Raw genomic sequence first — 1112892 nt, 5'->3', positions numbered from 1 at the left:
ACACCCAGTGCTCCATGCAATGCGTGCCCTCCATAATACCCACCACCAGGCTCACACAACCTCCTATCCCCCACCCCTTCAAAACCCTCAGATTGTTTCCCAGAGTCCATAGTCTCTCAAGGTTCATCTCCCCCTCCAATTTCCCCCAACTCCCTTCTCTACATCTTCCCTTGTCCTCCGTGTTATTCCTTATGCTCCACAAATAAGTGAAACCATATGATAATTGACTTTCTCTGCTTGATTTATTTCACTCAGCATAATCTCTTCCAGTCCTGACTATGTTGTTACAAAAGTTGGGTATTCATCCTTTCTGATGGAGGCATAATACTCCATAGTGTGTATGGACCACATCTTCCTTATCCATTCATCTGTTGAAGGGCATCTTGGTTCTTTCCACAGTTTGGCGACCATGGCCATTGCTGCTATGAACATTGGGGTACAGATAGCCCTTCTTTTCCCTACATCTGTATCTTTGGGGTGAATACCCAGTAGTGAAATTGCAGGGTCATTGGAAAGCTCTATTTTTAATTTCTTAAGGAATTTCCAAAGTGGCTGCACAACTTAAATTCCCACCAATAGTGTAAGAGGGTTCCCCTTTCTCCACATCCTCTCCAACACACGTTGTTTACTGTCTTATTAATTTTGGCCATTCTAACTGGTGTAAGGTGGTATCTCAGTGTGGTTTTTTTTTTAATTTTTTAATTTATTTTCAGCGTAACAGTATTCATTGTTTTTGCACCACACCCAGTGCTCCATGCAATACGTGCCCTCGCCAATACCCACCACCTGGTTCCCCCAACCTCCCACCCCCACCACTTCAGACCCCTCAGATTATTTTTCAGAGTCCATAGACTCTCATGGTTCACCTCCCCTTCCAATTTCCTTCAACTGTCTTCTTCTCTCTAACTCCCCATGTCCTCCATGCTATTTGTTATGCTCCACAGATAAGTGAAACCATATGATAATTGACTCTCTCTGCTGGAGTTATTTCACTCAGCATAATCTCTTCCAGTCCTGTCCATGTTGCTACAAAAGTTGGGTATTCATCCTTTCTGATGGAGGCATAATACTCCATAATGTATATGGACCACATCTTCCTTATCCATTTGTCTGTTGAAGGGCATCTTGGTTCTTTCCACAGTTTGGCGACCGTGGCCATTGCTGCTATAAACATTGGGGTACAGATGGCCCTTCTTTTCACACATCTGTATCTTTTGGGTAAATACCCAGTAGTGCAATTGCAGGGTCATAGGGAAGTTCTATTTTTAATTTCTTGAGGAATCGCCACACTGTTCTCCAAAGTAGCTGTACCAACTTGCATTCCCACCAACAGTGTAAGAGGGTTCCCCTTTCTCCACATCCCCTCCAACACATGTTGTTTCCTGTCTTGCTAATTTTGGGCTTTCTAACTGGTGTAAGGTGGTATCTCAATGTGGTTTTAATTTGAATCTCCCTGATGGCTAGTGATGATGAACATTTTTTCATGTGTCTGATAGCCATTTGTATGTCTCAGTGTGGTTTTGATTTGAATCTCCCTGTTGGCTAGTGATGATGAGCATTTTTTCATGTGTCTGTTAGCCATTAAATGAAATTCTTAAATAATCTCTTGGCTTAGTTAACTCATTAAAAAAAAAGCTTTCTTTAAACAAATTCATGTAGATTGAAATACTGAAATCTGACAAATACAAATTCACGATTTTATCTAGGTCTTGAAGTAGGCATTTAAAAAGATGGTCAAGTTTAAAGAACTGGGAAGGTCCAACATTGATCACTGTATCAGTTACCTCTTGCCACCATACTACTGTTTAAAAACTATCCAGATGTCAACTGGGCTCCAACAGTAGGTGTTTCTCTTTCTCTCTTATGCCTGCAAATCTTCAGGGGTCACCCAATTTAGGTTCTGCAGGGCTCAGCAGGGCTCAGCAGGACTTCACTACAGCTCATGGTTGGGTTCAAGTCTGCTGCATTAATTCTTCATTTTTCTGCCACCACTGACCTACCGTTGGGAGCTCTTTCCATGACAGCAGCACAGAAAGGCAAGCCCAACCACACAAGCATATTTCACTCGGTCCATGTCACATCTGCCAACATCCCATTGGCCAAAGTAATAATGTGGTCAAACACAAAGTTTAAGGAAAGAAATGTACACACCAACGATGAAGCCAAAATAAGTCACATGACCTAGTCCAGCATCAGTGGGACAGGGCAATATACTCCTCCCATGGAGGTGTGGTGAGAAGTGTTTAAATATTTGCTAAACAGTCATCCTTGACCCATGTATCCCTGAAGCTCTGAGAAAAATAAATTCAATAATCCAGATGTCTGTTCTTTCAGACTAGTAGTTCTCATAGTGTGGTACTTGTCCAGCAACAAGAGCACCTAGGAACTGGTTAAAAGGTAGACTCTTAGACCCCACCCTCGACCTGCTAGATCAGATGCTCTGAGGGTGGGGTACTCATACACACAGAGAACATTCTGATTCTTTGACTTTAATACAGGTGGAAGAAGTTTACATTACAGAGGGAAACCTTATGTAACATGGCTCAGCTGCCCACCAACCACTTTCACCAAAGGAACTTGACAAATCCCACAGCTGCCTAGCCCTGAATTTTATTCACTCCAAGCCCCTGTATGGGAGGCAAAAAGATCCTGAGCACAAACTCTGCTTTGCAGCTTACCAGTTGTGTGACTTTGGGTAAATGACTTACACTCACTGAGTTTCAGTTTACTCAGCTATAAAACAGGGCATTAAATGTTTCCCTCCTCTGAAAGACTGTCTGCAGTGTAGGCTTAGGCCTTTGGCCATAGGTGATGAATCCAGGGTTGGCCCCAGACCTCAGTGTGATACTTTGATTACCTTTTTGAGGAGTTTGGGATCTTGCAATGAGAAGCACAGTGTTGAAAGACAGCTGGGCTGAGTCACTCTGATGGCACATTTCTAGAGACATCTAAGGAAATCGATCTCTCTAGTGTTGAAGCATTTGCATTTTTTGTTGGTTCCTGCCCTTCTTCAGGAATCCATGACTATTTCCAATAAACATCCCCCTCTGCTTAAGCAAATGTGGTGGGTTTAAAATATGGCTCCCAAATTCTTTGATATTCCCCAAGCCCACAGGTTGAGGGGGAAGCCCAAGCTGCCCACAGAAAAGCCTATATGGAGAAAAACCAACAACCAGCACCACCTTACGTGCAGTATGACTGAACCACTTGGGAAGTAGATCTTCCTGCCTCAGTCTAGCTGTCCCAGTTGATTCCATACAGAGCAAAGACAAGGCATCCCTGCTGAGCCCAAACTGCAGATTCGTGAGAAAGTAAATGATGTTGTAAGTGTAAGTCCCTCTGTCTGGCTACTTATACAGCCATAAATTAGTGGAATAACCATAACCATAACCACAACTTTGTTTGTTTTCTTTTTTTTCTTTTCAGAAGCAGTACCATAGAGATGGAGCACTTAGATCTGGACTCAGGTTGTCTGGGTCCCAATCCTGCTTTGTCATTTGCTAGGCATGACTTTTGGGCTAGCTATGACATTTCTCTACACTTGAATTTTCTCGTTTATCAAATGAGAAGAGAAATTGAGAAATAGCCCCTTATCACCCAGTTGCCATGAGCATTAAGTGAGATTATGCACACAAAGGATTTGGTGTAGTTTTGAATCTGCATAAGTTGGCCTCTCTCATTCTTTTTGCTACAGAAATGGGTTTTGGGAATGGCAGGGACAAAATACCTCTTTTCGTTGACATGTGGCGCATGGTGAAGCACTTGGGGGCAGACCAGCAAAATATCAGAGTATTTCAACAGTTGGAGATCATCTACAGTTCATGCCTCCAGAAAAAAGAGAAGCTCCAGACAAGCTGGACTGACCACCTGAAAACCAAGTGATAACAACAGAACAGAGACACTTGCTGCTGGTGCTCCGAGACCACGGGGGGTCAAATAATCATGCTTTGTTAAATTTCAGAAGCTACATTCTCCGTTGCCCCTAATCGAGTGGCCTGATGAACACTCGGGGCTCTGGGAGAGATGCCCAGGAAAACTAAGAGGGCAGGGATGCACCCTCTGTTGGGTCCTGGGGGGACTTTGCCATCATTGCACCTCTGGGATCATGGATAAGTCCCATCAGTTTTGTATACACTGCATGTCCCCGCCCCCTTGGCTGTCCCTGACAGATCCAGGAGGAAACCCAATCTTGCTCCAACCTCCACACTCTCTGTCCTTGAACTGAAGGCCTGAGATCTTCAGTTGCTGAGTCAGAGCAGCAAAGATGCAGTCAGCAAACCCACTGCTGAGTCCACAGCCCTGGTGCTGTCAGCTTCTGCTCTTTCTCTAGCCTTGGGTTAGCTTTCCCTTTTCTCTCTGTTGGATCCAGCAGGATTTATCTAGTAACACCTGCTTTTTATTTAAGCTTCTCTCTTGCTTGTCTCCCTAAGCATCTTAATGGGGATTTAAAAAGCCAGCAAGACGGCAAACAAAGCACTCTATGGGCACGTGGTGACGATTCAAAGAGATGATACACATTCCAGGTTACCAGCTCTGTGCCTGCATCAGGTAGGCCATCAGGACGCTCTCCCTTCAGCCCTTTCCTTCTCTTGGATGTGCTCTGGAGACACTCATTACCGCACGAGGCCAGACTTCTCTGGTTCCCTGTCCTCTTGCTTCAGGAGCCTGCAGCCCTCTGCCCATCTCATCTACATGCTAATGCAATTTCTGAGCATGATCTATCCTAAGCGTTGCTACAAATCCTGGGAGATTTATTACGTTCCTTAGTTCTATAGATCAGGGATGATTTTTTAGAAATTCTTGCTTTTGCTGAACAATTTAATATGCCATTGTCTAGGCAACAGAATTTGCCTCAATTAGATTTTCAGGCTAATGTGGGGAAGAACTTTCCCCCTTCCTCTCCAGCAGTATTAGGAAAGGCCATAAGTCCTGCTCAAAAACATAATTTGCTGCTGCCTTGCGAGGAACTTAAAACCTGACTTTCTGTGGCAGCCATGTTGTATCCTTCCCTCTGCTCCAGGACTGGTGTCTTGTTGAGGTGGCTGAGGCTGCCCATGGGAAGACCCCACTGCCCTAGTGGGGAGTTAGGCACTGGCCACGCAGAGACCTCCCCCCACCAGAGGACATTGATCTTGGAGGATGAATCACCGTCCACCCCTGGGGTCTGGTCCTTAGCTGTGTAAGCTCAGAAATTCAATCTTTGAAGTCCAAAGGTTATTGGATGCTTGAATCAACATTGTCAATGAAGGACCCGAGATGAGAACAGACCAGAAAGAAAATTTATTAATTTCAAGCAGACGGGACATTCACATCAGTAGGACAAGCACATTCTGTCCCTGGGGGCATCACTCTTCCGGAAGCCAAGTTATCTGATGGTGGCTTAGTGAACATGAAACCTGAGTGTGAACTTCTTGTGATATCAGCCACTCCTGGGCAGAGGGTGGAAGGCCCTGCCAGTGGGCCACCTCTGCTCCCACCTGTTCAGACTTCTGTGATTCATCAGCCTTCATCGAGGGACCCATTCTTCCACAAAAGGTTGATTCTCCTGTGGGCCTGGGGCTTGTCCTGGGACTTCTACCCTTCTGCTCACTTCATCATGAGCTGATTCCTGGCTTACTCTCAAGACATCCTTAATGTCTTCCTTTCCACACTTGTGGCTCTGTTAGTCACCATGCAGGTAGAATCTTGGTTTTGACTGGACTTGAGAGTGGGCAGGAAGCGGGGGTCAAAGTTGACTCAGGCGGTAATCTGGGTGACAGGCTGGTGGGTGGCATGATCTGGATCCACATAATGATAGTCACTGTTTGTAAGAGTGCTGGGCTACAGGCAAGAGAATCATTAGCTCATTGAATCTTCCAAAGTACCTACAATGAACGTATGTGTATATTTCCCAATTGGCTGAATGACAACTTTGATAAATTTACATGGTTTGTCTCATTATTTAGTTTTAATTCACCAGTTTTCATTTTGTGCGCATAACAACATTTACACAGAGACTTCACCGTGTCCTTCCTTCCACTTCCTCTGTTGCTCCTGGGGCCTAAGGGTAGAGAGAAGGGAAACGGAGAGAAAGAAGTATAATATATTCTTTAATAAGGAGAATTTTTATGAGCATATTCTTTACTCATGTTTTCTTATTCATAAGGATAACATATTTATAAGTCTTTATAATAAAGAACACAGTCCTAGGAATGCATTCTCTTTATGCTCCCACCCTGACAAGCCTGCCTCTCTTCTGTCCCCTTTCTCCCTGTCAACCTCCTCCACCATTCTGTCCTGGTACCTCGGTCTCCAGCTGTGGCAGCAGAGAGCTGGGGAATATTGAACAATAGTTCAACTATTGTTGTTGAACTATAAACTCCTCTTATAGAACAACTATTGTTGTTGAACTATAAACTCTTGTTATAGAACCAAGATGAACTGATCAATGAAAACAGAATACTTCAAAGGATCTAACGATACAGCGGATTGCTCATTTGATGATGGGCTGGGTCTCAGTGTTTTGGGTGACCGGGTCATTTGGCTTGGCTTTTGGTTTAACTCTCCAGTTGAAGTGACAAGGAGGCATTTCCCAAATGAGCAAGCAGAGGCTGGAGAAGCAATAACAAATGTTAGATCCACAATTTAAAAAGGATTGTCTGGGGGCATCTGGGTGACTCAGTCAGTTAAGGGTCTGACTCCTGATTTTGGCTCAGGTCATGATCTCAGGATCATGAGATGGAGCCCTGCATTAGGCTCTGAGCTCAGTGTGAGGTCTGCTTAGATTCTCTCTCTCTCTCTGCCCCTCCTCTCTCTCTAAAATTACATAAATCTTAAAAAAAAAAAAAAAAAGGCTTGTCTGAAGGTGATTTGGTGTCTTCGTGCCATTCAGCAGGACAAGAGCACAGAAGAGAGGACAGAATAAAACCCCAGATGGTTTCCCTGTATCTCTAAAGAGCTGTATTGGGAGGGAATTGATTTTCAAGTGTCAAAAAAGCAAATGCTTAAAAAGGCTAGGAAAAGTGAGGAAACAATTGGCAAGATAAATGAATTAGAAAAATCTAATTTACTCTAAACAAACAAAAAAACCCAAAACAGTGGAAAGTGTGATGCTACCTGGTCCCATCACTTGGTGCTAATGACAGGGAGGCAGTAGGGACAGGTGGGAATTGTGGTGAACCCAAGAGGGAGCTTCCATCAGTGTTACAGATCCTTTAGTTTTTCCAAAAGAGCTTGAAATCCTGATTTTGATATCAGATCTCCCAAGTTGTAAGTGTAACTTTGAATTACTGTACAACACCTTGCAGTCTGAGCAAATCTGGAGGCTGGGTTTGGTCTGTAAATTTGCAGCCATGAAGGGGAGCCATCACCAAACCTGGAAGCTGAGTCAAAACCATGGATTCCATGTGGCCATGGGTAGTGGGCTGGCAGAAAGGACTACTTAAGATGGCAAAAGTTCCCACCACAAAACCTGACTTGGACAGGAGAACAAAGGCCCAAGCAGGAATCTGAAACCCTCCTGCCTCAGGCTCCCATGGACCAATGGGACCCTGACAAGCAGGAATCTGAGCCCCTGCCCCGGGCTCCAGTAGACCAATGGGACCCCCATGAGCAGGCGAAATATCCAAATAAGGGAAACTTGCCAAAAGACCCCTTTACTCCCCTTGAGGCCCCTTAAAAGCCCCCTCCTCCCTGCCTTGGGTGTGACTTCCGCCACTCTGCTTTCCAGAATCGCGGAACCTCGCCCGAGGGTGCCCACCTCCTCCGCGCAACTTTTCTGGCTCCCCTTCTTCTGAGCCCTGAAACTTCTCCAGAGAGTGTTTTTAATAAATCTTGCCTTGCACCCACTTTGCCTGGTGTTGTGTTTATCTCGCCAGAAAAAACTTTACAGTGGGCATCTGTAAATTCTGATTATGATGAAGAAGTCAAGAAATGATCTCAGTGCTTCCAAGAACAACATTTTACCACCAAAGGAAATCCGTTTCAAATATATCGCCTGGTACCTGTCGTGAAGCATTTAAAGAGCCGACTTTGAAGATAGAAATATGGTGCTGAATCCCAGCCCCCCCATATAGCAGACTTGCAACCTTGAGCAAATCAATTAACCTCTTGGTGCTTTATTTCCTATCTGAATTCCTGTGAGGCTTCAATGTAGTAAGACAATTAAAATCTAGATAAGTGGCAGATAGGAGGCTGTCAAGAAATGGTACTTGCTAAAATAGCCAGAGTGACGATTATCGCTGATAATCATGATAATTGTTGTCAGTACATGTATTTATAAACCCCCAAGAAAGCTCTAATGGAAGTTGGCTGCTCAAAGTTCTTTTCATGGGTGATTTTTCCATGAGGTTGGCAAGGCACTTGGATGTTTCTTTCTCATTTCATTTACGTAGGAAGTCACAAAGCTTAGCACCTTTTTGTGATTCTATCAGAAAAGCATTCGGGCAACTCAAATAATCCAATCAAACACAAACGCATGTGAATTTCTGACACATGACTTACAAATCACAAGGCATCTCCAAATACTTCTCTCTGCTGGCCATTAAGGGAGGCTGTGTATTGGGAGGATTCACACAGAATTCAGGTCCTTTCTCATGCACAGGCTCCTTCATTCTGTTTTCCACACCTTCTGCATTGCCTGCACTGCCCATCTCTTACTGTGCTTTTCAGCTCAGCCCAGGCTGAAATCACTGCACTTCATGAGCCAAGTGGTAGTCCCCTCCATACTTCCTCCAGGACCTGCACAAGCGCGCTTGTGAACACACACACACACACACACACACACACACACACCTTTCCCCAACACTCAGTACCAGATCTTAAGCTTTAACCCTCTATGGGAGTGGGAGAGAGTATATGTGGGAAACAGGGACCATTATGTTATGAATGAGAGAGAAAGGCTCTCAAGGCAATTCCAAGTTGCCCCAGGTCATGCTAACAGAGAAATCTGACCTGCCTCATAGTATAACCAGCACCCAGAAATGTGAGACTTGGGCTTCCAGGACAGTTGATGGCAAATGTCCAGGACTCCTAACATCATCTCCGACTCACTCCCCACTGCTACCTGCACCAGCTTCTGACTTTCAGGTTTGGTGTCCTGATTCTAGCCCCAGCTCAGACCTGATGTGACAGATGTTACTTCTCCTGATGAGCTTTGGGCCCTCATAGCATATGCTGTGGGGGCCCCAACCTTGAACAGTCCCTTGCGCATGGACCCCATGATGTCTAGTTTCCAGCAGTTGCAACTTGCTGCCTAAAGAAGGACTCTCTGGCTACTTAAGCCCATTGAGCTGGCACCAGGCGCAAGTTGTTCTGGGGGGTTAAGCCTCACCCCTCAGCAACATTCAATCAATGACAGATGGGAGTTGGGGTGAATAAATACTCCAACCTCCTCGCCCCCTGCAGGAGAGACAACTCTGAAAGGTGTTCTACCTATGTCCCAGGGGTCCCGGGTGGGACTGAACTCCAAATGCTAACACGGGTAACCGACATGTTAGAGCACTCATCCCCCTTTAAACACATTCCCTGCCCTCATACTGATGTTTTCTAGGCTCGCCTCCCAAATAAGCTTGACCCAGGGTCTGCTTCTAGGGTAGCTCAATCTAAGACAGCTTTCTTCCTTATCCTACAGAGTAAGATAAAACTCACTAACAACCTGATTGTGTCAGACATGAGGGTTACTTCACCTTAGCTTCCTGAAATGGGTGCCATTTTTACTCCCACAAGGCAGATAAGAAAATGGAGACCACAGGGCCAGCAAGGGGCAAAGCCAGGATTTGAACTCATATCTTTCTGGCTCCCAAAGTTCTGCTTGCTCCATCCCATCATGCTCACCTGGTTCCTTTCATCCTGGATCTCTTTCCTGCCTAATCAAGCCTTGGCTACAAGGACAGAAGTAGGCATGACTGACCAGTTACTGTGACACTAATTATCGCCACAAGTAAAAGAGCAGGAAATTGTAATTCAGGAACTGAGTGTACCAAGACAGCTGGCTTCAGCCCACAGAGGCAGGCAGCATTATTATTTTAAGAATCCTCCCGGGCACAGAAGAGCAGCCTTTGTGTCTGTGGAGGTTGGTACAGGGATGGTGGTGCCCTCCCCATCAACGGGTTGTGTAGGAAGACCCACAGAAAATGGAAAAACCCAGCTTGGACCCTTTCTGGTCTGTTACTCCTTATAAGAAAAAAAGGATGAAAGATCTGGAGACCTGGTTTCTAATTCTCAACTGTCTGTGTAAGTTTTGGCTTCTTGCTTCCCCACACTGGACCTCTCTTCTTGGGTTACATGTATTGGATATCTGATGGTCCCATTAACTGCTGCAGACCGAGTGAATTTCAAGTGTTGGATGCTTCGTTTGGATGTTTTACCACAAAGTTTGGCCTATGGCTCACCCCGGATCCAACTTTATCTTTGGATAGGTAAATAAGACAATCATCATGTCCCATTTGGGGCTCAAAGGAAACATTTGCCCAAAAATAGATTTCTACTATGTGTTTGTTCCAGCCTGAAATTCTAGAAAAGATGGACATCTGTTCATGCCTGCATTCAAATAACCAACAGTACTTTAGAGCACACCTGTGTTCTAGGTCCTGAGCTTGGCCCCGTGGGTTCAAAAATAGATAACACCAGGCTGTGACCCCAAGGGTCAGGAAATACTGGAAAGCGATGGGCAGGAATGAGTGTGAAGGAAAACCACCTGGATTCTCTCTGCTTCCCCTGAGAAATGGCCTCATTGAGTTCCCCTCTAGTGGGGAATCAACTATAGCAGCTCTGTCAAGGAAGGTCAACTCCATCTGGACACAGGGGCAATTGCTTCTAGTATGGCAGAGGGGAGGAGGTCTCCCAGGAGAACGAGGAAAGGCTTCATAGAGGAGACTGTGTTTGAGTGGAGCCTTGAAAGGGGCGCAGGACCTCAGCAGCTGGAGACAGCAAGAGGATGTTCCAGGCAAAGCAAATGTATGCAAAGTCCCCCAGACATGGTCCAGGGCGCAAATTGTTTCAATTGGATGCCACAAAGGCTGTCAGAAAAGAAAAGGATAAGGGGAAGGAAGACTGAAATAGACTACTCGATCATATGAGAAAGCTTCTGAATTCAGACCAAGGAGTGGGAGATTTGGTAAAGAGTTGGTAGATGAGCCCTACCAGTTAGGGTTCTGAGTTACAAGCCACAGGAATCAATTCCAACTAACTTTAGCAAAGAGAAGACTTTATTAGAAGAATACAATAAAGCTCCTAGAATTAAAGGAAAAGCTGATCAACCAGACCTCGAAAAATCCAGGGACCAGGAAATCTTGAAGGAAATAGTGATAAGGAGTCATGAACAGAGGAATAGTCTTTAACAAAGAGTCCTCAAAGCTCAGTGACTTACAACCAGAAACCCTTTGTCTTGTTCGTGGGGCTGAGGGTTGGCTGGGTTGGCTCTATTTCAGCCTACAGGAAAGTTCAGGTGTGCAATATATTGTCTCTTCATTCTCCTTGGACCAGTGGTTACCTGAGGCTTAGCTTTTCATAACAGGGAGTAGAAGAGCAAGTCAAACCACCGAAGAACATTTAAGGTCCCTGCTCCTGTCCAGCAATGCTGAGTAATATTTCCTTGGCCAGAGCAAGTCCCATGGAGAAAGAGAAGGAAAAAGAAGGGGAATCTATGATGGGTGTGTAAATGAGTGTGTGTGTATGTGTGTGTGTGTGTGTTGTGTGTGTGTTTTGGGGGGGTGGACAAGATACTATAACTAGTAAATAAGGGCAGTCTGCCAGTAGGATTATAACGCTGGAGGCTCGAAGTTTCTGCTTCCCTCAGAAACTCAGTGAATCCAGCTTTCCCCGCTTCTGGCCACACGTCTCCTTCTGACAATGGATGATGGTTGCAGGACACCCTGGGGATGTTAATGTAACCCTTAACCTCACAGTGTGGGAACCCCTTGGGAGGTTTTTACACATTCTTACTCAGACCCAGATGAGGAAACTGACTCCCCAGGGAGCAGCCTTCATACCCAAGTTCTTGAGTGAAGAACTGAATTCTGTGGCCTCCCAAGACTGACCTCCCAGTACTGACCATTAGGGATCCCAAAAGATGAAGCTACTTATCTCAGAAACTCAGGGAGTGAGAGATAGAGGAGCACTCACCTTCTTGTCACCCCTCAGGCTGGGGAGCAAGCTTCCAGAGGTTGTCCCTGAAACCATGCCCTGCCCCAATGCTTCGAACCTGGGTTTCTAGGACATCTGGCCATGACATCTCAGTAGGTGTTGTGCCTCTGGCTGGTCTCTAGTTCAAAGCTAAAACTTTTCATTCCAACTGGTGATTTTCCTCTCTTGGCCAGGCTGAGGCTCCTGTTTCTATAAGCAGAGCCCTGGTTGCTAGGTGACATCCTGGCTCCCAGTTCTGGAGGCTGCCGAGGCAGAAATGAACTGAAGAGATTTGAAGCTTGCACTTTGAAGCCAGAATATGAAACCTAAAAGAGGAGATACGACCCTAACTTAATTGGAGGGTTATATAACCACCAGACATGGTTCTAGTGTCCTCCCCACAACCCTGCCAGGACCAGTGGGATATATTTAAATGATTTTTTCAAAATAGGAAGAAAAGTAGGAAGTTGAACTGATAAATATAGTTGGGCTCTTTTGACTGGGAGAGGAAACTTCTAATTACATCGCTTTTCTAAGCTCCATCAATCAGATCTACACCTTCATTAGCCTCTGAATCATTAGTGGAACTTATTAAAACAATTAGATCTGCAGAGAACTGCAGCCATCAGCATTTCTGACAGCTGCATTGGGGATTTAAACTTTTCATTAAAATTGGATGGAGCCTCTTGCAAATCAATAAGGAATAGATGAGCATTCCAAGTGAAAAATGAGCAAAGAACGTGAATAGATAATTTGCCAAAGAACCACGAGTGGCCAGTAAACAAATGAAAAAATTTCTGAACTCAATAGCAACTGCAAAAATACATTAAAACAGTCATGATAAAGCATTTTTAGTCTATTAAACGACAAATATTCTTTAAGTGGTACTATATGGGATGATATACAGTAAATGTGTTATTTTGACACACTATTGGTCAAAATGCAGTTAAAGAAGACCTTTCTGGAAAGCAGTTTGGCCACATATTGAAAGCCTTAAACATAGACGCAACTTCCGGCCACGCTCTGCGGTATCCTTATTCATGAAGATGTTCACACATTACTTAGAAAATGGGAGAAATCTGAAAAAATATGTATCTAACAGAGCAAGAAGAAATCATTTAATTACACACAAACATGTTCTCAAGATGGTGAAAGGAAAAAAAGCAAGTTCTAAAGTTGGATACGCTTCCTGGGTTCCTTTTTGTAAGATGAAAAGGAAAAGTTGTTTATGCTTGAATGCCAGTAGCTGGGAGTTCCCAAACTTTCTTGATTCATGGAACTCTTGGTGCCTCAGAAATTTTTTTTATGACTTTATTTATTTGTCAGAGAGAGAGCATGTGTGCAAAAGCAGGGGGAGCAGCAGGCAGAGGGAGAAACAGGATCCCTGCTGAGCAAGGAACCCGATCCCTGGACCCTGAGATCATGAACTGAGCCAAAGGCAGACACTTAAATGACTGAGCCACCCAGGCGCCCCATTGTGCCTCAGGAATTCTTTTATGGAGCCCCTGGACACTGTCCCCCGCCGAGTAAAAATCTGACAGTTTGATGAATTCAATAGTTGGGGTCAAACTGTTGAACAGTAGTAGTTTGTATGATGTGTGACAGACATTGCTAGGTTTCCATCAGAAACTTAAAACACCTGCTGGCAGGCCTGTGAGTTTCCTTCTGTACCCTGAGGGTTCCTCAGCACACACTTCGGGACTGAAGCAGCTCTATAGCCGAAGGCTACCCATGTGGTTAAGTCCTGGAACCCGGGATGCCTGTGTTTGAACATGGGCTCCCCCACTTGCTAATGAGGGGCCCTGTGCAGATCAGCTTTCCTGGGCCTTAGTTTCCTCCTCTGTTAGGCGTAGATAACACAAGTACCTTCCTCTCACGGTTCTCACGAGCTCAGTGAAATGCTGGGTGCCTGGCTCTTGGCAAGAACTTAGTAAATATCAGCTGCCTTGAGCCCTCACAGGGGACGGTCCAAGTCACATGAGTGACTTGGACTTTTTTCTTTTCTTTTTTTTTAAGATTTTATTTATATACTTGACAGAGAGAGAGAGCAGGAGAGCACAGCAGGGGAAGTGGCAGAGGGAGAAGCAAGGTCCCCGCTGAGCAGGGAGCCCAATGTGGGGCTTGATCCCAGGACCCTGGGATCATGACCTGAGCTGAAGGCAGACACTTAACCTACGGAGCCATCCAGGCCCCCCAGACTTTTTTCTTTATATTGTTTTTGCATTTCCAAAATGTCACACAATGAGCATGTATTACTTTCATAATAAATAAACAAACTTCTTTCTTTATTTTTAAACCAGAGAATGTAGCGTCATCAGCTCCCCCCATCCTGAGCTCTGGGCATGGGCAGGAGAGAAGGCGGGACAGGTCCCACGGCTGCAGGCATTCAAGACATTTCCCCTTCTGCAGACCAGCGGTGCCTTCGTCATTATGCATCAAGAATACTAATGACTCAGCATAATCTCTTCCAGTCCCGTCCATGTTGCTACAAAAGTTGGGTATTCATCCTTTCTGATGGAGGCATAATACTCTATCCCCAGGGCAGAGAGAGTCAATTATCATATCGTTTCACTTATTTGTGGAGCATAACAAATAGCATGGAGGACATGGGGACTTAGAGTGGAGAAGGGAGTTGGGGGAAATTGGAAGGGGAGGTGAACCATGAGAGACTATGGACTCTGAAAAACAATCTGAGGGTTTTGAAGGGACGGGGGGTGGGAGGTTGGGGTACCAGGTGGTGGGTATTATAGAGGGCACGGATTGCATGGAGCACGGGGTGTGGTGCAAAAATAATGAATACTGTTATGCTGGAAATAAAAAAAAAATTAATTAAAAAAAATATATAATCTTTAATTATAAAGAAAATTTGTCTTTGAAAATATTTCAATGGCATTGCTATTGAAGAAAATATGATATTGACATTCACCATGTTGAAAAGGAACATACCTTGTCAGTTGAAACCTGAAATATAAATGTTAAGAGAGGGCAAAGGATGAATCTGGAATTTGTTGAAAGCTTACAGAATGAAGATGTTTGATAAAAATTTTTTTGAGGGAAGCAAAATTTGAGCTAGTATTTTAAAAAGATGGAATATGATAAAGATATTAAAAAGCTCTTATTGAAAAAAAAAAAAGAATACTAATGACAGACCTGTGTCCCTGAGACAAATAATACATTCTATGTTAATAATAATTTAAAAAAGAAAAGAATATTCATGAATCATTGAACACTACATCAAAAAATAATGATGTACTATATGTTGGCTAACTGATCATAATAAGAAAACTTGGAAAATAAAAAAATAATGTAGGAAGAGGAAAAAATAAATAAAAATTTTAAAAAAAAGAATGCCCCTTGGGAATCTAATTTACTATAAAATGGTAGATGGCATAGATGTCTCCCCAACCCCAGGTGTCTTGACATTTGCTTCTGCTCCAGCTGTCCCCTTGGAAGTGCCCTCACCCCTTCTTTGCCTGGCTAGTTTCCACATCCCGATCCAGACTCGTTCTTCCTGCTCAATCCTGGGTGAGCTAGGAGGCCATCCTCTGATGACCTCTACTTTATTGAAGTTTTCCTCTTCTGGGTCCACTTGCTGCCACCTCCCTCCCCTTGCCACACCACTGCCTGCTACCTTGAGGCAAGAGCTGCATAAGTTTCATCTGCATGGCATTCAGTAGGTGTTTCATAAATGCTTGAATTTGAACATCTCCTTCATGGAAGAGGGGAGGAATTTACATTTGTTATTACCACATTCCTTGGGGACAAGTTTACTCTCAGCATACCCAAATTCTATTAGAGGGTTATGAGTCCTGCTATGGGGTCGGGTATGGAGCGGACTACCCCTGGGGGTATGTATGTGGGTGGGGGGCACCTTGTGGGGTCATTGTGGCAGCCAAGCATTCAGTGTGGGCCTGAAGAAGCACTATTTCTGAGAGTGACCAACTAGCTGGAAGGGGCTAGGCGCGGAGACATGAGGCTTCATGTCCACTCACCAGCTGTGTGCAACACGTTGCCGTCCACTCACTCAGCAAATGGTGATCGGGCACCTACCGCAGACATGGCCTGATACCAAGAACTAGAAGATCGGCAGGTGGGGTGCGAATCTTGAGGGGGAGACACACACACGAGCAACTCTAAGACATCAGGCCATGGCTGCTGGGACAGAGGCATTAACGAAGCTTGCTGGGGACCATGGCAAGTGACGGGGGTAGAGCGGGGGGCAGCATCTAGAGGAATGAGGGAACTAGTTTGGTAAGAAAGATAGCAGACAGTCTTCCACGTGGAGTTGGAGAGAAGAAGGGGAAGAGGGAGGCGAGGGGTCCCGGGGCCTGAGAAGAGCAGGAACAAAGTTGGGAGTGTGAGGCATGTTGAGGAGGGTCCCAGGGCAGTAACAGTGCAGCTTCTGCGTGGTGTCCCCCCATGTCACTCCCTACTCTGGAGGTGTGTCCAGGAAAGAAAGATGGCCTCAGGCTTACTCAGTGCTCACTGCTTTGCTGAGCCTTGGATGATGGGCAGGGGCTTCCAAAAGTGGAATCCTGTGAGCTAGATTCCAAAGGGAGGGTAAGGGCAAAGTGTTGACATATGGGAGACACAGTCCAGAAGGCCCTAATCCAGAAGCACTTCCTGGAGGTCCTGAGACGAGCCTCCAGGGACAGGGTAGCAGGGACACGGGATCTTTACTTCCCATCCCCCTCCCAGTACAGACAAATAGGAGCCTTTGTCAAGTGTCTCACAGAAAGAAAAATGGCCTTCCCCTACTGCTCCCCCTCCCAGTACAGACAAATAGGAGCCTTTGTCAAGTGTCTCACAGAAAGAAAAATGGCCTTCCCCTACTGCTCCTTGTTCCCTGTCCCACAACAACCGCCCCCAGCAGAGCAGCCTCCAAAAAACTAGTTACATTTAATTATACACAATGAAATCTTCCAAGTTTGTATAGAATGGAGATTAGGGAGATAAAGAATTGGAGTAGCTGCTTGTGTACTTATTAACCTTTAAATTAACTTTTTCATTATTTCAATATATTATTTATTACAAAAAATTAGGAAAATGCCAACACATACACATGAAAAAGTTAAAACGCTGCATTTCTACCATTTACAGATTACTGATGTACTGATGTACAGTGTGTATACCCTTTGTGGGGGATTAAATTGTTGGTCCCAATTCTCCACTACCCTGTAGTAGTATTAAATGTCCACACCTTGTCATGGCCTCATAGCAGGTGGGCTAAACTGCCCTGCCTTTTGATTTCAGATCTTGCTTTGGCCAATGGAGTGCAAGCAGACTGATGCAGTCAGTGCCTTGAGGTTTGCTCATGGGGCAAGGTTTTCCAATTTATACTCTTGCCTTTCACCAAGAGAAGCATGTGCCTTGAGTAAGTGTGGGTATAAGGAGGAGAGGAAACACATGGCATAGCCCCAGCCTCAGCCCGAAGTCCCACCAAGGCCAACCCACATAATTCCAGATGACTTGCAAATGAAAGAATAAGGAATAAATGCGGGTTATAGCACACCACTGAGATGTTCGGGTTATTTTGTGCGTTATTGTGGCAACTAATGACCCATACACTCAGCAAGACCTTTTTCTATACACAGTTTTTAATCAAAATGAGACCATACTGTATAGTTTTGTAGGCCACTTATTTTTATTCTTATACTTAGATAAATGTTTATTTTTTAAAAAGATTTTATTTATTTATTTATTTGTCAGAGAGAGAGAAAGAGCACAGGCAGACAGAATGGCAGGCAAAGGCAGAGGGAGAAGCAGGCTCCCTGTTGAGCAAGGAGCAGGATGTGGACTCGATCCCAGGATGGTGGGATCATGACCTTAACCAAAGGCAGCCGCTTAACTGACTGAGCCACCCAGGAGTCCCGGTAAATGTTTATTTTATCTAACATTCAAACCACACCCCAGTTTCTCCAACTGACAGCTGGTATACCCAAACCGGTTTCAAATCAAGGCTCTGACATTGCATCTGGTCATGTACTTAAATCTCTTTTAACCTCTCTCAGTCCCCTTTGGGATGACAGTGGCATGTGGAAGATGATTTTGGCTAAAGAACACCATAGGTGATGCCATGTGCTTCAGACAGCTTTGGGAGACCTTAATCCCTGGACGACTCTTTTGCCACACTCTCACATACCAGATAAATCAAAGTCAAGGCTAAGACCTGACTGATTGCATCAGTAAAGGTACGAGCCCGTTTAGATTTAGACAGGATGGCTCACCCAGGCAGTGAAAGGAAGTATGCCGAAGGTGCAAGTTTGCCATGATCCTTGTCCACATAGCAAAAGGAACAACGCTGAAACCACAGGGGCAGGTGACCGTGTGGTAGGCGGCAGCCAAGTGAAGAATGAAGTTGAGCGTGGGAACAAGCTGCACCCGTGTTTGGGGGCAAGGGGCAGCAGGGGTGGACCAGAAGCCCCCATTCCTTAGCAGAACCTGGGAGGCGGGGGGAGAATTGCACGACAGCCTCCCAGGGGAGATAGGGAAGCCAGTGGGAGATGGCCTCATGGCCGCTCCCTACAAGTCTCGCATCCTGTGTTCTGAGATCACAGGGTGTTCTGCCAAGACCAGATTGGCCGCCGCTCAAGCCTTTGCTTGTGTGGGCACATTCAAGGTCACCATGACTCTCCGCGAAGCCGTCTTCCTACGCCTTCCTGAACGATCCTAAGTTTGCCTGTTGAGTGAAGGTGATGAAGGTCTGAATCCCCCACTAAAATGCTCTGTGTGATGATCCTATGCTACTTCACGGATGCTCAGTTGCCTGTCAACCGTTTGCCTGAGGATGGCAGCAGCGAGGAGCAAAGCTTGTCCAATCAATCGTTGTAATAGTGTTGTTTGAAGCAATGATCTGCCCTTCCTTCTGCATCTGTTGGTTGGCATTCTTCTGGGAAGTGAGATTTCCTTCTGCCCTGGGGCTCTCTGGCACCTCAAAATTAAGTTCCTACTGAAAATGGGGGATTGATGCTTGAGTTTTACAATGGCATATTCTAATTTTTATTATTAAAAAAATTCAAAGATACACAAAAGTTGAAAGAATAGTACTGTGACACTCCTCTACTCACCACTCAGTGAAAAACTGTCAACACTTACTGTATTTGCTTTATCTCTCTGTGTATATATTTGATTTTTTATTTTTATTGAAAGTAAATTGCAGACATCATGATACTTCACTCATTATTTCAACAAGCATTTCCTCGGAATAAGCATATTTTGCTCCATAAACACAAAGTCCTTACAACCCCCAAAGAAAATTAACATTAATCTCCAATATTGTATTCATAATATAATATATATAGCCCAACCTTAGACTCAAATTTAAATTTCCCTCATTGTCCCCAAATATCTTTTGTATCTTTTTTTCAAACAAAACAAAACAAGAATCCAATCAAATGTCATGCATTACTTTGACTGTGTCTGTTTACTCTATTTTAGTCTAGATAATCCTCTTCTTTTTCTCCAATGGCATTGGTTTGTTTTAAGAGGCTAGGCCAGTTGTCTCGTATAATGTCTCAAATTCTGGATTAATGTCACTGGCTTCTTTATGGGCCACGTGATTTCCACTTCCATGGATTTCTTTCAGATCCAGATTACATCCAAATGCTTGGTTGGGTCCAACTTAAATAATATCTGTGGCATCTATGAGTAATGTTGCCTCCATCATACTGTGTCTTTTCAGGAGAAAAGGTTGTCACACTGTAAGGGGTGCTGCGTTTAGGTTAGCGATGCCTGTTTAGGTTAGTGGTTGACTGTGTAGGTTAGCGATGACCAGGTTTCACCATTATAAAGGCATGTTTCCCCTTTCTGATTAGTAGGTAACCTCAGGGATAATCTGTTGGCACAGTGGGAATGTATGTTCTCCAACAGCCTTTCATCGGTTGGGCGGGGTAGCCAAGAATAATGGTCAGGCCATATGACAAGGAAAGGAGATGTTGTAGGGAGGGATCTACAGGCCAAGGATGTTGGGGACTGCGAGTCCCCACCAGCAACTGCAAGAAGCAAGGAAGGATTGATGCTCTCTATGGGTTTCAGAGGAAGCACGGCCCTGCTGACACCTTCATATCCAACTTTTGGCCTCCAGAGCTCCAGGAAACAGGGTCATCTAGAAGAAAGAACTGCTGCATTGGGAGTCAAAGACCTGGAGTCTAACATTCTTACCAGCAGCTCATCTTGGAGTCTCTGTCTCCTGCTCTATGAAATGGAGCCTACACTTGTCACACCTCCTTCAGAGAAGGGGAGGTAAGGGTAGCTACCTCCCTGTGTGTCACAAAGGGACATTGTATCCTCAGGAAGTATGTAAACCAATAAAGGTTACATATGAATCAGTCATTATATAGGCGGTTGCAAAATGATGCTTTGCTCTTCTCCATTTATTAACTGACATGTTTTTCTGTAAGGAAGAGCTTTTTGTCATCAACTAGGAATGAACTAAAGTCCCCCCTACCCACACACACACACGCAAAAGCAGGGTAAGTATGTTTCTTGTCCTTTTATCAATTTTCAGAACAAGTACTTAGTATATTGGTTCTCGCCAATGACGGTAATTAAATTTTTTCTCCCCCCCCCTTTTAAGAATTATTAGACTCACGTGTCTTTGTGTATTTGATGTTTTATAATAAATTGCAATCATTATTCTTTTTTTGGTGCTACAGTGGTCTCAAGTTTGGCTAGTGGGAAGCTCTTCAGATGGACCCCCATTACCCATCCTAGTGCATCCTAGTGCACCTCATCATGACTCCCATCCCTTCAGTGTTTGTAATTAATCAAGCAATGCACTGTGAGCGAATCCCAGTCTAAACTACAGACCTTGGGCAATAATGACACGTCAGTATAGATTCATCAGTTGTAATAAACCAGAGTGTGGGATGCTGATAGTGGGAGACGCTGGGCATGTGTAAGAGCTTCAGGAAAGACAAGGGAACTCTCTGTACCTTCTGCTCAATTTGTCTGTGACTCTAAAACTGCTTTTAAAAAAGTATTTTTTAAAAAGAAATACGTTAATTTTTTATTATTAAATGGCAATTAATAGTTATAGAGAATGAAAGAATGAACTAGGAAATATTTCACCCCTGCTTCTGTCCTTTTCTCCTTCTTCCATCTCTTTCCCAGCCCCTTCCTGGAAGTAATCACGAGGAACAGGGGACGATGCTACACGCACCCATAGTGTGTTATGTGAGTGTAAAAAAGAATGCAAAAGCTCTCTGTGTGCCAATATGGAGTGATAGCAGGACATAGTATTAATGGGGGCGGGGAATTAAGGTGCAGAACAGTGTATTCAAGATGTTTGCTTCTGCAAAAGAAAGATTGAGAAAAAGAATGTACATTAATTACATATCCATATCTACTTGCTGAGTTTTGTTTTGTTTTTTAAGATTTTCTTTATTTATTTGACAGAAAGAGACATGGGGAGAGAGGGAACACAAGCAGGGAGAATAGGAGAGAGAGAGAAGCAGGCTTCCCGCTGAGCAGGGAGCCCGATGCGGGGCTCGATCCTAGGACTCTGAAATCAGGACGTGAACCCAAAGCAGATGCTTAACGACTGAGCCACCCAGGCACCCCTTTACTCACTTAGTTTGACACAAGGAAAACACTGGAAAGATAATCTAGAAGCTAATAAAAATGGTTGCCTCTTGGAGGTGGGCTGGGGAAAGTGATGGAGGGATGGGAATGGAAATGAGGCTTTTCTGAATATAGCTCTTCATGTCATTTGGGTTGAACTACATCAAAATTTTTTGCATATTCACGAAATAAAATTAAAAAAGGAAGAAAAAAGCAAATCTTAAAATTGAAAACAAATCAGACTAGGGAACCTAACTGCATAACAAATTAGTAACAGCAACGCCAAAAAAAATGTTTTTCAGACATGTTTGACATGGTTCTCTGGCAGCATGTCCTTTGTGAGATGTATTCCAAGAGCAGAAAGAACTGCAAGAAAATATTCAACTTCACTTCATAGTTTTATTAGGAACAGTGCTGTTTTCATTTGGGGACAATCTCAGGAATGTTGTAAGATAAAAAAAAGAAGTAAATACCAGAAACTATTTACGTATTATGTATTACTAGAGAATAAAGCAATTAAGTAAACATATTCTAATATCACTAGGGACCAAACATTTTTGGGGTAAGAGAAAAGAGATCAAAAAACAAAATAAAATAGATTTAATAGGAAATCTGCCTTGTTAAGTTTGAACTGGAGTAAATAAGAACCTATGATTTATGCATGTGTACATAAATATATATATAGTCTATGAAAGTCCTGACAGAGTGACTTGTCTCAGTTTTAAAACCAAAAGACCTGTGTCATGGGAAGTGTCTCAGTTACATATAAACTATGTCTATATTTAAATAGAATAAATAAAAATATAGACCTATCTTAAACATAATATAAAAAATAGATCTACTTATATATGATCGTTCTTTGCATTGAAAGGGCCTGGAAACAATAGCACCCCAATAAACAGAGAGCACCCCAAGCACCTAGAGCTTCAGTTCTGAAAAACGTTCCCATGCAAATGGACCAGGGCTCCTCTGGGTTAGGGCTGGGACAGGGAACTCTGAGCAGAGTCTGAAACATCTTACTGGTCTAGAGAACAAGCAATTGCTTGGAGACTTCAGGGAACACTGTTTGCTGGGACTGAGGGAAGTCCCAGGACATGGGACTTTTGAGTTTGAAAGCTAAGACAAGTTGGTCATTCAATCAAGTCCTCTCGGTAGGCATTTGGATGATTTCCCTTTTTTGGCCATTATAAATAATGCGACGGTAACAACCCTCTTGCACGTTCATTTTACATCTGTGGATGTGCAACTTCAAGGTGGATTCCTGGCAGTGGAATTCCTGGGTTAGAAAGTAAATGCATCTGAGCTTTTGTTAGATATTGACAGATTCTCCTCTGTGGAAGCAGAAATCGTGCTGTTTGACCTCTTGTTCTGTGCCCTGGTACTTGGACCTGACCCAGCAGGGACGGAACATCTCACACCGTAGCTAGGAGGAGGTGTGCAAATACCCTTGAGGATGACAACAGTGACTGCAGTTTATTTCCTGGGAGTATAAACGACTGCCCTCAGCTTTTCCCTAGATAACAGTTTAACGGCAGGACAAGGGACAGGGAGGAAAATGTGCTTTGACATCTTTGGCAGAGGACCAAAGTCCAGACTTCCCCTGCACCCTGGTTCTGCCTGGGTTTCTCACACCCTGATAGCCAACTTAGACGAGTTATCAGCCTCCAGCCCTACAATTCCAAGTCCATTCTCTTTCAACTCCCAGACCCTCGTCCCTCATTGACACAAGGCATTCTGACCAGGTCTGCCCTTTGGGACCCTCAGCTTATTTGGACTATTGAGTTGGCATGAGGACAACACGCGTGACCTCCCATCTCCATCCTCACCCTCTCATCTCTAACCGGGTCACCATGCTTCTCCCCTTAGCCTTGCCAATGCCTAGCACAGGACATTTCCATCCATGTACAAAGAAGACTTCCCAGTGCAGCTGTTTTCAATTGTGTTTGTTTTCCTCCCAGCAGTTATACCACGTACATCCACATAAGCATACCCATATTTAGGAAACCCAAAGCAAATTCTGCAAGGAAATAAAGCAACTGGAATTACAGCTATTTTGCCTCAATCCACATGGAAACATCTCCTCCAGCTCCATGAGGTTCTAGGCCCGGCTACCGCCCTGCTTGGACAGGCTGTGTCTGCATGAGCCTAGGGGCTCTGGATGGAACTCTGTCCCTTCCCTCTTCCCGGGGGAAAGCATGGTGTTACTGTGAATGAGCTAGACTTATTAGCATTTACAGGAATCAATCTCAAAGCAAAAAGTTGAGTGAAAGGACAAGTTGCAAAAAAGGGGAATAGAGTGTGATACTATCTTTTGAAGACCCAGGTAACTAAGTCTACGTCATTCATGGAGACAGGCGCACTGGAACAGTATGCAGGGGGCACGTCTGGGGGAGCCAGCTGGTCTCCGCTGGCTACCTCTGTGATCGGCGCCTGCCCCGTGCAGGGGGAAATATCTTAATACTGTGTTCCCCTCCAACAAAGGTGAAGTGTGCAACAAACACGGAGAGGTACACAGCGTTTAGTATGGTGGGGACTCACACATGGCAGGCAGGGAGGGAAAGGATTCATGGGAAAGAAGATTTGGCTTTGCTTATAACTTACTTTTTCTTTCTCTTTTCTGTTTTTAAGGATATGAGAAAAATATATCCAGATATTAGCAAGTATGTGTCTGGATGCTTGTTATGGTATTCTATTTTTTTCATACAGTTTAAATATTCCAGAATTGAAATACTTGTGTACATACATATTTTAGAATGAAGTCAAAATGCAAAAGTCAAAATGCAAAAGAGTGAGAATGAATTCTGGGTATGGACTTAAAACCTCTCTGATTTGTATAAAGAAGGAAGGGGAGCAGGAGGAAGGCGAGTGGTAAGGAGTGAATCCGTTCACAAACACCTGCCTTTTGACTCTATTAGTCACAAATTCCCTGCAACCCCGATGGCCTATAAAGGGCTGATTATGCATTCGGTGTTCACCCATCACTGAAAGAGTAAAGTCGAGCCCTAGGCCCCGCCATGGAAAATCTCCAAGAGGAGAGAAGCGAGGGTTGCCAGCTGTCCCCTGTGATTACCTCTGGAAAGGGGTTGGGAGGGACAGAGGGAGGGTTGGGGACTTCTGCATTTTGTGCTACATAATTATGCTTAGCTGTGTTTAATGTTTTATAGTAAGAATGAATTAATGTGTTGCTTTTTAAATTAAAATAATTTTAAGTGGCAAGGATCACAGGAGAGGGGCAGGCAAAGAGCCCGAGAGGACATAAGAAAGGCCCCAGGGAGTTGATGCAGGGGCCCTGAGGAATAGGTAGGATCTGGAAGACAGAACTGGGGAAGGAGAAAGACAGCAGGGCAGAGGCATCCAAGTGGGAAGTGGTGGTGGCCCCGGGGAGTATGGAGCTCTCCTGGGAAGGACCTGGTACATAGACTGAAGACAGATTAGGATGGACTTTGAATTTTCAGACGGAGGGGATTGGCTCTGTTTGCCACTTCCCCACCCCCAAGCAATCAGACTACAGCCCAGAGGGGCTAGTGGTTACCTGGGTCCCATAGTCCTGAGATGAGCTCTACCCAGAAGTCCCTGGGGGATGGCCCAAGGCAGAGACTTCTCTGTCATCCTGTGTCTGCTGTGGGCAGCCCTGGGTGTCACGTTCCCAGAAAAGGAGATGGGTGGGGGAAGGAGAGCAGGTGGACAAGGGCGTCCTTCCTGAGCTATGATCAACTACTGGGCACTTGGCTTGGGATCTGGAATGAAACTAGAAAACCATTAATTTATATAATCTGCTAATGAAGCTAATTGTCTGAATAACGGCACTTTTTTGTATAGTCAGCATAAAGAGGCATAATGAGCATAGAAACACAGGGTCTTAAATTTTTTTTCATGTCTAATCATCACTTCAAATATCCCTCCCTGCCCAGTTGCTGTAATTATAGGATCTTGGTATAGAAGTGAAGCTGGTTTTCCAGAGGACATTGAGTTCACATCCTTGTTCTGCCAGAAAGTTGGCCCAGTCCTGTAGGAGCTCCTGAAATTAGGAATGTTTCTTTCTGTGCTCAGATTTCCTTGGATATCTTCTGATCACACAGAGATGGACATTTCAGAACACCAAGAAACAGAGACAGAGATTTCTCTCCCTATGCGATAGAGGAGAAGTCATATTGTGATAGAAAAACATGGTGCTATGGTGGGCACCATGGGTACTAGGCAGATGGTTCTCCTGAGAGGACCGCAGAGCAGAATGCAGGGTGCAGCCATTGTGAACCTGGAATGCTCTGGAACCCTTGGTAAGAGGCCTGCTTGGGGGTGGTGATGGAGAAATAGGCAGAATGGACAATTCAGCTATCCCCACACCCACTGACAAGATCATCTCTAGGCAGTGCTGTCAGTGTCCACCCTTGGAAATCCCTGCCATTTCTGGGCACAGCGAAAGGCAGTGATTGAGGCAGCCATCTTTGTTGAGGGCTACTGACCCAGAGCCCATTAAGCCTGCATCTGGGAAGGAGTGGGAAGAACCTAGAATTGACGCGTCCTTCAGCCAGCCCTTAAGCAATGACTGATGGATGTGAATACCCCAGCACGATGGGCCCCGCAACCCAGAGCTCCTCCTTAGGACTGGCTCTAGTTTCCCACTGCAGTAGCTGGTTGAATAGCACATGCTTACTGGCTACCCTCCCTTGTCCAAACACCTTTGTCCTTCACTTTCCCGTGCTCTCTTCACCTTCCATATAAACAACTTGCACTCAAATCCTTAAGATCTGCGTCTAGGGGAGCCCAAACCAAGACACACTGCGCGTACCCTGCTGTGGGCAGCTCCATCCAGAGACTACCACATTTGACCATTTGATTCAGCCAAGCTCCTCTGAGTCCTTGCTGCCCATGCGGCCTTCTGAACTTGGCTTCAGGTTTTCCACGGTGCTTGGCATCGTTGGAGGTGCCTCAGGAACCTCGACGGGCAGGGAGCAGGTAGTTCTGGGGTCCCCTCACTCTGAGCCAACCTGAGCTCTGCTTTCACCTGTTACACCCAAGGATTTCAAAATCCCTGCAAAAAGACTTCTGCTACTGCCACTAAAGGAGGAAAGGGGACAATCACTGAGCAACCCCAGTGCTCACCCCAGCATGAACTATGGGCTCTAGGATTTTGAGTTTATAAGCCTGTACCTTGGCCAGCCCATTGGATATGGGGCATCACCATGAGGGAGGACTGTTTGCCTTGCCCCAGGCCTGCCACCCTGGGATCACATAGCTGTCCTCACTTCCTGCTGCCTGGGTGAAAAATATGATCTATTATCATTGACACCCTCTGAAGAGAATCTAGAACATGTCTCCTTTCCTATATCACTAGCCCATACTTCCATGTCTTCCCTCATACAAACTCCTTCCAATCCAGTGAAATGGACCATTCACTCTTCCTGATTTTCAGGAACAATTTCTTTTTTCTTTTCTTTTTTTTTTTAATTAATTATTTTTTTATATAGAGAGAGAGCGAGCGAAAGCGAACACAAGCAGGGAGAGCAGCAGACAGAGGGAGAGGAAAAAGCAGACTTCCTGCTGAATGGGGAGCCTGATGTGAGGCTCGATCCCAGGGCCATGGGATCATGACTGAGCTGAAAGCAGATTCTTAACCACCTGAGTCACCCAGGAGCCCCTGAGGGACACTTTCTTACCTGGTGCCTGTGTTAGGCAAAATCATGGCCCCCAAAGATGCCCACTCTTTAGTTCTGGGAACCTATGACTATGTGACCCATATACTGTGAAAGAGATTCTGCAGGTGTGATTGCACTAAGGATGCTGAGCTGGGGAGATTATCCTGGATTATTCAGATGTGCCCCGTCATCACAAGAGTCCTTAAAAATGCAAGAACAGAGAAGAGAGAAAGGGCAGGGAAGTCAGAGATGTGCTGGCAGAATCGGAGCCCAGAATAATGTCATTTCTGGCTTTGCAGGTGGAGTGACCATGAGCCATGGAATGCACATAGTCTCTAGAAGATAGAAAAGGCAAGAAACTGGAATCTAGAGCTCCCATAAAGGAATGCAGCCCTTCTGATACCTGAATTTAAGCCCCATGAGATCCATTTCAGACCTCTTACGGCCAGAACTGTAAGATCAGAAGTTTGTATTGTTTTAAACTACTAAGTTTACAGCAGCAGTAAGAAACTAATACACAGGGTGCCTGGGTGGCTCAGTTGTTAAGCATCTGCCTTTGGCTCAGTTCATAATCCCAGGGTCCTGGGATCGAGCCCTGCATACGGCTCCCAGCTCAACTTCTCTCTCTTCCCTGGCTTGTATTCCCTCCCTTGCTATCTCTCTGTCAAATAAATAAATAAATAAAATGTTTTTTAAAAGACAGAAAGAAAGAAACTAATACACAGTATCTTTGCTCTCTGCTGTTCCCTCTAGCCCAAACACCCACCCATCTTCCACCCCATCCCGCCCCCACCAAGCTCCCTACTTTCTGGGTGTCATGGAACTTCCCTTATTCCTGCCTCTACCCCCAGTGGTCAACCACCCCACAGGAATCTCAACACAATCCCCAACTCCTTCCGCCCCAGGTCCCAGGGCTACTCTTCTGGCTTTCAAACACTGCAGTCAACAGAAACAGTTTTTCTCTCTAGCACAACTGGTGAGACTGACATTTTGAAGAACTTTACTAAAAAAGTGGGTGGGGGGGGACGGGGGGTGAGCTCTCAAAGCACAAACATGAGAAATATTAGTGACATAGTCAAGTGCAACAACCCAGTAGAAGCAGCAAAAAGCTGCATTAGGATCCTGGTGTCTTCTTCTTGGAGCAATCTAAGATATTATCCTGGCTTCCTGCTCTCTTCTTCCCTGCCTAGATGTGCCCATGGCTTCTGGATGATATCTCAGCCTTTTTGGAACTCCCAGGGGCGCCCTGAAGACATCCCCCATTCCTACAAAAGTGTGACCTTCCAGCCACTGGCTCCATCACTTCCAGTCTGAGGGTCTCAATCAGGCAGCAGCCTTAGGAAGGCCCGATGCTCACAGTGACAGTGGGCAATATATAACTTACAATCCAAACTGGTACGCTTTGGGGAGCAAAAGGAGTCAGTAGTAATTGTGTAACCTGGCTGTTGTGGGAAAATCAGGCCATGTGGTCACCCTAGTGATAGGCAGTCTGACTCCCTGTTTTGGGTTGTCAGAGGACCCAACTGGGGGACTCAGGGCTATCAACCTCTTCCCTTTCTGCCTACCTACTAGAGCGGATAGAGAGAACAAACCTTACCTCGCAGGAACCACTCAGATGTAGGAGACTGACAGCCAGACTGTAACAACACTGCCATCCTCAGCGGAGGATTAACCAGTGTTCTGGGGGGAAAATGTGCTCTGTGCTCAGATAGAGCTGGAAAAGCCAGCTTGCTTAAAAGTGAGGAAGTTTTGGTCTATAAGTCAGGACTTCTCAGAACCTTTCATCTCCAGTATGAGTCATGAAGCTCTAAAGAGAAAATACAGTATGCTATGTTTCCCTCAGAACACCATGGCTAACCTTCCAGAAATCCCGTATGTCATGTTGCGGGATAGTCTGAGGCGGATCTGAAGTATCAGGATGGGTCATAGTCTCTAATTCGGGAAATCCCAGCTTCCCTTCTCTTGGGAAGGCTCCAGAAATGGGTGGCCTATCCGTGAAGAGTCCTCAGGATCCTGCAAGCCATCCAGCATCCTTCTCCAGATGTGGTAGGAGAGCATGCAGGGGGGTGCATTCTGAGGTATGAGTTGAACACACACTTGTACCAGCTAAACTCCATACAGAGTTGGGCAGGTGTCCTCGCCTCCCGGCTGATGGCTGCTTTAGCAGTCGCTTCATCTTTTGCTAAGAAATCCAGGCGACTGACTGCAGAATGTGAGGTGATAACCCAGGGAGGGGTTCCTACCTTCAGTCTCACCCCTGGACCTCAGGCCCTGAAGATAAGCCTGCCTCTTGTCATGGATTAATTTTTACTGTCTTTCAAGCTCCACACGATAGGTGCACATAGGTGATGCTTGAGCTGAGCATTGATTTTTGCTTTGGAGGAGCCAGAGTCCCTGAAGTCTGCATATCCACAGTCTTCATCCATCATTCAGACATGAGCCTAGAGACTCAAAGCTGAGCTCATGTGATGGCCTGTGTGAGCTGATCACCCACACAGGAAAAATGAAAAACAGTTTCCCTTGCATGATTCAGCATTTGTCGTTACTCTGTTCCAGCCATCATCCTAGGCTTTTATTCCTGTGCAACTTGGTACCTTAGAAATGAATCAAAGCCGACTCCTATCAACCGGGAACAGCATACATGGAAGGATTCAGAGGATGGTCGTGTGTTGTGGTGAGGAGAGCACGGGCCAGGAAATTGGAAAATCCAGGACTGTTCCAGTTTTCTCTCTCTTTTTTAAAATTTCTTTTCAGCGTAACAGTAGTCATTGTTTTTGCACCACACCCAGTGCTCCATGCAATCCGAGCCCTCCCTAATACCCACCACCTGGTTCCCCCAGCCTCCCACCCCCCACCCCTTCAAAACCCTCAGGTTGTTTTTCAGAGTCCATAGTCTCTCAGGGTTCACCTCCCCTTCTGATTTCCCTCAACTCCCTTCTCCTCTCCTGTTCCAGTTTTCTGTCTCTTAACAGCTTTGGATCTCAGCTTGTTTTTTATAAAAAACATAAATATAAAATATAATTATAATAATCACGTGTCTGGTCTAACATTTGTGTCAAATGCAGCTGCATCAGAGTTCACCCACCAAAACTAAGGTAAGCATAGAATGTAATTTTCTTTGTGTGTATGCATGTGTATGTGCTCTATCTATATAAATAGACATATATCATCCCAATTTGCTTTAGAGTCATTTCTCTCTGGGCAAAATATTTTTAGACTTCCCAATTAAAGGTAATTCTACCTCTTCTAATTTGATTGTCTCTTTTGTGTAAATATTCAGTTAATTCTAAGTTCAAGCTTCCTGTCTGGGATTATGATGTTCACCCCCAAAGGAATCTCCTTACCCCCTTTCCTTTCCAAGGGAAATGCACATCAAAACTACATGAGAGAGATGCCACTTCACACCCATGAGGGTGGCTCTAATCAAAATCACAGATGGTAACAAGTGTGGGTGAGGATGTGGAGAGACTGGAACTCTCCTCCACTGCTGATGAGAACGCAGAACAGGGAAGCCACTTTGGAAAGCAGTCAACAGTCACACAGAACTGTCATATGACCCAGAAGTTCCACTCTTAGGTATACACCCAGGGGAAATGAAAACATACATCCACACAAAAACCTGTATGCATTGTTTATAGAAGCATTATTCCTAAGAGCCAAAAAGCAGAAACAGTTCAAATGTTCATCAGCTAATGAATAGGTAAATAAAATGTCCATCCACACAATGAAATATTGTTATTAAGGAAGAGGGAGGAAAATATTGATATATGCAACAATATGGGTGGACCTCAAAAGCCTTATGCTAAGTATAAGAGTTGCAAGGGACCATGGTATTGTATGATTCATCTACAGGAAATATCTAGAATAGGCAAATCCATAGAAACAGAAAGTAGACTGGTGGTTGCCTAGGGCTGGGGTGGAAGTTAGGAGAAGGGGCACAGGTTTTTATTTTAGGATGATGAAATGTTCTTGATTGATTGTGATGATGTTTGTATAACTCTGTGAATTCATTAAAATCCTTTGGCTTGGCATTACTCTGATCCCCAAACCAGGCAAAGACCCCACCAAAAAGGAGAATTTCAGACCAATATCCCTGGTGAATATGGACGCCAAGATTCTCAACAAGATCCTAGCAAATAGGATCTGACAGCACATTAAAAAGATGATCCACCAAGACCAGGTGGGATTCATCCCCGGGTTTCAAGGATGGTGCAACATTTGCAAATCAATCAATGTGATAGAACAAATCAATAAGAGAAGAGAGAAGAACTACATGGTCCTTTCAATTGATGCAGAAAAAGCATTTGACAAAATCCAGCATCCATTCTTGATTAAAACTCTTCAAAGTGTAGGGATAGAGGGAACATTCCTTAACATTATAAAATCTATTTATGAAAAGCCCACAGCAAATATCATCCTCAATGGGAAAAAGCTCACAGCCTTCCCATTGAGATCAGGAATATGACAAGGATGCCCACTCTCACCACTCTTGTTCAACATAGTATTAGAAGTCCTAGCAACAGCAGACAACAAAGAGAAATAAAACGTATTCAAACTGGCAATGAAGAAGTCAAACTCCCTGTCTTCACAGATGACATGATACTTTATATTGGAAACCCACCCCCAACTACTAGAACTCATACAACAATTCAGTAATGTGGCAGGATACAAAGTCAATGTACAGAAATCAGTTGCTTTCTTGTACACAAACAATGAAAATACAGAAAGGGAAATTAGAGAATCTACTCCATTTACTATAGCACCAAGAACTATAAGATACATGGGAATAAACCTAACCAAAGAGGTAAAGGAACTACAGAACTACAGAACACTGATGAAAAAAATAGAAGAAGACACAAAAAGATGGAAGACCATTCCATGCTCATAGATCAGAAGAATAAATATTGTTAAAATGTCTATATTGCCTAGAGCAATCTATACTTTCAGTGACATTCTGATCAAAATTCCATCAGCATTTTTCAAAGAGCTGGAGCAAACAGTCCTCAAATTTGTATGGAACGAGAAGAGACACCAAATTGCTAAGGAAATGTTGAAAAAGAAAAACAAAACTGGTGGTCTCACATTGCCTGATTTCAAGCTTTACTACAAAGCTGTTAAGCAGACTCATAGACCAGTGGAACAAGAGTAGAGAGCCCAGATATGGACCCTCAATTCTATGGTCAAATAATCTTTGACAAAGCAGGGGAAAAATACACAGTGGAAAAAAGACAGTCTCTTCAATAAATGGTACTGGGGAAATTGGACAGCTATATGTAGAAGAATGAAACTCGACCATTCTCTTACACCATACACAAAGATAAACTCAACGTGGATAAAAGACCTCAATGTGAGGCAGGAATCCATCAGAATCATAGAGGAGAACATAGGTAGTAGCCTCTTCGACATCAGCCACAGCAACTTCTTTCAAGATATGTCTCCAAAGGCAAAGGGAACAAAAGCAAAAATGAATTTTTGGGACTTCATCAAGATCAAAATCTTCTGCACTGCAGAAGACACTTCTCCAATGAAGACATACAAATGGCTATCAGACACATGAAAAAATGTTCATCATCACTAGCCATCAGGGAAATTGAAATCAAAACCCCATTGAGATACCACCTTACACCAGTTAGAATGGCCAAAATTAACAAGACAGGAAACAACATGTGTTGGGGAGGACGTGGAGAAAGGGGGAACCCTCTTACACTGTTGGTGGGAATGCAAGTTGGTGCAGCCACTTTGGCGAACAGTGTGGAGCTTCCTTAAGAAATTAAAAACGGAGCCTCCCTATGACCCTGCAATTGCACTACTGGGTATTTACCCCAAAGATACAGATGTAGGGAAAAGAAGGGCCATCTCTACCCCAGTGTTCATAGCAGCAATGGCCATGATGGCCAAACTGTGGAAAGAACCAAGATGGCCTTCAACAGATGAATGGATAAGGAAGATATAGCTCATACACACTATGGAGTATTATGCCTCCATCAGAAAGGATGAATACCCAACTTTTGTATCAACATGGACAGGACTGGAAGAGATTATGCTGAGTGAAATAAGTCAAGCAGAGAGAGCCAATTATCCTATAGTTTCACTTATTTGTGGAGCATAAGGAATAACATGGAGGACATGGGGAGATAGGAAAAGGGAGTTGAGGGAAATTGGAGGGGTAAATGAACCATGAGAAACTATGGACTCTGAAAAACAATCTGAGGGTTTTGAAGGGGTGGGGGGTGGGAAGGTGGGTGAGCCTATTATGGAGGGCACGTATTGCATGGATCACTTGGTGTAGTGCATAAACAATGAATTCTGGTACAATGAAAAGAAATTAAAAAAATAAAAAATCTAAAAAAAAATAATGAAAACTCAATTAAAAAATCTAGATAGCAATAAATAAGTCAGGATCACATGAAATTAATGACTTTCCCCCTCTGAAGTCATTGTGATTGTAAATCTATGATTCAGGAGAGAGAGAGAGAAAGAGAAAGAGATTTTCAGCTCACCAAAAGACACACTTAAATACTCTAAGCAATTTCTCAGTTGATTTTGAAAAGAAAGTAAAATAAGTACTAAAACTGTCAAGTATTAGATTTAGATCTTTGGAGATGGTTATTTAGTTTTATTTTCTGTAATTAAACCTGTTTACTCATTTTCTGGGATTTTTTTTAAAGCAAGTATAAAGTGGTTTAAGAAAACCTAATTGGATTGAACAATTTTGGAATGATGTGATCTTGTTATTAAATGTTTTAAAAAATTGTTTAAAAATATCATTTTCTTAAAAAAAAAAACCTTTGGCTTACATAAATGGGTGAACTTTAAGTGGAGGAACTGTTTAATATGTGAATTATATCTCAAGAAAGCTCCTACCGACCCCCAACCCCCATAAAAGGAATTGTTCTCTTTTCTCTGATGTTAAGCTGGTAGAATAAAAACTTGAAATTTCTAGCAGACAGATTTACCTATCTCTGAAGGAGGAAAACACAAAAGAAAGCAGAGATAAGAAAGGTAAAAAAAAAGTTTCTTGTAGATGTTGTTTGAGCCCCTGAATCAGCCATGCCTGAAGTCAGGTACTCCCTGGACTTTTTGGTTGTATAACCAATTAAATAATTTGTTTTATTTAATACATTTTGAGTTTCCCCCACTTACAAACCAAGATATGTGACGCATAGGGCAAGATGGGCAACCTGGTTTTGTAAGGTTCACCTTTGTTTTGAATCCAACTCTACTTTGGAAAGTGACTTCCAGAATCTTCTCAGCTACATAAACCCCAGCGTGGGAAAGAGGTGCCCAACTCTGCACACAGATGTACTGTGTCCTGAGAAAATCTAGACAGAACCCCCTCCTCACCCAGGGTTGATCAGGACTGGAAGCTCAGCGTCTCAGAGACTTGGAGTCACAGGTCACTCTGGAACATGAGGCTGGCTTGGCAGCTGGAACAGCAATTCCAATTTCCACCACCTCTTGTTTGACTACACATTAGACCCTCAGACACAATGTGTAGAGTAAGTGACCTCATTAAAACCACAAAACAGGATCTGGGAATAAAAAATTACACAAAACTGAGTTTTTTTCTGAAAAAGCCATGTGAAATTTATTCAAGTTATTCAATTTACTAAAAGCAAGACCACATATGTAAATGTTTAAGCTGGAAGACATCTAAGACATTATCTGGCTCAGGGGTTCCTATTTTTACAAGCTGAGTTAATGGAAAAAGGAAATGAAAAAATACGTCCTTTCCCGTTCATTTGAAATCATAGTATTAAGTTCTTATTTCACTCTACATAAGCCTAGGATGGCATGAGGATCCAGGTCCACAGGGTTGGCTGTCACAGTTGCCATGGAGTGGCCATGCAATGACTATGGAAAAATCCCATCTTCTTTTTCAAACCAAACACCATCATTTTTAAAAATATATATATATTTTTTAATTTTTTATTTTTTATAAACATATAATTTTATCCCCAGGGGTACAGGTCTGTGAATCACCAGGTTTACACACTTCACAGCACTCACCAAAGCACATACCCTCCCCAATGTCCATAATCCCACCCCCTTCTCCCAAACCCCCTCCCCCCAGCAACCCTCAGTTTGTTTTGTGAGATTAAGAGTCACTTATGGTTTGTCTCCCTCCCAATCCCATCTTGTTTCATTTATTCTTCTCCTACCCACTTAAGCCCCCATGTTGCATCACCACTTCCTCATATCAGGGAGATTATATGATAGTTGTATTTCTCTGCTTGACTTATTTCGCTAAGCATGATACGTTCTAGTTCCATCCATGTTGTCGCAAATGGCAAGATTTCATTTCTTTTGATGGCTGCATAGTATTCCATTGTGTATATATACCACATCTTCTTGATCCATTCATCTGTTGATGGACATCTAGGTTCTTTCCATAGTTTGGCTATTGTGGACATTGCTGCTATAAACAAAATGGATGAAGGACCTCAATGTGCGAAAGGAATCCATCAAAATCCTTGAGGAGAACACAGGCAGCAACCTCTTCGACCTCAGCCGCAGCAACATCTTCCTAGGAACAACACCAAAGGCAAGGGAAGCAAGGGCAAAAATGAACTATTGGGATTTCATCAAGATCAAAAGCTTTTGCACAGCAAAGGAAACAGTTAACAAAATTAAAAATATTTTTAAATTTTTAAAATAAACATATAATGTATCATCAGCCCCAGGGGTACAGGTCTGTGAATCTCCAGGTTTACACACTTCACAGCACTCACCATAGCACGTACCCTCCCCAATGTCCGTAACCCCACCACACTCTCCCTACCCCCCTTCCCCCCCAGCAACCCTCAGTTTGTTTTGTGAGATTAAAAGTCTCTTATGGTTTGTCTCCCTCCCTTCCTACCCCCAACACCCCCCCCACGTTGCATCTCCACTTTCTCATATCAGGGAGATCATATGATAGTTGTCTTTCTCCAATTGACTTATTTCGCTAAGCACAATACCCTCTAGTTCCATCCACGTTGTCGCAAATGGCAAGATTTCATTTCTTTTGATGGCTGCATAGTATTCCATTATATATATATATATATATGTACATATATATACACATATACATATATAGACATATATTATTTCTTCTTTATCCATTCATCTGTTGATGGACATCTAGGTTCTTTCCATAGTTTGGCAATTGTGGACATTGCTGCTATAAACATTCAGGTGCACATGCCCCTTCAGATGACTACATTTGTATCTTTAGGGTAAATACCCAGTAGTGCAATTGCTGGGTCATAGGGTAGCTTAGTTTCAACTTTTTGAGGAACCTCCATGCCAAACACCATCATCTTATTATAATTCACTTTAGACCAGATTTAAAGTCTCGTTTTAAAACTAAATCATGTAATTTGGCTTTGTCAAGAGTGAGGATCTGAGGTAGACGTTGGGCTGCAGGGTCAGGCTCAAGATGAAGGCAGAAACAGAGAAAAAAGGAAAGCGCAGGTGGCAAGAAGGGGGTCCAAGATCAGTCAAGGGTGGACGAAGAGGAAGGAACAAAATCAATCTGGTCTCACATCCAGGGCTCCAGCAAAAGCAGGAACAAAGGATCTTAGATAGGAAACTAGAAAACAAAAAGTTAGAGACCTCGACAAAGGTCTAGGTTCACAGAGACCAGGAAGAGGACAGGGGCCTTGGAACCAGGTAGAGCTCAAGGACAGAAGGAAGGACTCTCCCTTGGGTTGAGAGCCACCTGTCACAGGCAGGTGTCCTGGGTGGCTGGGGAGTAAGGGCCAGTTCAGCTTGTACCCCAGTGTAGCTCTCCTAAGGTCTCTCCTCCCACCTCGACCTGGACCCCTTGTCCCCCAATACCTGCTGTGACTTTGGCCCTGGACCCTGCATGCAGAAGGTGGCATTAGATTTCCGTAACAGCCACCTTGCCTGACAGAGCTCTGCCCTCTGCTGTAACTTGCCCCACAGCCTGGAGCCCAAACTGTGAGTTCTAACCAGGACCCCACCTAGCCCATTGCAGCTCAAGGGGACATACTCAGTCCATGACCTGAGCTGCTCCCCAGACTGCCTACGAGTGTTAGTCATCTGATTTGTGCAAACGTCTTAGCTCTCCACCAGAGTAGAAAGTCCCTGAAAGCACATTTCTCAGCCCTTATGCAACGCCAGATCCACATGTCCTTGATGCCCCATAAATGTTTCAATTGAGTGAATGAGGCCACTGGGTAAAGCTTTCTTTCCAACTGGCTTCCCAGCCTGATTGCGGGAGGCTCTTGTTAACAAGCTGTTCTAAATAACGTCGGTTCTGTGTTTCAGTATGTGGGCTTGCCTATGGAGCTTTTGGTTAAAACGAAACCCAAGGGTGTCTTTTAAGTAAAGGACCCAATGTTTACAGTCCACAGTGAAAATAAAATAATTAATACCCTGGAGGGATCTTGAAGTCAGAGCTGGAATTTCAAATTTGTTAGAATTATTTTTCATCCAGCTTGAGAGCTATAAAAGCAGCTCAGAGAGTCCCTTAAATATAATAAACAACCTCAACTAAGGGAATAGAGGGCTGTCCCTGGACCAGAGTCACACAGGGAGGGATGTAGAGGGTGCTATCCCTTGTCCAGGTTGAGAGGGTTTTCCTTAGCAACAAGGTGGGGCTTCTGGGCCAGGAAGGGACAGAGAAAGGAGATGGAGATGCAATGCCAGTTAGTAAAATAAACATAAATAACATTTGATGATATTTGATCTTTATTGAGCATTTTAAGGTGAGATAATGGTATCACGGTTATGCTTCTAATAAAAGAATCCTTATATATTAGAAACATAAACTGACTCATTTACAATGAAGAGATAATAGTGGTATTTACTTAGAAACAAAGGGTGGATGCAGGTAAGGGGTAAACGAGAATCTGTTATACTATTTTCTCTACTTCTGGATGTGTTCAAAAAATCTCCATGATAAAAAGTGAAAATGAACAATAAAAATAATCATAAACAATCCCCACTTGCTGCCTCCTATTGGTTACTGTTGAGACTTCAGAATTTCTCCATGAGCTGTCTAGGATGGTGGGCCAGAGGAAGAGGGCAGCAATTTGGCTGGCCCGGAGTGGAGGTCCAGCTAAGAAACTTGAGTGAAGTCTGTTAACTTCACTAAGTCTGTCAACAACTAAGTCAAGGGCACCCTTGACTTAGTGGTTAATTTGGGAATGGCTAGGGCTATTATGGGAAGGGTGTGGTAAAGTTTCCCAAAAACAGTCTAATCCTGAAGACTTGGTCTCCTCCCGTGCTCTAGGCCGCTCTTGCTCTGGAGGGCCAAGCACCAGACTCAGCATTTACAGTATTTGTTGACTGATCAATTGATTGATAAACTGATCAAATGGTGTCTGCTGTAGAACCATGTTACTGGAAGGATTACTTGGAGCACACACCTAGGCTACATTTAGGTATACTAGTTAAAGGGTCATCCCCTCTCTCTGACCTCACATGTTATAGATCCCATATGGATATTAAAACTGAATAGAGCAATGCCTGGAGACAGAATCTTTCTCATTTTCATTTCCCTTCTTTACTCTTTTCAGGTTCTGGACTTAGTACTTCTTTGGCCGTTAAATTTTAAAAGAGTGGTTTTGGGGAAAATGTACTAAGATGTTGCTTAAGCCCTACAATCATGTATTCCCTCCTTTATATCTATATCTATATCTATATCTATATCTATATCTATATCTATCTATCTATCTCTCTCTCTATATATATATATGGGAAACATATACATCAGGGAAAAATACACACACACTCACAAACACACAGTTAAGCAGCTAACTGAGCTCAGGGTCCCAACAATGCAAGGTAAACATTATTCACTCATGATGATTATGGGAAATGCACATCAAGAGGCCCAGCCAGGTCATCTACTTATTCCTGAGGAGACCTCTAATTTGAACTTGCATGGCTCATCTTTCTTAGTCCACTTCCCAAGACCAAAAATCTTCCTCAAGTTCTAGGTCTGTACTTCAGACCTAGATCTTCAGACCTTGGTCCACTAGGCATCTCCACCCTGGGATTTTCTTCACAAAACTCAGCTTAGAATTTCCAGCGTTCAATTTATAATTTTCCTCCAAATGTGCTCCTACAGTACCTTACTTGGGAATTGGCCAGGCCAGAAACACTGGTGTCACCACTCTGGTCCCATGCTCAGTTGATTCTGTCTCCGAACACCTCTGAGATCTATCTAGTCACTCTCTCCAATCTGATGATTATTGATGGTTAAAGCCCTCATCATTCCTCTCCTGAATCCTGACAACTGACTCACAGCCTGGATACTTCCAAGCAAATGGGTTCGGGGTATTTCCCTGAATGACAAGCAGATAGATAATCTCAGAAAGGTAGGCAGGTGACAAGCCAGAGAGAGCTTTTGGTGCCATGATGGGGACCGGGTCTCTACCCATGCACTGTCCACCATCTTGGCAGGGTGGGTATATGGTCCTTAGCCAAGCAGGGTGTTGTCCTAGACTTCACAGATCAAAGGAGGAGCAAATAGACTGTCTTGGCCCTTGATTTCAGGTAGTATCAAATGGGTACATTAGCGCCACAAAACTTATGAAGCTTTGCTACAAAAAAGGCTGGGAAATGCAGTTTTTAGTTTCCGCAAGACTGCAGGACAGGAAGGGTAGCTGAAGAAGGAGGCATGTGTTGGGGTACTGAGTGAGTCTGCCTACAGTATCTGCCTTTCAAGAACAGCTTCCTAAACTCTTCCAGTGAAACCTTTAGGAAAGCGGTACAAGGAGAAATAAATACAACGAAAGATGAGAAGACAAAGCCTAAAGCCACTCTCCACTACTCTAACGTTTCTTTGACATCTCATGTTTTGTCTTAAAAATTAACATTGAGATTGCTTCCTATCCATAATATGTCTGTCTGTTTGTTTATGTCAAATTGTAGGATTTTGTTTTCCTGATATTTTTACAAGATTGATGATCTGAATAAAAATAGCACTTTTGGGGGTCCAGGGTAGGTCAATTGGTTAAACATCCGACTCTTGGTTTCAGCTCAGGTCATGATCTCAGGGTCCTGGGATAGAGCCCCACATCAGGCTCCCTGCTCAGCCCCACTCTCTGCTTGCTGCTCTGCCTACTTGTGATCTCTCTCTCTTTCTCTCTCTGTCAAATAAATAAAATCTTTTTAAAAAACCATTTAACATTCTTGTTAGAGCTCACTTAAAGATGTCTTCCTTTGATAAAGTGGCAGTTATCAGGTCTATGGATTGTGCCTTGGGATCATTTATCATTTTACAATCAATGGGATTGATTTGGCTTCTGAGTGCTGTGCATCTGGATGTTTTCCAGCCAATTGTAGCATCACCAAATGGTGGCAAAGTCATTGTTAGTACAGTGGTTAATAGATGAGCCTGTGACAGGAATGGGATTCAAGAACACAATGATTCCCTAGAGAACTTCCCTTCAGGCTTAGGACCATTAATGGCAAATAGTCCAGATCCTCATTTTGCAGTTTGTATATCTCTGCTCTGGGAACCCAAAGACATTATTGTCAATGCTGCCTAATTGCCTTAATTCCCTAAAGTAACCTCAGATAAAGAGAACCATATGCATCCACTACAGTCTCTCCATACAAATCTGTAGAAATGTAAGAAAGTGTATTTTTAAAAAAATTCATAACTATTTTGGAAAGCAAGAGAGGGCACCATTTGTGGACATTATGATGGATGCCTGAAACTCAGAAGGCAGATGGGATCAGACTGAGGAAGGAAAACAAATCCCAAAACATGCAATGGAGAGGACTCTTAAAAAGGAGGAAGGCATTCTAGCAGGAGCTCCAAGTGTGAGAGAAGCAGGTAGAAAGATCTGAAGGGTTCTAGATGGGATTTAGTAGGAGAGAAAGCCAGGTGGTTGAGCCTCTCTTCCAACTTCCATAGCTTGTGCCAGCAGTAGTGACAGGGGTGTCATTGACCAGGAGGGAGCAGTGAGTGTAGATGCTCAGGTAAAGGTAAGCAGTACCATTCCCAGCTGATGACTCAAGAAGCCAGAAGCCCCCACATCCAGAAACCCAGAGCCTCCTTGGGAGCTGCTTTTATCCATGTCTTATGGACCGTCCCAAGTTGCACTTGCCTATGTCCATAATGATAGACTATGGTAAGTAGTGCCACACACACCTTTCAGGACAACTCAAATGCAAAAACAAACCCACAACCACAATTTAACAAACACCTGAAGAAAATCAAGCACACCCAAAATAAGTCCTAATAAAACAGACAGGAATACACAACAGAGAAAGCACAGTTAATAAGCAAACAACACGAGATAGAGAAGAAACAATTTCATATCTAGCAAGAACAAGTTATTAAGAAAAAGGCCCAGTTAGAAAAAAAAATCTTAAGAAGAAAAAGAAAAAAAGAAAAGAAAACACAAGTACTGAATAGAATAGAAACATGGCTTTAAAAATGACACAGTGGGGGTGCCTGGGTGGCTCAGTGGGTTAAAGCCTCTGCCTTCAGCTCAGGTCAAGATTTCAGGGTCCTGGGATCAAGCCCCACATTGGGCTTTCTGCTCAGTGGGGAGTCTGCTTCCTCCTCTCTCTCTGCCTGCCTCTCTGCCTACTTGTGATCTCTGTCTGTCAAATAAATAAATAAAATCTTTAAAAAATAAAATAAAACAAAAATGACACAGTGAGCAGAGTGGTAGAACAGAGGAATTCTGTCATAATAGAGGACACAGGGACCCAAAGATGCATTATGAAAGAACGATGGAGAGATGGAGGGAGGTAGAGACGTGTCGACATCACTTAAGGTGAATGCTGCTAAGAGACAACATAGAAAATGAAGGTGGGAACAGCTCCATCTCCACCTTATAACCAGAAGTGATCATTAGAAATGCAGATCTGGGGGTCTGGGTGCTAGCAACAGAACCACTTCCCTGGCCTCTGGGCCCCAGCAGACACACAAACAGCTCCAAAATAGTAATACTAACTGCATGCTTTTTTTTTTTTAAGATTTTATTTATTTGTTTGACAGACAGAGATCAGAGTAGGCAGAGAGGTGGACAGAGAGAGAGGGGAAGCGGGCTCCCTGCTGAGCAGAGAACCTGATGTGGGGCTCGATCCCAGGACCATGGGATCATGACCTGAGCCGAAGGCAGAGGCTTTAACCCATTGAGCCACTCAGGAACCCCACTAACTCCATGCTTACCACTGAAAGGACAATAAGAAGTTTAAGACTTCTTTGTCATCTTTTTGTTACTACAGTGTATCCACTAAGAGATGCAGTCAGCATATTGTGTACAAGTCACTTGACTGTTGCTTCCTGTCAACTTCTATCACCCATGCTGTTTCTACGTTAGGGTTTGCTTTTCTTTCTCACTTAATTTTTTAAAAAATATGTAAAATATTTACACTGTTCACCATCCAAGACAATGTGAAAAAATGCTCAGCAAAGTCTCCCTTCCTTTCTACCTTAGTACCTCTACCTTTTTCTTCCCTCTGGCTTTTCCTTTGCAGTATGTCTTCTAGAAAAAGAAGCAAATAATTACTTGTCCTCTCATTTCCTGCTACTCCTTACACAAAAAGATAGCAAAGTATTGTTCCTACTTGAACCTGCTTTTTCATTTACCAACTTTTTCTAGCAGTCACTCCGTATAAGTACATAGAGGGACTTCATCCTCTTTTTTTCCAGCTGGGTAGCACTCTGTCCTATGGAGGCATCATGGTTCATCCAACTGGCTTCAGACTGATGGACATTTGGGTTGCTTCCAACAGTTTTCTACTACAAATGATGTTACAAAGAATAGCTTATATGTGGGATATTTCACAGTTGTAGGAGTATATCTTGAAGTGGGATGGCTGGTCAAAGGGAAAGTACAAAATGCCACACACTGTGACAGTCTTTTCCAGGGAGCTCATGCCTTTTTGTATTTCTTCTAGCAATGTCCCTCTACTATCTCACCAATAGAGTATATTGCTGAATATTGGGGGGTTGACAATGTGAGAGAGGAGAAATGGTATTTCAGAGAAGTTTTTCTTTTTGAGGTATAATCCACATATCAAAAACTTTACCCATTTATATGCATAATTCACTGTTTTTTCATATATCCATAAGGTTTCACAACGATTAACTCTATCAAGTTCCAGAGAATTTTGATCACTGCAAAAATTAAAAAAAGCCCAAACAAACAAAAAGCTAAGTGACTTAGTAGTCACTTTCCTCTTTCTCCAGCTTTTATGAACCTCTAACCTATATTTGATCTATAGAGACAGCATATAGTTGCACCATTTTAAAAATGCATTCTGTCAGTCTCTGCCTTTGAATTGGGGTGGTTAATTTTTCAGTGTTTTATATTTAATGTGATTGCTCATAAAGTAGGCTTTATGTCTGCCATTTTGATATTTATTTTCTAAGTATTACATCTTTTGTAGCTGTTGTGGTTCCAATATTCCACCATTGTGCTTTCTGATTTTCTAGTGTACTATTTTAATTCCCTTGTAATTTCATTTACTATGTATTTTTCAGTTATTTTCTTATTGGCTTCATGGGATTATAATTAATATCTTCATTTAGAACAATCTAGTTCAGGTTAACACCAACTTAATTTCAGTAGTTTACAAAAGCTTTGTGCTCCCATACAATTCTATCTTCTTCCCTCTTCTTATGCAGTAATTGTCAAATAAATGATATTTTTATATACTGTATGCCCATTAACACAGATTTATTACTGCTTTTAGCAGTTGTCTTTTAACTCTTATTTTAAAAAAGGCAAAAAAGTTTATACTGTCTTTTATATTCAATTATATGGTTACCTCTATTAGTGTTCCATATTTATGCAAGAAACTGTATAGTTTCCATTCATTTCAGCCTAAGGACTCCCTTTAATATTTCTTATAAGGAAAGTCTGCTAGCAATAAATTCTTTCAGTTTTTGTTTACTTAGGAATATCTTAATTTCTCCTTCAGTTTTTTTTTCAAAAATAGTTTTATAAGGATATAGAATTCTTAGTTGACAGTATTTTCTTTCAACTTGAAATATGTCAATCCACTGCCTACTGGTCTCTGTGGTTTCTGATGAAGAATCAGCTGTTAATCTTATTGATAATACCCTGTATGGGGGGAGGAGCAAAATGGAAGGGGAGTAGGAGACCTAAATATCATCCAGTCCAAGGAGTTCAGCTATATAGTTACCAAACCATTCTGAACACCCACAAACTCAACAGGAGATTGAAGAGAAGACCAGCAATTCTAGGAACAGAAAAGAGGCCACTTTCTGGAAGGTAGGATGTGTGGAGAAGTGAATCCAAGGCAACATTTGAGAAGATAGGCTGTGGGGGCAGGGGCCAGCTCCTGGAGAGAGCAGCAGAGCAAATTAGAACTTTGAGAAGTCTGCTCCACTGAGAAACATTGCTCCAGAGGCTAAGTGGGAGGTGGAGCCCTCATGAGGACAGTGTCGTCTTAGGACCTGCAGCATCACAGAAGGATTGGGGGTCTCTGAGTGTGGCAGAGCTCCCAGGTATCAGAGCAGGGAAGCTGGCAGAACAGACGGAGCCAAGGAGGGGTTCTCAGCTCAGAGATACCATAAACTGTGATCCGAGACACAGTAAAGCCACTGCTCTTCAGGCAGGGACCCAACAAACAGCAGTTCTGGAGAGACTCACCTTCCTCCTCCAGGAGGAGGGGCACGGGAGTGTACTGCAGGAATCTGCTGGGTTTGGAGTTTCCAAATGGGACTGCTAGCCAGAGGTAGAAATGCTCCATCACAGGCTGGGTGAGCTCGGAGTGTGGCCAGAAACCAGGGAGATGGGAAGGATTGACAGCTTTTCTCTGAGGGAGCATTGAGGAGTGGGCCCTGAGCTCTTGGCTCCTCTGGGGCCAGAGGCTGGGAGGCTGCCATCTCCATTCTCCTCCTCCAAAGCTGTATGGAAAGCATTCAGGGAACAAAAGCTCCTGAGAGCCAACCTGAGAAGATTCCTTAGCCTGGCCCCTGGCAAGGATGGTGCAATTCTGCCTCAGGCAAAGATACTTGAGAATCACTGTAACAGGCCCCTCTCCCTGAAGATCAGTAAGAACATCCAGCCCAAACCAAGTTCACTGATCAATGAGAACTGCAAAACTTCAGAGCTATGGGAATACAGCACATAGACTTCTTCATGGATTTTTTTTCCCGTAATTCTTCAGTCTTTCAAAATTAATTTAAAAAAATTTTTTTTCATTTTTCCGCTTTCCTATTTAACCTTTTTAAACTATTTTATCAGTACCTTTTTAATAAATCCTTTTAAATTTTCATTGTTATATTCTATCCTTTCATTGTATTTAACCTTATTTTTTTATACATTTAGATTTTTCTTTCTTTAAAATTTTGGGATACAGTTTCTTCTAATAGACCAAAATATACCCTACATCTAGCATATGGCTTTGTTCTAGTCTCCAGCTTGATCACATTCTTTTCTCTCTTTTTTTTTTCTTTTTTCAACCAACTTCTTATCTTATGAATTCCTTTTTTAGAAATCTTCTTTAATTTTCATCTTTACAGTCATATCCCATCCCTTCTTCATGTTTACCCTTACTTTTGTATACATATAAGTTTTTCTTTCTTTAAAATTTTGGGAGGCAGTTTCTTCTAAAAAAATGAAAATACACCAAAAATAAAGGGTATGGATCTGTTCTATTCACCAGTCTAATATATATATATTTTTTTTTCTTTTTTTTTCTCCTCCTTTTTTCTCCCCCTGGTTTTGGTTCTTTTCCATTTTGACTAGTGTATATTTTTCTGGGGTCATTGCTACACTTTTAGTATTTTGTTCTCTCATTCATCTATTCTTATCTGATAAAATAACAAGGCAGAAAAACTCACCATAAAAAAAAAAAAGCACAGGAGACAGTACCAATGGCTAGTGACCTAATCAATAAGGACATTAGTAAGATGTCAGAACTAGAGTTCAGAATGATGATTATCAAGGTGCTAGCTGGGCTTAAAAGCCATGGAAGATACTAGATAATCCCTTTCTGGAGAGATAAAATTCCTTTCTGGAGAAATAATAGAACTAAAATCTAACCAAGTTGAAATCAAGAAAGCTATTAATGAGGTACAATAAAAAATGGTGGCTCTTACTGCTAAGATAGATGAGGCAGAAGAGAGAACTAGTGATATAGAAGACCAAATGATGGAGAATAAAGAAGGTGAGAAAAAAAGAGACAAACAACTACTAGACCATGAGGGGAGAATTCAAGAGATAAGTGATACTGTAGGATGAAACAATATTAGAATATTGGGATCCCAGAAGAAGAAAGAGAGAGCAGGGCAGAAGGTATATGTGGGAGCAAATTACAGCAAAGAATTTCCTTAATTTGGGAACAAGCATCAAAATTCAGGAGGCACATAGAACTCCCCTCAAAATAAAAAAAAAATAGGTCAACACCCTTTTATCTAATAGTAAAACTTAAAAGTCTTGGTGACGAAGAGAAAATGCTGAAAACAGCTTGGGACAAGAGGTCTGTAACATACAACAGTAGAAATATTAGATTGGCAGCAGACCTATTCTCAGAGACCTGACAGGCCAGAAAGGACTGGCATGGTATATTCAGAGCACTTAATGAGAATACTATGCAGCCAAGAATACTATATCCAGCTGGGCTGTCACTGAAAATAGAAGGAGAGAGAAAAAGCTTCCAAGACAAACAAAAACTAAAAGAATTTGCAAACACCAAATGAGGCTCACAGAAAGTATTGAAAGGGGTCCTCTAAGCAGAGAGAGAGAGGCTAAAAGTAGCATAGACCAGAAAGGAACAGAGACAATATACAGTAACAGTCACCTTACAGGCAATACAATGGCACTAAATTCATATCTTTCAATAGTTACCTTGAATGTAAATGGGCTAAATGCCCCAATCAAAAGACACAGGGTATCAGAATGGATTAAAAAAAAAAAAAAAAGAACCCACTGATACGCTGTATGTAAGAATACCCTGTATGTAATGAGTCACTTCTCTCTTGCTGCTTTCAAGATTCTCTCCTTATCATTTGTCTTTCAACAGTTTGATTATTATGTATTTGGATTTTTTTGAGTGTATCTGACTTAAACTCATTAATCTTCTTGGATGTATGGATTAGTATTTCTTACCAAGTTTGGGAAGCTTGGAGTTATTATTTCTTTAAATATTTGTTGCTATGCTTGATGGTGTTTGTATTAGGGTATTCCAAGAAACAGAATCAATAGGATTCTTATATATATGTGTATATACATATGTGTATATACATATGTATATATATATATATATATATATACATACATGTAAGGGAGATTTTTTATAGGAATTATTTCACATGATTACAGAGACTGAGAAGTCCCTTGATGAGCCATCTACAAGTGGTAGAACCAAGAAAGATGGTGGTGTAATTCAGTCCAAGTATGGAAATATTTTAGATCTTTTCAAAGCCCTCTATGAACATCTCATTCTCCAATTTTCTCCTTTTCAGTTTTTTGATTAGCCTTTTTTTGTTTTGTTTTGTTTTTGGTCCTACTGTTACCTACAACCTCAGGCAGCTGTGATATTAAACAGTTACCTTTAATTATTTTTGACAAATATCCCTGAGGAAAGACCATTTACACTGGGTAAGCTCAGAGTCAGGTTAAATAAAACCACTCTTATGAGTGGGGTTTTCCTCATTTCTTCAGCAGGGAGGGGCAGAGGGAGAGGGAGAAAGAAAATCTTCAGCAGGCTTCATACCCAAAGTGGACCCTGACACAGGAATTAGTCTCACCACCCTGAGATCATGACCTGAGCCAAAATCAAGAGTTGGGTGCTTAACCAGCTGAGCCACCAGGTACCCCAGTGGGGTCTTCCTCTTAACCATTAAACAGGTCCAATAATTACAATTCTCTGAGAATTGGGCTTTGAAGAAGCTTCAGTGTCTTTCTACTTTCTCCTATAGCTGCCAAGTTGCAGGTTTTTACCATGATTGTGGAACACAGGTTTTTAAGGCAACCACAATGCTGAGGAGGAGCAATGGAGATACTTAAATTGAAATGCCATAGGGGCGCCTGGGTGGCTCAATGGGTTAAAGGCTCTGCCTTTGGCTCAGGTCATGATCTCAGGGTCCTGGGATCAAGCCCCGCATAGGGCTCTCTGCTTAGCGGGGAGCCTGCTTTCCTTCCTCTCTCCCTCTGCCAGCCTCTCTGCCTTCTTGTGATCTCTGTCAAATAAATAAAATCTTTAAAAAAAAAAAAGAAATGCCACAAAGTTCACTAACCTCTCAAGATTCAGTCATTTTTCTTGAGGAAACACTCCTTGGATTGCTGTAAGCCTCTGGTTAATTTCCAGAGTTCTGAAGAAGTCGGTTCAGATAATCTTTTTCTTAGTGTTCTACTCTGTCATTTTTGCTTACATCATCCCTCACCCTTGTAGTTTTAATTTGAATTTTTGTTATAATAAATGAAGTGAAATATGTTTTCATATGTCTAAAAGCCATTTACATTTTTCTCTTCTGTGAATTATCAGCAGTGTCTTTTGCCCAGTTTTTAATTAATTTTTTTGGACTTTCTTCTTGATTTTAAGAACATTAATATATTAGGAAAATTGGCTCTTTGTATGTAATACAAATATAAATATTTTTTCTTAGGTTGTAATTTGTCTTTTGACTTTGCCTTTGGTATTTGTTTTATTTTGTCATGCAAAAACTTCACAAAACTTTTTTATTTAGTTAAATTTATCAATCTTTTGAAAAATTACATCTTAATTTTAAGTTATAGTTAGAAAGACATTCTCCACTTCTGGTTTTTTAATTAATCTTTTATAGTTAAGTCTGATGTATTTGAAGTTTATCCTTGTATATATATCAAATACAGGTCCAGTGCGGTCTTCTCCCAAATCACTAGCCAGCTGTTTCAAGCAAATTATTAAACAACCCATCTTGTCCAGTGATTTGAGACACCACTTTTATCATGTACTAGGTTGACATATATATACTCGGGTCTACTCCGGGTCTTTTAATTTTGTCTTTCAGGCACCAATACAATATCCATTTAAATATTGAGGATTTCTATGGCTGAGTAATATTCCATCCACTGTGTGTGTGTGTATAGATATAGATATAGATGTAGATAGATGAATAGATTAAGAAGATGTAATATATATGATTAATATATATCTATATCTCTATATATATCACATTTTCTTAATCTATCCATCTAGCAATGGACATTTAGGTTACTTCCGTATCTTGGTTATTGTCAACAATGTTGCAGTAAACATAGGGGTGCATATATCTTTTCAAATTAGAGTTTTTATTTCCTTTGGAGACAACAGTGACCTAGAGGGTACTATTCTAAGTGAAATAAGCCAGACAACAACAAATACCATATGATTTCCCTCGTATGTGGAATATAGAAAATAAAACAAATGAACAAAGAAGCAAGCAAGCAAACAAACAATGATGAAGACCTCACAGGCTTGCTAGGGTGCTTGGACTTTCTTCCATAGGTGTAAAAAAAAAAAAATCACTGGGAGATTTTAAGCAGGGAAATGGCATAACTAGATTTAAATTGTAGTGAGATTCTTCTGGGGGCAATGGCTGATGATTTCCATTGACAAAGCATTTCAAACATCACTGCAAATCAAACCACACCACCCACTGAATGAGCCAGGCCAGAAAACCAAATCGTAGCCATGTCACTATTTTTTTTAAATGACTTTAAAATAATGGAGTCAGTATATCTACTTAGGACTAAACGTGAAAGACTTCCTCTATTTTTCTATTTCCAAAACCTGAAAGTCCTGCTATGGAGATTTAGTTCCAGGTGACTATGCTGTCTTCATCTGACCTCGGCATGAACCAGGGTAGGCAGGGCTGGATCTTAAAGAGAACTCCAGCAACGTAATGGAACCTGAGTGACCCTTACAGCAAGCCCCAGAATCACTTCCAATGGCTGAGGACATGACTTTTTTGTCTTCTTTTCTGTTTTCCTGAGTGGAGTGCTGAAAATAGTCAAGCACAAAACCCAGCATGGTGGACAAAGAATATGATGTTTGTGTTCATGAAAAAAATCAACCCTAATTGTACCCCTGGGAGCCAGTGGGAGTTATGAAATAGTGTGCCTAGGATGTTCATCTTGTTAATAGATGCCAGCCATGGGGTGCTTATTTTCCACGCCATTTATAAAGACTCTGGTGGACAGAAAAAAGCTGTTTGCGTCACTCCATAAAATTATAAGATATAAAGGATATTATGGTAATTCGTCGGGATGATTTTCATTTAGTATCTGGTCTATGAGAATGCCTTTCTTCCGGTTACTGCAATATTCCAGCAAACGTAATAGTCAGCTTAGCAGGAACTCTCAAGTTTATGCACTAACGTCGGCTCAGGCACCAGGGATACATTTTGCTGCCACTTAAAATTAATTATTTTTAATATGTTTGTTAAGGAAATGGCTTTTTAATTTTATTTCTGACTCTCAGTTTAGGAGTGATAGCTCCTAGATTTCAACCACAGGGACCAGCTAACATACAGAAAGTCATGGTGTGACCAACATGACAGCCAGCATTCTGAAAACAAATGAGCAGTCAGGGAAGGTGAGCACCAAAAAAGTGAAAAGAGAAAACTAGCTAGTCTGTTTGTTAGGACAGAGAATATATAAGCAAGTTTCTTTGGTCTGAAACCAAGATCAGAAAGTCAACTTCAGTGACTTTCACCAATGTTTATGCAGGTCGAACCATATGAAACTCTAGATAGTCTACTGGTTTTGACCTACAAAATCATATTTCATATGATTCAACGTGATGACAGTATCCTGTCCTCACCCTACAACTGGGCATAACAGGCAATTGTTTTAACTCTAAAGTCTTAAACTGCCTGACTGAAGCCTCCCTTCCTTCTAAACCTTTAATGCCCTCATTTCTATAATGAAGACTTGTCTTCAGTCTAGACCAGTTTGAGATCGCAGGCCCATAGGGCCAAAAGTCCCTTGAACATCTCAGCAAGGAACTCGCAACAATACTCAAGTGTCATAGTTTGGGGGTCTTGTCTTTTGTTTTTTGTTTTTATGTTTGTTTTTTTTTCTTTAACATCACTGAACCTAGTGACTCATGGCTATTGAAGAGAATGAAGGAGAGTGTGGAACTTCTGAGACTGAGTCATAGGAAGCATTGTGGCTTTTGTCTTGGATAAGAAACAACAAAGAATACTCAAATGAGAGAAGGCAGAGAGGATGGTGACAATAAGACTGTGACTTTGTGAATATTGTAAACTCAGTGTTGCCTTCCATCATTTTACCCTTTCAGATGATCAGACTGTGCTTTGTGGCCAGTGGAATTTGGCCTTGTTTTTTTTAAGCAGACTCAACCCTAGGCTGTTTCTCCATCCACCCTTGCTCTGCTGGCAATGCCACTGGGTTCTGTCAGGGCTTTAGACCCCCTCTATCCTCTGATGATCCCTCTATCAGTACCTCTATCTCCTCCCAAGCCTTCTCCTCTGAGTTTGAGACTCTTGTCTCCAGCTTCCAGGCAGGTCTCTGTCCACCTGTTGATGTCTGAAGGGCACCTCCTCCCAAACCCATCATACCCTCACCTCACTGTAAGAAATCGCTGCTTCAGCCTTCCATCTGCTCGGCTTAAAATCCCTAGAGGCTCCTTAGCTTCTTTCTTCCTCACACCACACTTTGAGTCAGTCTGTGAAAACTGTGAGATCTCCTGTCACTACATGAGCCAATCTGACCCTGTCATCACCCTCATGGAACCTATGCAGATCTAAGTCCACTTCATATCTTGCCTGGATTTGAAGGACTTGCTCCTACAAGCGTCCCCTGCCTCTACCCTTGCCACCAGAAAGATCCTCTGAAGAGTGTGTCAGATTATGTTCCCTCCTTTCTTGAATCCTCTGATGGCCCCACCTCACTCAGAGACACAGCAGGGAACAAAACCAAGTTCATGCCCTCGCAGAGATGGCACTCCAGTTGGGAGAGGCAAAACTTAACAACAATAGTCTAACATGTAAGCAGGTGATGAGAACAAATGGGTTTTGTGAACTCATAAGCTTCCCTAAAGACATTTCCAGGAGTAGAAATGTCTTCAGTATTGGGCACAAGTCCTGACTGGATTCAGATGATGCCGTGTTCCCGGGTTCCCTGAAGAATGAGGACAGGCAGCCACAGGAGAGCCAAGACTTTGGCGTCAGGCAGACGCAGCTCCAGCCCTGGCCCTGCCCCACACTAGCAGCAAGTTTTGCCTATTAAATCCCTTCTCCAGTGAAATGGTCTAAAGAGAGAACCTACTTCAGGGTATTTTCAAGAAGATTAAGTGAGAGAATGCAAAGCACAAAACACAACACCTGGTACCAAGGAATCATCCAATAGCTGGTAGCTATTATTGTCATTATTAATGTTAACATTATTGTCTGTCCCTAAGACCCAGATTTTTTTTTTTTAAATTGACAAGACAAGAAATCACAGCCTTACAAAAACTTGAATAAAGGAGACTAAAGTGATAGGGTTTTTGAGAACTGCCCCAAGGACGGAAATGAGTGGACCCCAATAGAGGGGCTCATGGCAGAAGGGGAAAAGTAATATAAGGGGCCAGAGCCCGATACTTTATTCTTCCCAAGGCCACCAGGGCTGGGCTAGGGCAGAAGATGCAGTTTGTTAAGACACTGAAAGACAGATGTCAAGATAAACAGTGGAGGGTATTAAGGAAATGTAGGATATCTTTAACCTGCTTGTGAGTTAAGGGTCCTGAGCAGCCTGGAACAAACAGAGTTGATCAACGTGGACCTCACCCTGAGGAGATGTTAAGTAAATTATGAATACTATGCTCTCTATGGCTTGGCTATTATTTGTATCAATCAGAGTTGATGTACAGTCAGAACTTTGGCATGATTGGGTGGATGGTGGACTTCTGGAGCATAGAAAGAGGGCCACACTGAACATCAGCCATTGTCTCCCACCAGGGCTGCCAGTAGGATTCTGCAGATTGTACTGGGCACAAAGAGGCCTCGGAGGGAAAAAAAGGAAAAGGCAGCAGAGGAATGTCACAGTCATCACTACCTCTGTGCCCCATATCTGGGAATGGGATTAGGTTTCTTTATCCATAAACAGCTAAGTGTAACAGACCGTTTGAGCTTGAGGGAATCCAAAAATTGTTCTCTACTCCCAAGAGATATGCTACTCAAATTAAAATGGAGACTGGGATAGGGTTGTCAGATCTGTTTTGAAAAGGAGGTGTTGTTTCCTCTTGCAGCAGATGGGAGGCCTCCATGGCCTGAGGGGGAAGGAGCATTTCCAGATCTGTGCCGGGGCTTCCTACAGGTGCATCTCCACAGTGACCTTTCCTATATCCCTAGGAACAAAGACCAGGCTAACACAGACATCCATCAGAGGACGGCTGGGACTTTCCTTGTGGCACCAACACACTCTTGATGGAAAATGCCCAGGAAGAGAGAAGTGGGGGAAGGGCCGTGAAAAGGGGAGATGAGGGATGGAAGCATCAGCAGAGAGAAGCACCGACTAGCTTTAGTAAATGGCCCAGGGTTCCAGCTTTAGGGAGCACAGTGGGGAAATAAGAAACGGACTTGGATAACAGAGAGGCTGCACAGTCACCCGGAGGGATGGGGCAGGCTAAGCCATGGCTGGACATGTCTGGAAGGGAGGCTGGGAAGGTAAAGAGAGGCTGGCAGGGTAAGTTTGGATCAGGAAGGCCTCAGAGTCCTGGGATTTTTATATCTGTCCCTGGACTGACAGGGATACGCCTTGCCCATTGGCCCCATTAAAGATGGCCAAAAAAGTTGTTCCTATGTCTGAGCAGAGGGACAGGGATGTTTCCTGACCAGCGTGAGAAGTTAGAGCTTATGGGAGGGTCTGCAGCGATGACCTTCAAGAATAGGAGTCGGAGAACTCTGCAGGTAGAGGGCACCTGCCACTTTCCACAGCATTCTTGCCTACACACTCTCGTTCACGATGCAATCTGTGATTCTTGAGTACATGAATGAAAACCTGCATGATTCGGGCCCCTAGTGTCCTCATTGCCTTCTAACCCTGCCACTTTTTCTTTCTTGTGTAAAAGACCTTGCACCTTGCAAACTTTGACTAGCTCATAAGCAACAAGGCTTGCAGAAATGCTTCTTGGAATATACTATTTTAATGGCATTAGGATTGCGCTGATGGTCCTGGGCAATGGGGCACAAAAATGGGAGCAACCTCCAAATTGTAAATTTTCCTTGAAGTTGAAAACTGTTGTTTACAACCAAACTGTACCTCTGCATATTCAGCTTTCCCCTAGCCCATGGATACACTGACCCTGCTTTAATCTGGGCTCACCTATCCTTCCAGCACTCTCTAATGTGCAGATTAAACCCTTTAATCTTTATTTAAGTCACACAAATAATTATCTTTTGACACCCGATACTCAGAAAAATGGTCCTAGAATGTTATTTAGGTCCTCTGTTCCAAGGCCATCTTTTAGCATCCAGTGGTGTCCAGGGAGGGCAGGATTAACCTCTCTCCACCATGCCACTGGGCTTGGTTGGATGTTGCTTTCCTGAGCAGAGGGCTGTAGAGCATAAGGGGAGTCTGAGGCTGTGCGTGGCTAAGTGAGTACAAACCAGATGGAGCACTGTGGGTATGACTGTTCACCCTGCAAGGGAAGGAAGTGGTGTGGAGCTGGGGCAGGAAGAGAGAAATTTAATCTCCTTTGGTGTGTGCTGAGTGTAAATTTCATTTCATGAACTAAAGAATTCAAGAATTGGAACTTGCATTATATTCCATGACTCTACTTCTCACTAAAAGTCCCCTTCTTCTGCGGGGCTGCAGGAAAAACAACATCCATCCTTTCTGGGAAACCTCAACATCTAGGTGGTCCCATGATCCTGGATCTTGCACAGCACCAAGGCACTGGGGTAGGGGAAGCTCTTTGGTCCTTATTTATCAGGCCCACAATTGTCGTTCTGACCACTCCAGGCCAGGCAGCTCTTGGTGACACCTGTGCCAGGAGTCTATCTTGAATGTATTTCTCTGGAGTCTTGCCACCTCCCCAGTGGGGTTGCCAGGAAAGAGGACTCTGCCCCATCCACTGCTGGGACCACAGCCTCACTCTTCCTTCTCTTCTTCCCAGTCTGGAAGAATCTATTTTCAATCTGGGGAGAACCCGTCTCCTTTTATGTTTCTTTGACTGTGATTATTCTCAGGAATTCACTTCTAAATGTAAAGCCAACACCAGCAGGATTTTCAGAGTAGGCCTATTTTCTGACTTGTCATGTGCCTCCCCTGAAGCCATGCACACCAAGCTGACTTAAATGAGGAGAAGGAAAGGGGGGAACAGATGGGAAGAGTACATACAATTATGTATCCGTGAGAAATCTTCTGGCTTATCCCTGCCTTCCATGTCATCTGCTCTAATGCTGAGGCTGGCAGCCTGCGGTTTGGAATTTGCTGGTTGAGTAATGCTCCCTGGGGATGAGGGTGAGACAAGTCCAAACTCCATGGCTTGGACAGGGATGGTGGAGGGAGGTTTTCCAAAGTGACACTACCATAAGGGAGGGAATTAGGGCAGCTGGAAATACTTGGCAGTCCTCTGTGACCTCTGCCTATTCCATAATGACTAGCTGTTTCTCCTCCTTGCCCCTAGAGCACTTTCTTCTATGGCCATGGACCACAGTCTCCTGCAATGGCTGCCTTCATTCCTGTCTCCCTCTTTAGACAGAAAGCTCCCAAGCTGAGGACCTGTATTTGTTCATCTGTGCATCCTAAGCCCCTCAAAGGTAAAGACTGAGTGAGTAACTCTTTGGAATGTTGTAGAATCCCTGTGCCTGCTGCAGGTGACTGGCCTGCATGGGTAGTCACCTGGGTATGGGTAGTCACCTGGGTATGGCCTGGGTATAGAAATTGTGGATGACACCAAACTGCTGCTCAACAAAATCAGGATCAATAGATTGAAAGCATGGGCCAAAGAAAGCCAGATAGAATTTAATGCTTAAAAACATAAAACAATGGGCTTAAATTGCAAAATTCAGCTGGCATAGAGGTGATTTGATGGAAGACTAGAGCACGTAAGCAATATGTAGGGTTTCTAGTTGTGTCCAAACTCAGTATGGGTCAGTCCTGTTATATGGCTAACAAAAAACAACAATCACAACAAAAACAGGTAGTCTGATAAAAGGTTACATTAAGAGAAGTATGCCATCTAAAAACAAGGAAGGTGACAGCCCACTTCTACTGCTCACTGCATCCAAATCAAATCTTTCCAGGGATATAATGTCCAGCCCCATGCATTATGTCTCCTGAGACCCATGACCAAATGGAATACCTCCAAACAAAAGTAACCAGGAAAGTGGTTACATCTCAAAACCTTATCTTGTCTTTTCTTTAAATGGTGCTGAGTGTACTGGATAAACAGGTGGGAAAAAATGAACATACATAAAATGAACATACAAATACACAAAATTTAACTCAAAATGGATCAAACAACTAACACAGAACTGAAAACTATGAACTTCAAGGAAAAAACATTAAGAGAAAATTTTTTGCAATGTTGGAGCTGGTAAAGACTTCTTGGAGTGCCTGGGTGGTTGTTGGTTAAGCGTTTGCCTTCAGCTCAGGTCATGATCCCAGGGTCCTGGGATCAAGCCCGCAACCAGCTCCCTGCTCAGTGGGGAGTCTGTTTCCTCCCTCTCCCTCTGCCCCTCCTCTTCCTCATGCTCTCTCTCTCTCTCTCTCAAATAAATAAAAATCTTAAAAAAAAAAAAAAAAAGATTTCTTAAAACATGAAAAACTGGGATGCCTGGGTGGCTCAGTTGGTTAAGCAGCTGCCTTCGGCTCAGGTCATGATCCCAGCGTCCTGGGATCGAGTCCCACATCGGGCTCCTTGCTCAGCAGGGAGCCTGCTTCTCCCTCTGCCTCTGCCTGCCATTCTGTCTGCCTGTGCTCGCTCTCTCCTTCTCTCTCTCTGATAAATAAATAAAATCTTTTAAAAAAATTATTAAAAAAAGTGAAAAACTATAAAAGAGAAAAATGATAAATAGACTTCATCAAAATAAAACCCCAAAATAAAATTTTTTTTAAAAACCTTTTTTTTTTTTTTTAAATTCACCTGTAAGAAAATCAAAATGCAAGTCGCACACTGGGGGAAAATATGTACACCACATATATGGGACAGAGAACTTGCACCCAAACATATAAATAACTCTTCAACTCAGTAATAAGAGGATAAAACAATAAGAAAATGTGCAAAAGATTCAAATAGACTCTTCACAAAAAATATATATGAATGACAAGATGTTCAACATCATTAGGAAAATAAAATAAATCAAATAAAAAAATAAAAATAAAAATACTATAAACTTATCAAAATGACTAAAAGAGACTGACCATACCATGTATTGGCAAGGATATGGAGCAACTGGAACTCTTACACATGGCTGGTGGGGATGTGAAATGATAGAACTTCTTTGGAAAACAGCATTACATTTCTTAAAACCTTAAACATATGCTTGCCATACAAACTAGTCATTCTACAACTATGTACTTAGCCAAGAAAATTGAAAACATATTCCCACAAAAAGACTTATACATTTGATAAGTCTTTATTTGTAATTTTTTTTAAAAAAGCAAAACAAACCCAGGGAACAACACAACATCCATCATAACCAAATATATAAAAACTAATGGTATAGTCACAGTGTGGAATATTACTCAGCAATAAAAAGGAACATAATGTGAATACATACAGCAACACATGAAAATCGCAAAATCATCATGCTAAATGAAAGAAGCACGGGGGCACCTGGGTGGCTCAATGGTTTAAGGCCTCTGCCTTCGGCTCAGGTCATGATCCCAGGTTCCTGGGATCAAGCCCCACGTCGGGCTCTCTGCTTAACGGGGAGCCTGCTTCCTCCTCTTTGCCTGCCTCTCTGCTTCCTTGTGATCTCTGTCTGTCAAAGAAATGAATAAAATCTTTAAAAAAAAAACAAGAAAGAAGCAAGGCAAATAAAGTATATGTGTCTGATACCATTTTTATGCAATTATGTATTTATATACACTGCAGAAACACAAACTCATCTAAAGTGTCAGTACTATTGGTGCTGATGGAAATGTTTGCCATCCTGATTGCAGTGATGTATGCATATGTTAAACTGAATAACTAGTACACTTTAAATATGTGCACTTTCATGTATCTTAATTATATCTCTATGAAATTGGAGGAGACTCTTCTCTTGGAGGAACATAAAACAACATCAGGTATGGCTGGCACTAGTATTGAAAGTTCTAGGATTATTGAGCCAAGAGAATAGTAAAGCAATGCCTGGAAGGCCTGAGGGCTGCACTCAGTGTTCCAGTGCCCAGGGAGAAGAGGTGAGGGTTCTGGAGAAGGGGTCACTTCTCGTATTGGAATAGACCATGTTGTCAATCTACTGTGTGGTCAGCATATGTGGGCAGAGAAATTCAAGGAACGATGCCCACAGGGATCCTGTTCCAGAAGGAACCCATGGGAATTTGTTTTCTGGACTTTGAAGGGTTCATATTTGTAACCACCAGACCTGAGTTTTCCCTGCCAATTTTGTGACTGGGGTGGGCTCTAAGTGGAGGAGAGTTGGCCAAACCAAATGTTAGAGTTGGACACACACTGTGGCAGGGCAAGGTGACCTTCCCCACACAGCACAGCCCCACATGGCTTCCCCTTCAGCTGAGCATCTGTCCCTGCAGCTCCCCCTTCCATGCCACTGCCTCCTGCTTGTCTACATCGGAGGAGCGGTTTCAAACATTAGCGCCATAATGTGATTGTCATTACCACTTCTAATTGATAAAAGGGCTGGTATTGGTTTAATAACTGACCATGGATATGATTACAAAGTTAGACACAAAACTATTCAAAGTCCTATAGGCACTAAAATCATAACTTTTGGGGTGACTCTTTCTATTGGACAGAAATCATGTGCAACATTGATCTTCTACTGGGTAATACAGTTACAACTAATTTTAAAAGTATTCTTATGGGACACCTGGGTGGCTCAGTCGATTAAGCATCCACCTTCGGCTCAGGTCATGATCTTGGGGTCCTGAGATGGAGCCCCAAGTCAGCCTCCTTGCTCAGCGGGAAGTCTGACTCCCTCATCCTCTACCCTTAACCCTGCTCGTGCTCTCTCTCTAAAGATACATAAATAAATAAAATCTTTTTTTAAAAAAGTATTCTTAGTTGGTGAATTAGTTGAAATATAAATGATTATGCACTTTACACACCTTCATTCTATCTTCAAAACAAGCTATGGGATAGGAAATAGTATGATTCTTATTTTACACAGGAGGAAACTGAGACACTGAGAGATAAAGGAATAATTACTCAAACTCTGGGGATAAAGAAAAAAAAATCATTGACCTCACCTATCAATGTCAAAGAAAGAGCATGGTGCAACAAGCCTCCTCACGGTCACATAATTCTCTGCAGGGGTGTAATTTTGTTTGACCTACTATGTAATGTTCAGTACAAGTATTTACTTAGTGTTTGGTGTTTTAACTAAATGAGGGGGTTTGTTCTGTTATGAACTGGCTTTAGAACCTGAAACCCCCGAGATAAGGCACCTCTGTGTTTGTTTCAAGTGGACTGAGCTGTGGTCTGGGCCAGACACCACCTGGGTTACTTCAGTGCAGTAGTGAATGTGAATATCCTTTTTCTCAAAAGATTTGTTTATTTATCATTTGAGAGAGACAGAGTGGGAGGAGGGGCAAAGGGAGATTATCTCCCACAGACTGCCAGCTGAGCATGGGACCTGAGCTGAAGTCAAGAGTCAGAGGCTCAACCAATGGAGCCACACAGGTGCCTCATGAATTTGAATATTCTTAGGGGAAATTAGTCCAGGAGAGGAGGAGGGGTTATACCAAGTGAAGGAAACAACCTGTGTGAAAGAGAGAATTCCAGGATGCTCCTGGCTCCTTCCAGGACCTGTGGTTTCAATCCTACCCACCCCCAGACCAGGGCAGGGGAGCATGGGGTTCCGCTACCTGAGGCTGGAGCAGTAGCTAGGGCAGATCAGGAGGGGACTCGATGGCAAGCCAACTGTCTGCCCAGCGCGCCTGGAGGACCTTCTTGAGCAGGAGCACAGTTAGGGCCGGCTTGTCAAGTTTCTTACGCACTTCTCAGTAACTGCAAGTTATTACTGAAGATATTACAAGGTATTAAAAATGGACTTAATGAGAGATAATATCACCTATCCATATAATTCGTTTTAAAAATGTCTTTTGATATGGACATTGAGGAGGGTATGTGCTATGGTGAGTGCTGTGAAGTGTGTAAACCTGGAGATTCAGAGACCTGTACCCCTGGGGCTAATAATACATTATATGTTTATTAAAAAAAATTTTAAAATTTAAAAAATGCCTTTTGAAGTTGTAAATGGAATCAGTCTGTCAGCTCCCACACTAAAGACTGGAAGAGATGGGACGGGAATAACAGCCAGCTAGGGGTAAGAGAGAGGGCCAGAGGTGGGTCCCAGGAGCTTGTGAATCAAGTCCTCATTGCACCCAATCCATTAAATCTTCATTGCTAACATGAAAGTACTTGACTTTCTAAAATTGATAACAGTCCATTAGAGGCAATAGCAATTAGTATTTTTAAGATGATGTATCCAGAAGGCAGGTGGTGCTGATAGGAGGGTGGTTAACCCATCTGTTGAATTAATTGCCACTTTCCTCATCATCTGGGCTTTGAGCAGAGTGTTAGACAAATGGGAGAAACATTGCTGGTGAAAGCAAAAGTATTGGAACCAACCTGAATTTATAGGTGAACTGTTAAATAAATTATGTATGGAACTCTCTGTACGTGTATTTCAAAATGAGGGGTTCCTTGCTGCCGTGGGAAGATGTATGTGGTTCTCAGTGCCATGCACACTGGAAGCATCAAGAAAATAATTATTAAATGAATGGATACATTGTGAACAAAAGTAAGAAATACATACAACAGAATTCCATTTATTGTTTTAAAGGGGGATAGAAGAGTTCAAAGACATTTATTTTTTCATAGCTGTATAAACACGGACTATCTGGAAGAATAGATACCAAACTACTATAGTGGTAACTTCTGAGAAAGAGCTTGGAAACACAGAGAGGGGATTTTCCAGTTCAGAAAAATGGCATCAGGTTCTAGAAGGTAAGTGTTCTTTCTAGAAGGTATGTGAAATGACAAAAGCGAGGTGGAAAACTTCACATCGCATACAATCACACTTTCCTAAGATGTCTATCATGTACATTCACTAAAAAAATAGAAGTATATACAAAAAGTTAAGTGCAGTCATCTTTAGACGGTGAGTCATGACTGACAGTTATTTTCCTTGATGCTCTTTTGTATTTTCTAAAATGTCTACAATAAAGGTTTATTATTTTTGCTATTTTCATCACATATAGACTTATGCTTTTTATTTATATTAAAGGATTTTATTTATTTATTAGAGAGAAATCATGCACATGTGTGCAAGTGGCAGGTGGGGGGAGATGGGGCAGAGGGTGAGGGAGAGAAGCAGACTCCCCTAGGCTTGGAGATATTTTAATGTAGATATTAGATCACCTTTCCAATTTCTTCTCTGTTTACTGGTCTCTTTAAATTTCCTACTTCTTCTGCTGACCCTGGGCATTTGAAAATCATGTGTTTTCTCTTTCGAATTTATTATTACAAAGTTGTACATGATATTCACTTCAACTTTTAAAGAGCCTACTGTGTTTGCAGAAACAGTACATTTTTACCATTCCTAAGGTTATTTATTGTGTCTTCTGTGATTTTTTTCTTCTTGATTAAACTTGCCAAATGTTTTCTATTTTATTTGTTTTCTTCCTCCTCTAGAAGAAAAAAACAGAAACAAACTACTCATATGGGTTCTATTCTTTCAATTTCTTGGTTTCTACTTTTATATTTATTATGTACTTACTTTGGGGGATTACTTTGATGTTCTTTTCTTAGCTTCATCACTCTTACATAATTCACAGCACTCACCATAGCAAATACCCGCCTCAATGACCACCCTCCAGCCACCTATCCCTCTCACCCACCTCCCCTCCAGGTACCCTCAGTTTGTTTCCTCAGATTAAGAGGCTTTTATGGTTTGTCTCCCTCTCTGGTATCGTCTTGTTTCATTTTTCCCTCCCTTCCCCTATGATCCTCTCTCTTGTTTCTCAAATTCCTCGTATCAGTGAGATTATATGATAAGTGTCTTTTTTCTGATTGACTTATTTCACTTAACATAATAGCCTCTAGCTCCATCCATGTTGCTCCAAATGGCAAGATTTCAGGTTTTTATGGCTGCATAATATGCCATTGTGTATATATACTACATCTTCTTTATCCATTTATCTGTTGATGGAAATCTAAGCTCTTTCCATAGTCTGGCTATTGTGAATATTGCTGCTGAAAACATTGGGTGTAAACATGTGCCCATTCAGATCACTACATTTGTATCTTCAGCACAATTGCTGGGTTGTAGGGTAGTTCTATTTTCAACTTTTTGAGGAACCTCCATACTGTTTTCCAGAATGGCTGCACCAGCTTGCATTCCCACCAACAGTGTAGGAGGGCTCCCCTTTCTCTGCATCCTCGCCAACACCTGTCATTTCCTGACTTGTTAATTTTAGTTATTCTGACTTGTGTGAGATGGTATCTCACTGTTGCTTTGATTTGTATTTCCCTGATGCTGAGTGATGCTGAGCACTTTTTCATGTATCTTTGGCCATTTAGATGTCTTCTTTGCAGAAATGTCCATTACATTTTCTGTCCATTTCCTGATTGGATTATTTGTTCTTTGGGTGTTGAGTTTGATAAGTTCTTTTAGAGTTTGGATAATAACCCTTTATCTGATATGTCATTTGCAAATATCTTCTCCCATTCTGTCAGTTGTTTTTGGGTTTTGTTAACTGTTTCCTTTGCTGTGTAAAAGCATTTTATGTTGTCTCAATTGTTCATTTTTGTCCTTGCTTCCCTTGCATTTGGCAATGTTTCTAGGAAGAAGTTGCTACGGCTGAGGTCAAACAGGTTGCTGTCTGTATTATCCTCAAGGATTTTGATGGATTCCTGTCTCACATTGAGGCCTTCATCCATTTTGAGTCTATTTTGTGTGTGATGCATGTTGCTTTCTAATTTTCCCAGCACCATTTGTGGAAGAGGCTGTCTTTTTTCCATCGGACATTCTTTCCTGCTTTGTTGAAGATCAGATGATCATAGAATTGAGGGTCCATTTTTGGGCTCTCTATTCTGTTCCACTCATCTATGTGTCTCTTTTTGTGCCAGTACCATAATGTCTTGATGATTACAATATAATAGAGCTTGAAGTCTGGAATTTTGATGCTGCCAGCTTTGGTTTTCTTTTTCAATATTCCTCTGGCTACTTGGGATCTTTTCTGGTTCCACAAAAATTTTAGGATTATTTGCTCCATTTCTTTGAAAAAAGTTGATGGTGTTTTGATAGGGATTGCATTAAATGTGTAGATTGCTCTAGGTAAGATAGACATTTTCACAATATTTGTTCTTCCAATCCATGAGCATGGAACGTTTTTCCATTTCTTCATGTCTCCCTCAATTTCTCTCATGAGTATTTTATAGTTTTCTGAGTACAGTTTCTTTGCCTCTTTGGTTAGATTTATTCCTAGATATCTTATGGTTTTGGGTGCAGTTGTAAATGGGATTGAACCCTTAATTTCTCTTTCTTCTCTCTTGCTGTTGGTGTATAGAAATATCACTGATTTCTATACATTGATTTTATATCCTGACACTTTACTGAATTGCTGTATGAGTTCTAGCAGTTTTGGAGTGGAATCTTTTGGGTTTTCCACATGAAGTATCATATCACCCGCAAAGAGTGAGAATTTGACTTCTTCTTTGCTAATTCAGATGCCTTTTATTTCTTTTTGTTGTCTGATTGCTGAGGCTAGGACTTCTAGTACTATGTTGAATAGCAGTGGTGATAGTGGACAGCCCTGCTCTGTTCCTGACATTAGGGGAAAGCGTTCAATTTCTCCCCATTGAGAATGATATTCACTGTGTGTTTTTCATAGACGGCTTTGATGATATTGAGGTATGTACCTTCTATCCCTACACTATGAAGAGTTTTGATCAAGAAAGGATGCTGTACTTTGTTGAATGCCTTTCAGCATCCATTGAGAGTATTATATAGTTCTTGTTCTTTCTTTTATTAATGTGTTCCATCACATTGATTGATTTGCAGATATTGAACCAAACTTGCAGCCCAGGAACAAATCCCACTTTGTTATGGTAGATAACCTTTTTAATGTACTGTTGAATCCTATTGGCTAGTATTTTGGTGAGAATTTTTGCACCCATGTTCATTAGGGATATTGGTCTGTCATTTTCCTTTTTGATGGGGTCTTTGTCTGGTTTGGGTTTTCAATTAGCAATAATCGCGCCTCAGATAAACCTCATTGGCTACGATACTGCCACTGCACAAAGCTGAAAAGCTCTTTGCCTGTTTTGGGAGCAAGGTCATGCTGGCCTCATAAAATAAGCTTGGAAGTTTCCTTCCATTTCTATTTTTTGGGACAGTTTCAGGAGAATAGGTATTAATTCTTCTTTAAATGTTGGTAGAATTCCCCTAGGAAACCGTATGGCCCTGGGCTCTTTTTTATTGGGAGATTTTTGATGACTTCTTCAACTTCCTTACTGGTTATGGGTCTGTTAAGGTGTTCTATTTCTTACTGGTTCAGTTTTTGTAGTTTATACATCTCTAGAAATGCATCTATTTCTTCCAGATTGTCAAATTTGCTGGTGTACAGTTGCTCGTGATGTGTTTTTATAATTGTTTGTATTTCGTTGGTAGTGGTTGTGATCTCTCCTCTTTCATTCATGATTTTATTAATTTGAGCCTTTTCTCTTTTCTTTTTGATAAGTCTGGGAGGGGTTTATGAATCTTATTAATTCTTTTAACGAAACAGCTCCTAGATTTGTTGATCTGTTTTACTGTTTTTTTGGTTTCTATTTCATTGATTTCTGCTCTGATCTTTATTATTTCTCTTCTTCTCCTGGATTTAGGCTTTCTTTGCTATTGTTTCTCCAGCTCCTTTTCATTTTCATTTATTCCCATGAATTTTAAATTCTTCTCTAATTTGTCTGGTTGATCTATTCATTCTTTAGTAGGATGCTCTTTAGCCTCCATGTATTTGAGTTCTTTCCCATTTTCCTCTTGTGGTTGTGTTCTAGTTTCAAATCATTGTTGTCTGAAAATATGCAGGGAATGATTCCAATCTTTTGGTACCAGTTGAGACCCGATTTGTGACCTGGGATGTGATCTATTCTTGAGAGTGTTCCATGTGCATTAGAGAAGAATGTGTATTCTGTTGCTTTGGGATAGAATGTTCTGAATATATCTGTGATGCCCATGTGGTCCAGTGTGTCGTTTAACACCTTTATTTTCTTGTTGATATTTGCTTAGATGATCTGTCCATTTCAGTGAGGGGGGTGTTAAAATCCCCTACTATTATTGTATTATTGTTGATGTGTTTCTTTGATTGTGTTATTAATTGGTTTACACACTTGGCTGCTCCCATGTTAGGGTCATAGATATTTAAAATTGTTAGATCTTCTTATTGGACAGACCCTTTGAGTATGATATAGTGTCCTTCCTCATCTCTTAGTATAGTTTTTGGCTTAAAATCTAATTTATGTGGTATAAGGATTGCCACCCCAGCTTTCTTCTGATGTCCATTAGCATGGTAAATGGTTTTCTACCCCCTCACTTTCAATCTGGAGTCTTTGGGTCTAAAATGAGTTTCTTGCAGACAGCATGTTGATGGGTCTTGTTTTTTTAATCCATTGTGATACCCTATGTCTTTTGATTGGGACATTTAGCCCATTTACATTCAGGGTAACTTAATGTTAAAAGATATGAATTTTGTGCCATTGTATCACCTGGAAGGTGACTATTACTGTGTTACTGTGTTTTGTCTCTGTTCCTTTCTGGTCTATGTTACTTTTAGCCTCTCTCTTTGCTTAGAAGACCCCATTCAATATTTCCTGTAGAGCTGGTTTGGTGTTTGCAAATTCTATTAGTTTCCATTTGTCCTGGAAGCTGTTTATTTCTCTATTTTCAATGACAACCTAGCTGGATATAGTATTCTTGGCTGCATTTTATTCTCATGTAGTGCTCTGAATATATCATGCTACTCCTTTCTTGCCTGCCAGGTCTCTGTGGATAGGTTTGCTGCCACTCTAATATTTCTAGCATTGTAAGTTATAGACTTCTTGTCCCAAGTTGCTTTCAGCATTTTCTCTTTGTCTCTGAGACTTTTAAGTTTTACTATTAGATGACAGGGTATGTACCTATTTTTATTGATTTTGAGGGGAGTTCTATGTGCCTCCTGGATTTTGATGACTGTTTCCTTCCTTAAGGGAAGGTCTCCACTATAATATGCTCCAATATACCTCCAACCCCTCTCTCTCTTTCTTCTTCTTCTGGGATCCCAATTATTTTAATATTGTTTCATCTTATAGTATCACTTATCTCTCAAATTCTCTCCTCATGATCCAGTAGTTGTCTCTCTTTTTCTCAGCTTCTTTATACTCCATCATTTGGTCTTCTATATCACTAATTCTCTCTTCTGCCTCATTTATCCTAGCAGTAAGAGCCTCCATTTTTTATTGCACCTCATTAATAGCTTTTTGAAATTTCAAACTGGTTAAATTTTGGTTCTTTTATTTCTCCAGAAAGAGATTCTCTAGTATCTTCCATGTTTTTTTTTCAAGCCCAGCTAGTATATTTATAATTGTCATTCTGAACTCTAGTTCCAACATCATACTAATGTCCATATTGATTAGGTCCCTGGCAGTCGGTACTGCCTCTTTTTCTCTTTTTGAGGTGAGTTTTTCCATTTTGTCATTTTGTCCAGATAAGAATAGATGAATGAGAGAACAAAATGCTAAAAGGGTAACAACAACACCAGAAAAATATACACTAAACAAATCAGAAGAGACCCAAAACCAGGTGAAAAGAAAGGAAAACAAATATATATGATCAGACTGGTAAATAGAACAGAGCCACACCCTTGATTCTGGGTGTATTTTGGTTTGTTAGAACAAACTGCCTCCCAAAATTTCAAAAAAAGAAACACACACACACACACACACACAGGCACACACACACACATAAGGGTAAATATGTGAAGGGATGGAATGTGACTGTAAAGTTGAAAATTTTAAAAGATTTTTAAAAAGGAATTGGTAAGATAAGAAGTTGGTTGAAAAAGGAAAGAAAAAATTTAAAAAAAAAAAAGGAGAGAATGTGATCAGGCAGGAGACTAGAACAAAGCCATACACTAGATTTAGGGTATATTTTGGTCTGTTAGAAGAAACTGTATCTTAAAATTTTAAAGAAAGAAATAAAAAAAAATATATATATATATATGCATATATATGTACCTTATATAATAAGGTTATATACAATAAAGAGATAGAATATGAGTGTAAAAATGAAAATTAAAAAATATTTTTGAGGGGGTGCCTGGATGACTCAGTGGGTTAAAGCCTCTGCCTTTGGCTCAGGTCATGATCCCAGGGTCCTGGGATCAAAGCCCTCTCTCTTTCTGCCTGCCTCTCTGCCTACTTGTGATCTCTGTCTGTCAAATAAATACATAAACATATTTTTAAAAATTTTTGGAAAAGTATTGATAAGATAAGGTGTTGGTTCTCCAAAGTGGCTGCACCAACTTGCATTCCCACCAACAGTGTAACAGGGTTCCCCTTTCTACACATGTCTCCAACACACATTGTTTCCAGTCTTGCTAATTTTGGCCATTCTAACTGGTGTAAGGTGGTATCTCAATGTGGTTTTAATTTGAATCTCCCTGACGGCTCATGATGATGAACATTTTTTCATGTGTCTGATAGCATTTGTATGTCTTCATTGGAGAAGTGTCTGTTCATATCTTCTGCCCATTTTTTGATATGATTATCTGTTTTGTGTGTGTTGAGTTTTAGAAGTTCTTTATAGATTCTGGATACCAACCTTTTGTCTGTACTGTCATTTGCAAATATCTTCTCCCATTCCGTGGGTTGCCTCTTTGTTTTCTTGACTGTTTCCTTTGCTGTGCAGAAGCTTTTGATCTTGATGAAGTCCCAAAAGTTCATTTCCACTTTTGTTTCCTTTGCCTTTGGAGACATGTCTTGAAAGAAGTTGCTGTGGCTGATGTCGAAGAGGTTACTGCCTATATTCTCCTCTAGGATTCTGATGGATTCCTTTCTCATGTTGAGGTCTTTTATCTATTTCGAGTTTATCTTTGTGTACAGTGTAAGAGGGTGTAAGTATTCTTCTACATATAGCTGTCCAATTTTCCCAGCACCATTTATTGAAAAGACTGTCTTTTTTCCATTGTATATTTTTTCCTGCTTTGTCGAAGATTATTTGACCATAGTTGAGGGTCCATATCTGGGCTCTCTACTCTGCTGCACTGGTCTATGTGTCTGTTTTTATGCCAGTACCAGTGTGGAGATTCCTTAAGAAATTAAAAACAGAGCTTCCCTATGACCCAGCAATTGCACTACTGGGTATTTATCCCAGAGATACAGATGTAGTGAAAAGAAGGGCCATCTGTACCCCAGTGTTTATAGCAGCAATGGCCATAGTCACCAAACTGTGGAAAGAACCAAGATGTCCTTCAATGGACGAATGGATAAGGAAGGTGTGATCCATACATGCTATGGAGTATTATGCCTCCATCAGAAAGGATGAATACCCAACTTTTGTATCAACATGGACAGGACTGGAAGAGATTATGCTTAGTGAAATAAGTCAAGCAGAGAGAGTCAATTATCATATGGTTTCACTTATTTGCAGAACATAACAAATAACACAGAGGACATGGGGAGATGGAGAGGAGAAGAGAGTTGAGGGAAATTGGAGGGGGAGATGAACCATGAGAGACTATGGACTCTGAAAAACAACCTGAGGGTTTTGAAGGGGTGGGGGGTGGGAGGTTGGGGGAGCCAGATGATGGGTATTATGGAGGGTTCGCATTGCATGGAGCACTGGGTGGTGCAAAAACAATGAAGTCTGTTATGCTGAAAAGAAATTTTTTAAAAAAGATAAAATGTTGGTTAAAATAGGAAGAAGGAAAAATTCAAAAAAGAATAGAAAAAGAAAAAAAAAGAAATTTTTAAAAGTTTGACTCTGAAAGACTAAAGAATCATAGGGGGGGAAAGCCACGAATCTATGTCTGTATTCCCCTAGTGCTGGTGTTTGGAGTTCTCATTGATTAATTAATTTGGTCTTGGCTGTATGTTCTTGCTGATCTTCTGGGGGAGGGGCCTGTTGCAATGAATGTCAAATGTCTTTACCTGAGGCAGAATTGCACTACCCTTGCCAGAGGCCAGGCTAAGTAATCTGCTTGGGTTCACTCTAGTGAGCTTTTGTTCCCTGAACACTTTACATAGAGCTCTGGAAGACCAGAGTGAAAATGGTGGCTTCCCAGTCTCTGGCTGGAGGAGCTGAGAGCTCAGTGCCACACTCCTCAGTGCACCCTCAGAGTAAAGCAGTCAATCCCTCCCGTCTCCCTGGTCTCCAACTGCACTCCAAGGTCACCCAGCCTGTGACCAAGCATTTTTATTTCTGGTGCACGACCCTGTTTGGAGTCTCCAAACCCAGCTGATTCATGAAGCACACTCCCATGCTGCTCTTCCCAGAGGAGGAAGGTGGATCTGCCGCTTGTGGGGTCCCTGCTCAAAGAGCAGTGGTCCAACTGTGCCTCAGATCACAGTTTAAGGTAACCCCAAGCTGAGAACCCCTCCTTTGCTCCATCTTTGCAGCCAAATTCCCTTCTCTGATACCTGGGAGGGACCTCTACCACACTCAGACACCCCTGGCCTTTCTGTGACCCTGGAGGACCTAAGACCACATTGTCTCCACAAAGGCCCCACCCCCCGACTTAGCCTCTGGAGCAATGTCTTTCAGTGGAACAGACTTCTAAAAGTTCTGATTTTTGTGCTCGGCTGCTCTCTCACTTGCCAGGAGCTGGCCCTTCCCCAGTATCTTCTTGAAGGTTGCCTTCAATTCACTTCTCCACATGTCCTACCTTCCAGAAAGTGGTTGCTTTTCTGTTCCTAGAATTGCTGCTTTTCTTCTCTTCAATCTCCTGTTGAGTTTGTAGGTGTTCAGAATGGTTTGGTAGCTGAATTCCTGCAACTCAATGAAATTTAGGTCTGCTACTCCTCCGCCATCTTGCCCCACTTTTTTTTTTTTTCTATAACTTAAGCATTTTGGAATAGTTATTTCTGTTGCAATCAAGTGAAAAGTTTTGGGGAAGGGGTCAATTTAGTGTTTTCTTTTTTGCTATCATTTGTTGATGACTAAATTTGCCTGTAGAGATAAGGAACCAACCTTGATTCAAGCCTCCAGAACTGTGAAAGAATAAATGTATGTTCTTTTAAACCACTCAGTTTGTGGTAATTTGTTTCAGCAGCCACAAAAAAGCTAATACAATCTGCTCCCACACATGCCCCTACTCTTGCTGACACAGAGCAATACGCTTTAGAAACTTCCCTGAGATGTAAGCTTTATATTCCCCATCCACACTGTATTGGGATCTGGCTCCTAGGAGATAGGCAGTGATTGGAAGAAGGCATAAAGAGAGCTCCTGGGTGTTAATATTTATTTATAGTTTAATATTTATTAAATCTGGGGCCTGGCTAGTGGACTGTGCTCAGATGATGGAAATTCCTCAATTTCTGTGCTTATAATATGTGCACTTTTCTGTAAGTAACACTTCAATACAATTTTTTTAACTTTGTAAAAAATTGTTTTTACAAAGTTAAAAAAAATAATAAAAGCTGCTAAAAAGGCTCTCTGGCTTAAAAGTATACACAGAGGGATGCCTCAGTGGCTCAGGTGGCTAAGCATCTGCCTTCAGCTCAGGTCATGATCCCAGGGTTCTGGGATCAAGCCCCACTTCTGGGTCCCTCCTTGGATGGGAGCCAGCTTCTCCCTTTCCCTGTGTCTCTCCCTGCACCCCGCTTGTGCTCACTTTTGTACACACACTCTCTCTCTGTCTGAAATAAGTAAACAAAATCTTTTTTTAAAAAGTATATTTGGAGTTGGAAGTTGATTGCCTGAGCTGGCCATTTTCTTCTCCTAAGTCCCTGGAACTGCCATAAATAGCCAAAATGTTCCACATTCATTTTAATTAATATAATTTCCATAGCAATTAAGAGAAGTTACTATCCAGGCTTCTAGGACTGCCTCGTCATGAGTTTTTTGGAAATCAGGGTCTGAGGCAAGGATTAAAGTACTAACACTTTATCTGGGAAGGAAAAGCCCAGGAGAGTGAATAAGAGGGAAAAGGGGAAGCAAAAGAAGGGAATGCAGTGAGGTGCTATAAGGCAAGAGGCCTCATCAGTGCACTAGGAACCACAAATAAATGCAGCAGGTTTGGCAAATTATTGTATTTTATTTTGTATTGTTTTTAATTTTATTTTTCAGTGTTCCAAGATTCATTGTTTATGAACTGCACCCAGTGCTCCATGTAATACGTGCCCTTCTTAATACCCACCACTAGACTCACCTATCCCCCCCACCCCCCTCCCCTCTAAAACCCCGTTTGTTTCTCAGAGTCCACAGTCTCTCATGCTTCATCTCCCCCTCCGATTTCCCCCAATCCACTTTTCCTTTCCTTCTCCTAATATCTTCTGTATTATTCCTTATTCTCTATAACTAAGTGAAACCATATGATAATTGATTCTCTCTGCTTGTCTTATTTCACTCAGCATAATCTCCTCCAGTCCCGTCCATGTTGATACAAAAGTTGGGTTTTATCCTTTCTGATGGAGGCATAATATTCCTTTGTATATATGGACCATATCTCCTTTATCTATTCCTCCATTGAAGGGCATCTTGGCTCTTTCCACAGTTCAGCAACTGTGGCCACTGCTGCGTGAACATTGGGTACAGATGGCCCCTCTTTTCATTACAGCTATATCTTTGGGGTAAATACCCAGTAATGCAATTTCTAGGTCATAGGGTAGCTCTTTTTTTAATTTTTTGAAGAACTTCCACACTGTTTTCCAAAGTGGCTGCACCAGCTTGCATTCCCACCACTGTGAATGGTGGGAATGCAAGCCCACATTTCCCCTTTCTCCACAACTTCTCCAACACTTGTTGCTGCTTGCCTTGTTCATTTTTGCCATTCTGATTCATGTAGGGTGGAATCTCAATATGGTTTTGATTTGAATTTCTCTTATGGCTAACGATGATGAACACTTCTTCATGTGTCTGCTAACCATTTGTAAGTCTTATTTGGAGAAGAGTCTGCTCATGTCTTCTGCCCATTTTTTTGACATGATTATCTGTTTTGTGTGTGTTGAGTTTGAGGAGTTCTTTATAGATCTTGGATATCAGCCCTTTGTCTGTAGTGTCATTTGTGAATATCTTCTCCCATTCCATGGGTTGCCTCTTTGTTTTTTGTCTGTTTCCTTTGCTGCATAGAAGCTTTTTATCTTGATGAAGTCCCAAAAGTTCATTTTCACTTTTGTTTCCTTTGCCTTTGGAGACATGTCTTGAAAGAAGTTGCTGTGGCCTGTGTTGAAGGGGTTACTGCCTATGTTCTCCTCTAGGATTTTAATAGATTCCTACCTCACTTTGAGGTCTTTTATCCATTTCAAGTTTATCTTTATGTATGGTGTAAGAGAATGATTGAGTTTCATTCTTCTATACATAACTCTCCAATTTCCCACCGCCATTTGTTGAAGAGACTATCTTTTCCACCAGATATTTTTAAAGAACTGGAAAATCAACAACAAATTAAGCTAACCCCACACACAAGAAGGGAAATAATCAAGATTAGAGCAGATATCAATTGAGTTATAAATGAGAGATAAAGTAGAACACATAATAAAACGAGAAGCCCATTTTTGAATGAATCAATAGGCTCAACAAACCACTGGCCAAACTAATCCAAAAGAAAAGAGAGAGGACACAAATGAATAAAATTATGAATGAAAGGGGAGAGATCATGACTAACACCAAGGAAGTAGAAATAATCTTAAAATTATCATCAACAGTTATATCATAACTGTTATATGCCACAGTTAAGCAAACTGGAAGAAACAGATGCATTCCTGGAAACCTACAAACTTCCAAGACTGAAACAGGAAGAAATTAACAACCTTAACAGACCAATATCTGGTAATGAGATTAAAGCAGTGATCAAAAACCTCCTCAAAACAAGAGCCCAGAACCTAATGGATTCCCTGGGGAATTCTACCAAACACTCAAAGAATAAATAATACCTGTTCTTCTGAAACTGTTTCAAAAAATAGAAACAGAAGGAAAACTTCCAGACTCCGAATCCCCAAACCAGGCAAAGACCCCATCAAAAAGGATAATTTCAGACCAATATCCCTGATGAATATAGATGCCAAGATTCTCAAAAAGCTCCTAGCTGTTGGGATCCAACAGTACGTTAAAAAGATTTTCCATCAAGATCAGGTGGGATTTATCCCTGGGATGCAAGGATGGTTCAACATTCACAAATCAATCAATGTGATAGAACAAATCAATAAGAGAAGAGAGAAGAACCAAATGGTCCTCTCAATTGATGCAGTAAAGCATTTGGCAAAATACAGCATCCATTCCTGATTAAAACTCTTCAAAGCGGAGAGGGAGGAGTCAAGATGGTGGAGAAGTAGCAGGCTGAGACTACTTCAGCTAGCAGGAGATCAGCTAGATAGATTATCTAAAGATTGCAAACACCTGAAAATCCATCGGCAGATTGAAGAGAAGAAGAACAGCAATTCTAGAAACAGAAAAACAACCACTTTCTGAAAGGTAGGACTTGCGGAGAAGTGAATCCAAAGCGACGGGAAGATAGACCCCGGGGGGAGGGGCCGGCTCCCGGCAAGCGGCGGAGCAACGGAGCACAAAATCGGGACTTTTAAAAGTCTGTTCCACTGAGGGACATCGCTCCAGAGGCTAAACCTGGGAGAAGCCCACGCGGGGTCAGCGTGGCCTCAGGTCCCGCAGAGACACAGAAGGATCGGGGGTGTCTGAGTGTCACAGAGCTTGCGGGTATTGGAACGGGAAAGCCGGCTACAGGGACAGAGCCGACAGTAAGCTCACAGCTCGGGGTTACCTTGAACCGGTCGCAGGTTCGGTGAGCTCGGAGCGTGGCCGGAGGTCAGGCAGACGGGAGTTACTGGGCGCTGTTCTCTGAGGGCGCACTGAGGAGTGGGGCCCCGGGCTTTCGGCTCCTCTGGGCCGGAGACCAGGAGGCCGCCATTTGTATTCCCGTCCTCCGGAACTCTATGGAAAGTGCTCAGGGAACAAAAGCTCCTGAAAGCAAACCCTAGCGGATTACTCTGCCCAACCCCTGGTAAGGGCGGTACAATTCCGCCTGGGCAAAGACACTTGAGAATCACTACACCAGGCCCCTCCCCCAGAAGATCAACAAGAAATCCAGCCAAGACCAAGTTCACCTACCAAGGAGTGCAGTTTCAATACCAAGGAGAGCAGCAGAATTCCAGAGGAGGAGAAAGCAAAGCACGGAACTCATGGCTTTCTCCCTGTGATTTTTTAGTCTTGTAGTTGAAGTAATTTTTTTCTTTTTCATTTTTTTCTCTTCTTTTGCTAAAATTTTTTTTAACTTTTACCCTTTTCCTTCTTAACGTTTTTTAACTAGTTTATCTAATATATATATTTTTTCTTTTTTTTACTTTTCTTTATTAGTTTTCTTTTTTAATTCTTTTCATTTTTTTTCCTTTGTTTCTTTTTGAACCTCTTTTTATCCCCTTTCTCCCCCCTCACGATTTGAGATCTCTTCTGATTTGGGTAAAGCATATTTTCCTGGAGTTGCTGCCACCCTTTTAGTATTTTACTTGCTCCTTCATGTACTCTTATCTGGACAAAATGACAAGAAGGAAAAATTCAACACAAAAAAAAGAACAAGAGGCAGCACCGAAGGCTAGGGACCTAATCAACACAGACATTGGTAATATGTCAGATCTAGAGTTCAGAATGACAATTCTCAAGGTTCTAGCCGGGCTCGAAAAAGGCATGGAAGGTATTAGAGAAACCCTCTCGGGAGATATAAAAGTCCTTTCTGGAGAAATAAAAGAACTAAAATCTAATCAAGTTGAAATAAAAAAAGCTATTAATGAGGTGCAATCAAAAATGGAGGCTCTCACTGCTATGATAAATGGGCAGAAGAAAGAATTAGCGATATAGAAGACCAAATGACAAAGAATAAAGAAGCTGAGCAAAAGAGGGACAAACAGCTACTGGACCACGAGGGGAGAATTCGAGAGATAAGTGACACCATAAGATGAAACAACATTAGAATAATTGGGATTCCAGAAGAAGAAGAAAGAGAGAGGGGAGCAGAAGGTATACTGGAGAGAATTATTGGGGAGAATTTCCCCAATATGGCAAAGGGAATGAGCATCAAAATTCAGGAGGTTCAGAGAATGCCCCTCAAAATCAATAAGAATAGGCCCACAGCCCATCACCTAATAGTAAAATTTACAAGTCTCAGTGACAAAGAGAAAATCCTGAAAGCAGCCCGGGAAAAGAAGTCTGTAACATACAATGGTAAAAATATTAGATTGGCAGCTGACTTATCCACAGAGACCTGGCAGGCCAGAAAGAGCTGGCATGATATTTTCAGAGCACTAAACGAGAAAAACATGCAGCCAAGAATACTATATCCAGCTAGGCTATCACTGAAAATAGAAGGAGAGATTAAAAGCTTCCAGGACAAACAAAAACTGAAAGAATTTAAAAACACCAAACCAGCTCTACAGGAAATATTGAAAGGGGTCCTCTAAGCAAAGAGAGAGCCTACAAGTGGTAGATCAGAAAGGAACAGAGACAATATACAGTAACAGTCACCTTACAGGCAATACAATGGCACTAAATTCATATCTCTCAATAGTTACCCTGAATGTTAATGCGCTAAATGCCCCTGTCAAAAGACACAGGGTATCAAAATGGATAAAAAAACAAAACCCATCTATATGTTGCCTCCAAGAAACTCATTTTAAGCCTGAAGACACCTCCAGATTTAAAGTGAGGGGGTGGAAAAGAATTTACCATGCTAATGGACATCAGAAGAAAGCAGGAGTGGCAATCCTTATATCAGATCAATTAGATTTTAAGCCAAAGACTATAATAAGTGTGGGGAGCCATGTAGCAAGAGCTGGGAGTCACGTAGATGGATATGCCTGAGGAGGAAGGGCTGTGAATGTTTAACCCAAAGAAAAATGGGTGCGCTCATGGACGACGCACGTTCAATGCTTGGAGTCACAAGGAGGGTATATGATTAACCTGCAGTTTTGGGAAAGGCACAAGATCTGTAGAACAATAGAAACCTATGGAGTCACGTAGGTGCTCACGAGCATCTCACATGCTCATGGATAAGGTCACTAGCAGTCCTTCTGATTGGTGTTTAGGTGAATCGCGTGATATGGTGATTGGGCATTTGTAACTACTGATACTATAATAAGGGGCTTAATTTGAGGAGCGGGGTTCCCGAATCAAGATATGTAGAAGACTGACAATAAAGAAGTTTGCCACTCAACCTCGTCTGCGGGTCGTTCTTGCGGGTCGAGAGCGACATCTGGTGCCGAAACCCGGGAACCCGACTCTGGACGTGGACCGAGGATTGGGGTAAGAGCAACGAGAAAGTTTGCCCTAAGGGCCCAAGGGCAACGAACTAAAGTGCGCGCCTATTTCCTGTCTTTAGACGGGGGTGGATTCTCTGAGGACGAGTTTAAAGTTCCCCAGAAGGGAGAAAAGTCTCCGGGGACGAGCGTAAAAGTTAAAGTTCCCCAGAAGGGAGAAAAGTCTCCGGGGACGAGTTTAAAAGGGCTAAAATAAAGTTCCTCAGAGGGGAGAAAGCTTTCCGGTATGGGAAACGAGCTAGCCCGGTATAAAATGGAAGGTCCATTGAGAGACCTTTTGAAAGCCCATGGCACTCCATTAAAGACTAAACTGCTCGCGCCTTCTTAAAAGAGGCCGGCGAAATTGCCCCTTGGTTCATAGAGGAAGGGCTTTTAAATGTGCCACAATGGAAACACCTGGGCGAGGATTTAAAACTCTGTCCCTCTACATCCCCGGGGACTCTCGCCGTGTGGTCCCTGGTGAAAGTATGTTTGCATTCCCCCCGAGAGCCCCTGCAGCGAGCAATACTACAGGGAGGGGAAGTTTTTTTGCAAGTGAAAGAAGAATCCCGTAAGGGCTCCTCCCGAGACTCTGACCCCGAAAGCGAAAGCTCAGAAGGGATGTCAGAAAGCGAGTTGCAGGAGCTAGGAAAGATAGAGGCAAACAACAAGAAGGAGGAATCTCCCGGTCTCCAGACAGACTTGGAAGCCATGAGGCAACGACTTGAGGATAAAGAGGCGGAATTGCAAAAGGTATTAGGAGAGTTAAGAGTGCAGGGAGAAGTAATGGCGCAGCTGAGAGCAGGGGCGGAAGCCGCAGTTGTGGCACAATCGAAATTAAAAACGAAAGTTACGCCGCTTCCGCATTTTAGCTCCACAGCGCCACCCCATGAGTGGCCCCCGCCTTATAAGCCCAACTGCACCAAGACGTGCTATTGTTCGGGCTGCGCCGCGGAGAATTGGAGAGAGGTCCTTGGCCCGGGGAAAGGTTTTTTTCCAATGTTAGAAGATCAAAATCATCAGAGGTACCACCAGCCACTAGATTTTAAGTTGGTGAAGCAGCTGAAGGAGGCAGTTAGCAGCTATGGGCCCCAAGCAGCCTTTATGGTCTCCCTTGTGGAGTCGCTGGGAGCACTCTACCTCGCTCCTGAGGATTGGGCCAACTTGACCAGGGCGGTATTAAATGGAGGACAATATCTAGAATGGAAAATCCAAAATCAGGACAATTGTCTGGACACGGCACGGAGAAATGCAGCTGCAGGTAACCCGCAATGGAATTTGGAAATGCTGACGGGCACGGGGCCATACCTCGGGGCCCAAGTGCAGAGTACATACCCCCCTGCGATGTATCAACAGATAGCCACAGCGGCCCTCAGGGCTTGGAAGACACTGAAAGGGGCAGGAGACTTGCAAGGCCAATTATCCAAACCCGACCCGGTGCTTAGATGGCACCGAGGTTCCCTTTGTGTTTTCCCACAGGATGCGCCTGCTCCACTCTGGGTGCCGGAGTGGAACCTGTGGAGGGTGCTAGTGATGGTGATGATAGTGACGATGACTGTCCTACAGCCTGTTCCCATGAAGGCGGAGCCAGTTCAACTGTGGTCGAGACAAGAGACTGCCCAGCTTCAAGCCCTTCTTTAAATGGCTCAGCATAGAGTGCAATCTTCTCACCCTAACTCATGTTTGTTACTGACGCTTAAAACTTTGTAAGCTCTTTATTTTCTCACTTTCCTTCCCTGACGCATGTATGGTATGTTATAGGAACTATTATAGGTGTGCTAGTAGTAGTTATTCTTTTCATGTGTCTCTTGCCCTATGCGGCTAAAATAATACTTGCAGAAGTTTACAAGCTAAGAGCCACCGTACGTAACCAGCAGCTGGCCAATCGCGGCAAGCTCAAGGAACGGCCTTAGTCGTCACCAAGTTACCCTTTGACTCCAATATTGGTTAAACAAACTATGCCGGCCTCCTCCTCAAGCCAGACCTGACTCAGACGCTCACGATAAGGGCTCTAGAAGCTGGTACCTCCCCAAATATGGCTTAGTATGCTGGATCGGTAGCCAAAGACGGGTAAGACTGATCCCTCACCATAGCAACCTAAGACAGGGGCTCCGCGACCAGGGGGAGTACCCGATGACGGGTAAGCATGCGTGTTGAGGATTGGCAACCTAAGACAGGCACGATCCCTGCCATATAAGTAATAAAAAAGGGGGAGATGTGGGGAGCCATGTAGCAAGAGCTGGGAGTCACGTAGATGGATATGCCTGAGGAGGAAGAGCTGTGAATGTTTAACCCAAAGAAAAATGGGTGCGCTCATGGACGACGCACGTTCAATGCTTGGAGTCACAAGGAGGGTATATGATTAACCTGCAGTTTTGGGAAAGGCACAAGATCTGTAGAACAATAGAAACCTATGGAGTCACGTAGGTGCTCACGAGCATCTCACATGCTCATGGATAAGGTCACTAGCAGTCCTTCTGATTGGTGTTTAGGTGAATCGCGTGATATGGTGATTGGGCATTTGTAACTACTGATACTATAATAAGGGGCTTAATTTGAGGAGCGGGGTTCCCGAATCAAGATATGTAGAAGACTGACAATAAAGAAGTTTGCCACTCAACCTCGTCTGCGGGTCGTTCTTGCGGGTCGAGAGCGACAATAAGAGATGAGGAAGGACACTATATCATACTCAAAGGGTCTGTCCAACAAGAAGATCTAACAATTTTAAATATCTATGCCCCCAACGTGGGAGCAGCCAACTATATAAACCAATTAATAACAAAATCAAAGAAACACATCAGGGTGCCTGGGTGGCTCAGTGGATTAAGCCGCTGCCTTCGGCTCAGGTCATGATCTCAGGGTCCTGGGATCGAGTCCCGCATCGGGCTCTCTGCTCAGCAGGGAGCCTGCTTCCCTCTCTCTCTCTCTCTGCCTGCCTCTCTGTCTACTGTGACCTCTCTCTGTCAAATAAATAAATAAAATCTAAAAAAAAAAAAAGAAAAAAAAAGAAACACATCAAAAATAATACAATAATAGTAGGGGACTTTAACACTCCCCTCACTGAAACGGACAGATCATCCAAGCAAAAGAACAACAAGGAAATAAAGGCCTTAAACGACACACTGGACCAGATGGACATCACAGATATATTCAGAACATTTCATCCCAAAGTAACAGAATACACATTCTTCTCTAGTGCACATGGAACATTCTCCAGAATAGATCACATCCTCGGTCCTAAATCAGGACTCAACCGGTATGAAAAGGTTGGGATCATTCCCTGCATATTTTCAGACCACAAAGCTCTGAAGCTAGAACTCCACCACAAGAGGAAGTTTGAAAAGAACCCAAATACATGGAGACTAAACAGCATCCTTCTAAAGAATGAATGGGTCAACCGGGAAATTAAAGAAGAATTGAAAAAAATCATGGAAACAAATGATAATGAAAATACAACGGTTCAAAATCTCTGGGACACAACAAAGGCAGTCCTGAGAGGAAAATATATAGCGGTTCAAGCCTTTCTCAAGAAACAAGAAAGGTCTCAGGTACACAACCTAACCCTACACCTAAAGGAGCTGGAGAAAGAACAAGAAAGAAACCCTAAGCCCAGCAGGAGAAAAGAAATCATAAAGATCAGAGCAGAAATCAATGAAATAGAAACCAAAAAAACAATAGAGCATATCAACGAAACTAGGAGCTGCTTCTTTGACAGAATTAATAAAATTGATAAACCCCTGGCCCGACTTATCAAAAAGAAAAGAGAAAGGACCCAAATAAATAAAATCATGAATGAAAGAGGAGAGATCACAACTAACACCAAAGAAATACAAACTATTATAAAAACATACTATGAGCAACTCTACGCCAACAAATTTGACAATCTGGAAGAAATGGATGCATTCCTAGAAACATATAAACTACCACAACTGAACCAAGAAGAAATAGAAAGCCTGAACAGACCCATAACCAGTAAGGAGATTGAAACAGTCATTAAAAATCTCCAAACAAACAAAAGCCCAGGGCCAGACGGCTTCCCGGGGGAATTCTACCAAACATTTAAAGAAGAACTAATTCCTATTCTCCTGAAACTGTTCCAAAAAGTAGAAATGGAAGGAAATATTCCAAACTCGTTTTATGAGGCCAACATCACCTTGATCCCAAAACCAGACAAGGATCTCATCAAAAAAGAGAGCTATAGACCAATATCCTCGATGAACACAGATGCGAAAATTCTCACCAAAATACTAACCAATAGGATTCAACAGTACATTAAAAGGATTATTCACCACGACCAAGTGGGATTTATTCCAGGGCTGCAAGGTTGGTTCAACATCCGCAAACCAGTCAATGTGATACAACACATCAATAAAAGAAAGAACAAGAACCATATGATACTCTCAAAAGATGCTGAAAAAGCATTTGACAAAGTACAGCATCCCTTCCTGATCAAAACTCTTCAGAGTGTAGGGATAGAGGGCACATACCTCAATATCATCAAAGCCATCTATGAAAAAACCACCGCAAATATCATTCTCAATGGAGAAAAACTGAAAGCTTTTCCACTAAGGTCAGGAACACGGCAGGGATGTCCATTATCCCCACTGCTATTCAACATAGTACTAGAAGTCCTAGCCTCAACAATCAGACAACAAAAGGAAATTAAAGGCATCCAAATCAGCAAAGAAGAAGTCAAATTATCACTCTTTGCAGATGATGTGATACTATATGTGGAAAACCCAAAAGACTCCACTCCAAAACTGCTAGAACTTGTACAGGAATTCAGTAAAGTGTCAGGATATAAAATCAATGCACAGAAATCAGTTGCATTTCTCTACATCAACAACAAGACAGAAGAAAGAGAAATTAAGGAGTCAATCCCATTTACAATTGCACCCCAAACCATAAGATACCTAGGAATAAACCTAACCAAAGAGGCACAGAAACTATACTCAGAAAACTATAAAGTATTCATGAAAGAAATTGAGGAAGACACAAAGAAATGGAAAAATGTTCCATGCTCCTGGATTGGAAGAATAAATATTGTGAAAATGTCTATGCTACCTAAAGCAATCTACACATTTAATGCAATTCCTATCAAAGTACCATCCATCTTTTTCAAAGAAATGGAACAAATAATTCTAAAATTTATATGGAACCAGAAAAGACCTCGAATAGCCAAAGGGATATTGAAAAAGAAAGCCAAAGTTGGTGGCATCACAATTCCAGACTTCAAGCTCTATTACAAAGCTGTCATCATCAAGACAGCATGGTACTGGCACAAAAACAGACACATAGATCAATGGAACAGAATAGAGAGCCCAGAAATAGACCCTCAACTCTATGGTCAACTCATCTTCGACAAAGCAGGAAAGAATGTCCAATGGAAAAAAGACAGCCTCTTTAATAAATGGTGTTGGGAAAATTGGACAGCCACATGCAGAAAAATGAAGTTGGACCATTTCCTTACACCACACACGAAAATAGACTCAAAATGGATGAAGGACCTCAATGTGAGAAAGGAATCCATCAAAATCCTTGAGGAGAACACAGGCAGCAACCTCTTCGACCTCAGCCGCAGCAACATCTTTCTAGGAACATCGCCAAAGGCAAGGGAAGCAAGGGCAAAAATGAACTATTGGGATTTCATCAAGATCAAAAGCTTTTGCACAGCAAAGGAAACAGTTAACAAAATCAAAAGACAACTGACAGAATGGGAGAAGATATTTGCAAACGACACATCAGATAAAGGACTAGTGTCCAAAATCTATAAAGAACTTAGCAAACTCAACACTCAAAGAACAAATAATCCAATCAAGAAATGGGCAGAGGACATGAACAGACATTTCTGCAAAGAAGACATCCAGATGGCCAACAGACACATGAAAAAGTGCTCCATATCACTCAGCATCAGGGAAATACAAATCAAAACTACAATGAGATATCACCTCACACCAGTCAGAATGGCTAAAATCAACAAGTCAGGAAATGACAGATGCTGGCGAGGATGCGGAGAAAGGGGAACCCTCCTACACTGTTGGTGGGAATGCAAGCTGGTGCAGCCACTTTGGAAAACAGCATGAAGTTTCCTCAAAAAGTTGAAAATAGAGCTACCCTACCTCCCAGTAATTGCACTACTGGGTATTTACCATAAGTATACAAATGTAGGGATCTGAAGGGGCACGTCCACCCAAATGTTTATAGCAGCAATGTCCACAATAGCCAAACTATGGAAAGAACCTAGATGTCCATCAACAGATGAATGGATCAAGAAGATATGGTATATATACACAATGGAATACTATGCAGCCATCAAAAGAAATGAAATCTTGCCATTTGCGACAACATGGATGGAACTAGAGCGTATCATGCTTAGTGAAATAAGTCAAGCAGAGAAAGACAACTATCATATGATCTCCCTGATATGAGGAAGTGGTGATGCAACATGGGGGCTTAAGTGGGTAGGAGAAGAATCAATGAAACAAGATGGGATTGGGAGGGAGACAAACCATAAGTGACTCTTAATCTCACAAAACAAACTGAGGGTTGCTGGGGGGAGGGGGGTTAGGAGAAGGGGGGTGGGGTTATGGACACTGGGGAGGGTATGTGCTTTGGTGAGTGCTGTGAAGTGTGTAAACCTGGCGATTCACAGACCTGTACCCCTGGGGATAAAAATATATGTTTATAAAAAAATAAAAAAATTTAAAAAAATAAAAATAAAAACTCTTCAAAGTATAGGGATAGAGGGAACATTCTTCAACTTCAAAAAATCTATTTATGAAAAGCCCACAGCAAATATCATTCTCAATGGGGAAAAGCTGACAGCCTTCCCTTTGAGATCAGAAACACCACAAGGATGCCCAATCTCATCACTCTTGTTCAACATAGTACTAGAAGTACTAGCAATTTCAGACAACAAAAATAAATAAAAGGTATCCATATTGGCAAGGAAGTCAAACTCCCTCTCTTCACAGATGATATGATACTTTATATGGAAAAGCCAAAAGACTCCACCCCCAAACTACTAGAACTCATACAACAATTCAGTAATGTGGCAGGATACAAAATCAGTGCACAGAAATCAGTTGCTTTCTTTTACACTAACAATGAAAACATAGAAAGGGAAATTAAAGAATCAATTCCATTTACTATAGCACCAAGAACCATAAAATACTTTGGAATAAACCTAACCAAAGAGGTAAGGGATCTGTACTCTGGGAACTACAGAACACTCATGAAAGAAATTGAAGAAGACACAAAAAGATGTAATTTTTTATTTTTAAAAATATTTAATTTATTTATTTATTTGACAGAGAGAGAGAGAGAGCACACAAGAAGGAGGAGCAGCAGAGGGAGAGGGAGAAGTAGGCTCCCCACTGAACAGGGAACCTGATGCTCGGCTCCATCCCAGGGCCCTGGGATCATGACCTGAGCCAAAGACAGATGCTTAACCAACTGAGCCACCCAGGCAACCCCGGAGATGACAAATTTTAACACCACTTCAAATCTTCTTGGTCCCAATTCCTATGCCAGCCACCTCTGAAGCAAGTTCTACACAGTTCCCAACCAATTTCACACAAGAGAAGCCTGAGAGTGTCTCTCATGCCCCAGGGCTGCTCTCATGCCAGGCTGGGAATATTTGGGGAGAGCGCATTTAGCACTCATGCATGTACAACCTGGGAGAACCGAGGAGTCAACATCTATGGGGGTAATGGCCGCTGATGGATAGATGCTCCCCTTCCATACCCCAGAAAGGTCATTCTGAGATGCCTTCCACAAAGCTCCTTAGACCATCCCACAGCATTGAGCACCAGTCAGTGGTCATAGTGATACTAACTTAAAGCATCTTTGTATTGACTTTCCCTCCCGTTTCACTCCCCTTGTCACTTGCTTCTGTTCCTTGGGATCACTTCCCAACTTAATTATCATCATACCTGCTTTGCCTCTCAGTCTGCATTAGGGGGAACCAACAAGACAAAAATCACTTATCAGGTTGTTTGCCCCTCATGCATGATAGGTCACAAACAGGGTCACACCTTGATGTGAACCACAACAGAGAAAGGAGAATTAATTTACCTGGATTCCCTTTGCCTCCCATCTTTCCCTATTCCAAACTTACCCCACAAGAAGATAACGCCCAGTCCTTCTGCATTATATCATCCAGCTCCTTGCCCACCATCCAGGAAATATGATCCCATGTTTCATGGTATGGGTTGAAAGGGTGACCTCCTGGGGTGGGGGATGATTGGTACAGAGAGAGGAGGGAATGGATCAAAGCCAGCAATAGACACCCAGTTTGAGTGTCCTGTACAGGGAGGGAACAGTAGTTGAGAAACAAGAGAATTGAAGGGGGACAGAACTTGGGAGTCTACAGAATATTCACAGAGAATCCATCCAGAAGCTACTGAAGCTCACTCAGGTCTGGCGCTCAGGAAATAGACCAGAGCTGGAGATGTGGATCAGGGACTAGGGACACAGGAGGGCTAGAATCCTGGCTTAGAATGAAGCCACTCTGAAAGGCACAGAGAAGTCAGGTTCAAAGCTGGGGATCCAAGGCAGGCGAATGTGCAGAAGTGAAGCCAAGGGAGGACAAACTGTGTTAGGAGGAGAGCCAGGAGAGTGAGTCTTCTGTTATAGAAGCCAAAGGAGAGAAGGGAGGAGTAGGTGAAGTGCTGTGAGGAGCACAATGCATACCGAGGAAAAATCTGTCTTGTCTGACAATTAGGAAGTCACCCGTGAACCCCATGTAGAACTGCATCAGCAGAAATGTGGGCATGTAAGCCAGACTTCAGTGGGGGAGGTGAAGGAGATGGGTCTCCATGGATGCTCTTAGAGGAGGAGACTGAGGATGCTGGCAGGAAGGAGAAGGGACTGAAGCGGGGGAGAGGGCAAGGGAGCTAACAATTCCTAGTATAACACTGAGCAACAGGCCAGTGTCATCTACATTATGTCCCCACTGACTGTATGCCCAGTCCTGGAAGGAAGAACCATCCTGAATGAGAGAAGGGAAAACGGAGGCTCAGAAAAGTGGCCAGACCAACGTCACAGGCTGGTAAGGGACAAGCCTGGAATTTGCACTCAGGACTGCCTACCTCCATGAGTTAGCCTCTCCATCATCTGCTAGAGAGTGAAGCAAAGCTCTGGGAAGGACATTTCAGGTGGAAGGGAATGGATTTGGTTGTAGTCAGAGAAGGAACCAGAGGAGAGGAAGGGCTGGCAGTCAGGAATGGAGAGACTACCTGGAGGCGGCGGTTCCCGGAGGCAGCGATGGTGGCAGGTGGTGGGAGAATGCCACCATACATAATCCATCATGAGACTCAGCAAATATCAGAATCATGGATACATCTTCGTTTCTGTCTTGGCCTTCTCTATGTTCAGATCTCTAAGTTGATAGATAGCCTTCTGTCTTTCTTGCCCAGAAATTATTCATGTAGCTCACTAAAAAGTGTGGGGCCTGGAGAAGTGGAATAGGGGTGTGAGCTGCCTATGAGTCACAGGCCCCAGGTCCAAAATATTTCTCTCTGGGGATGAAAACATGCTTATGTAAGGAAAAAGAAATATGAACATTGCTGTAGGGATGGCAAAATATTGTAAAAAAAAAAAAAGTATCTTTCCTTTGTTTATAATTTTTTTTTTACTATTTATGTTGACATAATTCTAGGTTCTTAGGAAGTAAGATAAATCCATTTTAAATGACAGATTATTTTTTATTTTTGACAGATATTTTAAATGACATATTTTTTAAATGACGTATTTGTCTCCTGCCAATTGGCAAAAAAATTAGATGTTAATCGTATGTAATATTGGCAAGGGTGCAGGGACAGCAGCTTTTTGGAGGACAGTTGGGTTGTGCCTTTATAAATCGAACACCTATGTGCACTTGGAACCTCCAGGTCCAAGTGTGAGAGAAGTGCTCACACACCTGCACAAAGAGGGTAAATGCCCATCCGTGGGGACACAATACATCAGTAAGCTGGAATTCCAGTCAACCATGAAGATAAAGAACATGTATGTTAGGAAGTTCTCCAAAAACATTGCTAACTGGGGGAAAAAAAAATGAGTTGAAAACAGTACTATAATACAGTATGACCTTATGTATTTAAATATCAAAACCAACACAAAACCAAATTATTTGTGTCTATATAACTACAGTAATGTTGAAGGAGAGGAATGAGATTGGAGGATAATAGAATCAAGGTGGAATTTCATTTTTATTAGTTTTGCTCTTTTGCAATGAGAATATACACATGTATCATTTGGGCGTTTAATTTTTTCGCTAGAATGAGAACTGCAGGCATGGTAATGACTGCATGAGACAGCATCTCCACTCCTTTCCTGGAGAATGTCACGTAAAACTCCATTTTAAGCCAAACTAGACTCCTACTGTTCTTACCCCCAATTCAGCAGTTTTTAGTAAATGAATGCTCCTCAGTTTGTTGTCTGCCTTTAGTCTATACCAAAGCCCTGAAACAGTGATTGCTTTGCAATAATTCTTCTTTTGTCCAGTTTTATAGCTGGTTTTTTTTTAGTTAATGTTTTCAGTTTTTATGGAGTTTATATTGTTTCCTGGGGCTTCCAGAACACGTACCAAAAACTGAGTGACTTAAAACAAATTTATTTTTTCACAGTTAAGGAGGCCAGAATCAGAAATCAAGGTGCTGGCAAGCCCATGCTCTGTCTGAAGTTTCTAAAGGAGAATCTGTTCCATGTCTTTCTTTTAGCCTCTGGCATCTTTGGCAATCATTGGCTTATTTTTTTTTTCTCATAGATGGATCACTCCAGTCTCTGCCTCTGTGGTTACATGGGGTTCTTCTCGTGTGTTTTCACATCATCTTTCCTCTGTGTATGTCTGTCTCTGTATCTCTTCTCTTCTCATAAGGATACAAGGCATACTGGATCAGGGCCCACCTTAATGACCTCATCTTACCCTGATTACATCTGCAAAAACCCTATTTCCAGAGAAGGTCACATTCACAGGTACCTGACATTAGGACATCCATGTATCTTGAGGTGCATAATTCAATCTAAAACAGTTAAATATATCAGTCTTTTATCTTGTGTCTATGTATTGACATCTGCCTCAGAAAGGCAGATGCCTTCTTCATCCCTTTATGAATAAATGTATTTTTATAATGTAACTTTTTACATTTAAATTTCTGAGACATCTGAAATTGTTTTGGGGTAAGAAATGAGATAAAGACTTTGTATTTTCCATTTTCTAAAATTGCTTACTAAATTACTCATTCCCTGCCATTGCTTTCAAGTGCCACCCATCTGACCCAGGAGGCAGAGAGGCTGAAGAACCAGATGCAGTGAGAGTCCAGCTGTAGCTCCTTGCCAACCTGGTTACTCAGCAGATTGGTGACAACCCGTGAGAGCCACTGGAGTGTCTCATGTCCTGCAGCAGCTTCCCCATTATAAAGGAACATGGTTGTCCCCTTCCGTCAGCCTTCCAAATCTTCTGGAAAATATCTCTGGTGGCCCACAGTAACTTATGTCTATGCAGAGAAAGGAATTCTTAGCTATATTGACATAATAGTGTTTGAATGGAAGAATTATGTGATCTAACTTGAATTTTTAAAGGCTCACATTGGTTGTTATTGCATAATCCAGGGGAGATATGCATGTGGGAGATCAGGGAGTACTAGGAAGTGGGCATATATTTAAAGAACAAGCAAAAGGACTTGCTTATGGATTGGATGTTGTATGTGAAGAAAAAAAGATCAGTCAAGGATGACTCCAAGATTTTTTGGCATAAGCAACCTGAAGAATGGGATTGCCATTAACAGAGGTGGAGAGACTCAGGGATCATCCAAATGTGAGATACTGGAGTTAAGAAATGGGTTTTGGGGGGCACCTGGGTGGCTCAGTTGGTTAAGCTTCTGACTCTTGGTTTAGATCATGATCTCAGGATTGTAGAATCGAGCCCTGTGTTGAGCCCTATGTTGAGCCCAGCAATCAGTGGGGAATCTGCTTGAGAGTCTCTCCTTTCCTCTCCCTCTGCCCCTCCCTCAATGTGCATGTTCTCTCTCTCTCTCTCTCTCTCTCTCTCTCAAGTAAATAAGTAATTTTAAAAAGAACTGGTTTCTGGTTACATTAGATTTGAGGTGCTTACTAGACTTCAAGTGGAGGTGTTGTAACTTGGATAAGTCCAAGGATGGGTGGTCATTACCCATCAGGATGGGGTAAGTATGTTCCATGTGTGGGGAGAAGGGCACATAGGGATATTTGGGTAGCCTGAGTGGTGGATTATAGCAGAAAATGCTATAGCCATCAATACCCAGCCTCATTTTCTTTCTTTAATAAGAGAATCCTGAGTGTTAGTTGACGCTTTCCAGCCTTCCTTCAGCTTTCTGAAATCATACAATCTAGTTTTAGCTAACACTGTCATGGTAGAAGTATGTTAAGGCACCTGAGGTGTACTTTTAAAAGGAATGGGTAGCAGACCCATTGGGCTTTTAAACTCTCTCAGATGCAGATGTTAAGGTCAGTACTAAAGCAGCCATCTTAGATCATGAGATGGATACCACATGTTGAAGACAACGAAAAGTTTTAAACATACCAAAAAACAGAAAGATAGTATAGTAAACCCCCATATAAACCCATCATTTGTATTTAACATTTATTAAAATATTGCCATATTTCCTTCATTTTTCCCCATATATTTTAAGTAAAATTACAACAACATGCTATTTCATTCCAAATTCTTTGGTATGCATCTTTAAAATGTAAGGTCATTTTTCTACATGATCAAAGCATCAGGATCACAATTAACAAAATTAGTAGCCATCCTTTAATATATTATCTTATACTTCTTATATATTTCTATTTCTCCAATTGCTCCCTAAATGACTTTCAAAGTAATCTGGTTGAATAAAGATGCTATGAAGTTCCATTGTATTTGTTGCTATGTTTTAAATCTCCTTTAATCTGGAATAACCTTACTCTCCTCTATTTTATTCTCTCATGATGGTGACCAATTGAAGAGACACAGTCAGATGTCTTATAGAATGACTCATCTCTTAATACTAAAAGTCAGTTTTAAATTGAGGTTAAAATTTGGGGCAAGGGCATTTCATAGATTTCCCTACGGACCTCACATTGTGTCACAACAGAAGGCACACAAAGTCTGGTTATCCCATTATTAAAGATGCTAAAATTCTGCACAGCAAAGGAAACAGTCAAAAAAACAAAGAGGCAACCCACGGAATGGGAGAGATATTTGCAAATGACAGTACAGACAAAAGGTTGATATCCAGGATCTATAATGAACTCCTCAAACTCAACACACACGAAACAAGCAAGCATATCAAAAAATGGGCAGAAGATATGAACAGACACTTCTCCAATCAAGACATACAAATGGCTATCAGACACATGAAAAAATGTTCATCATTACTAGTCCTCAGGGAGATTCAAATTAAAACCACATTGAGATATCACCTTACACCAGTTAGAATGGCCAAAATTAGCAAGACAGGAAACAACATGTGTTGGAGGGGATGTGGAGAAAGGGGAACCCTCTTACACTGTTGGTGGGAATGCAAGTTGGTGCAGCCTCTTTGGAGAACAGTGTGGAGATTCCTCAAGAAATTAAAAATAGAACTTTCCTATGACCCTGCAATTGCACTCCTGGGTATTTACCCCAAAGATGCAGATGTGTGAAAAGAAGGGCCATCTCTACCCCAATGTTTATAGCAGCAATGGCCATGGTCACCAAACTGTGGAAAGAACCAAGATGACCTTCAATGGACGAATGGATAAGGAAGATGTTGTCCATATACACTATGGAGTATTCTGCCTCCATCAGAAAGAATGAATACCCAACTTTTGTAGCAACATGGACCAACTGGAAGAGATCATGCTGAGTGAAATCAGTCAAGCAGAGAGAGTCAACTATCATATGGTTTCACTTATTTGTGGAGCATAACAAATAGCATGGAAGACAAGGGGTGTTAGAGAGGAGAAGGGAGTTGGGGTAAATTGGAAGGGGAGGTGAATCATGAGAGACTATGGACTTTGAAAAACAATCTGAGGGGTTTGATGTGGCGGGGGGTGCTGGGAGGTTGGGGAACCAGGTGGTGGGTATTATGGAGGGCATGGGTTGCATGGAGCACTGGGTGTGGTGAAAAAATAATGAATACTGTTTTTCTGAAACTAAATAAATAAAATAAAATAAAATTTTAAATTGATTTCAAAATCACTTTTTAAAACAATCTAAAATGCCTAATAAAGATAAAAAGACATTGGAATATACTTCCATCAAATAATCTAATTCATGGATCTATGCTTTAAGGAAATAATGAACCCAAAGTTTTATGAAGACCTTAGGTCCTCCCTCTTTTATGAAAAAAACTGGAAACACTATGAATGTTAAACAGTGGTAACTCTGGTTTATCCATTCCTTTATTTAATATTTATCTAACTCTTTCTATGGGCTAGACATTATGTAGGGCCTGGGAAGTGAAGACAAATACGGTATGGCTCCCACTTCGGGATCTGCTGGGGGGAACATGCAAGCACATACACATCTGCTTCACACAGTGAAGAAAACCACAATGGGGGGAGTTCCCATTTTAATGATTTCAGTGTATTTCCTCCATTGCCCTTCCAGCTCAGCAGATGAGGAGGCACTCAAAAATGGATTTCCAATTCATGTGACATTAACGCCTGCTATAGCCACAGTGTGGTTTTATAAAAAGATAAGCAATATGATTTTTCAGGTAGCACATATTGATCATCTTGAGCCCTGAAACACTGAAGAGTTCCAAGATAGGAGAAATGACATTTGTTCAATAACAGAATTGTAACCTTCATGTTTTAATGGTCCTGGGAGAGAAGGGATGAGGGGGAAATGAGCATGATGTATTTGTAGATGTAAATCATATCAGGTTTAATGATTTTTTTCTGTCTCTGAACCTAAAATCATGTCCCCAAGACAATTTACTCCATGGCACCAGTGGGTCAGGTGTAGGGCACCGCCAGCACCAGGTTAGCAGCAGGGCAGGCACATGGGCACTGGTGTGTGGACAGACCCAGGTCCCACATCAGAGGACCTGAGCACCGTTGACCCTTCTCAACACAAAGGCTTACTGCCACAGTCTCAAAGTAAAGCTGATTGAGTTAGGGTCAGACACTTTTAATGTTCACCTGGTAACTACTCATCAAAGTATGTCTCTATAAAACAGTTTAAGAGTTTATGATTGAGGAAGAGCCTGGGTGGGTCAGTTGGTTAAGCATCTGCCTTCGCTCAGGTCATGATCCCAAGATCCTGGGATCGAACCCTGCATCCAGCTCCTTGTTCAGTGGAGAACCTACTTCTGTCCTTCACCCCTGCATGTCCGCTCTCTCTCTCTCCCTCCCTCAAATACATAAATAATATCATTTTTAAAAAAAGATTTTAGGATTGAATCAGACCTGGATGAGAATTTAGGATGTTCTTAGTCCATTCTTCTACCTTTCAATAGGACCATAACTACCTCAGATCATAAAGGTAAGAACTTATCTTATTTTTCTTTTTAAAAAAATCAGTAATAATGATAAACGCCCCAAGGAGCAATTTCACCATTTCCAATACTAACTGGCTGCTGTTTACAGACATTGGCACTCCATTCCTTATGCTTCAGTTTCAACTTTGTTCCTTTAGTTCTTATCTCGGCTAAGACGAGGTGCCCAGGATCATTCCTTTGCCCACCTTCGTCTTCCACCTCATCCACCTAATACCCTTGCTCTACTTGGCTAACTTCTATTGCAAAATTCCCAAACCACATGCACCATGGGCTAGCATATGGCTCGCCCAAGGGACAGTGAGAGGAAAATTTCTAGAAACTTATGCTGTGGGCAGTCTCCTCTCCCAACTTGAGTAGCTCAGGGAAGCTTTCTCCTCCTCTTTTGAGGAGGCAGCCCTGTCTCATCTAGACACTTTTTCCAGCCTACTTTAAAATTCTTATTAGCAATTCCAGAAAATGTAAACAACTTTGTAGTGACAAAAACAGATCTGTGGTTGCCTGCAGATGGGGATGAGAAGGAAAGGAGGAATGGGACACCAGGAAACTTGCAGGAGAGATGGAAATGTTCCTTATCTTGACTGTGGTGATGGATTCAAGGTTGTATACATATGTCAAATGTGATCAAATTATACATGCTAAATATATGCGGTTTATTGCACATTAAGTATATCTCAGTAAAGTTGTTTAATAAATTCTTATTAGCTCCTAGTTCAACTTCTTTCAGATCCAGCCTAATTTCAGAAGCCTTGGTTTACTAATTTACAAAGCTAGATCCCTCGGTCAATACCATATCCCTCTAGTCACCAGGGCTAGAAACCAGTGTGGTAACATCTTCACACAAGCCTTTCTGTTTTAGTCAGTGTTAGTTCCCTATAATCCTGCACTCAACTTCACTGTCAGTGGGGCTCAGAGAAATTAAGTTGATTACAGCCTGTGCCTGCCATGCTTGCTATTCAGCTGTGTGTAGGCTGCTCTGTGACACTGGAGGGGCAGACCTTGCTTAATACAGTGGACATTTCATAGATGAATATTCTGAAGAAGACATTCGTCTTTATGAATATGGACCACCACTTCCACCAATACCTCCTCAAGGCCATGACTAAGACTTGTCCATTCTGAATGTTTGTTGCTTTGGGGGTGCTTTGGTCTTCACCTGGCATTTCCTCGCCCGCAGCATTCCAGCCAGTTTTTAAAGAGAAAGAGACCTAAGTTGAGGGAGTAATGAAGAGAGATGGTGGGAACACTGAGCATCTCAGAACAACTCTAGAGCCTTCTATAGCAAAGACTCCAGTCACATTTAGCTCTGAGGCAAGGCACAATAGAGAAGATGAACTAACACATGTGTCAACATCTGAGCTGCCTTTTCCAAGAAAAAATATTTCTTCTTCCATTCACCTGGGGAAACAAGGCAGGACAGTTTTTAAAAGTCAGGTTCAGTTTAATTGGAGGTAACAAAATCTTGGCTCAAAAGGGCCCACAAAGAATTGGAATTTATTAACTACTATCACCTGGAAATCCAGTGGTGGATCTCCTCAGGCACAGATGGATTCATATACTGAAGGCTACTGTCTGACCTCTGTCCCTTTCTCTTGTCTTGTTCTCTGTGATGGCTGCCTTCTCCACGTGGAAGGCCACAGAGCTTGTCTTCTCTCGTGAAATTTTGTGGTTCTCATTCATCTGGAGGGAAAGGAGAGACTTCAGCTGTGGTGGAAAGCCTAATGCCCTGCCTTTGCCTGTGCTATCTTGCTTTTGCAGCAGGAGGAAAGGCCATTGGACTCCCCTCCTCATTCACAGGAAAATAATGATGCCAACTTGTAATTTATTCAGAGCAGAGATAAACTTGACCTTCACAGAAGAAAATAGTTCTGAGAGGGGGACTGTATTGTTGAATGAAATGTCATCATTCTTGGCCTTGACCTGTAAGACTTAGATATGCAGTAATAGACATTCATAGAGGAAGGGGCACCTGTAATCACCTTTTATTATGTGCCTGAGGTTTATGTTCTCAAGAAGCCCATAATTTGAGATTCTTACCCCTCTCCCTTATTCAGTGCTCTTCCACCTAAACGAAAGGAAATTTTAGCGGTATTGCTGTGATTCAAAAGTAAGTCCAGCTTGTGCTAAATCCTTGCTTTTACCATTGAGCCCCTCCCCTCCTTGGTTCCAGATCTACCATATATTGGTTACATGATCCTGGGCAAGTATTTTAATCCCTCCAAGCTTCTTCTCTTAAGGGCATACCAATAGATTGGACAATCCTCTTCAAATTGATCTATAGATTCAATACATGTTTGATCAAAATCCCTGAAGGTTTTTTTTTTTGTGGAAATTGACAAGCTGATTCTAAAATTCATACAGAAATGCAAAGACTCTAGAATAGCCAAAACATTTCTGAAGAAATGAGGCTTCGGTGGGTGATTTTTGTTCTTCTAAGATTCTCTACCTACCCTAATGTTTCTCAGGCTTTCTCAAAAGTGTCTATATATGGATTTATCTTTATCCTAAATGGATTTTAGTACTATGACTCCAAGGACTTAAACCTTTCTTCAGTTCTAGAAAGTTCCCAGCACTTTCTGGGAATATAAACTTTAATTCTCCTTTCTAACTCACTTTTTGTGGAACTCCTTTTAGATGTTTGTTAAAGACTCTCAGTTTAATTTCTTTCTTTCTTTTTTTAAAAGATTTTATTTATTTATATTTATTTATTTATTTATTTATTTATTTATTTATTTATTTGACAGACAGAGATCACAAGTAGGCAGCGAGGCAAGCGGGAAGCAGACTCCCTGCTGAGCAGAGAGCCCAATGCGGGGCTTGATCATGACCTGAGATGAAGGCAGCGGCTTTAACCCACTGAGCCACCCAGGCACCCCAATCTAATTTCTTTCTGTGTGTGTTTTATTCTTTTCTCATTCTGTGCTAACTTCTAGTTTCATCTTTTATGACTTACTTCAATTTGATTAATATTAGAGTTTGGTCTGTTGAGATTTTATTTCATTGACCATATTTTTTATTTCTAAGAGTTCTAATTGATTTCTTAGCATATCTACCTGGTCTTGTTTCTTTTTTTGTTTGTTTTTGTTCAATAATTTCTTATTTTTATAATAATTTCTTCATCTCCTGAGAATTCTTAGTATAAAGTCATTTTTCAGATTACTCCATTATTTTTATTTAATGTGATATAATTCATCTCTTGGTTCCTGCTCTCAGGAGCTGGACAGACAATACCTTAATCTAAAAACACATATAATACATTGAAAGGTAAGTAAAAGGAAAGCTAGGATAAACGTATGATGGTGTAGGGTGATTAAGAAGGTTGCACTGAGTTGATAAAAGTTAAGGAGAAGGTTTAAGAAATCGGCACCTTCACCTACCTGCATGGTTTATTTCATTTATCCCTCTTGGAAAATATGTGCTTCAACTGAGAAATACTGAAAACAACTGTTTCTCCAGCAAAATATTTCTGCCTGGCTCAATAGTCAGTAATTTTATTAAGGTATGATAAGGTGGCCTAATATTATTTTATTAATCCCTAAAGCCAGAACACAGTCTCAGATACCATCTTCAAATTATGAATAGCATAAACAATGTGACCAACTTTAATTCAAGGAACTTCCCAGTCACCTAAGGTCATGAAATAAGGAAGACAGTGAAACTGAAATATTCGCCTGGAAAGAAATAATCATCCACAGTCCTGATAGCTGGGAAAAAGGAGAAGAATTTGGATCTATATTTTAAATAAGTAGTCCCCCTCAAATTGAAGAAGTTCTCAAATTAAAACCAACGAACGGCGTAGAATAAAATTTTATTGGTGGATTTTTTTTTCTTCTGTTTTCTGTATCTTACTTACCTATTTGATGTCTCTTCTATTGACTATGGGTCTTAGTTCCCTGCTTTCCATATGTGATAATTTTTTATTACATGTTGAACATTGTAGATGATACGTTGTAACAAGTCTGGACTATGCTGTTTTCCTTTAAATAGTGGTTAGATTTTGCTCTGATGAGTAACTAAATTACTGGTGGACCTTCTTGAACTTGCCAGGCTTTGATTAAGGCTTTAAATCCACCCAGTTGTATCCATGTCCTAGAGATGTGGCCCTCGATTTACAATGTGTTCCTTACTCCTAAAGTAAGGTCTGAGGTTGGACTGGATGCTCAAAGTGCTCAGTAAGATCTCTGAACTTGGCTACATGGAAATCTCAATGTTTCCTGGCTCTTCACCACTGCTTGTATCTCTTTAGCTCTCTCATGCCAGCAGAGTCTTGCCTTGCACATATATTGCTCGGACTGCTTCCCCTTGCACAGTCTCTCCTCCTGGGCATCATACTCTACTGATCCCAGACACCCAGCCACTACAAATCTCATTCTCTGACTCCTCCATCCTGCAAGACCCTTGTGCAGATCATGTGCCAAGGACTCAAATTGGACTTGGATTCAACCTTGACTCAACTTTTCTGTTCAAGTCTGGGAAGTGCCCATAGGCACAGGGCCAGGGAAAATAGGAGTTTCTACTCTCAATAATCAGAGTCTTTCATGGTCTGCTGTCTTGTACTGAAAATAATTGCCTTATTTATTTCATCTAGTTTTAGAATTGCTTACAAGAGGGGACAATGAACAAAAGAAGTGCATATTCTGGGGGCAGTATGTGCCTGTTATTTGCTAAGCTTTGTAATATGCCAAACATATTTTCCAGGCCATGCCAGCATCTGCTATTAGTGACCTAGTTACATGTCATTTCTGATATATTATATTTCATAGACTCTAAGACTCTATTGATTATAAAACACGTGATTATTTTAGCAACACTGAAGCAAAAAATGTTGTTGGTCAAACATTATTCCTTGATAGTCATCCTATATGATACATGTATCTGTCATACCCACCCCTTGTTGCTTTGAAATTTCTTTCATCTATTCTAAGGAATTTGGCAATCTTTCCTGTCTTCAACTGCATGGCTTAGAGGGTGCCGGGCAATCATTTTGTTAAGTATCTTATTATAAAATGCAGCACAGCTTTGTCTGCTTGTGGGTGTCTTCCTTTTTATGACCTATATAAAGGACTTGACTATTATTTGCTGAGAAAATATAGAAGTGCAATAATTTTTTCAACAATACCTATTTGCTTCACTGACAACATCTCTAGGTTTTACTACTGTTTCTGTGCCCTTCTAGGTACACAACAACTTTTCATTTCAATGTCAATTGTAGTGTAATCTTTCCAAAGACATTCAAAATAGTGTCTAAAGCCAACATGCATTGGAGTGCCTGGCTTGCTCCATCAGTGAAGCATGAGACTCTTGATTTTGGGGTCATGAGTTCAAGCCCCACATTGGGTGTAGAGATTACTTAAATAGAAAATCTTCTAAAAAATGCCAACATGTATAACCCTTTTTATTGCTCACTTGACATGCACCAATATGAACAACCAAGGCCAAGTTTGTTCATCTGTATGCAATGACAATCACAGGCCTCCTTGTCTCCCGTGATTATAAAATGCCACATATTGTAACACATGTCCTGATTTCAGAAACATTAAAATGTGCAAAAATATCTACTTCATATAATTGATAAAATATGGTACACATAAATTATGCACACACACACACACACACACTTATATGACATAAAACTCTGACCAAAAGGAAGTAATTTACTCATAAAAAGCCTTCTAATTGCTGTTCCTGTTTTGACAACTTCAAGCACACTTCAAAGCTGCATCAGTGTTGACCTGTTAGTTGGCCTAGTTTTGCAAATTGGACCACAATTTAAGCACACTTTTCATAAAATGAAAGTAATTACAGAGTGAGCATTCTGAAGGCCATCCCTTGTTCTCACCACACACACTCAGCTGGGAGAGTATAAATCATCCTAACTGCATGCCCCTTGCTTCAGGGACTCATGTTAGCTGAAGGTTACCTTCTCAGGTCCAGCTATCCTGTCCCAAGGATAAGGGGGAAGGACGATGCTCTCAAACTTGTAGCCTCTCTTGGAAGTAGGACCAAGGCAGCTCCCAAGCTCTAGGCTGCGTCCTAGATAAGCACAATGTTACACCTTCTCCCCTACCCTCAACCCTAGAAACAAACATGAGTGATACAGGCTCTTTAAAACTGACTTTTACGGTATTTAACCATTAAACTTTTCTAAAGTTGGGAACTATTTAGGCAAGGTGCAAGTTTATATCCCAGTACCAACATTGAAAGTGCAACACCTTTTTTTTTTTTTTTTTTTTATTCTCCAGAAAACTTGTTTTAAAGATTTGGGAAATCCCAGCAAGCAAAAAGCCTATTTTATTTTATTTTTTAAAAATTTTTTATTTCTTTTCAGCATAACAGTATTCATTGTTTTTGTACCACACCCAGTGCTCCATGCAATATGTGCCCTCTCCAATACCCACCACCTGGTTCCCCCAACCTCCCACCCCCTGCCCCTTCAAAACCCTCAGGTTGTTTTTCAGAGTCCATAGTCTCTCATGGTTCACCTCCCCTTCCAATTTCCCCCAACTCCCTTCACCTCTCCATCTCCCCTTGTCCTCCATGCTATCTGTTATGCTCCACAAATAAGTGAAACCATATGATAATTGACTCTCTCTACTTGACTTATTTCACTCAGCATAATCTCTTCCAGTCCCTTCCATGTTGCTACAAAAGTTGGGTATTCATTCTTTCTGATGGAGGCAAAATACTCCATAGTGTATATGGACCACATCTTCCTTATCCAGTCGTCCGTTGAAGGACATCTTGGTTCTTTCCACAGTTTGGCGACCGTGGCCATTGCTGCTATAAACATTGGGGTACAGATGGCTCTTCTTTTCACCACATCTGTATCTTTGGGGTAAATACCCAGTAGTGCAATGGCAAGGTCATAGGGAAGCTCTATTTTGAATTTCTTGAGGAATCTCCACACTGTTTTCCAAAGTGGCTGCATCAACTTGCATTCCCACCAACAGTCTTCAGTGATAGCAGCAGTAGTTGGCATGTGTTATGTGCTGATTATATGTTATATGTTAGGATTTTGTGTGCCTGATCTAGTCCTGACAGCTACCAAGAGAAGTAGGTATCATTATGCTGTTCATTTTACAGATGAAAAACCAATCATCAGAGTAACACAGACAAGGCCACACAGCCAATAAGGACAAAGCAGGGATTTAAAATTGAGATTGTCTGACACCAAAGCCTATGCTCTTATGATTCATAAGAATTCCTTCCCCTTACTCCCCAGCTTCTCCATTCAAACCTCTTTCAAGTGTAACCTTCCATCTCAAGTAAAATAGTGCTCTACCCGAGGGACTGAAAAGGTGAAGAATAAATGCTAAACTCACACTTCAGAGTGAGGAGAGAGCCCACAGTTGGCAGAAAGTGTCCTATCCTGGAGGAGAGGGAGAAAATTTTTTATTTCTTTTCAGCATAACAGTATTCATTGTTTTTGTACCACACCCAGTGCTCCATGCAATATGTGCCCTCTCCAATACCCACCACCTGGTTCCCCCAACCTCAGGTGGCAGACACTTCATTATCCCAACACAGCAGGCTTGGTCCACATCTGACTCACCAACATCCCACAAAGTCTGTGGGTTACCAGCATCCCACTTCCACTGAATCCCTTAAGCTAATGTTGGCCTTCAAGGGGGATATGAGGTTATGCCCTGGGTGTACTTGGGTCACATGGGTCCTGAGTATAAGAGGCAGCATTGGAAAATTCAGTGAACTAGGAGCACTGAGAGGGATAAGACCCAGGGTTAAAATGGGGGGCACCTGGTTAGAGAAACAGTCTTCTGTAGAGGCCCTTACTCTGGGATGGCCCCAGATCTCTGGTCCAGAGAGAGGATAGATGCCAGGAGGGGAAGAAACTGTGAAGTCAGGAAAATGTGGAATTCACTACTAGAAAGAGCTTCTGAACAGTCTAGCTTTGTGATGATTTGTTACACAGCAATAGATAATGAAAGGAAGGAGATGAAAGAGGAAGGGTTAGATCCAGAGACTATGATAATAGCCTAGGGAAGAACCCATGAGGACCTAAACTATAGGAATTGAGAGGGGGGAAAGTCACCTTTGATTTGACCTGAAAACTCAGAGACTCGAAGCCTAGACAGATATTCAAATAATCCAGCAGCTGGAATCTCCATTGCTGAAGCCTTCCAAGTTGGACAGCAAGCCATCAGACATTTTGGTCACTGCACCAGATACACATCTAGCATTTGTCACTTCTCCCTGAAAGGAAGAATGTGTTTTCACTCCCAGCAATGATCAGGTCCTGACTGCATAGAGGCTTCATTGATATCAATGAAAAGTCCTTCACAGGAGTGTCCTGAGAAGTGGCTGCTGTGGGGACAAAGGCAGAAGGCCAGAGATGTACAGCAAGGCCTAGGAGTGCTGGCATCCCATCCCACCCTTTCTTAAATTTCCATCTGCTCTTATTTCCCTTTTATAAAGATTTAAAAATTCATTTATTTTGTGTAGATGTAATTCCTTCTCCATTCAAAACAAATAATAATAATCCTGGTTTTCCCAGGACTATCCTAGAACTTGACACCAAGGCAGCTGCTTAAAAATAATAGCCTGTAAAGAGACTCTCTCCTATCATTCAAGTAATTATGTTGGGTCTCTCCTGGAATTGGGATGTCCTTTGGAGTATCTGTGGGCTAGGAAGGAACTTGGCAGTAAACATGGGGGCTCCTACTTTGCCTCCAGCAGAGAGAGATATTGAAGTACTCACTCAATCATGCTTATCTAGTAGCATGTGTATGTGCATGCACGTGCCTTAAAACTTACCTAGCAGACAACCAGAAAAAATGAAAAGGCATGTTTTCACAGCTCAGTGGTGGAGACATCTCAAAAAGATGCCTGGAACTGTCCAATGGAGCCACTCTCCTGCACTTATCTTCCACCCCCCCCCACTCCACTCCTACTGTCTCCACTCCATGGAGTTCATTCTAGTCCTGTATAAGTCACAAGGAAAACAAAGGCAAAAACATACCACTGGGACTTCATCAAGATAGAAAGCTTTTGTACAGCAAAGGAAACGGTCAATAAAACCAAAACACAGCTGACAGAATTGGAGAAGACATTTGCAAATGACATATCAGATAAAGAGTTAGTATCCAAAATCTATGAAGAACTTATCAAACTCAACACCCAAAGAACAAATAATCCTATCAAGAAATGATCAGAAAACATGAACAGACACATGAAAAAATGCCCAATCTCAGTCATCATAGGGGATAGTCAAATCAAAACCACAGTGAGATACCACCTCACACCTGTCAGAATGGCTAAAATTAACAAGTCAGGAAATGACAGATGTTGGCAAGGATGCAGAGAAAGGGGAGCCCTCCTATAATGTTGATAGGAATTCAAGCTGGTGCAGTCACTCTGGAAAACAATATGGAGGTTCCTCAAAAAGTTGAAAATAGAGCTACTCTATGACCCAGCACTTGCACTACCTGGCATTTATCCCAAAGATACAAATGTAGTGATCCAAAGGGGCACATGCACCCCAATGTTTATAGCAGCAATGTCCACAATAGCCGAACTATGGAAAGAGCCCAGATGTCCATCAACAGATAAATGGATAAAGAAGATGTGGTGTATATATATACAATGGAATATTATGCAGCTATCAAAAATGAAATCTTGCCATTTGCAATGACATGGACGGAACCAGAAGGCATTATGCTAAATGAAATAAACCAACTGGGAAAGGCAATTATCATATGACATCACCAATATGTGGAATTTAAGAAACAAAACAGAGGATCATAGGGGAAGAGAGGAAAAAATAAAACAAGACAAAACCAGAGACAGAGACAAACCCTAAGAGACTATTAATCATAAGAAACAAACTGAGGATTGCTGGGGGGTGGGGTAATTGGGTAATGGACATTAAGGAAGGCATGTGATGGAATGAACATTGAGTGTTATATAAGACTGATGAATCACAGACTTTTTACCTCTGAAACCAATAATATTATATGTCAATTAATTGAATTAAAATAGAAATTTTAAAAAAGAATCACCTGCTGAAATGAACACTGTCTCTGTTCAACCAGGTACCCCTGGATCCCTTTTGTGGCTGCTGTGCTCCCCTGCCCAAGCCTCCAATGGCTTCCACTCATGAATATATCTAGAGAGCTGTGTTCAGGCAACTGGAGTCTCTTTACTGGCACCTCCAGAGAGCCAGAAGTGCCAGTGAACTTTCTTGCCCTTAGCCAGTGACTGACAGGTGCAGAAGAACAAAAGCTCAGCCCTTTGCCTCAAGGGGGAACATCACTGAGATGTATCTTAAATGCCAGAGCTTCCCTGCCAGATGGAGTAGAGGCTATGTGGGGTTCTATGTGTGATTCTATGTGTAGTTCTACTTGTGGTTTTATGGAGCTCTGTCTGGGATACATCCTCCCTTGGATTCCCCTATTCCTGCCTCACTTCTCCCACTCTCATACCAGATGCATCACTCAGGTTGGGTTTTGGGGAGTCCAGCCAAGACATTTCAGGAATTTGTCAAAAAGCACACTTTGGCCCCCACCTTCAGAGGTTCTGATAGTGTAGGTCTAAGATGAGGCTCAAATTCTGCCTTTTTAATAAGCACCCCTCATGACTCTGAAGGATGGCATCAATCAGTGGACTCTATGGTGAGAATGACTCATCCAAAATAAGTGATTCAGACTCAAGGGAATGTACACTGGGGGCTTCTCATGTGGTTTGATGGTCCTAAAAATGGATGAGAGTCCTGATGCCAGGGTGAGGCCACTGTACATTCAGCAAATGCTTTGCCAAGTTGTGCAAAGGAAGCTTCTGCAACCCATTAAGATAAACCCTAGTGTCCATGTCCATACATCAGCCCCTGGGAGAAGTAAACTCTTCAAGGCCAATGCACTCCCTTAGTTACCATAGCTTCCCAGGACTGTGCAGGACTCCTAGCCACGTGGTCCTCAGAGAGTTTATTGCCCATGACAGGGGTAAGCATGAGGAATATTTTTAACTCTGGAATATGATTCAAATTGATGGAAGCTGCCAATTCAACTCTCATAAGTTGGGTTTTCCCAGAAGTAGACCTGAACAAAGGCTTTGAGGGCAAGTGGTTTATTTGGGAGGGGATCTCAGACAACACAGCATTGGAAATAAGGAAGGAGACAGAGTAAGGAAGGCAGCCAGTGAAAAGAGCATTGCTGAGCATGGTACTCCCAAGGGCCATTGTGGCTGAACCCTGTTGGGGACCAATGGCAGCCCAGCCAGTGTCAAACATGGCTTAGGAGAGAGAGCTGAGGATGTGTTCACCACTTCCCATGAGTCACTAATTGAGGGCTGCCCAATTAACGGGGGCCATTAATCCCCACCACTTGAAGCCCACCTCCACTTAGCAGAGCAGGGCTCCTTCCACCATCAGAGAGAGAGCTCAGGGGAAGAGTCATAGGGACTGGGGGCTCGAAGTTAGCCCCACCCACAAGGCACCACGGCATCTGATGAAGCATCTGTATCAGTCTGTGGGGTAAGTTCTTTCCAATTATAGTGACTATTGCACAGTCCCTTTAAAAAAAATAGAGATATTTTAACAATGTTTATTCTTCTGATCCCAGAGCATGGAATGGTTTCCATCTTTTTGTGTCCTCTTCAATTTCTTTCATGAGTATTCTGTAGTTCCTCAAATACAGATCCTTTACCTCTTTGGTTAGGTTTATTCCCAGGTATCTTATGGTTCTTGGTGCTATAGTAAATGGAATCGATTCTCTAATTTCCCTTTCTGTATTTTCATTGTTAGTTGAAAAGAAATTATAAGAAAGCCACTGATTTCTGTACATTGACTTTGTATCCTGCCACATTGCTGAATTGTTGTATGAGTTCTAGTAGTTTGGGGGTGGAGTCTTTTGGGTTTTCCCTATAAAGAATCATGTCATCTGCGAAGAGAGAGAGTTTGACTTCTTCATTGACAATTTGGATACCTTTTATTTCTCTTTGTTGTCTGATTGCTGTTGCTAGGACTTCTAATACTATGTTGAACAAGAGTGGTGAGAGTGGGCATCCTTGTCGTGTTCCTGATCTCAACGGAAAGGCTGCAAGCTTTTTCCCATTGAGGATGATATTTGCTGTGGGTCTTTCATTGTTAAAATATCTCTACTGCCTAGAGCAATCTATACTTTTAATGCCATTCCGATCAAAATTCCACCGGTATTTTTCAAAGAGCTGGAGCAAAAAAAATCCAAAAATTTGTGTGGAATCAGAAGAGACCCCGAATCACTAAGGAAATGCTGAAACACAAAAATAAAACAGGGGGCATCATGCTACCTGATTTCAAGCTTTACTACAAAGCTGTGATCACCAAGACAGCATGGTACTGGCATAAAAACAGACACATAGACCAGTGGAATAGAGTAGAGAACCCAGATATGGACCCTCAACTCTATGGGCAAATAATCTTCGACAAAACAGGAAAAAATATACAGTGGAAAAAAGACAGTCTCTTCAATAAATGGTGCTGGGAAAACTGGACAGCTATATGTAGAAGAATGAAACTCGACCATTCTCTTACACCGTACACAAAGATAAACTCAAAATGAATAAAAGACCTCAACGTGAGACAGGAATCCATCAGAATCCTAGAGGAGAACATAGGCAGTAATCTCTTCGATATCAGCCACAGCAACTTCTTTCAAGATACGTCTCCAAAGACAAAGGAAACAAAAGCCAAAATAAACTTTTGGGACTTCATCAAAATCAAAAGCTTCTGCACAGCAAAGGAAACAGTCAAGAAAACAAAGAGGCAACCACGGAATGGGAGAAGATATTTGCAAATGACAGTACAGACAAAAGGTTGATATCCAGGATCTATAAAGAACTCCTGAAACTCAACACACACAAAACAGATAATCATATCAAAAAATGGGCAGAAGATATGAACAGACACTTCTCCAATCAAGACATACAAATGGTTATCAGACACATGAAAAAATGTTCATCATCACTAGTCCTCAGGGAGATTCAAATTAAAACCACATTGAGATATCACCTTACACCAGTTAGAATGGCCAAAATTAGCAAGACAGGAAACAACATGTGTTGGAGGGGATGTGGAGAAAGGGGAACCCTCTTACACTGTTGGTGGGAATGCAAGTTGGTGCAGCCTCTTTGGAGAACAGTGTGGAGATTCCTCAAGAAATTAAAAATAGAACTTTCCTATGACCCTGCAATTGCACTCTTGGGTATTTACCCCAAAGATGCAGATGTGTGAAAAGAAGGGCCATCTCTACCCCAATGTTTATAGCAGCAATGGCCATGGTCACCAAACTGTGGAAAGAACCAAGATGACCTTCAATGGACGAATAGATAAGGAAGATGTTGTCCATATACACTATGGAGTATTATGCCTCCATCAGAAAGAATAAATACCCAACTTTTGTAGCAACATGGATGGGACTGGAAGAGATTATGCTGAATGAAATAAGTCAAGCAGAGAGAGTCAATTATCATATGGTTTCACTTATTTGTGGAGCATAACAAATAGCATGGAGGACATGGGGAGTTAGAGAGGAGAAGGGAGTTGGGCGAAATTGGAAGGGGAGGTGAACCATGAGAGACTATGGACTCTGAAAAACAACCTGAGGGTTTTGAAGGGGCGGAGGGTGGGAGGTTGAGGTACCAGGTGGTGGGTATTATAGAGGGCACAGATTGCATGGAGCACTGGGTGTGGTGCAGAAATAATGAATACTGTTATTCTGAAAATAAATAAAAAATTAATTTTAAAAAAATAAAAAATAAAATAATAAAATAATAAAGGAAAGCAAATAGCTACAGACCGAAGAAAAACATAGCCATATCCTAAAACCAGCAGCATTTCTCTAGATGAATCCTTTAGACCCATCTGTATCTTCCCAAGGAGAGCAGATTGCTTTGTGAGCTCCAGGACTGGTGACAAACCCAGCTCCTCACTTCTGATTTTCCCAGCTGTGTGTACAGCACAGGCGAATGCCTTTAGCAGCCTGGCAACTCTTGCGGCAATTAGGGTTGCCAAGAAAGAGCTGCACTATCACTCCTATTCTCTCCATCCGTGATTTCTCTTTTAAAATTAGCATCTTGTTATACAAGGGTTGTCCACAGGGAGCCCAGAAAAAAATCTCCCCACTGGACTGTTTTGGTGGACTTGAGCTTTTAGTCTGGTTTGACTTCAGTGGAGCCCCTGTTCTCAGAAAAGGGAGTGAGTGAGAAAATCGGGAGGCTCGGCATGGATCTGTGTAAGTGTCAGAATCCTAAATGCCTCTCTTCTCTACCCCATCCTCCCACAAGTGTCTCCTCTGCATCTATCCTGAGACCAGTCCTTTTGTTCTGAGAAGAGCTGAATGTGGGAAAAGGCTAAAAATGCAAGTTTTCTTTTTCCCAAAACCTCACCTCACTCTGCTAGGGTTTATCCCATTAAGAGTTCACAATGTTCTAGGAAGGGATTCCTACATGACTTGACAGCTGTGCAAACTCAGGATCAGGAAACCAAAGTGGCTCACTCTGGGTTACATGAACCATGGCAGGGAGACCCAGAACTTACAGAGCTCCCAGGGTCAGAGAAGAAAGAGAATGGTATGTGGCATGAGAAAGAGGATATGTTTCTTGAACATTTCTCCAGGCATACATATTCCCCAAAGGATTAGAACAAAACAGGAAGACTTGTGTGTTTTTAAAGTTCATGAAGGAAATGGGGTCTGTCCTCAGGTTTGCACTTAGGGGCTGCAGAAGACACTGTTGCTTCTTCACGAATATCCCCCCCGCCCACTTGAACATACCAGCAGCTGCTGGACAGTTCCCATACAGGCTGGTGGCTGTCCACATTGACTACCCTCATCTTTATTCTCTGCCTGTGGTAGGTCCTCCCAGCTCCCAATCCATCTCAGAACCCTCAACCAAGAGGACACAGGAATCCTGGATTAAAGCTTTGGTGAGGCACTTGTGAGGTGTTTCCTATACAGCTACTCAGAGGGGACCCAGCCAGACAGAGCCCCCGTCTCCCTCATCAGCAACCTGTTCATCAACCCACACTTATTTGATGTTTCCCTCCCCCAGATTCATTTTCCAACCTTATCAGCTTGGCAATCTGAGAAGCCCTCCCAAAGTCTTGTCTCAGGGTCTTTGTCTCAGGGTCTTTGGGGGGGAGGGACCCCGAATTAAGGTAGAGACCCAAAATATAAACCAACATTATTTTTTAAAGATTTATTTGTTTATTTTAGAGAGAGCACAAACAGGAGGGGCAGAGTGGGAGAGGGAAGGAGAATCTGAAACAGATTCCACACTGAGTGTGGGACCTGATGTGGGGCTCTGATGTGGGGCTTGATCCCAGGACTTCAAGATCATGACCTGAGCCAAAATCAAGAGCTGGACGCTCAAATGACTGACTGAGCCACCCAGGTGCTCCATCAACCAACATTCTTGCTCAAAGACTGAATCTCTTTTTCCTTTCCTCTACCAGTTCCAGGAACTTACATAAGAAACACAATCTGGCAGATAAGATCAGATTCTCACTCCTTTGCAAGTCCTCAGCAGCCTCTGGGCCCAGCACCCTGAAGCTCCCCACTCAGCTGGAGGACCGTCTGTTGCCAGCCATCTCCAGGGAAGTCACAGAAGCTGGTAAACAAACTCTTTCCTTCACTCATCATCCAGGGTGCTAGGAAAATATGAGCACAGATCCCTCATTTCTGGGCTGCCAATTTTTAACATTCTGTTGCACATGCTACAGGTTTGTGCTATTTCTTAAGGAATGAAAATCTAAATAGAACTTTTACATTTATGGAACAAAGCTCCCCAGTTCAAATACCACTGCTTTTTAGTATGGAATGATTTCCTCTTTTTCTTTGAGCTACCTTTCCCACCAACATGCCCTTTGGACATCGCTCGATGTTATCCTTATGCAAAGTATCCCAACCTGCTTTTCCTAAAACCCCAAATCTCTTCCCACCTCTGCACTGGAATCTGGGACCTCCTTGTCCACCCTTGGATCTCAGGCTTGTCCACAGGAAGTGAATACAGGATGAATGGTGTGGTCAAGCCCCACTGCTCCAGAGCATGGTGAGGAGGAAGAAATGTGTACTTATGCTCTCTCTGCACCAACACATGGCTCCATGCAGGGCTCTGAGATCAGAAACCTGAGCTAAAGGCAGACACTTAACAACTGAGCCACCCAGAACTCCCTAGGCTTGCATCATGATAGACAGTCTTTATTCACCTACTTGAATGTCCAATCAGTCATTCAACACCATATGTTTGTCTCTACAGGGGGTTGCCAGACACTCAGCATCCTGGTCCCCTTCCCCCAATGCCAGTAGGGGAAGATTATTATGATCACCCAAAAAAAAGAGTCCCCGTACAGTGGTATCTCAATGTGGTTTTGATTTAATTCTTCCACCAACTCAGAGCTAATGATGATGAACATTTTTTCATTGTGTCTGTTAGCCGTTTGTATGTTTTCTTTGGAGAAGTGTCTGTTCATATCTTCTGCCCATTTTTTGATGTGATTATCTGTTTTTTGAGTGTTGTGCTTGAGGAGTACTTTATAGATTTTAAATATCAGCCCTTTGTTTGTGGTGTCATTTGCGAATATCTTCTCCCATTCTGTGGGTTGCCTTTTTGCTTTGTTGACTACTTAGACTAGTTAGAATGGCCAAAATCAATAAGACAGTAAACAGTAAGTGTTGGAGAGGATGTGGAGAAAGGGGAACACTCTTACATTGTTGGTGGGAATGCAAGTTGGTGCAGCCACTTTGGAAAACAGTGTGGAGATTCCTTAAAATTAAAAATAGAGCTACCCTATGATCCTGCAACTGCACTACTGGGTATTTACCCCAAAGATACAGATGTAGTGGAAAGAAGGGCCATCTCTACCCCAATAGCAGCAATGGCCACAGTCACCAAACTCTGGAAAGAGCCAAGACACCCTTCAACAGACAAATAGATAAAGAAGATATGATCCATATATACAATGGAGTAGTATGCCTCCATCAGAAAGGATGAATACCCAACTTTTGTAGCAACATGGACGGGACTGGAGGAGATTATGCTGAGTGAAATAAGTCAAGCAGAGAGAGTTAATTATCATATGGTTTGATAGTTGTGGAGGATAAGGAATAACACGGAGGACATTGGGAGAAGGAGAGGAGAAGGGAGTTAGGGGAAATCAGAGAGCTAGATGAAGCATGAGAGATTGTGGACCTTGAGAAACAAACAGGGTTTTGGAGGGGAGGGGAATGGGAGGATGGGTGAGCCTGATGGTGAGTATTAAGGCGGGCACATATTGCATGGAATACTGGGTGTGGTGCATAAACAATGAATCTTGGGACACTGAAAAAATAAAGTTAAAAAAAAAAGAAGAAGAAGAAGTCCCCATACATTTCCAAAACCTCACCTAGAGGGCAATACCAGCCACACTGAGAAGCACTACCTATCTTTGCCTCCTATGCACTGGAATTCAAACAAAACCGTCCCTCAAAGTTTAAATCCCAGTCATTCAGTGAATTCAGCTCTCCACCAACTCATAGCTAATGCTCTCAGGCTGTGGGAGTGGCCAAGTAGCTGGAGCTGAAGAATTAATAAGCAAGAAGAGATAAATATGCTGTCCTTGGCCATTGGGAACAATTGCCATGGAGGGGAACTTGGCAATATTTATCAAAATGTTAAATGTACGTACCCTTTAATTCTGTAATTTTATAAATTCATGCCACCGGCATACTTGTGCATGTGCAGCATGATGTATATTTGAGGAGCTTCTGTTATAACTGGAAAATACTGGAAACTATTTAAATTTTTATCAACAGAGCACTAACTAGGTGAATTATGGCACATCCTTGTAAAAGGGATATTCTATAGATATTGAGGTAGAATTATGCCAACAATTCACAGTGACCTCAATATATATTTTAAGTTAAAGAGGAGAAGTAGTAAACATTATGGAATATGTGCTTCTACTGGGACATTATGTGCTTGCGTGTGTGAGTGTGAGAAAGAGAGAGGAAGACACTTATTTGATGTACTTGTATGTGCATAGGCTCTCTTTGGAAGAATTCACTATAAACCAGAAACACTCTATGCCCCAAAGGAAGAGAAATTGGATATAAGGGTGGTGTGAGGGGAAAACTTAGTTTCATTATATACTCTTTTCCACCTTTTCAGTTGTGAATTATATGCATTTAATGCCTATTCAAACCATTTAAATTTATTTTTTAAAACTAAGAGCTTTCAGGGTACCTGGGTGGCTCAGTGGGTTAAGCCTCTGCCTTCAGCTCAGGTCATGATCTCAGGGTCCTGGGATCGAGCCCCACATAGGGCTCTTGCTCAGCCGGGAGCCTGCTTCCCCTGCTCTCTGCCTGCCTCTCTGCCTACTTGTGATCTCTCTGTTCTGTCAAATAAATAAATAAATAAATCTTAACCAAAAAAAAGAAACTAAGAGCTTTCCCCAATAAGGTCATTCTGGGCCACATCTGTGGCCCCAGCCATTAACTCAAAGGAGAGGTAATTGTCTCCACTGGATACTAGGTAGGCGGGTAATGTGGAACGTGTCTCTGCTGGGTGCTGAGACCACTGCAGGGACACACCCTTGTCCTCTGGCACATGGCCCCCAGCTTCAGAGGGAAGCTGGACTGGCAGGATTTCAAAGACTCCAGAGCACTGGTCAAAGAACTTGAGTCCGTTCATTAACTTTTCCCCAGTATGGCCATGGTTTCTTCTAAACCTTCTACAAAGGAAAGTGAGCCAAGGGACAGGCCTGAGAACATTGGCAGCCACTTTCCCCAGCAACTATCATTCCTCTTGGCTTTTCAGTATTAGTTTGAAAAGCAAAAACTCGTTCTGCTTTGGATCAATGTCTGGGAACTGACCTCTCCTCATTCCTATTATCCATTCATGAGGCGACCTCCTATTTCTCATAGCTCTTACATCCCTGGCAAAAAGAAATGGTGCTGAAAACAATTCCTGTGACAATTTGGGAGTCAGTAACCCAGCCAAGGGACACCCAATGGCTTGTCACTCACCACCAAATACCTTGTATATCCAATCTATTGTACTAGGAGTTGCTTACTCAGTAAATGCTTATTGATTACTTAGCATGCGCCCAGCACAGAAGTCACAGCTCCTGTCCTCTGGCAGATGAGACATTCCGACAGATGAAGAGGTCAGTCAACATATTTATTGAGCAACTGCTAGGTACCAAGCACTGTTGTAGGAAATTCAGGTGAAATATGGCGCCTGAAGGGGAACGGGAGCAGCGGCGGGGACACGGCCTCCGCCGCAAAAAAAAAAAAAAAAAAAAAAATTGGGGGGGGGTGGACTTAGGAGGATTGTTTTATTAAAGCCGAAAAACAACCGAGTAATGTTTTGTGCTGAAGGGAATGACCAATACAGGGAGTAACTTGTGGGACAGAGGACGTGATTGCGAGACAAAATCTCTGTGCAGAAAGAGGGGGGAAGGGCTCTGACCCCAGCGGAAGGGGAAGGGGGTGTTGCCTGTCTTAACCGAAGGGGACGGTGGGACCTCTAGGGCTGTGGACTGTGCAAGTTGGGGAAAAGATCGGCGAGTGTGTGTGATGAATTCTATTCTATGACTGCAATAAACGATAGGGGAGGTCACTGGCCAAGAGTAAGGAAAACTGTCATAATTAACCTGTAACTGAAGCTCTAACATTGAGTGTCAGCAAAGTGTTAGAGAAGTAAATTGGCAGTGTCCCTGCCCCACCTTGGGCTTGACCTTAATAGTGCCTCTGGGCCCAGCTTCCAAAACCAGCAGCTGCAGCTGTTCCCCTAAGGAGTTCACATGGGAGCTAGAAACCCTTCTGGCCCACACACCAAGTGGGCCAGGAACACTAGGGAATTAATGTCCCTCTTCCAGGAACCACCCTTGACCAGTGACCGATGGGAGTTGGTGTATAAATACCCCAGCTCCCTCACCCATTCAGCTAAGAGAAATTTGAAGTACAAGTTCTGCACTCACCCTGAGCGTTCCCCAGTGGGATTAACTACTGCCCAAAAGCCTCATTTGACATTTTTCATTGTGATGTTGCTGTTGCTCTTCTTACCCGCAGCCTGTTTCACTCACCTGGTGGTGTTGGGGTTTGTGATGAGAGGTCCTTCCTCCCCATATCAAGGGATTCCACTAACCTTATAGAAATGCCAATGAAAGGGGATTTTCCCCCGTTTTTCCATGCAGGTATGTTGCAGTGTGGTGTGGGCTCAATGTTTGTGTCCTCCCAAAATTCATAGGTGGGTGCCCTAACCCCCAATGTGATGGTATTAGGAGGTTGGACCTTTGAAGGTAATTAGGTCATGTGGGTGAGGTCATGTGGGTGAGGTACTCATGATGTAACTGGTGCCCTAACAAGAACAAAATCATAGAGCTCTCTCTACCATGTGAGAGGTGAAGGGCTCTCACCAGATTCCCGACCATGAGGGCCCCCTGACTTGGGTATTCTCAGCCTCCAGGCTGTGAGAAATAAATGTGTATTGTTTAAGCCACCCTGTCTATGCATGGTATTTTATAGAACCCAGCTTTATAGAAACCCAGCTAGTCCCCTGGGCTCTGTGGTAGCTATTCCCATCTCAACCATCAGCTGCTCTGTTGTCTACCTGAGAACCTTCTCTGGCCCTACAGTTGAGGAAGGTCTATACAGAAGTGAAGAGGGAGCTGACATCCCTGGAACAGCCCTCAACCAGTGGGGCATGGGCGCTTGTGGGAATATGCCCCAGGCTCTCTTCCCAGCCTCAGGTAGGCTGGTTATGAAGCATGGTCCACTAGGTATCTCACAGAGACCCCATTGGAACTGTCCCCACAACATGAACCTGCTCATCAGCATACATTTGATTGTCCTCTCTCTCCTGCCCCCTCACTCCTGCTTCCTTGAGGTCACTCCCAAATAAACTCACTGCTCCCAGGTGCTTGTCTCAGCCCTGCCTTTGCAAGCACTGAAACTAAGACAAGACATTCTAAGGGAACTCATCATTAAGGAAATGAAGCACTGTTCACAAGGACCACAGCTACTTTCCTCTTTTCAATCAAATCGTCCCCAGGTGATAGCAGAAACATTGGCTCTGTGGGCCTTTGAAAAGTGCCAGGACAAATAATGACATTTCTAATACATGTTCAAGGGGAAGAAACTCAAGACCCAAAAAAGAAGCCTTCAAACCAACACATTTTTAATCAGAGCAAATAGTCTCCTGACCAATCAATCTATCTATCTTTCTTTCTTTCTTTCTTTCTTTCTTTCTTTCCTATCTTCTCTTTTCTTATCTTTTCTTTCTTTTTTTTTCTATTTTTTTCTCACCATAGCACATACCCTCCCCAATGTCCATCACCCAGCTCCCTCCACTCCTCCCACCCTTCTCCCCTCCAGCAACCCTCAGTTTGTTTCCTGAGATTGAGTCTCTTACGGTTTGTCTCCCTCTCTGATTTCATCCTGTTTCATTTTTTCCCTCCCTTCCCTTATGATCCTCTATCTTGGTTCTCAAATCCCTCACATCAATGAGATCATATGATACTTAACTTTCTCTGATTGACTTATTTCTCCTAGTGTAATACCCTCTAGTTCCATCCATGTCGCTGCAAATGGCAAGAATTCAGGGTTTTTATGGCTGCATAATATGCTATCTTGTATATAGACCACATCTTCTTTATCCATTCATCTATTGATGGACATCCAGGCTCTTTTCCATAGTTTGGCTATTGTGGACATTGCTGCTATAAACATTCGGATGCACGTGCCCCTTCAGATCACTACATTTGTATCCTTGGGGTAAATATCCAGTAGTGCAATTGCTAGGTCATAGGGTAGCTCTATTTTCAACTTTTTGAGGAACCTCCATACTGTTTTCCAGAGTGGCTATACCAGCTTGCGTTCCCAACAGTGTAGAAGGGTTCCCCTTTTTCTGCATCCTCGCCAGCATCTGTCATTTCCTGACTTAATTTTAGCCATTCTGACAGGTGTGAGGTGGTATCTCACAGTGGTTTTGATTTGTATTTCCCTGATGTCTAGTGATGCTGAGCACTTTTTCATGTGTCTGTTGACCATTTGGATGTCTTCTTTGCAGAAATGTCCATTCATGTCTTCTGACCATTTCTTGACTAGATTATTTGTTCTTTGGGTGTTGAGTTTGGTAAGTTCTTTATAGATTCTGGATACTAGCCCTTTATCTGATGTGTCATTTGCAAATATCTTCTCCCATTTTGTTGGTTGTCTTTTGGTTTTGTTCACTGTTTTCTTTGCTGTGCAAAAGCTTTTGATCTTGATGAAGTCCCAATAGTTCATTTTGCCCTTGCTTCCCTTGCATTTGGCAATGTTTCTAGGAAGAACTTGCTGCAGCTGAGATCAAAGAGGTTGCTGTCTGTGTTCTCCTCAAGGATTTTGATGGATTTTTGTCTGTCACTTATTATCCATTTTGAGTCTATTTTTGTGTGTGATATAAGGAAATGGTTCAGTTTCTTCTCCATGTGGCTGTCCAATTTTCCCAACACCATTTGTGGAAGAGGCTGTCTTTTTTCCATTGGACATTCTTTCCTGCTTTGTTGAAGATCAGATGACCATAGAGTTGAGGGTCCATTTTTGGGCTCTCTATTCTGTTCCACTGATCTATGTGTCTCTTTTTGTGCCAGTACCATAATGTCTTGATGATTACAATATAATAGAGCTTGAAGTCTGGAATTTTGATGCTGCCAGCTTTGGTTTTCTTTTTCAATATTCCTCTGGCTATTTGGGGTCTTTTCTGGTTTTGTAAAAATTTTAGGATTATTTGTTCCATTTCTTTGAAAAATGTTGATGGTATCTTGATGAGGATTGCATTAAATGTGTAGATTGCTCTAGGTGGAATAGACATTTTCACAATATTTGTTCTTCCAATCCATGAGCATGGAACGTTTTTCCATTTCTTCATGTCTCCCTCAATTTCTCTCATGAGTATTCTATAGTTTTCTGAGTATAGTTTCTTTGCCTCTTTGCTTAGAATTATTCCTAGATATCTTATGGTTTGGGGTGCAATTGTAAATAGGATCGAATCCTTAATTTCTCTTTCTTCTCTCTTGCTGTTGGTGTATAGAAATGTCACTGATTTCTGTACATTGATTTTATATCCTGACACTTTACTGAATTCCTGTATGAGTTCTAGCAGTTTAGGAGTGGAATCTTTTGAGTTTTCCACATAAAGTATCATATTATCTGCAAAGAGTGAGAATTTGACTTCTTCTTTGCTAAATCAGATGCCTTTTATTTCTTTTTATTGTCTGATTGCTGAGTCTAGGACTTCTAGTACTATATTGAATAGCAGTGGTGATGGTGGACAGTGGTGATACTGTTCCTGACATTCGGGGAAAGCATTCAGTTTCTCCCCATTGAGAATGATATTCACTGTGTGTTTTTCATAGATGGCTTTGATGATATTGAGGTATGTACCTTCTATCCCTACACTATGAAAAGTTTTGATCAAGAAAGAATGCTGTCAAATGCTTTTTCAGCATCTATTGAGAGTATCATATGGTTCTTGTTCTTTCTTTTATTAATGCATTGTATCACATTGATTGATTTGCAGATGTTGGACCAATCCTGACCTCCTTTAAAGGGGAATTGCTTGTAACAAGTTTACATTCTGTGAATAATAAACTAGGAGGCTCTTGTACACTTTTGGAAATTCAAGTAAGTTTTCTACTTTTTTTTTCTATTTTTTTTCTACTTTTATTATATGTCTTTGAGATAACCTCCCATGGCTAAAAATCCTACATTGCAACAATTGCCTCTGTTGCAAGGACTACTCTTTGGGGATGCCTCCCCAGCTCTAAATGGAACTTAACTTAATGCTTTCACCATAATCAGATGGAAATGTCTAGCTTCTAAAACCAGTCACAAGCTTCCTCTCACCACTACTCCCTATCAAATGCCACATCTGAATATGGTTGTCATGCTTCTAGCCTCCTGCATGATGTGAAGGAACTTCCACATCATGGGCAGTTCTGGGCCCTGCCCTTTCTTTTTCTTTTTCTGAGACAAGAGGATGGGCTTAGGATAACAGTTAATTAACATTTCACACTCCGTGAAATACAAAAGTCCTCCAAATGGGATAAAATCTCATTACAACTTCCCTTGTGTTTATTTGTACTGAAAAGCAAAACCACTGCTCCTTAATATACATAGTGAGGTCTACATATCAAAGAGCCTAAACAGACCTCAAGCAAAGGTTTGCATATGTTCCTGCAAATCTTCTGCCCACACCATCTACCTGATCTACTTCTCTCAGAATCATTTGTGCCCATTGATGACCTACCGCATACACAAGTATTTTTCTTGTTTATTACCCATCTCCCCCATTAGAATGGAAGCACCATGGGGCAGAGGGATTTTGTCTGTCTTGCTCCCTGTTTTATCCCAATGGTGCTTAATGGACAGTTGATGCTATCAGTAGGATTATCCTGAAATGAGAGAAAACTTTGGGGGCAAGTGGTTTATTTGAGAGATGACCCCAGATACAAGAAGTGAGGAATGAGAGGAATAAGGCTGGAGAGGAGGAAAAGTCAACTAGAGGCTACTGGGTGGCTCAGTCGGTTAAGTGTCTGCCTTTGGCTCAGGTCATGATCCTGGGGTCCTGGGATTGAGCCCCATATTGGGCTCCCTGCTCAGCATGAAGTTGCTTCTCCCTCTCCCTTTACTATTCCTGTCCCCCTCTTACTCTCCCTGCTTGTACTCTCTTTCTCTCTCAAATAATAAAAAAATCTTTAAAAAAGGAAGGGAAAGTCAACTAAAGGGAGGTTATCAAGGCTATTGCTGGAGGCAAAGGAACTTTAAGAAGACTCCAGAAACTTCTGGGGATGGTCCATACAGAGAACAGGAAATGGACTCCTATCCCCACTGGTTGAGGGTTGTCCTCTGGGATGTTAAGACCTTTACACTTCCAGACTAAACATCTGCTAGGGCTGAGCTTTGAGGCAGAGAACTGCAGAGGGGTGCTTTAGAAACTTGAAATGGGAACACTGTCTGAATGCTCAAAACTGCCCAGTCCAAACCCAGCTAGAGCCAGAGGTGGGACATGGAGCTCTGGTGAAGGGCACCAAAAGCATCTGCCTTAAGAGGTATTAAGTAAGAATCTTTTAATGAATAAATGGATTCTCCTTAATGCAGATATGCATATGCCTTAACAGGAAAAGTGGGGTCCCAGGCCCATCTTGCTTTAGACATGGTCAGAGTTATTAGTACCCTCTGACCTATTAAGAAGGAAGACTCATTACTATGGTCATGGAGTTCAGACACCTTTTAAGTTTTTATTTTCCCATATCCCTGCTCAGAATCTGCTCAGAATCCCGTTCCTAGGGGGTGAAGTGGCTACAACTTTATTGCAAGTTATAAAGGTCTCCTGCAAGATTCCTTCTTTCAGCTTCTGATAATCCTTGTCACTTCTCCTTATATAAGGCATTTTTACTCTGGTGTCTTGGCCACTCCTTATTTGGTTCTTTACTAACTCCCTCTTCTCCACTCACCTTCTTGCTCTCATTCCTCAGGGTGTGCCTATTCTGCCTGTCCTCCTAGGCACCCCCCCATGACTCCCAGGCTAGAAGCCATCTCCCCCTGCCCCCAAAGACTCTGGTCCACACCTCCAGTGCTTCTGTCCTGAGCTCAGGGCTCATTCTCAACCTGCTCCTAGACCACCCATGCACAAGCAATGAGCTCAACCCACCCATGCACAACTAATCACTCATTACCTACCTCATGCCCATACCCCAAACCTGCCCTCACACCTGCCCGGTCTTGGGGAATGCTCCACCTACCCCCTTGTTTCACAATATGAAGCCTCAAGGTCAGCCTCAGTCACCTAGTTTTCATCGCCCCTACAGTTTTCTCAGACACCAAGAGGTTAATAGTGGCTGTCACCAGATGATGGAATTTTTCTTCTTTTTCTACTTTTACTGATTTTCCGAATTATCTCTGATGAACACTTTAGTTTCATAATGTTCAGTACGATTCATAACAACTAATGGGCTTCATAATGCATTATAATCCTCAGTGTAAATCCATCTTGATCCCTCCTGGCCCTCCCAGCGGATTATGGTTTACAGCCTCTCCCCACTGGGAACACCTTGCACATCACAACCAGACTCATTTTTCTAAAATCAGAGTCTCATTCCTTCACCCCCCCAAAAAACAAAACATTTCTCTGGGGGCATCTGGGTGGTTCAGTAGGTTGATCAACTGACTTTTGATTTTGGCTCAGGTCATGATCTCAGGGTCCTGGAATGGAGCTCCCTGCCCAGACTCTGCACTCAGCCTGGAGTCCCTCTCTCTCTCTGCTCCCTGCCCCCACTCACTTGGGCACTCTCTCAAATAAATAAGTAAGTCTTAAAAACACACACACACACATTTCTCTGAGATCATCTCCCACCTCTTCCACCCTGATAGTCCCCCTAATACCTCACAATCACTGGGGGGAGGGTGTCTGTTAATTTGGTTTTTCTGCTCCCTCATTTCATTGTCACCATTGTCCATACTGCACCCCGAATGCCTGGCACAAAGCAGGTGTTCAACAAATACTTATTAACTAAATGTATGGAAGGAAGGGCGTTAAGTCACTGGCTTACTACAAGGAAATTCTATAGCAGTGGTTCTCAAAGTGTGTTCAGGGAACCACCAGCAGGCACATCACCGGGGCACTTGTTAAAAATGCAGATTCTTAGGGCCCACTTCATAATCAGAATCTTTGGGGCTGTTTGAAAAAGCCCTTGAGGTGATTCTGTTTTATAACAAGTTTATGTTCCCAGAAATGTCTTGGCCACAGTCACAGATGCAACTAGTTTCTCCAGCTGAACTGCACAACCCTTAGCAGCCTCGTGGGAAAACCACCAGAAAACATTTTAAGCGCCGCTGTTTCAAAAACGTTGCTTGTCGGTTGCAGAAATACAGCAGCCTCTAGAGTTTAGAAAAGGGGATGCAACCAGCCGTGCTCCCAGCCAAGCTCCCTCGGCCACCCCGGATCCTGACCCTATCCCCCACCCCGCAAGAGTCCTCTCGCTCCGGCCGTCTCGAGACCTCCACTGCCGAGTACTGGTGCCAGTTTTGAAGGAAGCACTTCCAAATCCTTCTTGAGGGAAAGGAGGGGGAGGAATGGAGGATTCCGGGACAGGAGGAGGCATGGATGCGGCCCGGAGGTCTTGCGCTGGGAGGCTCCGCGCGCGAGGCGGCCAGGGACAGGTGGCGGAGCCTCCGCTAGGCGCAGCTCTTCGCGCTTCCCTTTGCAGTCGGTGAAATGGGATTGGCAGTGCCTTCGGCGGAGAGGCGGCGGGCTCGAGCGCCCACCCAAATGGCCTCAGAGCCGAGATGGGTTTGGCCACTACGGCACACTGGCACGGGTCGCCTTGCTCGGGAGCCAGAGGCGCGATGGCATAGGGAAAGACGCAGGGCGGCCTCGGCGCCTCCCTTGGCCCTTGCGAGTGGTGAGTGACCAGGGCGAGGTCCTCAAGCCAAAGCTGTGTAGCCCGCGCTGGAGCGGGGATCCGGCGGGGGTGTGAGAGCTCCGCCACAGGAGGAAGATGGGAGGGGCGGATGCTACAGAGGGAGGGGAACGCCCAGGGAGGGCTCTTTGGGACACTCGCCGGCGCCACTTGGCGACCAGGAGCCGCACGCTCCCCGAGCAGGAGTAATTTGGCCCAGAGGAAAACAGCCCTTTCCCAAACTCTGAGCCAAGTCCTGGGGTGTCATCCTCACTTTACAGCTGCGTGAACAGAAGCCTGGAACTCCAAGAGCCTGCTGCAGCCGAAGCCCTTTCACTGACACGGAACACCTGACCTCCGAGTCCGAGAGAACCTCCAGGGCTTTTCATGGGGCGGAGAAGAAAGTGAAGACCCCCTTCCTCCCTCAAGAAGCCAACTCACTGGTCCAAAAACAAACAAACCATTGCTGCCTGGGATGCTGGGGGGCGGGGAGCACCCCCTCCATCTCCAAATTACACTTGGCTGACACCCAGCCCTGTCCAGTCACCCCCGCCCCCCACCCTGCTCTCGGTTTTCTTTCCGGCCCCTCTGGTCCCCAAGGCGGACTAAACTGGGGCAGCTTCTCCATCCTGAAGGAGATTCCCGACACCTAGGTTTCCCACCCTGGAAAGGGAGAAAGAGCAGGACAGAGCTGGGAGAGGAAGAGACAGAGAAGGGGGCTGGACACCAGACACCCCGCCTGCGAGGGGTTAACCCGCTCCATTGGGCCATTGCCCCCTCTCTCCCAGGAGCCACTTCAGTCGGTTGTCGCCCCAGTGGCCGCCCTCTGAGCACGTGTTGCTGCCCGTCTGCGTCAACGCTGAGTAAACAGATGACTGGCTGACAGCGCCGGGAGGGGCTATTTAAGAGGCAGCGTCCTGCCGGCCCACCTGAACTTGGCTCTGCTCCCTCGCCACTCCGTAGAGACGCGAAGCCCGCTGCGTCCTACTCTGAAGGTAGGTTCCCCGCGGGGAATCCAAGTGTCAAGTTGCTTTGAGAATGCCGTCTTCAGTTTTGTGCCCCTTTCGTTTTATTTTTCTGTTTTCTGTGTCTTCTTCCCGACAGCTCGGAAGGCATTTCTTAAAGTCGGAAACAGCAGGGAGGTCTGGGTGGGTAGAGCTGCTTGAAAGACTTCCAAGCGCCTGCTTTGTTCTGGTCCGCAAGCAATGCTGGCATATCTATTTGCGAAGATTAGCATGCAAATTGGGATTTGCTAGATGTTACACACAGGTGCAGTGTCCTTTCCAATCTCTGCAAATAAACCATCAAGGGGTTTTAAAGATTGAAATTCATTTTCTAAAATATGCAGAAAAATTCAAGGCTTTAGGGATAGAAACGTGCCGGTGTTGTATCTGCTGGTGGATCTAAAAGGCGGCGGTGCTTTGCCAAGGACAGAAGACTGAGCGCATATTTCGGATTTTTAAAAAAAAACCCTTCCTGTATTTTGCATAGTAGTTTATTGCCAGTTCCCATATGCACCTTAAAGAAACTTTATAAATATGGCTTTTCTTTTTTGTCCCCTCATTTTAAGCTGTGCTTCTCCTTTTTCTCCCTTTAATTCCCCCATGGAAAGCTTCTTGGCATCCAGGGTCTCATTTCTCCCACGGAGTCTTCTCTTTAAGATATTTTCCCAGCTTTAATCTCTTGCTTTCAGTTAGAAGACAGACGCTCTAACAACACTTTCTGAAACAAAAGGAAAACAGAAGACATTTCTTATGCTAGCCAGGGTAGAAGACAGGGTCTCAGTCCGTTTCCCTGGGGCACCGAGTGTGTGTTCACCCAAAAGACAAACGGGGTGTGCCCAGACACGCGGGCTGTGGCCGCTTGGCTTACGTCGGCGCCTGATGAGCCCTCCTATGTGCACCAGTGTGGCGGGCCTGGGGCCCCGCGCGTTTGGACGGAGCCCCCTTTTCCGTACCCCAGTTGCCCCAAGCCTCCGCAAGAGCCTGCGATGCCCCCTCCACCAGTCGTTCACGTCCCCTCCCCTTTGCTCTCCGCAGCCATGAACCGCGGCGTGTGCCTGTGCGTGCTGCTGGCGGTACTGGCGGCGGGCGCCCTGGCGCAGCCCGTACCTGCGACCGACCGGGTGGGCCCAGGGGCGCAGCAGGAGGAGGAGGCGCCCCGGAGGCAGCTGAGGGCCGTGCAGAAGGTGGACGGCGAGCCCCGAGCGCATCTGGGAGCACTGCTGGCCAGGTACATCCAGCAGGCCCGGAAAGGTACGGATGTTCATTCATCTGTAGGGTCCTTCCCCTCGCTTCTGATCCGTTGCGGGCCTTCCAATCCTGACCCTCTTCCCTAGCGTCTGGCTGATGAAGGGGAGTAACCCCTGGGAAGGACACGCAAGGTGACACGTTAAACTAAAGATTTTCCCTTTCTTCCCACCCCCACCCCGCCCCGAATTGCGCTGTGGCCAGGACAGTACAGTTTTCTGGACGTCCTTTGTAGCAACTGAGGGTGGAGGATTCAATTCATGAAGGAAAACCTTTTTTAAAAAGCTTTTTTGAAACTAGTGTTTGGCATGTGTTGCTGTTAAGTTCAACGCCATATTATAAAGGCATTAAAAGATAATGACCAATAATGACTCTAGAAGGGTTTGCTGATCTACCACCCACCTAACCTTGTAAATGCCGAAGAGCCAGGAGCCACCCAGATAGTGACACTGGGAAACCCCTAGCAGGAAGGAATCGATACCAAGAATGCTCTTGAGTCCTGATGGCTAGACAGTTGAAAAAGCAGTGACAATGTCAGTTTTCACCAAAGAGTGTAACAGGTGGAAAGAATCAGTAGCAGTTTTGAGTTCTCCTTGGCCATGATTGAAAATGATTACTCAGGAGACCTGTTTGTTCTTATTTTGCTGTTGGAGACATGGTCCCAGTTGCAGCAGGAGTGGGCACAAGCCAGGTTTCTCAGCATCAAAGTGTGTCTCCAGGAATAAGGTGATTCGGTGGCTCACTAGCTGGGTGACATAGTGACAGCCCGAACCTTTTCCTGGGCCTGCCTCATCTGTAAAGCAGGGGTGAGGCTAGAGTTCCCTTAGGTCCCTTCTAGCTCTTTGTGTGATTCAGAGAGAGGCTAGTGCGTCTGTAGTGGCCTTAGGAACCATGACTGTGACTGGGGTAATTTTTTTCTACCAACTTGATCCACAGGGACACTGCTGTCACACACCGGCTATGGGGCCGTGTGCTAAGCTGGACCAACGCAGCTGGACAGTAAACCGCAAAAAAACCAACCCAACGAAATACGCTGCTGGGAAGGGTAGAGGGCGGAGGGTGGCTCCTTTCCCAGGAGGCTCTCTTCCTCCTATGTGCCAGGGCCTAGATCGGAACCTTAGCTCATGGCTTGACTAGACAAGGAGAAAACGATGGGCTCGGCTTTCGCATGAAGGTTTTCTATGAAGATAAGATCGGAGCTTTTTGACCAGGGCAATTCAGAAGGAAAAAGAACCACAACAGAAGATGATTTGTTACCTTTTGTCCTCTGTTCGGGAAATTGTCCCAGCTACCATCTTCGCTTTGCTTTCCGGCTAATTAAATTGAGAGATGTGGAACTACTAGTCAGATGACAGAGAAAGTCTGAAAACTTTTGGAGTTCCTATTGATTGTCTCAAAGTAATTTAATATCTGTCCTTGGATGTAGGTTGAATTTCAGCCAGACCAGTCTGAAATATCACAGGTTTTTCAGAGAGCCGTAATCTGGAACCGCCTCCCCACATTCAGGAAAGAGCCACCAGAAACAGGTGTGGGAAAGAAGCCAGTTACCAAACTATTTCCCCTGAATGGACACTTGACAGTGGCGTTGTGCTACAAATCTTAGCTGGAAGTTTCTTCCTAGCATCTCTTCTCAGCCACCTTCTCCCTTTGCCTGTAGAATGTCGTGCCCAACAAGCCCACGTGGGAATGGCAGCCCCGGGTACTTTAGCTGCCAACACCCACGATGAGCTCTAGGTAGAAAACAATCACACTCTTTTCTTTGACAAATATGAGCCAGAAGGAAATATTTATCCCCATACTGTTTCTTTGACTATTTTGAGAACATCTTGGATATCTCCTCAAGTACAGTACTTAGGCTTAAAGATTCTAAACACAGTCATGTACTCCTTGAGGAGTGCTCAAGAGTTTACCATCAGGAACTGCGTGCAGAGTTTTCAGTGAGGGAGGGGAAGCAGTTCTGTTGGGGACAGGAGACATCTAGCTTAGACCTACCCAACAGCCCACGAAGCTCTCATGCTTATATCAGTAATATCCATACTGTCTCCTGGTCCTCAAGGAAGCCCTGCTTAGTGAGTCCCTTTGTCCCTGTGGCGGCCAGGGCTCTAAGAGAATGTGTAACCTACATGACTTTGCTCACCTCATAGTCTGTTCCAGCCCTGCCCTCGCCTGAAGGTCTGGGAGCCATTCAGCTTCCCAGCTGTACTGCCCATTCGGGGTTTCAAAGTTTAAAGGAGCCAGGCCCTTCCATTCAATTCTGTAAACCAGTTGGATTTCCTACCTCGTGTCCCTGTGGGGAAGTGAGCAGGGACCCTGGTAAATGAGCACAGTGTGGGGGAACTGAGATGCATAAACAGCACAGCTACTGGGACTGAAAATGTGGTCCCCTCCCCAGCCCCGCCCCCCCACAACCCAGGCTGCTTGCACACATGGAAGCTGCCACTTTGCCTTCATTAACTGGAACTTGGAGCTGTGCCCAGCCTTTGATGGGGGCATTCATCAGCAGCAGACAGAAGGATGGGCCATACTTCTGTTAACCATGTACAAGTAACTGGATCTGCAAGGTTTTCTTTCAATGCGAGGACTAATATTTCACCTGAAAAACACAGAACAATTAAACAGCCAGCTCTGTTTGCCTTTTGCATAGGCTGGAGATACCTGTGAAGGGGCTGGAAGGTGCTGGGTTGACTCTTAATTCCAAGGCTGGGAAGTGATTGAGGTAGGGGTTGGGGGAGAAGGACGGTTAGGGACATGGCTCTGTATAATTTTTTCTGGTTTTTAATGTAGCTGGCTTTACCTGGTCATCCAATAAGACAGAGGAACTGCTCCTGCAAGCTCGTTTCGCAATAAATTAGCCATGGTCTGACTCTTTGCTGCCTGTGGGCAGGAGCTGGCAAGGGCAGCCTCAGACAGAAGGGCTGAATGACAACATCACAAGCAGTGGGGACACAGTGGCCCCATGGAGCGATCCCCCACCGCTCTGCTCTTAGAGTCCCCTGGGCTTTGCCCTTCGAGGTCCCTGAGGGACCTTTCTTGTCTTTTAGCTTGCACAGAAGAAGGCATGATACTGATATCATATCCAGAAGGCCACAGTCTGTGATCTATGGGTCAGGACTGTGTCACATGTCCCCAAAGAAACTGCTTCTTCATGTCTCTGCTTCCTCAATGTCAATTACACATGAAAATCATCCTGCTCCTGAGGATTTCACTCCCATCCCCAAGGCCCATTGCTCATTCAGTTCTTGCATTTTGGCCAAAAGGGATATATGAAATAACCCCCTTTTTATCTCTCTGCCACTCTTCACTGAGTGTTACTGACATAAGATTTTGATCTGACAGGGTGCCTTTTTCTCAATATCACTTTCTAAAAAGAAAGTAGTTTTCAAATTAATTTCTAAATAGCATTGGGACTTGACTCATTTTTTTAAAAACCATTCAACATCAAAATATTGTATATTGTACTTCTGTTACCTTAACAAGTGTACTCAGGTATGCTTGAGATCTTAAGGGGTGAACTTTAGAAATGGGTAAGTACCAAGGAACCTTGCTTCGCATCTGCTAAGGGCCAGCTACATAAGAGAAACCATTCCCCACCCCAGGAGTAGGGAAACCAAGGCAGGTCCCACAGTTGGTAAATTCTCTGAAATCCTTACAGATTGGAAGTCATACCCCTCACTAGTAAATATTACCCTCCCAGACCTGGGTCCTTCTCTTAGATTTTGGTCCAGCAAGCCCACTACTCGATGGCTCCTTGATACCTTTAAGAAGGTGCATGTTACATATTGTCTGGCTTTTCTCATTGTTCTCCTTTACAGATTGAATTAGCGGTGCTCTTAAATATAATGGCCTTTCCTTTTCCCTTGCGCCTTATAGCTCCTTCTGGCCGAATGTCTGTCATTAAGAACCTGCAGGGCCTGGACCCCAGTCACAGGATAAGCGACCGGGATTACATGGGCTGGATGGATTTTGGTCGGCGCAGTGCTGAGGAGTATGAATACCCCTCCTAAGGGACCCCGCCTTGTCAGCACACCAGGAAACGACCTCCGGGCTCAGAGGAGGCAGAATAAGAAAACAATCACACTCATAACTCATTGTCTCTGAAGTCTGACATTTTAAGTATTTATTAAGTTTTCAATGTGAAAAACGTGTCTGTAAGATTTTCCAGTGCAACCTCACATCTCACCAGAATTGTACAAATGGAAGACAAAACATTGTCCTCATCTGTGACGCCTGGTCCTAAAGTGTTGCTATGCTATTAAATTGATTTCATTCTGCCCCCTCATTCCCTGTGTCTGTCAAGCACCAAGACGCCATTTCATCCTCAGGACCCTCAAGGAAGGAAGTCTGATACGTGGTGCCCAAAAACAAAACCATCGGTAGATGGTTCCAGAGAAAGCTCCAGAATCAAGGGTCAGGCATGGGGCTGACTTCTCTGCTGTTGGCCAAGTGACCAGTGAAAGGGCCTTCTGGGTCAGCCCCATGCCCAACCCTAACCACCCTGGGCCTGGGTCCCCAGTTTGGGTCCACTGTAAAAAGAGAATGTGCCCTGCTTGTAGTAAGCACTCATTTGTCTGGGTAAAGACCAGAAAAGCAACTTGGGATGGGCCTTCCTTTCATCTGCCCATTCCCACAGGATGTACCAACCCCATCCCATACCAGAATTTCCTCGGGGTTCTCTTGACCTTTAAACAAATTATGGGGCAATGCCAGTCAGTGCTTTCACATCCCTTGGATCTCTCCATGGCCCTATGGCACAGAAGTTATTGTCCTTTTACAGATGGGGAAACAGGCCCTGAGAGGTAGAAGTGGCTGGGCCACAGTCCAAGGTAACAAGATTCACAGACTCGATCATTCCCAGGTAGAGTGACCTCCATCACCCCAGACCTTCCAGACTCTGGAATGCATATGAACCACCAGCAAGTCTTGTAACCCACACACTCTGATTTGACAAGTCTAGCCTTGGGCCTGAGCAAGCTCCTGGGTGATACCAGCACAGCGAGAGGCCTGGGCCACACTTGGGGTGGCAGTGGTCTTGAAAGGAGCCTGTGATCACAGTTCCCTGGGTCTCACCGTATTTCAGAGACTTATTTCAGGGCATGTTGGATGATTCTGGTAGCTATCCAGAGCAGAAGCTCTCCTTCTTTGAGCCAATCCCTCCTTTAGGTCCTCGTAGGAGTCTGTAAAAGAAATTATGTTAAGGGGGCACCCGGGGATAATCTGACGCTTGCCACCCACGATGCAGCCTTGCCATGTCTCCTGGCCAAGGCTTCCAGGAACCTCAGGTTCTTATCCAGCAAAGGCCACAGATGGTTTGCTGCAGCCAGACATGAAGCCCCAAAGGAACAGACATTGGAAAGAATGCTGGCAAATCTATAACTGGTCTCAGATGGGCCGTCCTCAGCCCAGGGCTACCCTGCAAGCCCTTAGTGCCAGCTTCCTTGTTGAGAAAGAGGATGCCAGGAAAGTCCTCAGAGGAAGAGACTTTGCAATTCTTTAAGTTGAACTGAAGTCTGCATTCAGTGTAAAACTTGGACTCTGAATAGACAACTCATTATATTCTTACCTTGTGAGGTCATTACTTCATTCAATCCCTACAGTTTGGTCTCAAAGATTGCTTCATATCTCGGGGGTCCAAGCCCTGGCCCCATACCCAGATGCATATGTTTTTAGTGCAGAACACACATCTCACAAAAAATTTTTTTTTCTGGGTGTGCAGGGGATCTTAGGTACAGATGGGGAGGGGAAGTGTGTGTGTGGTGGGGTGGGGAATGGTGAAAGACTTAGACTTTAATATTAAATCAGCAATGGAGAATGGGTGACAAAGGCTTGATCAGAATTAGTAATTTATGAATCAGCAGGGAAGTGGATGGTAAAATATCATTTTCAAAGATAAAAACATGAGTCATACAAATATAAATGAACACACATCAAAGATGTCATTTAAGTCATTAACAAAGAGACCAGTAAGATGCGGGAAAGGGAAAGGAAAAGGACATTTTCTGACCTCTCCTGGGGTGCAGGACTCTGTACAAGGAGACTCGTGAGCACCAGCTTGGGATGCTGTCCCAATCCTGCAAGCAAGGTGACCCCAGTTTTCAAAGAGGAAGCTGGAGCTCAGAGAGGCTCAGTGACTTACCATGCACTTTGCCCACACATGGTGGCATCAGGGTTGAAGCAGTTGGTTCCGAACTTTTAATGAGGCCACCTGGAGGAGATATCTAGAGTCTGGCCAAGAAGGGGCTGGGAGACTCATCTAGAAGCTTCGTCTATGTGAGTTTGAATTGGACTGAATCAGCTCTTCAAGCTCTGCTTCAAAGATGCCTGGGGCAGGGATGGGGGGTGCACACACACTGGAAAACCATGATACCCCCTTCCTCCCTCCTCATCGTCCTCCCCTCCAGCCTCCTCCTCACTCACTCCTCCCCACCCTCCTGTGCCTCTCACCATCCCCCTTCCTTTGCCAGCTGATCCCCTGAGTTCTTTCAGCTGGCAAGACCCCTGCCCCAGGCCCTGCCCCCCTGCAGATGTTCCCACTGCTTGCATTCTCAACTCTGCTAATGAAGACTGCTCTAAGGGCTCCTTTTTTGTCAATCCATTGGGATTTACGAGTGGAAAAGGCCAATGGCTATCACTCTAGCTCAACACACACCTTCCCCTACCCGACTCCGATTTTATAGATGATAAGTTCACTCACGATCACACACTGAATTAGTGGTGGAACCCATGGTCCTCTCTGGAATGATTCCTTGCCAGGCTGAGACACAGCGAACTTCCCTGCTGCCACCTACACTTGCTCACACCTCTAGACCTCTGGGTTCAGAGGCCAGACCTGGCCTGCCTTGACCAGCGACCACTCAAGTCTCAGCAAGACCAGTGGCTGCAGAGTGGACAGAATTCCCTTTCCCAAGATTTGCTTTACCAAAGTCTGACTGCAGCATATCTCTCCTATAAAGTGAGAAAATCTTTACACAGTGCACCCCAAGCTACGGATGGCGTTTTTGTTCTCAAGTTCAGCCAGTCACAGATAAAGGGAAAGGGAAGACGGGAGAAAGGTATTCTGCGTTCATTCTTTTAAAAAAGAACAGCACAAAACACTATCCTTCTTTCCTGTCTCAGGTTGAAGAGCTGGAGGAAAGAATCTTGACCAGTTAGCTAGATTTCCAGGTACCTGTGTATTTTTTTTTTTCAGCATCTTCAAATTACTGTGAGTCCTGAAGGTAAGTAAAGCGGATGCCAAGCAAAACAAGAGAAAAAAAAAATTGCCTCACGAATTCCCCCTGGGTCCTGGGTTCTGAGTTCTGAAAGGATTTATTAAAATGTTCTGTTTGTGTCTGGCTCCTGCTCTAAGATATGTCCTCCCAGAGAACCAGGATCAGGGACTCCAGATTATCCACCACACACAAAGCCCTTGCTGGACAGACCTCCCCCCAGACATCTTCATCATCAGTCCCACCTCTGTGACCTCATTTCTTACCACCACCCCCTCACTTACTCATTACACCCCACCCTCATTGTCTTCCTTGTTATTCCTTGGAAACTCTAAAATCACTCCTACCTCAGGGCCTTTGCACCTGGTGCTTCCTATGCCTGGCTCACTCTTCTTCCAAAAAGGATGGCTAGATCTCTCTGCTCATTCAACTCCAACATCATCTGCTCAGAGACTGCCCTGACCATTCTCTTAAAAACCTCCTCCATTTCACTCTATCCTTTTCCTTGCTTTACTTTTCTTCTTGTGCTTACCATTATGTGGAATTACATTACTTATCTAATTGTTTATTGGTTCTGTCTCACCTACTAGGATGTCAGATCCATGAGGGTAGAGATTTTTCTCTGTTTTATTGCTATATTCCCAATTCCTACCACAGTATCAGGCACATAATAGATACCCAATAACTGTTTGTCTAATTAATCAATAAGGGAAAATATCTCTGGATCTCTGCTAGTCAGGTTATAGATCGGTTTTAGAAGCAATTTCATGAGAACATTTGTTTTAAAAATCAGAGAAATAAAGCAGGCTTAGTTGACCCAGCCATGCCCCTCCAAGATAGGCATAAGGATAAGAAACTGGAAAACAGATCATGCACACGAAACTGGCTGACGACCTGAATAACATCCATGGAGATCAACATGGAAAGCACACTTTAAAATATATCCTACCCCCAGGGGTACTGGGTAGCTCAGTGGGTTAAGTGTTGGACTCTTGATTGTAGTTCAGGTCACGGCCTCAGGGTTGTGAGATCAATCCTCATGTCAGGCTCTGTGGTGGATGTATAGTCTGCTTAAGATTCTTTCTCCCTGGGACGCCTGGGTGGCTCAGTTGGTTAAGCAGCTGCTTTCGGCTCAGGTCATATCCCAGTGTCCTGGGATCGAGTCCCACATACGGCTCCTTGCTCGGCAGGGAGCCTGCTTCTTCCTCTGACTCTGCCTGCCTCTCTGCCTGCCTGTGCTCACTCCCTCTCTCTCTCTCTCTCTCTGACAAATAAATAAATAAAATCTTTAAAAAAAAAAAAAGATTCTTTCTCCCTGTTTCTCTCTCCTTCTCTCTCTAAAACTAAACTAAAATAAAGTAAAATAAAATAAAATATACCCTACCCCAAACACACACCTCCACCCCTATTTCTTTTGCTGTAAATTAAAATCCAGATAGAATAGAGCAATTTCAAAGAAAAAAAGAAGAAGAAGAAGAATGTTGATGGGTTTTGCTGCATTTACTCAGAATGTCAAAGGAGTGGAAACAATGTAAACGGTCCACAGTGTGGAGTTGTTAAAGAAATGAGTGCAACACCCGCAAGTGGGCTCCGAAGCAGTGACTTCATGAGTATCGAGATGGTCTTGGAACATGGGAAATGACTACAATCCATGCAAAGTGAAAAGATCCTCTAATCTAATCGCATTAGGGATCCCATTAGGGATTATTTTTCCTTTAAAAAGATTGTGTGAAAATGAAGATAGTCACGTGAGGGTCATAGAATCACAGATGTTTTTCTTCCTCTTCTCCAAACCTCTGTCCTCTTTGTAGATCATCCTTATAATAACTATAGTTCATCTTTTCCAGGTTGTGCCACTCTACAGAGAGACACAGAGTCAGCAGAAAAGCCATAAAATCAGTTCTTCAGCCACCTTTACCAAGAAAACACTGCCACCACCCCCCAGATGATTTTGACGATCACTCATGTAGCCACCTACAGCATCCGCCATTTGCCTTCCTTAGCTCCTGCTCGTTAAGGCCTTGAAGCTCCCTGGGGATGTCACCTCTGCTGGTGGAGATAAGAGTATTCTGGCTACTGTGCCCACCCCACCCCGAGTTTCAGGCCCAGTGTCTAGAGTCTTCTGGTACCTTCTGTCCTCAGAAGGGCCACACTGGTACCATTTTGTTCTCACTGGGTCTCAACTGTTCTCTATGGGACCTGGATGCCAATTATCATCAAATTCGCCAGTTTCTTTAGCCAGGTGGGGGTACTGCCTCCACTGAGTATGCAAGTCCTTTATTCTACTCACAGTTTTCAAAACCATCATTGGCCTCTGAAGGTCACTTTGCATACTGAAGTCTCTGTATTTACTTTGTAAATTGAAAAAACGATAGCGTGAGTCACGTAGGCAAACCATTCTTTACACCTGCTGGCTACGTTAGGTTCAGGGGGGCATCAAGAGCTCAGCTGCTGGGGTGGAACCAGAAGATCACCCTTCTTTCTAAAGAACTTTATTGGTTCTTCTAGAGCAGGTCTGCTGCTATCAAGTCCCTTAGTTTTCCTTCATTGGAAAACTTCTTTGTTTCTTCATCTTCCTTCCTGAGGGATATTTTCATTGGATTTAGAATTCCAGGTTGACGGTTCTTTTCTTTTGTATTTTTTTTTTAAGATTTTATTTATTTATTTGACAGAGAGAAATCACAAGTAGATGGAGAGGCAGGCAGAGAGAGAGAGAGGAGGAAGCAGGCTCCCTGCCAAGCAGAGAGCCCGATGCGGGACTCGATCCCAGGACCCCGAGATCATGACCTGAGCCGAAGGCAGCGGCTTAACCCACTGAGCCACCCAGGCGCCCCTCTTTTGTACTTTCAAAATACTTCATCACTTCCCATGACGTCCATGGTGTCTGCTGAGAAACCTGCAGTATTAAATCATGACTTGCCTATAGGTAATGAGTCATTTTTCTCTGGCTGTTTTCAAGGTATCTTCTTCATCTTAAGATTTCAGTAGTTTGTTTATGCTGTGTTTGGGTGTGGATTTCTTTAAGTTTATCCTGTTTGAGATGTATTCAACTTCTTGAATGTGTAAGTTTATATCTTTCACTAAACTTGGGGAAGTTTTCAGTCATGATTTCTTCAAATATTTTCCCAGCATCACACTCTTTTTGTCTCCTGGGATTTTGATGCAACAAACATTCAACCTTTTATTGTTGTCCCACATGTCCCAGAGGCTCTGTTCATTTTTTTTCTCTCCATGGTTTACAATGGATAATTTCTATTTATCGATCTTCTGGTTCACTCATTCTCTGTAATTTCCATTCTGCTAATGAGTCCCATCCCCTGAGTTTCTTAGTATGGTTTTTCTAATTTCTCAGTTCTAAAATTGCCATGATATCTTCCATTTCCTTGTGAAGATTTTCTATCTAAACAATTGTTTCAAGGAGGTTTGCAATTGTTCACTTTTTGAACACTTTTAGAACAGCTGCTTGAAAGTCTTCAATAATTCCACCATCTGTAAAATCTCATCCTTGGTGTCTGTTAATTATCTTTTCTGAGGAAGATTGGAAATTTTATGGTTCTTTGTATGTTCAGTAATTTTGGATTGCGTCCTGGACAATTTGAATATTACATTTTGAGACTCTGGATCTTGGGTAAGTCTTACTAAACAAAAATGTTGATATTTTTGATTTAGCAGGTGCAACCTGTTTAGGTTCAGTCTGCAAGTTCTAGTGCCCCTGCTGTGGGCTGTGGATCCAATGACTGTTTGGTTTTCAGGGAAGTTCTACTGCTCTTTGGCTCCATTTCAGGCATGCACTCCCAGTGACCATGGCAGGCACTGGGTGGTGCTCTATGCATCACTTTAGCTCTCAAAATATTTGGTATGCTAATTAAGATCGATCCAGACATGTATGGTTCAGGAGTTCATATAAAAAGATACAGAGTCATTTTCCTGAGCTCCTCCCTCTCTGCCATCTCCCCCACACTTTTCAGTTCCCTGGGGCTCCTCTTTTGGGTTCTCCACCCAGAAATTCAGGACTCTGGTACCCTGTTCTGCCACACGCTTCCACATCTGAGCCCATATTCAGGTCCCAGGGGCAGGAGAACAAAGAGAGGGGGAAAAAAAGCCATGAGGGCTGGCCCACCCTCTTGGGATCATAGTTCCTCTTGGCAAAGAGCAACTTTCCCCTTTCTCAGGGTTTTGGCTCCTACTCCATTACTGATGGCCACCACTGCACTGTGGGTCTGCCTGGGGGCTGCGGGATGAGAGAATGGAGAGGAGGAAGAAAAAAACAGGGAATGTCCATACTCTCTGGGCATAAGGAGCTCCCTTTCTCATTCTTCAAGCCAGAAAGAAAGGGCATCTTCTAGAGCTATCTGTGCCCTAGACCCTGCTTCCAATCTCCAGAGTATTAAGCTTAAGATAGGCACCATCAAAACCTTCAGGACTTTCCCTTGCCTTCTCTCAGTCTGTCAGGGTCTGGCATATCCTGCTGGAACTGTAGGATCTTGATGAGCTGTCATTTTAAGATGTGTTGGAAGTTTTAAAACCAGTCATTACTAGCATCAGGCTATTCCCTAAGAAGGTGTGGCTTGCTTTATTATCTAAATTTTGAATTGTTTAATATGACTCCCAGGAGGCTTCTGGCTTGGAAAATCTCAAGAGAGGACAAGAGTTGCTGACGTGCAGAATGGTACATCTAACCAAGTTCCAAGACTAGCATCTTTTCTACCTTTTCCTCTGCATGGCTCACATGCTGGGCTGGACAAATAGAGTCAGGCATACTGGGCAGTAGTTCAAGCCTTACCTGCCCAAACACCTCTGAACTACAGCAGGAATGACTTCCATGAGTTCAATCTTTCTCTAAGTAACATTTTGGAAAGGATTCAACTGCTCTCTTGTATCAGTGGGCAGACTTACAAACCCTTCACTGACTTGACATGCAAGGAAATGTGCCTGTGTGCCAGGCACTGTGTTGATGTAATAGGTGCAGAGACCCAGCCGGGTGGGAGATCTAGAAAATCATAGTGCAATGCACCAGGAACCATGATAGGTAATATGCAGAGGCTGGGAGAAAGCAGGGCAGCTGAATGAAGGAGCCAGCCAGCCAGGCAACTGTCCGAGGATGCCAGTCTCTTACTGATATCAAAGCACCAATGAGACAAGTTGGAAATCCCGGTGTCAGTGAAGTTCTTCGTGCTTAATAGTTTACCTAACTGGAGAAAGGAGTTTGGTTCCACCCCTACAGAAGACAACAGCGCCCTCAAGTGGACACCTAAAAAACCACACTTCTCTGGATACCAAGCTTCTGGGCAAAGAAACAGTTTGTGCCCATGTTGAAATCTGCAGAATCAGGACCATTTCTACTTGCCACCCTGGTGGTTATCACACCTAGTTGGCTGAGATTTAAAACCAGAGAATTCAGGGTGTGTTCTCTGAGAATAGGTGGTTTCTTTTATTATTTTAATTTTGCACCTTCAATATGGCTGCTAAAAGTCTCCTGGGTTTTGGAAAATCACCCAATGAAACTGAAGAGAGAAGAAGAACCACTGGCAAGCGACATGCTTTTTGTAGGATTAAAACCAAGAAAAACAAATTCTCAGATACATTGTGAAGGCAACTTGGTAACTATGGTTACCTCTAATTAGGGAACACCTTATGCTTCCCAGATTTGAGTGGAGGAAAATTGAAAGGGAAAAAAATTCCAAATAAGTAAACATGTTGATTTGCATTGAAAGTATGTATTCTTATATCTTTAACATAGAGGATGAGATATAGAAGTTTGTTCTCTTCTCTTCACCTTCACCTTCTATGTCTGTCCTTGCATAATGAGGACTCATAACCGAAACTGGGGGTCAAGGATGTCTCTTTGAAGAGGGTGACACCAGAAGCCTGGGTGAAGGACAGGCAGCTCACCCAGAGTCAGACCTAGGCAGGGGTTCTAAGTGTGGCTCAATTAGGGTGACCATATTGTAACGGGATCTGAATTAACTCCTCCTGTTCTGTGCTGGACCCTGGGGAGGGGTTGAATCTTGCTGTGGTCCCCATAAGGAGTGACCAGTGAAGGGGTCCATAATGACTTGGACTTGAACTTGAACAGAGAAGGAAGCCCCAAAAGAAGGTGTTCTGGAGTCCTCCTCAGGTGTTCTGAGAGGAGGAAGGACAACATAAAAACATACCCACCTTTAAAGGAAGAGGTGGGGTACTCACTCTGCTCAATTCAGTCCGATCAACCTCACCAGAGCTGACTATCTGACCCAGTCTCCAGCTGAATTCTGGCTGAGGTAAACTTATCACCAGAGAGGCGAAACTCCTGTCTCTGTGAGGGATTTCTGCACATCAAGGGAGAAAGATTTCCTCTCAATTAATGAAGTCATAAGATGGGTTTCCAATGAATGCTAGGCATCAGGCTATTCCCTAAGAAGGTGTGGCTTGCTTAATTATCTAAATTTTGAATTGTTTAATACGACTCCCAAGAGTCGTATGCAGAATAAAATCCTTATTTTCTGATACTGTCTGGAGAAGAGTTGTAGGGTTGGAATCTGGGTAAGATGAACTTTGGCCTATGTGAGAAACCCCTGATGTTGTTCATTTATTTTTTCATCCTTTCATTCAAAAGCTATTCACTCTGAACCCAGTGTGGAGCACCAGACATTTCAAAATGAGACACATGGGCGCTGACATCAGGCATTCATGTTCTAGTCAGAGGTGAGAAATTGGGTCCAAAGGCAAAGATTTAGGAATCATCTTCCCTTGCATACCTAATGGATACCTCAATCTTGGTAAGTCCAAACTTGGACTGATGACCTTCCCCCTCCAACCTAATGCCTGAATTCCAACTCAGCTGAGGGCAATTCATCCGTCCAGTTGCTCAGGTAAAACCCCTAGCAGTAATCTTTGACTCCTCTTGCCTTCAAGCCTTTCATCGAAAGCATTGACAAATGTTGGGAGCTTTACCTCAAAAAGTATTTAGAAGCCACCCACTTTTTACTGCTTTCGCTGTCACCTCCTTGCTCTGAGCCACGTTATCTCTCACCCAGATTGCTGGAATCTGCCTGCTTCTACCCTACAGCTTATATACATAATTACAGCAACACGGGCAGATACTGAAACCAGCAAGCAACGGGTTAACAGAACTCCTCGCAGCTGTAGACCAAGAAGCACACGTGCAACTTTTTACCCAGACCTTTTTCATTTCATTCTCATTTCACTCCCCTCCTTCAGGGAAGCAGATGGGAGGCTTGCCCTTCCGTCTCCTGGTTTGGCTCCCTCTCGAGTAATCTTTTCCTTGCTGCATACGCCATGCCTCAACGATCATTTTTTGCTGTTCTTCAGGTAGAGGAACTTGGATTCCATTACAAATATGACGCGCCAGCCAGGGGCTCTTTGCGTGTGGTTTGTTGACCCCCCAGCCAAGAACAGAAGTCTGGTAGCCGCTCTAGCCAACTGCCTAGGCTCTCTGTCCTGGGGACTGTCCCCATGGCCCCACCCCAACTGAATGTCGCCAATCCTTGGTGCTTAATTTAACTCTTGTGGCAAGAAAATGGTTTTTGGATTCAGTACGGACAGACATCTCTCAGTGAGCATTTTGTGAGTGACTGCTGGTGAGCTAATTTCTTAATCCCAGTCAGCTGCATCCAGACATGGGGTTTGGGTTTTCTTAGCCTCTTTTTCTTGTTTGATTAAGAAAAAGTTGGTTAGGGGGGCCCCTGGGTGACTCAGTGGGTTAATCCTCTGCCTTCGGCTCTGGTCATGATCTCAGGGTGCTGGGATCGAGCCCCACATCGGGCTCTCTACTCAGCAGGGAACGTGCTCTCCCCTCTCTCTCTCTGCCTGCTGCTCTGCCTATTTGTGATCTCTTTGTCAAATAAATAAATAAATATAAATCTTTAAAAGAAAAAAAAAAAAGAAACAAAAGGTTGGTTAGGAAGCACTTTGATTCCGTTGGTGAAGCTCTGAATTTTAGGGAGGAACTAGAAAGCAGGAAGCCATAGGTTCAGTTGGTGATGCCCCAATTTTTGAGGAGGTACCAACGCTCACAGAGGTATTCTGGGTTTCAGTTGGTTGGTTTGTTATTTCAGCTTTCTGTGTCTTTGAATAAAACTAGTCGTGTTCTAATTGGAAAACGGGAGGTGACAATATATCCCTACATGCTGCCCTTTGGGCTATGTCCTCCAAAATTGGGCAGTCTTTATTCTTTTATGCAACATTGCTTGGCCATAATATTCACTCAGCTCTGGAGAAGAATGGCCAATTCATGGATCCATCAGCTGTAATACCATCTCACAATTAGATCTGTTTTATAAATGGGAGATATTAGGGAATTGAACTTTTAAGATTTGGTTTGCATCCTGTTTGTGTATTTGTCCATGTATGTTGTAAGTGTAAACTATGTTCTCTATCTCTGGATGGAATTGCTAAAGTTTATAAAAGAGCTGTTTAGTTGGTTGAAAGTAAGCACTTATAAGGATTAGGTATTCTAATTCAAAGAGAGAAATAAATGTTTTACAAGTTCTCAGGGTCTGGGAAAATATTTGCTATGAAAACTAACTTAAGGTTGGTTTCATTAAAATGGACATGTCTTTCTAATTATCAGCATTAAATATAAAACTTATTCCTGCCCATGCTTACTGAAAGTCAAATAAGTTATTGTTATCTCCATTGCGAAATTTGTTGGAAAGGGGGAGGAAAAAAAAAAGCCCTTAGAACTTTGATGCCTTGTGAAGTTTTATGGACAATCTAAGAACAAAGAAACATGTATAAATAATTTTAATGTTAAGACTACTGAAAATAAGAGACCAACTCTGTATGCAAGGAAAGTGAGCCTGGTTATTTAAGAGGGAAAACTTTAGGACAAAATCCGAATGTATCAAGGAAAGTTGTAGGTTTTGGAGAAGGGCATCTTTGGACAGGAATTTTGTGCATGGTCATGATGAAGATGATGGAGACTAGTATGTAAAAATGTCTATTAGGGAGAGATCAGCACCTGGGCTAGAGAAGGGTGAATAAGAGAGCAAGACCAGGCAGACATTGAGCAGCGATACAATATCAACAGAAGTCTAACTGATTCTCTGACAAGGTCCAAGAGAATGGAAATTGGGACAAGAAGGCTGGGTTTTTACAATAGTCGTTTGATGTGGCTACCCAGGAAGACGGCAAGCCTCTGCAAGGCAGCTGTCTTCAGTCAAGGAAATCTCTGATGGCGTCTGAGAGTTAAGGATGGTTGGCAGCACCCTTATAACCGAGGGTCCTTCATTCCTAATGGGGATTGTAGTCCACACATCCCAGCACCCACCCCAAGAACACAGGTCCATGCAGCACCCTGATGTCCTTGTCTCAACAAGTATGTCAACATGGGAGTTAGGCAGAAGAGTGGTGGGACTACCCATTTTTTTTTTTTAATTCAGCCTGTTGACATGAATGAGTTTTAATATCAGAAGTACATTCTGATATATGATTGGCATAAGATTGGAATTTGAGTTTTCTCTGTTAAAATGACATTTTTCTTAGATAATTGGTCTAAATTATAAACAAAAGTTTATCGTGCCCCTGGCTGGCTCAGGTGGAAGAGCATCCACCTCTTGGTCTCAGGGTCATGAGTTTGAACCACATATTGGGTGTAGAGATTACAGAAATGAATGAACGAACGAATGAACAAGAACAAAGTTTTGTTAACAACTATGTAACCCTCTGCATTTGGCTTTAAAATCTCTTATCGCCACCTTGACAAAATACATAATTGATTATTAAGTTTTGTAATCTGTAATCTGATTTAGACATGTGCTTCAGCGCCTGATATTTCAAACAAAATTCTAAAAATTTGACTTCAAAATGAAGTCTTCTTGACAAATTTCATTTGTTGGGCATTGTTTGGTATGTTCAATTACATGGGGAGCATTGCCAAATAAGTGAAAATAAACCCTCTTTATCACCCATGGGTGAATTCTACGACTGTTCCAGGAATCCTATAAAATTCCTAAAGTTCTGATACATCTTGCAAAATGTCATCACTTGTCCTTCTAATTATTGAAGTGTTGGTCACAGAATTTCCTTGTCAATTGCATCGTAATGACAAAATGCAGGTCTCCGATACCTTTAAGATCCTAAAACTAGAATTTCTGAAACTAATGGGAAGGCTGCATCCAAACATACTCTTGTTTAAACACTGCTGGTTCTCTAATATTTACTTTTCCAGATTTAAGGCTATCGCTTACAGAAATCTGGTAAAATATTCCTTTGTACACAAATATGAAACCTTTATATTTTTCTCTCTACCTGTTCCCTCCAGAATTCAGAGACTGTGAGTATTATATTTTCATGGCAATGCAATTATTTGTATAAGTTCGATAAAAGTCTGCTCTCCTTATGTCAGGACACAATTGGAAACACTGATTATACTACCAAGATTTTGACTTGTATAGACTCAGGTATGACTAGACAGCTTTAAAGGGTAAGATATACTTACCCTTTAAATTGGAAACACCGATTATACTACCAAGCTTTTGACTTGTATAGACTCAGGTATGACTAGACAGCTTTAAAGGGTAAGGTTGCATTTATGGAGTTAATGAAGCCCTTTGGAAAAATCAGCCTCATATCTTGCTTACAGGGTTCTCAGCAGCCTTACCAGGTGACTTAGGAAGGTCACTTTCTGACAGGTGCAGGAACCTCAGGATATTTTGGATACCTCTGGAAGAGAAGGATCACAGGTGAAGTCTGTGACAAGTATGTGGCGTGGCTTCTTAGCCTCAAGAGCCTGTTAAAAGTTCAATCTGAAATTCCTTATGAAATTGCAGCAAAACAGATGAAAAACCAACTAACCTATATGACCAGTCACTAGTCTTGCTGTTGCTTATGTAAATAATTAGGCCAAGTGTGTTAAAATAAGATTTATTTTACAAATGAATTGGCTTTATTTGGCTGTCTTTGGAAATGAGGGTGATTTTAGAGAAATTGTTTCAGTAACACCTTTATGGATGTTAGATTCTAGTTCTGCTTCACTGTCTTTGGACTGGATCCTAATTTCCTCAAATGTCTGGCTATGACTCTTCAAACTAAGCCTTCCAATTTTCTCCCATTCTCTTAAACTTGGAATTAATGAGAACGAAAACCGCTTTTTTCTGAAGCGCTCCAAACTGAACCTGGACAACCTGAGATAAATTTCAGAGAAAAATTGCTATATTGGCTCATGTATAGACACACTTCCCGCCTCTTGCTTCATAGGCCACTCAAAGATCTCCAGAATCATGCAGATCATTGAACAATTTTATTCCCACCATCCAGATTTGCTGGATCTGCCACTGGAAAATCCAGACCTTGAGATGTCACACATGCAAGCAGTCTGGAACCCAGACTTCAGAGAAGAACACGTTGCTTGGCTATTATCACAGAGCAGGGTGTGTGTGTGTGTGTGTGTGTGTGTACCCGTGCACGTACATGAGAGAAAGAAAGGGAGAGTGAATGATGAAGCTGGTTCTGAGAATGAGGGAAAAGACTGAACTGGAACCAACTGTTGCTTCCAGGGTGAAGAAGTATTGCTGGTTGACACTGATGGGAAAGGCGCACAGACAGGCAGTGACAGGTCTCGTCTCCCTCCTCTGGCCCCACGTGGTGCCCCTATAGGTACCACTTCCATGTGGACATGGTTTGCAGTCCCAGTCATGTATAAAATGGTAAGCTCTGAGCTGAGAAACCATGGCTTAAAAACTGGCAGAGTTGACTTTCTCTTTGACATAGGATGTGATAAATGGCTAACGTTGCAGTACATCCACAGGTCCAGTACATCAAGGCAGGGTCACAATGGAACAAGAGAAGGTCTGCGCATATCTTGTAGATCCTGAAATTCTTTTTAAAGAAGGCCACGCATTTATTATATGCAGGAGAGTCACTGTTGCTGATGAGGTTAAAGAATAAGAGTGTAATTAGGTATTGGACAGCCAGGGGGTGGCCTATAGGGAACATCCAATATTTCTTTTGTCTATTCAGCATCTTTGGACAGCCCTACTCTGTTTGGGAATTCTCTATAACCCCCAAGTAGAAGCCAGAAACCTTTTTCCCCAGCCCCTTTTGCAGCCTCCCTTTTGGGAGGCTGGCTGCATCAGTCATACACAACATCAGTAGCATGGATTTCAGTCTCCTGGGTCTCCTGGACTGGGCTGGTGACAGGATTTGGAAATGTTCTTACCTCCATGGCTTCTAGCCGTGGTTCTCCCAGTTAGGAGATTCTGTAATCTTATCCCTTACTAAGCCTATTTTCTTCCTAAACCATCTACAGAAGGTTCTCTTGTTTGTAACTAAGAGCCCTGACTGAGCAGATGGTAAGAACATACAATGTGTTACATAATGCTTTGCTCTAAGTTTTAAATTCTTCATAAAGAAGGTTTTTAAGATGCAGGTGAATGAGAGTATGATGGATGAAATAAGGCCCTGGGGAGTGAGGGAGGAGCTGACATCTATAAAACTGGTGGAGACATGGGCCAGAGTCCAGAAGAAGAACCCATCCTCCATTGTAACAGAAGGTAGAGAGAAAATAATGAGTGTGTCTTCAGCAAGTTTACAGGTTTAGTCACAAAAAATTGAGATGATTCTTATGTGATGAATTCTCTCTATGAAAAAGGGAATTTCATTTGTTGAACATGAGGGTGAGATGGAATTGAAAGTGAGGAGGGGAGAAGAGCTGAAATAGTACCTACAGGGAATGAGAGAGACAATTGATGAGGGAAATGTAAGATTGCCTTGCCATTTGGAAGGCCCAGGTGGAGTGGGGGACAGTAATTGGGCATTCATATGCATGGTTTATTTTCTCTACCAGAAGCCAGGAGTCCTGGCCAGGAAATAAAGTGAATGATCCAGAATTGGGGTTTTGACTTAGGAATTTGATTCTGGAATGATGGGGCACAGTCTACACTGCATAGAAAGAAAAGTGATAAGATGAGGGGTAGATGGCAAATGAAAGGAGCAGAGGAGCCAGGAGTCTAGATATTTCTTTGAGATCCAAGAACACAGGGAGAGTGAGTAATTGACATGGAACTATGTGCCAAAAGGTTATGGCCAAAAGGGGCATAATTGCATCTCAAACTTTAGAAGTTGAGCTATCGGGGGTGCCTGGTTGGCTCAGTGGGTTAAAGCCTCTACCTTCAGCTCAGGTCATGATCTCGGGGTCCTGGGATCGAGCCCCGCATCGGTCTCTCTGCTTAGCAGGGAGCCTGCTTCCCTTCCTCTCTCTCTGCCTGCTTCTCTGCCTACTTGTGATCTGTCTGTCAAATGAATAAATAAAATCTTTAAAAAAAAAAAAAAAAAAAAAGAAGTTGAGCTATCTCAGGTGGTAATAAGATCAAAGATATGGCTCTGGGAGAGCTTGGCAGAAATGGAGTGGTGGTGAGGCCAGTGGGGATGAAGAGGTAGAGGAACTGAGGGCGCAGAGACAAAAGGGCTGTCCCCATGGTGGTTGAAGTCATCTAGGCTGACAGCAAGATGTAAGGTGGAGAAAAAGACGATTAGCTCAGTGTTAACATCTTCAAAGAATGAGGGGGAATTTCCAGGAAGATGGTCAAGGACAGCCTTGTGGGGAAAGAAGATGAGGATTAGGAATCATGGACTTCAATATGGCAGTGGCTCTGAAGGGGGTTAGTGGGAAAAGACCAATCAGTCCAGGACCCTCTGAATGTGGGAAGAAGGGAATGACAGAATGAGAACCTTCTCTGAGAGGCTGTGGGGAAGCAGTTCCTAGGGACCAGGCAGTTTTGATGAAACATGAGGTGGAGGGTTGTTGATGGTGGAAGTCAACAATGTAAGGGAGGCTGTTCACCATGGAACTGGCATTCCAGTGAAAACTGATGGAGAGGGCAGGGCTGAGGAAGAAGGGAGCTGCTGGCGCCATTCCCTGTCATTACTTTCTCCCCATTCTGGTTGGCTGTCCTAAAGGTACAGCCCAGGGGCACCTGGGTGGCTCAGTGGGTTAAAACCTCTGCCTTTGGCTCAGGTCATGATCCCAGGGTCCTGGGATCGAGCCCTGCATCAGGCTCTCTGCTCAGCAGGGAGCCTGCTTCCTCCCCTTTCTCTCTCTGCCTGCCTCTCTGCCTACTTGTGATCTCTGTCAAATAAATAAATAAAATCTTTGAAAAAAATTATTTAAAGGTACAGCCCAACTTTGGTGTCTGCCTTCTTCCTGTTCCTCCATGTCATGAGGGTTATTTGCTAAAAGCAAAACTAACCATCCCCAGTTGTTAAAAAGCAACTTCACCTAACAATGGGAGATTTAACAAAAAAGTGCCTATCACCATAGGAGTCCTTCATACCAGCACAACTCAAAGAGTGGTCTGTGGGCTGATGCCAGTCCATAAGAAAAGTAACAATGGAAATGGAGAATGAATGGTCAGATGCTTTGGAAGCAATTGACGTTGCCACATCATCTGATACCAAAAGGTGGACCAGTTCAGGTGTAGGAAGGACTGTCAGGTGGCACCAGCTGAAGACTAGTCTCATGGGTGGCACCACGTTACCACACATGATATTTTAAGGTTATTTTGTCAACCGTAAGCCAAAAATGTATAAAAATCTAATCAAATGTAAGCCTTCATTTACTTTTCTAACTTTTAAAATTTACCATCAAGTTTTATCAAGCTTTTAAACAATTTATAATTCTAGGGGCCCTGGGTGGTTCAGTTTGTTAGGCGACTGCCTTCATCTCAGGTCATGATCCTGGAGTCCTGGGATTGAGTCCTGTATCAGGCTCCCTGCTTGGCAAGGAGTTTGCTTCTCCCTAGGACCCTCCCCTTCTCATGCTCGCTCGCTCTCTCTCTCTCTCTCTTTCTGTCTCTCTCATTCTCTCTCTCAAATAAATAAAATCTTTTAAAAAATTTATAATTCTAGATGTCCATCAACAGGTGAATAGATAAAGAAGATATGGTCTATCTATGCAATGGAATATTTAGTAGCCATCCAAAAAATGAAATCTTGCCATTTGCAATAATGTAGATGGAACTATAGAGTATTATTCTAAGTGAACCAAGTCTGAGAAAGACAATTAGCATGGGATCTCACTGATACATGGAATTTGAGAAACAAGGCGGAAAATCAAGGGGGAAGAGAGGGAAAAAAATGAAACAAGATGAAACCAAAGAGGGAGACAAACCGTAAGAGACTCTTAATCTCAGGAAACAAACTGAGGGTTGCTGGAGAGGAGGGAAGGGATGGCTGAGGGTAGACACTGGGGAGGGTACGTGCTATGGTGAGATTGTGTAAGACTGATGAATCACATACCTTTGCCCCTGAAACAAATAATACATTATATGTTAATTTTAAAAAAATCTTAAGTAAAAAAATAAAAAAGTATAACTCAATATTATTCAAGATCAGAAAGTAAAATTTGTAGTGCTTAATTTTTAGCTAGAATTTACAGATTTTAAAATAAGCCCCACTAGAATTATTTGTCAAGAAGTTACTTGACAAATCTTGTCTTCCTTTCCTGTTGATATTCCTTCTCTGACATTAGTTTCTCTATGTGGACGTTAGTCAAAGAAAACATGGAAGCACTGTAGATACACCTTATCCCCTGCAAGGAGCATGCTTGTCAGTCTGAACCAGCTGAGATAAAATAACAAAATCCAACTCCTTTACCACCTTAAAAGCTTTGATGTACAGTGTTCATTCCAAGTGAGCTTATAAGGGTTTAATATGGAAAATCACTACTTATAACTGCTTAGTGATGACTGCAGAGTGACAAAGTTGAGTGCAATAATGGGTCCCTATACTAAATGTTCTATGTACTTTTCCAGTGAATAACATGTACTATTTTCATAACTCCTTCCCTGTGTTATATTTGCTCTTTTGTAATGTATGTATATACTTACATACATATTTACTTATATATGTATATAATATACATACAAAAATTGTACGTGACAGTCTCTCCTTAGAAATTTTGAGTCATTCTTTTCTAGTCAGTGTTGCTGTAGAGAAGTGAGGTGCTACGGTGATTTCCTTTTCTGTTTAATTTTAACTCCAATATAGTTAACATAGTGTTATATTAGTTCCAGCTTTACAATATAGAGATTTAACAATTCTGTACATTATTCAGTGTTCATCATGATAAATGTACTCCTAGTCCTCTTTACCTATTTCATCCATTCCCGAACCCATGTCCCCTCTGGTAACCATCGGTTTGTTCTCTATAGCAAAGACTCGTTTTTTTGGTTTGTCTCTGTTTTTTTTTTTTTTCTTTTTAAATTTATTTTGTTTCTTAAATTCCAAAGAAGTGAAATTATATAGTATTTGTCTTTCTCTGACTGAATTATTTCACTTAGCATTATATTCTCTAGCTCCATCCATTTCATTGCAAATGACAAGATTTCATTCTTCTAATGGCTGAATGATATTTCATTACATACACACTCTCTCTCTCTCTCTCTCTCTCTCTCTCTCTCTCATCTGTTGATGGACACTTGTGCTGCTTCCATAGTTTAGCTATTGTAAATAATGTTACAGTAAACATAAGGTGTATGTATCCTTTTGAATTAGTGTTTTTTTTTTTTAATTTGGAGGTAAATACCCAGTAATGTAAGTACTAGATTATATGGTAGTTCTATTTTTAATAGAGGAATAGAGGAATTTAATAGAGGAAACTCCACACTGTTTTCCACAGTGGCTACACCAGTTTGCATTCTCGCCAACAGTGCACAAAGGTTCCTTTTCCCTCCACATCCTCAGCAACACTTTTTTTTCTTTCTTTCTTTCATTTTCTGGTGTCAGGTGATTTCTCATTATAGTTTTGTTTTGCATTTCCCTGATGGTGAGTGGTGTTCAGCACCTTTTCATGTGTCTGTTGGTGATCTGTATGACTTCTTTGGAGAAATGTTTATTAATGATTTCTCCCATTTTTTAATTGGATAATTTGGTTTTGGTGTATTGAGTTGTATGAGTTCTTTATATATTTTGGATACTAACCCTTATCAGTGTGTCATTTGCAAGTATCTTCTCCCATTAAGCAAGTTGTCTTTTACTTTTGCTGATGGTTTGTCACTGTGCAGAGTCTTTATTTTGATGTAGTCCCAATAGTTTATTTTTGCTTTTCTTTCCCTTGCCTCAGGAGACATAGCTAGAAAAATGTTGCTATAGCCAACATCAGAGAGAAACTTTAAGGAGTTTTATGGTTTCAGGTCTCAGATTTAGGTCTTTAATCTATTTTGAGATTATTCTTTGTGTATGGTGAAAAGAAAGTGATCCAGTTTCATTCTTTTGCATGTGGCTGTCCAGTATTCCCAACACCATTTGTTGAAAAGAAGACGGTCTTTTCCCCCATTGTATATTCATGCCTCTTTTGTAAAAAATCAATTGACTATATAATTATGGGTTTATTTCTAGGCTTTCTATTCTATCCCATTGACCTATGTGTCTGTTTTTATGCCAGGAAACATACTGTTTTAATTACTACTGTTTTGTAATATGCCTTCAAAACTGGAATTGTGAGATCTCCAGTAGCTCAAGATTACTTGGGCTGTCTGAGGTCTGCTGTGATTCCATACAAATTTTAGGGTTGTTCTAGTTCTGTGAAAAATGCTGTTGGTATTTTGATAGGGATTGCATTAAATGTGTAGATTGCTTTGGGTAGTATAGATATTTCAACAATATTTGTTCATCCAATCCATGAGCATGGAATGTCTTTCCATTTCTTTGCATCATCTTGAATTTCTTTCATCAGTTGTTCTATAGTTTTCAGAATACAGATCTTTCACCTCTTTGGTTAGATTTATTCCTACATATTATTTTTGGTGCAATTGTAAATGAGATTGTTTTCTTAATTTTACTTTTTGATGCTTCATTACTAGTGTACAGGAATCCAGCAGATTCCTGTACATTGATTTTTGTATCCTGTGACTTCACTGAATTCATTTATCAGTTCTAGGAGTTTTTTGGTGGAGTTGGTAGGGTTTTCTCTGTATAGCATCATGTCATCTGCAAATAGTGAGAGTTTTACTTCTTCCTAACCAATTTGGATGTCTTTTCTTTCTGTTGTCTAATTGCTGAGGCTAGGACTTCTGGTACTATGTTGAATAAAACTGATGAGAGTGGACACCTTTGTGTTGTTCCTGACCTTAGGGGAAAAGCTCTCAGGTTTTTCCTATTCAGTATGATGTTAGCTGTGGGATTTTTGTTTTTGGTTTGTTTTTGTTTTTGTTTTATAAGGCCTTTATTATTTATTATTATTATAAGGTGTGTTCCCTCTAACTCTATTTTGTTGAGGATTTTTTTTTTTTATCATGAAGGGATGGGTACTTTGTCAAATGCTTTTTCTGCATCTATTGAAGTGATCATATGGTTCTTATTCTTTCTCTTACGAATGCAATGTTTCATGTTGATTGTTTTGTTAATATTGAACAGCCCTTGCATCCCAGGAATAAATCTCACTGATTGTGGTATATGATATTTTTTAATATATTGTTGAATTTGGCTTGCTAATATTTTGTTGATGATTTTTGCATCTATGTACATCAGAGATATTGGCCTGTGTGTGTGTGTGTGTGTGTGTGTGTGTGTGTGTGTCTGGTATCTTGATCTAGTTTTGGTATCAGGTTGATACTGGCCTCATAGAATGAACTTGCAAACTTTCCTTCCTCTTGTATTTTTTGGAATAGTTCGAGAAGAAGTATTAACTCTTCTTTAAATGTTCAATAGGTGGGGTGCCTGGGTGGCTCAGTGGGTTAAAACCTCTGCTTTCAGCTCAGGTCATGATCCCAGGGTCCTGGGACTGAGCCCACCATCGGGTTCTCTGCTCAGCAGGAAACCTGCTTCCCGCCCCCTCGCTCTGCCTGCCTCTCTGCCTGCCTCTCTGCCTACTTGTGATCTCTGTCTGTCAAATAAATAAATAAAATCTTTAAATGTGTGGTAGAATTTGCCTGTGAAGGCATCTGGTCCTGGACTTTTGTTTGTTAGGAATTTTTTAAATTAGTGATTCAATTGCTGGTAATTGATCTGTTCAAATTTTCTATTTCTTCCTGCATTCTATTTCTTCCTGTGTTTCTAGGAATTTAACCATCTCTTCTAAGCCATCCAATTTGTTGTCATATGGGTTTTCATAATATTCTGTTATAACTGTTTGTATTTCTGTGGTGTTGGTTCTTATTTCTCTTCCTTTGTTAGTGATTTTATTTATTTGGGTTCTCTCTTTCTTCCTCTTACTCTTTTGTGAGTCTGGCTAGAGGTTTATCAATTTTGTTGATCTTTTCAAAGCACCAGCTCCTGGTTCCATTGATCTGCTCTATTGTTTCTTAGTTTCTGTATCATTTATTTCCCCTCTAATCTTTATTATCATTATGTTCTGAGTATATGTTAAATCCACCTGGTCAAAACGTCATTCAAAGCCACTGTTTCCTTGTTGATTTTTCTGTTTGGATAATCTACCCATTAATGTAAGTGGGGTGTTGTAAAGTCCCCTGTATTACTATTGATTGCTTCCTTTATGTTTGTTAATAGCTGCTTTATGTACGTGGGTGCTCTTATGCTGGGGGTATAAATACTTACAATTGGCATGTCTTCTTATTGGATTGTTCCCTTTATCATTATATGGTGTCCTTCTTTGTTGTTACAGTCTTCGTTTTAAAGTCTATTTTGTCAGAAATATGTATATTACTACACTGGCTTTCTTTTCACTTCCATTTGCCTGATAAATGCTTTTTCCTCCCTTCACTTTGAATCTGCATGTATCTTTAGGTCTGTAATGAGTCCATTCTGTCACCCTATGTCTTTCAATTGGAGCACTTAGTCCATTTACATTCAAAGTAATTATTGATAGGTATGTACTTCTTGTCACTTTTTTGTTTTATGGTTGTTTTTATAGTTCTTCTCTGTTCCTTTTCTTCCTCCCTTCTCTCACGGTTTGTTGGCTTTCTTTAGTGAAATAAAATTGGGTTATAGGGCACCTGGGTGGCTCAGTTGGTTGAGCATCTGACTCTTAATCTCAGATATTGATCTCGGGGTCATGGGTTCATGCCCTGCATTGGGCCCTGCACTGAGTGTGGTGCCCACTTTAAAAAAAAAAAAAAAAAAAAAAGTTTACTTTTTCTTTATTTTTGCATATCTCTTCCTGGTTTTTGATTTGTGGCTATTTTCAGGTTTATATATAACATTTTATGCATATAGCAGTGTATATTAAGTTGATAGTTGCTTAAGATTGAACCCATTCTTTACTCCCCCCACCCCACATTTTGGGTATATGGTGTTAGACTTTACATCCTTTCATTTTGTGAATTGATTTTTATAATTATACTTAATTTTAATGCTTTTGTGCTTCCTACTTTTCTTACCCTTACCTATGATCTTTTCTTCCCACTCAAAAAGTTCCTTCTAACATTTCTTATAGGACTGGTTCAGTGGTCATGAATTCCTTTAACTTTTGTCAGGGAAACTTTTTATCTCTTTTTCTATTCTGAATATAGCCTTACCATATAGAGTATTTGTGGTTGCAGGTTTTTTTCCTCTTAAATATATCTTTGAATTTATCTTGCCACTTTCTTCTAGCCTGCAAATTTTCTGCTGAAAAATCTGATAGCCTTATGGGGTTTCCCTTGTGTACTACTATTTTCTTCCCTCTTGATGCTTTTAAAGTTCTCTCTTTATCACTATATTTTTTTGCCATTTTAATTACTATATGTCTTTTTTGCCATTTTAATTACTATATGTCTTGGTGTGGACCACCTTGGGTATTTATTGGGGGCTGTCTGTGCCATCTTGAACTGGATTTCTCTTTCTTCCTTTCTTTCTTTCTTTCATGTTATGTTAGTCACCATACAGTATGTCATTAGTTTTGGATGTAGTGTTCCAAGATTCATTGTTAATGTATAACACCCAGAGCTCCATGTAATACATGCCCTCTTTAATGTCCACCACCAGGCCAACTCATCTTTCCACCCCTCCTCCCCTCTAAAACCCTCAGTTTGTTTCTCAGAGTCTACAGTCTCTCATGGTTCATCTCCACCTCTGATTCCCCCCTTCATTTTTCCCTTCCTTCTCCTAATGTCCTCCATGCTATTCCTTATGTTCCACAAGTAAGTGAAACCGTATCATAATTGACTTTCTCTCCTTGACTTATTTCACTTGGCATAATCTCCTCCAATCCCATCCATTTTGATGCAAAAGTTGGGTATTATCATTTCTGAAGGCTGAGTAATATTCCATTGTATATTTGGACCACATCTTCTTTATCCATCCCTCTGTTGAAGGGCATCTCAGCTCTTTCCACAGTTTGGGCAATTGTGGATGTTGCTGCTATGAACATTGGGGTACATATGGCCCTTCTTTTCACTAGATCTGTATCTTGGGGTAAATACCCAGTAGTGCAATTTCTGGGGCATAGGGTAGCTCTATTTTTAATTTTTTGAAGAACTTCCACACTGTTTTCCAAAGTGGCTGCACCAGCTTGCATTCCCACCAACAGTGTAAGAGGGTTCCTCTTTGCCCACAACTTCTCCAAAATTTGTTGTTTCTTGCCTTGTTAATTTTTGCCATTCTGACTGGTGTAAGGTGGTATCTCAATGTGGTTTTGATTTGAATTTCCCTGAGGGCTAATGATGATGAACACTTTTTTCATGTGTCTGCTAGCCATTTGTATGTCTTCTTTGGAGAAGTGTCTTCTCACATCTTCTGTCCATTTTTTGACTTGAATATTTGTTTTTTGGATGTTGAGTTTGAGAGGTTCTTTATAGATCTTGGATATCAGCCCTCTGTGTGTAGTGTCATTTGCAAATATCTTCTCCCATTCTGTGGGTTGCCTCTTAGTTCTGTTTACTGTTTCCTTTGCTGCGCAGAAGCTTTTGATTTTGAAGAAGTCCCAAAAGTTCATTTTCACTTTTGTTTCCTTTGCATTTGGAGATGTGATTTGAAAGAGTTGCTGTGGCTAACGTTGAAGAGGTTACTGCCTATGTTCTCCTCTAGGATTTTTATGGATTCCTGTCTCACATTGAGGTCTTTCATCTGTTTGAAGTTTATCTTTGTGTATGATGTAAGAGAATGGTCGAATTTCATTCTTCTGTATATAGCAGTCCAATTTTCCCAGCACCATTTATTGAAGAGACATTTTTTTCCCCCATTGGATATTTTTTTCCCTGCTTTGTCAAAGATTATTTGACCGTAGAGTTGAGGGCCCATATCTGGGCTCTCTCCTCTGTTCCATTGGTCTGTGTGTCTGTCTTTGTGCCAGGACCATGCTGTCTTGGTGATCACAGCTTTGTAATGAAGCTTGAAGTCAGGCAGCATGATGCCTCCAGCTTTGTTTTTCTTTTTCAACATTTCCTTGGCAATTCAGTGTCTTTTCTGGCTCCATACAAATTTTAGGATTGTTTGTTCCAGCACTTTGAAAAATGCTGGTGATATTTTGATCAGGATGGCATTTAAAGTATAGATTGCTCTGGGCCACATAGACATTTTAACAATGTTTATTCTTCTGATCCATGAGCATAGAATGTTTTTTCCATCCTTTTGTATCTTCTTCAGTTTCTTTCCTGAGTGTTCTGTAGTTCCTTGAGTATAGATCCTTTACCTCTTTGGTTAGGTTTATTTCAAGGTATCTTATGGTTCTTGGTGCTATTGTAAATGGAATTGATTCTTTGATTTCCCTTTCTACACTTTCATTGTTAGTATATAAGAAAGCAACTGATTTCTGTGCATTGATTTTGTATCCTATCACATTACTGGATTGCTAAATGACTTCCAGTAATTTGGGGGTGGAGTCTTCTGGGTTTTCCACATGAAGTATCATGTCATCTGCAAAGAGTGAGAGTTTGACTCCTTCTTTGCCAATTTGAATACCTTTTGTTTCTTTTTGTTGTCTGATTATTGTTGCTAGGACTTCTAGTACTATGTTGAACAATAGTGGCAAAAGTAGGCATCCTTGTTGTGTTCCTGATCTTTAAGGGAAAGGCTCTCTCAGCTTTCTCCCATTGAGAATGATATTCACTGTGGGTTTTCCACAGATGGATTTTACGAAGTTGAGGAATGTTCCCTCTATCCCTATAGATATATATCTGAAGAATTTTATACTCTGAAGAATTTTAATCAGGAAAGGATGCTGTATTTTGTCAAATGCTTTTTCTGTATCAATTGAGAGGACCATGTGGTTCTTCTCTCTTCTTTTATTAATTTGTTCTATCACATTGATTGATTTGTGAATGTTGAATCACCCTTGCATCCCAGGGTTAAATCCTACCTGGTAGTGGTGGATAATATTTTTTATATGCTGTTGGATCCTATTAGCTAGGATCTTGTGGAGAATCTTGACATCCATATTCATCAGGGATATTTGTCTGAAACTCTTTTTTCTGTTGGGGTCTTTGCCTGGTTTGGGGATCAAGATGATGCTGGCCTCATAGAAAGAGTCTGAAAGTTTTCCTTCTGTTTCTATTTTTTTGAAACAGCTTCAGGAGAATAGGTATTCTTTCTTCTTTGAATGTTTGGTAGAATTCCCCAGGGCATCTGTCAGGTGCTGGGCTCTTGTTTTTTCAAAGGTTTTTGATCACTGCTTCACTCTCATTACAGGTTATTTGTCTATTATCGGTAATTGTCAATTTCTTCCTGTTTCAGTCTTGGAAGTTTATAGGTTTCCAGGAATGCATCTATATCTTCTAGGTTGATTAACTCATTGGCATACAACTGTGGATAATAAGTTCTGATGATTGTTTCTATTTCCTTGGTGTTACTAGTGATCTCTCCCCTTTCATTTTATTAATTTGGGTTATTTCTCTTTCTTTTGGATTAGTCTGGCCAATGGTTTATCGATCTATTAATTCTTTCAAAATACCAGCTTCTAGTTTCATTGTTGTATTCTACTGTATCTCTGGTTTCTAATCCATTGATCTCTGCTCTAATCTTAATTATTTCCCTTTCTGTGTGTGGGGTAGGCTTAATTTGTTGTTGATTCTCTGGTTCTTTAAGGTGTAAAGAGAGTTTGTGTATTCAGGATTTTTCACTTTTTTTGAGTGAGGCTTCTATGACTATGTATTTTTCCCTTAGGACTCCTTTGCTATATCCCATAGGTTTTGAGCCAATGTGTTTTGGTTCTCATTGGTTTCCATGAATTGTTTAACTTATTCTTTGATTTCCTGGTTGACCCAAACATTCTTGAGCAGGATAGTCTTTAGCTTCCAAGTGTTTTAATTTCTTCCAAACTTTTTCTTATGGTTGAGCTCCAGTTTCAAAGCACTGTGGTCTGAGAATATGCAGGAAAAAATCTCAACCTTTTGGTATCAGTTGAGACCTGATTTGTGACCCAGTATGTGGTCTATTCTGGAGAAAGTTCCATGTGCACTCGAAAAGAATGACTATTCTGTTGTTTTAGGGTGGAATGTTCTATATATATCTCTGAGGTCCATCTGGGCCAATGTGTCATTCAAAGCTCTTGTTTCTTTATTGATTTTCTGCTTAGATGATCTGTCTGTTGCTGAGAGTGGCATGTTAAGATCCCCTACAGTTAACATATTCTTATCAATATGTATCTTTATTTTGATTAACAGTTGGCTTATGTAGTTGTCTGCTCCCATGTTGGAGGCATAAGTATTTACAATTGTTAGATCATCTTGTTAGATAGACCCTTTAAGAATGATGTAGTGTCCTTCTGTATTTCTGACTACAGTCTTTAGCTTAAAATCTAATTTGTTTGATATAAGAATTGCTACCTCAGCTTTCTTTTGAGGTCCTTTGGCATGAAAGATGGTTCTCCATCCCTTCACTTTCAGTCTGAATGTATCTTTAGGTTCAAAATTAGTTTCTTGTAGACAGCAAAGGAATGGGTCATCTTTTTATCCCATCTGCAACTCTGTGCCATATTATGGAAGCATTTAGGTTGTTCACATTCAGAGTGATTATTGAAAGATATGTTTTTATTGTCATCATGTTGCCTGTGAGATCCTTGTTTCTATAGATTGTCTCTGGGAATTTCTGTTCTATATCACTCATGGGGTTTTTCTTTTATTGAACCCCCCCTTAATATTTCTTGCAGGATCAGCTTGGTGGTTACATAATCTTTTAGACTTTGCTGGTCTTAGAAGCTCTTTATCTCTCCATTCATTCTAAATGGTAGCCTTGCCAGATAAACTATTCTTGGCTGCAATATTTAGTGCCCTGAATATGTCTTTCCAGGCCTTTCTGGCTTGCCAGGTTTCTGTGGGCAGATCTAACATTATTTTGATGTTCCTCCTTCTGTTTGTAAGGAATCTCTTTCCCCCCAGCTGCTCTTAAGGTATTTTCTCTGGATTTAAGATTCATGAGTTTCACTATTTCATGCTGGGGTGTCACTCTACCCTTGTTAATCTTGGGGGTATCCTCTCTGCCTCTAAGACATGAACACTTGTTTCATTCCCCAGGTTAGGGAAATTGTCAGCTAGAATTTGATCGATTATATCTTCTAGTCCTCTCTCTCCACCCCCTCAGGGATCCCAATAATTCTGACATTAGAACGTTTCATGGTGTCATTTATTTCTCTTATTCTGTTTTCATAGATTCTAAACTGTTTGTTCCTAGCCTCCTCCTGATCCTTTTTTTCTATCAGTTTGTCTTGTAGATCACTAATTTGATCTTCTGCCTCATTTGCCCTAGCTGTTAGAGTATCTAGATTAGATTGGATCTCATTGATAGCATTTTTAAGTTCTGCCAGATCAGCTCTGACTTCTGCCCTTAGAGAATCTATGTTGCCACTAATAGTTTTCTTCAACCTAGCTGTTGTCTGCATAACTATTACCCTGAATTCTCTTCCCGACATCTTGCTTATGTCCATATCCATTAACTCAGTAGCAGAGGTCACAGTCTCTGAATTTTTCCTCTGTTGGGGGTTCCTCCTCCTAGTCATTCTGGTAAGAGGTGGTTGAGGGAATGTACAGAGTCCAAACTATTGGCCACAATCCAAGCAAGATGCACCAGTTTTATAGGGACTTTAGGGTTCTTGGCCTCTTGTTCTTTCAGCCTGTCTTCTGGGGGGTGGGGCCTGCTGCACTGTTACTCAGACAACCCTGTTTGGACAGAGTTGCCCTGCCCCTGTGGTGGGAGATGGGCTCAGTGAAAACCAGTTTTGGGGGGCTTTTGTTCTCTGGCAGCTTTCCCTGGCAGGTTTCTGTGTCCCTTCCAAGAGTCAGAGCAGAAATGATTGTGTCCAAGCTTCTGTCTCAGAGAGATTGCAGACTGTTCTCAAAAAGCCCTATAGGTCACACTGACTCTTTTTCTCTGCTGCTAAAAACCACAGCAACCTGGGTTGTGTACCCCACAGCAGCACTCCCAGCCCTAGTTTCCAGGTCCAGGCATGTCTCTGTCCTTTGTGCTTCTAAAAACTGCCAGCTCTCCCCAATTCACATGTGCACCCCTGCAGCTCCAGGTTTCAGCCTGGGGGGCTGCCCTAAAGTCCTTTTCCCATGGCTACCAGTCTGCGAGTCTGTGCCCAGGCCTCAGGCCTTAACACAGGAGGCTTTTGCACTCCTGTGTTATGTCACCTTCCCAAAGAGCAAGTGCTTGTAGCGGCTCCCTCCCCCTTAAGGTTATCTTCCAATATATGCCCACAGAATCCAGGCTCCTTGCTTCATACCTCAAAACCAGTTACTGGAGATACTATACTGGTATAGATCCTGATATACCTTCTTACATATCAGGCTGATTTCATGGGTGTTCAGAGTGGTCTGGCAGATATCCAGCTCAATTCAGGGGACTGATTGAAATAGGGTCCCCTACACCAACATCTTGCCAGGGTCCCTCTGAGCTGGATTTCTATTTTTTTCCCCCAGATTTGGGAAATTTTCAGGTATCATTTCTTAAAATAATTTTTTCTGCCCACTTTTCTCCTTCTGTGGGCTTTACAATGCAAATGTTATTATGCTTGGTGGTGTTGCTGAGTTCCCAAGTTCCTAGAGTCTATTTTCTTTTTCTTTTTTCTTTCTTTCTTTTTGGTCTCTTTCTCCATTTCAGCTTGATTGGTTTCCATTACTCTGTCCTCCTGGTCATTGATCCATTTTTCTGCTTCCTGTAGTCTACTATTTATTCCACTTAGTGTGTGTGTGTGTGTATAGATATATATATATATAGATGTATATAGATATAGATATAGATATAGATATCTATTATATATATCTATTATATATATATTTTTTTTGCTTGATGAAGAAGTTTATTATTGTCTTTATCTGAAAAATCTTCAAAGAAAATTGTGGTTTGGCTTATTAGCTCTCAGCAGCCCACTCCTGAGCTCAAAGGAAGCTTGCCTTCTTCTGAGCTACCCGATCTTTCTTTTGGGCAAGACACATTTTGGGATGCTTCCACCTCTTCTTTTTAACTTCTTTCTTAGGCTTCTTCTTGTAGACTGGGTTCTCTCATATAGCAGCATGAGCTTTCTTATACATCTCCTCCATCATGTCTGGAGTTACATTGTTCTTTATGTATCGAGAGAATTGTTTCTTGTATGCATCTTTGTCTTCTTCCATTAGGTCACGCATATAATCTGCAACATTCTGATCCATGATGTGCTTTCAATGTACTTCTTCATTGAATTCCTTGCTTTCTGAATCATAAACAGGGAATAGTTTGGTACTGTGAGGGATAGACAAGCCTCCATCCACTGCTCCCTTGAGGGCCCCCAAAACCTTATTTCCAGTAGTAGTTCTGGCAAGCCCTTCATCCAAATAGCAGGTGAAGGCACCAGGTTGACCATCATCTTGCTTATGTCTATATCCATTAACTCAGTAGCAGAGGTCACAGTCTCTGAATTTTTCCTCTGTTGGGGGTTTCTCCTCCTAGTCATTCTGGTAAGAGGTGGTTGAGGGAATGTACAGAGTCCAAACTATTGACCACAATCCAAGCAAGATGCACCAGTTTTATAGGGACTTTAGGGTTCTTGGCCTCTTGTTCTTTCAGCCTGTTTTTGGGGGGTGGGTCAGTTCCATAGCTCCTGCAGAACTGGGGGCACCCTCTTGGAACAGCTGAGCATGCAGTACAATGACCCAAGACCAGTGAAGGTGACTGTTGGCAACCAGGAGAGTCAGGGGTCACATGGAGCCATTGTTACACTGGGTCTTAGTGTCATAGGTGATGAGTAGAAGCCCTAGAAAGGACTAAGAGTTTATCTACTTGGGGCTTAGGAGAACAAAATATCTATTTTTTCTCTTTTCTCTTTCTCTCTCTCTTTTTTTTAAGTAGACTCATGACCCTGAGATCAAGACCTGAGCTGATATCAAGAGTCTGACACTTAACCAACTGAGACACCCAGGTACTCCTGTTTTTTTCTCTTCTGTAAAGATGTCCCTAAACTTTGGCCTGGTGCTTGTGAGTCACCTCTCCAGGTGGTCCTTCAGTGGTGCAGCTGCCTGATTGCAGGAAACCCTGTTGCATTCTGCCCTACTCCTGATTGACACCAGGTTCCTGTCTTACTTCATTTCCCTGAGACTTTTCATGTCGACTCATATGCACTGCTGAGCCTCCATGCTATGGGTCTAAGCTAAAGGGCCCACTTTCCCTCTCTGGTCCTAAGTTCTTTGGGACTTGAAATCAGAATCCAGGCTGCACCTTGGGTATTGGACATGATGAATGTCCAAGCACCAAGGAACAGCCGCTTCCTCCAACCCTGGGTTCAGTCAGTGCGCTGTGGCTCTGTCACGCTCAGTAGACTTGGGCTAATGTATTAAAGAGTAAAGAGGCAGGATATCTACAGCCCACTCTCAAATGTCTTTGGAAAAAGCAAGGAAAAAATTGTTTAAAAGGGATGTGCATTAAAAGGAAGTGGATTAATTTCCAGAGGTAGAAACACCCTTCTAGTACAGAATGGTTTGTAAACTATGTTTTGCTTTCTTTTGTCTCCTGAGTATGGCAGGACAGAGGAAGTGGTTTCCTCCCCATTTTATGCTAAATTTCTTTAGTGATAGTCCAAGACTGTGCATAAGCCGATCCCTTGGCCTGGAATGCCTCCTTCCAGTTCACTTGGTCAACTGAGATTACCTTCCTTCAATGTCTCTGTTCATCCCAGTTGCCATCCCTGAATTGCTTTCCAGGCAAAAGCAAACCCACATGAATTCAGGATTGGATCATCCCAGTAAGTTCTTTCAGGTCTTCTGCTATCTTAAAGTGCCCTCTACTGGATGCAGAAAATAAATCCTTCCAGGATAGTTCTCCCACCAGGAGCCCACATGAGCAAAAAATTAATTTTTTAAATTTCTAATCCGGGGTCCCTGGGTGGTTTAGTGGATTAAAGCCTCTGCCTTCAGCTCAAGTCATGATACAGGGTCCTGGGATCGAGCCCCACATCAGGCTATCTGCTCGGCAAGGAGCCTGCTTTCTCCTCTCTCTGCCTGCTTCTCTGCCTACTTGTGATCTTTGTCTGTGAAGTAAATAAATAAATAAAATCTTTAAATTTCCAATCCATTTAAGTCATCAGAATAAATTTCCACCTTCCCAGATGCATCTAAGTTCTGGGTGACCGCACTTCTATGAGCTTGGAGGGAGGCACGTGTCTACTTTGTTCCCTGTGTTGGAAAGGGCCCCTTGGGCATACCTGCCTCTCTGCTCCCAGGCCATGTTTAGAAGTGAGTCCTACATCTGTCTGGTACCAGATACTTGGTGATCCCCTGGGGATCTCTCTGTGGAGACCCACTGGCCACTTCTACTTTTGTGTGGTCATTGCCTGAATGAGGCAGAGTGGTATTCTAGAATATCTTCCCTTTCTTGGTCCCCACTATAAAACTAGCTCATCTGTACTTGGATCTTCAGACTCCTCTGGGGCTTCTCCCAAGACCCTTGAGTTGGCCCAGGGTCAGGGAAGGTGAAGGGCCCCCATGTCAGCTGTGGGTCAGAGCCCCGTCTAACATTCTCCTTCATGTACCAGCTTGGAGAATCTGCTGGGCCATTGCAGTAGCAGAGGGGTAGTAAGTAGTAAAAAGAGAAATTGGCTTAGTGGGTTTCATCTCAAATCTCTCATCTTTTTTTAAAAAAGATGTTTATTTATTTGAGAGAGAGAGAGCACAAACGGTGGGGAGAGGTAGAGTGCGAGAGAGAAGCAGACTCTCTGCTAAGCAGTGAGCCCAACACAAGGCTTGATCCCAGGACCCCGAGATCATGACCTGAGGCTAAGGCGGATACTTAACCAACTAAGTCACCCAGGTGCTCCTTGAATCTTTTGACCTTAATCAAAACATTTACTCAGCTTTTCCTGTATTCATAATTAAAAATACCAAGAATTAGACATCTTTGTTTTCTGGGCCCATTCAACTGCCTCTTTGAGAACTTCCCCTCGGGCCCTGGTGCCTTCTGGTTGAGTCTCCTGGGCTGGGGGTAGGATTCAGGATGTATGTGAAGAAATTAAACACAGAACAGGGAGGAAAAAACAAGTCATCCCAAGCATCTTCCTGCCACATGCCACAGCCACAAGGCAGAAGAATACATTTATTCTTATAGTTTATAAGACCTATGGTATTAGGGTGCCTTCCAACTTTTAGGGGTTCTTTTTCTTTAAAAAAAAAAAAAAGATGTTTATTTTGAGAGAGAGAGAGTAAGCAGGGAGAAGAAGGGAAGGAGATGGAGAGAGAATCTGAAGGCCTGATGCGGGGCTTGATCTCACAATCAGGAGATCATGACCTGAGCTAAAACCAAGAGTCAGGCATTTAACTAACTGAGCCAACCAGTCACCCCAAATGCTTTTTTTAAGTTAATCTCTACACCCAACCTGGGGCTCAAACACACAACCCTGAGATCAAGAGTTGCATGTTCTACCAACGGAGCCAGCCGAAAACCTCCGAAAATGACTTGCAGACTTCAAGCCCCTCTATCTTAATTCTTTAGTTAGTATCTCCTTTAAGAAATAGGACAAGGTTTTACATAGTGACTGTACAACTGAATTCGATGAAATTTAACATGGATACAGCATTTTAAAATGTGTTCAATATTCATATTTCTCTGATCATCCCCGCTTCTTTTAGAGCATGTTTTTTTATTTCAGAACCATGAATTCCCTTAGTTGTCTCTTTCTTCTCCTTCATTCGGATGTAGGTCCTGGATCTTTCTTTCATGACATCGACATTTTTCAAGGGAACAGGTACCTTGTTTTATAGAATGTCCTCCATTGGGGCTAGTCAGTTTCTCAGCCTCATGACTCAGGTTTTACAATTTTGGCAGAGTAGCACAGAAGGGATGTGTCCTTCCCAGTACATCACATCAGGAGGCACTGAGGCCAGTTTGTCTCATTTGGGCCAGCCGAGGGCTGCCGCTGTTTTGCCAAGCAAGCCGTGCCCGTCTCCGCTCCTCTCGTGGCCACGGTGGGTCATGTTAAGTTTAATGGCTTGCTAGAAGTGGTGCATGACCATGACTAATTTCTCCACTGCAAAGGTATTTACACCCTCTGCAAAATAGTAAACATTCTATCGGAGGAAATGTGTGTAACTAGCATGCTACCTAACACACTCTCACCCAACTCAGTGGTTCTGGCATCCATTGCTGTCAAGATGAGTTAGCCTTATGGTTGCAAAATGGTGGTTTTCCTAACCCTATTGCCCCTTTTCTATCAGTTACCATGCTACTGTAAGGAAGGGCCTAGAAGAAGGCATTATGCTTGGATCCTTTTCCCATTCCTCCTCTACATCTTTACTCTCTGCTTGAAATGCCATCCTTCCCTCCCCACCCCTGCACCTGGCATATCCTGCCCATCTTTGAAGCTCAGATCCAGAGTCACCTTGTCTTAAAGCCTTCCCTGCCCGAGTTGGGCAGATAAACCCCTCACTCTGCCTTTCCCTGCAAGATGGGCCACAGGTGTTTGGCCTTCTCAAGCCCCCCACCCCCACCCCAGGGCCGGGAGAGACTGTGGAAGGAAAACCCTCCCTCACATAGCAAGAATCGCACCCCCAGCACTGCCTGACCCAGCACAGTGGTTCTCAAACTTTAGCCCCAGAGTCCCCAGGAGGTCCAGGGAAAATGCAGAAGATGCCTGGGCCCTACACTGGATTCTGATGCACGGCCCAAGCATCTCACTGGCCTAACAAGTTTGTTTCTCCTTCAGATCACGTGCAACGTGCAGGTTGGCACGGAGTCTGGCCCATGTGGTCCTGGGCAACTCAGGGTGAAGGAGGCCACACCAACCTGTCCCCTCCCTTTCCACTGCCCTTCAGGGGAAGGGAGGGGCATGGGGAGTCGGGCACGGATCTCTCTCTGCTCACAGCCTCCAGGCCAGAACTAATCATGTGCCTTGTTCCCTGAAGAGTGGCTGGGAAGCATGGGGACCAGAGGGACCCCTCAGTGAGCATCCTGGCTTCCTGGTCACCACCACGCTCCCCTTTTCTGCCAGCAGGTGGGTCTTCTTTCTGCTCCTCAAACACACCAAATGCATTTCCGGCCTTTGTGCCTTTGCACTGGCTGCTCTCTGCCCGTGTGGTCTTGTGCCAGATCTCACATGGTTGACTCAAGTGCCACCCCCCCGCCCCCGGAGAGGCCTTCCCTGACTGCCACCCACTCCCTCACAACATCCCACTAGAATTCTCTGCACAGCCCTCCTTAAGCCATGTTCGGTACCATCTTTCTCCCACTAACAGACAGTACACTCCATAAGAGTAGGAAGTGACTCCGATCCCCACAACCTAGAACAGTGCCCGGCACACAGTAGAAGAGTCAAGGCAAGCTGACTCAATGGATTAACCCCTAAGTATTTTACTGTTCAAATCTTGCAGGTTAAGAAAAGAGGCCCCAAAGACAATATGTGGCTCCCCCAAGGTCACACCAGGACCGAATGGCAGCACCTGCTTTGTCCAGAGACAGAGGTAGCAGAGTAAGTTTGATCCTTTTTCTCTCAATTCTCTCATGACCCTCCACTGCCCTTGGTTTAAAAAAAAAAAAAAAATTAAAGCTTTTTATTTCAGAGGAGCAGGGAGGGGCAGAGAGAGAGGGAGAGAGAATCCTAAGCAGACTCTGCAGTGACCATGGAGCCTAATGTGGGGCTCAATCCTATGACCCTGAGGTCACAACCTGAGCTGAAATCAAGAGTCAGATGCTTACCTGACTGCACCACCCAGGCGCCTTCTGCCCCTGCAGAAGTTTTTTAACACAACTCTGTGGAGGGCAATTTGGTAAAATCCATCTAGGAATTTATCACACAGATGTGCTCACATATACGAAAGATTACATATATGCAAATTTTTTTTTCATTGCAGTGCTGTGATAGAAAAGGCCAAAAGGAACTCCATGTGTCGCCATAGGGTACTGGGGCCCGGGAGTGTGACTGTATCCACCGTGGGTACGTGTGCACAGTGGAACAGTGTGCAGCCCTGAAAGGTAGGGAAGATCTTTGGGTTCCAGCTAGATAGGTGTCTAAGGGACGGCACCGTGTGGAAAGGGGTGGCCGGAACAGCATGGAATGTAGATGGCTTCCATTTAATCTTCTAGAAGAGCTGAATAGCTTTACGTCTCACATAAATGGAAAAGACAAAAATGAAACACAAGTCAGAATCCCAGTGTGGTTTCCATCACTTGAACTTCTTTTATTGATATTAGAGAATAAAATTTGTTGTTTTTTTTGATGCATGACAACACACTCTGTTGGTGGTGGTTGCACAAGGTTGATCATTAACTATGCTAAATACTGCAACCTTCGAACTGCTGATTTTTACACTGGTATTTCCTTTGTGGTGATGGGTAGCTCCTCTCTGAATACATGAAGTGGTCCGTTCAGTTCATGGTTTTCATATTCCTTTGTTATTCTACCTACTGCTTTAAAATACATTCCAATACAAAGAATTTCCTTGCAGTGAGTGCACGCATACAACCACGAGGGGAGCTGAAAATAATGAACCAGCCCTCCCCCTCGACTTCTGAGAGAAGTAATCTAGAAGGGCGGGACTGGAGCTTGCTCCTTTGAGATGTTCTCAAAGTCTTCAGTGGGCGTGTTTACACTCAACTGGACACATTTTTGCCAGGGTGGGAGGGGCTCGGGGAACAGGGGATGACAACATGACAATTTCATCTGCATATGATGTCACCCTTCCACAAATGCCTGGAACAAAGGACCAGGGAGCACTGTGCTGGGCAGTACAGCCCTCAGGTGAGAATAAATAAGTTACCTGCTCAGAGTGGAAAGCCACAGACACACTGTGACCAGAACTGGAGAGGACAGCACACACACATAATAAATAAAAGTTCAGAATCAGAACTTGGTCAGTGACGGCAACAGGATCAAGCTCCCCTCTGTTCGTTTCTGGTTCTTCCCACGAGCACCTCTATCTGTTCCTAGGGATAAATAGTGGCACACAGAGACCAAGGCTTTGGTGGGGCAGGTGGCAGGAGAAAAGATCGTGTTGTGACCGCTCTGTCCTGAAACACGAGGGCAAGGTGTGTGGGCATTAGCTGTGCGCGTAAAAACCACGTACATGGGAGCACGTGGGCCAGCCTCCAACGTCACAGCGAGAACTGCCTCACTGCCCTTGCGAACCAGTTTTGTATTACCTTTGGGGGTAGTTCTTTTTACTTTTCCTGTGGACACCTTCCATCCACGCCCTTTTCCCCTGTCCCCTTTCCTTTTCACCCTATTGTGAAATTTGTCTTGGGTCTGGTCTTAATCTGGTTGTGATCCTGGGTCCCCAAACTCCACTGCTATCTCACGAGCGACTGGGTGTGTGTGAAATGGATTTCCGTGTCCCAGAGCCACAGAGAGAACAGAGACTGCGACTTTCCATCTAGTACCATTACATTCCTGCATATAAAAAAATGGAAAAAATAAGACCTCACACAGAACACAGCGGGAGTGTCAATACATTCTTTCAGGTCTGACGTCTGGCCGGAGGACCAAGGACAGGACATTGAAGGATGACTCAGGTTGAAGGCATGGAAAGAAAAAGTCACACCTCAAAAAAGAAGCAACTCTCCATTGAAGCGGAGTGAAGGTCTTGAGGAAGCCGGGCCACCCGGAAGAGGAAGTACAGCCCTGCCATCTCGGAAGCTACATCAGCTGCGTGTGGCCGCAGACGGAGGCTCGGCGGCTCCCCCGGGGTGTGGGAGGTGAGGCGCCCAGCGACACAGGCCGCGTACCAGCTCGCAATGTGTGGCACTGGGAGCCGGCCACAGATTCACGGGTTTCCTATCCATGGGATAAGAACGCACTTGGGAGTTTCAGTGCTTCTCGAAGGAGAGGAGAACTGGACACCCGGCTGCCCTTTGCCTCAGGCTAGCACAGGTGAAGTCCCAGTGAGAGCAGGGATGGTGCTGGGGGCCCCTCCCGCGGGATCGAGAGAAAGGGCAGGTGGACACAAGGTCTGCAAGTCCTATGTACACACTTTACAAAGTCTCCACTCATTCCCCCAATAGGCACGAGGTTGATTTGTCTAGCTCAGAGGGGAGGGACGGAGGAGGAAAGAGGGAGAGCGCGCAGTGCAGAGTGGGGGAGGAGAGGGAGGCAGGAGCAAGCCTGGTCTCCTCCAGGGGAAGGACCCCCCTCCCCTCCTCACCGTAAGCTAGTTTGTTTAGGGAGCTTAGCACCCATCAAGATGCCCGAGGTGAGAGTCACAGGGGCTTTCATCTGCATGCTGGACCCCACCATGGTGGGGAAGCTGCGGTTCCTCCGGATGCCGCTGTTGAGCTGCAACCCACCCATGGCACTGGTGACGGTGGGGCATCCGAGGGGCAGACCCTCAGGGACCAGGCCACCGGGGACGAGGGCCTGGGCGGGGCCCGGAGGCCCACAGAGGAGAGGTCCCTGATCCTCAGTCAAGGTGGGGACGTGGGCTCGCCCTGAGTTCACCACTTTGGCCACGCCAAACCTCCTGACTTTGTCCACGAGGTTGAGGTTGGAGACAGACACATCTGTCTGGCTCTCGCTGCTCCGGACGTTCTTCTTTTCCCTCACTTCCCGCAGGATGGAGCTGGCCGGCTTGGAGGCCAGGAAGTTGTCATAGGGAGGGCTCGTGCACTTGAACTCAAAGGAGGGCGGGGAAGATGTGGGCGTCTGCATAGGTGAGTTGGGTGGGGTGGAGGGGATCACGGCCATCCTGGGGGTGTAGGAGTGCAGGAGGGAGCCCCGGCCGGCCCTGTCCCAGCTCTGAGGATCATACACGGCCGCGGAAATGCCCCGCTCCTTCAGCAGCCACACCAGCCCCAGAGACGTGCTCATGGTGGTCGTGGACTCACGGATGTTAGTGAAGGACTCGGCCAGGCTCAGTCTCCGTGGTGTGCAGGGGGTGGCCACCGGCGTGGACTTCAAGTGGCTGGTGCTGCCACAAGCTGGAGTTGGAGCCGAGTTAAGGCTGATAAAAGACAAAAGGTCATTCATCAGAAAATGCCCATAAGCCCCTGGGAACAGCTTGTAGCCAGTCTCCTGCAGGGGCACAGGGAGGAGTCCCTCAACCCAGGCTCCCCAGATACCTCTTTCCCTGTCTGTTCCTCCCTCCTACCCAAGAGGGCTCTGGGTTCCCTTGCAGGGGCCGTGGAAATGATTCCCTTGTCTCAGCCCCAGAAGGGGGGCTAACTGTCCCCTTTGCAGGCGAGGAAAGTCAGACTCAGAGGTTAGGGGGCTAGTCAATGTCAACTCATCTATTAAGTGGAAGACCCAGGATTTGAGCCCAAGTCTGAGGGCTCAGGCCTCAAGGATGGGGGTGGGGAGAGCCCCTCAGCAGAGAGGCTTCCTTTCCCTACCAAATATAATCAAATTTCAGCATTCCTTCCTAACGACTACTTCCCTGAAGCCAGAAGTTAACCAGGGCTCTGAAAGCTCATCTTACGAATGGCCCCAGCAGGTGGGACACCCAGGTGGAGGGCCCCTGAGTGATGGGGAGATGGAGGCTGAGGGTGTGCATCACATCAGCAGCAAACCCCTGCCTCCTGACCCCCACTGTAGGCTCTTCCCTGTGTGCCACACTACCCCTTTGTCCTCCTCCCGTGGTTGCTGAATTCGCCTCAGGGGGTGGAGATGTGGGGTCAGCAGCAGCCACGTCAGATAACATCGGGCCTACATCTGTGGAACGATCTAGAAAAGGCTCATGGCATACATGAAGCCTGCATCAAAGGAAAGCCTTCTTTCCAAAGATTTCTTCATCCACCCCTGCTATGGTGGCTGAGGACCCAGGATGTTCCAGAAGCTGGGGTCCCGCAGTAACAGGAGTTAGGAAAGAACAGTGTAACAGCGCTGTAGGGGGAAAGGCACTGCTGTCTGCTTAAAACAGAGGAAAGGCCCTCTCTTCACAGCTGGTACAGGGATGGGGCTGGAAGGCCACTTAGGCACAGAGGCCATTCACAGTTGCTAGATGAACCAGCAAGGGCAAAGCAGCACATCCCTCTCCTTACAGTGTTGTGAGCCCTGTCCTGCTACCCACCCAAAGACATGGCAGGGGCTGCAGGTGCCCCCTGGAGCAGCCAGCCGGGTGGGCCCCAGGAGCTGGGGGACCGTCTGTCCCCAGGCTGGTGAGGGGAGGGCCAGATACCCTGGGCAAGCCACGAGCCAGGGGAATGGGCAGGAAGGGGCCTCCTTCTGTGGGAGGGAAGGTTCATAAGCCAAGTTCGAGCTAAGGCATCCTTTTGGCTGCTTGCCGCTGGCTGGTCAGCACGGGGCGAGAAGCCCAGAATAGACCCACCTCACACAAGCTCAGGAGTGGGGATGCCGGAGGGTCAGGAGCACTCAGAGAAACACAAGATTAGAAGCCACAGCAGAGTCCTAAGGTTAAAAGGTGGATTCCTCAAACGGCACAGGTGGGATCTAACAAAACCAGTCTACAAGCAGTAAGGCCAAACACTCTGGACTCAAAATCTTGTTGACGGGGCCATTCTGGGGAGATCTGTGATTTGGGGTCAAGCTCTTTCAAACTCGGGCAAAAAGCCTTCTCTTGCTACTGACTGCCCAGGCCTTTCCCATCCCTGACAAGAGATGGGGACAGGTGTGCTGGGTGGAGTCCTACGGCTTCAGGCAGGAGAGCACCGGGCACCGATCTTTCCCAGGAGAAGCTTTAGTGCACGGTGAAAACACAGAGCTCTTCCAACACAGAGCCCTAGGGGGGTTGGAATGCTGGCTTCTCCAGAGGCAGGCAGGGAGACAGAGAGGACAAGCTAACATGTGGATTCCCTTTCTGCTGAGAACTCGGATTAGGCCCATATTAGTGCTGGCACTGTGCTAAACTGAGCATCTGCGGGGGGAGCGGTTAGGGGTATCCACTGTCAAGGCCACGTCGTTAGCCAGGCACAACCACAGAGACACAGCCACGCCTAAGTCCTGGGTTAGTGGCGGCCACACGTGCACACACAGCTCCTTCCAGGAGGCCCTGCCAGGCAGGCAGCGCTGGCAGTGTGCTCACCCCCTGCCTCGCCTGTGGGCTCACTCTCTGCCCTACATCTCCTCTCAGCTCAACGGGGCACAGGGCCGCTTCGGCGTCCTCCTCACATGACCTGCGGAGAATTATTCATAATTTAAGGTGCTCCCTGGGGCAGCTGCTCCCTCGGAGCGAGCGGGCCCGGCTCGCCTCCCTCCCTCTCTGCGTTACCTGCCATGCACCCAGGCATCTCGCTCACCTGCACCACACAGAAGACACCCGGCTGGGACAGGGGTTTGGGGTGGGGGGCTTGCCTTTTCACTGGAAGCCAAGCAGACCACGCCATGCCATCCAGGTCCTCTTGCCAGATGGTGCCAACCTCTACCACCTCTTTAAGGCACCAGAAGGAAATGGCCCGAGCTGAGTACAAGGTATGCGGTCTTCGGGTTTTACTGTTTCAGTCATTACCACGAGGCTGCGGTGCATGGCTCCCGCAGTCTAGTCCAGAGGCACCGGGGGCTTCCACTGGGCTCAGTAACTCCATTCCATGAAGGACCTTCATGCTCCACCAACAAACTTGGGGACAAAATGCCAGCAGCCTGGGCCTTACTCCTCTGGTAGCATAGCTTTGGCCGGTTAAGACCAGCCCTAAGAATCTGTGGCCCATGAAAAAGACAACTGTAGGTAGGTCTAAGTCTGTCTCTGGGGGGGATCTGAATCTAACAGGGGCCTCAAGTTAAGAGGAAAGATGGGACCCCACACTGGTGACAGCACACACTACGGGATGTCCCAGCGGAGCCTCTACTTGACTTTCCTTGACCTCGAGTCTTGAGTCAAGAGCCCCAACCTCACCGCACCCTTCCCCCACCCCGGGGCCAGGGTCCCTTACCTTGGCGTGACCCGTGTGAGCTCGTCTGAGGGGTGCAGGATGCGGCAGGTGGTGAAGGTGAAGGTGGAGTTGGTCTGTGACATGCACTTCCCGGGATGGTGAGCTACGGGGGGCGCGGAGGGAACAGAACATATTCCTTGAATCCACACAAACCCACGAGAACAGTCAAATTCCAGCATGGCTCGCAGCGGCGGAAGAAGCGATGAGCTACCTTGTGAACTGGATCTGGGCAAGGAAGGTGTAATGCCAGCGTTCTGGATCGCAGAATCCAGAATCCAGAATCCAGCCTGGAGCACTGGCGTGCAGCGCAACCAGTTCCCGCTTCCGACCCAGTCCAGACAGGGTTCCCCATCGGTGTTCTCTGGCCAGTAGTGGATCCAGTTTGAGGAGCTAATGAGCCTGTGGGGCGGGGGGTAATTTGGTTTCCCTCCTCAGGGGTCAGAATCAGCTTCCTTCTCGTGGGGCTTCATACTTCTTTTCACTGGCAAACAGGTGCCAAGTTCTGCCAAGGAGATGGGAGAGGTGCGGGGCAGGGAAGGGCCTTGCCACCTGGAAACAGGGCAAGGCTCGCATGGCTCCCTTTCCAGATTACACGGAAAGGGGCTTAGGGAAGCTGGCTCCACTACTGTGTATTGGTGGTGGGCAGGGATGGGGGGAGATGGGGCCTCAGCTGCCTCAGCAACAGGGTGGTAAGACTGCCAAAGCCTGCAGCTGTCTTTAGCCCTAGGATCAGGTGTGGTCTGATGCACTCTAGTGCGTGCAGCCCCTGTCCTGTAGGCCACTATCCCAGCCTCTCCAGGATGTCTGATTTCTAATGAAAATGAGACAGACACCAGCTGTCCTCAAGTTATTTCCTTTTAAAGCTCTAAAGCGCTGTTGTTCAGGCAGCTGAAGACTAGGATTTGGAGCAAAGTAAATCACAGAAGCGTTAGGACCATGCGTCAGGAAGCTGGCGAATGGTAAAGTGATGAGTGACAGTCTACGGGAGACATCATGATTGTAGAGGTCACCCTCATTCATAACTCAAATGCAAAAAAAAAAAAAAAGGGAAAAGGGGAGATGCTGCTCTGAATAGCATGCACAGTGAGGTACTGGGACACACACACCCCCGCCCGCCCAGCCCGCCTCCCCTGCAGCAGCTCAGCCCCCAGAGACCTCTTGGGGGGAAACACATTTGGTTCTCAGATGCCATGAGCTCTCTGAAGATTCATGAAGCTGTGAATGAGAATCTTCTAGCTCATTATGGCCACTTTTCTCTTGGATTTGACAAAAAGAAAATGGAAAACAAAACAGAAGAGATCGCTGCCCTAAACCTACAGATCACACACAGCCGACTGTGTCTTTAAAAAACAAACAAAAACAAAAAAACCCAGAACCAGATGAAACAAAAAATGCTGGAGACGGGCAAACTGAAGGCAGGCAGGACAAAGCCAGAGCACAAAAACGGTGGCAGTGAGTAGAGGTGCAGCGTAAGGCTGCTTTGCCCCGATTGTTCTAGTCCAGCCCATCTTGCTGGGTCCAGGCAGGTGCCCGTGGTCCCTGCGTGGCAGCCAGCACCCCAGCCACCAGAGTAAACTCGCAGCCACACAGAGTGCCAGGCAGAGCAGGAAGGGGGGAAAAAAAAACACACATGGAAACAGGCTTTATGAATCTTTGTTTCTCAACCAATAAATGGGATGGCTTAGGAACTCAGGCACCTGGAAAACTGTTACAAACAAAACAAAAATGGAATAAGCTATGAAGAAAAGGCAACCGAACAATCACGATTCTCTGACTGCAATAAGGTCTAGCAACAAAAGCAACAAAAAGCCTGAGAGAAGCGTCCCAAATAACCAGAGCGAGGGGTTATTTGGGAGGGAGGGAGGAAAGAAAAATGAAGTAAAGAGAGGTAACTAAGAACAGTGGAAAGAGAGAACCTTACAAATAAGTCAAAAGCAAGGCTGATTTAAAAGTAGGAGTGTACCCCCTTTAAACACGTGGCCAGAATATCCAACCAAAAGGTACCAAAGGCCCCCTCCTCCTCCACCCCATCACCCATGGGACCTTGGATTGCAACAGGTAGCGCAAGATGGACATTTTCAGGACACAGTTGCATCAGCAGAAGCAAAACCCATCGGACGCAAATGGGTTTTGGGGATAGGAAAAGGCTGCTAAAATTCAGAAGTCATCATTCCCCGGAAGCCATGGAGAGGAAGATCAACAGGAATCAAGAGCCCCAAGCCAGAGGTTCGGCCCCTCCGCAATACCACTGGGACGCCTGGCCCCGCCAGCTCTCCGCACGTCACCACTGCCCGCTGGGCTGCTGCGGCGTTTCCCTTCCTTGGGACACAACACAGAGACAGTGAGTCGCCCGAGGCCCCTTGTGCTCACCACCCAGCAGCTGTAGGCTGACTCCTAACACCCTGCCTGCAGGAGAGAGCGATTTCTCCAAGCAAGACGCAGCAGATGCCTTCTCAGCAGGGACAGGAAGCTCGGGGAGAGGGCTTCCTGCTCCAGTGCCCCGTCCCCACAGTGCACTGAAGCCCTGCTTCACATGCTGGGTGTTCACCTCCTGCTGCCCACTTGGGGCCTCCGAAGAATGGGCTTTCTTGGATTTAATGCTCCAGCTTCCTACTTCCATCCTTTTTTCTTGGTCTGGACTACAGGGCCCCGTGGTGTTGTGAGCAGAGACTATTACACGGGTTCAAGTAGTCACACTGGAAAGAGCTTCCATCAAGCATCCCCTAATCCTACATATTTAAAAAAATTTTTTTTAATATTATTTTTTAATTCTACATTATTTTTGTCTGTTCCTTTCCCACCAGGTTCTGACACTAGTACAAAATCCGAATCTATCGACAAGAACCTATAAACTTAGTTAATCCTTGATTATTCAAGATCTTCTGTGTTGGTGAACTACATACAGGTGCCTAGCATGCAGTCGTTTTTTTGTTTTTTGTTTTTTTTCAGAACACAGCACACACAGGCACACCCCTTCAGCTAGCTGCAGGCTAGGGCATAGGAAGGCTTTTGAAGAACAAGGGTCACCCTGCTCGATTGCTCTCTGAGCAGACCCTGTGCATGTTCTGCCTGGGGCAGGTGCACTTGGTAAAATGGTTCTGATGGGCTGTGCTCCTCTGGCGGGCGCAGGGTGCTCAGTACTGATTGGAAACTGGGTGCCTGGAATGCTGCTGCTGCAGCATCAGAGACTGACGGGGCCCACAGTCTCCAGAGAGCTGGGGCTGCCTCCCTGGATGGCCCTGAGACTATACTGGGGGTTATCTGCAAGTGTGCTATGCAGATCTGGATGACTGCAGGGCCCCCTGCTCTAACTGTGAGGAGAGAAAAGGAGCACAGACAAGGTGGGGTTGCTTTGGTGAGGACCTGAAGCCTGACGGAAACTACCAGCCTCTCCCGTCCACATAATGTGATTCAGATACACCAACTCATGCATCTCAGTCAATCCCAATGGCATGTTCCATCCTCCATCCACAGGGAAAGGGAGAACAGAAACTCGCCCCAGTAAAAGCCAGCATGGCACCTAGTCTTTGAAAGAGCCCTTATGTGACCCACACAGATGCCAAAGAGTATGTCTGCACCTGGAGATTTCTAGCGGAGTTGCAAAATACACACCCATGCGAAGCTGCTTCAAAGGGGCTCTCTGAAGATGGAGAAACCTGGCCACACCACACACACAGGCTATGTTTTTTGCTAACATAAACAACTTCTTGAAAGTCAAAATTACAAACGCCTCTCTAAATCTTGGAAAAAGAGGACTGTCTTTGTGATGCACTGAACGTTTCCCACAGTCTCTTTCCCCTTTTTCATGGAAAGCGGCCAAACCTGTGTAAAATGAACAAAATGCCTGACAATTTCCTCTTCTTAACTTAAACACCTAGGGTGAAGCTGAGGTCACATGATTTAGACCTGCTTTGCAATTTCTATGAACTCATTAGCGCACACACACGGACGCATCTTCTCTCTCTCCCCCCCACCCTGCCCCCTAAGGTTCCAGAAGCTTCCACCACATCAACAGTGGTACCCATGGGCTGGCCTTTTCTATCCAAGCCAAACCAAACCCACTGAAAACAGAAGCCACTGTCCATCCAGTTTAAGATTGTGACTTGAACTAAGAGCATCCATACCTTTTGTCTTTTTGTCATGACCTTTTGACTAGCTTCTAACAACTTTACTTTTTGTTCAAAGAGTAAGCATATTGGGGGCTGGGGTGTCTTTGCCTGTCAGTTACTTTCCCATTTTTTAAAAAAGGCAAAAGCAAGGCTTCTGAATTCTTCCTGAAAGACTAAAATGTCAGGATACAGGAAAATGCTTTAAAGACTTTTCCTGTCACTTCCTTATACTCTGCCCATGAAATTTTCTGGGGGGGGGGGGGGAGTTCCATGATGAGTGCATGTGGGAAAAGCTTCACAATGCCTTTGTGTACCCTGTGCCTCATCATTAATATCAATATTGTGTCTGAAAAAAAAAATATTGTGTCTGGGCTTCATGTGTCTCTAATAAGAGTTTTTCTCTAGGGGATGGAAGCCAAAAGTTTCTAAATACAATACTGTAGTTTTCACCCTTTAAAAAAACAAAAAGAAGATTAAAGTGATTTTAAGCCAAATAATGTTGCAGAAGTGCAATATTTCTTAAGCCCTTAGATCCAGGCTTAACATGGACCTGCTCACTCTCGTTCTCTGCCTCTTAAACATTTCTTCAACATGGCTCTCGTCTGCTCCTACAGCTCAACAGGGACCCCCGAGTCCCTGATGCAGACCTGGGCCTGCAGGCCCTGGGAGGATTCTATCACAGATTTGTGAACTACACAAGATCTTCTTCTGGTTTCCATACAACTTATTTTTTGTTCCTACAAAATTAAAGCAATTAAAAGTCAATTTTTCCCACTGTGCCAAGCTGTCTACTCCCTGTTTCATCTAAGAAGTATGTGATTTAACAGATGAACACTCTAACAGTGTCATGCAGAGAGGGGCAGAAATTCTCCACAAGTGGCCCCTGAAATACGTTCTGGAGAAAGATTTTTTTTTTTTTTTTAATGTGGTTAAAATGTCAAAGGGACAAAATGCAAAAGTCTCTTTGGATCCTGTGGCTGCCAACAAAGCTGGACCCTACACCCTGTCCTCTTGTCCCTCCTGTGGCAGACGTCCACCGGCGTGGGAGCTGGTCTGGCCAAGCTGCACCAGAGACCCACCGCTGCTCGAGACCCATCCTGCCACTTCAGGAGCGCGCTTCCCCCGCCCGCCTCTTGGCGGTGCTGCTGGACCGCTCATCCCGCCGCCGACGCCCACTGCAGCGCTCCCTCCTCCGCGGAGAAGTGTCCGCCTGCGCACTGTCCTCTGCGGTCCATGGGGGTGCTCCTGGAGCACGGGAGCGCCCTCCTGTGGTCTTCAGAGATGATGCTGCCATCGAGAGAGCGCTCGCAAAGAGCAAGCTTGTTCAGGACATTGTAAGCGGGGTTGACTCCAGCTGTTGGTCTGGAAGGAGTCAACGACCTCTTTTCATTCATTTTTCCACTTCCAGGTCGCAGTAGGCCTGTTTCATGCACTGGTTTTATAGGTATCCCAAGGCAAGAGCACGGGGCCTTCCTTAGCATCGCCTAACACAGGTGGGTGAGCCGACCATCTGCCTGTGCAACTCTTGTCACAGCTGCAGGAGGAGGGCTGGTTGGAACGTCTTCCCATCAGGGTGGGAACGCGCGGTCCACTCTCTTCGTGGAGATAAACGCGAACCTTTCTCACACCTGAGGGTCTGGGAATCGGAGACTGCCTTCCAGACCCATCGCGCCCCGCTTGGGTCCTGGGACAGAAAGGAGAGGGCGTGGCTGCGAGACTCTGTGCCAACCTGCTCCTGGCCGGCCCAGGCACTGCAGAAATACTCCGCTGGCCCCACTGGCGCTCTGGCTCCCTTCCTCCATGAGCTCTTCCTTCTCTTGCCTCACTCAGTAGCTGCTCCTGAACAGAACCTGGACCTATGTACCAAGCAAGGTCGCTACAGACGTTAATTCCTGGCCTTTGCCAGCTATGCTTGGGGCAGGGTTGGGGAGGGGAGAGAGCAAGTCCATATGCTGCACCTTCAGGGGATTTTTCAAGGGCTGTTTGACCAAATGTGATTTTTGCCTTCAACACTTACTTTTGCACCTGCCCCACTGAAGACACAGCTCCACTGTGGGGCCGCTGCCAGACAGGCAGTCGTGATGGCTACGAACCTCCCTCCAGGTTTTCCCCCCATGAGTGGCGTTCATGGGTAGGACTATAAAAATAAACCGACCTTCACTTTCTTCTATGTTGCGCTAATCCTACTTCTTTCTTTCCTTGAAGGATCCTGGATGGCATCCAAAATAATTCAACTACACTGTCCAACCAACCATCTACCAATGTAACTGTAAGACTTCAAAACTCTGATCTTAATCCTTTCCCACATGTTGGCTCTTCCCTCCACATAAATACCTAAAATTCAGAACACAGACAGTATGAGATAATGACTATTGCTGATAAATCGTACTTTCTATGTGAGTTAATACACAAAACATCACTGAAAAGTAAAACTGTAATCTAAAAATTGTTTTAAATAATCCATTTTAATCATCTAATTTATTTACAAATATAAAAAAAGAAATCGTGCTTTTTAAGACATGGGATTATAGAAATCAGCCAATAATGATACAATACATTAAAATATATTAGTAGGGTTGGGTTTTTTTTTTTTTTTCCGGAACTCAGAGCTTTTTCTCTGTGAGCTAGTATGTTCTACACAAAAGTGCCTAATATATAAGTCTCCCCAGTTTCCTTCCAGAGTATCAGCTGCAAGAAAAAAGGCTAAGCCTCTGTCTTCAGAGTTCCTCCCTACACAGTATTCCCAGATGGCAGCTTCTGGGACTGTGCTGTCTGGCAACAGAAAAGCCTAAACATATCAAAGGCAGACCAAGGTAGGGACTAAACCAGCCTGGACACAAATCCCAGGACAGGCAATGGCCCAGTCCTCCCTGCTGAAGCTTGTCTATTTACCTGGGCCTCCAGGATTATGTACATAGTGCCACTCAGGGGTCACACAGGGGTGATTTACGATTTAGAGTGACATGTTTCTTACCTTCCAGTAATCAGAAGGGTCCTTTTACTCCCAGCAGGGAAAGAAAAGAGCGATGTCACTGTTCCAAACCACTGATCCCCTCTGTGCTGAGCTTTTAACAAGTCTGACCAAGAACGAGCCCAAAAGAACTCTTGTCTAAATGATCAGGCTCTTCCTAAGTTACCTTCAGTAATCTATAGAATTCTTTCCGATCACATACTTCTAACCTGGGGCTAAGTTCCAACTCTAGATTGGTGTGTCTCTCCTCAAAGCTGCTGGGATGAATTTGCTGCAGGTATGAGGAAGGAGGGAAGAAGCAATAAATATGAATGTGTCTTTGTTTAATGTAAGGAAAGAGGTCAGGACTTATGTCATAATTGGTCTCTCCCTCTAATTTCTGAGGGAAGTTCTTAGCTGACTTGAGGATAAGTTTTCTTCTTTCTGAATAACTTCTTTTTTTTTTGTTTGTTTGTTTGTTTGTTTTTTAATATTTTTTATTTATTTATTTGACAGAGAGAGAGAGATCACAAGTAGGCAGAGAGGCAGGCAGAGAGAGAGGAGGAAGCAAGCTCCCTGCTGAGCAGAGAGCCCGATGCGGGGCTCGATCCCAGGACCCTAAGATCACGACCAGAGCTGAAGGCAGAGGCTTTAACCCACTGAGCCACCCAGGCGCCCCTCTGAATAACTTCTTAAAGACACACCTAATGGTGCTTCTTTAAGCCTAGAGCCTTCACCTTCTGGTCCACCTGCAGGACTGCAGGGAGGGGTCATTGCCCTTGACATGATTCCTATCCTTTCAGTCACAATGCTCACAGACACCGTGTTTCCCGTACCACTGTCTGCCTTCCAGAAGGTCAGTGGTGCTGAGAACAAAGGGAAGTCAGGATACCACAGCTGGTTTCCCTTCCTTAAATGTGAAGATATTAAATAAAACTCATTTTCATTCCCGAGCAAGCTCAATCTGGTAACTTATTTGGTAAAAAATAAATCAATAAACCATAAGCTTACTTGATAAACCAATCCTTTTTACTTGGTGATATCTCTAAAGTTTATGTCAAAGAAAAAAGAAAAGTTGGCCCCAAATAAAGTCCCTTAGCAGGGAGGCACCACCACGCACCTCAGCTCTCTCCTGTCCTGTCCTTCACGGCAGGAGAGCAGCCTTTGTGAACCAAAGTTACGAATCACCAAGATGCATGTCCTCTTCTCAAGTCTAGTGACTCCAAGATGCCACTGGGATGACAGCATTGGGCGAATTCATCTTTTTCTGAGTCTCTGCCCTGATTCCACAAGAGAGCTTCCTTGTCTTCTTAGCACTATGGCTGGGGTGGGGTGAGGGTGGGGGGAGACCCAGGAGGTCTGGGGCAAATGGTAACCACATGACCCCTGTGGTCCTGGTGCCCTGAGCGCAAACCATTTCATCTCAGTGTCACCTAGGGTAATTCTGCAAACTCATGATCCCATCTTTAATGGGGTAGCAGGGCACAGGTGATCAGCTAGAACTCTTCTCCGAGTTCATCTGGGGTCCTCTCTCTGGAAAAGCTTACTGACATTCTCCTTGGGTTTGTTGGGTTAAGGAGTATTGCTAAAATGCTTTGGAAAAATCCCCTTTGAACACATGCATAAGCTGGAGAGAAAATGCATATACCTTCACTGAAGTTAGAAATGGAGGAAAAGGCTGATTTATCCCAGTGTTGTCTGAAATCCTGAACACTTTCCGGGCTTCTTCCTACTTTGATGCTCCTCATAGATAACAGATTCTCTCCTCGGGCACTCTACTCATTTCCCCTTAAGATGCCCAACTCTGCTCAGCTTAGTTTGGAAATCACCGTGGGACTTGGGAACCTGCCCCCCAGGTTCGGAGAGAGACCCACAGCAGAAGCAGGGGAGCTGACAGGCAGGATGGGGTGGGGGGCCAACAATCTACTTCTTTTTAGCAGCCTTTCCTGCTCCCCTGTCAGGAGCCCTGCCAGGCCATGCACCTCCCAGATGGGCAGGGAGCTACACCCACTCGTTACATCGGACACCACGGGGGCATCAGACTCTGCGTTACACAACAGAACCTCACAATGGGAAGCTGTGACCATCACCCACACAGACGAGCGGAAGCTACAGACAGAGAGCCACTACGGATGGTGCTTGGGACAGAGGTGAGAATGGCCCAGAACTCGGCCTCCGGTGAAGATGCCAGGTTCACAGGACTTATCGGGGTGCCCTCACCAGACCCCTCCTCCTCCTCCTCCTCCTCCTTCTGCTCGGCCGCTGGCGGCTCCTGCATCTCCTCTGGGAAAGCCTGAGGCCGGCGTGGGAAACTTCTGCTGCCTGAGACAGTCTCGCGTGCTCGGGACCCCTCACCTGAGGTCTCTGGGTGCTGAACTGGCGTGGAGGTAGCTAGGCCCGGGAGGGAAATGTGGTCACCTGTGTCATCTTCCTCAAAGTCGTTAAGGCAGTACACTTCATCCAGGTCAACGTCCAGTGTCCGGAAGCCCTTGGTGACCACACCGGGCCGGGGGTCCAGGATGCCCCCTAGGTGGGGCTGGGCCAACTGCTGCCAGTGGTGAAGGGTGGCAGAGCCTTGCAGGAGAAAGGGCAGAGAGGGAGGGGGGGACAGAGAGGAGAGAGGGTTAGGATGGACATCTGAGCGGACGGTGGGCACCACCCCCGGAGCATGGAAACTGACCCCTGGCAGGATCTGAGCCCGGCCTGTGAACTCTGGCTGGGATGCCAGCAGAGCGGCCCCGGCCACCGTGCCACAGGGGCTGATAGCCCGCCAAGCCTGGGAGGGCCACCCATTCAAGGAATCCCAAGCGAATCTTTTTCACAAAGTGAAACTAATACCATCTGGTGTGGCAAGATATCTGGGGACTAACTATTTTAGTCAAGCGAGGTTGATCCCCAGATCCAACACCTCATCCATGTAGGAGCCCCAGCAGAGGAAAAAGAAGCGAGACAAGTACAAAAAGGGGGTGTCTGGGTACCGAATCTGTGCCAAGTACCCGTGGCCAGGGACAGGGAAGACGCAAGCCCAGGCAGCATAAGACAATTTGGAACTGACCCTGGGATGCACAAGACACAAGCAAAAGGAAATGAGAGTCACCCACACGACTATGGTCTCTTTTACTTATTAGGGTTTGTCTTCTGGCAGCAACCAAGAGGCTGCAGGTTGGGGAGATGGAATGGGGCTAGCCAGGTGTGATCGACAAGCATGGAAGTCCACACAGAGGTCTGAAGCAGAGGAGCAGATCTCCTCAGTGACACCAAATCCCGGGACTCAGATGACATCGTGCAAGGTCTGTAATAATACCGAAGCATGTCCCTGAGCACCTCAAGGGTGTCACGGCGGCTCAGAGAGAGAAGCGTTCCAAGTACCAGTACGCCTCACAACCTGGGTCGAGAAGCAGATTTACTAAGGAACATCTTAGAACCTTCAGTATGTTCCTGCATCCTGGGATTCTGCCCAGCCCATTTGTCAGAGCAACCCTTTTTTCCTTTGGGACACTTTTTACACCTGGCATGGCCCGGGGATGATGGCCCTTGAGGTCAGGTGTCAGTCCCCATTCTACAGATAAATTAGTCAGCCACACAAATGCCTAGCTTTGAGAACAGTTCTCAGGAGTGGGAAAGCAAGAGCCTTCCCACATGAATGATTCCCAGTCACCGCTGGTTTACCAGGGGTGTCCTCTGTGGGGCAGGCTGCCCCCGGGCATGTCAGACAGGAAGTCGGGGCACCAGGAACCAGCAGCTCAGGAGACAAGAGAAGAGAGAAGGAAACGATGGCAGGTGTTGGGGTCGGGGGCCAGTGCAGGAATGTGAGCGAGATCCAGACAACCCCTTCCACAGGAGCCCCCAACCCTCTGGTGTGCCCAGTGAGCATGCGGCCCCCAACCCACCACCAGGAAGGAGCTTCCTGGGGAGCAGCCTCAGCCAAAGGGTCTTGAAGGGATCTTGTAAGTGGGCAAGTTCACACACACTTTAAGCTGCACATGCTGCCCGTTTATGTTTAGGGAACCCCCAGACACCCCCTCGGAGGTCTGTCCCAGGTTTAAGTGGGTACAAGTACAACCTTCACCTGACGCTACCGTATATAAATAGCAAATACCCCACACGCAGAAGAAACATGGTAGTTAGCACAACAAATACTGTCCTCTCATGACGTGCTGAGATAAGAGCAGTGGTTCTCAACTAGGGGATGATCTTGTCCCACACATTCGGTAAACCAACGGAGACATTTCCAGCTGTCACCATTGTGGGGAAGGAGGGAGCACTAATGGCATCGAACAGGAAGGGGCAGGGACAGGGATGCTGGGTCCCACGATGCCCAGGGCAGCCCCCCACCCCACGAGTGATCTGGCCCTGGATGTCAGCAGGGCTGAGATGGAGACACCCAGACCTAGAGCTGTGGTCATCTGGTTTCGGATCTCGGGAGAACCCGGAGGAGCTCAGGTGCAAGCAGCCAGGGCTCGGCAGACATGCTCAAGACACCGGGGCCTCAGCAGCTTTTCTTACTTTCTTTCTTTCTTTCTTTCTTTTTTTTTTTTTTTTTTTTTTTAAGCAGCGTTTCTTTTAAAGCTACCCTGATTGAGCAGCTGGTGTTACATCAACTCCCAGCTCAGAAGCACCCGATGAGGGAACTGAGAGTCACTCAAGTTAGAGAATTTTCCCAAGTCTCTGAGCAGCGGCAGCCCTGAAGTCCAGGTCCCTTGAGTAAGTTCACAAGGCCTGCCCCCCAGCCCATGTTCACAGGTCTGTAAACAAGCAAGGACCTCCGTGCTCTGGCCGGGAACCCACAGCAACTGAGAAGCATCCATGGTGGGCAGTAAACATCCTAGGTGGCCATCCAAGGCTGGCCAGGAGGCACACACACTACAGCTGATGGGATTTCTCAAGACCCTCTGGAGACCCCCATTCATGATCCATAATGAGGCCCCTGTTCCTGTGGTCATCAGATGCCCAGGCACCTTCCTGGCAAAAATACTGCACTGGGGAGAAGTCTTAACATGGCACCGGGACATCCAGCTTCGGACACACATGCTGGTCTCACGAGGATGATGGCAAATGACTAAGTATGGTGTGGTCAGATCACCTCTACTTTTGGGAGGGGAGGAAAAGGAGAGACGACAGACACGGGGAAGTGAGGAACTATGTCTGAAGTGCCAGAGGTCCTCACCCTTCTGAAGGGGACTGAGAGGTTTACAGTGCCCAGGGAAAGAAAGAAGTCAGGGAGGCCCGAGGTCTGAGCCCAGACACCAGTTCCACGGGCCTCCATCCTCCCTCTGTTCAGCAGACAGCCCTCATCTCTCCCCACCCCCGGCACGGGCTAGAGAAATGTTGCTGTTTGGAGTTCAAGATGCTACACAAGTACATGAGGTTATCTGCAGAGCCAAGGGAGTTGAGATCACAATGGAGAGATTATGCTGGAAGATGCATGGTACTTGGATTCTTACCCTCTGCCTTGGGCACCCCTTACTCACGAAGAGCCAACCTTTACTGAGCATTAACCCGGTGTCAGGCACCCCTCCAAGAACCTATTCTTAGGAACTCGATCATCATAACCCTGTTGTCCTCATTTTACAGATAAGGACATGGCGCTCAGGGTGGTCAAGCAACTTGCCAGAGGCTGCATAACTGGCAGGTGGCTAATCCAGGTTCAAACCCATGGTGGCTCCAGTGTCTGTCCTTCTCCGGGTCAGCAGTGAGGGGGCCTCCCCGGTGTGTGTCTCAGAAATCCGGGCAGTAACACACCCGACTGGCTTTTTCAATCCTCATACAGGTGTCTTCTCTCCTACAAAAGTGAATATTGGCCAAAGCCCCCACAGCCCTGTTATCTGAGTTACATCAGGCTGGGGAGGCCCACGTATCGTTTCCATTCCCAACTGGTTCTAAGGCCCCAAGAGGGTTTCTCGAGTCCAGGACCCAGGCAAAATAGCTCGCACCTCACTCCCTCCTGCTGCCACTGCCTGCACCGCCACGTAGGAATCTGACCGATCCCATGACTGCCTGAGGTACAAGATGGAGCACAGATTAAAAATTAAGGATAAACGGCACCTTATTCAGAGCCTTGGCTGCCTCTTTCCTACTCCCACTGCCACCCCCCGCCAACCCCCTCAAGCCTGGCTTCCTCTATTTGTCAAGCACAATGCAGGAGAATCACCGCACTGTGAGATACTTCCCATGACCAGCCCCTCCCTCCCATCCACAAGAGAACGAGGCTGGGGTCAGGGAAAGAGGAGGCTTCATGCTCCTGGCTGGCACCAAGATGAAGCTAAGGATGAAATAAGGATGTGGCCAGGCAGGGAACACAGTCATGGTCACCATGCCTTTCCCTGTTTGCTTTCCTTCTACATCTCACTCTTCTAACTAAAAGCTGTGATATGATCAAAGGAGAAGGAAACCAAATCCATCTATGTCACAGGAGTACCCGGGGCTTGGAAGTTTAGACCTAACCTGCTGGACAATGTCTAGCTCAGCTAAGAAGTGTACGCTTTCAACTAATTACATGTGAACTTATTTACTGGGAAATACCCTCTTGATTTTAATTATCCCACAAAGAAAGAGCAAACAAATACAGGGGGAAAAATACTGCCAGAGTCATCTTTGCCATGCGGATCTTTGTCAAGGAGTCTGAGAAGTTCGCCTGCGCTTCACCTGCTTAAACTCCTAGGGTAAGAGGAAGGGGCAAGAGTACTGACCTTAAACACCTAGCTCAACTACTTCAGCTGACACCAACAAGCAGATACCAGGATGCTTTAAATAGGGAAGGGAGACGCAGAGGGAAGACCCAGACTGGCTATCTACGATCCCAGCCAATGCTCTCCAGGGACCTCATCCCAGCACACTGATCTGTGCCACTGAAGATCAAGGATACGATCGGCTTCTGAGTGGGCCAACAGGAAAGGATGGTACGAAAACATGGCCCTGGCACAGTGCTAGTCTGGGTTCTCAACACCCTTTAGACCTGAACTGCTGGGACATGGCAAGTTTGGGGAACCTAAGTTTTAATTAGCACCTCTTGGGTGCCAGGCATAATCACATTTACTCTTGACAATTTTGTGTGGCAGATGTAAACCTTATTTCACAAGTCAGAGAAACGGGGCTCAAAAGGGTCACTTCTCTTCTGCCACAGTTGGAGCTGCATTGAACCCAGTGCCAGGCAGACTTCTGGGTCAGCACTCCATCTCGTCAAATTAAACAAGGTAATACAAAAAAAATTGTGGAGGCAAGGAAAAAAGAAAATACTTGTTGTATGTGAAATAGCTGAGAAGTCTGAGAACTACAAAACGGAGGAGAGGAATCTCTAACATAAGGAGGCATTACAGTCCGTAGTGATACAACGTGACTTCTTAACAGCAGTGATTTAACTTCCTGGTGAGAAGGGTACTGTAGATGAAACTGATCTAGCACACCTCCAGGGATTTTCTCTTCTTCTAGTAACACAAAAAATACTGCTAAGTCACAAGATTAAAAGGAAAAAAAAAAGATGAATTGGTTGAAATAAATTTTTAAAAATCTTTTCCTGCAATATGCTTGGAAAATGAATCCAAAGACATATTCTTAGATGATCTAATGAAACATAAAGTCAAATACAGAAACCAGACGAAATAGAGATGATAAATTCCAATGAGCTTTAAGAGACAAAGGAGAAAAAAAGAAAAGAAAGGCAGAAAGTAAAATTGCAGAAAAGAAAGATTTTATTGAAAGAAAAACAGACATAATTATGGATCAGGAAACAATCACCAAACTCACAACTGAATAAACAATTAAAAACAGAACGAGCCATCCCTTTTCTGAAAGCTAATAAGGGTCTGAATTATACAATTAAAAAATAACTCTGAAGAAAGAATGTCAGCCCACCCTCTTCCTAGCTCTGGAGACTACAGGACCCAGCATGTCTTGGGTCTTTAACAAGCACACCCTCATTTTACCCCACACATTCTCAACAGGTTCTTACAGGATAAAAAGAATCCTACTCTTTTTAGGCAGAGAGCAAAGCTCTAACACATCAACAGTGTATCTGTGGTAGGGAATTGCAGGAATGAGTAACTATCGACTATATGCCTAAAATGACTCCTTAAAAATATAGGTCTAACATGGGACATACGGCCTTATAGAAATTCTGATTTGACTTTGCATCAGATATGTAATACAGAATTCTAAAGTACCTTCTCACGCTCACAGAGGTTTCCAAACTAAAGGAGTCAAAAATGAAAAATACAAACTCTCAGTGGCTCCTGACAGGGTTAAGTGGGTAGTTAGAGGGAAGATATTTTTATAACACCTGGAAGAAAAAGCAAAGAACAAAGGTGAATTTTTTCCAGGAGCTTAACCATCTCGTGTCCCAATTTACTAAAAAGTAAACTGCCCCTGGGAAAGGCAGGCTTGAGGCAGTACAGAGCTCACTCACCTCCCTGACTACCCCCTTCCCGGCCCCCAGACTGTGGAGGTCTAGGCCTCTTGCTCAGAACCCACAGCACGGGAAGAAAGCCACACCCTCTTTACTGGAAGATGGAAACAAAACATGAAAGCCCATAATTGCAGATCACTTTCAGGTGGTTCCTGAAAAAACAACTTCTAGCATGTGCTCTGAACCCCTCCCTGACACCAGCATTTCTGAGAGGGGACAGCAAAAATTCCCTGCGCTTCTCAGACCCCAGGCATGACCTAATGAACTTTCTAGTACGTCAGCAGTGCCTCTGCCTCTCAAAAAGATGCTAACTTCTAAGGTTCCAGATGCACAACAAAGAGAACTAGGAAACTGGCCTGAAGGCTTCGTTCCTTTCCTTTGGCCTAACTGGAGGAGGTCAGAGTCGGCCCGGGGCCGGCGTGCACACTCCCACACCTGCCCCGGGAGACGGAGACCCAGGCTGGGCGCCACCGTCAGAGGAATTCAAACCAGCAGCGGGGGAGGCTGTCTCGGAAGAAAAAGGAGTAGGCATGACAGAGGCTGCCTGCTTGCTGGTGGTGGAGCAGGGACCAGAGGCGGTCGCTGAGGAGGGCGGAGAGGGGCCGAGGCCCCTGGTGATCACCTTCCAGCGGCTTCACGATCTGGAGTTTCTCGGGCAGGTAGGAGCGGCTGCTGAAGGACATGCCCGAGAAGCCGGTGAACTCGGAGAAGCGCGAGTGGGTGCCGAGGGACATGATGCTCTCCGTGGGCGTGAGGGAGCCGCTAAGCAGCTCGCCCTTCTCCGCCAGCTCCCTGAGCTTCCGCTCCTGCTCCTCCTCGAAGAACCTCCGCTCCGAGAGGTAGTTCTCCCGGCGGAGGGACAGCCGCCGCAGCGCCGTCTCCAGGTCGTGGGAGCCCGGAGTGCCCGGCGTCCCAGGCTTCTTGCTCCGCTCGTCGTTCCTGCGGAGGGAGATAGGGCTGAGCGAGGCGCACCCCGCAGCGGGCGCCATGCAGGGTAGAGTGCACGGCTCGAGGCAGTCCTTACTGCTAGGTGGCCAGAGGTGCACATGTTTCCTGGTGGCCGCAGGCTCTTTGCTAGGGAAGCCAACAAGGCAAGGAGCAGAAATTTAGGCAAAGCTGGGGACGGAAATGCCTACGGGGTGGGGGGGGGGGGGGGACCTAGTTCCCTCTGTTGGGTGTTCTGCCCGGTGGGGGGAGAGCACTGAGGTGTAATGAAAATTCGCACAGACTATGTAAAAAATTCCGTCCCTAGCTACATCTCCCTCGTGAGCCCTCAGGAAGACGACTTCTTCAGACCGAAGTCCTAGTTACCAGAAGGGTCACAGGTTCTAGGGGTATTTCTCTTTGTTCTTGAACTGAAAGAGCTGTTCTGATCAAGCAGTTCCCCTCGGAGCCAAGAGGTCAGAAGAACCAATCTCTCTGTCACAGAAAAAGGGTGTACAACACAGCTGACGTGCCTGTGTGTGTGTGTGTGTGTGTGCATGCGCGCACGCGCAGCTGTGGGTCTACAGGGCTTGGGGACACAGAGGGGCTGCCCACCATTGAGGAGGCCCCACCCCAGCGACAGGGCTATGATGTGCACCCTTTGCAGCAAACTGGATTCTGATCACAAGTCAGAGCCTGAGTCCTCCTCAGCCTTCCAAACACCCAAGCTACAGAGAGGTCCCTGAAACAAAGGTCTATTCTGGAGCCCGACAGGGAAGTAACAGAAAATAATCATTTATCCCCCCCTTCAGCATTTGACATAACGGCAGACTTCCTGTTGTGCCTCCTGCCACTGGTGAAAGTACCAGAATCAAGAATGAGCGCACACTCAGAGGTCCTGGCAAAACAGATTACAGAACGAAAGGTCTATACTTGTCAGGCAATTCTTTACCGCCTCCCTCTTCTGTGAGCCAAACCTATCCTCCGTCCACACCACCTGTCTCCCAGACCCAAAGATTACAAACTCCCCGCCGGCTCACCCCAGGTCCTCGGACTCTGCTTCCAGGATGATGCTGTTGGTCTTGTTGTCCAGGACAACGTTGCCAACGTCACTACCGTAGAAGCTGGACCGGGGGGTGCTGACGCAGCTGGAGAGGAGGGAGTTCACGGCTGAGGACTGGTTGGAGCCTGGGATGTTCATGGGGGATGGGGTCAGAGACCTCTGCTTGACGACCTGGTTGATGTTTCTCACTGTCTCAAAGACTCGCTTCTGGTGCCTGGAGAAGTGTGGAGAAGATGCACAACATCCATGAATAAACAAATGCAGGAATGATCGCGGAGTTCAACCTCTAGAAACTACCATCTGAGAGGCGAGAAAGGCAGCTGGCCCATGTGAGCCCCCCAAGCAACCTACCATCCCTTGCCTTCCATGTGTTTCTTAAGCCTGTTGGCTGGAAAGCAAGAGACTCAGTACCCACTGAATTCAGGGCTCTACTTTGTGGCTATGTCCCAGAGGTGATGCTAGCAAAGGGATATTGCTTTTCTCTCCCTTAGGCTTGACCCACAAGTACAAGTACTTAAGTAGGACTTTAGTCTCCTGGCTACTTTTCCTCCGTCATGATGGTGCCTAGAATGCAAGGTCCAGGAGAGCAGAGTTCACTGCTCAGCACATAACAGGGCTCCATCAGTATCTGTAGAATGAGTATTTGTTGACTGTTTATGTGTGTATGTGTATATATATGTATGTGTGTGTGTGTGTGTGCGTGTGTGTGTGTGTATATATATATATATATATATGAAAGCCAGACAAAATCTTAAACTTCTACAATGAGATGATAAACACCACAGGAATCTTATTTAGAAACTGCTGTTTCTAAGAGTGGAACCTCCTTGATGTTCATTTGTTTCCACGCCCCTCCCCCGCCTTTTTTTTAAGAAGGGGAGAGAAACCGAGAAAGAGAATCCCAAGCATGCTCCACGCCCAGTGCAGAGCCCCACGCCCAGTGCAGAGCCCAACACGGGCTCCATCTCATGACCCTGAGATCATGACCTGAGCTACATCAAGAGTGGGATGCTTAACCGAGCCTCCCAGGCATCCCCTTATGTGTTCCTTTTACAGGAGACAAAGGTAGGCACATTGCCATAAAGGCCACATCTTTCTGGGACGCCTAAGGCTTCACACACGCACAGAGGCTCGGGGACTGGTCACTCCCAGGATCCCATTTCAGTTCTGGCTGTGGGCTTTGAGTTCAGAAAATACACACTGAAATCAGATCCACACACATCTGAGGAAACACCTCAGGGCTGGCCTAGCACAAGGTCTCATGTCAGGGAGAGAGCCCTTAGGGGCCAGTATCGGTAAACATACCCAGAAAGGGCAGAAGCCTTGCATGCACCCCTCAAAGAGCCCTCTGTATCTCCTATAGCATGCGATCTCTCTTTCTCTAACGGGCATTAAACATTTCCAAGTATTGTTTTTCACTGAACGGAAAGATAAAACCAAGGGGTGGTATCAAGACAGGCCTGCATTAACAGAGATGGGAAACACAGCTCTCCTTACTCAACTTTCTAGAAGTTAGTAGAAGAGCTTTAAAACCTAGGAAGAGGAGCTGGGGGATATATATCACTGTCTGTGTGCTCTTATCTCCCTCAACCCGGACCCAAATCTGTGCAAGGACCACAGAGCTGGTGTCTGAAGCCTAAATGCTGCTGGTTTTGATGAGCACAGGGTGTGAGGCAGTCTCTGGAAAACTTAGAAGCAGGCCGTACGCGATGTCCGGAGACTCGGGCTCTTCCAGCTGCAGCTCCTTCCGCATCGTCCCCTCGATCTCCGCTGCCAAGGAGTCCTGAGAAAAGCCAGAGACACACGGAGTGAGCAGCAATTCAAGTCTCTGAAAGAGGCTCCCGGCTGGCTGGCTGGCCAGAGGAGTCTCCGGTGAGGTCTCAGAGCCTGCAAACTGCCCTTCCGTGAGGCTGTCACCACTCATCACTGGGGGGAATCCCTGAGTGAGCAAGCCCCATGGCGGGTTCCAAATGGAGCAGTCCCCAGTGGGCACTGAGTGGACAGCCCCTATACTCCCCTGCGGCTAAGGATCTGAGAGCAAACCCCGTGTTCCCTTGGCCACACCATGGAGCTGTGGCTCTGCCTACAAGGAGAGGCAGGGGAATTTGTGGAGGAAGGGCCCTGAGTTGTGAGCACTGTCATGTGAACCTCTGCTCTTGTGCCCCCCACTTCCTGTGCAAGGAAGGCTCCTCTCCCCACCAACGACCCAATGCCCACCCTCCTTTAATGACCCGCTCCTACCTCGTTTCCACTACCAATCCTTCACTCCTCCCCCAAGAAAGACACCAAACACACGAAGTCCCGACGAGTTCCCTGAACAGTGAGTTCACTTGGATCTTCCTCTAGCTAGGTTGTGGATTCTGTGGGTCAGGGGAAGGCCAGTCACAGATGGCTTCTCCCTTCTCAGATGGGCCAGGCCCCGAGCTGAGGCTCACTGATAAAGACTCCCTGATGAGCGGCCCCCTCCCTGAACACCCCACCACTCCTTACCACCCGAGGCAGAGACTCACAGGCAACCCCACACACCGGCACAGGTTGGTGCCAACAGGAGGACCAAGTGTGTGCAGAAAAGCACCCGCTGGGATCTCAGACAAGGAGACCACCTAGGACAGCTTGAAGGGAAGGGCTAACTCTTTGTTAACCGAAGACCTCTCAAGATGAGAGGAATGTTCTTTCTACACCGTGCACTGTGAGAGCCACGGGCCACAGGTGGCCATCAGGTGCTTAAAACATGACCAGTATCACTGGGAACCCAAATTCCCTGTGCTAATTCTAATGGATTTAACTTTACACAGCCACTTGTGGCCAATGCCTTCCCAGCAGACAGAGCATGGGGACTCCAGAGCACCCACTTCCACAGCCCCAAAGTCAAGGAGTGATGCTCCAGGCTGGAAGCTGGAACCTATTTATACATACCTGATTTTATTTAGTAATTATTATGTACAGGTTGCCATTCAACATAACCCAAGTTGTAAAAGGCTTCCCTGGGTGAGCTTTTTTTAAAAGATTTTATTTACTTATTTGATAGAGATCACAAGTAGACAGAGAGGCAGGCAGAGGTGGGCGGGGGAAGCAGGCTCCCTGCTGAGCAGGGAGCCCGATGGGGGGCTCGATCCCAGGACTCTGAGATCATGACCCGAGCCGAAGACAGAGGCTTTAACCCACTGAGCCACCCAGGTGCCTCTGGGTGAGCTTTTTTAAAGCCAGTTTACTTTTCTTTCTCTCTTTAAGATTTTATTTATTTATTTGAGAGAGAGAAACTGAGATAGTGAGAGCACAAGCAGGGAGGAGAGGGAGGAGCCCGATGCGAGGCTTGATCCCAAGACCCTGGGATCCTGACCTGAGCCGAAGGCAGAAGCTTAACTGACTGAGCCAGCCAGGCACCCTGCAAGTTTCCTTTTCTTACTACTGTAATTCACCATATAGTTTGCATTCAGAGTGCATTTCCTCTGCATGAGGAAAGGACCTTCATACAACTTAGGAGAGATGACATACCAAACGACTAATTTCAAGGCCATGCCTGGAGGAAATTGCAAGTTGGTTCTGTGCCCTTTTTGGCCCTGAGCCCCCTAGCAGTCTAGGGGAAGCCATGGACCCCTTCTCACATCAATATCTTTAAGTGAATAAAGTAATTAAGACAAAAAGGAAGCCAGATATATTGAACTAGTCACTAGACTATTAATAACAACAATCGTGATACGGTAACACACAGGACCTGGCTTCAGGCCTGGTAATTACTGCCACCTTGAAGTGGAGCTTAGCACGAATAGGACTTGGAGACATCTTACAACAGACAGCAGCTGTGATCTCCACCAGTGACAAAGTCATGGGTGCTATTAACGCTGTGCCTTGGTGCCCACCTTCATATGAGAAGGAAGCACTGTATGCAATTAGGGATTAAGAGAAAAGATGTGCCCCTTCCTCAGGTTCATAGGCCTCCTGAGTCCTGTCTGGGGATCCCCGATTGGAAGCTCCTGCCAAACACAAAAGAGCTGGCAATGCACTCCTCAGGCAGAAACTGCTGCTCACGGTCTGACTGAGCTACTAGAGAGGCTGGGAGCAAGACTGGCAGATTTGGCCATTCTGCTCCAGAAACACGGGCACAACACCACTCAGCGCCACAAATACCTTTAATACATGGTGCACTTTAAAAATAGCCATCCTCGGGTACCTGGGTGGCTCAGTGGGTTAAGCTGCTGCCTTCGGCTCGGGTCGTGATCTCAGGGTCCTGGGATCAAGTCCCACATCAGGCTCTCTGCTCAGCGGGGCGCCTGCTTCCCTCTCTCTCTCTGCCTGCCTCTCTGTCTATTTGTGATCTCTCTCTGTAAAATAAATAAATAAAATTAAAAAAAAAAAATAGCCATCCTCAAAAACTGAGGCCAGCTGTGCCAACGGCTCCAGGGAAAGACAAGCAAAAGCTCCACCTCAGCAAATATGAAAGCTGAGAATCTCTGCAGAAAAGCCCCAAACACAGATTTTCAGTTTGACTTCACTATGTCACGGCTTCGTTTGAAAACAAGTGTGTCCCTGAGAGTGAATGCGGTGGAGGGCCTCCTAAGTGCATGGAAATAAGATGCCTCCAGGAGGCCACTGCGCCAAGGTGGGAAGCCAAGAAGAAGGGAAACTGAGGCAGGGAGCACACACTGCTATGTCGTAGGCCAGTCTGAGCTGTCATTGGCTCCAGACGGAGGAATCGGGGGGCACCGAATGTTCTTTGCTGCCTTTCCTGGGATTCCTGGACCACCAGTCTGCCCCTTGGAAAGCTATGTCATGTATCTTTCATTTTGGTTTTATTAGATGTAGTCAAGCTGAGAGAGAAAGAGTGTGTGTGTTCTAGCCTGATTTTGATATATAAAAGGAAAGAAGCTCATGATTTAGGAAAAGTAGGCCAGACAACAAGGCGGGGAGCGAGCAGTGTCAGTAACGGGGGTGGAGGGTGTACAGGGAAAGAGCCCTAAGGAAAGGCCAAACTCCAAGGGGACGGAGCGTCACAAACATTGACACCGCCATCCACTCGTCTTCATTTGGGAGTGTTTCTCTCAAAAGTTCTCGTCTCCTCAAAAAGACTGTGGTATTTCCTCAAACCATGAAACAGGATCTAAATATAAAAGGTCTTGGTCATTTGTTCTTTGGTCTGTTTGTCCACCCATCCAAATCTCGTAGCTACTAAGCACGTACAATTCTGTAACACAAGCTCCGAGTAGATAGCAGAGTGTCCCAGAGAGGGACGGAGGAAAGGAGCAAAGAAGACATGGCCCCCGCCTTCGAGAGGCCTTAGTCTGACAGAAGAAGGTGCAGCGAGGAAGATCAACAAGCATCACAGGGAAAAGGCTAGCAGAGGAGGCCTGCACAGTGCTGCTGAACCCCAGCAGGGAGGGGCTGACCTGGAAAATCCCCTTCTCAACCGTGTCTCCCTAAACCCCAAGCATGAAACAGATCAGGCCAGAGCTACAAAATCAGATTGTGGGGGAAATCATTTTGTAGCAATGAAAACGCCCCTCCGGGTGGAGAGACAGACACTTTGTCAGGTCACAGACACTGAAAGCCCCCAAGAGGATGACCAGGAAGCCTAGAAAGAACCAGCAGAACTGCATGGGCAACTTAAGAAATCTGGAATGCACTGTGAGCCCAAAACAGCTCATATTCTAGTACGGTTAGAAAAATAACAAGGTATGAGTAAGATCTTCCAGACAGCTGAGGTTCCCATGAAATATATGCATTATGGACACGAGGAGAAAAAAAAAAGGACCGAGTCAGACGGCAAAGGAGGAGTGAGTCTGCCAGGAGCGGGCTCGCGAGCCCCAGCTGCTGATCTGATCTAAGCAGTGGAAAGAGAAGCCCACCCACGGCACCTCCCCTCCAGACCCGCCTCTCTGCCAGGGCACCCTGCGGCCCAGCAGGTGGGGAGCAGGGACCCCGAGCAAGCGCTCACCATGGGGAACAGCCCGAGCGAGTGGTAGCGCCGGGATGTGGTGTTGGGCACGGTCTTGTTCCGGAGGTTCTTGAGCTCCTCCTGTGCCTCGTGAAGCATCTCCATGCACTCGGCGTACTTGTCCTCCAGCTCGCGCAGCTGCGGGCACCGGAAAGGCATGCAGGGTCAGCGCGGGGCTGCCCAGGGCCTCCGGGCCCAACCCCAAAGGGCCCTGGAGGCTCAGTCCGGCTCCTACTTGGGGCATGCTTCTAACCTCCCAAGTCCTAATGCATGACCGAGATCACAGGCTTCCAGTGACGGGGTGTGTAAGTCACGGGGGTGAAAGGCATGGTACAGGAATCGCGTCAGTGGGACGGTAGGGCTGTCATGTGGTGACAGATGGGGCAACAGTGTGGTGACCACAGCGTAATGTACAGAGGTGTCTCACCACTACGTTGTACCCCTAAAACTCTTGGAACCTTGTGCCAATGAGACCCAATAAAAAATGGTTATTCCTTTCAAAGCCAACACCCTCATTTCCAGCCACATCTGTGAGTGGGCTCCTTTCCATGGTGAGCTCCGGGCCATTTCTCTCACCGGACATCGAACAGGAGCGGGCTGTGCAGGGCCTGGCCTCCTGGGTGCTCGCCAGAGGTGATGGGCATCAGCAGGAATTTACCAATAAGAATGGCTTTCAATTCAGAGTAAGGATAGCTAGCGAGGCGGACACGACCCACGGCCCGTCAGGCGGAGGCTGAGCACCTTAACTACGACGGGCCTGGGGAAAGGCAGGGGGGCGGGGCGGGGGGAGCCGCTCACCTCGGCCGTGAGCTGCCGCTGGGCATCCTTAGCGGCCCCCAGGTGCTGGACCAGCTCTTCATTTTCCACCGCGCACTGCAAGAGGCAAAGGCCCGTCAATTTCTCCTCCAAGATACCTGGAAACGTCTGACTGCCTCTTATTACCTGGTCTGTTCCGATCCTATCACATTTCTACAGTGATTCTTTTATGCCAGAGTCCCATTTTGTCTTTTCTGTAATTCTGAAGGCAGCCTTTTCTACATCCGTGTTCATGCTGGATGGCCCCCCATTTCCCCGCCACTATAGGCACAACCCCTCCCCAGATAGGCTCCACCTTGAGATTCTGACAAAGGCCTGAAGTGGGAAATGAAACTGTATTTGTTCTGTTCTTGCTGTCTTGCTGCTGCTCCAGCTTAAATCTACAGGGGATATGACTCTGCTGCGGGACACACCAGAGTGTGTAAAAACAAACCCTAGACTAAAAAATTCATGAGTTAAATTCCAGAACTCTGGATCTACGGTACTTTTCTTAATGAATTCTATTGATGTGCAGATTATTTTTAAGAGAGAGGTGGTTATAGGATGCCCTCCCCAGTTCAGGGTGACTCGTTCACTCTGCTGAACTTGCTAATAAGCCTTTTCTCCAAAGGGGCAGCACAGACACCTGAACTATGAGACCAAAGGGCCCGGTCTTCAGGGGCCAATGCCATCTGCGGCAGCCAGAGAAACAGAAGCCTTACAGCTTTTGCCTTCTTCTGCAAGTCGACTATCTGCGACAGCAGGTGTGTGATCTCCTCCTGCTGGCGGGCGGCATCCTCAGTCTTCTTGGCCAGCTCCTCTGAGATACTGGCGATCTGCACATTGGCGTCCCCTTTCACCAAGAAATGACAACAAGAGAAAGTCAGACCCAGAGAGAATGGTTTCTTTGTGGTGTGCTCAAAAGGCATCTTTGTTACCAGACGGGGGAGGAGTGGAGAGGACAGTGAAGAAGGAACAGTGCCCGTTTTCCCGTACGGGCTCAGTCTATCATGAGGAAGAGGTGTGGGGACCCAGCCCTGATGACCAAAGCCGCCTCCCTTCCCAGAGAAAGTCAGACAGGCTTGGGGAGTCAGCCAGGAGATGACTGCCCCACCACCCGGTGCATCTGCCCGAATCCCCACGTTTGTGCATGAACGGGTCCACATCATTAACAGGAGCTCCCTGCTGCACCCTGTCCTAGAAGGAACTGCTACTGGCACAGTGTAATCCCCTGGAGTGTTTTCAACCCCTATTCAGAGTCATAACTCATTTTACTAGATTAGAAAAGACGGGGTGTGTTTCATTTACTGAATGTTTTGCTGAAACTCAAAATACCGTTTGCCCTTGTGTCTTAACTTGTAAACTTACGATGGAGAGGGCGGTGGGGGAGTACTTATTTGCAAAATGGAGAACTCTGGTCTCACTTTTCACCCATCAGTTATGAGAAACCGTAACTGGTTAGTGTTTGCACATCGGCAGGAGAACTCTGTAACTGGGCTTAACTTAGACTTCACATAACTCCAGTGTTCCAGTAGAAAGCTGGAATCAAACATCCATCTCAGGGAGAAATTAGGACAGTGTAAGACTGACAACCCAGCACCCAATTTCTTATGAATCAGAGTGAGGGGTGCCATGCAAGACAGGGGGGCAGGGAGAGTGTCTCATCCCAATGATGGCAGTTATAGAAAGTAAAAAGAGGGTGTGGGGATGGAGCAAGGGGACCAGGCCATACTCAGTTCCTTCACGCAGTCGTTGACCAGCTGCTGTTCCTTCTCTTCGTAGGTGATGGTCTCTGTCTTCAGCTGGCAGGCCTATGGATAAGGCTCGGGTCAGAGCCCCACAGTTACACCTGGACCGGTGGGGCAGGCAAGGCTAGGGCAAGGAGCAAGGACTAACCTGGGTCTGGAAGGCTTCCCTTCACCCTCTCCCCACCTGCCATCCGTGACACCCTCAAATACGGACAGTCCATCAGAATGCCCTGCTCAGTTAAGGAATCTCAGACCCTCAAGCTGAAGAGCTGAAAACGGTGTACCACCAGAGGGCGCCACACAAAGCGATGTGCAGTGCGCAAGCAGCTCCCTTGTGTCTGTTCATTTGCGTCAGTCCCGGCTCACAGACACAGACCCCTTTGTGACCCCAAAAGTGTCTAGGACTCAGCTCTGCCTACCATCTATAGATGACCACAAGAATGGCTAACTCTTATCATGTACCTGCTTTATGCAAGGCACTGTCCTATGAGGCCTGAGTTGGAGTTAAATCTACTGTATTCAGCTAAGTTAAAACACGGTATGTACGAAAGCATTAAAATTCAGAGACCCAGGAACTACCCCGGGACTCTGGATAGCCTGCTCCCAGCTGACAATGTGAGAAAGTAGAGATCCAAAGGTCTGAAGAAAATATCCCAGGTGGAAAGGAGCTATCTCTGAGCCCTCCGGACCAGGCCCCCAGGAGACACTACACTCCTGGAAACCGAGGTAGAAGGGGTAGCCAGCTGGGATCAGATTCCCTCCACCTGCTTTAGGGGAACACTGATAGAGGGACAGACTACCATGCACCAAGGCCTGGGGTGTTCACATGGGACAGGCACTGGCTATTATGCTGGGCAATAGCCCTAGCTTCACCCCTGGCCATCAGAGAAAGCTTGGACAACCCTCTTGGTCACTCTGGGTTTGTGTCTCCCACTAGAAAATAAGGACTAGAAGATCTATGGTGTAAGGAAACAGGACCCCTTCCTTGTGCATAGCCCTCGTAAGCTCAGACATGAGGTTCTTTTCAACAGGTGGACAAGTTCAAGGTGGTCTGCCCTACTGCAGGGGTTTCAGGGAACCCTGGGCCAGCTGAGGTGGGCATACAACCCAAACTTGACAAAGCATACCTCTGGCTGGAGAACATAAACTCACTGATAATTAAGACAAAAAGTATTAAACTTGCACACATCGGTGTTTTTAGGTAGGGGCCATGGGTAAAGGGAAGTGGCAGGTTCAGAGTCACAGAGTCTTACAAATCCAGCCCTTGTCATTCCCTAACTTGTACCATGTTGGCGAATCAAACACCTAGGAGCCTGGGTTCCTTTCTTTCTTACTGTAAATGAGAGGCAAAATAACCAGCTTCTAGCCCTGCTGTGAAACTTGGAAAAAACAAAAACAAAAACAAAACACAACTGCTGTGAAACTTGAGAAAAAAATAAAATAAAACCTGAAAAACAAAAAACACAATACAGGCAAAGTGCACAGCGACCAGCTAGTCAGAAACACCCAAAAGCATGAGTCCCCATGTGGTCCCAGCTCTACCTTTTTATGTTAATTGTCTAAGAAATCTGTCTCCAAGTTCTCACGTACTATATTCCCTTAGAGCGTATGTGACCTGAGGCAACAAGCCTCAGTGTCATCTCCATGGCGGAGCTAGAGGATGCCACAAAGAGACACCACTGACGGAGCCTGCCCTAACTGGAGGAGGAGGGGCTTGCCAGTCTTGCCCACCCACACAGAGAATCCCCAAGTCCTCAGTCCCCCAGACAGGTACGTGCTCCCCAGAAGCCAATGCCCAGCTCAGAGGAGGCATGCCAGCCAGACTCAGGGTGCTGCTGTGAGTGGAGCTCAGGTGGTTCTCTCACAGATGGTCACCCTTGAGAACGGCGCTATAAGCACAGCTCCTCCTGCCAGATAAGGCAAAGGGGGCCACCACCCTCCAGAGGCAACAAGGGCAGGGAGTGGACCTGACCTCCGATCGAAGTACGACGTTCTCCTCTTCGAGGTCCTTCAGCTTCTTCTGAAGAGAATCTAGATGGAAGTAATTCTGGACGGAGGAGGATGACTCATTCCTCTTCAACCTGGGGGAGAAAGTGCAACTTCGCTCCAGAGAGAGAGACTGGCTCCCTGCACCTGGCAAAGTACCGTTTCCGGTGGGGGGAGGGGTGACCATGAACCATGCAGGGGTGATGGTAGCCACCTGCTGCCACCTAGGTTCACCAGCACTCAGGACCCCCATCCCCACCCTCTGGCCACCGTGTGCAGCTGCCACACGGCCTCACAACTCAGCAGAGTCGACTCTTTGAAGCTAACGCACAATTCCGGATACCTAGAAGTCTATTTCATATTTACATTGCAATTCTGTGTGCCTAGTCCTAAGTACTCTACAGGTATGAAGCCAATTAATGCTCATAACCCTCTGAACCAAGTACTATCAGTATTCCCACTTAACAAAGAGGAAACAGGCATAAAGCGGTTAAGTAACTTAGCCAAGAGCACACAGCTAGGAAACCACAGAGCCAAGGTCTGAATTGAGACCACTGGGCTCTACAGTTCATGCTTCTGATGTAAGGTTCTGTGGACTCTCTGAGAAGTCCCCACACCTTCTGTCCCAGGGGCTCGCTGTGGCATCTCTGGCTCCAGAACCCGTCCTATCCTCTACCTAACTGCAGGGCCCACGTGTTACCCGTGACCAGGCCGGATCAATCTAAATTAACAAGTAACCCTGTCTCCTTCCACATCCTGCAGAAATCATCCAATCTGTCAGAGGCACCTGGAGATGCTTGGTCTGGGGAAGGCCGGGAGCAGTGGACCTGAGCCATTGGGGAAGTGACCCTGCCAAGGACATGGATAGCCAGCTGCCTGCACCCCAGCCCCCGAGACGCGGCCCTCTCCGACTTACGGGGTGGAGCACACGGACTCGGGCTCGCTCTCCTCCGCGGCGCTGGTGTAGAACTGAAGCAGCTCATCCTTCATGGACAGCTCATGCCGGAGCTGAGACACCTGCACAGACACAGCAGGGCCAGGGCCGGGGTGGGGGGGGCATTCAGCCCTGAGCACCACAGAACCCCCGCCATGTGCAGACACTTGCTGCTGGGTGACAATGTCTGTTTAATTCCTCACCCAAAGTGAAGGCGGGTCATCGATTTTGGGCTTTTCAAGGAAAAGAGGTTGCATTTGATCCCACTGAAGAAGAATACAGTCACCGTGTTTTGACAGAAAACCCTCTGCCTAAGTTTATGGTTTTTACTTTGGTTCAGAGAGGAGGTGAGAGACTAGAAGGCTCTGGAATGAGGTGTAGGGGTGGGGGACAAGACAGCATATGGGTTTTGCAAGTAGCCAGATGACCAGCTGCACAAATGGCCAGAGAAAGAGATCGTGTTACCAAGTGAAAGAAGAGCATTGGTGGTTCAGTGATAGAATTCTCGCCTGCCAAGTGAAAGAAGAGGCCATTCACTTCTGCTGAAACACAACGCCGCCCTGGACCGGGCCCCTGGTGATGCCAGCTCCGGGTGGGCAGCTAAGAGCAGCTTGCCCACCCTTGCTGTCATACTTGGGACACTCACAGCTCCACCCTGTGACTGCTGCACTCTCACAGGGCTCGCGGCCAAGCCTAGCCAGACCTTGCTCTGTACTCAGTGACCACAAGATAGCAATTTCAGACACAGGGAGAAAGGAGGCAGCCATCAGGAAGTGGCCATACTGATAACTAGGACAGTTTTTGCAAGTCGCCTAATTTATACTTAACATCTTAAGCAAACAAACCTGTGCCATAAAAGTTTTCACTTCTGATTAGCAGGGAACCGGTGCTGTAAGCGAGAATTAAAATCTGGTTGTCATTCTTTCTTGTTTCTAATTTGATTTGGGGTCTACGGTTGTTCCCAGCTTTCCTACCCAACACAGTGGGTATTTATGACTTCCACGGAGAAGCAAATTCTATGTGCACAAAAGCTTTAGTTCTAACATCTACATTGACAATTTAATGATGTGCCAAAGGGGAACATATTACAGCTTCCAAATTCAAAGCTTTTCCAAGGAAAAAGACACTTTTCCACTTCCAAAGAGGTGGGTACTATCTGTGTGACGTGAGGGAACCCCCAGCAAGGGCAGTCATGCGGAGGAACAGCACACAAGGGACAGTGGGCGACCACGTATTGGTCCCCTGGGTGGCATGGTCCTCTGCTCCTTAAGGCCTGCGAGAAGGGGAGGTCAGGCCATGATGCTGGGTGCCGGGAAAGCAGGGGCGACTTGACTTCTCCAAACATGACCATATCCTACCCTAACATCTTTCAGAGGAAGCCACCCAGGGTGAAAACTTTTCTCAGATATTGGCAAGTCTGTTTTATCAATATGAAAACCACTACCAAACCTAGACAACAATAGGTGGGAACAGCTTCAATGAGGACAGGTCTAAATAAATCTAAAAGACGTGAGTCTGGGCATCCCCTCCCACTTAGAAGGTTTCTGACAGAAAATAAGAGAAACCAGAAGAAGAAGGTCAAGTGAAAGTCCTCACAGCTAAAATCTGCAGTTAAAAGAACAGGATGATGGGGAAGAAGCAACCAAGTAGGGCCCAGCTCTAATTCCTAAGCCTGTTCCAGCCACCGTGCCCGACTCAGCAGAGCCTCCCTTGTCCTACCCACCCCACAACCTTCCAGAAAACCAGTGCTGCTCCTCCGAAACCCCAGACCTGTAAGATAAGCCTAAAGCATTCAGCACCCCAGCCCTGACCACTGACGCCCTTCAGCCAAGATTTGGATCATGAAAATGCTAGGGTTCCTACCGTGACTACAATAGCCTATTTTTTCATTTTGTTTTACAAACACAAAATTGTACTGGAATGAAGAATGTGCCGTCACTGCCCTACTCTGCAGCACAGGCTAGCCTCTTCCCAACAGGGCTGCCCTATGGCCTGCCTGAGCCCACCTGCCCCAGGAACCGCCACTCATCGCTGTCTTAGTCTGCGTGCACTCCTCATAGGCTGTGTACTTCCCAGCCTGCGTGAGGACCTGGATTCACAGGGCACGGGGACAGGTGCTTCCCCCGCATAGCCAGGCCTGGTGGCACTGGCTACTCTGGCCCTAGTGAGCAGGTGAAGGTTGTTCCTACCCCAGCTGGCGCTGTCCACACTGACCACACTGTCTGAAGCAGGGTCATTAACAGAAGCAGCAGCAGGAAGGCATCCTTCTGCCTGCAGGAGGCCACCCCGGAATAGACAGCTCTGGAGCCTGAGCCCAAGCCCGCTGGCCCCTGGCCCTTGCCACCAGCTCACCTCCTCCCTGATGTGTTCCACCTGCTCCTCCAACAGCTCGTTCCTCTCCGTTAGTGTCTTGTTCTTCTTCAACAACGACTGGCCGATCCGAGCAGCCAGTTCTAAATCCCGCTCTTTCTATGAAAGGCAAAGGTGAGAACGGACGTTCAGAACACCTGTGCTTCCCAAAGGAGCCCAGGGCGCTCAGCGTCAACTGAGGAAAACAGGACATTTCAAACTAACAAAGGTATTAATAACTCACCATCCACGTACCCGCACTTGATACCTGTTCAAAGAAGGGGACGCTCTGCCTACAGAAGGTGTCAGAGCAGACCTCGGGCAATGGGAGACAACCCATGGACTACAAGTCTCTGTTCCTATATGAGAGAAACGCGCTTCCAAAAACATTCCTCCGCAGCTGCTTTGGGTGTCTGTGAAATCACGTGACAATCTGTCCACCTGAGGGCTGGGCTACTGTACCCGCAGGGCCCAGCACATGGAAATACTCTGTAGCTGCCTGCTGGATGAATGAATGAGCACAGAAATCCCACGGTGCTCTTGCAATAAAGCAAAGAGCTGATGCAGGGAGGCAGGCTCCTTAGAACGTATGAAAGTGGAATTTACAGAGCTATTTGTATTTACTTCATACGAAACAGAAATGGCCAAAGTTACTCTGAAATCCAACAGCATGTTTCTTTTACTTAATGGAGGGTACTTAGGTTGATTTTTTTATTATTTATGTATTTATTTGAGAGAGAGCGAGTGTGCCTGCACGAGAGGGAGGATCCAAGGGAGGGAGGGAGAGAGAATCTGAAACAGACTCTTCCCTGAGTGTAGAGCCCAACGCAGGGCTGGATTTAGGGACCCTGAGATCAGGACCTGATACGTGGGAGGAGTCTGCAACTTCTGATCTCAGGGTTGGGGATTTGAGCCCCACGTTGTGTGTAGAGATTATTAAAAAAACAAACTTTTTAAAAACTGCTAAAAATACTTTCAAAATGGAGGGGCACCTGGGTGGCTCAGTCATTAAGCATCTGCCTTCAGCTCAAGTCATGATTCTAGGGTCCTGGGACTGAGCCCCACATCGGGCTCCCTGTTCTGCTGGGAGGCCTGCTTCTCCCTCTCCTACTCCCCCTGCTTGTGTTCCCTCTCTCGCTCTCTCTCTCTATCAAATAAATAAATAAAATATTAAAAAAAAAAACTTTCAAAATGGAGATAATGCATAAAATCACCTTACCTCAGGGACAAAGGCTGTGTTAAGGACACAGAAGTTTTTTTATTTCTGTTGATGATACCACTTATATGCTGCAGAACAGTACACCAAGGAAGACCTTTAGTGGCATATAAAGGTACTGCCGTGGGGCGCCTGAATGGCTCAGTCAGTGGAGCAGCGGAATCTTGACTTCGGGTAAGGTCATGATCTCAGGGCTGTGAGGTCGAGCCCCCGTGTTAGGGTCCAGACTAAGCCAGGAGTCTGCTTGAGATTCTCTCCCTCTCCCTTTGCCCTTACCCCTGCTTCTGTGCTCTCTCTAAAATAGATAAATCTTTAAATAAATAAATAAATAAATAAATATGGGAAGAAAGATGTTTCCTGACAGTGCAGACAGCAGGACAGACGCCATCACCAAAGGATGACTCCTTCGTGCTGAGACACTGTTTGCCACTATGGTTAGGTTCGACTTGCTCCCTTGTGGGTAGGATTAGCAAGGGGAGGGGAGCTCTGGAAAACTAAATCATTTAAGAAGCTTGTGCTAATTTCATCCAGCTGGTGTAAGAAGAAGAGGAATGGGAATGTGGAGTTGAGAGAAGGGGAAAAGCTTGGGGGGGGAAGCAGATGCCTGCGTGGCTCAATCATTTAAGCATCTGCCTTCAGTTCAGGTCATAATCCCACAGTTCTGGGATCAAATCCTCCAACAGACTCCTTGCTCAGCAGGGAAACTGCTTCTCTCTCTCCCTCTGCACTTGTGTGTGTGTGTGTGTGTGTGTGTGTGTGCGCGCGCGTGCACACACACACTCTCTCTCTGACAAATAAATTCTCTCTCTGACAAATAAATAGAACTTAAAAAAAAAAAAAAGCTAGGGAGGAGCCTTAGCTTCTAATCGGCTACTAACTAACCATCTGACCTTGGGCCAATGGCTTCCATTTAATAAGGATCAGGTACACTCTAGGTCAGCTTTTTCCAAACATACCTTATAAACCATCAGTAGGTTGAGAATCATTTTTGTAATGGCAACTGATAATTTGTTTTAAATGAAATTCAACAGCACAAGATCGAAATACCAAAGTGCATTCCACATTACGAGAGTATTATTTTATGTTTATGCTTTCACTTGTCATATACTCATTTATGGGAGTACTGAGTTGCAACCTGAGATGCGTTTCTTACAGGGGGTATTGGTCAAAAGTTTACCTGCTCCGGGTGAACCCTTCTCTTCCACAGTGGTGAGATCGGGCTCTGGTTGAACATCCCTGGAACCCAGTTCCCTCTCTTGTTAGGTGGGGAGGAGGAATGGGGCAGACTGGCTGTTAGCTACCCTTGAAAAAATCTCCTAGCATTATGATTCAGACTTGTACAATATGAAGAGAACAAAGGCACTTTGTATTTCTAACTTTTATATACCCACTGAATAATTCTGTGCATGAGAAGCACACTTTCCCCCTTGCTTATCACAGGAATTTCACTGACATAGAAGCCAAGCAATGGAGGTTGAAGTACCGTTTGGGAAGACTCTAGTTGCGATTTGGCACTCTCTCACACAGATGGTGGCCACTCCCACCTCCGTTTCCCACAGTCTGGAAATCTGTCACTGCTGTCACCATTGCCCCAGAAGCCAGCCGGGTGCCACATCACAGGGCCCACAAATACCTCCACCTTATTCCCGCAATCTGAACCTACCAAGGCACAAGGGGGACCAGTGACTCTAGCCAATGAACCAAGATTTTCCTTTCTGTGAACTCATCCGTGCTTGCCACAGAGTCTTCCCAGGAAGGTCCTCCACTCAGTGGCCCTTCATCACTTTGGAGACTCAACCTATGTGTTTACTGGGTACGTGGAGGAAAGGACCCAAAGGAATGGTGGGAGGGAACCTACCTCTCCAGGCCAACTCAAAACCAGCATCTTGTGCAAATGGTTTCACCTGGCTAACACTCACTTAAAAAAGCAGTGTCTGGGGCGCCTGGGTGGCTCAGTAGGTTAAGCCGCTGCCTTCGGCTCAGGTCATGATCTCAGGGCCCTGGGATGGAGTCCCCGCATCGGGCTCTCAGCAGGGAGCCTGCTTCCTACTTCTCTCTGCCTGCCTCTCTGCCTACTTGTGATCTCTGTCAAATAAATAAATAAAATCTTTAAAAAAAAAAACAAAAAAAAGCAGTATCTGTCAATTTCTCTTTGGAAGTGTGGTCTCCACGCATCTAACTCAAGCCCACTGAATCTAACAGAACAAATTCTCAGACTGAATACCTAGTAAGCACTTAAGGCCAGAGGCTTCACTGCCTCCCTGGTCTACGCTGCCATCATGTATGTGTCGTGGGAAGTTTCAACAAGCGCAGACATTCCGCATGTCTTGGCCACAGTCTGCATGCAAACCCCACGGCAAACAAATCAAGCAAAAATTACAGTTACGAAAGCCCGCTGGGTAAGGCCGGCTGGAGCACCTGAAGGAAGGTGAGGGCTTCCCATGGCACACAAAGGCCAGAGCCCAAGAGCAACGGGCAGGGATGGGCTGTGCACTCAGTGAAGCCCCTCGCCCTCCCCATGACACCCCAAACCTCAGACCTGGGGCTCTCCCTCATCGTCCCTGCCGCACAGTGGGGCAGCTTTCACCCCATCTACACCAAAAATTGAATCTTATAGTAACAGAAACAAAAACTCTCTGCAGGGGGTAAGAAAAAGACAAAAGTTATAGTAAAACTATTTATGGATGAAATGAAAAAACTGAACAGATTCTGTGGTGTCTAAAAGTTATCTAAGGGGAGAACCTAGCTGGCTCAGGTGGTAGAACATAAGACTCCTGCTCTCAGGCCTGTGGGTTCGGGCCCCACGCTGGGTGTGGAGATGACTTAAAAGTTACCTAAAAATAGTTCATTTAAAAGTTACAGTAACTAAAAACTTAGTGAAGTAGCTCTGGTTTTTCTTTACTAAGAGGACAGACTGGCTGGTTTCTCCTGAACGATTCCAGAAATGAAACATTCGCATTTATTACACAACCAGCCAAAATATGGTAAACGTTTACAGCTAAAAACAGGAAAGTGGCTAGGAAGTGACCACTGGGTTAAACTACAGTGAGCATGAGAGATTACAAATAAAGAATTTAGGCCCTTGGAAATTAACTATTAAAAGAGCCGGGTTCAGCTGGGAAATGCAGCCAGGTGGAGGAGCTCATTCCTAGGGCTCGCTCCCTCTTGCCTGCCCCTGCTTTGCTTAAAGAGACAGTGACCTGGCTCAGCCCCTTCTGCAGTGGCACCCCTGCTGTCTGACAACAGCCCTCAGAGACAGAGAGCAGCAAGCCTCCCACTCATGGCGGCTGACTCATCTCATTCACCAATCTCAGCATCAAAAGCGTGACTAAGGGGCCCTCCACACAACCCTCTCCAAAGGAGGGGGAGAGAGTAGCAGGAGGCAAGCTCTGCCCAAAGGTAAATCCAAAGGCAGGAAGCCAAGGCAAGCTGCTGCGGAATCCTCTTCCCCTTAGAGGCAGAAACAAAAGCTCCCCACTCACCACGGGCTGCGCTTTGGCATCCTGTGTGTAGTACGTGTACACACACACAGACACACACACACTCTCTCTCTCTCTCTCTCCCCACCTCCCACCTCCTGACCCTGCCTTCGTGTGGCCAGCCTGCGAACCAAAGCAAACGATCAGAGGAAGCGGAACCAAAGCCAAGCCAAGCAGAACACAGCCCAGTACCACGGTCCGGTGACCAACGCAGTTCACCTTTCACCGGGGAACCGTCTAGTTCCGAAGAAAGGCAGTGACTCAGAGGTGGTTCTTATCAGGGCAAGGAGAAGAATGGCATTATAAATGAGACACACATACACACAGACCATGCCAGAATGAGCTGCTAAAAACAGAATCCAGAGGGCACAAAGCCACCCAAAGAAAGCGCCCTACAAATATTCTTGACAGCTCAGGTTTTTTGGGTTTTTTTCTGTTTTGTTTTTTTGTTTTTTTAAAGAGGACAGCATGACATCTGGGGAGTGACCCTGGCTAAGCAGATGAGCTGGGGGGACGGGGAACTAGACACCCAGGCTCTGCATGAAGGGGGGCAGGCCCGGCTCCTTTGGGAGCCCTCAGACATCCAAGCAGAGACGGGGCTTAGCATCACTAGTGCCAGCTCGGCAGGGACCAAGCACGGCAGGGGGCAGACGCTCACAGAGTAAGCATCCCATTAAAAATACAACCCTGTTTGTGTTTTTATAAAAAGTCCCACTGATGGCCAATGGATTATACTCCCCACAAAATAATAGGGCAGTCAACACTCAAGCCAAAAGCATGAGTCCCAGGTGCTACAGTTACCAGCCTGGGGTGCACAGCAGCTGTGTGGCCCTGGGCTGCTTCTGTCCTCTGATTCAGGTCCCTTCACCCAAACCAGGGGCACCCGTGGTGGAGAGCTACCGCAGAACTGATAAGACGCAGTTCTCAGAAACAATACACCCTTGATAACAAGCATGACAACAGCAGCAGACACTTGCAAGGGGCCTATCATTTCCAAGGTTGTAAGGGATGAGACCTCCCAACCCACCCAGTGCCCCTGTCCTGGATGGTCCCCACCTTGGAAAAGCTTCCAGCTAATCTGACTAGGAGAACAGGACAAAGGGAATTACAGGATGACTGCCATGCTCAGGGCTCACAGGGGTACAGACCCCCTGAAGCCATGGTGACAAACAGCTCTGAAGGTCCCCATGAGCCCTGCCGCACAACACTCAAGGCCAGGGAAGGATGGGGGAGGTCCCTGGTGACAAGCTGGAGGGGGTTTCACAACGGGATCTGTGTGTAGCTTTGGTTGCCACAGTGAGGACTTCTAAGTGTCTGTAAGTATGGGGGGGTGGGGCAAAGAGGTCACAGCGGGCTTGGGATACAGGTAGCTACAGAGAGAAACAGAAACCTCCCTCCTGAGGCTCTGTGGCCTGGAGGAGTAGAGTGGACTTGGAATAAAAAGAACGGTCCAGACAGAGCCTCCTCAGAAGAACTGACAGCTAACAGTGTGGACTGAGGAGTAGATGTTGGAAATACCAGGGTACCCAAACAGCATGGCACTGCTGGGGGAAAGGATCAGTGGAAAGGGGTCTGTGATGAACCATTTTCAGAAGTCATTGGTGCTGGGTGCCTGGGTGGCTCAGTGGGTTAAGCCTCTGCCTTTAGCTCAGATCATGATTTCAGGGTCCTGGGATCGAGCCCTGCATCGGGCTCTCTGCTCAGGAGGGAGCCTGCTTCTCTCTCGCTCTCTCTCTCTTTCTTGGCCTCTCTGCCTACTGTGATCTTTCTCTGTCAAATAAACAAATAAAATCTTTAAAAAAAAAAAAAAAAAAAAGAAGAAGCAGCAGCAGCAGCTTGGTGCCAACCAAGCTAGCCTCCCAAGTGCCTAACGCTAGCCACCATAATGGCAGCAACTGGAGTACCACCAGAAGGCCTGTGCCCCAAAATGCCTCTCAATGGCCCAGTCTCATGGCCAAAAACGTAACATCACTTATTTGGGGCTGACCTGTTGGTAACTGCTGTGACATGCAGGTGACCAAGAAGTCTCAGCTTCTGCCTACACGCACCCAACCGGGTCTATGAGCGGAGAGAAGACCGGCTGCAGGAGAACGGAGGGGAGCGGATGGCTAGGCAGGTGAGCCTTGAGGGACTCAGAGGGGAATCCAAAGAGTCCACCCCTCAGAGCAGCCGTGAGAATACTGGATGTTCAGATGGGAAAAATACAGGAGAGAAGATACACAGAAGTGGGATATAAAGATGCCTCCCAAAACTCTGGGTTCCACCACTCCTGCTCGGTCCTATGTTTCAACCTTGTTCCACCAGTGGCTGAAAAGGACAACAATGATTTCTGTGTCTCCCACATCATGCTACCCTTTTCCTGAAAGAGCTGATAAATAATAACATGACCCCAAGTCAACCTTGGTTCCAGAGCAGAAACAAGGGTCTAAGTTAGCACTGGTGCCATTAAGGACAGATAACGTTTAAAGACAGGCACTTATTCAACATATACCTATAAGAACCTGCTGTGTTCTGGCTGGTTCTAGGCATGGGGGTATACATATGGTGCTCATCGTTTGTAGAGGTTTGCACAGCCCTGGTATTCTCAACTGCCAACAGAATGCTAAGAAGAAACCAAGAAAAACAGTCCCTAAAATACCGACAGCTCATCCACCTCTAGGCAAGTTTCATAATTTTTCTTTCCCACAATGATTTTTGGTTATTTCTATGCTGTGTAATATCCCTTTAACCTGAGGTAAGTTCCAAAAAACTACAAAGATATCATGATGATGTCTTCTTTGGATGCTTTTGGATACCCTTAAAGTATAGCATTACAAAATACTTTCAGGGGTTTTAAAAGTCTTAAATTGGGTCTTCTAGCAAACATTCCTATTTTGTGTCATTTATACATTCCTTTTAAAAACCTAACATACCTTGTACAAAGTTACAGCTATAAAGACCTGCGGAGCTATCAGTTCAAAAAGCAAAGGCACTGCTTTGTACCCCAAGAGGGCCCCAAGAGGACTCTTCACTGAGACCAACAACCATGTATGCTTTAATCAATGTAAGTTATAATCAGTCAATCATAAGCGGCTCTTGGCATCGCCAGAAGCACTTACCTCCTCAAGAAGCCGAGTGACAGCATCTATGTCATTATACGTCTTAGTCATCTGGCCAACTCTTTCAGCACATAAAACTGCAAGAAATAAAAGTGGCAATGAGTTACGGATGTCACAAGCCAGCCAAACAAATAACCCATCTAATAAAGCGACCTTTAAGTCGGGCACAAAGGGTCGCTGTTTTGGCCAGGTTCGACCCACGCTGCACTTGGCACCACCAGATTTTATTTCCCAGTTCCAGAGAAGAGCCTCGGGGGGCGGGGGGGGCACGCTCAGAGGATGACGTAACTTCCAATCCTGCAAGGTTCTGACTGTGCATATGTGTCTGTGTGTGCCACGCTCGTGCACACATATAGGGGTGGCACGGGGGACAAGATGTTGGATTAGAAAGGGGTCTGGCTTCATGTAAACTCAGCAAACTGAAACGGGTCAGCAGCACAGCCACCAGTGTGTGAGGGATCAGAAAGCATCCCGAGGGTCTAGAGCTCACCAACCACAGAGTACCCAACCGCATGGACGGAGTAGGATCCTTCAGAAATGGGCTACTGGTATAATTATTAAATAACAATCTTAGGGGGTGCCTGGGTGGCTCTGTGGGTTAAGCCTCTGCCTTCAGCTCAGGTCAGGATCCCAGGGTCCTGGGATCGAGCCCCGCATGGGTCTCTCTGCTCAGCGGGAAGCCTGCTTCCCCCTCCCCCTGCCTGCCTCTCTGCCTACTTGTGACCTCTGCCTGCCGAATAAATAAATAAATAAATGATAAAATCTTGAAAATAAATAAATAAATAGCCATCTTACCTGATCATTTCATAATGGTGCAGCCCCTCCCCTCCCCTCTCCAAATAGCCTAAATTCTAAGGCAAGGCAACCAGTTTCCCTACCATGAAAACTAGGGTCACCGATTCTTTTTAATCCACACCAAAAAGGCTAATACCATTCCCGCCACGGACCAATACACAGCTCGCAGACTGGCATTTCACCACCTATCTAATTGGCTGTGGTCATGAGAGGCTACGCAGGCCACCTGAGAGCGCGTGGGTCTTTGTTCTCCTTCTGTTGGAGTAAAAGGTCGTGCCACAAAAGAACACTTTAGTCTGCGGAAAAATCGCAGGGCGGTTTTATTTTAAATCCATGGCAAAGAATCGATTTGCAATTCCGCAAATACCAAGAAGGGTGTCACAGGTTTTATTCTGTGGAGGAAGGAATGAACGTAAGTCCTTGTACGACCCAAGTGAAAAATTATTTGAAACTTGCCACTTCTGCCATTAATAGAGTCCCGGTAACTCCTTATAACTAAGACTCTACAAAATAATTCCTTCAGAGCCAAAGACTTGGTTCAGCTTTCACAATGACCCACGTCCAGTAACGGCCCAGGCAAGGCAGCTGGGAATCAAGTGGGTTACTAAGCCAACCTCCGTAGCATTGCTAATGGCAAGCTGCAAGAGGAATGCGATAGGTCTCTAAATATTTTATTAAATGCAAGTAAAGATCACCCTAGTGAATGAGTTCAGAGAAAGAGGATCCGTTGGAATGATTTTCTAGCTTAAGGAGATCTGAAATCTGGTTCCAAATCTGAAACCCCCTTCCAGCTCTCTCCTCCACCAGACACTTCTGTGGGACTGGAAGGAAGTACGCTGCCTTGGGCGCTTTCCTTCCCTGGCCTCCAGTGGGGGCTGCCCTGCTAGCAAAAACCAGGGAGCTTCATGTAAGGGTTGGTTTAAACCAGAATTTAACTTGATGGAGGTGGAGGACAGCTCAAACTGCTCTAAACTGTTCATCAGCTCAGGGCAGGAGAAATCCTTAAGAGAAGATTCCTGTGCCCCCACAGGAGTTCGTTTTCACCGGAGCAGGGTGGGGGGGTACAACTGTGCTCTGTGGCAGCATTGCAGGAAAAGACGCAGGAGGCCCCCCAAACCTGTTGGCCCCACGGACAAGCATGGGCACACCCAGCTCATTAACAAGAAACAGACCCCAGCAGTAACAAAACGCCTCTGTGAGAACCGGGTGTTGTGACCAGGGGGCCTGACCAGGGGCCCTGCTTACTGCCTACCCCAGCCCTTAACTTAAGAGGACAAAGTACTCTGCTAATGTGGAGAAAAAGAAAACCAGGCTAGACTTGAATTGGTCTCCATGTCAACCCAAACAGGAGACAGCAGGATTCCAAGCTGCTTTTTTCCTCTGGGATTGTATTAATCAGAAATTACACTTCTATTTTTAGGCGAATTTTTTGAGTTAATCATGTGTAGATAATCACATGCAGATAGATGTATGAAATAATAGAGAGGTCCCTAACACCCTTTACCCAGTTTCTCGCAGATGGTAACGTTCTGTGAAATATCACAACCAGGGCACTGACACTGATACAATCCGCGAAGCTCACTCAGATTTCCCCAGCTTAATTCTTACTTGTCTGAGTGTGCAAGCATGCCCCCACATGGGACTCGTAAGCTCTCAACAATCCTATTACTGTGTTGGTTGTGTATCCACCACCACAAAGATCCCTCGTGTTTCCTTTTCTAAAGCTAATTTTCAAAAAGCTTTAATGTGCTTTAACCATTGACCCAATAGTATGTATACACTTGGACCAGTGGGTTTTTTCCTAGCATGAACCATACATATTGTTGCCACGCACACAGGGACAGGAGGGCAGGTGTGAACTTTCACTTTCAGTTAGGGCTGCAGAGTGAGGGAGAGACCTTCCAAAAGTCCCCAGGCCTTTGAGAGAGCCCAGCTTCGGAAGTCAGAGGCATAAATGAAAAACCACTACTGACTCTGAGCTATTAAAGGATGTGTATTGCTATTCCAGTAATGCTTTGAAAAATACATGTAATCTGGGGTGCCTGAGGGGTTCAGTGGGTTAAGCCTCTGCCTTCATTCAGGTCACGATCCCAGGGTCCTGGGATGGAGCCTCGCATCAGGCTCCTTGCTCAGCGGGAAGCCTGCTTCTCCCTCTCCCACTGCCCCTGCTTGTGTTCCCTCTCTTGCTGTGTCTCTCCCTGTTAAATAAATAAATATATACATATATTTATATATATAATATTATATATATAATCCTAATGAAAAGAAGTGTACTGATTTATAATAAAAACACAGGAAAAAATTAGAAGAGTCATAAAAATATTGACATTTAGGGGCGCCTGGGTGGCTCAGTGGGTTAAGCCGCTGCCTTCAGCTCAGGTCATGATCTCAGGGTCCTGGGATCAAGGCCCCCATCGGGCTCTCTGCTCAGCGGGGAGCCTGCTTCCTCCTCACTCTCTGCCTGCCTCTCTGCCTGCTTGTGATCTCTGTCTGTCAAATAAATAAATAAAATATTTTAAAAAATAAAAAATAAAATGGGAAACTGAGGCCCAGAGAGGTTAAGTCAATCCTCTGATATCATAAAGCTACCAAATGGTGATGTCAGTCTTAGAAGAGATGCCCAGCAGGGGCAGCAGTTAACATTCACGCAGTTTCTGCTAAGTCTGGGGAATTTAATGTGCTTTTTCCTTAATCCTCACCGAAGCCTGCAGGGTGGGTGCCGTCACGGTGACCATTCCACAGATGAGAAAACTGAGATGTGAAGGACCCGACCAAGGTCATGGCTGCACAGCAGGACTGCACGTCGGCCAGTCTGGCTTGCGTCCTGAGCTAGCGAGCTATAGAGGACACAAGGGCGAGGCTGAGGCCAGCACACATCAACAATATTCAGGACCCAGAAACAGAGCAAGAAGCATCTCTGGTGTAGGGCAGAGATCCCCGGCGCCAGGGCTCTGATGCTTAGGCTTCCACAGGAGACTCTACCAAGGTCATGAGGCCCTGGACAAAGCCCTGTAATTTCTTGCGTTCCTCTTCCAAGAAATGAGGGGGCTGGGGTGAGAACAATGAAGTGGGCAAAGAACCAACAATGCCTTTAAACAGTAAGACAAGTATAGGCTGCACCTTCCAAGCACAGACTTTCTAGATATTCAATCTACAAGAGACCATGGTCCTGCTTCTCTCTCCATGGGAACGACATTCCAAAGGGAGGCTCCAATTCTGACCAAAGGAGCGAGAGCACATCAATCCACTTCCACTCAAAGAATGTTGAAAAAACAAACAAACACTAAAGTAAAAGCACAGCCATAAACCTCCATAGTAACATGAACAAACTAGGGTCTAAGTCCTAGGAAGAGAAGTTTATCATGCCCACAGTAGCAAAGCTGATACACCACACACACAGCACCCCTCCTGCAGTATCAAACTAACATGTCTCAAACAGGCAGCAGACTGTGTTCACCAGGACGGGAGACCTGCCCCTTCCGAGGCACAGAGAAAACAGGCCGCCCACATGCCCCTTCCGGGTAACGCTGGGCTGGGGCTCAGGGTGTGTGAGGTCCGGCAAGTCCGTTTAAGGAGCCTGGGCTTCCATGATGGGACAGCAGAAGCCGTTCTCAAAGAAAAAGTGTCCACCTAAGAGCTGTATTTCAGAAAAAATTCTGGCTACAGTACAGAGAAGTGGGGGGGCGGGGGTAGTCAAGGCTGTTGATTAATCCAAGGCAATCTTAAATGGCTGTTAAATGGAGAGAAGTGGTCTCTCTTGCTCAGAGAGTTAAGAGACAGGATGGGATGGGAGGTAAATCAGAAAGACAGGATTTGGGCTTCTCACCGGAACAGAGGGGACACAGGCACTCCACTTCTTAGAGATACTGTCCCCCACAAAGACAGGTGCATGTGACAGAAGGTCAGAAGCACGATGGGGCAGCCCTAATGCAGTCACTGGCAAGGGGGGCAGCGGCTGAGGTCACTACGGGAATAACGTGCCAGGCAGAGAGCCACACAACCGCCTGTAGCAGGAGGCCCACAGCAGCAAGGAATGCCTTCCCAGGAGCTAAATCATGGTCTGCAATGAGAGAAGAACCCAGTGCCTATCCTTGGGTGGGCAGGTGAAATCAGTAAGCCAGACTGGAATGAGTGGCCCTGGGCAGGCCGAGCAGAGACAGCAAGGCCTGTACTAGGCTGTCAGCTAACTGGGGGAGGGAGGAGGGTGCAGCTCCTAGGGAGGGGGGGTGGGCAGTTCTGGCTGAAAATCAGCAATGCAAACTTTATGCAAATTAAACCATGCCCCAGACATTTTTGAGAATAAATGCTGGCAGCCGGTTTACAGTTCCCGTTCACAGACCTGAGATGCCAGCCAAGAAATTTCCAGTATCTACAGAGAGTAGGCCCTGAAGAGAGATTAGTGCCTGTCTAATGAGGAGATGCTGTCAGTGGGAAGCTCAGGGTGACCACCTGAGGCCCAAGAGAAACCCCTGCAGGGAAGAAAACAAGAAAACAGGGGCCAGGATCAGCAGGAGTGGGGGATGGGGTGGGACTTCAGGGTCAAATGAGACACGTACCTGGGAAGCCCCAGGGCAGCAGTGGGAGAAGTGGGCAGGGGTGGGGCAGGCCATGGAGTGGCCAGAGCAGGAGGTCAGACACAGAATTGCAAGCCTGACCAATGGAGTGGAGGGCAAGAAGGTTCCAGCATACGACCCTCTCTCCCGATGAACCCATGCCTTCTCATCACATTAACGGACTCAACAAGGCCCCCTTGACAGATTTGGCCTTATCAGGTTTCTCCAAGAAACTCTGGTTGGCAGTCCTCACTGCTCACTTAGGTACTGCATCGTGGTGGAAAGAGTTTCCTCAAGTTGTGTGAAAGAGCAGCTCTCATCACTTCTTAACCGAATTTTGGTAACATTTCTCCTGTCAGTTTTACACATCTTTGAAGCAAATAAATGAATGTTTTGCACATGTACAAATATATATGTGTATACAGACAAAAGTGCACATATATGATTAAATTATAAGTGTGTGTGTGTGTCAGAGAGAGCATGTGTGTGTGTGCGCAAGCACCAAGACCTCAGGAGACGTCGCTCCCTTATAACACAAAGACCAAGTCACCAATATCCATGAATGGAGGGAAGATATTCATGACTGCCCAGAATATTTGCATTTGGGGTTGTTTGGCTACGTGTTCTAGCTTATTCACAAATCCTTTAATTAATTAGAACATTGCTTTTCAACCTTAGAAACTGCTTCCAAGTCTCCTCCCTGATAAATTCTCCTCTTACCTGGTGAATTTTATTTTCTGTAATATTTATAAAAACCCTAAACATATTGAATAAGCTTTCAATATGCCCAGTTGAGATGGAAGCCGGCAGTTAGGTGTCAGGGACGAGTCCACAAATCAGTGGATTATCCTTCTCTCACTCTGACCAGTAACAGCAGGTGCCAGTTGAAATAGCATCCCTACAGTTGGCCCCCATCCTCCAGGAAGTAAATCTAGTAAGTACTTACTATCTGTCCTGCCCCCAGGTAAGGCAAGGAGTGGAAGGTTCAGAACCTGAAAGCCACAGGCTAAAAAATTGCCCCTCACCCCTGTGAAATTCTAAGTGAGTCAGCACTGGGGCTAAGTTTCCAGGCATTACAAAACAAATATCCTTTATTTAGAGCTTTGTCTAGATCCTTTTGAATTTGGATTGGCTTGGTGCCACATGTGCCTCTTTCCTTCTGCAGGGACTGTCTCTTGCCGCTTCTCCAGCTGGGGCCTTCCTGCTCCTCCCCGAGGCCCAGCAGGACAACAGTCCGCCCATGTAAAGACTGCGGCTTTCCCAGTCAGCCTTCCCTCGGAAGACAGCAAGCAGACTCCCAGACTAGGCCAATCTGGCAAAGCACTTGATGAGGGGGACATCTTTTTTTTTTTTTCTTTTTTTATTTAGTTTATTTGGGAGAGAGCAAGCAGAGCAAGCGAGAAAGAACATGAATGGAGGCGGGGAGCAGGGTCCCTGCTGAGCAGGGAGCCTGATGTGGGGCTCGATGCAGGGACCCTGGGATCATGACCTGAGCCGAAAGCAGAGGCTTAATCTACAGAGCCACTCAAGTGCCCCAAAGGCAGAGGGACATCTTTAAATGGCAGCAGCCCCTGTGTCCCTTGGCCACACACAGTGCTGGTGGGTTAGACACCTGTGTTCCCATACTTTATGGCAGAGAAACTCAGGCTCTGAGAAGTCAGATGAATGGCCTAAGGTCACAGACTTGACTAGTCCCTCAGGCCCCTGCACAAGAGAAAGAAAAATCTATGTCCACACAAAACTTGCACACAAATGTTTACAGCAGCATTACTCATGAGAGCCAGAGAGTGAAAACAGCCCAAATGACACTCTCCCCATGAAAATATAAACAGAAAGTGGTACATCTGCCCCCTGGCAAGTTACACAGCTGTAAAAAGGAATGGAGGCTTGGTATACACAGCAAGTGGAGGGACCTCGACAGCCTGCGCTCAGAAGCAGCCCGACACAAAAGACCATTCCTTTAGGATGCCTTCCTATGAGGTATCCAGTACAGGCAAATGGGACAGAAAGCAGCTTAGTGGGGGCTGCGGCTGGGAGTGGGAATGGGACTAGCCAGGAAAGGGCATGAGGGAGCTCACACGGGAAGGGCATACACATGTTCTACAGCTGGACTAGGGTGATGGCTGTACCCCTCTGAGAATTTCCTCAAAAGCATTACTGTCCATTTAAAGTAGCTGAGTTTTATGGTATGTAAGCTATACCTCAATATTTTAAGTTACCAAATAGGCAACCACATATACAGGAACTACGAAGACTCTGTTCCAACCACTGCCCCGTTACGTGGTAGTGTAAAAGCCTTCTTTCACAGCCTCGAACCCTGACCTAGCCTTCCCCAGACCACACAGCAGTAGTCCCCCAGTCCAAAACCCGCCGTGATCAAAAGCACACAAATGTACTCATCCACCCCCACAGAGACGATCTATGACTTTCACTTGGATACCTGTCATGAAAATGTACTCAGGTGGTAGATCTGTAAGGAAACCAAGCGCCACCTCGGTCCAGTTATGGAAAAGAGGGACTCTGGACGCCCTTTCCCGGCATCCACTCTCCTCCCAAGTTACAGCCTCGTCCCTGGCGCAGCTGTTGTCCTTCCCCTATCTTCAAATTCATTCAGACTTGGCCCAACAGCCCAAGTGGATTAACTACCAGACCCATAAGACACACATTATTTGGCTTAAACAAACACACAAAATAAGTATTTTGATGTAGCCCTTGAAGTGGGTATAGGAATAGGGTGATGACCCACCAAAAACAGCCACAGCCTAGGCCATAAAGAACATAATTCTTTTTTTTTTTAATATTTTATTTATTTGATACAGAGAGAGAGTAGGCAGAAAGGCAGACAGAGAGAGAGAAAGGAGGAAGCAGGCTCCTTGCTGAGCAGAGAGCCTGGATGCGGGGCTCGTACCAAGACCCTGGGATCATGACCTGAGCCAAAGGCAGAGGCTTTAACCCACTGAGCCACCCAGGCGCCCCAAGAATGCAATTCTTTAAAAAAAAAAAAAAAAAAAAGATTTTATTTATTTATTTCATAGAGAGAGCACAGCAGGGGGAGTAGCAGGCAGAGAGAAAGGGAGAAGCAGGCTCCCCGCTAAGCAGGAACCCTGACTTGGGGCTCCAAAATAGGGGAAGGGCTCCATTCCAGGACCCTGGGATCCTGACCCGAGCCGAAGGCACACACTTAATGACTCAGCCACCCAGTGCCCCAATGAATGTAATTCTTACAAATGGCCCACATCCCCTCCCACCTGGGCTATGAACATCATAGGAAGGCAGTGGAGCCTTCTTTGGGGACCAACACATAACTGATACTCCAAAAAAAGGAAGATTTTTGGCTCATGTCTAACCAGTACCATAGGGAGGGATGAAAACATTAAAGCCTCGGGGTATATCTGGTCACCCCAAGATAAGCAAAGGTCCCAGAGTATCGCCTCCCCTTCTCTCCCACGTCCCTGGGGCTGGGGGTGGGGGAAAGAAGCCACTTGGAAAATGGCAGTCTCAAGTCCAATGGGACACAAAGGGATGAGTAAGGAAGCTGCTAAGAAAGAAGCAGCGTTCAAAGGAAAGGCATCAACTAATAAGCAGCCGTGGTTTCAGGCCAGAAGCAAATGGGTTGACCAAGGCCACCGCTCCTCTCGGTGTAAAGTGCTGGTTTGTCACCACAGCCCCAGGAGCTGGGCTCCGGGACGGTGTGGTGGCAGAGGCTGGCCTGCTACAACAGCAGTCTGTCCAGTCACCCCCAGTGACTGCATGTGCACTGTGGGTGGGGCAGGGGCAGCACTGCCAAGAGCTCAAACCAGACAATACAGTCTGGTTACATTTCACTGCTCATCACCACCACTCACTACAATGCCAGTGTGACTGTTTTACTGAGTCACTTTCCCTTCCAAGGTGGGCTGAGAGCCGAGCACGGCGGCAAACTCCTGAAGATGCGGGGAAGGAGAAATAAAACACCTACTGAGTATCTACAACATGTCACCTGCTATCCTGGGCATCTCACAACAGACTGGACTATTTCACTTAAAACCCAGCACAGCTCCACGACGTACAAATGATCCCTATTTAACACACCAGGCAGGGAGGGAAGCCAAATGGTTTGTCCACTGACATAAGCACGAACTCCTGGATGCCATAAACATCCACCCGACCCTAGGCTGGAACACTCAGTTAATCTCTGGTGTCCTTCCACCATCGGGATGTCTGATGACGGCTCACCACGTCCTGGCACTCTGCCAAGTGCTGGACAGCTATTGCTTCCTTCAGTGTTTACATTCATCCCAGGACAGAAGTATTACTGCTGTCCACCCTTTAGAGATGGAGAAACGCCCCCCCCGGGTCACAGAGCTATCATGGGAGGGCCTGATTGCCACGACACAAGAGAGAGAGAGCTTAACCACGGTCTGCTGAGAAAATGCATGAACCTCAAGCAGGTAAGGAACTTGCATAAACGAGCATGACAGAGAGGACCCAGCAGGAAGTGCCAGGAGAGGCGCTGCTGGAAGCTCAGATACAAGAAGACTGAGGATGACAAGGGGTTGGGGACAGGGGCCAGAAGTGGGCAGAGCAGCAAAGGGACCCCAAAAGAACACAGGCCCTAGATGAGCCTTGTCCTCGACCTGCCCTAGATTAATGCTGGTCCCTGGACCCCAGTCAGAGGACCACCCCAAGCAACGGACATCGCTGGAGGCCTGCATGGGGTGGCCATGGATACCACTAACCAAACCCCAGGCTGGAGGCCAAGGTCATGAACACCAAGAGCAAACAGTGCTGAACCAGTACTGATAAGCTGGGTCAGCTCCTTCCTCCTGTGTGACCTACAGCAGAGAGTCCTACACGGCTTGCTCACATGCTGCCGGCCATCCTGTGTCAACACAGACACCAGGGCGGGACCCTGATGGCGCCTGCTCTGGGGCAGACGTCACAAACACCTCCCATCCAGCACCCTCCACGCAGCCGGCAATTTCCCTCTCAAACTGGAGGAATGTGCCGTTGGTGCTGCCTCTCAGCCTGCGCCTTTGAACCAGCTGGAGAACTGGCACAGCCCAGCAGGGTGCCACCATGCACAGAGTCCCCTGGCCGGAGGCTCTCCATCAAACTCTTGCTACGTTCCTACTGTCAACTGGTGTTTTCTCCAACTCTGCTTTTCCAGATGACCATATCTGGTTAGCGCTCGTCACCTGAAAACTGCCATTTGTGCAAAGCACGGATGGGGCCACTTCTGTCCTGGCCATCAGCAGGGTCCAGCCCTGCTGGACTTCACTCCAGCAGCACTTCACCAGAAGCCCAGCACTCCTAGAACGTCACTCCAGCAGCACTGAGCCCTGCCCCTGACCCCTGCCCACTCTCAGCCCGAGCAGAGGGGACTGCAGCAAACAAGCAGAGGCCTCCTTCAAGAATGCCACGCAGCCTAAACCTGCTTTGGGTCAATGCTGTTTCTGCGTTCTTCAAGTCCTTAGTGGCCGGGAGACACAGAACCCAGCCCTGGTCCAGCAGGCACCAGGACTAAGGCTCCTCTGTAGCCCGTGGGCTCAGAAAACCAAAACCTGCTATGAGGGCACCAGGTAAACCCCAGAGAATTCCATATGCTCTTTTCCGATCCTGCCACCTGCCAGGGACGGGGTGAGAAACTTTGCAGTTGGGTAACAGCCCCAAGGAATATCCAGATGAGAAAAAAAGTTACGAAATCAGGATTCCTTAGGCACTCCCTTGAGAAAGTGGTAGGAATCTGCCACACAGCAAACCACAAAGAAATGACCACAAAACTTCACTCTTCACCAGTGTTTTCCTGGTGCCAGTGCCAGCACCCTGCTCGGCGCGGAGAGCGGGGCACGACCTAGAACTTCACTCCAGCAGCACTGAGGCCTGCTCCCACCCCGATCCCTGCCCATTCTCAGCCCGAGCAGAGGAGACTGCGGCAAACAAGCAGAGGCCTCCTTCAAGAACGCCACGAAGCCCAAACCTGCTTCGGGTCAATGCCGTTTCTGCACTGTTCAAGTCCTCAGTGGCCGGAAGACACAGAACCCAGACATCTCCCAGGAGGACGGCGAGCACCAAGCCGCCCCTCACAGCTGCCTGGTGTGAACAAGCTGCTTCTCTTGGGAGCACCCTCCCCACGGGTTAGAACCATTACATGAGGAGAGGCCAGGAAGGGCCTTCAACTCCATTAGCTTTACACCTGGGTGTGGTGGAAGGCAGACCCCAGGCAGGATGACGGTGGGGAAACCCAGGTCCGGGACAACCCAGGTCCAGGACAACCCAGCTCAGCCTCTGTTGTGCAGGCAGCAAATGGGAGGAGCATTTATTTCAAAGGCTGTTTTGAAGGTTAAAGGGTGACATTGGAAGGTGCCTATCACCCCCACGAGGTGACCGAAGAGAATAAATGTGTTCCAGACCCACAGCTATCAGAGCAATCCAGCACTTCTTTTAGGTCAGTTTACAGGGAAGAAAACCACCTAAACCAGCTCAGAATCCAGGGAACAGTCCAGTCCACATCCTGCACATAATTTCATTACCCAAGAGCACTTCTCTTCCACATACAGGATGTGCTTTCCATCTTGTTTTGCTTTCAAGACACAGGCAGTATGACAGCACTGGAGAAAAGCAAGAGCCTGTCCAGCAAGTGGCTTGCTCCAGGACACAGGACTGGCTCCAGAAACCAAACCTGTCAAACCAAACCGCCGTCTTCTGATCCATGCCCCAGACGTCCTGCAGCTAGGAGCCAGTCTCATGAATTTCATTTTACAAAGAAAAGGAAGCACACTGGCAATAAAGTGTCTTTCTTTGGAGCTCACTGTCTTGAAATTATTGTGAACACTTCACCCCTCCAGGACACTTGAGCATTTTATTGGAGAAAGGAAGGCAATGGAATGGGAAGGAACAAAAGAGAATTTAAGTCTATGAGAGGAAAATTAAGTCTATGAGATGGCAAATACAGAGCAGTGGCCCCCCTTGAATGTGATCTTCAAGTAGGGGACCTGTGTTGGGGGATGCCAAAAAAAGACGTGACCACCTTCAGGTGATCTGTGAGCCGGACCTGGGCACTCAGAGGCTCCCTGTCCCCTCCCTATCCTTGGAATGTGGGTTCTGCTGGCCTTTCCTGCTCCCAGAGGCCATTCCAAGGTTAAAGACTTGAGATGGTAAAGTAGTGTTGAGAACACCTGCACGGTATACGTGACTAAACCCTGTTAAAGCTTCTCTATAAACTTCTAAGGTTTGGCAGGCAGGTGTGGGGACCCACTGTCTTCCAGCTGCCCAAGGCAAGCCTCCTACGAAGTTCTCTTTGCTTGTAAAACCTGCCACCTACCAATCTGGAGTGGCCTGCCTCCTCCTTCATCTCTAGCTACCCACGGGGAATGGGGGCGGGTTTCAGATTACACCCAGGAAGCTCTGGAAAGGGTTGCGAACCAACACCCATGGTTATCTATGAAACGTGGCCCAGCACAGGACAATGTACTTCGGAATCAGCCAGAGGGCATGTTAAAACCCAGTCTGCCGGGCCCCACCCCAGGGTGTCTGGCTCAGCAAGTCCCCACATTCGGGGGCAGGGCCCGAGAATGTACATTTCTAACACAATCCTGGGTGATGCTGATGCTACCGGGCGGGAACCCACTTTGAGAGCTGCTAGCACAATGGTTTAAGATAGAGGGCCCCTGAGCCACTCTACATAGGTTGAAATCACTTACTAGCTCCACGACTCTGGACAAGGTCAAATAAGTTTCCTCTTATAAACTGGTGAAATGGAAATGGTAACAGCGCTTCACCACATATGGTTGCTTTAAGGATGAAATGGACAGACCCATAGAAAGTACTTAGAAAGGTGCCCGGCCCAAGCAGTAAATACAAGACAAACACTGGGTCTCATCACCAACATCGGCTCAGAGTTTTTGCCTTAAGGTTAAAAATACAGATATAGGAAACATTTTCAATACAACGTTTTTTCTTCTCTTGCCTAGCCTATAAGACACTGCTCCAGAACCTGGTATAGTCTTTAATTTAGAATCGTATGGTTCAATGAGTGGTTTCTAAAATCATCCTGCTCTGCTTTACAGCGACCGCTCATCCCACACTTTCATCCACATGGGAAGCCTTGGAAGATCTTGTTAAAAAGTGGGTTGTGACTCTGTGGGTCTGGGGCCCAAGAATGTGCATTTCTAACCAGGTCCCAGGTGATATGGGCACAGGGACTGCAGGCTACCGTCCCACAGCTGTAAGGGACAGCAGCTGATCCAGGTAAACCTACAAGAACACACGGATGCCTTTCTCCTGAGTATTTCAGGAAGCTGACTCATGTGCAGTCCCCATCGGCCAGACACCTCTCCATCCACCTCCACTATCTCCTCTGTGAAAGGGCCAGGCAGGACACCTGGCCTTAGCACAGAGTCCCCTGGCTCTCTCCTGGATGTCCCCTTTCCCTGCTTTCTCCAAAGTAATGCTTTTAACTGTCCAGCAGGGGAAATGTTAGGATCTTCAGGACAGAAACCTCAAAAGAGAAACTTTTGCTTTATGGCTGATTATAAATAATTTCTAAAGTAAGGTTTTGTTGAGACATGAAAAGATCATCACAGAGCATTATTTTGAAAAGGTATTCACACTGATTTTACTCAAGACCTAAGGAACAGACATGCAGTCACCATTGAAACATCCAGGTGCACCATAAAAATCCCTTTCTCTGGGATCTCTCTGGGTTGTAGGCGAAAGTCAAAGAAGGCCAACTAAGAAACTCGCACCAAGCCTTCGGGCCTATCCTTAATTTAACACTCTCCTGCTTGTCCAAAAGCAGCATCCCTCTGATAAAGCCTAAAGGTGGGTTCCCAAGGCGACTTCAACATCAGCCCTTGTACTTTTCTATTTGGAATAATCCTTAGGGGCACGGGGGTGGCTCAGCGAGTTAAAGCATCCGACTCTTGATCTCAGCTCAGGCCTTGACCTCAGGGTGTTAAGTTCAGACTCCATGGTGAGCTCCACGCTGGGCATGGAGACTTTAACCACTCTGGGACACCTGGGTGGCTCAGTTGGTTAAGGACAGACTCTTGATTTCAGCTCAGGTTATTGTCTCAGGGTAATGGCCTCCACTCAGCAGGGAGTCCACTTGAGAGTCTTTCCACCCCTAACTACCCAGCTCCTCCCCCCCACCACTCACGCTCTCTCTCAAATAAATAATTCTTTGAAAGAAAGAAAGAGAAGAAAATAAAGAAGGAATCCTAAGCTGTGTTTTTTTTTTTAAGTCCCTATTTCAAATTGGTGATTAATGATCTTTGAAGAATAATGCTAGCGCACTATAGGAAACAAACAGGGTTGCTGGAGGGGAAGTTGGCGGGGGGATGGGATAACTGGGTGACGGGCATTAAGGAGGGCACTTGATGGAAGGAGCACTGGGTGCTGTATGTAACTGATGAATCACTGAATTCTACCCCTGAAACATTATAATACCCTATACCTTAATTAACTGAATTTAAATGTAAAAAGTAGTAAGTAAAAATAACGCCGGCACAAAAACATACTTTATTTAATAATGACTCGGTCTCTTGCCCATTAATTTACCAAAACCCAATCAGCTACAAGAAAACGACTAAACCTCTTAGAAAAGAGTACTGGGATGCCACTAAGGGAAAAACAACCAACCAGACAACTACTGATACTTGCAATAACATGTATGAATTGGTTAAGCAACAGAAGCCTGACAAACTAATGCCCAATACTGATTCCATCTACATAGATCAAGAACAAAGGAGCAAACAGATCAAAGATGACAGAAGCCAGGACAGCGGCCTCCCTCCTGGGGTGCAAGGGGCCTCCTCAGGGTGCTGGACGTGCTGCGTGTGGTTTTACACGGAGGTCGTTACAAGCCACTCACCATGTAAGATCTGTATACTGGAAGTTACACGCCAATAGGAAAACAGAAGAGTGCTGTGAGATGAGTGAAACAGCCAGTGAGACACTAACAGGGAAAGGGTCAGATTGGAACAAAGTGTAGAATTTACCCTCTTCCAAGAGGTCCAGGCTTTCATGCTGTTCACGGGAGGTTTTCCTCTCTTCATCCTGGTAGTCATACTCAAAGTACTCTTCTTCTCTTCCCACATCTCTCAGGGACATTGCTGAAGTCACCCCAAAGCCCAAACATTGCCCTAACAGGCGGTTCTTGGGGTAGCACCCAGCCGTCTACCCAGAGGAGCCACTGGAGCCCGGACCCCTGGGGCACATGCTGGGCCCTGGACGGGGCAGAGGACATTCCCTGGCTGAGCTGGAGTGGGAATTCCCTGAGCTGTGCACAGGGAATTAGCCCAGCGTCACCCAGGACAGACCCGGAAGGGGGTGGCTCCCAGGAGCTGGGAGGAGGGACAGTGTGGGGCGGGGCAGGGCAAAAGCACCTGCCAGAATAGGAATGCCTTGCCTGCCCCAGGTAACCCTGGCAGGTGCTGTCGACTCAGAGGGGAGGCCGGCAGGCAGGTGCAGGACTTTAGGTTAAGCTCTCCACCTCCAGATCCTTCTCCCCACTCTTACTCCCCCGGGGAAGCAATGAGGAATGGTAGCTCCCTGGAAGTTTCATAGCAACTACGCCCAGCAATACTAAACAAGCCTGAAGCAGGTACACCTGTCTAAAGGTAGGACTCCAGCAGAGGAGCTGCCCTGATGAGTAACTGCCTAATGCCCTCAGATGAGAGAATTTTGGTGGGTGTGCTCCAGAAGCAGAGACCGACCTGCCTTTTTTTTTTTTTCTTTTCCCTAAGATTTTATTTATTTGTTTGAAGGCCAGCAGGAGCAGGGGAGAGGTGAAGAGGGAGAGAGAGAAGCAGACTCCCTGCTAAGCAGGGAGCCCGTTGCGGGGCTGGATCCTAGGACCCTGAGATCATGACCTGAGCGGAGAGCAGACCCTTAACTGACCAACCCACCCAGGTACCCCCGAGCCCAGTGTGACTTTGGCAACAGCCTGACACAGTGCTGGACGGAGAAGGGAGTGATCACTGATTTCTAGCAGAAGGAAAAAAAGACATGGCAATCACCATTACCTGTTTTAAGCTTCATTCAGTCTCTCTTCAGTAATAATACACGGCCTTTGTTGTTTTTAAATCCGCATTTTATAACCTTCACTGTCATTTTAAATCTGTGTATTCACAGTCAGATTTACAAATTCTAATTGCTAGGATGAAGGGGGGATGGGAAAAGCATCTAAAACCGAATAATTTACAATGTCGCCTGGAAGAAGAATCCGTGGTTTAATTGTGTCTCAGTACCAATTCCTCGGCACTGTCTGATTCTGCCTCTGACAGTGGAAGTGGCAGGTTCTTCCATCAAACCCACCGGAAGGTGGCCCCGAGCGCTGGCAGCTAAGGACTGCAGCACATTCTGCAATTTCCGTGCCTCCGCCACCTCCCAGCTACACTGTGGCAGGCGTCCCTGCTCCAAAAAGCAACAGCAGGAGACCTAAGCCCGCTGTCTACCAATTCACCTCCCCCAGGGAACCCAGAGTGCAGCTAGCAGAGCCCTGGCCAGGCCATCACGCAGAATTCCCTGCCCAGGGGCGGGTGCCTGGTCTCATTTGGCTTTGGATCCGCAGGGCTGAAGATCCCATTTTGGCAGCTAAAGAGGTCTGCTACGTTGAATTGCTACCTCCACAAAAATGAATATAAGACCATATGAGTGCCTCAAATAGCAAACCAGAATGCAAGGAAAATGCTATTTAAAAATAAAACCCGAGAGACATATGCATTGTCTGGTTAATATTTCGGAAACCTGGAAATGATTACTATGTTGTACAACATTAAAGAGGTATTCTTTATGAAAAGGAGGCTTAGCAGAAATTCAGTGGCAAGGGGTTTAAAATCACATTTTGCATAAGCTTTAAATACAATGTTTAGGAGGACACACACTTCGGGGGTGGAGGGGATGCCATTTAATCTCAATAAATGGCATCAAATTGGGCTTAATTCAATTCAAATGACAGTGAGTCTGAAGCCCTGTTGAGGGAGGGAGAAAGGGAAGGAGGATCTCCACCTTGCGCATTATTCATTCAGCAAATATCACACTGACTGTAAGATGTGTAGGATACTGTACTGGGCCACGGTGTGTACAAATGACAACAAAAGCTGATCTCATGTGTTTCAAAATACTCTCAGGGATGACTCATCACCAAGTTGTTTCTAACTCAGCCTTTAACTCAAATCTAGGCTATCTTTAACAAAAGATGTCCAAGTCTATATATATTACATAATAAACACTGAGAACACAGCATTTTGAACACAAAATCAGACTCTTCGTGTCACCCCGTATTTCTGGGTTTAGTCCTTCAGGATATTCCCTGCCTCCCACAGCAAATCTCTCCTCCCCTTCCTCCCCCACCCCGCCCCCACCAGGGATGCCAAGGAGTTCTCAAACCTGAACCACACCTGCATACATTTCAAGATTAAAGGCAGAGATGGACCCAAGAACTTCTCTGACGGAGTAATTTCTTCAAAAACCCAAACAAGAAAGCCCAGCAATCCCTGTGCCAAGTGGGAGATCCTAGACAGACCTCCACATGGAGCTTGGCCCCAGAAAGAATCAAGTAGCAAGGGTGTGTGCGTCCTAAAGGCAAGGACCTGACACTGGGGCCCCGGAGGAGAGGGGCAGGACTGAACTCCAGACGGTGGCTGGGAACACTGGACAGGAAGGTAGAGGGCTTCCTTCTGGGAGGGTCTCTCTCCAGATCCACTCAACATACCATCAGAGACATCACTGTCCCAAAGCTCTACCATGCACTGTCCCAAGAGAGGCCACAAGCCACTGGGGCCATTTACATTCAAATTTAAATTGATTAAAATTAAATAAAATCCAAAATCCAAGTCCTGCTAGCCACATTTCTGGTGCTCCAGAGCCACAGGTGGCTAGCCTACCATCCTGGAAGACACGCACAGAACGTTTCCACTGTCACAAGTCCCACCGGGCAGCTTCCTTCCAGAGGGTGCCCCTTCCTTTCAAGATGTGAGCTGTACACCTTCTGACCTCCATGGTCTGTGCCTCGCCGACAGCCCCCTGCCCACCTTGACCCCACTGCACCCCCTTGCCGCGAGTGTCCTTCTGTCCTCTCCTCCCATACCATCCACCAGGCAGACTTCTCTCAGTGCTCCAAGCACCCCACCTCCAACTTCTTGGTCCACTGGAGCAGAGCCCCCATTATTGAGGGTCATAGTCCAAGGACCCTGCTATGCCATTAAAAAAAAATAAGAGAAACATCATGCTCAAAACCTGGGCTCTGGGCTTGCATGGACATCTGAGGGAGGACATCACCACTACTTTCCCAAAGCCAGTGATAAGATCGAGCAGTTACTTTATGCATTTGTACTTAATTCTTTTTTTTTTTTTTTTTAACTCACTTTTACAGCCATTCAGAAGGGTGCTATGTCTGGAAAGGGAAAAACCATCACCCACTCCCAAAGGTTCATCCCACAATAAGCAAAAGATGAACACACGTGGGCCTGTTTGCATTGTTTGACACAAAGCGCAGGAACTTTAGAAAATCATCTCGAAACCTAGGAACAGTTTTCCAATGAATGCTTGCAATACCTCTAACAAAACTTTACTCCCAAACAAGCTACCACCCCCGACCTTGGGGTGGCATTGTAGAGGTCACTGCAGTTAAGCGAGGAACAGAGCCCCCATGACGGCTCCCATGTAGTGTCACCAACTTTTCACTATGGAGTAAGAAGCCCAAGGAACAATGTCTTTAGTTGTCCACCGGAGCTTCGCTGTGATAAGACAGCATGAGCGAAACCACCCCCAACCCCGACACTCACAACTACAATGTCGTACAGCTGGCAATGAGGGTGCACGGGTACAAGAGAGACTAGCAAGAAACAGGTGGTAAAGATACTACACTTTGGGGCACCTGGGTGGCTCAAGCGGCGAAGCATCTGCCTTCTGTTCAGGTCATGATGCCAGAGTCCTGGGATCGAGCCCTGGAGCCCCCATCGGCTCCCTATTCAGCAGGACATCTGCTTCTCCCTCTGACCATCCCCTTTATCACACTGACTCTCTCTCTTTCAAATAAATAAAATCTTAAAAAAAAAAAAAAAAAGAAAGAAAGATACTATACCCTGTTCAATATGCCACTCCCCTTCTGAAAAGGATTTTATTTATTTATTTTAGATTTTTTAATTTATTTGACACAGAGAGAGAGATCACAAGTAGACAGAGAGGCAGGCGGGGGAGGGGGGGGAGCAGGCTCCCTGCTGAGCAGAGAGCCCGATGTGGAGCTCGATCCCAGGATCCTGAGATCATGACCTGAGCCGAAGGCAGAGGCTTAACCCACTGAGCCACCCAGGCGCCCCCAAAAGGGATTTTTTTAAAAAAACGTAATAATTAGGCTATTTCTGAGAAAATAAAATTAAGCACTGACCTAGCACATCACTGTTTACAGAAGCTTTTTACAGTTGACCCTTGAACAACATGGGTTTGAAGTGGGTGGGTCCACTGATATGTGGATTTTTTTCAATAAATGCAGCACGTACTGTATGTATATTTTCTCTTCCTTATGATTTTCTTAATAACATTTTCTTTTCTCTAGCTTACTTGATTCTAAGATTACTGCAATGGACAGACAAACATACGTGTATATCATACAGGTACGTGTCAACTGACTATGTTATTTGCAATAGCTAATAGCAGTTAAGTTTTGAGGGAGTCAAAAGTTCTACACAGATTTTTTTATTGTATGGGGGTCAGTACCCCAAATCCCACGTTGTTCAAGGCTCAACTGTGGCTCTGGTCAGTGTGGCTGACTCTCTTCACTATGGCTCAACTACTCTTCACTAAGGCTCTGGTCAGTGTGGCTATCCCCACCTTTCAGATGGGGCATCTGAGCTGACAGGGACTCAGAGGTCCCAAGATGTGCCCAAACCACACAGCCATACAGAGTGCTAAACGGGCCTCAGACAGAAAACTCCAGGCCAGTGCACTTTCTGGCAATCTCTGTACTTGTACAGTCATTGCTCATGTACATTAAAGACACACACTTGGGGCGCCTGGGTATCTCAGTGGGTTAAAGCCTCTGCCTTGCATGGGCTCTCTGCTCAGCAGGGATCCTATTTCCTCCTTTCTCTCAGCCTGCCTCTCTGCCTACCTGTGATCTCTGTCTGTCAAATAAATAATAAAATCTTTAATAAATAAATAAATAAACAAAGACACACACTTGAACCCGAGACGTTTTTAAATATTAAAAAGGCCTGTTTCTAAAAACATACTTTAAAAAAAAAAAAAAAAAGTGACCAGTGTAGCCAAGAAACAACATAGGATTCTGTGACAGATCTAAAGAATTACCTTCCAGACCCTGGAGCCTGGGGTTGGTCTCCACGGACATTGGGACAGTTTCCCAAACACACCCGATATAAAGAATCACCTAAAGCACGTGCTAAAAATTCAGATTTCTCAGGACCTCTCTGGATCTGGAGTCAATCTGAAAATCTTCTTTTTAAATATGTGGGTGATTTTCATCATCTGGCAAGCTTTAGATGGGGGACACATCCATCGTGGCTAGCTGGGGCTGTCTGACACTGACCCGAATTCCACGAAGGAGATGCTATACTGTTGAGGGCTGGTTGTTTTGAATCTCTAGAAATGACTTCAAGATGCTGGGCAACCAACCTCTCCAATTTCTTATCATTCTAAGTCCCTACCCCATGACCCTTGTTATGCCCTCTGGGGTCTCACTGTTTTTGGTTGGGGCGGGTGGGGAAGGTGGTATGTGAGAATCCGTAACTGAGACCAAAACAGGGAAGGATACGGCATTCGACACCAAATAAAGCTCTCCTAAACCTCAGAGGGAAAAGAGAATAGCAGCTATTTTTTATTCCAATTTTTTTTTAAAGATTTTATTTATTTATTTGACAGACAGAGATCACAAGTAGGTAGAGAGGCAGGCAGAGAGAGAGAGAGAGGAGGAAGCAGACTTTCTGCGGAGCAGACAGCCCAATGTGGGGCTCAATCCCAGGACACTGGGATTCTGACCTGAGCCGAAGGCAGAGAGGGGTACTAACTGTCCTACGGTCCACACTCCCACCCATATATATATATACACATTACTTTCCAGTGCTAACCCTCCAATGCGAGTGTGAGTCAGTAACGCTGACATACATGATGATTTTGCATCTTTCTCAAAACATTTGACTCCTCTTTTGTTATTAATATGGAAAGTTCCCTGGAAGTTCCCCTCATTAATGATTCAAATGCCAAATGATAAGAGAGACAAGCCATGTGAGGTGTCTACTCCTACCTGCCCCCCCCACCGCCCAGCAGGGGAGGACTGGGAGATGAAAGGGCTATTTTGTTTGCAATTTAAAAGATGCATATATAAACAAAGGCAAAATGCATTTCCAGACCAGTTGCCCAGGCCAGGTAAGAACCCAACTAGGGAGAAATGAGTAAAGGAGTTAACTGTAAAATTAGCATTTACTTGAAATCCCAATCCCCTGGTTTTCCTAAACTCCATGATTTCTGGGTTTCTGTCCCTTGTATTCCCCGTTTTGCTGACTATTTTAAAAATGGGATTACGCAAATGCTGGTTGTCCCAGTAGATTCTGTCCCAATGGCCCTCTCCCCTTTATCCAAACCGGAATGGCGAGTAAAGGCAAGTATTTTTGCTCAATACACACTCAGACAGTAACTGCGAGCAACACTGATTTACCCTTGGACAGATGAGTCGCCTCTCCTTCCATTTTCCTTTCAGTTGGAAGAAGAGAGATCTGGCTGCCTCCGGGCCAAAAGACTCCACTGAGAAATGGCTGGGTAAGAAAATCCTTCTGACAAACACCCAGATAAGAGTCAGCCTGCCTCCTCTCAGTCCTCAGACTAACTACCACAAGCGACTGGCTTTATTCCCAAGGACCAGGGTGTAAAGAGAGCTGGATGCTGTAACAACTGGGTCAAGACAGTATGAAACACCTTCCTCCTCCACTTCTAGGAGGGATCCGTGGGAGCCATGGCCATGCCCCAACTCAGCCACAGTGTGGGACAGGCATTCTGCCAGAACTCACACTCCCCATTCCAGGGATCCACTGAGGTCCACACTCTAAAAAAGTTAGGGAGAGCTCACTCAGCTGAGTCCCAAATCACCTAAAGAGTTCAGTGACAGTTCTGAAAAGAAGCATCCCTATCATTGCCTCTTGGAGTGAGGTAAGAGGATGGGAACTTGCATCAAAAATAACACATCCAAACAGCAAAAAGGACCCAGTCACCTTCTCCCCAGAAGACTCTCGGAGCAGCCCACCACCACCATTACTCAGGATATTTAAAAACCACACAGGGACTCCACACCACGCTGTCCTCACCTAACACTGGGGGACAGTGGGGCTCAACTGGGGAAGTTTCTCAGCGCAATTACATACCCACCCTCCCTCCTGGAGGAAGCCTCTCCGTCCCCCTCCGGTAGCTGTTGGTCAAGGCAGCAATCAGCAGACAGGAGATAATTATGCAGTTCCTCAGCTTATTGACAGGCCAGCTCCTGGCCCGCTACATCATTCAGATCCATTCAACGTGGTCATGGTCAAAGCGGTCTGAAACTCCCAATTCAATTAAGAAACAGCTACCTTACCTACTAATGGCTCCTGAGGCACTGGGAACATGGTACCACTAGGGACCAGACCCTCAGACTGTACATATTAATTGTATTCTTTTCATGTATGCGAGATGAGGGGGGCATGTGAAAGACATGTGATTTGAGGGTCATTTTGAAGAAGAAATTAAACAAGACAGATCCACTGCGTCCTACAAGGTTCTAGGACCCAGCACCACAGGAGCCTAAGGGCCCTCTCCTGTGGCCTCCCTGAGAATGCATCTCAGTGCTTATTTCCGGGTACCAGAAACCTCCCAAGGCCTCTCTGGCCACACAAACTCCACCCAGTCTCCTCTGGAATGTGCCACACCCTCCCTGCACAAACGTGGCCTGTGACAGAAGGAGACAGTCTCTCCAGGCCCTCCCAATGTCTCCCCACCCCCACAGATCGCCGGGATCCCACAAGCAAAATGCATTTGAATTGCCTGCCCGGTAAGAAGCTGCTTCTGCATCTTCTCCAGCCTCCCCAGGGCCCACCTCCGGTCAGGGCTCGGTCTGGGCTTGGGAAAGGGAGGACTCTTCCAGGCCTGCTGCCAACAGTCCAGAGAGCCGCCTCCTCAATCCACTACTCCCAGCCCCGCCAACAGCACAGAGGTCACTGAACACATCTCTCCTTGCACGCGCGTGCACACGCACATACACACACGTGTGTGCATGCATGCGCACGTCAACATCAAACTCACGTCTCACCCCAGAGCGAATTCAATCCAAGAGAAGTACAACGCTCACAAACCAGGCACACACCATCTGCCCTTCTGAGCAAAGACCGACTAAGCACAGAAGGGTCCCCCTGAGCCCTGCCCACCTGCCATCTCACCCACCCTGCTTTCCAAACCAGCAGGGTCATGCACGCCTGCGGTCATGCAGGTTCCAGCACCCCCCACCACCTCCTGCCCGTGTCCCCAGCAAAGGTTTCAAGATCACCACCCCACCCCAGAGGGAGACAATGCTCCTACACATTCCTGCTCTGTTTCGCAGGGGGGCCATAATTACCGTCCGAGCATTCTTCATAATACCAGTCTAGTTCATAATAATCCGCTTCAATAAATTTCTGCATAGTCAGTATTCTCGCAGAGGAAAGAACAGACTTCACAGCACCATCAACATCAAGTAAAACACTGCCATGCCTCCCTGCCCTTCCAGAACACTGGGCAGAAGAGCGTCCTGAAACACACCGGGATTAAGCCGTGCATTCTTAATGACAGTCTGCCGCCGAAACAGAAAAAGAGGCCGTGAGAAGCAGAATTCTGGAGGGGCGAGGACAGGAGGGGGCAGAAAGAGAAGCAATTGCAGAGCCCCCCAGCAGCCCTGCTAATAAAGCGGCAGTGGCCAGCAGCCCTGAATGGGAGTATCCGTTATCGCCCTATCCAGACGCGAGGAGGGTGACGTCAGGGACACACACCACCAGCCGGAGGTCTCACTCCAGCCTTGCCTCCCGCTTCGCCTCCCGCTCGCTGATCATCTTTCAATCTTACAGTTGCCATAGAAACTGGCCGGCTCTGAAAAATGATGCCAAGATGGAGGAAATGTCTTCCAAGGATGCTGGGAGCAGGGGCGGGGAGGTGCCACACAAGGAGAAAGGGGGGTGCGGGCAGGTGGGAGCTGGGGGCCTTGCCACCATCATCACTTCCAACAAATGTAAAGACAAGAACCTCTGCTCAATTCTGAGCCACTATAAAGTCTGCATTTCAAAAAAATGCCATGTTCTAAAATCTGTAACCATTACTTTTGGTTTTCCTTGGTCAACCTGATTTAATACGTGAAACACCTTTTCTGAACATTTTTGACCACCACCTAAAGGAAAGGTAAATCACTCAGAAAATGGAAATGCTAGGGTACCTGAGTGGCTCTGCCTTTGGCTCAGGTCGTGGTCTCAGGGTCCTGGGATAGAGTCCTGCATCAGGCTCTCTGCTCAGCAGGGAGCCTGCTTACCCCCCTCTGCCCGCCTCTCTGACTACTTGTGATCTGTCAAATAAACAAATAAAATCTTAAAAAAAAAAAAAAAGAAGAAAGAAAAGAAAAAGAAAATAGAAATGCTTTCATTGAGATGCAGTTCTGCTCTGCTGCTCATGCCTTTGCTCAAACTTCTGGGAAAACAGCTTGCAACATACAAACGGGGGAGAACGCCATCACAAAGGGGCCCAGGCAATGCAAGAGACTGTTTCACTGGCATTCACATGTGTGATCCAAGTACAAACAACAGAAGGCAAGGGCCCACCTGCAAAATGGTGTGGTTGCCTCTAGGGAGGGAGGGAATGGGCTTTTGCAACCGTCCTTATAAATGCATCTGTAATGTATTATTTCTTAAAGAAAAAAAATGGAGTCACCGTTGATTAGTGTTTGGCATGTTTTAAATATCGCAATTAAATGAGTAATAGATAGATTTTGGACTAACTATAGGTTAGCTTCATCCCTTGAACCAGGGTTTCTCAAGCTCAGTGCTACTGACATTTAAGGTCAGATCAACTGACACTTAAGGTGGGATCACTCTTTGCTGCTGGGGGCTGTCTGGGCATTGCAGGGTGCTTAGCAGTGCCCCTGTCTCTACCACTTAGATCGCAGGAGCACCACCCCCTCTCTCTCCTTGATGTAAGGACACTGCCAAATGTCCTCTGGGAACAAAAATCTCCCTCAGAAACCAAAGCCCGAAAACAGAACTCCCTACCAAACCTCACCAGCCTGCTGGCTGGATGCCGTAACCATGTGCTGGCATCAACAGCAGCCGCGTGGGCTCTGATGGGTTTCTCCTCTTAATTTTCTACTCAAGACCATGTAACTTGTAAACTAGTAATACGAGAAGGTCTCTTTTCCACCATAGGGAAAGCATGCTCCTTTCCTTCTATGGTGACCGAACAGGGACCGTTTCCCTTCATTCTTCCAGTGGCATATGATGCCTCAGTTCACAACCACGGAAGCATCCCTCTAGGGCGGGGCTTCCAGGAGTTAACATGCCCATGAAGCACCAGGAGCTGTTGCTGAAATGCAGATCTGGACGCTGCAGGTATGCAGCAGGCCCAAGACTCTGCATCTCTGACGAGTTCCCATGGGACAGCAGTGCTGCTGGTCCACTGGCCACAGTTGCAACAGTGAGGTAGGTCAGTAGGACGGATAGATCAGGAAGGGTAACATACGCAGTGTGTGTGTGTGTGTGTGTGTGTATGTGTGTGTGTGTGTGTGTGTGTGTGTCTGCATTTGAATTTAAAAAAATTTTAAGAAAAAACTGTGTAGATATGCGTGTGCACACACACACATGTTTATATACACGCATACACACACATAATTACAAACCCTATGTATGGACTCTTGGGCAGAATCTGTACTAAGTATAGATCTATCTCAACCTTCCTAAATCATGGGAAGCAAATGCACCTCTAATGCTGTGCTGTGAGGTCCCCAGAGCTGGCTTCCTGTCCCCTGTGTAAGTTCCAAAAGCTTCCCCCAGCTCCAGGTACCCTCTCTGTACTCAAGGGCCCTGTGCTTTTTTCCAGGCCGTGCTTGCCCACCAGCACAAGATGCTACAAGCAGATCTTCCCACTTGCTGGGTGGCCAACTGAGCCCACTTGGCCCGGCCTGCACACTGGGAGAGCATATCCTGTCCCGTGTGGAAAGCGGGGTTCCTGCCTCTTCAGCAACATCAAATAGCAGAACCTCCTCAACTCTCAGAAGGGGAAAGGAAAGCTAAAGGCAGCTGGTGATGAATCTTGGCTCAGGATGTAAACAGGCTTTTGGTAAAGTTTGGAAGATACACAGTGCCAGGGAATGGTACTGTCTCTGGTCATGCTGTTCCCCAGCTGTCACTTATACCCTGGAGGAACTGTGCCCCTCCCTACCCAATTCCAAATTCTTCCTGGGCAACATAGAAATCAGACCCCATCACCTCACTCACTCACTTGAATCCCTGTCCTTCCCTCTCCCTGACCCCTGCTTAGGTACACATTTAAGATTTTCTAGGACATCTGCCTATTTAAAGTCAGCAGCCAATGATTTTAATTCTCGCTATAGCTGTCCCCATTATCTGAACATATCTCTCCCTCTAGTCCTCTATCATGTCTCTCCCTGGCAAGGACAGCACCTCTCAACAGCCCCACAGCAGACCCCCATGTGAGACATGAGCAGAGGCCGTGCCCCAAGGTTTTCCAAGGTTTTGTTTAAAACCTTGAGTTGGGGGCGCCTAGGTGGCTCGGTAGGTTAAGCGTCTGCTCAGGTCACGATCCCACGGCCAGGGATCAAGCCCCACATCAGGCTCCCTGCTCAACCGAGAGCCTGCTTCCCCTCTGCTTGCTACTCCCCTACTTGTGCCCTCTCTCTGTCTCTCAAATAAATAAAATCTAAAAATAAATAAATAAATAAAGTTCCTTAAGGTGTTTCTAAAAAGATGATTCTAGGCCTCCGGTCACCAATTAACAGATTCCTCAAATATCAGCATGCTCAACAGGTTCAATCCACTATGTCTGGGGGAAAGGGTCCAATAGGAATCTGCAAAATGCAGATGAAATAAGTGAATAGGACATGCAAACTCTGTAAAGCATCACAGAAAGTCAAATAAGGGGAGAGACAAAGGCATGCACATTTCCCTTCCCGCACTATGAATTCTTAAAAATACTTTATCAGTATCATCATAAAGGCAAAAAATGATGGATGGATGGATGGATGGATGGATGGACATACAGACAGACGAGAGACAGACTAACAGGCAGTTTAATTTCACAGTTAAGAGCGTGGGCTTTGGTGTAAGATGGCCTGAGGTGTGGTCCAGGCTCCTCACCCACCATCGCTGTGACCTTCTTAGACACCTGAGCCTTAACTGTTACACAAGGGGATTGTAACACCTATCTCAGAGACAAGGCGAGGTTTTAATTAATTAATTAATGCATGGTAGAACACTCAGCACAGTGCCTGGGACAAAGTGAGTTTGCAATAAATACTACTTTCTGATCATCTTCATCACTCAAATTTTTTAAAAACGTAAGTAAGGCAGTATAGGCAACTAGAAAGACAGTATAATTTTCTAAGCTATAATTAGGGAAATGAGGTAGAACCGTCTTGTCTTGGCTTGTCCCCGCATAATTAATGAAAAGGCACTGAGTTCACAGTAATAGGTGGGGGGGGCAGGACAGAGGACGCATTTCTGAACAGTAACATACTCCTGAACACGACTTACACCACGTGCAAAAACTCTGCATAACAAATTCACGTCTTACAAAAATGGGAAAGAAAACAAAGTGTGCAGCAACAAGCACAAAGGAAATAGCATCACTTGTGGGTGACTTCCATGGGCTCCTAAGCAAGATTCAGAGGAACATCTACACCGACACTCCCATTTTATAGGCTCAGAAGGATAAAGCAGTCCATCTGCAGCTCTGGAAATGGTGCTGAGGTTGAGATCCGGCTGTACCTGCCTTCAAATCCACATTCTCCTCCAAGAGTCCCATGGCCCGGAGGGTCCCAGTCTTCCTTCCCTTCCTTCCCCACCATCCCCCCACTTCCTGCAGCTGAAAAAGCAAGTTCCTCCACAGCAACCCCCCAACCCCGGAATGCTCCCATCACGGCCCCACCCTGGGGGAATGAGGATCAGGGACAGGTCCCCAGAGAGCCTCAGAGAAGCCACCTCTCACTCACCCTCATCACCCAATACCATTTAGGGCACACCAGGTGGCCAGCACTTCCTAGCTCACTCCTTCCTCAGACCCTGCTATCTAATTACCAGCCCGTATGCTGTGCAGAGGAGGCCAGGGGACCCAGAGAATTTAACTCACTTGTCCAAGATCACTCAGCAATTAGAGCACGTAGATTTAAACTGGGCATGGTCCACCTCTACCGTCTTCCCACGATAACTAAGAAAACATCTAAGGATTATTTGCAAATGAACTGTGAAAGGCGGGGGGAGACAAAGATAAAAACTCAAGTTGGCATTTCACAGCAAAAACAAATTGTGGGGGTACCTGGGTGGCTCAGTGGGTTAAGCGTCCCACTCTTGCATTTGGCTCAGGTTGTGAGATCAAGCCCCTGGGAGGCTCCCCTCTCAGCAGGGGGTCTGCTGGAGATTCTCCACCCCCATCCCTCTGCCCCTCCCACTCATGCTTGCTTTCTCTCTCTCAAATAAATCTTTTTTTTAAATTGTGAAGTCCTATTTCCTTTTAAGAACAAACTAAAAAATGATCATGAATGGGACTTAGTGATACTAAAAAGAAATACTATTTCCAGATATGTCAAGGAAGTGGCCCAGCAAGGACACTACTGCACCAACAACCAGCACATCAACATTCTGGTGTCCAGCTTTAGGTGAAATGTCAACAGCGCTCCTTGGGAGAGCTGCTCATTCCGTGCCTTGGGGCAAGAAAAAAACAAGATCCACCTACAAGGCTGGCTCAGAGGAAAGCAAAGATGGCTCCACAAGGTCTTGAGGGTAGAAGTGATAAGGCACAGAAGCCAGCGTAAAAGGATAGTCAAGGGCCAGCTGTGACAAACTGAACATCAAAAACCGAACACCGTTAATGACATTTAGAGGGAACAAGTCGAGTCTGTAAAGATCGTGGTGATGATCAAGGAATGCCAAGACTAAAAGGGCAATCAAGTGAACGAGGCAACTGATGTATAAAGGAGAGAAGATTATAGGAAGATATTTTTAATGCTTCTGAAGAAGTAAGAGGAGGGTGGGCGTGTATGATTGTTCTGTCTCTGCCACTAACATCTTTTATAATGCATTACATGAACACTTCTCGAAGTAGGGTGGCTGTGAATAAGACAACCGGATATGGAACGAGGAGGCAGGTGGAGAACAGAAACAGAGCAGAATGCTGTGGTCACAGGCCACACCCGGGCAAGGAGGACGGTCCCGTCCTGTGTTGTCGCTTAGGGGAGCATGTAAGCGAATCTAACAGATCCGGTCTGCAGTAATCTATGGCTTCCATTTGTGATCAGATTCAAATGTTGAAAAGAGTTTCTAAGCTTCTAAGTTTCTAATGATTAGTTCTGTGAGCGTATGAATTAAATAGCTTCATGCGTATGAGTGATTTTCTATATACACATCTGAACATACACATATGTGTGTACCTAATTTTGAACAGTTATTCAATACACTTAAAAGATGAGTAAACAATAACACTGAACAATTGAAAGCACAAAGAATGCAGTTAGGAGTTTGCCCCAAAATATCTGATGTCATGGCACACGCCACTTTCCTTCCTCCGTGCTCCTTGGTGATCAGCATGGGCCACACGCTGCCACTCACTCAAGCAGGTGGGTAGAAAGATGGCTTCCCTCCTGCTAGGAAGCAGAACCACTCGGCGGCCCCAATCCCCTCTGGAACACGATCCCAGTCTCTAGGGCTTTTCTCCGCTCGGGAAATAGCATGGCTGGCCTTCTATCTGCACTCAAAGAGGCCAGAAGCCTAATAACAGAAAAATGGGCTTCCTGGCCTTCCAATCCTGACAGGGCTGCTGGAGCTTGCGTGAAACCCAGCCTCACCAGCAGACCTTCCTGCACCCGCTGCAGAGAGAATGCTTCTGGGGAGCTCTCCTTCCGATCTTTAAGACACTGCCACTGCCAGTCACTGAGCTCCTGTGGCAGAAGGCTGGCTGCTGGCAAACAGCTTGCTGTCAGCTACCCCCTCCCAAACCATCTCCACCTCATTTCAAGCACAGGAAAAGCAGGCACCCATGCCACCTCCCAGTTCTCTGGGGCAGAACAGAGTCTGGCTTTCAGAGACACATCCAAAGGCAGAGACATGGCACTCAACAGGGCACTGCAGACGTGACGTGCGGCCCTGCCTTGGTGGAGTTATTAAAATCCGAGAAGGAAATGGAAAAGAAACAGTTCAGATGTGTCTCAGGTTCCCAGTCTGCTTCCTACAGCCTTGGGGGGCTGCATGGGGCATTCCACTCCAGGACCCAGCGGGTCATATGGCTGATGCCACAGGCTTCAAAACGCAGCCAGAAGCTCCATCGAACCCCCACCCTGCTCCTGCTGCAACTCGGAGCCTCTCTGGCCTGAGTGCATCCCCCAGGAGGAGCCAATGGGGGTGTGAGCTGAGCTGTCACGTCAATTTCCCACCTGAGCCCGTTCCAACTTTGTCTTGGATGCGCCGGAGGGATGCGGGAAGGCAAACAGTCAATCTGTACAGAACTGCTTGCCAAGCATTTTTGGTCTCAAAAGAAAAGATACTTAAGATTGGAATCTGATTTGATGAGTGGAAAAAAAAAGGTGGCAGGTGGCAGAAGCCAGAGGAAGCTTAGGGGACACGTGGGTAGACTGCCCCCGGAGATGAGTCCCTGGCCACCCTGCTTGACCGGATGCTGCGCCCAGAGCTGCAGGTGCTATCGGGCTCGCCAGCGTGCAGCTGCCCTGCACCGACACAGGTCCTCCAGTTCCCGTGGGGCCTGGGCCCACGCCAGGGTGGGGATGGCTGTGACAGGTGCGGCTCACGTGTGCACTGGGCTCACGCAGCCAGGGCTACTCTGCTCCCATCTCTGCCCCTGCACACCCCTGGATAGCTAGAAGCAGCAAAAACAGGCCCAGGGAAAAGTCCACTCGTGGGAGGGGCAAGCAAGAGAGGGGAGAAGGCACAATCCAGGGCTCATCAGACGCTCACCTGTCAACAACATGGCCCCCGGTCTTGGGATGGCAGAAGGACCCGGACAAAGTGTGGGCGTTTACAGTAGAGAAATTCACGGCAACTATTTATAAATGTATTATAATGTATGCACTTTGGTATCATTTTGGTTGGCAAATGAAATAAGAAGTTGTTCCTGGTCACAAGATCCCTTTCCCATCCCCAGCACAGGCTCCACCCCAACCCTGTAATTTGTCTTTCCTCCCCTCACTTGACAACCCCCCCACCACACATAACACCTGGGGGAGAACAGATCCCCAGGGCCCCACAGGGCACCCCTCCCCCATGTTTTCTCCTATGTCACCACCTCACAGAACTATTAAGCCCCTCCCTTCAGGAAGTCAGCATGGGGTGTTACCTATCCATTTCATTTGGCCTATCCCAATGCCTCTATTTTGGCCACACTTAGGATTTTAATCAGACTGAAGGCCATCTTGGGAAGGTGGCAAAACCAAACTCTGTATGCAGTATGTGGGTTTTTTATGTTTGTTTTATTTTAAAAAAGGAGAAAAACTTGAACCTCAAAACATGTATCTTTTCATTTTCTCTTCCTGAGGAAGCATTTATTAAACACTTACTTAACGCAAACATGAGGCAGACAAGGGCTCTGTCCCCTTGGGATTTACTCAATGAATACAGAAATTATTTCTAACAGCTTGCAGTCTTTCAGAACATAAGACTTGCAGAGATCTAAATTTTAATGAGAAAAGTTCGAGGCAATTTAAAATGTGCTTAGAGAATTAGGCCAGTATTTCTATCGTGTTCTGAGAGTTCCTTTTTTTTTTTTAAGGTTTTATTTATTTATTTATTTGACAGACAGAGATCACAAGTAGGCAGAGAGGTAGGCACAGAGAGGAGGAAGAAGCAGGCTCCCTGCTGAGCAAAGAGCCCAATGCGGGCTAGATCCCAGGATCCCGGGATCATGACCTGAGCCGAAGGCAGAGGCTTCAACCCACTGAGCCACCCAGGCGCCCCTGTGTTCTGAGAATTCTTAAAAATTTTCCCTAGAACTATGACCTGAGGGCAGTAACAGCACTTTTATTTTATTATTTTTTTAAAGATTTCATTTATTTATTTGACAGACAGAGATCACAAGTAGGCAGGGAGGCAGGCAGAGAGAGAGGAGGAAGCAGACTCCCCGCTGAGCAGAGCCCGACTCGGGTCTCAATCCCAGGACCCTGGGATCATGACCTGAGCCAAAGGCAGAGGCTTTAAACCCACTGAGCCACCCAGGTGCCCCAGCACTTCTTTTTTAAAAGAGCAAAAACTACCTTTTTTTTTTTTTTAAACTTATAAAGCTGGTTTTTCTCTTTAACAATTTCTTAAAACTGAAAATTAAAGTCTCAAGTCTCATAATTCCTATTATACAATATGGAAAAAATATTTTTAAAGGAAACACAGTAAGACAAAAACAATAATAAAAGAACTTTGTCCTGGGATCCCTTTGACAAAAGAGTAAAAAACTCTCAGGGACATATTTCAGAGAGCCACAGAATGTTTAACGCTGACTAATTTCCGGAGAGTAAAATCTGAGTCCCTAAGAGGCTATGAGGTTTGCTCAAGGTCACACATGGAGTTGGCAAGGGGGATGAGGGAGGCGAGGCCCTCTAACACAGGGCTGACTGTTGGGTCCCTCACGACTGGTCTCTAAGAACCACTCAAAAGAGGAAAACCTTTACCATATAGGGGGGTTACCTAAACCTCAAATAGACATCCCCTACCCCCACACAGATTAGCTGCATCTCTCAGTCCTAGCTAACTTCTACAGATAACATCCATTACTGTTCTCTCTCATGAAGCGGTCCTTGGTGAAAAGTTTAAGGTGATCCCTGGATAACACTTTGAAACACACACACACACACAATTGAGCACTTCAATCAATTCTTCAGGCCATTATCTAATACTGTCATTTTCCAAACATTAATGCCTAACGACTTGCCCAAGCTAAGATAAGGGTCAGATATTTTTCCTCAGGTGTCTTGTAAGAAAACACGTAGGGTATGTTCAGACTTCTTTAAGACCAAATACAGCGTTTTTAGGCAAAGTGCTTCTGAGTACTACACGGCCTGAAGTCTTGGAAATAAAAAGATTTAGTGAAAGATGAGAAGGTCACAAGTCAGGGCTAGGGAGCAGGGAAATGCCGCCCATTTCAAGCACCTCAAAAGTACATAAGACCTTTTCAAACCACAAATAAGGCCTGGGCTGCACTGAGGATATCCTATGATAGAAAGAATGGGCTTGGTCCAGCTGGGCTGAGATCCTGCTTCTCCCCTATCCTGTGAGACCTTGGGCTGGCAATGGAGGGTCCCTCTGAACCACGGCCTCCTCATTTTAAAAATGGGGATAAGCCAGTCTCGATCTTTGAGCACTGCAGGGGGACTCATTGCTCAGAATGTAATAAGCACTCAATAGATGTCCTTTTCATTTCTCACTAACCACCATGACGTACAAACCATCCAGCAGAAATTAGAGACGAAACCCGAAAAGAATTCTGTATCCAAAGAATGAGGCATCCACCAATCTCGGAATCTCTGCTGACCATTCTTAGGTTAGAAAGAAAAATCAGGAAGTTTATGAACTCTTAGCACCTCATGGAATGATGTTCTACTCATTCACTCACTCAACATTTATTCCTCAGGGCTCCTAATGATCTCATGACTCTGTATGATCTCATGCTCACCAAGAATGGGCTGCTTTTTTGCAGTAAGTTAATATCTATTTATTTATTTTAAAAGATTATTATTTATTTGGCAGAGAGAGGATGAGCAGGGGAAGCACCAGGCAGAGGGAAAGGAAGAAGCAGGCTCCCTGCTGAGCAGCATGGGGTTCGATCCCAGAACACTGGGATCATGACCCAAGCCAAAAGTAGACACTCAACTGACTGGGCCGCCCAAGCATCCCAGTTAATATTTAATCTAAGAGTAATCGTTCAAAGAAACTTAAATAAGTTCAAAGAAACTTAAAAACTGCCACATTTTCAAGCCAAGTAAATTTCTAGAAATACACCTTAAGGAAATGTAGGTGTAGACACCTACAGATGTGGAAGGATGTTTTCGGGTGTGTTATCTGAGGAAAATTTAGAAACAGCCCAGATCCTTAATAACAGACCAACAATTAGGTATAAATGATGGGATATTAAACAACAATGAAAATTGTGCTTTTCAAGAATTTTAATGCCACAGGGAAATGGTCAACATATGCAATTATGTAAAAAAGCATTATGTCCCCAGATACATAATATATTTGTTGGAGGGAAAAAAACCCACTAAAAATATCTCACAAAAACTGAGAAATGTTTGCTAAGTTAGTCATCTTTTTGTCCTAAGTCTTGCTAAATTACCTACAATCAGCAAATTTTTATGACCAAAGGATATACTATTTTTAAAACCTCACTCCTTTTGAGGACCATTGACATTCACTAAATGGCCAGGTACTAAGGGCTGAGCGATGACAAGCATCCCTGCTTCCTCCACCCGAAAAATCAGAAATGGACACCATGTCCCAACAGAGTCACAGAACCTTTTTTTTTTTTTCACTTAAAAAAAAAAAAGAAAACCAAGGTTCAAAGAGGTTTCACAACTTGCTCGTGGAGATGACAGTAACACTCACTCAGGACCAGGACCAGAAGGTGCCCCTGAGGACAGAAAGGACGGGACTTAGCACAGGCAGCGGCCGGGTGAGTGCCTGGGGCCTCCATGCACGTCAGGTAGCTGTGAGAAGACGGGCGTGAAGATGACAAACCCGTGCTCAATTTACAAGAGACTCCAGCAACGCATCCTGTCGGTGGAGAGGGACATGCAGAAGCAGAGAGACACGGCTGAAGAAAAGCGGGGGAGGGCAGGAGACCCCGAGACAGGAGACTGGTAAGCACCCATCACGAAGCAGAGGAAGGAGAAAAGAAATTTACCAAAAAGGAACAGGAACAAGCCAGACCAGAGAGGACTGGTCCAAGGAGAGGCAGAACTACAACACTGCCAGGGACAAGTCCCCTGCACACAGAGCTGCTACAGCCCTCTCTAGTCCCAGGCACTCCTGCGGGACCCGGAGTCCCAACAAGGAGTCGTGGCCCCCGGAGAGCGGGCCGCCCGCCTGCAGACACACCACTGTCTCTCTAGCCTGGCCATGTGGGCTCGTAGGAATCAAGTTCTTTTCCCTACCAAGGCTCATTCGTCTTTGTCCCCAGATCTGTTCATGGCCATTTTTGCTTGTTAATGTAATGACAGAGTTACGTTTATTATTCATGAATTGCACAGACAGCTGTTTCTATGAAAGCGAAGTTTAATACCCTGAAAGACTAAATTAAGGATTAAATGGCCAATTCAATTTGCCTTTGCACTATATCTGAAAAAAATCACTTAACAAAGAGGGGATCATAGACTTCAAATCCAGTGTATGTGTCCTAACAGATTCATGAAGGTAAAGCGCTTACGAGCCCCAGACCGGCCAACAGGAAGCGCTCCCCAGCTCTGACTCATTATTATTACTGCTTGCATCATCGTGGTGGAAGCATATAGACATATGACAGCCGCAACAGCAGCCAGGAGGAAAGGGAAGGGACAGCACAGCTGGCTGCTCTCCAGGAAGGCAAGAGTCCAGAAGGGAGTGGTCCCTGTGTCACCCCTGCTCCCAGGGCACCAAGACCTCCAGGGACAGCTAGGTAGAGATGCTGAAGTCCAGCCAACGCCCTGGCCAGTTAGACCTCCTGCAGACGCTCTGGGCTTGCATACCTTGTCCCAAGCACTCTCCCGCTGCCCTCAAAGAGTCCTAGGGTGGTGAAGGGTAACACACAAGCTCATACAAACACTCATGATGCTTGGAACCATGTGGACACAAGTGAATGAACACAGTGGAAATAGGGGTATGACAGTGACTGTGGACTCCAATCTTCCCTGGACACAAGTCCAGAGGGCCGGGGTGAGGGCCAGAGGGACCCATCCATGACCCCTGGCCCGTGCAAGGCCGGCACCATGCACAAGCTTGTGAAGCACTTTGCCACAGGCCTCAGGTGCTCCAGCAATGGTCTTTCATTTTTTTGTTGTTTAAATGAAACTTTAAAAACAGGGACCTGGTAGAATATGTAAGTTCCCAGACCCCACTCACTCCTCCCACATAAGCAAGGCAAGCAACTCTGTGCAGAGGCCTGGAGGGCTTTCTGCATGGGCCCACGTCCAGCTGCAAAGTCCCTGCTCAGGTAAGGGAAGAAAATCCATAATCCAGGAGCCATTCTTACTTCCTTAGCCAGAAAACCTGAGCTGGAACTCAAAGAAGTCAAGTTCACAAAAGATTACAGGTACATACAAGGCGCTCAGTAAATACCTGTTGGCTGATTCATTAAGATTAGTTTACAGTAAGAGTAAACAATAGAACAATGTCTTAAAACTCTTATTTACTTTATAACCTTCTTTTCTCCTTAGGAAAAAAGATTATTCCAGGTAAAGTCGGAGGTGAAGTGGTCAGGGAATCCTACGCACTTGAGACACAGAGAGATTGCTTTTCTTGACCCAAAGCTCCTTAACCAAAAAGTGACACAAAGCAGGCCCTGGAAATGAGAAATGGGAAGGGGCCACAGCCACCTCTGTAACAAGTCAGTCACCTCCACGTCTGCTGTCTGCAGAATGCTATGTGACAAGAAAGGTCCACAGCATACACAAGTTGTTTCCACCAGGGGAAAGGAAACGTGACCTACAGACCACATGACAGGCAAAAACCACAGGGAAGCAGGGAGGAAATCGCAAGTTGACAGTACGTTCCCACTAAGTGTCACTTGGGACAGCGACCTTTAGAGGAAAAAAGTCAGATCTTAAATATGTAGGAAACACATTTTATAAACAAATAGCTACTGATGTTCTCAAACTGAGGGTCTGCTCTTCACATCCCACGTGCCACATCAGTTTTACTCTTAAACTACAACTGTTTTCTCGTTTTGCTCTTCTGAGAAAGTAGTTAAGATACAGAGGCAGAGCAGACAACCTAGGTTTGCTACTCAGCATCCCCCACCCCTTGCAAGCTGTGTGACTCTGGGCAAGCTTCTGTGCCTCAGTGTCCTCATCTGTAGGATGGGGACAGCAAGACTCACTCAGAGGACACTGTGTGAACTGAATGAGATACATGTAAGGAATTAGGAACAGTGCCTGATACACAGTAAGGGCTAAATGCTGACTACTCTGTCTTCCTCCTAGACCATCTAATCCTAAATGTCCCCATTTATGGGTACATCTGCTATGTGAATCATTTTCCTGTTCTGTGTTTCCCACGCTCCTCCAGAATTTAAAAAAAAAAAAAAAAAAATCAGCCTGTTAAAAATTTGTCTGAAAAGGTCATTCTACCACTTGGTAAAGGGAGACACCCAAAGAGGTATCCACCTCTTCTTAACAAGCCAGGTGAGGGGCTCCTGACTGGCTCAGTTGGCAGAACATGTGACTCCCAATCTCAGGGCCATGAGTTCAAGCCCCATGTTAGGCATGGAAGCTACTTAAAGTAAAAAAATGAAAAATTAAAAATTAAAAAAAAACAAGCCAGGGGAGGGCCAGATCCCAAAGGCAAAGCATCATTCCTCTACTCTGGGAAACAGCCTATAAGAGTGGGAGCTGAGGTTTACCTCATCTCCTATTATCAGAACCCCTAGGATACCCCTTATCCCCATTCCCACCCACAACAGAGAACCACTGCCCTAACTGATGAGAAAAGACATCTAAGAGGAAACAGCTCTGTTATCTTCTCCCACACCTCACAACTGACTTGACACACCGGTGAGTCACAGCTCTGTGGCCATGGTATCCCCTGGGTTACGCTCCTATAAACAAACAAGGAAACCCAAAAAGGACACCACGCATGGAGCAGGGCTCCTGATCTGTGCCTTCCACCGACCTCTCAGCCAGTTTGGCCAGGCTCACAGACCCCTTCTTAGAAGACAGGGTTGAAAACACAACATAAAGTACAGACGACTCGGAGGAAACCGACTTATATTGCAATGCAGCTATGAAAACTTGCAGAAAGTCTGTGATAGAAGAGCTTATCAATGCATTAAATAACAAGATCGACCAGCACATCTTACAACGAAGGTAATTTCAGAGCCGTGACGAGTAGAGGTATTTCAAACCATCTCCACCGCAGCAGGACATGAAAATCTTCATTTCTAGCGGTGATGAAGCCACAGGGCCTGCTGATACCACCGTGCTTTGTTTTCTGGGTTCACCATGAAAGGAAACACTGCATTTCAGTTAGAAATCAGTGAAAATAAAGACGCCATGTCATTTCTTTACAAGTTCACAGAATCCCCAATTTCCCTCTACAGACTCTTCAGGGGTCCTAGGACCTCCATTTGAAAGCCATGCTGAGGAGCCTGCTCTATTTAAGAGTTTCCCCCTGATCATTTATTTAATCCACAGTTAGCAAATACCCGCTTTGCTCTAAGCACAAGTAACACAGAAGAAAAATACAAAATTAACGTAAGACTTGGGGGCAACCATGCCTTAAGAACTAGCAGAGTTTCCGCTCAGCTTCCTCTAATTTTGGCATAATTTTGTTATCCACGGCCAAATGCATAACCAAAACAGAGTGCACAAACAGAAATGAGCCACAGCGTCTGCTCGAGTCTACTGTCTGCAAGTATTTCAGAAGCTGGAGGTCAGTGCTATGGAAGAAATACAGGAGCCCTCCATGCTTCCACTTCCTCGATAACCAAACCAGCCCTGCCCAGACTGCAGACACTGCATAGGGAAGAAAGGAGCAATTCATGTGAAAGTTCTCCGAGAATACTGAAGTCCTGCCGGTGTATGGTTCCTGTTATACCGTGACTATAAGCGATTCACCCGTGCAGGGACCCAGGAGCCTCCCACAGCAGAAATGGCCATGCAGGGTCCCGCAGAATCACAGGAGGATCTCTTAAGGAAGAAGAAGTAACACACGGGGATTTGGGGGGAGGAAAGAACCAAACCAAACAAAACCAAACAAAACAAACAAAACCACAAAAGAAAAACAAACAAAGAAAACCTGTCCTGCTCTGAATTCTACCATGAAGCAGTCTGAAGGAACCAAAGACAGAACTTGCCAAGGACGTGACTCTGGACACAGTTTTCTATCCAACACCACATCTCTTGGTATAACAGATACCGTGAGTCAACAAAAGGGACCAGCAAAGAGCTTCCTATTCACTGCCAGACACGTCAGAAAGTCTAAAGCTCCACTGGGAACACTGGTACAAGTCTAATATGCTTCATATTTGCCCAGGTGTGGATTATTCTATTTTTATTCCAACTGAAACTGATTACCTGCCGTGTTCATACACCTGATTTGTCTCAGGTATAAACACAAAGGTCAGTCTAAACAAAATTCCCTTCTCATTGATATCTAAGAGAGAAAATGAGAAAATAGCCCAAGATACATTCTAAAAGAGAAGTTTGTAGTTCCATCTTGTTTATTATAAATGATTTCCCAAATTCAAGAACACCGGAGATCACTCTGTATTGAGACAATAATTACAGAAAACTTATGGGCGTTAGAAGCTGGTTTTGAACCAAGTTACCATCAAGTAGAAGCAGGATTGCTATACTTTTTCTTTTTAAAGGTGATACAATGATACACAGGTATGTAAATGATCTCACTGCCAAAGTGACATCACTAACTCAGACAAGGTTAAAGTTAACTTGAATTTTAAAGTCAGAGGTGTCAAGACAATGGAGAGCTGTGTCTGTCCTACCAACCTCATTGGGCTGTGTTGAATTTCTAAAGCGTAAAATGATTTCTACAAAGGCGCCTCTTGAATGAATATTAGAAACATCATAAGCATGTGATTTTTTAAAAAACTATCACATGTTTTCCAAATCTGCAATATCGGGTTTCACACCCTTGTAACCACACATTGCCGGGGGCGGCGGGGGGGGGGGGGGGGGGGGGGGGGGGGGGGCGGGGGCGGCGGGGGGGGGGGGGGGGCGGGGACCCACCTGGTATACTGTTCACCCTATCAGGTATCAACTCTGCAGCCCCAGAGCATGACAGGTTTGTCGTTGGAGCAGCCTTTGGATTTTTCTGAATAACCAGCTTAGTGGGCTCTCACACAGAAATCGTTAGTCTTGGAAAACCAAGTTCACAGATACAGAGAATACATTGATAGTTGCCAGAGGCAGAGCTGGGAGTTGCGGGGGGGTGGGCAGGGAAAACAGGTTAAGGGGGTCAACAGGTAAAAACTTCCAGCTATGGGGCACCTGTGTGGCTCAGTGGGTTAAATCTCTGCCTTCAGCTCAGGTCATGATCTCAGGGTCCTGGGATCAAGCCCCATATTGGGGGTCTCTGCTCTGCGGGGAGCCTGCTTCCCCTCTCTGCCTGCTGCTTTGCCTACTTGTGATCTCTGGCTGTCAAATAAATAAATAAAATCTTTAAAAAAAAAAAACTTCCAGGGGCGCCTGGGTGGCTCAGTGGGTTAAGCTTCTGCCTTCAGCTCAGGTCATGATCCCGGCGTCCCGGGATGGAGCCCCACATCCAGACCCTCTGCTCAGCAGGGAGCCTGCTTCCCCCCACTCTCTCTCTCTCTCTGCCTGCCTCTCTGCCTACTTGTGATCTCTGTCTGTCAAATAAATAAAATCTTAAAAACAAAAAACAAAAAAACAACTTCCAGTTATAATATATTTATAAAATAAATATGTCACAGGAATGTAATGCACAGCATGATGACCACAGTAATAATACTGTATTGCATGTTTGAAATTGCTAAGAGAGTAGATCTTAAAAGTTCTCACTATGAGAAAAAAAAGTGTTTTTTCTAACTATGTATGGGGACAGATGTTAACAAGACAAAGATTCATTCATTCATTTTGCAGTGTAGACAAATATTGTTGTACAATATTGTGTTGTGTACAAAATTGTGTTGTACACCTGAAATTAATATAATGTTATATGTCAATTATACCCCAATTTAAAAATTAAAAAAAAGAAAGATAATGCTCAACCTTGGTATACATGTCTTGCTATATCATATAAATAATGCTACGTAGCCAAGATGTGCCCAGTGACTTTGGTTTAAATGCAAACTCCTTCCCAGGGAGAGTTTCCACGGACTCACATGGTATTTTGGTAAAAGGCGGGAAATGGGAGTATTTTCAAATTCTTCTGTACAGTTAAGAGAAAACCGGTTCAAATGAAAATTCGTACCTGGTCCCCACCACCCTAAAATTTCTACTCAGAACACTCAATATCAAGGCCTTGTGTGTGGCTAAACCCTAGAGCCACATTGCTCAGCACACCCTACCACAAACGGCAAGCCATAAGACCTGCTAACCAGCATGAGGTCCCACGTGGGGCCATGGCTAAGGACACCGGCCATCACAGTGCTGTCACCAGATGAAAGGGAACTACTCAAAAAAGGAAAAAAAAAAAAAAAAAAAAAAGAAAGGGAACTACTCACGGAAGTACTTCAGCGTCTCTTCGATTTGCTCGGTTGTGAGGTCAATGTTGGCATCTGGAGAAATGAGGGGTGTATGGAGCCAGTCGTCGTGGTCATAACCGTAGATGGTGTCGGCTCTTAACTTATAATGGGGCAGCTGCTCCTCCAGCAGGCTGATGATCTCGACTTCCGGAAGATCGGTGCTGTTGCACACGTCTACAGAGAAAAAGACAGGGAAATGAGAGCCCAGATCTGGCTCTGGCCTTGAGGCTGCTAACCACCAGCATCATGGCCCCAACAGGTGTCTTCGCCTACTTACCCAAAGCAGGGTGAGGCCAGATTTGGCCACCTCAGGGGCCTTCTTCCAATTTAAATTCCACTCTCAAAATGTACAAGACCTACCTGAGACAGTTCCTATACTGTTTTTAGCAGCTCACTTTCTTCAAAGTGAAGCCACAACTCTTAGGCTTTCTGGGCTCAGTCAGTCTTCCCGACCCTTTCTCGGATCATTCTCTTTCAAACACTCTACCTGTAAGCCAAACCTGCTACAGTTTCACCAATATGTCTAACTGCTGCCTGCTACTCTTACCACTCAAACCATCCCCCATCTGGGATTTTTGCCTTCATTTAATTCACTCAACTGTTCATCCACCTGTATTTTTTTCCATTCATCCATCCTAATATACCCTGAGTCTCAGAGACACAGGAGATGCACCAGTCAACACAACTGTCATGGTCCTGCTTTTGCAATGCTTGTGTTCTTGTGGTGCTTCCAACCATTAAAGCAACAGGTGCCCCTCCTTTGAGGCAGAGGCTAGATCTTCCCGGATATGTTGGTGTTTTGAACACTTCAAGAAGAATTAACCTCTCTCCTCCCTTCCATATTCCTACAGTGTTTTGTTAGATATTCTGCTAGGTTCTGTCTTCTGGATATTTTAGTATCCAATCTGTCCCCTGGGAGATGGCCAATTTCCACCACTGGTTTTTCTCAATCCACCACCTGTACCCCTCCTAGGTCCTGGCCCAGACTGTGCTCAAGGGGTGCACCGCAATGCCTGTGAAGGTCCTTCGATCCCTACAAAGCCCATTAAAGAGGCCTTGTAATTAAACAGTAAACACAACAACACAGCCAGTATACCCAGGACAAGACCAGTCTTCCTCAACTTCTCTACCGCGAGGAAGAATGAATTAAATAAATGCTAATAGGTGAGCCTTGATTATCTCTTGATTATCTCTCAACTAATCCTGACATCAGTGACCATACTGGCCCAGTTCGCAGAGAATATTCGTGACCCATGACAGCAAACGGCAGATGCGAGCAGTGGTAGCCTTGTGACCCCACAAAGAAACCAGAGCACCCATGGTGCTCACGGCTGGACAAGAGAGTTACCTTGGTCTTTCCTCCTAGATCGGGCTCTCTGCTCAGCGGGGAGCCTGCTGCCCTCTCTCTGCCTACTTGTGATCTCTCTCTGTCAAATAAATAAATAAAATCTTAAAAAAAAAAAAAAGACTACAATCAAAGCAATTCTTAAGAGTTTACTGCACAATGTTCTTGCCTTGAAGTAGTAAACAGAGGCAGCGGCCTGGGTCAAGGTGGAGGGCAGAACATGGGACTCCACCTCCCATCCCCCTCCAAAGTGCAGGAAGGGGCAGGAGAAAATCCTCTGGAGATACACGAAACCACACAAGGTCAAGGTGAAGTAAGGAAGAGATGCTGACAAGAGATCACTCTTAGGAGTCATTCTTAGGACATGGAAGGTGGCATCAAAGGAAAGGAGAGAGGCCCAGCCTGAACACAAAGGAAATGAGTGGCACAAAGAGTGGGAGCAAAGCAAGCTGGAAAGGGGAGGCGGAAGGAGCAGGAAGGGCCCGGGGCAGGGCCTTGAGATTCACGGGGGAACCAAGGCCAGCAGAGCAAGGAAGATCAGTCCCTTTGCTGCTCTTGGGGCTGAACCAAAGCAAAGGTGGCAGCACGGCATGGCTACGGGGCCATTCACACTGGAGGACAATATGGAGCCTCCTGTGCCCACAACAACGGCTATCCCAGAGACTCTGTTCTTCCTGTTTAAGGCCACAGGACAGGCAAAAAATATACAGAATCACAGGTCAAGGAAGCGTTTGGTGACCCAGTGTCACCCTCTAGGCAAGAGCCCTCACAAAGCACCTGTCAGACTCCCTCCACCTCCTACCACCCCCCCCACACCCCACCCTGTCTTGCTCAGTTCATTATGCAAAGCTTTACCACAGAACATTTCAACTCAGGAAGTCAGTATGGTTTTCCAAGCACTGAGGAAAGAGAAGAAAATAAGTACAAAGTGAAGACATGTAGAATTTTCCTTGGAGCTTTAGGGACTGGAGGGAGACAACATCCGAACACTCGGATTCTTGGCTTCATGTGGGAAATGTCACTGCAAGCGCTCTTGGCATTTCAGCCAGCTGAAAACCAGACCAGAGCTGCTCTGCCACTTAGCAAAGGTCTGCCGCGAACAGAAGGGGCCTCCTCCCTGAGGCCAGTGCCAACAGCCCAAGCTCAAGACCGATGTCTCCTACTTCTTCTCACCTCCTGCCAACAACAAAATGCCACTCAAGAGGCTCAAGTAGGGTACGTAACTAAGCAAGTATTTCCACCCCTCATAATCAAGTGAAGAGTAGGTTCTCACAAAGCTCATCTTGGGGAGAGGCTTCATGGTTTTAAAAATGGCGGCCTTGCAGCTGAGGGGACACAGGGTCAAGGAGGGCTGACACCTGACTGGCAGCCTCTTGTAACTGAACACAGATGGGCTCCAGTGCCAGCCTATGCCGAGGAGACCAGGCAGGGGACCGACACATTCCTGCATGACTCACCCTCCCAACAGCGTAGGGTCTTCTGGTGTCACTGCTCTGGGTGCTAGGGAAGGCAACTATCTAAAACAGAAGAAGGGACTTCTGAGCATGTTGGCAGCTGCTCGGACTGAGGCTTGACCTGCCTTTCTACACTTCCAGGACTGAAGGTCAACTTATTTACAGTGCAGGTCTTGATGTCCAGGAGAGGTTGTTTCCCTCAGAGCACATGATGACTGGTGAGATAAAGTATCAAAAGGTGAGACTATGCCAAAATGCCTCTTTTAAAAAAACAAAAAACAAAAAACAAAAAAATCAGATGCCTGCATGGCTCAGTTGGTTAAGCAACTGCCTTTGGCTCAGGTCATGATCCTGGAGTCCCAGGGTCGAGTCCCGCATAGGGCTCTCAGCTCTGCGGGGAGTCTCCTTCTCCCTCTGATCTTCTCCCCTCTCATGCTCTCTCTCTCTCTCAAATAAATAAAATATTTAAAAACAAACAAACAAACAAATAATTCTGTGTATTTTATTTTGCCATAACATGACCAGCCATATACACATAGCAAGTTTTCGGCCGCCTGGAAGGTCCAGAGAATCAGAGCACAGGGAAGAACTGCAGAGACCCAGGGAGCATTCCTTGAACTTGGCGGCAGGGTGAAGAGGGGAACACCACATCTGCCCCACGGAGAAGACAAACTCAAGGCCTGAGGTTGGGTACACATAGCAGGAGAGCCTTCTAGAATTCTCCAGGAATGCCTGCAGTGTTGCAGGCCCCCAGCCAGCTGCGTGCAGGGCACTCTCTGAACCTGCCATCAACCTAGGACAGAGAATATCTGCTCTGATCAACAGAGGAGGAAGCAGAGATTCACAGGGGCTGTGGAATATCTTGTTGGTCAAGGCCATGCAGCTAAGTGGCAGCTCCTGCATGAGAAGCCTCAGCTGTCTGACCAAAAGCTGTGCCCCTCCCTCGGCCACCAGCAGTCTGTCCCTCCCAGGCGGGTACACAAGAAATGCTGGGGAACTCCCAGGATATTCCGATCAGGAAGTTTTTGCTCTAAGCAGGGAGATGACTTCATAAGCATGACAGGGATGTGCAGTTAAGCACACTGACCAATGAGGGAGGCATCAGAGTGATTTTCCCTTAGAGCCCAGGAAGCGGAGTGGAGAAGTGAAGGAACTTGTCTACAGAACCAGGGAGGGTCAGAGGCGCAAGAAGGATGGCCCTACCCCCCCTCTCCTGGGGCTTACTCAAGCTGACAAGGTCAAAGAACACTTGTTAGCCCAGCCTGGAGGGAAAGACCCCTTTATACTCTTGACTGTCATCATTTCTGCACAGCTCCAACTCACATTATTATTTTTTTAAGATTTTATGTATTTATCTGAGAGAGAGAACATGGGCAGGCATGGGGTACAAAGGGGGAGGGAGAGAGAGAAGCAGACTCCCGGCTGAGTCTAAAGCCCAATGACATGTGGCTTGATCTCAGGACCCCAAGACTGTGACCTGAGCCGAAACCAAGAACTGGATGCTTATTGCACTGATGGGTATTTATCCCAAAGACACACATGTAGTGAAAAGAAGGGCCATATGTATCCCAATGTTCATAGCAGCAATGTCACAATAGCCAAACTGTGTAAAGAGCCGAGATGCCCTTCAATGGACAAAGGGATAAAGAATATATGGTCCATATGTTATGCCTCCATCAGAAAGGATGAATACCCAACTTTTGTATCAACATGGACGGGACTAGAGGAGATTATGCTGAGTGAAATAAGTCAAGCAGAGAGTCAGTTATCACATGGTTTCACTTACTTGTGGAGCATAAGGAATAACATGGAGGACATTAGGAGAAGGAAAGGAAAAGTGAAGGGGGGAAATCTGAGGGGGAGATGAAGCATGAGAGACTGTGGACACCAAGAAACAAAGTGAGGGTTTTGGAAGTGGGGGGGAATGGGTGAGCCTGGTGGTGGGTACTAAGGAGGGCACATACTGCGTGGAGTACTGGGTGTGGTGCATAAACAATGAATCTTGGAACACTGAAAAATTAAATTAAATTAAAAAAAAAAAAAGAATTGGATGCTTAACCAACTAAGCTACCCAGGCGGCCCCCAACTCACATTATTAAGAAGCTATATAAATGCGTTCTCAGATAAACCTCAAATAAAGGGCATCAGCCTGTAGACTGAACTTAGACCCCAACAGGTCCCTGGCTTTTGGGAGATGTGCAGCAACCACACAGTCCGGAACCACCAACATCCAGCCTGTCAAACCATCAGAAGGCCAGGCTCACTCAGGGCGGATCTCCCCCTTCCCCAGTTACTACAACGGCCCCAAGGTTGCTGGCCACACTGCTACTAGGGCCATCTGAGGAAAGGTGCTTTTTAAAAACATGGTACCGCCCTGCTTTAAAAACCTCCCAGCTACGTTTCGGCCCACGCCTTCCTAAAACAGAAGCTGTCGGAAGAGAGATTTCCCAATATCCAATTTCAGCCTCTTCCTTTTGGTAATGGAGTTCCCAAGGTGTGGTTGGGCACATGGCCACCAGGCTAAAAACTACATTTCCCATCTTTCCTTGCAGCAAGGTAAGTCCCCATGCCTGGTTCACAAACTATAAAGAGAGCTTCCAAGCCATGTTCTCCAGCAGTCCGTGCAGAGAGGGGATGGAGCTGAAATGATCTTCAGCCACACAAAGAAGAGCAAGGCCAGAGCAACCCTGGGGGCCTGGGACCACCTGGTTGAGCCCAGCCTTCACCTGGAACTTTGAGGAGGGAAAGACAGGTCTACCTTGTGGAAGGCACTATTGCCTTGGTGTCCGTAAAAACAGCCTCTCTTATCACGTGCAGACTCTGCTATTTTATCCAGTACCTCTTCAGTTAAGCCACGCCAACTTCTCACCATTTGCTAAGCATACTTTTTCCACAAATGTTGGTTTTTACACCAGCTGTCCTTGTTGCCCAGAATGCCCTTCGCTGCCCAGCAAACTCCCATCTCAAAATACCACTCAAATGTCACCTTGTATTTCAAGCTTGCCTTGACTTGTGTCCTGTGGCTAGGTACAGAGTACACTGATGATTTCACTACAACGTGATCAGTGTTTTCTACAGCCCCTTCTCGACTAGCGTGAGCCCCTCAGGGGAAGAACTGAGTTCCCGCCTTTGTCCAGCTGGGCAACAAACTGTAAGAGCCCAGTGAGTGTTGGGTAAACAATGGGGACAAGGGCAAGGGAAAAACCCAGCAGTGGGTGGCAGGGCTGTCTGTCAGCCTTGCATCCTGGACGGACCAAAGCCCAGCATTCAGCATGGGGGAGGCAGGGCCATCTAGTGCCAATTGTTTTCAGGCCCCTCCGGGCATCCGGCATTGCTGCAGTTTTCATTCAGCATGGGGGACTTTGGAGGTAAGTCCTACCGGGGAAGAAAATGTCCCCTCAATCACTCAGCAAACACAGATCGGATCCAATGCCCCCTATTCTTACCATACCACTCTGGGGGGCAAAACATAATGGGTCTCCTCAACAGTTCAGGGCTATAATCCCTCCTAGGTTTTCTCCAAGGCATAAGGTTTGGAGTAGGTTCCTCCTACCCAAGGATGAAGGCTACATTTAGGACTGGCTGGGAGGTAAGACAGGGTGCTGAAGGTCGGGGGGCATGGGGGCACTATGTCCACTTGACACCTGCCTTGAGTAGATCCTCATTCCCACAGAAGGGCTGGAAGGGGACCTCTCTGATACACAGGTGACATGCCAGCTTCATGGAACTTGCCAGGTGCCTGAGATAATGCTTAATGTTTTACAGCAGAGGCGGCAGCTCTAAATCAGTGCCTGACATTTAAAGATCAGGGAGGCTCATGTAAAAACACAGATCCCTGGCCTCTCAGAAGAAATCAGCATATCCAGGACCGTGCAGTTACACACTGAGTGGTGGCCATCCCCAGATGGGGTGTGGGTGTCTCCCTCGGGGTCTCTGGGCCTCCCTGCCTGCACGCCGAAGCTGGAGGGCTCTGGGCCCGGGAGAATGGGGAACTGCAAAGATGGAGGGGAGAAGCCTCCCAAACACTAACCCAGGCTCCAGGAGATCCTGGGGCAACAACAGGGGGAGGAAAAGGAACAAAAGGAGAGAGGGGACAGCGCTGGATAAAGAGGAGGCCTTCCTGAGAAGAAATGCTAAATCAGGAGAGAGGGGAACAAGGGAACGGGGTCAAGTCAGGGAAGAGACAGACTGGGAGGCGAGCCAGCAGCAAGACTGCCACCTGCCGGAAGGTGCGTGGGGGCCAGGTCCAGGAGGAGTGCTGTTGGAGAACTCAGGGGAGGGGACCCCAAGCCTGGCTCTGTCCCCAACTTCTCCCAGTCACCCCAGCAACTGCCATCTCGTCCATCTGGAGCTCAGTTTCTGCATGCAAAGAACAAAGGTGTGCGGCTGCAGAAAAGCTCGATTCCAGCCCTACCCGCGCTGGGCCAAGGGCTGTGTGTAGAGCATACCCTGCTCCACCCAGGGGGCGCCCGCAGCCCCGGACATGCTGATTCCTTCTGAGAGGAACCTGCATTTTTACATGAGATCTCTTGATTTTTGTTAATGTCAGGCACTCACTTAGAATTCTGTAAACAACCGAGAGCCACATTAAACATGCGTGTGCCTCCTGTTTGTGCTCAGGGATTTCCAAAGCTAGTGTCTCACTCTGGGCCTAGAGAGGATGCTCTAGACTACGATAAAGGTAACAATCAAAGAAAAAGCAGAGGAACCTGAACTCAACAAAACTGGCCATATTCTGAAAGCCCGTCTATCTTCTACTTTTTCCTCCCCTACCCCAACCCATTCCAGTTCTCTGCCCAACACGTGTCCACTTAGCCACAAGGGTGGTAGCTGAGGAACGTGACCCCAGGCCTATGCTTGAGGAGGTTCTGGAGAGGTGGTAAGCCTCCAATCAACCACTATGCTTGGCAGAGACAGTAAAACCCTCAGCAGTGTTTTAAAGACTACATAAGACACGACCCTTCTCCTTCTCAGCCACTTGCAAATCACTTGTACAAACTTAGAAACAATTCATTTTTCTTGACATTACTAAGATGAAAGGGCACAGATGCAAAGACTTACACAGGGGCCATCCTGGTGCTAGAGACACACGTGGTATTTTGTAACTCGTGTCTTTCTAGAACATTCCTACTATAGGGTCACACGGTTCAGAATTTCTCCTCAGCATCTTCAGGGAACTCAGGGTTAGTAGTCATGTTCTACATCACAAAAGCTGTAATTTCACAAACTGCAAAAGGACCATTAGAGCTAAAAATTACTGGCTCAACTGCCTCACATAACGGAAAAAAGACTGTACTCAGAGAGGCTGAGGTGGTAGCCAAATGTCTGGGAGCAACCAGCGACAGACCCGATGTGGAGCAGGTGCTCAGCCTGCTCCACAGCCCACCACGTGAGAGGCCTCAGAAAGGGACATCTTGGATGCTGATCTGTCTTCCCCGCTGTTTATACCACACCCTACCTTGGTAATCTGTAAGCGCTCAACAAACGTTTGCTGAATGATGCAACGCACATAGTACCTATTCCTGAATTTCATCTACTCTCATGAACCAGCAGGCAGTGCAAGGGGAGAATTAAGAACATATTTTACAGACAAGGAAACCAAAGTCTCAGAGATTATGTGAGGAGCCCAAGTGACTCCGCTAGCAAGGGGCTGAGCTGGACCCCGCACCCTAGCCCATCTCCCCACAACCCTAACTGACACATAGCTCACTCCTCGTCTGGTGGGTCCTGGCGAGGATCCTCCAGGGAAGGAATGTACAAGAAAGCACTTCCCTTCCTTTATTGATCCGTGCTGAGGAACCCCCAGGAACTGTACGTGAGGGTGGCATTGCCAATAGGCGGGCTTCTCTCTGAAGGGTCTTCAGATGGTTCCTGAGGCTCTACTCCAGACCTCCTATACCAGGATCTAGATGGTGTGACCCAGGAACTGGCTTTTATGTCAAGCCCTCCAAGGGGTCTTGCACACCGAGAGTTGATACCTAGCCCCTGGTAGTGTTCATTAACTGAATCTGGTTTCTTTAAAATAAAATGAATTGGTAAGACATGTGGCTCAATATTCAAACAGTACACAAGGGCCAGGAGGTCTCTCCACTGGCTCCATCTCGCCCCACTCCACCCTACCCTATGTGCACACAAGACCCTTCTCAGACTCCTCCTGAGAACCAGTGTGCACTCCCCATGAGCCTGTCCTCACCCTCCCCTTCACCTTACACAGGAGAAAAGGCCCCACAAGGTGCAGGGCTGTAGGCGGACCAGACATGAAGCCCTGCTGTCCACCCATGGCACCTCAGCTCATGTTCCAGCCCCAAAGGGACAGGCCCCAGTCCTCCCTCCCCTCCTATTCTGCCCCACCCCACTGAGGGTCAACTCCCTTGCTGGGAGCAGCACAAGTGATCCCCGGGAGGGGCAGGGCCACACAGAGAAAACCTCATGGACACAGAAAGAAGAGGCCAACTATAGGAAGGAAAACCTACACGGGGGAGTTCTCAGCAATGGCTGTGACCCTACCTACCATAGACGCAAGTCTTCCTAAGAAAAAGGATAAACAATGACACAGAGTGGACTCCACGGAGACCTGGTGTCAGGTTCCCAGCTATCGCATAATCACATGAACACCAGCTTGGAGGACACCTACCCCCACCAGGAGCACAGCAGCAGAGACGGCCCATTGGTCAGACGGCCATGTTCACACGCAGAATTGCTGACGTGACGCTACAGAGCAGTCCTGTGCACCCGACCGTGACACCATACACCCCGACAGGCCAGGGTGTTGTGCAAGAACAGAGGGCAAGAAGAGGCAAGGCACAGCAAAGGAGGTGGATCCTGCTACGGGGGATCCCCAGTGGCAAAACCAAATCCAGCTTTTCTGAAAGAGCGCCCCCAAGTGGGCTTTGCATAGAAATTGACAAAAGCAAATGATGTCACACTGCGGACTGGATTGATTCTTATACCGAGACATACAGCTTGAACTGTACAGAAATTTATCTTACAAGGAAAAAGTACTGTGTATAAATTCAGCCCATGGTTAAACCTGCACACACACCAAAAATCGGGAGTGTTCCTCCCTCTTAGAATAATTTGTTTTAGTGGGAGAGAAACAGAAAAAAATACTTTGGTCTTCTAATTTCCTTGATCATTTCTCTTAAAAGTGTGTATTTTATAATTACTAAATCACCAGGGGGGAAGTAATTTTACACAAAAATAGCCATGGTCAGGGTGATAACTGCAATTAAAATACTCCCAGCTGAATTAGTGTTTAGACAGATGGAGCTGGTATAAATTGGAACAACACTGGCAGTAAACAGTTTGACAGCATGTTTGGAGAACCAAAAATGACCCTCAAGCCAGTACTCTCACTTATAGGATCAAATCTAAGAAAGGAATCCAAAAAAATCTAGCATGCCAAATACATAAGCATGTTTACAGTGCATTGGATGAAAACATGGCTAACCGGTTTCCTCCAGAGTTAAACACAGAACTAACTTAGGATCCAACAATTCCAAATCTGGGGGGCACCTGGGTGGCTCAGTCAGTCAGGCTTCTGCCTACGGCTCAGGTCACGATCCCAGGGTCCTGGGATTGAGCCCCACATAGGGCTCCCTGTGTAATGAAGAAGCTGCTTCTCCCTCAGCCCCTCCCACCACCCGTTCTGTTTCTCTCTCTCTTTCTCTCTCTCTCTCTCTCTAATAAATAAAAAAATAAATAATCTTTTTTAAAAAATTCTCACTCTGGATATATGTCCAGAAGCAACTGCAGGGACTCGAAAAGGTGTTTGTATACCCACAATCACAACAGCTAAATGGCAGAAGCAACCTAAGCGGTCACAGATGAATGAATGGACATCAAAACGTGGTCTATAAACACAGGGGGCTATCATTCAGCCCTAAGTAGGAAGGAAATTCCGCCACAAGCTACACCATGGATGAACCTTGAAGACCTCAGATGAGGTGAAATGAACCAGTCAGAAAACGGCAAACACTGCATGCTTCCTCTTCTATGAGGAACCTAGAGTAGCAAATGCATGGAAACAGAAAGTCGAATTGATGGCTATGGGGACATAAGGCTGGAGGGAGGGGTACAGGGGACTTAAAGGATACAGAGTCTCGCTGGGGAAAATGACAAAGTTCTGGAGATGGATGAAGGCAGTACTAGCTTAACCCTGAAGGTACTTAATGCTACAGAACTGTATACTTAAAAATAGCTAAAACGTTAAGTTTTATGTTATGTGTATTTTACCACTATTTTATTTTTTAAAAGAAATGAAAGATGGTCACTGCGTTAGGGATTTCCTTTTCTCAGACTGGAAACCTGGGGACCTTGGCCCCTCAGGGACAAGAAAGGATACACGTGGAACAGAAGTTGAAAAACATGGGAGGGAAAAACATGGATGGTGGCTAACACCAGGAGGGAAGGGAAGAGAGGAGATGGCGGGGCTAGGCTGAGCAAGGACGCCCATTTGTCTGGGCTTCCCCAAGGGCAGCCCCAGTTCATGCCTGTTCTCCCAGTGTAAGTATTAGTATCACTCTGTCATACTCAAAGGTGTCCCTTCCAGAAAACAGTATGGCAACTCCTCGGTAAGTTAAACACAGAATCACCATATGACCCTACAATTAATTCCACTCCTGGGTTGATACTCAAAAGGACTGAAGGTGTGTATTCAAACTAAATCTTGTACACAAACATCCACAGCAACACTCTTCCCCAGGGCCAAAAAGTGGAAACAATGTATTGTTTACATTCCCAACAACAGTGCACGAGGGTCCCCTCTCCTCCACATCCTCACCAACATGTGTTGTCTCTTGTCTTTTCCATAGGAGCCATTCTAATAGCTGGGGGAGGGAGGGGTGATACCTCACTATGGTTTTGGTTTGCATTTCCCTGATGACTGCTGATGCTGAGCACCTTTCCATGCACCTGCTGGCTGTTGGCCTTTATTCCTTAATAATATCCAACCTCTTTTCACAAACATATTGGCCTTTTGCTTTTACAGGATGCTCGTATGTATTTTTTCTTGCTTATCTCTCTTTAATATTGTTATACACACTTCTGTGTATATTAAGCTTTATATTAATTCCCTATCAAATACAGAGCAACTGTTCCTGCCACCTGCCCCGCCTTCCCCCCACTGGCCATGCAGCCCTACTCGTGTTTCCTGGGTTTTCCCACACAGCCTTGTGTGCTGCAATAGGACTTTATAGCAGGAGCTCCTATGTTGGTGTTAAGCAGGGAAGCCCTCTTATACTGCACAGGCAGGAGTCCTTTCGGCACTCTTTTAAAGAAGTTTAAAGTAAGCACTGCACGTAGGGCTCCATCCCCCAGGAGGTGCAGCCCAGCCTTTCAGGGGGATTCCTCGCAGAGGCTGCCCTTCCTCCTATGCCCACGTCCATGAGAGCTGCAGGGCTCAGAGCCCCCACCTCTGCACGGCTCCCAGCCTTTGCCCTGAACGGTTCCCACAGTCTCACATTATCTCTCCGTGCACCGTGGGTGCTTTGTACTTTTTAGTGTTCTGGCTACAAAGTCGCTCAACTCCTGTTATTTCTGGCTGGTGATTCCGAAGAACATGTGAGCTTTTCAGGAACAGAAGCATCGAGTTCCAGCAAGAATCCCCGTCTCAGGCTTAATTTTTTAAATCGCCACAATGATCCCTCCTTTTCTTTACAGTTCTAGCCTCTGCATCCAGCTTTTGGATGGCCTTGCCCGTCTCGAGATGATTAAAATATCCAGAAATGTTTCCTTCTACCACCTTTCTGGCTTCTTTCTTGACGTTCATTCTCTTTGGGCCATGTGGATTTTACTGGGTGTGAGAGCAATGTAGGAATTCAGCTGTATTTTTTTTTTTTAAGATTTTATTTATTTATTTGACAGACAGAGATCACAAGTAGGCAGAGAGGCAGGCAGAGAGAGAGGAGGAAACAGGCTCCCTGCTGAACAGAGAGCCCGATGTGGGGCTCGCCTAGGACTCTGGGATCATGACCTGAGCCGAAGGCAGAGGCTTTAACCCACTGAGCCACCCAGGCGCCCCACCAGCTGTACTTTTTATAATGATAATAAACAACAGTAATAAGAAGGTGGAGTACTACCACCACTATGTAAACCCTACCAGGTGAAGCCCCTGCTCAGGAGTTATCTTTCAGTCACTAGGAGGTAAACATCTATTTTTCTGCTTCTCCATAGCAAAGAAAAGACAGCTTATCAGACTTCACCTCACCCATCTCCCTCTCCCCCCTTGACTCCTGTTTGCTTTAATTTGTGGGTTCAGATCCAGTCTCCTGTTTTAAAAAGATTAACTTTTTACACTAACACTTGCTTTCTGTTTCCCAGAAACATCTATACCCAGTCTTTATGGTTAGCCTCTCTAAAGCTTTCAAGACAGCTTTGAAAAGCTGCTACCCTGAAAAACCGCTGAGCAGCTTCCAGAGTTCAAGGCCCACATCCTCCCCAGGTCCTCTCCTTCCCAAAGTTAAGTTTTTATGATGGGATGAAAGCCAATTCATGTCCAAGGTTAAACACTGAGATCAACGGTCAGATGCCAGATCAGGACAAGTTTATTTTATTAACAGAACACAATTTTTTAAAATCATAATGCATACCGTGTCTCGACCACTGAATGCAGTCCACTGCTTTATTGTTCATCTAAATGATTTCCTAGGCAGGAAATTCTGTTTAGAGGCAAACAATGACCACTTTTTCAAAACATAAAGTGAGATCATCTGGATATTAAAAGACTACAAACTCATCCCCCAAACCATTACCATAACCCAACCATAAGCGGTTAAGCAAAATAGGTAAAACCAATAAAACCCGAGCGTGAAATGATTCCACGTTCCCTGAACCACGTCTCAAAACAAGTACAAAATTACAAACGGCGACTCCTTCAAAGCAAAATTCAAGCAAAGAGAAAAAAAGGTATGATAAAGGACAAATGTTAAAGCTATGTCCTCAGCTGATGTAGTTCTGATGCCCAGGTTCTCAGGGGCAGTTAAAGTACTGGTTGTGCACCTGCAGAGCATGATGACCACTCAAGAAGATTCCTGGCTCCGGGGATGCCTGGGTGGCTCAGTGGGTTAAGCATCAGCCTTCAACTCAGGACATGGTGCCAGGTCCTGGGATCAAGTCCCATATCTGGCTCCTTGCTCAGCAGGGAGCCTGCTTCTCCCGCTGCCTGTAGCTTCCCCTGCTTGTGTGTTTCCTCCCTCTCTCTCTCTCTCTCTCATTCTTTCTCTCTCTTTCCCTCCCCCCATGATAAATACATAAATTCTTAAAAAAAAAAAAAAAAGAAGAAGAAAAAGATGATGATGAAGATGATTCCTTGCTTTGCTCTCCAAGGCCAGAGCTGAGCCTGTTAGGGCCAAGAAACCAGGGTAGCAGATTCCAAGAGGTGACCCTCCAAAAGCTCATTAAAAATTCAGCCACACTGGATATCCAAGATCTATAAAGAACTCCTCAAACTCAACACTCAAAAAGGGGGGGGGGGCAGATAATCACGTCAAAAAATGGTCAGAAGACATGAACAGACACTTCTCCAAAGAAGATATACAAATGGCTAACAGACACATGAAAAAATGTTCATCATCATTAGCCATCAGGGAGATTCAAATCAAAACCACACTGAGATACCACCTTACACCAATTAGAACAGCCAAAAATAACAAGATAGTAAACAATGTGTATTGGAAAGGATGTGGAGAAAGGGGAACCCTCTTACACTGTTGGTGGGAACACAAGTGGGTGCAGCCACTTTGGAGAACAGTGTGGAGATTCCTTAAGAAATTAAAAACAGAGCTTCCCTACAACCCTGCAATTGCACTACTGGGTTATTTACCCCAAAGATACATATGTAGTGGAAAGAAGGGCCATCTGTACCCCAATGTTCATAGCAGCAATGGCCACAGTTGCCAACTGTGGAAAGAGCCAAGATGCCCTTCAACAGACAAATGGATAAAAAAGACGTGGTGCATATATACAATGGAGTATTATGCCTCCATCAAATGATGAATACCCAACTTTTCTATCAACATGGATGGGACTGGAAGAAATAAGTCAAGCAGAGAGAGTCAATTATCATATGGTTTCACTTCGTTGTGGAGTATAAGAAATAACACGGAGGACACTGGGAGAAGGAGAGGAGAAAGGAGTTGGGGGAAATCAGAGAAGGAGATGAACCATGAGAGACTGTGGGCTCTGAGAAACAAACTGAGGGTTTTGGGGTGGGGGGGTTGGGTGAGCCTGGTGGTGGGTATTATGGAGGGCACGTATTGCATGGAACACTGGGTTTGGTGCATAAACAATGAATCTTGGAATACTGGAAAAAAATAAATAAATAAAATTTTTTTAAAAATTCAGCCACACTGGAGGGAGGTGTGTGGATGGAAGTGGATTGGGGGTGACAGCTAAAGAGTCTGGAGTTTCTTTTGGGGGTGATGAAACTGTTCTAAAATTGATTTGTGGTAACAATTGCACAACCCTGTGAACAAACTAGAGGCCATAAAACTATAGACTTTAAATGAGTGAATTATATCTCAATGCAGTGGCCACACACATAAAAACGTAACCACAAGAGATGGGGAAGTAGGGTCGGTGAGCACACCTACTACCCTTACTTAGGCCCACCTCAAAGTCCTTCACCAAAAATGCTGTTCCTGAAAGATAAACTGGAATCCACCAGAAAGGTTAAATCGCTTCCCTATCATCCTTGGAAAGACCAAGTATCTTCTCATACCCTTTCCAGACATTTCCATGGAGAACAGATTAAGCAAAACGAGGTTTCGTACGTAGAGACAAGAAGCTTTGGCTGCCTAGAAAATTCACTGACAAAGAACCAGTTTACAGCTTGACCATGCTGCATGGTGAGTAGAGTATTACTGGACTCCCCAGTAGCCTCCCAACAAAGGCTATTCCTCTTACTGTTAGGTTGACATCCAGAGAGAAATGAGGGCTTGAACGTCTGCACTAGGAGTCCACCAACCACGATCCACAGTCAAATCCAACCCTGGCCTGTTTTCATAAATAAGGATTTTACCGAAACCCAGCTATACACCTATTCCTTAAGATACTGTCTGCGGCTGCTTTCAGCTATGACAACAGAGGCCAGTCGTTGCGACACAGGTCATGTGATCCACAAGCTTGAAATTTTACCCTCTGATCTTTAGGGGAAAGGTCTGCCAACCGATATTCTAAGCTACTGGGGAGATCGTGGACTCCCTATGGCTTCCTGAAGGCCACTGAATGACCTCAGCCATTCGAGGATCTTCTAAAAATCTGGCTGTTCATCTTATTCACAATTCTTCCTTCACTATCTACCTTGGTTTTGGTGCACTGTGAACAAAACACCACTCTGCAGTTCTGTGACTGAATGGGGCCACAGAACTTGCCTCGGCCAGTCTGAAATGCCAGCCAGAGACTCTGCTGCACGTGCAGCCAGAGACTCTGAATATGCTGGCTGAGTCTGTCCATGTAAGCCTTGTCCTCTGCCAGGAGAAGGGGATGGATGGCCAAAGACAGCCGGGGCCCCTTCAGCCCAAATCCTCCAATGAGAGCTAAGGAGGGCAGACCTGAACTGAAGCCCGAGCCATCCTCAGGTGACTGAAGACCACAATCTAGGAATAAACATCACAGTAGCCACTGTGGATCTGGGAGTGGTGTGTCACCCAGCAAAACCTGACTAATATATACTCAGTTTGAAATGACGTAACATATAATGACTGAGAGCTGGAAGAAAAAAGTTGCCCGCATGGCACTGAAATCACACCACCACCAGGACCTCCTAAACAGCAGCCTAAGCAGGAAAGACACCGTCACACTTGGCTTTCCTAATACCCTCCCTCTTCTCATAAATTGCAAAAAACAGTCTCTGGAATGAACTCCAGCAAACAGCGGATGGGGATCAATTAGAATAAAGGTAGAAAGAACAAGACAGAGGAAGGCATGGAGGGATGTTGGGAGATTTGTTTTGTTCTACACAACTGAAGCCGTCTGCCTTCCTGTGGGATTCTCTGGACAATTAACCTCCTCTTTCCTTCAACCACTTTCGGAAGTTGCCAACCCCAGGGTACGGGTTAAGCGGTCACTCCTGCTGCTGGTGCTTCTCTCGCCCACTAGATGGTGCTGCATGCACACCTGGGTGGGCCTAGCACCCCTCCCAGCCTCCTGGTCCCGAAAAGGAGACTGGGCAGCAGGGGACTCGCATTACCTTTTCTCAAACTCAGACTTGTCCCTTCCCATTTTTTACCACCACAAACCCCCACATAAATAGGGAGAAACACCTGAAATGACACTGAGCAGTGGAGTTCACACCTGCAGTTATGATCATCCGAACGGACTGTTGTCAAGGTTTTTCTTGATACAGAAAAAGAAGTACAATTATATTTATCAGATAAGCTGAAACATGGCAAGTTGGGTTGAAAAGGAGAACAGAATTCCTGTAAGAGAAGGAATGTCAGGGTCGCCATGCCCCACGCTTAGCCCTATCATCATCTTCCCAGCCACTGAGAAGCAAGAAGGAAGGTTCTCCCCCACTGGGCAGGTTCAGTGCGGCCCACACACGTGTTCCAGCACACAGATCAAAATCCAGGAGGGCGGAAGACCTGGAAGATGAGGATTCGAGTCTTGCTCTGAGCTGGTCCACTCGGGGTCTAGAGTTAGTATCCGCATTCTCCGGCTCCTCCAGCCACAGATGGTTCATTTCCTTCCACCTGCCCTTACGCTGGCTCACTTGAGACTCAAGCCACCCTGCTCACACTCACACGTCCGCTCCCTAGTCCCTCCCTAACTGCACGCTCCACCTCTGCCAGCCGAGTCTGGGCCACCTGAAATCTGAAATTCAGACGCCCCCCTCCCTGATCGTGACCAGCCCCTCCAGCCCCCCTCCTCACAGTTCCCCCTCATTTATTCCCACTACACCACCTGGAGACCACCGCCCTGTGATTCCTCCACTTTGCCTTTCTTGGGCCCTTCCCTCCAGCTTGAATCCCACAGCCCTTTGCTTCAACTACCCCACTCACTCCATGGTACTTTCACCCAATTCTGCATGACAACAAGTGTCCACCTTGCCCTGCCTTGTCCCTGGGCTCCCAGAAGCACCAGGGGAAATCAGAAAGCACCATGAGGATAGTGGAAGGCTACAGAAGGCTGAGAACTCCCATGCTGGGAGGGGCCCACGCCCAGCACCCCATCATCTATTCTGAAACAGTGCTAGGGTGGCAGGGGTGGGGGATGAGATAGGCTAGGTAAGGTCTAAAACAGCCTCTCTGCAGGGCAGTAACTCAGGGTAAAACCACCTTCCAGCAGCTTGCCATCACCCACAGGAGGAGTGGCCGGTCTCTGCACACTCTCCCTCCTTCTTCCCTTCTCCCAGTGGTCAGGTTCCCTCCTAAAGACTTCCAGAGCTCACATGCAAACACTCAGTCCTCCCTTCCCACTTAGCTCCATCTGAGAATTCTCTAGACCGACCACACACTGACTGCACACACGGTGTTAAGGACCCGTCGTCCCCTCTCTTGTCTGTTCGCTCACCAGCATGCTCAGCAGCATGGCTGGGAAACACCTTTCCTAATCTTCCTCTTGTAGCCAAACCCCAGCATGTTCCAAATCAGCATAATGGAGCCCCTCCATTATCCCAGGATGTGTCCAGGAACAGAAGAAGGTGCCTGTTACCCGGACACAACGGGCCCCCTTGTGCTAGAAAAGCACTGAAGAACATTAACCCAGCAGGGCCTGTATCCTGCAGTCTCTACCAAAATAGTTCTGGTCGAATGTGACACAACTTCCAGAGTCTGCCCAGCTAGATCCACCCCTGGTGTAAAATTTTTAGAGAAAGAAAAAAGAGGGGTGCCTCAATCGGTTAAGTGTCTGACTCTCGATTTCGGCTCAGGTCCTGATTCCAGGGCTCGAGCCCTGAGTCGGGCTCCACATTCAGTGGCAAGTCTGCTTGAGATTCTCTCTCCCCCTTTCTCTCTGCTCCCACCCCCACGTGCGAGCAAGCGCCGTCGCACCCTCTCTCTAAAAATAAATAAATATTTCTAAAAGAGAATAAAGAAGAAACCATTTCTCTTATATAGAGGGAAGGGCAGGGGGAAAAGGAGGAAGGGAATAGGGAGGGCAGAGGAAGTGGGGACAAAGATGGGAGAAGTAAAAAGAAGGGAGGAAAGAGAAACTGAAAACATAAGTCCTCAGGCTAGTCCTCCGGCAACGGGATGCCCACTGGCCCAGAGCTCGGAGGCAGGCCCCGGTATGACTGCAGTTTAAAAAGCTGGGGCCCTGCAGGCCTTCCCAGAGCCTCGGCCTGACCACGTGTCCCCACACGTGTGTTCACGTGTTTCCCAGGACAGACACCTGTGAAACTTTAAGGCTCAAATCACAAAACACACAATGATCCCTGTTTGCATAAGACACACCCCAGCAGGTGATCCAAAGCCTGACTCCTCACTCCTAGAATTCAAAATCACGCAGTGCGGACGGTGAACTAAGAGATGAGGACGAAGGGCAAGGTCTCTAGCAGATTTCCCACTAAACTGGGCCGCATGGAGGCAGCTTCACCCCAATGGGAATTAAGCAGAGCCGCAAGTAACAACAGTCACCAATCCTTACTGAACACCTTCCTTGCATCGCTGTACCAAGGACTTTACAGGAATCACCATGCTGAGCACCAACACCAAAGGACCCTGAGGTTCTTACTGTCATCCCATTTTAAAGATGCAGAAACAGCTTCGGAGACGAGCTGACATGCCCAAGGTCCCAGAGTAAATGCTGCAGCCGTAAAACACACCCAAAATGTCTCTGCCCCAAAGCCAACATGCTTTAGGCCGAGAACCCCAGGAAGGCACGCTGCTTCTCCCTTGGGAATACTGTCAGAGTCTGTACAGGCTAAAATACGGGGGTGGGTGGACTTCCCACAGGAGCAAGTTCATGGAGCCTTGAGAAAGTATAGTGAGTCAACCTTTATTTCCTCTCAAACCTCATGTATGTCCATTAAGGTTTCAACAGAACTATGTTAGAATAAGCATAAAAAGAGGCTCCTGGGTGGCTCAATTGGTTAAGCCACTGCCTTCATGACTCAGGTTGTGATCCTAGAGTCCTGGGATTAAGTCCCATATCGGGCTTCCCCTGCTCTGCAGAGAGCCTGCTTCTCCCTCTCCTTCTGCCTGCCACTCCCCCTGCTTGTGCTCATTCTCTCTCTCTGTCAAATAAATAAATAAAATCTTAAAAAAAAAAAAAAAAAAGCAGCATAAAAAGAGAGCACCCTGTGTATTCTATTAAATGGAAGGAGGCAGAAGTAAGCAAGGACAGTTCTACCAGCATACCTATTCAGTGAAAACCTAAGGCAACTGAACTTTCTAGAAACCAAGGCAAAAAGAGACCTTCCCTGGCACAAACACCAAAACAAACAAACCCAAAAACAAACAAACAAAAACCCTCATTATCTAATAAAAAGAACCACAACTAAGCAGAAAACAGTTTTAGCAAGAATCCCAAGAGTTCATCAAGAAAATTTTTTTAAGATTTTTTATTTATCTATTTGACAGAGAGAAAGACACAACATGAGTAGGGGGAAGGGCTGAGGGGGAGGGAGAAGTAGGCTCACTACTGAGCCTGCTCTATTCCAGGACCCTGGCATCATGACCAGAGCTGAAGGCAGATGCTTAACCGAGTGAGCCACCGAGGTACCCCAAGTTCATCAAGAAATTTTTGAGACAAATATTCAATAATGTAATTAGGGAAGTATATTTGATCCCAATCACTTCTATAATCAACCAGAGCTTTAAAAAAAGCAAAATCAGAGATCATATGCTGAAAGTCTATGAAGACATTTTAATGGAGGACATTTCCATCACTGTAGAAGGTGCCACTGGGCTCCCTGTTGAGTGTCACTTTTCTAAGTATTTCACAGAAATAGGTCACTTGCTTCACCCCCTCAATAAATCCATCATCCCCATTAGACAGGCAGAGAAACAAATTCTGCCACCCAAGCATTCCAGAAGCCTCCGAGACCCACCCCGAGGTCCCCTCGCAAGGCTTTCCAGTGATGGGAGCCAAATCCCGCCCAGCTTGCCACTCCCCGCAGAGCCTGACCCAGAACAAGGAGAGCAGTAAAGTAACAAAAAAGGAGGAACAAACCGAGCCCCCGCAAAGGAAGGAAGAGGTGAGAGAAGAGCCACAAGTGGGTAAAAGATAAGCACATTTCTGGGAGATGGGTGGGAGCACGCTGACGTCAGAAAGGGCAGAGTACGTCTGGGGCCCAGAAAAAGGGCGAAGTGGGGGGCGCCTGGGTGGCTCAGTGGGTCAAGCCTCTGCCTTTGGCTCAACTCATGATCCCAGGGTCCTGGGATCAAGCCCCACATAGGGCTCCCTGCTCAGCAGGACGCCCGCTGCCTCTCTCTGCCTGCCCTCTCTCTCTCTGCCTCTCTCTCTCTCTCTCTCTCTCTGCCTGCCCCTCTGCCTACTTGTGATCTCTCGCTCTCTATTAAATAAAAAAATAAAATCTTAAAAAAAAAAAAACAAAACCTGGGATCCTCTCAGAGACAGTAAGACAGACAGAAGAGGGGGAAGGGGACCACAAACCAAGGGAGAACGGAAGGGCAACAGGTGAAACAGCTCTGCAACCTGCTGTCCTTCCCCTTGACCCTCCACCCAGCAACCCGGCCTCAGGCAGCCCAGGCCTTTCCTCCGGGCCAAACACACACAGACCAACAGACAGCGATAACAGACAAAGGACAGATGATAAACAGTCGGCATGCAACAGTAACGACACAGGAAGGGACTCACTGAACACCTACTATGTGCCCACAGCATGCTTGGCACCATGCGTGAGGTAACTCGGTGAATCCTCACGCAAGCCCGTGAGGCAGGTACAAGGAGACCTTCTCCACCGTTGGCAAAGGAAGGAAAGCGTAAATTACTATTCTCTTATATGCATGATGGAATTAACTACTCCATGGGCTAAAAACAGAAACTGGTAAAAAGCATTTCTCTCAGATACGGAAAATAAAAATAAAAACTTCTTCTAAGTACTGAGGGGAATGTAAATCGAGACCATCTGCGCTCTTGTTTTCACGCCTCAGTTGGCAAAGCGCGAGGTGTTTGCCAATACCCAGGGTGCAGGGGGGTGCAGGGGGGTGTGGGCCCAGACACCCCCATTTTATCTGCATAAAAATAAAACTGCTCTGGCAACATCCATCAAAACTGAAGTCCCCACTCCAGAAAGTCTCACAAGTGTCTTCATCATATAGTTGCTCAATTATCTGGGAACATCGATATCCCCGGCAGCCTTCATGAACATTGCAAGGGACCCTGAATTAAAACCACCCACTAAGCTACTCCTAACTTCTCAACCCACAGAAATATGTGAGACTATAAATGTTTGCTGTTCTCAATGGCCAAGGTTTGGGGAAGTATGCTGCATAAGTGATACATGAGAATTAAATGCAGGTAGATATAAAACGCAATTAGGACAACATCAAGTACACAGTAAGCGCTCTTTCAATCTTAGCTATGACTGTCAATAATCTTCCTGCCACAGGGCCTTTGCTCATGCTGTCTTCGCTGCTTAGAATGCTCTTCTCCCATCCCCACCATGCAAACTCCTACATACTCTTCAGACTTCTGCTCAAACACTGCTTTCCCATAGAAACCTTCTTGGAAATGCCACTTCAGAAATCCCCTTTATACAATCTTTTATTACCCTCTGGTTCTCCTATGAATATCAAATCTATAGTAATAGTAGTTAAATAGTAATTCATGTGACTATTTTTAAGACATTTTTCCTCTTCTGAAACGTAAAAGAATCTCAACCTGACACACTGCCCTATCCTCTGTACACACAACAGAAACTCAATTATACCTCTTAAAGGACAAAAACCCATTAGAAAAATGAGCAAAGACAAAAAACCAGGCTGTCTGCAGAAAATAAAATGGAACAGAAAAGAGGTACAGATTATTCATAATGAAAAAGATACAGAGTAAAATGAAGTCCCCTTTTTCTGACTAACTCATTAACGAAGATGAAAAGGGCTGACCATGCCCAAAGTTGGCAGAAAATGGCCACTCCCTTCCACTCGTACTGGGCACTTAATGGGTGCAGGCTCCCTGGAGGGCAGGGCTGTGATGTAGATCAAATCCTAAATGCACATTCCCTGTTATCTTACAGACACATAGGATAAGTGACCCAAAAGATATACATGCAACACCGTTCCCTGGCATATTGTTATGATGTAAACCCTGGAAATATTGTAAAGGCTCCCCTGACAGGAGTCTACCCCAAACAGCGGCTCCTACTTGGACGTTAAGTACTCAGCACATGGTCAACTGCCTCTGCAGCTGCCACCTTCCCCAGTGATCCCACCTGCAGGGGCAGGAGCTGACTGTATCATCACGCACCCTGGCAAGGCCATGGGCCTGTAGTCACAACCGAAATCCAGGTTATAGCAGTTTGCTTTGGCTTCTTGCCCACATTACAAGGAAGCATTACGCTGGTTCTTTTAAAATGGTCTTTAGGGGGTGCCTGGGTGGCTCAGTCGGTTAAGCCTCTCCCTTGGCTCAGGTCATAATCTCAGGGTCCCAGTCTGCTCAGCAGGAGTGTGCTTCTCCCTCTCACTCACCCTTTGTGCGTATTCTCTCTCTCTCAAATAAAGAAAATCTTAAAAAAAAAAAAAAAAAAAATTCTCTCTTTCCCTCTTCCTCTGCCCCTCCCCCTGCTTACTTGCTCAAGAACTCTCTCTCTCCCTCAAAAAAAATTTTTTTCACATGGAGGAAATCTGAAATAGGGTCAGCAAATGACACCATGTAGTCTAAACCAAGGACCCCTATTTCACATAAGAGGACAAGTCACTCCACTGTACACCTCCTTAAGGGTGCAAGTGACAACACTGCCCGCCACCCCAAGCCCAGCAGGGCTGTGCCAAGGACGAAATGAGTTTCCACAGCAGTGCCCAGAAGCCTGCCAGCCACAGAGCAACCACTCTTAAGTGTCAGCCTGTGTTAGCATTTGTGATGGCTGTCAACCCTTCTGAGCCATGGGAAGCCTGGAGAGTCGGGCAAACATTCTGAATGTTTCTGTGAGGGTATTTTTGGAAGAGATTAATATTTCAATCAGTAGACCCAGTAAAGCAGACTGCCCTCCTTAATGTGGGTGGGACTCATCCCATCTGGTGAAGGCCTGACTAGAACAAAGAAACCCCACTCCAGTAAGATGTTTCCCGTCTGACTGCTTTGGGGCTGACATCAACTTCTTCCTGCCTTTGGACTCAAACTGAAACACTGGCTCTTCCTAGCTTGCAAGCTGCCGGTCTCTGGCCTGGAGCTACGCCACTGGCTCTCTTGGGTCTCCAGTTTGCTGACTGCAGACCTTGGGCTTGTCAGCCTCCATAATCCTGTGAGTCAATTCTTCATAATAAACCTCTTTACAGATGTATATCCTGTTGGTTCTGTTCCTCTGGAGAGCCCTAATACATGATTTATGAAATCTGATTCATTCCAGGTGTAATTACGGCTATAAAGTTCCAGTTCACGACGGTTTCAGCTTGAAGGGCTCAAATCTGTCAATGTTCACACCAGATTGGGGGGGCAGAGAACACAGGCGGGTCTCCCCAAGCCCCAAGTCCCAGAGTCACTGCTGAATCGCACAGACATCTGAACCCAGTGGAACAACTACACCAAGCTCGACCTGCCAGCCTCACACCCTCTCTCGCCAAGTCCCTGGAAAGGTCCTACAGCATGCCCTGCCAAGAGGGCAAACAGGGTGCTGAGGCCAGAGGCCCACACCTGGCCCCTCAGCCAGCAAATGCCCCTGAGCCCTGGTCTGGTCACATCACAAAGAGGGCCCCTTGACAAAAGCATGTAGGAAGCGACCCTCACTTCACTCTGATACCTGCAAATCAAATTAATATAAATCCATTATGAAAATGGAACAGCTAAAGGAATGCCATGAGGAATGCTATTTGAGGCTGGGATCAATGTCCTGAAGCGCCTGCAAAGCACACCTGGTTAACACTTTAAAATAAGATCACTCTCAGGGCTCCCCAGGGGCTTGGTCGGTTAAGCAGCTGCCTTAGGCTCAGGTCATGATCCCAGAGTCCTGGGATCAAGCCCTGCATCGGGCTCCCTGCTCAGCGGGAAGCCTGCTTCTCCTTCTGCCTATGCCTGTTCCCCCACTGCTTGTGCTCTCTCACTCTCTCTCAAAGAAAGAAAGAAAGAAAATCTTTAAAAGAAATAACAAGATCACTCTTTAATTTTGTTTAATGTCATTTACTATTTGCCAGCTTCCTAAAATGGTTTAAAATGGTCAGAGACTCAGGGCGCCTGGGTGGCTCAGTGGGTTAAGCCGCTGCCTTTGGCTCAGGTCATGATCTCAGGGTCCTGGAATCGAGTCCTGCGTCGGGCTCTCTGCTCAGCAGGGAGCCTGCTTCCTCCTCTCTCTCTCTGCCTGCCTCTCTGCCTAATGTGATCTCTCTCTGTCAAATAAATAAATAAAATCTTTAAAAAAAAAAAATGGTCAGAGACTAACAGGAATACATTGGATATGTTCAAAACTTGTTTCAAATTCAAAATGCAAACCAAATTGGAGGATAAAAAAAATACATAGATATCAAGCACCTGGAATTACAGATTCCAGATCACATGCTAAAAATCTTACTAATACATTTTGCCTAGACTTTACAAGGTCTGTCGAAGACCCTGTGGGACAGATATTCTCCCCACTCCCCTCACGATGAGGGACTGAGGGGGAAGGAGGATCCGCTGCGGACCTCCAAAATAACTTACAGCGTGTTTAAAGGACAGATGTGAATGTTTGCATGTTTTGCTGAAGCTTACACATTAGCTCCGGAAATCAGCATATGAGGCCTTCCTCCTGCATTCCACGCACAAAAACCAACTGCTCAACAGAGCAGATTCCACTATGAAGAAAAAAAGAACATGTCCAAGTTATGAGTTTAGAAAACGTGTCATTCCCTGGATGCTAATTCACAACCACCCTGTGAAAGAAGGGATATTTCACGGTCCATTCTTTTCTGTTTCACTCAGCCAAGTATCATTCAGGCTAAACTTCTCAACGGGAAACACGAGGACTTTTACGCTAGACAGGAACCAACAGACAAGACGTAAACTGAACTCATAAAAGACGTCCACAATATCTTCTCTGAGCATGTTTTCAGAGCATCATCAAGTTTGATGGCTTAGGCTAGCGACAGAAAAGGAACAAATCCTAAACAGTAGATTTGCAGAGTGGGAGCAATTTTCTGGGGGCCACCGTTTGTCAGCTCAACCTCTGCCTGCCTCCGGGGCTCAGAGCTGGAGCCAGTTCTCAGCCTGGACCCCAACAAAATGCTGGCCTTGCGGAGCTATTGGTTGAACAGAATCGCAGCACATGCCTGAAGGGCTTTACATAGCCCTCCCACCCCCACACTCACACACTCACAGGACCCCATCATCTCTCATTGAACTCTTAAATGTCCTGAAAACTGAACCAATTCAAACAGGCCAAGAGGGTCTCACCTCTCAGTTTACTGGGTTTGGGCCCAATCAACTCTTGCTAAGAGCAGGAAGACAGGACAGACACCAGACGTTCATCCATCATCATACTCTGATCTGCTCCCTCAGCGGGGAGACAAGCCAGAGCACAGATGATTCGCAAGCTCTCCATCACTGGGGTGTGGATCAGAGGTATGGACGGGGCCAAGCATGTTTAGGAAAGAAAGGAAAAAAAAAAAGTAAAGGCAGAGAAGAGGGGGAGGAAGGGAGACACTAACTCTGTTCTTCGCCTTTCAAAAAAGTCCTTGCTGACCCAGATGCCAGGTTAGGTTCTGAGAAACCAGGATGAAGACACAGGATTCGGAAAAATCAAAGAGTTGGCGAGGTAAGAGCTGGGGGGAGGGGGAGCTTGAAGACCCTCCCTGTTTAGCTGTTGCAAAGAACCACAAGGGAAAAAGTGCTTGGAGTCTAGAAGGCCTGGTCCCAACTCAGAGCTGTCCTCACAACCCCATGTCACTGCCTCACCCGAGCCTCCGGGATGAGGGGACAAGGTGGGTCCAGCTTCTGTGGACCCTCGGCTCTGCCCTTCAATGACTCAATATTGCAATTTCCCCACCATATGCCAAGCAAAACAGGGCAGGAGAGACACTATTTCTCCTGTGGTCTCTTCTTTCTGGCCACACCACAAAGAAAACAAACAGCAGACACTCTTACCACATGCGTTTGTCCGAATGAGCTCGCCTTGGCAGAGTCCTGGCAGAGGCTGGGCCCCGATGGGCTGCCCGAACTGAAGTACCAAGGCCATGTACAGAAATCCACTCCAAAAGCAATTCAGAGAGAAAGGGGATGGATTCTCCGTGAGAACCCCAGCGCGGGCAAGACCTCAGCACAGCCACCCCGCTGTGCCTCCCTCAGCAGCTTTCTCAGTTTGCTTGTTGGGGCAAATCCCAAGATTGTGGCTGCTCTGGAGTCACAATGGGTTATGTAACTCCAGGCAGCCTGGGCACCCTATCGGCTCATCTTGTTAAACCGCCCCAAAGAGAAAATGACGCACCCAAAATGTGATATCCTTAAGTTGGCGGGGGGGAGCAGGGGAGCAGGGCTTTGTGCTAGACACTGGGCTTTGCCTAAAAATGAAAAAGGAACAAAAGGTCTGCTGTTCACCTCACTGCTCGCTAGGAACCGGGGGCGGAGGGTATTTACCGGAGGCCTGATGCCAAGTGGGCTCCCGGGACTGTACTTGGCAAAGCCCCTGGAGGCGGAGAGGCATTCTTGGGGACACTCCAGGTCTCTCCGAGAATAGTTTTCACTATTTCGATGACCCTCTAGTAAGATTTGAACCTGCACCATCTGGCCGTCCAGCACCTTGACCATGAAACAGGGTCTGTGCTCATAGTCCTGTTCACTCAGCCGCTGCCAAGTGTGACAGCGCTGAGCTCTGCGGCTCAGCTGTCCCCCACCCGCTTGCCACCAACATCCCAGCAAAGAGCCTTCAGGCACCACGCCCTATGGGGTTTGAAGTTCCAGCACTGCATTAGACCATTTCTTTGTTCTCGGTTTTCACGTTCAGAGAAAGTGAAACTACTTCAACTGGCTGGATGTTTCCTGGATTTCGCTGGCACAGATTCCACTGGAAGCCCAGGGGTTAAGTTCACATGCTTGTACAAGTGAGGACACAGTTGGGACACTGCCTCCTCCAGGAAGCCTTCTGGGTCCTCCCACAAACTCTTCCCTTCCAGGCTTGGCCAAGCACTCCTCTCAGCGTGCTCCCATATGCCCATGCTTATCGCTGTGCTAACTGCGGTGCACCATCCATTTTCACTCGTTCATCTGACCACCCCACTGGACTGTATTTCTGGGGAGCCCAGAACTCCTGTCCTGGGGTCATGACATGCACTCCAATCTCACTCCTCAAGCTCAAGGATCTTGGGCAGGATGCTGAACCTCTCATGATTTAGTCTCTCTACCTGTAAAAAGGGGAGAAGAGACCCCACTTGCCAAGCACTGGCTGCATGAGGTATGATTTTAATCACTGGGATTCAGGGCTGCACAAAGTCCTTGCCCTAAAAGACAAACATGCAGTAATAACTCATGACTAAGCCTGGGGAGGAAGGTAAGGCAGGAAAAAGAGAAGGGGAAAGGTAGCAGTGGACCATTCTTTATTCAGGGCAGTCACAAAATGGCCTCTAATGAAATCCCCTTTGGAGAAAGTGAAAAGGGAATCATGAGGACATCAGGGGTAAGGCGATCCAGGTGCTGGGCAGCAGCAAGAACAAAGGTCCTGAGGCAGCACATTCCTGGTGAGTCCAAGGATTAGCAAGGAGGCCAGTGTGTCTGGGGTGGAGTGAGCATAGAGAAGACAGTCAGAGAGGTGAGAAAGCCCTGTCACTTAGACCTCCACTGGCCATGATCCGACAGGAGCCCACTGGAGGTCTGGAGCAGATGAGTTAAAGAAATCATCTGACTGTGTGTTTAAAAAGCATCATTGGTGGGTAGACGGAGAATGGACCTCACAGAAGCAAGCAGGGAAGCAAGTGGCCCAATTTGGAGGCTACCGCAATAATCCAGATGTAAGAGGAAGGTGGCCTAGGACAGGGTAGATGCCGTGGAGCTGGTGAGAAACCATCAAATTCTGGACACACTGAAGACCAAGCCAACAGACTTCCCAGCAAACTGGGGTGTGAAAGAAATACAGAGATCATGAATGCCTCCAAGGCGATTGGTCTTGGCAACTACAAAGACAAAAGTACCATTTATAAAGACAGGGTAGACCACAGGAAAAGCAGGCCTAAGTGGGAAAGGGTTCACTTTTAGCTATTCAAGTTTAAGATGCCCACAGACACCCAAGGGGAAGATGTTGTATATGGCTTTAAACCAACATGTCTGGCCTCCAGGGGAGAGGATTAGTCTGAGGACAGGGGCTAGACAGGGGCCAGTGTGGGGCAGATTCTAAATCCTGGAGCCTGGGGGAGATCACCTGTGGCACAAGTGCTAATGAGAGAGGGAGGGGCTAGCAGGACTAAACTCCAGGCCCTCCAACATTCCCAGGATTGGGAGGAACAACAGTCAGCAAGGTAGGAGAACAGGAGAATCAGGGAGCCAAGGGAGGACCAGATTTCCAGAAGGGAGTGCTCAGCAGTGTCAAGCCCTCCTGAAAAGGCAAAAAGATGAAGCCTATATACAGACCCCTAGACTGACAAGGCCTTCAGTGCTAGGGGAATGGTAGGCTCACGCCCTGCTCGCCCTGGGTGCAGGTGAGCACAGAAGAGAAACTGCAGTGAGCACAGACAGGAGCAGGGACATGGGTACCGGCACAGGCCGTGAGGACCACAAGCAATTCTCTTCACAAAGGGAGAGATCATAGCATGTTTCTGTGCTAAGAGGAGAGCTCCCCGAGCAGAGGGAGATGGATGACGTGGAAGGAGAGAAGCTGCAGGAAATGTCTCCTTCCAGAAATGGGCAGGCCAGCAGGGGTGGGATTCAGGGCACGAGCAGATGGAGGGCCACTCGTGGGGCAGGAACTCAGCACAAGGGCGAGGCCCCCAGGCTGGGATCCTGGGCCATCCCCCTGGCCCACTATACTTGGGACACTCCTGACATACAGGAGGTCCCCCGCGCTTAACTGTGAGACAGATCAGTCGAAAGCTACTGGAAGCAAATCTGCACATTTTCAGCTGTCACTGGGTGTTATTTCAAACAGGAGGAGAAAAGTAAACACTGCAGACAAAACGAGAACTGGGGTGAACTTTGATATGAAGGCCTCTAGATGTGACTCTAACAACACTCCTTGCTGCTGTCTGAGTTCACCAGCCCACAGTACATCTGCTCGGAGCCCCGCCAAGCACTCATCCCCATGATCCCTGGGGGTGGGGGGGACAACAAGCAGGAGCTCCAGTGGGATGAACTCTGCTCCTGGGCCACGAGGAAGTCATGACAGCTGCAGGCACGTGTAAGAAGCGCTATCTAAGCCAGCCTTGGCAGCACACGCCGGGCACCACGAGCAGCTCCCCATGTTTGCATCCCCACAAGGCAGTCGTGTGTGATTTCCATTCCACCTGCCTTTATGTGAGAATCAGAAATGGAGCCTCCGCGAGAGGAGCAGGAGCCAAAGTACACCCAGCATCACTACAGGCCAAGCAAGCTGCTCAGGGTCCAAAATTCCCAGCCTTGGGGCATCTGGGTGGCTCAGTTGTTAAGCATCTGCCTTCAGCTTAGGTCATGATCCCAGGATCTTGGGATCAAGCCCCACATGGGGCTCCCTGATCAGCGGGGAGGCCTGATGCTCCCTCTCCCACTCCCCCTGCTTGTGTTCACTCTCTCACTGTGTCTCTCTCCGTCAAATAAATAAATTAAATTATGAAAGAAAATTTCCCATCCTTAACCTCCAGGACAATTCTTCATCTCATGTTGGGTCTGGATGGTTCGCTCTTGCCATCCCTAAGCTCAGACCCTCCGCACTCCACTCGTCCTCCCCGGCCCTTCACACCTGCCCCCAATGACTTCTGTGGCCACACACCCATGCCCCCCACCCCACCCCAGGCAGGAAAGGCCCCCTTACCGGTGATGGTGCAGGCATCCCGGTACCCTCTGCAGCTGGGAGCATCTTCCACAGCCTCACTTACATAGTGCTCCTCAGGGATGCCCGGGCTGCAGGCTAGGACTGCATGGCTGCACGCCTCCAGAGGGGGCACAGAGTTGGCCGAAGTGTCGTCGTGCGGAGCTGTGGCGTCCAGCTTGGCAGGTTTCACGGGAAGGTGCCCACTGCCATCGGGGGCCCCACTGCCGGAGTCTGGGGCAGTCAGGTGGACAGCCCCCGGTAGGTGTGGTGTACCAGCAGGGGCTCCTTACAGGAAACCTAGGGGACAATCCAGACAGAGGAGCAGTTAGCGGAGCTTCTGAAAAACGACAGTAAAATAAGGGCCCTGAGATGATGTGGGTTCAGATCACAAATTCTGCAAACCAAGGCATTTCCCATCAAATTCTTCAATTCTGATCAAAGAAACGGCACAGTGGAGCTTTCCAGAGACCACCTAATGTTGGGTGACACCTTGCCCCGAAGGCTTATTAATGGAATGTGTCCTTCCGTATAGCTGTGGCTTAAATTTCCATTTTGATTTCTAATACTAATTCAAATAATCAGTATAATGCCTATTAACAAAAGCTCTTTGAGATCATCAATAATTTTTTTTTTTTACTTTTTTTTTTTTAAAGATTTTATTTATTTGACAGAGAGATCACAAGCAGGCAGAGAGGCAGACAGAGAGAGAGGAGGAAGCAGGCTCCCTGCTGAGCAGAGAGCCCGATGCGGGGCTCGATCCCAGGACCCTGAGATCATGACCTGAGCCGAAGGCAGTGGCTTAACCCACTGAGCCACCCAGGCGCCCCTCATCAATAATTTTTTAAGGGATCCTGGGACCAACAAAGTTTTAGAATTACTGCTCCAGTATATAGTTCTTTTCTTTTTTTCATTAAGTATAACAACCAGTATAGTTAACAGTAAATAACCAGTATAGTTCTTTTTTTTTTTTTAAGATTTTATTTATTTATTTGACAGAGAGAGAGAGAGAGATCACAAGTAGGCAGAGAGACAGGCAGAGAGAGAGGGGGAAGCAGCCTCCCCGTCTGGGCCCTGGGATCATGACCTGAGCTGAAGGCAGAGGCTTAATGCACTGAGCCACCCAGGCGTCCCCCCAACCTTTTTTTTTTTTTAATTTTTTATTTTTTATAAACATATATTTTTATCCCCAGGGGTACAGGTCTGTGAATCACCAGGTTTACACACTTCACAGCACTCACCAAAGCTCCCCCCCTTTTTTTTTAAATAAGAAAGGAAACTAAAAGAGGGGGAAACTAACGGACATTTTACCCAATACCAACACAGCCCAGTAGGTTGTGACAGAAAACTACAGCCCTAGATCTGTGATCTTTTCCCTCCACAAGATGTTATTTACCATAATACACCAAGAGTTCCTATTAGATATAAATGAATTCAGCCCTCATTAAAGTGAACACACAACTATCAAGTGGGAAGGAGTGGGGGAGCCTGTAGATCCCTGGTGAAAAGTGAAAGGTAACCAGAGATAAAACTAGATTGTGACATCTAGTTAGTGATTCAAATACAAATGGAGAAGCCGCCTGGTAAGAAAAAGCCTGGAATTCCCAAGCAGGACCCCAAAAATATTGCAGGCTGCAGCGGCCTACGGAGGAGGGCCAGGAGACCTCCAGAAGAGACCTGTGAGCCCATTAAGCTACTGTTCTATGCAAAGACAACAGAAAGACATTGTCAGACAGATAAAAGCTTAAAGATTTGATCCCTGATACTCCTGTGGAAGCTCCAGCCAGGGAAAGCCACCACACCTTACAGGTTCCCACTAGTGAGCAGATCAATGGAAAGAACTCAAAGGGGAGGAAGGCCTGCTTATAGTTAAGAATGGCAGAGAAATTAAGCCAGGGACACTTAGAATTAAGGTCTAAATAATGCACACGATTCACAAGCTTGAAGCAAACAGCTGAAAAGGGGGAAAAAAAAAAAAAGGTCAAATGATTTATAGATTCTCTAGTCCCCAAAAAAGAAATACACAAACACACACACCAAACAATATTAAGGAACCTTAATAGCGGTCCAAACAAACAAAAACAAACAAAATCTCTATCAGACTGACAAAGATTTAAAAATTATAAAAAGGTTCAATTTCGCAACACTTTTAAGAAACAGTGTTAGGCATTACTTGGGGTGGGAGGGGTGGTAATAAATTCAGGAGGGCAGCCTGGCTGGATGTGAGCCCAGGATGTTTACCACCGTGAAATGCTAAGAACAACCCAACCATGCCACGGCGGGGGGGGGGGGGGGGGGGGGGGGGGGGGGGGGTAATTCCAGCTCCACGAGAGACAAGGCAACCATGCTACCCTGAAAAGAAGTTTCAGGGCGCAGATGATTTCACCACCATGGAAAGACACCCTGCCCAGAGGGAAGGGAGAGGATGAACATGGCCTTCCAAAAGTTTTAAATCCACTAACAGACTGAACTCTCAATGTATCCATCAATGTATCCTTCTTTTTCTTTTTTTAAATAGGGAGTCTCGAATATACAGATTTCTTAAAGACGACTTCAACCGTGGATTATATAACTTTTGCTTTCACGGTCCATAAAGTGAGGGGTTTGGCCGAAATCCTGGTGATTACGAGCCCTAAACTGCTACTGTCCTGCCTCCTAGCACCTTTGCTTCAATTTACAGTAGTCATACCCTCACCCCAGGAACATACTGTTATAAAACAAATAGTTCCAGGGCGCCTGGGTGACTCAGTCGGTTAAGCGTCTGCCTTTGGCTCAGGTCATGATCCCAGCATCCTGGGACTGAACCCCATGTTGGGCTCCCTGCTCAGTGGGAAGCCAGCCTCTCCCTCTGCCCCTCCCCCTGCTCATGCGCTCTCTCTCTCTCTCTCCAATAAATAAATAAAATCTTAAAAAACAAATAGCTCAAGTTAGTATAAGCACTTTCTAAAAAACATAGTTTGGACACATCAGTAAATGCTCACTCAAGCCTCAAACGGGAACACAAGGAGCCATTTTGAAGCACAAAGTACACTTATTATGGGCTGCAACTGGCAAAGCCCTCAGAAGCTTAAGAGGCCTCTCTTTTTTAAGTAGAACAGAACTACTCCAATTTATTTTCTCATCTCCAACCCGGGTGAAAAAGAATTAAGTACAAAGGCACGGGCATTCACATGCACACCGCACCTGAGGTACATCATATCCCATAATTTGTGAATTTTAATGCTCACCACATGACTTTCTTTGGTCATAATATTTTTGGTTTGCTGTGGTTAAAAAATATATATATACCCACATAACATAAAATGTACCTTCTTCACTGCTTCTAAGCGTAAAGCTCAGTAGTGCTGAGTACCTTCCCATTGTGGTGGAACCAATCTCCAGAATGCTTTTCAGCTTGCAGAAATGAAGGTGTACCCATTAAACAGCCCCAGTCTCCTCTCCCGCCACAACCTGGCACCACCATCTACTTTCTATCCTATGAATTCCTTACTCTAAGTGCCTCATGCGAGTAGAACCATAGCATATCTTTTTGCAAATGACTTACGTCACATAGCATAATATCCTCAAGATTTATCTGCGTTGGAGCATCTGCTGGAATTTCCTTCATTCTTTCTAAAGGTTGAATAATATTTCACTGTACTGAGAAGCCCTTCTTGAAATGAAAAGACCAATCTCTCGACCATTAAAGTCAAATGGAAAACAACCTGAACTTCTACAAACAGAAAAACAGTTACAGGGACGCCTGGGTGGCTCAGTTGGTTGGACGACGGCCTTCAGCTCAGGTCATGATCCAGGGGTCCTGGGATAGAGTCCCACATCGGGCTCCCTGCTGCACAGGAAGCCTGCTGCTTCCTCTCCAGCTCCCCCTGCCTGTGCTCCTTCTCTCACTGTGTCTCTCTCTCTCAAATAAATAAATAAAATCTTTTAAAAAAATAAATAAATAATTTAAAAACCAAAAAAAAAAGGTTACAAATCGCAGCCGACCCAAACCACTAAAATTCTGGAAGAGGAACTAATCCACCTAAGACACATGCCTCTGTGCCAGGTACATCTAACATTCTCAAAATAATCACAGATTTGCAAATCTGACCATCATATTCACATGCCAGCATCCCCCATCCTATTTCACTGTGAAACCTTTCTCCACGTGGTACCCAGTTGCCAGGTGTTTACCTAACGGAGTTTACTTTGGGAAAAGCCTCTCTGTGTGTCTGACTCAACACCCCTACCCCCATTCTCTTGTCTCCCACACACTGTGAGCATCTTGAAAGTCCCCTAGGTAAATATTTACAGAATAAATAGTCATGAGTGAAGGACAAGGGATTTGGTCCCAATGACTATGAGGATCTCCTGAAGCTACAGAGTGGGAGTTTGAGGATCACTGTTGTACGAACCCCATCGCAAGTCATAAAGCCTCGTACTGACCTTGAGGAATCTCTCGGAAGGGCGTCTGCAGAGCTGGGGGGAGGGGATATAGACCACACCCTGTGGGCTCTGCAAGAGGGCGCCAATCGAACCTCACCACGTCCTTCCCATTACTGACTGATACAGACCAAGTGCGATTTTGTGTAAGATCACCCACACACAATAGTTCAGGAAATCAGGAAGCCTAACCCGTAAAACCCTCAAGAGCTGGCTTGCGAGTCCCTCACCCAGTTTCTAGGTTGAAGAAACTCAGAGCTTGAGTCCTGTCCCCACCCCCCAACCCCAGGGAGACCTCAGGGACGGTGGGGGAGGGGTGACAACGCTTCTCTCCTGCCCCTAAGTGCAGCTGGGCAGCCAGTCCAGGAGTGCTGTGAGAGACACAGTACTGTTTCAAAAATCAGTTTTCCCAGAACAGTGGTTTATCAGCACTTTTATTCATAATGCAGTTTTCTGCTGGGGACTCTAAGAGCTCAAGGATCAGAAATAAAGAGAGCCAGGCACCCAATCAGACTCCATAACCAAGCGGCCACTGCAAAGGAGACCACCTAGCAATGTGACCCCAACAACCCCAAAGCAACATTTGGGGGGCAGGGGGGAGAGAGGCGCTCCTGTATGTCCCAGAGCCTCAGACGCCTCCTCTCTGAGGCAGTAATACCCACATCTCTCAGACTGTTAAACAGATTATAGACACGGATGTAAGTCTTTATAGTCAGCACCGTGCTAACCAAACAGCAAACCCTCCAACTTTACAAATCCCCAAATTGCTCCCCCCCTCCCAAAACTATTTATTTACTGTGTAAGAGAAGTGAATGTTCCTAAAGTGCACAATTTTGAATACCAGTATTCTGTAGGGCAGTGCATGTCTATAAAGTCCTAGCTATATCAACTTCTTTCCTAAGACTGTATTTATTTGAGAGAGAGCACAAGCAGGGAGAAGGGGCTAAGGGAGAGGGAGAAGCAGGCTCCCTGCTGAGCAGGGAGCCCAATGCGGGGCTCGATCCCAGGACCCTGAGATCATGACCTGAGCTGAAATCAAGAGTCAGACACTTAACCAACTGAGCCACCCGGGCGCCCCAACAATATCAACTTTATTAAGAGCTCGGAGAGTGCACCAGGCACTGTGTCAAGAGTATTTTGGAGGCTTTAGGTTATGCCACCCTCTACCACCTCCCCATCCTTGCTGGGGTCCTATGACCAGCCCCATTTCACAGTTGAGAAAAGAAATGCTCAGATAGGTTCATTAAATTTCCAGAGGTCACAGAGCCAGCAATCCAGGTCTTCACTGCGACAAGGGATGGAAACCCAACATGAAGACAATTCCTAGCACCTGGTCTCTTGCCTTCCCCTCTGTCCACCGTACACAAGCATCTGAGGCTTCACGGGATTCAGGAACAGAGCAGCCACAGCCCTGGGTGCTCTCTGGCTCCAGCAAACCCTGGCACCCCCAGCAAAAGGCCTCTTTCAGGCAGAGGAAACAAACAGGGCTTAGGCAAAGTGAAAGTGGACAGTCCTGAGCCATGAAAGGGCCTCTGTTTCCCTGCCTGACTTCTGCTTGCAGAGCCTGCGGGAAGGAAGGATTTTTCTCAGCAGAGGAGTGAGAAATTCTGCAACCTGGTCAATTCTTCAGCCAAAGAGGTGCCAGGAAAAGAAGTAGGAGAAAGTACACATGGAGGCGGTTTTGCATTCGAGCTAGGAAGCTTCTCCAGCCTCTGGCCCAAGGTCCTTGACCTAGGCTCTCCTGCCTCACTCTTCTTCTCAACTTATGACCCATGATCCAGCCCCCTGGTTGTCAGGGGATAGGACAAGCCACTCATCTTACTCTAGTTTGTTGCTGACAAGGTACACGGTGCAAGCTCTCATCCTCCGTCACCGGCATGCTATTTTCGGGAACCGGAACTAAAACCCAGAGAGCTGTGTGACACTGAGGACACGGCACTGCCTCTCTGAGCCTCAGATGCCTCATCTAGATAAGGAAGACCTTGAGGAAGCATGAACCAGACAGTCCCTTGCAGCTAAGCCCCATGAGGAGCCCCAAAAGCACAGGAAATTATGGGAAGGCTTCTGTGTCATCAGCCCTTCCCCTGCACCACCCTCCCCCCACCCCGTACTATCCGCATGAATCCTCCTCCCTCACCCACATACAGGGGACTTCTGAGAGGAGAGCCAAGTGATACTATGCAGATACAGCCGCCCTGCACAGGAATAAGCTATTTCCCAAGAGCCAAAGAAAGGAGCTTCCACCAGGACCAACTCAGACGTTGTTGGGGGGAAAACAGAACAGGGCTCCAGGTTGGAGGCCCCATAGGTGACAAGAAGAAGCTGGTGCAGGATGACTCCCTCCATGGCCAGCCAGGTGTCTGAGCTTGCAAAGCCTCCATTTTCTGAGCAAAGGAATCCAATACATCTAGCACAGGACCTGCTGTCATAGTTTAGTAATTCTGATTAGGTCCAAGAACAGCAAAAGTTTTCATCAGAATTTTATCAGTCCTGCACTGACGCAGTGGCAGGCTGCCACACATCTGCTGGCTTGAAATGACACCTATTTACCAACTCTGTTTTCTAGGTCAGCAATCTGACATGGGACCCCCTGGGCCCCGGGCAACAGGTCAGCAGGGCCATGCTCCTTCCTGGTGCCCTGGAGAACAGCTGGAATCCAAGCTGATTCAGGTTGTTGGTCATAATCGGTTTCCTGTGTTTGCAGGAATGAGATCCCGGTTTCCTTGCTGGGCTCTCTGCTGGGTGCCAGCCTTTGCTCCTAGGCATCCTGTGTTTCTTGTCATACTTCCCAGGTTCTTGCCGGTGACCTGCACATCTCAGAGCAACCGCCCGTCGAGTCCTTCTCACACCTTGAACCGACAGTCCCCTCCCTCCACATCGGAGTAGCTCCTCTTCCGTCCCCCTTCTCTGTTTTGAAGGGCTCATGGGATGACACTCATGTGATCAGGGCAATTTCCTGTCTTAAAGTCATGTGATCAATAACCTTAATTCCAACTGCAAGCCCCTCTGGGCCAGAACCTAGGTTGGTGCTGGACTGATGAAAGCCAGGGGACAGCAATCTTGGAGGAACGACTTTAGAATTTTGCCTCCCACAAGGGCCTTTGGTTCTGAAGGCCCGGTAGACCTCAGGAGCCCGCCATGTCGCCCCCAGCCTGGTGAGAAGGCAAACCAGAGTCAGCCCAGACCCTTTTGGCCCCACAGGAAGATGCCTGAGACCCAACACTGGGGACCAGACAGGAGAGGGTTTAGTCCCAGTTCTGCCACCACCTACTGACTGTGGTCCTTGGTCAGCTTCTAAGATGTATCTCATCTATAAAATGCAGGTGTCACCAATGGGTCACCAAGTGGCTGGGACAAGGAGAAACAATGAAAGCAGGTGGCCTGCCCCGCCTGGGAGGGGAGCCTAAGCATTAGTACCTGAACATACCACGGAGGCAGATTTATATCTACAACGCAGTTTTTCTCTCGAGAATCAGGTAACATGCAGGCTGTGGACTCAGGGCACTCACTTCCGGGCCCGGACACTCCCCAGAGGCTGAGTCAATCACAAAGGAGGCTGACTGAGGTGTGATGAGCTCCAGGCTCGCCCCACTCTTGGGTCAGCCATGCTGCAGCTGCTTCTCTGAGCAAACCGCTGTGTGCTTCGAAGGTGCTGAGACCCACATGCGCTACTTCAGAACCCAGGCGGCCTCAGCATTCCTGTAACATAAAAATGAGCCACGGGCTTGGCACTCAACCTAGTAATTTACATGCATGACCTCATTTATGGCTTACAACCTATAAAAGTAATACCAGTAGCTGCTGTTTTCAGGAGAGGAACAGGCTCAGAGAGATAAGTAACTCCAGGATTTGAACCTAGATCTGAATGGCCCCGAAGACGCTGCCTTATTGCAGCCATGAGTGATCCTGGGTGACTGTGTCATTCACTCAAGTGGAGAATCCTATGCCCCGTGCTCTCTCACCGCTGCCCCTTCTCTGACAGCTGTCCACTGTCTCTCAAAGCAACCCTCCTGAGACGCCTGAGTGGCACAGTGGGTTAAGCATCCGACTCTTGGTTTTCAGCTCTGGTCGTGATCTCAGGGTCGTGAGATCGAGTCCCATGTCCAGCTCCGCGTTCACACGGCGTCTGCTTAAATTCTCTCTCCCTTGCTGTCTCTACCCCCATGCTCATGTGCTCTCTCTCTCTCTCTCTCTCTAAAACAAACAAATCTTTAAAAACAAACAAACCTTCTTGCCATAATAGGGGCAAAGGAACCCAGAGTGAAGATCCCACTGAAACCACTCAAGTGCATATAAGAAATATGTGTCCCTCCCAGCCAGCCGAAGGCGCAGTCTGACCTCTGGGGCCACGCTGGGTAGGTACGCAGGCCTCCGAGGGGTACCCGCCAGGTCCGATCCTCCCTGACTTCTCCGTCTTATCCGCTCTCTCCCCACTGCATCTGACCTCTCTGCCACTCCCAGCAGCTCTGGCAGCTCCTTAAATAACTGGACAAGCGGCAAAGTAGTGGAAAATACCATGCACAGTTGGAACAGCTGGAGGATGAGGAGGGGAGGAGCTGCCACTTTGCGCAAAGGTGACACATGGCAGAAAGAGCGAGGCCGCCAGTGGACGGGCGGGATGGGAGTCCGGGGGAGGGGGGTGTGAGCCCCCAGTTTTGCAGAATGACAAAATGGCTCACTGCAGGCTTTCACACACCCAAAACGCTTTGTCCCCTAAACCAAACCCACACTAGAGCCTGGTGGGGCCCTTCTCATTCTGGGAGGCAGCAGTAGGGCCAGGCTGAGGGCCTGGCTCCACATTTCATCCCCGGTAACAGGAGAAGCGGGACTGGGAAGCATTTCTTGTTGACAGAAAAACTTCAATGACCGATAGCTATGCCACACTGCAAAGGGAAGGAGCGTCCTGGAAGAGGGTGAGCAGGACTACCTGTGGCACCAGGAGGCAGGGTCAGCCAGGTCAGAGCCACAGTGGGCACCCCAAGGCACAAGAAAGGCAATGCCATATGGTCTCAAGGAGAACTGTCAGGGCCTCTCGTGGACTCTTAGAAGGTGCCTGGAAAGGCGCCCTGGAAAGGGAGAGGCCAGGGCTGGGGACAGGGCTGGGGACTGCAGGCAGGTGTCCTCACGGTTTGCACTGGGCTGGCTGAAGGCGTGGAGGTGGGCGGGGGGATGGCACTCTAGTGCCTGCCACGCATGTCTTCCTCGCTGAAACCCACTTTCCCATGCTCTCATGCTCGCGTGTGTGCGCGTGTGCACGCGCCACACACACACACACACACACACAGGAAATAAAAGCCATTTCCAAGGCTGTACCATTCTCTAGTTCCAAAGAAAGTGAATCCCCAAAATAGTCTTTAAAAGAAAATCAAGAATCAAAGAAAAGGCTGATAACTCTAGGCAAAGAGAGGAAAAATTATGGGGTCTGGTCCTTTATAACCCCACCTTGTCTTTTCTAAACCTTGCTTAGGACAGAAGCAAACCAGCCCACACATGGCACTGCCCCCCGTCCCCCAGTCCCTGCCAGGAAGAATAGGCCCATTTCATCCATCGGGTCTCATGAATGAAAACTGCTGTCAGGTGACCAGATCTCCCAGTTTCCAAAAATAATCCTGCCGCACCGGAGAGAACAGAAATGCCCAGCCTCGCCACCTCCCAGCCCCGTCTCCCAGAAGAAGGCCGGCGAGGGAATCAAAGGCCATGCGCTGAGAGCCTTACGTAACAGGCCCAGCTCTCTCAAGCTGGCGGCAACAGATTTATAACACGCCAAAAATAGCTCCATCTCCTGCGAAACGGGACCGGCCTGGGAGGCTGAGCAGCAGAGCCTCGCCTACAGCCTGCCTCTCCCCTTTCATCCGCAAAGGACCTCTTCTGTGCCTTCCAGCATGAAGTAAGTTCAGTGAGACCAGTTGCCAGGGCCCCACACAGACAGGTATCACCCGAGACCCTCCCTCAATGACAAAACATTCAAAACCTGGGTCCCTCAGAGGCGGCGTGCCTAGGCCAGGGGACGAATGGTAACTCCACTGCAGACAAGTGTCCCCAGCACCACTGGGTCGCTCCACGCTCCTAAACCAACTCAGGACAAAGCGTGGCCTCTGGACACTTTACCCTGTCAGCCCCAGAGTGCGAGGCCAGCCCGACAGGTGGCAGGCAGGACGGAGACGGTCATGTGTGCCCTGCCCCACTTCGAACCCCAATCGGAAAATCCGAAACTGCAGCAGAGGTCTGTTCACATTCCCAGGATGCCCTGGAGGAGTTCTGGAGGCTGGCCAAAGCTGGGGAGGGTGGCAAGGGTGGTGACCTCGTCCAGAATCGCCAGAGGATGGCTCACCAACAATCTCCATGATTCCAGGCTGGAGGGCTGTGACTGCTTTAAAGAGGAAACAGTCCCCTGAGAAGAGCCAGATGTCCTCACTAAGAAGCCCAGCAGCACAGATGCAAGTGTTCTCACTTTGAAGGGGCATGGGGTCTCGGGAGAGCAAAATGTGTGGGAGGGAAGAGAGCAGAGAACTTTGGGGAAAGGCAAGCGCATGAGGCCTCACCTGCCCTCTCAACATATAGGCCTGAATTAGCAATAAACCGTGCCTGGCCAAGAACAGCAGTTGCCAAACTGTCACGCTCCAGGATAAAGTTAATACAATAACCAGAGTGGGAAGGAGGCCCAAGGAATGTGGGACAAGGGTGGAAGACAAGAAGAGAAGGGAGCAGTTCTCTGTGCAGAAGCCCTCCCGAGGTCCTGGCTTTTATGGCACTCAGTCCCCGGGAGGAGCCTGGCTTTTAATGATTACAAGGAAGAGTATGAATGGCTCCTGGTTACTGCACAGTGACCATGTCCCAGGTCAGGGCTAAGTGCGCTACCCGCAGGCGTCCTGACGTAAAACTCCACGGTGGCCTGTGGGGTCTGCGTCATGGCTCCTTCCTCACACTGCTGATGGAGACACGGGCTGGAGATTCCTCGCCGACAGTCCGAGAGCCTGGAGGTAGGGCTCGTATTGAACCTTAGCCTATCTACCCAGCACACAGCAAATGTGTTGTACCCAGCAAATGCCAATAAATGCAGAAGGTGAGTGTCAGCTTTGTTCATGGCATTCTTTTTTTTTTTTTTTTTTTTAAATATTTATTTGTTTGACAAAGAGAGAGAACACAAGCAGGGGAAGCAGCAGAGGGAGAGGAAGAAACAGACTCCCGCTGAGCAGGCAGCCCGAGCCAGGGCTCGATCCCAGGACCCTGAGATCATGACCTGAGCTCAAGACAGAGGATTAACTGACTGAGCCACCCAGGCGTCCCTCATGGTATTCTCTTACCACTCACGTAAACTGGTAATTTTTCCGAACAGTTAGGACATAAAAAGAGCAATCCTTCACAAAAAAGAAATTTATAGTATAAGATAATGTCAGTTTCAAGATAAATGCATTCAAAGAAATCATGAAGATCATTTTAAACTGAAAAATGTTAACATCCCCAATGAAAATGCTTAGGCATCAGTCATTAATAAAGGAAATTCAGTGATAGTTTTCAGGAGAAAAAAAAATCACCAAAAAAATCAAAGAAATAGTAATGAAAACATGAGATACTATCTCAATATCTATCAAACAGGCACCCTTTTTCTTCCCCTGTAGACAGAGCCTCCACTGCAAACAAGGGTTTAGATAATGAGTTAGCTTCATGTCCAGGGGCAGGCATCAAAAGCAATCCCTCTTCTCCAAGTATTTCCTAGGAAAAAGACCATAACTGTGGACAGAGAGAACTTTCCTCTTCTCAGCACTGCACAACAGAGAACAGTTAGAAATTGAAAACCGCCTAATGATACAGACTTCAATTCAATAAAGCAAGGCCCATCCACATAACACATCTGTACACTCCTAACTGTAACACCATTTCTTTTTTTTCATTTTTTAGAAAATTTTATTTATTTATTTGACAGAGAGAGAGAGAGAGATATCACAAGTAGGAAGAGAAGCAGGTGGGGGGTGGGAAGCAGGCTCTCTGCTGAGCAGAGAGCACAATGCGGGGCTTGATCCCAGGACCAGGAAACGATGACCTGAGCTGAAGGCAGAGGCCTAACCCACTGAGCCATCCAGGTAGCCCGTAACACCATTTCTAACATCAGTGTAGAGAAACGTGTGGTGGTCAAGCCAGGATGCTCAGGATAGATTCAGTGGGAAAACAGCAGACCACAAAAGCACGTGCAGAAGACAGGGTGCCTGTTTTAATAAAAATGAGACACATACAAATATAATAAAAGAAAAGTCATCTGCATGGGCATCCCAACCTCATGCGCCATCCCCGCCCACAGAACTACACGCAATAGTCTGCTGCTGCCCTTTCCTTATTAGAACCCTGGCTGTCCTTCCTCATTACAGTCCAGCCTCCCCTCTCAATGGCTGGGTGAGCTCTAGCACCACTGCACCTTCCTAGATGCCCACAACTTTTGAACAGCCTGAGTACAAGCACATTCCTTCACCAATGCAAAAAATGCCATTCCTAAAGCACTTCCACCATAAGCTCAACCCCTTTGAAACAGTCCCCATAAGTCACCATGGGGGGAAGTTAGTTGGCCTCTACAAGCCTCAGTGCTCTCCTATGTAAAATGGGACATAATAACAGTACCTAAGTGTGCAGGGCTGTCATAAGGATTCAGTGAGATATAATATGCTAAAGTAAAGTCAAATGTACTCTAAGCACACAGAGTCAATGTTCAGTGACAGCTCCCTTAATGGGAGTCAATTTGTTGGGAAAATGGGAACCCTATTTCAACAAGCATTTTCCTACAACCAAGCTATGTATAAAGTTCAAGCACACATGGCTTATATTCTATGCTTCATATCATATGGACAGAAGCTGACTACAATCAAGACTCACTTCTGCCTCTTTGGTTCGTTGCTGTAGCCTCAGTTCCTGGGATATAGCAAAAGGCCCATGAATGCGGAAAGAATTAGATGACTCGCCCAACTGACTATAACCCCAACCCATCTTCTGATTTAATTACAACTACATGACAGGCTAATCACGACTGTGGTGACTCTGAGGTACAATGGGTTTCCACTGAGTCATCTGTCATACTAGGAAGTGAGAAGGGACTGTGTGAGAGGATTCCTGAATGACAGAACCAAGGTCATCTTCTGAAATTGACCCACAAAACCTGAAAGCTTAAAAGAGAAAAATAAGTCTCACCTAAGCATCAGAGGAGGACAGGAAAATTTTATTTTCAACTGTACTTCTGAATAAAGCTTCATTCCCATTTCCATATCAGCTTCTCAGTATGCAACAAACTACAGTGAAATCATAGCCTTGTGTTTTTGAAAACAGATTCCGTAGCTATGGTAACAGAAGTTGTCACTCCTCGGACTTCACTGTAGGATCAGCTGGGGAGAAACAGCTCTCAGTCCAGACACAGCTAATCAGCTCCGGACAGTGTTCTTTTCAGTACAATGTGCTTAAACCATAATTAACAAAGCCCTTAAACAGAATTCTCTAGACAAACTGTACCACATAAAGGTTCCTTCAACTAACAATTCATAGTTAGGGATATACACACACAAATCTCCTTGTCCTGATTTTATTAATTCTAAATAATCCCCCAAGAGGCGAGTGATTGGTCCACATTAAAAAAATCAGATTCTGGACTTGAATCATCGTGCCAACAAAGAAGCAATTTTCTACAAAACATTAACATAGGCATCTACACAGAAGTGGGAAACCATGGCTCAATTTTTATCATCCACTTTTGGTAAGTAATCCAAAACAGACTTTGGGATTACTCAAGAAGTAGCACAAATAATTAGGAATGCATGGTATTGAGAGTAGAAGCCAAAAGTTTCTGTATGAAGATACCACAGGGGAAAAAAAAAAAAGAATATCGCAGAAAGCAGTGAGGTCAGAGACAATGGCTACTGAGGGGGGCTAAAGGAAGCACATTCCACCCCCCGCCCCCGAAAAAAGCACCCAGGGGAGCCTGGGTGACTCAGTCGGTTAAGCATCTGACTCTTGATTTCGGTTCAGGTCTTGATCTCAGGGTCATGAGTTCAAGCCCTGTGTTAGGCTCCACGCTAGACATGGATCCTACTTAAAACACACACACGTAGACACACACACACAGCACCCAATCAGGCTCTCTGAAATTAACAGGCTTGCTACTAGGGAACCGGTCGAACAGCCATGCAGACACTGAATGAATCCTGACAGGTGGCTTGCAGTCAACATGTAGTTTCATGAGATGGCAAAATCTCCTTAAGGTGAATGGGCCATGATAACCACAACACATAAAGGCAATAGCAAGACAGAAAACAGAAGGAGGAAACGCACTGGCTAGGAACTGGATGGATGGGAGGCAGGGAGGACAGAGTCATCTCCAAGCAAACAAACACTGGCATCTCACTGGTCCCCACCAGTCACTGCCCCCAAGAGTGCCAAGAGCAGGGGTCCGACAGAGGTACTAATTCTGTACTGTTCATGACCTCAGCTGGGGGTAACAGTGCCCACATGCCACATTCCCAAGCTGGGCTATCCCTTTCCCTCTCCACCATCTTTCCAGTTCAAACAAGTGCCCTCTCTCCAAGGCCTTGGTGAGTCCAACGCACCCCAGAGTTTCATCTTCACAACTGCAAGTTTAACAGAAGACCCAAGGAAGACCGCTTGCTCACAACTTCAAAACCACACCATCCGCGTGGTCCTGGGAGAACTGAACGGGGTCACATTTTCACAACTCTCTTATGTTTGGCCTACAGCATGTTGTTAATTTTTGAACTAAGTGCCAAGTGTTAAAAGTCAAGTCTTCACATAAAAAATATCTGGATTTCTCAGCCTCTCACGGTAAATTCGAAGTTCTGGTAACATCAGTCTCGTGGTCCTTAGAGGCGACCCTGGTCAGGAGCTAGAGAGCAGGTACCCTTCATCTGCCACATTCCCCACCCCTCCGGGCTATCTGATACCCAGCTGGTCCACCCCTTGGTATTTCTTAGCCTGGCCTCTACTAGCATGTTCTATACCAACGAAGGCTACAGTCTGGAATATCTTTCCTTTAATACAGAATGGTTCCCATCTTGGTAGGTGCCCTTTTTCCTACCATTCTACAAAATTCCAATCTCTGGAAAAGGGACTGGTTTTAGATAAACTCCTGGTTAGCTTCTTGTTTATACTTGTAATAGAGAACATACAACCCAACATAAAAGTTTTTAAAGACATCCTTACACTTCCCATCATGAAAATTTTTTCCATCAAACTCTACTACTCATTTACAGAATTTCACAGGGGAATTCTATTAGACCTTCAAAGACCAGATAATCCCAAGTACAGTTAAATTGTTCCGGGTCACATTAAAAAGAAAAGGGGGGAATAAAAAAACCACCGAGAAAACATGCATACACACATCATGGGATCTATTCCAGGAACTGTTCAACATTTAAAAATCCTTTACTACAACCCACCAAATTACTAACTCTAAGGAGAAAAATGATTATCTCTATAAATGCTAAAAAACTTCAATACAGTTCAACACCCTATTATCTAGTAAAAACAGTCCATAAAATAGGAATTGATGGATACTGCCTTAACAACACACACACACACACACACCTATGTTCAACATCTTACTCAATGGAGAAACCATAGCACCGTTCTCAGTGAGGTGAGGAGAAGGTTAGAACACCCACTGTCCCCACTACTAGGTAACAATGTGCTGTGGGTGTGAGCTAACACAATTAGACAAATCAACAATTAGCAGCGTAAGAATGGGAAAAGAAGTAGTAAAATGATCTCTTTGTAGATGATATGATTATATATGAAGAAAAACCAAGAGAAAAAACAAAACTAACTCAATAAAGGAAGTTGGCAAAATAGGAGGATATGTTGGCACAAACATCAACAGCCTTCACATCCACGAACAATAACCAGAGGGAAGATACGACAGCAGATGAATCCCCCCACGACGCCAAAATAAACCACTCTGAAATAAACCGAACAAATGTATGTACAACATAGGAGAACATTTTTTAAAAATCACACAAAGTTATTCATCATATCACAAACTGTAAGATGAAAACATCAGAAACAGCATAAATATTTATATAAAAGAGTTTATTCAGTCAAACAATGGAATCCCATACAGCAGTAAAGAAAAAAAATATCTGAGGTAAGATCTCCATAAACAGACTATGGACTAGTTTCTGGAATATACTGCAACGTGCAAGAAAAAAAGGTATAAAAGGTTACTACTTTGTGTACAAGAGAAGGGAAAACAAAACATTCACATACAAGTAGGAGGGTTTTGTTTTTTTTTTTTTAAGATTTTATTTATTTATTTGAGAGAGAGAGAGAAAGAGCACAAGTTTAAGGGAGGGGCAGAGGGAGAAGCAGGCTCCTTAAGGGAGGGGCAGAGGGAGAAGCAGACTCCTCTCGAGCAGGAAGCCTGATGTGGTGCTGGACCCCAGGTCCCTGAGATCATGACCTGAGCCGAAGGCATATGGTCAACCAATGCAGCCATCCAGGTGCCCCATCGCTGATTATTTTTATAAAAAGAAACACAGGAGGAACAAACAACTGAAAACTGGTTGCCTCTCCAGGTGGGTAGGAACAGGGTGAGACTAATACACGCTGTCTCTGGGTGCAGCCTTTCCTACACTTTGGACTCTGGGTCAAATTCACAGTTTACATAATCGAAAAATTAAGTCAGTGAAGATGGGAGACTGATAACGCACGTAATCAAAAGGACGAGAACATAGTCATAGAGCAAACAAGTAACACTAGCACTAGAAGAAATCGGCAAAGTCACTCTTGCACCCAATACCCTGTACACACTCAATAAGATACATTCTAAGGACAAAAAGAACTGCACAGGGACGCTTAGGTGGCTCGGTTGGTTAAGCGGCTGCCTTCAGTTCAGGTCATGATCCCAGGCTTCTGGGATGAGTCCCACTTTGGGTTCCTTGCTCAGCAGGGAGCCTGCTTCTCCCTCTGCCTGCTGCTCCCCTACTTGTGTGTGTGTGTGTGCGCTCTCTCGCTCTCTCTCTCGCTGACAAATAAAATCTTAAAAAAAAGAGAACTACACAAAGCCAATCTTACTTAGTAGGTGTACTGATGGGACTAGTATGGGTGTAACCACTTCTAAAATTATTTGGGGTGCAATGTGTAAATATGTTGGTGTTGCATAATAAACAGCTATTGTTAGTAACAAGGTGGAGGGTGTTTATTTCATGGGAAGGGCAAGAAAAGCAGAACCAAGAAAACCCCAAAAAGGTTCGGTGTGGGTGGATCTGAAGATGCAGGGGAGAAAGCTGGAGAGGCAGGGGCAGGCGTGGGCCACATCATCACACAGTTCCAAGGGGCCACTAGGCACAGTCACCTGTGTAAATTGTACACTAAGATGACCCTGGCCTTTTTGCCCCATGCTAAAAAGAGCTTGGTCTTTATCCAGGAGGCAAATAATCTACCGTGGAAGAAATTCTTTGGGCTGCCAAGTTCATCCTAAGATACCCAGTGAGTTAAGATGACACCAGGGGCTTTGACAGGAGAGAACTTCGTGGCTAGGAGGCTCGGGAAGCCTCTGGACAAATAAGTCCCATAGATTTAGATCTGCAGAAAGGCATGTGCTTTAAACACTAATTCCAACCCTTCCACAATTCCTCTGATTAGAAACAAACAAAATCAAACTGAACAGCCCTATGCACATGACTGCTTGGGGGAAAAGAAAAAAAAAAAAAACACAGCTCCTTAACTCACTGAAAATAAACCCTTGATATTCCAAGGTAAAAGCAACTCACAAATCATTTTCAGAAAAGCTGTCCTTTCCGGGAAGTCTAACACAAATATTTTAACTTTGGTATTTTAAGAACCATTCTGTAAGCTGCTTAAAATGCTCATTATTCACTTGCTTTTCCATGATAAGCTCCTACAATAGAGCAACATTCAAGCTATTCTTCTAAGTCTAGAATCACATGAGAGCTTCCCAAATTCCAGCTCATAATATTTTCGAGTTCTTCAGAATTACATTTGGGTAACTCACATGGCAAGTTCAAAAGTTTGTTTCACACCTCAAAGTCCTCAGGCACTGACACGGGACCGTCTGAAAATTCCCATCTGTATGCTGTGTCACCACCTCCCAGTCTAGAAAGCATCTGTGGCCTCTCCCCCAGGTCTTATCTCACCTTGGTCTCCAGCAACTTATCTCTTGCTGTACCACAAACCACCACAAAACACGCTTGCTCAGAACAACGATGGACTGTCTCTCCCAATTCTGTGGGAGTAACAGAGGCCCAGCTGGTGGTCCTTCTGCTGTTCTCACTCGGGTCTCTCACGACACTGAGTCAGATAACAAGGGCTAGAGCATTTAAAATGGGTACACTCATGTCTAGCACCTTGGCAGGCACGACAAAAAGGCTGGGACACCTCTCTCATTTGGCAACATGCTATTTCCATGGGGCTACTTGAGCTTCTCATACACTGGCTGGACCCTAGTAGATGGCGTGTTCAACATATGAGGCAGAAACTGTAGATCTCTCTAGACTCGATCTTGAAAGTTACACAGTATCACTTCTGCCACAGTCGGCTAGTAAAAAAAAAATAATCACAAACCCAGCCCACGTTCCAGGGGAAGGAGACTCTACCTCTCCACAGGAACGTGGCAGCAATCTGTGGTCTAACACGTGGCCAAAGGTATCAGGCCCATGAAACTGTAGGGATGGCTGCCTTGACCCTACCTGCCTTGTCTTTGTTTACAGCAGAACTCAGTCACAAATTTGGGCTTTCCTGGAAAAAAGAAAAAAGAAAAAAAAAAGTCCGAAAACACAAGGAGCCTAAAGGCTTCTTCAGCTATGGACTGTGACAAGGGTTGGCAAACTTTTTCTGTAAAGGGCGGGATAGAAATTTTCCAGGCTTTAAAGGCAATACGGTGTCTGCACTATTCAACTCAGCCTTTGTAGCAGGAAATTAGCCACTGACAATATGTAAATGAACAGGGGTGGCTGTGTTCCAATAAAACTTTATTTACAACAACAGGTGGTGGGAGGGAGTATTTTGCAGACCTCTGGTCTAGGACAAGGAGTACTGGATTTGGGAATGGAAAACCGGGCCTGGAATTCTGACTTCACCATTAACTACCCACGTGACCTTGATGTAACTTCTGTTTTATTTTCTAAATCTACAACCAAGGGTAATATCATCCGTCTCCCGGGGTGGCTAGGGGCGGGAAGGATACACAGCACCCTTCCCCCCAGTAAAACAAGCATGCCTTAGTGCTAGCCTGCAGGGCCTGAAGAACAGCTCCTTGGGAGGGGGTCATGGGGAAATCCAGCTGGGCAGGAGAGAAGGGACTGTCCTACACTGGTTTTCAGTGAAATGGAACCTTCACTGTGAAAATTATATTTCGCACCAGACTGAACACTCTTTGTTAAAGACCTGGCACTGTTTCTGCTCTTTTTCAACAGCAAAATACCTTGTTTTAAGGCAGACAGACAGTACTGAAACAACCAGTATGTCACAAACGAGTAGCACACATGCTCAATGAGAAGGAAAAAATAAAATACCAAAATGAGCAAAAGAAGTATTTTCTCAAATACAAAGTTTGTTCAGAAGCACAGCAATATAATCATACTGTATTTAAGCTGGTTTTATAATTTCTGAGAGGTTAGGCAGAAAACAGTCTGAGACAAGTATATATATGTGTGTGTGTGTGTGTGTGTGTGTGTGTGTGTGTGTGTGTATAAAGATAGATAGATTTTTTTTCAATGCTAAAAGCATACTGGCATTTTATAAACAGGTGAGTGCAAGCTTTACTTTCCTTAAGTTGGCCCTGATGGGAAACAATGTACTCAAAACATTTTTTTAAATCTACCCATAGCCAAAAGGAATTAAAAGCATTAAAGAACTCTGTTTGCATCCCCCCTAATGGGGCAGCCCTTTATCATATCAATAGTCCTCTGTGAGAATAAGAGATTTCCCATAAGGAACTGGCAGCATTCTACTCCCTTGTTTGGAAAATTCCATCGCCTCACTGCCAACAACTTGTCCACTACCTGATCGTCCTGCTGCCCACACCTGAGCAGGATCATGGCCACCACTCATTTTGCAACTTCATGTTCATTTCTCCCACAGCTGGGCAGCCCTGGTCAAAAGCAGCTGTCCTAGGGCCTCCATAAGAGACAGCTGCATTCCAGAGGGATGGTGTCAGGAACATCCTAGAAGGGTGTGGGCTCCCTCCTAAGCCCAGGAGTGAGTGCCAGTGGCTGTCACTATTTGGATTCAATGTCCATTTCCAAAGCAACCTGTACCACCTCCAGAACAAAATCCTCCTGAACAAAGTCAAAACCCAGGCAAATGGATGGATGAATGGCTTTCTTGTTCCTCATCCGGAAATTAATAAATTGGTACATATCATTGGTCTTCAGATTCAGAAATCAGATGGGAAAGAAGCAAGATGACTTAGCATTGAGAGAAGCAAAAGTGAACGCTTCCAAATTCTCTTGTATTTGTATTTGAGCAGAATGGAATTCTCACATGATCACTGGAATGTCTATATTAAGTCTCCGAGGCCAATCTTCTCCTAAATAGAGTTCAAGTGGCACCGAGTTCACATGATCCTCGGCACTCTCCACACAGCTGACTGTTCCCCGGTATCTCCCGCTTTGGAACTTGAGCTTCAAAGTAGCTCCCTGTCTGCTTTTGCCACAGCCAGAGTCCATTCTGCACCCAGAAGGTGTGAGGGTGATGAGCTACCAGAGGCCCAAACGGTAACAGAGTCACCCTCCTTGTGCCGGTATGTGTGTGTGTGTGTGTGTGTGTGTGTGTGCGTGCGTGTGCGCATGCATCTGTGCACACACACAAGCAAACACGGCTGAAGGTCACAGGTCATGTAGGATCAGGGAAAGCTGGGTCAAGGGTGTATGGGAACTCTCTGTACTCTCTTTGCAACTCTTCTGCAAATCTAAAATTATACCATTATTAAGAGTTTCTTCTAAATAAAATAAACTTTAGGTCAGCTTGAAGGCCTGAGGGGTGCTTCTAGTTTTCACAGGCTCCTTTTACATCCACCATTAAATCCCCCAGAAGGTCCGTTTGTTTAGCCCTGAAATGAAGCTCATGAGCTTCCCAAAGGATTGCAAACCATGCCTGACAAAAATGTATGAGTGTTTAACATTCAGAGTCAGGATTTCACCCCATGACGGGCTGCAGCTACACGCCAGCCAGACCATTAAGTGAAGCCAGGCCTGGAAAAGAGACAGCCATTCACTGGTTATGCTACTATACGACACTGCATTTCAATGCTGCCCCATCTCCACGCTCCCAAATCCAAAGGGTCAGCAAACACAGAGGAACAGTACTTTGGTAGCCCTTCAACATTTTAAGGGCACCAAAAAAATTTTTCATTTAGTTTTCACATAGTTGGTTATTACATATTTAAATGATTACTTCATAAGGAGTCATATAACACTAGCATCCTCTATTCCTTGAAACTCTGAATCTTTCTATTTGTTCCTTCTACCTAGAACCTCCTTCTCCCAGGCATCCTCACCACCTTCTGTCTCACCTTTTGTCAGAAACTAATGACACAACAACACCTCAGAGAGCCCTTTCCTGACCACCCAGTTTAAAACTGCACCTTTCCCAACATTCAGTATCTTCTTCCCTTTGTATTTCTCTCCTTAGAGGTCATTCCTTCTAGAGGTACCAGGGTGCCTCAGTCAGTTAAACATCTGCCTTCAGCTCAGGTCATGATCCTGGAGTCCTGGGATCCAGCCCCACATGGGGCTCCCTGCTCAGTGAGAAGTCTGCTTCTTCCTCACCCTCTGCCCCTCCCCAGCCCCACTCATGTGCACTCTAATAAATAAAACCTTAAAAAAAAAAAAAAAAGTCATTCCTTCTAATGTACTATATAATTTACTCATTTTTTTAAGGGTCCATAGTCCCCAAACTAAAATTACACTCCATATGAGTGGAGTTTCTGTATGTTCTGTGCACTGCTAATGCAATTTCTCAGAAACCCTCTATAGAAAGATAGTCCATGTTCATGGACAGGAAGACTCAATATCATCCAGATGTCAGTTCTTTCCAACTTGATCTACAGATTCAATGCAATCCTAATGAAAATTCCAGCAAACTATTTTGTGGAAATTGACAAACTGACTGTAAAGTTTATATGAAGAAGCAAAAAACTTAGAACAGCCAACACAATACTAAAGGGAAAAAAAAAAAAAAAAACCAAAGCTGGAGGACAGATGTTACCCAAATTTAAGACCTACTATAAATCAACAGTAATCGACACAGTATACTACTGGTGAAAGAATAGGCAAACAGATAAACAGAACAGAACAAAGAGCCCATAAATATAGTCAACTGATCTCAGACAAAAGAGCAAAGATGGTCTCTTCAACAAATGGTACTAGAACAACTGGACATCCACATGCAAAAAAAATGAATCTGAACACAGACCTTACACCCCTCACAAATAACTCAAAATTGACCATGGTAAAATGCAAAACTATAAAATTCCAAGAAAACGTGGGAGAAAACCTAGATGGCATTAGGTATGGCTATCACTTTTTAGATACAACAGAAAAGGCACAATCCATGAAAGAAAAAAATTGATAAATTGTTAAATTTAACATTAAGATTATAATTAAAAACTTATGTTCTGCAAAAGAGAGTATCAAGAGAACAAGAAGACAAACCACTCAGAGAAAATATTTGCAAAAGACACTTCTGCTAAAAAGGACTGTTAGCCAAAAAAAAAAAAAAACCACCTCTTAAAACTCAACAATGAGAAAACAAAACCCAATTGAACAATGGGCCAGTGACCTTAACAGATACCTTACCAAAGAAGATACACAGTGGCAATTAAGCATACGAAAATATGCTCAAAATCACAAGTCATCAGGGAAAGGCAAATTAAAACAACTATGAAATACCACTAAGCCCCTATTAGAATGACAGCACCAAATGCTGACGAGAATACAGAGCAACAGGAACTCTCATTCACTGCTAGGAATACAAAATGGCATAGATACTGTGGAAGATGGGTGGCTTCTTACAAAACTAAATATACTCTTATCCTATGATCCAGGAATCAAGCTCCAAAGGAGTCCAAAACTTAAGTCCATACAAAAACTGTGCACAGATGTTCACAGCAGCTTTATACATAACTGCCCAAACTTGGAAGCAACCAAGATGCTCTTTGGTAGGTGAATGGATAAACTGTAGTACTTCCGAACAATGGAGTATTATTAAACGCTAAGAAGGAATTCATTATCAAGTACAGAAAGAGATGGAGAAACCTCAAATGCATATTCCTAAGTGAAAGAAGCCAATCTGAAGAGCGACAAACTTTTTGATTCCAACTATATGACATTCTGGAACAGGCAAAACTATGGAGACAGTAGAAAGATCAGTGGTTGCCAGGGGCAGGAGGTGGGGAGTAGGGATGAATAGGCAGAACACAAAGAATTTTTAGAGCAATGAAATATTCTATATATTATAGAATATACAACACCAAGAATGAATGCTAAAGTAAACTATGGACGTCGGATGATTACGATGTGTCAGTGTAGTTTCATCAACTGTAACAAATGTATCACTCTGGTGGAGGATGCTGGTAATGGCTAGTGCTGTGAGGGCTGAGCTTGTTTGTGTAGGGAATATGGGAAATCTATGCATCTTCCACTCAATTTTGCTAGGTACCTAAAATTGCTCTTAAAAAAAAAAAAGTCTTTTTTTAAATTTAAACATTTAAAAATTTTAAGTATGTAAGGAAAAAAAAACCATGGTTCTTTCGGGTTGACAGGAAAAGAACAGAGTATTTTAAATAAGGAAAGGACATTTCTTATGCAGAAAGAAAGTGACTAACATCAATCAAGCGCTTTCTGAATCACTGCTATGTGTATACAACACTATCCTTTATGCTCTGAGATTACCATGGCACTTTCAGGTAAATTATCTCATTTGCTCTTCCCAAGACTGTAAAGGAGGAGGAGCAGGTATTATCATTCCCATTCCACAGAGGAGGAAACTGAGGCACAAGTAAATGGTAAAGCCAAGAAAGAATCTAAGCTACCAATACTTTCTTTGAACAGTCTCCAACACTGGTATCTACTTCTCCGTAAAGGAAAAAAACACTCTGAAATCAGTCACTTTAAATTTTTTCTTAGAAAATAACATTTCAAAGTTGGATAATTCCTAAATTAAAACAATTATTAATGAAAATGACACATGTATTCTTGTAGGAAAACACACAAGGCCCTACTGATAGGCACGGGGAGAAACAGACCAGTTCTCACCAAGCTATTTCCAAAATTCTGTTGGAATTCATTAAGACTACCAGAAAGCTTACCAGTTAAGCCAAGTGTATATTCTCCTAAGATACAGTTAACCTGGTTCCCATTGGCGGGGGGCGGGGGGGGTGGGTAGTGAAAGTGGAATCTCAAAATTTGTATAGAAACAAAAGGACACAAAATGCTGAAGCCCTGCGTGCCTGGGTGCTCTGTTGGTTACTCATCAAACTCTGACTGCGGGTCAGGTCATGATCTCAGGGTCTTGAGATCCGGCCCTGCATCGAGCTGCACTGTGCGTAGAGCCTGCTTAAGACTTTCCCTCTCCCTCTGCCCCTTCCTGCCCTCCATTTCTAAAAAACTCCCTGAAGCCCCAGGCCTGCTTACATTCCACGCATGAATATGTATACACACGCACCTAGATTTCTTTTAAATCAGGTGAATACGCACTTGTTTAAAAGAAAAATATCACAGCAGAAAGGGCAGATGGTAAAGAAAAACTCTCTCAAGATACACACATTAGGCATTTTTCACATTTCAAGATCTCTAAAATCAAGGTCTGTCTTACATATAGCCAATGGTATCTTACACTTCGTTTTGCACCATTTTTTTTTCTTTTTGAGAGGTATATAAAATGGCAGACTCTCATTTAATATAATTTAATATAAAATATTATATATAATTTATTTTATTTATATATTTATATATAATTTATTTAATATAAAAGGTAGCATAGTATACACGCAGATCTGCTCTTTGCTCTCCTTGCTTAGCAGCTCTCCAATCAGTCCTTATCGATGCACAAACAGAGATGTGTCTTTGCCTTTAAACAGATATACAGCAAGCCAGTGAACGGACAAACCCTAACTTAACCAGCTGCCTAGTAGTTTAGACTGTCTTAAATCTTTTGCCATATGTTGCGATGAATAGCCATGGACAATGGCTTTGTACATTCCTGAACACAGAGGACAGGTTTCTAGACATGGCATGGTAAAGTCTGAAGAAATCATGTAAATAAGTCACTTTGCCAAGAGCCCCCGGGACAGGAGAGATAAGCTCAACAACTCAAGTGGCCAAACAGAAGAGGAACAAGGACAGGCTATGTCTTATGGGAGATCCTTGCATCAGGGAGGACAGGGTGACTAAGGGGTCCTCTGGTCCTCACTGACCACTATGGAGATGAACATGACAAAACAGAGTTTACGGGGGAAAGGACATTGCAAACAATCCTTATTTCATGTAATCATCGTAACTGCCAGATGACATGGGAATGACTCCCATCTTAAACACGAGGAGACTCAGAGGGGTAATGGACACAGGTCTGACTTCCCATCAAAATGCCCCGTGGCAAAGCAGTTAAGAAAACCATAAGCAAAACCAGGAGAGCTCAAAGGTGCAAGGACAATCCCAACTCACCTGGGGCAGAGGGCAGAGGTGTGAAGGAGTAAAGGCGTAAGTGAAGTCTGAGGTCAGCCTTAAAGGACAGGCTCAGGTTTCCTGGCATTAAAAAAAAAAAAAGAAAACTTTCAGATGGTTGTATTTTCCAGTTAAACAGGGTGAGTTCTCAAAGTTATAGGGCACTTTATGGAGGAAGGACATATGGCCTGCCTGAGAGGCAGATGAGTCAGAGCCAAACCCATGACCCATCCATCCTTCCTGTTCCATGGGGCACCCATGGTGCGGCGTCTGCCGACACGCTGGTTCTCCTCAGAGAGCAGATACAGCATTACTGCAGACTTGACAATGATCAGGGGAAGGAGAGAGCCAGTCTTCACAAGTCTCTTCGTCGTTCTTCTCCCAGAAGAACCTTCCTCAGGAGACTGAAGCTGACTCGTCCTAGTTGCCACAGCCCATTTCAAAACCACAGCAAGGAGAATGGGACCCCAGTGACAGGCACCCAATCTCTCCTCCCTATCCCCACCACTGTACACTGCAAAGGAAGCTGAAGACTGGCACAAAATCCTGATTCTTCCTGGAAAGACAAAAGCATGGTGGACGATGGGTATGGGGGTTAGCGATGAGTTTCTGCTACTCCCATCACTTACTCATCCGTTTGTCCATTCGTCCATCCAAGCACCACTGTGAGCTTGTCAGCCTATGTAGAAAAAAAAAAAAAAAAAAAAAACACCTGTCCCAAACTGAATTCTAGGCTTATGGTCGCCGTATTTACATAAGAAGATTTCTAACTCCTTGATATTCAGAGTAGCACTACCCAGGTGGTCTAAATGTCCACGAGTAATATCGCTGCAGCAACTTCTGGCTAGCCAGGTCTCCAAAGGCAAGAGAAACAAAAGCAAAAATAAACTACTGAGACTTCATCAAGATAAAAAGCTTTTGCACAGCAAAGGAAACAGTCAACAAAACTAAAAAGGAACCTATGGAATGGGAGAAGATATTTGGAAATGTCTTATCAGATAAAGGGTTAAGTATCCAAAAATCTATAAAGAACTTATCAAACTCCAACACCCAAAGAACAAATAATCCAATCAAGAAATGGGCAGAGAACCTGAACAGACATATCTCCAAAGACGACTTACAAATGGCCAACAGACACATGAAAAAGTACTCCACATCACTAGCATCAAGGAAATACAAATCAAAACCACAATGAGATACCACCTCCCACCAGTCAAAATGGCTAAAATTAACCAGTCAGGAAACAACAGATGTTGGTGAGGACGAGGAGAAAGGGGAACCTTCTCACATTGTTGGTGGGAATGCAAGCTGCTACAGCCACTCTGAGAATCAGTATGGAGGTTCCTCAAAAAGTTAAAAACAGAACTTCTTTAAGACCCAGCAATCACACTATTATGTATTTATCCAAAGGATATAGACATAGTGATTTGAGAGGGCATATGCACCCCAATATTTACAGCAGCAATGTCCATAACAGCCAAAATACAGAAAGAGTCCAGATGTCCATCGACAGATGAATGGATAACAAAGATGTGCTACAGACATACAATGGAATATTACTCAGCCACCAAAAAGAATGAAATCTTGCCATTTACTAAAATGTGGATGGAACTAGAGAGCATCTTGCTAAGTGAAATACGTTAGAGAAAGACAAATACCATATGATTTCCCTCATATGTGGAATTTAAGAAACAAAACAGATGAACATAGGGGAAGGGAAGGGAAAATAAGACGAAAACTGAGAGGAAGGCAAACCATAAGAGACGCTGAACTCTAGGAAAGAAACTGAGGGTTGTTGGAGGAGAGGTGGGCAGGGAGATTGGGGGTAACTGAGTGATGGGTATTAAGGAGGACACCTGATGTAATGAGCACTGGGTGTTATATGCAACTGATGAATCACGAAATTCTGCCTCTGAAATTTAAAAAAATCAAAAAGTAATATAATAGTGATACACAGATTTTAATTACTACACCTTAAAATGCATCAATACCCTAGTTCCCATTGCCACGATCATAGGTGGCTAGGAAATGGTTCAGGGCAAAGCGGCTGAGGCAGAAGGTGCCCTTCGCCAGGCCCCTTCTATTAATAGCAGCTCAGCGTGACTCGGGTTACAGGTTGGTTCAAATCCATACACAACTGGCTCCTCTGACTGAGGCAATTTGGGTACTTTTTTCCTCCCATGAGATTTTTATTGTTAAAATCCTAGTGCTGGAAATAGAAATGTCAATGAAGGTATTAAAAAAGGGTGGAGAACAGTCTATCATTACAATTAAGGCCAGAAAAAAAGAACGTGTGAATACACACACACACACACACACACACACACACACCCCTCCCTCAAGTTTTCAGTATTACATTCAGTATTATGGCACACACATAACTTTACAATAGGAAAGATACACCTTTCTGATATATTTGAGACATTAAAAAGCAGGAATTCTGACCTTGTTTCTGTAAGATCTCCAAGTGAACAGAACAAAAAAGACTGCTTTTAATTTTACAATTTCTAACATTCACTTGGTGAAAAAAATCTGTTTGATGTTAGTTAATATGTATGCTAAACATAATGTAAAAATCAATGATAAAAGGATGGATTTCTGTTTATGTTGAAATATTTTAAGCATTTACTGGTTATGCACCCAAAATATGTTTTAATTAAACAAAATAATTTCACAAGTTCGTGGGACAAATGGCCAATAAGCTCATGAAGAGACAGACGTTCAAGGTCAGCAGCCATCAGGGAAATGGAAATCAAAATCTTAATGAGCTGCGACATCCCACACACTAGGACTGGCGGAAAATAACAATGATCAAGAAGACCCAACCGTTTGGTAAGCTGATGGGCAGGTTGGAAGCCTCATACACTGCTTGGGAAAATGCAAAATGGAGCAGCCACTTTGGGAAGCAGTGGGGCAGTTCCTGAAAAGGTTACCATATACAGGATCTAGCAAATTCCACTCACAGGTAGCCATCCGAGAGAAGGAGAAACACACCTCCATGCAAACATCTGTTTCTGAGTGTTCACAGCAGCGTGACTCATAATAACCAAAAAGTGGAAACAATCCAGAAGTTCAACTGATGACTAGATAAATGTAGCATACGCAGGCAACAGAGTGTTAAAGGCATGAAGTACCTGGAAAACAGTATGCTAAGTGAAAAAAGCCAAACGCCAAGGACCACATAGGAACCCATTTATATGAAATGTCCAGAGTAGGCAAATCCATTGAAACAGAAAGCAGATTCATGGTTGCCTGTGGCTGGGGGGAATCGAGGGAGATGGGGAGCCACTGCTGGTACAGGGTTTCTTTCTGGGGTGATGGAAGCCTTCTAAAATTGGTGGTGATGATGGCTGCATACCTCATAAAGACACACAAGACCTGTGAATTCTCTATTTAGAGGGGTAAGGGGTAAGGGGCATGGTGTGCAGATTATTATGTCAATAAAGCCATTATTTTGAAAAAGAAAATTTTTTAGATGTCTATGAGAGCGAGAGACTATGAAGGGACAGGGCAGTGGCTTTGGGGTAAGGGAACCACTCTTTCCCTCAGTGGTGATTAGTGACTCCACACATGTTAAACCTCACAGACCAGGCACAAAAGAAAAATGTCCATTTTGCTGTATGGCAATTTGAAAAATAAAAGATTCTTCACAAGTCTAAGTTCTGGGCATCCACAGCTGACATTTTAGGAACCAATTTTCAGATATAACACTGGCTGTATCTGCTGCAGTGCCTAAAATGACCAAGCCCTCTCCACATTCCTCCTTACATGAACTGTAATGTTACAGGCTTTAGAAATGGTTCAACCAGGGACGCCTGGGTGGCTCAGTTGGTTAAGCAGCTGCCTTCGGCTCAGGTCATGATCCCAGCGTCCTGGGATCGAGTCCCACATTGGGCTCCTTGCTCGGCAGGGAGCCTGCTTCTCCCTCTGCCTCTCCCTGCCATTCTGTCTGCCTGTGCTCACTCTCTCTCCCTCTTCTCTCTGACAAATAAATAAAATCTTTAAAAAAAAAAAAAGAAAGAAAGAAATGGTTCAACCGTGCTGGGAACACGTACAAAGGTGGTAAAACAGCAGAAGGCTGTTTTCAGAGGCAACTGAGTACCCCAATGTAACGCCACCTCCCCCAGTCACCAGGCAAGGAGTGGGAGGTCCTTGAGTCTTGGTCTTGCTATGGAACTGCTTCCCTGGTGAGCAGGTGACCTGGGCTGAGTTATTTCTGATCCTTCTGCTTAAACCTGCCCACCACTTCCCATCATTGCTAAAACAAGACCCAAGCTCCCGATTCTGGCGTGCAAGACTCTGGCTGTGCTGCCACATCTCTCTGCCTCTCCGTGCTGGCTGGGGACCAGGACAGGGCAGGACGGCAGGGTAGGCCATGAAACCAGCCAGGCCAGACTCTCCAGCCAGAGGGAGAACGAAAGGAGGTCATTCACTCCACAAGTACTTATTGATCATGTTGACTAAGCGCTGAGCACACGCTTGGCACATAATGCATCCTCAATAAATGGTAGCTATTGTTTGTGTTAAAGATACACACACAAACCCGAATGTTAGCTCCTGAAGGACAGGTCCCCGTTCATGCTCTATCATGTATAAACACCCAAATGGCAACAATATCAGGTATTCAGTAAACACACTGACTGCATGAAACTTGCCCTGGAGAACCAAGGGACGATTCTTCAGAAAAAGCCACTATCTTTAGAGACATTTCTACTTAAAATGTTAGCAGACTTTTATGCATCCCAGTATCTTTTGTCATAGCTGAATTAAGTGTCAGGGTAAGGTAGGCTGTCCGCTGGGACACAGATTTTGATTGCCAGGTGTGTGAGATGAGCAGTAAATCCATCACCAGGCTTGGAAAAAGCAAACAGAGATCTGGGGTCTCACCTCGCACAAAGAAGACAAATCAAGAAGGAAAGGCCACATCCCTACATTCAAAACATCTCTTTGCTCAGGCCGGTTTAGATCCACACTACCTGTTGGGCCAGGTCAAGCAGGGTCAGTGTGAACTTGGCTGAGAGCAGGCCTGGGGCACTGGCACAGACCCAACTTTTGCTGGCTCCTCTGAGCGTGGATTTCAGGGACGGGGACAGGGAGGCAGTAGCTCCTCGGAATTTCTCTGCTCTTTGCCTGGTGCCAGGAGGAAAGGAGACTACACCACAGAATGGGGAACCCAGCAGAGTATACCCAGCTCCTCCACCAAAAGGAGAGACACCCCAGGGCCCAACCATCCACCTGCCCTAAGGGTTCTCTTTTACCCTCTTTCCTTGCTATCAACTTGATTCCTTATTCTGAAGGAACTGAACTGTGGAATTCTCCCTCCAGAGTGTCCCATCCCCTGCCTCCCCAACCCGGGAATGGAGTGATGCCAACATCCACCTTTTTCTTTGTGCAAAGAATTAGTCAGCTATCCCACTACACTATCTGTAAACATCAGATAAAAGTCAACGAGACAGAGTCCATAAGGTCCACCAGCTTAAACAAATGGAAAAGAAAAGATTTCATTGTGTGTGGCATTGCCAGAGAGAAGCCAAGAACTCATAGAACCAGCCATTGTTTGGGAGGAAAAGAATCAGGCAACTTTATTCCCGGCAGCACATGAGAAAGCAACATTCAGCCAGCTTGCAGCGTCAGGGAATCTGAATGGCAATGGAGTGGCCTGGTCAGTTGGCTCCCCCTGCCTTTCCCCCTTAACAGAAGGTTCAAGATGACCCAGGAGCCCGACAACTCCAAATGGCATGGGGGAGATGACTTCTTGAGGGCCTGCACCTGACCCAGTGCTTTTCTCAGAGCACAGGTAGGTGTCTCTGACAACTGGAACTCAAAGCTGGGAACCACCTGCCACCTCAGTCCTTAGACAGCAGTATCCAGGGCTCTTCCACCATGGGTTTGGGGGAGGTGGGGAACATAATACAGAACAATGCGTACAGTGGGATCGCAGCTAGGTGAAATATACATCCCGTAGCCAGAGGCCCACAGAAGAAAGACTGGAAGGAAACCCCCAGAATGCCAACTGTTCTTATCACCCATACACACACACACACACACACACACAAACACACACACACACCCCTCCTCAGTTCTTCACAGGATACAGAATAAGACAAGTTATTTTTTGCCTTGGAGATTTAACCACGCTTTTGGTCTAGTTGGCTGCTTTCCCAAATCCCAGGCTGGAACTGCTCAACCACGCCATAGGGGCCTTGGGCAATGACGCTGGGGCGATACTCTTCTTAGGAAGCCACAGGTTAAGATTACGGCTCCTGTGGAATATAGATTTCCAGGCTTTGTGCCACTAACCCCCAAGTCCACAAGGATGAGCTTCAGTGTGAGTCTCATCATCTAAACCAGTCAGCATGCCTGGGAACCTTCTGGAGGGCTTGTTAAAAACTAAGATTGCTGGGCCCCATCCCTGCATTTCTCTATTGTGGAGTAAGACCTAAGAATTCACATTTCAGGTAGGCTTCCAGGTGAGGCTGCTGCTAGGAAACCGAAATGAGAGCCATTGCTCTAAACCAATATGTAATTTCAAGCCAAACATCCCTAAGACACCAACACACTGAATTCTTCAGCACAGGGCTAATGTCCCTTAGAACACTACCCAGGAGGGGTGTCTGGGACTTTTAATTCTCTTTAAATTTTTTCTGAGTTTGGAATTCCCAGATTACTCCCTGCTTCTTAAGAAGCCAGATTTCATCATTCAAAAGCTGGGGCCCCAGCTCAGCTATTATATCACAAGGTCATGGGGCAGTTTCAAGTCACAAAAGCTTCCAAATGAGTCACCAGGGCGTTGCCAGGCCCTAAAGAAGATCATATTAGAAGGGAGAGAAGTTTGATAAGGAAAAAAAAATCTCAGTCCCATGTAGACAGTTACCAGGCCTGCGTTCTTGGTAACCTGCGATGAAGCACTGTGTTTCATGATTTAAAAGATGGGGGTTCTGACGATCTTCAAGGTCACACACGTATCACCCCTCATTGTCCTGCCCTTCTTCCTTGACCCATCCAAAGACAGCTGCAAAGAGCTAGCCATCCTCTCTATAAGACTTTGAAGGCCAGTTCACTTGGGTCTTAGCTATTCACCTCCTCAAACTAGTGCATAAGTACCCACCAGAGCCAAAAGAGGAAAACCATGTGGCAGATGTTGGCCCAGGTTGAAAAGCAAGCTGCAGATAAAAGGGTAGTCCTCACTAAGGGAGCCCCTGAACTGTGAGGAGGGTTGATACTATCCCCACTGCAGGGAAAAATGAGAAGGCATGGATTCTCACTGAGCTACCTACCCATCTTCCCATGGGCCTTAGAAGGTTCTCTAGTGAGTATCAAAGAAGAAGACACAGCAAGAGCTGCACCATCTCTTGCTCACAGAGGTTAACTCAAAGACCGAGAGCTCTAGCCTGGTGGCTAACAATGCCCATATGACAGGACCCACCACCACTGGGAAGACAATAGCTAACGAGCTTGCCTCTATGCTGAACGGATGATACAATGTCAGCTTTGCTGTACATAAAAATAAAATTCTGTCTTCAAAATAAAGTCAGCCAGAGGGCCTTCAACTTTACTCCCATAAGTCCCCAAAGGGGAAAAAAATGTCAAGATATAATAAGCTATAAAGTCAAAGAAACTGGAAGAGAAGAGAACATGAAAAACATCAACCAATTTTCAGAAGATGAAAGGCAGCAGGATCTGGCTTCACCCGCCTTCCCAGAGCAGAAGTCACTGTAACAAGTACCTGCAGGGAGGGTCCCAAGAAGTAAGGGACTAACTCTGAGAAGACTGAACTGTGGGGGATGGTGAGGGCCAACAAGCTGGGGATTAGCAGAAGGTTCACACACAAGAGCAATCGGACACCTTCCCAGGCCCACAGATCCTGCTGGCCTGCCAGAACATCCGGGTAATAGTTCTTTCTTCATTCCAGCAGACCTTTGGAGTCAGAGTCAGAGACGTTGAACCACAGCAGCACTGGGCCCTAGAACACCAGGGAGGGCTGAGATTGGGTCAAAAATAGGGGAGTATATATAGATTCCCCCTATTCAATTCCCCAACTCAATTCATAGAATACCAGCCACCAGGCAAGAGCTGAGGGTTCCACTCTAGGGAAACAGACCAGAACCAAAGGGAACAACTCCAGATACCCAGAGTCCCCAGTGAAAAGGCTAAGTGCCCTAACATTTATCATACTCATAATACTTAATCCACAAGCCCCACTCTCCATATACAACTCCAAATGTAATAAGGACAACCAAAGACCACCAGACATTTGAGAAAAGCCTCTAACCTGTAGACAGAGACCAAAGCAAACAGGAAAAGGAATTCAAAGGAAACAGGGACAATGCAGGGAACAGAAGCAAATTTCAAAATATTATCATTAATGCTTTCAGAAAGAGAAGACACTGTCCCCCCCAAAATGAGAATAGGACACTATTCTAAAAAAAAAAGGGAGGAGGTACACTCAGAGAATAAAAGTGAGCATTCACAATTTAATACCAGAAATTAGCTTATAGCAGAAATAAATTAAAGAACCAAGAATAAAGCTGAGGAAATCTCCCCCAAAAAAGAATAAGAATTAATAATAGAGAAAAATAGATAAGATAAAGAGGGAGCCAATCCCAGGGGTACAACAATCAATAAAAGGAGCTCCAGATTGAAAAAAAGGGGGGGAGGGGCTGGGGGGAATAACAGGAAGAAATTATCAAAAAATTATATAAAGATTTTACAAAAATTATATGCATGATTATATTATGGATTTATACATAATTATATCTATGCATATATCACATAAATATTTCTTTATGCATAAAAACTGTGTCTCCTAGAACTGAAGAGCATACATTTCTAGATGAGGATGACCCACTGAATACCCAGAGTAATGAATCACAAACACCCTACACATGATCTTTAAATGTCACAAGCTTCTAAAAAATTGAGTGACATGCAAAGGATCAGGAATCGGGTTGGTCACAGACTTCCTAACAGCAACACTGAAGGGTCAAAGACAGGGAGCATGGCCCTCGGAATTCTGAGAGGAAGTTACCACAACCAAGAATTCTATACCCAGTCCAACTACCAATCAAGCATGAGAATAAAGTAAACCAGGATAATTTAGAACTATAAAAGCGAAGAAGAGAAGAAAAACCTCAGAGCTTGTAATAAGAGGGAGAGGTGAACAGGTGGAATATGGAAAATACGGTTGTTTTTCACTGGTCCCTTAGTGTTATTAGACTTTTTAGAAACCATGTACATGGGGCGCCTGGGTGGCTCAGTGGGTTAAGCCGCTGCCTTCGGCTCAGGTCATGATCTCAGGGTCCTGGGATCGAGTCCCGCATCGGGCTCTCTGCTCAGCAGGGAGCCTGCTTCCCTCTCTCTCTCTCACTGCCTGCCTCTCCATCTACTTGTGATCTCTCTCTGTCAAATAAATAAATAAAATCTTTAAAAAAAAAAAAAAAAAGAAACCATGTACATGAGATAAGCAGGAAATACAATGGACTGAGGACCACACTGAACTGCCCTGTGACTGTACACACAAGCCAGGTCATTTCAGAGCTGTGGTCAACTCTGCCAGTCCAATGGCCTGGGTTATTCAATAAACCATGAGGAAGAGGAAATGAAAGGAAGAGAAAAATCTGTATATTAAAAGACTTAGAATACATAGCATGCTTCTGGGGGTACCTCGGTGGCTTAGTCGGTTAAGCATCTGTCTTTGGCTCAGGTCATGATCTAGGGGTCCTGGGATCAAGCCCCATGTCAGGCTCCCTGCTCAGCTGGGAGTCTGCTTCTTTCCCCTCCCCCTGACTTGTGCTTTCACTCACTCGCTCACTCTCTCTCTCTCAAGTAAATAAATAAAATCTTTTTTAAAATCGACAAAAATAAATTATGGTACTTAATGATTATGATAAAAGTCTGGACAGCAGTTACTTTTGGAGGTAGAGTGAGAGGGGCTTCTGCAGAAGCTGACAAAGTTGTACTTCCTAAACTGAGCTGTCACTATCTAAGGTATTTAATAATAATTCATTATGCTATTCATGGTTTTGTGTGGTATTCTGTACCTGTTTGATTTTATAATAAAAAACATCTTTTTAAGTTATGTGCATGTGCATGTGCTTGTCTTGATAAAAATTGTTTAAAAAAAGAAAAAAGTCAAGTGGATCTCACACACAGAAGAGATTCTGTGGCAAGATGTTCTCTGTGCATCAACACTGGGTATTTCTGAGTGGTCTATTTTAAATGTTTTCTTGCTTTCATCTCTGTTCCATCCTAAATCACAGACCCTTGAAAAGGCTACTGCCAAGAAAGATTCACAATTTTTAACTTAAAAAGTCAACTGCAGGTATCTATGGGCAATCATTCAAATTTGGGGGTTCCAGAGCTTTCTTCTTTTCTTTCCACCTGATTAATGTCAAAACTAGAACTGAAGGATAGAAATGGAAAAAAGTAAATCTAAAATGAGCCCATTTTTCTATCTTCCAGATCTGCCAAAAGACTGGCTTGTGTGGGACCATTTACATTCCCTCTTGTCGCCACTGAATATATGAAGATAATTCAGGGATATAATAATCATGTATTTTAAAGTCTGCTTCACTTTTGTTTATATGAAAAAAAAAAAGGCAACCTAATACTTTTGACCACACTTAATGTAAAGAATGAATTTAAACATTAGGCACTAAAATGTTACTCTTAATTAGTAAGAAATATATACAAGTACCTCCAATTTCAGTCAAAGTCTGCACTGCCCCTTAAAAACTAAACGAAACCAAGGCCATCCAATTCAACAAAAAATAGTTACTTCAGGACCCTCAGGAAATAGCAAATCACAATATTCAGAATGGACAATCAAAAAGCATACACTTACATTAAGAAAAGGAGGGGTACCTGGGTGGCTTAGTTGGTTGAGTGGCAGACTTTCCATTTTGGCTCAGGTCATGATGTCAGGGTCGTGGGATTGAACCCAGATCCATGCTCAGCAGAGGGTCTGCATGAGAGTCTCTCTCCCTCTCCCTCTGCCCCCAACCCACTCATGTATGCACACACGCACGCACATGTGTGCAGGCTCTCTCTCTCCCTCTTTCTCTCAAATAAATAAATCTTTTAAAAGGGGGGGGGGCGGGAGAACACTCTTCAATGAACACCAGAACTATGACCCATTCGTGCTTGATCGGTTTACGGATTGGGAGTTAATCTTATTGGAAAATGGAAACCGTTTACATTTCTCCCTCCCAAGACAAGTACTGTAAATATTAGCAGACACTGTGTCTTCTAGCCTAAATCCAAACTTAACTGTAAACACATTGATTAATTTTCCCTCTCTCAGAAGGGCTCCAAGTACTCAACAGACATCATCTAAATTCATCTTCCTAGGAGTGGGATACTAGGGCCTGAGAACCCCAGGCAGCAGCTGGATGAGCCAACAGACTCCTCCAGAGGGGAAGACCTAACATGAGCTGCCATGCTAGGCAGCAGAGGGGCACACAGCAGAGCCCACGTCTGCTCTCACCAGGCAGAGTCTACCCGCCTTCCCAAGCTATGGCCTGCAAAGGGTCTCATGGGAGTTCCTGAACCGCATGAAAATTGTATGTGATTTTTTTCCAAGTATGCTCTATGGTACATTTGAATCCACAAAATGAAAGAAAATTGCAAAAGTTGCTCAGTCCAAACCACATTTATCAAGGCAAAGCTTCCATTTCCGAATCTAGGATCTGCTACCCTAGAAGTCCCTGGTTTTCGTGGGGTTTGCCATTCAGTTCGGGAACCGCTACCCCAGGACACACATATTACTAAGACTGATACTGGTCTGGGAGAGGAGGGAGGTTCACATGGAAAGATAGCAATTCTCGGCAGGCTCAGAGACCTGCAGGCATAGGGACTCCCACTCATAGGATGTACTGAATCGTTCAATCATCTAAAATTCATGTAACCCAAAAAGCTTAAATATACAGATCTGTATGCTACCTTTGTATGTTATGGGCAATTGGAACAGCAGCCCAGGGGAATGGGTTTGATTCCAAAGTACCTCTGAACAAAGAGTACACTATGAAGGCTTTCGGTTTACTTGAACACAATGGCCTGATTTCTAACCATCCCAGGTGAAGGAGTCTTGGTTCAGGGAGGAAACCAGATGGCGTGGCCTCAGGATCACAGGACAACTGAAGGCCAGAGTCTGGTGCCCCAACCATGCAGTGAACCAAGAGTTCAGGGGACCCAGTTTTGAGTGTCAGCCTGAGGCAAAGGATTGGTTCCACAGTTACCCCACCTCACAGAGAGCATTCAGTCCATGTTTACCTTTTTTTTTAAGATTTTATTTATTTATTTGACAGAGAGATCACAAGTAAGCAGAGAGGCAGCCAGAGAGAGGGGGAGGCGGGCTCTGCGCTGAGCAGAGAGCCCAACGCGGGGCTCGATCCCAGGACCCTGGAATCGGGACCTGAGACGAAGGCAGAGGCTTAACCCACTGAGACACCCAGGGGCCCCTCAGTCCATGTTTCAATGAAATAGGACGTGATTCCACCTTTAAAACTCGACTCTGAAACAGTCCCCACAGTAAGGTGCCTTTAAATGAAGGTAGGAGTCCAGCTTCTAAATAAGGTTATAAAAAGAAAAGGTATACATTTATATAGAGATGTAATACACTATAAAATGTGTCCTCACGAACAGTTTATAGCAGCAACAGGTTCCTGCTCTTGAGAATTTTAAACCATCCCATTTCAGAATGGCCACATCTTTTAAAATTTAAAAAAAAAAAATTTTTTTTTTTTTAAGAAACACACAGGCATTAGCTGCTAAAGATTTTATTTCTTCAAGTAAATTGGTTTTACAGCTCTAATTTCTTAGTCCAGGCTAACTTAAAAAATTCAGAGGAATCATGTAATTCAAGTGAAAAACAGAACAGGAAAGAAAAATAAAGAAAATGGGCAACCGGCTCAAGGCTGTTTCAGAGACTGACCTCTGTAACTAAATAATCATAATAACACATTGACGGTGTTTAGTAATAAGCACTTAAACTACAGCACACCCCCCTTACCTTCACCATCCCTCGAACAAGGCACCCCATCTCAGCCCTACTGAGGAAGAGACTGCAACTCTAGGAGTAGGAGGAACAGCCCACACAGCAGGCAGGTGGCACAGACCAGAGCCCAGCCTCTTGGCACAGCAAGATGAAACTTGGACTGGCAAATCCAATTTATTGACTACTTTCTAGGAAACTTGTCCTCTCTGAGACAGAAAACTTCCACATTATACAAACAATATTCAAATGACCTTTAAAAAAAAGGAAAAGAAAGCCTTGAAAAGTGTTAGTGGGGAGGGTGAAAGACACCCAAGTAGAACTTTAAAAAAAAAAAAAAAAAAAAAAAAATTTTCAAAATTTCAACATCAGGGCCACCTGGGTGGCTCAGTTAAGCATCTGCCCTCAGCTCAGGTCATGATCCCAGGGTTCTGGGATCAAGTCCTGCATGGGGCTCCCTGTGCAGTGGGGAGCTGGCTTCTCCCTCTCCCACTCCCCCTGCCTGTGTTCCCTCTCTTGCTGTCTCTCTGTCAGATAAATCAATAAAAATCTTTAAAAAAATTTTTTTTCAACACCAGTTTTAAGGTCCAAAATCTAAATCAACCCAGTACCTACGCAGAGCAACCTGAAAGGTAAATTTCTATCCAGGCCAGCAGCCAGGACATCTGGGTTCCAGCAGATCAAGAGAACTGGTCAGAAGATGACCCTTTCCATCCCAAACCAACCCACATCTGCAGATCATGGCAAAGAATCACAACCAGATGTTTACAAAGTATTAAACTACGACCATAGCAATCATTTTGTGTAAAATATACCATCTCCCACTAATCAAAGGCATTCCAAAGGGGCAGTAAGAAGGCTGCCCATCAAGTCATCAAGAGCTTTTAGAGGCAACAGCATTGTCCTCTTTCAAATCTGCCAATATGTGTCCCCCAGGAATGGTGGGGGAGGAGCTCTGCCACTCTCAAGAGGTCACAATCAGAACCAGGGATACTGATAAGCAAAGCCAGGGACTGGCTCAGAAATAGCTAGACCCTGAAAACAGAGCCTGTCGGTGACCATGAAAACCGGGTCCCCCTTACTCCCCACCTTTGTGGAGAAAACAGGACACAGGATCTCAAGTTAGAGAAACCCACAGGCAAAAAGCCAAAAACAACATCCATCAGAAACCAGAGAGTTTTGCTCGCATGGCAGAGGGGGATTAGGGGGAGGAAAGGGGGGGCCCCCCCGGGGGTCACAGTAAGTACAAAGGATTCCCAAGACAAAGGGTGAAACAGGAGGGCAAGGGTCAGGGGGAGGGGTCTAGAAAGAGAAAAGATGGGGCAGGAGAGAGGAGGGAAGGGGGAGAGAGGGGAGATGGACTGCAGGAGAGGGAATGGGGGAGGGGATAGAAAGAAGAGGAACAAGGAGGGGAGACCAGAAGAGAGGTTAGGGGAAGGACAGGGGAAGAAAAGAGGAGAATGGGGGAGGGGAGAGGGAGAAGAGTGAATGCAGGAGAAAGAGGACACAACCAGGAACAAACTGAGACAGCTGAGTGCCGTGAAACGGTTGCTAAGCTGCTGCCCATAAACCCACAATAATGGCTGCAGATACACTAATCCTTACCTCAAAAGGGGGAGGCAAGATCAGCGAGAACACTAAAGCAGAGCTCCCGGGATCAAATTCCACATAAGCATCCTTCCTAATGTATTCTTTACAAAGGAGGCCAACATTCTCTGGTAATAAGAACCTGGGTTCATCATTCTTTCTAAAGATGAGACAAGGAGATCAGTATAATTAGTAACACTTCTAGACTGTGGCAGATCAGGGTCCACAGCAGTCACAGCTAGCAGGGGCAACCGGAGATGATCAGCCCTGGAGAGCCGGACAGCCGGTTTGCCATCAGCATTAAGAACTGCATTTCTTCTTGGGAACACATCCTAGGAAGCAATCACTGTCACGGGTTCATTTTCCAAAAGAAAAAAACAAAAAACAAAGAACTTCAGCTCAGTGAAAAACAATTTGTAAACAGAAGCAATTTTTTTACTCAGAAGTTCTCCATTTCAAAAGTATTTTCATTTAATAGAGGTCCTGAAAAATAATATAAGGAAGTAATGATCTGAAAATCATTTACTGCAATAGCCATCCTAATAAAATAAAGGACAAAAACCACATGACCATCTCAATAGACGATGAAAGAACATCTGATAAAATTCAACACCCTTTCATGGCAAAACACTCAACAAACTAGAAATAAAAAACTTCCTCAACCTGGTAAAAAGCATCTATGAATGACCCACAACTAACACCACACTTATTAATGGAAGAATGAATGTCTTCCCCTACAATCAGGAACAAGGCAAGGATGCCCACACTTGCCACTTCTGTTCTACACTGTACAGGAGGTTCTAGCCAGAGCAGATAGGCAAGAAAATGGAATAAAAAACACTATTACTGGAAAGGCAGAAGTAAAGTTTCCATTTCTACTTGCACAAAAATCCTAAGGGACCCACTAAAAACCTATTGGAACTCATAAACAGGTTCGGCAAGGTTGCAGGATATGTCATCAATATACAAAAATCACTTGTACTTCCATACACTGGTAAGGAACATTCTAAAAATGAAATTAGGAAAATTATCACATTTATAGTAACATCCAAATAAGGATAAAATACTAAAGGACAAATTTAACAAAAGAAGTGTTTAAGACTACATTGTGGAAAGAAGTGAGGACTATCTAACTAGATGAGAGGACATTTCACATTAAGGAAGACTTACTATTTTAAGATGGCGATGGTCCCAAAATTGATCTACAGATTCTATGCGACCCCTATCAAAATCCCAGTTGCCTTTTTGGCAGAAATTAAAAGATGATCTTAAAGTTCAAGTGGAAATGTAGAAGATCCAGAAGGGCCAGAACAATCTTGAAAAAGGAAAAGTTGGAGGACTCACACTGCCTGATTTCAAAATTTAGTACAAAGCTACGGTTAATCATTACAGTGTAATACTGCCATAATGCTACAGATCAATGGAACAGAATGAGCACCCAGAAATAAACACTTATACATATGGACAACTGACTTTCGACACGACAATTCAATGTGGAAAGAACCGTCTTTCCAACAAATGGCGCTGGGACGATACCCACGTGCAAAAACAGCAAAGTTGAACTCCTAAGCACGCCGCACACAAAAATTAACGGGTCGCAGTCCTAAATGTACGAGCTGAAACTATAAAACTCTTAGAAGAAAACATAGGAATGCAACTTCAGGACCTTAAGTCAAGCAATGAACAGTTTCTTCATTATAACACAATAAGCACAAGGAACCAAAAACAGATACACTAGGCTTGGTCAAAATTTAAAATTTCATGTTGCCAATGATACCATCAAGAAAGTGAAAAGACAACACAGAATGGATATGTCAACTGGACCTCAAGGCTGTTCAAAACAAAACTACGTATCCTTGGTATTTTGGTCCAGGTATAAAGGCAGCTCAGCCTTCCTAACCCTACCCCAATACCCTTGTGCCACCTCTAGGAGGGGACACTATTGCAAAGATCTCAAGAGTTACCCAGTGGGTTGTGAACATCTCTGCCACCCTCCAATCCCAGCCTGCCCTCCACTGGGTGTCCCCCTTAGAAAAAGCGATTGACCTCTCCAATCCACACCCTTGTCAGGCAAGGTGATAAGAGTACTATAACCCGGGGCACCTGGGAAGCTCAGTGGGTTACAGCCTCTGCCTTCGGCTCAGGTCAGGATCCCAGGATCCTGGAATGGAGCCCACATCCGGCTCTCTGCTCAGCGGGGAGCCTGCTTCCCCCTCTCTCTCTGCCTCTCTGCCTACCTGTGATCTCTGTCAAATAAATAAATAAAAATCTTAAAAAAAAAAAAAAAGAAAAGAAAAGAAAAGAGTACCATAACCCTGTCTTTCATGTGTACAAGGTCCTGCAGTTCTCCCTGCAGTGACCCTGCAAGACAGCGCTCGGGAAGCCAGGACTTCACACCCTTCACACAGCTTGCCTCTGGAAGCAGGAGAAGCAGGGATATGAGTAAAGATGCCTGGACTCGAACCCCTCAATACAGACCAGCTACTTAAATTCCAAAGGTTGGCCAGTCCCATCTCCGCGAAATCACTGGGCGGTTAAAACGTTGTAATCCATGTAAATATCCATTAAACGTTACCTGTTGTTCTGAGAAAGGAGAGGCAGGTGTTAGAGTCCACTGACAGACACAGAAAAGAGGGTCCTCTAACATGATTTCCCAACATGGGTCATGCTGCTCCCTCCATCTGAACGGCCCTGCCCTTCTCTTGAGCTGAGCACCTTTCCTTTACCTCTGGGGACCCTTCCCAAACTCCCCAAGCCAAAAAGCTCCTGTGATCATCCATTGAACCCAGCAGCTTCTCAGTCACTGCTACAACACTACATTTCCTTCTGAAACGTCATTAATGTCTGTCTACACCACCAGACTCTAAACTCTAGGGGGCAGGGACTGCACACCTGTCCACCATCCCCCACCCCCTGCCCACCATGCCTTCAGCAGAAGCACTCTGCCAGGCACTGTGCTGAGCCCTGGGCACCCCCAGTGAGCCTCACAGATGAGGTTCCCAACCTCCAGCAGCTTCCATTCTCCCTCGGGGAGGCTGGAAATAAAACCCCAAAACCAACGAATAAGATCATTAAGAAAATGGGCACAAAATGGGCCCGCTACACATATCTGTCCAGTAAATGACTGACAAAGAACCATACCCATTTCGTTACTTGGTTCCTGAAAGCATGAAAGCATCTTCCGTGTGTCTCCTGCATGACAGCAGGTGCCTGCTGCTCGGACCCCAGCGCCAACCCCCGCACTTGGCCAGGTCCCTTTCCAAGGAGCATCAACTCCCTGGAAGGTGACATGGAGAGCCAAGTCAAGTCTGCTTCCCCAGACCAGAAACATGTCCATTTTTCCCCAGTTGGGGCATGAGTCAGAGCAGCCACAACTATCTCATGACCCAGGAATTCTGTTACACGGCTGTGGTGATTTACAACTTGTGATTTTAAAAGGCTCACAAACATGTGACAAAACGGTGCAAGAGAGGCCAGAGAACAAGTCCACTCCAAGGGGCCACTCCCATTCCCAAATCCATGCCCCCCTCTCCCCCATCATCCTGACAGATAGAGAGCAACTTAAATCTGCCATCATGAAAACTGAACAAGATCAAAAGGGTCACGTTTGCTCTGCAGTCATCTGATCTGATATTTACTGAGCACCTATTAGGTGCCAGGAGCTATGCCTGCCTCCAGTAGTACTGGGACTAGAGAGAAATGAATGGGACAGAAATCCCTGCCCTGATGGAACCTGCCACCCATTGCAAAGAATGATCTTAACATGCTGTGCCCCATATAAGATCCAGATGAAAATAGCCCTTTGGGTCAAGTGCCACATGCCAGGGCGGATGTCTGCACGCCCTCCACTGTCCCACTGAAGCCTCTCATGGATGTTCTTTACCTCCAAAGGGGCCACAGACAAAAATATCAGCAGTGATAGGCCTCCGGGAGAACTGCTGATACAGATGGGTAACCTGGGGTGAGGAAAGTCTTCCTGTGCCAAACTCAGGACAGACCTAAAAAGTGAGCAAGAGTCAGCCAAACTGCCAGGACAGGCTGTGCAGGGAGTGGGGGCAGAGTTAACAGCACAGGCAAAGTCCAGGAGGAAGAAGGGAAAGCAGGCCCTGCGAGGGAACGGAAAAGCTCTGAAGGGCTTTAGCAAGGGAAAGAGGGGCAGCAGCCTCTTTGGCCCCATGGGGAGTTCCTGAACAGGCTGGAAGCAAGCAAATGAAGGGATCTGATCTACACTTCAGAAAGTCACCTCAGCAGAGTAGAGAAAATATTAGAGCAGCCAAGGCCAGCAGGCTATTCAGAGTGATCTAGGAGGCAAATACCCAGGGCAAGGGGCAGGAGTGAGAAATGGAGGGTAGGAAAAGGTCCAGGTTCCTGCCTGAGCAGCTGAGCACAAGGATAACCACAATGTGACTGGGCTCACAGGTAGAGACTCCTTTCTTGGTGGGGAGGAAGTGAGGGGCAGGGGGAGAAAGTGGTGGAGGTGGTAATGAGCTGGGCCATGTTCATGCACCCTTAAATGGAGGTGTGAGGTAGGCAGGCAGGGAAGCGGGCAGGTAAATGGGTCCAGGGCTCAGGAAACAAGATTTGGGTAGTGATGGCAAACGAGGCCACAGGCGTGGCCACTTCCAGGGTCAGTGTGCAAGGCAGGGTGCTCCGCTGAGGTGACAGAGCTGGAGGATGCCACCACGCAAAGACTGCACTGGGGCAGAAGAACCTGTGAGGCAGGGCAGCGGCAGAGGTGGGAAGGAAGCCAGAAAGGAGCAGCTTTTCAGAAAGCCCAGGGAAAAGAGCCTTTCGACATGGAAGGAATGCCAGAATGTGTAGCCTGTACTATCAAAGGTCAAAAATGATGGGACTGGGTGTGCCCTGGACTTATAGCACCAAATTCAGAGCTCTTGGTAGGGGAACAATCGGCTCAGGTGCCTGAGGGCAAGAGGACCAGGGAGGAGGGGAAGAGAGGAAGGGGAAGTTTCAGTGAGACTGGCAGTGAAGGAAGGAAGGAAGGAGCTATGGCCAAGGAAGACCAGGGGTCTAGAAAGAGGGGAGAGAACCAAGTATGTCAGAGGGATGTGGGATGCAGTCCACAGACAGGATAAGGCTAAAGAGACAGAAAGGACTGGGATTCCAGGTGCCACTCCTAAGGATGTGAGAGAGGATGGGACCCACAGGCTGATGCAAATTAGCCTCAGGCAGGAAGAGGGTCCCTCCTTCCCGTCACAGGAGACAGGACAGAAGAAAGGTTCTCAACATCTACACATGAAGGCTGCGAGGCAGCAAGTCTGTTGGCTCCTGCTTACACTGCCAGGGGTAAATGTTTAGGGAAGACCTGGAAAGTCTACAACAGTCACCGGGGCACAAAACTGACAGAGAAACCTAAAGAAACTTCTGCATACAACTGGGCAAAGCCTGTGGCCCAGCTGAAGTTGCTTGACAGGGTCACCATGCGAGGTGATAGGTGATTCTAGAACTTCTCCAGCAGCCCCCAGGAGGTTAGGCACAGAGTTCCGCCCGGTGGCAAAAAGGAAGGACAACGGGTGCTCGGTGACAGTAGGCTGGAGTGGAGGGGAGATGCCAGGAACCTGGAGGGGACAAGGAACGTGCATGAAGGGCTGGACAGTCTAGAGTCCAAAGAGCAGGGTAGTTATGCTGAGGTTTTCAGAGGCGGGACAGGTTAACTTCAGGAGATGACACAGTCCAGGCTAAGACAAGGGCAAGGGAGGAGAGGCCACCACGGCAGAGGAGATGGTCAACATGACAGGTGAGTCATCAGAATCCCGAATGAGGCACTAGGTCAGGGGAACACGACCGTAACCCAAACATCCTGGTCTTCCATGATGGGAGGCGTACAACCTGGGAGTGGAAAGAGAGGACAGTATCCCAAAGTGTCACCAGCCCCAAAAGAGTGGAGCTCAGATCTCTCCAGGCTAAGGGCCTGCTCAACAAGTGAGAAGAAGCCAAACCGTTCTACACGTCACCTTAGTGAATCCCCACAATCTTGTGACAGTCTTATTCCACAGATAGAAACACAGAGGCTCACCGGCAGAGACCCTTCCCAAGGTCACAAAGCCGAAGCCTGCAGGACCCAGATTATGAGGTTCAGGCATCCGAAGATCCAATGTGCTCGGCCCCGCCACATGCACAGGGAGGCAGGGTAGATTGCATTATTTATGCCCCAGCAATCACTTAGCCCCGTCCAAGGGCTCTCTAATTGGGCCTCACACCATCTCCAAGGAGGAGGGGTCAGGGGCCACCAGCTGCCAGCTAATAAGCAACTGGCTATCCTCCTGAATAGCTTACTGTACTCGCTGAGATGGGAGGCCATGGTAATTACCCAGAGCCCATTAAAAAGAGCCCAGAATGTGATGTGCTAATAGTTCCAGAACAAACACATCAAAATATAGTTGAAGGCACCCCGAGCCCAGAATGGCTATTTCTAAAAGAGCTGACTTGATCGTATTCTACAGGAAAAATCCCTTCCTTCCCACATTTCCGAACAAAGCAGCCAGTGTCTTGATTCAATGACAATGGAGTTTCATTTTAAGGAGGGGAGCAGCCTACCACACTGGTTTGGGGGAGTTAAAAAATATTGGTGCCACAGTCTTGGGGTGATAGAGAAGACACGAGGAAGGAAAACAGGATAACAGTCTTGTAGTAGGCAAGACGGCCGTCAGCATTAATCTGGTTCTTCGTAACTTCCTATTGATTTATTCAGATGCCAATAAGACATAGTGGAAAGGCCTAGAAGAGAAGCGTTCAGAGGTTGGAAAGCAGCTGTTGGGTGCTGACAACGCTAAGTGAATTTGAGCAATATCCTGGGGCTTCACACCATACTTGGCAAAGACTCGCCAGGCCTCAAACAGCATGACAGGGTGAGGGGCAGCTCCTCTGCACTGCACAGAGAGGAAATCCAAGTCCCAGAGCCACTACCTGGAAGATGGCAGCACGTTCTGCAATAAGCAGGCATGCCCCACTCATCTGCACATACTGGAATCCCAAGTAAGCCCAGCTCTCGTGTTGATTATTCTTGCCATACTCGACCAGAAAGCAGCAAGATCTGTCCTTAAATATTTCAGATTCCAAGAGAACGCACCTTCCAGATTCTTGACCGATAACCTCAGCAACTGACCCCAAGAGAACGCACCTTCCAGATTCTTGACCAATAACCTCAGCAACTGACCCCAAGAGAACACACCTTCCAGATTCTTGACCGATAACCTCAGCGACTGACCCGGTCTCAAGCAACAGCACAGGCTTCTCAAAGAAGGCTGCTAAGCATTCCTCACTCAGTCCCTTCAAGCCTTCAGGTGAAGGAAGGGAATCCTCTCACTTCCCAGGAGCTGGGGCAGAGTCAGATTTTCTGCCCAGGCCAAGTTTCAAGGCCAGGCCTTCCGGGGAGGGACACCATCTCAGATAATGAGGTAAGCAAGAGCGATAATGATAAACCTAGGATTGGCTTTTACTGTTTCTATCATCTTCCTGGTTCCTGAAATTCTGATCCTCAGAGGGGGGAAAAGCTATCATCCACACTGTGAGGAAATCGGCAAGGCACCTCAGACAACCCCACTCTCATTTATGGGAAGCGTTCTTAAAACAGTAAATTCCAAATAGGGCACTGTATCCAGACACAAGATAAGCAAACTGGCAACACAAACAAAGAAAATACTACCGAATCGCTTGGAGACTCTTCAGAAACTTTTTCAACATTGAAAATTCACATCGCTATGGCTCTCACCGTTACTCATGTGCTGAGGCACACCATTCCTTTCCCTCTTTGTAATCTGTTCAACGGTTACTTCATGCTCCTTGCCTTGGGTTGAAGTTTGAGATTCCCCTTCTTCCCTCTTCTGCCAAGAAGAGTGACTTCCGGGCTGTGAAAGAACGCGGCATTCTCCTTCCTCTCAGCCTTTACCTCAGGCTTCAGAGAAGACGCCTCTGCTCTTTTTTTAAGTGTTGGGTAAAGTTTACCTCCAGCTGTCCCTACTAACCACTTCACCAACAAAGGACACCAAATGACTTCTAACACCAGGATTTTAAATTATGTAAATGCTGTCCAGTGTTAAAAGCTCCATTCAGGATGTATGAGATCTAAGGCATCCCCGTTGAGTCTTCCTTGCCATGGCTCCTCACATCCCTCGCCGGCCTGTCCTGAGTCTCTACCCCCAACACACAGCGCATCCTCCACCCTGGCCTAGAGCTGCCACCACCCTGCCTGAGCCTGTACCAACACAGAACACTCTCCCTCTCCCTACTCCCCCTGCCTGGCTGTCCACACAGCAGCGGGGGAACCCATGTACAAAGTAAATCCATTCACGTCACACCCCCTACTCAGAATCCTCCAGCAGCTTCCTTCCAATCATACTCAAAATAAAATTGCAACTGCTGACCATAGCCAGGCAGGCCAGTGGGATGCAGGCCTGTCCTGGTCGCCTCCCTCATCTTTGTCCACTTTCCCGGGTAGACTGGGGTAGGGGGGTGGGTCCCGCATTAAGGTCACAGTAGCCTACCTGCAGAGGCCTGGGCACTTGCTGTTTGCTCTACCTGAGATGACACTGTCCTTCCACATTTTCCCAAGGCTCATCTCCCTCTCCCCATGGTTGGGTCTCTGCTCACCCATAACCTCCCCACGGAGGCCTTCAGAGCCACTCTACCCTCTGCCACCCCTCCCTCCCTATCGCCCCCAGTCTCCACCTGGCATTACAGCTTACACCTGCTACTTGTTTATATCTCTTTCACCTGTCCCCAGATCTGGGCTGTCTAGTTTACTGTCACACCTCAGTGCCTGGCCCAGGGAGGCCACTCCACACATACTTGCAATCACTCTTCTAACCAGACCTCCAATTCCCCATCCTGTTGAGAAGGCACTGACTCCAACCAAAGCTGACTCTTACCTCCTGAAGACCTAGGAAATCAGAACCAACCACGATTCTGGGATCAGCATACACTACTCAGCGAATACACTGACATTCGGCATGGACACTTGTCGCCCCACAGCGTGGAGCCACGGCACCCGCTTCCACCGATCTGTAAGAGCTGGGGTGGCCATCATAGGAAACGGCTTCCTACTTTATGATTCCCCTTCTTCAGATAAAGTTAGGGACATGGGGTAAAAAAAGGCCATTGTTGGTTATATTTCCCAATCTCTGAATTGGCAGAGAAACCAGTAAGAATAATTAGGTAACCAGTTCATAACTCTCTTCCCATGCTGATCTCACTCCACATTTTGGGCTTGGGCTTTTTTTTTTTTTTTTTTTTTAGCATTTTCACAACAAAATGGTTTCTAAAATCCAAAAAAAGTAATTTTTTTTCTAAAATAGTTATATTTAGTTATATTTATTTTCCTTTGAAAAAAATGCCCAGGTTATAGAGACTTTCTTAAAATTAGAGTAAGATAGGACACTGATGTATGTATTATTTCATTATTTTTGAAATTAAAATGGGATCAATTTGTCATAGCTACAAAATTAGTGTAAATATCTCAAAACAACAGCACTGGGAAAAAAACAGTAGTAAACTTTTCTAATGAAGCTTGCATCCCTTTGAGCTTTAAAACATATACATCGAGGTTCCAGCCCATAACCGCACATTCCCCGTACCGATTCAGTCCTCCCAGAAGAGTAATTTACGTAGCTCTGATACTGATTTTACCTTATGTTTCCAAGCTGAGATGGGTTACTATAAAAATGAGGGGTGAGGGAATGACCACATAGATGCTTGCTGATAATAGTTGATTGGTGGGGACCCAGGGCGATGGTGGCAAGAGAGGTCATCAGCCAAACCAACAATGCACACACTGTGTGCAAAAATGAACAGATAACCAGTGCCCTGGCCGGCTCCTCAGTCTGTCTGGGTTACAATGGCCCCAGAGCCATTAGGATCACTGCTGCGCCCCATGACTGGAGAGCAGTTAAGCTAATTATGCAGTTTAAAACAGGCTCTTGACCACACAATCTCAAGTGTTCATCACCCTCAGACTTACCTGCACTCCTTATACTTTCTAGGAAACGCCAAGGCTCACTTTTAACCTAAAATGGGCAAACTTTCTTCCCGTGCCACTCTGTCCTGCCCTAGTTCCCCACCGGGTTAAATAAGAGAGCCTCAAAGGAGAAAAGAAGGAAGTGTTATAGGAGGGAGGGAGGGAGGGGCGGGGGGGGGGTGCAGGGAAGAGTGGTAACAGCCCAGAAACAGAAAAGATGGGGAGAGAGAGACAGAAACAGAGAGAGGGAGGGAGAGAAAGACAACAAACAGCAGAGAGAGAAATAGAAAGACAAAAGACAAAGACAAGAAAACAGAAAACACAGTGAGAGAAAGAAAAAGACAAGGAACGACAGAGAGAAAATGCCACAAAGGGCGAGAAAAAGAGAAGGGAAAAGTTCACGGGGACGGGGAGGTGGGGGTGGGAGGAGTGATGTGTTTCATGGAAAAGCTATCTGTTACCGAGCCGCTCCTTTTCCATGTACTGTATTATGCCATATGTGGGAAGTGAACAAGGCTGGAACTCCGCCTAAGAACATCTGCCATGGACTTTAAAAGCCCTAATAATAGCACAGCTGGTGTCCCCAGCCTAATGAGCTCACCGCCCACGTGACCGATCTTCCCCGGCAGCTCCTCCCCAGAGAGAAGGCAGCCAACAGCAGCCAGTCCCCCTCTCCGCCCTCCCTCCCCCAGGCTTTATTTTATTTCCTCCACTGCCTTCCCCATTCCCTTCTCCCAACACCACCCCCACCCACTCTCCTGAACTCAGTTACCCGCCGTGTGGCAGTTCCTATGAACAGAGATCTTCTTAACAGGAAAGGCACAGATAAGAAACAAAAGGGAGGACACCACTACAACTCTTCTAGACATTAAAAGGATAATGGTTACAGCAAGAAGTTCAACAGCTTTAATGACATAGACCACTCCTGGAAACATACAACTTAACCAAAGCTAACACAAGAGGAAAGAACAGATCTGAATAACCCCATCTTTATTAAAGTAATGGAACTCCCAATGAAAAAACTTTGCCAGATCCCATGAAAGGCTAGTGCACCATCAGCTGTGCCTTGACGCCAGGGTACAAGGTACCAGCCCCTCCAGGAGACCTGTTGCCGGTCTGGGGAAGCTGGTCTATAGCAGGGAGGCTCTCAGCCAGCTTGACTTTCCCACTGACCACGGCGTGTTGCTAGGAGAAAACCATGCACAGCAAAATGGGCAAGCAGGGTGGGAAGGCTGTGAACAAAGAAGTGAGCTTTTATAAGGCTGGAAGTTCTAACCCTCTCTGGCATACTTTTTTTAAAGTAATTCCCATACGGTACACTTATAAAAGTCCTCTAGTACTCTGAAGAATTCATACCTTAGCATCAGGAAGGGCAAGCATTTCAGCTTCTAAGGGGAAGCCTGTCGGAAAGGGACAGAAAGGAGACTCCAGTTGGCACTGATACAGTATCCATAGCAATTTGGAAGAGATGCTGAAAAATATGGGACTTCTCTCGCGTGCGCATGCTCAGTCCAGGCAACACCTCCGACCACGAAGAAGAGCCCAATGGACATGATGCATGGGACTTACCAGAAAAAGGCAAGAGGCCACATTTCAAAAACCACGCTTGATAACATACAAACGCACAGGTGTGTCTGGAAGTACGCAGTATGGAGGTTGGCAAATTACTAGATTCTGCCCTGCCTACCGAGTAATTACATCAACAACAGTCACATGATTAGCTCAAAGGTGGGCAATCGTGAATTTTTTCTACTACCAAATACTATTCCACACTAAAAGACAACATTTTATATCTTGTTAATGCCATGAACAAATTACCTGAGCCCTGACAATTTACTGTTTTGATTTAGAACATCAAGCCATTCTTGCCAGAAGTCAACACTATAAAATTCACCAAAACTTAAAAAGAACAATTATAGTACCTGAAGGACCATCATTAAGTGCTTGTATACATTATTCCCTATTGTCAGAATGTTTAATATACTGAAAAGAATCCTTTCCAAGACACAGCACAGTTGTTTCCATTCCCAAAACACTGAAGAGCACTAACAGAATCAAGGGCCGTTCAGTCTTTACCAACCTGCCTTTTCACCTTTTACTCTCTTGAGTCAGTCAGACATCCAGGCCAAGACTATGGTTCTCAAGCTCCTCCTGCTCCATCTTCCAGCCCACGACAGTATCCTGTCAAGCCATATGCGAGCATTGGGAAAAACGAAAAATCAGTAATATGAATTCTGTCTTTATTACAAACGTTGATGTTTTGTTCATCATTGATTTCTCTGTGCTCATTTTTTTTTTAGAAATACCACACTAAAATATTATTTCTCTTGATTACTTAAACTGTGCCTCTATCATATCACCCTAGGCCTGGCCCTGGGCCACCAAGATAACAATACACCCTTCATGAACCAAGGAAAAATGAGTAAATACCCAGGCTTCATTAACTACCCCAAAGACTGGACAACAGCTGCCCTAAGGACCATGTACGAGGTGTGTATTGTATGTTCCAAATGACTCCACGGGGGGGGGGGGGGACAATGGGATGGAAACCCCAGATCAGGGCACTGTTAAATTCATGTTACATTAAAATCTCACAGTTGCCAAATTCGCCGGAACCTTTCACTGTCTTATGCATGCCTTACATATCCATCTTGCACAGATACCTCCTCGTCGGTAACCACCACTATCCTGATCCTTACTGTAGGGGAGTTTTTTCCAATCAGACTTCTTGAGAATGGAATCCTCTGGAATATACTTTTGTGTCTGGTCTCCTCAGCTCAACATTTTCTAGCAGCATTCGTCTACTTGTTGCGTCTATCAATAGCTCTTCCCTTTTTACCGCTGAGCAGTAGTGCACTGTATGGATAAACCATGATTTTGTTGACATGGTCACTCGTTAATAGACATTTGGGCTTCTCCACCCGGGGACTAACATGAGCAAAGCTGCTACTAATTAAGCAGCAGCACGTGTTTTTGTTGAATATACGCCCAGGCGTGAATCTCAGGCTCATAATATAGATGGTCAGCGTGAGTAACTATCACTAATCTTCCTACAGGTTGTTGTTCTTTGCATGTGGTGCGTGAGGTTTCCTTCCGCCTGTTCCACACCCTCACCAGCGGCTAGTACTGCCGCACTGCTTATTTTATCCATTGTGACAGGCAGTAGAAGTTATCTTTACTAGAACAAGCAACTTCTAATTCCCTCCCATTTCACCATGATTCCCCAGCTCTAACAACACAAGCTGAAAACCTTCAAGTTACACATACAAGGGTCACAAAAAAAGTGCAACAAAATCCCTAATTCCAAACTCACTAATTGGGGAACTCATCAAACATGCCTCCCCTACCATGAGATAAGCATATGGGATGCTTGGCAAGAACACTTGAAAATGTTCCTGAAGGCCACAAGAATCCTCATGGTCAACTTGTTACTATGCTTCCAAGGCGAAGCCTGCATCACTTCTAGATACAACTCCACAAATATTTGCATACCAACAAGTGTAAACAAACCCGGAGAACATTTTAGCTGCTATCTTGCAGGGCTCAGCACAGCAGAGAGAAGCCAGGAACCTCGTGCTTGCTGCAAGCACTCTCTCTTCCCCCAGCCCCTCTGGTCTCCTCCCAGGTAGAACTCTGGGAGTTCTTCCCATGACATCACTACTGTCTACACCGCAATAGCCCCCAAGCCCTCCCTTCACACTCGGATCTCTCCCCTAAGCCTCAGGCCCAACACCTCCATCAAACCCAGGACCTCCCAAACAAGGTCCTGCCGGTCTTCACCACCACCCACCCACCGCCCCACCCCCCAGCCGCGCAACTGAGTTATCACAATTGAGTTAGCCAATTCAAAATTCTTAGCCCCATCCTTGAGGTCACCTCTCCCAAACGTTAACCACCATCTCTTCAAAGGGCAAGCTGAGGTATCCCCTCCAGGTCACCAAAGGAATCCATCCACTTTAATCACACTAGCACTCACTGTCTGAAGTCACATCCTCTCTCACCTCTAGCCAAGCCAGAGCGCGGGCTGTCATTCCAGTGGCACATAGGGCTGGGGACCACACACATGCCTGGGCACGCTCACCCTGTGAAGCCAGCCGCCTCCCCTCATCACACCCCCACCCAGCCATGGCCTTCTCTTTGCTGCATCCCTGCTCTCCTACTGACCGCATGTGGGGGCAACTTCTGAGTCTGTGAGGGAAATCCTCACATATGATTACACTGAGATTCTCTGCCGTGCGGCCTCTTCAATCAGGATACCATAAAGGATGATGAAAAAGGGTATGTTTGATGATAAAATAACCAAACTCTCTTCATTATTCCCTTTGTTCCCTTCCATATGAGTACTGTTTCTCTTCTAGTATCAAGAGACTCAGCAGAGCTCAAAGCTGTTCAAGTTCACATTCAACAGCGGATATGACATTCTTCTTCTACTCTTTTAATGACACAAACTATTTTCCTATCTTTCCAGTACAGTATGAACACCTACTGCATCAGTCAACAGTTTACAGCCAATCTGTATTCCCAGTGATTTGCTTGTCATACTTTTATCTGTCGTAATAGAATATTCTGCCTGTCTTCTCAAACAGAAAGGTATTTTCTCAAACACTTAACACCGAACTACACTCCTTCCACAAGAGACCTTGGAAATGTCTTGATATTTGTGTCCAAATGTCAAGTCCAAAGGGATATCTCTGACGCCTCAGGATCCTTGCAAAGAGAATGGCTTCTCCTCAAAGCCGAAGGAGGGAAGTTCACTGTCACGTGAGCAAAATTCACAGCCCATATTGCCTTAGGTCATGGGGGCTATTCCTTTAAGAACCACAAAGACAAGGCCCATAGCCCTGGGGCGTAGCACAGGATTCGTAGCACAGGATGCCCTGAAATGACTCGGGAATGAACACATCATAAGAAGTTCAGTAACAATAATAATGTTTAACACAAAATGTTTACTGTGAGCCATGCATACACATTAAACTCATGTAATCCCTTTAATAACCATATGAGATTATCGTACAAAGTAATGATTCAGAAATTGGCTGCCCCAAACAGGAGTTTTTGCCGGGTTCAACACAAATAACCCTGGAAAAGCACCAATCTTGGGCGGGGGGGAGAAAAGAACATGACTTCAAACATATCAACGGTGTGCTACAGTTGATCCCAACAAACTATTAAATCTGGAGGATTTTATTTTTTAATGAATGGAAATAAGGTTATGCCCCAGTCAAGCACATAAAACTGTACAATTCCCAGAATTCAGCATTTTATTTAAAACATATTCTAGGGGTGCCTGGGTGGCTCAGTGGGTTAAAGCCTCTGCCTTCGGCTCAGGTCGTGATCCCAGGGTCCTGGGATCGAGCCCCGCATCGGGCTTTCTGCTCAGCCAGGGAGCCTGCTTCCTCCTCTCTCTCCTCTCTCTCTGCCTGCCTCTCTGCCTACTTGTGATCTTTGTCTGTCAAATAAATAAAAATAAAATCTTTAAAAAATAAAAAATAAATAAATAATAAAAAATAAAACATATTCTAGATGCCGAGGTTGAAAGGGAATACCCACCGTCTGGATGACACTATTTCCTTCCCTGCTACCTAAGCTAGTAAACCTATTGTCTGAGAAATCCTGTGTTCAACTGAACACTCACAGACACAACACCAGTGACTCATCCGTGTAACAAATTGCTCATTTTCCTTCTCCCCACCTTTCCTCAAAATCATTATACTGCTACCCCTGAATCATAGGGTTTGGTTTTTTGTTTGTTGGCTGGTGTTTTTAATCTCCTGGCACAAAGCTCATCAATCCCAACCATGTAACATGACAAGAATCTGCCTGCCACTATAGTTTAAATAAATCGCCCATTTTTTTCCCAGATTTGGAAAAAAATGTTAAGATTGTATTTATTTGAGAGAGAGACACACACACACAGAGCATGAGACAGAGAGAGAGCAGGCAGGAGCAGGGGGAAGAACAGAGGGAGAAGCAGACTCTCTGCTGAGCAGGACCCCAGGATCACGATGGGAGCCAAAGGCAGATGCTTAAGCAACTGAGTCGAAACCCCAGACCTGAAATTCTGCAATATGGGCAAGATCTGGAGCCGACAATACAACTGTGTTGCCAGATTTCTGCAGATGTTAGACTGCCAAAAACCCCTACTCCAAGGCAAGGTCCAACAAGCAAATCAAATTTATTCTTAGAACCCTCGACTCAGAATCACGAAATGCGATGTCCTGTCTTACTGAGTAGTCTTTCCACTATTGTCCTCCTTATTAACCCAACTTACACACCCACATTCCCATTCAAAATAAAAGAGGAGAGGGAAGCACGGAAGGAAAGACCATGAACTCACAGACCTCGCAGACTCTGAAATACTAGCAGCTCCTAGAAACCTTATTCATCCGAGTCTCACCATACTAAGTAAATTCAGTGTGACACCCACGGAGTTAAAAAGCAATCAGGAGCAAGGACTGAAGCAAGAGTTCCACTTCTCAGAAATTCTCCACAGCTCAAAGTCTGGCAAAAACCGTGGCTAGTGTTGGGAGACTATCAGAATAAAGAAAAGGGACTCGAAAGAAATAACCCGATCACACCAATCAGAATGGCTATTATCAAAGAGAGAACAGAACAAAAAACTGAAAATAACAAGTGCTGGTGAGAATGTGGAGAAATTGGAACAGTTGTGTGTTCCTGGTAGGAAAATAAAACAGTTCAGCCACTGAGAAAAGTGGTATGGCACGTTCTCAAAAATTAAACAGAATTACCACAGGACCCAGCAATTTTGCTTGTGGGTATGCACCCCAAAGAAGGTCAAGCAAGGACTCAAACAGATATTCGTACCCATGTTCATAGCAGCCTTATTCACAACCGTCAAAAGGTTGAAGCAACCCAAGTGTCCAAAGATACATGAATGGATAAACAAAATATGGTCTATACACACAATGGAATACTACTGCTTCTTAAAAAGAACTGAAATTCTGGTACATGTTACAACATGGATGGACCTTGACGATATTATGCTAAGTGAAAAAAGCCAGATACAAAACAACAAATATAGTACGATGCCTCTTAAATAAGGGACCTAGAGTGGTAAACTCACAGAGACACAAAGTAGAAGCACATTGGTTGCCCAAGGCTGAAGGGACAGGAGAATGGGGAAGCAGTTGGGGAAGATGGAAATGTTCTGGGGGGATCTACAGAAAGTGAATCAGTTTAATGCCACGAAACTGTACAATGAAAAATGGCTAAAATGGTGAAATTTGTTGTATACAACTTTTTTAAAAAGAAAAGCTGATTATATTAGACATTTCCTTTCCTTTTTTAATTTGCCTTTTTTTTAAAGAGTTTATTTGTTTATTTCAGCACAAGTCAGGGAGAGGGAGAAGCAGGCTCCTGCTCAATCCCAGGACTCTGGGATCATGACATGAGCTGAAGGCAGATGCTTAACTTACTGAACCCCGCCAAGGGCCCCTGGAGATTTCCTTTCATCTCTCAGACTGGGATCTTGGGCACCTCTAGGGAAAAAAGGGAAAAAAGGAGAATTTTGCAAAGGCAGGTTGTGTGCACCCATCCCAGCATGAGGTTACAGAAGGAGGACCCTAGGCCGAGAGCTCTGCACTTGCCAGGAAAGCAGAACGAAGAAGGGAGGATGAGAAAGTTTACCTATATGCTGGGGTCAGATCCACCCACCTTCTCTCTAGCTTCCACCCTGTCTAGTGATCTCCACACATATGACCGGGCACTTCCAATCTACTCAGCAAAGGGAGGTGAGTGTGTGGGTAGCTGGGTCAACTCTAGAGCTAGAACTTAGACAGAACCACCTAGTCACTGCTCTGGCGTTTTAAGAACGTAAAACACCACCGAATGTTTCAGATGTGCCTTGTGGCAGGGAGGGTAAATGACTGGCCACATTTGGGAATGCTTCTCCTCACTGCTGAATGAAAACAACAGCTTGTCCATTCCCTCTTTGGGTCTTCCCATTGTACAGTTCACTGCGCACAATTTAAGGGAAGAGGTGGGCACTGGGAGAGCCCAGGTTCACCAACCTCTTCTCAGAAACCCCAGCCCCTTTCCTTCCAGGGGAGGGCAAGAGGAGGAATCCAACCTTGAGCGCCAACTCTCCCAAGGAGGGCAGGGAACCAGTGTGTACCAGCCACTTGTTGTTCCCAACATATATGAAGTCTGGCCTCACGCATGGAGAAAGAACGTTCTGGGGAACCACCAAGAGATGAAGAGGTCTCTGAGCATCAATACCACCTGGGGATAGGTTTAAAATGGAGATTCATGGGGCATCTGGGGTGGCTCCACTGGTTAAGCATCGGACTAAATAAATAAATAAATAAATAGAAATATAAAATAAAATAAAACAAAATTAAATCAAATCAAATGCAGCTTCACATCCAGCAAGTCTGGGATGGGTCTGAGGTTCTGCAGGGCTAACAGGCTCCCAGGTAATGCTGACCGGCTGCAGGCCCACCTGCCACAGGTTGGGTAGTGAAGCCTTCCATTCCTGCAAATGGCTGGAGCCAGGAGAGCAGGGAGCAAAAGCCAGGCACAAACAGCACCATCAGGATCTTCCTCTCGTGAGCCTCCCTCTCCACACCCCGGGGCCACAGCCAATCGGTGGGACCAATCAAGGTCCCACCTTGAACCCGGACTCCCGGTCCCCTTTGGCATAAATAGCAAAAATGAAATTCCTCCTCCTCACTCCTCACCAGGCCAAATTTTCCAAACTCTTCAGATAACTTCAAGGGCGGCTTCCACACTCATTGTTCACCTGCTCCCCCTGTTTCAAACTCCTGAATCAATCACACAAGGGAAGCCAAACCTATTCTAACATTCTAATGGGAGACGCAGGTGTTTGACCACATCCCCCTTATTACTTGAGAAGGAGCATGATAAAAGGAAGCAAACCTACACCAAGGTCCCACCTTCTATACTTTTTGCAAAACTTAGAAAGTGAGAGCTCGCAGAACGCACCCTTGAAAAAAAATCCAGGCCCACAGCCTATACCACTGATGTAAAGAACTGACAGGAAGGAGTTTTTGACTTTACCCAAACCACCAGAGGAACTGATGGAGAACTTCGAAAATCCCAGGGTTCTCCATTTGCAGGGATGCTTTTTCTCCCTAAATGTGGAGAAGAAAAATCAAAATCCTTACCCTTATTCTAATTAATACCCATTTTAAAGTGACATAAGCAAACCTGCATCTGTGTAATCCAAGGTAGGAATTGCTACCAGCTAGTTCATGTGAACATAATTCAGGAGACAGCAGCATTTTGTAATCAATATCATCTCGCTACCTAGTAACTAGGTCTAGTTACTAAGGGGGCGTGCAATAAAGTAAGTAGTGCTCTGAATACTATTCTACAAGGGATACCTTACAGAAAAAGTCAAACCACTTTATCCACAGGTTCACAGGTTTTTTTCAACAATTCTTACGGGCAAAAAAAAAAAAAATTTCAAAGTCCCTTGAATACCCAGAGCATGGTCTTCCTTTACATTCAAATCCAGATAATTTATACTCTGGTGTTTCTTTGATTCACTAACATACCTTTGGATATTAGAGCATCCTTTTCACCTCTAGGAAGGAGAGGAACTCCTGCTTTTAAAAGTGCAGGCACGGAGCACCTGGGTGGCTCAGTGGGTTAAAGCCTCTGCCTCGGACTCAGGTCATGATCCCAGGGTCCTGGGATCAGGCCCCACATCAGGCTCTCTGCTCAGCGGGGAGCCTGCTTCCCCGCCCCCCTCCCTGCACCTGCCTTTCTGCCTACTTGTGATCTTTGTCAAATATATAAATAAAATCTTTAAAAAAAAAGTCCAGCGGCTGTTCATGAAGTCTGGAATGAGCAGAGCCCCTAGAAATAATCCAGCTCCAAGATTCTAAATTGAGGTATACAGGGCGCCTGGGTGGCTCAGTGGGTTAGGCCTCTGCCTTCAGCTCGGGTCGTGATCTCGGGGTTCTGGGATCGAGTCCTGCATCGGGCTCTCTGCTCGCGGGGAGCCTGCTTCCTCCTCTCTCTCTCTCTGCCTGTCTCTCTACCTATTTGTGATCTCTGTCTGTCAAATAAATAAAATTTAAAAAAAAAAAATCTTAAATTGAGGTATCCAAAATTTTTTTTAAGATTTTATTTATTTATTTGAGCAAGAGAGAGATACGGCAAGAGAGGGAACACAAGCAGGGGAAACGGGAGAGGGAGAAGCAAGCTTCCCACTGAGCAGGGAGCCCAATGCAGGGCTTGATCCTAGGACCCCAGGATGATGACCTGAGCCGAGGGCAGACACCAACGACTGAGCTACCCAGGCACCCCTGGGGTAACCAAACTTATGCTGCAGGGAGCCCACAGAGCCTCGGGGAAAATAAGGTGCATCTTCCTTGGATGCTTTCTGAATTAAGACAATAACTTAAAGCATTTTTATATTAAAACAGATGAATCCTGCATCCTATTCTCCATCAAAGGAATTGGTGAATGAACATTGAAAAATTCCCTGAAAAGTGCCAGAAACCTCAGGCTATGCCCCCAAATCCCCCTTTCCAGGGTTCCTTTGCCCAGAAGATTATGGGGCAGGTTTAAGAAGTATCAATATGATCCATTTCATAGCTTGAGACCTGGCTGTGACTGGCTCCTAGAAGTCACTGTGCTGTTAGTCTTCGAAGAGATTTACAGCCCTCCTCCCATTAACCAGGTGAGGCTAGGAGCAGCCCTTCCCGAATGCAGGACCAGAAGCCAAACAAGGTTGTTAAGAGCTAGCCTTCCACCTGTGTGCCATCCTCTTCCACCTCAGGTGCACTCCTAACAAACACATAATTAAATGAGCTTCTCAATGAATCATAAAGCCACACATCCCTCCATAAAACACGTCAAAGCATTTCTTTAAGCGGCTGTTCATCACTGGCATTATATGTAGCTTGGAGGCATCCAGATTTACGCATATGCTATTAGTTACTGTCTCTTCACTAAAACGCTGAATTTTTCAACACTGCAGGTGGCCTCCATTTGGACACACCTAATAAGGAAGCAAGTCAGAATGGGTAGTATTTGTTCCCAAAAACGGGGGGGGGGGGGGGGGAGGAACCAGAAGGCCCATTCAACATTGTGTCTCTAGACAAAAGACACTCCCTTGAGACTGAAAAATAAAATCTAAGAACCTATGTGAGATGGTCAACTCAAGAGTCATCTAACAATTAGAGACCTACTGTGTGCCAGGTCAGAGGCTAGGGCTTAAGAAGCAATGACCAGAAGGAAATCCACATCAGACAGCAAATGGTAAGGCACTGTTAGTTTGGAAACTGAAAGCTGAGGAACCCCTTTCAATGCAAGTACTGCTCGTTTATTTTCAAAGCGCCCTTTTGGGGGAGAGGGGCAGAGGGAGAATCTTAAGCAGGCTCCAGCCCAGCACAGAACCTGACCTGGGGCTCAAACTCACAACCCTGAGATCATGACCTAAGCTGAAATCAAGAGTCGGACACTTAATGGACTGAACTCCCCCAGGTGTCCCTCAATACCCTTTTACGTGATCTGATTTGACCTTCATAGCAAAACTGTAAGAAAGATAATTAGTATTATAATATCTGCTTTATTTATCTCTGTTAGTGCTGAAAAAGGTCACCAAGTGACACACCTAGTCTTATCGGAATGAGACCTGAAAACCTCTCACATCATTTAGTCAAACTTTTACGAACACTTTCATTTAAAACATTCTTTAATCCTTGTAATAATTCCATAAGTTTTGTTTGTTCCGGGGAGGCAGGCAATCCCAGAGAAGGGAAAGCCAGGTCACAGGGGTTAAATAAGGGCCCAAGGTCACAAAAGAGAGAAGAGCTGGAATTTGAATCCAGGTCTTTCACCCAAAGGCCTGCGTCCTGGGGCACCTGGATGGCTCAGTGTATTCAACAGCAGATTCTTGACTTAGGCTCAGGTCATGGTCTTGGGATCCTGGGACCAAGCCCACCTTCCCCCCCATCAGGCTCAGTACTCACTTCGTAGTCTGCTTGGGAATTCTCTTTCCTCCTCCCACTGCTCCCTCCACCCGGCTGGCCCATGCTCCCACACAAGCACTCTCTCTCTAATAAATAAATAAATCTTTAAAAAAAAAAAAAAAAAGCCTGTGTCCTTTCAGAAAGAACATCAGCAACACAGCCAGGGTAGGGACACCCTCCAGGAAGAGCTGGGGATGGGAAACCAAATCTCACAGGCCCCTGGGGAGTTGAACAGGAACAGGCTCATGCTGGGGTCAAGCTGAGACCCAACTCTTGCCAAACCTGCTGGGCTTTCTAACCCAGCTCAGCAACCCCCAGTCCTGCTCGGCTCTCCAGGTGGCCTATGTTTGTCAGGGCACCTCTGTGATAAAACTAGGGTCAGAGATCAAAGGGCACACAAGTGTGATCTTTCCAAACCAGGAAAAAGAGGAAGGTATCATCTGTCACTCCAGATCCAACTCTGAACCTGCCAGGCAAACGTCCTGTCTGGCGCAGGGGGAGGGGGGCATTGACCCTCCCCAGTGCAGACTGCACAGGACTGAGCATTGCTCAATCTTGCCAACCACCTCTCTGCTGCTCTTGCAGTTGCAAACTGAAAAGGACCCTGTTCCTAGCTTGTCCCCCTGTCTGATATCCCTTGTTTATCCCTGCCGCAAATAAACAAAAGATGCTCCAGGAAAGGGTACCCATCCAGCCTACACACTTGCAGGCAACAGTTACATATTTGTTTGAAGCCATTAAGTTCTGGGGAAGAAAATCAGAAAACTGTTTTAAAAAAAGCAAACGGAGGCCAAACCACTTACACTTCGGAGGCGCTCAAAGTGAAGGCTGATTTCGGTTTCTGAGCAAGTGCAGGGAAGGGCTTGAAGCACAGAGGCTGGCCTGGGAGCAGCTGAGCTTCCCTAAACACAACTTAACAAAAGAAGAAACCACACTTCATCACATTTGTTTTCACCTGCAATAGGCTGACCTTGAAGATTCGAAAACGATTTAAAAACCCATGTCCGGGGCGCCTGGGTGGCTCAGTGGGTTAAGCTGCTGCCTTCGGCTCAGGTCACGATCTCAGGGTCCTGGGATCGAGTCCCGCATCGGGCTCTCTGCTTGGCGGGGAGCCTGCTTCCCTCTCTCTCTCTCTGCCTGCCTCTCTCTCCATCTACTTGTGGTCTCTCTCTGTCAAATAAATAAATAAAATCTTTTAAATAAATAAATAAATAAATAAAAACCCATGTCAAAAAGTGACAAAAGTAAACTTGTTAACTCTCAGAATTGAAAGGAAGGTTCCTAAAAGCCACACGTTCTGTCCCAGACACACTCAGATGATGTAATTTACATTAGTTTTGCGGGTGAGTGGGAACCGGGGTGCTGCTCACTCTCTGGCCTGGCTCAGATCGGGGCTCTCTGAAGGTCGCCTCACTGTCATCTCCGAGTGCCGAAACCCGGAATCCGGGCCACGCGGTGTGACCGACACCATGGCTACGGGCACCTTTTGAGGCCCCGCGAGGGTCTCCCTCAGGTGCGGTCAATGCAGGAGGGGTACTGCCTCAGGGTCCCGGAGCCCGGCCTCTCCCGCCGCCGCCAACACCGCATCACGCGCCCCGACTCCACGAACACTGGTGTCCCTCCCCACCCACCCGCCGGGCCCGATGCGCGGCCCCGGGTCTTACCCGAGCGAGGCGCACGGAGCGCGGCCCCGTCGCAGGCGCGGTCCCGGGGGCCTCCCGCGCGGGGCTCTCCGGGAGCTTGGTTCTGTCGGCCGCCTCCTCTTCGTTGTCCTCGGCCCGGCCCCGGCCGCCCGGCGGCTCCCGTTCCCTCCGCAGCTGCCGGCCGGGCGGCACAGGGGTGCACGCGGCTGGGTTCGGCTTCGGCGCCCCCTCCTCCTGCTGCTCGCCGCCGACTTGGCGCTCGAGGGCTCGGGGTCCGCGGTTCCGGGACGCGGGGGTCGTCTAGGTGCTCCGGCTGCCCCGCGCTCCCTCCCGCGCGCAGCCCCTCTCCGGGGGCGCCTCACTCGTGGCGCGCGGGCGTCACGGGCTCGGGGCGCGCGGGCACGGCGGCGGGGTGGGCCCCGGGGCGGCGGGCGGGGGCGCTGCTGCAGACGCGGGCACTGATGCGGGCGCCGCGGCGCGGCCTCTCGCCATGGCTCCCCCGCGGGCAGGCGGCTCGCACCTCCCCTCCGCGCTGCCGTCACCGCCCGACGCGCGCCGAGCCCTCCCCTTCTACCGCCCCGCCCGCCCGCCGGCCTGCGCCGCCACCTGCGGGCGGCCCTCCAGGATGCACGCCCCGCGGAGCGCGCGGGTTGCGCCGGGAGCCGCGCCCCTCTGCCCTGCAGCCGCGGTCCTGGTCCCGCCCCCCGCTTTTACCTGCGCCGCGGGGCTTGGGAAAGTGCCGGTCGATTCGAATACCTGTGGGGGAAACCTGTACACAGCTCCCCGAGCGCTTACTTCTAGCGCTTTTCGGCGTCCGTCTAGGTTCAGTCTACCGGGAGCACGTGCGCTGCTTACCACTAAAGCAGTTGACGTCCAGACGCGTTCCTGCAGGTTGGGCGTTCTCCTAGGAAGCAAACCTGAGGCTCAAGCAGAGGAAGGACACTGCCGAGCGCTGGGGATTGGCGGTGGAGGAGGGGTATGTCAATGGACAGTCTGAAAAAAATGCCACCGATCTCTAGGTCCGGGAAGGCCGAGGGTTGGGGGGCGGGGCGCGGAATCAGAAAAGGATCCAGGAAGTAAGTGCTCACAGGCCGATATATTATGCAAATCACCAATGGACAGTTTAACTCGAAACAACCCAATTAGCTCATTTCCACTTAGGGCTGCTGAGTGTACTACTTTGGCCCCTTCTCTGCCCAAAGGTCATAGAGGATGTTGGGAAGGCACGGAGAGGACTCTAACCAAAACCAAAGGCGTAAGAAAGCTGAGCCATAGAAAACCTGGTTTCAAATACTGGAAGAAGACTTGAAGTGTACCGTGAAGATTCTTTCAGGCAAGAATCATCCCCCGATGCTAACACTAGAGCGGATTTAATTGAAGAGCAGATATTTGCTTCGCTTAATGTCTCTCCATTGATGGTTTAGGCTCATTAATAGCAAGGGGGAAATATTTACAAAGGAGCCGGCAGACAACACCTTGACCAGGTGATCAAAATTAACATCATGAATGAGAGTAGACGGGTACCATGTCCTCAGAACGTTTCACTGACTACGCAGTATTCCGGGGGAACTGCATAACCTGAACCTGACGATGATGAAACCTCAGAAAAACCCCAAATGAGGAACATCTAGTAAAAAGGGGCAGAGACTGTATTCTTCAAATGTGTCAACGTCAAAAAGACAAAAGAGGGGAGTCCAGGTGGCTCAGTTAATGAAGTGTCTGACTTTTGGTTTCAGCTCAGGTCTTGATCCCAGAGTAGTGAGTTCAAGTCCCACATTGGACTTTCAAGACCTATCTCCAAAGGCAAGGGAAACAAAAGCAAAAATGAACTTTTGGGACTTCATCAAAATAGGAAGCTTCTGCACAGGAAAGGAAACAGTCAAAAAAACAAAGAGGTATCCCCCAGAATGGGAGAAGATATACAAATGACACTAAGACAAAGGGGCTGATATCCAAGATCTGTAAAGAATCTCAAACTCAACACCCAAAAAACAATTGGGTCAAAAAATTGGCAGAAGACATAAGCAGACACTTCTCTAAAGAAGACATACAAATGGCTAACAGACCCATGAAAAAGTGTTCATTATCAGTAGCCATCAGGGAAATTCAAATCAAAATCACATTGAGATACTATCTTATACCTGTTAGAATGCAAAAATCGACAAGGCAAGAAACAACTAATATTGGAGAAGTCGTGGAGAAAGGGGAACCTCCTTACGCTGTTGGGGGGAATGCAAATTGGAGCAACCACTTTGGAAAACAGTGTGGAGTTTCCTCAAAAAATTAAAAATAGCAGCGCCTGGGTGGCCCAGTCATTAAGGGTCTGCCTTCTCCTCAGGTCATGATCCCAGGGTCCTGAGATTGAGCCCCGCACTGGGCTCCCTGCTTGGCCAGAAGCCTGCTTCTCCCTCTCACGCTCCCCCTGCTTATAGTCCCTTTCTTGCTGTGTCTCTCTCTGTCAAATAAATAAAATCTTTTTAAAAAATTAAAAATAGAGCTACCCTATGACCCAGCAATTGCACTACCGGTACTCACCCCAAAGATACAGAGGTAGTGAAAAGAAGGGCTATATGCACCCCAATGTTCATAGCAGCAATATCCACAATAGCCAAACTGGAAAGAGCTGGGATGTCCTTCAATAGATGAATGGATAAAGATGTGGTCCATATACACAGTGGAATATTACTCAGCCATCAGAAAGGATGAATACCCAACTTCTGCGTCAACATGAACAGGACTAAAGGAGATTATGCTAAGTGAAATAAGTCAAGCAGAGAAAGTCAATTACGGTTTCACTTACATGTGGAACATAAGGAATAGCATAGAGGACATTAGGAGAAGAAAAGGAAAAGTGAATTGGGGTGAATCAGAAGGGGAGATGAAGCATGAGAGACTGTGGATTCCGGGAAACAAACTGAGGGTTTTAGAAGTGAGGGGATAGAGGAATGGGTGAGCCTGGTGATGGGTATTTAGGATGGCATGAGTGGCATGGACACTACATCAAAAACTAATGATGTACTGAATGGTGACTAACAATAAAAATAAATAAATAAACATTACCATATGTACATTAGAAAAAAGAAAAAGAAAAAAAAGGACAGAAGGAGGTTATATGTTCCAAATTAAAGGCTGCTAAAAAAGACATGACAACTTAATGGGATACCTTGTCCTAATCTGAATCCTGTACTGGAGGAGGGAAAATGCTGGAAAGAATATTTCAGCGGACAAAGTTGGAATCCTGATAGTAAATTATTGGCTCAATGTTAAATTCACTGCTGTTGATAACTTGGACCATGTTCATGTAGAAGACTATCCCCATTCTTAGAAATACACACTAAAGTATTGTGCAAGCATGATGTGTGCAACTTCAAGGGACTCAGAAAAAAACATATTGATAGGAAAAACAATAAAATAAATGGGCAAGATATTAACAATCAGTGAATCTGGGTACAGGATGTACTGAAACATGTCTGTACGTTTGAAATTATTTCCAAATAAAAATACTTTTTGAGAAACCAAGCAGGGGATGTGGTTGGATGGGAGGAAGGCAAGGTGCATCTATAAAAGGGGGACACAAGATTCTTCTGCTTTTAGAACTTGTGGTCTTAGAGCAAGTGATCAAATTTATATAGAACTGACATACACTGAAATAAGTACAAGTAAGACTGGGGAAATCTGAATAAGAGGTAGGTTGTATCAATGTTAACATTCTAGCTGTAATAACATACCAAGGTTTTCAAAATGTGATCAATGAGGAAACTGTGCAAAGTGTATTATTTCCTGTGGTTAAATGTGAATCTACAATTATCTCAACAGAAATTTCAATTACAAAGACGCCTGGCTGCCTTGGTTGCTAGAGAATGCAACTCTTGATCTCGGGGTTGTGAGTTCGAGCCCCACACTGGGTGTGGAAATTACTTAAAAATAAATAAAACCTTTTTTAAAAAATTCATTTACAAAAGAAGTGATCGAATATATGCCAGATTGGTATGTATGTAGGCAGGGCTAACTGGGAGTGTGTAAGAGCAAATGCGCTGGTGCTATCTCCTTGTGGGTTTAGAGTAGACATGGGGCTGTTAGCAATATGTTTTTTAACTAAAAAATAATAATAATTAAAATAAAATAAATAATATAAATAAGTAAAAATAAAATAATAATAAGCTATTTGATAAACTATTTGACTATTTGATATATCACTGACAGATCAGGTTCCTTCCAATTCTGTAATTTAAGAATCCTAGAGCTGGGGGATCTTTGACATCATCTAGTCCAACCTTCTCATTTTCAGGAAACTGCGGGCAGAAAAGTGGTACATGACCAAAGGAGCATCCAATTAGTGGTAGACCCATAACTACAACTCTTGTCTGCCAAATACGTCCAATGCTCTTTGCACCTTTACCAGCTGCCTGTCACTCTCTATATCCATGAGGTGCAGTCAAGATTGGTGCCAAATTTTGAAGTCATCCATTCATTCATTTTGACTCCCTGACTGTGGCCCTGTGGGCACAGGGTCCTGACATCCTGTTTCCAGCACCAGATGACAGACGCATGTATCCCACCCTGGAGGAGGAGGGGCTGGTTTCCTTCTGCCATCCCCAGCTTGGTAGGAGCAGGTGGCAGGCAGGACCCCTTGAGTGAGCCCCCAGCTGTGTGCCCTGAGCTACTTCAGCAGCTGGTGACCTGCTGCTTCTGGAAGTCAAGGGTGCAGTGACGTAAGAGGGCAGCTAGATGGGTATACAGAAGAGAAAGTACTAATTGCCTGGCAGGTCCCAGCCTTACCCAACATCGGGCATAGGTCTCTACACCAGAAGTGACTTGGGCCTCCCTTAGGGCACAGATAGGCACTGTATTCTTTCCTTCTGTCAAATCAAATTAAAATCAGCATATGTTCACTGATATTTGCCAGGCCCTGAATAAGTAGCTATGGGGAAAATATATATATATATATGTAATTCCTGCCCTTTAGAAACCCAAAATACAACCAGGGACCCATGATGGACATGCAGAAAATGTCTTGACAAAAGAATTAAAACGTTAGCTTTGTTGGCTTGGGTTCTCCTCAAAAGCAGTGTTAAAGGAGGACTCAAGAGCAGGTAGTTTCTTTGGGGAAGTGATTGCATGGAACAGGGGTAGGAAAAGGAATCAGGGCCAGAAAGAATGAAACAGGCAGGGAGAGAAAACCCACCCAAGGATGCTTAATCTAGGTGGTCTCCTCTATGAGCAAGTAGGGCTCAGTCCTCCCGGCACCCTCTGAGGAATTGCATAGAATGCAAGACATGGGGACACCTGGGGGGTACACTTGGTTAAGTATCTGACTTTTGGTTTTGGCTCAGGTCATGATCTCAGGGTTGTGAGATCAAGCCCCACACCAGGCTCTGTGCTCATCATGGAGTCAGCTTGGGGTTATCGCTCCCTCTTCCCATGTCCCTCCCCCTGTGCTCTCGCTAAAATAAATAAATGAATCTTTGAAAAAAAAGGATGCAAGACGGAAGAAGGGAGCATTTATCCACCAGCTCCAAGCTCCCATTGGCCAAGTGGGCACTGAACAAAAGAGTGAACTGAGAAGGTATCACGGGGACATACATATATACAAAATGCTCAGATTCACCAGCAGAAAAGCAGCCTCCGGGCAGAGATTTTTGCTTGCTTTGTTCGTTGCTGCATTCCAAGCAGCAACAATAGGACCTGACTCATAGTAGATGCTCAATCAATTGACCCAGAATGAGTGAACTATGGAGGAAATTGTTAAAGTATGTAAATAAGTCATTTATCAACAATGGGTGTGTGTTTACATGCCCACTTGTATGTGCACTGGGTATTGGATAGGTTAGAGTGATAGTGAACAAAAAAGGTACAGTCTTGGCCCTGTGAATCTTTCACTCCAGTAGAAGACTCAGACAATATGCTCTATATGCACCTTCAATTAGTTTGTGACACATGCTGAGAAGAAAAGCATGCAGGCACTGGAAATAGAATCATAGGAGGATTTATAATAGACCAGCTGGTCAGGGAGGATCTGTCCAAGGAGGTGACCCAGAAGAGGAACAGGAACCAATCATGCAAGGGGCAAAGGGCAGCATCAGGAAAGGGCCCAGAGGCAAGAAAGACAGTAGCTGGCGCTGCTGGGATTTCAGGGAAGAGCCAGACTGTGGCCTGTGTGCCAGTTTGAGGAAACCCAGATGGCACTTCAGAGCCAGACGGCAGGGCTCACCCACAACCTCCACTTCCATCTCCACTACTGCTACAAGTAATACTTCGGGAACATGCTAAAATCCCACGTCATATAAGCAGGCCCCTGCAAATTCAACTGGTAGGGTGTAGCATAGGGTCACAAAACTGAAGGTTAATTAAAATCAGTATTTCTGGAGTGCCAGGGCAGCTCAGTTGGTTGAGCGTCTACCTTCAGTTCGGGTCACAATCCTGGGGTCCTGGGATGGAGCCCCAAGCGGGGCTCCCCGCTCAGCAGGAAGTCTGCTTCTCCCTTTCCCTCCGCCCCTCCCCCTGGCTCGTGCTCTCATGCTCTCTCCCAAATAAATAAATAAAATCTTTTTGTAAAAAATCAGTATTTCTTGGGGCGCCTGGGTGGCTCAGTGGGTTAAAGCCTCTGCCTTCGGCTCAGGTTGTGATCCCAGGGTCCTGGGATCAAGCCCCGCATCGGGCTCTCTGCTCAGCAGGGAGCCTGCTTCCCCTCCTTTCTCTCTGCCCGTCTCTCTGCCTACTTGTGATCTCTGTCTGTCAAATAAATAAATAAAATCTTTATTAAAAAATCAGTATTTCTAGTAAATATTTCATGGCTACTATGTGACCAAAAAAAAGGAAAATGTTTTCTATTCATTTAATAAATATCTAGGGAGTCATGAATAAAGCTTCAGGTTAACTGAACTGAGAGCACCCCCAAATGATCATAGGCTCCTCATGTATAACCACCTCCCACACACACATCCTCCAAGAAAAGAACTTGAACCTGCCAGAACAAGAACAAAAATCCAATCCTGTTATATCCACACCCACGTTGTCACTGAATGTCTTATCCCAGGATTGGTTTGTTTGTTTTTATTAAGATTTGTTTATTTATTTGAGACAGAGGTAGAGGGAGTGGGGAAGGAGAATCCCAAGCAGACTCCATGCCGAGTGCAGAGCCTGACATAGGGCTGGACCCCAGGACCCTGAGATCACAACCTGAGCCAAAACCAAGAGTCAGTTTACCAACTGACTACACCACCAGGTGGCCCTTATCGCAGGGTTTTAATCTGACATTTACTGAGCACATATATGCACCAAGCACTGTACTAAGAACTGACATCACTTCATTGAATCTCTACAGCAAGTCTGTGTGATAGCCATTAACATCTGCAATTTATAAATAAGAAAACTGGAGCCTCGGAGAAATTAATTTACCCAAAGTCACACACTATTGACAAAATCAGAATCAATCCAGGCTTCTAGCCCCCTATGATTGATTCAACACTTTGCTTTTGTCCTGTGAAGAAAAGGAGAATCAACCAGTCTTGGAAGAATGGAAGAATGGGGAGGTTAGGATTGGGGTGGGAAAGAACCCTAGGATCAAGATGCGTAGCCTTGTGTTTATAATGCCGACCAGCTGCTCGTGGGAAGTAAGAAAAAAATAGATTTATATCAAAACCTTCTTTAATAGCTGGTGTTAGTCCTGATGCTGTAAACACCATGTATACGTGGATAACTTCCAACTTTACACTTCCAGTCCTGACTCTCCCTCCTGAACTCCAGACTCATGTAAACAAACTGCCTAACTGGCACTTCTGTCTGGATGTCTAGCAGTCATCTCAACCCTCTGATGCGCCAACGTGAGCTGCTGGCCTTGTCCCAAGTAGTTCTACTCTCCCGGTCTTTTAGAGTTCAGTTGCTCAGGCCAAAAACCTTATAATCATTTTAAACTTCTCTCTTTGTTCCCAACCTATTGGGGATTCTGTTGGTTCTACCTTTCAGATACAATTCAGAATCTACTTCTCACCACCTTCATTGCTTTCAACCTGCTCCATTTCCCCTGGAGCCCTGCAAGAACCTCCCCAAACCTTGCTTGCTCCCCTCTCATCCTCTCCTTTCCCCCAGAGTCCATTGTCAACGCAAGAGCCAATATCCTTGTAAAATGTGGCTCATTTCATGGTCCTCCTCTCTCAAAACCCTCCAATACCTCCCCATTTCCCCCAGAAAATAAGCAAATATCTTTCCAGTTGTCCATAAGATCTACACGGTCTGCACCCCCCACCTCCCAGCCTCATTTCCCTCTTCTCTCCAACTCACTCCCTTCACTCCACAGGCATAATGATCTCTTTGCTATTCCCTGAACACCCAAAGACACTCTCACCTCAGCATTGCACACTGTTCCCTTTGCCCCAAATTCTCTTCCTCCACATGGCCCTTCCCATCACCTTCCCAGCAAGGCCCTTAGGCACCCCAATTCCCCTTGCTCTCTTCTATTTTTTCTTATTCAACACATTATAACATGTACTCATTGCTGTTTATTTTCTGCCTTCTCTCGATTCACAAGGTAGTTTTATTCCTAGGTATAATCTTGACACAATGTCTAGAACAAAGTAGTTGTTCAATAATTATTTGTCGAATGATCCATCCTTCGGACTCTTACCAAAGAACCATCTGACCCAAAGTACACTCACTGATTAACATTTCATTGTCTTATTGGAGGTGGAGAATATAGTAATTTCTGGTTTTTACATCAGTGTTAAAAGACCTTGAGAGGGCGCCTGGGTGGCTCAGTTATTAAGCGTCTTCTGGGATCGAGTCCCGCATCAGGCTCCCTGCTCCATCGGGAGTCTGCTTCTCCCTCTGACCTTCTCCCGTCTCATGCTCTTTCTTTCTGTCTCTCTCTCAAATAAATAAGTAAAATCTTAAAAACAAACAAACAAACAAAAAACCCTTGAGAATATGTCCTGACTTTCCTTAACTTCTCTTCTACAACCCATTATGAAGTGACCATCTATCCAAACCCTGCAAGACCCTATTTTTTCTCAAGATCTACAGTATTATTCTCAAGGGAATGAGTATCCTATATGATTTTCTGATTATGGTATATTCATTCCTATTGGCTAATATTGTCATAAAACGACTTCTTATCTCCAAGTCCTAGGAATCCACATTTTACTGGATGACTCTGGGATGTCACTGTCAGTTTATCCTGATAGGAAACTATCTCTGCTATTTTAATTCTTTACTTACTCCCATCTAAGTCTTTTCAAATTCATATACCTTGAAGATTTTCTGGTACATGATATTTTACGTGTGGCCAATATTCTCCTAGTTGCCTGTTTCCTAGTGGTATATATTTATGCTTTGTTTCATTTCCCCCTGAGCATGGATTCTTCATCCAGGGTCCTCGGAGGTCCAAGGGGAGATGTCAGGGAGCGTATTAGTTTGAGTGGGATAAACTGATGTAGTAAGTAAATGTAAAATGTAACAGTTCGACACAGTGGTTTGTCTTTTGCTCAAGTAACAATTGAGTGTAATTCCAGACTGGTAGAGGAGCTCTGTTCCATGTATTACACTAAGGGACTGATTGTGGACTGAATGGGCAAACTCTGGCTCCACCATCTTGGGTCACGCAGGGCATGGCCCAACTCAGTGAAGGGCTGGGGGAGAGAGCGTGGAGGAACCTGCAGGGGAGGTTCTATGAGCCAGGCCTGGCAGGAACACACAAACCACTTCCACTCCAGTTTCACTGGTGAAAGGTCTTAGTTACATGGCCACAGTCACTAGAGGGAAGCTGGGCAATGTCATCTAGCTGAGCAACCAGGAAGAAAGGGGAAACAGATTTTGATACCCAGCTAGCATTTTCTGCCACGGGGGGCAGGGAAGGTCTGAAGAACAGGTGCAAACACACACACGCACACCACAAAAGATGCATTTTCATTTGATTTACTTTAAAAATTATAAAGAAAAAATTGCTTTACTAATTCAAAGTATAAGCTATGGTTTTAGTTCACTTTATTCTTCATGAGGAGGCATAAGGTGATCTGATTGGCCGGGCTGGGTCATATGACCATACGGGATCAGGGGTGGGGTCTGTTACCAAGGAAAGATGCTGGTACTTAGGCTCAGGCAAGGTAAAGGTTCATCCCACTATCCTGTCATCTGAATTAACTTAATTGGAAAAACGTGTTGTGAGGGACACAGCTGGAATTTCCCTGTCCCCCTCACAGTTTAGTGCAGCCCGTGTCAGTAGCCAGCACCTGCATCTCTTCCACTTTTTCTGGCAATTGAAGGCTGTTCTGCTCAGTAGGACAGCCTAGAAGTTTGGGGATATTGAAGACCCTATTCCAGAAGTCTCCATTGCCTTGCCCCTTAGGACAATGTCAATTTTGTGTTGGCTGCCCGACTTCTTCCACGTGATTAAGTTCCAGTTATTTTTGCTTGATAAAACGTCCTTCATTGGCTATCTTTCTTTCTCTGTCTCACTTCTCTGCTCTTCTGCCCAAGTTTCTTGGGATCGCCAAATAAGTAGCTTGAAATCCCTGGAGTTTCTTTTGGGGGGCACCCAGACTAAGACACTTACCCTGCCATGACTGTTATGCATCTTGGTCAATGTTTGTTAGCGCAGACTCTGTACTGTCAAAGCAAGCAAAGAACATCCATGGAAACTGCTTTAGATACCGTGATTATGTCAAACTGGGAAATAAGGTGAGGAGAAACAGGGTCAGTGGTTTCTGCGCTGCAAGGGCTATGAAAAGAAAACAAAAGTAACAGTCTCGCAGAGCTCAGCATCAGCAAGTAGAACATTTTCCCCTGCTGTTACTAAATTTATCACATTCAGCAACAGAAAGTAGTTGACCCAACTTGAACAGACTCCCGTTTCTCTGACTGGAGTTTAGGAATAAATAAGCCTGTAAGCACAGCCTCCATGTAGGATGTAAGACCTTGGCACAGATGAAGCGGAGTTAGGTAATGGAATACGGCAGGGCGGAAACAGTTTGCTCTCTTCCTCCAGCCCCCCAACACAGACCAATTATATTGATGGTAGAGCAGTAGCAGCAAACTCTTAAAAAACAAACAAACAAACAAACAAACAAAACCCCCCAAAACCTAAGCCTGTCTGTTAGCTGAGGCGACAAAGAAGGGTTTTCAGGAACACGAAGTGCTCATGGCTTTCGTTTGACTTGAATTATCGCATGGGACAAGACACAAAGCCACCCCACTCCACATGGGATGAAGTTCTTGCTGACAAAAGCACAAAGGCAAAGGCCCAGTGCAGGAGCATCCACGGCTCGTCATCTTGGACAGGCTGTAAAGAGGGTGCATCTTCTTCCTGAGAAGAACTCAAACTGGGGTTTGCTTCCATTCAGAAGCCCCGTGTGAAGCCTCCGTGGGGGGTGCACATCCCGGTGCCAAACGGAAGAGATGACACACAACTCAAGGCAACTGATGAAGTCCTTGCTTCCTCCTTCCCCTTCCACTTCAAAAGGTTGCTGGAGAGAACGCATGTTATTCTTTTCCTCCCTGTCTCAATTGTTATGAAAGTTTTACAACCTGTTTCAATTTCTTTCATATTTACCTTTAAAATTTTACAAATATATGGTTATTTATCAAAACAAGGCATCAATCTGACTTGAGGATGTACTCTAGGAAAACAAACAAACATAAATGCAAATAAAGAAGCTAACAGACGACATGTAAAACAATGAGAAAATGTCATATGTGTTTGGGTTGCAGGGTGGCACAGTGGGGTAAGTGTCTGACTCTTGATCTTTGGCTCAGGGTCGTGGCATGAAGCTCCAAGTTGGACTTTGTGCTCACTGTGGAGTCTGCTTGAGATTCCCTCTCCCTCTCCCTCGTGCCCTCCTCCCTCCTCGTTCTGTCTCTCTCTAAAATAAATAAATAGGGGCGCCTGGGTGGCTCAGTTGGTTGGGCGACTGCCTTCGGCTCAGGTCATGATCCTGGAGTCCTGGGATCGAGTCCCGCATCGGACTCCCTGCTCAGTGGGGAGTCTGCTTCTCCTGCTGATCTCTCTCCTCTCGTGCTTGCTCTCTCTCTCTCAAATAAATAAATAAAATCATTTAAAAATAAATAAATAAATAAATAAATCTTTAAAAAAATTTTTATTTATTTATTTGACAGAGATCACAAGTAGGCAGAGAGGCAGGCAGAGAGAGAGGGAGAAGCAGGCTCCCCGCCGAGCAGAGAGCCTGATGTGGGGCTCAATCCCAGGACTCTAGGCTCATGACCTGAGCCAAAGGTAGAGGCTTTAACCCACTGAGCCACCCAGGCACCCCAATAAATCTTTTTTTTTTTTAAGGTTATATTTGTTCAAGAGAGACTGAGGGACAGATAGCTAGAGAGCACACAAACAGGGAAGAGAGGGAGAAGCAGGCTCCCTGCTCAGCTCAATCCCAGGGCTGGATCCCAGGACCCTGAGATCATGACCTGAGCCAGAGGCAGACATTTAACCGACTGAGCCACCCAGGAGCCCCTAAAATAAATAAACCAATCTAAAAAAAAAAAAAAGAAAAAGAAGTGCTCAAAGGACAAAACAAAACCCACAGTGATGGGTTATGTCAATGGGACCAGGAGTCAGCTATAAGAATTCCAAATGGTCAAAGCTGAGACAATTTGAGCAAAAAATAAAGTGGTATTGAGTCATTTGGATTATAACCCAAAGTACAAATTAAATAGCCATGAATACATACTGGCATAAATAAATGATTGAATAAGCAAATACACGGGAAGCAAGAGAAAAATCTCCCATGCAGAAGAATTCCAAATAAAGTATGTAGATCTCCATTCTCAAGGGGGTTGGTGCATAACTCCCCACTCTGGAAGTGTGGGCTAAATATAGTGACTTCCTTCCAGAGAGTTCCATACAGAAAGAGGAAAAGAGTTACTTTACAGTGGGGAAACATGGTAAATACCGCCTCCACCAGGTGAACAAGACCTATGTCAACAGTGACATGTCGTGTTGACAGCAGGTACCCCTGATATGATGTGATGAGAAGGGCACTTCACCTCTGTGGTCCTCCTTCCTTAACCCATAACCCCAGTCTAATCATAAGAAATACATCAGACAGACCTCAACTGATTGATGTTCTAAAAATACCCAACCAGTGTTCTTCAAAACTGTCAAGGTCATCAAAACAAGGAAAGTGTGAGAAACGGTCACAACCAAGAGAAGCCACAACAACTAAGAGACCCAACAACTAAACTAAACTCAGTATTTTGGATGAGCTCCTGGAAATTTGGTAAAAACTAAAGAAATCTGAGTAAAATGTGGACTTTAGTTATGTCTCAATATTTGTGACAAGCATGCCATCCTAAGATGTTAACAGAGAAAACTGGGTGTGGGGCATGAGAAGTGTTCATGCTATCTTCGTCATTTTTCTATGAATCTAAAACAATTCCAAAGTAAGTTTATTTAAAAAATAATGGTAACATCAAAACTGGTAGGTACCATTTAAAGTCAAAACAACTTTTTAAAAAAAGGTTTTGTTTGATTATTTGAGAGAGAGTGTATGTCCAAGAGCATGAGCTGGGGAGAGGGCAGAGGGAGAGGAAGAAGCAGATTCCCCACTGAGTGGGGAGCCCAAGGTGGGGCTCCATCCCAGGACCCCAGGACCATGACATGAGCCGTAGGCAGACACTTAACCGACTGAGCCACTCAGGTACCCCTAAAGTCAAAATAACTTTTAATAATATGATGAGAATGTTTAATGCACTGGTTGTGAAGAAATTATTTAAATATAAATAAAATTAATAACTTGAAATGAAAGTACAATTTCCACAAAATCCGTGGAGAGGGAGGAAGTTAGAGAAGGAAATTAAGTCTTGGGGGACAGGGGGATGGGCAAATGGGTGAAGGGGAAGGGGAGGTCCAGGCTTCTCATTATGGAATGAACATGTCAGGGGGATATAGTCAATGGTACCATAGGTAGAGCACCATAGGTGTGGTGATGGACACTTGTGGGGAACAGTGCATAACGTATGGAGAAGTTGAATCATTCTGTCTTATATCTGAAACTAGGGGAACATTGTATGCCAACTATACTTTAATAAAATAAAAACACATTTTAAAAACATTTTTAAAGGGAAGGTAAGTCTAAAGATTTGGTCCTGGGTAATGCATGATTTTGGAGAAAAAAAGACATATTTTGTAGATGGGCTCACTTATTGCTGGAGGAATTAAAGTAGCTGCCACATAGGCAAAGCAAGAGAGGAGAATGACGATAAAGCATAATAAAGTCAAACACAGAACATGACCAGAAGAAGGCCACTGTGTAACTGGGGATCATAGGAAACTTCAAAAGGTTAAATCCTCCCTCAGAAAGAGAAGACTCTCAGACTGGGTAAAGGAAAGTCCAGCTTTCTGGGCTTTACAAAAGACACCAAAAACAATATGATTCTTTTTTTTAAAAGATTTTTAAAAATTTATTTATTTGTCAAAGAGAGAGAAGAGCACAAGAAGGGGGAGCAGCCGACAGAGGGAGAGGAAGAAGCAGGCTCCCCACTGAGCAAGGAGTTGAGGGGCTCGATCTCACAAGTCTGGGATCATGACCTGAGCTGAAGGCAGACGCTTAACCAACTGAGCCACCTAGGCATCCTAGGAGTATGATTTTTAAAACACTGACAGTCCTAGGAAGGGCAAACATATAACAGTAGAAGGCACAATACATTAAGAAATGGAAACATAAACAGAAAGCTTTGGTGATACTACTAACACAAGAGCAGTGTCCTTAACTGCTTACACGCGCCTTTCTCAGTCCGTTCACACCTAGCCTGAGTCCAGCGCACACCTATCTACAGGAAGTTCTACCCTTCCCCTGGTAAATCTGAGTGCTTACATTTTCCGAAAAGCCATCTGGCTATTCTTGTCACCTCTTGTGCTGGGCCTGCAGATGACTCACTTGGGCCTCTGGCCTCTCTGGATCTCTTCAGTCAAGGCCACCTGGAGACCCCCCGATGTCCAGCCAAGCACAACTAATGTAGGGCTTGTCAAGTTTAATTAGAGTTCACAAAGACCCAAGGACAGTCATTACATGTAAGCCAAGCTCACCAGATGGAAAGAGTTGTTGTTGTGATATGTCATTTATCCCCCCAAATTGATCAGTGGATTTTTTTAAAAAAGATTTTATTTATTTATTTGACAGAGAGTTAGAGAGAGAGCACAAGTAGGCAGAGTGGAAGGTGGAGGGAGAGGGAGAAGCGGGCCCTCCGCTGAGTGGGCAGCCCCACGCTGGGCTCTATCCCAGGATCCCAGGATGGTGACCTGAGCTGAACACAGCTGCTTTAACCAACTGAGCCATCCAGGCATCCCTGATCAGTTGGTTTTATGTTAAACCAATCAGACGCCAGGGAAATTTTTATTTTATTTTATTTTATATCTTTCAGTTCATAGGGAAGGACAAATACATAAGAATATCCAAGACAATTGAGAAAACCATCAAGGGCTACTAATTCTAACCAGAAAGCAAAATACAGGATTGTTTCTGTCATAGGAATTGACAAGAACAGGAATAGCATGAAACTGAGAACTGAAAAACAGAACAATGCCATAGTGCCCACCGTGACATGAGTTTCAGGCAAAATTCTGAACAATTCAGAGAAAACACTTTTAAAAAGGGTTCCCTGGGCGCCTGGGTGGCTCAGTGGGTTAAGCCGCTGCCTTCGGCTCAGGTCATGATCTCAGGGTCCTGGGATCGAGTCCCGCATCGGGCTCTCTGCTCAGCAGGGAGCCTGCTTCCTCCTCTCTCTCTGCCTGCCTCTCTGCCTACTTGTGATCTCTCTCTGTCAAATAAATAAATAAAATCTTTAAATAAATAAATAAATAAATAAATAAATAAATAAATAAAAAGGGTTCCCTAAGTGTTCCTTGTTTCTCTAATTTCTTCTTAGTTTCTCTTCCTCTTTTTATATTTTCTAAATTTTTTGAAAGATTTAAAAAATTTTTTAAAGATTTTTCATTTATTTGAGAAGGAGAACATGAGCTGAGGAAGAGGCTAATGGAGAGGGAGAGACAGACTCCCCGCTCAGCAGTACAAGGCTCTATCCCAAGGCCCCAGGATCACGACCTGAGCTGAAGGCAGTCATTTAACTAACTGAGCCACTCAAGTGCCGTAAAAGATTTTATTTTTAAGTAATCTCTACATCCAAGGTAGGGCTTGAACTCATGACCCCGAGATCAAGAGTCACATGCTCCACCAACTGAGACATCCAGGAGCCCCCTCTCTTTCCCCTTTTTATTTTTATTTATTTTGATTTATTTTTAAAGGTTTATACTTATTTACTTGTCAGACAGAAGAGATAGAGATCACAAGTAGGCAGAGAGGCAGGCAGAGAGATAGGGGGAAGCAGGCTCCCTACTGAGCAGAGAGCCTGATGTGGGGCTCGATTCCAGGACCCTGAGACCATGACCTGAGCTGAGGGCAGAGGCTTAACCCACTGAGCCACCCAGGCACCCCTTCTTCCTCTTTATAAAGAGATGATGTGGATAATATATCTCTAGAGGCCTGAAATTCCAACAGTCATCACCAACAGATTCAGCAGTTTTTTTTTAAGAAACTATAAAAAAATTTCTGAATATGAAAATAGAGTTGTATAATGGATTCCATGTATTCATCGCCAACTTCAACAAGGATCAGGGCAGAGCCCACCTTTTTCCATTCTCACCCAATTCCCTCATCCTTTAAATTATTTTGAAGCAAATCCCAATCCCAGACAACATATCATCTCATTTATAAATATTTCAGTGTGTCTCTCTAAAAGGCGAGAAGTCCTTTTCTGACAAGTTACCTAAAATGTACCGAGTTTTGGTATTATGCTACGTGAAATAAGTTACGGAAAGACAAATGCCATATGATTTCAGTTGCAAGTGGAATCTAAAAAACAAAACAAAACGAACAAACGAGGCAGAAACAGACCCATAAATACGGAGAACGAACTGGTGGTTGCCAGAGGGGAGCAGGGTGGAGGGATGGGTCAGGTGGGAGGTACAGGCTTCCAGTTCTAGAATGAGTAAGTCACAGAAATAAAAGGCACAGCATAGGAAATCCAGTCAATGGTATCTTAGTAGAGCTGCACCGTGACAGATGGGAGCTGCACGTGTGGTGAGCAGAGCATGAGGTATAGGCTGTGCAACCACTGCAATGTACACCTGAAACTAATGGAACATGTGTGTGTCAACTATACTACAATTTAAAAGGTACATGTTATTGGGTGTCTGGGTGGCTCAGTCAGTTAAGTGTCTATCTTCAGCTCAGGTCTTGATCTCAGGGTGACGGAATCGAGTCCCCCATTGGGCTCTCTGCTCCCCGGGGAGTCTGCTTCTCCCTCTCCCTCTGTTGCTCCCCCTCACTCATGCTCGTACTTGTGCTATCTTGTGCTCAAATAAATAAATAAAATCTTTTTTAAAAATGTACAAATTATTCATGAAGCTGAGTTAACAAAACGAACCTTGACTTAGCTTTTTGAGGGACTCCAGGTCTTTTGTAAATTTTTCAATATATTCTTTGGTTATTATTTTATTAAAATTTTCTATGTTTGAGGCCATGTTGTGAGTCTGAATTTTGGTAAAAATACAACAATTTCATCAAATTTCCCAATTTATTTTCATGAAATTGCATCTAGTGAGAGAAAAAAATAAAATATATTAAGTTAATGCTGGAGGAGCAAATTGATGATGTAGGAGAGAGAGGATGGATTAGGGGAACAAGTGTGTATGGCGGGGGCAGGAGGAGTGGCGCCTCCCATCCACTGTGTAAGGTGGGGAGAGGGCTCATGGATTCAGATAGGTGTAAGTGGTTGATTCAATATTTCCACTGAGAGTGAGGGTAGTGATGAGAACATCAGAAGCTGCAGGAGAGAGGAACTGCTCAAAAAGGGAAGAAGTGAATCGTCTAAGAAAATGTAGGAATTCCTGGAGGTCTGAAGGACCATTTTAGATGCGTGGGTTATAAATTTAAATAGAGCTCGATCAGTGTGATATTTTCCCCTGACCACAATCCTCTGCTTCATGTTGGCATAAAGGGAAGAAGAAAGTTGGATTTCACCCAAGTTAGTTTTTTCCAATTGGGTTTAATGAAGAAAGAGAGGTAGGATCGGGGTAGTTTAGGGTAGACACAGGAGAGTAATTTTAGTGATTGGGAAAGTAAAAAGAAGCTGAGAGCGGTGAAGGATGACAAAACCATTGTGGTGTGGGAGAAAAATGCCTGAGAGGTTGGTAGGAGCAGCTAGGTGTTTAGGGAACAGCCAGGGGCTTTGGCTGATGATGGGCTGTAGGTTTAGAGGGCAGAGCAGAAGTGCCTGGAGGGGGCACAGTGGAGGAGTGTGCAGGAGAGTGTTGCAGTAAGTGTATCAGAATAAGATTACAAGAGAGGAATGATGTCTAAGGAAGCTTTCACTTCTTGTGACCATTACACACTGCCCATGAATCGTGTTTGCTCTTTATTTCTGGGCTTTTCTCTATTTAGAAAAGTGGATTCACTCTTTAAAAGTTCCCTCACTGGGAGGATTTTCTTTCCTTTAGTTTTCAAAACCATCCTTCTTTGTCTTTCATACCTGCAATGCTAAGGCAGCCCACTTCCGGTGGGTTCCAAGAAACCTTGCAGAGAACAATATAAGCCAGCCTTGAATTTTCCTTCAACCGTCAACTGGTCAAAAGGAACTCCCCAAGAGGAAAAAGTGTGGGTTAAAAAGGGGTTTCTAGGGTCTTCTGGCTGGCTTAGTTGGTAGAGCACTCTTTATCTTAGGGTCGTGAGTTAGAGCCCTATGTTGGGAGTTGAGATTACTTAAAAACTAAAGCGATTTTTTTAAAAAGGGAGGGTTTCTATGCATCAAGAGTTGTCATGCTGGGAGTTTAACCAACCTGCTCAGGCAGCTCACTGATGCCTTCAGGACCTACAATTAACAAGGTGGTACTAACACTGGACACACCCATCTTAGTGGTTTGGTGGATCCTAAAACTCAGTTCATGATAAGCGTCTCATATCCCAAGGTTACTTACTATCTAATGGTATCTACCAGGGGCCTCGAAGAACTGTTTCTCAAAGCTGGTTACCTGATGGAGAGAGGGTGCTCTGTTTCAAATTCATGGGCACTAGCCCTGGGCTAGTGTAGTCAGAGCTGACTACAGGATCCATTTGACAGACCAGGAGTCTTCAAATGAGGAGGAGGCCCAGATACTTACTCCAGTAAGGAAACCACATCTGGAAAAGCAAGTGCAATTTTAAGACACCAACACTTGAACAGCATCGCATCCATTGGAGTATGTGGACCAAATCCCAGAACTCTTTGCTCATTGGCCTGGACAGGCTGGAGAGCTTCTTTGGTTCCTGGTTCCACTCAAATTTGGCATCCTTTTCATATAAGTTAGCAGACTCAGAGTAACACATCTGAATATTTTGCTTCAGAAATCCAAAGAGGTCCAGCAAACATTGTGCATCTTTTTTAGTGGTAGAGATACAAGGTGGGGTAATTTCCTCCTGGCTTTGAAGTAGGGACCCCTGGCTTATAGGAAAATTCAATCAAATAAAAGGTATCTGGGTTTTCTTAGGGCTTCTTAAGATTCATACCCTACTCTCACAGGGTAAATATGTATTACCAGGAAATCTAGCGGACCTGTTATTTCCATCTTTCCTGATTTTATCAGCATTATGGCTTCAATATAATGAAACTGTGTGATATCCTGTAGGATGATGAGAGGGTCAATGTCGCTATGAGCTAAACTGTGGCACAGAGCCAGAGTGCGTATAACCCTGAGGCAAAATTTGAAAGTCCACTACTTACCTTATCAGGTGAAAAAAAAAAAAAAAAAACACCCTGATTTCCCCCTCCCCCCCATGTCAAGAGATAAAGAAAAATGCATTTGCCAGGGCATCTGGGGTGCTCCATTTGTTAAGCAACTGCCTCCCGCTCAGAGCATGATCCTGAAGCCCTGGGATGGAGCCCCTGTATCTGTCTCCCTGCTCAGCAGGGAGTCTGCTTCTCCCTCTGACTTCTCCCCTCTCATGCTCTCTCTCTCAAATAAATAAATAGATAAAATCTTTTAAAAATGCACTTGCCAAATAACAAGTTACACACCAGATGCTTACTCCAGTAAGGAAACCACATCTGGAAAAGCAAGTGCAATTTTAAGACACCAACTGACGAAGCCTGTGGTAATCCATTGTCATTTTGCAACGTCTTCTGTTAAAAGTCAGTCTGGGTTTGTTACTTCAAAGCCAGTGCCAAGTGTCCCCTGACAGTCCAGGAATTTCCCTTTCCCTGGTGCACTGTTACTTTGATCAATGGTTTCAAGTCTTTTTGGAAAATACCAGGAGGAAGACACACAGTTTCTGGGTCTGGTGGAAGTATTTTCTTCTCATGGGCATTTGGGCCTCCTCCTCATTTGAAGACTCCTGGTCTGTCTTTGGTGTGGCACTTGGGTGAGGGGCCATGATTTTCCATCATGGTGTTTCAAATTACACCTCTGTTTTTTAGACTTAAACATTTTTGTGGGGGGGAGGGAGGGTCATACAGATCAAATAGTACTTAGTACACAGTTATCTATGTTAGTAGTACAGATTACACCATTAAGTAGCCCCACTTAAATATCCCTGAGGTGAGCACATTCTCTTTAGTCTCACCATCCCTGCTGGCTCTCATGATAACCATGACCATCTTGACTCTTTGCAGTCAAGAGCTGCGTGATCAGACCTTCCTGGGGTCCCGCCATTCCCATAGAAACAAACATTGCCCACTCTACAGTCTATGGAGAAAAGCCACTCAAGTGCTTTTAAAACATGTTTAGGAGTGCCTGGGTGGCTCAGTCGTTAAGCCTCTGGCTTTGGCTTGGGTCATGATGGGATCCAGCCACTGTCAGGCTTCCTGCGAAGGAAGGAAGGAAGAAAGGAAACGAACGAAGGAAAGGAAGGAACGAAGGAAACGAACGAAGGCTTCCTGCGAAGGAAGGAAAGAAGGAAGCCTGCTTCTCCCTCTCCCCCTCCCCCGCTTGTATTCTCTCTCTCTATCAAATAAATAAAAAAAAAATCTTAAAAAATGTTTATACTTCTCTCCCAATATATTTCTCAAGGATTTAGTGAAGTAAGGGTCTTCTGGATTCTATTGGGACACATACAAAGGGATGATTAGGTCCCCTCTTAAAGTCTTTGGAGCCCTTTCTCTTTATCAATGGCTCTCAAAGTACGGTGCAGGGACCCCCGGGGGTCTCTGAGCTCCTTTTAGGGTATGTACAAGCTCAGACCTATTTTCACAGTAAAACACGGGGCCACCTGCCTTTTCTACTCTCATTTTCTCATGAGTAGACTGTGAAGTTTTCCAGAGGCTCTGTGACATGACCTCTCCGCAGACTGAGTGCAGAGGCACGAGTGAGAATCCAGCTCTCTCCATTTAAGCTAGACCCTAAAGAGATTTACAAAACAATGCTATCTTCCTCACTAAATTTTTTCTTTGGAAAATAGTTATGCTTATCAAAATATGTTATTGTGAAAAGGTAAGGGATTTATTCTTTAGTTAAATACTATTACATGAATACTTTTCTTAAATTTCTGAGTTTGAATTGTTGACATGATTAATATCAATAGCTATGCACACAAAATCTGGGGTCTTCAATAATTTTTTAAAAAAGATTTTATTTATTTATTTGACAGAAAGAGGGAGATCACCCATAGGCAGATAGGCAGGCAGAGAGAGAGGGGGAAGTAGGCTTCCTGCTGAGCGGAGACCCCGATGCGGGTTTCAATCCCAGGACCCAGAGATCATGACCTGAGCTGAAGGCAGAGGCTTTAATCCACTGAGCCACCCAGGCGCCCAGTCCCAGGGTCTTGAATAATTTTTGAGAGTGGAAAGACATCCCAACACCAGAAAGTTTGAGAACTTTTGATTTATATTTTATAACTTGGGGCTTTTGGCATTAAAACACACTAGGTCACCAGTGAGACCAGTTTCAATCAACTAAGAAAATAGGCTATAAATTCGGCTGATATAATTCGCAATCCACAGTTTTTTTTTCCAATTTAAGTCATGTAGCTTTGAAATAAGAGATTCTTTAATCATAGTCATACAGGTTCCTGAGGTTTTATTCCATGCTTCAAACTAAGAATTTAGGAACTTAACACTGTCCAGCCCCATTAGTAGACGCTATCTCAAGCCACAGGTCTTAAACAATTTGTGGTGTGTGTGTGTGTGTGTGTGTGTGTGTGTGTGAATCCTGCAGCAATGGCTTTTTACTCTCAAGCCTTTTTTCAATTGAGTATCCATCCCAGGTGACTACAGATAATAATTGCAATCCTCATTTTCCCTCTTTTTCTACGGGTTGCCAAATTCCTACCCTTAAAATGAGCTAGATCTCATCATGTTGGTCCCCAGGCAGACCTGATATCTACCCCACATTTACTCTGAAATTTTAGGGTTTTTCTTTAGTCTGCATCTACTCTTGGGATCATTTCCCATATTAGTCAGGGCTCTTAACGGAAAGCAACAGAAATGGACTCTGATTAAATAAAATACGAATATATTGATAAGATACAGGGAAGTTCACAGAAATATTGGAAAGACTGGGGAACTGGGCTTTAAAAAAACCAAGAAAGAATAAAGAGAACCATAGGACTAGGACATGGGATCAGAGCTGTAACTGCGGTTAAGGTTAGGGTTTAGGATCAGAGCTCAGCTTGGAGAAAGGGCTGGGGCTTAGGTTAACCTAGTGATAGAATTATGTTTGGGATATGGGTAAAGTCAGGGTTACAATTGGGGCTAGGATTAGATTTAGGGCTAACGTAGGTCTAGGGTTGAAAAAATAGATTTAGAGTTATGGCTTAGTCTAGGCTTTTATGGCTTTTGCTAACCTTAGGACAAAGAGACCCATAGGTCTAGAGGTGGGGTTCCTCTAGTACTCAAGTTAGATTTATGGTTAAGGCAAGTGTAAGTCTCACTTGGTGAATGTAGGTCGTGTTTCTGAGATCTCACCAAGGTTTTCTCTACCTGGCTGGTATACTCATCCTCCAATTACTTCCTTTTGTTGAAATTTACTCTATGTAAGAGTAACCATCACAACCTTGGAAATTAGGCTGCTCAATCTTGTGGAAGTAGACTTCCACAATATTTGACTGCTACCAGCATTTGAAAACGGCACCTCAGCTTCAAGGTGGAACCAATTCTGGGTTGCAATTTATGGTTTGGGGCTACCAGTGGGTTCAGGCCAAAGCTTGTCTCCAGGTAGACCACATTCCTGCTTAGCTGCTCCTATGTCCTGTCCTATTTTCCTCACTCCCCCTTTTCTAGGAACGCTTCCCACTAAATCACATGCACAAGAATCCCATTCTCAGGTTTGATTTCTAGGCAACGCTACCCAAGACAGTGAGCAATAACTCAATTATAAGAAGGAGATTCATGTTTTGCACTGCCAAAAATGGACAGTCACCCACAATGGCTATCTTAAGAGAAAAAGCAAGATGTATAACCCCCACTGACAATGTATTCTTGTCCAGGGGCACCATTTCTCTCTCCAGTTCCAATAGACTCTGTGAGACAGAAAGCTATCTTTTTGTTCACTGCTTTAGACTCAGGAGTGAATGTCTTACCTGATACATAGGAGGCTCTAAGTATATATTTGTTGAATGAATGCGTGGTTAATACATATGATTCCTCTGATCCTGTTCCCAGACAGCTGTGAACTCCAGAGGGTCACCATGCCAGAATTTTTCTCTTATAATTTGATGTTCTGCAGCCACAGTTCAGCTATTAGCGTAGCTCAGGGCTTCAACTCTAAATGGCTCCCCATCACACATGTGCCCTACCTTTTCTTAACCATCCCCCTCCCTATGTTCTCACTGTTACCCTGCCCCTTTGTTCTCTGCAGGTAATTTGTCTTTCTTCCATGTTATAAAATTTTAAAACATAAATTATTCGGAATCATCTTCAACTACTCCACAAATACAGATCTCAACCAATCAAAATAAACAAGCTAGAAACAGAGCTTCAAGTGTATATTTTTAAAAAATGGTCTACAATGAAGAAGGCATCACAAGTGCCTGAGGAAAGGGAGAATGTTAGTGCTGGGATAACTGGTTAATTATTCTGAGGTGAAATAAAGTTAGGAACTACTTCCCCTATGTTCCCCAAGACAAATTCCAGTTGGACTAAATAATCCAATGTAAAAGCTGAAACAATAAATGCAGAAAATATTTGAATGGCTAATCTCCACATGGGAAGTGCCTTTTTTTGTGTGTGTGGGAAATGCCTTTCTAAGCTTACAAATAATTTTTTACAAATCACAAACGAAATGTTAAACCTGTGACACTACCCTATCCCATGTGAATTTATGCATAGGCCAAAAATCAGAGCTGCTCGCAGAGATGGATGGATAAGAACTTTTCTTTCAGTGTTACCAGGAAAAAGGAAAGGGAACCAGCCCTTCCCCTTTCAGAGACTCTTAGAGAGGCTGGCTTAATAATTTGGCTTGAGATTTGTTCAGAGAAAACTCAGAGTTCAAATAATCTACAGACTCTTTGGATACCTAAAGGTAGCAATCAGGAGCAGTCAACATCTGTTTAGGGAAACTCTGTAACAACCTTCCTGCTGATGAAAGATTAGATCAGTTCTGTCCGAAGGAGATAAGGAATGGGTAAGGAGCTCAGGTGCTCCATCAGATAGGATGATGGGACTGAGACAATATTCCCCTGAGGACAAAGAAAGAGGGATGTCAGTCCTGAACTGAGTAGAAGAGAAGGAAAAAAGGGGTTCTGGGGTAAGTCTAAGAGAGGAGGGTGGTACGTAGCTGGGAGGCTTGCAGAATGGCAACGAACCACACTCCATTTTGTATATTTGTGGATAAATGTATGGCAATGAACCATACTCCATTTTGTCTATTTGTGGATAAATGTATATATGTGTGTATATATAAAACATATCCATATGTTATATATCATTTAAAAGCATATATTCATTTACATTATGTGATGCAGGGGTAGAATAGGTAGTCCTTGTTATGTGGTTTCAAATTTGAACTATACAAATTGTGTCTCTTCTAGCTGGTCCTGCAACCACCCAGGTCCCCTTCAATAGTCAGCAGTCACTGGCTTCTTGTCCTTCCCTCAGGAGGTGTTGGAACTATTCTCCGCATATATGAACAAATATCTGCATGTACTTTTGCTCCTTTTTTTTGGTTTATAAATGGGAGTATATTAGGCTCAGTGTTATGCATCTTGCTTTTCCCCCTTAATAACTAGTTTTGGAGATATTTTCATATCAATACACAAAGAGCAAAGTCATCTGTAATTTAATCATTATCTTGCTGATAGACGTTTGAATTGTTATCAGTTTTTAAAAACTTATAGATGAGGCTGCATTGAATACTTTTTGCATACATTATTTTTCAAATATAAGTATATGTGTGTGTATAAATACACACATATATATGATTTAGATCAATTTTTAGAAGAGCCGCTGGACCATTGGGGATGTGCATCTGTTATTTCGATAAAATTGCCAAATTGCTCTCCCACGAGCAGTGTGCAAATGCCTGCTTTCTAACACCCTTTTCATAACTATGTCTAACACTCACTCTTAAGTCCTTTCTGTGTTGCAACCTCTGTTCTTACCACACCATCGGTAAAATGTCTTGCAAAGTAACATGGGCTTTGCGGAAGGAAGAAGAAAAAAGCACCATCAGATGCATGAGGGGGAGCAGGGTCAGAGGTGACTAGGATGTCCTGGAGATAAGATGGGGAGAAGGAAGCAATCATCAAGGTATTTGTTGCAATAAGTGTCCAAAAAATGTAATTTCTCTGGAAATCTAGTCTAAACTGGAGTTTTCAGAGCATGTGTAACAGATGTTAGAGTGATTAATTCTTGTTATTAAAGGGAAAAGATATCTCAGGAGGCCAGAAATTTTAAAGACTATGGGTTAGTGTTATAGGGTTGAAAATCTCCCATTGAAGAGGAAGGTGGCACCTGGCTCTTTCAGTATTTATACTAGTAAGCCGGTGCTAGAGGAATGATCATGCTTTCTCCCAAGCCTTCAAAGTACTACCAAGTAATGCGGTACTTTGGTCTTGAGGTTCTCAGACTTGAGCTTGTGTCTCCCAGACACAAGCTGAGCTGGTAATCTGAGCATGGAGCATATCACAAGGAGAGCTGGATACCACAGGGGACAAGATTCAGCTTCTGTGTCTAGTTCTCTGGAGGAAATTACAACCCAAAAGAGAACCATGAAAACCATCTTCTGCCCTCTACGTTTATATCCTGGTTGGATTTCCACCCCTTCTGTTTCATTCATTTCTGTTTCTTAAAAAAGCTTCATTGGGGCACCTGGGTGGCTCAGTGGGTTAAGCCTCTGCCTTCAGCTCAGGTCATGGTCTCAGGATCCTGGGATTGAGCCCCACATCGGGTTCTCTGCTCAACGGTGAGCCTGCTTCCCCCTCTCTCTCTGCCTGTCTCTCTGCCTATTTGTGATCTCTCTCTCTGTCAAATAAATAAATAAAATCCTAAAGAGAAAGATTTTATTTATCTATCTATTTGAGAGAGAGATACAGTGAAAGAGAGCATGAGAGAAGAGAAGCAGACTCCCCGTGGAGCTGGGAATCCGATGCGGCAATCGATCCTGGTACTCCGGGATCATGACCTGAGTGAAGGCAGTTGTTTAACCTTCTAACCGTTTAATCGTCTACCCTCCTAAAGGAGCCACCCAGGCGCCCCTTTATTTCTTTTTTTAAATCTTTAATAGTGTTTTACTTCTATTTATTTCCACTGGGATAATTTTGTTGTTATTTTTTAAGCTCACTGTCCTTGAACTAAACCCCAAAACAAGTAATTGCCAAATCCCCAATCATAATGAGTAACTTCAAAACACCTTTCTCAGTAAGTGGCAGAGCAATCAGGATAAAGAAACTTAAAGAGGTTTGAAAGATTAGAACATGTCAGTTAATAACCTTGAAAATATGCATATGAAATTCTAAACACAACAAATAAGAAACAGATATTCTTTCCAAACTCCTGTGGAACATTTAAAAATATTAGTAATTTATTAGACCACAAAGGAAATTTCAGTCGCTTCCCCAAACCAAATATATGCAGGCCAACAAGAAGAGCAAAATTCATCTAGTAACAAAGCAAAGGCCCAACTCTTAAATCTCTTGCATTAAAGAAAAGCAAAAGAGAATGCAAACTACAGATGCTATATATTTCACATCTATAATGATATTAATAACTTGGAAGTTTTAGCCTGGTTTCTGCCTTGTTTTTGTTTCATTGGTTTGCTTATTTTAATCTTTTTCATATTAGGGTCTTTCCTCATGTATCTTGATATTTGCAGCTACATGTACACATGCAAGTCTAAGGCATTAAAAGGCTCATTCAGTGTCTATCGCACATTTTGGGGGTTATTGATTAGCGAACTTGGTTTGGAAGAAATAAAGCATTAACATAGCTCTTTTATTGGGAGACCTTCTCTTCTGCCAGGTATTTGGCAAATCTCTTTCCCCAACTTTGCCAGTTTTTTTCACCAAAGATTAGAACACTAGCTGCTGCCATCATTGTGGGTAGAAAAAGCCTCAGGGTTCAGAGGCATTCTTCATTCTCCACTGCTTTCAGCCGTTAGCTCTTGTCGTTTAGAAAGTACTTCCAAGTTCTATCTTGAAAGCATAAGCGCTGAGAAAGATTCCTGAGAGAGTACGAAGGGTTTTAAGTCAAAGAAGAGCGGCGATTCACCTGAGATCAAAGAGATGAACAGCTCCTTCACATACAGTTTTGCAAAGTGTGGCTCCTGATCAGCAACATCCACATCATCTGGTAAAACTTGATAGAACTGCAACATTTCGGACCTCATCCAGAGACAAAGAATCAGGTGTTCTGTGTATGGGGCCCAGAAACGTGTTTCAACAAGCGTTCCAGGTGATTCTGATGCCAAAGTTTGAGAACCACTGGCCTAACTTGACGGAGGGAAGAGGGGGGCTTGTGTTCACGTGTCTCGTGGCTGGAATTTGAGGACGTGGAATTTTAAAAGCCATATGCAATCAACTCGAGATGGAGGATACGGTCTGTTTTCTCAGGTGCAAGAAGAAAGGTTTTCTCTTTGGTCTTCTCTTTTCTTCTAAAGGGAGACAGACCCGAGACATCCGCTTCTTTCTGAGCCATTTGTTACCCAGACTGCGTCGCCTCGTCCCTGAGCTCCGGCAAGTGTCAGAATGGAAGAAGATAGAGGAGGACAGTGTGGGCCAAGAAGAAATAACAAGGTCCCAACCTTTCATAGCCTCCAAACGTGAATCTATAGCCCAAGCAGGTCTCCTATCCGCCCCAAAACCCAACCACCGCACGCAGTTAGGTTGGACTGACGCTTCGCCACGGCCTCCCCACTTCCGGGCCCTAGCCAATAGGAACTCAAATTGCTCAGCCAGTTAGCGCCCTGCGCTGCTTCCGGCGTTCTGCGCGCTGCCCTGGAGACGGGATGGGCGAATCCAAACGCAGAGGGGTGTAAGACACGCATTTCCTAAAACTGCGCCTGCGTGTTCCACTTTGCTCTCTTGCTTCACCCCGGGCCTTGCCCAGTGGACTTGCCTTGAAGGATTAGAACCCCAGAAGCGGGCCTTGGCGGGAGCCTTCCACTGCGTCGGCGGCTTTTCCTCGTGGATCGTTCTGGTGAGAAGCAGTGGCAGTTTTAGAGTTTACGAATTTGGGTTTGTGTCTTGCTGAGGGTGCGCGGTACACTACAGGCCTGGAGGGGCGCCATTCACCTACCCTTTCTCCGTGAACCCTGTGTCCCCGGTGTCGTCTTTCTTCGGACTCTGCCTTGTTACCGAGTTAAACTAAAAACCTGAAACAGTTTTCTCGAGGTTTTGGTTCCGGGTACATGGGACACCTTCTCGAGGACTTAGGTGCAAGGGGGATTCGGGGCTGTAGGGTTCGGGAGATGAGCTTTACGGACGTCCCAGATGCGGAGTTTTTCCCCTTAAAACCTTGGCGGCGCTTCCCGAATTCTAAGCCGGCCGTGCTTCCAGATGTCCGTGGACGTGGGGAGAAAGAGAGTGAAAGCCTCCAGTTCGCTGGCAGTGAGCTTCTTGGAGTGAGGGGTGTTTACATAGTGATTGAGCACCCGCGCTTTCGAGATCAGGCTAAGCTTAGAGCCTGTAGTTAATTAAGCCTGTCAAGGAGGCGCACCTGTTGAACGCTTGGGCACAGCGCCTGCCACCTTTTACGCCCTCCAAAAAGGTTGTTTTAGGCTGTGGTTAGGGAAGTTGAGCGTGCTTCCGGGGGGTGAGTGAAACCACAGGTGGCTGGGCTTTGCTTCCACAGTTTCTGATTCAATAGGTTTGGGCGGGGGCAAACGGCTAGTTGAGGAGTTAATGGCCTGAAGGTAGAGTTAAGGGAGGGTTCCGGTCTTCATCTGCGTGCCTCTAGCACCTGGTTAGTTTCAGAGCTTGTTGCCTGTAAGCCCAGCCACTGAATCTTAAATGCCTCATTTGGTCCTATGTGTGATTCGTTCTGATTTCTGGCTTCTCTGGTAATACCTTGGTGAGCTTGTAGGTTGAGAGTCTTAAAAGACACACCACACCTTTAGAAAAATTGGGAAGGCTAAATGGTGGTGTCTGGAAATGCACACTCGGTGAGAACACAAACAAGCGCGAGGAAGTGATAACTGAAACTCGGGAAAATGATTGCCTTTGGAAAGGATGAAGAGTTGTGATTGCCATAGGCTCAGGAAGGGACTTCGGGAGTAGCAGGCCAAGTGATGTTCTTCACCTGGGTGGTGATCGCAAGGATGTCCCTCTTATAATCATTAAACTATACATTTATTTTGTGGAGTTTTCTGTATTTGTGTTTTATTTTACAATTTAAGAGGTTACATATTTTTTTTTAAGATTTTATTTATTTATTTGACAGACAGAGATTACAAGTAGACAGAGAAGCAGGCAGAGAGAGGAAGGGAAGCAGGCCCCCCGCTGAGCAGAGAGCCCGATGTGGGACTCGATCCCAGGACCCTGAGATCATGACCCAAGCTGAAGGCAGCGGCCTAACCCACTGAGCCACCCAGGCGCCCCAAAGAGGTTACATATTTTTAAAAACTCTTATTAGGAAGTCTAAGTGAGAATGGCCTTGGAGTGAGCCAAAAAGACTCTAGAAGCCTGGAATTTCAAACTTGAAACAAAACTTAGAAAATCATCTGATCCAATTCCTATTTTACTCTAAGGAAACTGAGCCTCAGAGAGGGGAAATGTTCCCATAGTAAACCTCTCTTACCTAAGCCAGACTTTGTAATTGGTGAATTTCATTAATTTCAGGCTATGTGGTCTGCCCAGATATCACTACTCAGTAAAAGATTGAAGAAAATAATTTGGCCTGAAGCAAGTTCAAAACTTGAAGATTTCATTTTTTTTTTCCTTGTGGCTTAAAACCTTATTTTCAAAGAATGAATTCTTTGTCTTACATAAAAACTTACTTCAACACCTTATCCTGCTGTATCCTAATGTAGCCAATTTGTGAACATTTAAGTAAATGTTAAAGGTCTGGTTATTTTTTTCTGGCTAAATGGCTTTTCCATCTTAACATATTGTCATTTTAATCTTACTTTGGTTATATTACATACTTTGTAATGTTGACCTGTTGCCACAAAATTACTCTTGTCTGGGCTGAATTTTGGTGGGTCATGCGTCAGCACTGTGGTTTTTGTTTTTGTTTTTTTTTTTAAGATTTTATTTACTTATTTGACAGACAGAGCTCACAAGTAGGAGAGATGCAGACAGAGAGAGGGGAGGAAGCAGGCTCCCCGCCGAAGCAGAGACCCCGGGATCATGACCTGAGCTGAAAGCAGAGGCTTTAACCCACTGAGTCACCCAGGCACCCCATCAGCATTGGTTTTTAATGAATGGGTTTTAGGAAGAGAGGAGCATAGAACTTAGTAAAAGTGCTTGTTAAAATAAATAGATACTACCTGTGCCACTTTTGGATTTTCATTTGATTTAAATTTGGATTTCTTCTACATCTTTTCTACTTAAAATTTAAAGAATTTTGCTCTCAATAGTATGAGTTCTTCTGATTTGACATAGAGACCAGGTTTGTAATCCAAATAACTAAATGTAATTACTAGACTGTACATTTTATAGATTTTTTCCCATTTTGCAGTAAATCTTAATTTCTTTGGAAAATTGAATCATAAAATTAGTTATTCCTAGATTGTTAGATTACTGGTTCCCTATGCCAGGATAGGACAAACTGCTGCCTGTTGGCCAAATCTAGCTCTTAGGTATGTAGGTCATACCTGTTGTGGTATGGCTTACAGCAGAGAATACATTCTGAAGATGTGGTATACAGCATAGTGATTATACTAAACAATAAAGTATTATGTACTTCAAAGTCACTACAAGAATAGATCTTACATGTTCCTACCACAAAAAAATGATAATTATGTGACATGTAGAGATATTAACTACTGTTATGGTAGTGATCATATTCTTATATATAAGTGTATCAAATCACATTGTACACTTTAAACTTAAAGTACATGTCAATTATATCAATACCAAATTGAGATACATAGATACTATACAGTTAACCCCTTTTAAAATGTACAATTCAGTGATTTTTTTTAAAAAAGATTTTATTTATTTATTTGTTAGAGAGAGCACAAGCAGGCAGAGGGAGAGGGGGAAGCAGGCACCCTGCAGAACAGGGAACCTAATGTGGGGCTTGATCCCAGCACTCTGGGATCATGATTTGAGCTGAAGGCAAAGGCCCAACCATCTGAGCCATCTTGGTGCCCCCAGTGATTTTTTTTTTTTAAAGATTGTATTTATTGGGGGAGAGAACGAGAGTGTGGGGATGGGAGGGCAGAGGGAGAGGGAGAAGCCGACTCCACACTAAGTAGGGAGCACTAGGGGCTTAATCCCAGGACCCCAAGATCATGACCTGCACCCAAGGCAGATACTTAACCTACTGAGCCACCTAGGCACCCTGATTCAGGGATTATTCACAAAGTTGTACAACCATTAGTACTAATTCCAGAACATTTTCATCTGCCCAAAAAGAAATGCCATACTCATTAACTTCTTTTACATTCTTTTTCAAAGAGTTTTGCCATAGGTTCTGACTTACTGGATACAATGTATAAACAGCTGCTTTTAAAGAATTTCTTACAGTTTACTGGATAATTTCTGGAAAATTTTCTGTAGTCTACCATATGAAATCCTTTCAAAGAGATACCAATTTAAAATCGGTTTTGTGGATCAAGTTAATACTTCGATTATACTGTAAATGTATTGTTCAAGATGCTGAATCCACTGATGTGCTTTAATTCTAAATAAATATATTCTAAATAAATAAATTCTAAATAAATAAATTCTAAATAAATAAAATTGTAAAAAATAAAATTGTAAAAAATAAAATTGTGGGTGCCTGGGTGGCTCAGTGGGTTAAGCCGCTGCCTTCGGCTCAGGTCATGATCTCAGGGTCCTGGGATCGAGTCCCGCATCGGGTTCTCTGCTCAGCAGGGAGCCTGCTTCCCTCTCTCTCTCTCTGCCTCTCTGTCTACTTGTGATCTCTCTCTGTGAAATAAATAAATAAAATCTTAAAAAAAAATAAAATTGTAAATAAAATAAAACAAGACTATATCAATTCCTGTTCAGTCAGGCAAATTAGGACAAATTGGCCAAGAAAATGAACTCTCTTAACTGCTTATATCCTAGATGATGAAGTGGTTGGTTAAAAAACAAATTTTTTTTTTTGTTTTTGTTTAAATTTAAAACAGGAGTTGGTGAACTTTTTCTGTAAAGGGCTAGATAGGAGGTATTTAAAATGTGTGTAGGCCATTATTCTGTCACAGTTCTGCAATTGTAGCCTAAAAGGAGCCTTAGACAATCTAGAAGTAAATGGGTGTGGCTTGGTTCCAGTTAAAACTTGATTTACAAACGGAGGCAGCAAGCTGTTGTGGGAAGAGGACCCTTTAGTTTAGTAACAGCTGACTTCAAATAGTATTTGGATTGACTCTTAGAATCTTTGTGGATTAGATGTAAATATCATTACATATAAAGCATTTTAACATACATTGTCTAATTTGTATCTCACAATTTGAGGTTTAGGTGGGTCATATATTGGCACATTCTATACAGATGTTGACACAATGTGCCTGCCTTTGTAACAAGAGCCTAAGAAAAGTATCAAGATACATTGACTGGTATCTCATTCATCCCTCTTTTTGTTATTTTCATCACTTTTGTTGAGATCTTGTTGAAGGAATTTGTGAATTTTTTTGTTTTCCCCTTAGCTTATTTTTTTCTTCACCCTACAAAGAGACACTAGTATCTAACATTTGTATGTGAATTTTCTGAGTTTATTATTAGGTTTACATGTTAAGTATCCTAGGCTAATTAAATATGTAACCAGCTTGCATTTATAAATGTTTTTGTTTACCTTTTAGGAACTAGAGATGCCATTAGGCTGTTATTTTATCTAATGGTGAGAAGTCAGCCCAGAGATGGAAAACTTCATTCTGTATGAGGAGATTGGCCGAGGAAGCAACACCGTTGTTTATAAAGGGCGTCGGAAGGGAACAATCAATTTTGTAGCTATTCTTTGTACTGATAAGAACAAAAGGCCTGAAATAACCAATTGGGTAAGTCAGTCAAGTATGTTTCCTTCCCCCTGGGAAAACACAGAGCTATTATCAAGGAGAGGTAATAGCATCAAACCAAAGCTATTGAACTCACTATAGCATATACCATATTTTCAGTCGGGATGGGTGATCTTCTATCTGTTTAGTGCCACCAATCCTGAATAATGACTAGTATACATACCTAGGTAATTACCAACTTTGTTATTTTTTTGGGAAGAGTCAGGGAAAATACACTCTATATTAGTATATTTACTTATACATTTAGTATGTGATTTATGAAGATTGCCAAAGGAAGGACAGTGGGTAAGAGTGAGTTGGGTTTAAAATTTATAGCCCAGGGTCCTGGACAAAATTTAGCACCCCCCCCCATTGTGGTAAAATACACGTATCAAAAATGTACCATTTTGACCATTTTTAAGTGTATAGCTAGTGATATTCAGTACATTCATTATGCTGTATAACCAACACCATCCCTAGAACTCATTTTTTTTAAGTAAACTTTTTTTTTTTTTTTAATAGTAGGCTCCATGCCCAGGGTGGAGCTCAGTGTGGGGCTTGAACTCATGACCCTGAGATCAAGACCTGAGCTGAGATCGAGTTGGATGCTTAACCAACTGAGCTATCCAGGTGCCCCTAAAAAGTTAAGTTCTTAAGAGCAGTTTTAGAGTCACAGCAAAAAGTGTAGTGATTTTCCACTTACTCCCTGTTGTCCTGCATGCATAGTCTTCTCCATTGTCCGCATCCCTACCGAAGTGGCACATATATTACAATGGATGAATCCACATTGTTACAGTATAATCATCTATACTTCATAGTTGACATTAGGGTGCACTTTTGGTGGTGTACATTCCGTAGTGGTGGACAAATGTAATATGTATTATTACAGTATCATACTTTCACTGCCCTGAAAATCTACTGTGCTCCACCTAGTCATCCCTCCACCTTCTCCCCAACCTTGGGCAACCACTGACCTTTTTATTAGGTCTATAGTTCTGCCTTTTCCAGAATGTAATATAGTTGGAATTGTATAGTATGTAGCCTTTTCAGACTGACATCTTTAACTTAGCAATGTTTTCTGTGTCTGTCTGTAGCTGACAGCTCATGTCTTTTGAGAAACCTCATATAGATGTACCAGTTTGTTCATCTATTGAAGGGCATCTTGATTGTTTGCAATTGTGAATAAAGCTGCTATAAACATCTGTATACAGGTTTTTGTGTGGACGTGAGGTTTCAACTCTTTTGGGTAAATACCCAGAGTGTGATTGTTGGATGGTCCAGAACTCTCATCACCTAGCAAAACTGAAACTCTATACACCTTAAACAGTAATTCCTCATTTCTCCTTCCCCAGTCCCAGGCAACCACCATTCTACTTTGTCTTTGAATGGTACTTCATGTAAGTGGAATCCTACCTCCTTTGTCTTTTATGACTTATTTCACTTAGTGTGGTGTCCTCAGGGTTCATTCATGTTGAAGCATGTGTAAGAATTTTTCATAAGACTGCAATATTCTACGGTATATATAGACCACATTTTGCTTATCCATTTACCTGTCTATGGACACTTGTGTTCTTCTACCTTTTGGCTATTGTGAATAATACTGCTGTGAAAATAGGTGTACATATATGTCTTCAGGACATATTCTGCTTTCAGTCCTTTAGATATATACTCAGAAAATGGAATTCTATGTTTAACTTTTTTTTTTTTTAAGCAGCTAACACACTTTTCCACAGAGGCTGTAGCATTTTACACTCCCAACAGTGTACAAGGAATTCCATTTCTCCGCATCTTTGGTGGCAACACTTGTTACTCTTTGTTTTTGTTTTGAAGGTAGCTATTCTAAGGGGTGTAAGGAGGTGTTGGTTTCTCTAAGGAGTGTGGATAGTTGAGGGAAAACAGATGTATGGGACATGATACAGGTTAGTTTGTAGATTTGGTGCTGGGAACACAAGGAATTTCTCTTTAATGAGGTTTTCTCTGAACTGAGAAGCTAAGTCCTCAATTGAGGGGGTGGTGGAAAGCATTCTAGGCAAGAGGAAAGCAGAAATGTGAATCCTCACTTGGCGGACAGACTGGCTGGGGCCACTTGAAATTGGAGATCCTGAACTGAAGCTGTATCAGTCAGTGTGGCTTGTGTCTGCCTCAGTTTCTTGTGTCTGTGCAGAGTGTGGAGGTCTAAACTGAACCAGAATTGGAGTACTAGCATGAGTGAGCTGGAAAGTCAACAGGTAGTGGTCACGAGCTAGGATGTGTGCAAGATTTTGGAGACGTTACAGCTCTTGGTCAAAACCTAACAATGCAGTCCAATAGAAATACAATGGGGGCTACAGATCCAACTTTAAAGGTCATAGGATCCACATGGAAAGGACATTTTATTAATTAATCCAGCAAGAAGAATATATTATTTCAACAGATGGGTGGTTTGCGAGATTGAGAGTGCCGAGGTGAACCAGTATCTGGAAGAGTAGGTACTTTTACATATACTGAGTGATAGGCAGTGCGGGAGGCTGGGCTGTGGCCTGATTTCTGTTGGAATTTCCATACCTCCTTTACTTGTCATTAGGACCTCCCCCTTCCAGTGCCTGAATCAATGGAGATCCATTTAAACATGCTCACGCTGTGTCTTCCCCATTTTCTTCTGGTCCTGTATTAGTTTATTATAAGGTGCTCCTCAGATTCTCTTGGTCACTCTGATTTTTGTTTTTCTCCTCCTCTGTCTTCTAAATTATGTGGATTCATTTCCCTTTCTTTGTGTTAGAATACGAGCCCACCCGCTGTTCCTAAAGTGTACCACTTATCCATTTTTAAAACTGGGAGCTCTGTATTTCTGTAAATCAATGGGCCCATTAGCCTGTGTTGAGTCTGAGTGACAATAGAGAGAGAGAGAGAGAGAGTGTGTGTGTGTGTGTGTGTGTGTGTGTGTGTGTGTAAGGAGATCAGAGGACGAGGATTCAAAGCACTTGGATCACGAATTTGGAGTCTGGATGGTTTGTTAATAGAGCACATATTTTTATGGTTTTAGTTTCCATACTTCTAGGGATTTTGAAGGGAAAAAACAAGTTAGTATTTTTTTTAACTGACAGGTTCTTGCATCTTTGTTGAGTTTTCAATTCACTCTTGTTTTTGGTGCACAGGAATTCTCATGATATAATGCAAATGTACATTTTAAGATCAGTGGGCTCACTGTAATGATTCTTTTAATAACCAGGTGAATTTACACTGGGATTCACTAAGGAGATATATATATATATATATATATATTTTTTTTTTTTTTTTTAAATATTTTATTTATTTATTTGACAGAGATCACAAGTAGGCAGAGAGGCAGGCAGAGAGAGAGGAGGAAGCAGGCTCCCTGCTGAGCAGAGAGCCTGTTGTGGGGATGGATCCCAGGACTCTGGGATCATGACCTGAGTGAAAGGCAGAGGCTTAACCCACTGAGCCACCCAGGCGTCCCCACTAAGGGTATTTTTAAGAATAAAATTGTAGAATCCTTTAAGGATTCTTTTAAATATTTAAAAAGTAATGTATCATTATTATAGAAAACTTGGACAATCCAGAAGAATGGGTAGAAGAGGTGGGGAAAAGAAAGAGCTGCATTGTGCTATCACCTGAGGTAGTCCCTGTTTTGTTTTGGTTGGTTGGTTCTACTGTTGTTTACTATGAGTTTAAAAAAAAAATTTGAATCCTGATAATGCATAATTTTGTTTCTTGCCTTTTTCACTTAAATTATTATGCTGTCTTTTTTTATGATATAAAATTAAACATTTTGAAGTTGGACTAATAATTTTTCACTTGCTATATAATTTAACTATTGTGTTATTGAGACTTGAGGTTATTGTTACTTAGTAAAGGTGCTTTTCTTCCTTGAAAATTATTTCTTTCCTAATTATAAAAGTAGTGTGTACGTAATGTAGAAAATAGAAAAAATAGAAATTACCAGTTCTACTCAGAAAAGCTATTTTGACGTATTCTTTTTGGTCCTTTTCCTATGAACATTTCTTTTGCAATGTAGTGTTTACATAAATACACAAAACTATATTGCAAAAGTTTTTTTTTTTTTAAGACTGTACATTAAATTAGCATTTTTCCACATCACCAGCCTTAAGAGCCATCATTTTAAGTTTGATTCCACCAAATTCTGCTATCTTGTTGCCCACTTCCCAATTGTGTATTTAGGTGTTTCTTAACAGATGTGAGGATTAATATGAGAAAATTAAGCATTTCTTTTTTTATGTGTGTTTGTGAATGCTGTATTTTTATAGGTCCGTCTCACCCATGAAATTAAACACAAAAATATTGTAACTTTTCATGAATGGTATGAAACCAGCAATCATCTCTGGCTAGTGGTGGAACTCTGCACAGGTAAGTGTGTGTAGGAAGTGCTACAAATATTTCCACCTCATGTAATTGTGAAAAAACATATGTAGGTTTTGTTATTTTCCTTTTGTATTGCAAATAGAAGCACTTGATACTATTGACTGTGTTCACTTGCACGTATGTTTGGTTACTAGGGGAGAATAAAGAGCAAAGATGTCTGCTGAGAGGGAGACAGAAAAATTCAATTTGGGCTTAACTTTATTTTGGTATAAAATACTACTACATCGCCTATATAAAAATTTAGAAATATTTTTTAGTGATGAACTTATCAAGCAAGTTTTCTTATTCAATAAAAACCAATATTTTAGGATATTCAAGGAGCTATTAGTTAGCTCATTAGTTTATAAAGTGATCATCTTTTTGTTTATGAAGAGAATACTTGCTGTTTATAAGAACTTAAGGTATGTGAATAAGTAAAAGATGAACCAACAAATACTACCCCTTAACAATGATTAGAGATAACTTGTTATAGCTCTTGCTTTATACAACTTTCTGTGACTATATGTAGGGAGAAAACTGACTGACTATATTGATTTTATCTGGGCTTTTAGTTTCAGTGTCTTCAGGGAAAAAGTACCACTGTTGGCATACTTCTGTTTATACATTGATAATAAAGAATCACTAAATATTAAGATAGAATTTCTAGTTTTATGGGTCTTACCCATTATATTGGCAATTCAAATTTATTTTTTATTTTTATTTTTTTTTTAAAGATTTTATTTATTTATTTGACAGAGGTCACAAGTAGGCAGAGAGGCAGGCAGAGAGAGAGGAGGAAGCAGGCTCCCTGCTGAGCAGAGAGCCCGATGCGGGACTCGATCCCAGGACCCTGAGATCATGACCCAAGCCGAAGGCAGCGGCTTAACCCACTGAGCCACCCAGGCGCCCGGCAATTCAAATTTATAAAACTGAATCATGAAAGAGGTTATTTGGAATAATTCTTACATTTTATTTTTTCCAAAATAATAAGAAAGGACTATGGTTTAAATGCTTGCACAGTTGAACACACTGTTGAGGTGATCAGCAGACTTTCCCTGTGTTCCTTCTTGCTTCAGCTGTTATTTCTGCTCCCGGACCATTTTCATAGCTTTACTACTTTATGCCGGTGTATGGAGTGGTTCCTCACCCACTGAAAAATCAGCTTCAAAAAATCTACCTTCATAGTGTTCTGACTGAACTTTCAGATGACATCTAAGGCTTTTTTTTTTCCCCCAAGAGTGTGTGCAGGCCCCGGTGGGGGGGCATTGGGGGTTGGGGTGGGGCAGAGGGAGAAAGGGAGAGAATCTTAAGCTGACTTCATGCCCAGCATAGAGCCTGACCGGGCTGCATCTCATGACCCTGAGATCATGACCTGATCTGAAATCAAGAGTCCAATGCCATCAGGCGCCCCAGGATATTTTTTCTCCCCCCCTTCTCCCCAAGACTTTTTTCTCCCCCACCCCTCCTCTGTCCTGCCCCCTCCTCTATCCTGCCCCTCCTCCCCCAACCCTCCTCCCCCTTCTCCTCTTTTCTTTTTTCTTCTCTCCTCTTCTTTATTCTCTTTTTTTCTTCTCTCCTTTTTTCTTCTCTTCTTTTTTCTTTTTTCTCTCTCTTCTTTCTTTTCTTCTTTCTTTTTTTCCTCTTCTCTCCTTTTTTCTCTTATTTCTTCTCTTTTCTCTTTTCTTCTCTTTTTTCTGTTTTTCTTAAGAGAAAGGAGAAGAGTTTTATTTGAGCCCAAGTTAGGATAGCTGCCTGGGATATACAATTGTCAAAAAGAAAAGAGTGCTCTGGGGAGAGAACATTATGTGCAGGGTTATATATATTCCTCTGATCTTGGCTCCTGTTGGAACCTTGATGCTTTAAAAAAAAGTTTGTTCCTGGCACTTAGATGGTAGAAATGTGAACAGGACCTTGGTAGAGTATAGGAATAGAATTCAGTGTGTCTGCCTTTGTTTTATTTCCTCAGTGATGTACTCAAAGGGTTGTGATTTTCTGTTAAGGAAAGACCTTTTTTCTGCCATGCAGACTTTGTAGAAAATGGTTAACTTTGTATAGGAGTAAATGTGGCTATACTTTGCATGATGTTTTAAATGCACAATTTGAATTAATATTTACCACTAATTTTTGTAGCTGTTCAATGCCCAAGGGATGAGTTAGAAATCATAACACAGAAGGATTCTCCCTGCATCCCTCCTGCTTGCTTACTGATTAGTTTCCCATCCTGAGCAGTAAGTCTCTGGAAGCTGTATCTGGAGTACGGACCGAAATTCCTCTTCAGTGCTTGGACCACTGTGTTCATCCATATGTGCATTTCCCCTGCCAGGCTGTCCATGTGTACTGATTTATTTTTTTAAGGCTCAGTATCATCACCCATCGTGGGAGCTCCTGGAGACACTGTGTTATGTTGGTGGGTTAAAATGGGTGATTTTTAATCAACTTGCAGGTGGTTCCTTGGAAATGGTTATTGCTCAAGATGAAAACCTCCCAGAAGATGTTGTTAGAGAATTTGGTGTTGACCTCATTACTGGATTATATCATCTTCATCAACTTGGCATTCTCTTTTGTGACCTTTCTCCTGGCAAGGTAATTTATGAAAATTTTCCTTTCCTAACTCCTACTGTCTTAAGTTATAGTGCTTTCCCCGAGGTGTTTTTATTTTTAGATAAAATTTAGGTAAAATACAGACCATTTTGAAATTGAGTTAATTTTTTTTCTTTTAAAGATTTTATTTATTTTAGAGCTAGAGTGAGCCCTATCAAGAAGGGGCAGAGGGATGGGGCACCTGGGTGGCTCAGTGGGTTGAAGCCTCTGCCTTTGGCTCAGGTCATGATCCTAGGGTCCTGGGGTGGAGCCCCACCTCTGGCTCTCTGCTCAGCAGGGAGTCTGTTTCCCCCCCTCCTCTGCCTGCTTCTCTGCCTACTTGTGATCTCTGTCTGCCAAATAAATAAATAAAATCTTTAAAAAAATAAAATATATATAAAAAATAAATTAAAAAAAATAAATCTTAAAAGAAGGGGCAGAGGGAGAGGGAGAGAGAATGTCCAGCCAACTCCGTGCTGAGCGTGGAGCCAATCCCCTTACCTGGGATCATGACCCAAGTCAAAACCAAGAGTTGAAGCCCAACTGACTGAGCCATCCAGGAGCCCCTTGAATTAATATTTTTTAAAATTAAAAACATGGTGCCATATTTTAGTTACCTATTGAAGTAGCTTTTATTTATTTATTATTTTTATTATTATTTTTTTAAGATTTTATTTATTTGACAGAGCTCACAAGTAGGCAGAGAGGCGGGCGGGGGCGGGGGGATCCCCACCAAGCAGAGAACCTGATATGGGCCTCAAACCCAGGACCCCGAGATCATGAACCAAGCTGAAGGCAGAGGCTTTAACCCACTGAGCCACCCAGGTGCCCCTCGAGGTACCTTTTAGAATGGGAACTCTCCTCTGAGTCCTTTGAGTAAATGTTACTGCTGCTAAGGTATATTGTGAATGATGAGCTCAGTATCTCTATAAACTAGGATGCTAAGCTCTTAAATTATGATATATGATTATGAGCCATTATTTTAGCTTGATAATGACCTTTTTGGCTTTGCTATTTGATTAGTGATATTATGGGTCAAAAGCTTCTTCGTTGGTAAAAATTAATGACCCATAACTAAATGTGCTTCAGTGTGGTAGAGGCATGAAACCTGCTTAGTTCTAGAATCATAGGTGACACTGACATTTAGAAGTTGTGTGACCCTGGGCAAGTTTACCTTTCTCTCTGCATTGGCTTCCTTGTCTGTGATCTGGAGATGGATTCCATACTATATTTAGGTTAAGCTTCTAGGACACTTGCTGGTGTTTTCAATCAATGGCATCTATTATTTATAAGTACATATTCTTAGGTATTGTACTTATTACTGGTTTGAGTTGCTGCTTTGTGAAGGTGTATATAATGAAATACAAAGTTGAATATTGTTAAACATTATTATTGTAAGCCCTCCATATGAGAATATAATTACAGGTGAGGAGACTGAAATTTAGATAGGTTAAGTAAATTCTCCAGTCGGAACTGGAGTGGTGGACTCTAACTTCAAAATGCTAGTTTTGAGCCTGTGAGTAAACAACACCTTGGAGAAGTAGGTTTTCAAATCCTCCTACAGCTGTGATGGAGGATTGGCGAGGATGAATTGTTCCGTATACACTGTTCTTTATCTTTCCCAAAGGCATGTGGTTTCCCTCTGTGGTTATGATGTGTTCATTGTATACATCTGAGCACGGGCAGTTTAATATTTGATCCTATTATTAAAATATTGCATTTTTTTTCTTTAGCCGCTTTTAAAAATTTATATGCCTTTAATTTTTTGAGTAGGATGAAGCAAGAAGGCCAGTGCTCCAAGATCTTCAGCGGGATTTGAAGAGGGACTGAAGGGGAGTGCAAATGGGACTGGTTTCTGAACACCATTATTTTCTCGTCTTCATAGATACTCTTGGAAGGGCCTGGCACATTGAAGTTTAGTAATTTTTGCTTGGCCAAAGTAGAAGGTGAAAATTTGGATGAGTTCTTTGCTTTGGTGGCAGCAGAAGAAGGCGGAGGTGATAGTGGGGAAAATGTACTGAAGAAAACTGTAAAAAGTAGAGCCAAAGGTATGTGGAAAGCTTACAGATCAGAATACTGCCCAAGTCATGTGTTTAGGAGATAATGTCGACTTTGTGTTTTTGCCAGTCAAATTAATGTATTGAAAATAACAGTAGAAATCTGGGTATGGAAATGGCTTTGTCCATAGCCCAAAGGTTTTCGCATAGGTCCAATACTGTGTAAAGTACAGGGAATCTCTAACAAAGCTTGTATTCTATCCTTGGCTTTCTATGTCACCCCTCATTGAACATGGGGATGGCCATTTTGTCCTGCTTCCTTCTGTATCCTAAGTACTTAAAACAGTGCCTGCCACACACTATAGGCTAAGTAGATATTTTTTCAGCATTGCTGAGTAGCTGATATTCTGAAATTAAGGGAGATTGTTAGGGTGCATTTTTGGGAGGTGGTTTTGCTAGTGAGTTGGGGCCTGGAGTGTTAAGAGTTGTTGTACTTGAGGGGGGATTGTGAAGTGATACCTTTTGTAATACTGTTTTTAGAGAGAGAAGGAGTGTGCGAGTGGAGCTGGGGGCAGGAAGGGGAGAAGGAGAGGGAGAGAGAGAATCCAAGCAGACTCCATGCCAACTGCGGAGCTGATGTGGGACTCAGTCTCACAAGCCTGAGATCATGACATGAGCCAAAATCAAGAGTTGGAGCTTAACTGAGAGAGCCATCAGGCGCCCCTCTTTTGTAATGTTCCATGTGTAAATCTGTTGTCAAACTTAACACACGTAATCATTTTCTTCCCACGCAGTTATGTTGGTAGGGACTTCATTTGTTCATTAGTATGTTTATTAACTCAATGTCGAGGGAAGAAGAAAGTGCATAAATCAACAGAAATTTAGACATGTCCTAGACACTGGAGATATGAAAGGGAACAAACAGGCAAAACCCCGAGGCCTAACTAAACTAGCATTCTAATCAGGGAAGACTGACATTCACCTTCAACACCTACTAATGATGTGCCTGGGCAGGGTGCCTGGGCATCTTGGCGGTCTTATTTATGCTTGCTTTCTCAGGACCTGGCATAGTAAGGGCAAATAGGCCTTCTGTAAGTGTGTGCTGTGTGAGTGAATGTATGGATGAAATGTGATGGCATAGCAAAAATGTCACCTAGGAGAGCTTTAAACACTGAGGCCACTTGAGACTGCAGCCCTGGCTGTAATGGGCCCTGGGGATACTGTTCGCTGGAAGATTTACCTCAGTGGAATATGCTCACTCACCAGTGAGTGGTGATGACTCGCTTCGTGGAAAGAACTTTCTCATTGGAAGATGGGCGGGTTTTCGGTGGAATTCTGGTGGGTGTTCTGCAACCTCTCAACCATGTGACTTAAGAGATGTTAGGGGACCCTCTAGGCTTCAGTTTCTCATCAGTAAATAAGGGAACTTACTAACTCAATGCTACTTATTTGTAATTTTTCTTTTTAAAGATTTTATTTATTTATTTGACAGAGATTGCAAGTAGGCAGAGAGGCAGGCAGAGAGTGGGGGAGAAGCAAGCTCCTCATTGAGCAGAGAGCCTGATGCGGGGCTCGATCCCAGGACCCTGGGATTATGACCTGAGCTGAAGGCAGAGGCTTTAACCCACTGAGCCACCCAGGCGCCCCACTTCTTTGTAATATTAAACTTGTATAAAGTCTATGTGGCACACCTTAGTGTTTCTCACTAAACATTGCCTGTTCCCCTGGATTGCATCTTCTCCCTGCCAAAGTTTAGGAAGTGTGAGCAGAAGTGATGGGAGTTACTCTGAGGTGGGCATTTTCAGAGCCAGTGTGCAGTTTGCCATGTTCTTTCCCCCGTCTTGGTGATGATGGAAGCCTGTGTTGAGATGGTGTCTCTGTCAGCCTGGCTCTTGGAGTGATTCTGAGGGTCAGGGCCCCTGGGCTGACCTGTGGTGGACGTGTTGGTGGACATTGGGAGTAATAAATAAACCTTTGTTGGTAAGCCAGTGGGAATTTGGGGTGTTCTTGCTATATAATTTAGCCTGTTCTAATGAAAATATTATAATCAAAGGTTCTTTTGATTATTTAAATTTTTACCTTAAAAAAAAAAAAAGAATATACTGAAGATGCAATAGTATTGTGCCATACCTCTAACTCAAGTGGGTTTTTGAAACCTCTTTGTGTTCTTATGTATTCTTGTAAATGAAACCTTAAAATTAGAAACCATTAAAAGATGTGGAATACACAGGAAGGCCTAGGGAGGTAGATTTGTTTTGGGGATTAATACAAATGCCTAACAAAGTTGTTTTTTATACTTATAGGATCTCTTACATATACAGCGCCAGAAATTTTAAGGGGTGCTGACTTCTCCATCACCAGTGACCTCTGGTCTTTGGGCTGCCTGCTTTATGAAATGTTTTCAGGTGATTACTTTCTGGTTCATTTTAAAATCGAAGCTGGGCACACACAAAAGGATGAAGTCTGTAGGTTGCAGCAATTTTACCTGGAAGATGGGAAAAAAACCTGGCTTTTCCAAAAAAAATTTTTTTAAAAGATTTTATTTATTTATTTGTCAGAGCGCACAAGGAGCCAAAGAGGCAGGCAGAGGCAGAGAGAGAGAAGCAGGCTTCCCGCTGAGCCAGGACCCCCCCCACCCCCTGCCCCGGATTCGGGACTCGGTCCCAGGACCCTAGAATCATGACCTGAGCCAAAGGCAGTGGCTTAACCCACTGAGCCACTCAGGCATCCCGTCAAATTTTTATATAACTGGTTTTAGCTTGCTTTTCTCTGTATTCCTCCTGTATTCTTGGTGTCTATGCATACATCTGGAACCTTTAACATAATATGTTAAGGAACTTCTGAGGTATAGGTGTTTTTCATGATAATCATTTGGAAAAATGTGCCTACTTATTAGATTATTAGATTATTATAATTATTAGAAGTTGTAAGGTACCTTGTGCCTGTGAATTATTCAGATGTGTCCAGTGGCCCATGCAGCCCTGGGATCATGGCAATGATCCATAAATGAATCAGCATATTTGTTAGGCTGATAGGTTTTGACTTATAGAAATATAAAAATATACAGTGTGCCTGGTCTGTACCAAGCATTCAGTAAGTAGTTCTTGCTCTATATTTTTTCCTATCAATTATATAATCTTAAACTATCTGTAGTTCAGATTTAGAATTATTAGTGATAGCAAAATATTGTCTAATTTTGCAGTTTTTCTTGTGGTTTCAGGAAAACCTCCATTCTTCTCAGAAACTTTTTCAGAATTAGTTGAAAAGATTTTTTATGAGGATCCTTTGCCACCTATTCCAAAAGGTAAGATTTTTTAATTTATTTTTGTGATAAAGGCAGCTAGTTTTCATCTGACACTAATGGTACATTTTTATCTAAAATCAGTTTTTAATTCCTAACCCTCAAATTTACATTTTATAGATTCAGATGGATATTTTTAGAAATGTTAGCATTCCTTTTGCTTTTTTTTTCTTTTTAAGACACTAAAATGAAGACCAAAGTACTACTAATAGATTCCCTCATTTAAAAGCACAAATTATTTTGTGCTCTTATATCAACAGAAGTCTGATTAAAGATTTTAAAAACCCAACCTTCTGTGTTTTTCTTTCTTGTGTATGTATCATTTACTTATGTTGTGCTTATGTTCCAAGTAGTTATTTCTGTTTAATATTCAAATAAGGGCAAGCCAGGCATTTGTCAGTCCTTCTCTATCTCCATGAATAAGAATGTCCCTGATGTGTTTTTAGTCTTTTTTTAAGCTAGAGTTGTGGTATTTTGAAAGTATTGGAACTTTTATCATGTGAATTTTGATTAACATAACAATCTACCACTAACAATTTTAAGGCAAGAAAAGGAAAAAAACCCGGAACAAACAAAGTAAAGCACTTTGTGCGTGGAAGTGCCATGCTCACAAAAGGAGTTTCAAGACACACACGTGAAAACAGGACTTTATAAAAAAAAAATGTACATTTTTAGAAGAAAAAAACTTTGAGAACTAATCTATGGAACTGGGAATACAGAATTCTTTTAGGATTTCAAGAGCCATCCTAAGGAGGAGAAAGCCCTCAAAACCTTATTTTGAAAATAGTCTGTACTTACTAAAAAGAACAAAACTGCATTTGTTTGTCTTTTAACTTTTATATCAAGAATGACTGGTTTCTATAAAAGCTATCTCTTGTAATGATGATTTCTGATTTTTGTTTTGTTTTTAATACTCACAGTATTGATTATGGGTCTGTCCTGTAAATTAAGGATTTTTATGCAGGGAAGAGAAATCTGAAAATGCAGGTGTCAAAGGTATGGTGGCCCAGGCTTATTTAGCGATCTTCCTGTGACTGTGACCATAGTGCCCAATAACACCCTCTGTTTGATGTGTTTGTGCATCGTCTTCATGGCCGCTTGTAACCAGAGACTGGTAGTGTGGTTGTGATATAATCTAATTTAAAAAGAACTAATAGTTGGAGAATACTGGAATTGGCCAGTATCATCATATTGTGCTATTATTTTCCTGTTAAAAAAATTTTTAGAATAGGGAGAGGGAGAAAAGAGTGATTGCAAATATTTTTATTATGCATTGTGAAGCCACGTTGGTCAAATTAAGAATGCCTCAGAAAATGAGGCATAATTAAAAGTTAAAGACAAGGGTATGAGCATGTCAGGCTTGTGGTTCTTCCTGGGCTTTATGCAATAAAGAGAAAATGAAGTCAAGACTTAGTTTTTGAGATTCATGTTTTTTGTGTTCTAGGAAAACACATTTCATTTTATGCCCACACCTCACCCCCATTAAATGGAGGCTGTAATTGTTAGTAATGGATTCAGTGTTCTCTTAAAAATGATACGTGCTTAGAGTACTGTTCCTCTAAATGTTTTTGCAGAGTATGTATTCTTATACTTACCACCTGTTTTTCTTTTGGGAATTTGTGTATAGATCCTTCTCTTCCTAAAGCTTCTTCAGATTTTATTAATTTGCTTGATGGTTTACTTCAAAAGGATCCTCAGAAGAGGTATGTGTGGGTAGTATTTTAATATCAAGAAGAGGAATCTTTTTCTCCTTTCACATACTTCTAAAATAGTACTGTTATATACAGAGAGCTATTCAAATTACTCAACATAAACTCAGATTTCTTTCTTTCTTTTTTTTTTTGAGTGTTTATTTTTTCTGTTTGCAGGGGTTTTAAAGTTTTTAATTCCAGGTAACATACAGTGTGATATTAAAGATTTATTTATTTTAGAGAAAGTGAGAGAGGGTGAGTGAAGGGAGGGGCAGAGGGAGAGGGAGAAACAGACTCCTTGCTGAGTGGGAATTCCTACATGCAGCTTGACCTGTGAACCTAAGATCATGACCTGAGCTGAAATCAAGAGTCAGCAGCTTAACCTACTGAGCTGCCCGGGAGCCCCTAACACATAGTGTAGTATTAGTTTTAGGTGTACCATATAGGGATTCAGCAGTTCCATACATCATCCTGGGCTCATCACAGCGAAGGCCCTCCTTTATCCCCGTCACCTATATCCCCCATCCTCCTGCCTTCCTCCCCTCTGGTAGCCAGCAGTTCTCTCTGGTTAAGAGTCTGTTTCTTGGTTTGGCTCTTTGTTTGCAGGGGTTTTAATCCTGAGGAAGTTTTTGAAGTCTATTTCTCCTTTAATAAATAGTTGCATAGTAGGTTGGTGGATTTTCTTATAACTCCCAGATCCAGGAGGGCATTTTTTCCCATTGTGGATTTCAGGTTAAAACTGTCATATACTATTGAACGAAGGATGATGCTGTCAAGATAGTTAATGTTATAACTACTGAGTGTTATTTTAATGTGATCTGTTTTTCTGATGATCCTGTCATAATGAGGGTATCAAGTGCGAGGATAATAGGCACAGAGTGACTTTTCCAGGTTACAGTAATGGCAGAAAGTTCGAATTCACTGTGGCAAGGGGTGGAGGAGGGTGGATCTGGTGGGGATCTCCCTGGGTTGGCAGACAAGAGCAACTGGTTTCTACTTCAGATTCTGCCACTAGGTAACTGGGGGGTTTTAGGCAAGTATTTGGGGTCTCTGCTTCAGGGTGTAAAATGAAGTCAGTTTAGTGTAGCATGTAAAATAATCCAGTCTCTAGCTTCCCTAAGTATAAGTGAAAAACTACAGAAGGAGCTGCTAATTCTTGTGTAAGCACACCTTGTGCTTAAATGGATGCTTTTAAGATTGCTGTTATTTTGCTGTGATCTTCCAGACACCTTTTGATAGGATACAAATATACTTAATTTAGGATGGTGTATTCACATTTCCACATGTTTATATCCTTGTATACTTTGTTGCATAAATGGTACCACTCTGTAACCTAGTTCTTTCTATATGTACACTAAGTCCTACATGGCTGCAGAATGTACATGTATACCTTAAGTATAGTAAACATTTAGTGTTTCTTGATTTAGAATATTCCATGGGCTGCAACAGTAGAAGTCCTTTTGTGTATTTGTTGTTGTTAACTTAGGCAGTTAGCAGCTTTGGACAGATTTCTGACTGTGGGGTTGGTGGCCAGAGGCTAAGAACATAAAACAGTTTGATGCCTTTGCTACATTCTTGGAATGTGTGCTGGTTTAGTAACCCTCCCAGTGTTACCTTCAGTGGACTTTGTTGACCTTATATTTGCTAAGCTGCCAGATAAAAAAGAAAGAAATTTCACTTTATTGGCATTTTAAAATTTCTGCTAGTGAGTTTTAAGAGCCCTTTGTACAAAAGGGATATTGTATGTAATTGCATATTCCTTTTGTTAATCACGTTTTAATTTTGACCTAGGTAGGTTTTATTATATTTTCTTTTAAGTAGGCTCCATGCCCAGTGTGGAGCCCAACTCAGGGCTTGAACTCATGACCCTGAGATCAAGATCTGAGCTGAAGTCAGAGTCGGATGCTTACCTGACTGAGCCACCCAGGCGCCCTAAAGTGATTTTATTTCATAATCATATATTTATTCTCTTTCATTTTGAAATTTCAGTTAGGCTTAATCATTCCTCGTCTGATGATTATAACCAGAAGCATGCTTTATTAGTTGTAAAAAGTAATGCTTTGAAAGTGAGTCTGAGTCTGGGTTTTAGATACGGTCTGAAGTCATTCTAATATGGGTGAACTAGCTAGATAACATTTTGGCTCCTACACAGAAGTGTGACTGTGTAAAATTATGAGGTTAATTTTCTTCTTTATTTCTGAATGCAGTTTTAAAAGTGAAGTTCCCAAAATGAAATGTGTGAAACAGGTAGGGTATATAGAATAAAGGATGACAGAATTATAGATTGATAATGTTGGATATATTTAGTTTAAATTTTTAAGCTAATTTTAGATTCCATTCATAGAATGTTTTTGAGAACCCAAAATGTTTTTATCAGGCTCTGTCAAATATGAGCCCTGAAACTTCTAATACTTAATTATTGGACTTTTTAATTCTATACTATTTAAGTTTCTGAATTATTTTTTCGTGTTTCATTAAGAGATTAATTATATACTAAAATGAAACTAGGGGCACCTGGGTGGCTCAGTCGGTTCATGTCTGACTCTTGGTTTTGGCTCAGGTCATGATCTCAGGGTGGTGCAGTTGGGCCCCGAGTCAGGCTCCACGCTCAGCGGGAAGTCTGCTTGAGACTCTCTCCCTCATCTGCTCAGCCATATGCTTGCTGTCTTGTGCTCTGCCTTTCAAATAAATAAATAAAATCTTAAAAACAATTAAATGAAAGAATTTCTGAGGTATATTTATAGAGAGAAATTTATAAATCATAAATTCTGGTAGATGTAGTTGGGACATGACTTGGGAATTGTGGATGGTAGATCATGTTAAAATAGAGTTTTTAACATTTTTGTTTTATAAAGATTAACTTGGGCAGGCCTACTGCAGCATTCATTTTGGAAGGATGCCTTCAGTAGGAAAGATCAGGAATCAAGCATTGAGGATTCCAACATCAGGTAGTAATATAAGCTTATCTTTGTGTGGGGGGCATGGTTATTAAATGATCTTCCTGATTACTGTTCTATCAATGTAGTGTCAATGACATGAATTTCTCTGCTTGCTAGGAGAAAATCTTTTAAGTTTTGCTAAAGGATTTAATCATGACATTGTGTTCTCAACTTTGTTCATTTTCTCATTAGTTGTTTATTATTCAGTCAGTGATTTAGTATGGTAGTCATTAGCTCTGACCACCAAATGTAACTCACATTCCACCTCGCAGGCACATAGTAGGATTTCCTTTCCCCCTTTTGAGTTAGGTGTGGTCCTGGGACTGGCTTTGGCTAATGAAACGTGAGCAGAACCGATGTGTGTTCTGCATAGAAACCTTTGAGCCAGTGTGAGATCTGACACATTTCTTCATGCTGATGAGGTAACTGGGATGAAAATGTCCAAATGGGGTTGCTGTCAGGCTGAGTCTTCAGTGACTGTGATTAGTGTTGCTTCAATGGCTGTGTGCATGAGTGAGACAAAGTTAGGAGACTCAAGCCACTGGGATTTGTGCATTGTATGTTACCACAGCATAACCTAGCTCCTGTCTGAGCCTGACTGAAATACCTCATTTTTATTATATAATCTTCTTAGCCCAGGACACTTACACAAGTAATTTTTATTAAGAACCAGGTGAGAAGTGGTCAAGTAAAGTTCTGCTAATTAGCTTTCCTCCCTCTCCACTTATTCAGTGGTGAATGGTTGTCCGATTCTTGATTTTCATTTTGGCAAATTCAGTGTATTGGGTGGAGAACACTGAATTTTAATAAGGTCTCTCCCTAACTTGGGTTTCTCTGATCCAGTGAGATTTAACCGTACTTTCCCCATTGTGTTAGGCTTTGGGGGAACTCCAGAAAGCGGGACCCTGGTCTTGGTCCTCCTGCATCAGCAAGTCACAGAACACCTCTGCCCTTAGTTTGTCATCTTCCTTTTTAATCTCTGTGCTTTTGATTTCTTTTCTTGCCTTATTGCCCTTGCTGAGCCTTTTTTTTTTTTTTTTTTTCTCTTCTTTCCTGTAAGATGTTGAATCAGTAGTGATGAAAGTTAACATCTTTGCCTGGTTTCTGACTCTGGGATGAAAGCCTTCAGCCTTTCACCATTAAGTACAATGAGCTGGAGGTTTGTGTAGCTGCTCTTTTTAGTTTGAATGAACATTCAGTTTTATAAAATGCCTTTTAGTATCAGTTGATGAAGATCATACGCATTTTCTTCTTGAGACTCTGATTATGGACTCTTACATACATTGGTTTTCAAATATTGAAGCAGCCTTGTAATCCCACAATAAACCCTACTTAGTCACACTGTGTTATAATTTTTATGTTTTGCTGCAGGTATTTGGGGCCAAGTGGCAGGAGGACAGCAAGACAGGAGAAAGATAGAACAGAGCAACAGGGATTTGCTTTATGTTCTTGGGATCCTAGCTATCTGATTAGAGAAGATACCCCTCCCTCAGTTTTAGGCACCAGCTAGAAGCTGCTGCTTTCCCAGCTAGCTGCAGCAGGATTACCTGGAGGCTGGAACAGAATAAAATGGAAAAAGAAAAAAAAATAGAAAAAACCAAAACAAACCAGGGAATTTCCCCTTAGAGGTCCCTTTTCCTGTTCTGTAGAACAGAACTAGGAAGATTCTCTTGAAGGGTCCTCTTGTCTGTACTCATTGCCTTAAAGGCTAGGCCAGGCCATACTGGAAGGGCTAAAAAGGAAACTCACTGTGGGTTTATAGGTACTTTGAGTTTTGGTTTCTTTCTCCAGTCTGCGTGCTGTATTTATTTTTCAGAGATAAGGTTTATATATTCCATACAATGCCTTTGGTATTGTAAGTGCTCATTTTAGCCACTCTGTGACTATACTTTCCAACCCCATGGCTTTGCCAGATGTTACCTGTAATTTAATGATCTTTTCCCATCTCTTGTTCTACACAGAAAATTCTAGAAAGCTCAAAAGTAAATTTGATCGTGTTGCCTTTCTCCTGTTGAACAGCAGGAAAGTGATGGAGCTTTCTGGGACACAAGATCGCAAGGAGTTTTTGAAGCCTCCGAGTGGACAAGCCAAGGGGGAGAAGAGCGGTCAGCGCTTAAGTCACTCTTTCAGACTAGGTGAGCTCTCACTACAGCACGTTTGTGTCACTGATACTTTTTAAGGGTTTCTAGTTTTTGTTACCGTTCTCTTTAAGTTTCTGTCTGTATCCTGCTCTGCTCATAATATTTTTGGTCCTTTATGGATAATGTTTATCTTTTCTGCCACAGAAAATCCAGCCGAGTTGAGGCCTAAAAGTACTGTTGGAGGTCAACCGAATGAGTCCATGTTTCTTCTCAGGTAGGTAAGATGACAGAGCAGCAGGGAATCCATGGGAGGTGACAGTGGGGTCTTCCCAAAGTATCTCTTGTCCTGGTGGCAAGCCATGTTGTGCAGACATACAGGACAGGGATATGAATGCCAGATTCCAGTTTCACTCTCTGCTTTCAAAGTTACTGTTAAGGGCGCCTGGGTGGCTCAGTGGGTTAAGCCGCTGCCGCCGAGCCGCTGCTCGGGTCATGATCTCAGGGTCCTGGGATTGAGTCCCGTACTGGGCTTTCTGCTCAGCAGGGAGCCTGCTTCCCTCTCTCTCTCTGCCTGCCTCTCTGTCTGCTGTGATCTCTGTCTGTCAAATAAACAAATAAAATCTTTAAAAAAAAAAAAAGTTACTGTTAAGTGCTGACAATTGGAATGTTGACTTGGCTGTGCATTTTTAACTTTTTAACAGCACCACCCATTTTTCCTATTCATAAGGGTTAAAACCTCTTCATTTTGTACTTTCCCTTCAAATAGTTGAATTTGAAATTTTAGCAGTCTCTTTTTTATTGGATAAAGACCTACAGGAAAGAACAGTTTTTTTTTTTTTTTTTTTTTAAAGATTTTATTTATTTATTTGACAGAGAGAAATCACAAGTAGATGGAGAGGCAGGCAGAGAGAGAGAGAGGGAAGCAGGCTCCCTGCTGAGCAGAGAGCCCGATGCGGGCCTCGATCCCAGGACCCTGAGATCATGACCTGAGCCGAAGGCAGCGGCTTAACCCACTGAGCCACCCAGGCGCCCTGTTTTTTTTTTTTTAAGTGTTGTTTTATATGGAAGCATAAATAGTGTTCACCTAATGATGTAATTATCAAATAGTTAAGTATCAGAATAGTATTTTAATGTGATTAAGAAAAATACATTTAAAATTTCAGTAATACCTCTTAAGTTTTGTATTTTATTTATGGTTTTAGCCTTAGACACAGTATTATTTAATGACATAGGGGTTATAACAATAAACTAAGGTTTCCTGAGTTATTTTACCCTATTTAATTATAAAATATGTTAACTTTTATCTATATACATCTAGGCATTTTATTTTACTTTTTATGTTTTTATTATTATTTTTAAAGATTTTATTTATTTATTTGACAGAGATCACAAGTAGGCAGAGAGGCAGGCAGAAAGAGGAGGAAGCAGGCTCCCCATTGAGCAGAGAGAGCCTGATGCGCGGCTTGATCCCAGGACCCTGGGATCATGACCTGGGCCGAAGGCAGAGGCTTTAACCCACCGAATCATCCAGGCGCCCCCATTCTAGGCATTTTAAAGTCAGTTTTTAAAAACTTTGTATAATCTTTGTATAATATTTTGTGAATTAAATAAGGATTTGTTCTAGGAATAAATAGATAAGTAAAAGGGGTGAGAATCCTGATATTTGGGAATTTGAAGGAACTTATTGAAAAATACCCTAATTATCTGAGTGGAAACTTTTTTTTGTTGTTTGTTTTTTGAAGATTTATTTATTTATTTGACAGAGTGAGAGCGAGAGAGATCACAAGTAGGCAGAGAGGCGGGCAGAGAGAAAGGGGGAAGCAGGCTCCCTGCCAAACAGAGAGCCTGATCCCAGGACTCTGAGATCTTGACCTGAGCCGAAGGCAGAGGCTTAAGTCACCGAGCCACCCAGGCACCCCCAAAATTTCTTAAAATATGAAAAACTCCAAATCAGAGACCCAAGTACAATAGAGTGACCCACAGAGTATGACAACCATTTTTAAGTCTAGGAGGAGTCATTAAAAATAGATGCAGATTATAACTTGTTTCTTAAATAGATACCAAGATAATTTGCCATTTCAAACATTCTGAAATAAACTTGTAAATATTTTCCATCCTTTGTAGAATGTCTGTATTTTGTTAATCCTGATACCAGCAGACATCTACACAATAATCAGTGTTTTAAGATTTCTAGTTAAAATAGAAACTGTGATATATAACATAGATTGTATAAATAAGAGATCACAAATTAGCTAGGAAATTGCTTTAAAGACATTTACAAAAGTGTCAGATAAACACAAATTAGAATTTAAATATATGAGATCACCTAGAATCTTGATTTTTTTTTTTTTTTTTCCTCTCGTGAGGGGTGTGTGTGTGTGTTTTTTTTTTTCCTCCAGATAATAGTTAACACGTGGAAGTTTCTAAAATCTGAGTAATGTTGACTGGTTGGTATTTTCCAGTACTCGTCCAACTCCAAGAACGAGCACTGCAGTGCGATTAAGTCCTGGTGAGGACAGGACTCAGCATTCACCCCAGAAGACTTCTCCTTCAACCAAGGTGAACACAAAGGAACTTTTTCTTGTTTTTTTCTTTCTTTTTTTGTTTGTTTTCATATAAGATAGACTCAGAAGAATAATTACCAAGTTCATCTCTGAACTATGATTGAAGTGATGAAATTTACAATTAAGTCATCTTCTTTGATGATCACTGGTTTTTCTGCTAAGTACTCTTAAGAGGGAGTTATGTCTTTGATAACGGCTTTCCTGAGATGTGACTGACATCCATGCAATTCACTTGGACAGAGTGTATAGTTCAGGTCTTTGAGCATATTCATGCAGTCATGCAGCCATCATCACGGTCATTTTGAAAACACTAATTATGCCACAAAGAAACCCCACACTTACTAGCCGTCACTCCTGTTTTCCCTCGATTTCTCTCACCTCTTACCCTAGGCAACCACTCTTCTTTGTCTTTAGACATTTGTTTATTCTGGACATCACATGTAAATGAAATAACATAATATGTGTTCTTTTGTGACTGGCTTTCTTCACCTAACCTCATGTTTTTTTTTTTTTTTTTTTTTTTTAAAGATTTTATTTATTTATTTGACAAAGAGAGATCACGAGTAGGCAGAGAGGCAGGAGGAAGCAGGCTCCTGCTGAGCAGAGAGCCCGATGCGGGACCCGATCCCAGGACCCTGAGATCATGACCTGAGCCGAAGGCAGCGGCCCAACCCACTGAGCCACCCAGGCGCCCAACCTCATGTTTTTTTAAGATTCATCCAAATTATAGCATGTATCAGTCCTCTGTTTCTTTTTAGTGCCAAAAATTAATCTATTGCATATGCCACATTAGATGTTTCCATTCATGGGTTGGTGGACCCAAACACCTTGTGGTTGTTGTGACTTGGGCTGCTGTGAACATCCATACATACGGTTTTGAGGGAGCATGTGTTTAATTTCTCCTCATACCTGTAGGAGTGTAATTGCGGCATTGTGTGGTAACTGCCGTTTTACATTGCCCCCAGCAGTGATGAGAATGCCAGTGTTGACCTATCCCTAACAAAACTTGGTACTGTCCATTTGTTTTCTAATTATGGTAAAAGAGATATTATGTAAAATTTACCATTTGACTATTTTTAAGTGGACAATTCTGTGACATTAAGTACCTTCCCATTTTTTTTCAACCATTCCCACCATCTATCTCCAGAACTTTTTTATATCCCAAACTGAGACTATGTACCCACTAAACAGTCTTGGCAGCTATGATTCTCCTCTCTGTGTCTGTGAAGTTGCCTAGTCATCTCATCTAAGTGGAACCATATAATATTTGCCCTTTTGTGTCTGGCTTATAACACTCAGTGTGATAATCTTCTGGGTCCATCCATGTTGTGGCATGTGTCACTTTTATTCCTTTTTAAGGCTGAATAATAATCCATCGTGTATAAATCACATATTGTTTATCTGTTCATCTTTGGACACTTTGGTTGCTTCAGCCTTTGGGGTGGTGAATAATTCATGGTAGCCGTACTGGGGGGTGTGAAATTGTATCTAGTTTTGATTGTCATTTCTGATGGCTAATTATGTTGAGTATATTTTCATTCATATATATATGTGTGTATGTATATACATATATACATATATATATATATATATATATGTATTTCCTTTGGAAGAATTCAAATCCTTACCCATTTGAGTTGTAGGAATTCTTTGTATATTCTGGTGGTGGTGTCCTTTGAAGCACAGATATTTTTAATTTTGATGTAGTTCAAATGATCTCTGTGTGCATGTTTGTTGTTGCCTATGCTTGTGGTGTCATAATTTAGAAGCCATTGGCTACTTGAAGGTTACAAAGGTTTATGCCTATGCTTAGCTCTTACCTTTAGCTCTTTAATGCATTTGAGTTAATTTTTGTATATGGCATGAGGCATATGCCAGCTTCATTGTTTTGCATGTGGATTTCCATTTCTTAGCACTATTTGTTGAAAAGACTGTTCTTTCCCCAGTTAATTATCTTGGCATTCTTGTTGACTATCGATGGACTATAAAAGCGAGGTTTATTTCTGGACTCTTTGGTCTGTTGATCTATGCATCCTTCTCATGCTGGTAGTATAGTAACTGGTTAGCTACTTTATTTTCTATTTTAAGAGATAGAGCACAAGGGCGAGGGAGGGATGAGGGGGAGTAGAAGATGGAGAAGGAGAGAGAGATTTCCCAGACAGGCTTCATGCCCAACCCGGAGCTCAGTGTGGGGCTTGATCTCCTAACCCCGAGATCATGACATGAGCTGAAGTTAAGAGTTGAACATTCAACCGACCGAGCCACACAGGTGCCCCAATTTTTTTTTTTTTTTAAGTAGACTCTGTGCCCAGCGTGGAGCCCAGTGAGGGGCTTGAACTCATGACCCTGAGATCTAAGAGTCGAACACTTAACTGGCTGGCCACCCTGATGCCCCTAGCTAGCTATTCTTCTTCTTCTTCTTCCTTTTTTTAAAGATTTTATTTATTTATAGAGCACACAAGTAGGGGGAACAGGAGAGAGAGGGAGAAGCAGGCTCCCCGCTAAGCGGGGAGCCAGTTGTGCAGCTCAGTCCCAGGACCCTAAAATCATGACATGAGCCAACGGCAGCCGCCTAACTGACTGAACCATGCAGGTGCCCCCAGCTAGCTATTCTTGATCATCATAGCCTTTTAGTAAGTTTTGAAGTTAGGAGGTATGATTCTTCTAACTTTCTTTTTCGAGGTTGTTTTGGTTGTTTTGTTCTGTGTTCCTTGCATTTCCATGTGAATTTTAGGATCAGTTTTCACTTTGCATGTTTCTGAAGAAGGCAGGTGGGATTGTGATAGCAGTGACATTGAATTTGGGGAGTATGGCTATTTTAACAATGTACAGTTTTCCTCCGTGAATGTGGACTGTGTTTCTGTTTGTTTACATCTTTAGTTTCCTTCATTCAGTTGTTTTTGAATGCAGAGATATTTTGAATTAGTTTTTCCAAGTTAACTCATTGTACTTAGTGCTTGAGAGATATACTTCTTTTTAGTTCTTTAATTTTTAATATGAAATGCATTTGGACTGCATGAAACTTACTTCTGCAATGAAATGAAATATAAATGCATTATAATAAAATCTCATTCTGCTAATTGTTTAGTTATATGTGAGATAGATAATCAGTGTAAAAGTTAAAAAAATGCATTTTGAAATAGATGTTGAATGTCTTCTGGCACATGGTTATTGTAGAAAAGTTTACTTAATCATTTTATTGAGAATACTCAAGCAGTAATTATATAAGTACTATATGAGAATATTTTTTATTTTCTAAGTGATACTTTTAAATTTAATTACAAAATTTTTATAATTGTAGAAAACTTGGAAACTGTACAAGAGGACAAAAAAAAAAAAAAAAAAAACAACCCCTACTTTAATTACCCAGAGGAACCACGGGTTACAATTTGATATTTCTTTTTGGTTCTATACATATGTATTCATTTTCAAACAAGGGAACATAATTTTTTAAACTTAATTTTTTTTCATTTGGTGGGTTATAGTGTTTGATCATTTAGTTTATTCCTGAGCATTATATTTTATTTTTGGCTATCGTGAGTGGCTTTTTTAAAATTAAACATTTTTTTTTTTTTTTTTAGAGAGCATGAGTAGGGGTTGGAGAGGGACAGAGGGAGAGGGAGAATCTGAGCAGGCTTTACACCCTGTGCAGAGCCCGATGCAGATCTCAATCTAACGACCCTGAGATCATGACCTGAGCTGAAATTAGGAATTGGACACCTAACCGACTGAGCTACACAGGCTTCCTTGGTATCTCATTTTTGTAATCTGTTACCCATACCTACATTTCGTTTATATATAGGAAATTAATTTTTACATATAAATTTCTAACTGGTCTGCCTAATTCTCATAAGAATATATTATATACTAATATAACTAATTCATTATGGTCTTTCTTTGAAGTCTTTGTCTTGAAAGTTCATATCTTTAAGCATTAAAATTTTTGTTTTCCGAAGTTGTTCCATACTTACTCTTCATGTATTTTTTTATATGTCTGTTTTCTAAGTTTCAAAGGGGTGGTCTTGGTTCCAGTAACTTTGTTAGCTACTTACTCTATTCCTTTTTTCATGCCCCTGCCTCAGTTTTGGATAATTTCCTCATTTTTCACTTCACTTATTTGGTTTTATCTTGTTCAGTTTGCTGGTTGGTGTTTCAGTGGAAATTCTTAATGTATAAATTCTCTCTTTTTTTTGTCTTATGTGAAGTCCTAACGCATAACACTAGGAATGAGAGTTCTGTTTACTGTTTAAGTAGAGCACAAAGAAACATCTCATAGAATTGTTAGCAAATACCTGGTTACTCCTTTTCATTATGTGTTAGCTCTACTTCACCTTTTATAAAGGTAGATGTGTAACACTTAGGTAACAGGTTAGTACTTGACCCTGAGATTCTTTTATGCTGTAATTTTAACTTCGTACTGAATATTCTGTAAGGCGGAATAAAGTGATGAGCGTCCAGTGGATGGATGATAAAAACCATGCTGGTGACTGAAAAACCAGTTTGCCTCCTCATAGTTTAGAGCATCAGACTAGAGAAGCTCCGTTTTCTGGTCCTCACTAGCCTTTGTGGCAAACACAAACAAGTCCATTACTTTGAGCTTTCTGTGTTTTACTTCTGTAAAAATGGGAATGATACAGATGACTGAAGATCTTTGTGAGAATCAAAGAATTCTGTGAAAGTGTTTGATTTGCGAAGTGAGTGATTCACTGATCTAGGTGACCCTTCCAGGGGTGTCTTACTCAACATCTTATGAGCTCAGTTTTTTTTTTTTTTTTAAAGATTTTATTTATTTATTTGACAGAGAGAGATCACAGGTAGGTAGAGAGACTGGCAGAGAGAGAGAGAGAGCGGGAAGCAGGCTCCCTGCTGAGCAGAGAGCCCGACGTGGGACTCGATCCCAGGACCCTGAGATCATGACCTGAGCCGAAGGCAGCGGCTTAACCCACTGAGCCACCCAGGCGCCCCATGAGCTCAGTTTTTAAAAGCTCTTCATGAGTCACAGAAACAAAGCCTCATTTTTGTTCTTATTTCAGAATACAAGCGGACACCTGAGTCAGCAGGACCTGGAATCCCAGATGAAAGAGCTTATCTACATGGACTCTGATCTCGTTGTCACCCCCATCATCGACAACCCAAAGGTGTGGAAAGATGCTCTAAGAGACGAGGGCTGAGCTTTAGCCTTCCCTGAGAGCTGGACTCCTGGTGTGATGTTGTCATCACAAATATTCTTTGCCTTATTTTCTTGGCTGATCCTCTGTCTGCTTTTGTGTCACTCATGCTGTGTGGCTACATTTCTTTCTGTCCTGTCTGTAACACTCTCCTTTCTGCTTCACTGAGTAGCGAGTTTTTTTTCTTCCTCTTCTGCATCAGCTCAGTCCTCCCTCCCTCCCCTCCATCTGTGGGCTTCTAGGCCTCAGACCTTTGTTTCTCAGTCCCTTCGTTTCTCCATGCATACTTGGGTGAATTTCTCTAAGCGCTCTAACTGTGCATGTGTTATGAAAGCAGATGGGAGTGAGCACTGCTCCCTTCAGCTGGGGTGGATGGGCAGGCCACACAGAGACCACACCCTCTCACAGGTGCTCAGGACTGCACACCAGATGGTAGGGAGACACTGGGAGCTTGGGGAGTCATGTTTCACCGGTATACTTCGTACCCAGCATGATTTTTGTTGCTTCATGTCACTTTGAATGTACTACTGTATTACTGGGGAATGATGAGTATTCTCCTTAAGAAAATAAACATTAATTTTTCAGTCCCTCTGTACTACCTATTCTGTTACTTAATTTTCTTTCTTTCTTTCTTAAAGTCTTTCTATTTCAATTCATGGCCATTTTCTCTCCTCTTATTGGGGAACATTAATTTAGAACAAATGGGTTTTTGGATGTGTATTTACTAGGTAGACAAGATTTAATATAGATTATCTAGCAGTTTTTCATAATGGAGCTAATTCTTTTTATGAGCTCAGCTGTCTGGCAGAATAATTGTATTTTATGCCAAATTTAATGTGTAATAGGTCATTTTCCCAGTAGACCTTCTAAGAACAGTTTGTAATATCTTTTGACCATATTTTTTCTGCTTATTTCTTTTATGACCATACTTAATTGTTTTAGGGAAGCCTTAGTAGAAATTTTTTTTTTTTTTTAAAGATTTTATTTATTTATTTGAGAGAGAGACAGTGAGAGAGAGCATGAGCGAGGAGAAGGTCAGAGAGCGAAGCAGACTCCCCATGGAGCTGGGAGCCCGATGCGGGACTCGATCTCGGGACTCTGGGATCATGACCTGAGCCGAAGGCAGTCGTCCAACCAACTGAGCCACCCAGGCGTCCCAGTAGAAATTTTTTTAACTTCTAATTTTAAACATACAGAAACGGTCCAAAAATAGTGGAGTTACTGTATAGTTTTTACCCAGCTTCTCCTAATGTTAGCATCTTATAGCACCATAGAAGGGTTAGCAAAGCCAGGGAATTAACATTGGTACAGTGCTAATAACTAAATTCCTGAATTTATTTGAATTTTACTAGTTTGTACTACTGATGTCCTTTTTCTGTTCTAGGGTTTGTTAACAGTTTGCTGTTAGGCCTTCTTTTCCTTCTACTTCCTGTCCTTGTCTTTCATGGCCTTGTGGTAATTTCTCAGTCATTTCTTGGCTTTCATGACTTTGACATTGAAGTGTACTGATAAGGTATTTTGTAGAATGTCGCTCAAGCTGGGTTTGTCTGTTTCTTATGATTACTATGTATGAGGTTCTGCATTTTTGGCAAGAATACTACCAGCAAAGCTTTTTAAAATTCTCTCTCTGTAGAGAGGTTTTGGAGGATTTAGACTTAGAGATGATGGTTGAACTTTTTAATTAAACTTCTCAAGATGAAAGTACCTTTTGTTCTAAACTTATGGATCCAGCTAACCATTTTTTTTCCCCCTTCCTTAAAAAACCAGTCGTGTGCTTTCCTTTTCATGCTGTTTACAGCTTCCTAAGTGGTGTGTTCTCAAATTCAACCATGAAGTTCTTACCATTCTTTAAAACCTTACCCCCTTTCCAGCTCTTCCACAAACCTTGTCAGCCTAAAGTGCTCGCTGCTTTCTCTAATATTTTAAAAAGTTTTTTCTCTAGGGGACTGTCCTATAATTATGTCCTGCCCAGTTTGCATTGTTCAATATCTGTTTGTTTGTTTTAACATGTTTCCAGTCAGAGTATCAGCTTCCTGACTGTAGGATCTTGTTTTTCACATCTTTGTTATCCCCCTTAGCATTTAGCCTCCTGCCTCACCCTCTTAGGTGCCCAATAAATATTTGTTGATATGACTAAATTTCTAACCTAGAGTTTTATTAGCTAAAGAGGATATCCTTTTGAGGATATCCTTACCAGGATAAATTGCTTCTATTTTAATGAAGCTTTATTTTATTTCCGATATCTATTGAAGTGATATTCTAAAAATTTTACCTATTTAAAGTAAATTCTACCCCCAACATGGGGTTTGAACTTACAACCCAGAGATCAGAAGTCACATTTTCTACTGACTGAGCCAGCGAGGTTCCCTGAAATGATTTTATTTTTATAAATTATTATCTGTCTTTTGTATTTGAATCTGAAGGGCAGTGTTGAATTCTTTTTCGTTTTAGTGACAAATTTCATTGTTTTTTTTTCCTGCCCTAATTGATTTATAATCAATATAACGGGAGATATATCAGGAAATAGATATCTGTCTCAAAAGACATCTTAAAAGTGTTTGTTTTTTCAACCACAGATAATGAAACAACCACCAATTAAATTTGATCCAAAGATACTGCATCTCCCGGCACATTCAGGTAGGATTATAGCAGCCTGGTTACATATAGACTCTTAGAAGATAGATATGAATAAGAAATTTAATAGCAAATGGAATATCTTATTTATTAAGTAGCTGAGTTCCTGTTTTCTTGCCACCTGATGATTCTTGGGACAGTGCTGTGTATGTTATAAATCTGTAATCCATTTGTGCCAGGCATTCACCTTACTCAGCTGAAAGTTCCTGTAAAGCTGTGTGGACCCTTCTCTTGCCCTTGCCTTTTGTAGATCCACTGACTTTCCAACACTTATGGTGCTCTTGTGGGTACAGAGGGTTGGAGACCACAATGAAGAATTGAGATTCTAGGGGTGCTTAGATGGCTCAGTTGTTAAGTGTCTGCCTTCGGGTCAGGTCATGATCCTAGGGTCCTGGGATCGAGCACCATATTGGGAAGCCCACTTCTCTCTCTCTCTCTCTCTTCCCCTGCTTGTGTTCCCTTTCTTGATGTGTCTCTTTCTGTGAAATAAATAAAATCTTAAAAAAATAAAGAATTGAGGTTCTATTTCAGAGTGGAGCAGTTAACAAGGGGGTCAGGTGGTTCACTTTTGTGGGGATGGTGTGGGAATGGAGATACTTCAAGGATGATTGTTAGGTTTCCTTTCACGTAATGGGAAGTCTTATTTGGGATGAACATTAGAAATTGTTTTATACCTGGGGCACCTGGGTGGCTCAGTGGGTTAAAGCCTCTGCCTTCGGCTCAGGTCATGATCCCAGGGTCCTGGGATCGAGCCCCGCATCGGGCTCTCTGCTCAGTGGGGAGCCTGCTTCCTCCTCTCTCTGCTTGCCTCTCTGCCTACTTGTGATCTGTCAAATAAATAAATAAATAAATCTTAAAAAAAAAAAAGAAATTGTTTTATACCTTAAAATTTTGATGGATATTGTTTGAGAAAATCTATTTGCAGCTATTAAGCTCGAGCCAGAAAAAATTCATTTTCCTAGCTAGAGTATAATCTATAATTTAAAAGCAACTCAAAGTAAATTAAAAATAAAATGTGTTCAAATTTAAATAAACTGCCAAGTAGGGGCACCTGGGTGGCTCAGTGGGTTAAGCCTCTGCCTTCGGCTCAGGTCATGATCTCAGGGTCCTGGGATCGAGCCCTGCGTCAGGCTCTCTGCACAGCAAGGAGCCTGCTTCCCCCCCACTCTCTCTGCCTGCCTCTCTCCCTACTCTGATCTCTGTCTGTTGAATAAATAAATAAAAAAAAAATCTTAAACAAAACAAAGCTGTGCCAAGTAGAACCATATTCATGAAAACCTTGGAGGAGTATTTCAAAATAATATTCCTTCCCTTTGTCCCTTTATGTTGAGTTGCTTTAGGAAATTTTTATAGGTTATTTTGTTTAAGGATAGAAATTAGCTGAAACTGTTAATTTTAGATGGCATCTCATGGCCCAGTTTTTGTTTTCTGTTTGTGGAGTGTTTGGACTTGGATTTTCCAGATGACTTTAGCTACAATATTAATGTGTTATGCTTAATACTTTCATTGAAACCTTTTAACAACTGTGCAGTTCTTGGCTTTTCAGATATTTTAAGGCTAGATTGCTTTACTTACACAAAGGCTATCTTGCTTTTTTGTAATACAATTTTATTTAGCTTTGTATTTTGTAGATTCTGGGTTGCAGGATGATTCTCCCGTGGGCATCTGCACAGTTTTCCATTCACATAGTGAAAAAGTCTCCATGGGTAGAAGAAGAGGGATCTAGAAGAATAAATAAAAGTAGTGTCATCTTTGGAGGACTTTATGGTTTTGACATTATAAAGTTAGGATTTTCTTTGTCCTCATTTTAGCTATTGAAATTCTGTGTTCCATTTATTTCTCTTGTAATGTTTTCAGTTTTTTTTTTTTTTTTTTAATTTTTACATGATACCTACTTTGAACCTTTCCTTTCCTCTCCAGTGGATAAGTTAATATTTCTAAAAGACCAAGATTGGAATGACTTTTTACAGCAAGTGTGCTCACAGATCGACTCCACTGAAAAGAGCACAGGGGCCTCCCGAGCCAAGCTCAATCTCCTTTGCTATCTGTGTGTTGTGGCTGGACACCGGGACGTGGCCACCCGGCTCCTCCATTCCCCGCTGGTACGTAGTTCGTTGTAAAGACTCCTTTCATGGTCCTCACAGCATGCCTTTTGTATGTAACTTTTGTATTTCTGTTGAGATTAAAACTTTAGTGCTAAAATACTAACTTGATCTAATTACAGTAGAAAAAAATGATTTATCAAGATTATAGTTTGCCGGAGTTGTTTAATCCTCATGTCTGAAATCAGTTTAATAGACAGTGATCTTTAACTTCTTTTGTTGTCTCCTAGTGCAAGATTCACATTTCAGTTGTCTTCAGGTCACATGCATTAGTCATGAACAAAGTGTACATCTTACTTTTTTTTTTATTCTAGTTCCAGTTGCTAATCCAGCATTTGAGAATAGCTCCAAACTGGGATATGTAAGTAACATTTATATTTTAATTATTCATTAAATAGTTACAACATATTTATCAAAAACACATAGTTCTAAGTTATTATATACTGAAGTAATAATTACTCTGAATCCTAAGCAATCATAGGCATCCCAACTGTAAATTAAAAATATTTCAAAAATAGGCCATATACTATTATAAATATAATTCTAGGATTATATAAACTACCTCTGGAAACTTTGTTACTCTTCCTCTTATGAGTATTCTTTATTAAACACTTGAGCCCTATGTTTTATTTTTGCTTCCTGCAGAGTTTTCCCTTGTGATTTCATCTTTCCCTTACATGATGCATGACTTCCTTATGATGTTATTTGAAATCTAATGGGATTATGCTCTGTAAGCTCCTGTTGGAAAGATATATATTTTCTTATTATGCAGGCAACATACCATGGTGGAAAAGCACATTAGATAAAGTGTTAGAAGGCTCTGGGCTCTGGTAGCCAGCGAGACCAGGCCAGATGATTACCTCTTTCTTTTCTTTTCATTCTTTTTTTTTTTTTTTTTAAGTTTTATTTTATTTTATTTTTTCAGTGATCCATAATTCATTGTTTATGCACCACACCCAGTGCTCCATCAATTTGTGCCCTCCTTAATACCTACCACCAGGCTCACGGAACCCCCACCCTCACCCCCCTCCACTCCAAAACCCTCAGTTTGCTTCTCAGAGTCCACAGTCTCTCATGGTTGGGGGAAATCAGAGGGGGAAACAAACCATGATTCCCTCTTTCTGAGTCTCAGCTCTGCTGGGAGTCTGTGTGGGGCTATGAAATTGCATGGGCTTTGCATTCACACAGACCTGGGTGTGACTCACAGATCTGCCCTCTGGGTAAATTACCTTAAGTGCTGAGCCTCAGTTTCCTCAATTCTAAGATGAGGATAGCGTATACATCAGATACTAATAATTACCTTTCGAATAAGCAAGTACAGGAACTACTTTGCACTGGTGCCAGATTCTTCCTGGGTGGGTAGCAGATGTTGGAGACTGGAGGTTGCAGTGGCTGTGCTTGGTGTGGTCAAGCCTGCTTATCTTGTATTCTTGTTAGAAAAGTACATGAAAACAACAGTGAGGGTATTTGTGAAATGTGGTAATAGCACTTATTCCAGAATGGTGAAATTTGGGGGAAATGAGGTATTCACAAATGCCTTTTTTTTTTTGATAATTTTTGTTATGCATCTTCTGAGGTTACTTCCCCAAGGTAAAACTTGGCATTGCAAATAGGATTTTTAGATATTTTTTGAGCATGTAAAACTTTGAGAAGGTTTGTGGTGTGATCACTAAAAAGAAACCAAACAAAACCTCACACTTCAGCTAAAACTTAAATCCTTGAATGGGGTGCCCCCTGCTGACTTACAAAAATCGATTTTTTTTAATCCTTTCCAAGGACTGCCCCCCCCCGCCCCCCGCCATCTTTTAGATTGAAACTTCATTATAAAACAGCTTGTGTTTGAGGAAAGTGATAAATAATAAGGTAGTCAAATCCTCTGTTTGAAACCTTCTTTCTATTTGTCTTCCTCCATTCAAACACCAGTTCTTCCAGCAGGGCCTTCTCTGACCTAGGTCATATCCCCTTAACAGCATATATGGGTCCTCAACTTAGCTGGCGGGTAGCCACTGTTGAAGTAGATGTGTTTATTCCTTGGCTTTGTTCAGCATACAGAAAAACAAAGTAGAACAACATAGAATTTGTTTCTCCGAACCGAGGTTCTGGATGGCGGGGAGGTGGGGGAATGGGATAACTGGGTGATGAATATTAAGGAGGGAATGTGTCAGCACGGGGTATTATAGGAGAATGATGAATCACTGCTCTCTACCTCTGAAACTAATAATATATGTTAATTGAATTTAAATAAAATTAAAAGATGTTTTGTTTCTCTTCCCCTTATGTATCTACTTTTTTGAGAGAGAGAAATAGGGAAGGGGCTGAAGGGAGTGGGAAAGAGATAATCTTAAGCAGGTGCTGCACAGGTTCTGCACTCAGCATGGAGCTTGTTGAAGGGCTTGATCTCATGACCCTGAGATCATGACCTGAGCTGAAATCAAGTCAGGCACTTAACAAACTGAGCTACCCAGGCACCCCATATGTTATGCATTTTTTAATGTCATTAACAATTTGTCTAAGATTTTTTCAAGGTATGCCTTTTCTTCTATGCTAGGAATGTCTGGTCATTTAATTTACCCTGTTCCCTATTTTTGGATAATATTGTAACATTATAAATAATATGTCAATGAACATTTTTGTGTTTAAATCTTGGTGCCTATTTATTATTTTTTTTCCTGAGGGCAGATTCATAGAATTAGAACAAATGAGTAGAAGGCAATAAATAATTCTGATAAAATGCTAAAACATTCTTTAGAAACATTGTATTGACATGCATTCTCAGTTGGTGTTTATAAAAAATGCCCTTTTGTTAGAACTTTCAATAGTGGATATTTATGAAATTTTGTATCCTTTGCCAATCAACTTTATTGAGGCATGTAATCCACATATAATAATGCATAATATTTTAGTATATGTGCTGCCAAAGCGAGCACAGTAATGCATAATATTTTAATTAAACTGTTTTGGGGCACCTGGGTGGCTTAGCGAATTAAGCCTCTGCCTTCAGCTCAGGTCATGATCTCAGGGTCCTGGGATCGAGCCCCCAATTGGGCTCTCTGCTCAGAGGGGAGCCTGCTTCCCCCCATCTCTCTGTCTGCCTCTCTGCCTACTTGTGATCTCTGTCTGTCAAATAATACAGGTTTTTTTTTTTTTTTTTTTTAAAGATTTTGACTGTGGAAATATACATCATATGAAATTGACCATTTTAGTGAGTGTACAATTCAGGGGTATTAAGTATATTCACAATGCTGTGCAACCATCACCACTATCAATTTCCAGAACTTTTTCATCATCCTAAAAGGAAGCCATTACCCATTAAACTTTAACTCCCCATCCTCCTTCTCCCAGTCCTGGTAAACTTCTATTCTACCTTTTGTTTCTCTGAATTTGCTTATTCTATACCTAAATTAATTGGGATCATACGATATTTATCTTTTTGTGCCTGGCTTAATTCACTTAGCTTAACGTTTTCAGAGTTCAGCCACGTCGTAGCATGTATCAGAAGGTCTTCCCTTTTTAAGGTAGATTAATATCCCCCAGATGTATATGCCACATTTAAAAAAATTGTTTATTATGTTAGTCACCATACAGTATGTCATTAGTTTCTGATCTGTTCCAAGATTCATTGTTTAGGTATAACACCCAGTGCTCCATTTTATCTTTTTACCTGTTGATGGGTACTTGGGTTGCTTCTGTCGTTGGCTATTGCAATTAATACTGCTGTGAACATTCGTATACAAATATCTGTTTGCGTCCCTGCTATCAGTTATTTTGGGTATATACTTAGGAGTGGAGTTGTTGGATTATTTGGTAATTCTATCTTCTCATTTACTGAGGAGACCTCATACTGTTTTCCACAGCGGCTGTACTATCTTACGTTCCTTCTAGCAGTGCACAAGGCTTCCAATTTGTCCACATCCTCCTCCTCATCATTTTTTAATAGTAGCTATCCTGATGGGTGTGAAGCTGTGCACCCACGTGGTTTTGATTCGTAGTTCACTGATGACTAGTAATGTTGCGCATCTTTTCATGTATTTGTTGACCATCTGTTTTTCTTCTTTGGAGAAATGTCCATTCATGTTCTTTGCCTGTTTTCTTTCTTTCTTTCTTTTTTTTTTTCTTTGCCTGTTTTCTAATTGGGTTGTTTTATGTTGTTGATTTGTAAGAGTTCTTCATATCTTCTGGCTGTTACCCTTTTATCAGATTAGGTGACTTGGAAATATTTTCTCCTACTCTGTGGGTTGCCTTTTTGCTCTTGATAGTGCCCTTTGAAACTCAGATTTTCCACTTTCTCTTTTGTTGCCTGGCTTTTAATGTCATATGCAAGAAATCATTGCCACATTCAGTGTCTTAAAGCTTTTCATTTCTTAGAGTTTTACAGTTTTAGCTTTTGTATTTAGGTTTTTGATCCATTTTGAGTTAATTTTTGTGTATGGTGTTAGTAAGGGTTTGACTTCATTCTTTTGCACGTGTATATCCAGTTTTCCCAGCACCATTTGTTGAAAAGGCTGTTGTTTCCCCATTGATTGGTATTGGCACCCTTGTCGATAATCTTTTGACCACATATGTGAGGGTTTATTTAGTCTAAATACCAGTCTTTATGCCAGTGCCGTGTCTTGATTACCATAGCTTTGTAACAGTTAAGTTCTGGAGTCAAAGTGTGAGACCTCCAACTTTTTTTCTCTTTTTCAGGATTGTTTCTTGTTGGGGTCCCTTGGGATTCATATAAATTTTAGGAAGGATTTTCTAATTTTTGGTATAGGTTTGACACTTGAATAAGGTAAAGTAAATGTTCATCAGTTTTTAAAATACAGTTTCTCTGTAAATTTTGTTGCTCTGCTTTACCTCTTAGTTGATTGGATTTCATTTTTTTCAGTAGTTCTATTTTTTTCTTTTTTCCTTTCTTTTTTTTCTTTTTAAATTCAAGATCTCTGAGTCTCTGCTTCTCTAGTTGTTATCTCCTCAAGGTTTTGTCTCTGGTTTTAAGGTTTAGGTACAGGGGGCTGACTGAGACCTTCTTGTGCCCTTGGGCTGGTTCACCCCTGTGCCGTGCTTCGGAATTTGCCCTCTGTTTGCACAGCTCTGGAAGACTCAAGATCAACCTGTCTTTTTCTTCTTCTTTATATGTGACTAGTTTGATTGTTTCTCAGTATCTGGATTTTTCTTTATTCTAGGCCATGAAATTTTATTGGAATGTATATAGGTATTTTCACTAATTTGCTATGCCAGATTAAGTTTAAGTGCTTCAGGCTTTCTTTAGCTTCCCTGTTTCCTTAAGATCACTTCTTCTGTGTTTCATCCTTTTTCTGCTCCTGAAAGTCCTGTGGATGGGTGTGGGATTTCCTGTCTCTCTCTCTCTCTCTCTCTTTTTTTTTTTAAGAATGATTTATTTGTGACAGAGAGCGAGAGCAGGAGGGATAGAAAGAGGGAGAGAGAATCTCAAGCAGATTCCGTGCTGAGCATAGAGCCCAAAACAAGGCTTGAATTTATGACCCTGAGATCATGACCTGAACTAAAACCGAGAGTCAGACACTTAACTGAGTGCACCACCCAGGTGCCCCTCCTGTCTGTTTACTCTTCTTTCCCTTTTGCTTTCTCACTCTTTTGCTGAGATAGAATTCACATATCAAGATTCACTTTTTTTGTTTGGTTTTATTGAGTTTATTTATTTATTTACTTGAGCCGTTTTAAGTTCACAGCAAAATTCAGAGGAAGGTATAGAGATTTCTCCTATGCCTCCTGTCCCCATACAGGCTAGCCTCCCCTATTTTCACCCCCCACCTCTATTAGAGTAGTATGTTTGTTAGAACTGATAAATCTATATTGGCATGGTATAATCACCCACAGTTCATAGTTTATAGTTTAATCTTGGTTTATACATTCCATGGGCTTGGACAAATGCATTATGACCTGTATTGTCCTTATTGTATGGAATATTTTCATTGCCCTAAAAATCTGTGCTCTGCCTTTTCATCCCTCTGACAATCAATGAAATTTTACTTTCTCCATCGTTTCACCTTTTCCAGAATGCCCTACTGGTAATCCTACAATAATGGGATCCTACGATATGTATCCTCAGGATTGGCTTCTTTCACTTGTTAGAACTGATAAATCTATATTGGCATGGTGTAATCACCCACAGTTCACAGTTTACAGTTTAATCTTGGTTTATACATTCCATGGGCTTAGACAAATGCATTATGACCTGTATTGTCCTTATAGTATCGTATGGAATATTTCCATTGCCCTAAAAATCTGTGCTCTGCCTATTCATCCCTCTGACAATCACAGAAATTTTACTTTCTCCATCGTTTTACCTTTTCCAGAATGCCCTACTGGTAATCCTACAATAATGGGATCCTACAATATGTATCCTCAGGATTGGCTTCTTTCACTTGTTAGAACTGATAAATCTATATTGGCATGGTGTAATCACCCACAGTTCACAGTTTACAGTTTAATCTTGGTTTATACATTCCATGGGCTTAGACAAATGCATTATGACCTGTATTGTCCTTATAGTATCGTATGGAATATTTCCATTGCCCTAAAAATCTGTGCTCTGCCTATTCATCCCTCTGACAATCACAGAAATTTTACTTTCTCCATCGTTTTACCTTTTCCAGAATGCCCTACTGGTAATCCTACAATAATGGGATCCTACAATATGTATCCTCAGGATTGGCTTCTTTCACTTAGTAATAGGCATTTAAGGTTCCTCCATCTCTTTTCATAGCTTGACAGCTCATTTCTTTTTAGTGCCAGATATCTCCTCGTCTACATGTACCACAGTTTGTTCACATACTGAAGGACCCCCTGGTTGTTTCCAAGTTTAGCAATTATGAATAAAACTGCTGTAAACACCATGTGGACATATGCTTTCAACTCCTTTGGGTAAGGCCCAAGGAGTAGGATTGCTGGATTGTTTAGTAGGAGTATGTTTAATTTTGTAAGAAACTTTCAAACTGTCCTCCAAAGTGGCTATACTATGTTGCGTTCCCTTCAACAATGAATGAGAGTTCCTGTTGCTCCATAGCCTTGCTAACATTTGGTGTTGTCAGTGTTTTGGAATTTGGCCATACTTAATCGGGTTTAGTAGTATATTGTTTTAATTTGCATTTCCCTGGTGACATATGATGTGGAGTGTTTTCTCATATGTGTATTTGCCATCTGTTTGTCTTTTTTGCTGGGGTATCTGTTAAGATCTTTGGCTCATTTTTTCATTTGGTTGTTTTCTTACTGAGTTTTAGAGGTTTTTGTATATTGTGAAAGACAGTCTTATATCAGGTATGCCTTTGGTAAATATCTTCTTCCACTCAGTAGCTTGTCTTTTCATTTTCCTTATGTTATCTTTCACAGAATAGAAATCTTTCTTTCTTTCTTTTAAGAGAGTATAAGCAGGGGGGAGTGGCAGGGAGAGGGAGAAGCAGGTTCCCCTCTGAGCAGGGAGCATGATGCAGGGCTCCAGGACCCTGGGATCATGACCTGAGCTGAAAGCAGTCATTTAACCAACTGAGCCATCCAGGTGCCCATAGAAGTTTATATTTAGATAACGTTCAGGTTATTTATTTCTTTTATGGACTGTACCTTTGGTGGTTGTATCTAAAAAGTCCTTGCCACACCTGAGGTTATATAGGTTTTTTTCTCCTATGTTATCTTCAAGCAGTTTTATACTTTGACATCTTACTCTTAGGTCTTTGATCTATTTTGTATTTTTATAAAGTGAGTAAGATCTGTTTCCAGATTCTTCTTTTTTTTTTTTTTTTTCATGTATATTAGCGTAATTTGTTGAAAAGACCATCTTTGCTCCATTGTATTGCCTTAGCTTCTTTGTTAAAGATCCTTTAAGTGTGTTAATGTGAGTCTATTTCTTAGTCCTTTGTTCTGTCTCATTGATCCTTTTGTTCTTTGTTAATACCACACTGTCTTGATGACTGTAACTTTGTAGTGAACCTTGATGAATTCTAGTGTTGTGAGGCATCTGAATGCTTGTACATATGTATTCACTGTAGCCTCCTTGCCGTGCTTGGAAAAGAAGTTGGTTGAAGTTTCCCACTACTCTAGGGTATACTTCCAATTCTTTGTTACATGGTGTAGAGTAATACCCTTTGTAGTTTATACTGCTTTTAGTTACAAGGAATCTTTTTCTCATTTAGTGATGTTAGCCTAAAATTCTTTTTTTGGGGTTTATATTGAAAACCCTGTTCTACTTTCTTTGACCTCATGCAGTGATATAGTCACTCCTTTCCTACTAAGGTGTTTAGTTACCTTATATTTGATGTCAATGTTCTGTTTATTCAGGGCCTACTTGATGCAAGGGACTCTCTTGATGTTGGCATTAGTGAGCAGTACCAAGGCCTTGCCTTCGTTGGCTTTCTAGGCTGGTGGGGGAACAGATAATAAACAAGTAAACACATGAAGAAGGAAGTACTTTTAGATCTACTCCGTCTAACGTAGCCTCTAGCTGTATGTGGTTATTAAAATTTAAATTTCAAAGTAATTCCACAAAACATTCTTAACTTGTACCAGCTCTATTTTAAGTGTTAAATAGTCACATGTGACCAATGGATACTCTTTTGAATAGTGTAGATATAGAACCTATCTGTCACTGCATGAAGGTTATTGGCCAGTGCAGTTTTGCATAATGTCATGAATATGGGGACACTTCTGAGATACAGTGTAACAGGACACTAGGGACATCCAAAGTGGTGACATTTAAGAGGAAAGCTGTTTATTAGAAGAAGTCTTTTTTGAGGGCATCATATATAGGATGTAGTTGTATGTAAGTATTTGGTATAAACTGAGAAAGGTTTTTATTAAATATTTCATAATTTAAAACTAAGAATGTTAAGATAGTGTGTCATCTCTTGTTCTGATAGGGATTGTATCTGCTGAGATTGGAGAAATTAATCTTGAAATTAATGTTGTAATACATTTTTCTTTTAGTTGAGTAAGTATTGTAGACAGTATTTACTTTTGTACATAGAAAAAAACAAGTTAGTGTTTGGAAGTACATTTGGATTTGTCCTAGAACCAAGATAAGTTTTTGCCTTGCATCCTCTAGTTCAGTAGTCAGGTTTTTTTTTTTTTTTTTTTTTTTTTAGATTTTTTAATATTTATTTATTTGACAGAGAGAGAGATCACAAGTAGGCAGATAGGGAGGCGGTGCGGGGGGAAGCAGGCTCCCTGCTGAGCAGAGAGCCCGATGCGGGGCTCGATCCCAGGACCCTGAGATCATGACCTGAGCCGAAGGCAGAGGCTTAACCCACTGAGCCACCCAGGCGCCCCAGTAGTCAGTTTTTGATAGTGTTTTATCATTATAAAAAAAATTTTTTTGTAGTTAATCCATCTATCCCTTGAAATTGCATGCATGTGGAAATTGAAGCATAATTCACTTGGCTGTGGTCACAAAATGGGTCAGTGGCAGAGCAGTGATGAGGTGCTTTTTCTTGTAACTTTTGGTCCAATGTCCTACCAAATCTTTTTCAAAATGCTCACTTTTATTTATTTTTTATTTTTTCTCATTTAGTGATGTTAGCCTAAAATTCTTTTTTTGAGGTTTATATTGAAAACCCTGTTCTACTTTCTTTGACCTCATGCAGTGATATAGTCACTCCTTTCCTACTAAGGTGTTTAGTTACCTTATATTTGATGTCGATGTTCTGTTTATTCAGGGCCTACTTGATGCAAGGGACTCTCTTGATGTTGGCATTAGTGAGCAGTACCAAGGCCTTGCCTTCGTTGACTTTATTTATTTGACAAACAGAGGTCACAAGTAGGCAGAGAGGCAGGCAGAGAGAGAGGACGAAGCAGGATCCTTGCTGAGCAAAGAGCCCGATGTGGGGCTCGATCCCACGACCCTGGGATCATGACCTGAGTTGAAGGCAGAGGCTTTAACCAACTGAGCCACCCAGGTGCCCCAAAATGATCACTTTTAAAGAATAATCTTGTTAAGACCATCTTTTCAACACATGGTGTTGGGGAAAACTGGAAAGACACATGGAAAACAATGAAACTGGACTACTTTCTTACACCAAATACAAAAGTAACCTCAAAATGGAATAAGGGCTTACATGTGGGACCTGAAACCCTCAAAATCCTAGAAGTGAGCATAGGCAGTGATGACTCTGACATAGCCATAGCAACATTTTTCTAGATGTCTCCTGAGGCAAGGGAAATAAAAGGAAAAATAAACTCTTGGGATTACATCAAAATAAAAGCTTCTGCACAGCGAAGGAAACAAAACTAAAAGGCATCTTATGGAATGGGAGAAGGTATTTGCAAATGATCTATTGATAAAACTTATATAACTCAAGACATAGAAAACAAATAATCTAATAAAAAAATGGGCAGAAGACCTAGACATTTCTCCAAAGAAGACCTTGGCGTGACAGCAGACACATGAAGAGATGTTCAGCATCACTGACGATCAGGGAAATGCAAATCAAAACTAGTGACCTATCCCCTCACACTTGTCAGAATGGCTAAAATCAACAAGAGACAAGTGCCGATGAGGATGTGGAGAAAAAGGAACCCTCTTACACTGTTGGTGGGAACACAAACTGGTGTAGCCACTGTGGAAAATAGTGTGGAGGTTCCTCAAAAAATTAAAAATAGAACTACCATATGATCCAGTAATTACTACTGAGTATTTACCAAAGAATACAAAAACACTAACTCAAAGGGATACATGCACCCTTATGTATTTTGTAGCATTATTTACAGCAGTCAAACTGTAGAAGCAGCCCAAGTGTATATCGATAGGTGAATGGATAAAGAAGATATAATGCGATATCATTCAACCATAAAGAATGGAATCTTGCCATTTACGACAATATGGATGGAGCTGGAGAGTATGATGTAAGCAAAATAAGTCAGCTAGAGAAAGACAAAAACCATATGATTTCACTCATATATGGAATTAAAGGGGAAAAACAAAACAAAACAAACCAGAAACCAGACTGTTAACTATAGAGAACAAACTGATGGTTACCAGAGAGGAGGTGGGTTGGGGGGTATGGGTGAAACCGGTGACGGGGGTGAAGGAGCAGACTGGCCCAATCACTATATTGTACACCTGAAACTTCTGTAACACTGCTTGAAGTACACTGGAATTAAAATTTAAGTAACAGTGTAATGTTTTTTATTTAGAGGCAGGATGCTCGTCATACAAATGCCTAGGACTTATTTAATTGTAAATGTTGTGAGATTTGAAATCTGTAAGAATGATGTCTGTGTGTTAGAGTTCTGATAACATGAATACTTTTCCTGTGGTCCTTCTTGGAGTCTGATTTGTTTCCCTCCATGGGTCCTGTGTAGTTAAGAACCCGAAGAGTTTAAAAAAAAAAAAAAAGAACCCGAAAAGCTAAGAGACTTTCTGGCTGATATACACACTGATTAGCCCAGACAGCATGCAAGCATCAATATGAATACAGTGCTTAAAAAAAAATATATATAGTTCTCATCAACTCACATGTCCAACTATTTTCTCCAATTAAAAAAATCTTCTGACTGAACTTTTGCAAATCATCTGAAAATGGTATGTAATAATTTATTGACCTTATTTTCTGTCGAATAATGATACAGAAAAACCTCACTAAAACTAGTAGTTTTTGGAACAATATTTGTAAGATCAAAGATTGTAAAAAATTTCTATGAAAGTGGATATATAAATATTTATTTAACTGTTCTGTTATTTTTTATCACTTATGAATAAAACCCTTGGTCTGCTAATAAGTGGGACCTAACCTTTAGCCAAATACTGCTGTACCCAGAAGTAAAAGGGTTCATTACATTTTTTCTCCTCTGGTTAAGGTCCTTCATAAAGTTTATCTGGCATTCTACCTCAAAAGCCCAACTTGTTCAACTTGAGTCGCTATTAGACTCAATCCCCTGCAGAGGGCATTGCTGCTCTTGTCCCTTCGTGTACACGAGGGCCATATATGTGGGGGAGTGAATGCTCATCCTAGCACGCCTCATTTTGATCTTACGTTACTGCTTAGAATCGTGTAATGTAACTAACTAGGGCTAGTTACTTGGGTCTCTAACTCTCTTCTTCAGAGTTTATTTTTCTCCATTAACAGACGGGCCAAGGTTGCTCGGGCGATTGGTTTACTGGCCTCGCACACAACTGAGCTCCAGGAAAATACACCGGTTACTGAGGTAATTCTCTTTTATTACTGGAATGTTACAAATGACAAAAAAAGGTTGTTCTTGACTTTGTAATTTAGAACATGCAGCTTTCATTGACCTTCACTTAAGTTTTCTTTGTGGAATTGTGGCAATTATAAAATAACCTCAGTAGACCCTTAGGCATAAATACAGCTGCACATTTACAACCTATTCTGTTATTAAAGGTGGTAACGGTGCAGCTAAAAGGCTTGTGGGCTCTATTCATCATTATTTCAGGAATTTTTGGATAACCCTTATTTCATTCCTAGTTTTCTTTCTTTCTTTTTTTTTTTTTTTTAAAGATTTTATTTATTTATTTGACAGAGAGAGATTACAAGTAGGCAGAGAGGCAGGCAGAGAGAAGAAGGAAGCAGGCTCCCTTCTGAGCAGAGAGCCCGATGCGGGACTCAATCCCAGGACCCTGAGATCATGACCTGAGCCGAAGGCAGCGGCTTAACCCACTGAGCCACCCAGGCACCCTCATTCCTAGTTTTCTTGTAGTGCACTCAACATTTTATTATACTTATTTCTTAGTTGAAGCACAGCTCATAATTCCAATTAAAATCCTTTCAACCCTGAGTTTCATGTTTTTTTCCTCACCAGTTGTCAGTTATTTCGGACAACAATCCAAGTATTTAATGGCCATGCATGCTTGAAAGAGATTTTGAAATATTTTGAAAATACTGCTATTGGGAAGTGTTTAGTAAATCTAAGTCCCATCAAGTGAATGCTACAATTGTACTGCCTTTCTGAGTATCCTTTACCCCTTGGACTAGGGGAATGTCAAGAGTCGAAATAGGCAAAAAGAACCAAGGCTTGTAAAGGCAAGGGCAAGAACTTCTGAAGGAAGGAGAATGTGGGGAGAAGGAAGTGGGAAGAAGAGATGGGGTTTTTGTAGAACCAGGACCTGATGGTGTGGTAGTTGGGGCTTGAGGAGGACTTGTTTAGCCAAGTATTGTTCAGTAGAACTTTCTGTAGTGATGAAAAATGTTCTGTAACTTTGCTTTCCCAGCCAGTTGCTGGGATGGCATCCCAGTTATCTCTGGTCTGAGTGGCCATGCACAGACAGTTAATTTAAGGTCCCTGCATTTCCTTTGCTCTTAATTCCATCCCTACTTTCTGCAAACTGCAAACTGTGAGATCCCTGTGTCACTAAGACTAACCTTTTTCTTGTTTTTATGGGACCAAAAAAAATGAATTCTGACCTTAGCAATCCCTGATGGTACCCAACTTGGCTATCAGAGATGTATAAGCTTGACTTTTCTAAGACCAAGCAGATAGGGCACTATCACTAAGCAGAGAGGCTTTTAGCTCAAAAGTTGGGGGGCTTCTTCTGACGACTCAGAGGAAGGGTTTCCAGTGAAACAGAGTGGTACTCTAGGAGATGAAAGAGAAGTTAAAATTGTACGACAAGTCCTGACATTCTAGAGGGCATTCCTAAATAATCAGAACAGGCAGTCAGTACTCAGGAGCAGTGTGCCATGAAGAGTGAGACCCTGAAGATGTAAAATAGGATCGTTGAATTAAAATGTTCAATAGGTGCCAAAATGAGTGGGGTGAATACTTTAGGAAGCTGAGTTAGTGGATTTGAAAATCATCTGCATGAATTCTTTTAGGATTCAGAATGAAAAGAGAAGAGTTAAAAATTATTAACTACAAAATCTGTTCTGCTGTCCGGTATGACAGACACTAGCCCAAAATGACGTTTGAGCTTTTGAAAAGCAGATAGTCTGAATTGAGATGAGCTTCAAGTAGAGTTCACATACCAGATTTTGAAGACTCAGTATGTGGGTGTGGGGGGGAAGCATCTCACCTATAAATTTTTTATAGATTACATTTTCAAATGATAATATTTTGGATATATTTGTATCCAAATATATACATTATTACAATTAATTTGTAATAATTATTACATTATTACAATTAATTTCCTTCCTTTTTATTTTTTGATGTGGCTCCTGGAAATATTAAAATTACCTTTGTGGTTTGAATTGTATTTCTGTTGGACTGTACTTGTCTAAGAAAAACATAATGGGATTTCAAGGCTAGATCAAAGCAAACATTCATGAAAGAAATAATAGAAGAAAATTTCACTCTGAGCTGAAGAAAGACTCAATCTTTAGATAAAAGGTTTCATCAAATGTCAGGCAAGATATTGAAAAAATGTACACATTTAGACCTATACTGGTGAAATTTGCAATTACCAAGAGAAAAAGAAAACCAAAACTCAGGTTATAAACAAAAGCAAATTAGACTTGCATATAACTTACTTGTAACCCTACAAGCTGAAGATATGGAAAACAATAGAAATAGAACAAAACTTCAGGGATTGTGTGACCTTAAATTTCTCTGTGCAGCTGCCCTGTTGCCTGCTTGTGAGGACAAAAGGAAGACTTTTTCAGAAATTCAGAGACTCAGTCTTAATTTCACCAACATTTCTAAAAACTTGAACTTGAGCAAGCTACTTGACTGGCTCCCTATAATCAAATTTTCAGGTAAAGAAGCAAATATAAACAATGAATCATTAATATTTAAATCCAAATGATAGCTGTTAATGTGACATGTAACCTAGAAAGAATGAATTCTTAAAGAATAAATATGCTCTGAAAATATTAATGGTAGCATGGAAGTAAATTCTACTTTGTTTTAGAAGATCTGGAAGGGAGAGAAGGGAATAGGAAAGGGCGAGACAAATTGCTGTTCTTTTATTAATTGAACATTTTTTTTTTAAAGGTTTTATTTATTTATTTGACAGAGAGGAATCACAAGTAGATGGAGAGGCAGATAGCGCGCGAGAGAGAGAGAGAGAGAGAGAGAGAGAGAAGCAGGCTCCCCGCTGAGCAGAGAGCCCGATGCGGGACTCGATCCCAGGACCCTGAGATCATGACCTGAGCCGAAGGCAGCGGCTTAACCCACTGAGCCACCCAGGCGCCCCTAATTGAACATTTTTTGAGTATCTCTTACGGGCATGGCAATTTATTACATGCAGGAAGACCATTACTTGAGGCAGGTTCTTATCTTATTCTAGAAGAAATTCATAGATACGGTTTTATTGTATTGATACTCTCTTGTTCCTTGTTTGACAAATATTTGTCAGTGGCTGTGTATATACAAGGTACTCTCTAGGTACTAAGGTGCAGTGTTGAGCAAGAGAGCTAAAAATCCCTGTTCTGATGGAGTCCATGTTCTAGTGTGAGGAAAGAGTGAGAATGAGCAGGTATGTAGCATTGGGCAGCGATAAATGCGATGAAAAAGATAAAAGTAGACTAGGGGTGTTTGGGAAGGATGAGGTGGTGGTGGCACCATTTTAGATGGGTTGGTCATCTAAACCCAAGATGGAGAGGAACATCCAAACAGAGACCTGAAGGGGTCGGTGTAGTGGGGGGACATTTCCCTCAGCTGGGGAAAGGGTGAACAGCAGGTGCACAAGATTGGTGATGGAAAAGTGGTTGGCATATTTCGAGGAACAATGCAGAGGTGATGTAGCTGGAACTGAGCAAGAGGGAGATTCAGGAGAAGGACATAGAAGATGAAGTTACTGAGATAGCTAGGGACTTGGTCATCCCAAGCTTTGTTGTAAGCCCTGGTCAGAACTGGGACTTTATTCCAAATGAGATGGGAAGCCATTAGAGGAATTTGAGCAGGGGAGAGAGCCTTGATAGGGCTTATGTTCTAAGAGGATCACTGTGTTACAAGGACAGGGTTAAGGTAGAATCAGAACACTAAGAGCCAGTGGTATGTAGTAGTTCAGGTGAGGGGTGATGGTGACTTCAACTAGGTTTGTAGTGGTAGATGTGGTTAAAAAAAAAAAAAAAAAAAAAAGACTTTATTCTGGATATATGCTTTCTGGTTACATCTCAAAGTGTTGACAGATTGGCTGATTGCTGTGATATTTGAAGGCAGACTTTAATAACCAGGTCTAGCCAATATAAATTCTAAAATTCACTATGAAGAGTATTGAGGCATCAGAGAAATGCAAATCAAAACCAAAATGACATACCAAGGGAGTTGCCAGGTTGGCAAAGATGAAAAAGCCTAAATGTTAGTGAAAGTACTGAACAGAAGGAATGCTTATATGCTGCTGGTGGGAATGTGACTGGGCACAGGCTCTCTCGAAAATGGAGGACATCTTTACTCCATAAGCCAGCACCCCTTGTCTTGTAACCAAGCGACATGCTCAAGAATGTATATTACCAGCATTATTTGTAACTATAAGCCCCAAGCATGAAATAACCCCTATATCTATCAACAATAGAACGGACAAAGTGTGGCACCTTCACACGGTGGGATACTAATTAGCATTGTGAATAATGAACCCCAGCTTTGAGCAGCAAGTCTGAACGAATCTCCTCATCATGGACAGTGTCCTAGACATCAGTAGGACATTCCCTGGGGAAAGATTGATGTATAGATTCAGGAATATCCAGGGGCTGTGAAGATTCTTGTTTAGAAGATTCTTGCCTCTTGATGCCGGATGTCATGAAGGAGAGGCGGATGTAGGTAGATGTCATGGAAGGTGTGGCGGTGAGGGGTGCCTTGTGGCAGAATCTGGGAAGACAGGCTGGAGGCCAAGACTGGAACTGAGAGGTGGTCTGCACCCCTGTGGTGTCCTTGTGCTTGGGGCTTCCTGTGGCGGTGACTGCAGACAGTACGTTGTGCTGTTGTAGGAATTCCTGTGGGTCTGAGCAGAAAGCCCCTGCACTAACTGGGGACCTGTAAGTCACCCGGAGTGATGTACTCGACTCACTCCTGGCTCCATGCTGGTAGTCTGTCCCCCTGGTGATTGCTGTTGTCACTGAGGGTGTTTGGTGGGGGCAGTTCTGGAAGCATCTTTGTCTCTGTGCACCCAGGTTGTTCCTTAGCCCGTGCTTCCCTCCCTTTATCGACTGGGTACCTCGTGTTCTCAAGATACTAGCCTACTCTTGTTGCTGTTCCTTATTAAACATTGCATCCTCAATGCTGCCTGCGTTGACTCTCGGAGAGGGATGGGTGTTAATTCCTGAGGTTCTGGTGTCCTTCATTCATGTACTGTTCTTTTCTGGGTGTTTGCTGATGTTTTATTAATTTGAAATGAAACTTGGGAGAAATTATACTTACTTTAAAAATGCAGTAATGTGTCATGAGTTATTTGGGAAACTTCTGAATTATGCATATTGTAAACTAAGTTCCTTTGGATAGTGAGAAGTTGCCAGAGTAACCTGAAATTGTGCCAGGTGCTCCTGATGATGCCATCTATTCTGTTATTTCTCACACTTTTTCATTCTTAATTCCTGCTATGGACTGTTGTAACATATAAAGCAGCCACTAGAGGGCACTCAAACACTGGAAACAAAGTTTGACAAGTGGATGGTATCTTCAACTTGAAGCAGCTGGCTTAATAGGTACACAGCCCAGTGTTACATCTTTTCCCTGGTTTTTGGATTTTTTACTGCATGGCCCGTGATTTTATTCCATTACCGATTATTGCCATTTGAGATTAATGAAAACCTTGGCAGCCTATCCAGAAAAATAGTCCTTTCAGGGGATTTGAGAACCACATGGAGTGCATTGGTGAATCTTAGCTTCAGAACTCTGGAGACCCAAGTTTCTGTAATACTCATAATTGTGGGTGTTCATAGATATTTCTCAGTAAATCATGAATAAAATCTCAAGTGTGAGATATATCCTGATTTCGGCCTTAGGTTTACTGCTGGTGGACCCTTTTCCCATTGTGACTGAAGATTTTATAGACACTTTAAAGGCATAGAACCTCATTTTATAATTTATCTTTGTATCCCACAGTGCCTGGCCAGCAGAGCAACGAGTATTTTAGGCCCTGAGTCAATGTTGAAAGGTTTAATAAATGATTAAAAGAACGGTAGGGAAATATGGCAGTATAATTTGTTATGGAGAGAAGAGATGATGGAAAGCTATTTTGCTGTCCTGGTGGTATAATTTAAGTCTCTTTCATCTAATTCTATCACCAGTGGCCACAGAAAAGAGCTGGTTATATTCTCCTAGATGTATTTAGAAGCATTTATTCCATTCTCTATTTTTTTGTACTGAAAGAGATAGCCAGCTTCTTAAGCCTATCTTCCTGGATAATACACTCACCCGCCCCCCCCCCCCCCCCCCCGTAATGATAATGATTCTTATGTGTAATAATTTTAAAGAAATATTCTTGATGTTTTGCTGCATAGATTGTCTTATGTACTCCTTATGACTATAAGGAGAACAGTAGCTAAGGACTGAAAAACTGAACTTGAGTCTAATCAAGGCTATGCATCAAAAACTACAGTTCACAGGAAATGCGGGTGATTAAGGACCATGCAAAATGACATCAAGAGGATGGGATAAAATTTCCAACATTCCAGCTTTGGCTAAAACAAATGAGGATTTGTTTTTAAAAGATGGCACTAAAACACCATACGGAAATGTTTGAAATTAAAAGACTAGAGCCTACATTATCTAAATGCAATGCATTTCAACGCTGGTTCAATGAAAATTTACAAAATGGGACCACAACCACCAGAAACCTCATTGCTGGATAAACTGACCCTGTGCATAAAGAAACTTAATGAGACCAGATTTGGAGCATGTTCCAGACTTACTTTTTAATTAAACCCTCTAAGTTTGACTCAGATGGAGGAGACTGCACTTCTCTATATCAGGACAGATTTTAAATTAGATAAGGACAGTGATACCTTTAATCACATTGTCAAGGAAATTACAGAAGCTGTTCTAGATCAATGAAAACTCTGTAGGTAAATGGAATGTCTCCATAATCCCATTATATAAGATAAATAAGTTCCACTTACTAGATAGATAACTATTCAGGGGACCATTGAAAGGAAACCAATCATTTATTAACAATACAATACACAGACTGCTAAGCCAAATTCAAAGGAATGTTTTTGTTCTGACCCACATTTAAACCACAGCCATTCAAGATGGGCTGAGTTTTGGATTGAATAATTCTTTACATTTCTGTGACTGATAATGATATATAATTATATATTCAATTTTTGTTACATATTTAGGGATTAGGGAAGTAGGGATTACTTTGTGCTTGCTTCTTGATTTATAAGTAATAATGTTTTTTATTTAATTGAAGAGGTACAAATATACAGAAATGTGTGCAAAACATACATATCCTGCTCAATGACTTGTCACAAAGTAAAAACCCAAAGTCCAACTGGGTCAAGAAATAGAACATTACCAGCGCAACAGAATACCCCTTATACCTTCTTGTGATTACTCATCTCTCCCTTTGCTCTACAGGTGACTACTACTGTAATATGTAATAATATGATCATTGTGCCTGTTTTGAATCGTATTTAAGGCATGCCATATGACCTGTATTCTTTGGCTTATTTTGTTCCATGTTATGTTTGGGGAACCCTTGTTGTTTTAGGTACCTGTAGTTCATTTTCATTAAATGGATATATCACACCACTGGCGATGGACATTGGGTATTTTTTCATATTTGACTGTTGTAAGTAATTCTTGGATGTACATTTTGATATACTTAAGTCAGCTTTCTTTTGGGTCAACCTAGGATTTAGAATTCCTAGACAAAGTGTTTGGATATGTTCAACTTTAGAGGATAATCTAAATGATTTTCTAAAGTTATGGAAAACGAAAATCCTTATACCAATGAAGGAATTTTCGGTATTCTGTATTCTCATAAATACTTGGTTTTGCTATAAGATCTTATTCAAGATCTACCAAGTTCTCCTTTATTTTGAACATGAATGAGTGTTGAATTTCGTTATAGGACATCTATAAAGGTGATGGCAAAGTTTTTCTCTGTATCTCTATTAACAGGTATAGTTGGCATTCCTAAAATTAAATCATCCTTGTGTTTTTAGAAGAAACTCCACTTGGCTTGTGATATATTACATTTTAATAATCTGTTGGCTTTTTTTGTGCTAATGTTTCTTATAGATTTGTCCCCATTTTTCTTTTAGAACATCAGTTTCTTAAAGAATGCAAGTCACTTTTTTTTTTTTTTTTGTATTTTATTTATATGTTAGAGAGCGAGCGAACGCCTAAGCAGGGGGAGAGGGAGAAGCAGGCTCTCCACTGAGCAGGAAGCCCAGACATGGGACTTGTTCTGAGGATCTTGGGATCACAACCTGAGCCAAAGGCAGTTCTTTAACCGACTTAGCCTCCAGACACTCCCCAAGCCACTTGCCTTTTAGAATGTTCCACATTTTGGATTTGTCTGTTTTTTTTTTTTTTTCCTCTTGGTTTTCTAGTCCCTAAAGTTCCTATAAACTGTAATTTAGGTCAAGAGGCTTAATCTGATTAGATTCAGATTAAACTTTGTTTTCAGGTAAGAATTTATAGGTGATGTTGGTGTTTCATGTTTCATCATAGCGGGAAGCCTATAGTATCAAATTTCCCCTGTTAGTTTTACTTACTTGATCCCTTGTTAAAAGAGGTGATGCCAGATATCTGCATTGTTGAGGTATGTTTCTTCTTGGCAGTGTCACTTTAACTGTCATGTTAAATATACAATAAGGACATTTGTATGGATTATCAATTTTGTTTTTACCTTTTTCTAAATCGAAATGGGCAGTTTTGGTTTATGACCTCTTGATGTACTAGCTGTCATTGATTGCTATTATTTTTTTCTCTTTTCATTCTCAACAGAATCACTAAGTTCATTATGCTATGCAACATTGTTATTGTTTTTTGAAATTAATTTTCAAGCTTTATTTTGCTTTTTATGTCCTTTTTTTTTGATAGGATAAACACATTTTGTGATTTAGTTGTGCAAGAGTGAGAACTCCTAAGAGTTCTTGACTGAAGAAAATGGACATTGTGTTATTCAGGCTCCTACTGAATTGGGTTTAGAATTAAATTTTATGTTAAGCAGTGGATATGTGGTGATTGGAAGCATTATTTAACTTACAGATTTCTTGGAACATTGCGTACTTTGGGAACTCTAGACATAGGATGTGTTGAACTGCATTTAGAGACAGAGCTCCTGTATATTGTGGAGGTCCTGGTACAGAGTGTTCAGCTACATAATTGCACCACTTCTGCCCACCCCAGGGTAGGGGGGTGGGGTGGGCGTGAGTACTGCAGCGCCTCATTGCTAGCATGGCTGCCCACGCGGTATTCTGCCGTGGTCCTTATGTGCCACAGTCTTTTTTTTTTTTTTTTTTAAAGATTTATTTATTTGAGAGAGAGGGAGGGAGAGAGAGAGAGACAGACAGACAGAAGGGGAGAGGTGGGGGAGAGGGAGACAGGGAGAGAGAGAGAGAGACAAGGGGAGAGAAAGAGACAAGGGGAGAGAGAGAGACAAGGAGAGAGAGAGAGAGACAAGGGGAGAGAGAGAGAGACCGCGGGAGAGAGAGAGAGACAGACAGACAGAGACACACACACACAGACACACACACACACACACAGGGAGAGAGAGAGAATGAATAAGAGACTTCCTGCTGAGCAGGGAGCCAGATGCGGGGCTGGATCCCAGGACCCTGAGAAGATGAGCTGAAGCGAAGGCAGATGCTTAACCCACTGAGCCTTCCAGGCACTGAACTTACAACTTTCTTGAAGAATCGATGATACTTGTACTTTCTGGCTGTATTTTTAGGTGTGTTTTATGTACATATATGAAACTGTTTCTCCATGTTACATTTATTCTGATTTTTTCTTCATCATAATCTGAAAATACTTCAGTAGCAAAAAAAAAAAATTAGAAATGCAGGATAAAATGAAGAGACTTTAAAATACTTAGCTGAATGTCGAAGGAAATAAGGGAAATTGTCAGAAGTCAGAAATAGGGAGAACTAAGGGCGCCTGGGTGGCTCAGTGGATTAAAGCCTCTGCCGTCAGCTCAGGTCATGATCCCAGGGTCCTGGGATCGAGCCCCACATCGGGCTCCCTGCTCAGTAGTGAGCCTGCTTCCCCCCTCACTCTCTGCCTGCCTCTCTGCTTACTTGTGATCTCTGTCAAATAAATAAATAAAATCTTAAAAAAAAAAAAGAAATAGGGAGAACTAAAATCTGAAATGGTAAGACATTAAGGCTGTTCAGGGCAAGTGGGCTGGTGGTTCTTGCTATTAGAGTTTTGAGATTTGATACAATTTAAGAATAGAAGATGAAGCTTGAGGTTTCCCTGAAGCAGTTAGTTGGAAAGAAGACCATTGAAAGGCTACTTCTCCTAGTAAAAGGGGCATTTGGAACTGGAGAAATTAAAAAAAAAATAAAATAAAAAAGAGCAACTCACCTGTCTACATAGGGAGATAGGAAGGAAGTTTATCAATTTTTTTTTTTTAATCTTTAACTCTGAAAAGGGAAAAAGTATCTTCCATATAAACTTGTCACTGCATGGGGGGGGCAAAGGAAGAGGGAGAAAATATTTTTTTTTTCTTTCTTTCTTTTTTTGGTTAGGATTTAAAAAATGAGTTACTAGAATGAGTTACAGGTGCACGTGGAACACACCTCACACAGCAATGACCCTCCCTCCTCCTCAGTTCTCAACCCACAGAACCCCTTCCTTCTACAGAATCAAATATCCTTCTTTCAGAGGGATCCTTGCATGTGTGTGTGTTTGTTTTTAACTTCAAGTTACAGCATTTTAATCACACAGTTCAGCACTTTGTTTTCAGTTGGTGAGCGAGAGCATCTGAAGTGAGCTCCACACTCAGTGCAGAGCCTGATGTGGGGCTCGATCACAGGACCCTGAGATCTGAGCTGAATAAGAGTTGGATGCATAACTGACTGAGCCACCCAGGTGCCCTTATATCCAGTTTTTTAAGTTTCCTCATGTTTGTGGTATAAATTTATACTTCTTCCAAACTGAAAAATTAAAAATCAGACATGGGGTAAAGTTCTGGTTCTGGTAATGGTCAAGAAGCTATAGTGGGCTAACCATTTTGCCTATAACAATAACAAATCTGGACAGAATATAAGAGCAAAAGTACATAAAAGCCAAAGAGGACACACTATTTTTTTAAATTAACATATGTTTTTGTTTCAGACATACAGCTCTGTGATTCATCAGTCTTATAGAACACCCAGTGCTCATTACAACACCTGTGCTCCGCAATGTTTATCACCCACTTACCCTGTTCCCCCACCCCTCTCCCCTCTAGCACCCACAGTTCGTTTCCTAAGATTAAGAATCTCTTATGGTTTGTCTCCCTCTGGTTTTACCTTGTTTCATTTTTTCCTCTTCCCCTACAGTCCTCTGTGTTATTTCTTAAATTCCACACATCAGTGAGATATGATAATTGTGTTTCTCTGATTGACTCATATTGCTTGGCATAATACCGTAGTTCCATCCATGTCATTGCCAGTGGCAAGATTTTATTTCTTGATAGCTGTGTAATACTCCATTGTGTGTGTGTGTGTGTGTGTGTGTGTGTATACATACACACACGCCACATCTTTATCCATTCATCTGTTGTTGGACATCTGGGCTCTTTTCATAGTTTGGCTACTGTGGACATTGCTCCTATAAACACTGGGGTGCAGGTGCCCCTTCAGATCACTACATTTGTATCTTTGGGGTAAATACCCAATAGTGTAATTACTAGGTCATAGGGTAGCTCTATTTTCCATTTTTTAGGAACCTCTGTATTGTTTTCCTGAGAGGCTGTACCAGCTTGCATTCCTACCAACAGTGTAGGAGGGCTCTCCTTTCTCTGCATTCTTGCCAACATGTCATTTCCTGACTTGTTAATTTTAGCCATTTTGATTGGTGTGAAGTGGTAGCTCACTGTGGTTTTGATTTGTATTTCCCTGATGCCAAGTGATGTGGAACACTTTTTTGTGTGTTTTTTGGCCATTTGGATGTCTTCTTTGGAGAAATGTCTGTTCATGTCTTCTGCCCATTTCTTGATTGGGTTATTTGTTCTTTGGGTGTTGAGTTGGTAAGTTCTTTATAGATTTTGGATAATAGCCCTTTATCTGATATGTCATTTGCACATATCTCCTCCCATTTTGTTAGTTGCCTTTTGGTTTTGTTGACTGTTTCCTTTGCTGTTTAAAGGCTTTTTATCTTTTTTTTTTTTTTTAAAGATTTTATTTATTTATTTGACAGAGAGAAATTACAAGTACACTGAGAGGCAGGCAGAGAGAGAGAGAGAAGGAAGCAGGCTCCCAGGGAGCCTGATGCGGGACTCGATCCCAGGATCCTGAGATTATGACCTGAGCCGAAGGCAGCGGCTTAACCCACTGAGCCACCCAGGCTTCCTAAAGGCTTTTTATCTTGATGAAGTTGCAATAGTTCATTTTTGCCTTTGTTTGGACTTTGGAGGTTTCTCTAGCAAGAAGTTGCTCTGCAGCTTGAGGTGGAAGAGGTTGCTGCCTGTGTTTTTCCTCTAGGATTTTGATGGATTCCTGTCTCACATTGAGGTCTTTCATCCATTTTAAGTTTATTTTTGTGTATGGTGTAAGGAAATGGTCCACATGACTGAGGACACACTATTCACAGAAGGGAGGCAGACTTTAAGAGATGTACTTTTAATTGGGTTATCCCCTGCAGGAACCATGAATTCATGCAAGGGAACAGAGTTCAGGTAGAATACAGCACTCTTGCTGGGCCAAGGAACTGTGTTTGGAGCTTGGCACCGTTAGACAGGAGTGTTTAAGAAAAGGAGTGGGGGGAAGTCTTTCAAGAGCAAAGCTATGAAATATGCACACCAGTTCCTCTGTAGTCCTTAACTTGGAAGCTCTGTGTGTGCTGAGTGATACTGCATGGAAACCGGCAGAGAGTGGCAGCTGGGAGGTTGAAGAGTTCATCAGAAATTTCAGCAGTTGCCCAGTGCTGGGGAAATCAAGGGTTTGGGGGTCAAGTCCCACCAACTTAAGAGGGGCTTGATAAATACCATGGACTTTTCATTGAAATTCTAGGAGGGCTACACTTTAGATCTAAGAACTGTGCCCTAGGACTAAAGGAAAACCAAGTCTTCATAGGGTAGAGGTGATTGGCCATTATTTTAACTGATTGACAACAAAACTCTATGTTCTTTATAGGAAAGTAAGATTATCCACAGTGTTAAGAGGAGAATCTCTTTGTTACCCTCAGAGATTTCTTAGATTTAATGCCAAGAGCATGATCCATAAACAAAAGAAATCAGTAAATTGGACTTCATCAAAATGAGACTTTTGCTCTGGCAAAGCCCCTGTTAAGATGATGAAAAGGCAAACTACACATGGGAGAAAATATTTGCAAACTACATATCTGACAAAGGACTCATATTTATAATAGCAAAGAACTCTCAAAACTCAAGAGTGAACAAATGAAACACCCCCCCCAAAAAAAGAAAATAGGCAAAAGACATGAGGGACATTATACCAAAGAGGATATATGGTAAATAAGTACATGAAAATATATTTAGCAATATTTTTCATTAGAGAAAAGCAAACTAAGATTGCATCTACATGTGTATTAAAACAATTAACATAATCATGACAATACCAAGTGTGGGCAAAGATGCTGAGAATTGGATCTGTTTATATTGCTGGTGGAAATGTAAAATGGTACATCAACTCTAGAAGACATTTTGGCAGTTTTGTAAAAAATGAAATCTACATTTACCATATGAATTAGCTGTTTTTCTCCTGGGCTCTCTTTCAGAGAAATGAAATCCTGCATTCATAAAAAAGTATATATTTGACTATTCATACCAGTTTCGTCATAGCCCAAACCTGAAAATACTAAAATATCCTTTAATTTTTGAGTCATTATATACAGACCTTCGTGTGTCTTTACCATGGAATAGTACTTCACAGTAAAGAGGAACTATTTATAATTGGGTGGATATCAAGGGTGTTATGCTTTGTGAAAGGTCAGGTTATATATTATTCTTGAAATGACAAAATTATAGAGCTGGAAAACAGACAGTGGTTGCTAGGGATTAGGGATACTGAGAGAAGAGTGAGAGTTTAACTGTTAAGGCATAGCAAGGTTTTGATGATGGATTAATTCTGTATTATGACTGCATTCAATTCATAGGATTATGAATTTGATATAATGAAGTAGAACTCTACGTACATATTGTACTAATGCCAAATTTCTGGTTTTTGATGATGTACTTTAACTGTGTAGGGTATCAGACACACTGGAAAACTGGAGGAAGAGAATATGGGATCTCTCTGTACTACTTTCTGTGGCTCCCTGTGAGTTTATTATTAAGAAAAAGTATTTTATATTTCCAACATCTTTACCTCTCTAGTTTTGTGGGGGTTTTAATTGTTTGTTTGTTTTTGTTTTTTATTTTGTTTTATAAGAGGTGGTGGTAAGGGCAGAGGGAGAGAATTTTTTTTTTTGATGTATTTTATTTTTTTCATTAAAAAAAATTAATATATAATGTATTAGCCCCAGAGGTACAGGTCTGTGAATTGCCAGGTTTACACACTTCACAGCACTCACCATAGTGCATACCCTCCCAAATGTCCATAACCCAACTACCTTCTCCCTGCCCCCTGACCCCCCAGCAACCCTCAGTTTGTTTTGTGAGATTAAGAGTCTCTTATGGTTTGTCTCCCTCCCAATCCCATCTCGTTTCATTTTTTCCTTCCCTACCCCCCAAATCTCCCACCTTGTCTCTTAGCTTCCTCATATCAGGGAAATCATATGATAATTATATTTCTCTGACTGACTTACTTTGCTCAGCATAATACCCTCTAGTTCCATCCATGTCATTGCAAATGGCAAGATTTCATTTCTTTTGATGGCTGCATAGTATTCCATTGTGTATATATACCACATCTTCTTTATCCATTCATCTGTTGATGGACATCTAGGTTCTTACCATAGTTTGGCTGTTGTGGACATTGCTGCTATAAACATTTGGGTGCACGTGCCCCTTCGGATCACTACATTTGTGTCTTTAGGGTAAATACCCAGTAGTGCGATTTGCTGGTCGTAGGGTAGCTGTATTTTCAACTTTTGAGGAACCTCCATGCTGTTTTCTGGAGTGGTTGCACCAGCTTGCGTTCCTACCAACAGTGTAGGAGGGTTCCCCTTTCTCCACATCCTCGCCAGCATCTGTCATTTCCTGACTTGTTAATTTTTGCTGTTCTAACTGGTGTGAGGTGGTATCTCAACTGTGGTTTTGATTTGTATTTCCCTGAATGATGTGGAGAACTTTTTCATGTGTCTGTTGGCCATTTGGATGTCTTCTTTGGAGAAATGTCTGTTCATGTCTTCTGCCCATTTCTTGATTGGATTATTTGTTCTTTGGGTGTTGAGTTTGATAAGTTCTTTATAGATTTTGGATACTAGCCCTTTATCTGGTATGTCGTTTGCAAATATCTGGGGAGAGAGAATCTTAAGCAGTCTCCATACTCAACTGTGGAGCCCGACAAAGGCTTTGGTCTCATCACCTGAAATCATGACCTGAACCAAAATCAAGAGTTGTAGTCTTAACTGAGTGAGCCATCCAGGTGCCCCACTCTAGCGTATCTTTTATTTTTATTTACATTTTATTTTAGGTTAGTATCTAGACCTATTTCCTGTTAGCCTGAAAGATTTACTTTCTTGCTAATTTTGGCCATTCTAAGTGGTGTAAGGTGGTATCTCAATGTGGTTTTAATTTGAATCTCCCTGATGGCTAGTGATGATGAACACTTTTTCATGTGTCTGATAGCCATTTGTATGTCTTCATTGGAGAAGTGTCTGTTCATATCTTCTGCCCATTTTTTGATATGATTGTCTGTTTTGTGTGTGTTGAGTTTGAGGAGTTCTTTATAGATCCAAAATTAGCAAGACAGGAAACAACATGTGTTGGAGGGGATGTGGAGAAAGGGGAACCCTCTTACACTGTTGGTGGGAATGCAAGTTGGTGCAGCCACTCTGGAGAACAGTGTGGAGATTCCTCAAGAAATTAAAAATAGAGCTTCCCTATGACCCTGCAATTGCACTACTGGGTATTTACCACAAAGATACAGATGTGTGAAAAGAAGGGCCATCTGTACCCCAATGTTTATAGCAGCAATGGCCACGGTCGCCAAACTGTGGAAAGAACCAAGATGCCCTTCAACGGACGATTGGATAAGGAAGATGTGGTCCATATACACTATGGAGTATTATGCCTCCATCAGAAAGGATGAATACCCAACTCTCGTAGCAACATGGACGGGACTGGAAGAGATTATGCTGAGTGAAATAAGTCAAGCAGAGAGAGTCAATTATCATATGGTTTCACTTATTTGTGTAGCATAACAAATAGCATGGAGGACAAGGGGAGTTAGAGAGGAGAAGGTAGTTGAGGGAAATTGGAAGGGGAAGTGAACCATGATAGACTATGGACTCTGAAAAACAATCTGAGGGTTTTGAAGGGGTGGGGGGTGGGAGGTTGGGGGAACCAGGTGGTGGGTATTGGAGAGGGCACGGATTCCATGGAGCACTGGGTGTGGTGCAAAAACAATGAATACTGTTACACTGAAAATTAAAAAAAAATTAAAGAAAAAAAGATTTACTTTAACATTTTTTGTTAAATTGTCTGGAGATGAATTTGCCCATTTTCCCTTTATTTCTTCATTATTTTTGAATCTTTTCATAGATACAGAATTCTGATAGAGTTCTTTTTTCTTTCAAGCTTTAGAAACATTGTTCTAGCATCTTATGGCATTGGTGTTTTCTGATAAGAAGTCAGCATTTGTTCCTGTGATTGTTTCCCCAGAATGAACTATATAGCATTTCTCTAACTGCTTTCAAGGTATTCTCTTTGGTTTTTATTTTCAGCAGTTTGAGTATAATGGACCTAGTGCCTCTTTGTATATCTTGGTCCAGGTTCAACAAGATTCTCGGCAGTGTGAGCTGATTCTGTCATATTTGAAAAAATTTCAACAATTACCATATTCTGTCTTTTATGTGTCTTATAGACATATTGTTTGTGTTGTGCTGTATATGAAATAGTATATTGTTGTGCTGTATATGAAATAGTATATTGTTGATTTAAGGTGAATTGTGGTAATTTATATGTATTCTTATAATCTGCAGAATATCTAGTAAAAATTAAACAGCTATAGCTAAGTAGCCAATAGAAGAGATTAAATAGAATACTAAATGCTTGGGGCGCCTGGGTGGCTCAGTGGGTTAAGCCGCTGCCTTCGGCTCAGGTCATGATCTCAAGGTCCTGAGATCGAGTCCCGCATCGGGCTCTCTGCTCAGCAGGGAGCCTGCTTCCCTCTCTCTCTCTGTCTCTCTCTCTCTGCCAGCCTCTCTACCTACCGGTGATCTCTCTGTCAAATAAATAAATAAAATCTTAAAAAAAAATGTTTTAGAATAATAAAGGCTCAATTCAAAAGAAGTCAGGAAAGAAGGAAGAAAGATGGGTGCCTGGGTGGCTCAGTGGGTTAAGCCGCTGCCTTTGGCTCAGGTCATGATCTCAGGGTCCTGGGATCGAGTCCCGCATCGGGCTCTCTGCTCAGCAGGGAGCCTGCTTCCCTTCCTCTCTCTCTGCCTGCCTCTCTGCCTACTTGTGATCTCTCTCTGTCAAATAAATAAATAAAATCTTTAAAAAAAAAAAAAAAAAGAAGGAAGAAAGATCCAGTGAGAAAAAGAGAAAGCAAATAGCAAGCTGATAGGGTTAAACTTCACCACATTAGTAATTACCTTCGATGTTAGTGGCTTAAATATTCTATTCAAAAGGGAAGAGATTATCATACTGGATCAAGGAGGGAAACCTAGCTATGTACAGTTTATATGCCACCTACTTTAAATAAAAGACAAGCTAAAAAAATGGGAAAAAATATACCATAGATATACTACTAATAAGAAAGTTTATGTGGATATATTAATAACAAAGTAGACATTAAGGGAGTATTGCCAAAGATGAAGATGAGTATTTTAAAATGAGAGTTTCAGTTCAGGGTACCCGGGTGGCTCAGTTGATTGAGCATCTGACTCTTGGTTTTGGCTCAGGTTGTGATTTCAGGATCATGGAATTGAGCCCTGGCTTGGACTCTGTGCTCAGCATGGAGTCTCAGATTCTTTCCCTCTCCCTCTGCTCCTGCTCCTTCCCCTGATCTTGTAAATCTTAAAAAAAAAAAAAAAAAAGTTTCAACTCATTAGGAAGTATTAACAATCCTTAATTTGTATGTATTAACTAATAGCAGTTTAAAATAGATGAAGAATCATTTACTAGAACCACAAGTAAAAGTAGACAAATTCATTATATATATTTTAAAAAAGATAAAGTCAGGATGTGAAAGACTTGGATGATACAATTGAAACTGAACTAGTTGACATTCACAGAACACTAACTCCAGCAACTGTAAAACACATAAATTTTCAGTGCACACTGATTATCCACTAAGACATTTTCAGCCATAAAACATATCTTAAGTAAGGATTAAAATAAATGGAATTAATAGCACTAATTAAAATTTAGAATAAATTTTGACTACAATAGAGTTAAATTAGAAATAGATAACAAGAGGAAATCTGGGAAATCCCCCAATTGGAAATTGAAATACTTTTAAATAACTCATGAGCCAATGAAGAATGCTCAAGAGGATTTAAATATTTTAAACTAAATGATAATGAACACCTAATACATCAAGATTTTTGTGATGTGTTAAAGTGGGACTAAGAGGGAAATTCAAGATCCATTAAAAGGTACTAACTATAGGCCTAAATACTTGACAGTTAGAATGAAATGGACAAGTTGCCCAAATGACACAACTTTTTGGAATTGCCCAAAGAAGAACCATTTGGAGAGCACCACGTCTGTTAATCATTATTAACACCCCCCCACCCCACCCCCCCTGCAAAATAGCTCTGGGCTAGATAACTTCTGGTGAATTAAATCCTCCTATGTATGGGAGTATATATATGTAGTAGTATATACATAAATATATATATTTCCATTTATTTTCATTCAGCGTCAAGTTTACTTAGCTTTAGGAGAAAGTGCAAGACAGGCAACATAGCATGAATTATAATAGCATGGTCGAGGTCTCATGATGTAGGTGTGACTAGTGATGATCCATGTCACTTTGCATTTGGGAAGCATGTGGCTGAAAGAGATGAGGCTGGATGGGCATAGAACAATTTATTTTGGGGAAATGATAATCTTAAAAGTTAGGGTTGTTTTCTTAGTACTGAACTTTGCTATCTGTTTTCCTGTTATCCATCCGTTACCAACTCTCACTCTTTAATGATCTGTCTGTAGAGCTAAATATCTGTATCTGAGAGTGCTTTATGTATTGTGGGTATAAGTTCTTTATCAGATGTGTAGTTTGCAGTATTTTTTTCTAGTCTCTGGTTTGTCATTTTATTCTCTTTATAGTGTTAGCTAAAAGTTAATTTTGATTGTCTAATTTATCAGTTTTTCTCTTTTATGGATCATGCTTTTGATATCTTAAAAATCTTTGTCTATTCCAAGGTCACAAAACATTTTTCTTATGTTTCTTTGTAAAATTTTGTAGTTTTGGATTTTATATTTGGACCATAATTTATTTTGAGTTAATTTCATATAGTATATTAGGTATGGATCCAGGCTTTTTGGGCCAAGTAATTGAGTAGGCACTGGAAACACAATAATGAACAAAAAAAGATGTCCCTGTCTTCATGGAGCTTTATAATGGACAAAGGATATTAAACAGAGAAAGAGGAAGTCATAAAGGCACCTGAAAAGGAACAGTGGTGAAGTAGAAAGAAACTCGGGAGAGTTGCGTTAGTAGAAGGGAAGAGATGACCATGTGCCAAAGAGAAAATGGTCATCTTTTTTATTGCATCTCAGATTTAGGTTAATTTGAAAATGGACATTTTTATTGGAATTGCCAAGATGAGGGTTATTAGTAACTCGTAAGAATAGTTTATATGCAGTGGAAGCCAGATGGGAATGATTATGTAGAAAACCAGAGGTGAGTAAGTGGTAAATATGTATCTAGATAACGAAGTTTGGGTACGAGTGTGGAGATTCACTCCAGAGGGAGGCATTGAAGATATAGGCTAGTGAGGTCTAGCTGAAGGTATAAAATCCTTCAGATGAGAAGGAGGGAATGACTGAAGAGGATGATTGGCCTTAGGTCAGAGAAGGGATGCTTTATCTCCTAAAATAGGAAGAGAGGATTAGTAAAGGTAAATGGAGCTGGGAGGGGATAAGACTTGGTGGTGGGGGGATGCAAGATCTTGCATCTGGCTTCTGACAATGCAGTAAGTACATCAGGTCAGCATCAGAAAGAGGGGAATGAGTGCCCATGGGATTTGAAGTAGAAGAGAAGCTCAGAAGCTGTCTTCTCCCTGAAAGAAAATAGGGTTCCTTAGAAACCAAGCTTGTGATAAAGAATTAAGGTGAAAGAAACCAATCTGCCTCATTGTATGACGTTCTCTAGAAGAGAGTACATCAATGGAGTGGTTGAGTCCTCCCCATTGGAGGGAGAGAGTGGCCACTTCCAAACCTTTCACATGAGGCCCTGTGGTTTTGAGTCTTACACCCCAGGACCCAGTCTGGGTAGGAAAGCAAGTAAACGAGGAAATGGTGCACTCACTGACATGGATGGTATTGGTGAGTTTAAAAAGTATTGTGGAAGGGCTTTTGAAAGGATCTTAAAAAGATGAGAGTGGACATTGAAGAGTGTTTGAATTTGAGAAGTATTGGAGGTGTTGTCAGGGTCCAGGAGGTGACTGGGGGTGAGCAGGCTAATGAACTGAGCAATGAGCCCAAGGACACTGTGTGGTCAGGATGCTGGGTGTGTGTTCCAAATGGATGTCCACTTTGCTGAAGGTGCAGGTGGTGCAGAAGGTGCAGGAGTGCAGGTGGGAAAGAAGGTGAGGAGGAAGGAGCCAATGTCCTCAGTGGGGAAGAGGAGTGAGCAGGGGATCAGTAGTCAAGGGCACCCAGGAGGCTGGTGTAATAATATGAGACTCTATCGTGGGTCCTTTGGCATGACAGAAGGTTTGGGCATGTCAGAAGGAGTGAGAAGGACACCAGCCTCATCTCACCTCCAAAGACGCTTTGAGGGGGCACTGGAGTGGCATAGTCGGTTAGGCATCTGCCTTTGGCTCAGGTCATGATTCCAGGATTCTGGGATCAAGTCCGCATCTGGGTCTCCACGCAGCAGGGAGTTTGCTTCTCCTTCTCCCTCTGTGTGTGCATGTGCGCTCTCTCAAATAAGTAAAATCTTTAAACAAACAAAAGCCCCCCTAAACCCACACTTTTTTTTTTTTTTAAAGATTTTATTTATTTATTTGACAGAGAGAAATCACAAGTAGTCGGAGAGGCAGGCAGAGAGAGAGAGAGGGAAGCAGGCTCCCTGCTGAGCAGAGAGCCCGATGCGGGACTTGATCCCAGGACCCTGAGATCATGACCCGAGCTGAAGGCAGCGGCTTAACCCACTGAGCCACCCAGGCGCCCCAACCCACACATTTTGAGTTAGGTTTAGTATCACCTTTGCTGCATGACAGGGCAACAGGAAGCATAGAGAGAGATAAATTTTTGATTAGAATCTCAAGAGACAGCGATTTCGCTGTTCTTGGGATAGGGGCATTTAAATTTGGCCCATCATCAGGACTCTGTTAATAACAGTGTTGTGTGTCTGCCAGTGTATGTGTCACAGTTCAAGACAAAGGAATTGCTCAAATGTGGCCAGTGGAAAGAACTTCTTAAAAAAAAACCAAAAAACAAAACCAACAAAAAATTAGTTTAGCTAGGTTTCTGGTAATACTTTTCTTTCTAAAATCTGCATTTGAGCAAGTTCTTGTTGATGGCAATTTGTAAAAATGGTGCTGGATGGGTTCCTTAAAAAAAAACAAAAAAATAAAACTACAGAACGACCTCTGCCCTGTTGGTTATATACTTCCCCCCTTTCGTGGTTTTTAAATAGCCCCACAGAGTGCTTTGTACTCTGCTGCTGTGTCGATGTGGTCTCCTCAGGAGTTTTTGTGTTGAGGGGCTGACAGATGCCATCTTTTACATCAGATACTGGGAAACCATTTCTGGTTTGTTTGTAGCCCTGAACTGAGACTGTTATCAATTATAATCTTCCCCATTGTTAGTTTCAGCAACTCTGCCCTTGTACTTCCCTGCTAAACAAACTTGTTTTTCTGTTACTTTTTGGATAGCGCTGGAGACAAATTTGTTGAAAATGATGAAGCGAGAGTTGAATAATAATCATGTCTTTTTGTAGAATAAAGTGAAACATCCTGGATTTGTTGTATTAAGCCATGATGCTGAAGTTTATATCATTTGAGGGAATTGCCATATTTGAATCACTTTTGCAGATAAATTAAACATCTCACATTAAAGAATTCTTAAAAGGCATGTTTCCTAATTTCTTATAATGGTAGAATTCATTTAATTTCTTACCTGACATCTTGTAGAACAATTTTTAGCTTCTGTCTTTTCTGCTCTAATTTTTATGCTTGCTTTACCTGGGCTATGCACATACCTTTGTTATAATATTTTTGGAGTAGCAGTTGTGAGGCTTATATATTTGAATATGATATAATTTAGTAATCCTTGGGAACCTAGCAGAGCATCACATTTAATTTTCTATTAGATGAAAGAAACCTGGAAAGAGAATTGGTGATGGAGAGAATTGCACAAAACAGAACTAATCAGAGCTGATCCCTGAGGCAGAAAACTGCAATTTAAAATGAGTTTCCTTTGTATTTCTACTATTGAGGAATGTTGACGGGATGACTATTAAGAACACAGTTCCAAGTAAATAATAACAGTTATATATAGCAAGCTCCAACCGCAGTATTGAGGTTATGTTCTTTGTGCCATAACTTTTACATTGTTCTGGTCCCTAAAAGACTCAGTATTAATGAAGGACAATGATAACTTGGTTTCTTAAGAAGACATTTATGTAGCAGGAGTAATTGTGTTCTGTTGATCCCAAATAAAAATGTCATTTAACCCTCGATAAAGATATGTATGTATGTTGTCTTACCCTACTAGCTCCTACATTAGATACAGAAGAAGGGCTTTACCACGACACTGGGGCAATACCTGGAGTATATGTCCAGCTTTGTTTTATCCGTCTGGAATAGCTTCTTCTTCGCTCTTCGTCCCATTTAGTCTGTGGTTGCTGGAGGGAGGTGGAGAAGGGTGGAAGTAGAGCAGGTGCCTCTCTTTCTAGTAGAGCTGCCAGAGAGTACTGGCTGCAGCACCTGACATGGGGAAGGAATAACTTGTTAGACTCACATCACTTTGTTATCATCATAGGTTGATTTTAGACTGAGGCCTCTGTGCCCTGCCAGTGTCTCATTTTGTACTGCCCTCCCTTAGCCACTATCACACAGTTGCCATTGGTGAACATTGTTTGCTTGACCAGTAGTCCAGAGGCCAAATACAGGAGCTAATTCTCTGATCCCTCCCTACTTTATGATTTTCTTTCTTTTGGGGGGGGTATAACTTTGTTCTCTCTAGGTTTTTGACTCCCCTGTTAGCTACTGCCTCTGAGTTGTATAGATCCATCCTTAGTTCATCTCTCTTTATTCGTAGGTATACCACCCAAAGTTTTGCCTGCTCAGTGGATTTTCTTTTACCGTTGTCTTTGTGGGCCAAGTTGAATGGGGACTGCAGTGAAGTGGCCATCCACTTTCTGTTGATTTTGACGTACCATGCAGATTCATATGAGAACCAGGTTTATGCTTTTTTTTTTCTCCAGAGAGGGAGGAAATCTAGAACTCCCTAGGAAGTCGTGAAAAGGGTAAAGGATGGGAGAAGCAGCTGAGCAGTGAGAGCAGATAACTATAGGAGTCTGAGTCACCTAAACATGGAGTGAGTGAATCTACTTGGCTTGGGCCCATTCTTACCATTTTAATTTAAAAATAAAATGCTGTTGTGTGTGACGAATGTTATGGTAATATGCAGTTCATGATGAGTAGTAGGTCAGGTCTCATATTATTCCAGGGTTAGGCATTCAACCTCAGCCAGGGTCTAGGAACAAGCCAGGAGCTGCTTTTCAAATGGACTGTGGTTGTTGACAGAGGGCAGGACAAGACCTTATTCCAAAATCCTAGGGGTCTGTGCTGTGCTATGACCCTGCTGCTAGGGCTTGCCATAGGCTTTGTATAGCATCCTTATCTGCCCCAGTCCATTCCAGTGGCATTAGGTCTGCTGAGTCTTGAGACCCAGCTGACAGAGGAGCTTGTCCTTTAGCTTGGACTGGCTGTAGAGCCCTTTCTTGGGCCCCTCTCAAAATTGGCAGCCTTACTGATGATCAGGAAATGGGTTGGAGCCTCTAAAATCCAAACAGACTTACCCATTATCGAACCTCCTTATTTCAGTGGGTAACGCAAGACACAGCCACTTCTCTCTTACTTTAGAAGGAATATTATCACATGCTCCAAAACCACTGGATTCCTAGGTACTTCACCAGAGTAATAGACCATGATCTTTTGCAGGACTTCTCTCTCCTACCCTCTGGCATCCAAATTAGGGTGCTACTTACCAGGTCCAGTTAGCATGCCACCAGGATAATGAAACAGTATGCTATCCTGCAGATTATCAAGATGAGGGAGTCCCTCTGGACTATATTATGACAGACCTGGAGACTTGATATAGGGGCATTTTGGTAAGTGGTAACTGCTTCTGATTTTATTTACTGATTAGAATGGAAAAGAAAGCAGAACAAATGCCGGGGGCTATGTTAATTTGCTTCAGTAAATATGCCACATCTGAAACTGCAGCTGTAGTAGGCATCAGCTGATTAAATTTGCAGTAGCTATAACCCACGTAGTTTCTGTACTGGCTTAACAGGCAAGTTAAGTGGGGATGTGATAGAAGTTCCCATCCCTGTGCTTTTCAAGTCTTTGTTGGCACTGGTTCCTAGTTGTTGATCTGGTGATATGGCTTGCTTTTGCTTTACTGTCTTTGAATGTGTGGGCAGGGCATGTATTGTAGTTCCAGGAACTTCTGCTTTGTCTCTTTGTACTCTGAATAGTCCTCAGTTCTCTGGGTGGGAATCCGCTCTGGGGATCCTACTAGTTACTGCATGTATCTTTTCTCATTGTATGTTCTAGGATACTAACCAAGAATAGGCCCACTGGACAGATGTGAGATGGATTTAGTAAGATCCCATGTGGCACCTGGCCTTGATAAGCTCTTTCTTAATCTGACTACTAGAGTAAAATGGCTTCTTAGGTCTTCAGAGATCAGCCCAAGTTCAGAGTCAGTATCTAAAAAGTTTAAAGGGTCTGGGTATTTTCCCAGTTCTCAGACCCATGGTAAATATCTGAGGACTCTCTGGGGAAGGAAAGTGGTGAGGGAAGATCTATAGCATTCACTGTGACCATTTTTTAGGGTTTCTTTGGAAGGGACCTTTAGCTTAATATCGGGGGTCTGGGATCTGGGTGAGAGACTGAATCCTTGGTGTGGGGATTTTTGTTAGGTTTCTGCCCAGTAGATCTAGAAATTTTCTTACCGTATGTCAATGGTCACTTTAGTAGGCTAATTTGATGGCCAGTTTACCATCATCTTGGATTCTTGTGGGTCAGAATACTCTGATTACCAGATTGCCACGTGACTCCCTGTGGCACTTGTGCCTATGGTTAAGTGTTCATTGGCCTCTACCACCGCTAGGTCGCATTATTCCCACTGTGACCAGAGAACCCAGTTCCACTGCTTGTATTTTCTGTTGGGCCCTCCACCCTCCCCAGCCTGTCAAGGATAGCCAAGAGCTTCTCAAAGGTGCTGGTTCCCTTATCCTTGAGGCATGTTTTTCAGGCCCACTTGGGAAGGGTGGTTTAGTGGCTTGAACAGATTGCATTTTGTAGAAGCATTCCAACATTTCTAGTTCCCTGGACTTTCAGGCTTTGTTCTCTGTAATTCTGATGTCCAGGCTACACCCTAGACCAATTAAACCAGAATCTTTGGGGCTGATACAGTATCTATAGTTTTTAAAGCCCTGCAAATGATTCTAATATGCGGTCAACATTGGCTCCTACAGTAGTGATTTCATTGTTGTCTTAGAACTTAAGCACCACTGGGCAATTTGTTAGGCATACAGATTCTCAGGCCCCCACCCCAGATATACAGAATGAGAAACTCTGAGGGTGGAGACCAGTATGGTGTTTTTACAAATTCTTCAGGGATTATGAAGCACGGTAAAATAGAGAATCACTGCTCTACAGTCTGCTGGGGAAATCCTGGCATTTATACCTCATTAATGTAGACCATCATTAAGGCTATGTTGCCCTGGTCAGCTGAGGTGCTTGAATCTCTGGTCTCCCATGTGAGAGGCAATGAGAATGTGACCTGCAGATGTGCTTTTCAGACCTGGTTCAATGCTCGAGGAAGATACCTGCCTGCCTGCCCACCAACCCCCTCCCCTCTTGATTCATTACCAAGATCTCAAGATTCCTTACCGTCCTTTTTTGCAGGCTGGTTCATGTTTTATTCCTACGTCCTTGGGGTTTCAACTGAATGTAAATGATCTCCTATATTTGATGCCACACTATGGGCAGGGCCTAAGATTTGTCTCTTGTTCCATTTCCAAAGGTCATTTTCTTTTTTTTTTTTTTTTTTTAAAGATTTTATTTATTTGACAGATAGAGATCAGAAGTACGCAGAGAGAGAGAGAGGAGGAAGCAGGCTCTCCGCGGAGCGGACAGCCCGATGCGGGGCTCGATCCCAGGACCCTGGGATCATGACCCGAGCCGAAGGCAGAGGCTTTAACCCACTGAGCCACCCAGGCGCCCCCCAAAGGTCATTTTCAAGGTCACCAAGATTTAGCACATGCCACCAAGGTTAAAGTATCTTCTTAAAAAAAAAAAAAAAGATTTATTTATTTGTTTGTTTGACAGTGAGTGTGCGAGAGAGAGAGAGAGAGAGAGAGAGAGAGAGAGAGTGTGACACCAAGGGAGAGGGGAAAGAGAAGCTCAAGCAGACACCCTGCTGAGTGTGGAGCCCACCCTGGGGCTCCACCCCATGACCCTGAGATCAAGACCCGAGCTTAAATCAAGAGTCAGAGGCTTAACTGACTGTACCACCCAGGTTTCCCAGGGTTAAAGTGTCCTGAGTGCTTGCTTATATCTGTTTTCCCCTCTTCTCTATTTTTGGTCTTTCAGGTTTCCTTAATTTCTTGCAATTTAGTGGTACATTTTATAAACATATTTAAAAATATTTTACCTGACATTTTTTGTTATTTTCAAGGCAAGTAATATTCAGGATATGTTGTCTGCCATCCATCTGAAAGGACAAAATAATTTTAATGGTTACTCAGGTTTCAAACGACAGATTCATTACAGATTTATTGTAGTCTGATATCTAATTTCTTAACTTAATCTGCATAGCAAGATTTATTCATATGCTTTTATTTATTGATTTATTTTTAGATTTTATTTATTTGAGGGAGAGAGGGAGAGAGTATGCACCAGCAGGGGTGAGGGGCAGAGATAGAGGGAGAAGCAGACTCCCACATGAGCAGGGAGCCTGATTCGGGACTTGATTCCAGGGCCCTGGGTTCATGACCTGAGCTGAAGGCAGACGCTTAACTGACTGAGCCACCAGTTGCCCTATTCATACACTTTTAACACTGCTTTTCTGGTGCTTGGTGCTTTGCAACCGTGGTAACAGATCCATGACATAAATGTTGATGGCAGATCTTAGCTGCCACACAAATGATCTTTTACCCTTAGATATATGTGCAAGAATTTACTGAGTGTTTTTTTAGTGATTATTTTAAAGCATGAAAAAGCCTTTATTTCTTTTCTTTCTTTTTTTTTTTTTAAAGATTTTATTTTTTTCACAGAGAGAGATCACAAGTAGGCAGAGAGAGAGAGGAGGAAGCAGGCTTCCTGCCGAGCAGAGAGCCCGATGCAGGACTCAGTCCCAGAACTCTGAGATCGTGACCTGAGCCGAAGGCATAAGCTTAACCCACTGAGCCACCCAGGCACCCAAGCCTTTATTTCTATGTATAACTAGAGTAGTCTCCTTGAATGAGGGTTCAGTCTCATGATAGGCTAGTTTATATTGTGATAATGAAGACCATCCACATCTCAGGCTCACCTTTGTTCTTGTTGGCCTTGGTTGCTCTGAGGGCATCTGACCTGAGCCTTCTAGGCTGCTTCCATCTCTATGGCATCTCCCTCTGGCAGAATGCTTTCAGGTTTCCTGGGGTGGGGAGGAGAGACTGGAAAATTGCACATGGGCATACCTACATTGTTTCCACTTTTGGCCAGTGGCTGGACCTAGTCACCCCACCACATCCAACGCCAGGTGGGGGTGTTGGGAAATCTTGGTGTGGGTCCGGGAAAGGAGAACTTGTCAGCAGTGGTACTGTGTATCACTTTTCCAGATTGACTCTGCCTACCGTAAGCATAAGGGGTATTTATTAGGAGGGTATGAGCAAGGTCAAGGGGTCTAAGAGAAGGTTTGGAGAAGTCAGGACCTGGCAACTCTGGAAGGCCTCTGGGGCAGGACCCTCTTGGAGTCTTGGTTGGGGCCACTGCCAGAATGAGTGAATGAAGTTCATCATTTTCTTTACTCTGTGTCTATCCATTCAAGAGTCAGATTTCTGAGCAAGAGCCCTGCTGGCTGAGTTTAGACTGTGGCCTTCCCTAGACTGTACCAGACCATGGGACGAAAGACGTTTCCAAAGGGAGCCAGGGTCCCTATCAGGTTCCATATTTGGACGGCAGAATGCCCTTTTTCTCATCCCACAGACTAAGTGAAGTACAAAAGGTTTTTCCCCAAAAGGAAGTTCAGGGGTATTCAGAAGGGGGATCGGATCACTGGTAACCAAAACATGACAAATTTCTTTTTCATTTGAAAGTTGTTGACACCTTTTTTTAAAAACAAAAACCCCCAAACAACTGAGGAAGTTGATAAAGTTTGTGTGCCTAGTGCTTCCAAACTTTCTATGGGACTGTAAAAGACTGTAAGAAATCTACTTCGGTGTTTTATTTGCTTTTCTTGACAGCTTATTATCTTTATGAGAAGGAATCCACCAGTTATAGGTTGTTTGTTTATATTTAGGCCTCAACAGGGAAGGGACAAGTTAGCAGTCCTTGCTACATCTTCCGTTATCTGGTTTTTAGGAATTAGATGCCAATTTGAATGCAGTTGCCCAACCCATATGCAGAGAATCAGAGATTAAAGGTTACATCCACAGATGATAGTGTTAAAACTTTGATGTTAGCATGTCACTAGGAGAACTTTGTGGAGACAACAGTGTTTCCTTGTAATCACAGTTTCCGTTATCAAATACAGAACAGAATTATATTCTCTTCAAACAGGTTTTCCATCTTTTTTTTGGCATCATTGGCCTGCTTTTGTGTGTCAAGACTACATTCTCTCACTTTTTTAACCAGCTCTTGTGAAAATGAGGGTTTGAAGTTTCAAGTTTACAGGTGTGATTTTACTTGGCAAGAAATGCAAGATCCAAGGGAATCTAAGATTTAATATGAATAAAATTTAAGAGAGGACCGTGAAACTTATCATGTTCTTATTTTATGTGCATGAGCTATGTTTGGGACATTGAAAGTGGGGTTCTAAGAAAGAAAAAGCCTGGACAGAGTGTTATCAATTGGAATTCTCTGTTCACTTGAGCTTGTGGAATACCTCTTGAGAGGTTAGGGGAGAAGGTTGAATAATACCTAATTTAAAAGATTATGTTAATAGTTGTTATGGTGACTGCTACTCTGTCTCCAACTGGGAGTAGGTCAGTAGAGTTTAAAAGGAGGTCCCGTTAGTTTAAAAAACACTGACCAAATAGGAAATGCCAGATATTTTCTGAATCTGGAGTTTAATTTAGTTTCTTTTTATAGCTATTTATTGTATAACTTTGAACACGAATATTTAAGAACTATTTTGAGGGTCAAGAGCAAGTAAATTTGGGCGCCTGGGTGGCTCAGTGGGTTAGGCCTCTGCCTTCGGCTCAGGTCATGATCTCGGGGTCCTGGGATCGAGTCCCGTATCGGGCTCTCTGCTCGGCAGGAAGCCTGCTTCCCTCTCTCTCTCTCTGCTTGCCTATCTGCCTACTTGTGATTTCGCTCTGTCAAATAAATAAATAAAATTAAAAAAAAAAAAGAGCAAGTAAATTTTATCTGTGCAAGTGTCAGATTATTAGTTTTATAACTACAGAACTTCTAAATTTTGGTATTCTTAACTCATCTTCCTGTCTTTCTACCTTTGACTTAAGGGACTCAGTCTAAGATAGGTAAGACTGACGTACATTTGACTATTTTTTTCAATCTGATGACTTCAGATAAAGCTGAAAGAGGCCTTCTTCCACCTTGTCAAAGTTGGTATAAAATAGGTTTGGATTTTAAAGTAGTTTAGGAAATAGTACAATCTTAAATTATTATTTGTAGTAATCAACCAATCATACCTGTGGTTGCAGAAGGATAGTCTTCATTAATGATGACACATGTAGGTGTGCCTCAAAGCATAATGATGCTAGAAACAAGACCCTTCCCATTCCCTAGTTCTTCTTTACTTTGGTTTTTCAAAAAATGAACACAAGAGTAGCATAATACTTGAATATCCTATTTTTAATTAAAAAAATTTTTTTAGAGAGATTGTGTGTGTGTGTGTGTGTGTGTGTGTGTGTGTGTGTTGAAGTGCAGAGGGAGGGAGGGGGAGAGAGAATCTTAAGCAGGCTCCATGTCCAGTGTGGAGCCTGATGTGGGGCCTAATTCCATGAGATCATGATCTGAGATGAAATCAAGAGTCAGACGGTTAATCCACTGACCCACTCAGACGCCTCTTGGTTTCAGTGTTAGAAGGCCAGGTGAATTTTTACAGAATATAAGAAAATACGCTAAGATCAATATCCACACATTATTTGATTTTTGAGTTTGAAGAAGAACTAAACAAGGGTATTTTATTTTTTTATATTTTACTTTTTAAATTAAATTTTATTTTTTTAGCATTCCAAGATTCATTGTTTATGCACCACACCCTTTTTGTTTGGTTTAGTATTGGCATTTTCCAATGTCATTGTACCTACGTCAACAAAAACTTGTTTTTCTCCTTGGTATTTGTCATTTATGCCATATGTTAGATTATTAATCTTACAGTTTTCCATTTTAATATTAAAATTTCTTTTACAATTTAAAAATAGCAAATGGAAAATCTGTATAAATAACACTGCAGACAAACATTACCTGTTGTGTACTGTTCAGGGTTATCAGGGGTACCTTTTGCAGGTGACATGTCTGGTCGCTGTGGCTCTACTAGCATAGATTCTATGATGTGTGTCTATTTACAAGACACTAAGCTCCAGAGCAATTTCTGTTACGCTGCAGGCAGTTCAGACAGTTTTATCTCTTTAAGGATCTGTAGCATTGAAATGTTTTTAATTTCAAGTGACACTCACTGATACAAAATGCCAGTGGATTATAAAATGGAAAAATGTTATAAATCCCTGCCACTAACTTTGTGAAGCAGAAAGTGAGATCTAGGTTTCGAATTTAGTATGAGGTTGGCTTTTTAAAAGAATTAAACCTTTTGAGATAACTGTGGATCATATGCAGTTGTAAAAAAACAATACAGAAATGCTGTGTGTGTAGGCTTCATCCAGTTTTTCACAATGGTAACATCTTGGAGAGCTATGGTACAATGTTACAGCCAGAATATTGGCATTGAAACAGTTAAGGAACAGAACAGTTTCATTCCCAGGGATCCCTCAGATTGCTGTTTTAGAATCATAGACATTTGCTCTGTCACGTGCTTCACCCCCACCCCAACCACTGGCAACCACTAATTTACTCTCCATTTCTGTATTTGTGTCACTTTGAGAATGTTCCGTAAATTCAGTCATATGGTATGTAATGTGTTGAGACTGGCCTTTAATACTTAGAGTTATTCTTTAGAGATTCGTCCACGTTGTAGCGTGTGTCAGTTCCTTTTCATTGCTGAAGGGTATTCCATGTTATCAGTTGTACCATTTATTTAACCACTTACTTGCTGAAAGTCACCCGGGTCATTTCTGAGTTTTGACAGTTACAGATAAAGCTGCTATAAACATTGTTGTACAGGCTTTTGTGTGGATCAAAGTCTTCATTCTCTGGGATAAGTTCCTAAGATCTGGGGTTAGGTAGAGAGTAAACCTAGCACCAAATCACAGTTTTTCTGGGACATATACTCAGGGGAACAGTTTGCTGAGTAATGACATGTTTAGTGTTTTTTTTTCTTTCTAGAAATGGCTACACTATTTTCCAGAATGTCTGTACCAGTAATGTATGAGTGGTCTAGTTTCTTTCCATTCTTAGTAGCAATTGGTGTGTCACTATTTCGTATTTTTGCCATTCTGCTAAGTGTATAGTGATATCTCATTATGGTTTTAATTTACGTTTCCCTAATTGCTAATCACACTGAACATGTTTTCATGTGCTTATTTGCCAACTGCACATTTTCAATGTTTCCTAGCCTTTGGTGTCAAGTCTACTTTTTTACCTATATCCTGAAGAATTTATCCCATCCCCACTCACAACCCAGTTTTATAGTTTCATGTTCTACATGTAAGTCCCTGGTCCTTTTCTTTTTTTAAAGATTTTATTTATTTGTCAGAGAGAGATCACAGGTAGGCAGAGAGGCAAGCAGAGAGAAGAGAGGAGGAAGCAGGCTCCCTGCCTAGCAGAGAGCCCGATGCGCGACTCAATACCAGGACCCTGAGATCATGACCTGAGCTGAAGGCAGAGGCTTTAACCCACTGAGCCACCCAGGCAGCCCAGTCCCTGGTCCATTTTAAGTTAATATTTTGTATAAAGTGTTAGACTTAGGTCAAGGCTTACTTTTTCCTCTGTCCTTTGGATAGCCAGTTGCTCTAGCTTCTTTTGTTGAAAACGCTGATTTTCCTCCATTGGACTGCCTTTGCACCTTTGTCAAAAATCACCAGGCCATACTTGTGTGAAGCTATATTTGGATTCTCTGTTCCGTTGATCAATATGTCTATTTCTTTGGCAGTGCCACACAGTTTTGATTACTTATCTATATAGTAAGTATAGAAATCAGCTAGAATAATTTCAAGTCCCCCCGCTTTTTTTCAAAATTGTTTTGGCTATTCTAATTCTTTTGCCTTTCCACATAAATTTTATTTATTTTACTTTTTAAATTTTTTAAAAGATTTTATTTATTTACTTGAGAGAGACACAATGAGAGAGGGAACACAAGCAAGGGGAATATGAGAGGGAGAAGCAGGCTTCCCATTGAGCAGGGAGCCCGACGTGGGTCTTGATCCCAGGACCCTGGGATCATGACCTGAGCCGAAGGCAGACACTTAATGGCTGAGCCACCCAGGCACCCCAATTTTATTTTATTTTTAAAGATTTTACTTATTTATTTGACACAGAGAGAGAGTGTATGTTAGTGAGAGAGAGATAAGTCGGGAGTTGGTGGGGGGAAGAGAAGGCTTGAGAGAGAAGCAGACTCCGGCTGAGCAGGGAGCCTGACACTGGACTCTATCCCAGGACCTTGGGATCATGACCTGAGCCAAAGGCAGACACCCAACTGACTGAGCCACCCAGGCACCCTCCACAGAAATTTTAGAATGATCTTGTTGATAGCTACAAAATTTTTTGCTGGGATTTTTGTAAGAATTGCATTAAACTGGACTATCAGACTGGGGAAATTGGACATCTTTACTATATTGTTTTCCTCTCTATGCACATAGTTTATCTCTTATTTTGTATTTGTTTATAAGATGGTCAGTCAGGACTGGCCACCAAAGGAGACAGAGGAGAGGCTCAGGAAAGCAAAGTTTATTATACTCACAGGTCCTAGAGACAGGCATGGCATGCCACCCAGGACCACACGGAAAAATACCACAGATCAGAAGGCAGAAGATGGCAGCAAGGGGAATGCTTAAAGCCATGGCCTTTATTGGGGTTTCCATAGGAAAGGCAAGGGAAGGGTGAGCAGTTTAGGATTGGGTTGTTGGAATAACTTAAGCAGACTTTGGGCCATAGGGTAGTCTCTAGTTGGATGCTAACACTCCTCTGGATGATGAAGGCAGAAGAATATTGCCTCCTGGGGTGTATGGACCAGGTAGAGGAGTATATGGTGGGATTTGCTAGTTTGCATATCAAAGACATAGTTAATCTGAGCCTTTGCTGTTTTAAGAATTGGCTAGCCTTGGGAGGGTCAGTCTCTCCCCAATCAGAATGGTCATAATCGCAGAAAATATAGCACATGCACGCACAAATTCATGTCTTTGTTTATTTAGATCTTCTTTGATTTCTTTTAAACAGTGTTGTGTGGTTTTAGCATATGGGTCCTATGCATGTTTTGTTAGATTTATACCTAAGTATTTAATATTTGCAGTGATTGTAAATGGTATTTTTAATTTAAGTTTCCATGTGTTCATTACTTATATGAAGAAATAGAGTTAGTTTTTGAATGCTGACAGTTTATCCTGTCACTTTGCCAGACTCACTTGTAAGTTATAGGAGTTTGTTTCTGTAGATTCTTTGGTGTTTCCTGTGAAGACAATTATGTCATCTGCAAATAATTTTCTATTTCATATTGGGTGAGTTGTGATAGTTTGTGTTTTCTAAGGGGTTGGTCCATTTAATCTAAGTTGCCAAATTTGTATGTGTAGAGTTTTGTCCTTTTGATGTCTGCTCATTTTCTGCCTACTTATTTTATCGATTTTTGAGAGAAGGGTGTTGAAGTCTGCAAATATAATTGGTGGTTTATTTCTTTTTATAATTTTGTCACTTTTTAGTTCACATATTTTATAGCTTTTTGTTTGATGCATGCACATTTAAGATTGGTACATTTTATTGGTGGATTGACCCTTTTGTTATGTAATTTTCTTTGCTCTGAAATCTATGTTATGTGATATTAAATAGCCATTCCTGTTTTGCTTTGATTACTGCTATATATACGTGTGTGTGTGTATACACACACACACACATACATATACATGAATGTATGTATATATACAGATATATGCATGTACATGTATACACTTTATTATTTATTTTCAATCTGCCTATATCACTGTCTTTGATGTGAGTTTCTTATAGATAGCAACAGTTGTGTCATATTTTTAAAGGAACTCTGTCTTTTAATTGTATTTAGACCATTTACATTTAATATAATTATGATTTGATATTAAGTCTACCATTTTGTTTCTTCTTGCTGTTTTTCATATTCTTTTTACTTTTGTATGAGTTATTGAACATTTTTCATAATTTTGATTTTTTATTGTATTTTAGAGTCTATCTGTATAGGTTTTTACTGATTCTAAATATTATATATATATATCATATATTATCATATATATGTGTATAATTTTGTATAACCTATTGTTTTACTGGTTCAAATGAAGCATAGAAAACTTACCTTCCTTTTCAACCTTTTTGTTTCCCTCATTTTTATATAATTGTCTTAAATATGTTGTCTAAATTAATTTAGAACCAAAGCAGACATTATTATAATATTTGCTTCAACCATCAAACATAGTTTAGGAAATCTAAAAGGAGAAGGAAAATCTGTTACATTTACCTCTATTCTTTCATGTTCTTGTTTCCTTCCTGTTAATTCTAAGGTTCTTTCCTTTATCATTTCCTTTTTTTTTCAGAATACTTCCTTTAGCTTTGGGGTAGGTATGCTGGTGACAGATCTCTGTTTTTGTAGATTACAAAAAAAAAAAGTCTGAATGCTGTTAATTTCGGATGGTTTAGTGGATGATCAGTAAAGGTCATGGAAAAGGAAGACTGTAGGAGAAGTGACCTCCTTTAAGGGCTGATGTGATTTACATGCTTCCCTTTCCTTCTCACTCACATAGAGTGTTCATTATGTGTGAGGCGGTGAGTGGTGGGGTTTATACATTTTGGTATATCCATTCAGGGGAATACCACTCAGCAATAAAAAGAACAAACTATTGATATATGATGCGACATGGGTGACTCTCAAATGCATTATGCTAAGTGAACAGAGCCAGACCAAAAAATATACATAGGATATGATCCCATTTACATAAACTCTAGAAAATGTGAGTTAATGGCAGAAAGTAAATCAGTGGCTGTCTGGAGAAAGAATGAAAGGGAGCAAGATGGAGGGATTACCAAGGGAACTTGAGGTAACACGTGGAGGTGTTATCTTGACTGTGGTGATGATTTCATAGACGTATATGTATGTCAAATGTACCTAATTGTACACTTTAAATATATGCAGTTTATTCTGTGTCAGTTATAACTTAATAAAGCTTTTTCAAAAATACCACATTAACAAGTGTTCCTCTAGTGCATGGCTGTTGGGTGGCAACCCCATGTGCAGGTCCATGTGCAGGTCCAATTTGTCTGTATTCTTGTTTACAGAGTCAAGCCCATGATCACATGTTTGGGTGTTGTGGCATTGTCAAATGGCTTTGGAGGTTTTTAAATGCTTGCTCTCAGTTTCTTTCTTTCTCTTTCTTTCTTTCTTCCTTTCTTTCAAGATTTTGTTTATATTCTGTATTTGATACAGCTCAAGTGGGGGAGTGGCAGGCAGAAAGAGAGGGAGAAGCATGCTCCTTGCTGAGTTAGGAGTCCCATGCAGGACTTGATCCTGGGACTCTGGGATCATGACCTGAACTGAAGGCATACGCTTAACTGACTGAGCCACCCAGGCACCCTGTTACTCTCAGCTTCTCTACTTAAATTTTTGTTGACAGTAAGAAACAGTTTTATCTGTGCATGATACTTTGAGTCCCACTGTTTTAGAGCAGTGCTACCATGCTCTTTTATATACATTTTTTTTTTCTGTCTCGGCATGGGGCCATTCTATATGCATCATTCTAAACCCATTTTATTCTACTTTATGGGCACATTGTGATTTGATTAACTTGTGTTTTGGTGTATGAATTCTGGCAATGTGTGTATGTATGTGATTTTCTTAGCATGGCTCCCAGGAAATTAACTGGATCTGAGACAATAGCCTGCTGAATTTCAAAGTGGATTATATTGAAACTTTGGTATAATATTTCCTACTCTCAGATTTTTAGAGGAATCATTTAAAAGTTTCATGCAGTGTAAGAATTTTTCAAACTGCGGTGCGCTGGAGGATAGTAGGCTCTGACATGGTAAAATCTATGTTCAGATCCTGGCTGTCCAAGTAAACTGGACAGAGACCTGTTTCAGCCTTTCTTGTTTTTCGAAATGCAGGAACAGTTGCCTGGTAGGATCAGCAATACAGTGAAAGTGCTTGGTAACTGACAAGTGCTATATGTATGTGCCCATTTTTTTACTGGATATATTTTTACCTTCATCTGGGAAATTTACTGTTTTTTCAGGATTAAGGCTCATATTTGGAAAATAATTTGGAAAGTAGTTCTTAAAAATGGAAGGTGAGTTTTGTAGATTGTCTTGTCTTTTACATATAGGTGAAAGAACTGAGAATACATATGAACTAATACACCTTTTTTTCTTTTCAGGCAATTACTGTCTTAACTGAATTAATTAGGGAAAACTTCAGAAACAGTAAATTAAAGCAGTGCCTGTTACCAACCCTTGGGGAGCTGATCTACCTTGTAGCCACCCAGGTGAGACCATCTGATTAACTCTATTGCTGTTTGACCTGTTTTGACACATCATGGCTAACAAGTGTTAATATCCTATAAAAGTTGTTTTGACTTTGCCCCTTAGAGCATACCTAAGGAACCTTGGGGAAATTTTTACCTCTGAAAGAGGTTATCACGTTTTTCAATCTCTCCCTCTCCTTGTCTGTCATGTTCCCTCTCTCCCGGTGCCTCCCAGAAAGTGTAGGAAATTCTCAAGCCATATTTAAAAAACAATCCACCCAGAGTCCCCCAAACTGCTTTCTAGGTTGCTGCCATCATTGACTCCTTTAAGAGGAGGCCATTGGTTCTCCGAATATAAAAGCTTCATTTCAGTTAAAAACACTACTTTGTGCGAATAGAGCTCTTAACATGGCCATGAGAGTTTGTATCCACAGAATTTGACTTCTTATTTCTTAAATTACAATATGGAAGTGCTATTGAATTCAACAAAGAAAAATTAGTATTTCTTTAGTGTTTTTTATGAATGTTATTACATTGATAATGATAAATTATGAGTTATTCATTTGATACTGATTTTTTTCTTTATTTAGTTTCAGAGGTAGAATTTAGTGATTCATCAGTTGCGTATAACACCCAGCGTTCATTATATCAAGTACCCTCCTGAATGCCCATCACCAATTATCCCATCCCTTCACCTACTTCCCCTCTAGCCACCCTGTTTGTTTTCCTAGAGTTTAGCATCTCTTATTGTTTGCTTCCCTCTCAATTTTCATCTTATTTTAGTTTTCCTTTCCTTCCTTTATGTTCATTGGCTTGTTTCTTAAATTCCACATATGAGTGAAATCATATGGTTTTTATCATTCTCTGGCTGACTTATTTCGCTTAGTGTAATCCCCTCCAGATCCATCCATGTCAGTGTAAATGGTAGGTATTCATCCTTTCTGATGGCTGAGTAATGTTCCATTGTATATGTATGTATACCGACTCTTCTTTATCCATTCATCTGTCAGTGAACATCTGGGCTCTTTTCATAGTTTGGCTAGTGTGGAAATTGCTGCTATTAACACTGGTGATACTGAGTTTTAAAGAAGTACTGGTAAGTTACAGTTGATCAGGAGTTTCTTTCACTGTATTTGTGATGTTTTGAGTCCTAGATCTTGCTCAAGTGTTGTATAACTTGAGTATCCTTAGTATCTAAATTAAACTGACTTATTAGAAAAATAATCATTTTAAGACAACTATTGTAATTGCTATAAAACATCAGCATTTAAATCATTTAGCTCCATAATTAGTAGTGGTAGCTGGTACAGCAAATATGTCCTCCTTATTCTTTTTTTTTTCATAAATGTCTTGGCTGTTGGCCCCTTGCATGTTGGAATCAGCTTGTCCAATTTTACAAATCGTTAAAAGAAATTGCCTTGACTGTGCAGATCAATTTGGGAAGTATTGTTATCTTGATAACTTGGAGTCTTCTGCATATTTGGAATTGTACTGAACCCGTATGTCAGTTAGGAAAGTATCCATATATTAACGGTATTTTGTCTTCTAGTGCATAAAAATGGCATTCCATATACTCTGTTTTTAGAAATACTTTCATTTAAGTTCATTCTATTCATAAAACTTCTGTACATCTATCTTTGGTTGAATTTGTTCTTAGGTAATTTTATATTTTGAAGAGACAACACATTCATGAGGCTACAAAGCTAGGAAGTCCAGAAAGGTCTAGGGGGGAAAGTGGCTTTCCTGTTTTTCTTCCCTATGTGCCTTGTTTCCCAGTCTAATCATATCCCTGTATTCACTGAGTTACTTTTGTCTGTATGAGCAAACAGAAATGTAGATTCTTATTTTGTCTCATTTTTATGTACCAAGTAGGACAACTTGCTTTTTTCTCTTAATAGTTATACACTCTTTAAAAAATTTTATTTGAAAGAGAGAGAGCATGTATGAGCATGAGTAGGGGGAGAAGCAAAGGGAGAGGGACAAGCAGACTCTCCCTGAGTGTGGAGCCTGATGCGGGGCTCCATCTCATAGCCATGAGATCATGACCTGAGCCAAAGGCAGATGCTTAACTGAATGAGCCACCCAGGCGTCCCAATAGCTGTACACTTTTAAGAATAGCATATGGAAATACATACACTGGAGTTATTTCTCAATTAATGGATATATTTCTTAATCAGCGCTTAGGGCTCCCTCCTCCCTCCCTGTCATTCTCTTCCTGTCCCAGAACATTTTCATGGGTGCCAAGTTTGATGAAAAGCAGTTTTACTTTATCTTCAGCTTGAGTCCCCAGGGCCTTGGCATCAAAGCTCAGACTGACCAAGTTCTGCAGGCTCTCAGAGTCAAAGCAAACTTTCAGTGCTCAGTTGAACTCTCACACTTGTGGTTATCTAAGGTTTGGTTTGATTCTTTGTTTTCCTGTCAACATCTCTGATGCATTGTAAGGATGTCAGAATACAAGGTGTTGCTTTTATCAGAAGAGTGTTCAGATACCTAGTCTGCCATCTGATCAGGAATGAGAGTCTACTTTAATTCTTTTCGCTATTGTTCCTTTTTTAAAGTTATTATCTCGGCGCCTGGGTGACTCAGTGGGTTAAAGCCTCTCCCTTCAGCTCAGGTCATGATCCCAGGGTCCTGGGATCGAGCCCTGCATCAGGCTTTCTGCTCAGCGGGGGGCCTGTTTTATTCTCTCTCTCTCTCTCTGCCTGCCTCTCTGCCTACTTGTGATCTCTGTCTGTCAAATAAATAAATAAAATCTTAAAGTTATTATCTCCCTCTCCAGCTTAATTGTGGTATAATTGGCATGCAGTCAACTGCACATGCTTAAAGATTACAGTTTGATCAGTGTTGATATGTGTATACACCTGTGAAACCATCACCACAGTTCAGATAATGAACATATCCATCACCTCTCAAAGTTTCTCCACACCCTTTGTAAGCCCTCCCAGGCTGATACAACCACTAGTTTGTATTTTCTAGAATCTTATAAATGGAATCATACAGAATCCTATTTCTGTTTGCTTCAAAAAGCAGATCTAGAGAATCATTTTCTTTGGTACATGCTTTAATTGGATATAAGCTAAGGCTATTTTAATAAAAGGATGGTTCTGTGGTATTTGAATACAATTTAGGATGGCAAACTAGAAAAGGAGGGTATGTCCCTGGATCTATGAAAATCAGTAACTTTTCATGAGATTTTTGTGGAATTGCCACTTTGAATATACGTGAACCGTAAAATCTTAGGTCAGTGCTGATGTAGTGAGACTGACTTGAAACGAGAGTGTATACTGTGTATAATACAGAGATTTAAGCCCTGTCCTGTTGGCTCTTTGGGAGCACTCTAAGGTTACAAGCTTGAGGATGGAGGACCAGAGGCGGTTTTGCAGAGGACGGTAGGAGGCGATACATTTACAGTTTATGTATTTTTTTTTCTTTTGTCAAGAATACCTCCCACTTTGAGCCCAGGTATTCCTATTTTGTCTTTTTTTGTTGTTGCTGAGCCATTAAAGATCTTTCACCTGGACTATTGTAAGAACTCTTAGATGATCTCCTTGCTTTATTGTGTCTACTCCAGTCTATTTTCCAGACATTAGCCAGAGTGAGCCTGTGAAAAACAGTGTCCCTCCTCAGAGCTCTCCTGTGCTTCTTATCTTGCTTGTTGTCACTGCCAAATCCCACCATTTGCCTTGTCGGCCCTTGTGGGCTGCCTCCACAGTGCCTGGTTGACTTTAGCTCTCACTGATGTCCTGCTCTCTTCCTCTTCCCGACATATTGACCTCCTTACAGCTCTTTGAGACTGGCATGCCACATTCCTGCCTCAACCCCATTGCACTTACTGTTCCTCCTGCTTGCAGTGATTTCACACCCTCCCCCACCTAGAGGTTTGAGTTTTCTTTGTTTAGATCCCTTCACAGAGCTTTTTCATGGCTCTGTGCAATATGAGATGGACCCTGTCTATGGTCTTCGTCTAGCTCCTTACCCTGCTCTGGTTTTCTTTATGGTAGTCCTCACCATCTTGACTGACTTGTCTTGTTGGTTCCTTCTCCTCATCCACCTACCTCTTTCTTTTCCTCCTTGTCCTTCCTCCTCCTCCTCCTCCTCCTCTTCTTTCCCCACTAAGCCTTATTAAAGCAAAAAATTTGTCTTGCTCATAGCTGTGTGGCTCTTGTTTAGAAGAATTCCTGGCACTTCACAGGTGCTTTTGTTTTTTATTTTATTTTATTTTTATTTATTTATTTGACAGACAGAGATCACAAGTAGGCGGAGAGGTATGCAGAGAAAGAAGGGGAAGCAGGAGTGAGCAGGGAGCCCAATGCAGGGCTCGATCCCAGAACCCTGAGACCATGACCCAAGCCGAAGGCAGAGGCCTTGCCCTCTGAGCCACCCAGGTGCCCCTGCAGGTGCTTTTATAATGCATAACTTGCACCAAGACCAGGGGGACAGGAGGGAAGGAGCAAGGAGGCAGTGCTGGAGAGACCTGCCAGGCATGTTCAGGAAGGACTCCTTGCCTGAGTTGGATGTGTCTTGACCCTGAGCAAGGGGAAATCATGAAGGCTTTAAAGAAGGGAATCGACGTCATCTGGTTTAAAAATGCCAAAAAGATGACTCTGTTTTAAGATAGAGAATAGATTGGAGAATGATAAGAAAAGATTCTGAAACTAAATGTGAGTAAACAACGTAGGAGCAAAGTTAGGAGTGAGAAGAGGGTGTTTCAGGGAAGAGAAAGTCTACAGCACTGATGTAGTCGATGGTCCATGAAGGAGGACTGAAAAGAACCTGCTGGACTGAGTGACATGGAAGTTACCGGAAACTCAGCAAGAGCTATTTTAGGTAGTTATTTACTTTGAGGGAGGAAGTCAGAAGGCCTCTGGGAGTGTGCTGAGGTTTTAGCAGGAGGTGAGGAAGCTGGGAAAGGCAATATGAAGCCAGAATGGTTGTGAAAAGTTGGCAGGAGTGCAGGGGGCTGCAGGGGGTCTTGTTTGGAAGAAGGGGACAGTTAGCCTATTCTAGCAGAGATGGAAAGGACCCGATGGACAGGACTTTGAAAATTTAGGAGTGGTATGGGATGGTCCATAACCTGATGACTCTGGAGGAGGCAGGATGTGAATGGGATCTGAGCCCACCTGGTGGGGGTGGAGGAGCCTCTCCTGGTATAACCACTGGGTGTAAGTAATGGATGCCTTCAGGTATAGGAAAGCTGGGAGCTCTTTTCTCATGATCTCCATGACCTCTGAGGAGGGGGAAAGTAGGTGCAGTGGTGGGAGGATTCTAGGTGTGAAGCCTTCCTTTTGAAGAGGGAATCGGTCAGAGAGGATTGGGAGGCCACAGAGTGATACTGAAGATCCCTGGGCTTGGTGACTATAAGTCATTCAGGGACTCTCTGTGTTCTACGATCTGCCCTCTATGAGCCCAGCTGCATAAACGTGGGCCTGGAGAAGACAAGCCATTGGCTCCCTTCGGGGTTGGGTTCCCCAGGGAAGTGAAAAGGGGATGTCAGAGAGGGAGGTATTCAGGCTTTTGGCAGGAGTGATTGGATGATAGACCAGGGCATCTAAGTGGCTGGGAGGTAGGGTAGGTTATAGATTCCAGAAAGATTGTGGTAGCTGTTTTGAATAACTGAGCTAGAAAGGGGGAAATTTGTGTTTTGAAGTTAAATTGGGTGCTGAATTAGTGATTTTTAAGCTGCAGCAGCAGCTTGGGATGGTAATGTCTAGATTATGACTGTGTGTAGGTTTTTTTTTTTTTAAGATTTATTTGAGAGAGTGTGCATGTGCACGAGAGCATGGGGGAGCAGAGGGAGGAGCAGACTCGCCGTTGAGCAGGGATCCTGATGTGGGGCTCAATCCCAGAACCATCATGACCTGAGCTGAAGGCAGATGCATCACTGACTGAGCCACCTAGGTATCGCGACTGTGTGGAATTCTGTGATTAAACAAGGAAATGGTTTTAATCAGTCATATTTCTCATCATAAGTGTAAGAAACATTTGGATCAGTAAGGTACCAGTTCTAAAATTTGGATAATCTTAAAGAAATACTTTCTCTAAATAGTAACTAATTTCTTTTGCTTTAAAGTGATTAATTTCCCCACTTTTCTGTGTGGTCCCCAATTTATATTTTGAAGTTATTTGATACATTGCAAGAGGGTTTTAGGGGTTATTACCCTAATTGGGTTCTTCGGAGAGAAACATTGCTGATATCATTAAAACCTGTGGATCTGGGGCACCTGGGTGGCTCAGTGGGTTAAGCCTCTGCCTTTGGCTCAGGTCATGATCTCAGGGTCCTGGGATCAAGCCCTCCATCAGGCTTTCTGCTCAGCAGGGAGCCTGCTTCCCCCTCTCTCTGCCTGTCACTCTGCCTACTTGTGTTCTCTCTTTCTGTCAAATAAGTAAATAAAATCTTCAAAAAAAAAAAACCCCACCAAAAACCATGGACCTGTTAAAACCATCACTTATTTTTGTTTAGCACATTGTCTTACTAGGTAACATACTCGTCTACTTGTACTTAGGGGTTATCCTGAATATTCCTCAGAGCTGTGTATTCTGTGCTTTCAAATCATTTCAGATAATGTAATACCTTTTGGGTGGGAATACCTGTCTTATCAGCTACAGTTACCAATAGAGTAGTTTCTCTACCAGCTGGATCATACTGTCATTTCTCACTTCTTTTCGTCTGGCTCCTGATGAAGGGGTCCGATGAACATCACCACGTACACTCTGATGAGAAAGAGAAATCCCTTGTATGTACAAAGTGGTAAAAGACCCCCTACCAAGGTCAGAATTGTCAGATAATCAGCACTCCTTTACATAGAATATTAAGAAGTTTTAGATAGTTTGTGTATTTGAAATGGTCTTTTTCTTGAACGGATTAATATCTTTTGTGCTGTTAGCTTCACTGCCTTTCCTTCCATTTCATTTTAGGAAGAAAAAAAAAAGAACCCTAGAGAGTGTTGGACCGTTCCCTTGGCCGCTTATACAGTGCTAATGAGGTGCCTTCGGGAAGGGGTAAGCCTCCTTTGTTGTCCTCTGTAGACACCTGCCATTGTAATAACCCTTCAGGCACTCTGTGCGGATGTAGCCTGCAGCGGTGCAGGAGCTTGTCAGCCCAGTATTGCTCCTGAATTTCAATAATCCCAACATGCTGCCGTGAGCAAGTGACCTACAGCAGAGCACGTGTAAAAACCAGCTAGCTTTCTCCTTCCCTTTTGACAATGTCTTGCCTTTTAAAAGATGATAACAAGCACAAACAACGTAAGTAGATTTTTACTAACATGTTCTCACTCCTCCCCTGCTTTTAAGCTTATTGAGACACCAGTTTAGTAAGCAAGGGGTATGCAGGGACTTTTCTGTGAGCCTCAAAAGCCCCCTGATTATCTTGTCAGGTTGCCATTTTGCAGTTCAGAAACAGGAAGCTTCCACTGGTACCCATGGATTTTTAATATTAAATAGTGTTTATTTCGTGTTTCCCCCCCCCCCCCCCCAGTTTATTCACTGTCCTTCTCATGCTGTTGTTTGTGGCTGAAAAATCAGCCAACTGTCCATCCAACTGACCAGTATATGTAGCTCCTGTGTGTTGCTGTGCAAAGGATTTGGTAGCTGACCTGAAAGGTTTGTAATTTCTGTTGGCTTTAAACCATTTGACATGGCTTCACCCAAGGCAAAGCCATAGGCGAAAAACATTCCTTAAGGAGTGAAAAAAATATGTCACAATAAACATCCTCCTTTTGAGTTCATTACTTGCTGTGTTGTATGGAAGTGGAATGATGTTGCAAGTGTAGAAGAGCTCTGCGAGGTTTGCCCCCTAGTGATCCAGAAGTGAAGCTTGAACACTTCCTAGTCCATAGGGTTGGATGTGTTGTCAGCTGTTGTTACGGGACATGAATAAAGCCGGTAAGTCATACTTTATCAGTAATATGAGAATTAAGTCCTGTTTATCTGTAGTCCCAAGATATGTTTCAGTTTACCATTCAAGGCCTCAAGCTAAGCACACTTGGGGGCACACAGATGAAGAAGGTGAATATTCTCTTTACACACTGATCCCATCTATTGCAGGAGATAAAGATAAAAATATAAAGTGGAATATGTCGAGTGTATAAATGTGAACAAAATTTGGGAACTCAAGGGAGAAAGGAGTCTTCTAGAAACTTAACAGTGTAAAGAAATTTATACAACTTTGTATTTTAATTTTTAAAAGTTAGATTAATGTGTAGTAAAAGATGATTAGTTCTAGTCCATGGGATTGTATCCTTTATTGAATATCTTCTCCCCATCCCCTGCTGTGTTTATCACTGTATATGTAATATGAAGAATAATGTCTGATATCCATGTATATTGTTATTAAATAATTATTAATAATTATAATGACATTTTATATTTTAGTAGCACATGTACCTTTCAATGTCTTGGTATGTATGACAGGGCTTGTGTATTTTTCATGAAGAGGGAGGGAAGTCCAGGACTCTATAACTAATGAAAATTTTATTTTCTATCTGAAAAGCAGTTAGATATGTGCTTGGCACAGGTGCCCCTTGCTTTTCAAAAGTTCATGTTACCCTGCTTCACTTTTACAAAAGACCCACGTTAGCACTTGTTTTCTCTAATTGAAAGAAACGGGAAGAGGATTTCTGCTTCTATGAAAAAAGATGAAAAGCAAAAATAGCCTTCAGATTTGTTTTGCAGCGAGTTGTTATACAGGCAGGCCTTCCCCGCCCTGTAAAGCAGGGAGAGTGGCCCTGCCATGTTTCTTCCTTTCCCTGGAACTCTACTCAGCATCTCAGCATCAAGCCACCATGGCTTTGAACCGTGGTGTCTTTGAGTGTCTGGGCTTTGTCTGGATGTATTATCTTCATCCGTTAACAAGATGTGTCCTAAGATATCAGAGAAGCCTGAGAGAAGTTATTTTTGGGGTCTGGGACTACTCAAAATCTTGTCTATTTAAATTAATGTAATTGCTCTTCACTTTACACCATTGGGGCTTAGGAAACTTTTCACAGGAACACAGTACTTCTGGATAGTGGGGGAAACCTGAACTTTAACTTTGTCTCTGTAAAAGAGATAAAGTAAGGGATGATTATATCCTGCCCTAGAAAAAGGTTTCTGTCTTTACAAAAATAACTCAATTGTAGCAGTTCTTTAATGTAATAGGTATAATGTCTTTAAGACATAGTTGAGGGTAAATAATTAAGCCTCTTATCTTCAACAATTAAAACCTTTTTCCAGGTAGGAAAACTGTTTTCCCAGAACCTACTGATGTTTCTGAATGTAGGTTCTTTTTTGTGAAATATACATTATAAACAAAAGAACATGTGAAATTTTTGTGTATGCTTATATGTATGACTAAAAGCACACACTTAGATATACCCACTCTTGAAGGAACTGAAAAGGGCTGGTGGCTTATAGAATTCTTCTCTGTCCCTCTTGGATTGCAGCTTGCTTTTTCTTTTAAGGAGTAGCCACTATTCTGACTTTATGATAAATATTCCTAAGTTTTGTTTTTTTTGTTTTTTTTTTTAAAGATTTTTTCTTTTATTTGACAGAGATCACAAACAGGCAGAGAGGCAGGCAGAGAGAGAGGAGGAAGCAGGTTCCCTGCTGAGCAGAGAGCCCGAAGTGGGGCTCAATACCAGAACCCTAGGATCATGACCCGAGCTGAAGGCAGAGACTTTAATCCGCTGAGCCACCCAGGCGCCCCCAAGTTTTTTTTTTTTTTTTTTATCATGTTTCCATCTTTGATTGTATTGCTAGACATTCTTCATTTCCTTCCTTCCTTCTTTCCTTCTTTTGTTTTCTTTCTTTCTCTCTTTCTTTCGAGGGAGGGACAGAGGGAGATGGAGAGAGAGAATCTTAAGCAGGATTCTTGCCCAGCCCAATGTGGGGGGCTTGATCTCACGACCCTGAGATCATGACCTGAGCCAGAATCAAGAGTTGGATGCTTAAGCGACTGAGCCACCCAGGTGCCCCTATATTACTAGATATTTCATTGCCTGATTCTTAAGGCTAAACGTCATATAAATAAATGGCACCAAATCCTGTAGAGACTTAATTCTTTAGCTCCAATGTTAGGTCAAGATTGATACATGCTAATTATGAAAACTGTCATTCATTTATACTACTGTGTAGTATGTTGTTAGAATACATGCTTCAATATACATAGAAACATGTGTACATCAGTTATACTCCTACTGGTAGGGTATAAAAGTACCCCTTAACCCACATCTCGAACATTTGATATAGTCAGACTCTAAATTTTTCCAAATTTCATGGACATTAAATATTTTCTCATAATAGTTTTAATATTCATTTTTGTGATCACTGATAGGATCACCATCTTATTTATTTATTTATTTTTTTCATTTTGGTTTTACATTGCTTTGCAGGAATTCTGTACTCTGCCTCCCTTACTGCAAGCCTATTGTTATAAAATGTTTGAAATATTAGAAAAGGAAAGAAAACTATAATGGTGACCTTTATTTCCATCACTTAGTTTCAACAGTTTTTAACATTTTGCTCTTCTTTCTTTGTTGTGGTATAGGTGTATATATTCATGTGTACATGCATTTATTACTCGTTTACTCATTTCTTTATTTTCTGAACTGTTTGAAAAGATTGCAGACATAATGGCACTCTACCCACTTGAATTATGTGTTCTGGATATTCTGTTTTTATGTGTTACAGATATTTTGTGATTTATGGTTGGACATTTCATTTTCTTTATAGTGTCTGTTGATAAGCAGAAGTTTCTCATTTTAATATAGCTAAAATTATCAATCTGCTTCATTATGATTTGTGGTTTTTGGGTCTTAAATGCTTCTCTTCTTCATCATTAAGATGGTCTATTCCATTTTCTTCTTTTTTTTTTTTAAGATTTATTTATTTATTTGGCAGAGAGATCACAAGTAGGCAGAGAGGCAGGCAGACAGAGAGGGCAAAGCAGGCTCCCTGCTGAGCAGAGAGCCCGATGTGGGGCTCGATCCCAGGACCCTGAGGTCATGACCTGAGCTGAAGGCAGAGGCTTAACCCATTGAGCCACCCAGGCACCCCATCCATTTTCTTCTAAAAGCTTTATTTTCCCTTTTTCTATTTAGAACTTTAATCTGTTTGCAATTATTTTGTGCGTGTGGTGCTATGTATGGGTAGTTTTATTTTAAAAAGTAATATGGATATCTGATCTCCCAGCATTATTTAATGAGAAGGTCACCCTGTCCCCAGGTCTGCAGTGTCCCCTGTACCATCCATGTCTCTTCCTGGGCTCTTATTGGAGTATTATCTGTCTCTGTGCCATACCACCCAAATATTTTCTATTATTTAATAATTTTTAAGTGGGGAGCCTTTCCCTACTAACATAATCTTTTTATTTTCTTTATGATTTTATTTATTTAAGAGAGAGCATGTACAAGAGAGAGAGCATGAGCACTTGGGACAGGAAGAGTGAGCAAGAGGCCCGATACAGGACTTGATCCCAGGACCCTGGGATCATGACCTGAGCTAAAGGCAGACACCCAATCATCTGAGCCACCCAGGCACCCCAACATAATCTTTTCCAAGAGTTTCTTAGCTCTTTTTGTTCCTTTCACTTGTGTATAGCTTTTACACACCTCTTCAGGTGCGCCCGTTGGGATCTTAAGAATATATCTGTAAATAAATATGAGGAGAATTAGTTGATATTAGAAGATGGAGGGTCTACTCAGTGAGAAGACTTATAATAGGAAAATGATACATTTGATTGAAAAAACTGAATTAAGGAAACTGAAGTTTCTTTGAATTCTTGAAGACATTTAGCTAATGTATTTATTGCTTAAGTTAACTCTCTCAGATGTAGGTCTCATTCTTTGCAGCTAACATTTCTGAGACCTATATGATGTCCTAGCTGGGTACAAGAAAAGTAATGAATTAAGACACTGCCCTCCATTCATTTTTTTAGGAAAGAATTATTTTTTACCTCAGTTCTGTGTGTCTGCCTTTTATTGTTGTTTTTATAACTTAATTTGCTTTGGTTTCTTTGTGTAGTCACTAAGACATTTCCGGCTGTGAACTGTTTTCTTTCTCTAGTGTTAGCTGTATCTCACTGGTTTTGACATATAGTGTTTCCAATGTTGCTGTTTTATTGATAGTCCCCAGTTCTCATTTTAAATTTGTCCTTACTCCAGGGTTATTTATGAGATGGTTAAAACTTTTTCAGGTGGGTAGGATTTTATTGTCTTTCCCCTCCCTTTGTTAAAATAGTGAAGTTGCATTACCTTATCAAGAAAGTGGTTTGTCCGGGGCACCTGGATGGCTCAGTTGTTAAGCATTTGCCTTCAGCTCAGGTCATGATCCCAGGGTCCTGGCATCAAGTCCCATATCGGGGCTCCTTCTCAGTGGAGAGCCTGCTTCTCCTTCTCCCTCTCCTGGTCCCCCTGCTTGTGCTTGTGCACGTGCTCTTTCTCGCTCTCTCTCTCTCTCACTGTTGCTCTCTGGCAAATAAATAAATAAATAAATAAATATCTTAAAAAAAAATTCCCCAAAATGTTGTTTGTCCTATTTCTATTTGGATGAAAAAAAATTGTGGTAAAGTACACATAACATAAAACTTAACCACTTTAACCACTAAGCATATAGTTCTGTGAAATTGAGTACATTTACATTGCTGTGCTATTTCTTTTGTTTTAAATATAGTGAGATGTCCTTATTGCCTCACTGAACTGAGTTTTTTTTCTGCATCAAAACTTAATAATGTGTCTTGTTGAATATGGGCCATTGGTTATGGGCCTGGTAAAAACCAGGTTTTTACCCCTTTTCTTTCTTTTCTCTAATTTCTGCATTGGGAAGAAAGCAGTATAGAAATTTTACTTCATTTTAATTTGATATGTAGACTTCTCAGAAGCCAATTTTAGTTTTAAATTATAAAATTTTTTTTGTTTATTACATATAGAAAATTGGCTTTGCCATGAGATATTTGTAAGTGTTGTAAGAATAAAGCATTTTAAAATCAAATACATTGAGACACTGGATTAAACAAGGTTGGACAGTTTTGGTCTTTTTTAGTACTTTTCAGAGCTTATAATTATGACTCTACTTGGGATAGTGTATGCAACATTTTCAAAGCAATTTGCCCACAGACCCACCTTACCCTATGTCATTGTGGGATGCACTTTGGGAGAGGAAGCTATGAACTGACACAGACTGTTGGGAGTTTAAGGTAGTTTTCAGTAGGTTTTCTCTAAAGTTATCTAAAATATTATGAACATGTTTCCCAAACAGCAAACCTACTTTCTGAACATGATTTCTGTTACTTTTAACAATGGTGATAGAGATGCAAATTAGTTATTTTTGTACTTGTTACAGTTGTCAGGTGGAGAGAGGGGAAATATTTAGAGTAAGAGACATGTGGTGGACCACAAAAACAATAGGAAGATCTGGTGTGACTGTTGAAAAAGGAGTATGGCAGTATGGAAGGAAAGGTTTTCATGACACTGACTGACTTTAAGAATTGGGGCTAGCATTTCAGAGACCTTGAGCTGGGAGACAGAGGACGTAAATTTCAATCCCTCATGTGCTACTCTTTAGTTGTTTTATCTTGGTCAAGGTCTGGGTGCCCTACCTGGTGGTATTTCTTACATAGGAGGACACTTGTTCTTGATGATCTTCCATGAGCTGAGGTGGGCCCCTTCTGAGTCTGACAAATTTCCCTTCCGTTTCTTTGACCTTTATGTTTACATACAGTAGTTCCCTCCTTGGGATCATTGCTGTAATGATCTCAGGAGTATTTGGCAATGAACTTACATGATGTATGTTTTATATATGCATGGAATAAACAGGATGAGAAAGATGACATTTCTCTGAGGTGTTTGTTTTAATCCGGGTAGGTAGCAGCCCATTTTACAACCCCAAAGAAGCTGGAAATAGGTCCTAGACAATTTTCACGTATTTGGAGGAAAAGATTAATATAGGTGCTAAACTGACATGGCATAGGTTGTAGTTAAAAATATGAGTTTAAAAAAATAAACTGTTGGCTTTATTGTTTTATTTCTGAATAATATTCAATAATTTTGGAGTAACAATTATTTTAAGAGGAAATAAGAGGAAATTTAATTTTTTAACTAGAGCTCTTTTTTTTTTTTTTTTTTTTTTAAGGAAACTCTGGTAAAACTATTTATGTGTTTAATTAGAAAAGACTGGGCTTGAATTAGTATGAAGTGCCAGAGATCTTAACCACTATATGTATTATCTTTGAAATGTTTTAGACAACTAGGGTTCCTAAAACAAAGAGAGAAATGAGTTAAAATTCTTGGTTTTTGATAAAAGTTAAAGCTTTTCTATATTTTCTGATTTTGTTATTGTAACATTTTATTTTATCCTCTAATGAAGAAATATGTGTGCCTCAACATCAGGTTCTTTCTCAGTACTCACTGCTCTGATGGCATTTTTGCAGTGAGACTGGGCAACATGTATGTGGAATAGAAATGATCCAGTGTTTTCTTTAGTACTATGCATGATTTTTTTTTTTTTTTTGATCTAAGTATAGTATACTTATTTGATGGTACATGACAAGGTTAGTGCTCCCCAAGCTGGGGAGGTTGGAAACTGTGTAGAAGTCAAGAGATTCTCAGTGTGTTGGGGAAAGAGTTGGGGCAAGGACTCCTCAGCAGCTGAGGGCCTCTTTTTCCTCTTGCTCTAATGGGGTCTGGGGTCCAGAGGGCTCTTACTCCTTGGAGGCTGTGTGGCCCATAAAGTCCATCACCTGGTTGTTATAGCCGAATTCATTCTAATATCAGGAAATGAGCTTGATGAAGTGGTCCTTGAGAGCAATGTCAGTCCTAGCATTGAAGGTGGAAGAGTGGGTGTCACTGTTCAAGTCACAAGAGACACCTGGTCCTCAGCCCAGGATACTCTTGAGGAGACCCTTTAGCAACTTCTTGATGTCATTATATTTGGCAGCTTTCTTTAGGTGGCAGGTCACATCCATGACTGACATGTTGGAGGTAGGGACCTGGAAGGTCATGTTTGTGAGCTGCTTAATCAGCCCAGGGATAATCTTGCCTACAGCTGTGGCAGTACCAATAGAATGTTCTGGGCAGCCCTTTGACCATCATGCCACAGCTTCCCAAAGGGGCTGTCCAAAATATTCCGGGTGGCAGTGATGGCATGGAGTCCTGAGTCTCTCCATGATGCCAAAGTTGTGATGGATGATCTTGGCTAGAGGGGCCAGGGAGTTGGTGGTGCAGAAAGCATTGCTATCAGTCTTTAGGGAGTTGTCATACTTCTGGTTTTTGCCTATCACAAACATGGGGACATTAGCAGAAGGGGGAGGAATGATGATCCTCTTGGCCCAAACTTCCAAGTGAGCCGAGGTGGTGCCTTGCCTTATCCATGGTGGTGAAGACCTCTTTGGACTCCACAACATACTTAGCACCAGCATCACCCCATTTGATACTGGCAGGATCTCACTCCTGGAAGATGGAGATGGGCTTTCCATTGATGCAAGTTTTCTGTTCTCAGTCTTGACTATGCTGTTGAATTTACCAGGGGTGGAATCATACAGGAACATGTAGACCATGTAGTTGAGGTAAATGAAGCGGTCATCTATGATTACAGTATCCATTTTGCCAGAGTTAAAAGCAGCCCTGGTGACCAGGCACCCAATATGGCCAAATCACTTTACTTTCACCTTCACCATCATGTTTTAGGGGTATGGCTGGCACTGCATCAAAAGATGCAGCCATCTGTTGAATAGGAAGGAGCAGAGAGCCACTATTCATAATGTTTTGAATGCTATTCAGTAAAATGTAGAAGGGCTTACTAAGTAAAGTAAGGTGGAGTTACCTAATGTGTTTTGAAGTAAACCTTTGAGAATGGTATGAGGAATTGATCCTCAATTCTGATCCTGAATTAGTACCAAGTGAGATAGACCAGCTTCCAGAGATGTGTTGTAGGGTAATAAGCACAAAGCATGGCATTTTCCATTCAAGGGTGAGGTTGCATCTCCTCTCCTCCTGTGGCAGAAAACTTCACAGGGGAGGTTTCAGAGTTTGGCTTTGCTGAGTTCAGTATGTGAGAACTGGTAAAATATCAATTGTAATATGTTTCAAGGATTTATATTGGTTGGATTTCTGTGTAAATTTTCATTTTCATTTGACTTATTTTTATCCCACTACATGCTTTGCACTGTTAACAAATCCTATAGCTCTTCTGTTTCTTACTCATTTAATACCTTTCCTTAGAGTTTTTCTATTTATCTTTTTATTAATATATAATATTTTTAAAGATTTTATTTATTTATTTGACAGACAGAGATCACAAGTAGGCAGAGAGGCAGGCAGAGAGAGAGAGGAGGAAGCAGGCTCCCCGCTGAGTGGAGAGCCCGATGCGGGACTCGATCCCAGAACCCTGGGATCATGACCTGAGCTGAAGGCAGAGGCTTTAACCCACTGAGCCACCCAGGCGCCCAATCTTTTTATTAATATTTTTAGCTTATGGTATTATGGTTAGAGGAAATGGCATATGTATGATTTTAGTCCTTTAGAATTTGTTGAGACTTCTTTCATGACTCAGTATGTGTATACTGAGGGGGAAAAAGGCGAATTCTCTCATTGTTGGATAATGTGGTTTTTTCTGTCCATTAGGTCAAGCTTATTAATCTGTTAGGGATATAAATCTTCTGTATCTATGCTGATTGCTTCTTGTCTGTTTATTTTATCAGCTACTGAGATAGGTTTGAAATGCCTTCTTTGGTACATTTGCAATTTTGTATTTTGCCTTTATGTATTTTGAATATTAGTTATTAGACATATAAAAAAATATATATTTCCCTTGGCTTATTGAAATTATCATTATCTTGTTACTTAAAAATTCAACAGTATAGGGCGCCTGGCTGGCTAAGTTGGCAGGGCATGTGACTCTTGATCTTGAAGTCATGCTTTCAAGTCCCATGTAAGGTGTATAAGTAATCATAAGATTACTTATGAATAAATAAAATTTAAGAAAGTCACCAGTAATGCTTATTGTTCAAAGCCCATTCTGTCTTAAATTAATTTAGTTTTACCATCCTGTGCTGGTTACATATGACTGGCATATCTTTTTTTTTTTTTTTTAAGATTTTATTTATTTATTTGACAGATCACAAGCAGGCAAAGCAGGTGGAGAGAGAGGAAGGGAAGCAGGCTCCCTGCTGAGCAGAGAGCCCGATGTGGGGCGGTATCCCAGGACCCTGGGATCATGACCTGAGTGGAAGGCAGAGGCTTTAACCCATTGAGCAACCCAGGCACCCGAGAAAATTAATTCTTAAAAGCAAGCAAACAAACAAAAAAACCAGTAACAGTCTATAAGACACCTTCATGAACAGAACTGGAAGGAAACACACTTCCCATCAGTTTGTAGGGATGTTCCATCCTCCTGGACCAACAGCACATGATGCCAAGGGTTGGCTTCCTAAGGCCCACAGCTGGCTGAACAGAAAAAGCCCTAAAATGCATACTTCAGTTTCGATCCAGTATGCTCCTTAAGTTTCTGAACCGTTGTGAATATGTATATACATGGAGAGTTACCTGTTTTAAGAATCTAAGGTTTTTGAAATTCATTATCAGCTTATCATCAGAGGTGTATCCATACCCTCTTGCCTTGATTTATTTTTACTTTAAAAATTTTTTTTATTAACATATAATGTATTATCAGCCCCAGGGGTACGAGTCTGTGAATCGCCAGGTTTACACACTTCATAGCATATACCTTCCTTAATGTCCATAACGCCACCACTCTCTTCCTACCACCTTCCCCCCAGCAACCCTCAGTTTGTTTTGTGAGATTAAGAGTCTGTTATGGTTTGTCTCCCTCCTGATCCTATCTTGTTTCATTTATTCTTTTCCTACCCCCTAAACTCCCCACATTGCCTCTCAACTTCCTCATATCAGGGAGATCATATAATAATTGTCTTTCTCTGATTGACTTATTTCGCTCAGCACAATACCCTCTAGTTCTATCCATGTCGTCGCAAATGGCAAGATTTCATTTCTTTTGATGGCTGCATAGTATTCTGTTGTGTATGTATACCACATCTTCTTTATCCATTCATCTGTTGATGGACATCTAGGTTCTTTCCATAGTTTGGCTATTGTGGACATTGCTGCTATAAACATTTGGGTTCACGTGCCCCTTCAGATCTCTACATTTTATCTTTAGGGTAAATACCCAATCATGCAATTGATGGTTGTAGGGTAGCTGTATTTTCAACTTTTTGAGGAACCTCCATGCTGTTTTCCAGAGTGGTTGCATCAGCTTGCATTCCCACCAACAGTGTAGGAGGGTTCTCCTTTCTCCACATTCTCTCCAGCATCTGTCGTTTCCTGACTTGTTAATTTTAGCCATTCTGACTGGTGTGAGGTGGTATCTCACTGTAGTTTTGATTTGTATTTCCCTGATGCTGAGTGATATGGAGCACTTTTTCATGTGTCTGTTGGCCATCTGGATGTCTTTGCAGAAATGTCTGTTCATGTCCTCTGCCCATTTCTTGATTGGATTATTTGTTCTTTGGGTGTTGAGTTTGATAAGTTCTTTCTAGATTTTGGACACTAGTCTTTTATCTGATATGTCGTTTGCAAATATCTTCTCCCATTCTGTCAGTTTTCTTTTTTTTTTTAAGATTTTATTCATTTATTTGACAGAGAGATCACAAGTAGGCAGAGAGGCAGGCGGAGAGAGAGAGAAGAGGAAGCAGGCTTCTTGCTGAGCAGAGAGCCCGACACGGGGCTCCATCCCAGGACCCTGGGATCACGACCTGAGCCGAAGGCAGAGGCTTAACCCACTGAGCCACCCAGGTGCCCCTAGTTTTCTTTTAGTTTTGTTGACTGTTTCCATTGCTGTGCAAATGCTTTTGATCTTGACAAGTCCCAATAGTTCATTTTTGCCCTTGCTTCCCTTGCCTTTGGCAGTGTTTCTAGAAAGAAGTTACTGGGATGAGGTCAAAGAGGTTGCTGCCTGACTGGTGTATCTTTACCATTCTCTTATTAGCCTTTCTGGTGGAATGACTTTTTTTTTTTGGTTTGTTTGATGTGTCTCTTTGCTGTGTTAAAAAAACTTTTTTGCTTTATAGTTTTTCTTTAGTATTTATTCCATTTATATTGTAGTTGTTGGTATAGTTGTCTTTATAGCTACTTTCTTATTTAGTGCTTTTGTTTTTTCTCTTTTGTGATTATATTTTTCTTGATGTCTTTTTAAAAAATAATTCCTTTTATTCTTTTAGTAGTTATTCTCCTGCTCTTGTTTTTTAAATCTATTATTTCTGTGAATACAATTGTAGGGTGACAATATTTTTAACAATTAAAGATATTGTTTTAGTGTCTTTTGATTGCACTTGTTGCTGTTAAGAAATTAGCTGTTAGAACAACTGTGGCTCTTTTGAAAGAGATACTCTAAATCAAGTGAGGACCTACTTATGCTTTTAGCTTTTGGACTTCCCCTCCTGCAATATCCTTTCCCTAAGAGACACCTTCAGCCCCCAACCCAGATCAATGAGGGGCCAGGGAGATGGGAGACTACCTTTTCTTCATCTCTATTATACTTGGTTATAATACACTGGAAGCTCTAGCTTTAATTGGGGCTGGGTTTTCATCTAACTTCTAGTTTGCATGTGCCCTGACCTTCCCTCTCATTCTTCTTGTTCATCTTGTCAGACAAATGCTCTCAGTGTAAACATCAGCTTGAGAGCTCTCGGTACCTCTCAGGGTTCTTGCCTGTACAGTCACTGGCCTAAGAATTTGGTACTAGTTAGTTCATTGATTCTTTTAAGAAGGTTTATTTTCTTATTTTTTATTGAGCATTTTTAGTCACTTTTAGAGGGAGTTGTCCAGATATGTAGCCCACTATATATCAAGACATAGAAATCCTATTCTATTGAATTGACTAGACTGAATGAATTACTGAAACAGTAAACCAAACAAAATAAACTCCAGGTACCTGGAAATCTTTAGAAGAAATCTCATGGTTTTACTAAATCAACAAATGTGAAAATAATTAATGTCAGTATTTTAGATGTTAATTTTGGTACTCTTTTGGGAAAAGTAGGCATGTAGACTAACATTGGCAGCAATTTTTTTTAAGTCTACATTAGAATTGCTAACATTATTAAAAAATAGTACAGCTCTTCATTAATAAGCCTAGTCATCATAGCTTATTTTCATAGGATAATTTTTAATCGTCATAGGTTTTATCCTCATAATATGATGAAATAGGTCTTTGATTTGAATGACAGATAATAGTGCAATCCAGTTATCCCTTCCAAAGAGTTAATTAAGCAGAAAATAGCACCAATCTTACTGCTTATATCGTGTCCCACAGGGGATTTCAGAGGGACTAGGATAGCTCATTTCAGGTAGTAGCAAGTTGAATTGGCCTGACAGCCTCACTGAGTTTATAGAGCACTGAGATGACACATGGCTCCTTTCCAACCTAAGTGCTAAAGTAGTGGTGGTTTTCCAGTCCTGGGAATGAATCCTCTAGGAATTGACTGACAGTTGTGATGGAAAGCACATGTTAAGGTGTTTGAGAAGGTCCTTCCCCGTCTCAAATTGCACTTTCCTCCCTATATGCAGGTCAAAGGTTCAGAACCTAATGAGAAGACACAGAACAAGGCATATGGGACAAAAATAACATACGTGTATGTACTGAGAGCTAGGGAGGGTGGAAGATGTAGCTTATTATTTTTGGACAAGTAGGCTCCCTTATATTGCATTCCCATGTTAGGGAATTTTTACACTGCCCAGGTACAGCTTCACTCTCCAAATGGAATACCCATTTAGATAAGACTTAAGATGGGGAATATGAGAAGACATCTCTGTGTGGTTGGGGCTGGGCTCAAGGAGAAAGAGGCAGGAGTTGAGCTGAGCAGTTAGGCATGCTCAGTTTATTTTTTCCATAATTTCCAACTAGGTGTAGCATTTTATTTTCTCTTGAGTAGAATAAATAAAGGAACAGAGGGAGGATGAACAGGTTATATACATTTGTTCTCACCATATACAAGGAAACATCAGGAATGGGGAGGAAGCAGTGAAGAAGTTCAGGTATCTTTAAAGCTTTTTTTCCCCTAGGAGCCATACAATTTATACTCTATGATATTAATAGTAGGAAGAAAAACTAAAATGTTAAAATATGCTACTTTTTATGACTTGGTTATGTGTCCATGTATGTTGTTTAATTTCTAAACTGCCTTGTGTTTTATTATTTTGATAAATGCCCAAGGATGTGTAGCTTGTAGAATGTAAAATAATTGTGCAAACCTAGATCTAACTCTGTGTCTTCTATTTTATTTTACATTTTCATGAAAAATAAATAATTTTTGATTGAAAAAGTAATGTGTACTCTTAACAATTCAAATAATGTAAACATATCCTAAGTAAAATTAGTGGACCCCACTCCCCCCAGCTCACGCATACTATACTGTTAACAGGTGTTATATCTCTTTTTATGTCTTTCCTTTACTTATATACTTACATATGTATATTTTCTTGTTAAATAAACATGGGATTACATTATGCATACAATTTTTAAGATTTTATTTAATTGACAGACATAGCGAGAGAGGGAACGTAAGCAGGGGGAACTGCAGAGGGAGAGGGAGAAGCAGGATCCCCGCTGAGCAGGGAGCCCAGTGTGAGGCTTGATCTCAGGACCCTGAGATCATGACCCGAGCAGAAGGCATGCTTAATGACTGAGCCACCCAGGTGCCCCGGCATACAATTTTTAATATAGTTTTCAAATTTCAATTGACATATAACTTACATAAATTACTCAGATATTTAGTGTGTATGTATTGCAAAAATTTTCTCCCATTCTAAAACTCTATGAAGCATAATGGTGTCATTATGGGTAGAAACTTATTTTTTATGGGGGTTACTTTGCCAATTTTTTCTTTTATGCTTAGTGCCTTTTTTTCCTAAGAAAGCTTTGCCTACCCTGAAATAGCCAATACATTCTTTATGATCTCGTCTAGAAGCTTTTTTGTTTTAGCTTTTGCATTTAAGTCTGTGACTCATCTCTAATTTGTAGTATAGAGTTTCATGGGATGTTTTATGGTTCAGAACATAGTCCAACATGGTAATGTTTTGTTTGATCTTGAAAAGGACATCGTGTTTTACTTCTATTGAATAGAGTGTTATATCTGTGTCAAAATTGGTTGATTGTGTTATCTTTCTATATCCTTATTGAGTTTCTGCTACTTACTCTGTCAGTTATTGAGAAAGAATATGGAGTTTCTCAGCTAAAGTTGCGGGTTTGTCTATGTACTCTCTCAATTTTATCAAGTTTTGCCTCAGGTATTTTGAAGTTCTGTTGTTAAGAGGCATACATAGTTAGGATTGTTATATCTTCTTGTTGAATGAGTCTTTGTGAAATGACCTTTATCTATCCCTGGAGATAATTTTTGCTCTGGAATCTGCTTTCCTGAAGTAGTATAGCCCTTCTGGCTTTCTTTTGATCACATTAGCATGATATATATTTTCCATTCTTTTATTTTTAACTTGTGAATTTATTTATAAGGGGGTTTCTTGCAGATAGCCTATATGTGAGTCTTGTTTTTTAAAAAAAATCTAATTTGAGAATCTCTACCTTTTAATTAGTATGTTTAGACTTTTATATTTAGTGTGATTGTTGAAATAGGTTTAAATCTGCCATTTTTGTTCAGTTTGTTCACCCATCATTTTGTTTCCTTTTTTCTTTTCCTGCCTTCTTTTGAAATTGACTTTTAAATGATTCCATTTTATCTCCTCTATAGAGTTATTACTCATTTTTCTTTACAGCATTCATCTCTAACATATTACAATTGACTTTTAAGTAATGATACATGGATTCATACAGATAAGAACTTTGTATAAGAAGCTTACACCAGAACTTACTGTATATAATGTTATATAAATTTATATATCCTATATAAGAAATCTAGATAAGGCCATTACACCAGGATATATCTAGTACTCCATTTCTAGCCTATTATTGTACATTTTACTTCTACATGTTTTGTTTTTTGTTCTATATATATATATTTAAAAATTTTACTTATTTATTTGACAGATCACAAGTCGGCAGAGAGGCAGGCAGGCAGAGTGAGGAAGAGAAGCAGACTTCCTGCTGAGCAGAGAGCCCGATATAGGGCTCGATCCCAGGACTCTGGTATCATGACCTGAGTTGAAGGCGGAGGCTTTAACCCACTGAGCCATCCAGGCACCCCTGTTCTATATATTTTAAAAGATTTTACTTATTAGAGTGCACACGTGAGTGGGGTGGGTGAGGGGCAGAGGAGGAGGCAGAGGGAGAAGCAGGGTGCATGGCTTGATCCCAGGATCCTGGGATTATGAGTTTAGCTGAAGGCAGATGCTTAACAACAGAGTCACCCAGGCGACCCTGTTGTTGTACCTGTTGAGGTACAACTGACACAATTTTAAGTGTGATATAGTGATAATTTGATCTATATATACAAGGTGAAAGGATTCCCCCACTGAGTTAATTAAAACATCACCTCATATATTTACCTCTCTCTTCTTTTTTGGATGAGAGCATTTGTATTCTACTCTTTAAGTAAATTCCCATTGTACAGTACAGGGTTGTCGATTATAGTCACCGTGTTTTACATTAGATCCTCAGACCTTATTTATTTTATAGCTGAAAGTTTGTACCCTTCACAAACCTTCCCTATCCACCCCCACCTTTATCTTTGTTTTTGAAAGGTATTTTTATTGGAAATACATTTGTAGGTTGACAGTTACCAGTCTTTTTTTGTTTTTTTTCCTTTATGTTTTAAAGATACTGCTCGCACTATCTTCTGGCTTGCATTGTTTCTGATGAGAAGTTTTCTGTTACCCTTATCTTTGTTCCCCTCTACATAATGTGTCTTTTTATCTTTAGTATTGTTTTTAACAGTTTGAGTATGATGTGCCTTGGTGTAATTTTTTTTTTTTTTGCTTGATTCCTTCCCAGTTGAGGTTCATTGAATTTCATAAGTTGAGAATTACTAGTTTTTGTGAATTTAAAAATTTTCAGCCTGTATTTCAACCTTCCACTGCTCTCTTGCCATCTTTGGGATTTTATTGTGTATACATTAGGTTGTTTGAAGTTGCCCTATAGTTCACTGATGCATTGATGCTCTGTTCCCTTTCCCTGCCCCCAGCCTTCTTTCTGTGTTTATTTTAGATAGTTTTTATTGGTAATTTCTATGTCTCAAAGTTCAGTAATCATTAAGTTTCCAGAATGTAATCTGTTAATCCAACTCAGTATATTTTTCATATAAGACTCTGTAATGTCTGGCCTTTTGATTTGGGCCATTTTTATATCTTCTATTTCACATTTTATCATGCTTATGCTTTCTTCTTCCTTCTTAGTGTATAGACAATATTTATAATAGCCATTTTAATATATTTTTCTCTAAATCCATTGTACGTTTCATTTCTAACTAAATTTTCTTCTTAGGAGTCATTTTTTTTTTCTGTTTCTTTGCATGTGTGGCAATATTAATGGATGCCAGACATTGTACTTTTTATATTGTTAGGTGCTAGAGTTTTTGTATTCTTATTTTGAAAATTTTTCTATTTTGCAGACACCTGGCTGGCTCAGTTGTAGGAACATAGGACTCCTGATCTGAGGGTTGTCAGTTCAAGCCCACATGGGGTGTGGAACCAACTTAAAGATTTTTTTAAATTTGTAATTATCTTTTATTCCTTTAAATTCTTGTGTGGTTTTTCTTGGATCATTTAAGTTATGTAGAAACAGTTTGATCCTTTTTAAAAAAATTATTTTATTAACATGTAATTATTATTAGCCCCAGGGGTACAGGTCTGTGAATGATCAGGCTTACATTTTTCACAGTACTCACCATAGCACATACCGTCCCCAATGTCCATAACCCAACCACGCTCTCCCTACCCCCTGATCCCCCAGCAACCCTCAGTTTTGTGAAATTAAGAGTCTCTTATAGTGTTTCCTTCCCAATCTCATTTGTTTCATTTTTTCCTTCCCTGTCCCCTAAGCCTCCCCACCCTGCCTCTCAAATTCCTCATATCAGAGAGATCATATGGTAATTGTCTTTTTCTGATTGACTTACTTCGCTCAGCATAATACCCTCTAGTTCCATCCAAGTCATTGCAAATGGCAAGATTCCATTTCTTTTGATGGCTGCATAGTATTCCGTTGTGTATATATACCACATCTTCTTTATCCATTCATCTGTTGATGGACATCTAGGTTCTTTCCATAGTTTGGCCATTGTGGACATTGCTGCTATAAACATTTGGGTGCACATGCCCCTTCGGATCACTACATTTGTACCTTTAGGGTAAATGCCCAGTAGTGTGACTGCTGGGTGGTAGGGTAGCTGTATTTTCAACTTTTTGAGGAACCTCCATGCTGTTTTCCAGAGTGGTTGCACCAGCTTGCATTCTCACCAACAGTGTAGGAGGGTTCTCCTTTCTCTGCATCCTTGCCAGCATCTGTCATTTCCTGACTTGTTAATTTTAGCCATTCTGACTGGTGTGAGGTGGTATCTCACTGTAGTTTTGATTTGTATTTCCCTGATGCCGAGTGATGTGGAGCACTTTTTCATGTGTCTGTTGGCCATCTAGATGTCTTCTTCGCAGAAATGTCTATTCATGTCCTCTGCCCATTTTTGGATTGGATTATTTGTTCTTTGGGTGTTGAGTCTGATAAGTTCTTTCTAGATTTTGGATACTAGCCTTTTATCTGATATGTCATTGGCAAATATCTTCTCCCATTCTGTCAGTTTTCTTTTAGTTTTGTTGACTGTTTCCTTTGCTGTGCAAATGCTTTTGATCTCGACAAGTCCCAATAGTTCATTTTTTTTTTTTAAAGATTTTATTTGTTGATTTGACAGACAGAGATCACAAGCAGACAGAGAGGCACGCAGAGAGAGAGAGAGAGGGAAGCAAGCTCCCTGCTGAGCAGAGAGCCCGATGCGGGACTCGATCCCAGGACCCTGAGATCATGACCTGAGCCGAAGGCAGCGGCCCAACCCAGTGAGCCACCCAGGCGCCCCCAATAGTTCATTTTTGCCCTTGCTTCCCTTGCCTTGCTGTGGCTGAGGTCAAAGAGGTTGCTACCTGTGCTCTTGTCAAGGATTTTGATGGATTCCTGTCTCACATTAAGGTCCTTCATCCATTTTGAGTCTATTTTTGTGTGTGGTGTAAGGAAATGGTCCAGTTTCATTTTTCTGCATGTCGCTGTGCAATTTTCCCAACACCATTTGTTGAAGAGACTGTCTTTTTTTTTTTCCACTAGCCATCCTTTCCTGCTTTGTCAAAGATTAGTTGACCATAGAGTTGAGAGTCCACTTCCAGACTCTCTATTTTGTTCCATTGATCTATGTGTCTGTTTGTGCCAGTACCATATGTCTTGATGATGACAGCTTTGTCATAGAGCTTGAAGTCTGGAATTGTGATGCCACCAACTTTGGCTTTTTTTTTTTTTGCAATATTCCTCTGGCTATTTGAGATCTTTCCTGGTTCCATATAAACTTTAGGATTATTTGTTCCATTTCTTTGGAAAAAAAAATGGTACTTTGATAGGGATTGCATTGAACATGTAGATTGCTTTAGGTAGCATAGACATTTTCACGGTATTTGTTCTTCCAATCCATGAGCATAGAAGGTTTTTCATTTCTTTGTGTCTTTCTCAATTTCTTTCATGAGTGTTCTATAGTTTTCTGAGTACAGATTCTTTGCCTCTTTGGTTAGGTTTATTCTTAGGTATCTTATGGATTTGGGTGCCATTGTAAATGGGATCAACTCCTTAATTTCTGTTTCTTCTGTCTTGCTATTGGTGTATAGAAATGCAACTGATTTCTGTGCATTGGTTGTATATCCTGACACTTTACTGAATTCCTGTACAAATTCTAGCAGATTTGGAGTGGAGTCTTTTGGGTTTTCCACATAAAGTATCATATCATCTGCAAAGAGAGTTGGATGACTTCTTTGCTGATTCAGATGCCTTTAATTTCTTTTTGTTGTCTGATTGCTGAGGCTAGGAGTTCTAGTACTATGTTGAATAGCAGTGGTGATAATGGACATCCCTGCTATGTTCTTGACCTTATGGGAAAAGCTCTGTTTTTCCCCATTGAGAATGCTATTTGCTGTGGGTTTTTCATAGATGGCTTTTATGATATTGGGCTATGTACCCTCTATCTCTACACTTTGAAGAGTTTCGAACAAGAAGGATGGTGTACTTTGTCAAATGCTTTTTCGGCATCTAATGAAAGTATCATATGGTTCTTACTCTTCCTTTTACTAATGTACCACATTGATTGATTTGCAGATGTTGAACCAACCTTGCCCTGGAATAAATCCCACTTGGTCGTGGTGAATAATCCTTTTAATGTACTCTTGGATCCTTTTGGCTAGTAATTTGGTGAGAATTTTTGCATCTGTGTTCATTAAAGATATTGGTCTGTAATTCTCCTTTTTGATGGGGTGTTTGTCTGGTTTTGAGATCAAGGTAATGCTAGCCTCATAAAGTGAGTTTGGAAGTTTTCCTTCCATTTCTATTTTTTGGAACTGTTTCAGGAGAGTAGGTATTAATTCTTCTTTAAATGTTTGGTAGAATTCTCCTGAGAAGCTTTCTGGCCCTGGGCTTTTGTGTTTTGGGAGATTTTTGATGACTGCTTCAATCTCCTCACTGGTTATGGGTCTGTTCAGGTTTTCTTTTTCTTCCTGGTTCAGTTTTGGTAGTTTATAGGTCTCTAGAAATGCATCGATTTCTTTCACATTGTCAAATTTGCTGGCATATAGTTGCTCATAATATGTTCTTATATTGTTTGTATTTCTTTGGTGTTGGCTGTGATCTTTCCTCTTCCATTCATGATTTTATTAATTTGGGTCCTTGCTCTTTTCTTTTTGATAAATCTGGCCAGGGGTTTATCAATCTTATTAATTCTTTCAAAGAACCAGCTTCTAGTTTCGTTGATTTGTTCTACTGTTCTTTTGGCTTCTATTTCATTGATTTCTTTTCGGATCTTTATGATTTCTCTTCTCTTGCTGGATTTAGGCTTCCTTTACTGTTCTTTCTCAGCTTCTTTAGGTGTAGGGTTAGGTTGTGTACCGAGACCTCTCTTATTTCTTGATAAAGGCTTGTATTGCTATATACTTTCCTCTTAGAACAACCTTTGCTGTGTCCCAGAGATTTTGAACATGTGTTTTCATTTTCATTTGTTTCCAAAATTTTTTCAATTTTTCTTTAATTTCCTGGTTGACCCATTCATTCTTCAGTAGGATGCTCTTTATCCTCTATGTATTTGAGCTTTCCTCTTGTGATTGAGTTCTAGCTTCAGAGTGTTGTGATCTGAAAATATGCAAGGAATGATCCCAGTCTTTTGGTACCAGTTGAGACCTTATTTGTGAACCAGGATGTGATCTATTCTGGAGAATACTCCATGTGCACTAGAGAAGAATATGTGGATATTTGGGATGGAATATTTTGAATATATCTCTGATGTCTCTGATGTCCATCTGGTCCAGTGTGTCATTTAAAGCCTTTATTTCCTTGTTGAGCTCTTGTTTGGATGATATGTCCATTTCAGTGAGGGGGGTGTTAAGTTCCCCTACTATTATTGTATTACTGTTGATGTGTTTCTTTGATCATGTTGTTAATCGGTTTATATACTTGGATGCTCCCATGTTAGGGGCATAGATATTTAAAATTGTTAGATCTTCTTGTTGGACAGATGCTTTAGGTATGATATAGTGTCTTCCTCATCTCTTACTATAGCCTTTGGCTTAAAATCTGATTTATCTTACATAAGGATTGCCACCCCAGCTTTCTTTTGATGTCCATTAGCATGGTAAATTATTTTCCACCCCCTCACTTTAAATCTGGAGGTGTCTTTGGCTCTGAAATGAGTTTCTTCTAGACAGCATATTGATGGGTCCTGGTTTTTAATCCATTCTGATACCCTGTGTCTTTTGATTGGGGCATTTAGCCCATTTACATTCAGGGTAACTAATGAAAGATATGAATTTAATGCCACTATATTTCCTGTAAGGTGACTGTTACTGTATATGGTCTCTGTTCCTTTCTGGTCTACTATTTTAGGCTCCTTTTTGCTTAGAGGACCACTTTCAATATTTCCTGGAGGGGTGGTTTGGTGTTTGCAAATTCTTTTAATTTTTATTTGTCCTGGAAGCTCTTTATCTCTCCTTCTATTTTCAAAGACAGCCTAGCTGGATATAGTATTCTTGGCTGTATATTTTTCTTGTTTAGTGCTTTGAATATATCATGCCAGTTCTTTCTGGCCTGCCAGGTCTCTGTGGATAAGTCCGCTACCAATCTAATATTTTTACCATTGTATGTTATAGACTTCTTGTCCTGGGCTGCTTTCAGGATTTTTTCTTTGTCACTAAGACTTATAAGTTTTACTATTAGATCACAGAGTGTGGACCTATTTTTTTTGAGGTGTGTTTTCTGTGCCTCCTGGATTTTGATGCTTGTTCCCTTTGCCATATTAGGGAAATTCTCTACAATAATTTGCTCCAATATACCTTCTGCCCCCCTCTCTCTTTCTTCTCATTTTGGGATCCCAATTATTCTAATGGTATCGTCTTATGGTATCACTTATCTCTTGAATTCTTCCCTCATGGTCTAGTATTTGTTTCTCTTTTGCTCAGTTTCTTTATTCTCCATCATTTGATCTTTTATATCACTAATTCTCTCTTCTGCCTCATTTATCCTAGCAGTAATTGCCTCCATTTTTTATTGCACCTCATTAATAACTTCTTTGATTTCAACTTGGTTAGATTTTAGTTTTTTATTTCTCCAGAAGGGATTTTATTTCTCTAGACAGGGTTTCTATAATATCCTCCATGCCTTTTTTGAGCCCCGCTAGCACCTTGAGAATTGTCATTCTGAACTCTAGAGCTGACATATTACCAATGTCTGTATTGATTAGGTCCCTAGCTGTTGGTACTGCCTCTTGGTTTTTTTTTTTTTTTTTTTTGTGGTGAGTTTTTCTGCCTTGTCATTTTATCCAGATATGAATATATGAATTAGAGAATAAAATACTAAAAGGGTGGCAAAGACCCTAGAAAAATATATGCTAACCAAATCAGAAGACACCTGAAACAGGGGGAGAAGAATGGGGGGGGGAATATATATATATCCCCCCCATTCTTCTCCATATATCTATATATATATTCTTCCCCATATATATATATATATATATTAGGCTGATGAATAAGACAAAGTCATCCATTTGATTTTGGGTGTATTCTGGTCTCTTAGAAGAAATTACCTCCTAAAATTTTAAAGAAAAAAAAAGTATATATATACACAAAGATTATAGTAAACACAATGAAGGGGTGGAATATGACTGTAAAGATGAAAATTAAAAAAAAAAGAAAAGATTCTAAAAAATGAATTGATAAGGGAAGTTGGTTGTAAAATGAAAAAAAAGGGGGAGAATGTGATCAGACTGGAGAGTAGAACAAAATCATGTGCTAAATTTAGGATATATTTTGATTTATTAGAAGAAATTGTATCCCAACATTTAAAAGAAAAAATCCTATATGTGTACTAAAAATAAAATTAAGTACAATGAAAGGGTAAAATATGACTTTAACAATGAAAATTTAAAAAGATTAAAAGAAAAAGATATTCTTTTTTTTTTTTTTTCTCAAAGATTTTATTTAATTTGACAGAGAGAAATCACAAGTAGTCAGAGAGGCAGGCATAGAGAGAGAGAGAGGGAAGCAGGCTCCCTGCTGAGCAGAGAGCCCGATGCGGGACTCGATCCCAGGACCCTGAGATCATGACCTGAGCCGAAGGCAGCGGCTTAACCCACTGAGCCACCCAGGCGCCCAGAAAAAGATATTCTTAAGATAAAATAGTTAAAGAACATTATAAGAGGAAAGAGGAAAATTAAAAAATAGAATAAAAAAGGAAATTAAAAAGAATTCACTTAACAAGACTAAAGGATCGTGGGGAAAATGCCATGAATTCTATGCAGTGCTTTTTCATAGCTCTGGAGTTCGTAGTTCTTGTTGATCTGAACTTGGTCTTGGCTGGATGTTCTTACTGATCCTCTGGGGGAGGGGCCTGTTGCAGTGATTCTCAAATGTCTTTGCCAGAGTTGGAATTATCATGCCCTTACCAAGGGCCATGCTAAGCAATCTGTTAAGGTTTGCTCTCCAGAGCTTTTGTTCCCTGAATGCTTTCTGTAGAGCTCTGGAGGATGGGAGTGAAAATGGTAGGCTCCCAGTCTCTGGCCTGGTGGAGCTTAGAGCTCAGGGCTCCACTCCTCAGTGCAAAAAGCAGTCAGTCCCCCCAGTCTCTCTAGTCTCTGGATGCACTCTGTGCTCACCTGGCCTGTGATTGAGCATTTTTATCTCTGGTGCACAGCCCTGTTTGGAGTTGCCAAACCTAGAAGGTTCCTGCCACACATTCCTGTGCACTCCTCCCAGAGGAGAAAGGAGGGGGTTTCCTTGGATCTGCCACTTGTGCAGTCCCTGCTTGAAGGGTAGTGGCCTGAGAGTACCTTGGATCATGGCTTAAGGTATCCCTGAGCTGAGAGCCTGTTCCTTGGCTCCAGTTCCGTCTCTGTAGTCAGCTTCCCTGCTCTGATACCTGACAGCTTCACCACCCTCAGACATCCCTGTCTTTTGGTATCCCTGCGGGTCCTGAGACCACCCTGTGCCTGCGAGGGCTCGACTCTTGTGTAGCTTCTGGAGCATTATTCCTCAGTAGAGTAGACTTCCTCAATGGAGCAGACTTCGCAGTGGATCAAAGTTCTGATTATGTGCTCTCCTGCTCCATGGCTTCCTGGGAGCTGCCCCTTCCCACTGCAGTCTCTCTTCCTGTTGCTTCGGATTCATTTCTCTGCATATCCTACCTTCCAGGAAGTGGACAATTTTCTGTTCCTAGAATTGCTGCTCTTCTTTTCAATCTCCTGTTGAGTTTGTAGGTATTCGGAATGGTTTGATAACTATCTTGCTGAACTACTGGGACCTAATGCTGTTTCAGTTTGCTATTCCTGTGCCATCTTGTTTCCTCCAGTTTGATCCTTTTTTTTTTTTTTTTTTAAAGATTTTATTTATTTGACAGAGAAATCACAAGTAGGCAGAGAGGCAGGCAGAGAGAGAGAGGGGAGGAAGCAGGCTCCCTGCGGAGCAGAGAGCCCCATGCGGGGCTCAATCCCAGGACCCTGGGATCATGACCTGAGCTGAAGGCAGAGGCTTTAACCCACTGAGCCACCCAGGCGCCCCCAGTGTGATCCTTTTTGAGGCTAGTTTTTAAGCATTGTTAGGACAATCCAGAACAGCCTTTAGTTTAGTATTAATTTGGTCACACTCCTGAGGCAATACATTTCTTGGGACATTGCCTTGTATTTTAGGTGGTGTTTGGCTGATTGGTATGCTAATTATTTCCAGCCTGGAGTGATTCCTAAAGATTGTTCTTCTTGGTGCTTTTGATTTTAAAAGTATCTTCCATTTTTATGTTATACTCATATTACATATTTTTCAGATTATTTTAGCATTTTAATTTTTAAATTTATTGTATTTTTCTTTTTCAAGTTTTTATATAAATTCCAGTTAACATACAGTGTAATATTATTTTCAGGTATAGAATTTTAGTGATTCATCAGTTACATACAACACGTAGTACTCATCACAAGAAGTGCTTTCCATAATAGTCATTGCCCACATAACCCACCCCCCCTTCCAGTAACTCCCAGTTTGTTCTCTGTAAGTAAGAGGTCTGTTTTATGGCTTGCCTCTCTTTTTTTCCTCCCATGTTCTTCTGTTTTGTTTCTTAAATTCCACATATGAATGCGACCATAGAGTATTTGTCTTTCTCTGAATTATTTTGTGTAACATAATACACGTCACTGCAGTTGGCAAGATTTTGTTCTTTTTGATGGCTAAGCAATATTCCAGTGTGTGTGTGTGTGTACCACATTTTTTAAATGCATTCTTTAGTTGATAAACATTTGGGATCTTTTCATAATTTGACAATTACAGATAATGCTGCTATAAAAAAAGGGTGCATGTGTCCCTTCAAATCAGTATTTTTGATCCTTTGGGTGAATACCTAGTAGTGCAATTGCTGGATCGTAGGGCATTTCTATTTTTAACTTTTTGAGGAATCTCTGTACTGTTTTCCAGAGTCTCTTATTTTTATTAAAATATATTAAAATTATGTTATGCTAAGTTTTAGTGATTAAAAGATTAAATTGATTTAGTGATTAAATTGTCGTAATTTCATAATAGTCTGAAAGGATGATCACACCTTCTAAGTACCTAATACATGCAGAGGCAGATAATATATTCTTGGTATCAGGCCTTTATTTGCACTGGTTATGAATAAATTGCATGTATGTATTTCTCCTGTTAAATAACCCCTTTCACTCTTCTCTCTTTCACTAGGAAGAACGTGTTGTGAATCACATGGCTGCAAAGATTATTGAAAATGTCTGCACTACCTTTTCTGCTCAGGCCCAGGGCTTTATTACAGGGGAAGTTGGACCCGTCTTATGGTACCTATTCAAACATTCCACTGTTGATTCTCTCAGGATCACAGCAATATCGGTAAGATGGAGCATCTTTGGGGGATATATCTGGGTATATTTAAATACGAAGTCTGACAAACTGCCAGAAATAGAGTAAATTTCAAATACAGTAAATTTCAGTGAATAAGTAGCACACAAATCTCAGACTAATATAGTTGGTGAGAACAAGAATTTTTCTTTTAAAACAAAATTTTCAAAATTGGGGTTGGAAAACCTTGGAACTGTGGGGACCTTGTGTGACCATATGTTATGGTTTCAGAAACAATTGGGAAGTGATAGTGGAATACTGTGCTCATGGATAGGGTATAGCACTTGGTTTGGTTTATGTTTAGTGTTCCCTGATTTTTCCTGCTAGCCACCTCTTTCAGATTTTATACTAAATTTATTGTGAATTAATTATGAGGTGAATTCATGTTAATGTTCTGGCATCTGTGGTTTTGCAGCTTTTGTATTTTGATTGGCTGTCTACTACTTTGCTCACATGGTTATGGTGACTTGGTGTAAAAGATAATTATGTATGAAGAGGTGTTAACATGGTTGTATCAATTTAACAGTCTGTTGAACAAATACAACCCTTGCTCATACAATTTATTAAAATACTCTTTTTGATCACTGGTCTCATGTGGACTCTCAGTATTTTATGGCAGCCTTGCTGTTTCTCTCTCTCCCCTGCTCATTCTTGCACTTCTCTCTTTCCTCCCTTACTCTCTTTCCTTAGACCTCCAACCCATATTTTTCTCCTCCATCCTCAGTAAGTGACTTTCTCCAGTACTTCCCAGAGAAAAATGGAGACTTCCAGTGGTAATTATCCCAGCGTACGTCTACCATGTCTGTAGACTAATTTACATCCCACCGCCTGCCCTTACCTGGTCCTGTCTTTCCCTCCTGTTAGAGTTGATGAACTATCCCTTCTCCTGGTAGAGACAAATCTCTCCCTATTTTTTCCCATCTTCCTCCTGTTCCTTTCTTGGGAATTTCACTCAAATGGTTATTTTTGCTCTTTCCTAAATCTTTAACTCTCCCTCTCTACTAGATCATTCTAATCAGCATTCAGGTATTCTTTATCCCATTACAAAGAATAAAAGCACACATGCAGACATATCAAAGAGTCGCTGGGCTTCATGTCCCCCTTCACATCCGTACTTCTTTAAAGAATTATTGCCACAAACTGTCACTCCTTTCTGGCCGTTTCCTCTTTAACCCAGTGCAGTATCTGTCCCAAAATGCCACTGAAGCTGGTCTTGCTGAGATATTTATTGATGTTTGTGTTGCTAAATCCTGGTAATATTTATGGATGTCTTCCAGTTCTTACCTTAAATTTACCTATGTAACAAATGCTAACCATTCTGTTTGTTGACTGTTATTAAGCAAAGGGTGTGTAGCATCTGCCTCTCTTCCTGTCTGTCTCTTACACACACACACACACACACACACACACACACACACACACATGCTTCTGGAGCCACATGATTTCAACCTGACAGAAAAAACCCTAATTATGATATTAGTAATTATGGAGAGACTGTCAGAAAGAATTACAAAGTATACCAGTGAACTTTCTCAAGGCACCTTGGAATCCTATCTTAGAACATCCATTTTACACTACATCTTCTCTATATACAATGGAATATTACTCAGTCATCAGAAAGAATGAAATCTTGCCATTTGAAATGATGTGGATGAAACTACAGGGTATTATGCTGAGTGAGGTAAGTCCGAAAAAGACAAATAGCATATATTCACTCGTGTGGAATTTAAGAAAGAAAACAGAGGATTGTAGGGGAAGGGAATGAAAAAGAAGATGAAAACAAAGAGGGAGGCAAACCATCAGAGATTTAACTGTAGGGAATAACCTGTGGGTTGTTGAAGGGGAAGGGAGTAGGGGAATGGGGCAGTTGGGTGATGGACATTGGGGAGGGCATATGATGTGATGAGCTCTGGTTGTTGTATGCAACTGAGGAATCACTAAATTCTACCTCTGAAACTGATAATATACTATATGTTAATTAAATTGAATTTAAAAAATTAAAAACATCCATTTTAATTCTGGGCCTTTAAAAAAAAGTCTGTCTTGCTTTATTTGGGTTTATGTAGTTTTCATCTTTATACTCAAGCTTAGTTTCTTTACTTGGCAAATTTTTTTTTCCAATTTTCACCAAAGTTAGGCCTTTCTTCACCTGACACATTAAGCTTCACTCTTTCATCTTGGGGTGCTTGTATTTTGCTCTTAGCTTTCATCTGAATCATTAATTTTTCACTGAAATTTTGCCCATTATCCCAAAAAAGTCTCTCCTTTCTTTGCTCCAGGATCCTGTTCAGTATCATGTGTTTTGTACTGTTTTCCTATTTCTTTAGTCTCCTCCAATATGAAACAGTTCCCCAGTCTTCCTGTGTACTTCATGTCCTTTACTATTTTAAAGAATATAGGGCTTTTATTTTATAGAGGGAGGCTTGACCTGGGTCTGTCTGGTGCTTCCTCATGAAACCTCCTTAGCACTATTGACAACTCCTGCCTGTAACCAGTCTGTGATAGGAGTCATGGGAGGATCATCTATTTTTATTATTTCTTCTTGAGCAGGAGTTGGCAATTGGTTTCTATAAAGGGCCAGATAATAAAGAACTTGGCTTGGTAGGCCACATGTAGTCTCTGTTGCACATCCTTTTTGTTTTGTTTTCTACAGCCCCTCTAAACGTGTAAAAACCATTTTTTTTTAAAGAAAGATTTTTATTTATTATTTGAAAGAGAGAGACAGAGTGAGAGCATGCACGAATGGCAGGGTTGAGGGGAAAGCAGATTCTCAGCTGAGCAGAGAGCCTGACACCCATGTGTCTTGAGATCATGATGTGAGCGGAAGGCAGAAGCTTAACTGACTGAGCCACCCCGGGTGCCCCTCATTTCTCTTTCTTTCTCTCTCTTTTTTTTCCTTCTCTCTCTCTTTCTTTCTGTCTCTTTCTTTCCTTCCTTTCTTTGCCTTTCCTTCCTTCCTTCCTTCCTTCCTTCAGCTTTTATTTATTTGAGAAAGAGAAAGCACAAGCCAGTGGCTGGGTGAGGGGGAGGTGGTGTGTGGGGTAAAAGGCAGAGAAGAGGGAGAAACAGGCTGCTCTCTGAACAGGCAGCTTGACACAGGGCTTGGTCTCAGGACCCCAAGATCATGGCCTGAGCTGAAGGCAGTCACTTAACTAACTGAGCCACCCAGATGCTCCCAAAACCATTCTTCTTGTATATCTCATGAGCTGTGGAAAAACGGGTCTTTGGTAGTGGTTGGTATTCTACTATAACAGAGCTCTTTCTCTTCTTCCATGTGTATGTGTGTATTTATATAATTATTTTGATGAATAACTACTTTGTGCAATGGATCATAATGTGATACTCCTGCCACTATTATTATTTGTGGGGATGCTTTAGTCATCCCAGATTTGGCCAATGTGAGCCCTTCAAGCTGGCTTCTGTGTTCTATGGACCCATTTCTTTTTTAAAAATTTATTTAAAAATTTTTTTTAAAGACTTTCTTTGACAGAGACAGTGAGAGAGGGAACCCAAGCAGGGGTTGTGAGAGAGGGAACCCAAGCAGGGGTTGTGAGAGAGGGAGAAGCAGGCTTCCCATGGAGCAGAGAGCCTGATGCAGGGCTCAATCTCAGGACCCTGGGATCATGACATGAGCCGAAGGCAGACCCTTAACGCCTGAGCCACCTAGGTGCCTCTCGGTGGATCCATTTCCACCATTGTTTGAGCACTTCATTATTTTCTGATATCACCTGATGTTCTGGGTTATTTTTTACTTTCTCTCTCCCAGCTCTGGAATCAGTCATTTTTTGGGGGGGAAACTTTGGTATTTAGAAGCCAAGATCTGGGTGCTCTTTGTGTTTATTCCTATGGGGTGTCATTGTTTCTATGTCTTCTTAATATTCAGAGTTAGAAAAAATATATCCATCCATCCCTATGTATTTATAATTGTTTTTATATGTATCATTGTACATATTCAGAACAAAACTCATGCATTCATATTGATACTTCCAAATTTAATCTAATACCTTAAGATTCTTTCTAGCCTTCCCCCTTTCCGTGTTTGTAAATCCCTTCTCAGATGGAGACAAACACGGCTCCTGTTACTCTCCATATCTGTACTGGTTTGTTCAGTGAATTTACTTATATCAGACTCCATCTACTCAGGCCACTTCCACTGTGTCATCCTCTGTCTTCCTTGCCATTGCCACCCAGCTTCCTTGACCACTTGTGCTCAGTTCCCCCTCCCCCTTACCGTCCCCTTTCCTCAAGCACTGACATGTTGACCTTGGGAGGGGAAAGTGAGAGGAGATGGATTAAGGAAAACAAAGGGTCAAGTGTTCTTTTTCATACTTTCCCTTAACTCCTCTCACCTCACTGTTCACATCCAGTTACTTAACCTTCCTGGGAACCTCGTTCCCTCTCAGGTTGCTGTGTTGCTACTGCCATGGTCTAGGCCCCACCATCTCTCCTGTGGACCACTCAAGTGGCCTCCTCACTGGTCTTCCTATGGCCAGTATGCCCCACTAATATCATTCTCCACACAGAGAGCATTTCCTAAAAATCATGTATCTTATAGCTTTTTACTATTTTTCTTCAAGGATTGGTACAACTTTAAGCAAAATACCAGGTAGAAGTTAAGAATTGGCGAGGCTTTCACTTTTAGGACTAATTCATTAATAAATAAATAAATACTATTTAAAGCAGTTAACACATTATGCTTAATAAAGTAGTTGTTAGCTTATTATAATTATAATGTAATTATATTGATTATCAACTCATATAAAGCCAGGATTCATCTCTCTGTTTGAAGCCAGGTCTTTGATTACAAGTGAAGATTTTTCCTGCAAAAAATGAGAGGAAGGGATCCTTCTGTCCCACATCATGAATTGAGGGGGGCATCATGAGTAGATGTTTAATAACAGTTAACATCCATTTTTTACTGGGGAAACAAAAATAGCTCACAAAGGTCTTGCTAGTAATAAAGTGAGGTGATCCTTTTTATTATATAAAATATAAATAGATATATTTTGTTATATAAAAGTATGAGATCATTGTTGGAGGATCCTAAAATAAAATTATCCTAATGTAATCTTAAGCAAATTGTTTCTGCCTTGTAAACAGGTTTACCTGAGGATCTATTAAAGATTGAGGTGACAAAAACTGAAAATAGACATTCTGAACACACTTCATGTAAATTCCTAACAGGGAATGACATTTCCTTCCTCCCTAACAGAGCTGAACTTTTTCTTTCCTTTCTCTTTTCTTCCTTTTTTTTTTTTTTTTAAAGATTTTATTTATTTATTTGTCAGAGAGAAAGAGAGCACAAGCAGACAGAATGGCAGACAGAGGCAGAGAGAGAAGCCGGCTCCCGCTGAGCAAGGAGGCTGATGCGGGACTCGATCTCAGGACCCTGGGATCATGACCTGAACCAAAGGCAGTGGCTAACCCACTGAGCCACCCAGGTGTCCCTGAACTTTTTCTTTTTCCAAACTCTTCTCTCAGGAATGTGTGCTGGAGGTTAACATACCCATTTGGAGTTAAAGATAGAATTCTTATCACTGCCTTCAAGATCTCAGATGGTTTGGCCCCTGCCTCCCTTTTTTGTCACACCTCCTAAAGCTCATCGTCTCACTCTCTGTGCTTCAGCCACATTTTGTTCTGACATTTTCTAGAATTTGCAAACACTTTTCTGCCTCAGCACTTTCCCCTTTGCTGTTTCCTGTGCCTGGTTGCTCTTTTCAAATGGCTGAGTCTTCACATTTCACGTATCAGCTCCTCTGGTAGGACATCCCCTGGACCCTCAAATCTCTTTGTAGTTTTGCTCATAGCAGTGACCACAGCTCGATTGACCTCAAGTATGGAAGCCAGATTTTCTGTCTCAGTGTCAGTTCCAGGAAGATAGGAGCCCTTTCCCCCTTGTTCCCTTCCTGAGCACACAAGGTAGGTGCTCTGGTAACCAGATGAATGGCTGGGCTGTGGCTGGGGAAAGCGGTGTTCAGTGCTAGGGACTGACTTGCTCATTTTGTTTGTAACAGTCTGCATCTGCTGTGCCTGCCAGCACAGTGATTTCCTGGTCATCTCCTGGTCTCATACATTCCCCTGTACCAGTGTGGTCCCTGGCCCAGCAGCATCAATATCACCTGGGAACTTGTTAGAAATACAGATTTGGGGACGCCTGGGTGGCTCAGTTGGTTAAGCAGCTGCCTTCGGCTCAGGTCATGATCCCAGCGTCCTGGGATCAAGTCCCACATCGGGCTCCTTTCTCCACAGGGAGCCTGCTTCTCCCTCTGACTCTGCCTGCCACTCTGTCTGTGCTCGGTCTCGCTCTCTCTCTCTCTGACAAATAAATAAATAAAATCTTAAAAAAAAAAAAAAAAAAAAAAAAAGAAAAGAAATCCAGATTTGACCCAGACCTGCTAAATAGGAAATTTCCAGGGGCAGAGGCTCCATAATCTGCATGTTAACATGCCTCCAGCTGATTGTACAACTTGCTGAAGTGGGAGAACCTAGTCCTTGAAGCTCTTGGAAGACAAGAGCCTGGCCTGGTGTGAGTGAAGGATGGTGCATTTCTCCTTCCCACTCAGGAATGTTTCCATGGCTTAGGAATTGGTTGTTGGGTGGAGTGGACCTGACTTAGGAAATATATTGGATGGATAAAAGATTATTAAAATTATTAGGATTATAAGAAATCTCTATGAACCATAGTGGGGACCGAGAAACCTGTAGAGTTAGATTGAGAAAGATGACCCCGATAAGGATGATAACTGGGGTAAACATCATTACTGATAGGTTGAGATGAAGGGGATAAAAAGTGAAGAATTTTGCAGCATAGTGTTTCTCACTGGGGTTGGCCAGGAGCTTTTCAAGCAGCACTGACTACTTCCTCCACTTGACATACCCCCTTCCCTTATTCTGTTGTATCTTAAGATCTCTCAGGAGTCAGATGAGAGTGTGTGCAGTTTAGAAAAGCTCCCAAGGTAATTTTGGTAGGACATGAAAGAAACCACTCAAAAGACAAAACAGAAATGGTTTTTAAAGTTTTTATTCCATGGTGATTCCATGTGTCTCATAGATTATTGTCCTCCACTTTTTTTAAAATTTAAATTTATTTTTTTTCAGCATTCCAAAATTCATTGTTTATGCATCACACCCAGTGCCCCGTGCAATATGTGCCCTCCTTAATACCCACCTCCACTTTTAACTTAGTCTATTTCTTAGGAGTTGCCTTTATTATATAGACTATCAGGAATTCTGTGGGTAACACAGTGTTCTTTTTGAATAAAATTTGAAGTGAATTTTAGATGGCAGGTGTTTTCCCCAGTTTTAAAATGTAGTCACAAGCTCTATTTTAATAAATAAATATTTCAAAACCAGTTCACTGAGCTCAAACTTGAGATTTGATTTTTTTGATTCAGAAAATACAAGCAGTGGTGTGCTCTTGAGCCTCCATGAAGCTCTCAACTGTGTTTGATATCCAGAAGTGGCAGGTTAAAAGTGTTTTTTTTCTGCAGGAGCTTTTTAAAATGGAAAGTCTGTTAGGCTTCTGAGCTGCATTCTGAAGATGAGACCTTCTAGTCCCCTCATATTGGTTTGAACACATTTAGAAGTAGTCTGGACAAATCTTTTATCACGAAGAGTCCCCATTATGAACATTATGATCAGGTAGGGATTTTATATTGGTAGAAAGTTTTGCTGTGAGAGCTGCCCCCCAAATTTTCAAAAAGCCAATGACAGTGTTTTTGTGTCTTGAGGTCACTGTTGGTTTAATCCTTAATTTGCTCAAAACGTTCTGAGTGTAGCATGACTTTTAGGGACTCTGTTGAAAAAAAAATTTTTTTTCCCCTAAATTCTTGGATTAAAATACTTAAATAATTGTTTTGATTTCATACAGAGCAATTTTCTTGGATCCGTTATAAATGAGTTTTAAAAAACGTTCACGTTGTACAATCAGAGCTAGTTTTTTTTTTTAGTGAACTCATTTTTCATACTCCTATTTTCAGATATTAGTAGCTACTTTCTTGCTGAAACATATACAATTTGGGCTTTAGACTTGAAGAACCCGACTCTCCTAGTTTCCAAACCATCATGTCTAAGTTACCCATCTGTAAATCCCATGGAAGGAAGAGGAAAGACTGAAATACGATTTGAAAGGTGTCCAAAATAGACTGATTTTCCCCCCATAATCTCATTTTGCTATGGCTATCTGTAAATGAATACAAATCCCTGGTATGTGTATGAAATAGTCAATGATTATTGTTACATTTTCTAGGTTACTTACCATTTCTTTTTTGTGGTGAAGACATTTACAATTTATTCTCTTAACAACTTTCAAATACATTATTTTATTATTATATATATATTTTATTATTAACTATAATTACCATGCTGTACATTAGATACCCAGAACTTGTTTATTTATTTAACATAACACTGGAAGTTTGTACTCTTTGCCCAACATTTCCCTGTTTTCCCACTCCCAAGTCCCTGGAAACCACATTCCAGTCTCCGTTTCTATGAGCTCGGCTTTTTCAGATTCCACATGTAAGTACTTCGATGTCATACAGTATCCATCTTTCTTTTTCTGTCTTATTTCATTTATTTCACTTAGCATAATGCCTGAAAGGCTGACCCATGTTGTTGTGCATGGAAGAATTTCCTTTTCTTGTGTGGCTGAATAATAATCTGTTGTGTATATTTATTGCATGTATACCACATCTTCCTTATCCATTCATCCATGGATAGACACTTAAGTTGTTTTCGTATCTTGGTTATTGTCATTAATGCTGCAGTGAGAATGGGCATCCAGATCTCTTTGAGATCCCGTATTCATTTGTCAGTGATTATTGAGATAAGATTATGCATCTCATATGGTAATCAGTTCCATGAGGAGAGGGACACTTTTTGTTTCGGCAGAACAGTATATATAGTTAGTGCTTTGTCAATGCTCAGGTTTCAGTGCATTTGTTTATTCAGTAATTTCAGTTATGGTAGTAAATATATCCATTATTTATAATGTTAACTTGCCTGGGGTGCCTCCATGGCTCAGTCGGTTAAGAGTCTGACTCTTGATATTGGCTCAGGTCAGATCTCGGGGTCATGGGATTGAGCCCCATGCTGGGTTCTGCTCTCAGCAGAGTCTTCTTGAGATTCTCTCTCTCCCTCCCCACTAGCGGTTGCTCTCTCTCAAATAAATGAAATCTTAAAAAAAAAATGTAAACTTTCCTTAAATATTTATTTCCATCTAATTAAAAAATGTCTAATACAGTCATGGCATCAAAATGTAATTTAAAAATTATTATAAAATAATGTGCATTTACTTGAAAACTTTGAATAGGGCATATGTGAAAGGGTGAAGACTTCTTCTCTTTTCTCTAACTCACCTCAGTACCAGATTTTCATTGTTATTGGTTGTATTATCTTTTCCTTTCTGGTTATAATATCACATTAGTATTTTCTTAGGGATTGGAACTAAGGTTTAGCATTCAGTAAATAAATATATTTACTTTAAACTGTTCATTTTGTTGGAAGTTTGATTTTATACTGATTAACGCTTGTTTTCCTTATTTTATCAATAGCAATAACTTTTAAAGGAAGTTCATTTTTGGAGATAGAAAAAATATTTAATTTTTTTCCTGAGATTTTGTTTTATTTTAATTTAAAAATTAAAAAACTTAAAAATTTTTATTTTAATTAAAAAATTATTTTATAAATAATTTCTTAGATTTGATTTATTTGTCAGGGAGATAGAGAGCATGTGTGTGTGTGCACAAGCTGGTGGAACAGCAGAGGGAGAAGCAGGCTCCTGGTTGAGCAAGGAGCCCAATGTGTGACTTGATCCCAGGACCCTGGGATTATGACCGGAGCCAAAGGCAGAGTTTAATGGACTGAGCCACCCAGGCATCCCATTTCCTGAGATTTTAAAGAAGACGAAAATATTTCTTGAAATCTTTATCTTTTCCCTTCCTCTTTCCTTACAATTTGTCTTTAATTAATTCATTAGTTTAAAGAGAGCTAGAGATTGTACACATGCACATTAGGGAGGTGGGGGGAGGGACAGAAGGAGAGGGAGGGGGAGAGAATCTTAAGGAGACTTATGCTGAGCCCAGAGGCCAACTTGGGGACTTCATCTTAGGACCCTGATATGGTGACCTGAGCCAAAATCAAGAGTCTGACACTTAACTGACTGGGCCACCCAGGGGTTCCTAATAATTCATCTTATATTTGATCTTTTCATTATTGATCAATGTTATAGATCTATTTAAAATATAAATCAGGAAGAAGGAGGTTATAGGACATTAATTATAATGAATTATAATGAATGATAATTATAATTAATTATATTATAATTAATTATAATGAATCATAATGAATGTTTTTGTAAAACTGTTTCTGACTTTCTTTGTAGTCTCCCGTATATGCTCAGAATATGACCATCCCTTGTTTTTTTGTTTTTTAAATTTTGCTTAAAAACTTTTGAGGTTCTTTCATTACTTATGACATAAAATTCAAAAGCCCTAGTTTGGGGGCTCCATAGTGGCTCAGTGGGTTAAGCTTCTGCCTTTGGCTCAGGTCATGATCTCAGGGTCCTGAGATCAAGCCCTGCATCAGGCTCTCTGCTCAGTGGGGAGCCTGCTTCCCTGTCTCTCTGCCTGCCTCTCTGCCTACTTGTGATCTCTTTGTCAAATAAATAAATAAAATCTTAAAAAGAAAAAAGTCCAGAGGAAACAAAAGCGAAAATAAACTTTTGGGACTTCGTCAGAATCAAAAGCTTCTGCACAGCAAAGGAAACAGTCAAAAAAACAAAGAGGCAACCCACGGAATGGGAGAAGATATTTGAAAATGACAGTACAGACAAAAGGTTGATATCCAGGATCTATAATGAACTCCTCAAACTCAACACACACAAAACTGACAGTCATATCAAAAAATGGGCAGAAGATATGAACAGACACTTCTCCAATCAAGACATACAAATGGCTATCAGACACATGAAAAAATGTTCATCATCACTAGCCCTCAGGGAGATTCAAATTAAAACCACATTGAGATATCACCTTACACCAGTTAGAATGGCCAAAATGAACAAGACAGGAAACAACATGTGTTGGAGGGGATGTGGAGAAAGGGGAACCCTCTTCCACTGTTGGTGGGAATGCAAGTTGGTGCAGCCTCTTTGGAGAACAGTGTGGAGATTCCTCAAGAAATTAAAAATAGAACTTCCCTATGACCCTGCAATTGCACTACTGGGTATTTACCCCAAAGATACAGATGTAGGGAAAAGAAGGGCCATCTGTACCCCAATGTTTATAGCAACAATGGCCATGGTCGCCAAACTGTGGAAAGAACCAAGATGCCCTTCAACGGACGAATGGATAAGGAAAATGTGGTCCATATACACTATGGAGTATTATGCCTCCATCAGAAAGAATGAATACCCAACTTTCGTAGCAACATGGACGGGACTGGAAGAGATTATGCTGAGTGAAATAAGTCAAGCAGAGAGAGTCAATTATCATATGGTTTTACTTATTTGTGGAGCATAACAAATAGCATGGAGGACAAGGGGTGTTAGAGAGGAGAAGGGAGTTGGGGTAAATTGGAAGGGGAGGTGAATCATGAGAGACTATGGACTCTGAAAAACAATTTGAGAAGTTTGAAGTGGTGGGGGATTGGGAGGTTGGGGTACCAGGTGGTGGGTATTATAGAGGGCATGGATTGCATGGAGCACTGGGTGTGGTGAAAAAATAATGAATACTGTTATGCTGAAAATAAATAAATAAATTAAAAAAAAAAAAAAGAAAGAAAAAAGTCCTGGATTGGTAGACCAACTCTGGCTCCAGAGTACTTCCCTATTCTCTGCTTTTCCTCCTGCACCTGAAGGGTGTTCTCATTGAATCAATTTCACTTTTTTTTTTTTTTGAAGATTTTTATTTATTTATTTGACAGACAAAGGTCACAGTAGGCAGAGAGGCAGGCAGAGAGAGAGAGGAGGAAGCAGGCTTTCCGCTGAGCAGAGAGCCCAATGCGGGGCTCCATCCCAGGACCCTGGGATCATGACCTGAGCCAAAGGCAGAAGCTTAACCCACTGAGCCACCCAGGCGCCCCAAATCAATTTCACCTTCTTAAACCATGCTCTTCATTTCCATGTCTCCTTGTGAACACTTGCTCTCTTCTCTTTGGCTAGAATTTTTTAAATTTAATATAAAAAAAACCCAGTATATGTACAATGAACCTATGGTGTTGTATTAGCTCCAGGTATTCAAGAGAATGATTCAGCAATTCTGTACATTACTCAGGGCTCATCATGAGTAATGCCCTTCACTTATTTCACCCATCCCTCCCTGATCCTTCTTCCCCTCTGGTAACTGTCAGTTCTCTACAGTTAAGAGTCTCTTTTTTTTCTTCTTCTTCTTTTTTTTTTTTTTCTTAAATTCCACATATGAGTGAAATCTGATCGTATTTGTCTTTCTCTGACTGACTTATTTCAGTTAGCATTATACTCTAGCTCCTCCATGTTGTTTCAAGTGGCAAGATTTCATTCTTTTTATGGCTGAATGATATTCCATGGTATGTATGTATATGTGTGTGTGTATGTGTATATATATATATATATATATATATATATATATATATATATACACATACCACATCTTCTTTATGCATTCTTCAGTGAGTAGACACTTGGACTGCCTCCATAATTGGGCTATTGTAAATAATACTGCAACAACCACAGGGTGCATGTGTCCCTTTGAATTAGTATTTTTCTTTGGGTAAATACCCAGTGGTATGGTTACTGTATCATAAAGTAGTTCTATTTTTAACTTTTTGAGGCACCTCCATCTAGTTTTCTGCAGTGACTACACCAGTTTGCATTCTCACCAATAGTACGTAAGGGTTCCTTTTTCCCCACATCTTCACCAACACTTGGTGTTTCTTGTGTTTTTGATTTTAGCCATTCTGACAGGAGTGAGGTGAGCTCTCACTGTGGTTTTGATTTGCATTTCCCTGATGATGAGTGACATTCAGCAACTTTTCATATGTCTGTTAGCCATCTGTATGTCTTCTTTAGAAAAATGTCTGTTCATGTCTTCTGCCCACTTTTTAATTGGATTTTTTTGTTTTTTGGGTGTTGAGTTGTATAAGTTTTTAAATATTTTGTTTTGTTTTTTTAAAAGATTTTATTTATTTATTTATTAGATCACAATCAGGGAGGTAGGGTAGAGGGAGAAGTAGGCTCTCTGCTGAGCAGGGAGCACAATGTGAAACTGATCATGGGATCATGACCTGAGCCGAAGGCCGATGTTTAACCAACTGAGCCACCCAGGTGCCCCGAGTTTTTATATATTTTGGATACCAATTCTTAACCAGAGGTATCATTTGCAAATATATTTTCCCATTCTGTAGGCTGTCTTTCTGTTGACTGTTTCCTTTGCTGTGCAGAAACTTTTTATTTTGATGTAGTCCCAGCAGTTTAGTTTTGCTTTTGTTTCCCTGGCCTCAGGAAACATATTTAGAAAAAGTTGCTATGTTTGATATTGGAGAAATTACTACCTGTGTTCTCTTCTAGGGTTTTTACAGTTTCAAGTCACACATTTGGTCCTGGCTAGAATTTTTTTCACTTATTTTTCTACTATCCACTCTCCATTTACCCTTCAAAAACAGGTTCAAGACCATCTTCCTATGTTGTTGACTTGATTTATTTTCCTTTCCAAGCATAATTTGGTGAGCTCACTTCTGTTACGATACTTGTTACATTTTATTAGTTTTTAAATTATGTTTCATCTCTAATCTGTGAGCAAGTTAAAAGCTCAGAAGTCTGATTATCTTGGTTTGAATTCTAGCTTTGTCACTTACTAGGTACATGTCTTTGGGCAAGTAACTAAGTATTCTATTCTTTAGTTCTATTGTTTATAGAGTAGGTTAGTACTAAGACCTTTCTTACGTGTTATTGGGAGAACTAAATGTGATAGTCTTCTGATATTCTGAGATACCATTTTTCTCATGCTAAACAATAAATGTTAAATATTTATTTTTATGGCTGTTTTTTCCACCTTTACCAGTGTCTGCAAAAAGAAGGCCCTTGATGTTTTTTATTTCTTAAAGGGAAGTTTTTCTATACAGACTTATAAATTAGTTTGTCATTTCAGTTAACCCTTTATAATTTGTATGTTTATCATAAGAGGCTTTGTTGTCTTAAAACAACAGTTTTTACTGGGAGCTGGATTATTTTGTTTTTAAATATGCGGACGTTTTCCAACTTTCTTATGCCAAAACAAGTAATGAAGGGGCAAGGTAAGCACCCTCTACTCCTTTACACAGAAGCTGGTGTTATCTTTCTGAGTCACAGTTAATGCACTTGGACTTGTCTGACGGATCTATTCTCCTGTCTCTGCAGGCCTTGTGTAGAATCACCCGTCATTCTCCTACTGCCTTCCAGAATGTTATTGAGAAGGTGGGACTGAACTCAGTGATAAACTCCCTGGCCTCAGCCATCTGCAAAGTTCAGCAGTACATGTTGACCTTATTTACTGCAATGTTGTCTTGTGGGATTCATCTTCAGAGACTAATCCAAGAAAAGGTTTGACTTCGATTTCACCTATTACTGTATTTTAAAAATTGTTGTTGAACCATTACAGTTGCAGGAGAAAACAAGTAATGTCATCTCTGTAGAATTTATTTTTCTTCTCAGGGGACCTTTTTGAACTTTGCCAAACCCCTGTACCACAGGCCATTCATCTGCAGATGTTGTAAGGGTCTTTTAGTGATTAAAATAGAAATCCAGTAAATGGCTCTGCCTGCATATCCCATTTTATTAATGAAAAGTTGGAAAATTTATGAGTCCTTCCTTTATGCTGGTATTTCTTAGGGCTCTTGTTCCTCAGCCCCCATCTCTTTCCCCATATGCTTTGTCTTCCCTTTATATCCTCTGGACTCATTTACCTGGATTCATTTCTTGCCCCTTTCCTTGTCCAGTATTTGGTTAACACAAATCACCTGGATAACTCCCTTTCTTCTCTTTTTAGCTTACTTTCTTTCTACTCCTTTGATAGTCCCTTATTTTATGTATAGTGGAGTTTTAAAATATTCAGTTCTGATCACAGAACTGTGTGGCTGTGAAGAAGTCTCTGTGGTAGCCTTCCCCAGCATGTCTTCTCAACATGTCTATCCACTAAAGAATGATCCAAGAACCAGAAGCAACAGGCATCACCTGGGAAAGGATTGGAAATGCAGCCCCTTGGGCCCTACCTTGGGTCTGCTGAATTTGAATCTACATTTTAATGAGATCTCTAGGTGGTTTGTTTGAACTTTATGATTTGAGAAGCCCTATCCTAGAATATTAGTGTTGGGTGAGGTGTTACCAGGTAGAAAATGTGGACCATGTTTATCTATATGTGTTTGGAAAACTTTGACTCAAAGTGAAAGAGATAGTTTTAACTGTATGGCCTTTCCCAGTGTTTTATATGCTCATGTGTATTTCGAATCTTCTCAAGGGGAATGTAGTGTTGGTGTTCTTTAAACTTACTGGACCAATTACCCTTTTTTTTTTTAGAGGGGAGATGCTTGTCAAACTGGAGATTTGGGAACTTAGTATAAACATAGTGCTCCTAACAAGTGGAGAATAGAACCACTTATGTACACTGTTTGCCTTGGTTCTTGTGTGTTAACGGTCCACACATTAAATCCTGGTTTTTATAATAAAAGTTCAAATTTCAGTAATTATGAATAATTATCTGATTTACATAGTAAACTTGATCTGTCAAAGTCAAGCTGGAGAGTAAACCACTTCTTGTCTTTACTCTGATTAATCTGATTTAGATTCTGTTAGGAAGTGTGAACCTCAGAAAAACCTATTTTTTTTTCCCCAACAGTCTATCTAATTTCCACTATTAATTTTCTAAGTCATTAAATATTGTTACATTGTATTAGAAAAAGCCCCACTTGAGTAGTTTTCTGTGTAAATTGTGATAAGAGGGGCTGAGAGTTTTTGCAGTTTGGCTTTTTCCCGCTTTCAGAACAGGTATGGATCGACTGAGTTTCAAATATGGTATTTCACAAAGGTAGTAAAATAAGATGCATTGATTAATGTGGTTTTGTAATTGCTTTATAATATATAGCATTCCATGGACTTTAACAAAAGGAATGATTGAACACTGAAATGTATTGAATAAGTAATCTTTTGATTTTGAGTAGTATTGGTACTGAAAAAAATTATTGTGGTAGAAAAGATGTAATACAAAATTCACAATCTTCACTATTTTTAAGTTTATAGTTTGTAGTGGTAAGTATATTCATACCGTTGTGGAACAGATCTCTAGAACCTTTTCATCTTACAAAACTGAAACTCTGTGCCCACTAAACATTAGGGTGCTGTGTTTTAAGGAGTCTGGGTTTTATGTGAATCTGTTTTAGTAGGCCTCTGACAGAGAGACAGCAGAGAAAGGAGGGCGATGCCTGTGCCTGCTTTTCTGGGGTAGAAGTCCAGGTTCCTCAGTGGGCTTCTGTTGACATCCCATGGGTACAGAGAGCCCCTCCTTACTGTTGGGCAGGGGTGCAATTCCACACTCTCCATAGGCCTTCTTTGATGCCCTCCCTGGCTGGGAGTGGGGAGGGCTTCTCATTTACTGTCTCCCCTGCCACTATGGATGGAACTGTGAGCCTCATTTCTGGTGAAAGTTGCTAAAGGTGTAAACTTCCCACTCGCCTTCTCTGCTGCTATCTTGGGGAGAGAGAAAGGAATCTGGTTACTCCTATTATGGGTGGGGGCCCAGGCTCCCCACATGGCCTGTACTGATACCAGGGTTGGGGGCGAATGGCTGTCGTTGGGTGGGTGTTACTGTCAGTTCTCCACTTGCATTTTTGTGGTATTGCCCTTGTGGGGAGAGTGTTGGCTATTGAGGGGAGGAGTTTAGGCTCCCCACTTGCCCTGGGCTGATGGAGATGGGGTCATGGTTTTTCTGTGATGTTCAACTTGAGTAGAGTAGCTCTTGTTTGAAAGTTTTCGATCTTCCTGGCCTGCCCCTTCCTTGGTTCTTTGGCTTGAGAGAGCTGATTTTTCTTATGTTTTGTGCCTATTGGTGTTTCTAGGTTCCTGGATATCCACTCAATCCAGGATATCGGTGGCAAAAAAAATCCAGTGAGTTCATTGCCATGTTGATACTCAGATCCTGAGTTTCCTACTGGTTCTGTCTTCTCTCTACCTTTCAGAGTTGTCTTATGTTTATATCCAACATCGAGGGTTTTTAGTTGTGCTTAGTGGGAAGAATAGGAAAAAGTGTACCTCCTCTCTCTTGTCCTTTCGTTTTTAAAATGTTTCTATGATAGGTTAGTAATATGCAGTGAATTCTCATTTAAAATGTAAGATTCTATTTGTAATTAATTAAAAAGTATTACCATTTATTGAACATTTACTATGGGCCAGTTAGTGACTTGCAATCTTGGGGTATTCACAGACGAAACTTAGTGTGTTGAGTAATTTTGTCAAGTTAATGGATAATGTCAGTGCTAGAGCTAATGCTGATGCCAGACAAATGAGGACACAGAACAATTTTGCATAGTGTTGATCCTCTGAAGAATGTAAAACAGAGTAATGTGATAGCACGTCTGTAATAGGCAGTGTGCAGGGAGTGCTTGTAATGATACTACCTGGGTGTGTATGGGGGGAAGTCAGGGAAGGCTTCTCTGAGGAGGTGTCATTCCATCTGAACCCTGAATGACAAGAAAGAGTTTGCTCTGTGAAGCTCTTGGGAGGAAGAACTTTGTAGTTCAGCTTCCCTGAGGTGTGAGAGATTCTGGGAGGGTCTGGAAAGAAAGAAGTTCTGCTGAACCTAGTGACCAAGGGGTGGGGAAGAGACCATTGGAGGGAGGCTGGGAACAGAGGGAGACCTAGATCATGTAGGGTCATGATATTGGCCTTCCTCACGGATTTTATTTTTATTTAAAGATTTTATTTATTTATATTAGAGAGAGAGAGAGAACATGAAGGGAGTGAGGGACAGAGGGAGAAGCGGACTCCCTGCTGAGCAGGGAATCTGATCTGGGGCTCCATCCTGGGACTCCGGGATCATGACCTGAGCAGGAGGTAGATGCTTAACTGACTGAGCCACCCAGGTACCACTGTTTTTATTTTTTTAGGATTTTATTTATTTGACAGAAATAGAGAGAAAAAACTAACACAAGAGTACACAAGTAGGGGGAGCTGCAGAGGAAGAGGGAGAAGCAGTCTCCCTGCTGAGCAGACTGCCCCGGTTGAGCTGGTCCTTGAGCCACATGATCTCAGGACTCTGAGATCATGGCCTGAGCAAGAGACAGACACTTCATTGGGGAGCACTCAGGCGCACCAGTGGTGTGTGTTTTTCATTACAGAAGGCACACATGGATGACTTGGCTCTTTCTTTTCCCATCCAAAGAGTGAGCAGTGGCTTCACGTCCAAGTCTACTCGTTCTAAGTTTCCTCACCTCTTCTCCTTGTAGTGGTTTTAGCAGCTGTCAGTGATAATTGCTGAGACATTTGTTTTGGTATGGGTGAAAATATCATTCTGACTTCATGTCTTAATTGAAATTGCTCTATAGAAAAAAGCTTTTATCAACTGCGTGGTTACCCTGAGGAACGGTTTACCTAAGATTGGCTTAGTGACTGGGTTTTGGAATCACGAGTTGGTTTTTCTAGCAGTCTCCAAAGACTTACTTTTTAGGATGGGGACTCGAAGGGATACTCATGGATTTTAATATTTTGGTATGTTTCCATTGTGGATGATGTTCTTTTTAGTACTGATAGTGTTGCTTCTTTAGCCTAAGTGGCCTCCTGGGTCCTTTAGTCAGAAATCCAGTAGTCTTTAGTTTCTTGCCTTCTGATGGAACAGTGTGTTTTAGGCTTCTCTTGCAGGTTTTATGTGCTGCATCTGGAACCACTTGTTCCTCCAAAGAGCCATGGTTCCTCTAGTGGGAAATAATAGTTAGAGACCACAATGTGTTAGGAGTACTCACTGCTACTGGGTTAGTTATTGTTTTGAGGCACTCCCAACAGATAGAGCAAGGAAATGACTTTTTATTTTTTTATTTTTTTTAAAGATTTTATTTATTTATTTGACAGTCAGAGATCACAAGTAGGCAGAGAGGCAGGCAGAGAGAGAGAGGAGGAAGCAGGCTCTCCGCGGAGCAGATAGCCTGATGTGGGGCTCGATCCCAGGACACTGGGATCATGACCTGAGCCAAAGGCAGAGGCTTTAACCCACTGAGCTACCCAGGTGCCCCCAGGAAATGACTTTTATTTTTTATTTTTTTATTTTTTTTATTTTTTAAAGATTTTATTTATTTATTTGACATAGAGAGATCACAGTAGGCAGAGAGGCAGGCAGAGAGAGAGAGGAGGAAGCAGGCTCCCTGCTGAGCAGAGAGCCCGATGCGGGACTCGATCCCAGGACCCTGAGATCATGACCTGAGCCGAAGGCAGCGGCTTAACCCACTGAGCCACCCAGGCGCCCCAGGAAATGACTTTTAAAAATACGTCTGCTTATGTTGGTATTTCCAATTTCAGTATTTTGGTTAATTTATTTTATATGATATATATAACTTATAATTTAATAATAAAATTATTTTATAGTAAAAATAAAAATATATTTATATTATTTATATTTTATATTTATATAATAAATTTATATATTTATATATGCAATAAATATGTTTATGTATTTATACATACATTTATTTGCATATAAAATGTATAATATATCCACTTATATATAAAATATATTATATATTTATAATCATATATAATTATTATATTATACCATTTATATAGTGTATATAATTATATTATCATTAATTATATGCAACATTTATGTTATTATAACTATATAATATATAATATATGAATATTAATATAATGAATATAATTATATATAATTGTATTTACATAATATGTAATATATAAATATATAAAATAGAAATAAATGTATATATAAACATATATTTATAATAAAATATATAAATATATACATAAGTATAAATATGTATATATATTTATAAATATAAATGTATATTTATAAAAGATATTAAATTATATATTTATATAAAATTTATATTTTATTAAAATATTAAAAATAATAGAATATAATTTATCTGATACTTCTTTAAGTTGAAAATCTTGCTTTCTATTGGCATTAACATAATTTCTTACATGTTTTACAGTACTTATAGAAGTCTCAGAATAACAGTGATATTTTTAATATTGTTATGATTTCTGAACACAACCTAGGATTTTTGTGCAATTGTTTTAGTGCTTAGGGTATGTCCAACTAGATGTGTAGTCAGATTAGTATGTGGTAAATTCTTTTCAAATAATTGTTTTTTGTTTGTGTGTGTTAAAGCACCAACATAATATGCCCTTAAGTATCATTTTCTTTTTTTACTTGAGAGGATTGCTTTACGTTTGATTTAATTTGTTTTATAATCATGTAAAATGTTGGTATTGTTTTAATGTCAGCTTACAGAGAATCCATTCACAGGAAACTGCTTTCCATCTCTACACTTTTCACTTGTTCCCTTCTTTACCCATCAAATGTAAACTTTTTTTTTTTAAGATTTTATTTATTTATTTGGCAGACAGAGATCACAAGTAGGCAGAGAAGCAGGCAGAGAGAGAGGAGGAAGCAGGCTCCCTGCTGAGCAGAGAGCCCGATGCGGGGCTCGATCCCAGGACCCTGGGATCATGACCTGAGCTGAAGGCAGAGGCTTTAACCCACTGAGCCACCCAGGCACCCTGAATGTAAACATTTTTATTAGTATCTGTTTAAATCTTCTATTTAAAGAAAATGGAATATAAGCAACTATGTCTCTCTCCCTATTATCTGTTTCTCTCTTTATATCGATGCAATTTATCTATGTATTTATCTCTGTGTATTTGGCTCTAAAATTTTCATTAAAATTTTTTTTATTTTTTAGTTTTTTTATTTTTAGTTTTTATTTTTATTTTATAGTTAATTTATTTTATAGATATACTGTTTATATCTAGCTCTTTACTTCATTTTATCTACCTCCCCGCTACCCACCTCTTCATCATGGTCCCATATCTATGGGTAAAGGATTAAGAATTGTACTTTCAGTTAACTTTCCAGCTTTTTCTGGAAACCTAAGACCAACCTGTCATTTGTGGTGTTGTTGGGAGAGAGACTGGTGCCTGTGGGCTACGAAGCTTCTAAGCCAGGCTGACTCCCATAACTACCCAGTGTGGTCCTTTTCTAACTATGCCTAACTGTGCTCCATAGGCTATGGCCAGAGCAACTTCAGATGCTGCCCGCGCCCAGCAAGCTCTGGTTCCTGAGCAGACCGGTTGAAAATGTGATCTATGGTCATCTTTTGCATCAGTATGTCTAGTTGACACTAAAATGACCCATGGGTGGGTGCTGTATTATTCTCTTCTTTCTTTAGACAAAAGGACAGCATATGCCATTTTGAACCTTGTAGAGGTTTTTTTTTTTTTTTCATGTAGTAATGTATTTCAGAGATCCCTGCATTGTTGTTAATAGATATGTTCTTGTAGGTGCCCCCCACCTTTTTAAAAACAGTGCTTCATAGTGGATGCACTACATTTTATTCATCCATTCTGTGTTTGAAAGGTATTTGGCCATTAGGTCTCTTTTCTTATCAGGCTAAAATATGAAAACTTGAAAAATTTTAAAAGAAAATGTAAGTGGCTATTTTTATAACCTTGCTGAAGGAAAGTTTTCTTAAAGTGTAGTATCCAGCGCATAAAAAATAGCCTATGTATAAAAAGGAAAAGACAAGACAAAATGAACATAGGCTATGAAGACTTACTTCATAGAAGAAGAATCTAGAATGGTCAATAGTGTTGGGAAAAGATGCTCACACTGATTGTTGGTGAATAAAATGAAGGTTAAAATGAGTTAGTTTCATACACTTTAGGTTGGCAAATATTTAAGTCTGACAGAGTTGTTGGTGAAGGTGAAGTGGTATAATCACTTTAGAGTGCAATTTCATACTCTCTAGTGAATTTGAAGATGCACATAGCATAGCAATATTTCCATTAGGAACATATCCTTGTACAGTTGTATGCAGAAACAGTATTTGTCTCACAGCATTTTTGTAGTATCAGAAGATGGCAAACTGTGTGTAAAATTCAATCAACAAAGGATTGGGAAATTAAATTGTAATATATCCATATGATGGAACAATACATAGCAAGTAAAAATGAATTAGCTAGACTGAAAATGTATTGATGTGGGTAAATCTCATAAAACTGAGTGAAAAAGGTAAGGTGAAAAGGATATGGACAAAAGAATAACATACACAAAGTTTAAAATATGCAAAAATACTTACCTATTTTTTATGGTTACAGAATTCTGTTGTAACCACCAGAGTTCTGAGAATACTTACCTTTTGTAATAGAGGGCAACAGCGTTAGCTGTGTCTCTGTAATATGTTGTTTCTTTAAACAAAAAAAAAAGGAATTTGGGTTTATTTTTTTAAATACTAAGATTTGATAGAGTTGAATGGATTTTTATTTTATTTATTTTTTAAAGAATTTTTTCCGGTTCCAGAATTCATTGTTTATGTGTGTAAACATTGAATGGATTTTTAAAATAACTTTTCTGTATCCTTGAGATGTTTCATAATTTGGCTAAAAGGATTCATGTTATAGCACTCAAGTTATAATTTACCTTTTCTTCACTTTTGAAGTTTCTGATGATCTCTAAGGAGCATTCAGTTTTCTCCTCGAGATTGTGTGTGTGGTGATTGTAGCTATGGTGTTAGGTGTGATAGTCTTACTACCACATGGATAATTTTTACCTGTATGCAGTATGGTCTGAAAGGAGAACCGTAGTAACATCTCATAGGTAACTCATTTGTGATTTTTTTTTTTTTTGAAGTGCAAGAATTCTTCAAAATTCTGGTGTTAGGATGCCTGGGTGGTTGGTTGGATATCTACCTTCAACTCAGGTCATGATCCCTGGGGTCCTAGGATCAGGCCCCACCTCCCTGCTTAGCAGGAGTGGTCTGCTTCTCATTCTCCTTCTGCCCCTCCTCCTACTTGTACATGCTCTCTCTGTCCCTCTCTCTCTTTCTCAAATAAATAAATAAAATCTTTAAAAAAATATGGTATTTACTAATAATATGACTACCAATGAAATACATAAATCTTTTAGTTTACATTTATTGAGTTCTGGTATCATTTGTGAGTCTAAGCTTCCTTTTGTTCTTTAGAAATGTACTTGAAGGTAGAAACACTGTAATATGTATTTAAATAATATTTATTTAAACTCAATTTAGTGAACATATACTGTATTATTAGTTTTAGGGGTAGAATTTCGTTTCATCAATTGCATATAACACCCAGTGCTCATTATGTCAGGTGCCTTCCTTAATGCCCATCATCGAGTTACCCCATCCCCCACCCATCTCCCCTCCAGCAACCCTGTTTCCTAGAATTCAGAGTCTCTTATGGTTTGCCTCCCTCTCTGTTTTCATCTTATTTTAATTTTCCTTCCCTTCCCCTATGTTCATGTGTTTTGTTTCTTAAGTTCCACATATGAGTGAAGTAATATGATACTTGTCTTACTCTGACTGACTTATTTTGGTTAGCATAATACCTTCTACTTCCATCCATGTCTTTGCAAATGGCAAGATTTCATTCTTGATGGCCAACTAATATTCCATTGTGTGTATATACCCCATCTTCTTTATCTTTTCATCTGTCAGTGGACATCTGGGCTCTTTCGATAGTTCGGCTATTGTGGACATTGCTGCTATAAACATTGGGGTGCAGTTGCCCCTTGAAATCACAATGTATCCTTTATATAAATATCTGGTAGAGTAATTGCTGGGTTGTAGGTGGTTCTATTTTTAACTTTCTGAGGAACCTCCATAGTTTTTCACAGTGGCTATACCAGTTTGCCTTCCCACCAGTGTAAGAGGGTTCTCCTTTCTCTGTATCCTCACCACCATCTGTTAGGTTAGGTCCTCAGTTAATTTTAGCCATTCTGACTGGTGTGAGGTGGTATCTCATTGTGGTTTTGATTTGTGTTTCCCTGATGATGAGTAATTTGAACATTTTTTCATGTATCTGTTAGCCATTTGTATGTTTTCTTAGGAGAAATGTCTTTTCATGTCTTCTGGCCCATTTCTTGACTGGATTTCCACCCCCCACCCCATTTGTTCTTAAAGCTTTATAGACAGTCTCAACAATATATAGGGTTTTAGGGACCTTATTATCTCATTGAAAATAGTATGGATTCCTAAACCAACGAACTTTGAACATTACCACCTGTGTTTAATGGAAATATTCTGGCAACTTGGTAATGTCGTACTTTATGATAGATGAGATGGAAGGTGATGTAGGGATGAGACCCCATGTCACCACAAAAATAACAAGAAATTATCCTTACCCAATTTATAAGATGTATGTGATGGAACGTGTTGTAGGCTCACTCAAGGGAGCTGGGGAGTGAGTGTCTTCTGTGACAGGCTGTGTTATTAGTTGCATCACTTGTTTTGGATATAAGAAGTGTTCTTATCCTTTTTTTAATTCTGTCTTAAACATCACAAAATTAGTCATCTTCTTTCAATTTGCAGGCCTTCATGGTTGACTTTAGGCATACTGGTTTAGTTAAGGGGAGAATTTGAAGTTAATTAAAAAAAAAAATTTCTTTAAAGAAGTTTAGCTTCCAGAAATAATATTTGCCATCTAAAAGCCTACCAGATATCCCTCTGCTTTGTGATTCAGGAAGTATCATTCTATTAAATTCACATATGAAAAAAAATTTACATAAGAATTCTACAACTTTCAGTGACAACATTGCACTCTGTAGCATTGGAAAAATTATGATTGGAAAGAGTACTCTGAGGGAAGAGGTGTATTGCTTATATGAAATATTTGAGTTATTTAACACTGGTACTTGTGGTATGCTGATGAGATTGGGAGGTTGGCCACAGCTCTTGTGTATGCATTCTTGTTTCTTTGTTTCGGTCTTTTGGGCTGTGGTCCATGTTTTGGACTGATGGTTTAGGAAGGCCTTGGTGCTTTTATTTAGTGTATAAAAGATCTGATTGCTGGTCATTTTGTGCTTTGCAGAGTGCTGCCAGCCTGGTACAAAGAGTGGATTTTGAGTAGGATACATATATACACTTGAAATAGTTATTTAAAAATATTTATATGCTTGTTGATTTGTCCATATATCCCATATGTGAGATTGTGTCTTTGTAACTTATTTGAGATTATAATAATTTACTGATGGGATTATTCAGATGATAGAATCAGTGTCATAGCCCCTTGCCTATGAATCCTGTTGAAACTGAGACAAACCCAAAGGTAAACATTATATAATAGAGTGTTCCTGTTGGGGTAGATTTGGGGAGGAAGAATGCTGTTGTTACACAGAATTTTTTCACCTCCTCAGATCTCCTTATAAAGGTATCAAGTTATTCCACCAATGCCAGAATAGAAGTGAGTGCAGTAAAATTGTGAATGGCAGTGTGGGGTCAGCAGCTGTTTGGGAGGTTGGGGAGGGAAGGAGAAGGTGTCTTCTGTCAGTCCCAGCAACTGGGAAATCTAAGAATTTCTGGCAAGTACTCACTCTCTAGCAGAAAATTCCCCACTCAAAGGGGAAAACCTGGCCTGTTCTTAGATTAGTCATTGAGAATTGGGGACACTTCATAGGTTCTAGTGCGTGGTTGAGTACGGAAAGACTGGGGAGACTCGGGTGGGCAAGAGAAACATAAGCCCTTCCAGGTTTTCATAAATACCCAAGAAAAACTCTCCTAGGAAGCCACTCCACGCTGGACAAACTAAAACTAGAATATACATTAAATATGGTAAGAATTCTGAGAGAAAGGATGTAGAGGACGTTGCATAAGGCAGCTCCTAGAAGGTGCTGTGGAGTTCACTTCCAAGAGGCCATATGTGTGAACATTTCAGAGTCACAGCAGAGGAAAGAGCCCTCAAATCACAAAAATAACAACTAATCTTGGCCTATCCTCACTGTCCACACTAGAATCTTCTCAAAATTACAAGAAATCCATTTAGTTCAGACACCAACAAAGCAAAAAAGTTATGGTCAAAAATCCGTGAAAAGATAGTATAAAAGAATGTAGGAAGGTAAGAATAAGTGGTTCTGAATAACATCCCCCTGGACAGTGGAAAATTATTAATAAAAACATGGACACAAAGCATATGAAATCTTTGAAACCTAATATTAAAAAAAATCAAAATGAATTAGGAAATTTGGAATGGAAGCTATGGAAGAACTGCACAAGTCAGAAAGAGGAGAGGGGAAGCAGAACTGGGCTGTAGGGAAGTACAAAAAGGTGATATTATCTTAGGAAAGATTCCAAAATAAGGGGAAAAGCAGTAATGAAGATTATTGAAGACAATTTATAAAGGAACACAAAGGGAAATAGGCACTAACACTTTTGTCTTATAAGGTTAATAAGAATAGAAAGGAAAGTGGAAAAAAATCGAGCAAATTAAGGGAGAGATGAAAAGCATCCCAGTGACTGTCTTAGATATAGAGGAGACAAAATAATCCAACATAGAAGAAAACTAAGTCACTAAAACAGAACAAATACTAAAAACTACAATCCAGACAATATTTTCCTGAATAAAAAGAGTTCTTGAATGTACAAATCAAAAGGACATACAGTGTATCTAGGAAAATCATTCTACAATAGCAATAAGACAACGTTTTAAAGAAAAGCCCTTTGAGCATCTAGGCAAAAGGACCTTGAATTTCAGCAAGTCAGTTACAAGGAAACGATAATTACACTGGCATTGGACATTTCCATAGTGACCTGGGTTGCCACAATTCAGCTCCACTTACTCCTCAGGTATTTAAGATTTTTAAGAAAAGACATTAGCCAAAGATTTTATATTCAATTACATTGGGTCTTTGTGATAAAAACCACAGGTAGATGTGTGAACATGGAAGAGATAGTTCCTGTGAGCTCTTCCTGAGGCTTCCATCAGAGAATGAACTGCAGACAACCAACAATGTTTGAATAAGCTAAGGCTAAGTAATGAGAATCAGGTTGATAGATTAGTATGTCATTCTAAACCTGCAGTGACTGTCTCCTTCCCTCCCCCACTCCCTCTCTCCCTTCCCTCACTCCATCCATCCATATGCATACATAGATGTGAATACACGCCTATGTGTGTATACAAGTACATACAACGAAAAGGGGTTAAGATGTGAAAGTTAACCTAGTCCATTGCTTTGTAGATAAATCACTGGTGTGATTTAAAAATACAACAACCCTAAAAACTCTGTCTGATTGTTGATGTTAGGAAATTGAAAGCATATAAAACTCCTGGAACCAGGGGCGCCTGTGTGGCTGACTTGTTTAAGCCTCTGCCTTCGGCTCAGGTCCTGATCTCAGGGTCCTGGGATGGAGCCCCTCATCGGGCTCTCTGCTCAGTGGGGAGCCTGCTTCCCTCTCTCTCTCTCTGCCTTTCTCTCTGCCTACTTGTGATCTCTCTGTCAAATAAATAAATAAAAACTTAAGAAAAACAAAAACAAAAAAAACAAACAACTCCCGGAACCCTGTTGTATTTCTGTTAATTGAGCTTTGAAAACGCACATCAACTTGTTTAAGTTTCACAGGTTCAAGCATCTGCCTTGGTTATGTTTTTCCTAAGGTAAGTGACCTCGAAAGTACTTTGTAGGTGGATAATCGGTAATGCATCCTTTGGACTTCATATGCTTTGGAGGTTAAAGATTTACACATTAATTTTTAAAGGCATATCATATTGCACAAGTGAGTTTATTCATGCTCACTGGTAAGAACGGTTTCCTTCTGAGTGTTATTGACTAGAAATACTGCCTTCTGAAAATTTTTTCCTTTATTATTAAGCTTGACAATAGCTGCTGTCCATTTTTATTTTAGCAGTCTAGGTTGACTGAAGTTGTTGCTTCAGATTTTGTGTTTTGCCCAAGTAGCACATTAGCAATTAATAATAAACCAGAAGCTGTAGACCACTGTTATTTGGAAGTACCAGGAAAGATCAATGAGATATCTTATGCATGTAAAATGTAGAAAAATTTGAATGCTAAGCCTACTTAGTTTTTTTTTCTTCTGAAAGTCACTAGGCATACTGACTCAATGGTCTCTAATTAAGCATTTAAAAGATAGTAATTTATGCATATTCATCAGACCATGAGTTTGTATTGTGGTATTTTTAGTCTATCTACATTAATAAATGTGCTTTGTGAGACATTTTAGTTAGATACTTGGCTAAAGTTTAAGGAAGTGTAACCCAAAATCAATTTCAGATTTAATCAGTACTTTAAAAAAAAATTTCCATTGCTATTAAACAGGAGAAAACTGTGTCACTGATTTCTCCTTGTTTTCCTGGAGGCGATTATCCGTTGATGGCCAGGCTGTACTCATTGATTTTTACCTGTGACAGTTGATTGAAGCAGATCAGTTTTTCCTCTTGAGATTTGCAGGAGATAATGTTGAAGTTCTCTACCTCATCATTATTTTTATTCATCTAATAGTTTTGTCTTTATGGGAAGTAGTAGAGGGATGTTTTATTCTTTTGCTGAATTTTGATGACGGTTTCATTTTGTTTTCTCTGGAAGCTTCACATATTTTGACCAATTCTTGTGTTGTGAATATTTCATCATCTCTTCGTTAGGTAGATCTGTCTACTGTGAAATCACTGCCGAGTACCATCTGATTGTTGGACATGAACTTACTATGCTGTGGTTTGGTTATAGACCTACACAGCTTCTGCATTTTCTTCCCCACATGTAATATTTAGGCATGTTGAGCTGAATGGCAAGATGAATTCAATCAAAGCTGAATACATAGTGGACTGCAAACTGAAGTAACCTGAGGTCATTTTTGGTTCTCTAAAGGTAGTTTTGATTATTCATCCTGGACACTGAGTCTTTGCCTACAGCCTATGGTCTTCCCTCCTCAAGTGTTATAAGACTAACACTGTTCAAGAGGTGTGGTGCATGTAGTTTAGGATTAATTTGGAGTCCTGAGCAATTAGTTGTAGGGAATCAAACTGTTCATTTTTTCAGTTATGATTAAGTGAGAATTTATTTAGGGCATAAGATGTTTTTAGGCCTCAATCAAAAATTGTTATCTGTAATATACTGCATCTTTTCAAGGAACTCAGAGTTACTGTGTCACAAACAAATCTCATATATAGTTTTTTTATTTTTAGTATTTGTTATAGTTTTTCTTTTTTCCCAACCAAAATTATAAATTATTTTAGTTTTGCAAGATTGTTAATAATGGCTGCATCCACTACATCAAGAAGAAATACAGTAGACCTCATCACTTACTTGGGGATGTTTCTATGTTTTAAAATTATGGCTGCTATTGTACAAAATTTTTTTTATGCCTGGAAAGTTCTTGTCTTCCATTATATCCTTAAGCTGTATTTCACTCATCTTTCCTCTGTAACAAACTACTTCAAAATGTAGTGGCTTACACAAGGGAAGCAATTCATTTTGCTCACAAATCTGTAATTCTGGTGAGACTGTGTGAGCTGGAAAGATTGAGTGGGTTTGGAGAATAAATTTTCCAGATGGTTGATTCACATGAGCAGCAAGTTGCTGCTAGCCATTCAGTGGGCACCCAGCTGGGGTTGTGGGCTGGGAGCCTCATTTGCTTTCCATGTGGGCCTCTGAAGGTTGCCTGGGCTTCCTCACAGCATAGTGGCTGGGTTCCATGAGTGCTCTGAGAGGGGTGACCGGGTGGCACAGTCTGTTGAGCATCCGACGCTTGGTTTTGGCTTCGGTTGTGATCTTGACGTCATGGGATCAACCTGCATTTTGGGCTTCATGCTGCATCCACATGGAGTTTGCTTGAGTTTCTTCTCTCTCCCTCTGAACAACCCCCTCCACTCTCTCACTCTTTCTAAAATAAATAAATAGATCTTAAAAAAAAAAAATAAAGAAAAAAAAGAAATATTTCCTGAGAGAAGCAGGCAGAGGCCACATGGCCTTTTCTGACCTGACCTTGGAAGTAATGCAGTGCCCTCCACCCCCAAGCGCATTGTTAATGTTTGCTGTGGAAGAAGACAATGAAACAGGAAGTGGGGTAGATACAGTCCTTGCTACAGTTATGATTTACTTAACAGATCCCCTGTTTTGGGATATTAAGATTGTTGCTTGTTTTTTTCTGTCATGTAAGCAACACGACCACAAATATAATTGTACTTAAAGCTCATTTTCATCACTTTGTTAGGAGAAATTGTAACAACTGTGTCAGAAGAAAATAACATTTTTAAGGCCCTTGAAAAATAACTCACTTTCCTCCCAGCTGGAGGAAAGGTTGAACACTTATTTTCATATGGGATATATTTAAGATTTACCTATTTACCCATGACCATGCCAACACTGGCTGCCATTCATTTTCATCTTTGCTGGTCTGCTTTGCAATGAAATTTGCATTTCTTTCTCTACTAGTGAGAGTAGATGATTTATTTCCTTGTTTGGCAGCTTAGAGTTCTTTTATCAGTTGTTTGTTAGTTCATATGTTTTTTAACTGGAGTGTTCATAAATTTTTTATTTGTAAAAGTGATTTATACATATTTCAAATACTTTTTCCCAGATTATGTGTTTATTTTGACAGACGGATAGTAGCATAAGGCTGTTCCCCCACCCCTTATTTAATTTAAATTTTTAACGACCTGTTCAGAGTCTTTCTAATGTAAATAAAACTCTCAATAAATGAATAGACTGTTTTTTATCTTTTTTATTTGCTAAAGTCTTAAATATACCTCTGATTGTTTTCCTCTTTTTATTGTTTTATTTATGTTTCTCATACATGTTTCAAAAACTTTAGTTCTTGCAGCCCTTTATGATGTGTTTTGGTAATTGTATGGAAAATACATTATTTAATATTTTTAGTTATTTTAGGATTTTTAAGTTGGACAAAAAGCCTTCGGTCATTATATCAAGCCTGTGAAAATGTCAGTGTAATCATCTTCGTTTTATTTTAAAGTTGAGGAAATGGAATCCTAGAGAGGTTATTTTGTCAAGGAATGTGGTGTTCATACTCCAGTTTGCTTGGCTCCCAACTGCAAGTTCTTTCTCTGTCCATATATTATGCTGCCACTGCCGTTGTTTGAGTTCTCTTACCACTCACTCAAAAGCTATGGTTTTCTTTGTCGAGTCATACATTTCTCTCAAGTATTTTCTTAAATGGTTTGTATTTTTGTTGTTTTATCAAAGGGATTCATCTTTTCATGGCCTAGTAGAGTGAAAACTATGGAGCTTTGAGTTCTATCTTGCCACTTTCCTAGGCACTTGGAAAAGAAAAAGCACTAATTATATTTTTGGCTTAATGCTTTTGGGCTTGAATGCATAAATGCTAAATCTACGAGTACTTAAAAGATTTAAATGTTTAAAATATAAGAAGATACTTTCTAATATACCTAAAAATCTGTGGCAAGAGTATTCACCATTTGTAACAGTGTAATTAAGTTAATGTAGATTTTCATTTTCTTGATTTCTTTTTTTTTTAAATTTTTTATTTTTTAAAAACATATATTTTTATCCCCAGGGGTACAGGTCTGTGAATCACCAGGTTTACACACTTCACAGCACTCACCAAAGCAAATACCCTCCCCAATGTCCATAATCCCACCCCCTTCTCCCAAACCCCCTCCCCCCAGCAACCCTCAGTTTGTTTTGTGAGATTAAGAGTCACTTATGGTTTGTCTCTCTCCCAATCCCATCTTGTTTCATTTATTCTTCTCCTACCCACTTAAGCCCCCATGTTGCATCACCACTTCCTCATATCAGGGAGATCATATGATAGTTGTCTTTCTCTGCTTGACTTATTTCGCTAAGCATGATACGCTCTAGTTCCATCCATATTGTCGGAAATGGCAAGATTTCGTTTCTTTTGATGGCTGCATAGTATTCCATTGTGTATATATACCACATCTTCTTGATCCATTCATCTGTTGATGGACATCTAGGTTCTTTCCATAGTTTGGCTATTGTGGACATTGCTGCTATAAACATTCGGGTGCACATGCCCCTTTGCATCACTACGTTAGTATCTTTAGGGTAAATACCCAATAGTGCAATTGCTGGGTCATAGGGCAGTTCTATTTTCAACATTTTGAGGAACCTCCATGCTGTTTTCCAGAGTGGCTGCACCAGCTTGCATTCCCACCAACAGTGTAGGAGGGTTCCCCTTTCTCTGCATCCTCGCCAGCATCTGTCATTTCCTGACTTATTTATTTTAGTCATTCTGACTGGTGTGAGGTGATATCTCATTGTGGTTTTGATTTGTATTTCCCTGATGCCGAGTGATATGGAGCACTCTTTCATGTGTCTGTTAGCCATCTGGATGTCTTCTTTGCAGAAATGTCTGTTCATGTCCTCTGCTCATTTCTTGATTGGATTATTTGTTCTTTGGGTGTTGAGTTTGCTAAGTTCTTTATAGATTCTGGACACTAGTCTTTTATCTGATATGTCGTTTGCAAATATCTTCTCCCATTCTGTCAGTTGTCTTTTGATTTTGTTAACTGTTTTCTTTGCTGTGCAAAAGCTTTTGATCTTGATGAAATCCCAATAGTTCATTTTTGCCCTTGCTTCCCTTGCCTTTGGCGTTGTTCCTAGGAAGATGTTGCTGCGGCTGAGGTCGAAGAGGTTGCTGCCTGTGTTCTCCTCAAGGATTTTGATGGATTTCTTTCGCACATTGAGGTCCTTCATCCATTTTGAGTCTATTTTTGTGTGTGGTGTAAGGAAATGGTCCAATTTCATTTTTCTGCATGTGACTGTCCAGTTTTCCCAGCACCATTTATTGAAGAGGCTGTCTTTTTTCCATTGGACATTCTTTCCTGCTTTGTCGAAGATGAGTTGACCATAGAGTTGAGGGTCTATTTCTGGACTCTCTATTCTGTTCCATTGATCTATGTGTCTGTTTTTGTGCCAGTACCATGCTGTCTTGATGATGACAGCTTTGTAATAGAGCTTGAAGTCCGGAATTGTGATACCACCAACGTTGGCTTTCTTTTTCAATATCCCTTTGGCTATTCGAGGTCTTTTCTGGTTCCATATAAATTTTAGAATTATTTGTTCCATTTCTTTGAAAAAGATGAATGGTACTTTGATAGGAATTGCATTAAATGTGTAGATTGCTTTAGGTAGCATAGACATTTTCACAATATTTATTCTTCCAATCCAGGAGCATGGAACATTTTTCCATTTCTTTGTGTCCTCCTCAATTTCTTTCATGAGCACTTTATAGTTTTCTGAGTATAGATCTGTGCCTCTTTGGTTAGGTTTATTCCTAGGTATCTTATGGTTTTGGGTGCAATTGTAAATGGGATTGACTCCTTAATTTCTCTTTCTTCTGTCTTGTTGTTGGTGTAGAGAAATGCAACTGGTTTCTGTGCATTGATTTTATATCCTGACACTTTACTGAATTCCTGTACAAGTTCTAGCAGTTTTGGAGTGGAGTCTTTTGGGTTTTCCACATATAGTATCATATCATCTGCAAAGAGTGATAATTTGACTTCTTCTTTGCCGATTTGGATGCCTTTAATTTCCTTTTGTTGTCTGATTGCTGAGGCTAGGACTTCTAGTACTATGTTGAATAGCAGTGGTGATAATGGACATCCCTGCGGTGTTCCTGACCTTAACGGAAAAGCTTTCAGTTTTTCTCCATTGAGAACGATATTTGCGGTGGGTTTTTCATAGATGGCTTTGATGATATTGAGGTATGTGCCCTCTATCCCTACACTTTGAAGAGTTTTGATCAGGAAGGGATGCTGTACTTTGTCAAATGGTTTTCAGCATCTATTGAGAGTATCATATGGTTCTTGTTCTTTCTTTTATTGATGTGTTGTATCACATTGACTGATTTGCGGATGTTGAACCAACCTTGCAGCCCTGGAATAAATCCCACTTGGTCGTGGTGAATAATCCTTTTAATGTACTGTTGAATCCTATTGGCTAGTATTTTCTTGAGTATTTTCGCATCTGTGTTCATCAAGGATATTGGTCTATAGCTCTCTTTTTTGATGGGATCCTTGTCTGGTTTTGGGATCAAGGTGATGCTGGCCTCATAAAATGAGTTTGGAAGTTTTCCTTCCATTTCTATTTTTTGGAACAGTTTCAGGAGAATAGGAATTAGTTCTTCTTTCAATGTTTGGTAGAATTCCCCCGGGAAGCCGTCTGGCCCTGGGCTTTTGTTTGTTTGGAGATTTTTAATGACTGTTTCAATCTCCTTACTGGTTATGGGTCTGTTCAGGCTTTCTATTTCCTCCTGGTTCAGTTGTGGTAGTTTATATATTTCTAGGAATGCATCCATTTCTTCCAGATTGTCAAATTTGTTGGCGTAGAGTTGCTCATAGTATGTTCTTATAATAGTTTGTATTTCTTTGGTGTTAGTTGTGATCTCTCCTCTTTCATTCATGATTTTATTTATTTGGGTCCTTTCTCTTTTCTTTTTGATAAGTCTGGCCAGGGGTTTATCAATTTTATTAATTCTTTCAAAGAACCAGCTCCTAGTTTCGTTGATTTGTTCTATTGTTTTTTTGGATTCTATTTCATTGATTTCTGCTCTGATCTTTATGATTTCTCTTCTCCTGCTGGGTTTAGGGTTTCTTTCTTGTTCTTTCTCCAGCTCCTTTAGGTGTAGGGTTAGGTTGTGTACCTGAGACCTTTCTTGTTTCTTGAGAAAGGCTTGTACCGCTATGTATTTTCCTCTCAGGACTGCCTTTGTTGTGTCCCACAGATTTTGAACCGTTGTATTTTCATTATCATTTGTTTCCATGATATTTTTCAATTCTTCTTTAATTTCCCGGTTGACCCATTCATTCTTTAGAAGGATTCTGTTTAGTCTCCATGTATTTGGGTTCTTTTCAAACTTCCTCTTGTGGTTGACTTTTAGCTTTAGAGCATTGTGGTCTGAAAATATGCAGGGAATGATCCCAATCTTTTGATACTGGTTGAGTCCTGATTTAGGACCGAGGATGTGATCTATTCTGGAGAATGTTCCATGTGCACTAGAGAAGAATGTGTATTCTGTTGCTTTGGGATGAAATGTTCTGAATATATCTATCATGTCCATCTGGTCCAGTGTGTCGTTTAAGGCCTTTATTTCCTTGCTGATCTTTTGCTTGGATGTTCTGTTCATTTCAGTGAGGGGAGTGTTAAAATCCCCTACTATTATTGTATTATTGTTTATGTGTTTCTTTGATTTTGTTATTAATTGGTTTATATATTTGGCTGCTCCCACGTTGGGGGCATAGATATGTAAAACTGTTAGATCTTCTTGTTGGACATACCCTTTGAGTATGATATAGTGTCCTTCCTCATCTCTTATTATAGTCTTTGGCTTAAAATCTAATTGAAGTGATATAGGGATTGCCACTCCTGCTTTCTTCTGATGTCCATTAGCATGGTAAATTCTTTTCCACCCCCTCACTTTAAATCTGGAGGTGTCTTCGGGCTTAAATGAGTTTCTTGGAGGCAACATATAGATGGGTTTTGTTTTTTATCCATTCTGATAGCCTGTGTCTTTTGACAGGGGCATTTAGCCCATTAACATTCAGGGTAACTATTGAGAGATATGAATTTAGTGCCATTGTATTGCCTGTAAGGTGACTGTTACTGTATATGGTCTCTGTTCCTTTCTGATCTACCACTTGTAGGCTCTCTCTTTGCTTAGAGGACCCCTTTCAATATTTCCTGTAGAGCTGGTTTGGTGTTTTTAAATTCTTTCAGTTTTTGTTTGTCCTGGAAGCTTTTAATCTCTCCTTCTATTTTCAATGATAGCCTAGCTGGATATAGTATTCTTGGCTGCATGTTTTTCTCGTTTAGTGCTCTGAAAATATCATGCCAGCTCTTTCTGGCCTGCCAGGTCTCTGTGGATAAGTCAGCTGCCAATCCAATATTTTTACCATTGTATGTTACAGACTTCTTTTCCCTGGCTGCTTTCAGGATTTTCTCTTTGTCACTGAGACTTGTAAATTTTACTGTTAGGTGACGGAGTGTGGGCCTATTCTTATTGATTTTGAGGGGCGTTCTCTGAACCTCCTGAATTTTGATGCTCGTTCCCTTTGCCATATTGGGGAAATTCTCCCCAATAATTCTCTCCAGTATACCTTCTGCTCCCCTCTCTCTTTCTTCTTCTTCTGGAATCCCAATTATTCTAATGTTGTTTCGTCTTATGGTTTCACTTCTCTCTCGAATTATCTCCTCATGGTCCAGTATCTGTTTGTCCCTCTTTTGCTCAGCTTCTTCATTCTCTGTCATTTGGTGTTCTATATCACTAATTCTTTCTTCTGCCTCATTTATCCTAGCAGTGAGAGCCTCCATTTTTGATTGCACCTCATTAATAGGTTTTTTGATTTCAACTTGGTTAGATTTTAGTTCTTTCATTTCTCCTGAAAGGGCTTTTATATCTCCCGGGAGTGTTTCTCTAATATCTTCCATGCCTTTTTCGAGCCCGGCTAGAACCTTGAGAATTGTCATTCTGAACTCTAGATCTGACATATTACCAATGTCTGTATCGATTAGGTCCCTAGCCTTCGGTACTGCCTCTTGTTCTTTATTTTGTGGTGAATTTTTCCGCCTTGTCATTTTGTCCAGATAAGAGTATATGAAGGAGCGAGTAAAATACTAAAAGGGTGGCAACAACCCCAGGAAAATATGCTTTAACCAAATTAGAGGAGATCCCAATTCGTGAGGGGGGAGAAAGGGGGATAAAAAGAGGTTCAAAAAGGAGAAAGAAAAAAAAAAGAAAAAAGAAAACAAAAGAAAAGAATTAAAAAAGAAAACAAATAAAGAAAAATACAAAAAAAGAAAAAATATATATATTAGATAAACTAGTTAAAAAACGTTAAAAAAGAAAAAGGTAAAAGTTAAAAAAAATTTTACCAGAAGGCGAGAAAAAAAGCAAAAAATGAAAAAGAAAAAAATTAAATTAACTGCAAGACTAAAAAAATTCACAGGGAAAAAGCCATGAGTTCCGTGCTTTGCTTTCTCCTCCTCTGGAATTCTGCTGTCTCCTTGGTATTGAAACCGCACTCCTTGGTAGGTGAACTTGGTCTCGGCTGGGTTTCTTGTTGATCTTCTGGGGAAGGGGCCTGTTGTAGTGATTCTCAAGTGTCTTTGCCCCAGGCGGAATTGCACCGCCCTTACCAGGGGCCGGGGTGAGTAATCCGCTCAGGTTTGCTTTCAGGAGCTTTTGTTCCCTGAGCGCTTTCTGTAGAGTTCTGGAGGACGGGAATACAAATGGCGGCCTCCTGGTCTCCGGCCCGGAGGAGCCGAGAGCCCAGGGCCACACTCCTCAGCGCGCCCTCAGAGAACAGTGCCCAGTTACTCCCGTCTGCCTGACCTCCGGCTGCGCTCCGAGCTCACCGATCCTGGGACTGGTTCAAGGTAACCCCGAGCTGTGAGCTTACTGTCGGCTCTGTCTCTGTAGTCGGCTTTCTCGTTCCAATACCCGCAAGCTCTGTGACACTCAGACACCCCCGATCCTTCTGGTACCCTGCGGGACCTGAGGCCACGCTGACCCCGCGTGGGCTTCGCCCCAGTTTAGCCTCTGGAGCGATGTCCCTCAGCGGAACAGACTTTTAAAAGTCCTGATTTTGTGCTCTGTTGCTCCGCCGCTTGCTGGGAGCCGGCCCCTCCCTCCAGGGTCTATCTTCCCGTCGCTTTGGATTCACTTCTCTGCCAGTCCTACCTTTCAGAAAGTGGTTGTTTTTCTGTTTCCAGAATTGCTGTTCTTCTTCTCTTCGATCTGCCAATGTGTTTGCAGATGTTTGCAATCTTTAGATAAGCTATCTAGCTGATCTCCAGCTAGCTGAAGTAGTCTCAGCCTGCTACTTCTCCGCCATCTTGACTCCTCCTCTTTTTTTTTTAAAAGATTTTATTTATCGACAGAGAGAGACCACAAGTAGGCAGAGAGGCAGGCAGAGAGAGAGAGAGAGGAGGAAGCAGGCTCCCTGCTGAGCACAGAGCCCGATGCGGGACTTGATCCCAGGACCCTGAGATGATGACCTGAGCTCAAGGCAGCAGCCCAACCCACTGAGCCACCCAGGCACCCCCATTTTCTTGATTTCTTATTCATACTAAAGTCTTAAGCTGTATTTTTTGTCAGGGAGCTGTATCTGTTTATTTATTTATTTGTTTTTTTAAAGATTTTATTTATTTACTTGACAGACAGAGATCACAAGTAGGCAGAGGCAGGCAGAGAGAGAGGGGGAAGCAGGCTCCCTGCTGAGCAGAGAGCCCGATGTGGAGCTTGATTAGGACCCTGAGATCATGACCTGAGTCAAAGGCAGAGGCTTTAACCCATTGAGCCATCCAGGCGCCCTGAGCTGTATCTGTTTAAATACAGATTTCCTTTGTTAATTGCTATGAATTCTTTTTAGTTCCTTTTAAGTTGGAATAAGGGATATGTTATCGTGTTCTTAAAACTTTGGATGGCTTTAAAGTAATACTAAACTGTTTAGAAAGTTTCTCTTTCTAAATTGACTGTCATTGGTGTTAATTATATTTGCTCTAAACTCAGAGTTAGAAATTTAGATAAAATGAAAAGATGGATAACAAGTGTTGGGAAGGATATGGAAATGCAACTTTCATATATTAGTGAAGAATAAATTAGTACAACCACTTCAGAAAATCATTTGACAGCCTCGATTAAAGCTAAAGAGATACTTACTTCTTGACTTAATGGTTCTGCTCTAAAGCATATATCCAAGGGAAGTGGATACATGTGTTATTCACAGAAAGACACAAATGAGAATGTCCATAGAAGCTTTACTTGTAATAGTCCCAAACTCCAAACAGCACAAATGTTCAGGAGTAGAATGGATTCATATATTTTTCTGTGTTCGCATAGTAGAACACTATTCAGCAGTAAAACATAGACTGCTTCTGCATGGAACACAGCTTTCACACCATTATACTGAAGCCAGACATTGAAAATTTTTAAATTTCTTCTTCTTATTCTTTTTTAAAAAAATCTTTCCTGTTTCACTTTTATCCTGATTAATTTAGTGCTTTATCTACTTTGTTATTTTTCAAAAAACCAGCATTTGACTTATTTATCATTTACCTTCCCCCCCCCCCCCATTTTCTGTATTTTACCTTCTGCTTACATCTTTATTTTCTTAATATTTATGTTTTTCCCCCCTCAGTTTTTTGTGTTGGGAATTTAGTTCTCATATTTTTTGTTCTTTCATTTTCATTTACAAATGTATTTACAGGTTGTATTTTCTTCTGACTGCTGTTCTAAAAATATCGCATAGATTCTGATACATAATGTTCTTCCTGTTTTTAAGTTTTTCAATTCTTGTTTGTTTAGGGCTTTTAAAAATAGTGTTTAAAAAATTTCCAGGTGTCAGAATGGCCAAAATCAACAAGACAGTAAAGAACAAGTGTTCGAGAGGATGTGGAGAAAGGGGAACCCTCCTACTTACTGTTGGTGGAAATGCAAGTTGGTGCAGCCACTTTGGAAAACAGTGTGGAGATTCCTTATGAAATTAGAAATAGAGCTTCCCTATGACCCTGCAATTGCACTACTGGGTATTTACCCCAAAGATACAGATGTAGTGAAAAGAAGGGCCATCTCTACCCCAATGTTTATTGCAGCAATGGCCATAGTCACCAAACTGTGGAAAGAGCCAAGATGTTCTTCAGCAGAAGAATGGATAAAGAAGATATGGTCCATATATGCAATGGAGTATTATGCCTCCATCAGAAAGGATGAATACCCAAGTTTTTTTTATCAACGTGGATGAGACAGAAGGAGATTATGCTGAGTGAATTAAGTCAAGCAAAGAGTCAGTTATCCTATGGTTTCACTTACTTATGGAACTTTAAGAATAACATGGAGGACATGGGGAGATGGAGAGGAGAAGTGAGTTGGGGGATATCGGAAGGGGGTACAAACCAGGAGAGACTGTGGACTCTGAAAAACAAACTGAGGGTTTTGGAGGGGAGGGGAGTGGGGGGTTGGATAAACCTGATGGTTGGTATTAAGGAGGGCACTTATTGCATGGAGCACTGGGTGTGGTGCATAAACAATGAATTTTGGAACACTGGGAAGAAAATAAATAAAAATTTAAAAAATTTCCAGGTATTAGGATCTTTTGGATTATTGGTGCTTATTGCATCAAGCTAATAAAAATTCTTTTGTCTCAAACTATTTCAAAAAATGGAAGAGAAAGGAAACTTTCAAATTCACTATGAGTTTCAATGTTGTCCTTATAACAAAATCAGATAAAGACATTACAAAAAAAGAGAATTAGAGGCTGATGTATCTGATGAACACAGATGTAAAAATCTCAACAAAATACTAGCAAACTGAGTCTAGCAATACATTAAAAAAATCATTCACTACAATCAAGTGGGATTTATTCCTGGAATGCAACGATGGTTCATTACTCACAAATCAATCAATACGATACATCACATCAACAAGAGAAGTGGTAAAACCATATGATAATCTCAATAGGCACAAAAAAGCATTTGACAGAGTACAACATTCATTCATGATTAAATACCCTCAATAAAGTAGGTTTAGAGTGAACATAGCATGAGCTATATATATATATGGTCATATACATATATATATATGTATACAAAAAGAAGATCATATATAAAAAACCCACAGCTAACATCATACTCAATGGTGAGAAGCCAAGAGATTTTCCTATAAGTTCAGGGACAAGAGAGGGATATCACTCTTGCCACTTACATTCAACATAGTACTGAATATCTAAGTCACAGCAGTCAGACAAGAAAAATAAAAAGCAACCAGATTGGTAAGGAAGAAGTAAAACGTTCACTATTTGCAGATGGCATGATACTGAATATAGAAAACCCTAAAGATTCTTTTGCTAGAACTGATAAATGGATTTGGTAAGGTCAGTGGCTACAAAACCAATGCACAGAAATCCATTGCATTCCTATGCACTAATAATGAAGTAGCAGTGAAACTAAGAAAAATCCATTTTCAGGTGTACCTAAGATAATAAAATCCCTAGGAATAAAATAAGGAGGTAAAATACTAGTATTCCAAACTATAAAACACAGAGAAATGGAAAGACATTCCATGCTCATGGATTAGAAGAATTTTTTAAAAAAATGCCCATACTGGGGCGCCTGGGTGTCTCAGTGGGTTAAGCCTCTGCCTTCGGCTCGGGTCATGATCTCAGGGTCCTGGGATCTAGTCCCGCATCGGGCTCTCTGCTCAGCGGGGAGCCTGCTTCCCTCTCTCTCTCTCTCTATCTACTTGTGATCTCTGTCAAATAAATAAATAAAATCTTTAAAAAAAAATGTCCATACTACACCCAAAGCAATCCACAGATTCATTGCAGTGCTATCAAAATACCAACATTTTTCACAGAACTAGAACAAATAACCTTAAAATTTGTATGGAATCACAGGAGACCCCAAAAAAGCCCAAAGCCTTGAAAAAGAAGAGCAAAGCAGGAGTTATCACAATACCAGATTTCAAGATATACTACAAAGCTGTAGTAATCAAAACAGTGCTATTCTGACACAAAAATAGATACACAGATCAATGGGACAGAATTGGGAGTCCAGAAATAAACCTGTGCTTTCATGGTCAATTATTCTACGACAATGGAGGCAAGACCATACAATGGGGAAAAGACTGTCTCTTCAACAAATGGTGCTGGGAAAACTGGAGCACTTTCTTACATTATACACAAAAATAAACTGAAAATGGATTAAGGACCTAACTGTGAGACTTTAAAACCATAAGATTCCTAAAAGAAAACTTGGTAATTTCTGTGACAGCAGGTGTAGAAACTTTTTTTTTTTTTTTTAAAGATATGTCTCCTCAGGAAGGGGAAACAAAGGAAAAATAAATTACTGGGACTACATCAAAATAAAAAGCTTTCACCAAAATAGAAAGGCAGTCTACTGAAAGAAGATATTTACAAATGATATAGTCAGTAAGGGGTTAATACCTAAAATACATAAAGAACTTATGTATCTCAATGCCCAAGAAACCCAAATCTAACTAAAAATGGGCAGAGGACCTAAAAACACATTTTTTCAAAAAAGACATAAAGATGGCTAACAGACCCATGAAAAGATGATGCAACATCACTAACCATCAGGGAAATGCAAATCAAAACCACAGTGAGATATTGCCATACTTCTACCAGAATGACTAGAATCAAAAGACAAGAGATAACAAATGTTGATGGGGATGTGAAGAAAAAGGAATCCTTGTGCACTGTTTGTGGGAATGCAAACTGGAGCAGCCACCGTGGAACACAGTATAGAGATTCTTCAAAAAATTAAAAATAGAATTACCATATGACCTCATAATTTCACAACTGGATATTTACCCAAAGGAAATGAAAACACTAATTCAGAAAGATAATGCATCTTTGTTTATTGCAGCATTATTTACTACAGCCAAGATATGAAAGCAACCCAAGCATCCACTGATAGATGAATGGATAAAAATGATGCCACACACTCACAGAAATATTACTCAGCCATAAAAAGGAATGAGATCTTTCCATCTGCAACAACATGGGTGGACTTCAGAGGGTATAATGATAAGTGAAGTAAGTCAGAGAAAGATTAATATCTGATTTTGTTAATATGTGGAATTTGAGAAACAAAACAAAGGAGCAACAAAAAAGATAAAAAAGACTTAAATAGAGAAAACAAAATGGTGGCTGTCAGAGGGGAGGTGGGTGAAGAGAGAGATGAAATCTAAAAAAAGTATTTTTTATGTTATGGATTACATTAAGGTTTTCTTTGTGACCTTTTATATGGTCAGTTTAAAGGAACATTTTAAATTGAAGAAAAAAGGTACATTTTCTGTTATCTAAGTGTAAAGTTGGGTATATATCTATAACATCTTATCTGTTGTTTATGTCATTTAGTATTTTATATTCTCACTTATTTTTGTTCTCTTGACAGTCTTGGGTTGAGAGTGGTGTGATAAGGTCTGTTGCTTCTTGCATCTTCTATAGTTTCCACTTTATAAAAGTGGTCACTGTACTATTTAAGGCCTAGCATTCATTACTGTATTCATTACTGGTGGATGTTTGTTTTGAATGGTGGGCTTTAGCATTGAAAAGTGTTCCTTGTCTTAATTACTTCTTTTTGGCTTCAGTTCTGCCTTGTGTGTGAGGAAGAGTCATTATGTAACTCTTTGTGTATTAGGAACACAAACACAGTTCCTGCTCTCTTTTCTTGTTTTCCTGATCTCTTTCTCTCTCTCTCTCTCTCTCTCTCTCACTCTTATCACTTTTTATCACTTCTAACATATATATACAGTGCAATTTACTTTTTAGAGTACAGTTCTGTGAGGATTAACACATGCATAGACCCACAAGAAAGACACAGAACAGTAGTGACATCCCAAAGAATAATATTGTGCTGCTCCCTTTGTAGGCAGACCACCTCCCTCCCACCCCATTCCCTGGCAATTTCTGATGCCTTATCTGCCCCAAAGTTTTACCTTTTCTAAAATGTTACCTAAATGAAACTATTTGTACGTAATCTTTGAGAGTTTTTTTTTAACTTAATGTAGTTGAGATTCATCCATGTTGTTGCGAATATCAATAGTTCATTTCCTTTTATTGCCAAGTCCTGTTTTATTACGTAGATATGCCACAGTTTATATACCCATGTACCCATTCAAGGACATAAGGGTTGTTTCCATTTTCTGACTGTTACGAAAAATGTTGCTGTCAACTTTTCTGTGTAGGTTTTTCTGTGGACATATATTTTTATTTCACTAAATACAAGTTGCAGTGGCTGCATCTAATATATGGTAGGTATGTGTTTAATAATTTTTTTTTTATGAAACTGCCAACCTATTTTCTAGAGATTAATGAGGCCATTTTGCAGTTCTACCAGCAATATTCATAGAATTCTAGTTGTTCCATATACTAGTCACTTTTCAGTTGGCCATTCTAATAATTGCGTAGTGTCTTATTATGATCTCAGTTTATGTTGTTTTAATGGTGGTGATATTGGGCATCCTCTTATGTTTATGTGAATATTTGCCTATGTTCTTTGGTGAAATGTCTGTTTAAATATTTTGCTCATTAAAAATATTTTTTCTTAATACTGAGTTTTGAGAGTTCTTTGTATATTTTGGAAACAAATATTTTATGCTAGGATCTGGCTTGTCTTGTCTTATTTGTCTTCCACAGAGGATAATTTTAATATTCATGAGGTTCAGTTCATCAGTTATTTCTTTTATGAATTGTGCTTTTGGTGTTCTATCTAAAAACTTTCTGACCTAAGGTCATGAAGATTTTCTGTTTTGTTTTCTTGTAAGGACTTTATAGTTTTTACATTTTTTATTCAGTTATATGATTCATTTTGTATTATTACAATTTTTGCATATGGTACACAGTATGGAATGAAATATATCTTTTTGTTTTGTTTTGCATGTGGATATCCATAATAAGCACTACTTATTGAAAAGACTGTCCTTTATCCTAAGTTCCCCTTGCAACTTTGTCCTAAACTAATTGACTCCATTTCTGAACTCTGTTTCCTTGGGCTTTGTATCTGTCATTTTATCAATACCACATTGGGGTTTTTCTTGTGTTTTAAAATAATTGTGTGATTCGGATGCCTGGGTGGCGCAGTGGGTTAAGCCTCTGCCTTCCGCTTAGGTAATGATCTCAGAGTCTCGGATCAAGCTCTGCATCTAGCTCTGTGCTCTGTGGGGAGTCTGCTTCCCGCCTCCACCCCCGCCCCCCCCCCCCCCCCCCGCCGCCTCTCTGCCTACTTGTGATCTCTGTCAAATAAATAAAATCTTAAAAAAAAAAATAATTGTGTGATTCTATTGTCTTTTCTCCCCAAATTGTTTTGCTTATGGGTTCCTTTGCATTTCTATATAAAGTTTATGATTAGCTTGTTTATATCTACAAAAAGTCCTGTTGGGATTTTTATTTTTATTAGAATTGCATTAAATCTGTAAGTTAGTTTGGGGGAAAATTGGCATATTAACTAAGTTTTTTAAAAAAATTTATTTATTTATTTGACACACAGAGATCACAGGTAGGCAGAGAGGCAGGCAGAGAGAGAGGAAGGCTCCCTGCTGAGCAGAGAGCCTGATGCAGGGCTGGATCCCAGGACCCTGGAATCACGACCTGAGCCGAAGGCAGAGACTTTAATCCACCGAGCCACCCAGGCACCCCTATCTTGAGTTTTTTAATAGATGAACATGAAATGTTTCTTTATTTATGTCTATAAAATTTTCTCTTTCATAATTGTTGTATAATTTTCAGCTTACCAATTCTGCACAAATTTTGTATGTTTATGCCCGTATTTCTGTTGTTGTTATTGTTAGAGTTATTAAAAAAATGATACTTTAAAAAATTTGCTTTCTAATCGTTAATTACTGGTGTATAGAAATGCACCAGATCTTGCTAAACTCATTTATAGGGTGTAGAAACTTTTTGTAGATTCCTTGGGATTTTCTAAATAGATTATCGTAACCTCTGAGAATATTGCTTCCATTATAGTGTGAATGACTTTTATTTATTTTTCTTTCCTTATCACCCTGGCAATGACTTTAAGTAAAATATGGAATTATGAGTGATGGGCATGGACATACTTGTTTAATTCCCAGTTTCAGTGGGGAAGCATCAAGTGTTAACCCTCTAACTATGATGTTAGCTATAATTTTTCTCTAATACTCTTTCACAGATTGAGGAAGTTCCCTTCTATTCCTTGTTTGGTGGGTTTTTATGAATGGATGTTGAATTTTGTCAAATGCTTTTTCATTATCTATTGATTTGACCATGTGGCTCTTTTTAAAAAAATTAGCATATAATGTATTATTATCCCCAGGAGTACAGGTCTGTGAATCACCAGGTTTATACACTTCATAACACTCACCATAGTGATCATGTGGTTCTTATTTAATCTGCTGAATTACACTGATTGATACTCAAATATTGAATCAGTCTTGGATTTCTGAGATAAACTCTACTTGATTGTAATCTTTTTATTTATACATTTTATGTATTGTTGCATTCAACCTGCATATATTTGTTGAGGATTTTTGCATTTCTATTCCTAAGGTATGTTGTCTCTATTTTTTTTTTTTTTCTTGTACCATTAACTATCTTGGATCTTTCTCCTGCCAATAAATGCTTGTGTAAGTATGTGTGTGCATAAATACATATATATATATCTGATATATTTATCTCTTATGGCCTCTTTTAGATATTTTCATTCTCTTTTGTTTATATTTTAAATCTTAGATTTGTTTGGAATGCACTTTCAGGTATGACACTATCACAAATATGCACTCAGTCTATAAATTTTGGTTAGTTCAACATTCAACAGGCTTCTATTACATTACTTTCTGCTTTTAGATTGCATTTCAATGCATCCGGTATTCTGTCCAATTTTTTTCTCCTTAAAGAGATCTTTCCTGGAGTCTTCTGACCAACTCCAATATGGTTAGGCTGCCCTTTGTGCCTGGTTATAGCTATCACCTGCAATCATCTTGGGATTCCCTTTATCTCTTTCACTATTCTCTGTTTTCTTGGTTAATTTCCCCAGGGTGAGTGTTGAGGGTTATATAGAAGAGTGGTGGTATGGTAAGTGATTTTGGAAAGGTAATAAAATGCCAGATCATTGTATGCTGTGATAAGGGTTCATCTCAAGGGTTGCAGCAACTATGGAGAATATTTTATAGGTGAATAACATAATCATACTTGCTGTTGGAGAAGATCACTGTGGTTATGACTTGTAAAATAGTTGGAAGAAAGTGAAGTTACAGTAATCAGGAAAAATATAATGGTGCATTGAAGTATAAGGCAGTGTTAGTGGGGGTATCACTCTCACAGTAACTGCGGATCAATTGGACATGAGAGAAAGGAGGAGAAAGGAAGATGCTCAGGTGTTTAAGTTTGGTCATAAATTATCCTCAGAGGGCGAGTGTCATGTTTAGGGTAGATTCTGAGTTTAGTGTTGGATGTACAGGTTAGAGTTTTGCAATATACCCTTTACCCACATTTAGCAAATGCTAGCATTTTACCATGTTTGATTTATAATTTTTCTTTTACTGTATATGTATGCATGTGTGTGGCCAATATGAGAAGAGGTTGCAGACCTGATGCTCCTTTACTTGTTTTTGTTTTGTTTCTTTATGCTCCTTTGTTTTTTATTTTTTGTTTTGTTTTGTTTTTGACTTTCCTTTACTTGTAATTAGTTCACTGAATATTCCCTAAAAACAAACCATGGATTTAAAAAGAAGTTAACATTTATTTAACATTATTACCTCATCTACAGGCCTTATTCAGATTTTGTAATTGTCCCAGTAACATTCTATTATGTGAAACAAAGTTGCCAGATCTTGAATTGCTGTCAGTTATCATGACTTTTTAGTCTCCTATAATCAGAACAGTTTTTCAGTCTAAGGCCAGTAGAGCTTTGAGTGGTTTTGGGTATGTGTTTGTATGTGTGGCAGGTGGTGGTAGTGTGGAAAACATATTTGTAATTGTAGTCCTTGGGCCCAGGGTTTAAATTAGAACTGAAATTTACTGTAGAGAAATGAGCTTTCTACCGTCTACATGCTGGAAAGGTAGAAACATTTATTACTCAAAGATTTTTAGTGTTGATTCATTTTTTGACCCTACGAGATGAATTAGCTTGATTATTTCATTTAGGACCTAGGTGAGACTCATGCATAGGTATAGATACATAAGTATATCCTTAAATAAAAGCATATGCCTGTCTATGTAAATTCTTCCTGCTTGGAAACATATCACCCAGTGTAAAAGGACCATGGCATGGCCAAAATATTGAACTGCTTCCATTTGCCTTGGATATAACAGTGTCACTGTTCAGTGTTTGCTTCTCTTCAGGACTGTTGGGAACTTCCCCTCGTTCTCTGTGTAGCCATCTTGCTAACAATAAAGTTCTATCTTCCTCCCTGCTTATATTCGTTAACTCTGTGTGCATATGTGTATGTGTCTGCATTTCCTTTTTCATATCAATAGACACCTGAAACGATGGACTATCTGTTAGAAGGGAAAATAATGTTAATATTAGTGAGTACTCATTCCTCTCTGTTATAGGAATATAGGTTTTTCTTTTGGGTATTTGTATATCTGTAGGACCTTAAATGTGTAGACTAGAGATACGTTTTCTGTAGATGCAAGTTTGTGCAGATGTTCACATGTACATACAGTCGTGACTTCCAGTTTTTCAGGTTGTTTATTGCCACACTTCTCTTGGGTGGTTGAGTGGTTAAGAGGCAGGTTTTGTTGTCCCACTGGCCTTGATTTCAGTTCAACTTTTTGGATTGCTTAACTTTTCAAGATTCATTTTCCTCTATAAAATAGGGATAACACTGAGACTACTGGGTGGCTCAGAAGGTTAAGAGTCTGCCTTCAGCTAAGGTCATCACCCTGTGGTCCTGGGATGGAGCCCGCAATGAGCCCCATATCAGACACCCTGCTCAGCAGGGAGTCTGCTTCTCTCTCTCCCTCTACCACTCCCCCTCCCCCACAATCATGTGTGCCCTATCGCTCAAATTGATGAATAAATTTTTCAAAAAAGTAGGGATAATAGCATCAACTTGTTATGTCTAGTTTTCAGGTTTGAACAAGATACTACATACTAAAATTTTAGTATAGAGTCCAGGACAAATTAAGAATGCAAAAATAGTAGCTGATTTTTTTTTTTTTTTTTTTGCTGTATGTTTAGTTATTGTACACTACCGACCCTGATAGTTGACTGCTCTGTTCATTTTATGTTTTCTCAAAAAATGTTTTAATGTCTTCCACAGGATTTTGTCTCTACAATTATTCGTTTACTCGACAGCCCCTCAACTTCCATTAGGGCAAAAGCCTTCCTCATTCTTTTATATATTTTGATTCATAACCGCGAGATGCTGCTGCTCGGCTGCCAAGCAAGGTATGATTTTCTCTGATAAGGTTTCATCAATAACATCAATATGGAACCTGTTTTATTATAGTATTTCGTGGCCTCTGTGTACTTAATATTGAAATGTTTTCCCCCTAGACTTTTCCAAGGGTTTAATTTTTCACATAACAGCCTCGTCTAGGAAATATAGATGACCGAGAGAAGTCTTCTAGAGCTGAAGCAGGGTGGTGGGAAAGAGCCACAGTTCCTAGATGTGAGGACAGTTCACGGCAGGGTGTTAAAGTTGGTTCTGGTTTGCATCTTTGGGAGGCATTTTTGACTGGTGGTTTGGTCATTCACCTTTGTAAGATTCTGGAATGAGCAGCTGGAAGCCCAGTGGAACAGTCTACTCAAGAATAGAGGAAGAGGCAGAGCAGGGAGAAGTTTCTGGACTGGACCTGGGCTGGGCAGATCTCACTCTCCCTGGGTTCCACCCTCTTCCTCTGAAAGGAGAAGCTGTTCTGACACACCCCAGATTCCCTTTGTGTTGTGATGCTTCCTGATTAGCATCTAGACTGTCTGATGCATGTGAAATTACAACCCAGAGGAACCTTAAATATATGGTTGAATATCTATTTCTTGATCTAGCTTGTTACTCATTGTAGAACACTGAGGAGACCCTAGAATTGCTAGATTGATCTACATTAGAGGTTGAAAAGCTTTTTTCCTGTAAATAGAGAGTAAATATTTTAGGATTTATGGGTTAAGAGGCAAAATCGTGGCTATTTATATTTATGTAATGAGAAAAAACAAATTTCCACAAGTTTTTTTATTGATGAATGTACTTCTGTAACAAGAGAGAAAACAAATATCTACAGATTTTTGAGTTGACATAGTAAAAATATACTAATAAATGAGTACATTTTTTTTTATAATGCAGGTTTAGAAATGAGAAGAACAGAATTCTTTTTCTGAGGGAGAGAGAACATTTTGCGTAATTAGGGATCAAAATTAGTGTCTTCCTCATCAAATCAGTTGTAAATGTGTAAGTGCTGATTGCTAGCTTAATTTTGTGCATCTTGTCTTTGAAAATGTCTTTTCTTTTTTTTTTTTAAGATTTTATTTATTTATTTGACAGAGAGAAATCACAAGTAGTTGGAGAGGCAGGCAGAGAGAGAGAGAAGGAAGCAGGCTCCCTGCTGAGCAGAGAGCCCCATGCGGGACTCGATCCCAGGACCCTGAGATCATGACCTGAACTGAAGGCAGTGGCTTAACCCGCTGAGCCACCCAGGCGCCCTGAAAATGTCTTTTCTTACAGATAAATAGTGTCACATGCCAATATTAGTTCATTAGTATGTGATTTTAATTGAGCATATTCATTGGTTGGAAGGCATGTATAGGATTCTATTAGATTTTTCCTTGATATTTGCCTTTTAGCATGCCCTTATGTTGCAGGTTAATCAGAACTAAGTGCAGGGTATATTGAAGCTCCTACAGAGCCTCCTTTCTTTCCATGTCTCAGAGATCATCATCCAGCTTTGTTTTACAACCCGTGTCTTAAAAACTGATGTTTCACATATTTTGTCTAACTTGTACTTGTGTTTTTAAAAACTTCTCATTTAAATTCAATTTAGTGAATATAGACTTTATTATTAGTTTCAGGGGTAGAATTCAGTGATTCATCAGTTGCATGTAACACCCAGTGTTCATTCCATCACATGCTCTCCTTAATGCCCATCACCCAGTTACCCCATGCCCTCACCCGCCTCCCCTATAGCAACCCTCAGTTTATTTCCTAGTTAAGAGTCTCATGTTTTGCCTCCCTGTCTGTTTTAATCTTATTTTTCCCTTCCCTTTTCCTATGTTCATCTGTTTTGTTTCTTAAATTCCATGTATGAGTGAGATAATATGGTATTTGTCTTTCTCTGATTTCTCTTGGCATAATACCCTCTGGCTCCATCCACGTTGTTGCAAATGGCAAGATTTCATTCTTTTTTGATGACTGAGTAATATTCCATTGTATATATTTACTACATCTTCTTTGTCCATTCATGTGTCAGTGGACCTCTGTGTTCTTTCCATATTTTCACTATTGTGGACATTGCTGCTATAAACATTGGGGTGCAGGTGCCCCTTCAAATCACTATGTTTTTATTCTTTGGATAAATACCTATTAGTACAGTTTCTGGGTCATAGGCTAGCTCTACTTTTAACTTTGTGAGGAACCTCCATACTGTTTTCCAGAGTGGCTGCACCAGCTTGCATTCCCACCAACACTGTAGGAGAGTTCCCCTCTCTCCGCATCCTTATCTACACCTGTTGTTTCCTGGTTTGTTAATTTTAGTCATTCTGACTGGTGTGAGGTGGTATCTCAATGTGGTTTTATTTGTATTTCCCCGATGCTGACTGATATGGAACATTTTTTCATGTGTCTATTAGACATTTGTATGTTTTCTTTGGAGAAATGTTCATGTCTTCTGCCCATTTCTGGATTGGATTATTTGTTCTTTGGGTGTTGAGTTTGGTCAGTTCTTTATAGATTCTGGATACTAGCCCTTTATCTGATATGTCATTTGCAAATAATCTTCTCCCATTCTGTCAGTTGTCTTTTGGTTTTGTTGACTGTTTCATTTGCTGTGCAAAAGCTTTTTATCCTGATTAAGTTCCAATAGTTCATTTTTACTTTTGTTTCTCTTGCCTTTCGAGACACATCTAGCAAGAAGTTGCTGTGGGCGAGGTCAGAGCGGTTACTGCTTGTGTTCTCTAGGATTTTGATGGATATCTGTGTCATATTTAGGTCGTTACTCCATTCTGAATTTATTTTTGTGTGTTGTGTAAGGAAATGGTCCAGTTTCATTCTTCTGCATGTGGTTGTCCAATTTTCCCAATTCCATTTATTGAAGACACTGTCTTTTTTCCATTGGATATTCTTTCCTGCTTTTTCGAAGATTAGTTGACCATAGAGTTGAGGGTCTATTTCTGGGCTCTCTATTCTATTCCATTGATCTATGTGTCTGTTTTTATGCCAGTACCATACTGTCCTGGTGACTGCATGTTTTATAATTGTTTCAAATGGAAGCATGCATCCCGTCCTTTGTCCATTAGAGCCAGAAGCAGAAGTTATTATCTATTTGTAAAGGCCCCTCACCACTCTACTCTGTGTCTACCATCATTTTCACCAGGAAAAATAGTATAGTTTCTTAACAGATGTTCTTACATCATTTCTTAGACTCATAGTCTGGTCTCCATGTAGCAAATAGAGAATCTCTTACACAGTGTGAATTGGCTTTTGTTTCTTCCCTGCTCAGACTCTTCTAACAACATCCTATCATGCTGAAAAGATAGCCTTGGTCTCTTCTTCCCTGCTTCACCTAGTCCCTGCCCACCTCTCAGCCCGTGTCTCCTATGACTCTTCTTGGCTTTTGCTCCATTCCAGCCATATAGTTTTTCTTACTGCTTTTCAAACATAGTAAGCCTACCAGACTCACCTCAGGACCTTTCCCAGGTTCTGTTCCTTATGCCCATTATGCTCTTCCCCCAGATGTCTTCATGGCTGGATTCCTCAGGTCATTCAGGCTTCTGGTCAGTGTAGGGGTCTCTTCTTCTGAGAGCCACTCTTATCATTCTGTCTCAGACCCCCCTCCCAACCCCAACCACAAAAACCCTTTAACTGGAAAGACCTAAAGCATTCAGACCATCAGAGCCTGGGCATGATCTCTTTGGTATCCTCAGGAAATTGCTATGATTTCTGTGTGTCTGAATGAATATTAGAGACTTTAGCAGTGGTGGGAAGATGGTGGTCTGTGCATACCCCGGCCCCGACTTCCACCCTGCCGACTCTCTGGAGCACCACTGTGAGCCAGGTGTGTGTAGAGGAGCTTGGAAGGTGAGGCTTAGCCTTGCTGGAGAGGTGAGGACAGGTTCCGTTCTTCCTGTGCTGGTGGCAGAGTTGACTCACTATCCTCTACACCTTGGCGAATAGCAATTCTTGGGCTTTGGGAGGGTCCAAAATGCAGATACTTTCTATGTGTGGTTGTTGGGACTAGCATGCCTGTGCCCAGGAGATCAGGAGCAAGACTCAGTGGAGGCCAGTCTGCCCCAGTTGGTGAGGCTGCAGGCAGACAACCTCATTTCCTTATACTTGAAGAAAACAGCTCCCTCTCACCACCTGCTGCTTTGCCACAACCTGTCCTGGTCAGGTGCTGAGTAGATGAAGTCGTGAGTAAGCACATTTGTTAATGTGTCATAGTCCATTGACAGAGACATGGTACTTGAAGGAGGAGGAAAATGAAGGACAGGCAGCTCTCACCAGGGCAGAACGAATGGACTCGACAGAATTTTAACAAACAAGTAATTAAAACTCTGTGGACTGGCTGTTTTTTGAAATCCAGCAGAGGAACTAAAAGAGCATGGCCTCTGCTGGGGATGGTGTTAGGGCTTTGAAAGGCCCCATGATAGAACTCACTGAACCACACCAAGTGGATGACAGAGACCTGGGCATTTCATGTGAAAACAATAGGAAAGATGGAGTGAAGTTCCAGGAGACCTCACACACCCTGAATGCCAGTGGGAAGAAAGGAACCGATGGAGGATTTCTAACTGAAGAAATGTTGGCAGTCAGTCATCTTCTGCTCAAATATATTTTCTTCTGATACTGTCCAGAGCTGCAAGTAAAGGAATGAGAAAGTCACAAAACTACAAAGGTAAAAGGAAGGATGGCTAAAGCCGATGAGCACTGTCACCTCATCTTTGGATTCTGGAAGCTGGAAAGCTGACAGATGAATTCTTGCTTGTTTAGCAGAATGGGGATTGGCGAGATCCCTTTTGGTCTGTGTGGGGAAAGCCATGAGGAGACCTGATGATTGCGTGACAGAACTCTGGAGAGGTTGGGAATTAGGGGTGCTATGTTTGATGGTGGTGGTGAGGGGTAGGGGAGACTCAAGGCAACATTGTTGGGGAATCTGCATGGAGGGTTGATCCCCACCCCTCTTCCTCCAGCGGAAACCTCCAGGAGACTCTGCCTCTTCTGGTGCAGCAGGGGACTTGAAATGCATTCTGGATAGTGTGAACTGGAAATATTGCCAGTTCAGGTGTTCTCACCCATAGATATGAGGGAGATGAGGGAGTTGCCTTCTGAGAAATCTGAGGATGGTCCGCAAGTCTACTTACTCTGAATGGTGAGGCCTTCCACCCCCTTTTCTACTGCACTTGCAGGCTGTTGGCAGCCTGGCTAATGTACTATTGGCCAGAATCTGGAGATTCATCTCTGGGAAGCTGACTAAATTCTGATAAAAGTCCTATAGGGGCTGCCATTTGGATGTGCCCTTCTGCAGCTAGTGACACCTTGCTGAATATTCTTGGAGTGGAGTCCATCAGCCCTAGACCCTGCTCTTGCACAGACACCTCCCAACAACACTCCAGTGCATCATTTAAAAATATAAATGGACCTCAAGAATTACCAGGTATTTAAGGGAAGCCTCTAACGTGGGTTACAGAAGCCAAAACTCGCCAACAGATAAAAGGGACACAGCAGAAACAGAGACGAAACTTATAAACAGACATCTCTTGGAGAAATGAATGAGGAGAGCCTTTAAGCCTACCAAGTCAATGTGAAAGCTTCCTCATAAGAGGAATGCACTTTGCTCTTCCTCATTCTAAGGGAAATCAGCAGACGGTTCTCACTCAGTACACTGGCAGGGTCCGAAAATGTATTCTCTTTGTGAGGCTATGGGGAAACCAGCTTTCTCCTTTGTTTTCGATGTAAGCTTAGGTTTCTTTTTTTAAAATTTAAATTCAGTTAGCCAATACATAGTATATCATTAGTTTTTGATGTAGTGTTCACAGATTTATTAGTTGTATATAATATCCAGTGTTCATCAGATCACAAGCCCTCCTTAATATCCATCACCCAGTTAACCCAACCCTCCCACCCCCCTCTCTTCTATAACCCTCAGTTTGTTTCACAGAGTCAAGAGTTTGTAATGGTGTGTCTCCCTCTCTAATTTCTTCTTACTCTGTTTTCCCTCACTTCCCCTGTGGTCCTCTGCACTATTCCTTATGTTCCACATATGAGTGGAACCACATGATAATTGTCTTTCTCTGATTGATTTATTTCACTTAGCATAATCCCCTCCAGTTCCATCCATGTCAATGTAAATGATGGGTATTTACCCTTTCCGATGGCTGAGTAATACTCCATTGTATATATGAACCACATCTTCTTTATTCATTCATCTGTTGAAGGGCATCTCGGCTCCTTCCACAGGTTGGCTATGGTGGACATTGCTGTTGTGAACATTGGGGTGCAAGTGCCCCTTCTTTTCATTACATTTGTATCTTTGGGGTAAATACCCAGTAGTGCAGTTGCTGGGCGGTAGGTGGCTCTATTTTTAACTTCTTGGAGAACCTCCCTGCTGTTTTCCAGAGTGGCTGCACCAGCTTGCATTCCCACCAACTCTAAGAGGGCTCCAATTTCTCCACATCCTCACCAATATTCATTGTTCCCTGTCTTGTTAATTTGATCCATTCTAACTGAAACAAGGTGGTATCTCATTGTGGTTTTGATTTGTATTTCCCTGATGACAAGTGATGTGGAGCACTTTTTCATGTGTCTGTTGGCTATTTGTATGCCTTCTTTGAAACCAGCCTTCTCATACTTTGCTGGTGGGGATGTAAAATATAGTTACCATGAAGAGGAATTTGACAATATCTAGAAAAATCACATATTTTTATCCTTTTCTCCCAGTCATTTAACTTCTAGGTGATAGCATCCGAAGATCTATTATTAGCAAAGAAGAGAATGACACATCCACTAGGCATTGCTTGTTATGGCAAAAGACGCATCAGCAGGAGACTGGCTCTAGAACTGTAGGCAACCTTGTATGAGTTTTGTATTCCCACTGTAACAAATTACCACAAACTCCATGGTTTCAGACAATGCACATTATTATCAATGCACCCTGGGTTGCGAGTCTGGGTGCTGTGTAGTGGGACCCTCTGCTCACGTCTCATAGACTTGAAGGGAAGGTGTTGGCTTGTACTGCAGTCTTCATCTGAGGCTTCACTAATTGTTAGGTCTTCTTCTAAGCTGAGTAATTGTTGGTGGAATTTATTTCCTGCAGCTGTAGGACTGAAGTCCCCGTTTCCTTGCTGGCCTTTGGCTGGGGATAGCTCTCAAGCTTCTAGAGACTGACCTTCTACATCCTCAGTGTACAGTGGAGCCCTTTGCTTTCTTCCTGGTGGCCAGCAGGGGGCTACTTAGTCCTTAAATCCCCTCCACCCTCCTCAAATGTCCTTGACCTCCCTCTTCTGCTTCCAGCCACAGAAGACTGCCTTTTACAGGTTTCACCTGATTGGGTTAGGGTCCTGCAGATAATCTACATATTTTTAGCTTAATTGAACTGGGACTTGATTTTTTAAAATTAATTAATTTTTAAAAAAGATTTTATTTATTTATTTAACAGACAGATCACCAGTAGGCAGAGAAGCAGGCGGGGTGGGGGGAGCAGGCTCCCTGCTGAGTAGAGAGCCGGATGTGGGGCTGGATCCCAGGACCCTGGGATCGTGACCTGAGCCAAAGGCAGAGGCTTTAACCCACTGAGCCACCCAGGTGCCCCTGAACTGAGACTTTAATGGCTTCTTCAAATTCTTCCCTGCAGTGCCTAGATTAGTGTTTGATGTCAGAGGGGTGGGAATCTTGGGAGAGACACATCTTTAGAATTCTGCTAAACCACATTCCCCATAATGGAGGACTAGGCAGCTGTGGAAAGAGACCAGGAGGATCTTGATACACAACCATGAGTGGTCTCCAAGGTATGTTGTTATCCTGAAAACAATCAAGGTGCAGAATAGTATTTATGGTATACTAACTTTTGTATAAGAAAGGGGGTGAAAACAGGAAAGATACATGCATTTACTAATATTTTCAAAAAGAGAATGGAAGGATGAATGAAAAGTTAACAAAAAATAATTTATAAGGAAAGGAAGAAAATAGGGAGTAGGGGCAGGGAAGAAAGCTCTACTTCTCTGAATGTAAATGGTTTATGATGGCTATGGTGCATGATTAAAAATAAAAAGAAATAAAAACAGTAAAAAGAAAGTAGTGTGTAAAAATGGAAAAAGTAACCTGGTATCAACTTTGTGGTATAACTCCCCAGAGAAGAGATATAAACATGTTTTTAAAATCACAGTACTTGGCAGTATATTTCTATTGGGATATATTTTAGGGACCAGAAAACCATGTTAAGAAATTTACAGGTATATTTTGTTCTTGTTGTTGGTGTTAATAATTGTACTTCTGGCTTGAAACTATTGTATATACATATATGTATGGGAAGATAAACCTAATAATTATGGGTAAACTGTGGCCTCTTTATATTACTTTGCAATAACTACTTAGCAATAAATAGTTTTTAGAACTGAAAAGTTTCATCCTGCTTATAAGCTAATGAGCGAACCTGCTGGTTTTAATAGATGCAGGCAGAAGACTCAGACTCCTGGGTCAGGGACAGGACTTTATTACCCAGGGCACAGTGGACAGCATGAAGGTTATGTTTGAATTGGTTCTCCTCGACTCTCAGGTCCCATGATCGGGGACACGATGTGCAAGCCGGCCCAGGTGGAAGATATCGACGGTGAGGGGGTTTGTGTCATTGCTAAGGAGGGCTGTGATTAGGAAACCCCCATTTTAAGAGGGGTGCTGGCAAGCCTGCCCAACTTTTACCCATAGAAGGAGACATTATCTTCATTATCCTGATTTGAAAATAAATCTACCGTCTTTCTGGGGGTAGGAGTGTGGGGGGACATCCTTTCCTCCCTCTTGTCCCTTTTTCCCTTTCTTTCTCTGGTTTGAGTATAAAACTGGCCTCATAAAATAAGTGGGCATATGTTCCTTCCTTCTCTGCTTTCTGGAAGAGATTGAATAAAAATTGGTGTTTAGTTTTCTTTAAATGTTTGGTAGATTGCTCCAATGGCTTCATCTGGTCCTGGAGATTTATTTATTTATTTTTTTGGAGTATTTTACCCAAATCCAATTTTTTAATTCATTGCAGGGCCATTCAGATTATTAATTTTGTCTTTGTCAAGTTTTGGTTACATGGTTTTTGAAGAATTGGCCCATTTCTTCTGTGTTGTTGAGTTTATGAGAATAAAGTTTTTTTTCCTGGTGTTACTATTTTTTAACTGGTGAAGGATCTGTAGTAATATCCATTTTCATTCCTGATATTGGTAATGTGTACCTTTTTTTTTGCCCAGTTCTGTTAGAAATTTAACAATTGAAAGAAATAACTACCTTTTTGTTTCATTTATCTTTTATTGTTTTTCTGTTTTCAGTGTCAATTTCTTCTCTGATTTTTATCATTTTTTTCCTTATTGTTTGGGCTTGTTTTGCTCTTTTTTTATTTCATGAAGTAGAAACTGAGATTATTGATTTGAGTCCTTTCTCTGTAAAAGTTCTCATGTAGGTTGAATGTTTTAAGTCCACTTTATAGCAACACTTTTCCTGCTTTCGTACATATTTTATGTTCTTAGAAATTTCTTTCATTCAGTTATATGCATCTTTATTTCCTTTAAAACTTCCTCTTTGATCTATGGATTATTTAGAAATGTGTTAATGTTCATATGCTGGAGATTTTCTGTTGTCATTTTGTTATTGATTTCTAGTTGGATTTTGTTATTGATTTCTAGTTGGATTTCAAGTTGGATTTTGTTATGGAATCATTGTATGATTCCAGTTCTTAAAAAAGTTGTTGAGATTTATGCTTTAGTAAACAGTTTATCTTAGTGAATTTTGGACGGATGCTTGGAAAGGATGTGAATTCTGCTAATTGTTGGGTGGAGTGTTCTTTCTGCGTCAGATTCTCTTGTTTCATTGTATTGTTGAGATAATTTGTACTCTTAGAGTTTTTATTTCTAGATTTTTGGCAATTACTGGATATAGGATAATGAAGTCTGCAATTATACTTGTGGATTTGTCTATTTCTCTTTTTAGCTCTAACAATTTTTATTTATATTTTTAATTTTGATTTTTAAATTTAAATTAAATTAGCCAAGGTATAGTAGATCATTAATTCTTTATATAACACCCACTGCTCATCATCAGCCCTCTTTAATTCCCATCACCCAGCTTCCCCATCCCTTCACGCATCTTCCTTTCTGCAGCCCTCCATTTGTTTCCCAGAGTCAAGAGTCTCATATAGTTTCTGTTTTCTTCCCAGTTTTCCCTGACTTCCCCTATTGTCCTCTGCACTATTCCCTATGTTGCACATAAGAGTGAAACTACATGGTAATTGTGTTTCTCTGTTTGGCTTATTTTACTTAGCATAATATCCTTTGGTTTCATTCGTGTAGGTGTAAATGGTAGGCATTCATCCTTTCTGATGGCTGAATATTATTCCATTGTATATATGAACTACATCCTCCATTCATTTGTTGAAGGACATATCAGGTCCTTCCACAGTTTGGCTATTGTGGACATTGCTGCCCTGAACACTGAGGTGCAGGTCCCCTTTCTTTTCACTACATCTCTAATAGTTTTTACCTCATGTATTTGGAGGCTCCATTGTTTAGCATGTACATATTTAGGGCTGTTATGTCTTCCTGGCAAATGGATGCTTTTATCATTATTTAAATTCCTCTTTGATAGTTTTCTTTTCTGTGATATCTACTTCATTTAGTGTCAATATAGCCACTTCTGCCTTTATTTAGTTAGACTACTATATATTCCCCTAGTTTTGCCCATTCTGATGTTCTTCTTTACTTTTTTTGGTATTCTTAATCTGATGTTATAGTTTCCTTTATGTTTAGAGAACTTTCTCAAGCCTTTCTTTAAAGAAAGGTTTGTTATAAAGGAACTATTGCGTTTCCTTTTCCTGAGAAATCTTTATTTCTCTTACATTCCCAATGCGTATTTCTCTGCAGTTAAAACTTTGGTTGACAATTTTTTTTTTTGTAAGTCTTCCAGAATAGGACTTTCTTCTGGTCCTCATAGTTTTATATGAAAAAATCTGTTATTACAGTTGATGTTCTTTATAAGTGATGGGCTATTCCTCTTGGGTTGTTTTAAAGATATTTTCTTTGTCTTTTAGGATTTAGAAGCTTAATTGTAATTTATCTGTGGTGTGAATTTCTTTTCTTTCTTTCTTTTATTTTTTTAAAGATTTTATTTATTTATTTGTCAGAGAGAGAGAGAGATCACAAGTAGGCAGAGAGGCAGGCAGAGACAGAGGGAGAAGTGGGTTCCCTGCCGAGCAAGGAGCTGGATATGGGACTCGATCCCAGGACGCTGGGATCATGACCCGAGCCGAAGGCAGCCACTTAACCAACTGAGCCACCCAGGCGTTCCTGTGGTGTGAATTTCTTTGAGTTTCTTCTATTTTGAGTTTGCTCAGCTCCTTAAATACATAGATTTATTTCTTTTGGAAAATTTGGGTATTTTCCAGCCATTATTTCTTCAAATACTTGTTCCATTACATTCTTCCTTTCCTTTCCTTCTTGGGACTCTGAGGATAAAAATACAGGCATACCTTAAAGATATTGCAGGTTCAGTTCCAGACTACCACAGTAAAGTGAATATCATAATAAAGTGAGTCAAATGAATTTTTTAAATTTCCCAATGCATATAAAAGTTATGTTTAAACTATATTGTGGTCTATTAAGTGTGAAGTAGCATTATGTCTAAAAAAACACACACCTTAATTAAAAATTACCTTATTGCAAAAAAAAATGTTAACCATCATCTGAACTTTCAGTGAACTACAATTTTTTTTTTTTTTTAAATTTTTGCTCACGGAGGGTCTTACCTTGATGTTGATGGCAACTGACTGATCAGGGTGGTACTTGCTGAAGGTTGAGGTGGCTGTAGCAATTTCTAAAATAATCCAACAGTGAAGTTTCCCTCACTGATTGATTCTTCCTTTCATGAATGATTTCTCCGTAGCATGTGATTTTGTTTGATTGCATTTTACCCAAGTAGAACTTCTTTCAAAATTGGAGTCAGTTTTCTCAAACCCTGCTGTTACTTTATCAACTAAGTTTGTGTAATATTCTAAATGTTTTGTTGTCATTTCAACAATCTTCACAGCATTTTTACCAAAAGTAGATTCCCTCTCAAGAAATTGCTTTGTTTGCTCATCCATGAGAAGCAAGTCCTCATGTATTAAAGTTTTATCATGAGTTTGCAGCAACTCAAATATAATAAATAATATGACAAAGTTTGAAATGTTGCAAGAATTACCAAAATGTGACAGAGACATAAGTGAGCAAATGCTGTTCGAAAAATGACACAATAGGGGCACCTGGGTGGCTCAGTGGGTTAAAGCCTCTGCCTTCAGCTCAGGTCATGATCTCAGGGTCCTGGGATCAAGCCCCACATCGGGCTCTCTGCTCAGCAGGGAGCCTGCTTCCTCCTCTCTCTCTCTCTCTGCCTCTCAGCCTACTTGTGATCTCAGTCTGCCAAATAAATAAATAAAATCTTTAAAAAAAAAAAAAAAGAAAAATGACACAATAGACCTGGTTCATGTAGAGTTGACAAACCTTCAGTTTATTAAAAATGCAGTATCTGCAAAGCTCAATAAAATGAGGTATCCCTGTGTAAAGTATTTTGTGATTATTCTACATGTGATGAGACTCTGCTTTTTTTTTTTTCCTTTAGAGCAGGTGGAGGTGAGGGGGAGGGAAAATAGAGAACCTTAAGCATACTCCACATCTAATGTGGGACTCGATCTCACACCCTGAGGTCATGACCTGAGCTGAAATCAAGAGTTGGATGCTTAGCCGAGTGAGCCCCCAGGGAGGCCTACTGCTTTTTTTTTTTAAGTATTTTTTTAAAAATCAGTTTTTCAGATTTTATAAATAAAATTAATCTGCTCATAATTAACTGGTTATGTTCTCTTCCACCTGCATTCTATTATTAAGCCCATCCAGTGAGTTTTTTATATTGGTTATTGTATTTTCCAGTTCTCTATTTTGTATTTTTTATAACATTTATTTCCCCTGAAACTTTCAGTTCTTTCATTGGTTTTAAGAGAATTTAAAATATTTTTCTTATGGTGGTTTTAAAATTCTTATGAGATCATTGTAGCCCTGATTCATATTGGTGTTAGGATCTGTTGATGGTTTTTTTGATTCCAGTTGTGATATTCCTGGTTCTTGTTACCATTAATGATTTTTGACTGGATCTTGGACATTTTGCCCATTATCTTAGGAGACACTGTGTCTTCACCTTAACTTGTGTCATTAAATTGTGTTGCTTGTTAAGAAATGGAGGTTCCGCTCACTACTGGACCCCACTAACACTAACCTGATGGGGGAATCGCATTGCTGCTTGCTTCTGCTGGCTTGGGAATGGAAGAAGAGCTTTGGCTCAGATATGCTGCATCCAGCTCTCTGGGAAACTGGAGAGGGCCTTGGTTTGGTTGGGGAGGGAGTGGAGGATCAGTTGCCTGCTCAGCTCACTGGATGCTGTCCCTAGGGTGAGGCGGTGGGTGGTGGGATCAGATTGTTGCTGCCTGCTCCCACCAGGCAGAGGATGGAAGATTAGCTGCTCGATGGCCTGTCCACACCTCCCCCCTGGGGAGTGGGAGTGGGCTACCTGCTGTTTGGGGTGGCCCATTGCCTGCCTCTACTGAACTGTAGAGGAAGGAGAGGCTGTATGCAGTTTTCTGTTGGTGTTTTGCCAAAGTAGGGCAGGTAATCTTACAAAAATTTCCCCTTAGGCTATCTTTTTACTGGTGCTTTGGCTAAGGGAAGCAAGACTTTTCTCTTTTGGGGGATAGTTGTGGGTCTGCAAGTTCTGCAACATCCTTTTCTGAATATGTGAGCCGCAGTAAGGAAACTGAGGAGACTCACGGCTGTGTTGTTCCTTAAATCCTTTATTCTCCAGGCAGCTTGCCTCCTTTTTTGCATATTTTAGAGTCATCTTATGCTTGTTCTTTATATTATGTCCAGGCATGTTTAGCTATAAGAGGGAAGATCTGGGAGGAATGGAGCATAATTGGAAATCTAAAGTCACTTTTAAGTGATGCCCATGGAAATACAAATTGGTGCAACTTTTTGGAAAGTAATTTAAAAGCGTCTATGACTTAACAATACACATCACTTTCTTTCTAACAGATCCGCATTTGGTGTTACAAAAAGAAGCATGAATTATTCAGGATGTATCCCTGAGGGTGTCCGATGTAGTAGCATTGTTTCTAGTGGTTACTATCTGGAAATACTATCCATACTATACATTGATATTAAAATAATGATAAAGCTATCGTATAAGTAATTCATTAACTTGGAGGTATGTTCATTATAGACAAGTGGCAAAATGAAAGGGCGGAGCCACGTATAATGAAGTTATTTTTATAAAACAAATAAAAATGGCAAAAACTCTTCTATTTGTATAAAAATTTATTTTAAAAAAAAGCTAGGGAAGGATAATACCAACTTGGTATTATCAGAGGAGGGTGGGATAGGGAGATTGTTATTTTTATTCAGGAGATTGTTATTTTTATTCATTTTTATTTTAGCCTTGTTATAAGAATGTTTCACTCCTGTAATTAAAATATAATGAAAAAAAAATGTCAGCAATAAACACTAGCTGATTTTAAAGATTTAAGGGAATCCTTAAGGCAGTCAAAGCTCAAGTTTGTTTCAACTTTTAGATTAAATTTATGAATGTGTTACTCTCAGAAACACAGAGGTAGCCCTCCCAGACTATGGAAAATCTTGGTACTTGTTGCTTTGTGCTTTGCAGCCCAGGTATTATATTAGGGTGTCTATAAAATGTAAGGTTGAATATAAAAGTATGCAAAAAGAGGGCAGAAATCAGGTTAGAGAGATATTAAAACTCTCTGTGATGAGTTTGTATGCAAGATTTTTTATTCTTCCTTACCTGTCCCCTGGAACTCCACTAGCAGGTAGAATTCTAAACTAACTACGATGCTGTCCATCTGCCTGAGAACTTGAAACCTCATATCGAGAGCCCACGATAACCTTTACTACATTATGTAGATATTTTTTCCTGCTTACTGTCATCACCATTGGCCTTTTATGGATTAAATATCAGCACATTTTCTATGATGTCAGTTTTCAAATCTATCTTGCATGACAGGCAGTGAAATTGAGCTGTCAGGATCAGATAAAAATTACATGATGGCCCCAAAATGTCCACCTATTTTTCCAAAGGGTTTCCTGCTCATATTGAATATGACAGGTGATAAAATAGGGTCTTAGTTGTCTCTAGAAGTGATAATTCTTTCAGAGGATGAATAGTCTCGTAAGCTCATTGTATAGATTTGCTCTGTGAGCCTGGAATTTCAGTGACTCCTGAGGGATCACGTTTTCTTCAAGGTTTTTTTTTTTCTCCCCCTTCCCCATAGCATTACTATTAATATGGTAATTAGTGAAATACAGTAAAAGTCTACTTTGATCTTGGAGATTTTTTTTAAAGAAACATTTATTCTGTATAATTGGTTAACTGTGTGGGAAGAATTTTTCTCAGGTTACACCATACAAAAGCCAATTCCAGATAGATTAAAGAATTATGTACCAAAAAGGAACCATAAGCAGCTGAGAAAGAATATGTTTAAATATTTGTAGCCAAAGTTTTTTGAGTAGAAAAACAATGAAAGAAACCATGAAAGGAAATACTGATGGTTTGGCTATATATAGATTAGAAACCTTTTTTGTTTGTTTATTTTAAAAATTTAAATTCATTTAATTAACATAATGCATTATTGGTTTCAGAGGTAGAGGTCATTGATTCATCGATCTCATGTAATGCCCAGTGCGTACTATATCGTGTGCCCTCCTTGATGTCCACCCCCCAGCCACCTCATCCCTCCCACCCCCCCACCCCCTCCAGCAACCCTCAGTTTGTTCCTTTGATTAAGAGTCTCTGATGGTTTGTCACCCTCTCCGGTTTCATCTTCTTTTATTTTTTTCTCTCTTCCCCTATGATCCTCTGTTTTGTTTCTTAAATTTCATGTATTAGTGAGATCATATGATAACGTCTTTCTCTGATTGACTTATTTCACTTAGAATAATACCCTGTAGTTCCATCCGTGTCATTGCAAATGGCAAGATTTAATTTTTTTGATGGCTGACTAATATTCCATCGTGTGTGTGTGTGTGTGTGTGTATGTGTGTATGTAGGTAGGTATGTATATACATACATACACACCACATCTTTATTCATTCATCTGTTGATAGACATCTGGGCTCTTTCCATAGTTTGGCTATTGTGGACATTGCTGCTATAAACATTCAGGGGCATGTGCCCCTTTAGATCACTATATTTGTCTCTTTGGGGTAAATACTTGGTAGTGTAATTGCTGGATTGTAGGATATAGATTAGGAACTTTTATATACTCCCAAATTATAAATAAAATTTCATGTTAACAAAATTCATGAAATTTTTTATCATATATAACAAAGAGTTAACCTGTATTCTATAAAGAGATTCATGAAGATATGAAGAGATACTTAACAGGCAATTGAAATGCAAATTAAAATTATAACCAAATACTATTTCTACCCATCATAATATATTAAGGAAAAAACCATCACTATCTTACATTGAAAGTACAGATTAAAGATTTATTTTTATTATTATTTTTTAAGAATTTATTTATTTATTTGACAGATCACAAGTAGGCAGAGAGTCAGGTAGAGAGAGAGGAGGAAGCAGGCTTCCTGCCAAGCAGAGAGCCAAATGTGTTACTCGATCCCAGGACCCTGATATCATGACCTGAGCTGAAGACAGAGGCTTAACCCACTCTGAGCCACACAGGTGCCCCTGAGAGTGCAGATTAAAGGACAACTTTTAACCAGTAGGTGAAGCTACCTTTTTGACGGCATTTAAAAATGTATATCAGGAATCCCTATGAATCAGTAGTTCCACTGCTTTAAGTAAATTTGAATCACAGGTTTGTACTTTTCTGAGAGTGTCAAGGACCTGAAAGATGGGAATGAATCCTCCCTCAGTGTGTCTTCCTTTACTTGCTTGCTGAGATTTTCATTAACTTTAACTGTTATGGAAGTACCTAGAGGCTCTTTACCCAATCCCCTGGTTCTAGTTGCCCCTGTCCACAGTATAATCATGACCGCTCACTCTTACACAGTAGCGTAACCCTCATTCCCTAAAATGGAATTGCTGTTGTGTCCTCTGGTGGCAGCTTTCCTTCTTCCTTGGACCCAATCTAGCAGAGCTGTGGGGTCAGAGACCAGAAGTAAAAACCCTGTGAATGCTGTAAGACAGAACACAATTTTTCACTGTGTCCTTCCCAGTTGGCACCATGACTGAGTTGTCAGTAGGTAGGTCATTCCTCCCTTCCAGTCAAGCCAGGTGCTCGTGGGAAAAAGGGTGCTTGCTGAGATAAGTGAATTTCATGGGCTTGAGCACATTGCCACACTTCTTTTACTGTTAATAAAATCCTGGGTCAGATATATTATTATTTTGATTACTATGATGATAAATAAGGCATTTCTTAAATCCACAGTTAGTGGCACAGGCAGACGCTTAGAGGCAGGGAAAGCAAATCCGTATCCAGGATATGTAACTTATTACACCAAGGGGAGTTTACTGCCTGACAGTAAACTTGTACTTGTTGCTAGATGACTGGCAGGTCTCCCCAGGAAATGGGGCCAAATGGGGAACTCAGCATTGGCTTCTCCTGTTGGCTGAAGTGGCAACATCCAGGTCATGGTTGATGAGGAGCATTCCTTTTACTGAGCCCATGCATAGCCTTCGTTGTTGCTGCCTGGGCTGCTTTGCATGTGGGCCCGTTGAGCAAGTCCCAGAGTGGCTGGAGGGAGTCCTGACTGATGTTGCAGATGATGTCGTCCAGTAATTGAGAACCTCCTCTGATGGGGATGCCCACTAAAGGTCATCCACATGGTTTAGTGATATCTTCATGCTTTGTGCCCGTTCAGATATGTCTGCCTACATACCCCATTCCCAGCACTTCTTGTCATCGGTCTTCATATCTTGTTCTTTCTAAGTCCCTGACCACCCTCCTAAGCTGTTAGCTAGTGCCCAGGAATCAGCATGCATCTCTGCTTGGAGCTGTATCTTCATTTAAACACAGGCTATAACAAAATGTATTTGAAGCTCTGCAACCTGGGAGGATTCCTTTCCTGGAACTCTTGTGTTTTGGTTTGTAAACTGCAGGCAGCAGTGTACTTCGATTTGGTGCCAGCAAATTGTACCACGCCATTCAGCAAGCAGGCTCAGTCAGTGGTTTTCCTCTTCAGTCAAGTGGTCGTAAGTAATTCTCGATCAGGATCAAAGGATGGGGGGGCAATGCCGTAGAGTGTGTGTCAGAGGAAGCTCAGCCACCTACTTAGGCAACTTACTAGTACATTCTGGACCTGTTCCAGCTCAGTTTCTTCTTCTGATTAGTTTCCCTGGTGGGTTACTGCTCTGCATGCCCAGCCTAGTGGCTTGGTGTGTCAGGTTAATGTTACAGGTAATGAAAGGTAACTCAGATGATGTGATCTTTCGATGTTCACAGTTATGCATCTTTTCTCCATCAGGAACTGTTTCTACAAAGAATTGTTATCTGCAGATGAGCATGTGGCTCTGCTCTAAAACCCCCAGGTCTCTTTGGGCAGCTATGACAAAATGCCAGAGACTCGCTAGCTTATCAACAACAAAAACACGGTTCCAGAGGGTGGAAGTGTGACATTCAGGTACCAGCATAGTTGGAGGAAGGCCCTCTCTCAGTCATAGACTTCTCCTTGTGTCCTCACATGGAGGAAGGAACTAGGGAGCTCTGTGGGATCTCTTTTATAAGGGCACTAATTCCATTCATAAAGGCTCTCCCTTCATCACCTAATTACCTCTCAGGGGTGACCTAGTTGCTTTCTAACACCATCACATTGGGTGTTGGGAGTCCAAACGGTGAATTTTAGGGGGAATACAACCCTTCAGAATATAGCAACCCTAGAGATCTGTGTTGTGATCCACTTCTTGGTGATTCCCTGGGACTTGCTCTGTCAACCTTGTTCACCACTGACACTCAGAGTATCAGTAGCTCCGCTGGGTCATGGGGCCTGAGTGGCAGAGCAGCTCACACTGCAGGCTGGAAGAGCAGCAGAGCCTTCATTCACACTGCCTCTGTTCAAAACTAGCAAGTTTTTAAATGGGTTCCTCAGAAAATGAGTTAAGGAGAACACATTCAAAGGTGGTACATGTTGCTTCCTAAGTTCACAGGAGGCCACTTTTTGGGTCGTAGTTGGTAGAAGATGCAATAATTTGTTTTTGACCCGGAGGGATGCCCCAATGTACTCCAGACCAGTGAGCCCCAGAAAGTTCACTGAGGACTATTAGGCCCATGGATTTTTATGGGATTTATCTGTCTCCCCTATGTCTTCCTGACCAACTGAAGTACCTGCTGCTAACTGTTCCTCAAGTCCAATCAGCTTAATCCCAACAAAGTAGCATGCAAGTGTGATATTGGATAGACATCGAGATGACCTAGATCTTTGCCACTGTTTTATGGCTGAGAGCAGGATCATGGCGTGACTCAAAGGCAAGGCAGTGAACATTGACTATTTACTCTGATGAGTAAAAGCAAACACATGCTGGTGATTCTTCTAAACTGGTAACATTAAAAAGCCTTTGTCAGGTCAATAGTGACTACAATTCCAGGGCGGTGTTGATTTGCTTCAGGAGGGACCCTGAATCTTAAATCAGCTGCAGCTGGAGTCACAGCCTGTTCCTATTTTGGATCACTTATAGTCTTTCAAGATCTAGCATAGCATTTCTAAGATTCTGCACTGGCTATGTTAATTTAAATGGGGACATTTTTTTCAATTTTTGCTATTGGCGTAATTTGGTGTGATTTGGTTTTCCACTGGTGTGAGTTACTATCTTGTTAGGGGATATGCCAGACACTGCCATTTATCCCTTCTGATCATAATAGGCCTCACTGCACAGATCAGATAGCCAGTGGATGGATTCTTCTAGTTGCTAAATATGCCTGTTCCAGTTATAAATTTAGGAACTGAAGAAATAATCACTGACAAGGTTTGTAGATATGCTCAGTGAATGCAATTTGAATCGGGGCCAAAACTCCACTTACCACCCGACTTTCCTAAGTTGAGAGACAGTAGCTTTAATTACAAACAGAAGTTTTAAATTGGATGATTAATTTGCTGAGGATTCTGACAAGGCGATGGAAGAGATTTAAAGTACAAATTTTTGCTGTATGGGGGAAAAAACCAGTTATGAGTTAAAGAATTTGCAGGAGATAGATAAAAATGGGCTTAGTGTGTAGCACAGCAAAGAAAAATGTGGTGTTTCGGTTCTCTAGAAATAGTATATGGCCACAGCAAGGAACCGATTGTGAAGTTGTCTAGGATGAATCCAAGTGGGATGGCTATCCCCAGGTTGCACAGTACTGCAGTAGTATGGGAAGATCTGCAGTAGACACAGACAGTGGAGCAGTGCCATCCATGGGCACAGCGAGCTCAGTAGAACTTGAGGGGAGTGGAGATGTCCTGGGGCTAGGGGGTTTGAATGGGAGGCAGAGGTGAAGGCATCTTCAGGAAGGGCATGGATTAAATTAAAGCAAGGTATGTGGCTTTTCCATTCTTAAAACCTATCTAATTGCCTTCCCACAGTGTGGGAAGTGGTGCCATTCTCTCAATATTGTGAAATCTTGTCTCTCTCAATATTATGAAAATCTGGTCTCCTAGTCACACCATTTCCAGGCAGTCTGTTCTGTTCTTGAGCTCCTTTCTGTTTCTCCTCCACCTGTTCACATGTAATTGCTAATTGCCTGTGTGGCTTACTCCCTTTCTGATCCTTCCTGCCACTGCTAGATTAATATTCCTTAACATGCCACTTTTTTTTTTTTTTATCAAGTCATCCCTTTGCTTTAAAAAATTTCCTTCCTGCAGTTCTCTTGTGCTCCCTCTTTTAGTTAGCGTGGCCTTTGTGCCAAGTTTGCTGGTTTGTGGGTCCTTTAAGAATTGTTCATAGGACATATCTGATAAACAGTATCCAAAATACATAAGGGACTGATACAGCTCAATACAAAAAAACAAATAGTCTGATTAAAAATGGGCAGAAGACAAGAATGGACATTTTTCCAAAGAAGACATCCAAATGACCAACAGACAAATGAAAAGATGCTCACCATCACTGATCATCAGGGAAAAGCAAATCAAAACTGCAATGAGCTGTCACCTCATTCCTGTCAGAACAGCTAAAATCTAAAACACAAGAAACAACAGGTGTTGGCAAGGATGTGCAGAAAAAGGAACACTCATGCACTATTGGTGGGAATGCAAACTGATGCAGCCACTGTGGGAAACGGTATGGAGGTTCCTCAAAAAATTAAAAATAGAACTACCCTATGATCTAGTAATCACACTACTGGGTGTTTACCCCCCAAATACAGAAACACTAGTTCAAATGGATACTTGTACCCCCATGTTTATTGCAACATTATTTACAATAGCCCAGCTATGGAAGCAGCCCAAGTGTCCATCAGTATAAGACAGATAAAGAAGATGTGGTGTATATTATATAATGGAATATTATTCAGCCATAAAAAGAATGAAATCCTGCCATTTGCAATAGTGTTGTTGGAGCTAGAAAGTATAATGCTGAGCCAAGTAAGTCAGCCAGAGAAAGACAAATACTATATGATCTCACTCATATGGAATTTAAGAAGCAAAACAAAGGAGCAAATTTAAAAAAGAGACAAACCAAGAAACAGACTCCTAGCTATAGAGAACAAACTGATGGTTATTAGAGGAGAGGATGGTGGGGGAAATGTAGGAAGTAGGTGATGGGGATGAAGGAGTATACTTACCTTGATGGAAAAAAAATGATAATCAGTTTTCTTCCTGTAATCCCTCTGTGCTCCTCCTTTTCATTAGCATGGCCTTTGCACCAAGCTTGCTGATATGCAGTTCCTTTAAGAGTTGTTCGTGGGGGGAGCACCTGGGTGGCTCAGTTGGTTAAACATCTGCTCAGTGGGGAGTCTGCTTCTCCCTCTGCTCCTCCCCTCACTCGTGTGAGCTTGCTCTCTCTCTAATGAATAAAATCTTTAAAAAAAATAAAAAGAGTTCATAGGGTTGAGAAACTTCCCTCCCCTTGTCAGGCTCTACATCTATAAACCTGTCTTGTTTCCCTGCCATTTAGAGCTTCACGTTCTGCTGGGGTTCTCCCCACTTCTCAGCCAGGTTTTCCATCCTGGGCATTTGGGCCCTCCCTCAGTGCACTTATATCTGCACCATCATCTTTAGGAAATTCTTTTAAGGTTCTGGCTGTGAATGGTACAGTTTCCTGGTTGTAGATGCAAAAATGGGAGGTAAAATGCTTGGGTTCAACTTGCCAACTGGACACAGAATCTACTTTTGTAGTTATAGAGCTCACAGTTGGAACTTGGTGGACAGTCCTTGCTTTCATTCCACGTCAGGCTCTCTTAGCTGGTTATCCCTCTTCTGTTTCATTCCAGGTCCTCCTTGTTTCCCTATCATTCTGAGGTGATTTCATCTAATTCAATGGCTTCAAACCCTTTTATCTGCTGGTAGGCACTGAAATGACCTCTTACCACTCTAGGCTTATATGATCGCCATGTGTTCAAATGTTCAGTGGCATGCCTAAGAGGAATCTCCTCTTAGTTAACCTGTACAAACCAGATCTGCTTTCCACCTCCATCTCCACTCCCAGACTCCACCATCTCAATAGCATTTAACATTCTAGGTAGTATTCTTTATCTAGTTATTTGATCCCAAACCTCTGAGTAACTCATGTTTTTTGTTGTTGTTTTCATCACTTAGTCCATTTCACCAGCAAAACATACTGACTCTTCCTCCTAAACCTCCCCGTTTATCTACTATCCATCCAGACCTCTACTACTCTTAGTTCAAGCCAACAGCATCTCTCCTTGGCTATGACACTAGCTTGCTAACTGGTTTCTCTGTTTCTAATCTTGCACCCCCCCCCCCATGATTTATTTTCCGTATAAAAGCTAGAATAATCTGATGAAAACATCTTGGAGTTAGTTGAATTCAAGGTGATTCTGATTATAACACAAACACCCAGTTTTTCAGTGATAGATTCAAAAAGGCTTGTTGGAACCATGGTGAACATGTGTGTGTGTGTGTGTGTGTGTGTATTTTTTTAAGGAATTTGATGAAATACACATATCTACCTATAACTCTAAATTTTAAACCCATTATGGTGGTTACATGTATGTACTTAAAATTACATAAAAGAATATACTGGTTTAGAAATTTTTTCCATTCTTGCATTTCAAAAGATGGATTCATTTTAACACTCCACAGGCATCTTCTTCAGCTGTTTTATTGAGGTGTTACCACAGCTTGGTTGACATCAGCTCTTTGAGTTTTTTCTGAAACATATGACATGGTATTCCAGGGAGTATCACCATCTCTTCCATTTGAATTGTTTCAGAGACAACACTTTTGGCGCCCAAGTATATTGTCCCTGAAAGTCCTATATGAACCACGCCTTTCCTGTATAATAGTAGACAATTACTTGGGCATTTTTCCCGTGCTTATTTGTGCTCTACATAATTTAATATGATTATTAAATGGATATATATTCAGCATGTTTCTTTTTTGTGTTTTTTTATAGTGGGGAGGTTTGTCTGAATAACTAACTTGCCTTTACCAGAAACTGGAAGTCCACTGTCTTCTCCTGTACTTCTGAAGTACTTTCAGGGTGGCCTGGCATCCAGAATAATTTTTATGGTTTTCTTCATCCTTCACTAGTTAGGTCTTGCTCAGTTTCCTTTGCTGGTCCTTTTTGATGATCCCATCTCAGTAGTAGTCCCATGGCTCAGCCCTTGGACGTTCCCTTCCCAGGAGATCTCTTTTAGTTTAATGGCCTTACCTACCATCTGCATGTGGGTCATTGTCAGATCATTGTCAGATTAGTGTCATCAGCCTAGACCTTAACCTCTGAACTCGCATGTCAGCAGCCAACATGATATCCACACTTACTTGTCTAATGCTGGATTTTCTACCCCAGATTTGCTATTCTATTGGTCTGTACCCCTCTCAAAAAATGGCAGCTCTGTTTTCCCAGCTGTTTAGTTACATAGTTATTCCTGGCTTCTCTCTTTCACATCTCGCATCTCTAATCAATAACAAGTCTAATTATTTGTACCTTAAAAAAATACCTAGAATCTCACGACAATTTCTCACTCGAACTATGACACTGGCTCTTCACTAGTATTTATTCTTATGTTTGTATAATCTGTTCTCCTCATGGTATCCAGAGCTGTTTTTAACCCACAAGTCAGATCATGCCATTCCCTCTCACTGAGGGTGAGAGTCAAGGTTCTTACCATGGCCTCTAATGTCTTACAAGATCTGGAGCCTATCTCTCTGCTCTTTTCTGTCACTGTGCTCCAGCCACACAAGAACACACCAAGCACATGCTTGCTTTGGGATGTTGCGTTGTGCCTTCCCAGCTGCCTGGAACATTTTGCCCTGGCCTCCACATTGCTCGCTTCTTCACTCCATCTGCTCTCTGCTTAAATGTCATCTTGCCAGAGATGCCTTCTCTGACAAGTGACTAATTGTTTTACTCTTCTTTAACTTTTAGGATTTACCACTGTGTAAACTATTTTGTAGGTATTTGTTAATTATCTTTTTCCCACTTGAATGTACATTCCATGAGCCCTATCCCCATCATCTAGAAAAATGCTTAGCACATAGTGGACACTGTAAATATTGAGCTAATAAATGAATATCATTATCCTTGTGCTCATTGAGTTCATTTTACTAAAGGCACTGCACTGATATAAGTACTGGAGATATAAACTAGTTTAGGATATGGCAGGTTTGGCTGCAGACTCACGTACAGCAGGAGGCAGATCAGGGACCTATAAAGGTGTATGTGTGTGGAGTGAGCATAAGATTCCTTGGGAGATGATAGTAAGAACACTGTGGTCAGATTGGTGGGAATGACGCACAGGAATAAATGGAAGGAAATGGGGGACCAGGCAGTAGATTGGAAAGAAGACGTGTCCTAGGCAGAAATAATTCTATTACAGGTTATGGGGGAGGGGAAGAGGAGTGAATCTTATTTTTTTTGTGTTTTACTTGGATTACAGTGCAGATTGTTGGTCTTTTTAACTTGATCTCTTTGTAGAAATCTAAAAAACATCATTTACAGTTTTGTTTTAGAGCAATTGTAAAGTGTTTATGGACACTACACTCAAATGTTCCCACATTGTATTTTGTTCATAGAATGTGAATCCTTTTAGAAGCTAATGGTCCCCTGTCAGTAAAGCCAATCTATCCTACTATAGCCTGTGTAAACACATCCTATAATGGGAGGGCACTGGGGAGAGCACAAAGAAATGAAGCGTCATTCTAGAGTTAGTTTGATATTGTTATGGATCCCATCAGTCTTTTATTTCTCCCAGCAGAATAATGGATATTTTCTTATGTGTTAAAAGTCTGTGCTAGTGTTTGGAAACTATTTGAGTAGTTTTCGCCTTAAAAAAATAAAAGATATATTTCAGGCTATGGTAGTTAGGTAGCACATTATTACATTTTGTAACAGATAATTTAAATACCAAGGAAAAATCAGTTCCTTATAGACGAGTGTTAATTTGCTTTTTTAAATACTCTGTGAATTTTGGCAGGATTTCTTTTGGATCCCCTGATTTCCAATAGATAAACATTTCCATATTCTCTGTTTTCTGTTTCTGGAGCTACCTGTTACTTATATAAGGGATTTCCTGGAACAAGGAAAGAAGCTCTCTTCTGAAACATCTCAATATCTGAGTGGATTCAAGTGATCCAGGCTTATTGATTCCCCAACTGCCTTCCAGAAGCAAATGTAAATTCTGTCTGGAGAAGTCTAATCCTAGGCTTCAAAATACTTTTCCAGTTTCCATGTATAGAATCTAACCCTCAATAGAAAGTAATTAGGCCTACGAGGACATAAGATGATATGACAAAAACAAATGAAAAACAAACAAACAAGGTAACAGTATCCACAAAGGATACAGACGATGGACGTATCAGATGTTGACCTTAAAATAACTAGATCAGTATATTCCTGTTCAGATGGGACATTTCAATAGAGAGCTAGAGCAATAAAAACAAACAAAAATGGGGATTCAAGAACTGAAAAATGCAGTAACTGAAAGTAGGAGTTCAGTGGATTAGACACAGCTGAAAAGAGAATTAATCTACTGAAGTAAGGTGGGGTCAGGATAGAGAGAAATTCAGGGTAGAAAACATGAAGAAGAGCAGAAGAGATAGGAGATGACAGTGGAAATGTTGGTTTTTACAATAGTGCTGGATTACTTTAGATATCAGTATAGAGAGACTGTATTAAGTTATACTGTATAAAATATCAATTCTGATAGATTGCATGTTTAAATATAAAAATGTTATTTAAACAATAAAGCTTCCAGTAGATAACAAATAAAAATATCTTCATGATCCTGGAGTTGACCAACATTTTTTTAACAGGACACTAAAGCAGTTCAAGAAGGAAAATATTGATAGATTGCATTACCTTAAAATTGGGAACTCTGTTCATCATTAAGAGAATAACATAGTAAGACATAGGGTGCAGGAAGGTATTTGACACACACATAATCAACAGTGGGCTCTTAATTACAGTATCTAAAGAACTGAAAGGGGATAGCCCAACAGGAAAATGAACACAAGACTTGAACAGGCAGTTTACAAAAGTCATCTCCAAGAGGGCACTGAACACACAAAAAGGTGCATAACCTTATTAATCATCAGGAAAATTCAGTTTGATTGTAATGATGTACCAAAGGATACTCACCAGAATGGCTATGATTAAAAAATCTGTTAACGTAAATTTTGGCAAAAATGTAGAGCAACTGGAATTCTTTATATCTCCCTGTTGGAATGTAAATTGTCTTAGTAATCACTTTGGAAAACTGATCATCTGCAGTGTCTACTAAACTGAATCTAAGAATGCGTTGTGATCCAGCAATTTTACTTGCAGGTGTTTACCCAACATGGGGCATGTTTACATGTGCCAAGCATAAGATATTCTTAGCACTATTCATAAATTGAAACAGCTCCAACATCCATCAATAATGACTAAGTTGTGGTATATCCACACACTGGAATACTATCCAGCAGTGGAAAAGAGCATGGATGAATGTCAGCAATTAGAATTCAAGCAAAGGCATGGCTGCAGATAAGTGGTAATGTTTGGTTTGATCATGATTAAGAATTGAGCCTGTTTTAGAAGTTCTCAGTGCATGAATGAATTTTCTTGACTTTTGAGTTTCACACTAAGATCATCTGTACAGACATTTAATTTGAACTTCATTAATATCTCTAATATGTTTGCCTTGGGCTAGTTTTGCTAAAGAGCATGAAGAGCATCCTAGTTATCAGCTGGAAGCCTGGGCCCTGGCCGTGAGAATCCTCAGAGTCTTCTGGGGAAGGGGGCTGGAAGCCTCAATGGGAATTCACTTAGTCTCTATTTGTACTTTGGTAGTGGTCTCTTTGATTTGGTCTACTTTCTCCCAGTCTAGAAACTTTCTGTTTCATTTTCTCTCAGAATAAACCTCCCAATTTCAATGTCTTCTTGGGTGCAAGTTCAGTGGCAGTCACCTGACTTATTGGGTAGAGGAGGTAATCTAGGGATAAGCTGCTTTTTTTTTTTTTATCAGACTTTGCCCTGTATTTGTTATTTTACCCTTCCTCTTTCACGCTTAGTTTTAGAAGGACCTTTTTAGTCAGTAGTACCAGGCAAGGGGTTATCTACCTGGAAGAATTATGGATTTCAATTTCTTCCCAATCCATATGATAAATCCGTTTCCAATGAATTGAGGAATTCAGTGGGAAAGACCAAAAAAAAGGAGAAGAAAGAGAAAGAAGGGAAAAGAAGGGAAAGAAGAAAGATCTTGACCATATAGATAATGCCTACAAGTCAGTAAGAGAAGATTGAAAACCCAGTGGGAGAATGAGCAAAACACCTGAACAGGTATTTCACAAAAGAGGAGATACAAAAATATGCTTACCATGTTAATAATGAAGAAAATTCAAATGAAGACCACAGGATATGGATGGGTCAAGATTAAATCTGACAGCAGTAGATAGCAATGAGCTTACAACTCAGAGGCAACTCCTACCTGGCTGTTGGGACTACCTTGGGACAGCCACTTTGGGAAGCAGTGGGGCAGCACCATGATGTGGAACTGTCGTGGTTCTCTTTCTATGTATGTACCTCAGCCTCCTTTGCCCCTGTAACCCAGTAGACAGATGCAGTGGCCTTCACAATGGAAAGGTCTGTAAGAAAGAAAGCTGACAGCAGCCATAATGCCTCTTACTAGAAGATTGGGTTAATAAATGGCTGTATATCCTGGATGTTCTCTTAAAATAAAACTGACCTGATAGCTATTTTATTTCCTTACAGGAAATGTTTACATTTTTCTTACATCAAAAGGAGTAGTAAATTTTTTTTTTAATTTTTAATATTTTATAAACATATATTTTTATCCCCAGGGGTACAGGTCTGTGAATCGCCAGGTTTACACACTTCACAGCACTCACCAAAGCACATACCCTCCCCAATGTCCATAACCCCACCCCTTTTGCCCAACCCCCCTCCCCCCAGCAACCCTCAGTTTGTTTTGTGAGATTAAGAGTCACTTACGGTTTGTCTCCCTCCCAATCCCATCTTGTTTCATTGATTCTTCTCCTACACACTTAAGCCCCCATGTTGCATCACCACTTCCTCATATCAGGGAGATCATATGATAGTTGTCTTTCTCTGAATGACTTATTTCGCTAAGCATGATACGATCTAGTTCCATCCATGTTGTCGCAAATGGCAAGATTTCGTTTCTTTTGATGGCTGCATAGTATTCCATTGTGTATATATACCACATCTTCTTGATCCATTCCTCTGTTGATGGACATCTAGGTTCTTTCCATAGTTTGGCTATTGTGGACATTGCTGCTATAAACATTCAGGTGCACGTGCCCCTTAGGATCACTACGTTAGTATCTTTAGGGTAAATACCCAGTAGTGCAGTTGCTGGGTCATAGGGCAGTTCTATTTTCAACATTTTGAGGAACCTCCATGCTGTTGTCCAGAGTGGTTGCACCAGCTTGCATTCCCACCAACAGTGTAGGAGGGTTCCCCTTTCTCCGCATCCTAGCCAGCATCTGTCATTTCCTGACTTGTTGATTTTAGCCATTCTGACTGGTGTGAGGTGGTATCTCATTGTGGTTTTGATTTGTATTTCCCTGATGCCAAGTGATATGGAGCACTTTTTCATGTGTCTGTTGGCCATCTGGATGTCTTCTTTGCAGAAATGTCTGTTCATGTCCTCTGCCCATTTCTTGATTGGATTATTTGTTCTTTGGGTGTTGAGTTTGCTAAGTTCTTTATAGATTCTGGACACTAGTCTTTTATCTGATATGTCGTTTGCAAATATCTTCTCCCGTTCTGTCAGTTGTCTTTTGATTTGATCTTGATGAAATCTCAATATTTCATTTTTGCCCTTGCTTCCCTTGCCTTTGGCGTTGTTCCGAGGAAGATGTTGCTGCAGTTGAGGTCGAAGAGGTTGCTGCCTGTGTTCTCCTCAAGGATTTTGATGGATTCCTTTCTCACATTGAGGTCCTTCATGCATTTTGGGTCTATTTTTGTGTGTGGTGTAAGGAAATGGTGCAATTTCATTTTTCTGCATGTGGCTGTCCAATTTTCCCAACACCATTTATTAAAGAGGCTGTCTTTTTTCCATTGGACATTCTTTCCTGCTTTGTCGAAGATGAGTTGACCATAGAGTTGAGGGTCTATTTCTGGGTTCTCTATTCTGTTCCATTGATCTATGTGTCTGTTTTTGTGCCAGTACCATGCTGTCTTGATGATGACAGCTTTGTAATAGAGCTTGAAGTCTGGAATTGTGATGCCACCAACTTTGGCTTTCTTTTTCAATATCCCTTTGGCTATTCGAGGTCTTTTCTGGTTCCATATAAATTTTAGAATTATTTGTTCCATTTCTTTGAAAAAGATGGATGGTACTTTGATAGGAATCGCATTAAATGTGTAGATTGCTTTAGGTAGCATAGACATTTTCACAATATTTATTCTTCCAATCCAGGAGCATGGAACATTTTTCCATTTCTTTGTGTCTTCCTCAATTTCTTTCATGAGTACTTCATAGTTTTCTGAGTATAGATTCTGTGCCTCTTTGGTTAGGTTTATTCCTAGGTATCTTATGGTTTTGGGTGCAATTGTAAATGGGATTGACTCCTTAATTTCTCTTTCTTCTGTCTTGTTGTTGGTGTAGAGAAATGCAACTGGTTTCTGTGCATTGATTTTATATCGTGAGACTTTACTGAATTCCTGTACAAGTTCTAGCAGTTTTGGAGTGGAGTCTTTTGGGTTTTCCACATATAGTATCATATCATCTGCGAAGAGTGATAATTTGACTACTTCTTTGCCGATTTGGATGCCTTTAATTTCCGTTTGTTGTCTGATTGCTGAGGCTAGAACTTCTAGTACTATGTTGAATAGCAGTGGTGATAATGGACATCCCTGCCGTGTTCCTGACCTTAGTGGAAAAGCTTTCAGTTTTTCTCCATTGAGAATGATATTTGCGGTGGGTTTTTCATAGATGGCTTTGATGGTATTGAGGTATGTGCCCTCTATCCCTACACTTTGAAGAGTTTTGATCAGGAAGGGATGCTGTACTTTGTCAAATGGTTTTCAGCATCTATTGATAGTATCATATGGTTCTTGTCCTTTCTTTTATTGATGTATCACATTGACTGATTTGCGGATGTTGAACCAACCTTGCAGCCCTGGAATAAATCCCACTTGGTCGTGGTGAATAATCCTTTTAATGTACTGTTGAATCCTATTGGCTAGTATTTTGGTGAGAATTTTCGCATCTGTGTTCATCAAGGATATTGGTCTATAGCTCTCTTTTTTGATGGGATCCTTGTCTGGTTTTGGGATCAAGGTGATGCTGGCCTCATAAAATGAGTTTGGAAGTTTTCCTTCCATTTCTATTTTTTGGAACAGTTTCAGGAGAATAGGAATCAGTTCTCCTTTCAATATTTGGTAGAATTCCCTCAGGAAGCTGTCTGGCCCTGGGCTTTTGTTTGTTTGGAGATTTTTTTTTTTTTTTTTTTAAGATTTTATTTATTTGTTAGAGAGAGAGATACAGAGCGCAAGCACAGGCAGACAGAGTGGCAGGCTAGAGGCAGAGGGAGAAGCAGGCTCCCTGCCGAGCAAGGAGCCCAATGTGGGACTCGATCCCAGAACGCTGGGATCATGACCTGAGCCGAAGGCAGCTGCTTAACCAACTGAGCTACCCAGGCGTCCCTGTTTGGAGATTTTTAATGACTGTTTCAATCTCCTTACTGGTTATGGGTCTGTTCAGGCTTTCTATTTCTTCCTGGTTCAGTTGTGGTAGTTTATATATTTCTAGGAATGCATCCATTTCTTCCAGATTGTCAAATTTGTTGGCGTAGAGTTACTCATCGTATGTTCTTATAATAGTTTGTATTTCTTTGGTGTTAGTTGTGATCTCTCCTCTTTCATTCATGATTTTATTTATTTGGGTCCTTTCTCTTTTCTTTTGATAAGTCTGGCCAGGGGTTTATCAATTTTATTAATTCTCTCAAAGAACCAGCTCCTAGTTTCGTTGATTTGGTCTATTGTGTTTTTGGTTTCTATTTCACTGATTTCGGCTCTGATCTTTATGATTTCTCTTCTCCTGCTGGGCTTAGGGTTTCTTTCTTGTTCATTCTCCAGCTCCTTTACGTGTAGGGTTAGGTTGTGTACCTGAGACCTTTCTTGTTTCTTGAGAAAGGCTTGTACCGTTATATATTTTCCTCTCAGGACTGCCTTTGTTTGTGTCCCACAGATTTTGAACCGTTGTGTTTTCATTATCATTTGTTTCCATGATATTTTTCAATTCTTCTTTAATTTCCCGGTTGACCCATTCATTCTTTAGAAGGATTCTGTTTAGTCTCCATGTATTTGGGTTCTTTTCAAACTTCCTCTTGTGGTTGAGTTCTAGCTTCAGAGTATTGTGGTCTGAAAATATGCAGGGAATGATCCCAATCTTTTGATACCGGTTGAGTCCTGATTTAGGACCGAGGATGTGATCTATTCTGGAGAATGTTCCATGTGCACTAGAGAAGAATGTGTATTCTGTTGCTTTGGGATGAAATGTCCTGAATATATCTGTGATGTCCATCTGGTCCAGTGTGTCGTTTAAGGCCTTTATTTCCTTGTTGATCTTTTGTTTGGATGATCTGTCCATTTCAGTGAGGGGAGTGTTAACTTCCCTTACTATTATTGTATTATTGTTTATGTGTTTCTTTGATTTTGTTATTAATTGGTTTATATATTTGGCTGCTCTCACGTTGGGGGCATAGATATTTAAAATTGTTAGATCTTCTTGTTGGACATACCCTTTGAGTATGATATAGCGTCCTTCCTCATCTCTTATTATAGTCTTTGGCTTAAAATCTAATTGATATGATATAAGGATTGCCACTCCTGCTTTCTTCTGATGTCCATTAGCATGGTAAATTCTTTTCCACCCCCTCACTTTAAATCTGGAGGTGTCTTTGGGCTTAAAATTAGTTTCTTGTAGGCAACATATAGATGGGTTTTGTTTTTTTATCCATTCTGATACCCTGTGTCTTTTGATTGGGGCATTTAGCCCATTAACATTCAGGGTAACTATTGAGAGATATGAATTTAGTGCCACTGTATTGCCTGTAAGGTGACTGTTACTGTATATGGTCTCTGTTCCTTTCTGAACTACCACTTGTAGGCTCTCTCTTTGCTTAGAGGACCCCTTTCAATATTTCCTGTAGAGCTGGTTTGGTGTTTTTAAATTCTTTCAGTTTTTGTTTGTCCTGGAAGCTTTTAATCTCTCCTTCTATTTTCAATGATAGCCTAGCTGGATATAGTATTCTTGGCTGCATGTTTTTCTCGTTTAGTGCTCTGAAAATATCATGCCAGCTCTTTCTGGCCTGCCAGGTCTCTGTGGATAAGTCAGCTGCCAATCTAATATTTTTACCCTTGTATATTACAGACTTCTTTTCCCAGACTGCTTTCAGGATTTTCTCTTTGTCAATAAGACTTGTAAATTTTACTATTAGGTGACGGGGTGTGGGCCTATGCTTATTGATTTTGAGGTGCATTCTGTGAACCTTCGGAATTTTGATGCTCGTTCCCTTTGCCATATTGGGGAAATTCTCCCCAATAATCCTCTCCAGTATACCTTCTGCTCCCCTCTCTCTTTCTTCTTCTGGAATCCCAATTATTCTAATGTTGTTTCGTCTTATGGTTTCACTTCTCTCTCGAATTATCTCCTCATGGTCCAGTAGCTGTTTGTCCCTCTTTTGCTCAGCTTCTTCATTCTCTGTCATTTGGTGTTCTATATCACTAATTCTTTCTTCTGCCTCATTTATCCTAGCAGTGAGAGCCTCCATTTTTGATTGCACCTCATTAATAGCTTTTTTGATTTCAACTTGGTTAGATTGTAGTTCTTTTATTTCTCCAGAAAGAGGTTTTATATCTCCCAAGAGGGTTTCTCCAATATCTTCCATGCCTTTTTCGAGCCCAGCTAGAACCTTGAGAATTGTCATTCTGAACTCTAGATCTGACATATTACCAATGTCTGTATTGATTAGGTCCCTAGCCTTCAGTACTGCCTCTTGTTCTTTATTTTGTGGTGAATTTTTCCGCCTTGTCATTTTGTCCAGATAAGAGTATATGAAGGAGTAAGTAAAATACTGAAAGGGTGGCAACAACCCCAGGAAAATATGCTTTAACCAAATCAGAAGAGATCCCAAATTGTGAGGGGGGAGAAGGGGGATAAAAAGAGGTTCAAAAAGAAAGAAAGAAAAAAAAAAGAATTAAAGAAAACGAATAAAAATGTATAAAAAAGAAAAAATATATATCTTAGATAAACTAGTTAAAAAACGTTAAAAAAGAAAAGGGTAAAAGTTAAAAAAAATTTTAGCAGAAGAAGAGAAAAAAAATGAAAAGGAAAAAAATTAAATTAACTGCAAGACTGAAAAATACAGGGAGAAAGCCATGAGTTCTGTGCTTTGCTTTCTCCTCCTCTAGAATTCTGCTGCTCTCCTTGCTGTTGAAACTGCACTCCTTGGTAGGTGAACTTGGTCTTGGCTGGATTTCTTGTTGATCTTCTGGGGGAGGGGCCTGGTGTAGTGATTCTCAAGTGTCTTTGCCCCAGGCAGAATTGCACCGCCCTTACCAGGGGCCGGGCTGAGTAATCCGCTTGGGTTTGCTTTTAGGAGCTTTTGTTCCCTGAGCGCTTTCCATAGAGTTCCGGAGGATGGGAATACAAATGGCAGCCTCCTGGTCTCCGGCCCAGAGGAGCCGAGAGCCCGGTGCCCCACTCCTCAGTGTGCCCTCAGAGAACAGCTCCCAGTAACTCCCGTCTGCCTGACCTCCGGCCACGCTCCGAGCTCACGGAGACTGGGGCCGGTTCAAGGTAACCCCGAGCTGTGATCTTACTGTCGGCTCTGTCTCTGTAGCCGGCTTTCCTGTTCCAATACCCGCAAGCTCTGTGACACTCAGACACCCCCGATCCTTCTGTGACCCTGCGGGACCTGAGGCCACACTGACCGCGTGGGGCTTCGCCTCGGTTTAGCTTCTGGAGCGATGTCCCTCAGTGGAACAGACTTTTAAAAGTCCTGATTTTGTGGTCTGTTGCTCAGCCGCTTGCCGGAAGGCGGCCCCTCCCCGCCGGGTCTATCTTCCCGTCACTTTGGATTCACTTCTCCGCCAGCCTTACCTTTCAAAAAGTGGTGTTTTTCTGTTTCTAGAATTGCTATTCTTCTTCTCTTCGATCTGCCGATGGATTTTTAGGTGTTTGCAATCTTTAGATAAGCTATCTAGCTGATCTCCTGCTAGTTGAAGTAGTCTCAGCCTGCTACTTCTCTGCCATCTTGACTCCTCCCCCAGGAATAGTAAAGTTTTTATGACCTGTATTTCCACACCACCTCCTGAAAGACAGCATACTCCCTCTTACTGTAATCACTTGAGGCAGGGCTCAAAGGGGAAACCAGAGGCACGATTTTCAAGTATGATGATCTGTGAGTAAGAGAGTAGGATGAGGAGTAATTTGCCCTCTGGGATCTTTCAAGAAAGCAGTTTATTGAGTTTGGTGGTAGAGGTAATAGTAATTATTAATATTAATAATGACAATTATTGGGGCACCTGGGTGGCTCAATGGGTTAAAGCCTCTGCCTTCAGCTCAGGTCATGCATGATCTCAGGGTCCTGGGGTTGAGTCCTGCATCGGGTTCTCTGCTCAGCAGGGAGCCTGCCTCCTCCTCTCTCTCTTTGCCTGCCTCTCTGCCTACTTGTGATTTCTTTCTGTCAAATAAAGAAATAAAATCTTTAAAAAAGTAATAACAATAATTAACAGTACTAGCTACCATTTTTTGAGAATTGACTGTGTGTCCTTCCCCAGGCTACTAGCTCATTGAATTGTTACAGCGGTATCCTACAATGTGGGCATTATTATCTCATTTATAATTGGAAAACTTAAGCTTTTAAGAGGTAACAGAATTTGTGCAGGATCACAGTTTTACAGAGTGCTGCAGGGAATTACATACACGTTTGGTCGGCCGCTCCATCTTAGTATTGTTGGATGAAGTGACCCTGCTGAAGGAAAGGAGAAAAAACATCAGACATCTTAATGGGCCACGGACCATAATAAACTTTTGGAGGCAGTGCTGTGGTACTGTCATTGGCTTACTACTTTTTGAAAGTCATCCTGATACTTGGCACTGTGAGAAAGCATAACTCCATAGATCTTACAGAGAGGGATAGTCTTTTTGCCTGCACTCAGCACTTAACATTTCGTAGCATCTCATGTGTTATTGAGCATTATATCACCGAAACAGTATCTTTTCTTTTCTCTCTTTTTTTTGAGAACAGCTGACACACGGTGTTACATTTCTTTGAGATGTACAACAGAGTGATTCCGTAACTCTGTTCATGGTCCTGTGTCCACTGCAAGTGTAGCTCCCATCAGTCCCCATACAACGCTTTTACAGTACCAGTGGCTATATTTCCTATGCTGTGCCTTTCATTCCTGTGACTTAAAAAAATGGACTCTGTAGGACAATGATATTATTCCATGTTTTGAGTAGATAACTTGTATTCATTGTTCAAAAATCAAAGAAAATTCAGAAGTGAGAAATATATTCCACCTCTGGTTCCGAGGCCCCAGAGCACCATCATGCAATACTAAGCATTGTTATTAGTTCATTTTGGCTTGTGTATACTTCCAGAGAATTTTTTGTCCAAGGAAATGTGAGTATAGATCCTATTTGTCTGTTTACACACACAAAAAATACTGTTTTGAACTTTTCCTGTTTTACTTAACAATGTCTCTTATACATCATTCTTTCCCTATAGTATATAGAGAGTTTCCTTTTTTCTTTTTTTTAATAGTTACAGTGTAATGATGGACCATATTTTATTTAACCATCCCTCTTTTGCTGGGCATGTTCCTCCTTAGTTTCTTACTGTTATAAGCAGAAAAATATGAATGTGTTGCAGGTATACTATTATATACAGAATAATTTCTTCCTAGAGGTAGATTTGCTAGACTTTTAAAAAAAATTTTGAAGATAACTGCCCATCCGCTGTCTCTGGGATTTGTGCCAAGTTATACTTCCACCAGCAGTACAGGGATGTTGGTATCATCCCGAGTCTTGATGGCAGTCTTTGCTATCAAACTTTCTGCATTTGGCCATTTGAAGGCTATACAGTTATTTTAATATACTGTTGACCCTTGACCAATATGGGTTTGAACTGTATGGGTCCACATTTATACAGATTTTTTTTTCAATAAATACCTTGGAAAATTTTTTTGAGATTTGTGACAATTTGAAAAAAGCTTACAGATGAAGTGTATAGCCTAGAAATATTGAAAAAATTAAGAAAAAGTTGGGTATGTCATGAATGCACAAAATATATATAGATACTAGTCTATCTTATCATTTACTGTCATAAAATACATATAAATCTATTATAAAAAGTTAAAACTCGGGGCGCCTGGATGGCTCAGTCAGTTAAGTGTCTGACTCTTGGTTTTGGCTTAGGTTTTGATTTTGAGGTCCTGGGATTGAGCCCTGCATAGAGATGCATGCTCAGCGGGGAGTCGACTTCACCCTTCCCTGCCCCCCCCCCGACTCATGTGCAGTCTCTCACTCTCTCTAAAATAAGTAGATAAATCTTAAAAAATGTTAAAATTGATCACAGTTCAAGCATAATACTATACAGGGTGCCATTTGTAGTTGAGAGAGATAATAAACAAATGTAAAGATGCAGTATTAAATCATAGCTACATAAAACTCACTGTAGCACATACTGTATTACTATAAGAATTTTATAGCTACTTCGTGGTGCAGTTGCAGTGAGCTCAAGTGTTGGGAGTATCTGCTTAAAACATCATGTGACACTAGTTGTCTGGGCTTGAGCAGCAGTTCATCTCTGTAGGAAATTGTGTTATCACAGTAAAAAGTGCTCTATTGTGGTTCCTGTATTGGTAGTTAGGTTTTTTTCAGTTGAGGGGGTCAAAAGTTATATGTGGACTTTGAACTGTGTGGAGAGCTCAGTACCCTCAACCCCCACATTATTCAAGGGCCAACATACATTTCTCTTATTATGGGCAAAGTGGAGCATCTTCTTGCTTGGGCCATTTATATTATCTTCTCTGTATATTGCCTTTTCCTGTCCTTCATATTTTTTCTTGGCTTCTTATTTTTATTCTAATTGATATCTGGGAGGCATATATACATATGCCTCCCATATATACACACATATACATAAGTGTGTATATGTGTCTGTGTGTACATACCGTCTTTTGTGGTGTGAATTGAAAATATTTTCCTACAGTTTGTCTTTTTTTTTTTTTTTTAAGATTTTATTTATTTATTTGAGAGAGAGAGAGATCACAAGTAGGCAGAGAGGCAGGCAGAGAGAGAGAGCGGGATGCAGGCCCCCTGGTGAGCAGAGAGCCCGATGCGGGACTCGATCCCAGGACCCTGGGATCATTACCTGAGCCGAAGGCAGGGGCTTAACCCACTGAGCCACCCAGGCGCCCCCAGTTTGTCTTTTTTAAAAAGATTCAGCTTTATTGAGGTATAATTGACATATAAAATTGTAAGATGTTTAAAGAGTAGATTGTGGTGATTTGATACATTATGAAAGGACTCCCCCAGATAGCTAATTAATACCTTCACCACTTACAGATTTATCTTTATTTTTCTTTTGAGAGCATTTAAGTTCTACTTTCTTAGTAAATTTCAGTTATTACAATAAAGTGTTCTACACCATAGTTACCATTTTTTTTAGCTTTATTTTATTTTTTCAGTGTTCCAATAGTCATTGTTTATGCACCACACCCAGTGCTCCAAGCAATATGGGCCCTTCTTAATATGCACCACCAGGCTCACCCAACCCCACAACTCCCTCCCCGCCAAAACCCTCAGTTTGTTTCTCAGAGTCCTCAGTCTCTCATGCTTTGTCTCCCCCTCTGATTTCACCCAGCTCCCTTCTCCTCTCCTTCTCCCAATGTTTCCCGTGTTATTCCTTATGCTCCACAAGCAAGTGAAACCATATGATACTTGACTCTCTCTGCTTGACTTCACTCCAGTCCTATCCATGTTGATACGAAAGTTGGGTATTAATCTTCCTGATGCAGGCATAGTACTCCATTGTACATATGGACCATATCTTCTTTATCCATTTTTCTATTGAAGGGCATCTTGGCTCTTTCCACAGTTTGGCGACTGTGGCCATTGCTGCTGTGAACACTGGGGTACAGATGGCCCTTCTTTTCACTACATCTGTATCTTTGGGGTAAATACCCAGTAGTGCAATTGCAGGGTTATAGGGTAGCTCTACTTTTAATTCCTTAAGGAATCTCCACACTGTTTCCAAAGTGGCTGCACCAGCTTGCATTCCCACCAACAGTGTACTAGGGTTCCCGTTTCCCCACATCTTTTCCAACACTTGTTGTTTAGAGAGCCCAGATATGGACCCACGACTGTATGGCCAAATAATCTTCAACAAAGCAGAAATACGTATACAGTGGAAAAAAGACAGTCTCTTCAATAAATAGTGCTGGGAAAATTGGACAAATCGAAATCGTTAAAAAAACCTCAACATGAGGCAGGAATCTATCAAAATCCTAGAGGAGAACATAAGTAGTAACCTTTTCAACATCAGCTACAGCAATTTTTTTCAAGATATGTCTCCAAAGGCAAAGGAAACAAAAGTAAAAATGAACTTTTGGGACTTCATCAAGATTGAAAGCTTCTGCACAGCAAAGGAAACAGTTTACAAAACAAAGAGGCAACCCACAGAATGGGAGAAGATATTCACAAATGACACTACAGACAAAAGGCTGATATCCAAGATCTATAAAGAACTCCTCAAACTCAACACCCCAAAAAACAGATAATCATGTCAAAAAATGGCCAGAAGACATGAACAAACGCTTCTCCAAAGAAGACATACAGATGGCTAACAGACACATGAAAAAATGTTCATCATCATTAGCCATCAGGGAGATTCAAATCAAAACCACATTGAGATACCACCAGTTAGAATGGCCAAAATTAAGAAGTCACTATGTTTTACATTAGATCCTCTGACCTTATTGCTCCTATCACGGAAAGTTGAACCATTTTATCTACCTGTCTTTATTCTCCCACCCTCAGCATCTGGCAACTACTATTTTACTCTCAGTTTCTATGAGTTTGACTTTTCTTTTCCTTCCTTCCTTCCTCTCTCTCTCTCTCTCTCTTTCTTTCTAGATTCCACACAAAAATGCTACCATGTAGTATTTCACTTCTTGGCTTGCTTGACTTAGCACAGTGCCCTTAAAATCCATCCATGTTGTCTCAAATGGCAGAATTTCCTTTGACATGCTGCATAATACTCCATTGTATTTGTATACCACATCATCTTTATCTATTCATCACTTGATGAACCAAATGGAGGAAATATTTTTCCTCCATTTGTTTTTTGATTTTACTTATGGTATCTCTTTCTTAGAAAAAGCTTTTCTTAGAAATTTTATTCCTTCCTTCCTTATTTCTCTCTCCCCTCCCCTCCCTTATCTTTCCCTTCCTCCCTCCTTCCCTCCCTCCCTTCCTTATATAGCTCTATAAATGCCAAACACATCAAACAGTAGAGTTAAGAAAAAGACCTTGGAAAAAGTAAGGACCAAGGAATTGCTTCAGAGAACTAGGTAAAGTCTTAGGGCAGTTTCAATAGCAATATGTGTCTAGTCAGCTAATATTTATCAGGCACTTATTTCATGTCAGGAACTGTACTCAGAAGTAGAAAGATGGGGTGAACAAAATCAGATATGGTTCTTGCCCTATGGTATTTTTAAATTTCCTGGGATGCAAACTATCAGATAATCAAAAATACATCATAAAAGGTATAAAAAATACATTATAAAATGTATGAAAATCATAAAATCTCACTGGCCAGGAGGGAAAAGAAGATTCATGCAGGCAGAGAGGCAATACCTTGTTGCTGGGGAAGGTGAGAGGGGCTGGAAGAACAGTGTAACCAGAGGAAAAGAATGCAAACCAAAGCTGGAAATGCAGTTGGGGGCCAGACCCTATAGGCATTGCAGGTCATGATAGGGAGTTTTAAGAACTCCCATGTTGGGGTGCCTGGGTGGCTCAGTGGGTTAAAGCCTCTGCCTTTGGCTCAGGTCATGATCCCAGGGTCCTGGGATTGAGCCCTGCATTGGGCTCTCTGCTCAGTAGAGAGCTTGCCTCTCTGCCTACTTGTGATCTCTGTCAAATAAATAAATCTTAAAAAAAAAAAAAAAGTATTCCCATGTTAAGGATAGTGGGATTCCACTGAAAGGTTTTAAGAACAGGAGGAACCTGGTGGACAAGATCCACATAGATGTAGGGTGTGTAAGGGTTAAAATGACAGAGTAGAAGGACATACACCAGCTAGGAGGTTATTGTAGTTGTCTGGAAGAAGGTAATATGGAAGCTTGCATTTGATTGGGAGCGAAAAAGTGTAAGGGTTTGGGAAACATTTAATGATTGATGTGCTGTAGGAAGTAAGAGTAAAGGAGGTGATAAGGATGACTCTTAGGCTTCTGGTTTGTATTAATAGGGTAGAGAGTGATGTCTTGCAATGGGACATTATATTCTGAAGACCACAGGTTGGTTGGGATGATAATCATGTTTACCTGGGATATGTAGATTTTGAAATGCCTTTGAGACCAAGAAAAGCAGAAGTCAAATCAGCAGTGGAATATAGAGACCAGGTTTGGGCTGCAGCTCTGGAATTGGAGTATATTCAGGTGTATATGTGGAATTCAAATCATTGATGGAGATGAGATTGCCTGGGTCAAATGGTAGTAGGAAAAGAGCAGTAGATCTAGAACTGAGTCTTGATAAACTTGAGCATTTAGAAGCACGAATCAACAAAAGACACAGAGAAGGACCAACTGAAGAAACTGGAAAAGAACACTAGAAAGGTATGGTGTTATGGTATATAGAGGAGTAGGAGGGGTGACAACAGTGTTGAACACTGCTGACACGTGCCCACTTGATTTGATGTCAGTGACCTTCAAGTGAGTGATGACCGTGAGTGACACTGAGGTGGGTTGAGGAACATGTAGGAGGAACTGTGGAGGTGCTAGGTATAGATTTCTGTTTTAAGAGGTTTGACGAGAAGGGACTGAGAGAAGCAATGAGGAAGTTTTTAGAAGAATTATGAAAATTATGTTGTTAAGTGGCCGAAAGTAAATATATAAAAGGGAAAATGAGTAATTGGCAGTTTTAAGGTTCTGAGAAGGTAGGGGAGAATGAGAGCTAAAGCACAGAGCAAAGGAGAGATAGGTCCTCTGTTGAGATGGGAGGAAATGTGGCTAGGATGTGATTCACAGGAGGTGCGCATGTTGAGACTTAGGAAGGACAGTTCCTTCATGACGCTTTCTGTTTTCTCTGTACAATAGTTAGAATCACTCAGTGAGAGTCTGATGAGAGGGTGGACCCTTAGGGGTTTGAAGAGAAGAACAATTTGAAAATAGACTGACATACATTGACCAATGAGATATTCAGATTGCTGCTACTGCTCTGGGCCATTCAGTAGTGGTGTCACGCATTTATGGTGGAGTTGAGCTTCAGCAGCCTTCTTTGCAGGCATCCAGAAAGCTGATCTTTGGTCTCATCCAGAGTATGTTTGGCTAGATGGGCCCACAGAAAAGACAGGGGATAAGAGGGTATCGAAATGATAGATAATGGGATATAATCGAAGCAGGAAGTAAGTAAAGAGAAGTCTTGGTGGATTGGGAGAAAACATCATGGATTCAATTAGGAGAAGTTTCCTGAAATTGAGGATTGGTCACAGTAGAAGAGTGTGCAAGTAGGATCAAGAGCAGATTATGGTTAGGGGGTGTGTTTGAAATACTCATCTTGGAGGAGACAAAGTATTCTTTCACTTCAGAAAAGCTGTTGGGCAGATGGCTAAGGCTGGGCAGGGAGATGTCAGGCAACCCCTTTTGGGGAGCAGAAAAGGAAGATTAGTTTTCCCCCTCCTTGGTATTTTCAGGTCCCTCTCCTTGGGTTGGGCTGAGGGAAAAGTGCCAACTAATCAAGAGATTCTTAAAATTGCTGCTCTTGTCTCAGAAGCTTCCGGCCATAACAACAGTGTGTGGTGGCATGTGTTTTGGAAGCTCCAGGCTGGCTGGCTGAGAAAGCTGTCCCCGTGCACTGTATCACATCTCCTGAAGCTCTTAGAGTCCATTTATTATGAAGTCTCAGGGTCTCATTTCTGTGGTTTACTTGTCATCAGAAAGTTTTGTCCTGTGAATTCTTTAAGTAGTAGTGATACACTGCTGGTGATTCATGAGTGTTTCCCCTGAATTTAATGAATGCCATGTGCTTGTTAGAGTGTGGCCAGCACTGTTATCAGTAACTTGAGCAGAGGATACTAACTGGCTGATGGAAACAGACTTTTGATTCAGTGTTGCCCGCGTGTGTTCACGTAGAGTTCCAAGTAATAGTGAGCAAAAATGGTAAAAAGCCTGACCAGATCTACGAAGAGAGCTACATGAATGCTAAGCATTACGATTTCAGTATTCTTTATATCTATATGTGTATATATTCTTTATATCTATATGTGTTATTTACAAGCCCCCCTCTTTCCAGTTGACAAGAAGTTCTCTCTGGGAAGTAAAAATTGGGTGATATGAGTGAGAACAAGGGATGATGGCATGGGGAATATAAAGGAGCTTTCATGCAACAAAATCAGTGAACTCACTGCCCACTCAAGAAACAAGAGGAGTGGGCATTTGGGAATGTGCCTGGTGGGTTCAGCTGAGGGGATGAAACATGAGCCTAAAAGTTTTCAACCTTACCCTCAGTGTCTAGAGTAATGGCCCGGTATGTTCCTTGGGTCTGGGCTGGGCACACTTGGTCAGAGATTGATGTGCTTAATGCCAGTGGGTTGAAGAAGTCCTATGTTTGTTAAAGGACAGAGATCATAAAACTAGGGGAAAAGGAACATGTGAAATGCAGATGTTTTGATATAGTATCTGTTATCCGTATCATCCAATGTTGAAATGAAACTCTTTCTTTGGATTTATGTACACAATTAGTGAAGGAGCTGGAATTCATGGGACTTGTCTGAGGTTCCAAGCAAATTTAGTACTGATGACCAACAGAAGTGCAGACAACTTGTGGTTCCACTTTGAATCTTTGAAACTCCAAGAGCGCTCTTCTGCCCAGACGCCTTTTTCTGCCTTTCATCTGTCATCTGAAAAATGCGGTTTCTTTTCCTGGGCCAAGGCTAAATGAAATCAGGGCATTATTTTGTAATATGTTGGCAGATACATTCTAAGTTGCCTTATTTTCTTACTGCATAAACATTTCGATTTTTCTAAGGCAAAAATAGACTGTGCCTGACAAATTGCTACAAATCCAAATGTCAGCATGATTGGGACTGTGCCCCCTGGAAACACTTGCCTTGGCGGCATTTTCAGACAGATGCTATCAACTGTTCTATCATGAGAGGTAATCTTTTGCACTTTCCTGTATGTAGGCTGGTGATGTACATCGAGAGAGACAGCAGAAAGACCACTCCAGGCAAGGAGCAGGAAAGCAGCAATGAATACCTGTCCAGATGCCTGGACCTTCTCATCCATCACATCGTGCAGGAACTGCCACGGATCCTGGGTAAAATCGGGGGCTCCTCCGCAGGCCCGATGCTGACTGCCTTTCTGTGCTTGGGCTTTTTGGTTGTGCCTCTTTTTTAGTCTTGCCTCTCGCTTATCACAGGCGAGTACAGTGACATCTTTTCTTGGTTGTGTCGTTTCAAGATTTCAATTCAAGATTTGCTTTATCTGTTTTATAGTTATTTTGAATCAGTGACATGACGGAGGCAATGAGCAGGCTAAAGGTCGCACTGAGGTGTTCTCTGTGGTGAATGAGCAATTTTGGAAAAACCAACACAAGGAAAGCATCTTAAGAGCTTAAAATTGAACTTAGGCTTTCTCGAGATTTCTCTCTGCCTAATTCTGAAGAAAAAATTTTCATTCAGGTTACAGCCACACATTTATTTACTGTCAAAAGAATTTTAAAATGCGTAGGCATTAATGTATAGATATTAAAGAATTTTAATTTTGAAGTTCAAAGTTTAGAAACTTCTGGAGTTTGAAGAAATTTAAATAAACATATCACATAAGGATTTGCAAAAGATGTCTATCCCAGTTAATCTCTTATTCATTGTTATTTGGAGAAACTAAAATAATCTAAGGAATGCATACATTTTATTTAAATCCCATTCCATGCTTTTCCAGCAGATGTAGCTGTAAACCAGAAATGTTTAAAATGTGAAATTTGTTCCAGTCTCTTATGGTAAAATATACTTTGACTCAGAAGTGTTGAGTATTAAATCAGAATAATGAAAATATCTTCATGGCTGATTGATGGTATCCTTTTGGTCCTTACTTATACTTTGAGAGGCTTTTTTTTTTTTTTTTTGCCTGTTAATGACTGAAAATGGAACATTTCAAATTTTTTGGGGGGGGATTGTAACCTTTTATAAGATTTCAACCTGAAGAGTACAGTCTGTTCAGTTGGTAGTTGAGTTTCTTAGTGCCAGATTCATCCTGTTTTAGGATGTGATGCTAAGATTCAGATGTCCATAATACAAGTTTTATTTATGATTGGAGTTATCATCCAATAGGAAGTTTTAGGAATTGATCCTTTTTCTTCTATCCTATTCTGTTATTTAAAAATTGCAGTCTATAATCTGTTCACTTACATATTTTTTAAGTAGGCTGGGCATGGAACCCAACATGGGACTTGAACTCATGACTCTGAGATCAAGACCTGAGCTGAGATCGAGAGTTGGGTGCTTAAATGACTGAGCCACCCAGGAGCCCCCATTTTTAATTTTTATTTTATTATTATTATTTTTTTTTCAGTGTTCCAAGATTCATTTTTAATTTTTTAAATAAATTTTTTCTGTTTACAGAAGTGAAAAGTGCTTGTGGTTAAAATTTGGAAAAGACCAAAAAAACAAAGAATAATCACCATGTTGAAAACCACTACTATAAACTCTGTTTAAAATTGCTCAATGAAAGATCAAACTTATATCCATTCTGTCCCCAGAGGCCACAGCTTTCTATTATAATCTCAATATTTGTGAATAAAATAACACAGCTCCTACCCACTTCTTTTATTTTGAAAGTAATTATCACAGCAGCCCCATGAGTGTTCAAGCAGTGACTGGTGGTCCTGAAGTATTTGCGGTCTGTAACCTTCGTGTGTGCTCTGGGATGTGCTTTGCAGGTGACATTCTTAATGCCTTGGCTAATGTTTCTGGCCGCAAACACCCATCAACAGTCCAAGCGAAGCAGCTGAAGCTGTGTCTACCCCTGATGCCTATCGTGCTTCACCTCGTAACTTCTCAGGTACTATCTTATTAGCAAAAAAAAATAATGTAAAAGTGACTCCCTTTTTGGTTAAACTGAGTCTTAGAGACTGCAACTCAGACAGAACATTTTTATTTTGTTTTCTTACACGTGGCTTTCAGGATTTAATCTGTGGAAACTCTTATCACACAGGTATTTCGACCTCAAGTTGTAACAGAAGAATTCCTTTTCAGTTATGGAACTATTCTTGTGAGTAACACTGAATTTTTAACGTTCCTAATAAAAATGTGGCTGTCTTTACTGTCTGTGGAATTTGGTGTCAGAATGAAGTAATTTTAAAATCCTTGTGGTATTTATTTGACTCTAGGGATGTGACCTTTTTATATTTTTATCTGTTGACTGTAATAAAATTTGACATTTGGAGAAAAATACATTCTCTCCTGATAATGTATTTTGTTCAGATACCACCCAAGTAGGGCAAATAAGTCCATAGAAAACACTTCATAGATTTTGGTATTAAACGTTGTGAAAAAATTTAAAATAGTCAACCTGGAGAGAATAGAATGCTGGGAATATGTTATCATCATTATTTACTTTGGCTTATGTTGTCCAGTTACGTGCAGTGTCTCTTTTTATGATGGCATTTCTCTACATTAAGCTCAATTTAACTTTTTCTTTAATTTTGATGAGATGGGTAACAATGAAACGCAAATCATTGTCCTGCTTTCACTTCATTTTTGTTGACAAAAAATAGTCTTTTTGTTCAGGTTGTGGCTCATGAATCATATTATCTTTTTTTCTAGACTGGAATAGTTATATATTGTTGATAAAATGGGGACCTACACAAAGGGGAAGCTGCGATATTTGTCACATGCCATCTCCAGTCTTACTTTGATATTAATAACAAACACTCAGTTGAGATTTTCAAAACGCCATAGGGGTTTCTAGTTAAAATGAAGTAAACATCTCTATATTATCCCAAGTTTGGAATACAAAAAAATGACTGTCCTTTGCAAGTGGGAGTGTAGTTTTCTATAAGGTTCATCATAGTATAAAATAATGAAGTTTTGAAGTTGAGTGGAGATCACTGATTTTTTTAAGAAGTGTGTTCAAGCAATGTAGTTAGGGTCCTTTTGTACCTAACTTCAAATCTTTATTATCTTAAGTGCCTTGAATCCCAAATTTTGCAAAGTATGTAATTTTGTTGTTGTACATTCATGGATTTGCAAATTATTAGAATTTTCCTTTGCTACCTTCTTTAATTTGCCTTTTAATCTGTTTTTAAGTACTATATAGGTATCACTTTGGCATGCCGTAATTCCCTGATCCTTTTACACTGAGCTATTGTTGCCTGGAAATGGTAGTTTTGCCCTTGTAGGCATCTTGGAATCTTTTGACATGATGTTTATTTGGGAGGCCAATAATTGTCCTTGTTTGTTTGCTCTCTTATTTTTTTCTCCTGTGGAGTGCTTTTCTCTGTGTACATTAACTGACTACAGTTTAGGTTTTCAAGGAACTGGCAAGTGTCTCCAACAAAAAAAGTCTTTATGAACTTCAGGAATTATTGTGTGTGTGTTTTGGGGAGAACACATCTGCTCCATCTAATGCTATGCTCCAGACAAGGGAGGAGGGCTCACCAAGGAGGGGCCTCCTTATCTTCTCCCAAGGATGGGTGAACTCTGTGTGGATTAGGAGGTAGTCTGCAGGGTCCTCTTAATATAGGCCCTTTTAGGGAATGGAAAATTCTTGGTTGAAAGGTAGTTAGGATATTGGAAAAATCTTTAGCCTTGTTCCCCCCCCCCCCCCCCCCCCCCCCCCCCCGATAATGTCACTCAGGTAGAGGGAGTTTAGGCAAGTAAAATGGAAAAGATCTTTTGGCTTTCTCCATGATGTTTTCCTAGTTTGGATCATGACCAGTCCCAGAATTTTTTCATCATTTTCCTCATCTCATATGTTATTTGGCCTTAGTTGCGTGTTCATTCTTCTACTCAGTGTGGATGGCTTTGATGAAAAATTAGTAAAGGGAAGAGGTATTGACTAAAATGAAGGACCTAGATTTACTTACCTACAGAGTTCTTATGCATTTATTATGAACTATTGAGAATTGGTTGTTACTTCTGCGAACTTATTCATAATCTATTCAGAGGGTGCCAAAGGTATTATTGAAGTCACTATGCCCTACTGATGCCACCAGACGAAGTCAATTCATCCAACATCCTTCAGCTTCACAGAAATTCACAGCGCAGATTAGCATATTAAAGCCTCTTGAGTTTTGAGCTTTGAAATAATTCTTTTAAATTTTATTTTGGTAAAGGTTTCCTCTTTTTTGGGAAGAGGTTTTGTTTGTTGGTTTTGTGTGCATGTGTATGCGCGCGCATGCGTGTGTGTGTGTGTAGAGAAGTGGGCTGCACAGCTGTATGTAGCAGTCCTGTAGAAACTGTCCAGAGCGCGGGGCACCTTCTGTTCTGGTGGCCTGAGGGGGTCATTCTGGTGTGTGTATTTAGTACTGTGCTTTGAAAGCCTTATTGTTCTATCTGGAGTTAAATATTATTTTTAGTATTTTTTTCAAAATATATCTGGTGGAATAGCTTAGTTTACCTTCATTTGAGCTACTCTAGCCTGGTTCTTCTTCAGTAGCTATATCCAGTGGCAGCATGTTGCTCTCCAGAGCTTTCTGGGCTTCCTCTAAAGCAGCTGTCCAGGAGCTGCTGGCCTGCCTTTCACAGCTGTGGAGACAGCAGTCAGGCTGGTGTGATGGCCACTCGTGAGAAGGGTCCTGAAGGAGCTGGGTGGGCTTCAGGGAGCGGTGGCGTTGTGTTTCCTGTTGGTCTCACTTCTCATGCTGGCACCAGGCATGGTTTGCCTGTTTGACCCATAGACCTCTTTTATTTATTTATTTTTGGGGGAGGGTAGGAAAATTCAGGACTTCTTACGTATGAACATATGAGTATAGCAATTAACATTTTATAAACATATTTTTCCTAACTAAAGTGAAGTTTTGGTCGTCTTATGTTTTAAAGGGGTGAGTATTTGGAAACAATTTAGCAGGGCACCTTTAAACCATTATTAAGCTTTCAAAGGGTCCAGACAAAAGAGGACTACATAGCTGGTAATTGCTATTTTCCCTTCTGATTAACAGAAGCGGTATGTCATCATACCCGCATTTCTCTCCAGTTTAAAAAAAAAAAAGTATCTAGGGATAATGTGAGCCTCTGGGGAAGTGCTGTGGGGAGATTCTCTGGTGAATACCATAGTTCTGTGGGGCCTCCATTGAACTGGGCTGGGAAATAGGAAGCAATGACATTAAGGAAATGCGCTCGGGAACTCATGATGTGTATTAACCTAATGTTCACTGTGTTTCTTGTGTCCTTTGGAAAATGCTCGTGATTAATGAGCTGAGGAAGAGGATTTTGTTGAGTTTTTCTTTCCTTTTTTTTTTTTTTTTTTTTAAGGTCCTTGGCCTCATGAAGTGCAACAATAGCAGTGTGGTGGCTATCATTTTCCCCTAAAAAAGACCACACAATTCTAATTTTCAAATACATGAAATGATAAAATTATTCTGGTAAAATTTTTATAGAAAAGTATAATTATAATCTCCTTTATTAGTAAATCTTTACTTATCCTGAACATTGAGATAATTATTTGAAAAGAGATCTACTTCCTGCCTTCTGCAGATTTTTATTTTAAGTGAATGCTGGTTTGTTGGTAGGTATGACCTCAGCTGCAGTAGATAGAGCAGAGAGAGTACACTCTTACATTTTTAAAAATATGGTGCCACTTACTTGGTCACTGCCACACAGATGTCCTATTATGACCCCCCCGCCTTTTATGAACCGCAAGTTAATTTATATACATAGTTTGCTGCAGGAGTTCATTCCCAGCTTCTTTGAAGTACTGAATCACACTGCAGAGCACTGGCCTGCCCTCAAGGTGCTGCTTTTCCTTCTAGATGGTACCATTTTTGGGTCCCCATTCCTCCATGCAGGGAGCCTGGCTGTGGGACAGGTATCTATCCTCTCTGCTCCTCTGCGAAAACTCCCAGCTTTGAACCTTGTGTCCTCAGAAGGTGGTTTTGTGCTCATACGGATTCCTGGATCATTGCCCCTCATGCCTCAGAATCTTCCAGCATTGAGCTCACTGCTAGTGTCTCCATGCTGCATCTGTCCATGTTCTTGGAAAACCAAACCTCACTTGGACCATCCTTCAACACCTCAGCCTCTCAGCCTCTCCACCACCTCTTCCCTCAGGAGTTTGTCTTCCTTCTCTCAGCTACCTGCACCCATGACATTTCCAGGACCAAATTGTCTGGCCACCACCCCTGATTCTCACCTCATTTCCTCTGCTCCCCATGCCCAACAGCTCTTTGATTACTCTGAGACTTAAATTGGTCTTAGCACTTTCCACTTACCATCCTATCCTGCCAAGGGATAACAATGTCAGTTTTCTCTTCACCCAGCTTCAAGTCCCTTGTTCAGTCCGCATTATTGCCTTACACAAACCTGTAATTCCCTTTGCTTTCTTCCTCCAGTGTCTTCCTCTGGCAGACCCTAGCTCTGGTTCTATGTAATTCTCCACCTCCTGCTTTGAGTGGCTAATATGGCTAGAAAAAAACTCAATGAAGTAACTGGTCTCACTTTATTTTTTTTCTTTATTTTTTTGTAACTGGTCTCACTTTAAATTCATGACTGTTCATCTCAAGTGAGCCCTCTCTCTGTACACTGGCCCATCTAGCGTATTTTCCTAATTTACACACCTTCATGCGTACTAGAAGAAGAAATGTATCAAATGTATTAATGTATCAAATGTATTAATGTATAAATGTATCAAATGTATTAAAATTGGTAAATCAATGAAACATTCAGGAGGAATTTTTAAAAATTAAGCTGGAAGCACTCCTGGGTATTTACCCCAAAGATACAGATGTCGTGAAAAGAAGGGCCATCTGTACCCCAATGTTTATAGCAGCAATGGCCACGGTCGCCAAACTATGGAAAGAACCAAGATGCCCTTCAACGGATGAATGGATAAGGAAGATGTGGTCCATATATACTATGGAGTATTATGCCTCCATCAGAAAGGATGAATACCCAGCTTTTGTAGCAACATGGATGGGACTGGAAGAGATTATGCTGAGTGAAATAAGTCAAGCAGAGAGAGTCAGTTATCATATGGTTTCACTTATTTGTGGAGCATAACAAATATCATGGAGGACATGGGGAGTTAGAGAGGAGAAGGGAGTTGGGGTAAATTGGAAGGGGAGGTGAATCAGGAGAGACTATGGACTCTGAGAAACAATCTGAGAGGTTTGAAGTGGCGGGGGTGTGGGAAGTTGGGGTACCAGGTGGTGGGTATTATAGAGGGCACGGATTGCATGGAGCACTGGGTGTGGTGCAAAAATAATGAATACTGTTTTTCTGAAAATAAATTAATTAAAAAAATAAGCTGGAAGCATAAGGAAGAGAATAAGTTAAAAGAATCCCATAATTTCACTGTCTAGATAACCCTTCTTGACATTAAAAAAGAAAAAACACTAATGCACATATATGCCTAGAAAGTTCCAACAGTGCAGAAGGGCAGAAAATGAAATGTAAAAGCCCATCTCCTAGGCTAGCATTCTGTCTTCCTAAAGGAAACCTCTGCTGGTGGTTTCTTGTCATTCTTGCTCGAAAATTTTTGTCCTCATCTGTGTTTGTGTATTATCTATATTTAAAAAATATACACAGGAAAGATCATAGTATAAACACTGTGCTGTGCCTTCTTTCTTTTTTTTTTTTTTTTAAAGATTTTATTTATTTATTTGTCAGAGAGAGAGGGAGAGAGCAAGCACAGGCGGACAGAATGGCAGGCAGAGGCAGAGGGAGAAGCAGGCTCCCCGCCGAGCAAGGAGCCTGATGAGGGACTCCATCCCAGGACGCTGGGATCATGACCTGAGCCGAAGGCAGCTGCTTAACCAACTGAGCCACCCAGGCGTCCCTGTGCCTTCTTTCTTTACTAAGTAATCCATAGACCTTTAAATAGATCTAAATAGATTTAAATAGATTTAAGTCAAAAGACATCTTTCTCTGAATATTTTATTCAACATCATATTTACTCGGCCAAAGTTATGTGCCCATTTTGGAATTTTGTGAAATTATTTCAACCAAATTATTATGACAGGCTTATGTTGCCTGTTTAAAATTATTTATTATATTATTTCTTTTTTAGTTTTTTGGTTTTTGTAGTCATAGACTAAAAAAAAAAACAATTTAAAATATCTCATATGTTCAGCTTTCAAAAAGCCTATGTCTTTGAAATTTTGTCTTAAAGGCAATTTGTGCTTATTTATTTAACTTATAAAATATGTACTCATTCAAGAAAATGTAGAAAATTATAGTGAGATTTGAAGGAAAAATTCACCCATACCTCCACCAGTTTCAGAAACAACCCCATTGTTAACATGTTGTTTACTTAGCGTGTTTCAATTCACATATATGCATGTGTGTGTGGAAAACTGTATGTGTAATGTGTATATATATATGTATACACACATATATACATATATGACTTACACTGATATGTGGTTGAGATTATGCTGTGTGTATATGTATAAATAGATTTGTATTCTTTTTTCTATTTAACTTCTTAAAGATTTTATTAGAGAGAGAGAGCAAGCAGGGGGAGGGGCAGAGGGATAGAGGAAGTAAACTCCCTGCTGAACACAGGGAGCCCCATATGGGGCTTGAGCTCACAATCCTGAGATCAAGACCTGAGCTAAGATCAAAAGTTGGATGCTCAACCGACTGAGCAACCCAGGTGCCCCTGGAATGTCTTAGTTCTTTTTTTTTTTTTAAATCATTTTATTTTATTTTTTAAAAAATATTTTATTTATTTATTTGACAGACAGAGATCACAAGCAGGCAGAGAGGCAGGCAGAGAGAGAGGGGGAAGCAGACTCCCTGCTGAGCAGAGAGCCTGATAGGGGGCTCTATTCCAGGACCCTAGGATCATGACCTAAGCCGAAGGCAGAGGCTTTAACCCACTGAGCCACCCAGGCACCCCAGGAATGTCTTAGTTCTTAACTCAAATATGGGTTTAAGGATTTTCTTTCCTTTTATAGTGCAAAAACCTGTACATATGTTCTTTTATATATGTTATATATATACTTGTTTATATTATGAAGTATTTTAAGAGGAACCATTGGACTCATTTTCCCTCCATACTAATTGCTTACTTTTTTTTTTTAATACCACGGTAATCTTATACTTTATTTGGTATTTATTATTATATACAAAATGTTATATATGTATTCTTTTGTGTGCCACAACTCCATTGTGGTGCTTCCACACGCCATCATCATGGCCATGCTGGTTATTATTACTGTTGCATTCAGATCTTTTGTTCACAGAATACCTCTTCTCTGTGTGGCCTTCAGCTGGGGACTGGGAAATTCACACAGGGAGCTCGTAGGCTTGCCTCTAGAACAGTGTTGGGGTTCACTGTGCATGGGGGCACAGGGCTTTGGTTGGGGTGGGGTAGCACATATATAAGAGGGACTAAGAACAATGGTGAACTTTGAAGGCTGTGCTTAAACTGCTGCCTCTCGGTGCTAAGTGCGGTCAAGCGTAGACAAGGCTTGACCTTCCTGGGAAAGGTTTGTTTCACCCAGTTACGTGCATCCATACTAACTTCCAAGGTAGGGAGTAAGTGTAGCATATTGGAAATGGTTATGTATTAATTGGATTATCCTCACTTTTATAGGTTGACCTTTCTGTGCTTTTATTGCTATGGCATTTATTCCAACATTAAATCTCATGGGTGGTGATCTGTGTTTAAAAATGACTATGGTTTACAATGTATATATTATTTCACATGATCCTATTTTAAGGATGATTGTAGTGTTTATAAATTGCCTATGGTATGTAATACCTTCCAGGAATGATTTCAGTAAGAATGATGGGTGCAGTTTTTGGGAAAATATTATCTCTATTTTCTTTCAGAGTTATTTTGAAATCTTCACTTACTAATTTTTATTTTTTACAGAGTCATATTAAATCTGTAGACTCAGGAGAAACTAACATAGATGGAGCTATAGGTGAGTAGACCATGGAACATTTTGCATCTTTGTTTGAGGTACTTTGATATTGTGATTTTGCACATGAAAATAAACATCTGTAATAATTACCTGTATTCCTAGGATTGATGGCATCGGAAGAGTTTATCAAGATCACGTTGTCGGCTTTTGAAGCAATAATACAGTATCCTATTTTGTTGAAAGACTATCGCTCTACGGTCAGTTCTGGCAGCTTGTGAGAAAGATTTTTTTTGTTTGCTTGGTATTCTGTATATAAAGAGAGTAATTTACATATGTTTGGTTTATATATGTTCCTCATATGAAATAACCGTTCAGAAAAGCTGCCCCCTGATGAGATGAACATAGGAAGTGTCTTCCCTCATTGATTTCTGTGGGATTACCGATGCTCATTATTCTGTTTTCCTTCTGGTCCACACCTTATCCCCAGCTTGCTGCTTCTTGCTTCTTTCCTGGTTATTTGTTGTACCCAACTGCATAAACTCTTACAGCAGGGTTTCTCGGTCTTGGCACTGTGAGCATTTGGGGATGGACCGTTCCTTGTTGTGATGGCTGTCCTGGGCATTGTAGGATGTTTCAGAGTGTCCCTGGCCTCTGCCCACTAGATTTGGGTAGCACCCACTGCTTCCCCCTTTAGTGACAAACAGAAAGGTCTTTACTAGTTGCCAGATGTCTTCTGGACTGTGAAATTGCATCCATTTTAGAACCTCTGCCTGAGGGATCCTTAGCTGAGTTGAGCGCTGACTTTAGAGGAGGGAGGAGAGGCTATTTGATTTCATTCTCACCCACAGAAAGCATCAAGAAAAGAAGCCAGGTAAGATGAGTACCCTATCATTTTCCTGTTTTCTCTAATGATTCTAGGGATTGACTGAACTCAGTAAGGCAATTCTAACTTGGGGTCTTTTAAGTGCTGGTAGTCAGTGGTGCCTGGAACTGGAATCATCTAAGGCTCATTTGCTTACATATCTGCCTCCCGCTGGGACTGTTCAGGCACTCTCTCCATCCTCTGTGTGGTCTCTCCAGCAGAGTGACTTCAGGGTGGCCTGAGTTCTTACATGGCATCTAAGGACTTGGAGGACACATGTTTCAAGAGAGTGGGGATAATTATTTTTTGAGGGTAGAAAATTTCTACCAATTCTTTATGGTTGTTTTCTTCTCCTTCTCTATTTCCTCTTTCTCCTCCTCCTCTTTAAAAGTGCCTTAAAACGTGTGTAGTTTAACAAATAGTTGCAAAACCAGTGCTTGAGAAATTGCCACTCTGTTGAAAAACCGTGACTATAGCCCTGAATTCCCCTCAATCAGGATTCCTTTCCTCCTGGGAGAGACTTTCATGGTAATCATTCCCATGTATTCCTTTGTAGGCCTGTGTATGCATCCCTAAACTATATAGATTGGTTTTGCCTGCCTTTATACTGTGTATCAATACTATACATGTTCATTTGTGACCCCCCCCTTTTTTGCTCAGTATTTGTAGGATATCTGTGTTGTTAAGTATCTTTATGGTTTAATTTTTCATTATTGTAATGTTGAAATATGAGTATATGCAGATATCACAATTTACTTATTTTTTTTTCTCGTTAGGCATTAGGCTCTTCCTGGTTTTTGGCATTTACACAAAATATTGCTGTGGAGATTCTTGTTTTTGTATTTTGTACCACATAGCATGCAGTATTTCTAGGATACATATTTTGGAGTGAAATTAGTGGTTATGGAATATTTGCAAACTCATTTTATCTAGAAAATGCTATAGTGTTTTCCAAAGAGATGGTACTAACTTGTATTCACACCAGCACTACAGTACCCAATCCCCACATCCTTCTCAACTCCTGTTATCTCAGGCTTTTTAATGAATGAATATATAGCGATATTTTACCATAGTTTATTTTTTTTTTTTAAAGATTTTATTTATTTATTTGACAGAGAGATCACAAGTAGGCAGAGGCAGGCAGAGAGAGAGAGAGAGAGGAGGAAGCAGGCTCCCTGCTGAGCAGAGAGCCCGATGCGGGACTCGATCCCAGGACCCTGAGATCATGACCTGAGCCGAAGGCAGCGGCTTAACCCACTGAGCCACCCAGGCGCCCTTTACCATAGTTTTAAATGGTAGGATCAAGACTACTAAATGAGGCTGAGTTATTTTTCAAATGTTTATTAGCTACTTGAGAATATTCTTTTATGAAATGCTTGTCCAGATATTTCTGTGATTTTGATTTTGACTGTTGTATCATTTTTCTTTTTTCTTTTTTTAAAGATTTTATTTATTTACTTGACAGAGAGAGATCACAAGTAGGCAGAGAGGCAGGCGGAGAGAGAGAGGAGGAAGCAGACTCCCTGCCGAGCAGAGAGCCCGACGTGGGGCTCGATCCCAGGACTCTGAGATCATGACCTGAGCCGAAGGCAAGGGCTTTAACCTACTGAGCCACCCAGGCGCCCCAGTTGTATCATTTTTCTATAACTTACTGAGAGAAGTGTGAATAAGTCTCCTTTAAGGCTTATGAATTTATTTCTCCTTCTGTAATTCTGTTTTTGTTTTATGTATTTTGAGACCATGTTATTAGGTGCATGAAAATTTAAATTCTGGTGTCATTTTATGAAATTGATCTTTTTTTTTTTGTGAAGTGACTTTTATTTCTAGTAATTCTTTTTGCTGTAAGGCCTATTATGTCTCATTTAATATAATCACACATACTTCCTTTTGCTTAATATTTGTTGATATATATTTTTCATTTTTTCCCTTTCAACAGCTCTCTATACTTGCATTTTAGGTCTTTTTCATAGTAAATACTGTATAGTATTTTTTAAAAATTTAATTTGACCAATATTTAGCTTTTCACTGGAACATGTACTCCATTTACATTTACTGTAGTTGTTAGTATATTGGGCTTCATTGTACCGTCTTCTTTCAGACTTTGTCATTCATATTTCCTCTTTTCTCATCTTTTATTTCTCTCCTTAGTGACTTTTTTTAAAATTTTTTCTCCGTAGGAATGTAGTATTTAGGTACTCCCTGTTCTTTTACTGCTTACTGTAAAATTTACATTATGCGTATTAATTTATTAAAAGCTGAACTTAAAAAAAGCTCTCTTTTCTTTAATTAACATATCAGACCTTTAAGTAAAATACAGGTTATAGGTTTGAGATTGTAAGTTCCCAGGGCAGCCTCCTCAGCAGTTCCCAAGACTGTGAATGTGTGTGGAGGGGTTGGTGACTAGATCACTGGAATGATTTCTGCATTACTCTGAGAGCATAATCCCCCCTCCTCAGTGCCCAGCTGAGGGTAAGAGATGATGCAAAACTGGGTATGCTGGGAAATCCCAAACTTACACCTTTCTCCCTGGCTCTGGTGCGCACGACCCCCCCTCGATAACCCCAATGCCACTGAAGCCTGTGTTTGCATTACTGGTAGGCATCTCTGTGGCACAAGCAGGTATGTGCTCCTGTGGTCTACTCCACTCTTTAGGTAAGACTTTCATTCAAGAAATTGGTCTGAAAGTTCTGCCACTGTCTTTTTCAGATCTCAAATACTTTTAAGATTTTGTTCATTTATATTTTATCTGGCATTGTATACTGTTTTCAGTGAGAGGGTTAATCCAAATAATCATACCTACTATTACCTGAAACTCTGTGATGGTCATTTTCTCAGCAATGATTTCATTGAGTTTTTCATTGAGCTCTTACTTGCTCCAGTGTTGCTTATTGATTCTTTATCCTAGTGAATAATCATTCCATGGAGAATTTGTTAAGATCCAGTATTTACACGTATCTGTACTTACATGTATGTAGGCATTTAATTAGTTTATTACAAGACATGAAATTCCATCATAATAACCACAGCCCATATTATGATAGGAAAGGTACCATTGGGCTTCATAAAAAAATATTTTTTAATGCTATAACCCATGGGAAATCTTCTAATTATCTCTTCCTGAGCATGACTGGAATACATGAAATTGAAGATCCAGCACTCCCAGGAGCATAACATTGTTTCAAATGCTAGCACGTACTGTGTTCAAGGCTGCTGATCAATACTCTATTATATGGAAGTGATTACATGCATTTAATTCTTGATGAGCACAATTGCTTAACTCAGATTCTTCCTAGAGTTTAGACCACTTAGCTCCTCAGAGTTGGAAATCAACAGTGTGGCCTACAGAGCAGTCAGAAATACATAATTATTGGGATTATACAAGGAATTTGTTCCCATTCATGGTGGTTTCAAAAAAAAAATGTTTCTAATAGCAAAGAGAAAAATAAAGATGATTCTTAATTGGAAAATTATGGCAATAATATACATAAATCACCTCAAATATATTTCAGTTTCTTTTACTAAAAAACTAAGCTAAGTCATAATCCCCCCCCCTTGTTTTAAACAAAATCCTGCCCTTTTGTAAATTTTTAAGCTAAAGCCAGGAGGCTAACAAATACTGAGTAGTTTATCTTTAAATCCGATTTTTGGATTAAGAGTTGGTGAGGATGTAGAGCATGGAACTCTCAAAAACTTGTAGTGGGAATGTGAGTTAGTACAGATACTTTGGAAACCGGGTAGTAGCTATTGAAACCAAACATAGTATATACATGAGTCAGCAGTTTCACCTCTAAATGTACATTCAATAGAAATGTGAGCATATGTTCACTAAAATACACATAGAAGGATGCTCATAACTCCAAATGGGAAACTATTCAAATGTCCATCATCAACAGTCTGATGGATAAACAAATTATGGTTTTGTCCTGTGATGGAATACTATGTAGCAAAGAAAGTGAATGATTTATAGTTATACTTAAGAACATGGATAAATCTCACAAAGTTAATACTGAGACAAAGATGGCAAATACAAAATATTATACAGTTGCATTAAATTTGAGAACAGGTTTGTCTATTACAAGCTAGGATAGTGGTTATTCCTGGGGCAGGTGGTGGCTGGAAGGGGCTACAAGGAGACTTTGCAATGTACTTGTAAAGTCTTATTTTGATCCAGGTGCAGGTGCAGACATGAGTGTGTTCATCTTGTGAAAGTTAGCTGAGACATATGCCTAGGATTAGTGTACCTTTCTGTATGTATGTTATGCTGAAATTTAAAAAGGTTGTATAAATATAAAATTTTTTCCATAAATAAGTTAAAAAGTGTTTATATCTTCGTTAAATATAATACTTTTTTTTTTTTTGGCAAAGTAACTGATATGAATGAGCATATCTATTAATCAATCACCGGTATGGACTTGTATTCTATAGTAGTTTCCTATCGTTTCTGTAATAAATTATCAAAACTTTAGTGGCTTAAAACAACACAAATTTATTTTAGGGTTTTGGAGGTCAGAAGTACAAAATGGGTACAAAAGGGGTCTGTGAGGTTAAAATACCTGTGTCAGCATACCTGTGCTCCTTTTGGAAGCAATAAGGGAAAAATTCTTTTTCCTTGTCTTTTCCAGCTTCCAGGGGCTATCTGTATTCCTTGGCTTATGGTACCTTCTTCTGTCTTCAAAGGTGGCAGTGTAACACCTTCAGATCTCTCTCTCTGACATCTGCTTCCCCCACTCCCCCCACCCTAGAGAGAACCTTGAGCAGGCTCTATGCCTGGTAAGGAGCCTGATGCTGGGCTCGATCTCACAACCCTGAGCCAAAACCAGGAGTCGGATGCTTAACTAACTGAGCCACCCAGGTGCCCCACTGACCTCTGCTTTTGTTGACACACCTCCTCTCACTCTGACTCACATCTCTTAAAAGGAGGTCTTGTTTTTACGTTCAGCCCACTTGTCTGATCCAGGATAAACACCTCATCTCGAGATCCTTGATGGAATCATATCGACAAAATCACGTTTGCTGTGTAAGATAAGGAATTACTAGGTTTCAGAGATAAGGATGGTGGACATCTTTCTGTCTGCCATCATTCTGTGTACCACCAATTCCTATTTTTATCAGCAGCTTCATTGCTAGATTTATTCTGGTGCTAAAATTACACCAGATTTGGCCAACATAAGCCTTTCAAGTTGGCTCCTGTGTCCTTGTGACATACCCCATCACTTTTTGAGTGATTTTTTCCCCCTAACTTTCTGGCACAACAAGATCTTCTTGCTTCAGCTTCTAGCTTCTAGCCTTGGCTCAGTCATTTCTCAGTCAATTCTCTGAGGAGCCTGGCTCCTTTTCAAGGGAGGTGGCATTAGTTAGGGCCCCAAGTGTGCTCTTCCTTCCTAGGATGTCTTGGATTCTAGGAAATGTGTACATAAAACAGAGCTAGGAAGTGGATACATGTATATACACATGGGAACACTCAGGGCACAATCATATGCATGCTTGCATATGCCTGTACCTACGCACACACACGTGTACATGTATTTTGAATCACGAGTTCACATTAAAACCTTCAAATCCAGGGCGCCTGGGTGGCTCAGTGGGTTAAGCCGTTGCCTTTGGCTCAGGTCATGATCTCAGGGTCCTGGGATCGAGTCCCGCATCGGGCTCTCTGCTCAGCAGGGAGCCTGCTTCCTCCTCTCTCTCTCTCTCTGCCTGCCTCTTTGCCTACTTGTGATGTCTCTCTGTCAAATAAATAAATAAAATCTTAAAAAAAAAAAAAACACCTTCAAATCCAGTCCTTGTCCACATGGTCCTTTTTTGCCTTTCTCCATTTCATATTTATGTGTCCCTTCTTTCCGTTGTAAAAATTCTGGCTTCCAGCAACATCATATTCTCTCATTTGCTTAATTGTGTAAGGCATCTGAAATTGTTATAGAATTGCTTTACCCTCACCAATACAAAAACAAACAACGAAATCAGGGAATCAGGGAGGGAATTCTTCCCTCTTCTCTGCCTCCCAGATGTAACCCAAGCAAGACGGGGGCTGCATACTCAATGCTGTGTTCATAAGGCACTGGGGTTGGTTCCTTTCCTCTCCTTTCCATGTCATTATCATACTGATCTGAAATGCAGTTGATTTGTTTTTAGTTTGATTTCAATTGTAGGTTTTCTTTTCTCCTTCCTATCCTTTTTGATTTTATTTTTTGAATACATATAAGATTAACATGCTTCCAAAATCCAAAGCCATAGAAACAGATGTATTCAGAGCAGTGTCACTTCCTTCCCCTGGACATAGATCTCTTCTACCCTGTCATGGCTCCAGCACATCTTGCCTACTCTTACAGGTAGCTGGCCTCATTGTTTTTGGTTTCTCCTTCAGTGTTTCTTTTTGGTGAAGAGAATAGATGTCTTACTTCTGCCTCTTTCTTGTATAAAAGGCAACACACTCTACTCTTTTGCACTTTGCTTTTTTGTTTCATAATGGATGTTGGAAATTACTCCATTTCAGTTCCTAGAACTCTGTTTCTTCATCAGAGCAGTATAGTACTCCATGGTGTGTATATGGATCGTAGGTTATTCAATCCATCTCCTGTGTTGGGACATGTAGTATCTAATGTTTTTCAGTTATAAACAAATAGCCTCATGCTTATGCAGTTTCCCATTGCTGGAGGTGTATCTTCAGGGCCCATTTTCCGAACGGTGCTTGTGGGATCAAAGGATAAATGCCTAGGGTTTACTGTTTTGCTTCTTCTCGAGTAGTATATGAGAGTTCCTGTGTCTCCCAGTCCTGGTATTGCCAAGAGCAAATGCCAGTCTTCTGAAATTCTGCCCCCTCTTGTGCCTTGGGAATTTCTTAACATCTTTTTAGGTATTTAATATTATAAAGAAGATTTAAGCAAGTTCTGGCTAGTTTTCGTAGTTGTTCTCCTCAAAAGGGGTGTTCTGTGTGACCCACACTGCCATTAGCAGAGGTGGAATTCATCTCTTAGCCATGTGTTCCCTGTATGTCTGATGTTACTTTGTGAGGAGGAAAGGGGACTGGAAGTTGGTGTGAACATGTTAATTACTGTGCTGTCAGAGATACCAGTTTTCCAAGGCCTGCTGCAATGAAGGAAGTGGTGAGTAATTTTCAAATGTAGGATAAGAATTTTAATCGAGTATCTAGAATAGTAAAACTTGACTTTTCAAATGATATACTTTCATCTACAAAATTTAAAAAAAAGGAAAAACACCCCTCTACAGAAATAACAGTGTAAAGTTTACTTTCACCATAAATGATTATTTCAGAAATATACTTTCCATAGGTGAAATTGTTGCTTTTTCTCTGTGAAAAGAAGAAAATTTGAGTATGGTTACATTTCTCTTTACAGTTTAAAACTGCTAAGCTTCATGTTCATCATTTTTTAAAATGGAAAATAAGTCTCTTAAATGATAAAGTATCGTTTCGGATATCATTGGCTTTAAGAACAACTGGAGTAAGGGTTTGCCGTGGGAGTGTTATTTACATATTTCAGTGCCTTTGTGATTGTTGAGCTTACATGTCCCAGAGCTGTCGGTAGCATCTCTAAGTCATAGGCATTCATTTCTTTTGGGACACTGAGGATGATCATTAGCAGCAACTGATGTGCAAACATGCACACACAGTTTTTGAATATGGGGTTTTGCCTGAGCAAAGAAATAAAAAGTCCATAGCCTTGGAAATCTGCATTTTTTTAAAAAGGGGAAATACAACTCTGTTTTTAGGACATGTCCTTCAATGACCTCTACCACAGATGAACGTCTTTGTTTAAGAAAGCAATGCTGCAGCCATTAATGAAATATTAAAATTCCTTGGATTGCTCTATACCCAAATGTATTATCTCTACAACTAAAATAGGTAATGAATGGTGGAATTTTACAATGGAAGTCATTAGTGCAGGCGAGCATGATTAGAGTTGCAGTGGTATTTACTTAGATGGTGTATATGTTATTTATCAGTTCTGTGGAAGATTCTAGAAGAGGAGAGCACTGATGAACAAACCATCTAACTTCACAGTGGCAAAAGGTACTCACTGTGTATTGTCTCTGATGGTTCAGTCTCTTGTTTTAATAGGGAGATCTCGTACCAGTGAACAAAGCCATGCCAACTGAAGGTGTAGAACATTTTCTTTGTCATGTACAAGGTCTGATCTTGTTCTCATGGTTACCTCACTGTGCCCTGACAGTGATTTGGTGAAGAGGGTTTTTAGGTTTTTGCCCTTTTCCTCACTTCTTTATTACCCTGCTGCATTGTTGCCATTTGGCATTGGATTATCATGAAAGCATACCTTTATAATGTGACTCTTCAAAATGCAGATTGAGTTTTATCCTGAGTCAGACTGCATTCCCCATATATGATTTTAAAATCAAGAAGTGTTCTGTAATATGATTAACCAGTAATCATTCTTGGTGTTGGTATGATACGGGCTTTGAATTTCTCTGGTTCTAACAGAACTTAGCCCCAGGTTTAGATAAAAATCAAGGAGTGCTATGTACAAAATTGTTGAATCATTATGTCGTACACCTGAAACTAATATAACACTGTATGTTAACTACATTGGAATTAAAATTAAAAACTTAATAAAAATCAGGTGGTGTTAAGGAAGAAAATAACACATGAATGGTATTTAAAAGTACACTGGGAAGAGGGCACCTGGTGGTGTTAAGGAAGAAAATAACACATGAATGGTATTTAAAAGTACACTGGGAAGAGGGCACCTGGGTGGCTCAGTGGGTTAAACCACTTCAGCTCAGGTCATGATCTCAGGGTCCTAGGATCGAGTCCTGCATCAGGCTCGCTGCTCGGCAGGGAACCTGCTTCCTCCTCTCTCTCTCTCTCTCTCTGCCTACTTGTGATCTCTGTCTGTTAAAAAACTTTAGGATGAAAAAAGAAAAAGGGAAGGCTGAAGTCACATCTTGGTTGGCATGGGGGAGCTGGAGGCACACTAATGACAGGGTCTTCTGTGGGATTGGTTAGGGGAGCATATTTGGCTTTCTCTGGCCAGTCTTGAGTTGGGAGTGGCTCATGGTACCAAACACAGTAGAATTGGCTGTCATCCACCATGCTCTGACCGTCCCGAGCTGATTGCAGCAGGTGTGCTTTGGCTTTCCTGCCCAGTTTGTGTGGAGGCTGTGGGGCAGGGTCCTAATTGTGATAGATAGTCTGACCACCATTCATTTGTATAGTCACTTTCCCTGAAGCAAACAGCAGGAGAAGGTGAGAAGCTAATAAGAAGCTGGAGTACAGGGGTGCCTGGGTGGCTCAGGTCATGATCCCAGGGCCCTAGGATTGGACCCCACATTGGGCTCTCTGCTCAGTGGGGAGCCTGCTTCTCACACTCCCTCTGCCTGCCAACCCCCTGCTTGTGCTTGCTCTCTCTCTCAAATAAATAACTAAAATCTTAAAAAAAAATACCAGAGTAAGTAAAAATCTCAGAGTCAGCAGTGAAGCACGGGAAAGTAAATAAACCACTGTACATTCCTAGAAATCTGGGAAAGGACCAGAGATTTCTTATAGAATTCAGGCCTGAGAGTTTTATTTAAAATTAAAGTTTGGTGTCACTTCAGCTGACAACTAGCATACAAAATCATATTAGGTTTTCCTTTCCTTCTTTTTCTTTTAAAAAAGAAATTGCCATTGTGTAGAATGAATACTTTTTATTTTATTTTTAAAAAGATTTTATTTATTTATTTGAGAGAGAGAGAGTGAGTGAGAGAGAACGAGTGGAGGGAGGGGCAGAGGGCGAGGCAGACTCCCTGTGGAGCAGGGAGCGCAACACAGGACTTGATCCCAGGCCCTTGGGATCATGACCTGAGCTGAAGGCAGACTCTTAACTGTCCGAGCCATTGTGGTACCTGAACAAATACCTTTTGGGTTTCAAAACGTTTTTAAAATCCTATTCATATTAATAGGATGGATTAATATGAATAGAGTTATAGTAGCCATGTAATGAGTGGACCCCAAAAGACTTTTAAGTTTTTGGTATACTTACATATTTATCACTCATATATTTATAGTAAGTACCTTTCATAAACCATCTTTTAAAATCAAAGCACCAAGAGTACACTAGTGAGCTGGAATCAGAGCCTGCTCTGAATAGGTTCAGTTTTGGTTGGAAGAGACCAGTGGGAAAAATTAAGATTGGACCATGTATGGTTTGAAGAGTGCTGCCTTGGTGGTTTGCATGGAGGTATAGCCAAGAATCCTTTTCAGTTGAGAGGGTCTGGAGATTATTTTTAGAGGGGATGATTTTATTCTTGAACTAAATCTTGAAGAGAGGTAGGCATTAACTCCTGAGTGGGTGCCTGGGTGAGGAGTGGGCATTATAGGCAGAGAAGTGTGAAATAATTTCATGAGTCATTTTAAGGTTTCTCCCTGTATTATTTTGAGATACCTGGGGTAATTTACTTGAAAATACTTAATCATAGAGGTATAAAATTCTATGCTTGAGTTTTTTTTTAAAAATTTTTTTTAAATTTATTTATTTTCAGCATAACAGTATTATTATTTTTTCACCACACCCAGTGCTCCATGCAATCCGTGCCCTCTATAATACCCACCACCTGGTACCCCGACCTCCCACCCCCCTGCCACTTCAAACCCCTCAGATTGTTTTTCAGAGTCCATAGTCTCTCATGATTCACCTCCCCTTCCAATTTACCCCAAGCCCTTCTCTCTAACTCCCCATGTCCTCCATGCTTTTTGTTATGCTCCACAAATAAGTGAAACCATATGATAATTGACTCTCTCTGCTTGACTTATTTCACTCAGCATAATCTCTTCCAGTCCCATCCATGTTGCTATAAAAGTTGGGTATTCGTCCTTTCTGATGGAGGCATAATACTCCATAGTGCATATGGATCACATCTTCCTTATCCATTCGTCTGTTGAAGGGCATCTTGGTTCTTTCCACAGTTTGGCGACCGTGGCCATTGCTGCTATAAACATTGGGGTACAGATGGCCCTTCTTTTCACGACATCTGTATCTTTGGGGTAAATACCCAGGAGTGCAATGGCAGGGTCAACACACACAAAACAGACAATCACATCAAAAAATGGGCAGAAGATATGGACAGACACTTCTCCAATAAAGACATACAAATGGCTATCAGACACATGAAAAAATGTTCATCATCACTAGCCATCAGGGAGATTCAAATTAAAACTACATTGTGATATCACCTTACACCAGTTAGAATGGCCAAAATTAGCAAGACAGGAAACAACAAAATTAGCAAGACAGGAGGGGATGTAGAGAAAGGGGAACCCTCTTACACTGTTGGTGGGAATGCAAGTTGGTGCAGCCTCTTTGGAGAACAGTGTGGAGATTCCTCAAGAAATTAAAAATAGAACTTCCCTATGACCCTGCTATTGCTTGAGTCTTTTTTAATGTTTGCCCCAGGAAAGGTTAGTTTGTATGTGACATGCTCTCACGAATGCACCCTAGAGAGGTGGTTGGTTAGCATTTGAAAGACTCTAATCAGAAGTTCACACCTGTGAAGTATCTTTATCTTGATGAGGCTTCTGTTAGAAGGATTTTTTTCTTAGGTGAAATGGGTCCATTTTTAAAGATACATGCATTGGCTGGAAGTAATGGGCAAGTGGCCCACTGTTGGAAGGGTAGGAGAACCAGGTGAGCCCAGCAGGGTGGCGTTCTTGGTGTCCGACTCAGGTTTGTTCCTGAGTTTTGTACAGTGGAAGCCTTTAGCAGTCTGGGGAAGTCTGTGAATTCATTCTCAAGATGTTTTTAAATGCATAAGGCAAAATAAACTGCATAGGGATATATTGGAAGCCATTTGTACTACTGATATACAGATATCAAGATATTTTTAAAAAAGAACAAATTCACCCTGCTGCTGGGCCCAAGTAATCCTCAGTCCTGTGTTTCCAAGAGCCTTTTCTGTTTTTCCGACATTCTCTGCTGACTCACTTTGAGCACCCTTGGAGCTGTGGTCTTTTATTTTCAGGAGTACCCCTCTGTCCCTCTCTGCTTGAGTGACCATGTGACTCCAGGGATTTGGGGCCAGAGGCTAGAATTTTGTTCAATTTGTCATCATGAGCCAATCTCTCTCAGTTTAGAGTTGCTTTCTCCTCTCTGGCTGCTATCTTGTGGGTTATATATCCGTAATTGTTTTATGGTTCATCTGGATTTTTTCAAAATAAATTCAGAGTAAATTACTCTAAATATCTCAAAAAGGAAAAAAAAAAAAAAAGGCCCAAGTCATCATATGTATGGACTTCTTGGCCTTTAAATCTAACTCTTGGCAGTTATTTATTTCAAGGCCAGTGGCAGCAACAAAATACACCTCCCCCTGTGCCAGGAAACTCTGGCTCACCCACACATTCCAATTTATGTAATGTTAGTTATTTTACATTTGTGTTTGTTTCCCTTCTAGCCCTTAGTAGCTATTAAGTTTCGATAGTGGTGGTGATAAAAATACCTATACCTACGTACGGTGAGCTCACTGAAATTATTTCTGTGTCTGTGCGCACAGGTGTGTGTCTGTGTGAGTGTATGTATTTATATAGGTCTACTTATACTTAATATTTGTAGAAATGTTGAGATGTATCAGTTCTACAGATTTTTTTTCTTGCATTTTGTTGAGAGTAGATTCAGTAACCCTTCTGATTTGAATGGGAAGAGATCTAAATGTTTTATTTTCTTAGATTTTTGTTAAATTTTCTTCGTATTTTCTGCTAAATTCTACTCTAAGAACTAAATATGTTTCACTGTTCTATGCTCTAAAGTAACTAACATTTAAAAATTTTAATTTTCATCTGTTCTTTTTTGCTCGAATCATTGTATATTTAAGTGAGCATTTTGCCAAAGGTATGTGGTCCTGTTCCTTGTTAGCATTTGATAACCAGTGATATTTTCCTGAAAACCATTTATTATTTTGATTTATGTAGTTATTGAATAGAATATAAATAAAACAGATAAGACTGTTTTTCAGTTTTTATCTCCCTTGCCTTGTTCGAATTGCTAAGCATCCAGACATTTTCAGTGTAATTTTATTTTTATTTATCAGTTCATGTCTTTAGGGGTCGTTTTCATTTGATAATGTAATCAGCTGTCTTGTTCAGCAAAAATATGAATTAAAGTTGAATAGTCAGATAATCTTCTGAATTGTCTTGTAGTTTCCATTTACATATTATAGCAAGCATTTTATTTCTTCATTACCATCCTCTACCTGTTATTCCTTCTAAAGGATTATTCTCATTTGGAAGGATTAAATTTCTATCATCCTGGGATGCAATTGTAATTGCCTTCAGTCATTCAAAGGAAAACCATTAATTATAATATCATCTAATTTTTTAATGAACTAGATTTCTTCTTTTAAAACTGATGAAATATATTTTTAATACTGAAATTTACATTTAGGATGTATTTAAGATTGTATTGTATTTAAGGTATTGTTTGTATTTTTTTAAGGTATTTTTTCAGGCTATCTAGTGTTATGCCGTCCAGATTTTTTTGCAGGTTGATTGTGTTCATGAAATATAATGATGAGAGATTTACAAATTCTATTTTTGAACTCTTGAAATCAGATCTTTGAATGTGTCACATAGATGTGGAATTGCTGGGTTGTAGGGTGTGTTCATCTTCAGCTTTGGTTGGTGTTGTGAAATCCTTTATCCAAGTTGTGGTACCAATTTACTGATTTACTGTGGAATGTGACTACCTGTCCCCCTACCCCAAGTTTTGCAAGTTCTTGGTATTAATGTGATTTCTTAACTGGATATGTGTTGATATGTATCTCAGTGTTCTGATTTTCATTTCTGTGATCATTAGTGGGTTTGGGTAGTTCTCACATGTTTGTTGGCTATTTGGGTATTCTCTTTTGGGAACCACTTATTCTAGTTTCAGGGATTGTTCATCTTTTTCCCACTGATTTATTTTCCCCTTGTATTCTATGTATTAATCCATTGTCAAGTATGGAAATTGCAGAACTTTCTTCTAGCTAGTGGTTTTTCTTCTCATTTTGTTTATGGGGACGCCTACAATTTTTTTTTTTTAAATTTTAGCTTGTACTTTTTAGATGTTATTTAAGAAGTCACAAAACTGTGCTCTCTTATTTTCCTTTAAAAGCCTTTCTTTTTAACTGTTGGATCTTTAATCCTCCTATAATCATGTTTTTAAAGTATTTTCTGGTATTTTTTTTTTTAACCAAATAGATAGCTAACTATTAGCTAACTAAACCTATACCCTTAGATGAATAGTCAAAGACAGAATTGGTGTATAATGAAGGAAGTCAGTTTATTACTTTGCCAGGGAAAGAAGTCTGCAGCAGGCTAATGCCTCTAAGACTGCAAGTCGGCCTGGGGTAAAAGGCCAAGGGGTTATACAGGAAAATACAGGATCTGGGTGGTTCCGATAGGGATCTGAAACATGTCTTGCCAGCTGTCTTCATCATGTCTTCGAGGTGGTCTCATGACTTGCACTGATGTGGCCATCCGAGTCTCGATTATTAAGTATACGTGGGGTTCAGCAAGATGTCAGTATTGATACTGAGTTCCTGGAACAAAGGATTCTACAGAAAAACAAGTGACAGAGAAGGAAAGGCTTCAAGAATAAGGAAGAGGAATATTTATTCAAAGTCAAGCCTTGCTCAAGAACTAGTGGGCCCCTCTTAATTTCCATCCATCTTTCTGTTTCTATAGCAGTGTCACTACTTTCCAAATACACTATGGAATCAATATGAGGAGTTCATGAAAACCTCCTTGGAAATTAGGGGCTAATTCTGAGGAGAGTTAACCTCTCTGAGTCTTCTCATCAATGACTATGTGTTACTTTCATTTATTCCTTCTCTGACACAGAAATATGAGTTTCTGACCTGTATCATTTTTTCTTCTCTCTGAAGACCTTTTTATTTTCAAAAGATTTTATTTTCAAGTAATCTTTACACCCAGTGTGGGGCTTGAACTCACAACCCCAAGATCAAGAGTCACATGCTCCTCCAACTGAGCCAGCTGGGTGGCTCTCTTTGAAAAACTTTTAAAAAATATTTCTTGCTTCCATATAAATTCTAGGGTTATTTGTTCCATTTCTTTGAAAAAATGGATGGTATTTTGATAGGAATTGCATTAAATATGTAGATTGCTTTAGGTAGCTTAGACATTTTCACAATATTTTTTCTTCCAATCCAGGAGCATGGAACATTTTTCCATTTCTTTGTGTCTTCCTCAATTTAATTCATAAGTACTTTATAGTTTTCTGAGTGTATATTCTTAGCCTCTTTGGTTAGGTAAGGCAGGTCTATTGACAGAAATTTTCTTTCATTTTTGTTTGTGTGAGAAAATTTTATTTCTTCTTTTACTTTTGAGGGATAGTTTCACTCAGAATTCGAAGCTGGTGGTTTTTTTCTCTTAACACTTTGAATATTTCACTCCAACCTGACCTATCAGGTAGAATGAACTGAGATAAATGAGTCATTAGTGTAAGATTGTACATGTGTATGGCTTGAAGCCAGGTTATGTTCACTGTTTGCTGAACCTGTGGTTTCAGAGGTTAAAATTCCCTGAAGCATCCTTGTTTTTGTCACACCTGTTGTTTGGGTTTTCCTAATAACTCCTTCTGACATAAAACCTGTGTCTTGGAACTGTCTCAGTTGTAATCTGTGTTATTATACCGGAGCTCTGTTGATATTGTAGTGGGAGGGGAAGCATCCAACAGTCCTATGGTTAGGATTCTTTCTGTGAGCCTGTGCCTTTGGTCTATGACCTTCACAAGTACTTCTCAGTTATTTCCCCCCACAGAGGAGACAGGAAGGCTTAGAGGGTGCTGGAATTGGGTTTGTCCTACCCAGGTCAGTTAGGTTCTGGTGAAATAGTGTTCCCTGTGTCCAGACCTTTGTTGAGGAGAAAAGAATGCTCTGAGCATGTTTCACAATGGTTAATTTTTCTTCCCTCTGCCTGAAGCATAGGGACAGGGATGTTTCTTTGATTTTCACCCAGAGAATCTAGTGGGGATTCTGGGAAGTTAAACTCCTGGGAGTGTTGGGTTCCACTGAGGCTGGGCTCTAGGAGTTTTTATCCCCCAACTTCAGGCTCCAGTGATTAGTTACCCTTCCTGTTTTTGCATCAGTTGCCAGCTCCAGTGGTGATTCATGTTCCCATTAAGCTGTGATTCTCTGTATTTGCCTGGCTCTTAAGTGTTTGGGGCAGGAGTTTGTTCCATGACATCAATTCTCTGATCAGATCTACAAAGACCTGTTGATTTTGTTGGTTTAGCATTTTTCTTGTTGTAAGGATGGTTGTGACAATGTCCAAGGTTTTTTCAGAAGTCTGTCAATAGTGATCATACCTATAAATATTTTCTACATTTTTTTCTGTAGAAGTCATAATATCATAGATACTTCAGAATTTTATTGTTGTTGTAGATTGTATCTTAATTATGTCATTTTATTGGTTATATTGTAGGCATATAGGAATACTAATTTTTGTCTCTTCATCTTCTGATGATCTTGCTTTTTGACTATGCTTAACTGTTCTTTAAACTTGGACACTTAGATCATTTATGTCAGTCCCACTTCTCTAAAGCCTTTAAGGTAAGTGTTGATCATGTTAATAGGTGTTAATAGTAGGATATATTTCTTTCCTTTGCATGGTTTTTGCTTTTGACATAACTGCAAGTTTAGAGATGTCAAGATTCCTTAGTGGAGGCTTTCAGTGACGTGACATCACTTAATGGAAGAGGATAAACAGAACATCTCTAGTTCTTAGGGTTCTTGCACAAATATCAAGATATGATACATATATAAACTTTTTATATAAAGTGGAGTTAGAGTAGGTTCATACTGATGGGCTACTACCCATGTGTGGAGATCTTTATCTGTGCAGAGCTTCCTTCCCTTGGTTTGGACAGCAAGAGGGTATTGTTGGGGTGTGACCAGTTTCTCCTGCCCTTTTTTCAGTGTAGAGAGAAAAAAATTCTTTTTTTTTTTTTTTTTCGCAGTGTAGATAGAACAAATACATATTTCAGGGTCTGGAATAAATTCAGTTGTAAACAACAGAAATTTTGTTTATTGTTGCCAAAATAGTTCATCAAACGAGGGAGTAGGTTTCCAAATTAGATGTGGAAATGATTTGTCCTTCTTCATTTTTCATTTTCATTCAGGGGAATAATTTTGTTATTTTGGAGTAGGTTTCAAACCGTATTTGATTGTGCTCTGTCTGAAACTATGAGGAAGTCCTCGAGGTGGTTTGTGGAGTGGATATATAGCTTTTGAATCAGTTTTTTAAAACACCCAAGATTAACTTGTCATGGTTCTTTGATGTATTTAATAAAGCATGAGGATTGGGTGTCTCCTCTTTCTCCCAATATTTTGATTGTGTAGTTTAAATTTGAGTAATGATCACCAGCTTACATATGTTAATTTGGTGATTTAATGTCAACCCATGCTAACCAAATTTTGTGTTATATAGTAAAATTTCTTTTGTAAACTCTGAAGGTTGATAAATTACCATTTTGATGATCATAATGTCATTTTGACCTGAGGACTTTTTCAGAGTTAAAAGAGCCTGGTGGTTTATCAAATGTCATGCAGAGTTTAAATCCAGGATAAATTTAGCTTTTGATTTTCCCCCTCTTTTGATTAGTGATTCTGTCAGTGCAAAAAGTACTGATAGTAGTTAATACCAGTTTTGTGGTTAAAAAGATTGGAACCAAATCTTTTATGTCTTTTCTTTAAGGTTGTTGACTATATCCTGCCACCCTTGATCTCCTTGGTTCAGAGCCAAAATGGTAAGTGTGACCACATCAGCGAGAATGCCATTAGATACACATTCAGTTTACATTCTCTCTCCATGTACTCATATTCTTAGCGGTTTTTGTTTTTGTTTTTTTTTTCAAGTGGAGTGGAGACTCTTCAGCTTGAGGTTACTCTCAGAAACCACATCTCTACTCGTGAACCAGGAGGTTGGGGATGACAAGAAGGAGGCGAATGTTGATTTTGACAGCAATCTGCTAGCTCTCATTAGAGACGTCTTACTTCCCCAGTAAGTCCCACATGCTGCATTCACGCGGAGAAGTGTAGGAAGTCTAGGATGCTTCTGTCAAATGAGGGCCAATGCTGGGGTTGGGCTCAGTGTCCTACGCTACTACACTGCATGGAACCCAGGAGAATCCATTTAGAGCCTTCACTGTTTTCCCTAAGGCACAGGACTCTGAGGTTATGCAGACTTACAGGTGTTCGTGGCCAGAGGGTAAAGTTTATTATTCAAGGTCAACACTGTAAGACTCTTGGAAACATGGAATCAGGACATTTCCTGGCTCTGCTTTGAAATAATAGAGATGGAAAGAAATCTTCCTTCACTCCAAACTCTTGGAATGGAAATTAAGCTTATTTATAAACAAGGTATTTTGGGGGAGGAGTGGAGTGGTGATGGTGCTAGACCAAGTAATGTTCTACTACTAATGAACAGGAGGGGGTTATCTTTTTCCTTTGACTCCATGGTTCACATAGAAACATACGGGAGGATGACGACTAAGAGGACCGAAGGCAAACATGTGAAGCTCTAAAATGACATCTTATAATTGAGGGACACTGAAGTTTTTTCCCCTCCTACTGTGAGTCTTATCAAACAGAAGGACAGGGCTACCTGGTTTTATTATTCTTCGCTTTAGTATGCTTCAGAGATGTTGTGTCTTTCACAATTGAAGGTCAACCCTCTGTTGAGCAAGTCTTTGCAGTAATATTTGTTCACCTCATGTCTCTGGGTTACGTTTTGGTAATCCTCACAGTGTTTCAGACTTTATTATTATTGTATTTGTTACATTGATCTGTGATCAGTGGTCATGACTTGCTGAAAGCTCAGGTGGTGTTAGCCTTTTTTAGTAATAAAGTTTTTTAAAGCAAGGTACATGCATGTTTTTAGACATAATGCTATTACACACTTACTAGGCTATTTAGTACAGTGTAAATGAACTTTTATATGAGGTGGAAAACCACAAATTTCCTTTGACCTGTTTCATTGCCGCATTTGCTTTCCTTTGGTGGTCTGGAAGGTTACCCACAAAACCCCACAGTATGCCTGGAACTAGAGCTGAGAAACATATGCCAGATATCACTATTCAAGGAAAGATAACAGAATTCAACAGAGGCCAGATTGCATGTCCTGCATTGGTGTTCCTGCCTGCTCATAGGCACAGACTTCCTCAGGGTCCGGGCTGTCTAAGCTCAACGGGTTTTCAGGAGTGGCAGTTTCACCAAATGTCCCCATCAGTTTGTTCCACTTTTCCAGATCACCGGTGCTCATGTAAGAAAAAACTCATTTCCACAATATATAGATGCCAGATATGATCCTATTCTGAAGCATTCAACCCCCATCATTGGTTTAGGAAGGTTCATCTTATGAAGCGAGTGGCCAGTGTGTCTGAACCTCTTCCTGGCAGAGGGGCCTGTCTCGACTGCTTGGAGCTGGATCTGTAATAGCTTGGTTTATAGAGCCAGACTGTTTCTTTTATTCCTGCACTGCTGCAGTTGGTTTCAGGGAGACTCCTGATAATGAATATATACTGTTAGAATAGGTTTGATACCCAAAGTAAGAAAGTGGCTATCTATAGGAAGAAACACTGTTAAACTTTCTCATGTGAGAAACTATCAGTAAATGTATTTTTGGTTCCATTTGTTATCTCTGAGTGTCTATGTTTGTACTCCTGTGGGTAAATACAAGATTAGAACCTTCTCTCGTGGGATTAATTCTTTCTTTCAGTGCCATCTTACACTTCTAAGCCATATGTAATTATTTACATCTTTCTGATAAGAAAATGCCCCAAAAGATTTTTTATTTTTTTGTGAAAAGTGTAATTTTTGAAAGATTTGCTTTGGCTATCTGCTGTCTAACAGCTTGTAGAGAAGCATTTCTCAGGATCTGAGATGTGCCCTCCACAGTAGGAACAGGATTTTCTTTAACAGGACTTCACAGGTTATTTTTTTTTAAAGAAATTGATTTATTTTTATTTAAGTTCAATTAACATACAATGTGTTATTGGTTTGGGAGGTTGAGGTCAGTGATTCATTAGTCTTATAGAATACCCAGTGGCTCATTATATCCCGTGCCTTCATCCTAATGCCTATCCCCCCAACCCTCCACCCCTCCAACAGCCCTCAGTTTGTTTCCTATGCTTATGAGTCTGTAATGGTTTGTCTCCCTCTCTAATTTCTTATTTTTTCTTCCCTTCCCCTGTGATCCTCTGTTTTGTTTCTTAAATTCCACATATCAGCGACATCATATGATAATTGTCTTCTTCTGATTGACTTATTTCACTTAGTGTAATACCCTCTAGATCCATCCACATTGTTGCAAATGGCAAGATTTTGGTTTTTTTTTTTTTTTTCTTCTGATGCTTGAGTAGTATTCCATTGTATAAATTAATGCACCATATGTTCTTTATCCATTTATTGGTCGATGGACATCTGGGTTCTTTTCATAGTTTGGCTATTGTGGACATTGCTGCTCTAAACATTGTGCCCCTTGCATCACTACACTTGTACCTTTCGGATGAATACCCAGTAGTGCAGCTGCTGGGTCATAGGGTAGCTCTATTTTCAACCTTTTCAGGAACCTCCATACTGTTTTCCAGAGTGGCTGCAACAGCTTGCATTCCCACCAAGAGTGCAGGGGAGGGTTCCCCTTTCTCCACATCCTCGCCAACATCTGTTGTTTCCCAACTTGTTAATTTTAGCCATTCTGATTGGTGAGGACCTCACAGGTTACCAAAGCTGGTTAACACCCATGCAAATATGAAATAAAATTTCTCCCTATCTGGAGTTTGCCCACTTATGGAAGAGTTTGTAAAATAAAAAGTGTTAAATCTATAATTCCACACTTTTGTTTTACTCATCTGAATTGGAATAAATAGTATGCACTTCCTATAACGTGTATCTTTTTCCAGAGATGAGGAATTATGGAGGAAAATACAAATAAAACCACATGACAACTCAAGAACAGAAGTAATGTAGATGAGTTCAGGTATTCATTAAGCAATTTGAAATCTACTTTGGATAGTATTACAGAATTGATTGGAATATGGTGCAGGTTGTTTTCAAAGCTTGTGGACTGACTCTGATGTGATGCATAGATCTTGGCTCTATATTTTGTTCTCTTGGCCTTGTTTTCTAATCTCCAAGAATGGGGGCAGTAGTATCTACCTCAGAAGATAGTTGTGGGGATTAAATAGGATACCTCTTGTGAAGCTTAGTATAGTGTGTGGGGCATGGTATACTCTTGACAATAGTAGCTCTGGTAAATTTATTATAACCTTTACTTATTAACCTTTAAAAGGAAGATTGTGATAGAACAATAATAATAGTAATAGCACATACTTCAAAGAGGTGAAATAGCCATTAAAATAGGTATTGCTGAATGTGCCTAGCCAGCATGTATAGTAAGGGCTCAGTAAATGTTAAATAAAAACTTAAAAATGAAATCTAATACATTCATTTAACCTTGACTCTGGAAAACTAGAAATCTTGGCAAGGAGTTTGGTCTTTGATGACAGCTCTTAATGATTGTAAGTTTAGAAATTCTTTTTTTTTTTCTTTTTTTTTTAACTTTTTATTTTTTATAAACATGTATTTTTATCCCCAGGGGTACAGGTCTGTGAATCAGCACTCACCAAAGCACATACCCGCCCCAATGTCCATAACCCCACCCCCCTTCTCCCAACCCCCCTCCCCCCAGCAACCCTCAGTTTGTTTTGTAAGATTAAGAGTCACTTATGGTTTGTCTCCCTCCCAATCCCATCTTGTTTCATTGATTCTTCTCCTACCCACTTAAGCCCCCATGTTGCATCACCACTTCCTCATATCAGGGAGATCATATGATAGTTGTCTTTCTCTGCTTGACTTATTTCGCTAAGCATGATACACTCTAGTTCCATCCATGTTCTCGCAAATGGTAAGATTTCATTTCTTTTGATGGCTGCATAGTATTCCATTGTGTATATATACCACATCTTCTTGATCCATTCATCTGTTGATGGACATCTAGGTTCTTTCCATAGAATGGCTATTGTGGACATTGCTGCTATAAACATTTGGGTGCACGTGCCCCTTTGGATCACTACGTTTGTATCTTTAGGGTAAATACCCAATAGTGCAATTGCTGGGTCATAGGGCAGTTCTATTTTCAACATTTTGAGAAAACTCCATGCTGTTTTCCAGAGTGGCTGCACCAGCTTGCATTCCCACCAACAGTGTAGGAGGGTTCCCCTTTCTCCGTATCCTCGCCAGCATCTGTCATTTCCTGACTTGTTGATTTTAGCCATTCTGACTGGTGTGAGGTGATATCTCATTGTGGTTTTGATTTGTATTTCCCTGATGCCGAGTGATATGGAGCACTTTTTCATGTGTCTGTTGGCCATCTGGATGTCTTCTTTGCAGAAATGTCTGTTCATGTCCTCTGCCCATTTCTTGATTGGATTATTTGTTCTTTGGGTGTTGAGTTTGCTAAGTTCTTTATAGATTCTGGACACTAGTCCTTTATCTGATATGTCGTTTGCAAATATCTTCTCCCATTCTGTCAGTTGTCTTTTGATTTTATTAACTGTTTCCTTTGCTGTGCAAAAGTTTTTGATCTTGATGAAATCCCAATAGTTCATTTTTGCCCTTGCTTCCCTTGCCTTTGGCGATGTTCCTAGGAAGATGTTGCTGCAGTTGAGGTCGAAGAGGTTGCCTGTGTTCTCCTCAAGGATTTTGATGGATTCCTTTCGCACATTGAGGTCCTTCATGCATTTTGAGTCTATTTTTGTGTGTGGTGTAAGGAAATGGTGCAATTTCATTTTTCTGCATGTGGCTGTCCAATTTTCCCAGCACCATTTATTGAAGAGGCTGTCTTTTTTCCATTGGACAGCCTTTCCTGCTTTGTCGAAGATGAGTTGACCATAGAGTTGAGGGTCTATTTCTGGGCTCTCTATTCTGTTCCATTGATCTATGTGTCTGTTTTTGTGCCAGTACCATGCTGTCTTGATGATGACAGCTTTGTAATAGAGCTTGAAGTCCGGAATTGTGATGCCACCAACTTTGGCTTTCTTTTTCAATATCCCTTTGGCTATTCGAGGTCTTTTCTGGTTCCATATAAATTTTAGAATTATTTGTTCCATTTCTTTGAAAAAGATGGATGGTACTTTGATAGGAATTGCATTAAATGTATAGATTGCTTTAGGTAGCATAGACATTTTCACAATATTTATTCTTCCAATCCAGGAGCATGGAACATTTTTCCATTTCTTTGTGTCTTCCTCAATTTCTTTCATGAGTACCTTATAGTTTTCTGAGTATAGATTCTGTGCCTCTTTGGTTAGGTTTATTCCTAGGTATCTTATGGTTTTGGGTGCAATTGTAAATGAGATGGACTCCTTAATTTCTCTTTCTTCTGTCTTGTTGTTGGTGTAGAGAAATGCAACTGGTTTCTGTGCATTGATTTTATATCGTGAGACTTTACTGAATTCCTGTACAAGTTCTAGCAGTTTTGGAGTGGAGTCTTTTGGGTTTTCCACATATAGTATCATATCATCTGCGAAGAGTGATAATTTGACTTCTTCTTTGCCGATTTGGATGCCTTTAATTTCCTTTTGTTGTCTGATTGCTGAGGCTAGGACTTCTAGTACTATGTTGAATAGCAGTGGTGATAATGGACATCCCTGCCGTGTTCCTGACCTTAATGGAAAAGCTTTCAGTTTTTTTCCATTGAGAACGATATTTGCGGTGGGTTTTTCATAGATGGCTTTGATGATATTGAGGTATGTGCCCTCTATCCCTACACTTTGAAGAGTTTTGATCAGGAAGGGATGCTGTACTTTGTCAAATGCTTTTTCAGCATCTATTGAGAGTATCATATGGTTCTTGTTCTTTCTTTTATTGATGTGTTGTATCACATTGACTGATTTGCGGATGTTGAACCAACCTTGCATCCCTGGAATAAATCCCACGTGGTTGTGGTGAATAATCCTTTTAATGTACTGTTGAATCCTATTGACTAGTATTTTGGTGAGAATTTTCGCATCTGAGTTCATCAAGGATATTGGTCTATAGCTCTGTTTTTTTTTTCAGCATCTATTGAGAGTATTATATGGTACTTGTTCTTTCTTTTATTGATGTGTTGTATCACATTGACTGATTTGCGGATGTTGAACCAACCTTGCAGCCCTGGAATAAATCCCACTTGGTCGTGGTGAATAATCCTTTTAATGTACTGTTGAATCCTATTGACTGGTATTTTGGTGAGAATTTTCGCATCTGTGTTCATCAAGGATATTGGTCTATAGCTCTTTTTTTTGATGGGATCCTTGTCTGGTTTTGGGATCAAGGTGATGCTGGCCTCATCAAATGAGTTTGGAAGTTTTCCTTCCATTGCTGTTTTTTGGAACAGTTTCAGGAGAATAGGAATTAGTTCTTCTTTCAATGTTTGGTAGAATTCCCCCGGGAAGCCGTCTGGCCCTGGGCTTTTGTTTGTTTGGAGAATTTTAATGACTCTTTCAATCTCCTTACTGGTTATGGGTCTGTTCAGGCTTTCTATTTCTTCCTGGTTCAGTTGTGGTAGTTTATATGTTTCTAGGAATGCATCCATTTCTTCCAGATTGTCAAATTTGTTGGCGTAGAGTTGCTCATCGTATGTTCTTATAATAGTTTGTATTTCTTTGGTGTTAGTTGTGATCTCTCCTCTTTCATTCATGATTTTATTTATTTGGGTCCTTTCTCTTTTCTTTTTGATAAGTCTGGCCAGGGGTTTATCAATTTTATTAATTCTTTCAAAGAACCAGCTCCTAATTTCATTGATTTGTTTTATTGTGTTTTTGATTTCTATTTCACTGATTTCTGCTCTGATCTTTATGATTTCTCTTCTCCTGCTGGGCTTAGGGTTTCTTTCTTGTTCTTTCTCCAGCTCCTTTACGTGTAGGGTTAGGTTGTGTACCTGAGACCTTTCTTGTTTCTTGAGAAAGGCTTGTACCGCTATATATTTTCCTCTCAGGACTGCCTTTGTTGTGTCTCACAGATTTTGAACCGTTGTGTTTTTATTATCATTTGTTTCCATGATATTTTTCAATTCTTCTTTAATTTCCCGGTTGACCCATTCATTCTTTAGAAGGATGCTGTTTAGTCTCCATGTATTTGGGTTCTTTCCAAACTTCCTCTTGTGGTTGAGTGCTAGCTTCAGAGCGTTGTGGTCTAAAAATATGCAGGGAATGATCCCAATCTTTTGATACCGGTTGAGTCCTGATTTAGGACTGAGGATGTGACCTATTCTGGAGAATGTTCCATGTGCACTAGAGAAGAATGTGTATTCTGTTGCTTTGGGATGAAATGTTCTGAATATATCTGTGATGTCCATCTGGTCCAGTGTGTCGTTTAAGTCCTTTATTTCCTTGCTGATCTTTTGCTTGGATGATCTGTCCATTTTAGTGAGAGGAGTGTTAAAGTCCCCTACTATTATTGTATTATTGTTTATGTGTTTCTTTGATTTTGTTATTAATTGGTTTATATAGTTGGCTGCTCCCACGTTGGGGGCATAGATATGTAAAACTGTTAGATCTTCTTGTTGGACATACCCTTTGAGTATGATATAGTGTCCTTCCTCATCTCTTATTATAGTCTTTGGCTTAAAATCTAATTGAAGTGATATAGGGATTGCCACTCCTGCTTTCTTCTGATGTCCATTAGCATGGTAAATTCTTTTCCACCCCCTCACTTTAAATCTGGAGGTGTCTTCGGGCTTAAAATGAGTTTCTTGGAGGGAACATATAGATGGGTTTTGTTTTTTTATCCATTCTGATACCCTGTGTCTTTTGATTGGGGCATTTAGCCCATTAACATTCAGGGTAACTATTGAGAGATATGAATTTAGTGCCATTGTATTGCCTGTAAGGTGACTGTTACTGTATATGGTCTCTGTTCCTTACTGATCTACCACTTGTAGGCTCTCTCTTTGCTTAGAGGACCCCTTTCAATATTTCCTGTAGAGCTGGTTTGGTGTTTTTAAATTCTTTCAGTTTTTGTTTGTCCTGGAAGCTTTTAATCTCTCCTTATATTTTCATTGATAGCCTAGCTGGATATAGTATTCTTGGCTGCATGTTTTTCTCGTTTAGTGCTCTGAAAATACCATGCCAGTTCTTTCTGGCCTGCCAGGTCTCTGTGGATAATTCAGCTGCCAATCTAATATTTTTACCATTGTATGTTACAGACTTCTTTTCCTGGGCTGCTTTCAGGATTTTCTCTTTGTCACTGAGACTTGTAAATTTTACTATTAGGTGACGGGGTGTGGGCCTATTCTTATTGATTTTGAGGTGCGTTCTCTGAACCTCCTGAATTTTGATGGTCATTCCCTTTGCCATATTGGGGAAGTTCTCCCCAATAATCCTCTGCAGTATACCTTCTGCTCCCCTCTCTCTTTCTTCTTCTTCTGGAATCCCAATTATTATAATGTTGTTTCGTCTTATGGTGTCACTTATCTCTCGAATTCTCCCCTCGTGGTCCAGTAGGTGTTTGTCCCTCTTTTGCTCAGCTTCTTTATTCTCTATCATTTGGTCTTCTATATCACTAATTCTTTCTTCTGCCTCATTTATCCTAGCAGTGAGAGCCTCCATTTTTGATTGCACCTCATTAATAGCTTTTTTGATTTCAACTTGGTTAGATTGTAGTTCTTTTATTTCTCCCGAAAGGGCTTTTATATCTCCCGGGAGTGTTTCTCTAATATCTTCCTTGCCTTTTTCGAGCCCGGCTAGAACCTTGAGAATTGTCATTCTGAACTCTAGATCTGACATATTACCAGTGTCTGTATTGATTAGGTCCCTAGCCTTCAGTACTGCCTCTTGTTTTTTATTTTGTGGTGAATTTTTCTGCCTTGTCATTTTGTCCAGATAAGGGTATATGAAGGAGCAAGTAAAATACTAAAAGGGTGTCAAGAACCCCAGGGCAATATGCTTTAACCAAATCAGAAGAGATCCCAAATCGTGAGGTTGGAGAAAGGGGATAAAAGGAGGTTCAAAAAGAAAGAAAGAAAAAAAAAAAAAGAAAAGAATTTAAAAAAAGAAAACGAATAAAGAAAAATATAAAAAGGAAAAAATATATATATATTAGATAAACTAGTTAAAAAACGTTAAAAAAGAAAAGGGTAGAAGTTAAAATTTTAGCAGAAGAAGAGAAAAAAAATGAAAAAGAAAAAAATTAACTGCAAGACTAAAAAAATCAGAGGGATAAAGAAAAAAAAAAGAAAATCATAGGGAGAAAGCCATGAATTCCGTGCTTGCTTTCTCCTCCTCTGGAATTCTGCTGCTCTCCTTGATATTGAAACTGCACTCCTTGGTAGGTGAACTTGGTCATGGCTGGATTTCTTGTTGATCCTCTATGGGAGGGGCCTGTTGTAGCGATTCTCAAGTGTCTTTGCCCCAGGCGGAATTGCACCGCCCTTACCAGGGGCCGGGCTGAGTAATCCGCTCGGGTTTGCTTTCAGGAGCTTTTGTTCCCTGAACGCTTTCCGTAGAGTTCTGGAGGACGGGAATACAAATGGTGGCCTCCTGGTCTCTGGCCGGAGGAGCCGATAGCCCAGGGCCCCACTACTCAGTGCGCCCTCAGAGAACAGCGCCCAGTTACTCCCGTCTGCCTGACCTCTGGCCGTGCTCTGAGCTCACCGAGCCTGCAACTGGTTCAAGGTAACCCCGAGCTGTGATCTTACTGTCGGCTCTGTCTCTGTAGCCGGCTTTCCCGTTCCAATACCCGCAAGTTCTGCGACTCTCAGACACCCCGATCCTTCTGTGACCCTGCGGGACCTGAGGCCACGCTGACCCCGCGTGAGGTTTCGCCCATGTTTAGCCTCTGGAGCGATGTCCCTCAGCGGAGCAGACTTTTAAAAGTCCTGATTTTGTGCTCCATTGCTCCGCCGCTTGCCGGGAGCCAGTCCCTCCCTCCGGGGTCTATCTTCCCGTCGCTTTGGATTCACGTCTCCGCCAATCCTACCTTTCAGAAAGTAGTTCTTTTTCTGTTTCCAGAATTGCTGTTCTTCTTCTCTTCGATCTCCCGATGGATTTTTAGGTGTTTGCAATCTTTAGATAAGCTATCTAGCTGATCTCCTGCTAGCTGAAGTAGTCTCAGCCTGCTACTTCTCCGCCATCTTGACTCCTCCAAGTTTAGAAATTCTAATCAAAGAAAATTCATATTCTTCACTGAGTAGGTGAATATATGACTTAAGAATGATGAGAAATCTTGTGACACCGTGAATGGACCTAGAGGATATTATGCTAAGTGAAATAAAGCAGACAGAGAATGACAAATACCATATGGTTCACTTGTATGTGAAACAAAACAAAACAAAACAATTAAAACAAAAACAGCCTCATAGATACAGGAAATAAACTGTTGGTTACCTGAAAAGGGTGGGTGGGGGGATGCGGGAGGCTGGTGAAATAGGTGAAGGGGGTTAAGGGTATAAGCTTATTGGTTATGGACATTGGGGGCGGGTATGTCATATGGTGAGAGCTGTGAAGTGTGTAAGCCTGACGATTCATATACCTGTACCCTCGGGGTAAATAATACATTGTATGCTAATAAAAATAATTTAAAAATGTATAAGCTTGCAGTTATAAAATAAATAAGTTGTAGGGATGTTACATGCAGCTTTCCCAACATCTATAATATTGTAATAACTGTATGGTGACAGATAACAGTAACTAGACTTATCATAGGGATCATTTTATAATGTATAAAAATATCAAATCCCATGATGTGCATCTAAAACTAATAAAATCTTGTATGTCTCTTGTACATTAATGAAAGAATAGTGAAGTTTCTACAGTTTTATGAGTGACATGGCATTGGCTTCAGCTTTTTAAATATACATACTAATATCCATATTTTAAATTTTGTTGAATTTTTTAAAAAAGATTTTATTTATGAATTTAACAGCACAAGCAGTGGGAGCAGAAGAGGAAGAGAGAGGCAGGCTCTCTCCTGAACAGGGAGACTATGTGGGGTTCCATCCCAGGACCCTGGGATCATGACCTGAGCTGAAGGCATATTTTTAACTGACTGAGCCACCTAGATGCTCCATAATTTTGTTAAAGTTTTAATCTTACTTTCGGGGTGCCTGGGTGGCTCAGTTGTTGAGTATTTGCCTTCAGCTCAGGTCATAATCCCAGGGTCCTGGGATGAGCCCAATGTTGGACTCCCTGTTCAGCAGGAAGCCTGCTTCCTCCTCTCTCCACTACCCCAGCTTGTGTTCCCTCTCTCACTGTGTCTCTCTTTGTCCAATAAATAAATAAAATCTTTCAGGAAAAAAAGTTTTAATCTTTCTTTGACCTTAGTACTTTGGCTAAAGCCAAGAGGCTAGGCTTTTCATGCACATATACAGTAAGCTTTCTAGTTTTTACACAGAAGTGTTATATTAGGATTTCTATTTGCAAACAGTAACACTCAAACTAATTTGGAAAATACTCATGTGCTCACATTATGAGCTTGTGCTGACATCAAATATAGCTGGATTCAGGGATGTGAGTGATGGCATCAAATATAGCTGGATTCAGGGATGTGAGTGATGTTGACATTCCTGTGTGTTTGTGTCTATAGCTATGTGGCTTTGTTCTCAGAAAGGCTCTTTCTACTTGGTGGTTAAATGGTTCCTGGGTGTTGATCCTCTGGAAAGAGTGGATGTCTCTTCTAAAAACCTTAACAAAATGTTCAGGGAGCACAGTAATTTAATCTTGTTAAATACCATGTAATACCTGTGTTCCAGGTGCTTATCAGAACTGCTAGTGATATGAATGAAAACTCAGTTGTAAGAATAAATATCTTATTAAATATTAGTTGTGGTTCTCAGAAAAATAGAACTGGTAGGATATATGTATATAAAGAAAGAGATTTACAATAAGGAAATTTGCTCACATGACTGTAGAGGCTGAGATGGCCCAAGATCAGCAGTCTGCAGGCTAGAGACCCAGAGAGCCTATAGTGTAGTTCTGGCTTGAGTCCGAACGCCTGAGAACCAGGCCAGCCAGTAGGATACATACCAGTCTGAAAGCTGACAGGCTGGAGACTGAAGAAGAGCCGATGCGTCCGGTCCAAAGGTGGCTGAAGAACAATGTCCCAGCTCAGTGCAGTAGAACAGAGGTGTTCCCTTTCACTCGGCCTTTTTGTTTTACCCAGGTCTTGAACTGATTAGAAGAGGCTCACCCACACGAGGGAGGGCAATCTGCTTTACTTAGTTTACTCACTCAAATGTTAATCTCATCCAGACAGACCCAGAATGATGTTTGACCAAATAACTGTGCCCAGTTAAGTTAACACATAAAATTAACCATCACCTCATCTATCATAAATATCTTGGATGGATTGCTTTCTATATACATTCATGAATTAATATAAAAGAAGTGTTACCTCTTTGCAGTGTACATGCTTTGCTTTCTGAAGAGATGAACTTTAGTTGTAAGTATTGGTTTCTGTGTGAAAAATTGTAATACCACTGATAGAGAGGGGGTATTTCAGTTAGATACTGAAATCTAGGTAGGGTTGCATAGAAAAGCAGTAGGTCTTCTAGGCAAGGTTGGGTTACACAAAGGTGTGGAAAGCACAGAGCAGTGAGCGGTAAGCAGGCCAGCTTATTTCTAGTGGACAGCTGCATGGGATAGTTACATGAAGTGAGCTGGAGAGAGAATGTTTTTTCTCCCAATCAGCTTATTTATTCATTGGCACTAATTGAGTACTTCTTACTGTATAGGCATATTTCTAGTTTCTGGGAATATAATAATGACCAAGACAGGCACAGCCTTTTTGGAACATGTACTATGTGGTAGAGCCAAATATTTCAGACATTAATATTTTTTAACTGAACAAGTCTGTAAGTCCTGTAGATAAAAATGTTTAGTTAAGTATAAATTAAATGTCGAAGCCAACTTCCTTCAACAGTGTGCCTGTGTAAGGTTCATAGACCTGCCACAGAACACATGTTCTTTCTGAAACGTTTTGTGTGTTTACTATCCCTTGGGTTTTGAATTTCACAATTCACCCATTTAACTTTCTGAAGCTCCGTGTTTCTCAACATTTTATGACCTTAAGACACTATTTCCTATGGCTTATCTATTACCATCTCCCAGAACTCTTTTGATCACAGTTTTGAAATACTACTCAAAGGCTTTTCCATTAAGATCAGGAACAAGAAAAAGATGCTCACCATCAAAACTTCTTTGTAACATTCCATCATGAGAATTAACTAATGTAATAATACAAGAATATTAAACTCTGAATATTCCATTAGATCTGTATTGGTGCATAAAAAATTATCACACTCTGAGTGACTTAAACCAACATCTACTTAGTTCTGTATGTGGGAAGTCTGACACAGCATGACCAGGATCTCTGTCCTGGATCTCACACCCCTGAAGTCAGGTGTCCCTGGGCTTAGTCCTTGCCTGGAGACTATGAGAGAAACTTGCTTCTGGGCTCGGTCAGGTTGTTGGCAGAATTCAGTTTCTCATAGTTTGCATTTGTTTCTTAAGGCTGAATTACCACACACTGATTGGCTTAAAACAAGAGAAATTTATTCTTTGATAGTTCAGGAGGTCAGAAGTTCAAAGTCAAAGTCTTGGCAGTGTTTGTTTTTTTTTTTTTGGATGCTCTGAGGGAGAAACCATGCCTCTCTCCTGGCTTCTGATGGTTGCCAGCAGTCTTGCGTTTATAGCTGCGTCCACTCCAATCTCTGCCTCTTTTTTCACATGGCCTTCTCCCCTATGTCTGCCTTGAGTTTGACTCTCCTTTTCTCATATAAGGATATCTGTCATTAAGTTTAAGGCCTACCTTAAATTATCTTGAGATCCTTAACCACATCTGCACGGCTTCTTCCAAATAAAGTCATATTCACAGGTACCAGGGGTTAGGACTTGGACAGATTTGGGCCCATTATTCACCTCAGTACACAGTCGTAGGACCAGAGTCCCTGTTTCTGTGCTGCCTTGTGTTCTGTTAGTGTGCCCACACATCTTCTCACTGGTCCCTCCATCTTTACGTCAGCAACAGTTGTCTAAACCTTCCTTGTGCTTGCAGCCTTTCTGAGTTCCTTGTCTGCCTGCCCCCAGTTGGAGAAGACTCTGCATGCTAAAGTTGGTGATGTTGGCCTCTGGTAGTCTGGGTCTTGTGATTAGAATAAACTTGTGATGAAATCTTGGTTCTGCCACACTTGGTGCGTGTGCTCTTACTTCCTGCTCCTCTCCTTCCCTCCTTCAGTTTCGCCCACTCTGAGATGGTTGGAATGCCACTAATGTAACTGATTCACGAGAAAAAGTTTTTTCCTGGGAAGAAAGATAACCATATATACTTCGGAAATTGCTATGATTTCCTTCAGCAGAGAGACAAGATTTGATTCGAAAGATTCCTGCAGAAGAGGCAATAGTTAATGAAACTTGAGTCCAGAGTGACTTCAATTAAAGTTGACACCTCTCAGAAGTTTAATATCAAATTCATTATCAATGGACTTACAGTATCGAAAGTAGTCTTCTTCTGTTTTTTCCCTGAGACTTGTTCCACAAGGTGAGGACATTTCTCTTTCAGTATTTAGCCATAAATGGGACTAGATCCTTCACTCAGGAAAGACACCATTTCTCTTCTTGGGAAAGAGGAAATTTTAATATTCATACAAAGGTAGATCATGTCATTTGTACTACATTTTGTGATTGTGTATATGAGGTTTAAAGCCCTCTCTCCCTCCCTCCCCTCAATAAATATATTTTGAGTGACTTTCACATGCCAGGCACTAGGGATGCTATGGTGGGTAAGATTGGATCCCTGCCTCTCAGCGCAATTACATTCTAGTGGGTGAGACAAAGCAGTAAACAGATAAATAAGATGATTGCAGCTAATTGTGAGCACTGTAAAGAAAAACAAAACATACTCCACAAATAAGTGAAACCATATGATAATTGACTCTCTCTGCTTGACTTATTTAAAATAAAATAAAATTAAAAAAAAATAAAATAAAACAGTGTCAGGGGATAGAGAATGATCATAAGGAGAAAGAGGAAGGGATTGTTTTAGGTAGAATAGTCAGGAAAAGCCTTCTTTATGCCAGGTAGCAAGCCATGGGGAAAATCTCCATGGAATTTGCCTTTGCTAGGCTAGAAGTACTTTGCCAACATGTATTTTAGTTTTCATATTTTCTTTTAGCTTTGTGTGTTTTGAAAAGAGATCATGCTGATATAAATGTGCTTACAGTGTTTTTATGACAATATGGCATTCAGCATTTCTCTCCTGGGGAAAATGAGTATTGCCTTTCTTCTTTATAATTCTCTTGTGACCTGTGCAATCATCAGGGCCATAATGACTTCATAAATTATTAAGACTTTGCTTTTTAGAATCTCAGAAAGGGCTATATTTTTTACAAATTAGAATTGCATTTTCTCTTAGAAATTGGAATTGTAAGTGGATTCCATTAGTGGCAATACACCGTAGAGCTGTTTATCTGGGTTTGAAATAATATCCTGTAAAAGTCGTGAGTTTGACTACCTGGCTTATGTGTTGGTGACTTAACGAGCATCCAGATGGTTCTTTATCGTGCCTTTGTCTCCCTTAACCACAAATATTCTATGTTAAAATAGATGTGAACTTGGCCATCTCTGATGGAAATCAGAACAGAGTATTTCAATTGTAGCTTTCCCTCAGATAATTTTATTTTACAGATAACATTTGAACCACAACTATTTTTGTAGCCTAAAGAAGCATCATAATGTTCTACTTTGTTCCTTTTACTTAATCCTTCTATGTTTTGAGTATCTACCTAAAGCAGTGCATTGAGGTACAGTGATCCCTCCTGAGATACAACCTCTAGGAATCTAAAGTGGGATAATCTCAGAGTTAAAGTAAGGACAGATATTCTTGTATCCTTCTGAATCAGAATAATTCTAATGCTCCAGTCCTTTGGATAATATTTGGTTAACTTTGAATGTTGTTTTATTGAAGGCTTTTTTTTTATTTTTAAGCCTTCCAGGCCTTTGTAATAAAAATTTGCTGTTGGTTTTGTTGAAGAGATCCAGAAGAGCTGAGGGTTTACTCTCTGAAATTATATTTAACACTTATTTTGAAGTCATACCTATCTTTCTTTCACTTAAAAATATTAAAATATATAAATATATATCATTTTCCTGTTTCTCCATCTACTTATGTATCCATTTAACTTCTGATATACTTAAATATCTATGTATTCATGCAAGACAACAGAATATCAGGTCACATAAAAATCACAAGACTGAAAAATTCTCAAGATATCAACTCTATTTGGTTCATGCCTTTCTCAGTTCATAAAATTTTGGAGTTGACTCAAGATATCACCTAGATCAATTTTTGGACAAAACTGTACAGAAAATGCCTAAGAGTAGGTTCTCTACTCCTTTCTCACAGCCATCTGGTGGGGAGGTCCTCAGCCTTCTCCACAGGCAGGTTTTACCTTCATGCCTTTGCTGTTTGGCAGTCTTCTCTTGAGCTAACCCCACATATTTCTTTCCTCTATGCTCCAAGCTTTGAATCCATCTTGTATTCTGTTAGATATGCCTTTAAACACACTGTCTTCTTCATATTGTCCCTTGATCAAAAATCTTTGCATTGTAGAAAGTAACATTCACAGGACTTACCCAGCCATTCAAGGCTTTTCACATTTTGTCTCTTGCCTACCATTTTATGTTAATATCTGCCTAGTTTTCAATATGGTTTCTCTGTTTGTGGTAAGATTTACTTAGTATTTTCTGAAATTTCCTCCTTAGAACCTATCTTTCCTGCCAATTCCCAGATACCATACTGTGAATATCTCTGTCTATCCCAATATAAGTGGATTACTGCCTTGTATTCTACTTATCTACATTTATAAATGTACGAAAAATGATTTAAACAGTTTCCAGTTACTGAATATCTAGGATTTTCCCAGTGTTTCATAATTATATATACTGCTGCAAAGAGCCACTTTTTGGGTTACATCTTTGAGTACATACTTTTCTTTTTGTTGAATCTCTAGGGTTGGAGTCACTATAATATTAAATACTTTTTTAAGGGCATTTGATAGGTATTGACAAATTTTTTTCAGAGATGATGAGTTTATATTACCAGCTTCCCTTTATGAACTTATTTTGCTGTACTCTTGTTATCTCTTGAATTCCTTTAGATGTTAGTGAAGTTGGCCATTTCCCTTCATGCTTCTTGGCCATTTATATTTTTCTTGGATGGATTTTGTCCACTTTTTTTTTTGTTGGTTGGATATTTATTGGTTTGAAATAGCCATATATATATATATATTTAAAGATTTTATTTATTTGACAGAGATCACAAGTAGGCAGAGAGGCAGGCAGAGAAAGAGAGAGAGAGAGGAGGAAGCAGGCTCCCTGCCGAGCAGAGAGCCTGATGCGGGCCTCGATCCCAGGACCTTGGGATCATGACCTGAGCTGAAGGCAGAGGCTTTAACCCACTGAGCCACCCAGGCACCCAGCCTTTTATATATTAAGACTATCCACTCTGTTCTGCCAACATTCTGCAAATTTTCCCCTCATTTGATTCATTTATGGAGGTTTTGCCTATTGAGAAATACTACTTAAAAACTTTAAAGCTATAAATATTTTTTATTCATTTCTTTTGTCATGCTTCAGAGTGCTTCACTCAAGATTATGTGAATATTTACTAATGTTAGTATTTTAGTGGAAGTTAAAATTTTTAAATTCTTAATTTATTGGTGATATATTTTCATGAGTTATGTCCTAACCGTTCTAACCCCTTTTCTAAGATCACTCTTTCTTGTCCAATGTATGTCACCTTTCTTTCCTTAGTTTATATGTATGTTCTTGATCTCACAACACTTAATAATTATTATAATTTTGTAAAGTAATTCAACTTTTCATTTAGCAGGATCTTCATTGTACTTTCTTCTAAAGTTCCTTGGATATTCTATTCTTTTTATTTTTTTATTTTATTTATTTATTTATTTATTTATTTAATTTTTTGAAAAAAGATTTTATTTATTCATTTGATTGACAGAGATCACAGGTATGCAGAGAGGCAGGCAGAGAGAGAGGAAGGGAAGCAGGCTCCCTGCTGAGCAGAGAGCCCGACGCGGGGCTCTATCCCAGGACCCTGAGATCATGACCTGAGCTGAAGGCAGAGGCTTTAACCCACTGAGCCACCCAGGCACCCCTGGATATTCTATTCTTGAATCCTTCTTTCCCCTAAAATTCTCAGAGCCCACCCCACTGAGACGTAGAAATGTGAATTTGTGGCTTACTCCAAGTGGAGTGGTCCTCTTCAAGACATGGGCCTCCCCTTACCCCTAGCAGAACAGATACTTCTTTCCACTCGGTCAGATCTTTGCTCACTTTTCCAGAGTAGCTTCTCCCAATGATGCAGAGTTATTCTGATAGCCTGTTTCCACTTCCTGACAGCTTACCTAATTGGGTGCCAGTTTCACCAGGCACTTAGCAAGGTAGGGAAGAGAACATCCCTTGGATCTCTAAATATATGGTTTTTAGAAGTGTATTCTCTCCTTTGGGGTTGATGTGGATTTAGTACAAAGGGCTTTTCCTGCCTGGGTTCCAGCTGTTTGGGACCTGGAAAAGACCCTTATTTGGGAGGATTCTAGAAGTAGAAGAGTAGGGGCTTATGTTGCTAGCAATCTCAGTCTGTATCCAGGCTCAAGGCACTTGGAGTGCTCCTCTCCAGCCCCTGTCCATCAGAATGGGCCAGCTCTCCCCTGTTCAGTCTCCTTCCAAGCCTTTTCAGGAGTCCAGACTCATCACTCTTGGTTTCCTGCCAATTCATATTCAGAGGAGTGCAAGATCCAATGACCATCAGCTCAGATGCTTTATCTCTGTTTAGAAGACAAGCTTAATAAATCACAGCATTCTTCTGGCTAGTTTTTGCTGACCATTACAAACCTACCTTTGATGAAATGAAAGTATATTCAATGTATTCAGTATTTGTATTTTAAACATATTTATTATGACTCTTACCCTTTTTTTGTTCCTAAGGGGAGAAAAACATAACAGTATTTTTTGGGAACATTCTCATGCACAGGCTGGTACAAGCTTTATCTCTCCCTCCCATTTCCAGGTTAGATGACCTCAAACAGCTTAAGACATTTGAATTTCAGTCAGTAAAGCTTCATCCTTATGTTCTTTTTAAATGCAGATTCTACATATTCCTATTAATTCTATTTTAAAATAGTTTGTGTTTTCTCAGTCTTCTTGGGATTGTTTATTACATTTCTAACCAGTTGTCCACATTTTATCTTGTACTTTCCACAAGAAAAGTACAGAAGATTATATGGGAAGCGTTTGTAAATTTATAGGCTTGTGGTCCTTTCCTCAGTGATTCAGCTAAGTCTGGGAATGAGGACTGGCAGGATGGGGGGCGTCATCCAGCCTGTTTGTGTGACTCATCAGAAGCCTCCCATTCCCATTTCCATTGAGATTCTCTGGCTGACAGTTTCCAAATACTGGTCGGCAGCAGAAGGGTACATCCTTCTCTTATCTGACTTAATCCCTCACTTTAAACTCAGTGCCTCAGTTTCCTTTTTCAGGACATGTGCCCTGAAGAGCTAACTTAGGAAATGTGGAGTGTTCATGCCCTACAAGTTACAAAGAGAGACTGACCCTTGATATTCTTCTGGGAGATAACTTCTGAGCCTTTGGACTATCCTGCTTGATAAGAGCGTCTCTGTTTACAGGGGGCCTTGAGCTGTGCCAGATACTTTATGCTAATAATGTGAATTTTGGTGGGGGCCTTGGGCTATAGCATTATCAACTTGACCCCTGGAGGGGCTGGAGACTGAGCAACTAAAGTTAGTCCGCAGACACATGGCCATACCCATGTGACTGACCTCTAATGCAACTTTGGACACCAGTGTTCCAGTGAGCTTTCCCACCTGGCAGTACAGCCCATGTGTTGTCCACAGTGTTGCTTGGAGGGTAAGCTCTGTTCAACCGCCTTCATTGGGAAAGGACAGCTGACAGCTTGCTCCTGGTTCTGCCTGGACTCTGCCCTATGAGCCTTTCATCTATGCTGGTATTCACTGTAACACACCATAATTATTAGCTTAACAACTTTTCTGTAAGGCTTTCTAGCAAACCATTAAATCTGAAGGTCGTCTTGGGTGCCCCCAACTTAGGATGTAAGAGCTTTTTATTTTACAAGACTCTTCTGGAAAGGAATAATGATTTCTCTCTAATATGCTGAGTTCTTCCTTTTTTAGAAAGAGTTCAATCTGGATGTTAAATTTTTATCACCTCTAAAGGTGTTTCCTTGCATTTTGTTTTATTCAGATGATAAAACATATTGTTTTTCTAAATTTGATTTTTTTCACTCCTGAAATTACTGATGCTTAGGTTGTGTCATACTGTTTTTTAACATACCATTCTCTTTGATTTATTAACATTTATGATTTTATTATGAGTGATTGGCATTTTGACTTTTATCTTTGTCATACCTGAGCAAAACTTTTAATTGCTATAATTTAAAAATATTTTATAAGAAATCTTTCTAAAATATGGTACTTCCTGCCTCCTTAAACAGAGCACTCTACCCAGTTGAACATTTTCTTGACTCACTACCCTCATTTTGAGCATTATGGTGTGTAATGGGCCCTCTGGTCCCATTGAGGTACGAGCAGCTGCTGTTTCTATGTTAAATGCTCCCCAGACTTCTCTCTGTTTGGAGTTTGTGGGTTTGCTTTTTTTTTGTTTTTCCTATGCCTTCAAGTTTCACTTCATTCTGTAATAGTCCCTCTCTTCCCTTTACTTGGCTCCTTTTTAATGGCTGTGGGATTAGAGGCTACATAATTAAGCTGGTTATATAATGATTTCCAAAATGAGAGTAAATAGGTTCTGACTAAGAGCCTGGGGCCCTATTCACCAGATGAAAAGCATCCGCTTCATGTCATGGATTTTTAAATATACATTTTGGGTTTGGGGAGGTAGTTTACTCCCTTTTTAGTTGTTGGATGTTCCAGAGAATAGAGTCAAAAAGGTAATTGGTTTGTTTGTTCATATGTCCATCCATTTCTCCAACTGTCTGTCCATCCCTTCATCTGACACTTCTATCTTGAGCACCTCCGTGGTGCTGTAGACCAGCTAGCTGAACTTGAGTAGGTGAGATGCCCTCTGCAAACCAGCGTCTGCCTCACAGATAACATGGGGGCACTGTCTGAACTGTGTTGCTTAAACTTTTAGTTAATAATAATAAAGACCTTTTATTCATTTATTTTTTAAGTTTTATTCTTTCTGGCAATAATTGTTTCAGATTTTAAAGTTTTCATAAGAAGAATATTATGTAGAAAAGAGTTATCACTGCAGGTCTGCGACTGCTCCCCTTAGGAATGACTGCTTGCTGGATGAGAGGCTGGACCTTGGCAGGATGGAGACTTAGAACTTGGTGCTCAGAGTGTTTCCAGCCCCATTTAACTGCTGGGGATAGTTCAGGCTGCCTCGTCTCTTGTGCAGATGGCAGGGTTTATGCTGAATGCCAGCTTTCCTCTTAGGAGCGATTTTGACTCTTATTAGAAGTTGCTAATGTGTCCAGCCCCCACCAAAGCCTTGGTCACTTGAGTCTCTGATGGGCAGAGACATCACATGCATGTGTTGCATTTTTGTTGCTGGGGACAAGATTATTCTGTTTGACCTCTTATGGGAGGGAGAGAACATAAGGAAGCCTGTGCACAGAATCCTCCAGTCTCCACCTGTGTCCTTCTCCTCTAGGATTCATCTGTGTATCCTAGCCATGTAGCCCTACTGAGTCTCCATCATGAGCCCATTTGAAGGTGCAGATGCTCTTGAAGGTGCTCTTGGGGACCCTGCCACAAATGCTTCCTTTTCCTTCTATCTTTTACCATGTGTGCAGCCCAATACTAATCCTTTTACTGGATTGTCTCATTAACTCTTCCCCAAACAGACCTCTGTGAGGCAGGTTGGTGTCCTCATGCCCTGTGGCCGAGTGAAGCTCTTTGAAGTTCCATTAGGTTAAGTATCCGGTACCAGGTCCTATTGCGCATAGGTTTATTCTGGTATTTTTATGTTTGCACTTTATGGTGTATGGCTTCTGTTGTTCAGAGGAGACATGAAGTGAAGAAAACCACTGAATCTGTTTGTAATCACTTTTTCATTGCAGGTATGAGCACATCCTCACAGAGCCTGACCCCGTCCCAGCATATGCTCTGAAATTGCTAGTTGCGATGACAGAACACAACCCAACTTTCACCAGGTACTATAGCTCCAGCTTTCTTTTGCGTGTTTTTTCAGCTGTAAAATGAATTTTATATGGTCTAAAAATGCTAGAGATGATGAGTTTCTGAAAGAGTAACATTTGAGTCACCAAAGTGGTCATTTCTCATGTTTGATGGTTTGTGGTAACTTGCATTTATGCGGTTTTGGGTCTTATTCTCATACTTTTATCCCTTACTGGAGTTTGCATACTCTGGAATTCATGATGCTTTAAAATTATAAATTCTTGGGGTGCCTGGGTGGCTTAGCTAGTTAAGTGTCTGCCTTCGGCTCACGTCATGATCCTAAAGTTCTAGAATTGAGTCCCGTGGGGAGCCAGTTTCTCCCTCTCCCTCTCCTGCTCCCACAGCTTATGCTTTTTCACTCTCTCTTTGACAAATAAATAAAATATTTTTAAAAATTATAAATTCTTTAAAGAGAAAAAACTAGGGGCACCTGGGTGGCTCAGAGGGTTAAGCCTCTGCCTTCGGCTCAGGTCATGATCTCAGGGTCCTGGGATCAAGCCCCACATCGAGCTCTCTGCTCAGTGGGGAGCCTGCTTCTCCCTCTCTCTCTGCCTGCCTCTCTACCTACTTGTGATCTCTATCTGTCAAATAAATAAATAAAATTAAAAAAAAATTATAAATTCTTTAAAGAGAAAAAACTAGGGGCACCTGGGTGGCTCAGAGGGTTAAGCCTCTGCCTTCGGCTCAGGTCATGATCTCAGGGTCCTGGGATCGAACCCCACATCGAGCTCTCTGCTCAGCAGGGAGCCTGCTTCTTCCTCTCTCTCTGCCTGCCTCTCTGCCTACTTGTGATCTCTCTTTGTGTCAAATAAATAAATAAAATCTTAAAAGAAAAAAAGAAAAAACTAACACTCATACTTTAAAATGTCAATTGGGGCTTCCTATTGTACTGAGCAGTTGTTTATTCAATCTGTCAAGTATTTATAGACTCTTATTTTCTACCATTTTGTTAAACTGACATACTTTTATTCAGCAGGGGAGAGCTTTTGCCTCTATAGAAGATACTATGTGTGATGATGCCAAATATTTTAGAGCTAGTTTCTAGAAGAGTGGCAACTGCTTTCAGTCTGGGACAGGAGAGTTGGTCAGAGAGAGACCCAGGTCCATAGAAGGGGCAGAGAAGAGGAGGCCCTCCTTGCTTTCCATCAGGAAATCTAGTTGTAGTTGTTAGGTGATGGCCAAGGACCTTTGGGTTTGGACACATCTATGGCTGGTCTTTAGGAAAGAACTAAGTCACACAGCCCCAACCATCTTGTTTTCATCTGCTCTGTTGTTCTGCCATGGAAGGTATTGTGTAGTGGTGAGCCACATTCAGTGTTAGTAGTAAACACCCAATATGGGTGAAAGTCTGAACTGCAACCTTTCTGGTGGCATGCCATGACTGTGTCCCTGGGCTGCCAAGGTGCTCTTGGGCTTTGGATCATCTGCAGGGCTGATGCTGAAGTAATTTCAGGCCTGTTTCCTGTGCTCTGAGCAGCCTCATTCGTTTCCAGATAGCGACATAGAAATACTACCTTGTACTCTCAATGTCATGTTGCAAAAGAATTTGGGGAGCATTTCCCCTTGCCAATTCTAAATCCTGTGTCTGTATAGCCCTTTAAAAGCCTGACCAATGAGCCTTCCAAACTTGTCACTCAAAGGTACTGTTTTCTATTCCTACAGAAGAAATTTCATTATAAAGAGTGTATCTGTATTAGAAGTCAAATATAAATTCATATAGTTACTTCTTTACTGGAGTTTTGATACCAGGCACTAATACTGTATACTAACTGTATCCCTTCATTAGATGGGGCAGGTTGCATTTACTTTTTTAGTGCTGACTCTTGCTCACTCATGTCACACGCTTTCTAGAATCCTTCCTCTTCTTGCCAGCTTGTTATGAAATTCATGTGAATTTCCTCACATTGAGGGGAAAAACCTAGGGAAGTCGATGACCTATATACAGTCTTTTTATTCTGAAAATGAGTAGTCTTGGAAGACACTTTATTTTTTTTTTTTAAGTTTACAAGCAGAATTTAATGAACAATTTTTTTTTTAAGATTTTATTTATTTTATTTATTTGACAGAGAGAGATCACAAGTAGGCAGAGAGACAGGCAGAGAGAGAGAGAGAGAGGAGGAAGCAGGCTCCCTGCTGAGCAGAGAGCCCGATGCGGGACTTGATCCCAGGACCCTGAGATCATGACCTGAGCCGAAGGCAGCGGCTTAACCCACTGAGCCAGCCAGGCGCCCCCAATGAACAATTTTTATAAATGTTTTTCTTTGCTTTAGTTTGACAAGTAACATCTGAATGTATTGTGTGTGCATTATAATCCAGCAGTAAAATCAGGAAGTCCTCTAGGCTTCCTTGTTCCCTCTCACACTGCCATACACAGGTCTCTGTCCCAGGGGTAATAGTTGTTGTTTTGGTGTGTATCTGTCCTGAATCTTTTCTGGATTTTTAAATTCAATATGCATATACAGGAATAAATGACTTTGGTTTCTGGTTGTTGATTTAAAAAAAATCAGAGGTAGTATCACTATGTATTTTTCTGGAATTTGCATTTTTATTTATCAAAATTGTTGGAAGATTTTTTACATCAGTATTTATTCATACTCTTGGTGATATCTTTGCTAATGGATGAAAATGAGATTTCATTTTGCATTTATTTACCTACTGATAATGTTGAACCACTTAATGTTTATTTACTATATTTAATTAAAGTATAAAAGATCCAGTTTTCCCAGCACCATTTATTGATGAGACTGTCTTTTGTCCACTGTATATTTTTTCCTGTTTTGTCGAAGAGGGTCCATATCTGGGCTCTCTACTCTGTTCCACTGGTCTATGTGTCTGTTTTTATGCCAGTACCATGCTGTCTTGGTGACCACAGCTTTGAAATAAAGCTTGAAATCAGGTAATGTGATGCCCCCAGTTTTATTTTTGTTTTTCAACATTTCCTTAGCGATTCGGGGTCTCTTCTGATTCCATACCAATTTTTGGATTATTTGCTCAATAAATGGTGCTTGGAAAACTGGACAGCTATATGTAGAAGAATGAAACTCGACCATTCTCTTACACCGTACACAAAGATAAACTCAAAATGGATAAAAGACCTCAACATGAGACAGGAATCCATCAGAATCCTAGAGGAGAACGTAGGCAGTAATCTCTTCGATATCAGCCACAGCAACTTCTTTCAAGATATGTCTCCAAAGGCAAAGGAAACAAAAGCCAAAATAAACTTTTGGGACTTCATCAAAACAAAAGCTTCTGCACATCAAAGGAAACAGTCAAGAAGACAAAGAGGCAACCCATGGAATGGGAGAAGATATTTGCAAATGACAGTACAGACAAAAGGTTGATATCCAGGATCTATAATGAACTCCTCAAACTCAACATACACAAAACAGACAATCATATCAAAAAATGGGCAGAAGATATGATCAGACACTTCTTCTGTTTGCTTGGAGAGTGATACCACCAGATTGATTTTATATAATTTTATTTTAATTTTTAAAATTTATTTTTTAAGGGGTGCCTTGGTGGCTCAGTTGGTTAGGCATCTGACTCTTGGTTCCAGCTCCGGTCATGATTTCAGGGTTGTGAGATGGAGGCCTCCTGATTCTCTCTCTGCTTCTGCTCTTCCCCACACTTGCACATGTACACACACATGCTCTCTCTCAAATAAATAAAATTTTTAAATATTTTATTTATTTATTTGACAGAGAGAGACACAGCGAGTGAGAACACAAGCAGGGGGGGTGGGAGAGGGAGAAGCAGACTTCCTGCTGAGTGGAGAGCCCGATGCGGGTCTTGATCCCAGGACCCTTGGATCATGACTTGAACTGAAGGCAGACACTTAATGACTGAGCCCCTAAATAAATAAATCTTTAAAAAAAAGAAAAAAAGATTTTTTAGGAGTTAATATATAACACCTTACAAATTTCAATATTTGGAAGAGTATGCAGAGAAAAGCATATTTTTACCCAAGGAGAAAGCCACTCTTATCAGTGTGTGTGTGTGTGTGTGTGTGTGTGGTGGTTGGTAGTATGCTGTATGCACCATTCTGCACTTCTTTTTAAAAATACATACAACAGCTTTATTGGGATATAATTCACATACCATCTGCACTTCTTTTTAACAGATGCATAAGCATTGCATTTTATGGATGCTCCATATTTACTTAACAAGTTCCCTTTTGGTGAACATTTAATTTATGTTTTTCTAAACTTTTGGTATCATAAAATAAAGCTATAATTAATGACATAGACCATTCATTACATATGTGAATATTTATGTGTAGGATAAGTAAGGAAAAGTGGAATTACTTCATCAAAGGGTACATAAACCAGTGATTCCCAAACTTATCTGCACATTAATGTCATCTGGGGAATCTTTTAAAAAGTCTGAAGACTGGCCACAGCCTAGCCCAGCTAAATAAAAATCTCCATGGCTGGACATAGATACCAGTAATTGTTGACTCTCACTAGGTGATTACAATGTGCGGGCAAGTGTGGGAACAATGGGTCTAAGCATTTGTATTTTGAAAAGTGTTGCCCAGCTGCCCCCCACCAAGGTTATGCCAGTTTATTCTCCACTAGCAGTGTATGAGAGTGCCTGTGTGTGTGCCAGTCCTTTACCCTATCAGTGCGTATATGTGTTTGGCCTTTGCCATTGTGATAGGCTGTCTATTCCCTCTTAGCTCCTGATTTCTAGTTTTCTTGCTTTGTAATCAGACCATATTTTTTTTTCTAATTTTTATTTGATTTCATTTGTGATATAATAGGTCAATTTTGGTGAATGTTTTATGTTTAGTTGCTGACTATAACTAAAACAAAGTTTTAATGTCACTCATCCCTGACTTTGGCCCGTTGTCTTAAAATGGTAACTCATTAACTTAGGAGATTGTCCCCAGTTACTTGGTAGCAGTGACTTTTAGGCAAAATGCTGATTATAAGTGTATATCAAGTGTAGGAAGTCTTAATTTTTATGTACAGATAGATTTCTACTAATATAAAATAAACATGAACATTTTATTAGAAATTTAGCTTATTTATTGGTTCCATCTGCATCATGTTCTTTGAAGTATAGCATTTGAGCTTGTATATATAATGACTCTTGAACAATGTGGGGGTTAAGGCCATGGTCAAAACTCTGCGTATCTTCTGACTCCCCCAAAACTTAACTACTATTAGCCTAGTATTGACCAGAGGCTTTGCTGATAACATAAACAGTCAATCGCCACATATTTTCTATGTTATATGTATTATATACAAACATAAGGTAAGCTAGAAAAAAGAAAATGTTATTAAGAAAATCACAAGAAGAGATGGAATTTGTAGTACTGCACTGTATTTATAAAAAAAAAAAAATCCATGTATAAGCAGACCGACCCATGCAGTTCAAACCAGTGTTGTTCAAGGGTCAACTGCATTAAGAGTTTAGAGTACCAAATAATAACCACTGGAACAGTAAATCATCCTATGCCAAGTGCAACATTATTTCATTTGTGTTTATTCTTATTTTAAAGGATTCTGAATGGGTAAAGAAATCCTCAAAAGTTAAAGTACAATTGCAAGTTTATTGTTCCTTCAAAGGAGAGAAGAGCACTATCTAATCTACATTGTATCTGACTGGGAATTTTTTTTTTTTTTTTTTTTTTTTTTAAGCCCACTGCCTTGGTGAATCTAGTTTCTGACTGGGTTTATAGCAGAAAAGTAAATTGTTTACCGTGTTGGTCCAATGTTACTATCAGAAGGGTTGTGTTCACTCCTCTGAGCTCTGCCCTTTTTTCTCTTCTTAATTTTACAGTAGGTTGCTCTGAACCATTGTTCTCAGGGAGAGCTGTACCCCAAGAGCTTGTTTCCATTAAGAGCTAATTAGCTTTCAGCAAATCTTTGTTAGCAAACAAATTGAATTTTAACTTCTTGAGTTCTTTTGGAGCAAAATTCACCTCTTACTGTGAATTGCAAAAGATTGTTTATGCTCCATATCTAAGGATTATCATTTTAGTTCACTCAAAAAATGTTAGAGCTGTTTGTTTTATTGCAAGATTCACAGAAATGTCTTTTGAAGAATAAAATTTTAGTGATCTCTTAAATGAAATTCATGGTGAATCCATTATATAGCCTTCAGTGAAAAATACTTCTGCCTTTACAGTTACCAGGCTTCAGCTGACTTCCCTCATTGGTTTTTGGTTCATTTGTTCATTGATTCGTTCACCCATTCATTCATTCAACTAATCAGCAACCACTGAATGATACAAGGATAAAAGGCAGTTAAAGGTCTCCCCCTCGAGGTGCTAAGGATTTAGTGGAGGAGACATTTATCAATAGGTTCCTGTAAAACAGTGTAATAATTTCAGAGGTACAGTCATGTCTAAAAGGTTATGGAAACACCTAAAGGAATTTAACCCAAGTAGTTGTATGATTTTGGCCAAGTTTCTTAACCTCTCTGTGCCTAAGTTTCCTCATCTGGAAATATTAGCATCTGGTCCGCAGGAAATGCTGTGTAAGTCTTCCCTTTCTTCTTCCCCCCCAGTTTATCTCCCTACTCCTCCTCTTTTTCATATGATTAGAGGAAGAACTAGCAAAGAAAGTATTCCAGAAGAGGTATCTTCTTTGACAGTAGAAAGAAATGTTTGGTGACAACTGAAACTAGAGCTCTAACACCCTACAAGGAATTGGGAGAAAACCCCCAGGTTTTCAATAACAGAAACAAACTGCATGGTGTGGTCTATTAGTTTGTGCATAACAGAACTGGGGCAGCCATAGAGAACATTCCCCACACAAGATACATGCCATACACACTTGCCTTTTAATTTATATTCTTAATAACGTTTGGTTTTGACATATTCTGTTATATTTTATTTAAATTTTGTAGCCTGGTGAAGCTAAAAGCCCAAATTAAGAGAAATGTTAGAGATGTTTGAGAGGGGTTCCCTGTCATTTAAATAAGCCAGTTAGGTGTTTTTACCCCCCCAGTTCACTGAGCTTACCCAGCTAAATATTTCCTCTTATGAAATCTGTGAGCAAAATAACTATGTAATTTGATAATACTTTATTGTTAGAACAAATTGATTTCTCCAGAAATGATTTGCTGCTTCTCAGGTTGCTTATGGATATCAAAAAGCCCCATCATGAGGAGCAAGTCAGTCTCTGCGTCTTTGTGGCTCCCATTTCTATTCTAGGGTCACTCTTCTGTGGCTTCCCCATTTATTCTTTATGAGCACTCGCAGAATAATACACAAGGTTTTTCCAATAGGCACCGAGACTTTGAGCATCTATTTTTTACCTTCTCTTTCCTCTCATGGACATAGCCCATGTTCGAGTGTTCCTAACCACTTGTTCAAACTGGGCACATATCTATACTTCTTACTAAAGTACAGTCATTTCAGGGGATAAAGCAAGCATAAAAGATTAAAAATACTGAATGATTTTGGATTTGTGCCTTTCATCAGTTCCTTGAACCCAAAACTTTATTATTTACTTATTTTTATTTTTTTTTCTCTCTCTGCCTTTATTTGGGATTATTGTACTGCACCCTTGTTTAACACGTACATCTTTGGTCCTTAAATATTGAGAAGAATTTGGAAATTAAATTAAAATTGCCCTAATGATCCACTTTGCTGGGGTATTTTGTGTACTTCCATCGAGATTATCCTTTTAAGAGTTAGAAATGTTGTTTTGCTCTCAGAGAAGTTCAGCATTTTATTTTTTTTTCCAGGGAAGTTCTTCTTCAGCTGCTAGTGGTGGTTAACTGTCTTTGAAAACTGAGTAGAACAGCACCTTGCAATGGAAAGCTATTTCTAGGTTAGAGTGGATGGTCTCAGTTGACTTTTTTTGCTGTGACATTTACATTGAAAGAAAGCACTTAGAGTTCATTGTACACCTTGGCAAATAGTGCTTTCCCAGTTGTGTGTCGTAGGGCCATATTTAGTCTGAGTGGGGATTCAGTAAAGCTTTTTGTGTTTCACAAGATGTCCTCAGGTCTGTTGACTTACCCTTGTCATCTAAAGAGACTGGCAAACTGTGGTCCACAGAGCCAGCTGGCTTGCAGCCTCTTTTTGTATGGTCTGTAAGGTAAGAGTGATATTGACATATTTAAAGATTTGTAAAATTTACAAACACACAGATGCATCTGAGTCAGACCTTGGGTCCGGCAAAGCCTGAAATATTTACTTTCTAGCCCTTTTCACACAGTGTTTTCTGAACCCTGATCTAAAGGAACAGAACTCTTTTTTTTTTTAACCTTTATTCATGATAATGTAGAAATATTAGAATTTTTGAGCTGTTAGGGAACTTTAGAGATTTTCTTGGTGTTATAAAATGTAGATTTTTTGATGTTGATGTGGTAAGGTGTAGTGTGGTAAGTTCAGTAGATCAGGTGAAAACTGTCCTGGAAAAGAAAGCTTATTATACTCACAGATCCAAAGAGGAGGGGGCATACCATGCCAAAGGTGGCCACATGAAGAAGCAGCAGGGTCAGTCAAGAGGCAGAGGAAGTGAGAGGCAAATGTGGAGCAGAGCCCTTATTGTAGTTTACAAAGGAAGGAATGGGTGAGCAGATTTAGGCTTGACTATTTTGAATAATTTCATGGGGTTGTGGAAGTATAGGGGCTGTCTCTAGTCATCTGGTACCTTCCCCTGGGGTAAGTAGGGGCCAGCTCTGGGCTGGTACCTGGCCCTGGGGTGTGGGCCCCACTTAGGAGTAGAAAGTGCCATAAAGGAGGTCGTTGGGGTTATGGCTTTGGGTTGGTTGGTTTGCACAGGAAAGGCAAGCTCAAAGGAGAGTTGTTTGCTATCTCTAAGAATCAGCTGGCTCTGGGAGGGGCATTCCCTCCAGAATTAGCAAGTCCTCAAGATGTTAAAGAGACAAAAATACAGAATAAAAAGACTTGATTAGTACACAGTACACTGGGCTAATGTCTTCATTTTATACACAGGGAAAATGAAGTCCCAGAGGGAATTGGTGACTGAACTTCAAGTCAGTTTGAAGATCAGGATTTGGATCAGACTACTGGTCTGTTGTTCTTTGTACTACCCAGCAGAGCCACTTTTTAAAAAACAAACCCAAGTGGAAATCACAGTGGACTTTGAAGTCATCTTGTTTTCAGTTTCATTGCCTCATGTTTACTTAGAAGAGTGGTCCAGTTCCTCAACATAGTCAACTTCACTGTCATGTGGATCTGTTAAGAGCAAATGATTCTCCTTTGTGTCCCTCTGCCATCATCACTAGGTTCTGGCACCATTGTTCTTTGATTTTTATCACTGTGGCAGCTCCTGGCACAAATGTGGTTAATAATATCCTGGTTCCCGGTTCAATGGAACCTCTTCTTTACCTCATCTTCCCAGGTTTGGGACCCTCCTGTGTTTATAACTTAGAGCACACCAGTTGGGTTGAAATCCCTCCTTACTACATTAATCATGCTATAATTCATCTCAGTGTTTCCTATAGGGAAAACTTAAGTGTTTATGTAAGCACTCATGGAGTAAACATTCAATTAATTCACTCCTTCCACCCCAACATTCAATTAATTCTCTCCTTCTGTTTCTGATAGAATTATGGAAGGACATCCACCTAAAACCTTAGGAACTGATCCAGGGCATTCTCTTTTCCTAAATGATGTGTGGGGAAAATAAATGGTAATTGAAATCTGTTTCAGCGTTATGTTTTCCAAAAAAAAAAACAAAAAACCAAAAAAACAAAAACCCAACAACTCTTAACATGGTTTATGCCTGCTACTAGTGGAAATACACGCTTCTGATTATTTTCTTCCATCATCTTGCTTACCGTCATGGAGTTTTCCCCCAAGTTCATGAGCTGGTGAGCTGGTAAGCATTTCATTGCCTGTCCTTACTGTATGGGGTTCACTTGGGTTCCTGGAGACAGTTTGGATCTCTTGTCAGAAACAAATTAATCTTTTAATATTCTCATAACAGCCTATATGCTTGGTCATTTCAGTTTTCTTCTTCTGACTCATGTGGGCTCAGTGACAGCTCTCTTTAGGGAGTGGAGTGACAGGCAGCACCTGGCTGGGAGTCCTCCATGCTGGTGTTTCTGGCCCCTTGGTGCCCAGACTTGAGCAGCTCACTGAATGTCATGTCAGAAGCCAGCATTTAGTGGATGCATTTAGTCAGAACAGGCCCTGGTATTTTAGGGGCTCTAATCAACGATAATTCACAGATGCCTCCTCCTGTGTTTAACTAGACATTCATAGATACCATCATCTTTAACAAAATGATACCTACCATTTTCTCCTGAAGTATTTCCTTTCTTGCCCACAGGAAAGTTCGTTTGCTTTCTTTTCAGTTCTCTACAGAAGCTCTTGAAGTTTTGCAGTTTATTTCCATCATAGAATTATGGACCTTCAGAACAGAGTGAGCTTTGATAATTTTCTACCTGCAAGAAAAGTTAATATTATTCATTCATTCCTTGAGTCACCCAACAAAGAGTTGTGTTCACTGAGATAGAACAGACACGGTCCTGGTTTTCATGAAGCTTATGATTCTGAGGGGATCATAGACAATAAGCAGGGAAATTGATTAAAAAAAAAAGTCTGAATTTCAGTTAGTGGTATAAAGAACAGAGAGCAGGGTTAGAGAATGGGGAGTGATGGATTGGGACCCACTGTTTTTGAGAGGGCGCTCAGAGTTTCCCTGGGAAGGTGGCAGAGTTGACTGGCTGCGTGAATGCTAGCTTCATAAGTAAAGAAGCAAGCCTCTGATTTTCAGGGTTTGAAGAGGGAGGGAAGTACTCACAGCGTCAGATGCTCTGGAGAGTGTCCCTAAGATGAGGATGGAGAAGTAATGGTTATAGTGGCAACAGGAGTAACTTCTTGAAGGGTTATTTTCACATGCATGTGGGGTAAGAGTTTGGTGGGGTTCATTGCAGAGGGAATGATGAGGTGGAAACAGGGAACCCCAGTAAATCTAGAGAGAGTTTTCCTCTAAAGGAGAGCTGAAAAATGGGGAGCTAGAAGGAGATATGGAGTCACAGGCATTTCTTGTTTTTTTTTTCAGGATGAGCGATATTTTAGAGACATTTCTATGTTGACGAGAATGATCTAGTACAGAGGTTAATCAACAGTATAGTACATGTGCTACAGACTCATTTTTGTTGTTGTTTATCTGCTCTTGATAAAGTCATGCATTGTCTGTGAATATATTGAGTACACCTGTCACTGTCAACTCCATAGAACAAAGCGAAGCCCAACTGAATGGAATGTAACATGAGGCATAAAGCACAGACTCTCAACACCAAATCCTCTTCCTTATCAAGTCTCCTGATTGTATGTGATGACAGTTATTGGTCAGAATATATTACAGTGTTTGCTGTACAGACGGGGCCTTTGTGATATAATTAAAGAGCACAAGAGCTGCCAGACTAAACAGTGGTCTGAGTTTCAAATGTTCTGTGACTTTCCTGGCACAGTTTTATTGCCATCTTGAACATGTGTTATCACTTAAGATTCTTTGCCATAGAGTATTACATAGGAAAAAAACCCCAGGCAGTGAAGGAGACTAACCATGGCTCTTCAATGAGGTAAATGCCTCTGAGACACCTCATACCCTCAAAATGTACCATTTTATGCGTGTGCATTTCTTCTGTCTGCTTGAAGTCATAAATCCAGCTTAACCCAACTGTTACAAAGTAAACAAAATGGTCAGCTTTTAGGGACAAACTTCATTAGTTATTTTGAAATTCTAAAGTAGGGTAGCTCAAAGGGAAAATGGACAAAGGGCATGAAAAGGGCATTTCTAACAATAAATATGAAAAGGAGTAAACCAATTAAGAATCAAAAAAATTCCATTTAGATAATAAAGAAGTCAAATTGGCAGGTGTTTTTTGTTTTTTTTGTTTTTTTTTTTTAAAGCTCTTGTTGAGAGTTTAGTGAAGCTTGCACTTTCCTATGTTAGTACATCTTTTGTGACTTGCAGACTGTCAGTATGTGTTAAATCTTAAATGTCCTTTGGTTCCACTTTGAGGAATATAGCTTAAGAAAACAGTAAAAGATATGCACAAATATTGGTGTACAAGGATGTCCATTGATACATTATTTAAAACAACAATGAAAGGTGGGGCACCTGGGTGGCTCAGTCGGTTAAGCATCTGACTCTTGGTTTTAGCCCAGGTCATGATCTCAGGGTCATGGGATTGAGCCCTGTGTTGAGCCCCATGTTGGGCTCTGTGTCAGGCTCTGTGTTGCGCTAGGCATGGGGCCTGCTTAAGATTCTCTCTCTCCTTCTCTCTCTGTCCCTCCCCCACTGCTCACTCTCGGGCTCTCTTTCTCTCTCTCTAATAAACAACAACAACAACAACAACAACAATGAAAGTGAAGACAACTAGTAACTGTCTTCAAAGAGAGCTGCTTATGTTCCAGACAGTGTTGGATAACTCATGTGCACAACCATATTTAATCTTCAGCCTCACAAAATGAAGTAGACAGTGCTATTATATGCAAAGAAAGTAAGCTTGGAGTTGATATACTTACCAGGATCACAGAGCTTAGGACTTTTGAATGAGGATTTGAACTCCTTTGAAGTGATCCCTTAACCACTACATTTGGGTTTTTTCCCCCTACTGAATACTAGAAGAGTGGAAAACAAGGATCCATCCATAGAGGATTAGCTAAATACCTTGTAGGTTAGAAAACTATGGTTTATTGATATGGGAAAATGTTTTTAATAAGCCCCATATATGTGGTATGAGTTGACCATTTTCTCCCATCCCCTATTTGGATGCAATACACCTTAAATTAGGCAGATTCCAGTTCTAATCCCAGATCCATTCCTGGATTGTGAGTGGCTGTGGGAAAATTGCCCACCAGCCTGTGCTTCAGGATCTTCTCTGTAAGTGTCATTAGACATTAAATGAGGCGTGGCTGAGTAGGGGTCAGAATACATGCACAAGAAATGGTAGCTGAGATTTTCCAGGTAAGGTGGACCCTATGCCTTGTATGAATAGAGAAAGACAAGTAAATAATACATCAGAATTTATTAATGATTTTCTTACAGCACTGGGATTGCAATATTGTCTTGCAATGTTTTTCTGTTTTTCCCAAAGGTAATATTCAGTAAAATACTATTTTTTATACTTCTGTATTTCTCGATTTTATATAGATAATTTTATATAAATAAGTCTGTAAAATTAAGATTTTTTTCTCTCCATCCTAATTTGATCTGTAGGAGGTTTTAAACTAATACCATACTCCATTATAGTGAAGTTTATAAAAAATGTTGGTAACTGATAGAGTATATCTGCCTACCTTGTTCTTTTCTCATTTGTTCGTTTACTTATAGTCAATTTATTTAAAGTCTAAGAAAAAATCAAAACAGTTCACACTTTTCTCCCGCACCCACCCAGCCCTTACCTCTGGCAACCACCAGTCTTTCCTCTGTATCCGTGAGCTTGGTTTTGTTTGGTTTGTTGATTTGTTTTGTTTAGATTCTACATTTAAGTGCGATCATATAGTAATTGTCTTTGCCTTATTTCACTTACAGTAATGCCTTTAAGGTCCATCTGTATTGTTGGAAATGGCAAGATTTTTTTTTAAAGGTCTTATTTATGTTTTTGACAGACAGAGATCACAAGTACGCAGAGAGACAGGCAGAGAGGGAGGAAGGGAAGCAGGCTCCCTACTGAGCAGAGAGTCCAATACGGGGCTCGATCCCGGGACCCTGAGATCATGATCTGAGCTGAAGGCAGAGACTTTAACCCACTGATCCACCCAGGTGCCCCAAGATTTTTATTTTTTTTTAATTAGCTGCATAATATATCTGTGTGTGTGTGTGTGTGTGTGTGTGTGTGTATCAGTGGACACTTGGACTGCTTCTATAGCTTGGCATTTTTAAAGAAGGCTGCAATGAACATGAGGGTGCATATATCTTTTCAAATTAATGCTTTTGTTTTATTTGGATAAATACCCATAAGTAGAATTGTTGAATCATATGATGTCCTATTTTAATTTTCAAGAAACTAATATGTTGTTTTCCACAGTGGCTGTACCAATTTATATTCCGATCAAAAGGGCACAAGAGTACTCTTTTTTTCTACATCTTCACCAACATTGTTATTTCTGGTCTTTTTGATAAGTCATTTTAACAGATGTGAGGAGATAATTTCATTGTGGTTTTGATTTGCATTTCCCTGATGATTAATGATGTTGAGCATCTTTTCATGTACCTGTTGGCCATCTGTATGTTTTCTTTGGAAAAATGCCTACTCAGATCTTGCCTATTTTTGATATGATTTTTAATAATTATTTTATAGAATCAGGAAAAAATTTGTTAAAAACACACTCATAGAGGTTGGTAGTTTTTTTTTTTTTTTTTTTTTTAAGATTTTACTTACTTGAGAAAGAGAGCAAGCACGAGCAGGCAAAGGGAAGAGGAGAAACAGACTCTCTACTCAGCAGGGAGCTAGATGTGGGACTCGTTCCCAGGACCCCAGGATCATGACCTGAACTGAAGGCAGCTGCTTACCTGACTGAGCCACTCAGGCGCCCCCAGGCTGGTAGTTCTTATCAAACATTAACATGAATGATAATCCATCACCTATCTTGTGGGTTTGAAGGTCAGCAATGTAGCCTTTGGTTCAGTGGCTTCCAGTTGATCATCACTCTATTTTGTTTGTTTGTTTGTACCATAGTATCATTTATTGATCTTAGAAATGACTCCTGAAGTGAGCTTGGGGAGTTACTCCATATAATACAAGCATAACTTATAGACACTGGGACTGAACCTAAGATCTGAATATGCAGGAGATTGAGCAGGGTGTTAAGGTGTTCTTTTTGACTCTCTCCATTCCACTCCACTGACACCCTTGCTTCCTGCATTCTGTGAACCTTGACACCATTGGGTGTTTTTTTTTTTTTTTTCCTGCCGATTCTTTAAATGTTGGTGTGCCTTGAGTTTCTGCCCTCAGTTGACTTGTCACTCATCTTTCAGAACTTAATTCATTTTCTTAACCAAAGTAAGTTTTCCCTCTATATATCATAGTATCTTAGAGCAGTTAATATCGTGAACTCAGAAACTAGCTATGTTACCTTGTATAAGGTTTAGTGTTCGTTTTCTTCTCTGTAGAACAAGGTGACTCCTTCCTACATCATGGTAAAGGATTAGGTGAGAGATAGAGCGCTGATTACACCCAGTGCGTGATGCATAGGGGTTCCTGTGAGGTTGCTTGTTGTGATGGGGATTGTTCTGGTGTTAGTCATGGTGGTAACCGCAGGTGGGACAGATCAGTCACCTGGAGTCATTCTGTATTCCTTCCCTCCTCTTCCTCTTCTGCATCCAGTAGATTTTGAAATCCCATTGATACAACCTTATTGATAGTTCTCATTTTTCTTTTCCCATTTCTGCCTGTGTTGGTGCTTATCACCTCTTATGTTGAGAATAGTCACTGTCAGCTAACTGATCTTTCTGTTCCCGGCCCCCCCCCTTTTTTTTTTTTAAAGATTTTATTTATTTATTTAACAGACAGAGATCACAAGTAGGTAGAGAAGCAGGCAGAGAGAGAGGGGAAGCAGGCTCCCCGCTGAGCAGAGAGCCCGATGCAGGGCTCCAGGACCGCAGGATCATGACCTGAGCTGAAGGCAGAGGATTTAACCCACTGAGCCACCCAGGAGCCCCTATTCCCAGTCCTTTTTATTTCCAGTTCATCCTCTTCACTCTGGCCTGAATAATCGTTGTAAAACTATAAAGCTTATAACGATACCATTTCGCCTAATCAGCCGCTTAGCAGCTCCTAGTTACCTAGAGTAGGGCTTGGCAAGCTTTCTCTAAAAGACCAGATAGTAAATATTTCAGGCATTACTGGCCATATGGGCTCTGTTGCAGCTACTCAGCCCTGGCATTGCAGTGTAAAAGCAACCAGAGACAGTATGTAAATGAACGAGCATGGCTGTGTTTCAGTTAAACTTTATTTATGAAAACTGAAATTTGAATTTCATGCAGTTTCATATGTCATGAAATATTCTTTTGATTTTTTCCCCAACTATTTAGAAACATAACAGCCATTTGTAGCTTGTGGGCCATAGAAATAATAGGTGACCAGTAGGAAGCCTGGAATTTACCAGTCCCCACCCAGAGGATAAAGTTTAAGCTCCTTGGCATAGCTATAGTAAGATCTCTTGTGATCTGCCCCAGTTTATTCCTCCAGCCTGATCTTTAATTATCTTCCCTTTACTACTTCTACTACTACAGCAAATGTGCCTGTTCACTTGCTTTTCATTGCCTATAATGAGCCCATTCCAATTTTGCCCTTTGTCATGCTGTTGTTCCCTTTACCCAGGACATAATTCATCCCTACCTGTCCTCCTTTTCCTCCTCCTGCTTCATCCATTCTCTGCCTGTCAATAACCTACTCTTCTTTCAAGATTCAGCTTAGGTAATACCTATACTGTGGGGTGTAATCTGAGCTGTCCTCCTTGTCACTTGACCAGTTTACTTCCTCATGTCTCAGTTTCTCATGTGAAACAAACAAAATTCATCAACATCATCATCTGAACTGACTCCTAGGATTTTTTTTCATACATTATAATTTTATTTTTGTGTACACGTTTGTTTAACAGTCACTGAATTTCTAGGCCAGGTTCAGGTAACTGAAGGGCCTTTATAATTAGTTTATATTGTCTAGATCCAAGGTATGATGCAAACATAGTCTAGAGCAAAACGGAAAATAACATCTTTCTAAAGACAGGCTTAGAAATTCTAGTCCAGTAAGTTAAGAAGTTTCCTTTCCCTGGTAGAGGGGCTGACTCATACCTGGCTGCTAGGCCACAGTTCACAGGTATAGCCAAGATAACAGTGTACAGACAACCCAAAACAAGACCAACTAGTCCACACTGTGTTATGGTACAGGTTTCACAGTTCAAATCACCTGTATACAAAGGTAAACTTACAAAATCTTCGTAAAATAAGTCTGCAATCAAAAATGGGATCATTGCCATTGGTAAGCCAGCCGCTATACAAGCCTTTGTCACATTTAAGACGCGTCAAAAAAGACTATTTGCTATTAGACCACAGAGACCAACGTTAAGTCCAACATATGTTGATCAATGTTAAAGCAGATTCCTTTCTGCTTCTGGGAGTTGGTTAATTTTTCTAGTTATGATATTGAAGATTAAGTCCTCCTTGGAGGACTTAACCACTTATCATGTGGTTCATTTCAATAATATATTTTCAATAATATATATCTTGTTTTGCCCACAGCATTCAGTGCCTCTGCTGGTCCCCCATGCTGGGGCTCCCTCCAACTTTTGTCCTACCCTGAGCGCAACCATCTTTGGCTGACACATGGCTCAAGTCAGGCAGGCACGGGGGATTTTCGTTTTCTTTGTTAGAATCTGGTGAATTACCACATGTGCAGCCTTGGGAACATGTTCCACACAGTAATTGTGCGGTCTCTGTTTACTACTATTGTCATTGTAGGTTTCAATTCAAAGACTTTGTTATGCTCCTCAGAAAAGTCTATAGCTGACTCTTGAACAACATGGGTTTGAACCGCATAGGCCCACTCATATGCGGATTTTTTTCCGATAAATACAGTACAGTATTGTAAATGCATTTTCTCTTCCTTATGCTTTCCTTAACATTTTTTTCTCTAGCTTACTTTATTGTAAGAATAGAGTATATAATTATATAACATACAAAGTATGTGGTAATGGGCTGTTTATGTTATCAGTAAGGTTTCAGATCAACAGTAGGCTATTACTAGTTAAGTTCTGGGGGAGTCAGAAGTTACACATGGATTTTTCAACTATGCAGGTGTCAGTATCCTTACTTACTGTGTTATTCAAGGGTCAACTGTATTTCCAATGTCCCTTCTGTACTTTTTTTTTTCTTTTACAAGATTTTAAGTAAACTTTACACCCAATGTGGGGCTTGAACTTACAACCCAAGATCAAAAGTCATTCAGTTTACCAACTGAGCTAGACAGGCGCCCCCTTCAAAGTACTTGTTGTAGCTTTAACTTAGCTCAAGGCATGGCATGTAATGGGTACCCAGTAGATATTAATGAGTGTGTGAAAGAAAAGAGATCTTAGCCTGACTTCAAGTAATTTAAAAATTCTCTTGCATTTCATTAAGTAATAGGACAAGGGATCATAGAATATAAGCAGGTACATTAATTTGAAAAGAATTTAAGGATTATCTCTTATACAATTGCTCTTCCCTAGTGTTGGGCTCATGTCTATAGGGGAAAAGGAGATGCTGGCCGCGTGTGAAATCTGGTGGTCCTCCGGGGACTTGTCTCTGCTTTGTGCTCTTGCCAGTCCTTTTATCTTTCTTGTCTTACTTATAGTGTTTTCGCCCACCCCCTTCCGTTCAGTCCCCTCCCAGCTCTGGTGCAAGAAGCAACATGCTTCTCACCTGGAGTGTGAATGTGGAGCTATGTGACCAGAACAGAACCATGTCCTGGGGAGAGTGCCAAGGATTCAAAGAATTACTACAGAAAAGAGACCAGCTACAGAGCCACAGTGTTCAGAAAGATAAGAGGGTAAAGGCCCAGGACCTAGGCAGAACAGAAAGGGTGTTATGAGGGGCCAAAAGCCCTTGGTTGGTGAACAAGAATGTTGTTGCCTGTGCAGGGACAGTGAGTGTAAGGCCCTGGACAAAATGTGACTTTCAGACACCTTATAGCACTCGGAATTAGAAGGAGTCAGGAAGATTTTGTACGTGAGGTCCACGTACTGTGTGGAGAGCCTCTGGAGTCCGGCTCCTCCATCTCACCGGCTGTCCTTTCTGTTATAGAAACAGGCTGGGGCCTTGTTCAACAGATGTGGGTCGTCGCAGGCCTGTACTGGGTATTTGTTGAGGTAATGGGTACAAAAGCATTTTGTACATATGGAACATATGTACATACAGTTTAAAAATTCCTATATAAATATTCTTTCTCTTAGAAAACACTTGCTTTTTTTTTTTAAAGATTTTATTTATTTATTTGACAGAGAGAAATCACAAGTAGACAGAGAGGCAGGCAGAGAGAGAGAGAGGGAAGTAGGCTCCCTGCTGAGCAGAGAGCCCGATGCGGGACTCGATCCCAGGACCCCGAGATCACGACCTGAGCCGAAGGCAGTGGCCCAACCCACTGAGCCACCCAGGAGCCCCTAGAAAACACTTGCTTTTTGATTAGCCATAGTTTCTTACTGAAATTTGTATCTTTTTCATGCTCTTTGGGGCAATGGGGGATTCTGTACTTGGGAGGTGCATTCTGGTATAGCATTGTATTCTAAAACTTAATTTTGAGACTTTCTCAGGAAATGAAGCAGTTCGCTTTATAAGTTGAAGTAAGTTATTTTTATATTGTATATGTTTTTTGCTCACTGGGGTATAAACTTCTTCAAGGAAGAGGTATAACACTTCCCATACGAAGGACTCTATAGATCCTTGTAAAATGGCCCAATCTAAAAATGTTCTGTGCTAGAGCTGTTAAAATTTCAACCCTGCCCTTTTCCTGTGAAAAGTATCTCCTTAGATGTGTACCTCTATTGGTAAGACTTCTGCAGTTCTGTGCAAGAGGGTTAGCAAGCATTGCAGGCAAGGGCAAACATTTCAAGGAGAAACATTACAAAGAGTCTTGCTTTCAGGCTAGACATAATATCATGCCATAGCTATACATTATGAAACTATTTCTTTTTGAAGCTGATTCACTGGGCCAGTAATTTGAATTCAACTTGATGTTAGAGTTTTTTTTTTTTTAAATTTAAAATGACTGGTATTAGTCCACTACGCTGGCAAATTATATAAGTCATAAGAAATGAAAAAGCTTTGTTTGTAGTCTAGTGCTCAGTTTCAAACTCCTAACCAACATTGTTGAAGTTTTAAAAAGTCTAGCATCTATTTAGGGCTTCTACATAAGTTGACCAGAGGAAGCTTATTTGAAGAACTAAATTTGAATTATTCCTTAAAAAAGGAAACAAGGATGAGGTGACACTGGAGTGGATGGAATTTCCAGGTGAGCTTCAAGGTTCCCAGCAGGTGTATACACTCTTTCTCCCAGGTACTCAGTGAAACAGTAATTTAGTGTTATTGTGAAGGGGCATTGCAGATGTAATTAAGGTCCCGAACTAGTTGACCTTAAAATATGGAGATCATCAGGGTGGGTCTTACTCATAGGAGTCATTTCAATCTGGCCCAGAGGTCAGAGTCTTGGAAGTCAAAGAGATTTGAATCTCGAGGATTTGACATGGAGGAGAGTTCTCTTTTGCTGGTCTTTCAGGTAGAGGAGTCCATGGACCATGGATGTGAGCGGTGTGTAGGATCTTAGAGGGACTCGTGCCTGGTAGCCAACAAGGAAAGAGGGGCATCAGTCCTGCAACTGCAAGGAACTGAACTCTGTAAACAAGAAGGAGTGGTTGAAAACACATCCTCTGGGGTGCCTGGGTGGCTCAGTCAGTTAAACATATGCCTTCGGCTCAGGTCATGATCCCAGGGTCCTGGGATTGAGTCCCACATCTGGCTCCATGCTCAGCGGGGAGTCTGCTTCTCCCTTTGCCCTTCTCCTTCTTGTGCTCACTCACTCTCAGATAAATAAATCTTAAAAAAAGGAAAAAGAAAACACAGCCTCTCATCCCCAGTATCCCAAGGGGAAGTTAGCACCGTTGACACCTTAGTTCCAGATCTATGGCGCTCTGAGGGATCCCCTAGTCGTGCTGAGCTAGGCTTCTGACCTACAGGACTTTGAATCAATGAATGGGTATTGCTTTAAGCCACTGAGTTTGTGCTGATTTGTTATTCAGCAAAAGAAATCAAATACGAGGCCCCAGTTACGACTCCTTTGGATTGCTGTTGTAGCCTATTAACTATTAACTGTTCTATTAACTGTTAACTGTTCTCTCTGGCTCTAAACTAATGTTACTCACACTATCTGTGGTGAAGAAACCATTTTTAAAATTTGTGTGTTGTGGACTAATGCCGGGGCAGACTGAGTCTTACGGAGATGGCTACAGAAGTCTCTCCCATCTCACATGCTCTTCCTCAACTCCCACCATCAGGAGATGACCATTTCTCCTCCACCTGAGGCTAAGCTGACCTTAAAGACTGGCTTGTAACCATCTAGAATGCCGTGAAAATGATACTATGTGAGCCTGGGCAGTTTCACCTGGTTGTCTAGGAATGCTCCCTCTTGGCACCCGTCTGCCATGCTGTGAGAGGCTAGGCCACTTGGAGAGGGTAACAGCAGGTGATCCAGTGGGCAGAATTAACTGAGGCTTCCTTGAGTCACCCCCTGTGACACGTGAGTGAAGAAGCCTGCCAATGCTTCCAACCCCTCAGCTGTTCTAGTCACCCCCAGCTTTTGTGTCTTCCCAGCTGACGTCGGGGAACAGACATCAGAGAGCAAGGACAGGTCATCCTCCGTGTGCTCTGTCCAAATCCATGATCCAAAGAAGTTGTTAGCATCATAATATAGTTATTGCTTTATGACACTTAAGTTTGGGGTAGTTTGTTATGCAGCAACAGATAACAAGAATACATAATTTGTAAGATGTTATAAAACTGAAATCTAGAAAATGCACTCAGAATGTAAGCAGAGGTCGTGCAGTGACTACACTGTTGGTCAAAGCCATTACAAACCTGCCTAGACTCATGGGGAGCAAACATAGATCCCACTTCTCGGAGAGGAGAGTTAAAGATTTGGGAACCACAACACAAGACAACCCAAACAAACAAAGCATACATCAAAAGACTTTTAATATTGAGATAATTTTGGGCTTACAGAACAATTACAGAATTAGTACAAAGAATTTGTGTATGCCTTTCACCCAGCTTCCACGAATGTCAACATCTTACAGAACAACAGCACTGTTATTAAAACCCAGGAAATTAACACTGATATAATCATATTAACTAACCTGCAGATCTTTTCAAGTTTTGCCAGTTTTTGCTGCTTTTTCTAGTCCTGAGTCTGATCTGGGGTCCCACATTACATTTAGTCTTCTCTCTAGTAGGAGTCCCCCTAAGTTGGGGACAGCTCCTCACTCTTGTCTTTTATGGCTTTTAAATTTTTTTAAAAGATTTTATTTACTTATTTATTTGAGAGAGTGAGAGAAGGAGCAGGGGGAGGAGCAGAGGGAGAGAGAGAAGCCGACTCCCTGCTGAGCAGGGAGCCAGACGTGGGGCTTGATCCTGGGACCTGAACTGAAGGCAAATGCTTAACCAACTGAGCCTCCCAGAGGCCCTGGCTTTAACACTTTAGAATTGCATTGGGAAGTTACTTTGTAAGATGCCACTCAATCTGAGTAGCATTTTTTTCATGATTAGATCGAGGTTTGTAGTTTTGGAAAAAGTACCTCAGGAGCAATGGTGTGTCCTCCTCAGTGCTTGATATCAGAATGTATATTTGATGTCATCTTATTTCTGGTGATGTGGAACGTGCTCTATTGGTTAAGGTGGTGTCTGCCACATTTCTGCCATGTAGGTATCTTTGTGGGGAACTATCTTGAAGCTGTGCAAATATCCCATTTTTCATCATAGTTCAGTGGGGTCATGTTTTAAACTGCTGCAAAGTTCAGATTTCTTATCATTAGACCCAACAGGCAAAAACTTACTTTTTCAGATTTGGATAGTTGTCTTGTCACAGACCTGTGACAGTTTGCAGGCTGGCTCTGGTCTGTAGTCCGTTCTTTGAGTAGGAATGTTCTGGACTATACTCCTTCCCCCGGTCATTGCTCGCATTGCTCTCAGATTAGAGTTTGAACAGCAAATCCTATACGTCATTCTTCTGCTTAAAATCCTTCATCAACTCCCTGTAACCTGTACGTAAAACCCAGACTTGGCACGGAGTTCAAGTTTGCATCATTCTGCTCCATCTTTCACATTGTCCTTTTACTACTCCGGCTGCACCGTTCCTCCTGCTCACCCTTTCCATGTAGGCGCGCTTTACTTTAAATGGCCAATTCCTTCAGTGCTGGTGAAACACCTCTTCTCCCCAGCCTGGGCTCGCTGGCCTTTTTCCAGTTCAGTTCCCTTATCTGTGCTAGAAGTTAATTAACTCTGGTTGCTGTTCAGCGTGTCTGTAAAGCCATTTGACTCCCAAATTTGAACACACAGATTTTGAGCTCATAAGAGTAGCCCATGGCAAATGCTCAATAGGGTTAGTCATAATTTGAGTACTGAGATAGTTTTCAGGAAAAAAAGTCTGCAACAATAAATAAGATCAGTATGACAATGTGAATTGTTGACATGCAGAGATAATGGATGGAAAAGCCCTTGGTGGGGACCTCTTGGCTTCTCGTGCTTGCGTCCCTACCTCTGGTGGGCAGATAAAAACTTCAAGCAAGCTAGCAAGCAGACATGACAGTTCTGTGACCAAACCTGGTTCCGCCTTAGACCCATTTAATCATAGTTGGGGCTGCTTTCTTTGTCTTGCAAACCTGAGCCCAGAGCGGGCAGAGATCCTTTCCTTCCCCTCCATGGACCTCCTCCTGCTCCTGGCTCCTCTTTTCTCTGAATAAATAGCAGTATGGTAGGGTAGGTCAAGGGACTTTATTTAGTTACTTTTTTTTTTTTAAGTTCTTGTTCTTGGTTCATCCCAAGATAGTCTTTATGTTTCAAAAGAAAGTTAAAAAAAATGCCAACAATGGTTCGAAATTAATTTCTTCTCATTTCAGTAGCTCTCTGAACAGAATCAGAGAACTCTCCCTCTTCCTACTTTTCCTACCTAAATTGTGTTTAGTCATTTATATCTAACTGCTGCTAGACTTTATATTTAGTCTGAATTGTCATGCATCAGTAAATAAAACTTCTAAAAAGTTTCCCAAAACTGGGGTGCCTGGGTGGCTCAGTTGGTTAAGTGTCTGCCTTTGGCTCAGGTCATGATCCCAGGGTCCTGGGATCCAGCTCCTGCTCAGCAGGGAGTCTGCTTTTCCCCCTCCCTGTCTTCCCTCCACCCATCACTGGTGGGCATTCTCTTTCTCAAAAAAACAACAACAAAAAACAAAACAAAACAAAAAGAAAAAACAAAAAAAATTTTACCAAAGAAACTTTCCCAACACTAAGAGTGACAATTACTTTAGGCACAGGAGGGAGTTAAAATGCCAAATAATGTATCCTAAAGATGTAAGTTTATTCAAAATGTTCTAATTCAAACAACAGCCTCTTTGTTAATAATATAGATCACAGATAAAGGAAATCCCAGAAAATCTTCTGAATCAAAATTTTGTAAGGAAAACTCTTTAACCCCATACAATCTATTATTAAATTGTACTGTTAAGGGGAAGAAACAAAACAAAGAAGACCTCCCTCTCCAAAAAAAAAAAAAAAGAACCACTATATCAAGTGGTCCCATGAACTACATTTGGGATTCAGAGAGGGCAGAATATTTCAGTTTTCATCTGGAATTACTTAAAAACAGTGTGCTTGGATGGTTAACATAAAGAAAAGTATACTGTGTTATAGTTACTATCTTCGCAGTCCTTTGAAGATTAGGGATAATTTCAGAAAGATCTCTTTTTGGGTTTTTTTTGATTTTAAAAAAAACAGATAAATCTTCTTACTTCCTGTCCTCAGGCTGTCTATAATTTTTATTATTTTAGAATGTAGGATATAACAGGCTCATGTAGTAAAATGATACTGGTGATTTAAAATCATGGTGGCCAACTGCCAAACAGAGCCCCAAAATAAGATAGCCTTTTGCAAAAGTCTACTCTGATGATTTAAGACTTACGGCCTGAACAAGTGCCTGAGACTGCCACATCAGCTTTCTTTGGAGGTAAGCCTCGTCCTTCTTGCTCTACAGAGGCCTAAGCGCCAGGGCTGCTCTCCAGAGTGCAAATCAAAGGAAGAGAGCTCCAAGAAGATTGCTCCATTACTCAGAGCACCTCAAGGGTTTGATCACTGGAGACCGGAGCCACTAATTGGTACCACTATAGTGGTATGAGAGGAGGTGGTTAAAATAAGGAGACAGTTTTAAAAATCAAAGGTGAAGAGTACATGGGAGGCAAATATTGTCTCTAAAGCAATCTAAAATCTCTGGATTTCAGATGTCTAACTATAACCCACATAAAAAAAATGTATTTTATGTCACTACCAAGTATGCATCTATAGGGCTAAAACTGAAACAAAAATGTTACAGAACCATACTATGAGTGACAGCTTTGGATATTCTTATTTTATTATTTTTAATTAAGAAAATGCTAGTCAGGGTGCCTGGGTGGTTCACTTGGTTGAGTGTCTGCCTTTGGCTCGGTTCATAGGATTGTGTCCCATGTAGGCTCTCTGTTCAGTGGGGATCCTGCTTCTCCCTCTCCCACTGTCCCTCCCCACTGTCCATGTGCTCTCTCTCTCTCTCTCTCTGTGTGTGTGTGTGTGTGTGTGTGTGTCTCTGCTCTTTCTCTCACATGAATAAATAAAATCTTAAAGGAAAAAAAATGCTAATCAGTGAACTCATGTCATTGCACACTTATTGGCCACTTGCCACAGTCTGGAAAAACACTGCCTGAGATTGTCATAAATATTTGCAGCAACTTTTGTTCTGTACTTGCTTTAGAGAGTTGTTTTTGTTTTGTTTGTTTGGTTTTTTTTTTTTTTTTGAATTTACATTTAGTTCATGAGCCGCAGAAAAGTTCATAGAAATGGGGTGTGTGTGTGTGTGTGTGTGTGTGTGTGTGTGTGTGTGTATGTGTGTGTTTAAACTTAAAGTGCTTTTATTTAGCTCGAGCTCCCTTTTTATTTGCCAGACATGGTTCTGAATCATGTCCGTCCAATCAGGGAATAACTGTTTTGCTTGGTGGTATTCAGAAACATGTGAGACCTGGCATGCTAGAACTGGGAGTTGAAGGGGCATGAAGAGGTAGTCCAGGCCAGCCTGCTCTTCATGCAGAGAAGACTGGAGAAAGACTAGTTAATTCATCAGAACAAATTATAGTAGTTTCTATAGTCATGTCCTAGCAGTAGAGTATATTTAAAAGTACTGTCATGAGGGCACTAGTGTTGTGAGTGGATGCTTCTGGATCTGAATGTTGGGGTGAGAGTATAGAAGAAGCAGGTCTCACCTCTGGGTACCATTGGAGAAAAGTGGAGCCCATGCTCCCAGGACTTTCTTGGCTTGGGAGCTTGGGCAACTCTCAGATGTATGTGCTTGGCTATTTCAGCCCAGGACTAATTAAAAATATATGTCATAAAAATTTAAAAAGATAAATTCAGGGAAAGTGTGGTCAACATCTTGGGAGCCAAGGAAGAAGCCTGGAAATGTGCTGGCCGGAGGTCGTGCTCAGTCTTGAGTCTATGCATTTCCCATCCTGCCCAGACATGGTGTAAGGAGATTCGGCCTCACATCCAAGCCTTCAGTTGCCTCAGAAAGTGAATAAATAAATTTAATATTTGTAATATTTATAAATTTAATATTTATAAATAAATTTAATATTTATAGTCAAAACCTTATCCCCTAAGATATTAAAACTACAGAAATAATTACATTTATTTCTGCTAGATACTGAGGCACTAAGTACTCACTCCAGTCTTTGGGACTCCTCCCTGTGCCTTACTTTCCCTTAACACGTATTTATAAACACTGAGATCTCTTTTTGGTAAGTCTCATAGGCTTTTCTTTTATCAGTGTATTATCATAGGCAGACAAGCTCTAGGGGGGCTAGATGATAAATTCCTTTCCTATGCTCCTGGCATCTTCTGTGAAATAGACAAACTATAATACCCACAATGAAGGCAGCATGATTATCTTAAGTGCTTTCATTTATCATATGAACTCAACACTAATAAAATGAAGGAATCTGGTTTATTTTTAAAATAGAACCAGGAATCAGCAAATTATAGCTTATGGGCCAAATACGGCACATACCTGTTTTTGTAAATAAAATTTTATTGGAACATAGCCATGCCTATTCATTTATGTATAATTTATGCCTACTTTTACATTATAGTGACAGAGTTAAGCAGTCACTGTAGAGAGCGCATGGCCCACCAAAGCCTAAAATCTTGGCCATCTGACCCTTTACAGAAACAAGTTGACTGCCCTGGACTGAAGGAATATTTAGAAAATGAAGTATTGTTTTTAGTAAGGATGGTTGAAGCCTTTTTCTCTTCAATGGTGTGAAAAAAAACTTGGCACAATAGATAATATAATAGATAATAATAACATAACTAGTTTCGATGAGAGAAAATTCCCAAAGTCTATTGGGTGATTGGGGCCTACTCTTTTTTTTTTTTTTAAGTAAAAGATTAAAAATTATTATACATTCATTCATTAATGCTGAGAAGATAGCTAATGAGGCATATATGAAAGATTGTGAGTGGCACACTTATAATTTAACTGTGCGGTGAGGGTTGGTCACATGATTTCAGCTGTCATTGCCTATTCTCAAAGTCTTTATAATTATAATGACTGTGAGTTTTAATTAATTTTTACATTTATTAATGTCAATGTATTTGAGGTTATACTTGCTACAGATCAGTAAGGCTAAGCTAATAGTCGCTTGCCAAGAGCCCCATATTTCTTGTACTTAATGGATATAGTTAAATGTGTTAAAAATGAGTATTTAATCATCTGGTTCTCACTCAAAAAATTTAAGCAGTAAAACATGGGACTGCGGTACTCCTGATCAGGGCAGTTTAAATATGAGCTATCTAATGTGTGTTTACCTTTTTTTTTTTTTTTTTTTTGACAGACTTGTGGAAGAGAGCAAACTGATCTCACTCATTTTTGAAGTAATTCTGGTAAGAAGGGAAATGTGTCTCTGAAATTCAAGTGACATTTAAAAAAATTTAAGGTTTTGACCATGTTGTGGGATTAGGGTCTAACCCTGACTCTGTCCAGGAGGATTCTGTGCCCTTCATCATCTCACTTAACCTTATAAGGCCTCAGTTTCCCTATCCGAACTCTTGTCCAGCTCTGAAATTGTATAGGACATTGCTGACTGACCTGCCTTCTTTTTACAAATCCTTCATGAGATTGGTTTGTGGAGGAAGGGCAGAGGGATGAACATTAGGCTTCCCTGTGAATTTTCTGATGCTTGGGAAGCCCTCTGACTTGGTAATCATTGGGTCAGATCAGCAGTTTTGTGCCTATGGCCAGAAAATCATGTTCTTCTGAATGTGGAATAGCTTTACTTCCATACATCATTTTTTCCTGTCATAGAATGCTACTCCATTGAAAAGCCATCTGTTAAAGGAAACCTTTCTTCTATGGTTCCTATGTGTAAAGAGTAAAAGGAGATTGCGGAGTTGACTTTCCTCACTTCTGATAAATCCCAGGTTTGAGAAATAGGCTGGAATTTGAGTTGGAGCTTAGAGCAACAGAGTGCCCTTATCTGAAGAAATGTTCTCTTATTCCTGGATTGACTGTCCCCCTTCACTAAAAGCTTGCCCTACAGAGCTAACTGACAGCATAAGGGGCAAAGGAGGGGACACCTCCCCAGCCAGCCCAGCCTAACCTACCTTAGTTGTCAGTGGAGCAATTACTTTAGTCTTATAACTGTATCCGGGGAAATTAGCTTTCTTTAATCATCCTGATTTATTAATCTGTAAGTTGTTTGTGTGTTGATATGGCTAAATGGTGAAAACATTATTTTTTTTAGTGGCAAGGTGAACCTTGTCCTTCTAGGAGAGTGGGTTGGGTTTGCTGAACTGTGTGGTTTAGATGGGGGACAAGAGGTGGCAGTGGATGGTATTCCCAAAGGATGCTCTGGTGACCAGATGACACAGAGCTGCCATGCTGGGGAATGTGCAAGGTTGGAGACTGGATTGCATTTCTTTGACTAATAAGGGTATTTTATAAGCAGTATTGAGAAAAGGAATAGAGAAAATGACAGGAAGATACATGGAGATGGAGAGCTGTCTGATGGGATTTTAAGCTTTGCCAAGTGGCCTATGTGTCTCCACATCTTCAGTAAGGGTATATGTGACTTGCTAATTTGTTGCAAGATTGGATTTGTTTTGGCAGACAGTGGGTGCAATAAACTGCCTGCTGTGGGTTTGGCTGGGCGTGGGGCAAGAGCCAAAGCTGTCCAAACAGCCATATCAGGCTTGCATTTGAGGAGACCAGTGCTGAAGACAGGGAGAGTCCTCTAGAGCTAGAACAGGCCTTAGTTGGGATGGAGGGGGGATGTGACTCATTCCCTTGTGGTGGTAGAAACTCCTTTTGTGACTGATGAGAAGTTCTCATCCCATCCTTTGGCAATCACTTCAGGGTCTCAAATCTTGTACGTAGGAAATTGCTTCATGAAGGTCACCCAAATCCCTCTGTGCTTGATTAGTATTTGTATAATGACCACCTAGAAAGGCTTTATATATTTTTAAAGATTTTATTTATTTATTTTCCAAGAGAGAGAGTGTATGCACTGGAGTGGTGGTGGGGGGTAGGGGCAGAGGGAGAAGCCAATTTCCTGCTGAGCAGGGAGCCGATGCTGATGCCAGGGCTCTATCCCAGGATTCTGGGATCATAACCTGAGCCAAAGGCAGATGCTTAACAGACTGAGCCACGCAGGTACCCAAAAGGCTTCATATCTTACAAACCACAGTGAATATTTCATTGATTAATGCCATGATTTAGACCTTTGTCATGTGTTGGAGCTGTCATAGAGAGTGGGTAGAGGTGGTGTCTACTCTCCAGATGAGAATCTCAGCTGGTCCTGAGCCCTGCAATCTCCCAGCCATGTCTAGGATGATGCTTTTCTTCTAACCAGAACAGCTCCATACTCTGGCATTATTATCTTGTAGGATGATACCATATGAAAGTATGGTATTACTCTGGTATATTAGCTTGTAAGATAATATTTCAAAAAGAGGTCCTGCTGCTAAAAAAAGGTAAATTAAAAAAAAAACAGTTGGAAATCACTGCTTTTTGGGAACAGGACTCTGATGTCCTTAAAGATCATTATTAAATCCCTTTTCTACTTTTGTCTTTCTTGAGTTTAATAATCTCAACTTTTTCCCTCTGTATGAATGCATTTTTTAATCAGTGGAATGTCTTTGTAGCAGTTATCTTGTGAACAATTACCTTGTCCTTTCTCAATTTTTGTCACTGAGCAAGACATGATATAGCATTTTAGTGATTCTCTGATGCACCTTTTTTTTCCCCTTCAGATTTTAACATTTCTGAAACTGGGATGTACTTTCCAAATCAGTGGCATTTTACAATTGCTTTCAGCCAGATGACCTGGTTGTCATTGCCTTAACCAATTCATTTCACTTTTCTTTTTCTTTTTTATAAGTGCCCAAGAGTGATGCATTATAAAAATATATGTCTGAATATGTCTAAAAGAGCTCTTTCAATAAAAATAAAATGAACTTTCTAAGTAATAAGAAATCATGTCATAGTTTAATTGGTAGCATTTTTCTTTCTAGGGTTTAATAAAATAATGGTACATCTTAGAACTGAGGGGTTCCTAGTTTCAGGGAAACACAGTATATACTGTAGTTAGGTTTGGTTTCTAAGCTCAAGGGCCTGTGTGGCGTCTATATACATATAGCAGCTTCTTGGCAACAGTTTGATCAGAAAAGACATAACAAAAAGATGGTGCGGGGTCCTGTGTATTGGCTACTGCTTTTTAAAAAAGCAAAAGCTGGCGGTCCACTGTGGCCCCTGTTGACTTTGTTCTCCCCTCTTAGCCCATAACTGTTTTCCAGCTTCTCTTGATGTACTTAAAGCCTGTTACAGGCTTTATAACTTCCTCCTTTTCTAGAGGTCCTCATACAATGTGCTTTTACCAGCAGTGCATCCTCTCCTGCACGTTTTTCAGTAAAAAAGCAAATGTCTCTCTTCTCATGGGCAGGCAGTCTCTGTGTCTTTTCTGTGCGCCTGGAAGGAAGTGAAGATGAAAGAAGGAGAACTGTGAATTTGATATCCTGTTTATATAAAATAGCCATGCACAAATCATAAGAAGAGCAGGTGGGACAGAGAGCTTTAAGTATGGATCAAACTGGTCAAGATATAGTACAAAGCTGTAGTAATCAAAACAGTCTGGTACTGTCATAAAAATAGACACATAGATTGATGGAACAGAATAGAAGTCCCAGAAATATATCCATGCTTTTATGGCCAATCTATGACAAGAGAGGCAAGAACATACAATGGGGGAATAAGCAGTCTCTTCAACAAATGATGTTGGGAAAACTGGACAGCTACCTGCAAAAGAATGAAACAGGACCACTTTCTTATACTCATACAAAAATAAACTCAAAATGGACGAAAGACCTGTGAGACTTGAAACCGTAAAACTCCTAGAAGAGAACACAGTAATTTCTCTGACATCAGCCAGAGCAACATTTTTCTAGATACGTCTTCTCAGGCAAGTAAACCAAAAGAAAAACTACATGGACTACACCAAAATAAAAAGCTTTGCATATAGCAAAAGAAACCACCAACAAAACAGAAAGGCAACCTAGTGAAAGGGAGAAGATATTTGCAAATCATATATCTGATAAAGGGTTAATACTCAGAATATATAAAGAACTCATACAATTCAACGTCAAAGAAAACAAACAATCCATTTAAAAAAATTGAGGAGAGGACCTGAGCAGACATTTCCTCGAAGAAGAAATACAGACAGACACATGAAAAGATGCTTGTTGTCATTAATAATCAGGGACATGCAAATCAGAACCACTATGAGTTATCACCTCACACCTGTCCGAACAGCAAGAATGAAAAGAAATAGCAAGTGTTGGAGAAAAAGCAACCTTCATGCACTGTTGATAGAAATGTAAATGGGTGCAGCCATTGTGGAAAACAGTAGAGATTCCTCAAAAAAAAAAAAAAAAAAAATTAACCATAGAAATACCATATGATCCAGTAGTTTCACTAATTGGTGTTTACCCAAAGAAAAAGAAAACACTCTGAAAAGATATACGCATCCCTATGTTTATTGAGGCATTATTCATAGTAGCCAAGATACAGAAGTGTCAAGTGATAGATGAACGGATAATGAACACGCATGCACACGCGCACACACACGCATACACATACACATACACAGGAATATTACTCAGCCATGGAAAGGATGGAATCTTGACATTTGTAACAACATGGATGGAGCTGGGCGATATTGTGCTAAGTGAAATAAGTCAGAGAAAGACAAATACCATATGATTTCACTTCTTTGTGGAGTCTAAAAAACAAAACAAATGAATAAACAAAAAGCAGAATCAGATCCATAAATACAGGAGACAAACTGCTGGTTGCCAGGGGTGAGAGGGTTGGACAAAATGAATGAAGGGGAGTGGTTGGTACAGACTTCCACTTATGGAATGAATAAGTCATGGGAAAAAAGGGCACAGACAGCATAAGGAGTCTAGTCAATGGTATTGCAATAGCCTTTTATGGTGGCAATCAGAGGATAATGTATAGACTAGTCAAATCCCTGTGTTGTACACCTGAAACTAATGTAACGTTGTATGTCAACTATATTAAAGAAAACAACAACAACGGCAAGACCAAACCATAACTGGTTAAAGAAAGTAGTTTTTATGATTGAAAAACCAATTGAAAGTAGTTGTTATGATTTTGAAAAAAAGTAGTTTTAGAGTTTAGAGACTCTTTTCTAAAGGTACCAATTGAAAGCAGTTTTTATGATTTTGTAAAAAAAGCCCAATCTTCAGTTTTAACTGCCTACTCCGGAGCATAGTGCTCGCTCCTGTCTGGATGGCTAACTGTCTGGGCCTTCTGGATTCATAATGCAGAAGAACGATGTGCAAGCACATAACTGGACAGAGTGTAGTAGCTTTATGGAGGGAGGGAGACAATACTGTGGATCCCAGGGGTGAGAGGGGCCCCACCACTCATTGCAAGGAGAGGAGTCTCTCAGAAATAACCTTTGAACATGGCCTTGAGGGAGTTGCCATGAGGAGAGGGGACATTCCAGCATGGGGGATGGTGAGTACTTAGCTGTGCCTGGACTAGAGACCATGGAGAAATGCAGGGAGTGAGGCTGGAAGATAGTTTGGGCACAGATCCTGCAGGCTTTATACTGTGGAGGTTTCACATTTGGTTTGGCTTTGCACATAGTTGATGCTTTTCAAAATCAGATCATATCCTCTACTTCGAAAAAAGAAAATCTTTTGGAACTTCTAGCTGCAGGGGCTGTGTGTGCTGAGGAGGTAGGCTGCTCAGCCAGAGGTTGGGACTTGGAGGGAATCAGGCTTAGGGTCAGGGGATTATATGGAAAACTTGGGACTGGTTGAGGGCTGGATTCGGTGAGTTCTCTGCAAACCTCCACCAGTGAGGCTTTTGAAGTCAGCCACAGGGAGAGTGGGGAAGGAGACATAAAACACAGGGTTGGTCTCAGAGGTTTGATCCAAGGGTCCAGGAGTTCTAAAATCACATTCAGGCCAGAGAGCAGGCAGAATGTTTTTAATCTTCAGATCCAGCTGCAAGTGTCCCAGCTCTTGGCCGGCCAAGTGAGTAGAGAAAGCCAGGTAGCTGATTGCTTACAAAAAAGGAGCTGTCACAGCAGTTGGGGGCTGCTTCCCTGGCAGGGCCCACCTGGGTGAGGGCACTGCCTTTTCCTGGCCTTGCAAGGCAGCTGTGTTGAGGGGGAATGGAGGCTCAGGCAGTGTGTGTTGGATTAAGCTAGATGGATTTCTCTGCACAGTCTTCAGAGTCTAGCATGCTAAGGCAGTCTGGCTCTGTGTAACAAATGTAGGTTCCTAAGAATGGGAGCCATCAGAAGGACCCTATGGCTTGGTTTCAAGTGCAGAGTTGCCAGCGGAGCAGGATGGAAGACATTCTTCTTTCCATTTTGCCACTTTTCCAAGAGTAGAAGTTGCTTTTAAATATGTCTTAAGTATGAATTTGGATGAATCAGCCTTTGGATTTTGCTATAACTCTAATCTCTCTTCATTTTATTTTAGTGGTTTGTGCTTTGGCCGACTTCAGTAAATCATTTTGATACCAAGTAATATAGGCAAACTATATTTTATTGGAAAAAATCTTTATTCATGGCAGATTTTCCAATATGTGCCAAAATATCACTGTCATGATATTTTATGTGTCTGTTCCAAAACAAACAATTACAGAGCAATTTCAGTGGCAAATGTTAACAATAAAAATGGGATTAGCAATACACTAGTTTGACAATTATATTGTTTTAACAATCTCAAGGATAGCAGCTGAAGCAAGCTTGAGTAAATCTTTCAAGTCAATGGTATCTTTAGAAAAGAGTCTCTTTATAGATCCTTGGAGCCTGAAGGATTGAATCATGGAGGCACCAGCACAGTACAGACTGGCAGCCACTTTACATGTAAGAAATGTTTTCAGTCCTGTGCATTCATCAGACTTTTAAACTTACTTTGCTCTTTTCTTGTTGCTGCACATCTGGTATGAATGGGTTCTGTTAGGGTATGTTAAAATGACAATTTCCTTGTAAGATTAAGAATCTGCACATTTGTGTTCAATATACCATTAATATGATTCTCCTGTGCACATGGGCATGAATTTCTACAGTCGCAAACCAGATTTGATTACAATTTCAAAATGCTTGACTTAAGAAGATCCTTTCAAAGTTATACAAAGAGCACTTACTGGATATAAGAGAAATCTGTTTCTTCGACCTGTTAGAATAACTATTCAGGATTTCTGTAGATTGCAAAAGGGAGCCGTATAACCCAACTGCTATTGTGTACAAGCTGATTTTCTATACACTACTCACACACTGTTGTTAAGGTATATACTTTGAGTTGGTTTTTATTGTGAGGGGCAGGAAATGGATACACATGCATCTGCCCTTGGTAGCTTATGTTGTCAATTTGTATTTGCAAATTAGCTCTCTAGGGCTAGGGTGTCAGCTATTGATGCGGGATTAAATGTAGTGAAGTTGCCCACATCACTGCTGAACAGGTGACTAATCTGATCAGTATACTGTTATCTGGTTGGCCGAATAAATGGCTTGAAGCTAAATAAAATAAATGTATATCGGCAAACTTGGCGTAAAGCATAACTAGTTTTTGCATAATTAGCCCAATTGGTTTGAAAGAAGATGGACTCTATTAAGATAACAACCACATATTGTGTCCACTGAAAAAAATGCTAAAGTAAAGCTGAGTATATCTTTGGCCAATCACAGGGCATACCCTGGAAATGTGTTACGTATGGCCTCTTCTAAGCCAGTGGAATCCTGACTTTTACTCTCATCATTCTTGTTGGTAGTTAGTTCTCCTCTAGGTCCTAGGATTCACTTTGAGGAAGCAGAATTCCTTCTTTCTTCTCTCTAAGATGACAGTCTAGTTAAAAGTGTGGTAGCCAGTAGCCACGCAAAGCATTGAACAGGGATGGGCTCTAATGTAAAATATTGGATTTCAAAAACAAAAAACAAAAAACAGAAGTCAAGTAGCTAATTTTCTTATACTGACTGTATGTTAAAATAGTATTTTGGATATATTAGGCTTAGTGAAGTATCATTAAATTAATTTCGTCTGTTTCTTTTTGCTTATTGCAGCTTCTAGAATATGTAAAATGTGGTTTGCATTCTATTTCTGTTGGATAGTGCTGTAGTAGGTGATTTCCTATGTTCCTCAGTTAGATCCTGATTGAGTTTCACTTAGAAAAGAACCTCTGCTGTGTACAACCTCATTTCCCCCCTCACATTGCCCTCCTGCATTTTGCCTTTCAGCATGTATTGATTCATTCCCGAACAAGTGAGGGACGTAAGGCATGGCTGATATATGCAGATCCTTCTTTCCTAGACTGGGGTCACCAGCCGGTCTTTCTCCTGTTGATGGTGGTGGGAAGATGAAATAGTAAGACAGGCCAGTGTTCTATAAGTGACACTCACACAAAAGGCAGTTTGGTCGTAGCTCCCCTGACTTTTGTCCTTGGCTGGTGATACCACTTGATTTTACTGGTTTCCTGACTCTGAACCATCTGGGGATACCCTTTCAGTGGCTATTGGTGACCTTTTGGTTCAGGTTTGTTAAAAATTAAAATGCCTGCAGTGGTCATCAGGCATTGCCCAGTCTCATGACTCCCAAACTTCTATATTTAGGCCACTTAGATAGATGGGAACAGAGTAGAATGACTCATGGTAAATACAAAGACTTATTGGAAGGGCCTAGTGTAAAATCAGTGATTACTCATTCTCCATATGTAACCACTGAATGTTACTTTTTCTTAAACTTCTTCAGTAGCGTAGGATTCGAAAAAGTTTATTCATGAACAAAACAACTGAGAATACCCACTTTTTAAGAAAGTGGAAATGTCAGCAAAAAGTTACTAGTTTTGTCGGAGAAGAATAAATGAAACAGGATGGGATTGGGAGGGAGACAAACCATAAGTGACTCTTAAATCTCACAAAACAAACTGAGAGTTGCTGGGAGGAGAGGGGTTGGGAGAGGGGGGTGGGATTATGGACATTGGGGAGGGTATGTGCTATGGTGAGTGCTGTGAAGTGTGTAAACCTGGCGATTCACAGACCTGTACCCCTGGGGATAAAAATATATGTTTATAAAAAATAAAAAAATTAAAAAAAAAGTTACTAGTTTTGATTAAAGCCACAAACATCTATTAGCATTTGCTTTTGATGCTTTTTTGTTTGTTTTCTTGGATGACCAAGAAAGAGCAACCTGGAGCTGCAAAGGATTTTCAGACTGAGCCAGGAAATCTGATGGACTGAAGCAGTTTACAGATTTATGGGGAAAGGAAAGCTTTTTAAATAGCACTAGCAAGTGAGATTGCATTTTGGATTTATTAGAGGTACCAAATTGCAGAAAGACTGTGAGGAGAAGCCAGTAAGGACAAATTATTACATAGGATTTTGAGGTTTATTTTTTCTGGTAACAAAATCAGTGCCTACTTGTAAAGAGTTCAAATAGTATAGAAATGTCTAACATAGAATGTGAAGATCTTTTGTAGTATCATACCACACAGCTTAATGCATAGTTGTATTCTTTTCCACCCATGTATTTTTTTTTTAAAGATTTTATTTATTTATTTGACAGAGAGAGATCACAAGCGGGCAGAGAGGCAGGCAGAGAGAGAGGAAGGGAAGTAGGCTCTCCGCTGAGCAGAGAGCCCGATGCGGGACTCGATCCCAGGACCCTGAGATCATGACCTGAGCCGAAGGCAGCGGCTTAACCCACTGAGCCACCCAGGCACCCAACCCATGTATTTTTTTAATCAAAAACAGAACCATACTAAATATTCTATTTTGTATCTGCCTTACTTTATAGTGTCCATGGCAGATGTGTGTATATGTGTGCACAAATGTATTATTTGTTCTATTTCATGACCATATAATGTTTCATTGTATTAACATCATTTATTTAGCCAATCCCCACTGATGGATACTTAAAGTTTTTTCCCTTGCCTTTTTGCTAATGCGAGCAACACTGAACAGAGTATCTTTGCCATATCTTTGCACTTCTGTTTCTCAAAATTCTTAGAAGTCAAATTGTTATGCCAAAGTATATGCATCTTTTGTATTTTATATTACTCTCAAAAATGTTAATATGAAACTTCCCACACAGCAGTAGGATAAAATAGTACCAACTATGTCATGCTCACACTGAGTACATTCAGTTGTCAGTTGTTTGTGTTTTAACTGGTTTGATTTTTTAATACCTGTCAAATAGATCTTTTTTTAAAAAATTTTTATTTATTTATTAGAGAGCGTGTGTGTGTTGGTGTGCATATATTAGCAGGGGGAGGGGGAAGGGCAGAGGGTGAGGGAGAAGCAGACTCCCTGCTGAGCAGGGAGTCCCACGCAGGTTGATCCCAGGACCCACTGATCACTATCTGAGGAAGGCAGATGCTTAACCAGCTGATCCCCCCAGGGGCTCCTCTTCTTCTCTCCCCACCCCTTCTCCCCTCCCCCCTTCACTCTCTCTCTCCATCCCTCCCTTCCATCTGTCCTTCCTTCCTTCTTCAGTCCCTCCCTTCCTCCCTCCTTCCCTCCTTCTTTTCTTCTTGCTTGCTTGCTTATAGCTTCTGTGTTTTCCAGCATGCTTGAGCAAGGGCTTCTCCTCAACCAGTTTATATAATATTGTTTATTCTGTACATTTATGGTGTCATGATTACATTTTTTAGTTTTGCTCTAAAATAACTTCGTTGTAAGGAATGAGTTCAAATCCAGCTTTTCTCTTCCCCACACCTCCCTTTCTCATTCACTGAGTTGTTGTTCTGACACTGTTGGTTGGTGTAATTCATCATTATGGTGCCTTGAAATATTATATTTATCATTTATTTATGAGATCTCTACATGTTGTACATTTGTACATTATATTGTATCGTAGTACATTGTATTGTACATTGTGTATTTATCTCCACATATTTATTGTCTATATGGGCATACAATTTTCTGCATATATTTAGCATATGTAATTCGATGAGTTTTTAAATATGTATATTCAATCAGGATGATGAACTTATCCATCATCCCCCTAAAATTTTGCATTCCTATTTGTAGTCCATCCCTTTATATTCCCTTCTTGTCCCAGGCAACTATTAATTTACTTTCAGTCACTACAGCTCAGCTTTCACATGATAGTTTGTGTATAGAATTTTATATAAATAAGTAATAATATATGGACTTTTCTTTTATGGACTCTTGGCTTCTTTCACTGAACAAACTTATTTTGAGCCCATCAGTGTTGTAGTGTGTATTGGTAGTTCATTTGTTTTTGTTGCAGAGTACTGTTCCATTGCAAAGAGTAAGAATTTCATTAAGCTGTGCATCAGGCTCCCTGCTCGGAGGGTAGTCTGCTTCTCCCTCTCCCTCTGCCTGCCTTGGTTGCTCTTTCTCTCTCTCTCTAATAAGTAAATAAAATCTTTAAAAAAAAAAGAATATATGTTAAGCTGTCTGGTATGATATTATGGAAGATATTCACATTCTTTAATAGACATTTCTGTACTGTTTGAACTGTACATCACGTGGATACTCTTTATGCATTGCATGGAGATACTGCAGTTTATTGATCCATTCATCTCTTGATAGACATTTGAGTTGTTGTCACTTTGGGGCTAATGCCCAGGAATGGGTGGTGTATAGATTAGGTGTATGTTTAACTTTTTTTTTAATTATGTTAAATTAACCATCGTATACTACATCATTAGTTTTTGATATAGTATTCAGTGATTCATTAGTTGCTAATAACACAATGCTTATGACAACACCTGCCCTCCTTAATACCCATCACCTGGAGACCCCATCCCTCCTACCCCCTCCCATCTGTAACCCTGAGTTTGTTTCCAGGAATCCAGAGTATCTCATGGTTTGTCTCCCTCTCTGATTTCTTCCCATTCAGTTTTTCCTCCCTTCCCCTATGGTCTTCTGTGCTATTCCTTATGTTTCACATATGAGTGAAACCATGTGATAATTGTCTTTCTCTGCTTGACTCATTTCACTTAACATAATCCCCTCCAGGTTCATCCATGTTTACGCAAATGGTAGGTATTCATCCTTTCTGATGGCTGAGTAATGTTCCATTGTATATATGAACCACATCTTCTTTATCTATTCATCTGTTGAAGGACATCTTGGCTCCTTCTGTAGTTTGGCTCTTGTGGACATTGCTGCTATGAACATCGGGGTGCAGGTACCCCTTCTTTTCACTTCATCCATGTCTTTGGGGTAAATACCTAGTAGTACAATTGCTGGACCATAGGGTAGCTCTATTTTTAGCACCTCCACACTGTTTTCCAGAGTGGTTGTACCAGCTTGCATTCCTACCAACAGTCTTTCTCCACACCTTCACCAACATTTGTTGTTTCCTGTCTTGTTAATTTTTGCCATTCTAATTGGTATAAGATGGTATCTCTTTGTGATTTTGATTTGTATTTCCCTGATGGCTAGAACTTTTGGGACTTCATCAAGATAAAAAGCTCAACACAGCGAAGGAGACAGTCAACAAAAGTAAGAGGCAACCCACAGAATGGAAGAAGATATTTGCAAATGACATTACAGATAAAGGTGTGGTATCTAAGAACGATAAATAACTTAAAAACTCAACACACAAAAAACAAATAATCAAGCCAAGAAATGGGCAGAAGACATGAACAGACACCTCTCCAAAGAAAACATACAAATGGCACATGAAAATATGTCTAACATTTTAAGAAACTGCAAAATCATTTTTGAACATGGCTGTAATCTTTTAGATTCCTATTAGCAGTGGATGAGAGTTGTGGTTATTTGACATTTTCATTAATACTTGGTTTGATTAATCTTTTTTGTTTTAGACATTCTAATGGATTTGTGGTAGCATATCAGTGTGACTTAATTTGTATTTCCTTGCTAATTACTTTGTTGGATTTATTTGCCATCTCTCTCTCTCTCTCTGTGTGTGTGTGTGTGTGTGTGTGTGTGTGTATAATATATATATCTTCATCTTTTATATATACAAAGTATCTATAGAAATCTTCTGCCCATTTTTTATTGTTTGTTTTCTTTTCACTGAGCTGTAAAAGTTTTTTTGTATCTGCCTAAAGTACTTTGTCAGTTGTATATTCTGAGTATTTTTATGGCAGCGTGTTGTTTGCTTTTTTATTTTCATTGTAGTGTTCAAAATACTAAAGGTTCTGAAGACTGAAGGTTTTTCCAAATATTTTTTCTTTTTAATACTAGATATTTTTTGTATCCTATTTAAGAAATACTTGCCAAAACCAAGTTCATAAAATTGCTTATGTGCTTTCCTTTACTTTGGTTTTTCTGTTTTGTTTAGATTCAGGTTTTAGGCATTTAGGCATTTAGGTTCAGTAAGTTAACATTATTGTATTATTAGTTTCAGGAGTAGAATTTGGTCATTCATCAGTTGCATATAACACCCAGTGCTCATTATATCAAGTGCCCTCTTTAATGCCTATCACCCAGTTACCCCATTCCTCCACTCACCTCCCCTCCAGCAACCCTCAGTGTGTTTCCTAGAGTTAAGGGTCTCTTATGGTTTGCCTCCCTCTCTGATAGTTGTAGTTCTTACACTGAGATCTGACATATATTTGAGTATATGATGTGAAGTGGGAGTTGGGAGTTTATTTCCTTTCTTCAGGGCATCCAATTGTTCCAGCAGCATTTGTTGAAAAAATTATCCTTTCCATGTTGAATTACTTCCGTTCCTTTTACCAAAGGTTAAAAACGAATTAAACATTTATGTTTTAATTGATCTCTGTATTTTCTCTTTTGTTCCATTGTTTTACATGGGTAGGTCCTTTGCATTTCCATGTAGATTTTAACATCATCTTGTCAGTTTCTCTCCCAAAATGCCCATTGATTTATGGACTCTATACATGATTTTGGGGAGAATGGATATCTCAATAACACTGTCTTCTGATCCCTGAGCTTAGTATCTCTCTCTCTCTCTCTCTCTTTTTTTTTTTTTTTGATATTCAGTGATATCTGTCAGCAATATTTTGTAGTTTTCATTGTATAGGAAGGGTATATACACAACCTTTCTCAAATTTAACTCTTGGAATTTAAGCTATTATAAGAAGCATTCTTTAACTTCCATTTCTATCTTTCTTTTTTTTTTTTAAGATTTTATTTATTTATTTGACAGAGATCGCAAGTAGGCAGAGAGGCAGGCAGAGAGAGAGGAAGAAGCAGGTTCCCTGCTGAGCAGAGAGCCCGATGCAGGGCTTGATCCCAGGACCCTGAGATCATGACCTGAGCCAAAGGCAGAGGCTTTTAATCCACTGAGCCACCCAGGCACCCCTAACTTCCATTTCTGATTGTTCATTGCTAGCATATACAAATATAATTGATTTTTGTGTGGTGACCTTGTATCCTGCAACCTAGCCAAACTCACTTTTTATTTCTAATAGCTATATGGTAGAATCTTCAGAATATTCTATGTAAATGATCATGACATTTGTAAATAAAACTATTATTTTTTCTTTTACAATCTATATGTCTTTTGTTTTCCTTCCCTTTTTGCACTGGCTAGGACCTCCAGTGTAGCAATGTACAGAGAGGTTAAAGCAGACATCCTAGGCTCTTTCCAGATCCTAGGGAGAAAGGATTATCTCTGATATGGGCTATAGGTTTTTTGTAGAATTCTTTAGTGGCTGACAAGTTCTCTTTCGTTCATTCCAAGTATGCTGAGATTTCAACGTGATGATTTTCTTTTCTGCATCTATTGAAATGATCATAGAGTTCTTTAAATTTTTTTTTCATTTTGTTTTATTTATTTTATTTCTTTTCAGTGTTCCAAAATTTGTTGTTTATGCACCACACACAGTGCTCCACACAATATATGCCCTCCATAATACCCACCACCAGGCTCACCCAACCCCTCACCCCCTCCCCTCCAGAACCCTCAGTTTGTTTCTCAAAGTCCACAGTCTCTCATGGTTTGGCTACCCCTCCAATTTCCCCCAACTCATTTCTCCTCTCCATCTCCCCATGTCCTCCATGTTATTCCTTATGCTCCACAAGTAAGTGAAACCACGTGATAATTGACTCTCTCTGCTTGACTTATCTCACTCAGCATAATCTCTTTCAGTCCCATCCATGTTGATACAAAAGTTGGGTATTCATCCTTCCTGATGGAGGCATAATACTCCATTGTATATATGGACCATATCTTCCTTATCCATTCATCTATTGAAGGGCATTTTGGCTCTTTCCATAGTTTGGCGACTGTGGCCATTGCTGCTGTGAACACTGGGGTACAGATGGCCCTTCTTTTCACTGTATCTGTATCCTTGGGGTAAATACCCAATAGTGCAATTGCAGGGTCATAGAGTAACTCTATTTTTATTTCTTAAGGAATCTCCACACTGTTTTCCAAAGTGTCTGCACCAACTTGCATTCCCACCAACAGTGTAAGAGGGTTCTCCCTTTCTCCACATCCTCTCCAACACATGTTGCTTCCTGTCTTGTTAATTTTGGCCATTCTAACTGGTGTAAAGTGATTATCTCAATGTGGTTTTGATTTGAGTCTCCCTGATGGCTAATGATGATGAACATTTTTCATGGTCTATTAGCCGTTTGTATGTCTTCTTTGGAGAAGTGTCTGTTCATGTCTTCTGCCCATTTTTTGACATGACGATCTGTTTTTTGGGTGTTGAGTTTGAGGAGTTCTTTATAGATCTTGGATATCAGCCCTTTGTCTGTAGCATCATTTGTGAATATCTTCTCCCATTCCATGGATTGTCTGTTTGTTTTGTAGACTGTTTCCTTTGCTGTGCAGAAGCTTTTGATTTTGATGAAGTCCCAAAAGTTCATTTTTGCTTTTGTTTCCTTTGCCTTTGGAGACATATCTTGAGAGAAGTTGCTGTGGCTGATGTCGAAGAAATTATTGCCTGTTCTTCTCCAGGATTTTGATAGATTCCTGCCTCACATTGAGATCTTTTATCCATTTTGAGTTTATCTTCATGGATGGTGTAAGAGAGTGGGTTAGTTTCATTCTTCTACACGTAGGTGTCTAATTTTCTCAGTACCATTTATTGAAGAGACTGTCTTTTTTTCCACTGTATATGTATTCCTGCTTTGTGGAAGATTATTTGACCATAGAGTTGAGGGTCCATATCTGGGATCTCTACTTTGTTCCACTGGTCGATATGTCTGTTTTTGTGGTAGTCCCATGCTGTTTTGGTGATCAAGGTTTGGTAGTAAAGCTTGAAACAAGGCAACGTGATGCCCCCAGTTTTGTTTTTCTTTTTCAAAATTTCCTTTATTAGCTAGGATCCTATTGAGATTCTTGGCATCCATATTCATCAGGGATATTGATCTGAAATTCTCCTTTTTGATGGGGTCATTGCCTAGTTTGGGGATCAGGGTAATGCTGGCTTCATTGAAAGAGTTTGGAAGTTTTCCTTCTGTTTCTATTTTTTTGGAACAGCTTCGGGAGAATAGGTATTATTTTTTCTTCGAATGTTTGGTAGAATTCCTCAGGGAATCCGTGAGGTCTTGTGCTCTTGTTTTTTTGTGAGCTTTTGATCACTGCTTCAATCTCATTACTAGAGATTGGTCTATTCAGGTTGTCAATTTTTTCCTGTTTCTGTCTTGGAAATTTATAGGTTTCCATGAATGCATCCATTTCTTCTAGGTTGCTTAACTTATTAGCATAAAACTGTCGATAATAATTTCTGATGATTGTTTCTGTATTTCTTTGGTGTTAGTAATGATGTCTCTGCTTTCATTCATAATTGTGTTAATTTGAGCCCTCTTTTGTTTTGGATTAGTTTTGGCAGTGATTTATTGATCTAATTGATTCTTTCAATGAATCAGCTTCTAGTTTCATTGATGTGTCTGCTATATCTCTAGTTTCTAACTCATTGATCTCTGCTCTAATCTTGATTATTTCCCTTCTTGTGTGTGTGGTTGTCTTAATTTGTTGTTGATTTTCCAGTTTTTTAAGGTGTAAAGAGAGTTGGAGTATTTGGGATTTTTCATTTCTTTTGTGTGAGGCTTGGATGGCTATGTATGTACCCCTTAGGACTGCCTTTGCTGTATCCCATAGGTTTGGACCTATGTGTCTTTATTCTCATTGGTTTCTGTGAATTGTTTGAGTTCTTCTTTGATTTCCAGGTTGATCCAAACATTCTTGAGCAGGATTGTGTTTAGTTTCCAAATGTTTGAATTTCTTCCAAGCTTTTGCTTGTGTTTGAGCTCCAGTTTCAAAGCATCTTGGTCTGGGAGTATGCAGGGAATAATCTCAATTTTTTGGTATCAGTTGAGCCCTGATTTGTGACCCAGTATGTGGTGTATTCTATAGAAAGGTCCATGTGCTCTCAAGAAGAATGAGTATTCTGTTGTTTTAGGGTGGAATGTCCTATATATATCTATGAGGTCCATCTGGTCCAATGTGTCATTCAATGCTCTTATTTCTTTATTGATTTTCTGCTTTGATGATCTATTACTGAAGTGGTATGTCAAGATCCCCTACAATTAATGTATTCATATGAATATGACTCTTTATTTTGATTAATAGTTGGTTTATGTAGTTGTCTGCTCCCATATTGGGAGCATAAATATTTATAGTTGTTCTATCTTCTTGGTGGATAGAGTCTTTATGAATGATGTAGTGTCCTTCTGTATCTCTGACTACAGTCTCTAGCTTAAAATCTAATTTATATGATATGAGTATTGCTACCCCAGCTTTCTTTTGCAGCCCATTGGCATGAAAAATGATTCTTCATCCCTTCACTTTCAGTCTGGGTGTATCTTTAGGTTCCCAATGTGTCTTGTAGACAACATATGGATGGGTTCTGTTGTTTTATCCAGTCATCAGCCCTGTGCCACTTTATGGGAGCATTTAGTCTGTTCATGTTGAAAGTGATTTTTGAAAGATAAGTTTTCATTGACATCATGTTGCTTGTGAAGTCCTTGTTTCTATAGCATGTCTCTGTAAATTTCTGTTCTGTGTCACTCTTGGGTTCTTTCGTCTTTTATAGAAACCCTCTTAATATTTCTTGTAGTGCCGGCTTGGTGGTCACATACCCTTTTAATCCTTGCCAGTCTTGAAAGCTCTTTATCTCCCCATACATTTTTGAATGTCAGCATTGCTTGATAAAGTATGCTTGGCTGCATGTTCTTCTCATTTACTGCCCTGAATATGTCATGCCAGCCCTTTCTGGCTTGCCAGGTTTCTGTGGACAGGTCTGATGTTATTCTGATGGTCCTTCCTATGTTTGTAAGGAATCTCTTCCCCCTAGCTACCCTTAAGACCTCCTGTCTGAAATTATGATTTGTGAATTTCACAATTAAGCATCTAGAGGTCTTTCTAGATATCTTGATCTTGGGGGGTGTCTTTTCTGCCTCTAGGACATGAACACTTGTTCCATTCCCCAGATGGGGAAATGCTCATCCAGAATTTGTTCACCTATATCTTCTAGTCTTCTCTCTTTCTCTATCCACTCAGGGATAACAATAAATCTGACGTTGGAACATTTCATGGCCTCATTTATTTCCCTAGTCCTGTTTTCATGACTTCTAAGCTATTTGTTCCAGGTCTCCTCCTGATCTTTTTTTTTTTTTTTTTATCAGTATGTCCTCTAGATCACTAATTCCGTCTTCTGCCTTGGTTACCTTAGCTGTTAGAGAATTTAGATTAGATTGGATCTCATTGATAGCACTTTTAACTTCTACCAGATCAGCTCTCACTTCCGTCCTTAGAGATTCTATGTTGTCACTAATGGTCTTCTCCAACCTAGCCATTGCCTAGATAATTGTTACCCTCTAATAATTGTTACCTGAATTCCCTTTCCAACATACTGTTTATGTTCATATCCATTAGTTCTGTGGCAGAGGGCACAGTCTCTGAAGTTTACCTCCGTTGGATGTTCTTCCTCCCAGTCACTTTGGTGAGGGTTGTTTGAGAGGATATATAGCTGAATATATCAACCATGATCCAGGCAAGGTGCACCCTCTTGGAGATGCAGAAATACCACTAACAGCAAAAGGCTGCCATGTCTATTCCATGATTTTCTCTTCAAAATGGAGAAAACTGGGACCCTGGGTGGCCCAGTCAGCTAACCTTTTGCCTTTGGGTCAGGTCACAATCCCGGAGTCCTGGGATGGATTGCCTAGCAGGCTCTCTTCTCCACAAGGAGCCCGCTTCTCTTCCTATAGTGTTTTTAAGTTTATCTTTTTGTATATGTTTTTTAGTGGTTACTCACTGTATCATACATAATTTATAAGCATATTTATGTTTTGATGATCTAATAGTGCCACTGTCTTTTACCAGTTTTAATAAAGCATGGAAATTTTATCTCCCTTTACAGAAGATTTGTTTACCAATTTCACCTCTGACACTGTCTGGTCATAGTCCCCCCCCCAAGTTTATTAAAATTCCATTTAGTTAACATATAGTGTAATATTAGTTTCAAGAGTAGAATTTAGTGATTCATCACTTACATGGAACAGCTGATGCTCATCACAAGTGTCCTCCTTGATACCTATCACCCATTTAATCCACCCTCCTGCCCACCTACCCTCCAACAACCCTCAATTTATTCTCTATAGTTAAGGGTCTGTTTCATGGTTAGTCATCTTTTCTTCTCTGTGCATCTGAAATTCCAATATATGAATGAAGTCATATGGTGTTTTTCTTTCTCTGAAAAAATAAGTCTGACTGACTTATTTTAATTAGCATATATACTGTAGCTCCATACATGTCATTGCAAATGGCAAGGTTTCAGTCCTTTTAAGTAGTATTCCTGTGTGTGTATGTAAGACACACACACACACACACACACACACACACCACAATTTCTTTATCCACCTGTTAATTATTTGAGCTCTTTCCATAATTTGGGTATCATTAATAACGCTGCTATAAAGATCATGGTGCATGTGTCCTGTCAAATCAGTATTTTTTTATCTTTTAGGTAAATACCTAGTAGTCTGATTGCTGGGTCATAGGGAAATTCTATTTTTAACTTTTTGAGAAACCTCCATACTGTTTTCCACAGTGACCTCATCAGTTTGCATTCCCTCCAATAGTGTAGGAGGATTCTCCTTTTTCCACATCCTCCTCACATCTACTGTTTTCTGTGTTGTTAATTTTAGCCATTCGGATGGGTGTAAAGTAGTATCTCATTGTGGTTTTGATTTGTATTTGCCTGATGGTGAGTGATGTTGAGCATCTTTTCATGTGTCTTTTAGCCATTTGGATGTCTTCTTTGGAAAAATGTCTTTTCATGTCTTCTCATTTCTTAACTGTATTGTTTTTTGGATGTTGAGTTTGATAAGTTCTTTATAGATTTTGAATACTAACCTTTTATTAGATTGATATTTGCAAGTATATTTTGCCATTCCAAAGGTTTCCTTTTCGTTTCATTGATTGTTTCCTTTGCTATGTTGCTTTTTATGTTGATGAAGTCCTAATAGTTCATTTTTGCTTTTGTTTCCTTTGCCTCTGGAGATGTATCAAGTAAAAAGTTGCTACAGCTGATGTCACAGAGGTTGCTGCCTGTGTTCTTTTCTAGGATTTTGATGGTTTCCTGCCTCACATTTAGGTCTTTCATCCCTTTTTTTTTTTTTTTTTTTTTGGTATAGGGTTTAAGAAAGTGGTCCAGTTTCACTCTTCATGCCACTGTTCAGTTTCCATACACCATTTGTTGAAAAGACTGTCTTTTTCCAAATGGATATTCTTTCCTGCTTTGTTGAAAATTATTTGACCATATAGTTGAGGGCCGATTTTTGGGTTTTCTAATCTGTTCCATTGATCTATGTGTCTGTTTTTGTGCCAGTACCCTACTCTCTTTTTTTAAAAAATTTTTTATTTCTTATAAACATGTATTTTTATCCCCAGGGGTACAGGTCTGTGAATCACCAGGTTTACACACTTCACAGCACTCACCAAAGCACATACCCTCCCCAATGTCCATAATGCCACTCCCTTCTCCCAACCGCTCTCCCCCCAGCAACCCTCAGTTTGTTTTGTGAGATTAAGAGTCACTTACGGTTTGTCTCCCTCCCAATTCCATCTTGTTTCATTGATTCTTCTTCTACCCCCTTAAGCCCCCATGTTGCATCACCACTTCCTCATATCAGGGAGATCATATAATAGTTGTCTTTCTCTGCTTGACTTATTTCACTAAGCATGATACGCTCTAGTTCCATCCATGTTGTCGCAAATGGCAAGATTTCATTTCTTTTGATGGCTGCATAGTATTCCATTGTGTATATATACCACATCTTCTTGATCCATTCATCTGTTGATGGACATCTAGGTTCTTTCCATAGTTTGGCTATTGTGGACATTGCTGCTATAAACATTCGGGTGCACATGCCCCTTTGCATCACTACGTTTGTATCTTTAGGGTAAATACCCAGTAGTGCAATTGCTGGGTCATAGGGCAGTTCTATTTTCAACATTTTGAGGAACCTCCGTGCTGTTTTCCAGAGTGGCTGCATCAGCTTGCATTCCCACCAACACTGTAGGAGGGTTCCCCTTTCTCCGCATCCTCGCCAGCATCTGTCATTTCCTGACTTGTTGATTTTAGCCATTCTGACTGGTGTGAGGTGATATCTCATTGTGGTTTTGATTTGTATTTCCCTGATGCCGAGTGATATGGAGCACTTTTTCATGTATCTGTTGGCCATCTGGATGTCTTCTTTGCAGAAATGTCTGTTCATGTCCTCTGCCCATTTCTTGATTGGATTATTTGTTCTTTGGGTGTTGAGTTTGCTAAGTTCTTTATAGATTCTGGACACTAGTCCTTTATCTGATATGTCGTTTGCAAATATCTTCTCCCATTCTGTCAGTTGTCTTTTGATTTTGTTAACTGTTTCCTTTGCTGTGCAAAAGCTTTTGATCTTGATGAAATCCCAATAGTTCATTTTTGCCCTTGCTTCCCTTGCCTTTGGCGTTGTTCCTAGGAAGATGTTGCTGCGACTGAGGTCGAAGAGGTTGCTGCCTGTGTTCTCCTCAAGGATTTTGATGGATTCCTTTCGCACATTGAGGTCCTTCATCCATTTTGAGTCTATTTTTGTGTGTGGTGTAAGGAAATGGTCCAATTTCATTTTTCTGCATGTGGCTGTCCAATTTTCCCAGCACCATTTATTGAAGAGGCTGTCTTTTTTCCATTGGACAGCCTTTCCTGCTTTGTTGAAGATTAGTTGACTGTAGAGTTAGGGTCTATTTCTGGGCTCTCTATTCTGTTCCATTGATCTATGTGTCTGTTTTTGTGTCAGTACCATGCTGTCTTGATGATGACAGCTTTATAATAGAGCTTGAAGTCTGGAATTGTGATGCCACCAACGTTGGCTTTCTTTTTCAATATCCCTTTGGCTATTCGAGGTCTTTTCTGGTTCCATATAAATTTTAGAATTATTTGTTCCATTTCTTTGAAAAAGATGGATGGTACTTTGATAGGAATTGCATTAAATATGTAGATTGCTTTAGGTAGCACAGACATTTTCACAATATTTATTCTTCCAATCCAGGAGCATGGAACATTTTTCTATTTCTTTGTGTCTTCCTCAATTTCTTTCATGAGTACTTTATAGTTTTCTGAGTATAGATTCTGTGCCTCTTTGGTTAGGTTTATTCCTAGGTATCTTATGGTTTTGGGTGCAACTGTAAATGGGATGGACTCCTTAATTTCTCTTTCTTCTGTCTTGTTGTTGGTGTAGAGAAATGCAACTGATTTCTGTGCATTGATTTTATATCCTGAGACCTTACTGAATTCCTGTATAAGTTCTAGCAGTTTTGAAGTGGAGTCTTTTGGGTTTTCCACGTATAGTATCACATCATCTGCGAAGAGTGATAATTTGACTTCCTCTTTGCCGATTTGGATGCCTTTAATTTCCTTTTGTTGTCTGATTGCTGATGCTCAGACCTCTAGTACTATGTTGAATAGCAGTGGTGATAATGGACATCCTTGCCGTGTTCCTGACCTTAGCGGAAAAGCTTTCACTTTTTCTCCATTGAGAGTGATATTTGCGGTGGGTTTTTCATAGATGGCTTTGATGATATTGAGGTATGTGCCCTCTATCCCTACACTTTGAAGAGTTTTGATCAGGAAGGGATGCTGTACTTTGTCAAATGCTTTTTCGGCATCTATTGAGAGTATCATATGGTTCTTGTTCTTTCTTTTATTGATGTGTTGTATCACAATGACTGATTTGCGGATGTTGAACCAACCTTGCAGCCCTGGAATAAATCCCACTTGGTTGTGGTGAATAATCCTTTTAATGTACTGTTGAATCCTATTGGCTAGTATTTTGTTGAATATTTTTCATCTGTGTTCATCAAGGATATTGGTCTATATCTCTCTTTTTTGATGGGATCCTTGTCTGGTTTTGGGATCAAGGTGATGCTGGCCTCATAAAATGAGTTTGGAAGTTTTCCTTCCATTGCTGTTTTTTGGAACAGTTTCAGGAGAATAGGAATTAGTTCTTCTTTCAATGTTTGGTAGAATTCCCCTGGGAAGCCATCTGGCCCTGGGCTTTTGTTTGTTTGGAGATTTTTAATGACTGTTTCAATCTCCTTACTGGTTATGGGTCTGTTCAGGCTTTCTATTTCTTCCTGGTTCAGTTGTGGTAGTTTATATGTTTCTAGGAATGCATCCATTTCTTCCAGATTGTCATATTTGTTGGCGTAGAGTTGCTCGTAGTATGTTCTTATAATACTTTGTATTTCTTTGGTGTTCGTTGTGATCTCTCCTCTTTCATTCATGATTTTATTTATTTGAATCCTTTCTCTTTTCTTTTTGATAAGTCTGGCCAGGTGTTTATCAATTTTATTAATTTTTTCAAAGAACCAGCTCCTAGTTTCGTTGATTTGTTCTATTGTTTTTTTGGTTTCTATTTCATTGATTTCTGCTCTGATCTTTATGATTTCTCTTCTCCTGCTGGGCTTAGGGTTTCTTTCTTGTTCTTTCTCCAGCTCCTTTAGGTGTAGGGTTAGGTTGAGTACCTGAGACCTTTCTTGTTTCTTGAGAAAGGCTTGTACCGCTATATATTTTCCTCTCAGGACTGCCTTTGTTGTGTCCCACAGCTTTTGAACCATTGTATTTTCATTATCATTTGTTTCCATGATTTTTTTCAATTCTTTTTTAATTTCCCAGTTGACCCATTCATTCTTTAGAAGGATGCTGTTTAGTCTCCATGTATTTGGGTTCTTTCCAAACTTCCTTTTGTGGTTCACTTCTAGCTTTAGAGCATTGTGGTCTGAAAATATGCAGGGAATGATCCCAATCTTTTGATACCGGTTGAGTCCTGATTTAGGACCGAGGATGTGATCTATTCTGGAGAATGTTCCATGTGCACTAGAGAAGAATGTGTATTCTGTTGCTTTGGGATGAAATATTCTGAATATATCTGTGATGTCCATCTGGTCCAGTGTGTCGTTTAAGGCCTTTATTTCCTTGCTGATCTTTCGCTTGGATTATCTGTCCATTTCAGTGAGGGGAGTGTTAAAGTCCCCTACTATCATTGTATTATTGTTTATGTGTTTCTTTGATTTTGTTATTAATTGGTTTATATAGTTGGCTGCTCCCACGTTGGGGGCATAGATATTTAAAATTGTTAGATCTTCTTGTTGGGCAGAGCCTTTCAGTATGATATAGTGTCCTTCCTCATCTCTTATTATAGTCTTGGCTTAAAATCTAATTGATCTGATATAAGGATTGCCACTCCTGCTTTCTTCTAATGTCCATTAGCATGGTAAATTCTTTTCCACCCCCTCACTTTAAATCTGGAGGTGTCTTCGGGCTTAAAATGAGTTTCTTGGAGGCAACATATAGATTTTTTTTTTTTTTTTTTAATCCATTCTGATACCCTGTGTCTTTTGACAGGGGCATTTAGCCCATTAACATTCAGGGTAACTATTGAGAGATATGAATTTAGTGCCATTGTATTGCCTGTAAGGTGACTGTTACTGTTTATGGTCTCTGTTCCTTACTGATCTACCACTTGTAGGCTCTCTCTTTGCTCTCTCTTTCAATATTTCCTGTGGAGCTGGTTTGGTGTTTGCAAATTCTTTCAGTTTTTGTTTGTCCTGGAAGCTTTTAATCTCTCCTTCTATTTTCAATGATAGCCTAGCTGGATATAGTATTCTTGGCTGCATGTTTTTCTCATTTAGTGCTCTGAAAATATCATGCCAGCTCTTTCTGGCCTGCCAGGTCTCTGTGGATAAGTCAGCTGCCATTCTAATATTTTTACCATTGTATGTTACAGACTTCTTTTCCCTGGCTGCTTTCAGGATTTTCTCTTTGTCACTGAGACTTGTAAATTTTACTATTAGGTGACGGGGTGTGGGCCTATTCTTATTGATTTTGAGGGGCGTTCTCTGAACCTCCTGAATTTTGATGCTCGTTCCCTTTGCCATATTGGGGAAATTCTCCCCAATAATTCTCTCCAGTATACCTTCTGCTCCCCTCTCTCTTTCTTCTTCTTCTGGAATCCCAATTATTCTAATGTTGTTTTCGTCCTATGGTGTCACTTATCTCTCGAATTCTCCCCTCGTGGTCCCGTAGCTGTTTGTCCCTCTTTTGCTCAGCTTCTTTATTCTCTGTCATTTGGTCTTCTATATCACTAATTCTTTCTTCTGCCTCATTTATCCTAGCAGTGAGAGCCTCCATTTTTGATTGCACCTCATTAATAGCTTTTTTGATTTCAACTTGGTTAGATTTTAGTTCTTTTATTTCTCCAGAAAGGGCTTTTATATCTCCCGAGAGTTTTTCTCTAATATCTTCCATGCCTTTTTCGAGCCCGGCTAGAACCTTGAGAATTGTCATTCTGAACTCTAGATCTGACATATTACCAATGTCTGTATTGATTAGGTCCCTAGCCTTCGGTACTGCCTCTTGTTCTTTTTTTTGTGGTGAATTTTTCCGTCTTGTCATTTTATCCAGATAAGAGTATATGAAGGAGCAAGTAAAATACTAAAAGGGTGGCAACAACCCCAGGAAAATATGCTTTAACCAAATTAGAAGAGATCCCAAATCGTGAGGGGGGAGAAAGGGAATAAAAAGAGGTTCAAAAATGGAGATAGAAAAAAAAAAAAAAAGAAAAAAAAAAGAAAATAATTTAAAAAAAAAGAAAACGAATAAAGAAAAATATAAAAAAGAAAAAATGTATATATTAGATAAACTAGTTAGAAAACATTAAAAAAGAAAAGGGTAAAAGTTAAAAAAAAATTTTACCAGAAGACGAGAAAAAAAACAAAATGAACAAGAATGAAAAAGAAAATGAACAAAAATGAAAAAGAAAAAAATTAAATTATCTGCAAGACTAAAAAAAATCACAGGGAGAAAGCCATGAGTTCTGTGCTTTGCTTTCTCCTCCTCTGGAATTCTGCTGCTCTCTTTGGTATTTAAACCGCACTCCTTGGTAGGTGAACTTGGTCTTGGCTGGATTTCTTGTTGATCTTCTGGGGGTGGGGCCTGGTGTAGTGATTCTCAAGTGTCTTTGCCCCAGGTGGAATTGCACCGCCCTTACCAGGGCTGGGGTGAGTAATCCGCTCAGGTTGCTTTCAGGAGCTTTTGTTCCCTGAGCGCATTCCGTAGAGTTCCGGAGGACGGGAATACAAATGGCGGCCTCCTGGTCTCCGGCCCGGAGGAGCCGAGAGCCCGGGGCCCCACTCCTCAGTGCGCTGTCAGCGAACAGCGCCCAGTAACTCCCGTCTGCCTGACCTCCGGCCGCGCTCCGAGCTCACCAAGCCTGCGACCAGTTCAAGGTAACACCGAGCTGTGATCTTACTGTCGGCTCTGTCTCTGTAGCCGGCTTTCCCGTTCCAATACCCGCAAGCTCTGTGACACTCAGACACCCCCAATTCTTCTGTGACCCTGCGGGACCTGAGGCCACGCTGATCCCGCGTGGGCTTTGCCCCGGTTTAGCCTCTGGAGCGATGTCCCTCAGTGGAACACAGTTTTAAAAGTCCTGATTTTGTGCTCCATTGCTCCGTCGCTTGCCGGGAGCCGGCCCCTCCCGCTGGGGTCGATCTTCCTGTCGCTTTGGATTCACGTCTCCGCCAGTCCTACCTTTCAGAAAGTGGTTGTTTTTCTGTTTCCAGAATTGCTGTTGTTCTTCTCTTCGATCTGCCGATGGATTTTCAGGTGTTTGCAATTTTTAGATAAGCTATCTAGTTGATCTCCGGCTAGCTGAAGTAGTCTCAGCCTGCTACTTCTCCGCCATCTTGACTCCTCCCTCCAGTACCTTATTCTCTTAATGATTATAGCTTTTTATTATAGTTTGAAGACTGGAATTGTGATGCCTCCAGCTTTGCTTTTCTTTTTCAAGATTTCTTTGGCTATTTGTGGTCTTTTGTATTTCCATACATATTTTAGGATTGTTTAGCTCTGTGAATAATGATGATAATATTTTGATAGGAATTGCATTAAGTGTGTAGATTGCTTTGGTTGGTATAGACTCTTTAACAATGTTTGTTCTTCTAATTCATGAGCATGGAATGTTTTTTCTCTTCCTTTGTTTCATATTCTGTTTCTTTCATAAGTGTTGTATAGTTTTCAGAGTAAATATCTTTACCTCTTTGGTTCGGTTTATTCTTAGATATCTTATGGCTTTTGGTGCAATTATAAATAGGATCAGTTCCTTTATTTCTCTTTCTACTGTTTCATTATTGGTGTATAGAAATGCAACAGATTTCTGTGCATTGATTTTTATATCCTGTGACTTTGCTGCACTCATGGATCAGTTCTAGCAACTTTTTGGTGGAGTCTTTGGGTTTTCTACATAGAGTATCACAACATCTGTAATTAGTGAAAATTTGACTTTCTTCTTGCTGATTTGGATGCATTTCATTTCTTTTTGTTGTCTGACTGTTGTAGCTAGGACTTCCAGTTCTATGTTAAATAGCATTAGTGAGATTGGACATCACTGTCTTGTTACTGATGGTAGAGGAAAAGCTTTCAGTTTTTTCCCATTGAGGACGATGTTAGCTGTGGTGGTTTTTTTTTTTTTTTTTTGTATATAGCCCTTATGATATTGAGGTATGTTCTCCATGTCCCTACTTTATTGAGGGTTTTTTATCAAGAATGGGTGCTGTACTTTGTGAGATGCTTTTTCTGCATCTATTGGGAGGACTATATAGTTCTTATCCTCAGTTAATTAACATATAATGTGTTACTGATTTCAGAGGTACAGGTCTGTGATTCATCAGTGTTATATAACACCCAGTGTTCATTCCATCACATGCCATCCTTAATGTCCCTTTCCCAGTTACCCCATCCCTCCCCTCAGCAACCCTCAGTTTGTTTCCTATGATTAAGAGTCTCTTATGGTTTCTCTCTCTCTCTGGTTTCATCTTGCTTTATTTTTCCTCTCTTCCCGTATGATTTTCTGTTTTGTTTCTTAAATTCCACAAAACAGTGATGTCGTATGATAATTGTCTTTCTCTGATTGACTTATTTCGCTTAACATAATACCCTCTAGTTCCAGTTATGTCATTGCAAATGGCAAGATTTCATTTTTGATGGCTTCATAATATTCCACTGTACACGTGTGTGTGTGTGTGTGTGTGTGTGTATCTTGCATATCTTCTTTATTCATTTACCTGTTGCTGGATATTTGGCTATTATGGACATTGCTGCTATAAACATTGGGATGCCTGTGTCCCTTCAGATCACTACATTTGTATCTTTGGGGTAAATACCCAGGAGTGCAATTGCTGGGTCATAGGGTAGCTCTATTTTCAACTTTCTGAGGAACCTCCACACTGTTTTCCTGAGTGGCTGCATTCTTGCATTCAGCTTGCATTCTACCAATAATGTAGGTGGGCTTCCCGTTCTCCACATCCTCACCAACATCTGCTATTTCCTGTGTTACTCCAGTTAGAATGACCAATTTATTCTTTAGTAGGATGTTCTTTAACTTCCATGTATTTATGGTTTTTCCAAATTTTTTCTTGTGGCTGACTCCAAGTTTCATAGCACTGTGGTCTGAAAATGTGCATGGTATGATCTCAGTCTTTTTGTACTCATTGAGACCTGATTTGTGAACTAGTATGTGATCTATTCTGGAGAATGTCCCATGTGCACTCAAAAAGAATGTGTATTCTCATCACTCAGCATCAGGGAAATACAAATCAAAACCTCAATGAGATACCACCTCACACCAGTCAGAATGGCTAAAATTAAGAAGTCAGGAAATGACAGATGCTGGCGAGGATCCAGAGAAAGGGGAACCCTTCTACATTGTTGGTGGGAATGCACGCTGATGCAATCACTCTGGAAAACAGATGGAGGTTCCTCTAAAAGTTGAAAATAGAGCTACCCTATGACCCAGCAATTGCACTATTGGGTATTTACCCTAAAGATACAAACATAGTGATCCGAAGGGGCACATGAACCTGAATGTTTATAGCAGCAATGTCCATAATAGCCAAACTATTGAAAGAACCTAGATGTCCATCAATAGATGAATGGATAAAGAAGAGGTGGTATATATATACAATGGAATACTATGCAACCATCAAAAGAAATGAAATCTTGCCATTCGTGACGACGTAGATGGAACTAGAGGGTATTATGCTTAGTGAAATAAGTCAAATGGAGAAAAACAACTATCATATGATCCCCCTGGAATGAGAAAGTGGAGATGCAATGTGGGGGGTTTGGGGAGAAGGAAAAGAATAAATGAAACAAGACGGGATCAGGAGGGAGACAAACCATAAGAGACTCTTAATCTCACAAAACAAACTGAGGGTTGCTGGGGCAGGGAGGAGGGTTGGGAAAGGGTGGTGGAGTTATGGACATTGGGGAGGGTATGTGCTATGGTGAGTGCTGTGAAGTATGTAAACCTGGCGATTCACAGACCTGTACCCCTGGAGCTAATAATACATTCTTATGTTTAGAAAAAAGATAATAAAATTATAAAAAAAAGAATTTGTATTCTGTTGCTTTAGGATGAAATGTTCTGAATATATCTGTTAAGCCCATCTGGTCCAGTGTGTCATTCAAAGCCATTGTTTCCTTATTGATTTTCTGTTTAGATGATCTGTTTATTGCTGTAAATGGAGTGTTTAAGTCCTGTAGTATTATTGTATTATTATCAGTGAATTCCTTTATATTTGTTATTAATTGTTATATATTTAGGTGCTCCCAACTTGAGGGCATAAGTATTTATAATTGTTATATCTTCCTGTTGGAAGATATCACATCTTTTGGGAGGATCATATCCTGTTGGATAGATCCCTTTATTATGATATAGTGCCCTTCTTCATCTCTTGTTAAGTCATTGTTTTAAAATCTAGTTTGTCTGATATAAGCATGTCTACTCCACCTTTCTTTTGATGTTCATTAGCATGATAAATGTTTCTCTTATCCCTCACTTTCAAGCTGCAACTGTCTTTAGTTCTAAAATGAGTGTCTTATAGGCAACATATGGATGGCTCTTGTTTTTTAATCCATTCTCACACCAAATGACTTTTTTTTTAAGATTTTATTTATTTATTTGAAACAGAGAGCATGAGAGAGAGAGAGAGAGAAAATGAACAGGGGGAAGGGGCAGTGGGGAGGTAGGCTCCATGCCAAGGAAGGAGTCTGTTATGGGGCTTGATCCCAGAACTCTAAGATCATGACACATGCTGAAGACAGATGCTAAAAGAACTGAACCATCCACCCCGCCCTATGACTTTTATTGGAGCATTTAGTCTATTTACATTCAGAGTGATTATTGATAGATATGAATTTAATGCCATTTTATTTCTTGTTTTGTCATTGTTTGTGGAGATTTTCTCTTTTCCTTTCTACTCCATGTTGCTTTTGGTCTCTGTCTCCCACTCAAAGAGTCCCCTTCAATATTTCTTACAGGGTTGGTTTAGTGGCCACGTTGCTCAACTGGGAAACTCTTTATCTCTCCTTTCATTCTGAATGACAGCCTTGCTGGATAGAGTACCACGGGCAGCATATTTTTCCTATTTAACACATTGAATATATTATGCCACTCTCTTCTGGCATGCCATGTTTCTGTGGGTAGAACTGTTGCTAGTCTTATTTGTCTTCCCCTGTAAATTAGGAACTTCTTTTGTCTTATTGTTATTAAGATCTCTTTATTTTGCAAATTTAACTATGGTATATCTTGGTATTGGCCTGCTTTTGTTCATTTTGTTGAGAGTTCTCTGTGGTTCCTGGATTTGGATGTCTGTTTCCTTCCTCAGATGTGGGCAATTTTCAGCTATACTTTACTCAAATAAACCTTTTGTCCCTTTTTCCATCTCTTCTTCCTTTGGGACTTCTATGATATGAATGTTATTATGCTTTATGGAGTCACTGTATTCCCACTGTATTCACATTTGTGATCCAATATTTTTCTTTACCTCTTATTTTCAGCTTCATTATTTTCCATATTTTTATCTCCTATATCACTTGTTTCTTTGCTTCTTCCATCCTTGTGTTCATTATATCAAGTCAGTTTTGCATCTCCTTCTAACATTTTTTATTTAAGCCTCACTAGTTTTTAGACTTTTTATCTCTGCAGTAAGGGACTCCCTGGTGTCTTCTGTGTTTTTCTCAAACCCAACTAGTATCTTTGTGATTGTTGCTTTAAATTCTGGATCAGGCATATTACTTACATCTGTTTCAATTAGATACCTGGCTCTGACCTTTTCCTATTATTTCTTTTGGGATGGATTCTTACATTGTGGCATTTTTCCTAGGTCTCTGACTTTTCTCTGTGTTAGGAAAGCCTATTAATGTTTTCTGCTCTTAAGAATAATGGCTTTATGGAGAAGAGGTCATACACTGTTCAGGGCCTGGTGCTTCAGGAAGGGTCTCTGGTCTATGTTGTGTGCACTCTGCTGCTATGTTTTGGCTGTTCTTTCCCTCAAGTCAGTCCTCTGCAAAGTTTCTCTTTGCCTGCAGTGAGGGAGTGTTTGGACCCTGTCCACATTGTGGTGAGTTTTAACTAGGTGTACTTTGGGCAGCTTTTTCAAATAGACCTGGTGCTATTTCCCCTAGAGCTGAACCTTTGTGTAGTGCTCTGTAGTCAGTAGACATGGTGTATGTGGGGAAGCTTGTGCTGGTCTTCTGGGGGAGGTGTCAGGCACACTGGTTCTCTGGTTCTCAGGCACACTTGCCCACAAAAGCAGCACCTTCCGAGGACAGGGGAGGCAGGGCTTGTTGTAAGTGGGTTTAGTCTGCCGCTATTGGTTCTGTGTTGCTTACTGAAGTTAGCTTGTGCTGAGCGGCAGGGGTGAAAAGTGGTGTCAGCCCCTCACCCTACTCCCCAGAGAGGGGAGTTCGCACCCACTACTTCCAGGAAGCCCTCCCAGAAGAGCAAACAAACTCTCCCTCATGTGTCTTAGGCATTCCTCAGATCCTTGCCTTCACTCTTCCTGCCTGGCAGGGTGGTACATCTGTATTCTATCCTAGGCAAGCCTGCTGAGTTTTAAAATTACACAAGCTTTAGGGATCTGGCTGGCACAGGCCCACACTGGTCCTCTGGGGGAGGGTGTCCCTAATCTGGGACTGAGGCAGGTTTGTCTCAGAATGACAGTTGCACCAAAGTACTGAGGCATGGAGTTTGGAGTAAAGTGCAGCAAAGAGCTGGTGTCCAGGTTAGCCGCCCTCAGCAGGTGTCTCTGCGCCTATACTGAGGGGTAGGGGAGGGAAATGGTGCCCACTAGCTCTCTTGTCCCTGAAGAGGCAAAGTCACCTCTCCCAGATAATTCCAAGAAAGGGAAACTCTCTCTCCCAGTGCTTCCTAGGGGATCCTCAGATATGCTCCTAGGGTATCCACCCTTGCCATACCACACATGTCTAAAACTCCAGTCTTTGAGCTCCATTGGTTGTAAAAACTCTAAAAAAATCAGCCCCTCTTGTTTTCCTAGTCAATGGCTTTGGGAAAGTGTTTTCCTTGTGTGATCCCCTGTGCATTCCTCTTTCTCTTGCCTCTCTCTCTCTGACCAGGGCTCCCTCCCTTCTGCAGCTCCGTGATCTATTTCTCCCCCGAATTATGCTCTGCACCTTCTACCTTCCATGATGTGGGCTCTTCTCTCTCTCTAGTTGTGTACTTTGTTCTTTCAGGCTTCAGACTGATTACTTGGATATTCAGATTTATTTGGTATTTATCTAGCTGTGTTTGAGGATGAGGCAAAGCTAGGGTCCTCCTGCTACTCCTCCATCTTAGCTCCTCTCTGGTCATGGTTCTTTTTTAAGGAAATTAGAATCTCCTCATTGACCACTTAAACAAACAAACACTTTTTTGTCTTAGTGTAGTTTCAGATTTGCAGAAAGGTTGTGAAGGTAGTACGGAGGATGTAGTCTTACCCCCTTGCCTGGCAAGTTCTTACCTTACTGTGCTGCATCTGTCACAGTTGGCAGTTCTATACGTGATTCAGATTCCACTAATTGTTCATAGTTCCTTTTTCTTTTCCCAGCATTACCCAGTGCAATACATTGTACTTAGACATGGTGTCTCCTTAATCTCCTCCTCAGAATTCCCTTGTTTTTTAATGACCTTGGTGGTTTTGAGTAGCCCTGGCATTTTGAAAAATGTCTCATAATCCAAGTGTGCCCTGTTTTGTTTTGTTTTATTTTTTTCCCTTCTGATAAGTCAGAGATGGGTTTGGGGGAAGAATACCACAGAGGTGAAGTGCTGTTTATATCACATATGAAGGGTACAGACAATCAGTGCTCTGTCACTGAGCATTAACCTTGACTGTGTGGCTGAGTTTTATCAGTTTTCTCCTGCCCCCCTTTTCCATACTTTATTCTTCAGAAACAGGTCACAAAGTCATCTGGCGCTCAAAGGATGTGGAATTCAGCTCTGTCTTCCCAAGGACATGGTATCTACATAAATTATTTGGAATTTTTCTATATGGGAGATTTATCTCTTCTCTCCATTAATTTATTATTATTATTATTTGACCGCTTTTAAAATTGGTTTCCTAGTTATCTCCTCTTAAATATTTTTTTTCTTTGTTTTGGAAATTTGAATCTTTCTAAAGTATCATCCAAATCCATCATTTATTAGCGTGGCATTGTATAAATATTTATTTTAACATATATGGTTATTTACCTAGTCTTTCTTCCTAATTTGGTGTATTTGTGACTTCTTCCATTTTGCCTACTTTAAGATAGCTAGTGTTTCGTGATCCCCCCTGCAAATCACTAACTCTTGGATATTTACCAATTCTGATTTTATCCTAATTACATTAATTCCCTTTAAAAATATCATTAATCATTCCTTTCTCCTTTCATTAGAACTTTTTGTTCATTTCCTTATCTCTTGACTTCGGTGCTCTTACGCACTTACTGATTCTCCTTGTGAGAAATAATGGATGCCAACCAGAGCTTCCTCTGTTTCTTGAGAGTGTCAGGGAGAGAAGTGGAAAATGTTATTATCATGTGGAAGTTTGTGTGTGACTTGTGGCGGTCCCTGTTACTCAGTGGGTTGGCCTGTCAAGCACTGCTGGGGGGCGTAGCCTTTAAGAGCTCATGGTTTACTGTGGAAGCCAACAGATACCAGCAGTTCAGTGCAGCATCCTGCAAGTTATAACAGATAACAGAGGGCTAGCTCTCTGGTGTGGGGTGATTAGAGTCCCTTCATGGAGTGGGACACATTTGTGGTGAGCGGGACACACTTGTGGTGAGCAGGAAGTGTGCACTTGGTGTGACAGACGATGTTGTGCACCATCAGCAGTGTGCACTTACCCTGTCCCGGTCCCCCAAGGGCGCAGACCCCTGCCCTTCCTTTGCCTGCATGACTGCTGCTATCTGTGCAAGGGTAACTTTCAGTGGTGCCTCCTGTGCCCTCTTGGCTACCGCCTCCTGAGGATCAGCAGGGCTCTTGTGACCAGGTGAGATGCCTTTGTCCCATGCTTCTGTACAGCACTTGTCTCTGTTGCAGTGTTATCTTTGTTTTGTGTGATGAATTGATTAAAGTCTACCATGGAACGACTGGCTTCAGACAGTAGGAACCGTGTCCTGTTTGACTACTGTCCTATCCCTGCATGTCCGTTAGGGAATGGCGCGTCCTAGGTTCTTAGTGAAGGCCTGCATTGAATGAGTGATGTGTAAGGGGGAGCAGCAGTAGATTTCAGGTGCATTGGGTCCATATTGTGAAGATCCTTATGTCTCTGCCAAGGGGTTTAGACTCCGCTTCATGTTCTCTGATGAGCCTTGGAAGAATATTAAGTAAGGAGTTGACATGATTACATTTAATTTAGAAAGATCTACTGGGAACCAGTTATGGGAAAAACACATTTTAGAACATGTGAGAAAAGCAGTGTTAACAAATAGAGGTTTCTTATTTTTGTAGATATTAGCCCCCTAGTTATTATTCACAAAGTTCCCATTTTGAAAATGCCTTTTACGAGCAATCTTTTTCTACATTTATGGAGATTCTCTCCTATGCTATAGTTAGGAATAGTTTTTAGAGTTTCTACCCATGGTAAACAGAATATTGCCTCCACCTGCTAAGATGTCCCTGTTTTAATCCCTGAAACCTGTGAGTTGCTTGGCATGGGGGAAATTACGGCTGCAGATGGAATTAACCTTGTTAATCAGTTGACCTTAGGGAGATTATCCTGGATTATCCAGGGGGCCCAGTGTAATCACAAGTACCTTTAAAAGTGGAAAGAGGAGGCAGAAGGAGCTCTTAAAGTGGCCGGATGAAATGCAGGCACACCCATCTGGCCATTGCTGGCTTTCGAGCTGAAAAGGGGCCACAGGCCAAGGTATGCCAGGAGCCTCTAGATGCTGGAAAAGGCCGGGCTCTAGAAAAGAATGCAGCCTTGCCAACATCTTGATTCTTAGTCCAGTAAGACCAATCTTGGACTTCTGACCTCCAGAACTATAATGTAAGAAATTTGTGTTGTTTTAAGCCTCTATGTTTGTGGTAATTTGTTATGGTAATTATGGTATACTCACAGAAAACCACCTAGCTATATTTTATAGTAAGCCTACCATGTAAGGAATCATGAGAAAAAATACAAAGGAGCAACTGAGATTAATTGTGAAATTCTGCTTGGGTCTTTTTGTATTTGTGTATTTGATGGGTGATAAAAATATCCACATGTATTGGCTGTTTTTTAGATTTAAATCACATTAACATTTCTTGATCTATATTGGTCAAAGCAGAAATAATGTTCTTTTTTTATTCTGTTGCTGCCCCCACATGATTCACATGTGAATAATTCCTGTGCTGAGTAACTATGGCAATTTCTAGGTTTCGTTGTAAAAATAATTCATTTTGCTCTCCATGACAGGTTTTCTTTTGAAATATATTACTCTTGTGCTCTGGGAGATTGCTCACATATGTCTCTCTCTCTGTGTCTGGTCTCCTGAGATGCTCTGTGTCTGTTGAAGCACTGCATTTTTATTTTTATTTCACTATAAAATGTTTAATAGTTTTCCATAGCTCCAGTTGAGCCACTTTTTAGCAATTAATATTTTTAGAGGGTTTAGTTAGACCGTATGCCACGTTGTAAAGCTGTTTAGATAGATGGCTGGGGCGGGCAGGCTGGAGCAAGGTCAGGTGCTCCCTCTCTTCCTTGTGATGGAGCCTCTGGCGGAGGGAGGGAGGAGCTGGTCGGCTCCAACCCAGTGTCTGTGCGTTGGTCAGTTTCACATATAGAAGATTCTTGTGATGTTCAGTGGGTCCGTTCATCTCTAGGGAGCCTTAGAACTCTTAAGTTTTGTTAGTTGGAGCCCTCTTGGAAGTCCGGGGCTGCCAGTAATAAAAGACATGCTTAGAAGTGAATTTTTAAGGAGTCTGGCTCCCTTTCATTGTTTCTGTGACAACTGTCCTTGTTTTTGGTGACTTCAGTTATTATGTAGATGCTCAATCAGTATGTCAGCCATTTTCAATTTTTCTTTTCCAGCCCCTGCATACACTTGATGTGCCAGTCTGTGGACACGTTTCTGACTTTGTCACCCTCATCAACATACACTGCCCTCACAGTCTGGCTTTGAGCAGCCCCCTCTCTGAGCGCCCTCCTGTCCTTCCAGCGCACCCACACTAGTGCTCTCAGAGGTTCTCAGAAGCGATGCCCAGGCCACTGATGCAGCCCCCCTCACCCTCCCCTTCTTCAGCTCCACTATCTGTCTTCTGTCCTTGAGCATCCCAGTTCCCTCACCCCCTTCCCTGTCCCTTACTCACCTGTCAGACCTACAACTTTCATTAAGCCCAGCTGTCCTCCTGTTCTTCGCTGGCACCTGACCAGTTAAAATCTGGAGAAAAACATGCAGTGATACCAACTGGTTTCTCTTTAAATTAACTGACTCTCTCAACTGGGAAGCCCCGCCGGCAGTCTGCGCATGCTTCATGGGTCTGATTCCCACTGTCCAAGCTGAAACACCTTCCTTCGCTTAGCATCCTGCTGGAAATAAAATCAAATTTCTTTACCTGGACCTACAGCCGCCCATATCATCTGTGCCCTGCACCTTGCTCTCCCCATCTCCCACCCCGTGTCCCTTCCCCGTACTCACTGGAGACACACTCACCATCCCATTGCTCCAGCTGATCAGGCTGGCTTCCATGTTAGAGCTTCACAGTTTCATTTGCTTACAATGGCTGCCTCATGTGCTATGGCGGGTCCCTGGGGTCATTTAAGTTAAAATCTGCATCTTATTCCTCTGGGAGGCCTCCCTCTGCCCCACTTCCAATGAAAATACTTGCTATCAGAACACCCTGAGGTGTTCTGAGAACACCTAAGGGCTACATTTATTTCTTAATGTAGCCCTCAGCACTTTTGGGCATTTTTCTTGTTTGTCCACTTTGTGTCTCTCCTTGCTAAAATTTAAGCTCCATGAGAGGAAAGCCTCAGCTGGAACATCAAAGGGCAATATCAGTAGTGTTGATTAAATACTGAATGAATGAATGAAAGAGGAAACATCTGTTGAGGCATTTACTTCTCAAACCCATACATTTTTCGGGTTTCAAAATCTTCATTCTAGAAAAAAGTGTTAGATGCTGAAAGATGAAAGAAGGAAATAAAAATCAACTTTTCCCAACTACCTAGGCATAATCATATTAACATTTTGGTGTGTTGTTCTCTAATCATGCATATACTTCTATGTCTAACTATTAATACTGTTTTCTAGTTTACATTTATTACATGTATCTTTTCCTTTTTAATCTACATAATTCTGTTTCATTGCTTTTAAGCAATTGTTGGGCGCTTAGCTGGTTCCCATTTTTTCTCTTTTCCACTAATTTGTAAACTTTGTGAGGCCATAAATTATACCTATTTAACTACTGGATTCATAAACCTTATCTCAATATAGCATTTAATAAATGCGCATAAATACTCTTTGAATGAATTTTATTTTTTACCGGGGATTGTTGATCAAAAATGTGGAGGCCAAGAAAAACAAGGCTGTACCCACCTCGCGTCTAGCTCTGACATAAGTACAGCCATCTTGGCAAAGTGGAGGCTGGCACCTTGCACCCCCTCTCCACCCGCTCCCTTCCCCTTGGTAGTATGTGTGACATTCCTTAGCCACTTCTGGCTGCCCTAAAAGAAAAACAAATAGTTAACTTGCAGAGATCACAATCCTGCAAGACAGGAGTCTCCCTTGGTTTACCAATGTCCTAGAGATTAACAACAAAGAAGGTATCTTTCCAGAGGCAAATAACTCAGTTCCTTAAGCCCTAATGTCGCCCTCCCCACCATAAAATTGAAGGAGACTGAGGCAGAAGTTAAATAAAGTAAGTAAATAAAGTTAAATTTCTTCTAAACCTAAACCTCACTAACCAGGACACTTGATAGGAGAAATGTGAAACTTTATCTCTAAACCTCCAAGATAGTGTCAGCGATCATTCCCAAGCATATGACTCACTGATATACATCTAAAGGGTCTCACAAGATGATTTTTATTATTGGTAATGAATAACCTTTTCCCCAGACAACAGCTAGCCCCTCAAGGTCCTGGAGACCTCACTTCCAAAATTCCTTAGAGACTTACATCATCCATAACCCCCTTTGTCCTCACCCACCACCGAGTCCACCCCTACTCTGCCTTTAAAAACTCTGTTTTTAAAGGGTCAAAAGGACTTTTGACCCTTGGCTCGGGGTCCAAGTCCTTACTCCCCTCTGTCGGGTATACTTGGGCTCAAGCTTAATCTTATCAAATAAACCCTGGTGTGATTGCATCAGTGCTTGGCTCCTTGGTGGTCTCTCAGACGCGAAAACTCGGCACAACAAAAAAAATTCATATATTTTTATCTTTATACATAGTCTTAAAATTTAGGAGAAAATTCTAAAGGTAGAATTTCCAAAAAGCCGTATCATTTTATATTCCTTACAACTGTTTATAAAATCATCTATTTTCTAGATTCATGCCAATAGTTGTAATAAATGCATACACATGCATTTATAAATCTTTGCTATATAAATCTGTATTTTATAGGCAGATCTCATAATTTCCATTTGCAATTCTCTGAATACCAATAAAGTTTTCCATGAAGACATTTACTAGAAATTTTACTTACTCTTCTGTCAATTGCTTATTTATGGCCATTTTTCTATATACATATTTGTCATTTTCTTGGTGACTTATAGAACTCTATATATTACATTAACTTATTGTATATAACTTCAGTATTTTCTTAGTTTGTCATTTGAGTTTCAGGGGCATTTATGTTGATTTGAGACATATTTTTATTAATTTTAAAGTCCTGTTTATATGCTTTAAGATTTGGTCTTTGATATTAATCTTTTCCTTTAAAGATTTCATTTATTTATTTGTGAGAGAGAGCATGAGCAAAGTGAGGGACAGAGGGAGATGCAGACTCCCCACCGAGCAGGGAGCCCAGTGCGGGGCAGGACTCCAGGATCATGACCCGAGCCAAGCAGACCCTTAACCAATTGAGCCATCCAGTCACCCCTGATATTAGTCTTTTAACATGGTTTTCCTACTCCTGATCTTAAAAGTGTCTGTCTTATGGTTGTGGTTTTATTTTTGACATTGACCTTTCAGATTTACTTAAGGTTTGCTGTGGATTGTGCTTTGAAATGAAGATCTAGGTTTGGTTTTTCCTAATATTTACTTTATTTAAAAAATAAGCTTAGGGTGTTTAGCATGGACCAGTCACTGTTCTAAGGCTTTCTACTTGCTAACTTGTGGGTAATTTGTAATCCTCATAACAACCTTATAAAGTAGTTCTCCTTTCCTCACTCATTTTACAGATGAAGGATGCAGAGGCACCGGGAGGTTAGTAACTTGTCAAGGTCAAGGTTAGTAAGAGTTGGTACTGCCTTGATCCAGAGTCTGTACTGTTAACCACTTCAGTCTACCGTCTCTCCTCATGTTAAATACTCCTCTCTGCACCGTTTTGTAAATAGCCCACCTAGCCCACTTGTAACATGATGTAAAGACATATATGTGTTTAGATTTCTTTCCAAGCTTCCTTGCCTGCTCAATTTAACCTCTGTTCTAGTGAAAGTCCCACACTTTTAAGAATTGTTTTTTAATTTCATCTTTTCTTCCTCATTCTTCTTTAAGTGTTCCAGTACTTTTACACATTTTTTTTGACCAAAACCCTACTTCTAGAAAAGTGAAGACCTGAATCTGCTCTAGTAAGCTGTGTTTCAGTGCCAAAAATGCTTGATATATTATAAGGAATGATGTATCGACTTAATGGTTATGAGGAACGTTTCCCACAGTGATGACCCAACCCTGCAGGGCACTTCATGTCCAGTCCTCATTGGTTATGTGAGATTGTAGTGTGCACTCAATGCCGGGGATAGAGTAGGTGCTCAATAAGTGTATGTCATAAACTTAGATAGGAGAATAATTGGCCGATTGCCACATTCTGTTTTTAATTTTCATTTGTATCTTCTCTGTCAAATGTGTGTATTTAAGAGTAATACTGAGTTTACTTGAATGGGAGGAGGCTTTGAAATCCCTCCCCTTACCTGTGCCAGTTTCTGGTGGGATGAGGAAGATGCTAAATTTCCTATGTCAGCCTCTCCTCCACTGCTATTACTGGCACTATGGAGATGAATCAAGAGAGGCACCAAGATCCCTGGCCTCCTTACAGGGACTTGCAGAGGTTTATTTTCGCAGGACTTTCCTCCTTAGAGCCAAAGTGATTGGGACTACTTGGAAAAAGCCTAACAGTACAAACCCATTGTTTGTCCTTCCTTCCTTGCCTGCCTGCCTGCCTTCCTTCCTTCCTTCCTCCTTTTCTTCCTTTTTTCTCCCTCCTTGTAAAATATTTTGTAATAATGGCCTTGGTTATGATAATCTAGAGAAAATAATTTAAGGCAATTGTCTATTTCCACGCACCCACCAAGAACCCTGTTACTACAAGTGAGAGGTGGACAATCTGAAACAGGAAATTAATTCTCTAATCCCTAGGTTTTGCTTATAGCTAAATGGAATATGTTTAAATATAAGAGAATGTAAACATTACTTGCATAAGGTACTTGAATGTAAAGACAGGCCCATTATTTCTTTTTTAAAATTAATTATTTTTATTAACATATAATGTATTATTTGCCACAGGGATACAGGTCTGAATTGTCAGGCTTACACACTTCACAGCACTCACCATATCACATACCCTCCCCAGTGTCTATAACCCAACCACCCAATCCATATCCTCCTCTGCCCAGCAACCCTCAGTTTGTTTTGTGAGATTAAGAGTCTCTTATGGTTTGTCTCCCTCCTGATCCCATCTTGTTTCATTTTTTCCTTCCTTACCCCCAAACCCCCCATTGCCTCTCACACTCCTCATATCAGGGAGGTCATATGATAATTGTCTTTCTCTGATTGACTTATTTCACTCAGCATAATACCCTCTAGTTCCATCCACATCTTTGCAAGTGGCAAGATTTTGTTTCTTTCAATGGCTTTATAGTATTCCATATATATTCCATATATATATATATATTCCATATATATATATTCCATATATATATATATATTCCATATATATGGAATTCCCATATATATGGAAATTCCATATAATTCCATATATATTCCATATATATATATATACATATATACATTTTGCATATATATATATATATATATATATGCACACACACACACACCACATCTTCTTTATCCATTCATCTGTTGATGGACATCTAGGTTCTTTCCATAGTTTGGCTATTGTAGACATTGTTGCTATAAACTTTTGGGTGCACATGCCCCTTGGGACCCCTACATTTGTATCTTTAGGGCAAATACCCAGTACTGAGATTGCTGGGTGATAGGGTAGCTCTATTTTCAACTTTCTGAGGAACCTCAATGCTGTTTTTCAGAGTGGCAGCACCAGCTTACATTCCCACCACCAGGGTAGGAGAGTTCCCCTTTCTCCGCATGCTTTCCAACATCTGTGTTCCCTGACGTGTTAATTTTAGCCATTCTGACTGGTGTGAGGTGGTATCTCATTGAGGTTTTGATTTGTATTTCCCTGATGCCAAGTATGTGGAGCACTTTCTCATGTGCCTGTTGGTTATCTGGATGTCTTCTCTGCAGAAATGTCTGTTCCTGTCCTCTGCCTATTTCTTGATTGGATTATTTGTTCTTTGGGTGTTGAGTTTGATAAGTTGTTTATAGATTTTGCATACCAGCCCTTGATCTGAAATGTCATTTGCAAATATCTTTTCCCATTCTGTCAGTTGTCTTTTGATATTGTTGACTGTTTCCTTTGCTGTACAAAAGCTTTTGATTTTGATGAAGTTCCAATAGTTCATTTTTGCCCTTGCTTTCCTTGCCTTTGGCAGATGTTTTTAGGAAGAAGTTGCTGCGGCTGAAGTGGAAGAGGTTGCTGCCTGTGTTCTCCTCAAGGATTCTGATGGATTCCTGTCTCACATGGAGGTCTTTCAACCATTTTGAGTATATTTTTGTGTGTGGTGTGAGGAAATGGTCCAGTTTCATTCTTCTGCATGTGGTTGTCCAACTTCTCCAACACCATTTGTTGAAGAGACTTTCTTTTTTCCATTGGACATCCTTGCCTGCTTTGTCAAAGATTAGTTGATCATAGAGTTGAGGATCCATTTCTGGGCACTCTGTTCTGTTCCATTGATCTATGTGTCTGTTTTTGTGCCAGTACCATACTGTCTTGATGATTACACTTTTGTAATAGAACTTGAAGTCTGGAATTATGATGCTGCCAACTTTGGTTTTCTGTTTTAACATTTCTCTGGCTATTCGGGGTCTTTTCTGGTTCCATATAAATTTTAGGATTATTTGTTCCATTTCTTTGAAAAAAATTGATGGTACATGTTTAATGCAATCCCCTAGATAGGCATGTAGATTACTTTAGGTAGCATAGACATTTTCACAGTATTTTTTCTTCCAACCCATGAGCATGGAATGTTTTCCCATTCCTTTGTGTTTTACTCAATTTCTTTCATGAGTACTTTATAGTTTTCTGAGTACAGATTCTTTGCCTCTTTGGTTAGGTTTATTCCTAGGTATCTTATGGTTTTGGGTGCCATTGTAAATGGGATTGACTCCTTAATTTCTCTTTCTTCTGTCTTGCTGTTGGTGTACAGAAATGCAGTGGATTTCTGTGTATTGATTCTGTATCCTGACACATTACTGAATTCCTGTACATGTTCTAGCAGTTTTGGAGTGGAGTTTTTTGGGTTTTCCACATAAAGTATCACAGCACCTGCAAAGAGTGAGAGTTTGACTTCTTTGCCAATTCAGATGGCGTTTATTTCTTTTTGTTGTCTGATTGCCAAGACTAGGACTTCTAGTACTATGTTGAATAGCAGTGGTGATAGTGGACATCCCTGCCATGTTCCTGATAGGAGAAAAGCTCTCAGTTTTTCTCCATTGAGAATGATACTCACTGCGGGTTTTTCATGTTTTTTCATAATGATGATATTGAGGTATGTACCCTCCAACCCTACCCTTTGAAGAGTTTTGATCAGGAAAGGGTGCTATACTTTGTCAAATGCTTTTTCAGCATCTATTGAGAGTATCATATGGTTCTTACTCTTGCTTTTATTAATGTATTATATCACATTGATTGATTTGTGGATGTTGGACCAACCTTGCAGTTCAGGAATAAATCCCACTTGGTCGTGGTGAATAATCCTTTTAATGTACTGTTGGATCCTATTGGCTAGTATTTTGGTAAGAATTTTCACATCCATGTTTATTAAGGATATTGGTCTGTAATTCTCATTTGTGATGGGGTCTTTGTCTGATTTTGGGATCAGGGTCATGCTGGCCTCATAAAATGAGTTTCAGCATTTTCCTTCCATTTCTATTTTTTGGAACAGTTACAGGAGAATAGGTATTAATTCTTCTTTAAATGTTTGGTAGAATTCCCTTGGGAAGCCGTCTGGCCCTGGGCTCTTGTTTGTTGGGAGATTTGATGACTGCTTCAATCTCCTTATGGTTATGGGTCTGTAGAGGTTTTCTATTTCTTCCTGGTTCAGTTTTGGTAGTTTATCTGTCTCTAGGAATGCATCCATTTCTTCCAATTGTCAAATTTGCTGGAGTATCATTGCCCATATTATGTTCTTATAATTGTTTGTATTTCTTTGGTGTTGGTTGTGATCTCTCCTCTTTCATTCATGCTTTTTTTTTGTTTGTTTGTTTGTTTAGGTCCTTTTTCTTTTCTTTTTGATAAGTCTGGCCTGGGGTTTATCAATCTTCTCAGTTCTTTCGAAGAACCAGCTCCTAGTTTCGTTGATTTGTTGTTTTGGTTTCTTTTTCTTTGTTTTGTTTCTTTTTTCTTTGGTTTCTTTTGGTTTCTGTTTTGAATTCTGCTCTGATCTTTATGATTTCTCTTCTCCTGATGGGTTTAGGCTTTCTTTGCAGTTCTTTCTCCAGATCCTTTAGGTGTAGGGTTAGGTTGTATACTTGAGACCTTTCTTGTTTCTTGAGAAAGGCTTGTATTGCTATATACTTTCCTCCCAGGACTGCCTTTGCTGTGTCCCACAGATTTTGAACAGTTGTGTTTTCATTTTCATTTGTTTCCATGAATTTTTTCAATTCTTCTTTAATATCCTGGTTGACCCATTCTTTCTTTAGTAGGATGCTTTTTAGCCTTCATGTATTTGAGTACTTTCCAACTTTTCTATTATTAATTGAGTTCTAACTTTAGAGCATTGTGGTCTGAAAATATGTAGGGAATGATCCCAATCTTTTGGTATTGGTTGAGACCTGATTTGTGACCTGGGACGTGAATCTTTTTCTGGAGAATATTCCATGTGCACTAGAGAAGAATGTGTATTCTGTTGCTTTGGGATGAAATGTTCTGAATATATCTGTGATGTCCATCTGGTCCAGTGTGTCATTTAAGGCCTTTATTTCCTTGTTCATTTATGCTGATGTGATCTGTCCATCAGTGACGGGGTGGTAAATTCCCCTACTATTATTGCATTATTGTCAATATGTTTCTTTGATTTTGTTATTAATTGGATTATATAATTGACTGCTCCCATGTTAGGGGCATAGATATTTAAAATTGTTAGATCTTCTGGTTGGACAGACCCTTTAACTCTGATATAGTGTCCTTCCTCATCTCTTATTATAGTATTTGGCTTAAAATCTAATGTATCTGATAAAAGGATTGCCACCCCAGCTTTCTTTTGATGTCCATTAGCATGGTCACTTTTATCCACTGCCTCACTTAAAATATGGAGGTGTCTTTGGGTCTAAAATGAGTTTCTTGTAGAAAGCATATTGATGGGTTTTGTTTTTTTATCCATTCTGATACCCTGTGTCTCTTGATTGGGGAATTTTACCTTTACATTCGGGGTAACTATTGGAAGATATGAATTTAGTGCCATTGTATTGCCTGTAAGGTGACTGTTACTGTATATTGCCTCTGTTCCTTTCTGGTCTACTACTTTTAGACTCTCTCTTTGCTTATAGGACCCTTTTCAATATTTCCTGGAGGGCTGGTTTGGTGTTTGAAAATTCTTTTAGTTTTTGGTTGTCCTGGGAGCTTTTTATCTCTCCTTTTATTTTCAGTGACAGCCTAGCTGGGTATAGTATTTGTCGCTGCATATTTTTCTCATTTAGTGCTCTGAATATATCATGCCAGTTCTTTCTGGCCTGCCAGGTCTCTGTGGATAGGTCTGCTGCCAATCTAATATTTCTACAATTGTATGTTACAGACTTCTTTTCCTGGGCTGCTTTCAGGATTTCCTCTTTGTCAGTAAGACTTGTAAATTTTACTATTAGATGACAGGCTGTGGACCTATTTCAATTGATTTTGAGGGGGGGGTCTCTATGCCTGCTGTTGATGCTTGTTCCCTTTCCATATTAGGGAAATGCTCTACTATAATTGGCTCCAATATATCTTCTGCCCATCTCTCTCTTTCGTCTTCTTCTGGAGTCCGTATTATTCTAATATTGTTTTGTCTTATGGTATTACTCATCTTTTGAATTCACCCTTTGTGGTCTAGTAGTTGTTTCTCTCTCTTTTGGTCAGCTTCTTTATTCTCCATCATTTGGTCTTCTATATCACTAGTTCTCTCTTCTACCTGATTTATCCTAGCAGTAATAACCTCCATTTTTTATTGCACTTCATTAATTATTTTTTTATTTCAACTTGGTTAGATTTCAGTTCTTTTATTTCTCCAGAATGGGATTTTATTTCTCCAGACAGGGTTTCTCTAACTTCTTTCATGCCTTTTTTGAGCCCAACTGGCACCTTGAGAATTGTCATTCTGAACTCCGGTTCTTACATATTATCCATGTCCGTATTGATTAGGTCCCTAGGCTTTGGTACTGCCTCTTGTTCTTTTTTTTGTGGTGAGTTTTTCTGCCTTGTTATTTTATCTAGATTAGAATATATGAACGAGAGAATATAGTACTAAAAGGATAGTAAAGACCCCCCAAAAATGTACTCTAACCTAATCAGAAGAGAACCAAAACCAGGGATAGAAGAAGAGGGGGAAACAGGGGAAAATATATATATATATATATATATATACACATATGTATGTATATATATATATATAGTAGACTGGTGAATGGAACAGAGCCCCCCACTTGATTTTGGGTGTATTTCGGTCTCTTAAAAAAACTACCTCCCCAGGGGCGCCTGGGTGGCTCAGTGGTTTGGGCTGCTGCCTTCGGCTCGGGTTATGATCTCAGGGTCCTGGGATCGAGCCCCGCATCGGGCTCTCTGCTCCGCAGGAAGCCTGCTTCCCTCTTTCTCTCTCTCTCTCTCTGCCTGCCTCTCTGCCTACTTGTGATCTCTGTCTGTCAAATAAATGAATAAAATCTTAAAAAAAAAAAAAACTACCTCCCCAAATTTTAAAGATAGAAAAACATATATATATATATAAAATAAGGGTAAACATGATGAAGGAATGGAATATGAATGTAAAGATGAAAATTTAAAAAAAATTCTAAAAAAGGAATTGATAAAGTAAGTTCTTTGGAAAGAGGGAAAAAAGAAAGGAGAATGTGCTCTGGCTGGAGACTAGAACAAAGTTGTGTGCTAGATTTAGGGTACATTTTGATCAATTAGAAGAAATTGTATCCCAAAAATTTTTAGAAAAAAAAAATCCCTGTATGTATACAAAAAATAAGGTTATATACAATGAAGGGATAAAATATAACAGTGAAGTTTTAAAAAGGTTTTTTTTTCAGAATAATATTGTTAAGATAGACTAGTTAAAAAATGTTAAAAGAGTAAAGAGGAAAAGTTAAAATTAGAATAAGAAAAAAATAAGATTAAAAAATTTAACTTTGCAAGACGGAAAGATCATGGGGAAAAAGCCATGAATTCTATGCATTGCTTTTCCCTAGCTCTGGAGTTCCACTGTTCTCATTGATTGATGAAATTGGTCTTGGCTGGATGTTCTTGATGATCTGGGGGAGGGACCTATTGCAGTGATTCTCAAATGTCTTTGCCCAAGGCAGAATTATACTGCCCTTGCCAGGGGCTGGGCTAAGTAATGTGCTCAGGTTTGCTTTCCAGAGCTTTTGTTTCCTGAGCACTTTCTGTACAGCTTTGGAGGACGGGAGTAAAAATGGCAGCCTCCCAATCTCTAGCCTGAAGGATCCAAGAGCTCAGGGCCCCACTCCTCAGTGTGCCCTTAGAGTAAAACAGTCAGTCACTCCTGTCTCCCTGGTCTCCAGCCTCACTCTGACCTCACCCAGTCTGTGACCGAGTGTTTCTGTCTTTGGTGCCCTGCCTTTTGGAGTCTGCAAACCCAGCAGATTCCTGCCTCACTGCTCCTCCTGGAGGAGGAAGGTGAGTTTCCCCAGACCTGCCACTTGTGGGGTCCCTGCTGGAAGAGCAGTGGTCTGACTGTACCTTGGGTCATGGCTTAAGGTAACCCTGAGCTGAGAGCCCCTCCTCGGCTCTGTCCCTGCAGCCAGCTTCCCCACTCTGATACCGGGAGCTCTGCCACACGCAGACACCCCCTTCTTTCTGTGACCCTGTGTGACTTGAGACCACGTGTCCCCATGTGGGCTCCTTTCCCTCACCCCCAGCCTCTGGAGCCATTTGTTCCAAAAAAAAAAAAAAAAAAGCAGAGTTCTAAAAGTTCTGATTTTATGCTCTGCTACTCCACCATTTGCTGGGAGCTGGCCTCTCCTTCCACAGTCTATCTTCCTGTAGTTTCGGATTCACTTCTCTGCACATCCTACCATTCAGAAAGTGGTTGATTTTCTGTTCCTAAAATTGCTGCTCTTCTCTTCGATCTCCTGTTGAGTTTGTAGGTGTTCGGAATGGTTTGATAACTATCTAGTTGAACTCCTGCAACCTGATGTCATTTCAATCTGCTACTCCTCCTCCATCTTGCCATTCCTGTGTTTAGAAATATTGCAGGGGTGTGTGGCTGGATCAGTCAGAAGAATGTGTGACTCTTGATCTCAGGGTTGTGAGTTCGAGCCCCACACTGGGTGTAGAGATTATTTAAAAAAATAATAAAACCTGCCGGGGACATGCCGATGGGTGGATCCAAGGGGAGGAAGTTGGCCCATAATTTCTTATAAGAGTTCTTAGTGATCACAAGCCATACACACTGGCTTGAATGATCTTTGACTGTAATGAACTCACCTCTGAGAGGGATGGAAACATACATTATATTATATCATACACTAGTCATTGAAAATCAGGATGGACAGGGGGATAGAAAGAATATCTTTGGGTAGTATTTTGTTCTTTTGAAATTGACATTTTGTTTTCAATATTTTCACTTATTCCTGGTTTTCTACAGTTTTATTATAATACACTTCTGTGTTTTGTTTATTTTTAACCTGTTTTGGATTAGGTGAGCTTCTCGAATCTGTGGGTTAAGTTTTTCTGTTAATTGAAAATATTTTTTAATCATTTGCAGAAAGTACTTAGATGCTACCTCTTTAAATATTTCTTCTGCTCATTCCTTTATTCTTGCTCATTCCCTCTTCATTCTGGGCTTAAATTATACCTGTTGGATCTTTTGAGTGTTTCATATCTTTCTTACCATCTTAACTTTTTCCCTTTGTTTCTTTCCCTTTTTGCTTAGTTTTCACTTTCTTAACCTGTGTTCTAGAAAACAAAGCAAGTATTTAGTTGTATGTAAATTACTTTTGTAGTGCATCTATTGTATTGGTAATATAGATATTTCATTGTTCAATTCTAGAATGTCCATTTGATTTTTTTAATAGAGTGCACTATTCTGGTGAGTTTCTCCATTATTTCATCTATTTTCTGTTTTCTTCATTATTCATAATTATTTTAAGATACTTTTAAAATAACTCTAGCATTTTTTTCCTCTCCACGTTGGTCACAGTTTCTTACCTCTTTGCATGCCTAACAATTTTTCATTGTATATTATCTTATGTAAAAACTATAGAGAATACTGATGCTATTGTATTTTCCATCAGAGAGAGGCCCCATCTCTCTCTCATTTTTTTCTTATTGAGGGGGAGAGGGAGAGGTAGGGGTGTGTAGGGGGAGGGAGGCGCAGAGGGAGAGGGAGAGAGAGAATCTTTTTTTTTTTTTTTTAAAGATTTTATTTATTTGTTAGAGAGAGAGAGTACACACAAGCAGACAGAGTGGCAGGCAGAGGCAGCGAGAGAAGCAGGCTCCCTGCCTAGCAAGGAGCCCGATGTGGGACTCGATCCCAGGACCCTGGGATCATGACCTGAGCTGAAGGCAGCGGCTTAACCAACTGAGCCACCCAGGCGTCCCGAGAGAGAGAATCTTAAGCAGGCTCCATGCCCAACTAGAAGCCTGACAGGGGCTCAGTCTCATAACTGTGAGATCATGACCTGAGTTGAAATCAAGAGTTGGATTTTTAACTGACTGAGCCTCCCCGGTGTCACCCCCTCTACCCTTTTTTTTTCTTGGTCATTTAGGGATAGAGCTTGATCAACTTAATCCAATTGGAAAGTAAGCTGAGTCAGGGCTGTTTTATTAAGATTTGGTTTTAATTCTGGCATAGTCCTGTTCTTTTGTTTGGCTTTCCTGGACTTTGATTAACACCTGATCGTTCTGTGTCCCCTCAGTCCTACAAGACCAGGGGATTCAACTCTACTTTTCAAAATGTTTGAGCCTCGTTCTTGAACTTAATGCCTCATATACTTTCAGAATCTGACAAATACCTTAAGGGAGAGACCATTTGAATTCTTGGGATGGAGTCCTTTTTCTGGCTAGTCATATCTTCTTTCTTTCTTTTTTAAATATACTTTTTAAATTGAAGTGTAATTAACATATAAAGTTATATTAGTTTTACTTGTACAATAGAATAATTCAATGATTTTGTATATTACCCAGTGCTTACCAAGATAAGTGTTTTATTTAAGCTTTTATTTAAGTTCCGCTTATTTAAGAGATGATATTATAATTACAGGTGTACAATGTATTGATTTAGTACTTCCATACAACACCCAGTCCTCATCATAGCAAATGTACTCCTGAATCCCCATCACCTGTTTCACCCATTTCCTTCTGTCTCCCCTCTGGTTACCATCAGTTTGTTCACTATAGTTAAGAGTATGTTTCTTGGTTTGCTTCTTTCTCTCTCTTTTTTGATCTTTGCTCCTTTGTTTTGTTTTTTAAATTCCACATATGAGTGAAATTATATTGAATTTGTATTTCTCTGACTGACTTATTTCCGTAATACTCTGGCTCCATCTATGTCTTTGCAAATGGCAAGATTTCATTTTTTTCACTGGTGAGTAATATTCCTGTGTGTGCATATGTGTGTTTGTGTGTATGATATCTTTTTCCTTTGTCTCAGATCTAGGGTTAGGATACGGGCTAGGGCTAAGGTGAGGGTTAGTGTTAAGATTTATGCTTGGCATCCTGTAGTTAGAGACCTCTCCAAAGAATAAAACCCCAGACTTCTGCTGGGATGAGAATAGATGTGGTAACCCTCTACTGAGCTGAGGCAAGGAGGGGCTTGGGGCTCTAAATACTCTTCAAATAGATATTAAGTTATTCCATCTGTTTATCTCTTCCTTCAGACTCATTTTCAGAAATATTACCAATTTTTAAATGTTTGGGTCTTCTCCAGAATAACAAAGTTAGCTGCTTCTTTGCTCTTATTGTGTGTTTAGGAACCCACTTTCTCAGATCTAGGTTTAGGGTTAGGATGAAAGTTTGTGCCTGGCATCTTGCAGACCTCTACAGAGAATAAAACCTAGTCTTCTGCTTGGGTGATGAGTATGGACATGGCAGCCATCCACTGAGCTGATCAAGTAGGGGATTTGTGGCTCTAAATACTAATTTAAGATAAGTGTATTCTTAATCCCCTTTAGTTCACCCATCCCCCTATCTACTTCCCCTCTCAACCACTAGTTCTTTTTATTTAAGAGTCTGGTTTTTGTTTGTTTCTTTTTTTCTTTGTTCATGTGCCTTCTTAATTTCCACATTCGAGTGAGATCATAAAGTGTTTGTCTTTCTCCGACTTATTTCACTCAGCATAATATACTCTAACCCCATTCATGTTGTTGCAGATGGGAAGATTTCAGTCTTTTTATGGCTGAGTGATACTCTATTCTATAGATACACTATTTTTTCTCTATCTGTTCATATATGGATGGATACTTGGTCTGCTTTCATTTTTTGGCTGTTGTAAACAGTGCTGCAGTAAACATAGGGATTATATGTATTTTCATATAAGTTTTCAATTTTGATCTTTATTTCCCTCAAGAATTTTAAAATTGCATTTAATGGAAACTTATCTATTTTCTTTGGGTAAATACCCAGTAGTTGAATTCTGGATCATATGGTGGTTCTATTTTTAACTTTGAGGAACCTCTATACTGTTTTCCACAGTGGCTTTACCAATTTGCATTCCCACCACCAGTGCACAAAGATTCCTTTTTCTCTACATCTTTTTCAGCACTTGATATTCCTTGTCTTTTTTATTTAACCATTTTGACAGTTGTGAGGTGATTTCTCACTGTGGTTTTGATTTGCATTTCCCTGATGATGAGTGATGTTGAGCATCTTTTCATGTGTCTGTTGGCTATCTGTATGTTGTCTTTGGAAAAATGTTTGTTCATGTCTTCTGCCCATTTTTTGAATGAATTTTTTGGTGTTGTATAAATTTTTTATATGTTTTGGGTATTAACTCCTTATTGGTTTTATCATTTGCAAATATTTTCTCTCATTTGATAGGTTGCCTTCTTGTTTTGTTGATGATTTCCTTTGCTGTGCAAGCTTTTTTTTGGTGCAGTCTGAATAGTTTATTTGCACTTTTATTTCTCTTGCCTCAGGAGACATATCTAGAGGACATAACTAGACATAACTAAGGCAACATTGTCAAAGCAATTACTGTCTATGTTTTCTTCTAGGAGTTTTATAGTCATGTCTCACATTTAAGTCTAATTCATTTTGAGTTTATTTTTGTGTATGGTGTAAGAAAGTGGTCCAGTTTGATTCTTTTGCATATAGCTGTCCAGTTTTTCCAACACCATTGGGCAAAGAGACTGTCTTTTCCCCATTGTTCATTCTTGCTTCCTTTGTCATAGATTAATTAACCCATGAAAGCCTCTTGGGTTAGTGCAGACACAACACACTACAATGTTGTGTAACTGCAGCCCCAGCAGATGGCCTGGGGGCTGGCATCCGGTCTGAGTGCTTACACCACCCAACCACAATTCTGAGGCAGCCCCAGACAGACCCCTTAAAAGCACAGGGACCAAACTCTTCCTAGTACACCCACAGCAGGCAAAGTCGGTCATTGCAGCCAACTAGACTGAAGGCAATCATGGCTCAGCCACAGCAGTAGGGTGCACACAGTCCACATAAGGAAAGACCTCAGGAGTGTCTGGCTCTGGTGAGCAGAGGGCATTCTGCTATAGGGCACTGCAGGACCTCTTCTTCCTAAGGCTACTACTTTCAAGATGAGGAGACATAGTTGACCTTCCTACTATATAGTAACAAAGAGAGTTAGATAAAAGGAGGAGACAAAGAGTTGTGTTCCAAATGAAAGAAGAGGACAAAACTCCAGGAAAAGACTGAAATGAAATAAGCAATATGCCTCATAGAGAATTCAAAGTTATGGTCATAAAGATATTCACTGGACTTGAGAAAAGAGTGGAGGATCTCAGTGAGACCTTTGACGAAGAGATAGAACATATAAAAAAGAACCAGTCAGAGAGAAGGAACTCAGTGACAAAACAGAACAAAACAAAATCACTAGAGAAAATCAGTAGTGGAATAGAGGTTACAGAAGAACAGATCTATGAGCTGGAAGACAGTAATGGAAAGTAACCAAATTGAACAGCCAAAAGAAAAAAATGATAAAAAAGGAGAATAGGTTAAGAGAAGTCCATGATATCATCAAGTGTAATAACATTTGTGTTACAAGGATCTCAGAAAGAGAAAAGACAGTTGGGGACAGAAAATTCATTTGGAGAAGTAATAGCTGAAAACTTCCCTATCTGGGGAAGGAAACAGACATCTAGATCCACAAGATACAGAGCTCCCCCAACAAAATCAACTCAAGGAGGTCCACAACAAGTCACATAATAATTAAAATGGCAAAATGTAGTGATAAAGATGTTTTAAAAGCTGGAAGAGGAAAGAAAACTGTTACGTACAAGGGAAACCCCATAAGTTTATCAGCTGATTTTTCAGTGGAACCTTTGCTGGACAGAAGGGAGTGGCATGCTATATACAGATTACTGAAAGGAAAAATCCTGCAACCAAGAATACCCTATCTGGCAAGGTACAAAATAGAAGGAGAGGTAGATTTTCCTAGACAAACTAAAATTAAAGGAGTTCATCACCACTAAGCCAACCTTAAAAGAAATGTTAAAAGAAATTCTTTTTTTTTTAAAAAAGATTTTATTTATTTAACAGACAGAGATCACAAGTAGGCAGAGAGGCAGGCAGAGAGAGGAGGAAGCAGGCTCCCCGCCGAGCAGAGAGCCCGATGCGGGGCTCGATCCCAGGACCCTGGGATCATGACCTGAGCCGAAGGCAGAGGCTTTAACCCACTGAGCCACCCAGGCACCCCAAAAGAAATTCTTTGAGTGGAAAGAAAGACCATTATTAGGAGTAAAAAACAAATTATGAAAAGGAAGAATTTCACAGATAAATACAAACATAACCAAAGTTGTAGATTGATTACTTATAAAACCACTATAGAGGTCAAAGCACAGAAGCAGTAATATCAATTGTATCTACAAAAATCAGCTGAGGGATTCACAAAATAAAAGGATGTAAAGCATCACACTGTATATATAAAATGGGGAGTGGGAGTAAAAATGTAGTGCTTTTAGAATAGATTTAAACTTAAGCATCCATTAACTTAATATAGAGTGCTATATGCATAAGATCTTACATATGAAACTATTTATTGGTAACCACACAAAAAAGAGAAAAGAATCTAAGCATAATACTCAAGAAAGCTATCAAACAACAAGGGAAGATAGCAAGAAGAAGAGAGGAACAGAATTATGAAGACAACCATGAAAAAAGTAACAAAATAGAAGTAAGTACATGCCTATTAATAATTACTTTAAATGTAAATGGGCTAAAAGCTTCAACAAAAGGACATAGAGTGACTGAATGGTCATTGTTTCTTAGGTACTACCAACTGTGGAAGATTTTACTCCACAGTGTATGGATTTTTCTGTTCATTTTATCAGCCTTCTGTAGCAACTATCAAATGTTTTGGGGGATGCTGTTTTTGTTTGAGGCCCCTTAAGTTTCCTATTTGTCATTCCAGCCCCATTCAAACTTTCAAGCCATTGCCACTTTTTCATGCCCTCAGTGGAGCCTCCTGTATGTACTAAGCTCAGTTTTCAGCCATCATCCAAAAGAAGCAAATGCCCCTGCAGGAAGAAATGGAAGTATCAGTTGATATTTGAAAATTTCTCTCCTTTCTGGAACTTTAGTTTACCTACTTCTTGGTGCTTCTGTAGCCATCTGATGTCTCTACAAATACAATTTTATAATTTATGTGAAGTTTTCTGGTTGTTATAAGGTAGTATTGGCCTTTGTGACCTAATACATCCTCGTAGAGGCAGAAGTCTCCTAATTGGTTAAATTCTGCTTTTACTGGGCTCCTGGGTGGCTCAGTGGGTTAAGCCGCTGCCTTCGGCTCAGGTCATGATCTCAGGGTCCTGGGATCGAGTCCCGCATCGGGCTCTCTGCTCAGCAGGGAGCCTGCTTCCTCCTCTCTCTCTCTCTGCCTGCCTCTCCAACTACTTGTGATTTCTCTCTGTCAAATAAATTAATAAAATCTTTAAAAAAAAAATTCTGCTTTTACTTTTTAAATGTCATCTTCTTGCTTGCTTTCAGTAACTTCATTTTTTTCTATATTTTAAAAACTGAATACTTCCTTTATTGTAGTATTTTTATCATTGTATCTAATGCTGTTTTCATCTTATAAACTGCTTTAGCATTATTGCCTGCGTTCTAATGTATAATGTTTTTATTATATGTATTTTCATAAAGGTTTTCAATTTTGATCTTTATTTCCCTCAAGAATTTAAAAAATTCATTTAATAAAAACTTGTTTGGTTTTAAATTTCTAGTATTAGTATAATGATTAAATTTCTATTTGGGGGGAAATTTGTTGATGTTTCTTCGCATATGCTATGGTTCATTTCATGAATTCTCTGTGCCTTTGAAAATGGTTATTCTCTGTAGGGTTCAGAATTTGGCATATGCCCATAAGATATTTATCTCTAAGATATATCATGTATGTATAAGATATATCCTACTAATTTTTTTCTTTAATCTATCTTAGATTGAGGGAAGTGAATATAGTGTTCCATTATTACTGTGTTTCTGTGTATTTCTCCTGCTTCTCCTGGTTTGAGAGTTGTTATATTACTGGGTGCAGAAATGTCAATAATTATTATATTATTGTTTAATTTTATTGTCTGTAGTTGAGATTTGTTTCAGAAGTTTATTCTTTATGGTGTTTTGTGTTCTTCAGTCCTTAATACAGAATTAGAATAGAAAATAGGTGTGGGTTCTTGTCTGGTTCATGCATGGCATTCTCCCAGCCACTTCTCCCATAGTTGTCATTCCTACTGGATGTGAATTTTCCCTCATAAATCCTCTAATTCTTGCTAGAAGTGATCAAGATTTGCAAATTGTGATTCTGCTTACACTTCACGGCTTTTTCATCATTATGTCTTTTGGAAGTAAATGTGCTTTGGGAAGAATATTTAAAACACCCCCTGCATATTCTGACAGGTGGTTCTGTTCTTTGCCAGAGCCCAGAACTGGGGAGCCACCCTGTTGTTCTTTGCCATGTTCCCTGTTAGCATGCTCCTGGACTGAGTGCATGATTGCTTACAATTTGTCACTCTGTGCTCGATAATTCTCATCTAGGTGACTATGCTGTAGCATCCTCCTGGAAGCAAACACTCCAGCAGTTCTGGCCAATAGTATCAAAGCACTCCAAACATGATAAAAGTCCATCAAAGAGCAGGGGGAGGAGGATGCGTTTGAAGATTAAGGTCTGAGGAGGTGAGGTGACCCATCAGCACAGGAAGTGGGAACAACTGTGGCTCCCTTTTAAAGCTGGTATGGAAGCAAAGGCTTGGGCGCCTGGGTGGCTCAGTGGGTTAAGCTGCTGCCTTCGGCTCAGGTCATGATCTCAGAGTCCTGTGATCGAGTCCTGCATCGGGCTCTCTGCTCAGCGGAGAGCCTGCTTCCCTCTCTCTCTCTCTGCCTGCCTCTCCATCTACTTGTGATTTCTCTCTGTCAAATAAATAAATAAAATCTTTAAAAAAAAAAAAAATAAAGCTGGTATGGAAGCAAAGGCTGGTTAAAGATGGTCCCTCTAGCAGGTGATATGTTGCTTTTGAATGAGACCCTAATTATAGTATAATGCTTTCCTTACAGATCTAAATATAAAATATTAGACAAAGTATCATACCATCTCTCTGAGTGGTTACTTCCTGATTGCAGAATGGGTAAGATTTTAGATGATCCATCTCTTCTTATTAATCCTGCAGGGTTTCATAGTGGAAAATAAATGAGACTTATTTATGCTTGCAAATCAGATTACCATAAAAGGTTATTTCAATAGACAGAGGCAAAAATCATACTAAAATAATTTAGTAAAAATGGGAGCTAAGAGCATGCTTAATGGAACATGATTAGATTTAATTTTCTTACTATTTCCACCATTAAAGCTCCATTATCTTTTCCGAGACTTCATTTAGGTTTCCAGGCACACAGCAACTCTGAGGCAATTGTGGGGAGCACATGGAAGCCTGTGACTTCCATTAAAAAACAAAAACAGCTAATAATATGCTGTTCTTTCATTTTTGCTATCAATGTCTCTCATCCAGAGCCTCTTGTATTCTCTTCTTAACCTGATCTCTTAAAACTTGTCTAAGAGCTTTCATGCAAAAGAAGTTTGAATCTAGAGTTGAAACAACTTAGATTTATTACGAATGTTTCTGAAGTTCAGAAGCTCTGAGAATTTTTAAGAATTCCTCTGTTAGACTTTGGCTTCAGGTATATCCACATTGCTCTCTATGTACCCAGTCTAGTTTTTGGCCATCACCCAGAACTCGCTAAAACCTTTTCTGGTCTTCTCAGCTCACCAGGGTCTCACTCCCTAGTGTGTGTCAGCATGATCAGCATACTGTACTCCCCTCAGCCCATTCTGTCTCCCTGCCCTCCCACTGGATGGGAAGCTCCTCCAGGTCTGGTGCAGGTTTGGGGTGTGTTATCAGGATCTATGGTGAGCCTGATGTGTGCTGGTCTTTAGTATGGATTGTTGAAGGAATGACGTTCAGTTGTGTGCAGAGGAGATCATGCATTTTTTACCTTCAAAATAGTGTACACTATTTTCTGTAATATAAAAGGGTTTCAACTGGGCAGACTTCTCAAAATAATGAATAATTAAATTGGTTACATATTTGTAAAGGTTTTCAGGTCTGTTTGTGTGTGTATATGTTTGTGTGCATTTAAAAATGTATGCAAATTCACATTAAAACCACTTTGTTTTAATATGGGAGCTTACATTCATGCTGAGTCAGTTCTGTTTTCTATATTATGAAATCCTGTGACTCAGGATAGTAACTCATAAACTTATCCTTTTCTACCCCCCCCATATTTATGTGATGAAATTGGACTTTATGGTAACTCAGGTGGCATGTGGTATTTAGGATTCTTTTAGTGGCTGAAGAAAGGCAGGATTCTGAGGACATTGTTTCACTCAACAACCTTTTGTTCTTGGATTGATTAGGTGGACATTGGAAAGACAGGGATAGTGTTACTTGTCTTATGCTCAAACTTATATTTGAGTGATCTTTGCTACAGTCCACATGCAAATATTTGAGTGTGTAGAACTGTTCTGTTTGACTATAGGAAAGCATAGGAATTTGATATTATTTGGTATTATTTACCACCTCTTTCAAATATTCCTTCAGAAGAGTCAAAGACAAAACTGCAAGTGGCAGAATAAAATATGTGCTTTTATTGGGAGTCTTTAAGGATTACGATCCAGAAGATACAGGTTTAATTGAAATAAAAAACGTGCTCTGGAGAGACAAAGTAGGTTAGCGTTTTTAAAGTGCAAAGAAAGGGGGTGCCTGGGTTGCTCAGTCGGTTAAGTGGCCAACTCTTGATTTTTGGCTCAGGTCATGATCTCAGGGTCCTGGGATTGAGCCCCAAGTTGGACTCCCTGCTTGTGGGGAATCTGCTGTGCCTCTGTCCCGCCTCCACCCCTGCTTGTGCTCTCTCTTTCCCTCAAATCAATAAAATCTTAAGAAAAAAAAAATTGGAAACAGAATTTACGTAAGTCGTAGTAAAGAAACGGTGATTGATGCTGGTTTATCTACAGTTACATTAGTCTACATTTGATTGGTTGCTAGGGCTAATATGTGCAGAAAATCCATTAATGTCCGTTATAATATAAGTAGATGCCTTTACTTTTAGCTGAGTTCAGTTAAAAACCATCTGAGAATTTGAGACAGAAGATGAGCATGAGCCCTACCTCCTTTGTGTCCTCCTGATTTCATTTTAAATAACTGTTGGAAGTGTTCATTCTGCCATATGCTCTCCATTGCTGGAAGACACAGCATGTTTAGCATGGAAGGCTGTTAAAGCAGAAGAGGACCTTGGAGGTTAGCCTGAAACTCCAGTGGGTCACTTCTCATTGGTTGCCCATATCTGCATATGTCAGGGGTAGGGCTTTCCCTTCTGCCTGTTTCCAGTGGAGCTCCCAGCCCTGCCCCCTTGCAGCTGGTGCAAAATGATGAGTTGGGTGTTCTGTCCCCCTGCATTGCTGGGGGGAAGGGCTCCCTGTCCTCTGTATGGCTCCATACAATGGTTCTAGCTGCCTGAGGTTTTGCCTCTTGCCCTGACCTTGATGGATCTGGTGACAATGACTTGGATGCTGTGGCTTAAATTCATTGCTGTTGGAGTCATTCTGGAGCATGCTGTTGAAGCACCAGAGCCTACATTATTCAGAGCATGGTGATGTGAAATGTTTCAGACTGAAGCTATATTGTTTCTCCTCCTGCTTTTGGTTCCCACTCCTCTAAGGAGCTTCCTGGGTGAAATCTGCAGCCAACCCTAGTACTGGCAGGGCAGGGAGAGATGGAAGAAACAGACTGGCCACTTCAGGTTGGTAGGTGGCTATTTCATAAGCAAAGAGAACGTATATACAAGACTTGTCTTGGGCAGCAGCAAAACAGTGGATCTCTGCATTGCCTGCCAAATGATAAAAGTTTGTAGATAGAGGCCTTAACTGGGTTCAGTCATATATACAATGCAGGTGTTTTCAACACCATGTCACTATCTCAAGGTTGTGTCCTTGGAGCAGCTTTTGGGGGCTGGAAAGGCAAGCAAAACCCACATTCCAATGGTGGGGAGGGGTTGGGAGCCACCGAGTACCCTGGTCAACTGGCAGTCTTGTTTTTTTGATGACTTTCCCTAATAGCTTCAAGACAGGCTTTGTGTGTGTGTGTGTGTGTGTGTGTACACATGTGTGTTTGGTTTGGTTGTTTAATGGGCTACTTGTGCCCTCAGAGAGGAGATTCTAAGATTAGCCAATAAGACTGGTGACGAATAGGCTCCAGTCCTCCGTGAATGGTGTATGCATGTCCCAGAAGCTCAGGGACAGCTCAGGAAAACTCTCCTAAAGATCAACGCCCCTTCTCTGTGCACCCCACACAAACAGACTGGACAGCATTCACCTGTGCTCATCCATTGTCAAGCAAGCCATCAGAAGGGAGGATCCCATGTCAGCCCTTCTGCCCAAGGGGACCACATATCTTTTCATTTGCAGCTCATCAAAATTCACACACAAAAAGGGCACTATTATTCCATATATTCATGGGGCTGTGGGGGGATGGCCAGGTGAGAGTGTGGTAGCAAGAAAAAATCCCAACACATGTGTTCCATGAATTGAGAAAGAGCTTGAAGTGGTTGGCTTTAAACAGAATCATTTGCTTCTCTGCTCCCTGTCTGTTGGGGATGGCCCGGGTCACTTGGGGCCTGACACTAGGCATTGCTAACAGGCAGAGACCCAAGCTGTTGTCTCTGTACATGTCCCATTGGAATGTTGGTCAGCATTTAATTTGGAGATACCCCATGGCTTAACACATAATATGTCATTTGACTGACTTCTAGTACCTAATTGAGGTGACCAGATGCCCTCTGATACAGAGTTTTTGTTTTAGCACCTGTAGACCTGGGGGTTGTACCCTGAGCTTATCTTTTCTGGGCTCATTTTTCTTTCTTGAGGAAATCCAGTAGTCCCCTTTTTTCCCTTCCCATCCTTTCCAGTCTTTCTCCCTTCTGTTCTTTGTTCCTCCCTTCTCAGCACTCATTCTGATTTCTGGTTTTCTTTTTGACCTGCTTGAAGAAAACTTAATGAAACCATCCTGATATATAATTTCTTAAAGCAGAACTGTATTTATTGGGGTACAGGAATTAAAAATATGAAAATCCCATACCCTTCTATTTCCCTTCCTCCCTACTCCCTCATTCCTAAGCTTAAGGGACTTCCCAGGTACTGGTGGGACAGTTGCTTTGATCCAGAAGCAATTGATGTGAGCAAATAGGCACTCCATAGATGAGTCTTGGTTGTCCAGCATACAGCCAAGACCCCCGTAGGGATTTGTCCCAGAATAGATGTTGAAGAGGGGGTCAGGTTTCAGCTGATATCACAAGGTCCTTAGGAGATGCTTAGCCTGGCTTTGTCTAAGAAATGATTTTAAGCTCTCAATATTCCCCTTCTAGGTTTTAGAAATGAAACTGTCCAATATATGGTCACATTCTTCCTTTGTCAAGTTTGTCAATCTCTTGACTCCTCTGGAATCTCCTCCTTTTTCTTGTGTTCCCAGGACATGCCCAGCTCTCTGCTCAGGGTCTGTGAGTTTCTTGATCCCTTCTCCCAAAACTTTTTCCAACACAAGACCTTTTTACCCTGCCCATGATTGTCCAGCATTGATACACATCAATGCTTTTATGCTTGTACCCAGTTTATGCTTACATTAGAATATCTTCAAGTGCCAGTTAATATTTTGGGTCCTTGCTGGCATTTTTTTTTATTACCTAGTAGATGAAAAATTCTTCAGATGATTTTATCCTTTTACAACCCATTCATTCTCCAAGATGGTTTAGTTTCTATCATTGTGTGGCCAAAAATGAGCATATTGGATGTTCCAAAGTGATTATACAGATATAACTGTTACTGTCTAAGTAGAGTCTCAAAAAAGGGAAAGCTTGTTGCCCTCAGTTCTGGAGGTTGAGAACAGAAGTGTTGTCATGCACAAAATACCAAGTGCACCAAATTCCAGGGTGAGTGACAAAGTTCCAGGCTGCCTCGTGCTGCTGGTTGGTAAATATCCAGTGTATTTATTTGCACTTCCCCTGATGTCTGACTTGTTACCTGCTCAGAATAATTTATTGGAGAAATGTGCTCCTTCTTTGAAATTTCAACTCAGATGGTGAAATGGATAGGCTGTGTTGCCTCTTTAGAGATAGCCCTGTGCAACAAAAACTGGTTGAAAGATCCAATGAGATCCAGACAGTATGGGCTTTGGGGATGTGGGGGTCAGTAGGTATTATGTCATGGTATTCCCATGTCTTTAGGAGTAGCTGACCTAGCAAAGAGATGTTAAGGGCAATGAATCTGTAGCTCCAGGGAGCAGTGACTATAGTGTTTGCAAAAGAAAAAAAAAAAAAAGAGAGACAGAAAGAAAGAAAGATAGATAGATCAGTTTTTAAAGTGGCTAACTTGACTCTGCATGTCCAAATGTAAATTGTGAGGACAAAGTGAGGTGGTGGGGAAGGAAGAAGAAATTCTGAGTTGAAGTCCTGGCCTGCTCCTTCTATTCTCTTCTAGAACCTCAGTTTCTTTATCTTTAAAACCCAAAAATTGAACTAGCAAGCTCTCTAAGATTCTTCCAAAGTCTGGTAGTATGATTCTTGCTTAGCTCTTGCATAGCCTCCTGGTTTGGGGCAGGCCAAAGAGCTCTTTCCTCAGCCTGGTTTCCTTTCTGCTTACCACTCTATCTCTTTGTGCTCTCTGAAAACCTAGGTTCAAAGAAACTTGCCAGTCAGCACAGTCTTTCCCCTGCAGACTTTGCTAGTACTCCTTTGAGACAGGAACTCTGAGTACCAACACTTGGTAAACTCCCAGCGTGGGCACTTTCCCCTGGTAGAAGACAGCTGTGATTAGAAACAGTCTTGTGATAATGGAATGTATTGATCTTATCATTCACCATATGTAATATTTTCTTTCTTTAAAATGGGACACTTCTTTATTTTTGTGAGCAATCACTTTTTTAAAATTAATTTATTTTTTTCAGCGTAAAAGTATTCATTGTTTTTGCACCACACCCAGTGATCCATGCAATCCGTGCCCTCTCTAATACCCACCACCTGGTTCCCCCAACCTCCCACCCCCCACCCCTTCAAAACCCTCAGATTGTTTTTCACAGTCCATAGTCTCTCATGGTTCACCTCCCCTTCCAATTTCTCTCAAAAATACTTGTTTATTTTTCAGAGAGAGAGAGAGACAAAGAACAAGCAGGGGGAGTGGCAGGCAGAGGGAGAAGCAGGCTCCCAGCTGAGCAAGGAACCCAATGTGGGCCTTGATCTCAAGACCCTGGGATCATGACCTGAGCTGAAGGCAGATGCTTAATCGACTGGGTCACCCATGTGTCCAAGATGAGCAAACACTTTTAACAGAGAGTGCCATTAAAATTGTGTCAGCATTGGGGTGCCTGGGTGGCTCAGTTGGTTAGGCATCTGCCTTTGGCTCAGGTCATGATCTCAGGGTCCTGGGATCGAGCCACATCAGGCCCCATGCTCAGCAGAGTGTGTTTCTCTCCCTCTCTTGGCTATGTGTGCGCTCTCTCTCAATAAATAGAAAATCTTTTAAAAAATTGTGTGAGCATCTTTCAGGATTTGGGGAGTATGTATTTTCCATGCCGATGCAAGTGCTTCATGAGTCCTTGACAACTATTTCACATGGGAGGAATTTTATGTATTTAAAGTAAAAAGGTCTGAATTTATCATTTATTGCAAATACTCAAAAGAAAGTATGTATCTATTTAAACTTTTTGAGAAAGATTGTGCTCATTGCTCAATAAGTATTTATCAGTTATTTAATTAAAGACAATATCTAGTCTGTGACAAGGTAATTCTTTGAAGGAGAATCCCATGAGCTTCCCCAGCTGTATTCACCCAAGCAGCTTTGAGCCGTTTTGCTTCTTAGTTAATCTACTGGAGGCCTCTGCATACCAGGCACTGCACCTCGCACTGGGGACAGGATTAAAAGTCCCACTTCTGCCCTCCAGGAGCTTGTCATCAGGTGAGGACTGGATGAACCACGGGTTACTGTATACAGTAGGTGCTCTGATGAAGTCAGACACCGGGAGGTGCCAGCGGTGCTGCCCACCAAGAAGGATAGCCTTACCCCCTACCCCCATCCCTGCCAGCTTCAGCAAACAGCATCTGGCCTGAATTTTTAAGAGTGAACATTAGTTTGCCAAGGCTGTACTTTTGTAACATTTTATTATTGTCTATTATCTTGGACAGTGGCAGGGATGTGATAGGATGGCAAAAGGAGTTGTGTACCTGGATGCACACCTGTATTTTCTCATTTGTCCCCCCTACCTGGGGCCCGTGTTTGGCTCAGATAGGGTGTTGTAGGGCAATTTGGCCTGTCAGCCCCCTAGGCAGACACATGGAAGGGGTGCTGTCTATTCCTGGGACACTGGTCCTGGCTGCTTCCCTCCATCTCGCTCCATTGCCAGGGCTCTCCTTCCTGAGTAGCACTGGCTCCAACCCAGCATGCCTGCCTTGAGGGCTCTACTGGGAGCCAGAAGGATGGAAATTTCCTGCTAGAAGCTTAAATAATGTGAAAGGGCAGGAGGGCTGAGCAAGCCAAGTGACACAGTTAATCTACCAGAAGGACATCCATAGCAGTCCGCCGTTGGTGTTGAGCAAGGACTGGATTTCTCAGGCTGAGCTCGGCATATGATTGGCAAATGGTGCTGTTTGGTCCATAGCCTCCCTTCTGTGCCAGCTGGAATGTGTTGCTAATAAGAACTTGTATTTGCTGCTGCTAGAAGGCCCCTTCACTATTGGTCAGTCAAATTAAAAAATTTAAATTCTTTTCTCTCATGTCTTTGAATCAGAAAGATAATGACCCAAACCAAGGAAGAGACTTAATTCTACACCTCCAGGCTTTTAGGGTGAGAGCATCCTACACCTTTGGCTACAGATGGGGAAGAACATGCCTGAAGGTCTCCCTTTGCCTCCTCAGAGAATGCTAAGCCCCAAGCAGCCCTGACCATAGGGGCAGAGGAGCTGTTTGTTTCATAACTGGCAGAGCAAATGCCCGGTGGTTGTTGCCCCAGCCCCAACATGATCACACCTGAAACATTCTTGCTTCAGATGCCCATATCTGGACCTTGCTCCCCAGGAAATCCCATATATCTATTTATAAGGTAAACGAGTGGAGATTGATTTTATTTTATTTCTTTTAAAGATTTATTTATTTATTTGACAGGCAGAGATCACAAGTAGTCACAGAGGCAGGCAGAGAGAGGGAGAGGAGGAAGCAGGCTCCCCGCTGAGCAGAGAGCCCGATGCAGGGCTCGGTCCCAGGACCCTGGGATCATGACCTGAGCTGAAGGCAGAGGCCTAACCCACTGAGCCACCCAGGCGCCCCTGGAGATTGATTTTAAATTTGTGCTTCTTCAGCTTGTTCCCTTCCCTTTTCCTTACCCACAGGAGTCAGAATTTGGTCCAATAAATCATGAGAATATTTCCCAAACCATAATATGGTACTTCCCTGGGATTGAGAGCAGTGGAGCTACAATGCCCTTGCTTCTGCCATCTCCTGGTTCTTGTGTCCTCTCTCCCCTCAAGCCTTAGAATCCCCCTGGGGCTCTGGACAAATGGGATGGTGGGAGCAATGGCCCTCCACCTTGGGACTACAGTGGACTCTAATATACTCCCTGGGCCTTCAGGCCCCAGGTTTAAGCCCTAGGAATGGGGATGAGTCTTGCCACTCAAGAAAAAGGAGCCTGGTTAGTAGTGGAGGAGGAGGACCGGAGGCGAGAAGGAGAGACTCCACTAGGAGCTTATGGCAGCCCCGGCCAAATACGACAACCACCTATCTTTAGCAGAGGAGAGCTTCAAGAGGAGGCCCATGGAGAATCAAGGGGAATTCATTGCAGATGGGATGTGGAGGCGGGAGAGAGGCGGCTGTCCCAGGTGATTCCAGGATTCATGGTTGCATGATAGACAGATGGTAGAGCTCTTCATTGAGACCAGAGGGTGATGGTGAGGGGAAAGGACAGGATGAATTCAGTTTGGATCCCATTGGGTTGGAGCTGTGTGCGGTACAGTCTTGTGAAAAATCAGTAATATGAAAGAGTGTCCTCTTCTACTCTGATACATTGATTTCATCTGAATGCTCTGAAGAGTCTTCTGTGGGCTCCAGATGTCTAGGAATCTAACTTTATGTGAGAAGGTATAAAAAGGAAAGTGAGCGGACACCCACTCTGTTTCTGTTACCTTTGTACTCCGTCCCAGCACATGCACAGTAGACTAGCATCCTGTCGTGCAACGTGCAAAACGTTTCCCCTTGAAATGTGATCTCACTGTGTGTTGAAATAGGACGTGCCCTGTGTTTATTTCCCAGAGATGATACATTTCACATTTACAATCCTTGCGTGTGCTTCTTTTTCTGCCTCCTCTCAGTTTCCAACCTCCCCAGGATGTTCTTGTCTTTTATTTTGCCCTCTTTGGAATTTTGACCCCACACCAAGGGCAAAATGACCATTGCTCATTGTTACTTTCGATTGCTAAAGGTGTTTCCTCCCTTGACGATCAAGAGCCCTGCCAAACTTTAGAGTCTGGCCATCTGACATCTTTGAATGCCATTTCTGTCCTCAGATATTAGAAGAAAGTATAATGCTTTGTTTACAGTGAAGCCTCTCTGGGAAGGCTGATCATTTTTCAGGAGTGTTTCCTTGCTGTGCCCTTGGTAGTTCAGAGCTGTCCTCTTTAAGCACTGAAGCAATTAGTTTTGAGAAGGCTGATTCTTCAGGGTCCAGTGCTCCCCTGCCTTTCATTTGCTGAAGCTGTACATTTTAATGAAGTTGTTTCATCTATGTTGCCAAACATGAGGATTTTGCTGCTTCAATTCCAATTATCTCTACTGGCAAATGCTATGTTTTATTAGTACTCTCAAGTGCTCTGTTTATTAAATGTCCATATATTATGGCATTAGGCACACAGATTAGGTCAGCTGTGCTTATTGATGGGTTATGGATAAAGGAATTACATATTTCATCATAATCTTAAAATGCAGTGGGATGTCCTTCCATGGCTTTGCACGTGGTCAGTGATGCCTTCTCTGATGAGCTCTTCTGCCTTTCTTACCCAGTGGTCGAGGTTCATGCTGAGTGAGCAATGGGGCTATTGTATGTACTTCCAGTTTTGGGAGTAATATGCTTGTGCTTACTCTTTTCTTTCCTCTAGTTGCCTGGCACCTCCACTAGCTTCCTAGTTTCTGTGTCTTACAGCATGGTGATATCTACGGAGGGCACTTATGAAGCCAGGAGAGGCCAGCAGTGGTGGCACAGGCAGGACAGCACTACCATAGCAGCCCCAATTCAGTATTTCTCTGCTTCTTTCTCCTCCCACACCCCAATCTGGGCCCTTTAGATTCCTCCCACCTTACCCTGTGGGTCCTCAGGTTGTACGGGTTACCCTAGGATGTGCTGACGGGCTGGAAGCTCTCACCCCCTCCCCCATCTCTCGTCTCTTGTGCCCATCACTGTGGGTCACCAGGCAATGCTGCATGGCGATGAGGTACATGGCTTCCACCATCCCACAGACCCAGTCCTAGCTTCAGCTTTGAAGAGCTGCGTGACCCTTGGCAAGTTACACTTCACCTCGCTAACCTCATTGTCTGTATCTATAGGAAGAGGAGAATGTAGCCACTTCAGTGTTTCCATGAGGATCAGATGAGACAGTGATATAGGTTACATGCCTGGGGTATGGGCTGTGGCACACAGTGTCCTATCAGCAAACTGTTAGCACTGCCACGTCTCCCCCCTTCCCCTCATAGGCCTGTGTGGCTGCTCTGCCATCACTGGGCTAAGATCAGCACAGAGGCCACTGGTGCCTGAGCCCCTGATCATGCCAAAGGTTCTGTTGCAGGTCATCGGCTGCTGCTTTCTCTCCTTACACTGCTTTACTTGTATGTGTTCCTTGCTTTTATTCATAAGTCATGGGGATTTAAAAAGGAAAGGAAAGGAAAAGGAAAAGGAAAGAAAAAAGACATAAGGTCGTTACCTAGCCTTCTTTTACAATCTTTTTAACTTGGAACTCAGTCATAGCTTTCTGGGAGGAGGGGCTGCCCTAGAGAGCATCTAATGGGGACCTAGTCTTTCATCAGGATCATCCCTCCCCTCTGGCTTGGACTGGGGTCTTTGAACCAAACTTGAGCTTCCCACTTGTCTTTACACCAGGCTTGCAGAGTCCCCGAGAACAACTCTGGCCCCACATATTTACCCCTTGTTTTCTCCCTTCCTATAATCCTCTGCTCTCACTTTAAGTAACCGTGGTGTTTTTTAATGCATCGTTTATCCCCTGTAGGCTAATACGGTTGTGAACAGCAGGAACAAATCTTATTAAAGTTGCTAAGAGAAAGGAAATAACTCAATTTGATACAAGTTAATGGAAGTGTGTTTAACTCATTTTTATACCTTCTCAACTGCGATGTATTTCATTCTTTCTGGGGGAAATGATGACCTGGGCCATAGCAGTAGCTGTCAGTCTACCTGGAGAACCGCAGCATCATCTCGAGCAGGAGCAAGGACTCTGTTCCACACTCTTCCTCCCCAACACTATGTAGGAGATATATGTATGTATGTATATATATACATATACATATATTTAAATGTATAGGTAAATTTAATTTTTGTGTGTAAATACATATTTATAATATATTATATATGTGTTATATACAAAAATTTATTTTGTAATATATATTTGTAAATATATACATTTACAAGACAGATAAAGATTGTAGATATATCTGTAGATAAATATAGCTATAAGAGAGAAGAGTACGTAAAGAGAATTCTCTGCTATAGTTTTTACAAACTCCTCACTTTATATTATACAGAGTTCATAGTTTATGAATGGCTTGAAATCCAACAACAAAGAAACTAAAAAACAACAATTGTTTTTTATAATGGCTAGAAAAGAAAAGGAATCATTTCTTCCAGTCCAGTTATAGGATTATTGGTCTCTTTTATTTCCTGCATCAAATATTTTATCCTGCAGACCCCTAGTAGCATGGTGGGCCGGGGCTTTAAATGATCAAGAGTGCACCTTGGCTTTCTGCCCCTCTGTAGACTGAGTTGTGGGGTTGGGAGAGGCCTTCATTTTGCAGGGACTCTGGAACCTCCAGGGCAGGAGTCCGAGAACCTGGTTGGTCAGGGGACAGTCCTGGGTTCGTAGTGTTCGGGGTAATGGGGATTTGGATAGTTGGCTTTTATATGAAAGGAAATGCCGATATCAGCAAGTGGTGCTTACCCCATGAGTACAAGGGAAAACGAAAGTATTGGCTTCACAGGGAGGCGAAAATATTACCAAGAGCATCATAGAAAAGGTACATTTAATCATAAGAAATGTATATAGTGAAGGAACAATAGATTTATCTCCAGCAAAACTGCCCTGTATTTGCTGACAGGCTGGTCTTTGAACAAGGAGCAGAATGTGTTATTTTATTGAATGGGACCAAAAAAAGAAAAAGAAAAAGAAAATGAAAAAGATGTATTAGCTTCTCTTTTCCTATGTATCGTTAGTTACTTTATCATGAATAACATGTTGTGTCATCTTGTGCTTATTAATCACCCCTTCCTTCCAACCAGCTGTAGGAATAATTAGTTGAAATTGGTGGCAGACCATCGCTTCCATATTCATCTTCTTAAACTGGTGTCAGTGGAACATTCAAACATGAACATCTACTCTTAAGTATGTGTGTTTCTAAAGAAGGGTAGAAATTGTTAGGCATGGGGTTTGCAATGCAAACCCTTTGTCTCAGATCAAGTGAAGAACTAGATGGTGAGACTTGAAACATCAGGTGGCTGGCATGGCTGCAAGGCACACATCTGGGGACAGAGCAGCTTCAGAAGCAGATGCAGGGCTGGTGTTTCTGTAAGCTTTGAAAACCATGTGTCCATCCAGGGTTTCCTGGTCACCCTGCTGCTTCTGTCACTCTGAGACGTGGTAGCTTTATTTTGTGACCTTAGTCACTTTCAGGTGTGTGGTCTCCTTAGCTCCATGTGGTTGATTTCTAGTCACTCTGACACCCCTGCCCCCAGCTAACGCCCAGAGGCTATGTGGTTGTCACTCAGCTCATGGGTAAGGGAGTGCATGTTGCAGTGTTGGTACACTGACGGGTTCATGCTGCCTCCCCTCTGACTTAACGCCCTGATGGGGAGTGCCGTAACGCAGAAGGGTCTGCTTCATTAAAGCACAGAAAGATAATTGTTTAACTTTATGCAAAGACTGAAGGGATGGAGGTCATTTGACCACTTGTCTCTATCATGATGTATGTGGAATTCTATATAGTTATGATGGAAATTGTGATCTATTGCAGGAACATCAGGAGAACATTCTGGGTAACACTATGCAAAGTGTGATTGCATTGCTCAACAATCTGGTTGCCTGCAAAGATTCAAATATGAAGCTACTTTATGAACAAGGTAAATGCTCCTTAGAATCTGTTTTGAGTCTTGATTTCTGCCTCTTTGTTATTTTCCTCATCATGTATAGCAGGGAGTCAAGAAGTGCTATTCAAAGGTGATGAATCAAAATAGATATTTAAGAATCTATGAATAATAATGTTATCAGTGAAAATAGGAAATGTGGTTGGGTTGTGTTAGTTTCGCTAAGTTCATTTATTTTCCTTTAGGGCTCAAAATTTCCTTCCTCCTATAGGCAGTGTTACAGATGATAAACCAAGAAATATGAGTGTGAGCATGGTAATTAGACTTACTGCTGTCAGTCAGAATAAAAACATTTAGTTCAAGACATCTTAGAAAATAAGATCAGATGAGTTGAGGGTGGCTTTGTTACTTCTTGTGCATATCTATAACATTAAGATTAAAAATGTTCTTTTAAGACTTTATTTTTTTAGGCTAGTTTTAGGTTTAAAATTACATTGTGAGGTAGGTACCGAAATTTCCCATATAACCCCTGCCCCATTTATATCTTCCCCTTCTAATTGTCTTTTTATTGTCTCTCTAGTATAATTTTCCAGAATGGCACTGTTGGAATCCTAGAGTATGTAGCTTTTTAGGATTGGTGACTTTTACCTAGTGATATGCATTTCTGGTTCCTCATGTTTTTCCATGACTTGTTAACTCATTTCATTTCAGCACTGAGTAATACTCCATTTGTCTGGATATACCACAGTTGTTTTTTTTTTTTTTTCTAAATCCATTCCCCAGCTGAAGGATATCTTGGTTTTTTCAAGGCTTCATAACTAGGGTGTAGTCATCTAAATTAAGTCTAGATATCATGAGACCCCTTGGGTACATTTTTGGTAGGTGTAGCTCCTTGAATTTTGGTCCTTTCAAACTTGAAGATTTGTGAACTAAGGACACAAGTTATCTGCTCTGCCACATCTCTAGACTCCGATGAGGATATATAGAAAGAAATGCCCTCATAGAAACTCTCGTTTAAAAGGAAAAACTAGGGACACCTGGGTGGCTTAGTGGTTTAAAGCCTCTGCCTTCAGCTCAGGTCATGATCCTAGGATCCTGGGATTGAGCCCTGCATTGGGCTCTTTGCTTAGCAGGGAGTCTGCTTCCTCCTCTCTCTCTCTGCCTACTTGTGATCTCTGTCAAATAAATAAATAAAAATCTTTAAAAAAAATAAATAAAAGGAAAAACTAAAAGGACATAGCAATCACTGATGCATGACAATGTTGAAATCTTGGCAAACGTTATTTCCTGATTTCCCTTTGTTCCACAGGGGAAGAAAAATATCTCTTGCTTTGAGAGTAGTTCTCCCTGCAACTGCTACTCCATGGCTCTTACCTCTAACTTCTGGATCATTGTTCTTGTTCCATAAAGATGGCTCATCATTGTAGCTGAATAAGGTTCTAAGCCTGATTCCTGTCCATAGATGTTTGGGGCTCTACAACCTCTTTTCATTCTCAAAGGAATTATCCCCGCTCTTTTTAGTCCAAATCTATGGTGCTTCTTACAGTATAAATCTATTGAAATCTTTGTTAGTTTCCTATAATTTTTTTCCAGTTTTATTGAGAAATAACTGACATAACAACATTGTGTAAGTTTAAGGCATACAGCATGCTGGTTTGATTTGCATATACTGTGAAATGATTACCACTATAAGTTCAGCTAACATCCATCTTCTCCTATAGGTGGAATGAAAAGAAAAAAAAGATGGGCAATTTTTTCCTTACAGTGAGCACTCTTAGCATTTACTCAACAGTTTTCCTCTATGTTGTACAGCAGTGTTAGCTGTAGTCATCATGTTGTATGTTATATTCCTAGTACTTACTTGTTTTTCTATAGCTGGGGGCTTGTGCCTTTTTACATCTTATTCCTATTCCTCCTCTCCCAACCCTCCACCTATATATGTATGTATGTATGATGTATGTAACCACATACATGCATACACAGACATACATGCACACTCCATAACTTCTTTATCAATTTATTGGTCAATAGATACTGAGGTTTTTTTCATGTCTGGCTATTATAAATAATGCTACTATTAACATGCAGGTTCAGACATCTTTTTGATTGTTTTAGTCCTATGGATATATTCTCAGAATTGCTGGATCATAGGATAGGTCTATTTTTTTTTTTTTTTCCTTTTTGAGGAGCCTCCATCTTGTTTTCCATAGTGGATGCACCAATTTACTTTCTTGCCAGCAGTGCTCAAGGGTCCTTTTTCTCATGCATGCCAGCATTTGTTAGCCCTTGTCTTTTTGATGGTGTCCATCCTAATAGCCATAAGATGGTATCTCACTGTGGTTTTAATTTGCATTTTTCTAGTAACTAGTGATGTTGAGCATCTTTTCACTTACCTGTTCACCTTTTGGAGAAATGCATATTTAGGTTCTTTACCTGTTTTTTAATTGGGTTACTTTTTTTTTTTTTTGCTATTGAGTTGTAGGATTTCTTTATATATTCTGGATATTAGCCTCTTATCGGATATATGATTTGCAAATATTTTTTCTCATTTAATAGTTTGCCTTTTCACTTTCCTGATGGTTTTTTATGCTGCACAAAAGTTTTTTCGGAGTGTTTCTTCTACTTCTATAAAATTGTCATTGGTATCTTAATAGGGATTGCATTAAATATATTGATGGCTTTTGGTATTTTTCATATTTTAACACTATTAATTCTTCCAATCCATGAACATTAGATACCTTTCCATTTCTTCCTTTCTTCTTCAGTTTCTTTCATTAACATCTTGTATTTTTTAGAGTAGAGATCTTTCATTTCTTTACTGAAATTTATTCCTAAGCATTTTGTTGCTTTTGATGCTATTGGAATTGGGATTGATTTCTTTCTTTTTCAGAAAATTCATTGTTATCATATAGAAATGCTACTGAGTTTTTGTTAATCTTTTATCCTGCAATTTTATTGATTTACTGATGACACCTAACAGTTTTTTGGTTGGGTCTTTAGAGATTCTTTATATAAAATAGTGTCATCTACGAATAGAGGCAGTTTTACTTCTTTGTTTGCCATTCCTTTCACATGCCTTTGTAGTGACTCTTATTTCTTTTTCTTCCCTGATTGTTCTAGTGAGGCCTTTTAGTACTATGTTGGTGGGAATGAGCACCCTTATCTTTTTCACTATTGAGGATGATGTTAAACTGTAAGCTTGTCATATATGCCTTTTTCTTTTGATGCCTAATTTGTTAGATTTTATCATGAATGGATGTTGAATTTTGTCAAATGCTTTTTCTGTGTCTATTAAGATGATCATATGTTCTTTTTTTCCATTCTATTAATGTGATATATCACATTGATTTTGTATATGTTGAACCATCCTTGAATCCCACTTGATCATGGTGAATGATCCTTTTTAATGTGCTGCTGACTTTGATTTGTTAGTATTTTGTTCATAATTTTTGCATCTGTATTCATCAAGGATATTGGCCTTTAGTTTTCTTTCTTAGTAGTGTCCTGTTGTGGTTTTGATAACAGGATAAATTCTGGCTTTATAAAATGAATTCAGCAATGTTTCCTGCTACTTTGATTTTTTGGAAGCGCTTGAGAAGAGTTGGTATTCTTTCAATGTTTGATAAAATTCACGAGTGAAGCCATCTGGTCATGGGCTTTACTTCATTGGGAGGTTTTTGCTTACTGATTCATTATCCTTACTAGTAATCAGTCTTCAGATTTTCTATTTCTTCCTGATTTAGTCTTGGTAAATTGTAGACTTCTAAGAATTTTTCCATTGCTTTTAAGTTTTCTAGTTCATTGCTGTATTGTTGGTTCATAGTAGCCTCTTAATGATACATTGAATTTCTGTAGAATCCATTGCAATACCTCCTTTTTCATTTACTCTTTTGTTGATTCAAGTCTTGCTCTGTCTCTCTCTTCTTCTCTCCCACCCTCCCTCTTTCTTTTAGTTAATCTAACTAAGCATTTGTCAATTTTGTTTATCTTTTCAAAATAACCAACTATTAGTTTGGTTAACCTTTTCTACTGTTTTTCTGTTTTCTATTTCATTTATGTATACTCTAATCTTTCTTATTTTCTTTGGGATCAGTTCTTTTTTTTTATTGAGGTATAGTTAGTTTCTAGTGTGTAACATAGTGATTTGACAAGTCTGTACATTATGCTGTGCTCATCACAAGTGTAGCTCCCATCTGTCACTGTACGATGCCTATTACATTATTAGTTGGTTTATCTTTTTCTGTCTTCTTAAGGTGTAGATTTAGGTTGTTTTTTGGGGGGGGTCTTTCTTACTTTTTTTTTTTTTTTAAGATTTTATGTATTAATTTGACAGAGAGAGACAAGTAGGCAGAGGGGCAGACAGAGAGAGAAAGAAGGAAGTAGACTCCCTGCTGAGCAGTGAGCCCGATGTGGGGCTTGATCCCAGCACCCTAGGATCATGACCTGAGCCTAAGGCAGAGGCTTTAACCCACTGAGCCACCCAGGCACCCTCTTTCTTGCTTCTTAATGTAAGTGTTAGTACTGCGATCTTCCCTCTTAGAACTACTTTTGCTGTATCCCATAAATTCTGATATATTTCTATTTCCATCTGTCTCAAACTTTGTTTTAAATTTCACCTGTAATTCTTCTTAGAGCCATTGGTTGTTCAGGAGAGTGTTGAATTTCCATGTATTTGTGAATTTTCGTTTTCCCATTGTTACTGATTTTTAGTTTCATGCCACTGTGACCAGAGAAGGTACTTGATATTATTTCAGTCCTTTTAAATTTTCTAAGACTTATTTTGTGGCCTAATGCATGGTCTGTCTTAGAATGTGGTCAGTGTGTATTCAAGGAGACTGTGTATCCTGCTGTTGTCGGTTAGAATGTTCTGTGTATGTCTCTTAGCTCTATTTGGTCTCTAGTGTTGTTCAAATCTGTTGCCTTATGGATTGTCTGTCTGGATGGTTTATCCATTGTTGACAGTAGGGTATTAAAGTAGCTATTATTGTATTGCTGTTATTTCTCCTTTTACATCTGTTTTTGCTTTATATATTTAGAAGCTCCTATGTTTGCCAAATAAATTTTTTATTTAAATTAAATTTAATTAGCATATACTCTACTATTAATTTCAGGGGTTGAATTTAGTGATTGATCAGTTGCATAGAACGCACAGTGCTCATAACATCAAATGCCCTCCTTAATGCCCATTACCCAGTTACCCCGTCCCCCTATCCTCCACCCCTCCAGCCCTCAGTTTGTTTTCTAATGTTAAGCATATCTTATTTATAATTGTCATATCTTCTTGTATTGACCTCTTCCTCGTTATATAATGATCTTCTTTGTCTCTTTTGATAATTTTTCATTGAAATTCATTTTGTCTGATATAAGTACAGCTGATCCTGCTTTTTTTAGTTACCACTTAATGAAAATGTCCTTTTTTATCCCTCACTCTCAGTGAAGTCTCTTGTAGCCAACATATTGTTGGGTTTTTTAAAATCCACTCTGTGTCCTTTAATTAGATAATTTAATCTGTTTCAAGTAATTATTGATAGGTAGGGACTAACCTTTGCCACTCTGTTGATTGTTTCTGGTTATCTTACAGATTCATTATTCTTTGTTTCTTATCCTGCTTTTTTTGAGTTTTCATGTCTTTTGCCATCTCTTTGCTTTGAATTCTTTATTATGTTATTTGTGTAATTATTATGGGTTCTTTCCTTGTGATTACCATAAAGCTTACATAAGATATTTCAAACTTGTAACACCCTATTCTACTTCAGTAGAATTTTTAACCTTGGCACTTTTACTTCTCTAAGGTTATTGCTGTTACAATTTATGTGTTTTTTTATGTTGTATAATTAATAACAGACTATTGTAGTTATTATTTTTAATACATTAATTTTTTAAACTTGCGAACTAGAGTTATAAGTGAATTATTCACCACTATTACCATATTGCAGAATCTAACTATGATTATATACTTAAACCATTACCAGTGAGATTTACACTGTCTTTTTATATTTTTATGATGATATTTTACTTTTACTATTTACTTTTTACTTCCACTCAAAGAATTTCCTTTAGCATTTATTGGAAGGCATTTCTGATGGTAATTAACTCTTTTTGCTCGTTTAGGAAAATCCTTATTCATTCTTCATTTCTGGAAGACAGCTTCATGAGGTATAGAATTCTTGGTTGACAGTTATTCTCTTTCAGTATTTTATATATGCCATCCCATTCACTCCTTGCCTGAAAGTTTCTGTTTAGAAATTTGTCGGTAGTCTTGTAGGAGTTTCCCTTGTATTTAACTTCCTTCTTTTATCTTGCTGTTTTTAAAATTCTTCCTTTGTTTTTAACTTTTGTTACAGAGTGCACCTCTGTAACTCTATTCAGGTTCACCCTATTTGGGGTCCTTTGGGCCTCAGACATAGAGATGTCCATTTCTCTCCCCAGCTTCTGGAAGTTTTCAGCCGTTGTTGCTTTAAATATACTTTCTGTTCTCTCTCTTCTCATTCTGGAATCTCCATAGTGTGAATATTGTTTCCTTTCATAGTGCCCCCATAATTCATATAAGGTATTTCATTCTTTTGTTGCTTTTTCCTTTTGCTTTTATGACTGTGTATTACCATGTCCTATACTCCAGATCGCTGGTTCTTTCTTCTGTATTACTAGAAACTCTATTGAGTTCATCAGTTTAGTTATTGTATTTTTCAATCTAGGATTTCTGTTTGTTTGGTTTTTTGATGATTTCTATTTCCTTGTTTTGTTCATGCATTGTTTTCCTAATTCATTTACTTGTCTGTGTTTTCTTATAGTTCACTAAGCTTCCTTAAAAGGCTTATTATGAATTCTTTGTCTGACAGTTCAGAGATCTCCATTTTGGGGGGCCAGTTATTGGAGCTTTATTAGTTTCCTTTGGTGTTGTCATCTTTACTTGACTTTTCATGATCCTGATTCTTTAGGCTGATATCCACACATTTGAGTAATCAATATCCTCAAGTTTACAACTTTGCTTTGGCAGAGATTAATCTTCACCAGTTAGCCCAGTTTGGGTTTCTGGGTGTGTCTGCGGTAATGACCTTGAGCAGGTGGGATGGGCTATTTTGGTCTATTTTGTGATAAGGCAGCTAATTGTCTTTTGAGGACAGTGATGGATGTGCCACAGGCACAGAACAGTTGGATAGGACTGTTGGCTCCATTCCCTACTTGAGTGAGGCTGTGGGATGGGCTCCATGGTTGGTTGGATTCTCTGATTAGGCTTACTAGATGGTCAAGACTGGGGACTAGACTGGGGCTATGAATTAGCCCTGCCTCTGGCCAGGGCAGCAGGATGGCACTCAGCACCTGTATAGCTCATTTGGGAATGTGAATTAGGTCAAGCTGTGTCCTGAATTCCCCAGTCATGTGAGGGCACCAGTTTTGCTCTACAGATGGGGGAAACCATTGACTGTGCTCTCTGCTAGTGGACCACTCTACTTGTATTATTGAATGGGCTCTAAAATTTCCTGCATGCTCTTGTTAGTTTCCCTGGTTATAGAAGGCTATATTCAGGAATCAGCAGGGCTTTGAATTAGATTTCCTATCTAGAGACAGTAGGAGAAGCAGCTCTAAAGCTGGTAAAGCTCATTGTTGTCTTAAGTCAAGCCAACTTACATCCCAAGTTCTCTGACTGAACAAGGCCACTGGCTTTCCTCTGCAAACTTTTCTCCCTGCTTGCCCATCTCTTGGCTCAAGTGCTATCAGGTTGCACAGCTTCTAGGATTTGTCACAGCCCATCTGGTCAGATGGGGCCAAATGACACTCCCATAGTGAGTGAGGCTATGTTGCTGCTTGCATGAATATGACATGGAGGGTCTGTGCAAGGCTACTCTCAATTCCAAACTCCAGTTGGGAAGGGTCAGGAATGACCCTTGGCTGTGAACGAATACCCCTGCTCGTTTCTAGTACAGGATGCTTCATACCCAGTTCTGGCTTTTCTCTGTGGGTGATCAGCTCCGTCTGCTCACCTGCCTGTGGTGCCACTGGTCCACACTGCTTCCAGCTGTCACTAGCCCTACTGGTCAGATTGCGCTCGAAATCACTTTTCATAGCAGGTGAGGCTGTGACTCAGCAGAACCATTCATTGAGATTACTACTTGGTCACCTCAGGAACACGCTCAGTCTGCCAATATACCCATGTTGGATGTCGCCAGCCCCTCCCCGCTAGTCAAGCTTCCATTGGCGGAGCTCTACAGATTCCCTTGGCAATCCCTGTGGTACAAGATCAGACCAAGGGCTCCTGCATAGCAACCCACAATGTTGGGGGGCTGCTGGTTTTCCCTGCAGGTTCTTTTTTTCCCAATGTTGAATTAAAGGCTCAGAGAGACCTTTCCCTGGGGTGCTACACTGGCCTGGGGGAGGGGCAATGTGGCCAATATGGAGCTGCTTCTCTTACTCCAGATATGGTCTGTCTCAGTCTCTTTGAAACAGGGTGTGCTTCAGTCTCACCTCCGTGTTCCAGGGTTCTCTCAGTGGTGTCTTGTTCCTGGACAGTTATCACTTGTTGTGAGGGGAGCAGAGTCAGGAATAATCTGTATCACCATCTTAGTGACATCACTCAGTTTCCTGTAACTCTTACTGGTATTTGTTACATTAAACCAATAGCCCACCCATGAATCCCTTCAAAGCATTCTAACTTGGTCTGAGGATTAGGATACTGTGAAATAGTGCCCATAGGGTTCTTAGTTGCCCCATTGGCTGGTAGGGAGAGGGGGTGAGGAGTCAGATGACTGAAATTGAGATTAGAGAGGTTGCAGCTACTGGCTTGTGAAAGCATGGAATTCCAGGGCTGAGGCAGGATGAAGGACAAAATGCTAGAGGGCAGGAACTTAGGGAAGTATGAAATCAGGCATGGAAGGATTGTTTATGAGGTGATCTCAATGGCTACAGAGATTTTGTGCTCAATGAACTGTTTGAGCCGGAGCAGCTGAAGAAGCTCAGGCAGATTTACCACCAAGCTAATGAAGCTTAAGTGTCAAGGGCCTTCTTCTACAGAGGGGCAATTTTACGCTCGTTTTTTTTTATTCTTCTTAAAGTTTGTCTCTACCCCCAACCAGAGAAGCTTCAGTTCTCATGGCCCCATTCCAGGTTTTGTGGGGTAAACTGGAAATCACAAAAGTAATTATGGCTAGAACAGTGTTAGTTAATGGTAATAATGTTAGTAACATTAGTTACTAACATTTGTGCTTTAATATTGTGCTCAGGGTGTAAGCAGGAGTGATTTAGTGGTCTGAGTGATGGCAATTGGGAGAGACGAAGCAGGTGGTAGAGACTGTTGATCTGATATGTTGTGAGCCGTAGACTGCTGGCTGGGTGCTTGCTCTTGCAAATATAGTTTTGTTGGAACATAGACATGTCTATTCATTTACATGCGTTTTTGGTAGTTTGGTTGTATAATGGTACTGTCCACAGTTGAGATTCAACATGCATGGCCCATAAGCCTGAAATATTTGTCCTATGGCCCTTAAAGAAAAATGTTTGCCAGGTCTAGAAAGGTCTAGAAGCAGCAGTATGGAATAGATGACTCCGCTCAGATACATTTAGAGAGAGGTGGACAGATTGGGAGTTTTGCTGATGGTCTGTTACAGATGTCACAGTGGAAGGGGTTTAGGGGTTGAGAATGGGTAGGGTGTTTCCTTGAAAGATGATTTGCAAAACTGTCTGTGTTTGGAGTGCTGGAGATGGTGGATGAATGACTGGGGATCATAAACTGCTTGTGGCACCAGAAGTAGAGATAGTGGGCATGATGACTCTACATGGTCTTTGGCTGAAGGGGTTAGTCAGCAAGGATGGCAGGATGAGGAAGGGTAGTGAATTCCAGGAGTACAGACTTTGGGAACTGTTGCTGGCACCTGCTAGCAGAGGATAGAAAGGAGGGGAAGGGAAGAGGCTTCTGTGGCCTTCAGAATGGTCTGCTTCCCATCTGTGGAGATGAGCACCAGGTCTGATTTTCCAACATGCTCTGCTGCTTTCCAAACTCTTTGGCTACTAAATGTGTGTGTTGATTTTTCTGGGGTTAGGTTAAGACCCAATGCATGTTTGCAAACCTAGAGCATATTAAGAGTCATTGGAGTGTGGCGATGTGAAGAGTCATTGACAACCTGCCACTGCACGGCTTTGAATGTGTGTGGTTGGTTTGAATGAAATCTTCTTGTTAATCTTTATTTCGGATAGGTTCTGACTTGATTACTGGTTTACATATTTATTACAATTCCTACAGAGTTAAATTCCCTCTTCTGAACATAGAGCTGTTTCCAACATTGATACTTTAAAAATCACCTCCACCTAAGTGAATGATAAGGTAGATGAGGAAATGATTATTCTTGCTTTCCGGGTGCCTCATAAAGGCATTGTGTTGGGCCAGTGGCTAAGCTGAGTTTCATCTGCAGAGTGTGCACCAGCGACAGGGAGAGACCTCGGGAGGGTCTGCTCCAGCCACACTCTCTTGTACCAGTGCTCTGACGGTACACAGTGTGCACAACAACACAGACAGCAATGATTCTGAATTAAAAAATGAGAAGAGTCCTCCTCCAAATGGGAAGAACTTTTTAGAAAAAAATGAGACCAACTAATTTTATTTCCATATTCCTTTTTATGTCCATATAAAGGTAATAGGTGAGAAACTCATCAGAAGTCTCAGGGAGCACTTGCATGGAGTGTAGGATGGGGTTCTGAGTGATAAAGCATGTGACATAATGCGGTTGGAAGCATTTTTTTCCTTCTTAGTGGTATATAAAATAGCGCTGTTTCTGCCAATTAGTGACATCTTAGACTCCATGAAGTGCATCGCAGTACGGTGTCCGCCACCCGGTAGGCCTGCCACAAAGCATGCTAACTCTGTTAAGTACAGTCACTGCCGTATCACCAGCATGCAATGACATTATGTCATTCAGATTTTTTGTTTCAACATTTTCATTTTTAAATGAACCATTTAGGGAGAGAATTATAAAACAAAGGAAGACTTTTTATTTACATTTGAAAAATATCAGAGTTATTAACATTTTAGAACTGGCTGCTGGCTTGTCCCTGTGCAGTGACCTTTCAATAATGGATATTAATTCCAGCTCCATTTTACCAGCAGAGCTGTCAGAAAGATGTATTTACTTGACACACTGCAGCAGCCAAAAAACTGTAGCACCTTGAAAGAGGCATCTAAAGAAATTATGTTTGTCTCCTTTGGTTTATGGTGTGTCAGAAATCAAAATACTCATTTCTTACTAGGTTTATGAAACCCCTGGAATTGGTGTTTACTTAAGAAACCAGAAAATCACTGAGAGTTGTTTGCGCTTTGAAAGTGTACTTGATAGCTGTCTTAGATTCTTTCACTTTTGTGAATAAGATTCAAAGTAATGCTGTACAGTAGAGGTTGGCAAACATTTCCTGCAAAGGACCAAATAGCAAATACTGTAGGCTTGTAGGCTCTATGGTCTTTGTCATTACTACTCAGTACTGTTAATAGAGCAGCCATTGAGAATCCATAAATGTCCATGACCTGTTTCAATAAAATTTTATTTCCAAAAGTAGGTGGCCAGTCTACTGGCGATGGTTTGCCAACCTCTATTATACAGTAACTAAACCAGACTTTCTCAAAACTACTCTTAAATCTTTACAAATCAACATATTTATTACATTTATTTATTAAGTTATCAAGAAATAACAGCAAAAAAAGAAATAACAGAAAATTGCATATATAAGTTAAGTAGGAGCCTGCTGCCATTGTAATAGTATGAAGGTATATGAAGAAAAGCAGAAATTCGCCCTGAGAGGCTAATCTAAGAATGTTAATTAATAAATTTGATTGTATCAGTTAGCCTTTACTAGATAATAAACCACACCAAAGCTAAGTTACTTAAAATAAGTCATTTATTTTCTCCCCATTCTGTGGGTTGGAAACATGGGCTTGGGCTCCCCCCCTTGTATGCCTGGATCCTCAGTGGGGGCCACTCACCTTCAAGGGGGACTCCCTCGGGCTTCCTGACATGGCAGCCACATTCAGGAAGAGCCTGCATGGAAGCTGCCAAGCCCTTCAGAAGTCTCATGCCCCTTCTATCCCATGCTCTTGATTGAGGGGGATCACTAAGCCAGGCTGGTTCGTGAGGTGAGAAAAGAGGTTCCAACTCCTGATAGCCGGAGCTTCAGAGAATACATGGCCATCGTTAATCTACTTCAGTTACCTAGACATTTAGAACCAGAACTTGACACGCTCCACAACTGGGCATTAGGGGTCGGCAGACCATTCTATGAAAGAGCCAGGTAATACGTATTTTAGGCATTGTGGCCACAGCCTCTGTGGCGGCTGCTCGTTTCCAGTCTCAGAGCCCTGAAAAAATGTAGACAGTACATAACGCAATGAGCATAACTGTTTCAATAAAAATTTATTTACAAAAACAGGGAATTTGACCCTCCCCCCCCACCCCAATCTAGTGCATTCAGTCTTCTAACAGATCTGTGTGTGCCAGGCATTGTTCTAGTGCAAGGAATACAGCAATGTACAAAACTGATAACTTTCTCTGCCTTCTTGTAACTTATGTTCTGGTACAGAAAATAAGAATTAATGAAGAAGAGGTTTATGTTAGAAAACGTTAGATGTTACGTGGTGATAAGTACTTTGGGTAGGCAAGGAAGGTTTCACTTTGAAGGTGATTGTTAAGTAAAAACTTGAAAGAAGTGAAGAAGCGAATCCCGCAGGTAACTGGGGTCAGTGGGCAGTTGAACAAGCAAGTGCAGAACGAAGCAGGTGTGTGCTGGCAGGTGGGAGGAATAGTGGGGAGGTGAAGAACAGTAGGGAAAGTCAGCAGAACTGGTTGGTATGTTCAGGGTGCATGGGGCCATTATTTTTGTCAAAAGCTATTGAAAGCTTTAAAATCATCTAGAAACTTGTGGCTAGACTGATGTTAAGGGTGTTTTTTAAAGATCATTTACTTATTTATTTGAGAGAGAGTGAGTGAGCAGAAAGGGCAGAAGGAGAGGGAGAAGCAGGCTCCCGCTGAGCAGGGAGCCTAATGTGGGGCTCGATCTCAGGGCCTGGGATCCTGAGCCAAAGGCAGTTGCTTAACCGACTGAGCCACCCAGGTGCCCCTTCAGTTCAGTTTTAATGGAGGACTAGGTGATTGGTTGGTTGCCTGCCTATCTACCTCCCTCCCTTGGCTAACGTGTAAAGATCAGACCAGTAGTTTTAGGTGAAGTGAATGATAATGCAGGTTGGAAAAATGGACTCAGCTCCCACCTGGGGCTGGCATCTTTTATTGGCTGTCACCTTGAGAGATTACTATGTGTATGGCTCTGGCATTGGAAAGCCCTTTTTTGCACAAAACAGCACGCTTCACCTTTGACAAGTTCTAATTGTTAGGAAGGGTTTCTTTTTATTGAGCTGAAACTGACTTCTCTACCCTACTTGATCCTGGTTCCCCACTTTGGAGCTACTTAGACAACATTTTTTTTTTTTTTTTTTTTTTTAAATTTCAGTTCCCTGCAGGGGGAAGAAAGAAAGTACCTTGCAGTATTATGTGTCCAAGTAGAGTTTAGATTACAGTGATATCACAATTTGCGTTTTACAATATCTTACTGTTTAAGATGCCAGAAATACGTTATTGATTTTTTTTTTTAGCTGTTAAGAGACCTATTTCATTCTTTCCTACCCTGTGTAGCTATTTATAGTACCCCTTGCTAACGTATCTCTCAAAATGCATGGTGTTCCTTGATTTTGACATTCATTTTACTTCATCCATTATTGAGAATTTATTCAGTTATACCAATTTATTTTAGATGGTGTTTTTGTTTTTCAAGTTGTACTGGCTGTTGTGGATTACATACCACCCCATAAATCAGTAAATTAAAACAAAAATCCCATTATTTTGACTCTCGTATCTGGAGGTTGGCTGGGGCTCACTCTAGGCTAAGTGTGAAAACTTAACATGAACAGATTGCCTAAGTAGGATGAACTCTAATGGACCCTGATGAAGTTGGGTCTTCTACAGTTCTGTTTATTTCTGGATGCAGTCCAGCTGCAAGATCCCTCAATGCTTTCGTGGCCACGGTCAATGCTGCAAAAATAAGCACGTTAGTCTTTCAGGACACAAAAATCTCAGTGTGACTCCCTGACTGCTGAGGACCTAATTTGCTCAGTGGCCCAAGCATTTCACCTCAGTTTTCTGAACTCCATCTTTCTAAATGCCCTGTTGTACCTGACAGCAGTTTCTGAGCGATAGATGATTTGAGAGGAAAGACTGATTTTAAGGATTGATGTGTTCAAGTTTCTTAAGACAGTTCTAGAAAATATTTTACTCTTCTTCATTTGGTGAAATTTTAGTTGTTTAAAGTGTAGTTTTAAAATTTGAGATCAAATTCATATACCACAAAATTCAACATTTTAAAGTTACTAATTTGGTGATTTTACCATAGTCACAATGTGTACAACCATATCCACTATCTAATTCCAGAACATTGTCATGACTTCCAGAAATCCCCAAAATCAAAAACCAAAACAAACCCTGTGTTCTACTCCCAGTCATTCAGTCATTTCCATTTACTTCCCTGGTGTTTTCCAGGTGTCTGGAGGGCCTCCTGGGTGGCTCAGTCAGTTGAGTGTCTGCCTCTTGATTTCAGGACAGGTCACGATCTCAGGGTCCTAGGATTGAGACCCACGTCAGTTTGCACTCAGTGCAGACTGATTGTCCCTCTCCTCTTCTCCCCACTCACTCCCTCTCTCTCGCTCTCTCAAATAAATAAACTCTTAAAAAGAACTAAGTATCTGGAAAATCCTTAATCGGGCTTTATCTATATAAGATAGTATTTTCTTTTAGTGGAATTCTGAGGTATGTCACAAGGTTCTCTTTCAGCCTGTGTTGAGACAAAGTATATCTTTTCTTGTCTTCCTACTCATACTAACCAACACTTGACTACACTTAATCAATGGAAAAATCAATATTCTCTCCTTCCCCCCATTTCCTTGGTTTTCTACTTATACAGTGGCTGTAATAATATTTATCTAGGTACTCTGCAGGTGAATGAATTGTTAGAGACTTTTGAAACCTCTCAGGAAATATGCTGTAGTTAACAAAACACTCCCTAACAAGAAAGCTATAAAATGAAATATCCGTATCTATAAATTTATATGTAAATATCCGTATCTATAAATTTTTAGTGATAAATTTGAGCATATAATTAGACCTAGGTTCTAACAGAAAACTATAAAAAATACCTGTGAAGGCAGGATTTGGGGGAGTGGCTTCAGGATACAGGAGTTATTAGGCGAACTCAAGCTTGGCCTGTCAGTCTTTGCTTCTTGAGGGTATGTCTGCCTATGAGGGGTGGCCTGTCTCCTGTCTTACCATGTTATTTATATGTTCCACTCTCAAAGGGAGTGCATTATTTGAGTTTTTCTTCCATAAAATGAAAAATTTAGAGATCTGAAATTCCATCATCCTATCGTGTCCTCACTGTGGGACCATGAAATCATAATTGATTTTGATCAATTTGATGAAGTAGAGCTTTAGTCTTCTTTGAAGGATTGGGAAAATTTAAATGAAATCATGTGTGTGAAGCAATTGACAAATAATGGAGTCCCAACAAATAGTAGCTATTATTACTACTACTATTTTGGTGTCATGCTTGGTAAATAACTACTTGCTAGATGAATCGCAGATTTGATTTTTTTCAGACCTTCTGAAAGTTTCTGGATAAAGTAACAGGGAAAGAAAAACTCACTTAATTTCACTCCCACTTCCCCCAGTCCACATAAAACAGAGTTCCAGGTTCATCTTCAAAGAAAAAAAAAACCTGCTAAACTTCAAGCTGAAACCTTTGAGGTGCGCCTGCCAAATTCTGTACAAATATGAGCAATATTCACTACCTTTAGACTTTGAACAAGGTGTATATTTCCCCCAAATAAGTGCCACAATCCTGAAAGACATATCTGATAAGTCCTTGATTGGAGTGACAAGATACAGGTCAGTCAAGTGGTGATGTCCCTAAAAAGATAACTGTTCAGAAACACAGGGGCATTAGGGAACCCATAGGAAGTAGAAGGCTACAGGGGAGACCATGCTTATCTACCAGTTCTGTCATCTCTGAACTTGCCTTCTAGCTGAAGGCAGCAACCTTAGGAAATGTGTTAAGGAGGGCCTTTGGCAGGAACTTTTGTCTGAATTGACTTAGCGATGGCCACTCGGATCTCTGGAATGTTAATGAGATACACATGGAGGTAGCAGACTGATTCCACTCATGCTGACCCTGGCCCTTTTCATATTTCTTGAGCAGGTAACCTGTTCTTTTTCAAAGCTGAGTAACCGTCAGGAAGGAACCATTCATAAAAACTGGAGGAAGGAAACTTATGTGAAAGGTAGAGAAAAGACCAGCATTTCAAGAGAAACAGAAGAATCCACATTTTCTAAGTCTGAGAGATGTGAACAGGCTCACTCTAGATGAAGGAGTTCAAGGAGAGATGCAGAAAGAGCTCGGAGTAGACATGACACAGAGAAGGAAATGAACAGCTGACTGGGAGAGCTTGGGAAGAAATGGAAGATGGAAACTCTTTTTGGTGACATTGGAAATTACCTGTTACAGACCTGAAAGCCATACCAGAAGGTGCAAAAAACTGAGTCAGTACAGCTGAAGGTATCATCAGAGAGCAAATAGACTTCAGGAAGTCACACAATGACATAAAAGAAAATAATGATTTAAAAATACAAATAGAGGCAATGATCAATATCCTTGGAAAAGAAGATAGAACATAGTAAGGTTGATTGGTGCTCTTAAAAAAGAAGCCTGAGCAAATTGAACAGATAAATACTTTAAAACAGTAGAAAATGCTCCATAAATAAGTAAGTGTGCAGATTTAAAAGGCCTGTCGTATCCTAGAAAAAATGATGCAAGGTGACCTATTCTGGTGGCAGTATTAACCATCAAGAACAGAGAAAAGGGGGGCATCTGGGTGGCTCAGTTGGTTAAGCGACTGCCTTCGGCTCAGGTCATGATCCTGGAGTCCTGGGATCAAGTCCCACATCAGACTCCCTGTTCGGCAGGGAGTCTGCTTTTTCTGCTGATCTCTCTCCTCTCATTCTCTCTCTCTCTCTCTCTCTCTCTCTCTCAAATAAATAAAATCATTAAAAAAAAAAAAAGAACAGAGAAAAGGTTATTTGTACCTTTTTTATATGACTGTCCTAGTAGAGTGAAGTGATAGCTCAGATGGTTTTGACATGCAGTTCCATAATGGCTAATGATGTTGAGCATCCTTTCATTGGCTTATTGACTATTCTTCAGTGAAATGTCTATTCGGATTGTCTATTTTATTATTGAATTGTAGGAATTCTTTTCCTTTAAATTTTAAAATTTCAAAGGCACCTGGGTGGCTTAGTTGGTTAAGTGCCTGCCTTTGGCTCAGGTCATAATCCCAGGGTCCGGGGGGTGATTCCCGTGTTGGGCTCTCTGCTCAGTGCGGAGTCTGCTTGTCCCTCTCCCTTTGTCCCTCTCTCCCCTGCTTATGTGTACTCTCTCTCTCTCAAATAAATAAATAAAATCTTAGAAAAATAAAATTTAAAATCTCAAATGTTTTAATGGCATTGCTGCCTACTAGGGATTTCAGAGGTGGTTTGTCAGGGACTTACCTTGGGAACAGGAGAACATTGGAGTAGCAGATAAGAGAATTCTCTGACTTATTTTTTGTAGAGCAATAGCCAGAATGGTCATTTCAGGGGGCAAATCTTATACTGCTCCCTATACTAACTTTTATGCTGTTTTTAAGAGCAAGGATGGAATCATTAATGTATCATAGCACTCTCATTCTATCTACTTTATCCTAAGCCACTTTTTCCTCTGCTGTCTGTGCTTTGGCCTCATTCACCATATCTTAGTATCTGTCCTGTACCATGCTTCTTTCTACCCCACACCTTCTACCTTCCCATATACCATTTCCTATCCTTCTGTCCTCCTTTAAGCTGCCTTCAGAGCTCAGTTCAAACACCATTTCCTCAAGGAACCCTCCTGGATACTCCATATTCTCCTCTGTTGTGCTTTTCACAGCTTTAATTAAAATATGAATTACGCATTAATTGCTTAATGTCCCAGTCCTCTGTGAGAAGGAAATCCCCACAGCGCCTGGCACCTGCCTGTTCCATTCACAATGGACTCTGCTGCCTAATTTATAGGGCATGGAAATTGCTCAGTAAATATGCTCTGACTGAATGAATGGTAGTGGACTACCCAGTATAGTGCTCATATTCCATTTCTAGAATAAGTGCTTCAAGTCTCTGCACTCCGCTCACGAGCTCAGCCATGGAATGCACCAACTATATGTGTTGTCCGACTGCTGACCTCATCTATTGTGATGTGCTTTGTGTCTTTCTTCCCTCCACACATATTTAAGTAAGACATGTGTGCTGGATTGTCTTAAGGCCACCAAACTGAGTAAAATTTGAGCTGCTGGTTTTTCTTTAGTTCTCACCTAGTTCCTCACCTTTGGGATCCAGCTCACTGATCTCCCAAGGGCAGATCCTATCACTTTGGAGTACACTGAAAGTCACTGCCAGAGGCTGAGACCATAATCTTGGACTTAGCTGAGCAATTCTGAGGAGCTAACAACTTAGAAGCAGTGATCTCATTTTTGTATCTTTTTTTTTTTTGTATTTGATTTTAAAATAAGGACAACTAGATGTTAGATAGGTAGAACTGTCCACTTACCTTTCTTTCAGGTTTCTTTGAGCTAGAAGGACCCGTGCACCATTACTCCCCTTCCCAAGAATGTCCTCACCAGCCCTCAGTTAGGCTTTTTAATGTCAGAAATACTCAGAAATATCAAAGCCACATTATCATGTATCAAAAAAGTTTTTTTTAGTAAAAGGAAAAAAGACATTTAACAGGCTTTTTTATTAAATCAGATTAAAAACATGTTAAATAGGAGGAAAGCACATATAATGGAAGGTGTGAATCTATAGGCCTCCTCTAAATATTTCAAAGAACTACTGAAAGGTTTTTGAAACACTCTTCAAAGAAAAAAAAAAGATATAAACCCATTATTTAGGGAAGAATTTGAGAAGTTAGCATGCAAGTAAAAGAAGGTTACATGGTTTGGCAATTGAAATAGCTGGGTTTGAATCCTGAGTCTACAACTTATCTGTGAGATACTTTGGGTCCTAATTTCTTTAGGATAGTGTACCTATTTCATATGTTTAATTTGAGGATTAAATGATAATATATGTAAAATTTCCATGTATAATTAATAAAATTTGCATAGGTGTTTAAGAGTACTGAAAATAGCTGAGTGGTCCTCATGTGGGACGATATAAACAGATCCTTGGAATGAGAGAAGTGAAGCCCAAGATAAATTATTTGATTCTAAGATAGTATCAGCCATTTTAAATGAGTTAAACTTGAACACTTCTAATAGTTTATAATGCAGTATACTGAAAGATCCCCAAATATGATCTCTGAGCCATTGTTCTTTTTTCATAATTAGATATTTATAAGATTCTTTCTCTTTCCTTCTTTCTGAGATTTAATTGACATATAAGAGAGTGACTGTTTAAGGTGTATAAATGTGTTGATTTATTATACAAATAGTGTAGAGTTATATCACACAAGTACCTTTTTTTTGTGGTGAGAACATTCTAGCAACTTTCAAATATACAATACAGGATCATAACCATAATCACCATGCTGTACATTAGACGCCCAGACCTTATTCATCTTATAACTGAAAGTTTATACTCAGTCATCATTCTTAAGAAGTTACAGAGAAATGGGGATGCTAAGATTGTGTGATAGAAAGGATCTCATTTCCAAAAAGAGGAATGGAGGGAGTCCATCTTAACAAAATTATGATGCTGTTAGTTTGTGATAATTGAAAAAAGGAGGGTTAATCAGAGAATGCCCAAGACCATATTTAAGGGCCACTAATGGCAATGCAATCTAGGGGATGGAAATTGTGAAATTTTAGGTCTTACAATCAGAATGACTGAACATTTGGAAAGAGGACTGTGTTAGGTTAGGTAATGGTAGCTTGTGGAGAAAAGGAACAAAATTTCTGTAGAATACAAAAGAAGTTTATTGGTTATGTAAATAGTAGAATATGTGGCCTTCTTGGTCAGTGGAAGCTTTCTTCCTTGTGGTGCCCATCTCCTTCCATTCATTATTCCTCTGGTTCTTAGTGTCCTCCACATCCAGTGGGCAGAAGAGTAAAATAGTGGAGAGGGCACACCTGCTTCTTAACAAGCCCAGCTAGATGTGAAAATACTTGCAAATCATTTATCTGATAAGGGATTAATTTCCAGAATATATGAAGAACACCTATAACTCAACAACAAAAACCTAAACAACATAATTCAAAAATGGGCAAAGGACTTGAATAGACATTTCTCGAAAGAAGACCTACAGGTAGCCAGTAAGCATATGAAAAGATACATAATATTATTTGTTATTAGGGAAATGCAAATCAAAACCATAAAGAGATACTACTTCACACCTATGAAGTTGACAATTAGGTTTTTTTTTTAAGGGAAATGTTGATAAGGATATGGAGAAATGAGAACCCTCATGCATCGCTGATGGCAGTGTAAAATGGTACAACTGCTATAGTGATTCCTCAAAAAGTTAAACACAATTACCTCCTGATCTACGAGTCCCCCTCTGAGGTGTATGCCTGAGAGAATTGACAACAAGGACTCAAACAGATACTTAAACACAAACGTTTGTTGCAGCATTATTCACAACAGCCAACGGGTAGAAACTACCCATGTGCTCCCCGGTGGATGAGTGGAAGACAGATGTGGTATACAGAACAAAATATATGTACATTGGAATATTACTCAGTCATAAAAAGGAATAGAATTCTGATACATACTACAACATTGATGAACTTTGTTAACATTACCCTAAACGAAAGAAGCCAGACACAAAAGGAAGAATAGCAATATGATTTCACTTCTGTGAGGTACCTGGAATAGACAGATTCATAGAGTCAGTAGAATAGCAGTTGCCAGGGCTTGGGAGGAGGGGGTGTGGGGGTACTGTTTAATGGGTCCAAAATCTGTCTGGGGTGATAAAAATGGTCTGGATACAGTGACAATAATTACACAACATTGTGAATGTATTTAATTCCACTGAATTGAATACTTAGGGGTTAAAATGGTAAGTGCTATGTTACGTACATTTTACCACAACTGAGAAAGAAACCCAGCTGGAAAGGACACACATCCCCTTTGGTCACATTCCCTGGGCGAGAACCAGAGCCACGGACAGGTTAGGTGGCGGAGAGTTTGGGCAGTGGTGTACCAGACCGAGCAGCCACTTCTCAGGGATGATTGCACAGTTTAGAAAGAAGACTGAGAACACTTTGTGGCCAGCCAGCTACTTTGGACACAAGAGATCAAGTTTTAAACTGTTTTCTAGTATGTATTTTGCAAGATAGTAAATCCAGTTTAGAAGCAACTTCTTGAAACTGTAGGATCAGAAGATCCTGAAAATTTCCTATCAAACATGAATGAAGTAACAGAAATATTAAAGTTCCCAGTTTACTAATTTTAAGTGTAGGAAATGTTTAAGTGTAGGAATACAATGTTTCTTATGTTAGCGTGTGTTCTGTGTCCTATTAAGGCATTCTTGAATTTACTTTGCTTTGTCCCTATTTTCTGCACATGTTCTTATGTACTTTAAGCTCAAATTCTCTACGACACTCCATTTCAGGAGGGTCGCGCTTGATGACATCCCAGGCTTGGGCTTCAGATATCTCTTTGGTGTGAGTAAGAATGTTGAGTTTACTTCTGGGTGAAACATTAAGGAAACATTGCAGATAAAGTGAGAGGCTGCTTAGCATAAGGTATCCATGATGGAGAGGCAGTTCTTTCTGGAATGGGATGGATGGAAGCCATCTGTCATCCTAAGGAGTGACAGAAGATGCTGGGCTGTTGGCTAATAGGCTGGATGAGCTCCCAGCACTGTCTTCAGATCGGTATCCACCTCTGCTGTGAAATATAAGAAGGTTCATGCCATGAGTCGCTCCAAAAGGCAGGAGGACCTGGAGCCCTAGTGAAGGTTCCAGGGCAGCCACATCCTGTTCAACAAAAGAAAGATCTTCCCAGCAATTTGAAGACTGAAGTGTGGAGAGGTCAGCTTCTGGGCAAAGTGAGTGCCACAAGTCTGGAAGGGAGACCAGACAGAGAAGCGATTTGCGGGGCTAGTTGGGGAGCTGGCTCTGGCAGCTAGAACTTCTTAAATGCTCCCAAGAGTCTGTGATTCTCTCCTATACTTGCCACTGTTGGCAAACATTCCTGCAGTCTCCAAGATGAAAAGCAGAGGAGGAGTTAATGTAATGAAAGGAAGCAATTAAGATGTAAATTGTTTTCTCCCTAAGTGCTTTCACAATGTACTGAAATGTACATTCACTTTTATTCCCTTCTGTCTAGGCTGCAAACACTGGGGAACTAGGGATGGAAATGTGGAATCAAGCAGGTTATCCCCATACAAAGAGAGACCGCTAACATCTGGCTCTTTCCTTTTTTCCTTTAAAGGATATAATCAGTGTTTCATGGTGTCTCTAACGCCTGCTCTTTTATATCCTTAGTTTTAGAGGGAGAAAAATCTAATGTCGGGCAGCAATTACAGCAGCAGCATATTCAGCAAACAGTAGGCCATTTAAACTGAGGACAGTTATTAATGGGATTAGAACAGTAATAAAACTTTATAGAGGAGTTTAATAACTCATTTACAGACCATGAAACAAAGCTAATAGTCAACCTTCATGGGTGAAGTGTTCTATTTGTCCTGTGGTCTACTGCTTTGACTTTTAGTCAGATGTCAAGAGATTACTTAGATTTCAAACACCAGTCTGCATCTTATTGTTAAAGCAGGTAGAATTTTGCACACTTAAAAAATGAGTCCCCAGAGAGCAATGATATAGCATTAACATTTTTAATAAAATGTAAGGTATCTGCTCTTTCCATCTATAGATATATAAATGAGTGATTGGAAAACAATAAAATGATCTTCTATATAAGCACCAAACTTTGGATTTAATCCAGTCATTTTCTCTAGGTGTCTCTTGGTTGTTAGCTATAAATGGCTGAACAAATCAGTACATTTATCTCTCATTATGTTAACAACCTATACCACAGTGGAGTCTGTCTGGGCATCATAACTGGTTCTCTCCTCCTTCCTAACAGCTGTCTTTCACTGCCCCATGCCCAGAGAATCTCCTTTCCTCTGGAGATGGTTGCCTGATTTGGATTTTGTTTCTTTACATTTCACTCCATAATCTTTTTTTTGAACCCCGTTTTTAGAGTTGGGATATTCCTAAAAGTCACTTACTCAAACCCCTCGTTGTGCATATGACGAAAGCAAGGCCAACGGGTGCAGAATCTTGCCTGGGGGATGGGAGCTACAGTAGGAAAGTAGCTAAGATGATCCCTAGATGCAGAGGTTCTAAACTTGAGCCCCCTTCGCTCCCTAGCCTTCAGCAAGGGCTGGCTCACCTCTGTCTCCAGAACACCAAGTATTTGACACAAGGTACTTGGTACCAGCCATTAGGTATTATTTTCTGCTCTCCTTTGGAACCCAGATTTCGCTATAGTTCTGTTTGCTCTCAGTGAAATGGACTGGAACAATGCCCTCTGTCTTTGAGGTTAATCTTGCTGATGACTTGAGGTCCCTCCCTTATAGACACGATTCAGCATCCTCTCCCTTGATGTCCCTGGTGACCAGTGGCATACATTTTCTTTCTTTTTGAGACATGGCCAGTGTTTAGAAAAGGCATCACTGCTTAGAGAATAATGGTATGCATTTTTTAATCCTGGGTTTCCAACAACTGCGCTCTGTAGCTAGAAAAGACATTCACCCTAGCACTCTGACAATAAAGACAAAAGAAAGGATGATTGTTTGGGCACTGGTCTATTTTATGAAATTGAAGCAGTAAACAGATTGGTGGCATGGCTTTTCATTTGGTACTCAGTCCTCCTAATCATATCTTGACAGAATGGCCAGTCCAAAGGGTTTTACTAAGATAGCCTAATCGGGTATTTGATGGATAAAGGGTTGCTCATCTAGATTTTTCAGTATAAGATCAGGCATATCATTTTTGCTCAATAAATACTTTTTGAATGAATGAATGAACAAATGAACTAAAAAAATTAGGTAATTAAAGATAATTACACATGGTATGTACTTGTGAGTCCATCAGATGAGAACAGTTCCAATAATAATAATAATAATAATAATAATAATAATAATAATAATAATAGCAACAACAGTTATGAGAAGTGGGATCCCAAAAGGCATTTGTTTTTCAAAGACCCAGCCATCTAGCACTGAACACTGTTAATGGGGTTTGCCTCTGTCTGGTTCTCTACCAGGCAAGAGGGATGTCTCTTGAGGAAAACCAGCCACCCAAATCCAGAGAGCCCACAGAGGGGCTATCAGAATGGCAGCATGAAAATAGAAACCTGATTTTGACTTTGTGGGTTATTTTACTTTATATATGATATATCTGATACATGTTGTTAGATCATATATCTATGGGCCAAAAATGTATGTATGTATGTATAAATGAAAACCTTTCACAAGCCTCATCTCTACTGCATAGCAAAACCCAAATTAAACAAACAAACAAACAAAAAACCTTGAACTTTTCTCCCAAATGTGAACTTTCCAGTTAAATGTGTCTAATTCTCGTCTAATTCTTTCTGGTTGAAGATAGCCTGATTGCAAGTCTATTTGTAGTCTGTTCAACATCCATCTCTCTCTCCTCCCTAAAGCAGAGGCTGGATCTATAGCAGTGTTTTGTTTGTCCTTGTGGGGGCAGGGGGAAGGTAGGGGCTCTGTGGCTCTTCTTATGACGAGACACAAATGAAATAAATGTTTTTTTTTAAACTAATTTTATTTTAATGGTATGAAATACATTTTCGTTTTTAATCAGATATGTTTCATTATTTTTGAAAATAAGATTTAGCATTTTATGAGAGAGCAGTTTGCAGATTTGGTTTGGTTTATTTTTTCTTAATGAGTAGTTTTTGTTTTTTTTTTTTGTCCTTCATGTGGCTCTGATAGATTTTTTAAAAATTTTTTATAAACATATAATGTATTATTAGCTCCAGAGGTACAGGTCTGTGAACCGCCAGGTTTACACAGTTCACAGCACTCACCATATCACACACCCTCCCCAATGTCCATAGCCCCACCACCCTCTCCCAAGATTTTTTTTTTAAGGAGCTGTTTTAGGGGGCATCCATGTGGCACAGTTGGTTAAACATTGGATTCTTGGTTTTGGCTCAGATTGTGATCTGAGTCTGAGATCAAGGCCTGCACTGAGCTCCATACCCTGTGCAAAGTCAGCTTGAGATTCTTTCTTCCTCTCCCTCAGCCCCTCCCACTTATGCTTTCTCTCTCTCTCTTTCTTAAATAAATCTTTTTTAAAAATAAGTAGTTTTAGGTTTACAGAGAAGTTGAACAAGAAGTACAAAGATGCCCCCTCTCTCCCCTTTCCTCTAACCCCCTGCACAGATTCCCCTCTGGTAACATACTGATGTTAATATTTGTTATAATTGGTGAACCAATATCGATACATAATTATTATATAGAATTCATAGTTTACTTTATGGGTCACTCTTTGTATTGCATGCTTCAATGGGTTTTGCCAAGTGCAGTGTCATATAGAATGGTTCCACTGTCCCCCAAATCTCCTGTACTCCATGTATTCATCCTTCTCTCTGTCCCACTCCAACCCCCTGACCTTTTTAATGTCTCTATAGTTTTACCTTTGTCATGTATTTGGAATCATATAGTTTGCACCCTTTTCATACTGGCTTCTTTTATCTACAGTATACATTTAAGACTTTCTCTGTGTCTTTTTTGTGGCTTGATGGCTCATTTCTTTTTATTGCTGAATAATATTCCATTGTATATACCATATTTATTCTATCAGACTGTCACAGTTTGTTTATCTACTTGAAAGACATCTTGGTTGCTTCCAAGTTTTAGCAATTATGAATAAAGCTGCTGTAAACCTGTCTGTGCAATTTTTTGTGTGGACTGAAGTTTTTCAGCTCATATGAGTTAATACCAAAGGGCACAGTCGCTAGACTGTACGGCAAGCCTACATTTAGTTTTGTAAGAAAGTGACAAACTGTCTTCCAAAGTGGCTGTGCCATTTTGCATTCCTCCCCGCTGTGAATGAGAGTTCTTGTTGCCCCACATCCTCACCAGCATTTGGTGTCCATGTTTTGAGTTCTTACCATTCTAGTAAGTTTATGATGGTATCTCATGTGATTTGCAGTTCCCTAACCCCATGTGATGTGGGGCATCTTTTCATATGTTTATTTGCCATCTGTGTATCTTCTTTGATGAAGTATGTGTTCAGATCTTTTGCCTGTTTTTTAATTGGATTGTTTGTTTTCTTACTGTTGAGCTTTAAGGATTCTTTGTATATTTTGACTACAGGTCCTTTTTCAGATATGTGTTTTGTAAATATTTGTTCCCACTCTGGCCTGTCTTTTTATTTCCTTCTGGTTTACTTAATTTTGATACTTGGTTTTAATGATTGCTATCGCTGAAAAATGAGTCTCATAACGGTGCATAGATGTGCGTGGAGAATGTGCACCATTGACTCTGCTTCCTAAATTATACTTATTTTCAAGACCATAAACCAGTTATGCAAAGATTTGTTAATAATTTATTTAGCAAAATATCATTTTCCCAGAACATTGCCTATTCTTACAAACTAATTGAAACATTTTGCATTCTTATATAGATTCAAGACCTACTGAGATTTCCTTGGAAAACATTTAAATAGGTGTGAAATAGCTTTAAATTTTTTTGGTCATATTTTATTTACTTTTTATTGAGCTTTAACAGGCAGTAATAAAATAGACTAATTTTAAGCATACAACTTAATGAATTTTTACATATGTATGAACATATGTAAAACATATGTAAAGCCAACATCTAAATCCAGAGTAAGAACATTTTTACTACAACAGAAAGTTCCTTCAAATTCATTTCCAGTCCATGCTTTACCCAGAGCTAATCAGTATTCTGATTTCTAGAACTATTGATTAGTTTGTCTGTTCTTGAACTTCATATAAAAGAAATATAAAATAGTTCCACTTTTGTGTCTGGCTACTTTCATACCATAATTTCTCAGAAAGTCATCTGCATTGTTCCTTTTTATAAGTTTTTTTAATTTAAAAAATTGCCATATAGTATCCCATTATATGACTATATTGCAGTTTTCTCTTTTCCTACTGATGAGCATTTGGCTTGTTTTCACTTAATGGCTAGTTTTTTTTTTTTAATATTTTATTTATTTGTCAGGAAGAGAGAGAGAGAATGAGCGAGCACAAGCAGGGGAGAATGACAGGCAGAGGGAGAAGCAGACTCTCCACTGAACAGAGAGCCCAATGCCGGGATCTGTCCCAGGACCCTGGGATCATGACCAGAGCCGAAGGCAGATACCTAACTGACTAAGCCACCCAGGCATCCCATACTTTATGGCTATTATGAATAGTGTTGCTGTTAATATTCTTGTACACATGTTTTTGTGGCCATATCCCCTCACTTGTTTTGGATACAGACAGAGCCACACACACATGCATGTGCACACACACACACACACACACACACACTTACAAGTAAGATTGCTGAGTCTTAGGGAAGATGTATATATTAGTCTTCAGAGATTTTTTTTTTTTTTAAAGATTTTATTTATTTGACAGAGACACAGTGAGAGAGGGGACACAAGCAAGGGCAGTGGGAGAGGGAGAGGCAGGCTTCCTGCTGAGCAAGGAGCCCCATGTGGGTCAATCCCAGGACCCTGGGATTGTGACCTGAGCTGAAGGCAGGCGATTAACAACTGAGTTCCCCAGGCTCCCCAGTCTTCAGAGATTTTACTAAACAGTTTTCTAAAGTGTTCTGCTGATTTGCCTACCAACTGCCTCTATAAGAGAATTACAGTTGCTCTGCGTATTTGGTATTCATCTTTTTAATTTTAGTCTTTCTATTGGTGTGTAAGTAGTATCTTACTATGTTCTTAATATGTAACATTTTCATAAGTTGGTTGGCCATTTGAATATCTTTTTTTGTCCCTGTGCATATCTTTCACTCATTTCTAAAATTGGCTTTTTGGGTATCTAATTACTTTATAGGATTCTTTTTGTATTCTAGGTAAGATTCCTTTGTTGGATATGTATTGTTTTCAGTTCTGTAGTGTGCTTTATATACTCCTCAACTGCAAACTTCATGAGCAGCTGTTCCTAATTTAATAAAATCTTATATTTTTATAGTTAATGTTTTATTGTGCCTTATTTAAGAAATTTTGCCAAAGTCTCAAAGATCTTCTACTATGCTTTTTTCTAGAAGCTTTATCATTTACCTTTCATATGTAGATCCATGAAACATCTCAAATTAATTTTTGTGTATAGTATGCTATAATGGCCATGGCTTCTTTTTTTCTTTTTAATCTCCTACACTGTGTACTTAAAGGCCTTTTCTTTTTGTCTGATTTTCCTTATGGTATGGATTTGAGATTTTTAAGGAACAGTCTTACTATAGTACTTTTAGTCACCCAGTCAGATGATGCTGGAAACATTCTCAAAAATCTTTTGTAAAAATGCTCTCCATAGTGGTTCACATTTTCACTTAGTGTTTTAACTTCCTCACCATGCAGGAATGGTGAAATGTGTGTTAAGGAGTGGAGGGGTGCGTGTGTGTGTTAGCACCTGCTGGATAAATTCCTGACAGCTTGTTTGTTATCACAGAATCTCAGCAACTACCTTTTTGTAAAGAAAAAAAAAAAAAAACTGCATAATCATGTTCAAGCTTAGCAGCTCTTCTAACATTTTAACCATAAGATAAGAAGTGAATCCATGTGTTTTTCTGATCATTCTGCTTCTCATTACAATATTTGTAAAGATTTGTCTTTGTCAAGATCTTGCTTTTCCAAAACTCACATCAGTGGCCTAGTCTTTGGGAGTGGGCATTCTTAACATGGGTTGCCTGGGTTTGAGTCCTGGCTGTGCAGCTGAAAGCCACTATGACGTTGGGCAGGTCTTCCCTTTTGCCTCAGTGGCCGCACCTGTGACAGTAGGTTTAATTACAATATCAAGCATAGGGGATTGTTGCAAATGTTACACAAGAATGAATGTAAAGAATTCAGAATGTTGTCTTGCCCGAAGTTCATATTTTGTAAATATTTGTTATGCATATAGTCATGTATGGATGGGTGTTTATTTAATTTTGTTATTTTTCCTCTAACATATTGTGTATTTCTGCCATTCAGTACCTCTACTGCAGCAGTTTGCCAGTGAACGATGCTAGAACAAATTTTACTTATGGAGTTATGTTTCTAACCTTACCCTGAGAATAATTTTATAAAATATTGATATTGAAATAGATATTCTATAAGTGATTTCACTTACACAGGTTTTAATAAAAACCTCTCTAGTAAATAAATTATTGACTGTCAGGAATATATCATTTCCAGTACATCTTTTCTTTAGTGACTCATAGAAAAAGTAATTATGTGACTATTTTTTGGTAGGAACAGAATTTCTTAATAGTATGACTGGAATCAATTTGAGATACCTATATTGTAATCCAACCTCTCATAATATATAATTTGTTCTAATACTTGCTGCTTCTAGTTTTCAGCAAGATTTAAAAAATATTGCCAACAATATATATTGATAAAGATTAAATTTTAGGTTCTGTTTTTTTGTTTTTTGTTTTTTTTCGGTTGGATGTTATTTCAGCCATTTTTACAGTGAGAAGAAAAGTGTTGTAAAGTGTGAAACCACATAGGGGCTTCTGCATATTTATCATTAAGTTCCATAAAATATTGAGAGGTACTAGAATCACATGAAATATAGAGATTTATTTTTCTTCTTGGGTGCTTAGTCTTACATTTTCTTGCTAATTATGACAGATCGCTATTTCTAGCTAAAGTGTCAGGACAAAATATATAGCAAATTCATTGTAACAGTGGTAGTTGTCATAATTTAAATTTTTAAAGCTGCTTTTCAGATCTGATTAGCTTGTCTTTTTTTTTTTTACTTTTTTTGTTAGTTTTAATTTAATTTAATTTAATTTTTTCAGTGTTCCAAGATTCATTGTTTATGCACCACACCCAGTGCTTCATGCAATCCATGCCCTCCTTAATACCCACCACCAGGCTCACCCAACCCCCCACCCCCTCCCCTCTAAAACCCTCAGTTTGTTTCTCAGAGTCCTCAGTCTCTCATGCTTTGTCTCCTCCTCCGATTTACCCCAATTCACTTTTCCTTTCCTTCTCCTAATGTCCCCCATGATATTCCTTATGTTCCACAAGTAAGTGAAACCACATGGTAGTTGACTTTCTCTGCTTGACTTATTTCACTCAGCAGAATCTCTTCCAGTCCTGTCCATGTTGCTACAAAAGTTGGGTATTCATCATTTCTGATGGAGGCATAATACTCTATAGTGTATATGGACCATATTTTCTTTATCCATTCGTCTGTTGAAGGGCATCTTGGTTCTTTCCATAGTTGGGTGACTGTGGCCATTGCTGCTATAAACATTGGGGTACATATGGCCCTTCTTTTCACTACATCTGTATCTTTGGGGTAAATACTCAGTAGTGCAATTTCAGGGTCACAGGGTAGCTCTATTTTTAATTTTTTTGAGGAATTTCCACACTGTTTTCTAAAGTGGCTGCACCATCTTGCATTTCTACCAACAGTGTAAGAGGGTTCCCCTTTCTCCACATCCTCTCCAACACTTGTTCTTTCCTGTCCTGTTAATTTTGGCCATTCTAACTGGTGTAAGGTGGTATCTCAATGTGGTTTTGATTTGAATCTCCCTGATGGCTAGTGATGAAGAACATTTTTTCATGTGTCTGTTAGCCACTTGTATGTCTTCTTTAGGGAAGTGTCTGTTCATGTCTTATGGCCATTTTTTGACATGATTATCTGTTTTTTGGGTATTGAATTTGAGGAGTTCTTTATAGATCTTGGATATCAGCCCTTTGTGTGTAGTGTCATTTGCGAATATCTTCTCTCATTCCGTGGGTTGCCTGTTTGTTTTGTAGACTGTTTCCTTTGCTGTGCAGAAGCTTTTGATCTTGATGAAGTCCCAAAAGTTCACTTTTGCTTTTGTTTCCTTTGCTTTTGGAGACATATCTTGAAAGAAGTTGCTGTGGCCGATTTTGGAGATGTTATTGCCTATGTTCTCCTCCTAGATTTTGATAGCTTCCTGCCTCATGTTGAGGTCTTTCAACCATTTCGAGTTTATCTTTGTGTATGGTGTAAAAGAATGGTCAAGTTTCATTCTTCAACACATAGCTGTCTAATTTTCCCAACACCATTTATTGGTGAGACTTTTTTCCACTGGTCATTGTTTTTAACATCATGATGTGGGGAAGGAATACTGTAGGGATCAGAATCGCTCTGAATCTTTGTTTGCTTGTGTTATTAGCATTACCTTCAATTCCACTTTTTTTGTTGTTGTTACAGCAATCATTATAAGGTACTCATCTACTTTTTGATTTGTTAGTTATTATTATTAATTTGGTTAAAACGAGATAGAGCAATTGGTACATCCATTTAACCAAAGGTACATGAGCTGCTATGATGTCCCAGTGGGGTGAAATTTTACAAAACCCATGGCCCACTCTGCCTCCCTGAATCTTGCTGCCCCCAGCCTTTTGTCTAGATACCAAGTACCCCTGACTGTGTGCAGAAGAATGATACATCCAGTGAAAAGACCAGCTGTTGGTGGGTTTTCTTAGTTGCTTGGTAAAAATAATTACAGTAAGTATTAATATTTTTTAAAACACACTCCAGTAGGTCACTTTGGAGACATCTGTTCAAAAATAAGAAAACACCTGCTTCAGTGCTAGAGAACAGGGAAAGGATTCATTAATGAAGGACTAAGGGTTAGAAAGCAAGAAAGGAGATTTGAGAGAAAAAGTTAACAGAGAAGGTAATATAAAATTGGTGGGAAGGTAAAGAAAAATCATAAAAGATTCCAAAAAGGAAGAAGAAAAGGGTAGAAGAAAAAGCAGCAGCAAGAAAAAGAGAATGATTATAATCCAGGATTTTTGCAGTCCTCTTGCTTCTTGCCTCAAGACTCGGACAAGCAAGGTGCATGAGTCATGGTCAGCTCCCACTCTCTTCCCTATAGTATATACCGTACCCACACTTAGGAAACCCATCTAACCACACTCTCAGCTTGTTTGGGTTGTGGAATAATTGTCTCCAGGGCCATAAGATGAGTGGGAAGATGCATACAGCAGCCCAAGTACCTTCTCTTTGGCTTCTGCTGCTGTTTCTTTGTCCTGGAAACCTGAGGTTCTCTTCTGGATTCCTCCCTCCACAGAAATGAATGTCACTGCCAGCAGGGTTGGATGAAGGAACTATAATGTAGATAAAAAATGTTAATGTTCCCCATAATCTAATTTTTTAAAAAGATTTTATTTATTTATTTGACAGAGAGAGAGATCACAAGTAGGCAGAGAGGCAGACAGAGAGAGGAGGAACAGACTCCCTGCTGAGCAGAGAGCCCAATGCAGGACTCCATCCCAGGACCCTGAGATCATGACCTGTGCCAAAGGCAGAGGTTCAACCCACTGAGCCACCCAGGTGCCCCGTCCCGTAATCTAATTTTTAAAGATAATTGCATTCATGTTTGTATAGGTTATGTGAGACAGGCATTTCTAGTTTGGTTTTTCTTACTATATTGTCAATTAAAAGAATAACATTACAGAAAATACATTTGACAAAAGGTAACACCTATTTATAATTTTGAAACTATTGGCTTACTAAAATTAGGAGGGAATTATCTTCAGTTGGTAAAGAATATTAAAAAAAAAAACCTAAAGCAAAAGTCATATTCAACATTAAAACATCAGAATATTGACAATTTCACCCTGCAATTGGAACAAATAAAAAATGTTCACCATCACTATGTTTAAAATTGATAAGTCCTGCCCAATGCAATAGGTATATGAAAAAAAGATGCATAAGAATTAGAAAGAAATAATACTATCATTATTTTCAGATGACATGAATGTGAACCTAGAGAATACAAAAGAATCAGTGCAGTACTGAAATTAACATGCAAATTTATCAAGGTCACCAGTTATAAGGTCACTATAAAATGTCAGTTGACATAAGATCAATATTAAGAAAACCACAGATTTCCCCTAACAATACATAAAAATTGAAGGATGGTTCCATTTATAATAGTATCCAAAAAATCAAATACTTAGGAATAAATCTAATGGGCAAAACTTACTGTACTTAAATCTACAAAACATTGAGAGATATATACAAGGGTGTTGATAGCAAAATATTTGTAGTACCAAAACACTGGAGACTCTTCCAATACCCATCAACATGAGAATATTTAAATACGCTGTGATGTAGTCACAAATATAGGGCCACATAGCACTACTCTACAGTTAGTGTCTTATGCATGGTTCTCATGAACATAACGTGGGATTCTAATTACACAAAATACAAAGTCAGCAGCTCATTCTTGATGTTAGGAGTCAGGATCCATAATGACTTTTGGGGAGGGAGATAATGTCTAGAGGGGGCACAAGAGGAATCTGGGTGCCGATGATGTTCTTTCTTTAGCTGTGGGCTCTTTACATGTGTTCAGTTTGGAAAATTTCATCTGTGTACTTGGGATATTTATATTTTTTTATATCTACTGCACATCAGTAAAAGTGTTTTCTAAAAGAGTCTGGTATTTCTTAGAGATGCAGGCAGTGGCTTACCATTGGGTATATGGGTACCTAGATTCAGGTTCATCAGATTGGATTGTCATTTGGCACCGCTTTTCGTGATAGCTGTGTGACCTTGCATCCCACAAGCACACGTGTGAGCTGCTTCATCATCTGTAAGATGGGGATAATGTCATTGTTATTTAGTTATACTGAGAATTTAATATGGCACATAGATGTCATTGAGAAGAATGCTCATTTTCTTCCCTTTAAGGGACACTGTATATTATATACACATAATATATCTATGATAAAAAGCAACAATTCAGTGAATTTTAAATTACAACTCATGATAAGATTCAGAATGATATATCTACCAACAAACTGAAAATATGTTTACAGTTTACATTTATAAATCAAGTATAACTATACGTTTATGTGGCTATGTTCAAAGACAGAGCAAAGTTCATGGAAACGTTTTTACAGTGACAGTATGGCCATTTATTTTTTCCCCTCTAAGAGCTATTATGTATAATAAAATGTATCATTAGTTACATTTAGGTTGTTATAGACGATAGGTTGGGATCTAATAATGATTTTTCTCCCTTTGCAGGTTGTCAGATTTAATCATTAGGTAATCAGGCATTGATGGAAATGAAATTCAAAGTTATGCTCTACATTTCCATATTTGCATACATCAGTCTGAAGACCTGAGCCGTTTTATAGTCCCAAATAACAGAAGTGGCTTTTATTTCCACCCACTTAGTCATTCACATATTCATTTATTTAAATGCTTGATGAGAACTGATTTCAGCCACTATTCCAGGCACTGGTTAGTGGATAAAACAAAGGCTTTTGTCTTAACAGTGATTCTTTATTGTCTCTCTCCCCCAGAATACAATGTGTGTCAAATATTTGTTAGATCATGACATGACAATGAGGGGGGTAGAACACGTGACATGAGGTTATGCACAGGATGACTGAGGAAGTCCTGTCTTTTAAGATGGCATTTGAGCAGAGATGTGAAGGAAGAGTCATACCGGTGTGTTTGGGGGAGGAGGGACACGCATTTTCTACCTGACCAACTTGAATATACCCTACTCTTAAATCAAAATCAAACACCCAATCTGTTGGTTTTTTTGTTTTTTTGTTTTTTTTAGTGTGAAATTCAAGAAACAAACCAAAGGAAAAGAGAGAAAAACACAGATTTACATACAGAGAATAAGCTGGTGGTTTCCGAAGTGGTGGTGGATAGGAGGATGAGTGAAATAGATGAGGGTAAAGAGTACACTCACGGTGAGGAGCGCTGAGTGATGGATAGTGTTGTTGAATTACTGTATTTTATACCTGAAACTAATATAACACTGTATGTTAATTACACTTCCAATTTAAAAAAACACCCAAAATAAAAGTTCTACAAGTCTTTCTATGGAACATTTTTGTTGTTTTCCGTTTTCTTTGCTTTAGTTTTATATTTTTTGGACACAACCAAAATGGCCTATACTATTGATTCAAATGACTAGTTCTGAATGTTGAAGTTCCAGAATTCCAGTGTTTCTAGTTCTAGCTTCTTTTTTCAGGGCCTTGCTTTTTTTTTGTTGTTGGTGGTGATAACGTTTTTTTAAAATTTATTTTTAATTGAAGGGTAGTGGCATATAGTATTAGCTTCAGGTGTACAATTTAGAGATTCAACATTTCTATACATTTTGAAGTGCCCGACAAGATAAGTGTCCTGACCTTCTGTCAGCATATACACATTTGTTACAGTGTTGTTGGCTATAATCCCTATGCTGTATTTTTATCCCCCTGACTTAATTATTTTATAAATGGAAGTTTATACCCCTTAATACCCTTCATCTGTTTCACCCATCCCTCCACCCCTAACCCTTTTGGCAACTACCAGATCCCTGTAATTGAGTCTATTTCTGGGTTTTGTTTGTTTTGTTTTTTAGAGTCCATGTATAAATGAAATCATATGGTACTTGTCTTTCTCTGTGACATACTTTACTTAGCATTATACTCTCTAGGCCCATCCATCTTTCCACAAATGGCAAGATTTCCTTTCTCTTTTCATGGGTGAATAATGTTTTATTATGTGTGTATGTGTGTATACATATGTATGTGTGTATATACATATGCCATCCTCTTTGTGTATTCATGTTATCCAGGGACACTCAAGTTGCTTCCATATCTTGGCTATTGTAAATAATGTTGCAGTAAACATAGGGGCACATATATCTTTTGGAATTAGTGAGTTTATTTCTTTAAATAATTACCTAGAAATGGAATTACTGAATTATATGATATTTCTATTTTTAATATTTTTGGGGAAACTCCATACTGTTTTCCACAGTAGCTGCATCAATTTACATTTCCACCAGCAGTGCATGGGGTTACTTTTTCTCCACGTCTTCACTAACACTTGTTATATCTTGTGTGTTTGTTTTTGTTTTGTTTTGTTTTGTTTTAATGTTAGCCTTTCTGACTGATGTGAAGTGATATATCCTTGTGGTTTTGACTTGCATTTTCCTGATGCCTAGTGATATTGAGCATCTTTTCACATGCTGTTGGCCAACTGTATGTCTTCTTTGGAAAAATGTCTATATAGTTCCTCTACCTATTTTTTAATTGTTTGGGGGCTTTTTGGTGTAGGAGTTCTTTACCTATTTTGGATATTAACCCTTTATCAGATATGTCATTTGCAGATATTTCTCCATTCAGTAGGTTGCATTTCCTTTTTATTGATGGTTTGTTTCCCTGTGCAAAAGCTTTTTTTGTTGTTGGTCCTTGATTAATGTAAAAATCTATTGACATCCTGAATAAGATTCAGATTTTTTTTTCAGAAGGACAGAGTATGGGTTTTCTTTTTTTATGTTTTAGAACATTAAAATATCAGCTATTAATCATCAGCTTTCTTCTTTTTTTTAAAAGACCCCCTCCAAAAAAACTCCCAAATGATGTATAAAGCATGCATACAAAATACATATATGTTATAATTTTAAGTTAAATTTCAAGTTAAAAATATACATAGTTATTTAGGATAATTTTTCAACCAGCTCAGAACTCACTGTTTTTAATATTTTTCAACAATCTAAACTACATAGCTGATTTATTTAAAAAAAAAAAATACTCCATGGCATTAGCAGGAACTTTTTTGAGAATTTTAGAATGGACAGGACCTTGAGAGCTCTTCTGATATGATGCCTTACTGACACTGAATAGGTCTGGAAGAAGGTGGGGTACTGGACTAGAGCTGACAACTGTGACCTGAAGTCTCTGAAACAAAGCCCTTCTCTCTGTTTCCTACATCAGCCACAGATCACAGCATGCTCATAAAGAGGAGCTCATGTCACAATTATTTGTATAGGTGATCACTGGCACTGGAATGTTTTACACATATCTAGTTTAACAACCAAATTTTAATCTCTTGTTGGCTTTGCTATTTGCCTCTCTGCTCCCTGTACCAGAGCCAGCACATCCACTGATGGCCCTTGGGACACTAATTAGACCTTAAGAAATGTCCATCTCTGTAAGATAGTTTTGTTGCAGTTATGGCACTCCTTGTGAGAGTTACTATATGGTCAAATAAACCAAAGGAACAGAAAGATTACTCACAAATAGGGCCCTCCCTTTCTTTCATGCAAGGGACATTTCAGGTCTCCGGAGAAGTGCTGGAGTATTCAGTAAATGGTCCCAGAATGATTATTTGTCATTATGAGGATGAAAGAGAAAGTGGACCTCTACTTGATACCATTCATGAAAACCAAGTCCAGGAGTTTTATGTATCTAAATGTAAAAGACTGTCCTTTAAAAACTTTTGGAAGAAAATATAAGAGAATGCCTTTATGATCTCAAGATATGTAAAGATTCCTTAAACACTAATCACAAAAAAGGACTGATTTAGTACCTCAAATTTTCAAAAATTTGCTTATCATAATACACCATCTAAAAAGTAAAAAGACAAGGCATAAATAGAGAGAAGTTATTCTTGACATACATAATTGACCTAGCATTAACTTCCTGTGTCTATGAAGAGCTCCCTGAATTCAGGAAGAACTGACAAAGACAAGCCAATAGAAAATTAAGCAAAAGTAGTAAATAGGCATTTATTTACTGAAGAGATAAATGACAAATAAATATGAAATCATAAACAAATAAAAAAACAGCCTTTTTATTAATAGGGAGATATAAATTAAGTTCTTGATGAGATACCATTTTATACTATTAGATTAGTTCTGGATCCGTGGTGAAGAAGCCACGTGAACGCTGTATATTCATAACCCCGCTGTGCCTGGTAGACATGCTACCTTGTAAAATTGAACATCTATATATCCTTTGAGCAATTCCTCTTCTACAAATCTTAGAGAAATTTTTGCGTATGTCAGTCAAGGGAAATATACAAAAATATTCATATCAGCATGGAAACAACACCAGTAAACATCAGTAGAAAAATGGATAAATAAATGTGGCAAAATCCTACAGAAGAATATTTTTCAGCCATGAAATGAATGAATCAAAGCCAAATACACAAACTATTAAGAGAAAATACAAGCTGCACAATTCCATGCATAGTGTAAAAACCAATTTTATAAAACTCAAGATTAAACAATACATTTAGGGATACATATATGTAATAAGACTGGAAGCAAAAGCAAGGGAATAAAACACTCAAAATGTAGAACAGTAGATGTATCTAGGGAGGATTATCTAGGCATATTATAGGGAATTGGTGATATTCTAATTTTCAAGTTGAGTATAACATTTATGGATGTTCATTTTATTATGCTTCATAATCTATTGATTATATCAAAATATCATAAAATCTAATGAAAAATCAGAACTACAATTACAGCTTATTTAGAAAATAAAGGCTCACGGAATCTATATATTATATTTTCTGTATTTTTAGTTAAGCTCTTCCAGATTAAATAGATTTGAATTCTTTTTATTTTAAATAAGAAAAGTGAAGATAAGTGGATCAAATATTCAACTTGGAGTTCAAACGAAAGCAGCAATTGATTGGAGGAATTGGTAGATGTTTCAGCAAAATAGTTGAAAGCTAAAAGTAAAATTAGAACAAATTTAAGAATTTAACACTTATTGTAGGGGCAAATAAGGACTTTACAGCAAGCTCATACAAGTACAGAATGTCCCCTGGACCTTTAGCTGAGGTGCTCTGGGGGATCGTCTGGGCAGAGAGAAGGCAGAAACCTTGAAGGAGACTCTGGGACATGGCATGTGGGACATTGTACATGGGTACAGGGACTAGATGCATCACAAGGGCAGGTGGGTAGGATGGATGAGGTGGGCTTTTCTAGGCAAGGAGTCTCTGGCCACAAGCAACCTTGTCATTTGCTGCACTGTGCTAAGCAGATGTTATTTTACTGTTACCTCTGAATGTCTCATTTTCATAATGCTGGCAAGCTTCTGCAGAATTAATATAATAATTAAAATTTCAATAAGTTACAAATTTTTTGCCACATAGCAGAAGTCAGAAGTGAAATTGAACACTTGAAAAAAAATCCTCAACTTTACTTAATGTAGAAGTTAAACTTTAACTCCCATCCTTTGCATTTTATGGTAGATTGTACCCAGGCTGGGAGCCTACCACACATTTTATGGCAATCAAAAACATTTACTCAGGATGTCCTGCCTTCAGCACCCTACGCATAAGAAAAAAGTTGCCAAAGGAAACAGTCAACAAAACAAAGAGGCAACCCACGGAATGGGAGAATATATTTGCAAATGACAGTACAGACAAAGGTTGATATCCAGGATCTATAGAGAACTCCTCAAACTCAACACACACAAAACAGACAATCATATCAAAAAATGGGCAGAAGATTTGAACAGACACTTCTCCAGTGAAGACATACTATCAGGCACATGAAAAAATGTTCATCATCACTAGCTATCAGGGAGATGCAAATTAAAACCACATTGAGATACCAACTTACACCAGTTGGAATGGCCAAAATCAGCAAGACAGGAAACATCATGTGTTGGAGGGGATGTGGAGAAAGGGGAACACTCCTACACTGTTGGTGGGAATGCAAGTTGGCGCAGCCACTTTGGAGAACAGTGTGGAGATTCCTCAAGAAATTAAAAATAGAGCTTCCCTATGACCCTGCAATTGCACTCTTGGGTATTTACCCCAAAGATACAGATGTAGTGAAAAGAAGGGCCATCTGTACCCTAGTGTTTATAGCAGCAATGGCCACGGTCACCAAACTGTGGAAAGAACCAAGATGTCCTTCAACGGACGAATGGATAAGGAAGATGTGGTCCATATACACTATGGAGTATTATGCCTCCATCAGAAAGGATGAATACCCAACTTTTGTAGAAACATGGATAGGACTGGAAGAGATTAGGCTGAGTGAAATAAATCAAGCAGAGAGAGTCAATTATATATGGTTTCATTTATTTGTGGAGCATAACAAATAGCATGGAGGACAAGGGGAGATGGAGAGAAGGGAGTTGAGGGAAATTGGAAGGGGAGGTGAACCATGAGAGACTATGGGCTCTGAAAAACAATCTGAGGGTTTTGAAGGGGCGGGGAGTGGGAGGTTGGGGGAACCAGGTGGTGGGTATTGGCGAGGGCACAGATTACATGGAGCACTGGGTGTGGTGCAAAAACAATGAATACTGTAATGCTGAAAATAAGTAAATAAATAAATAAATAAATAAAAAAGAAAAGAAAAAAGTTGCCACTTTGCCAAGGAAATGCTAGGATCCCGTTGTGGTGCTTCCGAAGTTTTGCAAAGATTTAATTTGGATTTTTCTGTTGAATGTAGTCAACTCTTGATGCCCAGACCGCCATAAGAAGAAAGTGGATGGTTGGAAGAAGGTGTTCAAAGGTAGATCACAAGCAAGATAGCCTTTCTTCCTTTCAACAGAGCACCCCTACTCACATCTGTCTTGCATATTGTGGTTTTTCATGATACATCTCAGCAGAAGAATTTTCATCAGTAAAAATAACTTAGAAAAACAGTGTTCTGTATTGCATTTTACCCATAAGAATTGAATTCCTAGCTCAATGAAAGTATTGGTAAAAGAATGACGGAATGAATAAATGAATGAAGTGGCTTCAGGGAAGGACATAAAACAGTACATTTTAATTGAGAGTCCATTTAATTGAGTCCATTTAATTTTAATTAATTGTCAGCAAACTTGATAAGACAGAAAATAATACAGTGTGTGAAATTTAGGGCAGATTTCTGCTGGGCCAGATTTCCCATTTTCAGCTTTTGTTTTCTATAGATTTGTCTTCTCTGGGCATTTCATATAAATGGGATCATTCAATATATTGTCTTTTGCATCCAGCTTTTTTTTTTTGAAGATTTTATTTATTTAAGAATGAGAGAACGCATGAGTTGGGAGAGGGGTAGAGGGGCAAACAGACTCCCTGATGAGCAGGGAGCCTGATGTCAGATCCCAGGACTCTGAGATCATGACCTGAGCCAAAGTCAGACTTTTAACCGACTGAGCCACCCAGGCGCCCCTTGCATTCAGCTTTTTTAAGTCAGATAGCATTTTTTGAGCTTTATCCATGTTGTAGCATGTGTCAATATTTCATTTCCTTTTATTACAAAATAGTATTTTTACTTGGTGCTTTTCTTTTTCTTCACTTTTGCTAGGGTTTTTATCAATGTATTAGTTTTTAAAAGAAGAAGCTGTAATATTTGTCTGTTTTCTGTTTCGCTGATTTCTGCTTTTATCTTTATTAGTTCTTTCTGTTTATTTTGGGCTTATTTAGGGGGAGGAGGGTTCCCCCCCCCCAGATTCCTAGGGTGAGGATTTAGAGAACCGATTTTAAAGCTTTCTTCATTTCCAGCATTTAGAACTACAGATTTTTGGCTAAGCACCTAAGCACTGTTCTATTTTCATTATCAATCATTTTAACATATTTTCTAAATTTCCTTGTGATATCTTCTTTAACCTGATCATGTTTTAGAAGTATCTTTAATTTTTATACACTTAGATACTTTACTGTTACTGATTTCTAGTTTGTTTCTAAGAACACACTCTGTAAGATTTCAGTGTTTTGGAGTTTTTGAGGCTTATTATTTTGACCTGGTATGTATGTGGTCTGTCTTTGCAGGTTTCATATGTACTGGTAAAGAATGTATATTCTGAAGTAGTTGTTGGATATAGATACAGTAGTCTGTAAAAATTGTTGACCTCAACGTGATTGTGAGAGCTATTCAGATTTTTGGGGTTAATTTTCTATATACTGATTTTTTTTTTTCAATGGTTCAATGACTAAGAGAGAAGTATTTAAAATCTCCCATTACTGGGGTACCTGGGTGGCTCAGATGGTTAAGTGTCTGCCTTGTGCTAAGTCCTGGGATCAAGCCCTGTGTTGGGCTCCTGGCTCAGGACAGAGTGTGTGTCTCCCTCTCCCTCTGCCCCCACCCCTGCTCATTCTCTCTCTCTGTATCTCTCTGTCTCAAATGAATAAATAAAATCTTAAAAATGTGGCGCATAAACAATGAGTTTTGGAATGCTGAAAAAAATAAAATTTGAAAAAATAGTAAATATGAATTCTAAAAAAATTATAAAATAAAAAATAAAATCTTCAATTATGACGGGATCTATTTTTGTTTAGTTGTATCAGTTTTTGTTTTATGTAGTTCGAAACTCTGTAACATTTAAGATTGTCATCCTTATATCATCATGAAATGTCCCCTTTTACTTCTGGTACAATATATTTTATTTTTCTTGAGTTTGACTAATGACAAACCTTGGTATAGTTTTATTTATAATTTTCTCCTTACAGTTTTCTGAGCTCCTTGAATTTGCAAGTATATATTGATGTATATTTTAATCAAATTTGGCTAACTGTGAGCTATTATTTTTCCAAATAGTTCTTCTCCCCCATTATTTCTCTTTTTCCTCTAGAATGCTGGTTATTATGTATATCCTGCATATGTGTTAGTCTATTTGGATTTGTTACATTCTTTATTATTTAAACTTGTCTTTTCCTCTTTTCTTCAAATTGGGTAAGTATAGATCTTTTAGTTTACAGACCTTTTTCTCTGCCATCTCTAGTTTCCTCTTGATCCCAATGAGTGACAACTTCATTTCAGATAGTATAATTTTTAGTTTTAGAATTTCCATTTGGTTTATTCTTTTCATTTCTTAAGGAGTTCTGATCTGTTAATTCATTATGACCATATTTTCTTCTGTATCTTTCAAATATTTTCATTACCTGCTTTAAAAACCTGGGTCATCTTGATACCTCCTATATATATATATATATATATATATATATATATAGTTTTTTCCTTTTGTTTTTAAATTTATTTTCAGCATAACTGTATTCATTGTTTTGGCACCACACCCAGTGCTCCATGTAATCCGTGCACTCACCAATACCCACCACCTGGTTCCCCCAACCTCCCACCCCCCGCCCCTTCAAAACCCTCAGATTGTTTTTCAGAGCCCATAGTCTCTCATCATTCACCTCCCCTTCCAATTTCCCCCAACTCCCTTCTCCTCTCTAAGTCCCCTTGTCCTCCATGCTATTTGTTGTGCTCCACAAATAAGTGAAACCATATGATAATTGACTCTCTCTGCTTGACTTATTTCACTCAGCAGAATCTCTTCCAGTCCCGTCCATGTTTCTACAAAAGTTGGGTATTCATCCTTTCTGATGGAGGCATAATACTCCATAGTGTATATGGACCACATCTTCCTTATCCATTCGTCCGTTGAAGGGCATCTTGGTTCTTTTTTTTTTTTTTTTTTAAAGATTTTATTTATTTATTTGACAGAGAAATCACAAGTAGATGGAGAGGCAGGCAGAGAGAGAGAGGGAAGCAGGCTCCCTGCTGAGCAGAGAGCCCGATGCGGGCCTCGATCCCAGGACCCTGAGATCATGACCTGAGCCGAAGGCAGCGGCTTAACCCACTGAGCCACCCAGGCGCCCGGCATCTTGGTTCTTTCCACAGTTTGGTTACCGTGGCCATTGCTGCTATAAACATTGGGGTACAGATGGCCCTTCTTTTCACTACATCTGTATCTTTGGGGTAAATACCCAAGAGTGCAATTGCAGGGTCATAGGGAAGCTCTATTTTTAATTTCTTGAGGAATCTCCACACTGTTCTCCAAAGTGGCTGCGCCAACTTGCATTCCCACCAACAGTGTAGGAGTGTTCCCCTTTCTCCACATCCCCTCCAACACATGATGTTTCCTGTCTTGCTGATTTTGGCCATTCTAACTGGTGTAAGGTGACCGATATCTAGTAACAAGATTGAAACTGTGATCAAAAACCTCCCAAAAAACAAGAGCCCAGGACCTGATGGATTCCCTGGGGAATTCTACCAAACTTTCAAAGAAGAAGTAACACCTATTCTCCTGAAGCTGTTTCAAAAAATTGAAGCAGAAGGAAAACTTCCAGATTCTTTCTATGAAGCCAGCATTACCCTGATCCCCAAACCAGGCAAAGACCCTACCAAAAAGGAGAATTTCAGACCAATATCACTGATGAATATGGATGCTAAGATTCTCAACAAGATCCTAGCAAACAGGATCCAACAGCACATTAAAAAGATTATCCACCATGACCAGGTGGGATTCATCCCTCGCTACAAGGATGGTTTAACATTCGCAAATCAATCGATGTGATAGAACAAATGAATATGAGAAGAGAGAAGAACCACATGGTCCTCTCAATTGATGCAGTAAAAGCATTTGACAAAATCCATCATTCGTTCCTGAATAAAACGCTTCAAAGTATAGGGATAGAGGGAACATTTCTCAACCTCATCAAATCTATCTATGAAAGACCCAAAGCAAATATCATCCTCAATGGGAAAAAGCTCATAGCCTTCCCGTTGAGATCAGGAACACGACAAGGATGCCCACTCTCACCACTCTTGTTCAACATAGTATTAGAAGTCCTAACAACAGCAATCAGACAACAAAGGGAAATAAAATGTATCCAAATTGGCAATGAAGAAGTCAAACTCTCTCTCTTCACAGATGACATGATTCTTTATATGGAAAACCCAAAAGACACCACCCCCAAACTACTAGAACACATACAGCAATTCAGTAACATGGCAGGATACAAAGTTAATGTGCAGAAATCAGTGGCTTTCTTATACACTAACAATGAAAATACAGAAAGGGAAATTAGAGAATTGATTCCATTTACTATAGCACCAAGAACCATAAGATACCTGGGAATAAACCTAACCAAAGAGGTAAAGGATCTGTACTCGAGGAACTACAGAACACTCATGAAAGAAACTGAAGAAGACACAAAAAGATGGAAGACCATTCCATGCTCTTGGATCGGAAGAATAAACATTGTTAAAATGTCTATACTGCCTAGAGCAATCTATACTTTTAATGCCATTCCAATCAAAATTCCACCAGTATTTTTCAAAGAACTGGAGCAAATAATCCAAAAATTTGTATGGAACCAGAAGAGACCCCGAATCGCTAAGGAAATGCTGAAAAACAAAAATAAAACTGGGGGCATCACGTTACCTGATTTCAAGCTTTACTACAAAGCTGTGATCACCAAGACAGCATGGTACTGGCATAAAAGCAGACACATAGACCAGTGGAACAGAGTAGAGAGCCCAGATATGGACCCTCAACTCTATGGTCAAATAATCTTCAACAAAACAGGAAAAAATATACAGTGGAAAAAAGACAGTCTCTTCAATAAATGGTGCTGGGAAAACTGGACAGCTATATGTAGAAGAATGAAACTCGACCATTCTCTTACACCATATACAAAGATAAACTCAAAATGGATAAAAGACCACAATGTGAGACAGGAATCCATCAGAATCCTAGAGGAGAACATAGGCAGTAATCTCTTTGATATCAGCCACAGCAACTTCTTTCAAGATATGTCTCCAAAAGCAAAGGAAACAACAGCGAAAATAAACTTTTGGGACTTCATCAAGATCAAAATCTTCTGCACAGCAAAGGAAACAGTCAAGAAAACAAAGAAGCAACCCACGGAATGGGAGATGATATTTGCAAATGACAGTACAGACAAAAGGTTGATATCCAGGATCTATAAAGAACTCCTCAAACTCAACACACACAAAAACAGACAATCATATCAAAAAGTGGGCAGAAGATATGAACAGACACTTCTCCAATGAAGACATACAAATGGCTCTCAGACACATTTAATATATTTTTTTTTTTGCTTATGGGTTACATTTCTCAGTCCCTGATTTGTTGCAATGTATAATGATTTTTACACGGTAGCAGTTCTGCAGGCACAATAGGGAGTCTGAATGTTGGTGCCTTTAGAGAATATTGAGTTCTTTCCGGCTGTCATTTAATTTACTGGTAGTTCAGCTTGACTCTTTCAAGCTTTGTTTTTAATTTTTGTTCCATGGGTCTGTTAATAAGTGTGGCTTTTCTGAGATCTCAGTCTATTACTCAGAGTATTTAGTAAGCTTTGTTCTCTTTGGATTGCCAGAACCCTTGTCTCCCAGCTCTGTGCAAATTCAGGCTCTCTCCTCAATCCACAGCTTTCAGGGCACTTCATTAGTCAACCTGGGAAACCCCTGCTGCCTCAGCAAACTCTACCTCCAGTCTCCAGCTGCACAGCAAAGTGAGGCTGCTGTGCTCTGAGTCCCACAACCCCATGTCTTCATCTGGAAAGTAGCTCAAAGGAAGAAATGCAAGGAAAGACAGTGATTATGGGGCTTATTTCCTTCATCTCCTCTCTCTTAAGAATCAGAGTCGCATACTCTTTGTTATCTAACATCTGAGAAAGGGTTGTATCATATATTTTGTCTAGGTTCAATCTTGCTTATGTAGAAGGATGAACTTGGTATCAGTTACACCATCACGACTGGATATCACAGTCCTCTCTCTTTCTATTTTGAAGTTTACTTACTATGAGCATCTCTTCTTTTATGTAAGAGCCATTTGTATTTCTTTCTCTTAGAAGTATTTCTCTGTTCATTTCTTTGACCACTTTTCTCCTGTGTTTCTAAAAGTGTTTTCTTATCAGTTTCTTAGCATTCTTTATGAGTAAGTGAAAATTAACTCCTGTGATGTATTATGCAAATACTTACCACCTGGTTTTTGGATATTTATTTTTATTAATGTTGTATTTTGCTACAGAAATTAGACTTCTAGTAAGTATTATTTAATAAATCTTTTATAGCTTCTGGGTTTTGTGTTCTATTAGGAATGATTTCTCAACCCTAAATTCTCCTTAATTTTTTTCTGTTACTTTTATGGATTCAGTTTTGATTATTAAATCATTGATCTACCTGGAATTTAATTGGTTTTAAGTCTTGATGTTAGGATTTATTGTTTTATGACTCCGTAGTAGTACCATTAAGTGTACATTCTGCCTTTTCTCTATCAATCTGAAATGCCATCCTATTAATCTTTGTATTTTTGTGCATATTTTCAGCCTCTTCATTTTTCCTTTTGATTGACACTCACATGTCAGTGCCAAACTCTTTTAATTTTCATGGTATTGTTATGTAGTTAGACATTTGAATGGGATAGTTCCCGCTTCTTGTTACGTTACCTATTTTAAGAGTTTCCTTGCTGTTTTACCTTTTGATTTTTTTCTCCCACAAGAACTTTGTATGTACTTGTCTAGTTTCAAAATACATGTTGACTCCTAATGTTTTTGCAGTTACTTTTAATTCATAGATTAATTTAGGAAGAATCAACACGTTGATGATTTTGAGCTTCTCTAGCCAAAAATATGCATGACTCTCCATTTGTCTGATTCTTTATCTCCCAGTAATCTTTGTTTCTTCCTGTGGAACTTGCAAGGTCCTTGATAACATTTATTCTTAAGTATCTCTTCTACTTTTGTTGCTGTTGTAAATGGGATCTTCTGTCTTTTAAGTGACTATTACTCTTCCACTGCATATTTTTTTTTTTTACAATAAATTCTAAACTGTGATATTCATAAACTTCACCTAAACACTGTCCCCTTCCTCTGTCTGCTTTTCTCACTGTCATGGGCTCTGGGTAGAATGATGCACAAGATATATTCATACCCTCAAGTGCCAATAGTCTAAATTAGTCATTTATTTTTTCACTCAAAAGGTATTTACTGAATATCTTCAATATTTGAAAACCATGATAGACAGCATAGAACTCACAAAAAGCACCTTGTGCAATTCTAGTATATATATTCAATATTTCTAAAATATGTTTTCATTCCATTATTAGTTCTTTTTTTGGGAAACTTGTGGTCTCGTTGGGGAGAAACATTTTCTATGAAAGGATAAGTACCAATACAAGATGATATTGCACAAATGGATGGTATAAACAGAATCTTACAAAGGAGAAAGTGGTGAGTGCAAGTGCATCAGTGAAGTGCAAGCTGGAGGCAAGATGAGGAAGAGAGGCCATCTTAGCCAGAAAGAGCAGTGGGAGCTGAGCACAGAAGCAGGAGTGAGGGACTAGAGAATGGGGGCATGGGGCCTGTATATCTGGGCTGAAAGAGTGGGTCTATGTTGGCAGGCTGGGTTGGAGCCAGAGTGTGGAGGGCCTTGAATGCTCAGCCAGGTAAGAAATGGCAAGGTCCGATGCTCGGGCTCTCTTGGCAGTGTGGGAACATTTCCTCAGTGATGCTGAGCAAGATTAGGCTGCCCTGATGGTGGGACAGAGATTGGAAGCAGAATTTCAGGAGGTGAAAAGAGTAGCTATAGGTATGTGGTGATACCTACCAGTACAACCTGGAATGGAAAAGGAGCTGATGCAGCATGTGGGCGTGTGGTGAAAGGGGCACTGCTGGGACTGAGTGTCAGGCTTTTGAGTTGAGAGGGAAGAGATGTCATTGCCAATGAGGTTTCAGACTCAGGGAGTGGAAAAACTCATCATGCCTTTGGCCTCTTCCTGAAGATGTCGTGAAGATGTCCTGAAGATGAAGAAGTCATCCTCTGATTTGGGTTATTGAGCTGGGAAAGTGAAAGAATTGATATGTGAGGATAATCCTAGTCACAGCCTGTGTGTTAATACCTTATGTTTTAGGCTTTATAATTAGAATCTAACAACTAAAATGTTGCTAGCCAAGATTGGTGGGAGGTGACATCTGAGAGACTGTCTTTCTGGAGTGGGATCAGTTGAGTAACTAATCCACAGTAGAGTTATGTTTACTGGCTCTCAGAGTGCCTTAGTGCTGATGAGCTTGAAAACAGCAGGCACAGTAGGTGTATTTCTTATGCTGGAGAAAACTTTGCAGATAGTCACAGGGGAGATGAAGGTTAGGGGAAAAGCATCTACTTTTACCCAGGTTGGGTGGGAGAAGAAAAGATCACACCAAGAAGGTAGATGGTGTTGCTCTTTGTCTTACCAAGTTGATAGTAGAATTTGGCTTCATTATCAGAGGAGATTAGCATATTGGTTGTGAAGCATGGGGCCAAGCTAGGGAATGAAAGCATGACACACCCTGCCCTCTAGATGCTCTGGTCTTCAGAAAGGTCCCGTTACTATCCCATTGTGCCTAATGAAGTATTCTTTTACCAACCAGCTATGATGAGCAACAGAGAACCCAGAAGGGCAGTGAGAAACCAGCCAAGGTTGAGAAGATGTGAAGTGCTGTGGTGAAGTACCTTTTGAAAAATCTAGTGGTGACTTTACTAGAAGAAAAAAAGAAACCAATTTGTCTACATTGTCAGTAAAATAAAGGGATAGGATGGTATTTTCAGAAAGGCGGCAACAAGGCCAGTTGAACGTTTCATTTGGAACTGAGAAATTGGCTTAGTTGAAAGAGACAGGTGAAGGGAGAGATGAAGGATACTTACATGAGGTGAGCGACTCGAACAGGGAGGCAAGGGGTGGAAGATTTGGAGAAGGCAGAGGAACTGGGGTAGAGCTTGTGGACAAGGGATCTGTAAACTGATCCCTGAAAAGGGATCAGACTGCTTTTTGCTTTTCCTCAGAGACATCCAGGAAGGATGATGATAGGGTATCATTTTTCCAGCTCCATTTTCTCTATCCTTGGTTTTCACATTATGCCCCTTGGTCAAAGCCATCACATCTAGACAGGCAAAGCCAGCACTCTGATGTCCCCTGAAACACCAGGTAGTATTTCTTTCTTTGGTATCAAGCTTCTCATGTCTGAGACTCTTGAGACTTCCTTGGTGAAACAAGGTGAGATAAGCCACACAAATGTGTCAGAATGGAATGAGTCTCTCATGGTGTCACAGAGGTTCAGTCTGAACCCAGAACCCTGAATAGTAGCCTTTATGCGCAGGTCCAAAAGTGTCTTAAGTACCGTATATCATTCCTTCTTTTTATTTTTTAAAGATGTAAAATATCTGTAAATTTTCTGACCATAAAAGTAACATGTATTCAATAGAAACATATTCATGAATGCAGAAGGGTATGAAGTTAAAAAGTGAGCTCGCCTGGGTTGATAAACTGGGTTATTCTCTGAATAAAGACTTACCAAGCAATACTAGGTAATGAGGAAGAATCCAGGTCTGGGGCTGTACGTCACTTCCAGTTCTCTTTAACGTCCCTACCTTCTCATCTGCAGGGTAGTGGGGATAACTGGGCGGCCATGGCAAATTGGATGAGATAATGTGTGTAAAGATAACTGTGTATAAAGGAGCACAGTGCTTGAAAGATAGGATATGTTCAATAAATGACTCTTAAATGTCTTCTCTACATGCTGTTATTCTATGTGTATAATTTTTATTTATTTATTTATTTGACATGCAGGGATCACAAGTAGGCAGAGAAGCAGGCAGAGAGCGGGGTGGGGGCGGGAAGCTGGCGTCTCGCCGAGCAGATAGCCTGTTGGGGGACTTGATCCCAGGATCCCGGGATCACGATCCAAGCTGAAGGCAGAGGCCCAACCCACCGAGCCACCGAGGCGCCCCATGTGTATAATCTTTTAACTTGGTTTTCCATATTTAATGTGATAGGCATATGTCTATGTCAATACATGTAGTTCTGCTTCATTTTTTTTTTTTTTAAAGATTTTATTTATTTATTTGACAGAGAGATCACAAGTCGGCAGAGAGGCAGAGAGAGAGAGAAGCAGGCTCCCGCTGAGCAAAGAGCCCGATGCGGGGCTCGATCCCAGGACACTGAGATCATGACCTGAGCCGAAGGCAGCGGCTTAATCCACTGAGCCACCCAGGCGCCCCTCTGCTTCATTTTTTTAAATGATTGCAAATCTTATTGATCCCCTCCCTAAGTAGACTTTTTGAGAAGCCTATTAACTATCAGAGTCATTACATATTATTGTCATTGCCTTGGCTAAATTAGCCAACAGAATTTTGAATGAAAATTGGGAGTGGGCATCCTTTTCCAGTTCCTGACCTTAACGGGTATGCCTCTACTATTGAGAGGCTCTACGTAAATGGCCAATGGTCAGTTCATATTTGAAAATAGAACTGATTCCCAACCTCTGCAGCACCTATCCTAGGAAGCCAAACTACAGCCTCTGCAGCAACCGCTCCGGGATGCCACACCACTACCTCTGTAGGAATTGGCACAAATAGGTCAGGACTTGGTCAATAACTGTCGCCTTACTTAAGTTTCACCCCTGCTTCTGACTCAGGATCAACCACAGAAAACCAAACCTGCTCCCTAAACCAATAACAGGACATGCCTTACTTCTAGTTAACTTGCTTCCAGCTTCCCCATACCAACCACCTCTGATCAGTGCATACCTCAAGGGTTCCTCAAGTCTTCTTACTATAAAACTTTCCCACTCCTCTGCCTGCCTTTGAGTCTCTGCCAACTGCAAGGGGCAGTGGCTGACCCCCCTTGCTATAGGAAGCTCTGAATAGCCTCTGCTAGTTCTCCTTTGGATGATCTTTATTTCTATACACTGTTCAGTAAAATATCCAGTAGTGGGTTTTCTAATGATTAATCAGCTGTGTATTTCTAGAATGAGCTCTTCTGAGGTCACATAATGTTTGTTACTCAACACATGTTTCTTGAGAACATGCTATGAACCAGGGTCTGTGCTAGGCTCACATAAGATAGGAATAACTCAAACAGATGTGTTTTCTGCTGTTGTAGGGTTTATGGTCTAGTAGGCAACACAGGCATTCATCAGATAAGTACATTTGATTGTGGGGTTTTGGAGAAAAGTACTCCAGGAAACTGAGAAGGAATGGGCAGGGAGGAAACTCAGAAGAGTGGGGTGTCCTCTAAGCCAAGAGAAGGTGGCCACATTTCCAAAAGATCAGATGCGACAAGAGCAATCAAGAAGTCAAGTGCAAGGAGGGAAAGAATGAGTATTATGCTCTTCTGGTTTTTTTTTTTTTTTTCCCTGCTCTTCAGCTTTTTTTTTTACCACGTTTCTTCATTTATTTTCCTCCGTGGTTATTTCTGAAGGCTTCCTTTTTACATTCATATTTAAGTGAGCATTTACAAGTTCCTTTATAGCTTGAATTGATTTCCAATGTGACTTCAATTTTTTTTTCAGAAATTTGATATGTAGAAAGTACATATCAAATTCTTCCTAAGTAATATTTATTTTCTCCACCAGAAAACTGAAAATGAAATGCATTCCCTGCTGATTGTTGTCATTTACTTGGCAGCACTGGTGTTGACTATCTGATATTGCTCCGTGTCTCCTGCAGCAGTGGCTCGATGGGCTCGCTCTGTGAGTGGCACCTGTTAATTAACTAATGTAGAAAGATGTCACTGAAGTAGAAGACTGTCATGGGATACCAGACCTGCTGTGTACAAATGTGAAAATAACTTCTGCAAAATAAGATTTTAACGAAGCGGATTTATTTTCACAGCATAGTGTGGTAATTTCCTGTCCCTTCTTTCTGTTTACTTATTTTTCAGCCCTTTATGTTTCTCTAGTGGTGAGAGAGATTCAACTTGATATGTGTTGCCCTCCCCCTCCCTTTCTTAGCCTTATCTGTTCCTAATTACGTCTTTTTAAAACCTGTTGTTTTTAGTATTTTTTAAGGATTATTTATTTATTGAGAGAGTGCATACATCTTGTGTGGGGTGCAGAGGGAAAAGGAGAGAGAGTCTCTTTTTTATTAATTATTTTTATTAATATATAATACATTATTTGCCCCAGGGGTACAGGTCTGTGAATCCTCAGGCTTACACATTTCACAACACTCACCATAGCACATACCTTCCCCAGGTCCATCACCCACCCACCCTATTCCTACCCTGCCCTCCCCCTGGCAACCCTCAGTTTGTTTCTGGAGATTAAGAGTCTCTTATAGTTGTCTCCCTCCTGATACCATCTTGTTTCATTTCTTTCCTTTCCTACCCACCAAACCCCCAACCCTGCCTCTCAAATTCCTCATATCAGAGAGATCTTATGATAATTGTCTTGAGAGAGAGTCTTAAGCAGACTCCCTGCAGAGCTTGGAGGAGATGATGTGGGCCTTGATCTCTAGACCTTAGATCACAACCTGAGCAAAAACCAAGAGTCAGAGGTTCAACAGATTGTGCCTCCTGGGCACCCCTGTATTTTGTTTTATAGTCACATGATAAGCTTCACAGATAGTCCTTCTGTTCCATTTTCAGTCATTTCAGTTACAGAAAAACAGTCTTGCTGAGTGAGTAATAGCATAAACTAGAGCCAGATGGCCGTGACAAAGTTACTCAACCTTTTCCAAACTTCAGTTTCATCATCTGTAAAATAGAGTTAAGGGGATTTTTGGTTAGATTATCCGTTAAAGCACTTAGAATAGTACTTTGCACATGGTAAGAGCCCTATAGGTATTTCCTATCATTGTTCTTTCTCTTCACAGCTTATTCTAATATCTGGTTTTTAGCTTTGGAGTATTGATTTATAAATAATAATACCAGTTTTTTTATCCTGTCTCTTGATTGATAGTGTAGGGACATAATTTTCCCTGTGGAGTTTTAATAGGTTTAGGGTAAATGAGTGCTATTTAATATTCATTTGCCACATTCTGACTTATAAAATATTAAAGCTAAGAGAAACCTCCAGTGTCACAGAGTGCTCCTTCTTTATTTTCTAACAAGGAAATTAGGGCTCAGGGAAATGGAATAAGTTGACCACAGTCACTTTGTTAGGTTCTGATAGTGCTGACACCAGGACCTGTCACTCCCAGTCCGAAGAGTTTCCAGTGCTATAATTTGAATTATATAGCACCCCCCCTTTTTGGATGACCAAAAACAAGCCAGTTAATCTATTTTTCCCACAGAAAAATGTAGTTAATATAGTGTCTCTGGTCCATCAGCTGACGCAGACTCAGTAGTACATCTCATCAGCAGGAAGTGGGTGAGGACTTCTGGGTCAAGATGGCAGATCAACAAAGGGAATTCCTTCTGCTTCCTCATTGTAGTGTCTTCTTGTTGCTGTTGTAACAAAGTCGCAATTTTAGTGGCTTAAAACTACATAAAAATCTATTCTTTTACAGTTCTGGAAGTTAAGAGTCTAAAGTCAAGATGTTGGTGGCTTCATTTCTTCAGGAAGCTTCTGTTTCCTTGCCTTGAAAACCCAAGCTGAAAAGCTTCTAGCTGCTGCCTGTGTTCCTTGTTCCTCGACCTTTGTGCCACTGCAACCTCGTACTTCTGTCTTTACATCACCTTCACTCTGACCTCCTGCTTCTCTCCTGTAGGAGTCATTGTGGTTACATTGGACCTGTTTGGATCATCCAGGATAGTCTATCTCAAGGTCCTTAATCAATGGGAAGCCTGGGTGGCTCAGTTGGTTAGGTGTCTGCCTTTGGCTCAGGTCATGATCCTGGGGTCCTGAAATAGAGTCCCCCATTGGGCTTCTTGCTCAGTGGAGAATCTGCTTCTCCTTCTGCCTGCTGCTCTCCCAGCTTGTGCGCACTCTCTCTCTCTCTCTCTCTCTGACAAGTAAATAAAATCTTAAAAAAAAAAAAAAAAAGAGGATCTTTAACCGAATCACATTTGCAAAGTTCCCTTTTCCATGGAAGGAAGGTGACACTCACAGTTTGCAGGAATTAGGATATGGATATCTTTGTTGAGGAGGGGGTAGACATTATTCATCCTACCACACTCCCAAAGCACCATTAAAATGAGAATCAAGTCTTCAAAGTTATTAACTCTAGAGAAAACATGAAGTTGCCAAGGAAAGGAAAAATAATCATAGTTTTCCATGTGACTTAATTGGGAATAGTGTTTATACAGTCATTAACAATGTAATCACTGTCAATCTGATTGAAAGTAAGAGATACCTGTAGTAGGGGGATGAGGAGTGGGAGCTGTGTAGGTGTGAGGTAGAACATAGAGAAAGAGCTTCTATCTTCCTTCCCACTTAGGGGAAAGTCAACAGGTAATGCCGGCAACTCATTGAAGGCAAGTGTGTATTATTTAGAGAAATGGGGGGGCAATGATAATTAGGTCAAAGAAGTGAAACTAGTTGCCTCTGGGGAGAAGAAGTTTACCTGGACCACAGGAAGACTTTGACTCTGAAAGGAATAAAAAATTTAAAAATTAATATACATTGAAAGGGAAGATGAGGGGGGTGGCTAATACATGGAGTCAAGAAAGCATGATGCTTTTGAAGATAACTAACTTGAAGTTTGACACCTGGGAGACTGATACCCTGTCCCATTAAGGAAGAGTTATTTATTTATTTATTTATTTATTAATTATTTCAGCATAACAGTATTCATTGTTTTTGCACCACACCCAGTGCTCCATGCAATCCGTGCCCTCTCCAATACCCACCACCTGGTTCCCCCAACCTTCCACTCCCCGCCCCTTCAAAACCCTCAGATTGTTTTTCAGAGCTCATAGTCTCTCATGGTTCACCTCCCCTTCTAATTTCCCTCAACTCCCTTCTCTCCATCTCCCCTTGTCCTCCAAGCTATTTGTTATGCTCCACAAATAAGTGAAACCATATATAATTGACTCTCTCTGCTTGACTTATTTCACTCAGCATAATCTCTTCCAGTCCTATCCATGTTTCTACAAAAGTTGGGTATTCATCCTTTCTGATGGAGGCATAATACTCCATAGTGTATATGGACCACATCTTCCTTATCCATTCGTCCGTTGAAGGGCATCTTGGTTCTTTCCACAGTTTGGCAACTGTGGCCATTGCTGCTATAAACACTGGGGTACAGATGGCCCTTCTTTTCACTATATTTGTATCTTTGGAGTAAATACCCAAGAGTGCAATTGCAGGATCATAGGGAAGTTCTATTTTTAATTTCTTGAGGAATCTCCACACTGTTCTCCAAAGTGGCTGCACCAACTTGCATTCCCACCAACAGTTTAAGAGGGTTCCCCTTTCTCCACATCCTCTCCAACACATGTTGTTTCCTGTCTTGCTGATTTTGGCCATTCTAACTGGTGTAAGGTGGTATCTCAATGTGGTTTTAATTTGAATCTCCCTGATGGCTAGTGATGATGAACATTTTTTCATGTGTCTGATAGCCATTTGTATGTCTTCATTGGAGAAGTGTCTGTTCATATCTTCTCCCCATTTTTTGATATGATGGTCTGTTTTGTGTTTGTTGAGTTTGAGGAGTTCTTTATAGATCCTGGATATCAACCTTTTGTCTGTACTGCAAATATCTTCTCCCATTCCGTGGGTTGCCTCTTTGTTTTCTTGACTGTTTCCTTTGCTGTGCAGAAGATTTTGATCTTGATGAAGTCCCAAAAGTTCATCTTCGCTTTTGTTTCCTTTGCCTTTGGAGACATATCTTGAAAGAAGTTGTTATGTCTGATATCAAAGAGGTTACTGCCTATGTTCTCCTCTAGGGTTCTGATAGATTCCTGTCTCACGTTGTGGTCTTTTATCCATTTTGAGTTTATCTTTGTATATGGTGTAAGAGAATGGTCGAGTTTCATTCTTCTACATATAGCTGTCCAGTTTTCCCAGCACCATTTATTGAAGAGACTGTCTTTTTTCCACTGTATATTTTTTCCTGTTTTGTTGAAGATTATTTGACCATAGAGTTGAGGGTCCATATCTGGGCTCTCTACTCTGTTCCACTGGTCTATGTGTCTGTTTTTATGCCAGTACCATGCTGTCTTGGTGATCACAGCTTTGTAGTAAAGCTTGAAATCAGGTAACGTGATGCCCCCAGTTTTATTTTTGTTTTTCAGCATTTCCTTAGTGATTCGGGGTCTCTTCTGGTTCCATACAAATTTTTGGATTATTTGCTCCAGCTCTTTGAAAAATACTGGTGGAATTTTGATTGGAATGGCATTAAAAGTATAGATTGCTCTAGGCAGTATAGACATTTTAACAATGTTTATTCTTCCGATCCAAGAGCATGGAATGGTCTTCCATCTTTTTGTGTCTTCTTCAGTTTCTTTGATGAGTGTTCTGTAGTTCCTTGAGTACAGATGTTTTACCTCTTTGGTTAAGTTTATTCCTATTAAAGAAGATTTAAAAAAACAATTAGAACTCCCAGTCCCTTAACCTGGTTAGAACTCTCAACATACACATATCACAAATTCAGATTAGCCACATGGAAAAAAAAAATATGTCTTACCAGTGAGAGCATTTCTGATGGGACTCAAACTAAGAATCATTCTTGGGGGAGCACCTGGGTAGCTCAGTGGGTTAAGACTCTGCCTTTGGCTCAGGTCATGATCTCAGGATCCTGGGTTTGAGCCCTGTATCAGGTTTTCTGCTCAGCAGGGAGCCTGCTTCTCCCCCCCTCTCTGTCAAATAAAGAAATCAAATATTTAAAAAAAAAAAAAAAAGCATCATTCTTGGGCCAGAAACGGCTAGAACCATGGCCCTAAATATGATACTCGGAGCCCCTGACCCCTGAGTTCTCTTCCTCCCCCATCATTTTCCTTTCTACCCTCACTACAGCCTAGTGTTCTTGCTCCTTGGTCCTTGAGATGACGCATTGGCACTGTTGCTCCCTATTTCACATGTTGAAATGTATTCATTTCTTGCCTCTGCTGCCCCATTTCTGGAACTCCAGGGGGGGGGAAAGAAACAGCTGGCTATGGCTGGGGACAGTCACTTTGTGTCAAGTGAACACTACACAGTGCCTGAACTTGCCCCTTCCTTCTTGGGATTGCTAGCTGTGTCATGGAATTTCATCTTAAAAAGGGACACTGTACAGTTACTTAATAGAACAAGTTAGCATTTTATCTATGGAATGAGCTAAGATATAGAAGTCTCTGATACATCCTTCAGTGAAAAATAGCAAGGTATGGGCTATATTGCGCACATCTGTATATGCATGTGTTTGCTTGTGTTTCATATGCCCTCTACAGCACCCCATGCATGGTAAGTTTCGAGGAAATGGGATGTCAGGGATCTTTGTATTTTCTGTGTCATACTTTTTACATACAAATACATTGAATTTTTATATTTTACATTACAAAATTGAATTTTTACAGAGTATAAGAAAAAATGACAAGTGTGGCTTGGATCTTCACTCCCTCTGGCTGAGTGGACCAAGCTGGCATTTTACTCCATGATCTGTGTGACCCATAGATATCTGTTTATGGACCCTGAAGGGAAGGGACCATTTCTCGAATTGTTTTCTAGTTCCTTCCTTGTGGAGTACTATAAAATTTACATTACAGATGTTCAGCATATTACAGATGAACTGGGGATTGAATGAATGATTCATGTTCTCTCCTAAATAACTCACAGATAGATCACAGGGAAGGAGAAAGGGTAGGAGGGAAGATGTGGTAGGTGGAACTTGAGAGGATATGCTCAAACTCAGGGCCCAGCTCATAAAAGACCCTTCATACTTCAGCAAGTGCTTTATTGAAGTCAGAATTCAACTGGACAAAGCTTTCACACTTTTAAGGACAGACCCTGAGGTGTGTGCTGCTAAGAGGGGTCACCCTCCCTCCTGAGAAGGTTTCCTTCCCTATTTTTCCGCTCCACTCTGTTCCAGCACTTTTCCTGGGCTTCGCACGTATATAATCAGTCATTCCATTACTCCTCCATTTCCTGGTAGAAATTGGAACTTGATGCACCTTTGAGTTAATAAAACGTACTTTTTTTTTTTTTTAAAGATTTTATTTATTTATTTGTCAGAGAGAGAGAGAGCGAGTGAGAGCGAGCACAGGCAGACAGAGTGGAAGGCAGAGGCAGAGGGAGAAGCAGGCTCCCTGCGGAGCAAGGAGCCCGATGTGGGACTCGATCCCAGGACGCTGGGATCATGACCTGAGCCGAAGGCAGCTGCTTAACCAACTGAGCCACCCAGGCGTCCCAAAACGTACTTTTTTGAATTAGTCATAAACAACATTGTATCTTAAGTTTTGGATATGAAATTAGCACCTACTTCTACTTTTTGTGTTCACCCTTTCAAAAATGGCTCTGGATATATTTGTGTAAATTAATTCTAAGCTACTCTAGCTATCTGAGTAATCAAATGGAGTGTATGTTTCAGTGCATAAATCTGTCAAATGTTAAAGTTCTTTTTTCAGCTATTTTGTAATTGAGCTTATTCTATCCAAAATTTTTACCTCTCAGGTATGCATGGAGGGGGCGGGCATAGAAGTAGGTTTCCATGTTGCTAAAATGCAGGGTATCTGCTTCAAAAAGAAAAGGGCATTTCAGTCTCCTGGGGAAGGTGACCAGAATAAATCATATACTTGGAATAATTCAATACAGTGTTCTCCTCTGTCCTTTGAGTTAAGTGCTAGACTGATACTGTACTAATCGTGGGGGTCCGTGGACCACTGTGGCTTCAGGGGAGCTGGGGCAAGGTTGTTTTTAAGATACTCTCATATAGAGAATCCCTTCAAGTTGTGTGTGGGGGGTGTTAATTAAAATATTAGCCTCTGTCATATTTGAGAAGTCCTTAGGCTTTTTCCATGAAGTACTTCCAGTTTTCAGGTTTGATGGGTTCCTTGATTTTAGCAGAATACAGCGTTGGGAATTGGTCGGTCCTACACACCAAATGAAGCTTATCCAGTGTCTTTCTCCTAACTGGAGCGAGCCAGACTCCCATGGGTGCTGGTGTTTGGGCAGGGTGTGAGAGGGAGGGCTTAAGATGTAGTGTGGAAACCAAAGCTCCAAGGCAGATGACATGCAGAACTGGGGCCACAATTGCATGGGGAAAAGGAAAGCTAGAGAGCCCGGTGTAGACACCCAGGGTCTCCTAAGAAATGGCTGAAATAACAGGCAAAACCTGCCCTAAGATGGTTCCTAAATTTTTAGACTGAGAGATGAGACATATTTTCTTTCGGGGTCGTGGCTGCGTGGGCTGCGTGGGCTGCGTGGCCGCTCATTAACGTTCAGCCAGAACAGGTTTTGTGTTCTTGGATGCTCTGGCTCAGGACCTCGGATTTACAAATGCCTGCATTTTCCTCGCCAGATGTTTCTGGGATGGGCATGGCCACTTTCACCCTTCATGGTTTTCTGTTTAAAAGCAGACTTTTAACTCCGCAGATTTGTTGTGATCCTGTATTTGGTAGTATAGCACCGATCATTTTGGAAAAGAACAATTTTCCCACATCACATCTCTCAGATGCCTTTATATTGCTTTTCTAGATTGTCTGTTCAGGGTGACTTTCATGAACTGTAGGAGAAATGGCCACATGTTTGTATGATGCAGATATAAACTTATTCACAAGGAAGCCTCAATTTGGGGAGGTTACATTTGGATTTAGAATGTTGTATTCAAGTCATTAATGATAGAAATATAAATTGCTTTCAAATCTTGGCATTTCAAAGTGTACTCTCATATTATCTCTCTACTCCAACAGATTTTTAAAAATTAATAATATAATCAGGACACAGTGACCAGAGCTGGAAATAGCTCATGTACATTAATATTCCCAGAACGTTAAACACTTGAAAATAACTCATGGGGATGACTCCTTTAGAGATTTGCTTATAATTAATACAAAATAATTCTTGGATTTTTTTTTTTTTTGATGAGCTGGTTGTAATTAATGCAAAGTAATTCTTGGTTTCTGTAGCTTAATGAATTTTGATTTCTCTTTTAGGTGTTAGGATAGAGTATTAAGAAGTTCTTACAGTGACATTTGACCAGAGAACTGGGAAAAGATGGAGCCCCATTTCAGATTCTTTGTACAGCATCTGTGAGGGAGCTGATGGGCAAACAAGGCACAGAAACCTTTTTTATTATGCTGGTCTACATAGAAGACTGCTTTTAGCCTTACTTCCTATATTAGATCCACCTGCCAGACTGGAAACAAAGTTGGCTGTGACTTTCCTGTGTATTTGCCTCAGTGTTGAAACATCAGTCTTACCACTCAAGGCAGGAGAGCCTCCCTTTTCCCTTTATACAGATGCATACTGGGTTGGACCAGTGGAGAGAGATTGGAAACACAGGTGCATTTGCGCAGGGATCTGGAGCTGAGCTGAACCTAAGTCACAGGTAGCTACTAAATCTCAGACGGGGTCTGGATGATAGAGGGGAGAGAGGGAAAATCCCCCCAAAACCATGAAAGGAATGGCCAGACCTTCCCCAGGGGTGCAGGCCTCTGGCTGTGCTGTATACCACCAGCCTTTTTAGTGGAAGAGGAGAGTTGAAAGAGTTGCATACCCATGCCCACTGACAGTTGAATCCCTTGGAGAATTTTCAATCTGGAGATCACAGCCCTGATAATGTCCCTGAACTTGATTCTCTCCGTTTTTGGAGGTAAGAATATCTTTCTCTTGATTAGTACCTATATTTGGAAAAGAATAAAAAAACAGAACTAGGGGAATGTTAACATGCTTTCCTTCCCTCTGCCTCCTTCTTAGATTTATTGCTCCATTTTGGTAAAATGCATCCTGTTTTAGCTTATTCACAGAGCTTTGCCAATATTAGCAATCTAATCCTTGAGTCCCATGGGGTAGGATGAAGGGACAAACAGTGGTCCCCCGCTTTCCTCCAAAGTGGATATGGTCAGCCTTATGCAAATGCAGGTTCAAGCCTTTCCTTCCAAGAAACAGTATTTCCTAACTCCCTCTATGGGGAAATTCTGGACACAGTGTGGAAGCAAACATGTCAAAACCTACAGGGTTTTTGGAGAAAGTATACCAAGAAAGATCTAGTAACTTGAAGTTTGACTTCAAGCCACAGGATTACCAACAACTGACATCAATTGCCTAGAAATGACCCAGTCAGGGAACTTTCCTCAGGTTTATGAACTTTGGCAACAAAGCACCCTTCCTTGACACCCTTTTCTTTTTAGATTTGAATCATTCCTTTTTATCTATGACATGGTTATGTTATTATGATTATTTTTATAGTAGCATCTTTTTCTTCCTTTCCTCTATAAAGCCTCCCCCTGTCTGGGATTTGCTTTGCTGGTTGTCTTGTTTGTCTGTCTTGACTGCCCTTTGGGAACCCTTCTGTTCTTTCTGGTCATCTCCAATTTCTGTTTTTCTGGTCTTGACTGCCACCCAGTTTCTAGATTTTAATCTCCAACTGCCTTTGGTCATTGGCCTTTGGATGTTATCTCAAACTCATGTCTTAAAACATGGATGGAACTAGAGGGTATCATGCTTAGCGAAATAAGTCAAGCAGAGAAAGACAACTATCATATGATCTCCCTGATATGAGGAAGTGGTAATGCAACATGGGGGCTTAAGTGGGTAGGAGAAGAATCAATGAAACAAGATGGGATTGGGAGGGAGGCAAACCATAAGTGACTCTTAATCTCACAAAACAAACTGAGGGTTGCTGGGGGGAGGGGGTTTGGGAGAAGGGGGTGGGATTATGGACATTGGGGAGGGTATGTGCTTTGGTGAGTGCTGTGAAGTGTGTAAACCTGGCGATTCACAGACCTGTACCCCTGGGGATAAAAATATATGTTTATAAAAAAAAAAAAAAAAAAAAAAAAAGCTATCTTACAGTGCCTAGAAAACCTACTCCCCAGTTCTTCCAAAGCTGATATAGTTCTCCTATTCCTTATTTACCCTTTTAGTTCCCATGCCACTATTGCCACCAAAGTTAAAAATCACACTTCTTTAGTGATGTGTCTGCCTTCCTCCTTGCTTCCCACCACCACTTGGTTATGGCATGACTTCAGTGGCCTACTCATTTGTCTTCTGGTCTCAGTTCCCCACTGGTTGGTCCAAGAATCTCCACAATATTGACAAAAGTACATGGACTTTGGAGGTAACACATGTGTTCAATTCACTTCTTGACTTGCACTTAATTCTGTGACCTTGAACTTGTTACTTGAGCACTTGTTATTTGAATCTTTGTTTTTGCTTATATAAAATGGAAATATCAGCATCTGCCTCACAGAGCTATTAGGTATTAAATGTAAATTCAGGTGAGGTATTAAATGTAAAAAACCAAGTAAAAGCCCATTGCCAGACAGAGCAGTGCACAGTAAATGGTGCTAATCATCCCAGCACAGGCTGCACTGTCAAAGTATGGAAGAGTTCCATCACCCTAGAAAATTCTATCCTGTCCCTTCCCTAGAGGCAACTATATTCTGATCTCAATCGACATAGACATTTTTTTTTTCCAGAATCTTACAGATGTAGTCATACTACTGTGTTTATACACCTGTTTCTGGTGTCTATCTCTCATCATCCTTTTTGAGATTCATCCATATCATTGTGTGATTTGGTGGCTCATTTCTTTTCATTGTTGACTAGAGTCGCATTGTATGAATATGTCTTATTGTGTCTGCCCATTCTCCTCTTGATGGACACATGGGCTATCTCTAGCTTGGGGCTATTTTGAATAGGTCTAATGAGTCTTTCTGTAGATAAATGTTTTCACTTGGGTAAATATGTAAGAGTGGAAATGCTAGGTAATATACTAACTGTGTATTTAAATTTATAAAAACTGCAACTATTTCCCGTCAGCAGTGTATATGAGTACTGGTCACACCACATCCTTACCAACATTTGGTGTTGTCAGTTTTTTTTCCTTATAGTTATTTCTGTTTGTGTGTAGTAGTATCTCATTGTGATTTTAATTTGCATTTTGTTAGTGACTAATGATGTTGAACATTTTTCATGTGCTTATTGACATAGATCTTTGGTGCATGGACTGTTTAAGTTTCCTACCCATCTTTGAAATTGATTGTCTTTTTATTATTGAGTTGTAGGAACTGTTTGTGTATTCTGCATGTAAGTTCTTTATTAGATATCTAGGTTGTAAATATTTAATTTTGTGATGATGTTTAATTTACTGATTTTTAAGTGATCCATACTTTTTGAGACCTTAGAAATCTTTCCTGCCTTTGGTTACAAAGTTCTTCTCTTTTATCTTATTTTAGAACTTTTATCTTATTCTCTTATATCTTATTTTAGAACTCTTACAGTTTTAGTTTTTATGTGCAGATCTGTGATTCATGTGAAGCTAATTTTGCATAGCATACAATGCCATGGTCAAGGATCCTTTTCTCCATATGGACACTCAGTTTTTCTACCCCCTTTTGTTGAAAAGAATTTTTATTTTGTAAAGCATTCATTTTTTTGCAGTTTATGTGACCATATATATGTGGGTCCATTTCTGGACTCTGAAACTGGAAGTATTGGCATGAAGTCATTTTTCTCTGTTGATGTGTACCTGTTATCTCTATTCACAGAATGACCCAGTAGCAATGAGCATCCTTAGTTCTCAAATCATGGTTTCCAAACACAGTTTCTTCTTAAAAGACACCAGGACTTCTTGAAGAAGTAGCTAATGCTTAGTCTGAGACAGGAATTTTTTATTTTTTTAAACACTTCATAAAGCTTTTAAATTCATTTTATTTAATATGTTTGAGGCAGGAATTCTTAAGATGAACTTGGAACATATTATAACAGTGGCTAGGACACATTCAAGGGGCTTTCAGCAGCCAAAGATGGAAACAAGTCAGACATTAAAAAAAAAAAAAGATTGAATCCACTGAAATCCATAAAATGTATCCTTTAAATATCCAGTGTATTCACAATGATGCCACAAAATGAACTCATTAGTAACTTTTGGTAGTTTCTAGCTTCTCCACCCTGTCCCCCATTAGTCACATTTGGTAATTGCTAATACTCCAGAATCACTGTTCTGAAAACTGGTAAGTGACAACAAAGAAGCATTTATTAAACACGTATCCTGCCTTTCCTTTACAAACCATAATTTTTGATAACTAGATAGTTGATAAAAGAATTTCCTTCCTTACCCCTCTCTTTCTGTTTCTTCCTTCTTACTTCTTTCTCCCTTCCTACTTCTTTCTTCCTTTCTTTCTTTCTCTCGCTTTCTTCCTTCCTCCCTCCCTCCCCCTTCCTTCCATCCTACCTACCTTCCTTCCTTTCTCTCTTTCTCTCTTTCGTTCTTTCTAGGAGAGACAGTGAGCGAGAGTGAAAGAGAGAGCACGAGCTGGGGGCAAGGCAGAGGGAGAGGGAAAAGCAGGCTCTGCACTAAGCAGGGAGCACTATATGGGGCTTATCCTAGGACCCTGGGATCATGACCAGGGCCAAAGGCAGATGCTTAACTGACTGAGCCACTGAGGTGCCCCCAAGAAGATTCTTTTTTTTTTTTTTTTTAAGATTTTATTTATTTATTTGACAGAGAGAGAGAGATCACAAGTAAGCAGAGCAGCAAGCAGGGGGTGGGGCGGGAAGCAGGCTCCCTGCTGAGCAGAGAGCCCCATGCAGGGCTCGATCCCAGGACCCTGAGATCATGACCTGAGCTGAAGGCAGAGACTTAATCCACCTGAGCCACCCAGGTCCCCAAGAAGATTCTTTATAGAAGAAAACCAACTGAAAAAATGCAGAAGGAGTGATAGAATATGAAACTTACTGTATTGCCCTTATCTAATGAAATGTGGGAATAGATGGTGGTCCTTAGTAGGTAACATTTGATGTTGAACTTTATAATGAATGGCTTAGACTAACAATCCCTGAATCTGATGAATTTTAATATTGTTAAGTGTAGAACAGCTAGACAGTGTATCCGTCCAGATATGAAGCAACAGGACATATAGAGACCCAGCCTCCAAGTATCATTGCCCCCAAAATTGAATCTGAATTAAATGGAGTCTCTAAGTCACTACAATTACCATTTTACAGAAAATGCAGGGATACAGGAACAACACCACAAGAAAATCTACAGGAAAACAACATTCTAACTTCTCCAAAAATAAATGGCATGAAAATTGCAGGCAGGGGAAAGACTGTTAGACATTAAAGGAGATGTAAGGTCTGCAACCAAAAGGAATGTGTGGAGCTGGTTTGTATCCTGATTTCAACAAACTAATCCTTAAAAAGACAATTTTGAGATATTTGAGTTTTGAAAATAGGCTGCATATTGCCTATATTAAATAAGTCTCATTAAGTGGTAATAATTTTTTTAAAGAAATAACCTTTTTCTGTTAGACTATACTGAAGTATTTACAGGAGAAATAAGATGATGTCTGTTATTTGCTTTAAAATCCTAAAAAAAAAAATGGGGGTAGATTAAGCAAAGATGGGCAAAGTGTTGAGGATTATTGAAGAAAGTGATCAGGGGCTCTTTTTACAGTCTTGTGACTTTCTTTGTTTCCATAATAAAAAGTTTAAATGAGAAAAACGTGTATTTTGACCCTGAAGCGTAAGTTCTAGCCATGAAGAGCACTGAATATGTAGCTGAGAATAGGCCACTTGACTTCCTTCTAATGAGTTTGCTGGCATTATCACCGGTGTGGAGAAATATTTTGTGTCATGCTTCATTTCCAGTCTCCTATGAACACCTTCCCTGACAGCTGGTGACTTCAGTGTGCAGAGCTCGTCATTTGTCGCCCGCTTTTCCACAGAGCAGGCTGGAAAGACTTTCTGTCCCAGTGGGGATCCGATTATGTTCATTGTTTGCACTCTTTCCTTGAAGACAGAATGAGGATCAGGAATATCGCTCGCTGTTGCTCACCAGCTGTTTAGTCTGAGTCAAGCCTCACGTAGAGGGACATCCGGGATCTGCCTCCCCCTCTGAAGAGCCACGTCCTCCTCTGCTGTTCCCATAGTTCTCACCCTTCTGCACCTTTGACCCTCTCCGTGATGTGTTACAAAGTAATCCTAACCCCCCAGAGGAAAATCTCTTGCAGCATGGATTTACCAAACACTTTGTTTTAAAGTCCTTCTGCCCTGTATGCAGCTCATGAATGCCCAAGTGATGATTCATGGCATGGGAATGAGTGATGCTGCCTGACTCAGAGGAGAATGCCTTCTGGTGTCATGTACGTGTCATAATAATTGCTTTTCTGGGCTCTGTGTCATTGATGATATGCGCCATCAAACCTCATCTCCAGTTTTGCCAATAGTTAATTCTACCTTCTCTTCAAGTATATTTATCTTCAGCCCTGTGACTTGTACCACTCTTTGCCACAAGGAGTACAACTTTGAGACCTATATAATTTTGGTTTCTGTCTGCCTTTAGTGACAAAATTAATTACTTTTGAAGTCTAAGTCTAGGAGAACTCAGTTGCTTTACTGAAAATGACAATGACATTGTTTGGAAGAGATACCAAAGCTTGGATAGCTGTGCTTCGCAGAGTTTCCATCCAATTGATCATCTGAAAACTAAGGACAAGTGGATTGTAAGACCAATAAAGTCCAGCTTACTGTATAGCTCTTTACCGTGCTTCCCCCCACCATCTGCTATGTAAAATATTTTATTTTAGAAGATTCAGTTTTCTAGAGCATTCAGATGATCTACCGAGGCCAAAGGTCCTGTTTACCATGTTAGGTGTCTAACACTGAGTGTTGTATTTTCACCACATTCACTCTATATGAATTCAGAGAGTAATGCTACACAATAGTATCAATAAAAATGCCAATTTAAGTGTAAATAATAATGCTCCTACTTGTGAAAATGTATTTTTTGTGACCGACAACATCAAACTTAAAGTTGAAGACAACCACAATGTTAATCTAATATCAGGTTTGCAGCCGCAAAATGATAGAACCTGGAAATTTCTGAATATCAGATTTCTTAAAATCATAGTTGATCTTACATTTTGCTTTTTTTTTTTTATGGAGAAAAATTGCCTCATTGCTTTTATCCTTTGGGAATGACCCATTACTTGTAGATACTTGTTGATCCTTGTGTCCCCTGTGTCTTGCCCGTAGAACCTGATCCGGATTGTGAATAACTGAACTTCAGAGAACCTGGAGACAGTATGTTCATATGTAACGTGTTTTCTTCCAGTGTGAGGGAAACCCTCTGCCCTTGTGAAGCCTCTTCATGTAGGATCATGTTTCTCAAAGTGTAATTTAGGGAACCCTTGCATCAAGTCACCCGGGGCGCTTACTTAACACATTCCAGGCTCTTGAGCAGATTCTGGGAGTGAGGAATTTTAAAATTAAATTAAATTAAATTAGAAATTCTGGAAACCTGCAATTTTAAAAATGTACCTGAGGGTATCTGGTATGAGTACCTTTGAAGGACTGCTTTGGCTTTAGGAAACATAGAACACACATGCCTGCTCTGTTGGGTTTATGTGACACGTTATTTTGTAATTCACAAGACATGTTGTACCCTTCTTTTTTACCCTCAGGACTGGTCCGCCACGTCTGTGACCTGTTCACTGAAACCGCCACACTATGCCTGGATGTGGACAATAAGAACAACAATGAGACGGCAGCCGCACTGCTCTTCTCCCTGCTCGATATTCTGCATGGCATGCTGACCTACATGTCCAGCGTTGTTCGGCTGGCTCTGCAGGTACAGGGCCTCTCCTCCCATGTCGTGAACAACCCTATACCACGTCACCCTTCCCTTTTGTTCTCTCCTTTCTGATCTTCCTCTACTGAGTCTTTATTTTTTAAAAATAACATATGATTCTGTAGGGAGAGGCTAGGAGAGAAGTCATCTTGGGGTGAGCAGTGTCAAGGACACGATCTGAAAGGAAAACAGGAGACGCCTAAGGAAACACTTGCCAAGAGGTAGTTGGGGAAGTCTCCTGGTGGAGGAGATCATTTGCCTTATAGGCTCCCTAGGGCTGGCCCAGCGGTGTGCCATCTTTCCTATCTAGGGATGGCACTCCAGCCCACCCTCAACAGGATGAATTAGCTTGCACAGACAGTGGATGCAAACACACACACACATGTTGGTACTCACATATACATACATGTATAACACATAAAGTTTATCACTTTCTCTTATGACCAATAACATGGAATTGGAAGACAGTTTTTGAGAACTAGGAGTATGTTCAGTGGCTATGAAAAGCCAGTTTACCCCAAAGTATAATGAATTTACTTCAACCATACTGTAAAGAAGGAAGGGGATGTGGCTTTATTGAATACTTTCTGTGTTGGGTGTTAGGTGCCCACATGTGGCTATTTCATTTAACCAACTGTGTCTGCTGATGCTTAGATTATGTGAAAGCATACAGCTGATATGACTTCATTGCTATATTTGAAATCCTGGTAAAATTGCAACAGGTATATGCATCAAATGTTAGCTTCCTGGCTTGGAGAGATGCAGAAGCTCAAGTTGAAACCAAGATGTTTGATAATTTGCCAGGAGTCCTAGTAACAGAGCCAAGAATGATTCCCTAGACTCTGGTTTAGTTTCTGTTATTCATCATTCTGATAAATGGTATCTCGTAGCCCCAGTTCAGCTGGTCAAGTGTTTAGCTTGTCTAGTGTGGTTTAATAAATAATTCCAGATGCCTTAGTAAACATGATAGTTAGTGTTTAACACAAACTTGTAAAGCCAGTAGAGGGAAGTGGCCTTCAAACTACCTGGTTGTTTTTATTTGCTCATCTATAGAATTGCAAGCTAATAAGGCACTGTTAAGTACTCATGCAATCCTGTGTTACAGATTTCTTGCTTTCCCTCTTTTCTAGTGCTTTTTCCAAAGACTGTTCTTTCTTATTTCAGTTTTGACAGTGGTTTTAGGTAATTTTTTAAGATGCCAGCAATAGGTACTCTGCAAGATGCTTTGATGGTATCAATCTATAAAAGATTATGTTTTGTAGTCTGTAGATAAAAAGGATCAGAAGTTTAAAAATTCCAGAACAATAGAAATCCTTTTATTACAAGTGATTTTGAGAGAGATTCAAGTGTGTAAAAGAAAACTCCTTAATACAAAATATTTTCTAATTCTGTTTTTTAAATTTTCTGGTGTACCAATAGATCACTGTGTCTTATTTTTTCATTTCTTCCACACCACTATATATTTTACTCTTAACATCTTTCTAAATCTCCCCCTATAATACCTGCTGCATATCGCTTTTGGCCTTGACTGCCAACTTTGATCTTTATATACCATGTCAATCTGACAGAGGTAGAGTCTTTGAGACAGAATTAGGGGAAAGGGCTGGGAAAAGAAATGTCATGTGTATCAAAGACATATCCTTCTAGAACAGGGAGCTAGAAGTACTTTCCAAACCTAAGGTCACTTCTTCCATTTATAAACATCCTCCAGGGGCATCTGGGTGGTTCAGTCGGTTAAGCGTCTGCCTTCAGCTCAGGTCATGATCCCAGAGTCCCAGGGTTGAGCCCCACATAGGGCTTTCTGCTCATCGAAGAGTCTGCTTCTCCCACTGCCCCTCACCCCGCTCGTGCTCTCTCTTGTTTTCTTAGATAAATAAATAAAATCTTGGGGCACCTGGGTGACTCAGTTGGTTAAGCATCTGTTTTTGGCTGGGGTCATGATCTTGGGGTCCTGGGATTGAGCCCTGCATCGGGCTCTCTGCTCAACGGGGAGTCCGCTTCTCCATCCCCCTCTTCTTCTGTGTGCTTGCTCTCTCTCTTTGTCTCTCAAATAAATAAATGAAAAAATCTTTTAAAAAATAAAAAACTAAAACAACAAAAAAATCTTAAAAAAAATAAAGTAAAAAGAATATAAATAAACGTTCTACCCTGGAGATTCTTCGGCATTCAAAACCTCGTCTGCCTCTTGCAGGAATGACGACCAAGCAGCAGAATTGAGGGTTGCCAGTGTTTGAAGTGAGAAGTGCTTCGCTTTTCTTTTTCAGGGAGGAGAGTGCTATGATATACAAATGTGTACTAGGGAGGTGGGGACCATGGGAAGGCAGGTGTTAGAATCTCCATTAGGAGTTCAGTCCCTGCCGCCAACATGCCTTATGATTCAAAATCGGTCCTGGTTTAACCTGAGGGTTGTGTGGCAGAGATGTGGAAGCAGAGACAAGTACATGCTCTAGGCCCGCTGGTGTGGGATGGGCTTTGGATGCAAGTCCCAGCCACGTCCCTTTCCACCTGTATGACCCTAGGCAAGTTTCTTCACCCACCTAGTATTGGTTTCCTCATGTGCAGAGTACAAATGATAAAAACTGCTCTGCTGGGTTGTGGTGTGACTTCCATGAGAGAAGAAGATAAATGTGAGTAGATGTAAATAGACGCACTTTGTATTTACCTGGCCAAGGGAAGGTAAGCACTAAATGGTCGCTGTATCATTGACAGTGAGAAGAGAAGTGCTCCCCTCATAGTCCTATTTACACAAGGCTTCCTGTGGACGGTGACTTCCTCAGGTCTAGGTCCTGGCACGTGGGAGGCTGCTCAGGCCATGGTTCCTGACTAAAGCGACTCCTGGCAGGCTAACGAAATATTAATTCATGGTTTGCTTCTGCACCTAGTAGCCTGGAATAGGGCTAGGTGAGATTTCAGCAAGGATTTAGGGAGGAAGAGTGTTAGCGCTCAGGGAGCTTGTGGTGTCAGAGGGAAGACCGTCACTACACAATGGTGAGGAAATCGCCATCTCTTTATGTCTTTGAGCCCGCAGCTGCTTTGAGGTATAGGGCACTGCAGGATGATCGTGGAAGAGGAGAAACTAACCGAGTTTGGGGGGTCGGGAAGCCCAATTCAAATTCCAGGTCACCTGACTCTCCTGCCTGGGCCTCGACTATCATTTGTGAAGTGATGGGGGACTTTCACCCACTGCTCTTGTGATCATGGAGCCATTAGACTGCTGTTTCTAGGCAGACGTACTGGTGTTGCTGACACTGGAAAGTGGACAAGAGTCTCTTGAAATGATCCAGTTTGACTCCTCTGTGGTGTCCCCCTTGTTCATGCCCGTTGGCTACCCTCTGCCTGGTTGCTGAACACAAGCCAGATTTTTCTGCCATCACCCATAATCCTCCCCATGACTCTCCCTTCCATGGCAGACCTCAGGGACATCTTGTTATCCATGCCTTCTAACTCGTTGGTGAGACATTCAGGGCTTGGAATGATCCAGCCTCAGTGTGCATTCCAGCCTGGTCTGCCAGGCCTCCGTGCTGCCCACTCCTATGCCAGACAGTCCTCTCTCGATATTTCACTCCTGTGCATTTTCCTCCTATGGTTCCTGGCCCCTGAAACACCACTCTCCAAACTGTTTCCTGTAGACCTCCTTCTCACCATGGAAATGATGAAGTCACATGTCATTTTCTCTTGTTAGCCCCCACTACCCAAACTGTGTCTGCCTCTACTTTCACACTCTGCCTTCAGCAGTTATTTGGAAGCATGCTGTCTTTTGGAGCAGATGGTGAGACCCTACAGAGGGGGGCCGGATTGTGCCATGTGATGATAACTGGGGAGCACAGTGAGTGCTGAACTGGTCCAGGTGCCACCATTGTGAGTTGTGTTCCATAATGGGGCATCAGACAACAGCTACCTGAGGAATTGACTGTCTCTTGTTCTCTACAGCTGCCTTCCCTCCCTAATGTTTATTTTTTTTTTAATTTTTAAAGAAGATTTTATTTATTTGAGAGAGCATGAGTAGGAGGGGGTGGAGGAGTAGAGGGAGGAGCTGACTCCCCACTGAGTGAGGAGCCTGACCTGGGCCTTGATCCCAGGACTCTGAGATCGTGACCTGAGCTGAAGGCAGGCGCTTACCTGACTGAGCCACCCAGATGCCCCACCTCCGTGTTTAACAAACCTCTCTTGAGTACCTACCTGCATGCACTAGATTCATGTAGCATTGCTAGATAAAATAGAATTGTGTTTGCCTAGCCTTTTCTTTCTTTTTTTTTTTAACACTGTACTCCTTTAGCTCATTTTGAGCAATGCTGTGTTGCCATTTAATATTAAAGGTGGCTCGTAAGTTGACATTCCCAGGTTTTATATGTTTAAGTCTACTAAGTTTATATTTCTACCCAGAGTCCTCCTGGGAAATCCATCCTTAGAAATCCAGCAACTTTCTCTACATAATCACTAGAACCTGCCATCGTCCCCTCAAACCTGTCCAAAGCAAAACTCAGGATTTGCCTCCCCAAAACATTCTGCTGCCAGCAAGGCCAGCCACTTTCCTTCTGCTACACATACTAGAAACCTGGGAAAATCCTTAAAACTTTTCTCTTTTTCATATTCCATATCTTTTTTTTTCTTTTTTTTTTTAAAGATTTTATTTATTTATTTGACAGACAGAGATCACAAGTAGGCAGAGAGGCAGACAGAGAGAGAGGAGGAAGCAGGCTCCCTGCTGAGCAGAGAGCTCGATGCGGTGCTCAATCCCAGGACCCTGGGATCATGACCTGAGCTGAAGGCTGAGGCTTTAACCCACTGAGCCACCCAGGCGCCCCCATACTCCATATCTAATCTGTCCTCAGATAATGTAGATTTTACCTTAAATATCTAGTAAGTCCAATCACTTCTCTCAAACCCTGCTGCTGACTCCCCAGTGCTGTCTTCCATCCTCTTGCTTAGACCATAACTGGGTGGTTCCAGAACACTGGATGACTGGGGGTGGGGTCAGTTCCTGTATGGCTGTGATGGGGGCAAGTGAATTGCGGACCAGAGGCAAGAGCAGAGGGCCTGAATGGGGAGGACAATAGCAGTGTCATAGCAGAAAGAGAATCTTTCCTGTGGAAAAGGCCCTTTATGAAATGCATACAGTGAGCCACAGATGTGGGTATCAAGAAGTTGCCTTTAGGGAGTATGACATTAGGGACTTGGAGACAGACTGAGAGGAGAGGTGAACTTGGGTCTCTGAAATTGTTGCTCAGCTTCTGTTTTTTCTCCTGAGGGAATCCCTGCTGGGATCCCTCTGTGCACAGAGCTTCCATTGCAGTCCCATATTTTTGTAAGGAGAGGAGTTTCTACTGCATTCCGGTTGTGAACTTCTCTTTCCAGAACCCTGGCAGCTTTGCAAGGAGGAGGTACCTGAATACTGGTGGGGAGGGTCCTGATGCTTGTTGGTAACAATTAGGAAGGACTGCGTGGATTTAGAGGCTATGGAGGATGCTGGATGTCCTGGTGGGAGAGTCCCACAGCAGGCACTTGCTCTCGTGACTCCATCTGCTTGCTTCCTTGTGTGTGGGAAGGAAGCAGTGGCCTCAAGCCCCCTCTCAGCCCAGGAGCTAGTTTGCAGGCCTGCCTTATCTTTCCCAGGAGAGAATCCATTTGCTCTAAAGGATAATGTGTTCATGTGGAAAGGCCAGTGTTCTGTCTTACTCCGTACTTCCGAAGGCAGGATCAACAGCCAAGAGTCAGGAAGGTTCAGACCTGCACAGTTGTTTTCTGGAAGGAAATTCTACCTTTCTGGTAAAATCAGTTGGGAAGGCTGAGGTGGGGGCAGGGTGGGGAGGGGAGGGAAGAGGGAAGTTCTGGGCTATGATTGTGGGGATTCCCCTTAGCCATAGAGAGGTATAAGTTGTTAAAAGGCAGGCGTCTACTTTTTCAGTCAAGCCCCTCTGAGCCAGATAAAGCAGGCCACTTAAATTCTGTCCAGAAGGAACTGGGCCTTCCTGAGAAGGGTCCTGGAGTCCAGGCTAATAACCCGAGGCAGGCATTCTGCAGCCTACTGTGAACGCAGAGGTTATGACGTGCAAGTAGTTTGGTTTCTTCTGAGTGAAATTAAAACAGAGAGGAGGTATATGAATGGAATGTGTATATATTGTAGCAAACATGATAGTCAGTGCCTTTTTTCAGTATAAAATTATTCACCCCTTATAAGAGAGATTAGACAGTCCCATAAAACTCCTGAGAGCAGACACACTGAAGAGTAGAGCCACACAATTCTTATTTCCTTTTTCCAGGGCAATTTCAGTGCATTCTTCCTAAGCAATGTAGGTCTGTGTCTGAGGCCTCTCCGTGCCCTGGTATGTTGGACAGCTATTCTAAATGTTGTTCAAGCATGCAGATGCAAACAGAGAATGAGAGCATAGCAGAATTACACGATGATGGTATGCATCAGGTAATGTGATCAAAATGCCCATGAGAAGTGAGCATATGTAATTTCGAGTCCGGCTTTGCCACTCATTATCTGTGGGGCTTTTGACAAACTATTTAACTTCTCTCAACTTCAGTTTTCTCACCCGAAAGATAGGGGTAGCAGCCCCTCATCTCAGCATGGTTGGAAAGATAGAGTCCCCTCCACAGTACATGAACATCAACATTCGTTCAAGGACAGCCTCGGTCTTGCTTTATCTGTGGGCTGTCCAACCTGGCCTCTGTGGCCTGAGCTGGTGGCAGTGGCCCTGTGTGAGCTCTTTGTCCTGTTATAACAAGGCCTCACCTCTCCTCAGGGGGCTACGGGGGATTACTTCCTAGGCTCCTTTCCTCTCCTGATCTGTCTCCTCTGGCCAAACTGACAAATCTCCGACACACCGCTTCCCTTCTTTTCTCTCCCCTCAAGGCGCAGAAGTCTGGCTCAGGAGGGGACACTCAGGCTGCTGAGGACCTGCTGCTGCTCAGCAAACCTCTGACAGACCTCATTAGCCTGCTCATTCCGCTGGTAAGGGCCCAACTGTTTGTGCATCTTTCAGAACAGTGCTGAAGTGAAAGTCATTTTCTTTGAATTTCGTGATGCCTTCAATTTCTATGCCACTTTAATTATTTTCAAAGCTGGAACCAAAAGGAATTTCAGAAGATTATTTGGCCTAGAAATACTAAATTTCTACTTTATTTTAAAACTAGATGGCTTAGCATTCGTTTCAATAGGTATTTAAGTCAGAATCTCAAAGCCATCTTAATGGGAGGTAGAAAATTTGAGAAATGAATTCGAAGAAGGAAGGAGAAATCATTATGGAGACCAGTTCTCTCTCCAAAAGATGTTTTAGAGTTGTGCTTGGCATGCAGGACTCCTGAGGAATGCAGAAGCAGGCACGTAGACCTAGATCGTATTCCTCTAAATCTCCACAAAGACAGAAGGAAATAAGTAAAGCTAAATGAAGGCAGGTAAAACCACACAAGGCCACCGAATATATGGAAAGAGCCCAGCAGAAACTTCGAGTTTGGACCAACTCAATTTTACCCAAACTTGAAGAGGACCCAGTGCTTAGACACGTGATTCCTATAGAGCAGCCAGTCAGAGGGTGCGTTGATAAAATTCCATGAAGGCTCCTGAATACCTCTCTAGATTTGAGGATCCAAGGATTGGGGGTCCCTGTAACCCTCGCGACCTTAGATCTGGTTCTTCACAGAGACAGACCTTTGGTTTTCAAACTGCTAGGATTTGTCTTTTTCTGCTCTGTGGCTTTGAAAGGAAGGCAAATGCAGTTTGCATGAATAATTCCTTAGACTTAATTATGTTTAGCAAATAAAGGTTTGGTTCAATGGAGTGAGAAAGAAAGAGGGGAAAATCCATCCATGCTGGGTTATATTAATTAATGCACATGTGGAGTTGAGCAGTCACAAAAAAAAAGTGTCTGTGGGCTCACAGTGAGGTAAGGGAACACTCCCCAGCCCCAGAGTGGAAGGATAGTTGGTGTAGAATATCTTTTGCATGAAGCTACATGGAAAATAGAACACTAACTGTTCTAGCTCAGAATAGGGGCTGAACCAGATAACCAGCTCTCATCTTAGGCTAAGGCCAAGAAACAGATGAGGCTCCAGTGAACAGAGGAAAGCCGAACACAAACTAGACTCTCTTCTGTAAGAGACTCAAATGACATCAAATTAAAAAATGTATATACATATGTATACACACACACACACACACACACATATATAAATTGATGCAACATATGACACACTGGATAATAATTACATTTATAGAGAAAAAGATTTAAAAAGATAGATGAAGAGGATCTTTCTTAAGAAGGACAGATGCAGAGATGCCTGGGTGGCTCAGTCAGTTGAGTGTCTAACTCTTGGTTTCAGCTCAGGTCATGATCTCAGGGTCCTGGGATCGAGTCCCACTGTTGGGTTCTGTGCTCAACACAAAGTCTGCTTGTTCCTCTCCCTCCTGCTCTGCTCCTCCCCATGCTCTCTCTTTCTCTCTCTTGAATAAATAAAATCTAAAGAAAAAAAAAAGGAAAGGCAGATGGAGAATCCCTAGGTAAAACTTCCAGGACACTCTTTTGCACATCCATCTTATAGACCAAGCTTTCGTGTTTGCCACATGCTCAGATTGGCTTTCTTTTAATGGGTAAATTTATTCCAGTTGGATTTGTTGTTAAACTTCTCTTTGATCTTAATTTTATTGTTATTTTATATTTTCTTTCTAAATATTTTTAATATTCATATAAGTTTTAATGTACAAAAAACTTTTCAGAACAAAGAGAGGATTCTACAGTGATGAGGAATAAAATTCACACGAGGACCTAATAGCTATGAACCTTTTTGTGTTGAATATTAGATCATAGAACTCTATAAACAAAGAACCAAAAACACCTAGGAGGAAATCCAAAAAACACAGTAGTGTTGAGAGATATAACTCCTCTTTCTCATTGCTTTACAGACCAAGTAGTTAAAAATAATGATGTAGGACAGGGGTTGATAAACTGTGGCCTATGGGCTAACTTTGGCCCACTGCCTTTTTGTGAAGTGTTTTTATTTTTTAATTTCATTATTTTTTAAGAGATTATTTATTTAAGGAGGAGAGAGTACATGCTCTGAGGGGCAGAGGGAGAGGAGGAGAGAGAAAATCTCTAGCAGACTCGCCACTGAGCATGGAGACTATTGCAGGGATGATCCCAGGACCCTGAGATTATGACCTGAGCTGAAATCAGGAGTCAGACGCTCAACCAACAGAGCCACCCAGCTGCCCTCTCCCCATCCCCACCTTGCCTATTTTTGTAAATAAAGTTTTATTGAATACAGCCACACAGACCACTTGTTTACATATCATCTATGGCTGTTTTGCTCTTTGGTAGGAGTTGAGGAGTTACAACACAGATCTTATAGCTCACAAGTCTATATTCTATTACTGTCTGGCTCTTCACGGAAAAATTTTGCTGACTCCTATATAATGGGTATAAATTTTTTTAAAATATTTCATTTATTTGACAGAGAGAGAGAGAGATCACAAGTAGGGTGAGCAACAGGCAGAGGGAGAGGGAGAAACAGTCTCCCCACCAAGCAGGGAGCCTGATGTGGTGTTCAAACGCAGGTCCCTGGGATCATGACCTGAGCTGAAGGCAGATGTTTAGCCCCTGAGCCACCCAGGTGCCCCCAGGGCATAAATATTTTAATAAGATTGAGCTAAGAGAAATAGGTCCATCTCTGTACCCTGAAAACAGAAACTCTAACTTCAGTTTTCCAGAAACATCTTTAAAAAGTTGGCATGCATTATGTTAAAAGGATATCAATAAACTCCAGGAAGTTGGAATTACATATACTACATCCTTTAACCACAATACAGTTAAACTGGAAGGAAAAATAAGAGTAGGAGATGCACTTTTAGCAAATACTATCCATGAGTATAATCAAAGAATAAGTTTTCTTTGTGATTATTTCAGTCTGGGTCCGATCAGAAGGGAGAAACCACATGGTGATTTAAATAGGGGAATTTTAATATAAAACATCATTTGCTATGAAAAAAGAGTAAGCATAAGATTTAAAAAGAACTTTTTAAGGTACCCTACAGCTGCTTGAGAGTACTCAAGGAAGGACAGACTTGATCCGGGCCACCCCTACACTGAGACTGTGGATCACACCTTATTGGGGAAGGCAGCCCATGGGACAGTAGACAAATTTGCTGGGTTGCCTAGGCTGGAGTGGGTCCACTGTCCCCTGGAAAGCAGGATGCAACCCTTTGGGGTGCAGATGACTCCTAGTCAGTGGGCAGGCAACAGAGGAACAGGGTGCCATGGTGGTAGGAAGCCTGAGGTGCCCAGTATCATGTAGAGAGGACTACAGGAAACAAAGATATGCAAGAGACAGATGAACGGGGGCGGCAGCGTCAGATAGCCAGTGTACATGGGAGGGCTGGAGTGTATAGTGTGCCTTGGGGAGGGCAACAGGAACATAATCACAGGCCAGTATAGGGCTGTAGGTTGCCGAGGGGCCACACATTCTGGGCCCCTGGTTAAGTTGGATCTCTGCCTCACATTCACACCTCTGAGCAACAGAAACAGCAGGAGAATCTCTTCTTCCTGCACTGTGTCATCTGAGAGACTTTCCCCAGCTCTCTGAGACTCTGAATTCTTGTTGCTAGTAACTTGACCACACTTATGTTCTAGTATATGGCCAGACATCAGCCTAGCGTGCATGAGCTGTGTTGTGTATATACACACTGATCACCAAAGTTACTGGTTTTAAAAATGGCCTGTGACAAGAACATTGCAATATATCTTCTCTGGAAAAGATTAACACATATTTATAGCCATGTATAAAGTGAAGAAAAATAGTAATAAGGCAATTTAGGACTTAAACCAGAGCACATACAGACCAAAGATAAATTTTATAGTGGTCGTTAAAAAATGTAATAGGTTACAGAATGAGGTGTTGGAATTGCTTTCCCATAGGGAGAAATAAATAGACTTTCAGTTTTCATCTGACTTGGATAATTTTGGAGCTATTTCACCCAAAGGCAGGTGGATGAACTTTTAGCTCTTGAGGTTCTTTACAGATTATGGTCCTCCGAAAGAAAATATATTCTTAAGAGAAGAGAAAACCTATCAACCCCTAATTTATGCCCTATATTTTTACTGTAGCTGTAGTAGAACCATAGTGGAAGACAGATGTAAGATAGTGATTCTTAGTCTGTTTTGAATGTAAACTGCTTTAAGAATGTGAGGGTTCTAGTCCCTCTTCCCAGAAAAATGTGTAGACTCATTTATATGCTGGTTCTTGGCACAATTCACAATTTCAGGGGGATCTTTGTTTTTTTAATTTCAATTAGCCAACATATAGTACATCGTTTTTGATGTAGTATTCAATGATTCATTATATAATACCCAGTGCTCATCACATCACCTGCCCTTCTAAACGCCCATCATCCAGTTACCCCATTCCCCAACCCACCTCCCTTTCCACAACCCTCAGTTTTTTTTCCCCAGAGTCAAGTGTCTGTCAGGGTTTGTCACCCCTCTGATTTCTTCCCATTTAGTTTCAGGGGGATCTTTGGACCCTCAATTGGAACGTAGTATAAGATCTGGTTAATAAAAGGTATAACCAATTGACCATGTCTCCTAAAAAAAAAAAAATACAGCAAGGTAATTGTTTGAATTAAATATTTTATTTAGGAAGAAGAAATGAGCAGCTAGGCTTTACATCCTACATGAGTTTTATAACTAGATAAAGTTGCTATAAGAAATTAATCTTCAGCCTCCTTCTCCCTCAATTAAAATAAACATTTTCAAACTTGGAAGAGATCATTGTTTTTAAAAATTTTTCTTCGTTTGGTCTGAGCTGCTGTATGTAGCCTGTTTTATATGTTTCTTGTTAGCCGTGCCTTCCTTGGCCATTGAGAAGATGGCCCTGTGCAGACTCTGTGCTGTCAGGTCGGGATGGTAGTCCTTACTGAGCCCCAGAACGTGAGCTCCCTCCTGTGCTAGAGGAGTGGGGACCCGAGCCTTCTCCCAAACAACTAATGATTCTGCCAGGAGCAACATTTAGGCCTGTATCAACATGATCCGTACTAGTTTATGTTTCTGATGCCACCATGCAGTGTAAAAAATTGTGCCCCACTAAGTATAGGGGGAAAAGTTCCTTTTTTTTTTTTTTTCTACTTTCTAATTTCTTAGTAGATTTTTCTCTTTACATAGTAATGAACTTGGACATGTCTGTTCTTTCTCTTTGTAGTCAGCAGCCTGAAATCTGGTGATGGTTTATGGTGATTATGGTCAATAGTGATGGAGGCCAGAGGTACTGAGTAGTCTGTTTGCAGGTCAAACCCAAGAGGTTGGGCATCTTGCTAGTTCTTACTAAGAAGCTGCTCTAAGAAGTTACTGCCCGATTTAATAGGGATATCCCTCTTTCTAGCTAACCACTGTCCGTCTGGCTGCTCGCCATTTCCACCGGATACACCATAAACACCTCAAACACAACAGGATTAAAACAAACCCATAATCACCTTTTTAAAATTGTTTCTCTTCTTGTGTCCTGTGTCAGAGAAGGAAATTCACCCTCTCAGTTGACCAGCCAAGAATGCAGGCATCCTCTTGGCCTCTTTTCCTTTGCCATCCTGCCCTATTCCGTCAAGCCACTGAAACTCAACAGACTGTCTTCCTCTTCACTCCCATGGACAGTATCATAAAGCCCACCACCATCTTGTGCTTGAAGGGTCCCAGTGGCCTTCTCCATGAGATTTCTGAGGCTCTTGCCCTGAAAGCAGCATGCTTTAGAGAAAGCAGCATGCTTTCTCTAAAATGCAAGACTCATCTTGTCACTCATTGACTTAAAACACATCAATGATCCCCCACTATTCATGGGTAAATTCTAACTTCTTAACAGACTTACAGAACCATGCGTTTGTTGTCTGCATCTCTTGGCTCTCTCTGCCCTACTTTTGTGTTCTGTACCCCAGTTTTTTTCAGTTCTTTAAATGTACTTTGATTTCCCTTGCCTCTGTCTAGAACATGCTCTTCCTCCTTCTGCTTGAGTGTTCCTCAGCTTTTAGCTCTTGGCTTAGATGTCCCTTCTTTTCAGCTTTACTTTTGGGTCTGGTGCAGCAGAGGGATTTGATTAATATTTGTGTAGGAAAGCAAGCTAATTGCTAACAAATGCAGTATATTTTCTGTCTTTCCTTAGAATAACCAAGAATAGACTACATCTGGTAGGACATAGATTCAAGTACAAATTTATCCAAGGAGTTTCTCTGTACCCTTGCTCTCCTGCCCTGCTTAAGCCAGCACCTTCTAGCAGGTGGTAATGACATGGCTCACTCGCTTGCTTTAAAATTACGTCATTTGAATTTCTTTCTAGAAGTTGACCTCTTCTTGGCAGGAGTTCTCCTGACCTTCACTGGGCAGCCTATATTCCTGAAATAACCCATACTCTGCCTTAGATTGTCAGGAAAGGACACAAAAGGGCAGGTAACATTGCCCAAGGACTTCTGTTTTGGGAAAATTGCTGTACTTGTAGTAACTGCAAAATATAAAAACTCAGCCCTAGAATCCCCACAGCAGTGGTGAGCATAAAAGCCTTTGAGCCATCAAAATAGAAACTACAGCATCATCACCTTTTCTAACAGTAGACCCCCCCTCCACCCTAGAATTCTGACGTTCAGTGTTTGAACTCAGGTAGCCTTGGGAAAGACTCCCAAAACTGCAGGTGTGTTTTCTGCCATTACTTCTTACATCTTTATCTTAAGGTGGTTGCAATATAGTGGCATGTGTTTTTTAAAAATATTTATTTATTTTAGGGAGAGACCGGGAGAGCATTAGAGGGAAAGCGAGACAGAGAGAGAGAAAGAATCCTCAAGCAGACTCCCTCTGAGCCTAGAGCCCAGCTTGAGGCTTGATCCTAGGACCCGAAATCATGATCTGAGCCAATATCAAGAGTTGGTTCCTTAACCTAGTGAGCCACCAATGCACTCCATGATAAATTTTTTTTTTCATGATAAATTTTTTAATAGTATTTGGTTGTTGTTCAGAGCTGCTAGTTCTAATCTGAATAGGAACAAATTCCCTTACACGGTAGAGTGTGACGGGTGTCAGAAAGCAACCCCTCTAGAAAATTGTTCTTACCCATCAATGACCGGAATGCCCATACTTTATTGCCCTCTTTACAAGCCTTCTTCTAAATAGTAATGCTTTAACATGAAAGTGTGTCACTCATTTTACAAAACAACACCAGGGCAGCAGGAGAGATCAATAGAAAAGAATGAGGAGGTGGGAGTTTGAGGGACAAAGAACTGAATATGGAACTGTGAAACATGGGTCATGCCAAAATCAAAGTCTAGTTAGTAAAGATTTTTGGGGTGGATTTTATTCTCTGTTCCCAGTACATTTACCTTGACTTAAAAAAAAAGATTAATAATTAATGGTTGAATCTTTTATGTGCATCATTGAAGAAAATGAATGTTTGTAATTAGACTCTTATAAACAGCTCTAAAAGTTATTAGAACCAGCTAAAAACACATCAGAATTATGATGTTGATTTTTTTTTAATTTTTAAATTTCTTATTTTTTATATAAACATATATTTTTATCCCCAGGGGTACAGGTCTGTGAATCGCCAGGTTTACACACTTCACAGCACTCACCAAAGCACATATCCTCCCCAATGTCCATAACCCCACCCCCCTTCTCCCAACCAACCGCCCCCAACAACCCTCAGTTTGTTTTGTGAGATTAAGAGTAACTTATGGTTTGTCTCCCTCCCAATCCCATCTTGTTTCATTTATTCTTCTCCTACCCACTTAAACCCCTATGTTGCATCACCACTTCCTCATATCAGGGAGATCATATGATAGTTGTCTTTCTCTGCTTGACTTACTTCGCTAATCATGATACGCTCTAGTTCCATCCATGTTGTCGCAAATGGCAAGATTTCATTTCTTTTGATGGCTGCATAGTATTCCATTGTGTATATATACCACATCTTCTTGATCCATTCATCTGTTGATGGACATCTAGGTTCTTTCCATAGTTTGGCTATTGTGGACATTGCTGCTATAAATATTCAGGTGCACGTGCCCCTTTGGATCACTACGTTTGTATCTTTAGGGTAAATACCCAGTAGTGCAATTGCTGGGTCATAGGGCAGTTCTATTTTCAACATTTTGAGGAACCTCCATGCTGTTTTCCAGAGTGGCTGCACCAGCTTGCATTCCCACCAACAGTGTAGGAGGGTTCCCCTTTCTCCGCATCCTCGCCAGCATCTGTCATTTCCTGACTTGTTGATTTTAGCCATTCTGACTGGTGTGAGGTGATATCTCATTGTGGTTTTGATTTGTATTTCCCTGATGCCGAGTGATATGGAGCACTTTTTCATGTGTCTGTTGGCCATCTGGATATCTTCTTTGCAGAAATGTCTGTTCATGTCCTCTGCCCATTTCTTGATTGGATTATTTGTTCTTTGGGTGTTGAGTTTGCTAAGTTCTTTATAGATTTTGGACACTAGTCCTTTATCTGATATGTCGTTTGCAAATATCTTCTCCCATTCTGTCAGTTGTCTTTTGATTTTGTTAACTGTTTCCTTTGCTGTGCAGAAGCTTTTGATCTTGATGAAATCCCAATATTCATTTTTGCCCTTGCTTCCCTTGCCTTTGGCGATGTTCCTAGGAAGATGTTGCTGCAGCTGAGGTCGAAGAGGTTGCTGCCTGTGTTCTCCTCAAGGATTCTGATGGATTCCTTTCGCACATTGAGGTCCTTCATCCATTTTGAGTCTATTTTTGTGTGTGGTGTAAGGAAATGGTCCAATTTCATTTTTCTGCATGTGGCTGTCCAATTTTCCCAACACCATTTATTAAAGAGGTTGTCTTTTTTCCATTGGACATTCTTTCCTGCTTTGTTGAAGATTAGTTGATCATAGAGTTGAGGGTCTATTTCTGGGCTCTCTATTCTGTTCCATTGATCTATGTGTCTGTTTTTGTGCCAGTACCATGCTGTCTTGATGATGACAGCTTTGTAATAGAGCTTGAAGTCTGGAATTGTGATGCCACCAACTTTGGCTTTCTTTTTCAATATCCCTTTGGCTATTCGAGGTCTTTTCTGGCTCCATATAAATTTTAGAATTATTTGTTCCATTTCTTTGAAAAAGATGGATGGTACTTTGATAGGAATCGCATTAAATGTTTAGATTGCTTTAGGTAGCATAGACATTTTCACAGTATTTATTCTTCCAATCCAGGAGCATGGAACATTTTTCCATTTCTTTGTGTCTTCCTCAATTTCTTTCATGAGTACTTTATAGTTTTCTGAGTATAGATTCTGTGCCTCTTTGGTTAGGTTTATTCCTAGGTATCTTATGGTTTTGGGTGCAATTGTAAATGGGATGGACTCCTTAATTTCTCTTTCTTCTGTCTTGTTGTTGGTATAGAGAAATGCAACTGATTTCTGTGCATTGATTTTATATCCTGACACTTTACTGAATTCCTGTACAAGTTCTAGCAGTTTTGGAGTGGAGTCTTTTGGGTTTTCCACATACAGTATCATATCATCTGCAAAGAGTGAGATTTAACTTCTTCTTTTCTGATTCAGATGCCTTTAATTTCTTTTTGTTGTCTGATTGCCAAGGCTAGGACTTCTTGTACTATGTTGAATAGCAGTGGTGATAATGGACATGTTTTTGACCTTGGCAGCAAACCTCTCAGGTTTTCTCCATTGAGAATGATATTCATGTTGGATTTTTTCATAGATGGCTTTGATGATATTGAGGTATGTATCCTCTGTCCCTACACTTTGAAGAGTTTTGATCGAGAAAGCATGCTGTACTTCATCAAATGCTTTTTCAGCATCTATTGAGAATATCATATGGCTCTTGTTCTTTCTTTTATTAATGTATTGTATCACATTGATTGATTTGCTGATGTTGAACCAACCTTGCAGCCCTGGAATAAATCCCACTTGGTCGTGGTGAATAATCCTTTTAATGTACTGTTGGATCCTATGGGCTAGTATTTGGTGAGAATTTTCGCCTCTGTATTCATCAGGGATATTGGTCTGTAATTTTCTTTTTTGATGGGATCCTTATCTGGTTTTGGGTCAAGGTGATGCTGGCCTTATAAAATGAGCTTGGAAGTTTTCCTTCCATTTCTATTTTTTAGAACTGTTTCAGGAGAATAGGAATTAGTTCTTCTTTCAGTGTTTGGTAGAATTCCCCCGGGAAGCCGTCTGGCCCTGGGCTCTTGGTTTTTTGGGAGATTTTTGATGACTACTTCAATCTCCTTACTTGTTATGGATCTGTTCAGGTTTTCTCTTTCATCCTGGTTCAGTTGTGGTAGTTTATATGTCTCTAAGAATGCATCCATTTCTTCCAGATTGTCAAATTTATTGGCACAGAGTTGCTCATAGTATGTTCTTATAATTGTTTGTATTTCTTTGGTGTTGGTTGCGATCTCTCCTCTTTCATTCATGATTTTATTTATCTGGGTCCTTTCTCTTTTCTTTTTGATAAATCTGGCCAGGGGTTTATCAATCTTATTAATTCTTTCAAAGAAATCCTTTTCAAAGAATTCTTTCAAAGAATTGAAAATTCTTTCAATCTTATTAATTCTTTCAAATATTTGTTCTGTTGTTTTTTGGTTTCTATTTCATTGATTTCTGCTCTGATCTTTATGATTTCTCTTCTCCTGCTGGGTTTAGGCTTTCTTTGCAGTTCTTTCTTCAGCTCCTTTAGGTGTAGGGTTACGTTGTGTATTTGAGACCTTTCTTGTTTCTTGAGAAAGGTTTGTATTGCGATATATTTTCCTCTCAGGACTGCCTTTGTTGTGTCCCACAGATTTTGAACTGCTGTGTTTTTATTATCATTTGTTTTCACGAATTTTTTCAATTCTTCTTTAATTTTCTGATTGACCCATTCATTCTTTAGTAGGATGCTCTTTAGCCTCCATGTACTTGAGTTCTTTCAACTTTCCTCCTGTGATTAAATTCTAGCTTCAGAGCTTTGTGTTTTGAAAATATTCAGGGAATGATCCCAATCTTTTTGTACCAGTTGAGACCTGATTTGTGACCCAGGATGTGATCTATTCTGGAGAATGTTCCATGTGCACTAGAGAAGAATGTGTATTCTGTTGCTTTGGGACGCAATGTTCTGAATACATCTGTGATGTCCATCTCATCCAATGTGTCATTTAAAGCCTTTATTTCCTTCTTGATCTTTTGCTTGGATCTATCCATTTCAGTGAGGGGAGTGTTAAAGTCCCCTACTATTATTGTATTATTGTCGATGTGCTTCTTTTATTGTGTTATTAATTGGTTTATGTAGATGGCTGCTCCCATGTTAAGGTATAGATATTTTAAATTGTTAGATCTTCTTGTTGGAAAGACCCTTTAGGTCTGATATAGTGTCCTTCCTCATCTCTTACTATAGTCTTTGGCTTAACATTTGATGTATCTGATATAAAGATTGTCACCCCAGCTTTCTTTTGATGTCCATTAGCATGGTAAACTGTTTTCCACTCCCTCACTTTAAATTTGGAGGTGTCTTCGGGTCTAAAATTAATTTCTTGTAGGCAGTATATTGATGGGTTTTGTTTTTTTATCCATTCTGATACCCTGTGTCATTTGATTGGGGCATTTACCTCATTTACATTCAGGATAACTATTGAGAGATATGAATTTAGTGCCACTATATTGCCTGCAAGGTGACTGTTACTGTATATTGTTTCTGTTCCTTTCTGGTCACTACTTTTAGCCTCTCTTTGATTAGCGTATCCCTTTTGATATTTCCTGTAGAGCTGGTTTGGTGTTGATAAACTTTTTAAACTTTTGTCTTGGAAGCTTTTTATCTCTCCTTCTATTTTCACTGATAACCTAACTGGATATAGTAGTATTCTTGGCTTCCTTTTTTTTTCATTTAGTGCTCTGAATACATCATGGCTGTTCTTTCTGGCCTACCAGGTTTCTGTGGATAAGTCTGCTGCAATCTAATATTTTTACCATTGTATGTTACAGACTTCTTGTCCTGGGCTGATTTCAGGAGTTTCTCTTTGTCACTAAGACTTGTAAATTTTACAATTAGATGATGGGGTATGGACCTATTTTTATTGATTTTGAGGGTGGTTCTCTGTACCTCCTGGATTTTGATGCTTGTTCCCTTTTCCAGATTCTGCCACTGAAACTGTTGTCTAGGTGGTGAGACAGATTCCTGTTGCTTCTGATTTTTTTCCCAAATCCTCCAGGGCTTTTTAAATTTTGTTTGAAGAGTGGATGACAGTGTGCTAAGCAGATAGGGTATGGATGGATGAAGGACTGAAGGGTTTATACACCACACATAGAGGACATACTCATAGGCATAGAAGATCTTTTGAAGTTTGGGACTCTGAAGGTAATGTTGGGATGGGAACTCAAGGTATTCTAATGTAGTGACAAAAACATACTTTGAAAACTGTCAGGGACAGATAGTGAAGAAAATATGTAAGCCTTTTCACTGTGTGTAAATCTTAATTAAATAACCAGTGTCACTTTATTTTTCTAAATCAAATGAAATCTGGCATTATTAATGGATGCTAAAATTATAATGTATATGTATAATATGAAATAAATAATTATTTATATAATATGAAATAAGAAATAAAACCTAAAATTACCTCTCCACAAGATGTTAAGTAATTACAAAAGAAATTACGATATTTTTACAGTACAGAAAACTGATAGTTAACATCCTAACCAAGCAATCAAAGTTAATATCACAAGGGATAAGCTGATTGATACCCTGCACCTATGGGCATAATGCACCAAAGGTGTACAACAGCGGCATTACCAAGATTTAATCATGAGGAAATATCAGTCAATCCAAAGAGTGTCCTACATACTAACTGGCCAGTACTCTTCACAAGTGTCTATGTCATTAAAGTCCAAGAAAGACTAGATGGACTATCACAAATTGTAGGAGATTGAGGAGGCATGATAACTAAATCCTATCTGAATCACAGATCGGATCCTGGGCCAGAAAAGGACATTAGTGGAAAAACTGGCAAAACTTAAATAAGGTTTGTAAATTATTTAATAGAAATGTCTCAATTTTAAATTCTTAATTGTTATAACTATACTATCACTCCATAAGATGTTACTATATAGAGCAGTAAAGTGAACTAATTTTTACTGCTTGCTATAGCTCATTTAAGTCCAAAATTATATCAAAATGAAAAATTAAGGACTTGAAGAAAGGAAGAAATCTGGCTCCCACATGCCATCCGCTCCTTTTAGTACAAAAGTCTTAGTCCTTCTCCCTGGATTAATTTTTGAAGGTTATCTTGTTTCCCAAGACAAAGGCACTTGAGGTTCAACGTCCATAGCATTTAGGCACTACCTCCTGATGGGCACTTCTAAACCTGTCTTATATGGCCTGCCCATTGTTTTCCAGTTGTAAACTCCTTCTGTAAGTTGGCCACTGTCCTGCCTCTCAAATCTTCAAGCTTTCTCTGTCTCAGAGAACCAACTCTTGGCTAATATTTAAAAATCTATGGGAAACTAAGGCATCATTTCTTCTAATGTGGGTCATCCAGCATAACTGTATTTAGTCATTCTATGATAGTAATAGTACATTTTGGAAGAATTTTAAACAAGAGTATGCTATCAGATTTTTGTTTTAGACTAAAGACTGAGTTGAGATAAATCGGAGAGGATTGACAAAACAAAGTAACCAGAGTGCCCAGGACAGAAATTTGCACAGGGAGAGAATCCCAGACATCTACAGAGGGTTTCTCTCAGTATGCAGCAGAGTATATGTATATGAGGACACAACCCAAGGCCAGCAACAAAACAGGCCATAAGCATTAGAGAATAGAGTTAGCTATTCACACAAGGCCTAAAATAGTTCTTTTTCCCACCAGACAGACCAGAAACAATTCTTAATTCATGGAATATTGGAAAGGATACTCAAGAAGATCTAGGGAATAATTAGTTCTAGACTGAGCACTGCTCCAGACCCACCTAACTCATCATAAAAACAAGATCTGAAAGGACCAAACTGTTTCCAGTTAACTGCCTCCCAGGAGAAGAAAACCTCATGACTATTTTTAGGAATATACGTATATGAAGCACTCAATGAGGTTAAATTTGCAGTTCCTAGCATCTCTCTAAAGGATAATTGACCATTTAAACTATAATAATAGTTATGTGTATTGTGACGTTTATAAAAGCATATGTGTATGTATAATGCAAAATCTGGAAGGGAAAAAGTGGAATTATACTATTATAAGATTCTTGTACTATTGTGAAGTGCTGTAATATCACTTGGGGGTAGACTGTGTTATGTTAAAGATGATACTGTTAAACCCTAATGCAGACACTGCACAAAACAAATAGTCATAACTAGTAATCAAGGAGATGAATAAAATAATAAATAAGTTCACTGGAAGGAAGACAAAAAAAGAGAGAAAAGAGAACAAAAGCTTCCAGAACAAATAGCAAACAAAGTCAAAAAGATAGAGTTAAGCCTAACAGAACCAACAATCACATAAAACATAAACAGTCTAAACACCTCAATTAAAAGGCAGAAATTGTCATATTGGGCCAAAAACCAAGACCCAACTTTATACTGCCTACAAGAAACTTAATGTACATATAAAGACAGAAGTAGGTTAAAGGAAAAAGAATGGAAGAAGATGTGCCAAACCAATACTAGTCAAGAGAAGGCTGGAATGACTATTTTAGTATTAGACAAAGTAGATTTCAGATCAAAGAATATTACTAGGGATTAAGAAGGTCATTTTCTAATTATGAAGTAATCAGTTAATCAAGTAGACATAGTAGTCCTAAATAAACCAAATGACACAAAAGAGCGTCAGAAGTGCAAGGATGAGACAATAAATCCAGTTTTCATCAGAGATTTCAATACCCCTCTCTTAATAATTGATAGAAGAAACTGAAAGAAAATTATCAAGAAAATGGTATAGTTGAGTAACACTATCATTCAGGGTGAGCTGGTTGACATTCATAGAATTCCCAATCCAAGAAGAAAACAGAGCCTTTCAGGTGCAAGCTGAGCATTTTAGCAAGATTATATTCTGAGCCATAAAGCAAGCCTCAATAAATTAAAAATTATTCAAGTCATATAAAATATATCCTCCTATCATAATAGAATTAAATTAAAAATTAATAAAAGATACTTGGAATATTCAAAAATATTTGGAACTCAGTAACCTATTTCTAAACAATCATGGATCAAATTAAAAATAAAAAATGAAATTAAAAAGTATTTTGAATGAAATGAAAATGAAAACACTGAATATCAGAATTATTTGGATGCTTTAAAATGGTATTGAGGGGGAGGGAAGTTTATAGCCATAACATCTATGTTGGAAAATAAGAAGGGTTTCAAATCAATGAGCTCAGCTTCTACCTTAAGAGACTAGAAAAAGAAAAGCAAATGAAATCCCAAATAAGCAGAAGAAAGGAAATAATTATGACCAAAGTAGGAAACAGGAAAATGGAGATATGAAACAGAGAAAATAAATGAAACCAAAATCCACTTCTTTGAGAAGATCTACAAAATTGCTAAACCCTTTGCCAGACTTATCAGGGAGAAATGAAACAAGACACTAATTGCCCAGATCACGAATGAGAGAGATGTGGAAAAATATCACCACAGATTTTATAAATAATAAAAGAAAAATAAAGGAATATCATGAACAGCTTTATGCTAATTTAAGCATATCCGCAACTTAGATGAAATGGACAAGTTCCTTGAGAGATCCAAACTATCAAACCTCACTCAAAAAGAAAGAAAGATATCCTGAATAGCTCTGTATCTATTGAGGAAATTGCACTTTTAGTAAAAAATATTTCTATAAGGAGGACTCCAGACTCAAATGGCCTTAGTAGTAAATTCAAGTAAACCTTTAATAAGAAATTTCAAATTTAAATGAACTTTCCCTGAAAATTGAAGAAGAAATATGATTTCCCATTCTAAGAGGCTAGCATTACCCTGATACCAAAATTCATACAAAAGCATTACAAGAAAATCTACCAATCAGTATACCTCATTAACATGTAAAAATTCCAAGTAAAATTTTAACAGGTTGAATCCAACAAATATATTAAAAGGATAGTGCATCATGATCAACTGGGATTTGTCCTAGTAACACAAGGATTGGTTAAAAACAATCAATAAAATATGCTTCATTTGCAAGCTCAGAAGAAAAACCTTGTAATCATGTTAATAGATGCAGAAACATCTATGAAAAACCAACATTTAGTATCATACTTGATGGTGAAGTTTAATGCTTTTTCCCTAAGATCGGGAATACAGAGATAACTGCTTTTGCTGCTTCCACTTGCCATTGTATTGTGGGTTCTGGCCAGTGCAATCAGGCAAGAAAAAGGAATAATCATTTAGATTGGAAAAGAAAAAGTAAAACTGTCTCTATTCCCAGATGACTTGATTATCTTTGTCAAAAAAATCCAATGAAATCTAAAAAATGGCTACTAGATATAATAAAATTTAGCAGTGTTACAGGAAACAAGATCAGTATACAAAAATCTATTTTATTTCTGAGGATGATTGGAAAATAAAAATAATACTATTTACAATAGCAGAAAAATATGGAATTCCTAGGAATAAATCTGACAAAAGGCATGAAAGCCCAAAAAACATTGCTTAGAGAAATTATTTATAAATGGAGATATACCTGGCTCATGAGTAGCAGACTCAATATGGTTAAAATACCAGTTCTCCCCAAATAGATTTGTAAACTCAATGCAATTTCAAACTCCCATCAGCCTTTTTTTGTAGAAATGGGTCAACTGGCTCTAAAAGTTACATGAAATACAAAGGACATTGGTATTTGGAAAAGAACAAAGTTGGAGGGTTAACACTAACTAATTTCATAGTAAGTCTTTACTGTGAGGCTACTATAGTCGTAATTGGATCAGATATTGGTGAAAAGATACTTTGAAGGTTGTGGATGTATATATTCATTATCTTAATTGCTGTACACTTTAAGTATGTGTGGTTTAAATCGTTAAATGGGAAGTCATTCCTTTATTATTTTCATTGCACTCTAAGTCGATTCACTGGTAGTTACTGTGTTTGGTGGTTCTCTTTTTCTATTTCAGGCTTCCTTCCTACTCAGTCTTATCAAGAGTGGTAGTTATTTATGTTCTGTAGTGCTATTGTTTCTTCTCTGCACCAGGTCCTCCCTATCTAGTGGTACTGCAGTTACCCTGACTCTTCCCTGGGTCCCTCAATCCAGAAACAGATATGAAACCCAAATTTCCATCTCATGGTGAAACTGGGTGGGTGGGGGACTTTATCACAGAGCCATGCCCTGAGCCTGCAGGGCATTTGGCTCAGCTTCTGTTGTTACTGTTTTCAACAACAGAGGAACTTTCCATACTAGCTAGAGTCACCAAACTAGGGCAGCTTTTTCAGCCTCCTTTTGTGGAGTGGAACCCCAACCCCCATTTCATACTCTGGATCTGGCTTTTGTCCTTGGTCTGTATGGGGTGGTGGCCCCACTTATACTGGAGAGCCCATCTCCTGGTTTTTTCCTCTCACTGGTTTTGAGTCTCAGGCTTCTGTGTATTTGTTCTGTTTCTAGTCTATAGAGATACTAATTTGTATCTTTAAAATTTTTTTCTTATTTTCATTATGATGGAGGTATTGGTGCAAATTTTGAAGTCACACGCTATCTTGCCTGTAAGTCACAGGTCTGTTTATTTCCCAGCTTTATCCGTGGCACTTTTCAAAGTGCTAAGCCATTGCAGGCTCTTAATAAATAATTGCAGGATGCATGAATAAGATACACCAACTGCTCAAATAATATTACATTATAAGCTCACTCATGTCATACTCAATATATGTTTATATAAAGTGTATAAAAAGAAATGATCGTGGAATGATTTATACTAAGAATTTAACAGGGTATTAGTCAACCATTTTTTGCTTTTTAAAAAATGCCTCTCTGTGCTCTCTCCCTCCCACTGTTTATTGTTGTTGTTACAATAAACATGACCTCTGAATACACAGTACTTATTTTGACCTTGGAAAAACTTAAATAGTGATCCTGACTCTTAAGTCCACCGAAGTTGAGGCACTGCCACCCCTCACCCTCCCATTCCTTATTCCCAAACCTCAAGTTATGTCTGTACATGATTTTCTGTCACCTTTCTCCCTGGCCTTTCTTCCTCTGGGACCTAACTCTTAGGTACTCTAAAAGGACCAAGAGGTTTTAAAAAAATAAACAGAATCTTGCCTTCATATCCCTTCAAGAAGTCATTTCATCTGCTTGATACTACTTGAAAGTCTTTTAGTCTTTTGGTCTTTTAGTTAGGGTAAGAAATCAAATGTTAGGCTTGGATTGCCTCCTTGGGAAAGCCAACAAACTAATATGTATGCATTTCTGACAAATCAGTGATGACATTCACATTTTTTTCCATTTTTGTTTGGGGTGTGGGTGATAAAACAGGAAAGCTAAATGTTCATGAGGTAGGGTAGGGATGCTTTTAAGAGGACACAGGACAATTGACATTCAACCTCAGCCTCAGAAACCTTTCTCCACAATAAGAGTGGCCAGAATATAGCCTCTGAGGCATCTCTTACTACCTCAGTGTGGACCAAGTGGGCTTTTTGCTCTGCCCAGAGTGTTGTGCATAAGACATGGAAAACAAGCAAGGCAGCAGCTTCCTGCTAGCTCTTTCACCTCTAAAGATACATGATATTCTCTATATCAGATAGAGAGAAAGATCTAGAGTGCATACTAGCTTCAGAATTTTGAACATATTTCCTAATATACCTTATCATTTTTGTAAACAGTGAATTTTTTCCTAAATATAGGATTTGAAATCCTAGACTCAAATCTGATAGGTAACTCCAAGCTTCTTGGATGATTCAGAAGCGCACATCCTTCTCAGCCTCTTGCCAGTGCCAGCACAGTAGGAAAACTTCATAAATATTTACTAGTTTCTGCAATTCTCACAGTAGCTGCTCTCAAAAGAGTTCACTCTGGTTCTGCCAGTAAAGGTCAACATACTGTTCTGTTGAGTGAAAACTAAGAACAGACCAAAAGTGGCAATAAATAAGCTCTGTAGTGCTATAATATATATTTTATGTATATTTTTGGTCTCCAAAATAAGTACTAGATATGACTTAGCATAAAACTTTAGGTTGTACTTAAAAATGTTGTTCCTCTACTTTCAGATTCAGTAAGTTCCTTGTCTTGTCATGTGTGCCATATCCATGAAATGAGAAGATTAGTAAAAGCAGATGAGATTTTGGATCTATACTACTTGTGATGATTTCTAATTGTAATTAATGTTTGATGACTTCCCTAAGAGAGCCGGATTGTGTCCCTTTGCTGCAGAAGACCTACCAACAGCAGCCCCTAGATTTGCCCTCTAAGTGCTGTCAAAAGAGCAAGGCTGTTTGATCTCTCTTCTCAAGCAGACTATTTGGGGCTGATAGCCCTTACCATGCATGTCCTTATCCAGTGACCTAGTGTAACCAATTGACTCAGTATGTAAAGGTAGCATTTTCATCCAGTTCATTTGGAAGATGGGAGTTAAAAATGACCGTTTCTTTCTCCCAAGCTTGTGGTTAGATGAGAAATATTCTGTGGGCCTCTTGAAGTTCTATCATTTTAAAATTCACTTGGGATAATGATAAATATCTAGTACCAGATTGAAATGGTATAGTATTTTTAAAGAAGTATCAACCAGAAATATTCTTCTTTTTGAAAAGGTAGACTTTTAATAACTGCCCTATTAAGAATGTCAATATTTACTGCCATTATGACTTAGGAGTCATAATGGAGTGCAGTAACCTCCCTATCATGTCAACCAGAAATATTCTTTAAAAATATTGGTTAGGGACACCTGGGTGGCTTAGTTGGTTAAGCTTCTGCCTTCAGCTCAAGTCATGATCCCAAGGTCTTGAGATTGAGTCCCACTTCAGACTCGTCACTCAGTTCAGAGCATGCTTCTTCCTCTACCTGCTACTCTCCCTGCTGTGTACTATGTCTCTTTCTCTCTGTCTCTCTCTGGTTGTTTGATTGATTGATTGATAGATAAATGTTATATGTAGTTCTATTTTACTACTTTTGAAGTATCCCTTGGGAAGTCCTAGCCACAGTAATCAGACAAGAAAAAGAAGAGGCATACATACGGGCAAGGAAGAATTTAAGCTGTCACTATTTGCAGATAACACAATACTACACATTAAAAAAACCTATATATTCCACCAAAAAACTACTAGAAGTAATAATCAAATTCAGTAAAGTTGCAGGTTACAAAATTAATAGCCAGAAATAGGTAGCATTTTTGTACCCTAATAATGAAGCAGCAGAAAGATTGAGAAAACAATTCCATTTACAATTATACCAAAGAGAAGAAAATACCTAGGAGTAAACTTAACCTGGGAGATGAAAGACCTACACTCTGAAAACTCTGAAACATTAATGAAAGAATTTGATGATGACACAAACCAAATGGAAAGATATTTCATGCTTATGGACTGGAAGAATTTATATTGTTAAAATGTCCATACTACCCAAAGCAATCTGCAGATTCAGTGCAGTTCCTCTCAAATCACCAATAGGATTTTTCATAAACCTAGAACAAATAATACTGAAATTTGTATAGAACAACAAAAGCCAAATACAATAGCCAACACAATCTTGAGAAAGCAGAACAAAGCTGGAAGTATCACAATTCCAGATTTCAAGATACACTACAAAGCTGTAATAATCAAAGCAGTATGGTACTGGCACCAAAACGGACATGCAGATCTATCAAACAGAACAGAGAGCCCAGAAATAAACCCAGGCTTATATGATTAAGTCTATGGAAAAATAGACAAGAATATACAACAAGGTAAAGACATAAGTGGTGTTGGGAAGACTAGACAGTTACATGCAAAAGAATGAAACTGGACCACTTTCTAACACCATACAAAAAAATAAACTCAAAATGGTAAAAGATCTAAATATAAGACAGGAAACCATAAAAATCCTAGAAGAGAACAAAGCCAGCAATTTCTCTGATATTGGCCATAGCAATATTTTTCTGAATATCTCCTAAGACAGGGTAAACAAAAACAAAAATAAACTACTGGGCATACTTCAAAAGAAAAAGCTTTTGCATAGCAAAGGAATCCATCAACAACACAAAAAGGCAACCTACTGAATGGGAGAAGGTATTTGAAATGATTTCTCTAATAAGGGATTAATATCCAAAATATATGAAGATCTTATACAACTCAGTGCCAAAAAAATTTTTTGATTAAAAAATGGGGAGAGGACCTGAATAGGATTTTTTTCCAAAGAAGACATAAAAATGGCCAACAGACACATGAGAAGATGCTTAACATCACTCATCATCAGGGAAATGAAAATCAAAACCACAATGAGGTATCAACTCACACCTTTTAGAATGACTGAAGTAAAAAAGACCAGAAACAAGTACTGACATACACAGAGGAAAAAACCCCTCATGTACTGTTGGTGGGAATGTAAATTGATGTAGCCACTGTGGAAAAAAGTATGGAGGTTCCTCAAAAAGTTAAAAACAGAAATACTATGTGATCCAGTAATTCCACTGCTGAGTACCCAAAGAAAATGAAAACACTAACTCATAAAGATACATTCACCCCTACGTTTATTGCAACATTATTTACAGTAGCCAAAATATGGAAGCAACCTAAATGTCCCATCAATAAATAGGATAATAGAAAACACACACACACACACACACACACACACACACACACACACACACACAGGGATATTCAGCCATAAAGGAAGAGACATATTACCATTTGTGACAACATGGATGGGTATTATTCTAAATGAAATAAGTCAGACTGAGAAAGGCAAATATTATATGTTTTCACTCAAATGTGAAATCTAAGAAACAAAATAAATGAATAAATAAAAAGCGGAATCAGACCTATAAATACAGAGAACAAACTGATGGTTGCCAGAAGGAAGAGGGTCAGGGGATTAGGCAAAATGGGTGAAAAGGAGGGAGATACAGGCTCCCAGTTATGCAATGAATAAGTCCTGGGAATAAAAGATCCAGCATAGAGAATCTAGACATATATTATATGTGATACTGTAATGTGACAGTTGGTAGCTACACTTGTGGTGAGCATAGTATAATATGTAGAGAAGTTGAATATTGTACACCTGAAAGTAATACAACATTTGTGTCAATTGTACTCAATTAATAAAAATAAAAGTGAAGTATTCCTTGGGCCAGAAAGTAATTGTACTCATATTTAAATCAAAGTTACAAAAGTAATTTTACTCATATTTAGATCAAAGTTATAATTTATTCTCTTATAGAATTTTATTTAACAATATTTTACTTATTTTGGGCCATGCCTACATGATCCGGTGAAATAATTGGGAAACATCAACCTTGAGCCATTTGACCTCATTAGCATACTTCTTAAAAATCAGTCTATTGGGACGCCTGGGTGGCTCAGTTGGTTAAGCAGCTGCCTTCGGCTCAGGTCATGATCCCAGGGTCCTGGGATCGAGTCCCACATCGGGCTCCTTGCTCAGCAGGGAGCCTGCTTCTCCCTCTGCCTCTGCCTGCCTCTCTGTCTGCCTGTGCTCGCTCCTTCTCTCTCCCTCTGTCTCTGACAAATAAATAAATAAAATCTTTAAAAAAAAATCAGTCTATTATTCTTTTGGATTATAAACTTGTGTATGTATCTTCTAATAGGTATTTATATTTTCACTTTGACTGGACTCCCTATGGTCTTTAGTAGTTCGGTTTCTGTAGTTGTTTGTCCTTGGATTAAGTCGTCTTCAAGAACAGCAGTGTGATATCTCTGAAAACGTGGCATGAGTTCAGTTGCCGCGATCCTTCATTCCACCATCCGGGCAGGCCTCCTGGTCTGCACATTTTCAGATGTAGCAGACAATCACTCATTTTATAGAGAAGTAAATTTAAGTATACATTGTGTGGTTAAGCTATTCCTATCTTTCTTTTTGTCAGTGTGAATTGAAGGGTAAAATTTTCAACTCATAACTTATTTTGTAATTATGGTTTAGTACATAATTAAAGATAGACTTGAGGCAAAAAATAGGAAACTCACATTTCATGTAAATGAGACCTCAAAGCTGTTTGGAATGTGGATACCAAGATAATTACAAAATCCATCATGCAGAAACACTGCAAATACAGAAAATTCAATGTTTAACCCAGTGATCAGTTTCTCTTAATTTATCACTGAGAGAAAAATGAATTGAATACTGAAGAACTAAACTCCTTTTTTGTGTAATAGTTATTGTTTAATAATTAGTTGGAAACACTTTGAGCATTAATACTGAGCAAATATAAAGTACTAAAATATAAAATAATAAAGTGAGATATTTTTATGCTGGGGCCTCACATACATGATACCAAAAAGTGCAAATGAAAAATGAAAAATTAGTCATCCTGACGTATGGGCAGAATAGCTCTCTTTTGAGTTTTTAGTGAATATGCATGATACATTTTCTCTGGGTGTGTTTCTGAAGGTGTTTCTGGAAGCAGTTGGGATTTCACAGTAGGCTCCGTAAGGCAGATTGTCCTCACCAGCTTGAGTGGGCCTATTCTAATCCCTTGAGGGCCTAAGTAGGGCAGAAACGCAAAGGAAGGCTGGATTTGCTCTTTGCTTGAGCTGGGATGTCCAAATGCTTCTGCCCTCCTGATTAGAGCTCCTGGTTCTTGGGTTTTCAGACTCAGAGTAAGTTTTACCCCATTCTACCCCACCACACCCCTCCTTTCTGGCCTTTGGGTTTCGATGGGAATTATAACACCATCTTCCCTTGGCCTGCAGTTTGTAGGTGGCAGGTTGTGGAACTCCTCAGCCTCCCTAATCATGTGAGCCAGTCCTTCATAATAAATCTCTTTCTGCACACCTATATATCTCCTATTGGCTTTGTGTCTCTGGAGAATCCTGTCTAATATGTTAAGTGAAAGGGTTATAAATTTTTAATTTTGTTATATATATAGTGCCAAATTGTCCTCATAGTGTAGAGTACCAATTTTCTTTTTTAGTAAAATAGAAACTGCCCTTTCCCTGTAGCCTTGCTGATACCTTTTTGTAACATTTTGTCTTTCTGACACATGAAACTTTGTAGGTCTTTGATGTTTTGTATTTACTTCATTGTCAATGAGGTTTTACTTAACCATTTGTGTGTCTTTTTCTAGAAATCCCTTTTGTGTAATCTTTGTCTATTTATTTCTACTTAATGTTTTTTATTGATTTTTGAAAGTTTTTTGTATGTGTATTTTTTTAGAACAAATGTGTTTTTACTTCCTCTTAGTATTTTTAGTTTTTATTGGTATTTATAGCTATAAAGTAGTTTCCCTTTAGTAGTGAAATTTTTTAGTGTTTTCCTTCATGCCTTTGAGTTTTATGTCATGTTTTAAAGGTCTTCCTGTTCCAAGGTTATAAATATATTCACCCATATTTTCTTCTAGTGCTTTCATATTTTTTTGGCATTTAGATAGTGATTTATTCAGGATTATTGTGTTATAAAGAGTAAGGTGGACATTTCTGTGGCATCAGATTTCTAAAAGATGTCAAACATCAAATACTATTAAGATTTTTTCCCATTGGTTCTATTTATCTTTTGCCATAGAATTATTAGCTAAGTGGGAGTAGTAACTGCATATCTTTAAAAAATACCATTTCTTCAAATATAAGTGGTTATGTTTATTCTTTGCACCATATCATTAAATAATTAGGAGTAGTTTGTGTCCTAGGAGACAGTAGCAAAACATACCCATGAAAACATCATCTCTTTGAACTAATAGGGTATGTTCCTGATAAAACAAAATAGAAGGGGATGAAACTACAGTGATTCTTTTATATCACAGAGATGGAGATGAGTAGTGACCTCCAAAATTCTGGCATGTATTCCCCAAGGTTTACATAGAAGAGCCTTTCTTTTACATTATGTGATCCTCTAGAGAAGGTAGCATTTTCAGGATTGGTTTCTCCCATGGAAAAACATCTTTTCTTCACTGGTTCATCAGAAAGAAACAGTCAGTTTCAAGACATGTTATGCCATTTCTTTGGGAATTGATGAAGAAAACTGTTTAAAACTCTATTGATTGGGGCGCCTGGGTGGTATAGTCATGGTTATGTGTCTGACTCATGATTTCGGCTCAGGTAATGATCTCAGGATTGTGGGATCGATCTTGTGTCAGGCTCCATGCTCAACATGGAGTCTGCTTGAGATTCTCTCTCTGCCTTTCTCCCTCCCCCCAAATCACACACTCTCTCTCTAAATTAATTAGATTAATTTCAAAAAACTCTATTGAAGGATAATGGGTAATTTGCATTTTATGTGTATATAGATACATGATATGTATCTATACATATTTTATGTGTATATAGATACATGATACAGATATATTATCTAGTATCTATATATTATGTATCTCTCTATATATAAACCTGATCTACTTCAAGGTCATACTGATGGCATTTTACTTTGTCAGTCTGGTCTTTAAATATCTTGGCCACCTAAAATGTGGGCTAGATTTTTAAACCTTGGAAACTGCAGTTGCTCTATTGTCAGTAGGGTTAATAGGGTTAATAGCCTGATAGCCTGCAATGAGCTGTTTACAGGAACAGCAACGAAACAAGCAACAAAAAGAGAAATGATTGCATCTTCACAAGGGAAAAGCCAATCAATGTTATCTAATTGATTGGACTTTCCACAGGAGACTATTTGGCTGGACACAGTGGCATTTCCATGATTCATTTGGGTCCTCTCTGAATATCCAGGTATTTACCTGTGGTGAAGTTGGTTTCTTTGGTTACAAGATGGATTACCATGGGAAAGTTAGTAAGCCTCCATTTCTACATCCAAAAAAAAAAAAAAAAAAAGGCGGAAGTGTTAATACCTCACAGGGTTGTTGGGAGGACAAAAAACCAATGCTTGAGGAACTTCTGGCATAGTACTTGGCACATAATAAATTCTCACCCCCCCAAATTTGTTTTTATCTTTGTTTTATCATTATTGATGCTAGTATTATCTTTATTACTCAGTAGTACAATAACATGCAGTGAAAAACCCATTATGGCTATAGCCTTGAAATATAATTCCTGGGTGTCTTTAGAAGTGGGCCATATTTAAAATGAGTAGTAAACACCCTGAGTATGCTTTATTTTATTTTTGCTATCCCCCCAAAAGTCTTCGATTTCGTGTGAACTCAGAAAGTATGCCTATGCATCATTCTTGAAGCAAGAAAATAATGTGGATATTTAATAGTGTGGATATTTACCCATAACTGTGATACAGTGAAGTTAGCAGTTTTGATAATGATGTTGGCTTTTCTGTTTTGTTTAATGCCTGCAAAATTATCCTGCCTATGGCTCCCAGAGGCCCTTCCCATACAGCATGTTCTGTAATCATATTACTGATCTAATAAACATCTATCTCATTGTAATAAACTCTCTTTGTGAACAGCCTCATTAATGTGCTGAAATAATGTACCCAGGGGTATTTCCAGCAATTTCATTGTAGCTCTAAAATTAGCTGTCCTAACAGCTCTATTGGTGGGAAAACTGCCACTTCAGCTCCAATGATCAAATCTTCTGCAGTGCCTTACTGATCATGAAGGTACATGGGGCAGAGCTCCTGGAAAAGGTACTTTGGGGGCAACAAAGTCCTATAGTGTAAAACTTTAAACAAACAGTCTCATTTTAATTTTAATTCTGGATCAGTCTCTTTGAATAAATGAACCATTAGTTTATAAAGCTGAGACTTTACCTTATGGAATTCATGCTAAGTATCTAGATAATAAAGCCATAACTATGTTTAACTGATTTTATACACAGAATTTTCTTCTTCCAGTTGTAAAAACTGCCTGGCTTGATAAGTTTTTTTTTTACTGTTAAGAAGTGGTTTTTTAAATGTTATTAGCCTTATAATTTTATTCTAAAATATCCATTCTTTTTAATAGATATAAAAACCCTTTTTTAGGGATAAATGTATTATCTTTTATTCTTTTTTTCCTTTGGGTTATATTTTCTAACTCAAAACTATATTATTCAGAGATGAGCGTTTTAGAAAGGAATTATTTTAGTATGAAGAGGACTTTAGGTATTTTTAGGTATTTTTAATATCCTTCAGTACATAGTAATTTTTTAAAAGTTTTATTTGTTTTAGAGAGAGGGAGAGGGAGAAAAAGAGAGCACTTGAGGCAGGGGATGGGCAGAGGGAGAGAATCTCCAGTAGACTCCCCACTGAGCAGGGCTCCATCTCCTGACCCATGAAATCATGACCCGAGCTAAAATCAGAAGTTAGGCACTTAACTAAATGAGCGCTCCCAGTACACAGTAATTTTAACAGATTTCTAAACTACATAGATCTGTAACACATTTTTGAATCTTATGACCAAAAAGGAAATTTCCAAGTTTCTTTGTTCATTAATTGACAGTCATGAGAAGTGCTAGTCTCTTACTGGAGCTGTTAAGGCAGATTTAGCCTTTCACATTTTTCAGGCCATTATTGTTGTTGGTAATAATGTCAGTACTGCCTCATGTCAGCATCTGAGGGTCATTACAGAGGGAGCCCAGGACATTTACTGTCTTTTAAATTTTAAGGGAAGAGAAGGCAGATTATAACATTTTTATTTATGTATCTGTGTGTATAGTTGACACTTTCAGGTATTGGAATTATAAAAGCACCATAAGCACGTTATAACAATTCAAACAATATAGAAATGGTTAAAGTAAAACTAAAGTCTCCCTCTAAAGTAGAACTAAACTGTCCCCTAGGATAACCACTGTATACATTTAATATGTATTCTTGCATTATTTTCACTTTGCTTACAATCACATGCACTTACATCATTGATTTTGTTTTTTGTTTTGTTTTAGCCCTCATTTATAGAAGTAGGACCATAGTATATATATAGATATTTTATAACTTTTTACTCCTCTCCATATTATGGACATCTTTTCAGGTTAATACTTACACATCAGTCTCATTCTTTTTAAGAGCCACGTGGCATTTCATAGTATAAGTGTACTATTATTTATTCAATTCAAACATCTACTGATGGATGGTTATTCAAGTTGTTTCCACTTATTTGCTATTATAACTATGACACAATACACATCTTTGTATAGTTTTCCATACTTCTGCATTTTCTTTAATTAGATAAGCACCCAGAAGTGAGATTGCTAGGTTAAAAGTGCTTTTAAATTTCAATAAATATTCATTACCATATAACTTCTTAAAACATGTTAGTACTTTATATTCTAGTTAAAGGTGTAGAAATGTACCGTTTTTCCTACATTGTCAGCAGCACCACATCTGAGTCTTTCTAAAATTGTCTGTTTAACAAGTAAAAATAAGGTTTAATATTTCATGGCTGTAGCATTTAGAAAAAGGACATGCAGCCACACACGTGAAATATGTATCGCATGAAGGTGTTAACTTTGGAAATACAAAGAAGTATATAATTACATAGCAAATTATAAATTACCAAAATTGGCATGGGAATAATTAAAAATATCAAGCTTCAAAAGTGGTTAAAATTTAATCACTGATGATATAATTCCCTCAACCTCTTTGTTTATTTATTTATTTTTCTTAATTATTTTTATCAACATATAATGTATTATTTGCCTCAGGAGTACAGGTCCGTGAATTGTCAGGCTTCAACCTCCTTGTTTAGATAGGAATCCACAAGGTTTAATTCATTTATACCACAAGCATGTGGCAAAGAGGGCTATGTCAATTCAACAAAGAAACCTTACAAGTATATATACACCATGTAGAAACTCAAAAGTTGTCAATGCAAGTATTATCTCAAAGCAAACATTATTAGGCAGGATAACCAATCAGTTATTTATGTTTTAAAAATTAGGAATTGATTTCACAGGACATGAACACCCTTTCTGTCTTCTAGGTGCCTTACAAGACTTCTTTATTAGAGATGATCTTTTCAAGGACTACTTTATGATGCAGAATATAATCTGCTCTTCTGTAGCTTCAGGGGAAAAAAGAAACATTTTTTTCTTTATTATCCTGTTAAGATTTCTTTCAAAACCGGTTAGAGGGGTAAATACTAGAATTCCATTACTTACTTACCAGAAGAAAAAATGTACAATATGGAGGGAAAAAAAATAGACAGCTGGATTGTAGTAACATGATACTTTGCATCTGCAAGACTATCATTAAAATATTGCAAGTCTAGGTAGTTTTACATGTGGGCTCAGGTCATGGTCTCTGGGATCAAGTCTGGCATCGGGCTCTCTGCTCGGCAGGGAGCCTGCTTCCTCCTCTCTCTCTATCTGCCTGCCTCTCTGCCTACTTGTGATCTCTGTCTGTCATAGATGAATAAAATCTTAAAATAAAATAAAAAGCAAAGTTCAGTAAGTCCGTGGATTATAATGTAACACACAAAACCCAACAGCTCCTGCTGACGTTAGTCTGACAGAAATAGAAGTGGGGAGGGTCCCTTTACAGACGTGACTAAAACAACCCCATGAAAAGGCCCAAAATAAATATAACAAGAAAATTCAGATCATGTGATAACTGTAGAACATTTTGAAAGACATAATGTATGACCTAAATAAATGGAGAGACATGCTGGGAGCCTGGTAGTAAGACTTAAAAATATAGATTCTTCCCAAATTCATATACAAATTTAATTTTTTGTCATAATTCCATCCACACTTTTTTAGTTCACTGAAATGATCCTATGGAATAAATGTGAAGTTTGACATGAAAATCTTCCACAGGATGGCCTCTTCCCACTGTTCTTTTTCACACAATCCATTCCTGTCTCTCATAAGATGCCCTTCAAGGAAAAGTGCAGGAACTCAAAAAGCAGTAACTTATAGCAATGAAGAAAAAGAGAAAATGGGAGTTAGTAGCAGATTAAGATCAACATATTTCTGGAGAATGGAAGGAAGCCTATAGAAGGATTACATTAGGGCAGAAGAAGCCTGGCCCCAAAACAGTGTGGTGGGCAGGCATTGGCCTTCCCACTGAAACTCCACAGCACATCAGGCCTTAGGGAAGGAGATGGAAATCAAGAGATTTTCGAAAAGACTAAAAACAGCTCCACATTCGATCCTCTGTTTGCTCTTCTCCAACTTTGACATGCAGAAAACTAAGTAGTGTAGTATATACCTTCCAAGATGTTGCCAGGACCTTCCCCTAGAGATGCTGAAGCTGAGAAGAAATCCAACGGTACCACCAAGTAAAGCATTCCTGAATTTTCTGAGGAAGAGTAATGGTAGAACTGATGATGAGGACTCCCTAAAGCAAAGCTTCCCCAACTCCACACCTGCAGTGGAAGGATGGGCTACCACCCACATGTGTATCTTTAGTCATGACCTATCCCTGAACTCCATAGCTGAATATCCTGTGCTACTCTCTATAGTAGCTCCATAAGAATATCTCTGCCAGTGGTGGTTTTGGCAGGGAATGAGGACCAAACTGATGTTTTGTAGGCTCGGGTCCTCTCGCTGTCCTGTCTGCATTGCCTGGCTTCTGGCACATTCACTGCAGTCATACTGTTTCATTGCTCAGGATTTCATGGATTCTGAGCTCATCAGGCATTGGGACTGTATTCTAAATGCAGTGAGAAGCTGGAGGTTCTAAGAAGAAGAGTGATATGATCTCATTCACGTTAAAACAACCCCTCTGGCTTTTGTGGGGAAACAGATTGAAATGAACACAAGTAGAAGCATGAGGGAACATTTGGTTACTTTTTGAGTGGCTATCTCCACCATCTTTCTCTCATCCAGTGTCAGTGAAATCCCCTTTAATCCCTCTGTGGTTTCTGTAGCTTTGCTGCATCAGTAGAATTGTTTGAATCTCCTTTTGTATTGATGGGCTGTGAGTTCTTAAATGAGCTCTATTTCCCCATTTTGTAGTTATTGACAAGGAAAGTGTAAAGTTCTGTTACAAGAGGTAGAACAGTCCAGGAGCCCTGGGAGTCAAGGCCAATTTGACCTACCTATGACTTTAAAATTGTTTTCAGATTTTTTTTTTTTTTTGACCCTAGCACTCTGGTCTGTGATATATAGACTTACAACTGAATCAATAATGGTAGTGGCAGGTTTTCTTCCTTTTAAATGTTCACTTTTAGGAATATAATTTGCCTAGGGGGTTAATGAGACTAGAGAGTAGCCTTATTTCTCAAGGGTGAGGGGGCAATCTCAAGACTGTGGGCAATAGTGAGTCCTTGAACGATGTCATCTGGAATTACCACCATTTATCAGCTGAATTGTATTTTCTGCTGCCTCTTTAGCTGAATTTGGGCAGGAGTAATATATTAAAATGAAAAAGAACAGGGAATTGATGGCCTAATGTGAAATCTTGTTAAAATAATACAGATGGAGTCGGCTCTCAAGGTGCTTTTAAACAGCATAAAAATAGAAAACATTGCATTATAAGAAGTTATTTTTTTTCCTTTCTTGGTTAATTTGTTCTCTTCTCTGAAAATAAATATTTCTATACATTTTTGACGACCACCAGGCACCATTTTTAGTATGCAGTATAAAACGAGAATGATTTTCCTCAAGTGCATTATTGTACTGGATAGATTGAATAAAGGGACACACAACTGTGATTTTTTAATTGATTTAAAATAGCTTTAAGAATTCAAATGTAAGTATGGCATCTGGGTGGCTCGGTCAGTTAAGCATCTGCCTTCAGCTCGGGTTGTGATCCCAGGGTCCTGGGATTGAGTCCCACATTGGGCTCTCTGCTTTATGGGTAGTCTGCTTCTCCCTCTCCCATTCCATTCCATTCCTGCTTGTGTTCCCTCTCTTGCTGTCTCTCTCTCTCTGTCAAATAACTAAATAAATAAAAGAATTCAAGTTTAAGTTTACTTTGAGATAGTTCTAAATTGTGTGTGTGTGTGTGTGTGTGTGTGTTTATATTCTCTTCCATAAAGCATCTGAGTTGGCCAATAAGAATATCTGCAGTAAATTTAGTGTTGACAGGTAAAATAAAATGCCAAGTGGACATACTTACACTAAAAAACGATATGTTGATTATCTGAAATTCAAACTTAATTGGGTATTTGTGTTTTTTGTTTTTTGTTTTTTTTTTTTAAAGTCTGGCAATTCTAAGTAAATTAGAGAATGTAAATAAAATAATGAAGATGAGATAAGGTGAAGTTCCTATACAGGTATGAAGTCTAACAATTGCTAAAGTTGGGTCATGGTTTTGGCCTTGAGAATTCAGGTTGCCACACAGAAATGGAAATATAACCATTTATGAGATATATGTTGCCCAGAAAGTGGGAGAGTTTGGTGGGGAGACAGTTCCTTGGAGTCAGGAAACATTTTCTACTCTTTGAGTCTGAAAAAACACTTCTTCATAGGTTCCCTTTAAAGGGAGGGATACTTTGTGACGGGGTTGGTGGTGGTGATATATCTACCTTTTATTGAGCATTTTATGAATTAGTGTCTTTCAAAGAGAATTTTTAAATTTATTTTTTTAAAGATTTTATTTATTTATTTGACAGAGAGAGAGAGATCACAAGTAGGCAGAGAGACAGGCAGAGAGAGTGGAAGGGAAACAGGCTCCCTGCTGGGCAGAGAGCCTGATGTGGGGCTTGATCCCAGGACCCTGAGACCATGACCTGAGCTGAAGGTAGAGACTTTAACCCACTGAACCACCCAGGTGCCCCAAGAAGTTTTAAATTTAGATGAAGTTCATTTTACTGTTCTTTTTTCCTTTTTGTAAATTATGCTTTTGCAGTCATTTCTAAGGATAAGACCGTTTCTCCCAGTTTTCTCTTAGAAATTTTATAGCTTTAAGTCTTATATTTAGATCTATCAACGAGTTTTTTTTTTTTTTTTTTTTTTTTTTTTAAAGAATGAAATGAGTTTCAGAGATTCCCAAGGACTTGGGTTTCTTTCATTGAGTATGGATGTTCCCTAGTGTTTCTGGGCCATCTTAGTGCTAGAATTGACCTTTGTTGTCAACCATTTTGAGTTAACTTTTGTATAGGGTAAAAGGTACAGATTGAAGTTTATGTTTTGGCATATTGTTCAAGCACATTTATGAGAAGCCTGGAAACTCAGTAATGTTAGTTTCTCAACTTTTGTTCTTTTTCAAATTTGTTTTGGCTATCCTATGTCCTTTCTATTTCCATATGAAACTTACAATCAACTTGTCAGTTTCTAACAAAACAAACAAAAAACAAACAAAAAAATTACTGGGATTGCAAATGGGATTGCATTGAATCTGTAGACTTATTTGGAGAGAATGTTATTTTAATAAAATTGAACCATCTGACTTATGAACAAGGTAGATCCCTCCCTTTATCTTGGTCCTTTTTAATTCCTCTCAGCAATATTTTGTATTTTTCAGTGTAGAGGTTTTTCGCCCTCTGTCACATCTGAGTTTTTCAGTTTTTTTGGTTATTGTACATGGTATTGTTTTGTTTTTATTAAATTTTATTTTTTTCAGTGTTACAAAACTCATTGTTTATGCACCACACCCACTGCTTCATGTAATCCATGCCCTCCATAATACCTACCACCAGGCTCACCCCACCCCCCTTCCAAAACCCTCTGTTTCTCAGAGTCCACAGTTTCTCATGGTTTGTGTCCCCCTCCGATTTCCCCTAACTCACTTCTCATCTCCATCTCCCAGTGTCCTCCGTGTTATTCCTTATGCTCCACAAGTAAGTGGAACCATATGATAATTGACTCTCTCTGCTTGACTTATTTCACTCAGCATAATCTTTTCCAGTCCCACCCATGTTGATACAAAAGTTGGGTATTCATCCTTTCTGATGGAGGCATACTACTCCATTGTATATATGGACCATATCTTTTTTATCCATTTGTCCATTGAGGGGCATCTTGGTTCTTTCCACAGTTTGGTGACTGTGGCCATTGCTGCTATAAACATTGGGGTACAGATGGCCCTTCTTTCCATGACATCTGTATCTTTAGGGTAAATACCCAGTAATGCAATTGCAGGGTCATAGGGTAGTTCTATTTTTAATTTCTTAAGGAATCTCCACACTGTTTTCCAAAGTGGCTACACCAACTTGCATTCCCACCAACAGTCTAAGAGGGTTCTCCCTTTCTCCACATGCTCTCCAACACTTGTTTACCATCTTGTTAATTTTGGCCATCCTTACTGGTGTAAGGTGGTGGTATCTCAATGTGGTTTTGATTTGAATCTCCCTGACGGCTAATGATAATGAACATTTTTTCATGTTAGCCGCTTGTATATCTTCTTCAGTGGAGTGTCTGTTCATGTCTTCAACCCATTTTTTGACATGATTATCTGTTTTTTGTGTGTTGAGTTTGAGCAGTTCTTTATGAGCTTGGATATCAACCCTTTGTCTGTAGTGTTGTTTGCAAATACCTTCTCCCACTTTGTGGGTTGCCTATTTGTTTTGTTGTCTGTTCTTTTTGTTGTTTTGTTGTTGTTTGTTCATTTCATGTTTTTTTATTTTTGAAATTGTATGATATTTATCTTTCTCTGTCTGACTTCTTTCACTTAGCATAATACCCTCTAGGTCCATCTATGTTGTCCCAAATGGCAATAATTAATTCATTTTTATGGCTGAATAATATTCCATTGTGTATACATACCATATCTTCTATTCATCCATTGATGGACACTTAGGTTGTTTCCATATGTTGGCTATTGTAAATAATGCTGCAGTGACCATGGAGGGTGCATATATCCTTTCAAATTAATTTTTTATTTTTTATAAACATATATTTTTATCCCCAGGGGTACAGGTCTGTGAATCACCAGGTTTACACACTTCACAACGCTCACCAAAGCACATACCCTCCCCAATGTCCATAATCCCACCCCCTTCGCCCAAACCCCCTCCCCCCAGCAACCCTCAGTTTGTTTTGTGAGATTAAGAGTCACTTATGGTTTGTCTCCCTCCCAATCCCATCTTGTTTCATTTATTCTTCTCCTACCCACTTAAGCCCCCATGTTGCATCACCACTTCCTCATATCAGGGAGATCATATGATAGTTGTCTTTCTCTGCTTGACTTATTTCGCTAAGCATGATACGCTCTAGTTCCATCCATGTTGTCGCAAATGGCAAGATTTCATTTCTTTTGATGGCTGCATAGTATTCCATTGTGTATATATACCACATCTTCTTGATCCATTCATCTGTTGATGGACATCTAGGTTCTTTCCATAGTTTGGCTATTGTGGACATTGCTGCTATAAACATTCGGGTGCACGTGCCCCTTTGGATCACTACGTTTGTATCTTTAGGGTAAATACCCAATAGTGCAATTGCTGGGTCATAGGGCAGTTCTATTTTCAACATTTTGAGGAACCTCCATGCTGTTTTCCAGAGTGGCTGCACCAGCTTGCATTCCCACCAACAGTGTAGGAGGGTTCCCCTTTCTCCGCATCCTCGCCAGCATCTGTCATTTTCTGACTTGATGATTTTAGCCATTCTGACTGGTGTGAGGTGATATCTCATTGTGGTTTTGATTTGTATTTCCCTGATGCCGAGTGATATGGAGCACTTTTTCATGTGTCTGTTGGCCATCTGGATGTCTTCTTTGCAGAAATGTCTGTTCATGTCCTCTGCCCATTTCTTGATTGGATTATTTGTTCTTTGGGTGTTGAGTTTGCTAAGTTCTTTATAGATTCTGGACACTAGCCCTTTATCTGATATGTCATTTGCAAATATCTTCTCCCATTCTGTCAGTTGTCTTTTGATTTTGTTAACTGTTTCCTTTGCTGTGCAAAAGCTTTTGATCTTGATGAAATCCCAATAGTTCATTTTTGCCCTTGCTTCCCTTGCCTTTGGCGTTGTTCCTAGGAAGATGTTGCTGCGGCAGAGGTCAAAGAGGTTGCTGCCTGTGTTCTCCTTAAGGATTTTGATGGATTCCTTTCGCACATTGAGGTCCTTCATCCATTTTGAGTCTATTTTTGTGTGTGGTGTAAGGAAATGGTCCAATTTCATTTTTCTGCATGTGGCTGTCCAATTTTCCCAGCACCATTTATTGAAGAGGCTGTCTTTTTTCCATTGGACATTCTTTCCTGCTTTGTCGAAGATTAGTTGACCATAGAGTTGAGGGTCTATTTCTGGGCTCTCTATTCTGTTCCATTGATCTATGTGTCTGTTTTTGTGCCAGTACCATGCTGTCTTGATGACGACAGCTTTGTAATAGAGCTTGAAGTCCGGAATTGTGATGCCACCAACGTTGGCTTTCTTTTTCAATATCCCTTTGGCTATTCGAGGTCTTTTCTGGTTCCATATAAATTTTAGCATTATTTGTTCCATTTCTTTGAAAAAGATGGATGGTACTTTGATAGGAATTGCATTAAATGTTTAGATTGCTTTAGGTAGCATAGACATTTTCACAATATTTATTCTTCCAATCCAGGAGCATGGAACATTTTTCCATTTCTTTGTGTCTTCCTCAATTTCTTTCATGAGTACTTTATAGTTTTCTGAGTATAGATTCTGTGCCTCTTTGGTTAGGTTTATTCCTAGGTATCTTATGGTCTTGGGTGCTATTGTAAATGGGATTGACTCCTTAATTTCTCTTTCTTCTGTCCTGCTGTTGGTGTAGAGAAATGCAACTGATTTCTGTGCATTGATTTTATATCCTGACACTTTACTGAATTCCTGTACAAGTTCTAGCAGTTTTGGAGTGGAGTCTTTTGGGTTTTCCACATATAGTATCATATCATCTGCGAAGAGTGATAATTTGACTTCTTCTTTGCCGATTTGGATGCCTTTAATTTCCTTTTGTTGTCTGATTGCTGAGGCTAGGACCTCTAGTACTATGTTGAATAGCAGTGGTGATAATGGACATCCCTGCCGTGTTCCTGACCTTAGCGGAAAAGCTTTCAGTTTTTCTCCATTGAGAGTGATATTTGCGGTGGGTTTTTCATAGATGGCTTTGATGATATTGAGGTATGTGCCCTCTATCCCTACACTTTGAAGAGTTTTGATCAGGAAGGGATGCTGTACTTTGTCAAATGCTTTTTCAGCATCTATTGAGAGTATCATATAGTTCTTGTTCTTTCTTTTATTGATGTGTTGTATCACATTGACTGATTTGCGGATGTTGAACCAACCTTGCAGCCCTGGAATAAATCCCACTTGGTCGTGGTGAATAATCTTTTTAATGTACTGTTGAATCCTATTGGCTAGTATTTTGTTGAGTATTTTCGCATCTGTGTTCATCAAGGATATTGGTCTATAGCTCTCTTTTTTGGTGGGATCCTTGTCTGGTTTTGGGATCAAGGTGATGCTGGCCTCATAAAATGAGTTTGGAAGTTTTCCTTCCATTTCTATTTTTTGGAACAGTTTCAGGAGAATAGGAATTAGTTCTTCTTTCAGTGTTTGGTAGAATTCCCCCGGGAAGCCGTCTGGCCCTGGGCTTTTGTTTGTTTGGAGATTTTTAATGACTGTTTCAATCTCCTTACTGGTTATGGGTCTGTTCAGGCTTTCTATTTCTTCCTGGTTCAGTTGTGGTAGTTTATATGTTTCTAGGAATGCATCCATTTCTTCCAGATTGTCAAATTTGTTGATGTAGAGTTGCTCATAGTATGTACTTATAATAGTTTGTATTTCTTTGGTGTTAGTTGTGATCTCTCCTCTTTCATTCATGATTTTATTTATTTGGGTCCTTTCTCTTTTCTTTTTGATAAGTCGGGCCAGGGGTTTATCAATTGTATTAATTCTTTCAAAGAACCAGCTCCTAGTTTCGTTGATTTGTTCTATTGTTTTTTTGGTTTCTATTTCATTGATTTCTGCTCTGATGTTTATGATTTCTCTTCTCCTGCTGGGCTTAGGGTTTCTTTCTTGTTCTTTCTCCAGCTCCTTTAGATGTAGGGTTAGGTTGTGTACCTGAGACCTTTCTTGTTTCTTGAGAAAGGCTTGTACCGCTATATATTTTCCTCTCAGGACTGCCTTTGTTGTGTCCCACAGATTTTGAACCGTTGTATTTTCATTATCATTTGTTTCCATGATTTTTTTCAATTCTTCTTTAATTTCCCGGTTGACCCATTCATTCTTTAGAAGGATGCTGTTTAGTCTCCATGTATTGGGGTTCTTTCCAAACTTCCTTTTGTAGTTGAGTTCTAGCTTTAGAGCATTGTGGTCTGAAAATATGCAGGGAATGATCCCAATCTTTTGATACCGGTTGAGTCCTGATTTAGGACCGAGGATGTGATCTATTCTGGAGAATGTTCCATGTGCACTAGAGAAGAATGTGTATTCTGTTGCTTTGGGATGAAATATTCTGAATATATCTGTGATGTCCATCTGGTCCAGTGTGTCGTTTAAGGCCTTTATTTCCTTGCTGATCTTTTGCTTGGATGATCTGTCCATTTCAGTGAGGGGAGTGTTAAAGTCCCCTACTATTATTGTATTATTGTTGATGTGTTTCTTTGATTTTGTTATTAATTGGTTTATATAGTTGGCTGCTCCCACGTTGGGGGCATAGATATTTAAAATTGTTAGATCTTCTTGTTGGACAGACCCTTTGAGTATGATATAGTGTCCTTCCTCATCTCTTATTATAGTCTTTGGCTTAAAATCTAATTGATCTGATATAAGGATTGCCACTCCTGCTTTCTTCTGATGTCCATTAGCATGGTAAATTCTTTTCCACCCCCTCACTTTAAATCTGGAGGTGTCTTCGGGCTTAAAATGAGTTTCTTGGAGGCAACATATAGATGGGTTTTGTTTTTTTATCCATTCTGATACCCTGTGTCTTTTGATTGGGGCATTTAGCCCATTAACATTCAGGGTAACTATTGAGAGATATGAATTTAGTGCCATTGTATTGCCTGTAAGGTGACTGTTACTGTATATGGTCTCTGTTCCTTTCTGATCTACCACTTGTAGGCTCTCTCTTTGCTTAGAGGACCCCTTTCAATATTTCCTGTAGAGCTGGTTTGGTATTTGCAAATTCTTTCAGTTTTTGTTTGTCCTGGAAGCTTTTAATCTCTCCTTCTATTTTCAATGATAGCCTAGCTGGATATAGTATTCTTGGCTGCATGTTTTTCTCGTTTAGTGCTCTGAAAATATCATGCCAGCTCTTTCTGGCCTGCCAGGTCTCTGTGGATAAGTCAGCTGCCAATCTAATATTTTTACCATTGTATGTTACAGACTTCTTTTCCCGGGCTGCTTTCAGGATTTTCTCTTTGTCACTGAGACTTGTAAATTTTACTATTAGGTGACGGGGTGTGGGCCTATTCTTATTGATTTTGAGGGGCGTTCTCTGAACCTCCTGAATTTTGATGCTCGTTCCCTTTGCCATATTGGGGAAATTCTCCCCAATAATTCTCTCCAGTATACCTTCTGCTCCCCTCTCTTTCTTCTTCTTCTGGAATCCCAATTATTCTAATGTTGTTTCGTCTTATGGTGTCACTTATCTCTCGAATTCTCCCCTCGTGGTCCCGTAGCTGTTTGTCCCTCTTTTGCTCAGCTTCTTTATTCTCTGTCAATTGGTCTTCTATATCACTAATTCTTTCTTCTGCCTCATTTATCCTAGCAGTGAGAGCCTCCATTTTTGACTGCACCTCATTAATAGCTTTTTTGATTTCAACTTGGTTAGATTTTATTTCTTTTATTTCTCCAGAAAGGGCTTTTATATCTCCTGAGAGGGTTTCTCTAATATCTTCCATGCTTTTTTCGAGCCCGGCTAGAACCTTGAGAATTGTCATTCTGAACTCTAGATCTGACATATTACCAATGTCTGTATTGATTAGGTCCCTAGCCTTCGGTACTGCCTCTTGTTCTTTTTTTTGTGTTGAATTTTTCCGTCTTGTCATTTTGTCCAGATAAGAGTATATGAAGGGGCAAGTAAAATACTAAAAGGGTGGCAACAACCCCAGGAAAAAATGCTTTAACTAAATTAGAAGAGATCCAAAATCGTGAGGGGGGAGAATGGGGATAAAAAGAGGTTCAAAAAGGAAGAAAGAAAAAAAAAGAAAAAAGAAAAAAAAAAGAAAAGAAAAGAATTAAAAAAAAGAAAACACCTAAGAAAAATGTAAAAAAGAAAATATATATATATTAGATAAACTAGTAAAAAATCGTTAAAAAAGAAAAAGGTAACAGTTAAAAAAAAAAAAATTTTACCCGAAGGCGAGAAAAAAAAAACAAAAAATGAAAAAGAAAAAAAAATTAAATTAACTGCAAGACTAAAAAAAAAATCACAGGGAAAAAGCCATGAGTTCCGTGCTTGGCTTTCTCCTTTTCTGGAATTCTGCTGCTCTCCTTGGTATTGAAACCGCACTCCTTGGTAGGTGAACTTGGTCTCGACTGGATTTCTTGTTGATCTTCTGGGGGAGGGGCCTGTTGTAGTGATTCTCAAGTGTCTTTGCCCCAGGCGGAATTGCACCGCCCTTACCCGGGGCTGGGGTGAGTAATCCGCTCGGGTTTGCTTGCAGGAGCTTTTGTTCCTTGAGCGCTTTCCGTAGAGTTCCGGAGGACGGGAATACAAATGGCGGCCTCCTGGTCTCTCGCCCGGAGGAGCCGAGAGCCCAAGGCCGCACTCCTCAGTGCGCCCTCAGAGAACAGCGCCCAGTTACTCCCGTCTGCCTGACCTCTGGCCGCGCTCCGAGCTCACCGAGCCTGTGGCTGGTTCAAGGTAACACCGAGCTGTGAGCTTACTGTCGGCTCTGTCTCTGTAGCCGGCTTTCCCGTTCCAATACCCGCAAGCTCTGCGACACTCAGACACCCCCGATCCTTCTGTGACCCTGCGGGACCTGAGGCCACACTGAACCCGCGTGGGCTTCGCCCCGGTTTAGCCTCTGGAGCGATGTCCCTCAGCGGAACAGACTTTTAAAAGTCCTGATTTTGTGCGCCGTTGCTCCGCCGCTTGCCGGGAGCTGGCCCCTCCCCCCGGGGTCTATCTTCCCGTCGCTTTGGATTCACTTCTCCGCCGGTCCTACCTTTCAGAAAGTGGTTGTTTTTCTGTTTCCAGAATTGCTGCTCTTCTTCTCTTCGATCTGCTGATGGATTTTCAGGTGTTTGCAATCTTTAGATAAGCTATCTAGCTGATCTCCGGCTAGCTGAAGCAGTCTCAGCCTGCTACTTCTCCGCCATCTTGACTCCTGCATATATCCTTTCAAATTAGTGTTTTTATTTTTTTCTGGGGATAAAATTACTGGATTGTATGATATTTCTATTTTTAATTTTTGAGGAACTACAATGAAGTTTTCCATAGTGGCTGTACTAATTGTTTCCACCAGTAGTGCACAAGATTTCCCTTTTCTCCATATCCTCACCAAAATGTCTTTCTTATTTTTTTGATACTAGGCATTCTGACTGGTATGAGGGGATATCTCATTGTGGTCTTGATTTTCATTTCCCTGATGATGAGTGATGTTGAGTATCTCTTCCCGTGTCTGTTGGCCATCTATGGGTCTTCTTTGGAAAATATGTCTATTCAGGTCCTCTGCCCATTTTTAAATTGAATTGTTTGTTTTTTTTAATGTTGAGTTGTATTTGTTCTTCATATATTTTAGATATTAACCCTTTATCAGACACATCATTTCCACATAGCTTCTCCCATTCAGTAGGTTGCCTTTTTGTTTTGATGATGGTTTCTTTTGCTGTATAGAGCTTTTTAGTTTGATGTAGTCCTAATAGTTTGGTTTTGGTTTTGTTTTTTAAAGATTTTTTATTGTTTTATTTGACAGAGATCACAAGTAGGCAGAGAGGCAGGCAGAGAGAGAGGGGGGAAGCAGGCTCCCTGCTGAGCAGTGAGCCTGATGCCGGGCAGGATCCCAGGACTCTGAGATCATGACCAGAGCCAAAGGCAGAGGCTTAACCCAGTGAGCCACCCAGGCACCCCTGGTTTTGTTTTGTTTCCCTTGCCTGGGGAAACACATTCAGGAAGATACTGCTAAGGCTGATGTCCAAGAGTTTTCTTTTAGTTAAGAGTTTTATGGTTTCAGGTCCACAGTTAGGTCTTTAATCCATTTTAAGTTTATTTTTGTGCATGGTATAAGAAAGTGGTCCACTATTATCCTTTTGCATATGACTGTCCAGGTTTCCCACACCATTTATTAGACTCTTTTTCCCATTGTGTACTCTTGCCTCCTTTGTCATGGATTAATTGACCATATAAGCATGGGTTTATTTCTGGGCTCTCTGTTCTGTTCCATTGGTTTATGTGTCTGTTCCTGTACTATTACCATACTGTTTTGGTTAAGGTAGTTTTGAAATCAGCGAGCATGATGCCTAACTCTTTGTTCTTCTTTCTCAAGACTCCTTTGGCTGTTAGGGGTCTTTTATGATTCCATACAAATGTTAAAGTCATTCTAGTTCTGTGAAAAGTACTATTGGTGTTTTGACAGAGACTGCATTGAAACTATAGACCATTTTATATGGTATGGAGATTTAAACAGTATTCATTCTTCTAATTCATGAGCATAAAATATCTTTCCATTTATGTCATCTTCACTTTATTTCATCAGTGTCTTATAGTTTTTAGTGTACAGGTTTTCACCATCTTGGTTTTCTGTGTTTTTAATTATAGCCAACCTAGTGTGTGTGAAGTGATATTTCATGGTGGTTTGAATTTGTATTTTCCTGATGATAGGTAATGCGGAGCATCTTTTCTTGTGATTATTGATTTCTATATATTTTTTGGATAAATGTCCATTTTCTTTGCCCTTTTAGCAATTAGATTTTGTGGGGTTTTTTTTGGTTACTGAATTGTCAGTTATCCTATTTTGTGTATATATATACAGTTTTACTGAAATATAATTGACATGCCCAAAGTTGCTGGATATGGTTTACTAACATTTTGTTGATGATGTTTTCACTCATATTCATAAGGGCTATTTGTTTGTAGTTTTTTTTCTTGGAATGTCTTTGTCTGGTTTTGATATCAGAGTAATACCAACTGCATAGAATGAGTATGGAGTTGCTGCTTTTTCTTTAGCTTTCTGGAAGAGTTTGTGTAGACTTGGTTTTACTTCTTCCTTGACTATATAGTAGGATTAGCCAGCAAAAGCAGTTTAGACCTGAAATTTTCTTTATAGGAAAGCCCTTAACCATACATTTATTTCATCTACTGGATAAATCACTATCCAGGTGATCTTTCTTTTTGAGTGGGCCCATTGCCCTGCTATGTTCTAATACCTTGTCCTGTGAGCTCTAGCTGCTTTGGATTTCTGAGACTTTTAACTCATAATGTCTCCTTAATTTAAGGAATCTGCTACAAGAGTAGAGCTCACCTCACTTGCTTTCCAGCCTTTGGCTATCATTGTCCTGCTTTGCCTAATGCCTAACGTCTTAAAAACCATTATGGCATGTATTTCTCTGCTGATTTATTATTGTAGGCAGTTGGATATATCTTTTCCCTGTTATTCCAGAGAAGATGGGAGTGGTGGATTTTTATACCTTCACAGTCTTTTTTTGGTGAGGGGCACTAGAAAACCCCTACAAACACTATGAGATATGCAACTATCCAAAAATAAGCCACCTTGAAAATCTTGCTTGTGATAAACAGCCTCCCATTATTTGAACAAATGAAACAAATTATCTCAAAAATGAAGAAATGTTAAAATAGAAGCCTGAAGACCTGTGCTACCTCACCAACTACCCACAATGTATAATAATAGAGAAAGGATTAAATGTATCTTAAAATTTGGGAAGAACAGAGAAGCTGTTAATGCAAAAGAAATTATGTGCAAGTATTAGATGATAGAAAGCAGATGGGACTGAATTGAAATAGTTAAGAAACCTATTACTCAGAATATACGTAGGAGAAAACTAACCAGAAGATAGGAACAGATGCAGAAGATCTATAAACTCAGAGTGAGGTGAAAAACTGATAAAGGCCCTAACGCATTTCCCAGGCTAATTGAAGATTAACATTTAGAACAGGCTACCAATAGACCCCTCCCCTTATCCATTTTGTTCCACTTTTTTCCCCGTATAATAAGTCAAGAACTGTACTCTGAAAAGGATGACCTGTCTATTTGATGTGATTTGTCAGGGCCTAGGAATAAGCCTTGTGGAATTTGAGAAACTGAAGAACACAGACAAGGGAAACCAGCTGAAGAGACAGATATATACAAATGCAGAAGAAATCCATACCAGCTGCCTATAATAATCTGCCCAATCTTTCACTCATAAAACAGAAAACCAAAGACGGCTAGACATTTGGGAGAGCATAACTGCAAGAAGCAAAAAAACTAAATTATGGGGAGTTAGAGAGGAGAAGGGAGTTGGGGTAAATTGGAAGGGGAGGTGAATCATGAGAGACTATGGACTCTGAAAAACAATTTGAGGGTTTTGAAGTGGTGGGGGGTGGGAGGTTGGGGTACCAGGTGGTGGGTAGTATAGAGGGCATGGATTGCATGGAGCACTGGGTGTGGTGAAAAAATAATGAATACTGTTATGCTGAAAATAAATTAATTAATTAAAAAAAAACTAAACCAAAACAAAACAAAAAAATGAAAAAACAATGTAAATAAACAACTGAGTACAGATGTAACAAAATTGATAAGAAGTATTACGGGTTGAATTGTGTCCCCCATAATTAAAGTCCTAACTCCCAGTACCTCAGAATTCTACCTTATTTGGAAATAGTAGTGTTCCAGATGTAATTAGTTAAGATGAGGTCATTGTCAAGTACAATGGGCCCCTATCCAATTTGACTGGTGTCCTTATAAGAAGACAACCATATCAAGACAGACACAGAGGGGAAATGTCATATGATGACAGAGGCAAAGATTGGAATTATGCAGCTACAAGTGAAGGAATGCCAATGATTGCCAGAAGGTGGCAAAAAGCAAGGGTGGAATCTGCTATGGGTTTCAGAGGAAACATGGCCTTTCCCTTTGGTTTCAGGCTTCTAACTTCTAGAACTGTCAGACTACAAATTTCTACTTTTTGTGCCACCTGTTTGTGCCATTTTGTTATGGTCTCCTAGGAAACTACTACTGGGAATTAAAGTTCTCTCTCACTTCCATAAAATGAATCTTCAAGTAACCCACAGAAAGGTTTAAAAAATGGGAGGGAAATCAGAATAACAAGAAACAGAGGGAAAATATAGAAGATAAATAATAAAACTGCATATTACACTTAAACCCTAGCATCTTAATATTTACCTTAAAGGTAAATGGTTTAAATGCACCAATTAAAAGACAAAGATAGCTAGAATGGATAATAAAACATGATTCAACAATATGTTGTCTATAAAAAACTCATTTAATAGGTTGAAAATAAAGGTCAAAAAGTATGTACTGTGCAAATACTAATTTTAGAAAAACAGGACTGGCTTCCTTAATATCAGATAAAGTAGACCTCTGAGCAGGAAAAATTACTAGAGATGGGGATATTGCATGATAATGATAAAGGACAATCCCATTGAGGAGACAACCATTTTAAGTATATGGATAACAAACAACAAGACTACAAAGTACATGAAGCAAAAAAAATGGTAGTGCTAAAAGGATAAATAGATTCGTGACTATAGTGGATTTCAAAACTCCACTCTCCAGCAATTAATAGAACAACTACAAGAAAATCATCAAGAATAAAAAAAAATTGAGCAACATAATCAACAGAATATAATTGACATTTATAGGACACCCTACCCAACCACTATAGAATACATATTTTTCCGTTACCCATGGAATAGTCACACATCCTGGGCCATAAAATAAACCTTAACAAACATAAAATAAAATAATACAAAATGGATTTTCTAAGCATAATGAAATCAAACTGGGAGTCAGTAATTAAAAGACCACAGGAACATATCCAACACTTAAAAAGAAAACACCCATTAAATAATTCATGGGTCAAAAAGGGTGTCACAAGAGACATTTTTTATATGCATAAAAGTGAATGAAAAAGAAAACACATCAAAATATGTAGGATACAGGGGCACCTGGGCATCTCAGTTGGTTAAGCATCCAACTCTTGATTTCTTTTTTTTTTAATTTTTTATTGCTTTTCAGCGTAACAGTATTCATTGTTTTTGCACTACACCCAGTGCTCCATGCAATCCGTGCCCTCCCTAATGCCCACCACCTGGTTCCCCCAACCTCCCACCCCCCGCCCCTTCAAAACCCTCAGGTTGTTTTTCAGAGTCCATAGTCTCTCATAGTTCACCTCCCCTTCCAATTTCCCTCAACTCCCTTCTCCTCTCCATCTCCTCTTATCCTCCATGTTGTTTGTTATGCTCCACAAATAAGTGAAACAATATAATAATTAACTCTCTCTGCTTGACTTATTTCACTCAGCATAATCTCTTCCAGTCCTGGGATTGAGCCCCATGACAGGATCCATGCTCAGGGTGGAGTCTGCTTAAGGGTTCTCTCCTTCTTCTGCCCATCCTCATCTGCTTTCTCTCTAAAATAGATAAATCTTTTAAAAAATAAATGTAAAATGCATATAAAATACTACTAAAATACTACTGAGGAAAATTTATAGTAAGAAAAGCTTTCATTAGAAAAACTTAAATCAGGGGCGCCTGGGTGGCTCAGTGGGTTAAGCCGCTGCCTTCGGCTCAGGTCATGATCTCAGGGTCCTGGGATTGAGTCCCGCATTGGGCTCTCTGCTCAGCAGGGAGCCTGCTTCATCCTCTCTCTCTCTGCCTGCCGCTCTGCCTACTTGTAATCTCTCTCTGTCAAATAAATAAATAAAATCTTAAAAAAAAAAGAAAGAAAATCTTAAATCAGTAATCTAAGTTTCCACCTCCAGAAACTAGAAAAGAAACAACATAATGAACCCAGAGCAAACTAAAGGTAGGAAATAATAAAGATAAAACCAGAAATCAGTGAAATTGAAAAAAGAAAAACAATACAGAAAAATCAATGAAACAAAAACTTGACACAACAAAACTGAAAAATCTCTAGCAAGCTAACAAAGATAAAAGAAGACAAAATTACCAATATAAGGAATGAAACAGAAATTGTCAGTATAGATCCACAATCATTAAAAAGATAATAGTGTAATATTCTGAATAATTTTATGCTTATAAATTCTGTAACTAAAAGAAATGAACATATTGTTTAAAAAGTGCCAAAACTCAGATAAGATAAGCACCTTAATAGTCCTATAATCATTAAAGACATTGAATTTGTAATTTAAAAGTTCATGAAAAGCCATCTCCTGGCCTAGATGATTTCACTGGAGAATTCTATCAAACATTTCAATAGGGTTTAATAACAATTTGAAGGGGAGGGTTTTTTTTAAGATTTTATTTATTTATTTGACAGACAAAGATCACAGGTGGCAAAGAGGCCGATGTGGGGCTCGATCCCAGGACACTGGGATCATGACCCGAGCCGAAGGCAGAGGCTTTAACCCACTGAGCCACCCAGGCTCCCCTTAAGGGGAATTTTATAAAGATACTATTACCCTGACATTAAACTAAACAAACAAACAAACAAACGAAAAAAACCTACAACAACAAAACATAACCTAAACCTACAATCTCTTTTATAAACTTAGATACAAACATTTTCAACAAAATATTAGCAAATTGGATGCACCAGTGTATAAAAAGACTTAATACTATGACCAAGCAGGATTTATTGCATTTGAAAAGCTTGTTCAGTGTCCAAAAATCCATCGATGTATTCTACCATATAAACGAGTGAAAGAAGAAATATCACATGATCCTATCAATTATTACAGAAAAAGGTATTTGACAAATCCAGCACTCATGATAAAAGTTCACATCAGACTAGAATTAGGGGGGGTAATTCTTCAGTTGATAAAGAGCATCTATGCAAAACCTACAGCTAACATCATACTTAATGGTAAAAGACTGAATTTTTTTTCCTTATGATTGAGAACAAAGCAAGTGTGTCTGTCTGCTCCCCCCTCCATTTTTATTCATTGTAGTACTAGAAGTTCTAGCCATTGCAGTAAGGCAAGAAAAGAAATAAAAGACATACTCTATGAAAGAAAGAGCTAAAGCTATCCCTGTTTGCCTGTGACATAATTGTCTTTGTAAAAAATTCAAAGAGATATACAAAAACACTCTCAGCATTAATATGTGAGGTTAGCAAGTTTGCAGGATCCAAGATCACCAAACGAAAATCAGTTGTATTGCTCTCCTGACAGTGAACATGTGGAAACAAATATTAAAATCAACATTTATAAATTTGCAAAGAAAATTAGATATAAGAAGAACTAAGATATAAAGATATAAATATAACAAAATGAACTAAGAACTAAGATATAAATATAACAAAATGTTTACAGGATCTATATCCTTGATATTGCAGAATTGTGATGAAAGAAATCAAAGAAGAGATACCTAAATCGAGAGACGTTGCTATCCCTGCATTAGAAGACTCAACAGACTAAAAATGTCAGTTTTTGACAGTTTCATAAACAATTTTAAGGCAATTCCTATTAAAATTCCAATAAAATTTTTAATAAGTAGACAAACTTATTCTAAAATTTATGTAGAAAAATAATGGGCATTAGTATAGCTAAAATAATTTGAAAAAGAAGAAGGAAGTTGGAGAAAACACTGTACCTGGTGTTAACACTTACGATATAGCTCCAGTAACAAGATGGTGTATTATTGGTGGAGAATAGATATTGCGATCAATGCAACAGAATAGAGAACTCAGACTCACACAAACATGCCCAACTCATTTTTTTAATGAAGGTGTGAAAATAATTCAGTGGAGAAACCAATTTTTAAGAATGAAGCTGGAGCAATTGTACATTTGGTGGCAAAAATAAATAAATAGAAGAACCTCTAACTAAACCTCACACTTTATACAAAAATTAATTCATTTAAATGTAAATTTTAAAACTTTTAGGGAAAAAATAGAAAATCTTCAGAACTGAGGACTAGACAAAGAATTTTTTTACTTGATATCAAAAGCACAATCCCAGTAAAATGAAACCACAAATCAGACCTAATAAAAATTAAAATTTTCTTTCTGCAAAGAATGAAATGGATGAAAAGATAAGCTACGAACCAGGAGAAAATGTTTGCAAGCCACATATCTGAAGAAGAAGTCATATCTAGAATATTTGAAGAACTTTGAAATACCAAAAATAAAACAAACAAACAATCCAGTTAGCAAAGGTTAGCAAAGGTCAAAAGACACGAACAGATAAAAAGATATTCACTACCAGTTGCTATTAGGAAAATGCAGATTGAAACCACAATGACACCAAATGCTGATAAAGAGGATGAGAAACTGGATCTCTTAAACATTGCTTCTAGGAATATAAAATCATAAAATGGTACAGCCATTCTTAAAAACAGTTCACTAGTTTCTTAAAAAAACTAAACACAAGCCTCCCATTCAACCCAGTAATGTACTCTTGAACATTTATGTCAATGAGAAATGAAACTTAATGTTCACATAAAAACTTACACAAATGTTCTCTTAGTAGTTTTATTTGGGATAGCTCCAAATTGGGAACAATTCAAATTTCCTTTAAGGAGCAAGTAGTTAAATTGTGGTACATCCATACCGTGGGATACAACTTAGTAATAAAAAGAAATGAACTGTTGATACTCAAAAAAACTTGGATGACTCACAAAGAAATTATGTTGAGTGAAGAAAACCATATGTACCACGCACTTTGATTTATGTAACTTACTTGAAATGACAAAATGGCGAACAGGCAAGTGGTTGCTAGGGATTAGAAATGGAGGAGGGAAGAGAGTTGGCTTTTGCTATGAAAAAAATCTTTATGATAGAATTGTTCTTTATCTTAAGGTAGTGGGTGTCACCAAATCTACTTGTGATAAAATGGCATAGAACTAAATACATATGTACACACACACACACACACACACACACACAACATACATGTAAAAGCAGTAGCATCTGAATAAGGTCAATGGATTATATCAATGTTAATTTCCTGGTTGTGCTATTGTACTTTAGTTATGGAAGATGGTTCCATTGGGGAAAATGGGTAAAATATACATGAGATCTCTCTGTACTGTTTCTTACAAGTGCATATGAACCTACATATATCTCAGAATAAAAGATTAATTTACATGCAAAAGAATGAAGTTGGAACCCTGCTAATACCATATTCAAAATTAACTCAAAGTGGATCAAAGACCTAATGTAAAAGTGAAAATTGTAACATTCTTAGAAGAAAAATAAACATAAGAGCTAAAAGTGTAAAAATTTTTAGAAACAAATCTCAGAACATTGGAGTAGGTGATGCTTTCTTCGGTATGATACCAAAATCACAAAAAATTTTAAAAAATGTATTAGGATTCATCAGAATAAAATATTTTGTGCTTCAAAGATGACTTTTTAAAAAATACTATTTATTTTTAATTAATATATAATGTATTAATTTTTTCAAGGGTACAGGTCTGTGAATCATCTGTCTTACACAATTCATAGCACTCACCATAGCACATATCCTCCTCAATGTCCATCACCCAGCCACCCTATCCCTCCCCACACCCCAGCAACCCTCAGTTTGCTTCCTGAAAGGAAGTGTCTCTTATGGTTTGTCTCCCTTCCAGGTCCCATCATTTTTCATTTTTCCTTCCCTTCCCCTCATGACCCCCCACTGGCCTCTCAAATTCCTCATATGAGAGAGATCATATGATAATTGTCTTTTTCTGATTGACTTATTTTGCCTAGCATAATACTTTCTAGTTCCATCCACATTGTTGCAAATAGCAAGTTTCTGAGTTTTTTTTTTGATGGCTGCATAATCTTCCATTGTGTGTGTATGTATATTTATGTATGTGTGTGTATATATTAGTTATGTGTAAACATACACATATATATATACCACATCTTCCATATCCATTCATCTGTTAATAGACATCTAGGCTATTTCCATAGTTCAGCTATTATGGACATCGCAGCTATAAATATTCAGGTGCATGTGCCCCTTTGGATCACTACATTTATATCTTTAGGGTAAATACCCAGTAGTGCGATTGCTGGGTCATAGGGTAGCTCTATTTTCAGCATTTTGAGGAACCTCCTTACTGTTTTCCAGAGTGGTTGCACCAGCTTGCATTCCCACCAACATGTAGGAGGGCTCCCCTTTCTCCGCATCCTCGCCAGCATCTGTTGTTTCCTGACTTGTTAATTTTAGCCATTCTGACTGGTGTGAGGTGGTATCTTCTTGTGGTTTTGACTTGTATTTCCCTGATGCCAAGTGATGTGGAGCACTTTTTCATGTGTCTGTTGGCCATCTGGATGTCTTCTCTGCAGAATGCCCTCTGCCCATTTCTTGATTGGATTATTTGCTCTTTGGGTGTTGAGTTTGATAAGCTCTTTATAGATTTTGGACACTAGCCCTTTATTTGATATGTTATTTGCAAATATCTTCTCCCATTCTGTCAGTTGTCTTTTGGTTTTGTTAACTGTTTCCTTTGCTGTGCAAAAGCTTTTGATCTTGATAAAAACCCAGTAGTTCATTTTTACCCTTGCTTCCCTTGCCTTTGGCGATGTTCCTAGGAAGATGCTTCTGCTTGAGGTGAAAGAGGTTGCTGCCTGTGTTCTCCTCAGGGAGTCTGATGGATTCCTGTCTCACATTGAGGTCTTTCATCCACTTTCAGTCTAATTTTGTGTGTGGTGTAAGGAAATGTTTCTGGGCACTCTCTTCTGTTCCATTGATCTATATGTCTGTTTTTGTGCCAATACCATACTGTCTTGATGATTACAGCTTTGTAATAGAGCTTCAAGTCTGGAATTACGATGCCACCAACTTTGGTTTTCTTTTTCAACATTCCTCTAGCTATTTGGGGTCTTTTCTGGTTCCATATAAATTTTAGGATTATTTGTTCCATTCCTTTGAAAAAATTGATGGTATTTTGATAGGGATTGCAGTAAACATGTATATTGCTCTAGGTAGCATATATATTTTCACAATATTTGTTCTTCCAATTCATGTGCATGGAACATTTTTCCATTTCTTTATGTCTTCCTCAATTTCTTTCTTGAGTACTTTATAGTTTTCTGAGTATAGATTCTTTGCCTCTTTGGTTAGGTTTATTCCTAGGTATCTTATTGTTTTGTGTGCAATTGTAAATGGGATTGACTCCTTTATTTCTCTTTCTTCTGTCTTGCTGGTGGTGTATAGAAATTCAACTGATTTCTGTGCATTGATTTTATATCCTGACACTTTATGAATTCCTGTATGAGTTCTAGCAGATTTGGAGTGGAGTATTTTGGGTTTTCTACATAAAGTATCATATCATCTGGCAAAGACTGAGATTTGACTTCTTTGTCAATTTAGATGCCTTTTATTTCTTTTTATTGTCTAAGTGCCAAGGCTAGGACTTCTAGTACTGTGTTGATTAGCAGTGGTGATAGTGGACGTCCCTGCTGTGCTCCTGACCTTAGCAGAAAAGCTCTCAGTTTTTCTGCATTGAGAATGATATTCACTGTGGTTTTTCATAGATGGCTTTGATGATATTGAGGTATGTACCTTCTATCCCCACAATTTGAAGAGTTTTGATCAAGAAAGGATGCTGTACTTCATCAAATGCTTTTTCAGCATCTATTGAGAATATCACATGGTTCTTGTTCTTTTTTTTTTTTATTAATGTATTGTACCACGTTGATTGATTTGCAGATGTTGAACCAACCTTGCAGCCTGGAATAAATCCCATTTGGTTGTGGTGAATAATCCTTTTAATGTACTGTTGTATCCTGTTGGCTAGCATTTTGCATTTTGGTGAGAATTTTTGCATCCAAGTTCATCAGGGATGTTGGTCTGTAATTCTCTTTTTTGATAGGTTATTTGTGTGGTTTTGGGATCAAGGTAATGTTGGCCTCATAAAATGAGTTTGGAAGTTTCCCTTCCATTTCTATTTTTTTGGAACAGTTTCAGGAGAATAGGAATTAATTCTTCTTTAAATGCTTGGTAGAATTCCCCTGAGAAGCTATCTGGCCCTGGGCTCTTCTTTTTTGGGAGATTTTTGATGACTGCTTCAATCTCCTTACTGGTTTTGGATCTGTTTATATTTCTTCCTGGTTCAGTTTTGGTAGTTTATATGTCTCTAGGAATGCATCCATTTCTTCCAGATTGTCAAATTTGCTGACGTATAGTTGCTCATAGTATGTTCTTATAATTGTTTGTATTTCTTTGGTGTTGGCCGTGATCTCTCCTCTTTCATTTATGCTTTTCTTTGTTTGGGTCTGTTGTCTTTTGTTTTTGGTAAGTCTTGCCAGGGGTTTATCAATCTTATTAATTCTTTCAAAGAACCAGCTCCTACTTTTGTTGATTTGTTCTCCTGTTCTTTTGGTTTTTATTTCATTGGTTTCTGCTCTGATCTTTATGATTTCTCTTCTCCTGCTAGGTTAGACTTTCTTTGCTGTTCTTTCTCTAGCTCCTTTAGGGTTAGATTGTATATTTGAGACCTTTCTTGTTTCTTGAGAAAGGCTTGTATTGCTATATAGTTTCCTCTCAGGACCACCTTTGCTGTATCCCAAAGAATTTGAACAGATATATTTTCATTTTCATTTGTTTCCATGAATTTTTTCAATTCTTCTTTAATTTCCTGGCTGATCCTTTCATTCTTTAGTAGGATTCTCTTTAGCCTCCATGTATTTGAGTACTTTCCAACTTTCCTCTTGCAGTTGAGTTCTAGTTCCAAAGAATTGTGGTCTGAAAATATTCAGGGAATGATCCCAATCTTTTGGTACCGGTTGAGACCTGATATGTGACCTGGGATTTGACCTATTCTGGAGAATGTTCTTGTGTGCTGGAGAAGAATATGTATTCTGTTGCTTTGGGATGGAATGTTCTGAATATATCTGTGATGTCCATCTGGTCTAGTGTGTCATTTAAAGCCTTTATTTCCTTGTTGATCTTTTGCTTAGATGATCTGTCCGTTTCAGTGAGGGGGGGATGTTAAGGTCCCCTACTATTATTATCTTATTGTCAATGTGTTTCTTTTATTTTGTTATTAAATGGCTTATATAATTGGCTGCTCCCATGTTACAGGCATAGATACTTAAAATTGTTAGATCTTCTTATTGGACAGACTCTTTAAGTGTGATACAGTGTCCCTTCTCATCCCTTATTATAGGTCCTTCAAAGGATACTATCAAGAAAGTTGAAAGACAAACAACAGAATAGGAAAACCTTTTTTAAAATTTGCTAAGGGGGGCAGCTGGGTGGCTCAGTGGGTTAAAGCCTCTGCCTTCGGCTCAGTCATGATCCCAGGGTCCTGGGAACGAGCTCCGCCTCAGGCTCTCTGCTCAGCAGGGGGCCTGCTTCCTCCTCTCTCTCTGCCTGCTTGTGATCTCTGTCTGTCAAATAAATAAATAAAATCTTTAAAAAAAATAAAAGAAAAAAAGAAAATCTGCTAAGGGACTTGTTTTTAAAATATATAAAGAATACTAAGTCTTGATCATAAAGTGGCAGATGACCCATTTTAAAAATGGGCAAGGAATCCGAATGGACATTCCTCCAAAGAAGATGTACAAATGGCCAATAAGCAGATGAAAAGCTGCTCCCCATTCTTAGTAATTCTGGAAGTACCAGTGAAAACCATACTGAGTTACCACTCTATACCCACTAGGATGACTATAATTAAACATACAGATAACAGCAAGTGTTGGTGAGGATGTAGAAAAACTGGAACCTTCCTACATTTCTGATGCTAATAGCAACTTTGAAAAACAGACTGGCAGTTCCTCAAAAGGTTAAATGTAGAATTACCATATGACCCAGCAATCACTTTTAAGTGTACACCCAAGAGATATGAAAATCTACGTCTGCACAAAAACTTACCCACAAATGTTCACAGCAGTATTATTCATAATAACCAGGAAGTGAAAACAACCCAAATGTTCATCATCTGATAAATAGATAAATAAGATGTGGTCTATTCATGCAACAGAATGTTAACAGTAAAAAGAAATGAAATACTGTTATATGCTAGCAGGGATGAATCTTGAAAACATTATACTAAGTAAAAGAAGCTAGTCACAAAGGGTCATATTTTGTGTGATTTCATGTTTTGGGTAATGAAAAATATTCTAAAATTGATTGTGGTGATGGTTGCACAACTCTGCATATACTAAAAAATCCCTGCATTGTGCGTGTAAAATGACTAAATGGCACAGGAATTACTTCTCAAGCTCTTACAAATCTTTTTATTTTTAAATTTTAAGATGCTCTATAGTATGACTATTATTTCATACTATACCTTTTAATACATAACAGAAACATTGCTTTCTGTCCCACAGGTTTAGTCAATAATTCAGAATGTTCCTTTATATCTCCTAGGAAGTAGATTTTTCCTAAATAATCAGTAGTAAGCAAGAACAGTTGAGCCATGCTCCTGAAAACTCAGACTATTTGCATTCCTACAAACGGACACACATGCCTGTATAAATATATTCACATACTAGGAATGCATATAAAATATATGCTGGTCCTTTGCTTGTTACAGGCTGTTCTTTACTGTGAATTAAAGAAAGGACCAAAGGACTTCATTCTGATTTTGTGCTATTAGCCTTGATTTACTGTATGCATTTTGAAAGAGATTGAAAAAAATCCCAAGTTAGTCAATCTCTGTACTCATTCTGACTGACATTCTCCCCATTGGGTCAAATTTTCTCATGTTTCTAGACGAATACCAGCACCGTCCTCAATTTACTTAAGTAGACCTATTTGTTAATTTGCAGCTTCCAAATGAGGATCCTGAAATTTTTGAAGTGTCATCCAAGTGTCTTTCCATACTGGTTCAGCTGTACGGAGGGGAAAACCCAGACAGCCTGTCTCCTGAAAATGCAGAGAATTTTGCCAATTTACTGACATCCAAGGAGGACCCAAAAGAGCAGAAGCTTCTGTTGAAGATTCTCAGAAGAATGGTGAGTCCACATGGAAACTGAGTCCAGGATGGGTGGCTTCTCTGACAGTTGATTGAAGAGAGTTGTGATTTTCTTCCACCTGATTTCAGTAAAAGAATACCTGGGTATTTTACTCAGTAGTCACCTCTTGATGGTGTTTATCATGTTCTGCCTGTCTCTCTACATATCCACATTTTTTTTCTGAAGAATTATTATTCTTGAAGAATAAGTTAGAGACATTGTGCCCTCTCACTCCTTAAAGCATTAAATGTATATTTTCTAACAAAATGGATGTTCTTTTCACCATAGTAATCAAAATCAAGAAATTTACCATTGATACACTTCTTTTACTGATGGCCTATTCATATTGCAATTCTATCAATTGTCCCAATAATGAATTTTAATGTCTTTTATGGCTTTTTTTTTTCTGGTAGAGGATCCAGTTCAGGATCATATATGTTGCTAGACACTTGTCTTTAATCTGGAATAGTTCTGCCACCTTTCTTCATCTTGCATGACATTTTTGAAGAACATAGGCTAGATGGTCTGTACGTTCTCATTCAGTTTGGGTTTGTGTGATGTTTTCTGATGATTAGATTCAGGAAAACCCCTGAAGGGAAATCATGTCTTTCTCACTCCTTCACACCCAGAGGCACATGATGTCTATTTGCCCCTTCACTGGTGATGTTAATGTTGATCCCTGGGGTTAGTCAATGACAGCCATTATTTTTAATGTTGCAATTGTTGCAAGATGGAGATCTTCTGACTTCCATCAGTTCTAACTCCCAATATTCTACCTTAAGGAAAAAATTTCCTTTTGCCCCATCGGTTTTGTTTTATATTTAAAAATGTCTCTAGCTGATGTTTACTTGAAAGTACTTTTGAAAACTGACTTATTTTCTTTTTACTGTAAATATTATTCTGCTGGTTTGGAAAGCCATTGTATATAGTAGCTATTGTTGAAATTAATGAAGGAGTGGAGGTCCCATTTGTCTGTGTCATATTCTGACTTGCCAGTCTGTGTTTACCTCTAGCTACAGATATCTTGAGGGGTCCGTTGCCCTGGAGGCTACAGATGCTCCAGAGACTTATATTCAAGACAACTTTTGTGCCAGTTTGATAGACAGCTCTAGTGCATGACCCAGCTAAATCTATAGAGCAGGTTATGGGTGATAGATTAGAAGGGACATAGAGATTTACCCTGAAATGATTTCTCTACAGTTTCTGACATAACACCTATAGGGCCAGTTAGATTCCATTTGGGGAAGAAAAGTTAAATCCAGGGGACTTTGACCTGTGTATATGAAAACAGAAGTCATTTCTGATGCTGTTCATCCTTTTTCATTTTTTAATTGAGTTAATATATATTATAATATATATAACATATATATGTGTATATACAAAACATAATATGTATAGTATATAAATATTATTTATATATATAACATAAAATTTACCATCTTAACCCATTTTAATTATATAGTTCAATGGTACTGTGTGCATTCTAATATCTTTCTCTATAAATTTGTCTACTCTCAGTCCCTTGTATAGGTGGAAGCATACAATATTTGCCCTTTTTGTCTGGCTTATTTCACTCCATGTAATGTCTTTGGGGTTCATCCACGGTGTAGCCTGTGCCAGAATTTCCTTCCTATTTAAGGCTGAATAATACTCCAGTTGTGTGTATGGACTACATTTTGCTTATCTTTCCATCTGTCGATGGACATTTGGGTTGTTTCCACTTTTTCTTCTCCATTTAATTTTTTTTTTTGTCTTTTTGTTATTATCATGGCATTTTCTTTTTTTCAGTGTGTTGTAATCCATTGTTTTCTAGTATGTGGCCAGTAGGAACCTCTTCTGGGTGGATGTGTCTTTTGCCATGCCCCCACCATTTTTTTTTTTTGAGCAATTCCATCATTTTTCCTATTGTAATCCCATGTGTATTCATTCTCTTTTTGTAATTGAAGTGTTGACAGGCAATGTTATTATTGGTTTCAGGTATACAGCATAGCGATTCAACAGTTCTTTCTATACATTACAGTGTTTGCCACAATAAATGTGGCTCTCTGTCACCATACAAAATTACTAAAATTATTGCCAGTATTCCCTGTGCTGTACTCCTGTGCTGTACTTTTCATTGCTGTGATGTATTTATTTTATAAATCAAAGTTGGTACTTCTTAATCCCCTTCAGCTATTTTGCCCACCCCCATACTTTTCCCCCTCCCCTCTGACAACTACCAATTTGTTCTCTATATTTGAGTGTGTTTCTGTTTTTGTTTATTGTGTGTTGTAGAGTCCATATATAAGTAAAATCATGTGACATCTTTCTTTCTCTGTCTGACTTATTACTTACATAGTACTCTCTAGGTCCACCCATGTTGTTGCAAAGAACACACACACACATACATACATATGTGTGTAGATATATTTCATTGTGTATACATAGCATATATACATATATATACACAGACACAAACACACGTGCACACACCATTCATCCATTCATCTATCGATTCATTCATCTATCAATGGACAGGTTGCTTATGTATCTTGGCTATTATAAATAATGCTGTAGTTGGTATTAAAAACTCTTCAAATGTTTGATAGAATTCTCCAGTGAAATCATCTAGGCCAGGAGATGGCTTTTCAAGAACTTTTAGATTATGAATTCAATTTCTTTAGTGATTATAGGACTATTAAGTTGTTTATCTTAGCTGAGTTTTGGTGCTTTTTAAAGAATTTGTCTATTTCTTATAGTTACAGAATTTATGAGCATAAAATTATTCAGAATACTCTGCTATTACCCTTTTCAAATTAGTGTTTTCCTTTTCTTTGGTTAAATACCCAGCAGCAGAATTACTGATCATATAGTATTTCTCATTTTTTTAGGGACTTCCATATTGTTTTCCACAGTGGCTACCATCAGTTGACATCCCATACCAACAGAGTACAGGGGTTCTCTTATCTCTACCTCCTCACCAAAACTTGTTATTTTTTGTCTTTTTGATTCTAGACCTTGTGACAGATGTGAGGTAGTATCTCATTGTGGTTTTCACTTGCATTTCCCTGATAATGAGTGATGTTGAGCATTTTATCATTTGTCTGTTGGCCATCTGTATGTCTTCTTTGGATAAACATCTGTTCAGGTCCTTTGCTCATTTTTTTCCCCCATCAAATTGTGTGTGTGTGTGTGTGTATGTGTGTGTGTGTGTTGAGTTGTGTAAGTTCTTTATATATTTTGGATATTGACCTCTTACCAAATGTATCATTTGCAAGTATCTTCTCTCATTTAATAGATTGCATTTTTGTTTTGTTGATGGCTTCCTTTGCCATGCCAAAGTTTTTTAGTTTGGTGCCATCCTAATAGTTCGTGTTGCTTTTGTTTCCCTTGCCTCAGGAAACATATCTAGAAAAATATTGCTATAGCTGATGTCAGAGACATTATGGCCTGTGCTTTCTTCTATAATTTTTATGGTTTCAGGTCTCACATGTAGGTCTTGAATCCATTTGAGTTTATTTTTGTGTATGGTGTAAGAAAGTAGTCCAATTTTATTCTTACGCATGTAACTGTCCAGTTTTCCCCACACCATTTGTTGAAGAGACTGTCTTTCCCTTGTTGTGTGTTCTTGCCTCCTTTGTTGTAGATTAACTGACCATGTAAGTGTGGGTATATTTCTGGCCTCTCTATTAAGCATTTATTCTCATAACATGATATTCTAGTTCATCTTCTACCTTTTTTTGCAGCAGCCCTGGAGTCAGCCATTCCCCCAAGGAACCGTGGAACATTTTCCTGGAGTTTTCTTGCTTTTCACTTAGAAAGCAAGATACAAAAATGTTCTAGGTTGAAGTTATGAGGACTGTTTGCTTAACAAGAAAAACAGGTGGTACAGTCCCAAGAGCCCCATCCCAAGTTGTACTGTCTCATAGAGGAAAGCTCTGCAGAGACATCACCCTGATGTGTCTGACTTAGCTATATGGGAATGTCTGTCGTGTTTACAGGTCAGCCATCTGTGAGGCATGTTTTAAAAATCTCCCAAAGGTTTCTAAATTACCCTGGGTCAGTCAGTGGTGGGTTCAAGTTGTGTAAAACACAGTCAGGGATTCTGGGGCCCATTCAGCACAGCTGAGGCCTAGAATTTGCCTATCCTGAAACTCCATTCTAGTCACACTTAACACTGAGTCCAGTATGTTCAGATACAAATGGCAGTAGATTACTCAGAATTGTATAATGCCCGATGTAGTCTTTCCTCCTGCCTGGCCCATCGCTCCCCATCCTTACCTCTGTGGCAACCGTTTTCCTAACCATTGGCTTACTTTCTGTTCTCATCTGCATATTACCAGGGTAGTGACGTGGTCTTGTTCACCACTCACCATGTTATAGCATCTGATCCATAAAAGGTGGTCAGTAGATGTCCATACCTGTGCTGGTCCCAGCATTGAGGACTTTCAGTGCATTGTCTCATTTAACAGCAACCCTAGAGGTCAGCCCCACAGATCAGTCCCATTTTACAGGTTCAAAACTAAGACTCAGAGAACTTAAGTAATATCCCCACAGCCACCAAGTAGGAGACAGAAGAGCTGATACCAAGTTGAATAGCCCCTCACCCATGCTCTTTCCAAGCAGCTGGCCACCTTGCCACTGCTGCCCATTACTGAAATGGACTCTGTGGCGTTCATCAAGCTGACTTTAATCAAATTTTGATCTGGAAAGCACTTGAGAGATTTGTTTTTTCATTCACGGAAAAACAAGTCATAGAATTCTTCCTATGCGCAAGTGTGGCTTTGAGGATACTAGGACAGTAACGCATCATCTTCCTGCTCCCTGTTCTCAAGGGTCTCTCCCTGGAGAGATAGAAAAACACCCAGCTTCCTTATAAAGCAGAATGCAATCCGTTCTACACTGGAGAGGCCAGTAAAGTTCCACAGGAACAATCCCATTAGGGATGAAGTTGGCAGTGTCGTCCACACATGGAAAGGAGGAAACATCCTGAGCAAGGGATGTGAGATTTATGGAGCTAGAATGGGAAACATAAGAAAAGGGCCAAGAAAGACCAGACCATTCCAGTAGCAATTTTAGTAGCATTTGGAGTTGGGACGCCATTTTTTGGAATTAGGAAATTCTGGGCTCTGAAACAAAAGGGCAGTGACAGCATCTAATTGAATTTCAATTATCTGTACTGGAAAAGAAAGCTTCATCATATTAGCTGGCATGTAATAGGTATTTAATAGGTCTCCAATGATTTGAGTAAGAAATGTCTATAAAATCTCTGCTTTTTTGTTAGTGACAGTTGTTCATTATTTTTGCCATCCACTGTGTGTATTGTGAGCACACTTGAGTCCTTCACGGATGCATAGATCAGACTGAGAAAGGCATTGTAAGACATGTAGTTTGCCCACAGTCTTCTGTCCCAGTCTCCTCCGTGGTATCCCTGCCAAGTTTTTGTGGAGTGGGTGAGATCGGAGGGGCAGATCTAAAGACGACAGGAACTCAAAAAGATCCAGAAATTTAAGCAGAACTTTCCTATGGCCTTCTGGAGGCAGCCTCTCAGGCACACCTCACCTCACCTCGCAGAACTACGGGAACCAGATATGATAGAGAAGAAGGGACCCTTCTAGATTTCTTACCTGCTGTCAGTAATTGGATTGGGGCCTGATAGGTGCAGCTTCCTGGTTGTAAGGAGTTAAGAAGGGAAAGACAAGTCATTGAGGATCTTCCTCAAAGGATTGTTCATTCACGGAGTGCATACTCCCCCCATGAGCACTTTCAAAAAGAAGGCCCTGTACTGTGGGGTTATCTCTTTTTAAGCCCTAATAGGAGAGTAACCTCCTTTCCCTAAAGCCAGGTGAACTTGTTGGTTTCATCCAGAGAGGATGTCTCAAATACATGAGACACCATAGTTTACAAGGCCAAGTAATAAGCATGTCAGAGATTGGTAAACCACCATCAACAGAGAACTTTCTTGGGGCATAAGGTGGCTGATCCCCCCACTGCAGTGAGTCTCACAAAAGGCCTGGATTCTTGAAATACCTGTTTATAGTCCCAAGCTTGTGAAAACTTTCTAAAATCACAATTTTCTTTTTTTTTTTTTTTTAAGATTTTATTTATTTATCAGAGAGAGAGAGGGGGAGAGAGCGAGCACAGGCAGACAGAATGGCAGGCAGAGGCAGAGGGAGAAGCAGGCTCCCTGCCGAGCAAGGAGCCCGATGTGGGACTCGATCCCACGACGCACAATTTTCAATAACCAATTCAAGATACAGAATATTTAATTCGTGCCAATGGACGTGGAATATGTTCTACCCCTGGGGTGCTCTTGCTTATTTAGTCTGTATTTAGAACATCCAGAAAATGTTGAAGAGACCTAAGAATGTAATTATCTATTGTAATTTACCAGACAGTTGGGAGGTTTTATAATTATACTTTGTGCTGTAGCTTTAAAAATGTGATGGAACCTTTCAGGGCGCTCCCATGTTTATGGGTCCCTTAAACTTGATATCAGTGGGAGTTTTCCCAGGGTAGTGATCATAGATTAGGTACTCATCACTTAATTAAAGCTAGCTCATTCCAACACTGGAAATACCAAGTACACGCAGACCACCAGACTTGTTCTGTAAAACTGGCTTAAACATAAACTATTGACTACATCATGATAGCAGCGAAGTGATCTGTTGGAGGGTGATGGAGAGATGCTTGATGGGTCTAATGCCTGTCAGCTGCCCATCTGTCTACCTGGTGTGGCAGAAATACAATTTGGGATTGTTCTCTGATGAGGGTTAAGATTCAAGATTATTACAAGTAGCTATCTCTTGGAGCTCCTTTAGGGTGTGGCTTTCAGAAAATCTCCCTGTGCTCACCATCGTTTTCCTTCCAAATTCTCACTTATGTCCCCGGGTCCTTTCATTCCAGCATGGGAAGAGGGCTGCTCTGTTGGTAAAAACCAGTGTTCACATACAGGGTCTTTAAAGTTTTGGGGAGACCACATGAAGAAACTGAAAATTCTGCAGCCATTCTTTTTCTATTTTAGGACCAGGATGAGCTATAGACTTAGGTTCAGAAAGGACTTCATTCCTATTAGAAAAGTAAAGAAGTGTTTCTTGAGGTATAATAAAAAGGCAAAATGATTCCTCCCTCCCTCCTAGCTTATTTTTCTCATGATAAGATCTTCTGCTCTTGCTTTTCTTCTTAAAGGAGAAAAAAAGAGGAAGATTGGTGTGAAGCCAGTGTTTTAAGAGAAACACTATGCACCCAAACAACTAAAAAGTAAAAGTAATCAATTTTGTGGAAATCTGGTCACTTAGAGGTTTTTTTTTTGAAACTCTGAGAGGTGCTCTTATGTGTTTGCAAGGGGGATCATTCCCCGAATCCATACACACCCATTTGTAGTTCACTGGACAAGCATTCTCCACCAGTGATTTCCATAGAGTCACAAGGTAATTGGGGATTCTGTGAACGACTGAGTTGTCTCTTTCTAACAAAGAAAAACATTGTCGTGCCTAGAATTTTTACTAAATTCCCTGAGCAAAGATGTCCAAGCTTTTGAGCAAGACAGGCTCCAGAAGCAAATGGCCAGTGAAATACAGTCCTTGATAGCCTGTCCCTCTCAGGATATAGACTTCTGTCTTGCAGTGAGACAACCATCCCTCTCAAGAGCCCGAGGGAGCATAGGGCTCCTTGCCATAGATTTCTTCAGGAGGTGCCTGTAACAGAGAAAGCTTCCTTAAAATTCGCTTTGAACATGTCTTAAATTCCCCCACATTTCCTTCATCTTCCCATTTGTGCACCTGCTCCCTCTTTCACTTCTCAATGGAAGCTCCTTGGGATGAGGCTGGTCATGGTCCTGGCTGCTTTCACAATCTGTTTGTATTCCCTGGGCAGCATAATTGTCCTGTTTTAACTTCTCCTCAAGATGTTCATCTCCCCTCCCCACTCCCTCAAATTCTTCTGGGGAAAAAATTTGTTCCCTTTCTCTAAAGAGATTGCCATTGATGGCACTTTTACCCTCCTTTTTATCACAAAAGTTTCAAAACCACAAAAAGTTGAAAGGACAGTGGACAGTGTAATGAACACCAGTATAATCAAGAATTGTTATCATAATTGTTACCATTTTATCATACTCTCTATTTCTATGTATCTTATTTTCCGAATTATGTGAATGTAAAAGCAGCATGACACGCAGCCCCTAACTTCATCAACATTATCACACCCAAGAAAAGAATAGTTTCATAATATTGATAATCTCCACTTCTTATTTATTTTTCTGGTTGTAAAAAAAATGGCTTTTGTAGCTTTTTTTTTTTCTTTTAAGAACCATATAATTGTTGGGGCACCTGGGTGACTCAGTCAGTTAAGCATCAAGCTCTTGATTTCAGCTCAGGTCATGATCTCTCAGGGTGGTGATATTGTCAGGCTCCAAGCTCACTGGGGAGTCTGCTTAAGGATTTTCTCTCCCTCTCCCCTCTCTCACTCTCAAATAAATAAGTGTGCCCCTCCCCCCACTCTCTCTCAAATAAATCTTAAAAAAAAAAAAAAGAACCACATTCTAGTTAAGGTTCAGACATGTATTTAATTTTTTTTTTTAAGTTTCTTTCTCTCTTGCACACACACTCTATAATTAATCTCTCCCCACAATGTGGGCTCAGACAACACAACCCCAAGGTCAAGAATTGCATGCTCTTCCAATGAGCCAGCCAGACTCCCTTTGTCTCTTTTATTAGAAAAGTCTTTTGCTTCCTCCCCTCCCCCCAGGAAATTGACTATTTAAAGAGCTCAAGTATTTGACTGTAGAATGTTCAATATTCTGGAACATATGATTGTTTCTTCATAACATTTTTGGTGAGAATACCTCACTGGCAATAACCCCTCATGTTGTATCCCACGGGAAGCATATGATGTCAGGCTGCCCCATTTGTGGGAGAAGTTTGCTTGTTTAAGGGGCTGTGTGTCACACCTCTCTGTCTTGCAGATTTGTTTCCCATTGCAATTACAAAGTAACTCTCAGAGAGATGCTTTGGCACTGTGTGAACAACTGTATTCCCCATAACGTTTTTATACCAAAGGGTAAAAACTATATAAATGGGATGATGTTCTTGGAGCAAAAGAAACAGGTGATTTGTAAGCATGAGAGAGGGAACATTTGAAGCATGGGAAGGGCCAACCTGCTGTCCTTGGCAACAGGTAGACTTTCCCTCAGAAAGATGGAAGACCTGCCAGCAATGCTGCTTCCTTCCACAATATTAATTTCCTGAGAATGCACCCAGTGTAAATTGTGAGTAAAGCTGAATCTTTGGAATTGTTTTATGTTCTGTAGCCTCCTAACAACCAGGGAGGAAAAAAAAAATAAGGAACAAGAACCAAAAAAAGAAGCTGCTTACTCTGAAGGATCGTTTATTTATGCAAACCTTGAATATTCCCACTTATAGGGACTTATTATCTGGTTCAAATTAGAGCGATTATTACTCACTCTGGAGTTCCCCTGATTTTTTTTTTAAAGATTTTATTTATTTATTTGACAGATAGATCACAAGTAGGCAGAGAGAGAGGAGGAAGCAGGCTCTCCACTGAGCAGAGAGCCCGATGCGGGGCTCAATCCCAGGACCCCGAGATCATGACCCGAGCCGAAGGCAGAGGCCTTAACCCACTGAGCCACCCAGGCGCCCCTCCCCTGATTTTTACTGATCATTCTGACCATCATCAACCCCACTGTGTGGCTGTTGTGTGCAGAATGCTGCAGACTCTCTTGGTTATGTGGGATTTCCTTAATGACGTGCTTTTAACGAAACCATCTCAAAATAATGAGCATTCAAAGCATGCTAAGTGTTAGGGTGAACGTGTTTGAAAAATACCTCCTTGTGGATATGGACAGCAAAGAAAATCGTTCTTAGGGTCCTTCCCTTATAAACAGCTACATTAAATATTTCTAATTTTTTAATTTTTGAAATTATTTCACATATAATTTTCCTTTACATAAATTATATTAATTTTAAGAAATGAATTCCACTGGTTGAAGGAAGTATCAGTTAATATCTACATTCTGTTCATAGGAATATGTTTCTTTCCTTAAAAATATTGTTTTCAAGTAGATTCACTGTATATAACAAAGAATGAGAATTTGATTTCAGGTTTTCAGGTTTTAAATAATCCTAGAAAAAGCTAAAAATTTAAAAATGTTTTCCAGTTGATATTTTAAATATCTGAGAAAGTATTTTATTTATTTTAATGCTTATTTATTTATTTTAGACAGAGGAGAGTGCAGGGAGGGGTTAGAGAGAGGGGAAGAATCTTAAGCAGGTTCCATGCAAAGCACAGAGCCTGGTGCGGGGCATGATCTCAGAGCTGTGAGATCATGACTTTAGCCGAAATCAAGAGTCAGATCACTGACTGAGCCACCCAGGAGCCTCTGAGTGAGTACTTTAAATTGTAGCTTTTAGATAACTTGAATGAAAAAGTATTTTGTGACCTCTTCTTTGGGGAGGGTAAGTAATTGATCAACAGAAGTACTTAACCAAGTTTAGGCATATCATTTTGTAATATAGGAATTCCTTTTTGTTCAAGAACAAGTGATACTGGAAAAATAACCACTTAGTGTAAATTCATGTGCTAGCCACATAACAATTATAATAAATAATGATAGTTATATGGTGGGACTTGATCTCAAAAAATAAAACTAAGATTTATTAAAGTGAATTGATTTTGTCTTTTAACAGATTATAAAAGCATGTTTATAGTGAGTTGCTACTTAGTATTTTGTGACACTATGCAGAGAAGATCTTCACTCTTAGTGAAGACTAAGCACTCAGCAAGAAGTTATTAAAAGTGCCTACCCTGTGCCAGACAGAGTTCCAAAGTCTAGGTATGCAGCAGTGAACAACACAGATAAAAGTCTCAGCTCTACTGGAGCTTCCTGGGAGAGTGAGATGATAGCCATGTAGATATAAATATAGCTCTGTTATATTTTAAGCAGTAAAATCACTAAGAAGAAAAGTATATCAGGAAAGAAATAGAGCAGGACATTTGCAACTTGAGATAACATGGCCAGGGAAGGTCTTACTGAGATGGTATCTGAGTGAAGAGTAGACATGGGATGTGAGGGAGATAATGGGGAAGGGGTGAAGCGGAGGAAGGAAGTCCTTGCTACCCCATAAGCCCTTGAAAAGACTGGCCTTTATCCTGAGGGTTTTGAGCAGGGGGCTGAGATTGACCTCGCTGTGTTGAGAATAGTCATTGAAGATCAGAGCTAAGAGATGTCAGAAGGTTACTGCAGTCCGGGAGAGTCCTGATCATGGCTTGATATTGGATAGATCTTGAAAGCATAACCAGTGGTGTGTGCCAACAGATTGGATATAGGTCAAGACAAAAGGAATAGTCAAAGCTGATTCCAATTTTGGTCTAAGCTAAGCCCTAGATGGCTAGAACTCAGAGAGAACTGGTTTTAGGGGAGGGTGGGGAAATCAGGAACTCAGTTTGGAATAGGTTCTGTGTGAGCTGTCAGTCAGACAACCAACTGGGAGTGTCTGGTTGGCTCTTGGAGCTACAGATCTGGAATTCTAAGTAGAAGAAGTCTGGACTGGAGGGGATGGTGGGAGGTGTTGACCAGAGTGTGGGGTGCTTGCATGTGGATTCTGGAGGGCTACAGTTAATGGTAATGACCAGGTCTAGGGTAAAACCATAGGAGTGAGTGTCTAAAATGTGAAGGTGTCCAAGGTCATTGGATGGAAAGCCAAAATACTGTCTGTTGCTAGAAAGATCCTCTTTATGGATATTGATATTGCTAAGCACTGTGATGGGAACAGTGTCAAGGACAAGGATAGTGAGCCGAGGACCAACTGATCCTGTAATTGCAACAGTGAAGAGTAGCAGGTCTGAGAGACACCTGCAGGGGAGGCAGCATTCTGAGGGAAAAGCCCAGTTTCAGTTAGAGCAACAAAGGGAAGGGAACATCCTGGGAAAAGATATACAAGAGATTTTGCTGGTGACTAACCAAAGGGCACAGTGCATGAAGTTCAAGAGAAGGGATGAACAGGGTCAAGAAAGGTCTGTACAGAGCCTTTTGGGAATGACAATCCAGGGGAAGAGGGGACCTGAGCTTCACATAACGACCAATGTAAACTAGGATAGAGCATGTGAGGAGATTGGTCCTGACTGTTCTAGGCAGACAGGATGGGGGAGGCTGTGAGAGATCAGAGTCAGCAGATGGCTGGTCTTGCTCTGCATGTGCATGTCCCACCTGAGCCCTCCCAAGGCGGCCTCTAGACAGGTCCTTCCACCCCATCACCTGGGGCTCTCCCAGTGATTTGGGACTTCTTGTGTCACCTTTCACATTCTCACAATTGAATGATGGCACATTGTAATAGCCTGCCTGTTGAACCTTCTTAGCAACAACTTAGAATGGTTTTTGCCATGCTGCTTAAGGTCTCACAAATTTTCCATTGCAATTCATATTAGTGTTGCCTTTTGAAGTGCCTCTCCTTTCTCCACAGTTGAAGGTATTTGTCCCTTCTTCAGCTGGTGATCATCCAGTTTCTCTGCCAGACCTTCACTCTTCAAAGGCTTTGAGTGATGGAGTGTTACACCATCACTGGCAATGATTTAATGAAATTGTTAATGAAATTTAATGAAATCCCATATGTTTTGTAAGATTGGAATTTTCATGTTGCAATTGATCTGTGTATCACAAATAGGCTGACTTATAAAAAAACATTTCACCTCACCCAGCTGAGCACTTTCATGTGTGAGTGCCTGACAGCAAATCACCCACCAGTTTATCGGTGAACTTATTCGTACACCAGACGTGTGCTTCCCAACTCAATCAGAGCTCGTGGGGACTTGGGTTTGGAAAATAAATATTTGCATATTAAGAACCCTCTGCCACCCTGTAATGGCTCTTTTAACTTTGTAAATTGATGATCCCCCATGCAGACATAGTTTGCATTTAAGGACTTACCTTTAAACTCAACCATCATAATAAATGACCCTCCTGATCTATGTCTGTGGACATTTGCTTTGATATCTTAATATTTTGATTTGTAGGGTTGATTAGTAAGACTGAGCAAACTGTACGGTCTCCTTCTACTCTTTTTCCCTAGAACCTCAGGAGAGGGCTAAAGAGGTTAGGTGGCCCATACAGGCAGTATAGAAAGACCAAGTCTCATTAACATCTTAGGGTGTTGAGCCATCATCCTACACCAGCATCCCAGGGGTACACATGGATCATTACTGAGACCTGCCATAACTTTTTGTTTCAGGGATTAGCTTTTCCAACACCATTGCTACAGGAAATGTTTTGAAAATGTTCCTGAGAATTATTTTCTGTGACATCTTGCTTTCCTGTTGCCACTCTCATGACCCTCTTTGAAGCAGGTAATGATTGGAACTCTCGTTTCAAATTATCCTTGCTTCCCTTCTGGGTTTATACACAGGACATATTTATCCTTTCTTCAAAGAAAGTCTCAAAGTTCTACACAGTGTATTTTTTCAAGATGTTAAATACTTCTATTTACTACAAACAGACCGTACTTGCTTTCTGTGAAATACCCCCAGAAACATGATAGATTTCATTAATTGGGGCTCCAAAATATTTAGTTTTAAGTACCAAAAAGTTTTGATGCCACTCGCTTTTTTTTAAAAATTCCTTCATTATTGTGTCAAGAAATGAAGCCTGTTTATGAACTCCACATGGACCTTTTGTGTAATGGTTATGAGCAGGTTTTAATGAAATTTGAGAGTGTCTCTAGAGATCACAGATACTGGGGCCTTTAACATTGCAGTGTTGCTTAGCAACCTGGAAGTCATTACATTTCCAGGCTCTGTAATAGCATGATATACTTTTCTTTGCCAGTCCCTGATGAGAATGTAAGGGAAATAATCCCTTTCTGAAGGTTGCACTCTAGGAGTGTGCAGCAGAATAGATTTTTTTTTTTCTCTTCTCATGGTCTGGGCAGGTTTTAATTCAGTTCACAAGCATTGTTTTTTGAATGTTGCATGTGGCAGAATGAAATAGATTCTAATATGATATTCTTTTTTTTTAAAGATTTTATTTATTTATTTGAGAGAGAGACAGTGAGAGAGAGCATGAGCGAGGAGAAGGTCAGAGAGCGAAGCAGACTCCCCATGGAGCTGGGAGCCCGATGTGGGACTCGATCCCGGGACCCCGGGGACCATGACCTGAGCCGAAGGCAGTCGTCCAACCAACTGAGCCACCCAGGCGTCCCTCTAAGATGATATTCTTAAAAGGAAGGTCTACCGTTCTGAAATTTATTGTAAATACCATAGGAGTTGTTAACATATGCATGTACCTTTTACTGTGTTGAAAAGATTTGGCTTATTCATTGACTACCAGTTAATCCAAGAATGTCTGCCTATTCAGTCCAGGTATTTGCAGGTACCAGACAGATTTTAAGAGTATAGGAAAACCATATGTTTTAGGTGGGAAAGCTTGACTTATTGACCATCTTTGGAAAGATATTTTTATAATTTTTCTAAAGCAGTATCTTTTTAGGTTATAAAAGAATAGATAATTTTACATGAAGTTCATAGCAGCATTGTTGATAGGCAAAAGGTAGAAACAACCCAAACGTCCATCACCTGATGAATGAACAAATAAAATGTGGTATATCCATACAATGGAATATTATCTGGCCATGAAAGGGAGTGAAGTACTGATGCGTGCTACAACAAGGATGAACCTTAAGAGCATGGTGCTAAGTGAAAGGAATCCCACACAAAATACCACATATTGCACAATTCCATTTATGTGAACCCTAGAATAGAAAAACCTATAGAGACAGAAGGATTAGTGGTTGCCAGGGCTTGAAAGGGAGGGGAGGAAAGAGACTGCTAATGCTTATAGGGTTTGGGGAGGTGATGAACATGATCTAGAACCAACTGTGATGGTGGATACAAACCTTTGTGAATATACTGAAAACCAGTGAATTGAACACTTTTAAAATGATGAGGTTTGTGTTATGTGAACTTGTTATAAACAAGTTGCAGTATCCAAGAAAAATAATAAAAGGAATATATAACCATGGTAGAAAACTTGGGAAATATCTGAGTAAAAAAAAAAAAATCATCCTTAAGCTTATAATCCGTACAATTACCATGGTTAATGTTTTGTTTCATTCTGGATACACATGACCTATATGTGTGTATTTGTGTGTGTGTGTGTGTGTGTGTACATATGCACAAACACACATGTATGTTGACATATTTCTAAATGATTAGAGATTTTAAGTCATGGTGATAAAAAATTAATGTGTTTACCTTGATTGCCTCCACAAATTCCATCAAAATGATCAATATAAATAAAAAATAAATTTAAAAAATAAAGTAAAAAATTTAAAAATTAAAAAACTAAGCAGAAGTGCATAGTCTCACTGAAAACAAGGAAAAGGATCAGTAATAGATGTTTAATTTGGGGAATTTATAGAAGACAGCAATTAGTTTAAGAGAGAGGGTATTCTGAATTTAGGAGATCTCAGATCACCACAGGCGAAGAAGCATGCTTATGGAGAAGCTTTAGAAGAATCCCAGGCTCAGGGTCAGCCGGGGCTCAGAGGCAGTGCAGAGCCTAGGCCCTGGCCACAGCCTTGGACCTGCTCAGCACAGGAACTGCTCCAAGGTGCTCTGTGGTAGCTGCAAGGGTGACTGAATTCGGGCTGGGCTGTCCTCGCCCACCAGAGCCACTGCCCTCCACCAAAGCGAATTGAATGCTCAACCTTCTGACCCTGTTCCTCCTCTGAATTTAAGTCAACTCCTTTCTCCTTCATTTCGTCCAGGGCAAAGCTGCCCATTGCTCTCAGCAGCCTCTGCTTAGCAGAGATTCCCTAAGGAATCCTAAGTGAGATCTTACAAATTCCTGAGGTGGCTATTAAAAACTCACTCATATAGATCTTCATTTGTGACTATGAATAGACAAAGAAGAAATCAGTTGCTGGACATTTGAGGAAAGTCTGTAGCCAAAGAATGGCCACAGATAAGTCTGTAGCCAAAGAATGGCCACAGGTGAGCAAAAAAAGCCAGTGGTTACAGGAAGAAAAAAATAAACAAGACTTAAAAAAAAAAATTCCAATTAGTATCCTCATAAAGACTTTAAAGATTATTGCATTCATAAAATAAAACATGGCTTTTGAATTTTAAAACCCAGTAGAAAGGTTGAGTAACAGAATAAACTCTGACAAAAGCCAAGTGAATTATTTATAAAACAAATCTGAAGAGTTTTTTCTGAACACAGAGTGAGAGAAATGTTAAGAACTGTGGCAGATGGATCCAAAAAATCCAATAGCCTTTCAGGGAAACAGTCTATTAGCACCACAGGTCTGGTGATCCACCCAAATTAATTACACTCGGGCACAGGGAAGAGGGATCGAACACCTGACTGTGGTATGTGGATGTTTCTTCCACATCCTCTCCAGGAGTGCAATCTGCTTATAGGCTATATGCATAAATGTATAGGTATACTTACTGTGTATCTGCTTGCAAATTGCTCTCCCGTGGAGCTGTATATACACACAATAAGTGTTTGTGTGCGTGTGTGTGTGTGTGTTTGTCTGTATGTATGTCAGGTGTGTTTTCTAAAGATAGGTATTTGGGGCATTTCATTTGTAGAATCTATTGAACTGGATCCTGATTGTTTTGTAATGTTTAAAACATAAGTTGTATAATATTACTCTTGGAAGAACATATTTTCTAAGGATTTACATATATTTCCAAAACTATAATATACAAATAAAAGATGATCCCATCCCTTTTCCCTTGTATTTAGTCTAAACAGTCACCCTCTTTGATGCTGAGCTGATGGGAAACACCAGCAATGTTATTAGCCCCATGAGTTCCTTGAGTTTCCATGGAAGTAAATTTTTTTCATCTTTTTTATTTTCTTATTTTTAATGGGGATATTAACTGATATACAACATTAATTTCAGGTGTACAGTGTAATGATTGGATATGTGTATATATTGTGAAATGATCATCACAATAAGTCTGGTTAACATCTATCACCACATCTCTTGTCTTTAAGGATAGCCATTTTAAAAGGTATAAGGTGATGTCTCACTGTATTTTTAATGTGCATTTCCTTTTTTTATTTTAAATTAAATTTAGTTAACATATAATGTGTATTATTAGGTTCAGGTAGAGTTTAGGGATTCATCAAGTCTTTTTTTTTTTTTTTTTTAAAGATTTTATTTATTTATCAGAGAGAGAGGGGGGCGGAGAGCAAGCACAGGCAGACAGAATGGCAGGCAGAGGCAGAGGGAGAAGCAGGCTCCCTGCCGAGCAAGGAGCCCGATGTGGGACTCAATCCCAGGACGCTGGGATCATGACCTGAGCCGAAGGCAGCCGCTTAACCAACTGAGCCACCCAGGCGTCCCGGGATTCATCAAGTCTTAAGAGGATTTCAAGAGTGGAATTGAACTTGGGGAATCCATGAAGCCATCTGACCAGGATTCCTTGTCTGGTCCCGAAGGGCTGTCTATATGGGGTGCCCTTAATACCTAAATGCTGCTTGCTGTTTGCTTTGAGAGCATCTCTGGCCTTTGCGATGGTGCCACTGTGAGACTGTCCATCTTTTCTGGATTAGCAGATCTAACCCAGGCAGCCTTTCAGATATGTGATTGACAGATCACCCTTTGTTGAGATACACAGTGAATCTATCCAGATGCTTCCTGAATGATTCACTTTGCAACATGGAGTATTTGATTTAAACCAATTTAACCTATGTCTTTAACCAAAAATATGAGTTGTCCTAATTTGATTTTTAAAAAGCCTTTGGTTTATTTGATACAACTTTAAGATGTGATGTTCTTTCTATTGAGGTGGGTGAAGTCTGAACTTCGAAGAGATGCTTGTTTCACATTCCCAGTGAAAGAGCTCAGTCAAATGGTGAAGAGGCTTGGGGGTTACTGTTTACTGCGACATGAAGAAGCATTCACCCAGGGTAGACCCCAGTAACAACACCTGGATTTCCAGACCAGATATTGAGATTACCCAGCAAAAATCCGAATCCGGTGTGTAATGAACTTGCTGAAATAGTACCATCTCAGGGCTAGTTTGATGGTGTGATGGAGTCCACAACCTCCAGCCCCTTGCTACTCAAAATATGGTCCCAGACCTGTAGCAGCTTTATTACTAGGAAGCACATTTGAAATGCAGAGTTTTGGGTCCCACCCTGTGCCTGCTGAATCAGAATCTGCATGTCAGCTTGTCCCCCAGGAGGTTCTTGGGCACACTCTTTGAACAATAGTACTCCAAAGATAGTGGGGGAGGGGGAGGCAAAGGAAAAGGAAAAAGAAAGGAAAAAAAACTACTCTAGGGTCTGCTCCTGCAAATCCAGAGTGGGTGGTTACTGAAGCCATAAAAAAGATCTGGGTCTGAGAGATTCCCTTCTCAGAATCCAGTCTCTCTTGAGCCAATTGCATGTACTTTTAGCTGTGTTTTCGAGAAGAGACTCTTCTTGGTCTCAATAAGAGACTCTTATCAGTGTCTGTCCATTTATTTCTAGAAGACCTGTTAACATCTACTTCTGGTAATCTTTTTATTTCTTATTTTAACTTTTCTTACATTGGAACATGATCATGACATTTAAAGTTGACATAACTGTTTGTGGTTTCTGTTTCTAAAAGCTTGTTTAACTAGTAGAGAATTCACAAGGGCAGGAACTTCGAACAGCACGAGAAGAGAAATACCAGGGAGAGAATATTGATTAAATAAGCCCGTGAAACAGACTAGCAGAAAGTATGAGAGTTTTCCCATCTGCTAAAATGATAATATCCACGTACAAATGCATTAATAATGCAGACATGTGGACAAAGGGCCCAGCTTGGGGTCTGGCAGAGGGCAGGGAGCCAACGTTGTTTCTGATCGATCATTTCAGGGGCAGAGGCCAGGAAGTGAGGATGGGGGGGGGGCAGCATTGAGTGAGCCCTTTTAGTCATCACCAGTGACTGGATTGAGAGAGGACACTCAGGCATAGCTAGGTAGGTTCAGACCTCTCCGTCAGTTACCTGGACAAGTCACTTGACATCTCAGATCGGAGTACATCTACCTGCTGGAGCCCTCATGTAAGGATTACAGGAGATAATAGTCCAGCACATCACTGATCACAGCACAGACAAAGCCATCAGTAAAGGCATCCATGACTGCGCATGCGCACAGGGATAGGCTTTGGAAATGGCAAGTATATTTCCAGATCCTTAGGACCCAGGTATCTGTTCCTACCAGACTGTAGACTTTCCTAGAACTTACTTTCTCAGTGAATGCGACTGCTGTTTGAGAACACACATCCTTCCTATCTGCAATACACACCTTCCACGCAGAGCTTCGGTGACAGGGGACTGGCCGGCATACTGCATAATGCATAAAGTTTTATTGCTTGCCTCTGTGAAGCTGGGGCTCTGAAGTCAGTTTTAGAGCAGTCCCCGTTGGACATGGTGAAGCAGCCCTGGGTCAGCAGCAGTCTCCCGGCACAGAGGAGGCCTCTGTTGTCTGCTTCCCCAAACTAGGGATCAACCTTGCTGTGTCTCTGGAGAGCTCAGAGCTGTCAACAGAGCGGCTCATGACTTATGCATGAAGCCAGGTGATCCCATCTGGCCTCCCTCAAGGTCTCGACCCTTCCTTGGCCCTTCCCTGCGGCCAACATGGAATCCTTAGCCCCTGGGGAACCCGAGGCCTGTTGCCAATTACTGTGGGTATCTCTCTGTGCTCCCCTAAAGAGCTCCTTGTGCCTTGTTAGGCTTAATTACATGGCCCCTGAGAGCTGGAGCCTGTGGTTTGAGGCTCACCAGTGGCCCTGGGGCATTCTGAGGAGGGGCAGCAGGGCTCCTGGGGTTCACAGTGCAGTGGTGCACATGCTTGCCGCCTCCTTGACCACTCCAAAGGCTGGAGAGTGGCCAGGCTGCTGCTGCAGTTCGCACTGGAGACTGTGTTACCCCATAAAAACCTTCTAGGAACAGTGCATCCAGGATAGGGTGCCTGGATCTCCTGAGCTTCTGAGCTACTGCGAACCTGGAATGTCCTCTGCTGCTAAGTGCAGGGAATTCCAGTTCTTGTTGCCAACTGTTAATCAAATGATTCTAAAGACTGGGGATAGGTGGATATTAATAGCCCCATTTTTCCTTTGAGGACACTGAGGCACAGGAACCCAGATGAGTAGGTTGTAGATCCAGGATTGGAACCCACGTATTTTACCTTAACATCTTTAACCATCGTCATCGTGAATCGTGGATGTCGTGTCATATTTACCCCAAATAGGAGAAAATTATGCACCTAAAGTGGATAAGAGGATAAAATTTATCACACTTTTTTTTAATTGAAATTTAAAAAAAAAGAAGAATTGGCAAAATCCTCCAGGGTCTACTTTTATAAATGTGTGGCTAATTTGAATGTTCCTAACTGATCTCTGTTTTCAGTAGCCTGAATGTGTCAATCTCTAACTCAATTATAAATTCTAGCTTTTCCCTTAAAGTTGTCTTTTCTTAAAAAAAATCCCCCAATAATTTGGTGCCCTCATTCTTAGGAACTTTCTGTAAATGTGTTGGCAACTATTCTTAAGGGCTGCATTTCTCATATTCTTTAATCCACATGTCTATGCCAGTTTTTAGGTCACACCTGAAGTGAATTTGCTAGTCCTGGCCATCTATTTTAAAGTTAACCCTCTGCTGTCTGCTGTGGCTGGGAAGTGGGTTATTCTAGCTAATTGAGGCATCTAATTAATGTTGTCCCAGGAAACTAAACTGCGGTTAAGTTATGCTTATTGGCAAAACTCTTCTAAACCTACGTTAGTCTTAGCTTGACTGTTTATTTATTTATTTATTTATTTATTTATTTATTTTTTATTATGAATATGTTTTTTTTTTTATTAATTTTTTTTTATTTCCAGCATAACAGTATTCATTATTTTTGCACCACACCCCGTGCTCCATGCAATCCGTGCCCTCTATAATACCCCTGGGGATAGAGTATTATGCCTTCATCAGAAAGGATGAATACCCAACTTTTGTAGCAACATGGACGGGACTGGAAGAGTTTAGCTTGACTGTTTTGAGCTCTTTTCTTTTTTTTATAAATATTTTATTAGAGAGAGAGAGAATGTGTGCGCATGAATGGGAAGGGGCAGAAGGAGAGGGAGAAAAAATCTGAAGAACACGCTGCACTGAGTACAGAGCCCGACATGGGGCTCCATCCCATGACCATGAGATCAGTGTCCTCAAGAACCAAGAGTCAGACATGTAACCGGCTGAGCCACCTGGGCACCCGTGTGATATGAACATCAGAACACCAAGTGTAGGCTTATTTGATTATTTTGTTGTTATTGTTTTATGAGCATGGCTGAAGTTCTTACTTCATAATGTAAAATCAAAACAAAACAAAACAAAACAAAACCAGACACCTTCCTTTGAAACAACACCAAAGCATTACAATCTATTTTTTTTTTTAAGATTTTATTTATTTGACAGAGAGAAATCACAAGTAGATGGAAAGGCAGGCAGAGAGAGAGAGGGAAGTAGGCTCCCCGCTGAGCAGAGAGCCCGATGCGGGACAATCTATTTTTAAAATTTCTATGGCAGAAACTTGCATTTAATACACACCCATTATATCAGAATTTGAGTAAGGTGCTGCATTTTATTATCATGATTAATATTACACAATCACAGAAAGGTACAGAGAACAAAATAACAAAACAGTCTAGTCACCACCACCCACTGAGGTGCTGCTTTGAAAAAATATCTTAGTGAGTCATGCTAGGGTATGAAAATATATAGTAACGTGGCGATGGAAAAGAACCCCCAAATAATGATGTATTTTCAGCAGTTGAGTTTTTGAGCTTATAGGCACTTTCATGGACAATGCATACCATATTCTGGGGGATTCTGTCTTCTGCCTCTGCAGGGAATGGCCCAGGGAGAGATGAGTTTATGTTCAAGAGTACTTGGCAAACAGCAGGATAAGAAATGAGCACTTTTGATAATTCTGCATATTTTTTCCTGAACTTTATGATATCAAATCCATTTCCTCTTAGTCAAATCTAAGTTTACTGTGTTCTATTTTAAATCTTTTAAAAGATCTCCAAACCCATTATTTCCCCCCATCTTTCTTGTCAGCTGAGGAGTTTTCTTCATATTTCACTGGGAAAACAGAGGACTTCAGAGGAGAACTGCCTTCAACTCCTTTCCCAACATGGCAGCCTCCCTGCATCTGAGCTACTCCCCTCCTGTCCTCCATTCCTGCCCTGACCCTTCTCTTCCTTCTTGCTCAGGGATGTTTCTCTGACCTCTTTCCTGCATTGTCATTGTCCCCTTAGCTGGGTCCTTCCCTCAGAGCACAGTTTGCTGTTATATCACCCACTTTTAGAAAGGCTTAAACTTCTGTTGACCCACATCCCTGCCTAGCTGCCCCATTTCTCTGCCCCCATCCCAGCAACCCCCCTTGGGATGCAGCTAGTGAGCTTTCACTCCCAGCCCTCTATCAGACAGCTCTCACTGTGACAGCTGGTGACCTGTCCTTCCCCAGATTGACTTTCACTTGCCCTGTGGCACAGTGGTGGCTCTCACCTTTGGGAAACTCTCTCCTCCCTGAGTTTCTGGGATGGAATGTTGTCCTGCTCCATCTCCATTCAGTCCTCAGCAAACTCAGCCAGTTCCTTGCCTCTCTGGTCACCTTCACATTTGCTCCTTCAAGCCCCCGAACTTAAGCCTGATGGCATCCAGCCTGTTCTATACTGTCACTCTGCTGACTGTCATACTTCGGACTTCCTGTTCCCCACCCAGCCTCACAGTCTGTTTTCAACATGGCAGCCAGGATAATCCCTTTCAACCCGAAGTGACATCGTGGCACTCTTTCTCAGAGCGAAACCTATGAGGCTCTTGCAAGTTGGCCTCCACTCCAACCCATCTCATCAGCTGTCCTACTGCTTTTCTTCTTGCTTACGTCAGTCCAGACCCATGGGCGCCTCCTCAGACATCCCAGGCATGCTTGTACCTCAAGGCCTGTATAAGGGCTGCACCTTCTTTCTGGATGATTCCTCCCCACACCCTGGCTTCACCCCTTCTTTCAGATCTTGACTCAAGTGTGATTGGGACAGAGACCTTCCTAGGCAGCCTTCCTTTTCTGTGCCCTTCACCTATTAACCAGCTTCCTTTTTCTTCATTACACTCATTGTTATGCTGTGTTGTCTGTCAGTTTGTTCATTTTCTATTGTTTTTCTTCCTCACTAGGTTATAAACACTGCGAGGACAAGAAGTTCATCTGTTTTTAGCATTGCTTCTGCATCCCTGCCACCTAGAGTTGTACCAGGAATATTTGATTTCTTTAAATAAATGAATGGTTTTGGAACCTGCTCCTGCCCTGGATAGACTGAAGCCACAAGCTGTGCAGTAGAGCCCACTCTTTCATGCTATGTTTGCCCACAAATGCCCTGTGGCTTGAGAATGTGCAGGAGGATGCATAATGGTGTACGGCATGGACTCTGAGATTAAAACCTGGCTCCACTGTGACCTTAGGTTACTTAACCTGCCGGTGCCCCAGTGTCCTCATCTGCAAAATGGAATTGTAATAGTCCTCTCCTAGCGTAGGTTTCTTGTGAAACTCAGAAGAATTACTTCTGCAAAAGCAGAACAGTGCCCAGCACATGCTAGGTACTATCTATGTGTTTGCTCTATTATTTTAACTCCCCTTTGGATCTGCCATGACACCTGCCACAGTAGCCTGAATTCAGTGGCAGTCATTAAATCCATGTCTCCTGTTGGGGAGACAACCCAAGAGAGAGTAGGTGATGTGTTAGATCAGCAGGTAGCAGACCTCATCCCGAGCCACTCCCATTTCATGTCTGCATTCAGCAAAAGTGCTGAGCCCTACCCTGTGCCATGCTCAGTGTTGGGCATTGGGCAGAATGATAAGCAAACACAGCCCAGTCACTAGTTTCAGGGAGCTCTCCACCCTGCTTATGTAGCTATGGGAGCTTGGTGTCCCACCCACTCAGAGGAGCTGACAATGAGGGAGGTAGACCAAATGCAGTCTGTAATTTCATCTTACCGGCTCCCATGCATCCCAGAGTTGGTGTGACTTCCCCCACATCTTAGTGTACTGGCATTTGGGGTTTGGGGCGTTGTACCCCATATAGCACTGACACATCGACCTGGAGTGGAGTGGCTGCTTATTCCTTCCAAGATCACATTCACAAGGAGGAAGGTTTCAATTTCAGGTGTAAGTCTAAGTGTCTGCTCTATACTAGGGAACCTTGGCCAAGGTACTTCCTGAAACATTCTCTTAATTTCAATAAACTAGAGATTTCAACATCTGCCCTGCAGGTTATTGTAAGGATCAGAAACTTACCCAAATGTCCTCACATATTCCAGGATTTTAGGGTCACCATTTCCTTTAACCTCCACTTAAAATAATTGATGTGCCCTAGGGTCCAGCACTCCCCCATGGTTGCAGGAGACACCTGAGAAGTACAAGGGGCTGAGAATCAGTTGGTCTCTTGTGCCCCAAATCCCTGCTTGCTCCTCATGATCACACCTTTTGGTATTCCTGTCCTTTCTCACCCTGTTTTGCTTAAAACTTGCACCTGAGGCTTCTTCTCTCATCCCTCAGCATTCTATTTCCCCAAGGTTGGGGAGGGGACATTTTCCACTTGCTGCCTAAACTGTTAGGCCTCATTCTACCTTGCCTCCCACTTCCCAGCTGCCCCCCTTCCTTCAGCTCCTGCTGCCTCAGCCTTGGGCCCTACCCAGGACTTGACCCTGCCGCTTGAACCTGCTCACCAGACTCCTAGCTCTCTGGACTTTGCCTGGTTTCACCTTACCTTCTACCCCAATCTTGTCTTCCTTATGGACCACCTAAACCAGAGAAATATTTTTTCCCCCATAGCTAGAAAAATTAAATCCTTATTTTTATTTTCTGATTGCACAAGTAACATGACTCTTTGTTATATAATTCAAGTGTTACAGAAATGACTGAGAAAATTAAAAATCCCAGAGAAAAGAATCCTATGAAATGCACTGTCTCACAACTGCCTTTTAGCACTGGCTTGTGTGGCATGGAGTTTTAAATCTGGTTAGTCTACATTTAATAAATAGTGGGGACATAAAGGATATCATTTCTAATGTTATGATTTATAATACTACCACATCCGCAGAGCTCTGTGAGTGATCACATCAGAATAGAATGGTCAGAATCACTGAGCATTCAGAGAAAAGAGAGATGAGCAAGAGACAGAACACTAGATAATTCACATCTGATGATAACAAATCAAATGTATTCCTGCCAGGCAGCTTCGGGCCTCCTCTGTGTGTCTGACACGTCCTGATGACTGTCACGTCTCAATCTCCTATTCATAGGACCTGATGTTCTTTGAGTGATCCTCTTTCCTTTCTAGAAAAACATGGGGAGTCACAGTAGAACCAATGAGCAGTTGGTCACAGAGAACACAAGGGGACAGGGCCCCTCTTTGGAGGCTTGCAAATATGAACACAAATTTAATTATGAGGGTCATGACCTATTTTTCATCTCACCATGGTAAGAATGATAAACAAATTACATGTAAGGGAAAATGACTTGATAGTTAAATGAAATATCCAGGTGTTTATCTAAAAGAGGCTGTGGGATATCCTTGGGGCTAGCAGTCTGGTTTGCATCGAGTATCTGTTCATAAGTTTTCTGTTTTGAATTTGATGACATTTTTAAGCTAGCTGTTTCATTTTAGCATACCCAGTAATGAAATAAACAAAGTGTGAATATGAGACAGTGCTAGTTAAACATTTATACCAGCCCTACCCTGTCATTTCTTGAAACTATTAAAATGTAATGTTTTTATATGAAATCATTATAAATTTATAACAAGTCTAATCTGTGGTGATGCGCTGTTCCATGGACTGTGAATTATTGTTCTAAATTTCGGGTGGCAGATGCTTTCTCTGAGAGATGGTGCCGGGATGATTAGTTCCTATGATGCAGTGTAAGAATATGTCTTTAATTTGCATAAAACATGAGTGCTGATTATACAGTTTGATTTGAGACCTTCTACAATATTTTTCCCAAACAACAATCTTGACAATCAGCTCTCTTACAATAAGGAAGTGCTGATTGATTATGAATACTGCCCTGAAGACTTTCTACCCCCAAATCTCCATTAAAAATGTATCCATAGAGACGATGACACTAAAAAAAAAAAAAAAAAAAAAAAAATCACTAAGTCCAGGATGGGTGCAGTAATGAGCTGTAAGCAGAAGTTAGGTTCTGCAAAGCTTTTGCTGAGCCCAAGGGCATGGGGTTTGGAGGTTGGGATTCAGCCCAGGATTGGATCCCTTTTCCCAGGGTGAGGCTTAGATGTGGGTAAACCAAAAGCTACCATTTCTTGAGGTGATAGAAGAGTACTAAGAATGCCTTTCCACCTCAAAGTGTCTCTGTCCTCCCTGAAAGTCAGTATCAGTTCCTAATATTCCACCATCAGGGATCTCTTTTTGGGGAACAAGCTCTCATTAATAGGCAGGCACTCTTAGAAAGGTGATGTTTTAACCCTCAGCATAGTTAGTTCATGGGCAAATAAGAGTTTTTCCAACGTGGTAGAGAGCTGAGAGCAACTCCTTCAAGAATGATGACTACAGGGGTGCCTGGGTGGCTCAGTGGGTTAAGCCGCTGGCTTCGGCTTGGGTCACGATCTCAGGGTCCTGGGATCGAGCCCCACGTCGGGCTCTCTGCTCAGTGGGGAGCCTGCTTCTCTCTCTGCCTCTGCCTGCCTCTCTGCCTGCTTGTGCTCTCTCTCTATGTCAAGTAAATAAATAAATAAAATCTTTTAAAAAATTAAAAAAAAAAGAATGATGACTACAATAGAAACAAATCAGGGCTTTGATACATGTATAAGGTGGGAGTGGGGGAGAAGACAGTGACCCAGATCACTGGGATCCACAAGCAAAAGTGGGGTCAGCAAGCCATTCTGGATTTCCATAATATAACAGAGGGCAAATGTTTTCCTGGAGAAGAGTGCACAGTAGTTCTTGTCTACAATTATATATGCCTGTAGTGAAAGCAGATTTGGAAATTAAGTTATACTCTAGTAAACAGTTTCTTTGGTGGGCTGGCAGATATGCCTCAGAGTAGGGCCCTCATTTCTTGAGATTCCAGGACCCTTGTATAATCTGGGCTCTGCTAAGCTTTTGCCTGCTTCCTAATTTAAAAGCAGAAAGTACAATAAAGAGTACTTCCTCTATTGTGTCTTGACCTCATGGAGCTCCCTGTCCTAATGAGCAAGAAGCACATTACCACCCAGTGTTTGTTTAGAAGGTGAAATAAAAAACTTCAACAAAATTGAGAATTACCTATAAATGTGCTCTATAAATGAGATAGCTGAAAATGAGACCATGGAAAACCATTCTCCATTGAAATCTCCGAACCAGCCAGAGAAGCTCGATTTGCAGTGGATGCAGTTTATGAAAATGGCAGCTAGTAATGCTTGGGAAATGAGAATTCTCTGCCAAGCCACTCAAGCCTTTTAGTAAAAGAAAATTGGTCCTCGTGATCTCATAAGGCTTTCTCTATGAGATCATGATTCCAGCACAGCCTCTGCTCAGCCACAGTGGACTGATAGGAGAAAGAGGGGCCACAGAGTAGCCAGTGATACACAAAGCATGGTGCCCACAACTGAACTACATATCCCAGCATCCCTTACATTCGGTTCTAGCCAGTTGCTGGAACACATATATGTGAGCTTCTGGGTTGAGGTCCCTTAGGCGGCAAAGGTCCCTTTTCCTCTCTTTCTCTTTCTTTTCCCATTTGCCATCTGGATACAAAGGGTTCTGAGATGCCCGTGGGATAGTGGAGCCAGAAGATGGAGGGAGCATGTGTCTCTGAGGTACCAGGTAGCAAGTGCCTTTTGAAACTTGCCTTGAACTTTCAGAGGAGACAAAAGTAAACTTATAGGCCCCTGAGAATTGGGTAGTAGGAGTGGTTAGGACTGTTAATGTCATTTAGCATCTTTTTTTTTTTCTGGTTTAAGTTATTTTTATTTTGCAACATCATTTTGACTAATGTAGTAGGTTAGCCTATGGAAGTAGGTTGGAAAGTTGTAATGGAGCCTTTCCTTGTTTTGCTTTAGTCAGTTTTGCTTCATGTTAGTCCAGTCTATACCAGATTGTTCATCAAATATATTAGTACAAACGTGTGCCTATTTCCCCAGCCCTTTGAGTGAACATTATCTGGTTTATGCTCAGTGAGGTAGGTCATTGCTTAGTTCGGCCAAGCCCTGCTTATTCTAACCAGTGGGAACTTGATGGCCAGAGAGAGTTCTAAGATGTTCCTATGGACCCAGGAGCAATGAACACCAAGCTTAGAATGTCATAGAGTAAGCAGGAGGCAGTATCCCTGGGAGAGGCCAAAGTCAAGTTGTTTCTTTGATTACCAAGCCCAAAGAGGAAGGTTACCATTTACTGCTGGCACTGAAAGCAAGTCCAGCAGAGTTTAAAGCACAAGAAAGCAGGGCAAGAGGCAGATTCCAAGTTCCATGGGTACCATTCTGATACCCAGTGGGTGGAAGATGCTGCTGATCTATTTTGCTTGAGATATGAAAGTGCTTTTGCCCTACTTTCTTCTGAGTTGCCCTTGTCTGACCTCAAAGACACACACTGTTCCATGGTAACCAGCATCTTAGGTTAGGTCCCTTGAGTCATGTGCCTTCCTCCATGCCAGCCAGCTTCCTGCTTGGGCTCTGGGCTCCACAGAGATGAGGCTGGGATCCTAGTCTAAAGGAGGAGGTTAAACAAAGAGGAGCTAAGGTACTCTGCTGGGTGAATCAAAAGTGTGCTGTGCTGGAAGGGGAAGTTACTGTGGTATTAACGATTTCTGACTTCTTGGTGGCCAGAGTGTCCTGAGCTTGGGACCAGAGCATGGGGAGAATGAGCTTACACCTAAAAAAGAGGGGCCCCAGAAATAAGAAGGGGGGCAGGGAAAGCAGTGTTTAAAAGGGGGACCCCAGCAGTGGGACTGACGAAGACCTCAAGGAGAACACCAAAACCTGATACAGAGTTTTAAGTCTTTTTTTTCAAATGGCAAATGCCTTCTGAAACTCTGAGTAAAGACTGTTATAAATACTAGTCAAATCCGGGGTGGTTTGAGGGATAAAAGAAGGAGGAACAGTGTGTGCTGTGACCCTCACCGTTCCTCGGTTGCTGCAATGATATTTGGAGCATGGATGAGGGAGGGAGTCATTGGTCCCCAAATCCAGGTGGTAATCAGGAGCCTTCCAAACATGCCTGCAGCTGAGCAAAAAGCACAGAACCATAGCCAGATACCATGAAAGTCCAGAGACATACCAACCACCTCCTTCAAATACACTGGAGTGGGGTTTGCCAATCTTTCATTATGATGATGATGATGATGATGATGATGATGATGATGTTGATGATGATGATGATGATGATGATGATGCATCCAAGGGAACCTTTGCCTCTCCCTGTAAAATTTTAATACTGCAGACATTCTACCCTTCTATCTGTCTATCTGGTGGTCCTTGGAAGAGCTATAAGTCACTGTAATATCTAAGATTTAGTCCTGCCCCCAACAAGAGCCAGTTTTCACCTGTTTGGGATCAATATTGCCCTGTTGAGAATGCATATTCTAGAAGGTGACCGGAAAGGAGGGAAGGTCAGATCTTCTGCCTTGTGGATGGGGGTGACCCTAGTAGTCACACTGGGTGCAACACACTGAAAGGAGCTCCTGTATGCCTGATGTGGAGATTTACCTGGTGGTAGGGAAGATGGCTGTATTTGAAAAGACAAGAACTTGGGTTTGTCTCAAAAGGAAACCTTTATGTCTAAGCAGCAATAAGGCTCTTGTAGCAATACTGGGGGTAGGGGTGGGGTAAAGGGGAGCCAGGGATGCCTCCACAGCTCATAGCTTGAATGAGAAGAGAAAGAATAAAGCACTGCCATGTCAAATACTACTCTAGAATGCCCAGAGTTTCTAATTTCTAATTATTTCAAAATATATCCTGGAGGAATTGGCAATTCTGCCACTTTTCATCAGCTGAAACTGGATGTAATTCTTGGTGTATTTCCAGAAACTAGGCCACAGCTTTTGTCCATCAGATGTGTGTTGTTTGAACCAAAGAGCTCCTGGTTTGACTCCTTTTATGAAGAAGGAAGGACATCAGTCTCTGCCTCCACATACCCTGGCACCGGGCCTTCCACCAGCAATCCCATGGAAGTATTTCCCACTGTGCTAAGTTTTGTTTTAGGAGAGCCAAGGCCTTGACTCACCAGCTTCTAAAGGATTTGGTCAAGCAGTGATGCAGGGTGTTAAGTTCCTACCCACTGCCTCGAGTTTGCTGGCTTTCCAGACAACTCAGGGGGCTTGACACGTCACCAGTCTGGAGCACTCCCATGTGGTCTGGAAAGGAATGCATCTGAGAGGAGCTGAAAGGGAAAAGTTGATCATGGAACACTTAGTAGTTTTGTTTTGATTTTGGCCATCCCAATAAGGAAAATCGCTCATTAAAGTTTTTGTTACTGGTGCTCCTGAGAAATCCTGAGCGCTTTAAACTAGACTTCCATTCTGGAAGAGGAGGGTGCAGGCAGGTGTTCTTACAAAGGTGTTCACCAGGCGGCCTGGTGGCTGGATCACCAACAAAAGGATCAGGTCCTGTTAATTTCTCTGCAACAGGCAATCTGCACATCTTGCAACACTAGCTGACACCTTTGAGGGCTCTTTCTGCTCAGATTTGAAAATGGAAATTTGGATTTCTGCATCTTTTCTGTGATGACCCAGGTAGCCCCAGTGAGGTGGACCTTGCCAAATGCAAAGATACTTCTTGAAAGACATAATAAAGACTAAACGATGGATTCATCACAAAGACGATTCTGGAGTTACTTGATGTCAGCTTAGCTTGGGTTATACTATTAAAACACCCAGGCCCCACATGCCCCCCTGTCTCTCAAGCACCAAGGCCATAAATCCAGTTTCTTACTCAGGTTAAATAACAGCCAGCTTTCAAATTGAAGTTTGTTCTTAAGCAGCATCACTTTGTCAGTTTATATGCTCAATAAGCACATAAAAAGGGTAGTGAAAGCTACCTAATTCTTTGTAAAAATTATTTCTCCATTGTGTTTATGTTAAGGAAATAAACTTCCAATGAAATAGAACTAGTTCTATGAAAACTTGGTTTCTGATTATGCACATTTTCTGCAGAAGGGATCTATAATTTTCATTCTTAAAAAGACCCAGGACTCAGAACAAAAAACAAGAAAAATGGAATCAAAAACAAAAAATGGAGAATGTGTTCCCTTCCTGGAGGGAGACTGAGATAGCCAAGTTAGAATAATATAAAATGATTCCTTCAATTTACGCTTTTATTATCTTCTCATGTTAAATACGGGAATGCTAAATATGGATAGTAGGTTTGCCTAAAATATAGAAAAAGATCTGTTTGTGAAGAAATGGCTTCCACAGATCACATTTATCATAATGTAGTGTTAAATTTTAAAATGTCTACCATGTGCCTGGAAATATACCCACAAAATATCAAAAGAATTTATGCCTATATTAATAATGGCAAGATGGACAAAATAATCTACATTTTTTAAAAAGATTTTCTTTATTTATTTGACACAGAGAGAGAGATCACAAGTAGTCAGGGAGGCAGGCAGAGAGAGGAGGAAGCAGGATCTCGGCAGAGCGGAGAGTCCAATGCGGGGCTCCATCCCAGGACCCTGGGATCATGACCTGAGCCGAAGGCTGAGGCTTTAACCCACTGAGCCACCCAGGTGCCCCAATAATCTACATCTTATTTTCACAAAGATATGTGTGGCCTTGACAGTGGCACCATGGTGATATTTCCTTCAATTTACAGGAGGGAAAAAACACATAAAGAAAAATTATGCTATCGTATCAAAAGTGACAGAAAGGAACCTTGGGCTCCACATTCCATAGTGAGACACCTCTAGGGGGAAACCTCTCTGCCTTCTCTTTGTGCCCAGAGCTCCATGGGGACATCAGTTTTGTGTTCATATTTGATAAACAGACTGAGGGTAGAAAGGATTCTGGTTTTGTCCTCCTAGAGTCTGACTTAGACCCATAGAGTGCAATTCTACAAGAGGAGTGGGGCTTGAGAAGCTACTGCTGCTGTTTATTATGACTACTAGTAATCGTATCAGTGCTGCTCCAATACCCACACATCCCTCTCATGCACATGCCCATGACGTGCTGAGTGTGAGTGGATGGGCCAGTTCCATGTTGGCCCCCAAGCAGTACTCAGATGCAGGGGCTGGAGGCAGAGGAGTTTGGCTCAGGTCATCCTGTGTGGAATGGACTTGGAGGCAAGCTCTCAGCAACCAAACTAGATTATCAGACTTCCTTAAGATGACCCTAGAGATCTACAGTTTCAGAGCATACATTGTTCAGCAGGTGCTTTTATTTTTTGCCCCTGGTCAAATGGCAAGGGTCTGTGACTGCCTTCTAGGAGTAACATTAGATATGGAGGGAGGGAAGGATGGGCACTTCTGTTGTTGTGGAAAACTAAGCAGATGATACAATGGGTGCAGGGGTATGTGAATTCAGTAGGAGCTCAGCCTTTCATCTTTTATGACCATTAGTATGGCCTTAGCCCTGGAGACCCTCTGATCTTCCAGGTATGCTAGACCCGCAACCCTTGACTGAAGACCTCCACCATTGCATCTCTGGACCTGTGGCATGGAGGCTGATTTGGGGAAACATGAACTGCTTTGATCATAGCTTTATGAGGCTCTTCGCTTCCTTGGGTCTCTTGGTTCTGGGTAGGCTTCCAGAAGGTGTTCCCTTCTCTGGAGTCTTGCAGAAGCTGAGAACTAAGAGCTCTGGTGCTCTCTGGCAAGGCACAACCAAACCTTTGTCTGTTGACTGATTCAGATGATGTTGAATCTAACAGATGAGTCAATTCAAGGATGTGGACACTGTCTGAGGAGTGTGATGCATTATGCAGAGGTGAGGGGCCTCTGTTGACCTCTTTTGATATTTCCTGCTATAAAACTACTGGTGCCCAGAAGAGTTTCACAGTTACATTTCTCCATGTGTTCCTGGGGCTTGGAGTATGTTTGCAGCTTTATTTCTTTCTCTTAGAGTATTGTGTTCTTGGGGCAGCATAGGGAGTGGGACATAGAGGCAGAGGAATTTTAGCTCTTTGAACCTCTCCGAGCTCACTTAGCCTCTCTGACCCTTGTTCCTCATCTGTAAAGCAGAGATCATAATATGTATATTCTAGAATTGTTTTGAGAAATAAATAAAACACCGTAAGTAAGTCACCTACACACCCCTTCACCCCGCCATATTTGGCCGACACACTAAAGTGGTCACTTTTGTCTTGTTCTCTAGGACACCTTGTATAGGAACCCAGAAATGCTGAATTGTGAACACTACTACTGTGCTGAAACTTCATTTACATCTAAGATCTTACTCTTTTCCACCTTTTCTCTATGCATTTACTTATTTTAAATGAAGTTTTAATTTTAATTCCAGTATAGTTAACATACAGTATAATATTAGTTTCAGGCATGCAATATAGTGATTTAACACCTCCGTACGTCACCCGGAGCTCATCATAGCAATTGCCTTCCTTCATCCTCATCACCTATTTCACCCATCCTCCCACCCACCTCCCCACTGGTAACCACCAAATTTTGTTCTATGTAGATGAGGGTCTGTGTCTTGGTTTGTTTCTTTCTTTTTTTTTCCCCTTTGTTCATTTATTTTCTTTCTTAAATTCTACATATAGGTGAAATCAGATAGTATTTTGCTCTCTCTGACTCACTTATTTTGCTCGGCATTATACTCTTTGGATTCTTCCATGTTGTTGCAAATGGCAAGATCTTATTCCTTTTTATGACCAAATAATACTGCGTTGTGTATATATATACCACCTCTTCTTTATTCATCTCTCTCTTTTTTTTATTACAGCTATCAATTTATTTATTTTCAGAAAAACAGTATCATTTTTTCACCACACCCAGTGCTCCATGCAATCTGTGCCCTCTATAATACCCACCACCTGGTACCCCAACCTCCCACACCCCCGCCACTTCAAACCCCTCAGATTGTTTTTCAGAGTCCATAGTCTCTCGTGATTCACCTCCCCTTCCAATTTACGCCAACTCCCTTCTCTCTAACACCCCTTGTCCTCCATGATATTTGTTATGCTCCATAAATAAGTGAAACCATATGATAATTGACTCTCTCTGCTTGACTTATTTCACTCAGCATAATCTCTTCCAGTCCCATCCATGTTGCTACAAAAGTTGGGTATTCATCCTTTCTGATGGAGGCATAATACTCCATAGTGTATATGGACCACATCTTCCTTATCCATTCGTCCGTTGAAGGGCATCTTGGTTCTTTCCATAGTTTGGCGACCGTGGCCATTGCTGCTATAAACATTGGGGTACAGATGGCCCTTCTTTTCACGACATCTGTATCCTTGGGGTAAATACCCAGGAGTGCAATTGCAGGGTCATAGGGAAGCTCTATTTTTAATTTCTTGAGGAATCTCCACACTGTTCTCCAAAGAGGCTGTACCAACTTGCATTCCCACCAACAGTGTAAGAGGGTTCCCCTTTCTCCACATCCTCTCCAACACATGTTGTTTCCTGTTTTGTTAATTTTGGCCATTCTAACTGGTGTAAGGTGATATCTCAATGTGGTTTTAATTTGAATCTCCATGAGGGCTAATGATGATGAACATTTTTTCATATGTCTGATAGCCATTTGTATGTCTTGATTGGAGAAGTGTCTGTTCATATCTTCTGCCCACTTTTTGATATGTTTGCCTTTATTCATCTCTTAATGGAAATGGACACTTGGGTTGCCTCCATCATTTGGCTGTTGTAAATAATGCTGCAATAAACATAGGGGTGCATATATGTGGTCTAATGGTTAGGATTTGGTGCTCTCCGTTCATTTACTTTAATTTGTTATTAAATCAGCAAATATGCCTGTTCATAGCTTCCCAATACCTTACTGCTCACATAGAGAGCAGGTGCTGATGACTGTTGTAAATCAAGCCATGCACTAGGGGTCACCTTGGGTTTACCTTGCCCTCTATGAGCCTAGACTAGATAGCACAAACCAGCAGTATGTGGTTCCGTGATTCCGTTAGGATGTGAGGCTTCTTTTTTCTGCAGATACTGGGGCAAGGTTCTTAGATCAGGTCACATCTGAGATGAGTATAATACATGTGTAGGATTTGGACATACAGATATGGAGGGAAGAACATTCCAAAGACAGGGAATGGTATGAGCAAGAGTATGGAGGCAAGAAAGGGAGAGCCATATATAGAAAAGGAAAGGAAGTCTCAGATGGAGTGTTAAATTTGTGAATGAGAGGTGGAAGAAGAAATGGAGTTGACAAAATCAATCAGAGCCCTTTCTGGAAGTAGCTTGGCTATCTTGATTTTTCAGAGCTGGAGAAAGTACCCATCTTGCTTGTTCCCTACAGTGTTTTGAGCTGTCAGGCCTCACCTTTTTTCAGATGATGAACTCTATACAGGAAATATTAAAAATAAGAATTCTTTATTTTATAATTCACCCAAAACCAAAGAGACATCTTGCATACTAAAAACTTGAAAGCAGGGTACCCATGGCAAGTCTAGTTAGCACGTGTGTGACTTTGGACTGAGTCTCCTGTTGGGATGAACTTGAAAGCTGATGCACTGTGCCTTTGAACTCAGAGCTGCAATGATGGCACTTGTATTTAGTGCCTGTTCGGTTCAGAAAAAAAAGTATAAATCTTTACTTGTGAACTCTATGATTTTTTTTTCCCCTGAATACTTGTTTCTGTGTGTGAAAGGGGGGGGGGGATTCTGGTGACTGAATTCTGTAATTGGAGTCCTTTGAAGATAAATCCTGAGTAATGACTCATGTATTATAGGTTATTTTTAAGCCATTAGAAAAGTTGGAAGCTCATCAGAAAAAGCAGTGAGTCTATATGTGACAGAGCTCTCAAATCCAGATGACTGACTCACATTCTTTTGTCACGTTCAATGCTGTGTACTTAAAACTACTTGGAAAATGATTCTATAAATGTATTATTTTAGAACAAGAGTACTTAAGGATGTAGAAGCTCTACTTGCTATCATCTTTTTCAGTTGTTTTACTTCAGATTTCTTTTCCACAGCACACACACACAAAAGTACTTACTCATTTTGTAGTTATGGAGAGTCATCAACAATGAAAATTAACATCCAAAAGCTAGATTATATTAAACTAAGCCTACAAAAATGAAATAGCAGGAGTCTTCTCATTGCCCCATCAGGCTCCCTTCCTTCTTCCCTCATACCCGCTGTGGACTTGCCTCTTGCCCACCCTGGGCTCCACATCCTGGGCACTGGTAGGAGCACTGAGCTCAGGTGTTCACTGCAAGCTCCTTCTGCAGAGGAAGAGTACGGAGGACCTCAGTATGCGAGAAATAGGACTTATGCTCTTTGGAGAGGAAGCCTAGTGTTCCTTGTGAGGCACAAACAAGAAAAGGCTAGGAACTTTCGAGAGATGAGTAAAATGAAGTCCTGATGGTCCTGATGTGTCCACATGAGAGTGGTGGGTCATGTAAGTGGCAGGAAGAAGCACCCCAGTGAAAACGTAGGCCGTGTCCACATTAAACATTTATTGAGCACCTGGGAAAAGCATCATACTGCCTAGTTTAAACCCATTGGCTAGTCCCCACCATCTATCCATCCTCCTCCACTCCCCGTCTGCTCACTGTGGCCACTCTGGCCACCAATATTCTCCTCTTTAGCCATAGTTTAACTTGCCTTTGAGCTGTCTCCTCCATGTGGAGGCATGTTCCCTTCCAGCCTCACCTCCCATCCTCTCCTCTTGCCCCCAGCACATTCCTGCTCTCTCTTCAGATCTGTTCATTGTTCTGACTAGAGGAGGGTAACACCCTGTGCTTACCCCATTGTGACATTTCACAACATCATCATGTTTAGTTCCTGCAAGTAGACTGCACAGTCTTTGGGGAACTGTCTCGGTCACACCCCACTAACATTTAGCAGAGTGCATGGAACAGACGTAGAGGACATTCAGACATCCAGAGGAAGGGAGGACAGAAGGATGAGAGGAAAGACAGGCACAGGAAGGAGGAAAAAGAACTAAATTCCTGCATGGGATTGAGCCAGGCACTGGAAGTAAAATTTGAGTGAAGTTCCCTTGGCCACAGGAGCTTGAAGCCTCGTGGGGAAGAGAAACTTATACCAAATTATTAAAAATGCAGTGTGCAAAAGCCTATGCTAGTGGTACACACCAAGTGTTCTGGACCCCACAGGGTGGCTACTGAGTGTTAGTGAGACCTTGCTACAGATCTCAGGATACTGGGCCCAGGAGGTCAGGTGATGAGATGGCCTGGGTAGAAAGGTTGGCCATCTGGGTTGCCATGCGCAGCCCGAGGGGGCCACAGGATTCTCCTTTCCTCCACCTGAGGGGCCTGGATCAAGCACGTGTGTACTTTGTGTAGGGACACTGAGGCACTCTGGACTTATGTGCCCCAAATCATGGGAAAGCACAGGGGGCCACCGCCCCCTGATTCCTGCGGGCACGATCTCTTGCCTGAATATAGAGGGGCTTCCAGCTTGAGCATGGTTCTGATGAGCTGCTGGAGGCCAGGAGGTTTGCCTTTTTCCCAGAGCTGGCCAAGCTTCCACCGTTACCATGATGTTGCTAGAAGAAAGAGTACTACAGGCAACTATATAGGAGGTTATCAAACTTGGCCATTAACGGGTTTGATCTTGTTTAAAGTTCTTAAAAATGAAAGGCTGATAGGAGGTCCCCCAAGTGCTGTCCAGATGAGTAGCCATTCTTCCTGTGAGCTGTGGAACAGCACAGTGAGAGGCCCACACCAGCCCTGCTGCGGCTCCTCACGCCCACTCTGTCCTCGTTATCTCACTGGCTATGGTGGGAAAGAAAAAGCTCATGAGCGTGAAGCTGTGGGAAAAGCTTCCACGGTGATGGAGGCTTATTCATTGTTCTGTACGATTGCAGTGCAATGGGAACTTGTGAGGATTCAGATTCAAACAAGACCACAGCCTGGGGGTGGTTTACTTTTTGTTCATTTGGTTCTTTATTAGGCAGTTGCTGTTGCGTATTTCTTATATGACGTTAGCTCTAATGACAGTAGCAACATCCTAATTATTAGAGGCCCCTCCATCAGTTTTGATTGCAACAGAGACTGGGGAGATCTAGTAGAAACCTTGGGCTCCATAGAGACATGGAAGCATTAGACTGTGGTGTGAGTCCTTCAGTTTTGCAGGCAGACGCCTTCCTGTCCATTCTGCCCTCCTTCCCATGGATGTGCAGTGGCCGTGGCTGTGCATTTCTGATATGGTGGGAGGCGGTAGCCTGTCCCCAGGCATAAGAACTCAAGTTGGGAAGTTTGACCCTGAGCCCTCCACTCATGAGGGCACGCTCCCCAGACACTGCTATACTCACCATGGACCGCACACTGAATGGAGGGAGAGCAACTCCTCGTGTTTTTTCTATTTGTCCCACATCTTAACACAAACCATATAGAATTTTTCTTCTTCTCCAAACATCACCTAACTTAACACCTCAGCTAAAACTCTGTGCTTGCCTGGCTTTTAATATAGCAAAATTTGCTTGTTAATAGTTCAAGGAATGTTCTGATATTGGAGACAATTCTACAAATGTTTCAGGTTCCATTTTGTTTCCAAAACAAGAGCCAACTCTCAGCCACATGGTTGTGATTCTTCTGGTCGTTTGTGTTGATCCTCTGAGAGACAGACATCATCCTTTACAGGGAAGTAAAGTGTGGGGCTGCGTAGCTGTGCTTTCTCCCAAAGAGCCTGCAGAACTGCCATAAAGTCCGTCATTCTGGTGTCTCAATGGCAGCACCCCCGCCCTTCACTGGTCCCATCCTTCTGTCTTCCAACTTCCCCTCCGGGGCCAGCCGACAACCAGTTCAGGGAAGAGTAGCCCTGAGGCCAAGGCACAGAGACAAGAGATGGTGTGGGCTCCACTGTGAGCAGCCCACAAAGGGAGATGCTCTGGGAGAGTAGCTCCCACCTGTCATTCATGTGTATCTCTGTGATACACTGCTCCAAGACACAGGTCCACGCTGGTGGTTTTATGCCCAGGGCTCTCTGATAATAACATAGGGGTGAGAGAAGAGCAAAAATGAAGGTTTTGAGCAAAAATGAAGTTGTTTTCAAAATGTCCCCTTTTGTCACAGTTCTAGAGTCTAGAGGCAAATACTGCTTGGTGAGGCATGCTGGGGCACCTATATCTTCTATGGAATTGGTCATGATATAATGATGGAGTTGGTTCCAACGTTTGGGCTGCTCTGTTTTGAGCTGTCGTGCTGGTCTGGGGCAGGTTTCCATGGTCCAGGCAAACTCTCACGTGTGGGACTGTGGTGGTCAGAATCCACCTAGTCTGTCCTCACCATGCTTGATGTGGTGCTGCCAGGCCAGTTCCTCAAAAGAGATCAGTCTCGGGGCGCCTGGGTGGCTCAGTGGGTTAAAGCCTCTGCCTTCGGCTCAGGTCATGATCCCAGGGTCCTGGGATCGAGCCCCGCATCAGGGTCTCTGCTCAGCAGGGAGCCTGCTTCCTCCTCTCTCTCTGCCTGCCTTTCTGCCTCCTTGTAATCTCTGTCTGTCAAATAAATAAATAAAATCTTAAAAAAAAAAAAAAAAGAGATCAGTCTCTAAATAAAATCACAGCCTCAAATCATATTCTTTTCCTGATGCCCATTTTCAGATACCCTAAGCTGGGTCTGGCCTTCCTTTCTTTCACCACAGTCAGCTATTGCCACAGTAACACATGGCCCAGTAACATAACAGACCACCTGGAGCCCCGAAGCATCCCACAACTAGGCATTTCTTTCTCAATCGTATGATTGTATGTCACCTGGGTCCCGCCGATCTTGGCTAGGCTCAGCTAGGCTTAGCCCACTCCACAGCTTGGATCCAGCTCTGCTCTATTCCTCATGGCCAGTGGACTGGTCAGAGCGAGGTTCTTTCAGGCAAGCGGCAGAAGTCCAAACCTATCACGCGAGGACATTCCAAGCTGCTGCCAGTGTCGCGTCTACTGACACCCCCACTGGCCTAGTCAGGTCACGTGCTCAGGCCCAAAATCAAGGAGATGGGAACTATCTCCACCCCATGAAGCCAAATCAAATCACAGGGTCAAACCCAAGTGGATATTTGTGGAAAAATAACATAAACTCTCCCACCATCACAGGGCCTGGCCACATGAGGTCAGTCCCATATCAGTCTTCCTGTTTCTCTCTTGCTGCTTATGCAGAAACATAACCCTCCCTATATTAATGATGGTATAACTACAGCACTGGCGGTAGAATTAACTCACACGTGAGAGAACATGATCTAGAAGGAAAAGCAGTTATGACACTGGCCTGGGGTAGTCCCAGCAGTGGGGCTGGCATAACTGATCAGCTTCCATTCAGAAATTTGACGAGGCTGGTTCTGTACTCAGCTGAGGAAACTTTCTTAGTACCCCTGTCCCCCTGACACGCACAATGTACTATTTCTACATGTGTCTTTCTCCTCCTGGAAGATTCTCATTTCCTCCCAGAGGAGAAACCTGCCCCTTTGTCCTCCATCTTTGCCCTTCAGCCCCACCCAGTTCTGTGAAAGCTTCCCAGCAAACGCCTATAAAATGGCAGAAGCCTCAGCGTTGCACCGCAGGTGGTTAGCAGTAGGAACTTGGGCTTCTTGTTACATCATTTTAATTGTAGCACAATAGAGATGGAGATGCCCTTAGAGATCATCTAGTTCAACACTGTCCAGTCAAACTTTCTACAGCTGGAAATGCTGTAGGTCGATACTGTCCAGTACAGTAGCCATTGCCATCAGGGGCTGCTGAGCACTTATGTGTCTGATGAAACTGAAGAACTGAATTTTAACTTTATTTAATTTTAATTTAGATTTATATTTAAAGAGGCACCCATGGCTAGTCAGTACCATATTAGACAGTGTAGATCCATTTAATCCCTTATTGGCCCAGAGTAAACATCAATAGGTAGTTCTTGAATGAATGAGGAGAGTAATGTCTCCCAGCCAATATCACCCAGCAAACTGGTGGCAAAGCCAAAATAAGACCCTGGGACATAGTTGGGGGGCCTGGGCATGTCCCCGTGCCATGGCGCCTCCTTGAGGCCTATATGTGTTTGCACTAGCTTGGCCTTATTTCTCTACCTATAACCTTCCAACAGTATCTGTACAGTTTGTGGTCAGATAGGCTGGGGTTGGGGCTGGAAACACCGAACTATTTTTGTGTCTTTAGTAATTTGAAGAGTGAGCTTCAAAAACTCAATAAAACATCAAATAATTTTTACACAGTAGAAATAATACACACTTTCCATCTGAATTAAAACACAGGCTCCCAGCAATTTAATTATGCAAATGTGATATAAGCAGCAGCAAAACAGTGTTAAAGGGGAAGAATGAAGATGGATAAGCTAAAATTTCCAGTGACATTTTCCTTTTCTAATTTCCTCTTTTGGTTAATATTATGCTGATTTTCATGCACTGCTTAGGTAGATACTTTATTTCTTTGTGATAAGTGGCTCTGCAAATTTATGCAAATACTGCTAATCACTGTTGAGAAAAACAGCAGCCATTACGAGCCTTACTGCCCGCATGTGTTAGGCAGTGGCACTAGATGAGTGAGTCCTTAGCCATGAATTTCATTAAATACTCTGGTCAGCAAAGCTGCTGGGTCAGAAAGGGCTGTTTTCCTCCAGCTGCATGGAGAATTCTAGATACTAAAAGTATCATTCCCACTCCCCTAGAACAAATTCCCCTCCAGCAGAACAAACTACGGGAAGCCCTAAGCGAAAATTGAAGATTAGATAGACTGTTGTGCCCCACTTTCTCAGAGGAGCCCAATTCTCTGGCCCAAGACCTGTTGTAAGTGGGTCTTTCAGAAGCCAACCTGGAGATAAGGATTTGGGTACAAGTAGTTTATTGAGGAAGTGCTTGTGAGAAACTTGTGAGAAACTTGTGAAGAGGGTGGAGGCATGACACATAGAAGGAGAGAAAGGCAAACAAGAGTGGGATTTCAGGCAGAGCCCCATGGAGGGTGGCTTCATCCTGATTCTATAGGGGCCACTGGATGTATTTGTTCCCACCTGAGACCAGGGGACTGGGCTTTCATAATGTGTACTCCAAGAGTCATCCTGAGGCACTTGCTGCTTCCTGAAAGGACTGGTAGAATAGATGTAGGTCAAGGGAAGACCTCTAACGGGAGCCACTGGGGCAGGACTGTGGGTGGGCACACAGAGACAGGAGGGGACTGGGCAGAGAGCTGGCCCTGTCCACCAGAACCTTATCCCATCTCCCTGGTCACAGCCAGCATCCCTACCTCATTGCTCTTTTTCCAAAGTACCTGGCATCTCTTGCCTGGGGTTCCCCTTGACAGCTTTCCGATACATGATGTCCAGGCAACTGGGATTTTTTTCATAACATTTTTTTGTTCTGTCTGATCACATGGGTATTTTGGCTGCAGCCTGCAGGGTTTTAAACAGAAGTGTGAGCAGTGGCGGGAACCTATAGCAAGCCCAGTACAGAAAGTGTTCAGATCAAGAGAGCCTCTCATGGGCAAGGCCAGCTCATAAGGACCTACATAAGCCAGAAATTAAGTTTTAGTGTTTCTTTTCCAGCACCTGCGAATTTCCTAGGAATAATGTAGAGAATGCCACCTTATCATGCTGAGACCTCTGGGGCTGAATCTCTGAGCAGCAGCGACAGTCTCCAGCAGACCTTCCTGCTGCCTTTGGAGCAGCCTCTCCGAACCTGTGTCGCTGTTGGGGTTGGGAGGGGGATCAAATCCCAGGTTCCAGACACCCTTATATCGAAGCACTCAGATCTTATTGGAGAAAAATTGGAGCCCTAGATACTTTCTTCTTATTTACCTTCTTTCAAGGAAGGTGTTCTCTTTTTGGCTCTGTGCAAAGCAGAAACGCTATTTTGAAGGAGAATATAAAAGCTCTCTTGGCAAAGAAATTGCTTTGTTCCATTTGAGAAAGCTCTCTGCCTTTGAGAGAAGAGAGGGCGTGAGGCTCTGAGAACTTGATTAGCTCTCATCATCTTTCCCTCTGGCTTCCAGGGACGAGGCTAGACAGAAAGGCTCACGCGTTCTTCCCATGGCTCTCTCTGTCCCCCCACCTCAGAGCTTCAGGGACCACACATCCAGAACTGCCTGAGACCCTGGGATCCCCAATATGAGGGCAGATCCAGAGGGCAGAGCCTAGGGCCCATGAGGGAGGGGAGGAACTGTGTTTGTACCTCCTGTCTTTGGTTGAGGCTAGTTGGGCTGCTAAGTGGCTTTGAAAATCCCATCTTAGGAAAAGAGGCTGGTAGCACATCAGCACAGAGTGGCAGAGCACATTGTAAACTGTAAAGTGTCGAGTGGTTCCCGTCGGTGGTGGTGGTGATGAACTCTGGGCCACAGGACCTCAGAGTACTATGTGAGTGTGGGGTGTGTGTGTGTGTGTGTGTGTGTGTGTGTGTGTGTACGCGCGCACACGCGCGCATATGCATGTGCTTTGTCCTCTTCGAACAGAGTGTTTGGTGGTGACGTGCCCCTCAGGAGCCGGCCCTTCCCTCACCCCACCTCGAAGAACAGGGAAAGTGGGGACCCCCTTCCCTACACAAGCCCTTTACTGCAGCAGTGACAGAGGGTGACGACAGTGATTCCTATTCCTGAACTCCTCCCTACCCGCCCTTCTCCCTAGCCTATGCAAGGAGTCTGTCAGAACAATGTCAATTTTATTTTACTCAAATTGGCTACTCTTAAATAAACATTAAAAATATACTGTATAGTAGCACTTTAGATCCCAGAAATGTGAAATTGAAAATCAAAATGGAGTGTTCATTGGGATTTTGAGTAAGAAGACGTGGATTTGAGGTTGACTCATTATGTACACGCCGTCTTCCTGAGACTCAGTTTTCCCGTCTATCAGACAGCACTAAGGCCCAGCGTGTGTGATGGTCCAGTAAGATGATGTTTGATCAGTGTGAGCTGTAGAACAGAGTACTCCTGATATGGAGTTAATACCATCAGTGGCCTTAACAAGGTGATTTGGAGCCATTGTACGGCCCCTTCCCCTATTTCCTGGATGAGGAAGCAAAGTCCCAGGTTGGTTCAGACTATTCCATGGCCCCCCAGCAAGTGACTAACAGTGGGGCTGTAGTAACCCCACAGCTTCCTGGGCAGGACATCCCCCGCACTGCAGGTAGACAGCCTCGCGGGCCCCCCAGAGCCCAGTCTTGCTGGCTGCCAGCCGGTGCCAGGCTCTGGAAGGGCCAGTGCTGGATATCTGCCTGAGGGGGCTAGTGGTGCAGTCAAAAGAGGGACAGACCATGGGTGCTTGTAAAGGGGAGTGGATGTGGACTGGGGTGAAATTGCTCCTGCACCTTTGAGTCGGCCCCATGCCTGCCTGTACCAGCAAGTTCTCTTCGTAAACCTCCTGTGCGTTGATTCCTTGTCCTTGAAACCTGCTGAGAAGTGGATGTCTGCCTTCATGTGGAAGCTACACAGGCAGAAGTCCATGGCACCCTCCTCTCCCCACTCTCTTTCCTAAACTGGGTCCCAGTAACATTGGAGAATTTTTCAAGGGGCAGCGTTGAGGTTCTACCACCATCATTTCCTATTGCATTTTCTTACAGGCTTGAAGCTTTGTAGGGAGGAAACTTTAGTGCATGCTATTTTCCGAGAGCTCTTGCTGGCTGTTCTCTCATACAGGGGAGTGTTTTCCTCCAGAGGCAATTTCTTCAGTGTGGTGGTTTTCCTGGTAATAGTAGTGGGGTCCTGCCAGGAGTGCCTGAGGCTGGGGCTCTGCCTGTTGCAGGGGTGGTGAACCAGAGGAACCCCTGGTACTCGCATTCAGCCTCCCAAGAGCTGAGAGTCTGGGTCAAAGCTGTGGTCATGTTCTGTGTGCCTGAGACAAATATGCCATCAGCTGACATAGCTGCTTCCTTGTGCCCACCCTCCCTCTGGGCATCTCTCCCTCTCTTTCTCTCTCTCTGTCAGAAAGACTAGTTCTAGAAGAAGTTTGCAGTTTTCCCTGTTTTCAATTTAAGTATTTCTTTAAAAGCCTGTGGAGTATTTTTTATTTGGGTGACCTCTTGATGATATGTTCCTTTCTGTTTTTTTGCGTATTCCTTGAAAACCTTGGGATAGACACTTTTTAAATATTCAAAATTAGAAATAATTCAAGATGAGAAAGTCAGTGATGTCCAAAGACCACTACATCCTTTCTTTCTGTTCTTGTGCTTTTGACATCCAACTTCCTTAAATCTTATGCCTGTAGGACACATCTGTTTTGCCAGGATCAATTTCTGTGGAGTAGGCTTGCATCACGTACAGCACTCTTTAACAAAAGGGTTCTCTGCTTTGTACTCCTCACAAGCCGTAATTTTCTTACATCTTGTGTCATTAGCGGTTGTGACTTTTTTGAAAGAGGGAAAAAGTCTTCCATTTTGTCTTACTAGCTCTTGAATTTTTAGTGTGTTCCCAAGAAACACCCGCTACCACCGAGACATGTTTTAATAATTTCCAATCTCATTAAACTTGATGATACAAAAATGAAGATATTCTTACCTAACTTGTTAGGGATTCGTTGAATAAATGAAAATAGAGGTTGATAAATATTCAATGTTGCTGATTACTTTTGTTTCCAGTTTTTAAGTCCCAGGTCATGAAATATGATTCCTTACCCTCAGATCATCTTACTACGAAGTTTTAACTAGCATTAAAGGCCTGTTGTGCCTTAGCTCCTAAGTCAAATTAAGCTAACTTACAACTCCACTCTTAATGAGTATGTGTAATAGCGTAATAGTGTTGTTTCATGATTTAATTATCCACTCTACTTGTCTTGCAAAGAACACTATTATGAAGGAATCGGGTATCATTGTTAAAAACACCTTTTAAAAATCGTTTCACAACTGTCCAAGTTTTGTTTCTCACATTTGTAAAACCAGCACTTTCCTATCAATATCAATTTACCTGTATTGCCCTTTCTGTCACCTTCATTGTTAGAAATTTCCATCCTACCTTAAATTCTCCGTGTCCCTCAGGAAATGAGCCATCATTTTGACTGTCCTTTCCCCTTAGCTATGACATTCCAGAGCCCTGTTCAGTTTTTCTTTCCCCCTTTGTGTGAGTCTTCTTTATTTCTACTCCTTCAAAGGATGAATGAAAACAAAAGTTAAACATAAACTTTTTTTTTTTTTTTTTTACCATTTGTTGTTAATTCTTTCCCGTAAACTTTCAAATCCATTCTCATTATTAATACATACATAATAAAGATATCTCTTTAGGCTGTAAACTTCAAAGACCCAGAACCAGTTCTTTGTTTAAATGGTTTGTAGCCACACAAGGGGACTTCCTGCAGCCCTTCGAGGCATGTGTGGAAGTGGTGGGGCAGCAGCAGAGGGTGCCTGACTGAGAAGAGCAGAGAAGCCCCTGCAGAGCTGCATCCGTGTCACTCCCCATGACTCCCTGTTCCGTGTTTTTTATGGACAAGCATGAAACCCCTAAAGATGCGAAAGCAGTTGCATTAGTTTAAAATATACATGCCGCTCTGTATTTGTTTATATTTATGTATCTTCATGCCTTAACATAGAAAAATAATCCATAAAAAATCCCCAAAAGTCACTGTAGAGGTCCAGAAATGTAGAGCTGGAAGGAACCCAGGATATCAGGTGAGACACCCTTTCTGTGTAGCTAAGGCTTGGGCTCTCACCAGCATGATGGGTATGGTGGGGGCGGGGGTGGACAAAGAACCAAGTGGCCAATCAAACCTCAAGAGACACAACAGGACTCCACCTGAGTGTAGATGAAGCAGCCTCTCAACCCTATTCACAAAAATAATTTTCGCAAAGGTTTCTGTAGGTTAAGCCTTCTCCAATTTGCAACGCCTTTCACAGACCTCCATGTTCAGCCCTCTTCCTGTCACCATAGCAACGCACTTCTAATAAAGGAGGAGCGGGGAAGAAGCAATTTTGCAAATGTGACCTTCTTCTACCCTCAGTTTTGCCAGTGTGTGTGGGGTTTTCCTTAGTTGTCCTGTCCTGTGAACTTGTATTCTCCTCTCAAGATCTTAACATCTTATAATAAATAGCCCCTGGCCACTAAAATAGGAAAGCCAGGCCTGAGATCTTTAATAACTTGGCACTAAGTATTCTAGTTAGGGATTCCCAAGTGCCAGTCCATGGCCCAGCTGCCATGGAGTCCAGAAGACTCCAGTCCAGCCCAGCTGAGTCACAGTTTCCAGTTATGGTACCCAGGAACCTGAATCCTTACTGCAGCCCACTAAGGTGGCCCCTGGTTTGCCAGTCCCGGTATATTTTATGCTAAAGCTGTCCCAAGTAGCCAGCGTCCCAACACTGCCTCCATGTCCTATCCAGCAAACAAATGGAAAGAGAAATCCCAAACCCTGCATGGATGATGGATGATGAAAAGGAATAGCAAGAACTGTTTTAGACAAAAATGAAGGTTATCATAAGATGACACTATCCTTAGTTACCCTTTGGGTAAGGTAGAAAAGATGTCAGATTTAAAAAAAATACTAGACACCAAGACAAAAAAGAATGCAGGCCAAGGCGGTTGGAAACATCTACTGACTCCAGCTTTTTCCCCAAGCCCAGAGCCCCAATCCTGATTGGATATCTAACTTCTCTGCACTAGTTTTTCAGGGTTTTTGGTGCATCTCCATTGAAAAGGATGTGTAAAGTCTCAGTCATAGACAGAAATGAGCAGAAACTACACCAGTTCCCCTTTGTGAATGCATGTCTGTTGAGGCCATGTGCACTGTTAGATTTTGCTGTTATAGCACTAACTTCTGTAGATCCCACTGGCAATCAGGCTGCAGTCTGAAATTATCCAGGTTACACTTGTCTGCATGATTCAGTTCACTGAATTGATCTGAAACATCTCTGGATGATGTCCTCACAGTTTATTCTGACTGATATAGTCTAAAGTGGAAGCTTCCAGAAAGATTCTTTCTCATGTTGTCTGGATTGGTCATGGCCAAGCATTAAGTTAGATAAAGTATATTATCAGCCTGTCCTCTGGATCTCAATGCACAATGCTTTGCTTAAGAAAAAAAGAAAAATTGTTTCCGAAATTCCAGATGAGATGACTAGAAAGCATGTTTAAAGGTTAATTGAAGTTGGTTTAAAGGTTGGTGCCAGCTTCATTAAAGAAAGGATCTTAAACTCTGTTGCCTACCACATCATGTGGCCAGCCAAGCAACATAGTACGTAGTCTTAGACCATTAAGCAACTTCCAACTAAGACTGTCTCTGGGAAGGTGGGAAGCTCTAAGTACTGTCCTTTTGTACCACTAGTGTGGTTAATCATGATGAAATCAAGTTGATTTCTTGCTGGGACTTGTTTTCCAGGATTTTCTTAAAATCATGTGAATGTTTGATTGGAATTCACAAATGTTGGTATGGCCCTGAGATTTGCTTTGTAATGGATTCTTTTGGGATAGATCAGCTTTGAAAGGGAAATCTAGGTCTGTTGGTTTATGTTTTATTTTTCTCCTCTTGGCTAGAGAATCTCTGCTTACTGGAGGAACAACCCTATCCTGAGGTCATACAGTGGTCATGCTCAGATTTCCCATGACTACTGAAGAAAGATCCAGGGGCTCTTAAGACCCAACATCCCAAGATCTCTCATTTTATTTTGTTTTTAAAAGCTATTTGTTTTAGCTTATAGAAAATTTGGAAAGACATTTAAGAGGCAAAAAATTTTACCACAGTCCCAGATAAATTGTTGGTTATCATTTTGGTGTATTTTCTTCTAATCATATGTCTACTTGTTCCATACTAATGAATATTTATCACTTGCTCTTTTAAGGCACTAAGGAATGATCTAAAGCTATTAACAGTCTATCAAACAGAGATCAATGGAGTTATTGGGAAACTCCCGTTAAGTCCAAATGGAGAAAACAAAGTGCTAAGAAATTTGTCTCAGACAACTTTCAAGAGTCTCCAAGTTTGGCACAGGTGTTGGGAGTGAGGAGAAAGGGAGATTGCAGAGAAAATGTTCATTTTTCCTTTGAATTTGTAAAATAGTGAAGAAAATGTATAGGTAAATGTAGGAAAAAAAGAAACTGAGGAATCCTAAATGACATGGTGACACTTTGTTATCCTGGGGTTGGGGATATGGAGAGAAAACAAAAAGCACAATAACCTTAGGTAGACATTTTTCTTCATCTTCTTACCTTTTTTTTTTTTTTTTTAAGGATCATAGAGCAAAGAATTAATGTTAAGCAGTCAGGTTTTATTCTATAATTGCACATGTTATTAACCCAAGAACACTCCATTTTCTTAAGGTAATTGGAGTAGATTAACTGTCAAGAACCCAGGAGCACATGCCCAGTTTGAATTGATTTGCCCTAATGGTACTATTCTCTTGATGAGTCCCTTAACGTGCATCACTGCTGTGCCATTTCCTCAACTGTTGGCTCCAAGGCAACAGTCCTGTTGGACGCAGTCGGGACTAACAAGGTCTCTCACCCTAATGAATGGTTGCAGACCTGACCCACAGAGCTAACCTATACCTAAGTTGGTCTGAGAGCAACTCCCTTCTTTTACCCAAATTGTTGCTGTGCCTAAAGAGTTCACTAGAAAGTTTAATGAGAGCCCAAGAGCAGGGACCTGAGGCTACTTCAGTGTTTTTATGGAAAGTGAGAGAGAGAGAGAGAGAGAGAGAGAGAGTGTGTGTGTGTGTGTGTGTGTGTGTGTTGCATGGGCAAACCCTTTAGTATTTGGGAAACCACCATGCCAAGTGCTAAGCTCCAGATCTCAGGGACCACCTTCCCCCAGAGATGGACAGAGACGGGCCACTCCTCCTGGCTCCCTGTAGCCTCCTTGCCTCTTTTCTGTCTAAGCTCTGTAGCCACTGTGAGCATAACATCAGGGCTTAGCAAAAGCATAGAACCTGAGACTCCTTCTGTGGTCATGGCTGGATTCTTTCCACAGTTCTGTTCTGTTGCCTGAAACTGTGAGGCCCAAGTGAAATTGTGGGCATAGAGGTCCTTTAAGCCACAGAATGCTGGGGGCAGAGGGCTCTTCAGAGCTTTTAGATGATTTAGGGGTGAACAGACCTCTTAGTGTGTGGCATGGCTCTGAGCCTCTCACTCCACACTCTTCACCTTGGTAATGCACCTGTTTCTTGCAGCATCATTGCCTGCCCATGCCCAGCTCTGGTTTCTGAAACTTCTTTCCTGGATGGGTTTACAGAAGAGTAGGGAATAATGAGACCTAACCTGACTGGTTTCGCTTACAAGAAGTGCCTAGGTAAGCATTGCCTGAAGAATTGGGATAGCATGTGAGCAGTGGCCAGCCTTGGGAAAAGTCCAAATGTGCTCCTATTGTCAGATAATTTGTAAGACTCATAAAAAGTAGTCAGTATGGGGTCCATTTCCTTGGGAAAGCAAAACCAAGACATTTGTTGGGAGAGACAAACTGGCAGAAGTTGATTGAATGGAACAAGGGAGAAATAGGCACATAGGGATTAGAGAAGCAGAGAGTCCTTGTGCTGGCAAGTTCTAATCTTTGACACGGACTCCAGTGCACCAAGTCCAGAAAGCTCAATGACAACAGGATTGTAAGATCTGTGGCAGGAAACAGCTCTTAGCTTCAGGGGAGAAACACATTTGATTGTTCACAGAGGCAACACTGTTCCTATGGACTTAGAGCCAATTAATGTGATATTAATCTGGAACATCTTCATGCCCACACAAATTAGGGAACTTGAATTCTGGTGTTTATATTTTTATTCCCCAGTGCAAATCCTTTTGTCAAATCCAATGCATTTTCCCCAAAAATATCCTTTTTTATGTATCATTCAGTGGCTTTTATTTTTTCATTCAATGGCTTAAATCCCTATCATATATATAAAAAGGTACTTATTGCTATATTGTATTAACAAAAACTTATAAATAATCTAAATGTTCAACCATAGGGACCGATTATATAAATGTTGCTTCATCTGTATAATAGAATACCATGCAGTTCTTAAAAATAATATGGTGGAACTACCTATGTTGATAGAAAAAGATGTTTATGGCATCAGTTGCACAACTGTATTTAAAGTAAGATCCCATTTTTATAAATACTGAATAGATATGAGGTTAATATCTATAAAAAATAGATATTTCTAAGGTTAGAAATGAGTCTATAAGGAATAGGCATCACACCATGAATAGTGTGTTCCTATAAATGGGAAATTTTCATTTTCTTATATATATATACACACACACACACACACACACACACACACACATCCCTAGCATTTGGGTTTTTTTACAGTGAACAGGGACTTTGTTGGTTTTTTTTCTTTTTTAGAATTCAGATTTCCTTTAAAATTAAACACCAGTGGAAAGAAAAGGTCACTAGAGCCACAGCTACTATAATTTCTTAAACTGGATTCACTGCTTTCCAGATAGAGGCAAGAAGTTTAGAACATGTGAAAAAACAGAATACGAAGTAGCAAATTGAGGTCCTTCATTACCCTCTGTTTAAGAATTGGGACTGATATACAGAGGAACTTGAATGGATCTCAAAGGCATTGTGCTGAATCAAAGAAGCCAGTGTCAAGAAGTTACATAGAGTATGATTCCATTTACCTGACACCCCTAAAACACCATCATTCTAGGGAAAGAGAAGAGATCAGTGGTTACCAGGATCTGGGAACTAGGGCCATGGAGGGGGATTGTTTCTGGCGATGGAACTGTTCTGGATTGTGATTATGGTGGAGATGAACATGCAATTTTCATGCCAGAATTCATAGAACTATACTCAGAAAAGTCCATTTTATTCCATGCTAATTAAAAAAGATTTTCTTAAGCAATAAAAGAAAGGAGAAGAGAACTGAGGGGATCATGTGTCTGACCCCACGAAAGAACTTGGCCATGGTCTTGCAGTTGTCAGCATTGCATATTCTCTACTCTACATGACTTGCTCTCCTTGGCTGAGTCTCAGAGGCGGCCTCCCCTCACCTCTGTGCCCAGCGCACTTGTTCCTCCACCCAACAACTATGATTGTCTAGTTTGTGTCTGAGCAAATCCCATATCGGGAAGCTCAAGACCTTTCAAGGCTTTAAGATTTACATGTATGCCTTCTATGGGACTTCTTCCCTGCAACTTGCCCCAACGGAATCTAATTTTGCTCTCTGATAATAAAATAAGGCCAACCCCTCTTACAATTCCAGAAACATCTGTTTACTGCAGTCGTATCTGCTCTGTCAGAGTCCCACAACTCTTGCTACATTCAGGGGTTTTTGGTTTTTTTTTTTTAGATTGATTGATTGATTGATTGATTGATTTGACAGAGATCACAATAGGTAGAGAGGCACACACATCGGGGGAAGGAGCAGGCTCCCCACTGAGCAAGAGCCTAATGTGGGGCTCAATCCCAGGACCCTGAGATCATGACCTGAGCCTAAGGCAGAGGCTTAACCCACTGAGCCACCCAGGTGCCCCTACCTTCAGGTTTTAAGAACCTCCAGCTTTCTGGTCTCTTTTGTCTGAAACCACATTGGTCAAAAGTGAGTGTGCTCCACTTTGTTTGGTCTGGCAGTAGAGCACAGAGCTGACCAGCTCTCCTGCCAATCCTGACAAGGGTTTTTGGTCATTGGTCACCGTCTCTGGAAGCTGTATCTCTCTGTGGACTTGAAGTGTGCAGACACTACCTTTTCACACTGCCGCTAAGAAGCCTTATCTCCCCACCCATATTCCCAAGTAGGTTCTTCATCTTTCACTGTTGAATTGCACATTTATCCTGTTGGGTTACATCCTCCTAGAGTGACAAGCCCAGACTATCCAGAATCCTGTGGGGCGCTAACATCTAGCACACCCACCATCCTTCCCACCTCAGGCTCAGACATGCCAAATCTTCATCTCTGTCAGTGTTGTCCCTCTTTCTAGAAGACTTGAGGAGGGAAGATGCCTGAGCTTCATCTCTGCCCCATCACCTGTGACTCACTGGAAGAGCCTGTTCCATGGGAAGAGAAAGGGCATCGTGCCCTTAAGGTTTTCTCTGCCTGTGTTCCCTTCCAGAAAGATCCTCTGTTTTCCCAATATTGTCACTCTTTATATATGACTGTTAATTTTATGCCTCGATGCTAGTTTAGGTTGGTGGGGCAGCATGGCGCCACATAAATACAAGTTATCATCCTAATTGGCATCACTGCATACTTAAGCGGGTTTGAAACCTTGAGGCCTTCTCTGGCACTTCATGGGAGTGTACTTCTTACGAAATTACTACACATCTGGATGTCTTATTTCCATAATTGCTGCACTTGAAAGGTGACTACTGGCCTGTTCTAGAATGAAAAGGCATTAATTATGTTAATAATTGGGAATTCTGATGCAGCTTCTCTGAGTGCTGGAGGGGTGTGGGTTCCGCAGACCACAGAGAAAACAGGTAGCCAGTGACCTGGTGCCAGTGTCTAAGCAAATGGACATAGAAGGAAATAGAGACACTGTAAAGTAATGTGAGAAAAACATGTAAAGGAAAAGCAGATTTATATAAAAGGCAATTGAGGCAATTTTTTGGTGTGACTAAACAGTGCACTTGATAGAATGAGGTAAATTAAATAGACCAGGGATGTGGTACAGTTTGCTTCTGAACAAAGTGTTCTATGGACTTTGTCTTTGTCTATCTTTTGGAAAAAGATACCTTTTTCCAAAACATGGCTTAAGTTGTGAGGATAAATGGAAAGAGTATTAGATTGCCTCTTCCCCACCCCAGAAGCCAGGGATTCATTTCCAAACCTCTCTCTTTTTTTCCCCCCTCATTTCACCAAAAAATAAAATAACTCACACCAAAGTAGTGTGTTGGGCCACTTATCAAGAGCTTGGAACATACAAATGCAATGTTATCCAACACTGACCTGTTTTATAGAACTGTTCCTAAACTGCTTGGTCAAGAGACTGCGTTCAGTTCAGACCCTTACATAAAACATTTGCTACCATGTTCTAAAGACCCTGCTCTTGATGGGGTGAGAAGGGGACCTGGCTTCTGGGTCAGTGGTCCCCTAGGATTGCTAGACTGGCAAATGGTAAAACTGTCCTCTGTGTGTCTCCCAAAGCTCCAGACACTGTCAAAGATGACCATTTCTAAAGGAACCTGAAATAGCTAAACGGTCCATTCTCAGCAATCAGGGTCCTGTGGCTTAGGGAGAGAAAAAATACACTTCATTAAAAACAGCTCAGAACATCTGTAAAACAGATTTACACATGACCCCCAAAATATACATTGTGTGAGCTTTTTCTTTTATTCCAAAACCCCCAAACCTGCACCCTATCGACTGTAAGCTTCATTTGCCTGAAGTCTGCCATTGACGTAATGTTTTTCTTTTTACCCTTTTTAAACAGAGAAGGTAGTATGTAATACTGTTCTACTCTATGTGTCATCTTGTGTATATACAAACATGTAAATTTAACTTCCTTTAGCTTGCAGTTAATGCATTTTCCAACCAATGTAGGATAATCTAGTTGGAGAGAAGTGGGGATTGCAGCAGGCAGGCGTTTCAATCACAGATTCTAAATTGCACTTCAGTTAATAATGAAATTCTTGCAGGAATTAGCTGCAAACTTGTACTCAAGAATCGAGTTTGAAGAGTTGTCCGTATCGATTTGTGAAGTGTAATGGTACTTCTCGTGATCAGAATGCTGCAGATTTGCTGCCTGCAGAGAGAGTGGGAAAGCAGATCAGAGCAGTCTGTCCTTGGGGAGCCTGAGCTGTGCTGAAGCAAATAGCCCCTGCTAATAACCAGTGGGGGGTCCAGGAGCCCAGTCACTGGGTCCTTACTGTGTATCTTACTGGAGTATGAAAAAGACCTGGCTTTATTTTATTACATATATAAATGAATTATTTTATGTCTATAGGGATATATTCATATACACATATGTGCCTACATTTACATAGTTATGTATATACGTATATGATACATAGTATCTATTTCTTATATACATATATATTACAAAATCCATTCTTTCATTAAAAACAGCTTTTTCATTGCTAGGAGCTTCTCGCTTGCAGTTTCCATGCCTCTGAAAACTATTTTCAACCAAGACAATCAATAAATTATAGAATTTACTGAATGGATAAGTATTTGAATTGAATATATCTGTTTTACATAATAACATAAAATCTGATTTCTTTTTATATTTAATTAGAGTTTAACTCTTATCTTTCTTCTAAGAAACCAGTGACTAGGGGTGCCTGGAGGGCTCAGTTGGTTTAAGTGTGGCTCTTGGTTACAGTTCAAGTCATGATCTCACGGGTCATGAGATGGAGCCCCATATTGGGCTCCAGGCTCAGCAGGGAGTCTGCTGGGGTTTCTTCCTCCCTCCCTCACTGCTCCCCGCCCCCCCCCCCCCCGTGCATGCGTTCTCTCTAAGATAAATAAATCTTTTTTGTTTTTTAAAGAAACCAATGAGTAATTTATACTTAAATACAAATATTTTTTGAAAAGTTAACTCAGTCCTTACTAACTTGTACTTCATCTTAATTCTTCAAAGTCCCCAGGATGCCCCCACCTCCTGGGCTTCATTTTTCTGAGCAACCAAACTGAAACTGTCAGTTTTTGAAAAGAGGGATTTACCTTAGGGATTCTTGGGAGAATATTGCCATTATACTCATCTAACAGTCAGCAGGGACCAAGTGAATAGCGTCAAGCTGGACTTAAATGAAAAGCGTTATCACCTAAACAATCAGAAAATTGTAGGTTGCACTGCAAAGAAATGCAGGGCCTTCTCCCACCATAACAAGCCCGACTGGTCCCTCCTAGTGCAGATGATCTCATTCGGCTGGGTAAATATCTCCTTTGGACAGGTGATCATTCGTTTTTACTCTTGTGTTGCTAATTTTCTTTTTTTCTGACCTAATATTTTAGTACAGTACTTCCTCCATGCAAGAGGGAAACATGCATAGCTTGTCACAAGATTCGAGTTGGAAAACAAGCAAAGGAAACCCTCCCAGATCACAGTGTTATGAGGTGAAAGAGGAAATTGCCCTTAACATGGCATGGCCCTCAATGAAAGGAAGAGAAAAATGCTGGCAGGGAGAGTCCCAGAGAGAGAGGGTGCCCCTCACCGTTAGCCTTTGCTCTTCCCCCATTGTTCTTCCCTCGTGTCCAAACCCCATTTCCCTGCATCTGTGTCAGCCCCTCGCCCACTGCCTGCACATGGAGCCATCCCTCCCCTGACTGGCACTTCTTCCTCTATACCTGGTGGGTTCCGGAGTCTGTTTTCTGTGATTCTTGGGTTCCTATTAAACTTTTCCCATCGATTCCCCCTGCCACATTAAGGTAGGGTTGCCACCTCACGTGCCTTTGTATAGCTCTTGCACAGAGTAGACAATAAATGCGTGGAATTTTGTAAAGGAACTCATAAATGAAACAGATGTTCAGCAGTCCCCTCACTCACTGTAGCTTTCTTACTCAGCAGAGAATTGGTTCATGACTGTGGACAGGAGCTTGATGTCTCCTCCCCAGGGGTCAGGCCTGCATCTTCCTGGGTCTCCCTGCATCCCTAGCACAGGCCGGGCACACCCAGGATTCTCATAACCTGCTCGCTGAATGGAAAGGCAGAGAAAGGGCCACCTTCTGGATGCTTCGGCCCCGCCTGAAGTAGCGGGCAATTGCAGTCTCAGGATCCTGAGCCCTGGCTGGCCTGGCTTCCTGCTGGGCCAGACCTGCAGCAGCAGTCAGAATTCCCCAAAGCAACATAACTGAAATGTTGCTGGATCATGAAACAGCGCGAGATAACGAGGTGTGGCCTCCGCTGCCCTCCCTGTTTAGGAATGCTAGGAGGTAGCTAACCTCCGCCACCCACAAGAAAGAGGAAACGTTTCAAATCTACTTTTTTCCCCATTTTTCTTATTTTTAATCCTGAGGTCTGTCTGTTTCTGGGGCTCTTGAACTGTAGTTGTTTTGCTTGCTACTTTTTGTTGGCTCAGTAAAAATACCCCTAATGTAACCTTCCTTCCCTTCCCCCTGCTGAGCCTTCAAGGGATCTGCCTCTTTCACGATCTGCAAGTGGGATTGGACAGGGGAAGGGCGCTCTCAGCAATCCTGCAGGCATCCTTGCAGCCAGCCCTGCCCTCTGGGGAGTAGGCAAAGTCACCTGCTTGGGTGCAGGATTCCTGGATGTGGGATCCTGGCTCACTGATGAATTAACTTCCTGTAACAGAGCAGTGTGAGACTGCTACAGTATTAGTCAACACTAAATCCTAGTTAGGAAAAATGTTCATTTTTTGTCTCATAGCTGAATTTAAAGTTTCCTTCTCTAGATGTACGGTGCCCACTGTTTTATGTTGTTGTAATTCAGCCGCAAGCTATTTTCTTTTTCTCCCTCTCCAGTGTCCACTCACACGCAGAGAGCTCTTTTGTTTGTATGCGTGTATGTTTAATTTACACAAGTAATTCTGTTCTTGTTCATGTTCAAGGGATCATGGTGGGGTTTTTTGTTTGTTTTTGTTTTTTTTTTTTTTACATTTTTTCCTAACACTACACTCAAAACCCATTCATGTTACTTCGTGTACATGTAGTTCTTTGCATCTAGAATATAGTGCCGGGTATGGACTTGCTGGGCCATATATGGGCGTCTTTCTCTCTCCTGGCAGATTGTTTGACGGCAGGGGGCAGTAGCTTAATCCCCCACAGTGGTCCTTGAGGGTTCTCGGTTTCTGTGCATCCTTGGCAACATTCAATATTACCTATCTTTCTGTTTGCCAGGCACTTATCTTCATTCTGATGGGTGCAAGGTAATATTTCACTGTAAATTCATTTTGCATTTCTGGGCATATTTGTGCTTTTGTGAATTTCCTGCTTATAACCCTTGCCCATTTTTCTGTTCGTATTCCTGGCTGATTTGTAGATAGTGCTGATATATTCCAGATATTTATATGTGGATCTAAAGATGGCAAATATTATCTTTATCCCTGTCATGTTTGTTGACTTTGTCATGTCCTTCACTGAACATAAAATTATCAGCTGTTTGTCTTTGGTTTGTACTTCAAGAGATTTGCTTAAGAAGCCTTTCCTTAATCTCTGGTCATAAAGATACCTCCTACAATGTGTCCTTTTCACTTCATTTTCGAAATGTCATCCTATGTAAGTCTTCGGCACACATTTATTTCGGTTCCTTTCATCTTAATTTCACGTCCAGCACAAATCTTGACTATAGATTTAACATGTTTGCAGTGGAGCCTAACAAGCAGTACATGCTGAACGTTGGATAATTTGGCCAGAAGTAAGTCAGCATCCATCATTCCTTTTACCAGTGGTTCTCAAACTTGAGTATATGCGGGAATTACCTGGGAGCCTCATAGAATGGCAGAGTCTTGATCCCTACCAAAGATCCTAGCTCATTAGGTCTGGGGTAGGGATCTGGAATCTGCTTTTTACCCAGTTTGAGAGGATTCTGATGCAGGTAGTCTGTAACTAGTACCTTGAGAGAAGCTACCTTGGAGTTCAGATGGGACAGGTGCATCACCTTAAGAAAAGTGAGCCACAACAATCCAAATAAGAGACTTTGAGCAAAGGACATGTAATGGAAAATTTACCTGCAACCACAGTCCAGCCTTTGGGCACCGTCATTGGAGTGGGGGTGGCCCGGGATATGAGGAAGTTAAGGCTTCTATCCCCAAGAGTTGTTGAATATTTTAAACCCCTAGCTCTTTTCACACTGACTCTTTCTAAAGGGCACTGGAGACCGGGAATGGGTTTTTAGAGGCCATTACCACCCTAATTAACACCTCTCCTTTTCTTTTAAAGGTGCCCCCTGAAGTAGTAATGGAAATTTGAGATCTTGGGAGAAAGCTCCTTCCCAGGTTCCCACTTTGCTGCATTATAAAGGGAAAAAAGAAAGAACCAGAAAGACGTGGCAATTAAGAGCCATGGACAGTTTCCAGGCTTTAAAAAATGGCAGTAAGATATAATTGCCTTAAATTACTGAACTCAAAACTTGTTCCAGAGCACAGCCGATGTGGCTTCTTTCAAGGCTGCGTCTCTCGAGATCAGTTCAGGAGCATATTGCCCTTTGAGAAGGATCCTTGTCCAGGACAGGGACGGGCAGAATTTGTACTCAGTGTCCAGCCTGGGTTGGGTGACTGGGCTAGGTTTGCGCATGACCTCCTGAGTTCCAGAGACACTGGAGGAATTTATGCTACGTGTATGAGGCTCCTGGGGACCCAGCCACTCTCCTGTTCTTGGAGAATGTGCTGTGATTCCAACAACTGACTTGTATTAACACGTTCGTCATCGTTACCAGGGTGGTAATAGTGGTACCCTGTGGATTCATATAGCACGGTTTACACAGGACTTTCCCCTAGATTATCTCAGAATAATAATGACTGCTTTTTGTTGAGTGCTCAAAATGAGATGGATGCTTTACATACATTACCTTTAACACCCCCTCCCCTCAAGAAATCTGTACTTGTATGGTTGGGGAGACAGAGACTCAAAACCACTCAAATTTCCTTTAAGCCACACAACCAATAAGCAGCAGAGCTGGAATCAGAATTCAAGTAGCAGATTCTCTAGTTATGTGCTGTGTATTCAGTCATTTAAAGAAAATGCAAATTTTATGTTTGTCTCAACCCATCAACATTTAAAATATGGCATATCTCTATCACTCCTGAGTTGTATTAAGTTATGAGAAACTTTTGTATCTATTTAGACAAAGAAACTCCTGCGGAATCAGTGCCTAAAAGCTTGGGCTCTGTGTCTATTATTCAATGACTCCAGATCTTCTAGTTCTTAATTCAGTGATTTTAAGAGAGTTATGTATCCTCTCTGACTTCAGTTTCTGGATCTATTAGCTGGAAAAAATAGCAAAGCCTATTTTGCATCATTCTTGGGAGGCTTGCCTGACATAATGCATACAGAGGGTTTAGGGAGTGTCAGGCACATGGAAAGCACCCAATAAATGTTAGATGTTTACAAAACAAATATGTGGTGATATGATGGCATTTGCCATGGCAGATTGGAGATGTACTTGCTTGGACCATGTACCAGGCTGTATTTAGTCTAATAAAACAATATGTGCAAAGATTTCTTCTTATTTAGGAGACCTTAGATTTCGAGAGAGCCACAGCCCTGCAGGTTCTCCCTTTTGATCTGGCCTCTCCCAGAATTGACAACAGTTAAACACCTTGCTTGTTCTGAAAAGTTATGATAACCAATGCACATAAAACATGAAAAGGGCTGTTAGGTCTTTTGAGCCACTGAGATCTCAGTGGAAATGACTTAGCCTGCAGCTCTTATGATGGAATACCATCTGACTGGAGGGATAAATTGCAGTTATGGGCATGTGCATGCACCCACCCCTCCCTAGACATGTGAGAGAGAAACACAGCCTGCACGCCCATTTCCAAGGCTCCCTCAGTGTCCACAAAGCCATTTTAAATTATCTCTGGGGTCATCTTGTACTAACTTAACCATTGAATTTAAGTGAAAGAAGGACTCCATTTCTAGAAAGGATGTAAGACATATCTAAGCTCATTTTCATAGATCTCTTAGAGCTAACGATACCTTTTCAGACACAGTCCTTTATTCCCTAGACTCTACCATCCTATCATCAACGGTACAGACACCTCCATAGTTCCATTTAGAACAAAAATAACCTGTGCTGGGAGTAAATATTTTAAGTGGATCCATCCTACCAGTTATGGTAGAAGATTAATCACTGATTGAGACCACTTCTTTCCAAATGCCACCCATTTTCTTTGTAAGCCATGATTAGATCTGTGGTGTCCAACTGTAGTTCTAGATTTTCTCTTGCCTCACAGAGTACACTGCTGATTGCCTGCTGCTGTCTCTCTGAGGTGACTCTGGTGGCTGGCTGACCCTGTGCAGCAGGATCTCCCTTAGGGCACATTCCCAGCCAGGACTTTTCTTACCTTCAGCACTCTGCATAGCAACTTTATTATATGGAAGATTCTGAACAAAATATTTTAAGATAGTGGTAGCTATAATCCAAAACACAAGATTTGTTGGTAGCATTTTTTCCAGCTCTTGGTTTGGCCTTTCAGTACTACTACATTTATATTTAAGAAATTTAAGTTTTGAACTAAAAACTAGCTGTGATAACTATGCCTACTTACTGAATTTAAAACCAAACCCAAATATCCATTTTTATTAAAATATCCAAACAGCCATTTTTTAAAAAATCAACCTTATAACCCAGTTCAAACCCATGTGGACTTCTTAAATTAGAATATCAAACTTGTTCTACAAAGTGAAATTTTGTTTGAGACCCAAATTTATAAAAATATCTTCTCAATTTATGCCAGAGAAAATTCCGTTTATTATTATTTACCATTTACCAGTCATAAAATGGAAGAACTGAAACAAGGGGATTTTTTTTCTGTCTTGTCTTCTTTACCTATATTTACCCCCATTAGGATTTTCTCCAGAGGTACGATAAAGAGTTGAGAGCAATTTTTTCCTTTAATCTTATTAATATTTCACATTAATCCCTGGGACAATAGGGTCAGATACACCCATTAGTTAAAGGGTCAATAAAACTGCATCAACAGAAGCGGGGAGTTTGGGTGATTAATTCCCTGCAGCATCTGTGACTTAACAATAAACAGATATCAAAGGGAAGGAGTTGGCAGCAACTTTTCCAACCTGGGGCCTAGAAAGTAAATCTTTTCTGTATATGATCTCAGGAAGTTATTCTAGAGGGTGCCAGAACCCTGGTTTGTGGTTTAGGTAGCATTGTGGAATAAATCAGAACATTTTGGAGTATTCTGGTAATTTTCTCCATCAGGATTGCAATTCTGTTCAGCATCAGCCATTTATCATGAGGTTCCCATCATAATAACATTTGATGGGCTATATATTTGACCAAGAAAAAAAATAGGTGTGATTTGGTAAATGTAGTGTGCAGGGAAGGGGCCTGCAGGCGGGAGCTGGACTGAGTTATCATCTCTTCTGTCATATAAGCGTTCACAAATTCTTTTTTTTTTTTTAAAGATTTTATTTATTTATTTGTCAGAGAGAGAGAGAACACAAGCGGGCAAAGTGGCAGGCAGAGGCAGAGAGAGAAGCAGGCTCCCCACTGAGCAAGGAGGTTGATGTGGGACTCGAGCCCAGAACCCTGGGATCATGACCTGAGCCGAAGGCAGAGGATTAACCAGCTGAGCAACCCAGGCATCCCAAGCATCACACATTCTTATGTTGGATATTCGTCTTTATAAATAATCAGCTGTGCAGGGAATAGAAACTTAAAAAGTAAAATGGCAGTGTTTCCAAATCAGAAGTGAATTTGAATTGCTGAGAAAGTAGATGTGACTGTCTATTTTACATTAAAATATTCAATCATTCAAACATTAAAATGTTTAATGAGAGTATTAATGTTTTCAGAGAATGACTGATACAGTATTAACTTAGAAAATTGCATAGAGTCAGGGCACCTGGGTGGCTCAGTCAGTTAAGCATCCAACTCTTGATTTCTGCCTAGGTCATGATTTCATGGGTTATGAGATCAAGCCCTGAGTCAGTCTCCTAGCTCAGTGGGGAGTCTGCTTAAGAATCTCTCTCTTTCCCTCCGCTTTTCCTCACCCCCACCGTCCCCGAATGCTCACATGGTCTCAAAAGAAATAAAGAGAAAAGAAAATTACATAGAGGAAATATATGGGCTAAGTGCAAGAGATATTCCAAGATGCAGACTCATCACTTAACAAAGATTTTAGTGCCTATTACATGCAAGATGCTGTTGTACATGCTGACATACGTGGAAATGGAATAAAAAAGTTCCCTGCCTTCATGGAGATCCATACCAGTTGTGGGGAGGGGGCACAGCATACTAGTTTTGAGGTTTCTTTATAACAGCTCTGTTGCGATATAATTCATATACCATACACATCACCCATCTAAAGTATACCATTCAATGTTGTTATTGTTTTGTTCATCCACGGTTGTGCAGCCATCACTGTGGTTTCACAACAGTTTTATCACCCCCAAAAGCAACCTCATACCCAATCACTTCCCATTTGCCCCTCTCTCTCTAGCCCCTAGCCTCTTTCTCTAGCCACAAACTTTTCTCTCTCTAGATTCATCTCTTTTAGACCTTTCATATAAATGAAGTCACATAATGGGTGGTGTGGCCTTTTGTGTCTGATTTTTTTCACCTAGTATAGTGCTTTCAGAATTCATCTGTGTTGTAGCTTATGTCAGTCCTTCATTCCTTTCTTCTACCAAATAATTATATGTTATGTTATGTTTTGTTATGTTGTATTATATCCATTGTATAGATATACCACGTTATATTTATCCAGTCATCAGTTGACAGTTATTTGGGTTTTCTCTACCTTTTGTTAATATGAGTAATACTGCTATGAACATTCATGTACAAGTTTTCACCTAGGCCTATGTTTTTGTTTCTCTTGGGTAGGGAATCCTGGGTCATATGGTAAATCTATGTTTAATCATTTGAGGAATTCCTAGAGTCTCTTCCAAAATGGGTACCTCATTTTACATTCTCACCAGTGGTGTATGAGCGCTCTGATTTCTCCACATCTTTATCATTATCATCATTTGCTATTGTTTGTCTTTTTGGTTAAAGCCATCCTAGTGGCTATGAAGTGGTGTCTCATTGTGGTTTTGATTTGTATTTCCCTGATGTCTAATGATATTGCTCATTTTTTCATGTGCTTATTGGCCATTTGTATATCTTCTTTGAGGGATGTTTATTTAGTACTTGGGCCCTATTAGCTAAGAGAAACTGGGAAAGGCATGGTCAGGGAGGGCTCTTTGGTAGCCATAACCTGAGTGCTGAGTGGGAGCCCGTCACATAGAGGAGAGTATTCTGGGCCTAAAGAGCACCAGGTGAACCTATGTTGAGTGAATTTGACTGGTTGAAGGAGCAGATGGACGAGTGAGGCCAAAACACAGTGGATGAGAGGGGACAGTGGTAGGAGAGATGACTGGACACTAGAATAAGTGTTAGTTTGGTGAAAGTGCTGTGGTAGGAATAAAAAAAGATTGGGGTGGGCAGGAGTTAAAGTAGGGTACTAGTTAGGAGGTCACTGCATTAAATACAGATACAGGTGATGGTGGTGGACTGCTGTAATGGGATCTGAGATGTACTTTCAAGGTAGTGGCAGCAGGACTAGCTCTTGTGTCAGATGTAGGGTGTGAAGGAATGAGGTAATACAGAGGACCACTAGATTTTTGCCAAGGTAGTTGGTGAGAGGACAACCACCACCTGAGGTGATGCAATTTCAGCTTCAATTTTAGAGAATAATTCTACTTTGTCAGTGTTAAGTTGGAGAGCTTCTTGGATATATAAATTGTTTCTCATCAGATTTGGAAAGTTTTCAGCCATTATTTTTTTGAATATTTTTTTGCCACAGTCTCTCCTCTCCTGGTACATCCATTACACATGTACTGGTACACTGAATGTGTCTCACATTTCTCTAAGGCTCTCTTCATTTTTCTTCATTTCTTTCTCTCTGTTCTTTGGATCGCATAATCTCTATTGATATATCTTAAGTGTGCTGATTTTTTTTTCTGTCTATTCAAATCTACCATTGGGAGTTTCTAGTGAACTTACCATTTCATTTATTGTACTTTTCAATATCAGAATTGATGTCTTAAAAATTTTGTCCTTAAAAAATTTTTTTCTCTTTATTCATATTCTGCATTTGATGAACATAGTCATCACACTTTACTTCTTTAAACATGATTTCCATTAGGTCTTTGAGCATATTTCTAATGCTGCTTTGAAGTTCATGTCTGTTAAATCCAACTTCTGGATCCTTTCACAACTATTGCCTGGTGTTTTTTTTTTCCCTATATGGGTCATATTTTTGTGTTTCTTTTTATAGTCATAATTTCTTGTTGGAAACTAGACATTTAGATAACATTATAGCAATTCTGGTTACTGGTTTCCCTTCCTCCAGAACTTGTTATTATTATTTTATCATTTAATTCTTTATTTCTTTTTTTAAAAGATTTTATTTATTTATTTGACAGAAGGCAGCAGGCAGAGGGAGAGAGAGCAGGCTCCCTACTAAGCAGGGAGCTTGATGTGGGGCTTGACCTCAGGACTCTGGGATCATGACCTGAACCTAAGACAGGTGCTTAACTGACTGAGCCAATGAGGTATCCCTCTTCATTTATTTCTTCCATGACTGGTAATATTATTGTAGTGGAATCTATTTCTTTCTCCACAGTACAGAGCCTCTCATGAAGCCTCTCAAGATTGCAGCCTGGGGCATTTGCACAGTCACCCTGGGATGATGATGGTTTTACCAGCCCTTCTCTTTCTTTCCAGGATCTCTCCATTAAGCCATCTGCCTCTTTGGTATCACATCTAACCATGAGCTTATATTAATTAATAATTGTTGTGTATGTTTTCAAAAATGCTCTAGGGCAAAAATAAATTTGGGCCCCTTTGCAGGGGAATTTTTTTATTGTGTTTGTTCTGACCCCGGGAGGGCCCTCTTTTGGACTATCTCTTTTCATGGTTCTCTTTGATAAAGAAAGTGGCCTGCAGTTTAGCTTGCTACTACAATAAAACTTCTAGCCTTCCCTTACTTGCTTACCACCAAAAGCGTCTTTGTTTCTGGAGGATCCTTAGGCTTGAACTTCCTCATACTCTGTTCCAAATAAAGTCAGTTCCTTTGGGGACAGCTTTGGAAATCTTTGTTCGGACAGCTTTGGAAATCTTTGTTCTTATGGCCTGCCTCTTTCCTGTATAAAATATCTGAGACACAACTCTGGAGCTGGGGCAGGGGACAGTGACCAGTTTCTCTCAGAGTGACACCCCTTCTTGATGAGCAGGGTAGCTTCTGGCCTTCTCAGCTTACCTCTTCTAGCATGGACTCTCTGGCCTATGAATAAACTGGGGCAAGGGCAATCAGGGCACCACTGTTCTCAGTATGCCACACCTGACAGGGAACATCTGCTGTCTGTATGGGAACTGGGTGAAGGAAGGGAGCCTCTAGTTTCTCAGCTGTGCTTGCCTAGAACTTAGCCTCTACAGCACATAGTTGGGCAGGATGAGAAATGTTAGTGTCTTGCCCCGCCTGGGGGAGTATCGTAGCCCCTACCTGGGAACTTGCAAGAATGGGAACCCTATATTCTTGGCTACACCAGTCTAGAGTGGAGTTTCCATCACACTGAGATGGAAAGGGATGGAAGAGATTGTGGTTGACATGCCACAGACTTTCACTGTTCGCATTGAATGCGTTAGTGGATTTTCTTGAATAAACATTTCATCATTTGCTGTATGCCCTTAAGACAATTTTAGACACCATTAAGACAAATAATTTCTACCAATTGTGCTTGTTTTGCTGGGATGTGGGTCTGTGGACCTTGCATTACCATTCTAAAAGTCTGTAATACCATTTTTACTCAAAAGAACAACTATTAACAAATTATGATTGACTCCAACATTTAGCAAGCATTTTCTCAAAAAATAAAGTCTATCACTTCAGGGAGAACAACTGACAGCATTTGTTGCCATAAAATTTTCATGCAAAAATTAGAATTTTGAAGATGTGTAGTCACCATGGGGAGTTTAACGGTGTTCTAGTATGTAAAGGCTTTTCTGGTGAGATCAGTGGTGATATTAATAAATTCGAACTTTTAATATTATATAACAAAATGCATCAGCATTTTGTGCAGATCTTTACAATTCTAGTAGACTGGTATTTTTGAGATGACAAAACACATGAGATTACAAAATTCTGTATGGCAAAAGACCTATTCAAAGTGCAAGATAAACTAAGGGATTTTCATGTAATAAGAGCATAGAACGTTTACTGATATGGTTTTAATTCCATTTCACAGTTACCCTTAAGAAACTTCCACTTGTTGAATTTAGGTGTAGCATCAAAGGAGGATATTCACAATCATCTGAAAAGAATATTATGATACTTCTCCACTTCCCACTTACATATGTGTGTAATAAAAAATTTATTTATTTATTTGACAGACAGAGATCACAAGTAGGCAGAGAGGCAGGCAGAGAGAGAAGGGAAGCAGGCTCCCTGCTGAGCAGAGAGCTCGATGCGGGGCTCCATCCCAGGACCCTGAGCCATAGGCAGAGGCTTAACCCACTGAGCCACCCAGGCACCCCAGGAAAAATATATTTTTAAAGTAAAAACATTTGCTAATATGACTGGTTTTGTTATTATTTTAAATGAATTTATATTTTTAAATGTCTCACTTTTGATTTCCAATCCAATAAATATTGATAAATAGCCCCCACATAAACAAAGGACATCAAAATCTTCATTTTTTTTTAATGTAAAGGGTTCTGAGAATAAAAAGCTTGAAAACCACTCATCTAAGGGAAACCCATATATACTGTCCATTAGATAAGTGTTTTCATATGTACGTTTGTGTATCTACATATGTGTATCTACATATCTACATGTATATATAAGCCCACACTGAACAAAGATGTATTCTTTACAGAGACACATGGAACAATTACACTTAGAGATGATCACAAAGTTTTTTAACCAATTTAAAATAAATTATATACTCAGACCACATCTCCAACCCCGTCAAATTAAATTAGATATGAATAATAAGCCATTCCCATCACCATTACCACCACTGCCATTATTTGTATGGAAACTGTGGCATGTACATACTCTTAAATAATTCATGGCTTTAAAAGAATTTGGGGGCACGTGGGTGGTTCAGTGGATTAAACCTCTGCCTTCGGCTCAGGTCATGATCTCAGGGTCCTGGGATCGAGCACCGCATCGGGCTCTCTGCTTTACAGGGAGCCTGCTTCCCCCCCTCTCTCTGCTGGCTTCTCTGCCTACTTGTGATCTTTCTCTATTTTGTGTCAAATAAATAAATAAAATCTTTAAAAAATGTTTAAAAAAAATTTGATGATGTTCATATTGAAAACATTTAGAACTGTTCTGGTTATCTATTGACATGAAACAAACCTCACTGAAACTTACTGGCCTAAAAAATTTATTTGCTGACAGATCCGTAGTTTGCCTTAGACTCAGTAAAGCCAACTTGTCTTTGTTCCTCTGTACCATGGGACATCAGCTGGCACATCTCAAAGGCTGGGGGCTGGAGTCATCTGAAGGCTTACTCTCATGTCTGGCAATTGATGTTATCTCTTTACATGGCCTCTTCACATAGCCTGGGCTTACCCAGAACATGGTGGCTAGTATTAAGGATGACCATCTCTAGAGAGCCTTGCAGAAGCTGCATTGTCTTTTACGACCCAGCTTTGGAAGTCAGTCAATATCACTTCTCTCTGCTCCAGGTCAAGTCACTAGGCTGAGTGAAGCAGGAAATTAGACTCCATCTTTTGATAGGAGGATTGTCAGAGAACCCCTGGGCATGTTTTAAAACCACTATAGAATTGTAGTAGTAAAATTAAATAGTTTAACTTGGGCAGCACGTTACTACTTTAGCTAGAGGGAAATTTTTAGCATTAAAAACAAATTTTTAAAACAAGAAATGTTGAAAATAAATGTGTTGATTATCCAACTAAAGAAGCTTGTAAAAGAATAACAGATTAAACCCAAAGAAAGCAGAAGGAAGAAAATGCTAGATATAAGAATAGAAATTAATGAAATAGGAAATAATGCAATAAAGGAGAAGATCAGCAAAACCAAAAGATTATCTTATAAAAATACTAACAAAATAGTCCAACTGGCTAAGGAGAATCAGAGCAAGTAATTATGCACCAACAATAGCAGAAACAGCCAACATTTAGTGAGCACTAGATGTATTAGTTGTTGTCACTTTTATTGCCAAGGACTCATCTAGGTATATTACATCCATTAACCAGTTTAATTTTCCCAACAATTAGATGAGATTGGCACATTAGATAACCCTAATTTACAGATGATGAAACCAAAGCATTGTAGAGGTTAAATAATTTGCCCATGAGACACATAGCTGCTAAGTGCCCTATTACTTTTCATCTTTGCTGCATCTGTGTTGATGCCCGCCTTTTCATTCCTAATGGTGTTTTTTGTCCTCTCTCTTCTTGAGCAAACTTTCTAGAGGTTCGACTATTCTCTTGGACTTTAAGAACCATCCGTGGGCTTTGCTGATTTTTCGTGTGTGCATTTGTTTCTCTTTCACTCATCTTTGTTCCTGTAGTTAGTCCTACTTCCCTTAGAATAATTTTGATTTTTTTTTTCTAGTTTATTAATTTGCATGATAAGCCCATTGCATTTTAGCCTTTCTTCTTTTCTGATCTAAGCATTTAGGGCTATAAATATCCCTCCTCGGGCCACTTGCACTGCATTCCACAAGTTTTGATATATAGTGTGGTTTTTAAAAATTATTATTATCACTCAGACCTAACTTTTAAAAACAATTATATCATCCTGTCTTTGAATCTTAAGTTATTTATAAGTGTGGTTTTAGATTTCCAAACCTATGGGTTGTTTTGTTGTGATTGACTTCCTTTTTTATTTAATCAACATTTTATTGTTGTGATTGACTTCTTTTTTTTAATTTTTTATATAAAATTTTTTTTAATTTATTTATTTTCAGCATAACAGTATCATTATTTTTTCATCACACCCACTGCTCCATGCACTCCGTGCTCTCTATAATACTTCTAATTGAATGGTGTTTTGGTCCAGGAATATGATCTTTGTAGATTCTTGTTCTTAAAGTTTTTTGAGACTTGCTTTATGGCCTAACATATTATCTCTTTTTATAAATGTTCTATGTGTGCATTAGAAGAATATGCACTCTTCAGTTGTGGGTATAAAGCTCTCTCTATATGTTACATTGAGGTTGTTAATTATTTTGTTGAAGTAGTCTATGTCTATTTAAATTTTCTATCTGCCTGATTATCAGCGAGGTTGTAAATTTGTGCATTTCTCCCTATAGTTCTGTCAATGTTTGCTCCCGGTATTTTGACACTAATTTTCCTTAGGTGCATTGGAGTTCAGAATTGTATCATACTGGTGATTTGAAACTTTTAATATCATGCAGATAACTTTCTCCATCCCTAATTATGGTTTTTATCTTAAGGTCTATTTTTTAGATTAAGATAGTTCTGTCCAATTTCTTTGAGTATTACTTTCATGGTTGGTTTTTTTCCATATTTTTAATTTCCACCTTTCTATATATCCTTTTGCTTTAGAAGTGGCTCTTATAAGGACCCTGGAGCTGGATTTTGTTTTGTTTGCTATTCTCTGTGTAACATTCTCAGTTACACTTTTAACTCAGTTGTTTTCTCAATTGTTCTCTTTTATTTTAAAATATCTTCCATACAGAAGGGTATATAAACATATTTGCGTGATTTAAAGGATAATTATAATGCAGACAGATAGGTGACTATGATATAGTTTAGGATACAGCATGCCAGTCCCTTGGAGACTATTGTACGTCCCTCCCCGCTAACATTCTGCTTAGACTCCTCCTAAATGTAACCATTTCTCACTAGTATGATGATCATTCTCTTTCTTTGTAACTTTAAAATTTGTTATTTTCTTATAAAACCACTTAAGACTTTGTCCTCGCAGTAGCCCTTTAATTAAAAAGTAGAAATTTCAGGAGTGAGGTGTCAAGATGGCGGAGAAGTAGCAGGCTGAGACTACTTCAGATAGCAGGAGATCAGCTAGATAGCTTATCTAAAGCTTGCAAACACCTACAAATCCAATGGCAGACCGAAGAGAAGAAGAACAGTAATTCCAGAAACAGAAAATCAACCACTTTCTGAAAGGTAGGACTGGCGGAGAAGTGAATCCAAGGCAATGGGAAGATAGACCATGGGGGGAGGGGCCGGCTCCCGGCAAGCCCCGGAGCAACAGAGCACTAAATCAGGACTTTTAAAAGTCTGTTCCTCTGACGGACATCGCTCCAGAGGCTAAACCGGGGTGAAGCCCACGCAAGATCAGCGTGGCCTCAGGTCCCACAGGGTCACAGAAGGATCGGGGGTGTCTGAGTGTCGCAGAGCTTACAGGTATTAGAACGGGGAAGCCAGCTACAGAGACAGAGCCAAGGAGTGAGCTCTCAGCTCTGGGTTACCTTGAACTGGTCGCAGGCTTGGTGAGCTTGGAGCACGGCTGGAGGCCACAGAGACGGGAGTTACTGGGCACTGTTCTCTGAGGACGCACTGAGGAGTGGGGCTCCGGGCTCTTGGCTCCTCCAGTCCGGAGACCAGGAGGCCGCCATTTTCATTCCCGTCCTCTGGAACTCTACTGAAAGCGCTCAGGGAACAAGAGCTCCTGAAAGCAAACCCGATCAGGTTACTCTGCCCAGCCCCTGTAAAGGGCAGTGCAATTCCGCCTGGGGGAAAGACACTTGAGAATGACTACAACAGGCCCCTCCCCCAGAAGATCAACAAGAAATCCAGCCAGAACCAAGTTCACCGACCAAGGAGTGCAGTTTCAATACCAAGGAGAGCAGCGGAATTCCAGAGGAAGAGAAAGCAAAGCACAGAACTCATGGCTTTCTCCCCATAGTTCTTTAGTCTTGTAGTTAATTTAATTTTTTTCTCTTTTTCAGTTTTTTTTCTCTTCTTATGCTAATTTTTTAACCTTTACCCTTTCCTTTTTTAACGTTTTTTAACTAGTTTATCTAATATATATATTTTCTTTTTTATACTTTTTCTTTAGTCGTTTTCTTTTTTTAAATTGCTTCTTTTCTTTCTTTCTGTCTTTTTTTTTTTCTTTATGAACCTCTTTTTATCCCCTTTCTCCCCCCTCATGATTTGGGATCTCTTCTGATTTGGTTAAAGCATATTTTCCAGGGGTTGTTGCCACTCTTTTAGTATTTTACTTGCTCCTTCATATACTCTTATCTGGACAAAATGACAAGGCAGAAAAATTCACCACAAAAAAAAGAACAAGAGGCAGTACCGAAGGCTAGGGACCTAATCAATACAGACATTGGTAATATGTCAGATCTAGAGTTCAGAATGATGATTCTCAAGGTTCTAGCCAGGCTCAAAAAAGGCATGATAGATATGATAAGATATTAGAGGAAACCCTCTTGGGAGATATAAAAGCCCTTTCTGGAGAAATAAAAGAACTAAAATCTAACCAAGTTGAAATCAAAAAAGCTATTAATGAGGTGGCTCTCATTGCTAGGATAAGTGAGGCAGAAGAAAGAATTAGCAATATAGAAGACCAAATGACAGAGAATAAAGAAGCTGAGCAAAAGAGGGACAAACAGCTACTGGACGACAAGGGCAGAATTTAAGAGATAAGTGACACCATAAGAGGAAACAACATTAGAATAATTGGGATTCCAGAAGAAGAAGAAAGAGAGAGGGGAGCAGAAGGTATATTGGAGAGAATTATTGGAGAGAATTTCCCCAATACGGCAAAGGGAACAAGCATCAAAATCCAGGAGGTGCAGAGAACCCCCCTCAAAATCAATAAGAATAGGTCCACACCCCATCACCTAATAGTAAAATTTACAAGTCTTAGTGACAAAGAGAATATCCTGAAAGCAGCCTGGGAAAAGAAGTCTGTAACATACAATGGTAAAAATATTGGACTGGCAGCAGACTTATCCACAGAGACCTGGCAGGCCAGAAAGAACTGGCATGATATATTCAGAGCACTAAATGAGAAAAACATGCAGCCAAGAATACTATATCCAGCTAGGCTATCATTGAAAATAGAAGGAGAGATTAAAAGCTTTCAGGACAAACAAAAACTGAAAGAATTTGCAAACACCAAACCAGCTCTATAGTAAATATTGAAAGGGTCGTCTAAGCAAAGAGAGAGCCTAAAAGTAGTAGATCAGAAAGGAACAGAGACAATATACAGTAACAGTCACCTTACGGGCAATACAATGGCACTAAATTCATATCTCTCAATAGTTACCCTGAATGTTAATGGGCTCAATGCCCCAATCAAAAGACACAGGGTATCAGAATGGATAAAAAAACAATACCCATTTATATGTTGCCTACAATAAACTCATTTTAAACCCGAAGACACCTCCAGATTTAAAATGAGGGGGTGGAAAAGAATTTACCATGCTAGTGGACATCAGAAGAAAGCAGGAGTAGCCATCCTTATATCAGATCAATTAGATTTTAAGCCAAAGACTATAATAAGCGATGAGGAAGGACACTATATCATACTCCAAGGATTTGTCCAACAAGAAGATCTAACAATTTAAAATATCTATGCCCCCAATGTGGGAGCAGCCAACTATATAAACCAATTAATAACAAAGTCAAAGAAACACATCAACAATAATAGTAGGGGACTTTAACACTCCCCTCACTGAAATGGACAGATCATCCAAGCAAAAGATCAGCAAGGAAATAAATGACTTAAATGACACACTGGACCAGATGGACATGATAGATATATTCAGAACATTTCATCCCAAAGCAACAGAATACACATTCTTCTTTAGTGCATATGGAACATTCTCCAGAATGGATCACATCCTCGATCCTAAATCAGGTCTCAGCCAGTATCAGAAGATTGGGATCATTCTTTGCATATTTTCAGACCACAATGCTCTGACGCTAGAACTCAATCACAAGAGGAAATAAGGAAAGAACCCAAATACATGGAGAAAAAAACAGCATCCTTCTAAAGAATGAATGGGTCAACCAGGAAATTAAAGAAGAATTGAAAAAATTCATGGAAACAAAAGATAATGAAAACACAACGGTTCAAAATCTGTTGGACACAACAAAGGCAGTCCTGAGAGGAAAATATATAGCAGTACAAGCCTTTATCAAGAAACAAGAAAGGGCTCAGGTACACAACCTAACCCTACACCTAAAGGAGCTGGAGAAAGAACAAGAAAGAAACCCTAAACCCAGCAGGAGAAGAGAAATCATAAATATCAGAGCAGAAATCAATGAAATAGAAACCAAAAAAACAATAGAACAAATCTACGAAACTAGGAGCTGATTCTTTGAAAGAATTAATAAGATTGATAAACCCCTGGCCAGAGTTATCAAAAAGCAAAGAGAAAGGACCCAAATAAATAAAATCATGAAGGAAAGAGGAGAGATCACAACTAACACCAAAGAAATACAAACAATTATAAGAACATACTATGAGCAACTCTACGCCCATAAATTTGACAATCTGGAAGAAATGGATGCATTCCTAAAGACATATTAACTATCACAACTGAACCAGGAAGAAATAGAAAGCCTGAACAGACCCATAACCAGTAAGGAGATACAAACAGTCATCAAAAATCTCCAAACAAACAAAAGCCTAGGGCCAGATGGCTTCCCGGGGGAATTCTACCAAACATTTAAAGAAGAACTAATTCCTATTCTGAAACAGTTCCAAAAAATAGAAATGGAAGGAAAACTTCCCAACTCTTTTTATGAGGCCAGCATCACTTTGATCAAAACCAGACAAGGATTCCATCAAAAAAGAGAACTACAGAACAATATCCTTGATGAACAGAGATGCAAAAATTCTCACCAAAATACTAGCCAGTAGGATTCAACAGTACATTAAAAGGATCATTCACCACAACCAAGTGGGATTTATTCCAGGGATGCAAGCTGGGTTCAACATACACAAATCAATCAATGTGATACAATACATTAATAAAAGAAAGAACAAGAACCATATGATACTCTAAATAGATGCTGAAAAAGTATTTGATAAAGTACAACATCCCTTCCTGAACAAAACTCTTCAAAGTGTAGGGATAGAGGGCACATACCTCAATATTATCAAAGCCGTCTATGAAAAACCCACCGCAAGTATCATTCTCAATGGAGAAAAACTGAAAGCTTTTCCGCTAAGGTCAGGAACACGGCAGGGATGTCCATTATCACCACTGCTATTCAACATAGTACTAGAAGTCCTAGCCTCAGCAGTCAGACAACAAAAGGAAATTAAAGGCATCCAAATCGGCAAAGAAGAAGTCAAACTATCACTCTTTGCAGATAATATGATACTATATGTGGAAAACCCAAAAGGCTCCACTCCAAAACTGCTAGAACTTGTACAGGAATTCAGTAAAGTGTCAGGATATAAAGTCAATGCACAGAATTCAGTTGCATTTCTCTACACCAACAACAAGCCAGAAGAAAGAGAAATTAAGGAGTCAGTCCCATTTTCAATTGCACCCCAAACCATAAGATACCTAGGAATAAACCTAGCCAAAGAGGCAAAGAATGTATACTCAGAAAACTATAAAGTGCTCAAGAAAGAAATTGAGGAAGACACAAAGAAATGGAACAATGTTCCATGCTCCTGGATTGGATTGTGAAAATGTCTATGCTACCTAAAACAATCTACACATTTAATGCAATTCCTATCAAAGTACCATTCATTTTTTTCATAGAAATGGAACAATTAATCCTAAAATTTATATGGAACCAGAAAAGACCTCAAATAGCCAAAGGAATATTGAAAAAGAAAGCCAAAGTTAGTGGCATCACAATTCCAGACTTCAAGCTCTATTACAAAGCTGTCATCATCAAGACAGTATGGTACTGGCACAAAAACAAACACATAGATCAATGGAACAGAAGAGAGAGCCCATAAATTGACTCTCAACTCTATGGCCAACTAATCTTCGACAAAGCAGGAAAGAATGTCCAATGGAAAAAAGATAGCATCTTCAATAAATGGTGTTGGGAAAATTGGACAGCCACATGCAGAAAAATGAAATTGGACCATTTCCTTACACCACACACAAAAATAGACTCAAAATGGATGAAGGACCTCAGTGTGAGAAAGGAATCTATCAAAATCCTTGAGGAAAACACAGGCAGCAACCTCTTCCACCTCAGCCGCAGCAACATCTTCCTAGGAACATCGCCAAAGGCAAGGGAAACAAGGGCAAAAATGAACTATTTGGATTTTATCAAGATCAAAAGCTTTTGCACAGCAAAGGAAACAGTTAACAAACCAAAAGACAACTGACAGAATGGTAGAAGATATTTGCAAACGACATATCAGATAAAGGGCTAGTATCCAAAATCTATAAAGAACTTAGCAAACTTAACACCCAAAGAACAAATAATCAATCAAGAAATGGGCGGAAGACATGAACAGACATTTCTGTAAAGAAGACATCCAGATGGCCAACAGACACATGAAAAAGTGCTCTACATCACTCGGCATCAGGGAAATACAAATCAAAACCACAATGAGATACCACTTCACACTAGTCAGAATGGCTAAAATTAACAAGTCAGGAAATGACAGATGCTGGTGAGGATGTGGAGAAAGGGGAACCCTCCTACACTGTTGATGGGAAGGCAAGCTGGTGCAGCTACTCTGGAAAGCAACATGGAGGTTCCTCAAAATGTTGAAATAGAACTACCCTATGACCCAGCAATAGCACTACTGGGTATTTACCCTAAGGATATGAGCATAGTGATCCGAAGGGGCACGTGCACCCGAATGTTTATAGCAGCAATGTCTACAATAGCCAAACTATGAAAAGAACTTAGATGTCCATTAATAGATGAATAGATAAAGATGATGTGGTATATATACACAATCAAATACTATGCAGCCATAAAATGAAATCTTTGTGACAAGGTGGATGGAACTAGAGGGCATCATGCTTAGTGAAATAAGTCAAGTGGAGAAAAACAACTATCATATGATCTCCCTGATATGAGGAAGTGGAGATGCAACACGGGTGTTAAGGGGGTAGGAGAAGAATAAATGAAACAAGATAGGATTGGGAGGGAGACAAACCATAAGTGACTCTTAATCTCACAAAATAAACTGAGGGTTGCTGGGGGGAGGGTGGTTGGGAGAAAGGGGTGGGGTTATGGACATTGGGGAGGGTATGTGCTATGGTGAGTGCTGTGAAGTATGTAAACCTGGCGATTCACAGACCTGTACCCCTGGGGATAAAAATATATTATATGTTTATAAAAAAAATTAAAAATTAAAAAAAGTAGAAATTTCAATATGTAGCCCTTTTATTCATTTTAGTTCTAAATAGGTTGTATGTTCCTTTAAACATATTCTGTGTTCCATTTTTTCTCTCTCGTGTCATTAGAAGTCTGTTTTAAATATTCAGAATTTATGAGTTTTTTTAAAAAAATTTTTTTTCTATTTTAATTGCATCATAGGTCTATGATATCATTTCTTAGCTATTTATTGAAACTATTTATAGCTTAATATGGGGTCAATTTTTGTACTATTTCATGTTTGGAAAAAAACATGTATTTTAGTTTTAGAGTACAGGCTTCTATGTATAGCTGTTATGTTAATCTTACTAGTTGTGTTACCTTCCTATCTTTATGGTCTTCCTGATGTTGTGGGCTATTTGGTAGACCAGTCAATGGTGATGTTAACACACCCATCACTATGATTATTGATTCCACGATTTCCTTATAATTTATTCATTATTTCAGGGTTGTGGTATTTATGAGTATACAGCATCAGAATTATTATTAGTATTCATGCCAACTTCCTAGAGAATTCTTCTTTTATCTTGTATTTGGGCCTTCATTTTAATTTCTAAATAATGCTTTTTGCCTTAAGATCTGTTAGATTTGTTTTACCTTTCTCTTGCTTGTTGTATTAGTCAAGGTTCTCCAGAGAAACAACCAATAGAGAGAGAGAGAGAGAGAGAGAGAGAGAGAGAAAGAGAGAATTATGCCAGATTTTTGTATCTGTGTATATGGAGAAAGAGATTTTTTTAAGGAATTGGCTCATGGAATTGTGAAGGCTTAGTGCGTCCCCAGATCTGCTCAGTAGGCTTGGAGACCCAGGGCAGAATTGCAGTTCAAATCCAAATCCAAAGGCTGTCTGCTGGCATAATTCCCTTCTTCTTTGGCTGGGGGTGGGGGGGTGGGGGGCAGTGGAGGGGTTGTCAGCCTTTCTCTATTGAGGCCTTCAACTGATTAGATGAGGCCTATACACATTATGGAGGTAACCTACTTCATACTGATTTAAAGGTTAATCTCATCCAAAAAATGCTTTCAAAGAAATATCTGGAATAAATTGTGTTTGGCAAAATATTTGGGTGCTGTGGCCTAGCCAAGTTGAAACATAAAATTAACTGTCACTCTTGTTATTTCGTTTTCCATCTTTTTACTCTCAGCCATGCTCTGCTTTTATGCATCAGGTTAGCTTTTGTTGTTGGTATTGTCTGATCTGACAGTCTCTGTCTTTTAACTGGTCCATTTATTCCATTTGCATTTATTGTGATCCTATATGGAGTTAGTTTTTTTCTATCATTTTGTGTACTTCTGACTTGTCCCCCTTCTGTTTTCTCCTGGCTTCTAATAATAAATTGATTGCAGTGTAAATAAATACATACCTTTTTTCCCTGTTCTATTGGTTTGAAAGGTATATGTTCTTTCTCTTCTATTTAGCAATTATCTTTGAGAAGTTAACAAGTATCACTGATTTAACAAAGTCTAAAAGCAGTGCTGCTAAAAATTGTGAACCACAGATTGGTGCCAGTCCAAGAAATTTTTTTTTTTTTTTTTTTTGCGATTAGTTTATAGATTAAGTTTCTGTAGCATGTAAGGACAGAAAGTGAGACCTTGAATAAATATGAGAAAGGAACTTGAAATTCAAGTTTTTGGTTACCAAAATAGCATGTTCTGTGGCAGCCACACTAGCAAACAGCCCCCAGGTTTTAATTTCTTCCTTGTGTTTTCTTGCCGGGGATTTCCCTTGTTTCCTTGCTACTCAGCTAGATAGTTAAAGAAATGTGTGTTCTATTTTATCAGCCCATCTAGGCTTTTATAGTGTGAGAGTTTCTAGTCTATCCAGGCCTTAATGTTATATTGTCTGAAATAGAAGTCTCTCACAATGCATCTTTTTTTTTTTTCACAATACATCTTTATCATCAGAAATAATATTGATGTATTTTCATTTAAAAGAGAAAAAAAAGCACTTGTCTTTACAAAGGGCTGGAGTTTCCTTTCCCAGGGTATAAATCTTCCCCCTCCAGGCCTGACCGTCATTTTGGTAGTCCAGTGTGTGCACCTATCTCCATAAAAAGGGAAAGTTTCCTACCTTACAACTCTTGGCAGGAAACAAAGACTGTCTCTAATGATAATACTATGCACTTGCTATTCCAGGCTCCTTTGAAGCTGAGCCACAGACAGTTGATTTCAGCTCTTGGTGTCGGATGCCCCTATTGCAAAGTCTAACGTTGAAGCTAATGACATAAGCAAGGGATGGTGAGTTTGCTCTCTGGAGAAGTGACAGGATCTCACTTTGCCAGACTGACTTCCTGGCAATTGGGAGCAGAAGTAGGATGGCTCCCAGTCATGACTATAGTATGATGGCCTTCCCAGTCAGAAGGGCCCTAGTGCAAGCTGGAGTACCTTGTACCAGAGGCAGTGATTGGTGTGGAGTTTGTCCCTGGAAGCTTAGCCTCAAATTTTTCAGCTCCCCCCAAAATTATGAGCCACCAGTATCTTTCTCAGTTTGGATGATCCAGGGTTGATCTCTGCAGCTTGCTACTAAAAACTAAGAACCCAAGTGTTAAATTTATCTATGTTAAGTTTCTGATTCCACGGAGCCAACATTTATATGTTCTCTCGAAGAAGGAATCACCTGGCAGATTTTTCACCATCTTACATGGGATGCTGAGTACCCTCCCTACTGCAATTTTCCAAACCTTCTATGTGTCCTTTCCTTCAGTATCCATGTATAAGTGGTAACAATCATTTGGCATGAATATAGGCTCTCTAATCCTTTTGCAGGAGATCTTTGAACACCTCCTCATTGTCCTCTCTCACTGTACACTCTACCATGTGTCTCCCAGATTTAATTGTGGGCTCTTCTACTGGCTGCTGCCCTCTCCAACGTGCCTTACCTCAGATCACAGGGATATCCACAGGGCCTGCTACCTAAGATGACCCTGAGATACAGACTTGAGCAGACAGACTTATGGCTGGGTTCTTAAAGATCACATTGCCTGGCCCAGAGAACCCTCCCTCATCTCAGAGAACACAGTGGCTAGATTGGGTGAAGACTCACTTCTATTAGTTGAATCATCAGCAGTCAGTTGTCTGTATTTCACTGTGTGGAGAAGTATATTCAGGAGAAGTCGATCAAACTGAGACCTCACTCACCTCACTGGCTCTATAGAGACAGCTGCATCATTACTCTGAATGTGCTTGGCTAGAAGAGTGCTAGCACATTCCTGTGGTCACAGGATTTCCATGTTAATGGAGATTCTCTCCTTTTCTTGGGGAAGCGGAATTAACATTCTAGCATGAACTACAAATGCTAAATTGTTAATAGCCTCCCTAGAGTTACTTCTTGCTATGACACCTTCAATGATTTAATCCTGATTAAGCAGAGGAAAATATCTGTGTTGGATCCTGAACTAGAAGCTCTTTAAATGCTCCTCAAGAAGAAAATCTTTCTTCTTGAACCCTGGGAAGAAGACAACTCCAAGTAATTATGATCAGAGGCAGTTCTTTAATTTTTTTAAAAAGCATAATATCTAAATAATAATTATGACGTTTGTTCATTTGTATTTGATGTTTTATGAATTTTGAATAAGATGATTTTTTCTGACATAAATGCACAATTCTGTCTTCCAGTCTTTTGCTGTTGCAATCTACTTCCTTTTAAGAAATATTTCCCTTATTCTTTAGTATCCTGAAACGTTATTATGCCTACATCAAATCAGGGAACAAATTATTTTGATTTTTAAATATTTAATCAAACTTGTTTATCTGAATTTGACAGATATGGGGCCAAAGATAACTGCTCTGCTAGCACAGATCACTTGAAATGTTTGTGGTTCGCCATATTCCCCCAACAGACATTCATCGTGAATTTTTTATTTGGAATCAGAGCTCTTTCCCATTTCTCTTCACTTTAAGATGATCTGTTCGCTCTAAATAAGGACTGTTTGCAACTTAAAATCTGAACTTCTTGGAGAGTAATTGGAAGTAAATAAACAGGGCTGCAACTGGGCAATATTCTAAATATTTCAAGAACTTTGAAAATAGTTAAAAGAAACAGATTCTTACAGCATGCTGAGTTTTCACAAAACTACCTCTTTTGATCACAGACTTGACTATCCAAAGAATAATCTTTCACAGCTTTGTTCTCATCAGCTTGCCATCCTTCCATCCTTTTGTATTCTTCCTTCAAAAGGCCACCAGATGTGTAAGAGCTGAGACAGTGGCATCCACGGTCATCCATGTCCTTTCTCCTTCTGGACCCCAGACATGCAGAAAGCTGTTTACTAACTTGCTTAAACAATTTCACTAAGTCTTGATGTGGATCTTTTTTTTGCTTCTACTCAATAATAAATTGAAGAAAACACTTTATCTCTGAGAGAAAAGTTAAACACATTTAAAAGTGATAGCTGGACTCTTTGACTATGTCTGTGCAAGTCTCTAGTAGCCAGACATTCTTTACGGTGCTTATATGTGTAAGAGTAGCTTCCTGTGAGGTATGACAGGCCCACTTTCTTCACCCGAGAGCTCCAAGTGATTCTCATTTTCCCATGTTCTTGCTCTGACTCTGACATCCTCGGTATGACCATTCATCACCAGTTAGCACTGGGCTTCAGTGACCATCTTAAAGAGAAACTGCTCAATTTATTAATATCATAAAAATATTTTATTCATCAAGAGGCCAAGATGGCTTTAAAACCTTAAACTGAGTTTTACTGTTAGAAGATCAACATTAAATAACTCTTAGAGTTCCTTTTCCCAAAAGGTGTTCCATTCACCAGGGATTTAGACTTAAATTTTTCACAGACAAGTATTTTGATACTCTACGAGTATTTGGATTGGGAAATCTTTCAATGATGACATCTGGCAGTGTGCATTCAGTGCCAACCAAATTCCTACCTTTGTGTTTGTGTTCTTTCCTGTTTCTTCCTTTGTATTAATAGATCCTTAAAATAAAGATACTTTCACTCAGATGCATTTCTTTGCAATGCTGTTAAACATAGCCTGTTACTGTAGAAAATCTTGAGCAACCAACCATCCCACTCAGGGCTGAATTTTGTACTAATGGAAAGTTAAGTAAATGGAGATTGGCTGAAGTCTTCTTCAGCTGGCTATATATACCATTAAATAAGTTAGTGCTCATGCATTATATCCATTCCTGGAGTGTAACTTGGAGCCAATTAGAAGTTATCTTGTGGCCTGGGAAGACTCGGTCCATTGTATTCAACATTGTTATGTGGAAATGCACATTTCCCCTCATCTTGAAAGATTGAATAGCATTTCATTTAAACATAAAATAAAATGCCAGCTGGTTAAAAGAGAAAAAAAATGTAGTTAGTATAATATTCTTCACATCAGTGGTACCATCTCTGCAGGGTACTGATTTCTCCCCGTCTCACTCAGATCTCGGTCTTGACTAATAAAGGCAGCCAGAGGTGTGGATGACCCCCAGGCAATAAATGATACAGAAATCACACCTTTTCATTTTGGAGTGAAATGCAACAGCATCCTCTGACCCTTTGTGTTCCATCCATGTGGCTGCACAGTCTTGGACAAGTCCCTGAGCTTGAGAAATTCTGTCACACCAAACCTCCTTTCATGATCCTCCTTCTCAATCTGAATTCAGCTACCTCCCTATCATGACTTTGGGTCCTGGTTATTCGAGATCAGAAAGAAGCCCCAAAACCTGTGAAATGATTGAGATTTAATTATATTGGGTCCAGAAATTATTCAGTCTCCATTAATGGGATCTGAGCTCATGAACCTTCCTTGGGACTGATGTTCGTTTATTTAAAGTGTCTCGGCGGGGAGCCTGGGTGGCTCAATGGGTCATAAAGTGTCCCGGGGCTTCTAGCTTATCTATAATGTAATGGAGGCAGGGACGCCAGCTCTGGTGAAACACTGGTTTGTGGCAATATTAATAACATCTTGTCTTATTTTTTATGGCTCCATATTAACATGACCTTTCTAGGAGTTGGGGGTTTCATAATTGTGCTCTTCCTTATCTCTGATCCCAGGATCTAAAGTTAAGAGAAGGAAAAAAGTTAATTCAACAAATGCTTACCTACCAGACTTTATTCCAGGATCTGGGGATGTGTCAGCGAAGCAAAACAGACATAAATCCCTCCTGTGGATTTTATATTCATTTATGGGGGTTGGGGGAGGTAGACAGGAAATAAGGGAATTATATAGTATATCAGAAAGTAACAAGTACTGGGGGAAATTAGCAAAAGAATGGGCAGATGAAGTATGATGGGTTCTGGCTACAATTGAGAGGTGACATTTGTGTAAAGCCTTGAAGGAGGTGGGGGAATGAGGTCTGTAGGTGTTTAGGACAAAAACTTTGCAGGCAGAGGAAGCAGCAAGTGCAAAGGCCCTGAGACAGGAATGTGCCTAACCTAGTCTAATGACAGCCAGACATGGCAGGTTCAAGGAACAGCATCATGGCCGTGTGGAGACAGGGGAGGAGAACAGTGGAAGGCTGAGGGCAGGTCACCTACTGCAGTACCAAGGACAAAGATAACTGTGGCTTGGCCCAGGGTAGTGGCAGTGTGGGTGGTGAGAAGGGGTCATACTTTATATCTGCTGTGGAGACAAACCTGACAGATTTCCTGACAGACTGGATATAGGGCATGAGAGAGAAAAGGGAATCCAGAATGACTGCAGGAGGGGTTCCTGGGTATTTGTCTTTGGTTCAGGTCATGATCTTAGGGTCCTGGGATCGAGCCCCATGTAGGGCTCCCTGCTCAGTGGGGAGTCTGCTTCTCCCTCTCCTCTGAACCTCCCCCTGTTCATGCTCTTGTGCATGCTGTCTCTCTCTCACATGAATAAATAAGAAACCTTAAATTATTTATTAAAAGGAATGACTTCAAGAAGAGTCAATTTTGAAGACAAGATTGGTGTTCAGTTGTTCCGTTCAATTTAGAACATGTTTAATTTGAGATGCTGACTAGATATGCAAGTCAATGTCCCACTGGTATAATCTGACTTTTCCTTCCAGTCTTGGGATCAACCTGGTCTTGGCTAGGTTTGCACAAGGGCTAGGAAGCTTTTGGAATTTCCTTGCTGTTGCATTGGTATGATATGCTGAACATTAGGCCCAGTTTCTAGAGAATTAGCTATAACCCCTCCCCTTCATTTGCTATGCAAACCTACCAGAATGCAAGAAAGGGGGCATAACGTTTCCAGTTAGAACTTGTTTCCTAGGAGGAGAAAATTAGCTCTCTTTTATAAACGGCAGTGCTTTAACTGCTATTAAACCCTCATCACTTGTATTGTGCCTGGAAGGGTTCTCCTAGTTAGAACCCACTTGATCCTTCTCACAGCCACCTGGGTGGGCTGTGCAAGTATATGGGAGGCTCACCAGGCCAATGTGGTGTACACTGTTAGGGTTTGATTAACATAAAGCTTCTCCCAGTCCTGCTTGTGTCCTTTGGGAAGTGTTCCACAACCGCAGAATAATTTTAATACAGAAATCAGTGAAAACTAACTGTTGTCAGTTTATTGTTATCCCTTCAATATGGTTGTGTTGAATAATGCCCATTATAAATACTCATTTAGAGGAAAGTTACACATAGCCAAATACCATATCTGTTGCAATGAAGTTTCCTCCCCTGAAAACTCAGTTTTAGAAAAGCAGATAAATACCCACCAGTTTTCACAATTTAGAGCTGCTGTAAATGTTCCAGAAATAAATATCTGAGTCACATTTACCTCTCCCTGAGTTCTCTACATCTTCAAAATTTTATGCCAACCTCATTTATCCAGTGGTATATAAATCAGACAGCTCTGTGGTTGCCCCAGGCTTTCATCCAGTCAAAGAAATGTAACCAAAGCTCTCATTTTTCAATTTTTCATCTACTAAATTTGTACCTCCCCAAAATAAATCCAGTACTGGCAAGTGTGTGATGAAACTGGTTGCCATCCCCTGATGGTGTCAGTGAGCACTCAGCCCCTCTGCCAAGTATCTCCTGACATTTTTCCAGAGCCATATTATTTGTAATGACCTTGACTCAATAATCCTGTGCCTAAGCGCTTATCCTAAAGAAATCATTGGAAACATGGGAAATGTTATATGTATTAAATTATTTATAGTTCAGAAATTGCAGTCAATCTAAAAATCCACCAACATGGGCATGATCAGGGAAATTATATTTTATTCCTTCAGTGAAATATTTTATGGTCATTAAAATTATTCTGATACTAATTAGCAATGTGAAAAAATATATGGGCTATTATAGTTGGAAGTAAAGCAACACAAAAATAATATGCTCACTGGGGTTACGAATTACTCCTCTTATGCAAAGGATCACAGAACATAAGACTCTCCCCATCCAAATTTCTGAGAGATCTCCAGTTATATCAACTAAATATTGCTACATTAACCAATCACCCTAAAACTTACAGATTTAAAACAAGAGCCCCTTTAATGGCTCACGATTCTGCAGGTCAGCCATTTAGGCTGCTGGCCATTCTTTTACTGGTCTTGACTGGGCTATCTCATGTATCCTTGGTCAGCGGCAGATCAGGTAGGTAGCTATCTCAAATATCTGGGGTTTTTACTGGGCCAGTTCTGCCCCATATGGCCTCTCATTCTCCAGCAGCAGGTGAGGCCAGGCTTCTTCTCATAGATAGAGGTCCAGAGGGAGAATGGAAGTGTACAGAGCCCCTTAGGTCCTAGGCTTGGAACTCATATATCACTTCCTACAAGCCAAAGCAAGTCACAAGGCCAGCCCAGATTCAAAGGTGGGAAATAGAGTCCACCTTTTGATAGGAGGAGCTTTGAGACGACATAGTTAAAGGTGTGGATATAGAGAGGAAAATAATTGCAGCCATTTTTGAGAATATTCTGCCCTACCATCTCACTGTATTGTTGAGGTTCCTTATAGTTGTTAGTGATTTTTCCAGAGTTTGGGTATTCCAAACTGGTGCTTCACCCCAAGCTGAGCTCCATCCTGAACACTCCAGTATGCACCCCTTGGGGTAGGCCATAGTGTCCAATCTCGCTGCTCAGTCCTGTGTCAAACTGATTCTTAAGTATTTTGAATGTCTCTTCCACTTGACCCTTTCTGATTGGAGGATCCCAAATATGCATGGGGGATTACAACCTTTCCGGGGTTATGCCTCTTCTGATACATAGTTTAGAGAAAGAGAATGTAATTCTTCAGTTAATCTCCAACAACAGAGGGTGGAATGATGGTTGCTGGGACCCTTATTTCTTTTTCCTTTCCTTTTCTCTTTTCTTTTGTTTTGATTTTCTTTCCTTTTCTTTCTTTTTTTCTTCTTTATTTCTTTCTTTCAAGATTTATTTATTTATTTGAGAGTACATGAGGAGGAGGGATGGAGGGAGAGAAAACCTTAAGCTGACTTCATGCTGAGCATGGAACCCAGTGTTGGGCTTGATCCCATGACCCTGAGATCATGACCTGAGCTGGAATCAAGAGTCAGACACTTTAAAAACAACAACAACAAAAAAGATTTTATTTATTTATTTGACAGAGATCACAAGTAGGTAGAGAAGCAGACAGAGAGAGAGGGGGAAGCAGACTCCCCACTGAGCAGAGTTCCTGGTATGGGACTCAATCCCAGGACACTGAGATCATGACCTGAGATGAAGGCAGAGACTTTAGCCCACTGAGCCACCCAAGCACCCCCAAGAGTCAGGCACTTAACCGACTGTGCCATTCAGACACCCCTGGGACACTATTTCTTATTTTTAGATGAAAATCTTGTTTTTTTTTTTTTTTTTTTTTTAAGGAGAAAAATGAGGGTTACATGGGTGGCTCAGTCAGTTAAGCATCTGCCTCTGGCTCAGATCACAATCCCGGGGTCCTGGGATTGCATCCCATGTTGGGCTCCTTGCTCAGCAAGGAGCCTGCTTCTCTCTCTTCTGCCACTCCCCCTGCTTCTCTGTGTCAAATAAATAAATAAATAAAATCCTAAAAACCAAAAAAAGGAGAAAAATGAGAATAGGAAAACTAAATATTCTTAAACAGCACGAATTCTGGTTAATTTGTTTATTTTAAAGACAGGAAAAAAACAGAACCATGAGCGGGGAGGAGTCAAGATGGTGGAGAAGTAGCAGGCTGAGACTACATCAGGTAGTAGGAGATAAGCTAGATAGATTATAAAACCATTGCAAACACCTACAAATCCAACAGGAGATAGAAGAGAAGAAGAGCAACAATTTTAGAAACAGAAAATTGACCACTTTCTGAAATATAGTACTGGTGGAGAAGTGAATCCAAAGCAACAGGAAGATAGACCGCAGGGGGAGGGGCCTGCTCCCGGCAAGTGGCAGAGCACCGGAGCACAAAATCAGGACTTTTAAAAGCCTGCTCCACTGAGGTACATAGCTCCAGAGACTAAACCGGGGTGAAGCCGACGCGGTCAGTGTGGCCCCGGATCCCGCAGGGTCACAGAAGGATCGGGGGAGATTGAGTGTTGCAGAGCTTACAGGTATTAGAGTGGGGAAGCCAGCTACAGAGACAGAGCCGAGGAGTGAGTTCTCAGGTCGGGGTTACCTTGAACCAGTTGCAGGCTGGGTGAGCTCGGAGCACGGCCCGATGCCAGGGAGATGGGAGTGATTGAGCACTTTTCTCTGAGGGCGCACTGAGGAGCGGGGCCCTGAGCTCTCAGCTCCTCTGGGCCAGAGGTTGGGAGACCGCCATTTTCATCCCTGTCCTCCAGAACTCTACGGAAAGCGCTCAGGGGACAATAGCTCCCCAAAGCAAACCCAAGCGGATTACTCAGCCCAGCCCCTGGTAAGGGCGGTGCAATTCCGCCTGGGGCAAAGACACTTGAGAATGACTACAACAGGCCCCTCCCCCAGAAGATCAACAAGAAATCCAGCCAGGACCAAGTTCACTTACCAAGAAAAACAGTGGAATTCCAGAGGAAGAGAAAGCAAAGCATGGAATTCATGGCTTTCTCCCCACGATGCTTTAGTCTTGCAGTTAATTGTTTTTCTTCTGCTAATTTTTTTTTTACCTTTTACCCTTTCCTCTTTTAACATTTTTTTAAACTACTTTATCTTAACAATATGTTTCATAAAAAAATAATAATCTTTTTTGAACCTTCATTATTATAGTCATATTTTATCCTACATTGTATCTAACTTTATTTTTTGTATACACATAGGGTTTTTTCTTCTAAAAAATTTGGGGTACAACTTCTTCTAACAGATCAAAATATATCTTAAATCTAGCTCTGGGTTTGTTCTAGTCTCCAGCCTGAGCAAATTCTCTCCACTTTCTTTTTCTTTATTCTCCCAACCAACCTACTTTATCAACTTCTTTTTTAGAAATTAAAAAAAAAATTATTTTCATTTTTATAGGCATATTCCATCCCTTCATTGTGTTTACCCTTATATATGTTGTTCATTCTTGGGGAGGTAGTTCTTCTAAGAGACCAAAATACTACCAAAATTAAGTGGGTGACCCTGTTGTAGTCACCAGTCTAATATATGTATATATATATATTTTTTTCTTTTTTATATTTTTCTTTATTTGTTTTCTTCTTTTAATTTTTTTTTCTGAACTTATTTTTATCCCCTTTCTCCTCTCCACCCCCTGATTTGGGGTCTCTTCTGATTTGGTTAAAGGGCATTTTCCTGGGGTCTTTGCCACCCTTTTAGTATTTTATTTGCTCCTTCATATATTCTTATCTGGACAAAATGACAAGGCAGAAAAACTCACCCCAAAAAAAGAACAAGAGGCAGTACCGAAAGCTAGGTAATCAATACAGACATTGGTAATATGTCAGATCTAGTATTCAGAATGATGATTCTCAAGGTTCTAACTGGGCTTGAAAAAGGCATGGAAGTTATTAGAGAAACCCTCTCTGGAGAGATAAAAGCCCTTTCTGGAGAAATAAAAGAACTAAAATCTAACCAAGTTGAAATTTAAAAAGCTGTTAATGAGGTGCAATAACAAATGGAGGCTCTCACTGCTAAGATAAATGAGGCAGAAGAAAGAATTAGTAATATAGAAGACCAAATGACAGAAAATAAAGAAGCTGAGCAAAAGAGAGACAAACAACTACTGGACCATGAGGGGAGAATTCAAGAGATAAGTGACACCATAAGACGAAACAACATTAGAATAATTGGGATTCCAGAAGAAGAAGAAAGAGAGAGGGGAGCAGAAGGTATATTGGAGAGAATTATTGGAGAGAATTTCCCTAATATGGCAAAAGGAACAAGCATCAAAATCCAGGAGGTACAGAGAACCCCCCCTCCAAATCAATAAGAATAGGTCCACACCCTGTCACCTCATAGTAAAATTTACAAGTCTTAGTGACAAAGAGAAAATCCTGAAAGCAGCCCAGGACAGGAAGTCTGTAACATACAATGGTAAAAATATTAGATTGGCAGTGGACTTATCCACAGAGACCTGGCAGGCCAGAAAGAACTGGCATGATATATTCAGAGCACTAAATGAGAAAAACATGCAGGCAAGAATACTATATCCAGCTAGGCTATCATTGAAAATAGAAGGAGAGAAAAAAAGTTTCCAGGACAAGCAAAAACTGAAAGAATTTGCAAACACCAAACCAGCTCTACAGGAAATATTGAAAGGGGTCCTCTAAGCAAAAAGAGAGCCTAAAAGTAGTAGATCAGAAAGGAACAGAGAAAATATATTTTAACAGTCACCTTACAGGCAATACAATGGCACTAAATTCATATCTCTCAATAGTTACCCTGAATGTAAATGGGCTAAATGCCCCAATCAAAAGACACAAGGTATCAGAATGGATAAAAAAACAAAACCCATCAATATGCTGCCTATAGGAAACTCATTTTAGACCCAGAGCCACCTTTAGATTTAAAGTGTGGGTGTGGAAAACAATTTACCATGCTATTGGACACAGAAGAAAGTTGGGGTGGCAATCCTTAAATCAGATCAATTAGGTTTTAAGCCAAAGACTATAATAAGCGATGAGGAAGGACACTATATCATACTCAAACGGTCTGTCCAACAAGAAGACCTAACAATTTTAAATATCTATGCCCCTAACATGGGAGCAGCCAACTATATAAACCAATTAATAACAAAATCAAAGAAACACATCGACAATAATACAATAATAGTAGGGGACTTTAACACTCCCCTCACTGAATGGACAGATCATCCAAGCAAAAGAACAACAAGGAAATAAAGGCCTTAAATGACACACTGGACCACATGGACATCACAGATATATTCAGAACATTCCATCCCAAAGCAACAGAATACACATCCTTCTCTAGTGCACTTGGTACATTCTCCAGAATAGATCACATTATGGGTCATAAATCAGGTCTCAACCAGTATAAAAAGATTGGGATCACTCCCTGCATATTTTCAGACCACAATGCTCTGAAGCTACCACTCAATCACAAGAGGAAATTTGGAAAGAACCCAAATACATGGTGACTAAACAGCATCCTTCTAAAGAATGAATGGGTCAACCAGGAAATTAAAGAAGAATTTAAAAAAATTGTGGAAACGATAATGAAAACACAAGAGTTCAAAATCTGTGAGAAACAGCAAAGGCAGTCCTGAGAGGAAAATATATAGTGGTACAAGCCTTTCTCAAGAAACAAGAAAGGTCTCAGGTACACAACCTAACCCTACACCTAAAGGAGCTGGAGAAAGAACAAGAAAGAAACCCTAAACCCAGCAGGATAAGAGAAATCATAAAGATCAGAGCAGAAATCAATGAAATAGAAACAAACAAAAAAAAAACAATAGAACAAATCAACGAAACTAGGAGCTGGTTCTTTGAAAGAATTAATAAGATTGATAACCCCCTGGCCAGATTTATCAAAAAGAAAAGAGAAAGGACCCAAATAAATAAAATCATGAAGGAAAGAGGAGAGATCACAACCAACACCAAGAAATGCAATTATAAGAATACATACTATGAGCAACTCTATGCCAATAAATTTGATAATCTGGAAGAAATGGATGCATTCCTAGAGACATATAAACTACCAAAACTGAACCAGGAAGAAATAGAAAACCTGAACAGACCCATAACCAGTAAGGAGATTGAAACAGTCATCAAAAATCTCCAAACAAATAAAAGCCCAGGGCCAGATGGCTTCCCAGGGGAATTCTACCAAACATTTAAAGAATTCCTATTCTCGGGACGCCTGGGTGGCTCAGTTGGTTGGACGACTGCCTTCGGCTCAGGTCATGATCCTGGAGTCCCGGGATCGAGTCCCGCATCGGACTCCCAGCTCCATGGGGAGTCTGCTTCTCTCTCTGACCTTGTCCTCGTTCATGCTCTCTCTCACTGTCTGTCTCTCAAGTAAATAAATAAAATCTTTAAAAAAAAAAAAAAAAAAAAAAAAAAAAAAAAAGAATTCCTATTCTCCTGAAACAGTTCCAAAAAATAGAAATGGAAGGAAAACTTCCCAACTCTTTTTATGAGGCCAGCATCACCTTGATCCCAAAACCAGACAAGGATCCCATCAAAAAAAAGAATTACAGACCAATTTCCTTGATGAACACAGATGTAAAAATTCTCACCAAAATCTAGCTGATAGGATCCAACAGTACATTAAAAGGATTATTCACCACGACCAAGTGGGATTTATTCCAGGGCTGCACGTTTGGTTCAACATCCACAAATCAATCAATGTGATACAATACATTAATAAAATAAAGAACAAGAACCATATGATACTCTAAATAGATACTGAAAAAGTATTTGACAAAGTACAGCATCCCTTCCTGATCAAAACTCTTCAAAGTGTAGGGATAGAGGGCACATACTTCAATATTATCAAAGCCGTCTATGAAAAACCCACCGCAAATATCATTCTCAATGGAGAAAAACTGAAAGCTTTTCCGCTAAGGTCAGGAACACGGCAGGGATGTCCATTATCACCACTGCTATTCAACATAGTACTAGAAGTCCTAGCCTCAGCAGTCAGACAACAAAAGGAAATTAAAGGCATCCAAATCAGCAAAGAAGAAGTCAAACTATCACTCTTTGCAGATAATATGATACTATATGTGGAAAACCCAAAAGGCTCCACTCCAAAATTGCTAGAACTTGTACAGGAATTCAGTAATATAATAATAATTCAGGATATAAAGTCAATGCACAGAAATCAGTTGCATTTATTTACACTAACAACAAGACAGAAGAAAGAGAAATTAAGGAGTCAGTCCCATGTACAGTTGCACCCAAAACCATAAGATACCTAGGAATAAACATAAGCAAAGAGGCAAAGAATCTATACTCAGAAAACTATAAAGTGCTCAAGAAAGAAATTGAGGAAGACACAACGAAATGGAAAAATGCTCCATGCTCCTGGATTAGAAGAACAAATATTGTGAAAATGTCTATGCTACCTAAAACAATCTACACATTTAATGCAATCTGTATCAAAATCCCATCCATTTTTTTTTCAAAGAAATGGAACAATTAATCCTAAAATTTATATGGAACCAGAAAAGACCTCGAATAGCCAAAGGAATATTGAAAAAGAAAGCCAAAGTTGGTGGCAGCACAATTCCAGACTTTAAGCTCTATTACAAAGCTGTCATCATCAAGACAGTATGGTACTGGCACAAAAACAGACACATAGATCAGTGGAACAGAATAGAGAGCCCAGAAATAGACCCTCAACTCCGTGGTCAACTAATCTTTGACAAAGCAGCAAAGAATATCCAATGGAAAAAAGACAGCCTCTTAAACAAATGGTGTTGGGAAAACTGGACAGCCACGTGCAGAATAATGAAACTGGACTATTTCCATACACCACACACAAAAATAGACTCAAAATGGATGAAAGACCTCAATGTGAGAAAGGAATCCATCAAAATCCTTGAGGAGAACACAGGCAGCAACCTCTTTCACCTCAGCCGCAGCAACTTCTTCCTAGGAACACTGCCAAAGGCAAGGGAAGCAAGGGCAAAAATGAACTATTGGGATTTCATCAAGATCAAAAGCTTTGCACAGCAAAGGAAACAGTTAACAATACCAAAAGACAACTGACAGAATGGGAGAAAATATTTGCAAATGACATATCAGATAAAGGGCTAGTATCCAAAATTTATAAAGAGCTTATCAGACTCAACACCCAAAGAACAAATAATCCAATCGAGAAGTGGGCAGAGGACACAAACAGACATTTCTGCAAAGAAGACATCCAGATGGCCTACAGACACATGAAAAAATGCTCTACATCACTTGGCATCAGGGAAATACATATCAAAACCACAATGAGATACCACCTCACGCCAGTCAGAATGACTAAAATTAACAAGTCAGGAAATGGCAGATGCTGGTGAGGATGTGGAGAAAGGGGAACCCTCCTACAGTGTTGGTGGGAATGCAAGCTGGTGCAACCAGTCTCGAAAACAGCAGGGAGGATCCTCAAAAAGTTGAAAGTAGAGCTACCCTAGGACCCAGCATTTGCACTACTGGGTATTTACCCTAAAGATACAAACGTAGTGATCCGAAGGGGCATGTGCACCTGAATGTTTATAGCAGCAATGTCCACAATAGCCAAACTATGGAAAGAACCTAGATGTCCATCAATAGATAGACATCTGGATAAATTTGAATGGATAAAGAAGACGTGGTGTGTGTGTGTGTATATATATATATATATATACACACACATATATGTATATATATATATATATATATATATACACACACACACACACACACACACACACACATATACCATGGAATACTATGCAGCCATCAAAAGAAATGAAATCTTGCCATTTGTGACGACGTGGATGGAACTAGAGGGTATTATGCTTAGAGAAATAAGTCAATCAGAGAATGACGACTTTCATATGATCTCCCTGATATGAGGAAGTGTAGATGCAACGTGGGGGGTTTTGGGAGTAGGAAAAGAATAAATGAAACAAGATGGAGTGGGAGGGAGACAAACCATAAGTGACTCTTAATCTCACAAAACAAACTGAGGGTTGCTGGGGGGAGGGGGGAGGAAGAGGGTGGTGGGGTTATGGACATTGGGGAGGGTATGTGCTATGGTGAGTTCTGTGAAGTGTGTAAACCTGGCGATTCACAGACCTGTACCCCTGGGGATAAAAATACATTATATGTTTATAAAAAATTTTTTTAATTAAAAAAAAAACCATGAGCACACAGATAATAATGGCATAGTATTGAAGTTACATGTCATTTTGGGGACTGACTGATATGGATTGAATTGTGAGCCTTAAACTCTTAGGAGAAGCCAATGCTTTTGTCTGTTGAATCCTGGTGTTCTTTCTCCTTATTGACAGAAAACTCAAAATAATTTTAGATTTTGGGAAGCCCAAATGCCAATTTTTAAAAGTGTTTGGATAGCTTTCTGGTTGGAGATTGTGCATTAGCCTTGTAAGCTAAATATTATTTTCTTTCTAGTGCATTTTGAACTGAATGTCAGTTATTGTGTGTGGTATATGATATGACTTGGGTGTGTGATTCTCCCACTCATTAGCAGAATCCAATGATAGAAGCAGTCTCTTCAGTGGAGATAGGCAGCTTTTCATCTACTGTAAACTCATAAGTCAAAGTGGCTGCCTAGTCAGCTGTTGACCACGGATGTGTTGATTTGTGTTAGACATTTGACCTACAGGTGCAAAAAGTAACATTACTGGGCAGGAGGCGTCATTCATTTCCTTTGTCACTTGGGACACTGAGCTGATATGTATGCTCTTCTGCAATATGAGAGTGCGTCAGCCCATCCAAGGACTGCTGACAGCCTCCTTATCCTCAGCCTCTTACCGAGAGAGAGGCTGGGGTGGGCAAGGCCATTTGCTTTGGAAAGCATCACTGTGTTCCATTGGAAAAAATAAATCAAATCCATTAATAGTGGGAGTTTTTCTTTGGCTTCAGTTGATTTCAATGGCTCTTAACCTTTGAAACTTTAAAAGAGTGCTTGCCCCTAGTCCCTGAGGATTCTGACTTGCTGAGTCTAGAGGGGCCTGGAAATCTCTGTGTTTCATAGCTGTAGAGGTAATTCTGACATGTGCTAAGGGTTGAGACCCTTCAGATTGGGTCTATGTTTTGAGGAAGAAGAGTCTGCCAATTCTTTAAACAGAGTTCATCAGCATCCTTTTGTCTTCTCCTTTGCCATTGCAATATGCTGAAAACCTCCCTGTGGCCTTTGTGCGTGTGACATCAGTCTCAAAATAAAAAAGCCGGACACTCCCTCCATTCTGTTTTCCAAATGTTTGTAGCAGGAAGAACCCCCCCCCACCCCGCCCACCGCCACCGCCTTGCCCCTTGCAGGTGCCTGGCAGCAGGGACTGCGGAGAGGCAGGAGTTGGGGTTTCAGAAAGAATCTAGGCTCACAAAGCTTCTGTACAGGAAAATTAAATAGCAGATAAGTACTGACCATAAGCACAGCAGGTACTCTGAGAGGCCATGGGAGAGAGAAACTTCAGGAGACACTGGGTCTCTGAGAGGTAGGTGGGCTCAGATGGGGCACATGAAAAGAGAAAACACATTCCTGGCCCAGGAGGGGCACATCACAGCCCCTCGGGGCTCTGTTTGCAGAGGTCTGAAAAGTCATAGGCAGCCTAGCCCCTACCCCTCCCTCCATCGACTTCCAGCCACAGGGACAGAGCCCTGAGCTCAGGCCCCTTGCTTTCCAGTTATTAGGCCTGGAGTTCCCTCTGCTCACCATGTTCTGCCCTTCCTCAGGATCCTTGTATGGCTGCTGCCTCTATAGTGTAGGCCTTGGCACAAATGTCACCCCTCACCAAAGGCCTTGGATGTCTCACTGATAATTCTTTTTCCATCAGCGGCTCTAAGAGATGGCAGCCTCCGCATGTGGTCCCCAGCTGCTAGACAGTTTCCCATGCCCATACCACAGGCAGGACTGGCCTTCCTGACTCCCAGCTTCAGTTGGGAAGCTCAGCCCTGGTTTGGCAAGTCTGGGGCCTGTGGCCTCCAGCATGCAGCAGGCTGGTGCTACAGCCTGTCCCCATGATGTCTACCCTGGTCAAGGTCCCCAGAGGCTGGGGTGCCTGGCAGGCTCAGTTAAGTGTCTGTCTTCTGCTCAGGTTATGATCCTGGGGTCTTAGGATCGAGCCCCTCGCCTGCTTCTCTCTCTCCTCCCAGCTTGTGCTCTCTGGCTACCTCTGTCTCTCGCTCTCAAATAAATAAATAAAATCTTAAAAAAGAAAAAATATCCCCAGAGGTTTTGGCTTCCTACCTTGCTGTCCACTACTCTCTGGGGGTCCCTTTCTTTCAGAACAATTCAAGTGGGTTTCCTTGTCATTTGGGTTGTGTGCTGCCTGACATTTCAATGTGTTTGGAAAGTGGGGGGGGGGGGGGACTTCTAACATTACTGTCCCTGTTCATATTTGTACTGAAGTCACATTATCCTTATAAAACAAATATGATCACTTCCTTTCCTATAAAAAACTCTCATGATTTCTTCTACTGACAGAATAATGTACAAGCTCAGCATGACCTAGAAAGCCTGTTAACAGCTGGCCCCGTACACTCTCTGCACCTGCCTTTCAGCATCCTCCACGGCAAACCACAAAGGAGTCTGGGAATTGTAGTTTCCAAGGCTCCTGCCTAGAGGCAACAGCTTAGAAGAGTAGTAGGGGTCCTGAGTATCAAGAAATGATGTTCAGCATACATGTGCCATAGTCCTTGTCTACAGGGAACTCATGAACTAAAGGAGTCCAGATCATTCTGGGCAGGACCTGGAATATGCTTTGTAATGCTGCCCTTCAGTCACTCAACACCTAGGGTCCCTAAACCCCTTCCCAATGCAAGCCTACAGGCCACTGAGAGCACCACACAGCAAAAAAGGACTCACTGAAGAGTGGGAGCCAGCTGAAGATGACAGAAGCCTAGAAGGGAAGCACTATAACCTAAAGAGGAAGAGCAGAGCCTTTGAAGCTAGACTGGGAGGGTTCAAATCCCAGCTCCTCGACTCCCTGACTGGCTGAAAGAGGAAGAGCAGAGCCTTTGAAGCCAGACTGGGAGGGTTCAAATCCCAGCTCCTCGACTCTCTGACTGGCTGAAAGGCACTTAAACCTCTGTCTCGATTTCTCCATCTGTTAAGTGGAGGTAGCAACAGTACCTTCCTTGTCCAGTTGTTGTAGGATTAAATGAGTGAATCCATGCAAAGCAATGGCACTTCATAAATCCTCAGTGAACTTAGCTGTCTTCATCATCCTTGGCATTGCCATCAACATCATCCCTGTGACATCGTACAGCCGAGATCTTATCAGATCTTACACCAAAATAAGGTTGCACTAAATGGAGAAGATGAGCGGCAGGTCCAGTTTCTGGTTAGACTGACTCGCTCCCTTCCTTGGACTTCCACCTCTAGCCCCGAGCTGTCGGTTCCTCTGTACAAGGAGGAGAGGTGGGATTCCTCCTGCTCTGTCAACCTGGGACCCTGCAGCCACCTTCAGACTGAGATTCTGTGGGATCTCAGAGGATACTGCTCAGGCTTTCATTCCATGAAAGTTCCCCTCAGCATAAAATGTTTGGGTCCAGGAGCCAAAATCATATTCAATTCACTTTATATTTTGTGGGTGTTTTCAGTAATGCTAAATTTCTGAGGGAGTTTTGTGACAGTATTTATGATTATCTTTAGTAGGCGTTGGGTCTAGGTGACTGTAAAATCTAATTAAGAATTCAGAGGATGGAGTCCCCTGTGGGGATTTAATCATTTCTTTCAGTCATGTTCGTGCACTGTGTTTTCCCTCTCCTACCTGGAACCATAAGCTTAGTAAGTAGTATCCATGATTTTAAAATATTCAGTGCACTCAGATGTTAGTGTGATATCCCAAAATTAGGAACATCTTAAGTATGTGGCATATAATTGCCATAACAACAGCCATAATAGAACAGTTTAAATAGGTTAACTAAAAAAAATTTAAATGTATGGGAGATGCAGCTACAATAGAAAAAACTAGAAAGCCTCGGGAGTTGCCCAGCTGCTTTAGATGCTCCCCTAACAGCTCTTTCAACGGAGCTCCCTCCACATCCACACTGTGCTTGGTGCTGTGCATCCCTGACAGCCGGATGGGAATGCCTGCTCTGTTGTGAATAGGATCAAAGAGGGACTCATACGTTTGTCATCTTTGATCATCACACATCAAGACTAGGTTTTGACCATCACACATCAAGACTAGTTAGGAAACTGTGGCCATTCAAAAAATTACTTCCAGGAGGGTTTCTTCTCTGAGTAAGCATGGCCACTGGGCATGACCATGTTGGCTTTGGCAGGCCTCTGGCTGCTTATACACTGGGGTAGAATAAGGGTCTCTAAGCATGCTTAGGGTCATGTATTAGTTATCACTTATGTCATCAGCAAATTACAGAGTCCACCTCGTTTAAGCGGAAAGTAATCATGCTACATCTCCTACAAGGGAATCCAGTGGTACAGGAGATCCCAAGTCTCTGCCTACTCCTCATTGTCAAATTGCCCTCTTCCTTATATGAGCTGCTTTCTCAGACTGTGGCAGGCCATGGAGGGCGGTCCCAGACATCACACCAAGGCAGACCCTCCAAAAGGCCTCCAGGTCCTGCCCAGGTCTTGGAGAAGGAAGCCTTCTCAAGAAACTCCCAGCAGACTTCCCATAAACCAGCTTCCCATTGACCAGCTTCAGGTCAATGCCTTGGCTGGGTTTCTGTTTACCAGGATTGGCTCAGACTAGTTGGAAATGACCTCTGGGACTTGGGTGAAGCAAGCCACATGGAGAAGTACTTAACCGAAATAAAATTGGGGTTCAGTTAAGAAGCAAAAAGGTGGGAGATGGAATTTCCAGGGCCACAGAGATATCCACTACATGCTATATTTCATTTTTTGTTTATTTGTGAAATTACTTAAAGTTTAGTTTTTCCATAAAACTGTATACAAAGGAAAGTAGAAGAAAACAATTTTAGCTTAGACTCAAAAAGATCTAGAAGCAATTCTGAAGACACTTAACCCAGTCACCTTACATTTACACACAGGCTCTTGGGATCAAGATCCAAAAGCAGTTTCAGCTCTAGTTTAAAAAAACCAGCTATTTAGACTCTGTCTTCAAATGTGCAGCCCTGGGCAGTAATAAGATTCACTGAACTAAATGTTATGAACACACATGATATTAACCTCAGTGTAGTACTTCCCAGAATGACTCTAGTTCCTATATTTGGACTCTGGCAAATGTTGTCATCCTAGGTGGGTTTGAGGTTCTTAATTGTGGGGAGTTGGTTGAGAGAAGAATGCTGCTTCCACAGACCCACATCTCTAGCCAGACAACATTTGAAAAGGGCTCAAACCCCTGGAGAGTTTCAGTGTTTCCGGGGTGAAGGGAGAAGCTAGAATGTGTCTTCTGTCAGTCACAGCTCCATGTCCTGTCCTTTGCAGAGCTAAATTACACAACCAGATTTCACCCCACAGGGCCCCCATTTGATCTTATTTTGTTTCTGAGTTTTGGACCGAGAAAAAATAATATAAAGATAAGCATCATATTCCACTCACAGCCGAAACCCGTATCCCAGGGGCAGAAAGAGGAAGCTGCCTTGTTTTTCTCTTCACATCATCTCAGTTCTTGAGCCAGCAGGAAACTATATCCTACTCAGCTGCTCGGTTTTATTTTCCTTCCTTCCACCAAGTTAAACAGGAACAACCTTCTTTCCTCCTGCTTATTAGAAGAACCAAGTCCCTGTTCCTTTGCTTAGACTTCCTCAACCTCCAGCCACACCTGCTTGGTGGCCTTCCTCGTCTCTGCTCTTGGACACCCTCCTTTTTGCCCCTACATTCAGCCCCCACCCTGATCTTCCCAGTCACTATGGAGATTTTGACCAGGTTCTGTCGAGAGTGTTTGGAGTCACACCAGGCACTCTGGTGCCTGGATGCACCAGGATGCACAGGGAGCACCAGCAAGGAGCTCTGGGGCCTTCAGCAGGGCCTCTGTTGTCTTCAGTGAGTGGTTTACACAAAAAGTAGTGATCAGATGGATTTGCAGTGTCCTGGCACCGAGAAAGGCCTGGACTGGGCTTCTGGGCCCAGCAGTCATGCAGGCCTGGAGAAGCACAGCTCAGGGAGATGATACAGAGCAGATTGACCTCTGCCTTGGGGATAAATATCACTTGCAGGGGGAAGGTCTCTAAGATGAAGGCAAGAAGCAGGAAGAGATGGAGTGGAGAGAGAAGGCCTTAGCGTGGAAGAGAAAGATGGTACTCTACAGATTTGGCAAGAGCTTTGGCCCCAAATCTGTACTCCTGTGCTACTTCTGAGCATACTCTCAGAGCCTTCTTGTTTTGCCTGGTCACAACCTCCCTTTCTCCTTATGCAGGGCTGTAGTGGTAGCCTGAGGTGTTGCCTGGGCCCTGGTGGAGATACTCTACCTGTCTTTACCATGAGCCCTGCCTCCTCCTTCTGAAGGTCTGTACAGGCCTCAGGACTGCACCCAGGTGGACCCCCTGTTAGTTATCACAGCCTCAGCCTTCCAGCTGCCCTCACTCCCTCGTCTGCTTTCCCCCATGGCTTCTGGCAGCTTCGTAGCCTCTGAACTTAGGGTTGGGCAGATCCAAAAATGCAACCTCAGGTGACCACCAGAACAACTTTGTGCCAAATCCAGGCTCTGGAACTTGGTTCTTTGGCTCCAGAAAGTGGCCTCTCTGAGCCTCGCTCACCCCCTCTGAAAAACAGAGATGAAAATACTACCTGCATCAGAGACTTATGCCATGGATTCAGGAGGATAATATATGAAAGAGCTTCATAAACTGCCATGCACCAGTCTGTTGTCTTTTTAAAGGAAATTGTTATAGATCAATGCCTGCAGGTGCAGAGCCTTTCCTTTGGTGTGGCACAGCAACACTCCGAACAGAACAGTGTCCTGGGAAACGTCTTCTTTCCCTCGATATCGACGAAATGAGTGCAGCTGTCAGGCGCTCTCTGGTTCAAATTTCAATCAATAATGAGAATATAGGGGGAACGATCTCTTCTCTAGCCTCTAAATTCTACTCTCTGGAGGCAGGCGGTGCTATCGCTTTTCGGATATCCGTGCGCACGTGGTGTATGCATAGACAAGGAAGGGCTAGATTTCCATTCTCCTCCCCCTCTACACAAGCAGTGGCTTTCTCCACAGACACCTTTCCCACTTCTTCCTCGCTTGCTTCATCTTTCCCATTCAGTAGGTGGAAATGATATTTTACTCTGGTTATAATTTGTATTTTATAATACAAATTAAGTGGGATTAAGTGTGATTAAATGCAATTTGCTGTCCAAAAACCATGTGAGTTTCTTGTGAGATGTATTTTCATGTTTTGCCCTTTAGGTTTTTGGTTTGTTTGTTGCTTTTATTATTATTATTTGTTTTTGTTTTTGTTTTTTGTTTTCCCGGCTGATCTTATGCTTCTTGATTTGTAGCTCTTTACCAGGGAAACGAGCCCTCTGTGATCCATGTCCCAACTGTTTTCCCAGCTTATGGTTTACCTCTTAATTCCATTCATACTGGTTTCCATGCAGACTGTGATTTTATGTAGTCACATTTGTGGAAAGAAAGAACAAAGACAAGGAGCTCTTGAGCTCTGAGGGCTGCCTCTCAGTGGGTCTCTCTTGAACGCTTATTCTTTTTCTGTCACCTATTGTTAAGCCTTGACCTCCACTTTCAGCCAAGAGATGGGTACAAGGACTGGAGCTTTGACTGGGATGGTCCCAAGCAGCAAGGGACCATCCAAAATGTTGAGTCTTAGGGCAAATGAAGAACACATCTGAGATCTGAAGGGACAGGCCTTCCCCAGAGAGTGGGCTTAAAGGTCCAGGTGACCAGAACACAAATCCTCAGAGCTCTGGGAAAGGAGTCTTTTGTTAAGTTGGGGTTAGGTTGAGAGTGCCAAGCCTGTTTCATACTTCCTGTCATCTGACAACTACAGGAGAATGAGAGAATTAATCTAGTCAATGAGTTGGAACCCACACAGTTTGAGATCAGACCCTGAGCAGATATCTGCCATTCATGGACACACCTTCTCTAATTCATTTTCTCCCGGAGACAATAAGCCAGGCCCTTGTGGATTAACCGTCATCTCTTCGGGTACATATTCTGTCATTGTGGAATCCTAGAACTGGAATGGGTAAGGGGCTGGTCCTTAGTCCTTTCTGCATTGATGTCCCTTCCTTAATACAGTATGGCAAAGCGCATGCGTGGTTGAGGACAGCTCACTACACCTTCCCTGCCGGGAGGATCGATGGCAGCAGCAGCTGGGTCAGTCTTGGTTAGAGTGACCGGAAGAGCCACACACATTTCTTGGGCACATGGCATCACCCTAGATCCTTCTGATGACAGGAAAGTTTCTAAGCAAGTTCACCAGCAGCTGGGTTGTCCTCTCATGAGTGTTCATACATCTGATGGATGCACCAGCTTGTCTGGACTAGTAGCTCAGAGGTTTGGTCTGAGTGCCATTACTGAGTTTTCCCCACCCTTTATCATCTCTCCACCCTTTGGACATTCTCCTAAAGTCCGATTCTCATCTTTCTTTGAAAAGAATATTTCTCATAAGAAATGTTTTCTCCTTCTGCTAGACAGTCCTGGAACAAGAGAGGATGAACAAGAGGCTTTGATCTTGTAGGCATTCTTTTTAAGTTTGATCTTTTGATCCAATGTTTTTTTTTTTTGAGATTTATATAATTTTTTATTTTTTATAAACATATATTTTTATCCCCAGGGGTACAGGTCTGTGAATCACCAGGTTTACACACTTCACAGCACTCACCAAAGCACATACCCTCCCCAATGTCCATAATCCCACCCCCTTCTCCCAAACCCCCTCCCCCCAGCAACCCTCAGTTTGTTTTGTGAGATTAAGAGTCACTTATGGTTTGTCTCCCTCCCAATCCCATCTTGTTTCATTGATTCTTCTCCTACCCACTTAAGCCCCCATGTTGCATCACCACTTCCTCATATCAGGGAGATCATATGATAGTTGTCTTTCTCTGCTTGACTTATTTCGCTAAGCACGATACACTCTAGTTCCATCCATGTTGTCACAAATGGCAAGATTTCATTTCTTTTGATGGCTGCATAGTATTCCATTGTGTATATATACCACATCTTCTTGATCCATTCATCTGTTGATGGACATCTAGGTTCTTTCCATAGTTTGGCTATTGTGGACATTGCTGCTATAAACATTTGGGTGCACATGCCCCTTTGGATCACTACGTTTGTATCTTTTGGGTAAATACCCAATAGTGCAATTGCTGGGTCATAGGGCAGTTCTATTTTCAACATTTTGAGGAACCTCCATGGTGTTTTCCAGAGTGGCTGCACCAGCTTGCATTTCCACCAACAGTGTAGGAGGGTTCCCCTTTCTCCGCATCCTCGCCAGCATCTGTCATTTCCTGACTTGTTGATTTTAGCCATTCTGACTGGTGTGAGGTGATATCTCATTGTGGTTTTGATTTGTATTTCCCTGATGCCGAGTGATATGGAGCACTTTTTCATGTGTCTGTTGGCCATCTGGATGTCTTCTTTGCAGAAATGTCTGTTCATGTCCTCTGCCCATTTCTTGATTGGATTATTTGTTCTTTGAGTGTTGAGTTTGCTAAGTTCTTTATAGATTCTGGACACTAGACCTTTATCTGATATGTCTTTTGCAAATATCTTCTCCCATTCTGTCAGTTGTCTTTTGATTTTGTTAACTGTTTCCTTTGCTGTGCAAAAGCTTTTGATCTTGATGAAATCCCAATAGTTCATTTTTGCCCTTGCTAACCCTTGCCTTTGGCGTTGTTCCTAGGAAGATGTTGCTGCGGCTGAGGTCGAAGAGGTTGCTGCCTGTGTTCTCCTCAAGGATTTTGATGGATTCCTTTCGCACACTGAGGTCCTTCATCCATTTTGAGTTTATTTTTGTGTGTGGTGTAAGGAAATGGTCCAATTTCATTTTTCTGCATGTGGCTGTCCAATTTTCCCAGCACCATTTGTTGAAGAGGCTGTCTTTTTTTCCATTGGATATTCCTTCCTGTTTTGTCGAAGATTAGTTGAACATAGAGTTGAGGGACTATTTCTGGGCTCTCTATTCTGTTCCATTGATCTATGTGTCTGTTTTTGTGCCAGTACCATGCTGTCTTGATGATGACAGCTTTGTAATAGAGCTTGAAGTCCGGAATTGTGATGCCACCAACGTAGGCTTTCTTTTTCAATATCCCTTTGGCTATTCAAGGTCTTTTCTGGTTCCATATAAATTTTAGAATTATTTGTTCCATTTCTTTGAAAAAGATGGATGGTACTTTGATAGGAATTGCATTAAATGTGTAGATTGCTTTAGGTAGCATAGACATTTTCACAATATTTATTCTTCCAATCCAGGAGCATGGAACATTTTTCCATTTCTTTGTGTCTTCCTCAATTTCTTTCATGAGTACTTTATAGTTTTCTGAGTATAGATTCTGTGCCTCTTTGGTTAGGTTTATTCCTAGGTATCTTATGGTTTTGGGTGCAACTGTAAATGGGATGGACTCCTTAATTTCTCTTTCTTCAGTCTTGCTGTTGGTTTAGAGAAATGCAACTGATTTCTGTGCATTGATTTTATATCCTGACACTTTACTGAATTCCTGTATAAGTTCTAGCAGTTTTGGAGTTGAGTCTTTTGGGTTTTCCACATATAGTATCATATCATCTGTGAAGAGTGATAGTTTGACTTCTTCTTTGCCGATTTGGATGCCTTTAATTTCCTTTTGTTGTCTGATTGCTGAGGCTAGGACCTCTAGTAGTATGTTAAATAGCAGTGGTGATAATGGACATCCCTGCCGTGTTCCTGACCTTAGCGGAAAAGCTTTCAGTTTTTCTCCATTGAGAATGATATTTGCGGTGGGTTTTTCATAGATGGCTTTGATGATATTGAGGTATGTGCCCTCTATCCCTACACTTTGAAGAGTTTTGATCAGGAAGGGATGCTGTACTTTGTCAAATGCTTTTTCAGCATCTATTGAGAGTATCATATGGTTCTTGTTCTTTCTTTTATTGATGTGTTGTATCACATTGACTGATTTGCGGATATTGAACCAACCTTGCAGCCCTGGAATAAATCCCACTTGGTCGTGGTGAATAATCCTTTTAATGTACTGTTGAATCCTATTGGCTAGTATTTTCTTGAGTATTTTCGCATCTGTGTTCATCAAGGATATTGGTCTATAGCTCTCTTTTTTGATGGGATCCTTGTCTGGTTTTGGGATCAAGGTGATGCTGGCCTCATAAAATGAGTTTGGAAGTTTTCCTTCCATTTCTATTTTTTGGAACAGTTTCAGGAGAATAGGAATTAGTTCTTCTTTAAATGTTTGGTAGAATTCCCCGGGAAGCCGTCTGGCCCTGGGCTTTTGTTTGTTTGGAGATTTTTAATGACTGTTTCAATCTCCTTACTGGTTATGGGTCTGTTCAGACTTTCTATTTCTTCCTGGTTCAGTTGTGGTAGTTTATATGTTTCTAGGAATGCATCCATTTCTTCCAGATTGTCAAATTTGTTGGCGTAGAGTTGCTCATAGTATGTTCTTATAATAGTTTGTATTTCTTTGGTGTTAGTTGTGATCTCTCCTCTTTCATTCATGATTTTATTTATTTGGGTCCTTTCTCTTTTCTTTTTGATAAGTCTGGCCAGGGGTTTATCAATTGTATTAATTCTTTCAAAGAACCAGCTCCTAGTTTCGTTGATTTATTCTATTGTTTTTTTGGTTTCTATTTCATTGATTTCTGCTCTGATCTTTATGATTTCTCTTCTCCTGCTGGGCTTAGGGTTTCTTTCTTGTTCTTTCTCCAGCTCCTTTACGTGTAGGGTTAGGTTGTGTACCTGAGACCTTTCTTGTTTCTTGAGAAAGGCTTGTACCACTATATATTTTCCTCCCAGGACTGCCTTTGTTGTGTCCCACAGATTTTGAACCGTTGTATTTTCATTATCATTTGTTTCCATGATTTTTTTCAATTCTTCTTTAATTTCCCAGTTGACCCATTCATTCTTTAGAAGGATGCTGTTTAGTCTCCATGTATTTGGGTTCTTTCCAAACCTCCTCTTGTGCTTGAGTTCTAGCTTTAGAGCATTGTGGTCTGAAAATATGCAGGGAATGATCCCAATCTTTTGATACCAGTTGAGTCCTGATTTAGGACCGAGGATGTGATCTATTCTGGAGAATGTTGCACGTGCACTAGAGAAGAATGTGTATTCTGTTGCTTTGGGATGAAATGTTCTGAATATATCTGTGATGTCCATGTGATCCAGTGTGTCGTTTAAGGCCTTTATTTCCTTGCTGATCTTTTGCTTGGATGATCTGTCCATTTCAGTGAGGGGAGTGTTAAAGTCCCCTACTATTATTGTATTATTGTTGATGTGTTTCATTGATTTTTTTATTAATTGGTTTATATAGTTGGCTGCTCCCACGTTGGGGGCATAGATATTTAAAATTATTAAATCTTCTTGTTGGACAGACCCTTTGAGTATGATATAGTGTCCTTCCTCATCTCTTATTATAGTCTTTGGCTTAAAATCTAATTGATCTGATATAAGGATTGCCACTCCTGCTTTCTTCTGATGTCCATTAGCATGGTAAATTCTTTTCCACCCCCTCACTTTAAATCTGGAGGTGTCTTCGGGCTTAAAATGAGTTTCTTGGAGGCAACATATAGATGGGTTTTGTTTTTTTATCCATTCTGATAGCCTGTGTCTTTTGACAGGGGCATTTAGCCCATTAACATTCAGGGTAACTATTGAGAGATATGAATTTAGTGCCATTGTATTGCCTGTAAGGTGACTGTTACTGTATATGGTCTCTGTTCCTTTCTGATCCACCACTTGTAGGCTCTCTCTTTGCTTAGAGGACCCCTTTCAATATTTCCTGTAGAGCTGGCTTGGTGTTTTCAAATTCTTTCAGCTTTTGTTTGTCCTGGAAGCTTTTAATCTCTCCTTCTATTTTCAATGATAGTCCAGCTGGATATAGTATTCTTGGCTGCATGTTTTTCTCGTTTAGTGCTCTGAAAATATCATGCCAGCTCTTTCTGGCCTGCCAGGTCTCTGTGGATAAGTCAGCTGCCAATCTAATATTTTTACCATTGTATGTTACAGACTTCTTTTCCCGGGCTGCTTTCAGGATTTTCTCTTTGTCACTGAGACTTGTAAATTTTACTATTAGGTGATGGGGTGTGGGCCTATTCTTATTGATTTTGAGGGGCGTTCTCTGAACCTCCTGAATTTTGATGCTCGTTCCCTTTGCCATATTGGGGAAATTCTCCCCAATAATTCTCTCCAGTATACCTTCTGCTCCCCTCTCTCTTTCTTCTTCTTCTGGAATCCCAATTATTCTAATGTTGTTTCGTCTTATGGTGTCACTTATCTCTCGAATTCTCCCCTCGTGGTCCAGTAGCTGTTTGTCCCTCTTTTGCTCAGCTTCTTTATTCTCTGTCATTTGGTCTTCTATATCACTATTTCTTTCTTCTGCCTCATTTATCCTAGCAGTGAGAGCCTCCATTTTTGATTGCACCTCATTAATAGCTTTTTTGATTTCAACTTGGTTAGATTTTAGTTCTTTTATTTCTCCAGAAAGGGCTTTTATATCTCTCGAGAGGGTTTCTCTAATATCTTCCATGCCTTTTTCAAGCCGGGCTAAAACCTTGAGAATTGTCATTCTGAACTCTAGATCTGACATATTACCAATGTCTGTATTGATTAGGTCCCTAGCCTTCGGTACTGCCTCTTGTTCTTTTTTTTGTGTTGAATTTTTCCGTCTTGTCATTTTGTCCAGATAAGAGTATATGAAGGAGCAAGTAAAATACTAAAAGGGTGGCAACAACCCCAGGAAAATATGCTTTAACCAAATTAGAAGAGATCCCAAATCGTGAGGGGGGAGAAAGGGGATAAAAAGAGTTTCAAAAAGGAAGAAAGAAAAAAAAAAGAAAAAAGAAAAAAAAAAGAGGGGCGCCTGGGTGGCTCAGTGGGTTAAAGCCTCTGCCTTCAGCTCGGGTCATGGTCTCAGGGTCCTGGGATCGAGCCCCGCATCAGGCTCTCTGCTCAGTGGGGAGCCTGCTTCCTCCTCTCTCTCTGCCTGCCTCTCTGCCTACTTGTGATCTATCAAATAAATAAATAAAATATTTAAAAAAAAAAAAAGAAAAGAAAAGAATTTAAAAAAAAGAAAACAAATATGAAAAATATAAAAAAGAAAAAATATATATATATATTACATAAACTAGTTAAAAAACGTTAAAAATAAAAAGGTAAAAGTTAAAAAAAAATTTAACCAGAAGGCGAGAAAAAAAACAAAAAATGAAACAGAAAAAAATTAAATTAACTGAAAGACTAAAAAAAATCACAGGGAAAAAGCCATGAGTTCAGTGCTTTGCTTTCTCCTCCTCTGGAATTCTGCTGCTCTCCTTGGTATTGAAACCGCACTCCTTGGTAGGCGAACTTGGTCTCGGCTGGATTTCTTGTTGATCTTCTTGGGGAGGGGCCTGTTGTAGTGATTCTCAAGTGTCTTTACCCCAGGCGGAATTGCACCGCCCTTAACAGGGGCCGGGGTGAGTAATCCGCTCGGGTTTTCTTTCAGGAGCTTTTGTTCCCTGAGCGCTTTCCATAGAGTTCCGGAGGACGGGAATACAAATGGCGGCCTCCTGGTCTCCGGCCCGGAGGAGCCGAGAGCCCAGGGCCCCACTCCTCAGTGCGCCCTCAGAGAACAGCCCCCAGTTACTCCCGTCTGCCTGACCTCAGGCCGCGCTCCAAGCTCACCGAGCCTGCGACTGGTTCAAGGTAACACGAGCTGTGAGCTTACTGTCGGCTCTGTCTTTGTAGCCGACTTTCCTGTTCCAATACCCGCAAGCTCTGCGACACTCAGACACCTCCGATCCTTCTGTGACCCTGCAGGACCTGAGGCCACGCTGACCCCGCGTGGGCTTCACCCCGGTTTAGCCTCTGGAGCGATGTCCCTCAGCGGAACAGACTTTTAAAAGTCCTGATTTTGTGCCCGTTGCTCCGCCGCTTGCCGGGAGCCGGCCCATTCCCCCGGGGTCTATCTTCCCTTCGCTTTGGATTCACTTCTCCGCCGGTCCTACCTTTCAGAAAGTGGTTGTTTTTCTGTTTCCAGAATTGCTGTTCTTCTTCTCTTCGATCTGCCGATGGATTTTCAGGTGTTTGCAACCTTTAGATAAGCTATCTAGCTGATCTCCTGGTAGCTGAAGTAGTCTCAGCCTGCTACTTCTCCGCCATCTTGACTCCTCCCTCCAGTGTTTTGTTTTTATGAACTTAATGGTTTGCTTCAAAATCACCTAAATATGAGGTCAAGTAAGACAGTACTTTCAAAAGCAAAACCCATACTGATGCTTTATTGTAACCCCTAACAAACTGCTGTTAAATTATCCTTTGCAACAGCAAGTTGTTTCTAACCAGGCAGGAGGTAAAGAGAACTTCCCAGGTCTCTTCTGTAACAGGGGATCACTAACTTCATGATTCCCAAAGCCCAGAGAGCAAATCACATTATCAGTGCTCTGCTTTGTCTCATCACTGTTCTATGATTCTTTACAGGAAGTAATAGACAAGTTACATCTTCTGGGGCATTCCCTAAACACCACAGGCTGTATACCATCATGCATGTCATTTTCATGAGGGTTATGGGAAGACCTGGCACACACTACGTAGGCCCCATTGGACTATGGGTCTTCGAGCTGGGCAGTGGAGGGTACAGATGCCTCAGGTGGTTTCACACACAATGTCAATGGACCAGGTACTGCATCTGGGTTGCCAGAGTTGGGGAGCTATGATGGCACCATCTTTTCCCTTCACCCTTTATCTCCCCTGCCACCATGTAGATAAAAGTCCTAGGCATTTGAGTCCATGAGATACAGGACACAGAGGACTCCCAACAGATTGGAGCACAGACAGCTCTTTGGGACCTAATAGTCCTCACTGCCTGTTCAGGTTTCAGAAACCTATGTGAATGACTGCGAATCGAGCCTGGCGGAATTTGTATTCTGGCTCAGTACAGTTGTAATCGTGTATTCTAGGCCAAGGCCTATAATTAATTTGGCTATATCTGTGCCCAAATATTCTTACAAAGAAGAATTTGAGATTCTGTGGTTACTACCCATCTTTAAGGCCATGAGTCAGCCCTTTTATTTTTCTTAATGGTTTATGCCTTCTTAGGAAAATACTACTACTGTGAGTGAATATCAATGTATTGTCAGCTGTCCGTGTGGCTGTCCAATCTGAAAATAAACTGCAAACTAATGCATGTGCCCAAAAAAGGAAAAGTGAGGCACATCCCAGGTATCCAACAATAGAGAAATGGTTAGCTAAATTTTGAACATGAAAGCTTTACAAATTAGTACACGAGGACTAATGCTTCAGGACAGGATTGAGTAAGAGAGCACAGCCTGAAAGAAAACAAAACAAATAGGAAAAAACAAAACAAATAGGAAAAAATCATATATATATATATATGCACACACACACACACACACACACACACATACACAATGGCTTTTTTAAGGCACTGGCCATAAAAGATAAAGATAGTGGTCCCTGAGAGTTCACAGGGAGATGAGTCCTATCATTTCCCCAGCTCAGGAGTCTGCAGGCCACAGTTTGTGGAGGAGGGACTGAGCTGGAGCCAAGAGCTGAGAGTCCAGGGAGATCAGGGCAGCTAGAGTTCACAGGACACAGAAGTAGAGCAGAGAGGTCTGCATACAGAGGAACCTCAGAGACCTGTAGCTGGTCCCCCTTGAATATTCCACGGAGTACTGATCAATGCCTGTGTGTGAGGCCAGCGAAAGAGCTATGCAAAAGGATTAAAGGGAACAGAACCCAGTACTCATAGCCAGAAATAGTGTTCCCACCAGTTTAACTGGAAAACCTCAAGATTCATGAGGCATAAAGTAGAATACGCAGGAAATGTCTATTCCCAGTAGCAGGGGATTACTAGCCCCAAATTGAGCAGTGTTATTGACCCTCACCACAAATCAAAAAAGTAAGACCCCAAATAATCAAAATGATTCCATTAATTCAGCTGCATCCCAATGCAAAACCCAAGAATATTTATGAGAATACAAAAATATTAAGCACCAGGATAAATTGCATAATATCTGGTATCAAAGATTACAAGGTGTACCAAGAAGAAGAAAGACACAATCCATCAAAACAAACCCAGAACTGACAAAGATGTTAGAATTATCAGACAAATATATTAAAATTTGTTATTACTGCATTCTGCATACTTAAGATGTTAGCAGAGATGTAAATATATATATATATATATATATATATACACATATATATGTGTGTGTGTATATATATGTATCTGAGAAGATATGAAGTAGAACTTTTTAAAAATTTTTTAAATTTATTTTCAGTGTAACAGTATTCATTGTTTTTGCACCACACCCAGTGCTTGATGCAATCCGTGCCCTCTCTAATACCCACCACCTGGTTCCCCCAACCTCCCACCCCCCGCCCCTTCAAAACCCTCAGATTGTTTTTCAGAGTCCACAGTCTCTCATGGTTCACCTCCCCTTCCAATTTCCCTCAACTCCCTTCTCCTCTCCATCTCCCCTTGTCCTCCATGCTATTTGTTATGCTCCACAAATAAGTAAAACCATAGGATAATTGACTCTCTCTGCTTGACTTATGAAATAGAATTCTTAGATATGAAATATACATGGAAGGAAATCAACAGTAGATTAAATATTGAAGAAAAAGTGTTTACTAAGTTTGAACACATAGTTATGGACACTATCCAAAATGGGACACAGAAAAAAATAACAAAAAGAAAAAGATAAAGAACATCAGTGAACTTTTGGATAACTTCAAGTTGTCTAACATAAGTATCATTGGAGTCCCTGAAAAAAAGAGGGGGGAGCAGCAAAAATATTTGAAGAAAGAGTACTTGGAATTTTTCTAAATTTGGTGGAAGCAATAAACCCACAGATCCAACATGTTCAGCGAGCCCCAAGCACAAGAAACATGAAGAAAAAGTAAAGGCAGATTACAAGAAGATTGCTCAAAACTAAAGATAAAGAAAAAAACCAGGTAGCCAGAGGAAAAACAAATATACAGAGAAACAGAGATGAGGATGACAGCCCATTTCTCTTTAGCAACAGTGCACGAGAGAAGACAATGAGGAAACACCTTTGAAGCAGTGAATGGAAAGCTGTCAACTTAGAATTCTATATCCAGCAAATAATATCTTTCAAAACTGAAGGAAAAAAAAAAGGACATTTTCAGATATACAAAAGCTGAAGGAATTCATTACCAGCAGACAGACCCACACTGTAGGAAGCCCTGCAGTTGGAAGGAGGAGGATGTCAGATTGAAATCTGTATCTACACAAAGGAATGAAGGTCATTAGAAGTGGTAATGATGTTTCTAGGAGCAGAATATGCAAATTCACAGTAGCTCCATTTGTAATAGCCCAAAGCTGGAAACAACCCAAATGCCCATCAGTAAGTGATCAGTAAAATACCCTAGTATATCCATCCATACAATGGAGTACCACTCAGCTATAAAAAGGAATGAATTATTGATACATGTTACAACATGGATGAATCTCAACATAATTATACTGAAAGTAGCTAGATAACATATACTGTCTGATTCCATCTACATAAAATTTTATGATATGCAAAAATAGTATATTTTGAAGACAGATCAGTGCTTTCCTGGAGGTGGAGATGGGATCAGAAAGGAGAAGGTAGAGACTACAAATAGGCATGAGGACACTTTGGGGATGGTGAATATTTTCACCATCTGGATTATGGTGTTCGTTTCATGTATGTATACAATTGTATGCATATGTACAATGTAGCAGATTGTATAATTTCTGTTTGTGTAGTTTATCATGTCAATTAAGCCTCAATAAAGCTGTGAAAAATGATTAATACATGAAGACAGAATGAAAAAAGTGAGAAGGAAATAGAAAAAGGACATAGAAAAACATTTTTAAAAGCACAATTTTAATTTCTTGAGGAATCTCCACACTGTTCTCCAAAGTGGCTGCACCAACTTGCATTCCCACCAACAGTGTAAGAGCATTCCCCTTTCTCCACATCCTCTCAAACACGTGTTTCCTGTCTTGCTAATTTTGGCCATTCTAACAGGTGTAAGATGGTATCTCAATGTGGTTTTAATTTTAATCTCCCTGATGGCTAGTGATGATGAACATTTTTTCATGTGTCTGATAGCCATTTGTATGTCTTCACTGGAGAAGTGTCTGTTCATATCTTCTGCCCATTTTTTGATATGATTGTCTGTTTTGTGTGTGTTGAGTTTGAGGAGTTCTTTATAGATCCTGGATATCAACCTTTTGTCTGTACTGTCATTTGCAAATATCTTCTCCCATTCCGTGGGTTGCCTCTTTGTTTTCTTGACTGTTTCCTTTGCTGTGCAGAAGCTTTTGATCTTGATGAAGTCCCAAAAGTTCATTTTCGCTTTTGTTTCCTTTGCCTTTGGAGACATATATTGAAAGAAGTTGTTATGGCTGATATCAAAGAGGTTACTGCCAATGTTCTCTAGGATTCTGATGGATTCCTGTCTCATGTTGAGGTCTTTTATCCATTTTGAGTTTATCTTTGTGTACTTATTTGTGGGGCATAACAAATAACATGGAGGACATGGGGAGATGGAGAGGAGAAGGGAGCTGAGGGAAATTGGAAGGGGAGGTGAACCATGAGAGACTATGGACTCTGAAAAACAACCTGTGGATTTTGAAGGGGCAGGGGGTGGGAGGTTGGGGGAACCAGGTCATAGGTATTGGGGAGGGCATGTATTGCATGGAGCACTGGGTGTGGTGCAAAAACAATGAATACTATTACGCTGAAAAGAAATTGTAAAAAAAATAATTTAAAAAAAAAGCACAATTTTAGAAGCCCTGTATCAACTAAGTAAAAACTACAAGTGATATAGATGGTTAAAAAGAAGTAATTTAAAGATGTCCTGTTTAGAAAAAGTTATTATAACAATTTTTGCTACTTGTTTTAATACACAAAATGAATAAATAGACAATGCACTTTATTCTCAGATTTTGTCATTTTATGGATTTGAGTTTCAGTATTGCTTGTTTAAGCTTTTTAATAGATTCCTCAGGAATGTAACCTTTCTGTGCCACAATCTCTTCAAATACGAAATGAGAACATTAACAGGTTTTAATTCTTAGGAGCTCTGAGAAGCTAATTCATCTCTAAGTACCTGGAACAGTACCTGGCCCATAGTAAGCATTTAGGGCACTAACGTTAGCAGGACCAGCTGCTAATATAACATGGTCTCACATCTGCCTTGGATCCAAGCATGAAAGGCAGAGGTTGAACTCTGGAGTGGTGCTGATCCCTCCCTATTTCAGAGAAAAACAACAAAAGCAAAAAAAGAGATCTAGAAGAAGGGAAAGATCTTTGTACTTCCTAACTCTGGGAGACCCAAGGACAGTGCAGAGTGATCCATTGAGTCTCCTGGGCAGAGGAGGGGGCAAGTATGGATGTGGAGTCAGTCGGGCTTGCTTTAAGGTCATGGACGCTCAACTGGGTAGAGTGAGTACCTAACCTGGATGTCTAGCCCTGGCCCTGGGACCCTCTCTTGGTTGGTCGTTTATATCCTCCCCAATCTGAATGTGTCCATCCTTCCTTCTTGTCTCTGAACTCTGGGCCCCCTATTTGAGCAGGTGGTTTTTATTATATATTACAGATCATTTTTTCTCTGAATGATGCTCTATCTCTTGGTTTCTGACTTGAGCTAACAACCTTGCCTGTCATTGCCCTAGGCTGCTTACATGATGTGTCTATGTGTGTTGTTTTTTCTAATATATACATATATATTCCAACTAATCCAGAAAACAATCTGTAATTTTCACACATAACAGTTCATGCTAGTAAAAATAGTATTTTCATTGTATCCTCAAACTGAAGGTTTAGTTATACAAAGTATCAAGAGTGGAAAAAAATGAGCTGCCAGAGAGTCAAGGACTTTCCCCAGCACCCTTTCAACTACAGTTATGTTCAAGTACTTTATTGTACACTTCTCTTAAAAGAATAAATTCAGTAATTTAATTTTATAGGAAACTGTAAAACCAAATGTTTTATCATTCGAGTAACTTTAAGAGACATGGAGATTGTACTGTTTAAAGGAATCCTATGAAGGTCCATTAAGTAGATAATCTGCATAAGAATTTGTTTTTCATAAAGTTGCGTTTCATTAAAATAGTCCCAGAATTCCTATGATTTTAACTCATGTTTCAATGTTATGAACCAAAGCATCTCATCAAGGTAGCAATTGAATCATGGTACCATTTTGTTGTGGGGTAAAATGGGTTATAGCCTCGTAATATCCCTAATTAAGGGAACTTTTGGACCATGCTACATTTTCCTGAAGCCACCTCATCCATGTGCTGGAAGACTGTGCATTTGCACAGGACCATCATTTCCTAGAACTCACTTATGTATGCTAGGCCCAGTGTCTGTTTCTAGGATTTTCTATAAAAGGGCATGTTGGGTAACATGTAATATTTCCAGTCTGTGACCTTTATTCTTTTCAGGGATTTGCATTGAAATTATTAGTGAAGCTAATGGAGGAGGATGAAATTTTCCATTTCTAATGGTTATCTTAAAATGATGATTGAGTAATTATACTCTAAATACAAAATAAGGGTGTTGTGCTCATCACACTTTAATTCTTCCAGAATCCCGATCTGTTCTAAAACTCTTACAGAACGAATTTCAGATGAGTGTGATAAAGCTTGCTTTAAACTTTCACTCCCGTGGGTCACATGGGAAAAAAGAACTAGCTGGTGATAGTTGAGTGCCAGTTTGGCCTGGATAGAAACTATCTCCCCTAGGTTGGTTGAGTCCATGGAACTGGTGAGCACTTTGGTCCACAGAGCAGTGGGAGGGCTAGCCCAAGAGCCGTGTTACAGGTGATGCTCCTTCAGTGGCTCTAAAGCATCTCTCTGTGAACACTACTTTCTAGAGCCATGTGCAGGGATAGTGGAACATGGGGGCCTTCCAGGATGCTCTACCAGGACCTCTAAGCCTTGGGAAGCTCAGAAGGGCCCTGCAGCACAAGTTCATCCTGGGGTGGGATATATACTGTGATGGTCACAGCCCCACAGACCCCAGAAGGAAGACTATCGTGCATTGGACAAAGGCTAGTCCACGACTTAACCTCATGCAGAAAACAACAGGGCAGGGGGAGCTAGCCTTCTGAATTGCCCCAGACATCCTAGTACAGCATGAGAAGGTGACAACATATCCTGCCCGAGCAAGGATCTGGTGGCTAACCCAGGGCTTGTCAACCTCAGTGCTATTGACATTGGAGTCAGATAATCCTCTGTTGCAGGGCTATTCTGTGCTTCTAAGATGTGGAGCAGTACCTCCCCTTTACCCAACGTTTGCCAGTAGCACATCCCCTTACCCCCAGCTGTGACAATGAGAAATGTCTCCAGACATGGCTAAATGTCTTCTGGGGGACAGAACTACCCCCTTTTTTAATTTTTATTTTATTTTTTAAATTAACATATGATGTATTATTTGTTTCAGGGGTACAGATCTGTGATTCATTAGTCTTAGTGCTCACCATAGCACATACCTTCCCCAATGTCCATCACCCAACCGCCCTCTCCCTCCCACCCTCCTTGCCTCCAGCAACCCTCAGTTTGTTTCCTGAGTTTGAAAGTCTCTTATGGTTTGTCTCCCTCTCTGCTTTTATCTTGTTTCATTTTTCCCTCCCTTCCCCTATGATCCTCTCTCTTGTTTCTCAAATTCCTCATATCAGAGAGATCATATGATACTTGTCTTTCTCTGACTGACTTATTTTGCTTTGCATAATACCCTCTAGTTTCATCCAGGTCGTTGCAAATGGCAAGATTTCAGGTTCTTTGATGGCTGAGTAATATTCCATTGTATACATATACCACATCTTTATCCATTTATCTGTTGATGGACATCTGGGCTCTTTCCATAGTTTGGCTATTGTAGACATGGAGCACCCCCCCTTTGAGAAACATGGATGTGGAGTAGTAGGCTGCATTGTGAAGCCAGTGGATCATCCACAGTCACAGCTCGACACCTACTTGGCAGGCCATTTGGATCTCATAGACCTTACAACTCACACTCCTGACTTGGCCTCTTCATTTTCTCTCAGTGCCACTTGATGACTGAGACCGAGGGTCCTGAGTGGAGAAGACCTCGTTACCCACTTTTCCTCTCAAGATGGCAGTTCCCTCCTCTGGGAAATGAGAATAGCAATAGGGCCCCTGCTCACTTTGAGGTCAGTTGGGGTAATGCATGTGAAGGCCTTCTCACTATAGCTCTTGTCACATTATGACCTCAATGTCTCACAGAGGTTACTATGTTGAAGTGCATTGGATTTTTGCCTTTTGCCTTCTGCTGTGTTCCTCATTTCGAGATAAGTGAACCTATCTGAGGGAAGTGTTTAGAGCCTCAAAACACCCCCTCCCAGCACACTTACACACACACACACACACACACACACACACACACGCAGAGGATCAAATTCTCTACTTAAAAGCTGTCAGGCAGCCCCACCCTCCTGTAGGATCGCCCTTGCTCCATATAGGTCAGTCCTGGGCAGAGTGCTTTTGAGGGACTAAGGGAGTAAGAGGGCACTGTCAGGGGAAGACGTCACAGCACTGTAGTTAGAAGGAGGAGTAGGAGAGCTCCCTGTCCTCTCTAGGGAAAGAAATCCTTTCCTCAGTCTATTCTCCTGCCTCTGTTTAGTGAAAACCTCCTAGGGATACTTCTGCCTTCGACCTGGGGCTTAAGAAGCACATGGAAATCATGTATGTGCCACCTTGTCTGAAAGCCCTGGCAGGTTTCCCCTTGGATAATGCTCTTAGGCTTCCAAGAGGCTTGACCTTGTACTGTGAACCATTAAGGACAATGCGGAAAAACAATGGTCTTGCCTGATTGTGGCCAGACCACCTATTCCCAAAGTTCTCCCATGGTGCCTGATCTGGGTGGAGATGGAGTCCCTGCTGGTTTCAGAGCTCTGAGACCTCAACACTGCAAGGTTCTTTTGGTGTCCCATTCTGGTCTACAAAGACATTTGAGCTGAGTCTGCAGTCAACCCAATGCTTTTCTAGAGGCTCTGACTCACCCATCAGAGACTCCCTCGTACCAAAGCTCTGACATCCCTATTAAAGGGCCCCAGGTGGCCCAAAAGGGGGCCGTGAGTGATCGCCAAGTGGTAGCCACAACTTCCTTGATTCCAGGACCCTGAACCCAGTCCAGTCACCAGCAGCAGCCACGCTCCTCTTCGCCAGCTCCATGAGTTCCCCACAGAGATGAGGGATAGAGGCCTGCAGAGGTGGGTCACCTCAGCCTGCCAGAGCCTTTTAGAGAGAAAGATTCAGGCTCTTTGATGTCACCCCGGAAGGCTCTGAGACTTTGCTTCAGTTAATTTTATCCCAAGGCCAGTTTGACCCTTGTCCAGGAAGTTGTTTCCTGTGGATACCAATTCTGCTCAGCGCTGTGTAGATCACCAGGTTGACCTAGGGCTTCTCCTCGGGGTTTCCCAAGCCCACCCACACCCACCACAAATGGCTCCTTATTATGACCTAGCTGTGCATAATGGATGCTTCAGTGTCAGTCGACAGCTGACTTGCCTCTGAGGTCAGGACTTCATGACTCTCCTCCCTCCTTCTGGAGCCAGGCTTTCTTGAGGCCTCACACAGTATGTCCTCATGCTGAGGTCTGCCTGAGGGAAGGTAGGACGAGATGCTCACTGGGGCTACTCATGTTCTCAGAATGGTCATTATTAAAATGCTTCCAAATGGAGTCTCTTAGTATTAAATCTCTCAACAAAAATAACAGCCACCATGGGAATGTTCAGCTGTCCAGCAGTCAATATTGGGCCTAAATTTTGACTAATTGGTGCCTGATGGCTTTAATCCTGTAAACCAGATATGTTCTAATTTTCCTTTCCATGTCATTTTATTCCCAGTTTTACCAATTTGAGGAAATTTTAACAGCCCCCAATCACTCGAGGGTCCCAGAAGTATAAGGGTGAAATTTGGAGGACAGTGTTAAGGCACAAGAAATGAGTTGATCTTTGGCTCTGCCTGCCTATGCCTGGCCTTGTCCTAACACATGCTGAGGTGATACCGAGCCTCCTGGAAGCCACCTGCCTCGGAGGCCCAGGAAGGCTGGCAGGACACTCCCAAAGCAGGCCTCTCCCTGCATCCACACCATTGCTGGCTGTGGAACCTGTGGCTGCTGTCTGCCCACCAGCCCTGAAGTGTTCCCTCACTTGCCTTCCTGATTGGAGGCCCAGGCCCACTCCAGAATGAGGATCCTGAGGTGTTGGCTCTGTCTCCAGACCCAGCTGTCTCAACCTCTCATGTCTCTCCATCCCTGAGGTCCTCTGTTATGACTTAACAGATCCCAACTTGATGTCTTTAGAATCCTTTGTCTTGACTTCCCTGAGGGCCTGTGGGGGCAAGTTCCTAGGCCCTAACTCCGTATCATCTCCCTCTTGTACTTGCAAATGCAGTGACTTCACAGTAGCAAAGGTGTTCCGGCTTGTGGAGCATGTGGTTACAAGCAGAATTCACAGTCGGCCATAACCAACTGACGTTTTCCTCCAGTCATGACATGTGTGTCAGGAGTAGGTTGAAGACTTCTCTCATTTAGCTAAGAGTTTACCATTTATTAGCAAGTAGTCACCAAAAACCAAAAGCTCATCTAGTAAGTCTGTTTAAAAGATGATTAGTAATCATAGATGAGTTTATCTCCCTCCACTTTGAGAATGAGTCTGTGATCACATTACCTGTTTCAAATGGAAGGTCTCTACGTCCACCTTTTCCTTGTCTCTGGAGAGTCCTGATAGAAATCTCAAGGGTTCTGTTTCCACATCATGAAGTCTAGGATGTAGAATTTTATTGTATTCCCCCAAAAGGGACTGTGTAGACACTTGGTCTACAATAAGGGGTTGTCCCATTTGGCACATTCACCCCTACTCCAGTCATCTGTTGCCTCACGCCTCCACCAGAAAAGGTAGTCTCTGCCACTGAGAACAAAGGTCCAGGCAGCATCTTCTCTTTCCATAATTGAAGGCTCACTAGAAGGAAAGACAGGAGGGGTCAAGTCAGCGTGGTTGGGGACCCGGGGTTGGCAGGTGAGCTCTTGGATGGGGTCCCCATGGCCGTCATTTCACCCTCCCAGCTGACTTCCTACTTCTACTGCTCCCCAGTCTGTGTGGCATTGTTCCTACCTTGGGTCCTGCATGGCTGCTGCTCCTGTTCCTCTGCAGAATACAGGCCCCCAGACTGTTCTCGTGGCTGGTGCTCCCATCATTCTGTCTTCAGGGAGATTGTTCTGGCCACCCAACCACACACACTTCTCCTCTCTGCTCTGGTTTCTTCATGACACCTACTGCTATCTCAAATTATTCTGTTTGCTTTTTCATTGATTCTCACAGCCACAGCTCTGACTCGACCCTCCTCCACGCGCTAGATCCGCAGACTTCAAATAGGGCCTGGCATACAGTAGGTGCTCAGTGCACCCTGATCTGGAGTACAGAATCATACTAACTAACATGTCAGTATGGACACATACAGTCACCAAAAAAGCTTTTCACATGTCATCCCATTTACTGTTGTGGTTTCTTTTCTGCCCACTTCTCACTTAACTGAGGGCCTTGGGGTGGGGAGAGGGGAGAATGAGGTATGTAATTCTCTTACAACACTAGAGGCATCAAACTTAGCATGTACCCATACTCATTTTAGATGATTGTAGTCATGTTCCACATATGTGTTTATTTTTTGCATTTTTTAATTTACATCATGAGCATTTTCCTGATTGTTCTTATTTATAATTGCTGAACCACAGCAGGGTAGTGTTGTAGCTAACAGTGTCCTCACTTGGTGCAGGGAGGAACTGAGGAAAGAAGGAAACTCTGGGGGCTTATTTAGCCTTGTTGGCCTGATATCAACATCGCACTACTTTGTCTCTCCATCCACTAGAGGGTTCAGAGAAAGAGCTGGAAATGGGTACTATTAAGCCACTTCTATCTGCTTCTTTCCCACCTCAAAGCCCCGCCCTTACACACACAATAGCTCATACCACAAACCAGGGATCCCACTGTCAGACACCTCTGTATGACCCTATAGTATTCCAAAGGATGAGCTGGAACTTTCTTGGGTCAAGTTCAAATTGTTTCTACTCACCCAGTTCCTTACTTCCTGTGATCCAAGTTATGCTTTACAAATCATGTGATGGTTGCTACCTTGAGTATTTTCTCTTGTGAGGAAGTGATTCCAGCCACATCCCATGGTTGACATCCTAGGACCACTGCCTTGGAAATCCGCTCTCTCATATTTGCCCAAGCACATGGATGAGATCCTCTGGGGAAAATGGCATGGAGCCTGTATTTCACCAGAAATCTCTCTGGGCCATCCTCTAGTTTATCCTTGTATCCACATGCTGTCCACAATTGTAATTTTTTGCCAATTAAAGCTGCTTTTTCCTCACATATTTTGGACCTGGCTGTTGTAGCTAGTCAGTTGGATCTGGCTTAAAAGAGATCCCAAACCAGCTATATTATTTTCAACATTTTAAACTTACTAGATTTAATGGCCAGAAACTGATATAATTATGGACAGTTTTAAGCAATAAGGGCATTTTTTTTACTGCCCCACAGAGATATGAGAGAATTGGCTGGCCTAAAATGAAGTAGAAGTGGATAATTTTCTTCTAGAAAATAATCGTGTCTTATGGGATGAAAAGGGAAAACATTCAAGTCCTCAGCATATTATTTCCATGGCCCCTGGATTTAGCAGGTACCCATAGGTGCAGGCGGCAGTCTGGGCAGGAGAGGAGAACCGAGGTGTCAGGCTAGACTTGGGAGCATACAGACCCTTAGGAGAAGGAAAGAAAGGTCAACGGAAAGAAGAAAATCCTCCCACACTGGTGTGTTCTCACTAAAGCCATCTGATAATTCAAATGTTTGCCTACCACCCATCCTCCTTTGATGGCTGCTTTTCCAAATCTGGAAGTATCAGTTGAGAGGAGAGTGTTCCCCACTTTGACCCTAGCTCTAGGGGCTGTGGCCTTAAATACTTCAGGCCCAGCTATTCCTTCTAGAAGCTAGGGCTGGCTCCCATCATGCCGGAATGCCAGCCTCTCATTACTCATGGGAGGCTTCAGCTCCTACCTTCCTTGGTTGAATGCTGGCTCTGTCTCTGTTGAGTGTTCCTCCAGACAGACACTGATAAGGGGAGGCAGAGGGCAGCATGGTGATTAGGGCAGGGGGAGCAATGGAATCAGCCAGACCTGGTCTCCATCCCAGCTCTACTACAGACCAGCAACCTCACCCCATCTCAAATTTGGGATCATAGACCTTTCTCATAGGGCCATTGGGAGGAGAACAGGAAATAATAGTCTACAGTGGCAGCCCAGAAAACTTATAACTCACTTCCCATCACCAGCAAGGACAGACCTCCACCCATGGATGCAAGGAGGGATGCACAAAAGCCTTCTTTTGGTAGCCAGGCAGTGAAGGCAATCACCAAATGAGTGATGGTCTCCAAATCAGGAGCCATTTATCAGACAGGACACATGACCTAGAGTCCTCCAATCAATACCTAGAACCCCAGTTCTGTCTAGGAGAGATACTCTGTGGTCCCTGCTCCCACTGGAAATGATGGGAGTCCAGAACAGCAATGGTGGGAAGCAGGGTATCTTATGATTCACAAGGGGTGGGGTGCGTGGCGGCATGGAACCGGCAAGCCTTTACGCGGGATCACCAGCATGTAGGCAGAGGAGCTTGAATTGCAACCACACTCCCTCAGTCAGTCACTTATTACTATTGCCCAGCCCAGCAGCCAACTCCAGCCATGCAGGGTGTTCAGCACACACGTGAGGATGGAGTGGTCTCTTGGGAAGAACAGTCAGGGGTCTTGAAGTTGGGGAGACTGGGTCCTATCCCAGTGCCAGTGCTTGCTGGCCATGTGACCCTGGATAAGTCACAGAAGCCCTGCTAGCCTCCATTTCCCCTTCTGGGGGAAGTGAGCATACTAAGATTTATTTTTCAAGGTTGTCCAAGTCTCTCCTTTCTTGACCCAAATTCCAAGACCATTCTACTCCTAGGCCTTTTAGGTCTTACAAAGGTGAATTCCAGCAGTTCCTACCTGAAACCTAAGACTTGTTAGCCTTGCCTGTGCACACCTACCAATGTCCTGCAGTGCACTCCCCCAACCCCAGTTCTTGAGTACTCAACATGGAACCTCACTGGATGCCCTTGAATGAGAGGTGGTCAACCATTTTCTTCCTCTTCTGCCCCAGCCTTCTTCAAATTGAGGAATCAATACATTCTGGCTGTCACCATTCTCTGGTCCTCGATGCCGCTAAACTGCGAATGAAAGCTAAATTGTGCTTCCTGTGGAGCGTAGACGAATCCCTCCATAGCGGTCAGTCTGGACACACAGATGGTACTGCGTAGGCTCCCGTACCATTCAGGCTTAGCGTAAGACCTCCAGCACCATCCAGAGAGCCTGAGTCCATGGGAATCTGGGGCAAATCTAGGTAAGCAAGGCTCTGCCAGGAGGTCTGCCTCATCTGCAAGCCCTCTCTTCCCTGGAGATGCCCTGGTGTAGGTTGTAGCTAGAACCCCTTACCCCTTAGTGATCAATCAGCAGATCCACTTACAGGAATCACCTCTAGATTCCTTCCAGTCATCCCTTCCTGCTTACTAGTCTGAAGGGGCCTCACTTGCTTTTATTGAGGAGCATAAACTTTTTATGAAAGCTGAAAGCTGCATGAGATTTGTTCCATTTTACCCCAGATTTACTCCGCATCATGGAAGGTATGATGAGCGTACAGGCCTGGGTGCAGAGCAGCATGTGTTAATATAGCCTTGCTTGAATGTGCATGTGGGAGGCAGGAGCCTGGCAGCAGCTCAGTAAGTTTCTGGAGAGGCCCACAGCGAACACCGCCACACCAGGCCGAAGTAGGGGAGGAACTGCCAGATCCCTTCATACCTTCCAGAGGTTCTTCCCCAGATTCCATCCTGGTGTCTGATGGCAAGGGGAAAGCCCGCCTGCCTATGCATTTGGTAAAATGACTATGAAGTCACCTAAAAATCTCTGCTGAGAGAAGACCAAGTATCTGTTAAGAGAACAAAATAAAGGGGCTCGGCAGATGGGTTTATTTTTGAAATTTAAACTCTCTGAAGTAGGATCGTCATAGTTACCTGCCTGTTTTTACTTGTATTTGTGAGATCTGAAGGGCACGGAATTAAAACAAACCTCCCCTGTGTGAAGTGTGTGTCTATAATAACAAGCACCAGGGAGCACCTGGGCTGGCTCCCCATGCCCCGTTTCATCTCCTGGATTTTTCTAGTCTCTGAGCGTTGCCTGGGCCTGTCTAGAGGCCTCTCTGGTTAGAAAACCAAAGCTACCTTGGCTTCATTTTGCCACACACATTCAGGATCGCTGAAGACACAGGCAGATGTTATGACACACTCATAAACCCCACAGGCTGCCCAAGCCTGACTCGGTTGCAGCCACATAGCTCCCCATTTCCCCAGAAACCATCTCTAAATAGAGAAGCTCACCCTGGAACATTTATGAGCTTCACAAGGATGATGCTGTGAGTCATGTTTATGAACATGAATTCATTATATACCACCATGATAGAAAATTAAAGTACATTCTCATTCACACCTTTTTTATGGCCTTAGATCAGGAGTGTAGGCACCAGGCCTGACTTTGTTCCTCTGTGGCCCCTGTGCCCTGGGCAAGCCACTGTCCTCCCTGTTGTCACAGCCTCACCTGCCCAATGAAAGGACTGGGTGACTTCAGTGTCCTGCCATGGGTGGGGGGCGGAGGGGGAGGCACAGAAGAGGACTTTTCTGTGGGGTTGCCTTTGGGAAGGTGAAATCCAGAAAGCAGCCAAGCCCAAGTTTGTCCTATAGGTTGTGTAAAGCCACTACCTTACAGTTTGTGAGCCTGGTAGGGCATTTGAAGGTTGATTCTGCAGGACACTTGCCTCTCCTTTCAATATTGTAGTTATGCCCAGTGACGCACGAATGCTGATCGACACACCTCACATTCAAGTGATGGTAGCAGGTAGAATAAGTCGTGTATTGGCCCAGAGTGTGTTACCTGTTTTTTTATATATATCCTCAATTAAACAGAAGTGGAGGAATATTCTTTCCAAGTTGGTCTTAATTCTAAGCTCCAATTCCCAACTTTTTTTCTGATCTTTTTCTTAAACATCCCATGTTTGGAGCAATCCTGTCTACCAAGGGAATGGCATGTATTTAGTATAATTCATGTTTCCATTTTGACTGATTTTAGCCACACAGCTACAAGTCAGATGTCTCAGCGTGAGATAATGACTGGTACTTCATATTCAGCGGGTACATTTTTATCATAACGAGGAGGAATGTGAGGCAGGCGTGACTTTTCGCAGGAAGTGTACGGCATTTGGAAATAATGAAATCCACTTGTGGACTCTTGGAGGTCCAGGAACCTCGGCTATAGTACATTATTGGAAAATAAAATTGAGTTTGTTTGTCTTGGCTTATGGGAATTAGCTGAGTGCTAGTAATGAAAATAGTAATTGCAGGGAGAAATATTATGTTTACACTCTTTGCCAATCTCCTCTTACATTATTTATTTTCTTAAAACTAGTCCCTGCAATGCTCTTTCTTGACGACTCTAATCATGGTCACGAGAAGTTCTCCAACAGTGACTGAGCCAGAAATTCAGGATCATGGTGGACAAGTATCACTTCTATCTCACTGACATTTTTCTGTGGGTCTTACTGTGCACAGAACATTCTCTGCTTAGTAAGACAAAAGAGAAAGGGTAGGACAGCTCTTGAACAGACCCACATTTGGGTTTAAGTACTGAAAACATAGAAGGTTCAGGTCCGCACTGTGTGGTAGGTACTGTGGAATGTTTCTAAAGTAGGGTTGGTTCCCATATTAATTTATAACTGGCCTGAGAGGAGCTGGCCTTAATTTATAATTGGCCTGAGAGGAGCCCAAACTCTGGGAAAAAGGAATCATTTACTCTTAAGGATCATCTTGAAGCCACTGGAAATCCCAATATTGCCAGCTTGACTAATTACAGGAAATAGATAATCACAGGACAAAATAACTTAGCAGGGTAAATTAAAACTCAAAAATCATCTGGACCTTACTTTGATGTCATTCTAAAGATCCAGTCAGACCTAGACACCAAGTAATGCATAAATGCTTTCCCTACTGTTTTTTTATTTCCCTGTCGCAGGACATCTTGGTTCCTTTCACTTTTTAGTGATCATGAATAAAGCTGCTAAAGACTTTTGGAATAAAAGTTCTTGTGCAAACCTAAGTTTTCAGTGTACTTGGGTGAATTACCTAAGAGTGTAATTGCTGGGCCATATGGTAAGACCACATTTATTATAAGAAAGTGCCAAACTGTCTTCCAAACTGCTATACCATTTTGCATTCCAGCCAGCAAGGAATGGGAGTTTCTGCTGCTCTGCTTCCTGGCCAGCATTTGTTGATGTTAGTTTTCTGAATGTTAGCCATTCTGATAAGGATGTGGTGGTATTGCTTTGCGGTTTTAGTTTGTATTTCCCTAATAACACACGTGCTCCTTTGCCACCCATAAGAGTTTCTTTCGTGAAGTATCTATGCAGATTTTCTGCCCATTTTTAACAATCCAGCAAGTTGTTGTTCTGCTGAGTTTTAAAGTTCTTTTTACATTGTGGATAAAAGTCCTTTATCAGATATGTGTGTCAAATAAATAAATAAATAAAATCTTATAAACAAAAAACAAACACACAAAAAACAGAAGAAGTCTGCATTCCTTCTGATTTTTGTCTGCATGTTCCTGGGAGAGATTGAAAGTACCCCATATAATTATGGTATCTAATGCTCATATTGGTTTCATCATTTTTTAAAATTTATTTTTAGATGGTTTTTAAGTACATTTAGAATTTAGACTTGGTGTACATATTCCTGGTCATATATACGAAATATGATAAATAACGAAATACCCGTCTTTATCTGTAGTTATGATCATTGGCTTAAAGTCTACCTTAACTGATATTAGCTACAGAAACTTTCTTTGGCTAGTATTTGTGTAGCATCTTTTTTTTTTTTTAAAAAAGATTTTATTTATTTATTTGACACAGAGAGATCACAAGTAGGCAGAGAGGCAGGCAGAGAGAGAGAAGGAAGCAGACCCTTCGCTGAGCAGAGACTGAGATGCAGGGCTCTATCCCAGGTCCCTGAGACCATGACCTGAGCTGAAGGCAGAGGTTTAACCTACTGAGCCACCAGGTGACCCTAGTTTTTCATTCTTTACCCTCCATTTGTTCTGTGCCCTTCTATCTAAAAAGGTACGTTTCTCATAAGCAGCATTAGTTATGTTGTGTGTTTTTTTTTTTATATCCAGACTGCAAATCTTAGTCTTTTACTTGTAGTATTTGTTAAATTTACACTTAGTGTACATGTTGATAATACTTGGACTTATGTGTACCACATTACTCTTGATTTCTGCTCCTTTTTCCTTTCGAGTTTCAGTTTGTCGTGCTCTTCTTTCTCTAGTATCTTAACATGAAAGTTTGAATTAATTTGAACCTTTTTTCATGTTTAATGTTAAGTATTTAGTTCTATAAATTTTTCCTTAACCACTGCTTTAGCAGCATCCCATAGATTTAGATATATCGTCATTTTTACCAAGTTAAAATATTTTATTTTTTATTAAGTTAGAATATTTTCTAATTTTTAAATTTTCCTGGGGAAAATGATCTTTGGGTTATAGGAATAAGTTTAATTTTCAAGGGATTTGAGATATTCCTATTATCTTTATTGATTTCTAGTTTATGATTGAAAATATAATTTATATGGTTTCAATTCTTTTATATGAGTTAAGATTTGTTTTATGATCTAGAGTATTATGTCGATTGGTGAATGTTCCTGAGTTTTTGGGAAAAAAAATATGTTATTTGATGGGTTTAGTGCTCTACCAATGTCAGTGGTAGCTATCAATATCAGTTAGCTGATGGTGTGGTTCAACTCTTCTGTATCCTTGCTGATTTTTTTTTTCTGCTCATTTTGTCTATTACTATGAAAGTAGGTTTGAAGCATCCAACTGCTGTTGTAGACTTACCTGTTTTTCCTTTCACTTGTATCAGTTTTGCTTTGTGTATTTTTAATTTCTATTGCTAAATGAGTAAAAAAAATTATATCTTCTTGATGATAAACCTTTTTATCAAAATGTTATGTCCCTTGATAATTTTTTTGTTCTGAAGTCTTCTTTGATATTAATGTAGTCATTCTGGTTTTCTTTTGATTCATGTTTGCATGGTATATCTGTTTTCATCCTTTTACTTTTTACCAACCTATCTCACTCTATTTAAGATTCTTGTAGACAATACAGAGTTGGGTCTTTTTTTTTGTCATGTAGAAAAAAATTTTTTTTTGCTGCATTTGGATCATTTACATTTATTTAATGTAATTCTTGATTTGTTTTTGTTTATCCCCTCAGTTTTCATTTTCTTGCTTTTTTCTTTCCTGATTTCTTTTAAGCTATTTTTGTCTTTATGTTTTAACATGTCAAATGTCAAAATGTCAAAATGTTTTAACATTTTGTCTATTGTATTAAGATTTCTGTACGTTTTCTTTTATGATTGTATTTTTTACTATCTCTGTATAAGTTTTGTTAGTGGTTGCCACTGGGATTATAAAAGACTTGACTTTTCACAATCTACTTATAATCAGTATTTTACAATTTCAAATATAATATAGAAACCTTACCATCTTATAGATTACTTTGTTCTCTCCCCTTTATGTTTCATTTCTCTCATATCTACACTGGACAATATTATATGTTTATCTTTTCTACTGTCAAATGTATTTTGAAGAAAGGGAATAGTCTCTTATGCTTACCCAGATAATTACCATTTCTGTTGCTCTTCTTGCATTCCTATGTTCCAAGTTTCCTTCTGGTGTTATTGCCTTTCTCTCTGAAGAGGTTTTTTTTTTTTTTTAAGTTGGTTTTTTTTTTTTTTTTTTAATTTTATTTATTTATTTTCAAATAATCTCTACCCCCAAGACGGGGCTCAGACTCACAACTCCAAAATCAAGAGTCACATGCTCTTATGACTGAGCCAGCCAGGTGCCCCTGAAGGGTTTCCTTTAGTGATTCTTTTAGAGAACTTCTGCTTCCATTAGTTTTCCTTCACCTGAGAATATCTTTATTTCACCTAATTCCTGAATGATATTTTTGTGAGATACAGAATTCTAGTTTGATACCTACTTTCTTTAAGCAATTTAAAAATATTATGTAACTCTTTTCTGAACTCAGTGTGATGAGAAATCCACAGTAATTCAAATCAGTGTTACCCTATAGGTAATGTATCTTTTTTTTTTTTTTTCCCTGCCTGCTTTCACAATTCTTCCTTTACCCTGAGCAAATTTGATTATGATGTGTTGGATATGGATCCTTTGGATTTATCTTTTTTGAGAGCCTCTCGCTTTTTTTTTTTTTTTGGACTATGTACATTTATGTCTTTCATCACACTTGAAATAGTTTTAGCTATGATTTCTTCAAATACTTTTCATCCATTCATGCTCTGCCCTCTCATTCTGTAACTCCAGTGGTACAAATTTTTTGTTATTGCTCCACAGATCCCTGAGGCTCTTTTTGTGTTTTTAAACTTTTTCCCCACTCTGGTTGCTCTGATTGGATTATTTCTATTTATCTGCCTCTTTCCATAATGCAAATTTCATTATACTAATGAATCAATTTGGCATGGTTTTTAAAAATGTTATATTTTTACCTCTAAATTTTTGTTTGGTTCTCCTTTATATCTTCTAATTTTTTACATTCTATTCTAGTACTTTATTTTAATACTATTCTAATACTTGTTTTAAGAGTGTTACATTCTATTTTAATACTTGTTTCAAGAGCATTAGTGATTGCTTGTTTTAGCATTTTTACAAGTCTTTAAAGTTTTTGTCAGATAATTCCAACATCTGTGTCATCCTATTATTTATTTTGTATTGTCTTTTCTCATGTGAGGTGAGTTGAGATTTTCATGGTTGGTTGGATGCTGAGCAATTCTGGATTTTATCTTGGCTATTTTAATATTATATTACGAGACAATGTGCCTACTTGGAACCCTGCAGAGAATATTGATACTTTTACTTGAGCAAGCAATTATGTTGGTTATGATCAGGCTGCAGATTAGAATAGTAATTTCAATGTTAAGTCAGTTTCTCAGCATTTGGGTCTATCTTGTGTGTCCTTCCTCTAGGGGTCAGTCTGGGGTCTGGACAGAGGTTTATTAGCTCAGTTCCCTAAGTTTTTGGTATGCCATTTGGATCAGTTCCATGCATGCATGAGCCTATGAGTTTATAAACAATTTTATGGTGTTTTGTTTTTGTTTTTGTTTTTGTTTTTCTCAAGCTCTTCCGGATTTGTTATCTCCCCAATACTTTCCTGGTTTCTTGAATCTCCCATTTTCTGTCTGGCCATAAATTGCTTACTTACTGCCATGTCTGGGCTAAACATTGGTGAGAATAGAGCAGAGGGAGGGGGCAGTTTTGGCTGGGGCTCCTGTCACTGGCTGCTGTTGCTGTTGTCGCTGCCTCCACTGAATTGCCTGGGGCCTGGGATAAAAGAACTGAGGGAAAGGAGATGGGGAGAAACCTGAAGGATTTTATCTGTTCTCTGTGAGCTTTTAGGAGTTTCCTTTCCCATTCCTCAAGCCTGGTTTCCCCTGAGCTCTCTCTTCTGTCCCATAGTACTGACTTCAAGCCAGAATATACTGGAGGGAGAGAAGTGGTCAACTCTACACCAATTTAGTGGTACTTTGAATTCACTGCATTTCCCCAGTCTACCTGTTGCTGTTCACTTTTCAGTGTTCTCAAATAGCTGTGCTGCGCACTCTGTTCAGGTTTTATAATTGCATTTAGAGGGAGAAAAAGGGTGGCATGTGTTTTTTTTTGTCTTACCCAGAACTAGAACCTCTGATTTATTTACAATATTTATCTTCTAATTAACTCATCTTTATATACAGGACAACTGATATTGTTAATAAGAATTCAGTTAAGGGGCACCTGGGTGGATCAGTTGGTTGAGCATCTGACTCTTGGTTTTGGCTCAGCTGGTGATCTCAGGATTGCTGAGACTGAGCCCCACTTTGGGCTCCTCACTCAGCAGGGAATCTGCTGGAGATTCTTTCCCTCTGTCCCTCTCCCTATTCCTGCACATTCTCTAAAATAAATAAATCTTTAAAAAAACATAAAGAGTTCATTTAAGTGGCCGAATCACAGAGTTTTTAAGGAACTCTTTTGGCATCATTTATGGCTACATTTATGTCAGCTGCACATGATGCTGTTTTGATCTCTTCATCACTTCATTCTCATGTAGTTTTCTGTTTGCACCTTTTAACTCACCTTGGGTCTTGTTATTTCTTTGCAGCTTGTTGGGTAATTGCCTTGGAGCACAGCCTCTACACACAGTCCCACAGTAGGGCTGGTCAGGGCAGTGATTGTGGACATAGCTCAACTGAGTTATGTGTGGCACAGTTTTGGGGAAAAATTAGGTGGGAAACCTCCCTGAAGACCCCTGTGCTTACTTTAGACCTAATTTAACTACAGCTGATGTTTTCAAATAGCAGCCTTTGAACTCATCAAGTTGGGTATAATTTCAGAACAAATTTACATGCAGGCCTTTTAAGATGTAAATCTTTGCAGAAATCGTTTTACACCTGATGCAGTTGACCTTGGCAGCTGGTCGCTGGCACACTCAGAAGGTGGGATAGGATCTCAGTGGAGGTGCAAACTCACGCACATGAAATTCAGTCTGCGTTAAGGTCTAATTACCCCTATAGCCTTCGTATCACCATGAATGATTATGAAGTGTTCAGCTCTTGAGAAATGATAATCCAGCCCTGGATGATCAAATGGAAAGACCACCTAAGCACTGGGGGGCAGCTGAGGCCAGCCTGGCTCCAGCTTCATGATGGGGTTAGGATTGGGCTCCAGGTGTACCTCTGTTTTGCCCCCCTAATGATCTCATCTATAAAATACCCTACATGCTTACCTTGCAAGGTGAATAAATAAAAGTAGATGAGAAAATTGACAGGAGACTGGAGAGCCTTCTGAAAGGTAAAGTACCATGCAAATGTTTATTTAAAAATTTTTTTAAATAACAAAGACACAAATAGGACACAGAAGTTGAATTAAGAGGAGTAAGTCTAATACTAGGATCAAGGTTCATTCCTAAAGCCTTCTCTTCTTGCCTCACAGACAAGGACTTTTATGGAGGGCTTTATGAGGAGGTCTCTGGAAGCCCAGTTTGGGTCCACTCCCATCTAGGCCTTTCCAACCCTGCGAGTGTATGATTCAGTTCACAGGAGCCACAGAGTCAGAGATTCCCATGTGCTTGTGCTGTTCTCCCAGGACCGTGGCAGTGAGCCAGGTCCCACCCCAGGATACTCATCAAGGGGTATGTGCCTTGATTTGGTTATTAGTGCTTCTCCCCTCAGCTCCTCCACCCCCTAGATCTCCAGGCACCTACATTCTTTTGTCCATATGAAAGAGGTTGTGTTGGGTTCAAGGCCCCAAGGTGTCCTGTCTCTAACAACTGGAAGTTCATTCACCATCATTTGCTCTAACTCAGCAGTTTAGGCTTCCAGAACACAAACTCTCCTGAGGGACCCACAGGAGGCTCCCCACCCTGAAGCCCCAAAGGACTCCCTCCTGCTCACTACCCCCAGAGGCCAACACTATCTGCCTCTAATGCTCCGGTCAGCAGTGCCCTGGGAGTAGGACTTCGGACTGCTCCCTACCACCACTAGGAGCCTGAGACCCAGGGTGCTCATCCGATGGGGCTGAGTCAGGAATGGGATGGGCCAGCCAACCACTTTTTTCTCCCTCCTTTGCAGGTCACATCTAATGAGAAGCACCTGGAGAGCCTCAAGGATGCGGGCAGCCTTCTGCAGGCTCTGGAATGGCTGGCCCCAGCTGGGGGGTAAGTAGGCCCAGGAGGAGCAGTGCAGAGTTTACTGGGCTTCCCCACATCCCAGAACCCATACCTTCCAGCCTGCCATTGCCAGTGTGTGAGGGGCTGCTGTGCCCCTGCACTCCCCCTGGGAATCCCCACTGTGCTGGTGGTGGGGGTTTGGGGGAGGTCAGCAGTGGGAGGGAGAAAAGTAGAATGTTCTAGTCCTATGGGGGAGGCATTTTCCCATCTATAGGGAAGAGAGCTGAGGAGGGATGCCTGGAGTGGGGGGATGTGATGAGATGAACCTCACAAGGAAGGTGTGGCCAGCCCGTGCACACATGGATCCACTGTCACCACCTCGCAGGGGTTTGGGCAGGGCTGGGGCAGGACTGACAGCACAGGCTATTTTCCTTGGCCACATCTTCAGGGAAAACAGAAACTGTGCACCAGACTGTTTGTCACCCAGAAGTTGACAGTGAGGTGAGCCTCCTAGTCCTCAGCTCTCTGCTCTGTATGTGCAGTATGTCCTAGAAGTGAGCTTCACAGCCTGGGGCTGCCCTGTCGCCCAGCAGCACATCACACACTGTGAAGGTGGGAACCAGGATCTCAGTGAAATAAGGGCTGCAGGAAGGGTTCATCCCACGGTGACACCACCCACGCACACCGCCTAAACTTGAGAGGTGGTAGCAGGTGTGTGTGTGGGCGGGGGGGTAGGGTGGGCAGAGCTTACAAGTTGTTACACTAGAACTGAATTGTTAATGCCAAGTGACCAAAGGAAAAATCATGGAAGCAGGAGCAAGCTGACCCAGGCATCCATCCTGCAGTCAGACCGTGTTGATGGCTGCTCACTGCGTAACAGTGCCAGAGCTGGGCTTGCGTCAGGTCACTGTCCCCAGAGCTGAGGGAAGTGGTAGGGGCTACAGTCCCCTGAACTTAAGCTGCTCTCTGGGTCCTGGGGAGAAGGAGCCACCTCCTAAGGGATACCGGGACATCACTGGGCACACAAGACATGGAATGGGTGCTAGTGTTTCCTGGTGGTTGGTTTTCAGAACCACGGTGTTCTCTGTATTCTGGTTCCTGCTGTTTCGGGTTCAGTATTAATTGGAAGAAAAAGTACATGGCTGGGGCATTGCTGAGAAGCAGTCTGTGGGGATGCTATCTCCTAGACTACCCTAGTCCCTCTCAAGTTTAAGCCAAAAAGGTAGTTTATCTGTGGTTTCTCTGAGGTGAGGGGGTGAGGAACAGGCTGGCTTTGAAGGGGGGGCTCCTCGCTCTGCTGGGTCCCTGTGGGGTAAGGAATGGACAGTGACTCCCCAAGCTGGGCCACAGGCCACCTGCTGGACCGCTGTGTGAGGACCATGTGGCATCTGTCCCCAGAGACCTGTTTTTGTGCCATGGTGAAGCCACTCTGAGCAGATGTGTGCCAAGGAGGGTCGAGAGGGTTGAGTGGAGAGCACCAAGTACCCTTCCTCTCCAGAGCCTGCCTCTGGGAGCCCTCGCCCAACAGGGGCTTCCATCTGCCTTGAGGCCAAAGCCAGCACCTCTCAGCACTGGACCCAGATTGGGACCAAATGTGTCAAAACATAGCTCAGTGCTCCACAAAGCTGGGGGCCCCTCCTGCACCCTGGCCCAACACTGCAGCAACTGAAATGTCCATACCAGGCAGATCTCGAGTTGGGTTGGGGAGGGTGCTGCTGCGAAGTTGTCTTGTTTGGGTTTCATTCTGCTGGCCCAACCAAAAGAGTTCTTCTGTAGATCAAGAATGAGTGGATGGCTGGGCTCTCAGTTCCAGTGTGGTGCTGCCAGAGGTCAGTGTACCCTCCTTGCCAGTTACTGGGGCCTCTGGGCTGCTCCAGTGGGCAGGTTGGGCGGCAGGACTCCACCAGCCTAGCTTTGACGCAGCCAGGATCAGGCAGAGCTCAAACACCAGGGCCCCGTCCACTGTGACCCACCTCTTAGCAGCACCCCCACCCCTGGTTATTGGCCAAAGCTCGATCTCTGTGTAGTCAGGAATCTGCCATGAGCTAATTTTATACTTCAAGGTAGTGCTGGCTGTCCTCCTTTTCCTTGCTAACAGTTGTGAAGGCACAGGTTTAAATGTGTCTCAGTTTGCTCCAGTGGCTCGATTGCGCATCCACATTTATGAGAGTAAGAAACTCAGAGCCTCCTGGCTGACTGGCCTGGAAGCGGCAATAGGGAGCAGGGAGAGCCAGCGTCGGAAGCAGGTCTGATCTTGGCCTTCGTGCCCAAGTCAGCTGTAGGCCGACTCTCTGGGCAGGCCTGTCGCCGCAGGACCTGGGCTAGGCAGGGGCTGGCTGCTGACTAGCCTTTACAGCTCAGTGTCAGGTGGGGGGAGTGGGGGCTGAAGGGTTCTCACCTTGAGGCCCTGAAGCCCGAGTGTCCTGTTTCTGCGCCTCAAGGTGATACACAGGTCTGGCCCATCAGGTACTCCAGTATGAGAGGCTGGCCCCTTTGGAAGAGGGCACATTTTGCCCTGGAGGTGGCTAAGTGTTTTTGCTCTGGTTTTTCTCACAGTTCATCTGCTGACAGTGTGGTGGCTTCCTTGGCCCTGGAAATCCTGCAAGCTGTTGGACATTAGGCAAGAAGGCACTGGGCACAAGCCTGCTCTGCAGCACCCACCCTTGGCTGTGCACATTCACCACATCGCCACCCGTAGCTCTGGACCTAATAAAGTCGGCTGAACCAGAACCTTCCGGTTGAGGTGTTCTCACTAACCCTGGGCCCCAGGAAACCCACTGAGAACAGAGTGGTTCCTTTATTCCTGAGGGATGCATCTAGAAGCCATGGGTTTGCTGGCTGTTCTGAGAAGGTGCTTTCCTGCTCTGTTGTGTGCTAGGTAGCCTCCACAAGTCTATGCTAATCAAGGAGATGAGAAGCCACAGTCCTTGGCCTGTGGTGTCTGTGGACATTTTTCTCCAGAGAAGATTTAAAAGACAGGACTAGGTATGAATGCTCCCCCAGCCACAGCTCCAGAGCAAGCCTCTGAAAGCTAGTTTTAGTCTCGTCTTCCCACTTTTACCTCTGGCTTCTTTTCATTTCAGGGACAAACTGAATCCAAGAATCCTAGGAAGGGCTGGGCAAAGCTCCACCAACAGGCAGGCAGTGTGAAGTTTGCCTAAAGGATGCAAAATGCTTTAGAAATCCCAGCATCCTTGAAGGTCTGCCCATTTAGGTGTTGTGATCAGGGCTGTGGCAGGAGGGGGGTGGTTCTACTTTGATGCTAACTCCTGCCAATTACCCCCTTACCCTTAGAACCTTCTCAGCTTCTTCCTGTGTTCCCTCACACATATGCTCTTAAACCTTCTACGTATGTAAGAAGCCCGTGGAAATATTCGGTGGACATTGCAGAAAGGTGCTGGGACTGTGGTAGTGAGGCAGGCTTACTCTGGAGTCTGGCCTGGAAGGTGGGGGTGGTCTGGGCAGCTCAAACCACATCAGCAAGCTGAGGCCCTTCCTCAGCCTCTCTGGGGCCTGTATCTCCATCTGTAAAAGGAAACTCGCTACCACTGTCCCAAGCCCAGATGGGATCCTGCCCCAGACAGCAGCCACCATGCACAGGGGGAATGGGTAGGATAAGCACAAGGGGGCACACAGGTGGCCCCATCCACCGCATCACGGGAAGCTGGTCATGTTGTCACCAACAGCCCCACTTTATCACGGTAGGAGACTACTACATGGAAGTCTGCCAGCTTCCATGTGGCTTTGTAATGAGAACAGCAGCTCCGTGCCCAGCTCCACCAAGGGCGTGTATGTGTTACCTTATTTACTTGCCATCACAACCTACAAAGCAGGCCGCCTTAGCTTCATTTCCTGAAAGAAAACAGGCTCAGAGGAGCCAGTCCGACTGTCCAAGGCCCCAGAGTCTAATTGAACAAAGGACCTGACCACAGCCTTTGTGTGCCCCTTAGCGGGACAGCCAGAGCTTGAGCTGGACTAGTTACAGCACAAGAGTGGCCTACCCAGGAGCAGGCAGTCTATTTCCATCTCTCCTAGCCTACTCACCGCCTGTGGTGAAGAGGCTCCAGGCTCCCACTGATTTTGCCTGTGATCCCGGGGTGAGGGAGCAGCCGAGGCCTGGCCCTCGTCTCCCTGCTTTCCCAGGAAACAAATCTGTTCTCTCCCTTCATTCAGTTCTTGGGGAAACTGCCCTGGAGTTCTGTGCCTGCAGTCTTCCCAGAAGGTATTTCAGAGCACTGGAAGATTCTGCTTTACCCTTTTTAGTTGAGCATGGAGGAATCTTTGCCGTTTGAGGTAAAACAAAAGTTTTAATATTCTAGAATGATTTTGTTGAATGGACCCTTCTTGGCCTGGGGCCCCTCAGCATTGCCTTTGTCAGATAAAGCTATCTGAGAAGGTAAGGGACAAGGAGAGCTACTGCTTGGCCTAGGGTGCCGGGGCACGGAGGAGAGCCCATGACAAACTTCACACTGACATCCTGGAGTTAGGGGATCCTTTTTATGATTCTCGTGAAGGTGCTAAGTGGAAAGCAGCAGCCCAGGTCCCACTGAGCTCAGACATAGGGGATAAGAACAGGCTTGGCTGGGTGGGCACCACCCAGCCTAACCCTTCCTTGCCCTCCCCATGTGAGGCCCATGCCCTCATATTTGGCTTCCCAGGCTGTCTCCAGTTCTACTCCCCTGGCTCCTGACCCATCTGAACTCCCAGGACTCTGGCAGTGGCAAGGGGCCCAGACCCAGGCACCTACAGCCCTCATTCCCCCTACCTCCGTGCTTCAGCTATTTGCTCTTTAACTGGCTACAACCATCAGCTGAGCCTCTTCAGGGACAAACGGGAGTCACAAGTTGCAGAGTAAATTAGGGAGCAGGAGACGACCCACTGAATGGTTGCACAAAACTACCTCTCCCCCGCATCATGAGCAGGACCAAAGCTTCAAGACCTTAACTTACAGTCTGAGAGCAGGGGGCAATCATCGGGGCAACTAAGCCTGTGGTTCTATAGGATGCAGGAACAGAATTTACTCTTACAGTAATCTGTATTCTCTAGCTCTTCACGGCTCCCCTATTTCCCTGGGACTTTTCAGATCTCATGAGGTTTCAGGTCAATTCTGTGACCACACGCAGGCTTTATCCCTGTGACACGGCTCTCAAAGTGGGAACTCTTTGGGCTAAAGCTCTTGGCCAAGATGAGAGAGGAACTGGGTCTCTCCTGTCTTGGCTTGAAGCAAGATCCCCTTTTTACTCTCTCCCCTGGTGACAGAAAAATATGGTGGCAGAATCTATGGATATATAGAAGAGCTGACATAGGAGCTTCAGGAAGTAACTGGTAGGGAAATGGGGCATGTGGGGGACAAGACAAGCCAAAGTTTAGGAGGCCCTGAAAGCCTCGAGCCTTCAAGCCTTCCCTTCCTGAGGAGGGAAGTATAGGGATGAGAAACAAGAAGTCACAGCCCTGAATGAGGACCACGAAGGTGTGGAGTTCTGATGTGACCTGGAGTCTTTTAAAGCCCATTTTAGGGCCCTTACTATTGAGGTGGTAGAGGCAAGCCTGTCCCCTGCCTCTAGCTCCCTTGTGGGGTAGGGAGGGGCAGGGGACTCCCCCCCACGCACGGAGTCCGAGGAAAAGGAAGCACCATCTTCTCACCCTTGACCCTCACTCTGCAATTACACCTGGTGGGTGACTCACTCACGGTAAGGTAAGACTGTTTTAAATTCTCATCAGAAAAAACTGCAATCAACTGGGCACTCTCCACTTTATAAACCAAACAGCATGATTGAGACCTGTTTTTACTACAGAAATCAAAACAAAAAATGAAAAGCAGTAGGATCTTTCACTGTCAAGGACTCAATCAAACTGAAGCCTCACGTCTAGAACATGTTCTCACATGGAAGAGAGCTGCGTTCTTCAGCTTAGTGTGGTCACTGCAATGGGATCAAATGTCTTAGGTGCTCTTTATCCCCAGGTAACCACTATTCTGATTTCTGTAGTAATCCAATCTCCTCCTTTTGTTTTTACCATCCAGGGGTGATGTCCCCCAAACAGTTTGCCCTTTTATTTGATCAGTGAAGTCCTACAACATGCATCTGTGACTTGCTTTTGGTCAGTACTGTTGGCAGTATCCATACACTGCCTGCCATGTGAAGCTGTAGTTCTCTACTGCAGGACAGCGGTTATCAGACACATGGGCTGTCGAAAGCTGTGTTCTCCCTAGGCATAGTAATGGAGTTCGAGGCAAAAGAAAAATCATTAATACTGACCCTACTTGTCTTTAAAATCTTGGTATTTTGTGGGTCATGGATTTTTTCCTTCTGCACTTTGTTTTTCCAAATGGCTACCACCTGTTCCATACCTTTACTAAAAAGTCCCTCTTTTCACACTGACCTCCAGCGCTTCCTCTCAAGTACTATGTCCACATCTTCCCTGTCTCTGTGCCAGTAACTGCCAGCTACTTCTACCCTTCTAGTTAAGACCTGGACCACTGGCAGAACAAGTCTTCCCCCTCATTCTTTCCAAGTGTCTTGGCTATTCTCCTGGCCCTTTGTATTACTGAATACTTGCAGAACCACCTTACTGAATCAGATTAACTTTACATTTTTAAGTAGAACTTCAAAAACTACATTAAGCAAAGCCCTGAAAATGTCTTCCAATTTTAAGAAGTTCTTTAAGTAAAACACCCTGCTGTGGTATGTTGTGTGAGGCTGCTTACTGTACTGGCATGGTTCTGTCATGCACTGGAAGGAACCTGAAACCAACCACCTCAAGAGGTCTAGGGTCTCCTTTCCCACCCGTTATACTTTAGACCACAGTGGCTTTCACAAAACTTCATCCAAAGGGAAGTGAACATGTTTATCTAAGTCACGATCTTAAATAAAAATACCTGGTAACTCAAACACCTCTCCCTAAGCACAAAACACTTTCACTTTTTCTAAAGACCAAAATACAAGTCTTAACAGGTCTACTGACTCTGCCCTGAGGGATGAACTAAGGCTTGAAGACCTACCGCCAGGATGACAGGATTACCTGGCAGACAGGTGGAAGGTGGCTCATTCTGGTCTGATTATGTTCAAGATAAACATCATCACCTAAACCATCTTAATTTTCAGTTCAAAGTGGAGTTGAAGGAATTCCCCTCTCCAAATGAGTTACATTTATGTGAAGGTGCTTGAAATCCAAATCCAGGTAGTTAATTCATTAATACCTTAATAAGGAACCATCTGATGGTGTCTGGAGTGGGGGTTAGCCTATATGGTGTTCAGTTTGGTTCTATGGAGCCCAAAGACCACATGACAAGCCTCTGAACTGAGGTTTCTGGTGCAATTTAACCCAGGGTCCACTGTTAAAGAAAGTTGGCAACAACGCCATCTGGATGTAAGGCTCACTCTCTCATTACAACTTAAATTATTTCACTATGTGTGTTTTCCTCAGGATGAAGCTGAATAACTATCGTCACAAACTGTTTAATGACAAGGAGAAAAAGGTGACACAATTGAATGAATTAAAAGTTTAATTCTGAACCATTTTTATAACCGCATTTTTCTCTTGAAGCATCGTATCACAGCAGGTTACAACAACTTTGGGATAAAAGGCAAATGGTAAACTGTCCAAAACAAGGTTCCAAATAACACCTCTTACTGATTTACCCTACCCATACATATCCCAAATAAAGTTTTTGATCAAAAAACATGAAATAGATCCACCTGCTTATTTTAAGCATATTAAAAAGGAAACTAATTAGACCATTTCTATTTGTCTATTTTATACAAAAAGGCTACACAATGTTACACTTTATTCAGATTACAATTAGAGTGATTATGAATTAGTGTTCTACACCATTACTCAATTCTTAAAAATTAGAAATTGCTGTAGCAGTACTCACTATAACTTAACACTACGAGAGACTTAAAAAACTAACAGTTACTGCAAAAGAAAAAAAAAAAAAAAGAGCTACTTCAAAGCAAGCAAAGTCAGTACCATTACAGATATTTAAAAAAAAATTTAACAAGCAAGGCTAGAGTTTGATAAATTCCATATCTTGTGATCCATTCTTGTGCATTCTTCACTTCTTGAGTCACTCCCAAAATCCATTTGTATTGTTACTCCTCGACCAAAAAGGACCAGAACAAAAAGTTTACTTCAATTGTTCCCATAGGAAACTCAGCTTGGTTAGTGTGTCAGGCACTTTCTGAGATACCAGCCCACCCCTCGAGCCCTCTCAGCAACTCTACAGGTCAATCACAATGCAAGTTCAGACAATACAGCTGTATAAAGAGAGAAAGGCTGCTATTAATGTTTAAAACAGCAAATGTTACTCATTTGAGTATTAAGTTGCAAAAGCTGTGGCAAAAAACATTAAAGTTAATAACTTCCACACATGACCACTTAACCAGAAATCTGAGAACAGTCAAATGTTCTAAGACATCTCCTTTCAAAGTATGTATCTGTTTTCATGGCAGATTTACAAATAGGCCTAAACCACTCCCACCCTACCAACCAAGTCTCTCTGAAGTTCTGTAGGCAGAGTAAAAGTATTTTACCCAAACTGGCTTTTTTAAACTTCTTACCTAAAGGATGATTTACAGGTCAGTATCAAACCAGGCCAGCTGATTGCTGTCACCTGGAGGCAGCCCATCCATGAGGTCCTGGGCATGTCCCAGATCTGGCAGCCCATCAACTGGGTAGTCAGCACCAGGGTGGTGGCCACCCATCTCATGCTCCATCATGGGGTCCATCCCCAAAGCATCCTGGCCATATCCACCAGAGTGAAAAGAACGATAGCTGGGATCTAGAGGAGTCAGGGTGGACAAAAGGGGCAAGGGACAGAGGGAAAGAGGAGAAAGACATTAAAATTAACGCTAAGGCTGGGCCTTCAATGGCATCAAACTTGTCTCAGAAAGCAGGCCTTTCTAGACTCTTCAACTTCTAGCTTTCTTCAACGAAGTAATTACTCAGTGCCAGGCCACCCACAAGGCTATACAAAGTCTGTTTTCATGAGAGGCAGACCAGCCGGTTCTAACCACACCATCCCGCTTACCACTGAACATTTTGTGTTTGCTTCGGTAGAGATGTAAAATCTCTGAGGAGGGGCAGCAAGCAGTCTACTGTATGTATAACTGCCCAAGCATCAACAAGTCATGGGCAAGAGATAGAAGCAAGGTGGTCCGGCGCATATAACCTATTTATTGCAAAGTCCAGTGATACAAAGGTACTGAGAAAACGCAAGCTGCCGTTTCCAATGAAACCTTTACAGGTTGACGTTTATATTTCTGTCATGTGAGACACCTATGAGCCTCGGTGGCCTAATACTTAGGTTTATAATCTCACTGTTCTACTTGTGTTCACAGTCTACCCCCATGCTACATCTCCATTACCCACATTTGAATGAGCTTTTCAGAAAACCCTGATAGCAGAACTACGCAGATCCACCCCAGATCTGAGCTTGGAGCCAGAGTTCCTCATACTCTCATTTCCTGGGTGGACTGCAGATACAGAGATGATAGGTTCTCTAACCAAAAACGGGACTACAAAAGCAACTTGTCATGCTCTTGCACTGCAGAGGCCCAGTAGTCATGACACACATTTGTTGGTGTGATCCTGCCGCCTGCTCAGCGTGCGGCTCCAAATTCCCTAGGCTCCACGAGAGCTACTGTTGCTGACTCTGGAATTTCAGAAGTGCCTTTAACTGCTGCTACTACTTTCCTGCCAACACTGGTTTCCCAGATGAGCAAACCAGCTCTTCTGATAAAGCTTTGGAACCTTAGCTTGACTTGGAATTAATAGAGAAACCTGAGACACATACCATCCTGGCGATATCCAAGGGGTTCTCCCTGGGCACCAATATCAAGTCCAAGATCAGCAGTCTAGATTTAAACAAGTACAATGCAAAGAAGCAAAATGAAAATGAAAATTCTCAAGTATACTAATATTCTGAAAACATATTTTCAGATTATAGAAGGAACAAAGAATTTACAGAAATGCTTCAAACTCCACCCCTCAGAGATGAACTCCTGAGACTTAGAACAACCTGTCACTGTACACAGTATTAAAAATATTCATTAATTTGGGGCACCTGGGTGACTCAGTGGGTTAAAGCCTCTGCCTTCAGCTCAAGTCATGATCCCAGGGTCCTAGGATCCAGCCCCACATTGGGCTCTCTGCTCAGCAGAGAGCCTGCTTCCCTTCCTCTCTCTCTCTGCCTGCCTCTCTACCTACTTGTGATGTCAAATAAATAAATAAATCTTTAAAAAAAAAAATCACTAATTTATTCTTTCAGTAAATATAACAGTCAACAAAATGGGCAAAGTGTCTGCCCCCAACAGGAGTTGCTAACAGGATATGTCCTATCAAAGAAGATTTTTAGCCCCAGCACCTGAAAGGGGAAGACGAGGAGAGGAACAGGTTTGGGGAAGTTCACAGCCCAAGCTGGAACATGTTAAGACTGCCCACTAAAAACCCAACTAACATACTACTCACTATTTGGCAATCTACTTTTCTTTTTCACCTAACAATCTACAGCATCTCTTTGCATTCATACAATCCACTGTATGACTATGTAGCATAACTGAATAAATTCAGGGTGGTTCTAATGTTTCAAGAACAATTCTGTACTGAAAACAAATTCACAGAAATTCAAATAGAAAAGTAGATGAAAAATTGAGAATTCAAAAAAAGTATCAATAAATTGACCTCCAACTAACAGAGTGCCTCTTTCCTTAAAAGGAAAAATATTCCTTTGTGGAAAAGATGCTTTAACCTGGTAACTTTTTCATCCATCTCCCTCACAAATTCTAATGTCAAGCAGCATTACTTGTTTGTTCTTAATAGGCTGTTTAAAGTTGTGGTTCTTCCTCATAGCAGCTGCTAAGGTAGCAGAAAGGATGAATATTCAAGCCAAGGACACGGTCAATGCAAATCAACGTGTACGAACATTTGAGTGGAAACTGCACACTACCGCATACACATGTCCACATGGCCTACCTCATTCCAAGCCATTGGCTCTGTTCTGAAGAGAGAACTGGTCAGCTCAACCGAAAGTCGTTTCTTATAATCCTGTGGCTTGTCCTCAGACATACGGAACAAAACAGCAGCTGCGTATGTTGCTGGAAGAGGAAAGGAAAAAGGCCCCTGAGGAAAAGCTGAGGCTCTCCTATGTACACCAGCTAAAGGTTCTGGTTCCTCTCGCACTTACCTACACCTTCGTTCCTAGAGTGAAGTAACTCTGTCAGAGGAGCCGTGGCTCCCTCCGCTTCGATGGCTTCTGCAGCCTCCTTATCCTGAGCAAGTTCACAGAGGACCCCTGCAGCTACTCTTTGGATATTTTCAATGGGAGAATAAAGCAGCTAAAGAGAAAAACACAAACAAAACCTACTTAAATAAAGAAAAAACACAGCAAGCGCCGCACTGTGTGGCAAACACTCCCACTGCAGAGAAAGCAAGGTGTCTGCACTACTTGTATTAAATCCTATTCTCTAACTGCTCAGGTATGTGATGCTCTGGAGCACTGGTTTTCTAGATCACTTCTGGCTACAAAACCTTTCCTCAGCAACAGTTTTAGTTGAGCTCAGATGTGGCAAACCAGGAGGTGGCTGGAGATCTGTGCTTTGGCAACCGAGACCATCTCTCCTACCTCCAAAGCTCAGCACCTCTAAAGTGGAGTATCCCTCTTCTTCAGGATCTAGCCCTAGTATTTCTCCTACCACCCAGGGAAAATGAAGGGACTTTTCATAAAGTTAAACGTACTGGATTAAAAGGACACTACACACTGAGATTCCATTTGTCATTTATTGGCAGGGGATGTGAGCAGAGTGTTGTCATTTTATAAATGGAGAGAGATGAAAAATTGCCCCATTTGGTCCCTAATTTTCTGAAATCTTGCTTAATCATTAAAATCCATGAAATTTTACTTATAGACTCATAAAATCTAGAACCCCTCACATGAAACCAACATACCTGCACGAACAATGGAATGGTATTTAGTCCTCTGATTACGATTCGGTTGTGAACATCCCGAGCTAGGATATGAAGGGCTCCAGTACAACCTTCAACAATTTCTTCCATACGGACCCCCTCCTACCAAAAGAAACATGGTAAACAAATTGGGCATTCTCCTCTCTAAACTTTATAAACAGAAAGGCTTTCTATAGCAGTTCTTTGACTAGTTATTCCCATTACACATCCAAAATTCTCCAGAATTTGCAACTGGTTTAGGAATGAAGGATTCCATGCAGATGAACGTTACTGAGGTGGGGGAAACCTCCTGACGGCACTAATTCCTAGCTGCACCACCCTCCCCCCTGCCCCACACACACTACGCACAGCAAATAGTGCTTTGACATACTCTGAATCCCAAAGATAACTTTCTTACAGTCTAGATACCAACCAATTTTTTTTTTAAATTAAGTATTTATTTGAGAGAGAGAGAGAGCATGAGAAGGGGGTGGGTCAGAGGGAGAAGCAGACTTCCTGCCTAGCAGAGAGCCCAATGCGGGACTCAATCCAGGGACTCTAGGATCATGACCTGAGCCGAAGGCAGTCGCTTAACCAACTGAGCCACCCAGGCACCCCAAGACACCAACCACTTTCGGTAAAAGGAATATATAAAGATACACAAATATGGCAAAGTTATACACAGACTGACAAGTGCTTTTCTTCCATATGCTCCATTTAGTTTTGTATATCTACGTGTATCAGGTGAAAATCAAGCAGAGTTTTATCACCAACTGCTAAATTTCTATTGAGCTGTCAAGTGGAAGATCCACTCTTTTCCACCTCCAAGACTGACTGCTGGTCTCTATGGGAGAAGGACGTTAGTTTTTGTTAATGTAGGTACTCACAGCTTTTTCCCTGTTCCTGAGTTTTAAAAAAGGTAATGATTCTGCTACTTTTAGTGACATTTATAAAAACTTGATTTTTTATAAAGACACAAATATTCCTTTTTTCCTAAAGAGTTAAAAGGTATCTTTTGCATTCTTTTAAGCCATTATCATGGAGACATGCCAATACCAAGAGTAACAAATGGATAAAGGCCCTATCATGAGTGTGTACACATAACAACTAGCCAAGAAGAGATGCCCAAAATCTGTTCTGATAGGCTCTTGTTTTCTAAAGTAACCTAATTCAGAAAGAGAAAACTCTCTGAAGATCTGAATCTTCAGAAATAAATTTGGAGGAGTAAATCCCGAAGTGTCTTTAGATACTTATAATGAAGCTGGTTTGTAAAAGACTGCAAACCTGACATCAAAGCTCTAGGCTGAGATTATGGGTCAAGATATCAGAAATGCTACTACTTATTGTTGAAATTTGTTAGTATTCTTAGGTCTGTAAAAAAGGTTTCAATCATTCCTGGAAGAGACAGTAAACTTACATACTTACAGGCAAACTCATGTTCTAATGGGGAATAAGGGCTCTGAAATCAGATGGACTTGGATTCACATTACGGTTCTGCTGCTTTCTAAGGTGAACCTCCCCATGGATTAAATGAAAACATTATAAGAAGTGCCTAACCCCACAGCAGTACATCACAACTATCTTTGTAAGACTGATGATGCAATGGAAAAGTCAAAGGCTTCACTATGAGCCACATTATTCCTTATTCTTTTCTGCAGCCACAGAAACATGTCAGTTTTTTTTTAAACCATTAGCAAATAGCCCTGCAGCCAGGAAGATGGAGGGAACCAATGACCGAAGACGTTCAGGATCCTATGAATTTATGCATTCCTTTTAAATAGCCAAGTGTCACTATTCAGATCTACCTACCACAAACTGCTGCTGTGTTCCGCCCATAGATGTACGGCGCTGGGTATCCTGATGGGCACGAACCAGCAACTGAACTAGTCGCGGAATAGCACCCTGTTCACGCAGAGGTGCATGATTTGCCGGACAAAGGGCAAGATTTCGAATCAATCCAACAGTAGCCTGTAGATAAGAAAGAATAAATAACAGGCCTGTAACTCAACAAAATCATCATCTTAGCCTAAAAGTGCCACCACACTAAATCTATTGGTGTCACCTGAAAGTAGCACAGACTTCACAAATACTTCGGAACCCCATCCGGGCCATACCTCCCAAGTACGAAGGAACGGACTCGTACTTGACAATCTATTACACTTAGATAGCTATCCAAGAGCTAGAGGTGGCTCATTTTCAATTCTGCAACCTTCTATTTTGCTTGACAGTTTACCTTTATCAGAGGCCAATGGGATGGAGGGTGCAGGAGTTTAACCACAACTGGTAGTCCATAGTGAAGACGAACAGCATTCTGAGCCATCTCTGCTTCCTGGTGTCGGCTGGTCAGATGACGAAGAGCACAGATGGCAGGCTCAGTAATATCCTCCCTGTCACCAGCTCGAAGGACAGTACGGACAAGCGCCTCTATACCACCCACTTGGCAGACCATCATCTTGTTCTTATAATTATTGCAAGTGAGATTAGAAAGAATTCCAGCTGCACAGGTGACCACATTTATATCATCTGAGCCCAGAAGCTGAACAAGGGTCCCAAGAAGACCTTCCATCCCTTCCTATGGACATAAAAACAAATGCTCAGTACCTATTTATCTTACTTAGTTCTGTCACCAAGGCACTGGCATACTCAAAATTTACCTGTTTAGTTGCAGCATCTGATAGATTCCTAAGAGTCCAAAGACAATTTTGAACAAGACGTTGACTTGGATCTGTCAGGTGAAGCCCTAAAGCTTGCATTCCACCTAGAATGTGAAAAAAGATCTAAGGTGATGGCCATTAGCTGGTAATTCCAATCAGCACTGTCTTTTCTAGGCTTAGAGAGTATCCCTCTTCATTGCCAAAGCTTATCCCCTCCACCTAAGTCCTTTGTTTCATTTGCTAGGACGTTGCTCAGTTCCCCCTTTCTTTTCCGATTCACCTCAATTAGTGACAACTTCTGTTGAGTATCTATTGTTCTTTCTCTATGTGGAGAAAGCCTTCATTATCTCCACTGTCCTTCTTAGGTAATTTTTATATTGTTTATTTCCTTTCAAACATTCAATCGTCTCAAAATATTCACCTATTTTGAGATGAAGCTGTACCAGTGAGCAAAATACTCCAAGGTCCCCACTCACATAGAGTTTATAGTCTAGCTGGAGGCAGACAATAAACAAGTACACAGTTAATAAACTGAAACTACATAGTATGTGAGATGGTATTAAGTGCTATGGAAAAAAAAAAACACAAGATGGTGGGGGCTACAATTTCAAGTAGTGTAATTAGGTCACCTCAGAGTGAAACTGAAGCCTGAGCAAAGACCTGAAGCAGCTATGTGAGACCAATTCAAAAATGCACTGGAATGCTTATTACGAGAGACTCTGTGGAACGTACTGACTCCAAAAGTATGTGCCTGAAAGGTTTGCAACCTTTCGCCACTTAGGAGCCTAAGGAAGGACACTTATAGTGGTGAAGTCTAAACAGAAGCTCACTTTCCCACACAATGGCCTAACTTCACCCATCTCTCTCCTACTGAAGTCCCTTCTGAATGTCCTGAGATACTTTCCCTTGACTCCTTGTTCATCTGTTCAGGTCTGTTTTACTTTTCATTTTATTATTTAAAAAAAATCATACGTAGGCTCCATAACCAATATGGGGCTTGATTTCATAAACCTGGAGATCAAGAGTTGCATGCTTTACCAATTGAGCCAGCCACGTGCCCCTTTCGAGATTCTGTAATTCCTCTACCTCCACTACAGGACAAGGATCATCCCCATCTGGTTCCTTCCTCATAACAGCTCCAGCTACTAACAAACAGAATGACCTGCAAAAGACTGATGCCCAGTACTTGTTCAATGACTACCTTCTTTCCCACAAAGATTTCATTCCCTCCCTTGACTCTTCACTCTCACAGGTGTATTCTTAACCCCAAATATCCCATTAGAACAGCCTATGGACTTTAAAAGCACACAACTGTATTCAGCAGGTCTAAGGGAAAAGTCCTATGCAGATGCCTCTGATGCACACATCCACCTTCCTCGTAAGCTGACAGGTCAACTCGAAAATCTCTAGCCCAGTCTTCCCCTGCATTTTAGGACCATACACTTCTACCCACCTACCGCCGTCTCTGTCAGCTTCTTAAATTATCTTGTTTCAAATCTTTACCAATCCATTCTGGTAGTTGCATTTATCTTAATGGTACCAATGTTCTACCCACCACAAACCACAACGGGTTGCACCTTTAACCCCTAAGTTATTATATTCTATGGGTTCTTTTGGAAACCTCAAAACAGTCATCCTTTGCGGTGTATTTTTAATAACAAACTGTTTCGTTCGTAGAAGTCTGTAACACATCTCTGTGGCCCGGTCTGCTTGTCTTTGGTCATTCAAACTGTCACACACTGTTAGTTATTAATATTCCAAAACACCACACTGTGATGCTGTGCCATCGCTTAATAACCATCAGTAACTTCTCATTTTCTATTAAGACAAAGGCCAAATTCTTCAGCATAACCTTAAGGTACCCTTTAGAATTTGGATCCCACCTAGTACTGCAAAATGAACTAAATAGTCTACATCTGTGGTTCTAAAGCTGGAAAAAAAGCACAAATGAACATCGTAAAGGTCTAGAAAGTCCTATAAGATATGGGCCCTTACCTAACCTCTCAATCTCATTCTGGGCTACTCACCCATTACTCATTAAATTCTAGTTACACACACTTCCTCTTTAGCACTTAGAGATTAACAATCTCTTTCTCACTTTCAGGACATAGCACATGTTTCCTCTCTCTGCCTGGAAGGCATCTAATCCCCACTTCTCATATAGCTAACAGGTGCCTTCTTATCCCGCATTCCCATTTTATGTCCCCTTCTCAGGCAAGTACCCCCATCCCCATTAATTCTGTATCAGTATTTGCTGTTTCTCACCCTACACAGAATTCATTCTAAGTTGTAATGCCCCCATCTTTTGCATTTTTTTGTCACCCTCACCAGAATGGAATAAATACAGGGACTGTATCTGCTTGGTTATCTATCCCATGTATACCACATGCTTATTTTAGTGCTTGAGACACGGATGCTGAATGTTTTCAGAACACACAAATGAACATCAGAATAACCTGGCTAACTTCTTAAAATGGAAGATACCTAGGTCTTCAGTCCCATATACATTTCCAGCTACCCACCTGTCACTGCACTCCACAAATTCTGATTATGTCCAAAATTCTGCAATTTTTGCAAGCACTCCTCATATTTCTGGAATAGCTGGCAGAATTTTATCTCCTTGCTGAGTATGAATGCAGCCACACCTGTCCATCCCAGTGTCAGCTGCCATCCTGTGTAATCATAATGCCCCTCTCTCCCACAAATTCTCAAGTAAAATTATTCTCAACAAGTGAGAAAAATAGGTGTTACCAACCCTACGCTTTACTCCCAGTATTTTCTTCTACTAAATGCTTTCATATTTTCCCTCTTCCAGTTGTGATATAAAGCTTGGTTTAAGAGTCCAGGTAGATCCTGTTAGGTGGGTTACAAAAAGGAGAACTGATGCTAGGTAGCTAAAGAATAAATGTAGCCTTGTGATAAAAAAAACAAAAGGCCCGGGACGCCTGGGTGGCTCAGTGGGTTAAGCCGCTGCCTTCGGCTCAGGTCATGATTCCAGGGTCCTGGGATCGAGTCCCACATCGGGCTCTCTGCTCAGCAGGGGGCCTGCTTCCCTTCCTCTCTCTCTGCCTGCCTCTCTGCCTACTTGTGATTTCTCTCTGTCAAATAAATAAATAAAATCTTTAAAAAAAAAAAAAAAAAAAAAAACCAAAAAAACAAAAGGCCCTAGTTGGTCCACCTATTCCTTTCCTCTGCTACACAATATAAACTACCAAGTATCAGTCATCATTTTTGATGGACAGTAAGAACTCTGCCTAAACTAGGCTTAAACAGCACCAATGCAAGGTGTCAAGCAGCACATATACTTTGAATGTAATCTTGGGTGCAAACTGGTTCTATTCAGTTTCAGCCCACTAAGGTCAAGGTGTATTACCCTTTTCCTAATACAAGTAATCTAATCAGAACTACAAAATGCTGTACATATGACACTCAGAATACTTACCTGCTTCTACAATAGCTGGTTTATTACTAGAGCAGACAGACAGCACCTTCAGTACCCTGCTTGTGGTCCATAGTAGTTTCTCGTAAGTGTAGGTCCTCATTATATTTACTAAAGCTTGAGGTCCACCACTCGCCAGAATGATCAGCTAGAAAGATATACATGTTGTTAGCTATGCAATCTTCACCATATGACGAAGAAAAGCCACATTACCAACCTATTTTATTAAAGAAGCGTTTCAGCCAGCTTGCCACTGACCTAAATGTATGCCTGGACCCCATAACCCAGATCCCCAAACTGAAGCCATGTTTAACCCCTCCTTCTACAGCATTCCACTCAAATTCAAGTATTCCGGTACTCCCAAGAAATAGCAACTCTGCCCCAATTTTCTTCCTCCCGCACTGGTCAAAGCAAAAGAAACAAAGAGAAACCATGTTGGTATGCAACAGTAATGCCCAGATAGTCATGCTATATCAAAGTGGATCTGTTGAAAATCTGAACCAGAATAGGCACTTAGAACTCCTAATGATTCGGCTCTTGGCTTTTCCTAATCGTTATTCACCTAGTTAAAATGAGGTATCATCAAATAATCATTCATTCTTGTCCTTTACTTCCCTGCATACTCCCACCTCCAAACTATCCTGATTTTTGAAAAACAAATCTCATCACTTCATGCCTCTGCTGATACTGAACTGCTTTCCATTACTCTTTGAACATTTTCCACAAGGCCCTGCAGAACCTGCACTGCTGATACCTCAGTCTCATCTCAAACCTTTCCTCTTCACACTTCATAAACTCGTCCCTCTCCTTCATCAGTAGGACTTTCCAAGGTGTCGTTTCCTCTCTCTGACCTTCACCTAATCAGTCTCTCCTCACCCTTGAGAGCTGAACTCAATTATCATTTCCTCCTACAGGTCTCCCTGAACCTTCGAAACAGGGTCTAGTTCACATACAAGCTCTTATAGCCCCTCTATTTCCTTGGAATACATTAATTAAATAGTAATTACGTTATTACCTCAGTGCCTATCACCCACCTAAGAATGAAAGCTCTAAGTCTGCCCACTTTATCCCTATCACCTAGCTTCATACAGAAAAATACTTAAAGAAAAAGAGATGTCCAATTTTTTTTCTAGTATGTATACAACAGGTGAAGCATACAAAGAATGTGCTAGAGTATACAGAAGGACAGGACACTGGATTCCCTGATGCTCCATGAACCACATTCAGAAAAGTACTTTTACCTTGCTTTCTTGATTGCCGTAAGCTAAAATCTGAAGGCAGTCTGTTGTAATAGCCAAGAATTTAACATTTGTTTTGTTGAGCAAGGCAACCATTTTCTGCAGCCCACCAGCTAAACGCACTGCCATTTTAGCTCCTTCTTGATGCAATAAAAGGTTGTGGAGAGTTGTAATGGCATAAAACAACACAGAATCCACTGGTGAACTAGGGAAGAGGAAAAAAGCCTCATCAGAAATGCTGTGATGGCACTCTTCTCCTTCTTAGCTTCAAGCACTGTGACCATGTTTTTCTTACCCAAGCATCTTCACCAGGGCAGGAATGCCCCCAGACTTAAAGATGGCCAGCAATCCCTCACGATGATGAGAAAGATTGTGCAAGGTCCCAGCAGTACAGCGAGCTGTTTCCACATCATTTGTATTCTGCATGGTGCGTACAATAGCAGACACCATCTGAGGAGAACGCATGATGGCGTGTCTGGAAGCTTCCTTTTTAGAAAGCTGATGGACCATAACTGCAGCCTTATTAACCACCACCTATAATGTATAGGAATCAAGAAACAGCATTAATTTTCAAATACTGATATTGGTGGACATTCAGAGGCTTCTTCCTTGAGAGCTTCCTTCAGAGCAGATTAAAAGCTAGCCATATAGTTACTTACCTGGTCCTCATCGTTTAGCAGTTTTGTCAGTTCAGGGATTGCACGTGTGGCAAGTTCTGCATCATCTTGATAGTTTATCAAATTTACAACTGCGTGTTTCAGCATCTGTGATGGTTCAGCCAAACGCTGGACATTAGTAGGATGAGCAGCATCGAACTGTGTAGATGGGATCTGCATGCCCTCATCTAATGTCTCAGGGAACATTGCAGCTCGCACCCTCTGAGCTCGAGTCATCGCATACTGACCATCAATATCTGGGAAAGATAAATTCAGCACTCACAATCCATAATTCAGCATTCACCTGAATTTGTGCTACACTAAGTGGTAAGGTAACAGTGCAATCACTCCCCTCTTTTACCACACCATTTTATTTAAGTGATTACATGCTAACTGTTTTAAGAATCATTCTCAAAACTGTCTTCTGACTTTTACTAAGGCAGTAACACTCTTACCAGCTACTTGTTCTTGAGTGAAGGACTGAGAAAAGCCCTGCTCCCACTCATACAGGACTTGGGTGGTATCCACATCCTCTTCCTCAGGATTGCCTTTACCACTCAGAGAAGGAGCTGTGGTAGTGGCACCAGAATGGATTCCAGAGTCCAGGTAAGATTGTTGCTGCCAGTGACTAACAGCTGCTTTTCTGTCTGGCTCCATGGCCATGTCCAGCTCCATCAAATCAGCTATAAAAATCAAACAGCATTAGTATTATCACCACAGAAATGTTATCTTCATTTAAAAATCTGTTTATATGACCCACTGAAATATTGTTAGGAATAGTCAAATCTGAAATTCAGCCAGTAACAACAATGATAGCCAGGATTAGCTCAGTGATGAAATATCTACACTCTTAGGGGACCACCACCTAACAGTTACTCACTGAATTAGTGGAAGAATGGTACTGCATCCAAACTCCAGAAGCAGTCATCCAGACTAGATTCCTGCTGGTGGCTTGTTTGCTATTTCACCAAGCCATTAGGAGGAGTGAGCAGAAAATGGAGCAAAAGGTAGCCTGACAAGTAAGCAGGGAGAGAGTAAAGCAGGGGGATCTGAGCCAGACTGGGTTAATGGAAATGAAGCAGAGCCCTGATTCAGGAACTAAAGACTTATGATACAAACCTTGGGTAGCCATTGCCCACACAGGATTTTCAAAACCGTTGTATGGTATGCTTCAGATACCCTAGAAGAGTTAATCATGTCATTAGGATTTAATTTTAAATTAATTTAATTTATAATCTTATAAATTTTATTTATATTTTACTATCAATATAAAATTTTAATAAAATATAAAATAATAAAATAAAAATAAAAACATATATTAATATTAAATATTTGTATTTTATTATTTTAAAGTTTGTTTTTAGTACTTTTCAGTCACTAGGATGGCCTCCTAAACATCATGGACTACATCCATGAAAAGTTCCAAATCCCCTTTTATCATAAATGTGAGAATGAAACCCAGACTCTACAGTCTCTTCCATACCCTCAACCACAGCTCCACCACTGCTGAACCTTGAAGTAAAAATTCCTCTTTAACAACAACCTCTTAAGTAGAAATACAAATTCGTTATTCAGTATGTCAGAAAGTATAATTATTTTTGCAGATACAGAAAATTTATAATGAAAGTCAAGGTGGGGAGGGGGGGACACTACTCAAAATCAACTCCTCCTTGAGTTCCCAAAAGCCCTTTGTTCCTTTTTAACTTCATTCACTGAGAAATTCAGAGATCTTTCTAGCCAGTGGAATTTGACATGGGATTTTTAAAAAAACACCAGATTTTCACTGAATGGTTTTTCTTTCCTGATATAATACAATGCCATCTAAAATACCTTCACACAGCAGGTTTTGGTGACTGGATCATACACTCAATTTCAGATCTTTTACTAAAAAGTAAAATTACTTTTCAAATGCAAGTTTGCAACACAAAAAGCACCTTTTTGGTTAAAATTTTTTCTAGCTCAAATCTACAGCAACAATCTTTTATAAATATTACTGACTAATGCTGTTTTGATCATTATAAAAAACTTAATCACATATATATATATATATATATATATATAAAAAATCTTAGCATCTATGTTTGCCTTTTGGCTTTACTGTATAATAGTCAAAAGAACACTGAATCACATGGGAAACTACCTGCAAATGAGAACTGTTTAAAGGCTCATGGCCACTAGATATTCCTAATAAAAAATTTCCTTTATCACAAAGGATTCCCCTAAACAAATTTATCTTGCACTACAATTACATATTGGGTTTACCAATATGTAGAGATATGGACTAAAATACTTAGTGTGAGGGGCACCTGGATGGCTCAGTTGGTTAAGCCTCTGCCTTTGGCTCAGGTCATGATTTCAGGGTCCTGGAATCAAGCCCCGTGTCGGGATCTCTGTTCAGTAGGGAGCCTGCTTCTGCCTGCCTCTCTGACTACTTGTGATCTCTCTCTCTCTCTGTCAAATAAATAAATATTTTTAAAAATGAAAAATAGAGTTAAAAAAACACTTAAGTGAGAAGTGTGTATTTTATCAATGTAAAAAGGAGTCTAAAAAGCTGGAAACTACATTCTAAAGTCCTATTTGATCTATCTAAAGGAAGTGTGTATTAATTATTTCTGAAATTGCTCTTCTAGTTCTAGATTTTCATAACCACAAAGATCCCCTGACACATAAAGATGACAAGAGTTGTGGATACAATTGTTTTAGTGTCCATGGCAGAAACAATTGACAATCTTTGTACACAGCAAAATGAAGGACAGAAAATAATAAAGGTGGTTCCTGTCAATAAGTATCTTTTAAGATACCAAGTGCGATTATGTGTTTAAGGTTTTGATTCAGAGTGGGGCATAGAAACTTGAATTTTTATGAACATTCTAGCATACACAAGGGATCCACAGACCACACTTTGAGAAATACCAAGTTCTTCACTAATGAATGCTGCATTTTAGCTTTTATTCTTCTGCCTCTCTGGAAACTGAGTTCTCCAGTCCAGTTCCCAGAGTATTTCTGGGAAAGGCGACCTAACATGCGTTCTACATTGAGCGCCTCCTTTGGCTAATGAATGCTACAGGGCTCAGAAACAAACTAGTCACTATAATATACATAAATAGTATGTGTTAATCAACTGTTTATGCTATTGGTAAGGCTTCTGGTCAGCAGCAGGCTATCAGTAGTTAAGTTTTTGGCAAGTCAACAGTTATATGCTGTTCTTCAAGGATCTAGTACACATGGCTTCAAGGAAAAAAAAAACATTTATAGTTTAGTACTGTTTCCTTGTTGTTGATGCAAAGACAAAACATTAAGTCATGTTACTGCATAAAATCTGTTTATAGGGGCTGATCTGTAATTTGACTGTAATCTATAATGATTTTATGGAAAAAAGCAAGCTGCTATTCCAAACTTACAATATCAATTTGTATGTTGGGGACCTGTAAATACTATTATTTTTATAGCTTAAATTTTATGCAGCATACGAAAAAATTATTCTTGTTCTTCACTACAATCCTATGTGTGAAGGAGGCCAAGTGTCAATCCAGCAGGCTGAGAAACAGAAAGTAGGAAGGAAAATGGGGATTTACATAAGCAACAGTATAACCAAATCACTCCTACATTACTCTGCAGACAAATCCAAAATTTCCAAAAATATGAGAACTATTCATTTTAGAATTTTCTTTAGAAACTGAATATACTGTCTAAAGAGAACTAGTCCAGAATCTTGCCCAAAAGGAGAGCCTTCCTCAGTCTTCCTCTGGACAGACCTTTCAGCCCAAGGGCTGGCTTCCCCTCCACCACACCCTGCCAATCATTAGGGGCCCAACATATCAGAAAACCCTCCAATATCAAAGGAAGAAGTTCAAGAAAAATCAACAGAAAAACTGACTCCAGAGTAACACAGAATTTTTAAAAAGGGTTAAGGGTGGGAAAGGAAACAGAACGTTTCAATTTATTATTTTTGGAAAAACCCTCTTAAAACATTAAGGAGAAAGATGCTCAATATACAAAAGAGAAGAAACAAGATGATCAAACTAGATGATCAAAGTTCCAACCATTGGGCATTTCAGAAAGAACTAGGAGAAACAGAAATAGAGAAAAGGCTATTAAGTTCCAACTCAAGATGAAGGGGGGGATAGTGCTAATGAATTATGAAGTACTAAATGCTCCCAGATGCAAGTAATCACTAACTACAGACTACATTACAATGCCTTGTGTCCTGCCAGCTTTACCACCACCAGGTGGTACTTTAACAAAGAAAGAAGATTGCCAGGATCGCCAATTTTTCCAGTTTAGTAGGTAACGGATTCATGGATCCTTCCTTATTTATTTTTGTTGTTGTTGTTATTTAAACATGTACTCTTTGCAGTTATCTCTACATTTATCTATTTTTGATTTAAAAATCTATAAGGTTTTAATAAGATATGGAATTAAAAAGATATATCCTTTATATGTTAATAATTTCTACCTAGGTGAAAGTTCATCTTGATCCAGACCTTCAAAGTATTGGTCAAAGTATGGTCAAAGTATTACCATAAACATTTTCCTTCAGCTTTTCTAACAGGACTACTTAAGCATTCTAGGCTTTTCTTTTTTCTTATTAGGAAAAATTTCAACTATTCTGGAAAGTAGACACAACTCTACAATGAACACCAACATCCCTTATACTTAATGACTGTTGGTATTATGCAATATTTGTGTCCTCTCACAGAATAATTTCAAAGTACGTCACATACATTAGTTCATCATGTGGCTACAAAAAGGGTTATTTTTTTGCAAACCAGAAAATTTTTATAAAAGATTAGCCTTACTAGCTGCTACTCGATTCACAAAGAGTGAACTGGAGCCTCTACTTTAAAGTACCTTGTGTACTTTAAGTGGCCTTCTGTCAAAGTCTATGTGAGAATTCTTAGTATGACACAGGTTTCACACTGAAGTTTACTTCTCCAGTTCCCCTCAGGACAAAACATTTAATTACCTGAGAGTTCACAAAATTTGAGTATTACTAACTAGGAGAAACTTTGCTATGTAAAAATAAAGCAGATGTATTATAAAGCCACATTTTTATACTGGCAGTTCATGCAAACAATTGACTTTCCAAAAACCCATACTGAAAGAACCAAGGCCAATCACTTAACTCTGTTTTTTTAAATAAGAAAACACAACTTGACTTCAGGAACATAAAAAACTTATGAAAAATCCTCAGGGATTAAGAATAGTTCTAAGTAAAATCTGCTTTGTAAATCTAAAAGCACACACATATGCATTTTTATTAACCATCCCTACTAATACCTTGCCAGTTAAAAAATTTATAGTCTCCTCCAATCTTCCTGTTTGCACACTTTTTATTCATCAAGAACACTTCTAAATCACAGCTTGCTCCAGTTTCCTTCCTACTTTTACTCCTCAGCTATGTCTGAGTATTCTGAGGAGTCTTCCTATACCAGCCGATAAAAAACAAGTATCTAATGACACTTTTGTTCCTTCAAACTCCTTAATATTAATGGCCTTTGTGTTATCTTTAAATACATTGGCATAAAAATGACTACCAGAATATGAACTGTGATTAGGAAAAATTAGGACATTACCCAAATGATCTCTCTTCTTTTTATTGTCTTCCCTATTCTCTACCCTACCTATAAAGTAATATATATATATGCTTAGTATAAAATATTTTTGTCATTTGCATAATAATGATACACCATTAATGACATTTGGTATATTTAGTATTTTATAAATTTACTATTAGATATTCTTTTAATATAAACACGCAAAACCAAATTCCTCATATTGTACACATTAACAAAATATTTTCATCTATACTGCATCATTTTTATGTAGTATAATGTAACCAAATCTCCCATTCTTGAATATCTAGTCCTCCCCACTTTAGTTTGCTATTCAAACAATGCTGAATAAAAATCTCTGCATATGAATGATTCTCTTAGTTTCTTCCATGGGAACTGCTCCACTACTGGGTTAAAAGGGTAAGAATTTATAAGGTCTTTGATACACAGTTCCATAATACTGATGGAGCATAAGCAGACATTTTCACAGAAGGCCCTGTATAAGTGGCCAGCCTACGAAGCAAGGTACGCAGCCATCAACTGTTACCTCAAGACATCCTGTTATAGCCATGTCCATCCATCTAATGTACACACCACCCAAGTCTGCAAGTTTTTCTAAATTCTGAGATTAAATGTTTAATTTGTTTGTTCGCCACATGTAGCTTTTTTGGCTTGCCAGATTCTTAATGCTGTCCTTTTATATTTTTATAAAGTACATGCAGATGTTATAAAAAGCTCCTTAAATAATCACGGATACAGCATATTTACGCCTCCTGTGTATATCTGAAAATATGATTTTATACTTAAAATAATTTGACTATGGTAATATCCTTTACACTTCTGATATATCCTTAGTCTCACCGAGAGCTTTGCACAGAATTTTAGGTCAGTAACATTATCTGGATCCTTCATAAAGAATGTTTTATTTTATTTATTTAAAGATTGTATTCATTTATTTGACAGGGAGAGAGAGAGAGAGACAGTGAGAGAGGGAACACAAGCAGGGTGACTGGGAGAGGAAGAAGCAGGCTCCCCGCAGAGCAGGGAGCTCCATGTTGGGGCTCAATCCCAGGCCTGGCATCATGACATGAACCAAAGGCAGGTGCTCAATGACTAAGCCACCCAAACACCCCAAAGAGAATGTTTTAAAACACACTTTCACTTTATTCACTCTGAACAAATCACTACAAAAATCAGCCTATATTAAGCTATATTAAACTAAGGAAGCAAAAAGATATTTTAAAACACAGCTATTTCAAAGTACATAAGTACATAAGAAATAGCCACAGGCACGTTTTTATAATTTCCAAATATAATTTTATGCCAGCTAAGTTAAAAAACCAAAATGTTTAAGACTGCTGATGCAGTAAAAGTATGATTACATGCTAGCTTCTTAATATGTGGGTGCAAAGAAAATCAGGAATGAAGGGTATTAAAGATGCATTCAGCATTTTTAAATTTTAAAACCCTTCAGCATTTTTAAAAAATCAAATAAATACCTCAAAATTACATACATCTCTTAATCTGGGTCACCGGTGAATACATGACTATTTGTTACATTATTCTCTATATCTTGCAGAGCAAAAAATAACTGGTTAAAAATAAGGAAATAGCTCTATACTGGTATTTCAGGTAAACTCCAAATATGATTTCAAAATATAAGAAAATCTTTGTACTTCAGTATTTTCAATTAAAGTGGAACTATTCAGAAAAGACACAAGTATTTCATGTACACTTTTGTCAAACCAACTAAACCTAACAAATTCAAGTCTCAAAGATGAGGATAAAATAAATACTCCTGTCTCCTTAGAGGCAGCAGTCATAAAAGCTAATCAGCAGGCCACAAGTCTATTTTATAAGGCTAAAAAGTATAAGCTATGTGGGAGGGTCTCTGTTTCCTGAAACTGAAAATCTTGTTTCTCTCAAGTTCACAAAATGATGATTAACTAAATACTTTTTAACTTGAGGATTTTCTTTGTTGACACTCTAGAGACATTTTTACACCCATTTTAAGGTACAGTGTGGTAACGCTGCACAGAGAATAGTTCACAGTTCAACTAGACTTTTAATAAAAGAGACCATTATGTACAAACTACTTTCCTATGTACAAAATAGGTTAGAAAAATATAATCACAAAAAGATCTCATTCATAAAAGCAACACTAAAAACAAAGTACATACAAGATTAAATGGAATTACATTTTTTGGACTGGAAAGCTTTTGCTATTGTTGATTTTCTCTGACTTTAGTTTATAAGTTTAATGTATCCCCCCCAAAAGTCTCAGATTTCTTTAGCACTGAAAATGGTTCTTAAGTTCATCTGGAAAAGGAGTATAAAGATGATAATAATAATAAAAAAGACAAATAACTATGAGAAGGGACCGATTTGATCAGATACTAAAGTACATTATAAATCACCAGCCACAGCAATTAAAGAATTATATAATTGGGATATGAGTGGATAAGACTACTGTAATCAGACAATACCAAGATATAATCTGGCAATTTAATAAATGAAATAAGTGATACTTCAAGTAGTGGGAGGCAGGTGGATTATACAATTAACAGTATTAGGAAATGGGCTTGTCATCTAAAAATCATTTCTTTTATCCTTTTTCATCTACTTTCATTTCACTGTATTAAAATTAAGCCTACATTCATCAAATATTTACATGTAAGAAATAATACACAATGAGATAAAATAATGTATATATAAGTAGGGGTGGTATACATAGAAATAAACGATGGTAAAAAAAAATAAAAAAATAACAAATCGGGCGCCTGGGTGGCTCAGTGGGTTAAGCCGCTGCCTTCGGCTCAGGTCATGATCTCAGGGTCCTGGGATCGAGGCCCGCATCGGGCTCTCTGCTCAGCAGAGAGCCTGCTTCCCTCTCTCTCTCTCTGCCTGCCTCTCCATCTACTTGGGATTTCTCTCTGTCAAATAAATAAATAAAATCTTTAAAAAAAAAAAAAACAAAAAAAACAAATAGAAGCATGACTTGAAACTCTGAAACTGGCAGGACCATTAGTGTGTGTACATAAAATTTCTAAATTCCAGGCCAAAAAAAACCATACAAAGTAACTTTAAAAATGACATGCTGGACACAAGATAGGTGAAATAGGATTAAAGGATAATATCCATAGTACACAAAGAACTAAGGAGAAAATCAGTAAGAAAAAAACATTATGTAAAGGGCAAGAACCATCATTTCAAAGGAAAAATAAAAAGCAACCAATAAATGTACACAAAATAGAAACTCATTTATTTTTTGCTTATCAGACTAGTAAAGATAACCATCAGTTTGTTCTCTATGGTTAAGAGTCTGTTTCTTGGTTTGTCCTTTTTTTTCCCCCTTTGCTCATTTTTTTAAATTCCACATGAGTGAGATCATATGAGATTTGTCTTTCTTTGACTTACTTTGCTTAGAATTATGCTCTCTCCATATTGTTCCAAGTGGCAAGAGTTCTTTCTTTTTTATGGCCGAGTGATATTCCATTACATATATCAACTACATCTTTATCCATTTATGGGTCAGTGGACACTTGGGCTGCTTCCATAGTTCAGCTACTGTAAACAATGCTGCTATAAACATAGGGGTGCATATATCTTCTCAAATTAGTGTGATTGTATTCTTTGGGTAAATACCCAGTACTGGAATTACTGGATCATATGGTAATCCTATTTTTAATTTTTTGAGGAAACTCCATACTATTTTCCACAGTGGCTGCAGCACCACTCTGCATTCCCACCAACACTGCAAGAGGGTTCCTTTTTCTCCACATCCTTGCCAACACCTGTTTCTTGTAAACATGGATTTTTTTTTTTTATAGTACAGTACTGTAATCAAAGTATTTTCTCTTATGGTTTTCTTCACATTTTCTTTTCTCTAGCTTACTTTACAGTAAGAATACAGTATATAATACACTCAACATATAAAAATGTTTTAATCCTCTGTTATTAGTAAGGTTTGTTTTTTTTCTATCAACAGTAGGCCATTAGCAAGTTAAGTTTTGGATGAGTCAAAATTATGCACAGACTTTGGACTGTGTGGGGTCTGATGGCCCTAGTCCCATTATTCAAGAGTTAACTGTAGTTAAACTGGCAGAAATTTTCTGGAGGATAAGTTGGCACTACCCACTAAATATAAGTGTAAATACTCTCTTACTTTAAAATTTCATTTTTAAAACAGAAATGTATTATGCAGGAATATTCACAGAAGTATGCTAAAAGGTCTGCACAGTGAAGCATTCATACAAATTGCTGGAAATTACTCAAATGCTCGTCAACAAGGGAATGAGTAAAAAATAATTTATCTATTAAATGGGATGTATTTTCATTCACTGAACAAATATTTAACACCCTTCATGTTACTGGCATTGCAATAACAGTGAATAAGAGTCGGCGAGTCAAGGTCACACATCTAGTAAAGCTTGCACTCTACAATTAGAAAGTTAATAAAAACAAAACAATTTAAAAGAGCGAGAACTGCTGTAAAGGAAATAAACAAGGTGAGAACAGAATAACGGGTTGAGGACGAAGATTACTCTAGGTAAGAGTGAGAGATGATGGAATAACATTTGAGCAGAGGAGGAGGAACCAGTCAACTAAAGATGGGACAGAACATTTCATGCAGAGAAAAAGAAGAAAGGAAGGTAAGCTATTTGGTAAAGGTACTAAAAGGTCACCAGTGTAACAAGAAGTCAGGGAACTATGAAAAGAGGAACGGCCAGGTCAAAAGGGATACAGAATACAATCCAAAGTGCACTAAGAAGCCACTGGAGGTGCATGTACTTTGATTTATACTCTTTTTTTCTTTTTTTAAAAAAGATTTTATTTATTTGACAGAGAGAGAGAGAGATCACAAGCAGGCAGAGAAGCAGGCAGAGAGGCAGGCGGGGGCGGAGTGCGGGGAGCAGGCTCCCTGCTGAGCAGAGAGCCTGATGTGGGGCTCAATCCCAGGACCCTGAGATCATGACCTGAGCCTAAGGCAGAGGCTTAACCCACTGAGCCACCCAGGTGCCCCAGATTTAGACCTTTTAAAGTTCACTCTAGTATCTCCATGGATAAAAAAGATGGTGAGAGGCCAAAAGAAAAGCAGGGACATCAATCAGGAAGCTACTATAAACAAAATCAAGTGAGAAGGGATAGTATGTAGCCATTAAAAATAATGAATTTTTTAGGGAAAAAAAAATTCAACACATATTTGTTATGCAAAGCATTTGTATATTTTCAGATTTTTTGGCATACATTCCCAGAATTAAATTTATGTAAGTAATACAATGTATTAGAAATGATACATGTCCAAGAAAATATATCATTTAGCCCCATATGTGTTAGCCAGTGATACTAACATTAAGGAAATGTTTTTATGTATGAAAGGTAAGTGGCCTATAAAACAAACTTTCTGCAAAAGAATGTGGAACCTCCTCAGCCAACCATTAGTACTGCAAGAGGGAAAAAAAAAACCCTAAAAAAACCCCAAATTCTTTGGAAAAATAATGTTTTCTAAAAGCAAGAAAATCAAACATTGCACTTTTTAATAACTAGACAAATAACATTTTATTTAACTATACAAATTTTCCAATTTTTAGTAGTTTAATAGAGATTTTCATTCAGTTCTTGTTCTATTAAAATGGCACTACTGTAAGAATCAACTACACCACAAAGTAATGCCAGATCTGATTAATTTATTTTGAATATTGTTTTACAGCATTATTTTAAGATGCTGCCTTGTAACATCAGGTAAACATCTAATTTTGCCTTTGACATACTTAGCAACACTTAGTAACTTGAGTTCTGAGTCTAATGTTACCCCACTGAAATCTTCCCAGAAACCTCGTAAAGTAGGCAACATTCCCCCAAATAATCAGATTAAAAGCCTGATGAGCAGCAGTTAATATAAGAGTACAGCTAATAAACTGCTCAGTTAAAATTCAAATCCAGGTCTAATGTTTAAGCTCAGAGTCATGTGGCCCCCCTCCTTTTTAAGATGTTGTTTATTTATCTGACAGAGATCACAAGTAGGCAGAGAGGGAGGAAGAGACAGAGAGGAAGAAGCAGGCTCCCCACTGAGCAGAGAACCCAGGAGAGCGCAGGACCATGACCCAAGTGGAAGGCAGAGGCCTCAACCCACTGAGCCACCCAGGTGCTCCAGCCCTTTTAATCATATCATATATCCCACTCTCACCCCAAAGCTAAAGGCAATTTGCATTTAACAATGTTGCAGATCACTGCAAGAGAAAGGTCAGCAAAAAGAACTACACTCTTTGAACAGTGACTACAGGAAGAAAAATAAACAAATAAATAAAACTAAGATGCAAATCACTACTACTTCATATTGATTCTCTGCCTAGCTAGATGGCACTGCTGCTGACAAGAAAATGCAAAATTTTCAAACACAAGCTTATTATGCCAAGGAGACAAAATAGTTTATTTCAAGAAAGTTTCCAGATTTTAACCTCTAAGATCCCGCTACAGGAAGAATTAGCAACAATGGACTCAATGACTTCTACAAGTAATTAATATGTTACTTTATACCCCTTAGCAATAACCTTCCTCTTAAAAAAAGTTCAATGTGTGAACTCAGAGCTGGGGCTGTATCTTTCTTTTCTCATTGTATCGAAAGTGCTTAGCACATACCAAGCTTTTAAATAGGTTGATGGACTAAAGGTGTCAATAAGAAAGATGTTCAAAAACTAGACAGTAAGACAAATGAGATATAATAAAAAGGCTTAGATAACCAACGAACAAACCTATGAGACTTCTTAAATGCCTTTAAGGAACATGAAGGGTTCATTTATGAAGAACGTATCTCATTTGAAACAGAGGTCAGCAAACTTTTTCGTAAAGGGCCAGATAATAATTTGAGCCTTGGTAGGCCGTAAAACGGACTGTACCAAAATAAAAAGCTTTGCACAGCAAAGGAAACCACCAATAAAACGAAAAGACAATATACCAAATGGGAGAAAATATGTGCAAATGATATATCCAATAAAGATTAGTATCCAAAATATATGAAGAACTTACACAACTTTACACCAAAACAACCCAAACATCTAATTAAAAACTGGACAGATGACCTGAATAAACATTTTTCCGAAGACCTACAAACAGCCAACAGACACATGAAAAGATGCTCAACATCATTAATCATCAGGAAAATGCAAACCAAAACCACAACGTGATATCACCTGACACAAATCAGAATGAATGGCTAGTATCAAAAAGACAAGAAATAATAAGTGTTGGCAAAAATGTGGAGAGAAGGGAACCCCTGTGCACTGTTGGTGGCAGCGGAAACTGGTGCACCACTATGGAATGGAGGTTCTTCTTGAAAAATTAACAACAGAAATACCATATAATCCAGCAATTCCAAAACTAGGTATGTATCCAAAGAAAACAAAAACACTAATTGGAAAAGACATATGCACCCCATGTTTACTGCAGCATTATTTACAATAGCCCAGATATGGAAGCAACCTAAATGTCCATCCGTAGATGAACGGATAAAGATGTGGTATACATATACACACAAGGGGACATACTCAGCGATTAAAAAAAAAACAAAAAACAAAGGAATCGGTGCCATTCATAACAACATGGAAGGGACCGCTTACAGAGAATTATGCAGAGCAAATTCAGACAAAGAAAGGAAAACACCATACGATTTCACTTGTACGTGGAATCTAAAAACAAATGAAAAAAAAAAAAGGCAGAAAGATTTATAAATACAGAGAACATGTGGTTGCCAGAGGGAACAAGAGAAGAATGGGTGAAATAGATGAAGGAGATTAAGAGGTACAAATTCCCAGTTTATATATATATATATGAAGGAGATTAAGAGGTACAAATTCCCAGTTTTATATATATATATGTATGTATTTTTTCCCAGTCATAAAATAAATACATCACAGACATGAAAAGTCCAGCATTGGAAACATAGACAATAATAAAATAATACTGTAAAACCATTGTATGGTGACAAATGGTGACTATGCTTATCATGATGAGCAGTGAGTAATGTACAGGATGTGCAATCTCTATGTTGTACACAGGCAACTAATACATTTTATGTTAGCTATACTTCCAGCAATAAAAATGTTTCTTAAAAAAGATCTTGGTTGCAACTACTCAACTCTATTATAACATGAAAGCAGCCAGACAATGTGCACACAAGCACAGCTGTATTCCAATAAAACTTTACTCATGAAAATCGCAAATTTGCAATTTCATGTAATTTCACATGTCATAAGATCTTATCCTTCTTTTGACTTTTTAATCAGCCATTAAAAAAATGTAAAAACTATTCTTAGTCCTCAGGCGATACAAAAACAGGTAGAGGACAGTAGTTGCCCTTTCCCTCACCGATTACATACTTTCACTGAGGACAAACCAAATGCAACTGAGTTTACATTTATTTTTTAAACATCTTACTTATTTGACAGAGAGAGACAGAGTAAGAGTGAGTGTGAGTGTGCATGGGGAGCAGGAATGAGAGGGAGAAGCAGGCTCCCAGAGCAGGGAGCATGATGTGGGGGCTCGACCCCAGGATCGTGGGATCATGGCCTGATCCGAAGGCAGATGCGTAACAACTGAGCCACCCAGGTGCCCCCTGAATTTACATTTTTAATTAAGTACATTAATCCTAAATGTGAAGACCAGTAACAGAAAGGGTTAAATTAAGTAAGCTAACAGGTTGCTGAGAGGTCACATACTGGGTTTTGCCTGTACCTCCAAAAAACAGGTTATGTGAAAAACAAAACTGTAACAAATGACATATGAAAGCCACAAGACCATTTATTTGGGAAAAATATTTCAGGCCATTAATTCCAGGTATGGATAAAACCAGAATTCGACCTCAATATATGTATGCCTTTTAAAATCTTTTTTACTATAAAGATCGCCAGGTTTGCTTGAAGAACCCTTTAAACTGGTTATCAGATCCTTGCTATGATTCTAACCTGGAAATTTGAAAAAAAAAAAAAAAAAGTGGGGGGGGGCGGACTCCACTCCATCCCCACAGTTCCGTAACCCAGTAGGGCTGGGATAAGACACTGGCATAGCATTTTTAAATGTTTAATGTGTCATACATGTTGCCGACAATGCTACTGCCAGCAAGGGGCTACAGCCGTAGATGAAACATATGATCCAACTGATGTATATAACTATCAGCAACTCAAGTTAAATAATAAAACAAATGGGACTCCACAGAATAACCACAGGGTCAGCTCTGTTAAGAAACAAATTTCATAAGGACAACACGAATACTTACTGTAACTTAAAAAAAAAAAAAAGATTTTATTTATTTATTCAAAGAGTGAGCACAAACAGGGAGGGGCAGAGAACAAGGGAGAGAGACTCTCAAGTGGACTAAGCTCCAGAGCCCCACGAAGGCCTTGATCTCAGGACGCTGAGATCATGCTAAGAGCTGAAATCAAGAGTCAATGTTTAACCCACTGCTAAACCCAATGTTTAAGCCCCGATTCTTATTAATCTTTAGCAACCTTCTATACTACTCTCCCAAACAGAAGGATTTTTTGCTGCTTTTGGCAGCCTTACCACAGTAACAGGTTTCATAATCATAAGGCTCTCATATTTAGAAAGAATAGCAGAGTATTACAGAAAGTACAGTGAGCTAGGAGCTTTTATTTTCAAGATGTGACTACTTTCATTATCTCAATACAAAAAAAACTTAAGGAATAGCTCTAAATCTCTGTTCTACCTTAAGTCCAAAAATATACCAACAAATGAGTCATAACCTGGAGGTATATATGAATGCCTCACTGGCATATTATGTTCTTTGATTTCTCAATTTGCCAATTTTGATGTTAATCAAGATTTTCTGTTCCACAAGAAAGTTCCCCCACAATCCCTTCATTTACTGAAAAGTTCAAGGATATAGCAATATCAATGGCATAAATAAAACATATGTTAGATTTCATTAACAGACTCTGGTTAGACAGTAGTGATTAAAGCAGACATGGTCCTTGCATCCTTGATAGGGAGAGAGACAGATTACTGAATAAACAATTACAAAAAGAGCTTTGTGTATAAGCAACAAATGGGAGAAGGGAGTAGAATGACATAAGGACAAGTGGAAGGTCCTACTTATAGTGGCCAAAGGCTTCTGGACGGTAACCTTCAAAAACTGAGACCTGAAGAATGATGCAAAAGAGACAGCAATATGAGGAGCAAAGCAGGGTCATTCCAGAAACAGAAGTAACATGTGCAGAAGCCTAGTCATGAAGACCTGATCACCTTTTTTAAGAATGAAATCTTGAGACCAGTGTTTAATTACAATGGGAAAGTGAGTGCAATGAGATGAGGCTGAAAATAGCCAGATCCTGTAGCATCCTTTAGCCTTTGGTAAGGAATGCATTTTTTCCCTAAGTGCTACTGAAAGTTCATGAAAGGATATAAAGTAGTGAATAACAAAATCCCACTTTTTAAAAGATTTTATTTATCTATTTATTTGATAAGAGTGTGTGCACACGCGTGCAACTGCAAGTGTGCAAGGGCAGGGGTGAGAGGTAAGGAGCATAGAGGAAGGATGGGGAAATACTCTCAAGCAGACTCCCTGTTGAGCATGAAGCTCACGGCAGGGCTCAATCTCAGGACTCTGAGATCATGACCTGAGCTGAAACAAGAGTCTGGATGCTTAACTGACTGAGTTCCCACTCAGGTGCCCCAATATCCCACTGAGTTTTTAAAAGCTGGTTTTGGTTATAATGGGAAAAAACTGAAAAGGGGACAAGAAATAATGAAAGGAAACCTGTAAAGAAATTATAGCAAATAGTCCAGGTGATGGTGGTAGTTTAAGCTAGGGCAGTAGCACTAAGCACAAAAAAAGATCTACACTGGAAAAATACTCTGGAAATAGAAACAACAGACTGGCTGTAATAAATGAGAGAAATTGAAGTTGGGTAAGAGAAATTCATTAAGAATCTTAAGTACCTGGGTTGAGCAATTAAGTTGTAATACTGCATTTAGCGCAATGAAGGGAAAAAAAGCCGGGGAGGGTGTATTTCTAGAACTGCACTGTCCAATTCAATAGCTACTTTACATTTACATTTAATTTTATTAAAAATGTAGTTCTTCAGATTGCCATATTTCAAATGCTCAAGCACCACATGGCTACCATACTAGACAATATAGATACAGAACATTCCCACTACTACAGAAAATTTTACTGGTGAGTGCTGTTATAGGAAGAATAAAGAAAAAAATAAATAAAAATAGAAATAAAGTATCAAATGCTGGGAGTCCAGCAAGAATAAAGCTGAAAAGTATCCATATGGTTGGTCAACATGCAGGTCCAATAGTGAGCTCAAGCAGAGCATGAACTGGAATGGGAGATGGAAAGTGGAGACATATCCATAAGATAGGGACACACTGTGAAATGGAACAGACAAATAAATGGGGCATTAGCTGGAGGAAAGCAAAGGGTGTCCAATTCTAGAACATTCACCCAGCCAACAACCTTTACTGACCACATATAACTTCCAGACACTCTTCTGGATACCAGGGATATAAAACTAAGACAAGACCAGGAGAGGAAGTAAAAACAAACAGGTAAACAATGTTTCTTCAGAGTATAAGTGCCACAAACCAAGGAAGAGAATATGATAAAACAAAAATGAGTGAACAGAAAAGACTTCAATGTAGAAGTGGTATCTGAACATGAGCCATAACTGACAAGAAGAAACCATCTCTGCAAAGGTCTGGAATATACCTATATGCTACTGGGAATGATCCAAATAAGGTGGTAATACTCACTCAACACATATTTACCAGTCCACTACTGTGCAGTATGACTGTAGGCAATGGGAAGAAAACAGCCAAGGTCAAAGACAAAAATCCGTCTTTCTGGAGTTTACATTCTAGTAGACTAAGAAAGAAGAAAAATAACAAAACAAATAAAATATTATGTTATCTATTATGTTACAGAGTGATGAGGGCTAAAGAGAAACATAAAGCAAGAAAGGAGATAGGAAGTTAGGTAAGGACTGTAATTTCAAACAGGACAGCAAAAAAAAAGCCTGAAAAAGGTAAGGAAGTGAGCCATGATATGGCGCATGCTTGACCAGTTGGAGGAAAAGTATTAAGTGTCACAGAAGAAGAGAAGGAAAAAAGTAAGTGCTAAAGAGTGCTGAACAGAGTGCCTTTACTGAATGAGATGGTAAGCACCTGGAGGTTTCTGAACAAAAAATTTACGTGATCTATTGCTTTAAAAGGATTACTCTGGCTACTGTGTTGAGAATACACTTTAGGGGAACAAAGGTATAAGCACAGAGACCCGTTAGAAGGCCTGTGCAGTAATCTGGGCAAATGATCACAACGGCATGGTTCTAGTAAAAAAAAATGGGTTTTGGAAAGGGAAAGCAGACACGACTTGTAGACAGAGTCTGGATATGCTGTGTGACAGAAAATGAGTCAAGAACAATATTGTTAGAAGTTTGAGTCACTGGAAAGAATCAGGTGCATTTAGGAACAACTTAAGAGAAACAGTCTTACAGGAAACTGGGAGCTCAGTTCTAGATGTATTAAGTTTGTAATGCTTCTTAGACACCCCAAATTTTTTTTTCAAAATAGCTGGATATTAGCATCTGGAGTTCAGGGGAGAAACTCAAGCTAGGGATATAAATTTGGAAGTTATCCACAAACAAATGTTATCTGTTTAAAGCGGTAGGACTGGTGGGTATTCGGACAACAAAAAAAGAGAAGTCCTAAAGCTAAACTCTCAGCCACATCCACAAAGGTCAGAGAAATAACAGAAAAAGCAAAGGAGACTAAAAAGGAACCACCAGTGAAGTATGAAGAAAACTGCTAGCAGACACGGTGGCCTAGAAGCCAAAGAAAAAGCATTTCAAGCCAACTGTGCCAAATGCTACTAATAGGTTAAATGAAATGAGGATTGGAAATTTCTGACAGTGGTTGCTGGTAGGGATTTTAAAGAAAAGGGAGAGTGAATATTAGCATATTTTTCAAGGTATTTTGTGTAGGTGGTAGGTGAAAGGGGAGACAGGAAGAAAACTGTTTTAAAATGAGATAAACAAAATAATGTTTGTATGCTCATGGGAAGAGCTTAGTAGAGAAGGAAAAACCAAAGATGCAAAAGAAGGGACTGATAAGAGTAGTATTATTCTTGAGACCAAGAGGGAATGGGATCTAGTACACAAATGAACTGGTCTGTCCTTATTTTGGAATACTACAGTTCATCCACAGTGACAGAGAAAGAGCACAGTCACAGATACAGGAGCATGCAGGTATTTTTTCAATTATTCAGTGTGCTTAGTGAAACAGAAAAGCAATGGCATTAGATGAGTGAGGATAGGGAGGAGGTGCTGTGTTGTCTGAGAAATAGAAGAAGAAAAAGTCCTAGAAGAGGGTGAACTAATAGACCAGGGACCATTGGGCATAAAGCCAGAGAAGGACAAAGTTGTTGAGAGTATGTGTAAGACAGTGATTATGATTCAACATGAAATTTCAACTGGGTATAAGTGAGGGTGAGGGATACTGAAAAGCTACCTCTGGTAGAGGTGAAGGGCTGCTGGAACTGAAAGTATTTACTAGAGGAATACAACAGTGGCACACCTGAAAAGAGATTGGAGAGGATGCAGTTATTGGTGAAAGACAAGGTATTCTAGGATACGAAATGGGAACATGTGGATGAATTAAGACTGAAAAATAAGAGCGCTGGAAAAGAAATCAAGGAACCATAGGCATTTTTTATATCAATGTTCCTCAAAGAGCCACACCAGACACCATAAGGAGCTTGTGCCAGATTGTACATCAACACCCTGCGTCCTTTATCAAAAAAGACTTGCTGCAAAAAAAGTCAGCTGCACGAAACCATTGAATTTAGTGACAGGTGATTTATATTCTGGCACAAACCTCTTATCATAATCCATACTAGTAATGAACAGTTCAGATCAGACGACATTCTGAGTAGCACTATTCTACTTGGACACTGATTACCACCAAGAATTATGACAGAAAAAAGAAGAAAGTGAGCCAGGCTAATAAAGTGTTAAGGGAGCTCCTGGGTGGCTCAATGGGTTAAAGCCTCTGCCTTCGGCTTGGGTCTTGACCCCCCCCACCCCACCCCACCCCGCCGCCTCTCTGCCTACTTGTGATCTGTATCAAATAAATAAATAAAATCTTAAAGAAAAAAATAAGTGTTTCAAGGAAGGAGGGAGATGACCCTCCTTACTTTTTCTTTTTTTCCTCAGACATCACAAGGAAAGTTGGCAGATGACTAAAATAAAGAGTGGTAGTGGGTAGCATAATTTGATGGGATGAGAGTAAAAAGTTTGAAATTCTGGAAACTAATGGTCAAGATGTGACAATGAGAAACAAAGACACTTTCTCTACCTCTTTGTTTAGTAGTAAGGTGTGCAAAAAGATACTGAGAGAGCTGGAAGGGAAGTAGCATTATCAAGAGAGAGGCTAGGTTACAGTGGGATTAATAAAGAGAAGGCAACATTCCCAGAATACATTGAAAATAAAAGGGTATGCTGATGAGTATGAGTTATAGAAGGCATAGTGAGTGAATTTCAGGAGGATGATAAAAGGTAGGAGACAGAAAAAAAGCAAGAGGATTAGAATCTGGAGGGATAAAACTAATATAAAGAAGTTAGGTGTAACTAAAAGAACAAAGGCCTTGAAAAGGCATGAGCCAGGACTGGCCTCTGACCAGGATATACTATTTCCTCCATTTTAAAGATGCAGACGGATAGGGTGGTGAAGGAGTTCCTGCTTAGGTTCTGAGGGGCAAGAGGGGACTCATCTGAAGAACGGAGAAGGTTAAATAGTCTTCCTGTCTCTGAGCTTTCTAGAGAAATGTAGTATGATCTGGGTTATAACGGCAAAGGGAGAAACCTGAGGCCCTTTAGCATACAGTCAGGCTATTCTTCAAGCATGATTATTAAGTATTCTTACCAAAAAAAAAAAAAAAAAATTTAGTACTTTCCAGCTTCCACTTTTGAGCAATACCAATTAAACTATCATTTCTCTGCCTCATGAGTGACCCACCACCCCCAATCTTGAGGTATTCCAGACTTTTAATCTCTTAAACTTTCTGGCCTCTTTATTTCTTATTCTATGGGAAATAGAAAGACTGGCACTCTGATTCAGGACCCAGGAAAAATGACAGCTGAATTAAGGCAGGAAATGTGACCTAAAGGACAACTATCAGATAAAGAATAACAGTTTCACAACATGAATGGATCACACAAAATATTCATAATTAGAAGTTATAACAATATAAACCTAATTTCATAGTCTCACGTGGCTTTTCCAACGGAAGATAATAAAAATAATAAAATAGCTGGACTTAAAAACCAAACTGTAAAATGCCAGAAAATAGACTAAATTTACTAATCTATCCAAAGAGTTCTATTCTATGTCCATGCACACTAGGTTTCCTGTAATATTTAATGTCTACTTTTGCATCTAAATAAACTATTAGGTAGATAAAAGTAATGTTTCACATTGCTGCAATCTTTCAGTAGCTCAGAAAAAGAACTTAATTGTAAGCCAGCACTTTCTATACAGCAGAACGGAACACCATTTGGAAACCGCCACAGTTAGACTGGAAAATATTTCCAATAAACCCTTGTTCCTGTTTTACACATATGGCACTCATCTAGTATACAGAAAACTTCAAAGACAGACTCACTCCCTACATTCTTACCCCCAAACCACTTAATTATACTTAAAAAAAGTTTACAACAATCACCCCTTAATGCAGCAAATTACTACAATCATTTAAGATCATCTTCAAATTGCATTCCCAAGAAATTCTGCAGTAAGTCTAACTTCTCACATTTTTATATGAAAAATGTACAATAAAATATATGTATATACATACATATATCATAATTATTTCAGCTATCCTAAAACCCTTTTAATAAAAGAAGCTTATTAAACTAACCCTTCAGCCTTTGCACATCTTTTACTTCCAAGTCAGATCAGCTACCAGCATATCAGGTTAAGATTTATTAATCACAGATATGGTTTGTATGCCTGCCGTGAGAACTGATGAACTTGACAGAACTTAAACAGGTTAAATATATCTCCCCCCACCCAACTTTTTAACTAATTGTTTAACTTATCTGTTACAAATCAGCTAAAAGGAAAAAATCTGTACAGCAACACGTGAATTATGAAATCATGAGTAAAACTGTGGAAACCTTAGTGAAGAAATTAAAAGACAGAAATAAATATGGGAGAAAATGGGAAGTGCTATGAAGCATTTTCACCCCAGCATCATCCAGCTGTTCACACTATTTAAGCTGCTGGGGCAGGAGCAGCCTTTTCAACAAGTTCATAAGAAATCAGAGGCAGGAAATTTCTAGAATATTATATGAGAAACTTTACAGTGGCTTTGTAAAGTTAAATGGGGAATAGTGGGACAGGGCAAGGAGTAAGCACCTCTGAGATAAATGTTTTTGTGAAAAGTCCGAAGATCAGTTGTTTGTATTCTATACCATATCATATAAATATAACTGTAGCACTATTCTAAGATACTCCGTTTTATAACCAATGTTGCTCTATGCACTGCATTTTCAGTCCAGACATAGCTTGTCACTTAAACACGTAGCGTGAGGATTAAACACCCAACTTTTCTAACTCTAGAAATGAAAAACTTTGCCCTAGGAACAAAGGATTTAACCAAAATCTACTTAACTGCCTGCATAAACATATTCTAACCAAGTAACAGCATGCCATTAATTTAAGTAAAACTTATATTCAATTATTTTTTCATTATCTAAACTTTGCTTTTAAGTTTTGGATTTGGTCTGATAACAGTTTACGTTAAAAAGTGTAGACTTCAGACAAAAACCAGGACATGATCTAAAGACATCAATAAAATTTCAGGCTGACATGATTACGTACATGCAGCCAGAACATGTCCAGCATTTTTAGTGTCTTCAAAGATTAAGTTTTGAAATGTCTCTTAAAAATGCATTTTAGGTGGCGCTTGGGTGGCTCAGTGGGTTAAAGCCTCTGCCTTCAGCTCAGGTCATGATCCCAGGGTCCTGGGATCCAACCCCACATCGGGCTCTCTGCTCAGCAGGGAGCCTGCTTCCCTTCCTCTCTGCCTACTTGTGAACTCTGTCAAATAAATAAATCAGAAAAAAAAACTTAAAAAAAAAATGCTCTTTAAATAACCAAGTTGTTATTTCTCCTTTTCCTTCACCAAAACTATAATTCTTAAACTAAAGTGTTAGTTTCCCAGATTTCACACATAACACAAAAGTGCTTTTAAGTTCCCAATGTATAACCAAGTGATAGAAGGCATTTTCTAAGTGCCTAAACATGACGCTAATAGTTTAACAATCATATTTCCTATGTTGTATGAACCCACAGATTTGTATCATCCTGTCATATAACAGAAATATCATCATAAAGAACTGTACTCTAAATGGGACCACCGCAGATGTACAAACTGGGAGTATCCTGCCAGTAGGTGTATTTAATTTGTCCTGAATACTGTCTTAAAACATAGATTTTATTCACTAACATGTGCAAATCAAAGGATGCACATTAATCTGATTTCCTGCTTCTCTCAAGAAAAAAAAAAAAAAATCAACTGATGTGGCAACATGAACTATATTCCCACACAATAGCTGGAACTGCTGAAGACTGGCTGCTTAGAAGGGATTTGTATTCTCCAATTTGTTGTATTCCAGAGTCCCAGTTATCCGACGCCACCTGGTCCTAGAAACACTGAGTAGTCATCACCACTGTAACAGAAGACCAATCCTATATGGCTTATGAAAGCAATCTTACTTTAGTCACTTATCTTGAATGTCAAAAGGTTGTACGTTATAGTAATGAAGACAAGCAGCCAATTTCAGAGATAAATTAAGTCCTTAATAGAATTTCTCCAGTAAGCTGTATGCACATACTCTTTAAAAGAACTTTCAAATCCACTCTCATTTCTCATGAAAATCTTGGAAAACTCGAACAGCAGCTATTTGACCTTAAGAGAAAATAAATGATGCAAATACCAAGAATCAACTTTAACATTACTAATTCCAAAAATGATCCATTACAAAAAAACACAATCATTCTGGAAAACCATTTGTGTAAAACAAGGCATTCTTGCTGTGTTTAAAAAACAAAACAAAACAAAAACAACTCCTAACAGTATTTCTTAGTCAATAATTATCATCAGTATTTTCAAAAAACTACAATGAATTCCAAGAGAAAAATGGTGCAGCAAGTGATACCATCATTTTTCTTCCCTACTGTCCACTTTTCTATTTCACTTCAATCACCCTTTATGTAAAACAGGCAACATTTTCAAGTTTGTCTAAATTGATTAATTTTCCACAAAATTAACATTCGACTTCCAAAAGCTAAGAATACACTTCACTCTTGTTACTCATCAGAATCCAGACTGAAACAAGTATATTCATTAAAAAAAAAAAAAAAAAAAAAAAAATACTAGCAGAAATGTAAGTACTTTAATACAGGAGCAGGGAGAAAGGTTTTTATTTAAAAATTTAAAGGACAAAATATTGGCATAGTGCATTACCATCCACAGCCTTATATGACAAAGAGTCTATAGTAACCAAGACAGTATAGAGTTCACACACAGTGACTGAGCTAGTTGTTTCTACCTAGTTCCTAACAAAGACCCATTCCTTGATAACATAACTCAGTTGAGCACTTAACTCATGTTTTACTGTGTCACTTATTTTAGACTCACTGACAATCTGGTTGACTTTTTCCTAAGAATTTAAGTTTCTGTAATTCATTAGGACAGTTAAATACATGCTCTCTCACCCCCAAATTATTACAGTGAGTTTTTTGTTTTATCATCATGATATATTTAACCTACTTAAAGGGACTTACATTAAATGTAATCCCTAATTTAACTTTGATCTTTCTGCTACAAATATTGGTTGAGATGACATTTTCTCAAAACAATCTTTTAATGACCGGTATTGAGATGAATAAATTATTCTAGAATTCAAACAATTTCTTGATTGATGCTTTCTGAACAGAACTACTCAAATATTCCACATAAACTTGCTGGGGCGGGGGGGGGGGGGTGGGGGCGGACATCACAAGCATTACATTATATCCACTGGAGGGCACTCAACATGGCCAAAGCATGCAATGAAAATATGCCCTAACACTCCTCATTCTGCTGCTGGATAAGGTTTGAGGGAAACTCTGGGGGATAGGGAATGTCTCTTAGAAGAGATGCCCACAATTAACAAATTCAGAAAGGCAGTTAAACGCTAAAAAAAAAGATTCCAAGGTGACTGACTTTCTCTGTTAAGACCATCTTTCTTCAGGGAAAGTAGATTTTATACATACTTTTAAGGACAGCAGGGTTCAGGCCTCAACAGATGGATCTAGGTTTCAAACTGAGTCAAGCTCTGTCTTGCATGAAACAAAAACACAAGCAGCATTCTTAGGTAAACAGAGGAAATAAAGAACTTTCTCCTGAGTTTAAACGATAAAAGCTATACAAATTAATTCCTACTCATTTTCAAGCAACACAAACCACATTATTTTCTCTTCATGGAACCTGAGAAGTATATACTTATTTTAGCTCATTAGCCTAGTTACCCATCACATAATTAGAACACATTACATAAACAATTGTCTGTTAAAGAATGAAAACTCATTCTGCAAATCAGTATCCTCTATATGAGGGTACAAGGGAGGAGACAATAGTTAAACGCTCTGGTATAATCAGAAGCAGTTCCTAGGCTATGTTTACTATTTACTTTTATGGTATAAAAATGTTTTTAGTCAAGCTACTTCAACAAAAGATACCATACTCCGAACAAGAAGAGAACTGCAAGAAAAATGTTAAAACAACTAATGTTTTCAAAAACAATGTCACAAGTCAATACAAAGTACTACATAAGAGTTGTAATATTTTTTATTAGAAGTTTGTGCTATACAAAAAGCATTCACCTCCCTTCCACCCTGGGTTAGCAATCAAGTATAATTCCAACCAAGTTCAAAGTACAAACTTAAAATTTACCACCTACTCATCTGTAATTATTATCAACAACTACTAAACCATGAAAGAGAAACAAAATCAGGTTATAACTCAACAGATGTAGTCTTTCATTTGAGTAACAAAAAAAGTTTCATTTAGCCAAATATACTTCAGATAGTCCATGGGGGGGGGGGGCTATAATTTCACTGCTACTTAAAACTATAAAAAAGATATTCAGACTTTTGAATTATCCACCTTCCTAGTTTCAATAATATTTATGCTACTCTTCCCACCCTCCCAACAAAAAAAAAGGGTATCTGCACATAGTTTCTTTGTAAGTGCCCCATTCTAAAATACCCTTTGAGAAATTTGCCTACTTCATGTCTTCCCTTCCTATTTGGGGAGGTAAGGATCTATGAAAACAAGCACAAAAACTTTATGTATATGATCAATTTTTATTCGTCATGACTAATAGGAAGCTCAATTCAATTTGGTAAGTTTTAATATTGGAATATACGTTTATTCTACATAATAATCTTAGCAAAGGATAACTAACAACAATTAGTTCAAAAGAAAGAAAACTTGAATACTTGACACTTGGAACACTGGTAAATGTTTTATTTTTTATCAACCACCCTATTTTAAAAACTTAGCTTTCCCTGAAAGCTATTTAAAATGACTGTTGCAGTCTCTGGGAGAGTCTTAAGCTTAGGACTCCACAAGGACTCTAAGTTGCATGCTATACTAAACTTCCTAGTGCATTTTATTTCCCCCTCAAGGACTTCAGGCTTGAATAATCTCAGGATTCCCTTAATCCTATAGAATAGTCTTCTGCAAGTTTTTCAAGTTACTGTTGCAATCACTTTAGGGCCTTGTCCTTGTACATGGCCTTCAGAACAAAGACTGGGTCAACGTAATGAATACTGGGTGCAAATTAAGCAAATTCTGAAAAACGATATTCTTCAGTAAACCTCAATGGTACTCTTTTTAAATCTAGGGAATGTGTGGGTTTAAATGTGAAAATTAAAATAAATACTACAACAGCCTTAGTTTAGACCCCAAACAAAGCCTCCAAAGTAGAAGTTTATGTCACTAATTTAAGCAGATAGTTAACGGTAAGCGTTATGTAAAGACAGTTCAAGCTATGTCTACTGTTTTGCAGGATGAAGACAAGTTAACACGAACTAAAGGTACTGAATGTTCACCAAATACCATATGAAATGGCTTTCTAAATTCCACATAAAATATTTTGTAACTTCTGCTATCTGAAAAACATTAGCCTAGACTTTATCAAAGGATAGCCGTCTCTTCAAGTTGATGTCTAGTCTAAACCACCCCTATTCACGATACAAAGCTCTCATTTCACTAAAACCACTCCTCGATTTCCTTTTGCCGACCTCTGCATACCAGCAGGCCAGTCTCTCTTCATTCACCACTCACAAACTCAGGGGGGGAGGGGAGACCACAGATGTCTGGAAGATAGAAAGTATGGAGACAATGCTCCCTCCAAAAGGGAACAGAAAATGAAGGGAACAACTACACCCAACTGCTAAAGCTTTTAAGTTTCGCGGATTCTGAAGCAGGCTTTGAGAACTTCCAAAGCTCTGTTCAAAATCCTCTCCCGAGACAAAACACTGAGAAAAGTTGCAACACCTGAATTTTATTTGGTAAATTTCGTAGCGAGTGAAAAATTCACTCTGCTGAAAGGAAAACGTGCTCTAAAAATCATGTTTAGTTGCCATAAAAGTATTTGAATAAATCATTTCTACCAACAAGATTCTCGAAGCACTCAGGAGCTGAATCCCGCGGCTCACTTGATAAGAAATCGTAAGCCAGTCGCCCTGGCCCCCCGCCCGTTTTTTTCCAGGGTCTTACACCCACCGCCATAAATCCAAGACTCCCAGTACGTTGCATGCCGCCTTCACTCACCCACACGATACAAGAAAATATAGGTGTAGGACATGGATTTATATGTGCAAACACTACTGACGCATCCCACCGCCTGCACTAGTAGTTTGGTTCCTCTAAGGTTTAAAGTTGCTTGGATCTAAACAAGCGCCAGCGCCAAACTCACATAAGCGGGGCATTTAAAAAAAAAGGGGGGGGGCAAATCTCTTAAGAATTCTCTTAATTCGTCCTTAGAACGAAAGAGGAAATCCGAACAGAAAGTCTACTGGCCCTATCGACCCAGCAGATGGGACCTGGGTGGCGTCCCAGGCCCAGAGTCCGTACCCCAACTCTCGGCTGGGGCTGGGAAGGCGGAGCCCCCTACCCCCGTCCCCACCCCGCCCCCCACCCCCGTCCGGAGCATCCAGAGGCGCAGGGTCCCTCCCCCAAACTCGCCCGCGGCCGGAGCCCCGGACGGAAACCACAGCCTCCCCCACGCCCGCCCCCGCCGGCCATCAAGCTCCTGGACTCGCCCTCGCGTCGCCCCCTCCCCGCCAGCGGCGTCCCCGGGGCCCCGAGGAGCACCGCGACCGGAACCCGGCCCTGGCCGCCGCCCTCCGCCCCCCGGGCGAGGTCCGCCCCCACCGCCTCCTCGGCGCCCCCAGCCCGCACCCCTCCCTCCGCTCCCCACCCCGGGCCTCCGCGCCGCGCCGGGCCCGGTTCCCAGCCGCCGCCGGGACCGCGCGCCCGCGACGAAGTTTGGCTCCGAAGAACGAGCGGGAGCAACCCCGGAAGGGTAAGGAAAGGAGCGCCTAAGCACCTCAGGGGAACAGGCTCCTCCCGCCGCTGGAGTCGGACCGTCCTCGGCCTGCGGTGGCGGCTCGGCGGGGACTGGAGCTGCTCCTCGGACCTTCCTCCGTCTCCGCCTCCCCTCGCTCTCAGCTCCTAGGGCCAGGATACCGCAGCTGCCACAGACCGAAAGGCTTAAAATGGCGCCGCACAAGGAGCTCTTATAAGGCGCACAGTGGCCGCTGTATCCTGCCGCCACCGGCGCAGCGCGGAGCGTTCCGCCGCGCGAGGACAAGGGGCGGGGCGCGGACGAGCGGCGGAAAGTAGTCCCCGCACCGCCCAGCTCCCGCAACCGACCGCCCCGAGGCGGGGCGGGGTGCCCGCGCGCTCTCCAGCAGTTCCCGGGGCAAGAGACTAGAGGCTGTCCTGCGGCGCGGCTCTGGGTGGCGACCCGTGAGGGCGCAGTGGTTCGAGGCGGGGAGCCCCGGACCCCGCAGGCTAGGGGGTGAAGGGAGGACGGCACTGGGAGCCACTGTCCGGAGCCCGGCGCCCCCGCCCCGCGCGGGCCCTGACCGTGAGAGCGGACGTGGGATTGCCGCGCGCTTCCAGCTGCCTGCGGGCGGTGGCCTCTCGGCTTCGGTCTCCGGGAGTAGGGGGAGGCGGTGGCGCGGGCGCTGAGATCGGGGCCCGCCCGCCCTGGGCGCTGGTGGGCGCCGCCGCCGCCCGGCTGTCGGGTCAGGGAACTCCGGCGGGCTAGGGCTTCCGCGGTGTTTGCGGTCTGGGCCTCACACTCCCCGCAGGACTGGCTCGCGGCATATCGCCCCAAAGCCCCACGCTGTCCGGGTCGTGGATCCCACATCCCGACCGGTTGCTCAGCCTCAATCTGGAAGTGAACCGCCGGGCCGGACGGCCAGCGATCCCCCCTCCCGTAGGCTGTGAACTCTACTTAGAATGGGCGCCTAGTCCGCAATTCAACAAGTCCTTAACGAGTACGTGCTGTGAACAAATGACTGATGGAAATGAATTAGCTCTAGAGCCCTGTCAATTAAGTTAATTCTTACAATTCCATTTTTATTTGGTTTCACAGTGCTGCTAACTATCAATAGATTTATTTGTGGGGGTGTTTCTTTGGGGGAAATACATTTGTAAGGTAATACTTTTTTGAGAAATCGATTATGTTGTTTATGGAAGGAGTTATCAATTAGTTTGTGATTTTTTAAAACTGATTTCCGATTCCTCAAAAACATATTTTTAATTCGTCTTAATAGCTGGAGCTGGGTCTTCATTTCCCTTGGAAATGTTGTGATTGTCATCCAGCAAGATTGGCATTTGTCAAAGCTGAAACAATTATGATTGATTCAGTTTCTGTGGTCCATTGTTTTATGCTTATTTTTACTCCAAAACAATGGAGACTGCAAAAGCAACAGTGAAAGTTGTCTGGAGGCTTTTATGCCTATACTTAATGCATGCACACAATAGATCTTTATACATAGGTACAAGGAGGAAACCTACTTAATCACTCTTCACTCATGGAGTACAATATGTAGTTTTAGGCAAGCTAATGCTTCAGGGCCAAGATATTCTTTAAATAATTGTGTTTTTTCCCCTTGTCTTAAAACTACATACAGTGGTAACGTTTAACTGCTATAACCATACCAGTGGAAAAAGTACACACACTTAAGATGATGTTCGGTAAGATCCATTGTCTAGAATTACTTTCTCATTTGTTCCTTTGCTAGTGATTCTGTAGAATTAAATAAGCCAATGGTGGTGATTAACTCTGCTAGTCAGAATTCAAACAAAAAGTTATTTCATCAAAGCAGTGTTTCCCATATAAACTCAAAAGTGTAAATAGCATTTCCAGGCACTGACCCCCCATTTTAACCCTTATATATAGTATTAAAGAATACACAGTTGATTGAGTACAGTCACATTTAAAATCAGATGACTGATTAATCAATATTTGAGGAATTTTTTATGGATGTCTCCTTTTTCTACATTGTTTTTGTAGTGTTTTTGTTTCTTTCCTCAATAAGACACTGTTAAAACTGGTTAAGACATATTTGCACCATTTATACATCTAAAGGATAAAAACCCTTCTGTGTCTGTATTTCTTTATTCAGCTGCCGAAATAACTGAAGTGCTTTCTATCATTTGGATATATTAATATAAATTTGAAATTAAGATTTTTAAATCCCTGCTAATGCTTTAAGTGTTATTAAAGGAAATGTAAAATTTGCAACAATGCAGTAAGCTGTTTTTCCCATCAAATTAAAGTGTATTGAAGAATTACTGGGTGACTACCATTTAAAAAATTTTTTGTTGAATTTAACATATTGCTCAGAATTTTTTACTTACTTTTCTCAAACAACAGAAATTGTTCCAATTGTCTCACCAAAAATATGACATGAATAACTTCTGTGAAATGAAGACAAACGCTATCATTAAACCAAGGAGAAATGCAAGCATCAAAATACCTGATGAGCTGCTGAATTAAGTGATTTTATAAAAATGATTTTTCAAAATTGACCTTGGGCAATATGTTTCATAAAAAAATCTTGGTTATCTTTTTACACCTTTTTCTTCTAGAGCCGGCCATTTGGGTTTGACATAAATTAATCCATTTTAATGCAAAAGACTGCGTTCAACAAACAAAAAAAATGCAGAAGACAAATGGTTTTAAATTTCAGGCTCTGTGCCTAGAAACCCAAAGTGTCTCCAGCTGGTTTAACAGAGGAAGTATTACTTGTCATGATATTAAACCATTGGCATATCAAGCAGTAACTACATGGAACTTGAAGGTAAAGCTCCCCTTCACTAAAACACATGCTTTTGAATCACCTTTAGGCAAAGAAATAAATGCCCAGATTGCTTGTGTACTTCCAAAAGAAACATTAATCAAGTCAGCACTGTAAAGAAGGCCCATTCACTTTTTGGATAGTTAACTATCAAACCCATTAATTAAACATTTATTGAGCACTAAGACAATGAGCTTCCTTTAGAGAGAGGAAAATGAGTGACTGGCTTCTTTTGACTAGGTCCCTTATATTAATGTATAATTGTAGCTGTTAATCAATCTGACTTAAAAGTAAACAGAGACAGTAAAAATAAGAGCCGTGAAGCGAGGGTGTGGTCTCGTCTAGACTCTATATCCAAACCTCCTTGGGAAGAAACCTCTCCCAGCAGAAAGGTAAGACTACACAATATTCCATGCACTTACAAGCATTAAGTCCCAATTTCTCTAAGAAGGTCTGTTAAAAATATTTCTTTCTGACAACGTGAAAACATTGGACAAAAAATCAGATCAGCTTTTCATTTAGCAGCTCATCAAGTGGGCTATTTATGGATTGGGACTTTTCATTTGCAATACCTCATCTCAGGGTTCAGTGTTATCTTTTGATTTCTTTCCAGCTGAACAGGCTAAGTAGTTGTAAATACCTCTTGTCAGACTACATGGTTGGCTATTCTCGCTCACAGAAGTAATCTAGGAACCCACTGGGCAAATTCGGGCGGAGAGCCACTGTGGAAAGCTTACATCTGGTGTGCACTGCAGAGGGAGGGAGGGGCGGTGAAGGTGGGAGGCTATGGCCATGGTGGTGGCCGTGGCAGCGGCAGTGGTAGCTATGATCATGGCGGCTTCAGTTATGCCAGGAACAGGCTTCCTGCTTGGAGTTACATGTTCTCGAGGCCTTCCTTGGTTTGACACAACAGTCCTTGCCATACTAAGGAAGCACAGTTAATGGCTACCATACAAAGTGTGAAGGAAAAGCAATGGAGACATCATCCATGATATTCAAAGAACACAAAGGTATATGTTTCTCAATGTTTCTAAGAATTAAGACAGATACCACTGCATTGCAAAGAAATCACGCTTTGGAGACATACTCCCCCCACCCCCAACACACACACACACACACACACACACACACACACAGACTTACACACACACCCCTTTATTAAAAATTTCAAAATGGTTGCAGATATCTCATTCACAAGAAGGTTAAAGGCGTTTCCCATCGCAAGAAGGATTAACTTACCGGAGGATTCTGGGACTGCAGATGTATACTGCGGCAAAATCCTAAATTCATCGAAAAAAATCATTTCTGGACTCCAGCTGCTAAAAATAATAGAATTATAGTAAATCATGGATAAGATTAAAACAAGCCATTTTCACATCCCAAAGTGTTCAGAAAAAAATGATTCTTTTCTTTTAACTCATTTCTTAAACAATGCAAATTTTAAAGTAGCTTTTCTTTCCAGAGCACGCAGCGCCATGAAATCGATAATTTTTGATCTTTCGGTTAGTAGGCAACATGGTGAGCTATTGCAGGGACTGCAGGCAGCAGACATGTTCTTGTCAGCTAAAAATTTTCATATTGTTTTTGAATCCATTGAGATTTGTAGATGTGATATCACCGGTTTTTTGTTTTAGCCTGCACTGGGCTATGGGGACGCAAACTCTCAGTTTATCGACATATACATGTCTATTGCTTTATATATATTAAAAACAGGGAGTCTTACTGGATCTTAAACAAAAAATTATGTAAAAGGAGTGGCTGGTGTGATTATAATCCCATCATGCAGGGTCCACGGTTCCCATTTAGTGAAATTTCGCAGAGGGCAACTTCTTAAGAACATCCCTGCTGTGCAGAGTGAAAAGCATGAACAAACCAAAGACAGAATTCATCTGTGTTTATATTTTACAAACAATGAAAAACCTACTCTTTGTATGCCTCTTTTCCCCCACCTTATTATTTCATGAAAACTGCAGCATTTTCCCCGCCCCCATCCAAACACTCACCACCCCAGCACTGCAGTGTTCCGTCCCTCTTTTGCTTCTCCTTCGTCTTCTTTTTCGCTTTCACAAATTCTGCACGCGCCATCTTTGTGTGGGGTGATTCTTTGCTAATTTCAGTTACCCATTCTCTTACAAATCGGTTCAGAAATAGAAAATTATAGTGCGCTTTGGGGCTTAATTTGCCTAAATTTCTTTCAGTCTTCCCTTCTGACATAGAAAAATGGAAACGACAGGGGGGAAACCAAAAAAAGAGATATTTCTATTATTTCCATAACCTGTTGTATACAGTGGTGATAAAAAAAATATTATTAACATAATAGCAACAGCTGCAGCCTAAATAGAAGCTATGAGATAATTAATGTGCTACAACAAATTAATTTGCTGCAGGTGCCTCTGCTGTGAACTGAGTAACCCATGCCATATAAAGTCTAAATACAATTATGATTCCCCACACACACTAAAACAAAATACAGAGCAAAATGTCTTGTTTGGTAAATATAATGCATGCCTATTGTAAAAAAAATAAATAAAATCCTCCCCAGCCCCTTTCCCCCTGGCCCCCATCAAGCCATCTCAAATGGTTTAGTCATCAGTGGTAAGTGTGGAGTTGGATCTGGTGTGTATGTGTGTATGTACAGAGGTGGAGGAGATGGTGTTTTTAAGCATGTGGAGGTTTAATGCTATGTCTTAGTTGGAAAAGGGATGGCCCAGCTATAGATTTCTTTTGAAAAAATTAGAGATAGTTCATAATATTTAAGAGCTCACTTGGTTTTAAAACAAAAATTAGGTGGATTCATGAGTATAGCTGGAAGAAAAAATAACAGTGTTGAGCAGTTGTCCATCTGAATTAATCTTTTTAAAAAATCATTCATCTTATAAGAGAGAAATGTGTTTGTAGTGTGGCACTCTTCATTGATGTAAAAGAGAGTTTTTGTTTTTTGTTTTTACTCTCACTTGCTGTCAAGTTGAGCATTTATGGAGAATGGTTGCTGGTTATATTGCAAGTATGTGCCAAAAATACAATGTGTCAGGGCAACTCAGACAGGGGCCTGGAGAAGGTCACAGTGCCAGAAGCAAATGCCCATTTTCTGTTTTGCACCACTCAGCAAAAATGAAATTTGGGCCTAGGAAAGTGGAGAAACATACAGATTAAATTTTATCTAACTACTTGACTAAAAAAATGCTCTTGAGTAAGGATCTAGTCATTTCTCACTTTTCTTCCAATAAAGCCATGAAAGAAATGATATTTTTGTTGTGGTTGCAGCCTCAGTTCGTTGTTTGTTAAAAGCCAAAAAGTATACATTTTAGCATGGTCTAAGTATTCAAGGCTATTAGTTATCAAAATCTATTTTATCGGATGATCTTCAGTTTCAATTCTAAATCTTACAATAAATGATATTAGTTTCTTAAATAATGGATAGAGTGCTATGGCATTTTAATTTGACTTTGCAGAAATTTTAGTTCTAGGAGATAATATAAGATTATTCTAACATAACACTGTTCCAGCTATCCTCAGAAAGAAGATTGCATGTGTGCAAGTTTTCTTTAAAATAGATTTTTATTTCCCATGTTCCTTTTGGGTGGAGAAGCAGTACTTGTCACTATCATTCTGATGCAGAAGTGCCGTACGTTTGTCCTGCCATTTCTCATGCGGTGACGGAGATGCATTTTACTCCATCTTTCTTTTGTTTATACCAAAGCTGCTTCATAAGCCATCTTCACATCTGCTCATATTTTGAATTTATAGTTAGAGAATTTGATTGGGGGGGGAATAAAAAGAAACAAAGACTATTTTCTTTTAAAATGAGAAGAAAGAAATGGGCAATTCCTTGGTAAAAAGGAAAAAAGTTGACAAGTTTGTAATATATACGTCTCCTCCAGGATTTTCCAGTAATTTTTATGTCAGCTGACTGTGTCACTCCACACAACTGTAACCCTCCAAAATCATATTGTTCTATAAAATTGTGATTTTGAAATCAATTAGGGAAAAGAAAAAAAAGCTTTAATTTCTTTGACTCTGACCAATCATCCATTCAAAATATTTTTCCTCCTACCATAAATTGTATTCAAATCTAAGCTGTAAGAAATCAAGGTAGAAAATGTCTAACACACACATTTCTCTTTCCCATTCCTGTTCTCTTTTCACAGCATAACGACTGCTGGTCTCTCAGCCCTGCCTCATATGACTTATTTTTTGGAACCTGTATTCTTAGATTGTCAAGACAAGTGACACTGTGCAGGTTCTGAGCAAAAAAAAAAAAAAAAAAAAAAAAAAGGTTGTTGTTGAAAGCCAACTCCTTTTGGGGTGGCTTTTTACACAGGGAAAAGCTGACTAGTATAGCTAAGATGATTCCATTTGGGGCTTGTTTTTACCACTAACTGATCATTAGGATTAATTTCCTAATGTTGATCCTGAGCTGGGTTGTCTTCTAAAACAAAAATTTCTAATGATTTTGCATTGTGCAGTCTTCTTACTAAAATAACTATGAGTATGCACCCTCTAGATGTATATTTATTTAAATGAAACACATGTGCTATTGTAAATGCACACATGAAATATCAGTGAAGCTTGACTTTTTTTTTTTTTTTAAGATAAAAAGTAAATATAAGAGTTGCAGTATTTTACTTTTTCCTCCCAGTGAATCCTCATGTGCACCTTCTGGGTTTTATTCACTCCACTCAGGACTACTTGTTAAAATTCTGAAATCTTTCATATAATCTGCTTTTAAGGCATTATTTCACCCAATTTGAATGGGTGCAATTCATTTTTTAAAAGTAAACTCAGAGCTTTATCATAGTTGCTGATTATTGCAGAATTCTTTAGGGAATTACACACTCATCTTTTCTGTTAACTGGCTTTAAATAAACCCTCCGGTAAAAACTGCCATTCACGTTTCTAGCCAATGTACCTGGAATATATACTGGTTGATGGAGTCTCTTGCATCGCTATTTTCTCTTGGTATTTAACTCTTTTGTGTGGGTGTTTGCTGTGTCTCCTTCTTTAACTCTGTTTCGACAAGGTGTTAACCTTTTCAACCAGGAGGATTGAGCGTGCCTTCGGATATCCCTCATGTGGTAATAGTTGTCCTTTTAGTGCCTATTGATTGAGAATCCACATGGTGATAAAAAAGCTCCTATAAAGTCAGTAATGCTTTAAACAAATTTATGTTTTATTAATCCCAGTAGAATCGACATGAATTTGAATACTAATCACAAACGTATGGGGAAGACGCATTTTGCAGTGCACAGACCGTTCGTAGAGCCCCTATGGGGTTTTGGAGCCCGTGCTTAACTTGGTAGTGAGAAAACCACCGTGGTAAGGAAAACAGGAGACACAGATTCTACTCTGCTTGCACAAGCCATTGTGACCCAGGCGGGCTCTTTAATCTCTCGGAGTCTTGGCGTCCCCTTTGCAGTGGCAGTCCCAGGAATCCAAACGGCAGCTTCCATTTGCTGAGCTTCTGCCAGATACGAAGCTCTGCCTTTCACAATCCAGGGATCTTCACCTTTTCACATAGAAGACCTCTTTTAGCCATGTCAGACGGGGGGTAGGGGAACGTTATTTTCCCTGTTTCACATTTGGAGAAACTGAGATTCAGGGAAGTTAAAGAGTTTGCTCAGGTTACAAGAACTGGAATTAGAACTCCAGACCTGTGTTGTCTGGTCCAGTAGCTGCTTGTGGCCTTTTTAATTTAAATGGAAATAGATTAAAATTACAGAGTTAACATTCAGTTCCTGAGTCTCATTAGCACATTGCAAGCACTCAGTAACCACGTGTGGCTACTATAGTGCACAGCATAGATAAAGAACCATTGTCACGGAGATCCACTAGACAGGGCTGAACTAGACCAACTGCAAAGCAAACCTGTACTTCCACTGCTGGACTTAACTCCTTCTTACCCATTCGTCCCTTTGCTCATTCACCGAACTAACATTTCCTGAATACTTACTACCTGCCTGGCACCATGTTGGACCCTGGAGAGTTGTCTCATTGTGGTGTTGTCCAGAGCAAATGCAATACACATTAGAGAGCTTCTTAAGCTGTAAGGTTCTAGATAAAAGTGCGATACTTGTGTTGTAGTTGCTATAATGCAGTGGGATTCCACTTCACTGAGGGCAGGGTCTCTGTTACTCTTCTTGGAGTCCTGTCCTTCTTTCGCCCCTCTGCCACTCGGCAGGGTGCAATTCCTATCAAAAGTGAATGCGGAGCTTCCCATAAGAAGGCACGTATATCCGTTTCACCCACCTTCTAAACCTTTTTCCCAGATTTGGCAATTCATTACATTGTGCCCATCACAATATGCTCATCATATTGTGAGCAACATGGTGGCTGGAACCCGGGCATGAGGTCTCAGCTCAGTCAGAAAGATGCTTCTGCTTGGGGCTTTGAAACGGGAGCGAGTGAGAGGAAGAAGCTACAGCACATTTAATATCTGTCTCCTACATTAGTATCACTTCGCTGGACTTGTGATGAGCATTCCTACAGGCATCCTTATTTTTGTCCACCCAACTCAACCCCCTCCCCCCTTAAGCCTCCTCCACCTGCCATTACCACCGGAAGCCACATGAAATGAATGTCTCTGACATTTTTGGCCTTTTCCAGGTGACAAAGTTCTATGGTCATTAACTTGTAAAACATGGTCTCAGTTTATCTATATTTCTATCTTCCGCTGAAGGTAAAAAGGCTCCTCCCTATCCCAGCTAGGACTATGAAGAGAGTGGGTTGACTCCTTCCTCTCCCCATCATATCTGCCTCACTGCCTAGCTGCTGCTGTTCACCCTTCTGGGGTTAGGGCTAAGAGGGATGAGGCATTTCCTCACAGACTGGTTACTGTCATAAACTGGCTTTTGCTCTCTGGGTCTGGCCAATGTTGAAAGGTGGCCCTGTTATGGGCATTTTTGTGGGTTTGTTGGTAGCTCTCCTGATGGAATGCTCTATCACTCTCTTGGGCATAGTGGGACTCCACAACCTTAGGGTCCTCTTCAAGGACCTGCCGCCAATCTTGGTATCTAGTCCTTTTGATGTCCTCACTGTGCCCCATTCTGGGACATCTGCATCTCTGCCTGCTGACCTACTCCACACCCTCAAAAAAAAAAGCTGCCATATCTCCATGGTGCAGTTGAAACTTCTGGTCTGACTTCCCGTTCCCCTAAAGATGGCAGAGGGAACCAAATCAGAAATATATAACACAGACTGAAAAAGTGCTGCCTAATTCCATATCCCCCCATATCCACATTCATCAGCATTTCTAAGTTTAATTTTTGAATTAAATAATGTATTCACAATTTTATACATATTTCACCCTATCCACAGCTTATACCCATAAAACCCTCACCTTTGCATTGTTAATTTCTTCTGTATCTTGCCAGTTTCTCTATGCATATATAAGTCAATATGAGTTTGGGTTGCTTACCTTTCACCACCCTTCTTACAGAAAAGATGGTATAAAATTCTCTACCTTCACTTTCGTCACTTAACAACATATCTTGGAAATCTCACCACATCGACACCCCAGAGTAATGCCTCGTTTGTTTTTATAGCTGCAAGGCCCTCCACCATACCGCACTTCATTTAGCTAGCCCCTTCACACTGATGGACATTAGGCTGTTTCCAAGAGTTTGTCACTGCAAATTGTGCTTCATGAATAATCTCGCCCACGTGCCCACTTGCTAAGTGCGCAAATCTTAACTGTCAAATTCCCAGAAGTGGGACTGCTGAGTCAAAGGGTATCTTCACCACAAGAAAAGAGTCCTTATTAGGAACTGCCAGATTGCCAATAACTCACTGGCACTCACAAGTGCCATAGGCGTCATAACAATTTCCATTCTCACTAACAAGACACGAGAGTGCCTGTTCGCTGGCAGCCTCGTCAATGGAGGAGGAGGAGGATGCCTTGCCCCACCCATGCCTTCTAGACTGTCATCTCTATATTGTAGCTGCAACTCTGCCCCAGGGCTTTTTTCTGGCTTCCAGAAGCTGGGTTGGTCCATGCGTGAGTGTGGAAGAAAGGGCAGAAATGCCGGAGAATTAATTCTCCACAAGTAGCCATCAAAAGCAATGGTCAAGCAGTTGGTAGATAACCTCCCCTGCTTTCTCACCTGTGGAAGGGATAAATCGGATGTATGTTCTGCACTGTCTCCTAGTTTAAAAGCCTAGCTTCTGATGCCCTTCCTGGCAATTGGTCTGATAACACAGCCAGTCACAACTTCTTTCCCTTCTCCTCACTTTCCTGCTGGCCATTCCAGTGATCACCTCCCAAAGAAACTACTTCCACTAAACTATTTGTCTCAAGGTCTGCTTTTGGGAAAATCCAATCTAATAGCTGGTCTCAAACATTTGCAGCTTTAGAAATATCTCAGTGTAATTTAAATTTGCATTTATCTTACAAATGTTATTTTCATATATCTGAGCTATTTTTATTTCTACTTCTATGTACTGATGGTCATATCTTTTGCCTATTGCCTCTTCAGTTTCTATAAAATCAACAGGAAGATTTGTGATATGAATATTTATTCTAGTTTGTTCTTTGTCCTTATGGGGTTTGTAAAATGTTGTTTTATTTTCTTCACTCCACCTTTTCTTCTGCCTCCTCTTCTTTCTTTTTCTTGCTGTTCAGAAGTTTTTATTTTTATGTAGACAAATTAATATTTTCTTTTGTCTTTTCTGAATTTGGAGTCATGGTAAAATGCTTTCTTTCATCTTAAGATATAGAAGAAGAAATTCATGTCTTCTGATAACATGTAAGTTTTTAAAATATTTAATTATATATTTAATCCCTTTGGAATTTATCCTAGTAAATGTTCATCAACTTTTACCTTTGTTGTGCTTTTTCTGCTCTATGGTCTCTCCCAGGATCACCCACTGCTCTGAAACTGCCCTTGGGTTACTTTGAGCAAAGTGTCATATTTCACTGCTCTAACCTCTTTCCTCTTGCAGATGACTCTGGGTAGCTGGTCTTTCCTTTTAACTTGGCCTTTACTACCCTTATTAGCAGAAGAGTTTCCCACTGCAGTATTTCTCTATCTGGAATAGCCTCCTTGTATCTTTCACTCTACTGAGCCAGTATTTTATCTCATCTAAAAGTACGTATTTTTTTCCTTTCCCACATCTCAGCATTTTTTCTTTTGTTCTGTTCAAAATTGCAGAGCAACTCATGTGCCATTTTCATATGGCATTGGACCCAGTCTCTCCTAAGATTGCAGCATGTTTTTAACTGTAAACCCCCCCCACAAAAAAAAAAGAAAAAAAGAAAAAAAAAAGATTGAGAGGGCCACTAACAATTTTGTAAATCTTCAGGATCCTTCTGCAGCTCAACACATTGCAGGGTTTTTTTTGTCTTGACAGTCCACTCTTACGGAGAAAAATACAAAAAAAAAAAAAAAATTTCAGTGAATAGACCTGATAGACCTGATCTGTATTCATCCATAGAGTGCTTAACAAGTCAGGCAAATCATATCTGCACATGAACTTGATTAAATTTTGTTGTTTTGGCCAAACCAGACAAACTGGAAAAATTAAATTTTTTTGGATTTATTGCTGTCCGTTTGGCCATTTCTTAGGTATGCTTCTAAAAATGTTCCTGCACCTCTGGTGCCTCTTTTTTTGATTGTGCAAGCCAATTCTACCCTCCAAGTGTGGGTGAATCATACACACTGATCTTCGCCTTTCTTTTAGTTGAGTATGCCCCATGGAGGCACAGTCTCTTCTTAGAAGGAAAGACTCATCATGCATGCTCTGTTGGTCTGATTAACTGTCCTACCATTGAGTCAGAGGCCCTACTGAGCATGAGGAGAGGAAACCAGCTTTCATTGCTTCATCCCATGGGTGTGTTGTGCTCCTTTGGCCCACACAGGATGCAAAAAGAATGCCTCATCTCCACCTGTTTACTCAACTGTATACAATCCTTCTTGCTTTACCTGGGAAGAGAGTAATGCGACTGGAATAATGCAAGATCCCTTTCATAGATACTCTCCAGGGCCTTTCTGACTTTTCTTGCAGGAGACCAGGGGAGGGGAACTGGGTGGTGAAATGCCCATCTTCCTACCTGTCCTCCATTCTCTCTGCGAGTTTTCAGTGTAGCCTCTGCAGAAACTTCCATCACAGACATCTCCCCCGGGCACCCCCACCCTCCTCATCAGAATACTCCTCCTCTGAGTGTCACTAGCTGTGGGATTGTAAGACTCCATTATAATAAAGGTGACAATGACAGATCTCAAGGAAGTAGAGCTCCAAAGTGAGGGAGGGAGGCACATCAGAGAGAACGGGCTCCGGGAGCCTGATAATGAGCATGGAGAGGACTTTTCCTGCTTATGGGTGAAAAAGACAGGGAAGTCTCTGTTTGAAGACAAAGCACATAATAATGTGATCACAGAGCCCTCCTAATGGGGCCGATGTGATGTTCAGAAAATGTATTCTTTTCACTGCCTTATTCTTACAATCCAGTGGGAAAGGTCTTCAAATGAGTGTTTACTTAATGTATCTAACTCGGTAACACCACACTCTAGCCAAGATTTTTCTATGGCAAAGCTATGCACACAAGTGTATGTTTAATTGACTTAATGACCTTGGGTCTTGTAGATGATTTTTTCTAAACTCTTTGCCTCAGTTAGAAGAATTAAAAAAAAAAAAGTTTGTTCAGACAGAAATCTCTTAGTAGTGTTCTCAATTTATTTCTAAAGGATTTTCTAACATGCTTAGCTGGGTGTTCCCTTGCCTTTCCCTTATCCTAAAACGAAAGGCGACTTTTTACAGAAGTGTATAAATTGGTTCAACAAGCATTGCCAGCTTCCTATGTAAGGAATGCTCTGTTTTCCCCAACCTTGAATCTGGAGAAGCGAGGCCTGTGGAGGGAGTGACCTGACATCACCTTGGTGTTCAGGAAGGAAACAAGCCACACCTCTGCTTCGTGTGCCAGAGGCTACGGCTGCCCTCAGGATAGCTGTGTAGGCAAACACATTTCTCTTGGACTGTGACACTGGGCTAGATTCATTAGCTTGACTCGATTGAGTTGATATGGCCTCTCCTTTATTTTCTTTCTGTTGATTTGTTAGTCACTGAGCTTGGGGATCAGAAAGGCACTCTAAACTCATGACTCAAGCAAGCACCTGTAGATCACAGGGGACTTTCCAGAGGTATTCTTTCCCATAGGGCTTTCTGAATGGTTCCTGAGATCCAGAACAAGAGGGCTGGCCCATCAGCCCTACTTACTTTTTTGTTTGGGGAATTTGGGGATGGGGATCAGGAATGACTGCTAATGGGAATGGGGTTTCTTTTTGGAGTGGTGAAAATCTCCTAAAATTGATTGCACTACTTTGTCTTCCCTACTAAAAATGGCTGAGATGTATGGTATGTGAATTATACTTCAACAAAATGAATAAAAATGTATTCATATATCTTATTGTTAATAATTAACTTATTCTTCTAGGAGCCCATCCTTAATGAAGCAAATGATATGCATCTCTCAAGAGCAATATGTAGTCACCCATGACTAAGTGCAGGTGTCAAAAGATATGAGCAGACCTTATACAAAGTTTGTTCCTGTGACAGACTGAGCAGCTCATACAGTTCTTGCAAACATTGTGAGGCAATATATTCATTTCAAAATCGGGAATATGAGTTTTGTACCCTATGCTTAGATAGCCTGAGATTAATTTTTTTAAATGTTAGGTAAATAAAAGCTCAGAAATAGATCGAATCTTCCAGTCACTACTTGCCCAGTACCCAGTACTTCCTGATTCATTGGCTGGAAAGATCACACAAGAACATGCTCAGTGGAACCTCAGTGTCACGTCCTTCAGCATTTTATGAGAGCAGCTGCAGGTAGTCAGTCTGCTAGGATGTCACGGAACCAAGGCATGTGATCTGCCCACATCTGAGAAAGGCTGTACCACTTGGGGCCCCTTGTTCCACACTTTGGTGTTCATCTGCAGGAGGTAGCATTGCATTTCTTTGTAGAAGACTGTCCCCAGTTTCTTGGGGTATAGGTTATCTATATGCACAGAGAGCCAGCAGCACCTGGGAGTTTATGTGCCCACCCACACGAGGAGTGGCTTGAATCCATGACTGAGGGGTGCAGATGGGGAAAGTTGAAAACGCCAACTTCCTTATCTCAGGCCTGGATAACTGTGAGATGTCCTTAATAACCCAGAGCTCTTCATGGGATCAGGTGAGGCCATCTTCCGAGGCATTCTGCCTGGGATGCCACTCCTGTTTAGCTTCCTCTCCTTCCCTGTCCGGCTTCCCAAGTTCCTTAGAGGTCTCCCCTGACAGCACTTCCTGCACAAATCACCTGCACACCAATTCTTGTCTCAGAAGCTGCTTTGGGGGGCCTGATCTAAGTCTGTCAACATCTAGGCTAATCGGTGTGTTTGTGGTAAGCATGCCTGGGCACGCTGTGGATACAGCTGGTCTAAGAGTCTCAATTGGCTGTTTGTATGAATCCAGACAGGCCTTGCCCTCGAGAATGTCAGAGTGCAAGTGCAGATGTGGAATCAGCTGGGATGCGTTGGAACCAAGAGCTAGAGAAGAAAGACACTGGGGGCTTGGTGACATTGTTTGAGCCCCTCGCGGGGCCAGCTTTAAGGGCAGGTAGTCTGTGCAGTCATGTGGGGCTCTGGGCTTAGAAGGACCCTGTGCTAGTTTTAATGCTATTACACGTCATCTTGAAATTCTTAATGGGTTTTGAAAAAGGTCCCTGTACTTTCACTTTGTGCTGAGCCCTGCAAATTACGTAGCTGGCCGTGGTGCCCAGATCTAATGATACCTGAAACTATATTCTCCTGGATTATTTCGGTTTTGCGACCCAGCAAACTTCCCTTGGGCTTCTGTCATTCGCAGTTTATAGAGCTGTGAGCACCGTCTGGGCTCCCAGTTGCAAACATCAGAAACTCATCCCAGCTTGTTTAAGCAGGAGAAGAATTTGTTCAAGAGTCTCAGAAGGGAGTTGAGGGAAATTGGAAGGGGAGGTGAACCATGAGAGACTATGGATTCTGAAAAACAATCTGAGTGTTTTGAAGGGGCGGGGGTGGGAGGTTGGGGGAGCCAGGTGGTGGGTATTATGGAGGTCACGTATTGCATGGAGCACTGGGTGTGGTGCAAAAACAATGAATACTGTTACGCTGAAAATAAATTAAAAATTAAAAAAAAAAAAAGAGTGTCAGATAACTCACAAAATCTCTGGGAGGTCTAGAGGAACAAACCAGATGGCCCACTGATAAAGAACCATGACCAGATTCTATCTCAAACAGAATATACCCCTGGGCACAAATATCGTGTCCATGTCCCTGACTCTGGTGCTTGAATGCTACTTGGGACCTCTGTCCCTGGGAGCAAAGACTGCTGCTCCCCTCAGCTGCATGGACCCCATGTACCACCTCATCCTTTGGGGCAGTAGCTTCACACTCAGAGTCTCGTGTGACTATGTCAGACCAGTGAACCCCAAATGGCTGCCTGCACCTTAGTGGCAAAAGAAATCCCAGCTTTTACTGTGAACAGCCATGGGGACATAAACCAGGTATTTCCCTCCAAATAAGAAAGGGATTGAAGGATGCTGGGAAGCCTCCAGTACCTTCTGCTTACTTACGTACAGCTGACTTCTGCTGAGGGCGGGGCAATTGGAAGTGCTTCAGAAATAGGGTCGATGCACATACTTTCTGCTGTTCTCAGTGATTCTGGGGACCCCCAGGGTGCCGCCCCCAACCAATCCTTGGGACAGCCTATCCTTTTTTGCCCTTTTAGGGGCTGCCCTGGGCTCAGTTTTTGACTCCACCTCCCTAGTAATTTACTATTTTCTACCCACCTGGAATCATAACCAGGGCAAGATAGGTATGTTTCTGCAAAGCAAAACATAACGCAGCCCTTGGGTTACAGGGTGTTTGTTTACCTGGAGGCAGATGGAAAGGTGCCTGCTAGAGTTTGTTGGCTGCCACAGAGCGAGTCCCACACACTTACTGCAGCTGGCAGGTAATAAACCGATTTCTATGCAAAAAGACCTCTTTATTGCTAATAATTTTTATGCCAGCTTCCAGCCTGTTCAGAAGGAATATTTCTCAGAATTGGGTGTTAACAAAATAATGAACAAAATAAAATATACAAAGTTAGTAATTATCAGTTTCCTTTAATGAATCAGCCCTGGTGTTTGTTATCACAAATCCGATGTAAAAAATAAATAGAAGAACAAAAAGAGTGCCTTTGGGAGGGGCATGAAATCAGCATTTAAAAACAACTTTCACGCATACTGTATCTTTGTCTTGAATGTATTGATTTCAACGGGGAGGCTGGAATACAGACAGTGGGCATGTGCCGAGGGGCTGCTGCAGACACCACGGTCCTCAAGGTGGGGCTTTCTGGCTGTTTTGGGAAAGGCTCTAGGTGGTCTGTTAGGAGAACACCTTGGTGTTGGAGAGGTGAGGCTAGGCAGACATCAACAGGGCCAGATTCATGTCTGACAGAGTGTGACTATGCCAGGGGCTTGAGGACGTGCAGGGTTTAGAACCGAGAAAGAGCAAAGAGCAGTCACTTGTCTGTACCCCTACCCTGGGTCAGCTCATGGACTCAGTTTTCCTGAAGTGGTATGCTAGATGGGGAGGGGCTGGCATGAACTGGGGCTCCTCTGAGAGGCCACTCTCTGCCCCCTAATGGGAAGAACTGACAACAAGCCTTCATTCTCTCGGGGACACATTACAGGATTTTCCAAAGCGTCCTTGAGGATGATGTGGTCACGAACTCTGTTTATCTGGGAATCAGCCAGTGATGTGTGATAGGTGCTCAGTAAACATTTGCTACCTTGTTCACCTTAAACCTTCATCGCTGCTGTTTCCACTACCTAGGGTAGTCTTTCCCTTTCCTTGCTTCCCATCAGTCACTAGAACATCTTCAAATTTTGACAGAAAGCATTAAAACATAAAGTCATAAATCTTGAAGGAGCTATAGTCTCCTGAATGCCAGGAGTACACATGCACCCAGGAGACTGCCTTCCGGTCAAGTTCACCTCCAAATCCCTCCTCTGTACTGCACAGGGAGTGCGGATAACCCACGTCAAATTCCGTGTCACCTCTTCCAAGGAAGCAGCCATGGCGTCAGAGCCAGTTCCTGAATCACCTGTGTGGTATGTTTTTACTGACCTTGAAGCCAAAACAACACAGATGAAGAACAGTTCCAAGGATGAGAAAGGCAGGTTGAGGATTAAATTTTTAAGGAATTGGTCATATCTGGGAAGTCTTATCTCTGCTCCCAAGTGCAGATCTTCACTACTGATACAACTCTTTTCAAACAACTCCGCTTGAGACCCTCCCTGTATTGCATCATTTGGGCTGTGGTCTCACCTCCTCTCATCCGTGGGAGGTGACATGGGCTTCCCCACTTTGGGAGGGAGACACAGAACCCACATAACTCAGCTACCATCTCTGAGATGCCAGAGCACATCCCTCCTGTACCTAGTGGAGGCTTGCAGTGGCTTTAAATTCATAATCAAACTCATTTCTGGGCATTTCTGGGCAGGAGGTCACCTCCAGAAGTGAAATCTCTGCCTGCAGCTTCTGGGATAAGAGTGACCAAGTATAGCTTCCTCCTTTCCTCCCCAAATTTAGCCAAGACAAGTTCTTCCATGATTGGTAGGTGAAGTTGCAACTTATCGCCAAGGTGCTTCTGAATCCTTTCTAGTAAAAGGATGCATACATTATCAAAGGTGACCAAAACATCTTTTCAGAAGAGATGGCAACACATGCTGGAAGGACACACGCAAAAATAAACAATGTGTTGTAGAGTGCCCTCCCCATTCTGAACTTTTTTTTTTTTTTTTTTTTTAGATTGTATTTATTTATTTGAGAGACAGAGTGCAAGCAAGAGGGCAGAAGCAGAAGGAGCTGCAGAGGGAGAGAGTGAAGCAGGCTCCCTGCCCAGGCGCCCCAAGCCATTCTGAACTTTAAAGCAACCCCAACTCTTTGAACCCAGGAAGCAGTGTGGCCTACCTGTGACTATGAACCCTGGCTCTGCCACTTTCCATCTGTGGGATCTTAGGAGAGCTACTTGACCTCTGGATCTCAAGTTGGTCATCTGCAAAATGGGGATAATAATTGTACTGTCTCATAGGAATGCTGCAAAGATTAATGAAGCATACGGCTGATGGGCTCAGCATGGGACGTGGAACATACAACAGAAGCTCAGTGAGCATTAGTCCTTACCTGTTCCTTGAATATGACTGGGTGACAGCTGTGGCCTGACAGATGTCTGAACTACTGAGAGAGGCTCTCTTGAAGGGTGCAGGAGCTTGGGCCCAGCAGTGGATGCTGTTGCTCTGTAGAGTCTGAGTCAGGAGCCTTCAACTCTAGCCTCCCTGGATTGGATAGCTGCCTCTGCCCAGATGACCTTGAAAATGGGCAAACCATGAGACCAGAAAGTTTTGCCCTCTCTGTGATTGACTTGTCTAATTATCACTCTCTGGGGTTTGACTGACCAGAGATGAGCTCAAGAGAAAAGAAGAGGCCAGATTCTAATAGAACTTCTACCCAACACAAAGGAATTTGGAGTCTTCTGGAAACTAGAGCATAACTTCCAAGGATTTTAAGCAGGAGGGTGGTACGGTCAGAATTATATTTCTGAAATAAATCACAAGGGAAGTTGTTGTATACCCACCGGTGTCCATAGAAGACCATACTGTCAGGTAGGAGGTCAGAGGTGATGGACACCAGCTGGGGGACCCCCAGTCATTCAGGTAAGAGATGACCCATGTAGACAAAGACAGGGCAGTGGGAATGGAGAGAGGGCAATGAGAACAGAATGGACATGAGGGAGAGCAAAGGGTAGAATTAGCTGTGCTTGGTGAGTGGTTGGGTACAGGAGTGGGGCAGGGAGGAGTGTGACTCTCAAGCTTCCGGCTTGAACACATTGCTCCAGGCAGGATGAAGGCAGATTTGGGGGAAGATGAGCTTGCAGACATGCTGAGATTAGAGTAACGTGGGAGGCTCCAGTGGTGGTTCCTCCCCGTAGATGCAGGCCTCGAGTGAGGTGCGGTCTACCCCAGTTAGATCCAGCTGCGGATGAGCCACCCAAGGAGGGAAAACTGACCACAAACACAGCAACAGCTTCAGTGTCAACCCAGACCCAACCAAGTAACCAGCCAGAATGATCTCAGCATAGCCATATACTGCCTACCCCAAGGGTCCTTGAGGGTAGAGGCTATACCTTCCGAGGCTACTGTTTCTGGAGAACTAGGAGGAGAAGCAATAAGGAGATTCCAGGCAGGGACAGAGGCTGGAGAGATGAGCAGTCTCAGAGGAGAGTTAGCCCTCCTCTCTGGTTCCCTGGCCTTCCACATGACTGCCCCACTCTCAGCTCACACCTCCCATATGCCATCATCGAGTGGGAGGAAAGTCTGCCCCTAGGAGAATTCTCCACCTGCCCTGAATCCCTGGGGATGCTCCCAGGGAGCACGGAGACTCTGGGGAGCTTTGCTTTCTTGCCTCTGAAGCTCTGCAGGGCCCTAGCTGTCAGCAGGAAGCAGGAGGGCAGATTCCCTGAGGCTTGGCACTCAGGAAGCCCATTGGCTCCAGGAACCACCACTCTGGCAAAGGAGGAGGCAAGAGTGATGGCTGTGCCTGGTGGTAGGCAGTTCACAGGTGAGTATTGAAAGGCGCAATACACAGCTGCCAAGGAAAGAAAGAAATACACCAGGCTGTGCCCTGTAGAACCAAGTAAGCAAAGGTCGGTAAACCAACTCAGTCTACTGAGAACCTGCCTGAAGGACAGATTTGACCACTGGGTCCTCTGTAATTAGGGATGTCATTTATTTACTTATTGTGGTCTTGGGGGAGCATCATGGCAAAACAGCATCTCTAACTGTATCACACAGTGCTGTCTCCTGCGGTTTGATGTTAGGAAGGTCTTTACCTTATTTCCAGGGCTTTGGCTATGTGATCTTGGAGCTTTCTCTGTGTTCCAGAATCAGTTACCAAAGTTTCTGAGAAGAGCTTCCTTAGCACTAATGATCTGATTCGAGCCCAGGGAAGTGGGGCAGACGCTTTTTTCTTACAGTCTGGAATTCAGGACAAGCACAATCCATGTTGCTAACTCCTTTCCTCTTGGCTTCAACTCAAGCTCCAGTTTGGTGTTGTGATTAACTGTTCCCTAAAGCAGTGTTTCTCAACCTCGGCATTATTGACATTCTGGGTCCTGATAATTCTTTGTTGTTCAGGGATGTCCTGTGAATTGCAGGATTCAGCAACATCCCTGGCCTCCAGATGTTAGTTGTGGTCCCTCCAGTTATGACAACCAAAAATGTCTCTAGACATTGACAAGTATTCTTTGGTGGGGAAAATCACCCTTACTTGAAAATTGTTGTTCAGAAGGAGGGACACTGGTTGGAAGTGGTGTCTGGTCTTTGATAACCAGTATGGAGAGCCCAATTCTGCTCTGATGTTTGTCCCTGAGAAAAGTGAGGAGGGTGTGGACACAGGACTCCAAACATCTTTCCTAGTAATGGGATAGCCTCCTTGTCACATCCACTGGGTGGGCCAGATTTTGAACCCCGGTACCCACCTCACAGGGGATTTCAGGTGGGTCATAGATGCAGTCTTAGAAAATGATGAGTTTAAAGCATAAACTTGCTTTCTTGTGTTGCTTTTAGACAAATCTGAATCTCGGATTGATGCTAACCTCTTTTCTATCTCAGTTACTTGCCTTTACTATTTTCTTCTTTTTCTTTTTTTTTTTTTTTTTAAAATTTTCTCTCTCGTATTAACTTTTCTGTTATGTTTCATAGTATCATTGTTTCAGTTGCTACTCTAGAAATTACAAAATGTATCTTTAACTTAGTGTAGTCTGTCTTAAATTAGTACTTTTACTGCATCCTCAAGGATGCGAGACTGTTATGTCAGTTTAAACCTGTGTATCTCTCTCCCACCTTTTTGCTCTCATTGTTCTATATATGTGTTATATTATTACTACCCTTGTTTAAACGGCCCAAAGTTTTTTATATTTACCTTTTTAGGTTTGATACTTTTCTTCCTGTACTTCCTTCCTTCTATCTGGGATCAGTTTCGTTCTGTACATAGAGGTTTCTTCAGTTATTTCCTCTCTTTTCATTGACACAGGGAGAGCAGGCCTCAGCCGAGAACATTTCTCAGATGTTAATATCCGAATTTAGTCAAAATTGATTCTACTGTGTTTATTGCAGTTCCCTTCTATTAAAAGACAAAGTAATCATTTTCACCCCATTTAATTTATCAAAGGAATACATTGGGTTGATTTAAAGAAAAATATTCACCAAATGACTGTCCAGATGATACAAATCAAAAACTGAGAAGGTCGTATGGCGGTTTCCAAAGGTTGGTAGTGATAGCTTGTGAGTTTCAGGTGTTCCTATTGTATTAGGTTGCTGACAGCTACCTTATAGTGATTCTGTGATAACTGTCATTTATGGCCTAAACACCAGGTGTCAGGTAATGTGCTAAAGACCTTTACACTAACCAGAGGTCAGGTTTTTATTATTATTATCAACCAATATCCCACTTTTCTTTAATTACCCAATTTCCTGTACTTGTCAGCCTTCTTCATGTACTCACTCACTGAATGGTTATTGGGCCTCTTCTCTGTCCTGGTCCTGGTTTGGGTGTTCAGCATATTGTGGCGACCAAAAGCTCTCTCCAGCTATGCTTACAACAGAAGGCAGACATCAGTCTAAAAATCCCCAAAGTAAGTATGTAATTGCAAACTAGCTGTGGGCTGGAAGGAGGAACAGTGCTGTTCTGAGGTTCTGGCAGGATCGGAGAGGTTAGGGGGAGATTTCTGAGGCCACTCAGCTGAGATGCTCTCCCCTTGCCCCCACTCTCCTCACTTGGCCCCTCTCCCAGACACTTCAGGTTCCCACTTATTTCCATAGAGCTCTTCTCTGATCCCCGTATTCAGTTAGATAGTTGTACCTGCTGTTAGCCTGCACCCTAGTGAACACCCTAGACTTTTCCTTTTATAGAATGTCCCATCATTATAATTACTGTTGACCCTTGAATAACATGGGTTTGAATGGCATGGGTCCACATACATGTGGAGTTTTTACAGCGTAGTACTTTGAATGTAGTTTCTGTTTCTTATGATTTTCTTGATATTTTTTCCTCTAGCTTATTTCATTGTAAGAGTAGAGGATATACTATATATAACACACAAAATATGTGTTAATCGACTGTTTATGTTATCAGTAAGGCTTCCTGTCAATGGTAACCTCTGAGATGGGGTGGGGGGGGGTTGAAAATTAGATGTAGATTTTCCGCTGCATGGAGGGTTGGTGCCTTTAGCCCCTGTGTTATTCAATGGTCAACTGTACGTAATTATTTGGGTAATTATTTGTTCAGTATCTGAGAGCTCACTGGACTCAAAGTTTCATGAAGGCTGAGAAAATGTCTGTCATGTTCACTGCTCTGTGCTGGCACGCAGTAGGCTATCAGCAATATGGACGAATCAAAGCAAACCTCTCCTGACCTCAGGTTCCTCATCTGCAAAATGAGTGTAATGATACTGAACTCACATTTGTTGAACAAGCATTTGTTTTTGGTTTTGGGTTTTGCAAAAATAAAATCAATGTGTGAAGTACAAGGTATGTAGATAGTTTTACATGTTATTCCCTGCCTCATTTTTTTGTTGTTGTTGCTGTTGATTTCTTTCCTGCAATTCTGTAACCTCCTGCATTAGCCCATTCTCAGAGCTCCACATTCTTCTCCCCTCTGCCTCTGTAAGTCCATCACCGAGGCAGGCTTCCAGTTTTCCCCTGTGGTTAGGGAAGACTTCTCCCCACCCTGTGGTCTCTTGCAGACATTTGCTTAATCATAAACAGATTTACAACTTAATTACAGGTCACTTAAGCTGGCCTCAGCCGGACTGGGGATGCTCCAAAACTCACCTTTGATGGGGAAGAGAGATTAATTAAGTCCCTTAATAAAATCCTTTATCCCCACCCAAAAAGCAAGCAGAAATAGTTCTCGTGCACTTTTAGAAAAAGTAAACACATGTGTTCTAGGTCAAAAAAGGAACAGATGGTTGTCACCAAGCTGGGTAGGTCATGGAGCACATCAGAAGAAGTCCCTCCAGTTCACAGGTTAGGAAACTGAGGCCCAAGGAGCAGAGCTAGTTATTGGCAGAGCTCAAAGCAGTGTGAGCACCAAGATTTTGATGTTGTTCTGTAGTAGCCACTGGTTTAAATGATATATCGTATCCCTTCTTGCCCATATTTAATGAACGAACATTTTTCTGGGCAACTAGACTATTTCTTTATGTCACCAAAAGGGGAATAATTAGTTAATTCAACTACTTTTTCTGAATACCAACTCTGGGCCAGATGCTGTCAGGGATTGGGTAAGCAAAGATAATAGGACAAGCTCACCAAGCCTCATCCAGGAGAATGGTTGAACTCTGGGACATCTACACACAGGAGTATTCTGGGTGGGGTGTTCAGTCCAACTCCTTCCAGATATTTACTCTTGGCTTCATGCTGATCAGAGTTTCCATAAAGAGGGGGAAAAGAAAGATTAAGGACTCACCAGAAAAAATAGCTTAAGCAGCTTTGTCTGTCTGCCTGCCTGCCTGCCTTTCTTTCCTTCTTTCCTTCTTTCTTTTTATTTTGAGAGAGAGTGAAAGAGAGAGAGTGAGAGAGAGTGCCAGCGGAGAGGGGCAGAGGAAGGAGAGAGAGAATCTCAAGAAGGCTTCACGCCCCTTGTGGAGCCCAACATTGGGCCTGATCCCACAACCCCAAGACCAGGACCTGAGCCGAGACCAAGAGTCAGACGCTCAACTGACTGAGCCATCCAGGCACCCCGGTTTTGTTTTTCTTTATCTCTGCTTCTCCCCTGACAAGTTTGGGCCCCAAAGTATGAGGGTTCCCCTGGAAAAGGGAAAGTGCAGGGCAAATGTATGCTTGCTCTTAGCTGCTGCACTCCCCATGCCAGCCAGTTATTCCTATTTGCCTCTTTCCACTGGCTGGACTTTAGATCCTGCCTCGCAAGAGGCAGGCAGTCCAGCGGGAACTCAAGTGTGGTCTCCAAAACTGCTAACTTCATTTGTCCTCTAGAGGCTTCTGTAGGAATTCTGATCTCTGCTGGCTGGCCTTGGCCTCTGGCATTTGGTCTTTTCTGCTGCTTATTTGCTTTGCTTTGATTACTAACATGCTCTTGGGTCAGTCTGCTTACACTTTTGGTCTCTACTAAACTGCCCAATAGGGGCACCTGGGTGGCTCAGTGGGTTAAGCCTCTACCTTCGGCTCAGGTCATGATCTTGGTCCTGGGATCTCTGCTCGCAGGGAGCCTGCTTCCCCCTACCCGCCGCCTGCCTCTCTGCCTACTTGTGATCTCTCTCTCTCTGTCAAAAAACAAAACAAAAAAAAACCCAAACCAAAACAAAAAAAAACCCTGCCCAGTAGAACTTACTGCAGTGATAGAAATGCTCCATAATCTGTGCCATCCAAATAGTAATCACTAGCTACTAGTGAACCCTTGAAGTAAGTGTGGCTAATATGACTAAGGAATTGAATTTCTGATTTTGTCTACTTAAATTCATTTAAATTTAAAAAGCCACAAAGAGTGGCTACCAGAACTGGACAGTACAGGTCTAAGTAGAGACTCTGCTTGACCTGGATCCCTAACAAATCTTTGGGCTTTCATATTTATGGACCACTTACACTCTTGACTTTATCCATCCAACCATCCAGCCATCCAGCCAGCCATCCATCCCAGAGACTGCCACTTGTGCTACACTCTCAGAGGTACATTGAGAACCCAGAGGTGAATCAGACATGAACCTTATCCCTAAGAAGTCTACAGCCTGGAAGAGGGAGACAGATAAACAAATATGGCCACCATTATCTCCAACATTATACCCTTCCTGGCAGGATTAGTGGACTTCAGAACAATGGTAGGGACACAGAAGTGGGCATGATCTGTTCTACTTAGCCTTAGGCAGGTGGTTAGTCAGAGAAGACATAGCTTTTGTGATTAGTCCTGCAGAAAAGCAAAAGGAATATTTAGCAATATGCTATTCTCTGTATCTCTAACACCTTCCTAAAATTCTAGGAGTTAATCTTTGGTACCTTGAACTGTGTCTCTGGGGGTGGGGGTGGACTGAAGAACATTTGATTCTTGTTTAATGTCTTGTTTAGATATTTGGATACTACTATCAATTAACTTTTCCAAATACCAAAAAGTAGACTAAGGAAAGGAAAATTAGTTTTTTCCAGGAGCCCTGGTTGTTGTCCAAGGAAAGAAATTGATGGCCAAAGAGTGTTTTCTTTTTCTTTTTTTCTTTCTTCTTTTTTCCACCAATGGACCTTTATAACTTTTAGGGAAGAAGGAACTAATATGGAAACTGTTGTCACTTAATTTTATTCTTTTTCATAATCACTTCATTCTGTTAAAAAGAGGGTTTTGGTTTTTGTTTTTTGACTTTTTTTTTTTTGTTTTTTGAGAGAGAGAGCACATGTACGAGAGCAGTGGTCGGGGGAGAGGGTCAGAGAGAGAGATTCCTAAGCAGGCTCCATGCCCAGCACAGAGCCTGACATATGGCTTGATCTCACAACCCTGAGATCATGACCTGAGCCAGATGCTTAATTGACTAAGCTACAAAGGCACCCCTGTTAAAAAGAGTTTTTAAAAACCCCTCATGATTTAAACTATCTTTTAGAAGTATGTAGAGAGACAAGAATTCCAAGATGTCAGAAAGAACAAAAGCCCTGTTTCCTTAAGATGCATGTTGCTGTCACGTGGGTCATCAGAAGTATTTTATTTTGTCTGTTCCAACACTCACTTTCCTTGGTCTGGGGAATTGCACATCTCCAGCTTCAAACATGATGGATGGAGGCAGGCAGTCACAAGACTCTGATCTCTTTCTGGGGGTTCATATGACCCAAGTAAGGCCAATCAGGGTCCTTCTCAGATTTTTCAGTTGGTGTTGGAGAAGAGCCCTGTCCCTGGGGTTATGGATCAAGAAGGATCTGAAGTCAGAGAATGATGGCCTTGTTCCCAGCCACCCAGACAGAGCTGTCTGCTAGGAGAAAACAAGCCAAGCAGATATAAGCAAAGAAGAGAGAGAGAACTCTGGTCTTGTTTCTCACCCCTAAAAGTACACATAAAAATGAGCTCTGAATGGCTCAATAGGATTAGGGAAAATAGATCAGTTAAGAGAATCCAAATGTAAGTGGTTCATTGAGAACACTCAGTATGGTAGAGATATAAACACAAGATTTTTTTTTCCTACTCATTGCTATGCTCTGTAATTTCTGCTCTTTTGATCTTCAATTTATCTTGGCAGATTCCTTCACTTTCTGGCCACCTCCAATGATTAAACACAGCCAGGTCCCATTAAAAACACCAGTCTTCTGTCCAGTGCCATGATTTCTCCTCTGCCACTGCTGTCTAGACTTGTGGCTTGGAAGACTTATATGGAGGAAAAGCATGGTCCTCTTTTCCCTTATTCCCCCTCCCTGTTGCTTCTAGCTTGTCTACACTGAGACAGTGGGGGAGGGATGGGAAGAGCCAGTCAACTTACGTGATCCTTATGTGGTGAGGTGGTCTTGATTTCTCTCTGGTTCAATCTGGTTCTGTCTGCAGCTTGAGGTCTTTTCAGATATGGGTGTACCTTTATATACAGTGTGGGGTTTTCCTGGGGAGTGCTCAGTTTTGTTCCATCTCTTTCTATTGTTAAAGGCTCTTCAGAGTTGACCATGTCTCCCCACAGGTAGTTTAGATTCCAACACCATTCAGAGGGCTGTCTCCTCTCTTGGCTGGGAGACACCTGGGCAGCCCCATACTTCTGGCTCCCCATCTATCTTTGAGTTTCTTCTGTTGAGGTGGAGGTGTCCTCTCCCTTTCTTCCTGGGCACCCTTATGGGCCTTTTCTCTGGGTAAGATGAGGATGTGCCCTTTACCTTCAGGAGACACTTACAAATTCCCCAAGCACTCCCCGAACACATTCCTTTCTGCCTATTGCCAGCACTTGGGAGAGAGGGAGGAGATGAAACCTTTCCTTCTTTTAGATATCCCAAATGTTCATGAGTGGATTTTCCTGATCCTTTCTACCCACTGGTGTGAAGAGGAGAAATTCCTCCTATCTTCCCATCATTAGCGGGGAGGTATGGGGTTTAGTCTTGCCAGGAATACTGAGATCACCAAAAAGCCACACAGAACTCTCCACTGATCTCCACTTCCTGTCCTTTCTCCAGTGTTCTCTTTATAAGTACCACCCAGGGGCAGGGCTGGTGATTGGTTATAGAATGGGCACTGCTACTGCTTCTTAATAAGCCACGAAGGAGGTGCCATCTTTTTAGAGTATGGGGATCATTAGCAGTAAAGCTATCAGTTGTCAATTCTATGTCAACAAGGAGGCCCAATCAGAGCATGTTATTTACAATCATTTGTAAAGTGTCTTCTCACCACTAGACCGAAAGACTCAAAGGAAGAATCCATCACTCAATGGCTCAGGTCATTTTTCCTGATGGGTTTGGATTTCAGACAGGCTATGGATGTCTACAAAGATATCTGTAGGTGGGTAGGGAGAAAAGCCTGCAAAACACTGAATAAGATGTTCATCCCCCCTCGGGCCAGTGTTCTTGGAGAGATATTCCATAGGTTGGAAGATAGAGCCTCACCTGGAAAACTACTACCAATATGAAAAGATGCTTGCAATCACTTTTGTGTCTCAACCCCATTTTCCTCATCTGCAAGATGGGACACTACTATTGACCATGCTCTGTGGATTAGAGATGCATCACGAGTTTGGTAAGTACTAAGTATTAATCTTGTTTCTGTTCCTGTTCTCTATAAGAAATATGACATCAGAGATTTACTTTTCAAAATGGATGGGTTTAGTAGGTTTCTTCTCACCAAAGGGACGGGAATTGGAATGGTGAGGGGGGAAATAGCTAGGGTGGTTGTAGATACTACTGGTGTAGCTGCTCAGGTTCCAGCAGTTGTGAGGTCTTGTCCTTGCTATACCCCCATTCTCTTCTGGGAATTGTTCTTCCTCCAACTGATACCTAAAGCTGCATGTGGTTTTAGTAAAGGCTGCCATTCCTGGGCACCCACACCCTTGACCTAATGGGGCCAATTATAGTGCTTCAGCTCTTGGCAATCCAGTGATCAGTCTTGGGATGGGGAAATAATTTCTTCTTGGATGATGAAGTTGATGCATATTCTAGAGTTCTACGAAGCCATGATTTCGTTTCACGAAAGGAACTGTAACCTCCTAACAGAGGGCAGAGAAAGGAGATGAGGAGGGAGAATGGACTGCCATTGAGTCCCTTGTTCCAGGTGGCCTTGCCTTCCTGTGCTGTGGTTCTGATAAATAGTAATGTGTGCCTCTTTTGCTTCAACTAATTTGAAATGAGTTTCTGTCACTGTGAACCAAGTGAATCCTGACCCGTATAGGTCCCTTCCTCTTGAGATAAGATATTGATACCAGGTTCATTGCTGATGGGCTGGGAAATACCCTGCCAGGATACTCAATACCCTGCCAGGATACTCAAATGATAAGTCAAAGGTGACTTTAAATTGGCAGTGCTTCTAGGGCGAGCCTATTAGAATTGGCATGTAAATATTTTCTTCAAATGGGACCCTCTAGTTTGTCCCCAGGGGCCTCCTAGATACAAAGCAAATCTCCATAGACTTGATCTTGGTCTGCTCTGGCTCCTGTTTTCCTGGGAAAGGAGAGTGCTTTCTCAGGTATCTCCAAAAGTTTCTGACCTGACTGCAGACTGTCCTGCTCTATTGCTTTTATAGCTGACACCTTGGCTCCCCAGGCTAGATTTTATTTTTTTAAATTTTTGGATTTTGTATTAACATATAATGTATTATTTATTTCAGGGGTACAGGTCTGTGATTCATCAGTCTTACACAACTGACAATGCTCCCAGGCTAGATTCTTTATGAGAAATTCTAATGCTTGAAAAATCCATTTGGGTTCCTTAAAGCTTATTTAGTTGGTTCTTAAAGCTGGTTCCACCCTATGGAAATGCTTGGTTCCTTTACATCTTCTCTTGCCTGAGCTTATGGGAGCCATGTGGCCTCAATGGCAGCTTCCAGTGCCTGTCTGTGATACCCCTATTCTGCTGCTGTTCTGTTCCCTGTCATTTCCAATGAAGGGCAAGGACTTCGGAATCACAAAGAACTGGGTCTGACCCCTGGCCCTATTATTTTTTAGCCGGTTGAATTTGGGCACAAACTTCATCTTGCTGAACCTTGGGTTATTCATTCATAAATGGGAATATTAATAGTACCTCCCTTATGGGGGTCACTGACCCTGTAACCTAGTCCACCTATCTCCAACTGTATGTTTGAAATAGGAAATGTACAACTACCCAAAAGAAAGAGTGCTAGACAGAAGACACACGGCTGTCCTTGTGATCCCAAATGTCCTTACTAATGCGAAGGCTCGGGGCACATTTTTCTGGAGCATGCTGTCATCTGTTAGTACTTTAATAATCAATCACTCCAGCCTGTATCTTAGTGAACACCTGAGTCACTGCTTTCTCTGCTCTAGGATGAGACCTAGAATATTGGTCTTTTCTAGAGGACTGAAGGCTGTGTTCATCCACGAAGGTTGTAATAAATCATTGTATTTTAGGAACCAAAATTCACTCTGGTCATTCGATAACATATCTTCAAACATTTGTATCAATCCAATGCTCCTGAGGGACAAGCTATACATTTTAGGGCTCTAACTCCCTAAAGAGGACCTAGTTTCACCAAAGAATGGCCACTCACATTAATAATTCCAAATATTCTATCTATATGAGATGACAGATGTTAACTCAACCTATTGCTATAATCATTTCATGACATATGTAAATCAAGCCATCATGCTATATATCTTAAACTTACACAGTTACATATGTAATTATTTCCCAATTAAACTTAAAAAAAAAAAAAGAATCCATCAAGCTCAAGATAGGTAGAGGAAATTTTGCTGATGAACCTAAACAGAGTAAATGTTGAAGAAATAAGAAATTAAAATGTAAAAGAAAAATCTGAAACTAACCCCCAATATCCATATGCATCTTAACTTGCAAGCAAGTACGCCCTTTGAATGAACCCTTTCTGTGACTTGATCTCTATTTTCCCAAGTTTGAATGGAGGGTAATGGTGATTTTCGTTTAAGGAACGTACGTATTGAACACAGACAGCAAATTGGGTACTGAGTGGCACCCGGGACACAAAAGTGATCAAAAGATACCATTGTTACCCTTGATGACTTTGCAAATAATTGCAGTACCCTCTGGTAAATGTGGCCTAGAGATTGTGCACAGGATGAGGGCAGCTTGACCAACTAAGAAGGGATTTCAGGTAGCTCTTACAGTCATGCTCCATGAAATCAAGCAAGAATTGGGCATACACTATGTGTTTCCTGCTGTTCTCTGGATGCAGATAGGTTACTGTAGAACCTTTGCACGTTTGATTTTTTCTTTTGCCCAGATTACTTTTCCCTCAAAGATCCTTATAGATCTCTCCCTTACTTTATGCAACATCCACATTCATATGCTATTTTATCAGAGTAGGCTTCCCCTGACCATCCCATATAGAAACTACCCTCAACACATTTAGTTTCTATTCCATACCTGGCTCTATCTTTTTTCATTGTATTTATCACCACTGACATATGTTTGCTTGTTTTTATCTGTCGAATTTTGACACACATGCGTGCGTACACACACACACACACACACACACACACGCATGCATGCACGGCTTTTAAAATTAAGAAAGAAGGGGGACGCCTGGGTGGCTCAGTTGGTTAAGCAGCTGCCTTCGGCTCAGGTCATGATCCCAGCATCCTGGGATCGAGTCCCACATCGGGCTCCTTGCTCAGCAGGGAGCCTGCTTCTCCCTCTGCCTCTGCCTGCCATTCTGTCTGCCTGTGCTCGCTCTCTCCCCCTCTCTCTCTCTGATAAATAAATAAAATTTTAAAAAAAAATTAAGAAAGAAGGGACCTAGTTTTTTTTTTTTTTTCTTACTTCCATGTCCCCAGTACCTGGAACAGTGTTTGCCATAGAGTAGACACTCAGTTGATACAAATTATAAATGCGTGAATGAGCTAAGATGTCTGGCTGGTTCAAACTTGACTCTTTCATTAGTATTGTGCAATTTGTTTGGGAAGAAAAATAGACCAACAAAATAGAAGAAGACGTGTTTGCTGTTTTAATTAAAATATGTGTAAAGTGCTACTAGAACTTGGAAAAGAAAGCTATTCATTTCTTCTCTGTGGACAGACAGTGAGATATCTCAAAGGAGGTCACATTTCACCTAGATCTTGAAAGATAAATAAGAGTTTGCTGGCAAAATGAGGATTAAGATAGTAGCAATGTCTGTGGATGCAGTACCCAAATTCTTGAACTCACTCTCTATCTACTACATGGGACCAGATGTATGTCACTGCATGCCCATACAGCTCTGAGTCCAAGGCTTTCTCCTGGAAGTGTGTTAGGCAGGCTGTGGAAGTGTTGACGAGCTAGCACCCAGAAGCAGCCCTAAGCCTATGGTGGGTGGACACTGGAAGAGAGAGGCCCCAATGTTGTTGCCCCTCCAGTGGAACAACTTAGAGGTGTCCTTTATGCTGTTTGCCTGAAGTCTCTGAGGGGGCTGGGTCTCTCTCATCCATGGTAATATGTTTGATAATACAGTCTTTATTGACTTTCTTTCCTTCCCCACCTCAATTCCCTACTTCCCTTCAGTGTTTCCTGAGGTCACCTCCCAAACAATTTCCTTTGAATTCTTGCCCCAAGACTACTTCTGGAAGAACCACCAAAGGCTTTCATGGTCCCAGAAGGAGTAAGGACATGGACAAAGGGGGCTGGACTGCACCCTGCAAGTCTGGGAGATAGAGAGACCAGAACAAGAGCTACAAATGTGGCTGGCTGGCAACTTGACTGGGAAATGTGTCTATACATCAGATTGAATAGCAGCAAGATTATGCTGACAAGCACATGGAACCTCAGCTTGGAGCCAGCAATATCTCCTTCCTCAGCCACAGCTTTTAGATGCTGACTTAGACTTTCAGATTTTCATCATTCTGTTTGCTGCCCTTTCATTCCAGATTTTTCCTTCTTTCTGTCACTGGAAAAGAAATGATACCCATGATGTGAGAGCCAAATCTCTCTTGTATAGAGTGGGTCTTGAGAAAGTGTTCTCTGGGCAGACAGTGACCAATGTAGAAATGCCACCTGGTAACACATCACGGCCTTAGGGCAGATACACACTGGTGGGTGGGTTTGATGAGTTGTTGATTTAGGCAAAGGGAAGGAAGATAAGTACAGGAGATGGGGGACATAGATTTGGGACTATTTGTTCTTTTGGAATTGCATGTTCACATCAGGCATCATTGTCATTTCAGTCAAGTCTCCTTGTCGGAGTGGCCAATTGTTCTGAGAGATCATTAAACGTACCCAAAGCAGAGACAGTCATTAGAAGGGTTGCTTCTGAGTGGGGATGACAAGAGTAGCAAGTGTTTGAGATATAAATCCACTCCCCCCCACCCAAAAAAAATCCACTCCCATGATGGCTGTAAATCTTGCAAAGGGAGGGATGCCCAGACCTGGTGGTGCAGGTTCTCATGGGTCCTGGCATGCCTTCCCTAGGTAAGTGACCGGTGGACCTCTGTCTCATCCAGTAGGCTGAGAGGAAATTGAGCTGCCAAGTCATATGAAGCTCCTGCTAGAGATCTGGAGGAAGATGAATGGTACTTAAGTAACAAGAACACCGTGAAATCAAACCATTAAAAAACAATTTCAAGTCCAGTCAACTTCCCTCACCTTCTTTTCACTGTGATAAAGCCCCCAAAAGTCATTGGATGGCTCTTTTGATCTTGCTCAAGTTGGTGTGCTGACTTTCTCACCACTTTCCATTGGAGCATGCAAGGGCTCCCTGCCTTTGGGGGAGGGTGGAGAGGGGAGAGGCCCCTCCACCCACTACACCCCATATCTCTTGTTGTTATCCAGGCTGGGGACAAAGCTTGCTTTCTTGGGGTTGAAGTCACCAAGGTTGTCTGCAGGCATCTTTAGGAGAGCGTTTCACTAGGTTTATTGTTCTGTCATTTAAAAAAAGTTCTTTCATCCCATCTCTGAGATCTCTTTCACTTTCTACCCCAGAGGGGTAGAAGTCCTAAATGGACTTCTGTGGGTTTTCAGCCCATGAACAGGGTGACTTTAAATTTGGTGGCAGTGACAGTGACAGTGGTGGGTGTCACCTAGGATGACACAGATCTCTCCTTCTGCCCCAAAGGCCCAACTTCTATTTTGCAGTTTTTAATTTAAAAATTAATTATATAAATTATAGAGAAGTGAATTCTCCTTTTGAAAAATTAAATCAAAACCCTTTGGGTAAGATTAAAGGTCACTTTGACCAATAGTGCTCCCCACCCCAAAGAGGTAACAGCTATTATAGGAAGATATTTACCCCATTTGTCCTTTTCCTTTTTCTATTTATTAACATACATATTAATGCATGCATGTCTGCACAAAAAAATATAAAGAATGTGTGCTTAAATATATTAAAGTTGTGACATTTTATATACTATACTACAACTTATTTTTCCATTTGACACAGTCCTCTAGGTTAGTAAGGCTCTGGTCACAGAGCTGAGAGGGCGTGAAGGAGGATGAAACTCAGCCCATCTCTGCTTAGCCCAAAGGGAGGGCTCCTTTTCTCTATCTGGTTTACCAGAGGGTGCTATCTTTCTGTAATTCAAACACAGATATGGTATCTGATGTGGTGGCCCTGGATGGATCTTCCATGCTTTATTTGATTGATAGTAGTATTCCATAATATGGATAGATTGCATTTTATGTATCTATCCCCATGGTTAGACACTTAAGTTGTTTCTAATTTCTCATGATTGTAGGCAATGCTGCCATGAACAGTCTTTTTTTTTTTTAAGATTTTATTTATTTATTTGACAGAGAGGGATCACAAGTAGATGGAGAGGCAGGCAGAGAGAGAGAGAGAGAGAGAGAGAGAGAGAGAGAAGCAGGCTCTCTGGAGAGCCTGATGCGAAACTCGATCCCAGGACCGTGAGATCATGACCTGAGCCGAAGGCAGTGGCCTAACCCACTGAGCCACCAAGGTGCCCCTGAACAGTCTTGTATATGTCTCTGTGTCCGCTTGTGTAGCTGTTTCTCTAGAGAAGTATTGGGATTGCTGAGTCATAGGGATGGACGTTTTAAATTCTACTAGACAATGTTAGCTTGCCCTCTGAAGGCTGTACCAGTATGCAGTCCCAGCAGGGCACAAGAGTGCTCATTTCCACCATCCTCACCAACATTTGATGCTGCTGGACTTGGATATTTCCTAATTTTCTTCCCCTTCTTTTTTTTCCTTAAGATTTTATTTATTTATTTGAGAGAGAAAGAGAGTATGAGGGGAATGAGGGGCAGAGGCAGAGGGAGAAGCAGACTCTGCTGAGCAGGGAGCCTGATGTGGGGCTCGATCCCAGGACCCTGAGATCATGACCTGAGGCAAAGGCAGACGCTTAACCAATTGAGCCACTCAAGTACCCTGTTTCTTCCCCTTCTTAATGTGCATTCTGATCAACCCTGCTGTCCTGGGGTTGTTCCAAATCTACAGTTTTATTTTGCCCCTGGTTTCTTCATCATCTGGATTTCAATATTTGTTCTCTGGACACCTGAGCTCCCAGCTCCTTGGTCCATCTACTCTGGCAAGGAGCATCTGTCTCATTCTGGCCTGAATTCCAAGTGGCAAATGGGCAAAACAGCTCTACCTCAACCTAGCTGTGACCTAGTGTGACCATGGGCCAGTTGCTTGTCTAGGCTTCAGATACCCCATCGGCACCATAAAGGAACTGGGTTACAGAAACTCCGGGATCCTAGCTCTCTAGCTCTGGCCTGAAGAGGACTAACAATTTCAATGTAAAAAGGCACTCTTGCCCCCATCAAAGTTAGCCACGCTTTGGTTTGGTTGAAATGCTTTACTGTTAGTGCACACCATCAGACATGAATCATTTGAAGATGTAATGAACATTTTATTGCTCCAATAATTTATGTCACTATTCATTTCTGCATTTTCATGGGTAGGGCTGGGTAATGGAGAAAGAACTTTTGGTCTGTGCGAGCGGTCACCTGGTAGTGAACATTTCTCAGATAAATCAGTCCCACTTTCACTTCTGTGATCACTTCCTTCTTGGTCTTCAGGCCACACCTTCCTCATTCATTCATCAGGTATCCACTGAGCCCCTATAATGTCCCCTGCTCAGTGGTCACTTTGGCAAAGAATAAGAGTGGAAGATGCAGGGTACTAGAAAGTGATGTTATGAGCTCTCCTGGTTCTATTCAGTGTCATTCAATAGAACCGTTTGAGATGATAGAAAAGTTCTGCCAAATCTGTGCTGTCAATATGGACACTCAACTGCCTTGGAGGAAGCAATACAGTGCTGGGGACTTTGCAGCAAACACTCCAGAATTCAGTCCTCTCCATCCTTTCTTTGAGGCTCTGTCCCTTTATTTGTAGAGAATCATTTTGAGGATCAAAGGATGTAGAATATTCCTGGCAGAGGGCCTGGCCCACTGTAGATTCCAGTTACCCTCTGTGTGTCATCTTGGCTCCCAGGATTCCCAACATGCTTTGGACAAGTAGAAGTTTCCACCTGGTAGAGGTGGGACTCAGGGAGCAGAGCCTATACTTCTGGGAGGGGCAGGCTGAAGAGGCCACCTCCCCATTCAGAGGTTTCTTCAAGCCTCAGACTTGGATTCTCCCAGGTAAGTCGCACAACTTTTTGGTCACCACAAGTCAGATCACTATCATTGTGGGGATTTTAAGTGGTGGGACTTTGCCTCCCCCACTACTTTCTACCTAGACAGGTGCTGGAACATAATAGGTGCTCAGTAAACAACTGTGGGTGGATTAATTACTCCAAGTTATTACAGTTGAGTGGAAGCCAGGAGCTAGGAGTTTTAGAGAGGCTCCCCGCCTCCCTGGGCCCAGCTCTGCCTCACTAGGAAAATGCAAGGACTCCAGAGTGGCAAGCTACAGTCTGTATTTCAGCTTTGCTGCTGCCTGGCTCTGTGGTCTTGGCAAGTGCTGACTCTGCTTGGTGTCTCAGTTCCCCTATTTGTCCTGGGGTGTCCTCGAATCCTGTGACCTGAATACATATGGTCTGCATCTGCTGGGCAGGGCCTGACCCTGGCATTGGGGTTCCATACACATTTCTCCTCAGGTTGGTGTTTGTCTAGGCTGTTCACTCTCCTGGCCCCCTCCCCGCCCCCTCTCCGCACAGCAGGAGCTGGCAGTTGGCTTCCTGCCATTCCGACAACAGGCGGGTGGTGTTCTCCTTCCCTTCCCTGACCTCACCCAGCAAGCACTCCAGAGGTGGTCAGAGCAAACAGGGCTGGCTTGACCTGGCCAGGAAATCCAGAACAAAAGAGGGTTTCTTGAATCAGCTGTTTCCTTTTGTCAGAAGATAAATTGTGAGCAATAACCTTTAAAAAAACTGGAAGAGAGGAGAAACAAAGTAAGCCATATATACTTTGATGAAATTAAGGCATTCATTTATTTTTCATTCCGCAAGCATGGAAATATTATGACAGGTGTGTGGAGCTGTGGATGTGTAAGGGTGCACTGGACATGGAGTGTGACCTAGGAGGGGTCACACTTTAGTTGAGATTAGAAGTAGGAGCCAGGGCAAATTACCGTATAGTACGAATAGGGGTCGCTGACTTCACCTTTTTCATTACTGTGTCCGCACTGTTTAGATTTCGGCTAGGTGGTGATATATTTATATAGTAAAATATACATATAATAATAAAAATATAATATGTATATTTATTATATAGATATAATAAATATATTTTATTTTATTTTAGATATTTTATATATATATATAAAAAGATTTTATTTATTTATTTGACAGACAGAGATCACATGTAGGCAGAGAGGCAGGCAGAGAGAGAGGAGAAAACAGGCTCCCCACTGAGCAGAAAGCCCGATGCGGGGCTCGATCCCAGGACCCTGGGATCATGACCTGAGCTGAAGGCAGAGGCTTAGCCCACTGAGCCACCCAGGTGCCCCTAGATATAATATATTTTAATATATAAATATATATTTCTTTATATATTGTGCTCCCAAACATGTATATGTATATAGTGATAAATCAAATTGGATTAATGGTCAGCAAATATTCACTCTTCAAAATACACACATAGGTATTAACCTATGTGTGTGCATAGGTATACTGTTGGTGCTTAATAATGATTTGTTGAGTAAATGAATGAGTGAATAAGGATGGGGTAGTTTGGGGAGCCCCTAGAAGGGGCCCTAATTCTGTATCCAAGGAATGACAGAGGCTCGTGAAAGAAGGGTAGAAGTGAATAAGAGAGAGGAAGTGAGGTGGGGTAGGTAGGGAAAGATGGGGTGTTGAGAAGGTGTTGGAGATCGCAGGCCCAGGGAGCAGCAACAGTTGAGGATGAAGGCCTTGGGTAGGTTCAACCGCATAAAGTCGCCAAAACTGACCATTTTTGATGAAGAAAACCGACAACCAAATAGAGTTGAACCAGATGCTTCAAACATCACCAAACTGTTAGGGAGAAGATTGTGTGGGGCTTTTTGAGCTACATAAAGAAACTGAATTTTCTCCTGAAGGAATGGAGAGGCAATGAGGTTTTCCTTTTCCTTTTCCTTAAAATAAGACCATTTTGGGCGGGGGGGTAGTGGCTCTGTAACTTACATATGTCATTATTTTAAAAAATTCATATTATAACAACAGTATAGAGAAAGAAGATAATAATCATCTTTGCTCTCACTACCCAGATAACCATAGTCAGTTGGAAATAGCATGTCAGTCATAACAATTTGGAATGTCTTTCCTGGACTGCTTTTTGGTTTTATCCCCCCTCAAGCTGTATATACGAAGAGGAGTAGGACATGAAGCTGCTATTTAAAAGTTGCCAGCAGCCTTTGTGTCTAACGGGGGAGGCTGTAGGTTACCATGGAAAAATTGGTTTTGTTTTGTGAGCAATCAGGGTGGGAGAAAGGCCTAGCTGGACTTTTTTGGGGCCTGACTGCTGTATCCTTTCATATATGATTCTCGTGAGGCTGCTAAGGACAAGCTCGGCACATTTCAATGAGACTCAAGGAGTTCCCTGGGATGCAGGGCATGGAGATCTATCATTTTCTCTAAGAAACCAAACCCAAACCAAAAACCTTGGACCTTTGAAAAATAGAGAAAAATACAAAAAAGGAAAATGATCATCTGTGGTCCTACCAGGCAGAATCTCATTGACATTTTGACATATTTGGTCCCTCTTTTTTTTTATATATATATTGTTTTCACGTATATAGTAATAAGTAAAATTAGCTTAATGGTCAGCAAATATTCACTTTTTGGTATTTGCATATGTGTGCATTTGGTATTTACATATATATAAATATACACATGAAACACATGCATATAAATATATGTGTATGTATCTACATATGAATTTTGTTATGTATATACATCTATAAATACAAAGTAAGCAGTATTGTTTTGTATTTCTTTCCCTCTTGCCACTTTATTTTAGAATTATATCTTGGAAATTCCTAAGGAGATCTTATTATCCTGAAATAATCCATCACAATTCCTTGATGATATGCCCTTGACTCCAGAGAAGTCTTCTTTCCCTAAAATTGGTAGGCTGAAGCTACTTTTTCAGAATCAGAGTCTCCTCCTTTTTGTGGTGTTAGGTTTCTTACCTAATTTACCAGGGGTAGGCATACCTGACGTTTGTCAAGCAACAAGTCAAGCCCTGCAACTTTTTGAAATGGTAAGTGGGACACAAACAGCCTGTCTCTGCCTCTGTGGCTGGCTTTCATGGAATGTGGATGCACGGCCAGGATGTCCACGTAGAGCCCAGCCCTACTGCCTAGAGTGGAGTGTGAACACCCGAAACTGATCAAGGGGGTCTGTGTTCCTTTGACGGTCCCTGCATCCCTCCCACTACCACCTGTCTCTTCCCTGAGCTCCCTCCCCTCTGTTCCAGCCTAACCACCTCTCCATCTTGGTTGTGTGTGTGTGTGTGTGTGTGTGTGTGTGTGTGTGTGTGTGCGTATAGGGCGTGGGGGAGGCTTCTGCCACATACTCCACCTTCCAAAACCAAATCCTGGGTGGAGCTCTGGGTTGGCCAGGAGAGCCACAATGAATGGAGACTTGTGACATTCCACTAATATTCTGAGCACTGAATCCGTTTTACCTTGGCTTCCACGTTTCTCTTGGAGACAGACTTCAGCCACTGGAGATGATTTCGGTGCAAGATGGTGAAACCCTTCTTTAAATCTCCTTCTGTTTTCTGGCTTTCTCCAAGTGCCTTTAACTTTTGCAGTTCTAGAGGAATTCTCTTTCGGATACTACTCATTCTGCATATGCTCTCCCCCACTTCCCCTTAGTGGTTTGTCCTGTGCCCCCCGCATTGTCCCTTTCCCTGCCTGTCCCCAGAAGTGCAGGGACGACACCTGCAGTCTCAGGCCTTCTTACCCAGCCACTAGAGTTCTATGAGTTTCCTTGAAGTCCTCTCAGTTGCTTCTGTTCCTTTTCTATTGTCTTGGGCTCCAACTTCTTCCTTTGTCTTCTTACATTCATTTTATTAACTGGAAGAAATTCAGGATTCCCTGTCGTCTGCCAATCAAAACCAGAGTCTTGATAATGACAACTTCTTTGTTCATTGTTTCCTTTTTCTCTACTACTTTCTATAACAAACCTTCTGGGCTCATGACAAAGACCTTTCCCTCTTCTTATATAATATTGATAACCACTCAAAATCCTAATAAAACAGTGACAATACTAGCTTACATGTACTGGGTGCTTACCATGTACCAGGTATTATTTGTTGTGCTTTACAGATACAATCTCTTTTGACCCTTATGACAACCTCCACTCTACAGATGAGAAAAATTAGGCACAGAAAATTTAAATAACTTACAGAGTGCTAGAACCAATGTATGAACCCAGTTAGTATCCTAGATTAAGATGTATATATCCTTTGGAATATACCCTGTTTAAAAATATTTGTGTATCCCATTGGTGCCCTTCTTTAAGCCTTCTCAAGTGGTCCTGGACATTTAGGAACTGTTACTGATACACTGTTTCTTTGAAGGACATGTATTGTCTCATATGTCCACTTGAAGGCTTTGCATCTGGACCCTTTTCTTGGTTCTTACAGTCTACGCTGGCTGCAACTCTTTCTGTAGCATCTCAGGGTCGGTCTTCAATGTCCCCTCCTCAAGCCCTTACTTGACTGCAGCCCCTCCAGTGTGTTCCTCATGCCTTTGCCCAGCCTCTACATGATTCTGTGACATGCTCAGGGCCCAGAGGGAGGAACCTGCATGCATCAGCCGCGGCTGACCCTCTGCTTCAAAGGCACATCTGTTGAATGGATAAAGAAGATGTGGTATATATACCCAATGGAATATTATAAAGCCATAAAAACCCTGAAATCTTGCTATTTGCAATGATGTGGATGAAACTAGAGGGTATTATGCTAAGCAAAGTAAATCAATCAGAGAAAGACAATTTTCATATGATCTCACCGATGTGAGAATTTGAGAAACAAGACAGAGGATCATAGGGGAAGGGAGGGAAAAATGAAACAAGATAAAACCAGAGAGGGAGACAAACCATAAGAGACTTTCAAACTCAGGAAACAAACTGAGGGTTGCTGGAGGGGAGTGGGTAGAAGGGATTTGGTGGTTGGGTGATGGACATTGGGGAGGGTATGTGCTATGGTGAGTGCTGTGAATTGTGTAAGACTGTGAATCACAGACCTGTACTCCTGAAACAAATAATACATTATATGTTAATAAAAAATATATGCCCAAAAACCCCCCCCAAAGCAAACAAACAAAAAAAAACCAAAGGCACATCTGTGAGACAGGCATAGCCATCAACTTGCAGATCCCTGAGGCCGCTATCATGGTCTCTAGTCTCAGACATATGAGTGTCATGTTCCTGCTGGCATACCTTGCCCCTGGTACCTTCCCCAAGGTTATCCCTTGAGTCAGTGGATCTGGGTTTCTTACAGTCTTTTTGACCCCAAGTGATACCAGGGGTGCATGCGCTGGGGCCAGGCTGCTAGGATCAGTCTGTCTGAATGACCTATCTATAATTTCATTTCATTTTGACTGATGTAAATGACGATGGTGGAAAAAAATATTCCTATGTGAGGATGGTTCTGGCGGGGTTAGGCTGGCCTCAGGAGCAGAGGTGTGAGTTGCATTCGGTATGAGGCTTCACAGAGTTTACACGGATCCAGTAGCCCTTATCAGAGTCCCAGGCCTCCTGGAAACAAGAGGATTTCCTGAAGTAACAGGTTACCAGGGGTCCTGTGTCTGCTGCAGGATCAGTCGTCCTTCCCTTCTTCCGGTAATTGGGTGGGTTAGAAGAGAATGGTGTCCCACCTGCTGGAATTGGGAACCAGAGATGAGGAAGCAGAGGGTGAGAAGCTCTGACTGATGGTGGAGGAAGAGCTGATATGAGATTTTGGGCCAGTGGTCTCTGAAGGGGATGTGGAGATTTGATCTGCAGCATGGAAGTGGCAGGACCCCGAGGCCCTGGGGCTCACCAAGGGGAGTGGGGACTGAGTGCTCAGACAGCCACTAACAGGCTATGCCAGAAGGCCTTCTAATGGCCAGATAACTCTGGCAAAGTGCCTCACCTCGCTTAGGACATTTACTTATTTATTTATTTAAAAGATTCTACTTATTTGAGAGAGAGAGAGAGAAAGATGAGAACTGGTAGGGTCAGAGGGAGAAGCAGACTTCCCAGGCACCCCTCTCACTTGGGATTTTTGAAAATCAAATTAGCAAAGATGAAAACAACTTAATGAAAATGGCACCCTCATACTCTCCTGGGGGGGAAGCATGAATTAATACTGGTCTGCAGTCCTTAACCTGAAATCCATGGGGCCAGAAGTATATTGGAATTTAGAATTTTTCAGATTTTTAAAAAACTATATGGTGTATAAACTGTATATTATTTAACCCTCCCTGCAGGAACCAGGGAAATATACACATTTATGTATCTGCCTGAAATGTACAAACATTCATACTTAGTGGGGTAAATAAAGACTGTCAATAGCCTTGTGTCCATTCAGGTCAGGGTCTGACACCAAATGAGTTTAGATATTCAACTTGTGAAAGCATTCTCAGTTTTCAGAGTTTTGTGGATACGGGATTAGAGACCTTGCAACCTTTCTGCAGGGCACGTTGACAGTATGTATTAAGAGTCTTAAAATATACATGCCCCCTCACCCAGCAACTTTACTTCTAGGACTTGGTTCTAAGGGAATAACTGTGATTACAAGCAACAATCTAGCAATAAGGATGTTCATTACTGCACTGTTTTTGTTTGAAAAAGAATCAAAGAAAAGGAGAAATAATCTAAATGTCTACCCATAGGGGATTAAAAAAAAAAACATTTATTTCTTTCTTTTTAGAGAGGTAGAGGATGCAGGACCGGGGAGGGAAGGAGAGACAGTGGAAAGAGAATTTTGAGCAGATTCAGTATACAGTGGGGAGCCCGAGGCAGGGCTCTGTCTCCCGACCTTGAGATAGGAACCTGAGCTGAAACCCAGAGTTGAACACTTAACGGACTGCACCACCCAGGAACCCTAGGGGAACTGTTTAAGTAAATACAGCTCATCCATGCAATGGAAGATGAGGTGGTCTTTAAAACTGTACTGTTTGCTTGTTGACTTGGAAAGATGTGCACAATTTATTATTTAGAGACACATTTTAGCTATGAGTACAGTCTTACTAGTGTAACGAAACCTCGAAGAGCAGGGTTATCTCCAGCGCTTTGCAGGGTTTTTATTTCTTTACTAGTAATGTGGATTTTCTCATCTCTCTCTTCTAAGTTCAAAAAGCAGTACTTCCAAACTTCCAAAGAATTCAGCTGTATCTAAGCCAAAACAAGACTTTTGCTCCTCTCACCCTTTTCTATCCCCTTGGAGGTAACCCATATCCATGGGTGAGTGTCTTTCCAGACCCTCTTCTCTGTAAATGCGTAACAAATTTTAAAGAAATTCTTCCATCCATGGAGTCCTATCATGGATACTGTTCTTTGCCTTCCTCTTTCACTTGACTCTATCATTAACCTCTTTCCATGCTGCAAGGCTGTCGTTTTTTCTTTTATTAAGGCATGGATGGCACACAATGTTACATTAGTTTCAGGTGTACAACATAGTGGTTCCACATGTCTCTATCTTATGCTCTGCTCACCACAAGTGCAGTTCCCATCTGTCACCATACAGCCGGATTACAATACCATTGACTACTTTCCCTGTGCTGTGCCTTTCATCCTGCAAGGTTGAGCTTTAATTTACTCAACCCTTTCCACCTCGTTGAACACTTAAGTACTTTCTACTTATTTACTATCTCTAACAATGTTGCAAAGAACATTCTTGTGCGTGTGCTCTTGTGGGCATAGGCGTGCAATTTTGTGGAACGGTTCTTAGTTTTCATTTCTCTGCAATGAACATGCATTATTTCGATTATTAAAAATATTCAACATATTAAAAGATTCCATTAGACTGTTTATAATAGCCTGAAGGCACTCAGTTGGCCCATCTTTCCCCTCAGGATAAATGAGCTATTCACTAGCACAACCTTGTAAAAAAATACCACATATTTTGGGGCCACACACACATAGATATATTTTTACAGATTCCTCCTCCCCCAGGGGTATTTGATCCAGGGTAGCAGGCAGGAGTCAGGAGAGGTGGCTGCAGTTTGCCAAGCCTCAAGGGGAGGTGCAGGGTGGATTGTCCTTGGATGGCTCTGGGTATTCACTTTTCATAGACTGGTGACCAAAACCCTTTCCTTGGCAGTCAGAGGTCTCTGAGCATTCCTGGGAAGGCTTTAGACACTGATCCCATGGGCTGTGGCATCCCAGGGGAGTGGGCTGGCTTCTCTGGAGCTTGGGCCTGATGGATTTTCTTGAGGTACAAGAGGATAGGCAGGCAGAATAGGTCTTCATCCTGGACCCAAATCCTCCAGCCTTACTCTTCCTCTTGCACCTGCAAAATAGACACCACATTCCCCCATTGTGCAGATACCCACTTTTCTTTTCCATTGCAGTGCTCCTGCAATGGGTGGACCTTGAGTGTGGGAGTGTCCCTCCCCCTGGCTCTTTCTGAAGCCTGTTATTAAATACGGGGTGTGTCGTCCTACAATTGATGGGGTCCTGGAGTCAGGGAACATAGGTGCTCCCTTCTATTCCCCTTCACGGCCAGCCCCATTACCCATGTAGCTCTGCAGGCCCACCAATCAGGGGCCACATAATCCCACCCCTTGTATGTAGAGAATGAAGGAAAGAGCTGTCAAAATCTTTTCGTAAATTCAGACTGGACACAAGTGCAAAGCAAAAGCCAAGCTTGTTATCTTTCTCCTGGGCTGCTTGGTGCCCCTCCCTTCCCATAATGCTGCCTGAACCCTTCTGTGTAATTAGTGGGGGCATAATTAATACATGAGAGGAGGCTTTCTAACAGATCTGAGCCAGTGTGTCCTCTTAAAATGGGATGGGAGGCAGAACCTTACAGGCTTCTACATGTCCACCTGAAATGTCCAGTCAGACAATCCCATCATTGTCTCCAGTTGTGTGCATTAATTGTGCTTCTGGGCTAGACCAGCTCGTAGAGCAAATCATGGGGTGAGGATGGGTTCTGGGTACCTGGAGGGGGGCTTCAGTAATGAGCTGAGAAAACTATGATAGTGTTACTGTTTCAATACAAACATCTTCGCCAGGTGGATAATGGACAGTGAGACTGACTGGGGAAGACACTGAGTATTAAACAAGTATGTATGTATGTATGTATGTATGTATGTATTTATTTATTTATTTTACAGATTTTCTTTATTCATTTGACGGACAGAGATCACAAAGAGGCAGAGAGGCAGGCAGAGAGAGGAGGAAGCAGGCTCCCTGCTGAGCAGAGAGCCCGATGTGGGACTTGATCCCAGGACCCTGGGATCATGACCTGAGCCGAAGGCAGAGGCTTTAACCACTGAGCCACTCAGGCGCCCCTTAAGTATTTATGAAGTACCTATTGTGTACCAGGCACCGAGCCTCTGTTTTTTTAATTCCTGAGATAAGTGTCTAGCGCTCCTTTGCAACCTCATCACCTATAGATGGAAATATGCTCCCCTTTCAAGGCTTTGCTCAGGGGACATGCAGGTATTGGTCTCCATGTTCTCTAAAGTTGTGTCCAGACCTACTGGTCATGGTCTGACAGTTGGAAGGGCCGACTCTTTCATAAGTATTTTCCCAAATAATTTTATAAGCTTCTGATTGCCAGTAGGCGCAAAGCAACACCCTGGTCCCCAAACAAATTTGCTTTTCTTCCTCTCTTTTGCTTATCCCAGTGACCATTCTCCCCTCAGCTGACCAAGCAGGGCCTGAGTCTCAACCTGGAAGCTTCTTTTGTTCTCCTACCCTGATACCCCAGTCACTGGTGCCCAAATAGTTCCACACCCCCACCCCTACCTTTCCAAACCCATGGTCACAACCTTAGTTCATTACTTGCTTGGAATTGCTTTCCATCTGTCCTGTGTACCCTCATTTTTACTTTCCACCCTTTCCAGCATCCCATTCTTCATGTTGCAGCCAAATGATCTTTTGAGACTATAAAGCTGACCACATCACTTGGCTATTTTAAAGCCCTTCGATGGCTCCCTCATGCCCTCAAACTCCTTAACATAACTTATGAAGACTTCATCATCTGGCCACTGATATCTCTGCAGTTTGGTCTCCCTTGTCCCTCTTCTAGCCTCTCCCTTGCCACTATACACCCCAGTTTCACAAAAATACATGTGTGTAGGGGATGGGGGTGGGGCAGCAGCAATCATTTACATAATTGCTGAGCTCAGCTGTGAAAGAAATGAAACTTAATTTTTCTATAACTAAACTAAAATTATTACATGTCTTCTTTTCTGCTCAGAAGTAGAAAAAAGTAATTCTTGCCAATTTAAGGTAACTTAATTAATGCTGTTTTTTTAAAAAATGCTTTTTTTATTTCGATAAAATATGCATAACATAAAATGTACCATTTTAGGGGCACATAGGGAGCTCAGTGGGTTAAGCGTCTGCCTTTAGCTCAGGTAATGATCTCAGGGTCCTGAGACTGAGCCCAGCGTGGGTCTCCCTGTTCACCAGGGAGTCTGCTTTTCTTCTCCCTCTGCCCTGCTCATGCTCTTAGTCTCTCTCAAATAGATAAATAAAAATCTTAAAAAAATAAACTGTATCATTTAAACCAGTTTTTAAAAAAAGATTTATTTGTTTATTTGAGAGAGAGAGAGCATGAATGGGAGTAAGGGGCAGAGGGAGAAGCAGATTCCCCACTGAGCAGGGAGCCTGATGTGGGGCTGGAGCCCGACGTGAAACTTGATCCCAAAACCTGAGATCATGACCTCAGCCAAAGGCAAATGCTTAGCCAACTGAGCCACACAGGCACCCCCATTTTAGCTAGTTTTAAGTATACAGTTCAGTGGCATTAAATTGTTCATGTGGTTGTGCAACCATCAATATTACCCATCTCTAGAACTTTTTCATCATCCCAAACAGAAACTCCATACTCATCAAATAACTCTCCCTGCCCCCAGTACCTGGCAACTCCCATTTCGCTTCCTGCCTCTATGAATTGGACTGGTCACTACTCAGTGTTTTGGGGACTACTAGGTGACTTAAGGTTCTCTCCCATTCCTTCTCCACTCTTTCTCAGGGGATTTAAGTTTCTAGGTGTCAAGGGAGGTTCACAGCCTTGCTACTCTGTTGGCATGAACCTTGTCTGTGGTTCATGTCTGTGGCTATTTGCTGACTGGTCCACATGCTGTTCATGTGTCCACACAGACCTCGCCAGTGCACTGGCCCTCTCAGCCCTTCTGCACACTGTCCCAGCTGCAGGAGTTCCAAGTGTATACCCATTCCTCAGCCCAGGCCCCACTTCAAGGGCTAGGTCTCCTGGAGCCTGAATCACCATTGTCTCTCTTGGAGTACTTGAATCTTCTCCAGGACTCTTTCAGCCACCCTGGGTTTTACCTGGAAGGCCAAAGGTCAGTCCCACCTGACCCTCGAGTGCCCTCTTCCTATCTGAGGAATTCATCATCTGCCTTCACCCCCAACATTCTCAGAATTTCAATCAGGGGTCAAATAGCAGCTGAGCTTTGATTTTGACCCCTCTCCTTCTCTTACCACTAGCTATGAATTCTCTCCTTTTGGGCAGGGGAAAGTTATTTTCTTCCAACCTATGCCACAGATTTTCTCCCTCTATTTCAGGGCTCATAACTTTTGGGAACTCAGAAATTTTTTTCCTCTAGTTCTTACCATGGAAAATTTGGGCTCTCCAGACTACATCCCTGCTAAGGATTTCTATATTTATTCATTTCTAGAACAACTATTTGTTGAGCATTTACTATGTTCCAGGTGACTTTCTAGTCCTAGTGAACAAAAGAGATAGAGACATCTGTCCTCCCCATATACTCCAGTGGGACAAGACAGAGAATAAACAAGTTAAATAAAATAAATGTCAGATACTGGTAAATGCAAAGGAGGAAAATGAAGTTGAGGAGAGGGACGGGGAGTATTTTTGTGGAGTTGCAATCTGGAAAGGGGTTGTCAGGGAAGACCTCACTGAAAAGCAAGACAGAGGTGAAGGAGACAATCCTGCAGAGAGCTGGGGGAGGAGATTTCCAGGCTGAGATCATGGGAAGTGCAATGTTCTGAGCATTTAGTGAGGTTAATGTGTTTGGGATACAAAAGAAAGGTCAGTGTGGTTGCCTTGGTGTGAGTAAACAGAAGGTGAAATCCAAGAGGCAGTGGGTGCTGTGGGGAGGGGAGCAGATGATGCAGAACTTTGTAGGTCATTGTAAGGCTTGGAATTTTACTCAGAGTGAGAGGAAAATCCTTTGGAGGGTATGAGTATGGGAGAGATGTGGACAAACAAGTCTTAGATGGAGGATTACCTACCATACGCAGCCACACTTTTTCTCACCAGCAGACTTTGCTTTCCTCTTCGCCTTGAACCTCTTCTTCCCATTCTGGCTGATGGATTCCTACTCATCTTTCATGGATCTCACCATGCAGGCACTTCTTCCAAGATGCCTTGGAGCCATTTGACCCCCAGGTTGGGGTTGGGAGCCCCTCATATAACTTCCTGTACAGAATGACTTAACCCACAGGGTTAGGTGATTTTATTTATTTATTATTTATTATTATTATTTGCCCCCAGGGGTACATGTCTGTAAATCATCATGGTTACACATTTCACAGCACTTACCACAGCACATACCCTCCCCAATGTCCATAACCCAACCACCCTCTCCCTACTGCCCCAGCCCCCAGCAATCCTCAGTTTGTTTTGTGAGATGAAGAGTCTCTTATGGTTTGTCTTTCTCCTGATCCCACCTTGTTTCATTTTTTTCCCTTCCCTACCCTCACAATCCCCCTGCTTCTCAAATTCCTCATATCAGGGAGATCATATGGTAATTGTCTTTCTCTGATTGACTTATTTCACTCAGCATAATACTCTCTAGTTCCATCCACGTCATTACAAATGGCAAGATTTCATTTCTTTTGACGGCTGCATAGTATTCCTTTGTGTGTGTGTATGTGTGTGTGTGTGTGTGTGTGTGTGTGTGTGTGTGTGTGTGTGTATATATATATATATATATATATATATATATATATATATTACATCTTGTAAAGGTGGATTTTAATCTATAAAGTACCATTCAAGCAGATCTCCTGATTTCCTCCCTTTTTGTTCTTCTTGCTGTTCTTTCCTATTTTTTTATCTTCTTCCTGTTCCTTATTTAGCAGAGGTCCTTCTTCTGAGGGCCTGAGGAAGGGTAGGCAGCATTTCCTGTGTTTGGGTGTATGTATATGTTCCTGGAGGCAAGCTCCAGAGTGTTCATCAGTGTCTCAGGAGTACTTGACCCAAAAAAGGTCAAGGATCACTATAAATTTACTTGACATAAAAGGGGAGAAAGATGGAGACCCTTTCTTTAGCCTTTCGTCATTCTGTCTGCCCGGCTTTGTCTTTCTAGAACACAGATGCAACCTTAAAATGTGAAACCAAACTCTTAAGTCTAGATTGAGGCAATATTTGAAATCTAAAGTTCAACCTCAAAGCAATCTCTTCTCTCAGAGTTGTTTGTCCCCAGGAAGGCAGCTCCAACACATAGGGCTTCCTTTAAATGTTGGGTAGAGTGGAAGGCCAGTTTCCCTATGGGGCTCTACTTTCCATGGGCAAGCAACTGATGCAAGAAGTTGTTGAGCAGAATTTGCACCCAGGATCAGACGCACTGTCCCTACAGTCCCTGGAGAGCTGCCTTCCTGTCCCGTGGGCCACACTGCCCAGCATCGCCAACTGTTCTGTCCGCATGAAGGCTGAGCCTCCTGCTGGACATGATCACTATCACTCAGTTTAATTCACATTTAATAGAGCGTCAAGATTCATGAATCCAGCCTGTGAAGGTGCAGAGCAAATGTGTGAAAACAAAACATCTCTCGACCTTGCCATCAGAGTCTGAGATTTTATTTATTTTCTTAGGAGTGGAGTGTCTGCTGGGGTTTCCTACCCACCCCCTGCCCTTTCTTTGGTTGTTGCTGTCGTAGCTCAGTGGGGCATTAAATTTAGGGAGCCATCTGATCTGTCATAGCCAGAGCTGGCGAGAGTGCGGATGATGTGGTCCAGAGATACAGGACTACAAGCTTGTTATAAATTCTTCAGCCTGCTGCTGGGCCCTGAGGGAGGGCTCCAGGCCTCGCCTGCTCCGAACAAGTGTGGAGTCCTAAAAACAGTGTCATTATAACATTCGCTGAATGATTTTTGAGGCCTTGACTGAGTTTTGGGTACCTTCCAAAGCAGGTCCCAGGAAACATTATTGATTTAGGGAAGTGAAAGAGGGAAGGAAAGGAAGGAGATCCTGTGTGAGTTAATGAGCAGGTCTCCATGGGCAAGTTGGAGTTCAGTCCACAGGGGTCCTTGAGAGATTGTCCCTGGGCAGGGGGAGAAAAATGGGATATTTATTCATAAACTCTTGTGTTTCGCTAGTTGGGGGTTGTTCTCTGGGTTATTTTTTAGTTTCTGTGATACACTACTCTACTAATCTCCATTGGTTTTCAGGCTACTTTTTTGGTTCCTCTTAAAGAATTCATCATTAAATTAGAAGTGCCTTAGGCTTGGTCTCCCTGTTTCCTTAGTTATCTACACCATCATCTTATATTATCTTACTTGCTCCTTTGGCTTTAGTTCCACATGAACTAATGACTGTAATTGCTGGCTGGGGGAGACCACTAGCTGCATCCCCTATCTGTTCCCCTTTCTTTCATATTAATTCAGTTGTAGCCAGACTTTAGGCTTCCAAGGTAAAGGCAACATTTTCTGCCTTCCTTGTGGCCAGCTGTGGCCAGCTTTGACGTTTGGCCAAATTTGAGTCAATTGGTTGTGAGAAGAAGTGATGTGGGCAATTTCTGGTTAAGTCCAACTTAACAACAAGTCACTTGCCTTGGACCTCCCCTCTGCCCTCCTTCCCATGGGCTGGGATACAGAAAGAGCAGTAAACTAACCTTGTCAATCCCAGTGAGGACACACTCTGAGGATGGTGGAGAGAATATATGGAAGAGCCTGGGTCCCTGAATTACCTCATGGAGCAGAGACATACCAATTAAAAATTCATTTGATTAAACATCTGTATTTGTAGTTTCCTTACATTATAGCAGGTTAGCCTGTTAATGAAGTTATAAACTAGACCAGGCTCCTCTTCTGAGGTCCTGACCCATTTATCCAATTTCAACTCCACATTTCTACTTGGATGACCCTTGGTCCCTCAATTAAAACTGAACTCTTGGGGTGACTGGGTTGTGCAGTCAGTTAAGCATCTGACTCCTGGTTTCGGCTCGGGTCATGCTGTCAAGGTTGAGAGATCCAACCTTGCTTCGGGCTCGATTTTCAGCGTGGAGTCTGCTTGAGATTTTCTCCTTCCCCCATTTCCCTTCCTGCTTGTGCTCTCTCTCTCTCTCTCAAATAAATAAATAAGTAAATCATTAAAAAAAAACCCACCTGAACTTCTAGTTTCCACTCCCTTTCTCTTGTAATGTTCCTCTCTATTATTGTCCTTTTCTATCAGCATCACGTAGGCTGAATTTCTGTATTACCAGGATATTGATATTTATTTTTAATCCCTCCCCCACTTTGACTCCACTTCCAATCCATCACACAATTTCCATTTCAAGATCTATCATACATTCACTCACTCATCCCATATCCTTTCTCCCTATGGGCAAGCATCCTGATGTTTGGTATGTATCTTGGAAAAATACATAGTATTTGCGTATGCAACTGTTTTGGTTTATAACAGAGATCTCATTCTTGCTTTTGTAACCAACATTAAGCTTTCCAAGATTTACTATATGACCCTCTAGTTCATTGTGTCTATTGCTTCTGTGTGTTCCATAATAAGCTGACACAATATTTTGCTTATCCGTTCCCCTAATTATGTATGCTTCATTAATCACAAAACCCCTGCTAGAAAGAAAACATTTGTTACCCCCACCACCCCCCCAGAAATCCTCAGGCATATTCCTTCATGGACCTTGGTGTGAACTCTTCTTGGGTGTGTATCTGAGTGGGATTTCTGGATCACAGGTTATAAACATACTTAAATAGAGCTAGATTGCTTTACAGGCCGGCTGTACCTGGTCTTCTTTCTTACCCTCAGTCAATAAATATTTGCCTATTATGCTTCAGATACTGGTATTCTTTGACTTTTTAATTTTGCTGATATCATGGATAAGTGGTATCTCATAATTATTTTAATTATTTCTAATTAATTAATACTTAATTTAATTATTTTAATTCATTTAATTGGCCTGTTAAACAGTTAAGTAAACTGAATCAGTGTTTCAATTTATTGTTTCAGTGTGAACGTCAGTTCTCATGCTTGTCGGCCACTCAAACTTCACTTTTTTGAACTGACTGTTCATATTTTTTAAACATTTTTTTCCTATTGGGTTTCCTGTCTTGTTCTCATGGATTTGGAGGGAGGCATTTCCTTTTGTCATGGGAACTATCCTAACCAAATACTATCCCTGTTTATATTCATGTTTACCCGCATGTCGGTAAAGCTCAAACAAATCATAGGAATGAAGGACTTACAGTAGTTCATATAGAGAAAGGAGGTGGGAGGAATGAGTCATTTTTCCATCCTAGGTAGTACAGGAGTCTACCACCCCCTGGAGCCTGTGCTCTGGCCATTAGAACCACAAGGCTGCGCTATACAGGCCATGTCTTTGTACAAATCAACCTTCAACAGTTCATTAAAAATAAGGGTATTAGTAATTGTGCACTGAAGAAGTTTTCATTAAATGGCGCTTTAAATTTTTCAGCACTCTATTTGGGAATGCACCATTAAATTGATTGGGCCATTAAAAATCAGTGGTTAAAAATGAGTTCATTGTTAAAATGGAAAAATAATGATAATGATACTGACAGTGACTGAAACAATTGACCATCCCGCTCAAAATCAAAAGAATCAAGCCATTAACATGTGAAATGTAAGACGTGCAAATGAATTTTCCCACTCTTAGGTCCAATGTTGATGATTTACTTTGAACAAAACAACATCATTAATCATGCTAAAGAAATGTGGTTAGTTTCCATTTCATTCGTTTTAGAGTTTGGCTTGTGTTTAATTTGCAAATTGTTTTTTATAGGGTTTTTTTTTTGGTAGATTTTGTAACCATGAGAATTTTATAACTATTTTTATGTTTCTACATTTTAAATAACATTGTAATAAAAGTAATTTTGACAAACGCTGGGGGTCTGTAATAATTTTCACATTAAAGTTTGAGAAATGCTGTGTACATTCAGTGTACTGAAATGTTCATGTGCAGATTATAGACTATTAACTATTTGACAGAGTTGGGGGAATAGTGGTTACCAAAATGAATTAAAAAATATCAGGCACCACAGGCAATTCAATTATGTGTGAATCTGAGGGGCAGATCAGAGGCAAGGTTAACATACCTATAGATTTGTGGCAGGCATTACATTCTTTTTCTAGGGTCTTCTCTTCTAGTAGAGGCTGGAATGCCAAGAACATTTCCCAGACTCCTTTGCAGGCCAAGTTCTAGATAGGATCTAGACTTAGCCTATCAGGTGCATTCGTATGTATGTAGAGAGGCTGAAGTGAGCAAATGATGGACTTCTACTCTTTCTGTTGTCAGGCATGCTTATAGAGCCATATGTATTGGTCTCAGGATCCAGTCGTTGTCTTTAAGGGTATCAAAAGGCAGAGTGCAGGTGGGGCATGCTTCCAATGGTGTGGGTCGTGGGATATGTGGTGGTCTCTTGGCTGTGGGACTGGTGATGTCCCCAGTGGTTTCCTGACTGTAAGAGACACAGTAGCTTTTTTTGGTGACCCAGTTATTCCTGTGGCTTTGAGAGTCATTTGGGAAAGCTCACCTGTTTGTTGAGTACTTCTAGTGATCCATTAAGCTGTGAGTATCCTATAATAATTCATTCTTGCATAACCTGGCTAGAATAGTTTCTATTCTTTGCATATAAGGCTGAGTGCTGTAAAGTCAGATTCTTGTAGAGTGAGATTTTCTGGCTATTAAAATAAATTTCTTTGGGCTCTCTGCTCAGCAGGGAGCCTGCTTCCCCTCTCTCTCTGCCTGCCTCTCTGGCTACTTGTGATCTCTCTTTGTCTCTGTCGAATAAGTAAATTTAAAAACACTTAAAAAAAAAACAATTTCTGCACAGAATGTGATCACCGTTTATGTGTAGAGGGTGTGGGTTTCATCTTTGCCACCAGGTAGCCAGAGAAAGACTGTGTGTGCTCAGTGGCACAAGAATAGCATGAACTGTGGTCCCTGGGTTCAAAATGGGTGAGGTATAGTGGCACTATCTGTTGGTGGCTAGGGAAGCCTCATGGAAAAGATTCAATCTGAACTTAATGAGTTGAGTCTAGAGAGGAGGCAAGGAAGGAAGAGAGAGGACATTGGGAAGAGGGGAGAACAGCAGATACAGCATCCAGATGTGGAGGGACAAGTTTTGGCTATTGGAAAACCTTGAATACTAGGAGAAGAATGTAGTAATGCTTCATTGCCTAAACATTGGAGAACCATTTCAGGTTTTGAGTAGAAGTAGTGTGATTGAAGCTGTGCTTCTCCCCACAATTCCTCCCCCAACCTTGTCTTGGGAATAGAGTGTTTACATGATAAGCTTTTGGAGTGAATGGTGATATTTTATGGGGTGATATTGGGACTGAGATATTCTTATATGGTCCTTTATTTTGGAACTTCAGAAGGTGGGACCCATAAGTCTTAGCATTGGATAAATTTTGCCTGGAAGACATTGGAAAGGCTACAAAATTCCTTTTGAATTCTTCCTCCCTTTCTCCCCATGAGCAGGCAGCCTATGTAGTAGCTACTAGAGGAGAAACCAAGATTCCACTCAGGTTTCAAAAAGCCTTCTCCTAACTTAGCACTATGTAAAATGAAAAGGAAAAAAAAAATTCTGCAAAAGATGTTGTGCCACTTTGATTTCTTTAAGTAGCAAAGTGGGGGATATTTGATTGTAGGACTATACTTTCTCTGAGGCAACAATTGAGGGCTGATGACATTGTCGGAAATTATGTCTTTCTAAGAACTTTAATTTTTGTGTGGAAAATTTGTAATGGTCTGGGGAATCTTAATTTCATTTTTATCTTGTTGGTTTTTATCTCGCTGGTCCCTGGGTTCAGGATGAGCTGTTTGCATAATCTTCTCTGATGAGCTAGATTGGATGATGTAGCTGTGATATAGAATGGGGACAAATTCTTGGGTAGTGGACTTGGGAGTTAAATGAGTGTCCTTTCTTGACCCACTTCAGAGATTTCTGGGGGCAATGCAAATAAGGCACTGCTTAGGGAGTGAACGTATAGACAAGGGACCACAATAATGGAGGAAGAGGTATTCCTGATACTCTGTGAATTTTTCTACCCTGAGTCAGATAGTTCAGATTTGACTGACAATATACCTGACTATTAAGCCCAGTGGTTAGCAAAAGCAAAAAGCCTGGGTAGGTTTCTAAAGGGAGAAATATACCCATGGCCTGTTCTTTCACCCATTTTCATTCTCTCTTGGAGGAGGAAACACCAGCCTAACTGGTTAGTTGAGGGTGAGCAGTGTGGATGAGTGGACACTGATTTCCTTGCTCCTTCTTGACTCTATCACGCAGCTGTTCCACCCTGGATGGTCCCACTTCCAGATTTCAACTAGACTTATGTGTTCCCCTCTTGGAATCACTGTGTCATGATAATACAGAAAGGAGTTTGACTTCCCAGAGTGCCTTACTTAGTGTCTATGTAGTACTTTATTTTTTTAAAAAAAGATTTTATTTATTCATTTGACAGAGAGAGATCACAAGTAGGCAGAGAGGCAGGCAGAGAAAGAGAGAGAGAGAGGAGGAAGCAGTTTCCTCACCCAGCAGAGAGTCTGATGCGGGACTTGATCCCAGAACCCTGAGATCATAACCTGAGCCGAAGACAGAGGCTTAACCCACTGAGCCATATAGGCACCCTCTAAGTCCTTTCCTGGCAATAACTTGATAGATGATTTTCTTTCAGGGCACGTACAAACAACATTAAGCTTCTGTGACCTAAACTGCATGGACTAGATTTACGCCTTCCATTTTTCCTTATAGATGCCACTAATGTGAGAATAAACTACCTATCTTTTCACTGTCCTTGTAATTTTGGTTGTGTCTTTTTGGTGCCAGCCCATTTTGCCCAAGAGTATTGTCTACTTGTTTCACAAATACCTTTTTAACCCAAGCATAGATGACCATTTTATGGTCATCATCATCTTCTTCTTCTTCTTCATTATCCTATCCAACATCCTATTTGGAAGGAGGCTCCCTTGCCTCATTCCTCTCAGTGCTTTGCTTTCTTCCTCTTGTTTCCTGGCAGCCAGAGGAGCAAGTGCACACATTTGTCTATTCTGCAGTCATGTGCACATGGACATTGTTCTCTCCTCAGTCTTGGGTGACAGGCCATGGAGAGTTTTGTCTTGAGCCAAGGGGGAGAAGGACATCTTCTTTGTCCTTGGCTCAGACATGCTTTCTGGTCTTTTTATCTATTAAGTGCTACATTAGAATTTAAGTCTGCGAATGTCAAGAGTACCTTGTTTCTCATTTGCCCCTTGCGAAGGATGGTAAACTCATCTCAGAAGGTAAGGGACAAAGGTAAGATTTGGCATTTCTGGGTTCCCTATTCAGATGTCAGTTAAACTCCATCATGCATCTAGCAGGCAATATTCTTGGAGCAAAGCTGGGGAAGGACTATGGTAGCAAGGAGTAGGAGACCATTGGCAGTCACTGAGGCATGCAGTGATGAGGTCTCTACTAAAGGTTATACTGTGGGAGGAAGAGAAGGTGTGGGTGTGAGAGACAAGGAGTAAGAATTCAAAGGACTTCAAATTGGTGATAAAATTTGGTCCTAAGTACAAGCAAGCAAAAATATCAGGAATAGGGGGCAAAGGGATAACTGAAAAGATGAATGATATGGATAACAAAGAAAGGAAAAGATGAAATAAAAATTATGGTTATAGGACAAAAAGAATTTAAGAAAAAAATTATAAAAAGATGTCAAAAACAGTTTTGTGGATAAGATTTTAATTTTTTATTTTTTATAAACATATATTTTTATCCCCAGGGGTACAGGTCTGTGAATCGCCAGGTTTACACACTTCACAGCACTCACCAAAGCACATACCCTCCCCAATGTCCATAACCCTACCCCCCTTCTCCTAACCCCCCTCCCTCCAGCAACCCTCAGTTTGTTTTGTGAGATTAAGAGTCACTTATGGTTTGTCTCCCTCCCAATCCCATCTTGTTTCATTGATTCTTCTCCTACCCACTTAAGCCCCCATGTTGCACCACCACCTTCTCATATCAGGGAGATCATATGACAGTTGTCTTTCTCTGCTTGACTTATTTCTCTAAGCATGATACGCTCTAGTTCCATCCATGTTGTCGCAAATGGCAAGATTTCATTTCTTTTGATGGCTGCATAGTATTCCATTGTGTATATATATGTGGATAAGATTTTAGAACTCTACTTGCTCACACAATTTTTCTTCAATTGCCACGGCCCATGTCTACCTGGAGGCTGATGTAGGTTTAGAGAAAGTCAACACTAGCTAGTCCAAAAAGGGAGAGGCTTTTGAAAGGAGCTGAACCTTGCATTTCCAAAAGCCTTCACCACAGAGGAGGTCAGCTGCTCTGAAATTACTATGATTTCTGAGGGCTCTGTGCCCTAATCTATTCCAAAGTAATGCTTAGCATGGACCGTGTCTTCTTGGCGGTGCCTTCTCTGATTCCTCCTGTCTTGTGTTCTCCTGAAAACAGAGCCTGATCTAAGAGCTCCGGGGGTGACTCCTGGAAGCAGGAGTGTGGGGCAGGGAAAGGGAGAAGCTGGTACACAGATGTTTTATGGAGGTCTTGCTCCTGGGATTGTGGGGAAAGACTGTTCACTAAAGGAGAGAAGACAATTATCTCCCTAACGTATGTCCTCCCCTCCCTATGGAGAGTTGAGGGCTGCCTCAGGGAATGTTGGTGCCCTTCAATTCTGGGTTGAACAGAAGCATGTTGATAGCTCTGGGGCAGAAAATAGAAAGACAGTGGCACTTGACGTAGGACACTGTCAGCTTGTGGAACTGTCCAACGCAGGTGTGGTTGAAGTCATAGGCAGGATGAAGGGACGTGGCAGGGCATCCAAGCAGTTGCCGAGCTAATAACCTCTTCTGGGACCACGCCTGGCTTGCACCAAACCATACCACATTGTACCAGTGTTGCTATTCAGCTGATGTGCTCCAGGTGTCCAAACACAGAACTGAGAATTCCACGCCCGAACACTGTGCCAGCCCTCAGCCTGTCCCTGAAACCTGTGGATGGTCCCATAAGCTGGCAAATAAAGAGTTAATTCCTGGCTCAGTAGGTCTCTGCTCTGTTCTGATGGGTCAGGGACCTGTGCCCCATTGGTTGTAATATATTTCGAATATCTCCACTGATTGTAATCATCCGCCCACATATCTGTCTCTTCCACCAGATTATGTGCCTTCCAGCAAGGGCTGTTTTATTTATTTTTATACTCTCATCACCCAGTAAAGGACATGCTACATTTGGGGACTCAATACTAGAAACAGAAATGGGTATCAAAATTAAAATATCCATTTAATACCAAGGTTACCGAAATCTTGACTTAAGTCAGATAATGACTATTGTGCTTGTGGCTTATGACTATATTGAACAGTGAATATTTCAAGTCTTACTTTAACCTTGGGCATAATCTTATTCTAAACTGTAACCTAAATCCATTATAAAGCTGGGTTTTAAAGATAATATCTTGCAAACTTTGGTTCTTTGAGAGTGAATTTGATGTTTAGAAATGACCCAGTTTGTTCAAAGATAAGTCTGGCAAATTCAGTAGTTTTTCAAAGTAAGAAAAACCATTTAGATTATAAATAAGGTATACAGCTCTTAAGTAATGACTTTTGTTTCTTTTGTTGCTTTAACCTTCACTGGAATGCATTTCCAAAGAAGATGTCCAAAAATATTTTTAGCAATGGCAGATTTGTTAAAAGTAAGTGCATAGCCACTATGAAATGCCACCTTCAACCCATTAGGATAGCTATATATTTAAAACAACAACAACAATAACAACAACAGAAAATGACAAGTGTTGGCAAGGGTGTTGAGAAGTTGGAATTCTTGTACACTGTTGGTAAGAATACAAATGGTGCAGCCATTGTGGAAAACAGTAGAGGGACTCCTCAAAAAATTAAAAATAGAATTACCCTATGATCCAATGATCCCACTTCTGAGTATAGACTCATAGGAATTGAAAGCAGGAGCTCAAAGAGATAGTTGAACACTGTGTTCCTAACAGCATTAGTCACAATAGCCAAAAGATGGAAAATAAGCCCGTGTCCATTGACAGATGATTGTTAAACAAAATATGATAAATACACACAATGGAATATTATTTCACTTTAAAAATGAATGGAATTCTGACATGCTACTACATAGATGAACAGTGTGGGCGTTATTCTAAGTGAAATAATCACGAAAAGACAAAGACTGTGTGATTCCACTTACATGAGATATTTAAAGTAGCCAGCTTCACAGAGACAGAAAATAGAATGGTAGTTGCTAGAGGCAATGATGGGCAGGCGCGGATGGGGGGAGTGCTGGGAATGAGTTATTGTTTCATGTGTCCAGAGTATTGGTTTTGCAAGATGAAATGAGGTCTGTGGATGGACAGTGGTGATGATTGCACAACAGTGTGAATGACTTAATGTCACTGACTGTACACTTAAAAATGGCTAAGATAATAGATTTTATATAATGTGTATTTTTCCACAACTTAAAGAAAAGATAGACTTGAAAAAATATAAATGTACAGCTTCCGAAGGTGACTACTTTGAAAGGAAACACTTGTTTTGATGTTTAAGTATGTTTAATATGATCAGTCATAGGAAATCATGGCCACAATTCATCTGTAGGTGAACACACACTACATTCCCAAATGCTGAGACACATCATTATCTCTTCTCTCTTGTGTTAAATAGAGTCTATGTTTGAGAAGCTATAGACTAGCAAGTGGGGAAAGGAGAGCATGATGGCAACATATCCTACTATCCATTTTCTCACTTTTAAAGTTGTTAAATGTCACTATTGTCCATTTCTTCCCTTTAGAAGGTGGTTAGATATCTTTTCTGGTATAAGAATGTCATAAGTCAGTGGGTCGTTATCATTCCAGAAGGTAGGATGACTCAGTAAATCCAACCAGTACATGCTGCTAAAATAGAAAGAGCCAGCTGTACTTCATGAAGATGAAAACCAGCCACCTACAATTCAGTTTTCACTGTTAATTTGTGTCTGGTTCACGTGAAAGTGGGCAGAGTCCCTGCTCCTTCACCCTCTGTTCTCTTAGACCTTCAGCTTGGTTGGAGACTCTTTTTACTTTAAATCAAGATTTCTCAAGCTCAGCAATTCTGACATTTTGGGTTGGATAATGGTTTATAGTTGGCTGTCCTGCGCATTGTAGGATGTTTAGCAGCATCCCTGGCTTCTATTTGCTAGACGCCAGTAGCAATGTCCTCATCCCCCATCCTGTGACAAACAAAACATCTCTAGACATTGCTAAGTGTCCCCAAGGAGCAACCCCACTCCCACCCAAGTTGAGAACCACTGCTTTAAATGGAGGATAAACCACTCAGCACCTCTTTGAGAATAACAGGACTTAAGTGGCAGAGAACTTTGCCACGTCTACCATGGCAGTGCAGAACATTCTGCAAATGGCGTGGTTTTGTCAGATGCTAGAGGGAAACCCAGGCTTTTTACCCAGATGCCATCCATGCCTCTTGTGGTGAGAGGCAGCTGTTAGCTGAAGTTTCCTACCCTTCTGTGACTTTAGTGTGGTTTAAGGACAGAGCACAGACTTCAGGGCCATATGGTTCTGGGCTCAGATCCTGTTCTGTGGGTAAGTTACCCAATCTGTCGGAGTGTGGGGTTTCTTTGTATAAATGAGGATTTCAGGCCCAAGCTTGTGGAAGAGCTGGGAGCAAAATGATGCCTGAGTGTATGCTAATGACAAACCCTTACTCCCTCATCTTTTCCCCAAACCACCTGAGTCAGTTGTAGCAGACAGACCTGGTCCTCTGCTCAAGTCCTATTGAGTCCCTTTTACGTTTCCATGCTTTACTTTATATGGTAGCTTAGGTGACTCTTGAGAGGATTTCTCTTGGGCTGCGGGGGCCACTTAGTGCCATATAGAGAGAGGGGTGTGTTTGGGTGATCACATCCCCTTCGTCTCCCTGTGGGCACCAGCCAATTACTCACAGGTGTAAAAATAGGAAGGCTTCATTTATTCTCTCAAGTTGGGTCAAACTCTAGCATTCATCTCTGGATTTAGGGTAAGGATAGAATTTTGCCCCCAAATCACCCTTCCTGGGCATCCTCCTGTTCCATGATGTGCTCCCCTATTCTCTTACTCAGTTTCTCCTGGGAGCACTTCTTCTATCAGTTGTCTGCTCAAGAATCATTGACCCAGCCCTGCTCTGGGGAACTGTGTAGTCTCCAAAAATGGTCTCCATCAATTTCTTCCTTCCCTATGCCTGTCATTCCTTGCGTCAAGAAGTAGATTCTAATTTCTCGCCCCTGAATCTGTGCAGGACTTAGTGACTTGTTCACCTAGTGGAAAGCAGCTGAATGACGTTCTGAGCCTGCTAAGACTAGGTCATAAGAAGAAGCCCAGCAGCTGCCACTTGGGTCTCTTGCTTCCTCTTTGAACCCAGTCTCCAGGCTGTGAAAACCCAAGCCACATGGGGAGGACACTTATAGGTACCCCAGTCAATAGCTCTAGTTGAGCTTTCAGCCTATAGCCACCACTGACCAGCAGCCATGAGGGAGACATCTTGGATGTCCAGCCCAGCTGAGCCTTCAGACAACTCCAACTGCATCTGATGGTCATTACATGATGGACACCAACTAAGACCTACCCAGCTGAACCCAGCTAATCCACAGACTCATTTGAGATCATAATAAGTTGCTTTAAGCCATTAAGTTTTCAGATGTCTGTTTCAAAGATACCTGTAACAGGAACTGGACTGAAGACTCCAGTTAGAAGGAGATTCTCCTGGAGGATGTATGTTAAACAGAGATGTGCCCACCTGCCCTGCTGGGCTGAGAAGAACATTCTCAGGGCAGCTGTGTGTGGGTGAAAGACAGGGGAAAAGTTGCCAGTTACCTTAGGGATGTGCAGGTAGGATGGACCCTCGTCTATTTGCGTCCTCCACTGCAGGAAACACTAGGGAGTGAGACATTGTGTTCCTTGTGTGTTTTGCTCTGCTGAATTTCCCAGAAAGATGTTTATGTGTTGCTCCTTCCACAGCTCAGGTAATTAGCTGCTATGTCTGATTAACTGCTTGCCTTCTAAAAATGGGTCTGTGAAAATGATACATCCCTGTTCAAGAGTTTTATTGGCTTTCTGTGAGATGCTAGCACTTCATGACAATCTCGGACCCAAACCCAATGATGCAAAGGTAAATATACCCCCAAAATGAGGTATTATTAGCTGTTCTGAACAATCAGTCTACACAAGCCACTTGGTCAAGCTGCTGTCTCTCAGCTGGTGTCCTGGGTTGATGTGAAGTGAGCTAAGTTTTAAGATGCTTTTTATAATAATAGTCAGAGATCTAATCAGGAAGTAGGCACACAAGGTAGAAGGAATGGGTATGAGGGGGTCCTAGGTGAGGCTTTGGGGACCAGGGAAAATGACTCACTTGACTCTGACTAATCTTGTGTGTGTGTGTGTGTGTGTGTGTGTGTGTGTGTGTGTGTGTGTGTATGTATGTATGGTGGGGGCTGGGTGGATATGTGAGTGTGTAATCAAAACAATAAGAAATAATGGGAAGAAACTACAACAAAAAGAATCTCTCTTTACTCTTTATAGCTGTTAATGGCAAGACATACGCTAGAGCAAAGGGAGGAAGAATGGAGGCTCATTGTTTCTCTTCCCAGTCCAAAGAGCGTAGCAAGTCAGATTTGTCATTGGTAGAGGTGGCACTAACTCATGCCATTGTCCTCTGGCTTCTGAAATCGTAGGTCATGGGAGGGAGATAACGAGGGAGGGGATTTGGAGATCAGATCAGATTGAACTTCTCCCTCCCCTCAGATTCTCCATGGAAGTGCAGCTCAACCCCCAGACCAGCGTTGTCACAGCCCAGTAAAGAAAGTGAGGGCTTGAGCTAGAAGTTCTTAGCTTTGTTCACATGTACCAGGATGAGATTAGGCCTAACAGAGCCTCCACGGACAGGAGGTAATGTAGTCATTACAACTCAGGGAGTTATGATAGTCTATATGAACTGTAGTTAGGTAGTGTGGCCCTGGTGGGAAAGGAGGCAGTATGGACTTCTGTAAACAGCACTGAGCTGCGGCCTAGAAGATGGTTTCTAATACTCCTCAAAGCTGCTTGATCTAGCCACTGTCCTACTCAATAGCTTCTTAGCAAAAGTCCTTACTAGTGCTCCATGTTCTGGCTCCTTACCACTTCTGTTTTCAACCCCAAAGTCTCATCTGCTCACTCTTCACCAGCCACACTGGTTTTGCTGCTTTTCAAATATACCAACTGTCTTTCTTCTTGGGACTTTTTTCCTTTTACCTAGAATGCTCTTCCCACAGATGTCTGAATGTTTATTACAATTTATTCTGGCCCTGTGTTCAAATATCAGCTCTTTAGAGATGCCCTTTCTTCACTATCCTGTCCAAAAGACTGTCCCTCACACTATCCACTTCCACCCCAGCTTGGGTTGATAACATGGTACTTATCACCATCAGAGAGTATTTATTTTTTAAGATTTTATTTATTTATTTGACAGAGATCACAAGTAGTCAGAGAAACAGGCAGAGAGAGAGAGGAGGAAGCAGGCTTCCTGCTGAGCAGAGAGCCCAATGCGGGGCTTGATTCCAGGACCCTGGGATCATGACCTGAGCTGAAGGCAGAGGCTTTAACCCACTGAGCCACCCAGGCGCCCCACCATCAGAGAGTATCTTGCATTCTCTTTGTTTGTCTTTGCTCTGTCCTTATCTTTAATCCTGAGAACAGTGCCTAGAGTATAATAGAGGTCCTCAAAACATATTAGATGAATAAATGAGAGAATGTTCTTCAGGTCTGCCGATTGTGTGCTGCATGACCTCAGACAAACCAGGTGGTCCTTTTGAGTAGCCCATCTGTTCCACGAGGAGATGATAGGAACTCCCGTCTCTGTAGTCATGGCTTGGTAGTTTGCTTCTCCCCTCTTTGGGGCAAAGACAATACAAAGATACTGGACCCTGCATAGGATGTGTGGAAGGATCTGGAAGTGGAAGAAGGAAGCAGCAGGAAAAAAGAGATGGAGAGTGAGGGATGATGTAGAAAATGCTGGCTGAAGATGACTTCTAGGCCAGATGGCATAAAAAGGTCCTCCACAATGGCTGTTTCAGAAGCAGGCAGAAAGTCTTACCAGGGAGGATGGAATTCAGTTTGGGTACGAAAGGAGGTTCAAAGGCTCCAGGGTGGTCAGGGTGGTGGACAGTTGCACATGGAGTATGCAGATCCAGTACTGAATAACACTGAGTCATATTATGGTAAACATGTCCTTATAGGTGCTCCTGTTGATATGTGGAGGAGAAAGTCTCCATCGGACACTGGTAAGGTTTACTCTGTTTTAAATCTCCCTTTGTAGTAAAGAGGCCATAGGACTTAGGCTCAGAGCCTGAAGCAGGCAAAATTTCCAGATAGAATTTAGTAATTTTGTTTTACTTGTAGTTATTTTTTGTGATTACTCTTCATTTATGGCAAATGATACTGAATTCCAACTTCTTTTATTTATTTATTTAATTATTATTATTATTATTTTAAATTTTTATTTTTTATAAACATATATTTTTATCCCCAGGGGTACAGGTCTGTGAATCGCCAGGTTTACACACTTCACAGCACTCACCAAAGCACATACCCTCCCCAATGTCCATAACCCCACCCCCCCTTCTCCCAACCCCCTTCGCCCCAGCAATCCTCAGTTTGTTTTGTGAGATTAAGAGTCACTTATGGTTTGTCTCCCTCCCAATCCCATCTTGTTTCATTGATTCTTCTCCTACCCCCTTAAGCCCCCATGTTGCATCACCACTTCCTCATATCAGGGAGATCATATGATAGTTGTCTTTCTCTGCTTGACTTATTTCGCTAAGCATGATACGCTCTAGTTCCATCCATGTTGTCGCAAATGGCAAGATTTCATTTCTTTTGATGGCTGCATAGTATTCCATTGTGTATATATACCACATCTTCTTGATCCATTCATCTGTTGACGGACATCTAGGTTCTTTCCATAGTTTGGCTATTGTGGACATTGCTGCTATAAACATTCGGGTGCACGTGCCCCTTTGGATCACTACGTTAGTATCTTTAGGGTAAATACCCAATAGTGCAATTGCTGGGTCATAGGGCAGTTCTATTTTCAACATTTTGAGGAACCTCCATGGTGTTTTCCAGAGTGGCTGCACCAGCTTGCATTGCCACCAACAGTGTAGGAGGGTTCCCCTTTCTCCGCATCCTCGCCAGCATCTGTCATTTCCTGACTTGTTGATTTTAGCCATTCTGACTGGTGTGAGGTGATATCTCATTGTGGTTTTGATTTGTATTTCCCTGATGCCGAGTGATATGGAGCACTTTTTCATGTGTCTGTTGGCCATCTGGATGTCTTCTTTGCAGAAATGTCTGTTCATGTCCTCTGCCATTTCTTGATTGGATTATTTGTTCTTTGGGTGTTGAGTTTGCTAAGTTCTTTATAGATTTTGGACACTAGTCCTTTATCTGATATGTCGTTTGCAAATATCTTCTCCCATTCTGTCAGTTGTCTTTTGATTTTGTTAACTGTTTCCTTTGCTGTGAAGAAGCTTTTGATCTTGATGAAATCCCAATAGTTCATTTTTGCCCTTGCTTCCCTTGCTTTTGGCGACGTTCTAGGAAGATGTTGCTGCGGCTGAGGTCGAAGAGGTTGCTGTCTGTGTTCTCCTCAAGGATTTTGATGGATTCCTTTCTCACATTGAGGTCCTTCATCCATTTTGAGTCTATTTTCGTGTGTGGTGTAAGAAAATGGTGCAATTTCATTTTTCTGCATGTGGCTGTCCAATTTTCCCAACACCATTTATTGAAGAGGCTGTCTTTTTTCCATTGGACATTCCTTCCTGTTTTGTCGAAGATTAGTTGACCATAGAGTTGAGGGTCTATTTCTGGGCTCTCTATTCTGTTCCATTGATCTATGTGTCTGTTTTTGTGCCAGTACCATGCTGTCTTGATGATGACAGCTTTGTAATAGAGCTTGAAGTCCGGAATTGTGATGCCACCAACTTTGGCTTTCTTTTTCAATATCCCTTTGGCTATTCAAGGTCTTTTCTGGTTCCATATAAATTTTAGAATTATTTGTTCCATTTCTTTGAAAAAGATGGATGGTACTTTGATAAGAATTGCATTAAATGTGTAGATTGCTTTAGGTAGCATAGACATTTTCACAATATTTATTCTTCCAATCCAGGAGCATGGAACATTTTTCCATTTCTTTGTGTCTTCCTCAATTTCTTTCATGAGTACTTTATAGTTTTCTGAGTATAGATTCTGTGCCTCTTTGGTTAGGTTTATTCCTAGGTATCTTATGGTTTGGGGGGCAATTGTAAATGGGATTGACTCCTTAATTTCTCTTTCTTCTGTCTTGTTGTTGGTGTAGAGAAATGCAACTGATTTCTGTACATTGATTTTATATCCTGACACTTTACTGAATTCCTGTA

General features: G+C 41.6%; 5 protein-coding genes, 2 long non-coding RNA genes and 4 pseudogenes across 25 annotated transcripts; 4 read left to right on the top strand and 7 right to left on the bottom strand.

Annotated features, from left to right (window-relative positions):
* The first annotated feature begins 55061 nt into the window (after positions 1-55061).
* On the top strand, positions 55062-88250 carry LOC116600756. Its single transcript, XR_004289795.1, has 3 exons — positions 55062-55122; positions 55851-55983; positions 88109-88250. It is a non-coding gene; the product is annotated as an uncharacterized LOC116600756 (long non-coding RNA).
* Positions 64581-64663, bottom strand: LOC116581072 (annotated as a pseudogene).
* A 31731-nt stretch (positions 88251-119981) lies between the features above and the next one.
* Positions 119982-126287, top strand: CCK (cholecystokinin). Its single transcript, XM_032314554.1, has 3 exons — positions 119982-120754; positions 121799-122014; positions 125879-126287. Exons 2-3 carry the CDS (start codon positions 121801-121803, stop codon positions 126010-126012), a joined length of 348 nt encoding a protein of 115 aa, XP_032170445.1. The 5' UTR covers positions 119982-120754; positions 121799-121800; the 3' UTR covers positions 126013-126287.
* A 30012-nt stretch (positions 126288-156299) lies between these two features.
* LOC116589842 lies at positions 156300-157601 on the bottom strand (annotated as a pseudogene).
* A 5087-nt stretch (positions 157602-162688) lies between these two features.
* TRAK1 (trafficking kinesin protein 1) lies at positions 162689-280219 on the bottom strand. Of its 16 annotated transcripts, none has more exons than XM_032313977.1 (17): positions 276212-276513; positions 249218-249412; positions 207279-207355; positions 199489-199605; positions 197119-197219; positions 196189-196297; positions 194201-194279; positions 193191-193321; positions 192472-192546; positions 191674-191811; positions 187448-187524; positions 185719-185955; positions 184377-184693; positions 177574-177927; positions 168295-168397; positions 167451-167541; positions 165328-165413 (listed from the first exon to the last, which is right to left on the bottom strand). In XM_032313977.1, exons 1-17 carry the CDS (start codon positions 276300-276302, stop codon positions 165408-165410), a joined length of 2298 nt encoding a protein of 765 aa, XP_032169868.1. In that variant the 5' UTR covers positions 276303-276513; the 3' UTR covers positions 165328-165407. The 16 variants fall into 16 exon arrangements, 15 of the variants coding, with proteins under 15 accessions (XP_032169731.1, XP_032169345.1, XP_032169405.1 ...); XM_032314064.1 differs by having other exon boundaries at positions 177709-177927; positions 276212-276507; XM_032313840.1 differs by lacking the exons at positions 167451-167541; positions 276212-276513 and adding an exon at positions 280056-280219 and having other exon boundaries at positions 162689-165413.
* LOC116589841 (proline-rich proteoglycan 2-like) lies at positions 280130-372080 on the bottom strand. Its single transcript, XM_032341508.1, has 3 exons — positions 371940-372080; positions 344321-345006; positions 280130-280352 (listed from the first exon to the last, which is right to left on the bottom strand). Exons 1-3 carry the CDS (start codon positions 372078-372080, stop codon positions 280130-280132), a joined length of 1050 nt encoding a protein of 349 aa, XP_032197399.1.
* Positions 372081-372790: 710 nt separating this feature from the next.
* Positions 372791-1001638, top strand: ULK4 (unc-51 like kinase 4). Of its 2 annotated transcripts, none has more exons than XM_032312841.1 (37): positions 372791-372901; positions 377673-377867; positions 382130-382229; positions 384667-384806; positions 386689-386851; positions 389104-389205; positions 390021-390104; positions 391729-391804; positions 394648-394740; positions 396754-396866; positions 397017-397086; positions 399275-399371; positions 404410-404514; positions 407121-407181; positions 409099-409280; positions 409595-409641; positions 421358-421436; positions 458714-458821; positions 465716-465799; positions 492172-492333; positions 506717-506899; positions 541090-541217; positions 585258-585391; positions 587012-587133; positions 587287-587343; positions 595114-595165; positions 595268-595362; positions 613663-613714; positions 613824-613968; positions 636081-636173; positions 663803-663851; positions 733929-734034; positions 802022-802188; positions 809048-809146; positions 864723-864908; positions 997555-997640; positions 1000149-1001638. In XM_032312841.1, exons 2-37 carry the CDS (start codon positions 377730-377732, stop codon positions 1000210-1000212), a joined length of 3822 nt encoding a protein of 1273 aa, XP_032168732.1. In that variant the 5' UTR covers positions 372791-372901; positions 377673-377729; the 3' UTR covers positions 1000213-1001638. The 2 variants fall into 2 exon arrangements, with proteins under 2 accessions (XP_032168732.1, XP_032168638.1); XM_032312747.1 differs by having other exon boundaries at positions 372792-372901; positions 396751-396866.
* On the bottom strand, positions 473378-474449 carry LOC116573237 (annotated as a pseudogene).
* Positions 652749-653464, bottom strand: LOC116567161 (annotated as a pseudogene).
* Positions 1001639-1005078: 3440 nt separating the features above from the next.
* Positions 1005079-1045931, bottom strand: CTNNB1 (catenin beta 1). Of its 3 annotated transcripts, none has more exons than XM_032313058.1 (16): positions 1045760-1045931; positions 1018642-1018702; positions 1017978-1018205; positions 1017526-1017779; positions 1017162-1017400; positions 1016870-1017071; positions 1015632-1015776; positions 1012190-1012293; positions 1011769-1012107; positions 1011345-1011503; positions 1009539-1009658; positions 1008778-1008928; positions 1008567-1008688; positions 1007389-1007449; positions 1006154-1006374; positions 1005079-1005850 (listed from the first exon to the last, which is right to left on the bottom strand). In XM_032313058.1, the coding sequence occupies exons 2-15, from the start codon at positions 1018652-1018654 to the stop codon at positions 1006166-1006168; spliced, it is 2346 nt and encodes a 781-aa protein (XP_032168949.1). In that variant the 5' UTR covers positions 1018655-1018702; positions 1045760-1045931; the 3' UTR covers positions 1005079-1005850; positions 1006154-1006165. The 3 variants fall into 3 exon arrangements, with proteins under 3 accessions (XP_032168949.1, XP_032169031.1, XP_032168868.1); XM_032313140.1 differs by having other exon boundaries at positions 1005079-1005691; XM_032312977.1 differs by having other exon boundaries at positions 1005079-1006374.
* A 123-nt stretch (positions 1045932-1046054) lies between these two features.
* Positions 1046055-1048384, top strand: LOC116573291. Its single transcript, XR_004278704.1, has 2 exons — positions 1046055-1047420; positions 1048103-1048384. It is a non-coding gene; the product is annotated as an uncharacterized LOC116573291 (long non-coding RNA).
* Positions 1048385-1112892: the final 64508 nt, after the last annotated feature.

This window comes from Mustela erminea, chromosome 1, assembly GCF_009829155.1.
Source record: "Mustela erminea isolate mMusErm1 chromosome 1, mMusErm1.Pri, whole genome shotgun sequence".
NCBI classification, from domain to species: Eukaryota; Metazoa; Chordata; class Mammalia; order Carnivora; family Mustelidae; genus Mustela; species Mustela erminea.
The sequence above is the reverse complement of the archived record's forward strand: the minus strand, read 5'-3'. Positions and strand labels throughout refer to the sequence as shown.

Excerpts from the sequence above, each read along its gene's own strand:
- CCK (XM_032314554.1), top strand. The coding sequence starts at position 121,801 with ATGAACCGCGGCGTGTGCCTGTGCGTGCTGCTGGCGGTACTGGCGGCG. Across the intron at positions 122,015-125,878 it reads CATCCAGCAGGCCCGGAAAG|CTCCTTCTGGCCGAATGTCT; the intron begins GTACGGATGTTC and ends TGCGCCTTATAG.
- TRAK1 (XM_032313454.1), bottom strand. The coding sequence starts at position 276,302 with ATGGCCTTGGTACTTCAGTTCGGGCAGCCCATCGGGGCCCAGCCTCTG. Across the intron at positions 196,298-197,118 it reads GAGTCCGTGTGCTCCACCCC|GTTGAAGAGGAATGAGTCAT; the intron begins GTAAGTCGGAGA and ends TTTCTCCCCCAG. Across the intron at positions 187,525-191,673 it reads CGCTCGGGCTGTTCCCCATG|GACTCCTTGGCAGCGGAGAT; the intron begins GTGAGCGCTTGC and ends GGCTTTTCTCAG.
- LOC116589841 (XM_032341508.1), bottom strand. The coding sequence starts at position 372,080 with ATGTTGCAGTTCTATCAAGTTTTACCAGATGATGTGGATGTTGCTGAT. Across the intron at positions 345,007-371,939 it reads TCTTTGACTTAAAACCCTTC|CGGGGGGCGGGACCAGGACC; the intron begins GTACTCTCTCAG and ends CGCAGGTAAAAG. Across the intron at positions 280,353-344,320 it reads GCTCCGTGCGCCTCGCTCGG|GTTTCCTGTAAGGAGCCCCT; the intron begins GTAAGACCCGGG and ends ATTGTCCCCTAG.
- ULK4 (XM_032312747.1), top strand. The coding sequence starts at position 377,730 with ATGGAAAACTTCATTCTGTATGAGGAGATTGGCCGAGGAAGCAACACC. Across the intron at positions 394,741-396,750 it reads ATTGAGGATTCCAACATCAG|CAGGAAAGTGATGGAGCTTT; the intron begins GTAGTAATATAA and ends CCTGTTGAACAG. Across the intron at positions 809,147-864,722 it reads TTAGCCTGCTCATTCCGCTG|CTTCCAAATGAGGATCCTGA; the intron begins GTAAGGGCCCAA and ends GTTAATTTGCAG.
- CTNNB1 (XM_032312977.1), bottom strand. Across the intron at positions 1,008,929-1,009,538 it reads CCATTCCATTGTTCGTGCAG|CTGCTTTATTCTCCCATTGA; the intron begins GTATGTTGGTTT and ends TTTTCTCTTTAG. Across the intron at positions 1,006,375-1,007,388 it reads CCTTGGATATCGCCAGGATG|ATCCCAGCTATCGTTCTTTT; the intron begins GTATGTGTCTCA and ends TGACTCCTCTAG.